General features: G+C 41.5%; 4 protein-coding genes, 3 long non-coding RNA genes and 1 other non-coding gene across 30 annotated transcripts; 3 read left to right on the top strand and 5 right to left on the bottom strand.

Moving 5' to 3' along the window:
* Positions 1 to 190,758: 190,758 nt before the first annotated feature.
* Positions 190,759 to 202,555, top strand: LOC142827920 (uncharacterized). The gene is made up of 4 exons (XR_012902728.1): positions 190,759 to 191,296; positions 193,146 to 193,251; positions 196,291 to 196,391; positions 201,977 to 202,555. It is a non-coding gene; the product is annotated as an uncharacterized LOC142827920 (long non-coding RNA).
* On the bottom strand, positions 201,031 to 201,102 carry TRNAP-AGG (transfer RNA proline (anticodon AGG)). The gene has a single exon. It is a non-coding gene; the product is annotated as a tRNA-Pro (tRNA).
* A 161-nt stretch (positions 202,556 to 202,716) lies between the features above and the next one.
* Positions 202,717 to 269,387, bottom strand: VIP (vasoactive intestinal peptide). 4 transcript variants are annotated; one of them, XM_075924469.1, is made up of 7 exons: positions 269,250 to 269,387; positions 211,499 to 211,615; positions 209,453 to 209,596; positions 208,943 to 209,047; positions 207,388 to 207,519; positions 206,496 to 206,610; positions 202,717 to 203,672 (listed from the first exon to the last, which is right to left on the bottom strand). In XM_075924469.1, exons 1-7 carry the CDS (start codon positions 269,267 to 269,269, stop codon positions 203,664 to 203,666), a joined length of 642 nt encoding a protein of 213 aa, XP_075780584.1. In that variant the 5' UTR covers positions 269,270 to 269,387; the 3' UTR covers positions 202,717 to 203,663. The 4 variants fall into 4 exon arrangements, with proteins under 4 accessions (XP_075780584.1, XP_075780585.1, XP_006115039.1 ...); XM_075924470.1 differs by having other exon boundaries at positions 209,453 to 209,593; XM_006114977.4 differs by lacking the exon at positions 269,250 to 269,387 and adding an exon at positions 212,878 to 215,935.
* MYCT1 (MYC target 1) lies at positions 230,500 to 269,453 on the bottom strand. The gene is made up of 2 exons (XM_006114976.4): positions 269,250 to 269,453; positions 230,500 to 234,491 (listed from the first exon to the last, which is right to left on the bottom strand). Exons 1-2 carry the CDS (start codon positions 269,419 to 269,421, stop codon positions 233,959 to 233,961), a joined length of 705 nt encoding a protein of 234 aa, XP_006115038.2. The 5' UTR covers positions 269,422 to 269,453; the 3' UTR covers positions 230,500 to 233,958.
* A 27,504-nt stretch (positions 269,454 to 296,957) lies between these two features.
* SYNE1 (spectrin repeat containing nuclear envelope protein 1) lies at positions 296,958 to 785,181 on the top strand. Of its 13 annotated transcripts, none has more exons than XM_075924456.1 (145): positions 296,958 to 297,407; positions 313,502 to 313,794; positions 391,646 to 391,707; positions 412,306 to 412,401; positions 414,754 to 414,837; positions 419,614 to 419,706; positions 423,243 to 423,421; positions 424,079 to 424,275; positions 424,412 to 424,518; positions 435,042 to 435,149; positions 437,928 to 438,065; positions 439,831 to 439,995; positions 442,722 to 442,834; positions 443,259 to 443,427; positions 449,312 to 449,408; positions 452,050 to 452,252; positions 457,362 to 457,526; positions 462,071 to 462,223; positions 462,700 to 462,843; positions 463,255 to 463,428; positions 465,120 to 465,278; positions 466,361 to 466,525; positions 467,003 to 467,137; positions 470,350 to 470,508; positions 470,869 to 471,077; positions 471,363 to 471,471; positions 473,784 to 473,948; positions 476,414 to 476,581; positions 478,855 to 479,031; positions 480,429 to 480,569; positions 482,847 to 483,007; positions 485,896 to 486,046; positions 490,557 to 490,784; positions 491,359 to 491,457; positions 499,533 to 499,720; positions 499,830 to 499,953; positions 501,032 to 501,198; positions 502,312 to 502,465; positions 502,760 to 503,388; positions 504,220 to 504,399; positions 508,051 to 508,201; positions 511,838 to 511,996; positions 513,584 to 513,766; positions 516,158 to 516,259; positions 517,017 to 517,220; positions 518,598 to 518,805; positions 521,994 to 522,106; positions 523,154 to 523,359; positions 524,288 to 524,443; positions 525,785 to 526,076; positions 526,496 to 526,668; positions 530,163 to 530,472; positions 532,136 to 532,300; positions 535,139 to 535,495; positions 540,295 to 540,431; positions 542,624 to 542,801; positions 546,316 to 546,498; positions 549,724 to 549,867; positions 550,205 to 550,360; positions 553,412 to 553,576; positions 554,816 to 554,988; positions 557,858 to 558,011; positions 561,530 to 561,673; positions 563,471 to 563,635; positions 567,077 to 567,394; positions 567,794 to 567,949; positions 569,869 to 570,039; positions 571,509 to 571,835; positions 574,246 to 574,398; positions 575,582 to 575,749; positions 577,524 to 577,700; positions 578,411 to 578,557; positions 580,816 to 580,941; positions 582,410 to 582,586; positions 585,229 to 585,494; positions 586,449 to 588,609; positions 589,033 to 589,370; positions 590,895 to 591,039; positions 592,142 to 592,360; positions 594,621 to 594,883; positions 596,660 to 596,825; positions 603,327 to 603,482; positions 603,682 to 603,834; positions 609,703 to 609,885; positions 611,537 to 611,674; positions 613,418 to 613,603; positions 615,105 to 615,227; positions 621,175 to 621,357; positions 624,501 to 624,644; positions 629,561 to 629,755; positions 631,208 to 631,348; positions 647,963 to 648,130; positions 650,001 to 650,162; positions 653,759 to 653,953; positions 659,131 to 659,304; positions 663,599 to 663,790; positions 673,868 to 673,999; positions 675,531 to 675,637; positions 677,149 to 677,305; positions 678,825 to 678,956; positions 679,169 to 679,324; positions 681,407 to 681,616; positions 684,242 to 684,343; positions 685,908 to 686,027; positions 688,926 to 689,126; positions 690,143 to 690,316; positions 691,002 to 691,133; positions 693,085 to 693,281; positions 694,176 to 694,308; positions 694,760 to 694,942; positions 696,504 to 696,653; positions 702,478 to 702,654; positions 703,680 to 703,835; positions 707,013 to 707,168; positions 708,632 to 708,802; positions 712,947 to 713,080; positions 714,508 to 714,712; positions 717,339 to 717,521; positions 719,231 to 719,377; positions 720,697 to 720,851; positions 722,552 to 722,699; positions 723,636 to 723,730; positions 724,676 to 724,910; positions 725,943 to 726,137; positions 733,226 to 733,351; positions 734,334 to 734,489; positions 737,940 to 738,098; positions 738,644 to 738,810; positions 746,166 to 746,328; positions 755,752 to 755,939; positions 756,895 to 757,045; positions 759,484 to 759,666; positions 760,149 to 760,286; positions 764,174 to 764,365; positions 765,247 to 765,577; positions 766,769 to 766,837; positions 768,763 to 768,905; positions 770,580 to 770,706; positions 772,250 to 772,461; positions 773,668 to 773,868; positions 774,431 to 774,559; positions 775,110 to 775,322; positions 776,558 to 776,650; positions 778,428 to 778,490; positions 784,071 to 785,181. In XM_075924456.1, exons 2-145 carry the CDS (start codon positions 313,728 to 313,730, stop codon positions 784,305 to 784,307), a joined length of 26,415 nt encoding a protein of 8,804 aa, XP_075780571.1. In that variant the 5' UTR covers positions 296,958 to 297,407; positions 313,502 to 313,727; the 3' UTR covers positions 784,308 to 785,181. The 13 variants fall into 13 exon arrangements, with proteins under 13 accessions (XP_075780571.1, XP_075780570.1, XP_075780579.1 ...); XM_075924455.1 differs by having other exon boundaries at positions 621,175 to 621,361; positions 624,505 to 624,644; positions 673,865 to 673,999; XM_075924457.1 differs by having other exon boundaries at positions 296,959 to 297,407; positions 647,999 to 648,130; positions 673,865 to 673,999.
* A 22,098-nt stretch (positions 785,182 to 807,279) lies between these two features.
* ESR1 (estrogen receptor 1) lies at positions 807,280 to 1,105,085 on the bottom strand. 7 transcript variants are annotated; one of them, XM_025180638.2, is made up of 10 exons: positions 1,073,651 to 1,073,679; positions 1,069,391 to 1,069,508; positions 1,004,956 to 1,005,460; positions 974,307 to 974,497; positions 949,704 to 949,820; positions 896,208 to 896,543; positions 846,176 to 846,314; positions 828,367 to 828,500; positions 813,659 to 813,842; positions 807,280 to 812,123 (listed from the first exon to the last, which is right to left on the bottom strand). In XM_025180638.2, the coding sequence occupies exons 3-10, from the start codon at positions 1,005,387 to 1,005,389 to the stop codon at positions 811,892 to 811,894; spliced, it is 1,767 nt and encodes a 588-aa protein (XP_025036423.1). In that variant the 5' UTR covers positions 1,005,390 to 1,005,460; positions 1,069,391 to 1,069,508; positions 1,073,651 to 1,073,679; the 3' UTR covers positions 807,280 to 811,891. The 7 variants fall into 7 exon arrangements, with proteins under 7 accessions (XP_025036423.1, XP_014425000.1, XP_006115036.1 ...); XM_014569514.3 differs by lacking the exons at positions 1,069,391 to 1,069,508; positions 1,073,651 to 1,073,679 and adding an exon at positions 1,104,767 to 1,105,085; XM_006114974.4 differs by lacking the exons at positions 1,069,391 to 1,069,508; positions 1,073,651 to 1,073,679 and adding an exon at positions 1,104,460 to 1,104,614.
* On the top strand, positions 1,005,443 to 1,034,761 carry LOC142827919 (uncharacterized). 2 transcript variants are annotated; one of them, XR_012902727.1, is made up of 4 exons: positions 1,005,443 to 1,005,577; positions 1,011,914 to 1,012,105; positions 1,026,558 to 1,026,639; positions 1,034,448 to 1,034,761. It is a non-coding gene; the product is annotated as an uncharacterized LOC142827919 (long non-coding RNA). The 2 variants fall into 2 exon arrangements; XR_012902726.1 differs by lacking the exon at positions 1,034,448 to 1,034,761 and having other exon boundaries at positions 1,026,558 to 1,026,689.
* Positions 1,105,086 to 1,113,888: 8,803 nt separating the features above from the next.
* On the bottom strand, positions 1,113,889 to 1,136,059 carry LOC142827917 (uncharacterized). The gene is made up of 3 exons (XR_012902725.1): positions 1,134,942 to 1,136,059; positions 1,117,927 to 1,118,062; positions 1,113,889 to 1,117,696 (listed from the first exon to the last, which is right to left on the bottom strand). It is a non-coding gene; the product is annotated as an uncharacterized LOC142827917 (long non-coding RNA).
* Positions 1,136,060 to 1,137,687: the final 1,628 nt, after the last annotated feature.

The following is a 1,137,687-nucleotide window of genomic DNA, read 5'->3' as shown; positions in this document are numbered from 1 at the left end:
AGCAATGGTGTGGGGCCAGAGAAGGGGCCTGATGGAGAATTTCAGTATACACCTGATATAGGATTGTTCTTGTTACTGATGTTAATTCTTGTAACCAATGTATTATTGTTGCAGAGAATTGTAACGGTATACAGTGTGCATGAGCTTATGAAAATACCATGTAATCTGTCTGGAGATGTACCAAACGACAGACGGTATGTAAGGGGACATTGTGATGTTGCTACTTCGTGGTTAACACTTGTAACTGGTCTTGGAACTTCTTACAGGACAAAAAGGGTTCCCGCCAGAAGGTCATGTATGAGAAGGGAAACTGAGGCACGCCACCATTTTGGTTGGGGAGGGCTGTGATGCCCTCAGTGATGTTACTGGCATCACTTCCTGCATCAATTTTGCGTTGGGGGTGTCACATTACCGAATTGGGGGGAAGCAGCCAGATCGCTGCTGCACCCCTAGGTGGGGGTATTGGCCCCAGAAATTGGAATAAAAGGGAGCCATGTGGGGTATTGAATGGGAGCTTGTTGTTTTCTGATCCTGTGTACACTGTTTATGTGAGTATATAATGTCTATGTGTGTAGGTAGGAATCTGAAATCTGTGTGGAAGCTGAATATTTCTTGGAATGTGGTTAAGCATTGCTAAAGACAGGCTGAGTAGCGAAGCCCTGTGGAACAATGGCTCTCAATAGGCTATGGACACACCCAAAGAATGGGGTTTGTCACCTGAGGGCGGCCAGCAGAGAGAGGCTGAGGACCAGGTGACCTGCTGCATACCAGAAGAGGCCAGGAAGGGGGTATAAAGAGGCCATGTGGTCGATGCCATTTTGTTCTCAGCTCAGCACTTCATCCCAGAGGCAGCACTGCAGGGATTGAAGAGCCCGGAAGACCTGTGAACCCATCCTGATCGTAGGATGTGCAATAAGAACTTTTAAACCAGCAGCTGCAACATCTCTGCTAGAGTCTGCATCGAGAACTGGGAGATTCGGTGCATGTAACGTACTGTACTTTAATAACCTTACTCTCAGGCTTTTCTTTCTTGTAATAATAAACCTTTAGATATAGATTCTAAAGGATTGGCCCAGCGTGATTTGTGGTAAGGTCCAGAGGGTAAATTGACCAGGGATCTGTGGCTGGTTTCTTGGAACCGGACAGAACTTGTTTGGGGTAGGTGGGATTGGGTGCTAGGACCCCCCCACCTGTGTATGAGGCCCGGGGTCATCTGGGGCACGGATATTGCTGGGGTGTCGGAAGGGTTTTGCTCGTGAGGCTTCAGGCAGGCAGCTGAAGCGCTCGGTGGGACTGGTTTGTGGCCTGTGTGGAGAGGTCACCAGTCAAGGGGGCTATAAGAAGCCCCGGACTTGAGCAATTCGCCCTGAGCGGATGCCCTCAGCTGTGCCCAGACACGGCCCGGTCCGTCACAGTTTGGAACAGGTCCCATATGAAGAGAGGCTAAAGAGACTGGGCCTTTTCAGTTTAGAAAAGAGGAGACTGAGGGGGGATAGGATAGAGGTCTATAAAAGCATGAGTGGGATGGAGAGGGTACATAAAGAAAAGTTCTCCATTAGTTCCCATAATAGAAGGACTAGAGGACACCAAAGGAAAGGAATGGGTAGCAGGCTTCAAACTAGTAACAGAAAGTTGTTCTTCACAAAGCAAAGAGTCAACCTGTGGAACTCCTTGCTGCAGGAGGCTGTGAAGGCTAGAACTACAACAGAGTTTAAAGAGAAGTGAGATCAAGTCATGGAGCTTGGGTCCATGGAGTGGTATTAGCCAGGGGGTAGGAGTGGTGTCCCTGCCCAAAGTTTGTGGAAGGGGATGGCATGAGACAAATGGCTTGGTCACTGTCTTCGGTCCATCCCTTCCAGGGTTCCTAGGGTTGGCCGCTGTCGGCAGACAGGCTACTGGGCTAGATGGACCTTTGGTCTGACCCAGTACGGCCATTGTAAGCTCAGGGCTCAGGGTCGGGGGTCTCAGTGGACCACCTTGATTTTCATGCAGACCTGCTCCTGGGTGGCCAGGCTGGCAGCTCTCCTGCCCTAGATGGCCACTTTCCTGTGCCTAGTGCGGAGGTCGTGGACGAGGTCCAGGATGTCCGCACTAGACCAGGCCGGTGCCCGCCTCTTGCGGTCCCGGGCAAGCTCCCGGGAGCCGCCAGCCTGGTCCCGGGAAGAGGGGGAAGGCTGGGGGGCATCGGGTGGCTGGCTCGAGCCGTGCCAGGTGCAGGGTCTGCTAGCTGGGTGCTGACAGGCTTGCACCTGGCACGGGCACCGTAGCCAGCCCGTGCCCCTTTAAGGGCTCCGGGGCCGGGAGGGGGGCAATAGAATTTCCCTGGTGTTGGCCAGAGTGGCCACCAGGGCAAGCTGGGGAGGGCTAGCCTCCCACTAATTCGAATTAAGGGGCTACACACCCCTTAATTTGAACTAGTAAGTTCGAACTAGGCTTAGTCCTCGTAGAACGATGTTTACCTAGTTCGAACTAAGCGCTCTGCTAGTTCGAATTAAGTTCGAACTAGCGGAGCGCTAGTGTAGCCCCTATCAAAGTTAATTCGAACTAACGTCCGTTAGTTTGAATTAACTTTGTAGTGTAGACATACCCTCAGAGATCAGTGTTGTTATTATTCCAAAGACCACGAGATGTTTGGCTTCTCTGTTCAGCCTTGTCAACAGATATGGTAATGACCTTTGGGTAGTAAATGCTACATGGGGGAACTGTACTGATCTCTCCCAACCTAGCTCACACAGACCACTGGACTAGCTGATGTTAACCATTTAAGTTATCGTGGTTCCTTTGACAAAAATGGTGTTTCCTTTTATTAAGAATACTTTTGTTCTTTTCCTATTGTTGGAATTTGTATGATGTGGGGGAGGGTGCCCAAGGCCACATCAGTGCCCAATTCAAGTTATTTCTAAGGTTCTTCCCCAATTGTAGTGCAAAGAGGTCCTGAAACAAGCCAAAGAGAGGCCCCTTTCTCTCCCTTTCCCTTGTGAGAGCAGGGAATCTGAGTACAAGAAATGAAAAGCTAATCTGGGCTGTTTTGTAGCAATCTTTCTAGGGCAAGCCCTCTGGGGCTTGGTTTATCAGCTGGCCTAATGTCCTTAAATAAGATCTACTAGCCTCTCCTCTTGGGCACTTTGCTTCACAGCTGATCCATGTAGATTCATGGACATTGAGGTTTACAACTATCTCCCTCTTGGGTGATCAGTCTCCGAGGTATAGCAGTCTTCTTCCTATTTATTTCCTCCTTCCTAAGCCAGGTTTTTTAGTTCCCTTGCTCCCCTCCCTTTACAAGTGTTCCTCATTAGTGGCTAGAGACCTGCATTAATCTCCTCTCCATCAAAATGAGGGTGTGCCCCTCACAGATGTAATATATGAACTAAAGGGCTGCGTCTAGACTGGCATGATTTTGTGGAAATACTTTTAACGGAAAAGTTTTTCAATTAAAAGTATTTCCGCAAAAGAGCGTCTAGATTGGCAAGGATGGTTTTGTGCAAAAAGTGCTTTTGCACAAAAGCATTTGTGCCAATCTAGACACAGTTTTGCGCAAGAAAGCTCTTATGGCCATTTTAGCCATCGGGCTTTCTTGCGCTAAAAATTAAGGTGCCTGTCTATACTTGCCTTCTTGTGCAAGTATTCTTGCGCAAGAGGGCTTATCCCTGATTGGGAGCGTGAAAGTATTTGCGCAAGAAGCACTGATTTTGTACATTACAAAGTTAGTGCTCTTGCACAAATTCAAGTGGCCAGTGTAGACAGCTGGCAAGTTTTTGCACAAAAGCGAGTGCTTTTGCGTAAAATCTTGCCAGTCTAGACGCACCCAAGGTGTTAACATAACACTGTCAGACTACGTCTACACTGGCCCCTTTTCCGGAAGGGGCATGTAAATTTCATGAGTCGTCGTAGGGAAATCCGCGGGGGATTTAAATATCCCCCGCGGCATTTAAATAAAAATGTCCGCCGCTTTTTTCCGGCTTTTAAAAAAGCCGGAAAAGAGCGTCTACACTGGCCCCGATCCTCCGGAAAAAGCGCCCTTTTCCGGAGGATCGGGGCCAGTGTAGACACTCTTTTCCGGCTTTTTTAAAAGCCGGAAAAAAGCGGCGGACATTTTTATTTAAATGCCGCGGGGGATATTTAAATCCCCCGCGGATTTCCCTACGACGACTCATGAAATTTACATGCCCCTTCCGGAAAAGGGGCCAGTGTAGACCTAGCCTCACTGTTTAACGTTCTGGGGGTTGGCATATAAGGACCTCAGCCTGCTTAGTACATTACAGTTCTTTTAACTTTAGTGTAGGTACAGACAAAGGATAATCAGTTAAAGAATTTGAAAAATAAAGTATTGGCTCAGGCTTTCATTGTAACAATATCCCTTTCCCTTTAGTTGGAGAGAGATTTTAGAAAGAAAGAAAAACCCTTTCTTTGACAGACTTAGATGATAATAAATGTTCTTGTGAGAAGGGAAAAAAAAGTTAGTTGAGATGGACTGGCTCTCTTATCACTGTTGTTGTTTATGTCTGATTCCATTGCCTAAGAAGATAAGACAAACACATACTAAAGAGGCAAGAAAAGAATAGCAAATGCAGAAAATGCAGTTTTTGTCTCTGGTGTTGACTGTGTGTTGAAAAACATAGGCAAAGCACAGTCTCATTAACTACTCTGAGATTTGGCAAATTAGGACCAACATTGGGCTGCTTAAGGCATTGCTTGTATTTGTCCATCTCTGGTCACAGGCTTATAGCAACACTGCAAAATGAGAGGTTTTGGCTAACTCAGCAGGACTCCCCTAAAACAGGAAGGAAAAAATAGGAAGAGGAGAAATAAGGTAGTGGATCTCAAAGCACTTTACAAATGAGGTCAGTGCCATTATTCCCATTGTATAGATAGGGAAACTGAGGCACTGAGCTTTGACATGACTGTGTTTTTTTTCTAAGTCACACAGCAGCAGAGTCAGTAATAGAACACAGGTTTCCTGAATCCCAGTCCAGTGCTCTGTCTACTACCTTTCATGATTTAAGATACTATGAGAGTCTGCCAGCAAATCTTGGCTTAACATTCAGAATACTCTAAGGTAACGATCAGCATGGAATACTCTCCCATCACATTTTAGACTTCCTTTATACATCATAAAGAAAAAAAAGTGGAACACGTATCCTATTTTTAGAAAATAATTTGTAAGTCACCTCTAAACTCTGAGTAAAAATGTAGTCCCTGATGGCACTTTCTCTCTCTCTCACCAACCCATACCCTATCCTAATAAGGAAGATAGAGGATGTATAAAATAAAGGCATTTTGCACATTCCTTACATATCATTTGCCTGTCATTTACTGATAAGTTAATATTGAAAAACAACATTGCCTTTCCAGTTAAACTTGTAGGATTTGATTCACAAAAAAGTGTCGGGGATGATTGGTTTTACATTTTTACATGAGTTATATTTTCCATGTGTTTTCTGTAGCTCCCCATTGTTTGTTGTCTCATGTAATGTATTCCAAATGTGCAAAAACAGTTAAGTAGCTCACAAATGCACTCCACTATCTCGCAATACAGAGAAGCCCTTTCTGTGTAGTTGGCTTGCTTTCTGCATTTCCCCCTCCAATCTACCCCACCTTGCCCTTTCCTTTGGAATTATTTCCCTGGAAAGAATGCAAAATAAAGACATTTCCTCTTTAACCAACTGACCAATGATGATTCAGTGTGAATCTGCCTAGAAGTCTTAGTACTCAGTGCAACCACCAAAGTTATATCTCTGCTATGAGATAACCATGAAAGAGAACACTCCTGGTGCAGATATGGCAATGAGTAGCAAGAAGGTACACTTTTCTTGTGATCATTTGCATGTTAATATCCAGAATGCTCTCCAACTCATATTGAGCTCTTAGCAGTGTGGTAACTCTAGAATAAAAAACTGAAAGGGTTGGCTGATGTTTTGGATGCATAGAGTCCCTTTTTGTGTGCCTGCAACCTGGAAGTGAGAATTTGTTTGCTCCACTTTTAGTCTTCACTTTTGTAATGAGTGTGAACTTCAGTGGACCTACTCAGCTTTGCTTTCAAAAAAATCAGTTTCCACACAAGACTTTTAATCTATGGTAGGTCAACAAGTTTATGTTTATATGTCAGGTTGACTTTAAAGTTCTTTGGACTAGTACATGATTCTGATGCAAAGAAAGATATTTTAACAATTAACTTCCTTGCCACTACCCTGAAAAGTGGTAGCTAAAATCAAAGGTAAGTTTGGAGTGTATTTTTATGTCATTATAGCAAAAAAAAAAAATTAAGGTGCAAACAGCCTTTGTATATTAAATAATAAACAGCAGTGAAAAGTATTGAAGTGCTAAGTGAAATGATGACAAACTCAGGTACTATTGAAAATGGGGTGCTAGGAGAGTTAGCACTTTAAGTTATAGCTTCATCTTGTGCAGACAATTGCTTTGAAGTTTATAGCAGGACTAATTTACAATGAGTCTCTGTCTTTTGCTTGCAGTGGGAGATTATGAGTCCCATATACCCTTGGCACCCAGTGAGTTTCCATAATAGGCTAGATAGACCTTGGAATGCTGTGAAATCTATTGACAGAAAGCATTTTAAAATAACCTTATTTTGAATGTAAGACTTAGCTATGCTTATATTTCAGAAAACTTTGGATTAGGCCTCACATGGGTAGAAGACGATAGCAGGTGTTTTACTGTGGATGTTGCTATCATATGTAATCCATGGGAATCAATGAACTGTCTTAATTCCAAATCTAAGAAAGACCTGTCTCATTTTCCGTTTAAGAAACAACTAGAATAATCTTCAACAGATTTCTGTTTTAAATTTATAACACTCTTTGGATTATCCAGTCATATGGAAGGACAAAGAGATCTTCAGAGAAATATACTTGTGAAGAAAGCTGGTCAAAATATGGAAAAGAAAGTCTATAAACAGTTTAGAACAGTTTCTTTTCTATTTTTATTGAAATATTCTTTTTAAAAAATATTCCAGGTTAAAGAATTGTTCTTTTCTTATTTAGACATCTATCACTATTCCAGTTCCTTTGAAGATCACTTACTTAAGATTAATGCATACATTATATTGGTCACAATCTTTCACTAGAAATTGTGATTACAGCTAAACAAAATATGGGAACAATATATTGCAAACTCTTTTTTTAAATTTTGCAGTTGTTTCTATTTTTCAGAATTCAAAATGGAGCTATTTACTATATTTTGTGACATTTTCCATATATTTAATCCTCAATTTTATCAAGATTGTTTTTCATTATTTTACCAAAACAACAAATGATTTTGATATACATGCTTGCAAAATATTCAGTTAAAATCATAGAATATATTTAAACAGATAGAAAATTACCATTTCATCATGTTGACAAGTTTGGACAATGGGATTTATTTTTGACAAAAAAGGGGGGTAATGATCCACTTTAGCTTTGATCTTTCTTTCATCTTTGATCATTTCAGTCTGAATTCAGGTAACATTATCGCAGAGTTAAAATGAAAACCCATTTGTCAAAGACAATGGAATTAGATAGATGATAGGCACAATAGAAGAACTGCATTTTAAATTCTTCAGAAATTCATAGAATAATCAGAGAAAGGCTCAATACAGAATGCCACATTCCAGATAAAAAAGATGCATAACTAAAAAGTGTGTTTAATTAAAAGTACAATATTTCCTTATAAGACACCAAAATCTCATGATTTCCTGGTAGCAAGCATTATTCCTAGTAATAGTTTCAGAGGAGTAGCCATGTTAGTCTGAGCAAAAATAAGGAGTCTTGTGGCACCTTAAAGAGTTACAAATTTATTTGGGCATAAGCTTTGGAGTGTTGGAGTCCACTTCATCACATGTATGAGAATGTTCCTGCTCAGAAAGTGGCAATGGGACAAGGAGTTAAGCATCCATGAACAACAAAAGTTTGTCGAGCAATTGCAAGTGTAGACATAGCCTCAGCTTTTAACATTAACATTATTTGAACTCTTTTGAAGTTAGAGCCTTTTTTTCCAAGTGATGATTATTGGCTGTGTGAGATGAAAGCAGTACTTTCATTTCACATTACACCTAAGATGGTGTCAATTACTTCAGAATTCAGAGTAAAAATAACTCTTTTGCTTATGATTAAATTGAACTAAAAGAAAAAAGAGAATAAAATTCCCTGCAGTAAGTGTAATTGGATATAGTTGGATATTTAGCTGAGGGAAGAAAGACTTGATAGTGGAAGATGTTATCTCATTTGATCAGTTTTTGTGTACTTTATAAAATCTTAAATTCTATTGTCAGTTTAGGGCTTGTATATTTTTAATATAACCGTTTCCTTTTTAATTCCTTATCTCCATCATCTTATTCCCATCATGCTGCTGATATGGCAGATTTAAACACTTTCTAGGGCCTTTCATGAGCTTTCAAGTTAAGACTCTCTGAATCACCAGAGTTGACCTCTGAAAAGGTCCTCTTAGTCAGTGGTCACTGGAGACCAAGTACAAAAGAGTCAGACTACTTTGAAAAAAAGTTTACTAAACCTTCCGTTACTCCTGGTTTCTTATTTTTCTAGACTCTGTGGATGAAACAGAACTAAAAGTTACAACTGGGCAGTTTGCTGTTCATCTCAGCACTGGAAGAGTTAATGAAACATCTGTCAGTTTAGTGTTGTTAAGCGCGAAGCAGATATAGATCTTTTGATAAGTTTCTTTCTTCAGTTTATTACTAGATTTACTTGGTGTTGCTTGGGTCCTTAACTTAATTAATTTATGTTTTTCTTCATTCAGATCATGTGGGGTAGAGCTGGGGATGAAGAGTTCAGTATTCAGGCTGCCTTGCGGAGAGAAGACTACCTCAGCCTTCTCTCACCACAGCAGTTTGGGGCCAGGGGAGATGTGCCTCTTCATGGTTACTGTAGCTCCAATGGGCACAGCCAAGGGAGCGGGACACGTCCCCCAGTTGGGGCAGGTCCAGGTTCATCTTCCCCCTATCCTCCCCAGCAAGACTGAGGAATGGAGCAAACTGTGCACTTTCCCCTTGCTCCCTGATGAAAAGGGGAGCAGCCAGAAGTGTTCCCATATAAATGGCGGGGGTGGGGAGAGAAGGGAGAAGGAAAAAAAGCAGCTCCCCCTCCCCTCCCTAAAAGGCACCTGGGGGATGGGAGGCTTGGGGCTGGGCAGAGGAGTGGAGTGTGCCTTCTTTTCCCACATAACCGAACCCTTACCTTGCTTTAAGTTATGATAAGAGGATGCTGCATACCAAATTTGGTGGGTCTTGCTCTTACTGTTTAGGAAGAGTCTTTGACCAAAAATGCATGGACAAATTCGCTTGCTCACAGACAAACTAAAAAATATAGCAGAAGATTTGCTTGCTCCTTTGTTTATCTATCTATCTAGTGAACTCTCCTTCTCTAGACTCAGTATTAATATTCACATTATGCGATAACTTAGAGGCTCTGAAATTCTGACCACTGTATATCCATGTAGTAAGGGACAGTCCCTGTCCCAAAGAGCTTAGGGTCCAGATGGGCGAAAGGTAGGAGAGAAGCAGAAGACCAGAGATTTTTCCAAACATCTGCAAACCCAAGATCAGTGACAGAACCAGGACTGGAACCAATACTGTATCCACTAGACCATACTGCTTTAAATCTATTTACTGTATTCTTAGCCTGCAGGTTGAATTCTAAGGTGTACATATGTCAGTAGTGTTACACCAGTGCAAAAGCCTAATGAAGATATGCTGAATCAGCAGAAAGTGGGGCTTATAACCAGTATAGCATAATTTGTCTTGTCCTCATCCAGAGAGGGTCATTGTCCACTGGCATGTCTTACAATCCCTATTCACAAAGGGTATGTCTACACTTGCACCCTCTTTCATACAATGAGGTTTACCAGTTATTTCGAGAGAAGGGTTTTCTCTTGAAATAACCACGTCTTAACAGCATCTGTTATTTCGAAATAGCGCCATAACACAAATATGCAAATGAAGCACGGAATATTTAAATCCTGGCTTCATTTGCAATTTCAAATGTCTTCATTTGCATCCCTCTCTCGAAAGAGGGTGCAAGTGTAGACATACCCAAAGATAGTCATTGACCAAGTCGCAATCGCGAATAAAAACAATGAGTATGGATTAGTGCTTGCAGGATTAAGGAAAAGAATAGAAAAGAAGGATGGTGGTTTTTACATCTGATTGCACTGAAACCAATGGGAGCACTTCAATCAGTAGGATGTCTCACATAAGCCTGGGCTTGCAGAATCAAACACAAGGCATGGTTGCCCTGCACGCTGTGGCATCCTTTACACCTATGCAAACTGGGAATAAAAAGCAACCAAAAGAGAATTGTTTTGCATTCAGCGTGGCACTCAGTTTGAATAGGTGTCAATGATGACTACAGAGAGTGCAGAGCTATAGTGAATCAGGCCTAATTTTAATAACCTTGGCAAGTTGGAGGATCACAATAAAGATGTCAATACCCTGTTGCATGTGGAAAGCAAATGTCCCCCTAAGCCGGAGGCTGAAGACACAGGGAGAGGAAGAAAGTCTTTATTAAATAAAACAAGAGGCAGGAACTCCTACTTTACATCAGCTACATCAGAGAGTTAACAAAAAGGATTATCATTTGGCTTCCATGCTGGGCTGAATTCCAGCACAGAGACTCTATGTCATTGATAATTATTCATTTCCAAAACTCATTTGAGAAAAATAGCAGAGCTCAAGATAAGAAAATTTAGCTGAATTTAAATGTTTGTCTGATTTAAAATTTAAAACAAATGTGATGGGGGATTTTAAAAGAAAGACACAAATTTCTGGGAGTGATGCCTTGGTTTTATCTGAGTATTTTTATTATTGCTTAGTTTTAAATATATTGTGGTAGAGTTAAGAGAAATTCTCCTTTTAGTTTACGTTTTTCTCCTATGTTAATAAGAATTAAAAGTTATTGCTGAAAATAGTCTCCCAGACCTCATCAGGCTGGATTCATTGTTAGGGAGTTTTTCTTAATCTTAAACCTTCTGTTCTTCAATGACCATCTCCTCCCACAGATTTGGATTATTCTAGAGTTTGGGAATGGCTTGATATATCAAAGTGCTTATCTATGATAATGTTGTCTTATAATTAATTGCAGACTCACACATACTGGTATGCACTCACCCATCCTGAAAAAAAGACACATGTTGTTTCAGACTATACTCACAGAGCCAGGTCCCCATCTGATATAAATTATGCTATTGATTTAATAATGGGCATGTTGACTATGATTGTCATGAAACAAAAATCATAATTCTGATAGTTGAATTACTCTAGTGGTTCTTCATAGAGTGGATCATAGAGGCTAAGTTTCAGAGACCATATTCCCATTTACACCAGCTTAGGATGGGACCTACAGTCTTAATTAAATTTAGGTCATCAAGAAATTCATCAGGTGTATGCGAAGAACATTTTGTTCTCTAGCCAAGGTTGGAAAGCTAAGAGCAATCATTTGGACTTCAACAGTATAATAAGCAGATTCCCAAACAGTGGTGGACAGAACATCCCATGCAGAACTGACTGGTCGTATGGTGCAGGTTTCTTGCCCTTGTTTGATAGTTGCTAAATAGCATTAAAATAATGTGTTAAAACATATTAAATACTTCCCTAATATTAATGTTCAATGTAAACAATTGCTGTAGTTGCCACAGAGTTGTTAAGTAATCTGCTCATGGAGTCAGAAGGGTGGTCCACAGGCTAATCTCTCTTCTAAGATGTACTGCACCCAAACAATTAGTATTACATGGCTTTTCAGTTTGATCTTTCATTACATTTATACACATTCTTAACTTGTTATAGACTCTAGACATAGAAGTCAGTTTCACAGCAGAATTGTATACAGGCAGTCCCCGAGTTACGCAGATCCAACTTACGTCGGATCCGCAGTTACGAATGGGGTTTTTCTCGCCCCGGAGGACGGGAGCGGCGCTACTGGAGAAACCCAGCAGCACCCCAGCTGCTCTGCCCCAGGCGTCCCCAAGTCAGCCGCTGCTGAAACTGACCAGCGCTGACTACAGGAAGCCCGAGGCAGAGTTGCTCTGCCCCAGGCTTCCTGGAATCAGCCGCTGATCAGTTTCAGCAGCAACTGACTTGGGGATGCCTGGGGTTCTTAAGTTGAATCTGTATGTAAGAACTGGCATCCAGATTCAGCCTGTTGAAACTGATCAGCGGCTGATTCCAGGAAGCCCGGGGCAGAGCAACTCTGCCTCAGGCTTCCTGTAGTCAGCCGCTGGTCAGTTTCAGCAGCGGCTGAATCTGGACGTCAGTTCCGACTTACATACAGATTCAACTTAAGAACAAATCTACAGTCCCTATCGTGTACGTAACCCGGGGACTGCCTGTAATTTATTTAGCAGTGGTCCTATTGTGGATTAATGGTAATGTCTGATTTAGAGAAAAGTACAAGGTCTTAAGCACACAGTTACATTCCCAGCTTTGCCATTGACTGCCTGTATGAGTTCAGGCAAGTCCCTTACATTTTCAAAAGTCACTTATAATTTTGTGTGTCGAATTTTAAATCCCTATGGTCTAATGATCAGAGGTGTGCCTGGATGTTAGCACACATATGGGGTAAAAGGAGAGGCAAAGATGGTTGCTGAGATAATGCAGGGGCTGATACAGCTCTTGGCATAAATCGGAGCAGCCTTTGAGTATTCTGATTTAAGGCACCTTCGTGAGGGTTGCCTACAGATTGCTCTGCTGTTCAGAGCAACCCAGATTTTCTAGGGGATATGTGTGATATGAAAACACTCAACCTTAGCCCTCCACTAACCCCAGTCTGTCCAATTCTCATTCTGTTTTCAGACCTGTCCCCCTCACACTGCACCGGCACTTATAATGGCCCAACTTAGAATGACATTTTTCTTTTCTTTTCCAGTTGAAAATTAAGCAAACAGAATTACCAATAAAACCCTATTTTTAGTACGAGATTTTTTTTCAGTCAAAAAATGTCAACCAACTTTGGTGAAAATGCTCTTCCAGCAGCACCGAGATGTTAAAATGTAGGAACTGCAGGTGCAAATGTATCACATTATCCCTTCTGTCATAGGACTATGCAGGGAGAGAGAAAAAAAGATTCAGACAGTTAAAACCTAAGTCTAAAGGATTTCTCTCTCAGTTGTGGCTTACACTTGGGAATCAGAGTCTCAACTGGTATAAATTTGAGTAGCTACATGATGTGCACCAGAATCTGATCCAGTGTATGTAGGTAATTTCTGTTATATTACTAAGCTACATGGGCCTGATTCTCTTTTCACTTATAATGGTGTCAATTTGAAGTTACCCCACTTAAGGCAATGGAGTTATAATGATGTGTGTGTGAGGGGAATTAGGTGCAAAATGAGTTCCAACTGAGAAGATATATTTACTAGACTTTTTTCTTCAGCCCTTTTGTGGGTTTAGAATAGAATGAATCTGTATTATATATTCAAGCACTGGACAATCATGTCAAGTTTAACCCGTCATCATGTTACACACAGGATTTGTGCATGAATAAGAATGTATTTAAATATGATGATGATCCTGTTGATTTAATGCCTTTGCTGGGCAAAATACCAGTTGCTGAGATTAATTGATGATGCTGAAGTATGGCAAATGATATCGAAAGTGACAGGCTTCTTCAGGCAGAAGAGAAATGCAAGGGAGCATGTGTAATATTCTATGTAATATTCTAGGGCAGTATCACTTTGAATAATTCAGCAAAGAACTGTCATCAGAACTGAAAATTATCATAATGAAGCTACTCTTAAAATGATTCTTATAGGACTGGTATTCTCTCAAAAGATCATTTTTACAAAATATTGAACAGCTAATAATACTGCATGGTGATTTAGGACATCTGTTTTTACATCTTACAAAGGCTGGTGGTTGTTATGAAATTACTATATTTTTGAACTCCTCGATACGCATGTGAATTCTGCTCTGGCTGTCCCGGTTTGTGTCACATCCTCTAAACCAGGTACAGTGGAGGATGGTTAGAACTCATGGGCCATCTATGCAGGTAAAAACACACTGGAACAAGCTCAACCTAGGAAAGCCAGTTTCATCTTCTCTATCTGCAGAGGGTCAGGGGGAAGAGTGGAAAATTCCCAAACACAAGGCATAGAAACCAGGTGACCAAGCAGGAGTTTACAATAAGACTAGCAGACACTCAGGAAATATGGAGAACAGGATGAAAGGGCTTGGACTGGTGAAGGGGAGAGGAAGCAGGTAGAGAAAGCTCAATATTTCAGAACACAAGCCATACACTTGAACAGAATGACTCTTGATGGGCCCAGAAGATTATGCCCCCAGTCCAAAGTATGGTGAGGAAACTGAGACAGAGAAATGTGTGTAGAGTTTATTATTTTTATATGGATCTTGAGTGATTAAGTAAAGAACAATAATGTGCAAAGTGCATTTGTGTTATACACGACATCTTCCTCATGGCCTCTTGACGTGAGAATCTTCAAATGGTGTTCTGGGTAGAGTGGTCACTCTAACATCCCCAAAATACTAGACATTCTGATTTTTCCAGGCATGGCATGGGCCCACCACTGACTGCATAAACTCCCTTCCTGTAGCATGTCTTTGCACGCACTATATATGCCAGGTCACACAACTCAGAGGATGTAATTTTGAAGTGTGCCTCTGCTAGGGAGATCTCACACAAAAGCACATGCCAGGTCATGCCTGTAGTTGCAGAGTGATATACTCATCAAGATGTCATTCCCCCATCCTAGATATGGGGAAAAAATCACATCCAGTTTTGTCGCAGTACAGAAAAGGCAACAAACTATGTAAGAACAGACTATCCAGCTTAAAACTGGATGAATGGCCTGCTTAGTGTGTTTAAGCTAGTGAAGTATCTTGGAAGTCAGTCTTGACCCCATGGTCCTAAGGCAGGTGGGAGCTCTGTTTCAGATTTTGTACCCAGGAGCTGTGGTAGAGGGCCCAAGGGAGGAAACTGAGCTACATAGTGCTGAAGTCCAGGGTTGCTCAAGATCTCATGGGATTTGGGGTTTGGATGCCTACATAGCTATATAGTGAGTTGCGAGCAGGGGAAGACTGCCCAGATCTGTGTCAGAGCTGTATCAGTGCCATGCAGTTGTCTAGAATAAGATTCCATATATGCATGGCCCACATTTTTAAAAGTGACTAGTGATTTTTGGATGCCTCAGATTTTGGAGGCCCAGCTTGAGACTCATAAAAGGTATTTAGATCTCAGGTATTTTCTGCAAATGCTGAGTGCCCACTACTGAAAATCAGACCTTTTAAGATGTCTCAGGAAGGGCCCTGAAACTGAAGAAACAATCATTAATCACCTCTGGAAAATCTTGGCCATCATGCATGTTAAGTTATGAGTGCCACATGCTTTTTTCACAACCAATAAAGCTCGAGTTAAGCTACTGTATCTTCTGATATGGTATAATGATGTTACAGGCTGACAGTATATAATGCTCTTTGCAAGGCTACCAATGAGCAGATGGCTCTTTTCCTTCCATGGAAAATTCGAAACAGCTCCTGTCTTGTGGAGTAAATTCACACAGTAGTAATTACCTGGCTGGCCATATTGAAACCATCTCAGGAAAGGAAACACTTGCATCTTCTTGTACAATATGTTGTGCCATGAATCAGATTTGAAATTGGTGAGCTTATTGTGACGTAGTGGGGGTACCTGGCTGGTTTCTATGCTGCTGGCTCTGGGGTAACCCCCACTGGTTGCCGTGGGTACCACGACCCAGTAAAACAGGATGAGTCACTATGCAAAGGGACCTCTCAACCGGTATGGCCAGACACCCCCCATGGAGAGGAACAAAGGAAGGTGGAATGCTGCCCTGGCTGGGGGGCAGGGCTGGAGGAGTGTGAGTTAGTTGCTGTCTGGGAGCATGGAGGAGACAGCCTAGGGAAAGGGGCTGGAGTTTAGGGGCCCAGTCTCCCCCATCTCAAGGGGGCCTGAGGCATCCTAGCCCAGCTCTGTGACCAGATTACATCTGTGCTGTGCTATATCCTGGAGAGGTAATAAACTTCCTCTATTCCACCGGTTGGTGCAGTCTGGTTGTGCCATTTCAGGGTGCAGGAGACGGGGGCCCCCCAATGCGCCATCACACTTATCTCAACTGTAATACATATGTTAGCATAGAGAGCCACACTACATGGGCATACCCCTGAGAGTCATGAACCTGCTACAACTTTGGCTAAAAGAGCAGAGTCTTTTTATTCAGGCAGTAGAGACTCAGGCATTAAAATCCCGAGGTTCCAGGTTCAGTCCCCACCACATGGTATCACAGTAAGGATGTGATGCTAATAATCAATGCAAGTAGTTACTCAGAACTGACTGTTGTTAAAAGGTTGAGAGTAGCTGCTGTACTATGAGCATCCCTCTCAGATTTGGGGGACTGTTCAGCTGGTGAAGAGAGACGGGTGTGTGGGATTTCTCCCTCTCTCTTCCTTCCCAATAACAGCTCTCTAGAGTAGCTGTAGGAGTAAAGGCAGCAAGACAGTTGCTGTGCAGAGTGATCAGTAGGATTGACTATTCCCCAGGAGAACGTTTAGGAATTTGTAGCCTTTTATTGCCCATTTAATTCATGTTAGGGTTGGAAGAGCTTGTATAAATATATCTGCAATGCCCCATTGCCTGATACCTGGTTTGCTGTAACTGTCACTAGCAACAATTGATCCCTTTGCTCCAGTTCTCTAGCCAGTTCCCACCTGTGGATAATAAATGCTGTACCTTTTACAGCACATTTATAAACAGCAGCATGACTTTGTCTGAAACGGTGCCTTTCTACATGTTAATTCCCCTCCCTGGCTTACTGCAGGCCTAATCCCACAAGGTGTGGAGTAATACTACAAGCTAAGGGGACTCTGCACCTCACAAGAAGCACTCAACAGCTTGCAGGATCAGGCACTGGGTGACTTGGACACTTCCAGAAAGGGGGACTGGGTAGGTTGTTGTAATCATAATTTCTGTGCAATTTTCAGTGCAGCTGCTTTTTTTTAAGAGAAAGAAAGAAAGAAAGAAAGAAAGAAAGAAAGAAAGAAAGAAAGAAAGAAAGAAAGAAAGAAAGAAAGAAAGAAAGAAAGAAAGAAAGAAAGAAAGAAAGGGATGCATACTACAGGCTGAACCTCTCTAGTTCAGTACACTCGGGTCTGGCAACATCCATGATCCGGCATGATTTTAGTTAGCTGGATGTCCATTTATTATGAGTGTGGCCAAGTTTCCCGTGGTCCCATAAAGTTTGTTTACAGCATCATGGCTCTCAGTGTTCACATGACTTTACATGACTGCACATACTCAGCACTCAGCAAGAAATAATTGACAGGATGAGCTCCACGGATGATGGACTCCACAATATTCTTATATAAGCAACTGAGAGCTACAATGAACAAACATTGTGTCAGGAAAATGTGCATATACAGTAATATTGTATTACATAGTATAAGTATGGTTCCTGGCAAGTGTTGATTCAGGGTTTTTCTCCTTTGTGTATCTTCAAGTCAGGCAAGCCTTATTTGTAATGGGGTGTTACAAGGAAAAGGGAGAAAAATTGTTCTCATGGGATTTGGGGTTTGGATGCCTGCATAGCTATATAGTGAGTTGCGAGCAGGGGAAGACTGCCCAGATCTGTGTCAGAGCTGTATCAGTGCCACCCTGGCTTCTAGTGATAGGACAAGAAGCAATGGTCTTAAATTGCAGCAAAGGAGGTTTAGGTTGGACATTAGGAAAAACTTCCTGTCAGGGTGGTTAAACACTGGAATAAATTGCCTAGGGAGGTTGTGGAATCTCCATCACTGGAGATATTTAAGTGCAGGTTGGATAGACATCTCTCAGGGTATGTCTACACTACCACGAGGAGTAACGGTAGTTCGGAATAGGAAGCCTAGTCCGAACTACCTAGTTCGTGCTGCGTGTAGCCGGCTCGGAGTCCGAACTAGCGGACATTTAAAAATGGCAGCGCCCGGCAAGATGCAAATGAAGCCCGGGAAATTCAAATCCCGGGCTTCATTTGGAACTCCAGTTGACTACATTACCACCCTAGTTCGAAGTAGGGTGGTAGTGTAGACATACCCTCAGGGATGATCTAAATGATGCTTAGTCCTGCCATGAGAGAAGGAGACTGGACTTCATGCCCTCTCGAGGTCCCTTCCAGTTCTAGTGTTCTATGATTCTGTAATTTGTTTTAGAGACTGATTATGTCCTGTAATATGTGTAATACAAAAAAGACTATTAGCTGAGGAAACAATGCCCACATGTCACTCTACAGATTTGTGCTGCCCAATGCGTGTTTGATGCATGAAGCAGCAGCAGTTCAGACTGTTTTACACAGTGATGTAGAATAGCCTGATTACCAGATTATCCAGAGTTTAATTTCCACTTCAAATGTGCAAGCCTGAGTAGCTGATCGCCTAAGTAGCTGAGGCTGCGTGGCAACAACTAACAACGCCAAGGCTATGTCTAGACTGCAGGCTTCTTTCGAAAGAGCCTCTTTCGAAAGCATCTTTCGAAAGAGCCTCTTTCAAAAGATCGCGTCTAGACTGCAGGCGGATCTTTCGAAAGAGAAATCCACTTTTTCGAAAGAGAGCACCCAGTGAGTCTGGATGCTCTCTTTCGAAGACGGCCTCTTTACATTGAAGAACGCCTTCTTTCGAAAGAGGAACTTTCGAAAGAAGGCGTTCTTCCTCATAAATTGAGGTTTACCACCATCGAAAGAAAAGCCGCGTTCTTTTGAAATAATTTCGAAAGAACGCGGCTTGAGTCTGGACGCAGGGGAAGTTTTTTCGGGAAAAGGCTACTTTTCCCGAAAAAACCCCTGAGTCTGGACACGGCCCAAGTGTGAGCACCAAGGACAGAAGAGGTATTGTATTGAGTAGTCAGAAGGTTGGAATGTGCGAAGATGAGATGGGACTGAACCAAAAGTCAGTATATGCTTAACATCAGCCATAGTGTCCTGAGAGGTTACTCACACTGTGCAATACTCCCCCTGGAGAAGGAAAGGAAGCCAGGCTGCGTGTGTCACTTAACACTGGACAAAGTGCTAGAGGGCTGTAGGCAATGTGTTTCTAAAAAGGGGGTCTGCACTAGATAGGCCAATTATTTTCTGTCTTTTGTGTCCATAGTTGAGTTAAATTATTATCTTTAGTCACAGTACCTCTGAACTGAAGAGTGTAGGCCAAACTGCAGTTATTAAGTCACACTGTGACAAGTTGTAGAGGCCTTTGACATTGAAGACCTGGTTTATCTGGATGGGGTTAATAAAGGAAATGGAAAGCTGTTGCAAAGGCAGGTACCAGAGGGGAAGGCTATGTCTGCTCTGCTTCCAGCTGGCTGAAGTTTGGCAAGGCCTCATCTGATTATTACCCAGCAGATTGTGTCATTTTTCCCCCTGTATTTGTTTGAGTTTTGGTTTTGGAAATAAAGCAGCTATGAGGAAAGGGATGTGAAGAGACCTGTAATTAGAACTCCTGCATTTTCCTTCCCTGGCTGGTGACTCTAGATTGGTCTTTGCGGGGGGAGTTCTGGTAGGAATTGTGGCTTGCTCCTACAGCTTCTTGGAGTACCAGGGCTGGTGGTCAGGTTGCACATTCCTTTCGGCTGGCACAATATGTGCTCCCTCTGTAGCTGACTAGTGCTGTGTCTCTACCTTTGTACAGACCACACAAGGGTCTGGAGGGAAGATTGTTGGAGTCCTCGAACAGCACTCTCCACATAAGGGACCAGGTAAGGATTTAGCCATAGACTAGTATTTTCTCTATCAGCCCCTAACTTCAGGGAGTAATGTTGTCCTTAAAAATTCACCCTGAGGCAAAATCTTGGCACAGACACCCACATACCAAAAGTAAGGTTCAGACTGTAAGCTAAGTCTTTAGCTTAGCTTACAGTTTGGCCTCCCAGAGTTGGAAAGACACAAAGGTAGATTAAGTTCTCTCTCCTGCAGAGCTCTGAGTTCTCTGGAGTGCCTCCTGGAGATTGTCAATGCAGTGTCTGCTCTTGTTGCATGCTTTATTTGGTCCAGTCTGATTTAACAGTAATACACAGTATAGTATGGTTTGTACGGTACTGTAAAAACATTAGCTAGCTAATCTTCACAGCCACTTTGTATTTCTATTTTGCAAATGGAGAAAAATGATTGCAAATCACTTCCAAGCTAGGATTATAACTCAGGCATTTCTGGCTCCTGTTTTTGTGTTCTTCTGATTTCATCACCATATCCCCTTTATTTTCATATCTCCTTTCTTTAGACTGAAACAACATTTCATAAAGGGATCCAAAGATCTAAGTATTCCAGGGACTTTATGAAGTCTGAATAAGGGTCAATATGTTCAATTAAAATGACTTCTCATAGTTTCAAAATTCCTCTCCACATCCTGTAAGGTTTCAGCCCTCTTGACGACTGAAATGTTATACCAAATTATATGATTAGTCTATTTTAGATTTATAAGAGAATAAAAGTTAGGATAATGTGCAAGAAGTGAGACAGACCCTTACTCATGTCTTCTAATCTTGCCTTATTGGCCTTGCCTCGAACATTCTAGAGAAGTTTTATCCCTGTATAATCCGTGAAATTTTGAGTGAATTGGTTTAGTCTGAGGAAAGTTAGAGTAAAAGAGGACAAAGGTGGGGGGATATGATGGAAATCTTAGTTAAACCCTAATTATAGACAAGTAGTGAGAGATCCATATGGCTAATAAAAAATTCTAACCAGAATGTTTAAACTCTCCATATGCCTGGGATAAGGTTCTATATAAGAATAATATATATGAATTTTTTCTTACCTGCACCACAGGTGCTAGAACTATGGTTGCTAATCATGCTGTTTCGCTCCCCAGGTTGACTTAGTTTCCATTGTATACAGGATTTACAGTTTGGTTCAATGGCACTCATCAGCCCCATTATACAAATTATTGTAGTTCCCTGAGCTTCACTAGTACAACTCCTTTGACTTGGGTGGTGCTATTCCTGATTTGTACTGGTATAAAACCCAGGCCTATGTTTTTGCTGTCCTATTGATCCCTGGGAGTTCAGGTTAGGAAAAAAGAATGTATTATAGGGTTTGAAGAGCTGTGTCTAAACTCTGGTGTTTGTCTGAAGCACGCAGTGTACAGCTCAACAATGTCAAATATCTCTGATTTGATTTGTGTAGTTCCAGATGTCAATAAATTGGAATTTAATGTTGTTGAAGCAGATGACAATGTAGGAAGTATAAAACGGATTCATTGCCAATTAGAATTAGAGGGAAACATTCAGATATGGATGTACAATTTTTTATTTACTATAATTTAGTTCCATTTTCAGAAAGTCATTGATTCATATTTTTATTTTTTTCCCAGGGAAGAAGTTCTGATTAGAAACTTAGGCTGTGTAAAAGAAAAAGCAACAAACACTGAGGACACTAAGGCCACATCTACACTACAGAGTTTTTCCAGGATACTGGAAAAACTCCGCTGTGTCCAGGGAATGCAGAAGAATTTTGGAAGAGCAGACGCGCTCTTTCAGAAGCCCTGTAAACCTCGTTTCATGAGGAATAAGGGCTCTTCTGAAAGAGGAGTTTTTTCTGAAATTTGGGCCTGCATTGATGGGACAAATTTTCAAAAAGCCTCTTCTGAAAAAAGAATTGGAAAAGTATGCAAATTGCGGTGTGCAATTTGCGTACCTTCTTCCAAAGAAGAAATATAGTGTAGATGTAGTTTCAGTGAATACCAGATGACATTTAATGATGCTTGACTTCCTTAGCCCTGCTTTAACAATATTAACCCCAATGTTTGTGACAGGACCAGAAATGAACAAAAATTCAACAGGACTCCCACATTAAGCTGAAACACAAATGCTTTCCAGGTCTTCAGGTTTATTTACAATACGGTGAAGCAAATAAGGCAAAAGAATCTCTAACTTTTTGTTTGAGGGTATGTCTACACTACAAAGTTAATTCAAACTAGCGCAGCGCTTAGTTTGAACTAAATAAACCTAATTCCACAAGGACTAAGCCTAGTTCGAACTTACTAGTTCGAATTAAGGGCTGTGTAGCCCCTTAATTCGAACTAGTGGGAGGCTAGCCCTCCCTAGCTTTCCCTGGTGGCCACTCTGGGCACCACCAGGGAAACTCATATGCCCCCCTCCAGGCCCCGGAGCCCTTAAAGGGGCACGGGCTGGCTACAGTGCCCGTGCCAGGTGCAAGCCTGCCAGCACCCAGCCAGCAGACCCTGCACCTGGCACGGCTCAAGCCAGCCACCCGATGCACCCCAGCCCTCCGCCTCTTCCCGAGACCAGGCTGGCAGCTCTCGGGAGCCTGCCGAGGACCGCAAGAGGCGGGCACCTGCCTGGTATAGTGCAGACATCGTGGACCTCATCCTCGACCTCCGCACTAGGCACAGGAAAGTGGCCATCTAGGGCAGGAGAGCTGCCAGCCTGGCCACCCAGGAGCAGGTTTGCATGAAAATCAAGGTGGTCCACTGAGACCCCCGACCCTGAGCCCTGAGCTTAGAATGGCCGTACTGGGTCAGACCAAAAGTCCATCTACTCCAGTAGCCTGTCTGCCGACAGCAGCCAACCCTAGGTACCCTGGAGGGGATGGACCAAAGACAGTGACCAAGCCATTTGTCTCATGCCATCCCTCTCCAGCCTTCCACAAACTTTGGGCAGGGACACCATTCCTACCCCCTGGCTAATAGCACTCCATGGACCCAACCTCCATGAATTTATCTAACTTCTCTTTAAACTCTGTTCTAGTTCTAGCCTTCACAGCCTCCTGCAGCAAGGAGTTCCACTGGTTGACTATTTGCTTTGTGAAGAAGAACTTTCTGTTACTAGTTTGAAGCCTGCCACCCATTCCTTTCCTTTGGTGTCCTCTAGTCCTTCTATTATGGGAACTAATGGAGAACTTTTCTTTATGCACCCTCTCCACACCACTCATACTTTTAGAGACCTCTATCATATCCCCCTTCCATCTCCTCTTCTCTAAGTTGAAAAGTCCCAGTCTCTTTAGCCTCTCTTCATATGGGACCTGTTCCAAACCCCTCATCATTTTAGTTGCCCTCCCCTCTCCCAGCCTTCCTCTTCCCCTCTCCCCCTCCTTTTCCCAGTCTCCCCGAGTTTTGTTCCATAAAGAGAGATTCTATTTTTGAACACACGTGTCCTTTATTTTGTACATCAGGAAGGGGGGCTAGGGAGGGGTAAGCGGAAGGAGGTGAGGGAGGAATGGGGTACGAGCCCCCGATGGGGAGGACTGGGCTGGCTCTGTGGGCTGCTTGGGGTGGAAGTTCTCCTGCAGCCCCCCGATTGTCCCCTCCCCCCGGATGGCAGCCTGCGGCAAGTGCAGCCGGTCTGATGGCCGAGTGCTGTGATGTGCCCAGTGTGGGCACTCAGGGCACTCCAAGCCAGGACTGCTTTGCAAGCAGGCACCCCTGAGAACTGTCTGTCCGGGGTGGGGGTCGGGTCCCTTTAAGCGTAGCCCTCGGCTAGCCTGAGACAGCATCTCCACGCTCTAAGTCCTCCTCTGATGCCCTGCCGGCACTGCTTCCAGCCAGCCTTAACCTCTGTTCAGGGTCTACTCAATGTGGACATGCTAGTTCAAATTAGCAAAACGCTAATTTGAACAAGTTTTTAGGTCTAGATGTGCTAATTTGAATTAGCTTAGTTCGAATTACCGCTGTAGTGTAGACATACACTAAGAATTTACTAAGTTAGTTTGAATTAGCGCTGTAGTGTAGACATACCCTGACTCATTAACTAAATTTGCTCACAACAGCAGATATGCAAATAATAGAGTTTTACTGATACAAATGGTTGTGTAACAGTTTTCAAAGTCACAAATGCAAATTTTCATGGAAACTGGATTTTAAATTTCCCCGTACAGGCTTTCACATAAGGAGTACTTGTCTGCCCAATCAGGGTAAGTCTGAATAGCAATGTTAAAAATGTGTACTTGAGCCCAGAAGACATGGTATTTGTAAACCCAGGTTTGAGCATACACCCTGAAAGGTGACCCTGTGGTTAGAATTTTTGGATCCAGTTCTCATACCTGTGGTCATGCAGCTACGCTGCACTACACAGATCTATGTCAAGCCATCTTATCCCAGCTTTGCTAGCACCTTGTTTGTGGTGCTCTGTGCCATTCCCATGGCACTTTTCAGGAAGTTGTCACAGCCCACCAGCATGGTCAACTGTGCCATCTTTTGGATTTGCATTCTCCTGGCAAACAAAGCCAGCAATGTGACAGTCACCGTTTGAAGAACCTGTTTCTGTTTTGGTTTTCTCTCCTGTTTTGGGAAATGGGCAGAGCATCCAAGAGCCACTGGTGGACATTTTGGTGGCATTCTCTGCATTCCCAAAGGTTCTGTTGGAGGAGGAAGAGGCTACTACAGAATTGTCAGACTTGAACTAGCTGTGGCTGCTCACAGATCTTGGCACCATTTGGAAATCCCCTTCATTCAAAATCATATGCAATGGAGTCTCCAAAATTGGCCCTGTATTCTTGGTCTGAGCCACACAAAGATTTCCTCTTCCACCACACAGGGATTTTCTATGGGAGTGGACAATCTAGCCTCCAGATGAGCAGTTATGTCAATCAAATGTAAAGATTATGAGTCAGTTTCAAAAGGTTCAAAGGGGCCAGAAACAGTCTCCAGCTGGCAACTAGATAATTCCCCTGATTGGGCTGGCTCTGGGTCCTGTGCTGCTGGCCCTACCCTCCTTGCATTATAAGAGGTACACTGGGTGAGACAGGCCCTAGTCCTATCAGGGCTAGCTAAGAATATTTTAAATTGCACCACTGTCTGACAGCAAGCGGCATCAGGGCTGTGGCTGGCGCTGAGAATCAGAAGGTCAAATCTGGCCCTATGATGGTCTGCTCTTATTTCTGTTCTGAGTAAAGCTTCACATGGCAGCAAATCAATCCCATTGTTATAATTCTTGAATGATCTAATGTCTACAGTGTCAGGTGCTTGCTCTGTTTTTACTCAGGTAGGCAGTTTTGCCTGTACAAAGATAGGGTGGAAACTGATGAAGGATGTTAGGATTTGGCTCAGTATTTAGCTGCAGTACACATTTATATGTCATCTTCCTCTCTGGCATGGCAGGGAATTGCTTTGGGGAGTATATTTTAGTGTGAGGGTCAAGGAAACTCTCCCTTTTTTCTTGGGATGTCTACGCTGTGGAGCTGTTTCTGGACATCAGAAGTATCCTGAAATAGCTATTTCACATCTATTGAAGCAGCCCATTATTTCAAAATAGATTTCAAAATAACTGGCAGCTTATTCTGACATCCTGGTAAACCTCATTCCATGAGGATTAAGGGATGTTTTGGAATAGCAAGTTATTTCAAAATGTGGCGCTATGTAGATAGAGCCAAATTACGAAATAAGCTATTTTGAAATACAGGCAGTCCCCGAGTTACGCGGATCCGACTTATGTCGGATCCGCAGTTACGAACGGGGTTTTTCTCGCCCCGGAGGACGGGAGCGGCGGGACGCCCAAATGCACTGCGGTCCCGCCGCCAGCATCCTCTGGGGCGAGAAAAGCTGCTCCCTGTCTCCCTGGTCTGCTCGGGGGGGGACCCCCAGCAGACCAGGGAGACGCTGAGCAAAGCCGCGGAGCACGCGGGCAGCGGGACAGCCGTGGCGCATCTGGGCTGTCCCGCTGCCCGCGTGCTCCGTGGCTTTGCTCCGCATCTCCCTGGTCTGCTGGAGACCAGCAGACCAGGGAGATGCGGAGCAAAGCCACGGAGGACCTGGGCGGCGGGACCGCGGTGCGTCTCGGTCCACCGCCCGCGTCTCCCTGGTCTACTGATCAGTTTCAGCAGCAGCTGACTTGGGGACGCCTGGGGTTCTTACATTGAATCTGTATGTAAGAACTGGCGTCCAGATTCAGCCTGTTGAAACTGATCAGCGGCTGATTCCAGGAAGCCCGGGGCAGAGCAACTCTGCCTCGGGCTTCCTGTAGTCAGCCGCTGGTCAGTTTCAGCAGCGGCTGAATCTGGATGCCCGTTCCGACTTACATACAGATTCAACTTAAGAACAAACCTACAGTCCCTATCTTGTACGTAACCCGGGGACTGCCTGTACACTTGAAATAAGCTATGTAATTTGCATAGTGCAAATTGCATAGCTTATTTCAAGCTAATGGTGCTGTGTAGACACACCCTGTCAGTTTCACCAAATAGGCCCACATCCAAAGTCCTATCAGTTGACTCTTCCCTTGCCACAACTGGTTCCAAAACACTGTATTCTAGTTGTATGAAGTGCACATTTAAGCAGTTTCATCAATCTTGCAAAATCTGGGCCTGGAATTTATAAGTTTTGGCTACAAGAGAAGATAGTTTTGGCTGAGTTTGGGAATAGTACTCCATGAGACCTCACCTCTTTCTGTTCCTTTCACCTTTCAAGTGAATCCAAAATTCACCTTCTTTGATTCTCTTTGCAAGCTGGCGCTGCTGAGCCCAGCCTACCCATTGCTGAAATGTTGGGGGACTTACATGTCTGTCTTAATCCTGTCTCACTTGCACACTCACCTACATGAATATTTCCAGATCCCATCTGGACGGTTGTTGCATAATTTAGGGTACATTAAGTATGGACTTATTGTTTCAGATAAAACAAGAAATAACATGAATTGTAGCCTAGAACTCAAACTGAACTGTACTGGAGTCTGATCTTGCAAAGTTTCCATCCTGAAGACATTTAAATAGTGTCTGAGCAATCTTTTTCTACCGAGTAATTAACATAATAAGACCTATGACTTCTATGACATTTCAGTAGAAAAAATATGAAAAACATTATTAACAAAGGAGCTACATGTTAAAAGAAAACTTGACGAGATGAATCTTTTTCTTCTCCTAACTGAGAAAAGCCTTTTGTGAGTTATGCTTACATATTGTGCTGCCTTCTTGAGCCTTTTCTTATCTTCCAATTCTGAGTAGCCCTAATTAACAGGCTACAAAGCAATTCATTCTTTTAGTGAAGATCTTTCCAAGCTTTGTCAAGAGATCATGTGACTAATGTCCGTGCTTGGAGATCCTGATGAGTTCACAATAGGTGAAAGACAAGTGACATTAAAATGTGGGTACAAATCTCACTTTCTCTCCTGAGAGTACATGTTTATCAGTAGATGGTATCTCTCTATATCACCCTGTTGCATCCTATTTTGCTAGCTAGAAATACCACTCTGGGTTGCAATTGACCTTAAAAGTTAATTATGTTAGGATAAGTACTCAGTAAATAACTACGCATGCTGAACTGTGTGAAAATTGTGCTCTCCTCTCAGTTGTATGTGATAAATTCAGTGTTTCTGGGAATAATGCCATTGAAATGGAAGCTCTCACTCCCCCCATAAGATCTACCTGAACTCTCAGTATAAACCTGAACACAGGGACTGCAGAACTTTAGACTTTGGTCTTTTCATGCAAAAGCAACTTCCTAATTATCCATACCCTTACTTCCTTGATACTTAATTATTAATTAATTTGTGCAAGCTTCTAACAGCAGTATATATCTATCTTAGGCACTCCTGGCATTACTTAAATGTGCAACTGAATAGATGCCCATATAGCACTGACATGTGGAATCATATAACTCATAACCAGGACACTTCAAAGCATAAATCTGCCTCCATCTCCAATAATACCCCTCTGTTTACAGTCCTCCTCCTTCCCCTTTTCCAGCTGCCTGGAGACAAACATTGAGCTTTGCAGCACAGCCTGTAGGCCCTTAGATTCAGAATGTGTTGGCTTGGGCTGGAATAGTGAAGTACAAAGTTGGTGGGATCTCCCAGAGCATGGCGGTCCAGCAACCCCTTCTCATATGTACCAGTGGGGCTCTCTCAGCTGTGGAGATATAGCACTGATATATGCTTAAGGAGTGAAATTCCTACAAGCCACAGTGCAGAGGAGAAATTACTTGTTCAAAGGCCTCTCTAGCATTAGTCATACCCACCATTTAGTTTGCCTCATCCAGAAGTGTCACCTTCATTTCTAGAAATTCCCCATTCCACGTAGAAGACACTTTTGGGCTTATGCCTTTCATCTGATCCAGGTGTTTGCACTTTCATATAACTTTTTTCCCTTCCAATTTCATGTTTATATGAGTTTGTTCAGTTTTATCTCTGTCTCAGCTTTCCATAGACTCTTCACTTCCAAAGTCAAACTTTGTCACATCCTCGCTTTTCCTTCCTTTTCTTTTTGGCTCAGAAGTTGCACTGAAAATTGATACCTCAGAGATTTGTCACTGGAAGATCACCATCCTCATTATTTCTGAGTCTGTGATGTACTTCTTCTATATCAGATTCTCCACTGTCATAGAAATCCATTGGTTACTTTTGCCAGCAGGTACTATCATCACAAATTTTTCTAGTGCCCCTTTTCTTCCTTCTGTGTCTCTCCGTATACTTAAAATGCAAGTGATAGACATGATGTCATGGTATACACTCCATCTCTTGTCCTTAGTTTTACTTTCCTTTTCTGTTTACAGTCCTTCTTGTTTTAGGATGCTTTTCCTTTTCTATCCTGATTTAAAAACACAACAACAACAATTAGGAGTCTGGTGGCACCTTAAGACTAACAATTTTATTAAGGCATAAGCTTTATGAGTTGCAACTCACTTTATCAGATTCATGAAGCTAAAGAAAAAGAAACAGATAGTAGGGCCACAGGGATCAGAGTGTTACATCAGAGCTAATTCAATCAAGGTGGATGCGGATAAAAATGTAAGAATACCTAAAGTGGAAAATTACTTATGGTAATGAGTGAGATATTCCCAGTCCGTATTCCAGGGGTGGGCAATAATTTTGTTCAGGGGGGCCACTTAAGAAATTTTAGTATGTGGTCATGGTCTGGCTACACCCCCAGGAACGGTGGGGCCTGGGTGGATGGGGTTGGGCTGGAGACTAACCTTCTCCCCACAGAGTTGTCTGGTGTCACAGGCTTTGAATTAAAAACACAGCAAAGGGCTTGCAGGTCCACCACTACCGCATTGCCTAGCAGCTGCCAGGGGTTGCTGTGGCTATTTAAAGTATTGGTGGCTCCAGCCCCTGCCAGGGTAGCACCATGACTGGGAGCCGTGGGCCATTTCAATAGGATCCGGCTGATTGAACCACCGCCTGGAAATTTGGTGGCACAGGCAGCAGAATACAAATAGAAAGTGGCCAGATGCAGTTCACAATCCAGATCAAAGTGTTAAGTGGCTCGTATCCAACCCCTGGGCCGCATCTTGTCCAGCCCTGCCCTATTTAGTCCCATTCTGACGGTATCAAATTTGCATATGAATTCTAGCTCAGCACTTTCATATAGCAACCTGGTTTTGAAGTTTTTTTTGCTTCAGGGTGGCAATTTTCAAGTTTCTAACTTTGTGTCTAGGGAGGTTAAAATGTTCTCCCACTGGTTTATGTATGTTACCATTCTTGATGTCTGATTTGTGTAAAGGTAAGACATTGACAATGGGGGTGGGAGGGGAGGTTCTGTATGATGAAAAGTGATAGTTACTCTTCCCTAGAGAAGGAGACATAGGAATCCCTGAGGCCCTAGGAGAGGGGGGTCAGACTGGAAACAAGGTAGGAATTAGTCCAGGGATGAGCTCAGTAAGGTTAGGAAAGCTGCACATTTTACTATTTGGGGAAAGGGCCTTGGCTTGGATCCCAGAGCAGAGGGCAGGCCTAGGTTTCCCTACAACCACTACAGAATGGTACTGCTTAGGGTACTGAATTAGAAGACTGCCTGGGTTTTGCAGGAATGACAGTGACAGTGTCAGGGTGATAGATATGGGGGCTGCCAAATGCTGTTTGAGCAAAAGAACTTTGAAGGACTCCCCTAACCACCTGCCTCTGCAAGGGAAAAACATGGTGAGACCTAAGTCACAAGGAGGAAGTTGCCACTCTTGGGCTGAGAGAGGGCCCACAGAGTGAGAAAGAGACAGAGTGATGGAAGGCAACTGCAAGAAGAGGTGTTATCTTAGCTGAGCTCAGGGCCGGCCCACAACATTTTGGCACCTGAGGCGGGGAGCTCAAATGACACCCCCATACTCCCTCGCTTGGGCCAAAACTTTGAAAGGTCTCAGTTCTGCCTTCTTCCTGTTCTTTGTGCCCTCCTTCCTCCAGCACAGCACTCCACCATCTCTGTGCATCTAGAGCAGAGAGAATACATATGCACCAGCAGCAGAGACAATTTTCTACACTCTGGGTCCTAGTGGTGCCCCCTCACAGTCTGGCACCTGAAGTGGCCACCTCAGTTCGCCTCATGGTAAGGCCAGCCCTGGCTGAGCTAATCCCTGGACAGCAAGAAGGAAGTGCTGTTAAGCAGTGAGTAGAGCACCCTTTGACAAAGTCCCATTTACATATAGGAGGATGGGAAGAGTGTAAGGAAAAAAACAGCTTGAGGTCATTCCACCTCTTAAAATAAAGTAATTCAACTTTAGAAGAGGTAAGCAAAGATTGAAGCCATTTTTGGCATCTATCACTAGACAGACATATGGAACTCTTTCAAGCTGGGGTCTTCAATGAAGTAGGAGAAGTTGAAGTCTCTGGAAACTTAAAGTAACTGAGAAACCTGCTTAGACAAAGATATTTCACCTAGGAAGACCAAGAAAGCCAGCACTTTGTACTGCTATGGAAAGACATGACTGAGAAAAAGTCACCTCTGACTGGGAAGGAGGAGGATTGGTGGGAGAAACCATCTAGAACAAAGCCTGTATTTTTCTAGGTTAAGTTTCAAATTTTTAGGTGTGTGTTTTCACTTTTGCTTGCTTTTAACCCTAATGCTCTCTCTCATACTGGAATTCCCTTAAAAGCTGATCTTCATTTGTTAATAAACATATTATGCTATTAATCTAAACCACAGTGTGCAGGGTGAGAATGGCAATTCCAGTTTATGTGGCAAGCTGGTGGGTTTTATGTCTTTATTGGAACAAACACACTTTATTATTTCCTCTCAACAGTCCAAGAGAGGGCTGGGTGTTACAGAGCACACCTCTTTGGGAACATTTGGAATTGGGAGCATGTTGAAGTCACCAAGGCTTATAGAGACTGGAGTGTGAGTGATGTGTCACCAGTAGGTTGCTGGGGTCAGAATTGCAGGACCACAGTTGCAGTTACACATGGACAGGGTGTGACCTGCATTCCTGTTGCTGACTGTGGCATCCCAGACAAGGGGTTACAGTAACAAAGCATTTGAGGTATCCTGGGTTATAGGATAGGCAGTGACTCAACCACTCACTTGTTTGAATTGCAGCCTGAATGCCCATCACCTGGCTGCTCTGTCATCTCAGAGGCGTTCTGGATGCAGTGTGCTGCTGCTATTACTGTGGCAGTGGCATGGGCCCAGTTACTTTTCATATCATAGTCAGTTATTATTTGAAGTCAACTGCCAAAATGTTCCTGATGAATGTGAGTGAGAAAAAGGAAAATATAATTTTTTTAAAGTTAACTTTTCAGTCAAACCTGATTTAAATGTCATGGGATGAGAGAAAAGTCTCTAGCCTAATGGCTTTCTCTCTGCCAAATTTTAAAGGCATTTTGCAAACAATAGATGTAATGATAAAGGCTGCAAGAAGGAAAGAAAAGTGTTAGGCAACCAAAATATAGGGATTGCTGCAAAATCTCCCTATAGTAATTTCAGTCTGTTTATTGCTGAGCTAAATTGGGGCCAGTGGAATCAGCACCTTCAGGATCAGATTGCACCTTGATGGTATTGACCTGTCTTAGAAGAAAACAGATCCTTTCCCCATTGTGCCCTGACAGTTTGTTCTATCAGCTGTCTTTAAGAAGAGATGGGGTCATGTCTCAGTTCCGGCTGCGGCTTCAGTCCCGGTGCCTGTGGTCTGCTGGGGACCGTCCCCAGCAGACCACAGGCACCGGGACTCAAGCGGCAGCAGCGGGCAGGTTCCCGCGCTTCTGAGGCTTTGCTCTGGCAAAGCCTCAGAAGCGCGGGAACCCGCCCGCTGCTGCCGCTTGAGTCCCGGTGCCTGTGGTCCCTCTGGCAAAGCCTCAGAAGCGCGGGAACCTGCCCGCTGCTACCTCTTGAGTCCCGGTGCCTGTAGTCTGCTGGGGACGGTCCCCAGCAGACCACAGGCACCGGGTCTCAAGCGGCAGCAGCAGCGGTTCCCGCGCTTCTGAGGCTTTGCTCTGGCAAAGCCTCAGAAGCGCGGGAACCCGCCTGGTGCCCCTGGTCTGCTGGAGACGGTCTCCAGCAGACCAGGGGCACCGGAGCAGCTTATGAACGGGGCTTTCTCGCCCCGGAGCTCGCAGGTAGCAATCCGCTACCTCGACCTCCGGGGTGAGAAAGCCCCGTTCGTAAGTGCGGATCCGACATAAGTCGGATCCGCGTAAGTCGGGGACTGCCTGTAACTCCTGTTATTTTGAAATAGTAAGGTTAGCGTCCACACAGCAAGCCTGTTATTTTGAAATTATTTTGAAATAAAGGGCTTCTTATTTCAAATTAATAACACCTCATTCTACGGGGAATAACACTTATTCCAAAATTGCTATTTCAAAATAGTGTTAGTGTGGATGCTCAGCTGCTGTTATTTCAAAATAACTACTCCCCAGAGTCATTCAAAGTAATTACTCCCTAGAGCTTCCTGGGACTCTAAGTAAAGATAGTGTGTTCACATTAAGGGAGCCTGCCTCGGACTAATTTCGAGGCTTCCCTGTAGTGCACTATTTTGAAATAGTGAAGCTTTAATCTTCAATTACTGTTTGCTGTGCTTATTGACTTCATACTCAATCTGCAGAATACACTATGTCACTATAGCCATAGTGTGGGCCAAAATGAGGGCCAAGTCAGTTGGAAGGTGAACCTCCCCTTTACTTCCCACCTAAAATGAATTTAAAAGAGACTATCACTTTGTGGAATCAGTGTCATCATCAAAAGCAGCTGCTGTGCATTGTGACTCCATTCATCCAGATGTTTTGGGTTGTTTTGATTAATTTAATTGCTAATTGATATGTGTAGCTCAGAAACTTACCACCATTTTTCCATGGTAGTGCTCATGGTTATCATTATTAAAATTTATGCTGTGCTAATAGGTATGCTTAATTGCTGTCATTGATCTCAAGCTTCAGCCTTTGGTAAGTGATTTCATTGTAAATTTAAGTACTGGAGGCCAAATTAATCTCTGTAACTCCACTGTAATCACTGAAGTTATTATACCAGGAATGACTTTGGTCTTGAGCATATTAAGTTTGCATTTGGACTGTGCAAACAAAGATATGGATTGACTTTTACTCCATCTACTCTTTCTTTCCCTAGTAGTTGGGCTGATTCTCTTCCACCAACAGAATGAGTTAGGTGTAAAATGCTAACCAACCAGGATTCATCACTTTCTCACACTGTTCACTTGTATGGCTGAATTTGATACATCAACATAGTGCCACAAATGCAAACCCACGTGCCTGCGGGGGTTCAGGCAAAGATTATCAACTCTGCAGTGTCAATAACCAAGGATGAAAACCAAGTCCTAGCCCACCTACTTACAAATCCCAAATGCAACCCAGACCAAAAAAACTCAGAAGCAACATGATTATTAATAATGTCTTCCAGATGCATATCTCAGAGACTAATATATCTATGTATCTATCTATCTGGATATATAGTATCATGAGCTTTTGTGGGCAAAACCCACTCTTGAGATGAACTTGAATCTCCGTGGCCACTGGGACATCTGCCAGAGTCACCTCTGCAATACTATCCCAAGCTCATCTGAAGAAGTGGGTTTTGCCCATGAAAACTCATGATCCTATAAATATATGTGTGTGTTAGTCTCTAAGGTGCCCACAGGACTACTCATTGTTTTTAAAGTTACAGACTAACACGAGTAGCCATCTGAGACTATTAAAAATCAATGTTTCTCTCTAGGGCCTGGATTGGCACCTTGTAGCATAGTCTGAGTGTGTGACAGCAAGCACAGGGACTGATTTGTAACCCAAGAATCACAAGTTGGTCCCTTGCTTCCACTAGTTCCAGGACAGCAACAAGTTGTGCCTCTTTCTTCTTTCTTGATGCGTACTACTTCCCCTTCCACATTGACTCAGCTGCATAGTCAGAAGGGAAGAGCCCAGGGTCCATCCAAACCTTGCCTCTTCCTGCTCACTGCATGTCCACCTGGACAAAGGGGACATAGCAATCTGTTGGTGGCTACTCTGCCCCACTCCAGAGCCCTCACAGGGTTTGGCAATGTGAGTAATCCTTGTAGAGAAGTAAAGGGGCTTCTTAAGCCTGCGTAGCTCACCAACCTGATTCATGACTGAACCTTAGATGCGTGCATTGCACTTACCACATATAGAATGCCCCTGTAACATATATAATGTCCTGAGTTTGGCAACCCACTTCATCGGTGACCATGGAGATTACTCCACACGCATTTTTAATTGGTGGCAGCTCCTTTTCATTCCACAGGGGGCAGGAAAATCCTTACCTCTTAATAGAACAATTAGAATTCCATGAATGGGATTTTCCAAAGTTCCTCATCCCCTGCCAAATAGTTATCTTGTTCTTTTGTTATTGAGAAAGAGTGCACTAGGTATAACAAGCCAGTTCAATGGGAATGAACTTGTATGTAGGAAAGAAACAGAGAAACCTCCAGACAGTCGCTTCTACCTAAAATCATTCATTGAATTTTGAATTGAAAAAAATCACCGTTGTAAGACTGAACTGAGCTGTAATTAGGTCAGAGCTTAGGCATTTTCAAAATATACTTTAGCTAACTGAAGGTGCTTCCTTTGCACCACAAATTGCTATAAAGATAAAAAAATAATTTGGCCAATTCATTTTGTTTTCCCTGATGTACTGAAGTACAAAACATTTGTTCCTAATATCAATAATGATCCTACTAATGTAATGATTATTCTGCTTCTGTTTCCTTTCTCTGGGCGCACAAACAAATTTGATGTCAGGGATGAATAAAATAAATACTTGAGCAAATTTGGCTTGCTGAGTCTTCCAGACCTATACCAATACGCTTACCCCTTTTCCTGCATACCCTGCAGTACTTTATCATCTATGGGATGCTGTAATTCTAGTTCCTGACAACTATACCTGTGCCAATAAAGCCACTGGGTTAAAAAAAAAAAAGCACAGAGTGTATGTGTGTAAAGAACTTGAAAAGCTTCTCTTAGGGTACATCTACACTTGCACCCTAGTTTGAACTAGGGATGCAAATGTAGGCGACCAAAATTGCTAATGAAGCGGGGATTTTCTGAGGAGCGACGTTAGTTCGAACAAAGAGGTTTGGTTCGAACTAACGCATCCTGGCACGCACTTTCACTTTTAAAACAGCTGTTGAGTGGAATAACACGCCGGCGAGATCATGGTAATGAAGCACTGGACATTTAAATCCCCGCTTCACTAGCAATCTCTAGTTCGAACTAGGGTGCAAGTATAAATGTACCCTTAGTTCAGGGCACTTTGCATCTTACAGGGACAAGCTCTATTTTTGTCTAAATCTCAGACTGCCAAAAGCCTAGAGGAGAAGATAAGTGGATCAGCCCAACTATCCTTTTCTGCAAAAACAACAAGGAATCCTTTGGCATCTTAAAAACTTTATATATATATATATTCCAGCCTCTGTGATTTCTACTTCATGCATGTGATAAAGTGGTTTTAACCATGAAAGCTTAAGCCCAAATAAACCTGTCAAGTCTTTGAGAGTGTGTCTACACTGCACCCGGATGTCAAAATAAGCTACTCAACTTGAGCTATGTAAATTGCATAGCTTATTTCAAGTTAATTTCTAAATAGTTTATTTCAACTTTGGCCCTGTCTACACAGTGCCAAATTTTGAAATAGAGCGTGATTCCAAAACATCCTCTACTCCTTATGGAATGAGGTTCACAGGGATGTTGGAATAATAAACCTGTTATATTTCAAAATGATGAGCGTGCTCAAAAGATGTGGAATATATGTGGTATCCTGAAATAGCTCCAAGTATAGACGTAGCCTAAGGTGCCACAAGACTCATTGTTATTTTTGCAAATACAGCCTAATATTATCTTAATATTCCTTTAATATAGGTTTGGGATGCAATTTTCTAGACTAACACATTTTAGTATGTGCATCCTCAGCATAATTAGAACCCTAGACCCACACCACAAACTTCTGCCACTTGACGTAAAGGAATAAATACATTAGCTAGCAGCAGAAATATATTGTTTTTCTCTTTTTACCAGCAATTAGCAGTGTATGTATAACATTCAATTACTGAGTTATAAGTGCATGATTTGCTCCACTGTATTGTCTACATAGCTGATCCCATGGGTTTATCAGATTCTGTGTGAGAGACTTGGGTTTTATCTTCAGCTCAGCCAGCAGTGACCTTGGGTAAAATTTTTGTAGGGCCTTCCTCAATAATAAAGGCTGTGAAATATATAAACTTCTTCACACCTGTTAATACAAGTGATCTAGAGCTCATGATTTCCTACTCCTACTGTAGTATACCTTATAATAGTGGTTCCCAACCACCGGGCCACAGACTGGTGTCAGGCTGTGAACCGCTGACTGCCAGGCTGCAGCACACTGCCAGGCCAGGCCAATGCCTTGCTAATTGGCTCAGTGAGACTCTGAAGTATGGCCCAGTCTGCCCAGAAACCCCCCTTCTCCTCTTCCTGGGATTGTCACTTCTCCCTGCATCCAGTGCTGTGTTGGCTTCTCCGCAAGACACTGCCTTGATGTAGGGGATGCTGCCAAGGACAGGGACTTCAGCATGGTGAGTAGCTTGCTAGGACCCAACAGCAGTGGACAGGGGCTCTGGGAGCCAGGGTTGGGCTTGGCTCCCACAGTAGGAAGCAATTCACAGCTGCTGCTTGCGTTGGCTCTGGGGCCAGGCTCTGGGCTGGATTCCTGGGTCCTGGTGGGGACTCCTGCCGGGCTCCCAGAACCTGGGCTGCAGCTGGGAGGGGGAATCTTTAGCAGGGTCAGTCCTGCTGATCCCCAGGAGCTTTTCCCAGGGCAGCGGCCCCAGTCTGGCCAGCCCCTGCCTGGCCCAGCCCTTGCCTCAGGGTGGGCAGCGCTTGTCGGGCAGGTAAGAGAGACCCTCCCCATCCCCCCTGGGAGCAGTGCTCCCAGTGCCCCAGGGTTGCACAGGGAGGGTTTGGCCGCAGGCTGCTCCCAGCAGAGCTGGCTGCAATCTTTGCCCAGGGCCCAGGGAAACTGCTGCCAGCTCCCAGGGTATGTGGGCTGCGGGGAGCCAGACCTGGGGAGAGGGTTGGGAGGGAGCTGAAGAGGGATGGGGCAGATGAAGGGGTGAGGGGGAACAGGGATGTGGGCAGGAGGGGGATGCAGGAGGCACTGAAGGAAGATTGGGGGGATTCAGGGGAGACTTATGAGGTGGATGATGGGATCAGGGGTGCAATGGAGAGATATTCTGAGGGGAGGGCCACAAGGAGGGAAAGGGGATATGCAGGGAGGGGAGGCTGGGGGGAGACTGTAGGAGCAAGAGCAGCCTGGCTGGGGAAGGGAGAAACCGAGGGCAGCAATTGTACAGAGGGAGATGGGGAGATACAATGGTAGCTCCCCCATCCCGTGGGGCAGGAGCGGGGGAGGGCAGAGGTAACTGGTGGTAGCACTTTGGGGCACCAGCTCCTATATCCTGAAAAAATTTCAGTTTCTAAATAGGTTGCCCCACATGCCTCCACCCTTGTGGGTGCCCTTCCCTGTGCTCTTCCCTCTGCAGACTCCAGTCACCCCTGGAGGAGGAGCTGCCCCACCCAGCAGCCAGAGGGCAATTCTGTCTATGATTTTTTTTTAGTGTTGTAGATACCTGCAAACTCTCATCCATTATGATATGTATTGTGGGCATACAGATGCAATGTAAAATAATATGTGACTCTTAAATATTAATTACTATAATGAATATGGAAATACGCATATGTGTATATAAAATATTACTGGTCCACCACAAGTTTGTGAATGGATTTGCCAGTCCACAGTATAAAAAAGGTTGGGAACCGCTGCCTTAGAATCACAAATCAGAGAGGGTATGTCTACACTACAGCACTAATTCGAACTAACTTAATTCGAATTAGTTAATTCGAACTAAGCTAATTCGAACTAGCATGTCCACATTGAGTGGACCCTGAACCAAGGTTAAGGCTGGCCGGAAGCAGTGCCGGCAGGGCATCAGATTAGGACTTAGAGCGTGGAGCTGCTGTCTCAGGCTAGCCGAGGGCTGTGCTTAAAGGGACCCGACCCCCACCCTGGACAGACAGTTCTCAGGGGTTCCCCACTCGCTTGTCTAACTCAATGAGGGACAGCAAAGCAGTCCTGGTTTGGAGTGCCCTGAATGCCCACACTCGGCACATCACAGCACTCAGCCATCAGCCCGGCTGCACTTTCCACAGGCTGCAATCCGGGGTGGAGGGTCAATCGAGGGACTGCAGGAGAGCTTCCACCCCAAGGAGCCCACAAAGCCACCCCAGTCCTCCTCATCGGGGGCTCGTACCCCATTCCTCCCTCACCTCCTTCCACTTATCCCCCCTTCCTGATGTACAAAATAAGGTCACGTGTGTTCAAAAATAGAAACTCTCTTTATTGAACAAAACTCGGGGAGACTGGGAAAAGGAGGTGGGAGAGGGGAAGAGAGAGGGTGGGAGAGGGGAGGAGGAAACCTGGGAGGAGGAGGCTGGAAGCGGGAAGTGAGTGGAAGAAGGAGGAGGGGAAGTATCAAACTATGGTACGCCCATATCTTCAGTACTGTGTACAGATGTGATCTCCTCACCCCAGAAAAGATATTTTGGCCTTGGAAAAGGTTCAGAAAAGGGCAACTAAAATGATCAGGGGTTTGGAACAGGTCCCATATGAAGAGAAGCTAAGGACACTGGGACTTTTCAGCTTAGAAAAGAGGAGACTGAAGGGGGATATGATAGAGGTCTATAAAATCATGAGTGGTGTAGAAAGGGTGCATAAAGAAAAGTTCTTCATTAGTTCCCATAATAAAAAGACTAGAGGACACCAAAGGAAAGGAATGGGTAGCAGGCTTCAAACTAATAAGTGAAAGTTCTTCTTCACAAAGCAAATAGTCAACCTGTGGAACTCCTTGCTGCAGAAGGCTGTGAAGGCTAGAACTAGAACAGAGTTTAAAGAGAAGTTAGATAAATTCATGGAGGTTGGGTCCATGGAGTGCTATTAGCCAGGGGGTAGAAATGGTGTCCCTGGCCTCTGTTTGTGGAAGGCTGGAGATGGATGGCACGAGACAAATGGGTTGGTCATTGTCTTCGGTTCATCCCCTCCAGGGTACCTAGTGTTGGCCGCTGTCGGCAGACAGGATACTGGGCTAGATGGACCTTTGGTCTGACCCAGTACGGCCATTCTTATGTTCTAAGCTCAGGGTCGGAGGTCTCACTGGACCACCTTGATTTTCATGCAGACCTGCTCCTGGGTGGCCAGGCTGGCAGCTCTCCTGCCCTTGATGGCCACTTTCCTGTGCCTTGTGCGGACGTCATGGATGAGGTCCACGATCTCTGCACTAGACCTGGCGGGCTCCCGCCTCTTGCTGCCCCGGGCAGGCTCCTGGGAGCCGCCAGCCTGGTCCCGGGAAGAGGCGGAGGGCTGGGTGGCAGCAGGTGGCTGGCTCGTGCCATGCCAGGTGCAGGGTCTGCTGGCTGGATGCTGGCAGGCTTGCACCTGGCACAGGCACCGTAGCCAGACCGTGCCCCTTTAAGGGCTCTGGGGCCAGGAGGGGGGCAGAAGAGTTTCCCTGTTGGTGCCCAGAGTGGCCACCAGGGAAAGCTGGGGAGGGCTAGCCTCCCACTAGTTTGAATTAAGTGGCCACACAGCCCTTAGTTCGAACTACTTAATTCGAACTAGGCATTAGTCCTCGTAAAATGAGGTTCACCTAGTTCGAATTAAGCGCTCTGCTAGTTCGAATTAAGTTCGAACTAGCGGTTTCTATGTGTAGCGCCTATTAAAGTTAATTTGAACTAACGTTTGTTAGTTCGAATTAACTTTGTAGTGTAGACATACCCACAGCTACATAGCACTGGAAGGGACCTTGACAAGTCAACAACAACTGTTTTCTTTACCTTGCTAGTTGTAACTCACTTTGTGCCTTAGCCTTTCTGATTTTGTCCCTACAAGTGCTATTCTCTTGTACTCCTTAGCAATTTGACAATGTTTCCACTTTTTGTAGGTTTCCTTTTTGATTTTTCAGATAACTAAATCACTCCTGATGGCTATTCTGGCTTTACAATTGTTTTAATCTTTCCTTCACACTGGGATAGTTTGCAGGTGTGCCTTCAATCTTATCTCCTGAAGAAACCATGGGCTCTTCTAAGCGCCTTTTTCTTCTGGGACCATATCTACCAGTTCTCTATGTTTGTTACAGTTCTGCTTTTTGGAAATCCATTGTCTTTGTTTTGCTGCTTTCAGTCTTCCCTTTTCTTAGAATCATTGCCTATCATTTCATGATTTTTCACCCAAATTGCCTTCCTCCTTCAGATTCATTGCCAATTCCAATTGGTCAGCATCAAGTCTAAAAAGGCTATAAAGGAAAAGGTTAGGCATCACTACTACCCCCCCTTATAATGCAATGCCTGCAAAATTTAAATTGAAAATGTTGTTTCTGAATGATACAAGTGTAAAACAATATCTGGAAACACAGCACCTTTATGTTTCATACACATAATATATAAACAGCCCAACAAATTATTTGTTCCAAATTTCCACTGTCAGCCAAGAGCAGATTATTATGTCTGATTTATATAATTATGAAAATAGGGAGGTTGCAAAGGAAACATTGACACCATCTCAGTTATTGTGGTGCTAACAGATGGTACTATAATAATGAGTCCTAAGAAGGCCAGAAATAATGGGACACTGGCCCTGCTTGAATTTTAAAAGAGCCAAGTGAAAATGAGTTGCTGTTGCTAACATCCTATAAAGTAGTTATATTTTAGAGACATTAAAATAAGAAACATAATAGGGTTCTTTTTGATAATACTGGTCAATTCCCATGTTTTTCTTGTTGAGGCATGTGTTATCGGAATACAACAAATATTTGAAATAAACTTCTTTGATGCTTTAAGTTCCCAAAGTAAAAAAAAAAAAAAAAAAGCCTTATTTTCCAATACAGTAGTTTGCAAGCTATATGCCTACACCTTTTCTTTTACTCTTTTTTACATGGTCTGTTATTAGGGTTGTCAGTGTCCAGTTTTGAACCCAACAGTCCAGTATTTGAGCTTTCTGTTTGTGAAACAAATTGAGAAAATATAAATGCGAAAATATAAATGTCCGGTATTTTCTAAATAAGATGTAATGTAGATTGTGATGTAATGTCAAGGGTGTTCAGTATTTTTGTTTAATCTATCTGGCAACCCTATGGCTGTTATGTAAACACAAGTCTACCAAAACTTAAACACATAATCGCCCTGCCCACAAAAAGCACATCAATCAGACAAATCATGTCTACATTTTTTTTAAAGAAAACACTCACTCATTGTAATAAAACTGTCACTGCAAACACTATCAAAGCCATTGAGCACTTCACATAGAAGTGGAGTATAATCTCACAATATGCTCTGTATTTAGCAACATATGTTTTATAGTGTAGATGTGACCCAGGTGTTGGCTCAGGCCAAGGCCCTAGGCCTCACTGAACACTGATAAATGCATTGCTGAAACCCCGTCTGGCTCACCTGTGTTAGTGTGGTTAATATACATATTGGATTCACAGAAATGTCTTTAGTGTTTTGATTTTATGAAATGCTTGTGAGTTGTTGCATATATTAATCTCAACTTTTAATATCTGTATCCTATGGTATAAGGCAACGTTTAAGTGTTTGCTCTTAACTATAAAAATGTTTCCTGGGGTCCTACCAAATTCATAGTCCACTTTGGTTAATTTTTTTTTAAAGATTTAAAGATTTTTTTAAATAGTAAATGTTATGATTTCACCTATTTAACTGTGAAAATTCATGATATTGCAATTGTAGGTTTCCTGACCCCAAAATGGAGTTGCGTGTGGAGGGGGTTTCAAGGCTGTTGTGGTAGTGGCTACCCTTACTTCAGTACTGCTGCTGGCGGCAGCACTGACTTCAGACTTGGACAGCTGGAGAGCAGCAGTTGGTGGCCTGGAGTTCAGCTCTGAAAGCAGAGTCATGGCCAGTCATACAGAAGTAGGGATGGGATGGGATGGGATGGGATTGCCACTCCTACTTCTGTATTGCTGCCTCCAGAGTAGGTGCTCAGTCAGCAACCACCACTCTCTGACTATCCAGTTCTGATGGCAGTAGCACAGAAGTAAGGGTGGTATGGTATGGTATTGCAACCCCCTGCAATAACCTTTTGGGTAAGGACCCTCAATTTGAGAAACATTGGACTGCCCCCATGAAATCTGTATCATACAGGATAAAAGCACACAAAATACCCAGTTTCATGATCTATGGCACTTTTTTCATGACCATGAATATGGTAGGGCCCTAACCATGAAATTTGAAATCCCCAGTCAGGAAAGAAGAATTACTAAATTTCTTCTTAAATTGCTTAAATTCGAATTGCTTAAATTCGACACTTTATGCCTAAGTTTGAATAAAGACTCTAATTATCTTACCCATTACGAAGATAGCTTCCCCAATTATCACCTCTAATATCGTTAGCTCACAGACATTTATCTCCCCCCCCCCCCCCATCCCGCTTCTGTTCTGAAATTTGACTTGTCCTTTTCATATGTGTTCCTTTTTTTTTAATTGTATCCTTTGGTATATATGGTTGTGACTATTTTCTTCCACTATTTGATCATCCCTATGCTGCTTGAACTTCATGGGAAGGCAGGACTTCTATGCATAAGTAAGTTTCCCTGACTGTTTATCTTAACAATTTAGCAATTTCCCCCACCTTTGATATTTGCATTTACAGATCAAAAGCTATGAATAGAACATATCCAGCCTGACTCAATTAGCATCATTAGCACTGGTCCTTTTAGGGCCAGGAAAGTGCTTTTTCTGTTATATATGTACACTGGATTCTGTAATTTCTATTCCAACTCATCTGATGAAGTGGGTTTTACTCACGAAAGCTCATGATTTAATGTATTTGTTAGTCTCCAAGGTGCCACAGGACTGTTCGTTGTTTAGCTTGGGTTTGCTTGGTATTAAGAGCTTGCATATTAGAGCAGCTTCTATTGCCTTTTGGAACCTAAGACAGTAACTCATTTGTGTATCTATGTTTATCTGATTTAATCTTGTAAATAACTCATTTCTTTTTCCTAGTTAATAACATCTTTGGTTAGTTTATTCTCAGGTGGGCTACCAGCATTATTTATGAGACGTCTGGGGTACACTTGACCTAAGGTGACTGGAAATAATTGAATATTATTTATTATGGTGTAAGGGTTATCTGTCACAAAGACAAGATTGCTTACACGGCAAGATAGATTGGGGTATCCGTGGGGACTGCCAGTGACTTCATGTTAAGGCTGCTATAGTGCTTTAGGAGTTCACACTGGATACTTGGTTGGTGAAATCTAATTATAAAACACATAACTAGTTTGGCAGTTGTTCCTGGTGTGTAATTACCCTGATGTGTGCACTTGTATCCTTGAGGTCCCTTCCAATTCTAGTCCCTTCCCGTTCTAGTATTCTATGATTCTACGAGCTACTCCGGATGGCTTGGCATAAGGTATAAAATGTTCTTCTCTGATATTTGAATCTACTCTTATAAATATGATTCTATAAAACCTACTCATATATCCCCTTGTTACTGTTTTCTTTAAATAAATCAAATATAAGCATGGAAGGACCTTAAGAGATCATTAAGTTCATCTTCCTGTGATGATGCAAGGCTAACACACCTGACAGCTGTTTTGTCTAACTTGTTCTTAAAACCTCTAATGATAGGTATACTACATTCTACTACTTAGCTACCCATATTGCTAGAATTTTTTTCCTAATACCTAGCCTAAGTCTAACTGGCTGAAAATTAAGCCCAATATTACTTGTCTTGCCTTTAGTGACCATGGAGAACAGATGATCACCATTTTCTTTATAGTGATAGAAGTGTAGCCGTGTTAGTCTGGGGTAGTTGAAGCAAAATGCAGGACAATGTAGCACTTTAAAGACTAACAAGATGGTTTATTAGATGATGAGCTTTCATGGGCCAGACCCACTTCCTCAGATCAAATAGTGGAAGAAAGTAGAGGAAGTGGGTCTGGCCCACGAAAGCTCATCATCTAATAAACCATCTTGTTAGTCTTTAAAGTGCTACATTGTCCTGCATTTTGCTTCATTTTCTTTATAACATCCTGGAACTTACTTGAAGACTGTTCTCAGATCCTCTTCTTTTCTCAAGACTAAACATACTTTATTTTCTCCTTCATCAGGTTTTCTGAATCTGTTGTCATTTCTGTGGCTCTTCTCTGAACTCTGATTTATTCACACCTTTCTGAAAGTGTGGCACCTGGAATCAGATGCACTTTCAAGTAGAGTGGAACTATTACCTCCCATGTCTTAAACACAACACTCTTGTGAATGAACTCCTTTTTTTTCAGCTATATCACATTGTTGATTCATATTCAATTTGTGATACATTATAACCCATAGATCTTCATCAGTACTGCTGCTCAGCCAGTTCTTTCTCAGTTTATATTGTACTTTTGACTTTTTCCTAAACATAGCACTTAGTACTTTTCTTTACAGTCCTTGGTGATTCAAGATCAATTCTCCAACTTGCCAAAGTTGTTTTAAATTGAAATAATGTCCTCTTAAATGTTTGCAACTCCTCCCATAATGGAATTTTAGCAGAAGTGTATAAAAGAGAGAAACATCATAAAAACAGAAACAGAGAAGCTATCTTGGGATAGTAAAAGGCAAAGACACAATCAGAACAAACCCTAGGAGCATGACCCAGAAAAGCAAAGAGAGAGAGGGAGAGAGATTTTGGGCAGGATGCTGACTGTAAAAGGGGCTTGGAATGCAGGCAAAGATATTGTCTCTTCAGGGAAACAAGACTTCATACGTTTGTAAATAAAACCAGATTGCATCAAGGAAACAACTAATTCCTGCACCAAAAAAATCACCAGTTTTCCTCCCTAATTGAAACAAGGTGCAAGAGCCTGAAGTTTTGGTTAAGTGCATTAGTAACAATGTTTTAAAATAGTAAAACAAGATCAGATTTCCAATAGATGGTGTCATCTTAACGGATACATAACAAGGTCTGAAATCAGAAATATACTGACTTGGAGTATTTGCCAAGCCTTACTACACAGTTCAAAAGAAAAATAGACACTTAAAATAGTTCATCAAATCAGGGATAAGGATAAGACGGAAGAAATAAAAAGCAGAACAGCCTTTGGGGCATTAGTTGGATCCATCAAAGTCTGATCATTATACAACTCTGGCATTTTGCTTCCATGCAGGGCACACCGCGAGCACTGCTGTTCAGCAGCTTGCTGAGTAAATGTCAGTTTAACACTGTTTTCCTGTTTTGTGAAAAACTCCTGGAGGGCTCCCGATCAGCTTACCAATTTTATTACTTCCCCAGTGCTTTTTAGTCAAGCATGAATGTTACTGCTAGATGTAGCCAGTTTCTCAGATTTCCTTGTTTACGCTAACTCAGTGACGTCATATTTTCTAGTACATGGGGGTCAAAGGTCAGCTATTTTCAAGCCATGAACTATTGGTAATTTTTGATGCTTTGTGCAAACCGTATCCCGGAGTATGCCACTGAATTCATTGGCAGCAATAGCCGTGCCAACTATCATTGCAGCTGTCTTAAAATTATTAGTTCCACTTTAAATGTGATCCATGAATAATATAGCACTGTGAGAGCAGAGGAAATAAGCCTGTTTACAGTATTTCTGTCATGAACACAAGCAAGATCAAGATAAAGCTTATGGTTTGTTTCTGTCTTACTTATAGAGATCTCTTAGAATGTCTGTTGCCATCCCCTTATTAAGGAGGGATTTTATGGGACTGCCTATTTCAGCCTATTTAATTTGCTTCATGATGAATCTTAGTGGGCAAGCCTCAGCACGAATGTGTACTTTCATTTAAATACAATATTTCACTGACATTTGACAGGCTTTTAAAGACAAAGTAGAGTCAAAGGGAGAACATGTTCTTTGGTTCAGATACATTTAGACACATTGTAGCATAACAAAATGTCACCACTCTTGCAGTTGATCATTATCAAGGGGTTATCTACACACACATAGTTAACAGCAAACCAGGGTGTGTATCTACCGAGAACTAGCCTGCCGCAGTCTAACTGTCCTTTGGGACTCTGCTGATGTGCATTCAAAGTGTGATGATGTCCTCTGAGTTGCCAGCAGAGTCCCCATGGATGGTTAGTCTGACGTAGGCTAATGTGGGGAAGATTGACACTGCAGCTTGCTACAAGCTAATTTTGGTGTAGACACACCCTGCAAAAGATGTGGACAAATTAAAATAAGATGATAAATAAGTGTAGGGCTGTTATAACAATGAAAGTGATCCATTGTTCTCCATTTTCACCAAAGGTAGGAAAGACATAATGGATTTATGGGAGATTTAGCTTAGATATTAGGAAAAGCTTTCTAACTATAAGGGTTATTAAGCTTTGGAATAGGAAACCATGGGAGGTTGTGGATGCTTAACAAGCCCCTATCAGGGATTGTCTTGGTTGTGCCTCAGTGTTGGGGACTGGACTAGATAACTTCTTCAGGTCTTTTTCAGCCCCACATTTCTATGACTCTATTATTATCATCAAAGCGACATAAGTATATGCAGTGTTTTACAATGAACAAAATCCCTACCCAAAGGACCTCACAATCTGAAGAGATGTGCCAGGAATAATGCAATGAGGAAACAGTCGCGCGGAGAAACAAATGGGTGTTTGACACAAAATTTCTTGATTTCTACACCTGTTTACTTCCACTCCTCTCTTTTCTGCATGTTGATGAGTGTGCACATGCTTATGTTGTATGCATGTTTTATTATGAACTACTGGCCTGTAGTTATTCTGAGAAGTGAGGATCCTGCATCACAGCTTTTATCACGCTTGCATCATTCTTCCACTTGGGGGTTAGAATTAGACTCTGTGGGCCTCATCTTCAGGTGTAAAAAGGACAGAAACAATTGTTGGGAAATAGCCCACTGTGCCAGGAGATTATAGTCAATGAAAAGCTAGTGAAACTGTTCTAAAGCTGGCTCCCTTCACAGCTTTTGACAGACAGGGCATTCCTGAGGTAAGGAATGGCTGTGAAGATGCATGGTCCCAGCTCACAGCACTCTAGGACTTTTTAGCTTCCCCAACCCCAGACTGGTCCTGGATAGCCCAGGTATATAAGCATCTTAAAGCTATCTTTGCAACACCCACTGTTCTTCTGTGTTCTTGGTATAGAAATGAAGCAACTGAGAATCAAGGTCTGTGAGTGCTATGGCTGAGAACTCAGCTGTGATATATATGTATAAACTTTGCAGGCACTTCATGGTAAAGACATTGAACTGGATGCAACCCTGTCCCTATTGAAATCAGGGGCAAAACTCTGACGTCTGTGGGGCTAAGAAGCTTCATTTTTCACTGGAAGCTTCATTTTTCTCCTCAGAGAAGCCTTGATCTTATGGATGTAAATGCCAGTGATGTCACTGGGAGATGTACTTCCAAATCAAAGCTGTATATGACCATAAGACAGAGCTGGTGTTTGGCTACATGATTCACTTTTGAAAAGTGGTGTGCTGTCCATTGGCTTTGCAAAGTGCATTCTAAATCTCTGTAAAGGTTTGACGGAGAAGCTTAAAATATCAGTTGAAGAACCTTAACACCATTGTGCTAAGGGAAGATGCTTCCTCATGTATCTTTAAGATATGCTATGGCAAGAAGATGAAGAAATATAACGTGGTATCTGCAGCAAAAGGTTTCACCAGTTTAACCGAAGTTGCTATAGTGCAGGACTTTTATTAAACGAATGCATCTCTGTGCACAGACCAGGTCTAAACCAGCAGAAATTAGATATAAAATACGTTTGTGTAATGAGATGGGCTGGTAGCCCAGTCACATGCTACAGCCAAGTTTGACTCCTCAGTTATGACTGGGAAATTGAGTGCTGTAGAGGAATCAAGGTCAGTCTGTGATGGGAAAAGGCTGGGGTTTGGGTTTACATGAACTCTTAACCCTGGCAAAAACAAAAAACAATGATGGTGGGCTTTGCAGGGCATCCCATTCAGCCCATCTTACTGAAGGAAAATTGTTGGGATATGGGGCCTGAGAACAAAGAGTAGTTTGTTGCTTTTCTATGGTGGGTAAGGTAAACTGAGACCCAAAGGAGTGTGTAGTAGGCTGATCCCTAGCATAAATGATAAACTTTTTCCTGGAAACAAACATCTGTGGAGTGTCTTAACTAACATGCTGTTATGTTTGTTAACTTGAGTTAATTGGTCATTCAATTAACTTGAGTTACAACAGGCCCACAAACACTCCCTTGCAGACAAACAAAAAAGTTAAGAGTCTGATTTTCATGAGGGCTGAACCCTTCTTCCCCAGCTTGAGTCATAGTCAATGGAAGGTGAGGGTATCTTGCCCAATATCTTATAGCAACTATTCAGTGATCATCAGAAATAGCAACCAGAAGTTTTAATCCCAAGCGCTTTCTCTCACAGTAGATAGCTTCAGAGGCTAAATTAAGAAAGGCGCATCAAGTTTAACTCTGCATTTCTTTGATTTTGTTAAAGTCAGATTCTTATCATTTTATGTGGAGAGTTTTTTGTATCTGTATAACATATATATGATCACAGCTATTAAGATTCTGCTTTCATATGCGCTGTTCATGTTCATAAAGTAAACATTTTTAAATGTGGAAACATGCATTTTTTAAATGACTAAACCAATGGACATGGCTCTTTATATGAATAATTAATATTTGTTTTATCTCTTGTTGCATATGAAGAACAAGTTAAATTAAAATAACATTTTCCTGGTCTGTTCAATTCTCCTTGTCTTTAATCTTTCATTTAAATTAAAGATAGTTTAATAAATTCAGTCCTTTTATCCCTCACTCTCTCGCTCTCTTTTTATCAGCTGCATGGCCCATAGGAGCACACAGACAACAGCCCATCAATATAACCTACAGTTTAGTCATATCATAGTGCACATTCAGTGCAAGGCTAATTCAATCTCTCTTCTCTGGATTTTCAGTTCTTAAAGGGACCATTGCTTAGTAACCAATGCCTGTTGTCTGGAGCACATGATTCTGCAACCTTACCTGCTAGTAAGGTGCTGACATGATCCACTTTTCACCACAGTGACTGGAAAGGCATCCATTGACTTCAATGGAATTTGGATTAAGACCCTGAATACGAACATCTACACACTTTTTCTCAAATATTCAGTATTGCTGATCATTCCTGATGTCCACATCACACAATAGTCATATGTTCACTGGTCTTTACTCCATTTCAGAATCTACCTCCTATCCTACAAGAGCCCCCAGAAACCTTCTCCTTTCATCAGTCTGATATACATTTTTCATGATCCTTACACTTGTGAAATTCCTGCATTTTCACAGTGGGCTGCCAACAACTATAATAGTCTCACTGCACCTAATTCTCTCTCTTTTTCTGTCTAAACCCAATTTCATTTTTAAGACAAGAGCTGTTTTTTCCACTTGGCATGTGACTCCTAATCTTGCCATGAATATAACAATCAAATCCTGTCATTTGAACCTCACATCATTTTTCCATAGTCAGTCATTCACCAGTCAGTTTATTTATTGTACCTTGCTTATTTGTACAGGCTTTAATTAGACTTTGGGTTTTTTAAAAATACATATTTAGGTATTTGGTACATGGCAATTGAAAATACATATATACTGTGGGGAGGGTAGATCCATATTTTTATCATAACAATAATCAGTATAGCAAGAAATAAACATATTTATTCAGGTAACTGGAAATTTGTGGTTGGTTTTCTATATTAATCTTTAAAGTACACTATGGACTGAAAAGTTACTATAAAGTTGGCATTCTGTTATTTGACATCACTGTTCTTTGTATCACATTGAACGCTTTGAGTGTCTAAAACAACTTTTACACCTGCCAATCCTTCAGAACCATCATACCAGCCAAGTGAAAAAATAAACTAGCTTATTTTTGTCCCAGCTTGTGCATTAAAAATTGAATTTTGATCAGTTATAGTGAATCCATATAAGACAATGAGATTTATTGAGGTATCATTGAGGCATAATTTGGACTGCAGAACTATTATTACTATTATTACCTTGTAGATCCCAGGGGGTACATCTACACTGCATGACTATTTCAGAATACCGGAGGAATCCTGAAATAGCTACTCCTGCATCTATACAAGCTACCCCTTATTTTGACTATTTTGCCATCCTGGTAAACTTCGTTGCACAAGGGATAAGGGAGAAATTATTTTGAAATAGATTCGAAATAAGCTACACTATGCATAGCAAATTGCATATCTTATTTTGCATTTAGAGTGCTGTGTAGACATACCCAATCTGAGTTTGCAGGGTGGGAAGTTAAGGGAGAAAAAAATATGTATTTTTCCTTCAAAACTGAATAGGGTTGATAATGGATAAGACTGAGACACATTAATGTGGAACCTCAGTTTTCAGATGTCTATATTTAAAAGTATGAATGGCCATAGAAAGCTTATTTTTGTCTTTGTCCTCTACCCTCTATTCATTTCAACTATTCTGCTTGCAGTTACCAGTTTATTTTAACCCTAGCCACAAAGGCACATGCACGGCTATCATCAGCATGGTGATTACTGAGACATGGTGAAAACTCTGATTTTTAAAATGTTCTTACTGGTTGCAGAAAAAAATGCACATATTTCTTTGTTACGGTTGTATAAAGAGATCAAACTCCACAATGACCATTATTCTATAGCACAGTTTTAATTCATACTATATTGAGGAAAAATGTTGATGTTGGGCTAGAAATCACACAATTAAACGACGAAAATTTACCATGCTTAGGTTGCTTGATTTGAGTGCAGCTTGACAGCTTGACAAACAATTCAAGGGTGTCTTTTGCACTACCCTTGTCCTAGGGTCTCTCTGCACCAGGGCAATCTCCTACAATGGTTGGAGCAACCTGAGGGTTGCTCTAACTTTTGCCACTTGCTAATGGCCTCCAGGGACCATGAGAGCAGGGAGAGACCCTAATGGCACAGGGAGGCCCAGCTGTACCCTCTATCATGTTCCCCATACTAGCAGCTGTGGGAAGGAAGTGAGTAGTGTAGAAGCTGTTCAGTAGTGCTGTGCCATTTGAGGATTCCTCTGTGCAGGAATCCTGAGTGCTGAAAACCAAAGCTACCCTTAAGTATTCTTGCATCCCGGAAGTGAAAGATTGGGTTTCAGTCATCCTCACAGGTGCAGATGGTGAAATTTGCAAAGCTCACATCACAGGAGAGCAACTTGAAAGCAGAGTCAGAGAGTTCTATGGCAGCCTCATCTTTCAGGTGGTCTAGCTGTAAACAACCCTCCTTTCATCTGGCCACAACCCATTTCTGATCAGCATGGCTGGCTCAGTTCTACTTCACCTGTAGCATAGAAGTTATGCACGACATGCAGTGAGCTGGCATCTGCCAGTGGAATTCTAACAGTGACTCCAAGCCCGATAGCTTCTGAGCAACCGCTTTTTATCACTCCTTTGTCATGTACAATATATAAGAATTGTTAGGCAACTTGATTATCTCATAAAATAAATGCATTTGTAACCCACACACCTAGGCTATGTCTACACTCTCAGCTTCTTGTGCAAGTATGGCCATTCTTACACAAGAATCCTCAGAGCATCTACACTGCCTGCCCACTCTTGCGCAAGGAAATTTACAGTATGGTGTGGTAAGAGAGGGCTTCTTGCACAAGAGCTATGCTCTTTTTTAACAGGTGTAAGCCCTCTTGCCAGTAGCTCTTGTGCAAGAGGGCAGTGTGGACGCTTGGCAGGGCTTTCTTGCGCAAGAAAGCCCTATGGCTAAAATGTCCGTCAGAGCCTTCTTGCGTAAGAGAGTATCCACGCTGCCATGGGAGCTCTTGCACAAAAGCACAGTGCGCACATGGCAGTGTGAACGTTTTCTTGTGCAAGACATTCTTGCACAAAAACCCTTGCGCATGATGTTCTTGCGCAAGAAGCCGCAAGTGTAGACATAGCCCTCGTGTAGTTATTGAGCAATGCAAGTAGTACCTAGACCACAGCAATAGTTAAAACCAAGAGACCTCTACAGCATGGGCTAGGAGTCAGCTAGCTTTTAGCTTAGAGGGTAGAAGCTCCTATACTCAGTTTTAGAGGCCCCAGGTTCAAATCCGCCTGTTGGTGGTTACACATTCTTTGACTTAAATCAACAGAGAGCAAAAATAATCTTCATCAATTGTTGCTAGAACAAGCTGGCTGTGTCTAGACTGGCAAGTTTTTCCTCAAAAGAAGCTGCTTTTGTGGAAAAACTTGCCAGCTGTTTACACTGGCCGCTTGAATTTGCTCAAGAACACTGATGAACTAATGTAAGATTGTCAGTGTTCTTGCGGAAATACTATGATGCTCCCACTCAGGAAAAAGCCCTCTTGCACAAATGCTTTTGCGCAAGAGGGCCAGTGTAGACAGGTAAAAACTGTTTTACGCAAAAAAGCCCCGATGGCGAAAATGGCGATCGGGGCTTTCTTGCGCAAAACCGTGTCTAGATTGGCATGGATGCTTTTCCGCAAAAAGTGCTTTTGCCCAAGAGCATCTGTGCCAATCTAGATGCTCTTTTCCGCAAATGCTTTTAACGGAAAAACTTTTCTGTTAAAAGCATTTGCGGAAAATCATGCCAGTCTAGATGCAGCCACTCTGTTTCTCAAGCTGCCTCTTTTTAGGTTGGCTTGGGTGAAAGTTCATCTCATGTTAGCCAGCCAAGCAAACTGTTGTAGTTGGCTGGCTGGTGTGAATGGGAGAGGAAGAAATAGGCAAGCAAATGGTGATATTAGGAAGGTTATCAATAATAGCTGATTGGCAACCACACAAATCAGAAAGGAGAAGATCCAGTGGTTCAGTTCTAGCACTTGCTATCAAGAGACCTGAGGTCTCAGCCAAGCTCTATCATAGACTTGCTGGGTGAAAAAATGTTAATTTCTTTGCTTGTACAACGTTTGGTACACTACTTGAAGTTAGTCAAACCCTCTCATTCAAAAAGACTTTTTGACAAAAAGCAACTTTTTTGAAAACAAAATTTTAACTGAACTTTTTTTTCTCATTTGTCAAGGGGAAAAAAAACAACAACCAGAAAAACTAATAAATTTTCATTTTCAAAAGCAACTCTCCAAGTTTCCTAAATTTTGAATGATTGGATTTCCCCCTCTCCCTCCTTTCCATTTTTTCCTTTTGTCCGTGGCAACATAGAAAAAGGAAGGAATAAAAATGTGTCAAAAAGGTTAATGTTTATGGTTTTACAGGATTTTGTTGTTGTTTCTTTTCTAATAAAAAAACATTTGAAAAAAACCCAACATGTTTTATTTACCCCCAAAAACATACTTTTAGACCAGCTCTAATGGTTATCTGATTTCTGTGAACTGCTTTGTAATATATGGATCAAAAGTACTAACCCACAGAGAGCTGGAGACTAGATGGAAAAATGAAGAAAGCATTTTTCTGGCCTCTTGCTTATCTACATCTTGCTAAAGGTACTAATAAACAAATATAAAATGTAGAAAAAATGCCACTTCATTTTAGGAGATCAGGAATTCAAACTTTCCTAGTAACCTGTACCAAGACCACTTAGCCTAGATATCCATAAGCACAAAAAATGGTGTAGCAGTTGTTCCATTAGAGATCCAGACAGATAAAACATTTGCTGTGGCACTCTGTGAATGTGTTGCAAGGACTATCATTTTTCAATGATGGCCAGAGACTGGAGAAATCTGGCCTGAGTGTTGGCAGGTGATGGGGAAATTCCCTTGGAGAATTTGCTGCTGCCTTTCCTCCTCAGAAGGACACATCCGAATAAACCAGTAACACCAGAATGTTATTAACATAATCTCTCCCTCGCCTCTAGTGAAAACACTTAGAAAGCCAAATGTGTAAAAACAAATGTAATTAATGAAAATATAGCTCCAAGACCTCATCTACCAAGGGTTTACAAGCTTAAGTGCAGGTATGGCCAAATTGCTCCAGATTTTTGCAAGTGAAAAGGTAACAGGTGATAATGAGGATTATCTTCAACTATCAATTGGCCCTCTACTGTTCTGAGAGACCTTAAAAGAGAGTGCAGGAGCAAAAGAGGAGGTTTCCTTTGGGAATGAAATGGAGAAAGGGCATTTTTGTTAGCCATGAAAACCTAGGAAAATGCTACTAGATTTACTTCTGTTAAATTTTCATGTAAGATAAGAGTAGTAGTTGTAGGAAAAGGGGGAAAACCACAAAACTAAGGTGGCTGTAGCTTGCTGTTTTTATCTTCCTAAAAAGTAAAGAGGGCTGATCAACAGTGCTTTTCTCCTTTCAAATTCTGATTTCTGGAGCTCATTGTTCCAAATTTGTACCTTATTATATCTCAATGACATAGTATTACACATCCACTCTTTATTATACAGTTAAGATATACTTAACCTTTTTTGCTTGAGTTTTTCAGTGATTTCTTGTAATGTTTTTTTTTATTATTCCCATATGTACACAAAGTGCATTTTAGTGATGGGTACACATAAAAATCAAATGCTTATTCAGGTGTCATGAGACTTTCAATCCAAAGCTAATACCCTTATTTAAGGAAGAATGGTTTAGAAGTTTTATTTAGGAGTTTTAGATACAGGATCAGGAGTCAGGTCTTAGAGTTCTAGGTTCTTTTCTTTGCTTTTCTGTTGTACTGCTGTAACCATGGGAAGTCACTTAACCTCTGTCGCCTTATCTGTAGAACAGAGGATTCTTATCTCTCACATAGGGATGTGACTGGATTCAATGTAGCACAGAGTTTATTGATACCAGTATTTCCTGATTTCAGATTAGTTGGGAATAACATAAAACTAGCCTTTCTTATATTATCACTCATGATGCTGGGGAAAAAATCCATTTATATATTAATATATGTATGTAAAGGGGGAAGAAACAGTTGATAAAACTTTCTCATATCCCTCTTGGGAGATTCTGTATTTGATTTGGAGAAAGGTTTGGGGTTTGATCACTTTCACATCATGAAATTCTGTATGGAATTTTTGCAATAGGGTTGTTCCAACAAGTGGCTTTAGCTTCTCTCTGTTCCTAAACTAGTTGTGTTGCCTGATTCCCCAGGTGCATTTTGGTAATAGGCATATTTAGGGAGTGGATATACTTCAGCACCAATTCTTCACTGTTGTTAACAATCTTCAACACAGCCCAGTCTGAAAGAAGTTGAAAATGAGAATATAGATGCTAAACTGAAATGTCAATGAGCTTAGAGTTAACATTTAACACTAGACTCTGGAATTAATCTTTCTAGAGCTATACTAATAGATTATTGACTATTTAAGATGTTAAAGGATAATTGAATTCAAAGCTTGTCAGAGGTGAATTATTAGGTTTAGACTTTCATGTGGCAATGTGGGGGCAGAGTCACATTTGCTAAAAGAAGCCTTGGTAGCAGATGTCCCTTCGTACATATGAGCTCTCTGTCTTCCTAGCACTTACAGAAATGGATGCCTATAGACATTTACTCTCTTGTTAATACTATCTGTATGTGTGTGAGGAGATGTGAGGACATATATGCACACATTTTCCTGTAGCATAAATGAAGACATTTGTGGCTGAAGACTTTATGGAAGAAATGGGTATGAAGGAATAAAGGGAAAAGAATGTGTGCAGTGTCAGGCTGTGCTAATCAATTAAGAGAAAATAGGTTAATAAATCATTAATAATAATAATTATGATGGTGATCATTTTGTTTTGTAATATTCAAAAGCTCCATTCAGGTTTAAGAGTCCGTTGGGGGTGAGCACTGTACAAATAATGGCTAATGACACAATTGCTAACCTGGGGAGCTAAATTCCTCTCTAGAGGAATGGGCTCACTGTAATGCTGCCTGCTGATAAATTTTCAACATAAAATCGATCTGCATTTGATAGGGTACAGAGGGTCTTGAGCTTTCTCTGGGTGCCCAGAGGCAGTGCAGGGGAAGGAAGGAGCCTGCCAGCCAGGCTGTTGGTGAGCTGAATGATCTGACCAGGGGCTGGTTCTCCACATAGCACTGGGAGCAGGACACCATATGAAGGAACAGTTGGGGACTGGGGGTATGTGAATGGACACAGCAGGAAGAGGACAGCGAGAGGAGAAGCATGTAAAGGGCAGGTAGGTGGGCAGCAGAGGTGACAAGTAATTATCCACTGCCTGCCTGAACTCATCAGCCACTGCAGCAAGCAGCCAGTGCTGGCTGCAAATGAGGTAGGGAAGGAGGAACCTACTGGCCAAAAGCTGGCATGTAGAGGGACTGCACTGATGGACCAGCAAGGGGAGCAGCTGGCCCCACAGGCTGCAGCTTTGCCTGACTACCAGCTTTGCACACTCGCTCTTATAGTGAGCCACTGGACTCTCCCCCCACACACATTCACTGCTAGCAAGCAATGAATACCTGTGGTAATTAGCAAGTAAAGATGTAGCCATCAATTGTAGGACCAACCAGTACTTATGGGAAGAGAGAGAGACAGAAAAATAGGTTTAATGTCAGTACCGAGTATATTAATTGAAACTGAAGCTAGGAATAGGATTGTCGGACACACAGATGAACACAATGGCTGTGTCTAGACTGCATCCCTTTTCCGTAAAAGGGATGCAAATTAGACACATCGCAATTGCAAATGAAGCGGGGATTTAAATCCCCTCTGCTTTATTTGCATAAAAATGGCTGCTGCTTTTTTACAGCTCAGAGCTTTACCAGAAAAAAGCACCAGTCTAGACGCGGATCTTTCGGAAAATAAAGCCTTTTCCGAAAGATCCCTTATTCCTTATTTTAAGAGGAAAAAAGCGGCAGCCATGTTTATGCAAATGAAGTGGGGGGGATTTAAATTGCAATGTGTCTAATTTGCATCCCTTTTACTGAAAAGGGATTCAGTCTAGACACAGCCAATATGTTAGGGGAAAGTCAGCATAGTTTCTGTAAAGGAAAATCATGCCTTACTAATCTACTAGACTTCTTCTTTGAAGGGATCAACAAACATGTGGACAAAGGGGGATCCAGTGGATATAGTATACTTAGATTTCCAGAAAGCCTTTGACAAGGTCCCTCACCAAAGACTCTTAAGTAAAGTAAGTTGTCATGGGATAAGAGGGAAGGTCCTCTCATGGACTGATAACTGGTGAAAAGACAGGAAACAAAGGATAGGAATACATGGTAAGTTTTTAGAATGGAGAGAGGTAATTAGTGGTATTCCCCCCAAGGGATCAATCCTATTCAACTTATTTATAAATGATCTGGAGAAAGGGGTAAACAGTGAGGTGGCAAAATTTGCAGATAATACTAAACTGCTCAAGATAGTTAAGAACAAAGCAGTCTGTGAAGAGCTTCAAAAGGATCTCACAAAACTAGCTGATTAGGCAACAAAATCCATGGTACACCCACACCTTGAATACTGCATACAGATGTGGTTGCCTCATCTCAAAAAAGATATATCAGCATTGGAAAACATTCAGGAAAGGGCATCAAAAATTATTAGGGGTTTGGAATGTATACCATATGAAGAGAGATTAAAAAGACTGGGATTTTCATCTTAGAAAAGAGGAGACTAAAGGGGATATGATAGAGATCTATACATTAATGACCGATGTGGAAAAAGTGAATAAGAAAAAGTTATTTACTTGTTCCCATAACACAAAAATGAGAGTGTCACAAAATGCAAGTAATAGATATCAGGTTTAAAACAAACAAAAGGAAGTTTTTCTTCAAGCAGTGCATAGTCAACCTGTGGAACTCCTTGCCAGAGGATGTTGTGAAGATCAGGACTTTAACAGGGTTTAAAAAAGATCTAGATAAATTCATAGAGGTTAGGTCTATCTATGGCTATTAGCCAAGATGGGTAGGAATGATGTCCTAGTCTGTTTGTCAGAGGCTGGTAATAGATGACAGGAAAGGGATCACTTGGTGATTTCCTGTTCTATTCATTCTCTCTAGGGCATCTGGTATTGGCCACTGTTGGAAGACAGGACACTGGGCTAGATCGACCTTTGATCTCATCTAGTATGGCTGTTCTTATGTAAAATATGGGACAATTTGCCCATTTTAAAAAAAGTAGGGACATCTACAGGAGGGCTTAAATATAGGACTGGCCTTTGAAAAATAGGACACCTGGTCACCCTAAACCACACTCAATTGTCTCTTGCTAATGGACTATTGGCTCTGTGTCTGGCCTCTTCATTGTTCATGAAAAATAGTCTTTTTTCAACACGAACACATCAATAATAAATCTACAGTCTATTTTCTTAATTTCAGCTATAGAGAGGGTCCATGCATCATTTAGGGTATGCACATTTAGGGGATTACAAGTTTTCCAATTAAAAATTTTGCATAAAGCATATTTGAGTTATGTCATATTCCTATTGATAGGTGTATTTCCGTAAAGAATATGAGGTGTAATGTCACAGCCCCCTTACCTCTTAAAGGGGTAGCTACACTATTTCCAGTTCTACCAAAGCCCCAACCCAGCCAGTGAGGTGAGCATTTGAAAATATCTGATCCGGTGTTAGCTAATGGGCTTAAATGGCAGCAAAGGCAGTTCAGGTTGGACATTTGGAAAAACTTGCTAATTGTCAGAGTGGTTATAAATTGCCTTGAAAGGCTGTAGAATCTGTCTACAAACTTGCACGGACATACCACTATTGGGCTCTCTAAACCTTAAGAATATAAGAACATGGAACTGGAAGAGACTTCAGAGGTTATCAAATCCAGTCCCCTTCCATAGCAGGCAACAATGTCATACAATCCCAATCATAAACTTACGAAGCTCCATAATTAGGTCCCCCTCTCCCCAACTCTGATTAGGAGGCTATTCCAGAACCTCATTCCTCTGGTGATTAGAAACCTTCTTTTAATTCCCAGCCTTAAATTGACTCATGGTCAGTTCATATCACTTGTTTTTGTTCTTGTTCCAAGGACATGACCTTGCTCTTTGTACTATTAAATTTCATCCCATTTCTATTACTCAAGTTCTCAAACTAATTCAGTTCTTCCTGAATAATATTCTCATCCTTCTCTGTGTGGGTGATGCCTTCCAACTTTATGGCATCAACTCATCTAATAAGCACAGTCCTACTTTTTCTATCAAGATTATTAATATAAATATTAAATAAGATTGGTCCCAAGACGAATCCGTGATGAACTCCATTGATCTCATCTTAAGGATCTTGGGCTGGATTCATCCTGGATTCATCCACATGGAGGGTAAACAACCTTCTGAGAGTTTTGCTAATGGAAGCAATTGATTTTACAGCCGGAGATAAATAAATACCTTTCTGTGTAAGGCACCATTCAAGAGATGCAATGAATTAGATCAGAAGCACATGAATCACTGTGCCTTGCTCCTGGAAGATGTATGGCACTTGGGCCTGCTGCCTGGAAAACCAAAGTAATGAATGTGTTCCTTTGAGTATTTTGCATCACTTACTTTTACAAGCTACTGAGGACTTGGAGTGCCTGTTCTATTCTGTGAATTATTTATGATAAACTTCAGTGAGGCGGTCTTGAGATCACACCCTTTGCTACATCAGCAGACTTTGCAGCCTGCCATAAACCACTAGAACATATATACATATGTTGGAAAGGTAAATGAAAACCCACTCACTTCTTTTACAACTCCGTGACACACAACAGACTCCAGCCAGTTGTTCCTAACTTTTTGGCGTACTTCAGGAAATCAAGCTGTTGCTCATGCCTTTGCAAGTTAATAGGTTCCAGGCACATGGAAAAGGGTGAAATTAATCAGTCAGGGAGCCTAGAACAGCAATTAAGGAGGGATAATCTTAAAGCACTATCCTGAATAGGCACATTATCCCTCTTACGTGTCTCCAAGTTAAGTGGCAAAAACATCACAGGATTTTGTGACTTAATATAATTTATTTTCTAGACAATACAGTATATAATTAATCATCTTCTTGCCCTTTCTTAGCTAGATGGAACTGTGAATGAAACTACATGCTCATTAGTGAAATTAGCTTACAAAAAGCTTCACTTGACTTAAATCATATGGCCCAACTCATAGATTTGCTTCCTACATACAAAAGAGGCTGTAATACTAAGAATCTGCAGTGCAGGCACCTCTCTTGTATACAGAAAATCTGATATCTCTTTAATCTCATTGTGTAATTGAGCTGCTCCAATCTTCCCAGAGAGATCTGTAAATTGCTCTATATTTATTTCTTGACATGAATGTCAAATTATTTTCCCCAGATAAACTCAATAGTAACTACGCCACAAAAAGTTGTGCAAAAGTATCATAAAGATAAATAAACTATTCTTCTGGAAGATTTCAGCGATTTCTTGAAGATTTTTGTGTTTTAAACAGAGGAAGAAATCCTGGTCCAACTGAAGCCAACAGGATATTACATAAATATCAATGAGCCCAAAATTTCACACACTATTACTACATTTTCTTCACTTTTTTACTTTAATATAATTCAAATGGTAACTTTCAATTTTTATATAGAATGCCACCAATTCCATATTCATCAAACAGCTATTTCTGAGAAGTTAACGTATCCCTTTACTTCATGAAAAGACCATTTCTAGTAACCATTAACCCATTAAAGTTCTCTCAGCACTAATTCATATCTAAAAGTTGGAATTTAAATAAATAAACCACTGGGGGGAAAAAGCCAATTTAGAAGGAAAATAAACGTCTAAAAAAGGATTGGAAGCCTGGCTACAATATTATTTTCATTTGTAGCATCATAGGAAGGCAAGAGTTTAATGGCAATATTATATTCTGGGATTTTTGTAGTATTGCTAATTAATAAGTATATATATTTCAAGTCCAGAAGGAACATTAGATCATCTATTCTGAAATCCTGTATAACGTGGGCCATGAAATATCACTTAAGCTGCGCAGACCTTGTAACTGTTTAATGTATCCTGGGTTTTCCTAATATCCAACCAAGACCTCCCCCACCGTAACTTGAGACCATTGCTCCTTGTTCTGCCATCCATCACTACTGTGAACAGCCTTTGTCCATCCTCTTTGGAATCTCCCTTCAGGAAGTTGAAGGCAGCTATCGAATCCCCCCCCTCCACACACACCTCACTCTTCTCTTCTGCAGACTAAAGAAACCCAAATCCCTCAGTCTCTCCTCATAGGTCATGTGCTCCAGCCCCCTAATCATTTTGGTTGCCCTCCACTGGACCCTCTCCAATGCGACCAGATCCTTTCTATAGTTGGGGGCCCAGAACTGGACACAATACTCCAGATGTGGCTTCACCAGAGCCGAATAAAGGGGAATAATCACTTCTCTAGCTCTGCTGGCAGTGTTACTCCTAATGCAACCTTATATGCCATTAGCCTTCTTGGCTACAAGGTCACACTGTTGACTCATATCCAAACAGGAGCGACCTGAGGCCGGCTGCGGCAGCTGGCGCCCCAGGCGGGCGGCGCAATTGACGCCCATCCTGCACAGTCGTCAATGGCCATGCTGTCATCACGGGGGTGCAATGGTCTCAAGTTATGGTGGGGGAGGTCTTGGTTGGATATTAGGAAAAGCTATTGCACTAGGAGGGTGGAGAAGTACTGGAATGGGTTACCTAAGGAGGTGGTGGAATCTTCATCCCTAGAGGTTTTTAAGTCTCAGCTTGACAAAGCCCTGGTTGGGTTGATTTAGTTGGGATTGGTCCTGCCTTGAGCAGGGGGCTGGACTTGATGACCTCCTGAGATCTCTTCTAGCTCTATGATTCTATGATTCTACAACATGGTAACCTGCTCCATCCATAAATCAGTTGTATGCAAAGAAATGGTGGCACAGACATTTTAATCTTACAATAATTGAATATATTAATTTTTTTTGCAAACTGCATTGGTCCCTCCAATCACTATATAAATTTCCTTTTCAGGTGTATACAGTTCAGAAGAGGAAACTTTGAGAATGGAGTAGGCAGGCAGCGAAATGGGATAAACAATTTTTTGTCATAGCTCACAAGCGTCCAACACGTGAATTCAACAGGTATTGATCTTAGTCCAATCCAATCCCAGGTTTCCTTATCACAAAAATATTATTGCAAGCCATCATTAATTGGCAGACTTAGGCTATGTCTACACTATTACCTTATTTTGAAATAAGCTATTTTGAAATAATAACTCCCAAAATGACTGTTTTGAAATGGAGCATCCGCACTACAGAGAAGGCTTGAAATTAATCCCAGGCAGGCTCCCTTAATGTGAACATTCTACCTCGATTTAGAGCCCCAGGAAGCACTGGGCAGAAATTACTTTGAATGACTCTGGGGTTTAGTTATTTCGAAATAACAGCAGCTGAGCATCCACACTAACCCTATTTCAAAATAGCAATTTCAAAATAGGCATTATTTCTCATAGAATGAGGGTTTATTATTTCGAAATAACAAGACTGTTATTTTGAATTAATTTCAAAATGATGGGTTTGCTGTGTGGATGCTCACCTTGTCATTTTGAAATATTTCTGTTATCTAGACATGTCAATAGAGGAGCCAAAAACTGAATGGCTGCGACTAGACTGTCAAGTTTTTACACAAAAGCAGTTGCTTTTGCAGAAAAACTTGCCAGCTGTCTACACTGGCCACTTGAATTTCCACAAGAACACTGACGATCTCATGTAAGATTGTCAGTGTTCTTGCGGAAATGCTATGCTGCTCCCGTTCAGACAAAAGCCCTCTTGCACAAATGCTTTTGCGCAGGAGGGCCAGTGTAGACAACGCGGTATTGTTTTGCGCAAAAAAGCCCCGATCGCAAAAATGGCGATCGCCCCTCTTTTGCGCAAAACCGTGTCTAGATTGGCACGGACGCTTTTCCGCAAAAAGTGCTTTTGCGGAAAAGAGTCTGTGCCAATCTAGACACTCTTTTCCGCAAATGCTTTTAACGGAAAAACTTTTCTGTTAAAAGCATTTGTGGAAAATCATGCCAGTCTAGACGTAGCCAATAAGTATTGAGGCTGAACTACCCTCCTCATATAGAGGTTTGCTTCCTTAAATTTAGTCATGTAGCATATTGGCTAGGCAGTGTGTAGAAACTTGAACTGCCACTGCCTGAGCCATGAAGCATTTGTTCTAGAATTTTTTTAGCCCGATGCTGTCAAACAACTACTAAATTCACTTACAATAATTTATTGTATGTGGTTAGTTACTTACAATAACTAATCTATGATTTAGAAACTAACATAATTTATGACAGTGTTCAGAATTATAAATCCAAGTAAGGACTTTTTAAATTTCACTTACTCTAACAGTAATAGCAGCAGTTTATTGTATGCAAGTGCAAAGTATAATTATTATTGCCTGTAATTTCTCATAATTTCTTAGTCCAGCCATAGTATTTAGGAAGGAGAAACATTTCAGAAGGAAACCTAATAAACAATCCCAAACTATTCTGTGTTCAGGAACTCAACCCTCTATAAAGAAAAAACATTTTTCTCTCAAGACTCCTTTCCTTACCCAGGTTGCTTATACTTCTTTTGCCTTCATGAATAATACCACTTCACTTATCACCCCTGATATTCTAATATCTAAAGCAAAAGGTCTCTAAGGGTATGTCTAGACTACATGGCTCTGTCGATGGAGCCATGTAGATGAGTTTACTAGACATAGGAAAATGAAGCGGCGATTTAAATAATCGCCACTTCATTTACATCAAAATGGCCACCGCGCTATGTCAATCAGCTCTTTGGCAGCACAGCAGGGCAGTATGGATGTGCTGCAGTCGATGAGGGAAGCCTTTGTCAACCGCTCCAGTATGCCTCATGAAATGATGCTTACCGGAGCGGTTGACAAAGGATTCCCTTGTCAACCACGGTGCATCCAGACTGCCCCGCTGTGCCGCCAAGCAGCTGATCGGCACAGTGCGGCGGCCATTTTGATGTAAATGAAGCGACGATTATTTAAACAGACCCTTCATTTTCCTATGTCTAGTAACTCATCTACATGGCTCCATCGATGGAGCCATGTAGTCTAGACATACCCTAAGTTTCTGGGTCCCAGAACTATGACACTAACTTTAACACTTTCACATTAGGCCACTTTAATGCACTCAGCGTGGGACAATGTTTTCAAGGATAGTCAGAAATATAAGGTGGTGAAGAATGTGGCTCCCTGCTATTTAAATGGTGTTTCTCAGAGAGACAACATGTCTTTCATATAACAGCTTCTAATAAGTTACCAGGTAGAATTTATAATGGTGGTGTTGACGTACGCTGTGTGCGCCTTGGTGCCTGAAAAAGCACCTGTGTGATACTGCAGCATGTGAAACAGCAGGAAACTTCTGCTGGAATTCCCCAGTTGAAAAGCTCCTAGCAAGTATTCTTCCATGAACACTACTCAGACTGTCCATGATAAGCCTCCCCTTCTTCCTACAACAAAGCTGGAGATTTTGGCTTCTGACAATCAAGATCTAGGTGTCTGAAGATGGGCATCCAGAGACTGACACACACAAAAATAGTGGTCATTTTAAAAGTAAGCCTTCCACGACTTGTCCAAAGTCACAGTCTGTTGTTGAGACAGCCATAGACAAAGCTGTCCTGCACTTTGGGGGGGCTCTGCAGCGCCCCCCTCAATCATCCTATGGACAGGGCCCAAAGTGGCTTGGGAGGTTACCATGGTTCACAGTGCAGGGTGGCAGCAGGGGTCATCTCCTCCCTCCCCCCCCCCCCCACACACACTACCCTGCCCATTGCCTTCTCCTAGCCCGCTGTGCTCTGCTTCACTGCAGCAGCAGGAAGCAGAGCATCCCCGGCCTCAGGACACTCCATTTCCCACCACCATGAAGAAGCAGAGCACTGCAGGCTGGGAGAGAGAGTGTAGAGGAGTGGAGCAAGCCTCCAGGTTGCTCCAGCTCCTGCTGCCATGATGAATGTGGGTGGGGAGCTGACACCTGCTGCTGCCCTGTGCCGGGCCCCTTGATAATCCCCTATTTTGCATTGTTTAGGGGAGGGTGCTTTGAGCAAGGGTGTGGAACAGGGGGTGAAGAGATGGGGCTTGAGGAGCGGAAGTAGGGTGAGGGTGGAGCAAAGGCGGCACGGAGCCTGGGCTCCTCACTCTCCTAAGCATGGCACTGGCCATAGAAGCAAGGGCTCCCAGCCTTGCATTCTAACCCTAAGTCTACCTTCTGTGGTAGTGAGCTTGCCCACATTCTTAACCTACTCCTAGCTTTGCCTGAGTTAATATTTTTATTTAGATAAAACTTCTTTCCCCACGCATCTTGTGTAAAATATCTGGCTTCTGGTTCATGGCAGGAGCTCTGCTGTGTGTTCAGATAACAAAATGAAGTATTGTGCAAATTAGCATCCAGGAAATCCTCAAGTGAATGAGAGGGTGGATTGCATAATGAGAAACTGAGATCAAGGGCCTAAGATGGCATGGTTCTCTTCTGAGAGAATATTTATGTTGTATCTGTGTGAAGGAGAAGGCAATGTTATTCTTGAATAAGAAGTTTTGGTGCAGAGAAGAATCTTCACTGGGAGCCAGCAAGACATTTCCCCTGTAATACAGAATTCAGAGGGGGTAAAATCATAAGGAGGGATTAGCACCCCACAGTGCATATATTTGGGGGTTGATGTATGTTTCTGTCCCCCACCCCCAAATATCTCATGGAGGTGAGAACTGGGAGAAAAGCTGACAGGTACAGAGGAGCTTTCTGACATCCCTTAGGGAAGGATTTATTAAGGGGTTTCTCTATATCCTAGTAAAGAGACGAGGCTTGACATTGACAAAGTACAGGTAGGAGCTGAAGAGAATAAAAGACACATTAAATTACATCATATGAAGGCCATCAACTAAATATTGATGAATTTTTAAATGCTGACCTACAGATACTAAGATAAGTGGGCTTGACTGGGTGGTATTAAATGAAGACATTGGTATTATAGGCATCAAAGAAACTTGCTATAATGATAATAATCAATAGGACATGAAAATAGCAGGGTAAAAAATATACAGGAATGAAAGAATAGGTTATATGGAGGGGAATGCAAACATAGAGCCAAATATAGTACCAAACTTAAAGTAATCAAATTCTGCCATAGAATCTCTATGGATAAAAATTCCAAACTTGAAAAATAAGAGTGTGCCAGAATATACTACTGACTGCCTGACCAGGAGGATGATGGTGACTGTGAAATGCTCAGGGAGACTAGAGGGGCTACAAAATTTTTAAAGAAACCAACATGGGGATTTTAACTATTCCCATATTGATTGGGTACATGTCCCCTCATGAGAATACAGAGATAACATTTCTAAACACTACGAATGAGTGCTACTGGGAGCAGCTACTCTTAAAACCCCCAAGGGAAACGGCAATTCTTGATTTAGTCCTAAGTCAGGTACAAGTTCTGATCCAAGAGGTGAATATAGCTAAATTGCTCAGAAATATTGCTACAAAATAATTTAATTTAACATCCTTGTAAGGGGGGAATACAAAAGAAACCCACCCCAATTCCATTTAACTTTTAAAGGGGAAACTATAAAAAATGAGAAATCTAGTTAAATGGAAATGAAAAGGAACAATCACGAGAAGGAAATGCCTGCAAATTGCATGGAAACTATCTAAAAATACCACAATAGAGGTTTAGACTAACTATATACCTCAAATTACCACAAAAATGCCACCATATCTAAATGCCACCATATCTAAATAATAAGTTACCAGGTAGAATTTATAATGGTGGTGTTGATGTATGCTACGTGTGCCTTGGTTGCCTGAAAAAGCACCTGTGTGATACTGCAGCATGTGAAACAGCAGGAAACTTCCTCAAATTTATATCTCAAATTACCACAAAAATGCCACCATATCTAAAGAGAGTAAAAGAGGATTTTAATGACAGAAAAAAGCAAAACAAACTCCTTTAAAAATTGAAAGTCAAGTCCTACTAAAGAAAATAGAAAGAAACAAATTCTGCCACGTTAAGTGTAAAGGTATACTCATGCAGGCCAAAAAGGAATTTAAAGAGCAACTAGTAAAAGAAAAAAACCTAAAGAGCAATTCTATAAGTACATCAGAAGCAGTAAATTTGCAAAACAATCAAAATGCTAAAGGAGCACTTAGCGAAAACAAAGCTGTTATAAAGAAACTAAAATTAATTGTGGCAGGCTGGGGTAGTCAGCTTCCAGATGGCAACCACAAGATACGTCTGGACTTCTATTGCCTGTCTCATCTCCATATTCTGATGTAAAAGGATTAAGGTTACGTCTAGACTGCAGGCTTCTTTCAGAAGAAGCTTTTCCAGAAGAGATCTTCTGAAAAGACGTTTTCCAAAAGAGAGTGTCTACACAGCAAAAATGCATCGAAAAAGTGATCTGCTTTTTTGAAAGATAGCATCCACACTCAGTGGACACTATCTTCCATTTAAGTTGTGATTACTATAGATGGAGTGGCCACCTGGGCACCTGTGCTTTTTCCTCTTCTTTCAAAATAATTCCCTCTTCCCCATCCATTCACGCCTTTTTCTGAAAGAGCTCTTTCAGAAAATGGCTTCTTCCTCATAGAAAGAGGTTTCCTAATGTCAGAAAAACCCCTCTGTTCTTTTGATTTTTTGGTGAAAGGATACAATTGCAGTGTGATGTAAGTGAATTTTTTTTTTCGGAAAAATGGCATTTTTTCCAAAAAAACCTCTGTAGTGTAGACATAGCCTAAGACAAGCTCCTCACACAAGTCCAGGAAGGTGATCTTTCTGATGTGGAAATTCTGGGTCCACTTCTGATCATCCCTGGTATGTAGGACAATGTGGTCCCACCACTATACTCATGGCCTTGCACAGCATAATTCCACAATATTAAACCCTGCGTCCTCTGAGCATGTTTGGGATTAAATATTATAAATGATATGGTCAGATTTCTGATTCTAGGGTAAGAAAGTTTTATATCCACTATTGTAAATTTAATCTCTGAGGCAAATTACCACACCACATTCCACTAAAGACCAGTTGTTGTGGTGAGGAAGAGGGAAAGAGATGGGGGTGTAGAACTCAATTGGGCTTTATGGATGGTAATGAATATAATGAATTTCACTCAAAAATTAATTGGCAGCCAGTACAGAGTCCATAGCACAGATGTAATCTGCTTTGGTTGGTCTGCCCACAGGAGGAAACTACTTACATCTGACTTTTCAGCTGAGGAGATCTGCCTGTGTTGTGTCAAAGTGCTTTGTAATTCTGGGGTCTTCATTTTTTCTGCTCATGCACACCCAGATAGATTCAAACATTTGACCAAAACCACTTGTTTTCATTTTTGTTTGGTCTTGGATTTTGCTTCTCAGAAATAATCCCAATGATTGTCAAGGCATGGTCAACCAATCAGCTAGTATGAGTTGGCAGTTATTCCTGCTGTAATTATCGTATAGTTTTAGGAAACACTTAGGAACACGTCTTATTTGTAGATTTCAACCACTTAAAGTTGCATAAATGAAATAGATTTTGGCCACGCAAATTGATTCTGACAATCACACAACTATTCGTACATCTGTTATGCCTTTGCTCACTCTCCAAACTTATTTGGAGCTGTGTTTAAGCCACTGCACAATACTGTCTGTGCAAATCTTTAAACTGCTTTATGTTTGTGCAATTTTATTCCATTGCATGCATGCCAACCTGAAAATGCACTTGCAGGTGAAAGGCCCAGTTTTCAGGCATCTTTGGGTTTTCTGTAACACCTGTCATGGTAGTATTTAAGATTCACAGAACATTTTTACCTTATAGAACCTATACGTTTCAGGAGCATCAGCTTAGCACTCCTGATGTGTAAAAATACATTTCCCCCAATCTCAGGAGAACACACGAGCTGAATCATTCTCACCCAAATGTCACTGACTTTCCTTTCCGTTTAGGCTGTTGGCAGGGCAGCTCTCAGAGCCGGTGTCCAGGGATGCAGTACTTAGAAATAACATTGTTGTTTGATGAAGACAGTGAGAGCTTTTAGATTAAATGAAGGAATAAATGCTGTGCATGCTGTGCTGTGGGTGATGTGGATGGGTGGGTGGGTGCTTCTTGAGTGTTTCAGTGAAGTCTCCATTTTCTTTTTATAAGTTCTTCACTGTTGGGACCAAATAGTGTGTGCATTGCTGCCCTGTACCCATTCTGTCCATCCAGGTCCATACATACCATGAGAACAAGCCCAATAAGAGGATTAGCCATCACTAATATAGTTGGTAAAAATACCGTCTCTATTATGGATAAATAAGCATAGGAGTGTCAGCTTTTTGGTGCAGGAACCATCCTTTTGTTTTATGTTTGTCCAAGACCAAGTGCAATGGGTTCCTGGTCCATGACTAGAGCTCGTAAGAGCTAAGGTAATATAATTGATAGTATTTCATAATTCAATAATAACAAACGCCATAAGGCTTCCACTAAAGAGACTTCACTAAACTTTGGTACATGACCTGAGATTATGCTAGCAGAATGACTAGCCAGTGGAGACTGCACAGAAGCCACTAGCTTCCTTCTATCACATGAAGAGGGTTTGAATTTTTTCCCCCTCAACCTAAATCAGCTCTGCTGTACTTACTGTGTAACCAATGTATTTTCCATTCTACATAGTATTTCCTGACCCTTTATCCTGTTGCGTTTGCTAACTTAGAAAGCCTTCGTAAATCATTACTTGAAATCTTGACAAAATATAAGCACCCACAAGTTCAAATGTTCTGATGGTATTTTTGGATGAACATACATATATACATCCACCATTCCCACTAGATGCACTTAACAATACATAAAGCTCTTATTAGGATTTTGGGGGGGAGAGTAGCAAAATGATTCTTCGGAATTCAACACAAACTGAACTGTTTCATTTTACATGGCGAAACAGGGTCAAGATATCTTTCTATAGAGACCTACCATTTTCTTACAACTTAGGTTTTTCTCTATTATAAAATTGTTGAGACCCTGAAAACACCAGTTTCCATCCAAATCTTCCTGTGAATCATGCAACCATTAATTTCAAATGCTAGAGTTCCTCAATATGCTTCATCACACTTTCTTGGATTTGATATTGATTTGAGATGCATCCCCATATCTAAGAATATGCTGTTATTGTATTTATTGATTTTTAAACATTTTGAGCTTTTGAAGAGATGAAGTCTTCTATTCTTCTAGCTTCTGTGGATCATATTTAGAATCATAGAGCTGAAAGAGACCTCAAGAGGTCATCAAGTCCAGCCCCCTGCCCAAGGCAGGACCAATCCCAATTAAATCAACCCAGCCAGGGTTTTGTCAAGCCAAGACTTAAAAACCTCTAGGAATGGAGATTCCACCACCTCCCTAGGTAACCCATTTCAGTACTTCACCACCCTTCTAGTGAACTAGTTTTTCTTAACATCCAACCTAGACCTCCCCCACTGTAACTTGAGACCATTGCTCCTTGTTCTGCCACCCATTACTACTGTGAACAGCCTTGCTCCAGCCACTTTGGAACCTCTTTGAAGGCTGCTATCGAATCCCCCTCTCACTCTCCTCTTCTGCAGACTAAAGAAACCCAAATCCCTCAGTCTCATAGGTCATGTGCTTCAGCCCCCTAATCGTTTTGGTTGCCCTCCACTGGAACCTCTCCAATGCATCCACATCCTTTCTATAGTGGGGGGCCCAGAACTGAACACAATACTCCAGATGTGGCTTCACCAGAGCCGAATAAAGGGGAATAATCACTTCTCTAGATCTGCTGTCACTGTTCCTCCTAATCCAACCTAATATGCCATTAGCCTTCTTGGCTACAAGGGTGCACTGTTGACTCATATCCAGCTTCTCATCCACTGTAACCCCCATGTCCTTTTCTGCTGAACTGCTACTTAGCCAGTCGCTCCCCAGCCTGTAACAATTCTTGGGATTCTTTCATCCCAAGTGCAGGACTCTACACTTGTCCTTGTTGAACTGCATTAGGTTTCTTTTGGCCCAATCCTCTAATCTCTCCAGATCACTCTTGACCCTATCCCTGCCCTCCAGTATATCTACCTCTTCCCCTAGCTTAGTGTCATCCACAAACTTGCTGAGGGTGCAATCCATCCCCTCATCCAGGTCATTAATAAAGATGTTGAACAAAACCGGTCCTAGAACCGATCCTTGGGGCACTCCTCTAGAAACCGACCACCATCCTGACATCGAGCCATTGATCACTTCCCGTTGAGCCCAACAGTCTAGCCAGCTTTCTATCCATCTTCCAGTCCATTAATCCAACCTGTACTCCCTTAACTTGCTGGCAAGAATATTGTGGGAGACTGTATCAAAAGCTTTGCTGAAGTCAAGGTATATCACATCCACTGACTTTCCCATATCCACAGAGTCAGTTACCTCATCATAGAAGCTAATCAGATTGGTCAGGCACGACTTGCCCTTCATGAATCCATGTTGACTAGTCCTGATCACTTCCCCTATTCCAAGTGCTTCAAAATGGATTCCTTGAGTATCTCTTCCATGATTTTTCTGGGGACTGAGGTAAGCCTGATGGATCTGTATTTCCCTGGATTGTCCTTCCCTTTTTAAAAGATGGGCACTACATTTGCCTTTTTCCAGTCATCTGGGATCTCTCCCAATCTCCATGAGTTTTCAAACATAATGGCCAAAGGCTCCGCAATGACATTTGCCAATTCCCTGAGTACCTTTGGATGCATTAAATCCAGACCCAATGGATTTGGGTATATTTAGCTTTTCTAAATAGTTCCTAACTTGTTCTTTCCCCACCAAGGGCTGTTTACTTCCTTCCCATACTGCGTTGCCTAGTGTATTTGTCTGGGAGCTGGCCTTGTCCATGAAGACAGAGGCAAAGAAAGCATTGAGTACTTCAGCTTTTCCCACATCATCTGTCACTAGGTTACCTCCCTCATCCAGTAAGGGCCTCACACTTTTTCTGATCACCCTCTTATAGCTAACATGCCTGTAGAAACTTTTCTTGTTACCCTTCACATCCCTTGTCAGCTGCAATTCCAATTGCGCTCTCGCCTTCCTGATAACTCCCCTGCATTCTCGAGCAATATATTTATACTTCTTGAGCATTTTTACTTCTCCCTAGTCATCAGTCCATGAGGAGTAATGGTAGTTTGAATTAGAAAGCCTAATCCGAACTACCTACTCTGTGCTGCATGTAGCCGTGGGCACGGAGTCCAAAATACCGGGAATTTAAAAATGGCGGTGCTTGGCAAGATGCAAATGAAGCCCGGGTTATTTAAATCCTGGGCTTCATTTGCAATTTCGGTTGACTACATTAACCACCCTAGTTCGAACTAGGGTGGTAGTGTAGACATACCCTGAGGAAGTCAAAGTCTGATCTTCTGAAGTCTAGGGTGGTGTGTGTTTTGCTAGTCTCCTTTTTTACTTTGGTCAGGATCCTGAAATCTACCTTTTCATGATCACTGCTTCCCAGATAGTCACCCACATCTACTTCCCCTAGTAGTTACTCCCTGTTTGTGAGCAGCAGGTGAAGCTGCACATGGTCTTCCTTCAGCACTTGTACCAAGAAGTTATCCCCAACATTCTCCAAAAACTTCCTGGATTGTCTGTGTACTGCTGTATTGGTCTCCCAACAGATGTCAGGGTGATTAAAGTCATCCATGAGAAGCAGGGCCAGCGATCTGGAAGCTTCTCTCAGTTGTCCAAAGAAAGCTACGTCTACCTCATCCACCTGATCCGGTGGTCTATAGCAGACACCAACAATAACATCACCCCTGTTTCTTCCACCTCTAAATTTAACCCATAGACTCTCAACAGTCTTTTCTCCCTCTAAGTACTGGAGCTCCAAGCAATCATACTGCTCTCTGACACACAATGCAACTCCTCCTCCTTTTCTCCCGCGTCTGTTCTTCCTGAAGTTTATACCCTTCCATGACAGCAGGCGCAGATAAGAGTTTTGCGTGGCCCAAAGAGTGGGGCCTATTGAAGGGCGGGGTCTGAGGCAGCACAATTTCATGCATGCACCACAGCCACAGCCGACAGGTAGTAGCACGTTCACGGGGCCTATTAAAGCTCAGGGCCCGGGATACCCCACTCGCCGTGCCCTATATCCACCTCTTCATGACAGTGCGCCAGTCATGCGCCTCATCCCACCAAGTCTCCATTATTCTAATAAAATCATAGTTCTTTAACTAGGCCAGGGCTTTTAATTCTTCTTGTTTGTTTCCCAGGCTTCTCGCAATGTTGTACAAACACCTTAGATAACCAGTTGATCGCCCTGTCTTCTCCATTCGAATCAGAGGTCCTCTTTTGTTGCTCGTTCCTCCTTGTGATTCTTCCCGGTGTCCGACTTCCTCACTTACGTCAGGTCTTTGGTCACTGTCCTGCAGTGAACGTAGTTTAAAGCCCTCCTCACTAGGTTTGCAAGCCTGCCTGCGAAGATGCTCTTTCCTCTCTTGGTTAGGTGGATCCCATCTCTTCCTAACAATCCTTGTGCCCAGAACAGAGTCCCATGGTCCAAGAAATCAAAGCCCTCTCTCCAACACCACCTGCGCAGCCACACATTTACTTCCTCAATTCGACAATCCCTACCCAGACCTTTTCCTTCAACCAGAAGGATGGACGAGAACACCACTTACGCTTCAAATTCCTTGATCCTTCTTCCCAGCGCTACTGACTAAGTTGTGCTGGACTAAATGCTGTAATGACAAGTAATGGACTGCACTATTAGTCCACTTACAAGTTTTTTCTCTCTTCTGTTTTGTACGCATCACATTTAATGTGCAATTCCCCACACACATCCCTGCCCTGATACATACGATGCTGTGCAGGACATCTGTACAGGATGCTAGTTACAGTCTCTTACCAGAATTCTGCTGCCAAATTAAGACTTCAATCAAACAAAAGGGCTTGTATATAATACACTGCTGTACCTCAGTTCAGCAACAGAGTAACATATCGAGTATAACATATGTACAATGTGAACAGAGCTGTTCATGTGTTAGTGATTCTCCTGAGGTCTGTCCTGGCTCAGACATTATACTCTCTTCATTCTGTACAGGGCATGCTGGCTCTCTAGATGGAAAACATGTTTCCCAGGAGGATTTTAAACAGCTAGAAGCTTGTCATCCATTTTGAAGGCTGCAAAGATATGACATTAATCAATTTTCAGTAAATCTCTATTTCATGTCTGAGCATGAAAGTCTTACTCCTCCTGGTAGCTGTTCTAATTGAATGCAGCAACTCTACAGCCCTAGGATCACTCACCCTTCATCTCCTTTCCAAAAGCCTCAGATACAAGGTGGCTGAAAATAATAAATTCAGAGGGCCAAATATTGTTCTCACTTACTCCAGATTTATATCTGAGTCAACAGAGTCTATTTAGATTTTAATCAGTTTAAGTGAGAGCAGAACTTGGCCCAGAATGCCTAAATTCAGAATGCATTCTTACTTTCTCTATTGAAACCCCATTATAGCAAAACATTAATGTGCACTTGTGCATTAAAAATTAGTCTCTATAAAGTCCAAAACCATCCTAGTGGATTGACTTGCCATATAGTGAATGATGATAAGAGTCGGTAAAGCTTTATATATTGGTCTTTCATAGTCTCATGCTTTTACAAAGATTCTCTGTGAGCAACTGTTGACTACCAAATGTAAAAGCAGAGTTGGATGTAGTATATTGATGATTACACTTCAGTTATAATCTGTTCCTTAAGAAAAGTGATTAACTGGTTCATATCTTTATGTGAAAATATTTCCAGGTCTATGTGGGTTTGAACAGCTCCAAGAAGCTAGAGCACGAGACCCTGTAAAAATGTTTTAGTTTCAATTAACATAAACTTGTGTAATTAAACCAATATGGCTACCAAAAAGATGCTTGCTAAATTGGAAAATTCTATGGTATATTTGTGTGATGTGAGCCAAGAGCCCCTTAATGCTGACTGGGTTATAGAAATGTCCCAATTCTGGTATGCACATTCTGGTTTAATAAAAAATTTCATGTGCTTTCTTAAGTAAAACCCAGAGTCACCCTAGTCACTAAAATCATGAAATGTATGTGTTGATACTATGGAAGGAATTATGTATATATACTGAAAGTGTGTTCTTAGAGTCTGTGCATGACTCCTCAGCAGAGATGAATAAATAAGTTTTCTGTCAGAGAAGATGTTTATTCTCCCATCTCTCTGTCAAATGTAAATGAAGCATTGAAAGATAACAGGATGGATGTCAATTTACGTATGATATTATCAAAGGTGTGTGAATTCAACAGGGAAGTAGTACACAGAAGAAACAAGTCATCAGTGATTACCCTGCCTCTAAGTACAGATAATGCATATTGGGGAGTATAATTAGAAAGAAAATAAGATATCCCTTTATATTAGGAATCTAATGGGCAGTCTGTTAACATTTGTGAAAATGGAATCTCGGCCAGCTTTGCTTCAAAAGGCGGCAGAGGACCTCAAGGTTGTCTTTAGGCAGGGATTTAACTGCCAGAGTGCATCTACACTGCATGGTTATTTCGAGATAACTAGCATTACAGTATTTCAAAATAACAATGTGAGCATCTATACAGCCATTCTACTATTTCAAATTAATTTCAAAATAATGGATGGCTCATTCCAAAATCTGTAAACCTCATTCTATGAAGAATAAAGCCTATTCCGAAACAGCTATTTCAAAATAAGGCATGTGTAGATGCTCCACTGCTGCTATTTCAAAATAAGTTACAACATGACTTACAATCCAGAGTATCCCAAGAACTATCACATGGCAGTGTGAAACAGGGATAGGACACAGTGTCAATTAAAACAGGATTAGGAGTACATTGTCTTTTAACTGTTCTCAGTGAGAGAAGCAAAGTTTAACTTCTCATGTGCCCCATGATCATAAAGTAATACAGTAGAATGAACTAACTGAATTAATCTAGAAGGCGACTTCAAATTCCTCCGTGGAACTCGCTTCCACTATGATACCTATCTTAAATTATCCAAATAGTGTTAGCTAGGTTGCACAATAACCAGGGATAACTGATTGTGCTGTACTTATTTTAAAAATGTGATACTAATGTAGTGCAATAAATTAACCTTTGTAACCACTGGTTTTACTTTCATTACCTTTATCCTCTTTCCCCCTTTCCCTCTTATTGTTCATTGCACTCCCCTTTTCTCTGCTGTAGATTTTTGGATAGGAAGCATGTCATCTTATGTGTTTGTATGGCAGCTAGTACAATGGAGCCCTCAAACTAAATTTGGGCCTTTTGGGCACTAGCCCAATACAAATAACAAGAACTGCACACAAACCCTTTTAAACTCATTTGCATCTTCACCTCTTCCCTGAAATAAATTTCTTTGACTTTAGAGAGTCAATTCAGAGTGGCAAGAATTATGTAAATGTGATAGCTCTCAAAATATTGACAGAGACACCATGAAAAAACAAACTTCACAGTTTGCACTGTGAGGGAACAGATAAATAGCCATCATTTTTCACGCACTTGATTTCTCAGTTATCATAAATTACCTCCTGATGTTCTACTACTAAGGACTGACAGCAGTGTTCTTGTTACATTCCACAATTAACAATCCATTCAAAATCCCCAACAGGGGACCCAAAATGCTCACTTTTTCTCTTTCCTGAATTACACGCAAACAAATGTGGCGAATTGAGACACCTCTTAAAACAGTTTATAAAGAAAATACGTACTTTATTTAGAGGAGTAAAATGAAAATTAGGCTGGATTGTTACCATCCAGTTCTGGCAGCAGCTTTTTGCACAGCTTTCATTTTGTATGAGTTATTGATGCACTCTTCTTAAATTTGTTTTTATTCCTCTCTGTGTGCCTCAGTTCCCTAATCTATAAATGGAGATAATGATACCGACTTCCTCAGGAAAGCACATTAAGATATTCTTGAAAAGCACCATGTAAGAGTGAAGTATCATTATTAGTATTATTTTTATTAAAGTTTAAAATGCATATTTTTTTAGGTCTAAATGTCCTGAAGCCATTGAACTTGCAATGAAAACTATCCTTAGAAATCAAGGTCTCATCTGCTCTGTGATATTAAGTAAGAACATACTAAGTGTCATACTGGATCAAAGAAATAATCCATCTAGTCCAGTAGCCTGTCTCCAACAGTGGTCATCAGCTCAGCTTCAGGGGAGAGTGTACAAAACAGGGCCAGTGGAAATAATAATTCCCTCTTGATCTACCAGTTTTTGGATGTGAGAGGCTGAAGGTCATACCAAGCATTTCTGACCATCTTGCCTAATATCCATTCCTCCATGATTTTAGCTAATTCTTTTGTGAAAACAGTACTTTTGGCCTTTATAACATCCCATGGCAATGCGATAGACCCCAAGTTAATTTATGCTGTGTGGAAAAGTACTTTTCTAGTTTGTGTTAAACCTGTTGACTATTAATTTCATTTGGTAACCCAGGATTTTTGTGTGGTGGGAAAAGGTAAATAACATATATCTATACGCTTTTTACATATCATGCATGATTTTATAGATCTCTGTCATATCCCCTCCTTAGTTGTCTTTCCTACACTTGAACAGCCCTTGTTTTTTAATCTTTCCTCATACAGAAAACATGCCACATCCTTGATAATCTTGGTTGCCCTTCTCAGAATCTTTCCCAGTTCCATCATATACTTTTTGAGGTGGGGTGACCACAACTGGACACAGTATTCAAGGTATGGGCAGACACTCAGAATGAGGCTCCTGAACCGCAAGTGGTTCTATAACGTGGCTCCTGTGTAGTGTTCTCTCTAAGCTGCATGGCAGCACAGCTTCACAGGTGATTAATCAGCCCCACCCAGTCTGTCAGCTCCCTGCACAGAGCCCTGAGCCTCTGTCAGGGTGGGGCTGATTAATCACCTGTGAGGCTGTGCTGCTGCAGGGCTTAGAGGGAACACTGCTCCTGTGGCTCTTTGTAACACATGATATTAAGACACCATGATTTAATTATTAACCATTCTAAGTTATTAACCCATCAGGATGCTTTTACTTTGGTATTAACCAACAGTTGTTAATCAAATAATAGCATTTGCTCAGTAATTTTCCCGTGGGACTAACCGTTAGGTGCTCTGTAGAATATTCCTTCTGCAATGTTCTTAATTATTCAGTTATAGAATTTCTAAGAGTCCACATTTACATCCATAATTCATGCTTATTCGCCTCACTATGAACATTCATTTCAGTAGTCAGTAGTTGTTTTATTTGGTCAACTAATCCACGTGATGAGATTTCTGCTCACTGTGTGGATGATGACAAATGGTATGAACAGAAGGGGATTGGTGATGGTTATACAAACATTTCTGCTTCCAGGGCCAATACTTCATGCAAATGAGCATGAGACATATACTCTCAGCGAACACTTTTATGAATGAATTCTTGTTCAACCGAATATTCATTTGTTAAGCTAATAAAAGGGATCAAAATATTAATGATGCAAAGTGGGTGGGGGACAGCTGTTTCCAAAAAATATTGAGAAGGTATCTTTCTGGTGATAGACAATAGATAACAGCTGTATATCAGATTTAGTAGAGAACCGGCAGCACAAAGGTTAAATAATAAATAAGCATTAGGGAAAATATCTTCAGGATCATTTGTCTGCTTATATCCTTTGATAAATGCATGATTAAGTGGAATTTGCAAACACCTAAAAAAATAAGGTGGCAAGTAACAGCATGGATTTCTCAAGAATACATAATTTCAATCTAACCTAATAGCTTCCTTTGATAGTGTAACAAGTTCTATGGATAGGGAGAAGTGGTAGATGTGGTACATCTTGACCTTCACGAAGACTTCTGATACTGTCTCACGTGAGCTCTTAAAAAAATGAAGGAAATAAAACCTAGATGGAATTACTATACGGTGGGTACAAAACTGATTGCAACGCTAGTCCCAGAGAGTAGTTATCAGTGGTTCATAGTCAAGGTAAAGGGCATATGCGGGGGGAGGGCAGGTCCCACATAGATCAGTTCTGGGACCAGATCTGTTCAATATCTTCTTCGGTGATTTAGATAATGGCATAAGGAGTATGCTTATAAAGTTTTCAGACAATATCAATTTGTGAGGTTTTGGAAGTGCTACAGAGAGGAATAAAATTCAAAATGTCTGAACTAAATAGGATGAAATGACACAAAATACTCCATTTATCAAGAAACAATCAGCTGTATACATACAATACAAGAAATGACTGTTTAGGAAGAAATTCTGGGGGTCATAGTAGATCACAAGCTAAACAGGAGTCAATAGTTTAATTCTGTTGCAAAAATCATAAACAGCATTCTGGGATCTATTAGCAGGAGTGTTGTAAGCACAATGTCAGAATTCTTCTGATCTATTCTGTGCTGACTAGTTGTTGAGTGTCATATTGTGTCAAGTTCAGGTTGTCATATTTCAGGAAAGATGCGGACAAACTGGAGAAAGTCCAGAGAAAAGCAACAAAAATTACTAATGGTTTGGAAAACATGAGGAAAGGTTAAAAAAGGTTTGTTTACCCTGGAGAAGAGAAGACTGAGGAACATTATAACAGTTTTCAAGTAGATAAACATTTGTTGTAAGGAGGAGGGAGAAAATGTTTCCTCCTTAACCTCTGAAGATAGAAGATGCAGCATTGGGCTTAAATTGTAATATGGGATGTTTAGGTTGGACATTAGGAAAAATGTCCTGGCAGGGGAGTTAAGCACTGGAATGAATTGCCTACGGATGTTGTGGATTCTCCATCATAGGAGATTTTTAAAGAACAGGTTAGACAAACATCCTGTCAGGAATGGTCTAGATAATACTTAGTCCTGGATTAGATGACTTCTCAAGGTCCCTTCCAGTCCCTTCTTTGATTCTGTTTCCAGAAAAAGAAATGAACTAAAACATCCCAAACCACACTATTGCACTAACTAGTCACATAGTCCAGAGTTTCAACAGTCAGCTAATTACTTTTATAAGACAGCAAATGAAATATTTTCAAGGATATTCCAAGGATAAGTTCAGCTTTTGAATTGGTGGTTAATGTTGTTATAATAGCCTTCCAATCGCTATGTCTAGTTTATGTTGATGAAATAATGTGCATATAAAGTTAAGTACAAGTTATCTGAAACCCCCCCACAATGCATAGTTATGAAATTTGAACATGATAAATGTATGACATTTCTTAATAAAACACAGGCTGCAGCTGGAAATATTCAAGATCAGTAATTATTACTTTAGCTCTGTTTTTGGTTAGCAAATAATTCAGCACCTTGTCCCAATTTTCTAAACATATTTATAATTTGTAAGCACACACCTGCTTATTTAAATAAATAATTATCATTGTTTGTTTGAAAATTGCTTGATTTGGAAGTTCACTATTAGTTATTTATGATGTGCTTTGTCATCCAAGCCACATCATATTTTCTGCTCCCTGAGTAGAGTGATATATTTTAACCAGGAATATAGCAAACTGCAAATACTGAAATATGAATTACATACTTTGCTTCTAAATCTTGAGATAAATAATCATTCACGCTGAAAGTCTTGAACCATCATAGATTTGGGCACATTTTCATGACCACTCACCACTTGTGAATAATGAATAATCTGAGCTCACAAATTATATTGAAATGAACTGGGCTCTTATTTTCATGGATCGGTTTTCTTAACATTTGCCCAGCTCTGAGGAGGCCCAATGACATCTTAACTATAAAAGAAATAACCTCACAGACTGGTAATGTCTATATAAAAAGTTAATTTCCAATTCTTTTAATGACATTCTGAAGAGTTTTATTTCCCTGTGGAATAGGCTCAAATGAAAAGAAACTCCGTTAGTTCTTTGGGGGCATAATATGCAATTCTATCACTGCTTATATCATTTAACTTCACTGGCAGAGAAAAATTGATTTGTAAATGTCTCATCACAGCTACCTACATCACAGCTACAAGTCTGTTTATAATGTCTTTCCAATTACACTAATAAATACAAATACTAATATTTATAGTATGTTGATGAAGTCATTGGAGTTCTCAAATCTGATTTCAAATGATATTCAATGCAAAACATTGCCACTGGAAAAAAAAAAGCTTTATTTATGGCTCTGTTTTGTATATTAACCCAAAGGCTTCATGATATGCTCATCACTTTGAGATCAGTATTCGTGACAAGAGCAAAAACAAAAAAACAAAAAAAAAACAAAAAAAAAACAGCTGTATCCCTTAAGGCCCTAGAGGAATTAAAGTGTCTTCTGGTTAACTTTTGGTAAAATATTTATTTTAGAATATATTGATAAGAATGGGCAAATTACTCCAAAATAAAATGAGAACCAACCTGAACCATTGCCCAAGCTATGAACCAAACCTGTACCAAACTTTTGATGAGGTTCTTGTTTTATTTTTGGTACTGAAAGTGGACATGCCAAAATACCATGAGTTGGTTCTTCCAGCCCAGTTCATGAGCATTTCACACACCAGTTTTGCAGTCACAAGTAATTCTGGGAAACATACCATCTTAGATCATTTGGAAGTGAAGCCAGACATTCAGAAAGCTAAGAAGCCAGATTTTGCATCTTCCCTGTGCTGGTGCACAAGGGAAGTGGGAGAGGCTGCAGGAGGCCACTACTTCCCCACCTTGTGCCCCTGACAGGGATCAAATGCAGTGGCAAATTTCTGCTTTTTCTGAAGAGGATTGACTGCTCCAGGCTAGTACTGCTGCTGATGCGACTCTGTTTATGGAGGATACAGTCATGGCCAGCCTTCCAGAACATCATCCAAAAGAATTGGCCCCTAAGGAAGGTGAGGGAAGCACTGAACCCTGTAGTAAGATGGTACATCAGCCATACTTTTTCTGAGGGGCTCCTTTCCCAAGGTAAAAAGCCTCCTGGCATTTCTAGTGGGATATTGCACCTTCACCGTCCCCTACACTATGTGTAGTACCTAATGGCAAACTCTAGTCTGTCTTATTCTATTTAGGTGTTTATACTGCCTATCACCTGGCCACCTTCCAGTAGTGCATAAAATGACTCCATTAACATCTCTCATCTGTGGTTATTTCCTCTCTCCTCTTTTCTGAAGGGGGAGAAAGGATTGTGCAGTGGAATGTTTTGTTTTGGTCGGGTTTGATTTAGGGTGAGTTTTGAAAGTACATACTACTATGGGTTTGTTGGAGAAGGCAAGTCAAAGCAATGTGCCTTGCACTTATAGTGGACAGTGGTGAGGTTTGTAACAGGCCGTAGATCCTGGAGAAATTTGTCCCACAGTTTTTGGCTGGCCCTGAGAAGACTCTGACTCCTGCACAGAGGAGCTTTCCTGTTGTGATAGAGTTCAGTGGTGCTTGAGGAGCAGAGTTGATTGCCATCATCTTTACCCTGGAGCTTTAGGCAATCTTTTAGATAATCTGGTCATAGACCATTGCGCACCCCGGCCCAGCATAACTAAACTCTTAGGCTGTGTCCAGACTCAGGGGTTTTTTCGGGAAAAGTAGCCTTTTCCCGAAAAAACTTCCCCTGAGTCCAGACTCAAGCCGCGTTCTTTCAAAATTATTTCGAAAGAAAGCGGCTTTTCTTTCGATGGCGGTAAACCTCGTTTCACGAGGAAGAACGCCTTCCTTCGAAAGTTCCTCTTTTGAAAGAAGGCGTTCTTCAATGTAAAGAGGCCATCTTCGAAAGAGAGCATCCAGACTCGCTGGGTGCTCTCTTTCGAAAAAGCGGATTTCTCTTTCGAAAGATCCGCCTGCAGTCTAGACGCGATCTTTCGAAAGAGGCTCTTTTGAAAGATGCTTTCGAAAGAGCCTCTTTCGAAAGAAGCCTGCAGTCTAGACATAGCCTTATAGATGTCAAACAATCTACTTTAATCCACTTTAATTTTTGGAAACAAAAATAAGAACATAAGAACGGCCGTACTGGGTGAGACCAAAGGTCCATCTAGCCCAGTAGCCTGTCTGCCAACAGTGGCCAGCTCCAGGTGCCCCAGAGGGGGTGGACCGCAGACAGCGATAAAGCGATTTGTCTCGTGCCATCCATCTCCAGCCTCTGACAAACAGAGGCCAGGGACACCATTTCTGTTCTGAATCATCATCATCATCATCATTTTATTAAAAAGTGAAGAACAGATTTAAATAGCAAACCTGAATTTATATAAAACAGGAATAATCTATCAGTTAGGGTATGTCTACACTAGCCCCCTAGTTCGAACCAGGGAGGCTAATGAGGGCAAACAAAATTGCAAATGAAGCACGGGATTTAAATATCCCGTGCTTCATTAGCATGTTCCCGGGCGGTCGCCATTTTGGAAATTGACTAGCCTGGAATAACTGCCTGTCTACATGTGGCAGTGAAATGGGAGTTTGAAGTAAAGCCCTTAATTCGAATTAGCTGTTAAACCTCATTCCAGGAGAAATAACAGCTAATTTGAGTTAGTGCTTTACTTTGAACTCCCGTTTCACTGCCGCGTGTAGACGCGGGCAGTTATTCCGAGCTAGTCAATTTCCAAAATGGCGACCACCCGGGAACATGCTAATGAAGCACGGGATATTTAAATCCCACGCTTCATTTGCAATTTCAGTTACCCTCATAGACTCATAGACTCATAGACTTTAAGGTCAGAAGGGACCATTATGATCATCTAGTCTGACCCCCTGCACAGTGCAGGCCACAGAATCTCGCCCACCCCTCTTAGAATAATCCTCTCACCTATGTCTCAGATATTGAAGCCTTCAAATACTTTGAAGGCCCCAACATGCAGAGAGTCCTTCAGCTGTGATCTGTGCCCAATGCTACAGAGGAAGGCGAAAAACCTCCAGGGCCTCTGCCAATCTACCCTGGAGGAAAATTCCTTCCTGACCCCAAATATGGCGATCAGCTAAACCCTGAGCATGTGGGCAAGACTCACCAGCCAGACACCCTAGTTCGAACTAGGGGCTAGTGTAGACATACCCTTAGGCTGCATCTAGACTGGCAAGTTTTTCCGCAAAAGCAAGTGCTTTTGCGGAAAAACTTGCCAGCTGTCTACACTGGCTGCTTGAATTTCCACAAGAACACTGACGATCTCATGTAAGATTGTCAGTGTTCTTGCAGAAATACTATGCTGCTCCCGTTCGGGCAAAAGCCCTCTTGTGCAAATACTTTTGTGCAAGAGGGCCAGTGTAGACAACGCGGTATTGTTTTGCGCAAAAAAGCCCCGATCGCGAAAATGGCAATCGGGGCTTTCTTGCGCAAAACCGCGTCTAGATTGGCACGGACGCTTTTCCGCAAAAAGTGCTTTTGCGGAAAAGCGTCCGTGCCAATCTAGACACTCTTTTCCGCAAATGCTTTTAACGGAAAAACTTTTCCGTTAAAAGCATTTGCGGAAAATCATGCTAGTCTAGACGTAGCCACACATTGTAGCTACATTAACCTATTGGAACAGAATGTATATGACAGTTGTCAACAACAGATGTACTAGATACCATACTTCTTCATAATAGGTTCTGACTCGTACTTTGCTGTTTCAAAAGGTTGACCCTGGTAACTATTAGCAGGCTGCATGGTCAGATACCAGGTCAAATCCCAAACCAGAAGGGGCCTACTTTCTGCATACAGGTTGATGCTTCTGACAAGCATTTTTTCAAGCTTCATTATCAAAATCACAGCAATCTACTGAGTACAGCTGGTCTTATGAGTTTAACCACTGAGGATGACCAAGGAGCTTATGAGATTTTTGGAACCATCACGTTGGAAAGCAATGAAGGAGCTATGACTGAAACCTGCTTAATTGGCCCATCTCTCATTTCAATATGCTGAGTGATAAGTCTAATTACTGCTAGGGCATTCAGCACTTTTGTGTGGGAGTCCTTTAAAAAATTAAATCTAAAGAACTAAAATTCATTATGGCTGATATTTTCCCAGTTTAGTCTGATGTGCCTCAAGGACCTGTTCTTAGATAGTTGCTGTTTTTGTTATTCTTCAGTGATCTGAATGCTGTTCCTTTTGATCTTCTGTCTGATGCTGACCGCACATTTATTATTTTCCAGTAGTAAATAGCGCCTTTATTGAATAATAAAGCGCCAATCTGATTTTAATAGCCTTTTCCTCAGGTTGAAAAATAATAAAAAGGAAGCAAAACTGAATTATAATAATGTTTACTTTTTAGCAGCCCATAAAATGTGAACCCGACTCATTAATGTTGTTTCCAGCTTTGTCAGCAAATCTTGGCTAAACATCTGAGCTTGGCAGTTGACTCCAAGCTGCCTTTTAAAGCCTGCAAAGCTCCAGTGTGATAATAAAATAAACAAAAACTGTGAACTATGGAGAGTTTGGGATCATACAAGCCCTGCAGACTGACAGCAGGTGCTAATAAGTATGATTCCACCTGCTCTCAGACTATGTAACTATTTTTTGTCCATACTAAAGTTGTGCCTTTTTCGGAACAACTGAATATACTTTTCTACTAAAGGGCTTCAGAATACTTCCCAAATCAATGACAGAATCAGAATCAGATCACAGAATCAGATCATGCCTTTATTCTGAGATACCCCTGGAGGGACAAGGAAAGTCCCCCAAGCTTTTTCCAAAGGAGAGTATCTCTTCTTGTGTAATGTAACTGTGGGGACTCTGGGAAAGGAATGTCATGGAGATCTTCCAGACACCTAGCACCATGTCAGTTTCTCCATCTTTAAAGTGAGACTAATAACACTTTCACAGGGTTCCCTTCTTTTCCCCTGCTCAGCCCTTTTATGTTGCCCTCAACTTGAGACTTCTACAGGGACCCAAAGCAGCTGTCCCTTCATGCTCCTCTCCTTCCCAGTTCTCTCCAAGAAGGTACTAGCATCTCCTGGCTCCACACTGACTACTCCTGGGGGCAAAAATTTATCCTTGCTCTGGGAAATCAGGTTTTTCAAGCCTTGCTGAAAAGCATTTGCCCTCAGGTCATCCCCCAGTTGCTCCCTCCTAAAAGCATTCAGACAAAGAGCACCTTCTCTCAGGCAATCAGCATGAACTGCATGTTGGATCCTGAAACACACTGTTCTTCTCAGGCCTACTCCCTCTTTTGTGCTCAAAGACATCAGAAAAAACAACCCCTCCCTAACTGGGGTAAAGGAAACCCCTACAGCAGGGGTTCCCAAACTTTTTGATACGGGGACCAGTAAATCCATTCACAAGCTTTCAGAGGACCGGTAACATTCATTTGCATATTTGCATACTCATTAAGCAAATGATGAATATGCAAATAAGTTGTTTCTGGTCCTCCCAAAGCCCCCAGTGCCAGCTTTAGCAAAGATTTGATATGGGCACCCACAATATTCTTAACAGCAAGTTAAGGGAATATGGATTGGATAAATGGACTGTAAGATGGATAGAAAGCTGGCTAGACCAGGGTTTCCCAAACTTTTACTTTAGTTGGAACCCGTTTTTTTTCAGTACTGTTTTTTGCAGCCCAAAAATATAAAAGCAGATAAAAAAAATTAAAAATGAATCAATTTTCACTGTTTCACTCGCTGCATCCTCCACCCAACCCGGGCCAGGGTTTGGGGGACCCAGCGCCACACGGGCATTCTGGGAGGTGGGAGCAGGAGCAGATTGGGGGTAGGGTATCTGGCTAGGAGCAAGGGTGCAAGGAGGGGTAGAGTTGCCAGGTGTTCAGTTTTATACCGGACAGTCTGGTATTTGAGGGTTCTGTCCAGAAACAAATTGAGAAAATACTGGACATAGAAAATGTCCGGTATTTTCCAATTAGGTACGTTTTATTAGTAGTATTAGGTGTATTAGTCTGTAGTTGCCAACTTCCTGGCTGGTCAACACGCGCTGCGTGAGGGGGGTGGCAAAATGGAATCTCCAAGGGCAGACTCCTTCGTGCTTCACCCGGACCATACACAGGACAGGCAGTGCCCCAGGATCTGTGTTCGCCCGGATCAGTCCCACTCTCCACTGGCCAATTCTCTCCCCCCTGGTTACCCTCCAGCCAGCCCTGCTCATCCCGACCCTCTCCTGGCCAGGCGGTTCTCCCCCGCTTCTCCTCCTGATCTCCCCCAGTCAGCCCTGCTGCCCACACCAGCCCTGCTTCCTCCAGTTGGTTCTCCCCCCCTATCTTTTCCTGCACCTCCACATCGTGTATTGAAAAGGGACTCATTTATTTTCAGAAAGCCGACACCATCTTTGGAATTTTTTAATCCATATTCTCATTCCGGATGGTGAATGCACCAGGTTCTCTCCATTCTGACACACTGTAGTGCCTTTAAACCTCACTGTCAGCAGTGGGGATATTTAAAAGGCACAGCTTTTACATTTGTATTCAGGAGCTGCGTGCGCCCTGATCAGTCCCGCTCCCCGCTGGCCAATTCTCTCTCCCCTCCCCACTCCACCCTCCTTCAGCCAGCCCCGCTGTCCCCGCCGGCCAATTCTCTCCCGATCTCCCTGCTGTCCCCACCAGCCCTGCTTCTGCTGATCGGTTCTCCCCACCCCCACCCATCTTTCCCAGCCAGCCCCACTGCTGGCCCCCCCAGTCCCCCCCATTGATCTCCCCCCAGCCAGCCCCATTGTCCCCACCTCCTTCCCCTCACCGGCCAGCCCTGCTTCCGCCTGCTGGTTCCCTTCCCCATCTCCCCCGGTCAGCCCCACTGCCCCAACCCTGCTTTCCTGCGGCCCATTATCAGTGGGGCTCATGCAGTGATCACTGGATCATACTGATAAGCAACATGGAAAGACACAAATATTTAGGAAAATCATAATGAAAAAGTTGAGCATTTCTAAGACATCATGATTTCTCTTGAAAACTGAGAGACTTTCTCTCTGTGCTTTATTAGATTTATGTCCCAAAAGGACATGAGTCAGCAGGAAGCAAAGTGATTCAGAGATACTGCAAGCAAATGCCACCTACTGATGATTATGGCATTAATCAGAAAACTTTTTTATTCAGAGAAAATAATTCAGTCAGAAGAGCTCTGAGTCCAAGGCATAGGGATAGATCATAATTAACTGCTAAGAAACTATACCATTATGCAGCGATGAACATTTCAAACCAAAATGATGAGTATGCAATATCCTGGGTTTAGAAAACAATGAAAAAGCAATCCTGCACAGAGAAATAAAGCTGGATGGGAAAGGCAGGTACGCAATTAACTTGATGCTGCTAGTTTTCTATTGCTAACAATCACACAATTGCAGAGACTTATTTTAATATCAAGGAGTAATGGCTCCAAAAAAGAACAAACCAAATGAAGCAAATCATGCAAAAATGTGAATATTGCATGTAATACTGACCTGCTTTTCAATTCAGTCATGTTTGTATCCCTTTTGTTCATTTTGCCATTAACATTTATATAAACTGGTGTTCATTCCTCACAAACATTAGGGAATGGCTGTTTTTCCATACAATACCCAAATTCTCTTGCATAACATTTCAGTCATCCAGTTAGGAAGCAGTAACAAATCCATGTGACACGGGTGAAGCTTGCACATCAAGAATAATGAATAGAAATAATGGAATTGTTCTCTCATTCAATAGGGTGTAGTATGCACAGTTATAAATAACTAAGGCCAGATCCTGCTGTCCTTATTGAGCCTGAGGCTATGTTGAGACTACAATGCTTTATCCAATAGTTTTGTTGGAAGACGCTTTTCCGAAATTTGGCCCATCTACACTGGGCCAAATTTTGGAAAAATCTCCTCTTTCGGAAGAGCCCTTCTTTCTCGTGGAATGAGGAAGACAGGGCTTCTGAAAGAACATCTGCTCTTCCGCAAAAAAAAGTGGAAGAGCAGACACATTCCCTGGACGCAGCAGAGTTTTTCCAGGATACCTCTGGTATCCCGGAAAACCTCCATAGTGTAGACATAGCCAGAGTAACATCTTGCTGTGCTATTACTCTTCCTACAAAGGGGACCTCTGTGAACTAATTATAGGAAAACAATGACTGCAAATATTTTATGTGGAAAATTTCCCCCCAACAATTTACACTGGGGTCAGTTGTAACATAGCAGTAGAGTTCTGTTCTGAGTCTTGTGCATTCTAAGCATGTGGGGAATATGTGACAAAAGTCAAAGAATAAGGACTCTATTTCTGACAGCTCTAGAAAGAAGGCCGTCTACAGCAATAAGATGTTCTCAGTCAGAATAATAACCGTGCGATATATCTGACATACTCATTTTGACTTGTTCCTCTACTAACTGCATCCATCATCTGCCTGCCATTAGGTAAAGCACCTTAGACAGCAACTACAGCTTGATTTCAAACTGTGCCTGTTGTTTTATTTTACAAGAGTATCTAACATTCTTAAGTTGTGGTTGTGACAGCACCATTGTTGAAAACATACATTAAAATGTCTTGTTTGGAAAATGAGATATGAATAAATTAAAGTGTATCTGTGTGTTCTTTAGTTTCTTCTCTGCCCTCATGCATTCACCTAGTACACCAGTATCACTCCAGTTTCAGGGTAGTAACTATTTATTTACTCCAGTGTAAATGAGATCAGCATCAGGCCCTGTGACAATGAGATTAGAATTAGGCCCTAAATGCCAACTCATACCGTAATCTCGTATCATTTTAGCCAATACATTATCATTGATTTGTGATAATGCATTGCTATGGAAATATAATGACTTCTGTGCACACAATTCTTTCATTAATAAATTCCATAATTTTAATGGATTTTCTAGAAAATTAATACCATTAATTAAAAAAACTTATTAGAGTTGTTATGACTCATAACTATCAGTGAGTCAGAGCCCCCCAAGCCACTGCTGTAAAGGGCACTAATCCAGCTTCAGGAGCCCCAAGAAAAAAAGAGTCATCATTTAAAAACAGAATAGTATTAATTTTGAACAAATTCACAGACTTTTCATCTCTTTTCTGTTGTTTTCATCTATCTTAGTGGGGGACAGACCCACAATTCAACAGTACCATGCCTTTTATGCCCAATTGCAAGTCGACAATGCTTAGGGTCAGGTTGTAACATGACAACCTACCCAAAGGAAGAGAGGAGGCACAAAGCCGCACCACCTCAGGAACAGACCCGAGGAGATATTGTTACAGTCCCTTCCTGTTGCCCCATGGGGTGAGGGGTCATTTCAGAAACATTCTAAGGGAAAGACAAATAATTATGGAAGACACATAGGGGTGAGGGGAAGTGCCTTATACGAAATGATACTTCTGGTTCCCTGAAGCTCCCAGACAGTTACTCTGGCCAAGGTGTCTCCCAGAACCTGCCCCTCTTCCCACCCTCCCATCTACTCACTCCAAGTAGGGCAGAGTTGAAACCTGCACAGAGCCAAACAGGGCAGTGAAGGAGAAATTGAATCCAGTCTTGTATAACTAAGTAAGGTCGCTAACATTTTAGCTCTCATGGAGCATCACCAATATGGAGGAGTGACCCAAATCCCATATTATTATTGCATGTTATTTAGTAATATAGGAATTGCCAGATTCAGACTCTATCTAGTCCCATGCCCGGTCTCTGATGGTGACCAGCATTCAGTGCGTCAGGGAAAAGTGTAAAAATCCTGCAGAAGGCAGATGTGGCATAATCGGTCTTCTACATTAGAGCTTCTCCTGATCTTTAATAGTTAGTGGTTGATATAATTGCTGAAATGTGACATTTAACATCCTTTTCAAAACTTCCATTAGCTATAACATGTATATCACAGGATATTCTTCCTATCCATATAAACTTTCAGTCTCTTCTTGAATCTTACTAAGCTTTTGGCTTCAACACTTGCTCTGGTAAGTGTCTCCTATTATTGCTTTTGACCATGCCACCTTTCAGTTTCTTTGAATGTCCCCTTCATTTTGAGTTATGACACCGCGGCTATGTCTACACTACAGAGTTTTTTCAGAAAAACGGCCGTTTTTCCGAAAAAACTTCACTTACGTCCACACTGCAATCGCGTTCTTTCGAAAACTATCGAAAGAACAGAGGGGTTTTTCCGACATTGGTAAACCTCTTTCTACGAGGAAGAAGCCTTTTTTGAAAGAGTTCTTTCAGAAAAAGGTGTGTGTGGACAGGAAAGAGGGAGTTCTGTCGAAAGAAGAGGAAAGAGGAAAAAGCAGAGGTGCCCTGATGGCCACTCCATCCATAGTAATCACAATTTAAATGTGAGAGATCATCCATTGAGTGTAGACGCTATCTTTTGAAAAAGCAGATGGCATTTTTGAAGTGCTTTTGCTGTGTGGATGCATTCTTTCAGAAGAAATTTTTTCAGAAGATCTCTTCCGGGAAAACTTCTTCCAAAAGAAGCCTGCAGTCTAGATGTAGCCCAAGAGAACAGATGCTCTTGTTCCACCTTCTCTACACCATTCATTATTTTATATACCTTAATGTATTTCTGAATTTATCTATACTCTCATCATAGTATCTGATCTAAAATTGGTTTACCTTTCAAAAGCCGACCCTCAATCTTTGCTGGAAACAGGACTCCCACCAATAATAAACTAAATTATTCTCTCCAGTTATGTTGCACATGTGAGATTCTTCAGCCTAATTTTAAACCAAAATGGTGCAGTGAAGTTCTCGAGAAGGTTTGAATAAGTATCCAGAATTTTGGATGCTTAACCAAACCCTGGTGGTGAGCTAGCTTCCAATAAATCCACGACACAGCTTCCATAAAATTCAATGGGAGCTATACTGGGCCCTTACAAAGATTGCCTATCATTGCTGCTCACCCCAGGACCACAAATCAAAAGCAGGCCTACCATCTCTGGTTTTGCTGAGGTCTCCGGAGCTATTGCAACCAAAGGCAAAGCACCACATACTCACTAAATGGAACCTTACAAGATTAAACCTTCTCTCAAATGCACATACTCTTTTGTTCAATCCTCCCTCTGACTCATGGTCGAGTGATTTTATTTTGTATGAAGAAAGAAACAGTAAACAAATTCACCTACAGTACAATCCATGCATCTAAAAAAGCTTTTCACAAAGTCCGTGGGTAGGACGTGCCGTATGTGCAAACGACTGCAGTGGATTAAAGTGATTTTTATTGAAAAATTTAGCTGCTTCGTTTGAGCTGAGAAATGTTTGTGGATTTTTGTTTTGTTTTGAGGTTTATTAAATTGTCTTCATTATGTTTCTGTAGCCAACACAGATGTCTTTTGGTATTGTGCTATTCATCTTTTATTAATTATCTACTTAGACATATGAACAGACCATTTGGATCCTATAAACACTTGGGATCTGAACTAGTCTATATTGTACATGTTTATACTCTTCCTCTTGTAACAAAAATGCACTTCATTTGAAGAAAGGTACTCAGACAATATCCACAGCATTCATAAGCACCAGGGGATTGAACTCAGTCTCTAAATTGTTTTTCTGTTTGTGTGTGTGTGTGTGTGTGTGTGTTGTTTCTTTCCCTGCTCCAAAGTTTCAAGTGTTGGGCTGTGTTTGTTTTTTGCATTTGCATTACAAAACAGCAAAAGTTATGACAAGGGTGAACTCCACTTCTGAAGTATTGTTCTCCCCAGTTAAAGTCCTCAGAGTTGGATACATAGAAAATTTTATACCTGTTTCTTTAAATTAGTTTTGAAACTGAAGTCATTAAATCAATGCAACGCATTTGTGTGGACACCTAAAGCAGTGTTAGAACACTTTGTATCAATTTAGCTTAAGTCAGCCTCTTTCCACCCTACCTCAGCTGTATTTGGCCCAGCCCAGTTTTTGAAGCTTTCCAATGAATTTGGCAGGCCCAGAAGAAGATAGTCCCAACAGGCATTCAAAATCTTGTATGCTTTTCAACATTTAATATCTTACATTTTTAAGATTTTTCCCATCTTTAACTGTGACTGAATATTGTGTTGAAAATTCTCAGAGCGGTAGCCATGTTAGTCTGTAACTTTAAAAAAAATTGGTAGTCCAATGGCACCATAGAAATTAACAAATATATATAGAAGATATCATAGTAGGTAAGTAGATAGATAGATAGAAAGAAAGTATCATGAGTTTTCATGAGCAAAACCCAGTTCCTCAGACGAGTGGAGAAAAAAGCACTGTGGCTATAGTGACCAATGCCGGATTACGGGAGCGGGGTTAGCCAGGCAGCTGCCCGGGGTGCCAAACTATGATCCTGATTGAAGTGGTAAGGGGTGTCACACATGCGCTGCACGTCCGGGGCCAAGCTGCACGTGTATTGTGCGCCCACTGCCCAGGGCGCAACTATGGCTCGGTCCGGCACTGGTAGTGACATAGGTAGCTGCCTATGTCCCAAGGGGGCCAGGTGGGCATATACTCAGGTGGAAATCCCAAGAACTCTCTGCAGCCACACTGCTATTTTGAGTGGAGATGGCACAACTGCTGTGTAGATGTACCTTTGAAGGTGTTAGTAGTATCTCTGACACTACTGACTATGGAGATATGCCAGACCTTTAGAAGATATTACCTCTTGGTAGCATGTCTGGTGAGTACTTTGGGCCACTTATATCTGATGCCTTTGAAAGAGCAACAAGTCTGACAATGTTTCTTTGTTTGAAGAAATATTTTTTAAAAATACATTTACATTGGGATGGAAGAAATTAAACAACACTCACTATGAAAGCTCGTAAAGCATATAAGCCCATCTGCGTATACCAGAGAGTAAAGCTAAAACAAGGGACAGGAAGTTGAAGGCACCCATTTTCAGAAAAATGGAAGATTTTGGGCACCACTCTTGGTCATTTTACAGCCAGAAATCAGAGGCATTTGATTTGGTAGATGATAGTCCCTAATTTTAAAAATTCATCCAAGATATGCAATCACTGACTGTTTTAATTCCCTCCCTGTCTAGATTTCTCATCTCAGCTGGCTAGATTGCACTGACATCACAGGTCACCAAGAAAATCCTCTTTCTTAATGCTGAACCATGCTCCATATTTTAGGATTGCATTGACTGAATTCGGCCACTTTAGGGGCACTGCTGCTCAAGTTTAAGTTCATGTAACGGCACATCTTTTTGGCTGATTGACAGAATGAAATATGTTGGCTTATGTATCTCATGCCAGGTACAATACTGCAAATAAACAACTTACAAAAAAGAAAGGAGGGAAACGTTTGCTGCAAAGAAGGACCAACTAAGGAACAGTAAACTATGACCGTACCTTGAAATTCATCACAAGAGGTCAAGGGGTTTAGTAATTCATCTGAGTTCATGCATGTTATGGACGTGCTCAGACTAACTCAGTCTGGATTGAAGTTTTTATCCTCTCCACCACTGGATTCCTATCTGTGTCTAAGCAACACCTTTCTTGAGCAACACATTCACTTACTGAAAAATATCTGAATTTCTTGATGTGATCATCTATTTGGGATAGGGCCTGAGTACCATTTATTATAGAAGCCATCTTCTATCCTCAGCAACTCCATCCATGGCAAGTTCAAATACAAATACTGATTTATGATCTGCCAAAATTTGAAAATGTGTTTTCTTGATTGCAGGAAACTGCATATTTTGAGTTTAATATTAACTATTTCCATAGGGTACATCCTTCAATGATTGTATATTAACACAATACAATATAGTGTTCAAAAGACAACTCTCCTTGTCCAACTAGTCTTAATTGGGACTACTTACATGACTAAGGCCAGGTAGATTTGTTCCCATGTGTGATTCCAGTTGAGACTGGATATTGTGATGTTAGGAGCCAGAGAGGTCTATGGATGAATATATACTACAAACAATAATTTCTTACATTTGAATTCAACATAGAGTCAGACTTTTTTTTTTTTTTTTTTTTTTTTGAGTTTACTACTGATTTCATTATGTCAGTGTGGACAGCCTGCCCTCAGTCTAGTTGCTGACTGAAACTGAATATTTTAGAGCTTTTTGCACTTGATTGATTAATTACTGATCACTGGTTTGGTCTGATATTCCTTCTGAAAGTTCAGCATTTACATAAATATTTCAGCCCAATCAGAAAAAGCTTGCATCAGAGAAGATTTGGCATAATACAGTGCATGTAAAAATGAAATTCTCACTGTCCCAGAGCTCACTTTCCTTTGTAGGTAACAGAGCTTTTAATAAGTATCTGGGAAATACACAGCAGGAACAATATGTCATTTAATTTCACATACGTATTTTCAAAAAACTGACTATGAATCATTTGCAACATATAGATAAAAGAAATGTTGATCCATAACTATAAGTATTTTATATGGAAATTTTATATTATGCTGAAAAAATATCATCTACAATAAAGGGAAGATATTGAAGAGCTCCCGTTAAGCAGCATATTGTTTTTGTATGTCCAGGACATGAAGACTCTAAGAGTTTTCATGGCTCAGCATCCTTGAGGACTAGTCCTAAGAAGGAAGAAAAAAAATCTCATTAGCAATGATTATTACCACACACAGAGACAGAAGATTTGGTTGCTTGGTGACCAGGTGAAATGAGTTGGCAGTCTTAAGTGAGTTCTAAGCTGGCAGCTATTCACATTGTGTGGCTTGTGCAGCATTTGACAGTATAAGAAATTTAACAAAAGATCACTTCTTTCATATTGTCATAGATTGGATAGCTACAGAAAAGGAGATGGAGTAAGAACAGTAACTTGTTCACAGTGGAGGCCAAAACTCAGCCATCACATAGATGAATCTTTGGTATCCATTGACTATGTTCTATCCACAGTGGAAATATGGCACTTGTTACAATCGAAGGCACTGAGTAGGAGTCAGATCGAGACGAGGGAACAAGGGAGTAAACAACACTCACAACCCAATCTTCAACCACTCATGCCTCCACAATGTGGTGGTGTTCTTAGTAGGTAGCATGGCTCTTCTTCACATGATTGTGTCTTTTCTTCCTTAAATACTTGGATTGGCTGAGAAATAATGAAGAATATTGATATTTAAATTATCACAATAAGACTTCGGCATTCATACACTGCCAGGTGAACTCAGGCAGAGATCAGTACATGCGTTTACGAGTTAGATACCTCATGAAGGCTATTGGTGCAAACATGCAGGCTAGTGACTTAACTTTATTTTTAATATAAGCTCAGGTTCTGCAGCACAAGTTTCAGGTACCGAGAAAAAGTGTGCCACTGAGCCTCTTCCTCTTCCTCAGTAACAGTATTATGACCATGTATTTGTTTAAATGTGAAAACAAAGGTATAGATCCCCAAGCTTTTGATGTACCTGGCACCATATTTACAAAAAGTTTATCAGAGCGTCAGGAAGAACATTTTGGGGGAGTACCTTATTAAAACATCGTCAGCACATCTTTGGCACCAATGATATAGAGATGGTTGAAAATGGAGGTGCACTGGAGCTACTCCTAGCTGACAACATTACGAGATCAGAATTAGGCCCACGTGTATTCAAAATAGTTTGAGAAACCTCTTTGTTGATGCACATAAATCAGATACAGAATTACTTCTCCAGTAAACAGTCGTTGTCATAAAACAAATAAGCCTGCTATTTTGTGTGGAAGACAACAATATACATGGTCATTTGGCCTCAAAGTTACTTTTCTTTGGTATGCGCAATAAAGGCCAAACCCAAAGCCTACGGAACTGGAAGAGCAGGGCTCAGTGCAGGTTCAGGGTTCTACTTGTGTGCTCTAAATTGCAGGATTAGTGTTTAAGGGTATGTCTACACTACAAAGTTAATTCGAACTAACAGACGTTAGTTCGAATTAACTTTGATAGGCACTACACAGGCAAACCACTAGTTCGAACTTAATTCGAACTAGCAGAGCGCTTAATTCGAACTAGGTAAACCTCATTCCACGAGGACTAATGCCTAGTTCGAATTAAGGGCTGTGTAGCCACTTAATTTGAACTAGTGGGAGGCTAGCCCTCCCCAGCTTTCCTGGGTGGCCACTTTGGGCACCACCAGGGAAACTCGTCTGCCCCCCTCCTGGCCCCAGAGCCCTTAAAGGGGCACAGGCTGGCTACGGTGCCCGTGCCAGGTGCAAGCCTGCCAGCACCCAGCCAGCAGACCCTGTACCTGGCACGGCACGAACCAGCCACCTGCTGCCACCCAGCTCTCCGCCTCTTCCTGCGACCAGGATGGCGGCTCCCGGGAGCCTGCCCAGGTCCACAAGAGGTGGGCGCCCACCTGGTCTAGTGCGGAGATCGTGGACCTCATCCACGTCCTCCGCACTAGGCACAGGAAAGTGGCCATCTAGGGCAGGATAGCTGCCAGTCTGACCACCCAGGAGCAGGTGTGCATGAAAATCAGGGTGGTCCAGTGAGACCCCCGACCCTGAGCCCTGAGCTTAGAATGGCTGTATTGGGTCAGACCAAAGGTCCATCTAGCCCAGTAGCCTAGGAGGGGATGGACCGAAACAATGACCAAGTCATTTGTCTCATGCCATCCATCTCCAGCCTTCCACAAACAGAGGCCAGGGACACCATTTCTACCCCCTGGCTAATAGCACTCCATGATCCCAACCTCCATGAATTTATCTAACTTCTCTTTAAACTCTGTTCTAGTTCTAGTCTTCACAGCCTCCTGCAGCAAGGAGTTCCACAGGTTGACTATTTGCTTTGTGAAGAACTTTCTGTTATTAGTTTGAAGCTTGCTACCCATTCATTTCATTTGGTGTCTTCTAGTCCTTCTATTATGGGAACTAATGAAGAACTTTTCTTTATGCACCCTTTCCACACCACTCATGCTTTTATAGACCTCTATCATATCCCCCCTCCATCTCCTCTTTTCTAAGCTGAAAAGTCCCAGTCTCTTTAGCCTCTCTTCATATGGGACCTGTTCCAAACCCCTGATCATTTTAGTTGCCCTCCCCTCTCCCACCCTTTCTCTTCCCATCTCCCACCTCTTTTTCCCAGTCTCCCCCAGTTTTGTTCAATAAAGGGAGTTTCTATTTTTGAACACACATGTCCTTTATTTTGTACATCAGGAAGGGGGGCCTAGAGAGGGGTAAGTGGAAGGGGGTGAGGGAGGAATGGGGATATGAGCCCCCAATGGGGAGGACTGGGGTGGCTCTGCGATTGACACCCCCCCCCGGATGGCAGCCTGCAGCAAGTGCAGCCGGGCTGATGGCCACTCAATGTGGACATGCTAGTTCAAATTAGCAAAATGCTAATTCGAACTAGTTTTTAGGTCTAGATGCACTAATTCGAATTAGCTTAGTTCGAATTAACTCATTCAAATTAAGTTAGTTCGAATTAGTGCCGTAGTGTAGACATACCCTCAATGACCTATTCCTTTGGCAGAATTTAATTTAATAGAAAAAATAGCTAGAGCTTTTCAAGAGACCTATACACATTAATTAGAATAAGAACTGAGCCATCAGAAAAAATATTCCTTTCAAGGTTTTCAATACACATTAGGATTTCCAGGGACAGTGAATACTGCTTTTGTGATTTAAGACTAAAACTGTCTATCAAGAGCAAAATGAAATCTGATTAACTGATACTGTGCTAATTTCCACAAAGCGTAATCAGCTCTGTCAATGACGTCTGTCCAGTGTGCTGCCAATCTGAACTGATCATATTATTAATGCCTCCAGAGAAGTGAACCTTAAGATGTAATGGATTTAGTAATTTCAGTCAAATCTTTATGGGTCAAATATACTGGCAGTCATAGTTTAACTGCTCTGATGCCCTTTCTGTTATTTTTAGGTAGTTTGATAAGGGAAAATAGTAATTTCATTTTTAATCAAGTTTGATAAACTGATATGTAGTAAAGCCTTATGCAAGTTTAGTCATGGTAAAGAAGTCAGGAAAAACACAAAAATAAATATAGGTGAAAATATATACTTTGCTTTATCTCATTGTTAGTAATGTAACTACATGGATTTTAATTAATTACACTGGTTTAAAAGTGGAGTAGTACATTGGTGAATCAGGCACATCAGGCAAGGCTTCACTTAGGGAAAATGGCACCCCAGGCAAACGTGTATTTTGGCACGCTTTCTTTGAGTGTAAGTATAGATACACAGTATGGTCATGCACCCGGGGTGAGGGCAGTGCTGCAAGGCACACACTAAAGCCCACCATGGCATGCACCAGGCGGAGGTCTGTTTCTCTGAGCTGACAGAAACTTCCCAGGGACCTCCTCTGCCTCTTCTTCTCAGTGTTGCCCAACTTTGGACACCACTGTGTGCCCCAAGAGCACTCACCCCTCTTCTGGTTGTGCCCTGTTCACCCGTGCTTCATGGGAGTTTGGGGACAGATGAGTGGCTCACCTGGAGGCTGCACCAGGCAGCCAGGGTGAGTGCAGGAGACATCCACACTCTGCTGCCTGGTCACCAGCCCAGAGCAGACCAGCTCATGGCACTGCCCTGTGGCAAGGCCTGCCTGGCCTCAACCCACACTGCAGGGCGCTCTCCCAGGCCCAATGGGGCTCTCTCAGCTGGCCCCCAGGGCAGAGTCTCTTAAGTTGCAACAAAACTGCCCCCAACGTCAGGTCCTCCCCCATCTGGGATCTGGTTAGACCACTTACCTCCTCCACAGAGCTGGGATACCACACAGACTGATGAAGCCACCCCAAGTAGGAGCAGAGCCTGGCCAATGGGTGTGTGCTTCTTACCCTCCCTAGGCACCAGCACCTTCTTGATGACAGGGCCTCCCTTCTGACGCTGCCCTGGGGATTGCCCTCATTGCCCACCCATGAAGCCAGCGGACATCCAGCCCACGCTGAAGTCAATGGGAATTTGGCCAATTTTGGAGTCAGGATTTCACCCATCCTGACTTTGTTCCATATAGATGTGACATTTGGGGGGTTCAACCCAGAGCAGTAAGATCTGCTTTAATTAGGTCTGTGTCACCACCTGTCCTGCAACTCTGAGCACCTTAAATAGTATATAACTGGCTCAAAGCCCAGATGCTGACAGCTACCATACAGGCATGCAAGTCACTGCCTGGCTTCCACCTCTCAGTTCTTGTTTGCAGAATGACGCTAACATCCCCCCTCCCCCCATGAGCCTAAATTTCCCCCGAACTGTCTCCCTGCAGTGTCTAGTGTCTTCTGGAATACTCACAGATGTTAAGTTCTTTACTCCTTTAATGAGTCTGTACTTTGCAGCGCACTCATTTAAACTGGGACTTGACAAGCATGATGACAAGATGCTTGCATTTTCAACCAGCCATCACTGTCTGCAGAGTTTGAACAGATCAGATGAAGTTTGTTTCTATAAGCACTCATAGCATCAACTTTTGCACAAAATGTATGCCCACATAATTGTGCATCATTCTCCTACTCTTTAGCTGCCTAATCAGTGAAAAACTAATGACTCCTATAGCACATCCCCTCCCCCCAACTCCTTTTCTAATAAGGCACACAAAATCATCAGAGCTACAGTATTATTGATAAATCATTTGGCAACAAAAATGTACTTTAGATTCTTTGATAGTTCTGGAAATATGTTGCAATGTCACCCTTCTGGGGTTTTAAAAGTACATTTCTACACTGAAGAGAGAGTATCTGTAAGAGCCATGAGTCAGTATCTGCAAGCAGAAAGGATGTTGTTCTGGTCCCCATGGACTGAGAATAGCTACATTTAATTTAACACCTGGTTTTTCTGCAAAAAGTTTCCCACTTTGCACCTCATGTCCTGCAGTGGCCGGAGCATCTGTGCAAAGCAATCTACCACTACGTTCACAGGTAAACTCAGCCTCTCACAGGTGTAACTCAGCAGAGGCTTGGCCTGCATTGGCATATGGGTGAGATATTTGCCTGTGCGGCAGAAGGTGTGCTAAATACAATGTCAGAAGGTAAACAGTTGTGAGCGAATAATCCTCCACACCTTTTCTTTGCCTTGAAATCTCTCCAATGGAAGCATACTGAGGGCTATGCTCTTTCTGCTGTCATCAATGACATGGTATTACAGGTATTCCATAACCATGAATACAGCCCCCCCCCCCCCCCAGATCAAGAGTTTTAAAAATAATACTTCTGGGGTTCTTTTTCTTTGCCTTCTTTTTTAAATCTGTAGGGATCACATTTTCCAGTTTTCCTTTGCAGCCAGGAGTGCTAGACACTTAATTAAAAATTATTTGACATTCTCACATAATACACAACTGGAGGAGGTAGGGCGCTAAGCAAAAATAAAAAAAACCAAACCCTAATATTGTGAGACTTGTTTTAAAGAGATGTGGCAACACTGAACTTGTAAGATGGACCCCTTTTTTCTCTTTACTTGTGTATGCAGTGTCAGGGGCAACTGTCGTAACACCTGGAGAACTGACCTTCTGGAGCCTTGGCATATGTGGCTGCAGGCAGCAGAGGCCAAGATAACAGGAGTAATGAGGACAGATGAAGCAGGGTCTTGAATAATGAGAATGACACAGGGGCAGCAAAGTTCAGGAAGAAGAGGGATCAAAATTCGTGCTGGGATGAAGAGGAAGATGAGACAGACTGCGACAAGAGATGAGGTGTCTGCCCTCTCGCATGCCTAGATATGGAAGAGACTAGAAATATGAGTAAAGCTCTTTATTAATATTTTGACAGAAACGAACCATTCTTGGCTATTTCTTCATTCTTTTTGAAGTGCTTTCCGTGTACTTTCACAGGAAATTTTCCTGTTTGCCTGCTGCATGTGTCAGAGACCCATTGGACTAAAATCTGCTCACAGCAAAGCCAGCACAATTGCTTGGGTGTAACTGAGGGCAGAATTTGGCCCATTCTATACATACTATGATGAACCACAAAAGGGTTAGAACATTCGTAGAAATATGCCTTACATGTTGCTTGCATCATTCATTTGTGTCATGTAGCACATTTCCCTAGTTCAATAGCAAATACATGACACATGGCAGTGTACAAAGGAATCTAGGAGGTGCCATTTCTGCCATTTCTGCAATCCCCACAGTATCATCTATGTTTTTTACCCATCCATATGTATTTTCCTAGTGTGGATTCATGTTCACATCTTTGCTGCTGTTTCTGTTTCAAACTATTCAAATTAAAGACTGTCTCTTTAAACATGCGTGGATGGAAAACAAAATGTCCTCAGTCAATATAGGATATAGCAGACCCTTCCTCATTTCTTTTATTCTGCTGCCATCATGTGGCCATTTAACTGTATTCATTTAAAGATATATATCTTATACATTTTTTCGCAGTTTTGTGCCTCTCACGCAGCTAGCTGTAGATACCATCCAAGTGTCCTTCATGTGCTTTTCAATTTTTTCACTTAGGAATATTTTAGAAAATGCAGACTGCCAATGAGAGGCATTCTGGATCGATTTAATACAATAAACGCTAGCAAAGGAGCTGATCGTCAATAGGAGCCTCTGTTCAGGGCTAATGCTATTGAGCCAGAACCTGTATATCATATGGCACAGTGTCCAGGAAGGGATACTGCACATTCTGTCTTAGGGTGCATCTACACAGTAGCATCATTTTGAAATAATGGCTGTTATTCTAAAATAACAATGCGAGCATCCACACAGAAATTCTGTTATTTTGAAATAAATTTGAAATAGCGGACGGCTTATGCCAACTTCTGAAAACCTCATTCCATGAGGAATAATGCCTATTCTGAAATAGCTATTTCAGAATAACCGTAGTGTGGATGCTCCACTGTTGCTATTTCAAAATACTCCTCCCCAGGGCCATTCAGAGTAATTACTCCCCAGTGCCTCCTGGAGCTCCATATCGAGGTAGCACGTCCACATTAGGGTAGCCTGACTTGGATTAATTTTCAGGCTTCCCTGCAGCATAGACGTGCTATTTCTAAATAAGCTATTTTGGAGTATTTCTTCCGGAATAGCTTATTTCAAAATAAGCGTGCAGTGTAGTTGGTATTAAATAACTAGCTTTATTTCTGTGTTAGCTCACCTAAAACTTCACGTATAGGTAGCATTAAGAGAATGATCTATAATGTTCAGTGTGGCTCTGCATGAGTCCTGAAGTGATTCCAACTTATTGGACAATGGCTATTTCTTCATATTTGGTACATTTTACTGAAGCTTTGGCATTCTGCCATTAAGCAGTGTTCACACCTGATTCTGCATCTTGAGGCAGAAAATATCTCCTGTGTAAATGTTTCCCAATTTGGCTCCTGACCCTAAAGACCTTTGTAATGGTACAAGCAGAGAAAGGAGTACTACCATTTCCCATGCTACAAAAACTACCACAAGAACTCTAATGTCCTCCATTATATGTTATATCTGAAATGACTGAGAAGGATTATATAGCAAAGTATGGCCACCAACCCCTCCCCCCAAAAATTCTATTTGGGTCTATTGGAGATGTGGGATTGAGATTTTGAACTTTGCTCAGCACTTCTTTCATTGTGATTAACTCTAGCAGCGTTCAAGGAGCTTCTGTGGTCTGAAGCAGCCCTCTGCCAAAATACTGAAGTTCAGTTCCAAAAAGTAACATTTTTTATTCTTGAAGTTCCAAAATGTTTTTTCTGTGCTCCTGCGCTAAGCAATTCGAGATGACAACCTTATGCAGAAAACCAGGCTTACCATAGCTTTGTGGACTAATCCAAGGAAAAGCGTTTCTGTGATTTTATGGTTGAAGTTCTGGAAAAGAGCAAAAAAATCAGGTTTGAGTTACTCAAGGCTAAGGAACTTGTTGCAAGAGGAAAAATATGCAAAGAAGCTCAGGTTTACTTCACAGATTGAGGACAAGTATGGTGCAGGAGCAGTCACTCACTGCACAGTTCCTGGAACAGAAATGATGGTGAAAGGAATTTAGAGCACAACAGAGATAACTATTTCAGTGATTGCTCTCTCTCAGGCCGTGTCCAGACTCAGGGGTTTTTTCGGGAAAAGTAGCCTTTTCCCGAAAAAACTTCCCCTGCGTCCAGACTCAAGCCGCGTTCTTTCGAAATTATTTAGAAAGAACGCGGCTTTTCTTTCGATGGCGGTAAACCTCGTTTCACGAGGAAGAACGCCTTCTTTCGAAAGTTCCTCTTTCGAAAGAAGGCGTTCTACAATGTAAAGAGGCCGTCTTCGAAAGAGAGCATCCGGACTCGCTGGGTACTCTCTTTCGAAAAAGCGGATTTCCTCTATCAAAAGATCCGCCTGCAGTCTAGACGCGATCTTTCGAAAGAGGCTCTTTCGAAAGATGCTTTCGAAAGAGCCTCTTTCGAAAGAAGCCTGCAGTCTAGACATAGCCTCTGTGTGGCCAGAAAAGCAGGCTCCAACTGCATCATACAGGCTCCCTCTAAGTCCACACCACAGACTGAGACCCTTCCCTGTCCTGCATTCCAGAAGCAGGTTGATCAACTCCATGGCTCTGTGGCCCATGCTATGAGCAACTGTGCACGGCAGATGTGGGAGAATGAGGAACCAAGGAGCTCACAGAAGTGGCATGGGGGCTAGTCTTGCATAGAGTTTCCCTGTTTGCACTTGTTTATGTACTTTGTTCTTGGGTACTTTTAAAGCTTTTGGTATTGCTGGAGTTTTGGCTTGCTATTAGCAGCTGGTTCACAAGGCAATAGTTTCATATTGTACTTTTCCAATAAGTGTGTCAAAATAAATGCTTTTATTCTGTGAATAAATCTTAGGCTATGTGTAGACTACATAGCTCTGTTGACAGGGCCATGTAAAATAGTTTATTCGGCATAGTCAAAGAAGCAGGGATTTAAATAATCCCCGTTTCATTAAAATAAAAATGGCCATTGCACTGTGCCGACGATCTGCTGATCCGGCACAGCACGGCAGTCTAGATGTGGCGCGGTCGACAAGGGAAGCCTTTGTCGACCGCTCCAGTATGCCTTGTGAAACGAAGTTTACCAGAGAGGTTGACAAAGGCTTCCGTTGTCGACCATGCCGTGTCTAGACTGCTGCGCTGTGCCGGATCAGCTGATCGTCGGCACAGCACGGTGGCCATTTTAATTTTAATGAAGTGGGGATTATTTAAATCCCCGCTTCTTTGACTATGCTGAATAAATTATTTTACATGGCTCCATCGATGGAGCCATGTAGTCTAGACATAGTCTTATTGCCCTGACTGCAACACATCATTACGTTTGTATTCCAGCTAATAAAAGTAAACACATGATAAGGGACAACTGGAAGGTTGTATAAAAACCACGTGTCTCAAAATAGCTGAATGCATCAATCCATACTGTTAACCCTCTTCTTTCCCACAACAAACCATAAGGCTATGTCTACACTCGCGGCTTCTTGAGCAAGTAATATGCAAATGAGGCTAAGAGTGGAATATCGCTGAGCCTCATTTGCATACCTAATGAGCCACCATTTTTTCCAGAAGAGGCGCTTGCGCAAGAAGGAGTGTCTACACTGCCCCCTCTTGCGCAATGCCATTCTTCCTTTCAAGTAATAGGTATAACGGCATTGCGCAAGAGGGTTTTTCTTGCACAAGAAGGGGCAGTGTAGACACTCCTTCTTGTGCAAGACCCTCTTCTGAAAAAAATGGTGGCTCATTAGGCATGCAAATGAGGCTCAGCGATAGTCCGCGCTTAGCCTCATTTGCATATTATTCGCGCAAGAAGCCGCGAGTGTAGACATAAAAGATCATTTCAATACAAAGTACAATGCATGGCCTATGATCTCCCTTCCACATTCACAAGAACATTCATCATGCTACTATCCTTCTGGCCCATGCAAATCTATAATGTGGGAGCATAATGCATCCTTGATTTCTGTGACCCAGGTGCGCCTAGCTCCAACTGAGGTACATGAACTTCCTGGCTGAGGGTACCAGTTCAGCAGCTTTTCTCTGTCATAGGTATATACAGGGGGAAATGACTCACTCACCTTTGGCTTCACAAAGATTGTGAAAAGCACTGTAATGTGGCAGCATTGATGATAGTGGAATGCAAATGGGTATGTAGACATCACCAGAAGGATTTTAATATGCTAAATGCACATTCAACCGTCATTCTACACCTGCTGAGAGTGTAAGTAAATCTTCCTTTGCCAGGGCCTGTGAGATCTATAAGATTGGCAAGAATGGTGTCCCTAGCCACTGTCAGAAGCTGGGAATGGACAGGTCATGATTACCTGTTCTGTTCATTCCCTCTGAGGCACCTGGCATTGGCCACTGTCAGAAGTGGCCTGACCGATTATGGCTGTTCTTATACAACTCAGTTCTATACAATGTGCTGTGGACACTGTAGCCCTGGGTTCCATTCTGGGACAAACATTTCTTAACAGTCAGTAAAGACACTAAAGCCAGGGTATGCTGACTTCAGTTCCATTAACCCTGGGCTTACATTGCAGTGTAGACATACTCTGGGTGTTCTGAATAATACTTGGGACAAGCATAGCTCTTTGTAAGGAGGCAGAATTAAGGCTGACTTTTCAATTCTGACTCTGCATTTCCTGATTTTTGAGTAGAGTTGGGTGAATACTGAAAAATATTTTCCACAAAAAATACATTTCACATGTTTTCACTTTCAGTTGTGTTTTAAGTTCCTTTTGTGTTTTCTTGCCATAAATATTCCAGTAAACAAATTTACTGGCAAGGACATTTATAGAAATAGTATACTTTTTACCAAATATTGAAGAATATTTTCAGAAAGTTGTCCTCATCCAATTGGGGATTATAAACCAACCATGTGATCTTTGAAACATCTCAAAGTATGAATACTTGTAAGAAACTACAGAATAAAATATTATTTAAAAATTATTGTCATATAATTTCAAGTGATAAATACACTGAAAGATGTAAAGACAATACAGTGAAAGAACTCCATTCTACTGAGGACAGTGTGCTGAAAGAAAGTGAAAAGTCATCAAATTAATTAATTTCTCAACTTTAATGTTGACTAATGCTGTAGAGGAGGTGGTTGAATAAAATATATCAGTTTGCAGAACTTCCTGAATATTCAATCCAGAGGATCCCAAATCACTTTACCAAAAGTGCGGGATAAATCCTCCCATTCCTCCTATTTTATAAATCAGGAAACTAGGGACCTGTCTACAGTGGACTTCAGCCCAACAACTACACCACAATTTTACAGCCTAACAGTGTGAGTCCTGGACAACCAAATCAGGCTAGCCACAGGTGTTCCATTGCAGTGCAGACATATGTTGTATGATAGAGAGGTTTGTTTATTCATTTATTACTATTTTTTATTATTGTTATTATATGTATTGAGATAGAACATAGAGGCCTCAATCAGGGATCCGAGTTTCACTGCGCTAGACACTGTACATGAGTATAATGAAAAGACATCTCCTGCCCCACTGCGAATCAGTCACATTCCTAGGTTTTAGCCACAGAGAATTACTGTTGAACAATCATACTTGACAGCAAGACATATCAGACCCGCATTGTGAAAATATAAAAACTATGCAGACCATTCAGAGGGAGGGTATGTGGGAGGTTGTTTTTTCAATCACGTTCTTAGGAGGGGCAGTCTTAAATTATCATTATGGGGGTTTTTTTGGATTTTTTTGAAAGTGCACAATATGTAATGATGAATCTCTTGATATTTAGAATGCACAAGTCAAAGAACATGAAATTCCAACATCCTGGGGAACACTGCAGTTTGATTAACCTAGAGGGATATATTCTAATAATGTAACTTACTATGGTGCTTTACCAAGAAGAGAAAAAATATGTAGTTTTCAGAGATGTAAATTATTTAACTCTCTGTTATAAATCAAAATTCTCAGGGGGGAGGGGAACTTTTAGCTTTTTATATCCACTAGGTCCTGATAACACACAGATGCTGTAATTACCTCAAGTGTGGTATATTAATTTTCCAGCAAGACACTAGCATAGGCACCACAGGGTATCATATTATATTTTCATTTTTGGGGGAACTCCCAGGGAATATTTCTATATAGGACAACCCTTTCCATCATAAATCTTCCTTCCTATTCTTTACCTTGATAAGCACCAAGGGAAGCTAATGTTTTCTAAGTGCTCTGAGGATGAAAAGTTTAATCATTATTATGATGACAGTTAAAAAGAGAGGACAGAAAGAAAGATTGAAAGGAACATGGAAGAGAAGGAATTAAAGCCTGAATTTTGTCTCATCTGAATGGGAAGAAGATTGCCTTTGGGGTATTCAACATCTTCAAGAGCAAGTAGAAAACATATTTCAGTCTGAAAGTTTAAAATAATTCTGCAGAAAAACATCCACTATAATGTGGCAGAAGCATATTGAGCCCCTGAGAGAGGGATTGCCTTTTCTAGCTCTCCAGGGACCAAACAGAACTTCATCTCACTTTTTTCATTCAAGAAAAGTCATTATAACATGGCACCAAGAGGGCTGGGGTGGGGAAAATTCTCCATTGCAGACTTCATTTGAAACAGAGAAAGACCTCCACTGGGGAAGAAAAAAATAACCCTTAGCATTTTTGAGGACCCACCTTGAGAAGAATGCAAACATTCACTGAATAAGACTTGCAACACTGCTTTATGGTAGCCATTGTTGTTTTCATTTTACAGCTAGGGAAACTGAGGCACAGAGAAGTTAAGTAACATGTCTACAGTCACATATGTTGTGGCAGAGCCAGGAATGGAACTCATCTTTCTTAGCTCTAAGTCCCAGGTTTTACCCCTTATGCAGTATTTTTTTGTTACTATAGACTTTGTGTAAGTGGCATATATTAGCAGATACTTCAGCTCTGGGACACAATATATTGATATTATAAGTAGGTACTACACAGTACTGATTAAGGGGGCCCATTTTTGCAATATGCTAAATAAATACCCTAATATAAATGTTTTCTTCTTCTACCATTATTATTCATAATTATTTTATTATTAACTCTAGAAGCCTCTCCTGAGATAAACGAACTACTGTGCTGGGATTCATACATACATACATACATGCATACATAATATAAGTGAAAGTCCCATCCCCGAAGTGCTTACCATCAAAGTAGACAAGACCAAGAATAGGAAGAAGGAAACATCATCACCTCCATTTCACAGAAGGGAAACTGAGCCAAGAGAAGTTAAGTGACTTCTCTTATGTCATACAGGAAACCAAGAGAAAGCCAGAAACTGAATCAAAATCTCCATCCCTGTTTAGTGTCTTAATCCCCAAACTGTCTTTCCTTTCCATTTCAATGTCAGATTTGGGGTTTGCTCCAACATTTTTTTCTTCTCTGTGTGGACCAAAACCAAATTATAATAAAATCATGGACTCATATTTTAGTTTGGAGTTAAAACATGGTTCCCTCAGACATTTAGAACATGTTTTCTATCCACACTGATGAGAAAAGGCACTCTTTAACATGGCTGGGATATCACAACCAGGCACTGTAAACATGTTTAAGCATAGTTATATTTGCAGTGCAGAGAAAGCTGCCCTCTCTGGGCTCATCCTAGAGTTCTCAAGTTCATATTATGGATTATGAGATGCTAAATACCAATTTGCATATTATATAAAACCATGCTGAGTTAAAGGGGTATATTCCTGCTCATTAGCAAGCACAATGAAAATAGCACAGGAAAAAAGAACGGCATTACTGTTTTATTTACGTAAAGAAATGTAATTAAAATTCTTTTTGATTTTCCTGAAGGCAAAATTTTACTTTATTAGGAATACAGCTATGGCCTAATTTCCCAACTGCAAATTAATGAGTATTGGAGATATTTAAATTACACTCACAGAGCTCAGACATTTCACAAAGACTTTTTCTAGAAATAAGAGTTTGTGAGAAAAAATACTCTACTGAAGTTGGAAAACAGAAACATAACTTTCTGTGGTTCAATTTTATTATGTTTGGGCCTATCTATTGTAAATGGTGTCAAGAAGAAAATATTTACTGTGGGCAACAGTGAGAACCGTAATAGACAGCTCATTGTAATAGATCAACAAGGAGCCAAATGGATGTGATTGTCAAAGGAATTCTTTCTCCTTGGGAATTAAAAGAGGACAATGGTGATGAAGTGCCTCTAATCAAACTGTAAAATAAAGCTGGAGTCATTATAATTGAGTAGGTGGTGGAGTCTTGGGATAGGACCAGGCAGCACTTGCTGGGGGACTGGGGAAAATCCTGCCCAAGTGCACCTCAGAGCTTTGGGACCATGCTGCCTCCAACACTAACCATGAGCGGTGAGTGTCATTTAGTAGCCTGGGAAGGAGTAAGTGATGTAATAGAGAGACATTTGTATATTGGTCATTCACACTGGTAGGTGAGGAACCAAGATAACAAACTGCTGCCAAAGTTACTATGGAACAGTATCTTAGGGTGTGTCTACACTACAGAGTTTTGTCAGAAAAACAGCCGTTTTTCCGACAAAACCTGAGTCATGTCCACACTGCAATCGCATTCTTCCAAAAGTAAAATCGAAATAACAGATGGGTTTTTCCAGCGTTGGTAATCCTCTTTCTATGAGGAAGAAGCCTTTTTCCAAAAGAGGTATGTATGGACGGGGAAGAGGGAGTTCTTTTGAAAGAAGAGGAAAGAGGAAAAAGCACAGGTTCCCTAGTGGCCACTCTGTCCATAGTAATAACAGCTTAAATGCGAGATAGCGTCCACACTGAAAGATCACTTTTTTTATGCACTTTTGTATGTGGACGCTCTCTTTTGGGAGAAGTTTTTTTGGAAGATCTCTTCCGAAAAAAGGTTCTTCCAAAAGAAGCCTGCAGTCTAGACATAGCCTTATTTATTCTTTTAGCTTTATTGCTTTCAAGTTGATGCTGTTTGCTTTTCTCCTTATAATATTTTCCTTGTTTCATACGCCGACTTGTTAAGTATCAGAGGAGTAGCCGTGTTAGTCTGAATCTGCAAAAGTGGCGAGGAGTCCTGTGGCACCTTATAGACTAACCAAAGTGTTGGAGCATAAGCTTTCGTGGGCAAAGACCCATGTTGCATCTGACGAAGTGGGTCTTTGCCCATGAAAGCTTATGCTCCAACACTTCGGTTAGTCTATGAGGTGCCACAGGACTCCTCGCCGCTTTTGCAGACTTGTTAAGGATGCCCAAGGAAGGTATTTAGAGACCCCAGAAATGTGGAAGGAAGGGCTTAAGCTTGTGGTGTTTGTTAAATTTAAGAGGGACCCCTTGCTATTTAAACCTGGTTCTCATTGCTTCTGACAACACTTGCAGATGGGATACAAATAAATGTGAGATTGTCTGCAGAGAGATGGACAGATATACATCTGAAATATTTTGTTCAGAACTTGCATATCAGTGTTAATACAAAGAGGTCAAATGAAAATATGGAGAAAAAAGAAAAAAACTCTCCTTAAAATAATTCATCTTTAATCATGTTCCTTAATCAAGATTCATTTTAATAACTTTATATTAATGTAAAATTGAGATAATATGCTTGTCTGACATTATTCAAATTTGTTCCTCTGTACAGGATTTTCCATTAATAATACTGTATAGAATAGGCAAAGCTGTGATACAGGGATTAATTATTTAAAAGTGGTTCATATATAGCTTGAAATCTCTACCTACTTTACTACCTGGAAATCTGCATCGTTTATGAAGACTAAATTTAAATAGTGGGGAATGGCAGATTACTTAGAGAGGGCACATTTAGGGTGTATGGGTAGTAAGTGACACGTTAAACTAGCCTGTTCATAACAACTTCATTGTGGATATTTACACTTTCATTGGAACTGCTTTAAATTGTCCTCATAAAATACCTTTATAGCAATTGTGGTTTTAAAAAAAAATTCTGCAGCTAAAAATGTTATCCTGTTAGTTAAGTGTCATTGCATTACATGAGAGCTTAATGGTGAAAGATGAACACAGATTTTGGAGATTCCTACCTACTATTCATTCATTCATTCAACTGAGCTTCAAAATTGCAAGGAAGAAACAGGCAGCAGCAGCTATAACCTTCAAACTAGGATTTTCCATCTGCCAAATTAAGAGTCTTATTTGTTTGTACATTTAGTTTTGAAATGCACTTAACCCTAGGCATTAAGGTCCTGATTCAGATAAATAGCTAAGTACAGATTTAAACCCATCCCTGTTCAGGGAAAGCCCTTACATATGAGCACATAACCCATTGATTATAGGATTTAACCACAATTTACCTAAAAAGGGGCCTTGCTTCATATCCTGTATTGACCTACTACACATTTAACTTGTGAGTTTGCTTCGATATGGCCATAAAATAGGTTCTCACCCTTTCAAACCTGAGCAGTGATTTATCTTCTTTTTATTGGCTGTGGATTGAATGAGGGACAGAGGCTGTATTTTGCCTCAAATGCTAAGAATATGATAGATGAAAACAGAGAGAAATTGGACTGCTGGCAAAACAAAGCAGAATGTACAAGACTTAAGAGGAAAAAAAATCTGTTGAACATTCACAGTCCTTATCTCAACCATTATTCCTGGCAAAATGATTATTTTCTGAACCATTTGATATACAGACAAGAGGCTAAAACATAATGAACCAAAACTCAGCTTTTGCATTTGGAAAGTTATTTGTGAATTAATTTAAAACAAATATTTTAATTCCACTTCTAGCTGTGGGTATTTGGTCCCATTGTTTATCCTTCATTGACTGTTTGAGAGTCATCAACAGCAAATTAACAAAATTCAAGGCTATTAACAAACGTGCAGCAAGATGAGCTACAAGCCCTAGTAAATGCAGATGATAACAAAGAGTCTTGAGTAATTAGCAAACTGGATAAAAAACAATCCTTCAAACTGTTGATGCTTCTTCACCCAGGTGGGTCATGTTCCATGGGCCTTTGCATTGGCCTAAGGGCTCCACGATGATGGAACTGCTTGCCAGATCTGTGCCAATGAGCAGTTCATAGGGACAGGTCAGTCAAGGCTATTTTATAGAAGAGAAGCAGCCAACTTCATAAGACATTATGCACTCCCCTTAGCTAAGGAGTGTACTGATTTGTCAAGCAATAGGAGACTAGTCTCTAGCGCAGTTGCTCCTCTGTATCACAAGACGGTGATTTTTCTAATGTGATCTGTTTGCAAAGAAGGCATCAAGAAGAGAGATCCAGGAAGGGGGCAAGGAAGAGAGTAATATGAGAGGGTGGAAATGAACTGGGGGGCCTGGGCAAGATTTGGGGTGGAAGAGATGAAAAAACAAACAGAGAGAGAAAAAGCAGAGAGGAGTGTGGCAGAAGGAAGATAATAGAGCAAGAAGGGGAAGAGTAGAATCCAAAAAACAGGGTAAAACGGAAAAGACTGGGTGACACCACTATTTACATCTCTCCATTCTGAAAACTGATTATTTATATCTACCTCTTATTTCCTATCTTTTAACCAGTTTCCAATCCAGGACCTTCCCTCTTATCTCATGGAAAAGAGGGAGGGAGAAAAGAATCAGGGGGTAGTGAAAGCCAGTTGTACAACTCAGAAGTTAAATGTATTTGCCTCCAACATTAGCAATAGGAAAGATGTCATTTTTAAAAAATACTTCTCCAGTGTGCCATCAAATATATAACATGGTTTGGATTTCTCGAGATTCTAGTCTACATTCCTGTGCCAGAAATAGTGATGAGCAGACACTAAGAAGTCTAGAGGTTCAGAACAGATATAATATCTTTAAAACTTTTGAGTCCCTTCATGCAATTCTAGGACCTATTTTTCCACCCGGACAGGCCTTTACAATCTGACCATCATCAACTGAAACTGCATGTGTTTCTCAGCACCTCTTAAAAATGAAGACGCTTTAATTTACACATTGGGTGCGTCTAGACTGGCAGAACTTGCCAGCTGTCTACACTGGCTGCTTGAATTTGCACAAGAGCACTGACTTTGTAATGTACAAAATCAGTGCTTCTTGCGTAAATACTTTCACGCTCCCGCTCAGGGATAAGCCCTCTTGCACAAGAATACCTGTGCAAGAGGGCCAGTGTAGACAGGCACCTTAATTTTTTGCGCACGAAAGCCCAATAGCTAAAATGGCCATCAGAGCTTTCTTGCGCAAAAGCATGTCTAGATTGGCATGGATGCTTTTGCACAAAAGCACTTTTAATGGAAAAAGTTTTCAATTAAAAGTATTTCTGCAAAATCATGCCAGTCTAGATGTAGCCATTCAGCTTTGAGTATTTTGACTTTAACTCAGCTGAGTCTCAATTTTTGCTGTAAAAATTCAAGCTGTTTACTTCACAGAAGGCTTGCAATACTTGATAGGTGTTTGTAAAGAACTTTGAGATCCTGGGATAGAAGGTATGAAAAAAATTGCAATGTATTTTATTCCTATTCAAACCAACACATTGGGCTAGATTCTCAGCTGATCGCCATAGCTTTATTGATTTCTTTGTCGATAGACTTGCATGCCTGTGTTAATCTGCACAAGTTGGGAATCTGGCCTCTTACCTTTTGAGAATAATCTTTCACTATTAAAGAGTTTGTTACAACAACTCAGCTTATACTTAATGCTTATTTTCTGTTGAATTGTTTAGAGGGTAATGTTAGAATCTGAGAGACCATTTTTTCCATCAGCACCTGGTCTCCCTTACCAGATGATATTTCATATTAAATTTTACTCCTGATATTTCATCAAAATGTTTTGCTTCATGTCCTTTACGCAGCTCATTGTAAATTTGCACAAAGGGAGAGTTAGGGAAGCAGCTGCAATATCTCTGCTCCTCAATACACGCAGCATATTTGTAAGCAATTACATTTCAGCTTCTCTTCTGAGCTCATATTCTCTGTGCACCTCAGAGTTGGCAAATTAATTATTATAACGATCTGGACTATGTACTCATCCCACGTAAGACAAGCCAAATCCATTCAAATCCAGAGATTGATTTTTCTAGAAAAAGAAAGAGAAGAAAAATGCTGCCCCTGCTCCTTCAATATACTTTCATGCTTAAAGTTATCTCAGTCTCTTAAAATGTTTAAAAAACTTTAAAGACAATGTCTCTTGATTTTGCTTAATTATTTTCTTTTCTACTAGAAAGATAGGGCAGATGTGCATGTTGCAATGGAAGATTTCACACATAGAGCTTAACAGTAGACCATTGGCTATGCTTAGCTGTTACATTTCTCATTCTCATACATTTAATACTCCTTGTGGCAACTAATCAGTTTCTGAACTTCAGAAAAAGTGTTTTGAAAATGTGTCATGTGGTGTTGGTTCAGTACCACCCTTCTGAGGTTAGTTAGTGGATACAGAGATTACTGTAATATGTGTCACAGTTCCCTATAGTTCAGGTCATATGTCGCGTATCACTTAGACAACCCTGGTGGAGAAATCCTATACCAAAGCCATTGGGATTTTTATGGGGAAAGATAAATATAGCTCTACAGGAAGTGGAGTGCAAGTCCCAGATAATTTCAGTGCTTTTAAAATGTCCAAACTGCATTTGTGATAATAGTAGACTTCTGCTTATATACAGCAAAATTTTAAAGGCCTTACTCACTTTTCATTTTGTCCTTTTGGTTTTGAATGGAGCTTTGTCCAAGTCAAACACAAGCAGGGATATGTCTGTGTGACAGGGTAGTCGGGCCCTTAAGAGCAGTGCCACCCTCTGATCAGTCTTTCCCATCACATGGCATTGCCCTTTTGGAGTTTGGGGTACTCTTAATATTCAGAGCCTGAGAACATATGACACAGGAAGAACTAATATTTAGAAGGGATTATGCTACTGTATCTTTAAGGACATGGAATCTTGCAGAGAGGGTGGAGTAGGTCTCTCATATCCAAGAAGGAAGTACTCAATGCTTTCTTTGCCTCTGTATTCACGGACAAGGTCAGCTCCTGGACTTCTGTGCTAAGTGACACAAGACGAGAAGAAGATGGACACCCCTTGGCGGGTAAAGAACAGGTTAGGAACTATTTAGAAAAGCTAAACGTACACAAATCCATGGGTCCAGACTTAATGCACCCGAGGGTACTGAGGGAGTTGGCAAATGTCATTGAGGAGCCTTTGGCCATTATCTTTGAAAAGTCGTGGAGATCGGGCGAAATCCCGGATGATTGGAAAAGGCAAATGTAGTGCCCATCTTCAAAAAAGGGAAGAAGGACGATCCAGGGAACTATAGGCCGGTCAGTCTTACCTCGGTTCCTGGAAAAATCATGGAAGGGATCCTAAAGGAATCCATTTTGAGACACTTGGATGAGAGGAAAGTGATCAGGAATAGTCAGCATGGATTCACAAAGGGCAAGTCGTGCTTGACCAATCTGATTAGCTTCTATGATGAGGTAACTGGCTCAGTGGACATGGGAAAGTCAGTGGATGTTATATACCTTGACTTTAGCAAGGCTTTTGATACGGTCTCCCACGCTATTCTTGCCAGCAAGTTAAGGGAATGTGGATTGGATAAATGGACGATAAGATGGATAGAAAGATGGCTAGAAGGCCGGGCCCAGCGGGTAGTGATCAACGGTTCGATGTCAGGATGGCGGTCGGTTTCTAGTGGAGTGCCCCAAGGTTCGGTTCTAGGACCGGTTTTGTTCAATATCTTTATTAATGACCTGGATGAGGGGATAGATTGCACCCTCAGCAAGTTTGCAGATGACACTAAGCTAGGGGGACAGGTAGATACGCTTAAGGGCAGAGATAGGGTCCAGAGTGACTTAGACAAATTGGAGGATTGGGCCACTAGAAATCTGATGAGGTTCAACAAAGACAAGTGTAGAGTCCTGCACTTGGGACGGAAGAATCCCAAGCATAGTTACAGGCTGGGGACCAACCAGTTAAGTAGTAGTTCTGCAGAAAAGGACCTGGGGGTTACAGTGGATGAGAAGCTAGATATGAGTCAACAGTGTGCCCTTGTAGCCAAGAAGGCTAATGGCATATTAGGATGCATTAAGAGGAGCATTGCCAGCAGATCCAGAGATGTCATTATTCCCCTTTATTCGGCTTTGGTGAGGCCACATCTGGAGTATTGTGTCCAGTTCTGGGCCCCCCACTACAAAAAGGATGCGGAAGCATTGGAGAGGGTCCAGCGGAGGGCAACCAAAATGATTAGGGGTCTGGAACATATGACCTACGAGGAGAGGCTGAGGGACTTGGGTCTGTTTAGTCTGCAGAAGCGAAGAGTGAGGGGGGACTTGATAGCAGCCTTCAACTTCCTGAAGGGAGGTTCCAAAGAGGATGGAGAGAGGCTGTTCTCAGTAGTGACAGATGGCAGAACAAGGAGCAATGGTCTCAAGTTGTGGTGGGAGAGGTCCAGATTGGATATTAGGAAAAACTATTTTACTAGGAGGGTAGTGAAGCATTGGAATGGGTTACCTAGGGAAGTAGTGGAATCTCCATCCCTAGAGGTGTTTAAGTCTCGGCTTGACAAAGCCCTGGCCGGGTTGATTTAGATGGGATTGGTCCTGCCTAGAGCGGGGGGCTGGACTTGACGACCTTCTGAGGTCTCTTCCAGTTCTATGATTCTATGATAAGGGGATGGTTGGATGAAATAACATGATCTTGGTAACTAATTGACCATTCATTATCAGTTGGAAATAGGTCAATGGAGGGATGATAGGAGTTGCTATAGGGAACTTTCTGGGTGTCTGGCTGGTGAGTCTTGCCCACATGCTCAGGGTTTAGCTGATCGCCATATTTGGGGTCAGGAAGGAATTTTCCTCCAGGGTAGATTGGCAGAGGCCCTGGAGGTTTTTCGCCTTCCTCTGTAGCATTGGGCACAGATCACAGCTGAAGGACTCTCTGCATGTTGGGGCCTTCAAAGTATTTGAAGGCTTCAATATCTGAGACATAGGTGAGAGGATTATTCTAAGAGGGGTGGGCGAGATTCTGTGGCCTGCACTGTGCAGGGGGTCAGACTAGATGATCATAATGGTCCCTTCTGACCTTAAAGTCTATGAGTCTATGAATGAGCTGGGAGAAGCAGCCAGCATAAATACTGTCCCCCTCCTTCCTAGCAGCTCATGTGCCTGCAATCACTAAAAGGGGTAAGAAGGGTTCTACAGGGCCCCAAGTTAGCAGAAAGCAGACACCCAAACCCTCTGAGACTGAGGACTAAGAGGGCACAAATGAGGAAGATAAATTACTATCCAGCTCCAAGATGTTCCTGGCACAAGAAGAGACTTAAAAAAGAGAGACCCCTGAGCAGTCTGGGAACAGAGCTAACAGGGCAGGCTCCAGAACTTTTTGTTATGCCCCTTTTGAAAGGCTTTGTAATAAAAAAAATAAGTCTTTTAAAAACAGTTAGGAAACAATGTAAATATCACCTCATTTATATTGAGCCAGGTCTAGAAAGGATGGGTGTAGGCCCTTCCTTCCCTACGATCCAGTAGGCAGATGTGGGGTTGAATTCCTTCTTAGCTTACTGATCAGTTTACACGATATATTTATCTAAGAGTATGTACAAAACATCAAAATAACACAACTTCATATACACTGAATAGCCTCTCTGCTCACTATGGCTATATCTACACTGCACATTTATTTCGGAAAAAGCTATTCCGGAATAGTCATTCTGAAATAGCTTATTTCAAAATAGCATGTCTACACTGCAGGGAAGCCTCTAAAGTAGTCCGAGGCAGGATTCCCTAATATAGATGTGCTATCTCGATTTAGAGCCCCAGGAGGCACAGAGGAGGAATAATTTAGAATGGCCCTGGTGAGGGGCTATTTCGAAATTGCAGTAGTAGAGCCAACACAGCCCCCATTTTGAAATAACTATTTTGGAATGGGTGTTATTCTTTGTAGAATAAGGTTTATAGAAGTTGAAATAAGTCTCCTGTTACTTCGAAATTATTTTGAAATAACGCTATTGCTGTGTAGACGCTCGCATAGTTATTTCAGAATAATGGCCTTTATAACTTTGCACCCTATTGGGTGCATCTACACTGCACTGTAACTTGAAATAAGATACACAATTTTAGTTTATAAACTAAATTGCATATCTTATTTCAAAATAGTTTACTTTGGCATTGTCTACACAGCACCAAATTTCAAAATAACATAAAATTCCAAAATGTCCCTTACTCCTTCTGGAATGAAGTTGGAATAGCGAGCCCATTATATTTCGAAATAACAGGCTTGCTGTGAACACATGCAATAGCTATTTCAAAATACTCCTGTAACCCAAAATACTCCGATATCTGAGTAAGCAGTGTCAAATCTGAGTAAGCAGCACCAAATTTCAAAATAGAGTTTTATTCCGAAACATCCCAATACTCCTTGTGGAACAAGGTTTACAGGCTTGCTCAAAAGATGTGGAACAGCTATTTTGGGATACTTCTAGTATCCCTAAATAGGCCTGGAAGGCTATGGCTACACTGTGGAGCTATGTTCCGATTTGCTGTCACTTGCAAATCAAAGGAATTTGACTCATACAAACACAATCAGAGAAACTTTAATGAATTTGGTCTTAAAATGGTAGCACCACATTAAATATTCATGTTTCAGTACTTTCCACTAGGGGGAAAAAAAACCTAGTATGGGAGAGTTAATGTTCCTTTAAGTGTTTATAAACTAAGATCTCTAGAGGAATTGAAACCACTCAAAGACATATTTGTTTCTCTTACGCTGGACATGATTAAATTTCTGGTATCTGAACAGCAGCCACATGTGTGTTTTTTCTCTATATTTCATTACTAGTTGAATTGTATTGTATTTCATTTTGAAATTCATCTCATGAACACTCTATGTGTTTTTGCTTTCAGATGGTCTTTTCTTATTTTTAGATTTTTAGATTCACGGATAGATATAGTTCTAAAAGCCCAACGTTGTCATGTGTGCGCTAGCACTTTGAACCATTATAAATCAGTTTTGGAATTTCCCCTTTCCCCTTTATATAGATAATAGTTTTTTCTCCAAAAAAATGTTGATTCAAGAATAATATGTGCTCAAAAACATATCGGCATTGTGCCTAATTGGTTTTTACAATTTCTAATCACCATCTCTGAAGATAAGATTATATCATAGGAAATGGAACACAAGGAATACAGTTTTCCTGCTAGCCAAATGAGGAGCCCAGTCATTACCTCTGGGTACAGTATGTGAGCAGAAAAGAGATGAGGCACACTTATAGGGACGGAAGTATAGACAAAGAAACAGAAGCTCCACAACATGCTGCTCACCTTGACTTCCTCTCACAACTGCCTTTCTATAGATACAGCCTGGATGTTGGACTCTCCTTGTCTTTAAAGGGTAAGACTGAGATGAGAGATCTTCCACGTTGCATCAGAACTCCAAAGCAAACAAGTGATGTTCTCAGTATAATATTATTGAACTTTTTAGCCTTCTCAAGTTGAGAATCTCAACATTGTTATGCACTCCATACTCTGAAAGCTCACATTCTAGGGCAATCCCCGGTGGTGACTACATGGGAGGATAGATCCTATGGGAACCAGTTTATTACACAGAGGGTATGTCTATTCTACAGTGCTAATTCGAACTAACTTAGTTCGAATTAGTTAATTCGAACTAAGCTAATTCGAATTAGCGCATCTAGACTTAAAAACTAGTTTGAATTAGTGTTTTTCTAATTCGAACTAGCGCGTCCACACTGATTGGATGCTGGGGCACACTTAAGGGCAGCTGAAACCGGTTCTGGCAGGGCATCAGATCAGTAGTTGCTTTGTGTGGCTGCTGTCTGAGGCTATCTGAGGCTCGTGCTTAAAGGGACCCCCCTGGACAGCCGGTTCTCAGCTTTTCCGCTTGCTTGCCTACCTCGCCGAGGGACAGCAAAACGTTTTTCTCTGAGCCTGTCTGTGTCGGTGGTTCCCTTTGGGGACACCGCCGCAGTTGGCAACATGGAGCCAGAGCTCGCCCTGGGCTTTCTGGTGCAGTTTTTGTGCAGGTTTCAACTCTGCCCTACTTGGAGTGAGTAGATGGGAGGGTGGGAAGAGGGGCAGGTTCTGGGAGACACCTTGGCCAGAGTAACTGTCTGGGAGCTTCAGGGAGCCAGAAGTATCATTTCGTATAAGGCACTTCCCCTCACCCCTATGTGTCTTCCATAATTATTTGTCTTTCCCTTAGAATGTTTCTGAAATAACCCCCCATCCCATGGGGCAACAGGAAGGGACTGTAACAATATCTCCTCGGGTCTGTTCCTGAGGTGGTGCGGCTTTGTGCCTCCTCTCTTCGGGTATGTCTACACTACAGCACTAATTCGAACTAACTTAGTTCGAATTAGTTAATTCGAACTAAGCTAATTCGAACTAGTGCATCTAGAACTAAAAACTAGTTCGAATTAGCGTTTTGCTAATTCGAACTAGCGCGTCCACACTGATTGGATGCAGGGGGGCATTTAAGGGCAGCTGAAACAGATTCTGGCAGGGCATCAGGTCAGTAGTTGCTTTGTGTGGCTGCTGTCTAAGGCTATCTGAGGCTCGAGCTTAAAGGGACCCCTCCTCCCCCCGGACAGCCGGTTCTCAGCTTTTCCTGCTTCCTTGCCAACCTCGCTGAGGGACAGCAAAGCGTTGGTCTCTGTGCCCGTCTGTGTCGGTGCTTCCCTTCGGGGGGGCCGCCGCAGGTGGCAACATGGAGCCACAGCTTGCCCTGCACCTTCTGGTGCACTTTCTGGACTTGCTGCTGCAAGCCTACCACCAATGGCTCGAGGCTGCCTGGAACCACCTGGTGCACGTCAGCCCCCTGCCTCTCCGCCTGGCCGCCCTGGGGGCCGTGGAGGAGCCGCGGCAGCGCCCCGGCGTGCCCCGCCGCATCTGGCGTCTGGACACCAGCACCGACTGGTGGGACCGCATCGTCCTGGAGCGCTGGGAGGACCTACAGTGGACCCAGAACTTCAGGATGAGGAGGGACACCTCCCTGGAGCTCTGCGAGTGGCTCGCCCCTGCCCTGCGCAGAAGGGACACTTGCATGAGGCCCGCCATCCCCCTCCAGAAGCGGGTGGCCATCGCCCTATGGAAGCTCTCCACGCCGGACAGCTACTGATCCGTCGGGAACCAGTTCGGCGTGGGGAGATCTACCATCAGAGCAGTGCTCATGCAGGTATGGCACACACCGGCCACTGGGTCGGGGGGGAGGGCAGCTGCAAGAAGGGGATGGGCTACCACAGAGAAAATGGGGGAGGGAGGAGGCGAAAGTACCCCACACCGGAGGGTTTGGTCTGTCCCAGCTGTACTACACGCCTCCCGGGTTGCTTCCGGGAGTGGGACACGGGGCAGTGCCAGGGAACAAACACTCCCAGCCTCCCGGGCACCCCAGTGATTCATGGTTTGCTGTGTCTCTCTGCAGGTGGTCAAGGCCATCAACTGGGTGCTGCTCCGCAGGGTGGTCTGCCTCGCCGACCCGGACGCCGTCATCCGGGGGTTCGGTGCCCTCGGCTTCCCCAAGTGCGGAGGGGCCATCGACGGGATGCACATCCCCATCTGTGCCCCAGAACACTAGGCCTCCCAGTACCTCAACCAAAAGGGGTACTTCTCCGTCCTTCTGCAGGCCGTGTGTGACCACCGGGGCCAGTTCACGGACATTAATGTGGGCTGGTCTGGCAAGGCACACGACGCACGGGTGTACCGGAACTCCTCTGTGTGCCAGAGGCTGCAGGTCGGGACCTTCTTCCCTGACCGCCACATCAGGGTCGGGGACGCGGACATGCCCGTGTGCCTGGTGGGGGATGCGGCCTACCCCCTACAGCCCTGGCTCATGAAGCCATACACGGGGCACCTCAACCCCTCCTGCCAGGCCTTTAATGCCAGGCTGACCAGGGCCCGCATCATGATCGAGGGGGCCTTCGGCCGACTGAAAGTCAGATTTAGGTGCCTCCTCACCCGCCTCGACGTCGCCGAGCACAACATCCCTCCCGTGGTGGCAGCATGTTGTGTGCTGCACAATTTGTGTGAGCGAAAGGGGGAGGCTTTCCTGCCAGCCTGGATGGCTAAGGCTGAGTGCATGGCTGGCCACTATGCTCAGCCCCTCACCGCCGCTGTCCGGGAAGCCCAGTGGGGGGGCTGTCCGGATCCGGGAAGCCCTGTGGGAGAGCTTCCATGTGGAGGAGGAGGACTGAACTCTCCCTGCATGCCCCACTGGGGCCTTCTTCCACCCTCCCCCCTTCCCCTTTCCCCTCCCTAACCGCCCTTCCTAATGTCAAATAAAGACACCTGTTTTGACAACAAAAATCTCTTTTTATTTTATATAACTGGGGTGGAGGGAGGGAGGAATGGGGGTGGGAGAGGGGAGGGGAAACCTGGGAGGAGGGAGCTGGAAAGGGGTGGAAGGGGAGGAAGGGAAGGGAAAGCTCAGGCTTGGGGGGTCCTGCTGGCTCTCCCGTCTCACAGCACTGCGGGTGCGTGGGCGTCGGGGGGGAGTGGGTGTGGAGGGTGGGGCAGGAGCAACAGGGGGTGCGGAGGAAGCGGGAGGGGGAGCAGGGGTGGGAGGAGGAGCGAGAGCTGAGATGGCTGCAGGGGTCAGTGCAGGAAGAGGCAGGAACCTGTCCACCAGGGTCTGGAGGTGGCCTCTAAGGGCATGGCCCTGCTCCTCCAGCGCCTCCAAGCTCCGCTGCCACAGCCGCAGCTCCTCCCGGACCCAGTGGTCCTGGATGCGGAGCTGGTGCTTCAGGAATCGCAGGTGCCACCGCTGGTAGTCCTCCTGGTTCCTGGCGTGCCTGCTGGCCCAGGTGTGGGTGGCTGTTGCAGACGGGGTGGTGTGCCCTGCAGTCCCAGGTTCTGCGGCTGTGGTGAAACAAGAGCAGTGGTCAATTCTCCCTGGGGACAAGGTGGGTGAAACCCAGCCACCCTCTGCAACGCCAGGGCCCCTGCATGACACCCAGCTGCTGCTCCATGGTGGGCAAGGCCCAGGTGCACGGTCCCTAGGCTCCCTCTATCCCCACCCCATCGTGCACATAAGGGGAGTGTGATGGTACTCACATGCGGAGCCCTCCTCGGCCTCGGATGACACAGACGATGTGCTCTGTGGGATGCCTCGGGGGTCCTGGGTCCTGGGCAGGCTCCCTGCAGTCTCCTGGCTCTCGGCGTCCTCCTCCTCCTCCTCAGTGTCAGGGATGGGGCCCTCTATCCTGGGGTCGATCACCACCCGGGGGGCATGGACGGCGTGAGCCCCCAGGATGCGGTCCAGGGCCTCAAAGTGGGGGCAGGTCTCTGGGTCGACCTCTGGGTGGCATGCCCTGGAGTAGAACTGCCGCAGGTCCTTGATTTTACAGCGGACCTGCTCCCGGGTCCGCATGTGGCCTCTGGCGGCCAGGCTGGCAGCCATGCGGCTGTATACGGCTGCGTTCTTGTGGCTAGTGTGGAGATCATGGACGTTGGATGCCTCCCCCCAAACCTCAATGAGGTCCACGATCTCCGCACTTGATCAGGTGGGCACCCACCTCTTGCAGCCCCAGGCAGGCTCCTGTGAGCCACCAGCCTGGTCCTGGGAAGAGGGGAGGGCTGGGTGGCAGTGGGTGGCTGGCTCATGGCTTGCCAGGTGCAGGGTCTGCTGGCTGGGTGCTGGCAGGCTTGCAACTGGCACAAACACTGTAGCCAGACCATGGCCCTTTAAGGGCTCCGGGGCCGGGAGGGGGGAAGAAGAGTTTTCCTGGTTTGGCCAGAGTGGCCACCAGGGCAAGCTGGGAAGGGCTAGCCTTCCACTAGTCCAAATTAAGTGGCTACACAGCCCTTAATTCGAACTACTTAATTTGAAATAGGCGTTCGTCCTCGTAGAATGAGGTTTACCTAGTTCGAATTAAGTTCGAACTAGCGGTTTGTATGTGTAGCACCTATTACAGTTAATTCGAACTAACGGCTGTTAGTTCGAATTAACTTTGTAGTATAGACATACCCAGAATGAGATAGCTTGAACCATAGTTCAGAATCATTACTCCAAAAATCCATGTGCATAAATATGAAAGCATCTCAGTGCATATTCTGGTTTTGAGTAGGTCCAGACTTGTAGAGTTTACTTCTTGCAGATTTGAGAGACTAACTATAAATTTAATCTACCTATTGATCCAAATGAAAATCGCACCTCTTCAGCTTTGATTTCCAATGTAACAAGAGATGCTATAATTAAAACACACAGAGTTCACAATTTTGGCTGCTGCTCTCAACAGAGAAACAAAGAGATCAATAATGAGGATGGGTTGTCCTGATTTATTTCTCTGTTCTGTAAGGTGCACAGCTGGGGCCTGAGAATGGAGCACATAGAATAACATACAACAGGAACCACAAAACTCCATACAATTTACTACCCTCATGCATCAATGCAGAAATATTGCTCATAGGGACATTTTTCTGCCCTCAGATATTTCATGGTGTGCCAAAAAATTTCCAAACTGGTTAAATATTATTTTAATCCAGCAACTCTGTCTGATATAACACATAATTCTCATTTAATCAAATATTTTAATATTTTATATTTAATACTTTGAAATAGCTGAGAATGACAAAAGCTCAATAAGATGATTAAATATTTTGGAATGACCACGGATTAAATAACTTGAGAAGATGTATCTGTTCTCATTGCTCTTTGCAAAAATTTGAAGAGCCAGGAGTATTATTCATCATATATGATATTGGTACTTAAATCTGAGATCAGGGTATTTTCAAAATACAACAGTAAAACACAGTAAAATTTATTTAAAAATGTTCTGTCAGTATCAGTGATGTTAAAATTAAGCACTGCTCAAAAAACAGCTAACATACAACACTGTACTCTACCTGCAACAAGAATCTTGGGAAAAAACAATTTCTTCTTTCCATTGCTCATAAACTTAATACTGTATAGCCAGATCACATCACAATTGTCAAATAACTACATGGACAGTAGAACCTTAATTATCCAGATGCCTTGGGACCTATTAATCACGAGTTCTTTCATCCCTTATATTGATATTGTTTTATTGTTTTCATTGCACCTGGGAACCCCAGACAATTAGTGAGTTACATGAGAAGACTTCAAAATTTTGCAAAGGATCACTTGACCTTGAACACACAATTTAAAGGCTGTTAAGATGTTCCTGTTACTATAGAGAGTTTGTCAGGGCTTTATTATGCCTGAGGGACTAGATAGTCAGTACTTGTCTTATGTAGGCACGTGCTCCCCCTCCTTCCCCATCCTGATTTTTCACACTGTGTGACACGCTGACTCCTGGCATCTGCAACATACTTCCTGCTCTACTTGCTTTCTCTCAGTGGCATTTCAGTTTGGTACTGGGGGAAAAAAATCTGCATTGAAATTTGCAAAATGAAAGGAGGTTACCACTTCAAGAGGTCTTGCCAAATTGGGAGAGAGTGAACTTGATAGCAGTCCTGTATGACCACAGTGAGAAAGAAAAGGAGACCCCATAAAGACTTGAATTGGTTGTGCTGCCATCTAGCCACCAAAGAGGACAAGTCACCGGCTAAACTCTCATCACATGAGCACAGTTTTGAAGAGCATGGCAAAAGAGTATCTTAGTGAACATAGACTTGGATGTCATTCTTCATAGGTAACCCATTGCAACATGGATGGAAAAATGTGGATGATGGTCAACTATTTCCAGTATTATTCAAGGGACCAATGACATCTGAGCTTCTATGAGACCTTATTGGTGCCTGTACTAGTAGGGCTCATTGCACGATTAACTGTATTCTTTCTTTTTCTCTTCAGCATCTAAGGAAGTGAGTTGTAGCTCACGAAAGTTTATGTTCTAATATCCTAATAAATGTGTTAGTCTTTAAAGTGCCACAAACTCCTTGTTGTTTCCACAGTCAGAACAATATTCCCCACAAAGAACAGTGCATATGCCAAGCCAATGAAGCTGTGGTAGCCAGCTCAGTCTCACAGGCAGTTGTAATAATGAACAAGATGGTAATACTAAATATATTATATATTATTATTATATATATAATATACTGACTACAAGTGTCCCAGTGCTATTACATTTCAGTGCTACTTGTATATATTTATTATTAGATTTTGTTTTACCCTTTGTTGTTATGATGCTTTGATGCCACAAATAAATCCAGTTTTATATCTTGAAATAATACATTGTTATTAAACTAAGAGAATGGTTATGGTGCCACTGTTTACCCTTTTCTATGGTAAGGGCACAACTAGACAGTTTCATATTATACTGTATCTTCAAGTAGACATGGTAAGTTTTCGAACTACATATTATATATGCATGTGAAGAGAGAACAATCAAATTGATGATGTTTGCGTCTCACCTCATCAACGATGTCAATTTAAAATCTACTGGGCTTGCATCACCATTGTTTTACTCCTTGGCTACGTCTAGACTGGCATGAATTTCCGAAAATGCTTTTAACAGAAGTTTTCCGTTAAAAGCATTTTCGGAAAAGCGCGTCTAGATTGACAGGATGCTTTTCCGCAAAAGCACTTTTTGCGGAAAAGCGTCCATGGCCAATCTAGACACAATTTTCCACAAAAAAGCCCAGATCGCCATTTTCGCGATCGGGGCTTTTTTGCGGAAAACAGTACTATGCTGTCTACACTGGCCCTTTTGGGCAAAAGTCTTTCAGAAAAAGACTTTTGCCCAAACAGGAGCAGCATAGTTTTTCCGGAAAAACACTGATGATTTTACATGAGATCATCAGTGCTTTTCCGGCCATTCAAGTGACCAGTGTAGACAGCTGGCAAGTTTTTCCGGAAAAGCTTCTGATTTTCCAGAAAAACTTGCCAGTCTAGACACAGCCCTTATGTATTCATTTCTGCCATGGAAGTAGATGTAAAAGACTGTCATTCTGACTTCAGTGTTTTGTGCCCATTTTCCACATGTTTAAATGACTAGAACAAGGTGCAAAGAAGTAGAGAGAGAATCGAGCCCATGTCGCATTATATGCTCTGCTCCTCTGGGACAATGCAGATCACAAAGCTCAGACACAGCATGTAAGAGCTTGGGACAAAGTTTCATGGTACAAGAAACAGAACAGATTTGCATGATGAAGTGAAACTTCCACAGGAAGGGAGGACAGATGGTCCAGAGATTAAGGGAGTAGCCCAGAATTTGGAGTCATTAATTTAATTCACTGCTTCACCACAGATTTTCTGAGTGACATTAGGCTCACCATTTACTCTCTCTGTGCATGGGCAGCTGGTAGCGTAGGCAGGGGAGGGCTTTGCCTTCCTAAACCGCCAGGCATGGCCCTGCCGACACACCACCACCAGAACACCTACTGTAGCCATTCTGGGTATGCAGCACTGCTGTCTCCAGTGCCTGCCCTCCTCATGCTCCAAGGTGGGGAGACTGGAGCCATGAGGCCATGAGCCATGCCACACACCTTCCTCTCTCCCCCGATGCTCTGGGGCTGGGGAGGCTGAGGCTGCACCACATGGAGGGGGGGGGGAGTGGCAGGGCCTCAGCAGAAGGGGCAGGGAAGGAGGTGGGGCTGGAGACTTGTCTCCCCCAGCCCTACCTTCACCAACTGCCCATGTCTCTGTGCCTCGGGTTTCCATCTGTACAATGAGGCTTATAGAATTTCTCTACCATACAAGGATGGTATGAGTGTGAATACATGAAAGATTCTAAGATGCTGAAAAACTACAGTAATAAGGGCTATATAAGTACCTACAATAGATTAGTCAGACAAGAGAAAAATCTTCCCCAACATGCTTATAAAATTATATTGCTAATCTCCGTGAAACCTTTTTGCTCAGAAAAATACATATTTCTGTGGGGGGCGGGGGAGTTATTTGGGACCAGTTTTTAAACTCTTATTTCCCTCAGTGTAATAAGTGCTTTGCTCTGCCCATTATATTTTTCAACACGTATGGGAAATTTAAGACAGTATCTAAGGAAATTTTTAAAATTAGTGCTGTAGTTTTATTCACATTTTGCTTAACTGTATATAAATAGATAATACCCATTCATGCACCGAGGGAGACATTCACTCTGTATGAAGAAGCAACCAGCAAAAGGCCCCCACTTAAATCTTCAAAGCAGGGTTTATCTGGGGCTCAAGTGTTACTGGCCCTCTGCATGGGGATGAAATTTCACCTCCTCTTGGCAGATTATCATGCACAGGTTGTGCTCCAGTTCAAACAGGAATTAATTCAGGAAAGTTCTACGGCCTGTGTTATGCAGGATTTCAGATAAGATGTTCACTGTGGTCCCTTATGGCCTTTTAAGTGATGAATCTATGAAAAAGTGTAGTACTAAGTTTGTGGGTGCACATTTTGATCAATTTTGTACCTGTTTTTATCTGATGTTTTCCTGCCTTGTGACACATGAGGCAACCCAGCCTTTCTATCTCCATCTAATTCAACATTTCTTGCTCTATTACCATGAGAGCAGCCTCTTTTTTCAATGGCTTTCTGATACAATCTTCCACAAGATGTCATTCAATCATGGACTTGACTAGGAATACAGTTTTTAGACATCAACACAATCAGCCCTGATGAATGTACCCCACCAGTTTACACCGAGTATTGTGTACAAGCATCTTTGATGAAGTGGTTCCTGTTGTTGGTTTCTATCATCTGCCAAGTCCCAGGAGTGTAGAACAATGTGGATATCATAATGGCATTGTATACGTTTACCTTGATTCTAGTGTGAATTTCCTTATTTTTCCAGATATTTACCTGTCTTAGGCTCCATTTGCATGCCCATTTTTGCTTTCACTTCCTTATGCAATTGGCCAGCAGTGCTGATTTGCGCTTCTAAGACATAGAAACTTGTTAATCATGCTTCACTATTGATCACATGTGCACCATCATTGCTGACTCTTCTTTCAATGAGCATGACTCATGTTTTCTTTTGGCTAATTCTTACTACTACTTCGGTGGTCTCACCTTTTTCATTGGCAGTGATCTTTTTTATAGCATTGTCATCTGCATGAAGATGTCTGCAAAACTGAGACCTTGATGTTTTCCTCCACTCCACATAATTCCCTTATCTTCCCTTGCTATTGCTCTTCGCATCACATAATCTGTCACTATGCAGGAGAGGATAGGAGAGATTAAATGCATTCCTGGTGCACTCTACTAGTGGTATCAAACTCTCCATATCGACCCATGGTCTTTATGCAGAGCTTTGGACCCTCTTACAGCATTTTAGCCAGTGGTTTTACCTGTCTAGCAAGCCCATATGGTCACAAGATCTTCCATGGTGACTTTTCCATGAATGTAGCCTGAAGCTGAGGTGAAATCTATAACATTCAAGACTAATGTTTTCTGATAAGTAAGCCCTTTCTCTATCAATCATCTCACGGGAAAGATGTCATCTATACACATTCTTTTCAGTAAAAATCCTACTTTCTCAATAGACCAAATAAACTACTTATGCCAGTAATTAGTCTCCTGTATGAAACTCTGCTTCATGGTATGGTGCTTTTTCTATAGCATAGATTTTTAATCTGACTTAAAAAGAGTAAATACTGGTTGTCATGTAAATCCTGCATTCTGCATGGTTCATTGACCGAAACGGTCATTTCAGCTCCCACCGAGCTCAGGAAGCACAATGTTTCTCTGTAATGGCCATGTACAGCCACAGTGTCTGTGCCAAATCCCTTCTTCAAGTTGAACAAAAAAACCCCCTAAATTGTGGCACATGCTTATTAAAACCCATTTCTAAATGAAAGGACTTGAATATCTAATATGTGGAGAAGTAGGAGGATGAATGCTTTAATATATGTATGGATCCATATTTGTAATTTGTTTACTCAAGAGGAAAGCTCAGCACAGATGCAACATTTAATTTTCAATGAGATCCTTTTTTTTTTCTTCTATTTTCTGCTCAATGTTCCAGCTGGGTTGACTGAAGCATGAGTCGCTTGCCCAGGGGATTTTGTCATGAGTCAGCGGTTAACATCAGATTACCCAGGATCCAGAAAAAATTGGCTTGATCTGTGAGAATTCATCTGCAATTTGTACAAAATGCAGTGATTAACTACTTGCTCAGGCTGACAACTAAAATATCTAAAAAACTGTTTGGGTATCATAGAAAGTCACACAATATGTACAGAGCTATGAATAATGTTATGTCCCCAGACATGTTAGAAACAAAATCATTTGATGGAATACAGGTATTACTACACTAGTGAGACAGAGTAATGACAATTTACACTATATGGAAATCTGCTCTAGTATATTTTCTGCACTGGCAGAGTGGTTGACTAGGTGTCCTAATGATAACAGTCCTTTCCCGATTCTAATTTTTGTTCATTAGAGCATCTGGGATTTCCTTGTATCCTGGCTACACAAAATACACATCTGTTTGGTACAAGATCCTGAGACAGTGGTATGAATTCTGTTCAGGAATAGAGCAGCTGTGAAATATGTATAGTTTGTACATTATTTGTAAACATGTAAAACAATTAAGGGGGAAGGGCTTTCAATTATCCAAACTATGAACTCTTTGTTTTATGTTTTTTATTAGCTCCACTAGTAATGGAGAAAGACCTTTAGAGCATCACATAGCTACTGTACATAGTCAAATTTAAATATTTTTGGTCTGTGCTCAATGAGTCTTTCAGGTTCATTGGACGAGCAAGAATCCCTCAGTTTTGCAGTCTTTCCATCGGAGATGAAGAGTCTGTGACCTGTTAATATCAGTTAGCTTTTTTAGGGCAAGTCTGAGAGGACAGGTGGGTACATGCTTCTAGCTAGGACTTTTTGGCTCCACCATTGTCAGTTTCAGCAGAAGGGCCATCAGGTGAATAGGAATGAAGAGATGGCCCTCCGTGCTGTGATTTGAGATGTATTGGTGGGAGAATTTGCACTGCTCATGTCTCTTTTTGTGGATAAACATAGAACTTCAATTTTCAGGATTGTCAGCATTGCAACAGTGATGAGCAAAAAATTCAAATTCTTTTTTCTTAAGTGAAGTTCCTAGCCTTTCACAAGAGAGAGAACCACACAAAATGGCTATAGATGAGCACTTCTTGTTCCATTTCCTGCAGCATGTTCTCACATACCCACTGACACTTTCTGTTTGAGTTTGTGATTGTACATAAATGATATAAGGGAAAACTCTTTTATGTGCCATGCTTGAATAACACTCTACTATTTTTCTGGTAGTTCTTCTTTTTGGCCAAAGAGTTTTGATTTCTTGAACAATTTGGTCTAGATCATTTAAACTTAATTCACAAATTGCTGATAACTTAAGCATTATTAGTACTTCACTGATTGCTTGCAACTACACAATTTCAGTTCAGTAGCCAATACAACTATCCATTTGATAAAAGAGATCAATTATTTGTAAACTGCTAAAACTAAATTAATGTGTGTCTGTCTCTTGATCAGCACAAGTTTGGTTTTTCTGGTTTTGGTCTGAGTGCAATTATTTGGCATTTGGATTGTTCTGGATGGACAGCTTGTTTGAGCATGAATATATAATTTGTTATTTTACTTTTATTTTTGTAATTCTTGATTATAGTGTGAGTACCAATGGATTAGATGTTTCATAAGTCTACAAACATTCCTTAGCTAACATAGTGGTTACATTTTCCAGTTCTATACAGTCCTATACAATGGAACTCAAACTAAACTGAAACTGTGCAACAAAACAAAATAGACAGACACACCAGCTGCTGTGAATCAATAAATGTGAAATCTAATCTGTGTATGAGAACCAAAGAGCAAGAACATGAGAGAGGAAACTACAGAGAGCTTCAAAAACAAATAATAAGGAAAAGTCATTGACTTGCTTCCTGTGATAGTTATCAGTAGCTTTAGTTTATGTAAGAGAAACAAAGACAATTATATGTGGTGAATGGAAATCTAATTGAGTCTGTCATCTCAGTTGTATGTGAAGTTATTCTGTCTGTCTGTTGACATCTTGGCGACGAGGGTGCTGGAAATTGGGGTGCTGTCACACCCTCTGGCTTGAAGTGGTAATAACAAATACCAAATGCATGGTTTCCATCATCAGCATCACCATTATAAACATTGTTCCAGCACCTCTGCTTTGCCATCAATAATAGTAGTTACATTATTTCTTCTACTAGAATTCTCCTGTGACAGAATTTGAAAGAACCTGGAATGTACACTAACATGGTATTATGGAAGCTTTTCAATATCAAAAGAACTTTCTAGCTGGGTTCTATTTCTCCTTTTCAAAGTGCTGTAGAGGCAAGAGTGTGTGTGGTACATGTAGGTGCCAGTGACATAGGGAAATATAAAGACCCAGATCATGTAGGCCAAATTTAGACTGCTAAATAAGATATTAAAGTCCAGGATCTCCATGGTGGCATTCTCTGAAATTCTCCCAGTTCCGCATGCAGAGTAAGTGAGACGTGCAGAACTGCAGGATCTCAATGTGTGGGTGAGATGATGGTGTAGGGAGCAGGAATTTAGGTGTATTAAGAACTGAGGAAGATTTTGGGAGGAGCCTTTACAGGAAGGAATGGGCTGTACCTAAACCACACCAAACCAGATAAACAGTGAAATAAAGGAGTCACATTCAATTACATCACTCTAAGGCAGATAACTAAATAGTGACAAATTTTAAAAATACTTGTATACAAATGCTAGAAATCTAAATACTAAGATGAGTAAACTTGGGCACATTGTATTTAAAGAGGCTATTGCTATAACAGGCACCACAGAAATTTTGTTAAATGATGATAATCAATGGACACAGAAATTCCAGAGAATAAAATAGGAATGATGGATTAAGTCATATTGGTGTAAGAGTAACATTATATATGATAGTGATAGTGAATATTATATATGATAGAAAGCAAAATAGTAAAAATCTTAAAGTATCAAACAGTGCCATAGAAACTATATATTTGCATATATAGCAGTAGGAATATACTACCAATCACCTGACAAGGATGATGACTATGGCTGTGAAGTAGTCAGGGAGATTAGAGAAGCTACAAAAATAGAAAATCCAATAATAAGGGGAGATTTCAGCTAGCCCCATATTGCTTGTGTATGTGTTATTTCAGGACAGGGTACAGAGATAAGATTTCTAGATACTATGACTACTTCTTGGAGCAGCTACCCCTGGAACACACAATGGAAGAGGCAATTCTTGATTTATTTGTAAGTGGCACATGGGAGCTGATCTAAGAGGTGAAAATAGCCAAACTACTTGATAATAGAGACAATAAAATAATTAAATGTATCATCCTTGTAGGGGAGATGGGAATGCCCAAGAAGCCCATCACAATAGCATTTAGGTACAGAAAGGAAAACCACACAAATGAGGAAGTGAGTTAAATAGAAATTAAAAGGAACAATCACCATAAATTGAATGGAAACTTTAAAAAACCCTACAATAATAGAAAATCAAATTAAATGTATATACCAAAACAAAACAAAAAATGTAATGGTATTGAGAAAATGCCACCATGCCTAAACAACAGAATAAAAGAGGCAATAGAAGCATACTCTTTAAAAACTGGAAAATCCGAAGCTGAATCCTAGTGAGAAAATTAAAAGGTGCATAAATGCTGGCAAGTATAAAAGTATAATTAGGCAGGCCAAAAAAAAAAAAAAAAGGAAGAACAACTAGCAAAAAGAACAAACAAGCACAATTTTTTTAAGTACAGTACATCAGAAACAGGAAGCCTCCAAAATAACCACTGAGACTACTGGACTATCAAGACACTAAAGGAAGTCTCCCAAGGAATACAAGACCATTATGAAAAAAAAACTAAATGGATTCTTTACAATCCACACTCAAACAACTCCTTTTAGGTGACAAATTTCAGGCTCTGACCAAAGCTGAGGTGTCAGTAAAGGAGGTTTTGCAAAAAAATGAAAAATTAAACAGCAATATGTTGAAATGTAATGGCATTGGGAAAGGTTCAGGAAAAGGCAACAAAAACAATGGTGGGAGAAGGGGGGGAGGGGTTGAACAGTTTCTATATAAGGAGAGATTAATAATAACTGGAATTTTTAGCTTGGAAAAGAGATAACTAAGGGGCGATATGATAGATGTCTCTTAAAATTATGACTGCTGTGCAGAAAGTAAATAAGGAAATGTTATGTAGTCCTCCTCATAAGACAAGAATCAAATGAAATTAATAAAAAGCAAATGTAAACCAAAGGAAGCATTTCTTCACACAATGAATAGTCAACCTGTGGAACTCTTTGCCAGATGTTTGGAAGGCCAAGTCTATAACGGGGTTCAAACAAGAATTAGATATATTCATGGAGGATAGGTCCATCAATGGCTGTTAGCCAGGATGGGTAGGTGGGTTGTAGCCTCAGTTTGCCAGAGGCTGAGAATGGGAGACATGGGATACCTCATTTGATGATTACCTGTTCTGTTCATTCCTCAGAAGCACCTGGCTTTGGCTACTGGTGAAAGACAGGATACTCTGTTAAACAGCCCTTTGGTCTGACCCAGTATGGCCATTATGTTCTTAAGTTACCAGGATGAGATGGTATTCACTCTAAAGTTCTAAGGGAACTCGAATATGAAATGGCAGAAGTACTAATTATGGCACCTGTCACTTTAATAGCTCTCTGTGCCAGCTGACTGGAGGACAGCGGATGTAATGCCAATTTTTTAAAGTCTCCAGTGGCTTTCCTGGAAATTATAGGTCAATAAGGCTATCTTCAGCACCAGGGAAATTGGTTCAAACTGAAATAAAGAACAGAATTACCAGACGGATAGATGAACATGATTGATTGAGGAAGAGATAACACAACTCATGCATCACCAGGCTATCAGAATTCTTTGAGGCTGGTCAACAAAAGCATGTGGACGTGATACAGTAGATATATGTGATACAGTAGATACAGTGTGCTTAGACTTTCACAAAGCCTTTCACAAGGTCCCAAAGGCTCTTATGCAAAGTAAGCAGCCATGGGATAAGAGGAAAGATCCTCACATGATCAGCAACTGGTTAAAAGATGGAAAATGAAAAGTATGAATAATGATCTGCACATCAAGCAGATGTTTTTAGAGAACAAAGTGCAGAATTAACCCCTGGGTTCAGGATGACTCCAACAGAATTGTTCAAGTCATTTGACATTAAAATCATGTTCAGTGACTCTGTCATTTTCAAGCAATTTCCTGAATAATTTCCAAATCTATTAAGACACAGGAAGCTTCTACTTAACAAAGGTTGGATTCAGTGAATCCAAGAATGCCATCTAATTAGTAACTTCCCTTATTAGCTGAAATGAAACCTGCTATGACACAAACACATTTTTGGTATCAGACAGTGAAGAAAACAGCAGGGTCGGTCATAAGAACAGAATCAACATCTTTGCCTGAAGCACCTATGTAAAACTAAATTCCATTCTACAGAGATCATGTATTTGCTTCTCAGTCATACACTCTTTGCATGGATAGGATAGGATAATGATAAGGAAGGAGAAAGTGAGTGTACAACTATGCTGTACTGGACTTCAGAGACTTTGCTCTCAGGTTATGTCTAGACCGCAGGCTTCTTTCGGAAGAAGCTTTTCTGGAAGAGATCTTCTGGAAAACCTTCTTCCAAAAAAGAGCATGAACACTGCAAAAGCACATCAAAAAAGCGATCTGCTTTTTGGAAAGATAGTGTCCACATTGAACAGATACTATCTCACATGTAAGCTGTGATTACTATGGGCAGAGTGGCCACCAGGGCACTTGTGCTTTTTCCTCTTTCTTCTTCTTTCAAAAGAACTCCCTCTTCCCGGTCCACACATGCCTTTTTCCGAAAGAGCTCTACTGGAAAAAATCTTCTTCCTCGTAGAATGAGGATTACCAATGTCAGAAAAAAACCTCTGTTTTTTTTATTTTCTTTCAAAAAAACACAATTGCAGTGTGGATGTAACTCAAGTTTTTTTCGGAAAAATGGTTTTTTTCTGAAAAAGCTCTGTAGTGTAGACATACTGTCAGAAGCAATAGAATTATACAGAGGAATAAAAACTATATGCACTCAGCATCCAAGTCTGAAGTACACTATGTGAAACCCATTTGCTATGTTTAACTTGACCCTTTTTTCCTCTGTATCTGCAGCATGATTTGCAGATTGATTCCATGACAGCTCCAAACATCTTTGCAAGACCAAGCATTGCTGCAACCCTACAAAGCCCAACATAGATTCCATTCTCTTTCTTTGACACACCTGGATTTTAGGGCATCTTTGAAAAAGAACTCTGCACTCCTAGAAATCTTCTCCTGCTCTGGAAGGTGCATGCTTTCAAAAGGTTTCTTTTCTTAGTCTTTATCCACATGTGGGGTTAAAGAACATACAAAATATCTCTCTGTCTATTATAGCCTCGAAAACATACTTCAGAGTCCTCAGGGTCTGTTCAGATGATAGGTTAATAGATAACATTATACTAAAATGAAAGTGTGTGTGTACACACATGCATGTGTATGAGACAAGGAGTCCTGTGGCACCTTATAGACTGTGAATGGCTAGCCAAGTACAAAAGCAGTTTCTCTTCTCTTGGTGTTCACACCTCCAGATCAGCTGCGAGAAGTGCCCTTCACCTACCCTGACTGAATTAACCTCGTTATCTCTAGCCTTATTCTGGCCTGCATATTTATACCTGCCTCTGGAAATTTCCACTGCATGCATCTGAGGAAGTGTGTCTTTTCCCACGAAAGCTTATGCTCCAATACATCTGTTAGTCGGTGCCACAGGACTCCTTGTCACTTTTGCAGATCCAAACTAACACGGCTACCCCTCTGATACTTGATGCATGTGTATGTGTATGTAAAATAAGCTCTCAGGGGCACTGACCTTATCTTTCTATGGATTTGCACAGAAACTAGCACATTTCAGATGTAGGTATCTGGCTGTTACTGTAATATAAATATTAAACAGCCTGATTTTCAAAAGTGCTCAGCAGCTTTTGCAAATCAGAACCAATATATTTTGAGCCTGGGACTCAATATTTTTAGGTAGCTAAGACAATTCCAATTTTGCAGTACACACCTGATAAGCTACTTCTTGGCAGCTTGAGGTATCTGTGCTAACTGACATCTCTGTGCCAAGCTAGCTTAAGCTTGATAGAAAGTTCATTGCTTTACTAGGGTGGCTGAGTTTATATTGTGAGCTGTTGAAAAATGGATCATGAAAGAGTTTATTTTCAGCAGCCAGACCAAGGAATGACATTGGTGGATTGAGATATGACATAGTGTAGCACTTTGATGAATCTCTAAGATTGTCTTTTGAAGAAAGATTGAAGGACCCATTTGTTCTAATGTCAAGAAGTAGATAATCCCAAGGCAAAAAGGAAAGGAAACCATAAAATAAATATAATTCAGCTGTTGAAATATACCAAGTAAAATGTGATGACTGTTGTCAATTAAATTAGTGAGTGGCTCTGGCAGTGATGTTGGATGAAGTGGTGATGGAAGTATCATTTTAACAGTATCCGGTTGGCTTAGAGCAAGTTATATAATAAGGGATCTAGCATCTTGTACAAACAGCCCCCTGTAATATGAGATTTCAAGCTTTTTATTTAGACAAGGGTGGTTTTGTTAAGCATTTGAACTATTGGTTAATTATCCAAACCACCATGGTTTGGCTCACCTTTCCTTCTCTAAGTAAGATTGGTGGGAGTCAGAAATACCCATGAACATCCCTTCTGATCATTCAGGTAGAGGGATTCATTTCTCCCTCCCTCAGACCCATGGAACAGAATGCAGTCCTCTACTTAGAAAAAGAGCTATGGACTCTTTATTATCTACACTAGCAAACAGGACCACGGTGTTTACATTTTCATCTGAAAGGCCCATACTCTGTAAGCAACACAGTGGTCAATTCCTCTCTGAAGGTTAGAAAAAAAATCATCACTTGTGTCCTCAGTCCTTCCATGGTGCCAGAGAGATTTTCATTTTCGGTCATTTTGAAGACTTACTATCGACCTTGTGTGGGCATCATAAGAATAACAGGTAAACAAGCAGACAGCCAAGTATATTACATTGAACAGTACTACTGACATATGGTTTGATCCAGTACCTGTTCAGGTTAATGGAAATGCTTCATTAACATTATAGGAGCTAGTAACAGGCCCTTAATGAACCAGACCTTTGGAGATTAAGTAGTTGGTTACTAGAACTTCAAAACAAGATTTCCAAACTTTTCCGAAATTGAAAAACAGCAAAGGCTGGGAATTCAAGTGAGCTTTGTTAATCAAATTGTATTGCAGCAAATAACACAGCTGATGAAGCACAGAACATGACATAATTGTTTCAAATTACTGGTATGATTGAAACAGAACAGTAGCTCCACACTTCTGCTGCTGATATATCCCGAATTAAAATACTGCTTCTGAAATGTTATATTTCTCACAAATGGGGCAGATTGTTTTACTTCTGCAGAACAGGCCATAGGAACCCAAGAACTGCCATACCATAAGGGCCTGCCCTCTGAATGTAGCCTATAACAAATGTTTCAGGAGCAATCAGAATCTCTCCAAATTCAGTATGGCATGAATAGAAAGCAAACTCTTCAGAGAAAGACAATGCCTACCTAGTCCCTCAAACTAGTGATATACTGCCAATACATTATGAATCCCCCCCAAAAATGGATCCATAGATTGTCATGAAGGTAAGGAGGTACAGAATTCATTCAATTTATTTTCCCATTTACACAATAACTAGTCATCATAAATGTAATCAAAGAGGGAGAAAAATGCCATATAGGAAAAAAATCTTATTAGGACGCTCTTGCTTTTTTAGGCTTGGTTCCTGAAATCTCTATTGAGCATATTGATAGTACAGGACAACATGCAGTGTGTGTTATTTGAAGTAGGGGAGAGAACATGGATGTCTCCTACTCTGAAGCACTTTGAATAATGCCAGAGCTTTGGCGCAGTCTGGTCTATTTTGAAGAAAAAACAATGGCTCTTCAAAGCTCTAGAGATAAAAACATCTCTGGTACGTAGTGTTTCCTGTAAGCTGAGTGCTTGGGCAACCACCCAGAATAGATTCAAATGTCATCCAGCTGATTAGCAGAGAACCCACAGCCAGCAACATGTGTTACTACTAGTAGTGCACATCCACACATACCTCAGTGCACATAACAACAATTATTTCATACATGGAAAAATTAGAGGGAACATTGCTGGTAAGGAAAATTTCGCAACATTGGAATGGGGGTGGGGAAGAGACTGCACCAGAGATGGAAAATTTATGTCAACCTCTCCTTCAGCTATGTGACAGAATTTCAATAAGGTACCCTAGCAGGCCAGGGGGACAGTTAAGACATCTACTATATTTTTAGACTGTTTGTGAGCGAGTCAACATATCTGTCTGTCTATCCATTCATTTGTTCAAGAACTCCTCCTAACGGTAAGAGCTAGGACCACCACATTTGATATGCAGCATTCTCTTATTGTAACTTAAAACAAGGTCAGGGTTTCGTTGCGACAGGACAATGGGATATGCCTGTTATGTGATTGTTTTCCATTCTTTTCTGTGTTATGTGCCTGCTAGTAGGGACAATTATAGAATCATAGAACCACAGAACACTAGAACTGGAAGGGACCTCAGCAAGACCAGTCCCCTGCCCTCACAGAAGGACCAAGCACCATCTAGATCATCTCTGATAGATGTCTATCTATCCTGCACTTAAACATCTTCAATGTTGGAGATTCCACAACTTCCCTAGGCAATTTATTCCAGTGTTTAATTACCGTGGCAGTTAGGAATTTTTTCCTAATGTCCAATCTAAACCTCCTTTGCAGCAATTTAAGCCCATTGATTCTTGTCCTGTCATTAGAGGTCAAGGAGAACATTTTTTTCTTCCTCCTCCTTGTAACACTCTTTTAGGTACTTGAAAACTGTTATCATGACCAGGGCAGCTATAACCCCATTGGGAAAGCAGGGGGAAAGTGTGGACGTAGGCTTTCTACCCATTTCCCAGCCAACACATCTCCTGCCACGGCCAGTCCCAGTGATCCATCCCCCTGGCCAGTGCAGCCCTTGCCCTGGCTACTCCCGGGGAGCTACTGCCCAACCAGCATGGTTTACGGAGTGGCCAACCCCAGGCAGCTGCCACCTAGGCAGTGACCATAGTCAGCCCCCAGGGAGCCATTGCCAAGGCAGCAAGGACCAGGCTGCTGCCACCCCCAGAGAACCATTGCCCAGGTTGCACACCCCCGGCTGCAGCCAGCACAAGGGAGCTGCTATCTGGGTTGTGTGGCCCTCACCAGCTCCTGTACCCAACACACCCCTATCTCGAGCCCCTCCAAACCTAAGTCCAGTATCCCACAACAACACCCAGCTTTGAGTGCCCCACATCCTCAGACTCGGAGTCCTTACACCAAACACAGATAGCCTCTTGCTCTAAGCCTCCCACATCTCCAAGCTCTTGTCCTGACTCCTGTACCACCCACTCTGAGCCTCGTGTTCTCAAGGACCCAAGCAATATCAGTTAAATCTTCTAGTCTAGATAAACAGCAACAAACTGTTTATAAAATCAGTGTGGCAATAACTGATTTTTAATCAAATATAATAATAAAGCTGCTTACAACTGTAGGAATAAATAACCTGCCTTTAAAATGGGGTTTAAATTGGACCCCAGCAAACCCATGATTCATAATCATCAAAATGTTCCCTGATTAAATTGTGTTAGACGCTGGGGAGATTTCAATGTCAGGCTGTCGTGTTCACCTAAACCTACAAGTCTGGAATTACATCTGCTAATTCCACAAGAGACATGAGAAATGGAAGTTGCATCACAAAGCCAAGAAAATGTTCCTTTGGCCTTGATTTATATCGAGTATATCAAGTGGTAAAATGCAGGAAATTGACCTCCTAGTAGGGGTAATAACATACATATTTTCAAAAGAGCTCCATAGTGGTAACTATAGGTTTGTTTGGTGTGCAAATAAATCTGGCATAGCTTTATTCTGCTAATAATTTAAATGTCCAGTTAAAACCTGGCTACATTCAGTTATTTTGTCTGTTCTAGTTTACTAATCTAGAATATCAAACTAGATTCACACTTTGGCTTCTTTGGACTGTTCCAGAGATGAAAAAGGCAGTATAATGCATACTTATTTACCGGGTCAGATTGAGAAAATAACAGCTTTTTGCATCAGCTTTTGCATGTGCAAAGTAGACACAGTGTTCTGGTGAATATAGCTAAGGGTATGTCTATATTGGGAAGGTTTGGTGACAAAAGTGCTGTCCACATGCAAAAGTGAAAACTGGTCAGACTGTCTCCCATTTTTCTGTCTCCCATTATTGACATTTCAGGGCCACATTGATAGCACTCTGTCAACAGATAGAGCAAAGCAATGTGGATAAGCATAGAATCATAGATAAACAGTGTTGTGGGAAGGCAGAATTGATCCTTGCGCTTCTAGGATTCATTATGAGTTCTCCCACAGCATTTTCAGCTGCTGGGAGCAGTATCATGAGTATCTCTGTGAGCTCTCTATGCTGAGGAATGTCAAAGCAGCACTGGAATCTCTCCTGCCTTTCCCCTGCAGCAGCAGTCTGCCTGCTGCCGTGTTTCTAGCAGGACAGAACAGGAGCATTCCAATGATTTGCTCTTTTTGTTTGTTCCCCAAATGGATCAGCTCACTCAGCTGTCAAATACTTCCCCCAGCTTTGAAAGGGGCGAGGCCCATGCCTGCAGGACTGCAGAGATCACAAAACACTGAGCACAGCCATCAGAGCAGGCATTGTGGGATACTGGCATAATCCAGTCCTCTGTACAAAATAAACAACAGAGTCCACACTGCCTCTTTGTTGACAATAAAAGGAAGGGAAAAGACAAGTCTCTTGCAGAGGTGGAAGTTTTTTGTCACTAAAATTGGGTGTTTTTTTCCCAACAAAACTTACATTGTAGTATGTATGATCTCTTTTTTCAACAAAAGGCAGTTTTGGGCAACAAAATATGCCAGTGTGGACAATGCCAAAAGTGACCAGACGATTCAATGTTATAGAGACCATTCCAATATTCTGAGCTTTGTCTCATATATGAACATATTACCCCCAGCACCTGTCCTGATTTTTCACACTTGATGTCTGATCACCCTAAGTGTAGCCCTTTTATTTTGAATAGGTTGCTTCTTGGTTTATCATTTGTGTTCAGGGATTTAAACCTCATAGGCATTGCTGCAATATGTCTTCAGAAAAAAGAGTCTTTAAAGTAATCATTATATGTATCACTATTTGCTCACTGTTTTAGTCCTCCTTTTACAGATCCCATCTATGTACTCAGCACTGTAAACTGATTATTGCCCAAATCAAACTAATTGACCAATTAGCTGAAAGCAAAGGTAAATCAGACATTGTAAACATTATGTAATTAGGTTTACTGTCAGTTAATCAACTAATACAGACATAGGACATCCACCAAAGTATATTGAAGAAGAAGGATAAAACAGACCTGTCCATGAACAAATTGTTAAATATTGCTCTACCTAAAAGGATCTTTTTATTTTTTGTCTTTGGTATTTGGTATGAAGTAAAACTAATCCAGAGGACAAGATAGAATGTATAGTACTGAACTTTGGTGTAAAAATGTATTATCTTTCTGTTTAGTGAACAAAACACACACATCTAGACTGTCTTGCTAAGTTTCAGACGATAATGTATGGTGTGTTGATTGTATTCCACTCACACTGTTCATTCCACTATTCACCGGTTGGCAAGTGTTGAGAAGGGCATAAGGGGCATCTTTAAACTACTCATTATTAGGATTGCTGAATGACAAGAATTACAAGCAGGAAAGGGTGTATCACAATAGCTTTGGAAATTTGATTCAAGTAAGCCCTGAAAATCCTTGATGCTTTATTCAAAGCTTATCAAAATCCTTGAGATTTCCTTTCTATCTTCCTCTCCTTCCCATTCTTCTCCTTCCCCCTGTCCTGTCCCTTATAGCATCTTGCAACATCCCCCTCAAACTTTCTCCTCCCCACCCTATTTTTAGTAACTGTGATCTAACAACTTCTTAGATGTAGTGTATCCTTTGTATCATGCTCCACCTTGGGCTTTCTTCTGCAAAGACACCAGAGTATATACATTGTGGACCAGAATTTCTGAAGAGATTTAGGTGCCTAAAGATATAGATATGTGTTTTTGAAAATTCTACTGATACATAACTCCCACTGAAAGCTGGTTAATTAATGATGAGGAGCTCAGTCACTGAATAGGGCCCCATCCAGTGTGGATGAAATAAAAAATACCCAAGTTCAAATCCCTGTTCTGATGCATACTTCTTGTGTGAATTTGGTAAGCTACCTAGGGCCAGATAATTAAAGGTATTTAGGTACCCACATTTGCAGAAAGGTGCTTAATGGGATTTCAGAAAGTTCATTAGATGCTTAACTCCAGTTAAAGTCAATGGTATTTAGGCTCCTATGAACTTCTGAAAATCCCATGTGGGGTCTAATTACCATTAAAAATTTGGCCCTTAGTTTCTCTGTACACCAATTTTTCATCTATAAAAAGAGGATGGAAATACTTCTCTCTCTCTCTCTCTCTCTCTCAGAGGTGTTGTGGGGGAAATACATTAAAGATTATGAGGTGTTTCAGATATTACAGTAATACGTGCCATATAAGTACCTTAGATTGATCTCATCCTGAATGAGCATCAGTGTCTTTAGAAATTTGCCTTAATCTTAATCTACCTCCACTTAGAATGCCATTTTGACATGCAAACCAATACCTGACTGATTTTTGACTATCTAATTCATACCAAATAGGAAAAAGAATAGAAGGTGAGGAACTCTATCATTCAATGTCTAATTAACCTAATGTCACAAATCGTATGGCAACACTATTGTTTTTTCTTTCTGTGATCTGCGCTAATTAAAAAGTTTAAATTTTCCTAGCCAATTCCCTAATCCTCACTGACTGTCAGGGCATTGTGTCCTGTGTTTGAACTTATTTGTTCACACAGCTCAACTTTATGCTTATATTCAGTTAATGCAAAGGAGCCATCCTGGATGTGTCTGTAGAAGTCTGAAGTAAAATCTAAAACTAATGTTATCTCTCTGCCACTTTCCCCACAAGTGAATTCCTGCCTATATTTAGCATTGTCTGGAGATATCTACAAATGTCACATACAGACCTTTTGATTCCACTTGACCACTTCAAACTGCATACAAAGTAAATGTTTGGCTAGACACTCTTCCATTTCTATAGATCCAAAATACTCCCTGCCCAATGCTTAGCTTGAAGTCTGAGCAAATATTTCCCTGTCTTGTTGAGCAAGGAGATTACCTGACAGTAGTTCAATAACTCTCTACTCACCTTTTTCAAATATAAAGGTCATTAGAGGGCTCCCTTTTAAAGCTTTCTCCCCTAAATGAATGATTCCCAGTCTAAAGTCAACAATTAATGCCTTTCATTGGAATTAATACAGCAGCTGAAGTTACTGACCCTTTTGGGCCATCTCTTCTCTCCTCCCACAAACTTGTAGATCTGGGGCAAATCCTCAGCTGGCACAAATTGTCATAACTCTACTGAAGTGAACCAAACTCTGCCAGCTTACAGAAGCTGAAAGAGCTCCTATAGTCACTAGCTTACCAGGGCCACAATCTGGTAAGGTACTGAACTCACAGCACATCATAAACTCAAGCCCAGCAAAAATAATAAGCTTTGTTGAACATGTGCTGGTTGTCTCCCTGAACCACACCAGCTGCTAAAACTTCTGTGAACCTGTATTTTTTCAGTGTATGAAAAAATACATAGGGAGGTTTCTATCCTGCTCTGGAAAGCCCTATCACCTGCACAGTGAGCACAACATGAGGCCTTTTTTGTTTAGGAGAAGAATAAACACTCATTTAGTAGAAAGAAGCAGCAAAACAGAAAGTACAAGCTTTAAATATTTTCCTTGAAGGGTCTTTATGCAGATAGCTCCTCCAGGGCAAAGGCACATTTCCCTTTCTTTTATTGTATTTCTAAGCACATAAAGGTGGAGAGAACAGAAATGAATAAGTCCAATTTCTAACTTACTTTTAAAATAAATTTTGGTAAAAACTGCATACTGGAAAACTATCTAAAAATATTCCTCGCATCATACTTGCGGGGGTGGTCTCCACTGTAATAGGAACTTTACATTTTTTCAGTTTTGCCCAAAAGTGATTTCTCAGGCTATATTACAATTGCTAACTATGCTATATTCTGTAACACTTTATTTCTGTAGTGCTAATCACTGTGACAGCTACTAATTTAAATTATAAAGATTAAACAAAAATACTCTAAAACCCATGTCCCCCAATGTTATCTCATCCACTGCATTACAGAGTTGTCTTAAATATATAATTCTTCATACAGTTGACAGTGCATTGTCCTTTTTTTCTCTGATCTCCCTTGTAGTTTCCATGTGGGGAGTTTATCTTCCCCCCTCAGATTAATAGAAAACTGCAGTGGTCATAATCTGGCCAGTGGTCAGAGAGAAGCAAATAGGTGAGTTGGGCTGTGCCCTCACATCCCAGGCTGGCCTTAGGGAGAAGCTGGTGAGTATCCTCTATCTCATGCCGTAAGTCCTGCACTGCACACCCCTCACTCTGCCCTCATCCCTCTTCACTCCCCCCCCCCCCCAAACCCTGACTCCTACACTCCTCACAGCCCCAACCCCCTACCCTGAAGGACCCAAGCAATGCTGGGTAAATCTACTTGTTATATAATTGTAATTTTCTCAAATCACCGTTATACCTATTTCATCTGTTTCACTTAGCGCTAACAGCAAATATCTGCAATCTTAAATTAAAAACAAAAAATTGTTTGCAAATTCCACATTAATTTGGGATATCTTTAAAATTACCTTCTTTATATGTAACTTCCATGTATGTGCTTATAACAGTCTCATCATGGTCGTAACCAGCACTGCCAATGTGGCATTTAGAACCATGTAATAATCATGATCTTGATGTTCATGAAATAACTTCATTGGGAGTTGGAGCTGGCCTTAAACAAGTGAGAACTATGTGAACATTTTCATATGAATTTTTGTAGGATTACAGTAACAGTATGAACCATATATGGACCCTTCATATTTTTCTGCACTAGGAAGAAATTGCAAATGTGATTCTTTTCTCTCTGAAATATTTTTTTGCCCAAGCTTTTTCAGAAGTAAGCATCTGGTCCTTTTTTAATGGGGACCTTTTACAATAAAAGTACAATTCATTCTTTTTCACCCATCCATGGATTAAGCATGAAATTAATGCTGAGCTAACATTGCCTGGGTATTGCTCAGCAGCAGAAAGGTCAACAAAAGTGGCTGTATATTTCATTAGTCCTACTCTTGAAACAAGGATTGAAGTATTGAATGCATAAATCAACTGCAGTTTTTAGAGCACCATTCTCTGACATTAACAGCAAGAATGTATGCAGTTCTTAAGAGCATGACATAAAAATTTCAGAGAGCAAGTACACACATAAAGAAACTATGCTCTAGGAAACCAATATGTTCAATGACACTTGAAAATGCAATGTGTGATACTGAGGTCTAAACTGTATCTTTCTATAGAGGTATCCATGGCAGAAGTTGTAACCAGGCTTTCCAATTCTTAGTGAACCACGGGGGGTATGTCTACACTACCCCGCTAGTTCGAACTAGCGGGGTAATGTATGCATACCGAACTTGCTAATGAAGCCTGGGATTTGAATTTCCCGGGCTTCATTAGCATAAAGCCGGCGCCGCCATTTTTAAAAGCCGGCTAGTGCGAACCCCGTGCCGCACGGCTAAACAGGCTATGTAGTATATAGCTTAAAAGCAACTTTGAATGTGATCTGCATAGACACATGCTTCTTTGGTTCCATGAGACTGTAGTTTCTACTACATATTTCTTGTGAATATAAAATTAGGTTTTAAAAAGTGTCTAATAAAAGCAGTATTTAGAAGATTTCTGTATTTAAAAATCCTATGTGCAGTATAATAAAAACCTTAATTAGGAATAGAAACAACTTCACAAATTCAGAACCAACTTGCTTTTGTTGATATTACATCATGATAATTAATATCAGAGACAGAGGCACAGCCTGAATATTCTGAGCACTAACTTCCTCAACTCTGTCCACATTGTAAAAGTTTAGGCCAGAGAGGCTACGTCTATACTGCAGCACCGGTATCCTGAAAGAGCTATTCCACATCCTTGGAGTACCTCCTTTCGAAATATAACAGGCTCGCTATTTCGACGTCCCTGTAAACCTCATTCCAAGAGAAGGGATGTTTCAGAATAGCAATTTATTTCAAAACAAATGCTGTGCAGACAGCACCAATTTTCAAAATAAGCTATTTTGAAATCAACTTGAAATAAGATACACAATTTGCATAGCTCAAATTGCAGTTCTTATTTTGACCTACAGTCTGTGTAGAGCACCCAGAGAGACATTCTTACATTTAGGGTACATCTAGACTATAAAGCCCAAGGGATGCATTTGATCTGCTTTTTTTTTTTTTGCAGAAGAGCAAACACGCTCTTTTGGAAGCCCCTGTATTCCTCGTTCTAAGAGGAAGAAGGGCGCTTCCGAAAAAGGGTTTTTTTCTGACACGTGGCCCAGTCTAGACGGGCCAAATGTTGGAAAAGCCTCTTGTGACAAAAGTATTGGAAAAAGCTGCGCAAGATGCAGAGCGCATTTTGCGTAGCTTTTTCTGACAAACAGATGTAGTCTAGACGTATCCTAAGTATGGGAAGCAGGACCCTCAGTAATCTGGAGAAATGATGGTTTGCGTCATTATTTCTATGATAGTTTTGGTACCATCCCGGAAGACATGAATGCTTTGGAAGGTAGGAAAGCCAGCTTCCCTAATATAAGATTAAGCCATTTTGATTAAATGCTTACTGCAAATGAAAGGAAATAATTTGGACAGGAAAATAGAAGCTTGTCATTTACAGAGCATGAAAAGTTAGGGGAAACTGTACATTTGCTGGTTATTTCAACTGTTCTGAAGTCAAAATAATGGAAGTCTAACTTGATTTTTAAGAGTTGGGAAAAGCCTTTTGTGTAGAAAGAATGTGTGTTTAGACACTATGGCTACGTCTACACTGGCCCCTCTTCCGGAAGGGGCATGTAAATTTCACTAGTCGTCGTAGAGAAATCCGCGGGGGATTTAAATATCCCCCGCGGCATTTAAATAAAAATGTCCGCCGCTTTTTTCCGGCTTTTAAAAAAGCCGGAAAAGAGCGTCTAGACTGGCCCCGATCCTCCGGAAAAAGCGCCCTTTTCCGGAGGCTCTTATTCTTACTTTGAATTTTCAGATGTAATGCTGACAACATTTTCAGATGTAATGCTGACAACATTCAAAAACACTAGAAACTTTGCTCTTAATGGTGAACTGCAATGATAAAATGATAATTGAGTTAAGCACATAGGCTATATCTACACTGCAGGTTTTTTTGCAGAAGAGGTTATGCAAATGACATGCTCATTTGCATATCTTCTTCCCTTTTTTTGCGGAAAAGGTTTTGCTGATAAAAATCCCCGTGTACCCGGGGCCATTTGTCGGAAAAAAACCCTTTTTCGCAAGATCCCTTATTCCTCATAAATCAAGATTTACAAGATCTTGCAAAAAAGGGTTTTTTTCCGACAAATGGCCCCGTCTACACTTTTTATCAGCAAAAACCTCTTCTGCAAAAAGAATCGGAAAAAGATATGCAAATGAACATGCCATTTGCAAATCCTCTTTTGCAAAAAAATGCAGTATAGCCATAGTCATATTTATTTGGGGAATAATCTCACTAGCTAGAACCAGAGTTTCCCAATCTATGGGTCGGGACCCAAATATGAGTTGCCATTACATTTCAAAAGGGTCGCCAGGTGCCTCCACAGGAGGCTTTTAAGGAGCCATTCATACATTTTTTGAATTGCCCTGGGTCAGCAAGTCGTCCTACATTGTCAAAATGAGTCCCCATCTGGAAAAGGTTGGGAACCACTGCCTGTGAGGGCACTTGAAAAAGAAAAATATCCAATCTTGCCTTTTCACAACCATAATTCCCCTTTGTGATATCTTATGGTACTTCCTGGTTGGCTGAATGTGTCCTAGCAAGCAGCATTCCCTGGCATTCCTGGCAGAGAAAGGTTTTGCAATAACTTCAGCGAAGTTGCTACAGAATGATGCACAAATCTACGTGTAACTCAATTTCCCCATTAGCGTTGCCATTTCTTCAGAAAGGCCAATACCTGAGATTTTAATTACAGGTCTCATGATCTTTTGTTTTTCTTAATGTCTCAGCTGTCATTGATGTCTTAATGTTTCAGCCAGAAACAAGAAATTGCATGTGAATTTTAGCTTTCATTTAAAAGCAAAATAAGTGGCTAGCGCTCACAGATGTGAGGAAAAACTTGAAAATATGAAGCAAGTTCACTTTAAGGCTCAGAAATCAGACATCAAAGGAGAGAACCAACTTTTACTATTATTTTTAAATCTCAGGATTTTGTAGGTCTTGCCTCATGAAAGTTTGTAAAATCCCCAGGTGACAAATGGCACCATTTATTGGGAAGAACTAAATTGTGATTGGTACCAAATGATGACCAAAGCTGCCAGAAAGAACCCCATTAAGAAAATAAGAGGAAAATAAGAATGTTGTCATTGCTTCATTTGAAGCAAGTGATGCAATAAGCAGGCAGTAAAGAGAATAGTAAAGAGGTTTTTATTGAGCTTGCTGAGAGGCCTGTGTCTTCCAAGCAACAGCTTGACCAAGCCTGTACTCCTCAGTCCCTGAGGTTATACCCAAACTAGGTCTCTTCTGGAATCTGACTCTCTTTCTCCAGTTCCACTCATCACACAATAAGTACGGGTCCCAAAGACTGCAAGAGGGAACCTGTCTTACAATATCAGGCAGTCCCATTGCCTGTTAGAGAAACTTGGTTTTGAACTTTATCCAAATGCAAGGACAATAAATGTCCATCTATAACAGTGAGCAAAAACGATATTGCTGACTGAGGAAAAAGTTTGCCATTCAGATTAATCACGTTTCAGTTCTGATCTGATGCTAATGCTGCACTCGAATAATTTCTTTCATGTCAGCAACTTTGAGTCAGTTTTGTTTATACTGGTTAAGGTGCTGTGTGGGAAACAGGGGAAATGTAATGCAGCCTCTGCTTGCAGGGGTCCTACAGAGAACAGCCAGCACTTGCTGCTCTCTTTTAGGCCAGATCTTTGAAGGTTCAGCTGTTTCACCTAATGAAGGATGGGTTTGGAGGCAGGGAGAAGGTATAATCAAAGACTGAAGGTGTAACTCATTATCCAAACATGCGCCTCATACTGTTGGAAATAGGTAGGCTCGTGCCCCAGTGATTTTCCATCACTGATGGCTCAGTGCCACAGTAAAGCAAGCTGTTTATTTTAAGAGCAATAGACAGCTATCGAGACATTGTCTTGTATTCCACTCATGTCTTAAAACTCAGTAAAGGATTGGGTTCAATTCAAGACACGCTGTGGGCAGAATATTGAGCTGCCGATATCTTAAAAATGAAAGTCAGTATATTGCAGTCACATCAGTTTGTATATATGTACACTAATTTAACTAAATTTGAACAGAGATGCAAAGAGAAAAAGACAGATGTGCAGAAAGATGTAGAAAAAGAGCAACATCAATATTTCATTCTCTCCCCCCTACATCTTTCAACACTTTTTCTGGCTTACAGGACTTGGGGATTTCTAGTAGTTTGCCCCCATCTAGGCAGGATATTGCAGAGATGCACCTTGCACTGTTCTCCTTGGCTTCGTCTAGACTGGCATGATTTTCCGCAAATGCTTTTAACGGAAAAGTTTTCCGTTAAAAGCATTTGCGGAAAAGAGCGTCTAGATTGGCACGGACACTTTTCCGCAAAAGCACTTTTTGCGGAAAATCGTCCGTGCCAATCTAGACGCGCTTTTGCGCAAAAAAGCCCCGATCGCCATTTTTGCGATCGGAGCTTTTTTGCGCAAAACCAATCTGAGCTGTCTACACTGGCCCTTTTGCGCAAATCTTTGTGCAAAAGGGACTTTTGCCTGAATGGGAGCAGCATAGTATTTCCGCAAGAAGCACTGATTTCAGACAGTAGGAAATCAGTGTTCTTGTGGAAATTCAAGCGGCCAGTGTAGACAGCTGGCAAGTTTTTCCGCAAAAGCACTTGCTTTTGCGGAAAAACTTGCCAGTCTAGACACAGCCCTTGAGAACAATAACTCTAAACATAGTCTCAGTCCCTGAAAATGGAGTCATCTCATTAACCCCCTACCATTCTTGAGGGGCAGCATGTAGAGAAGAGACAGTGACAGGGCTTGAAGTCACGCACACACACACACCCCTACACCTCCCCACACACACATCCCTTCCAAACAACATACAACCTTTGGTGGCTAAAATAAGAACTGAAAAAGCAAGAAATAGCTCTTATAAAGCATGAAACAGGAAATGGAGGGCCAGCTCTCATATTATTTCTGCAGTAAATATGAGGTCTTCAACATAGCTCCATGCAAAATGTGTAAGTGCTTGAATTATAGTAAGTTATAAGTGCCCCCAGAAAAAGGAATTGTTCTTAAATAGTATGAGTCAGTTCAATTCGCTGCTGAACGGAGGCATCAACCTTGTTTTATTTTCTAATTTGTTACATTATACTGATCAGACTTTCTGATATGCATATAATTAGAGAATTGTTGGCACCAATTCCAGAGTTTCAAGGGTCTGCTTTTGGAGCAGTATAGAGCAAATATAAGTAACTTTACCCTGTGCCCGCCCCCTCAGAAACCCCATCATATGGAACAAACCAGTGGCTGGAAAGAGGTTGGAGGGCATCTGTCTGGAATTTAGTGCTCTGGGAATTTGGGACTTCTGAAAAGTCCACAGACAACCCAGCTAGGTCAGTGTGGTCCTCAAGGACCCATTTCACCTATCACAGTAGTTCATAATCTGAGGTAGCAAATAGAGTTGGTCAAAACAGGGCTCATTTTAATGAACATTTCTTTTGAGAAATTGTCTTTTTCTCATCAGAAAATGTTGAATTTAAAAACTGTACTCTAGGGTAAGACTATTTGACCTGTTTTGCCCCCTGTTCTGCATCTCCCAGGAGGCACAGCACATAAGATAGCCCTTGGTTTTACTTTAACTAATATACTCATGTAAAATATATCATTGCCAGACTAGAAACTGTGCTAAGAGAGTAGGTAGTTGTTACGCCCCAGCTGATGGTTTTGAGCAGGTTTCAGATGCATCATCTTGTAGAACACACTGCAGTAATCTAATCTGGAGGTGATAAAAGACATGGATAACTGTGGTCCAGGTCTCATGGGAAATGTCCCATCTAAATGAAAAGACTCTGAAAACTTGCTCTGGAGGTACTTGCTATTTGACTTTCTGTAAAGCCCACCATCACCCCCAGATTGTACATCTTATGAAGAAAAGGCAGACAAATTCCCTCTATATATGAAGTACTAGAGCTGAGCCAAATAATTGTTTATTTGATTCAGTGACCAAACTGAAAAATCTCGAGGGGAAAGGGGTTGAAATAATTAATTTTGGTTAGACACAAATTTCTTTTGGGGTCTCAGCATAACATTCAAGTGCAATTTTTTTTTAAAAAAAGTCTAGTTCAATTTTGAAATGAAAATGAAAGTTTCCTTTAAAAATGTATGAACTAAGCATCGACTTTTTTGAAGAAGAAGAAGAAAAATTGGGGGTAATGTAATATATTTTATTGGATCAAATTCTGTTGCTGGAAGGGACAGGCTTGTCTCTGATATACGGGGACCAATATATCAACAGCAAAAATTGTTAGTTTCTATCTGTCCTTTCATGTAAAACATGTCTTCCTTTCCTCCTTCTATTATCCCTTTATTATCCTGTTTTTATGCCTGTCTCCTCCTATATATCTCTCCTCTCCTCTTCCTATGTTTCACATTTTCCACCATATTTCTCTGACAACACATCTATCTAATTTTTTCCATGTCCTCTCTCACTCCTATTTCCTGTCATTACTGTTATTCCTGTTATTTGGTGGTATCAATATTTAGTACATTGTCAATGGAGTTTCCAAGATGGGAATTTAAATCAGAAAAATTTGCACATCACAACAAGGTATAGATGGTTATAAATCTTTGTGGGGTGAAGGGGTCTGCATATGAAGTTCTGACAAAGAACAGTCCTCAAATACAAACTTCTTTAATGAGAGTCCAAACAGTGAATTTACAATTAATCCCCTCCTACATATGCTTCCCACTTCATTAAACACCTTCTCTCTGATTAAAGCCACTATGGTAGTCTACTAACTTAACTGTGCTCAGACGAGAATTATTGTTTTTCAGATAGCTTTTCTTTACTCCCAGGAAGTGAGTTAGCATGTGGGGGAAATAACTAATGAAGGATATTGTACATAATGTGGAACAAGTAGATATGGTACACAATCTATTATATGAAACATTCACAGATTAAAGTGGATTTTAAAACACATTCTCAAGGACATTTATTGCTCCAGGAAGGAGCAATACACAAATGGACACTTGAGAAAGTAATAGTTACAAAATATTTGTCGGAAAAACAAACTTAAATACAGAATGTTTTATATCTGTCACAGAATATCTGATAAACTGGAGTTGTAACCAGCAGTATTTTCCCATTCCCCAGTAGGTGCAGTGTCTTTCTAGCAATGCTTCCTTGCAAATCTCCAACCTCTCCTCTAATGCTGTGCAGATACCTTAAATCTAATTATGTATTAATATTTTCTTCCTGAGCCAACAAAGTCATTTGCTATAGAACCTTTGACTGTTATTAATACTATTAGCATCATAGTGTAACGCCGACGGACTCCAGTCATTTGCAGAGGGAATCAAACCTGGGATCTCTGGAGCTTAGTGCAGGTGGGATGTGGAGACAGACAGAGAAGTAGAAGGAAAAGATTAGATATTTTAATGAGCAGGTTTAAGCAGTGGTCTCAGCACACCAGCATCCTAGCAGTTGTCAAGTCTCTTGTATGCTTCATGGCAAAGGAGCATTTAAAAGCAGAAAAAGGCAGATGGGATAATTTAAAATCTGCCCTGATCAAGCCCCTATATATAAACAAAAGCTTGGATAACTTCCTAATAGAGCAGAAGAAGGAATTGAGAAAAAAGCAAAACTAATAATTCTTATATATAGGAAGGGCCAGATATAGTGGCAGTTATATATAACCCACACCAACCCATGGGGAGCTCTAAAAGGGCACTAGGAAATTATTTAGAAATGATTAAATTTGAAATAACTCCAGAAATAACAAAATCAAAATACCATGTCCCCAATATGAGGGTGCCTCAAAATTAGTCCGAGGAAGGCTCCATTACTGTGGATATGCTACCTCGTCTTAGAGCCCCAGGAAGCACTGGGGAGTAGTTATTTCGAAATAGCAGCAGTGGAGCAGCCACACTAATACTTTTTTGAAATGAAATAAGTGTTATTCCCCGAGGGAATACAGATTTCAAAATAACCAGCCCCTTATTTCAAAATAATGGGCTTAGTAGTGTGGACTTTCTACTTATTATTTCAAAATAAGGTTTTTTTTTTCAAAATAATTCCCTATTATAGAGCAAGGAAAAGAGTCAGTATCTTACTCTTCCCTCAGTTTACACTCCCCATGCAGCTGCACAAGAGTGAGGCAAAACCTAGGCACAATGGTTACAGGGCAGGCTGTGGTGGTTCTAGGCTTTCTGTTTCAGAAGGTTGAAAAAGCTACCAGAGGAGAAGCTGTTCTGGATTTGGTTTTAACAAATAGGGAGGAACTAGTTGAGAACTTGAAAGTGGAAGACAGTATAGGGGACAGTGATCACGAAATAATAGAGTTCATGATCTTAAGGAAAGGTAGAAGGGAGACCAGCACAATTGAGGTAATGGATTTCAGGAAGGCAGATTTTGATAAGCTCAGAGAACTTGTAGGTAAGGTCCCATGGGAAGCAAGACTGAAGGGAAAAACAACTGAGGAGAGTTGGAAGTATTTCAAAGGGACGTTGTTAAGGGCCCAAAAGCAAACAATTCCGCTGTGTAGGAAAGATAGAAAATATGGCAAAAGACCAGCTTGGCTTAACAAGGAGATCTTGCACGATCTCAAAATAAAAAAGGAGTCATATAAAAAATGGAAACTAGGACAACTAACAAAGGAGGAATATAGGCAAGCAACACGGGAATGCAGGGGCAAGATTAGAAAGGCAAAGGCACAAAATGAGATCAAACTAGCTACAGGCATAAAGGGAAACAAGAAGACCTTTTATAAATACATTAAAAGCAAGAGGAAGACCAAGGACAGGGTAGGCCCACTGCTTAGTGAGGAGGGAGAAGCAGTAACAGGAAACTTGGAAATGGCGGAGATGCTCAATGACTTCTTTGTTTCGGTCTTCACCGAGAAGTCTGGAGGTGTGCCTAACGTAGTGAATACAAGCAGAGAGAGGGTAAGTTTAGAAGATAGGATACACAAAGAACAAGTTAAAAATCACTTAGGAAAGTTAGATGTCAGCAAGTCACCAGGTCCTGATGAAATGCATCCCAGGATACTCAAGGAGCTGATAGAGGAGGTATCTGAGCCTTTAGCTATGATCTTTGAAAAATCATGGCAGACAGGGGAGATTCCAGAAGACTGGAAAAGGGCAAATATTGTGCCCATCTATAAAAAGGGGAATAAAAACAACCCAGGAAACTATAGACCGGTCCGTTTAACGTCTGTCCCAGGGAAGATAATGGAGCAGGTAATTAAGGAAATCATATGCAAACACTTGGAAGGTAATAAAGTGATAGGGAATAGCCAGCATGGGTTTGTGAAGAACAAGTCATGCCAAACTAATCTGATAGCTTTCTTTGATAAGATAACGAGCCTTGTGGATAAGGGAGAAGCGGTGGATGTCATATACCTAGACTTTAGTAAGGCATTTGATACGGTCTCGCATGATATTCTTATTGATAAACTAGGCAAATATAACTTAGATAGGGCCACGATAAGGTGGGTGCATAATTGGCTGGATAACCGTAGTCAGAGAGTGGTTGCTAACGGTTCTAAATCCTGCTGGAAAAGGATAACAAGTGGAGTTCCTCAAAGGTCTGTTTTGGGACCCGTACTGTTCAATATCTTCATCAATGATGTAGATATTGGGATAGAGAGTACGCTTATTAAGTTTGCAGATGATACCAAACTGGGTGGGGTTGCGACTTCTTTGGGGGATAGGGACATAATTCAAAATGACCTTAGCAAGTTAGAGAAATGGTCAGAGGTAAACAGGATGAGGTTTAATAAAGAGAAATGCAAAGTGCTCCACTTAGGAAGGAACAATCAGTTCCATACATACAAGATGGGAAGCGACTGTCTAGGAAGGAGCATGGCAGAAAGGGATCTAGGGGTCATAGTGGACCACAAGTTGAATATGAGTCAACAGTGTGATGCTGTTGCAAAAAAAGCAAATATGATTCTAGGTTGTATCAACAGGTGTGTTGTAAGCAAAACTTGTGAAGTCATTCTGCTGCTCTACTCTGCACTAGTTAGGCCTCAGCTGGAGTACTGTGTCCAGTTCTGGGCACCACATTTCAAGAAAGATGTGGAGAATTTGGAAAGGGTACAGAGAACAGTGACAAGAATGATTAAAGGTCTAGAGAACATGACCTATGAAGCCAGGCTTCATGAACTGGGCTTGTTTAGTTTGGAAAAAAGAAGATTAAGGGGGGACATGATAGTGGTTTTCAAATATCTAAAAGGGTGTCACAAGGAGGAAGGAGAAAATTTGTTCCTCTTGGTTTCTGAGGACAGGACAAGGAGTAATGGGCTTAAAGTGCAGCAGGGGAGGTTTAGATTGGACATTAGGAAATAATTCCTAACTGTCAGGGTGGTCAAATATTGGAATAAATTGCCAAGGGAGGTGGTGGAATCTCCCTCTCTGGAGATATTTAAGAACAGGTTAGATAGACATCTGTCAGGGATGGTGTAGGTGGAGCTTGGTCCTGCCTTGAGGGCGGGGGGCTAGACTCGATGACCTCTTGAGGTCCCTTCCAGTCCTATTATTCTATGATTCTATGATTCTAAGGGACCTAACCAGGAATTAGACTGAAGACACACACTCCCACGTGGCCTTCTTGGATCACCACCGCAGTCAAAGGGTGAAAACGGGGCTATAAACCAGCTACACCCACACTGAAGTGAGGGAGGAGAGATGCAAGGAATGGATAGAGCCCTGACTTCACCCCAGCCCACCACCTACGACAGAGACCCAGCACTGGAGAGGAGTCAGCTTAGCAGCACCCCTTTCCCAGACAGAGTGGGCTCATCTAGACTATTCCCAAGTGCCGAAAGAGGATATACAAATTCAGTGGGAATTTGCTTATCTTCTTCCGATCTCACTTTCGAACGCAGAGCTTTTGAAAGTGAAAGTAGTTTGGGCGTGGCTTTTTTGGCAAACTCCCCCCTTTTTTGAAAAGCTGTGTAAGCTTCATTTGCATACCCTCTTTCGGCACTTCGGCATAGTCTAGATGAGCCCAGTATGTGTCCATTTTCTGTTCTTTGTAGGCTGAGCCTAACCCCCTTTAATTAGTTGAATCACGTTCAGCTGCTCTGACACAGGGACCTTACTGAAATTCTGGGAGCCTTGTGGTAGGAACCACTAGTCCAAAGATCCAACTGAATACAGGGGACAACTAAAGAACAGAAAGTCAAAGGTTCAAAACTAGGGATCCAGAGGGGGACACTGAGCAAAGAACCCCAAACAGCGCCAGCTGCTCCTTAAAACTGTCAAGCGAGCCAGTGGACACTGCCCAGAAGAACTCTCCCTGGACATCTGAGACAAGGGAGGAACAGAAATAGATCCCACAGTCTCAGCACCTCTCCATCCAGCATCTTCCTGCTATTGCAAATGGCTACTTTGGCTAACACCAGGCAGAGACTGACAGACAGGATGTGCAAATATGAAAAAGTGACAGAACCAGAACCTCAGTGGGAGATTCTGGAGGAGACAGAAAAGGGCTTCAACGTGGCACATTCTTGGTAGACATGTGCTAGGGTCTCTCTCATGCCAAAAAAGGGCTAAGCATAGTAGATGGAGCTGAGCCATGCCAGATACATGCCCGTGCTCACAGCTCCACGAAGGAACCACCAACCAACATCCCCAGCAGGCCTGGCCCACTATGTTTCCTCACCATCTACTCATGGTAAAAGGTTCCACCACTTCCTGTTCGGGTGAGGCACGAGGGTGAGGAAGTGATCCACAGGGATCATAAGTGTGTAGAGTTGTTCCCTAGACTTGGTTCAAAAGCAAATCAGCTGAAAGGTACACAATAAGCTCAGATTGTGGAAGAAAGGAGGCCAGGGTGTTCTTCTGGTAGTGAGTTAGGCCTACCTTTGCTCATGAAGACTAGGTGCCCTGTGACGGGTATATAGCTACGTACTGCCCCATCATGGGGGTTGTAGTTTTCCTCCGTTCTGCTGTGTTTTGCCATTGTCAATTCTAGCCCTATCTATGGTTCAAATGGCAAACATAATTGTTTTTAGTCTCAGAGGGGTAGCCGTGTTAGTCTGTAAGTTTTAAAAAGAGTAGTCCTGTGATACTTAGGGGTGCATCTACATAGCAGGTCTTCACACAAAATAAACTATGCAAGTTGAGCTACATCAATTGCATAGCTTATTTCAAAATAGCTTAGTTTGAAATTGGGAGCATCTACACAGCACTTATTTCAAAATAGAGCACTCTTCCTCCAACTTCCCTTATTCCTTATCTAATGAGGGTTACAGGAGTCATGTTGTAATTGACTTCTACACTTTGCTTTTGATGTTTAAACATCTAATCCTGTAAGGGCTAGTGCTTCAGAACAGGTCTCTAAGTTTATTGGATTTAACTCCTTGGAGGCCTGCTTTTCTAGAAAGCTATTTGCATTATTACAACAGCACCCAGAGAACTCAACTAGCTCAGGGCCCCATTGTGCCAAGTATTGTACAGACATACTGTAAAAGAGAGCCAAAGAGTTTCCAGACTGAGATGAAGACATGTCAGAACAAGTGCATGAAACAAACAGGGGACCAGCTCTATATTGTTAAGCCTTTTTCCTTCTTGTCCCTAGAGATTGGTAAGAGTTTATGAAGTTTACTAACATGTTTTCACTTTAACACTTTTTATGTATTGTTTGGCCTAGACTATCAGCTTTGCAAGTTATGCTTTTCTTGGTATGTACAAAAAGTTGTCAAGATTTAATACTGCTACTTTTAGGTTTCTGACATCAAAGATTTACAGAACAGGACAGTGCATCTTTGGAGGTATAGTCAGGCCTGCAAAGAGCCTGGTAAACATACTGTTGGTAAAAAAAAAAAGCTCCCTGAGACATCCTAAGCTCACAGTGAATGACAAATCTGGGTTTATGTCCTTCTGGAAACCCCCAGAGCCTTGGTCTGACAAGTATGAGATTAGTTGCCATCTATACATCATGTCTGCCTGAGATCTAACAAGGCCCCTAATCTTCACAATTCTTTTAATATGTAACTCACTGTGGTTGCCAAGGTCAGTACCTGTGGCTCATGTGTTTTCCTCTAACCCCTGAGACAATAGGACAGGAAATTGCTAAATGGAAAAAAATGGCTCCTTTAAACTAAGGAATTCTGGTAAAAAATATTACATTTTATATAGCATTTTCTGAGAGATTTCTCCTCCCACCCCCCAAGTGAATCAACAACAGTATCATATAGACTAGAAATACTAAAAATATTTTGAATGCTAAATAACAAATAGGGTTTTCCTGCCACCATCTATTTGCTTCGTTGCCCTCCCAACTGTTTTGTCACACCCTTCTCACTTACATTCAGCCTGCAAGAGTGAGACCTATTTATAGCAGCTAAGGATCTAGCCATCTCTCTATCTATATCCACTATAAAGGGACTGATGCACTTTAATAATAAAATGATTAAATAGTGATTGTGAAACTCTGTAAAGATTGCACTCATCGTGTCCTGAAACATACTGTAGAGGACTCCACTGAGACTCAGCAGCCTGTGGGTTAGAGTGTGGCAGCCAACCAGCTCTCAGAATGGGAAACAGCCCAGAGAGAGAAAGGGAGATCTCATACGATGACACCAGAACAAGCCAGAGCATGAACATTTCTACAGCTACACATAGCAGACAATACTGCAGATTTCAATGTCTTGTCAGAAAAATTCACAAAATAAACTGCATGGAACTAAGTTTATCTCTTGACATTGAAGGGTTGAGTCAGCCCTGCCTAGATTTGAACATGTTGCTTCAGGGAAAATAAATATTTTTAAACCTAATAGGCCAACAATAAGCCACTGCTCAAATGGAATCGAAAGAGCTCCATTACTTTTGTGTGTACTCTCACTCTGTCACTGCTTATCTGCCTGCAGAAAACATTCCTGTAAAAAACTCACAGTTTAGCACAGTGCTTCTGTATCATAGGTCACAATCTTAAGAGTTCTTGAAGCTTGAAATTAGCACACTTCACAGAGTTCATAAATATAATTCACAGGCCCAGAGACATGCCAAGGCCTAGTAGTGGAACTATGTGGGATAAAGACCCAAAAGTGAAAGACAGAAAAATGTACTCAAGCAGGAAACTTAAAATGCCTGTGGGATTCATTCCCTTAGGGGAAAGAACCTTTTGCATAAACTCCACTTTTTGATTATTTTTCTCATTATAAACAGTTTTCAATAATGCAAGTGTGGGGACACCAAATTTGCATAGAATATAAATAACTTTGGGGTTAAAGAGAAAGATATTCTTCTGCATGAGCATTATTTAGATCATTATAAAGAGGGACTTTCCACCACAGTGCTCCTTCATGAATTTAAAAGGCTAATTAAGATAAAAAAAATAATTTAAATTATTATCGAGCCACTTTAAAAAATGTACACAATGCAAAGATTAAGAAAAGAAAGCCTTTACATTTAGGTATTTGACAGAACTAAGAATTAGATTAAGAGTATCCAAAAATATTTTAGTCTAACCAAATCAGTAATATAATAGCTTCAAATTTACCATTTGGCTCCCCATTTTGGGAAGGAACTGTTCTGCATTTTCAGTAATATTTTTTACTTCCATTTTTGGAGCCAACACTGTTTATGTACTTCCTAATGTTTTTCAGTTCTTTACTGAATTTCACTATTTAATATATCCGCTTGAATGATTGTGGATGAAAAAGGGGGCAGAACGATTGACTGGACTAGATGGAGCTATTTATTCATCTAAGTAGGGTTGACACTGAAAAAAAAGCACAATCATATTGTCAACCCGTTCAAGGCCACTTTTCAAAGTGATTTGAGCAGGCTAGTCTATAAACAACTTAGTTGTATTCATTATACTAAATTCCATGTAGTGCACTTCTTCCTCCAACAGACTGAAAAAAGTTAGAGGTGTTTCCAAACATTAGACCTGCTTTGTAATGGCAAAACTGTCTATCATTTAAAAATCTGGCAAGCGTGTGAGACAAATTCCTGTTTAGAAACACTGAGATGGGATGGCTGGTTCATCATTCCTCTCTTGATTTTTACTAATGAAGTATTCACACCTGTTTCAAGTTGTTAACATAATAAGAGCCCAGTCCTGATCATACCGAAGTCAACAGCAAAGCCCCTATTGAGTTTATTGGGAGTGGAATCAGATTCATAATCAAGCATACCCTCGACAGGAAACAGGCAAGATGACAGCACCTAACTGATAGGATGATTAGCACATCTGTTCTGAACCATTAAAGTGATGGAAAGAAATTACCTTAGAGGCCACCTGCAGGACAGCAATTGCACACAATTACCATAGAGTCATTATGAAAAGTTAATGTAGAAGAAAAGTGCTGTTGGTAATGTAATCTCTATGTTACAAGACACTACCAACGAGGAGAACAGAGCAGTATTGTCTGTGATGATTATGCACAGGCTCCAAAGTGTATCATCTTTATATTTCTTATGTTTGTGGTGAGAGCGGGTAAGTAACTATTTAGCACTTGTACTGTGTATTTCAGTGTTAAAAATGGAAACTCTCTCTCTCCACAGCCCAGGTGTATTGCTAAGAAGATTCTATGGATTGAGAGGGCTATGTGGACTCCTAAGTGTTGAGATTGAAAACTTTCCATTTATTTCATGTATTATTTATTACATGCCATTTATCTTTGAATCACAATAGAATAATGACCTTGGTTTAAGGGAACCACGCTTACAAAGCAAAAAGAAAGAAAGAAAGGGGGGAGGGAAGAGATGACACCCAAAAGCAATTCATACAAGTGAGTCAACAATGAGTTTTTCTGAGTCAACAATGAGTTTTTCTCAATGAGTGAGAAGTTTTTCTAGGCAAAAGCAAAGCAGTTTTAAATACATTTATGGAATTGAGACAGGGAAAGAAAGCTTTTTGTTATCCTACCTTAAGAAGAGGAATCAGACTCCATTGAGTGAGATGTCATAATGACAGGACAGTTAGAAATACAAGAGATAAGATTTGGAAGCCAGTCACATTAGCTGTGATAGTACGATAAACAGGAACAAGATAAAACAGAAATGGTAAACGGCAACTGAGAGGCATGTTACAGCAAGTAATGTGAAACCGGGGCCAATTCCAGGAGAAAAGATATAAAAAAGGACTAATATTGTAACTGTTTGATGGCCTTTGTGAAATCAGATAGTGGCCAGAGTCCACTAGACCAATATGGTCCATATCACCAAAAGCCAGCACTACAGCTGACATCTTTACATATCTACCTAATGGCTTTTGAGGTATCAAGGCCAGTGGGAGTCAACTCTCCAATGGCTTCCCTAGTGTAGGTAAGGATTAATGGACATTAGAATGCTTTTTAACCATCTTTTTACCACCCTGAAAAGTGATCTCTAAAAGTCAAGGTCCATGCACATCAGTGGGGCAGAGTGGTAGTGCTGTCAGTGCTGCTTCCTAGGTTTTACTTGTTATATAGTTTTAAAGGATTTAATCAATCTTTTAGAAGCACCAAGTTTTTAATTGCTTGCTATTGAAATGGAAGCATCAGGAGAACAAAAATAAAATAACAAGAGTTCTAAGCAAGAGTCACATGTTGGTGAGAAATACATATTTTGGGATAATTTTAGATGGTTTAAGAAGGGGGCAGAGTGTGAAATCCCACTGAAGTCAATAACAAAACTCCTATTGCCTTCAGTGGGGACCAGGCTTTTATCCTGAGTGTTAAATAGAAAAAGGAAGTGAATGGGAAATCTGTAACATTGGTCAGAAATCAGGATGCTGAAAAGGAAAAGAGCAGATATACAAGGGAGATTTTCAAGAGACACAGCAAAGGTTAAAGTAGTAAATGTAATAAAATAATCAAAGGCGACAGATATTTTATTAGTTATGTCATTTAACTACACAAGCAAAAAACCAATCAAGCATTCTGTGAAGCCACTGAGGGAAACATGGAAAGTGGGAAGTTAGTTAATGATGACGTTAGTATTGCTCTGAGCCTGAATAAATTCTCTGCCTTCATCTTCATAAACAAAGCCAAAGGTCACATTCTGGGGATTGGGATATTTTCCCAAGTGGGAGGGAAGGGAAGGGAAGCGTTGAAAGACTTTGTGAGTACATCAAAGCAGAAAGGCAATTAGAGCTGATACATACAGATAAAGCGCATCCCAGATTTTATAACCCAGCAAAGGAGACTATAATGAAGTGTTAGCTGTGGAGATTTCCAGTACCCAAAAACTAAAGAAGTATAGTACCTTCTGCATGGGAGTGCATAGGCTTGAGAACCAAACTCCTGCTATGCGAACCAGTCATGCTGTGCAATTATTTAGAAGGAAGAGCCACTGTTAAGTGGATTAGTGAGGCTAAGTGCAACATGATGAGTTAGTCTAATAATAATAAAAAATGCTCTCTGAAGTTGTCATCCCAACATGCTCTACAAAGGTTAACACCTCTGCAGAATCAGGAGTATGCCTGCTAAAAAGTTAATTTGTTTGCACATCGTAATTCAATAAGGCTAGGTCTACATTACAGCTTTTTCCAATTTTTTTCGGAAGAGTCTTTTCCATAATTTGGCTTGTCTACACTGGGCCAAATTTCAGAAAATCCCTCTTTCGGAAGATCCCTTCTTCCTCATGGAATGAGGAAAACAGGGCTTCCGAAAGAGCATATTTGCACTTCCTCAAAAAAAAGCAGAAGAGCAAACGCGTTCCCTGGATGTGGCGGAGTTTTTCTGGGATACCTTTTGGTATCCCGGAAAAACCCCACAGTGTAGACATACCTCTATGTCCATAGCATCATGGCAAAAACAGCTGTATATAATTACACTAAAAGCAACTTCAGTGCTAATTTATTTACACCATTTTAGTTGTTTAAGACAGATGCAGTAAACAACATTCAGCATGGTTACATACTACCAGCTTATGTGCCTACTGAAGTGATTACATCTAAATTTATCTGACTGTGAATACTATTTGTGTTTATGAATGAAAGTCAAAGGCAAAAAGAACAGCAATAATGAGAGCATGAGAGGAATAATGCTCCAGTTACTGATAATGTTTCAATATAGTATACTACATATTAAGATAGTCATATACACTAAGGCTATGGCTACACTTCCATTTTACAGCCATCTACCAACCTTGAACTCTGCCGGTATCCCCTTACAAATTATATCTGCATTTGGTTCAGGGAGTCTAAGTATGTTTAAGTTGAGGTATCGCAAGAGAGAAACCAACAAGAAAAGCAACTAACATGAAAATATAAGAATGTAAATTCCATTACTTTAATTACAACTCCCTTAGCTCCTCAGTAGTTGAGTTACATCACTATAACTTCCTGAACACAGACACATCAACAAGTTAGATTTAAAAAGGCCCAGGCTACTGAAAAGGAGTCTTATCTTATATTAGTTCTTCAGCTGGCCCCTGGCAGACAACAAGAAGGCATCTTCCCCACCCCAATGTATCCTGCAAGATTTTTTATTTCCTTCCTCTGAAGCATCATGGATGACCACAGGTGGGGATGAGACACTGGCAAGATGGGCTGGGGCTATGGGGTGGCCTTGAGCAGTCTCTCGGGTGCTTGGTTAGCTTGTTCTTGCTCATACGTTCAGAGTCTAACTCATCATCATGCATGGGGTTAGGAAAGAATTTTCCATAAGGTCAGATTGGCAATGACCTCTGCAGTATGTAGGGGCAGATGACTTGCAAGGACTATTTCCCTGCCAATACAGGGGCCTGCAGCACTGGTGCATTTTAGTCCCTCCTATTCTGGGCCTGTGTCATGTAATAATTTTTTGGTCTTACTTACTGTGGTCTTCCTTCCATTGCTGGGTTTAATGTTTGGCTCCTGGGGTGGTGTTGGTGACCTCCGATATATAGGAAGTCAGACTAGATGATCTAGTAGTCCCTTCTGACTTTAAACTCTATAGTTTACACCACTGAATTTGTCCCCAATTTCTTCCAAATCTCTTGAAGTTGAAGCCATGAGTAGTAAGTATAGTGTGTGTGCTGATTTGAACAAAGACCTTTGAAGTCCTAGTTCTTTGATATTTCAGTGCAAGATGAGGGTTAAATCTTGGGCTTCATTTGCAACTTCGAATGCCTACATTAGCCTCCCGAGTTCGAACTAGGGGGCTAGTGTAGACATACTCTTAGATTCTCTCTGCCTCTCTGTTTGCCCCATCTGTTAAAAGACTATCATGGTACTAGATCTGCTTTTTAGGAACATTGTGATTGAAGCTTAATATTTGTAAAGTGTTTTGTGATTCTTATACATATACATTATAAATTAATGCAAAGTGTTATTAGAGTTGTGAATTAATCAATCCTAAAGATTACTAATGTGATTAATCCCATGCAGAATTTTGATATTTTCTGTTGGCAGAGCTTGTGTCAGGTAATATGGTTGTGGACTTCCACTTGCTCAGAGCTTTTGACTGAAAAATGTTATTACAATCTTTTTTAAAGTGTCATGTTTAAAGCAGTTATAATAATTTTAAAAAATCTGTAATGACTTCAGAGTTCTCCAAAGCAGTCAGATTTTTTTTAAAATAAGTAACATTATTCATCAGTGAGATGGTGGCAAAATAGAACTTCACTCCCACACAGGCAAATTAGATGAAAAGTGAGCTTCATGACTCTCACATAGTCCCATGTCAATTAAGGCACTCATTTTTCAAAAAAGGATTTCCAGTATAATTTTAAATGCTAATGATTTCCAGATCCAATATTTAATAAGTTGTGTGAGCTCACAAGATTCCCAGTCTAAATCCAGCCCCTGTACACAGTGAACGAAGAATATTGCCATCTGTGACTGGAGTCCTAGGGGAGCCTGTTAAAGTCAGTCAGTTAGGGTGACCTGAAGCTGGTGGCAATTCCAATACAGGTTGAACCTCCCAAATCTGGGACGCTCTGGTCTGGCAACATCCATGGTTCATCAGGTGGGGAACAGGGAGCCCCTGCCCCGGCAAGGAAACCCTTGGCATTAGCTGGGCCAGGCAGCAAATGGGGAGCCCCGGGTCAGAGAATCCTAGGGGAATCCCCGGTGGGAGGAGGACTGGCCCCAGAAGTGGGGCTGGTGGTGGCCAGGCGCCCTGGCCCAGAAACCCTGGCAAACCCCCAGTGGTAGTGAGTCAGGATGGCTGGGTGCCCAGCCGGGGAACCCCCCTATCCCATGTCAGCAGGGCCAGGGAATCTCTGGTGGCATCGAGGCCAGCAGTGGGGCCAGGTGACAGCAAAAGAGTGTTTTTGCTCCCAGTGACGGCGGGGCAAGTGGTGTCTGAGCGGGTCTGGCGGCAGCCAAGTGGACCCAGCAGAGGAACACCGGGAAACTCTTGCAGCTGCAAGCAGGGTCACAAGGTGGGAGCCCCACAGATTGGGAGGATAGTATTGACTTCTGGTCCAGCAAACTTCTTGGTTCAGGACCACTCAGGTCCCAATGGTGCCAGAACAGGGAGGTCCAACCTGTACTTAGATTTACTAAGTCAGCACAAAACAGCCTCTGTGCTTCCTTACTGGTTACCCAGAAGCCAGCAACACATTTCCCTTAAAGCGGCCTGTTTGCGGCCCATGGTGCAGTTTAGATTTACATGAGGCTCAACATGTGGCCTGCGGGTGAGAGCCAAAACAAAAAAGTAGTCAATATAATGGTCTTCTATTGATATGCGTTTCAGTAGTTAAATTCCTGGACTGTCATTGCTCATTAAAAGTACTGTCATATGGGTAGAAATTGGATAAATATTGCATTTTATTAATATCAGCAGAACTGATTTAAATGGGGCTTGTGTGTTGTGTAGTCTTGCCTTAATCTTTGTATTCATTCCTGTATTCAAAGAAGTTATTTGCATATATTTGCATATATATTTGCATATATATGCAACCACACTTAAGTTGTGGCCCTCGACATATGTTGTGAGTATCACTGTGGCCCTCAGAGCTTCCAAAGTTGAGTAGTCCTGCCTTAAAGCAACCCAGCCTTAGGCTTCCACAGAGACACCCAAGTCAAATAAAGTTCTACCAATCCCAAAGGGTCAGACACATTACTTCCCAGGTCAATGAATACTTCAGATCTTATCCCAAGTACATGCTGATAGTGAATTCTTATTAACTAAACTCAAATTTATTAAAAAATAAAAGAGAAAAAGCATTGACTTAAAGATCAAAATATGTACAGATTTGGGTACATTACTAAAATCAGATTTAGAGTAGAGATGGTGAGATTTGTAGTTGCAAAGAGTTGTTTTAGAATTTAGTCTATAGATTATAGGCAAGTGTCCAATATAATCAAGGTATATCTGTTTAAGACTGTGACATCAGTCCTTGTGGCTTAGGTTTCCCCTGCCTGAAATATTAAATAGATTTGAGATGACAGTATCAAGACTAAATGGTCTTCTTATACCATTTCCTGGAAGCCTCTTGACCATCTAGTCCTGGATGAACAAAAGGCTTTTTATGTAACCTTCTGTTTCCGATACATCATGGTAATTAACATAAGGTAATTTATCCATAAGAGAATTTATCACAAACTTTAAAGAGACATATACACACACAATACAATTATTTCACCCAAGTAAATATTAATATTCCCTATTATCCCCTAATCAACAGCTATAGTAATAGAGAGGAATTGTGTTTACATGGCTGACACGTAACAAGATATATAAGTAAACACACCCAATTAGGTTTCATTTCAAAGTTCTAGCATATCTAGCATTGAATGGCCCTATTTACCATTTACATACTTTTTTTTACATGTCTCTACAAACTGACTGTCTTATCTGAGGAAGTGGGTTTTGCCCATGAAAGCTCATTATACTAAGGGTACGTCTAGACTACATGCCTCTGTCGCCAGAGGCATGTAGATTAGGCTACCAGGCATAGGAAAATGAAGCGGTGATTTAAATAATCTCTGCTTCATTTAAATTTACAGGGCTGCCGCGCTGAGCCAATCAGCTGTTTGTCGGCTTAGCGCGGTAGTCTGGACGCTCGGGTGTCAACATCAAAGGCATTTGTCGACCACCCAGGTAAACCTCATCCCAGGAGGCATACCTGGGTGGTCGACAAATGCCTTTGATGTCAACACCCGAGCGTCCAGACTACCGCTCTGAGCCGACAAACAGCTGATCGGCTCAGCGTGGCGGCCCTGTAAATTTAAATGAAGCAGAGATTATTTAAATCGCCACTTCATTTTCTTATGGCTGGTAGCCTAATCTACATGCCTCTGGTGACAGAGGCATGTAGTCTAGATGTACCCTTAGTCTCAGGTAGCCTGCAGGATGCTTAACCCTTTCTGGCCATATATGGCCGTGTCCAGACTCAGGGGTTTTTTCGGGAAAAGTAGCCTTTTCCCGAAAAAACTTCCCCTGCATCCAGACTCAAGCCGCGTTCTTTCGAAATTATTTCAAAAGAACGCGGCTTTTCTTTCGATGGCGGTAAACCTCAATTTACGAGGAAGAACGCCTTCTTTCGAAAGTCCCTCTTTCGAAAGAAGGCGTTCTTCAATGTAAAGAGGCCGTCTTCGAAAGAGAGCATCCAGACTCGCTGGGTGCTCTCTTTCGAAAAAGCGGATTTCTCTTTCGAAAGATCCGCCTGCAGTCTAGACGCGATCTTTTGAAAGAGGCTCTTTCGAAAGATGCTTTCGAAAGAGCCTCTTTCAAAAGAAGCCTGCAGTCTAGACATAGCCTATGTGTCATATATGGTGCAAGATTGGTGGCAATTATATAACAGTGGTAGCAACAATGGTTTTTATAGTCACACCATCCAATTGTTATTCAGAGGCACACACAAAATGTTTTGATTGTCCCAGTCTAGCACCTGGTCTGCAAATCAAAGGAAGGACACATTTGCCGTGAATTGTCACCATGGATGGCTGAGAGCCTAGACTTGTGAATGGGCATGGAAACAAAACTAACCTTGTCATCCTCTAATGGCCCAGGCAAGTTAAAATATTGTATGACCGTGCAGGTGCCCATAGCTGTGCCACTGACTTGAAGATATAAATTTTCCCCAAATTGGAAATTGTTGTGGGTGAGGACAAAGTCACAGAGCTCGGTCGCCAGTTGTGCAGTGACGTCATCAAGGATGGTGTTCCTGACATCCAGTAATCCATCATTGTGTGGAATGTTGGTGTAAAGAGCTTCTACATACATGGTGGCAAGGGTGGGGTTTTCAGGAAGATTACTGATGTTCGGTGGAGTCTCAAAGGTAGCTAGGAGTGCTGGTAGCATAGGGTCTGAGGACAGAGTCAACATAACCGGACCAGTCCACACAAGAGATCTACTGCCTTGACATTACAGTACAATTAAATGATGGCCACTTTTCCACCACCTTATACTGGATACCTACCCATCATACTTACCTCCATTCAAGGCTATGTCTAGACTACATTCCTCTTTGAAAAGAGGAGAGTAAATTAGGCAAATCGAAAGTACAAATGAAGCATGGATTTAAATATCCTAAGCTTCATTTGCATATTTGTGTCTGAGCACTTTTTCAAAAAAGGATTTTTAGAAAGTGAAAGTGCAGTATAGACTAGGTTCTTTCGAGGAAAAAAAAACTCTTTTGCAAAGAACCCGTACTCCTGAAAAAATGAGTATGGGTTCTTTCGAAAAGGGGGAGGAGATCGAAAGAACCATGTCTAGACTGCTCTTTCACTTTCAAAAAAACCTTTTTCCAAAAAGCATTCAGATGTGAATATGCAAATGAAGCACAGGATATTTAAATCCATGCTTCGTTTGCACTTTCGATTTGCCTAATTTACATTCCTCTTTCAAAAGAGGCATGTAGTTTAGATGTACCCCAAGGCAGCACATCATTAACAATCTACAACCTATCCTGGAAAACGATCCCTCACTTTCACACCATCACAAGACCTAACCACATACACCACCACATCAGAGGCTCATACAACTGCACATCCACTAATGTGATATAAGCCATCCAGTACCAGCCAGGGCCGGACCGAGCCATTCTGGCGCCCAGGGCAGACAGTTTAATTGCGCCCCGGGTTGGGGGAGGGCGCATGCGCTGCCCTGCCCCTATGCTGGCGCATGGGAAAGGTTGCAGGGAGCTGGCAGTGGCAGGACACACATGCCGGGCCCAACCCAGCCCGGCTACCACCGCTGGCGCGCTGCCCAGTGCTGCCAAGGGCAGGCTGAACCTGGCCGTGCAGGGCCCTTGTAGCCAGACACAAAAACCCCATCTTGTTTTCCCCTCCCCCCCCCCCCCCCCAGAGAGCAAGAGAAAGGCAGTCAGCCTTTGATGCCCTGGGAACACAGGTTTGCTGCCTGTCCCTGACTCTACCATAAACAGAAACCAGACAGTAAATGGGCTAGCTGACGACCCGGGGCCTCCCGTCGCCCTGATGGCTAGTACCAGTAATTGACATGCCTGCACTGTCCCAGAGAGGAATCTTCGCCCATCACATACCAGAGGTGCCCATTGTCTGCATTTTCCCAGGTGTAAATTATGCTTTGCACCCTTCGTGGGAAACTTGGCATTCAAAGCCATTTTTCCTAATTGGCCACTTGAGCCCAGGAAGAAGCCTACATGACCCAAGGGGTATAAAAGAGGTTCAGCAGCCCACCCTATTTGAGCTCCAATCATCTATACCTGCTGGCAGGTATTGATTGTCTCCCGAGGTCTGTGGGACGCCCAACCTCGCCCTACTTCTTCCCGAGGGATTGAGAGAAAGACGCTGGCCACGCCAAGTCTGGAACGCAGGGGTGAGAATATACCTGCTATGTGTCTATTTTGCATGCATTTAATAAGAGCTCAGAGAACCAAAGGGTTTCATGGTACCTGTAAGTGACTTATTAGTGTAATTTCTGTCCTGTCCTTTGTAGTGTCTGTGTTATCTGTAACACAGTAGTAGCATTTAACAACTAAGTTTACCCTGTAACAATAAATAGTAACTGTTTAAGCTTTAACCTGACTCCTTCAGTTGCTGTAACAGAACCAAGCACAATTTAAAAGAACTTCAGCCGGTCATAAGGGACTCACTGCCCTGACCGTCGGCTGACAGCCCTGCAGCCGCGGGGGGAAGGGCACTGCTGGCCAGCGCTGCAAGGGTTAACGCGGCCCCCTACCCCGGGTTACCACTACAGGGTGGCCGCTGGGAGCTGCTGCAGCCCATGTTCTGGGAGTCAGGCACCCCCGATTGGTTGGCGCCCCGGGCAGCTGCCTGGCTAGCCCATGCCTTAATCCGGCCCTGGTGCCAGCAATGCCCCTCTGCCATGTATATTGGCCAAACTGGACAGTCTCTATGACACAGGATTAATGGACACAAATCAGATATTCAAAATGGATGGTAACATTTTAACTTGCCTGGGCACTCATTCATGAATCTAAAAGTGACTATCTTCTTACAAAGCAATTTAAAAAACCAGCTGGAGAGAGAAACTGTGGAACTTGCCTTCATATGCAAATTTGACACATTTAACCAAGGTTTGAACAAAGACTTGAACTGAATGGGCCATTATATTCAATACCCAAATGACATCAAAAGGTAAGTGTTGGGCACTTACAGCCTACAGTATTAGTCTCCTTTAGCACAGACCTCCATATGCATATCCATATCCATATCCATTCTGTGCATAGCAAAAGGGAGAAGAGAGTCTTCCCTGCTTACAGACAATGAGAGTGACCAGACCCTAGCACACATGCCGGAACTACCAGGTATGGAGGTACATACTCCCAGCTGGGACCAACAAGGAAAACAAGCCCAGCTATAACGGGAAGGAGAAGAGAGAGAAATGGGGAGGTAGAAGGGCCTGAGAGAGTACAGGGGAAACAGTCCTACATCAGACTGCCTCCAAGAAACTGACAGAAAGACAAAGGAAGCCTGCAAGCCCTGGAGTTTAAGGGCTAGTTAATTTATTTTAGGTTAAGTTGATGGACTGAGCTAATTTGACATGAATAAAGGAAGATCAGTTAGGAGGAAGCTGGGAGCACTACAGGGATTGCCCCCATCAGCAGTTGACACACCTGTATAAGACAGTCCTATATGAGAATTGTACAACAGTGAAGCCATGTGGGGAGCTGCTGCCCACACAGTACCTCTTCTGTTGAAAAATAAGATATCGCTCCGTAGGGACGTCTAACATGTTCCTTGAGCACTATATTTACCTAAGGGAATTAACTGACTAAATGACTGCTGACAAATGCAGCACTGATTCAGTTTTAGTTCAGTGTTACTGCCATTATAGTTAACATCTTGAAATTTCACATAAGGTTTAGTAACATCTCTGACCTTGCTGCTCTTTTATACTTAAGTCGTAACACATTGCCCACTATTAGTGCTCCTCAGGCATTTTATTCATTCGGCATGCAATCATAAATCGTGGCTTTTTTAACATTTGAAGAAATCTAAGATGTCGTTTATTCTCCTCCTTTTTGGCAATAGCTACATCTTGCATCTGGTTTTCAAAAATCTACTGATAATTCTACTGTTTGCTATTAATTAAAATTGTCAATCATTTAGCAAATGCCCTCAAAGTAAATGTTAAACTCTTAGCTGAAAAAAAGTCCAGTTAGACTGTTTGTATGCCACAATAACATGGCACGTAAGTGTTGATGTTTGTACAAAAAAAGGAGTGCTTATTCATTAAAGCAGCTATGTTAAAGTCATTTAATAAAATAATATTGTATATTAGTATTAGATACCAGATGAAGACAGGAATCAAGGATGGACTTATGGGACTTTGGAGATCTGGATTCGATTCCTGGCTCTATTACCAAGTGCCTGCATGATGTACTGCACCTCAGTTTTCTATCTATAAAATGGGAATAAGTTCTGCCTTACACCATATAGTAAGAATACATTAAAGCTACGTCTACACTGGCATGATTTTCTGGAAATGCTTTTAACAGAAAAGTTTTCTGTTAAAAGCATTTTTGGAAAAGCGCGTCTAGATTGGCAGGATGCTTTTCCGCAAAAGCACTTTTGCGGAAAAGCGTCCATGGCCAATCTAGACACGCTTTTCCGCAAAAAAGCCCCGATTGCCATTTTCTTGATCAGGGCTTTTTTGCGGAAAACAAATCTATTCTGTCTACACTGGCCCTTTTGCGCAAAAGTTTTTCAGAAAAAGACTTTTGCCTGAACAGGAGCAGCATAGTATTTCCGCAAAAGCATTGACAATCTTACATGAGATCGTCAGTGCTTTTGCGGAAATTCAAGCAGCCAGTGTAGACAGCTGGCAAGTTTTTCCACAAAAGCAGATGATTTTGTGGAAAAACTTGCCAGTCTAGACACAACCTAAGGTTATGAGGTCCTCAGATACTATATTGACATGGACCACTTAAGTAACTGAAAATAATGTCACCTTACCACTTCCACAATTGAGGTTATTCCCTGCACTCACTGTCATGGAGATAAACAAGTCTCCTTCTAGGATGAGGTCAGCCTAGGAACCACTTCACCCAAGCTTTACTGTAAAAATGTCACCAGTTGCACTGTGGCCCGGCTCCAGCTCCGGCACATGGCCAGGTCGGGCTGCCTAGTGGCAGTCTGGCTGCTTCTGCCCTGGCTGCAGCTCCAGCTCTGGGGAAGCTGCAATATTTTGATTAAGATTTCATCAGGTACACATTGCACCTCTGTGGTCTGGCACCCTCAGGACCTGACCAGTCCCAAATGAAGGAGTTTGCCAGACCAGAGAAGGTCAATTCTGGCCCCCCGCCATCAGCACACCAGCCTGGCTCCACTAATGGCCTAAACACTGGCCTCTTGGCTGGCTCTCCCCATTGCCAGCCCAGCTGGGCTCACAGCCACAGAAGAGCTATCGGCCCGAGATCAGCAGCTCTGCTGGCCCCCCTGCTGCCAGCCCCACTGACCCTGCCAGGCTCCCAGTCCCTCTAGAGCCCACTGCTGCACCACCCTTGTTAACAGGGCTCATTGCCATGATGACCCACCGGGCTCTTGGCCACTGGTCCCCACTGCCATGCCAGGCTCCTGGCCGCCAACCCTGCGGGGCTCCTGACCCCACCAGAGCAATGCTGCATTGGCTGTGCCAGGCTCGTGGCCACCAGCCCCCACTGCCCTGCCAGCCCCACTGAAGCCCACTGGCCCAACAGCCCCACAGTCAATGGCCCAGCCAGACTCATGCAGCAGGGCTGCTGGCCGCCAGCCTCTCTGCAGCCCATTTGTCTGGGCTCCCAGCCTATGCAGAGCTCCCAGCTGCCAGTCCTCCACCAAGACTGCCGGAGAATGGATGTTGCTAGAACAGAGAGTCCTGGTTTAGAGAGGTTTAACCTGTATGAAGGAGCCAAGTTACTATGTTGCCCTTCCATGATATTAGACACATATTGACAAATGATTAAGATTCATTCCACATATGAATTAGTTTCCCTGGGTTACATGAATATCTATGCTGGGTTCAAACAAGATGGATAAAAAAGCTTTCTCTTAAAAAAAAGCTCTCTGCCTTTAAGGTGACAATTTTCTTCCTTATTTTCTGGCAACCTGAATTAACAAAACTTCTTGAATAAAATTTAATAAGCTTTCTTTTCATACTGCTAATGATTCCAGGTAACACCTGACTGATAGGGAGTTCTATTAACATACAAATAAACTGGTCGCACTTTTAGCTCCTTTGTACAAGCACAGCTCATGAATGAGAAGGTATTAGAGAATCCACAATTGGAAATCAGAAGTATAGCTACCTCAAGTAAGATTAAAAAGCAACATGTTTATTACTTGTTATGAATACACTATGCACCTCAGTGCAAAATAAATTGCTGCAATTTCCTTATAGCTAGGACTTCTGTTTTGGACAGTTTATTAATTTAATTTGGAAGGTATGTTCAAAATTAGAAGCTTTCAGGGCTTGGTCTTTATTGTTCACAGTATATGTCATGTATATTAGGGTATGTCTACACTACAAAGTTAGTTCGAACTAACAGACGTTAGTTCGAACTAACTTTCATAGGCGCTACACTAGCGCTCCGTTAGTTCGAATTTAATTCGAACTAACGGAGTGCTTAGTTCGAACTAGGTAATCCTCATTCCACGAGGATTAAGCCTAGTTCGAACTTACTAGTTCGAATTAAGGGCTGTGTAGCCCCTTAATTCGAACTAGTGGGAGGCTAGCTCTCCCCAGGTTTCCCTGGTGGCCACTCTGGCCAACACCAGGGAAACTCGTCTGCCCCCCTCCCAGCCCCGGACCCCTTAAAGGGGCACGGGCTGGCTACGGTGCCCGTGCCAGGTGCAAGCCTGCCAGCACCCAGCCAGCAGACCCTGCACCTGGCACGGCTCAAGCCACCCACCCGCTGCCCCCCAGCCCTCCCCCTCTTCCCGAGACCAGGCTGGCGGCTCCCAGGAGCTTGCCCGGGACCGCAAGAGGCGGGCACCCGCCTGGGCTAGTGCAGACATCGTGGAGCTCGTCCACGACCTCCGCAATAGGCACAGGAAAGTGGCCGGCTAGGGCAGGAGAGCTGCCAGCCTGGCCACCCAGGAGCAGGTGTGCATGAAAATCAAGGTGGTCCACTGAGACCCCCGACCCTGAGCCCTGAGCTTACAATGGCTGTACTGGGTCAGACCAAAGGTCCATCTAGCCCAGTAGTCTGTCTGCCGACATCGGCCAACCCTAGGGACCCTGGAGGGGATGGACCGAAGAAAGTGACCAAGCCATTTGTCTCGTGCCATCCCTCTCCAGCCTTCCACAAACCTTGGGCAGGGACACCACTCCTACCCCCTGGCTAATAGCACTCCATGGACCCAACCTCCATGACTTCATCTCACGTCCCTTTAAACTCTGTTCTAATTCTAGCCTTCACAGCCTCCTGCAGCAAGGAGTTCCACAGGTTGACTCTTTGCTTTGTGAAGAACAACTTTCTGTTACTAGTTTGAAGCCTGCTACCCATTCCTTTCCTTTGGTGTCCTCTAGTCCTTCTTTATGAGAACTAATGAAGAACTTTTCTGTATGCACCCTCTCCACCCAACTCCTGCTTTTAGAGACCTCTATCCTGTTCCCCCTCCATCTCCTCTTTTCTAAGCTGAAAAGTCCCAGTCTCTTTAGCCTCTCTTCATATGGGACCTGTTTCCAACCCCTGATCATTTTAGTTGCCCTCCCCTCTCCCATCCTCTCTCTTCCCCTCTCCCACCTCCTTTTCCCAGTCTCCCTGAGTTTTGTTCAATAAAGACAGATTCCATTTTTGAACACAATTGTCCTTTATTTTGTACATCAAGAAGAGGGGATAGGGAGCGGTAAGTGGAAGGAGGTGAGGGAGGACTGGGGTACGCGCCCCCAATGGGGAGGACTGGGCTGGCTCTGCGGGCTTCTGGGGGTGGAAGCTCTCCTTCAGCCCCCCAATTGCCCCCTCTCTCCAGATGGCAACCTGCGGCAAGTGCAGCCGGGCTGATGGCCGAGTGTTGTGATGTGCCCAGTGTGGGTACTCCAGGCAATCCAAGCCAGGACTGCTTTGCAAGCGGGGCACCCTGAGAACTGTCTGTCCGGGGTGGGGGTCGGGACCCTTTAAGCACAGCCCTCGGCTAGGCTGAGACAGAATCTCCACGCTCTAAGTCCTCCTCTGATGCCCTGCCGGCACTGCTTCCAGCCATCCTTAAGCCTGGTTCAGGGTCCACTTAATGTGGACGCGCTAGTTCGAATTAGCAAAACGCTAATTCGAACTAGTTTTTAGTTCTAGATGCGTTAGTTCAAATTAGCTTAGTTCGAATTAACTAATTCAAACTAAGTTAGTTCGAATTAGCGCTGTAGTGTAGACGTACCCTTAGATACATTACACATTACAGTATATATTACTGTAATGAGTAATCTCTTTATAACCTTCCCAAGTGTGCTTTAAAGTAGTACTGGTTCAAACTGCACAGTGTTAAAGTGTACTACGGAATCTTTAGTGCACAGCAGACTAATTATTGCACATTAGTACACCTTAGAAATCATACCCACATGGTCCATGTTTCTGCTTGTCCCCATATAGGAAAGCCCTTAGATACAAGTAATTATTTACAATTTTTTTTATTGGATAAACTCCCCTATGTTTGCATGTGTGTTGGTTAAGAACAAACAACAAATCAGCTCTGCTTGTAGTTTAGGCATGTGTCAGCCGACGGTCAGGGCAGTGTGTGTGTGTGTTGCCGAGAAAAAGGTTTAATGTCCGTGCCTTTACTGCTAGGACTGGGGTCCCGTCGTGGAGGGCAGCCAACAGGCTGACAGATGCCCCAGAGTTTATAGGGAGAGTTTATTACATCTCAGATTTCAGCTACTAGGATACAGGATCCCTTCGCAGCAGGCAGTCTAGGGAAGACTGAGAGATGCCCCAATGGATCTGTCACCTGGGAGTGACACGATTCAAATGCCCAAGCTCTTCCTATACCTGTCCCTTATGACCAGCTGAAGTTCTTTTAAATTGTGCTTGGTTCTGTTCCGGCAACTGAAGGAGTCAGGTTAAAACTTAAACAGTTACAGGTTTATTAAAGAAGCTTATAAATCACATGGTTACAATGGCTATTGCTCTATTTCTTAACTGTTAGCAAATATCGATTTTAAAAATGGTTACAAAGAAAATAAAGATAGAAATAGAAATAATAATACCAAGTGACAGCTTAATCTTTAAAGAGCTCTAAGTCTATGTGTACACTTAAGACAAAGGACCACCTCCAGGTACAATTTTTACCCCCTTCTGTGCCTCTCGACTCCAGCGGATCAAGCCATGGCCGGTCCCTCAATTCCTAGAAAAAACGAATACGAGGTGGGCGTCCCCGTGGAACCTCGGGAGGTCAAACACCTAACCCAACCAGCAGATAGATGGTAGATTGACACTCAGATTAAATGTGCTGCTGGACCCATCTTAATACCCATAGGGGCCCGTATCCTCTTTCTTATCTAAGGGTATGTCTACACTACCATCCTAGTTTAAATATCCCGGGCTTCATTTGCAACTTCGGTTGCCTACATTAACCACCCTAGTTCGAACTAGGGTGGTAGTGTAGATATAGCCAGAGATGCCAGATTGTGTGGGTCTGTCTTTGTGATGCCAGTTCTTACAAGCAAGTTTCAAGTTAATTTACGCTTGCAAGAGAGATAACTAAATTGTGAATACTGGAGATTCTTCCCCCCCCCCCCCACAGACGGCTGTGTGTTCGTATCAATATGGGTTTCAGGCACTCCTCGGCAGCCTCTTGATCAGCAATTGGCGTATCTCTGTTTACAGCCGTTCAGGGTCACTGAGCCTGCATATCCTGAGCCTCCTGCTCCAAGGCTTTTACTGCTCTGTGTGTCCTGTATGCTCCAGGCAAGCAAAGATGGATGTTACAGGGGGGTTCCTGTCTGGCTACAGCATGTCTTCTGGCTGCATGGTAACCTGTGTCCAATTGCTCACTTGGGGTGAAGATGAGCACCTCTTTATCCCAGGATATGTCTACACTGCAGAATTTTTCTGGAAGAACAATACTTACATCCACATTCTTTCAATACTTATGTCTATTGCATTCTTTCAACAGAAAGTCAAAGAACCAGTTTCACAATGGTGAAATCCCAGAAATCAGTGGAATTACACCAGCATGAAACTGGAGTTATATACAAGTAAACCAGGCTCGATGGTGACATTTATTTCAAAGATCAAGAGCTAAATTTAATGCAAGAGTGTCAGATTGCCAGAATGAGAGAGCAATAGGAAAGCAGCCCATGGAAATCCAACATCTGGAAAATGGCTCATCAAACATGGCCTAAACTCCATTGTGTTTGGAAGTCTGAAATTTATGATTTCTATGTAAGTCACCACACCCCTTCATTACTGCACTTGCTTATTTAATCCCCCTCATTTTGAGAAGAAAATGCAGCTTTATTTAGCAAATTAGTTTTTCTTTCTGTATATTCCTCACAAGTGCTTACCAATTAACATTGGACATCCAGTCTGACGTTTGGAACAGCTGCTGAGCTAAAAATGCATCTGAATTGTGAAAATTGCTATGCTCTTTCTAGGAATATAACCCAATGAAGTTACTTCCCTACAGTACATAATGTGCTAGAGCAACATCATACAGAAGGAAAGAAAGTCTACAGCAGACTTTTCACAAATGTCCAGATTAATGTACATATTTAATGCATGTGCCTATTTAACTTCATAAAGGTGTGGTCTTACTGAATGCAAGTTTTTCTAAGGAATAAAGGCTGGGCCCTGTACATCTTATAAAATATTTAATTATTTTAATGTTCACTCCTTATGAAAAGGCTCTTCACTATTTTTTTAAAGTGCAAGGCTATATTCATCTCACACACACATGCAAATTCTACTATGCTGGCCATGGAGGCTCCAGAGATTTTGAGGATGCTGTTTCCATGGAGCCTAATAATGGCTATTAGGGACCTAAATTATATATTTTCTTTTTCCCACTGAGTTTAGATGCCTGCATTTTGGCTTTATTTTTCCTCCCACAGCCTACAGCAGCACATGAGAATATGTCATATGCAGGCCCAAGATATAGGTGACAGACCAGAAACTGAAAAGGGGATGAATTGAGAGAGTGGTAAGATGTACAAATGATATAGAATGCCAGTCACCAGGGAAAGGCAGCAAACAATTTTCTGCAAATACCTATGAAGTTCTGTTAGCAGGAATTTCAAAACTGTGGAGTAAAATGTATAGTAGAGTATAAAATGTGGCATAAAAGAATTCCTTGAAGTTCCTTCAGTACATCTGCTACCTAGTGCTGAGAGCAAGAAGACATATTTTTCTCTGTTTCTGCCTTACTGACGGTTGCTTCATGCTTCCTGAGAATAATGGGGTTTAAATTATTGCACAGAGCTGATTTGTGCCATTTTCATATATGTCTGTACTAAATGAAACAGCATTGACCCCTAGCCAGAGCATAATGAGGAGGTTTCAGCTACAGGTTGGGGACTGCAACATCAAGGGCTTCAAAAATTAAAAGTCAGTCTGGTGCTTTGTAGGCAGGCAGTGGTAAGTGTAAAGAATATAGAGCAGGTTTTAAGAGGATTTAAAAGCTCAAGCGAGCAAGCAAATGTGCAGCTATATTTTGCTTAGTTTCCAAGTGGCAGGGAAACCTTGCTGAGAACTCTCTCACATCAAAATTGCAGTAATACAATTTCATTGTCATAATAGCACATGTTGCTGTAACAAAACTGCAGTGGAGGAAATGTCATATGTACTGTAAAGGTGCTCCCCCCGGGGCGCGTTCGTCCTTCCTGTTTCTCTCCCTAATCCCATGGATCCATCACCCCAAAGACCGCCTCCTGGCGTCCCAGTTAACTGTACTATTAGTTCCTCCCGATCTCCTTCGAGATGGAGGTCGGTTCGCCTCCCATGATGGGCAGAGGGGGGTCCGGGCCCACCCCCTCTCAGATGTACAAAGAAAGCTCTTGTTATTTCTGCTGTTCCCTGGATGAGTATGTGGGGTATATTTTATGATCTCAAACGAGTCAAGATGTCCTTGTGATGTAGTCAGTCCTGGAGGTCTTCCATAAACTGCCTGCAATGAATGCTAAAAGACTGAACTCTTTAAATACTAGAGGAAAATGCATTCTCATGTGATCTTAGCAGATGCTTAGTAAGATGTTTAGGGCCCAGCCTGCACTCATTAGAAAAACTTTCATTAAGCAACTTAAGAAACCTTTCTGACAGTTTCCAGTGTCTATTAATTCCATGTCTTGTCTTAATTTCACTCTATTTCTTTTTCTTTTTCTTGAGGGATAAAGAAATCAATGTGGCTAATAAGCTGAATTAGTACAGCTGAATCATCCCATAAATACGTGGTCTAGAGCCTTCTGTTGAAGGCCAACAGGTCATTTTAGGTCAGAATAATTTTCCACCTTCTGAAAGACATCTATTGTGAACTTCAGTGCAATGGAAAGTTGTACGTAACAACTAAAGGTTAGATATGCCTTCTCTTTCTGTACTCACTGATGTGCCCCAAATCACTGGGAATTAAAAATAATTTAAGATGAGTGACTCACCTGATAATTCTTCTACTTTCTATTAAATGTATTATACCTCGCTAAGAGTTTTATAAAATGGACTGCAATTAGCATAGCACCAGGAATGCTATGATTAAAAACTACTTTGGGGAGGATTTTGTATGTACTGTATCATACTGTATTAAGAAAGAGGTCTCACTTTTCATTTTAAAGATAGTAATTGCTGACACTGGCTCATGGTATGTATATATATTGCAACTGTAATGAGGGTATAACATGGAAATGATATCAGAATTAGGACCAGAAGGGGTACTTGAAGTGATAAGTAGCTGTTTTAGTAAGAATATAAATAAATAAAGATTAGAAAGAGAATCACAACTGAAAAACTATAAATAACAATTCTATATGACATACAGTATATCACCAGCCTTTGACTGAAGATATGATTGAAACAAATTTTCATGGGAAACTTGTGTGGCAGAAGAGGAGAAAAAACACACTACTTACGCAAGGAAGCTCCTTGAGAAATGGAGAGATATCTCTCATCTAAAGAGTTTGAAATCACTACAGAAGAAATAAATATCCTCAATAAATATCACATTAATTATACTTTGAGATAATACTATCTTGAGGAAATTAAAGGGGAACATCTGAACTAAAGGGTTAAATTAATCTCCTTCCTTTAGTGCACACACATGGTCCGACCCATTTTTAGCAGTTCTATGACTATGGCCAATACATATTTACAAATAGTTAATTTTGATTTAGGGTCCACTACAAGTGACTCCATGTGAAATGACTGATAAAGTCAAAGGGGCTTCCAATGGAACTGCCTGCAGTGGCATCAGTTATGTATTTGAACCCAAGTTTGTTTGAAGTTTTTGTTGCCTCTTTATTTTTGGATTGGCTTTAATCAGCTTTATTTTATTTGCAAAACATTAAAAGAATGGAAATTGCCACAAAGTCAAAAGGCATTGACTAGTCATATTGAGAGCCATAGCTCCCAGGTTTTCTAGTGTAATAGGTTCCAGTCCTGAATACCTCTCATTGACTTCAATTGGGATTTTGGATGCACAAAGAATGCTGATGGGTTATGCCATTGGTAGTGTTTTCTGCATCATGCTTTCTTCCTTTTTTAACATAGATTGTAGCTTTTTTAAAGCTTAGATGTTGCATCAAATGACCTGTCCCTGGAAAATACATATTTCCTTGCATAATATGCTTCTTCCCTCCTGAACCCTGGAGCATTAAGTCAAAGAAAATGTATGTTTCTTTATTCTTGGTTATGAAAAGTGAACTTTAGCAACCTACATAACCCTCAGGATACTGATAAATAACCTTCAGATTAACAGGACTTTCACTTCACTGCCATTTCTCAGAGGCATTGCAAGCCAACTGTTGCCTGGAGCCAGAAAAATAGCCGAGTATTCAAGCAAAATGTGACATCAAGATTGTTTATAAACAAGTAAAAAATACATGTTCTCAATTGGTTTGTGCATTGCAAAGCAAGAGGGATGGAAAATAAGCACAATCTGTTCTAGTTTATGGCTTGCAGCAGCTTTCACTTGAAGGCCAGCATGCCCAGTGCACAGGCTGTGTCTCAACAGTCCCTGGCAGACCTAATGGGCAGGTGGTGGCTTGACAGTCTTTCCACTCACTCCCGAAGTCCAGGGATAGACTTTCCTGTCAGCAGGCTCGCTGATCAAAGAGCAGTCCATTGCTCCCCAGACAGACATGGGGTAGAGGTAGGGGGACTGGCCTTCCAGCTCAACCCCCCAGGCCAGGGCCAAAGGGAGAGAGGCATGGAATCCCTCAGTTACCTCACCCTGACATGCCTAATTAGCCTTTCTTGGGTTGCTTCCTACCTTCCTACATGGGAAGCAAGATTAAGAAGAAAAACAACTGAAGAGAGTTGGCAGTTTTTTAAAGGGACATTATTAAGGCCCAAAAGCAAACTATTCTATTACATAGGAAAGATAGAAGGTGTGGTAAGAGATCACTTTGGCTTAACCAGAGAACTTACATGATCTAAAAATAAAAAAGGAGTCATATAAAAAGTGGAAACTAGGTCAAATTACAAACAATGAATATAAGCGTCCGGCGGTACCCTATCTTCCTCCGCCGCGGGGGGGGGGGGGGGGGAGGTATTGTCGTTCAGACGCCTTCCCTGGCGGCCGCCAGGAAGATCCTCCAGCTTTGGCAAAGGCACCCTCAGGTGCGCAGGAAGACTACCTCCTCCAACAAGGCTGCGGGGGCGGGGGAAAGGAGGGCCCGGGCCCACCCTCACTCACAAACCCCAGCCCAGGGCCCTAAGGACACGGATTGGTCTGGATCCGGTCCAGCTAACTGGGAATCCTGCCGTAACTCGTCAGCCCACCAACCCTAATGGGTTCTGCCTTGGGCTGCTTCCTTTCCCTGCCCCCGGCTTCTCATCGCTGGCAGGCTCACCTTTCCTTTGGTGGACAGGTTGCCAATGCACAAAAACGGGTCAGTGGACCGGAATCGCTGGTCTCTTAATGCCCTCTCTAGCCTCCCAGCCGCTCTCAAGGGTTTCTCCCAGTAGTGCCTCCAAGCTGCCACCCAGCTACTCTCTCTTCTCCCCCGCTCAGGTAATGGCGGCGGCGCTTTTAAACACCGCGCCACTTCTGCCCTACCTGATGTCAGAAAAGGGGAGGGCGGAGCTGTCACATCTCCACGCTAGCTAATTCCCCTCCCCCTCGTGGGTTGCCACGGCACTCCGGCTTCCCCGCTCTGCGCTGTCTTCCCCAACGCACTGGGCTCATGGAGCGGGGAAACGCCTCTGTGTCGTCCCAGGTCTAGCCTCCACGCTCCCAGCCCACCGCCCGTGGGTCGGCCAGTTCGGACAGCCACGGAGCAGCACAGGAACACACCGTGCACCGCCGGGGTGCTTCCACCCTGGTGCCGAGCAACGCCTGCTCAGCAGGAGTCGCTGTGCGGGGCGATGATGCCCCGTCACAAACATAGGTACACAGGGGAAAGATTAGAAAGGAGAAGGCACAAAATGAGCTCAATCTAGCTTCAGAACATAAGAACATTAGAGGCATAAAGGGTAACAAGAAGATGCTCTACAAGTATATTAGGAGCAAGAGGAAGACCAAGCAGAGGGTAGGCCCATTGCTCAGTGAAAAGGGAGAAACAATAACAGGAAAATTGGAAATGGCAGAGGTGCTTAATGACTTCTTTGTTTAGGTTTTCATCAGAAAGATGGATGGTGATGGGATGTCTAACATGGTGAATACTAATGGAAATGGGGTAGGTTTAGAAGTTAAAATTAAAAAAGAACAAGTTAAATATTACTTAGAAACATTAGATGTGTGCAGATCACCAGGGCCTGATGAAATGCATCCTAAAATACTCAAAGAGCTGCTAGAGGAGGTATCTGAGCTGTTAGCTATCATCTTTGAAAAGTCATGGAAGTCAGGAGAGATTCCAGAGGACTGGAAAAGGGCAAATCTAGTGCCCATCTACATAGAGGGAAATAAGAACAACCCAGGAAACTACAGACGAGTCAGTTTAACTTCTGTGCCGGGGAAGATAATGGAGCAAGTTATTAAGGAATCCATCTGCAAACATCTGGAAGATAATGTGATAGGTAACAGCTGGTATGGAATTGTAAAGACCAGATCATGTCAAACAAATCTGATAGCTTTCTTTGATAGAATAACAAGTCTTGTGGATAAGGGAAAAGTAGTGGATGTGGTATACCAAGACTTTAGTAAGGTATTTGACAAGTTCTGGCATGACCCTCTTATGAATAAACTAGGGAAATACAACCTACATGGGGTTACTATAAGGCAGGTGCATAACTGGCTGAATAACTATTTTCAGAGAGTAGTTATTGATGATTTACAATCATGCTGTAAGGACAAAACAAAGTGGGGTTCTGCAGGGGTCTATTTTGAGATTGGTTCTGTTCAATATCTTCATCAATTATCAGAGGGGTAGCCGTGTTAGTCTGAATCTGCAAAAGCGACGAGGAGTCCTGTGGCACCTTATAGACTAACTGAAGTGTAGGAGCATAAGTTTTCGTGGGCAAAGACCCACTTCTCACGAAGTGGGTCTTTGCCCACGAAAACTTATGCTCCTACACTTCAGTTAGTCTATAAGGTACCACAGGACTCCTCGTCGCTTCATCAATTATGTAGATGATAGCATAGAGAGTACAAGTATTAAATATGCAGATGATATGAAACTGGGAGGGATAGCATATTCTTTCAAGGATAGGGTCAAAATTCAAAATTGTCTGGACAAACTAGATAAATGGTCTGAGGTAAACTAGATGACGTTTAATAAGGACAAATGCAAAGTACTCCGCTTAGGAATGAACAATCGGTTTCACGCATACAGAATGGGAAGTTACTGTCTAGGAAGGAGTACTGTAGAAAGGCATCTAGGGGTCATAGTGAACCACAAGCTAAATATGAGTCAACAGCATGACACTGTTGCAAAAAAAGTAAACATGATTCTGGAATGTATTAACAGCAGTGTTGTGAGCAAGACACGAGAAGTCATTCTTCCACTCTACTCTGCACTGATTAGGTCTCAACTGGAGTATTGTGTCTAGTTCTGGTCACTACATTTCAAGAAAGTTGTGGAGAAATTGGAGAAGGTCCAGAGAAGAGCAACAAAAATTATTAAAGGCCTTGAAAACATGACCTATGAGTCAAGGCTGAAGGAATTGGGCTTGTTTAGTTTGGAAAAGAGAAGACAGAGAGGGGATATGAGAGCGGTTTTCAAGTATCTAAAAAGTCGTTACAAGGAGGAGGGAGAAACATTGTTCTCCTTGGCCTCTGATGATTGGACAAAAAGCAATGGGCTTAAATTGCAGCAAGGGAGGTTTAGGTTGGACATTAGGGAAAAACTTCCTAACTGTCAGGGTGTTCAGTACTGGAATAAATTGCCTAAGGGGGCTGTAGAATCTCCATCACTGGAGATATTTAAGAGCAGGTTAGACAGACACCTGTCAGGGATGGTCTAGACAGAGCTTGGTCCTTCCATGAGGGCAGGGGACTGGACTCGATGACCTCTTGAGGTTCCTTCCAGTTTTATGATTCTATGATTCTCTTTGCCTTGGAGCATAGTCATACGCCCTATCTCATCCTATAGTTCAGTTGGTCAGTAAAGTGTTTCCCAGCACTCTTCCCAGTGATCTGTTATTCTTCCTCAACTGGGAAGGGGAAAGGATCAGGCCCCTAGCCTTCTGTTGGAGTCTAACCCCCCAGTCCAGACACTTCTGTGGTGGATTACTCTATCCCCAGAAGCTGCAAACTGACTTCCATCTTTCGGACACTTTCTCCTTCACTCTCCCCGATTGATTGTTTCATCCTTCATTTGAAGCATGCGTCACAGCTGCCCTCTTAATAGGGTATCCAGGTATCTGGTTTTCAACCAAACACATAGTTGAAGAAGGACCCTTCCAAGTCCTCCCCAGCCCATAGGAAAGAAGCAAATGAGTAAGAGTGAGGGAAACTGAGTGAGAGGGATTCATTGAGTGGGATGGGGCCTTAGAGAAGTGCTGGGGCAAGGGTGTTTGGTTTTGTTTGGTCAGAAAGTGGCATCCTTAAGTCAGTACTGAGTCTTCACTACTTTGATTTCTGTTTGGGTCAATAAACCACAGCTTAGGCCCTACAAAATCAGACTTCCATAAAAGGCAAACCTGCATGCTGTGCCTTAAATAAAACTGTGAAAGAGAGAAGCACACACATATCCAGCCGCACATAATCTGTTCCGTGATGTCTTGTATCTCAAAAATGATTAGCTCCGTTTATCTTTTTAATTAGGGTGCTTTTTTTTTAACATTTATACAAAAGTGACCTGAGCAGAGAATGCTACTTAGAATTTTTCAAGGAATATGCAAGAGGCCCGAGTGCTGCAGATTTCAAGATCCAGTGACTAGAAACTGAAGCTAGATAAACTCAAGCTGGAATTAAGGAGCCTATTTTAAAATAAGGGTAATTAGCCACTGGGACAGTTTGACCAGGGATATAGTGAATTTTCTATCCTGTGTAATCTTGAACTCAAGATTGGATGTCTTTCTAGAAGATAAACTTCTAGTCAACTGTAAATCATTGGGATCAAGGCAGGAATTATTGGGTGAAATTATATGGCTTATATTGTGCCCAGTAGTCCCTCCCATTCTTAAAATCTATTCAAGATCTTGTCCTTCCCTGAGAACAAATTAAAATCACGGAGTTCACAGTTGAGGCTGATTTTAATAAAATAGGCTCATCATTCTTTTCAAATAGTTTTAACTAAGCTAGTACTAGAAAAGAGTTATTGTCTAGGGCTGGATCCACAGAGCATCAATGTATTCTACTTGATTTTTCCTCCTGGTGGATGTTCTTCACAGTGGGCCTCTTGACAAGAACAGGCAGCATAAATCAACTAACAGATAACCTTGCAGCATCAGAATGTTGGTCATTTAGTACTTGCTTAGGAGGATTCTTCTGTTTGATAAACATAGCAGAAAAATATTCAGTAACCAAATTTGTTTTTAATGCCTAGACAATTTTCTTCTGTTTTTGTTTGCTGGCTCTCAATCCTACCTTCTGACAGTCTTCAGTGGTTTGTTTTGGCCAGAACTACATAGTCATTGGTCTGAGTGAGCTCTGCTCCTACACGAAATGTTGACACGGTGTAAAGCAAAAAGCTTCATAGTATAGACATACCCTAAGAACAAATCTTTCTTGCTTGCATTTTTTGTCAATAGGTTAGTCTCATTTCACTTCAGTTTTGAAGTGGTAATGGTGGGCTGGGCCTCTGTTCTTACTTTGTATACCTCATACCTCTGGTCTATCTAAACAACTGCATGTGTGACTTTGTCTCTGGTTCCTAGCCTGAGCCATGCACTAGGGGTGCGTCTAGACTGGCAAGATTTTGTGCAAAAATGCTTTTGCGGAAATACTTTTAACGGAAAAACTTTTCAGTTAAAAGTATTTCCGCAAAATCATGCCAGTCTAGATGCAGCCTAGATGTATAAGTAAAACATTTATATATTTAAAAAGTCATTTAGGCAATGTGATAAAGTTCCAAGAACATGTAACTCCAGTGCTTGCATTTGGTTTGTACCTATTTACACCCAGGCAACGTTCGTCATACTAAGGAAGAGAGACCAGACAGGCAGTATGTGTGTGTCTATACTGCATCTGTAGCTCGAAATAAGCTACACAATTTGAGCTACGCAAATTGCATAACTTATTTTGAGTGTATTTCATAATAACTTATTTTGAAATTTGGTGCACAGAGCCAAATTTTGAAATAGAGTGCTATTCTAAAACATCCCTTAATCTTCATGGAATGAGGTTTACAGGGATGTCAGAATAGCAAGCCCGTTATTTCAAAAGCTATTTTAAAGATGTGGAACAGCTATTTTGGGATACCACAAGCATATACCACTGTCTACACACACCGGCTGTGTCTAGACTGCATCCCTTTTCTGTAAAAGGGATGCAAATTAAACATATCGCAATTGCAAATGAAGCGGGGATTTAAATCCCCCCTCTTCATTAGCATAAAAATGGCTGCCGTTTTTTTCCAGCTCGGAGCTTTGCCGGAAAAAAGTGCCAGTCTAGACGCAGATCTTTCGGAAAATAAAGCCTTTTCTGAAAGATCCCTTATCCCTCATTTTAAGAGGTAGGAGTGGGAGGTAGAATGCAGGAGTAAAGTAGGGGTGTCAGGTCTGGGTGGGAAGTAGTGTGTAGGAGTGGGAGGTCTGGGCTGGAAGGGGTGCACAATTTGAGCTAAGAGTTGGGGAGTCTGGGAGAGTTATAGGGTGCAGAAGCAGGCTTGGAGGAGGTCCTGAGCCTTGGGGGGGGGGGGGGTGGATCTAGGCAAGCCAGGGGCCTGAGCCATTTATTTCCCCAACTCTGGAAAGCATAGCTCCTCACGAACCCATCTGGGGATGAGGAAATACTCTGCAGACCTTTGTCTTCCATCACAGGTGTAGGGATTTTAAAACACACGTGAATACAGCACATACTTAGCAAAAGGAAACTTCTGTAAGTACACAAACACTTCCTCCTGCCAGAATGTGAACATGTTCTGTACTAGTAGTCATAGTTAGTACGTTATTTCATACTACTTTAATCTGTTATCACAGCAGAAAGGTAATGAATTAACTGGAGAATGCTTGATTGCAATGCACTCTCCTAATATTGTCTAGACTGAAAAGGAGAAGCTTATTAATTAAATGAATTGGCTCCTAATTGCATCAAGTTCTTCCAAGTACTCTGTTTAAAATCCAAGTCTGGTGGAGTCTCATTCACACACTGTCAATATTAGCAAAAGGAAAATAAGATTAAAAGCATTAATTTGCTTGTGTTTGGTGACACCAGGTGTAGGGATTCTAAATTAATGTTCTGGATATGTACTCAAAGGGTTCAGAATAAAATGTTCCACTACTACTAAATATAAATTGTATAGACACTACTTGTGGAGTAATTGCCAGTTTTCCTTTACTTCAATATATACTTTTGTTTCTTGTGTGGAATGTTAGCAATTTCAGTTGTTTATTACAGGATATATTTGCACCAAAGCTACAGAATTCAAAAGAAAAATGATAGGAAGTCTGCCCATAATGACTTAATATGATGTCTGATAATTGACTGGAATGAAGCTCTATAATCAATAGGAAGCTTCAAAAGCAGTAATTGAAAAAATAGCTCAAAAAGCAATTCAAAAAATATTGATTAATTGGATGCTTATATTTATTATTCTTTGTGTTAGGCAGGCAAAGACTCCAAAATGGTCAGTTTATTTTTGTTGCAAATTAGCACCCAAAATTTCAGAAGCTGTTCACAAAACTGGGTCTAGAAATTTCAGGAGAGCGGGCTTTTAAAGCAAGATTTCAAGCATTGCTGATGCGGGCCTGGAATACTATAAAGAAAAGCTGATTCACATTATTTTGACACTTCAGTTTCTGATGACAGGAGGAAAGCTAGGTGGAAAAATAGAACTGAATGTTTCAGAATCCTACAATAGTGTGTGGGTCAAGTTTGACTTTTAGAAATCAACAAAGATTTTGGAATTGTTCTTTGTTGTTGTTGTTGTTGTTGTTGTATTAGCAACATGTTCCCTGTAATGGGACGTCCACATACACACCCCTAGGCCATGAGAGCTTTAATGTGGGCAATATGCTGCACCTGGAGATGAACCTGGACTTGACAAGGTCTAATCACAGATGAAACCTGGGGTGGGCAGGAGCAGGTATGGAAGTAAGAAATCACAATGTTAAAAGCAGAAAGTTGCAGAGAGGAGCTCTGTGGGCTCTCTATAGTAGTAGCAAGGGAGGAAGAGGATATGTAGAAAGCAAATAAGCTCTGGGACCCTAGCCTTGAAAGAAGCATAAACTTAGAGAGGTTACAGGGAAGAAAAGCTTAGTAGGAAGAACTCCTGGGGAAACAAACAGCAGCAAAGAGGGGAAAGGTGCAGACCTTGGCTGCTGCCTGGTTATAGTATCCCTGAATTGGAACCTCCTGCCAGCCACTAAGTGGCAGAGGATCTGGAAACTTGGAGAAGACTGTCTGAGAGAATATCTGGGGTTATTGATATATAATATTGTATGGTTGGACTCTGTTAAGTGGGAAGTTTGTGGGTAGGAGTTCTGTAGTGACCTGGCTGGTGGGCTGAATCACAAAGAGGGAATAGTTGGAGGAGTGGGGGGAGGGAGAGAGAGAGAGACAGACAGACCGACCAACCACAGCACCAGCAACTGACACAAGGGGGGCACCAGATACAGAGAGAGCTATTTTCCAGACCCAGCATCACATAGGTTCACCTGCAGTGAGTGGAACCCTCTTTGCATTTTCTTATTACTAATATTTGTACAAATCATCCATCTGGCTAAGCTCTCCAATGTCTGGACTAGGATGTTCTTTGATATAATGGGTTATAGTGTCTGCATGGAGCTGACCACTTTGCACCAACCTGAGGACCCAGTAAGTGAATGAGTCTCCCAATTGGGGATTCCAACAGCACCAGTGAGTCCTCAACAGGTGCAGAGCTAGCTCTTAGGACAGCATTCTGCAACAACTAAAGTAGTGGTGATGCTGGAGTTGAATTTGTTATGGAAGGTTACCAGAACATGAGAACAGTATAAAGGTTATGCTGACCACCCTCAGCAGATGGACAGCTTTTGTGAGCTATAACCAGCCAGTGGAGATTGTTCTAAATTATGTCAGGACCAGTGTAAGGCTGAGAGATTCTCTTGTCTTTCCATTGCTGCAGTCACTGAATAATAAGGGAAGTAAAGAATGGGAACACATGACTTTATTTAGTTTTTAATGGAAAAGTGTGGTGTTGTTTTTTTAATTTAGCCTGGAAAATAAAAAGCACACATGAGTGTAAAAACAACAAACCATCAAGTTTGCACTGTGAAAAGTACATGTACCACACAACACAGTACATCTCCAAAGCAAGATTTCAGATAGATGGATTTCAGCTAGGAAACAGCTAAATGGAAATCTAATTAAAGAGGGAAAGTAGAACATTCATTTGGATTAGGTATCTTAAGTACAGACAGTAAAATACCTGTTTATTGTGGCCAGGCACTTATTTATTAATAAGATCATGTAAGCCATGTTTTAAAAGAATAGGAAAGAAAGGATTTTATTGAAATGCTGTTCTGACTTTATTAAGTGATGTTCTTTATGTTCTACCATCAAAAAGCAACTTAATTATTTCATGTGCTGTGCTGGCCCCCTTAAGAACACTAAAAAAATGTGCAAAAGCTATTCAGCAGAATTGAAGCCAGGGAAATGAAATTTTGAATTACCCACTTCTGCAGGAATATATATTCAAATAGGCCCTGGGTGCTATAGAACCTGCTCCAGCCAATTAAATCCAGTCTTTACAGAGTTGGGGTTTTTTTCTGTGGGAGAAGGGCACATAAAGCACTTGTGTTCACACCTCCAAGAAACAAAGAATGAATCATTAATCAAAGAGCAATGATCCAAGCCGTTCTCTCAGCTGGATTTCTTTATTTCTGCACAGCAGCAGACTAATGATCCCTTAGGTAATCCCTCTGGTAATCCCTTTAGCTGTGGATAAAAGGACACCCCGACCCCCAACTTGTCACTGGCACTACACTTTTACATGATATTTTAATATACACAAAATACATCAGCAAGTGAGTGCTGTAGTAGCTGCCTTTGATCTTTCTTTTTAAATTCAATAGGGGCTGTGAGCCAGTAAACAACCTATAATTTACTGTACTCTTACAATGGGCAGAATTGCCTATATAAGCCTGATGGTCCATCCACTAGTGTACAGTGGATTGTCCTTTAGGTTTCCCTTCTTCAGACTAGCAGAAGATAGAAAAATTGCACAGATGATGTTCACAAGATGGGTTCAAATGACATTTCATCACTCGCCAATATTACTTTGCAGCTGACTGAAGAGCAGCATTATAGACCGAGCTCTTTGTTGCCTTGGCTTTAGGATAAATGGGAAAGGGGAAAGTCCCAGGATGAAGATCAGACCACCTCATATGCAAAGTCTCAGCTTTTCCACAAAGTCTGAGTTTTCCTTTGTGTGCATGTGTGGTTGAGGTGGATGAGTGCAAATTCTCATTAAAATACACAGGCATGACTTTTTTTTTAGTGACTAAGGATATTTTTGCCTCAAATTTCAGATGTCCAATGGGAACTCTTCAAAGTTGTCAGAATGCTGATCATCCTGCCTCTGACAATCAGTGCCCTTCAAGGCATCTCAAGTTGGTACTAGCCATCTTGGAAAAGGTAGACCATAATTATTCAACAGATTAAAGCATTTCATAATATTGACCAGATATGTCACTTAGAATCATTCTGTAACAGTACTCAGTTATTTCTTGCTCACTTGCATTGTCTCCATAACTCAGTTTTGCTTTCTCACTCTCCCACCATACGTTACTATCCTCAGCAATGGGGCTTATAACATACTGTAGAAGAGCAGCACATGTTATGTCTCCATGACATAGGGTGCTGTGTACTGTTATGGCAGGAATCACCAGATGACACTGTTACATGTAGGCTGTGTCTACAATACAAGCAGGGGTGCAATGCCAACTCCTATACACACATTTGCACTAGCTCTCCTATAAGCCAGGTCTTTAAAAAAATGTGGTGTAGCCATGGTAGTATGTGCAATGATTGCATGGACTAGCTGCCCTGGATATATACCCGTGGAGTTCAGGCAGGTCTGTACTTGGGATAGCTAGCTGCCTGAGCTATCACAGTTGCATTACTCTGATAGCTCTGAGGAGAGCTAATGCAAGTATGTCTATGCGAGTTGGAAATAACATACCCTTGCTGGTAGTATAGACTCAGCCTTAAAAGGGCTTAGTGTGTGAGCAGGGTTCTGTCTTTGAAGAAATGCCATATTGTTTTGTAATGGAGTTGGGTTTTACAGGACCCACGGTTTGCATCCTTCCTTTGTCTTCCTAACTAGAATCAGCTCTTCAGGCAGAGCTCCTCATTGGGACTGGGCCATTGATTTTTTTGGCTATGGCCCTGAAAAGAAGGGATAGTCTGCATATTTTTGTGACATCTTGCATAGATGGACTGGGCTATAGAGTGGAATAAAAAAGTGCTATCGATAATGTATCCACTCTCCATGTCCCTGATTTCTCCTCTATCAGGAAGCTGATGTGCAAGTCCCTGACTCAGTAGGGGAGCAACAATACCAATGAACCTGACATGCAACTGTCTTGGGTTCTATCCTCTTTGTCACTGTCAGCAGCCTAGCTTCATAATAAAATACTTGTCAACTCTACCAATCTATGTATGTTTCCAGGACGGGAAGGTTATCGTTGACTTATTAAACCAGCAGGGGAAGAGTATGAATAGTATAAATAGTCCACAATCAGGTTTGTCTTCTGGTTTTTTCCCCCCATGTAGAAAGAATGCAATATGGATAAAACCTTTTATACTAGGGATAAAACCTTTTATACTAGGGATAACTTTTTCAAAAGTGACTAAGACATTTGAAAACATAAAACAGGCCATAATGGGTCAGACCAAAGATCCATCTAGCCCAGGACACTGTCTGCTGACAGTGGCCAATACCAGATGCCCCAGAAGGAGGGAACACAACAGGTAATCCTGACATGATCCCTCTCCTGTAACCCATTTACAAACAAATTTAGGAACCTAGTTCTCATTGAAGGTGTGTGGGACTTAAGCTCATAAGACCTAGGACATTTTCAAAATTAGTACTTCAGGTTCTTATATCACTCACTTGCTCTGGAAAATTTTACACTATGTCTTGCATTTAGAACAGCAATGGGCAACTTAGGCTAGTGAATGGGCCATATGAGTGACCCTCCTTCATTTCAGTAAGCTGCAAAATGGTCATAACCAAGACCGTCTCCAGGATAAGCTAGTTTTGCTAACTGTGCTTGTGCACCTAGAATTTGCAGGATATGCTGATTGAACTGTGGCAGAGCTTTGACTGGATGACAAGGGAAGGTATGGCTCTCACAGTCAATGTTGTATGTAATCAGCATGCATCTCATTTACATGCCCTTGTTTTATGCACATATCACTTAGGGTGTGTCTGGACTAACTTCCCCTGCATCTAGACTGCTGCCATGTTCTTTTGAAAGTAAACTGAAAGAACACGGCAGTTTTTTTGACCGCTGAAAACCTCGTTTTATGAGGAATAATGCCTTTTTCAAAAGTGCTCTTTCGAAAAAAGGTGCTATGTAATGCAAACTGTGCTTTTTCAGAAGAGAGCATCCAGACTGCCTGCGTGCTCTCTTTTGAAAAAGCATCTTGCTTTTTTGAAAGTACTGATTGTAATCTAGATGCTCTTTTTCAAAAGAGGCTTGCAGTCTAGACGTAGCCTCTGTGAACAGAAGCAAGTGGAATCTGGCAACTCTGAGCATGAGCAACTGAAAACAAAATGTCTCAATGGCCACATAGAGAACCCCAATAGGCTGCATGCGGCCTGCAGGCCAGAGGTTGCCAATCACTGATTTAGGTAAATAACTCACATATCTTAGGGGAGGGAATTGTAGCTGAAATTTAGCCTGTTGTTTTCTCTCCAGGACACCACTCCCTCAAATATACTTTGTTTGTACAGTGAATCTTTCTAACAATTATATTTAGATAACAAACTTATTGATTTCTAAATCACATTGTATTCATTCTCTGATCTTAACAGAGAGGATCATTTTTTAAAAATATTTTTGTTCTCTCTCAAAATGATTGATCACTGAGGCTAGATCTACACTGTAACTTTCTTCAATTGCTTTTCCGGAAGAGGCTTTTCCACCGTTTGGCCCTGTCTAGATGAGGCCAAATGGTGGAAAAGCCTCCTCTTTTGGAGAAGCCCTTATTCCTCATACAACGAGGTATACAGGGCTCCCCGAAAGAGCGCATTTGCTCTTCCACAAAAAAAAGCAGAAGAGCAAACACGTTCCCTGGACGCAGCAGAGGGGTATCCTGGAAAACCCCCACAGTGTAGATGTACCCTGAATATTGGCTGTTGATGTTTCTCTCATAATGGGGGAGAATTTTTTTTCCTTCCTCATAAGTTTATGTACTGGTGCACTTTAAATATTAGAACAGAGTGTGCATCTGTATATAAAAGAGAAAAACACAGTGGAATAATTCTTTCCATTCATTAATAGGGTTCATATTCTGCATCTCAAAAGTGAAAATCATATATTTAATTATTCCAAGTACTCTTTTTTTAAAGGTGGTTTAGGAGATCAGTGCTTTCGTAATCCAGCTTCAAGCCAGAGCCAGCTTGTCAAATTGGCAAGTAATTTGTTTTTGTATGTTCCAAAACAGAATTGAGCAAAGCTGAAAATATCTGTGGCCAGCTGAGCCATGCAGGCCCCAGAAGACTCCACATGCAGAATCCACAGAAGGTGGATTTATCCAAGGGAAAGGTCAGTGTGCTGCTGTAGTCACAAACCAAACTAAAACTTGAACTGTGAGGAGGGGAGTTGGAGAGCTGTGTGAGAAGGAAAGGAGCTTTGGAAATGCAAATCTTCACTTCCTGTACTCTGTTTGTGCCAGTTCTCTGGAAAATTAATTCCCTATGCATGACTGGCATATACATTTTGTGCCAGGCTTACAAGGCGTTCTCTGCTGCACCCAGAAATTACTGACTTCTGTCCCAGCTTTCACCTAGATAAAAAATATGGCTGATCCTTCCACACACCTCACCCTGCATTAATGGGAATGAGCAAAACAATCTCTCTGTAGGATAAGGTAACAATGTAAAACAAGGATGTCCCTCTTCTCAGGGTCTAAGCTGCCATGTTCATGGGAAGTATTGTGTGCTGGTTTGTTTGTCTTTTGAACCACATTAGATTGGCCACATGAAAATCCTGCCAGCCAAATAATTCTGGAAATTGACATGAGGGCTGACTGAGTACATCTACACTGAAGGAGACGACCTGCTCGCTCTAAGTGCACAGCATAGCATGATGGGGAAGAGTGTGTAAAGGTGACACTTGCCATTTCCCCTATGCCAACAGTGAACATTCAAGATGGTACAAAACCACCTTGTACAGCAGTGTAGAGTAGGAAGCAGATGCAAGTGTAAAATCTTGATTTGAGTCTCTGCTTGGAATAGATGAGGACATAGACAGTTCCCCTGGGCCATTCAGTCATAGAACACTAGAACTGGAAGGGACCTCAAGAGATCCTCAAGTCCAGTCCCCTGCCCTCACAGCAGGACCAAGCATTATCTAGATCCCTGATAGATGTCTGTCTAACCTGCTCTTGAATATCTCCAGTGATGGAGATTCCACAACCTCCCTAGGCAAATTATTCCAGTGTTTAACCATACTGACAGTTAGGAAGTTGTTCCTAATGTCCAACCTAAACTTCCCTTGCTGAAATTTAAGCCCATTGCTTTTTGTCCTATCATCACAGGGCAAGGAGAACAATTTTTCTCCCTCCTCCTTGTGACACCCTTTTAGATACTTGAAAACTGCTATCATGTCCCCTCTCTGTCTTCTCTTTTCTGAACTAAATAAGCCCAATTCTTTCAGTCTTCCCTCTTAGCTCATGTTTTCTTAGACCTTTTAGTCATTTTTGTGGCTCTTCTCTGGACCTTCTCCAATTTTTCCACATCTTTCTTGACATGTGGTGCCCAGCACTGGACACAATACTCCAGTTGAGGCCTAATCAGTGCAGAGTAGAGTGGAAAAATGACTTCTTGTGTCTTGCTCAGAACATACCTCTTAATGCATCCCAGAATCACGTTTGCTTTTTTTGCAACAATGTCACACTGTTGACTCATATTTAGCATGTGGTCCACTATGATCCCTAAATCCCTTTCAGCAGTATTCTTTCCTATATAATCACTTCCCATTCTGTGTGTGTGAAACTGATTGTTCCCTCCTAAGTCGCGTACTTTGCATTTGTTCTTATTAAACTTCATCCTGGTTACCTCAGACCATTTATCTAGTCTGTCCACACGATTTTGAATTTTGACCCTATCTTCCAAACCATTTGCAAACCCTCCCTGCTTGGTATCATCTGCAAACTTAATAATCATACTCTTTTGTGCCATCATCTACATCATTGATTAAGATATTGAACAGAACTGGTCCCAAACCATCTAGGTTATATTTGCCTAGTTTATTTACCACATTTACTACTTCCCCCTTATCAACAAGACTTGTTATCCTATCACAAAATGCTATCAGATTAATTTGACATGGTTTCTTCTTTACAAATCCATGCTAGTTGTTAACTATCACCTTATTATTTTCCAGGTGTTTGCAGATGAATTCTTAATTACTTGCTCCATTATAATTCCTAACACAAAAGTTAATCTGTGATTTCCTGGGTTGTTCTTATTTCCCTTTTTATAGATGGCCACTAGATTTGCCCTTTTCTAGTCTTCTAATCGCTCCTGACTTCCATGAATTTTCAAAGATGATAGCTAAAGACTCAGATACCTCCTTTATCAGCTCCTTGAGTATTTTATTAGAGGGGTAGTCATGTTAGTCTGAATCTGCAAAAACAATGAGAAGTCCTGTGGCACCTTTTAGACTAACAGATTTATTGGAGCATGAGCTTTCGTGGGCAAAGACCCACTTCATCAGATGCATTTAGTGGAAATTCCAGAGGGCAGGTATAAATATACAGGCATAAGAAAAGAGTTCCAATCAAGAGAAAGGGTAGCAATAATGAGGTCAATTCAGTCACAAAGAAGAAGGCCCTCTTCTTGCAGCTGATGTGGAGGTGTGAACACCAAGGAAGGAGAAACTGCTTTTGTAGTTGGCTAGCCATTCAGTCTTTGTTTAATCCTAAACTGAATTTGCAGATGAATTGTAGCTCTGCAGTTTCTCTTTGAAGTCTGTTTTTAAAGTTTTTTTGTTGCAGGATAGCTACTTTTAAATCTGCTACTGAGTGTCCAGGGAGATTGAAATGTTTTCCTACAGGTTTTTGTATAGTACCATTCCTGATATCTGATTTGTGTCCATTTATTCTTTTACACAGGGACTGTCCAGTTTGGCCGATGTATATGGCAGAGGTACATTGGAACTCTTTTCCTATGCCTGTATCTACTTCTGGAATTTCCACTATATGCATCTGACAAAGTTGGTATTTGCCCACAAAAACTCATGCTCCAATAAATCTGTTAGTCTATAAGGTGCCACAGGACTTCTCATTCTTTTTGAGTATTTTAGGATGCATTTCATCAGGCCCTGGTGACCTGCAGACATTTAACTTTTTAAAGTAATTTTTAACTTATTCTTTTTCTTAAATTTTATCTTCTAAACCCCATTTCTACTAGCATTCACTGTGTTAGGCATCCTGTCACCATCTATCTTCTTGACGAAAACCGAAACAAAGAAGTCATTAAGCACCTCTGCCATTTCCAAGGTTCCTGTTATTGTTTCTCCCTCTTCATTGACTAATGGGCCTATCCTCTCCTTGGTTGTCTTCTTGCTTCTAATATATTTGTAGAAAATCTTCTTGTTACTCTGCATGCCTTTAGCTAGATTGAACTCATTTTGTGCCTTTGCCTTTCTAATCTTGCCCCTGCATACTTGTGTTGTTTGCTTATATTCATTCTTTGTAATTTGACCTAGTTTCCACTTTTTATACAACTCCCTTTTTTATTTTTAGACCATGTAAGATCACCTAGTTCAGCCAAAGTGGTCTTTTACCATACTTTCTATGTTTCCTATGCAATGGAACAGTTTGCTTTTGAGCCCTTAATAATGTCCCTTTGAAAAATTGCCAACTCTCTTCAGTTGTTTTTCCTCTTAGTTTTGCTTCCCATGGGATCTTACCTACTAGTTCTCTGAGTTTACTAAAATCTGCTTCTTGAAATCCATTGTCTCTGTTTTACTGTTCTCCCTTCTACCATTCATTAGAATCATCAACTCTGTTTTCATGATCTCTTTCACTCAATGCCTTCTATTTTCAAATTCTCAGCCAGTTCCTCCCTATTTGTTAAAATCAAATCAAGAACAGCTGATCATTTATTCCTATCCTTGGTTTTCTGTCTTTTAATCAGTTACTGATCCATGAGAGGACTTTCCTTCTATCTCTGCTTACTTTGCTTAAAAGCCTTTGATGTGGGATCTTGTCAAAGACTTTCTGAAAGTCCAGGTATGCTACATCAACTGGTTCACCCTTTCCCACATCTTGCTGAGATGCTTAAAGGACTCTCATATATGTAATCATGATATTTTGTGGGTAAAGCCCACTACCTCAGATGAACTAAAATGGACAAAAAAAGGGGGGACCCTCACAATTTATAATGAAAAAGGGGGTACCTGTCAATTGTAGTGGTGGTGCTAATGAGGCTATATGTCCATGGGACACTTCCAGCACATTCAATTAGTCTCACCAGCACCTGCACTACAAATGGTACTTTTTCCCCTTTCTTCCTTCTTTTTCTGTTATCAATTATGAGGATCCCCTCTTTTTTTCTCCACTCAAGCTCATCTGAGGTAGTGGGTTTTGCCTATATATAGTATAGTCTCTAATGTGCCACAGGACTACTTGTTGCTAATACATTATGTTTATCAGTGTTTCATAGAATCATAGAATCATAGAATAATAGGACTGGAAGGGACCTCAAGAGGTCATCGAGTCCAGCCCCCCGCCCTCAAGGCAGGACCAAGCTCCACCTACACCATCCCTGACAGATGTCTATCTAACCTGTTCTTAAATATCTCCAGAGAGGGAGATTCCACCACCTCCCTTGGCAATTTATTCCAATATTTGACCACCCTGACAGTTAGGAATTTTTTCCTAATGTCCAAACTAAACCTCCCCTGCTGCACTTTAAGCCCATTACTCCTTGTCCTGTCCTCAGAAACCAAGAGGAACAAATTTTCTCCTTCCTCCTTGTGACACCCTTTTAGATATTTGAAAACCGCTATCATGTCCCCCCTTAATCTTCTTTTTTCCAAACTAAACAAGCCCAGTTCATGAAGCCTGGTTTCATAGGTCATGTTCTCTAGACCTTTAATCATTCTTGTCACTCTTCTCTGTAAAGAGGAGAGCCACAGCCGAGCGCGCGGGCCGGCCCCAAGCAGGAGAGGACCAGGGCTTGTCCGGGAGTTGAACCCGGGACCGCTCGCACCCTAAGCGAGAATCATACCCCTAGACCAACAAGCCAGACCTAATATAATTCTCAGAGGGGTAGCCATGTTAGTCAGTAACTGCAAAAACAATGAGGAGTCCTATGGCACCTTAGAGACTAACAAAATTCATGGGTAACTTATTCAAAAACAATTTTATCTCTCTTCGTATTCACAATTCCCCATCTATTCCTGGGAGTGAGCCACATCCACCCTGACTCAATTGGCCTTGTTAAAGTAGGCCTACACTTGATAAGTTACTCCCATTTTTTGCTATGCTGGTACATACATGTACACATATATATCTCCACCTCTGTGATTTCCACTCCGTGCATCTAACAAAGTGGTTTTTACTCACAAAAGCTTATGCTCAAATAAATCTATTAATCTTGAAGCTGCCATAGGACTCCTCATTGTTTTTGCTGATACAGGCTATGTCTAGACTGCAGTTTTATCATAAAAAAGATATACAAATTTCTTTTTCCGCTTTTTTTTTCAGAAGAGGCTTTTCCAAAATGTGGCCTGTCTACACAGGGTCAAATTTCAGAAAAAAAATCCTCTTTCAGAATATCCCTTATTCCTTTCACTGTTCCAAAAAAGCGGTCGTGTTCCCTGGACATGGCAGAGGTATCCCGGAAAAAACTCTGTAGTCTATTGCCACAGGTTAACATGGCTACCCCTCTGAGACAATGTTTACTGTGTGTCTAGTTGCAAAACTGAAATTATATGTGTAATTTTTGTACATGTATGCACTAGCTTATGCCAAAAAGAATTTGAACATCCAAGAAAGATAACTAGAGAATCAGTTACTTGATTTATGGATGTTGATAGCCATTTGGGTGCATAAATTGACGTGTTTAGAACAAGCAGCAGCCTGCATGTTGTATGAGCCTTTTTCTATGTAATTTCAGGTCAGTCTCCACTCAAAAGTTATGGTCACCTGGTATGTTGCTCAGAAGTGTGAAAGATCAACACCCCTAAGCAATGTAATGAAGTCAATCTAACCTAACCAATCTAACCAGTGTGGAGAGCACTAGGTTGTCAGTTTCTTTTGTGAACCTAGCTACATCTTCACAGGAAGGTGAATTAACTATACCAATGGGAGAACCCCTCCCATGACTATAAGCAGAGCCTGTACTGAAGAGCTACAGCAGCACCTATGGAGCATGTCAAGTATTGGTAAGCTCTTAGGTTTAGCATGCACAAGCACATTAAGTTGGTAGCACACACCTTTAAATAAAATTCCAAATGGAAATATGCATATTACTAAGCATCCTCTGTAAGCTTTCTTCACCCTTGCCAAACTGGAAAATATTTAAAATTATGAATAGATTTTCTTAGTTTATGCTTGGTGTTCCACATAACTTTGTACTGTGTAACTATGCTAAATAACTACAGTATACTTTTCATACTATACTAGAATTATCAAGCCCTATAAACAACCTCTGAAAAGCCCTTCTTGAGCAAATGATTACGTAGCTTTATATTAAAATACACAGTGGGCATGATTCACAGTTACATTCTTCCAGTTTCACATCAGAGTTACACTGACATTACACAGGAATAACAAACTCAGGAATCAGGCCCATTGTATCTTTTAATATAGTCAGAGATTTATCTTATGTATCCCTGAAGAATGTGTTCAGTTTGTCTCTATTATGAATAGGGGTCTTGTCTGTTCAGGCAATGATAGCATTGAATCAAACCAATAATAGTTGCAGTGATAATAAAATGTTTTTATTGTCTGTGTATTTCATAAGTTACATTCATTTTGAAAAAATAGTAAACTGTCTCCAGGTCTACTTTATATATAAGGAATGCGCTCATCAGCAAAGTTATACACAATCAAATGTAGAAGAAACTTACTGCTATGACTTTAGCATATCAAACATAAAGGGTAGCTTCCCCCCTGCCCTCCTTCTTCTATGTGCTTCCACATATCTGGATTAAAAAGGGGTCACCATTAAAAATAAAGAAATATTACTGGCTTTAACTTAAATTGTATAGTGTGAAAATATTCAAAATGGAGGAGGATATGGTTCTTTGAAGGATCTAATCATTTTAAATGATTAACATGTATTTTTGTACAGATTATTTTAAATGGTTAGAATGTATTTTTGTATAGATCCTATCCCCAGCAATCTTTTCTTACAGTGTGAACATACAGAACACAATTCCTTTTTATGCTCTTTTGTCTTTATTTATTAAATTGTCTGTGAATGTATCCATTGCATTGCACAATTTTACCTGAAGAGTTCCTATAGTTAAACTAAGTCAGTTAATCAGTAATTTGGTGCTGTCTTCTAGTGTGCATTCCTCCTTTTTCAAATGCATTTATTGAAGTAAAGGATTTACATCATATGAAATCACAGGATTTTCATGAGTTAGACTAGCATACATATGTACAGCTTTAGGTAGAGCTTTCTAAAGTAATATTTACAGTGTAAACATCAACTTTTATTATATCAGAAACAAATATATCACAACTGTCACTTCACAACATATTTGTTTTGGTTTGAATACTGTATCATTTCTTTGAAATACTATGTGGAACTCAAAAAATAGTTTGTTCTTGTCAAAGATTTTATCAATTCTCCTTCAGAGACTCTGAAAAACAAGAAAAATAGGTGTTTCAAAATCAATGTGACTGTGACATCAGAAAATGTTATCCAAAGTATATACATCCAATATCCAAATCCTGCAAACACCATCTACTGGGTGGAAGAGTCCTCACTGGGAGTAGCGACATTGATAATTATGGAACCAACAGTGAAAGTAAGTGGATGTACCCAAGAGCACGGCAAAAGCCAGCAGAGAGCCATTTAAAAAGCTGGCAGGACCTGAGGTTGCAATAGGATAGTACCTGTAAGAAATTTTAAGTTACTTTCACCGCTGTATAAAACCCATATTCATGGCAATAAACACTGTGCCTGATAGTGAGTGACTAAAGAATCAAGCTCAGTCAACAAGAGTGTTGTTGAGTATCACCATATGAGGCAAGTGGAGTGATGCTGAAAGCAGTTGTATCCTTGAAGTGAGTAAGTGCAGATTCCCAAGTTGACCTGGCACTAATGGCTACTGATAGAACAATGGACAATACTGATCAGATTCTCCCTCTTCTAGCAAATCTGTAGCATGGTTACAGTCTCCTAATATGGGAGGGAGGAAAAAAGGAGCAAACTTAGGACTTGCCAGGACCAAGCCAATGATCTTTATAGTCCAGTATCATGTCTCTAAGGGTATGTCTACACTACCCCGCTAGTTCGAACTAGCGGGGTAATGAAGGCATACCACACTTGCAAATGAAGCCCAGGATTTGAATTTCCCGGGCTTCATTTGCGTAAGCAGGGAGCCGCCATTTTTAAAACCCCGCTGGTTCGAACCCCGTGCAGGGCGGCTACACGGGGCTCGAACTAGGTAGTTCGGACTAGGGTGCCTATTCCGAACTACCGGTACACCTCGCGGGGTTTTAAAAATGGCGGCTCCCCGCTTATGCAAATGAAGCCCGGGAAATTCAAATCCCGGGCTTCATTTGCAAGTGCGGTATGCCTACATTACCCTCCTAGTTCGAACTAGGAGGGTAGTGTAGACATACCCTAACTGTGGCCAGAACCAGATGCTGTAGAAGAAAGTGTCAGAAATGTTGTATGAGACAGTTATGGAAAAACTTTCAAACAGAGAACATTTCCTAACCCCCTCGGCTGCGTCTAGACTGGCATGATTTTGCACAAATACTTTTAACAGAAAAGTTTTTCCATTAAAAGTATTTGTGCAAGAGAGCTTCTACGCTGGCATGTGCCTTTGCGCAAGAGATTTGCTTTTGCGCAAAAGCATCCATGCCAGTGTAGACGCTCTCTTGCACAAGAAAGCTCCGATGGCCATTTTAGCCATCGGGCTTTCTTGCGCAAGAAATTAACGTGGCTGTCTACACTGGCCCTCTTGCCCAAGAATACTTGCGCAAGAGGGCTTATCCCTGAGTGGGAACATCAGAGTATTTGCTCAAGAACCTCTGATTTTGTACATTATAAAGTCAGTGTTCTTGCACAAATACTCGCAGCCAGTGTAGACAGGCGGTAAGATTTTACGCAAAAGCAGATGCTTTTGTGCAAAATCATGCCAGTCTAGACGCAACCCTCATATAGAAGTTGTCTCATACCCTGAAGTGTGATCTTTTGGCTCTTTGCTTATGTTAGGAAAAATGCATTTTCTTCTGTTATGTGAAGGTAATGACAAACTGACAAAAAACATTTTCTTACTCATATAAGGGCATAGCATTCAGCAAATACTAGGATGCATTAAATAATTCTTTTTTCTTATTTGTAGTCCATTTTTTGCCCAGCTGTATCATTAGTAGCATGGAACCAATGAACAGCCCCCTGAGGGTACGTCTACATTTGATCCCTAGTTCGGACTAGGGATGCAAATGCAACGAGTGAAGTAGCTAATGAAGCCGGGATTTAAATACCCGCGCTCCATTAGCATGAGCTCTCCAGCGTGCTAGTTCGAATCACAGCTGATTTGAATCAGGAAGTGCGCGCCGGGACGCATTAGTTCGAACCAAAGCCCTTGGTTCGAACTAACGTTACTCCTCATTTTTTGGAGTAAAAAACATTTACTCAAGGAAGCACTGGGGAATAATTACTTCGAATGATGTTGGGGAGTAGTTATATCGAAACAGCAGCAACAGAGCGTCCATACTACCGCAATTTCAAAATAATTTTTTCAAAATAAATTTTATTCCTCATGGAAAGCAGGAGCTATTATTTCAAATAATCAGGCCATTATTTCAAAACAACAGGCTTAGTAGTATGAATACTCCACTTATTTTGAAATAAGAGGAGCTATTTTGAAATAATTCCCTATTATAAACTAGAGCTCAGATATTAAGCATATCAGAATAGAGGGGGAAAAAGGTCTGTCTCCCCTTAATACACAATTTCCTAGGTTGGGGCGGGGTGCCCATGTTTCTCATTTTGCAGTTTTAGGTGGAGTTTGGATTTCAATTAGTAAGAATGATGTAAGGTAAAAAGCAGGGATGGAACTTTATTTTTTAATTAAAGAAAATCGGTGAATTTATTCTCAGAAGTTGGAATATTCTTCCTAATTAGAAATGAGTCATTTATGGTTTTTTGCCTCAGTGCATGTGGTTAGAAACACCCAAGTGAGCTAGGTGAATTATCAACAGTGTCAGACTGTTCATTTAATTAGGAAGTCAGAGTGAAAGTAATCATGGGGATCATTTAATTAATCTTATTAAAGAGGTCATTATGCTGAAATACATTCCTTGTAGACATGTAAAATATATACTGGAATGTGGTTCATGCCAGAGGGGTGCACTTTACAGAGAGGTGATCTTTTGTGTAGGATTAATATCTTAAGGGTGGGGTGACATCTGCTGAATGGCAAGGATAAAAGTAAATTTGGACTTACCAAAGGGAGATGATTCAGGAGTTCATCTACTGCAACATCATCATAAGTTTCAGAAAAGGAAGGTTCAAGCAATTCTGTTTCATCTCGAAGGCTGGTAGGGTTTAACTCTTCTTGGCTGGTGCAGATGAGAAACATGGATTTAATTGCACACAGGAAAATAACCCAGACCCAATCATAGGAACTTTCTTTTTGTTAAATATTGTTAAACTATTTTTAAGTAAGCAAACTAGCATGTCTAGCACTTCCTTAGATATCAGCAAATTTCAAACACTATGCATTTTCATTATAAAAACATTATCTGATAGCCAGTGCTGTGCATAAGCCCTAGTTCCTTAATTCTTCCTTTATTAGGATGTTTGTTCTGAATAAAAGCACTTTAAGAATATTTCAATAGCATTTGCCTTTATTTTAAGAATCCCAAATTCTGTGCATTTTCCTTGTTCTTTCATTCTAATTGGACTGTGAAGTGTGCTGTAAATACACCACTAAGGATACGTCTACACAACAACATTATTTCTAAATCCTTGGTGTTATTTCAAAATAACTTAGTCCATGTCTACAGAGCAGGCAGTTATTTTGAAATAATGTTGAAATACTGTCAAGCTGGAGGTCTTCTTACTCTGACTATTGTAACCCTCATTGTACAAGGAGTAAGGGAAGTCCGAGGAAGTGTGTTCTGTTTTGAAATAAGTGCTCTGTAGAGGCTCCCAATTTTGAAATAAACTATTTCAAATAAGATATGCAACTGACGTAGCTCAATTTGCATAGCTTATTTCGAGTTAAGCCCTGCTGTGTAGACACACTCTAAGAGAAAATGTCCCTAACTCTTTTCAATATATTAAGGTTACATTGCAATATCATTAATGTTCATTGTCTTTTATTTTCTTTATACCTTCTTTTTCCAGTTAAAACTGAGTTTAAATATTTCTTCACGGCCATTTGCTTTCTAAATCGACTGTAGTTGTCAGTGAAGACAGCATCAGAGTGACGTTTGACAGGCATCTGTTCATCCATAAGGTTGTTGCTATGTAAACACAAGAAACACTGGAAATGATCACAAATACATTCAACTAGAAAAGATAGATTTTAAACTATGTGCAGTAAGTTTTCCATTTGCTGACTAGCTGAGTAAAAAATCCTTTTCCATTCCAATTTTCTTTTTCTATCTCAAAAGTCACTGTGATACTACAAGTAAAAACCTGACTTTTATTCAGTCTTTACTGAGGCAGATTACCTGTTGACTTCCTCCCATCTCCATGTACTGTAAGTGAAATTATAATTGATGTCTCTGAATGTCTTCTATGATCAAGGGCTCAGCCTGAACTTCAGTATTCTGACAATTCTGTTTTCTATCGATTAATATCACAAATTTTTAAGTGCTAATTCGTGTAACCTGGGGAACCCTTTGAAACAAACTGAAATCATCCTGGTTTACACTAGAAAGATATTTAAGTAAATTATGAAATTATATAGGAAAGCTGAAATATAAAGAAACTCTCAAAACTCCTAGGCTTGTGCTCATTGAAGTCAGTAGGAATTTTGCTTTTGATTTCAACAGGAGCAGGCTCCAATAGTTATATTGTTTGTTTATATATATATATATATATATATATATATATATATATATATATATATATATATATATATATATAGCTTTAAAATGTTTGCTTTGAGTGTGATAGAGAGTAAATGTGTGCAAATGGAGTTCAACTATTTCTCATTTGAGGAATAAGGTTTGGGGTTAGTTTACTTACTTCAGTTTTTTAGCACTAAACCATTGGCTGTGAGTAAATGTCAGAGGAAAAATAGCACTTTGGGAAACCCAAAACTGAAGTCGTGAAGTTTCCTGCATCATAGTTTAGGAGTAGATCTTCAGATGGTGTAATCTGGCATAATTCTACTGAACTATGCAGTTTTTCACCAACTGAGAATTCAGTCCTTTGTAGCCCGGATAGTAATAAGTAAGTGCCAATTCAGTGCTCAGTTTCCAGTCACCTTCTGGCCATGTGAAATGGGCATTAATCCACCTGATTTTCTGTTTGAATGTCAAAGTGTGGGATTTGCACAGCTTACAAAGGGGAAAATATATAAAACAATTAGCTCAATAGTTGTAATCCTATAGTATATATCAGTAGTCTGAACAGCATGCAGTCAGATTTTTTCATTGCTATGTTTAGTATGTAATGTGACTCCTCTTAGGTGTTCTCTTATATGTTATATGTAATTCAAAAAGTCAATTTTGAACAAAAATTGCAATGCATATAAATAATAATGTATTAATGTTAATTAATTACATTTAATCAAATGGTTTCTACATGCAAAGAGCTCAAAAAACTTTTGAAAAGATAGTAAAGATCATTGTTCTCCAATTTACAGACGGATAAACTTTATGCACGGAATGATTAGTGAAGTAAGCTAAATAAAACTTTATTTAAGTGTAACCTCACCTAACCCGTTTTCCAATAAGTGATTCAAGATATCTTCTTGCAGAAAGTTGTCCCAAAAGTTTACTGTACCCACTGGTGAAAAGTCCATCAGCATGTCTTGCATTCCTAATATGGATGGAAAAAATAACAATAAAACCTGGACTCTGTATATTACAAGTAAATACAGTTTATATTTTCAATTTCATAATCACTTCTTTAGAAAATCATGATCAGTACTTTGATTTCTTAAATGATTTTTTTTTAGAATTCCAAATGAATGATTATTAATGTTAAGCCCTTTCAGTGCCCAGGCTATAGTGACAATGAAATTCAGAAAACTGTAACAAACATACATATTGCTGTCATTATTCAACTACATTCATTGTTCCTTTCTAATACTTTAATTTTCCTTTCAAATGTCTTAAGCTGTTTGAAAAGTTCATTGAAATAATTGTAGGAAAATCACTTTCTACCTTGGTATCACTCAAGCAATGTATCATAAATTATATTTATGATAATGAAAATTCTCACCTATCCATAGCTCTAGATATGTCAAAATAGAATTTGTCATTTTCAGGTAGTGTGTTTTGCAAAATGTCAGTTTCAGGTTTTAATGACCCTTGGGCTCCATCAGGTTCACTTGCTCCATCAAATGGCATTCTGTTTCCCAACCTACTGGAGAAGAAAATCTCATAAAGTATTGTAAAATGAGGGTAGTTGATATTGTCTCCTTCAACGCAATTTGCATTCAGTATCATATGAATCAAACAATTTATATGTCTAATCCTTAAGACATTTTAAAGCAAACTGGATAAAGCAGAAGAAAATACTCTGCAAGTAATAATCCATCATTAACAAGGTGGTAGAATAACCAGTGTAATGGATTTCCCCTATCTTTAACCATATATGAATAGACATCTTACGTCACTGCAAATAATTGACTAAAGGGAATATCATCCTATCCATGGCCATTGTACTTATTTGCAAATGGCAATCCGAAAACTTTTAATGGCAACCATTGCAATATGTGATATAAATTATGGATGAAATTCACTCCTGTATAAAGGGCCAGATCTATGTACCAGTTAAGTTCCAGGTAACACCTAAAAATAGTGCTAAGGTATAAGTAAGTGGTTCTTAGGCCTTTGTGCAGGGTCTCTGCAGAGGGATGAATTTTGCCATATTAGTCATAAACATATAGCTATATACTGTTTTTATTCTCTTTTAAAACTCATTTGCTATTAACTCCTCAGAATAGCTCACTGCTAATCATTAATGTATTTTCATCAGGACCACAGTTCTGTTCTGAGTGTTAATATCCCAAACATTGTCTGATATGCTTTTTGTTAATTTGTTACTGTTGCCCACTCCATCAGCTGATGCATTATTTCATGTATTATTAGGGATAACATGACTGTGATGCAGTGGTGTGGCCTCAAACATTGCTTCTGGTCACTACTGTCTTCTATGGAAAAAATGATAGTTTCCTGTCAGAGTGGTAGATGCAGCATGGGATGATGTGCCAAATCACACACTAAGGCTGGGAAGAGATTTCATGCTAAGTCATATGCTCCCTTTGGACAAATTATACTTATAAGGTTACTTGCATAAGTAAGATTTAGCTTCAATGAGTATTCCTTCAGCTACGGCTACTTTATGGAACAAGTACAATGACTGTTGTGTGAAATAAATCAACCCCACTGGCAAATTTTAAAATTATACAACAATAGTTATATTCCTTTGTTCTTTTCAGCATGTACATTTGTTTGAGTAATTTTAAAAAACACATTGTAACATTTCCCTTTACCTTATCTAAATAACAATAAAAATTCAAAATATCCAACTACTCCATGTGTAAAATGTATTCTTTGAGCTAAAGCTTTGCACAGACATTAGGCAAGTAATTTCTCGCAATCTATTGTAACATAGTCTACAGCCATAGTTTGAGGCACGCTGAATCTGTTTCTACTCTTAAGCACGCTGTATGTTTGAGAAGATTTACAGGATAACAGTCCAGACATAATGGCAGGGTTGCAGTGAGTTTTTTGCCACAGGAGGAGATACTTATTATTTATGATAGGCCAAAGCTAACCCTGAAACACAAGTCAGCACATTTAGGTTACTATCTGTTATATTGTTCAGGTAAACAGCAATAATTAATAAAGGTCTATTAGAGTGGAAATGGTACTTAGGACCTTTAAAATAAGAACTCATTTAACTGCCATCCTCCACTGATGCTGGCACTGGCTGAATGAAAAGACCACATCACTTGCTGGTGTTCTTCAGGAACAGAAGGAAGAGAGGGTATCATTTCTTAAAACCTATTTACAGTTTACACTATTTATAGAAGAGGAAGTAGAGCAACCCATACTTTTCATGCTATTGTGAAAGATGTTCACCTTAACTGAAGCTATTGTAAAGATTACTAGCTTACCCAGTAATTATTAGTCACTTACTGTAATGTTGATGTGAAACTACCCAATGAGCTTTTTATTCATGTTTGCTTGAGAGAAAAGTCTTGTGTTCAAGCCTTGGGGGGCTTTAGGTGAAGTTCGTATCAGTTGGAACAACACTTACCTCATAGCTGAGTACGTCCCCAAAGGAGGTAATGCCAAAGCTGGCAAGCAGAGAACACTGAAGAGTGTAAAAGACAGAAAAAGCTGAGAGCTGCTTCTGTGTTCCATCGTTGTGGACCTGAGTTAATGAATAGGAGATAGTAATTACTTCCTATCCTCACTGGTTCCCTACTGGATAGACAAAAGGGTTATTTCTAATATGTTTTTTTCCTGTATGAAGGAAAGGGGAGGGAGGTTATAGATCCCACGTGGCAAAGTACGGATTCCTGCTGCGGGCTACACCTCAAATACGTCAGCTCGGGATATTGCTCTTTACAATTTGCAAAATATTTTTTGCATTTGATTTAGGAGTCAGGGGCACTCGCTGTGTAACGCAGATCTGATTGACAACAAACGTGTTTTTTTTTTTTTCTAAATCACCCAGGAGGAAACTTTTTCTTCTGCTTTGTCATTCCTAGTATCTGATGAAGGCCAAAGGCAGATAGAGAGGGGAGAGAAATTCTGTCCGAAACCTAAACCTCCTTGAAACTCAGACATTTGTGTAAAATAAGCCAGCTAAAACCAGTGTGAATTTGAAGGATGAAGGAGGAGTCGTGTGAACTGACGCCGTGCGCCCTCTTATGTTTGTGCTCTGCTGGCAGAGCTAAGTATGCTTCCGTTTCTCTTCAGTAATTTAACAATTTAAAAATGATTAATTAAATAACGAGTAGCAGATGATTCTCATACTGCACTATAGAATGCTGCGAAAGCGGAACTATACTTTGTTTCAAGCAACCACAGGGAACGAACAATTAGCGGAAGATTTGATGTGAAGAAACACAGTAAATGTTCATCCAAACCCAATACGCATCCTTTGGAGCTTGAAACAGAGACTGTACATGGGAACTTTTTTTGTAGAGTCTCTTCTGGCTCCCCCTCTTCCGCAGGAAAGAAAAGTGCAGACGAAGGGAGAAAAGGAAGATGAGCTTGCTTTGGTTATCAATACATTTAAAGGTAGGGTACCAGATCAGTACAGCAACCCAAAGGGCGCACGCACAAGCACCCACCACGTGATTACTAGGCATAAGGGAGAAATCAGTGCTCCAATGCAACTAATCTGGAGCACTAGGAAGAAGTAAGGGAAGGCACAAAGACACCCTAACTTGGTTAGTCTGGGCTGAAGTACCTAGGAATTGACCAAGGCTTAAGAAGAAAGCAGCGTCAGAGAAGGCAGGACTTCTCTGTATATTCCCATTTGCTTTTTGGCCAGCAACTTTTTAGCGTTAAGAGAGTTTGCATGGCTCTTAGGCTCCCCCGGTTACTTTCCCCCTCTGTTTACCAGAAAGTTTCAGTGCTTTAAAATGCCTCTTCCCGCTAGCAGGGCTAACTGAAGGTACTCACGAGGCAGGGACACGGTGTTTTCTCCTGGCAAGTCCGTCCGGCGTGGGGAGTTCTCCGAGGTGCTGAATTCCTCTGCTGCTCGCCCTGCGCTGTCCCGGGTGCTGAAGGTGAACGACTATGGGGCTGGCTCCTTTGGGCTGGCTGGGGCTGCTGCTTCAGTGGTGTTGCCTAGCCCTCCTCCTTCAGCTGACTGATGCTTCCTCTCCCCTTCAGTACACTCTGCTCAGCCCTTGCAACCGCCTCGTTTTATAGGGGTTATAGATAGGACCACGTTTCTGCCTCAGAAAAAGCGATCACGTTACTTGGGAGACGTCACTATTCCCAAGGGGTTGAATGGAAGTCCGTGATCGCTTTGTTCAGGATGCTCTGAGCCGGGGGAAGAAGTTCATATTTAATTCATGGGCAACATCCTACCCCATTTTTATTGATTTATAGTAATGAATGGCTTAAACAGTGAGTAACACTCGGCTGACAGCGTAATTCTGCTTACAACGACAGACGATCGTTGGGCAGGTCCTGCCACTCAGTTGGCTCCAACGTGGAGTCCTGTGTGTATGTTTAGCCTGGGTGTGATTAATCGGGATCTGTTAGCAACTTGGTTCTCCTCCTGTACATTAAAAACAACGAGGGATGGGGGCACGAGCAAATACGTCGGCAGCATCTTGAATGCCTGAGTTCTCAGCAGGGCTTCTGGCTAGAGTTTAGCACTTAAAAGCCTCACATCTACTCTCAGAAAAGTGTTGGTGTCTTGTAAACTGTTACGTGTACCGCTGAGATAGTGTAGAACCCGGGGCTTGTTACAGCTATTTTTCACAATATAGAGCAGTAGGGGTGGGGGAACGGGTGCTCCCACATTTTGAAATTTTCTTTGGACAAAACTTTGTAGATTACAATTACAAGTCGCTGTTTACTAGTGAAATGCAAAGACTCTCCTAAGCTTCCGCTTTCCAAGCTTTCCACTCTTTACAGATACAGATCTAAACCACAGATATACCTTAGCTGCTCGATAGGAGTGTTATCTGCAGTCCCCAGGGAACAGCGATGAAATACCACCATATATGACACAGTTGGAAAACTTTATACCGTTAGAGACCTTTTCCATGTAACCTTTAAAGGAGCGGCTTGGGGCAATATAGCTGGATTAGAAAGGATGCCATTTTTAACTCTCTATTTGCCGGCAGATACCATTTTATGAAGCAATTTACCATTCTTTGTTTTCTCGTTGAAAACTTATTTGTTCACCCACATTTCTTCGAGGAAAATAAAGCGTTATCAGGTGCTTGTAAACTAAACCAAAGAATGGTTTCCAGAATAGAGAATAGGCTTCCAGAATACAAAATGGGCGAAGCCCTGAAATTAGGCTATTGAGTGGAAGGGGGTAATACGATGGGAAGGAGAGCTCATTCTTGTTCGGAATTTCAATAATGCCCAGAGAGCAGAGAGCGAGTCACTCCCACAGCGTGTGGTTAGACATTTAGTTCTAATACAGCCCCCACTTTTTGCCCTGTTTTGCGGGGAGGCAGATGGGAGGACACGTCGTAATTAGACATGGGATCGCGCCCGGCGCTAGGTTGATTTCTACAGCAGAGGGAGTTTTTGGCAGGTTCTTGCTTTATCTAATTTAAGTTTTCGCACATAAAACTCATACATCAAAAGAGCTGCGTCAAGTAATCACTTCAGTAAAGGGTCGTTCTCCAGTTCTGCTTTAGCCTTCTTGCGTCTGTGATGTACGTACACTTACGCCTCCTAACCTATGGACACAAGGTACCCGACCACAAAATCAGGGCGGACGATTTCACCATTTCCTCTTACATATAAGTTTTCCGTGCTTTGCTGCTTCAAAGGTTGGACAGGCTTGACGGTGAATATTCTGCCATCCTTAATCAAATTTTCTAATCCAATTACATAAAAAATTAAGTGAATTAAACTAAAAAATGCCTGGAAATTTGTTTCTCGGATGTCAGCTGTGACTCAAAGCAGAGTTCCTGCAATGGCCTAATTCCAGGAAATTTTCCCTTGTTACTACATAACTGGAGGTCGAATGATCAGCTCTGTTCTGGAATGGCATGACAAGCAGCAGTAGCTCTTCTTCACCTAGCTCCGGATGAAAGTTTTCCCCTTAAATGCTGTACTCGGAGTTCAGAAGGTGTTGCACTGCAGACTAGTGACAGACAACAGCGGCTTAAATAAAGTGCTTCAAACGGTTGGTAAATGACGCTTGTAAAAGATCAGGTGTAGGAATGGGCTTGTGGAAGAACACAGGACAAAAGTTTGAAGGAGGGAACTCCGAGGCTTGAAAGACGAGTTATTTATGGGTTAGGTTATGAGTTTGGAGACGTTAGACTGATAATGCAGTTAGTAAACATACACGTAGAACTGAAGCTGCAGAGGTTATTACTGAACAGGCTCTTTGCCCGACCAATTCACAGGAAACGTTTTACAGCGGTCAGCTGGCGAAAGCATGCATCCTTGTGGGTTTGAAGAAAACGCAAACCCTCGAGAGGTACATGTGGCGAGAGCGCCATCTACACGCCAAAAGCTGTGACACCTTTGGCTTGAGAGGACTTGATGTAAAGAGTTCCCCTGCGTTTATCCTAACAAACAGAGTACAGGAGTGAATGTCCAATATGAATACTCTTGGCCTATGTGGGGAAAAACCTGGTACCTCATGTAAAAGGTCTGATCTCACAAGGCATTGATATGGTTAGTTAAGAATTAGGCTGAGCGAAATAATAGCAAAGCTGTGGGAGAACAATTCTGCAGGGTGTGGGCATGGCTGTGGTTACACAGCAAGCCTCTCCTAGATGTAAAACTGTCCATGAAAGAACTGTCTATTTTGTATAGCTCCCATAGTCATAGTAACAGAGCAACTCCAATCCCCCTAAGAGGTAGGGCATAAGGGGAGGGGCAGTTTCAACTGCAGAGTAGACTTAACCCTCACACTGCAGACTCCTTATGGAAAACTGCAGAGTACATACTCTGTGCACTCCTCTGGTATGTCTACACTTGCCCCCTAGTTCAGACTAGGGAGGCAAATGAAGCATACCGAAGTTGCTAATGAAGCAATGATTAACATATTCGTGGCCAGTCGCCATTTTAAAATGCCGGTAGCCCAATTTAACTTGCTGCATGTAGACGCAGTAGTCCAATCCAAAACCCTTTCCTCCAATTAACTGTTACTGAATTGCTCATCAAGTCCTCACAGCAGGCCCAAGCACCATCTAGACCATTGCTGATAGATGTGTATCTAACCTGCTTTTAAATATCTCCAGAGATGGAGATTCCACAACCTCCCAAGGCAGGAAGGCGCCCACCTTCTCCATGCCCTGGCAGGCTCCTGGGAGCTGGCAGACTGCTCCTGGGGAGCAGTGGAGGGCTGGCTACCAGTGGCTTGCTGGCTCATGTTTTGGGGCCCCTGGGTCAGAGGCAGTGACTGCTGGCTCTGGGCTGGCAGGCTTGGAGCTGGCACAGGCACTGTGGCCAGAGTCAACCCCTTTAAGGGCTCCGGGGAGTGGGGAGGAAGAGGAGTGTTCTTGGCTGAGGCTGGAGTGGACACCAGGGCACCATGGGATGGCTAGAAGTCCCCTATTTTGAAATAATATCTACACAGCACTTATTTCGAAATAGCTATTTCAAATTTAGCTTTATTCCTTGTGGAATGAGGCTTACCAAATCTGAAATAAGCGCTCCACTATTTCAAATTAATTTTGAAATAGCGGTTTGGCTGTGTAGATGCTAGTAAAGTTATTTCGAAATAACGGCTGTTATTTCAAAATAACTTTGCTGTGTAGACATACCCACAGAGAACACAGCCTTATTTTCTTCCTGCACTTTGAAAGTATTCAAAGCAAGTGAAGCTGTATGTCTATCAGGTATTCAGGTTCGTGTGGGAAGATGCTTTGGTACCTTGAAGAAATGGTAAATGAGCATAGATTTTAAAGCAGAGATGCAGAAGTGACTTTCAAATTTTCACACCTCCATTTTCCCAAGCTTTTTCTGCAGTCCCTTAGGACAGATTCTGTCCTAGACTGCGGCCCTTTTGCAACACTCTAGTTGTATAAAGGGCTCACAATTGTCACATTGGGTTCCCTGCTGAGAGTTCTACACTGACCCCCTTCCCAGCTGCAAGCCCAGTGTGTGGGCTGGAGGGGGAGACAGAGAGAGAAAGATGGAAGGGGTCAGAGGAGACATAGCTGATGCAAACTGGGCTCCAGTTATTCAGTGTTGATCTCAAGGCTAATGGACAGCTACTACAATCTAAAGCAAATTCAAGGAGCCCTATAGGCCATGATGGCTTCTGGTACAGATTTTGGGATGCACAAAACTACCTTGAGGCCACTTTTACCCTCCTCCCTTTTTTCTGTATTGATCACAGGAAAGGCATAGCTGAAAATTGCCCCATTGGCTCATCAGCTTTTGCATGCATAGCATTTTGGCTATGGGTGCACAGATTGTATTTCTGTGAGAAAATTGGATGTGTATCTGATTTGCATGTATTCTATTCAGAGCACACAGAACTCCCAGCCGCTGTCTACTGTATATGTGACTGAGATCTTCCTACACACCCAGCAGCACCTCTGATATGGCACTGGTTAGAACTTCGCAGTGGTACTAATTCAGATATTTCTTGGGGGCGGAGAAGGATTCTGGTGTTCTGTGGCTAGGGACCCTGCTCTAGCAATGGTGCATCCCTCCTCCTGCCAATCACACTCCTCTCTTACCCACACAATGCATGAGCTGGTGCCTTCAGGAGTTTTGTTCTCCCCTGGCTCTGCCATACAAAAATAGATTTCTCATGCACAAGATCACACCACCCTTTGGCCCAGCCATCCTCCAGCCCATATTTCCTGTTGACTAAACTCCATAAGGCAACAGTTTAAAAGTGATTGAGGAAATTAACTAAAAAGGTTCACTCTCAAGCAAATTAAGGGGTAGGTTTAAAAGATAAAATAAAAAAAGAACAAGTTAAAAATCACCTAGAAAAGTTAGATGCCTGCAAGTCACCAGGGCCTGATGAAATGCATCCTAGAATACTCAAGGAGCTGATAGAGGAGGTATCTGAGCCTCTAGCTATCATCGTTGGAAAATCATAGGAGACAGGAGAGATTCCAGAAGACTGGAAAAGGGCAAATATAGTGCCCATTTATAAAAAGGGAAATAAGAACAACCCAGGAAACTACAAACCAGTTAGTTTAACTTCTGTGCCAGGGAAGATAATGGAGCGAGTAATTAAGGAAATCATCTGTAAACACTTGGAAGGTGGCAAGGTGATAGGGAACAGCCAGCATAGATTTGTAAAGAACAAATAATGTCAAATCAATCTGATAGCTTTCTTTGACAGGATAACGAGTCTTGTGGATAAGGGAGAAGTGTTGGATGTGGTATACCTTGACTTTAGTAAGGCGTTTGGTACAGTCTCACATGATATTGTTATCAATAAACTAGGCAAATACAAGTTAAATGGGGCTACTATAAGGTGGGTGCATAACTGGCTGGATAACCGTACTCAGAAAGTAGTTATTAATGGTTCTCAATCCTGCTGGAAAGGTATAACAAGTGGGGTTCTGCAGGGATCTGTTTTGGGACCGGCTCTGTTCAATATCTTCATCAACGATTTAGATATTGGCATAGAAAGTACGCTTATTAAGTTTGCAGATGATACCAGGTTAGGACTGCTCTGGAGGATAGGATCATAATTCAAAAAGATCTGGACAAATTGCAGAAATGGTCTGAGATAAACAGGATGAAGTTTAATAAAGACAAATGCAAAGTGCTCCACTTAGGAAGGAACAATCAGTTTCACACATACAGAATGGGAAGCGACTGTCTGGGAAGGAGTATGGAAGAAAGGAATCTAGGGGTTATAGTGGACCACAAGCTGAATATGAGTCAGCAGTGTGAGGCTGTTGCAAAAAAAGCAAACATGATTCTGGGATGCACTAACAGGTGTGTCGTCAGCAAGACATGAGAAGTCATTCTTCCACTCTACTCTGCGCTGTTTAGACCTCAGTTGGAGCATTGTGTCCAGTTCTGGGCTCCGCATTTCAAGAAAGATGTGGAGAAATTGGAGAGGGTCCAGAGAAGAGCAACAATAATGATTAAAGGTCTAGAGAACATGACCTATGAAGGAAGGCTGAAAGAATTGAGTTTGTTTAGTTTAGAAAAGAGAAGATTGAGGGGGGCCATGATAGCCGTTTTCAGGTATCTAAAAAGGTGTCATAAGGAGGAGGGAGAAAACTTGTTCATCTTGTCCTCTGAGGATAGAACAAGAAGCAATCGGCTTAAACTGCAGCAAGGGAGGTTTAGGTTGGACATTAGGAAAAAGTTCCTAACTATCAGGGTAGTCAAACACTGGAATAAATTGCCCAGGGAGGTTGTGGAATCTCCATCTGTGGAGATATTTAAGAGTAGGTTAGATAAATGTCTATCAGGGATGGTCTAGACAGTATTTGGTCCTGCCATGAGGGCAGGGGACTGGACTCGATGACCTCTTGAGGTCCCTTCCATACCTTGTATTCTATGATTCTATGATCTGATATAAAGTATTTGAATGAATGATCCAGTTATATCAGTAGCTATGTTCACGTTATTCACTTCTTACAGAATATAGCTAAGATGTTGTTCATACGTTTAAGGCATTAGATCAATCCCAGGGTCATAGCTAAGCACAAGAAATAGAAGCAACTGCAAAAGGATCCGTGGTTAAAAAGGACCCTATGCAATTCAGTAGCAGACCTTAACACCCTGATACAGCAGAAGGGCCAAAGGCAGATAATCCTAATTATCAAATTTGCCAGAAGCGAGACCAAAAAAGGAGAAAACTCAAGACTTAATCTACTACTGCTTGCAATTTGGAATCCTGTATCTTATAAGGCAGGCCCTGGTGGATTCCCTCAGGAGAAAGGTGAAAATCCATTGACACCTGAGTGAAACAATGTAATTTTCAGTAATTTTTGCATGTCACAATATCAATAGCTAAGTTATTTGGCAAATATTATAGGTGGAACCTCTCTAGTCCAGCAGTCTCTGGACCTGACTTGTGCTGAACCAGATTATTTTTTGAATTACAGTAGGTCAACCATGGCCTGGGAGCTTTGATGCTGGCCCCAGGGTCCAAGCTCCCAGTCTGTTGCATGGATCCCAGCCACCAGCCCATTGGCCATAGGCCAGGCTCCACAGCTGTTCCCAGCTGTGATCCCAGCTTGGGGCAGTGAGGGATGCAAACAAGGGTAAGTGGGGGGGGGCACAAAAAACTTGGCCACACCCACAAAAAGCAGACATGCTGGACTATGGATGTTGCCAGACCTGAGAGTGCTGGAGTACAGAGATTCATCCTGTATAATACTTAGGAAGCTCTATGGGTAGGTGCATGTGCAGACTCAGAGATCATGCATTGCAGTTTCTTGTTGAAAAGGAGAGGAAAGTTAAATGGGCAGGGGAAAGATTATCAGCAGTAGAACTTGAAATCATTTGATGGAGAGTGACATCACTCAAACATTGGCTGTTTAGCCTTCAATAACATCGCTAACCAGAGATTACACAAGTGTCAATATAGCCATTATTACACCCAACTACTATAAAGTATGTGCTAAAGAGGTGGTAAGTGTGTAAAGTACCCCTGAATTTAATCTAAATTAGCACCTGTTACCTTCAGCTGGAAATCTCCAGGAAACAAATATTACCAAGGGCTTATCTCTACTACATGGTGGATCGATCCTGCAACAATCAATCCACCAGCTGTCAATTTATTGTGTCTGTTTAGAGGTGATAAATCAGTCTCAGAGTATTCTCTTGTTGACTCCAGTAGTCCACCAGGATGAGAAAAGTAGCTGGAGTTGACAGGAGAGCAGCCCCTGTGGACCTTACTGCTCAGAAGACACTGTGGTAAATATGTTAACTTCAGCTATACTATTTGCATAGCTACCATCACGTAGATTAAATTGACGGAGATAGTACAGAGCTTCTGAAGAAGTAGCAAAACACGGAAGGCACCGTATTGAGGATTAGACACAAGACTGTCTACTCATGAGATACAGGTGAGGAGTACAAGGAAATTAGGTCACTGATTAGACAGGGTATTCAGCAAATGAACCAAATGAACTCCAGTTGTTCCTCCCACAAGCAATGCTCTAATTTTTTCCATCCATGTGTGGAATAAATATTATGTGCATCAAGGCATGTGCAGATGTCCACCACCAAGAGAAACACATATAATCACTAATACTTCTGCACGATCCAGTGAAGGTAGAACTAGAGAAACTGATACTGTGTTTGCTGGTTATGCTCTTGGATTCCTCAAATTGTTATAATGCAAGAAAATGAAGGAAATGAGTTTAGTGAGGGTTTCTTATGTTTAGTTAAAACTTGCTTTCCCCTCTTTGGCACAGCTCATAAGAACATGTCTGTTGCAGGGCATGCTTGCTCTGTAGTGTCCCCTGCTGACCCAATGCAGCACCACAGCTACTCCCCACACCTGTGTATAATAGCTCAGGGCCCACTCAACACAGTCCAAAAGGGCATAAGACAAAATTCTGCTGCTTTGGTTCCACTTTATTAAATACAAATATACTTGGAATAAAGCTTCTTTCCTCAGTGTCAGGAGTTGCACAGCCCTTCTGAGTAGGGGCTATGTTCCTCTGTGAACTCCACTCCCTTGAGGAAGCTTCTTTTTGACCACCTCCCTGCAACTGCATTCTGATGGCCTTTTATCAGGCCCAGATGCTTATTTAATTAACTAACTAGATGGGCACCTTCCCCTTACATTAGCTCATCACACAGAGCCAGGGCTTGGACTCCCCTTAAATGGGCCAGCAACCCATGACAACATGTCTCTGGTGTCCAGGTTTTCTGGTGCTTGTTAGTCACTGCTGAGGACTCATATTGCTAGGGTCAGTACAAGCAGGGTTGGTTGAGTGCTGTGCTGGAGCCAATCAGGTGTGTGAGAGAAGCCTGTTTGTGCTGGAACTGGCATTGTACAGCTTTGCTCTTCAACTTCTCTCAGGGTATGTCTACACTACAAAGTTAGTTTGAACTAACGGACGTTAGTTTGAACTAACTTTCATAGGCGCTACACTAGCGCTCCGTTAGTTCGAATTTAATTCAAACTAACGGAGCGCTTAATTCGAATTAGGTAATCCTCATTCCACGAGGATTAAGCCTAGTTCGAACTTACTAGTTCGAATTAAGGGCTGTGTAGCCCCTTAATTCAAACTAGTGGGAGGCTAGCCCTCCCCGGTTTCCCTGGTGGCCACTCTAGCCAACACCAGGGAAACTCTACTTCCTCCCTCCCGGCCCCGGACCCCTTAAAGGGACACGGGCTGGCTACGGTGCCTGTGCCAGTTGCAAGCCTGCCAGCACCCAGCCAGCAGACCCTGCACCTGGCACGGATCGAGCCACCCACCCGATGCCCCCCAGCCCTCCCCCTCTTCCCGGGACCAGGCTGGCGGCTCCCGGGAGCTTGCCCGGGACCGCAAGAGGCGGGCTCCCGCCTGGGCTAGTGCGGACATCGTGGACCTCATCCACGACCTCCGCACTAGGCACAGGAAAGTGGCCGGCTAGGGCAGGAGAGCTGCCAGCCTGGCCACCCAGGAGCAGGTGTGCATGAAAATCAAGGTGGTCCACTGAGACCCCCGACCCTGAGCCCTGAGCTTACAATGGCCGTACTGGGTCAGACCAAAGGTCCATCTAGCCCAGTAGTCTGTCTGCCGACAGCGGCCAACCCTAGGGACCCTGAAGGGGATGGACCGAAGTCAGTGATCAAGCCATTTGTCTCGTGCCATCCCTCTCCAGCCTTCCACAAACCTTGGGCAGGGACACCACTCCTACCCCCTGGCTAATAGCACTCCATGGACCCAACCTCCATGACTTGATCTCACTTATCTTTAAACTCTGTTCTAGTTCTAGCCTTCACAGCCTCCTGCAGCAAGGAGTTCCACAGGTTGACTCTTTGCTTTGTGAAGAACAACTTTCTGTTACTAGTTTGAAGCCTGCTACCCATTCCTTTCCTTTGGTATCCTCTAGTCCTTTTTTATGGGAACTAATGAAGAACTTTTCTGGATGCACCCTCTCCACCCAACTCCTGCTTTTAGAGACCTCTATCCTGTCACCCCCGCCCCCCCCCCCCCCCGTCTCCTCTTTTCTAATCTGAAAAGTCCCAGTCTCTTTAGCCTCTCTTCATATGGGACCTGTTCCCAACCCCTAATCATTTTAGTTGCCCTCCCCTCTCCCACCCTCTCTCTTCCCCTCTCCCACCTCCTTTTCCCAGTCTCCCCGAGTTTTGTTCAATAAAGAGAGTTTCTATTTTTGAACACAATTGTCCTTTATTTTGTACATCAAGAAGAGGGGCTAGGGAAGGGTAAGTGGAAGGAGGTGAGGGAGGAATGGGGTACGCGCCCCCGATGGGGAGGACTGGGCTGGCTCTGCGGGCTTCTGGGGGTGGAAGCTCTCCTGCAGCCCCCCAATTGCCCCCTCTCCCCAGACGGCAGCCTGCGGCAAGTGCAGCCGAGCTGATGGCCGAGTGCTGTGATGTGCCCAGTGTGGGCACTCAGGGCAATCCAAGCCAGGACTGCTTTGCAAGTGGGGCACCCCTGAGAACTGTCTGTCCAGGGTGGGGGTCGGAACCCTTTAAGCACAGCCCTCGGCTAGCCTGAGACAGCATCTCCACGCTCTAAGTCCTCCTCTGATGCCCTGCCGGCACTGCTTCCGGCCATCCTTAAGCCTGGTTCAGGGTCCACTTTATGTGGACATGCTAGTTCGAATTAGCAAAACGCTAATTTGAACTAGTTTTTTAGTCTGGATCTGTTAATTCGAATTAGCTTAGTTCGAATTAACTAATTCGAACTAAGTTAGTTCGAATTAACGTTGTAGTGTAGACGTACCCTCAGTAAGTTCAGGATGCTCAGTCTAGAAGCTTCTCTCCTAAAATGGATGCCCCAAAATGACCTCATTCCCTACCCTAATGCTGTGCTTTCCACTAGCGAAGACCTTCTAGCAGCGAGAGGGAAAGGCCTTAAAGAAGTTCCATAAAGCCTGTATTGCTGTCAGTTCTCACTTCACTGATACATATAGGTGCCATGTAGAGGTTTGAGAGGATGTGTCGTTCGGAGCAAACCAGGTTTAAATAAACAACTGAACCCACATTAGCTCTGAGGAGGCTGTGATTCAGGAGGCATCTTCTTTGATTTTATATCCTACTAAATGCCTTACAAATAATGGAAAGAAGAAAAGATCCTCTTGAAGGTCAAGCAGGATGTTGATTACTGATTAGCTGCTAAGGGCTCATTCGTGAGCCTGTTTATACACCCATACAAGGGAGCAAGGGGATATAAAGAGCCCTTTTATGTCCATCAACAAGTCATCCACAGTGAGCGTATAGTATTTCTTACATGCCTAAACAAGAACGAAAGATGAGTGGAGAGGTCTGGTGAGGTAGCCATCTACTTTAACATGCAAAAAGCATTTGAACAAGCAGCATTCAGTATGCTCCGAAGTCACTGGAATTACATGGTTTAGAAATCAGGTTGAGAGTCAAAAAAGGCCTTACACCCATGAGTAGCCTCACTCAAGTCAATATTAGAGCAAATCCTAATCCAGTCAGACATCAATATGACTATTCACAGGTTTAAAGTGAAGCATGTGCCTAAATGCTTTTCTGGACACACAATCTTGAATACTTTAGCCATCAGCACTGTGCACTATTTGAAAATCTATCCCCAATGAAGTTATATGGAAAGAACCATGTTTCTTTTGGGGGCGGGGGGAGGGGAATTTACACTATAGCTGAGCCTGAAAGGGGAATAGATTTGCCATTCAGATATAAATTAACCATAGCCTGGGAAGTTTTCTACATCATTGATTTAGCCTCAGTTCTCCGTCAAGCAATAAAAACAAGAAATGAATACACATATAAATATATAATAGCTTCATTCCTTTTTCAACTCTTTCGTAAAGCACAACACTGGAAGCAGCATTTAAATCAAATGGCAGTTCAATGTCATCCAGGAGCTCTGGAGGAAGCAAGAGAACCTATTTATGCCTCTTGTATTTACTGGGATCACATATAAATGTACTTGGTGACATAAAGGACTATGAGTTGTGTGACATCTTCACTACGCCAATAAATTTATCAGACACTATGTGGCCCATGTGAATTGAACAAAGGTTTGTATTCAGACATGGATTTCCTATTGCCTAGTGGTTGAGATCTCTGTCACTGTATTTTAAGACATTACACAAATACCTGTAGCTCAAAAACTACACAGATTGAGAGGGTGGAAATATTTAATGGGGTGTGTGAGTGGAAATGCTGTTTAACTCCTTATGAAAGAAAATTAAATGAGAATGTGTTATGCACTAGTTATAGACCAGAACTGAGTTCATTTGCAAATAACAGGAGATGTCCCATGCTCCTCATATCACTCACAGGCTTATGTCTTCTTCAACCTGCATCTCAGACTGCAGCTCACATGGACTGTCAGCCTGAATTATTTGTGATGCTCACAAGCTTCAAGGATTCAGAGCAATGAGCAAAATCTGGAGGGCTAGCAGTCAATTGGATGCTTGATGGCTGCCTATTCTTACTCCTGGCCTCCGTGGAATCAGGACTAAGTGTCAGCAAAGACCAGACTTTATTTCCCATTCCCAATTAGGTGACCTAGGTCTAAGAGGGCCTGAAGGTTACTACCCCAGTCACAGGATAGGTGTCAGTAATCACTGACTGTATCCTCTACTCTCCATCATCCTGCTAACTGATAGCTGTGGAGGCAGCAAGAGAGTTGAGCAGGTCCCCTGAGCTGCTGAACAGAGCCAATATGGAGCAGCCAGCTCATGGGGGAGCATTCATCCCCCAAACCCTTCCCAGTGGGAGGGGGCAGGGATGGCAGTAGGGTGTTCCATTAGGAGCATGGTTCTGACCCAGGGGTTCAGAGCTCACTTAGGGGCCACAAACAGGTTTCAGGCTGTCTGCCAAAATAAACCAGAGAGCAGGAGCAGTGTTAGACTCACTGGGGCCTGGGCACAAGCCAAAGCCCAGGCAGCTTAGCTTTGCAGGACCCCTTGTGGCACGCAGTCCTAAGCAGTTGCCCTGCTTTCAGTCTCCTAATGCTTGCAATTGACTGGATATGCAGAAAAAAAGTTGTGGCATGGGTGGGCCATGGAGTTTTTATAGCTCCTTAGGGGAAACTGGAGGTTCAGAAGGAAAAAAGGTTGAGAATCCTTGTGTTAGGATCCACCTAACTCACCCACAAGCCTTGGGGATGCTCACACTGAGTTTCCTGGGCCCTTATTTTTCTTTTCTTCAGCAGCTGGATGCATTGAGGGTCCTGAGCAGTGATAGCATCCGAAGTCTCTGCGTGGGTAAAAGAGACGAGGATTTTCAGAGGCAAAGTGAAGCCTCTGACCTCCTTCTGGGCCTCAAATCATAGATTCTGATCGTGGAACAGCAGAGTAACTTTTCAGTACTTCTATTGAGTTATCCTCAGCATCTTCAGATCAATCAGACTCCCATGTAGCTGCTCTCAGTGGGTGCATCTACACAGTGAGCAGCAGGGAGAAGGGTGGGCTTCAGAGTCAAAGCTACTCTAGCCACACAGCTATTTTTCATGTGGTAGAGCAAGCTCTATTAGTTCAACTCTGTCAATCTGAGCTCAGAGGCTTGCTTCCATGGACTGTGTAGGTATATCCCTGGGAGTGGGAGGCTTGAATCGTCTTTTGGATTTGGTGCAAATTATAAAAAAGAGAAACAAAAAGGAAGAAGGCTGTGTGCTGTCAGCAGAAGAAAGGAATCTGTGAATTTATCACAGGATATTCAGAACAAGAAGCATTAATAAAGCATGATTAATGTAATAAAAATAATCAATATTTTCACCAACAGGTAAAATGATTTATTCCTGTTCCGTGAACATATTTGAACATAAGACTTTTTTAATCCCAGTTTTTCTAAAAAGGAAAGAGATCCATTTTAGGAATTTTGTAACGTATGTACATTTACAAGAGTTTCTAAGTTCTACCTTCAAAAGACACAAGATCCAAAGTTCCCAAGAAAGCCAAGAGGACTTAGGCTCCTAAGCCACTTGGGCACTTATTGAATAGTTTACCTAATATGCATATAAAGATGCAAAACTATGTTCAGTCCACAGGGACATTTTCATGAGGCAGTCTTGTTTTACACAGTATGCTCAGAAATATCCAAATGCTGAATTAGTTACAAGAATTTTTCAAGACATTTCAAAGCTTTACAAAATTACTATCACCTTTTCTATTGTGTGCCAAAGTACCAAAAGAATTGGCTCCAAAGAAGACCTATGTAATTTTACCACCATTTTGAGAGAATCCACAGAGAGAGGGACAGAAATTCCTTACTGAACTGCCAGCTCCCAGTGAAATTTGTGTCTTTGAGAGCTCTGACAATAGAAGTTAGCTATTTATCTGCAGAACATGTAGCACTGGAAGAGAAAACTTCCTCATTCTGACTCACCAGTGTACCTCAACCCAGTCATAGTTAGGCCTTATAGCCACTTTGAGAGATCGACAGTGTGGAGATTGATCTACTGGCATTTGATTTAGTGGGTCTAGTAAGGACCTGCTAAACTGATCGCTGATTGTGCCTGTGTCAACTCTGGTACTCCATGAGGAGTTTCTCCTGTCAACTTCCTGCAGTGGGGATGCTGTGGAAATTTGAACTAAAGCATGTAGACTCCAACTACATTATTCACTTAGCTGTAGTTACATATCTTAGTTCAATTTTGTCTCCTAGTGTCGACTTGGCCTCAGAGTTAAGGAAGTAGAATAGTCTTAATGTTCCTTTCATCACTGATAGCTTAACTGGTACTATCCAAAAGGCTGTAAGTTATTGCCAGCTGTGACTTTCAGACATGTCCATTAGGAATGGATTGGCCATCACCCTTTCTTTTCACATAAGTCATCAAAAAGCTGCCATCTGGCAATGACTTTGGGTAACTACAGTCATGGGTCTGGATTTCATCTGGTGTTGTGAAAGATTTATTGTTAATTGCCAATAATCTGACCTGCCCTACACCCCCAGTCAAGCCTTACTTAAATCAAATGGCTGCTCAGCACCAATATTTTTATCGTGTGGTTTCCATAAGAGCCTGTTTTTTGCTCCTAAACCAAGAAAATCCTGCACCTGTTGCCGTTTCATCATGTTTGTACAGACAGAAGACATAAAACTGGCTTACACCAGTAGCTCAACAGAGTAATTTCCATGCCTGTGATGTGTCTGCCGCCATCATATTAGCAATAAGTGGCAATGTAACCAGAACCGAACATTTCCCGGTGGGGGAGAATGACAAGTGTGCTTAGTGAACCTGATGCACCTTTGTAAATGATTTGTCACTATTCATTCATTTTTGCTTTCGCTATGCTGGTTAGTGGCCCAGAGAACATTGTGAGCTCTCGTTCAAGCAGTTTACTTGGACTGTATGTTCTTTGGGGCAGGGATGATATTTTCCTTTTCTGTGTGCATAGCACTTAGCACAATAGGGCTACAATCCCGCTCATACTGCTCATACTGAGGGTGTTGAGAAACTTCCCCCCTCATCATGTTCTCTGTGGTCCAGGAAAAGCTAGCAGTAGCCACGTCCAGTCCTGGAGTGAAGTTTACATATTGGAAGGGGTTTAATGATCCTGCTGGGTGAAAAGTGCTACAGAAATACAAATTCATGTTGTTAGTATACTGAACTATAACCCACATGTAACATGGATTTTGTTTTTATTTACCAGCTTTTAAGTAGAACATTAGTTCCTCGCTGAAGTCAACCCCTGGATAAATCAGGTACTTTGGGGGGGGGGGAGCACCTTAATAAAAGTTATGTGCCTATCTTTAGGCACCTATTTTTGAAAATGTTAGACAGCATTGAATTATAGTAATCCTCGCTAAAGAAAATGGTTTTGATGTACTTTATAATTTGTAAAAACAACAGGAGTCCCATGGCACCTTGAAGACTAACAGATTTATTTGGGCATAAGTCTTCGTGGGTAAAAACCACTTCATCAGATACATGCATGTATGCGATTTTAAGGTGTCGATAAGACTCATTATTTTTGCAAATACAGACTCCATGGCTATCCCTCTGAGATGTTATAATCTGTTTTGGACTTGTTAGAGGTAAATTTCCTATTCATTTTTTTCCCTTTTCTCCAGAAGCTGCAGTGCATCACATTGTCTAATTTTATAAAGTGCCTATAGGTCAGGGATCTGGCATGTGTCATTTCATTTCTAAGTGGACATTTCCAGTAAATGTAGTTTTCAGTTCATACTTAAGACTAGATGTCAAGATGACTCAAAAACTTCATGGTAAATTGCAAGTGAACTTTAAAAATTAGATTTGACAAAAGCATGCCATGTTTGGAGTAGTAGTATAATCAATAGACATCTGAACAAACAGTCAGAAATTCTTCAGGAAGGAAAGGTCATGGACAACAGTGTAAACTACTCGTGTTAATACCCTGGGGTACGTCTACACAGCAGGGCTAAAGTCGAATTCAGCTATGCAACTTCAGCTATATCAATTGTGTACCTTAAGTCGAAATAGCTTAATTCAGCTTTTGGCGCTGTCTACACAGCACGAAGTTTAAGGAAGAACACTCTTCCTTTGACTTCCCTTACTCCTCGTGAAATGAGGGTTATCATGAGTTGGAGTAAGGAGACCTCCAGCTGAACATTATTTTGAAATAACGGCTTGTAGTGTAGACGCACACTATGTTATTTTGGAATAATGTCTGTTATTCCGAAATAATGCTGCTGTGTAGACATAGTTTCTAATGACATTAACCTGTTCTTTGCATGAAACCTGGGCAATAGCTACTGTGTGCAATTTAATGCATGGATAGTATTTCAATTTAAGAAAGAAGAGGAAGTATTATCTAGGGCTTTAAAAGTTCAGGACTGAGTATCATCTGGGTTCTGATCATAGCTCTGCCTGTGACTTCCTGTGTGACTGTGTGCAAGTCTTTGCTTCATATCCCCCTCATCCTGCACCTCCCCACTCTTCTCTAAAAAGGTGTAAGTAATGATTAGCTGCTGTCTAGAATTGTTACAAGGATTATTAATTTATTGTTTGAAGAGGCACTGAAATCTTCCTGTAGGAAATGCTGTTGCACATGGACAGTACAATTGCTCTGAAAAGAATGACTTCCCAAAAAACCTAATAATTCCACCTCTAAAAAAATTGAATTAATTTAAAAAAAAAGCCCACCTCATAAAACATTGATTTGAGAGGCACTACTTAAATGCTGAAATGTATGCTTACCTACTTTCCTGGATCAAGGACATAATGCTCACTAACCTACCATCTTGAACTCTTTTGAGCATATTTCTTAGGAAGATATTCAGTCTCAATTTTAAAACTATAGGTGACAGAGGATTTACAACATCCTGTGGTTTCAGTTGTTAATTACTCTCTCTGTTAAACAATTGAGTCTTGTCCCTCTTGTTGATACTAGAATTTTTCTAGTACCAACTTCCACCCTTTGGGTTTTATTACCATAGGATAAATGCTGCACTCCACAATTATATTATGTCTACTTTCTACAGCAAGGACTTTACATATAAATCAGTTCTCTCAGGAGTAAAATGTAGTTTAAGGAAAATCAGGCAGTACAAAATATAATTTCTGCCTTTATTTCACATTCCAAAGTCTCAACAATGCTTATAAAATATTTATTTCAGTTTATTGTTTAAGCTGTTAGTTAAGCAGCTGGTTTCCACATTGGTTATGCAAAGAATAGTTCATATTTTTCACTTCGTTAATGCAGAGAATGTATGAGTTTGTGTCCAATGCAGATTTCAAAAGAAAAAATACAGTACTTTATAGTTTTTCTTCCTAATATCACTTACTAAATATAGTATAATACAAGGAATAATATATAATGTAAAGCTCTATTGCAAATCCTGAATTTATAACCATAAAGTACATATTCAGTTATTTTAAAATTAATTCACTGTGAAGGAATGATAATTTCCAACAACTTGGTTACACACTGTGAATTGAATTCTCCTTGCTGTTTTCATTCAAGTAGACCAGTAAAGTCAATGAGCAAGAGGAGTAGGATTACATGTAATTTTTTTATAAGTACGTTACAACTGATGACATTATGAGCTGATTAGGCTTCAGCTGGAATATTGTGTCCAGTTCTGGACACCACAGGTCAGGAAAGATGGGAACAAATTGGACAAGGTCTGAAGACCTTCAAAAATAATTAAAGGTCTAGAAAACATGACCTGTAGGAGAAGATTGAAAGAACTAAGGTTGTTTAGTCTGGAAAAAAGAAGACTGAGAGGGCACATAACGACTCTCAAGTATTTAAAATGTTGTTACAAAGAGGAGGGAGAAAAATTGTTCACTTCTGATTATAGGACAAGAAACAATGGGCATAAATTGCAGCCAAGGAGGTTCAGGTTGGACATTAGGAAAAACTTCCTAATTGTGAGGATGGTTAAGCACTAAAATAAATTTCCTAGGGAGGTTGTGTAATCTCCATCATTGGAGATTTTTAGGAGCAGGTGAGACAAACACTTGTTAGGGATGCTCTAGATGATTCATGGTCCGGCCATGAGTGCAGGGGACTGGACTTGATGACTTCTCAAGGTCCCTTCCATTATCAAGTATTCTATGATTCTATAAACTGCAAGAGAGAGCTTAGACACCATGCATGCCTTTAGAATTCATTAAGAGATCTAATGCAATCATAGAAGCCTCCTCCTATAAAAGATTATAATTTTACATCAGAACATAGAGCATCCATACTGGGGCAGACCAATGGTCCATCAATCCAAGTATCTTGACTCCAACAGTAGACAGTATCAGAGCTTCAGGGAGTGTAGCAGAACAGAGGACTTTCTTCCCCTTGCAGCTTCTGTCAGTCAAAGCTTTAGGGTGGGCCTAAGCATATTGTTGCATCCCTCACCATCTTTGCTAACAGCCATTGATGGACCTATTGTCCATGGACTTATCTAATTATTTTCTGCACTCAGTAATACTTTTAGCCTTCACAACATCCATAACAATGAGTTCCATAAGCTAACTGAACGTTTTGTGAAAAAGTACTTTCTCTTGTTTGTATTAAACCTGTTGTCTACTTATTTAATTGGGCAAACCCTGAATTCTGTATTACGAGAAAGGGTAGAGAACACATTTCTATTCACTATTTTAGGACCATATCCTGCCATCACTGAAGTCAGATGGCATTTTCAGACATATAAATGTCCCTAGTTTACTGTAATCCATAGTTTCGGCAATTAAATGCTTATGCAATCTATGGACTATGTGCATCTTTAGCAATCAGACTTAACTTCTTAAAATGAAAAAAACTGCAGATAAAAAGAACAAGTCAGTCAGTCTGATACATTCAAATGAATTTCCCTTTAAAGTTAGAAACCTGGATTGGTCCTTTAGCACTAGTAGTAATGGTTGCAAAGAGAAAATAGAAGGCTTAGAGACTGCGGTGATAAAAAGCTGTTTATAGTTACTTTGGGTCTATTCACAAAAAGCACTGAGAGACAATGGATACCCTCAGCTGCTGCTGAAAGTGAAGAAATTCAAATTATCCACTTTGTTTGCTCCTGAGAGCTGCTCCCATTAACTAAATCTGTGCTTGCAGGTCTTCTGTAGATGCACAAGATCAGGCCTGGTAGAACTCGGCTCATTATAACTAATGCCTCTTCCCCTAACCTTCTATAAGAGCCAAAGAGTTATTAATAAGCCAGGAAATGGTAGTGTTGCACAGCAGATAGTACTCTCTGGGGCTCTCCAACTTCTATTGTAGTCAAAAAGAGTTAGATAAGGCTCCATGCCTCTGTGCTCATATGTCTGGACATCTCACATGTGGTTTAGCAGTTACTGCTAAATCAGTGACCCAGCATGTTTGTTATAATATTCCTACAGGTCTGACAGTCAAAAACAGGCATTAATCTGTCCTAAGCATCTTCATTCTCTAAAGCAGTTGTAGATTGATGGGTTTAAATCCTGGAGTTTTGACAATGAATTTGGATAGGCCAGGGTTTTACCCTAGACATCTAAATTTTTTTCATTTAGCAAAATGCAGGTTTCACTGTATTACGCAGCAGGAAGGATGAAACATTAGTATAAATTGAAAAACAATTTAAAGAAAGGAAATGAGTATTCCCAGAGAGAAACAGGAAGCTCAATTAAAAAAATAAACAGTTGGCATTCATATTGTTTATCTTGGGGACCAAGACTACTATCTGTGTAACCTTTTAGGGTAATAAAAAGTGATCCTTGTTAATTTGCAGGATAAAGTCCTTTTATAGAGTTATTCCTTTTTTCAGTTGGTTAGAAATCTCTCCCATGGCTCAAATTGTGGATACTCCATCTTTTTTGCCATATTGTTGGGAATTTGTTGTAAGTGGGACTGGCCTGAGGTTATTTAGAGTTCACCTACAAATATCAGAACAGGGGGCCTCGTACCTACCACAATGCTGTGAGCTTGTCTGCATGACCAAGTGTGCCAAAAGACAGTTTTTGGTGACAAAAATTGGTATTGTCAACAAGACCTTTGATGCTAAAATCACTTTACTTCAGCCAAGGGATTCCTCACCCTGTAGTTTAGGAGGCAAAGAGATGGCCCAGGATCTAAAAAATGAAGGAAAGTATCTGCTGAAAATTTAAAATGCCCAGAGATATGCATAAAACAAGGTTTTCTCATAAACAAAATGAACATGTGAACTTTTCAGGAAATTAATAAGTGATTATCAACAAATGATTCCTGTTGTGGCTTGTTTCTTCATTTAAGTTGCATATATTGTAGACTACAGAAGTTTCTGCCTTCTAAATTAAAAGCCTTACAATGATTACAAATTAAAGGTATAATATAAATTCAGAACTACACTGCAAACCAGTTAAGTTGGGTGGTAGGAATCTTGTGGCTATAGGATACCACACCTTGCCATAGCAAATCAGTGTCATCTACACATGTCCTTTCTGCTTGCCTGTGACATGCCACAGCTACTGGGAGCTTCCCAGAGGCCTTTTAAGCATACAGAAAATGTGCTTCAGAAGATGGAGAGCCCCCCCCCCCCTAAACAAAATAAAGGAAGTCTCTAGTTCAGGAATCTGGAAAAGCTTTAATGATGGTCTCATAAGCAGGAGGCGGTGTTTGTGTTGAATGACAGATGCGGAGGCTGTTGTTGGACCAGTGGAATTCAGGACGAGTTAAGCTGTTGGTGTTGTTCCCCACAAGGGTAGTGGTGGTGCTAGTGGGAGTCAGAGTAATCAGCTGACTGTTAGTTTCCACAGGGAGTGGAGGGCATTGCAAAAAGGGGTGGAAAGTGGAAGCTCGGAAACTTGACTTTCTTGGGAAGGAGTTGGCTTGCTCCAGGGAAGCTTGCCGCTGGAAGGTGAGGCTGGCCAAGCTGAGATTGCTGCGACGTTCGCAGTTGCTGTTGCGGTAGAATCCAGTCCTGTTGGCAGCATGGCTCTGAGGAGAAGGTCTGGAACGGTGGCTAGAAGTCGATGAGCTCCACTGCGAAATGTGGGCACTGGCTCTGCGACGGGACAGGCATGTAAACAAAGCCCAGATTATCCCTCCGATCACCAGTCCAATCACCATGGACACTGAGAAGGCTATTATTATCTGATCTAAAATACAGAAAACAAACATCAAGGTTGCTTTATTTATCATACAGACTATTTAGTCTAGAAAATGAATTTGATTTGGCAGGCTTGCCCAGATAATGAGTCGAGGTGTTCATTTTGACGGCATATGCAGCTTGTAATTACACTGCAATAGACACCCGGGCCTTGATGCAGAATTCACTTTTATGCTAGTTAAAAGCTAGTGCAATTCAGTGTGACTTCAGTCAGTAACTCCTGTTTGACACCAATGAGAGTGAGATAAAGACTGGAAGTGGAAGGTGCTGTTGCAGGAGGCTATTAGTCCTATTACATTGAGATACAGACCAGATGTACAGCTCTAATGTAAAAGCACGGAGATGCCTTTGGTTAGAGATGGTCACTGAAACACAAAAAGCTGATGGATGTTTCCCTTCCCTTGATGTACTGTTTGGGAACATATATAGGTCAAGCTGTAAATTTCTAGCTCTCTCACACTTTCCTGCACTCAAATAATCAAATTCAGAGGCTAGGATAACTTCCTTCCCTACATGATCAAATACGTAGTTAAAAAAAAATCTGTGTTTAACCATTCTCATTGATTTCTAAAAATGTTTGAGCCACTCCAGTAAACTCTTTACCTATTTCTAGAAATGAACACATGTAAACCTTGTGCTTAGGTTCTCAAATGTATGATGATCTATGTATTTCTATTAACTTCCTCTGCTTTTGCGTTATCAGGTTCTAGATAGAACTAAAAAGACCCACTAATCTCCTACTATACAAATCTATTCTTATTAGATTTTCTATTTCTCTTTGAAGTTCCATGAAGTCAAGATATTTTGCACAAACTCCAAATACACAACTGACATTTTTGAAGTTTCTGTGACCAGATCCATACATATAAACTTTTGTACTTTCCCCCCTTACCTACTCCTTGTCTGTTACCTCTGCTCTCCCATATGTTTTTTGCAACATTTCCAAATGGTGAAGAATACATGAAGACAGGTCAGAGATAATTGCCTGGGACATTGTCTGAGACTATTTTTCCCAGCTGGGACATTCTGGCATCTATTCAGTTCCAAAGTAGCTATAACAGGGCATCTGTCCCACACTGGCCCGTTAAAGATTAAAACCCAGCTCTGGGAGCAGCTGTGGCAAGTACTAGCCAATTAGAGCCCAGCTGAGGGCAGTATAAATAAAGGCTCTTGGAAGGTTAGAGTCAGACTCACTCTTGCTTTAGTTGGGGAGTAGGAGCAACTTAGTTGCCAGAGAAGCTAGAGCACTGGCCAGACAAGCTCCCGGGCTACAGGAGCCTGAAGCAAGGCCAGAGGGTACTAGGGGACATAGCCAGAATAGCAGAAAGTAGCAGGTCCATACCCCTTTGCAAACGATGAGTGGCCATTTCAGACTACAGTTTGCCCCTGAGGTAAGGGGCTAGATGATGATTGGCAGTAGTTCATTGGGGTAAGGTGGGCATAGAGGGGTGGGGGGCACTGTGGGGGGCACTGTGCAAGGGAGGGAGGACCCCAGAGTGGGGGGCACTGTGCAAGGATAGTACCCAGAGGGGAGGATGCCACAGTCAGGGAGGAATGGGAGTCCAAACACAGCAGTTGAGAAAAACAGGTAACAATGGGTGTGACACCAGCTGAAAGGGGGTGTTCCAGAGCTGAAAAGCAAATTCCCAGAGTGTCCAGCAGGAGGTGCCTGTGGTGATGAGTCATGGCGTGTTATAGTGGCCTCAGTGTGAACACTGTCAAACTGGGATACCTTTCTGGCCCACAAACTCCTGGCAGGACATTGAGCTACATGGCTGACTGAGCCAAAAGTAATATGGTATTCCCTGTCCAGACAATGTTAGCAGGAATAGGCCAGCTACATTCAGGAGCCTGTTCTGAAACCCTCATTTATGGAAATAGAGATCTAAATAGTTACCAGCAGTATTTGTGGAAACTGATATTCTTTATACTCCATTCAAAATGCATTCACAGAGACACAATGCCTTTCAGGGCTCCTCATTTGCACTTTATGGGGAGCAATTTGTGATGCCCATGTATGAGGTGAAACATGTCCCTTTCCCCATTGTGTGTTCATGCAATTCTCCTGGCCATTGTGAAGGAAGGCAAAGCCATGTCTGTCTACTTCCCTTCCAGTTGCAGGAATTCCCCAGGAATATAGCCCATACATTTCCAGAAGTGCCAGAGCTACCATTTGGGCACCTATGATTCACTCCTAATTTCCTGGATTGCCATGAGGGATGGGTGTTATCTAGCCGTTATAATTTTTTTTTTTTTTGGTCACCTAAATCAGAATTCTGATTACATGAGAGTTCTCTGGGGAATCAAAGCCTCATCCCTTCTGCCTGAAGCCATGCCTCTTCCCCTGAGACCTTGCCCCTTCAACAGCCCCTCCAGCCAAGCCCCACCCAACCCCAGCTGACGGACTGGGGCACCCAGTCCCTCCCAGGCAGCTGGGCAACGTAGGCAGTTTTGGGAAGGCAATGCCTGCCCTAGCCTGTATTACCCACCGCCGATCCTGCTACGCATCACCATAGTATCTGAGCACCTCTTCTGTCCCTCAGTGGGACAGAGGCAACAGGGCATGCTGTCTTCTCAGGATCTCAGCAGCCCTGTGTTGATATGGTATCCTGCCAGTCTGCAAAAATGTAGATCACTGAGAACCCACAGAGAGGCTCTGGCCATCTACACAACATTTCCCACTATTAAAATTACACCAAGACATTGTCAAAATATTGAGCACAGCCCTTCAGCCCTCTTCCTAATTGCCATCAATCCAACCAGAATGCTTAGCTGTTATTTAACTTTTTGCCATTATATAGCTCTACAGTCAAATGGACAAATACAGGGACAAAGTCCTCTGTGGTATTATTCCACTGAGGTCAGACAGATTATTGCAGTGTCTACACAACTCCAGCACAAAGCATACATTTTATTCTCCTTTGTTAGGCAGCCATTCAGGTGGATACACAGGTCCCTATCTCCCTCCCATAGGCATACCCAGAGCTCAGTGGCTTCAGCAGAAAATGTGGCTGCACCGTGACAACTCTAAAACGGTAAAATATAACCTTATGCTGTGAGCCAAGACAGAATATAGGCACTAGTGAAGTCCTACATTTAATTAGATAACCTTAGCTGGCCTGTGTCAACTGACTTGGCCTTATGGGGTTCAATATAAGGGGCTTGTTACGGGGTAAAGGGGCTCACCCCAGCTCAGGCAATTCTGCTCCGTTCGCTGTCTCAGTCACTCCCGGTCTTCATTAAACGGTGTCCGGTCAACCCTCCCTTCGGTCGCCCAGACGATCCCTCGAGCAAGGAGGTGAGGGGGGTCCGGGCCCTCCCTCTCTCCAGACCCCAGCCCAGGGCCCTAAGGCGGGGGAGATTAACCTCTCTCCCACAACCTGGCTGATGGGGCACAGAGCCTCAACACATCACCCTCACTCGTCCGCTCACCAGTCGGCTTGTCCCGCTGCTTCCTCGTGCCTCTCAGTCTCTTCATCCAGCATCCTCCACCTCGCCTCCCCTTCCCCTCCTGACTCTGCAGTTTTTATACCTGGGGAGGGTGCCGCCCCCTCCCTTCCAGACTGCCTGCACCTGCGTTCGCCCGCGGCTCCACCCTCTCCTCCCCAGCTGTTGTCACTCACCCCCGGCGTCTTCCTTGCCGCCGGCATCAGTTGGGAAGAGGGCTGCCCGGGGGCGTTTGTAGGGCCGCCCGCTCCGAGGCTGGCGGGGTGGCGTTCCTCCCCCGTTGCCACCGTCTCTCCCGGTGCAGGGGGCACTTCCCCCACGGTGCTCGGGGCTGCGCCAGTCAAGCCACCTGCTGAGCGGCGCATCCCGGCTGCCCCGCCGACCGTGTCTTCGGCGGTGGCGAAAAAAGCCGTGCCGCTTCTCCCTGCCTCGCTGGGGGGGGCACCCTCCATGTGGGGTTGCCTCACCCCGTCAACCCCCCTGGTGTTCGGGGCCACGCCGGCTAAGCCGCCTGCTGAGCGGCACGTTCCAGCTGCCCTGCCGACCATGTCCTCGGCAGCGGTGGGAAAAGCCGCGCCACTTCTCTCTGCCTCACTGGGGGGGGGGGGCACCCTTAGTGCGGGGTTGCCTCACCCCGTCACAGGGCTGTTTTAAATGAAGTTTAGATGGTTGGGCTCAGATCCCAGGCTCTGGGATCTTGCAGGTAAACAGCCCCTGAGTCTGAGCTTTGTGAGCTCAAGTCAATTGACATGGGCCAACTGCAGGATATAATTGCAGTATGGATGTACCCATTATGGCTTTCCATAAATTATTGTGACTTCCCCTCCCGTCCTTCAGAAAAATTAGAACAGCCTCAAGCTGTAACTTGCTCTCCCAGGGAGCTATGACCAGGGTGCCTGCGTGGGCCACACAGAGAATGCTACACTCAGGGCAGAAAGCAAATAAGAGGGCAGACAATCATTCCCCCAAAGGGTTGTTTATTCTATAATTAGATTCACCAACCCAGTAACAAAGAGCTGCTGTAATACTACACTGGTCACCAAAAAACCCCAAACTGTACCCTGTAAACATTCCAGCCCTAAACTTCCATCTATATAGCCCAGTCTAATATAAGGAAAGATTATTGAAAACCTGATTCAGCATATGTGAAATCCACCAATCCCAAAGGTCAATATGAGTCTTGGATCTTATCCAATAATCATGCTAATGCCAAATAAAATCTAAAGGTTTTAATAAGAGGGGAAAAAAAGAGTTGCAAAAGGTTTAAAAGATCAATATACATACAAATGTGTAAAGTCCAAAGGTCAGTTTCAGACCAGAGATAGTGAGACTGCTTGATTTGTTTGAGGGTTTTTTTTTTAATCAATGTAAAAGTTTCTAGTTCAATAAGCTGTGCAAGTGCAGAGTTTGTTCAAGATCTTCTATGAGAATCCCATGGAAAACCTAACACCTCAGGCTTATGGCTTAGACCTTCCCTATTAAAGTTTAAGCAGACCTGGGGAGAAAAGGATAAGGCCCAAAGCTTCCTTTATAGTTGAAGCAAACTGAGTGCTGACATATAACTATACCACATAGATTTTGTTGAAACCAAGCCTGCAATTTGTGATCTCTGTTTTCAGTTGGTCCTTTCTCAGGGCACATCTACACTTATCAGGGGATTGGTGCTATAGTGATCAATCTCTCAGGGGTCGACTTAGTGGGTCTAGTAAAGACCCACTAAATTGACCACCCATCACTTTTGTTGGCTCTGGTACTCACCTACAATTAAAAGTGTAAGGGAAGTCGATGGGAGAGTTTCTCCCATTGACCACCAACAATGGAGACCTAGCAATAACTCAATCTAAGGTATGTAAACTCCAGTTACGGAATTCACAGAGCTGGAGTTGAATAAATTAGGTTGACATTGCCCCAAAGTGTAGACCTGCCTTCAGACAATACCTTTAGCAAGAGCCATTCAAACTATCAAGACAGTTTACAGATGATTTACTATATGGATTACAAATTTCCAGGGTGATAGAAATGTAGCCGTGTTAGTCTGGGGTAGCTGAAGCAAAATGCAGGACAATGTAGCACTTTAAAGACTAACAAGATGGTTTATTAGATGATGAGCTTTCGTGGGCCAGACCCACTTCCTCAGATCAAAGGGGAGATTAGCACAATATTTCCAGGGGAGATTTCGTGGGCCAGACCCACTTCCTCAGATCAAAGGGGAGATTAGCACAATATTTCCAGGGGAGATTAGCACAATATTATTATTGCACTACAAATCCCATATAAATCATAATATTCTCTTTTGATCTCCAAGTCAATAGAATACAGTAATGAATCATAAGACAGGAACAGAATATAGCATCTACAAGTCAATTCACCATTAGATTTCTAATGGAAAATCAAAGGGTAAGAGCTTAAATGTGCCTTTGTTTATCAGATCATAACAATGTAGGCAAACAGGTTAGAGATTCTACTTTATGTAACAGGTTTTGATAAGTATCTGCAAGGAATGACCCTGTTTTCCATTACAGTACTCTTCTGAGATGTCCTTAATGGTTGCTTTAGAGGTTACCTAGTTTGTTGATTGTTTAGACTTCAGAGGCTCAGCATTACAGAAGCCAATCCACCAAGCAGGACTGCAAGAGTGTAGCATCTTCCATCCCAACTGCCCACACTAGAGATCTCTACCACCCACCTTGAGAAGTCCCACAAAAGAGAGCAATGAGAGACCAAAGATCTGACCCATGGGTCTCAATCATCATAGGCACTGGCTTGCATTGGAGGGGGTGAGGGTTGAAAAGCATCACAAAGAATTCTCTTGTTTTCAGGAATCTTGCCTGAAGGAGAATTGCTCCTGGAGCTCCCTGGGACCCTGACCACCCCTTTGTGGGGACTATATATATCTTGTCGGGTCCTCTTCCCCTTTGGAGTATCTCACACTTTAGTGGCACTAAGATAGAGCAGTGCCTACACGTGGAGGAAAGAATGGGTAAGATTTGTTGCATCCTCTGGTTCATACGTGGGGCAACTGAACTGTATTTAAAATAAGTTCACCTTTTACTGTGCGAATATCATTTTTTTTGTGCATGCTCAGATTACCACGAAGTATTACATCCTTGTGAGCACAAGATCTGCCAGCTGCATTGTGAGGTACTGAAAATTGTACTGAAATTGTTAGCTCTCACTTTACATGCTCCATGGGCTTTCCTGGTCCTCCATGCATACTAGGGAGATTTGTACACAATCTGGGCCTACTAGAAGTCAGATTGCTAACAGACAGTTTACAGTAAGATGGAGATAGTTGTGCCTTTTGGTTTAGGGAACATTTTGCTTCTTGTATTGATAAGGTTCTGGTTTTTAAGAAATAATGTTACAGTGCAACTTTTCAGAAAAAAACGTTTTTATCTAACTTTTCTATGTGTATGCCAGGAACAACATATACTGCACAGGGCTGGATTAAAGTCTTTGTAGGGCCTAGTCACTCTTCTAATCATAGGCCTTTAAATTCGATTATATATAAATATATAAGGGTATGTCTACACTACCCCGCTAGTTCGAACTAGCGGGGGTAATATAGTCACCCGCAGTTGCAAATGAAGCCCAGGATTTTAATTTCCCGGGCTTCATTTGCATGAAGCCGGCCGGCGCCATTTTTAAATGCCGGCTAGTTCGGACCCCGTGCCACGTGTAGCCGCACGGCACGGAGTCCGAACTAGCCAGCATTTAAAAATGGCACCGGCCGGCTTCATGCAAATGAAGCCCAGGAAATTCAAATCCCAGGCTTCATTTGCAACTGCGGATGACTACATTACCCCCGCTAGTTCGAACTAGCGGGGTAGTGTAGACATACCCTAAGGGAGAAATGCTCTATTGCTTATACGCCTAATATCACCCACTAATTTTTGCTCTTGAAAGTGGTGCACCCTGGGAGTGATTCATGGTACTTCATTCTAAAATAACACCCATTTTTATGTATAGTACAATTATACTTAGGATAGTTAATTGGCTGATAAGGGGAAGTAAGGGGATGTTGCTGCTACGACTATATAATTTGATTTAGCAGTTTTCTTTTTTTACTTTTGAGTCCATTATGAATATTTTTTTAGGCCCTAAACATCTTATAGACCCTAAACTCTTCCATAGGCCATAGGCACTGTGCCTATTGTGCCTAATGGATAATCTGGGCCTGGTACCACACCCAGAGAATGAATAGAGGTTTCATTTGAAAGGCTTTAGTTTCAAATAGTACATTTTAAAAGTAACTCTAAATTGACATACACAAGTAGCTTTGACAGTGAATTTCAAAATTGTTCTCCAATTAAAGGCCAGCTCATTCCTAAGGTACTACTTCTCTACCCCCCACCCTCATTCAAGGTCCCAGGCAGAATTCCATTCCCTGGGCTCAGAGGACTGTGGGATTTGCACCTTCCTTATACTCTTATGGGGTATGTCTACACAGCAAAGTTATTTCAAAATAACAGCCGTTATTTCAAAATAACTTTCCTAGCGTTTACACAGCCAAACCGCTATTTTGAAATTAATTCAAAATAGTGGAGCACTTATTTCGAATTTGGTAAACCTCATTCCATGAGGAATAATGCCAAATTCTAAATAGCTAAATCGAAATAAGCACTGTGTAGATGCTTATTTTGAAATAGGGGACCTCCAGCCCTTCCCAGGATGCCCTGGTGGCCACTCTGGGCCAAACCAGGAAAACTCTTCTGGTCCCCCCACCCCAGCCCCGGAGCCCTTAAAGGGGTAGACTCTGACCACAGTGCCTGTGCTACTGCAAGCCTGCCAGCACAGAACCAGCAGTCCATGCACCTGGCCCAGCATGAGCCAACAACTCACTGGCACCCAGCCCTCCACTGCTCCCCAGGAGCAGTCTGGCAGCTCCCAGGAGTCTGCCAGGGGCTGCAACAGGTGGGCGCCTTCCTAGTCTAGTGCAGAGATTGTGGACCTCATTGCGGTTTGGGGGAGGCCTCCAATATCCACGATCTTTGCACTAGTTGCAGGAACGCAGCCATCTACAGGTGGATGGCTGACAGCCTGGCCACCAAAGGCCACATGTGCACCCAGGAGCAGGTGCACATGAAAGTCAAAGAGCTGCGGCAGGCCTATGCCAGGGTCTCAGGGGACAGCTCCCAACCAGGAGCTGACCCAGATCCCTGCCCCTATTATGATGCCCTGGACCACATCCTGGGGGGTCAGATGGTCCGTGCTCCCCAGGTGGTCATCGACCCTGGGGCAGAGGGCCCTGCCCATGACACCAAGGCGAAGGAGGAGGAGTAGGAGGACGGCCAGGAGCCGCAGGAGCCTGGAGGGAGCATGCCCCACACCCAGGACCCTTGATCCGTCCCAGCAAACCTGTTGTCAGTGTCATCCGAGGCCTGGGAGGCCTCAACATGTGAATGCCATCACGGTCCCCTTCTCCAGGGCGGGGGGAGGAGGGGAGAGAAGAGGGAGACTAGGGACTGCACATGTGGGCCTTGCTGACCACAGAGCATGAAGCAAACTCTGCATGTGCCCTGCCACCCTGGCTATGTGGCCCTGGCTGGCTGCCACACAGGGGCCCTGGCCTGTTACCCACACGCGTGTATGTATGAAGCCACGTGACATGTTCCTGACCCCAGGGAGGGACACTGCATGATTCCCTCCCTCCTTGAGCCCCCTCTATGCAGAGGCATAGCACATCTCCCTCCCTCCCATCCCCACACTACATACAGCACAGGGGCCTGGGTGCATTCCCAGGCCAGCTCACACTCCTGGGGATAGCAGGACATGCCAAACATGGCCTGTGTGCAAGCACATCAGCTCCGATCGTGCAGAGATCTGCCGTCCTCTCCGTGCAGAGGTGGGTTGGGCTTCACACACTGTGTCCCCAGGGATAACTGACCACTTCTCTTGTTTCTCCACAGCCGCAGCAGCTGCGAGTGCAGGGTGCACCACCCCATCCAGGACAGCCTCCAGCACCCGGGCCAGCAGACTGACCTGTAACCAGGAGGAGTGCCAGCGGCAGCACCTGGGAATCCTGCGAGGCCAGCACCACACCCTCGACCACTGGGTGCATGAAGACCTGCAGCTGCAGTGGGAGAGCTGGAGGGAGCTGCTTGCCCATGGCCGTGCCATCTGCGAGCACCTGCAGACTCTTGTGCAGAGATTGCTGCCTCCTGCCACTCCAGCCCCAGCTACTGCTCCTCCTCCCACTCCTGCTCTCCCTCTCACTTCTTCATCCCTCCCCCTCTACCCACCCCACCCTCCATACTTGCTCCCCCCCGGGAATGCCAAGGCCCCCATACCATAGTACTGGAAGACAAGAGAGCCAACAAGACCCCCAACCCTGAGCTTCTCCTCCCCCTTCCTCCCCTTGCCTCCCCGTTCCAGCTCCTTCCTACCAGGTTTACCCCTCCCTTCTCCCGCCCTCTCACCTCCCCTCTCCTGCCCTCATTCCCCCCAGCCCACCCCAGTTATGTTCAATAAACAGAGTTTGTTTTTGGCAACACACGTGTGTTTATTTTACATCAGGAAGGGGGGTTAGAGAGGGGTCAGTGAAAGGATGTGAGGGGTGAGCGTGAAATGAGGCACAAACCCCCAGTGGGGCACACCAAGGAGACTTTAATCCTCCTCCGGGTGGAAGCTCTCCCGCAGGGCCTCCCAGATATGGACAGCCCCCCGATGGGCCTCCTGACTGGCAGCCATGTAGGGCTATGCATACAGGCCAGCCAAGTGATTGGCCTCTGCCATCCAGCCTGGCAGGAAAGCCTCCCCTTCCTCTCGCAGAAATTATGCAACACACAACACGTTGCCTCTATGTGTGGAATATTCCACTTGGATGGGTCCAGGTGGGTGAGAAGACACCTAAAACGGGCCTTGAATCAGCCAAACACCCCCTCCACCATGATGCGGGCCCTAGCAAGCTTGGCATTAAAGGCCTTTCAGGAGGGGTTGAGGTGTCCCGGTAGGGCTTCATCGGCCAGGATTGTAGGGGATAGGCTGCATCCCCCACCAGGCACACAGACACATCCATGTCCCTGACCCAGATGTGGTGGTCGGAAAAGAAAGTCCCAGCGTGCAGCCTTTGGCACACGGAGGAGTTGCGGGTAAACCTGCGCGTCGTGTGCTTTGCTGGACCAGTCCATGTTAATGTCCACAAACTGGCTCTAATGGTCAGGCACAGCCTTCAGGATGACCAAGAAGTTTCCCTTCTGGTTGATGTACAGGGAGGCCTGGTGGTCCGGGACATGGATGGGGATGTGCATCCCATCGATTGCCCCCCTGCAGTTAGGGAAGCCCAGGGAGCCAAACCCCTTGATCACTGCATCCACATCAGTGAGCCGGATGACTCTGCGGAGCAGCACTGTGTTGATGGCCTTGACCACCTGCAGAGGGACACACAAAACCACCGAGAGTCACTTGGGTGCCAGGGTAGCGAGAGTGCTCCTTCCCCACAACTGCCCCGCACCCCCTCTCTCAGGAGCAACCCCCCCTGCAATCCTGGCCACCGCGGGCAGTCCATAGTGCAGGTGGGACAGAACAAACCCTCCCATGGAGGGGACTTGCACCCTCTCCACCCCTTTTCCCTAGGGCAGCCCATCCCCTACTTGCACCTCTCCCCCCAGCACAGTGGCCGGAGATTGCCATACCTTCATGAGCACTGCTCCAACGGTGGATCTCCCCACACTGAACTGGTTCGCCATGGATCGGTAGCTATCTGGCGTGGAGAGCTTCCAGAGGGCGATGGCCACACGCTTGTGGAGGAGAATGGCGGGCCTCATGTGCATGTCTCATCACCACAGAGCAGGGGCAAGCCACTCACAGAGCTCAAAGAAGGTGTCCTTTTTCATCCTGAAGTTCTGGGTCCATTGTTGGTCTCCCCAGCACTCCATGATGATGTAGTCCCACCAGTCACTGCTGGTGTCCAGACGCCAGATGCGGCGGGGCATGCTGGTGTCTGTGAGCTGCAGCTGCTCCTCCTCGTCCCCAAGGAAGCTCTGGAGGATGGTGTGGGGGTCGGGCTGCCTACAGAAAGCACAGCCAGGCTTGCAGCAACATGTCCAAAAGAAGTACCAGAGTGCCCAGGGGCAGCTCTGGCTCAATAGTGCTAAGTGCTGTGGTGTCCTGAGTCAGGGCAACCAAACCAGGCAGAGACAAAAATGCTTTGCTGTCCCTCAGCGAGGTAGGCAAGCAAGCAGAGAAATCTGAGAACCAGCTGTCTGGGGGAGAGGGGGGTCCCTTTAAGCACAAGCCTCAGATAGCCTCAGGCAGCAGCCACACAAAGTAACTCCTGACCTGATGCCCTGCTGGAACCAGTTTCAGCTGCCCTTAAATGCAATTCAGCGTCCAATCAGTGTGGATGCGCTATTTCGAAATAGCAGAACACTATTTTGAAATGCATTTTGTATGTAGACGCGTTATTTCGAAATATCTTATTTAGAATTAATTATTTTGAAATAAGATATTTCGACATAATGCTGTAGTGTAGACATACCCTTAGATAGAACACTGTTCTGCCAAAGAGTGGCACCGTGGAGCTGGTCTATGACTAACCCCACACCTGCACACACCCACTAGCGAGCTGAACTGTCCATCTAAATGGGGGAATAAGAAGTGTTCTACAAAAGATGTAGTAGTAGGTGTGTAAGTTGCTTCCCATTGTAGAAACCTGCATGGAACTTTGTGCATGGGCTGCAGGAGGAAAGAGTTTGGAGAGGAACCAATAAATCAGTCCATGTGCACATGATGCAAATGGTAGCTGAACCTTTGTAAACAGAAGCTTTAATAAAGACAGGAATGCTGGAACAATTTGTAAAGTGGAAGTGCTGAGAATCATTTAACCAAACTATAAACCAGGGATACTCAATAGGCAGACCATGGGCCAAATCTCAACTACCAGATGTTTTTTAACAGATCTCAACATATTTTATTAGTATTATTTTATCTGGTGTCTGGAACTTAACTATACCTTGCCCAAGAAATTTGGACCTTGACAAAAATAACTGACTTAACCATGTCTATAATGGAAAGTTCTTTAAGCCAGGTCCTCACCCCATGTTCCAACACATATGAATAAAGATCTAAATTAGTGTTTCAAACAGGAAGTCCACTTGCATTTTTACCTAGCACATGGTAACATCTAGAGCTTCCCCTGGGATGAGGCAGCTTCTTACTGTGGGCTATGACTTAAGAATCTAATTAAAGACCATTGAAGTTTGTTGAAAGATTTTCTATTGATTTCAGAGGCATTTGGTTCAGTCTCAGATATGGCAATCTGTTATAAGCTTTTGGACTACCACATTCTATTATTAGAAAAGGAATAATTCAGTAGCCTTATCTGAAACTTAACAAAGGTTTTTGTACAGAATATTAAATCAGTCGGGCAGGAGAGTCCTTGCTCTGAATTCAAGTGTACAGCCTTCTGCAGAGAAGGATTTATTTATTCTGGGGTGAACCTCTATTTCTCCGCAACAATTAAGATCATTTCCCTCTCTCACAGAAACTCACAGCAATGCCATAGGACGTAAATAAACAAATAAAACAAAGAGCTATGTACTAGTCAAGTAAATTCTATTGTCTGGAAATTGTGGCATGTTCTGGGCACGAGTCTGCTACGTGCAAGTTGCTTGAATTTGGTTGAGTTGAAGGAAAATGTAAGAAAAAAGAGTCTGTTGTACAATGGAGAAGGATTATTTCTGTCACTTCCCTTTTAAACTTCTCTCCCTCATGTTCCTTCAAGTATTTCCTCCTTTGTGCTGAGGCAGCAGACAAGCACGTGTTGGTGAGACACAACTTGATTCAACCCAAAGCATGTATGCCATGTAGAGACTCATTTTTTCCTACTGCCTAATCCACAAACTACAGTATTTTGGGGATTGAGACAATGTTTCATAGGATATTTTCACATCAGGCATGCAAACTTCGGGTATGTCTACACTTGCCCCTTAATTTGGACTAGGGAGGCAAATGAAGCATACCGAAGTTACTAATGAAGCACAGAATTTAAATATCCTGTGCTTGATTAGCATATTCGCGGGCGGTCACCAATTTAAAATGCCAGTAGCCCGAATTAACTCGCCGAGTGTAGATGCGGAAGTCTGATCCAAAACCCTTCTCTCGTGAGGAGTCACAGTTAATTGAGGGAAGGGTTTGGATCGGTCTACCGCGTCTACATGCGGCAAGTTAAATCAGGCTATTGGCATTTTAAAATGGCGACCGGCCATGAATATGCTAATCAAGCATGGGATATTTAAATCCCATGCTTCATTAGCAACTTCGGTATGCTTCATTTGCTTCCCTAGTCCGAACTAGGGGGCAAGTGTAGACATACCTTTCCAATCTGCAAACCCAGCATATGGTCATCTTCATCACAGTTTTGTCCTAATGCTAAATGAAATAATCCATCATATGGAAAGCAGTACTTGAGCCGGTGATTGAATATTGGTGTAGAGCCCTGACTAGTGTACAAAAGATGAATTGCACCAGAATCCAGTCAACAAGCTCTTCAAAAACTGGAGAGAGAATGTGAGGATTATGTGATTATTCTGCTAGCATAAAGCAATCTCTTTTCAAATGAGGTAGACTGCAGAATGAACTTCAATTGACAGATTCATGCAAGATCAGAAGCAAGCTTAAATAAGTGTTCCTTGCACCGATAAGATACAGGAGGCTTACATCAATAACTGACCCGTGTATCATACACTATTGTTGTTGTGTGCAGTTTGCAAAAACAACTTTCGTACACGTGTTTTGAATTATTTTATTTCTATTGAATTATTCCATTATTTCTATTCCCTGATCTTTATCATTAATTGCCATGTCCAAACAACCCTCTGATTGTAACAAATCCATGATTCACTGGGCTGGGTGAATCAGCTACAATCTTTGTCCTGGAAAATGTTAGGAAAGGTCACAGAATAGTGATGGTGAAGAAAACAGAAATAATTGTCTGCAGCATAGACTGATTCAGTTAATTGGGATGTTGGGAAAACAAACAGATGCTGTGGAGGCTTCTGCAGCTGGCTTGGATACTGGTAGGTTATGTAAGCAGCTACCTAAGACTCCTACCTGAAGGGCTTTTATAAGCTTCTGGAAATAATTAGCCAAAATGAGTAAATTACAGGAAAATTCAAAATCATGAGTCCCAGAGATGGTATTATGTTTGCCATCAGGAGGACAAATGCACTTGAACGGAAAGTACAGAGGGTTAAATTTCATAACCAAGCCACCTAGCTAGTAACAAGATTGCCCTCTGCTGGCAATATACACGGATGAAACTAGAGCAAAGGATAAAATTGTTCAGATGTTATAATGCTACAAATACTCATAGCAACCATTCAGGGGATGGAGAGCATCACAGCCAATGCTCTATTTGGTAACTATCTGACTGGTTTGGTGTAGACCCTTTAATTAGTATCCTCCTTAGTCTGGAATGCTTGTGTACAGGAGTGTGGGAAAATGTTCCACCAAACTTTGTGAAGTTGTGTTTACAAGGGATTTGTGACTTTGTGAATGTTTCTATTAAACTCCTGCTTTGGGTCTGCATTACCAGTCTTTGCCCTTGACGAAAAGCTGAGAAGTTTAAAATGCCATGTGAAAATCATACGAACCAGGAAAGAGCTCCCTTTATTTTCCTAGTGACCAGCACTGAAAGGGATAAAGACAGTAACTGTAATGAAAAAGAGGAAACATCTAAGATCAATATGTCAATGTGTTTTAATTGCATGACATCAGGAAAGTCACGTAAAGAACTAAACAAAGCAGTAACTTATTGGCTCTTCTAAAGAATCTTTTATGAAGGCCAGGGTAGAAACTGTTACTTCCAGGGGTCAGCCTATTTTTCTAAATGCTACTGAAATAGCAACATATGGTTTTCATCTGTTTACATGTGCAGTGTGCAACCTTTTAGCACAGCATTGCTCTGTATCTTGTAAAAAAACTACATTAAGAGAAGTATTCATTTTTAAATGAACGTAAAACAATTTAGTGTAATGATACAGTGACTGTAATTCAACAATTCCACAGTGTAATATTGCATGACCTTTTATTGTAGTAACTACTTAGCATATTCTATCAGACATGACAGTAAAACCATTTATCATTTTGATAAAGTGTTTAACAGTGTGGTTAAAATGGATTTATTTAATGAGCTATGTACATGGTAGCTGGCAGCACTTTGCAGTAAAGAAAACGTACAGTATGGGAGCAAAGATGCAAGTCTTCAGCTTGATGTAAGCAGGTCTTATGAGTAGGTCTATGTCTAGACTGCAAAGAAAAGTCAGAAAAAGATATGTAAATTGTGAACCGCAATCTAGCAACTGCTCACCGTCAGCTGTGAAAATCAAACCTGCGGCTCACTCCCCGCTCGACTGTGAGGACGACACGAGTCCACGAGGCCCTACGCTGAGAGCCCACCAGATTCGTGGCACTCGTGACCTAGTTCCCTCCGGGGTGAGAAACGAGGGCCCCTCCTGGCGGTTTTAGCAATTTAGCAATCTTTTTCTGCTTTTCTTTCGAAATAGGCTTTTCCAAAATTTGACATATTTCCACGGCAAACGTGCTCTTTTGGAAAAACCTGCTCTTTTGAGCCGTCTCTTCTTCCTTGTAAAATGAGGTTTACAGGGATGGCAAAAGAACATGTCTGCTTTTTTGGAAATTTTTCCAAAAAAGCAGACGCATTCCTTAGATGTAGCATTGCTTTTCCGGGATACTTCAAGTAATCCGGAAAAGCACTGTAGTCTAGACATAGCCCAAGTGATACTTTAAAAAAGGTCCTCAGTTTTAACACACACAATTCCATAAGCTGATGGGGTATGTCTACACTACAAAGTTAATTCAAACTAACAGACGTTAGTTCGAATTAACTTTGATAGGCGCTACACAAGCAAACCGCTAGTTCGAACTTAATTCAAACTAGCGGAGCGCTTAATTCGAACTAGGTAAACCTCATTCTACGAGGACTAACACCTAGTTTGAATTAAGTAGTTTGAATTAAGGGCTGTGTAGCCACTTAATTCGAACTAGTGGGAGGCTAGCCCTCCCCAGCTTTCCCTGGTGGCCACTCTGGGCACCACCAGGGAAATTCGTCTGCCCCCATCCTGGTCCCAGAGCCCTTAAAGGGGCACTGTCTGGCCACGGTGCCCATGCAAGCCTGTCAGCACCCAGCCAGCAGACCCTGCACCTGGCACGGCTCGAGCCAGCCACCCACTGCCACCCAGCCCTCCGCCTCTTCCCGGGACCAGGGGGGCTAGGGAGGGGTAAGTGGAAGGAGGTGAGGGAGGAATGGGGTACGAGCCCCCGATGGGGAGGACTGGGGTGGCTCTGTGCGCTCCTCGGGGTGGAAGCTCTCCTGCAGCCCCCCCGATTGACCCCTCCCCCGGATGTCAGCCTGCGGCAAGTGCAGCCGGGCTGATGGCCAAGTGCTGTGATGTGCCGAGTGTGTGCACTCAGGGCACTCCAAGCCAGGACTGCTTTGGAAGCGGGGAACCCCTGAGAACTGTCTGTCTGGGTTGAGGGTCGGGTCCCTTTAAGCACAGCCCTCGGCTAGCCTGAGACAGCAGCTCCACACTCTAAGTCCTAATCTAATGCCCTGCCGGCACTGCTTCCGGCCATCCTTAACCTCGGTTCATGGTCCACTCAATGTGGACATGCTAGTTCGAATTAGCAAAATTCTAATTCGAACTAGTTTTTAGGTCTAGATGCACTAGTTCGAATTAGCTTAGTTCGAATTAACTAATTCGAATTAAGTTAGTTTGAATTAGTGCTGTAGTGTAGACATACCCATGCTGAGGGAAATCCTGTTGGAAACTAAAGCTTTAGAGAAATTTCTCAAAAACAGGTAGAAATATGTGACCCCTGAAATGCTGCCAAAGTCAGTGGAGAAATTTCTGCTGATGAATTTAACTTCTGCATTACCGGTTCAAAAATATCCCATGTGTTTCCCTAACTTAATTGTCATATGCCTAACTGGCCTTATTCTGTAGAAAAAAGATTTTTTTATAAACCCTGCTACTTATTACAGGTACAGAATGAACTAAAAAGTACCACCATAAATGACACACAGGTCATCTAATTTGCCTGCCACCTCTGGGCCAGAAATACTAACATCTTACTTCCTACCTTCTGTGAACTGGCTGTATCTTGAACCTCATATCTGTGTTAAGAGACCATATACAGCAGTATGTGTGTGAGTAAAAATGGTCAAATTTTATTTGGCAAAACGTGGTGTTTCAGTGATGCAGGCATTACTTAGAAATAAGGCTTTAAATGTATTCAATATATAGGGACAAAGAGAATCACTATCCATTTCTAAAAGCATTCTTAAAGAAGTCATTCCTCCAAGGTGGGAAAGACATCGTCTCAGATTTTCAGAAGAAAATGTACTGCATTTAAGAGTTAGCTTTTAACATTTTAAAAGCTAACTGGTTGGTTGTTTTTTAAGAATCATTGGGGGAGGGGAGAGGAGTGATTGTGAAGCTTATAACGGAGCTCTGGTTGCAACCTTAGCTATATGAGAATTTCCATATTCAAGAGCTTAAATTAGATTAATGCAAGCCGTCAAGCTTCTGCTAAAGACTGGAAAATATAAGTCAGTATGAAATCTTGTTCCCTATGATACTGAGCTTCTTCCAATCCCCTCCTCCCTACCGGCCCCCATATAGGACATAAGATTGGGTTATGTGTGGAATGTTAGATGTGTAAAGCACAAGACTGTGACTTAGGTGACTTAGGTCTATTTTGTGTTATTCCACGCACTTCTTTTGTAATTGTGGGCAAGTCAAGCACCTTGACTCTCCCTGCTGCAGTTTACTCATCTAGAAAATGAGGACATTAAGACATGTAATACATAGCTCACCGACAGACTAAAGCTACATTTAAGAAATGTTGGAGAAACACTTTGTTACATGAACTTTAACAGCCAATCAGATGGAATACTTGGTGTGATTGGGTATAACAACTCCATGCTGAACTGCAGAGTGTGGCTTGGACCCAGCTGGCTGAATGGCCCCACCCCCATAACCCTGTTGGCATACTCGCAAAGGTGGCCAAGTATAAAAGCTCAGGGAGTCACTCAGTCTGGGCTGACCACCAGAGTGGAAGGAGCTCAGGCCAGAGCTCCTGCTCATCCCTGGCAACATGCGCCACAGCAGCAACCCCAGCAGCAGCAGTCACAGCCTCAGCAACAGCCCCAGCCAGAGAGGACGTCTAGGAGGGTCTGACTCGCTGAGCAATGCCCCGAGAGCTGAACAACGTGCCGGGGATGGTAGGAAGTGGCCCAGGATGGAGGACTGTCCTCTGGGAGCTCAGCACGCTTCAGCTGGAATCCCCGCTGAGCAGGCAGTGGAATTCTCCACTGCCAACAGGGCCCTGGGCTGGGACCCTGTGGAGTGGGAGGGCCTGGATCCCTCCACCTCCCCCACCCCACAACAGTCCAGCTCCCTCGCATTCCGGGAGGCTTCCCTTTGGACTAGGCCTCTAGGCCATAGTGACCCCAAACACATAGGGGACTGTGTTTGGGACTAGGCCTGCAGGGCCATACTTAACCTAATAGAGGGAACTGTACTTTGGGACTAGGGCCGCAGAGCCATACGTACCCTGATAGAGGGGACTGTGTGTGGAACGAGGCCGGAAGGCCGTAGGTGCCCTGGTAGAGGGACATTTGAGGGGAACTGGGTCTACGGGCCGTATTTGCCCTGTGGAAAGTGGATATGGACCCCTAAGTTTGGAGCTTCTTCGCAACACTTGGTAACAAAATATTATTTTTCAGAAGGCTTTAAAACTCAGTAACAAGAATTGCTGAAGAACAATTCTCCATATCATGGCATGCTGATCAGATCTGACACTGGATCCTGCTTAATTTTGATGTGTGATCCCTAAATCTAGAATTCACCTGCATGTAACTAGCCCTCCAGAGTGGCGAGAGCACAAAGAATGCTTGTTTCCTTGTGTTGCTGCTAGTGAGACATATTCACATGCTGGCTGAGACCTTGGCAGAAGAAATTCCCTTGACCTTCTCCTAAAATTACTTCCCCTAGCTTGGAATCTTTCATCAAATGAGGAAAATCCATGATTCTTTGGGGAAGCTATCAGCTGTGGGAATAAACAGCAGCCTTCACCCAAGCATCTTAGTAACTGTTGCACATACTTTTTGGCATGTATTGAATTTGATTATCTTAACCAATTAATACTACCAAAAATTTTCTTGGCCTTTCTTCCTCTTACCACTGTAACACTTGGTGTGATTGTATCAGCAAAAAGATCAGGAAAGGAGCAGTTAGCCGAAGACAACATATTCAGCCAGCAGGGACAGCAAGCAAGCATAAGATCACACCCCTCTCACCATTACAAGATGTGATCTTTTCACCCAGCCAAAGCCACTATAAAGTTTCACTTCAGGTTTAGCAGAATGGGAAAGGGTAACTTAAGTTCCCACTACACTGAACATAGTTTTTCTCTCTCCAGTGGGTTTGCATCTGTGTAGCTTGTGATTTGTTGTGCTTGCCTGTCTGGATACTAAGAAAAATCTACCCATTCTCTGCAGTCCCTGATAAGGTCATTACTGCTGTTACACTAGTCTGACCTAATTAAAACTCATTAGAAGAGAGTGCATTAGGGCTTCAGTTTTATATTTACTGAAGTTTCTATAAACTCAAAGCACTCAAAGACAAATAAGGTCATTGCAGATAAACTAAATTAATCGTTTGTGAAGGTCTTCAAGGCTGAGGATCTTAGGGAGATTCTCAAACCTGAGTCATTCTTTTTAGATGACAAATCTGAGGAATTGTCCCAGAATGAGGTGTCATTAGAGGATGTTTTGGAACAAATTGATAAACTTAACAGTAACAAGTCACAAGGACCAAATGGTATTCACCCAAGAGTTAAAGAACTCAGATGTGAACTTGTGGAACTATTAACTGTGGTTTGTAATCTATCCTTTAAATCAGATTCTGTATCTAATGACTGGAAGATAGCTAATGTGATGCCAATATTTAAAAAGGGCTATAAAGGTGATCCTGGCAATTACAGACTGGTAAATCTAACAACAATACCGGGCAAATTAGTTGAAATTATAGTAAAGAATAAAATTGTCAGACTCTAGATTAACATAATTTATTTGGGAAAAGTCAATAGGATTTCTGTAAAGTGAAATCATGCCTTACTAATCTACTAGGGTATGTCTACACTGCCACCCTAGTTCAAACTAGGGTGGATAATGTAGGCATTCGAAGTTGCAAATGAAGCCCGGGCTTCAAATATCCCGGGCTTCATTTCCATCTTCCCAGGCGCCACCATTTTTAAAAGTCCCTTAGTCCGAACTCCGTGCCTGCGGCTACACGCGGCATGGAGTAGGTAGTTCGAATTAGGATCTCTAATTCGAACTATCGGTACACCTCGTTCCACGAGGAGATCCTAATTCAAACTACCTACTCTGTGCCGCGTGTAGCCTTGGGCACGGAGTTCGGACTAAGGGACTTTTAAAAATGGCGGCGCCCGGGAAGGTGCAAATGAAGCCCGGGATATTTAAATCACAGGCTTCATTTGCAACTTCGAATGCCTACATTAGCCTCCCTAGTTCAAACTAGGGGGCTAGTGTAGACCTACCCCTAGAGTTCTTTGAGGGGGCAATAAATATATGGACAAGGGAAATCCTGTGGATATAGTGTACTTAGATTTCCAGAAAGCCTTTACCAAGGCCACTCACCAAAGGCTCTTATGTAAAGTAAGTTGTCATGGGATAAGAGGGACGGTCCTCTCATAGATTGATAACTGATTAAAAGACAGGAAACAAACAATAGGAATAAATGGTAAGTTTTCCAAGGGGAGAGAGAGGTAACTAGTGGTGTCCCCCAAGGGTCCGTATTGGGACCAATCTTATTCAGACTATTTATAAATGATCTGAAGAAAAGGGTAAAAAATGAGGTGGCAAAATTTGCAGATGCTAGTAAACTGCTCAAGATAGTTAAGTCCAAAGCAGACTGTGAAGAGTTTCAAAACAATCTCACCAAACTAAGTGATTGGGCAACAAAATGGCAAATGAATTTTAATGTTGATAAATGTAAAGTAATGCATATTGGAAAATGTAATCCCAAATATACATAGAAAAGGATGGGAACTAATTTAGCTATAACCACTCAAGAGAAATATATTGGAGTCATTGTGAATAGTCCTATGAAAACATCCACTCAATTTGTAGCAGCAGTCAAAAAAGCAATGTTAGGAATCATTAAAAAGGGAATAGAGAATAAGACAGAAAATATCTTATTGCCTCTATATAATCCATGGTATGCGCACATCTTAAATACTGCATACAGATGTGGTCGCCTCATCTCAAAAAAGGTATCTTAGCATTGGAAAAAGTTTAGAAAAGGACAACAAAAATGATTGGGGATTTGGAACAGGTGCCATATGAAGAGAGATTAAAAAGACTGGGACTTTTCATCTTAGTAAAGAGGAGACAAGGGGGGATATAATAGAGGTCTATAAAATCATGACTGGTATGGAAAAAGTGAATAAGGAAAAGCTATTTACTTGTTCCCATAACATAAGAACTAGGGGTCACCAAATGAAATTAATAGGTAGCAGGTTTAAAACAAACAAAAGGAAGTTTTTCTTCATGCAGTACACCATCAACCTGTGAAACTCCTTGTCAGAGGATGTTGTGAAGATCAGGGTTCAAAAAGAACTAGATAAATTCACAGTGGCTAGGTCCATCAATGGCTATTAGCCAAGATGGGTAGGAATGGTGTCCCTAGACTCTGTTTGTCAGAGGCTGAAAATGGATGACAAGGGAAGGATCATGGAATGATTACCTATTGTGTCCCTCCCTCTGGAGCACTTGGCATTGGCCACTCTTGGAAGACAGGATACTGGCCTAGGTGGACCTTTTGTTTGACACAATATGGCTGTTTTTATGTTCTTAAACAATAATAGTCTATATTCAACAGAGTAATAAGGAGAAAGCTTGAAAACAAAATACTAACATAGCTGACATATCACTGTCCCTCCCAAGGAAATGGTGCCTCCTTTCAAATTATGACCTCTACTCATACTCATGTTCAAATTGGGAGGAAGTTCCAGCTTCCTGTAGTTGTTGGGTGGGTTGCAAAATTGGCAAGCACAAGGGTGAAATACCAAGTTGCTCCTTGGTAACATGGAAAACCAACAAAAGCAGCAGCTGAAGATTCAAACATCCTGCAGTAATGCTGCAATAGATGTCAGGAATCTGACAAACTGCTTACAAATCTCTCATTCTCAAATACGACAGGTGAGTACAGAATGGCAATAACATACAGCTGCCACCATCATGAATATCATGGAGCTACAAATAGTCCCGGGGCACCTTAGGGTACATATACATAGCAACACTATTTTGAAATAACTAGTTCTATTCCAAAATAACTTAGGATATGTCTACACTTCCACCCTCTTTCAAGAAAGGGATGCAAATGAAGACATTCGAAATTGCAAATGAAGCCGGGATTTAAATATCCTGTGCTTCATTTGCATATTTGCATTATGGCGCTTTTTCAAAATACAGTAAACTTCCGATAATACGGCACCTTTAGGACCCAGGCGGTGCCGGATTATCAAATATGCCGGACTATCAGAAGGGGGGGCTATGAGGGGTCTGGAGTGGGGTGGGAGAGGATGCCACCCCAGACCCTTCATAGCCCCCCCTTACGATAGTCCGGCTCTGTCCCAGGTGTCCCTGATTCAGCCGCTGCTGGTCAGTTTCAGCAGCAGCTGAATCGGGGATGCCTGCAATAGAGCAGCTGGGGTGCTGCCAAGTTGGTCCCACAGCGCCAAGAGGCGGCACTACGGCACCAACCCAGCAGCCCTCCAGCTGCTCTTGGGGACACCTGAGACAGAGCAGCTGGGGTACTGCCTGGTTGGTACCGTAGCGCTGCCCCTCGGGGCTGTGGGACCAACCCGGCAGCACCCCAGCTGCTCTGCTCCCGGCTTCCCCGATTCAGATGCTGGTCAGTTTCAGCAGCAGCTTAATGGGGGAAGCCTGTCTGGCTGCCCCAGCACTTCCGGGTTCCTGATGGTGCCAGACCATAAGGAGTCCCGGAGCATTGGATGCCGGACTAATGGAGTTTTACTGTAGTGCTATTTTGAAATAAAACCCTTCTCTCGAAATAACCCTTATTCCTCATACAATGAGGTTTACCAGTTATTTCCAGAGAAGGGTTTTCTCTCGAAATAACTGTGTCTTAACAGCATCTGTTATTTCAAAATCGCACCATAACGCGAATATGCAAATGAAGCACGAGCTTTTTAAATCCTGGCTTCATTTGCAATTTCAAATGTCTTCATTTGCATCCCTCTCTGGAAAGAGGGTGCAAGTGTAGACATAACCTGAGTCCGCAGCTACACAGCAGGCAGTTATTTTGAAACAGTGTCAAAATACTGTCAAGCTGGAGGATTTTTTACTCCAACTCCTGTAAACCTCATTGTCAGAGGAGTAAGGGAAGTTGGAGGAAGAGTGCTCTATTTTGAGATAAGTGCCATGTAGATGCTCCCTATTTCTAAATAAGTTATTTTGAAATAAGAAACTCAGTTGACAGTTGTCAATTTATGTAGCTTATTTCGAGTTAAGCTCTGCAGTGTATATGCTCCCATAGGCTACGTCTACACTATGAGTTTTCTCAGCAAAAAATATGCTAATGAGGGACTCATGTACATGAGTTACAATCTCATTTGCATATTTTCTGCCGATCCGGTTTTTCGCTAGGGTTTTTGTGCAAAAACAAGCAGTGTGGACATTTTCTTTTTGCGCAACCCCCCTTTTCCTGCAAGATCGGTAAACCTCCTTCTTTGGGGCATAAGGATCATGCAGGAAAAGGGGGGTTGTGCAAAAAGAAAATGTCCACACTGCTTGTTTTAGGGTACCCAGGCTCCCTAAATATAATTCATGGGAACAATTTGATGGCGAAGAAAGAGTCATAAACGCCAATGTGTTAAGTGGGGAGACACCTAATCTAGGCAGTTGGAAATGCCAAGGAGACGTGCAGCCTTGGTCAGAGGAACTCTTCACTTGTAATTCATGGCTGTGAATCCACTCCTGGAGCTAAGCAGTCAGTCCTTTCTTGCAAAGGTGACGTGCTGTTTCACCACCTATATATAGCCTACTGGTCGGGTACCTCTGATGTGGGTGGCTTAGGCTCAAGACCCCCTCTGCCTGTTTTGGAGCAGAGACTTCACTCAGGTGTCCCATATGTGACAGGAGTGCCCTAGCCACTGGAGAATATTCTCTGTATGTGAATGTAGGTATCTTTATTCCACATTGCATAAAATATTTAACAGTCATGGGTCAGCAGTGAGAATGAATGACAATAGCCCAATGATTAGAGCAATAGAATCATTCCAGTCCCTGTTCCCACAAACAGTTAAATATTTCCTAGAAAGTGAAACAGTCTTAACAAAAGATTCATCCTTTGCCCAATAGCCCAAAAGTTAGGGCACTGACCTAGGAGCTGGAAAATCTAGGTTCCATTCTTTACTCTGAATCACTCAAAGTGGGGACTTAGAACTCATGGTTCCCACATCTTGAGCAATGCAGAAACATGCTCACTGGCAGCTGTATTTTGTGTAAGGCCCAATCTGATAAATCTGCTCTCAGGCAGCCTCTGAGCATGCCTACTGGATTAGGCCTCATAAATTAGGCAGGCAAAGGAATGCCTAGTTTGAGAATCTCACCACCAGGGCCTAAGCACTCAGTAGAGACAGAACTTGGTTTGTGCATCCCACTGGCAGAAATGTAGCCATCTATGCAACTTTATAGGCAAAAATTTAGGCAACTAGGGAATTTAGATACCAACAGGTTAGGCAGCAGGGTTTTTGAGGGTCTAGATTTAGGAGGTGGGCACTAATCTGGCAGTCGGGTACCTAACTCCCTTTGCCAGTCAAGCTCTTACTGTCATACTCTTTCCATTCTCGACTTGCCCTTCATTTACACCGCATTTGTAAAGCTAAAAGTGAGGACAATCTTAGTCCAGCCCAAAGATTCTGTTGGAGTTGGCACATAGTGTTAAGTTTCTCCTCTGCATAAGTAGGGTGGCATCTTTTCATCTTTGGTGTTTTCTACAGAATAATAAGGGCCATAGAAAAGTGACAGAAAGAAAACAATTGCTGGGAAAATTCCAACTGAGGTATTAAGCCACCCTCCCAGAGACAGGTTTGGCTCACCCACACTGATTAAAATACTATGAAAATGTAAAAATGAAATGGAATGATAAAAACAGTAACACTGTTTCAGGAAACTAGGCTACTAAAGGTGATGCTGCATCTGGAGCCTGGGCCCTGATTGTGGGGCATGTTCCAGATGTTTTGTTCCACTGCACCTGTGCAAAGCTGCCCAAAAGCTGGTTTGGCTGGCCCCCTGCATAATGCCATTTCAAGAGGTATGGAGTTCTTATGCGTTGCCTCCCACCTCCTGTCTGCTGGCACAGGAATTGTCTGGGCTCTCCCCAGAGGGTACGTCTAGACTATGAGGCTCTGTCTAGACTACGCCTCTCTGTCGACAGAGAGATGTAGATTAGGCTCATCAAAATTGCTAATGAAGCAGGGATTTAAATATCTTGCACTTCATTAGCATAAACATGGTTTATTTCGAAATGGAGCTTTTTCGAAAAAAAAAAAGACAGTCTAGACACGGATCTATTGAAAATAAAGCCTTTTTCGACAGATCCTGTATTCCTCAAAAAATGAGGTTTACAGGATCTGTCGAAAAAGGGTTTATTTTCGATAGATCCACGTCTAGACTGCCATTTTTTTTTTTTTTAAAAAAGCTCTGTTTAGAAAAAAAGCGATGGCCATGTTTATGCTAATGAAGCGCAGGATATTTAAATCCCTGCTTCATTAGCAATTTCGACGTGCCTAATCTACATCTCTCTGTCGACAGAGAGGTGTAGTCTAGACAGAGCCTCATACATCCTAGCAATCATGGGCTGCCAGAAAAAGGGCTCTTTCAGGGGTTTGGCCCCTTGTGTCAGGAGTTTGGCTCAGCACCACCCTGGGACTGGCAAAGAAAATGATGAATTAAAGCCACCATTACCCTCCTACTCCAAGCTCCACCATGTGCACCACAAATGGACTCCGAGTTCTGGCTCTGAACATTTGTAACTCTAGTAAGATAGTAAGGCAATGTGACGTTGCCTACGGTACACTCTGAAGTGTTGGACAGCTGTTTCCCCTCAGTTCTCCAACCTGGGGTGCCATTTACAGTTTCACTGTGGGAGCCATCATTCCTGGCCTGCTCATACGCCAGGTACATTGGCCCAAGCTACACTGCAAGAGTGCCTCCACCAGCGACCCTTGAATTATACTGCAGAACAACACCAGTACATTCCCAGGTCCAAACTTTCCTTCAGAAAGATGCATCTTCTACTGCACAGCACTGTCTTGGACAATACAAGTTCATATGAAATCTGCCGTTTCATTAGTAGAAAATGATATGCACAAACCTTGTTGTCTCAAATGTTGTTTCCCAAACCCTTCAATCCAAACACACTGGCTCAGATAAAACAATAAAAACAATTTTATTAACTACAGAAAGATTTTAAGTAATGAGGCATAACAGTTGTAATTTGTTTATTAAAGGTAAAATGCAACTAAGAGCTAAGTTAACAAGCTAAAGTAAATTAAAAGAAAGGGCTTCCTTTCATCACATGTTCACATCAGTCTGTCTGGAATCCTTTCAGTCAGGACCCATTCCCCAGTTCTATGGGACTTCTTCTGTTTTTCAACTATTGCTGATGCTATGAGTATAGAGATGAGGAGAAAAGGGTAAGAGAGGAGTTTCCTCCCCTTTTTTTTATAACAATTCTCTTCTTTGACATTCATCTTCAGCTGGGGTTCAGGCAACCGCAAGCCTGTTTGCACAGGAACCTCTTAGCTGTTCTGCTGCCAAGATATAAAATTCTTACTCACATCCTTTTTCCTGCCAGAGAATGGCTGCCTATTAAGTGACAGTCCATTTGATTTTATTAACACTTTGCTGAGGCACCAGTTTGCCTTTTGTCTCTGAGGAACTGCTTTTCTACACTTGGAGCCGGCCTTAGTAAAACCACACAGTAGAATCTTATAACTTTACATACAGTGTTACCAAAACACATATTCCCTGTACACTAATGAGCAGGGAATTATGAGTTTTCAAATTATATCTCACATGGCATATTGTGAACAAAAAAAATCATAGTCTGTAAAAAGGATGGACATGGAAATATAGACTGCCTTAGAGCTGTTGGAACTGTTATGCTGTATTGCTAAGGGTAGAATGGAGGAGTACAAAGAGTGTGAAAGGAGCAGGGGGGAAGTGAAAGTGTGCCAAACCCAAAAGAGATACTGAAAAGAGAAGTGAAAGATACACTAGGTAGAGGGGGAGACCTACTCAAAGAATGGGGAGTGGGAGACAAAACGATGCCCAGATCTTGTTCCCAGAATGCATTTTTTTCAGGAAGAATGGCTCTTGGGCAAAAGCCTCTTGTGCAGAAAGCGGCTGCTCATTAATTATGCAAATGAAGCATCACGATATTCCACACTTTGCCTCATTTGAATATTTCTTGCACAAAACAGCGCAGTGTAGACATAGCCCTGAGTTTTGTTATCCCTTTTAACCCTAGGATTACAAAACAGATGGGTCCTGAAAAGAGTTGAATAGCTTGCCAGATTAGTCCAGTCAAATTGTCTGAGACAGTCACATGCTTGCTTGCCATGTGGAAAAAAACTTCCTCCTTGCAACCAGGAAGCACCTCCTTGAGACTTCTTTAATTGAACAGGCAAGGAACAGAGCTGCTAGAAGCTTACAGCAACCTTGCTAAGGTACCTCTAAAGAGAAGGTATCATTTCCTATCCTGTTTGTTATGAGTTCTATATTAAATAGAGGAAATTTAGTGATAAGGCCATGATATCTATTACAAAACTCCTGGAAGTGTACACTGGCAAAGGAGGTTAAAATCCATTTTTTCATACCTAAGAGAAACACTCATGATTTTTAGGCCCATAATATTATTCTGTTTATATTTTAGTCATGTATTTGTGCCACATGGGTTTTGAGAGAATTTGTAAAAGGTTTAATTTAGTGTTTGTGAAAAGTTCCACAATAACAACACTAATATGTGAAATCCTCAGGACAATTAGAGAACATCTATAATAGAGAGAATGATTGAAGCTGCTGCTGTCAATCTTCTAAGGTTCGAATTAGCGGGTCTAGTTAAGACAGCTAATTTGAACTGAGAGGGCTCTCCAGTTGATGCTGGTAGTCCTACTTCCATGAGGAGTAAGGGAAGTTGAAGGGAGAGTGTTCTCCCTTCAATTTCCTGCATTGTGACAGTGCCAAAAGTCGAAATAAGGTACTTTGACTTCAGCTACACAATTAACATAGCTGAAGTTACGTATCTTAATTTGACCTTGTCTCGTAGTGTAGACACAACCCTAGGGCATACATTCAGTCCTTGGTCTTCCTGCTGAACCTACAAAGGATGCTAGTTTATGTCCATTTCTCAAGGTGGTTTTTTTTTATTATTATTACATGGACAGCTATCTAAAAGGAAGTAGACTTAGATCACTCACACGGTTCACATAATATTGTTCAGACCATGCTGTTCATGTGTGCTGCTCCTATCATATGTCTCTATACTGCTTTGCTTATCTGGTGTGGTAGGGTGCTCACTCCACACCTCACCTGTGTTACCTACCAGCCCTGTGCTCTTGGGGAGCCAGGGAGTGACACTCTTGGAAAACCATCTCCCTCTCTCAGGCATCTGCTAGAATCAAAGACAAAGCAATGAAAAGGCCAGGGAAAACATGCTTAAACTGCTTCAGACAAGGGTGATACGACTAAGGAAACACCCTCATCTGCATGGAAGATAGATCAGAGAGTCATCTCCATTAGCATACAGAATGGAGACCAGCTCTTCCAAAGCAGGAACCACACTGAACTATAGGATACCAAAAACAGAGAAGCACTGACTGATGGGAAATCTCTGCTCCAGATGCTAATGAACCCAGGCCTGCTCACACCCAAATTAGTCATTATCAGACCAATTCTAGTAATGATCCTATTGACATCCAAAATACTGAAACTGCCTAGTTGCATTGTGAGCTCATCAAGGAATATCACCCATAACCAGATGTGATCAGTCTCTATTTTCTCACCTCTGTTAACCCATAAACAAATCCAGTGTCCTCCTCAAACTATTGTCCTGTCCCTATAAAAACTCCTACCCTTTCCCAACAAAAACTGTTCTGATACCTGGATTTAAACTGCATCAGTTCCATTGAGACTTCTTCATCTCCTGTCTGATCGTGCTGGGGGCTCTGCTCTGCTCGTCTCCTGCCCTCTGGACCCCCAGCTCCCATCACCATTTGGGAACCCCAATCAGTGCAAGCTCTACGGAGTGGTGAGGTCTCTCTCCTTCTCTCTCTCTCTCTCTCTCTCTTTCTCTTTATTTCTCCCAAGCATACCATCCTGACTCTGCGCTATGTCAACTGTTAAATTGTTAGCTAGCCCTAACATTTGTAATCAGTTTCAATTTAGTTTTAATATTGTAACTGTTAGATTTAATATTGTAACTCTTTTGTGTATTTGGCTATATACTCACTACCCAGAAATAAATAACTTTCATTGTTAAGCTGGTTGCTTCTCTCTTTCTCTTTCCCTCACTCTTCCTCAAGGGGTGTTGTTTTGGCTTCCCCATTCACTCTGCAGCAACGCTTCTTTTACCCAAGCTAAAGATCCCTGTAGTGCCCAAAATCCTGTGGGGTTTGCTCATCATGTGGTTTACCAGTGAATGATTGTGGTGTGAAAATGGGGATAGAAGGTGCTGAATCTGGGGGCTTATGACGATGGCAGCTTAAAGTGTTGTTTAATCCAGCCCACTGAGTCCAAAGGCTCATGAGGGTGCAGTATGGCATTGCTGTTAAACCCAGCCTGCTGAATCCAGAAACATATGAGGGGTCAACTTGTGAGTGCTGATTACCCAGTCCTTTCAGGCGTGCTCTGTTAGTGGGTGTGAGTGTCTGTGTGTGTTGCTAAGAACCCCATCCTGAGGAACCTAATTCCTGCAGGAGAGCTCCAGTGGAAGGGGAAATTGGCAGCAGGGAGATTTCAGCTCCATATGAGAGCACAAGTAAGCACAAGCAGCACACTGATAGAATTGTTAACCTCTCTCCAGTCACATAAGAGTAACCCTAATAAATGAGCATACCCCAGAGTATTGGGCAAATCTGGTAACACTTGCAAGGGTAAAGGTAACTGAGAAGGGTCTAACCTCAGAGGCTGCATCCAGGGAAGAATTAGGCTGGACAGACAAACCCTAAGGGTATGTCTACACTACCCCACTAGTTCGAACTAGCGGGGGTAATGTAGTCATCCGCACTTGCAAATGAAGCCCGGGATTTGAATTTCCCGGGCTTCATTTGCATGAAGCCAGCCGGCGCCATTTTTAAATGCCGGCTAGTTCGGACTCCGTGCCGCGCGACTACACGTGGCATGGACTAGCTAGTTCGGATTAGGCTTCTAATCTGAACTAGCTGTATGCCTCGTGGAACTAGCCGGCATTTAAAAATGGTGCCGGCCGGCTTCATGCAAATGAAGCCCGGGAAATTCAAATCCTGGGCTTCATTTGCAAGTGCGGATGACTACATTACCCCCGCTAGTTGGAACTAGCGGGGTAGTGTAGACATACCCTTAGACAATATCTACACTGCACAGTTATTTTAGAATAAGCTATTCCAGAATAGTTATCTGAAATAGATTATTTCAAAATAGCATGTCTACACTGCAGGGAAGCCTCAAAATTAGTCCAAGGCAGCCTTCCCTAATGTTGACATGCTATCTCGATTTAGAGTCCCAGGAGGAATAACTTAGAATGCCTCTGGTAAGGGGCTATTTTGAAATAGCATAAGTGGAGCATCTACACATGCCTTATTTCAAAATAGCTATTTTGTAATAGGCATTGTTCTTTGTAGAATGAGGTTTACAGAAGTCGGAATAATCTGCTCATTATTTCAAAATTATTTCAAAATAACGGAATTGCTGTGTAGACACTTGCATAGTTATTTTGGAATAACAGCCATTATTCCAAAATAACTTTGCTGTGTAGACACACCCTAACAGAAGTTCCGTTGAGCAGAATATTGTAGGATGGGCCCATAAAGAACCAGCAGTTTGAGGCCAGAAGGGTGAAGCATTTACTACCTGAGAGAAGGGAGGATATTTGGGGCTATATAGTTAAATAGTACACAGTTGTGCCCTGGAAGAAGTGTGTTTAGGCTAAAAAATGAGGGGTTGAGGTGGTTAAAGATAGAGCAGAGAGATAAGATGGAGTTTTGGGAGCAAAATACCAAAGTTGCTAGACATAGGGTCCCTAGAGCTAGAGTATTGGGCTGGCCAAAGTAGGGGATTTTAACCCTCTACCAGTCCCTGGGAAGGAAGCACAGAACCTATCGTAAGACTGGAAAACTGTCTAGAATGGCATGAGGATAGCTGATCTAGTGGGACTTTGATACCCCCAAAGGGGAAACCCTTTCAGCAACCTGACTGGATGGCCAAGTCACGAAAAAGGAGCATACTTAGTCCCAGAGAGCACAAAAAGCTGCCATGAGATCAAATGACAGAAAGAGGGATCTGATCTGAATGGAGCTAAACCCTAGTGGTAAGTGAACCCCATTACATGTTGTCTTTTTAATAATACACTATGGCATGGATTCATTTTGGGGGGGAAAAGTGTCCTCAAATATAAACAAACAGTGTCACAGTGGAGATTTTTAAAACAATGAAAAAAGTAAAATCTTAACATCACTTTTGAAAAAGCCATGGTATCAATTTAACAATGGAAATGTCGAGCTCCGGAAAACAGGATTCCTGAAGGTTAATTCAAAAGAACAATACCTGCTATTGGACCATAGAACAATAATGATTGTGAATTGTTCTAACCATTTTCACAGTATTTAATTTTGTCAACCTCTGTTAAGTTCCTGACCAGCACACAATTACACACAGTTAAATCTACACATTTATAATTCTATTTAAAGCAATAGGTTAACTCACAGAAGTAAACTTAAGACTGTGTGTAAATTTCTGCAGGGTCTGGCCTAAGCAATTTATTAGTGCTCACAAAATTATATGCACCTTTAAAAAGAGCAAGAGGGTAATACATGCATTCTTAAAATCAGATTTCACTGAAGCAGCTATGCTATATTATCATTAAGGCTCCATTTTACTGTGGGGTATTTTTAGTAAAATTAATGGACAGGTCACAGGCAGTAGACTAGAAATTCATGGCCCATGACCTGTAAATTACTTTTACTGCATACTCCTGACTAAATCTTTGGCCCTCTGGGTCACAGAGGCCTGGAAAGTCATAGAATCCATGACCTCCATGACAGACTTGCAGCCTTAATTATCCTTTTACATGTTGACAGCTCCTTAAAATCAGAGCTATTTGATATCCTTTCCTATTCCAACCCTTCTCCTGTGATATGGTGGGAAATAAAGACATGTCAGTCCCAGTGCTGTGGCTCAAAACTACTGGGGAGAGGAGCATTGAGCCAGCGACATCTTCACTTTCTCTCTGTAACCATGAAAGCCCCTCAGATGGCAACCTTGGATGGTTCAAACTGAGATTGATCCACTGTGCTGGTGTCACCAAGTGGAGGAAGGTATGGTGCTACCATGCTGCAATATCAATTTCTTGGCAGCAACACAAAAAAGTTCTCATGGAAGTGAATGTGAAATCTTTCAGCATTATTGCAACTATGCAGGCACTTCTGTGTGCAGTCAGTGGTGAGCATGGAAGAATCAGGGATTTGGCAAGCTCTGACAGGCACCCAAACCTGTGAGGAATCGTAATGGTAATACAGCTACAAAAGGAGTCATCAAGCCAGCACTAGACCCATGGGTTAGAGCAGATGCCCAGTCCTCAGTATGGATGAAGGACCTTGTCCACAGACTTCTCTGGCTGGAAATCCTTAACACCTGTTATATTAGACATGTTGGACTGTGAATTCAGAATGTCTCATGTAACATTGCCCTTCTGATGGATTTTTCCACTAGAAGGGAAAATATAGCCCTCCGGATCCTGAGCTCAGAGTGGAATGAAAGCTGAGTCTCTTTGAGTCAGAAGTACAACCTATGAAACCACTCTTTCACTGTTGTTCTGAAATAGCTATGTTAGAAAAGTATGCAGTTTCACTCTAAATATGTGCAGTCATCTTTACTTCAGATACCAGAAGACAGTGCTCTTCTCCCCCCACCCCCCACCCCCAAAAAATGGAAGGATGTATTATGAAATGTATATGTCAATATAGGAATTAGAGACTGACACTCAGGCTCGTTATTCCTCATACAGGATGACACAACTCCCTCAAAATTTTCCTGGAAGCTTATCTCCCACTTTATTCCCAATGCATTTTCATAATAAAGCAGGCCTCTAGGGTTTTAGCATACATTATAGAGTTACATATTGTAAGAACTCCTGAAAAGAACCCTTAGAGATAGTAAGAATAAAATAGGCAAATATATAGTAGATGTGACCTGTGTAATGCAAAGCAGAGCAATTTTGGGGACTTTTTGGAGTGAAGTGATCATGGTTGCTGCCGTTGGTTGTGTGTGTGTGTGTGTGTGTGTGTGTGTGTGTGTGTGTGTGTGTGTGTGTGTGTGTGACTCTACCTACTGGGACCAGTTATTTCAACTGAATTCTAGTGTTACTGATACCCCAATCTCCTTTTGGTTAAGGAACCCTTTCCAACTTTAATGATGGCAAATTAGTATTAATGGTTAGATTCTGAGAGATAGTGAAGATGAGTTGATCTTGTGGGATTCCGTGCATACCAGGAACCTTTCACAGCTTGGACAGACAAAAAGATTATTCCAAAGACTGCACTCCCTCTAATCTTGGCTACATCCCTTTCATCTGAAAATAATCCAGATCCTACTTACTTTCCTTATGTGAACAGTTGCATTAAATTACTAAGATTAAATACTTAACAAGCCACTGAAATCAATGGCCAAATTCCCATTGACTTCAATAATGGACTTTGGATAGGAATAATGGAATTTGGATGGATGAGATTTGGCCCAAACCTCCACCTGCTAGATTTCAACTGTTTTGGATTCATTAAGAAACTATCCTGTAACTTCAATAAGGAGCATTTGGAAAACATTTGCATCACAAAAATAAGTAATCACATTAATTGTTTCTGTGGAGATAATACTAGCAAGCTACCCAGTAATAATGACATTTTACAAATCAATTAGTGGCATACTTGTATTCTAATTCATATAAATAATACTCTAGGAAAAAAATCTTACCCCAAAATTTTGATGGCCATGTGATCTCCAAATAAGTACTGTTTTTATCCATACCATCCAAAATAACTGCGAAACCGGTATATCCACAATGAAGCACCAGATTTCGGTATGTCTGCAATTCAGCAGGAGAAGAAATGCTTTCACACAGCCACTCACATTGTTTAGCTTGCATACAAGGAAATAAGTATCACATTTCCTGCTTAGACTGAAATTAACAACTATTTGCCTTATCTTGAAGTGCCACATGGTTCCTGAAATGGGGACAATTTCCCTCTCGTCATTTCCTCAGCTAAGGAGTGAATTGACTTAGAACAATACCAAATCTCCTCCTTTTCTGAAGCTAGCTACTGCATGCAAAGTCATCTGAGAGGAGGGTTCCTTCCTCTGCCCCACAGCAATTCCCCTCATCCTGCCTGCCTTAAACATTCCAAAACACCTATTGCCTTCATTGGGAACTGTAGCTATACCATGGAGGCTGGATTGGGGGGCCTTATTAAATATGCTTTCCTAAGTGGCTCATGACAATGTTTTTACATTACCCTCCATTATTCCTCAACTAGCATGAAAGGTTAGACCTGACAATGTGATCATTTATATGAATATTTCTAATTTATATACTTCCCAGTTCCTCTGTTAATTTAAGGTGGATATGAGGAGGAAAGAGATTGTTTTCTGGAGTATGGACCATCTTTGTGTTTTGAACACTGCCTAAAGTAACTAGATGTCACGATTTGTATTGGACAGTCCTGAATTTGGGGCTTTGTCTTTTATAGGTGCCTATTACCCCTGTCCTGTTCCGATTTTTTCACCCTTGCTATTCTGATCACCCTAACACTGTTGAGTGTGTTGAGTTTCTAATTCCTGCTTCAGGGGTATACAGGACTGCAAAATAAATTATAAATCATAATATTACACCTTTTAAATCCCAAAATATAACCAAGAGACTTAATGGAATATACATTGTTTATACATACATTTTTATATGTACAATGTAGAAGGAGCAGGAGAATACAAATGACCATATATCCTTGTGAAAACATTGCAGGTCATAGCACAAAAGCTCTCCTTAAATGCACCTGCTGAGTAGTGATAAACCTGATCTATAAAATTCTGGTGCAGATTTCAGAACTCTTTTCTCTTTCAGGGTTTTGTGGTGCTTAGTTCAGCCCCTCATAGACAATGGGATCAATTACATTATCCATGTCTGGCTTTGAATTTCAACATCCTAAAATTTAGGGATACTTAGACCTGAGGATTTAGTTGTGAACAAATGTTACTGATGATTCTAAACCCTGATGTTACACCAAGCTAAAATGTATTAAAGAAAGAAAAATGGCTAGTTAGTGAAAAACCAATGACTGGACCTTACAGAACAAGAACTGGACATCCATATGGATACTGCAAACATCTACTTGTATGTGAGTATAAAAAAAGGTCAGTAGAACATAAATCCTCATGCATCATAACATAAATCAAGCACTGGAAAGAAATGGCTGGGAAGAAAGTTTATGTTCAGGTTATTCTATTATAGGATTTTTTCCCCCTTCTTCTGAAGCATCATGTATAGGTCACAGTCAGACAGAATACCAGACTATTTAGTCCACCTCTTTGACCAGAATAGTAATTCCTATTACTGTATATCTTTTGTGTTAAACACTACTAAAAATAAAACAATGGTGTAAGTTTTAAATGTCCTGATTATATGTTTCTAGTGTGATTAGATGCTGCATTTCTTCCGCTGGCCCATCTTGGGATACTGTCTCACATTGAGAACTACATTACTCTGCAAATTGGTACAGTATTATTGTAAACAAGACTACAAAAATACTATCTAGCTTGAGTAAGGATGGGTTAAATCTGGCCCATTGACTTTGGACAGTGAATTGCCAAATTCATTGCTGGTAAATGAGGACATAAAACCACTGAAATGAATGAAATCATCCACCCCTCAAAAAAAGGGAACTAAATTTTGTCCTTAAACTTTTTGACATTGTCAACAACGTAAAAAGTCATTCTGATTCACACCAATGTAATTAGAAGCAGACATTGTCTCCATTTATAAATTAATGTTGTAAATTAGTGTGTTTATTATAAATCAGTCTGCCTTGGTATGTACTGGTATATTAACTAATTTTGAAAACTAGACCTCATTTTAATTAGCACTTTTCAGGGATTATTGCACTGTATGTATATATGTTGAAGTGTTTTGAAAGAGCTTGAAAGCTTTTGTTTTCAATTCAAGAGCATATAAAGCTTGCTGAAAGAATGTAAGAGACTACGTTTGAGTATGTGCAGTAACTCTATTCTACTCTTTCCATCTGGAGTCTCTGATTTAGACTGGGATTTCCTGTCATTGTTTCAACTTTCAGTCATCTCAGATTTGTCCTTGGTTCATTTACTGTTGTTTAGAGGCAATAATAGTTTTCCTTAACTAGGGATGGAAAAATGTTTCCATCTCATAATGGCCTATTTATTTAAAGGGATAGTCAAAATATGGCAAATGACAAAGAAAATATCACTGAATATAAAAACCACTGAAGATGCTGAGAACAGAAGAGGCAGAGAAGATGAACTCTCTCCCTTCTTGTCAGTCCAGCAGTCCATTTTCTCTATTAAATTGTGTAACATCTGCTGCAATAGTTCTAAATTGTTGAACGATTTTTAAAGGACTGGCATATATTGCACTATAATCACAAAAATATTGATTAGCAATGTTATTTACACATGGTAAAATAGTAATTGATGTGTGAACATAAGAATAGCAATATTAGGTCAGACCAATGGTCCATTTATCCCGGTGTCCTTTTTCTGACCATGGCCAAGAAACTTAGATAATCTGAAATTGCCTCGTTCTGTATCCCCCGTCCTTCAATCCCATCTTTTTATAGTTGGTGGTTTAGGGACATCTTGAGTATAGATTTGCAACCCTGATCATCTTGGCTAATAGTGCATCCTCCATGAACTTGTCCTGTTCTTATTTTGGACCCAGTTATACTTTTAACCTTCATAACATTCTCTGGCAATGTGTTCCACAGCTTAACTGTGCATTGTATGAATAATTATTTCCTCATGTTAATTTTAAACAACATTTCAGTTTTTTAATGTCTAACATCACATCATATTCTAATGAGGATAGTGGACTGGTCAATGTGGAATGACAATACATCAATATGACTGCAATCAGTGTTATGAAGAACAGCTGAGATCCCAGATCTGATGGCATTCCTGAAGAAGTGTGGAGGTGAGATCCTGCTGAGGTGATAGCATGGACTATTTCTGAATATATGGAGTAAAGATGATGTATTACAAAGCTTCAAGGACACCCCCTTGTCATCATATACAGAGGAAAGGTGAAAAGTCTGAGGTAACTATCTCATCAGTCAGAACATTTCTACTATGGAAAGGAGGATGCTTGTTGGTTATCTGCTACACACATGCGCTAATCATATGCCACTAGAGTCACAACGTGGTTTTAGGCCAACACATAGAATGGAAGACATGATATTTGTAGACCATCAGATGCAGGAGAAATGCAGGGAATGGCCACAGGATATTTACACTATCTCTGTTGACCCAGCTAAAGCATTTGACACAGTCAGCTTTGGTGATTGTTTGTTTGCTTAATCACATACATTTGGTTGTTCAGAAAAATTCACCAACATTGAGGCTTTTTCATCATGGAATGTTTGGATGAGTTTGTAGGTGATCTTCTTTTCCTATTACTAATGGTATTAAGCAGGGCTTTATAATTGGCCCACTCTTATTTAATCTCTTCTATTCAGCAATGCTCAATAATGAGACAAGAGACCTAAAAGCCAGTATTAGGAGAAATTTCCAATCCTCTGAAAAAATATTGAACCTGAACAAGCTGCATTCTTTTACAAAGGTATTAATGACAATTATTCATATCCTGCTATATGCCAGTGGCTATGTGTAATGGCAGCAGGTGGAACCAAACCTGGGACCCTTGGAGATTTAGTGCATGAGCCTCTTCTGCTTGTACTAGAGCCAGCTAAGGCTCATTCTTTCTCTATAAGTAGTGTAAGTATTCTAGAAAAGCTCTGCCGTGTCCAAGATATGCATCCGCTATTTCAGAACAGTTTCTGAAAAAGCGGACGCGTTCTCTCAGCATCCCTGTATTCCTCACTGTATGAGGAATAAGGGATGTTCCAAAAGAGGAGGTTTTTCCAAAATTTTGCCCTGTGTAGATGGGCCAAATTTCAGAAAAGCCTCTTCCAAAAAAAAGCAGAAAAAGATACGCAAATTGCAATTTGCGTATCTTTTTCCATTATAACTCTACAGTGTAGCCATAGCCTAAGTTCCACTATATGAGCAGAACAATACACCCACAAGATGTGTGGGTTACATATGCTGTAGACATATGTACTCTAAAAGATACACAATGGATTATGAATAGATTTGCAGAGTCTGAAGAAAAATACAGGCTGACAATTATTCTGAAAAAGATAGAGGTCACGGTATCAACCTGTTCCAAGGAAACCCTTCACAAAACCAAATATCACCATTAGCAATACACAGCTGAATGCTACTTCTGCTACTTTGGTAGTGTATTATTACTTGTCAGCTCCTGGTCTATAGTATCAACAGAGTTCATTATTTGGCAGATTATCAGACAGAATCTGGCAGCAAAATTATGGTATTAAGAATCAAACCACGTCTATAAAGTGGCTGTGCTGCCCAACATGTATGCACGTGAGACCTGAATCTGCTAGAGGCATAAGACTAAACTTCTAGGATACGTCTAGATTGCATCCCTTTTTTGTAAAAGGGATGCAAATTAGACGTATTGCAATTGCTAATAAAGCAGGGATTTAAATCTCCCCCGCTTCATTAGCATAAAAATGGCTGTCGCTTTTTTTCGGCACGGAGCTTTGTAAGAAAAAAGCACCAGTCTAGACGTGGATCTTTCGGAAAATAAAGCCTTTTCTGAAAGATCTCTTATCCCTTATTTTAGGAGGGATAAGGGATCTTTCGGAAAAGGCTTTATTTTCCAAAAGATCCACGTCTAGACTGGCGCTTTTTTCCGGCAAAGCTCCGTGCCAAAAAAAGCGGCAGCCATTTTTATGCTAATGAAGCGGGGGAGATTTAAATCCCCGCTTCATTAGCAATTGCAAAACGTCTAATCTGCATCCCTTTTATGAAAAAGGGAAACTATCTAGACGTAGCTCTAGATAAAACATCCTGTGTGCTACAGTCACATTCTATGACAGGATAAAGTTACCAATAATAAGGCTCTGAATGTAGGCACTACACAGGGATTGAAGTCATGCTTAGTGCATCAGAATTAGGTTGGGTTGGGCTGGTCAGGTGTTGAGGATGGCTGACACCAGAATGCAAAAGGAGTTGCTGTACAGAAAACTGAAAGTGAGTAACCGGACATGAGGCCAAAAGAAACACTTCACAGAGACGCTGATGAACAGTGCAACATTGAGGCTGACAGCTAGGAGTCATCAGCCACAGACTAATCACTCTGGCAAGCAGTGTCCATGACAGGGTTACCCAATTTGATATTATCTAACTTCCATAGATATCCTGAAGCCCGGAGAATGTATCAGACAGTGCCAGGCTCAGCAGACACAAATTATAATCTCTTCCTTGGCATTGAGCTACCTATGCACTTCATGTTGAAAGGGCTGCCACTCATATCAGTCATTTTAACCACAACCCTACTCTCAAGACTTAAAACTGTTGTCACTGTCATCGTTGGTGACAAAGGACAGCAGCAGCATATGTAGATCCATCTAACAGGTTTGTTGTTGAATAGGTCTATAGCCATTGTTCCACCAAGGCCTGGAATATATAGATTTCGTTTGTTACCTGTATTAAGAGAGCAGAATCTGAATGTATGGTGTACTGTGGTCAAATGCTTCCTAGCTGTGGATGCAGTATGAGTAGTAATTCAGGAGGCATGAAAATTAATAAAAATACTCCTGTGACCATCGATAGGCTTTGGATATAACCCCATATACTCACAGAAAGATAAACACTTTTCTACCCTTGTTAATATTTATTGAGGATGTGTCTCTGAAATCAGCCTCAGAGATCTAGCGGGAGGAATTCACGAGTGAAACTATTGGTGTTGCTGCCTCTAATATTACTGTGTCTAATACTGATGGTTTATTCCAAACATTCATTTTTCAGAACTGATTAGCATGGATTTACCCTAAGCCTAATTACATGTACTGGTTCCAATTAATCCCCAGCAGAGGTGGGCCCAGAGATGATGCATCTGTCCTGTAGAAGCTCAAAGTGGTCCCACATGGTGATATGACACAGGGCATGCTGTATATATTGGTTTGGTTTTTCTTAATGCCTCTCCCATGTAAGAGTCAAAGTTATTTAGTTTTTTAGTTACTTTAGTTTTTGCTTTTCTTTAGGCACTGATCTTAGCTGGAAATCCCTCTTTCATCTCATTACTTGAAAGATTTACAACTGTACAAGTTTTGCTGGACCAGATCATTTATAAGGAAACAATGCTAAGTAGAATAATGGTAAACTTTTAATCATGATAACCTACAGTGGTGGAGATAAATTGGTTTCTTAACACTATGAAGACATATGTTTACTGTAAAAAATAAGGCCTTTCTGAAATTTAGAACAAGAGGAAATCAGAGAGGAAATGGTAAGAGTGGAGGTAAGACCAACAATAGAAGGAAATGCCTTTCAGCGATCATTGAATGCAGGGGCAGGGATAGCTCAGTGGTTTGAGATATAGTGTAGCTATACCTTGATGTCCTGCTGTTTCATGGTGCATCAGCATTTCCATTAGAAACCCTGTCATTCACTGCTGAAATTCTGCCAAAACTTATATCCTTGGATATTTATCTGCTAAACTCCACATAACTCCACCACCAAAAGTGGCTCTTGATGGCTCTAATTATCACCACACACATGATTTTATGAAAAGGAAGAGTAGGCTTATGTCCAAAATAGAGTACTGGTATTTGGACCTGTCTGAATTAGCAAACAAAAAATAATGTATTGCCACAGAGATCAATTGTATGAATTCAAAGAAAGTTGGGTCCCATTTCTGGAAACAGTAGATAACAAATATTGAGACTGCTCAAACAATGCCAGATCTCTAATCTTCTTTTCCACCTCAATTGTGGGCTTCTTCCTTTTCCTATGTATGTATAATTTTCCTATTTTACTATGGTTACCTCCACCCTAACATGTTAAGGCTATGCATTATTGTCTGGCTTTATATTGCCTGGTCTCTTGCAGTTTTGAATTAGAAAACTGCATAATTCTACTGGAGATCCCGAAAAGCGTATGATTATCCAGAGCTGTAAACTATTCTTTATGTATTTTCATTTTTTAATTAATTCACAAACATGGTTGTTCATGTGTTTGGAAATGATAAATCCTATTATAAAGTCCTTTGACCTTAATGAATCAAATCAATGTATATATCTATATATGTATTATTTGTGTACTGTATTTTACACTACTCATGTACTATGTATATTATTTTCTGCTCTGCCAAAATTATTGTTTTATGTATTGTATTTATAAAATAGTAATAATTGTGCTTCCAATCTGACCATGGGAGAGATTGCTTTTCAAACTTCATGGTACTCACATAACAAAGCTTTTTATTCTCTACCTGTCATTTGACAGAACAAGATTTGGAATTCACATTAATGACTTAAAATAGCCATTAGGAAAAACTCAAAATTGCTACAGAAGAAAAAGATTATGCTCAGAAGAACCTCTCTGTTGATACCCACAAGTCGAAAATAATTGCAGGTAAAATTTAGAGTGTAGGGATGAAACTCTTTTGCCTTTCATAGTTCTTATGAATACCAGATACTTTGAAAACTGGGCTGTCCTTAGGATTTATGAAGCCCTACACAGTACTATAAAATGGGTACCCCTATGTCCAATGACAGGAGTGGGGAGATGATGATTTTTAGAGATGTGATTTTATAATCTTCAGCAACATACTAATGAAATTATTTTTTTTAAATTAAACGAAGGTCCTTTTGACTAACATAGTAAATTCAGAAACTGACAGTGTATATACCTGGGTTTGGCAAATGCCTGTTAAATGGCTTCATTACCACTTGAATAGCTCATTCACAGGTTCAGTACTCTGCTAATAATGCCTGGCAGGCTTTTTCACTTTTAAGTTAACTAGATCTTCTATGAAGGAAGAAGAAACACAGAAAAGGAATAGGAAGAGGCAGGTGGGTGGACATTAAGACCCAATGGTGTCCCAAATTTTCTGGTGCTCTACACAGCTACCTATTCTGCATATGAGTAAGGATGACTCTGTTTGAAAATAAGGTCAGAAAACCTATGGATTGATGAGAGTACTCAAGTCCTCCCTCCATTTTCCCTCCCAGGAGTTATGGTGTCTCAAATGACATCTTAAAATCAGTTTTGACAGCTTATGATATGCTTTCTATGAGGATCATAGCAGAGTCACTCAGAAAATATAAAACACAGATGTGAAAGGGAATTAGGGACATCAGACAAGTCATTTCTGAACCAGAAATCAAAAAAGAAGAATGCCTTAATTCCTGTTACTTGTATGACAGTTAAGTAAAATAACACCCAATAGGCTAGCTGATTACAAGTCATATAACATCATGGGACAAGGGATTCCATATATTGGTTACAGATGGTCAAAGATATAGGCTTTATCTGTGACCCGGTCTGTCTGCTTTTGCAGCAGCTAACTTGTACAAAGTAGCCATAAACCCAGCAGACTGATTCCCAGCATATGTTCTCTACAATCTTGGGGTATGTCTACACTACCCCGCTAGTTCGAACTAGCGGGGTAATGTAGGCATACCGCACTTGCAAATGAAGCCCGGGATTTGAATTTCCCGGGCTTCATTTGCATAAGCGGGGAGCCGCCATTTTTAAATCCCCGCTTGTTCGAACCCCGTGTAGCGCGGCTACACGGGGCTCGAACTAGGTAGTTCGGACTAGGTTCCTATTCTGAACTACCGTTACACCTCGTGGAACGTGGAACGAGGTGTACCAGTAGTTCGGAATAGGAATCCTAGTCCGAACTACCTAGTTCGAGCCCCGTGTAGCCATGCTACACGGGGTTCGAACAAGCGGGGATTTAAAAATGGCGGCTCCCCGCTTATGCAAATGAAGCCCGGGAAATTCAAATCCCGGGCTTCATTTGCAAGTGCGGTATGCCTACATTACCCTCCTAGTTCCAACTAGGAGGGTAGTGTAGACATACCCTTGAATAGCATAGAGCCATCCCGAGGACAGAGGTTGCAGCCAAAGTTCCATTATGCTGGCTGATCCGTGGCAGTCTCACTGCAGATGACACACAAATCCAGGAAACAGTAAATAGTGAACAGGACAAATCACTGGTTCAAAACAATTTGGGTTGCTACAAATTCATTTCAGTACTATCAAATATAAAGTCCTACATCTAGAAACAAAGAATACAGGCCATACTTTCATAATGGAGTATTCTATCCTAGGAAACAGTGGGTCTGAAAGAGACTATGATCGATAAGCAGTTGAATATGAGTTCCTAGTGTGAGGCTGTGGCCAAAAGGACTAAAGTGAACCTTGGATGCATAAATAGGGGAATCTTGAGTGTGACAGAGTGATAGCTGTAGCATCTTAGTCACTGAGGTTACTAGTGCACTGAAAAGACTGTGGGTCAGTGATTCTCAACCTATTTACCATTGTAGGCTGCATATGCAGGTCTCTGTGTTATGTGGGCCATACTCTCACACTATATTTACTACCTATTAGGCCCTCAGGCTGTCACGTGGGCTGCAGCTGTGTGGTGATTGGGTGACAACAGCCTGCTGGCTGCTGCTGTGGGCTGAACTGGTATCAATCAACCTGTTACTGGTGTTACTGGTGAGGGTTACTGACAGTTGTTGGCAATTGTTTGGCTAATGCAATAATTGGGTTAGTAATGGGGAGTTAAAACAATTGGGAGGAAAAGAAAGTGAGTGGGGAATTTAGTGAGAGGGTGAGCTGCATGGAAGGCTCAGGCTGCTGCATGCCTATGCTATATCCTGCCATATTTGGAAATTGAGGACTAATGGTACATGTAGGTGAAAAGGAACACTGTGTATTTGTGACTAGGAGACTGTGAAAACAGGCTCAGCAGTGCCACTCTCTGGATTGTTGTAGAAGCACCCAGTGACAAGAGATTATTTTTAAATGCTCTATGTACTTGTGGTGTCCACCATTCAAGAAGGATGTTACAAACTTGGAGGGGGTTCAGAGAAGAGCCATGAAAATCATCAAAGCACTGGAAAACATGCCTTATAAATGAAAGACATGGTGAACTAGATTCACAAAAAGCCTTAAGCCTCTAACTGCCCATTTAGGTACCTAAATCTCAGAATCAGGCCCCAATAGGATTCAAAAGACATGACGGAAAATAGCCTAACCCACATGCAGGGCTTGAGCCAGTTGTAGGCATTAGGACTCTAGAGGTGAACTTATACAGAACAGCCTGGGTGGAGAATGAGGGTACATTTAGACTACACTCCTTTTTCGACAGAGGCTTTTTCGAAAGTATCTTTCAAAAAAGCCTTTTTCTAAAAAGAGCGTCTAAATTGCACTAAGCGGATCGAAAAATTGATCCGCTTTTTTGAAAAAGAGCATCCAGACTGCCTGGATGCTCTGTCGAAAAAAGGGCACCTGGAAGCACTTCTGCCAGGGCATGGGGGCAGCCTATACTTCCAGGTCCTGCAGCATGCTCTTTGCAGAGATGTGTGCTTTAAGGGATCCTCCTGAACAGCCGTTGCTCTGCTCCTGCAGCTGGCTAGCCTACCTCCTAGAGGGACAGCAAAGCTTCTGCAGTGCTTGCTTTGAGTGCCCTACTTTGTGGGACACCACAGCATTTTGTTTCCTGGTTAGTTTTTGTGCTTTTATTTGTTTTTTTTGCCATAGAGCCGGAGCTGCCCCTGGGCAGGCGATGGCCCCACACTGTGATGCTGGAAGTTCTGCTGCATGTTCATGAGACCATCATCATGTTCATGGCAGAGCTGGATTTAGAGCCCAGCTCTGAGCCCCTCATTCAAGCTGCAGCCCCACTCCCCTTACCTCCTAATTTATTCCTGGAGAGGCGAGTTTGGAGGCTGGACACCAGTTCAGACTGGTGGGACCGTCTTGTTAGGGAAAAGTGGGATGACTCCACTTGGCTCCAAAACTTCCGTATGTGGAAGTGCATGTTCCAGGAGCTGTGTGCCTGGCTTGCCCCTGCCCTACAATGCCACGACACCCACTTGTGGCCCACCATCCCCCTGGAGAAGTGGGTTGCTATTGCTCTCTGGAAGCTGGCTACCCCCAACAGCTACCACTCGGTGGGACACCAGTGGCATGAGGAGGTCTACTGTTGGGGCCATTATGATGGAAGTAAGTCACTCTCTGGGGACAGTCCATGGGTGGTGGGGATGGTCAGGACTGAGCAGAGGGAATGGGGTGGGAGTGGTAAAAGCTCTCCTGGCCTCACCCTGCCATGGTGTGGGGGGGCTTTTGGGGTTTGGGAGGGGTGGGATGGGGGAGTACCTCTCATCAGCTCAGGCAACTCCTCTAATTTCCCGTTATGTGTGTTTCTATTTGTCCCTTTCTGCAGGTGGTGACTGCCATCAGTTCAGAACTGCTTCACAGGACTGTCCACCTGGGAGACCTGGATACCATTGTGGCCAGATTTGCGTGGCTAGGATTTCCAAACTGTGGTGGAGCACTCTATGGGACTCACATCCCAATCCACGCACCGCCCCATTGAGTAGCCCAGTATATTAACAGAAAGGGCTAGTTTTCCATGGTGCTGCAGGCTCTGGTCAACCACCGGGGACAATTCAGAGACATTTGTGTTGAGTGGTCAGGCAGGGCACACGATGCCTATATCTTCCAGAACTCATACCTGTACTGCAGGCTGCAGACTGGGACATTCTTTCCGGAGCGAAACTTTGCAGTCAGGGATGTGCAGATGCCTATGTGCATCGTGGCTGATGCAGCATACCCCTTATCCCCTGGCTTATGAAGTTGCTCACTGGACACCTGGATGTGAACAGGGAACTGTTTAACTCTCACCTGAATCGGGCTCGTTTCCAGATAGAGTGCGCCTTTAGCCATCTGAAGGGCAGGTTTAGGTGCCTGCTCACTCGGCTAGACATGGGGGAACGCAACATCCCTGAAGTGGTGGCTGCCTGCTGAGTGCTGCACAACCTGGTAGAGAGGAAAGGGGAGGCCTTCTTCCCAGGCTGGGGGACATGGACCAATGTGGAGGGGAGGCAGTTTGAGCAGCCCCTGACAGCTGCCATCTGCCAAGCCCACCAGTTGGGATTGTGCATTCAGGAAGCCCTGATGGAGAGATTCTCCCAAGGAGCCTGATGAGTTTCCCCAGGGCCTTCCCCCGCAAAACCCATCCCTGCCCCACATTGTACACATTCACACAGAGAACAGAAACGGGTGTGCTTGACAAACGCTTACAGTTTATTGTACTGTTATATGTTACAAAATCTATATCACTGTTTTGTAAAGAAAAATAAACTTTTGTTAACAAATTGCTTCCCTTACTGACTCTCAAAGGTGGGAAGGGGGATGTAAACCGGGAAGGGGGATGTAAACCTAGAAGGGGGAAGGGAGGCTCAGGGTTGAGGGTGCCACCTGGATGAAGAGCTCCTGCCACCTCGGGTGCAGGAGCCTGCTCGGAGACGGCCGTGTAGGAGGTGGGGCACACCTGGGTCTTGGATGGCAGAGTTTGAGGGGGCGTAGGAGGTGAGGAGGGGGCAAGGGATGGGGGGAGGGCAGGCTGAGCAGGAGGAGCAGGAACAGGCACAGGACCGGGGAAGACCATCGCCTCCCGGATAGCAGCGCAAATTGCAGTGCGCTGCTGAACAAACTCATCCAGCAAGCGACTGCGCCACTCTGCCTCTGCCTGCATCCTCTGTGTGATTCTCTCCTACATCCCTTGCAGGACCAAGATGGGCTGGTTTGTCAGGTCCAAGTATGTGCACCAGTGCTGACCGATTCCATGCAGCCATCTAGGTGGTGGGACAGGTGTGGTGCTACCCTCTTGGACAGCTGGTCCGGCTGTGGAGGACAAGAGGGAAAAGTCGTCAGTCATGCATGCTTACACTTTTCCTGAGAGGGCATGCCATCCTTCTCGGTAGTCAGTGCCTGTCCTAGAGTCAGGGGATGCTCATGTGGTCTCAGTAAGGCGTGGTGTGGCCTGGCCAGCAGCCATGGCCTCCCTGAAGCCCAGAAGCTGTGCAAGCCACCATCCTGCCCCTCCTCCCTCTCCCCCTCCCACACACCGTGGCCAAGAGGCACAGACAAGCGTCAGCCTACAGTTGGGGTTCCCACAGGTTGCTGAGAAGGCTGAAGCTGTGTGGCAATCCCAGGGTCACCAACCCATGCCTGCACCTGGCATCACTATCTGCAGGAGCAGATGGTGCCTTGCACCCATGTGGGTGCAGGGGTAGGACGGCCATCCCTACGGTTGGCCATGTGTGGCCGACCCACCCCACCCCGGGCTGCGATCAGCATGACACATCACAGTACTGCACCATCCACTTTAATCCCGCCTCCCCTGTCCTGTGCATGTTGGACCCTCACAGCACTCACCTGATGTTCCCTCCCCGGTGACTATTTTCTTCCACTATTTGATCTGAGGAAGTGGGTCTGGCCCACGAAAGCTCATCATCTAATAAACCATCTTGTTAGTCTTTAAAGTGCTACATTGTCCTGCATTTTGCTTGTGCTCCTGGTGTCCTCCTTCTCCTCGTCTTGGAGCTGCTGGTCCTCTGGAGTGTCATCCTGAAGCTGTGGCCGCTGCTGCACAGGGGTGTCCATCCCAGACCTCACTACCTTCTCTGTAGACAGGGATTCCCCTGCCCCCCAGGATCCGGTCCAGGTCCTCATAGTATGGACAATAGTGTGCTGTTTCCCCAGAGCAGGAGCTGCGCTCATGGGCCTTAACATACCCCTGCCGCAGTCCCTTCACCTTTGCTCTGACCTAATCTAGTGTGCAGGGATGGTGGCCTTTTTTGGCAAGGCCATCAGCCATTCTGCCATAAATGTCGACTGCGGGGCCTGAAGAGATTCCTCCTGGGACCAGAGCTCCAAAAGGGCTTTGATCTCAGGCGCAGACCAGGAGGGTGCCCGCGTTTGGTGCCCCTGGCTTGGTGCAGTGATGTGTCCCTGGAAGGGCCAGGGGGGTCCCTGGGACATGGCTCTGAGTGGGCCTTCCAGCAAGAGCCAAGCAGTCAAGGTCCTGGTTGGAGTTGACTTGCTGCCACAATGGTACTCGTGGATGCCTGTGCCTTTAAAAGATGGCTACAGGGAAGAACAATAGAGGTGAAAGGTCTGGCAGGAGTGTCCACCAGGGCTTCTTCCTGGAGGCCTTTATTTTCGGAAAAAAAAAAAACAGTTCCCATGTCCACACATACCTTTTTTCGACAGATGTCTATTGAAAATAGCGTTATTCCTTATAAAACGAGGTTTACCGCTGTTGACAAAACCACCGCATTCTTTCGATTTACTGTCAACAGAACGCAGTGGCAGTCTAGATGCAGATAAAGAAAAATCTACTTTTTTCGTATAATTCCTCTAGTCTAGACACACCCTAAGAGAAATTTCCTTCCTAACGTTCAGTCCCATGCTTAGGGCACTGCTCTGGGAAGTGGGGAGAGCCCCCAGTCTAGTCTCTTTCCCCCAACATGAGGAAAAGAAGACACCTGAACAAGGATTTGCTACCTCTTAGGCAAGTGCCGTAGCCCCTGGTAGGCTATAAGATATTCTGATGTGGGGCTCCCTCAGTATCTCCTCTTGAAGCTGTTGCACTGTGGATTGATATTTTAAAAAATCAGTGGTACACGATCTTGGATTTCCCACTCCCTGGGGGAGTGCTTTAACTACCAGTCTATAGCATCCTATGGAACAGTTTCAACCAAAGAAAATCAAGCCAGTATAATAGCAGAACACTTAGCTGAGAGACAGTAGAGCCCTGATCACATCCCTCCTTCTCAGGTGAAGGAGGAACTTGACCCTGGGTCTCCTACATCCCAGCTGAGACTCTCTCAGCTCACAGATTAGAGTAATGAGAGGAGTCCTCCTTTGTCCCTGCTTCTTGTAGAAACCAGCATAAGAACCTAACCTTGAGCCCATGAGTGATAGGGTGAGCCTCCCCCGCATTAGACCGGAAGGGATTAACCCAACTCTGAGAGTAAGGGAGGCCACACCTCCTGTAGCATGCTAGGCATGCTTCAGCTGCTCCGGGATAAAAGAGGGCTACGCAGGGCATTTGGGGCAGAGGGCCAGAGGGGAAGGAGCTTGGGTAGGGGCTCCTAAGCAGTAGCAGACCCTGCAGCAGCCACCGCTGCAACCGCAGCAGCCGCAGCCTCAGCGACAGTCCTGGCTCGGGAATACTGCTACGAGGCCCCAACTCGCCGAGCCAGGCCCTGAGACCAGAACAACGCCCAGGGATGGTAGGAAGGCGTTCAGGGCGGGGGTTTGACCTCTGGGAGCCCAGTGCGCTTGGGATGGAATCCCCGCTGAGCAGGCAGCTGCACTATCGCTGCCAACAGGGCCCTGGGCTGGCACCCAGTAGAGAGGGTGGGCCTGGGTCCCCCTACCACCTCCACCCCACGGCAACCCAGCTCCCAGCCTATCTGTGAGCCAGGCCTTCAAGATCATCCGTACCCTGGGTGAGGGGAGCTGTGTTTGTGATTGGGCCGCAGAGGCCGTATTGATCCTAATAGGGGTGAATTGGACTAGTGACTAGGCTGGAAAGGCCATATTGATCCTAATAGGGAGGAACCTAATTTGGAATGAAGCCGGAGAGGCTGAGTTAGCCCTGAGATTAGAGGCTGTACTTTATGGGGAACTACTAGGGGGTGCCCCGAGCCCTAGGACACTCAGTGACACCATGTCTTCACTAATTGGAAGATTGACGTTGTTGTGATTGAACTTCTGGCATTTGATTTAGCGAGTCTAGGGCACCTCTGTCAGCATCCCACACTCCTGCTTCTGTGACGAGTAAGGAAAACCAACGAGAGTGTTTGCTAATGTCTCCTGATGATTTTAAATGAAATTGTATGTCCATGTGTACTTGAAATTGGCCCCATTTCACTCAGATGAAAATAGCCCAGTTTTCCCAAAAGAATTATAAACCTCAAGCATAGCTTGAGTTTCAGGGCAGCAATAAAAAGCAAAATTACTTCCGTTATGCTAGCTTAGCGTTCTTAATGAAAATTTTATGTGGCTCTAGACCAGTTTATTTTGTCACAGTCCAGCAGATGGCATTAGCTGATTATATTTGTTTTCTGCTGCTAATTTGAAGACAGTTAAATGATTACTTTTAACAATGTTTCATTAGCATTTATTTTTTAAAAACTTAACCATTATACAACACACACTATTTTAAACTGGTGCTTTTAGCTGCCTATTAACCTTAATAATCCTGTTTTAAAATATCAAACTGATCGCTGATTTTTCATTTTCTCCTCCTCCTCCCAAAAAGGCTGGACAAAAATGAGGAAAAATTGTTTAAAAAATTTCCCTATTTTTCAATAAGCTTTGTTTATTATATGGAATTTTCAGAAATTATTTATAATTTAGTAGAACATTTAAAGCACAAACTACAGAAAAGCTGTCACAATAATAAATAGTTCAAAACATCCATAATTAGCCTGTAGAAAACATTAAGGTAAGTGGCATTAGGCATATCATGCAACTCTTTTTAGGTCAACCCCTGCCAAGTGTCAGATTGTGCTCAATCTGTACATGTTTTTTGTCAGTCATAATTAGGAATATCTCTGGTGACAGAGCTTCAGTAACTTTACCTGCAAGAAAACGCCATAGTTTAATTGAGATTTTTATTTTAAATACAGGCAGTCCCTGGTTTACGTACAAGATAGGGACTGTAGGTTTGTTCTTAAGTTGAATCTGTATGTAAGTCGGAACTGGTGTCCAGATTCAGCCACTGCTGAAACTGATCAGTTTCAACAGCGGCTGAATCTGGACGCTTCTGACTTACATACAGATTCAACTTAAGAACCCCAGGCTCCATGGCTTTGCTCTGCTTTGCTCCCCGTCCCCCTGGTCTGCAGACCAGGGGGACGGGGAGCAAAGCGGCGGAACACGCGGGCAGCGGACAGCCCAGACGCGTCTGGGCTGTCCGCTGCCCGCGTGCTCCGCGGCTTTGCTCTGCTTTGCTCCTCTGCAGACCAGGGGGACGGGGAGCAAAGCGGCGGAACACGCGGGCAGCGGAGCTGTCCGCTGCCCGTGTGTTCTGCCGCTTTGCTTCCTCTCCCTGGTCTGCTGGAGACCAGGGAGAGGGAGGGCCCCGTTCGTAACTGCGGATCCGACATAAGTCGGATCCGCATAACTCGGGGACTGCCTGTATCTACCTTCAGTTTCTCTTTGTACAATATCATCACATTACTTTCAGTTTTTCATCCAAATATAAGGTAAGGAAAGCTAACGTTTGTTTTTGTTTCTAGTCCTATAACTCAGGATACTTAATTTTATATATGGCATATTCTTTTTTTTTATTGGTGTCCTATTTTTACTCAAATTACTGCTAAGATTTGTTGGCCCAAATTTTGCTACATTTTTAACAGTAATGCTAATGAAACATAGAAGGTTTACCCAGGAAATCCTAGAAACATTTCACAAACAACCTATACTGTATAGGTATCACTTCTTCAACACAAATGAAGACACCCCTTAAGTTGTATGTGGCAATTATTTAGCAATGCAACACAAACAATTGAGGACAGGGAGGAATTGGTGAATAACATATACAATTGATACTGGAGATGGAATGTAATAGGAAGAATTTAATCACCCAAACTTAAATTTGGTCAGGACATTAGGCCTAACACTCACTCTTTTGAAAAGTGCTAAGGATCTCCAGGCATATCTCAGCTGAAAACTGGCACTGTAATAGTGCTGTGGTGTCCACCATACAGAGATACAAGTAATTTTGCAGGTCAAATACAACTTACCATGACATCAACATCACTGATTGTACTAGCTGGATTTCCTTCTGATCTACTCTGTGCTGATTAGATCTTAGCTGTGTTAGAGAAAAGAAACTGCCCCCCCCCCCAGTAAAAAAGTTTAGCCAGGCCTCTCTTGTTCTGCAGTACTCCTTGAGAGAAACCGGCCACACCCTTCCTGCATACCATTGCCTTTAGAAAAAGGAAAGGTGTGAAAAGGGGAAAATAGCCTCAGACTCTCCCACCCGTCACCTTGGCGTGAGAAATGCAGGGCTTACCTGGTCACATGAAACCTGCAGAGTTTCGGCCCAATCTCCGGGACACCGACCCCCCAACTTGGTGACCATTGGGCCATATATGGTAATATGCAAGCGCGGGAAAGCGATGTGCAGATTTGGGGATAAATACCCATGGCACAGTTCGCTCTAGGAGGTCTTCGCAACACACGTACCACCGTGCGTGTGCCTTCTCGTATACTTCAAAGCGCTGCCGGCCTGATCAACCGACCAGCCACCTCCCCCAACTCTCAGGCGTAACCAAGGCCTTTGCAACCGAACTGATATCTGTGAAATGTTCCGTGTACTGTGTAAGTTGGTATGTATGATTTGATTTTTTCTTGTTGTATAAGCTTAGTGTTGTAGTTGTTTGTGGGTAGTACATAAGAGTTTGTAGTTATCACTGTTATTTTATTACTGTAGCTGGATATTTTAAGATTAGAGACTATTCCCCTTGCCATTCCCATCCCTATATCTCTGACACGTTTTACTAGAAACCATAGAATAAATATAATAAATACTGTAAATTCATTATTAACACGGTCTATTAAAAATCTTAGAATAATACTATAAATTCACCACTGTCATTAATAAATATTTTTTATTTGATAAAACTGTCCACCTGGTTCTGTCCTTCCCCCCTTGGGTATTCATCATCGAACCTATGATTCTTGCGACAAGCTGGAGTATTGTGTCCAGTCCGGGTTGCCACATTTCTGGAAATATTTAGACAAACTGGAGAAGGTGTAGAGAAGAACAACAAACGTGATTAAAGGGCTAGAAAACATAACGTATGAGAGAAGACTGAAAGAGTTGGGTTTGTTTAGTCTGGAAAAAAGAAGACTGAAAAGGGACATGATAGCATCTTACAAGTACCTAAAAAGTTCTTACAAAGAATAGGAAGAAAAATTGTTCTCCTTAACTCCTGATGATAGAACAAGGATCATTAGCCTTAAATAACTTCCTAACTGGGAAATCAGGCTGGTTAAGCACTGAAATGAATTGCTTAGGGAGGTTGTAGAATCTCTGTCATTGGAGATTAAGAGCAAGTTAGACAACTACTGGTCAGGGACTGTCTAGAATGGTGCTTGGACCTGCAGTGAGGGCAGGGGACTGGACTTGATGACCCCTTGAAGTCCCTTCCAGTTTTCTGATTCTATGATTTTACAAATTCTGCTTAAACTGACTAATCATAGCTATATGCAGTCCATCTTCTTTATGTAGGTGCAGTATTTCTAATGTATATTTCTAATCACTGTGTGGTCTGAGCATTTATTAAACAGTGAAGTAAAGTTGGTCTGATGAAAATCCATTATCATTTAGTCATGCAGTAATGCTTTAAACTTCATATTTTGTTTGTGGACACTTAGGGCCTTAATTTAATAATAACAATTAGAGTTGTTTAAATGATGTTTAAATGATCTTTTCTATGCCAGGAAAGATAATGGAGCACATAATTAAGGAATTCATCTGAAAACAGCTGAAAGATAATAAGGTGATAAGTAACAGCCAGCATGGATTTGTAAAGAACAAATCATATCAAAACAATCTGGTAGCTTTCTTTGATAGGATAATTAGTCTTGTGGATAAGGGAGAAGTGATGGACTTGGTATACCTAGACTTTAAGTAAAGTATTTGATATGGTCTCACATGATCTTCTTATCACTAAACTAGAGAAACCCAACCTAGATGGGGCTACTCTAAGGTGGGTGCATAAGTGGCTGGATAACCATTCTTTATTAATGGTTCATAGTCATGCTGGAAGGGCATAACAAGTGGGGTTCTGCAGGGATCAGTTTTGGAACCAGTTCTCTTTAATATCTTCATCAATGTTTTAGATATTGGTATACAGAGTATGCATATTAAGCTTGCAGATGATACCAAGCTGGGAGGAGTTGCAAATGCTTTGGAGGATAGGGTCATAATTCAAAATGAATTGGAAAAACTGGAGAAATGGTCTAAGGTAAAAAGAGGATGAAGTTTAATAAGGACAAATGAAAAGTACTCCACTTAGGAAGGAACAACCAGTATCACACATACAGAATGGGAAGTGACTGTCTAGGAAAGATTACGGCAGAAAGGGATCTAGGGGTTATAGTGGACCACAAGCTAAATGAGTCAACAGTGTGACACTTGCAAAAAAAGCAAATATGATTCTGGCATGCATTAACAGGAGTGTTGTGAGCAAGACATGAGAACACATTCTTCTGCTCTACTCTGCACTAATTAGGCTTCAGTTGGAGTATTGTGCCCAGTTCTGGGCACCACTCTTTAAGAAAGATGTGGAAAAACTGAAGGAGGTCCAGAGAAGAGCAACAAAAATGAATAAAGGCATAGAAAATATGAGCTATGAGAGATGACTGAAAGAACTGGACTTGTTTAGTTTAGAAAAGAGACGACTGAGAGGGGACACGATAGTAGTTTTCAAGTACAGGCAGTCCCCGGGTTACGTACAAGATAGGGACTGTAGGTTTGTTCTTAAGTTGAATCTGTATGTAAGTCGGAACTGGCGTCCAGATTCAGACACTGCTGAAACTGACCGCCAGTTCTGACTTACATACAGAATCAACTTAAGAACCCCAGGCGTCCCCAAGTCAGCTGCTGCTGAAACTGATCAGCAGCTGATTCCAGGAAGCCCAGGGCAGAGCAACTCTGCCTGGGGCTTCCTGTAGTCAGCGCTGGTCAGTTTCAGCAGAAGCTGACTTGGGGACGCCTGGGGCAGAGCAGCTGGGGTGCTACTGGACCAACCCAGCAGCACCCCATCTGCTCTGCCCCAGACGTCCTGATTCAGCCGCTGCTGAAACTGACCAGCAGCGGCTGAATCAGGACCTGGGGCAGAGCAGCTGGGGTGCTGCCGGGTTGGTCCAGTAGTGCCCACGGGCGCTGCAGGACCAATCGGCAGCGCCCCAGCTGCTCTGCCCCAGAGTCCAAAACAAAAGCCTGGTCTGCTGGGGGGGGGAGCACACTAGCTGCGCCCCCCCCCCCAGCAGACCAGGGACACGGGGAGCAGAGCCGCAGCGGCAGTGGGGTGCCGCGCCTCTGAGGCTTTGCTCTGGCAAAGCCTCAGAGGCGAGGGACCCCGCCACGGCTGCGGCTTCAGTCTGGGTGCCTGTGGTCTGCTGGGGACGGTCCCCAGCAGACCACAGGCACCCTGACTGAAGCCGCAGCCGCGGGGGGTCCCGCGCCTCTGAGGCTTTGCCAGAGCAAAGCCTCAGAGGCGCGGGGAACCGCCGCTGCTGCCGCTCCAGTCTGGGTGCCTGTGGTCTGCTGGGGACGGTCCCCAGCAGACCACAGGCACCCGGACTGAAGCCGCAGCCGCGGGGGGGTCCCGCGCCTCTGAGGCTTTGCCAGAGCAAAGCCTCAGAGGCGCGGGGAACCGCCGCTGCTGCCGCTTCAGTCAAAGCGGCAGCAGCGGCGGTTCCCCGCGCCTCTGAGGCTTTGCTCTGGCAAAGCCTCAGAGGCGCGGGACCCCCCCGCGGCTGCGGCTTCAGTCCGGGTGCCTGTGGTCTGCTGGGGACCGTCCCCAGCAGACCACAGGCACCGGGTCTCAAGGGGCAGCAGCAGCGGTTCCCGCGCTTCTGAGGCTTTGCTCTGGCAAAGCCTCAGAAGCGCGGGAACCCGCCCGGTGCCCCTGGTCTGCTGGAGATGGTCTCCAGCAGACCAGGGGCACCGGAGCAGCTTACGAACGGGGCTTTCTCGCCCCGACTTCCGGGGCGAGAAAGCTCCGTTCGTAAGTGCGGATCCGACATAAGTCGGATCCGCGTAAGTCGGGGACTGCCTGTATTTAAAAGGGTTTTATAAGGACGAGGGAGAAAAATTGTTCTCCTTGGCCTGTGATGACAGGACAAGAAGCAATGGGCTTAAATTGTGGCAAGACAGATTTAAGTTGGGCATTAAGAAAAACTTCTTAACTGTCAGGGTGGTTAAACACTGGAATAAATTTCCTAGGAGGGTTGCGGAATCTCCATCACTGGAGATATTTATGAGCAGGTTAGATATCTATCATGGATGATCTAGATGGTGTTTGGTCCTGCTGTGACAGCAGGATATTGGACTTGATGACCTATTGTGGTCCTTTTCAGTTCTAGTGTCCTATGATTCTTTAATTCTAATAGGAGTGCTCATGCATGCATAGAAATACTAGTTTCCAAATCACATCATACCATAAAACTAAGGAAATCCTGTCTCACTTAATTTAGTAAGATTTATAGAGTGAAGCAAACCCTGTTTATAAATGAGTCAGGCAGGAGCGGCCCGAGGCTGGCTGCAGCAGCTGGAGAACAACTTTTAACCTGTGCAGTGAATGAGGCAGGATTTTTTTTAAATAATAGGTGATTGAATATCTAATGCTGCATAATATATAAGGGAAGTATTAAGGTGCTGAGTCATCTTTAATGATGGTATTTATTAAATTTTGTGTGTTTCACTTTGTAAAGTCAACATTAGTATTGTGGCAGGTTCAGTCACAGAGACTCCCCTTGAGACTGTCACTTGGTGGGCTGAAATACCACTGAGCCTCTCTACTGGCCCTCTTGGGTACCCTACTACCCTGTCCTGATCAATCAGACCCTCCGGTTTCCTCATGCAACGGCACAGGATTGAGGTCACAACCCACATCAGAGCAATACAGACACTCAGATCCACTCAGCTCTGGGAAGGCTCAGTCAAAGGGACTTGATGCAGCCCCTAGTTGCACAGCTCCAATAGGACTAAAACCCCAGATAAATCCATCACACTATGCATAAAGTTTATACAGCTTATAAGATATTCACCTTCACTATCCATGAAAGAGAGATATGCACAGCTGCTGTCTCCTTTTTCTCACCAGAAACAATTATTTACACTGGGTTTATTAATAAATAAATGTTATTTTACTAAATATAAAAAGTAGGATTTAAGTGGTTGCAAGTGATAGAAAATAGATCAAAGTAAGTTACTAAGCAAAACAAAACATGCCAGCTAAGCGTAATACTCTAAGAAACTTGTTACATGTAATTTCTTTACCTTAAAAATAGATCTAATAATCTATTCTCACAAGCTGAGAAGCCTGGGCCTTTTCCTTCCTTTTGTTCAATCTTAGATGTTTCCAGTAGTCATCTGGGTGGTAAGCAGGGGGTGCCTTGATGTCTTGCACCTTTCCCTATTGGGGTCCTATATGTGCTCCACAAGACATTTTGTTTACTCTTGCCCATGCACAGGATTGTCAGATTCTACTGGTTTCTGTCCATGTAATTTTTCCCCCTATCAGTATTACTCAAGTGGTATGCACATAAAGTGAAGTACATGGTGATTGCACACAACATTGACTGTGAGAGCCATGCACTCCCTGGCTACATCTACACTGGCCCCAAATTCCGGAAAAGGGATGCAAAGCAGGTAAGTCAGAATAGGGAAATCCGCGGGGGATTTAAATATCCCCCGCGGATTTAAATAAACATGGCCGCCGCTTTTTTTCCGGCTTGGGGAAAAGCCGGAAAAAAGCGTCTAGACTGGCGCGATCCTCCGGAATAAAGCCCTTTTCCGGAGGATCTCTTATTCCTACTTTCCTACCTGAAAGGAATAAATTCCTACTTTCCTGAAAGGTAGGAAAGTAGGAATAAGAGATCCTCCAGAAAAGGGCTTTATTCCGGAGGATCGCGCCAGTCTAGACGCTTTTTTCCGGCTTTTCCCCAAGCCGGAAAAAAAGCGGCGGCCATGTTTATTTAAATCCGCGGGGGATATTTAAATCCCCACGGATTTCCCTATTCTGACTTACCTGCTTTGCATCCCTTTTCCGGAATTTGGGGCCAGTGTAGACGTAGCCCCTCTGTATCCAACCAAAGCGCTGTTACAGTTCAATGGCGCATCCTGCAAATTCTAAGTATGCAAGTGCAGTTAGCAGAACTAGCTTATAGCAGGAGACCTGTCTTGGTTACAACAGACTTTTTGCCATCTTAGATGAAGAAAGGCTACTCATGTAGGCCACTCACTAAAGAGCCAATTCTTGTTTTCTGTGACACCACATCAAATCCAGAGTAACTGCACTGAAGTCAGTGATGATTCTCTGGACTTGTCTAGCGTAACTGAGAGGTGGAATATGTCTCAATAGTTTTAACTGTATATATAGATTTCATAAGACAACTATGAAAATAGTTGTATACTTGATGTGCTCATTTATTTATTTTAATGTAATAGTCGTATAATGAAACAATTCTCTTATTCTCATACTCTTTGCTCAGGAAGATGAAAGAAAACCAAACTTTTGGAAGGAGACAACAAGCAAGACAAGGAGATTCTCTAGCAACAAGATGTGGTATATCTTAAGGGGAAACTCAGCAAGTATGTCACCACCCACTTCCTTTTGCTCCCTTCTGTGCTGCAACTGACATAATGTGAGATACACAGTAGCAAGGCAAATGGAGATTTTTTTTATAAGAAGGCAAAGCAAATGTGGGCTTTATGACCCACTCCTACACAGAAACCTGAAGAAGAGGAAAATTTAAGGCAAACTATCTCTGGGTATGCTTGCCCTGGAGTGAGGAGGTTTTGCAGAAGTGACTCAGGGCATGACCTCCCAAATCCATACACCCCAAAACTGCATAGAGAATACTTGCCATTTAAGGCTGCAGACCTCATACTCATCCCTAGATGTCATGGCTCTAGCTTTGTGGCTCTATTGTCTGTCACACTATGGGCAAGTCTACACTATAGCACTACATCTGCACATCTGTTGAAGGCGAGCTATACTCTCCTGTGGACATAATTCTGCCATCTTCCCGAAAGCTATGTCCACAGGAGAGCATTTGCTACAGAAATAGCACCAGTGTGGACAGCACTTAGGTTGCTATAACTTACATTGCTTAGGTGGTATCTTTGGGTGACAGAAGTTACATGGACTTAAGTGGTAATATAGGCATAATTTCGTGTAAGCTGCGCAGCTGCGTCACTACCTATTTAGCAACGGGCAGGTAGTCAACGACCCCACCCAGGGATATGCTATAACCAGGGAAGGGCTGCCCCTCCTTCACCCCTAAAGAGCCTGGCTTCCAGCTTGCTGTGGCCAGGAAAGGGACAGGCTTGACCCTGGGATCCTTGCCATAGCTCCAGGATCTGTTGCAGTCAGGGCCTTCCCCAGCTCCAACCCAGTACTGGCTGACTTGTGGGAGCTGGGGGAGAGATGCCTATCCTGTGGTACAAGCTCCAGAGCTGCCACAGCAGGGAGTGGTGCCTTTCCCTCACAGCCCACATGCTCACTGTAGCTCTGGAGCAACCTCCTTCACACACAATCCCTCAACCCAGCTCCATCCTATAGCCTGCATCCTCAGCCAGAGCTCTTCCACCTCTGTATTGCAACCCTCTGTCCCAGATCTGAGCCTCTCATATCTGGCCACACCCAGAACCTGCATCCCCAATAAGTTCCCTCCCTCCTTTGCACCCCAATGCTCTGCTCCAAGCCTGAGCTCTCTCCCACATTTAGAACGCTTTGTCCTCACCCTGCCACACACCTCCACCCATAACAAAATTTGCTCCACTCAGGGTGGGAAAAATTAGAGGAACACTGGTGTGGACCAGTTTATAGACTGCATATTTACCCCCCTCTGAATAATGTTGATGCTGCAGATTATAAATTTGTACTGAAAGGGCAGCACTGACATCTTAAGTTAAATCATCTGTATTCTGCTGGGGGGATGTCATGGAGCACTTTTGCTAACTCTGACACCCTCCTCCCCTTCAGCCAGCCAAGACACCCACAAATCCAGACTGCTCTAGTGTTGCTAAGTTCTAGTTGTCACAGAGAGGATCTTGAGAGCTTTGGGAAAGGTAAACAACATGCCACACTGGCTCTGCTCCTCTCCCCTTTTCACTTTGCAGCCAAATACCACACCTTTGTTTCTCTTGGTGCCACAGAAGAGAGGTGAACACAGATGCCTAATGAGAAAAAAAATCTATCTTTAGTATGGAAAAGCTTTCACCCAAAATGTAGTAAAAATGGATAAAGGGGGGAAAAACTTTAAAATAAAAGAGACACCTGTAATTCCTTACTAAAAAATACAGCACAGTGATGGTACAAAACCTTGCTGTGATGCTATTGAAGGAAGGTTGATATTGTGTTTCTAACTCAGGAATGGGAGTCAAGAGATCTAGTTTGTATTCCTAGATCCCTCAAATATTTCTAGTGTGATCATATTATGTTAAAACAAAATACAGAAGGGGAATGTGGGGGGGGGGGGGGGGAAGGAAGGTGAATGCCAGTGAGTTAATGATATTAGAGGTGGGGAAGGGGAAATGTCTCAATGACCTGCTAACCTGCATCCTACTTCAGAAGACATTCAAATCTGCACTTGAAAGGGAATCCTCTGAACTGGCATTCATGCTAAAATTTGACACTCTCCGCATGGGACTTAACAAAGACCCCAGCTATCTTACACATTACAAAGATAGCTTCCCCAATTATCACCTCTAATACTATTAACTCACAGACATTTCCCCTTCCCCACCTCTAATATCATTAACTCACTGGCATTCACCTTCCTTCCCCCCCCCCCCACATCCCCCTTCTGTTCTATAATGTGATTTGTCCTTTTCCTGTGTGTTCATTTTTTTTAAATTGTATCCTTTGGTATATATGGTTGTGACTATTTTCTTCCATTATTTGATCTGAGGAAGTGGGTCTGGCCCACGAAAGCTCATCACCTATTAAACCATCTTGTTAGTCTTTAAAGTGCTACATAGTCCTGTATTTTGTTTCAGCTACACCAGTCTAACACGGCTACATCTCTATCATATTATGTTAGTCACTCACATCTCTCTGTTCTTCAGTTTCCTCGAACAGGACTGATTAAATCATTAATATTTGTGAAGTGCCATGAAGGCCCCATACAAGCAAAGAATAAACAGTAGTCTTTTTGGATCATTACTACAGAATATTTTTGCCCCGTTTTTAGCTGGGGCGGAAGCACGCCTCTAACATTACAGGTGCCCTTATATTTCTGCCCTTATATTAGTGCAAATGTACAAGTGCGATTGAGTGGCTAAGTATTGAGCTGGTAAATCATGCGGGTATGCATGTAAAAGGAGGGAATTGGTGCCCACGTGGATTGCTCTTGCAATTTCGACCCACATTTCCTTGCGGGCATCCGAACAGCTGCGTGCGCCACATGGGAGTCTGTGCTTGCAAAATGTAGAGCGCTGTCTCGCAGGGTCCATTTTCGCCCCTCAGAAATAGCTGCTTTGGACCCGGCGCGGCGCTTGGGCTGCTGCAAAGCAAATCACAAGGAGCCGCGAGAAGGAGATTGGAGGGAAGGAGGGACGGGGCCGCCTCCTCCCACTAAAGGGAACCTCCCCAGGGTGGGCGGGGACAGACAGAGGAGAAGGCTGGGGGCAAATGACAGCTCAGCCGCTGCCTGGGAAACACTGCAAGGGGGCGGGCTAGCGTGTGCGTGTGTGTGCTGCTGCTGCTGCTGCTGCTGGTGGCGTGTGCGTGTGTAGGGGTGGGGGTGCTCTCTGAGCAGGGAAGCCCTGCATCGCCTACATACACTCAGCCTCTCCCACAGTTACGCGCAGTGCATCCCCGGCGAGGCAAACGGCTGGGAGGGACCAGAGCCCTGAGAGGAGGGGCCCCTGTTACGTGCAAGGGGCTTGCAACCCTCCACTCACACACCTGCCTCCCCCATTGCAGCCCCGGCGAGGGGAAGGCGGGGAGGGTCCGCGGGGCGTGACTGCCTGCAGGAGAGAGGAGGTGGCCGCTGCTAGGTGCAGCCGCGTGTGTACGGCCGCAGCGTGTGTGGGATTGTTGCCGCCGGTAACCAGGCAGCCGGGGGCTTCCTGCAAACACTCGCAGAACGAGGCAGGCGCTCTCGCCCGCCGAGGGGCCGGTTGTCCGGGCGGGCGGCAGCAGCGCAGCGCGACGCTGGAGCCCTGCGGGAGAGGTACGGTGCGGTCCGGGAGAAGCTCCGCGGTGCCCTCCCCGGGCTGGGCGCTGCATCCTGTGTGAAGATGGCTCAGTCAGTTTCTCTCGTGTCATTTCCGTGAGGGGCCGCTCTCTTGCTGGCTCAGGGGGAGATGCTGCGAAGCAGGAGCCAGGGACGCGGTGGCTCGAGTTGTGGCGGTGGGTTGGGATATGGGTGGCGTTCATAATGCAGCTGAGTGGGAATAGGAAAGTCTGGGATTTGGATCAACCCCTGTGAGGCGTAACAGCCCCCCCCCCCCCGCAGAAACTATTCGTGAGCCTGATCGAAACCCCAATGAAATCAGCGAGGAATTGCCATTGACTTCAGTGGGTTTTATAGATCACACGCTTACCCAGGAGAGAGGGGGGAAATACACTCTAACGGCTAAGGAAATTGCACACACACGTTACAACAGCATCCATTCCTGACACTGGCGACAGAGCAACGTATCATCTAGGAACATGTGACTTGTCAGGTTATAACTGTATGTATTTGTCCAGCTTGGGCTGTGGTGATGCAGAAAGGAAAAAGCATATTGCAACAAAAATGCAAACAAAATGCAGCGGTGTGTATGTATGTGTCTGTCTGTCTTTGTGAGAGCATGTGTGTAAAAACTTTGAAGGCCACCATATCTGAAATATCAGGTCAAGGCTGTTTCCAGGGTTTTGACATTGAGGCAGGGGGCTTGATTTCTCCACTAGTGCTTATAGTATTAGTAGTGGAAGAGGTTCCTGTTTGAACTATTCTCATAGTCTGCTGTTATGGGCTGGGTTGTGAACCGCTTGCTCAAAAGTGATGAGCAGATATTCATGAGTTACCCAATTGATATTAGTGAGACTACTTGTGAGTAAGTGCTTAGCAGTGTCAGTAAGGAGATCATAATCTGTTCCTGTGTGATTTGTGGGGAGACTATGTTGTTTCTGGATGCCTGGGAGAATCTAACAAGTGCTGAGGCTGTTGTCTGAAAGAAACACGAAATCATGCTTATAAAATCATGACTGGTGTGGGAAAAGTGAATAAGGACAAGTTATTTACTTATTCCCACAATATAAGAACTAGGGGGTCACCAAATGAAATTAATAGGCAGCAGTTTAAAACAAACAAAAGGAAGTTTTTCTTCAATCAGTGCACAGTCAGCCTCTGGAACTCCTTGCCAGAGGATGTGGAGAAGGCTAGAACTTTAACAGGGTTCAGAAAAGTGCTAGATAGATTCATGGAGGTTAGGCCCATCAATGACTATTAGCCAGGTTGGGTAGGAATGGTATCCCTAGCCTCTGTTTGTATGGAAATGGATGACAGGAGAGGGATCATGTGAGGATTACCTATTGGCTACATCTACACTGGCACCCTTTTCCGGAAATGCTTAAAACGGAACAGTTTTCCGTTATAAGTATTTCCGGAAAAAACGTGTCTACATTGGCAGGAAAAGCACTTTTCCCGGAAAAGCGTCCGTGCCAATGTAGATGCGCTTTTCTGCAAAAAAGCCCCGATCGTCATTTTCGCGATCGGGGCTTTTTTGCGGAAAACACTACTGTGCTGTCTACACTGGCCCTTTTCCGGAACAGTTTTCCAGAAAAGGACTTTTGCCCGAACGGGAGCAGCATAATTTTTCTGGAAAAACACTGACAATTTTACAGTAGATCGTCAGTGCTTTTCCGGATATTCAAGGGGCCAGTGTAGATAGCTGGCAAGCGGCTGATTTTCCGGAATAAGTGGCCAGTGTAGACACAGCCATTGTGTTCCCTCCCTCTGGGGCATCTGGTATTGGCCACTATCTGCAGACAGGATACTGGGCTAAATGGACCTTTGCTTTGACCCAGTGTGGCTGTTCTTATGCTCCTAAACCCAGGAAGGACTTTTGTTTTTGTTTTTGTATTGATGATTATCAACCATGAGTGATCTCTGAGAATCATTCTCACAAAGGATAAGATGTGCTTTAACACTTCAAGTCTGTAGAACAAAATGTTGCTAAATTGCATTAAAATGTTACTTTCATCGTCTGTGTGCTATGTTGGCCTAATTAAGAATTATAGAAATACTTTACTGAATGTTGTACTTAATCTTAAGTGGTAAGCACAAAATGTTTTATGAGTACAATATTGTAATATTTGGTGGCGTTCATTGTTTCTGAAAGCAGCCACCTGTTTATTATTTTTGTGGATATTTTAAACATTCTTTAATCAAATCTAGAATAAATATAACAAAAATGTTTCAAAGAAAAAGAAGGTGTGTCCAAGAAAAAAAACTGATCATGCTCAAATGTGAAGTTTAAAACATTGTCTCTGCTTTTTTGGATTTCTTTTCATTTGGTATCTTACTTTTTAGTATGTTGTCTTCAGAAACTGGCTAAACCAGAGGCAATTCCATTTTATACCATTCATTAAGAAATACAACTGGGTGGACATTAATTACTGAAGTGCTCAAAGTCTTGTGCAAATTACATATTCTCCTCTTCTAGTATTTGTTTTCATCTATATGGGGTCATTTCTTCTCCATTCGAGTCTGTCTTGGAGCAATTCTTTGGAAACTCTTCAGCTAATGATATCCTTTTATATAATATCTATCAATCTAGTTTTCAGACCCTCACTCTATTTCCTGTATTCTTTTTATGCTCTTTTCATCTGTCCAAACCAGCTAAATTCCCTAAGCTTTGGATTCCCTTGGCTTTCTTATAATTGGTACAACTTTCACATTTCTCTTAATTTGTTTGTTATGAATATGGTCCAGTCTGATAATGCCAAGCATCCATCTTAACATTTTCCTTTCCACTGTGTTAAGGATCTAATTCTGAAAATTCCTCATTGCTATGCATTGAAAGCTATACAAAAGTGTAGGGATAATTACTGTCTTATGAGCTTTGCTTTTCAATTTGATGGTCATTCTCCTATCCCAATTCCTCCATACACTTCTCTCCATTTAGTCCATACCTTTCTTGTTCTGCATATAAGTTTATTATTGAGTACACTATTAACCTATCAAACCTAGGTACTTGAATTTCTGTTCCTGGTGGTAGTGATTGGCCCCTCCAGACTAGTCTCATTGTCTTCTCGCAATGCATCATCAGATCTATAGATCATATACTCTGTTTTGTATCTCTGATTTTCATGCCATTTCTTTTTCAAATAGACACCTTTATCCCAGTAAGTCTTCTGTGTCTCCCTCTTTCTTCATCGTGTGACTTATACATTTAATGCTGAGGTAACTGCACAGTGTTGTATGTCTCTTTTTCTTTTAGGGTGAATTAGTACTAGTATTTGTCTCAGACATCAGCTGTCTTTTCAGTCATGATGGAATTAAACAGTTGCGTCAATAAGTTCAGACTTTTGCACGTCCATCCGTGTTCTTACTGCTATGCTATTGCAGCCGAGAGTGATCTTATTTTTTATGTTGCTTTTCCTTTTTTCAGCTTTTAGTACTGGTGCCAGCAGACCCAGCTTTTAGTACTGGTGCCAGCAGAGGTTTGGTTTTATCATACATCATGATTCTCTTGGAGTCTTCTCATTCATAAACATTTCAAAGTAATTTTTCCCCTGTTCCTTAATCTTGTTTTCATTGATCAATGTATTTCCACTTTCAATTTATTTTGATCTCACCAATATCTTTAGTTGTCTTGTAGGTCTTAGCCTGTCTATATATTTCCTTCTTAACCTCCTGTGTTTCACGACAAGCATAAAAGCCTATAGCTTTAGCCTTTGTGACTGCCACCTTTTTCTTTGCTGGCTTTTTGGCTTTTTATACTTCTGAAAATCCTGCTAATTGGAATGTTGCTTGCTGAAATTTAAAATGTTTGTTCTTTTTCTCTACAACTTTTCAAACTTATTCCACCATCAGATATCACTGGAGGGGAAAGACTTTTGTTTTTGTTTCATCAAGTAGACTCTTTGCACATTCCGGAATTTTGTTTGCATTATGTTTCCATCATTTTTTTGTATTTTCTCTTAACTCTTCTAAACAGATCTACTTCAACATGTTCATTTTAAACTCCTTTTTAACTTAATTAAGTTTCCAGCTCTTGGATTTCTGCATTGGTTTGGACCTTTTTCTTCTTATACTTAATACTAGCATATTTAACCACCATTGCTAAGGTCCTTAACTTAATTTTCTTTAAAAATAAAATGAAAATGTACATGCTTCATTTAATCATTCTCTGGGACAGGGCTTGGGATGAGAGGTTGTCTCAGGGAGAGAGGACAGCCCCAGCCCTCTGTCACCGCAGCAGCTTGTGGCCAGGTGAGAAGTGCCTCCTTATAGCCACTGCAGCTCTAGCAGGTGCAGCCAGGGGAGAGATGCATGTCCCCTAGCTGGGGCAGGCCCAGGTTCATCTGGCCCCTGTGCACTTTAACCTCACTCCCTGATGAAGGGGAATAGCCAGCAATGTCTCCATATGAATCTTGGGGAGGGAGCTTCACCCCCCACAGTCAGCATAAAGGGTGGGGTGGGAGGCTCAGGGTTAGAGTAGACCCAGATAAGGGGCATGTACCCCCAGCCAGCCTCTTTCACCTTCATGGTGATTCTGTCTCTTTTCCTATGGGGCAGCAGGCTGCTGCGACAGGGCCAGGAACCGAGCTCGTGGAGCAGTGGCAGGGCTGATGGGGCTGGGAGCCTGGAACAGCAATTGGGCCACCAGTAGGGGGGGAGCCAGTAGGGAGTCTGGTGGTCAAGCGAGGAACAGAGCTTGGCTGGGGGCCCCAAAATGACCTCCCCAGGTACGGCAAAATTCCTAGTTTGGGACTGGTCAGGTCCAAGGGTAACAGATCAGGGAGGTCAAACCTGTATTCAGTGTTTAGTTGCACAACTTTCCCTGATGTGATCTTATGGTTTTTGATGTTCTTCAACTCAGATTACTCCCTAGTAAACCATCTACAATTTCATAGTACCACTCTGATCCAATGTTCTTCCTTCTTAGGGAGGAATGTATTGACTACCAAATCATGTGTGTGGGTGTATTGTAAGTTTCTCCTTCTTTATTTCTCTGTCCAGACTCTTGGCTGCCATGCTACCTTTTTTAAGCATTTACTGCCCTTCCCCATGCCGGCCATTAAGATTTATCATTGGAGCCACTCTTGCATTCTTTATAATTTTTGTACAACATGGTCCATCTCCCCCACCCTAAATTCACTTTTGTTGTTGTTCCTCTCATCCTATTCATGGTGCATATGTACATACATCATTTAGGGGAAGTAAGAGCTGACTTCATCAAAATATCTTCTGAATTATCCCATCCACGACCACTGCACATTCCTGCCTCAATCTCCATTTCTCTTATTTGACATTCCATAGTAGCATTATACTATGGAATTGCCTTCTCCAGTATCTCTTCTCTTTGCTCCCTTCCATTTGGTTTCTTTAATATAGACAATCATATTCCTTTTCATAACATGTGAACCAGCTCTGCACTTTTTCCAGTTAATAAATTAATTGTTTTAATAAATAGTTGTTCTTCAGACTGTTATGATTTAAATAGACTGTACTCAAGAGTTTTCATAATCATGAATATAAATTGGGCTGGGGCATTTGTTTTAGTTTATTAAAATGTGAACTTGTCTTATTAAAAAATGCTTCATTACCTAGTAAGGAGTAACTGGTTAACAGGTGCCTGTGGGCAGGGGGCTGCTCAATTTACACTAGTATGGATGCCTCGTGTCAAAAAAAACCCCTATTAGAAATTTTCGTTTGGACAGGAATGGGAGTGTTTATCACCATATACCACATGACCCTTTTTGCTTGAAAGTTTCAGGACTGATCAAGAATTTTAGTATTTTTCTTTCTGAGTGGAACAAATACGATAACTTAAATTTGCATTAGGGTAAGGCTACACTTCCAGCTGGAGGTAAAATTTCTAGCTTGAGTAAACATACCCATGCTACATCTGTGTTATTGTGCTAAAAATAGAAGTGTAGCTATGGTGCAAACTGCGAGTGTGGCTAGTTACCAGAGAACGTACCTATCCAAGAAGGTAGGCACCTTAACTGTTATATTTTGCCTGACTTCACAGAACATATAGAAATCAAATACACTTTTAGATCTCCTTCCCACAGATGTTTGCACAACATGTGACTAGTTGCACTGAAGTCAGTGTGACTGTTCACACACCGAAAGTTAAGCACATCCCTTTATACTTACAGGATTGGAGCCTCATTGACTATTTTAATGGTCTTCTGAATAAGGTAAAGGTCATTTGCACAATGAATATGCTATATGCTACACTGTCATACAGTTTCCCTTAAATATGACACCTAATTCCCAGACCTCCCTATGTTCATATTATAAGCCCTCAACTTTGTGCTTTTAAGGTGCAAAAGTATGTAGAGAGATAAATTCCCAGAACAAGAAGCATCTGAGGCTCCAGAGAGGGAATTTCATTTACTTTTTCAGGCAAAAAAATTGATAATTTTCCCAAATTAGTTCTTTCATTTTGGGTGTGGAGACATTTATCATAGCTCACAACCGAGAATCCTGTTTGAATGCCTCTATAGTGAGTTCTTTTTGAAAGGTCAATATCTACATCTTCCTTCGCCTTTTTCTTCTGAAAGCTATCCATTATGTTGGGGAGGAAAAAAAAAGGAAGTACAAAGTGATAGGGATGGGAGTTGGAGACAGCAGAATCAAAACATTTTCCATAGCCAAACTGATTTTTTTCCATTATCTTATGCAATCTATGTTTAAGATCCAGCAGATTTTGGAGAGCACCAACATACACAGGCTTGTTGCACTGCACAATGCATTAGCAAGCAAGTACAGATTCACAATTTAATTGTAGTCCAATAGCAATTTCTTTCTTTTATTCAAAAGGCTAAAAACCAAATGGTACCTCTGCTTGAAACCTATTATCTGAAAGCTTTTCAAGTTTAAACTTTCTCCTTCAAAGAGAATTAATGTAGTGTAGTTGAAATAGCTGTAAATGAGCTCTTTGGGCTGCATAAGAATATATCCATCTGCTTTATAACTTTCTGTCAGAACCCTGGTTACCAGTAGGACTTTATTTTGAAATAACCCCCCTGAGGTTGGATTTATAAGCAGAGAGCCCACATTACTAAGCCCATTATTTTGAAATAATGGGCCACATATTTTAAAATCTGTATTCCTGCTTTTCTTGGGAAATTACACTAATTTTGAAATAGTTATTTTGAAATAGTGTTAGTGTGGATGCTGTGGTGATACTCACCAGAATAATTTGAACTAATTACTTCCAAGCGATTCCTGGGGCTCTAAGTTGAGGTAGCACGTCCACATTAATGGAGCCTGCTTTGGACTAATGTCAAGGCTTCCCCATAGTATGGACACGCTAGTTTGAATTTGTTACGTTGAATTTACTAATTTCTAAATATTTTTCTAGTGAAGACATGGCCAGAGGGAGCATAATTTCAAATATTAGCATTGGGCTGGAAGTCGAGAACTCCTGAGTTGTAATCCCAACTCTGTCCTTGTCAACACACAAAGCTAGAACCAATTTAACCAAAACCAATTTTTAAATCTATTTGAGGCCTCTATGTCCATTTTAAATCTGTTTGCACCAGGCTTATGTTAGTTTAAGTTGACTATTGTTTACTCATTCTGATGACAAGTGGCCAGATCCTTATCATCTGAACATTGTGATACGCAGAACATGATTAGTAATATAAAAGAACTTTACTTTCTTTTTTAGTTAAGCATTCATCCTGTCATTTATATATTTCTACTTTTCCCTTCTCCTTTCTACTCTATTTTAACATAAATGTGAATTTTCATTATGTTGGGTTAGTAACACTCTACTATGGATTTATATCTACTAACAATAATTGTAATTCACAATACTCTTCATACTGTAAATACTACAAAGATACTTTTGTATGCCCTTATGGATATAAGTTTTTTTTCTATTATGATATAAACATAATAATACAAATACTTTTAATTTTGATAGTGCCTCTTATCTAAGGCCAACAAAGCATTTTTAAAAAGATCAATGAATTCAATGAGGTAAAGAAGGGTGATATGTTGTGCTACTAACATTTTTTAAAAATTGAGACCTAAGAAGGCAGTGGGATCAATTTATAAGAGGATCAGAAACTGATAATTTCAAAGGGGTAGAGATTCTTAATTGCTCCCATTAAATATTATGTATAAAATGGTGCTCATGTAAAAAGCAAACACTCAGCTTCTCAAAAAATACTGATTTTTTTTTTTTTTTTTTAGCAAAACACAGACACATATTTAGCTGTTTTCCATTTTTCAACCAGGAAGCAACTTTTCTGTTGTTAGTGAGAGTGTTAGATTGCATTCTGAAAATACTTCATATTTTTTAAAGACTATTGAATGTTTTATAAACCCGGAAGAGTAGAAGAGTGAAATACCACCAGCTCCTTTTGTGGTTGGTCCAGGTCTACCAATAAACGTAGACATGCTTATTTTCATTTAGTGGCCTATTTTTAAGTACACAAGGGTTTCTAAGTGATGTGAAATAATGTAGGCATTATAATCAAAAAGGCAATTAATGAGAGATTTGGTACTCCTGTTCTCTACAGGTGCGTCTGCACTGCACTGTAACTCGAAATAAGATACACAATTTGAGCAACGCAAATTGCATATCTTATTTCAATGCTATTTTGAAATAGCTTATTTCATCATTTGGCACTGTCTACACAGTGCCAAATTTCAAAATAAAGTGCTATTCTGAAACATCCCTTACTCCTCGTAGAATGAGGTTTAAAGGGACATTGGAATAGTGAGCCCAAAATAATGGGTTTGCTGTGAAGATGCGGGATAGCTATTATGGGATACTCTGATATCCCGAAATAGCATTGCAGTGTAGATGTACCTTACATGAGATAAGACATCCTTTTTCTGGAATTTGCAGAAAAAATAACACATTCTACAGAGTTTAAAACCAGTGCTGATTTCTGCTTGTGGATTGACTTGCACAACTACAATTAAATTTGCTGGGGTTTGAACTTACATCTGAGGGCAGAAATTGACTATCCATCTTTTATTTTTAGTTTATGATCACACTGCATCATACGTGGGCCTAATGAAAAAAACTGAGTTATATCAGGTATAATTTTGCCCCATTGCATGCAGGCAGATAGAAATGAAGTTTTTTTAAAATGAGATGAATGTTTATTATAATGTTAAGACTACATCATCATCTTTATGTCATATCCTTAGCTTCTGGACAGTACAACCTGAGAGTTATGGACACTATAGTTACAAAGTGACCAATCACACTCCTCATGTGGATCTGGAAGTATACAATCAGGCAGCAAATAGAGACACAAAAAATAAGCAAATGCAGTTCAGTACTGTGTTAAACATAAACTATAAACTGTTAAACATAAACAATAAACATAAACAATAAAGGGAAAGATTAAAAAAATAACAAATATAAGGATTTAGTCACCTGTAAAATGCTAAAGCCTAAAGCAGCTTTTAGACTGCTGAGTATTTTGGTTTTATAGAAATGATGGTATTTAGAGCTATCACGCATTGCTGTTTAAGCCATGAAATTGCCATTAAAAACAAAGAACTCCAAATGGTTATAAACCTATACAGTGTTTTGACATAACACTGTATAACATAAACCTATACAGTATTTCAGTGTATTGCTTCCTTCAAGTTTTTTAATACATATGTCTGATATGCAATGGCAAAACCTGCTAATTTTTCATAATGAAATGTTTTTCTGTAAATGCTGTAAAATGTTAGTGTAATTGAACTTTTAATAGTATTTGCAGCTATGAAAAGGAAAACATCATAATAAACAAATCTCATGTCTTGAGATATGAACTGACTGCCTGTGGAAGCGAGGAAAAAAATATACTACCCATACAATGTACTTAATAACGGCAATGAACATTGTGGGAGTTTTGGGTTTTGTTTTTTGTCTTCGTTTGAAGCATCACGTGGTGGCCACTACTTGAGATGGGATACTAGACAAGAAAGAATATTGCTTTTATCTGTGTTGGTAATGTCCACTGTATGTTCTTATGTTTCTTACTTGCTGATGCGGTGAATGTGGTGATGGTGTTGTTTCTGTGTGTGCTAATACCATTTTCTCTCCCCATCTGTTGCAGCTTATTTCCCCCTCTTTACATTAGAATCGCTTCCCACTGCTTACAAAGGAGCTTTCAAATTATTATTTAGGTATTTAGGGTCATGAATTCTCATTACATAGCACTCATTCTTTAATCTTAGCAAGATAATTTATTAGTTGCTACAGTCCCATTTATAAAGGTGAACTGGCTCAACCTACACATTTTATGCAGAGAAAAAGTATATGTAAGGAAAATCTATACATGCACACACTGCACCATTTTCCATGTTATTTTATATTGGAATTGGATTTACTAAGGAGTAGAAATATCTTCTTCAGCTGGGCTAAAACAATGTTAACTTCAGTGGTGCTTTGCTGATTTATACCAGCTGAGGATCTAAGTTCACATGTTTGTCTATGGGTTAATAAATGAGCACCCACACCCAGTTCATACAAGCATTTTAGGAAAACAGTATTTTTATTATATTAATATGAAAAAGAATCTCTCTTGATAAAACACTAACAAGACTAGTTACAGGCAGTCCCCGAGTTACGTGGATCCGACTTATGTCGGATCCGCAGTTACGAACGGGGTTTTTCTTTCCCCGGAGGATGGGAGCGGCAGGACGCCCAGATGCGCCGCGTTCCCGCCGCCCGCGTCCTCCGGGGCGAGAAAAGCTGCTCTACGTCTCCCTGGTCTGCTGGGGGGGAGGCCCCCCCATCAGGCCAGGGAGATGCGGAGCACGTGGGCAGCAGGACAGCCCAGACGCGCTGCGGCTGTCCCGCTGCCGGCATCCTCCGAGGCTTTGCTCCCCGTCTCCCTGGTCTGCTGGTCTCCAGCAGACCAGGGAGAGGCGGAGCAAAGCCGCAGAGGACCCGGGCGGCGGGACCGCGGTGCGTCTCGGTCCACCGTCTGCGTCTCCCTGGTCTGCTGGGAGGGGGGGCGGGCGCAGCTAGTGCGCCCCCCTCCCCCCAGCAGACCAGGCTTTTCTCTGGACGCCTGTGGTAGAGCAGCTGGGGCACTGCCGGTTGGTCCCGCAGCGCCGCTCTGGGCGCTACTGGACCAACCTGGCAGCACCCCAGCTGCTCTGCCCCAGGCGTCCTGATTCAGCTGCTGCTCTGCCCCAGCTGCTCTGCCCCAGGTGTCCCCAAGTCAGCCGCTGCTGAAACTGACCAGCGGCTGACTACAGGAAGCCCGAGGCAGAGTTGCTCTGCCCCGGGCTTCCTGGAATCAGCTGCTGATCAGTTTCAGCAACAGCTGACTTGGGGATTGCTGGGGTTCTTAAGTTGAATCTGTATGTAAGTCAGAACTGGCGTCCAGATTCAGCCTGTTGAAACTGATCAGTGGTTGATTCCAGGAAGCCCGGGGCACAGCAACTCTGCCTCGGGCTTCCTGTAGTCAGCCGCTGGTCAGTTTCAGCAGCGGCTGAATCTGGATGCCAGTTCCGACTTACATACAGATTCAACTGAAGAACAAACCTACAGTCCCTATCTTGTACGTAACCCGGGGACTGCCTGTATTTGAATATTAAACATACAGTGAATTCAATTAATATGCCTATCATTGAACTACTCACTAAATACATTAATAAACTGTGTATATAGATATTAAAAGTTAATCATTTAGGCCAGTTCTACCATAGGAAACTATTTCAAAATTACTAAATTTGACTTAAGAACTCCCAATATAACACATTTGAACTAGCATGTCCACACTACGGGAAAACTTCAGAATTAGTCCAAGAGCCCCATTTAGCACTGGGGAGTAATTAGTTTGAATTACTCTGGGGAGTAATTTATTTCAAAATAGCACCAGAACATCCACACTACCATTATTTTTAAATTACTATTTTGGAGTTAGTGCTACTCCTGAAGAAAAGCAGGTGAACAGAGTTTGAATTCTATGGCCCATTATTTTGAAATAATGGGCTTGGTAGTATCGATGCACTGCTTATGAATTTGCACTTGGGTTGGAGGTTATTTCCTAGTAAGGTCGTAGTATAGACTAGAGTGTGCTGCATCCCACAGTTTCTCTGACCATGTTTCTCCCTGGTTGAAACATCCACCTATCCACACCAGCTTTTGACTGTTTGTAACTGTCAGGACATTACTTATGTTTTTAACTGGAGAGTAAACAAGTAGGGAGGTGCTTATAATACTGCGTCAGAGAGCCCTGGATTGGAGCGCCTCCACATTCATGTAATTAAAAATGCCTGCACCTTGCCTACATTATGGTACCAAACGATAGCAAATCAGTTCCAGCAGAATCCATGTTTCACATTTTCTTGGTGTTGGTACAGCAATACCATATAGATAATATTGCAGAGCATGATTGCCTTCTCCCTGAAACAGGTGCAACCAGAAACAGGTACAATCAGTGGAGCCACACTAATGTAAAACTGTTAGGATTAAGAGAAGTAGGTCTGCAGAATCATACACTCTTTGGTGTAAAATATTGACCACAGCAACTGCAAATAGGAACAGTGGGCTGAATTGCTGCCCGTCTTTGCTCTATCCACTGTGTACTATTCTGGCAGTGCAAAGAAGACCAAGGCCTTCCCTAAAATGGCAGACAGGGATTCTCTTGACGTAATGGTGTAGGCAATGTTTCAAAGGCAGAAAGGGACATTATGGCTACGTCTACACTGCAGCACTATTTTGGGATGCTGGAGGTATCCAGAAAGAGCTATTGCATGTCTTTTGAGCATGCCCATTTCAAAATATAATGGGCTCGCTATTCTGATGTCACTGTAAACCTCATTCCACGAGGAGTAAGGGATGTTTTAGAATAGCAATTTATTTCGAAATGAGTGTTGTGCAGACGCCAACAAATTTTGAAATAATCTATTTAAAAATAACATCAAAATAAGATACACAATTTGCGTAGCTCAAATTCTATATCTTATTTCAACTTATGGTGCTGTGTAGATGCACCCTGTGAGGATGAAGCTGTAATATGATGTGTTCTTGCAATCCTCAGATGGTGGTCAGATGGACTCCACAGGACTATTCTAGGACTGCCTAATGTAGAAAAGTCTAATGGCTGTTTTCTGTAATGGCGGGAGGCATTTTGGCTGCTAGTTGGCTCCAGGATCAGGGGAATACAAAACTGGGTCTTCAGATTATTTTTCCCACCCACTCCCAGGCTCTGTGTCAAGAACAGTTCTGCTGTGTCAGAGGGGTGTGCAGGTCTCTGTGGGTATGTCTACACTACAGCACTAATTCGAACTAACTTAATTCGAATTAGTTAATTCGAACTAAGCTAATTCGAACTAGTGCATCTAGACCTAAAAACTAATTCGAATGAGTGTTTTGCTAATTCAAACTAGCATGTCCACGTTGAGTGGACCCTGAACCAAAGTTAAGGCTGGCCGGAACAGGTGCCGGCAGGGCATCAGGTTAGGACTGAGAGCGTGGAGCTGCTGCCTCAGGCTAGCCGAGGGCTGTGCTTACGACCTCCACCCCGGACAGACAGTTCTCAGGGTTCCCCGCTTGCTTGTCTACCTCGATGAGGGACAGCAAAGCAGTCCTGTCTTGGAGTGCCCCGAGTGCCTGCACTCGGTACATTGCAACATTTGGCAGTCAACCCGGCTGCACTTGTTGCAGGCTGCCATCTGGGGGGGTAAATCGGGGGGCTGTCAGGATCCAGGAGGCCCTGCAGGAGAGCTTCCACCCCGAGAAGCCCGCAGAGCCACCCCAGTCCTCCCCATCGGGGGCTCGTACCCCATTCCTCCCTCGCCTCCTTCCACTTACACCTCTCTAGCCCCCCTTCCTGATGTAAAAAATGAAGGACACGTGTGTTCAAAAATAGAAACTCTCTTTATTTAACAAAACTGGGGGGGGGGGGAATTAACCTCTGGGGAGACTGGGACAAGGAGGTGGGAGAGGGGAAGAGAGAGGGGGGGAGGGGGAAGGAGGAAGCCAGGGGAAGAAGGAGGAGGGGAAGTATCAAACTATGGTACGCCTACATCTTCAGCACTGTGTACAGATGTGATCTCCTCACCTCAAAAGAGATGTTTTGGCCTTGGAAAGGGTTCAGAAAAGGGCATCTACAATGATTAGGGGTTTGGAACAGGTCCCATATGAAGAGAGGACTTTTCAGCTTAGAAAAGAGGAGACTGAGGGGGGAATATGATAGAGGTCTATAAAATCATGAGTGGTGTAGAGAGGGTGCATAAAGAAAAGTTCTTCATTAGTTCCCATAATAGAAGGACTAAAGGACACCAAATGAAATGAATGGGTAGCAGGCTTCAAACTAATAACAGAAAGTTCTTCACAAAGCAAATAGTCAACCTGTGGAACTCCTTGCCACAGGAGGCTGTGAAGGCTAAAACTATAACAGAGTTTAAGGAGAAGTTAGATCAAGTCATGGAGGTTGGGTCTATGGAGTGCTATTAGCCAGGCGGTAGGAATGGTGTCCCTGGCCTCTGGTTTGTGGAAGGCTAGAGATGGATGGCATGAGACAAATGGTTTGGTCATTGTCTTTGGTCCATCCCCTCCAGGGTACCTAGTGTTGGCCGCTGTCGGCAGACAGGCTACTGGGCTAGATGGACCTTTGGTCTGACCCAGTACGGCCGTTCTTATGTTCTAAGCTCAGGGCTCAGGGTCAGGGATCTCACTGGACCACCTTGATTTTCATGCAAACCTGCTCCTGGGTTCACATGTGGCCTTTGGTGGCCAGGCTGGCAGCTATCCTGCCCTAGATGTCCTCTTTCCTGTGCCTATTGCGGAGGTCGTGGACGTTGGAGGCCTCCCCACAAACCTGGATGAGGTCCACAATCTCTGCACTAGACCAGGCGTGCACCCACTTCTTACGGTCCCAGGCAGGCTTCTGGGAGCCACCAGCCTAGTCCCAGGAAGAGGCAGAGGGTTGGGTGGCAATGGGTGGCTGGCTCATGCTGTGCCAGGTGCAGGGTCTGTTGGCTAGGTGCTGGCAGGCTTGCACCTGGTATAAGCACCATAGCCAGACCGTGCCCCTTTAAGGGCTCCGGGGCCGGGAGGGGGGCAGAAGAGTTTCCCTGGTTTGGCCCAGAGTGGCCACCAGGGCAAGCTGGGAAGGGCTAGCCTCCCACTAGTTCGAATTAAGTGGCTACACAGCTCTTAATTCGAACTACTTAATTCGAACTAGGCGTTAGTCCTCGTAGAATGAAATTTACCTAGTTCGAATTAAGTGCTCTGCTAGTTCGAATTAAGTTCAAACTAGCGGTTTGCATGTGTAGCGCCTATCAAAGTTAATTTGAAGTAACGGCTGTTAGTTCGAATTAACTTTGTAGTGTAGACATACTCTGTATGTGTTGTGGGGGGTAGGGCGGTGGGGCTGTGTGCGCGTACTATGGATAAAACAAAGTAGGAAACAATATTATATCTACTAATTTATTTTCCACTGAAAAACAAAAGTTTCTGGAAGTCCTGTCTTGCTGTTCAGAAGTCAGGATGTTGTTTTACAGTAGTATTTTGAAGGTCCAATTTGCTGCTCTAACAGCGCCATTGTATATTGATGTAAGTCTGTTGATTTCAGTAGAGTTACACTAGCCTAAAACTGGAGTAACAGTGGTGAATTAAAGATCTGTATTGTTAATTACACTTCAAATCTTGTACCAAGTGACCAAAAAAGCAACTTTACTGTACATTGCATGTTATTTTTTTTTTTAAATCACCGAAGTAAAGTGAGATATTTCAGATTCTTGACAGAAATCTAGCAGAATTACTGATTAACAGTTATTACCTGTTCTTTTTAAAACAATGAAATATAACGATAGTTTTAAACCATTTCAGTTTTATCAAGGACTTGATATTTCTTCCTTTAGAAGTAAGAGTATTTTAATATTTGATGTACTGGAGTATCAATGTCTGGCATGTGTTCAGTTAATTTTAATAATTTGTTTGTGCACTTTCAGTGGTAGTAGTGATTGCCAACCAGGCTTTCAGTGTTAATTGTGTCTCTGGCTTGAGCAATAGGGTATATGGCACTCTTTATGTGTTAGAACAGCTAATAAGATTATGGTTCTTAGTTTTACAGGAACTGGTGCAGGTTTCTCTAAAGCTTGGGGCTTTCTTTTTTCAGGTTTCCGAGGTCTCTTGAGGAAAGGACAGTGCAATAGCACAATCATTGCGAGCAAGTACTGTGTTTTCATTGGGGGAAAAGGCTGCTGTGACTCATTGGATGCACGCTGTGCTGAAGCTAAGTGATGATTTCTAAAAGGAAGTAGTCCAAACTCTCCATCCTGTTGAGGTCTGCGGCTTGGTGTGGAGATTCTGTCACTGAACGGGTTTTTTTCTGCAAAGAAACCATGGCTGCCTCGAGGCTAGTGGGGAGATCTTCCAGAGATATTGCCAATGTTATGCAAAGGCTTCAAGGTAAGCGACTGATTCTGAATGGCTGTATGTGTCATCTATTCATATAGACAACAAATACAATACTGTTCAAAACCAGGAAATCATTTTAAAATATTTATACTTTCAAAGGCCTACAGTTGTAAACTAATCTATAGGAAGATTTTTGCTTCTGATGTGTCTGCAGATTTCTTGTTATGTTTCCTCCATTATTACATTATTAATGATGTTTAAAAGCATAAGGCATTAAGCAGCATGGCCCATTGGATAGGACAGCAGGGCTTTGCTCCAGCCTGCTCTGTGACCTTGGGAAAAATCAGTTCAGCTGTCTGTACCTCAGTTTCCACATATGTGAAATGGTGATAAAGATACTTTGTCTGCTTTGAGCACTACAGATAAAGAGAACTCAATTAATACAATATTTTAAAATGATTCCTATTACAATAATGTCTAGAAGCCCCAAACCAGATTAGGGTCTCATTGTGCTGGGTATTGTTACAAACCCAGCTGAAGTGCTGAAGAATTTACAGCATAGAGACTAAGGGTACGTCTACACTGCATGGCTATTTAGAAATAAACTATTCTGGAGTAGTTATTCTGAAATAGCTTATTTTGAAATAGCATTCTACCCTGCAGGAAAGCCTCAAAATTAGTCCGAGGCAGGCTTCCCTAACGTAGATGTGCTATCTTGATTTAGAGCCCCAGGAGGCACTGGGGAGGAATAACTTAGAATGGCCCTGGGGAGGAGCTATTTCGAAATAGCAGCAGTGAGCATCTACACATGCCTTATTTTGAAACAGCTATTTCGAAATAGGCGTTATTCCTGTTGCAGTGATGTTTACAGATTTTAGAATAAGCCATCCGTTATTTTGAAATTATTTCAAAATTATTTCGAAATAACAGCATGGCTGTGTAGACACTCACATTGTTATTTCAAAATAATGCTAGTTATCTTGAAATAATGGTGCAGTGTAGACACATCCTAAGTGGTGGTGTTGTCTGATTCGATGTCCTTATGAATCAAGGGACTTCTGGTTATTTTAGCAGTTGTCATCAGGTAGAAATTAATACATTTATTTAAGTTCTCTGTATCACAAACAAGCATGACTAAATGAAATGAAAATGTTCATTAAAACTTTTTATGGTTAAAAAATGTAAAATAATGCCATTTAATATAGAAATTTTAAAAAAATATAATGCATGTATTCAAAAGTACTTATGAACCATATGTGAACACGTTCTTAGCAGCACTTTTTTTACCAGCTCTGAGGTGACATTTAGGGACTAATGGATCAACCCTGCTCCCACTCAAGTCAGTGGAAAACCTCCCATTAACTTTAATATTTCAGAATCAAACTCTAATCTTGCAGTTGCTCAACACAGAAAATGTCTATAGACCTAAAAAGACCAGTGCATAGTACCATCTATATTTTCTATATTTTGAAGCTTCCTTTCTTCTCCTGTCTTTTCCCCCCTATTTCTGAGTGTACAGCCATGGTGGCATTTCTAACCTTAGTCCCTCTGTCAAAAAACAGGACAATCAGGTGGTATGGGAGTTTACAGGCAGCTTTTCCTAAGAATGAGGGACAGCATGGGGTAAAATCAATGAAGGTGCTTGTTTTGAAGTGGAGAAACCATGATGGTGAGTAGTGGTTAGTGCAGTGTAGTGTATCATTCCAGATGATGTCATAATATTCCCTCAAACAGGATACTCCCCCCCGGAAGGTAACCCCAGTTATTAGGAAGAGACATATAATATTAATGGGGGGGACTCAACCATTAGAAATAAAGATTAGTGTGTTTGTGATGATTGGGAGAACCGTGTGTTGATTGTCTACTCGGTGCAAAGATTATGGATCTCTGAAGACATCTAGAAAGTCTTGAGAGCAGTGCTGGGGAGGAACTAGTGTCATGAAATAAGTAAGAACCAGTGGCACAGGAAGAGATATTCTATAAGCCAAATTTTGGCTGCTAGGTAGAGATTAAAATCTAGGACATCCATGATAGCATTCTTTGAAATACTTCTTTTTTTGGCACACAAGGCCAGTGAGAGAGGCAGAAAAGCAGGATATTAATTTGTAAGGGACACAATGATATTGGTTGGAAAGATTTGGGTGTATTAAGAACTGGGGAACCTTTTGGGAAAGGAGGAGTCTATACAGGAAGGACTGGCTTCAGCTCTAACAAAGAGGAACCAGATTGCTGTCATGTAAAATTAAAAGAGGTTATATGGGAGTTTTTAAACTAAGGGCTGTGGGAAAGGTGATGGGTATAGAGGAACAAAAAATTTGTGGGTACATCCCTTAGGGGAGTTTATTAAAAGGGATTCTCTATATCCTAGTAAAGAGGCGAAGGTAAAAATAGATAAAGTACAGGTAGGAACTGAAGAGAAGCAGTGCAAGGAAAGAGGCTTATTCAATAAAATCACATGAAAGCAGACAACTATTAACAAATTTTACAAGATATAAACACTAAAAGTCCAAATGCTAAGATGAGTGAATTTGAGTCCCAGTATTAAATGAGGATACAGACTGATATAAAATAGCATCACAGAAATTTGGTGGAATACCTGGTATTACTGTATCCCACTGATTATCACAATTCCACCAAATTTCTGTACAGAGTCAAATAAAGTAAAAATCTTAAATGAATCAAGCAGTACTATAGACTCTGGATGGGTAGAAACTCGATACTAGAAAAATAAGATTATAGCAATAAGAATATTCCACCAGCAACTTGCCCGGTGATTGTGAAATGCTCAGGGAGATTAGAGCGGCCACAAAAACAGAAAAAAACCCAGTCATAATGGGGGATATCAGCTGTTTCCATATTGAGTGGGTACATGGCACCTCAGGACAGGATTCAAAGATAAAATTTCCATACAACATTTGACTGCTTCTTACAGCAGCTAGTTCTGGAACCCATAAGGGGAAAGGCAGTTCTTGATTTAATTCTAAGTGGTGCACAGCATCAGGTCCAAGAGGCGAATGCAGTTGAACCATTTAGTAATAGCAACTATAATATAATTAAAAATAACACTGTTTTAGGGGAGAAAAGCACATAGAAGTCCACTATAGTAACATTTAATGTCAGGAAGGGGAACTACACAAAAATGAGGCAGCTAATTAAATGAAAATTAAAAGGAATAGTCACAAAATGGAAGTATCTATAAACTGCATGGTGTTGTATCATGCAAGCAAGGTAGTAACAAACTTCAACAGGCCTTTATTTACCAAAGGTGAAACCTCTTTACAAAGCTGCTGCTGCTCCCCTCTGTAGCTCTCACGCAGGCCTGGCCCATCTCCTCCCCCCTCCTTCCTGTTTCCTGTGCTTCTAGATTCCCAACAGCCAGTGCTCCCAGTTCTAATAATTACAAACAGCATCTAAAACACCACACATGGGAATTTATAAGTCCCATCCACCTAAAGAAAGAATTTGAGGAGCAACTAGCAACAGACACACAGAGTGACAGCGTTTTTAAGTACATCAAAAGCAGGAAACCTACCAAACAATCAGTGAGGCCATTTCAACAATTGAGGTGCTAAGGACCACTCCAGGAAGATAAGGCTTTTGTGGGAAAGCTAAATCAATTTTTTGTATTTGTCTTCACTGCAGAGTTGATGAGGGTGATTCCAATACCTGAGCCATTCTTTTTTAGGTGACAAATATTAGGCAGTGTTTTAGATTGAAGGGCCAGTAGAGGAGGTTTTGAAACAGATTGATAAATTAAACAGTGATAGGTCATCTGGACCAGATGGTATTCATCTATGGGTTCAGGAGGTACTCAGATAGGAAATTAGAGAATCACTAACTAAGGTATGTAACCTATTGCATAAATCAGCCTCTGAACCACATGACTGGATAGTTAACATAACCCCATTTTTTAAAAAAAAGGCTCCAGAGGTGATCTTGGCTATTACAGACCTATAAACCTAACTTCAATACCAGAAAAATTGGTTGAAATTATAGTAAACAAGAGAAATCTGTGACACAAAGATGAACATGATATGTTGGGGAAGAATCAGCACAGCTTTTGTAAAGGGAAACCATGCCTCAGCTTACCAGCCCTGCTGCTGGGGTGGAGACTTCGCAGCAGGCTCTGCAGTTTAAAGCTTATTTAAGTAGCACGTATAACTGTATAACTTCTATAATTTTTAGTGGTTACATGGTTACATTTTAAATGCATGTTTACTCCCTAATATACATACAGCTAATTTAGACCTCATTATTTTGTATCACTCAGGAGAGAGATCTTGGAGTCACCATGAATATTTTTCTGAAAATAGGTGCTCAATTTGCAGTGACAGTCAAAAAAGCTAATAGAATGGTAGGAAACATTAGAAAGGGGAAAGAAAATACAACTGAAAATATCCTTTGAATACTGTATGCCATTCTGATTGCCCCATTTCAAATAGGTACATTAGAATTGGAAAGAGTACCACACAGGGCAATAAAAATGATTAGGGAAATGGAATAACGGAATAGCTCCTATGTGAAGAGAAACTAAAAAGACTGGGATCATTTAGCTTAGAAAAGCAATGACTACGTACACGTGATATAAAATCAAGATCTACAAAAGATCTCTGCAGAATTAAGAAAGGCATGGAGAAAGTGATTAAGGAAGTGTTATTGAGTCTGTCATTTAATACAGTCTAAGGGTCACCCAATGAAATGAATAAGCAGCAAGTTTAAAGCAAACATAAGGAAGTACTCCTTCACAGAGCACACCCATCCACTCTGATTTAATTAGCACTGATGTCACACTCCCATATCTATATCCTTTTTTGTTCTTTGGAACATCTGAGGAAGTGAGTTATAGGTCATTAAAACTTATATCCTAATACCCTAATAAATTTGTTAGACTTTAAAGAGCCACTGGTATCCTTTTTGAAGCAAAATGCAGGACAATGTAGCACTTTAAAGACTAACAAGATGGTTTATTAGATGATGAGCTTTCGTGGGCCAGACCCACTTCCTCAGATCAAATAGTGGAAGAAAGTAGTCACAACCATATATACCAAAGGATACAATTAAAAAAATGAACAAATATGAAAAGGACAAATCACGTTGCAGAACAGGAGGGGGATGTGGGGGGGGGGGGGGGGGAAAGGAAGGAAGGTAAGTGTCTGTGAATTGATGATATTAGAGGTAGGGAGAGTGGGATGTTTGTGAGTTAATGGTATTAGAGGTGATAATTGGGGAAACTGTCTTGGTAATGGGTGAGATAGTTCAAATGTTTGTTAAGTCCTTGTTGGCAAGTGTCGAATTTTAACATGAATGACAGTTCAGAGGATTCCCTTTCAAGTGCAGATGTAAAAGGTCTTTGTAGCAGAATGCAGGTGGTCAAGTCATTGAGAGAGTGTCCTTTCTGGTTAAAATGGCAAGAAACTGTTTTCTCTTTGTGATCTTGTCTGATATCTGTTTTGTGGGCATTAATCCTTTGGCGAAGTGTCTGAGATGTTTGTCCAATGTACATAGCAGACGGACACTTTCGGCACATGATAGCATAGATTATATTTCTGGATGCGCAGGAATATGTGTTCTTGATCTTATAACTCACTTGGTTAGGTCCAATAATGGTATCAGCAGAATGAATATGTGGACAAAGCTGGCAACGGGGTTTTTTTGTTTTTGCTGAAACAGACTAACATGGCTACCTCTCTAAAACAGCACACACAGTGAACCTGTGGAAATCGTTGCCAAAGGATCCTGTGAAGGCCAAAATTATAACTGGATTCAGAAAAGAATTAGTTAAGTTCATGGAGGATAGGTCCAGCAATGGCCATTAGCCAAAAATTATCAGGAAAACATGCCCATGCTGTTGGTGTCCCTACACCTCTGACTGGCAGAAGCTGGGGCTGGATGACAGGAAATAGGTCATTCTATAATTGTCCTGTTCTGTTCATTCTCTCTGAAATATCTGGCACCAGACTTTGGTAGAAGACAGGATACTGGGCTAGACTGACCCTTGATCTGACCTTGTATGCCTGTTCTCACGTTCTTATCGTGTCTGCGGTATTACCTGCTTGTACCACTGAAGTGATGAAGAAAGGTGCTGTTGCAAATGATACTTAATTAGTAGCTCTGTGTAAATACCTCTTGAGATCTTGTATCTTAATGGTCAAGTTGTTGTACCTTCTCCTTCTAAAAATTGGTGATTTTTAAACATTTGTGAACTATTTAATCCTGATATCCCTGTTGATTTGTGCCACGATTTTTACATTATATTTTAATTTTTTAAGTCCTAAAAAAATCTGCTCTACTTGTTACAAAGATTACTATAATAACTTTGCTATTTAGACTCATGAAAGGCATCAAACAAAAACATAACAATTTTATATTAAAATGTAGTAGAGGGGAAGAAAACAGAGCTGTTGATGAATTTTGGAATCATCATCATAACTTTAAAAATTGCTTTCTAACTTCCTTGCTTTTTAAACGAAGAGCCTGACATTGTTGGGATGCCATATCTGGCTTCTGCTGCAGTAGTAAAATAAATATTTCACCTTTGGTGCGACTGATATTAGTTTGAGCACAAACCTTTTATAGACTGTGGTCCTTCATTATAGATGAGCAGACAATCTGCAGCGCAGACTCCCTTTGCCCCTTACAAAGTACAGCTATCCTATCTCTCTCATCTTAATCAGTTCAAATACAGCCATGTGAGGACAGACAGGAATGTGAAGGATTGCAGAGCTATGTGCTTGGCCTAATTACACTGAATCCCAGGGCCTGCTCCTGCCAGATACTGAACAGTTTTAGCGGAGGGTGCTCAGTACCTAATAGGAAATCTTGAGTAACGGAATCCTACCCTCTTCTGTTCCTGCTCTGATGTTGGAGTGGGATGGTGCTTTTCCTTGTCATGGCAGGACTGTGCTGTTTACTGGTGATCCTGGGCCGTTAAAAGGGCCCCTGGGAACAACTGGGGGACAGAAAGGTGCTGGAACTCCATCTGTGTTCAGTGCCAATGTGTGCTGTGGTTCATCAGGTTAACTTGAAGATCTGCCTGTAGCTGAATAGGCATCCTTATGTCTACGATTTGAATACCCAAAGTACATATTGTATGTGGATTGAATTACTAATAACCACCTCAAGAAACTTCAGAGAGAACAAAAGAAGCTTTCTTTGTTTTAAGTTGTCAGTTATTTTGAGCTTGGAAGAGTAATTATGGTGGATGCAGAATGTAAAACTTTCAGTCTGTTCAAGTCAATGCCAGCATAAAATGGATTAGTTCATAAGATAAATAAGATACAACCGAGGGCCTCATGATACGAGAGGCCTCTAAAAAAGAAAAAAATGACTCAATTTCAAATTTAATCAAAATCATTTGATTAATAAAGGAGATACGGGAAAAAGAAGATTCTCTCTAAATATAGACATTTTTGTACAGATATGACAAAAATATACATAACTACCTACACAAATGCCCTTACCCCACATTTACATTACATTTCACTAATTGTTCATTATTGCTAGGTGGGAGGCCAGGACTAAGAAAAAAATGATAATGGCACTTGTGAAATTAGTATTTCTAGAAGTAAATCTGCTATCAGTCTACTAAGGCAGTGTTTTCTTGGCTAGCAGCTAAAGGTAAAATTCTGTCTGCTTTCATAACTTGTTTAAATATTTAAGTAAATAATTGTATTGATGATAAAATCAGGGGCAAATGTGAGGTCAGAGACAGCAGTGTTGTGAACCATTCCTGCCAAGCAAATGTATTGTAGTATTGTACTATTATGTCAGGAATAACATTGTCCTTGGCTGAACGGCTACCATCTTTTGTTTATGGTCCAGCATGCTCAGTCATCTAGTGCCCATGATCCTGTTTTGCTTCATTTTTTTTAAGTGTTAGTGTGTTCTTCTTTTGATCTGTATAATTGTGTATTTTACTGTATGCTCTGCTTTCGGTTTTATGTGCTATCCATGCTTCAAATTACTGAATTTGCAGGTGACCTTATGGACTTGGGTTGATGTGGATCTTGAGGAGGATACATTTGTGTTGGTTTCCTGCTGTCAGTTTTGGGAACCTTCACTAAACTTTTATAGAATGGCAAAAAAGAAAAATCCCAATAATTCATTGTTTTATAGCAAAAATCAGAATAAACATTTGTAAGTATATTTTATGTATGGTCTGGGTAAACTTTGTATTTCCCTAACAAAATTTTGAAAGCAAAAATGTTAATTAGAAACTTATAATGCAAACAGGTATATTGTAAGAGGTGTTTGAATTAGATTATTATTCTCTTTTTAAAACTTTGCCTTTGTATAGATGCAGATAGAAAGCTTTCATGTTTATATATTCAATGTACTTTCTGTGAATCTAATATATTCATTTTTAATGGCAAGGGGCTTCTTACATTTGACACCACTTGAGTTTATTTCTATATTTACTCTTAGTAGATAAAAGGTAGATGCTGCTACAGTATTGTCATATATGCTCCTTCTTGCTATATTCATTAAAAATACAAATACAATATTTTGAGATTATAATTTTATTAATTACATTGGTTTCTACTGTGTATAAGGCAATGTATTGCATTTTTATAGCAACATGAGTGCATTTTATAATTTTAGAAGTTAAAGCTAGCACCAAAGTACACTGTAATGAGATGGATTTTAAATATATCAAATAGAGCTGATAACTTCAGAACATCTGGGTAGTAAAAATTTCACTCAAGTGTATTCTTTATTTGTTATATTTAACAAAGCTTAGAACCTATATGATGTGCTCTAATTTCAGTGCTCTATATGACATTGTGCTTGATTCACAAGTCAGGATATTCTTTCCAGAGAGTGGGTACACTAGCTATGTTTAGACTGCATCCTTCTGCTAACAAAGGGATGCAAATCAAGCACTTCGGAAGTGCAAATGAGCCCAGGATTTAAATATCCTGGGCTTCATTTGCATACTCACGTTCTGACGCTGTGCCCATCAGGCTGAGTGTTGAAAGTGAAAGTGAAGTGTAGCTGCGGTTCTGCCATGTTTCTGCCGACAGCGGGGGCTTTTTCGGCAGATCCCGTACTCCTCAACTTTCACAAAAAAATGTGTGTGGATGGGGAAGAGGGGCTTTTTTGGGCAAAAAGAAGAAAGAGGAAAAAGCACAGGTGCCCTGGGGGCCATTCTGTGCATAGCAATCGAGAGAGAGAGCGTCCATGCAGTCTGGATGCTCTCTTTTGCAAAAGTGCATTGCTTTTTTGTTGTGCATTTGCAATGTGGATGTGCTCTTGCGCAAGAAGTTTTTGCAAAAGATTTCTTCTGATAAAAGCTTCTTGTGCAAGAAGCCTGCAGTCTAGATATAGCCTCTGCCTCCAACAATCTTGCAGCTTTTGCTCTTTTCCCTCTTTGAAGGCACTGGACTAAGTCTTGAAGTTAAGCACATGCTTTAAGCACTTTGTTGAATAGGGGCTGAGCATCTTGCCAAACTAAGTCTTTATTACTATTTATTATATGCAATAGTGTAGCACCTAGAGACTCTAGAGCAACTATGGACACTGTGCTAGGTGCTATAGAAACACTGGTTTTGCTCTTTTCATTTGTCATTTCCTATTTCTTTTCATCTTTGAATTAATTGCTGTGCATAAGTCAAGATGTTTCTATTTAATTTTTTTTCTTCTTCCCTAGCTGTACTTATAATGTTAGCATAGTTCTCAAAAAAGGCTTGGCTAGTTAACTTATGCTCTTCCTTCTGGCTATTTATAGAGTGTAATGTAAGAAAAAATATTTCTCTATTGAGTAAAAAATTATCTGAGAACCTACTTCTTCACAGTGTAAAACTGTTGGGGCAAATTGTTTTTTTCAGGGCAGAAAATAATTAAAATTCCACTCAGCCACAATGTCATTATTTTGGCTCATTGTTGCTATAAAACATTGCCATAAAACTGGCAGTCATTTATGCTGACGGAATCGAAGGAGTTGATATTTTGAGACTTACGTGTGAACAAAAAAGTATCAACTATGAAGGAAACTGTTAAGTTGAGTATGTTTACTAAGAATGAAAGTAGCACATTTTTGGTTATTAATGTGAGTAACACCTCTTTTCTGCATCAGAACTGCAGGGATAATATAGCATAGTTTTTTAATAGAGTTGGGCTTAAAGGGCAAATATATAAAGTACTATAGCTGTCTTTCAGATCACCTTTTTCTGACAGATTAAGGTACTGTGATCATTCACAATATCATTGTAATATCTAGTTCATTAACTGTGTTTAAAAGAGTTTATTACAAGTTTAATAAAATTAATCTTTATTTTTGTAGAGGTGCCTCCTGCAAGTTGTTTCCTGCAGAGAACCATTTGCACGTAATGTCTGTCTTATTTGGACTTACAATTGTGTGTTCAGTAAATACCATTCCTTTTTGGATTTTTGCTTGTGTGATGACTTTTTTTCTAATGGAGAAACTGGAAATTACAAAACAGCATGGTTTTTGTCTTTTGTTACAATTAATAAAGCATCAAAACAGCTCTACTGAGATAAAAGACTCCTATATAGTTAAGGAAAAAAACTTAATCAAGACATTCTACTGTGTTTCTGTAGCCTTGATTTATACTTTGGTGGAAATTAAAAGTTTTATTACTATTAACTGGCCTTGATGATAATAGAGTGCAAAGAATGTACTTCAGAGAAAATGAAAGCATTCATCTAGTACTGATAATTTTTGTAATAGACTATCTTTACTGGAAAAAGTATTGTTTGTAAACCACAGTTACTGGAACAAAATGATTTATTCTAGTTTCTGACACAAATATTCTGTTTTGTGAATCAGTTCCCAAAGTTCTGGGGTGTTTTTTACTCACACTGGCTTTTATTTATTGCTAATACTATGTATCTAAATAGATCACTTCAAAGTATATTTGATCAATCAAGGTTTGAAAAAAACCCATGAATTTTCATTCTTATGTGAGATGAGAAGGAAGCATTCCCAGGCAAGGACCATCAGCTTTTGTGGAATTCAAGATTCCCATAAAAGAAAATCTCTCAGGGTTGCAAGAATAACTTTTAAAACATGAACTGCATGTACATTGACTCAGTGCTATATGCTTGCTTGAGTCTGCAGACTGACTGCTCCATACCCTCTTTTCCTTTTCAGAGCTTTAATCGCAAGTTTAATTGCATACAGTAAATTAGAAAAGATAATTTGTATCTTTATTAGTAAGATGTGTATCTTAAAATACAGTAAACAGAAAGTTGTTTTACAATATATTAACATTTAAATACAGTGCATAACATAGAGTCCACAACTGTGCCATTATTTTAAATTGAGTTGTCTTAGGTGGATCTAGCGTCACGGGTATTTTTTATTCTGGCTTAGTCCACATTTAGTAATTTTTTTCCAGCTTTGTTAGAAGTTTGTGGGGCTGATCTGTAATAGTTATGAATACTGTATGGGACTTGATTACTGGAACAGTTCAACTGTATGACTGACTATATAGGTAGAGGACATATGTTTACTATATGGGTATGTATATATTGATTTATGTCACTAACAAGTCTGTTAGGGAACTAACAGAAAAGCAACACAATGATTATAGGGAAGTATCCACCAGATAAATGTGCAAGAGTTAAGAAAAGGACTTGAAATAGTTTAAGAAGAAGCTCCCACGAGAAAAGAGGAGGCAGTTATAAGGGGCAGTTTCCAGCATACAGGCTGAAAGAAAAAAGCGATCAGAAGTCAGCTGATCTTAAACTTCTAGGGGATGGTAGCCCTGAGGTGTGAGACACACATATATATATGTGTGTGTGTGTATGTACTGTTATATTGTTGCAAGAATACTTTTCTCTTATGCTTTGCTATATTTCTGCTTTTAAGATTAAACAGTACTTTTGTATGAAGAAACTGTCTGGTCACTGTATCAACCTCTGGCCTTAGCTTCCCCAAGATAGACTTCTGGAGGCCAAACCTAGGAAGACTTCCAAACGAACATGTCAAGCTGGAATCTAATCTGAGTGAGAGAATGTGGAATCCCACTCCAGGAACAGTGAGGATAAGAGGCCTTACACCTGGGAGGGGTACTTAGAAAGACCAGAAGAGGAGACATAGATTTAGCCTTGTGTAAAAATGATCAGACAGAAATGTCAAGAGTTAAGAGAGGGAAGAGATAGGAGAGTATGTTTTTTTTTTTGAGGGGGGAGGGTATCTTATTATCTAAACAAATTATTTTTCAGGCTACAACCAGCAAAGCACAAAAACTTCCTGTGAGGAAAACCCCCTACTACAAAGTCCTCACCAAGGCTATGTCTACACTGCAACACTATTTCAGGATACTGAAGTATCCCGAAATAGCTATCCCATGTCTTCACAGCAAGCTCATTATTTCGGGCTCGCTATTCCGATGTCCCTGTAAACCTCATTTTATGAGGAGTAAGGGACATTTTGGAATAGTGCTTTATTTTGAAATTTGGCACTGTGTAGACAGTGCCAAATGACAAAATAAGCTATTTCGAAATATCATTGAAATAAAATATGCAATTTGTGTAGTTCAAATTGCGTATCTCATTTCGAGTTAAGGTGCTGTGTAGATGCACCCTAGTAAAACTCTGTCTTATCAATTTTATAATATTCTTGTTATTCCACTATCTAGGCATTGGTTTATACCATTGTGAAGTGTTGTCTGAACTATCGTTATATAGAACATGTATATTAATTGGTGTGTAGGTGTATTACTTAATGTAACTTCTTTATTGTTTCATCAGATTTTGTATGTTACTTTTGATACATAGGTTTTAGTTCAGAGACAGGGAAACTTTTCTGGGTTGGGGGCCAATGACCCATGGGGGCCGCACACAAGTGAGAAGCCAAAAAAAAACCCCAATCCAAACAAACATACCCAAACCCTCACTGACGTAGCCCCTGACTGAGAAGGAGAGAGACACTCCCCACTTTCCCCTTGCACACCAGATCCTAGTGGGGCCCAAGCTAGTAGATTTTGTGTGCTCCAGTCCCTGAGAAGATGCAGGATCCCTAGTGCTAGGAGGGGAGCCCTGGGACTGGATCCTGGCAAGCCAAGGTCCGTATCTGGCCCCTGGGCCTGAGGTTCCCCATCCCTGGTTTAGCTCTAAGAGGATTATTCCTTGATTCATGCACATTGGTCTAACTGTCTCTGCAGAAGCTTTGCAAGATGTTTATAATTCTCCTAAGCTTATGGCACAAACCTGGGGAACCAATGGAATTTCATGTTAAGGATTGTCACTGTAATTTAGAATGTGTCCTTAAACCATCAATGACTTCACATTCACCTCATACACCGCAAGTGCTGCAGAGTGACAGGTACAGATTCACTTTGCCTGAATTCATGGTTTTCAGCAAACGTCTAAGAACAATTGGTTACCTCTTCTATGGCTGCCAATGGCACTGTATGCAGTGGAATGGCAATGGTAATGACGCACAAGGAAGAATAGGGCTGTTGTAAACTGCACAGAGTATCTGAATCCTTTGGGACAGATCCTCAGCTGGTGTATCCATTGAGTACAATCCGTTGTAGACAATGGAGCTGTGACAATTAACATCTGCTGAGCATCTGCCCTTCTGTGTGCCAGTGATCACACCTCCGTGTAGGATCATGGTGCCTGTGCTGGGCTGGATCACAGAAATCCCTTTGGGGTTATCTCTCGGTGTCCTGACAGAGCCATTGACACTTACCTTCCTGCCCTCTGGGGCTCCCCACCACCCTGTCCTGCAGGGTCAGAAGCTCTGGTCTACCCCAGTCAGGGCACTCAGGAGGGGGTTGCTCTGGGAGGTCTCAGCCTCCAGGAAACCAACCCCAAAAAGGGATTAAAACTCCAAATAAATCCATCTTACTCTGTAAACATTTTGCACAGAAGAAGTTTATAAGGTCCACCCCCTTTATCAATGAAAGAGCATAGTGGTTGATCCACCCCCGCCCCCCCCCCCTGATAACAATGATTTACGCTGGGTTTGATAATAAACAGAAGTGTTTTTATTAAGTATAAAAGTATTAAGTAAAAAGTGCAGGAGTATTTTACTACCACGAATACTTGCAAATGTAGATCAGATTATTTGATGAGGAACATAAGCTGCTACATTTTTTTCTGTAGACAATTTAGAGACAATCATGCTTTGCAATGTTTGCTACCAAGTTACAGTCTTATAGGTTACAGGTTTTGATTTAGTTGTCTTCAAAGGAAGCACAAGACTACTTTCCATGTTCTTGATTGCTTAATAACTTAATAATACTAATTAAGGTAGAAAAGCTGTGCTGCACACACAAAGCTGACTGCCAAAAATCTAAATGTTACTATTATATTTTTGTAGTGAAAAGTACAGACAGTGCTTAAATGGACTGATAAATCTGTTTTCTATTCTGAAAGTATAAATAACCATAAGTAGGAAACGAAACAACTTTGAAATCAACTATGTGATATTCAAGTTTCATCCAAAAACTTTGAAATGGCATCATACACATTTATGTGTACGGCCATTTTTGTCAAGAGCGAAAATCTTTGTGGTCCACAAAATAGAGCGATTTCCTTGCTTTAATATTACTGACAAAGCAAATTTCCACTATATAGACTGGAGACAATATGGTGTCCACGGCGGTTTTTAGAATGTCTTTAGAAGCAAACATCTGAATTACAAAAGGTGATTTTAAGAGCCCGTTTTATAATATTTTTGTATGTTTTCTATTTAGTTGTTTTCACTGCATACCAACATCGTATGTGAGTACTGAGGATCCATGGCGACTTCTGGGCTGTGTGGCTTATGCCACTAGCACTCTTGTGAGGTAGCTGTATAGAAGATAGGCAATGGATGTTTACTTGGAACTAGGTCATGTTCTATCTTTGATTGACTGGATCACTGATGCTATTAGTGATGCCATAAATGAAATTGTCAAAACCATATCATAAAACATGGTGGTGTCTTTCACATTACTGGATTGAACACTTAGCAGCAAATTCTTCCACTAATTTCTTTCTTATTTTTTCGCCTGCCTGTAGTGTCATATTTATGCCTATTACCACAATATTTGAACACTAGCCATACATTTTGAAAGATATAATCTCTCCCTCCCTTCCTGCCCAGTTGGAGAAAATAGTTAATCAGAATAAGCTTTTTTTTTTTTTTTTTTTTTTTTTTTTTTGTGGGAGGAAGCAGCAGGGGAGCTGTGTTAGTGTGTATGCATATGCATATGCCTATGCCTAAGAGGGAGAGTGGAGGGAATACTGATGGAAAGCTGGGCTGAAGACAGGAGTTTCATTCAGTTCTAAATGTGCGGAGATCCATTATCATTCTTATCTTTGATGGTAATGTGTCTTGTAGTTTTGGTCCATCTCTCATGAAAGTTTTGTTTCTTGCACTCATGAGCCTCTTTATTGGTTGACAATCTCTTTTTTTCCAGTGGCGTGCAGCTGTCACAGGAGCTTAGGGTTGTGGAGGATGGGGTAATCTTTCAGGTAGCCAAAATCAAGCCCACAGAGGGCTTTAAAGATCAAGACAGATACTGTCAAATTCAATTCTGTATTCTGTGGCAGACCAGTGCAGAAAGCATTATGACCAAGCAAGTGTGTTTTATGTTAGTTGGAGCTATTACAGGGCTTGTAGCTTCACTGATAGAAATGAGTTGCAGTAACTGAGACTGGAGGTCATGAATACATGGATCATTGTAGCCAGATCTGAGCCTGATTTAATAGAACATTGGGCTAATTAAGCTGGATTTATGGCTGCTTTTTATCACTGGAGTGGTGCGGTGTAGCAAGGATCAGATTTTAAAAGGTATTTAGGTATCTACAAATGCAAATAAGTGACTACTGGAATTTTCAAAGGCACCTAAGTACCTAACTGTGTTTTCAGATGCCTAAATACCTTTAGAAATATGACCCTCGAGCATAAAGGTGCATCTGGACCAGGGTGTGTGATATTATTTCCATTTAGTTATCAGGAATCTGGAAGACTTGACTAATTTTAGATATGGTTAATAATATAAAAATGTTAACATCGTTGGATTCTGATTTCCCATTTGTGAGAAGTCTCCTAAGAAGTTATAGAGGTAAGAATCCCAGGCTTGGTCTTTTTATTCTTTAATACACATAAATGATATTAAAACTGATACTACATATGTAGCAATCTTGTTGAATATAAAGCCCTGGAATATTACTTCAGAGCTGGTGCTGATTGCTATGTGAGCAGACAGGAATTCTTCTTGTTTCTTATTATTGGCTGTCTCAGTAGTGAAGCAATATATGGTAGAAAAGGGAAGAAGACGTTGTATAATTCTCCTTGACTAGACTGTAACACTTTTGCATAACAAGCAAACATCATGCTGGGATGTATTAACAGGAGTGTTGTAAGCAAGACACAATATGTAATTTTTCTGCTCTACTCTGTGCTGATAAAGCCTCAACAAGACCACGGAGTCCAGTTCTAGGAACCATACTTTGGGAAAGATGGAGACATTGTGAAGAAAGTTCAAAAAGGAGAAACAAAACGCAGATCTAGAAAACATGGCTTGTGAGGAAAGAATGAAAAGAATGGGTTTGCTTACTCTGGAGAAGACTGAGGAGGGAGGTAACAGTTTTCCAGTACAAAAAATGATGTCATAAAGAGGCAGGTGATAAACTATTCTCCTTATCCACTGAAGACAGAACAAGAAACAAGGGGCTTAAATTGAAGCAAGGTAGATTTAGGTTACCGGTACTCTTTAGGGGAAAAATCCTAATGTGCAAGGGTAGTTAGGCACTAGAACAAGTAATCTAGGAAGGTTGTGGAATTTCCATCAGTGGAGGTTTTAAGTATAGGTTAGACAAACTTTGTACTGTACAAAATCAGTGGTTCTTGTGCAAATACTGCGATGCTCCCGCTCAGGGATAAACCTCTTGCGCAAGTATTCTTGCGCAAGAGGGCCAGTGTAGACAGCCAAGTTAATTTCTTGCGCCAGAAAGCCCGATGGCTAAAATAGCCATTGGAGCTTTCTTGTGCAAGAGAGCGTCTACACTGGCACGGATGCTTTTGCGCAAAAGCAAATCTTTTGCGCAAAGGCACATGCCAGTATAGATGCTCTCTTGCGCAAATACTTTTAATGGAAAAACTTTTCCGTTAAAAGTATTTGCGCAAAATCATGCCAGTCTAGACGCAGCCCATATCTACATGATACCTTTTCATCCTTCCTGAAGCTGAAACCTTTTCATCCTTCCTGAAGCTGAAACTTGTCTTTGTATTTGTGTTGTTACTAAGAAAGCTGTTGGTGTGATGAACTGTCGAAGGTGACTTGAATACTTAACCGAATATGAAAGGTTAATTTTAATGTTTACAGCGAGTTCCTAAGAAACTAAGTTCCTTCTCTTTAAGCTTGCAAAGCTTAAGCACCATGTTTGCACTCTCTCTGATTCTGTTTGTTATTTTTTTAGTGAAAAAATTAAACATATCCATGTCTTATTTCCCTACATAAACACGTGTTTGTTTTCATAAGCCTGCTTCACATTTATTGTTACCTTCCTGAATCTGTTGTACCTTCCTGATAATGAATGGTAATAAAACATTTTGTTGTGTAAAGCATGTTTTAAACTTTCATTCACTTGCCAGAGATCAAGCCTAGTAAAAAAGCCCATGTACACATGTTTCTGGTTATAGTAGGTCACCAGAAATACTGAAGAATGGAAGACCCATGTTTCAGTGGAAGAGGAAGAGGTGGCAAAGGGAAAAAGAGAGATGATGTAAAGGCTTTCAACTATCATAATCATTCAAGTATTGTAATTTTACTCGTGCTTTTTTTGGTGTGTGTGTGTGTGTGTGTGTGTGTGTGTGTGTGTGTCTTATATTTTTTTACATATATATTTATATTGTGTTTTAAAAATTTTGTACGCTGCCTTGAATATTTTAAATAGAGGGGCAGGGTAAAAATATTTAAAATAAATAAATACATTTTGAACTACTGTATGCAGTGTGTGTGGGTGAAATGAAGCAGAGAATACCAAAGGACAAGCAGCAAAATCCAAAACATTGCAGATAAATAACAAACTACAGGTAGGACCTCCATGGCCTGGCACACTTGAGGCCTGACCAGTCCTGAACAAGAGAGTTTGCTGGACCAGGGAATGTCTTGGAACCTCCTTGCTGGGCTCCTCTCCCCAGCTTCCTGGCCCCACAAGGTGCAGCAGCCCCGCTGGAGCTCCTGGGGACCCAGCGAACTTCACAGCAACCCTGCCATTCTGCAGGCTGTGGGCTCCATTGCCCCATGAACTCCTGCCCCCCTCCCCGGATTCCCTGCCCCACCAGCTGTGGGCTCTAGTGCCCCACGGCTTGCTGCCCCATTGGCCCCAACAGTGGTCTCTGTTCTGAGCCACCGGTAACCTCTGTCACTGGGGCTCTCTAATGCTGCAACATCTCTGGTCCTTCTTGACCACGGATGTTGCCAGACTAGAGGTCTCAGACCACAGAGGTTCAACTTGTATTATATTTTAAAATTTGTCCCAGCTAGATTGAGGTTAATCAGTATTTTTACATAGATTTAGTGCAGGGAAGGAGGAAAATGTTGGCTTTGCTGGTTGTATGTCTAATATACTTCAGTCTCATATGAATTGCAGATGGCATCTTCACTTGAAATCCCCAAAGACTTTGTTGAGCCAGAAATATTGGAGAACTTAATCTGAAATCTCAGAGGGGTACCTGTGTTAGTTTGTAACTTTAAAAACAATGAGTAGACCTGTGGCACCTTACGGCACGTCTACACTGCAGGACAAAAGTAGAATTAAGTTACATAACTTCAGTTATGTCAATTGTGTAGCTGAAGTTGAAATAGCTTAATTTGGCTTTTGGTGCTGGCTACACAGCAGGAAAAAACGCTATTATTCCTAAGTGTACTCTGCACAGCCGTGTTATTTTGGAATAACTGACATTATTTCAAAATAACAAAGCATGTGTCTACACAGCATGCCATTATTTTGAAATAATTTCGAGAGGACGGACTTTTTACTCCAACTCCTGTAATCCTCATTTCACAAGGAGTAAGAGAAGTCTAAGGAAGAGTTTTCTTCCATCGATTTCCTGCTGTGTAGACAGTGCCAAAAGCCAAATTAAGCTATTTTGACAAAAGCTACGTAATTGATGTAGCTGAAGTTACGTATCTTAATTCGACTTTTGCCTTTCAGTGTAGACGTGCCCTTAGAGAACAACAAAAGTATATAGGATCATAAGCTTTTGTGGGTAAGACCCTCTTCGTCAGATAAGTGGCTCTTACCCCAAAAGCTCATGATCCTAAAGAGCCAATCATCTGATGAAGAGGGTCTTACTCACGAAAGCTTGTGATCCTATATACTTTTGTTAGTCTCTAAGGCTATGTCTAGACTGCAGCTCTTTTAAAAAGCTATGCTGTGTCCAAAGAACATGTCTGCTTTTCTGAAAAAAAAATTTGCAAAAGTGGATGAGCTCTTTTGCCAGCCCTGTAAACCTAGTTTTATGAGGAAAAAGGGATGTGTCGAAAGAGGAGGTTTTTCCGAAATTTGGTGCCATATAGACGTGCTAAATATCAGAAAAGCAGCTTTCAAAAGAAAAGCAGAAAAAGATATGCAAATTGCAGTTCACAATTTGCATATCTTTTTCTGACTTTTCTTTGTAGTGTAGACATAGCGTAAGGTGCCACAGGACTACTCATTTTTTTTAATCTGAAGTACGAGAGATGTACAGAAGGACAAAATCATGTAATTGGGTTATATTTTCAAGAGACACTTTCAAAGATATTTGAACCCCTATTAGGGATGTGAAACGTTAATCAGGGGACCACAGGCAGGCGCTGCTCCGGCGAGGATGGAGTGGGCCCGCACCTTCTCCCCCTTTTATCAGTTAACTGGTTTAATATTACATGTAACTGGTTAACCAATTAAACAGGATATTACATCCCTAACCTCATAATGTTTAATAAACATTGAAGAGATTAGAATAGATGCATTATAATTAGAGACTATTAAAGTGTTTCTAGACCTGCTACATATTTGTTATTCTAAAGCAGGAATGTGGTGGGAAAAGAAATCAAGGTTGAATGGAAGAGTAAGCTTTCACAAAGAGAGAGCTGCTCTTTTGTTAAAAATCAGAAACATAGGTCTTACTAGCAAGAAAGACCAGTAACTAAAATTCAGCTACAAGAAATAGAAAGAGGAGTGCTAAGTAAGAAACAAACCAAACAAACAGACAGGAAAACACATTAAAGTAAAATGCATTTTGAAGACAGACATTTAGGGTTTCTTGTTATGTTGCATGACGAACTGTTGAGCAGAATAGAATGGAATGGAAAATAACATATGATAGGAACCACTAGTGATGATGGCCAGAAATGAAAATGGAGAGATTGCCTTTTCAAGACATAGGGTATACTCTGCTCAGGATAGGCATCACCAAGTTAAAAAAGTCATCTTTAGTTAAAAAAAAAAAGTGTGGTGATTATGATGATGGTTAGTCTTCGTCCCATACAGTTATTTTTTCCACACTTTGGTTATAGTTTATTATCCTCTTATAAAGACACAATATAGCAATTGTCAATAAAAGACATGTCTGTCTTCCACAGAGCACCTGCACCCTGTTACGTTAAGCATAAATTTCAGCCCTGGAACTCTGATTATTCTATTATAAAATCCTTAAATTGAAGGTGAATAAGACTTTACTCTGGAGAAATAATTGTAACTATAGAACAGACTAAAGTGTACATGCTAGAATTGGTTTATTTGTTCTATACTGAGATTTGTCTCTTTTATATATATCTTAAAAGATGCTGCCAGCCAGTTAGTTTTTCTAGCCACATAATAATCTGTTACACAGTCTTAGGGGGAGCACTAGCCTATACACCCATCACAATATATTAATCAATTACTAAAAATGATCTTGTTTTTTCTTCTCTTTCTATACTCTAAAAATACCACATATAAACCTAATAATGGGAGCTTGTTTTCTGGGTCAGCAATTCAATTTCTCAGTTCTTGGAAGCCCTTAGTCCCTGTAATTAGGCTAGCTACATACCAGTCAATTGTTATCTACATGTTTTCAAGGTTATTCCGCCTCCCCCCTCCCGACTTTTTAACTAGAAGCTTTTTCTTGAGTCCTTGTAGATTTTCAAAGCTTTCAATTTCATTTAACCTTTACTAAAGACCAACTGGGTTCAGGGTAAGTAATTTCAACATTGTTTGACTTGCCAAATATCTTAACCTTTTTCTGGTGCATAGCCAAAAGCCAAAAGAAGAAGAAACCCTTGTATTAATAGAATATAGCAGCTTGAGATAGAAATGTTCTCTGCCTAGGAGGTCAGGTGTCTTTTTAGGGATTGCAGGCTATATTTATCTTCTAATATATAAATATTTAACCAGACATATTCACCTGCAAAAATACAGCCTAAAGAAGCATGCCGCTTGCCGCTGAAAACCACCTGCTACTTATATGTGATCTTTTTTCATTTTATCTCAAACCAGTGCTATAGGATGCTGTTCCGGTTGCTTTAAAGAAAGCTGCTTCTCAGTGAATAGACAGAATTTGTGGCTGATTGCCAGTAGTGCCGGCCATAAGCTGCTTTGGAGGATTTTCTTTTCTGAGGCTTTTGCACTATTGGGAAGGGAAATTGTATACCACATTGCAAACTTCAGAATGAGACTGAGATATGCCCAGTGAAAAAGTAACTACTATAGTAAAAGTAATTGTGTCCCAGGCGGAAGATTTCATTTAATGCCAATCGAGGCTGACTGTGATGTGGCTAACATGAACAATGATGAAATAAGATAAAATGGTTAGGTTTTCCTTAAACAATGTGTTCACTCTTGTCTAACTTTTCTCATAAATAGAATCCTACACTAACTTCAGTAATCAAAGAAAGGTAATCTTTCCAGTGCATTTAGTAGGGAGCTACGAACTTAAACCCTGTTATTGCTGATGAGACTTAAGCACAGGCAGAAGAATGTAAGCAGTATGTTATCAGAGCCACACACAATGGCAGGGAAAAAATAATCCCTACCCAGTATTTTAGCTGCTATGTAAGTAGTCCCACAGATTATGTCTACAGAGCAGCTGGGAGGATGCTTCCTGGTGTGGGTGGAGAGACAAGCTAGTATGCTAAAAATAGCTGTGTGCCCCTGTTGGCATGGACAGCATCTGAGGCTGGTCATCCAAGTACGTACTTGGGCCATTAGCCCAACCTGTTCTCTGTGAGGCTACAACCACACACCCTGCCTATCTACCCATGCTGGGAAGCACGCTGCAGATGTATTCAAAAGACTTCCAGCCTGATATTTATTGTGCTCAAACAGGAACTTCAAAAGTGTTCATGAAGATTCTTATAAGAAATATCTGAGCTGATTAACAGAAACATTAACATGCACAAGAAGCTTTTTCACCTTTGGACAGCCCATGAAACAGCAAATCACAATCACAGTCCTTGTGAACAAGAGCCCCTCTTCATCCTGATCAACCAATTGTCTGAAAGTGGGTGGGAGGAAGGCAGGCCAGTGGAATGGGACTGGCACAGAGGGGAGAGCAATCTGTCTCATCCAAATTGGTATTATAGAGAACACACCTCCTGGGTAAACTGAGCAGCCCTAAGTGAGACTCTTTCTAAAACAGTCTCTGTCCAGGACTCTCTTGAGGCAAACTTTCTCCTGTGTTCTTAAAACAGTGTGGCTCCACATTGCCCTTACACAGGGCTTTGCTAATATTACCCTCTAGCATCTTCCTCTAAAATAATTCTGCCAGACTTGCTATTAATATGACCATGCTGGTGATCCTTGGCAATAGTACCTCAGTAGCTAGCACAATTGTGCTGAGCAATAGTGCTGTGGGATTTTCCCATTCAGATGCATGAAGAAAAATGTGTATGTGCCTGTGCATAGGAAAAGCAGGATTTTTGTGAACATGCTAACTGTAAACTCTATAAACTGAGCAGGGCAGTTCATCTCTTTCACTCAGCTAACACTCAGAAAGCAATGAGCTTAGATTGGGCAAATACTGTTGCATTAAGTGACCTGGAGAGAGAGTGCAAGAGGTGTTGAGGGGAAGTGAAAAGAGGAAGAGATCATGAAATAATAAGAGGAACTTATAACCTCTTGTAACTTTTTGAGCAATTTATCCTCTGCAGATAAAGATGGCCAGGGTTGAGACAGGAGGGTTACATATGCAAAATTAATCAAACTGCCCTTCACAACCACTCCTCCTGTTCACCTGTGCATGGTGGGAGAAGAGTGGCCTTTCAGTGCCAAGGCAACTGGAAGAACAGCTGTTGAATGCCAGAGAGCCCAGCATTGTGAGGACTGCCTGCAGACTTCTATACAGGGAGAGGTGGTGGTTAGGGATCAGTTGGATCTCTGTCCTCTTATCCCCCTGTTCATCAGTGCTTACAGCAGGGCTTGGCGGGGAGGTGGCTGTGGGACTGAGTCACAGAAGCAGATCTTCACTGTAAGAAAGAAAACATTAACTGGTATAAAATGACAGATTGTGCCTGTCAAGCTTGTTTATTTTCTTTCTAACCAGGGCAGCAGTCACTGTCATTGCAGGCAGTGCAATATATCCTGAGCCAAAGGTGAGGTCACTTAGTGGACAAGATCCATTTTCTAAATAGCAATACTTGCAGCAAGTAGAGCCATAAGTGCTATTAAAATAGGTTCTAAGAATTGCAACATCAGTTTTTCTCTTTGAATTAGAATAAAATAATGTTCACTGAACTAAAAAAAAGCCATTATCACTGGGGGCAAATAAATACTAGAGTTCAAAGGAAGAGGATGGCAGAGTAGAAGGGAGAATTGACACTATGATCAGAAGTAGCTGTAATCTAGTGAATTGAATATGAGTGCAGGGGAAAAAAGACCCCTTGTTTCTGAGGCTCATTCACTGTCATTCTGCAAGTCACTCCTGTCTTTGTGTAGTAGTTGCATGGTCTTCATTGCCATAGTATCTCAGCACCTCACCATATTTAATACATCTATCTTTACAACACCCCTCTGAGGCAAGGAAGTACTTTTTTACGTTATCTCAAAGAACAGATGACAGATTAAGGCACAGGGGGTGAGATCCACGAAGGGACATAGGAAATCACAGGGACAACACTGCAATCCACAAAGCTGAGTCAGACACCAAACTGCCCACACAATGAATGGGAAGAAACAGGTGCCTAAGTATGTGATGCACAAAAGCCAGCAGCTAGGTGGGGAGCAGCCTAAAGTAGCCAATGGGAGATGCTGATAAGTGGGGTGTGTGCTAAGCACTGCCCCCCTTTTGGAGATAGGCATCTGAGCAGGGCTGGATTAAGATCTTTAGAGGCCCTAAGCACTGAAAAGATTATGGTGCCCCCCATATGTAATTCAAAATAAAAACAATACTATACCGTAAAATCTCATTTTTGGGGGGTGCCCCTGCTTGCTGGTGCCCTAAGCACGTGCTTAGTCTGCCTATTGGGTATTCCAGCCCTGCATCTGAGTATAGTCTGCAGAGAGGCACCTATCTCTACTGAGTGATCCACAAATAGGAGCCCATGTCCTGAAGTCTGGTGGCTTAGACACCTAAGGGCTGTGTCTACACTGGCAAGTTTTTCCGGAAAATCATGTGATTTTCCAGAAAAACTTGCCAGCTGTCTACACTGGCTGCTTGAATTTCCGGAAAATCACTGATGATCTAATGTAAAATCATCAGTGCTTTTCCGGAAAAACTATGCTGCTCCCATTTGGGCAAAAGTCTTTTTCCGAAAGACTTTTGCCCGAAAGGGCCAGTGTAGACAGCATAGTTCTGTTTTCCGCAAAAAAGCCCCAATTGCGAAAATGGCGATCGGGGCTTTTTTGCGGAAAAGCACTTCTAGATTGTCCATGGACGCTTTTCCGCAAAAAGTGCTTTTCCGGAAAAGCGTCTTGCCAATCTAGACGTGCTTTTCCGAAAATGCTTTTAACGGAAAACTTTTCCGTTAAAAGCATTTCCGGAAAATCATGCCAGTGTAGATGTAGCCAAGCTGTTCTTTGCAGCAGAGTTAGGTACCTACCTCATCCCTCACAAAATGGCTGAAGGAGGTGGTGATGCTGGTGCCCCACAAGATACTTTGTTTTACACAAAGAGTGATATATGGTAATGGATGGTCCAGAAAAAAGTATGCATTTCTAGTAATCTTCTGTTTAGAAATATTGTGCTGATATATAAACCAGGCAAATGTTTGTGTGTGTGTATGTGTGTGTGTGTGTTCTAGGATCCTCTTGTTAAACTGTACTAAGTCTTTTTGAAAACTCGGAGTGAACAAACAGTGCTCCATTAAAAACGTATCTGAAATCATAAATGTCTGTAGTGAAAGAAGCCTGACTGTTCTGTTTTAACAAGAATAATTGATGAGGTCATAGCAGTTCTTTCCAATCTGTGCAGTGCTCCACCCATACACTGTTTTCACAAAGAACTGTAATCATGGCAGAAGGTCAGGAAAAAGGAAATATAATTCCTGTGGTAAATGTATAGTGTTTAAAGAAAATAAACTTCCAGATATTGACTTGTGTATGTGAAGGGGCTCTTTCTTAAAATGTTGATTTTTTTATTGTCTTATAAATATGAGAGACTAATATTGGATGAAGTTAGGAAAGTTCTAAGCAGATGTAATGGTGCTCATGCAAGTTTATCCACACAGTATAATCCAGTTGCTTCTGCCATGACCGTCACCCCTTACTGATGGTTGGATGCTTTTAAGCAGAGACAATTAGTTATCCAGATATGTGTAGGGAGATTGCTAGGAGGGTGGGTGGCCTCTATAGATAGGCTTTTATGTGAGATCACTAGATTCATTTTCTTTGTGTCTAAGTTAGATGTAAATGTTCATGTTCTTTTACAAGTGATAATATTTAGGGCCCCTACCAAGTTCAGGGTCCATTTTCATTGATTTCACCATCCTAGGATTTAAAAAAACATACATTTCTTGCTTTCAGCTATTTAAATCTGAAATTTCTCGGTATTGAAATTGTAGAGGTCCTGATTCCTTTCCTCCCCCCAAAAAAGAGTGGGGGGGGGAAGGGTGTCACAAGGTTATTGTGAAGGTGGTGGGGTTTTACAGTACTGCTGCCCTTACTTCTGTACTGCTGATGGTAAAGACACTGTCTTCAGTGCTGGGCAGCTTCAGAGGAGCAGTTGCTGGCTGGGAGCCTAGCGCTGAAGTCAGAGCCACTGCCAGCAGCAGGTAAGAAGGACATGGTATAGTATGCAGAGCGAGGTCCTCGGTCAGCAGCTGCCACTCTCTGGGCATGCAGCTCTAAAGATAGTGCAGAAGCAAGGGTGGCAATACCATGACCCCCCCTTCCCTAAAATAACCTTGCAACTCCCTTTTGTGTTAGGACTCCTAATTTGAAAAACACTGGTCTCCCTCATTAAGTCTGTATAGTATAGGGTAAAAGCACACAAAAGATCAGATTTCAAGAGGAGAGATCAGTTTTAATGATCCAAGACATGTTTTTCATGGCCATGAATTTGGTAGGGCCTTAATAATAAACAAATATTCAACTCAACCTGTGGCTGTTCTGGTGAAGTTTTCTGCTGTTCCAAGAGCACAGAACAGCTTCAAAGCCATCTGAACAGGCCACTGGAGTAGGAGTATCTTTGGGAATAGAAGAGTTGCCTTAATTACTCCTACATCAACCTCCTCTCTACATCTTGTACTACTATTAAGGGATGCCTGAGCTCCAACAACCCTTTTCTGCTGTAATAACTTGTTGAAACCAATGGCAATGGTATAAATTAACTTGCTATTCTCATTTATGCCAGGAATTGGCCTAATCTGGAACAGACCACCCTTTCCATCCTTCTGTGGCAAACATCACAATGTAATGACTTGAAAGGTTTGTCTTGGTCAATGTTTACCTCAAAGAAATTCAGTACTGTGCTGAATCAAACAAAACCAGAGAGAGAGAGCGAGAGAGTGTTTGTGTGTATGTACAGAAAGAGGGTGGGGGTTTAGAGAGAGTTATATAAATTTTGAATAATTACATTAGGAAATATCTGGAAGACTCTTTATTAAGGTCATATATGTCTTTAAGTGTTGACAATGTGGTTAGCATTATACAAGATACAGAAGAAGACCCAAGTTCCTACTCCATTGGGGTATCTCAATTGTTGTATGTTTAAGTATACAAACTGGACTCTAAAATGCCCCTGGAGATTTAGAAGATGCAATTAAGTAAGTAGTAAACCTCATTGTATGAGGAATAAGGGCTATTTCGAGAGAAGGATTTTCTCTCGAAATAACTGCATCTTAACAGTGTCTGTTATTTCAAAATAGCGCTGTTTCAAAATAGCGCCATAACGCAAATATGCAAATGAAGCGCGGGATATTAAAATCCCGGCTTCATTTGCAATTTTGAATGTCTTCATTTGCATCCCTCTCTGGAAAGAGGGTGCAAGTGTAGACATACCCTCAGAGACACCATTTCCCCTGTATTATCACCAATAGCAGTCCTCATACAGACGAGAGGTTATGAAAACCAATCTCATCAAACGAAAAGGTTCTTCTGATCCCAAGGACTGGACAGATTCCCAGTCAATTTATAACTCAGATCTTAACCCAAAAATCATGTGGCACCAAGTCTTTAGTAACTAAAATCTAAAGGTTTACTTGTAAAAGGAAATAAATAAAGGTTGAAAGTTAAAATTGTTAAAGGAATAGAATGCATACAATAACGACAAAGTTCTTGATTTGGGCTTCCAGCAGAGATGGAATAAACTGCTGGTTTAAGTCCAGTCTCTGGAGAACATTTGCAGCGTGGATGGGTCATTCAATCCTTTGTTCAGATTTTCAGTTTGTAGCAAAATTCTTCCAGAGATAAGAAGCAGGATTAAAGACAAAATGGAACGGTTTTCCAGGGCCTTTTATATCTTATGCCATGTGGAGGGAAATACATTGTTCTTGCTATGGAAAAGTACAGCAACAAGTTTGGAATCACATGGGCAAGTTACCTGTCCATGAATGCACGACTCAGTTCTTTGCAAGTGAATGCCATTGTGCCCCTATTCTAGTTTCAGTTTTCACAGAAAAGCTCAACAGATGTGGAGTGGCATCTCCCAAGGCCTATTGCCAGTCAAGTACTTCTACATAATCCTTTCACAATAGGCTGGCCAAATGCTTTGCTGGTGCTACTTAGAATCAAACACATTGATATACAAATACATAGCCAAAGCGTATAATTTCAAATGTAAAATGGCATAATCATAATCAGCAGATCTTAAGCACTTCGTAGATACCTCACCTGGCACACTTTGTACAAGATTTGTTGCAAATATATAACAGTTGCAACTGTGATTTGTATGTTCATATTTCAATTAAATAATGTCACAGATAAGTTTTTGTCCTGTGGAGTTGGAGCTGCTGACTGAACATTCAGGATGATATGTCAGGAAGTTAATCAGAAATGTGGAATTGGATAGTTTTATTTTCAAATAGCGTTCTAAAAGGATGCTACAACTAAATGCAGAACAAGTTATTGTTCACTGCTAAAGAACTCTTCACAACAAATATATTTGTGTGTGCCTCCCAACTGACTTGCTTGGATTGAATAACTGTTTTATAACTGTTCTTAGGTTGCATTTATGCTTCAGGTAATTGTAGCTGTGCATTATATATATTGCCTGCTAAGCTTTGCCTTAGGTTTACCTCTCTCACCCCATACATAGGTGTGGATCCCGGCTGCAGGACCCTGCTGCCCAGAGCTCTGTTTCTGGCCCTTCACATGGGGCCCCAGCTGTAGCATCTGTGCCCAGCGCTCTGTTTCTGGCCCTGTGCTCAGGGCCCTGGCCGTGCCTGGAGTTCTGCACATGGGGTCTCTGCTCCCATAAGCCCTGTACCCAGGGCTCTACTTCTGGTCCTGCGCCTGCAGGGTCAGCTCCTGGCTGCCACCAGTCCTGTGCCCAGGGCTCTCTTCATGGGCCCACATATGGCATCCCTTACCCCTGTCTATGTCGCACCGCTCCCCTCCCCAGAGCTCTTGGTCCCAGTTCTGGGGCAATAGGAGGCATAGGCAGGTGAAAGGGGAGGAGGTAAAAGTTTGGGTGGGGACCACTGGCTTTCAGCACCCCCCATTGGAAGAAATGTTCTAGCACCACTGACTCTGTTTTTGATGCTGTGCTGTAGCTGGCTTTGCTTGCTGCAGTAGACTTTCATGGCCTCAGTTCTACTGACATAAACAATTACCCATGCTTTCTGAAGTTCCCTCTGCTCACTTAGCAGCTACTTATAGAATGACAAACTCAACTGACATGCCCAGACTAATCAGTTTACCACAGCCGCACTTATTGATCTGACCAAAAATAGGAAGACAGCTCAAACTGCAAGACATTTCCATTATAGTTTATTTTCAGATTGGACCTGTTTTTCATCCACCTGGTTGAAAAATAAGCACACCCCATTTTCCCAGTATAATAGATATGACTTCTTAGAAAAGCAAGAGTCCCAATGTTTTTCCACTTTTCCAGTAACACATTTATGTTATTTAAATAAAATTATATGAAGGTCCAGTCTTGGTTTGCACTGGATAGGTTTGTTACAGGTCCATGCATGTCTCACTGCACAAGGATCTGTCACAATTGCACTCCCTGCACGTGAGTGAGCTTAGGGGCTATTCCTTCAGTCGATCTCTGAGGGTATGTCTACACTACCCTCCTAGTTCGAACTAGGAGGGTAATGTAGGCATACCGCACTTGCAAATGAAGCCCGGGATTTGAATTTCCCGGGCTTCATTTGCATAAGCCGGGCGCCGCCATTTTTAAATCCCGGCTCGTTCGAACCCCATGCCGCGCGGCTACACGCGGCACGGACTAGGTAGTTCGGACTAGGCTTCCTAGTCTGAACTACCGTTACTCCTCGTGCAATGAGGAGTAACGATAGTTCGGACTAGGAAGCCTAGTCCGAACTACCTAGTCCGTGCCGCGTGTAGCCGCGCGGCACGGGGTTCGAACGAGCCGGGATTTAAAAATGGTGGCGCCCGGCTTATGCAAATGAAGCCCGGGAAATTCAAATCCCGGGCTTCATTTGCAAGTGCGGTATGCCTTCATTACCCTCCTAGTTCGAACTAGGAGGGTAGTGTAGACATACCCAGAGGGATTAAAGAGGGCAGAAGGAGTTGAGCAACCTGGTCTGGTGACTAGTCTTCTTACAACAGATGAACAAGCTGCACCATCCTAAAAGATCGTACAGCCTGTACTGTCCTCTTGCTCATCACAGATTACAGTTAAGGCATCAGGGATTGTTCTCTCACCCTATAATTCAAGGGATGAGATATATTTAACAAAGACAGCCTACTTCTCAAGTATTAATTTAGCATTAGAGTTTAAAAGGTTTCTCACAAAACCCAAGGAATTGGAAGTTATCTGACCAACAATCAAGTTCCCCTCTTAACTATTCATTTTCTAGTGTTTTGTGATGTCATAATCTCACTAGATCTTCAGTCATGCCAGGCTTCCAAAATATATAAAAGCTGAATCAGGAGCAGCTAAGGCTAGCAAAAAGGAGCAGCTAACAGGGGAGTTTTGTGAGGGAGCTCTCCAGATGAAGGAAGAGCGATTACAGGACCTTTGGGTTAGGTGGTTGTCTGTAGTGAGTTTGTGTTTGGGGAGGGTGTGCTACTTGCCTGGAAGATATGGTGAGCTTGTTTGTTTGGAAGACCGTGTGCTGAGGCTAGTAGCCTGCTAGGCAAGGCTGAGAGTTTTTTAACAAAGCTTTGATATCTAATCTCTTTAAGACCCATCAAACCTTTACCAGGGGGCAGGACTACTCAGGATGGCCAGGGCTTTAAAAACCCAGCTCTTAAGTGACCAGAGGAGTTAGCAAACAGGAGCGAAAGGGGAGTTGTGTGCTGGAGTTTAGAGGGGGAGTTTGAAGGGGCCTAGATACACTTATTTTTTAAACTAAACTAAAACCAAAACCACCTGATATAAAAAAGCTCTGTCAAGAAAGGAATTAGCTCTAGTAGTAAAAAGAGAATTCAGGCAGAAGCCCTCTAGCAGAGTGGGGACTATCCAGTGTATTGCACCCAGTATAGCTTGTATGATTACCTGCCCTATGGACAGATGGCATATGTGTACATTAAGAGAGGGATAGAGAATATTATTGACCACTTGACCAGGATGGTGATAGTGATTGTGAAATATTAAGAAAGATTGGAAAGGCTAGATGAATACAAAACTAAATAATAATGGGGGATTTCAACTATCCCTACCTCAGGATAAGATGCAGAGGTGAAGATTCTTTACACCTTAAATGACTGCTTCTTGGAGCATCTGGTTCTGGAATCCACAAGAGGTGAGGCAATTCTTGACCAGGTCCTAAATGAAGCACAGAATCTGGTCTAAGAGGTGAATATAGCTGGAGCACTTGGAAATAGAGACCATGATATAATTAAATGTAACTGTGGTGGGAAAAACACCACAGCAACTCAGTACTATGGCATTTAATTTCAGGAAGGGGAAGTACACAAAAATGAGGAGGTTAGTTAAACAGAAATTAAAAGGTACAGTGCCAAAAGTGAAATCCCTGGAAGCTGCATGGAAACTTTTCAGAGATGCCATAATAGAGGCTCAAAATAAAGGTGTACCCCAAATTTTAAAAAAAATGCCACTGTGGCTTAACAAATAAGTAAGAGAATCAGTGAGAGATAAAAAGGCAGCATTTAAAAAGTGGAAGTTAAATCCTAGTGAGGAAAATAGAAAAGTTCATAAACTCTGTCAAATTAAGTGCAAAAATATAATAAAAAAGCCAAAAAGGAATTTGAAGAACAGCTAGCCAAAAAATCAAAAAGCAATAGCCAAATGTTTTTAAGTACATCAGAATCAGGAAGTCTGCTGAACAACTAGTGGGGCTCCTGGATGATTGAGATGCCAAAGGAACACTCAAAGATGATAAGGTCATTGTGGAGAATGGAATAGAAAAAGCAAATAAAGAAGAGTTATAAACTCATAGACTTTAAGGCCAGAAGGGACCATTATGATCATCTAGTCTGACCCTCTGCACAATGTAGGCCACAGAATCTCACCCACCAACTCCTGAAATAATTCTCTCACTTATATCTCAGATATTGAAGTCCTCAAACTAGACCCCAAGATGCAGAGAATCCTCCAGTAAGTGATCCGTGGCCCATGCTATAGAGGAAGGCGAAAAACCTCCAGGACCTCAGCCAATAAACCATGGAGGAAAATTCCTTCCTGACCCCAAATATGGCGATTAGCTGAATCCTGAGCATGTAGGCAAGACTCACCAGCCAGACATCCAGGAAAAAGTTCTCTATAGTAACTCCTACTATTCCACCATTGGCCTATTTTCCACTGACAGTGAAAGGTCAATTAGTTGCCAAGATCATGTTATCTCATCAAACCATCCCCTTCATAAACCCATCTAGCTTTATCTTGAAGCCAGATAGGTCTTTTGCCACCACTACTTCCCTTGAAAGGCTGTTCCAGAACTTCACTCCTCTAATGGTTAGAAACCGTCGTCTAATTTCGAGTCTAAACTTCCTGATAGCCAGTTTATATCCATTTGTTCTTGTGTCCACATTGATATTGAGCTTAAATAATTCCTCTCCCTCCCTTTTATTTATCCCTCTAATATATTTAAAGAGAGCAATCATGTTTCTCCTCAGCCTTCTTTTGGCTAAGGTAAACAAGCCAAGCTCCTTGAGTCTCCTTTCATAAGACATCTATTGTCCTGCATTTTGCTTCATAAGACAGGTTTTACATTCCTCAAATCATCCTAGTGGCCCTTCTTTGTACCTGTTCCAGTTTGAATTTATCCTTCTTAAACATGGGAGGACAGAATTGCACACAGTATTCCAAATGGGGGTCTCACCAATGCCTCATATAACGGCACTAACACCTCCTTATCTCTACTGGAAATACCTCACCTAATGCATCCCAAGACTGTATTAGCCTTTTTCATGGCCATGTCACATTGACGGCTCATAGTTATCCTGTGATCAACCAGGATTCCGCAGTCCTTCTCCTCTTCCGTCACTTCCAACTGATGTGTCCCCAGCTTATTACTAAAATTCTTGTTATTAATCCCTAAATGCATAACCTTACACTTCTCACTATTAAATTTCATCCTATTGTTATTACTCCAATTTACAAGATTATCCAGATTTTCCTGTATGATATCCTTTATGATATCCTGATCCTTTACTAAATTGGCAATACCTCCCAACTTTGTGTTATCCACAAACTTTATTAGCACACGCCCACTTTTAGTGCCGAGGTCAATAATAAAAAGATTAAACAAGATTGATCCCAAAACTGATCCCTGAGGAACTCCGCTAGTAACCTCCCTCCAACCTGACAGTTCACCTTTCAGTGTGACCCGCTGTAGTCTTCCCTTTAACCAGTTGCTTATCCACCTCTCAATTTTCATATTAATCCCTATCTTTTCCAATTTAACCAATAATTCCCCATGCGGTACTGTATCAAATGCCTTACTGAAATCAAGGTAGATTAGATCCACTGCATTTCCTTTATCTAAAAAATCTGTTACTTTCTCAAAGAAGGAGATCAGGTTGGTTTGGCATGATCTACCTTTTGTAAAACCATGTTGTAATTTGTCCCTATTGCCACTAACCTCAATGTCCCTAACTACTTTCTCCTTCACATTTTTTTCCAAGACCTTGCATACTACAGATGTCAAACTAACAGGCCTGTAGTTACCCGGGTCACTTTTTTCCCCTTTCTTAAAAATAGGCGCTACAGTAAACTTCCGATAATCTGACACCTTTAGGACCCAGAGGGTGCCGGATTATCAAATATGCCGGACCATCAGAAGCGGGGACTATGAGGGGCCTGGGGTGGAGTGGGGGGCATGCGCCCCTCGGTGCTGCTGGACCAACCCGGCAGCACCCCAACTGCTCTGCCCCAGATTTACCCAAGTCAGCCGCTGCTGAAACTGACCAGCAGCTGACTCCGGGAAGCCCGGGGCAGAGCAGCTGCGGTGCTCTGCCCCGGGCTTCCTAGAGTCAGCCGCTGGTCAGTTTCAGCAGAGGCTGACTTGGGGAAGTCTGGGACAGAGTAACTGAGGTGCTGCCGGGTTGGTCCTGCAGTGCCAAGGGGCGGTGCTAGGGGACCAACACAGCAGCACCCCAGCTGCTCTGCCTCCGGCTTCCCCGAGTCAGCCGCTGGTTAGTTTCAGCCTACCTACTTACAATACAACATGACAATTCTCCGTCCTACAATGTGCATTTTTGCTGTATTCTATCACTCTATGTTACTTATTTAGTCCTATAAATGGGCATATTGATGGACAAATGATTAAGCTATAGTCTTTCTCCTGCAGAGCTTACAGTCTACAGGCAGACTTAAAAGGAAGAGACGAGGACAAATACAGGGGGCAATTCATGAAGAGAATTAGGTGTCTAATTCCCTTTGAACTAATACTGGGACATACTAGAAATGAGATGCTGAATTGGGGAAGCCGGGGGCAGAACAGTTCCAATTGTCCGGCTGCCTGGAGCACTTCCAGGTTCCAGTTGGTGCCGGACTATCAGGAGTGCCGGACTATTGGATGCCGGACCACTGGATTTTTACTGTATATTAGCAATTCTCCAGCGTAATAGTACATCCCCTGAGTTTAGAGATTCATTAAAAATTTTTGCTAATGGACTTGCAATTTCATGTGCCAGTTCCTTTAATATTCTTGGATGAAGATTATCTGGGCCCCCTGATTTACTCCCATTAAGCTGTTCGAGTTTGGCTTTTACCTTGGATATGGTAATATCTACCTCCATATCCTTAGACCCATTTGTTATGTTGCCATTATCCCTAAACTCCTCATTAGCCTCATTAAAACTGAAGCAAAGTATTTGTTTAAATATTGGGCCATGCCTAGATTATCCTTAACCTCCACTCCATCCTGAGGGTATGTCTACACTACCCTCCTAATTCGAAGTAGGAGGGTAATGTAGGCATACCGCAATTGCAAATGAAGCCCGGGATTTGAATTTCCCGGGCTTCATTTGCATAAAGCCGGCCGGCGCCATTTTTAAATGCCGGCAGTTCGAACCCCGTGCCGCGCGCCTACACGCGGCACGGAGTAGCTAGTTCGGATTAGGCTTCTAATCCGAACTAGCTGTACTCCTCGTGGAATGAGGAGTACAGCTAGTTCGGATTAGGAAGTCTAATCCGAACTAGCTATTCCGTGCCGCGTGTAGCCGCGCGGCACGGGGTTCGAACTGCTGGCATTTAAAAATGGCGCCGGCCGGCTTTATGCAAATGAAGCCTGGGAAATTCAAATCCCGGGCTTCATTTGCAATTGCGGTATGCCTACATTACCCTCCTATTTCGAATTAGGAGGGTAGTGTAGACATACCCTCAGTGATTAGCGGTCCCACTTCTTCATTTTTTGTTTTTTTCCTATTTGTATGGCTATAAAACCTTTTACTATTGGTTTTAATTCCCTTTGCAAGGTCCAACTCTACATGACTTTTAGCCTCTCTCACTTTGTCCCTACATGATCTAACCTCAATAAGGTAGCTTTCTTTGCTGGTCCCTCCCATCTTCCACTCCTTATATGCTTTCTGGTTTTTTTTTTATTTACTCCTGCCTGTAGCACAAGAACTAGGATCACCAAATGAAATTAATCGGTAGCAGGTTTAAAACAAACAAAAAGAAGTATTTCTTCATACAGTTCACAGTCAACCTGTGGAAGTCCTTGCCAGAGGATGTGTGAATTCTAAGACTATAACAGGGTTCAATAAAATACTATATACATTCATGGAGTATAAGTCCATCAATGGCTATTAGCCAGGATGGGCAGGAATGGTATTCCCTGTCTCTGTTGATCAGAAACTGGGAATGGGTAACAAGAGATGGATCACTTGATGATTATCTGTTGTGCTCATCCCTTCTGGGGCACCTGGAATGAATTGGCCACTTTGGAAGATGTGATACTGGGTTAGATGGACCTTTGGTCTGACCCAGTATGGTTGAATATCTAATGTAAAAAATTATTAGGGAAGAAATCTTTAACAAAGAATAAAATATAGCTGGCCTTTTTGATACACAGAAAGGAAAAAAGGAAATAGTCACATTTTGCTCCTTTCTAAATTGCATTTAACAATGCACAACAGTACTGCAGCAAACTATATCATTCAATTTAATCTGAAGGAGAAATCTGGGTATGTAGGGAGTGATTGCTCAAATTGGAATTTGGCCAAGACAATGAAGTTAATACCCTATCTCCTACGGAAAGAATCTAACAATCTTCAGTTATCTTAAATACAGTAATTCCGCATTTAACACGTGCCTGCTTACCATGTTTTTGTGATAGCACGATTTTTTTTTTAGGGAACGTTTTTTGAATTACACGGCCGTCCCTGGAATAACACAATTTCTCCAGCTGGCCAATTGCCAGTGGCTGCGCAGGGGTTCTCCTGCCTCCCTGCAAAGCAGCAGAGGGTTCGTCGCTCGCTGTGCTGATCCCTGGCGACTTCCCCTCGCCGGATGCAGTCCGGATCCCTGCAGACCCATCACAGGGGCATATTCCCAACCAAATCCCCCTCCTGTCTCCTCCCCTACTCTTCCCCAGAGCCAGAAACCTCCCCTCCCTGCTGTAAGCCAGTCCCCTTTCTCTCCCAACCTTATGTCCCGGTCCCAACAGACACCACTGGTTGAAATGCAACCCCCACCTTTTCCATTATTTTCAATGGGAAAATTGACCCCACATAACACATTTTCACTTAACACAATCATTTTCTGAAACATATCTATAGTGTTAAATGAAGAATTACTGTAGTCATCCTCAGTTTTGCATAGTCCTTGAAAGAAGGCCTCTTCAGGAAATGTACATTGCCAAAAGGACAATTAAATAGCTATGAACAGGGCTTGACAAATTATACAATCTACTCGCTCGTGGCGAGTAGATTGTAACCCGGAAGAGCCGGGTTCCGGCGATCTGTGCATGCGCAGAACGATCTGCGCATGCACAGCTCGCCGGACAGTGCGGCTGGCGAGCGGAGCTCGCTGCAGTTCAACGAGCCCTGTCTATGAAAACACAGATTGAAATCTTGGCGCAGTTGAAATCAATGTTAATTTTGCTTTTGGTTTCAGAGTGGCCAGGATTTCTACCTAGCGTGTCTGCACATTAGGCTATTAGTTACTTTAGCACAAATATTGATCTATGCTTTAGAGTCTGGTGCTGGATGTTACCCAAAGAGAGTTTATTTTTAAAGTAGTGACTCAGTAATAAAATGACATAGTCTCACTGTAATGATTACAGCTGTGAAATATTCCTCAGGCTCCATTAGTTGTGAATGTTAAGTGTTCCTGCATATTTATATTTAAAATACCTTCAGACTCTAAGAGGAACATAACACAAAAAATCAGGCAAAGACAAGGTAGCTCATATAAGGTCTCCATTGAGTCTTTGGTTAGACTCTGCCAATCACAGGGCACTCATCCTTGTTAACACTTTTCTAATATACAGTTATTAGTATTTGTTCCTAAAAGAGAGATTCTTATTTCTCCAAATTTAATATTCAATGAGTGTATAGACTACAGAAACATGAAAAGCGTGTTGTTTCTTTTAGAAAAGCAAAGAAGTGGACAGCAGGCACAGGATTATTAAATTACCTTAATCTTTGATTATCCTAATCTACTTTCATTTGGTAATGTTCAGTTCTTGTCATTAAGCTTTGAGGCAAAGCAGCATTTTTTTCATACTCTCTACAATACTCTCTACGTTTCTCTTAATATTTACAGGTGCTTTATAGAATTTTCTCTAATCTTCTTTCAGCATAACTCAGATTCTTCTCTTCCTAACATAGTATCCAGATTAAAAAGCTTCCCCACATATATCTTATAGGATGATGAGCGATCTCAAGTCAGTAGGACTTAGGGCAGTGTGGTAGAGAAATATCTGTGTTCAGCCAAAAACAAAAAACAAAAAACCCCCCCAAATTAACCAATGTTTCATGACAAGAGAAATGTTGGATGACAGCCTTAGGTCATCCACATCTAGATATGATCTTAACCAGGACATGTATTTAAAGCATATTCACTATGTGGCTTCATGAAAACTCCAGGTTCAGTGACACAAGAACCATTAAGCAAACCTCACATCTTCTGGGATGAAAGCTACAGTCTCATCGTTATACTTGAAACTCTCAACAGTATCACTGGTTGATTGCACAAAAAACTGCTAATAAGGTAGAACGACTTTGCTGTTATTAGATTGCTCCATTCTTTCTGCAGAAAATCTCCTTTTCAAAGAGAGCTGGGGGTAGCATTATAGATTTTATCACTGGGGCTACATCTATGCGACAAGGTTTTTGCGCAAAAAACCTGGGGAGCGTCCACACTTCAAATGAGCTCTTATGCAATTAATGTACAGTTAAACGACAGAACAGAGGGCTTTTTCCACCATAGATAAACCTCCTTTTCTGAGGCATAACTGCTTTTAGCACTACAGCTATTGAACAAGAAGGCAAGTGTGGATGCTCCAGGGGGGTTTCTTGCGCAAGAAAAACCTATGGGAAAAAGCACAGATGCTCTGATGGCCATTCTGTGAATGGCTATCATAGCTTTCTTGCGCTAGAGTGTCCAGCAATGTGGACACTCTCTTGCACAAAAGCACATAGCTTTTGCGATGTGCTTTGAAGTACGGACATGTTCTTGCGCAAGAAGTTTTTGCACAAAAAATCTAGCACAAAAGGCTTCTTGCGCTAGAAGCCTGTAGTGTAGATGTAGTCTGATAGAATTCTGGTTCTCAATATACTGAACATAGAAAAGATTACTAAAATTCCTCTATTTCGTGTATGTGTGTGTGTGAGAGAGATAGAGTGAGAGAGTGTGAGAGAGAGATCCAGAAGCATGAGAGTACTGTCATGTAGTATTGTTATGCTTGCCTAAATTTTTATTTGGTGGTGGACATCCATGACCAAACAATTATTTGTAGTGGTGCACACATTGGAGGTTGGGGATCTATTATTAATTATCCTTCTGAGGTCTTGGGGAAAGCTTCAGATTTTTCATACTCTCTACAATATGTCTACTTAATCTATTTTTTTTAAGATCAGAATTTCCAAACCTGGGTACTTAAAGCTAAATCCATATTTAGGCACATTATACAAGTGTGCTCTTTTTCTAAGATGCAGCACATCTGGAGTTTCAAGTGACTAAGTGGATTTTGTAGATTTCTCTAAAAATAAAAAATGAAGCTCCTTGTAAATGTGCAAGCAGTTCTTCTACCTTGTCATTAAAATACTCAATTTTGAACATACCCAAAGAAAACCATTCTTGTGCATTATTAAATTAATTCACAAGGAAGGCTGACTGACTGATCTTGATGAGATGTGGCAAACATTAGTTCCTTCCAAGTTTTTACATTTAGAAGCCTGAAAAAGCCCTGTTTGGGATTTCCTAATTTGTCTGTATACAAATAATATTAATTGTTGAAAAGCATTTATCTATGTACTAAATTTATAAAAGCACCTATCCAAAATTTCAGTGTGCAGTATAATCCTGCTAAAACTTAACTACTAAATTTAGATTTAGGTTTAACTACTAAATCATTGTATCATTCTTGTGATCAAGTCAGTGAAGAACTCTGTGCAGTGAATGACACTGATCAAGAAAGGAAAGAGCATGGTAGAATATATAAACAAGGATGAGATGGAGAATAGTACAAAATGTATAATGCCATTATATAAACCAGTAGTACACTCTCATCTAGAAACTTCAGTTCTAGTTGTCCTATATTAAATAGGATGTGGCAGAAATGGAGGTGGTTCAGGAAGGGGGGAAGAGAATCTTTAGAAGCATGAAAAAGTACCATATGAAAAGAGACTGAAAATCCTGGGGATTTAATATAATTGAGAATTGATGAATTAGGAGAGAGATGATAGAAAATAACGAATGATATAGAGACAGTGAGTCAGGCATTTTTAGTTACCCTTTTGCATATTACAAGAACAAGGGGATGCTGGATGACATTGAATGGCTGTACATTTATACATGACATACATAATTTTAAATGGGTCCATTTTGTAACCTGCTGAACAAATTTTTAAAAACTATTTTCAAATTCAGTTGCTCAAATTTCAAAATTAGTTTTTTTGTGTTTACATTCTTCGGCCAACAGTAGCTGAAGATTGTCTATTACATCAGGAAATAATTATGATTCATTTTAAAGATCAAGTATAATCGTTTAAGATTTACTTCAAAGCAGCTATTTTATTGAGTTATGTTTATCTTGTAATTTTTAAAGTAAAATAAAGATAAGAGTCTACCATGATTACATAAACACATAATAATCCATTGTTATATTTGCTATATGCTCTACCCTTTCTAGCTCTTTTGTCAACACTTCACTATAGCTTGTTTTATGTAGGGCCCAGACTTAGGGTCTTTCGTGCATACATAATATTTAGTAATTAATGAACTAATGGACAAGTGTGAAAATATATTAGCATGAAATAGATTGGTAGTAAAAATGGTCATTGTGACCAGAGATTATGGTAATTCGGGTGGCTGCTCAGTGCTGAAGTAAACCAGATCCTTAGGTGCCAGCTAGGGAGGACATTCGTCTAGTTTATACCAGACAGCTCTTTTTGGCTGATTTGTGCCTCATCCTTGACTTGGACAAAACCAGATGTGGTTGTGTACAGTATAGGACAGAAGATGCCATTTTGAACAGTATAAAGCCACGGTGGCAGGGGCAAGGTTGCAGTGGCAGAGGCCAGGTCATGCAAGCAGGGCAGTTCCATGCTATTCCTGGAAGTGCCAGAATGTCTGGTATTCTGGGAACAAGTGAGTGACAGTCTAGTGCCAGGTGTATGATGACTGGGAGACAAGCTCAGTAGCTAAGCCTTGCTGGAGCTAGCCAAGGTGGGTCCCCCAAATCACTCAGAAACATGGCTAATGGAAAGGGTAGTTTGTTAGGACTGGCAGGGAAAGGCAAAGGTTGCAGATAACCAGGCACAGTTCAATGTGAGCAGTAGTGGTTTTGATTTGAGACTGGGCATGTCAGATGGAGACTCAAACTCTTCTGATCTAGTACTTGGAGTGTTCTCTCTAGTCAAGGCTCTAATTCCAGAAAATAGGATCTTATGGGTTTCCAAGTGAGGCCAGGTAGTGTCTTTCATTTGTGCCCCTCTACTCTTGCTGCCTGCCTAGCTGCTGCTGCACCTCCATACGTCCCCCATGCACCTGCACCCAGATGCAAAGCTTGGCAGTCACAATCTGTTGCACACATGGCTTTACATGTGATTTCTGGGGATTTTCTGCCTCTGGTTTCTGATCAGCTCCTGGTTTAGATGTGGCTCCCAATGCCACTTTTTCAAACAGAGCCCCGCACTCCTTTCCTCTTACCTGGCCAGGGGAAAAGGGAGTGCAGTGGTGCTGATGGGAGTTGTAGTCCCCTGCTTAGCAGCTCTATCACATATAAGAGGAGATTTTTGGTAAATAACTAACATTTTCTATTATCCCATGTTGGCTCCTAACCCTCAAACTCTTTAATGCACAGGTTTTCTTATTTTGAATCTCTTTAAATGCCTAATAATTAGAAGAAGGCGTTTTCTATCTCCACCTTGGTAAGCAAAAGTACTCTCTTAACCTAGTAAACATTATCATAGATTAAGATGAGATTGGTTTTCAGTTTCTAAGAATAAAATACTTCTATGAATTCTGCATAAAATAATGAACGTTTGCTTGTGGTAAGAAGACTCTGTTTTATATTGCATGAAGTGCTTAGAAAAGGCACATTTGCAGTTCATTTTATTTTCTCCAGCCTTAAGAAAGCAGCATCTATACTAGATCCTGCAATTTGGTATTCTTTATTCTTTCTTATGTGTAAATTAAGGCCAAGTGTCCAGGTCTTTACTTAGTTATTATTTTTCTTTTCTTTTCTTTTTTCTTTTCTTTTCTTTTCTTTTCTTTTCTTTTCTTTTCTTTTCTTTTCTTTTCTTTTCTTTTCTTTGCCAAGTCAAAAGGAATTTGCTTGACTTCATAAAAATGTAGGCAAACCTCAAATGTGGTTTACAGATTTGCCCACTGTGAGCATCGTAAGATTTATAAAGATACAGTAGATATTAAGCATGAGCTTGACAGTGAATAACAAGGAGCAGGAAGTTTTTGAAGTGTGTTAGATGTTGTTTCTGCTGTTCAAAAACGATTGCCAGGCTAATATGGCACCAAGGAAGTATCTAATTGTGGTTTATGTGAAGTTCCGTTTTTTGCGCATGTGCATACATGATGTGGGCTGAAAATGTTTGCAATGATTCATGCCACCTCTGCACAACTTCCTGCCTGATGCTGTAGTACTTAATCATAGTACTTCACTTTGCCACTTAAAAATAACTTGAAGATAGTGAGAACAGTAATGCAACATTGAATTTATAATTTGACAAAAATAAATTGTGCCCAGAGGAACTATAGCTGTGATGAAATCCTCTTCTGCTGAAGTACACCAAACTCATACGGTGCCAGCTAGAGAATGGTCCTATGTAAGTTGGCATGATGACTGGAATACATTTGTCATTTGCTTTCAGGATAATTCATGAAAACACTGCTGGTTAGTTTAAAAATTTGCATGCTGTTTTGGGCTAATCCAATATATCAATAGTAAACTGGAATACTTGCAATGAATATAGTTTGGCTTCAGTCCAGCTTAGAGTGTAATCAGAAGCCCAGTGAAGGCAGTAAGAGCCTCTGGATTTTGAATCAAGCCCTTTGTGTCTTTTGATTACATTTAGTAAGAAAAACTTTATCGTTATAGCAACTAGGAAGCATCAACTATTGTATGTAGTTTAGTTTTTCTGGGGGTAACTAACACTAGCTAGGTTATGACAAGTAGTACTTTCTAACTCTGTTCTTCTAGCTTTCTAGAATAAAAATATATGTGCAGAAGTTAAACAGTATGCCAAGAATCTAAATGTGGATTGGTGTGTTGTAAGTAGACTGGTTGCAAAGATATGAACCTTACAAACTGTATGGCAACTGAATTAAATATTTGAGCCCTGCTGTTGCTGTTGCTGTTGCAGTACTTTCGGGAAGACAAGTATGGGCATGCTTGTTTACTAGTCTGTGTTTGATTTTCTGCCCCTTGACAGATTAAGAAATACTGTTTTCCCAGGATAGTGAAAATGATATTCAAACAAAGAATCACAGGAAAAGCCTTGCTGCATTTGAAAATGGTAATGATCATTAGCCCTGGAATGGCAATTAAACTGATGAAAAAGTGGATTCTTTACCAACTTATGAGCCACAATACCTGATTGATCCAATAGTAAAATAGCACGGTTAATAATAAAGAGACAGGTTCTCACAGATACTTACTCATGTAAAGCAATCCCACTGAAGTCAATGGAACTTGTTTAAGAAGTTTTCTAAAGATGGAAAAATTTAGCTCAGTATTAATAAAATGCTATGACTATTTCTGCTCTGTTATGAGTAGTTGGATTCTGGTCAGCCAAAAGCTGTAGGGTAACTGTACCAATAACACAAATTATATTTAAAATGCTCGGTCAAAAAGGGATCATGGCATCTCTGGTCAGCACTGCTGACCAGGCTGCAGAAACTCTAGTTGGCAATTCAGTGCGGCTAAGCCAGCTTCCCTGCCTGCCTCTATGACTCTGTGTGGCTGCCGGAAGCAGCTGGCATGTCTAGCTACCAGGCACAGGAGTGTCCACAGGAATTCCACATGCTGCCCATACTCTGAGCAATGGCTCAGCAGGTCCCATTGTCCTGCAACCGCAGCCAGTTGGAGCTATGGGAGTGCCTCCTATAGGAGTGACAGAGCATGGAGCCGCCAGGCCTCTCAGCTGAGAAGCTAAAGGGCTGCTATCTGCTTCCAGGAGCCATCTGAGAAAAGTGTTGCCTGGCTGGTGCCCACCCCAACCCCTCTCCCCACATCCCAACCAGTGTTCCCTCTAACCTGCGTGGCAGCACAGCTTCACAGGTGATTAATCAGCCCTGCCCAGTCAGAGGCTCAGGGCTGATGACTGACTGGGCAGGGTTGATTAATCACCCGTGAAGCTGTGCTGCCATGCAGCTTAGAGGGAACATTGATCCAAACCCCGCATCCCACGTAGGAACCCCTTCCCACATTCAAACTCCCTCCCAGAGGCCACATCCTCCCAAACTCCCTCCCACATCCTCCTCACACCCTCCCAAACTCCAACCCAAGTCCTGAACTCCTCCCTGCACTCAAACCCCTGATCCAGATCTGAGCCCTCTTCTGTACACCAATTTCTGGCCACAGCTCAGCACCCCCTCCTGTACTCTAGCTCCTGCCCCCTCCCTAAGTCCCCTTCTGCACTCTGAACCTTTTGGTCCCAGCATGGAGCCCACTCTTGCCCCCAAACCTGTCATAGCCAGCCCCACTCTAGAGTCCACACCTCCAGCCCCCTGTCCAAGGCTAGACCCCCCCACCCTGAACCCTAATTTCTGGCCCCACCTCAGAGCTCACATCCCCAGCCAGAGCTCTAATCCCCTCCTGCACCTCAGCTCCCTACCCCAGCCCAGTGAAAATGTGTGTGGATGGGAGAGCAAGTGACAGCAGTTTCATGGAAGAGGCAGGACCTTTGAGAAGGTGTGGGACAAGGATGTTTTGATTGTGTGGAATTAAAAGTTTGGCAACCCAAATAACTAATTATATGTAGGAAGCCTGCTCAGCAGTAGACTTATCCTGGTGACTTGGACCATGACTTTTTCTGAAACAAAGTAGAAATAAATGCTGTTACCATTTTCATGGAAATTGTAGTTATGACAGACATACAGCTTTTCAGATAAGTTACAGGAGAACAGAGCTCATTCAGTATTTTATTTGAACAAATACTTGCAGAAATATGTCAGTGTTATTTTATATTTCTAATAATTAGAAAATTAAAATTAAACATGAAAATATTAATTTGCAAAGTGACCTGTAGATCGGTTTGTCCCTGTTATCACAGGAATTTGCCTCACCACAAGCTAAATATGAGTCAACAATGTGACACTATTGGAAAAAAAAGCAAACATGATTCTGGGATGCATTAACAGGAGTGTTTCGAGCACACATTTCAAAAAAGATGTGGAAAAATTGGAGAAGATTCAGAGAAGAGCAACAAAAATGATTAAAAGACTAGAAAACATGACGTATGAGGGAAGACTGAAATAATTAGGCTTATTTACTTTAGAAAAGAGAAGACTGAGAGGGGACATGATAGCAGTTTTCAAGTATCTAAAAGGGTTTTTCAAGGAGGAAGGAGAAAAAATGTTCTCCTTGGCCTGTGATGAAAGGACAAGAAGCAATGATCTTAAATTGCAGCATGGGAGGTCTAGTTTGGATATTAGAAAAAACTTCTTAACTGTCAGGGTGGTTAAACACTGGAATAAATTGCCTAGCGAGGTTGTGGAATCTCCGTCACTGGAGATATATAAGAGCAGTTTGGATAGACATCTATCAGGGTATGTCTACACTACAAAGTTAATTCGAAATAACAGCATTTTTTTCGAATTAACTTTAATAGCGTCTACACATACAAACCACCATTTCAAAATAAATTCGAAATAGTAGAGCTCTTATTTTGAATTAGGTAAACCTCATTCTACGAGAAATAACACCTAATTCGAAATAGCTAATTTGAAATAAGTGCAGTGTAAACATTTAATTCGAAATAGGGGGCCTCCAGCCATTCCCAGGGAGCCCTGGTGGCCACTCTGGGCACAACCAGGAAACTTACTCTCCTCTCCTCCAGCCCCGGAGCCATTAAAGCGGTAGACCCTGGCAATAGTGCCTGTGCCAGCTTCAAGGCTGCCAGCCCAGAGCCAGCAGTGGTCACCGGGGCCCCTGACCCAGTGGCCCCAAAACATGAGCCAGCAAGCCACTGGCAGCCAGCCCTCCACCGCTCCCCAGGAGCAGTCTGCCAGCAACCAGGATCCTGACAGGGGCTGGAGAAGGCAGGCGCCTTCCTGGTCCAGGGTGGAGATCATGGACGTTATTCAGGTTTGGTCTCAGCCCTAGATGGAGGAACATGGCCGTCTATGGTAGGATAGCTGCCAGCCTGGCCACCAAAGGCCACATGCGAACCCAGAAGCAGGTTTGCATGAAAGTCAGGTTGGTCCGGCGAGACCCCCAAATCTGAGCCCTGAGCTTCTCCTCCCCCTTCTTCCCCTTGCTTCCCCCTTCCAGCTCCCTCCCAGGTTTTCCCCTCCCCTCTCCACCCTCTCTCTTTCTCTCTCCCACCTCCTTTTCCCAGTCTCCCCAGAGGCTCATCTTCCGCCTCCCCCCAGTTTTGTTCAATAAACCCAGTTTCTATTTTTGAACACACGTGTCTTTTATTTGACATCAGGAAGGGGGGCTAGAGAAGGGTAAGTGGAAGGACATGAGGGAGGAATGGGGCACGAGCCCCTGATGGGGAGGACCAGGGAGGCTCTGAGGGTTCCTCATGGTAGATGCTGTCCCTCAGGGCCTCCTGGATCCTGATAGCCCCCTGATGGATCCCCTGGATGGCAGCCTGCAGCAAGTGCAGCAGGGCTGATGGCAACGACCCCACGAGATGCACCGGCGTGCCCAGGAGCAGCTCTGGCTCCATGTAGCCGAGTGTTGTGGTGTCCCGAGTGCGGGCACTCCAAGATAGGACTGCTTTACTGTCCCTCATTGAGGTAGACAAGCAAGCGGGGTACCCTGAGAACTGTCTGTCCGGGGTAGGGGTAGGGTCCCTTTAAGCACAGAGCTCAGTTAGCCTAAGGCAGCAGCCCCACACACTCAAGTCCTAACCTGATGCCCTGCTAGCACTGGTTCCGGCCAGCCTTAACTTTGGTTCAGGGTCCACTCAGTTTTTGTGTATAGATGCGTTATTTCGAATTAGCTTACTTTGAATTAACTATTTTGAATTAAGTTAATTTGAAATAGTGCTGTAGTGTAGACATATCCTCAGAGATGACCTAGACGGAGCTTGGTCCTGCTGTGAGGGCGGAGGACTGGACTTGATGATCTCTCAAAGTTCCTTCCAGTTCTATGATTCTATGATTCTATGAAATGTTAAGTCTCTGTTCCAGTTCAAGGGGACACTAGAGTTTTTTAAAGAAACAGTTACAAGAATTTTTATCATGGGCAACCAATCCACTGTATTTTCACCTATCCTCTCACATTGAAACAGCTAAACAGTTTTAGCTGAATCTTTTGTGTATAACTTTTTGTAACTTGAACAGATGTCTGACATGAAAGATTTCCACACAAATAGTTTAAAGTTAGCAAAGTTCAAGATGATAGTTACACAGATATGTCTGAAATGAGTAGACTTCTGAAACTTTGTTCACCAATTAGGACATTCAGTTAATGGGTGTCTGTGTAGTGACACCTCATTTTTTATTGTTCAAACAGAATGAAAGTGTGATAGGTAATATCATAAGTAAAAAAAGGCTGTTAAAAAGTGAGATTCCAAATAAATATGATCTGATTCTCCTCTGACTTATGTTGACTTTACACCAGATAAGTCCAGAGATTTCAGTGGAGGTACCCCTAATGTGCACCATTGTATCTAAAATCAGAATCAGGCCCATACTGTATGCGTACTACAATTATTTATTAAAAAGAGATCTGTGGGTCTGCTTCTCTTTCACAAAAATGTAGATCAGGAATCCTTTTAATGAAGTAAATGGAGTTGTTATACCAATATGAATCAGACTGGTGCTTTTAAGTGTTCAACGTGACTGCCTTAGGACAAGTTCCATAAAAATGTCTTCAGTGCTATATCGGAATACACTAACAGAAAAGGAACAGACATGTACTAGACATAATGAAAATGTAAGATCAAATTCTTTTGTCAACAGAATATCATACATATCCAGTATTAGCTCCAAAGAAAGACTTAAATTAATATTCTCATTAGGTTACTGTAATATTTGTAAACTCAAATAAATAACTACATGATCAGTTGTTGGATAGTACATGATCTTTAAGGCATGGAAACAGAGAAATTAGATAAAAATGTAAGTGCTTTCATGGGAAGGTTATTGTGTAACTCTGCTTTATTTTCCAACATAGAGAGAGAGAACAGGCTGTCACACTAAGCTGTGGTCTACAATATGGCATTATTTTGAAATAACCCCCCTTAAGTAGAATTTATAAGCAGAGTGTCCACATTACCAAGCCCGTTATTTTGAAATAATGGGCCACTTATTTAGCAATCTGTAGGCCTTCTTTCCTCAGGGATAACACTTAATTTTGAAATAGTTATTCGAAGACAAAGTACTTTAACTTGGCTTTTGGTGCTGTTTATACAGCAGGAAATCGAATTAAGAACACCCTTTGACTTCTCTTACTTCTTGTGAAATGAGGGTTAGAGAAGTTGGTGGAGTAAAAAGCCTGTTATTTTGAAATTATTTCAAAGTAACGGGCTTGCTGTGTGCATTCTGTTATTCCGAAATAAGTGTGTAATGTAGACATAGTCCCCCAGAACACTACAGTTCTGCACTTTAAATATAGTAAGAACCTGCTGGGCTCTTACTACATTTAAAGTGCAGAGCTGCAGCGGGAGCACTCCCCCGTCCACACACACACACCTTATTGACTAATTAAGCAGTGATTGAAATTCCATCAACTACTTGATTTGTCAATTAACTGGTAGTTAATATCCCTATTTAGAATTAGGGAAAAGTGACCCATCTTGTGTAATATTTGGAAAATTCTATTTAGGTACCTACTCTTGTCAATTAGCTCTTTAAGTGAAAGCTGCACTGGAAATATAGTGCAGGAACTCATACAATCAGATAGGGCTCAGGGGGTACTCAACTCACTGAGAATATCTTTGAAATTAACATACAGTTTCTTGAAAGCATCTAATTTCTTAAATAGTCTGAATGTGTGTCAGGCATCATACATTTCCTTGGATAAATTAACTAGGAGGAAGCAATGCTCTGCCTGTGCTATGGTGCCAATTCAACAGAAGAACTGTCTGATGTTTACAACCTAAATGTGAGAAACTGTGAATTTCTGCTGCTTTTACATGATGAATAAGGTGATCAGATGTCCTGTTTTTAAAGTGACAGTCCTGTATTTAAGCCCTATACAGGTTTCCCTACTTTTTTTTTGTTTAAGAAAAAATTGTTCCATATTTTCTGTCTCTTCCCTCCCATCAGTACTGATGGGTGATCGATTGCCACTGAACTCGCTTGCATATGAGTATTTTACCAGGTGTCCCATATTCAGCATACCAAAATATGGTGAACCTAATGCTGAGGTATTGAGATACAATATATGCTCATCTGTTGATTAGGTACATATGGAAGATTCTGTTACTGCATGATGGAATCTGTGAAAAGGTGGAGGGCTACACAATTGCTCAGGATTGTTTTAATTGTTTTCTATTGTAACCAATTCTCCCAAGAGAATGAGTTGCAGTTGTGATATAAAACAAGTTGTGATTTATTAGATATAATGTTGTAACAAATCTTCTACAAACATACAGTTCTTTCTGCCTACTAATGTAAATAACGATATATAGCTGGACATCTGTACATGCTTATGTGAAATAGATATGTCAAAACTCTTTTAAGTTAAGATAATTATTCTTCATACTCATTCTTTTTTGTTTTGTTTTTTATTTTTATTCGTATATTTGGGTCTCATTGTTTTATATTAGAATTTTTACTATAGGCATGGCTGATAGGCTGTTATTAAAAATCTCTAACAATTCCCCTTAAAAGACACTGTTTTCAGTTTCTTTATAACTTTACCAAACTGTAACCATTTAAGCTTACATTTTCCATGCCAACTTCAGACAAAATGGTTCAACCATATCAGAGAATGAAAAAATATACTTAATTTTGAAAAAAAATATGTAATTTTATCTGTGTTAAAATATTCTTTTATTGGAAATGCTCTATTGCCCTCTGTACTTTTGGGCAGAAACTTAAAATGTGGCAGTGGGTAGCTTTTCTATCAGGGATGTGCCTTCTGCCAGCATACTCCATCTTCTCACAAAAACAACAAGAAGTCCAGTGGCACCTTAAAGACTAACAATTTTATTATGGCATAAGCTTTTATGAATTGCAACTCACTTTATCAGATGCATGAAGTGAAAGAAAACAAAACAGATAGCAGGGATACAGAGGTAAGAGTGTTACATCAGAGCTAATCCAATCAGGGTGGCTATGGATAAGAAGGTAAAATAGCTAAAGAGGAAAATTACTTATTGTAATGAGAGAGCCATTCCCAGTTCCTATTCAGACCTATTCTGATGGTGTTAATTTTGCGCTTAAATTCCAACTTAGCAGTTCCACATTTTCAGCCTGTTTTTTAAGGTTTTTTGCTTGAGGATGGCAACTTTCAAGTCTGTTCCTGTGTGTCCAGGAGGTTAAAATGTTCTTCCACTGGTTTTTGTGTATTACCATTCTTGATGTTTGATTTGTGTCCATTTATTCTGTTGCATAGAAAAGTCTGGTTTATCCGATGTACATGGCAGAGGGATATTGCTAGCACATGATGTGCAGGTGAATGAGACTTTGATGGTATGGCAGATGTGGTTAGATTCTATGATGGCATCTTTAGGGTAGTTGCATGGACAGAATTGGCGATAGGATTTGTTGCAGGGATTGATTCCTGGGTTAGTGTTTCTGTTGTGGGGTCGAATGTGGTTGCTGGAGAGCAGGGTTCCTTCTATTTTTTTCCATGAGGGGAATACATTCTGTTATGTGCACTGAGACATGTGTGGACATGAACCACCAGTAAACACACATGCTGCCAGATGGTGCTGTGGGCACTCTGCTAATCTGCTGGGTGGCACCTGAATCTCTCCTGGGAAGCCATCCAAGTGCTCAGCTTACAGGGAACATTGGTGGTGAGTATATGTTTCAGGTTCGAGGGGGCTCTCAGTGAGGAATGATCTGCCTCTCACAGTCTGTGAGTGCAAGAGATCATCATCTAGGAAACATTGTAGATCATTGATGATGTATAGGAGAGGTTTTATCTGGGGGCTGTAGGTAATGGCTTGTGGCCTTGTATTGCTTTCTTTGTTGTTTCTGTCCTCTAGTAAGTGACTTCTGGGTACCCACCTGGCTCTGTCAATCTGTTTCTTCACTTCCCCAGGTGGGTATTGTAGTTTTAATAATGCTTTAGCGAGATCCTGTAGTTGTTTTGTCTCTGTCTGGAGGATAGGAGCTAATGGGTTGTATCTTAGGGCTTGGCTGTAAACAGTGGATCATGTGAGGTATTCTGGATAAAAGCTGTAGGCATGTAGGTAAGCATAGCAGTCAGTAGATTTCTGGTATAAAGTGGTGTTTAGTTTAGGATGGTGATTTGAAGTTCACCAATGGATTGTGGTTTCCTTAGGAATTTGGCGGTGTCTTGAAGTTACCTGGGGGTGCTGGCAGCATACAGCCGAAGGAAAGCATCTATAGAGCCAGGCAATCCTGCTATAAGAGTGCCAGTGCACGTGCCTGTTTTTGCTGAAACAGACTAACACAGCTACTTCTGAAACCTGTTATCTTCCCACAGCCATTAGTGCTGGTCATACTGTGCATATGTCATCACCACACAGTGACTGCATGCCCCGAGCCCATAGCTGGAGGAAAGGAGGGACCAGAACAACTTCTAAAAGATGATCTGTGAGGGTATGTCTACACTACCACCCTAGTTCGAACTAGGGTGGTAATGTAGGCAACCGGAGTTGCAAACGAAGCCCAGGAAATTCAAATCCCGGGCTTCATTTGCAACTCCGGTTGCCTACATTACCACCCTAGTTCGAACTAGGGTGGTAGTGTAGACATATCGGCTGTGTCCAGACTCAGGGGTTTTTTCGAAAAAAGTAGCCTTTTTTCGAAAAAACTTCACCTGCGTCCAGACTCAAGCCGCGTTCTTTCGAAATTAAATCGAAAGAACGCGGCTTTTCTTTCGACGGCGGTAAACCTCAATTTACGAGGAAGAACGCCTTCTTTCGAAAGTTCCTCTTTCGAAAGAAGGCGTTCTTGAATGTAAATAGGGCTTCTTCGAAAGAGAGCATCCAGACTCACTGGATGCTTTCTTTCGAAAAAGCAAGCCGCTTTTTCGAAAGTTCAACGTGCAGTCTAGACGCTCTCTTTCGAAAGAGGCTCTTTCGAAAGTATCTTTCAAAAGAGCCTCTTTCGAAAGAGGCTTGCAGTCTAGACATAGCCATCCTGACAGTCTGGGACTGGGCACTGGAACTGAGAGCAGGAAGCCTGTTCACTGTCTTCTCATTGACATTCCTGGCACCAAGGCAGCACAGAGAAGATAGACTTCTGATTCAAACGTCGAGTGGACAAAAGCTGAACTGGGGAGAGGGAAAGGAGCGTGGTGTATCTGGGAGTGGAAGGGGTGAAAAAGAAGCATGACTAGAAATTGGAGGGAAAAACGGGGACTGGTTGGGCCAGAGGACTGGGAGCCAAGGGAGAGGGCAAGCCAGGACTGGGTGAGTGGGCAAGATGTGCTAGGTTGGTCAAGGAGGCTGCAGGCTTTGAGACGGGGAAAATTGGGACTGGACACTGGTGAAAGAAACTGGGTGGGAGCTAATGAGGAGGGGGGACTGAGGACCAATTGCTGGGTGGGGAGCAATGAAATCACCTCAGGTGAGACTGCAACTGGCTGGTCAAGAAATGTAGGACTACAAACCCGGGAAGGGTAGGGCATAGAGAGCAGAGACAAATTTGATAAGATTTGTGGACTGCGACTCTTGGCCCAAGAGACCAGGTTAAGTAATCGGAGAGACGGTGATGGAAGAGAGCAGGATTCATGTTAGTTTCACTTTGAAAGCACCAGTTTATATATCAAGAATAGTTATTTAGGTACATGGTATAAACCAAAATCAACAATAGCAATGCATAATTATAGGGCATCTCATGACAAAGACAACTGGGTTCCTAACAAAATGTAACCAAATATGTTTTAAGCCACACCAGATACTGTTATGATTATATACAGAACAGGTATAAAAACAAAGAAAGCAAAACAAAATTCCATAGCCATCACCCAAACATAGAATAAACAAAACAATATACATCACAGACTCTAAAAAGAAAAAGTAAACAAGAACATCTTGAATCTCCCCAGGAAAGATGTGATGGGCATACACTGCATTGTTTATAACAAAGTACTTGCCAAAACCTATAATTCTTACTAGTTTTTAATCAATAAAGCTCCCCACAATTTCAGTACAAGCTTTGCCTCAGTAAGAAGTATAGGATCAAAAACTGTATCAGGGAAGGATAGAGACAGTGAAATGAAATCCTAGCTCCATTGAAGTCAATGCAAGTTTTGCCATTGACATTAATGGGACCCAGATTGAGACAAAGTATTTAGAGAATACAGAGAATTCTTAAGCTAAGATACTGATACAAATAAGAAAAAAAAATGACTCTGGAAGAAAATACTGGTATATGACTGACAAAAGATAACTGCAGACTAAAACATAAAGAGAGGTAACCTGAGTATTTTAAGCAAAATTAAACCATGGTCAAGACACTGAACTCCATCTCCTCCTACCAAAAAGACAATAACATCTATACACTGCAAACAAAGGTCAATGGAAAATTAATAGGCTACAGTTCTACAAAAGCAACTGTCACAACATCATATAAATTTTAGGATCCTTCCTTCCAAATAGCCATAAAGAAAATGAGAGCAATCACAATCCCTAGACTCATTCATGAGCCCTTAAAGGAGTTTATAATACCCACAGACACTATAGTAGCACTGTTTGTAGTTTTGTGATGTAAACAAGACTCCAAACACTTCCACAAGAAGCATCAGACTATTTATTAAAAGCCTGTTTGTTATGTTAAACTGTATTTTCAGAAGCCATAATGCTTCATGCACTATTCATGCCCCCTTCTGCTCCAAATTTCTCCCTGACTCACCTCTTTGATGGAAGGGAGAAAGGGTGGCACAGAGTTAACTATCCTGGTTACATGCCATTGCGGAATTCTCAAAAGGAAAATCCCAAGCTGCACTTTTTTGGTGCCTTTAAAGCAATTTTGCTATGCTGGAGCAGTGCAAAGGGGAAATAAATTGGGTAGGGGTCAGGTGCAAGAGTGCAGTCAAGTAGACAATGTTGTTTCTATTATTTTCAAGAATTATCATATCATTCTGCTTTCTTGCTGTGCAAGCATAGGCTGATTACTACTAAAAATTGTAATTGCAATAACAGTGAGCACTAGATGCCTAGTTATGATTTCAATGGGGGTGGCGTGAGCCAGGACCCAGCTTGCACCACCCTGGGAAGCTGATCTCACCACAGTACATTTAAAGTAAATGTAGTACATTTAAAGTGCAGAACAGCAGCAGGGTTAGTTCCCCAGGACTTTGCCTCCCCTACCCCCTCTTTTAAGCCCCCTCCCTCCAGCACCAGCTCCTGCTCTCTCACCTCTTGCTGCCTTGTTACAGAGGCAATGGGGGAGGGGAGGAAAGTGAGTAGTCGAGTAGTCACTAAGCATAGGCTTATGGGGTAGTCAACCATTCAACTAGTCGCATACATCCCTAATTCTAAAGATGGATGTTGTAAACGTCACCAAAAACTATGATCCTGTTAGAATTTGGGTTTGAGATCAGGCTGTGTGCCTAATTTAACTGTGTTTTGGCATTGACATTTTGGCATGTTATATACACCATGGTTGGTACATACCTGATGTCTGCTTGGCAACTAGTTTTTCTCCTCACAAGCTCGGCTGATGAGTTTCATTGTAGAACTTGGTGTGATTTGTGATTTGATGCCAGAAAGCTAATTCTGCTTTAAACTTTTTACCATTCTTCATTTACTTTTCCTTTACATTTATGGTATTTTTGTGATTTTGTTCAGATGTTTTTAATTGTCCACTGTATTTCTGTAACTGAACAGAATTTATAAACAGCATTAAGAAAAATTCCACAGAAAAGAATGGAGTTGATTGTATTGCTAAAAAAAGTTTCCATTTTATTTGTTATGGATCAAAATTGAAACCCCTTCTCATGTGAGTAATCCCAGAGATTTCAATGGGATCATTCTTCGGAGTGACAATCAGTCGTGTAAGGATTTTTGTATTGTGCGATACGGATTTTTCTCTGTGCAGTTATGATGGGGAAAAGTTTTAAACTATGGCTGTGTCTAGACTGGCCACCTGAATTTCCGCAAAAGCACTGACGATCTCATGTAAGATTGTCAGTGCTTTTGCGGAAATACTATGCTGCTCCTGTTCGGGCAAAAGTCTTTTTTCGAAAAACTTTTGCACAAAAGGGCCAGTGTAGACAGCAGAGATTTGTTTTCCGCAAAAAAGCCCCAATCGTGAAAATGGCGATCAGGGCTTTTTTTGCGGAAAAGCGTGTCTAGATTGGCCACGGATGCTTTTCTGCAAAAAGTGCTTTTGCGGAAAAGCATCCTGCCAATCTAGACCCGCTTTTCCGAAAATGCTTTTAACGGAAAACTTTTCCGTTAAAAGCATTTCTGGAAAATCATGCCAGTGTAGATGTAGCCTATATGTATTTGAATATGGACATGTTGGGAGCTGGTGTCCTCAGGGAGGAAGAATTATGGGATAATATAATATCAGAACAATTTTAAAGACACACACTATGTAGAAGATTAAATCTTGTAGCTCAAATTAAATAGGAATGATGTGGGTAAGAGTCCCTGAGGTCCATGGACAATACTTTGGAATCAATGAGACTACTCATTAAATAATGTAATACTCAGATTGAGCAAGGCAAGCATATTAGAGCCACTATGATTAAATATCTTACAATGGCTGGTTTCCAAAAATTATTTCTCTGTACCCATCCTGAACATTTTATAGACCCACAAAAGCAAGAAGAAACCATAAAATAGCATGATTGTAAAAACAAAACAAAACAAAACAAAACAAAACAAAAAACACTACCCAGGGAATACAAAGTATGGTCTGGATGCTCAATCCAAAAGAAGAACAGAAGCTGGTAGAACTAAGAAAGGGATAAAAGGCAGTATGTGGAATTAAGTTTGTACTTTTGTATGACATGCCACATTTAGTATGCACATGCCATGTTTGCTACGCACATGCCAGAATCCTCAAAATGCAATGTTTATAAAAATGGGAGTTAGTTAATAAGTTAAGGTGCAGCTTTTGCTAATGTACTCATTGGAAAACATGGAAATTCAGAGTTAAAGGAACTGTGGAGAATGTACAATCTGTTTTTTAATGTAATATGAAGCCTGGAAATCTCTCTGATAAAAAAATAGTATTGAAATCCAACATGCTGCAAGTATAGCTCTATTATTATTTAATGTCTTTTGAGGATTTTCATGGCTTGGCCTGTAAATTCCCTGGATTTTCCATGATGTGCATATGAACAAACTCTAGGATCACAAAGGATATTTTTCCTGGAAACTCTGGAATAAATTATTTGGTGTAAACTGTTGCAGTTCCATTGACTTAAACAACGCTACTCCAGTTTACATCCACAAAAAATGAATCCCTCCATTTCTTTTACCCAGAAATGAAGTAAAAATTAACATATTAACAACTGCTATGGTACAGACCAAGAACATAATAACATAAGAACAACTATACTGGGTCAGACCAAAGGTCGATCTAGCCCAGTATCCTGTCTGCCAACTGTGGCCAATACCAGATGCCCCAGAGAGAGGTATCACAACAAGTAATCCTCACGTGATCCCTCCCCTGTCACCCACATCCAAAGAAACAGAGGCTAGAAACACCATTGCTACCCATTCTGGCTAATAGTCATTGATGGACCTAACCTCCATGAATCTATCTAGCTCTTCTTTGAACCCTGTTAAAGATCAAGCCTTCTCCTCTTCCTCTGTCAAAGAGTTCCAGAGGCTGACCGTGCGCTGAGTGAAGAAAAACTTCCTTTTGTTTGTTTTAAACCTTCTGCCTATTAATTTCATTTGGTGACCCCTAGTTCCTTTATTGTGGGAATAAGTAAATAACTTTTCCTTATTCACTTTTTCCATACCAGTCATGATTTTATAGACCTCTATCATATCCCTCCTGAGTCTCCTCTTTTCTAAGCTGAAAAGTCCAAGTATTTTAAATCTCTCTTCAGATGGGACCCATTCCAAACTCCTAATCATTTCTGTTGCCCTTTTCTGAATCTTTTCCAATGCCAATTTATCTTTTTTGAGATGAGGCGACCACATCTGTACACAGTAGTAAAGATGTCTGTGGGCATACCATGGTTTTATATAGAGACAATAAGATATTTTCTGTCTTACTCACTATCCCTTTTTTAATGACTCCTAACATTCTATTTGCTTTTATTTGAGTGGATGTTTTCATAGAACTATTCACAATGACTCCAAGATCTTTCTCTTGAGTACTTGTAGCCAAATTAATCCCCATCATATTGTATATATAGTTGGGATTATGTTTTCCAATGTTTATTACTTTACATTTATCAGCATTAAATTTCATTTGCCATTTTGTTGCCCAATCACTTAATTTGGTGAGATCTTTTTGAAACTCTTCATAGTCTGCTTTGGTCTAAACTATTTTGAGCAGTTTGGTATCATCTGCAAATTTTGTCACCTCACTATTTACCCCTTTCTCTAGATCATTTATAAATAAGTTGAATAGGATGGATCCCAGGATGGACCCTTGGGGGACCCCATTAGTTACCACTCTCCACTTGGAAAATTTACCATTTATTCCTACCCTTTGTTTCCTGTTTTTTAATCAGTTATCAATCTACAAAAGGACCTTCCCTTTTACCCCATGACAACTAACTTTACTTAGGAGCTTTTGGTGAGGTACTTTGTCAAAGGCTTTCTGGAAATCTAAGTATACTATATCCACTGGATCCCCCTTGTCCACATATTTGTTGACCCCCTAAAAGAACTCTTAACAGATTAGTAAGGCATGATTTCCCTTTACAGAAACCATGTTGACTTTCTCCCAACAAATTATATTCATCCATGTGTCTGACAACTTTATTCTTTATTATAGTTTCAACTAATTTGCCCGGTAGTGACATTAGACATACCGGTCTGTAATGGCCAGGATCACCTGTAGAGCTCTTTTTAAATATTGGTGTCATGCTAGCTATTTTCCAATTATTATGTATGGAATCTGATTTAAACGATACATTACAAACCACAGTTAATAGTTCTGCAATTTCCCATTCTTTCAGAACTCTTGGGGAATGCCATCTGGTCCCGATGACTTGTTACTGTTGAGTTTATCAATTTGTTCCAAAAGCTCTTCTAATGACACCTCAATCTGGGACAATTCCTCAGATTTGTCACCTAAAAAGAATGGCTCAGGTTTGGGAATCTCCCAATATCCTCAGCCGTGAAGTCTGAAGAAAAGAATTCATTTAGGTTCTCCGCTATGACTTTATCTTCTCTGAGTTCTCCTTTAGCATCTCGATTGCCCAAGGGCTGCTCCACTGGTTGTTTAGCTGGCTTCCTGATTCTGATGTACTTAAAAAACATTTTACTATTACTTTTTCAGTTTTTGTCTAGCTGTTCTTCAGACTCCTTTTTGGCTTTTCTTATTACACTAGCCAATTAGCTCATCATAAGACGGAATTTTCAGGTCTTCTCTCCTGAGCTCTCTCGCTCCGTCTCTCTCTTTCTCTGTGTCCTCCTACTGCTCCTCCCCCCTCAGTCCCCTCTGCCTCCTGCCTCTCTCTCCGTCTCTTTCTTTCTCTTCTCTCACTCTTGCCTCTCACTCTCCCTTTCTCTTCTCCTCCTTCTCCTCATGCCTCTCTCTCCCTTCCGTCTTTCCCTGCCCTCCTTCCCCTTCCCCTGTGGCGCTCGGCTGAGTGCTGCCTGCTCAGCCCGGCTGCTGCGAGGGAGGGGGGTATGGTGGTGATGTAAACGGCCAGGAGGTGGGACTGTGTACGTCACTGCCCCACTCCCTGTTCCCCTCCCGCCGCGGGGGAGCCCAAACGCCCCTTGCGCTGCTGGCTGCCCCGGCGGCCTGGCTGAGGGGAATAGCTCTCAGCTGAGCGCCACAATGGGAGGAAAGGAGAGGCGGTGACGTAAACGGCCCCGCCCCCGGCCGTGTATGTCACCACCCCGCCCCCTTCCCCTCCCTCCATAGCGACTTGGCTGAGTGTTGCGTGCTCAGCCATGCTGCTGCGGGGGAGGAGGGGCAGGGCAGTGACGTACACGGCTAAGGGGCGGGGCCGTGTATGTCACCGCCCCGCTTCTTCTCTCCCGTGGTGGTCTGGCTGAGGGGCGCAGCACTCAGTGCCACGGCAGGAGGGGAAGGGGGGGTGGTGACGTACACGGCCAGGAGGTGTGGCCGTGTACGTCAGCGTTACAGACTCTCAGACACTGGGCTACTATATATATGATTTTTACACTTAATTTGACAAAGTTTATGGACCTTTCTATTTTCCTCACTAGGCTTTGACTTTCACTTTTAAAAAGATACCTTTTTATCTGTCATTGCTTCCTTTACCTGGTTGTTAAGACACGGTGGCACTTTTTTTATTCTCTGACTGTATAATTTAAGTTGGGCCTCTATTATGGCATATTTGAAAAGTTTCTATGCAGCATGCAGAGATTTTACTTTTGTCACTTTACCTTTTAATTTCTGTTTAACTAACCTCCTCATTTTTTCATAGTTCCCCTTTCTGAAATTAAATGCCACAGTGTTGGGCTGCTGAGGTGTTTTTCCCACCATAGGGATGTTACAGTTTATTATATTATGGTCACTATTTCTAAGCGGTTCAGTTATATTTACTTCTTGAACCAGATCCTACGCTCCACTTAGGACTAAATCAAGAATAGCTTCTCCCCTTGTGGGTTCCAGAACCAGCTGCTCCAAAAGCAGTCATTTAAGGTATCAAGAAATTTTATCTCTGCATCCTGTCCTGAGGTGACGTGTACCCAGTCAGTATGGGGATAGTTGGAATCCCCCACTGTTATCGAGTGTGTTAATTTGATAGCATCTCTAATCTTCCTTAGCATTTCATAGTTCCTATCACTGTCCTGATCAGGTGGTCGATAATATATCTCTACATCTAGATTCTTAATTTTGGAGCACAGAATTACTATCCATAGAGATTCTATGGAACATTTTGGCTTATTTAAGATTTTTATTTCATTTGATTCTACATTTTCTTTCATGTATAGTGCCACTCCCCCACCAGCATGACCTGTTCTGTCCTTACTAAAATTACTATAATATTCTCTATCATCACAGGCAGTCTTTACACTTGCAAAGAGGAAAAATATAAAAGGAGTTAGTATGTTTATGTACACTTTTCACTAGTGTACATTAATTAAAGTAGTTTATGTGCTTCCTGGTCTGTATTTTACCTGATTTGAATAAACAAGGAAAAGTAATGAAACTATTACTCTAAAGCCTCAACCAGTCACCAATACTAAGAGGAAGTTTTCCTAGTGTGGAAACCTACAATATCAATTTCTGTAGAATATACATTTTAAAAACATACACACATACAAAACTACATTTAGTTCCATGGTTTCTATTCAGAGCCCTGTGGGTATCCATGAAATAGACAAAAAGGGTACGAGATTCCTCCATGGGGCTACTCACGGATTAAGATACTTCTCAGCCTAAGTAAGAATAGTAGACTTGGGACGAATATTACTTAGTAGATAAATTTTTAAATGTTTAACACTAGAAGATTTACCCAGTGTTGCTTAGGTCTTTTAAGTTCATTTTTTTCATTTTTGGAAAATAAAATGAAAAGGTACATACTTCATTTAAATCATTGCTCTGCTGTGGGGCTGGGGATGATGGGTTCAGTTTGCAGGCTGCCACAGGAAGAGAGGATTACCCCAGCCTTCTCCCATTGTAGCAGCTTGGGACCCAGCTGGAGCAGGTCCAGGTTTGTCTGCTCCCTGCAGTCTCCAGCCAAAGTGAGGAATGCAGCAAACTGTGCACTTTCCCCTCACTCCCTGGCTAAAAAGGTGTCAAGTATCAGAGGGGTAGCCGTGTTAGTCTGAGTCATGCATCTGACGAAGTGGGTCTTTGCCCACGAAAGCTTATGCTCCTACACTTCAGTTAGTCTGTAAGGTGCCACAGGACTCCTCGTCCCTGGCTAAAGGGAACAGTCAGAAATGTTGCTGTATTAATGGGGGGAAGGGGGAGCTTCAGCTGCCCCAACTTGCCTAAAGGGTGCCCTGGGGATGGGAGACTCAGGATGGGGCAGTCCCGGAGAGGGTGGGGGCACCCCCAGCTAATCCTTTTCACCTGTCTGGTGATTCTGTCTCTTTTCTGTATGATTTTATGAGAAGCAATCCCATTCTAGGCACATCCCATTTTCCTGACATAATCATACCATGAGCTTGCTTTAAGTTATGATAAGAGGAAGCTGTATACTGAATCTGGTGGTCCTAGCTCTTATCTTTTAGGAGGAATTCTTGAACAAACAGAGAAACAAAGAGATATACTCTATCAAATACATAGTAGATAACTGTATGTTTAAAAAATGAATCGTTTGGAACCCTGGTCTGAATGGTTGTAAATAATCACTAGCTTCAACTGAAGGTATCATATATTTCATATAACAACCAACCTTCTTTTGTGTTACTGTGTCACTCTCAAAAGAGTGAATTGCACATGCATATAGCTTCAGTGTACTACAGTCCATGGTCCAAGAGCTTGCAATCTCAGGTACTCATCTAGTAAATACTTAAGCATGTTGTAAATTTACACACAAGAAATTCATTTGAGTCAGTGGAATAGCCCACATGCATAAAGTTGCACATGCTCTTAAGTGTTGGTAGGATCAAGATTCAAGAAACTCTTAAGATTACATTGGGCAAGACTGCAAATTCCGTGCTCACATAGGTAAATAGTTACTCATAGCAGTAGCCCCATTAACTTAAAAAGGACTTCATGTGCAAATAAATTATTCATTATTTACCCCTCAGTTTTTTGAATGTGCTCAAAATTCTCATATTCTTTTCACATCCGGAAAACTGTATTCCTTTCTCTGGGTGCACTTTTGTGGAACATCATGCCTCTATTATGTTGTAACTAATATAATCTGTTCTCAAGAGGAGAACTTTGGAAGTCATCCAGACTATCCAAAGAGTAAATACAAAACTTTGTACGTTGTATAAATTGTAAGATAAATGGGCTTTGAACATACAGTAGTTTTGGCTGAAAAGCATAATCCACTTGAAGTGATACTGTACCATTATGATTTCAGTGAGTTCTCTTTTACTTGTTGATAAAAAAAGCCCTTTTAAAGAATGCTTTTCATTTTATTTTTACCACTGTGATTGCAGAGAATTTCTCAGACACTTTTTTTGTATAAGTGCAAGAATAGGTTATATACAATGTTGTTTTCAACAAAATATTTAAAAGAGCATATAATTATGTTATCTAGAGTATTATGGTAGTTATTAAAATGAAAAAGCAAAAGCAAATTAGAAGCTGTAACTGACATGGAACTTGTTTTTTAAGTGATTCTTTTATTATTGTTAAAATGTTAGAAAAAGCGTGCTTCACATATTACACCAGAAAAATATATATTCAGAAAATGTAAAGTTCCGTCAAACGATTTATTATTTTATTAGATCTAAAGGTTACATTGCTTGCTATTTTGAAAATACTCTTTATGTTAGTTTTTTCTCCTCTATGAAGCTTTCTATACATTACTTTTTATAACTTTTTGGGTGTTTACTCCGAAGCAGAGATTTTTTTTGGGAGACTGCACTGCTAAAAGAAATATAGAAATACTATGGTTTATGCTAAAATAACATTAGTTTATCTTGTCTTTATTACTGATAGCTTGTGCCCGGGATGCTTTTTTCACCGATTTCACAGTCATTTCTAAGATTTTTTTATTTTTGTTTGTCTAAAATAATATTTGCAGTGCTGTAATACTATTTAAATAGGACATTTATAAAAATTACATTTTCCTCCTTTCCTTCCAACATTGTATGAAAATATCTTGTCATTTGTTCAATAATTGGAATGTAAGGAACGGTGAAGCTGGTTAGGAAGCAGAGGAAAAGAAATAGAACTAAGATGGAAATTCCAATACAGCGAGGTTGCTATAGCAATGCCTAGAGAATGATTCTGCTGGGCTGCTTGGAGGTTTCCTTGGTAAAGGCCTGTGTTTCATTTAGCTTCTGTTTCTGATTGAATTAGGACAATCTCCAAAATACAGAAGTTAATGTAACTAGTGAAATATATTGAGAATAATTCCAGTGAAAATGAAATAAAAACTATGTATTTTACTTATTTAGGGATTCTCTTCTTCCTAAATGATCATATTTCTTTACATAAGTACATAAGAACAGACATATTGGGCCAGACCAAAGGTCCAGTATTCTATCTTCTGACAGTGGGCCAATGTCAGATGCCCCAGAGGGAGTGAACAGAACAGGTAATCATCAAGTGATCCCTCTCCTGTCATCCATTTCCAGTCTCTGACAAACAGAAGCTATGGACACCGTTCCTACCCATCCGAGCTAATAGCCATTGATGGAGCTAACCTCCATGAATTTATCTATTTCCTTTTTGAACCCTGTTAAAGTCTTGGTCTTCATAACATCCTCTGGCAAGGAGTTCCACAGGTTGACTGTGCATTGAGTGAAGAAAAACTTCCTTTTGTTTTAAAACTGCTACCTGTTAATTTCGTTTGGTGACCCCTAGTTCTTATGTTATGTTATAATTTTTCCTTATTCACTTTTTCCATACCATTAATGATTTATAGACCTCTTTCATATCCCTCCTTAGTCTCCTCGGATATGTCTACACTACAGCGCTAATTCGAATTAACTTAGTTCGAATTAGTTAATTCGAACTAAGCTAATTCGAATTAGCGCAGCTAGACCTAAAAACTAGTTCAAATTAGTGTTTTGCTAATTCGAACTCGCATGTGCACATTGAGTAGACCCTGAACAGAGGTTAAGGATGGCCGGAAGCAGTGGAGCGGAAGGAAGCAGCGGAAGGATGGCGTGGAGATGCTGTCTCAGGCTAGCCGAGGGCTGTGCTTAAAGGGACCCGACCCCCACCCCGGACAGACAGTTCTCAGAGGTGCCCCGCTTGCAAAGCAGTCCTGGCTTGGATTGCCCGGAGTACCCACACTGGGCACATCACAGCACTCGGCCATCAGCCCGGCTGCACTTGCCGCAGGCTGCCATCTGGGGAGAGGGGGCAATTGGGGGGCTTCAGGAGAGCTTCCACCCCCAGAAGCCCACAGAGCCAGCCCAGTCCTCCCCATCGGGGGCTCGTACCCCATTCCTCCCTCACCTTCTTCCACTTACCCCTCCCTAGCCCCCTTTTCTGATGTACAAAATAAAGGACAATTGTGTTCAAAAATAGAATCTGTCTTTATTGAACAAAACTGGGGGAGACTGGGAAAAGGAGGTGGGAGAGGGGAAGAGAGAGGCTGGGAGAGGGGAGGGCAACTACAATGATGAGGGGTTTGGAACAGGTCCCATATGAAGAGAGGCTAAAGAGACTGGGACTTTTCAGATTAGAAAAGAGGAGATGGAGAGGGGATATGATAGAGGTCTATAAAAGCACGAGTGGGGTGGAGAAGGTGTATACAGAAAAGTTCTTCATTAGTTCCCATAATAGAAGGACTAGAGGACACCAAAGAAAAGGAATGGGTAGCAGGCTTCAAACTAATAACAGAAAGTTCTTCTTCACAAAGCAAATAGTCAACCTGTGGAACTCCTTGGTGCAGGAGGCTGTGAAGGCTAGAACTAGAACAGAGTTTAAAGAGAAGTGAGATCAATTCATGGAGGTTGGGTCCATGGAGTGGTATTAGCCAGGGGGTAGGAGTGGTGTCCCTGCCCGAAGTTTGTGGAAGGCTGGAGAGGGATTGCACGATACAAATGACTTGGTCACTGTCTTTGGTCTATCCCCTCCAGGGTACCTAGGGTTGGCCGCAGTCGGCAGACAGGCTACTGGGCTAGATGGACCTTTGGTCTGACCCAGTACGGCCATTGTAATCTCAGGGCTCAGGGTCGGGGGTCTCAGTGGACCACCTTGATTTTCATGAAAACCTGCTCCTGGGTAGCCAGGCTGGCAGCTCTCCGGCCCTAGACGGCCGCTTTCCTGTACCTAGTGCGGAGGTCGTGGATGAGGTTCATGATGTCTGCACTGGACCAGGCGGGTGCCCGCCTCTTGCGGTCCTGGGCAAGCTCCCGGGAGCCGCCAGCCTGGTCCCGGGAAGAGGGGGAGGGCTGGGGGGCATCGGGTGGCTGGCTCGATCCGTGCCAGGTGCAGGGTCTGCTGGCTGGGTGCTGGCAGGCTTGCACCTGGCACAGGCACCGTAGCCAGCCCGTGCCCCTTTAAGGGGTCCGGGGCCGGGAGGGGGGCAATAGAGTTTCCCTGGTTTTGGCCAGAGTGGCTACTAGGGAAAGCTGGGGGAGGGCTAGCCTCCTACTAGTTCCAATTAAGGGGCTACACAGCTCTTAATTTGAACTAGTAAGTTTGAACTAGGCTTAGTCCTTGTACAATGAGGTTTACCTACTTCGAACTAAGCGCTCCGCTAGTTCGAATTAAGTTCAAACTAGTGGAGCGCTAGTGTAACGCCTATCAAAGTTAATTCGAACTAACGTCCGTTAGTTCGAATTAACTTTGTAGTGTAGACATACCCCTCTTTCTAAGCTGTAAAGTCTCAGTCTTTTTACTTTCTCTTTATATAGAACCGGTTCCAAACCCCTAATCAATTGTATTGTCCTTTTCTGAACCTTTTCCAATGCCAGTATATCTTTTTGGGACGAGGCAACCACATCTGTATGCAGTATTCAAGATGTGGCTGTACCATGGTTTTATATAGTGGCAATAAGATATTCTCTGTCTTGTTCTCTTATCCTTTTTTTAATGATTCCTACCATTCTGTTTGCTTTTTTGACTGCGGCTTCACATTGAGTGGATGTTTTCAGAGAACTATCCACAATGACTCCAAGATCTGTCTTTTGAGTAGTTTTAGCTAATGTTTAATTATGTTTTAAAGAAACAGGTATTTTTTGTAATGATAAGAATGAATACTCATAGTATTTTCATATGGTAGTTATCAGTAATAGTCACTGAAAATGATTTTGGGTCAGTGAGTAATTCCTGTGTCATCAGTGGAAAAACTGACATGAGGAAAGGTGGCCTTGTCTGTAGGATCTTTTAGACTTTGTTCATGAAAAACTGCCTTCTGAATCCATATGAGAATTGCTTGAATGAGGACGGCAAGAAGGGATACAGAGTATGAGTGTTATCAATTTGATCTAGCTTCATGAGATCTGCGGTGAAAACTTGTGTCATTTGACACAGATTTTGGTTGCAGTCTTATAAGTTTTAGATGTAGCCACTTAAATTGGCAGTTTTCATTTTTGAGACAGATGTAAATTGTACAGAATGTGCAGAGATATGAGGTTTAGGGTGAAATCCTGACTTCACTGAAATCAATGTTAACATTCACTTTGAATGCTCAGGTATTCATGGCAGCCCAAAGAGTAGTCTCAAAATCTGTTAGTCACGCTCCTTAAGGATGCACGTATCTTGAAGCGTATTGACACATGAGGCAAGGGTATTATATCCTGTGTGGAACTTTGTAACTTGGAAATCATATTTTAGAGTGGAGAATATTTTGAACACAAACGTGTCAGTTTGGCTGATGTAAAATCCCTTGTTCACGAATGATTAGGACTTTGTTATGACGAAAACAACTCTACTGCAGGATGTATAGCACTTCTCTGGTTATGGTTACTCAAAGTTTCCAGTACAAATCACAACTTTCACCTAAGAAAAAAGAAGTATCTTCTGTAGAAACCTGCATGAACTTCAGAGGGAAAGTGGCATATGAAATGTCTTCTTTGCTGCTGCTTACTTCTGAGCTGTGTCTACACTGGCCCCTTCTTCGGAATAGCCATGCTAATTTAGAACTTTGGAACATGGAAATGCGCGGGGGATTTAAATATCCCCCGCAGGATTTAAATAAACATGGCTGCCGCTTTTTTTCCGGCTTGGGGAAAAGCCGGAAAAGAGCGTCCAGACTGGAGCGATCCTCCGGAATAAAGCCCTATGAAAGTAAGAATAAGAGATCCTCCGGAATAGGGCTTTATTCCGGAGGATCACGCCAGTCTGGACGCTCTTTTCCGGCTTTTCCCCAAGCCGGAAAAAAAGCAGTGGCCATGTTTATTTAAATCCCGCGGGGGATATTTAAATCCCCCGTGCATTTCCCTGTTCCAAAGTTCTAAATTAGCATGGCTATTCCGAAGAAGGGGCCAGTGTAGACGTAGCCCTGGAGTACTCACCATTACCTCATGTAGCAAACAGTGCTCCTCTTCAAAGCATGCTTCCTCAGTGAAGCCTTCCAATGTTAATCCACTACTGACAGAAATGCTATTATCAAGGCTTAAAGTGAGCTAGGTCATCTACAATTAATGTCCAAGTCAAAACAAATGAAGAGCTCTGAGGTGTTATCTGGGCTTTTGGCATGACTTGCGCTGGTGAAGGGAACAGCATGGTTGAATCTAGTGCAATGCTTTCTGACAGGGAAATAGAAAGTGCAGTATCAACTATCCTCAGGGGAGTGTTTTCCTGATCATTTCAGGACATGCTGCTGTTCTCAATGCAGTCATAATAGATATTTAAGACAAAGGCATAAACGTGTTAGGAACGGATTGTATGTACATTTGAAGTTGGAAAAAAATCACCTGGGTCTAATATGGATTGTGTTCTGATTTTGGAACCCCTGGAGTCAGCAATACAGGCAGACCCCGACTTACGCGGATCCGACTTATGTCAGATCCGCACTTACGAACGGGGCTTTCTCGCCCCGGAGCTCACAGGCAGCGGTCAGCCACCTGGAACTCCGGGGCGAGAAAAGCTGCTCCCGGTGCCCCTGGTCTGCTGGGGACCGTCTCCAGCAGACCAGGAGCATCGGGAGCAAAGCCGCAGGAGCAGCGTGTTCCCCCGCTTCTGTGGCTTTGCCAGAGCAAAGCCTCAGAAGCGCGGGACCCCGCCACGGCTGCGGGTTTGCTCGCGGTGCCCCTGGTCTGCTGGGGACTGTCTCCAGCAGACCATGGGCACCGCGAGCAAAGCGGGTCCCACGCCAGAGCAAAGCCTCAGAGGCGAGGCACCCCGCCGCTGCGGCTTTTCTCCCCGTGTCCCTGGTCTGCTGGGGGGGGGGGCACAGCTAGTGTGACCCCCCCCCCAGCAGACCAGGCTTTTGTTGTGGACCCTGGGGCAGAGCAGCTGGGGCGCTGCCGGTTGGTCCCGCAGCGCGGCTCTGGGCACTACTGGACCAACCCGGCAGCACACCAGCTGCTCTGCCCCAGGCGTCCTGATTCAGCCGCTGCTGGTCAGTTTCAGCAGCGGCTGAATCAGGACGCCTGGGGTAGAGCAGCTGGGGTGCTGTTGGGTTGGTCCAGTAGCGCCGAGGAGCGGCGCTACTGGAGCAACCCAGCAGCACCCCAGCTGCTCTGCCCCTGGCGTCCCCAAGTCAGCCGTTGCTGAAACTGACCAGCGCTGACTACAGGAAGCCCAAGGCACAGTTGCTCTGCCCCGGGCTTCCTGGAATTAGCGGCTGATCAGTTTCAGCAGCAGCTGACTTGGGGTTCTTAAGTTGAATCTGTATGTAAGTCAGAACTGGCGGTCAGTTTCAGCAGCGGCTGAATCTGGATGCCAGTTCCGACTTACATACAGATTCAACTTAAGAACAAACCTACAGTCCCTATCTTGTACGTAACCCAGGGACTGCCTGTACTGCATTTTCCCTCTTGTTGGCAACATCCTAGACTTTGCTGCAGCAGAATGAGCTCAATAGCTGATACAGGTGTGCTATACTTCCCCAATCAGCAAAATCCGATCATTTTCACATTTTCATTCACTTTGCTGTTGCTGACTAGTATTACAACTGCTCCTTTCCATCTTGCAAAGGCAGTTAAAGAAAAAGGCGTTCATAGATTAGACAGACTTGCGGGTCTCAAGATACAGGCAGTTTACATGCAGTGTAAACATTCAGGCTCAGTCTTAAACTAGGTTCTGGCACCCTCTTCCCTTGCTAAATAATTTATTCCCCCTTGTATTTATCTGTGACACTCTGAATATGTTTCCAATCCCTGAAGAAGAGCTCTGTGTAATTGGAAATCTTGTCTCTCTCACCAACAGAAGTTGATCCAACAGAAGATATTACTTCACCACCACTCATTGGCATTTATTAGCCTCCTTTCTACTAGTCTCAAAAAAAGGGCTAGTTGTTGCATGGTTATTGAAAATGAAGTACTTTGTCACCTTAGATAGGTGATCCATCTAAGTCAGGGTTGAGGAATGTGGAGGCAGAAGCTTGTGTTGCTTCTGCTGTACCTGGTTTGTGAATAATCAGCAATTAAACTTCTAGGGCTACCAATCTGGCACCTTTCACAAGCACTAAATTCACTTCAAATAATCACCTCAATTGTTGATTATACTGCTTTTAGCTAATAACCAGTTTTAGATTAGTGCTTTGAAAGGCTGATTAGATTAATGTAAATCTCTTGAAAACTATAGCAATGATTTTCCAATAGGAGGTCGTTTTCATTTGCAACTTTACTCACTTCATTGAGACTGGTAGGCTTATTGGAGCTAGTTCAAAACTTTATTTGATTATTTTTCTCTTAAAATAATAAAATAAATACTTTTTAATGGCAGAATGTAAAAAGAGAGGGTTAAAAAGAAATACACACACGCACACACAAACATCCTAATGAATCCAGGCTAGGACAATAATCATTTAGCAGACACAGAGGGGAGAATGAACACATGCATTTAAATCCCCAAAGAGATTAAGACAAAGGTTAATAAAGGTAATAAGAACAATCAAAGAGCTGCAGTTCACAGGGGACATTCATGAGAGATAAAATTTAATTATAGTCAGTGTGTGGGCCTAAATGTGGTCCTCTACTCCATTAGTGGAGGAGAACAAAATGCAGCAGACCCAGGCATGCATGGTGCAGAAGGTAGGGAGTGTTGACTCCATAATGTGTGCCTCTCCACTCCCCACAACCTTTCAGAAACTCACGTGTGAGTACTCAGCAGGGATGGGCATCCACAGATAGGTTCAAGAAGGGCAGGTAGTAGAGAGGTCACTGTCCCTAGCATCATCCTCAATCTTCAAACTGGTACAGATTTTCACTATAAATTAATGCTGATTCTCTTTGCATTAATTTATGATGGTTCTCCCACAGCTCACGGAACCTCCAAGGGGACTGCGGCCCCAGGAGTTGGTGACATAATGAGAGCACAGCTCCTGCAGGTGCTGCCAAGAATCTGGGCCAGCAGATAGTATGGAATCACAGGATTTCTGTACAGATGGCATTGACTTCCACAGAGCTCTGAAATCTCTGTGTATTCCAGGAAGCATCCCCATTCCAAATCCAGGAAGTAGAGGGGGAGGCAACAGGGGAGGCATAGGCTGTTAGTTTCTAAATGTAAATAAGTGCATTTACAACCCATTTTTCTGTTGCATATCCTCAGTGTAAGTTTGAAAATTTTTGTGAAGCTATCAAAAAGTTTACCATTGGAAAAAAAACTGACAAGCACATAATAAGGAATCTATTTCAACATTATTTTATCCAATTTTCTTTTTTTTTTTTATGTTGACCTCTTCAATAGTTTCTACCAGGATTTTGACATTGCTGCAGTTTGCAGGGGAAAAGAGGCTGTGATATATTAACCTTTCGGTATCCTTCTAGAACTGTAAATGTGTCAAGTTGACAGGCACAATAAGCTCTCTTGTTAAGTGTGAGAGGGAGCTGCTGGCAGGTTGCTCTTCATGAGCACTCCTAGATTTTGGCACTAATTCCTCATCATGGTTTGAAACAGCCCAAATATGTCTACTGTACAGGCATGCTGAAAGCCCATCTGTTTTTTGTGTGATTTTGAGGAGAATAGGAATATAGAACAGAATTTGAGGCAGAATCTTGTACTGATTTATTTACTTTTAATACTTGACTATACTTGGATTTAGTTAAGGGGTAACGCTGATTTGACAATTGGCTAATTATTGTGTGATTATAAGAGATGGCAGGGCTCCTAGGGCATGTCTATACTTACTGGAAAATTGACACTCGGAGGTAGATCTTCTGATATTCGATTTAGTGGGTCTAATATAGACCTGTAAATCAAATGCTGAGAGCTGCTCCCGTTGGCATCTGATACTCCACCTTTTGAGAGGAGTAAGGGAAGCTGATGAGAGTGTTTGCTCCCATCGGCCTCCTGCACTGTGGACACCGACAAGGTTTGACTTAAGGTAAGCTGACTCCAGCTACGCATTTTATGTATGCGGAGGTGCATGCCTTAAGCCAGCCTTCCTGATCTAGACTCTAGAGCTTTGGCTGGGTATCTTTTCTGTTTTAGAAATGGGAACAAAGATTAATACTTACAGTGAACTCCATGCAGGCAATGACCACAACTGCCTTTGTCCTAATCAAGACAACAAACATTTACTTCCTCTATAAACACCTAATATGCTATATTTCTACTTGTCTGTCTCCTCAACCATCTCCACCATTTGGAGAAGGTTTTACATCCTCCAAATAACAGAAAGACCAGGTCTCAGAACCAGGCCACTGACAGATCAGGTGATGAGGCTGTCTCACCATCTCTATTGATTGGTACATTAAGACCTGATAAAATATCTTCTGAGGAGACAGGTATAACCTAAGCCCATATTGATTTCACTACACAATAAATAAATAAGTAAGTAAACCCAAAAACACAGGGTGGGAGCAAACAAGGGGAGCAAAATCCACTAGAATGCATAGATTAACTTAAAATATTCCCACTTCCAATATCAGTTCATGTATGCTCTTGAATTGCTTTTGTATTGCTGTTAGTGTTGATTCTCTTTTCATTTTCCTTCATTTTTTCACTGTTTTTCTATTTCCCCTTGCTTACTTTTGTCCTGATTGAAGCAGATGTGAGAGCCTTAGCAAGTTACAATGCATACATTGAATGTAATATTGCTATCGTCCTTTTTTTGTTGTGAAAGAAGCATGATTCAGTACAGGCTTGTAAAAATAATTTAAAAACTCAAAACAAATCAGAGTTAAATCTTTCATGATTTCTTTTTACGCAGTAAGACTGAATACTCAGAGGTTCAGATTACAAAGTGGTTATTGTACAACTTAGAACACAGCTAATTTTTATAAGTAAAGAATCCACAATATTTCTTTGATTTGGCAAGCCTTTGTGCAACTGCTTTAAATTAAAAACGTATTTAATGGAGATGAAAATTGCCCTATAGTATTGTTCACCTAAATTTTTACAATGCCAGTGCCAAACTACTGACCAAGGGAACTTTCCTTGAGCAGTGCAATTCACATCTCTCTATGCCGACTGTTACATATTCTCAAATGACATCTTGATATGCTGTAGCTGATTTGACACTCCTCTCTTGACATTGTTCCTAGCAGCTCTGAAATCTCCCTGGAAAATGAAAATGAAAGCAGGTTAATGAGAAACTCTTCATAGTTTTTAAGTCTAAATTAGAAAAAAATGGGATTTTATGGGGAAAGTAAGCAGCTGGAACATTCTTTTTGTTTCATCATAGCAAACAATTTGTATAGTAGTCTATGAAGCTATCAAAAGGTATATCTTACGTAGCCCAATTCTATAAGTTAACAGTACACATAGTTCAATGGAGCTGTGCTGCTTTGGCCCATAAACTGTAGCCGAAACTTCATATGGAAGATGTACTGTAGTAAGATGAGTGCTCCAACCTTAAAAGCACACACACAACCTACACAGCAGGGCTTAACTCAAAATAAGCTGCGCAAATTGATCTACATCAGTTGCATAGCTTATTTCAAAATAGCTTATTTTGAAATTGGGAGTGCCTACACAGCACTTAGTTTGAAATACAACAGCCTTCCTCTGATTTCCCTTACTCCTCGTACAATAAGATTTACAGGAGTCAGAGTAAGCAGTCCTCCAGCTCGCCATTATGTAGACATTATTTTTTAAATAACTGCCTGCTGTGTTGACGTGGACTAAATTATTTCAAAATAATCTTGCTGAATAGACGTACCCTCACAGTGCTATTCAGTTAGCTAAAGTCTACACTCCATGTTCAAGGCTAAAGGGTTTTTTGCCTGCATGAGAAGTAGGGGCCATGCTGATTAAAATAAAATAGTAATTGATAACTGAATGGCGTAGTCCACTGATCATTAAAGTATACACATTGCTCTTGAAGATCTCTGCAACATATTTGCAAATGTCTAAAATTAGAAAATTATTTTGTTCATCTTTTGTAGACTCTTATCCATAGTTATTGTAAACAATAATAGTCAGTTACTGTTGTTTTTGCTTATTTCTGAACTCCCTGAAAAAATCATTTGTTAGAGATGCATCGGGGGCAAAAGACTTGTAAAACTATGTAAATACTTCCAATCAAATAAAGATAAAAGGTATTCTTAAAAAAAAATAAATCCAGGCCTAAATTCTTCCTTTAGCCATATCTGCATAAATTCATAGGGCTTACACTGATATAACTGCAGGCAGAATTTGAATCTCCAAATTTTATTTATTAAAATGAATTTAGAAAACCTGTACATGTAAGATATGTGACAATAAACAGCACACACAAAGTGGACAGATGTTTCTCTCTTCATAATTATGTGCTCTTCTACTGCTAAAGTCAACAAAATGCTCATCACATTTACCTGTGCTCTACATCTTATTGAGAATAATTACTTATTTTAGCACAGGAAAACAAAGTGTAATTCAAACCCATACACCTCTGATTTATGGACTAGGAAATACTGAATATTTCACATTTTTTAGAATGTGAAATACTTCCTCCAAAACACCACAGAATTCTGTGCATCACTATATATATTTCATAATCACTATGAAATAGTTCTAATACAATTTTAAAAGCTAACTGGCCTATATGTCTTTTTACATTCATTACTCATTATATCTTCCAGTTCATTATGTTAGATACAAGATCATCCATGTGTAAACATACAGCATAATATGGTGAATCCAAGTGATTGTTTTTAAAAGCAACACACGTATTTCCATGTCAAGCAATAACCAGAATATTTTATTCAGCATTTTTATGTTTATTGTATATTATATTACTGTCAAAGTTTTGGGGAGAAGATTGAATTGCTTTTTTACAGCCACACAGCCTGCTGCTTTAGGTTCTCAGCACTTCACATAGGGTGTCCCAATCCTTGGATAAATTATTCAGGCTCTTGACATCACAGAATTCCAGTAGCTGATTGGCTGGGCCTTACAAAATAAAATCTTTCCTCAGAAAAACAGTTAGGAGGAATGATGGCAGTGAGACCAGCAGGGATGTTACTCAGAACACAGCTGGCACTGTCTGGCAGTCTGAAAAATATATGTGAATAATGCTATAAAAAAACTGCATTAATGTGATACGACATTAAATGGAAACGGTGGAGGAATTTCTGCAGAGGCAAGCATTTCTGGTAAAGGAAATAATCTTTCCTGAAAAAATTACCTGTCAGTTCAAGTCTAAATAACAGAGGTTTACTATATAAGATACAAAAGTAGCAGCAGCAGCAACAGCAGGAATGGCTTGTTACAAAGATCTTAGTGGCAAAAAGGTTCCATCGCTAAATTCGGTGACTGGATTCTTTCAATACCAGCTGGGTAAGTGGTGCAATTTGAAACACTGACAACCCTTGCAAGTGGGGTATGCAATGGCATGCAATGTGTGAAAACTGAAAAGTATTTGTGTCTTGTGATCTTGGAGAGATATGTGATCTAAGGATAATTCAGATTGTTTTGACAATTGAAAAGAATGCCCTCTTCTCCATGGAATTTATAAAAAGTACATGCTAAATTCCCATGGTTTTGTAAAAATGAAATCACTTTTCTATTTTATATGGGTCTTGGATCTCTAAATAGTATATTTCAGTCTATTTATTTTACACTTTTAAATAATAAGTACTAAAAAGAAGGACATTATTGAAAACAGCTATTTTTGAGTTGGTAAGGTATATGAGCAAACAGATTTTTACTTTGGGAGAGATCACATAAAAGAATATTTCTCTTATTGGCTGATCTAAACTGACTGCATACTGTATGTCAGCTACTAGTAGCTAGGCATTTAGAGCAGGTGTTTCGTCTGATTTTCAGTATATTGTCAGGACAGTCAATAAACCATGTGGATGTTCTGCCTGGGGAGGGACCCCTTTTGTTTTATTTATTTTAAATGAAAGTTGAATTTTGATTGTCCAGTTCTCATTCTGATCTGACACACTATTATAAATGGAGTTACTCTGAATAAACAATAAATTAAATAACTACTGGAGATTATTTTTTTTCTCCCTGGGCATGTATATGCAGGAATGAAAGATCTTGACATGACCACATCTGGTCTGGGTCGACTGGCTCAGGCTTGCGCTCCACAGTCAAAAATCTCTGTGCTGATGCTCAGGCTGGGGACTGTGCTCTGGGACTCTCCCCCATAACTCCTCCAGGCTCCAGCCCAAGCCTGCATGTCTATACAACAATTTTTCAGTCCCACGGCTCAAGACCCATGAACCCAACTCAGTTGACCTGGGTTAGACATGGAGATTTTATCCCTCTGTAGACATAGTCTCTGTGTCTAAGTTCCAATTTCTACCTATTCAGGTTGAATTGTACTTTTCTCTGCAAGTAGTTCTACTGAAAGTAATGAGGTTGCTTACATGAGCAAATGCTCATCGATGCCAAGTTTGGCCTTGTATGCCTTACTGCACATCACGCATGAAACACCCTATATACATTGCTTACAAAAAGAACTACTCTGCAATATAGTCATGGTACACAACTAAGGGTGCATCTACACAGCACCCTAAACTCGAAATAAGATACGCAAATTGCATGTCTTATTTCAATTGTATTTCAAAATTTGGCATGTCTACACAGCACCAGATATTGAAATAATGTGCTAATTCGAAACATCCCTTAACCTTCATGGAACAAGGGCTACAGGGATGCTGAAATAGCGTGTACACTATTTTGAGACCTATCTTGAAATAGCGGGCACTTTCAAAAGACGTGGGGTAGCTATTTCGGGATAATTTTGGTATCCTGAAATAGCGTTGCTGTGTAGACAGACCATAACTGAATGATTAATTTTTATCTAGACTCATTTTTATATGTATTATGATCAGCTAGAGTCAAAATATTTTAGGATGATAATTACTATTGCATATCAAAATTCCTTTTTCTAAGATATACAGATTTATGAATATATATATATAACTTCATAACAGCAACTGTTTCATGGCAGGTGCAGTTTTTGCACTTTAAAATTAATTCAATTTTGAGAGGACTCCTCTAGCAGTTTGAATGATATTCGTTATACCAGTGGAAGCAATAGAATTTCTAAAATTGCATGAACTTTACAAGGATAACCTGGGTCAGACTCACCAACCATAGTTAAGATTAACAAAATTAAGAGTGAAAAGTAATTTGAAAGTTTAGTTTAAAATCATTTCCCCAATCCAGTTCATAGCTCCATAAATGTATAGAAGAGGATAAATACTATTTAAAAATAAATTATAAAAAGTTCACCATTTTTCATGATGAATTTATCTCAGTAGTATATGTAATGGCATATCATCAAGTATTTTCTCTTTCACTGTCCTTCCTTGTATATATGTTAACCATTTAAAACATCTGTGCTGCTATTAATAAAAAAAAAAACCCAAACCTTCATTCTGACAGTCTACACTATTACGGTCACCACTTTTATAAGATTGTACTAAATTTTGTACAAAGTATGCTTTGTGATGTATCTTTTGAAAATTCACAGTCTGCTGAGCATTATTGTCCTGATAAAATGTGTATCAACATTGGTATATGAAGTTTTAAGTTGCTACTTTATAACATTGCTGTAATCCATTCTGCAGTTAGAAAGACAGTGGAAAGATATGTTTTTGGAGTACTTAGTAGAATGATCACAGTGCAAAGAGAAATGAGGAGGCATTTTATGACTAATATCATTTAATGCCTTTAATCTCTCAATCTCAAAGCACATTAGAAAGGTGCCATTCTTCCTACGATTTGTACAGATCAAGAGAACTCACATGACATTCTCAAGGTCATGCAGCAAATCGGTAGCAGACACAAAAAATAGAATCCAGGTTTTCTGCCTCAAGACCTTTGTCATCAGGTGAACCGTAGTGCATTGTTATTTAACAGGAAGGAAGGAAGGAAGCTTCAGCGAATATTGGATTTTCTGTAATATAGGACAAGGGCAATGATCAAAACTATTCAGTGGAGATAAAAAAATCACATTTTTGGTGTCATGGGTATTTCTTTAAAAAAAAAAAGTTTATGTATTTCACTCCAGAGGTACACAATTCTTTTGTGTGCCAAAAGTCACTAATCACAAGAGAAGTTATGGCTTTTGAACCCTATGATTTGTTGTAGTTGTAACCCCAGCGTAGGTTAAAACAATTCAGGAATTGGTTTTACTTGTATCAGCTGGCAGCAATCTTGATGGGACCAGCTGAGAATGGGCAGAGCTCATTTAAATGCCAGACATACCCTTTAAGCCAGTGATAGGAGTGAGAGTGCTGTAGAAACTGGATATGCCAGTATCTCCTGCTTGCTAGGGTGTATGGTCAGCTCGCCAGATATGCATAGGTTCTATCCCAAATTTCCAATCTTATTTTACTATATAGGCTAAAAGGTTAGGCTGCTAAATCCATAGTTAGTCATCTAAATAAAAGTGGCCTGGTTTTCATAGATGTACAAGGCAGTGGACTTTGTGAGTGTTCAGCATATTAGAAAATCAGGCCCCCTTTTCAATAACATGGATTCAGGAGTCTAACTTTAGAAACGTGATTTGAAAATTGTGGCTCAAGTTTTTTGTATAATTTCTCAAAACACAAAGAAAGTATAATACCTAAGCATTGCTGTGAAGCACAACTAATTAACAAAGTTCAGGGCAATACTCAGTTGTTTGTCACAAGGGAATTACAGGAAAATTAACTGATTTACATGAAAAAATTAAATTTTTGGAGCTGTTGCATATTATGTATGAATATTATCCCCCACTCTTATATAACTCCCAGGCAATCTTTATCAATGTCTAATCACATTGGTTCCATTTTTTTCCAGATGAGCAAGAGGCAGTGCAAAAGAGGACTTTCACAAAATGGATCAACACTCATCTGGCCAAGGTAATAAACATCTTTAGAAGATCTCTTATTTAATTCAAGTCCTCTGCAGGTAATTAGGCACTGGAAGGTGTAAAGCAGCAAAATCTCCATGGTTCTGCTGATCAGGATAGTAAAAGTCCGTTGTGGTGAGCCCTCAAAAGGATCTACATTGCTTGTATGTTATAGAAGTTTAATCTGTTGCAAGATGACAATGGTTTGGGGGGGGGGGGGGGCGGTGTCCTGGCCAGTAGTATCACAATTGCTCAGCTTCACTGGCCAAAACTCTTTGCCTTGGAAAAAAAGGTAGCATAGTAGCTGCTACTACACTCAGTAAGAAGTAATATGTGACTGCCTTGTAGAAAACAGGATACTGCGCAAGCTGAGCGCTGTTGGTACTATAACTCAAAGGATAAAGCTTGACCCAGCTGCTCCTTAAGTGCTCAGCCTCATAGGGTATGTCTACACAACAAAGAGAAATCTGCAGCTGGGCTGGTCCATACCAGCTAATTTGGACTCAGGCTTCAGGTCTTTCATTGCTGCATAGGTTTCCTAGCTCAAGCAGAAGCCTGGGCTCTAGCTTCCTGCTCTGACATAGCTCTGCCTGTAATTATTACTTAAATCAGTAAATTACAATATTGAAATACAGACAGTGCTTTTTGAAGTACATATTTTCAAAATCATGTATCTTAAATGTCCAGAGAAGTGTCTTACAATATACATGGTTAATAAATTCTCAAATATGTCCAGGTTAAAAGGTATATTTAATTCTATATATTCTGTATATTCAAATGTGTCCATCTGATATGGTCTACTGAGTCAATTTAATTGATCAATAAAGCTTACCTGCATTGTAGAGGACAATTCAAGGCATACCCCCTTTATGAAATGAATTGACTTGGTTTCGCAAAATTCAGCTGCAATAGCAAAGGCATTTTTAAAGGATATGTCTGCGCTGAACGCTTATTTCGAAATAAGCTATCACAGAAGAAATGCTCTGAAATAGCTTATTTCAAAATAGCACATATACATTATAGCGAAGCCTCAAAATTAGTCCGAAGTAGGCTTCCCTAATGTGGCCAAGGCCAAGAGGCACTGGGGAATAATTACTTTGAATGGCCCTGGGGAGGATCAATGTTGAAATAGCAGCAGTGGACCATCCACACAACTGCTATTCCGAAATAGCTATTTCGGAATAAGCATTATTCCTCATAGAATGAGGTTTACAGATTTCTAAATAAGATCTCCATTATTTTGAAATTATGTTGAAATAATGGAATTGCATTGTTATTTTATAATCATCATCATCATTAACAAACATGGGCTCAACGCCTGTTGGTGTCCAATGTCTCCCTCACTATTTCCTTCATCTTTCCCTGTCCAGTGCAGAGTGACTGTATATTTTGAAATACTATCAGTTATTTCACAATAACTGTGCTGTATAGATGCATCCAAAGAGTCCTGGGATTCGGTGCTAAGGATTTAGAGTATGAATGAGCCTCATCTCCCAAACCTTCCTGAAATACATGGACATACCAGAGCATGGGCCCTGATGAAGCAAAGCACTTAAGCACATGTTGGAGTCACATTTACTTCAGTTGGATTCCAGGAGGACTTCAACATGAGCTTAAGTGTTTAGATGAATCAGCCCATAAAGATTTCCTGGAAGGGGAAAATCACTCTGGCTACGTCTACACTGGCCCCTTTTCCGAAAGGGGCATGCTAATTTTCCAGGTCGTAATAGGGAAATCCGCGGGGGATTTAAATATCCCCCGCGGCATTTAAATAAAAATGTCCGCCGCTTTTTTCCGGCTTGTAGAAAAGCTGGAAAAGAGCGTCTACACTGGCCCCGATCCTCCGGAAAAAAGCCCTTTTCCAGAGGATCTCTTATTCCTACTTCAAATCCCCCGCGGATTTCCCTATTACGACCTGAAAAATTAGCATGCCCCTTTTGGAAAAGGGGCCAGTGTAGACGTAGCCTCTTTATTTGGAATTCTTCTGGTTTTGAGACAGATTTATTGATTATTGTTAATTGTAAACAGTTGATGTCTCTATTAGGGATGTAAATAGCATAACAAAAATCATAAAAAGGACTCCTTTAAACTATTAAAATTACATTGTTTAACTATTTAATGGTTAATAATTTCAGCCAGCAGAATGGGGCGCAGCACTCTCTGCAACTGGAGGAGACTACTTGTGTGTGTTTGAGAGAGGCCCTGGGAATCCAGGGCAGAGTTGGGGGAGGGGAGGGCACAACATGTGGGAGAGGCAGGGGGATGCGTGCAGAACTTGCTTGGGTTGTTCTGACCTTTCTTGTGCTTTCGCCTTTTTCACTCCTCTTTGGTTTGTGCCGGAGGATGGCTACTGCAGAGTGGGGAAAACTGGAGCAGACTCTACTAAATAGGGACATCCTGGCTGAAGTTTCACCCACCCTCCACTTCGTTAGGCATGTGCTGCCCAGCACGTATCCCCACAGCAACCAGTGCTGCCTCCCTCAGGTACCCACTTCCAAGAGAGGGAGAGGAGTAGCAGGAGGAGGTGCTGCTGGTGGGGAGCGGCTGGTGGAGGATGGGGGGTTTGAGGAGGGAGTTGAACCACAGCTGATTTACCAATCTGTTGTTAATGTTAACTGCAATACTTTAATGGTACTTATTGGTTAACTGTTTAACCGTTTAATATTTTACAACCGTAATTTTTATAGAAGCATACGTGTATATCTGTCCCTCAACAGGATTAGTTTACAAAGTTTAGCCTCAGAAAAATAGAAGGTATAGGTTCAGGCCCATCACCAGGAGAGTAAAGGGGGCAGAAATTGGGGCGCCCAGCCACCATTGCTGCTACTGCGGCAGCAACTGAGGCCCTGGGCCTCTTTTAATAAAAATCGTCTACCGGATGCTGTAAGGTTACAGTCTTTGTCAGTAAATATAGTTTGCTGTAAAACTCATAAAGAAATTCAGAGAGAAACCTAACTCCACAGAAGACAATGAGAGTTTTGCTTTGTACTTCAGTGGAGCCAGGATTTCCTCAGTGTTTTTAGTCTTTACATTTTCAGAAACTGGCCTCTTGTTATCTCATGTTATATTTTTGCCCTCTATTGAGTTAATAACCTTTTTCTGAAAATTGGGAAGGGCATTGTTTTAGCTGACAAGGTAAATAAATTTGGATTACAGATCTTATAAAACTAGCCATATTTATTGCCTAAGAATTGTTTTTTTATAATTGAACCATCATGGTTATTCAATATGTTAGCTTCATTCCTTATTACACTGTTCCTCTCCTGGGCTATGTCTAGACTGCAAGCCTCTTTCGAAAGAGGCTCTTTCGAAAAATACTTTCGAAAGAGCCTCTTTCGAAAGAGAGCGTCTAGACTGAACCCGGAACTTTCGAAAGAGCAAGCCGCTTTTTCGAAAGAAAGCACCCACTGAGTCTGGATGCTCTCTTTTGAAGAAGCCCTATTTACATTCAAGAACGCCTTCTTTCGAAAGAAGCACTTTTGAAAGAAGGCGTTCTTCCTCGTGAAATGAGGTTTACCGCCGTCGAAAGAAAAGCCGCGTTCTTTCGATTTAATTTCGAAAGAACGCGGCTGCAGTCTAGACGCAGGTGAAGATTTTTCGGAAAAAGGCTACTTTTCCCGAAAAAACCCCTGAGTCTGGACACAGCCCTGGGAAACTTGTGTTTTTGTTGTGATATACTGTAGTTCTTAGAGATGTTGATTTAGCATCTGATCAATACTTGTCTTGTCTATTTATATACCTTACATGTAAAGCACAATACAGTGTTAACTAGGTTTCATAGGAGGAAATAATATTTTGAAGTCGTAGATGGGAAACTAGCCTAATAATGGACTTATAATAAGTACTTACATTTAAAATAAACATTGATTACTTTTCATAAACAAAATTATTTTATATGATATCAAGAAAAAAGCAACATCGTGCTGTAAAATAAAATGTTTTTATTTCTTTTCTTCTAAGACATCACATGTCATTTTAGGTATTGTGGCATCATGTGAATACATTTAATAACCAATTAGAAACATTGTATAGCAAGTCCCAGATGATGTTCAGGACAGAAATATTTTTACAGAAATTTAGATGCTCTAGTAAAACTGTAATCGCTAAGCACTAAATTGTTGGACAATGAAAACATTGTAAAGAGCTTGGTATGAGAAATCCTAACTTTTGTGACAATCTGCATTCAAAGGTAATAAATGGAGAAATCTATTTTTCTGTTTAAAGTGAATTTAGTACTGCATAAAGATGCTGCACTTACAGACCTATAGTGTGATGTTCTCTGTACCAGAAAGAAAAAACCCTTGCCTTAGGATGAAATGGCTGTTCAGTCTCCATACCAATTCATTTTGTGACCTATTTTGAGACATTTTGAGACGAGACTCAAGGATATTAGCCCAACCAAATGAAAGCTGACGGGAGATATGACTGCTTCCTATAAATACATCAGAGGAGTAAACACCAGGGGAGGAGAGGAATTATTTAATTTAAGGGCCAGTGTTGATAGAAGAATGCATGGATATAAACAGACCATCAAGAAGTTAAGGCTTGAAATAAGATGAAGGTTTTTAACCATGAGAGCAGTGAAGCTCTGGAACAACCTTCTAAGGCTAACTGGCTTCAAGTCTGAGCTTGATAAATTTATCAAGGGGACAGTACAATTGAACTACCCACAATGGCATGTGGCCCCACTCTGACAGCTTTAACACAAGATGGGAAGGTTCAGAGGGGTATCTGAGGTAGTCTGTAACTGGAAAAAATTAAAAAATGACAAATAGTTTTGCAGCAGCTTAATTAAAGACTAACAAAACACGTAGATGGTATCATGAAAGCTCATGATTCCATCTACATATTTTGTTACTCTTTAAGATGCTGCAAGACTGTTTTGTTGTTTTTAAAGTTTTTTTTCTAGATGGGAAGGGTTCTGGATTTTGCCAATATTCTCAGGATCTAACTGACCACAATATTTGGGGTAAGGAAGAAATTTCCTTCAGGTCAGATTTCCAGAGTCCCTGTAGGTTTTTCACCTTCCTCTTCAGCATTCATCATGGGTCACTTTCAGGTTTACACTAGATTAAATCGTGGATACTTTGTAACTTGATTTGATTCAGAAAAGTTGCTTAAGGCTAGTACCTTTTTAATCTCTCTTTGCAGCAGAGAATTAGAATACGCTGATCTCAAAAGATATACGTTTGGCCAGATTCTGCACTTGGATACGCACATGAGGCTTCCATTGAATTAAAAACTGAATTTAACTTCAACAGCAGCCCTGCGCGTGTGCATTTGAGGGCATTTGAGTCTATTTAAGTCTATGTAGGTGGTAAGATGGTCACAAGCAAATAGTATATCTTTTAATATAACCTGATGTAAATGTATCCATCTAGGAAAAAAGAATGTAGGCCATTTTATGAGGAGGAGCCTCTATCTTGGAAAAGCAGTGACTGTAAAATGCTCCTTGGGCATATGACACCAGACTGACCTTCCCCTCTCAGTTCTTGGACATGGGCCATAGTGCACTGGGGAAATATATGAAAGTTAATGTTTGCTGTTCAAATGTGAGAGGAATGGAAAATATTATGGAGGATGGCAAATCTCTAGGCTTACCCTTTTTCATTTTTTCCCCTTCACAGAGTCAGATGAAAGGCCTTATGTAAACCTAAGATATTATTACTTTATTTTAGCATCCTATTTGTCTAATCCCTTGGTACCAGCAGATAAGTTTGGCTGTCCTTTGCTGCATGATGTATAGATGCAATATGGCATCACTTGGGGCTAGATTGTACCCTTATATGCATTTTGTTATTGCTGTTGCTATTGTTACTACTCTTATTATTTATAAGACACGGGAGTCCTGCTGTGTCAGGCATTGTACAAGCTCATTAAAGAGACTATCCCTACCCTAACGAGCATGCTTTGTATTGACTTTATTGGGACACACGCATATTTCCAGGGCACAATTTAAACGTTAGAATTTTCTAATGACATATTTTTAATGGTTATTATACCATCTTTTAGGCTATGTCTAGACTGCAGGCTTCTTTCGAAAGAGGCTCTTTCGAAAGCATCTTTCGAAAGACCCTCTTTCGAAAGATCGCGTCTAGACTGCAGGCGGATCTTTCGAAAGAGCAATCCGCTTTTTCGAAAGAGAGCACCCAGCGAGTCTGGATGCTCTCTTTCGAGGAAGCCCTATTTACATTGAAGAACGCCTTCTTTCGAAAGAGGAACTTTCGAAAGAAGGCGTTCTTCCTCGTGAAACAAGGTTTACCGCCATCGAAAGAAAAGCCGCATTCTTTCGAAATAATTTCGAAAGAACGTGGCTTGAGTCTGGACGCAGGGGAAGTTCTTTCGAAAAAAGGCTACTTTTTTCAAAAGAACCCCTGAGTCTGGACACGGCCTTAGAGAAGAATTAAATTCTGTAATCCAATGAGGGCCTCAGAAAGGTTTTTAGTTCTTAGTAAGGTTAATCTGGGTATGTCTACACTACAAAGTTAGTTCGAACTAATGGATGTTAGTTCAAACTAACTTTCATAGGCGCTACACTAGCGCTCCGTTAGTTCGAATTTAATTCGAACTAACGGAGCGCTTAGTTCGAACTAGGTAATCCTCATTCCACGAGGATTAAGCCTAGTTCAAACTAGCTAGTTCGAATTAAGGGGTGTGTAGCCCCTTAATTCGAACTAGTGTGAGGCTAGCCCTCCCCAGGTTTCCCTGGTGGCCACTCTAGCCAACACCAGGGAAACTCTACTGCCCCCCTCCCAGCCCCGGACCCCTTTAAGGGGCACGGGCTGGCTACGGTGCCCGTGCCAGGTGCAAGCCTGCCAGCACCCAGCCAGCAGACCCTGCACCTGGCACGGATCGAGCCAGCCACCCGATGCCCCCCAGCCCTCCCCCTCTTCCCGGGACCAGGCTGGAGGCTCCCGGGAGCTTGCCCGGGACTGCAAGAGGCGGGCACCCACCTGGGCTAGTGTGGACATCGTGGACTTTGTCCACGATCTCCACACTAGGCACAGGAAAGTGGCCGGCTTGGGCAGGATAGTTGCCAGCCTGACCACCCAGGAGCAGGTGTGCAAGAGAATCAAGGGGGTCCACTGAGACCCCCGACCCTGAGCCCTGAGCTTACAGTGGCCGTCCTGGGTCAGACCAAAGGTCCATCTAGTCCAGTAGCCTGTCTGCTGACAGCGGCCAACTCTAGGGGCCCTGGAGGGGATGGACCGAAGACAGTGACCAAGCCATTTGTCTCATGCCATCCCTCTCCAGCCTTCCACAAACCTTGGGCAGGGACACCACTCCTACCCCCTGGCTAATACCACTCCATGGACCCAACCTCCATGACTTGATCTCACTTCCCTTTAAACTCTGTTCCAGTTCTAGCCTTCACAGCCTCCTGCAGCAAGGAATTCCAGAGGTTGACTCTTTGCTTTGTGAAGAACAACTTTCTGTCACTAGTTTGAAGCCTGCTACCCATTCCTTTCCTTTGGTGTCCTCTAGTCCTTCTATTATGGGAACTAATGAAGAACTTTTCTGTATGCACCGTCTCCACCCAACTCCTGCTTTTAGAGACCTCTATCATGTCCCCCCTCAGTCTCCTCTTTTCTAAGCTGAAAAGTCCCAGTCTCTTTAGCCTCTCTTCATATGGGACCTGTTCCCAACCCGTGATCATTTTAGTTGTCCTCCCCTCTCCCAGTCTCTCTCTTCCCTTCTCCCACCTCCTTTTCCTAGTCTCCCCCAGTTTTGTTCAATAAAGACAGATTCCATTTTTGAACACAATTGTCCTTTATTTTGTACATCAAGAAGAGGGGCTAGGGAAGGGTAAGTGGAAGGAGGTGAGGGAGGAATGGGGTACGCGCCCCCGATGGGGAGGACTGGGCTGGCTCTGCGGGCTTCTGGGGGTGGAAGCTCTCCTGCAGCCCCCCAATTGCCCCCTCTCCCCAGATGGCAGCCTGCGGCAAGTGCAGCCGACCTGATGGCCGAGTGCTGTGATGTGCCCAGTGTGGGTACTCCGGGCAATCCAAACCAGGACTGCTTTGCAAGTGGGGCACCCCTGAGAACTGTCTGTCCGGGGTGGGGGTTGGGACCCTTTAAGCACAGCCCTTGGCTAGCCTGAGACAGCATCTCCACGCTTAAGTCCTCCTCTGATGCCCTGCCGGCACTGCTTCCGGCTATCCTTAACCCCGCTTCAGGGTCCACTTAATGTGGACGCGCTAGTTCGAATTAGCAAAATGCTAATTCGAACTAGTTTTTAGTTCTAGATGCGTTAGTTCGAATTAGCTTAGTTCGAATTAACTAATTCGAACTAAGTTAGTTCGAATTAGCGCTGTTGTGTAGACATACCTTCTCTTTTTAGTAGATTTCTCATTTGAGTCTCCTTTTTCCTGTAGTAAAGCACTTTTTCTAGCTCCCTTGTGTTGAATACAGATTCAGAGCAAAGCAGTTTCTCTCAGGATAGGGGAAAATTGGTCAGACAGTGATTGCCAGGAATCTGAATGAGCTAGGAGAACTCTCAAAGGGCCAAGATTCCACTCCTAGTTGTATAATTCTGCCCCTTTTTCTTATGATACCCACCCAAGCAATGAAGTATAAGTGCTAGAGACCAGGTGCCTGCAAACAAGGGAGTTTGTGAGGGAGAGAAGGAGATACCCCTGCTGAATGAACAAGGTGTGAGTACTAACTTTGGGATGATTTCAGTTACTTTGTCAGTTGGGATTGTGTGTCTGGGACTGTTTGAGCCTTTGTTCCCTTGATTACTCTTGATCAGCCTCAATCAGTCTTGTGATTACCCTCCCCCTGTGTGCTTAACAAGGGTGTAGGGCTGACCTAGGAGAGAAGGTCTTAAAAGCCAGAGGCTAAATGACCAGGAGGAGCTATCAGTCAGGAGACCACAAATAGGGGAGCTAGAGAAGGAGTCCTAGTCCAACCAGTAGGGTTAGGAAGGGCTGCATCATCTCTGCCAACACTGCTCCTGTCTCCTGTGCCTGTAGCTAGACAGACAACCTGTCCATGGATGCCTGTACCTAGATTCTGATGTGGTTCTGCAGAGACTGCATTTCCTATTTACAGAAATCCAAGCTGGGCTCTGGGGTGGGGCATCCAATGAGAAAGGTGCCTGCTTATGGAATCTCTCAGGAAGCAGGTGGGAGAGCGACAGGAGGCAGTGGCTGAGGAAGGTGTCCAGCTACAGAGGACTGCTGGCACACCACTGAGTATGGAGGACATAACTCTGTTTCAGGAAGGCCACTGGCAGCTGGTTACTTCTGGCAACAGGCTCCACCTCTGCTCCCAACCCACCCATTGTGCTGCTCTGCATGAGAGATGAGGAATCACTTCCTGAGGAAAAAGAGAAGCCATGTCCCTCAAGGATGTGAGATGTGCAGCCACCACCCCCATGAGGAAACAGAGTAGTGGTGGTTGGAGACTGTCTTCTGAGGGGGACAGAGGCACCCATCTTTTCCCCTGACTTGACATTATTACAGAGGGATTGTCGGGGATCATTTAGCCCTCTGACTACTACTCCATACCACTCATCTGTGTGGGAACTAATGACACTGAAAGATGTGACCTTGAGCAGATAAAGAGAGGTTACACAGCTCTGTGAGTATAGCTGAGGATGCATCTACACTGAACCGTTATTTTGAAATAATTAGAGTTATTTCAAAATAACAATGTGAGCGTCTACACAGCCTTTCTGTTATTTCAAAATAATGGATGGCTTATTCCGAAATCTGTAAACCTCATTCTATGAGGAATAACACCTATTTTGAAATAGCTGTTTCAAAATAAGGCATGTGTAGATTCTCCACTGCTGCTATTTCGAAATAGCTCCTCCCCAGGACCATTCTAAGTTATTTCTCCCCAGTGCCTTCTGGGGCTCTAAATCAAGATAGCATGTCTACATTAGGGAAGCCTTCCTTGGACTAATTTTGAGGCTTCCCTGCAGTGTAGACATGCTATTTTGAAATAAGTGTGGTAAGCAAGACAGGAGAAATAATTCTTCTGCTCTACTGATTAGGCCTCAGCTGGAGTATTGTGTTCAGTTCTGAGCAACATTTCAGGAAAGATGCAGAGAAATTGGACAAGGTCTAGAGAAGAGCAACAAAAATGATTAAGGATTTAGAAAACATGACCTATGAGGGAAGGGTGAAAAAATTGGGTTTGTTTAGTTTGGAAAAGAGAAAACTGCGAGGGGACATGAACAGTTCTCAAGTACTTAAAGTGTTACAAGGAAGAGGGAGAAAAATTATTCTCCTTAACCTATGATTACATGACAAGGAGCAACAGGCTTAAATTTTGGCATGGGAGGTTTAGGTTTGGCAGTAGGAAAAACTTTCTAACTGTCCAAGTGGTTCAGAAATAGAATAAATTGCTTAGAGAAGTTGTAGACTCTCCATCACTGGAGATATTTAAGAGCAGGTTAGATACACACCTATCAGATACACCCCCCCCCCCCCCCATCCCCACCTTCTGTTCTATGTAGCTGAATTGTCAGTTTGTAATTTTTTTTATCTTCTTTCATTATATCCCTCTATTATAAAATGGTCATGCCTATTCACTTTCAGGATATGATCTGAAGAAGTGGGTCTGCCCCACGAAAGCTCATCACCTAATAAACTATTTTGTTAGTCTTTAAAGTGCTACATGACTGCTTTTTTGATCTATCAGGGATGATTTAGATGGTGGTTGGTCTTGTTGTGAGGGCAGGAGATTGGATTTGATGATCTCTTGAAGTCCCTTCCAATTCTAATATTCTATAAGATTTTCATGCCCTGTCTGAGAAATCCTGGATTTGCTAAAAATGTGCCCATTAATTGTATTTAAATGGTTTTAAAACATACATTTTGTTATGAATGTTGGGCCAAGTGTTGAGCTCCTTACACAGTTTTACTCAGTCTCTTTTGTAGATTCCAAGACTAAAAGGGACTAAAAGGGACCACTATGATCACTCACATAACACAGGCCATAAAACTTCCCCAAAATAATTCATAAGGCATGTCTTTTAGAAAAACATCCAATTTTGAGTTAAAAATTTTCAGTGGTGGAGAATCTTGGTAAATTGTTCCAGTGGTTAAAACTCTGTATTTTATTTCCAGTTTAAATCTTCAACTTCCTGCTATTTGTTTATAGATCTAATTTCAGTGAAAATCTTTCCTGAAAAATGGCAATTGATAATTGATTCAGGACCTCCTATCGTTCCTTAGTACTACGAAGAGTGGGAAAGGGAAGAAAACTGTTTGCAGAGAAAGATAATTAAGAAGGACAAATTTGTGTTTTTTTCAGTTCATAGATGTGAGTTTTGAATGCCCATGGGTACAATTAGCTGTAACAAGCTAAGTTATGTGTGCGTTTAGCTAAATTCCACATTTATGCATGCATGTTTTCAAAATATTGAGAAAAACCTGATGTCTTTAATCAGAGTTCGATGTCATTCTCCAACGGAAAAATCCATGGGAGGAGAAAAATGAGTTTAAAATATCATGATTTTGAAACCATGAATATCTAGAGAAAGTCTCTCACCATGGGAAGGGTGTTTGCACCCTGTACAGGGTGTGACAAAACCAGTATAGGGGTGACAAGATAAGTTTGTCTCTCCTTTGCTGCATGATATTTGGGACAGATCGTATCCTTATATGCATTTTGTTATTGCTATTCCTATTTTTGCTACTATTATTATTTTTAACTAACATATTTACTCAGTGTTGCACATGCCATTAGGAGGGGCTCAGGGCAGGGGACTGGGGCTGAGGCTGGGGCAGGAGGAATGCAGGGGCTTGAGGATCTGGGGGACTCAGGGCAGGGGAGTGCAGGACTCAGGGTTGGGAGATGAGGAGGGCTCATCTGATCAGGAGACTAAAGGTGTGAGGATGCAAGCGTCAGGGTTGGGGGTGAGGAGAGGCTCAGGGCAGGGAGTAGGAAGTTCAGGAGTCAGGGCAGGAGGTGAGAGGTGCTGGAGTCTGCACAATCCCTGGAGCTGGCCAGGGCAGCATAGGCCACAGTTCCCAGTCGGAAGCTCCATGGGGTCAGCTGGGGCAGTGGGGACTGTGCTGGGTGGCAGCTCCCTAGGGTTGGCTGATCCCCAGGTCAGCAGGGACCATGCTTCCCAGGTATCAGATTCCTGGGGCTGGCCAGGGTGGTGGGGACTGTGCTCCTGCATGCCAGATCCCAGGGGCTGGCTGGGGTAAGCGAACCATACTGCCTAGCCAGCAGTTCACCATCATGGGTACTTAACAGTTGTACAGTGGCCAGCAATAGCCAGAGCTCTGCCTCCAACTGGTCTGTCTCTTACCAGTGCACTCGCCCTCTGTGGTCATCCTGCAGTATAATTGTGCCTGCTAGCTGACCCCTTCCTTTACATTTTATGAGAAACAATTGCGTACCAAATTTGGTGGTCCTAGCTATGACCAGTTAAGAGGAGTTCTTGGACAAATAAACTCACAGATGGATGAACAGACAGACAGACTCACAAACTCTCTCAAATATATAGTAGATTAACACATTTTATGCCACTCTGTCCCTGTTAAGTATCACAGTTTTTTAGTCTATGGATTTACTCAGTGCGGCCTTCCCACAAGACAACTCCCCGCATCCCCATCAGTGAAGAAGAGGGACCAAACAAAAGACCCAGCATCAACTAATTATGGGGCAAAACTCAAACTGGGATTGAGGCTCAAACTTCAGTGAAAGAGCACCTTTCTGAGGGGCATACGGAGCAGAGAAGTTCAGGCTGTGCCCATTGTTCTATAAAGGTATTGAGGGAGTCATTTAGATGCTGCTTAGAGGAACTCTATAGTCATGAGGCCAAAGAAAATGGTCATAAAGGTCTTCCCTGTGGTCAAAATTCTTCCTCCTGAACTTGTAAAGGACCATTTTGGGCAATGTCAGGAGGCAGTTTACAAGAAGATCTCTGGGTATTGTGGTGGTATGGCAAACAAATAAAACGGTGAGTGGTTGTGATCAAGCTAGATGGAGGGTGTAGCCTGGCATAGTGGAAATAGGCATGATCTTCATATCACTGTAGAATCTGTAAGTGTCAGGGGAATCAGTGAATTGTGCTATCAATATGCTCCTTGCATCATGAAGGAGCCAACTATCATCTCTAGTATGTTGTAGAACCACGGTGGAATACACAGTGATTTGTGAAGGATCCTCATGCTCAGATGAAGGCTGCAGATCCTGCAACTTGGTGTGTGGTCAGGATATTAGAGTAAGAAAAATAGATGGGAGCACACATGAGATTATGCTAGGAACCAGTTTTAACATCCATGTTTTGGTACTTAAAACTATGCAGTAACTGGCCAGGCAAAGCATGCTGTTAAAAATTGAGAGGATTGTCTAGAGTATAGCCACTGGATTACATGACTTATTTGTGAAATAGTACTAGAAAGTTGGGGTTTAGGATTTTCGGGTTTAGTTCCTGAATTTGAGAGTAGAGTTTCATGGCTACATACACTATCACTAACTAAGATATAAGTTGGGGTTGGAACTGCTACCTGGTTTAAACACTGGGATATCTGAGTGCAGGCCTTGGAATACTGGACTATTCTATTAGTATATAGGCAGTAACAGAATCATAAACCTTTACCTATAGTCTAGTCACCAGGGAGGGACAAAGGGTCACTAAGACTATTGCCCTGAGTTACAAAAGCACATAATGTGACCTATTTCTTCTGAAAGGCAGTGTAGCAAAGTGGGTAAGAGAGATTCCAAGTTCTAACTGTAGTGACTTTGTGCAACTTCTCAGTTTCCTTGTATGTAAAATGGGTCTGTGATGATTGCCTATCCTTAGTTTGAAGTATTCAGTCTTGGTCAATAAAGGATGTGAAGTGAATGGAAATATTGAAAGCATCTGTAGAAGAGCTAGGATTATACTCTTCCTAGTATACAATACATATTTAAAATCTCCAGTCAAAAGCTGCTAACTAAAAAGCTTGAAATGATATCGGATTTAAGGCTACAATCTTGTGAAGATATACTTGCCTGCTTAACTTTGTTTATGAGAAGATCCATGAAGACAGTAAGGGTATGTCTACACTAGCTCGTTAATTCGAGCTAGGTAGGCAAATCAGGCAACCAGAGTTGCAAATGAAGCCCGGGATTTAAATGGCGGGCTCCATTTTTAAATCCCCTTAGTCTGAATTGACTATCCGTGGCTACACGCGACAGTCAGAGGTTAATCTGAACTAAATCCTTAATTTGGATTAACTGCTACACCTCATTCCACAAGGAGTAACAGTTAATCCAAACTAAAGACTTAGTTCGGATTAACTTTAAACTGCCTCGTGTAGCCGTGGGCAGTTCATTCAAACTAAGAGGGATTTAAAAATGGCAGCCAGACGGGAACATGCAAATAAAGCCCAGGATATTTAAATCCCGGGCTTCATTTACAACTCTGGTTGCCTGATTTGCCTATCTAGCTTGAATTAACGAGCTAGTGTAGACATACCCTAAAAGTTAGGCATGTTCATGATTGCACAGTATTGGAGCTTGGGTCTTAAAATCAGATTGTTTGAACATTCTTCAGAGCAAGGGTATTTCTCTCTGTGAAGAGCAGGCGCACAAAATAAATCTGAAATAATTTGAGAAAGTTGCCTGCTCCTGATTTAAATGAATTTATCTGAGGCTGAGTTTAAAATGGATATCGACAGTACTGCAAAGCAAAATTAAAATATTTGCAACTCTGATTACTATATCAGTTCTGGACAGCAGTTAATCAAGAGATTTTCATTTCAGTGTCTGTCTTGATTTTGAAAATAGGGCTTGAGTTATTAAAGAAGAGGAAATAATGATGTTAACTGTCAGAATAAACAACCAAAAAGACATATCTTTTTCTGCAAGTGTTCATTGGCAGGAGATGATAGAAAATAATAATGTCAAAGCTTTAGAAAAGGCAGTCAACCAGATCCAGGTTTAACTAGTCAGAAAATGTCAGCTTTCCTGTGGGTGCTTGTCCTCATGCACATTCCACTGAAGGTGTACATACGCCTCATGAGCCAGAGGTCAGATTATTTTTTGGCCAATAGTACCCATAGGGCATGAATGCACATGCTCTCTCAGTCTTCATGCACTGTAGTGAGGTCATATACAAATGAGGCTTGCTGGCTGCCATTTAATTCCTCTCATGGCATAGTCGCTTAGGGTATGTCTACACTAGCTCGTTAATTTGAGCTAGGTAGGCAAATGAGGCGACCAGAGTTGCAAATGAAGCCTGGGATTTAAATATCCTGGGCTTTATTTGCACGTTCCCGTCCAGTTGCCATTTTGAAATTTTACTAGCTTGAACTCACTGCCGCGTGCAGTAAAACATTAATTTGAACTAAGTCCTTAGTTCAAATTAACTGTTACTCCTCATTCCACTAAGGACTTAGTTCAAATTAACGTTTTACTGCTGTGTGTAGCCGCGCAGCAGTGAGTTCGGGCTAGTGAAATTTAAAAATGGCGACCAGATGGGAACATGCAAATAAAGCCCGGGATATTTAAATCCCGGGCTTCATTTGCAACTCTGGTCACCTCATTTGCCTATCTAGCTTGAATTAACGAGCTAGTGTAGACATACCCTTAGAGAGGAAACCCTGACTGCCCAAGATACTGCCAGCCTTCCTACTATAGCCAATAGCTTATTTTTACAATTTAGTTCATAGTTAAACAGTAATTATAAATGTTAGGTTGCTTGTTGCAGCTTTTAGTCTTAGAGTTTTATTTGTCACTTGTATGGCATGATCTAGTTCTCCCACATTGAAACTTTGCCTCTCATGTGAAGGAGTTTTCCTAAACTCAGATAGACCCTCAAAGTAACTCTGTTGTTTGGGAGAATCACACTTTTCCAGTATGATCTGTAAGTCCTTCAGCTCCCGTGATAAGGACATGGAGGCCCACCTTCAAATCTTCCTGACATTAAATCTATGAAACCCACTTCCAAGCTGGGCTTGCTAAACTCCATCAGAGCTCAAGAACTTAAGTGCCAAGATTATTGCTATTGAGAGCCCCAACTAGAAACCTGGCTATGATAGCAGAGTTGTCCTCTGGCAGACTGCAGGGAGACAGAAGCTCCACAGGTAGATTGCTGAACAAGACTTCCTCCAAGAAGAAAACCTCCCTGGGGCACTGAACGTCATCTGAGACTCTAGAAAAGTGCCTGCCAAAACTCAGTCTTGTACTACTTCCCACTTGATGGCACCAAAGCCCCTGCCATCAAAATTCATGACTTTGGGGGGAAATTTGGCATCAGCTATGGCACTATTTACCTCAACAGCCCCAATGCCAACTTCCTTGATACCTGAACCAAGCCGACCAGGGAATCAGACTATTACCATTAAAAGGATTGTGATATCACCCTGAGAAAACTTGGATCCATCACACCAATCTACATCTCTGCACAGAGCACTGGTCAGGCATGTTTCCCGATAGAAATGGACATACATCTGAAACTGCTGCCCCCTTGTTCACTTCATCAGTACTGACAGCACCAACTCTATCCATCAATACAGCACCATTAGCACACTGAGGGCCCTGGCACTGTCTATGGATGGGGCATACACATTGTCTGCATTATCTCCAGCAATGGAAACAGAGGAAGAGCCACACTAGTGTCGTCTTTGTTCACCAGATTCTCTTTACAACCCTCCACATCTTACATAGGCTGGATGCCTCTCATGAAACAGATACTGGGATTTGCAGAGTCTGAGCCTATGGTTTTCTACCCCCTTGACCACCAAGCTTTTATCCATTCATGTACAGATGAAAAGTAGACATCTGGCTAACTAAAATCATTTTGAACTACAGATGTTGCTGGACCAGAAAGTGCTGGACTAGAGAGGTTCAACCTGTAGTGTGATTTATGTTAAGTTTGTATCCACTGTATATTGATAATTAACACACTGGAGATTCATTAATATGTGCATGTTTTGTTGTTGTTTTGTTTTTTACAGTTAAATATTGCAGACATATAGATGCTTCTAAATTCAGGATGCCAAATCTTGCAGTCCTGACAGATCTTATTCAGGCAAATCCCAATTCACTTTACTCCATTTTGGCCCAATATAATCAGAATATAATGGAAGTCAGTGAGAACTCTGAGTAAGAGCTGCCAAAGCATTTGGTCTTACATTTTTAAGTTTGTTTCCTCTAAATCAGTAATGTTTTAACTAATGCAGTTTAACCACGGCAGCAAACAGAAAAAAAAAGACAGTTGTTCTGTCTTTTACTTATCATTGGCAAAGGTCTTGAGTTATTGTCTAGTAGCATTACCAACACTCCCACTGCTTACTGGGCTCCTAGAAGACAGTTAGGGGTAAATTAGAGCTAAATAACAGCACAGAACATTGGGAGGCAGGACTGGTGGCTGTAAACAAACTTTATTTCATAAGTAAAGTTTTCTGGGAGAAATCCTAGTTTCATTGAAGTCAATGGCAAAATGGCATGATTTCATCCACTATTATTTAATGGGACAACTATCCTTATGAATCACTGCTTAAATCCAAATACTTGAAACAAATATAATGTTGCTTCAAAATTTACATGGGAATAGATGGAAAGGAAGGAAATCAATTTTATCTATATCTGTGGTAAGTAATGCAAGATTGCCTGGTACAAGTCTATTCTACTAACTTCCTTACTCCATTAATTTCACTGGAATAACATTGAGAGTTTGGTCTAGCACCAGGGGTAATAGTTGAAAAATAAGAGTGGTAAGTAGATGGGGTTTTTTTTTAAACAAAATTATTCATTAATCTGGTATTGCTAAATTTACCCTACCAGTGCTTGGTGACATTGGCATATCGGAATGAAAAGTTTACATATTATTTTGATAATCTTTTTGAAATTGTACAACACGGCTTTACAGTAATCTAAAGGAAATTTAAAGTTATCTTACTGTAGCTGTGAGAGCATAACCACATAACAAATCTTAAATTTACAAAGACTCATTTCAACAAAAGAGTGTTCTTTTCAACTATTGCTAAAAGTATTTTTTTCACAGAACAAATAGATAATCTGGATTAATCAACAAAGAGTGAGTATTTTCAGACATGGAAGCTACAAATCCATGAATGCTTTGCTTTTTCCTGTCTTTTTGTATCATCCCTGCTCCTGAAGGGAAATGTTTCTTTTGTTATCTCCAGCTCTTCAGTTAATTTCTGTAGGAACTATGCAAGAGCCATAGATTAGATTGGTTGTGCAGAAATGATTTTTCAGCTTTACATATAGTGTAACCATTAAACAAAGTAGTTCGTATTGGTTTCTGACCCTCATAGATTATGTTCTCACTTCATTAGCTATTTGGTCTCTGTAACAATTATTGTCCTGCATGAGACTAAGGGCTCGGGGGTTTTTGTTTGTTTGTGTTTTTTGTTTGTTTGTGCATTTTTCAGACAATGAAACCTAATCTTGTTATCTTTATGGTATTTCCATCCTGTGCATGTATTCATATATATTTTGTTTAATTATGTGTTTACATTTTGTATATAGAAATACAAATCAATTTTAGAAAAAAGTATGCACCTGAAAAATCTATGGCACTGTTGCCCTATTAGACAATTAACAGCAACAAAACACAAGAAATTTTTATAAAGTTGAGATCAATGCCTAGCTTCAGTTTGGTCTATGGAAATTTTGCCAGTGACTTCAATGCGGCCAGGATTTCACTGCTTTTTCTGAAGTGATAGGGAAAAAGTGTGAAATTATGATTGTACTATACAACTGATAGAGTTATATAAACAACATTAAAAGAATCAAAGTATTTGAGAAAATAAAGTTTAATGCTGAAATCTTATTCAGACTGCCTGAAAACAATTTTGGTTTAAGTATATTTTGAGTATTATCATTGTTGTCTTTGAAAATGTAATAGCACGTTTTACAGTAATTTGTCATGATTAGGAGCTGACATTCTGGGTAAGTTAGTGCTGGAGAAATGCAATGCCTAAAGGAGGGGGGGAGGGGAAAGATATGGCAATCTTCTGAAACAACTATCAGCAATGTAAAAGTAGCACTATCACTCTAACATGCCCAACACACTAAACACTTCCTGCCATGCCTTGTCTTTCCTTGATGCTACTCACCTAGGCTGTGTCCAGACTCAGGGGTTTTTTCGGGAAAAGTAGCCTTTTTCTGAAAAAACTTCCCCTGCGTCCGGACTCAAGCCGCGTTCTTTCGAAATTAAATCGAAAGAACGCGGCTTTTCTTTTGATGGCGGTAAACCTCATTTCACGAGGAAGAACGCCTTCTTTCGAAAGTTCCTCTTTCGAAAGAAGGCGTTCTTCAATGTAAATAGGGCTTCTTCGAAAGAGAGCATCCAGACTCACTGGATGCTTTCTTTCGAAAAAGCAAGCCGCTTTTTCGAAAGTTCAACGTGCAGTCAAGACACTCTCATTCGAAAGAGGCTCTTTCGAAAGTATCTTTCGAAAGAGCCTCTTTCGAAAGAGGCTTGCAGTCTAGACATAGCCCTAGTGATGTTTCAGGCTTAGAGAGAGTTGAAATTCCTGTAACATATTGAATATGCTAGGTGGAATTTGAGATAAATCAAAAGATGGCTTTGCTACTGTATGCAGGAAGTGTGTGCTTGATCTTATTTAATAGTTTCTTAATGTGCATGTCTACTTTGTAGATTCTGCCCATGTTTGTAGTTTTTAATAAGAATGATACATTTTTGGTTTTCTAATGAAAAAATGACAGAGAGTATAAAAGTAGATGAAAGATACTTTTAGGTTTGGAAATCAGTAGTGATTATTGGGAGTGTAAACATTGACACAAAATTCAATGCTGGGGCATAAGTAAAGGGTTTGGTTATGTGGGCTTAAAGTTTAAGAATATACCACCATGTTACTTTTTACATTGTTCATGTGTATAATAACTTTGTATCCTACAAGTCTTTATGTTCAGTGTAAATTGATGTGGAAGCTAGGGATATAAAATCCTGTTTAAAATGACAGCCGGTTATGTTTAACCAGTTAATTGTCACACCACGGGCAGGGGGCTGCTGGAGCAGCTCTCCACTTGCAGAGCAGCATGGTGAGCCCAGCCATACTGGAGTGTCCCCTACCCATAATGTTGTGTGGCAGGTCTGGTTACCTCCTGCTTACCAGGTAACTGGTTACCCATTTACATCCCTAGTGGAAGCTATGCATGAGCATTATTAATAAAATTAAGAACACGGGATCAAAACCAGTGCAGATTCCTGGATGGCAAATTAACGTAGCATTACTCTCAGAGACTTAAGATCAAGTATGATCCTTAGCATGAAAATTAAACATGTAACTATACACTTTTCTCTTTGAACTTGGCAGCTGCATATCTCACTAATGCAGAATCTAGTTACTTTTCACTTTTTGTCCTTCTTACTTTTAACTGGACCTTACCGGCTAGTCCATGGAGCTATGCTGACTTATATCAGCTGAGGATCTGGCTCTATATGTTTAATATTCCACAACTTCACCGCACAGGGCAATAGGTATATTTCAGGTTCTTCCATTACAATATTAATGAATCTAGTATCACATTTCAGAGCCAGTAATGCCAAATGATAACTGGACCATTAAACCATTGCTGACAAAGACCAGATTATTTTTCTGTCCATTTTTACTTTAACAGAATAGAAGTATTGTTAATTATAATATCTGATTTCTTTCAGCGCAATCCCCCCTTGGTGGTCAATGATCTGTTTGAAGATATCAAAGATGGGGTTATGCTTCTAGCCCTTTTGGAAGTTCTTTCTGGTCAGAAACTGGTAAGAATTTTCCCCCCTTTAAATTGAGATAAGATGGTTTTTTGAACTTGTAAGTTGATTATTATAATTAAATAGTTTTCTTGGGTGGGTGGGGGAGGGGGGTTTCTGCATTGTAATACATGAAAGACAAGATGTGCCTGTGTCTTACAGCATAAAACAGGATTATTAGTTCTGTGGTCTGCTGGGTTAAGGTATATGGAATACTTTATTACAGAATAATATTCTTTATTTTACTCCCTATTTGTGATACACTAACAATATGTATACGATATCTGTTGCTATTCATTTTGTCTTAAGCAAATAATGATTATTTATACGCAACTTATCTATCATTATGTGTGTATATGTGTTTCACTGGAACTTAACATTAAAATAGCATTTTTGTTGTGCTTGTTCACTATCGTCATCATCAGACGATCAGACAATCACAAATCTTCAGTGTCAGTAGAGGGACAAAAAGAATGCACAACGTTTTTTCTGTACATTTCACGGAAATAGTGTTTATCTTACTTGTTTATTCATTTATTTATGAGAATGGTGGATAGTTATAATTATCTAGGGCCTGATTCTCATTTTCACTGACACCTCTTTGTCCTGCTCTTCCAGTGAATAGGGCCTAAATTTACACACAGAATTGTATAAAAAGGCTTTGATGTAAATGAAAATCAGTCCTTAATTCTGGGGCTAAGTTGGCTCTATGAAGGTTTGCAGAGGTAAGTACGGTTATCCTGTAGGAGTTCTGGTACCCGCGTCACTAATACAAAAGTTTGAGAGCCACTGGAATGGAGATCCAATCCTTCCCTGAACTCATCCTAAAGATCAGGAATTCCACCCTCCCTCCTCCTATATTAAAATGCCATATTTCAGTCATTATTTTTTATTTCTAGCTAGCTGACATCTGCCTCCATAAATTATAGGAAGGCATTTTGATTACAGATCACAACCAACAGTCAATTATAAAAGCTTTACAGTCATTCTGTAAAGGCTACTGGTCAGTATGGTATTAAGCATACTTCAGGAAACTTCATTTGAATGAAGATTGCTCAATCTGAGTTATATTTTCTGAAGGGTTACTTGGATTTCTGTTTTGTTGAACTACACTGTAGTTTCTCTGACTAGTCTGTGCTTTTCTGAAAGGGAAGTCTCCCCCTTGAGGTAAAATGCTATTACTGATCTAAGAAAGGAACTTTACTATTGTCAATAGTGATATTGAACTTAATTATATTAAAGCCAACATAAACACACTATTGAAAGAGAAGAGGCAATGTAGATCCAGAAAAAAATACTGAACTACATTTGCTGAAAAGATAGGCAAGAGAGTAATAATAGATAATGTACAGGTTGAAAAGGAATTTTCATCCAGAATGATCCCAGAGTGTTTTATAATCTATATTTAACTATTAGTTAGGATTGCTTTCTTTGGAAATTCAGCCAATACTGAGGTGAAAAGTATTTGGTGTTTTATCAAGTGTAGTGCACAGGAACAGTACACTACAGTTTAAGACAGGAAGTGAATAATATTAGAACCCACAGAAACTGCAGGGGGAATTTTAACATCCATAACAGACTTCTGTTAAAGTTATTTTTGATTTTCTGAATCGGAATGAAAATGGAAATAGTTAATGATCCAGTGATATCAAAATGCAGATTGCCTATTTGGTGCATTTGGTCTGAATGAATTGCTCAAGATAGGGGGAAACATATGGACCTCTGAATCTCAGAGATCCAATTTTCAGATACAACATTTGCATGAGCTTTAAAACTTGTCTAATTCAAACTGTACTTTGATTTCCAATGTACTGAAGACATTTCTTTCTTGATAGAGTAATGTATCACAGTATGTTTAGATGTAAATTTAAAATATCACTTGCAAAATTTAAAAGTTTAGGATATATAATGCTTTAATGACATTAAATGAATTGTATATCTCCCTTAGCCTAGGAGACTAGATTTTTGGTAAAATCCACTGTTCAGCAAGGACTCATAATAGTTTGCTGGTATCAGAAACGCCATGAACAATATTTGTTAGAGTTACCTTGGAAAAAAGAGAAAAGATCCACTACATCTATTGATTGTTTAAAATAATAACTTGATGATTGATACCTTTGGATTACAATACATGGATCTAAAATTTAAGCAAAGCTACAAAATCCATCTTCTATATTGCATCTGTCATTTTTAATGTATATCCATTTGCAAATACAAAATACTGATTTGTGTGCATTCAGCAATATTCTCACATATCAGTCAGGTCAGCACACATATACAACTGCTCTTTATAATGACCTGGCAATCAATTTGAAAGAATGTTGGTATAAGTCAAATTGTAATTTGCACTTTTGTTTCTTTAAGCCTTGTGAGCAGGGACGTCATCTGAAGAGAATCCATTGGGTGTCTAATATTGGCACTGCCCTTAAATTTCTAGAAGGAAGGCGGGTAAGTGTAATTAATATTTTGACAGCAGCTCCATTTTGTTTTCCTCAATTGTTCTTTCTTGAAGTCCATAGTCTATCTTCACCTAATTGCTCTAATCTTGGAGAGTCTGAGCTACAAAGAATCCTAAATATCGAAATGCAGTATAGGTATACTTTAAAGGCATGACACAATGAAATCCTATTTCTCCCATGTTCCAAGGTATAGCATTTATAGTGCAACCTTTTTGGAAATTGAGCAACTATTAATGGACTCCTCAATTATTATTCTCCAGTTTATTTTCTGAGATCCTATTATGAATAGAGATAAAAAGCTGCACTACCTGTTGAGACATTTGAAGTAAATAACACATCTGTAATTAAAGCACATCTCCAAACCTAGTCTACTATATATTTTTCAGAGTTTATGCATCTGTCTGTCCGTCCATCTGTTTCTGAGTCTGTTTGTTCAAGAACTCCTCTTAAACAGCTAAAAGTAAGACCATCAAATTTGGTATGCAGCTTCCTCTTATCATAACTTAAAGCAAGGTCAGGCCTTGGATGTGCCATGACAATGGGATATGCGTGTTTGTTCTGGCTCAAATGGAAAGGGAGGGGTGTGATAGGAGGGACAGTTATACTTAGGAATAACCATAGGGGGCAGCAAGCTCATCAGCCGTGAGGAGCAGCCTCTGGCTGGCAGCATGGCCCCTGCCATTCTAGCCTGCCCCAAGGAGCAGCTGCTGGTTGCCCCTGGACTACCGTACTGCGCAGCCCCAACAACTTTGGGTTGGCTCCAGGGAGCACCCCCATGAGCTGGCCCTGGGAAGTTGCCAGCAGGTGTCCTCCCCAACCTTCCGAGACTGTTCTTGGAGAAAAACCAGTGGGCAGACTGAGAATCCTCTCCCCACCACAGGCTGGCCTCGGACCTGGGCAATACTGGGTAATTCTTCTAATTAAATTATATCTGCAAAAGTAAATTCCCATAAAGAATAGATGTGAGAACTTTATTCTGATCATTATTTCCCTGACTGCATTCAGGTCAAGGTCCAGACTGATTCTGGAGAAACCAGCACTTTTGCCATTTTAGTACCAAAAATGGAACAAAACACAACAAATAATATTCCAAACATTCTGGGTATACATGCCAAATAAAGTAATCCTACTACTGCGTGTGTTCCTGAGTCCCACCCTCCTGCTATTTCTACTCCATTTACTTATGTTTTATCTTTTTTTTTTAACTTAGATGTCTTTAGTTCCTTTTTTACATTTGGCATTTTTAAATACATTTCTGCAACACCAGAATGCATCTGATAGCATTGTGATAAGAGAGACTAAACTTATGAACTAGCAGCCATCAGGTACCATCCGTGATTTTGGCACACTTTGCTTCCATCTCACACTATGATATATCTGACCTAATTACTTTTCTGTCACAGAAGAGACAGTCATAGAAGCTCCCTATAGAAATAAATTCACCTCAGGTTGCTTTTGTTTTTGTTTTTCGTTTTTGTTTGTTTGTTTGTTTTTCAGCTCAGATGTGGGTGGAAAGGTAGAGTTCAAGAAAGGACAAACATATTTTCAAAACAAAATTTTGGTTTACCCACCTAATGAAGTTTGTTAATATAAATTGTGCTACAGCAGCTGTTCATCCTGAGAACTTTGTGCTTAAAGGGCTGCCTTGCCTTCTCAGATGGGTGCTGCCAAAAAGATGACCAGAACCAGGGAAAGAGAGAACTCAGGTGCAGAAAGAATGTCATACTAATTTTCCTTCTCTCAGAGGGGCCTGCATAATCTTTAGTAGAGGCCATTTTACATAACCTAAAGCAATCTCATGTGATTCCCAATACTTCATCCAAAAGTCTTTCTTCTGTTCAGAAGAAACACTGGACCATCTATTGAAGAAGTTCTGGGATCCATCTTATGATCAGTTGTTGAATGTTATCTTTGGTCTCTCATGTTGGGGTAGGGTAGTGAAGCTTTTGTTTAATAACTTTTATGAGTTTATCCAGTGATTCTACAGTTACTACAGGGACATCTTTAAATATGAAGCTAGTATTTTATATTCCTATGATAAGGCTGGGAGTAGGGATTCACCCAATGTGCTCTTTGAGCTACAGCATTGCTTGCCATTTTCATATATCTGGAGTTAGAATTGAGTGAGTCATGTACTGAAATTTAGAAAAATCTGAAACCCAATTGGAACTAAGCTAATATCTTTTTGGACAAAACTATGTTTTCCCTTGGACCTAGAATTTTCCTTTCTAGTTCTGTAATCAACTTTAACAGGATGCAAGCCAAAGAAAATACAGTATGTGATAGGATATGATCAGTGGCCTAATCTAAAGCTGTTGTGAAAGCCCTGTAAATCTTTTTATCTGTATGATTCTTAAAGAAAGCTTTGCTCTCTGGAGGAAAGGAAGATTTGTTGGGGTTTGAGGCAGCTTTGGGGGCTGAGCCCCCAATTATATTTTCTTGACCTAGGCTATATGCAGTACCTCTTCCTTGTTAACCAGCAGAAGAAATATAGAATCCCAGTTTCTCTAGGAGGCTTATACCAGTTTTTGGGGGTGGATTTTCAAAATATCTGGTGGGGAATTATCCTCTAGGGCTCTTTCCAAGGTCTCTGGGATTTTATGAGAGAAGGGAGCTAGCTGTATAACCCTACATGAAAGTTTTGTCAAACAAACCTTGATGCTTTGCTTAAAGTGTTATAGCTGCTTCTGTGGCTCTTCTTTTGATCTATATGGTTAAAAATCATGTGAAATTAGTCTCCTGCTCTCTCAAAGGACAATAAGTGATTGTATTTTTCAAAAACAGGGAGTGAGAGCAAAGAGCATAGCTGGCATTTCCCCTGAACTCTCCAGCCAGAGAGGAATGCAGCAAACTGTGCACTTTCCCCTTGCTCCCTGATGAAGAGGAACAGCCAGCAATGTCCCTGTATCCATGGGGTAGAGCTTCAGCTCCCTCCCACCCTGCCTAAAGGGCACCTGGGAAGTGAGAGATTTGGGCCTGGGGCAAGATGGTGGAGTGTGCCGCCCTCCAGACCCTTTCACTTGCTTGGTGATGCTGTTTCTTTTCTGTATGGTTTTATGAGAAGCAATCCCATTCCAGGCACATCCAATTTACAACCAAATCCTTATATTGCTTTAAGTTATGATAAGAGAAAGCTGTATGCCAAATTTGGTGGTCCTTGCTCTTATCGTTTAGGAGGAGTTTTTTGAACAAACAAACAAACTCAAATATATAGTAGATTTTGGGGGTGCATGGCAGTGCTGAAATTCAGTTAGAACTCTCCAGAGCAGATCTCCTGTACATATCTTTAACATTCCTAGAGCCTTCATATCATGTTGGTGCACGGGGTTCCTGGAAATACTCTATCAGAATTTAAGCCCTAGCCATCGTGCAAAAAAAAAAACCTCTCAATTTTCTCAGCAGAATGATGTATTAGAAGATGGTGCTTTATCTTAAGCTACACAGTTCTTCCAATTATTTGTGTTTGCTTTGAAAAAACGTCAGTGGAAATTTAATATATAGTAAAAGATTCAATGTGAAAAAAGAAAGTTGAACTTTACTAGTTATACATCAATGTAATATTGACTTCAGTGAAGATATTCAAGACTGACATACCTCATTATCACTGAGAGGAGACTCAGATCCACTATGTATTTTCTTTCCTTTTTGGGGGGAGTATTCTCTCCCATTTTGTTTCAAGGATTTCTGTTTACTATTATATTTTCTTTGATTCTATAATCTATTGTATATTCAGCCTCTTCTTTACCGAGTGTTGTCTTTTGGCCTTATTTTTGATGAGTGTATGTCTAATGGTTAATGCAGAAACTGAGTTTGATTCTGAGCCTAGATTCTCTTCCTGCCTTTGTGATTGATTTACTATGTTACTTTGGAAAGTCATTTATTCTTCCACGTTCATCTGTTTATCCATGTTTAAAAGAGAGATGATAATGCCTCACTAGTGATGATGTGAATTGTAATGTTGGGATAGTCCTATGCAATGCTTGGTTGAAAGGATCTATACTAGACATGTATCTCATCTCATCTTTTCTTTTCCACGTCCATTTATTCCTTTCTTGCTTCCCATTTATTTTCTGTTCCCTTCTTCTCTTTTTCCCTGTTCTTCTTCACACAAACTATGGCAAGAACAGCTTATTCATAGCTAAATGAGTAATTTGAGATAACAAACAGTGAGTACAAACAGTGCTATGGATCTTATGCATTGCATTACTTAATAATATTGTTATTGCAATACTTTCCTCACATACTAAAATCTAATTAACAGGAAAATGAATTAATTTATTGCATTATGCTGATTTTATATGTTACTGTTTCTTCTTTGCTTTTCATGCTAGTCCATGTACAGAGGATCACCGGTTGGTACAAAGATTTTCTGAAATTTTTAACACTATAGCAAACTTGTATAAGTACAAAAAGTATAAGTTAAGTAGTATATTTTATCCCATTTGAAAATTTATATGTTAATGACCAGGATAGTTCTTTAGATTAGTTTTTAATGCAGTTCCTATGATTCTGTAATAAACCATGTTTAATCACAAACTGAAAACTGTATTCATTTTGTTATACTTTTGTTCATTATCTTGCTCCATTTTAAGGCATAACCATAGCTGTGCAATATATTAACTGAAGTTTTGGTCATTGCACTGAATTTTTTAATCAAAAAATTATCTTTTGGATAAATTTGTTACACACTAAACTCATTCAAAATCCATGTAATAATTGTCACTAGCTCCTGTATGTGATAACACACATTTTCTTTGCTAAACAGATAAAGCTCGTGAACATCAATTCAACTGATATTGCTGATGGTAGGCCTTCTATTGTGCTTGGTTTGCTGTGGACCATAATTTTATATTTCCAGGTATTGTATTTTCTACATTTAGTTATTATTTATTGATGTAATGGGTCAAATCCTCATCTGATATAAGTTGGTTTGGCTTCATTGACTTCAATAAAGCTATGCTGCTTTATACCAGCTAAGGTTCTGGCCAGTGTTCCCTCTAAGATTGACCAACCATGAGCAGAGTGAGTTTTGGCTTGTACACCAATATTAAGGTCATGTGTGCTGTTTTGGATGTGTGCAGAAATCCCCTCCCCCTTGCCCCACCATGCAGCATGTCCCATTCCCAGCCATTGGAGCAGCTCCCCTCCCCCCTCCCCCCGCAGCCATGTGTGTCTCATCCCAGCTGCAGGAGCAGACACTCCTGCCATGCCTCAGGTCCCATTCCTAGCCCCAGCCCATCCTACCACATGGCAGCTCTGGCCACCGGAGCAGGCTTCCCCTTCCCGCACATGTCTGCAACAGGTCCCAGCCCCCAGCCTCAGCAGCTTCCTAACCACACTGTCAGCTGGCCCCACCCGCCAGAGAAGCCACCTGCTGTGTGGCTATCCAGGGGAGGTGTGTGGGGGAAGACTTTTTTGTGCCACCTTAGTGGGAACTATGGTTCTGGACCAATGTATGCATGCTGATGGAACTATTCACTGTGTCAAGTTAATAGTGTGTGTAAGTCTTTACAGGATTGGGTCTCAGGTATGTACCTTTAAAATGATGCCAAGTTATTATTGGCATATATTCCCACTTTTTTTCCTGAAAAAGAAAATATATAAACAAGCACCATCAATCACTGTAAGCCTTACTTATACTAACAGAGAGTGTGTTAGTGAGTACATCAAGTTTTCAGAGACAGTGGATTCAATATGCAAACACGAGTTTACTATTTAAGGGCTGAAGTCTGCCCTCACATTCACATGTGTGATGCCTACTGATTTCACTGGGAGCTACAGATACTGTCAAGGACAAAATTTGTTTCAGATTAAAGTGTGTAATGAAGTACTCACCTCTTGTGCACATTCTTGCAGCTGGGTGTGGTACTGTGTGCCTTTTCCTGCTCCTGGCATCCTCTGTAGATTGCAGGCTGACTTTTTGAGATCTTCTGTGGCTTGGCCTTTTGTCTGAATCACAAAGTCAAAATTTATCCCTTCCAGGATAGTAAATAGCTACCAAGTGAACAATGCCATGAAGTCGCTTAAGCCACTGGCTCTGATCCCTTTAAATGTGGCCTTTTGTTGAAGGCTCTTAAATAAACCCTGTGTCTTTTTCTTGGGGTTGATGCTACTGTGGTGGGTGGGGAAACCTGGGCCTGCCCACTACTCTGAGTTACAGCCCAGTAATCCATCTGGAGAAGCCACATATCACTTGATTTCAGTTCATTGTGCTTCTTTCTTGGGCCTCTTCTGACCTGGTCCATGTTAGCTTATCTCACGTTAAGGTTCTTTTTTCCTCCTTGTAAACCCAGATAAAGTAAATGCAACCAAAAACAAACTCTGGTTATAACTCAAGTCCCTGTGACCAGAGAGAAGTCCCCTTCCTCACATTTCTGGTCCCAGCCAGGAACTGAGCTCCTCAGGCCAGGCAGCTCCTTTTATCTAGCCCACAGGACTCTGATTGGCTGTTGCTTGCCCCTCTAGTGTTTGGAAGACCATGTCCCTCTAGCTTTCAAAATGACTACTCCAGAGAGTCCTCTTTAGGCAAACTTGAAGGATCCACTTTTGCTGCTCTTTTCCTGACAGTTCACCACTTCTTGGGGCAGGGTATGGTGCAGGCATGGGCAAATTCTGACTCACGGGCTAGATCTGGTTCACAGCATTAGACCCTGGTGGGTCCCCATGTCTATATTTAACTGCACCTCCACAGTATTGGGTGATTGCAGTTCTCATTGACTGCAGATTGCTGTTTGCAGCCAATGGGAGTGTCAGGAAGCAGTGTCCCAGTCTGTGCTGCTTTCCACTGCTCCAGTTGGCTGCAAATGGCAATCTGTGGCCAATTAGAGCTGTGATCGCCCAATACCTGCAGAGGTGGAGGTAAATATAGCAGGGGCTTGCCAGGGACTAACCATTTATTTATTTATTTATTTATTTTATTGCCCGTCCCTGGGATGGTAGAATCACAGTCCTCCAGTAGGGAACAAAAAAGGCCATATTCTGCCACAATGGGGGTGGTAGAGTGGAAGTCATGTATGCTCTCTAGAGATCAAAATGGGGGGGGGAAGTGGGTTACTTTTCAGGCTTTGATCCTGTGAGTTGACAATATGAGACACTGCTTACAAAAAATGATTGTGTATACTGTTTGGCTCTACAGAGCTCCTTGAATCTGGCTTCCCTTTGGCATGGCTCTGTTTCACCCAGGGGTTTGGTAGGCTTCTAAAAGTAAAGTGATGGTGTCTCCCAAATGCCAAACATATGTGGCACCAAAATTACTACTGTAAATTGTGCAGATCTTTTTCTTTCATGAGGAAAGCTGTTATCGCAAGCTATCTCGTCTAACCCAACCTTAGCACCAATTATGTTTAGTTTGTTTTTTTAAAGTTTTCTTTATAAACATTACTGGTAAAAACGTAATTTTTCAGGATGTGAAAAATGACATTCTAGAGGAAAAATCCTTCTGAGAAGTGCTGTTACAGTGTAGGGGCATGTTGTTAAGCCCTTATAGAATCTATGGGAATCTGGTTCCTTAAAGAACTAAGCAGATTTGTGATGTTCTCTGAATCTTTATTTCTTCAAGAAGGCAAAAATTTGCCAACACGTTGACATTGCTCTTTGAATACAATAATTTCCTGTTAAAACTAAGTGTGAGTCTAATGCTTGTAAAAATGTGAGATTAATGGTTTTCATGTGAGCCAGGCATGGGACAAAAAAGTGATCTGTGAAATGCCACATTGGTGTTTGTTGATGTATCCTCCTGTACAATTCCATCACAGGGCCTCTCCTAACTAGAAACTTCCAGTCATTCAGAACCATGCCATCATACTGTACTTGTTTTGTCATGCAAATGAAACTATTAAAATGAGGTCATAAGAGTCACTTTGCTATTTTGAGGAGGACATGGGAAGAGGACCAAAGCCTTGTTAACTTCTGCAGCTGTCAACAAATGCCCTCTTCTGCGCCACTGTTGGCTAAATGTAATCTGTTTGCAAAGGTCACTTTCAAGTGTTCACTCTGATTCAAATTCGTCAGCAGCATCAGCAGATGCAGCTCTATTTAAGTCGATAGAATTATCTTTTCTTTGAGCTAGTGATTTGCACTAGCAATGAACTAGTAATTTGCATAAGAATATGTAATGCTATGTGCCGAGATACATTTAGACATTGTTCAAACTATAGGACATCAGTAAGAGTCTACAGTTGCCAGATGTTCAACACTTCTGAAGAGGCCCCCTATTTAGGCACTTGAATAAGTATTTCTCAAGCTACCTTTAAGCACCCATTTTATTTTTTAAATCTTGGTTATTATTTTCATGCCTTTTTAATCTTAGCCCATGTCTAATTCTGTTAATGTCCTGTTGATTTTGATTAAAATAAATATCAGCAATACCTTTAATTGATGTCATTCCGAATACAGATTGAAGAACTGACCAGCAACCTCCCACAGCTGCAGTCATTGTCTAGCAGTACATCCTCTGTGGACAGTGTCCTCAGCACTGAGACTGCAAGTCCGCCAACAAAACGGAAGGTGGTAACTAAAGTCCAAGGAAGTGCTAAGAAGGCTTTGTTAAAGTGGGTGCAGTACACAGCAGCAATGTAAGTTAAACTCCTGAAGTAATTTAAATTGTAAGCTCTTTATTTAGGACTGGCATTCTTTTTCTGTGTTTGTATAGTGCCTAGTACTATGTGCTACTGGTCCAAGACTGGGGATCATGCATATAATTATGATAATAATATTAATAATAATAAATGTAGATTAATTTTACAAAGCAGTATCATTTTGTGGGATATTACACAGAATTATCCCCGAGAGAATAAAAACCGGTAAGGGAGTTGAATAATATCTGAATAACACAGTGTTGGGTCTTGCTGTCAAACCCTTGATACAACGGTGTATGCCTCATATTGATGAGACACTCTCTATAGAAGTGGTCCCCAACGTGGTGCCCGTGTTGAAGGAAGGGAAGGAAGATTGGAAGAATTCAGTGTGTTTTGGGGGTGTGAGTAGAGTTTTATATAGCAACATACCTTGTAGTGTCTTACATACAAGAACCAGAATTGTAGTTCATTTGCTCGTAACACTCAGGGTTTAATGTAACCAAACAGCTCACTGGAACTAGAAAGTTTTGCTTGAGGCATATTAGAAAATGTACTCGTGGACAATGATAGAAAACATAACCTTGGATCTTGTGTCTTCATATGACTGGATTGATATACTGTCTCTTTTTGTTTGTTTGTTCATTAAATTTTAAGGAAAGCTGGAATTGAAGTCAAAGATTTTGGACGAAGTTGGAGAAGTGGTGTTGCCTTTCATTCGGTAATTCATGCTATTCGTCCAGAGCTAGTGGACATGGAGAAAGTGAAAGGAAGATCTAATAGGGAAAACCTAAATGATGCCTTCACAATTGCAGAAACAGAACTGGGAATCCCAAAACTTCTTGATCCTGAAGGTATTTTACATTAAATATACTGCATCAAATTTTGGAGTAGCATATATTAATTTTTATTTTAAAGTTTTTCAAGTATATGTAACATTTTTGCTGTTCAATTGTGAATTAATTTACTATGTATTCTGTACTCTTCCAGATGTGGATGTTGACAAGCCAGACGAAAAGTCTATCATGACCTACATAGCACAGTTCCTGAAGCAGTATCCTGATCTACATCATACAACTGAAATGCAGGAGAACGATGTACGTGTCCATTACATTTCTATTTTAATCAGACATAAGGGGTATATTTTGTCATTTATTTTAAAAACATACAGGTTATCATGGTCTTTTTTTAAACAGCAGCTGAGGGAAGAATCACCAGAGATAAAAAGGCCAAGGCCAGAGAAGATTAATGGACTATAAAAGAAGCTAGCATTGTAAATCAACATTAATAACAATTTTGGAGCTGAAGAGAATGATGATAGAAATAATGACCCTGCAAATAACAGCAAAAGGCAGAGGGAATAGATCTAGTGAATAGTAGCAATCTTAGGCCATGTCTACACCAAAGGGACTCTAGTGGCATAACTGTGGTGCTATATCTATGAGGGCATAGCCCTATAGTGTGTACACTGCTTATAATCATGGAAGGATTTTTCCCCATCACTACAGAAATACCACCTTCCCAAGTGACAGAAGCGTTCTTTGCTCAGCCTAGCTGTGTCTATCCCAGGCTAAGTCAGAATAGCTATGGTGCTCAGTGCCTCTGAGCACTATAGTTGACCTAAATTTTAAGGAGGCCAAATGATAATAGTCTTAAGAAATCTTAGGTGGCTTTCAAACATAATGGCAGTGAAAGTGGAATATACAGTATTATCTGAAGCAATGAGTTATTTTCACAGTATTTCCAGCACTGCTTCTTTCCATCAAGATCTCAAATTTGAAAGACTGCTTGTGTCCAAACCTGCTCTGAATGGACTGTATGGACTTGGAGTTACTGATGATGGAGAGAAGGTCACTTTTCCATTGCATAGTGTGCCTTGATTTTTCACCTTAAAAATGTGCTGTTGGTCAAGATTTTTCTTGTTGATTACATGTTATGCATGCTCTTTTGAACTGTCCTCCCTTGTAAATGGTAGTGCTCTGTGATGCCCTGCAGGAGACCATGGCTCAGTTATTAATCCTGATCATTGTTCCTTGAGTTTTCAGGAACTAACAATACTTCAGAGACAATCTGCTCAGCCTCTGGCAAAGGGGAAGAGAGGGAAGAGGTGTTCAACACTTTTCAGCCATGGATCCATGATTATGGAGAGTATTGACAAGCTCAGAATGGAGCAGAATTTGATCTTCCTTGGCAAGCCCACCAATGATTTGGATGTGGGAGTTGCAAAAGGAGGAAAATACTGAATTATACTAGGGCAGTGTTTCTCAAACTGTGCTCCGTGGAGCCCCAGGGCTCTGCGAGACATCTCCAGGGGCTCTGCGAGGTTGACAAACTGGAAACATCTATAGGTACAACACATACAATCAGTGGACTGCTGGGGCCTGCATAAGTACAACACATACAATCAGTGGACTTCTGGATCTCCGCATAAAATTTTTACGTATGTAAAGGGCTCCAGAGCCCAAAAAGTTTGAGAACTGCTGTACTAGGGAGCTCCCTAATGGATCTTTTGGAAAAAAGAACAAGGACAAAATTATGATTCACCTGACATCAGTCAAATGTCTGCCTTAGTTTCCAGAATCACATCTTCTCATTATGGGTTTCTCAAATAGAGATTTGGAAGTACTTTGGTATTACCAGTGCTCCCCTGAACAGTATAGAATAAATGTTGCACCGTATAAAACATTGCTGTACATTCTGGTTAAGATCTGTCAAAGCCTTTTAGTTTTACACTCAAAGGAGTTTTACAGAGATGCAGCTGAAGTTTAATAGACATTTCCTGTAATCCCATTTTGTTCAAACCATTTCCCATGCTTCTGTTTTGTTTGGTAATGTTTTGGTAATTAGGGTTTGGAAATTCTGAGTTAAAATTCCATGAACATAGGGCCAGAAACACAGGACAGTCACATCCATGGAAGGTCTTCCTTTCACTTCAGTAAGGTTTGCACTTGGACCATCGCTTAGTATCTGGTTTCTCACTACTGCAGAGATACCATCAGAAGTAGGCTAAACTGGGGGAACCCTGTATTTTTTTACTACATGTCAGCTCTCAGGCTGTTTTCTCTGTGCTTGCCCAAGAAAATGATAGAAGTAGCACATCAACCCTTTTTATTTTAACTATCTTTAATCTTGTATAACTTCCATGATATCTTAATTTCCTTGAGGAAGAGTTCACCAGTTGCCCCTTTTCATAGTACCAATGGATTATTTAACCTATATGTACTGGAATTGATTGCTGGAGAGGTTTTTGAGAAAATTGTGAATCAAAAGAATGGCAATGCTTTGGTAGAGTCTGGTTTTTATAGGAAGTTTCTGGAATTAGTTGTAGTCTTGGTTATTGCTTTGAAAGTTCTCACTTGGTAACCTCCATGCTTGTATTATTGTAAAGGACTTCTGTGATGCACAATAGTGAGAGTATTTGGGAGTATTAGTCAACATTAAAATCAGTATTTCCCATGCTAGCAGATTCTTGCCATTTAGGATTGGCTGTTTTTTCTTTCAAAGGTCATTATGACAACTTTGGTTGACCATCACACACAAAATCCAGTCACATTAGCATCTTAATTCATGCAGTACTTAAAAGAAAAGAAAAGAAATTTACACAATTCTTTTGGCAACATCATGCTTTCTTGTTATTCCTGTATGTGCAGCACAATATCTTTATATTGTATCATGCACATCTTGTGTTTTGAAGACCAACATAACAAACCCTGAAAAAATGTACTACATTACATTTTTAAACAGTGAATGGTTATGCAAACGAAAGGAAAATTGAGGTAATAGCAGGCCAAGTTTATGTATGAAATGATATAATCTAAAATAAATAGCTCATTATTACAATAAGGTGCTTTCTATCTGGCCACCCCAATTTCTGACTTTTAAAGGAATTTCTGAAAATTAAACAAAGTAAGGTTTGAAATCTTCAAAGTAGGTTTTAGTTAGTGTAGGACTACCATTGCAGCTAATCCGTGTATTGGCAGAATTTTGGAAGCTAAGGCTCTCTCAAACTAAATATCACTGTTCGCATTTTAAGTAGGACTAAAAAAATTACGCTGCCAGTGGTGTAAGCTCAGTGACCTCACACCAATAGATGGATAGAATTGCAGAGAGGAGTCCCCCTGCTCTTAATATGACCCACACACATTTAGTGTCAGGGTGGCAAGTGGCTCTAGCACATTAATAGCTTTATGTTAGTGTAGCATTCCTCTACGTAAAGAAAATTCGCTCCTTGTTCAGCTACTGCAAAAATTTTCCTCTTTGTACTTGAGCAATGCAAAGTGTCCATTGTGAACTAGAGAATCTGGTCCATAATTCTCCTTTTAGGATTCCACTTGCCATGGTATATAGCTTTGTAAAGTCATATGTTGAACACAGAAAATTCGGGAGTGTTATGTGTTTGTAAAAAATGTGTGTGCTCAAATTTTTCAAACTAGATACCATAGTTTGGCACCTAAATTCATATTTAAGCTTTTTCACGAGTGCCCTGATATTCAGAGTTGCTGAGTTGTTGAAGCTGGCATAGTTCAGCACTTGTGAAAATAAGGGCACTTATTTATTTGGATCTAAATATGGATTTAAAAGCTCCCCTGTAAGGGCCTAACTTTGAAAATTTTGTTGTTGGAGTTAACTAATCTCTCAGGGTATGTCTACACTACCCTCCTAGTTCGAACTAGGAGGGTAATGTATGCATACCGCACTTGCTAATGAAGCCCGGGATTTGAATTTCACGAGGAGTAACGGTAGTTCGGAATAGGCACCTAGTCCGAACTACCTAGTTCGAGCCCCGAGCCCCGTGTAGCCGCGCTGCACGGGATTCGAAGCAGCGGGGATTTAAAAATGGCGGCTCCCCGCTTATGCTAATGAAGCTCGGGAAATTCAAATCCCGGGCTTCATTAGCAAGTGCGGTATGCATACATTACCCCGCTAGTTCGAACTAGCGGGGTAGTGTAGACATACCCTCAGATCCACAATTACATATCAGAAAACTGGATAATCCAACTCAATACACCTTTTTCAATCCGTAATTATACTTCTTATTATACACAAATGCATATGCTTAGCTGTCTAACAAAGCATCTTGTTTTTGTAAATTCCAAATGAACATTAGTGGCATCAATTTAAAAACTATTTTAAGTTGTTTTGACTTTCAGACTGTGCCCAATATATTCTGGGTTAATTTAAACTTCATCATCTTTTTCTCATAGGGGGAAGCCAGAAGCACTTTTCTGCTGTCTAATTAACATGTGTTTGTTTTTATTGGCTATTGAGCACTGCACGTATTCAGGTGCTCTTCTCTGCAAAATCAATGAATATTTATGAAAAGATAACAAGATAACCTGAAACTTTAAATGCCATTTGCAGTATGATGCATGGAATAAATGGCTGAAAGAAAAATTAAATGTCAAGCAAATGTGATCAGAGCTCAAATTTCGTACCTAAAAGACATAATTTTAGTTCCACTACTCAGCTATATTTGTAGTTGGTTACCCTACATTCCATATGATACTCAAGATGTCTAGTCTTCTGAATATTATTTTCCTGTTTAGAAATGTACTGTTTTCATGTTTCTGACTGAGCACGTAGAACACTAAGGGCATGTCTAGACTGCATTTTTCTTTTGAAACAAGATATGCAAATTCAGCGTGAATTTGCATATCTTCTGATCACTTTTTCAAAAGAGTTTTTTTCGAAAAAGCAAGCAGTCTAGATGCGGTTCTTTTGGAAAAAAAAACCCCAAACCTTTTTCGAAAGAACCCTTCTTCCTCAAAAAATGAGGATTATTTTTCTAAAGAACCACGTCTAGACTGCTTGCTTTTTTGAAAAAAATCTCTTTTGAAAAAGCAATTGGAAGAAGATAGGTGCCTAATTTGCATATCATCTTTCAAAAGAAAAACATAGTCTAGATGTGCTGTAAGGGTGCATCTACACAGAAGGGCTTAACTTGAAATAAGCGACGCAAACTGAGCTATGTCAATTGTGTAGCTTATTTCAAAGTAGTTTATTTTGAAATTGTGAGTGTTTATACAGCACTTATTTCAAAACAGAGCACTCTTCCTCTGACTTTCCTTGCTTCTCATTCAAGGAGAGTTACAGGAGTTGGAGTAAGAAGTTCTCCAGCTTGACAGTATTTCAACCTTATTTTGTGTGTAGAAAGAACCCAAGGAAAGAAAAATAGGAAGTTGATTAAGAGTGGTAAAATAGGAAGTTGGCTAATAGTTTAAGAAATTTTTAAATTATGAAATTAATAAATTAACAAATGATTATGCCTAAACTGAAAATATTCTGGGCCAAATTTATCACTTGTGTAAATAAATGCAAATGCATTGACTTTAGGGCAGTTTTTTCAGCATAGCTGAATTTGAATTGTATCAATATCAATAATTTTTTTATATAGTTGTAATTTGAAGACTTGGTCTGAAATCAACACGATGAAATCCAATAAAGACAAATGCAAAAGATGTACTCTTAGGAAGAAAAACAATCAAATGAACAAATAAGGAGTAACTGGCTGAGTAGTAATAATGTTGAAAAGAATCTGAGGGTTATTAATGGGCAACTAATTGAGTTTACTTTGAGTCAACAATGAGAAGAAGTTGCAAAAAAGGCAGATATTCTGGGGTGTATTAATAGGAGTGTTGTGTGTAAGATATAGGGGGAACTTTCTTTCTCTCCTTTGCCCTGGTGAAATCCCACGTGGAGTATTGTGTCCAGTTTTGGATGCCATATTTTAAGGAAAATGTATATGAACTGGAACAAATCCAGAAAGTGGTAACAACAGTGCTAAAAAAGGAAAAATGAGAAAAGGTTAAAAATACAGGAGGTGGTTAGTCCTGAGAAAAGAAGACTGAAGTAGGACCTGATGACAGTTTTTAAATATGTGATAAAGAGGATAGTGATCAATTATACTCCATGCCGACAGAGGGGTAAGAAATAATTAGCTTAATCTAGAAAAGGAGTCTCTCTAGACATTTTAGTGTACTTCAAGCTGGGGTACAAATCACTGACTTGTACACCAAGTTGCTGTGTGGAATTTGGCACAGTCTGAAAGTCAAAACAACCTATAACAGTTTTTAAATTGATGCCACTGAAGGTAATTTGAAATTTACAAAACCAGGATGCTTCGTCAAGACTGCTAAGCATATGTATTTGTCTATCATAAGAAATATAATTACAGATTGAAAAAGGAGTATTGAGCTGGATTATCCAGTTTTCTGATATGTAATTGTGGATTTGTGAGACTAGTCAACTCCAACAACAGAGTTTTCAAACTTAGGTCCTTACAGGTCAGCTCTTAAATCCATATTTAGGCAAATAAGTGGCCTTCTCTTCAAAAGTGCTGATCTATGGCAGATTCAACAACTCAGCTACTCTGAATATTAGGACGCTTGATAAGAAGCCTAAGTAGGAATTTAGGTCCCCAACTATGGTCTCTATTTTGCTATTGTGCACTAGAAATTCTGTAGTGCACTTTGACCTACTGCTGTAGATCACAACATGCCATGGAACTTTCAGTGGGAAGTAGGAGGATATTCATGAACTTTTAGGCCTCATCTAGACTACAGGTAATGGTCGAAAAAATATGTTCTTCCAGTTGCACTTTCAAAAGCAGAGCTTTCGAAAGTGAAATTAATTAATACGTGGCTTTTTCGGCGAACTCCCCTTTGTCGAAAAGCCGCGTAAACCTCCTTTTTTGAGGAAAATTATAGCTCTCTAATTCTCAAGCTGTCCTCACCCCAGATGTAAGTTAGAGTAACCTAGGGGAGGCCATTGTTTTACAACAGTTAGCTACAGTCTCTGTGAATAATACATCACCTGAGAATTGCTATCTGGGAATGGAGCTCCCTTCCTACCCACTCCTTCATCCTCTGTCAATGCTGAGATGGTGGTGTAACCCCCTTTTTCCTCCCCGGGTTACTCAGGAGCAGATCGCACTCACAGGTGTGCCCGGGCGCCTGATTGTTTTAACCCAAAAGGAGATACTGAGCACACCCGTGGTAATGGTGTTTAGTTGGGGAAAGCCCTAGCCACCCCCTTGCTGCAGTCCCTTGTTCATAATGAATGTACAATGACGGTGCCTCCACCTGGCTGGCCTTGTACACACTCCTAGTGTGCCTTGAGACCCTCCAGGAATATACTCATTCCAGCTATAATCTGGACCTAATTCCAGAACAACAACTACAAATCATATACATCTAATAGATTACATTAAAATAAATAATCTTTACTTAACTTAAATAAGCAGGGTTTAACAGATTAACAATGAATAACATTAACAAAGTGCACAACAATAAATGGAACATACATATCCACCCCAAGAGTGTGCACATCCCTAGACTCAGAGTCCCAGACTCTTGCTTGCGTGGGTGCACTTAAAGAACTGCAGCTGTAGTGGAGGTTCTCTGCAGGCAGTGTGTATATGGGTCCAAGCTAGGCTGCAGCTCTGTCCCAGGCAGCACCCTTCCCAAAAAGGCCCAATCACTTATAGCCTCATGCTGTGCCTATCAGAAGCAGCCTGCTAGATCCCAGCTCCAAAGGCCTCCAGTCCCAGTCTGCAGCTGCACTCCAACAGCCCCGGGACTGGATCAAACTCCCCCACAGCAGCCTGGTTCCCCTTCTCTTCCATGCACAAGGCCTCTCTTTCCATGCACATGGAAAGCCCCTCATCTCCCACACAAGAGTAACTTCCTTCCTGGTTCTCCCAAGGGCTCATGGGAATTGTAGTCTGTGAGGCTGGATTGCAGCACACAGGGACTTTCCAGAAAATAAGGAGGCACCTTTAGTAGGGGGACTACAGTGGGATGGCCAGAGCTGTCACAGGAGCCATTTCCAATAGCTATATACCCTCCCAGGCCAGTTCTCACACAGTTTGGGCTTAGTTGAATCTAATGAAATTGTTTTTCTCACTTTCACTGGTTTTATATAAGTGTATCTTCATTTCAGTAGAGTTACTCTCCATTTCTTTTAGTCTTAGTGAGAGGTGCATGTGGCCCATTATGTGCAAATCTCAGTCATTTGCCTCCCACTCAAGTAGTAGGTTGCTCCCACACTGCACAAATGTTCCTTTTGTCATCGACAAAGTGCTAATATGACAAGTTTATAGACTTGTGATTTCCTGTTTTATTTTTCTGTTGCTCACTCTGGGTATGTTTACACTACCCCGCTAGTTCGAACTAGCGGGGTAACGTAGGCATACCGCACTTGCAAATGAAGCCCGGGATTTGAATTTCCCGGGCTTCATTTGCATAAGCGGGGCGCCGCCATTTTTAAATCCCCGCTGGTTCGAACCCCGTGCCGCGCGGCTACACACGGCACGAACTAGGTAGTTCGAACTAGTCTTCCTAGTTCGAACTACCGTTACTCCTCGTGGAATGAGGAGTAACGGTAGTTCGAACTAGGAAGCCTAGTTCGAACTACCTAGTTTGTGCCGCGTGTAGCCGCGCGGCACGGGGTTCGAACCAGCGGGGATTTAAAAATGGCGGCGCCCCGCTTATGCAAATGAAGCCCGGGAAATTCAAATCCCGGGCTTCATTTGCAAGTGCGGTATGCCTACGTTACCCCGCTAGTTCGAAATAGCGGGGTAGTGTAGACATACCCTCTTTTATCACATTGTTCTGGACACAGCATCATATATATAGTAGCCCAATGTCTGTGAATCTGTAACGCTGAAATGCTGGCTGTTCCCTCTGGGCGGCGTTATTGCTGAAATGCTGGCTGTACCCTCTGGGCGGCCCGTACTGCATGGGGAGTGAGGGGCCCAAACGGCCGCTTGCGCTGCTTGCTCCCCTGTGGAGGTCCAGCTGAGCGACGCAGAAGTCAGCCGAGCGCCATGGTGGAAGGCGAAGGGGAGCGGGATGGTGACGTACATGGCCAGGGGGCGGGGCCTACCCATGTATGTCACCGCCTCGCCCCCCTTCACCTCCCGACGTGGCGCTCGGCTGACTTCTGCCCGCCTCCGTGGGAGAGCCCAAATGGTCGCTTGCTCCCCCGCGACAGCCAGGATGAACGGTGCAGAAATCAACTGATCACCAAGGCGGGAGGCGAAGGGGGGCAGGGCAGTGACATGAGGTGTGACAGCGGCTCCAGGCCCCGCCCCCTGGCTGTGAACGTCACCACCCCGCCCCTCCTTTGCCTCCTGCCGTGGCACTCGGCTGACTTCTGCACCGCTCAGCCAGGCTGCCACGTGGGAGCAAGTGGTGCAAGTGACCATTTGGGCTCCATGCTCCCCATGCAGCACGGGGAAGGTGGAGCCCAAACAACCATTTGGGCTCCGCGGTCCCCCAAGTGAGAGACAAGAGGGGGAGGAAAAGAGAAAGAGAGAGAGACAGGAGGCGGAGGAGAGCTGAGAGAGAGTGAGGGGGAGGCAGGAGGAGGAGGAGAGAAAGAGAGAGAGACATGGAGCGAGAAACTGGAGGCTCAGGAGAGAAGACCGACGTGGAGGAGAGACCTGAAAATCCCATCCTATGATGGGCTAATTGGCTAGTTATATATATATATATATATATATATAGTAGTCCAATGTCTGTGAGTCTGTAACACTGAAATGCTGACTGTTCCCTCTGGGCGGCCCCCCGCGGCAGCCCGGCTGAATGGCGCAGAAGTCAGCCAAGCGCCACTGCGGAATGGGAAGGGTGGCAGAGTGGTGACATGCATGGCCAGGGGGTGGGGCCTGGTTGAGTGTGCATCCCCGACGGAGACAGAGGAGAGGGGAGGAGACAGAGAGGAGGCGGAGGAGAGCGGAGACAGAGTGAGAGGCAGGAGGGGGAGAAGAGAAAGAGAGAGATGGAGAGAGAGGCAGGAGGCAGAGGAGAGCTGAGAGGGGGGGAGGCAGTAGGAGAGCGAGAGAGAGAGAGAGAGAAAGACAGAGTGAGAGACTGGAGGCTCAGGAGAGAAGAGTGAGATAGAAAGGGAATAGGACGTGGAGGAGAGACCCGGAAATCCTGTCTTATGACGGACTATTGGCTAGTTAATAAGAAATGTGCAGACAGTAAATCATACTAAGCATTGTTGACACAAGTCCTCTCACTGAACAATATACTGTTCTTGAATGTAAAAAGATCAGCGTGTTATAGTCTGTAAGCAAAAGATCCTGTAGATGAATACCTTATAATATTTTGTCCTAACTAAAATTTTTAAATATGAAAGCATTTGTCATTTATACCAACTTGATACCAGATGGCGCACTTAAATCAGGGAGCCAACAGTCATTATGACACACTGTTTATCAGCCATATCATAAGTGATAATAAAATGATAAAATCATGAGTAATGATCTTTTCCTAATAAATTGATCTTTGTTGAAATTTACAGCGAACAAATTGTGATTCATATCAACTATGGCAGATTAAAATTAGATGTTCTGTGTGACATTTCAGTACTCCAGATGTTCACAGTAATTTTACTATTATGAACTGCTTGTCTAGGGGTCTAAATTTTGATCTTACAACTAGACAACTCCACTTATTCAGGTTACATGCAGATAACACAGACTAATTTGACCCAAATGCCTACATTGACTTTCTCTAAAATGGAATTGGGCTGCTAGGAGAAAAGTGATATATTGCCCATCTTTGGTACTGACTGATAATCCTCTGCACTGTTGTTTGGGTTTCATGTCTCACAGAAAGAAGATAGACTGTTGCTGAGAGACCTCAAAGTTTGGGTAGAACAGTTAGAAAGGGACCTGACCAGGGCACAGATGGCAGAAGCAAGCTTACAGGAGAAATACCAGGTAAGTTATCAAAAACATTACATGGTGGAAGATTTTTGTCATGATTGGTGTCATATGTGCCCCTTAATTTGTATCCTTTTCTGTATAACAATTAGAGTGTGCTGACTGCATAAAAGTGTGCAGTGTTTCACTGCTGAAACAAATCTGAGAAGTCTGCAGATGTCTACATTGTGCTCCCTGGATCTTCAAATAAAAGGCACATATCTAATACAGATCTGCCCTTAGGTGGGCAGCTAGAGACAGCTAAGTCCTGTCTTCCCAAACATACATTCCAGATGCTGCAGAGGCTACTCTGCATGACAGAGGTTCTGTGACTGGAGATAGCTGAAGGGAAGTCAGTCTAAGAGGAAGATTGGGCTGGCCTTGGGCAAAGGTGGAGATCACATGTCACTCCCGTCCAGCCAGCCTGTGGAAATTAGTCAAAATGGCAGATACAGAGTGGGCTTGAATTATATTTTAATGGAAACTCCTTCCTACACTGGGGGCAGCTATAGCCCAGAGGAGACCTCGACAGTGTGGCCCCAACAGAGTCATGCTGCATGGGGTGAATGGATGGGTCAGAAAAGTGCCAGAGTCCATGGAAGCACAGAGTCTGCCTCCAGTGGATCTGCCTAATTTGGGTGCAGATCCTACAGCCTTTTCCAGGTGGGCAAATTCTGTCCTTCTAACAGGATGATGTTAGGGCAGGTTTGTAGAGATTTGCTATCTCTAAAAACCCTTCCCTTGGTTTTGCTGTGGAAGGAGATGATTCAGGCCCTGGGAATGATCCTGAAGTAATTGAAATGAAGAGGTTGTTTTCTTTGCCTGAATTTTGCTGTATTTTACTTCTATTTTACAAATATATATTTGGGTCATATTCAGCTCAGGAATAATAATTTGAAGTCAGTTGCTGGTATAAATCCTGAAGGAGTCCGATGAACTTCATGAGTAACACTGGATTTAAATTGCTTTAGCTCTAAAAAGTGGATTTCAGCAGTTTTTGTTAAACCATATGTTATTAGCTTCCCAGCCTAGCTTCTTATTTGGTTAAATTCAACAATAAAGGCCTAATTTTATGTTTTTAATAGTAGGGTCCTTCATCTCAGAATCTTATAACAACCAAAATACCCATAGATTTCAGTGCAAATGCTGCATGTAGGACACCTGCAGGACCAGCTCCTGATTTTAAGATGCTGGCTCAAAAATCGGGATAGACCTTTGAAAGAGGTGGTGTTTCTACCCTCTGATGAACAGATTACAATGTATGAAGTCCAAATATAGGCTCTGATCCTGCAAACAATTATGCATATGAGCAAAGGTACACAAGTGAATAGTTCCAGCTCATTCTTCTGCAAAATGATACTCAAAGGTGTAAATGTTTGCAGTCTTGCTCCTTCCTGAGTTTGGCATTGGTAACACCACATCATAAACTTCAACCTAAATAGTGTCTCCAAGTATAGTTTTTCATAGGAGTTTCCAGGCAGGCCATCTCTGCATGAAAACTTGCTCTAACCCTTCTTGTAACCCTGTAACAAATATGGACACTCACCTGCCGTGAGCACCTGCCGTTCGGCTGAGTGCAGGGTCCTGCACTGCCTCAGTCTTAAAAGCCTTGCGACTACTCAGCCCTCTGGCCGAGTCACACAGCCTTGTGTGCATTCACAATCCCCTTCCAGGATACACCTCTAACAGAGACCCATCTCAGTATGCTCTGCAGAGTGTCTCTGAGGCTAGTCCAGTCTCAGTCTGTTTCCCCTCATTCTCTTTCCCCACTCAGTATGGGTATGTCTACACTACCCCGCTAGTTTGAACTAGCGGGGTAATGTAGGCATACCGCAATTGCAAATGAAGCCCGGGATTTGAATTTCCCGGGCTTCATTTGCATAAGCGGGGCGCCGCCATTTTTAAATCCCCGCTGGTTCGAACCCCGTGCCGCGCGGCTACACGCAGCACGAACTAGGTAGTTCGAACTAGGCTTCCTAGTTCGAACTACCATTACTCCTCGTGGAATGAGGAGTAACGGTAGTTCGAACTAGGAAGCCTAGTTCGAACTACCTAGTTCGTGCCGCGTGTAGCCGCGCGGCACGGGGTTCGAATGAGCGGGGATTTAAAAATGGCGGCGCCCCGCTTATGCAAATGAAGCCCGGGAAATTCAAATCCCGGGCTTCATTTGCAATTGTGGTACGCCTACATTACCCTGCTAGTTCGAACTAGCGGGGTAGTGTAGACATACCCTAAGAGAGTGGTGCCTCCAGGGCTTCTCCTCCTAGAAACAGTGTCCTGACTAGCTTCCCACTCTGAACTGTCCTGGTTCTGCTAACCAGCCCCCTTGACCTTCTCTTTCCCAGATCTGGGCTGCAACTGAGCTGCCTCTGTTTCTGAAGCTCCTTTTGTAGTCCTCCCTGGCCCTTCCCTGGAGTCCGATTCCTCCATAGCCTCTGTAACCTCCTGGAAGACTTAGGGCCTAGCCCCATTACAAACCTGCTGAAAGGTAGTGGAATGTAACTGCTGGATCTACTCAGCAGTAACTTCTGCCTTGCTTATAAGGTTCAGGTGCCTAATAACTGGAGGAAAACAGAGGAGCATAAGAACAGAAGATCCTTTGAGTCTTCTATCGTGTTAAAATATTTAAAAAAATATTTAATAAAAATGTTTATCAATGAAGTTCACAAAGATACATTCACACTTGGAAAGGATAATTTTTTTATCAATTCAGAATTGTAAAGTAGCCAACCTTATTCCATACATGTCCTATCATTTCCTTCTCTGCCTCATTGTACTTATTTTCTTTTCATGCAGTCATTTAAACACTTCCGAGTCCAGTATGAAGTAAAGAGGAAACAGATTGAATTTGTAATCCAGTCTTCACGTAAAGATGGTAAATTGTCGCTTGATCAAGCTATGGTGAAGCAAGCTTGGGATAGAGTTTCTTCTAGGGTAAGTTAAAAAAATTAGTACACTAAATTATTTTATTAGACTTTTTTTAAGTTTTGGCCAAGCAAAGATTGAATAAGGCCTATAGGGTAGGCTACCTACTGTGAATTCCCCTTTGTTAGAAAATACATTGATAAAACCAAAGTAGTATGAAGTATTTTGAATACACAACTAATAGTACAATTCACAACTCCCCTCAAATTGGGTTGACAGAACAAGTTTTGTATTATACAACTGTTAATTTACAGAATTATTTGTATCTGTCTTCCAGTTACTGAATATTGAAATTTGTTGAAAAGGTATAACATTATTCACTGGCATGAACACATGACTTATGAGTGGTGAAGGAACAAATGATTTATATTGATCATTCAAAATAAGAGCCAACAAAACCTTTATAACTAGTCATACTGTCATGATTTTTTCTGCCATGTATTTAATAAAAATCCATTTTGGAAATATTTTGAAGCTTTATAAATTTTCCTGGCATTATTTTTCACCTTCTAAATTGGGACTCTTCCAGAAAAATGGCTATTTCTGTAGATCCAAATATACAGGACTCCGAGGAAGAGGAAAATGAAGAGAGACCTTTCAATCTTGGTTTTTGTATAACTAATATTACATCTTCAAATATGAACTTCCATAGTTTATCAGGGTCAGAAACAAGTGGGCTGTGTCTACATTGGCCCCTATTCCGTAATAGGGATGCAAATGTAGCACTTTGGAATAGGCAAATCCGCGGGGGATTTAAATATCCCTCGCGGGATTTGCATTTTTATGGCTGCCGCTTTTTTCCGGCTTGTAGATAAGCTGGAGAAAAGTGCCAGTCTGGATGCGATCCTCCAGAAAATAAGCTTGAAAGTAGGAATAAGAGATCCTCCGGAAAAGAGCTTATTTTCCGGAGGATCGCGTCCAGACTGGCGCTTTTCTCCGGCTTATCTACAAGCCGGAAAAAAGCAGCAGCCATGAAAATGCAAATCCCGTGGGGGATATTTAAATCCCCCGCGGATTTGCCTATTCCAAAGTGCTACATTAGCATCCCTATTACGGAATAGGGGCCAATGTAGACACAGCCATGCTGTATCCAATTGGATACAAGCCATCCCTGGCATTCAGTGGGATAAGGAAAGTATTACTATGCCTCATATTTGGTGAAATATAGGAGCTTAATATTATGAACTTTTAAGTCTGCAAAATGCCAGACCATTATAAATTTGGGAGAAACAGGAGGCTAGGTAGAAGAAAGATGCATTTCTCAAGCATAGCATATATGAAGAAAATTTCTTTATGAAACTATTGAGAAGCCTGTAATGTTGACTTTTGCCTCTTTTGAGAAGGAGTAATGAATAAGAGGGAAGATGAAAATATCTGACATGTATAAGAAGCTCAGTTTACAACAAGGTTTCAATTTTCTTTTCACAAGCCTGTCATCACCATGCCTGTGGTGTAAATATAGAATATCTGATTGTTTTTGATGGTGTACAAGTTTTACTTATGCATTTTGGGTAGGTAATTTGCATCATTAATGAATGAGGATGCCATGCATGATGTATCCAGACCAAACTATTGTAACTGAAAATGATAAATTACTAATATGTAATGCCAGAAACTGAATATGCACATATATATTTTATATATTACTTACTGGTCTTTTAATTTCTTAAACTAACTATCCAGCACCAGGTTTGTAAGGGGTCTGGTTGTCACGATAGTTACTCGTGCTATTAATCCTGAATGGAGATTCAGTGTTCTTAATTTTGTTTTCCAGCTACTTGATTGGCACAAACATCTTGATAAATCTCTTCCTGCACCTTTGGGTACCATAGGTGCCTGGCTCTACAAAGCAGAGGCTGCTGTTAGGGAAGAAATAATCATTCAGCAAGCTCATGAGGAAACAGCAAATACAATACATCGGAAGCTTGAACAGCATAAGGTATTGGCTGTATGAGACATCCCTATGCATGATGTTCCAGTTTCAGTGTGACTACAGTTCCTAGGATTGTGGTTGACTGAGGCTCAAGCTGTATGTACAACAAATTTGGATGGTGGTGGTTATTTGTTTCGTTTTGAAAGTGACTTATGATGATGAGGCAACTCGGAAACACCTGGAGTCCTAAATGTTCCTTGAAGCCACACGAACTGGATTTTTGAGATGATGTGCTAAAGAGGCTACATGTATCAGTTGTATTGATAGATAATCTCCTCCAGGTGGTGGATGATGGTCATGTGTCCATGCCCATTCTTTTAGATCTATAAGATGATTCCTTTGGCTATGAGTTTGTGTCGCATGTCTACAGATCCTAAAAGAAGTATTTAGCATTACCCTTGAATGGCTTTTATTTCTTTATTTTTGAGAGGTCCCAGAGCTAATATTCCATAATTGTTCATCTGCTCTGGGAGCTCTCTTGTGCAGAGCTTTCTACTGTTCCATTCTGTTACTGAAGCAAGGTGAAATAGCGAGTTAATAGATACAAATAAAACACTTTGAATATGTTGATAACCCACATGGCAGTACATCTTAAGCTAAGTTCCTTCTAAGCTGTGCGACTGGGAGAAAGGTGTGCTTCTCTGGCCCCAGAACTGAGCTTCCCAGAAGGGAAGTGCTTTTCCCACCAGCTCCAGAACAGAGTTGCCGCAAAAATAATCTTACAAGGATTTATTTAAAATTATATTTATAACTCTTCTAATGTCTCTGCAGTGTATAGTATAATGAGGGCCTGAAAGTTTTCTTAACAAAAAAGCTTTTGTTAATCTTGGCAATATCACGAATGACAACTCTGATTTTGCTAGAATAATTCCTGGAAGTCTTAAGAAATATATTGTGAATTCTCACATGTTAAGTAATCACCCTGAGAACAAAACTTTGTCCTTTAGGTTAATAGATGTTAGATAAATTTTTCAAGCCCTATATGTAGTGCATGTGGGATGGAGAAAACATTAGAAGAATTAGTAGGAGCCAGCTCCCTGTATTGTGTGAGTATACTCACCTTTTGTCATGCAGATTTATGACATGAGGGTCACCAACGATCCTCAGCTGCTTAGGTAGCAGCTTTGGCTCAATGTGTTTTTTCCAGCTATGCTTTATTTCTCTCTGCTGGGAAGCTTACTACATTATCCTTACCTTTGTTACATCCACAGTGGATTATTCTAAAAGTTGTTAGCTGACATTGTATATTATATGGCCCCTTAAGGCATTCTGAAATTCCAACTAATACACAACTTCTTCTTCCCTAGCTTTTATATAGTGCTTATTTCAAAGTATGTTTTACCTTCTTAGACACCATTTTGCAAAAAATTTGCATGTGTTTAAATTTACATCCATAAATTATCAGTGGGATTACGCACTGTTGTTTAACTCAAGTTTAAACATTCATGTAAGTCTTTAAAGGCTCAGGACCCTTAATCATTAGTAATTCATTTAGGAAGCAAATTACGTCTGAATGCCATAGTTTTCACTGGCTTCCAGTTGATTACTGGGTGAAGTTTCAAGTGCTGGTTTTGACTTACAAAGCTCTAAATAACTTATCTATCTGAGGATCTCAGGCTCTCTGGACTTTGGAGGTGGGAATAGAAGCGCTTACGGAAGTGCTGTATTGTGAGGCAAACTAAAAGGTTTCTAGTTTTCATTAATGCTGTAAGTTTTATCTGTTCTTTCAAACTTTCTTCCAAAGGGGAGGATTCTGTAGAATCAGGTGGAATGGCAGAGGATCATGGGGGATATTGGACACATTTTTGTGAATTGAGCCAAGATAATTGTTTTTAAAATTCTATGTGGTTGCACAAGTGCTCAGTCAGAGCCGCCTGTGAAGCTTCCTAAGCCTGGGGAGAGGAGGAGCTATCCTTGATTTCTTTTTTGTCAGGACAATACTGATCAGATTCAGCAAAGGATTGTACAATAAGCTGTTTATTGCTCACATTCTGGCAGCCTTCTGAAGACTTGACATCGTTATGGTTACCTCTTTGGAAACCGTTGCCAGTCATTCATTTTAATAAGTGATCTCCAGGAAATCCTTTGAAGTAGGGTTGCTTAGTTACTATAGAAAAGGGCTTTTGCTTGTTTGTATCTTATCAAAATCCTACAGGTTAGGTAATGCATTCGGTGTATGTTTGCATAATATATAGCATATCATCACTGAATCTTCTGATGCAGAGAGCAGAGTTCACTTCACATTGAATATGCAATAACATCAGGAGCTCTGAATCTGCAGGCTTGATTTGGGAGGTGGGCTTAGACAAATTGTATAATATTTGAGCTAACACTTAATAAAGGATGGTATTTTAGTAAAGATATAAACAGTAATTTTAGCAAAATTATGTGCTCATGAAATTTCAATTGCAGACTTTCTCTTGGATTAGTCACATATCACCAGAGTTATTCTGTTTCTTTAAATCTCTGAAAATGTATTTGAGGCTGTGCATGTGCCATCTATTTTAAAAACTGCCAGAATTATAAGACACGGATTTAGCAGAACCTCTCACAAGGTACTTTTGCTGTGCAGATGCTCAAGCTGCTATATAATGGTTTTATATTAGGAATTAACTTGAATGCAAATGTGACAGCATGTTCCAATAACTACATTGACTCATCGCTGCAGCCTTAAAATCATGCTTATTAGTTAGCCTACTGTGAGCCTTTTCTCTCTGTTTGAATTAAACCAGGACCTGCTTAAAAACGTAGATGGTCACAAAAAGGCATTCCAAGGGATCCACCGGGCTAGGTCTGTTAATGGAGTCCCTGTACCACTGGAGCAGTTAGAGGATATGGCAGAGAGGTAAGAGCCATTTCAATCTTAAATGAAACCTCCTCTGTAAATGATGAAGGACCTATTTGCTTTATAAATCTTTTAATGTAATAATCAGGTTTACATTTGGTTCTTAGTTAAGAAAAAATGGGAGAAGCAACAAATGAGCAATGTATCAAAAAGCCTGATATTCATCATTGTTAAAGGTAATTTTGGGTAAGCTATTGGTTTTCAAAAAGGAATAATATTCAGGCTATGTATATTATTACTCGGCACGGAAGGAACATTATGTAACAACACTTAAGAGGTTATGAGCAAAGAGGGTTTGCATTAGATCAAAGAATAGAGATGTATCTCACACGTAGCAAGGTATCTTGAACCTATAGAAAAATCCCTCCATTCCTCCTACATATTGAATGTTGCACTTTTTTACTACAGTATGATTCATTCCTAGGTTTAATTTTGTTGCATCTACGTCTGATCTCCATCTGTTAAAAATGGAGTTTCTGGAACTGAAGTACCGTCTGCTGTCACTCTTAGTCCTGGCAGAGTCAAAGTTAAAATCATGGATTATCAAATATGGAAGACGGGAGTCGGTAGAACTACTTCTACAAAATTATATTGTAAGTTTTTGTTCTTTATTTTTTAATAAATAAATTTTAAATGTTTGTAAATAAATAAAGCAAGTACACAGACAAACAAGTTATATATGTTGGTCACTAAAGATAAAATTCTCTTCTCCTGTGCATATCCCTGATCAACTATCTTTTCACTGAGGACATATGCCAGGGCAGGAATGGGAGTGGAATCCTCCCACATAATCTGGTACATCCTCATAAGGATTTCTTCCTAATTCTGTGGGCATCTTTGATCAGCAAGTACATGTAATTCTGAGTTTGTAAATGTATCATAAAAACTGAGCCAAGCATGTGCTAGATAAGTAAGAAGTTAGCTGCCTTTGGCAAGTAAACTGCTGACCTCATTGTCTTCTGAGGAGGAGCTACATGCAGACAGAGGCAGTACCAGTGGAGTCCTGTATGGACAGGTGGTGTGGAGCTTTTTTATTAATCTTCATGCTCCATACATAACCTCCACCTGGGTGTGATTACTCACTCCAAGGCAGAGCTGGATCCAGAAACTAGCAACCATCACTAAATGTGGCCATTGCTCCACCCACATCCTAGTTGAACTTGATGATTATTTACTTATTTTAGTGTCTTGTCCCTGCCCACAAGTGCAAACTGAGACTATCAGGGTGAAAATTATGCTGATTGCACCCATCTCACCTCCTTCCATGACCAAAAATAGTGTTCCAATTGCTAATCCTCACTTGATTGGCAAAAGTTGCAGTGCTAGTTATCTAGTACTCATGTGGCATACAGTTCTAGAGTCAGTTTGCTGCTATGTTCCCAGTGTTACAGGGATGGACTGCTATGTGTAGTGTCCAATATGCAGACCAGATGTGGCGCTAGAGAAGGTTTTGAAGTACCATGTATCTTCCCATTATGGTAATTAGAAGGAAACAGGGGACCTCAGTCTGAAAACAAATGGACATTGCATCTGTACATTGCATTTGAACATGTTAATTTGTGAGTCATTTTATACTTTCAAGCCTTCTTCTTTTCCCACTGGTACTTGGCGTTAGTGTGTATGTATAGAGAGGGTGCCATTTCCATTCTGGAAAATAACTAGTTCTAGTCTGCCCTGTGGATACCTTCCACTGACAACCTCAAGTACCATAGGTTGGTGACTGATGAATGCCGACTGTGGCTTAATTAGGTGGTACTTCCCCTCTGGTCTCAAGCTAAACCAACTTTGACAAATCCATGCTCAGAACGGCAAATCACTAAAGGAGTGCAAGCACTGCTGCTGTTTTCTCACACCAGCGGAGGAGGCATGTGAAGCAGATATTGGGTTTTACACATGTTCCACTCCTTCACGCTCTTCCACATTGTGGGAAATACAAAGAACAATTAAAGCCTCTGTGTGGAAACAATGCCTGCAGATGTAGAACAAAATAAAACCAGGGCTTTGGATTAATTGGTCGATATAGCCCAACAGTCTCATAGTTTTCAGTTATTTTTGATGCAGTGTTCCAACTGGATAACATTCTGCTGCCAAGGACTGGAATAATAAAAGGATTCCTTAGGCATCAAAGGCTATGTCTATACTACAATGATCTACTGGAAAAAGGTACACAATTTTTTTGGAAGAGGCTTTTCCAAAATTTGGCCCATCTTCACCTCCAAAAAAAGTGGAAGAGCAGATGCATTCCTTGGACACGGTGGTGTTTTTCTGGGATACAGAGTGTAGGCATAACCAAAGAGACCCTTAATGTCCTGAATAGCCTTTCCTGTGGTATGAACATTAGCAATTGGAGTCTTTGGTTTGGAGAGGCTTTGGAAACTCAGATGTTCATTTAAAGCTTATGAGAACTTCTTAAGTCTATCAAAGTGACCCAGACTTTTCATGACAACAGTCTCTGTCTCTGATTATGTCTAGACAGTGGCATAGGCTAGTTGCCTGAGTACATTCCCAGGGTCTGTGGTGGGACTATGTTTGGGTGGCTAGTTTACATTGCTGCCAGTGCCACTGTGGTATACTACTAGACACTAGCTCAAGTAGAGCTAGCACATGTATGTTTACCCTAGGCTGGGAATTACACCTCTCAGTTGCTGTGTAAACACATCTTCAGACACTTACTGGGCTTTTATTGCCAACCAGACCCGAACAGAACATATCAACTATTTTTGTCATGATAGTCTGGGATTTTTTATTTGAGTTCCAGTTTTGTCTGGATACAAAAAGAAAAAAAAACTGATCCAGACATATATTTCATAACATTAATGAAAAAGTTTGCTTTGGGTTTAGGTATAGAAATAAATGAAGGGTATATAGAATCATAGAACAGTAGACCTGGAAGAGATCTCAAGAGGTCACCGAGTCCCGTCCCCTGCCCTCATGGCAGAACTAAGCATCGTCTAGACCATCCCTGATAAATATCTAACTTACTAGCTCTTAAATATCTCCAGAGATGAGGATTCCACAACCTCCCCATGCAATTTATTACAGTGTTTAACCACCCTGACAGTTATGAACTTTTCCTAATGTCCAACCTAATGACAGTTAGGACTGATAAAATAATGAGAGTGAAATAATTAAGAGAAAGATGCTTTTGGATCAATATTGTATACAGTAAGTAAGCAGGAAACCCTGCCCTCGTCCTCAATGCCAATTCTGCAGCTCTCATTTGCTGGGACCTGGGTCTACAAGTACATGTTGGCTGCTTCTGGGAGCAGCATAGAGCCAGGGAAGGCAGAGAGCTTACCATAGCCCTGCTGTGCATCGGCAGTTGGGAACTACCCAAGGTGAGAACCACTTGGGTGGATCCCAGAGGCCACACTTTGGAACTCCTGCCCCAGTCCTGAGCACCCTCCTGTACCAAAACTCCAACCGAGAGCCCATACCTCCTCCTGCATCCCAGTCACCTGCCCTACTCTGGTTAAAGTCAATGGGAGTGGAGGAGAGCAAGAGACAGAATAAGGGAGAATGGAATGAGAAGGAGCAGGGCTTCAGGGATGGGGTACAGCAGGGGATGGGGCAAGGGTGATTGAGTTTGTGTGGTTAGACAGTTGGCAGCCTTACTGTCTGGGTGTAGCTTGCTAGACTCATCAGATCTGCCAGCTTGTGGCTGGCTTCATCATAGAGTGTGGGGGGGACCATCATCCTATATCCTCTCTTGGCAAATCATATGCCTCCAGGGAGTAGGGACCATGTAGCCCGTGTGCTCAGCACAGCAGAGAGGTTGTAATTCTGCATAGCTTGTACACAGGAAGTTCCTAGAAACCTTATCCTCACTGCACACTTGAGTAAAGTTATTTTTAAGGAACACTGCTAAATAGAAAATAGTATCACTTAATATACTGATCACAGATTTTAAAATAATACTTCTCATTCTGAGAATGTATTTGTTTCTGTAGTGGGAAAGACAAAATTAATAGCTTTATTAGTTCATGGTAAAATTATATATGCATATGGTCTGCATTGTTTTATATCAAAGCTAAAGTTGCCTGTCATGGTAGAGCATGCATTTCTCTATGCTTTACAGAATCTGATGTTTATTAAGTGAGCAGTGTAAGGTTTAGAATGTCCTTGACACTTCATCTCCTTGTTTTTATATATATTTGTAAATTGTGCAATAGGTAATGCCATTCTTTTCAGTAAACAATCATAAGTATTTTTAAAACTGAAAAAATGGTTTGGGAATTTTCCAGATAGTGAAATTATTTTTCAAAATTTTTACTTTTTAATTTTTTTTCCTTTGTATGGGGAAATGAAGATCCAAACTCGATTCACCACTGACTCACACTTTATGTCCTGAGGCTTCAGGGGGTAGCCGAGTTAGTCTGTTACAGAAAAAAACAAACAAATGGTCTGGTAGCTACCATAAAGTTTTTTTTTTACTTTATGTCCTGAGGGACTTGGTTTTGATCTCACTCATACCAGTTTTATACTGGTGTAACTTAGTTGATCTTCATTTGATTTACTTCTACTTTAAACTGATATACATGCCACAGAGAATTAGACCCCCAGAAAATCTACTGTACCTGTCTGATTTGATACCATTCTGCACTGACTTTGCCAAGGTGAAAATGATGAGAGATGGTCTACGGCAAAGAAGGATCAGGTCCACAGTCTCAGTTATTTTAAATAAATATGATAAGGGTTATCAAATTATTAATTTACAGAAGCGAGTGTTGCTGGCGAAACTAATAATGGCCCCTTCAAAGCACTGCTTTCTGATCTTTAGTGCAGTAAAACACTCAATAATCATGTGCTTAACTTTTAAGGATGTGTCCCCCCATTTACTTTAGGATTACTCATATTCTTAAAGTTTATTAATGTGCTTAATGATGTGTAGGATAGGCTGGTGTGTCTGTGTGTATCTTATGGCATAAAGTGTGCTTGTATGCTGCATGGCTAAGTTAGCTCCAGATGCCTTAATTGTACAACAGACTCTCTGTCAAAATGCTGGCAAAAAGTGTTTAAAAATCACATCAAATTATGACTTCAGTACACAACTGGAACACAAATCTTGTTCTACTGTTAGTATCTCCCAGCCAAATCCGTGAGCCTGGTTAACCAATCTAAAAACATGGCTAATATTGCTTGCACTTACATATATCAACGACATTTTAAAAGGTGAACAAATATTATTTGCATTTGACAGTTGGTTTAACTAAGAATTGAACCCTTAAAAACTCATAAGCACATGAACTTTCACAAATAATTTTGAAAAACAAATACATTAGGAAAAAAAAACCCAAGTGAGTGACCACTTGTGAACCAAAAAAAAAGGTAACATTTGTTGAATAAGTATTCCCTATAAAATATTTACATAGCTCTGTTTAAACACAATTTAAAAAAAACAGTATATAGAACTTTAGCATCAATCTTGAAGGTAAGAACTTATGCAACACTATATAAAGACACATCCCTTAATGTAATATTTCTTTAACAACTTGTTCCATCTCTTCTGGAAGACAGAATGTAAACTGAAGTTGGATAAAGTATATTTCTGCTCTTTGAATGAAATCTGTTCCTTTGCGTCAGCACAAGGACTATTCTAAGGGCTTCCGTGAGATTTAAATGGTATATAGGTTTTGTGGTAACCATCTGCATGAAAATGAATTTTGCCTTTACTGATTTTTTTTTCCACTTAGACCTCAGCAGAGTTATCTAATATATAGTGACTCTTCATTCTGTTCTTTGGCTTCTGTTGAATTCTAAGTGTGATGTCTCAAGAATTCTAGCAAGAAAGAGCAATTAATAAGTTGCTTTATGAACATGGTAAAAATATCCATCCAAAATGGACTGTTGAAAAGAAAATAACAATGGAAGGACCCTATCCCGTCCTGTCATTGTATAAGGCAGGGCTACTCAACTTTGGAAGCCCCGGGGTCCACCATGATACTCTCAGCACGTGCCAAGGGCTGCAACTTAAGTGTGATTGCATATACATGCAAATATATATGCAAATATATGCAAATAGATTCTTTCACACAATGCCCTGGCACTCCTGGAACCTTGTCCTGGGGGGCTAGAAATGCTGACACTCTGTACCCGTCTGTTCCAGCCAGCCCATCCACTTGCACCTGTTAATGCTCACCCTGCCTGAGAGATGCCTCGCTGTTGTGGAGCATGTTCCCAGTGGAGGCCATGTTCAAAGGATCCCACCCACAGGTCGCATGTTGAGCCTTGCATAAACCCAAACCTCACTGTGGGCCACAAACAAACAGCCCGCGGGCCACATGCTGCCCGTGGGCCACTTGTTGAGTAGCCCTGGTCTAAGAGAACTCTGGATAGCACTTTGTAAATTAAGTGGGAGATGGTTTGGTGAAATTTGAGAAATAAAATCTTAATGCAATTGTAATTCAACAGAATTGTCCTTATTATTCCTATGTGGCATTTACTTTGATCTCTTATAACCATTTTTCTACTTTTCAGACTGTTATTGAAAACAGTAAATTCTTTGAGCAGTATGAAGTTACATACCAGATCTTGAAAAGGGCAGCTGAGATGTATGCCAAAGCTAATGGCTCAGGTAAATACCTCTGTATCTGTTGCGATACTGAAGCCATTTTAGTCTATGTTGATTTTAATATCCTTTTGAAATCCTTGGAGTATATTTACATGTCAATTACTTTTCATGATACATTTGTGCTGTGGCTATAATTAACCGTTTTGGATTTTATACTGTGTGGTTATTAGAACTGTACTACTGGTGTGGTTCTAAGTGTTAATTGTAAATGAGTTTTTCCAATTTTGTCTTATAGAAACACTCTGGCTATAACTGAAAATTATTTTGAGTCGCAAAATGTGTAATTCACTCCAATGCAGAAGGCTTGCACAATATCTATGCACCAAATATTTCTCTAATACTTTGTAGTGGCCCTCCGCCTAGGGGTAAATTGCAACCACATTGAATACATTGAAGGAGATATGAAATGTTAATTTCTGAGAACTGAGTAACATTGGTCATTTGGGGGGGAGGTTTAAAAAAAAAGTAACAACCTCCTCCCAAAATATCTGGAATGGTGATGTAACGACTGTCACAACAATAATAGTGATGATGCAATTTGTGCCATTTTGGAATAGTCTTGTGTTTGGGGAGTTCAGAGCAGCAACTATCCAGTGGGAAGTTATAGAAGGATTATTAATCCCTCGCTGAACACCGCAGTAAACAGGGGAAGGTGGACCATTTGGTTAGTCTCCAGGATCAGGAAATAGTCTTTTGTTCCTGGTGTGCAAGCAGCGAAAGGAACTTTTGTATTATGCTTCTGCACCCATGTGCAAAGCAGTCTTATCGAGTACCATTATTAGTATAGGTAGTATTCACTGAAGGACCTTTCACAGGCCTTGCAGAATTACAAAGAATGATCCAAATGATAGGTAGTATAAAAAGATGTATGGATGGACTGGCTATTCTGGATTCTAACTACACAACCCCACTGGGTTCAGTGAAATTGCATAGATGGGCTCTGAAGACATCTGGGAGAGACTACTTTAAACACTGTGAAATAACAGTGATGCAATGTAGGGTGAGATGTGCACTTATTAAAATGGTTCATGAACAGGGAGGGAAAAGAATATATTATCCATTTCAAATGATGCTGTCAACTCAAATCTGTTCTAAAACTTAGATTTTTTTATAAGTTTACAAAACCTAATATTAATAGAAATTATTTCACGATTTTAACAAAAATCCAACAATGATTCATTTTCCAACAAATAAACATTCACCTGAATTATTTGCAGCATGAATAGTGTGAACTAAGGACACCTTAGCTATGAATTGATTTCTTGTGGACTCCTTTACATACATTTTTTTTCTTTTGTTCTTAAAAAGAGGAATTAAAACAGTATGTCCCAAAAATCAATTAGATCACAGACAGAAAATTCAAAAATTAAATAACAAAAATTCACTATCAGTAATCTGGATTTGCTCAACTGTAAATGAGAAAAGATTTTTACTGAATATTTTCTAATGCAAATACAGCACTGAAGCAATCATATACATAGTTTTCTATTTCAATTTCCTTGTTAAATATAAACCTTCTCATATTACTTTTTTGTTATTAGATGCATGCCCCAACAATATGTAGGATATGTAATGTGACTGAGTTCAAGTGGTATTCTTTATAAACTATATTCTTACAATGTATCTTTAATTTTTCAACTTTACTGTTGTGATGACACAAAGCTGGGGGTACCAATCCTTTTGAGGACAGAGCTAAACTACAGAGAGATCATGATAAATAACTATAGATAACAAAATTACATTCAACAAAGACAAATGTAAGGTGTTACATGCAGAAAAGAAAAACTAAATGTATTAGTACAGAATGAAGAAAAACTGGCTTGGCAGTAGCACTGCTAAAAAAGTTCTGGGAGTTGTGGTGGTCATATCCTCAAGATGAGTCAGCAATAGGATGCTGTTGCAAAAATAGCAAATTCAGTTTTCAGTTGCATTAACAGCAGCATAGCATGCAAATCACAGGAGGTGATAGTACTGTTGTTTTTGGTGCTAGTTAGGCCTCAACTGGCATATTGTATCCAATTACAATCCCCAATGTATAGAAAGATAATCAAAGAGATGGAATGCAAGCTATTTGAGCAAAAGTAGAAGAACTTGATATGTTTAGTTTGAAAAATGAGAGATTAAGGGAGAGGAGATATAACTGCAGTCTTCAGAAACTTGAAAGGATGTCAGAAAAAAGATAGAGAAAAGTTGTTCTCTTTTTCTAAATAAGGCAGGACAACGGTAGCAGATGTAGCAGATTTAGATTAAACCCCATGACAAACTTTCTAACTGTAAGACTGGTGGGACAGTGAAACAGACTGCATCAGTAGATTGTGGAAGCTTCTCCACTGACGGTTTTCAAAAGGAGGCTAGTTAGCCATATGTGTTGGATGGTTTAGACACAACAAATCCTGCATCTTGTCAAGGGGTTAGACTACAAGACCCTTTTGGTCCCTTCTAACCTATGGTTCTGTGATTAGGTTGTTTGTTTACTGTAACTTAAAACAAACCTACTGATGCTGAAAAGAGTATAACATATGATTACCGAACAAGGACAATAAATGAGATTTAATAATATTTTAATAAAATACTTGGCTAAATATTTCCAGCAGCTCTAAGATTTTAAGTCATGTTTTAAAAATCAATATACTCTATATTTTAGTGGAAGAAGCAGAAAATGTCATGAAATTCATGAATGAAACAACAGCACAGTGGAGGAACCTGTCTGTAGAGGTGAGAAGTGTGAAGAGCATGTTAGAAGAAGTGATTGCTAACTGGGACCGCTATAGCAGTACTGTAGCCAGTCTGCAGGCCTGGCTGGAGGATGCTGAAAAAATGCTGAACCAGCCTGAACATGCCAAAAAGGTAAGGAATATTAGCTACGTCATCCAACCTCTGTATGTGGCTTTTATGACTATTTAATAAAAGTTTTACAACCAATAGGAAAAAAAATGCAAACAGAATACCCCCAAGTAGGTAAGGGACTGTTTGCAGAGGTTTGAAGAGAAGCCCTAGATGATGAGAATTATGGCAAGTTGAGACTTGTGCATGATGTCATTCCTACCCTACTCACTTTGCCATCAGAAAACTTCTCAAATCCATAGTACACTTTCTATGTGAGCATATGTGTACATGCGCACTCGTAAGTGCATCTATAAATATGAAGAAAAGGAGAGTGAGAGAGAGTGAGAGGGAGCACATTTATTTATTTTAGAAATGTTTTAGATAGTTTAAAAAGTTGTTTCAACTATTGTGTTAATTTATATATTTTGCCATCAAGGCTGTCTGCTTTGGTATTACGAATTAGGCTCACAGCTCAGATGGGTCCATACAATATAATAAATATATTTTAGAATTAAATGACCTAAAATAGTTTTTCACATAAAATGATAACGCTACAGTTTTAATAGCACAGTTTTAATGTTTGTTATCTTTGGGCCTGCCAGTGATAAATAGGTCCTCTTTTACAAGATATCAGGATATAATCCTGTCACTAGTTGGAAACAGAACATTGCACATCATGGGCCATGAGCCAGTTTTTTTTTTTTTTTAAGAAATTAAGGGTACGTCTACACTACAGCGCTAGTTCGAACTAACTTAGTTCGAATTAGTTAATTCGAACTAAGTTAGTTCGAACTAGCGCATCTAGAACTAAAAACTAGTTCGAACTAGCGTTTTGCTAGTTCGAACTAGCGCGTCCACACTGATTGGACGCAGGGGGGCATTTAAGGGCAGCTGAAACCGGTTCTGGCAGGGCATCAGGTCAGCAGTTGCTTTGTGTGGCTGCTGTCTGAGGCTATCTGAGGCTCGTGCTTAAAGGGACCCCCCTGGACAGCCGGTTCTCAGCTTTTCCTGCTTGCTTGCCAACCTCGCCGAGGGACAGCAAAGCGTTGGTCTCTGTGCCCGTCTGTGTCGGTGCTTCCCTTCGGGGGGGACCGCCGCAGGTGGCAACATGGAGCCACGGCTCGCCCTGCACCTTCTGGTGCACGTTCTGGACTTGCTGCTGCAAGCCTGCCAGCAATGGCTCGAGGCTGCCTGGCACCACCTGGGGAACGTCAGCCCCCTGCCTCTCCGCCTGGCCGCCCTGGGGGCCGTGGAGGAGCCGCGGCGGCGCCCCGGCACCGGCGTGCCCCGCCGCATCTGGCGTCTGGACACCAGCAGCGACTGGTGGGACCGCATCGTCCTGGAGCACTGGGACGACCGACAGTGGACCCAGAACTTTAGGATGAGGAGGGACACCTTCCTGGAGCTCTGCGAGTGGCTCGCCCCTGCCCTGCAAAGAAGGGACACTCGCATGAGGCCCGCCATCCCCCTCCAGAAGCGGGTGGCCATCGCCCTCTGGAAGCTCTCCACGCCGGACAGCTACCGATCCGTCGGGAACCAGTTCGGCGTGGGGAGATCCACTGTCGGAGCAGTGCTCATGCAGGTACGGCGCTCGTCAGCCACCGAGCCGGGGGGGAGGGGGGCTGCGAGGAGGGGATGGGCCGCCCCAGGGACAAAGGGGGGGGCGGGAGGAGGCGAAGGCGCCCCGCACCGGAGGGGTCGGGCTGTCCCGGCCGTACTACACGCCGCCAGGGGGGTTGCTTCCGGGAGTGGGGCGCGGGGCACTGCCAGGGCATGAATGCTCCCAGCCACCCGGGCGCCCCACTGATTGACGCTTTGCTGTGTCTCTCTCCGCAGGTGGTCAAGGCCATCAACCGGGTGCTGCTCCGCAGGGTGGTCCGCCTCGCCGACCCGGATGCCGTCATCCGGGGATTCGGCGCCCTCGGCTTCCCCAACTGCGGGGGGGCCATCGACGGGACGCACATCCCCATCCGTGCCCCGGAACACCAGGCGTCCCGGTACGTGAACCGCAAGGGGTACTTCTCCGTCATCCTGCAGGCCGTGTGTGACCACCGGGGACAGTTCACGGACATAAATGTGGGCTGGTCCGGCAAAGCACACGACGCCCGGGTGTACCGGAACTCCTCCGTGTGCCAGCGGCTGCAGGACGGGACCTTCTTCCCCGACCGCCACATCAGGGTCGGGGATGTGGACATGCCCGTCTGCCTGGTGGGGGATGCCGCCTACCCACTGCAGCCGTGGCTCATGAAGCCCTACACGGGGCACCTCAATCCCTCCCGCCAGGCCTTCAATAACAGGCTGAGCAGGGCCCGCATCGTGGTGGAGGGGGCCTTCGGGCGACTGAAAGCCCGCTTTCGATGCCTCCTCACCCGTCTGGACCTGGCCGAGCACAACATCCCTCCCGTGGTGGCGGCATGTTGTGTGCTCCACAATTTGTGTGAGCGGAAGGGGGAGGCTTTCTTGCCAGCCTGGATGGCTGAGGCTGACCGCATGGCTGGACACTACGGTCAGCCCCGCACCGCCGCCGTCCGGGAAGCCCAGCGGGGGGCCATCCGGATCCGGGAAGCCCTGCGGGAGAGCTTCCAGGTGGAGGAGGAGGAGGACTGACCTCTCCCTGCATGCCCCACCGGGGCCTTCTTCCACCCTACCCCCCCCCCCTTCCCCTTTCCCCTCCCTATCTACTGTACAATAAAGACACCTGTTTTTCAAACAAAAACGTCTGTTTATTTCAGAGAACTGGGGTGGGGGAGGGAGGAATGAAGGTGGGAGAAGGGAGGGGGAAACCTGGGACGAGGGAGCTGGAAGGGAAGGGGAGGGAAGGGAGGAAGGGAAAGGAAAGCTCAGGGGTGGGAGTCTGGGTGCCTCTCCCGTCTCGCCACACTGCGGGTCCGGGGGCGTCGGTGGGGAATGGTTGTGGAGGGGGGGGCAGAGAGGACAGGGGGTGTGGAGGAAGCAGGAGCGGAAGCAGGAGCGGAAGCAGGAGGAGCAGGGGGAGCAGGGGGAGCAAGAGGGGGAGCAAGAGGGGGAGCAAGAGGGGGAGCAGGGGGAGCAAGAGGGGGAGCAGGGGGAGGAGGAAATGGAAAGCGGTCCAGCAGGCTCTGGAGGTGGCCTCGCAGGGCACGTCCCTGCTCCTCCAGGGCCTCCAGACTCCTCTGGCGCAGCCTGAGGTCCTCCTGGACCCAGTGGTCCTGGAGACGGAGCTGTCGGTCCAGGAACCGGAGATGCCGCCTCTGGTAGTCCTCCTGGTTCCTGGCTGTCCTGCTTGCCCGGGCGCGGGCGGCTGCTGCAGGTGGTGTGGTGCGCCCTGCAGGCCCCGGTGCTGCAGCTGTGGTGCAAGAAGACCAGCGGTCAATTACCCCAGGGGCCCAGGTGTGTGAAACCCATCTCCCCTCTGCAAGGCCAGGGCCCCTGCAGGATCCCCAGCTGCTGCTCTGTGATGGGCAAGGCCCAGGCGCACGGTCCCGGGGCTCCCTCTCGCCCCAGCCCCCCGTACACATAAGGGGAACACGAGGGTACTCACAGGTGGACGCCTCCCCGGCCTCTGATGATGCAGGCGAGCGGCTCTGTGGGGTGCCTCGGGGGTCCCGGGTCCTGGGAAGGCTGGCGGCAGGCTCCTGGCTCTCAGAGCCCTCTTCCTCCTCCTCCGTGTCCAGGAGCGGTCCCTCTGCCCCGGGGTCAATCACGTCCCGGGGGGCAGGGACGGCATGAGGCCCCAGGATGCGGTCCAGGGCATGGAAGTGGGGGCAGGCCTCCGGGTCAGCCCCTGGCAGGCAGGCCCGGGAGTAGGACTGCCGCAAGTCTTTAATCTTGCAGCGCACCTGCTCCCGGCTGCGCTGGTGGCCCCTGGCGGCCAGGCTGGCAGCCATGCGTCCATAGACGGCCGCGTTCCGGTGGCTAGTGCGGAGATCGTGGACATTTGAGGCTTCCCCCCAAACCTCGATGAGGTCCACGATCTCCGCACTTGACCAGGCGGGCGCCCGCCTTTTGCGCCCCCGGGCAGGCTCCCGGGAGCCGCCAGGCTGGTCGTGGGGAGCAGTGGAGGGCTGGGAGCCCTCGGATGGCTGGCTCATCCTGTGGCAGGTGCAGGCTGTGCAGGCACGGGTGCTTGCAGCCTTGCAACTGGCACAAAGTGAGTAGCCAGCCCGTGGCCCTTTAAGGGCTCCGGGGCCGGGAGGGGGGCAATAGAGTTTCCCTGGTGTTGGCCAGAGTGGCCACCAGGGAAACCTGGGAAGCCTTAGCCTCCCACTAGTTCGAACTAAAGGGCTACACAGCCCTTAGTTCGAACTAGCTAGTTCGAACTAGGCGTTAGTCCTCGTAAAATGAGGTTTACCTAGTTCGAACTAAGCGCTCCGTTAGTTCGAATTAAGTTCGAACTAACGGAGCGCTAGTGTAGCGCCTAGGAAAGTTAGTTCGAACTAACGTCCGTTAGTTCGAACTAACTTTCTAGTGTAGACATACCCTAAGTACCTTGAGTTGAGGAACAAAGGAGCATTCTCATGTTTGAACAAAAATTATGCCTATAAAAGTTGTCACGGTAGTTTGTCACTGGTAGATAAATGGGTAGATGAGAGAGTCCAATACATGATTAATGGAATTTACCACCCGGGTAACTGATATATGTAGTTTGTGTATATAGTGTTTGAAATGAAACCTTGATATAATCTTTGTGTGTGAATGTATAATCTACATATATGTGTTAAAACAAAATCTGAACATAAGTGTACAGTGCAGTGTTTCTTAAACTTTTTAAGTCCAAGGAACACCAAACAATTTTTTTTTTTATGAGGAATACCAAGGATTTTTTGTTGAGCAAAAACCAACCAAACAAAAAAGTTGGGGGGAAAGTTATTGAGGAAAAAAGTGTGGGGGAAAAGTTGAGCAAAAAAAAAAAAGTCGCCTGCCTCCTTTAAGGGTGGCCATTTTGAAATCTCTTGTTCTCTGTGGCGCACCTCTGACTGCCTCGAGGCACACCGGTGTGCCAAGGAACACAGTTTAAGAAACACTGGTATAATGCCACCCTTGTGCTGCTAACAGAAGGTAACATAATTTACTTCTGGTCACAGATATTGTCAAGATGCAGTACTAGACCTTAAGAGAGTGACATCAGTATGTTGGTTATATTTTGTTTAGGATTTTTTCCGACATTTACCTCATTGGATCCAGCAGCACACAACTATGAATGATGCTGGTAACTTCCTTATTGAAACTTGTGATGAGACCATATCCAGAGATCTTAAACAACAGCTGCTGCTACTAAATGGAAGATGGAGAGAGTTGTTTATGAAAGTTAAGCAAGTATGTATTGTTATGATTCTTGTATTTAAATTTCCATTGTAATACAACAAAGCTGCCTAAGATTCACAATGCTAAAGCCTACATGGACAATTTACTAGGAGTCCAAGGGCCATGTCTAATTTAAATATATAGAATATGTAAATCAGAAATCAATGCATGCTACCAGAATCATTGGTTGAATTTATACCCTTTTAGAAACGTGGCTAGAAATGACTTTATTCAAGTTCATCACCAAACATAGTTTGCAGCTTATCTCTGTAGTCTTTGACCTTGATTTTTAAAAAAAATGCATATTCTCTATTGTTGAGAAATTAAAATTATTTTAAAAAAATAGTAATTATATGGGTAGAATCTACAGAGCCAAATTTAGCCCTAGTCTGAGTGGATACATCTAACGCTTTTTTTAATGAGACTTTCACCCACATGTCATAGGGCTGAAGCTAATCAGCAGTAGAGGCAGCACACATCAATCAACCAATCCCATTACTAAAGCTATGCTGACATCACTGTTGTTATTACAAGGCACTGAGAGCAAAAAAAACTCGCTTCAGGAAAGAGACTCACCTAGTTGGGAAATCAACATTATCTTGAGAACAGCATGGCTACGTCTAGACTGGCCCCTTCTCCGGAAGAGGCATGCAAAGCAGGCAAGTCAGAATAGGGAAATCCGTGGGGGATTTAAATATCCCCCGCGGGATTTAAATAAACATGGCCGCCGCTTTTTTTCCGGCTTGGGGAAAAGCCGGAAAAGAGCGTCTAGATTGGCACGATCCTCCGGAATAAAGCCCTTTTCCGGAGGATCTCTTATTCCTACTTGAAAGTAGGAGAAAGGGCTTTATTCCGGAGGATCGCTCCAGTCTAGACGCTCTTTTCCGGCTTTTTCCCAAGCCGGAAAAAAAGCGGCGGCCATGTTTATTTAAATCCCGCGGGGGATATTTAAATCCCCTGCGGATTTCCCTATTCTGACTTGCCTGCTTTGCATGCCTCTTCCGGAGAAGGGGCCAGTCTAGACATAGCCCATGAGGAAAGATGTGGGATATAACTTACACTAAGTATTTGACAGTTTTATATATACATTTAAATTACTGGATTGAAATAATCATATGGCTAATGAATTTTTTTAATTACTTTTGTCTCTTTACCTGAGCCCAAATCCTGTTTTCTTTACTAACATGAGTGTTTCCATTGCTGTCAATTAATCAAATAAATAAAATACTCATTTGGCTCGTATTTTTAAAATCTTGCAAACTGTTGCCTGTAGCATAGTCATAGCTTTATTATTTTGCTAGTTATTGGTAGTGTTTACTTGGGAAACCCTAATCCCCAAAGTTTGAATGCTCTCCTGCACATTTTGCGGCTTTCTCTGCACTCCGGTTCCCCATCCTTCTCCACGAACTTCTAAGCGCTCTATCATTCAATTCTTTCCCATCTATTCTTGTCACAACATTTTTATCCAGCCAGTTATGCATCCACCTTATAGTAACCCCATTTAGGGTATGTCTACACTACCCTCCTAGTTCGAACTAGGAGGGTAATGTAGGCATACCGCACTTGCAAATGAAGCCCGGGATTTGAATTTCCCGGGCTTCATTTGCATAAGCGGGGAGCCGCCATTTTTAAAACCCCGCTGGTTCGAACCCCGTGCAGCGCAGCTACACGGGGCACGAACTAGGTAGTTTGAACTAGGCTTCCTAGTTCAAACTACCGTTACTCCTCATTTCACAAGGAGTAACGGTAGTTCGAACTAGGAAGCCTAGTTCGAACTACCTAGTTCGTGCTCCGTGTAGCCGCGCTGCACGGGGTTCGAACCAGCGGGATTTTAAAAATGGCGGCTCCCCGCTTATGCAAATGAAGCTTGGGAAATTCAAATCCCGGGCTTCATTTGCAAGTGCGGTATGCCTACATTACCCCGCTAGTTCGAATTAGCGGGGTAGTGTAGACGTACCCCTAGGTAGTATTTCCCTAGTTTGTTGATAACTAGCTGGATAACCATTCCCAGAGAGTAGTTATTGCTGGAAGGGCATAACATGTGGGGTTCCTCAGGGGTCTCTTTTGGGACTGGTTCTGTTCATTATCTTCATCAACAATTTAGATGATGGCATAGAGAGTATGCTTGTTAAGTTTGCAGGTGATACAAAGCTAGGAGAGGTTGCAAGTGATTTGGAGAAAAGGGTCAAAATTCAAAATGATCTGGATAAAGTAGAGAAATAGTCTGAGGTAAATAGAATGAAGTTTAATAAGAATAAATACAAAGTGCTCCACTTAGGAAAGAACAATCAGTTTCACATATACAGAATAGGAAGTGACTCTCTAGGGGGGAGTACTGCAGAAAGGTATTCAGGGGTCATAGTGGACCATAAGCTAAATATGAATCAAGAGCGTGACACTATTGCAAAAAAAGCAAACATGATTCTAGGCTGATTAACAATCCCCAATCTTGTTGTGAGCAAGACATGAGAATTCATTCTTTTGCTCTACTCTGCATTAATTAGGCCTCAGTTGGAGTATTGTGTCCAGTTCTGGAAGTTCAAATTCAAGAAAAGATGTGGAGAAATTGGAGAAGGTCCAGAGAAGAGCAACAAAAATTATTAAAGGTCTAGAAAACATGACTTATGAGGAAAAAGTTCAAATTCAAGAAAAGATGTGGAGAAATTGGAGAAGGTCCAGAGAAGAGCAACAAAAATGATTAAAGGTCTAGAAAACATGACTTATGAGGAACAACTGAAAGTATCAGGCTTGTTTAATTTAGGGAAAAAAAAGACTGACGGGACATGATAGCAGTTTTCAAGTATCTAAAATGGTGTTACAAGGAGGTGGGAGAAAAATTGTTCTCCTTGGCCTCTGAGGATGGGACAAGAAGCAATGGGTGTAAATTGTAGCAAGGGAAGATAATTTTGGACATTATGAAAAACTTCCTAACTGTCAGTGTGGTTAAACACTGGAATAAATTGCCTAGGGAGGTTGTGGAATCTCCATTACTGGAGATATTCAAGAGCAGATTAGATAAGAATCCATCAGGGATGATCTAGAAGGTGCTTGGTCCTGCCATGAGGGCAGGGGATTGGATTTGGTGACCTCTCAAGGTCCCTTCCAGTTCTAATATCCTATGATTCTATTTTGTATCCTCTAACAGTTCCTGAGTTCTTCCTTCCTCCCAGCCATCAACTAATTCCGCGACTTTATTCTCTGTCCTAAGTTCTCTCAGACTCCCCAGTTTTGTTTGGTTGTCTCTCCCTCGGTTAAACTGCAGTTGCTGATGCATTCATATTTCCTGCTGTGAATAGCTCCACAGTCAAACGCTGTCAACAATGCAGAGAATGTGAAGGGAATAGCACCAGACCTTAGAGACAGCAGTGGCCTGAGCCAGGTTGCGGCAGCTGGCGCCCTAGGCGGAAGGTGCAATTAGCGCCCTCGCCTGCACGGCCATCAATGGCTGTGACATCATCATCGGGTGCCCAGGCTGGCGGCTCCCTAGGCGACCGTCTAGTCTGCCTAGGCTCACGGGCCACCCCTGCTTAGAGGAGAGACTACCCCGTTTGCCATTTCATTAAACCAAATCCCCAGAGACACAGAGGGTTTCAGCAACTGAGAATCCTCACAGTCTAATTGCATTTTCCTATCACTATTTGAGAGAAAGTTAGTGCTCAGGCTGGATAAAAGGCTTCTGATAGGTCTGAAGGTGTGAGTTGGTGAGTTAGGCCCACTTCAGAAACCAGGAAAAGAAAGGAGGAATTTTCAAAGTGATCCAAACTTGAAAATGTGTTTGGGTTTTCTTTCTGGGTGGTACTGAAGTGAGCTAGGGATGTGAGTAGTCTAGTACTCAACTACTCGTTTCTCCCCACCTTGCTGCCTCTGTATGCCATCTCCCTGGTGCCGCCTGCCCCCCCTCCATGCTCTTGCCTCTGTCACAGGCAGCAGTGGGGAGAGGGGCAGTAGGGGAGGCTACCAGCCTGGACTGCCATAAGCAGGAGCTGCTGCACCTGGAACAAAAGCCATGCAGCAAGCTGGGATTGTTCAGTCCCAGCTTGTGCCGGGTTCATGAGCTACCCCCTCAGCAGCTCTTACTACATTTAAAATGCCAAAGCCACAGTGGTCCCAGCTCTGTCCTAGACCTACCCCTGCTGTGGTTCTGCAGCTTAAATGCAATAGAAGCCAGGCTGCGCCCAGCTCCTTCTACATTTAAACTGCAGAACCACTGTAAGAATACTTCCTGGATGAGCGTGAACAGGAACAGAGCATTTTTCCTTAATGACTAATCATGTAGTCGATACAAATGTTAACATCTGTAAGTGAGTGCCATTTGGGTGGAGGTGAAGTATGTAAACAGGTTTTTCCAAAAATAAAACCATGTTCATTAGTTATCAATATTAAAAGTGAAAAACAATCAACCACTTACAGGGCCCTTAACTTAAAATATTATAGCAAATCATGCTGAACATAAATAGAAGAAAAATTAAACAGTTACTCCTAATCTAATTTCCTTTAAGCAGCAGCACTGATTATTTTGACATGTTCTCTGTGCTTTTATTTTCCATTTTTCATAGTATGCTCGAGCAGATGAACTTGACAGAATAAGGAAGGAATACTTGGATGGGGTTGCTACCTTGTCAACCTTTGCTGATTGTGCTAATGGAAAATTTTCTGTGCCTGTGGAAGTGGCCTTTCTAAATGTCAAGATGTTTGTCCAAGGTTTGGAGGTGAGTATCTTCTCTCTCGCCTCCTCCCCCCCACTTTCCACAAAGAGAGAATGATTTAACTATTTAATTTTAGGAGAGGACTGGAAGATTATTTATTTACATAACCATTATAAACACTTTTATGCTACACTGGTGCATTTTGTGTTTTAGGTAATCTAAATAATTGCACTGTGTTAGTGACATTTCTGGAACACACTTCCAGTGCAATAAGCAGGAATGTCTCTAGATATTCTGAACTCAAATATTCACACATCAGATGAGTTGAATGTTGAACTTTAAGACAGAGCTTTGGAGATGAGCTCCTTTGTTTAGCATATATATAATACATTCTGCACCTCGTCCAATGCTCACAGAAGTCAATGGAAAACATCCCATTGATGTCCATAGGAGCTGAATCTATCACCTACAACTATTGTGAGATCAAGCTGATGTGCCATGTGAATTCATAACAGTACTTGTTGAAATATTTGTTGCAGGATATTAAACAGAAGGTGCCTGTGATGGAAGCTCAGTACAAGATAATTACAAGGACAGCACAGCTTGTTACAAAGGAAGTTCCTCAAGAAGAAGTCAATGAAATGCTTGCAACTATGGCAGGGATCAAAGCACAGCTAAGCAAGGTCCTAGAATACCTTTTCTGATGTGTAGTATGTTTACTGTTGGACTTATGATTAAAGATGGGCCGTATAGGAAGCATTTAGTGAAATACCCACCAAACCCAAAACTCAGGGGACTCCGTAAAATAGGACCCATATCTGAACCAGGCCTAATATTGGCTGCTTATGGTTTGTTTCGCACAATGAGTTTTTATAAAGCCAAAACTACATTCTGATGTTAATCCTCTTTATTTCAAAAGGATGTGAGCGAAAACCTAAACTATTTATGTGAAAAATCTCTTCTCCCCCTCCACACCATTCCCCTTTTATCTATGAAAAGCAATGTACAAGGGCTTATGAAAAGCAATGTACAAGGAATGGTTGCATTTCACTCACTTTCTGTTGTAATGAGATTTTTTTCTTTGTTACCAAAAGACTAAGGAGCATTGTCCTGTCCTACTCTACGAAGCTCAGCAGTTGTTGTCTCCATTGGAAGAATTAGAAAAACAAATTACATATTTTTATGAGTCTCTTGAGAAAGTCAATGAAATAATTTCTGCCCGAGATCCTGAAATGCAACCTCCTAATGTTTTTAAGCAAAACCACCAGGTAAGTTTAAAAAAAAAAACACAAAACCCTATGTGGAAAATATAAGATGCTCTCTGTGTGCGTTTATGCAACACATTAGATTGTTATGACTCTGGATTGGCGAGAATTGAGGAGCAATTCTTATTTGAGGGGCCATTTCCTTACCTTCCTTTAATATTATTTAAACACTTTCTTTGGAATACAGTTGCCATCTCTACAGTTCAGCTCTGCCCACCAACTTCGCCACAAACCTAAAGTGGATTTCTCTTCATATGGGTCCTGATTCATTTCCCACTGAAATCAGTGGGAGACTTTCCTTTGATTTCAAAGGAAACTAGTTCAGGCCCTCACACAATTGCACACAGCATCAGTGAAGATTAGGATTTCCTTGCGAATGTGTAGGAACTCCCATCGGTGTCCATGGATTTTGGTGGGTTTCCCACATTTCTGACAAGAGTTTTCTTTGAAGCTTTGGGCGGGGGACGGAAATAGTGAAATGGAATCTTAAATTTCTGCCTTTCCTGCAAGGACACGGTGTCTTTTCAGAGGAATTCACTGTTCAACAATGGTATTTACCTTGAAGGACATATTGGATCTGAAAGAAAATATCTTAGGTTGACCTCTTACATCTTTAATGTAAGGCTGGAATGTTCCAGGGCTGTAGCATTAGAGTCAAGTACAGGGAGATACTGTTGTTAAGAAAATAATGGAGTTAGTGCAATATCTGAAAGAACAATTAGAAAGTGTTATAATGGCAATGACTATAAAGAAGTAAGCCACAGGTTAGTCAGGGAGGCCTGTGCTCCACCACTGACTTGTAGCTATGTCTTTGATAGAAAAATAATATTGGGCTGCTAAGCTCGACTGTGCATGTGAGATCCAGCCTTGATCTAAACTCCCTCACTTTTCTGAACAAATCTTATCCCTGTCTGAGCACAAACACCAAATGAAACTCGTGTCAGGGCTGCAGACTGAGGAGAACTCATCAGTCTAAAGTCACTGGCCTTTTGATTACCATAGCTCTGACATCATAATTGAAGTAAATGGCTTATTTTTGCTAAAAGGATTTACTAGTCATGGAACTGAGAATATATAGCAGCTGCTGACTTCTGCTGAGTAGATCCTGGAATAGTTAGTTCATTAAATAGTAGAGGGTCACACTTGTGCTTTCCTCTTCTAAGAATTCATAGTTTTTTTTTCTTATTCATGTTGTTGTAATCACTGATTCTCTTCTCTAACAATTTGTTGTCATTTAAATTCCAATAATTGGATTGCTAGAAGGTAAGGACCATGTGTGTAAACATTTTAGCAAGCTGTGGAAAGCTATCACTCTTTTATCTATTCACCGCATAAATGGGTCATCTGTTTCGCAGTTGATACCATGGGTATAGATATAAATAACACCTAAATCAAGAGTAAATGACAAAATCACACAGCCAGAAAAGACCCCTGCATTTTGTAAAACTCCCCATACAGATCCTATACTGTGAGCTGTTCAGGAATGAATTCCTGTGCATGGGGCTTTGTCTCAGCACCTCTAGAAAGGGTTTTCAGGATCTACAATATTCTCTGTAATGTCTTGTTTAAACTGCTCTTGACCACTTGAACTTTCTTATGGTCAAAAAGTCAAAAGTGCCCCTCTTGGGTTTTTTCCTGAAGTTTTCCTACCTTTGTTCCTGGCCAGAACAGAATTGTTTGTTTCTTTCTTTCAGGATTTGGTAGCATACCAAGAAAACTGCAAGAAAGCCTTGTCCCTGATTGAGAGAAACAGTCAGGGCATTTTGAAGTTTGTGGCTTCGAGTAAGATGTTACAACATTTCAATTCATTGATGCTTCAGAAGAAGGTCACAGAAATCCAGGTTACTTTTCAGGTATTTTTGTTACTACTTAGTATATTTTTGAAAATCTTTTAGGGTATGTCTATTGTGCAGAGAAGAACCTGTGGTTGGACTAGGCCAGCTGAATCAGACTCGGGGACTTGTGGAGTTTTGTAGACTTCTGGGATGGATTCTGTGCTTTGGCAGTGCTAAAGAAAGACCTTCCGAGACTGGAAGTGGAGGACAACCTCAGACTATCAGTTTTTTTTAAAAAACTGTCCACTCAAGACACAGGGCCACCCTTCACAATAAAGTATCTGTACATTTGTAATTTAAGTAAATTGTGTTAAGGTTTCAGTTAGGTTTATGAGTAGGCTATGAAGCATACTTTTGCATGTCTGTTTTTGTCTAGGGCTGTGTCCAGACTCAGGGTTTTTTTTGAAAAAAGTAGCCTTTTTTCGAAAAAACTTCCCCTGCGTCCAGACTCAAGCCGCGTTCTTTCGAAATTAATTCGAAAGAACGCGGCTTTTCTTTCGATGGCGGTAAACCTCAATTTACGAGGAAGAACGCCTTCTTTCGAAAGTTCCTCTTTCGAAAGAAGGCGTTCTTCAATGTAAATAGGGCTTCTTCGAAAGAGAGCATCCAGACTCACTGGATGCTTTCGTTCGAAAAAGCAAGCCCCTTTTTCGAAATTTCTCCGTGCAGTCTAGACGCTCTCTTTTGAAAGAGGCTCTTTCAAAAGATGCTTGCAGTCTAGACATAGCCTAGGTTAGGATGGGGACACAACCAAAAATTATAACACAAAGTAGGAGGCTCAGCTTCAAAAGTTTGACAACCACTGTTCTTTATAGTGTCTGTGTTGGGCAGGGTTGTTGCCATTGTTGGTATTTTCATGCTTCTTGCTGCAAGAGATGTGGAGCTAGTTAAGGTATAGAAAATATTTTTGAGTGTTTATTTTTTGTGATGGTTTAGAGCTCTTAGGTACCGGAGGAGAAACTGTGAACGTCACAGACCCAAAAGACAGTTTCAGCAGGAAGTATTTTAGTGAGGGACTATGGATATAGTCAATAAAAATAATAATTCATAAAATAATATGGAGAAAAATACAAGGCCATTTTTCTTCACTTGTAATGTAGGATATGGTCAAGAAAACTGGTGACTGGAGAAAATATGTTGAAGCAAATAGTCGTTTGATGAAAAAATTTGAGGAATCCAGGGCAGAACTAGAGAAAGTACTACAGATTGCCCATGGCTGCCTGGAAGAAAAGGGAAATCCTGAAGAACTTCTCAGGAAACATACTGTGAGTAGGTCATTGCAGTCACTATGTAGATTTTAACAACAAACATGTTACCGTAGTATCAAATTTATTTAATCTTATAAACGACATGGAATCCAATATTAGACTGCTCAGAAGGACCTACTGTGGAAAAAAAGGAGTTCTGTTTAAGTAAATAAGCTAACCAGAAATATTTTTACTTTTATTGCTCTTTAAAAACACTGTTTCAGTAAAAAATCCTATGTGTATAAGTTGTCAACTCTATTTAGTTACTAATATGTATATGAGGAGTTGATTCTCTTCAAAATTATTCAGGAATAGCTCAAAATTCCTGCTACATATTGTACCATTTCTTAACTTGAATCTTTTTAATGCAGCTACTTGCCATGTTGCAAGAGAACTTGTGTGATATAGACTATGTAATTCTGAACTTCATTCCTGCTTGTTTCCATATCAACAACATTAAGCAAGTTAACTTCTAACCTTTTCTTTCAATATCAGGAATTTTTCAGCCAGTTGGACCAGAGAGTACTTAACGCCTTCCTGAAAGCTTGTGATGAACTTACTGACATCCTTCCTGAGCAAGAACAACACAGCCTGCAGGAAGCAGTTAGGAAACTCCATAAGCAGTGGAAAGTTAGTATTTAAATGAGAACTCTAGAATTAGTAAACTGAATAGCTCAAGAGTCCCAGGTGCCCACGCAATATGTTGTGATTGTAAACTGTGAACGTCTTGTCCTTTTTATTCCTCTTTCCTCTCCCTATAAAGAGAAAGAGACAGGCAATGGCCTGTAAAGGTAAATACAATTACACAAAACTGTTAAAACATTATTATTACAGTTGCAAAGTGGAGCACTCAAAAAGTAACAGAAATGCCAAGATGAAACTTCCTTGGGCAATCCCTCTTGTGCATATGCATTATGACGCAATATTTAATTACATGGTCACATACCACTTTTTCTAGAGGATGCCTGTGTAATTCAGAACACAAACTGGACAGTGTTCACTTACATAATAGCTCTTCAATATTTTCTTTTTTCTCTCATGGTTTAGTGTGTGGCTTTAAGCCTTGGTTATTGTACGCTATTCAGACTGAGACAGAATTATTAATTTCTTCCCTGGGCATTCTTGTGTCACTCACCACTATGATATCTGAGTGCTTCGTAGACAATAGTAAGCTTATCTTCACAAAACACCTGTAAGGTGAGAAGAATATCTCCATTAGAAAAAATGGGAACTAAGGCACAAAAGAATTTAAGTCAAACACATTGCTCAATTTGAAAAACCTAGGACTTGATTTTTCAGACTATTTAGTAGTATACTGCTTTGGCATCTTTATATACTCAAACACAATCCTCATTGTCTTCATTTGCTCCTTTGAGTACCCAGCACTGCTGCAAATCAAACCCCAGGATCACAATTTGGGCATCCTGAGATTTAGGAACATGCAATTAGTATTTATTCAGCATGTAAAATATTGATGAGGAAGAACACTGTTGGCTACTATCAGTCCCACGATGTTGAATTATAAGATACGTAGAGCTGGTCCAATTACATACGAGTCATCGGTCTGTATGTTGAGGTTGTTGGTGATGACATTGCTGGGATTCTTTGTGCTGGTGCTTGCAGAATTCAGCTTGCTGGTTGGATTATTAGCTTCCCTGAGTGCTGTCATGTACTGGCAGATGATGTAATAAGAACACTCATCCATTGCCTCCACTCTGTCAGTGACCACTTGTGAAGAGTTTAGTGTAAGTGAGCTGCCCACCATCATATAGAAACTTGGTGGACAGTTTTCCAGGCACAAATTCAACTCTCTAACTGATGAGACCCACCGTTCTCCTGTGATCCCCTACCAACTCACATTCCAGTTCTGAAACAAATGAGGGCGGTGTCCTAAAGCAAACTGAAAAAATCCAATCATCTGGCAACATGCTGACACCCATGGATCTGCAGCAGAGTTGGAACCTTTATATCCCTCCACATAACCCTCTGTTGCTTGAGCTAATAGAGTAACTGATCCTCTATATGGGCCAGGACAACAGGTGGAAGAAATACACACTTTGTCAGTGGGTTTCATAGACATTTCCTGACATCATTCCTCAGGAATGAGGAGTCCCAGGAATCTTGGGTTCCATTTCAGATTAGAAAGGGATTTGTGCTCTAGGGCAGGGACCCTTCTGCCTGATTCCTTCTTAGCATGACACCTTTTGTTACATCCCTTCCACCCTTCTCTTGTCCCAATCCTATCTCTTTCCAACTCCTAGCTCCTCAGCAGTCTCACTCCTCTGACCTATCCTGTCTCCACTCCTCAGGTTTCTCATTTCAGTCCCCGTCTCCATTCCCAGTCAGTTGTAATCTGTTCCACGGGATTACCAATAGCAGTCTCCCTCCCTCATGCCTATGATCTGGTCTCCTTGACCTGTCATTTCCTTCTCTCTCCCTAGCTTTTTACTTTGAGTCTCCTTGCCTGGCCAATACCAGTTTCCCCCTCTCTACTCCTCATTGGAGTAGCTCTCTTCTCCCAGCCTTTAGTCATCCCCTGCTCACATTCCCACTTACCATGGGTTCCCAGTCTGTCTCCCTCCTCCTTGAACGCCACTCTCTGTGTCTCCCCACCAGCCACTTACTTGTCTCAGTTCTCCCCTTAAAGCCTAGCTGCTTTTTAGATGTGTCTCTGCTCCACCCAACCTTCTTCCCATTGCCCAGTCAGGGGCTCAGTCTCTCTCCAGGGTCCTCATCCAAACTCCACCTTTATCTTCCATCCTGAATCTACTTTCTCCCAGTTTTACATCCCGGAGTCACAGTCTTCTTGCCAAACCTGTTCCAACCTTCCCTCCTTCCTCCCTCCCTCCCTCTCCCCATCCCCCACAACTCTCAGTTCCAGTGCCCAGACTCTGACTTTTCCATAGTCTCATTCTTGGAAATAGCTGAATTGTTTTGGCTGATTTTTTTTTAAATCATTAATCTGAGAGCGACGTCTCACGTGGAAAATTTCAGCCAGAAGAGTTAAAGTTTGTAAAAGTTGCAGGCATCGGAAAACCAAGTTTTATAATGGGAAGTGTTGAGTAAACAAAATAAGAGATGGTGCCGGTGTTACTGTTAGTGCTGGCGATAATATCACCTAGCCTTTTCATGCTCCCACTGAAGCAGAACTGCTTGTAGCTACTGTAGGAACACTAATAAACCTAATTGTTAATAGATTAGCCTTTCAATTTAATCAGTGCTTACTGCCAAAGACTAAAGTGGCTGAGCAAAGACTGATAAGTGACAGAACAATTTTATTATACTTTATGGGCCAAGTTTGCAAATAGTCCTCTAAGAATATGCCTATGTTCAGATTCAACATCTAGATAAGTGCAAAACTCTCCATTTGAGCCCATCTTGCATGTGCCATTAGGTAGCTAAATATCTAGAGTGAGGTTTTCAAAAGCATTCAGCTTGGCCTAAATTTTACCATTGAATTTTATCAGGTGCCGTGGGAATGGGGAAGGCTGTTGTTAATATAACCACAATATTATTATCTTTATTTATTTTATGGATGTAGCACTTACAAGCCCTCAGAACCTCATTTTGCTAGGCACTGTACATACTAATGTGAAAGAATGTACCTGCCCAAAAAAGCTTGAGATCTAAGTATACAACTAATAATTCTATCTAATTCTATTGTTTCCCTTCATATGTGAATATTGAAAAAAACTGTTCTGCATGTTTTATAGCATGCATGTGATCTCTGTTGAATTTTTTAAAAAGTTCTATAATTCTCATTCAGCAGCCTTACATTGAATGAATGAGAATCATGCTTTCTTCCTGTGTTTGTTTGCACCTCCCCACCCCGTGGAGTATAGGATCTCCAGACAGAAGCCCCATATCATTTGGTCCATCTGAAGATTGAAGTAGAGAAAAGCAAATTCCTAAGCACAGTGGAAGAATGTAGATCTGAACTTGCTAGAGAGAACAAGCTGGTATCCAGGGAGGGCAGTGAAAAGACCATCAAAGAGCATCAGGTATGCACCATATGCCACCAAGTGGACACATATTTAAATACATTCAAATACAAACAAGATATAAAAACCAAGGTCTGATAGAACACAAGCAAGTTACTGCAGGTTCACACTGATGCAACTCTATTGATTTCAGTGAAGTGAAACTGGCGAAACATGACAGTAAATTGGATCCCTGGATGGAGGTTTTATAAATTCTCTGAACAACTTTTAAATGCATTAAGATTTGGAATCTTAAAGGAAAGCTGAATTTGATTTAATCCCTTTGCAAAAACTGGGAGCCTTCTTAGTTTTTGTAAAAGAAAAAAATAGTGATTTGTGGCATGGTCAGTGTGTTATTGTTGCTCTTTTCCCCCTTTTTAGATTTTCTTTGGTGAAAAGGGACCTTATCTGCTATGTGACAAAAGGCTGCAGCTGATTGAAGAACTGTGCCTAAAGCTCCCAGAATGGGACCAACTTAAGGTTACATTGGAAAGCTGCCAAGAAACCCTCAAGGAACTTAAATCCCAAATTGATAGGACCTATGTGAAACTAAAAGAAAACCCTGATAAGTGGAAGGATTACAAGAATAGGTAACTAGTTCTGTTCATTGTATATGACCGAGCATGGATCAGAACAATTAGTATATGTACTCGTCTTTAAAAACTCCAGTAATAGAAAAACACAGTTCAAGGAATGGTAAATAATTTTTTGTTCAAAAACAGAAAACTCTATTTTATGTAGTGGGTTCAAAATAATCTGTTTTTCTTCCAGCTGCCATTTTTCATTTACATTAATAAGTAGCAATTGTGGCTTGATAAAGGGTAATTTGCAGCTAACTTTTACCATGTTTTATGTTGTGTGCTCTTTGATTTCAGAATTTCTGAATTAGCAAATTGGATTTCATCAAAGGAAAGCGAGCTAACGAAGATTAAGCTTGGTGTCAATGATACTGCCAAATACAAACAATTTAAAACAGCAACAGAGGTTAGTTCTTAGTATATATTCAGATACGGTAGAGAGATTTCCGCCTTGGATTTCAGTGGTACCACCCATTAGTTCAGCTACATGGAGTCAGCGCATATAGCCTCTACAAAAGGAGAAGCTGGAGACCGGGCCATCTCACCACCTATCTTCACATCAGAGAGCAGAGTTTAAGGGAAGAAGAGACAATGATATCATCTAGTCTGACACCACCCAACAGTCTCACACTAAACTTAACAACCAAAATTAGACCAAAGTATTGCAGCCCCCAGGAGATTAAACTATTGTTTGCCACAGACAAGGAATAGGAGGGACCAAAGTGCTCTAATGTTCAATGCCAGTCTGATCTGAGGGAAAAGTCCCTGCCAACCCACATATGAGTTAGACTCTGAGCATCAGTCACACTCATAAATTTGTCCAGCTCTCTTTTAAAACCAATTAAGTAGTCTGCCCCTACAACTCTTAGCGGGAAGTTGTTCCCTCTGATATTTAGAAACTTTCTTCTAATTTCCATCCTGAATTTGTTCATGGATGGTTTGTATCAGTTTGTTCTTGTGCCAACATTGTCCTTTATCTTAAATAGGTCTTCACCCTTCCCGTATTTACCTATATGATGTACTTATGCAGAATACTTGTATCCCCTCTTAGACTTCTTTTTACTAGACTAAATAAAACCAAACTCTTCTAGTTTCCTCTCATAAGAGAAGCCCTCTGTAGCTCTGAACATGCTGGTAGCCTTTCTCTGCACCAGTTCCAGTTTAAATTAATCAACATAGGTGACCAGAACAATACACAGTATTCCACATGACGTCTTAACCCTAATAATACTCCTCTACCCCTACTGGCAATGCCTAGCCTGGTAATCTTAGGATTGCATTTGCCTTTTTTACTGCTACATATTACTCGTGGCTTATAGTCATCCTATGGTAGGCCCACACACTCCTTTTCTCTTCTTTACTGTAACTTCCAACTGACAATCCATCAGCTTATAACAGAAATCCTTATTATTACAGCCTAAGACCTTGCATTTTGTGCTATTAAATGTAATCTAATTTCTTAACTCCAGTCTTCAAGGTCATCAGAATCTTCCTGTATAATAGCTAATCCTTCTCTAGATTGATTATGCCTCTCAACTTGATATCATCAGCAAATTTCATTAGAACACTCCTACTTTTTGTGACAAGGTCATTAATAAAAATATTAAATATAAAATCATACAGGTGGAAGGAACCTTTAGAGGTCATCAAGTTCAGTTCCTGGCATTCATGGCAGAACCACACACCATCTAGACTGTCCCTGACAGATATTTGTCTGACCTGCTCTTAAAAATATCCAATGATAGAGGTTCCACAACTTCCCTAAGCATTTTATTCCACTATATAACCTCCTTGACAGGAAGTTTTTCCTAATTCCAACTAAACCTCCCTGGCTGCAATTTAAGCCCATTGCTTCCTGTCCTTTTACCATGCGTTGAGAAGAATAATTTTTCTCCCTCCTCCTTGTAACAACCTTTTAAGTTACTTAAAAACTGTTATCAAGTCCCCTCTCAGTCTTCTCTTCTCCAGAGACAAACCTGATTCTTTCAATCTTCGCTCATAGGTCATGTTTTCTAGACCTTTCATCCTGTGTGTTGCTCTTCTCTGGACCTACTCCAATTTCTCCACATCTTTCCTGAAATGTGACTCCCAAAACTGGACACAATACTCCAGTTGAAGCCTAAGCCGCATAGGGTAAAGCAGAAGAATTACTTTTCATGTCTTGCTTACTACAACACTCTTAACTTTGAGTGGATAGTGTATTCATCTGGGATGTGGGAGAACCCTAGTTTAGTTGCCCTTCCACTTGAGAGAGAGAAGGGATTTTAATAAGTAAGTGCTCTAACTAAGTGTCTTTGTGACTACCCTAAGTATCTGAAACCAGATAAAAACATAAATAAATGTTTCTAATTTGGCTAATCCCAATAGTCTTTAAAATATGCAATGTAATCCTATTTTAGATATATGCAAGCAGGATATTGTATGAAACCGATTGTTGTTAATACTAGCCTGTAGGGGAAAAAACAGGCTTCAGCAAAGTAGGGGACAATCCTGTAGTGGCTGTGGAAAGAGTGAAGGATTCAACCCTAAGTAGAACATGAGATACTCTATGGGAACTAGAGAAAAATACTATCCTACAGTCTTCAAAGGAAAATACACAAATTCTCACACACATATTTTTGTGCTGCTCATCACAGAATTGATATAAAATTGCCCATGAATATTATTTGTTGTTATATTTAATTGATTCTAAGCTTGTATATTTGTGATTCTTTGTAGGTTATCAGGCATGGTGTCAGCAAACAAGGAGAAAATTTTCACTGGCTGAAATCTAGACTTGCTGTTTTGACTGAGATTTCTGCTGAGGATGAATCCAGAAACAAAGAGGAAGAGTTATCTAAACTTTCTAGCGACTTCAAGGAACTGCTACATTTGCTGGCTGAGGTATAGTATGACCATTCACAGCGTCCTATGTAGTGACATCAACTATTGTTATACAAGAGTAAGTGACGTGCTGTGCTTTTTTTAATTATACAAGAAGCATACAGCAACCCAAATTCATTCAGATCCCAGGTGCAACAAAGCCTTGAGTCTAGCAAACAACAATATTAACAGAACTACTCAGTAGGCTCCTGAATCTTTCTCTGCTTCAGATGAACATTTCTGAATCCAAAATATCTTCAGTGCTTTAGGTATTTTTACCTAAAAATGGAATACTAGTTTTCGACAATTAAATACTATCAAGCATTTTACATTGACAGCCTGGTACTAATATTTGGAAGTCTCAGGATTCAGAACAATAGATTGGCAAAGTAAGGCTCTAAAGTGATTGGAGTCCCTACCATCCTTACTGGCTGATCTGCAACCAAATTCTGGTATCACTGAAGTCACTGGAAGTTTTGGCCTCTAAGGGTATGTCTATACAGCAGTGTTATTTAGGATTAACTGACGTTATTCCAAAATAACATAATTCACATCTAGTCTACACTACAAGCTGTTATTTTGACATAATGTCAAATAATGTTGAGATGGAGGACTTCTTACTCCATCTCCTGTAACCCTCATTTTACGAGGAGTAAGGGAAGTTGGAGGAAGAGTGCTATTTCTCGGACTTCCTGCTATGGAGACTGTGCCAAAAGCTGAAATAAGCTATTTCAACTTAAGCTATGAAATTGACGTAGCTCAAGTTGCATAGATTATTTCAGCTTTAGCCCTGCTGTGTAGAAGTGCCCTAAGAGACAGCAAGCTACAGGTTGAACTTATCTAGTCTCACACCCTTGGGACCTGATCAGTGCTGAACCAGAGAATTTGTGAGACCATGGGATGTCAATATAGTCTAGCAACATTAGCAACACTTCCGCTGCTTACTGGGTCCTCAGAAGACATTCGGGGTAAAATAGAGCTAAATAACAGCACGTAATGCTGAGAATCAAGACTAGTGGCTGTAAACAAACTTTATGGGACTGTGGGAAACTTGGCCACACCCATGATAAGCGGATATCCACCTAACTAAAATCATGCTGGACCACAGATGTTGCCGGATTAGAGTATGTCAGACTAGAGAGTTTCAACCTGTATAAAACTACTTGCGGGCCTGAAAAAGGGGTTATTAATGAGTTATTGCAAACAGAGCTGCTTAGCCTGTTTCATCAATGACTGAATCACATTTTTTTGGCAACTAATGTTTCCCTGGCATACATGGCACCTCATTGGCCCCACTTCACCTGTGGTCCCTCCATTCTCTAATGAGGAAGAAGATACTGAGGAGGAAGTTGTCTTTTTATCACAGCAGTTCTCTCCCAAACTAAACAGGATATCTCACTTAAGTTTAGGGACCTCAGTCAACTTCAGATACACAAATATTCTCCAGGCTTCTTCACAGCCCTTTTCTATTTCCATTTAGCTCTGATGGACAATTAGAAGCATCAAACTATCCTGAAGAAATTTTGATTCTAGATCTAGGGGCAATCAAGCCTGTCACTGATGGAGTCTCCTCCATATTTTTTGTAAGAGAAGATTAGGAGGAGTTTGGGTATCTCCTTGTTACGAGGCAGATGAAGTTAAGAATGGAGACTCTAGTGCCACTTTTACTGCAGTCTCATTTAGAGATCTTGTAACTTCATTGTAATTGCTCCAGGTTTATACAGGATCCAAGTGTTTATTCAAATGTAATTTAATTTTACTTGGTGTGAAAATTGGACTTGAAATCTTATGAAAACTGTTGGTTCATAATGTTATGATTTCATTAAGCCTCACATACTGCACAATATAACTTTACATGGGATTTACGTGTATATACCTCTTGTCTCACCCAAAAACAAGAACAAGGAAAATAAGAGATTGATGAACATTTAATAAAAAATAGAAATGTTTATTAACCTTTTTCAGAACCTAAATATGGTTTGACTTTAAGTTGTCCTCAAATTGATAGTGAAGTTCTGTTGATTCTGAACATTGCTGAAATATTTCACACATTCCTAAAAACTGAAATCTGACTAACTTGCATTTTGTATTTGTATATTCTTCCGCTAGTATACTATTGTGGAATTGTTGATGAATGCTAGGCTAATAGGAAGTATAAATAATATACTGAGAGAAATCTTCAAATTCTGTAAATTGTCACATATAATCTGAAATAAATGGAGTTATGACAATTTATATCCAATGAAGTTATGACCCATAAAGTATTACAACGATATGGCAAACAGATAAGCCTAAAACATGTCTACCTTATTCTTATTTCCTATGAACATTGCTAGTTTTTATAAATACAAAGCAAAAGAAGGGTCCTAAATGACCTGCAGGTGTATGGGTTTTGCATTACAATTATCATGTGTTACAAAAAATACCCCAAATGTAAATTAATCCTATTCAGCTATTGCATGTATCAATATTTTTCATAAATATAGATTGAGAAGATGTTAAGCACTGTTGAGGATTGTGTCCAATACAAAGAAGAAGTAAAAAGTGCCCTAGAAGAACTAATTACCAATTCAAAAGAAGCCCAACTAGAGGCTGAAAAAATCTTAGATACAGAAAGCTTATTACAGGCTCAACAACTACTTCTACATCATCAGGTAGGACAACTGGTCATACTCAGATTTGATCAACTTGTTATTTGTGGTTTGTGTCATTGATAAGTAGAGAGTGTTTGTGTAGCTTCTCTTGTGGTGTAATGCAGTGTATTTTATATGACAATGTCAGGTATAAAATATAGCTCTAGCATTGGGACATAGTGCCTCTGTAAGAGTGCTCATGTAGCCACGTTATGCTGATGAGACAGAGCTCTCCCATCGACTTAATAAAACCAGCTCCATGAGTGACATAGTGCTGTGTACATGAGCGCTTATACTGGAAAAACCTATGTTGTTCAGGGGTGTGTTTTTTCACACTCCTGAACAACAGTAGCCTAAATATTATTGGTTTATAATTATGGAAATTACTTTGTCTTGGAATAAAGAGGCCAAGATTTTCATACTTTGATGCCATAGTATACATCTTTAAATTAAAAATAGCCAGATTTTCAGTGAATGTGAGCACTTGCAGCTCTCATTGAATTCACTTGAGTTCCAGACTCTGAAAATGAGGCCATTTTTATTTAGGTACCAAATTTTGATTTTTTTAACAAGATGTACTATTACAAGTACTTTTAAAAAGGCTAAGTATTTTAAAAGGCTAAGATTCTGATTTGATCTTTGTTAGCATAATGGGAAGAATTATTTACACGGATCATTTTTTCCACTACTTTGTAGCTCCATTAATAGTTTGGTTTAATGACATTATATTGCAATGGTTCAATTAAACCAATGCTTCAATTTGCACAATTAATGTTTTTAATATTGCAGGCCAGATTCTGTCCTCAGTTATACCATTGTATGCAACTGAAGGCAGAATTTGTCCTTTTTTTTCTGACTAGGTGCGCAGTGCTATAAGAAGCTGTTTACATTGCAAGATGTCATATTTTCACCAAACCAGGTGCTCAGCTATTACAATAATAGTTTCTTATTTAAACTGATTGCTGGGCAATAGAATGAAAAAGTGAGTTTTAATCTTAAAAGTGATCTCAGTTGTGCAACAGTTACATATATCCAGTGTTTTTAAACATAATAACATATAGTATGTCTACTAATGTAATAAAGGTTGGGGGTTATGTTCTATCATGTACTGTAGAACACGGCTGTACTGTGTGACAGTAACTTTTGGGTGTCCTAAAAAAGAATCACATCATTGTCAGTGTTTGTGCATGGAGTAAATGGTGTAGATTAACCGGTGTTTCTCACAGTTGGATGTGCCATGTTCTCTAACTAGAAGATGCTAAATTGTACCTCTGTTTCTATTCAGCGCATGTCATATTTGTAATAACTATATTCATGTTATAGTTGCTGTATGTGCTGCATTTTTAAGACTCTGCAAATTGAAGTCAATATGAGAGAGGCGGAAGGAGGAGCACTGCTCATAGGAATTCAGCAGGTTTATCCTTGTTGCAGAAGTCAGGAAAAGTCATGGGTGAAACTCTCACCTTGTCCTTGCCCCGTATAGCAGATGGGAGAATTGGTACAAATGGGATCTTTAAAAGCCCTGAAATTGTCTAGAAGAGAATGGAGACAGACAGATGCCGGCTGCCTTCTGAGCATTCTTTCACAAACCCAGCAAAGGGGCATGTCAGAGGCAAGGCTGGAGGTGGGTGAGGCACCCACATGCAAGGGGGTGCAGCTGCTGCGTGAGACTTCTGAAAGTCCCGCAGCCCATAAGACAGCCCTCGAAGGCACTCTAATTATGTCAAGGGCTGCACCGCCCCTTTATCTGCCCAGAATTTGGGCACCATAACAGTGCCTTAAAGCCAGTCTTCCCTTCTCTCTCTTTGGGCTGTGAGTTCTATGTTGCACCTCTAGGAGGTGAATAAAGTGTCTAGTGACATGAAAAGGAGCACACACCTTTGGCTTTCACTGTGTTTGCTCTGTGGGTATACAGTGTGCTTCCCTCAGTGCTGCTCTGCATCTGATGAATGGCACAGAGAAGGAGCAGGGCTACTGCCATGTTTACACTACAACCAAAGGTACTCCGAAGCCAGAGGGTAGTGAAGCATCATGAGCCAGATGCCAGGCATTATTCAGTACTTTGTAGCTGGTTTATGGCTGCCTTCTGCACAAGTGCACTACTGCTCCATCTGTCCTCACCCTCTAACGGTACTTCTGTCTAGGAAGGAGATAATGTAGCCCTTTGTCTATTATCCCCTTTATGAAGGGGATACATACAGAAAGCTGTGGGTGTGTTTCTAATGTCCCTGCTTTCAATACTGAATTGAGAATCATTTAAATCTGTATCAATCCTGTTGAATGAATGCTTGTAGCAAAGGACAAAGAGGCTCCGTGCAAAGAGACAAGATGTGCAACAGCAGATTGCCCGAGCTAAACAGCTGCAGATTGAAGGAGGACTGCCTAGCACAGTGCAAGAAGATTTACAGAAGTTGGAAGGCACATTAGAAAACATGCAGCAGAATATGGAGAAACGGGAAGAAAAATTACAGGTGAGCATTTAGCAGGTAACATTACAGTATCCTCTGTATTCAATTTTCCTATTTTTTCATGTAATTTAGTTAAAGGGTTGACAACTTGCTACTTCTTCCAATGGTAACAGGTCAGCATCCTGTCTTTTAATTTATTTTTCTATCCATGCAATGAGAATTGAGTTTGCCCCACATTTTAACATTTTTAACAAATCTGTGATCAGTTTCTCATATTTGAGACTCACTATGTGGGAATTTCACTAACAGAACCCATGCATCCATCCTTATAGTTTTCTCTCTTTTTTTGAGTAAAATGTGGGAGTCCTTTTCGATTTTAGTATACATCTAATTTTTGGGAACTGTTTAAAAGCTTGTTGTTCAGTCCTAATTGATTATGTTGACTCTCATTTAATAGACAAAATCCCTATGAATTAGCTTTAAATTGGGGGTTGTGTGGCACCTTTATTCATGAAGGATGACATTTCACTGTAATGAAAATTTTTAGGTTTCAATTAATAATAATACCTAGTATATACACAGCAGTGCACAAACAATTAAACCTCAAAACGGCCATATGAAATATCCTGAGTTCACAGATGGAAAAACAGAGGCACAAAGAAATGAATTGACTTGTCTCAAATCACAGAGCAAATTACTGAGTCCTTCCTGCCTCTCAACCCTGAGTTCAATTCGCCAGCCTATACCTGTCCATCAAATTTTTGTTGTCCAAGGGTGATAGTGCCATTGGATATATCTCTGTGCTTGGAAGTTTGAAGGTACCGTAGTTATTTCCTGTGTTATGATTGACATTAAAGGCTATTAGAAAATTTCTTAATTTGAATTATTGGTTGAAGCAAAGTAGGTATTTCTTGAAGGACCCACCTTCGGCCAAGTCTCACTAGTAGCTCTAGATTATTTCAGAAATTTGAGATTACAAGGAAACATTCACTATACTGATGATACAAGGCTCCAAACTTGCAGTAGCTAGTAATCAAATGTCACTTGTTAACCAAAATTTACATTAGATAAACTGAACTTTCTCTATTCAGCTTGGTATTAAATATAACTACCATTTTACCTGTTCTGTTTTTTAAACAGTTTTCTATTTCTATAGATAACATTGAGCAAAGATCTGGTACTTCCACCTTTACTTATATAGCTGTGAGGCTTTAGTAGATTCAGACATATGCTTAAAACTCAAAGAGAAATGTACCAGAGAGGAGAGCTGTGCTTTTCTGTGTAACAGAATAGAACACGTGCTAGATGACTACACCTTAACTGTCTTCTAGATAGATATATCTGCAGCATAGCTGGAGGAGGGGGGGGAGGATGTCTGTAATATTTTGCATTTAGGTTTGTAACCTTTAACTATCAGTAATTTCCATCCAAACACTTTTCTGTTGTCCTATTTTGTGTAGGTCACAGTAAACAAGTGGGAACAGTTTGAAAGAGACAAAGAAACAGTAGTCAAATATCTTAAGCAAGCAAGCTCTGCACTTGAACGCATTTTAAGCTTTAGCAGTTTGGAGAGCCTCTCATCAGAACTGGATCAGACAAAGGTATGTATACAGAGTAGTGGAATTTGACACTGTTCTGTCTTACTTGTTAATAAGTAGTGCAAAAAGTTGTCTTTTGATCTCTATATGGTTCTTCCATTAATGAGAGAAACAAAGGTAGTGAGGTCATATATTTTATTGAATCTGTTTCTGTTGGTGGATAGGACAAACTTTTGAGCTACACAACTTTCAAGGCCCCATTAATGTCTATAGATGCTCTGCATGAGTCTGGAGACAATATATTGCCTTCAGCAGTTAAATGATTGTTTCTACATTGAAATAAATATATCTGCCAGTGACGTACATATCTTGGGTATGTCTACACTACCCTGCTAGTTCAAACTAGCGGGGTAATGTAGGCATACCGCACTTGCAAATGAAGCCCGGGATTTGAATTTCCCGGGCTTCATTTGCATAAGCGGGGAGCCGCCATTTTTAAAACCCCGCTGGTTCGAACCCCGTGCAGTGCGGCTACACGGGGCTCGAACTAGATAGTTCGGACTAGGCTTCCTATTCCAAACTACCGGTACACCTCGAGGTGGAACGGGGTGTACCAGTAGTTCGGAATAGGAAGCCTAGTCTGAACTACTTAGTTCGAGCCCCATGTAGCCGCGCTGCACGGGGTTTGAACCAGTGGGATTTTAAAAATGGCGGCTCCCCGCTTATGCAAATGAAGCCTGGGAAATTCAAATCCCGGGCTTCATTTGCAAGTGCGGTATGCCTACATTACGCTCCTAGTTCGAACTAGGAGGGTAGTGTAGACATACCCCTTGAGAGTAAAGTAATTAGCTGAACGTTATTATTTTACTCAATCCAAGTGTTATAAATATAAGGGTAGATATGAACCAATATATTTACTTCCTTATCATGCTGTCAAAAGATCATGTATCTGGTATGTGTTTCTTCTCTTCAGCATGCATAGCAGTAACCTTTAATTGCAAGTACTTTTGAAGTTAGTAGACCAAATAAGGTTGATAATTTTTTCTCACATTCAGCGTAACACCAGTGGTTAATTCTTTTCCTATCTTGGTGTGACTACACAGCAGGGGTAACTTGAAATAAGCTACGCAAACTGAGTTACATCAATTGTGTAGCTTATTTTGAAATAGCTAATTTCAAACTTGGGAGAGTCTACGCAGCACTTATTTTGAAATAGAGCACTCTTTCTCTGACTTCCCTTACTCCTTGTACAGTGGGTGTTACAGGAGTCAGAGTAAGAAGTCCTCCAGCTTAACGATATTTTGACATTTTTTTGAAATAACTGCCTGTTGTGTAGACACGGACTAAGTTATTTTGAAATAACACTAGTTATTTCAAAATAATGTTGCTGGGTAATAGTACTTTCTCTATATGTTCCCTTCTTTCTGTTTTCTTTCTGCTCTCCCTCCGGTGTTAACACAATTCATATTATCTAAAGGATTATCCTTTTCCTATATTGAACTTATTCAGAGCTTTCCTACTGAGGGAATGTCTAGACTGCATCCCTTTGTCAACAGAGGGATGCAGATTAGGCAGATCAACACTGCAAATGAGGCAGGGATTTAAATATCCTGTGTCTAATTTGCATAAAAATGGCCACCACGTTTTGCTGACTCAGCACTTTGTCCGCAAAAAGAGGCAGTCTAGAGGGGTATCTGTTGAGAAAGAAAGCCTTTTTTGACAGATCCCTTATGCCTCCTGCAAGGAGGTTTATAGGATCTATCGAAAAAGGCTTGCTTTCTTGACAGATCCCCTGCCTCTTTTTGCCGACAAAGCAAAATGCAGTGATTATATCTTTCCCTGTTGACTATGATACCAATTTGTATCTAACTCTGGTCAATCTGGCTATCCATCATGATCTTGTATGAAATAAAATAATGCTAAATATAGACAAAAGTCAAGCTACAAGCTACAACAAGCTATAAATCCATCACATATATAGGGGGTATAGCACTTAAAAGATAATTAAATGCAAAAAAATCACCTACACATACTATCCTCTCCAATTTCATTAATAAAACTATCACAGACCATCCAAGACACTGATTTTTAACTGAGTACATTGACCTCTTATTGTCCTATCATAGTTTGTTGTCTTAATTAGAACAAAATACTTAACTAAAATGAGCTTTTGTTAATGAAAGTGTGGAAATAAAAAGATTCTATGTTTTTACATCTACTGTGAATAAATATTAATAATCTTGGGAAGATCCTTGCTCAGCACAGAAGAAGAAAAAACAATAATTTTAGCATCAGGAAATGTAAAACATTTTAAATAACAATTATGATCCCTCCTTGCAGGAACTTTCTAAGCAGACAGTAGCCATGGCATCCCAGGCGGAGAATCTTGTGAAGTACTCTTCTGAAATACAGCTAGGCTCAAAGAACAAGCAATCCCTTCAACAGCAGGCAAAGTCAATCCAGGAACAAGTGAAAAAAGTGGAAGTTACCCTTGAAGAAGAGTATGTTCTTAAGTCCTAGTATTTCCTCTCTGCCATAAGAATGTATCTGATTTTTACATTACATTGTCAACATTTCATGTTAAGTCTCAAAGAACACTGTAAATTTTAGCTTGCCATTGAGTAGTAACTGGGAGAATAGTACTAACTATTGCTGAGAACACAAATACCTATGCAATAAAGAAAATAGTGGTTTGATATTACAAAGTAACTAAAATGATTCCAGGCATATTTAACCAATAGCATTTTTTATTTCTAAGCCATGGGCTCAATCTTATGAAGAGGGGACATTAGTTATGTTCTTCAAGTACTAGAGGCTTCTGAAAAATATCTCAGTCCAAGTATAAAAACAACACAATTACCACGTGTCTCTCACATTTTCCTCCTTTTTCCACAGGAATGTTGAAAAGTGCTATCTTAGTGAATGCCCCAATTTGATTTTCACTGGTAGTTCAATAAGCTGTTTCTGTTGGTGAAAATAAGAAAAGGTTTGCCAAAATTCTGGCAAAAATGGAAATATAAATGGAAAAATCAAGATCCATGGAGAAACCCCTGAAAATGAATGTGACATTTTGTGTTTGTTAAAATATAATACATGTTCACTAGTTTATCACTATTTCAGTTTGGGCAATGACATCTTGTGAAACTCTGTTCATAGAGTCACATATTGCCAGAAACTCTTATCAAATCCAGTTAGGAAAGCTGGAGAATAGGTGAAGCTGATAGTCACTGTCAACCGATATTGTCTGTACCATGCTTCGGTCTGAACAGTTTCTTTAGATTTTAAGTTTTCATTAAACATATGCACTTTGTATCATATTAAACCAGATCCTCAGCTAGTACCAATCTGTGTTGCCACATTTAGTTCAGTGGAACTGCAATGATTTATCCAACTGGGGATCTGATTTGCTGGTTGTAAAGATAAACTTCCAAGTATATCCCGGTTCCATGCTGCCTTAGTTCCAAGAAGTTAGAATTATGTCCTTCTATCTCAGTGGTTATCTAACCAAAGACAGCGCAAATGCCAACATTGTTGCTATTTCAGTATTGATCATTATACGTCTATTTTGAAATTTTGGGAAGAATTTGACTATAGTTCATCCACTTTTTCTTCCCAATGTGAATCCTGATCCCAACAGCTTTATAGCAAGTATTTGGCAGTTTCATTCTTTACACGCTCCTCATTAAAATATGTGAGATATTGTCATTTATTGTCAAATAATCTATCCTTTTCTACTTAACTTGCTAGTGTGACTTTTCCCATCATCATGATGTTGGCTTCCATTATCTTTCGATTCAGTAGACTCTTAGTTGCTGCATACTGCCAATGATATATATTCATTTCTCTGCTTAATAGTGTGGTATCATTTTATAAGGCCTTGAAGAAAGCCAGAGATTTTGACCATATTCCCGTTCAGCCTAGAGTTGCAAGTGAAGTAATTTAACATGTCTGTGGTACTATGATACAACAGTGTATCTTTGCACAGTTGCTTCTTTCTGCAAAACATGCATGTCTGTGTAACTGGATATTAGAACCAGATTAACTTGTAAAACTTGTATTTTGCATCAAAGTCAATATCTTTCATATATGGTCATAGGGTGGCTTATGTATACTGAATAGTAGCAGTGCTAGTGATTAGAAATGTTCTGAACTGAAGATGTCCCACTACACACAGCAGGTCTCGCATACTACTCTTCTATGAGAAATCCTTCAGGAGGAAAAAAAGGCAAACAAATCTGCATAGTCAGTGTCACAACCAACCTGACAAACATTCCTTCTGTGGAGATTGATTTGTAGCTCATCAAAGGGCACTGAGGGATGTCCTTAAAATATGGCAAAGTCCAAAGAATCGTAATGAAATCAGATTCCCAGCCCAGTGGAGTTCGGACGAGCTGCACAATGTTCTATGGCTTCTGTGTTCTAATCTCCAGCTCACATGTTCCTGGCATCATGACAGACTTAGGATACGTATTGCCACCTTATCTCAGTGTAATGCTGACAGACCCTTGTAGTTATCAGCTGGGATCAAACCTGGAACCTCTGGAATTTAATACAAGACCCTCCTCTGCATGAGCTAAAAGATGCCCCTCTCATAGCCAAGATGTAACAGGCTCATTGTTTACCAGCTAGTCTAGCTGGCACTAGAGGAGACAGTGTCAAACCAAGCAGGTACTGATTTCATAAGCACCATCATACCCTTTGAAAGAAAAAGAAGCTATGGCCAAGAAGTTAATTTTGATATACCCAATGCAAGGCATATGAGAGAAAGGAGAAGGGTATTTTTTGTGTGATGCCTTGGACCTAAATCAAGATCAAGCACAATCTCTTCCTGTTTAATATGTCTAAAATGTACATTTATAGATAAAAAATTTTTTTGGAGCAAGTGGAAGCTTCATCAGGTTTCTGTTCTTTGACTCAATGTTCACTCTTTGCTCAAGGAAAACAAGCAGCTGCTTGCTGGCTGGCAGATTGTTGTTTATCACATAAGACAATGAAATAGTCAGTCCTGCTAAAAAATTAATTCAGATCCTTTTTTTTAAGTAATCTGATACAGCCATATAATGTTCATATTTCACAGAATATTGTTTGTATATACTGCCTGGATTGCTTCTCTTTAGCATTTATTGCTTTCATGTGTTCCTCTGTACACAGGTGGTGAGACAAATTTTATAGTTACTCATATTGTGTGTAACACTATTGAGATTAATGGAATTGTACAAAGTCTGATCTGACTTTGGTCCAAAATACACATTTACATACTCTAAAAACATTCTTTTGACAATACAACCTACCTATAATTTGGTTAAGTAGTATTTTTAATTAGACCCTGTAAGAGAAATTTTAGTATATTAAACTATTTATTTTCTCTACTTAATTTGATTAATTTTAGTATTAAAACCATGGAAATGGTGAAAAGCAAGTGGGATTATTTTGTCAGTAATTTTGAAGCTCTGTCCATCTGGATAACTGAAAAAGAAAAAGAACTGGATACCTTGGAAACATCATCATCTCCCTTGGACATGCAAATCAGCCAAATGAAGGTGATTGGTTCACATGTTACATTAACCATTACAATCCTATTTCTGTCTTTTTTTTGTTTGTTTGGTTTTTTTTGCTAGAGACTGCAAGGGAGAGACTTGAGTTTCAGAACTACAATGATGTAAAGATGTTACACTTTGTATATAAAAATATCAAGCTCAATTTTTGCAAGAGCTAAAGGAAATAGGCTGTTTTTTTGTTAGGGTTTCTCTGTTACTCACTATTTATACATACATAGCCTTCACTGTATGTAACATTAAAGAATTTTAATGAATGCAGGTTTTTTGAATGAAGCTCACTGGCTTACACAAAATAGCCATGTGGTATGTTTTCACTGAGTTAGAAAGCCTTTGTATTGTAAAATGTACATCCGTCAGTGGCTATAGCACCCTCTTTTATAGCACCTGATGTTTTGTGTGTCTTTTATGCTGAAATAATAAAGGAACTAGTGTGCTCACTAGCTTGTGCACCCATAGACCTTTATTGCTACAGTTCCAAATTCTCTGTACTGTATGATAGATACACATTTTCTCCTAGTTCATTTAATGATGCCAGAGGTGCACAATACCTCTAAAAGTTGCACTTAGTCAAATATGCTGCCAGTTCCATGGATCACTTTACTTACTCCTGCTACATACTATAGTTATGTCTTCCCAATCTGCAAGTGTTCATTGGTGCAAAGTTCCCAAAACATAGTTTTTTCTATGAACCCTTTACTCTTCAGTAGCTTGCATTCGGGCTGCTGCAGGAAGTTGCAACATATTTTGAAAGGATCCCAAGTCATATTGATTTGGTTAACTGGAAGAGTTTCTTGACAGAATATTAATTTCTGAAGTTGTGACCAGATTAACATATGCAAAATAAATGAAATCACCAATCTCTTGGTTGTAGCAGTGAAAGATAAAACACTGCTTGAATTCTTACCTTGTCATTGAAGCAATGTGTCAAAAAAATTCCCAGTAAAATTAATGTCTCCGTGTTTTTCACAGACACACATTAAATCATACATCCCTTTTTGTTAGCAGCCAGTGGATAAAACCTTCATTTTCAATAACTCTGATGGAGAAAATAGAACACATCTGAATTACACATTACATTATAAAAACATACAAAAGTTTCAGAGGGATAGGCATGTTAGTCTGTTACTGGAAAAACTTAGAAAACAGTGAATAGTCTAGCTGCACCATAAAAACTAACAAAACATGTAGATAGTGTCATGAGCTTTTGTGGGTTCAACCCACTTCTTCAGATGAATGGAGTATTAAAAGTGCAGTTCCAAAATAAATAGAGGATGGGGTGGGGAGGGAAAAAAGAGTGAATTAGAGTGTTCATGTTACAAGAAACTCCTAGAGAAGGTGCAAATTGTTCTTAAGTACCCATTGTTTGGTTGGTTAAGACATTTGGATATGGAAAGTAGAGTGCTAGCCAGGTAATGTCTTTATTCATTCCTTTGTGATGGCTCCCAAACCTGTAAATGAAGTCAAGTTCCAATGCTTCCCTGTGTATTTGGCTTGTGGAATTGGCCTGAAACATCATGGTGACTTGGAGATCCATTAATGGGAGATCCATTAATGAGTGCCCGGGCTGGTTAAACTGTTCTCCAACAGGTTTCTGTGTCCTGGCACTCATTAATGGATCTCCAAGTCACCATGTTGTTTCAGGCGAATTCCAAAGCCAAATACACAGGGAAATGTTGGACCTTAATTTAATGTACAAGTTTGGGAGCCATCACAAAGGTATGAATAAAGACATTACATGGCTAGGATGCTACCTCCACATCTAATGTCTTAACCCAGTGTTTCTCAACTTTTCTTGCTCATGACCCCTTTCTGAGCCTCATTCATCATATGCCTGACAGTTAAGTTTGGGTGGCCCCCTCAGAAACTTACTGTGGCCCCCTAATGTTCTGGTTTTTTTCCATGTGGCCTCCTAGAAGTAAGGTGTGGCCCCCTGGGGAGCCATATGGTCCACGTTGAGAAGCACTGTCTTAACCAATCAAACCTACCCCATCCCCTATTTATTTGGAACTGGATTTTTAATACTCCATTCATCTGAAGAAGTTGGTTGTACCCTTGAAAGCTCATGATACCATCTACATGTTTTGTTAGGCTTTAAGGTGCTGCTAGACTATTAATTGCTTTTTAAGTTTTTCTATTATGAAAACAATGAGGAGTCCTGGGCCTCTAACATATTGATTAAGGTATAAGGTTGCATGGGTCATTTTTACCCACAAAATCATATGCCCTAATAAATCTCTTAGTCCCTAAAATGCCACAGGACTCCTTGTTGTTTTTGCAAATACAGACTAATAGGGCTACTCCTCTGAGACATAACATTATGTTATAATTTAGAAAGTGTGTCCCTGAATAGGTTCTTTTACATGAAATGTAACTGATTTATGCAAATACATACAGGTTCATCCATGCAGATCTGATGGGAGAAGTGATACTTAATGATATTTGCATGCTATGCTTGAACAGATTAGCGATGACTACATTCCATTCCAGTATAAGTGTATGAGAACTGAATATAACTCTTCAATTAAATGTCAGTTATCAGACTGAAAATTACTTTAAATTGACAGCTAAGCATTTGAGTGAATTAGCATAAAATACATTCTTCTACATTTTGAATAAAAAAGGCAAGTATCCACACTACCAAGCCTGTTTTTCAAAATAACAACTCCTGCTTGCGAAGAGGAATCAGCTTATTTTGAAATAGTTATTTCAGAACTTATTATTTCAAAATCAGTTATTTTGTAATAAGTTGGTAGTGTAAACATAGCCTAAGAGATTTTACTCTAATTCCTAGTGGGCAGAGATCCAAAGAAATTACTTTTACAGTTATCACTAAATTTTATCGCTCTTGTCAGACTCAGTTATCCACCACCTCTTAGGTGATAAAGGACACCGTAGGTACAAATTTGCACCACCTAACTTATTCCTGTTCTTTTGAGTCAGGATTGCATCTACAGTGCTGTCAATCTAGTACCTTTCATTAACACTCTATTCTCATGCAAAAAAAAGTGATTTTATCATCAAAATTCATTCAAAGCATCGCACATAGACTTTATAATTGCTGATTTAGAACAAGTATCAGAGGGGTAGCCGTGTTAGTCTGAATCTGCAAAAGCGACGAGGAGTCCTGCATCTGACGAAGTGGGTCTTTGCCCACGAAAGCTTATGCTCCTACACTTCAGTTAGTCTATAAGGTGCCACAGGACTCCTCGTCGCTTTTGCTGATTTAGAACAGTGCATTTTAACTATACTATATAACTTTGCTGCTCTAGACGCTTACCTTGCAAAATTCTTTTCACTGCAAGTTGAGTAATTATTTTTGAATAGTAAGTAAAATATAATTAGTGTTTTTGTTGTCAGCATGATTACACTAGTTCAGTAGATCTTGTGCCTGGAATGGTACAGTTTCATGTCAATCTTGGAATTTTGCCAGTCACATAACCCTTTTCATATACATTTTTGAGGATGATTGAGCATTTCTCCAAATCAGTACAAGAGGGTTTATGTGTCTCCCCATTACTTGACAGTTCTGACAAAAAGCTTCATGAGCATGCCACATGGGCTGAAGTGAACATTCTTCCTTTCCATGTGCACAGATGTTTAATGAATACAAATGCATAGGTGCTACAAGTTTCCAACTTGTGTGAAGGTCTCATGCTTCTCCTTCATTGCTAATTAAAATATGCATAGAAACAGATAAAATAGGATACACCAAGATCAACTAGCACCTACCTTCAAAGTAGAAGATGAAAACAAAAGCTAATGATAGATTATCTCAGAGCTATGTTTAATGATCTAAGGCAAGTATCAATATGGTCCAGAGGAGAATGTTGTTTGGACCGCCAATCTGGCTCTTGATTTAATCCTGTGCTTGAGAGGCAGAATTATCTTAGTTAAATTTCTAATCTGATTCATTCTTTTAGATCATAAATTCTTTTTTTCCAATTTGTAAAATGCTCTTATTTACACTCTAACACACATGCTTGCAAACTGTTAAATCCTATTCATACTAGATTATTGTCCATCTCCTGGTCAATATGTTTATTTTTCATTGTACATTTACTAATTTTATTTGTCAAGCCTAATTTCAAATGTCCTTTGGTGACTTAGTTATGTTTATTTTTCCTTATTGAATCCCAATCAGAATTATTCAACCAATTCCAGGAGGTAGAAAATTCCACATATCATCATTATGCTAAAGTCCATTTCATTTTGTCTACTTTAGCTGATTTTCATAGAAAATCAGCTTTTAAAAATCAGCTTTCCGACATTAAATCCAAAGAAGGAAAAGAATCTTAGATAATATAATAAAGATTTTTATAAACAGATGTATGGGGCGATCTCTAAATTGTCCTTTCCTTCTTCCAGAACATACATTTGTAAGAAAATTACTGTGGCTATTATAAACACCAGTGATCAGAAAATAGAAAGGGATTATTCTGATCAACTGAGAAATCTATTGTGGCTGCTGATTTATTATTACTTTATGTTTTAGGTTATTAGTAAAGAAATAGATGGTAAAATAAATGGAATCCCAAGCCTAGAAGAGGAATCTCAGTCTTTTTCTCAGTTTGTCACTTCTGGAGAATCTGCACATATTAGAGCCAAGTTAACACAGATCAGAAGGTACTGGGAAGAGCTTAGAGATCATGCACACTGTCTGGAAGGAATAATAACTGGGAACGCATCACAGCAGCAGAAGTATGAAGAAAGTCTCGAACAGGTAGACATTGCAAATTCTTAATAGACTATTCATGGACTATTCATAGAAAGTTTATAGTTTCCCAGTAGAACCCTAAAATTACACATGCCATACCATATTTTATTATACAAGAAATTGAAATAAGGTCTATTTTTAGTTAATGTTTTTTAATCCTCCTCTGGTAAATTTTGTTTAAAATGATTTAAAAGGTAATTACATTGAGAAATAATATAGAAGCATACAGAGTTCCATGTCTTTAAAACAACCCAGAACAATTCTAGATGCTACAATAGTATGTCAGGTCTAGACACTTGACACGTGAACTTATCCATCTTTGGTATCAGGCTGGAATGAATACTGTTTGCATAAAAGACAAGTCCTGCAAAGTGCTTCCACCTCTCTTGAGAGCAGCTGAGTGCCTTAAAGTCCTATTAACTTCAGGAATCCCAGAGTATCTCACAAAGACAGGCCCTCAAATATCAGTTGGCTCTGAATACTTAATTTATTAGCCAACATATAGTTTCAAACTGTGTCATTTAATTTGTTTTTTTTTTCCAGCTTTTTTAAAACCTCTGTTTTGTATTTTATTTCATAGGTGCAGAAAGCTGTGTCTAGATTTGAAGCTAAACTGGCTGAGCCTCTTACTTCATGTTTTTCATCAGCAGATACTTACAAAGTGCTTCAAGATCATATGGTAAAAACATGCTCAGTAATTACCGCTTTATATTTATTTTAAAAATGAGGGAATCTCTGTTGTAATGCCCTTCTGACAGAAAACAGAAATGACTTACAGCTGAGGGACTCATTTACCCCATAGGGCAACTGGGCCACAGAAGGAGCATGCAGTGTTACTGCTATCAACTCCTACCCTCCCATGCCTTCTTCTGTGGGGTTCTACCTAACGGCACAGCTTTCACATTTCTGCCAGCATTCTATAGTTGTTCCCAACTGCTGGTCCACAGACAGGTGCCAGGCTGCAAACTGCTGGCTGCCAGGGTGCAGCACACTGCCAGGCCATGTCCATGCTGGCTGCTCCAGGGTGCATAGCCAGCAGCTGCCATAGCTGAAGCCAACTGTTTGTGGTGGCTCTGGGGCCCGGGGCTCGGAGACACCCCAGGTCTCTAAGCCACCACACAGCAGCTGGCTTCAGCTCTGGCAGCTGCCATGTGACGGGTGGCTGCCGCAGCTAAAGCCAGCTGTTTGTAGTGGCTCTGGGGCTGGGGTACATATTTTGGCGAACCAGTAAAATTTTTATTTCCATATTTGTGTATTCATTATTTACATAATGAATATGCAGATACACAAATAAAATGTTACTGGTCCACCAAAAGCTTATGAATGGGTTTGCCGGTCCGTGGTGTATACAAAAGTTTGGGAATCAGTGGCATAGCAGACTCCTTGGGAAATACACAGAATTGGCTCATGTCCCCAGAGAGCTCAGTCCCACAAACAAGTAGGATTTGTCACTACGTTTCCACGCCCTTTTAGGAAGATTTTCTCACTCTAGCGGCAAGAAGCAGCAGATAAAGGAGGGAAGTAAGCCTTGACACCATTTAAACTGCTCTGTGATTTTTTAAAAACTTTTTTATCAATAAAAGATAAGAAATGCAGATAGTTGTGATTGGTCACATGGAGAAATTTCAAGAAATGTCTTGGACTATAGAAATCTATTATTAGAAATGGATTTTCTTTTGTGTAATTTTCTATTTAGCACTGACTATTCACACTAGACATATGCTCAAGATACAAAATTCAGATCTAGAACCAGATATCTGGCTTCTAGGACACTGGGGGAGTTTCCGTTTTGGGTTTGTTCATTTTAAAGTTACATAAAATTTTCAAAATTTGGATCTGGATTCAGATTTCAAAAAAGCTCAAAGTTCAGGACAGTTTCTTCCAGGTTTTGGATGCATCTATTTTTATACATTACATATACATTCATCATTATTTCTCTCAAGGAAAATACTGTAAATACAAATCTTTGCTCATAATGGCCTTGCAGATATGTGTGCATCATTTTTACTGATGTCTGAGACAGCTCCTTATAAATGCCATCTGCAAGGATGATCTGGCCCTTTGCACTGCAAAAAGTTGTAGACAGTAGCAACAACAGATCTGATTAAGGAGAAATACTTACTGTTGGATGTAGGATATTTAGCCATACACTAGGGCTACGTCTGCACTGGCCCCTTTTCCGGAAGGGGCATGTAAATTTCAGCAGTCATCGTAGGGAAATCCGCGGGGGATTTAAATATCCCCCGCGGCATTTAAATAAAAATGTCCGCCGCTTTTTTCCGGCTTTTAAAAAAGCCGGAAAAGAGCGTCTAGACTGGCCCCGATCCTCCGGAAAAAGTGCCCTTTTCCGGAGGCTCTTATTCTTACTTCAAAGTAGACTTCAAAGTAAGTATAAGAGCCTCCGGAAAAGGGCACTTTTTCCGGAGGATCGGGGCCAGTCTAGACGCTCTTTTCCGGCTTTTTTAAAAGCCGGAAAAAAGCGGCGGACATTTTTATTTAAATGCCGCGGGGGATATTTAAATCCCCCGCGGATTTCCCTACGACGACTAGTGAAATTTACATGCCCCTTCCGGAAAAGGGGCCAGTGTAGACGTAGCCTAGGTGCCTTAAAAATCTTTCATTCCTTTCTGTGCTGTTCTTGTTTCTTTTTAAGATAGTCACTGGAGACTGATTATTCTATGGTGTACTATAATTGCATCCCTTTTCACACCTCATTATTCATTTGGTAGAAGTGCTTTGCTATTACAAGTTTAGGATTATGTGTGGGTGGAGGAGGTTCAGCCTTCCCTTTTTAAAATCATTTTTATTATTTCTGTTTTGTTTCCATGTAGACATTTTAGCCCCAGTTCTTTCCTGATGCTGCATATTACAAGGCAATCCTAAGACTAGCATAGCTGGTTAGTGCAGGATTCCCTTTGCCTAAGTTTGTGTACATCCACTGTAACTGTTCTCATGCCTTCCCCCAATCCGATGTCAACACAAGACATGGTTGAGTGCCCCCACTCTATAGCTATCCTCAGCTACGTGAATGATCCGCTTTGAGCTACTAAAATAAATCAGATAGCTGCAGCGGCACAGGAGCCAAGCAAACAGAGCTGTAAACAGGGGAGTTTGAGTGGGAGTTCTGTTAGAGGGGCAGTGTGCTGGGAGAGAAGCTGAGCCCTGATTAGGGGGCGGGGCTTCACTGATTAGGGGTCCTATAAAGGTAGCCTTCTAGTCAGGCAGCGGCACAGATAGCTGCAGCAGCACAGGAGCCAAGCAAACAGAGCTGTAAACAGGGGAGTTTGAGTGGGAGTTCTGTTAGAGGGGCAGTGTGCTGGGAGAGAAGCTGAGCCCTGATTAGGGGGCGGGGCTTCACTGATTAGGGGTCCTATAAAGGTAGCCTTCTAGTCAGGCAGCGGCACAGATAGCTGCAGCGGCACAGGAGCCAAACAAACAGCTGTAAACAGGGGAGTTTGAGTGGGAGTTTGGATATTGGGACTTGTTTGGAGTTTGTTTTTGCTGTGGAGAGAGTGTTTTGGTTTGTTTTTGTGTTCACCGGACTAATAGGATTTTGGTGAGAAAGTAGATAAAACATAAAGGCATTAGTGGCCATGGCCCAAGTAGTAGAGAACACAAGAAGGATGATTGGATGTGGTAGCTGCGGTATATACATGATTCTGGAGGGGGTACCTGAAAGGAGTTTTGTTTGCATGAAGTGCCGCCTGATAGAGCTGATGGAAGAAAAGATCCGAGGACTGGAGATGCAGGTGGAAACGCTGGTCAAGTTTAGAAGGGGGTTTGAGCAGATGATGGGGCAAAGGCATGATGTGGCTAAAGGGGAAAGCTTAGATATGCAGATGGAAGCAGGATCAAGGGCCTCAGAGGGGGGACTGCTGGGCGAAGAAAATGGACAGTGGAAGCATGTGACTCAGAGGACCAGGCAGAGGAAAAGATGGGTCGGTGAAGGAAAAATAGAGCTCAAGAACAGATATGTGGAGTTGGAAAATGAAGAAGGGGTACAGCAGGTAGATAATGAAGATGGAAGGGTAAGGAAGAAGAGAAGAGTGGCTAGTCCCATAGATAAAGGGGAAGACTTAATGGAGACAACACCAATAATGAGCATTAGGATTACAAGGGAAAATAGGAATGGTAAGGACTTGCAGCCAGAGGAAGCTAGAGATAGACCAGAGAATTTCACTGTCACTAGGAAAAGGTAGGTCTATGTGATTGGGGACTCCTTATTGAGAAGAATAGATAGGCCTGTAACCAAAGCTGATCCAGAGAATAGAAGGGTGTGCTGTCTGCCAGGTGCTAAGATACGAGATGTGGAACTGAGGTTGAAGAGAATTATTAAGGGAGCAGGAAGGAATCCATTGATCATCCTTCATGTAGGAACAAATGATACGGCTAGATTCTTGCTGGAACGAATTAAGGGAGACTATGCTAGGCTGGGGAGGATGCTCAAGGAAATTGAGGCGATCTTTAGTGGAATTCTCCCTGTTCCTAGAGAAAGGCAACAAAGATGTGACAGGATTATGATGATCAATAGATGGCTTAGGCAGTGGTGCTATAAGGAGCGCTTTGGGATGTATGGTCACTGGGAGGCATTTATGGACAGAGGACTGTTCTCTAGAGATGGACTTCACCTAAGTAGGGAGGGAAATAGACTTCTAGGATGGAGGCTGGCTCAACTTATTAAGAGAGCTTTAAACTAGGAATTTGGGGGAGATGGTTGGGAGATGCCAAGGTAATCTCTATGCCAGATTTTAACATTGAGAGGGAGGAAAACGAAGTAAGAAAGGATATAGCTGGGGGTAGGAGAATGAACATGAGGAAGGGTGGGGTGGATACTAGTCTAATAGATCATATTGGAGGTATAACATCTGTGCCAAATTGGGTAAAGAATGTGAATGAGGCCAAACAGCAAAAATTAAGATGTTTGTACACCAATGTGAGGAGCCTAGGTAACAAAAAGGAGGAACTAGAGCTATTGGTCCAGAAAGTGAAACCAGATATTATAGGAATAACAGAAACATGGTGGAATACTAGGCATGATTGGAGTACAGGTATTGAAGGGTATGTGCTGTTTAGGAAAGACAGAAATAAGGGTAAAGGTGGTGGAGTCGCATTGTATATCAAAGATGAGGTAGATTGTAAAGAAATAAAAAGTGATGGAATGGAGAAGACAGAGTCTGTTTGGGCAAAAATCACATTGGGGAAGAAAACTATCAGATCCTCCCCTGGGATAGTGCTTGGGGTGTGTTATAGACCACCAGGATCCAATTTGGATATGGATAGAGACCTCTTTAATGTTTTTAATGAAGTAAATACTCATGGAAACTGCGTAATTGTGGGAGATTTCAACTTTCCAGATATAGAGTGGAGAACAAGTGCTAGTAATAATAATAGGGCTCAGATTTTCCTATATGTGATAGCTGATGAATTCCTTCATCAAGTAGTTGCTGAACCAACAAGGGGGGATGCTGTTTTAGATTTGATTTTGGTGAGTAGCGAGGACCTCATAGATGAAATGGTTGTAGGAGACAACCTTGGCTCGAGTGATCATGAGCTAATTCAGTTTAAATTAAATGGAAGGATAAACAAAAATAAATCTGAGACTAGGGTTTTTGATTTCAAAAGGGCTAACTTTAGTAAATTAAGGACATTCGTTAGGGAAGTTGATTGGACTAAAGAAATTATGGATCTTAAAGTGGAGGAGGTCTGAAATTATTTTAAGTTAAAGTTGCAGAAATTGTCAGAAGCCTGTATCCCTAGAAAAGGGAAAAAATGTATAGGCAGGTGTGTTAGACCAAGCTGGATGAGCAAACATCTCAGAGAGGTGATTAAGAAAAAGCAGAAAGCATATAAGGAGTGGAAAATGGGAGGGATCAGTAAAGAAAGCTATCTTATTGAGGTTAGAGCATGTAGGGATAAAGTGAGAGGCTAAAAGTCAGGTAGAGTTGGACCTTGCAAAGGGAATTAAAACCAATAGTAAAAGGTTTTATAGCCATATAAATAGGAAAAAAACAAAAAAAGAAGTAGGACCACTAATTACTAAGGATGGAGTGGAGGTTAAGGATAATCTAGGAATGGCCCAGTATTTGAACAAATACTTTGCTTCAGTCTTTAATGAGGCTAATGAAGATCTTAGGGATAATGGTAAGTTACCAAATGGGACTGAGGATAAGGAGGTAGATATTACCATATCCGAGGTGAAAACCAAACTTGAACAGCTTAATGGGAGTAAATCGGGGGGCCCAGATGGTCTTCATCCAAGAATATTAAAGGAACTGGCACATGAACTTGCAAGTCCATTAGCAAAATTTTTTAATAAATCTCTAAACTCAGGGGTTGTATCATTTGACTGGAGAATTGCTAATATAGTTCCGATTTTTAAGAAAAGGAAAAAAAGCATCCCGGGTAACTATAGGCCTGTTAGTTTGACATCTGTAGTATGTAAGATCCTGGAAAAAATTTTGAAGGAGAAAGTAGTTAGAGACATTGAGGCTAATGGCAATTGGGACAAATTACAACATGGTTTTACAAAAGGTAGATCGTGCCAAACCAACCTGATCTCCTTTTTTGAGAAAGTAACAGATTTTTTAGATAGAGGAAATGCAGTGGATCTAATCTACCTCGACTTTAGTAAGGCATTTGATACAGTACCACATGGGGAATTATTGGTTAAATTGGAAAAGATAGGGATTAATATGAAAGTTGAGAGGTGGATAAGCAACTGGTTAAAGGGGAGACTACAGCGGGTCATACTGAAAGGTGAACTGTCAGGTTGGAGGAAGGTTACTAGCGGAGTTCCTCAGGGATCAGTTTTGGGGCCAATTTTATTTAATCTTTTTATTGCCGATCTTGGCACCAAAAGTGGGCGTGTGCTAATAAAGTTTGTGGATAACACAAAGTTGGGAGCTATTGCCAATTCAGAAAAGGATCGGGATATCATACAGGAAGATCTGGATGATCTTGTAAATTGGAGTGATAGCAATAGGATGAAATTTAATAGTGAGAAGTGTAAGTTTATGCATGTAGGGATTAACAATAAGAATTTTAGTTATAAGCTGGGGACACATCAGTTGGAAGTAATGAAGGAGGAGAAGGACCTCGGAGTCCTGGTTGATTATAGAATGACTATGAGCCGCCATTGTGACATGGCCGTGAAAAAGGCTAATACGATCTTGGGATGTATTAGGCGAGGTATTTCCAGTAGGGATAAGGAGGTGTTAGTGCCATTATACAAGGCATTGGTGAGACCCCATTTGGAATACTGTATGCAGTTCTGGTCTCCCATGTTTAAGAAGGATGAATTCAAACTGGAACAGGTACAAAGAAGGGCCACTAGGATGATCCGAGGAATGGAAAACCTGTCTTATAAAAGGAGACTCAAGGAGCTTGGCTTGTTTACTTTAACCAAAAGAAGGCTGAAGGGGGACATGATTGCACTTTTTAAATATATTAGAGGGATAAATAGCAGGGAGGGAGAGGAATTATTTAAGTTTAATACCAATGTGGACACAAGAACAAAGCTGGCTAGTAGGAAGTTTAGACTTGAGATTAGACGAAGGTTTCTAACCATTAGAGGAGTGACGTTCTGGAACGGTCTTCCAAGGGAAGTAGTGGGGGCAAAAGATCTATCTGGTTTCAAGATTAAACTAGATGGGTTTATGAAGGGGATGGTTTGATGAGATAACATGATCTTGGTAACTAATTGACCATTCATTATCAGTGGGAAATAGGTCAATGGAGGGATGATAGGAGTTACTATAGAGAACTTTCTGGGTGGCTGGCTGATGAGTCTTGCCCACATGCTCAGGGTTTAGCTGATCGCCATATTTTGGGTCGGAAAGGAATTTTCCTCCAGGGTAGATTGGCAGAGACCCTGGAGGTTTTTTGCCTTCCTCTGTAGCATGGGGTACAGAGCACAGCTAGAGGATTCTCTGCATCTTGGGGTCTTCAAAGTATTTGAGGGCTTCAATATCTGAGATATAGGTGAGAGGATTATTCTAGGAGGGGTGGGTGAGATTTTGTGGCCTGCACTGTGCAGGGGGTCAGACTAGATGATCATAATGGTCCCTTCTGACCTTAAAGTCTATGAGTCTATAAATTAGAACAGCCCTTTGGCACCTGTTAGGGAGTCTGAACCTTTGATTCTCCATCAGGCCTTGCTGCAAACACAGCCAGTCCACTCCAGAGGGTCTAGCTGCTTCATAGTTGAGTGGGTTTTTCCCTAGCTTTGTTACAAGGTGATTCTTATCTCCAAGTACTATGCCCTTTGTGTCTGATGTGCTTATTTTGTGTTTTTCTAATAGAATACAAATTCGCTGACCTAGTGAGAAATGGAACTTTGTGCAAGAGACTTTTGTTGGGGGACAAAAGGGTTGGAATCCTTTCTCTAAGGTCATGGAGCACTCACTCAGTATAATTCCATAACACTTGAGCAGTAGCAGTGTTACAGATATGGTGCTTCTTTCAGCAGGATTTAGTCACTGGATCATGGTAGTTTTTGATGCCCTGGCCACGATCCTGGCACCTCCTTGACCTGCCTCCCAAAGAGCAGCATCGATCAAGTCCAAGTATTAATGGAGTAATGCTCCGTGCCATTCAAGGAGACCTCTGTGTGCATGGCTTACCTTTTGTGTATAGACAAATCTTACCAATTCCATATCCTCCTTTGAGCTCCTGTAGAGGAATAACAGTTGGCTCATGGGTATTATTGTTTAATTATTCTATTTGTGGCTTGTATTCCCTTATCACCATCAACAGGATTTCTTCCAGGCTGTGGGAAAAATGAATAACAATGTGACCTCCCTCTTAGCCTCTGCCCATAAAGTCACCAACAAAGAAAAAGCTATTCAAGAGGTTACAGTATTACAGGAGAGATTTGAAAAGCTGTTAAGAAGAGCTAAAGAGAAACAAACCTTACTAGAGACTCTCCTAGCACAATGGCAGCGGTGAGTAACCTACTCTTCTCTATTTTGACAAATAGAGATTTTTCTGCAAATTGTACAAGAGATCATGGGATGCTTGAATCAATAATGATCTGTGCCATGCTTTTGTTAGGCAGGAGAAGGAACTATCTATCTTCCTGACCTGGTTAGAGAGGTGTGAAACTGCAGCCCGACCTCCAGAGCAGTATGTTTCCACTGACAGAGTCAAACTTGAAACTGAACTACAGTCAATACAGGTAAATTTTAGGATTGAAAGTTAGCCTAGAAGTGGACCTGTTTTTATGGATTGGCTTTTCCATAATTTTGTACAAATGAAACTGCTCTTTTGCCCTCTGACTAGAGATGAATTATAGGGCTTCTCTCAACTGAAAGCACTTACATTATTTATTTATTTATGTATTTATTAATTATCATAGTGCCTAGGAGCCCCACTCATAGATTCAGTGCGAGGTACTGTACAAACACAGAAAATAGAAGAGTATTTATCAAAGTGCAGGCAAAATTGAAGGAGGGAGTTGAAGGAAACATTTTATTTTGCAATTAGTATATGTTGTTTCCTGGGGGTGAGTGCCATAGCATACCCTATGACCTACCAGGGACTGAAGGGCTTAGAGTGATTGCCACAGGATCCTTCAGAACTGCAGGGCAGTATTTTCTATAGGTCAGACACTTGTGTATTTTTTCATGTATGAGAAGACTTTTCAGAGACCTAATATCGTGCAGGAATTTTGCATTCAGAATAGAAGTGGTGATTTTGCAGCACTTCTACTGGTTTTTTTCAGTGTAAAATTTCATCCCGTTCTAAGGCACTTTCCTCTCATGAACAAATGCTGCTTGTTGTAGTAGTCTAATGGGAAACATTTGAGGGAAAAGCAACTCTCTTTTTACAAGTCAGATGAAGACACATTTCATTTCAGCACTGAAAAGAATGGAGAGATTTTTCTATGCTCAGGCCAAAGTGTGACTTTTATCCCCACACAGCTGTAGCACTGGTGGCAAATTCTGGGCTAAATATTGCTGCCATTACCGATGTGTGAGCACTCACTCTCCCAAGCAATTTCATTCTCTACTTGTTTGAATAAGAGCTCACGAACATGAAAAAGGACTGCAAAGCCTGGGCCTTCAAAAGCTACCAAGCACTTTCAGAGTGTCTAGATGTCCTCAAAATCCAGAACTGTTCTAAGGATTTGGCCTGATCTGACCCTTGAGTCAGAGGAATGTGTTGGAGTTCCCCAGCTGACACCAGGCTAACATGTCTACTTGCATAGTATGATGCTATATTTACCCTAAAACATGCAATCTACTGTTCCCCAGGATTTGCAAGCTGATATTGCATCTCATGCTTCACTGTATACCAGCCTATTACAGTTAAATGAGTCACTGTTCACAACAGCTTCCAAAGAAAGTATGAAAGCAATGCAACAAGAGTTTGAAGAGCTGGATGGGAGATGGAAAGCTTTACCACAGACTGCTAGCAAGAGGTGTGTGTTTCAGGGTGTTTCTAGCATGGTGTACATTCGTAAAAATAGTAATCAACAATGCAGATGAAGAATGCTTGCCTCAGTCTCAGCTTTACATTGTAACACTGGAAATGTTAGGCATTATGGGCAATATGCTAGTAAAAAAGGTGAGTATGGGAATCCAACAGATCCAGCATGCTGGCCTTGTGGCATCATTCTTCCCTAAGCAGTGTTTAGGATATTTATGCCAGGAGGAGGGTGGGGCAAGTTGTGGAGGCAGTATTGTCCCCACACAAATATCATAGAACTTCCTTGAATAAGTTTACACTGTCATTAGCTTACCCCACTTCCCCGCTCGGTATGATTGAACCTTGCTTTTGTGGTAGGGCCTAGGTCTAGCAGTTGGTGTAGGTGCCCTTACCATCTGATCTCTGCAAGAACCATGCTGATAGAATCTGTGAGCCAGCGTCCACTCTGATATTCTTATTTCCATGGATCCCTCAAGATACATGTGGATCTCAATATTCCCTGATTTTGGAGCCTAAACATTTCACTTGTTCATAGAAAATGCCAACTTTCTAAAGGGAAATATGTATGGAATTCCATACGGGAAATCTCGCTTCATTTCTTGTCCCCCTTTAGTCTTCTCTTACATAGGAAATGCTTTAGCATTTTTTTCTTCCAATTTAGTGTGTAATGGCTTAATCCTGAGTACTCCTGTGAAAGTATGGGCATCTTTCTGGATTGCTCAGAACTTTTCAGGATGGAGCCCAAAGTGCATTTGCTTGAAATCACTTTAAACAGAATTCAGAAGGGATTCTGTTTCAGCAAAAATGATGAGGAGTCCTGTGGCAACTTAAAGACTATACACTACTAATAAATTTGTAAGTATTTAAAATGCCAAAGGACTACTCATTGTTTAAATAGAATTGTTATGTCTGAACATTTTCAGGTTTAAGACCCCTATCCTCCACCCTTTTCTCCCATGAGGTTTTTTTTTTTCTTCCTTTCTTTTTGCTAGTTTCCCCTGGAATGTATTTTAATACTGTCTAGTCAGTCATGGTTTTGATTAATCAAAGTGCCTCTCTCAAACTGAAAAGTTAACATTTCATTTTTGTACTTGATATCATATAGGATCGGTTTCCTTCAGTCTCTTGTTGCTGAACATGGGGAGTTTGATGAACTGCTGCTCAGTTTTTCAGAATGGATTAACCAGTTTCTTGGTGAATTGCATGCCACTTCTGAGATAAACACAGCTGATCAGCACCCAGCTGTATGCCACAATAAGGTAATCTTTCCAGTTGAAATATTCAAAAATATAAAGGAAAGCAGCCTATGCACATTGAATGCCAAAGACTATGTAGCTAAAACTATGATGAAGCTGCTTAACCTGTTGGAAATTTGATTGTCCATATTACACAATTCACTTTTTTGATCGGGTTAATCCAAATCAGGAATTCATCATTGTTGCTGCTGGGTTCTATTTAGCAATAATTGTACTGATTAGCTTACTTTCTTTTATCAAGACTTCTCTCTGAACCTTTCTATGGAAAATCAGTTTGTTTCCTTTTTTTTCTCACAGGACCACTCTAAGAAAGTGGAAAGCAAAAAACAGGAATTACAAAGTCTGAAAGACCATGAAGAGAAACTGTGTTCTTTTAGTCATCCAGAGGATCGCCACATGCTACAAGGAAAGGTTGAAGACTGCTTTCAGCTCTTCCAGGAAGCCAGTCAAATAACTAGCCGAAGACAAGAGGCTCTCAGTCAGCTTGGGGTCTTTCTAGAGTTACATGCAGCTGCATCAAGTGTGCTCCATCACCTGAGACAGACAGTAGAGACCACTGGGAACATGGATAAGGTTAAATCAGAACTGTTGGAGAAAGAACTCAGGGATGTTGTTCAAGACATTAACAAATTAGCATCTTCTGCAATCAGTTTGGATGGAGCCCTTATGAAAGCCCAATATCATCTAAGACATGGAGGCTCTGAGCAGAGGACATCTTGTAGGGCTGTGGCTGATAATCTGTGCTTAGAACTAGAGTCAGTCCAAAATATGCTAGGAGCCAAGCAGAGCGAAGCAGAAGCACTTAAAGCCCTGCAGAAGTCTTTCATGGAACGCAAAGAACAATTGTTAAAGAGCATTGAAGATATTGAGGAAAGAGCTGACAAAGAAGGATTGAAGGAGCCAACACTTCAGGCACTACAGCAAAGGTGAAAACAAAAACTCAGGAAGCACTTGATTGTTGGTGCTTTTTATGTATGTATGGTTGTATTCCATAGTATGGGTTGTTTTAATGACTTAGAAAAAGCTATAATCATTTTATACTTTGGGCTAAATTCATGCCTGGGAGATCTAGGCCTTCTGGGGTAGAAAGTCTGCAAAGGAAAAGGTTGCATTGGTGCAAGTAACATATAATCTGTGAAGCCATCCAGCATAGTTCCAAAAGTGAATAGTCTGGTAGAGAAGGCCTATCTGGAACACTTGACAGATGCTCTGTTTCAGCACATCCCTCAGGTCTCTTTCTCTGGAAAAGCAGATGGTGAAATCCCTGCAGCTGAAAGTTGCTTTATACGGAGAGAGACTCCATACTGTAAAGTGGCAATACAAGAACTGCTAGCCCTTTCTTGGGGCACATCCACCTCCATTAGCACAGATGCCGCAGATTGCATATGCACACGTTATCAGGGCATGCAGACAGCCTATTATCTGCAACATGTTGTCAGATTATAAAGGAGGCTGATGTTAAATAATTTTATAATACCTTTTATATAATATTTCCAAGTACACTTTGTGTGGGAAGTGAGGAGAGGGGGCGTATGAATGTTTATAGAGACACAAAGGACTAGATTCTGATCTTAGTTTCAACAGCATCAATCCAGTGTATCTTTGTCTTCAGTAGTGTTGCTGCAGATTCACAGTTACATCTAAAGCCAAACATTGACTTTCAGACGTATTTTAGAAACAATTCCTCCCTTTCTTGCTCTTATTGCATTATCAGTGAAGCCACAGAGTAAATGTGTAGCCACTCTCTTAATTTGTAGATTAAAGATCTTTAACCAACTAGAGGATGAACTGAATTCTCATGAGCATGAACTGCAGTGGTTGATGGACAAAGCAAAACAAATGGCTCAGAAGGATATAACATTAGCGCCTGAAATTGATAAAGATATAAATTGCTTGGAAGCAACTTGGGAGGACACCAAAAAATTAATCCATGAAAAGTAAGTAGATTTTTTTATATAATTAAAAAGAGAGAAAAGGAGTGTATTTTTTGCCTCATCAACACCAACACTCAATAATACAACCTAGCAATCATATACCGTTTAATATTTTAAACACACTCTATAAACATGATTTAATTAATATTAATCCATATTCATTATGTGCTCTTTTGTGCATTTATGAACTTAACCTGTCTCTTGACAGATAAAAAAATCTCCATTAAGAGTACATAATTACTATGTAATTTGAATTTTCTTAATTCTTAATGCATGCTACCTCTGCAACATGCTAATCTTCTACTGGCTTGAAAACTCCTCCTGAGCTAATGTGTCCAATATGTAGCATGGCTGTGTAGGCAGTCAGCCCAATTCAAGATTTTTTCAAGTAAAATCATGACTCATGATATTGGTTAAATTATACTCAGTAACACATATGGGGTCTTTCTGTCCATATAAGTATATTCTCTTGATATAGATTTATTTAATTTTATCCTTTTCTTAATTGCATTTGCATTCATTTGAAAAGAAAATTAATATTCTTCAATTTTTTTTGTTAGAACACTTGTTTTTTGTTGTTGAAGTAAGTGCATTTGTTGTTGTTGAAGTAAGTAGGCTCTTTCAAACATGACTTAGAGGGATATTATAGCATAGCTCTAGCTCCTTAGTACTGACAACCTTCAAATATTTATATACATGTTGGCACTTAGCCAGGCTATGTGTATTTCACTGTTATAGATTTCATCCTTTGCCATTCCCTTTATCACTGTCCCCACGGATGTTACGTTCACTCTAGCTTCCCAATAGTGATCTGGCAATGCAGTTCTGAAGAAAGAAGAGGAGGAGGAAGACTATATTTACCAGACTTTTATTCCAGTTCTGTCAAAGTCACTACCTGCTCCTCATCTTTATGTGCTTCAAAGATGTGGATAAGGCAGCAGCAACTCAATTTGAATGGGGGGGGGGGGGGAATGGGAGGCAGGGAGAGATGAATAGTGAGACCCAAGAACACAAAGCATTGTACTAAACCTGAGGAGTGGGAGGAAGCTGCGTGTCAGGGGAAGGTGGGATGGCTGCTCAACCTGAGGAGTGGGAAGAGTCAAAGACAGTGGAGGAGGTTGGGGTGTCAGTGGGGGAGGGTGGGTGCTCTCTGTGAGGAGAGGGGATAGTTACAAAGACTTGGGGTCCTTGGAGGGGGCGGCCAGCTCCAACTGGGAGGGAGGGTTCTGGAGCTTTGCCTCTCTCTCTCTCTCTCTCTCTTGCCAGAGACAGCTGCTCCCAGTCGTCCTAGTTCCTGGCTGGTCCTGCTGCAACAGCCTGACTGGGTCCTACTCTCAGCTCTACTGCCAGCAGCCATGGAGCCCCACCCAGCCTCAGTATACACAACAACTCTCTTTAGAATGGCATGCAGTGATCAAAATATAGATCTGAACCCAAAGTATTCCCATTGTGGGGGCACTAGTCCCAATGCTTCCTCCCCCAATTCTTCCAGTCGTGACTATTTTACTGACAGAGGCCAGGCATCAGCACAGAGCAAGTGAACATACCATACATATATAAAGCCCTGACTACAGGTTCAATAATAATTATAACAGCATGCACATATTCAAAGCCATGAATAGACAATATTTAACTAATTCACATAATCAAAGCTCGACAAATCCATTTATCTACTCGCCCGTGGTGAGTAGATTTCATCCAGTCACCCCATTCACCGGCGGTGTGCGCACGCGCAGCGTGGGTCTGGTGCATGCGTAGTGCGGGGCTGGCGAGTGGATTTTGCTGCGGTTTGTCGAGCCCTGAATATAATATTCCTTCATGGAAGTATATTTATCCCTGTTTTACATATGGGGAAATTGAGTCAGAACAGCAACATGCCCTAGCCCAGGATACACAACACAGCAAGTCAGTGGTAGAGCTAAGAATAAAATATGCCATTTCCAGAGTTTATGTAACTATATAGGGTTATTTAGCTTCCTTGAACTCATTCAACTTCAGCACCATGGAAAAAAATGTGGTGGCTAATGTGCTAGACAGGGACTGGGGAGATGTGACTTGAATTTTCTGTTGTATCAGACTTCCTTTATAATATTAGGAAGTCATTTAGTCACTGAGTGCCTGAGCTTCCCACCTGTGCAATGGGGATAATAGCACTTCCCTATCTCACAGGAGTGTTCAGGATGAATACAATAAAGATTATGAGTTGCTCAGCTACGATGGTAATGAAAACCATACAAGTATCTGAAAGTCCATTGCAATAGGGAGTCTTTTCTGACCTGAAGAAATGTAATTTTAACTCTTGGGCTGCATCTAGACTGGCATGATTTTGCGCAAATACTTTTAACTGAAAAGTTTTTCCGTTAAAAGTATTTGCGCAAGAGAGCGTCTATACTGGCATGTGCCTTTGCGCAAAAGATTTGCTTTTGCGCAAAAGCATCCGTGCCAGTGTAGACGCTCTCTTGCACAAGAAAGCTCCGATGGCCATTTTAGCCATCGGGCTTTCTAGCTCAAGAAATTAACTTGGCTGTCTATACTGGCCCTCCTGCGCAAGAATACTTGCGCAAGAGGGCTTATCCCTGAGCGGGAGCGTTAGAGTATTTGCGCAAGAACCACTGATTTTGTACAGTACAAAGTCAGTGTTCTTGCGCAAATACTCGTGACCAGTGTAGACAGGCGGCAAGATTTTGCGCAAAAGCAGCTGCTTTTGCGCAAAATCTTGCCAGTCTAGACGCAGCCTTGATTTTTATCTGATGTGATTGTTTTCCTCTATACCAGTGGGATCTCGCTGTGCATGATTATTTCACAGGTATGCTTCTGAGAAGGAGGAGAACTCAGAAGTGACCATCTTTCACACTTGGCCAGCTTTGGCTTTCACATTCCTTTTGTCAATGGAACACTGTTTATAACAAAGTAAATTATATACAGGAAATTTGGGCTTCCTGTTCTGTCTGACTCCTCCTCTGGAAGAACTTGAATTGATTGAAAACTACTGTTGAATCTGAAGATCCCTGTCTAGGCAGGGAAATAAAAAACATACACACACACACATAAGATCTGGCTCCAACAGGAAACTGTTCCCATTTCCAAGTGAATGGTCTCAAGCCAAGAGGATTTCAATGGTATTTTAAAATTAAGAAAGGAAATATTTTGACTGAAATTTCAGTGAGTCCAGACACATTTCCCTCTTCTTCAGCCTTCATTTCTACTTTTTTCTTTTAACCAAGAAGGTTGAAATCCTAAACAGAATTCAATTTAGTTGATAGTAAAGGTGGAAATTGCACTATTGGAAGCCAGCTAAATCTCACTGTTATTTCAAACAGCATAGTCCAGGAAGTAAATCACTGGATTGAAAATCAAGTAACCTGGCTTGTACTACCAGCTCTGACCTTCTGTGTAGCCTTTGCACAGATACCCCACCTGTACAATGGGAGTTAGGGCCCCTTTCCTTCTAAAGTGCTTTGAGATTGATGAATCAAGAGTGGTTTATAAGTGATAAGAATGAGTGAGTACATAACCACACAGATCATGCTGCTTTAACATTCTAGCCTGATTCCTCTGGCCCACTACACGGAAGTTCTCCCTGTGTTACATCCCCTGGCTTCACAGATGTCAGAATGAACATCATTCTTTCAACACAGCAATTTTTCATTACAGACAGGAACAGTGCTGTGTCCTCATTGATTTGATGAAAGACTATCAGGGTTTGAAATCAGCAGTAACAAAAGTGATAGAGAATGCTGACCATGTGACTATGACCAAATCCAGTTTAAAGGATCAGGAGGATATCAGAAGGGCTTTATCAAAGGTAATTAAAATATTTTCATTTAAAAAATAACTGAATGGATCTTTGGTTTAATCAAATTTGCTGAATTATTTTGTTTTATATTTGAAGAGAGGCTTGTCTGACCCTTGTTAGAAGTTCTTTGCATTACTGGGTGCCAAATCATCTCCTGCTGAAATCAGTGGTAAATCTCCTTTGACACACTGCACATTTTGCAGGAAAACCTGTCAATTTGCATGCCTCTGCATTTCTGGTATTTTAAGTATATTGTACATTCCATTAGTAGTTTTAAAGGTACATTTGTATACAAGGAGAAGCTGTGCGTAATTAGTGAAGTTGGATATGCTATTCAAAGGCACGGAGGAAGAAGATGCCTGTTAACATGTTTGTAATGATTTGCCTTAATAACCTCTTAGCTAATTTTTGTTCAGCTGAAAACAGAATGAAAGGACAAGCTGATAACTGAACTTTGGTCTCTTCCATGACAATGTAAGGCATTGATATTACATTTCCCAATTCTGCTTGCCTGAGCTCAATCTTGAGAGTAAGCTCTGTAGTAAACTTCCCCCATTGATTAGAAAGCGTTAATTTTGATTGAAAAACCTGTAATGGGCATATTGCAAGACTCTCGTTAATATCAGCAGTCAGAACCATAAAACACATAGTACTAAAACACACCTCTTTGTGAGCTATGTTTTATAAAAATCATAACATCTGGAATTATAATTCAGATTATCATTCTGTTGAAGCGAAGAGTTCTGAATTATAACAGTAAAAACTGTTACAGATAACATAGCTACCCCTGAATTATAAGGGTGCATCTACACTGCACTGTTATTTTAAGATAACTAGTATTATTTCAAAATAACTGTGAGCGTCTACAAAGACATTCCATAATTTTGAAATAATTGACAGCTTATTCCGAATTCTGTAAAACTCATTCTATGAGGAATAACGCCTATTCTAAAATAACTATTTTGAAATAAGGTGTGCATAGACGGTCCATTGCTGCTATTTTGAAATAGCCCCTCACCAGGGCCATTCTAACTTTTTCCTCCCCAGTGCTTCCTGGGGCTCTAAACAGAGATAGCACACCTGCATTAGGGAAGCCCTAACCTACGTCCACACTGCACGGCTATTTCAAAATAACTATTCCAGAATAGCTTATTTTGAAATAGCTGTTCAGTGTGGTTGTACACCAGCTGAAAAAACCTAAAAAACAACAAACGGTCCTGCAGCACCTTAACGACTAACAAAAAATGTATACGGTATCATGAGCTTTCATGGGCACAACCCACCTCTTCAGATGAATGGAGGAAGGGGTCTAGAGGTACAAATGAATAGTAGAAAAAGATGAGATGGGGAGGGAAAGGGAAGGAAAGAAAATCTTGTTAATTAGAGTGTCTGTGATAAATGAGGCTAACAAAGTGAACTGTAAGTGCTTGGTACTTAGCTTTTGATGTTATTAGGGTATTGAATGCAGAAGCCCATCCAGTTCATGTCGTTGTTCAAACCTTGATTAAAGGTGTCAGATTTACAAATGAAGGCGAGATCCATTAATGACTGCCTGGGCAAGTTAAAATGTTCCCCAACAGGTTTCTGTGGGTTACCATTTTGAATGTTTGATTTGTGTCCATTAACACTTTGTTGTAGAGACTGTCCAGTCTGGCCAACATACATGGCAAAGAAGCATTGCTGGCGCATGATCATGTATATCACATTAGTGGATATGCAGTTGTATGAGCCTCTGATGTGGTGGTGGCTTATTTGTTTAGGTCCTGTGATGATGTTTTTTGTATAGATGTGTGACTAGTCATCCTCTACTAGAGCCCCCAATTTAAACCCCTCCAGAACATCATTTACAATCTACAATCTATCCTGGAAAATGATCCCTCACTCTCACAGGCCTTGGGGGTGGGCCAATCCTCACCTAGGGTATGTCTACACTAGCTTGTTAGTTCGAGCTAGGTAGGGTAATTAGGGCAACCGGAGTTGCAAATGAAGCCCAGGATTTAAATATCCCAGGCTTCATTTGCATGTTCCCGGGCGCTGCCATTTTTAAATCCCCCTTAGTCCGAACTCCATGCCTGTAGCTACAGGCGACACGGAGTAGGTAGTTCAAATTAGAGATCCTAATTCGAACTACCATTACTCCTCATGGAATGAGGAGTAACGGTAGTTCGAATTAGGATTTCTAATGAGGCCTGTGAGAGTGAGGGATCATTTTCCAGGCTAGATTGTAGATTGTAAATGATGTTCTGGAGGGGTTTAAATTGGGGGCTCTAGAGGATGACTAGTCACACATCTATACAAGAAACATCATTGTGGAATGAGGAGTAACGGTAGTTCGAATTAGAATCTCTGATTCAAACTACCTACTCTATGCCGCATGTAGCTGCGGGCACCGAGTTCGGATTAAGGGGGATTTAAAAATGGCGGTGCCTGGGAACATGCAAATGAAGCCCGGGATATTTAAATCCCGGGCTTCATTTGCAACTCCGGTTGCCCTAATTACCCTACCTAGCTCAAACTAATGAGCTAGTATAGACATACCTGTACAGACAACCCCCTAACTTAAATAAATTCTTTCCAGCAACCATGCAGCATTGCTCTAATCATACTCATCCAGGAACTCACCCATGCAATAAACTCCGGTGCCAACTCTGTCCACACATCTACATTCAACACCCAAATGACATCAAAAGCTCATTATCAGGCACTTACAGCCTACTCTGTTAGCTCCATTTAGAACTCTAATTGACAAGATTTTTTCCTTTCCCTTTCCCTTTCCCTCCCCATCCCCTCTTTTTCTGCTATTTATTTGTACCTTTGAACACTTGGCAGATGCTCTGTTCCAGCACATCCCTCAGGTCTCTTTCTCTGGAAAAGCAGATGGTGAATTCCCTCTAACTGAAAGTTGTTTTATCCTGAGATAAATATTAATTTTATTTCTGTACGGTTTATTTTGGTGTTGCTGTTAACATTTTGTAATGTAAGCACTATGAAAATGACCTATTGGCAACACTGGCCAGAAGAAAGTATGTAGCAGTTTGCAAGACCCCGCATATTCCCATACCAGTCTCCATCAATCCTCACTTGCTGCACATTCTGAATGCCCATATGTCTGAGGCTCTCAAAGCACTTTTCAAACATTAGTGAATTATGCTGTATGACTGTTATGTGTTACTGTTCTCCCCAATCTACAGATGGGAAAATGAAGGTTTGGAAAGTTTGTAAATTATCAGCCCAATGTCCTACAGCACCTTTTTTTAGAGTGGGAAAATGACTCAGATCTTGTTATTCACACTCATAGACTTTAGGGCCAGAAGGGGTCATCACAATCATCTACTTTGACCTTCTGCTCATCCCAGTCCACAGAACCTCATCATCCATTCCTGTAATAAGCCCAGAACCTCATATTGCCTAGCCACTCATGCACTTTAACTGTTAGAACATTCATTTCATATTCCACTTATTCTAAGAACTACAGATTGCCTGGTTATTAGTGATATCGACAACTGTTACCAAGGAATTAGAATGTAGCTATCAAACACATTCCATATGCTCAGTGAGTTTAGGTCTCTAGAGGTGGCTAAGGAGGTGGTTTATTTATTTATTTATTTATGACTGCATTAAACAAGCAAACATTTATGTTCACAGCATGAAGCTGTCAAGAGTGAGCTAAATGACAGACAAAAAGAGCTGGATGCCTTCACTAATAAAGGAAAACATTTGTTAGCAGAGCTGAAGAGAATTCATAACTGTGATCCCATGCTGATGAAAACAGATATGAACAGCACTGTGGACAAATGGCTGGATGTAAGAGCAATAAATTATGTTTTCCTTATAGGGTAAATTCAGTTTACAGACTGAGAATAGGTTGCAATGTATGTGCTTCTCTTAGGAACTGCAAATACTTTTTTTTTTTAATTAAAGATGACTTCGGAATCTCAGAGGGCTAAGTCATGAGCATTTTGGAAATGGTTTATGCTCAGATAAATATATATCAGGTACACTTACTAGATTTAAAAAACAAATTTTATGAGGAACTGTATGTTTGAATGTAATTTACTATAAATTAAACCAGTTCACGCTTCTGTTTTTGTCTGAAGAATGTGTAAATTTTGGCTAGCCACTATGGCTATGTCTACACAGAAGCGTTATTTCAGAATAACTGATGTTATTCCAAAATAACATAGCCCAGATCTTACACATAAGCAGTTATTTTGACATACTATCGAAATAATGTTGGGCTGGAGGATTGGTTACTCTGACTCCTGTAACCCTCATTGTACGAGGAGTAAGGGAAGTCAAGGGAAGAGTGCTCTTTCTTGAAAAGTTGAGATAAGCTGTTTTAACTTAAGCTGTGCAATTTGCATAGCTCAAGTTGCGTAGCTTATTTCGAGTTTAGCCGTGCTGTGTAGACGTGTCCTAGGTGGCCCATAATATATTATAAAATGTAATATTTTAAGATTTAATATCTATAGAACTTTACTTGCAGATTTGTGTATTGTGAAATAGAGACATATCAGTTTTGAAAATTATAGTTTGCTGACTATTCCAAGTAAAAATATATTTTACAAGAACGGTCACTTTCCTTACCTGTTTATTCAGAACATTAGAATAACCTGAGTTGGTTTAGAAGAAAATTTGGTCCTGTGTCATCATTCCCCTCTTTATTTTAAACTTCTCATTGCAGTAGCAGTTGAGTTATAAAATATTCATATTTCAAATCTGGTTTGAAATCCTTCAGAAGATCTTAGTAAATTCCCAAACATGCATGATGAACTGCTCCCTACTTACGTCCAGATTACTTGCAATCCTTATGACTTCGGAAAACTGCAGCCTGTTTAGCTGAGATTGCTAAGTCATTTGAGGTTCAAGCAAAGGTATGATGCCTATTTGGATGGTAAAAATGGAAGCTGGAAAGGCAAGCGTGTGTGTAGGGGAAGTGTATGCAGAGACTTATTCTAAGAGAAGGTTCGTGTTTGGTTTGAATCTTATTTTGGACCCATTTCACCCATAACTATTAATTAACTACTTTTGATGCATCAAAATTGTCGGTGGGGTGATTTTCAATATTGGGTGGAATTCTAGCAATATAGCACATTTTAAAGTCAATGGAAATTTATTCAGCTAATTCCACTTGCAACTCTTTCCTCTGGCAAAGTGTACACATTCATAGGCACTGGAATGTTCTGATTTATATCAACTTTACAATATATGAATCTAAAACGCAGACAATAAAGTCTCCCTATTCTAAATGGTGTTTCTGTTTGTAAAATTTCAAGACTTGGCGTTAGCTTTTCCAGGTGTTTCTGAGCTACTTTTTTTTGCAACTGGTTCAAATGGAAAGAAATATGAAATTTATTATAAGGGATATTGATGTCTCTACCTCTCGAACAGGTATCAGAGAGGACCGAAGACAATATAGAAAAATTGAGTGTAAGCATGTCTCTATGGGATGAGGTGCTCGCCACAGGAGATGAAATTGACACATGGTGCAGTAATGCCATCTCTCAGTTGAATGAAGGCATCAGCAACCTGAGCAGCAGCCAGAAATTGGAGACCTTTTTGAAGGAATTTCAGGTGTTTACCAAGAAAATGATACAAATGATTGAAATGCATTTATCAGCTGGTTTAAATCAGCATAGCTCAATGCAACAATGCTGGTATACATCAGCCGAGACTCCGTTCTTGTTTTTGTTTTTGTTCAGCTTGCTATCACCAAACATAGCAACCCACTATGGAGAATGTAAATATCTAATAGACACATCCCACCATCTTTTTTAGACTGTTTCTTTCTGTCTATTAATACTGAAGTATCTGGGCACTAAACTGCATTTAATCTGTTGTAACCCCACCTCTTTTTATGAGGCTTATCAAAAATTAAGGATGGGATTTTGAGATAGTCAGGATGGGCTGTATTCTAGTCCCAATGGTTATGGGAATTTTACCATTAACTTCAGTGGGAATAGAGTTAGGCCAATGCAGAGCACTTTGAAAAATCCCCATTTAAAATGCGGGTGCTCCTGTAGATACAATAAAGTTGATGTTGTGTGCTGAAGAGTAAGTTAGTGGGCATGATCTGCATTCAGAAGTTATACCAGTTTCAATTAGTGTGTTCAGAAACTAATTCAGTAAAATAAGAGCAAGCTTACTTGTGTGGACACTCTTGTATTGGCTCTCCCCTGTCCCCGCCAGCCTTCTGCACACCAAGGAGACTGTGCTGGGGGGAACCGGCTTTTCAGCAAGCTTCCCCAAGCACTGACTCCCCCTTGCTACCTCTGATACAGAGGCAGAAGTGAGGGGAGCGAGTAGTCAAACCTAGGGTTATTGGGTAGACGATTACTCGACTAGTTGTTTACATCCCTATGCTGAAATTCAAGAGTACTTTATTTCTTTTACACCTTGCATTAAAAATAATTACAGAAGATTCACAGTCATTAATAATATGTTAATGCATTACTTCTACTATTTGCCTAGAATGAGTTGTTGAGTAAGTATTGATTAATACATTAGACTAGAGAGTCACAGATTCTATTATGTGTAGTATTGGTGCTATGTGACTTTGGTGGTCCATAATTTCACTTCCCAATAATTTTCTAAGAAGTTGGAATATGAGCCAGTAGTTTTAGATGCTAACTCCTAGAAAAGTGAAGCTTTTACGTAGCCATGGTTCTGTGCTCTCTTGCTATGGGCGTTATATGAGAATAATGTTGTCAAAAATATACAGCAGAGCCATTGAAGAATGTGCTTCTTCCACTTCCTCTGAAATTAATGAAAAAAATAGTGATCATCAGTGAAACAGATGAGTTTTCATTAGTAATACAGGTAAATAGTTATGAAATGCTTCAAAGGGAACATATTTCCTTTGATTAAACTAAAACTATGTTCCATTGTGTCCAATTCTCATTAGGACCAGCCAAAAAAATGATGCTAAACAGGCTGGTTTTGTATGAAACCAGACTATGCCCAGACCTCACATGTGCAAGAGATAGACAGCACTCAAGGACTGTACAGGAGTTAAACACAGTCTTTACAATCAGGGAACGCAAGGATTCTTCACAGCTAGAATTTTCTGTATTGGTTTCTGCCAAGATGTGAGGAGGGGTCAGGACAGTAACCCATTCATCCCCTCTATCCTTCTCTGTCTTGACTAGCCAATAGAGGAGGCTCAGCTCAGAGAGAAAACACACACTGCATCTACTTTGCAAATGCAGCAGCATTTGCATATCTTAGGAGCTCTGGAAAGTTTTGTGGCTCCCTGATGCACAATACCTCCTGCAATTTCTCCTGGGGTGATTCTGTAGCACTTTAATGCTACAATTTAGCCCTTAATGTGCCTCTTCTAATCAATTAGATCTGTGTTAATTTAATATTTCATGCTTTTGCAGGAAATAAAATGTTCCTCCAGAATTTTCATTGACATTTATACAGTAAACTGGCACATCAGTGAATAAAAGGCAGCAGGACTACTTCAAGATTTACTTCTGAATGTAACTTTTTTTCAGAGAGCGCAGTTCTCTGTAATATAAAACAGAGGGTTGTGTACATTATACTCTGAATTCCAGTAAGTGGAACTTAATGACCATAGTAAATTTTTCCAGTCTCATAAACAAAGGCATTCCTATTTTTAGTGAGCCACTTTTCAGAGACTCAAGCTGTTAAACATTTTAAACTCTAAAATGGGCTGTGTGTGTGTGTGTGTGTGTGTTTTTAGTGGAGAAGAAAATGTCTGAACTTAATATATAAAAGAAGTGTTTTTGTCAGACTACAAAACCAAGGGATAATAATATTTAATTTAGTTTGAGTAGCTTAATTCTTTCTTTCTTTCTTTCTTTCTTTCTTTCTTTCTTTCTTTCTTTCTTTCTTTCTTTCTTTCTTTCTTTCTTTCTTTCTTTCTTTCTTTCTTTCTTTCTTTCTCAAGTTCCATCCAGCTCTTTAACTAAATAAAGTTTACTATATGCTGTTTTATAGTCTGAAGTTACGAATAAAGGGCAGAAGGTGGACCAGCTTAGTTCAAAAGTTTCAGAGCTCAATGAACTGACCAATAGTCATGAGTCACCTGCAAATCTTCAGGTAAGATATAGCTGTCATTCATCACAATCTGTATTGTTCTGAAATTGTGCTCCTTCTTATTTGGGGGGAACATATTACACTTGCCTTTACTGTGATATTTTTTTTCCTATTGAGATTGAAAATTCTCAATTAATTACTGATATTGTTTCTGAACAAGAATACTGTAGATTATAGAAACAACAAGGACACAAGGTTTGCAATTTTCTAAGTGCTTTACTACCATCTGAATGTAATAATGCCTTCTTATTTGAAAGTTAGTGTTATAATGGATCATAATTATGTTGGTCTACTTTACAAAACTGCACACTAGATTAGAATAAGTGCATAAAACTAATTATTATTAGAAATTGGCCAAAACAGGAACCTCAAATCCCCATTCTTGCCATTTTGTTTATTTTCGGGGTCTAATTTGAATAAAGACTAATTTTGTTTAATGTCTCAGACATTTAATCTGCAGAGAGGGAGACTAGCTCTTTAATTTTCTCACATTTGGATATTCATTCAGTGTTAATTCTGACTCCACTGAAATAAATGGCAGAACTCCTACTGAGTTCCATGGAACCTATTTTCACCCTCAGTGTATGCCATTTTCATTTATTTCAAATATTTGTAGCAATGCAGCAAAGAGAAAAATAGGGGGGCACATCCTATTTTACGTCTTTTCCATTTATCATCTCATGTGAGCTGCCCACCAGTTGTAATACCAGGGCCAGAGTGATTCACTGTAGAGCTTTATTATGTAAAATTTTGGTTTTAGTTCCTAGAAGCAGATTTACGGCAAAAACTGGAACATGCCAAAGAAATGTCTGAGACAGCAAAAGAGACACTGGAAGATTTCTGCACTCAGAAGATGCAATTATTAAAGTTTATAGATCATATGACAGATTGGCTTACAGAAGTAGAAGAGACACTATTAAACTCTGCTTGTTATCAGGATCCTAAGTGCCTAAGTAAAGTGAAGGTAAAGTATTGTAGAAGATATACTTTCTAATGCATAGTGGCTCCTGTGTTTAATTCTAGCATAGCTTTACTCTGATCAGATTAAAGTATCTTTTTTATGCTTTGGATATCAATGAAGAACACTCATATTTTTAAAGAAGTGAATGGCATTGCTAATCTTCAATTTTTCTCTTTGTATTGCAAACCTTTTAGAGAAATAAAATGAATAGCGTTCTCTCTTATTGTGACAGGAACTAATGTTGTTTCATCAAACTGGTTTCAGCCATTGCTTTAGAATGTTTGCTATTTGTTTTTTTCCATTCAAATTGTTGTGTATTTGGAATTGATGTAACTAAGCAATTAATAGCTCTGTTAGATCTTAGAATAAAATTAGGCTTTACCCTAGTGTACCTCACTTGCCAACTGCATCACCTCCACTATCTAAACCTTAGATTCTATTTATGCTATACTGTGAAAAACAGTGCGGAGGTTTCCATATTGTAAATAAATGGCCACTCTGATGAAGAAGCCACTCTCAACTTTAGCTTTGATATATATTTAGCTTTGTATGCTGTTTCCCAGAGGGGTGAAAAGGCAATGTTAACAATCTTCTCCGTCTCTCCCAGACTCCCAATTCACATTGCTTTCCTAATGTAACCTTTGAACTGGGCAGAAAAAACTGATATAATATTTTTGCTGGAATTTTTCAATTTATCAAAATAGATTTTTTTTTCTAGAAAGGTTAGATTTCTGTACATTTCTGATGGGACACAGGCTGGGGTCCATTGGAACCCTTCCTGCCTGGAAGGTTTTGATCAGAAATGGGGCTGGTTTCGTGCCAGCTTGCCCACTTGACTCCTTAGCAGCTCACTAGACAGGTTGTCTTTGAGTCACAAACCTTAGAGCTTCCAGGTCCACAGCTTTGAGGATTACCCACCAGATGGATGGCTCTGGAACTGGGGCTCCATCTCAATTTATTTAAAATATTTTTTTTAAAGTTATTCCAAAGCAGAATTAAATAAATTTTGAAATATCAAAATCCTCTGGAATTATCTTTTTTTCACACTGCTCTATTATACTGCAAATGAAGCTTCACTTTCTGCTGTGCTTTGGAAAATATACTTAAATAACAATTATGGTGGTGAATGCTGACAAGTGCCATTTTTTGGTGCTGATTAAACATTCTCTAGAGTCCTTCTCAGTTGGGATATGCCAGGAAATTGCATAATCTACTAGCCTGTTCCTCTGTTCCTTCCACAAATTCATTACTGCAGAGTGCTCTTGGTCACTGCAACAAGTGGCTGGATGAAGGGCAGAGGAGCAGGAAAGTTAGAGGAACTAGGCATCTGTTTTGTGTAATTGGGCATGGCACATTGACAATACAATCTTAATCCTGTAGGAAACACAAAAAGAGCTCAAACTCCAACAGAGCAGCATCGATTCGACACGAGAGAACCTCAACAGCTTGTGCCGCAAGTACCACACTGTGGAATTGGAGACTCTGGGTTGCACTGTCACATCACTAATACAGAAGTATGAAGCTGTGACCCATCTGTGTTCCAGAACTCAGGCCAGCATGCAGGACTCCCTGGAGAAACACCTCCTCAGTGAGTCTGTGTGTTTGTTTATATGAGCTGTTAGACCATAGCCATGAATCAGACTGCCCAAGAACAGTGTTGGCAAAAAGTTTCCATTGACATCATTTACAATTATATTCTTGCTCTTGTATAGAGACTTTCGTAAAAGTGCTTTCATCAACTGCTAGTTTCAATGTCTGTTGCAAACTCTAGGGCTATGTCTAGACTGGCATGATTTTCCGCAAATGCTTTAAACGGAAAAGTTTTTCCATTAAAAGCATTTGCGGAAAAGAGCGTCTAGATTGGCACGGACGCTTTTCTGCAAAAGCACTTTTTGCCGAAAAGCGTCCGTGCCAATCTAGACACGGTTTTGCGCAAGAAATCCCCAATTGCCATTTTTGCGATTGGGGCTTTTTTGCGCAAAACAATACCGCGTTGTCTACACTGGCCCTCTTGCGCAAATGCTTTTGTGCAAGAGGGCTTTTGCCCGAACAGGAGCAGCATAGCACTTCCGCAATAACACTGACAATCTTACATGAGATCGTCAGTGTTCTTGCGGAAATTCAAGCGGAACTGGCAAGTTTTTCCGCAAAAGCAATTGCTTTTGCGGAAAAACTTGCCAGTCTGGACGCAGCCTAGGGTTTAGAACAGACAGAAAAAACAAAATTAAACCTCATTTAAAACATACAGTTCTCATGACAGGAGTCCCAATTCAGCCTTCTCTGATGAAATCCTTCTGTGTTTCTCATCTTCCCCTTAGGCTATGTCTGCACTGGGAAAGTTTGGTGACAAAAATGCTGTCAACAAACAAAAGTGCCAAAAGTGAAAACCAGTCAAACTGTTTTTTTTCTGCTTCACATTATCAACATTTTATGGCCACGTCGCTAGCACCCTGTCAACAGATAGAGCAAAGCAATGTGGGTTATCATCCACAGTGCTGTGTTGTGGGAAGGCAGAGCTGATCACTGTGCTTTCATAGGGTTCCCTTGTAGCTCTGTGAGCTCTCCAAAAGAATGTCAAAGCAGCACAGCAGTCTCTCCAGCCCTTCCTCTGCAGCAGCAATCTGCCTGCTGCTGTATTCCTAGTGCAGGGCAGAATGGGAGCATTCGAATGATTTGTTTTTTGTTTGTTCCCCAAAGGGAGCAGCACGCTCAGCTGTCAGATACTTCCCGAAGCTTTGAAGGGGGAGGGGTGCATGCCTGCAGGGTAGCAGAGATCACAAAACACTGAGCAGAGCAATCAGGGCAGGCATTGTGGGATACTGGTGGAAGCCAGATCTCTCAACCAAACATACAGCCAAGTACATATTGGCTTTTTTGTCGACAATAAAGGGGAAAAGATAAATGTTTCTCACAAGGGTGGAAGATTTTTCCCCAAACCAGATGTTTTCTCCTGCGCCCACCCCAACCCTCCCCGACAAATGTTGCATTGTAATGTAAATGCTTTCACTGTTTTGTCAATAAAAGGCAGTTTTTGGTGACAAAACATGCCAATGTAGACAATGCCTTCATCCTATTATAATTCCCTTTGTTATAAAACATCTCTTTATAGCACACAAATGCTCTAGGTGGTCTGTCACTAAGGACAGTCTCTTGAGCAAAGGCTAATGAAGTCAGTAAGAGTCTTTCTTTTAGCTCCAACAGGCTTTAAATTAGGCATCTAATGGGTATGTCTACACAGCAAAGTTAATTTGGAATAACAGCCGTTATTCCAAATTAACTTCCATAGCATCTACACAAGCAAACCGCTATTTTGAATTAAATTCAAAATAGCGGGGTGCTTAATTCGAGTTTGGTAAACCTCATTCTATGAGGAGTAATGCCAAACTCTAATTAGCTAATTCGGAATAAGTGCTGTGTAGATGCTGAGTCCGAATTTGCTGGCCTCCAGCCTTCCCAGTTTCCCTGGTGGCCACTCTGGGCCGAACCAGGAAAACTCTTTTCCCTCCCCCCAACCTCAGAGCCCTTAAAGGGGCAGACTCTGGCCACACTGCCTGTGCCAGCTCCAAGCCTGCTGGCCCAGAGCCAGTAGTCACTGCCCCAACCCAGTGGCCCCAAACATAAGCCAGCAAGCCTCTGGCAGCCAGCACTCCAGTGCACCCCAGGAGCAGTCTGCCAGCTCCTAGGATCCTGCCAGGACCTGGAGAAGGCGGGCGCCTTTCTGGTCCAGGGTGGAGATCAGGGTGGACCGTACTCAGGTTTGGGGGGATGCCCCCAACGTCCATGATCTCCGCACTAGACAGAGGAATGCAGCCATCCTGGCCACCAAAGGCCACATGCGAACCCAGGAGCAGGTTTGCATGAAAATCAAGTTGGTCCAGCAAGACCCCCAACCTTGAACTTCTCCTGTCCCTTCCTCCCCTTGCCTCTCTCTTCCAGCTTCCTCCTCACAGGTTTCCCCCTCCCCTCTCCTACCCTCATTCCCACCCCAGTTTCGGTCAATAAAGAGAGTTTGTTTTTGGCAAGAAATGTGTTTTCATTTGACATCAGGAAAGGGGGTTAGGGAGGGGTAAGTGGAAGGAGGGAGGAATGAGGCACAAGCCTTCTGTGGGGCACACCAGGGAGGCTCTTAGTGCTCCTCAGGGTGGAAGCTCTCCTGAAGGGCCTCCTGGATACTGACAACCCCTCGATGGACCTCCGGGTTGGAAGCCTGCTGAAAGTGCAGCCAGGCTCACAGCAACACGTCCACGAGAAGCACCAGAGTTCCCAGGGGCAGCTCCGGCTCCATGTTGCAGAGTGCTGTGGTGTCCCGAGTGAAGGCAACTAGAACACGCAGAGACACAAATGCTTTTCGGTCCCTCATCAAGGCAGGCAAGCAAGCAGGGACACCTGAGAACTGGCTGCCCGGAGGGCGGAGAGATGTCCCTTTAAGCACAGGCATCAGATAGCCTCAGGCAGTAGCCACACACAGACACTCCTGACCTAATGCCCTGCTTGACCTGGTTCTGGCTAGCCTTAAATCTGATTCTGTGTCCAGTCAGTGTGCATGAAGTATATTGAATCAGCAAAATGCTAATTCAGACTGCATTTTGTGTGTAGATGCATTAATACGAATTAGGTTAATTCCAATTAACTATTTCTAATTAAGATAACTCGAATTAATGCTGTAGTGTAAACATACCCAGTAAGGATATCTTCACTGTTTGGGGATGTTTTTTGATTTGTGTTTGTGGTTTTTTTTAAAAAAACTTGTTCCTATCTTCTGTTTCTTTTTAAAAGCTTCTATGCAGGAATTCCAGGAGTGGTTTTCTGGTATGAAGGAAGCAGTAAAAGAGTCATCTGATAAGTCTGGGGACAGCAAAACCATAGAAGCAAAACTACATGATTTGCAGGTAGAGTTATCAAATCAAGAGATAATAATTAGCTACTTTTGACCATTTGCATCCATGTCTTATCTAATTTAAAAATCTAACAAATCCTTTTTTCTAGAAAGAAAATATAAAAAATGGCTCCAAATAGTAATAACTTTTATTGTTCACATCCAAAAGGTGCCAACAACATGTATTTCAGCTTGTGGAATTTTTGTTCTACTAAAACTCTTCTTGCTTCCCCTCTGCAAATTTCTATATCCTATTTTCTCCTTTTCTGTCTTCCTCTCACTCTGTCCCTTACCCTTTTACTATCTTTCCCTACAATATCTTTCCTTCTCCTCTCCACTCTTTCACACTTTATTGCTCACTCCCTCCTTGAGCTATGCAATGATATGACATAAGGGCTACGTCTAGACTACATCCCTTTTTCGGAAAAGGGATGTAAATTAGACATATCGCAATTGCTAATGAAGCGGGGATTTAAATCTCCCCCGCCTCATTAGCATAAAAATGGCTGCTGCTTTTTTTCGGCACGGAGCTTTGCCGGAGAAAAGCTCCAGTCTAGATGCTGATCTTTCGGAAAATAAAGCCTTTTACGAAAGATCAGCGTCTAGACTGGCGCTTTTCTCCAGCAAAGCTCCGTGCCAAAAAAAAGAGGCAGCCATTTTTATGCTAATGAGGCGGGGGAGATTTAAATCCCCGCTTCATTAGCAATTGCGATACGTCTAATTTACATCCCTTTTTCGAAAAAGGGATGTAGTCTAGACGTAGCCATTAGGATTTCCTTGATATGATCTGTAATGGAAAAGAGCACAAATTGGGCAAAAACTATTTTAATTCTTGTAAATAATCCTAATCTCTGAAATGTATGACCCTAGTCTTGAATTTTTTGTAAAGCAGGAAGAAATGAATGGAGATGTATTGGGAACAGAAAGGCATTGTGCCTTCTATCCATCATAGATTTTAATAAAATCTAATTGTAATCAATTCCACAGCTAGACATTGGCTCTGAACTTTTTAGCCATTGGCTAATCCTGCTCATGTAAACAGTACTCTTTTCTCACACAGAGAGTGTTGGACTCGATTAGTGAGGGACAGAACAAACTGGATGCTGTCTCCAAGCAAGGAGAAAATGTGTATGCTTACTTACCCAAACCAACTGTGAGCAGTATCCAGGAGCAGGTAGCAAAGTCACACCAGCAGTTCCAGGGGTTCCTGAAACAATGCCTGAAAGATAAAGAGGCTCTAGAAGACTGTGCCTTAGAACTGGGAAGGTGAGTTATTTCAACAGAAACAGATGTGGTGCAGACATTTATTACAAAATGGTTGAAGGTGGGGCACTACAGCGGATGCTGAAGTTTACAAAAGATGAGGATATAGATGATGATTTGCAATTAAAACTTGAAGTTAAAGAAATAATAACTATAGGTCTGTTCACTCCCTCTTCTGGAGATAAATTCAGAGAATCATCTCTGTGCTAATAATGTTGGGGAAACAGTTGGGCTCTGTATGTTAGATTAAACAAACTCAAAACCCAAAGACTCAAAGTATTTATTAGCTCAGAGTATGTTTACTGCTTAAGTCACAGGAAGAGTATTAATCAGTAGTTGGATGAAACAGCAAGATGAGATCAGACAGAAATGTTGTGTGTGCCTGCATGTGCATTAAACTAAGATTTTAAACATCAGAAACTAAAGTAGACTCCTAAATCCGTGGCCTCATTTTTCAGAAGTGCTGATAACTTGGAAAGTCCTGTTAAATCTCAATGGGATCTGATGGGTGCACAATACTTTTTAAAATCTGGACACTTATTTATGTGCCTAAGCTTGATTTTAAGAGCCTAATTTTAGACATATTTTTTCCTTAAATCTTGGGTTGAATTATAATTACAAGCAGGATTTGGAGAGACTTTTTTTAGCTACCTTATCTTTACTGAACATAGTAATAAATTCAAACACTGTCACTTTAAATTTTGAAAGGTTCTTTTCCCAGTGTAATTCCCATGATCTTGCTAAATATTTTTAGAGCCTTGCTGAATATTTTTAGATTACTTGTCAGTGCAGAAGTATGTTGTATGTGGAGCTCTCATTCAATAAAAGTTACTTTTCCTACTCAGCTGGATATGCATTGTGCTTTATAAACTCAATAGGATTCTTGCACACCTAGGAATTGATCATAAAGAGATACTTTTCTGTTCTGTAGCTTTGAGGATCAGCACAAAAAACTGACCCTGTGGATCCATGAAATGGAGGAAAGAATAAATACAGAAATACTAGGAGAGAGCAAACACCAAATCCCTGAGAAGAAAAATGAGGTGCAGAATTTGGAAAAGTTTCTTGAAGAATTACTGGCTGCAAGGTATAAAAAAATGTGTTTTCTAATGTCCTGTTGCCAGCATTATTTATTCCTTCTGGTCAGCCACAGTTAAATTGAACTGATTCGTAGGATGAGAGAAGTGTTGGAGGATGCAGTTAGTCAAAGGAACAGGTTACTAGACGTTGTGTCCACACAGCTCCAAACTGGAGAAATTTGAATTTGAATCTCAATCTAAAGTCAATGGCTTAGGCTCCTTTTTATTTAAGGGGAAGTTGAAGTACCTTTGTTTGCAAAGATTGTCTGCACAGCATTACAGCACAGCTACCTCAGCTTTAGCAATGTGTTTTATGTCTCCCAAAAGTCACACTAATAGTAATATTCATCACATTGTCCATTTAAAACATGCTTTATTTTCTTTCCTCTGTCCCATGGCATTCAGTTCCACTTAGGTTGCATGCTGTTTTGCTGCCCACTGTGCAGTATGCCCATAACACGTCTTAGCCTTGGAATCTTACTTGAGCTGGGAATCAGCCAGTGGGTAATGAGATAATTGCCATTTTTAGTATACTGCGTAGTTGTGCAAACAGTTTATAGTTTGTAGGAAAAGGTAGAAACATATTATTCAGTTGTTTTGCTAAACCTCATCGTGTACTGTATATAAGATGGCACTTACCCAATCCTTAACCATCAATCAGGGCTGTTCCAGTAGAGATTTTGACTGATGTGAGTTCAACACAGTGCAAACAGGAACAAGAAGGAGGATAATCCAGGGGCTAGGCATTAGTTTAAGATTTGAGAGACCTGGACTCAGTTTTCTGTTCTGTGACAGATTTCCTGTGTGTCCTTGGGCAAGTCACTTAGCTCTGGTTTCTAATGTGTTTATTTCTCCAGGAAAAATGGCAATAATGATATTGCCTAACCGGAGATAAGAGAAGGGGGGTTGAGGATAAATTCATTAAAGGTTGTAAAGTGCTCTGATACTATCATAATGGCAGCTAGATAAATATTTAAGATAGAGTACATATTGGAGAGGGAATTGGCAATATCAGTAGAGATGGATGTCATGGGAAACAGAATTAGATTTCAATTAGAACATGCTAATTGCTGCTTTTAGCTTAATTACTATTGACACCAAATAGTTATTGTGAACGCAATAGTGTAGGCCCTCATTAAGGCTATTTGTTATTTTAAATCAATATATGCTTCTCATACTATACACTCAAATTTGTCTTTGTTCAGATGACTTCCCTGAAAACATGAGTTGTCTAACTCCAGCCAAATTTGGTTATATTGTCAGTATTAAGTAATTTTCTGTACTCACAATGGCAGTCATAGTTCAAGTGGTTTCTAAAATTAATTGTCAATCCCAAATCTTTCTTTTAGAGAATCCTTTGATAAACTTTCCCAGCGGGCACAAGCTTTAAATGAAGAAGGACATGGTGCTGGGAGTGAAGTACGTCTGGCTTCTCAAAACCTCACCAGCTATCAAAACCTAGTCAAAACGGTCAAGGAGAAGTTGCGAACATGTCAGGTTGCACTCCAGGAGCATCAATCCTTGGAGGACGCGCTGCAGAGTATGTGGTCCTGGGTGAAAGATGTTCAAGAAAAGCTGGCTTCTGCAGAGAGCACAGTTGGCAGCAAAGTCACGTTAGAGAGGCAGCTGATGCAAATTCAGGTAAAGCACAGGGCTACATGAACCAGCACATCAGAGTTAAAATTGCATTACAATTAAATTCATGAAAACTGAGGGATTTTCCCTTCCAAAGTTGGAGGCTTTAGCTGCTTATTATCTGCTACAAATAGGTAAATGCCTTAGCGTTAATGGACGCTTGGTTTTATACTTTGTTGCTACAGCATGTCTATATACATAAATGGAGATACAAGATGGCTGAGGTAATATTTTTCAGTAGACCAACTTTTCTTGGTGAAAGATCAGAAAGTATGGTCCAGGTTGACAACGGAAGTATGGTGCAGAAGGGTTAAAGGCGCTAAATGACGATGGTGAATATTGCTGGAGGAGAGGCGCTTGAAGGTTTCCTTTATGTTTCCTGGGTGGTTGGATTTGATACATGTTTCATTCTTTTTGCTGCACAGGAGATCCTTTTAATGAAAGGTGAAGGTGAAGTTAAGTTGAACATGGCCATTGGAAAAGGTGAACAAGCCCTTAGAAGCAGTAATGAGGAAGGGCAGAAGGTGATACAGACTCAGCTACAAACGTTAAAGGATGTATGGAGTGATATCACCAACACTTCCATGAACTGTCAGAGGTAATTCACTGTGTTTGCCTTTAAACATAGGACCAGATTCTAACATCTTTTCTCCCTTACACTGAGCACTTTATACTGCAAGTACTTCCACCGATGACTACTTGAAATATAATGTGCTTCTCCAAGCACCTAATGCTGGAAGAATCTGACCCAGAATAAAATATAATTTAGAAGTGCTTACTTGAGGAAAAAACACAAAAAGATAATGCAGTGGTTGCACTTGAGTTCAGAGTTCAGTATAAATTGGTCACTGAAAAATACTTCCCTCAATAAAAAATACTCTCAGGGTATGTCTACACTACCCTCCTAGTTCGAACTAGGAGGGTAATGTAGGCATACCGCACTTGCAAATGAAGCCCGGGATTTGAATTTCCCGGGCTTCATTTGCATAAGCGGGGAGCCGCCATTTTTAAAACCCCGCTGGTTCGAACCCCGTGCAGCGCAGCTACACGGGGCTCGAACTAGGTAGTTCGGACTAGGATTCCTATTCTAGGTGTACCGGTAGTTCGGAATAGGAATCCTAGTCCGAACTACCTAGTTCGAGCCCCGTGTAGCCGCGCTGCACGGGGTTCGAACCAGCGGGGTTTTAAAAATGGCGGCTCCCCGCTTATGCAAATGAAGCCCGGGAAATTCAAATCCCGGGCTTCATTTGCAAGTGCGGTATGCCTACATTACCCCGCTAGTTCGAACTAGCGGGGTAGTGTAGACATACCCTCAGAGTTCAGTGTGTTTTGTACACTTGACACAGAGGACTAGGAGTTAGTAGTCAAAAATTGTCAGTTTTGCAGTAATTAGCTGGTGCACTTTTTATTATTATTTTAAGAGGAGTGTTTCCTATTCAGGAGTTGGGATTAAGGTACATTGGATTAAGGTTGGGATAAAGGTACATTCATGTGAAACCTGTTGAGTACCTACTTGTATGGAGTTAGGTGGATAACTTTGATTATCTCATTTATAAACACTCGTCCCACGATTCCAGAACTCTGGAAATCTGGAAATGTACTCATGTAAATTTCCATGTTGATTCTGTAACTAAAATCACCCAAGTTTATGCCTGTTCCAAATGACATAAACTTGGGGTGAATTCCTGGCCTTTTACTTAAGAACATAGGAATGGCCGTACTGGATCAGATCAATGGCCCAGCTAGCCCAGGATCCTGTCTTCCAAGAGTGGCCAGTGCCAGGTATTTCAAAGGGAATGAACAGAACAAGCAATCAAGGCATTGATTCTCTGTCGTCGATGCCTAACTTCTGGCAAACAGAGGCTAGGGACACTGCGGACCATGGTTTTGCATCCCTGTCCATTGTGGCTAATTGTTCTAGTTCTTTTTTGAAACCTGTTATAGTCTTGGCCTTTACAACATCATTTGGCAAGGAGCTCCATAGGTTGGTTGTGTGAAAAAATACTTTTGTTTGTTTGTTTTAAACATGTTGCCTATTAATTTAAAATCTGTGGCAAAGCTTCCTTTTATTGGAGCCAGTCTTCATCTCCGGACATGTGGCTATGGAAAGTCTGCTGGAGAAAATTGATATAATGAAAGAGTTCATCCCAATAGCTTATCTGCTATTATTTGGAAAATAAGTAAACAATATAAAATATGATTTATTTGGTCTTCTGAAAATTGTCAGTTTTTTAAAAATTATTTAAAAGATGCACTTTTTAATATTGTTTTTGAGAATAAGCTGTGTTATCTCTCATTATACAGAACATCAGCAAGGATCTGTGTTTTGCTTTGCTGGATAGACATTGCCAGATTTCAGTCGATAGTGAAGATGTCCAAAATAACAATGGAAAGGATCAGTTTTGCTAAAAAGAGATCCAGAAAATATTTTCAAAAACAACACAGACCTACATCACATTTATTAGGGCATAAGTTTTCATGGGTAAAACCCACTTCATGAGACAAATTGGAGTGAAAGTTACAGAAGCAGGAGTATATATAAGGAAGAAGTTACTTATGTAAATGCAAGAGACTTCTTCCTTACATATACTCCTACTTCTTTAACTTTCACTCCAACTCATCTAATGAAATGGGTTTTACCCATGAAAGCTTATTCTCTAATAAATCTGTCAGGGTACATCTACACAGCAGCGCTGTTTTGAGATAAAATGCATACAATGCTATTTTGGGATAACGAATGTTAACAGCATGCCTGTTATTTCAAAATAATTTTGAAATAAACAGCAGCTTATTCCAGCTTCCTTTAAACCTTGTTGTGCGAGGAATAAGGAAGATGCTGGAATAGCACTCTATTTAGAAATTTGGCGCTGCATAGACAATGCCAAATTTCAAAATAGGTTATCTCAAAATAAGCTACACGATTTGTGTAGCTCAAATTGCATTGCTTATTTCGAGCTATACGCAACTGTGTAGATGTACCCTAAGCCTCTAAGTGTTTGTCTACACTAGGAAATTATTTCAAAATAACTTATTTTGAAATAATAAGTTCCAAAATAACTATTTCAAAATAGCATTTCCACAATACAGAGAAACCTCAAAATTAGTCTGTGGCAGGCTTCCTTAATGTGGACGTGCTACCTCAACTTAGAGCCCCAGGAAGCACTGGGGAGTAATTTACTTTGACTCTGGGGAGTAATTATTTCGAAATAGCAGCAGAGGAGCATCCATACGAACTCTATTTCAAAATTACTATTTCAAATAAGCATTATTCCTCATGGAAAACAGAAGTTGTAACCAGCCCCTTATTTCAAAATAACAGGCTTGGCAGTTTGGAAGCTCTGCTTCTTATTTCAAATTAAGGGGATAAGGAGATTTTGAAATAATTCCCTAGTGTCGACCAAGCCAAAGGTGCCACAGAACTCCTCATTTCTGCAGATATAGACTAACACGGCTACCCTTCAGAAAAAACATTTGGAAGAGAACATGCATTCTAAATATATGATACATGTGTATAATAAGAACTGTAAAAGTGTGGGGGTTTTTTTGCCAGGAAGTAAAATATTGATAGTTTGTGAAGTGTACAGTAAATTAAAAGATTTCTGCTCATTTAAGATATTTACCAGTTGTGCTGGTATTCTGTACTTTAACGTGTGAAATCTCTCAGACCAGTAGAGTCTTTCTAATCAGAAGAATTGCTTAGAGTGTAATTGCTATAATCAGTGAAATTATGAAGAGTTGATTTGGGCTATAACAATATCACCATACCAGTAAAACAGTGAATGAAAATTCCTTGATTGAACTTCTCTGTATTAGGGCTGTGTGATATTCTGAAAATATGTTTGTGAAAATTTTCACCATTGAATTTCTCTCAGTTTTACTCTTTCAAAATACTACTTTCATGATCTTTTACTAAAAGATCAATTACATACTGAGCAGCATCTGTCAGTGTGCTAGATCATAGGAATCCTTGCTCTTCTTGGTAGCACTTATTCCATGGGGCTCCTCTGGTGAGTATTGTACTGCCACTTAATTGGTTTTCCTTAAGGCCTACAAGACCTCTGACCTGTATTGTATCTGTGTCTTTAATATAAGCTGTTTGGAGTCTGTGATTAACCAGTGGAATGACCATTTGGAGAGGAAAAGCCAGCTGGACCAGTGGTTGGAGTCAGTGGATTACAAAATAGAACAGCCTTTACAGATGCAGATTGGTCTGAAAGAGAAGTTTTCTCAATTGGATTACTTCCAGGCTATTGTTTCTGATATAGAGGATCATTCTAGTGACCTGCATCGATTTACTGAAAAAGCGAAGGAACTATATGAGAAAACTGAGGATGCTTCTTTCAGGGAAGCAGCTGAAGAGGAACTGAAAACACAGTTTAGTGACATTACTACTGTGGCCAAGGTAAATGCCTTGTAGGAGAAGGCAAACTTTTACATATTTGTTTTAATGAATGAGCTTTTGCTGATTTCAGTTACTTTCAAATAATGAACATATTTACACATGCTTATATGAATCAACGTAGATTCATAGAACTAGTTTCTTATTTAATACAATATTTCATTTTTTTCTTCCTATCCTGAAGCTACATAATGTTGCAGCACAACTGACATGTTTCATCACTGTGAGGCTGATGTTTAGTGGTCAGTGAATAACCTATATATAGTTATTGCCTTATATACCATAAATGGAAAGAGACATGCTTGTCTGAAAGAATACTTCTCTCTCCCCATACCATCATGCTTCAGTTGCAGTCAGCAGAAGTAATTAAATTGGAATTTACTCAATATAATAAAGAAGGGCTGACAGTGTAGCATTCTAATAAGGGTAGGCTTAGAATGATGAGAAATGTATTGGTAAATGTTGATAGACTCACCATGCACATTCAAACCAATGAAAACATGTTTCCATGGTTAATCATAGAAATTTACACATGGGCGAAGTAAGAACAAATGCTGATTGAGAACTTTTTAGTTGGATTTAAGGATATTTTCTTTGTATATTTTGACATGTGATTCTGACAATTTGTGTTGTTAAAATGCTTTAACTTGATGAATCTCGGCATATACTCTCACTAAATAGTTACTGTCTCACCACCCGTAACTTCGCACAACTGAAAATTTAAATCAATAAAAAAAATAAAAATGCTTTAAACTTTATAATTTTGCCCAATAAAAACAGAATATATGCTTAAATTGAATTTTGCCAACCTATATAAAAGCCTGTACTGTATATGGTATATTTTTAGTAAGGCTTTAGATACAGGCTCGCATGATCTTATCATAAATAAACTAAGAAAATACAATTTAGATGGAACTACTATAAGGTGGGTGGATAATTGTGGAAAATAATGCCCAGTTTTTCCCAAATTATTCCCAACTGGGCACCCAGCCCCTAAAAGGCTCCCGGCCACTGACGCGTCACCGAGACTCTGTGATCCAAGAACATTCCTGGTCCAGCAGAACCACAGATATTGCTGGACCAGAGAGTCCCAGTTTAGAGAGGTTCAACCTCTATAGAGCTTGTAAGGCAAACATTAAAAATAATACTTTGGAGGTAGCCCTGCAATCAGTGTGCAACACAGCATCACAAACTGAAGGAAAGGGGAGACTAAAGATTATGCTCTGTGCAATCTAGGCTAGAGAGTGGGCCACATGAGTGTCCCTCCTTCATCTCAGTGGGCTACATGGCTGTTATAACCAAGTGTAGCTTTGCTAACTGCACTTTTACGTACCTAGAATTCACAGAGGGTGCTGACTGCATCCAATCAAAGCGCTGCTACCATGCAGAGGGAGCGTCTGGGTCTCACATTCAAAGTGTGCAATCAGCACGTCCCTCACTTTATGTAACCTTACTTTACATGTGTCACTTCAGTCATACCAATAGGAAAAAACCCTATGTGGATGGAAACCTGCGGAATCTGGCAATAATGCATGTGGGCATTGGGAATCAAAATGTCTTGTGGGAAAACATAGAACCCCAAAGAGTCACATGTAGCCCACAGGGCACAGGTTGACCACCACTACCTTAAGTATACAAATGAGTCTGTTTTCCATGTGATTGATAGGAGAAAATGAGGAAAGCCGAAGATATTGTGAAGGACCATTTGCTGTACCTTGATGCTGTGCATGAATTCACAGACTGGCTCCATTCTGCAAAGGAAGAACTGCACCGCTGGTCAGATGCATCTGGAGATACATCAGCCATACAGAAAAAACTCGCTAAAATTAATGTAAGAAACTGGACTCGTTTTACTTGTAACTTTGTCTCTGTGCATTGAAACAGATGTGCTGCAGGATCTCAAAATGCTGTTTCCCTTTATCAGTTTGAAATGGTTGTTACTTTTCACTGAGATTGCACTTGCTATGCCAAAGTCTCTTCTCAGTTCCTATAGTTTAAGTGAAACTAAAACAGAAGGCTTTAATCATAGATACACACTGGAAGCAGCACCATCTCAGGGGATTGAAAGAGCAATTGTGCCTTAATGCAGAGGTTTTCAGCTTTTTTCTTTCTGCTCTCCCTTCCCTACATGCTATAAAAACTCAATGTCCCACCTGTGCCACAGCAATTGTTTTCTCAAAATAAAACCCTGGGCTAGCACTAAGGGTTAGGAAGCGAGCAGTTGTCTAGGGCCCCACATCATGGGGAGCAACAGGAAGCTAAGTTGCTGAAGAATCAGCTTCACCTCTGGTGCTGGGGTCAAAGGCTACAGTCCCATGCAGTGTCAGCTTTCTGGTCTAGGTCTGGGCAAGTCTAATGATGGACGTGCTTGGTAGACCCCAAAAACCTGCTCACAGACCCCTGGTTGTGAGCCACTGCCTTAATGGGCCAATTCATAGGCTGCACAAACTTGGTCCTCCAAGTATATCTGCTCCATCTGAACGGCAAGGAAACAGGTAAGGGTAAGACCCTCATCTTCCACTGCACCTGTTCTTGTCCTGTTAGGCCATCATGTGCCGTGGGATGCACAGAGAGAGATCGATCCTGGCCCTTCTCCAAGCACTGGAAAGGTGCTGATGCCTACGACCCTTAGAGTGAGTTTCCTTGCACATTCCCTGCTCCCTTTATATCTCTGAGGGTCTGTCACTATGGGTGCATCTACACAGCAGCATTATTTCAGAATAATGGCCGTTATTCAGAAATAACAACATGAGCATCTACACAGGAATTCTGTTATTTCTAAATAATTTTGAAATAATGGACAGCTTATTCCAGCTTCAGTAAACTCATTCCATGAGAAATAATGCCTATTCCGAAATAGCTATTTTGAAATAGCTGTAGTATGGATGCTCCACTGTTGCTATTTTGAAATAACTCCTCCCCAGAGCTATTCAAAGTGATTACTCCGCAGTGCCTCCTGGGGCTCTCAATTGAGGTAGCACGTCCACATTAAGGAAGCCTTCCTCGGATTAATTTTGAGGTTTCCCTGTAGTGTAGATGTGCTATTTCGAAATAAGCGATTGTGGAGTATTTGTTCCAGAATTTTTGCATCAAATTTAGCATGCAGTGTAGATGTATCCTATGTGTTTATATACTCTAAAGTGAATTATGTATCCCTTCATGCAGAACAAGAGCAGAGTTCACATATATTTGCTGTCAAAACATTTCACTACAGAGAGCTGTTTTATATAATTGCATTAAGTGTAGGTCTCTGATCTGGTGGGTAGGTTTGCAGACTGATATTAAAGTGTCCTGAGTTCAGTTCCCACCACAGTTATAGCCTTTTAGTGCCATTTAATCTACCCTGTGCCTCAGTTCCCCAACTCTAAAATGCGGAGAGGATAAATAAATGGATGATGGGAGCACTCAAGTGCTATTGGAATTGTATGTAGGGGTATAAAATCAGTTAACCAGTTAAACGTTAAGTTAACCTAATGTTTAACTGATTAAGAGGGATCAGGGTGGGGGACCATTCTAACCTGGCTGGAGTAGCTCCTGCTCCCAGCCCATGCACTGGGGCTAGCTGCTGGCTCCCATCCCCCATGTGGAGGTTGGAATTGCTGCTGGCTCTTGGCGTCTATCCATCACCGGAGCAGCCCCTGTCTGCGGCAGGCCCCCTGTGTGGCTGGAGGTGCCCCCCTGCTCATAGCAGCCAGGGAGATGCTTCAACCCCCACTGGTTACCTGTTAACCTTTCACATCCCTAGTTGCATGCTGTCTAGATGACAATATAGTGAGCTGCTTCTTCCATGCTGTATTCTCCCAGGATGTAAAGCTCTTTTATAGTTCCAATGACAGTTTGTGATCTCACATTTATGTATGAAATCAAAATATGACACAATGTGGAAAGCAAGATATTGTGCTGCCAATAATGGTGCCTCACAAATTATGGACAGAATAGCAAAGTACTACTTCTGCACATCAGATTTCTGTTTACGTGGCCTTAAAACCATTGATAACAGCTACACACTAGCATTTATTGTACTTAAAGAGAACAAATTTTTCCCGTCTTAATCTAAAGATGCTACTTGGTATTATCTATGGCTATGTCTAGACTGCATTGCTTTTTCAGGATACTGGAGGTATGCATCCAAGGAACATGTCCACTTTTTCAAAAAAAAATTCAAAAGAACGGATGAGCTATTTCACCATCCCTGTAAACCTCGTTCTACAAGGAATAAGAGATGGCTCAAAAGAGCACTTTCTTTTGCAATTTGGCACCTTGTGGACACACCAGATTTCAAAAGAGCCTCTTTCAAAAGTAAATCGAAAAAAGATTCGCAATTTGCGTACTGCAAATCACGTATCTTTTTCTGATATAACAGTGCAGTGTAGACGTAGCCTAAGAAAAGTTATTTTTCTCCGTGTCTTGTGAAAGTTTAAGAGTATCCTATTTGAGTCACTCCGTTTAAAGGATCATCTACTTTATTTTAATTTTATTTTAACCTTTCATACATTTTTAGTTGCCATGTATTGTGAAATTATTTTTGTTGAAACTGCTGCTTTGTTCACCACGAAATGCTGGCTGTTACTTCCTAGTAGAATGTGCTGTCCTCCATTTGTAAGTGTTCAGATTTCCAGCTGTAGTGAATCACAGCACTTTCAGTTACCATGGCAATGTTCCATTGCAGGAGCTGATAGATTCCAGACAGATTGGTGCAAGCCGCCTAAGCAGAGTTGAGACACTGGCTCCTGCAGTGAAACAGAACACAACTCCCAGTGGGTGTGAATTGCTAGATGCGGAGATGCAGGCCTTGCAGTCCGACTGGAAGCAGTGGGAGGAGAGCATTTTTCAAACGCAAAAGAACTTGGAGGATATAGTTAGCCAAATGGCCCTGTCCGAGCAGGAGTTCACAGCACAGGTTGCTCAGCTGGAAAAGGCCCTGGAGCAGTTCACCACACTTCTTGCATCCTGCTCTCAAAAGCTGACCCTCCTGGATGGCAAGCAAACTGATAAAGAAATAATTGAATGCTGGCACCAAGAAAAAGTAAGGCCACTTTCTGCTTCTTTAATCTTTTTTGGTTGTAAATATCTAAGTACTCTGTGCAAGCAAACTTCTTCCCAATGACTGTAATACGCATGAATGGGAAAAATGGAAAGATTTGAAATACATTTTAAAATATAAAATTCAAAGCTGAAATCTCTAGTAATGACTTTGTAAATTTTTTTAAAAAGAAGTCACAGTAGGTTGTGTATTTATAAAGACATTTCTCTTTGGCCTCCATTGTAAAGGCATAATTTATGTTTCTCAGCTCTCCCGACACTGAAAACGGGGCCTCTCAGAAGAGGCAGAAACCAGTGAATGCTAGTTTTCAGTTTTCTTTCCAACTCCTTCAGTATTTCAAGCCATAAATGCACAATTGCAGAGAGGGGTAATACGTGTGGTTTTTCACAAGGTCAGATAGCCATCAGAGGTATATGTTTCCTTGTATTTAATCCTTGCTTTTTGCCAGTTTATTCTTCTCATTTCTCAGAACATCTTGGCATTGTGCATTATACCATTTTGACATATATTTAGAAAAGAGGTATTAGAAACTATTATCTACTTGTCAACCAACCTCTTAACTGGCTTAGCAGTACTACTTCATGACAGAGGGAGGTAGTCAAAATGCTTTCTCCTTCTTACTTATCTCCACATGGATATTCTGCAGAAGAGGCAAAAAGGTTCCTGTAATATTACAACTAGGGATGTGCATGGGTAACCAGTTAACTAGTAAGCATCGCCCATAAAGGGTGATGCTTACTGGATAATGGTTAACTGCAGCACCCCCCTTTAATCAGATAGCTGGTTAAACTTAATATTTAAACTGTTAACTAATTAAATGGGATTTTACATCCCTAATTACAGCTGTGAATCATATATGCCACAACAAGGTTGCAGAATGTTTTACTTTCTGCTGGCTAGTCCCAGTATAGTTAGAGAACCATATAATACTTCACTGAATGTTTGAAATGTTCTAAAACTCTCAGTAGGCAGGATTCAGTACATAGCACTAGGTCTGATGAGGTTGTAATACCACTTTCCATGTTATGGTTGTAAATATGAAAAATTCCCCTTGGCTAATACTATTTTAACCTGTTTTATTATTAACACACACACACAGTAATTACAAGACATTTGTACCTAAATTAAACATTAAACTTCTTAAAATCTCAAGAGATTTAAAAATGTTTCTTTTTTGTTAATATTTATACTGTGTACAAATTGAAGCTGAATGTAATACTTGTATAATATTCTTGCTCTTTTAACAAATGTGCGGACTGCCAATAATATGTAGAGTGCAGAAAAAATAAATGTTTACTCTGTATGCCTCTACTTTGTAATCTAATTTATAGTAAAAAAATAGAAAGCTGTGTAAAAAGAAAGTAAGTGTTAAGGAAAATAATGTGGACAAAGGTGAATTAGTGGATATAATGTACTTAGACTTTCAGAAAACCTCTGACCAGACCCCTCACCAAAGGATCGTAAGATGAGTAAAAGCAGTCATGAAATACAAGGGAACTTAGGGAAGGTCCTCTTATGGGTCTGTAATTGGTTAAAAGATGGAAGACAAAGGGTAGGAATAAGTAGTCAATTTTCAGAATGGGGAGAGATAAATAATGGAATCCCCTAAGGATCTCAACTGGGACCTGGACTGTTCAGTTTACTAATAAATGATATGGAAAAAGGGGAAAATAGTGAGGTGACAAAATTTATAGACAATACAAAACTACATGATAGTTAAGCCCAAAGCAGATTGTGAAGGTTTACGAAGTGATCTCAAAACTGGGTGTGAGAGGAACAAAATGGCAGATGAAATTTAATTCTGATAAATGCAAAGTAACACAGGTTGGAAACATAATCCCAACTATGCATACAAAATGATGGGATCTAAATTAGCTGTTATACTCAGAAAAGAGATCTTAAAGTAATCATAAATGGTTTTCTGAAAATAGCTGCTGTATGTGCAGTGACAGTCATAAAAGATAACTGAATGTTAAGAAACATTAAAAAAGGGATAAATAATAAGACAGTAAATATCATATTTTGCCCCATATAATATGTTCAAACTTTGAATATTGTATGCAGTTCTGATTACTCCATCTCATAAAGATATATTAGAAATGGAAACTGTACAGAGAAGGGCAACAGAAATGATTATGGAGTTTTCATACGGGGAGAGATTAAAAACACTGTTTCTGTTTGGCATAAAGACGACTAAGAGAGATATGATACAAGTCTACCAAATCATGACCACTGTGGAGAAAGTGAATAAGGAAGTATTGTTTACTCCTCCATATAATATAAGAACTGGGAGTCATCCAATGAAACTAATAGGCAACTGGTTTAAGAAAATTCCACAAGAAGTACTTTTTTACTTAATGCATAGTTGAGCAATGGCTCTCATTGCCAGGGGATTATAGAGATGGCTAAAAAGAGCTAGATAAATTCATGGAAGATAGGTCCATCAGTGGCTATTAGCCAAGATGGCCAGGGATTTAACTTCATGTTCTGTATGCCACATCCTCTGTTTGCCAGAAGCTGGGAGTGGACAACGGAATGGGTCACTCGATGACTGCCTATTCTGTTCATTCCCCTTGAAGCACCTGGCATTGGCCATTTTTGGAAGACAGGCTACTGAACTAGATGGACCATTGACCTGATCCAGTTTGGGAATTCTTATCTTCTTAATAATGATATAGCCATGGACAGTGAGGGAGCTGTCCTCTGGGGAGGCTAGCCCCTGACTCCCCACTTCAGCCTCTGCGCCCCCCACTCCAGGCCAGAGCCCCAAACCTCTCCTTGTAGCTGAAGTCATGAGGCCTCCTGCTGGCTCCCTTCTACTGCTAGAATCCCAAGACCCCTCACCCCATGACTCCCCGCCACTTGCCTGAAGGAGACCTGGACCAGCCATTGTTGACACCACCCCACCCTCCAGACCCTAAGGCTGTGTCTAGACTGGCACGATCTTGTGCCAAAGTGGCCACTCTTGCTCAAAAACGTGCTGCCTGTCTACACTGGCTGTGTGTTCTTGCGCTAGTAAACTGACGTTCTACTGTATAAAATCAGGGCTTCTTGTGCAAGAACTATGATGCTTCCACTCAGGAATAAGCCCTTTTGTGCAACTGTTCTTGCGCAAGAGGCCAGTGTAAACAGGCAACATGAATTTCTTGCTAAACAAAGCCCTATGGTTAAAATGGCCATCAGAGCTTTCTTGCGCAAGAGAGCATCTACACTGGAACGAGGTGTACCGGTAGTTTGAATTAGAGAGCCTAATTCAAACTACCTACTCCGTGCCGCGGGTAGCCGCAGGCACGGAGTCCGCACTAAGGGGGATTTAAAAATGGCGGTGCTCGGCAAGATGCAAATGAAGCCCGGGATATTTAAATCCCGGGCTTCTTTTGCAACTTCGAATGCCTACATTAGCCACCCTAGTTCGAACTAGGGTGGCAGTGTAGACATACTCATAGTTACTAGTGATAAAATAGCCTTCTTTAAAATAAAGTATTTTGGTTTAGCATTTGTAGAGAAGAGATTTTTAATCAGCTGATACCTTTGAGAATTTGTTTAGAATTTATTATTAGCTAACAAACATTCCTCTGAAGTTAAAGGGAGAACACACATTCTCTCTGGTGAATCTGAGGGTCTCTTAAAAACCCTTCCCCAGCCTGATCAGGGGACATGCTAGTGCCATTAAGACTATTCACTTTGATATGGTCCTTTGACACCCCATTCATTTTGAATGAATGGTAATCACTGGTCTTGTGGCTGTGTCTGGCCTGTGGGTTAAGGTGTTGAAACTAGGGATGTAATAGTGTAGTCAATTTACTGATTAACCGATAATCAAAAGCTTATAGATTAATACTATAGACTAAATGTACTCACCCTCTCCCTCTGCCAGTACATTTTTTAGCAGGCTGGCTAGCAGCCCTGCTCAGTCCCGGCTTGTGATGGATCCAGGACCTAGCCCTGCTGCGGTTCTGCATTTAAAGTGTATTAGGAGCCAGGTGGGCAGGCAGCCCATCTCAGTTCTAACTCACGCTGGGTCTGGGTACTCAGACCCCCTTGGGACAGGGGTTGCTGCCACCCTGCACTGCTGCCTCTGTATCAGAGGCAGCAGTGCAGGGCGACAGGTAGCTAGTCTGCGAGGGAAATTGGTTTTTAAACTGTTCCCGCCTGACACCCCTCTGGCACTCTGCTTCCCTCTAGAAGTCCAGTGCATATATCACTATTTGAGTGGCAAATAATTAACCTATACCAAGCACCCCACATTTATCACACATGCTGCTTATGCTTATTTACATAATTTACAGATTATTGTGTCTATTCCCTGAGGAGATGATTTAAGTAACTTCCCAAGAAAAAATATATTGCTGTTATTGAAGTCCTACTTTGAAATTTGCTTTCAAAGAAATTTTGAGAAAAAACAGAATTTTCAGTATTCACATATAAACACTTTTGTTTAGGTGCCTAAGTTTGGTTTTGGGAGCCTACTTTTAGGCACCTACAGCTGAAAATACTGGCCAGATCTACCAAAAGAACCGTGCGCGACAGGAACTTTTGTAAAGAAATACTAACACTTTGCCCATCATAACATTTAAAATATTCTGTGATTATTTTATTTATTTGTTGGTTTAAAAATGTTGGTACTGAGGAACTGAACTCAATCCCATTTTTCTGAGTAATGGAACAATCTTACTTCAGCACAGCATAAACAATGTAAGGCCATCCCATCTAAATTAGCTGACAATAGTATTGAACAGTGACAGTTTCGGGTTTTTTTCACACTGTTTTTCCCCCACCAGGAAACACTGGATGCTCTAACAAAGGCAGAGCATATGACAGAAGAGCTCAAGACTCAGTTAAATGACCTTTGTAGATTTTCCAGGGATTTGAGTACCTATTCTGCAAAAGTTTCAGTGTTAATTAAAGAGTACAATAGGTAAGTATTTATCTTGTATATAATTTGTTCTTATATAGATTGAACTTCCCAAATCCAGGACTCTCTGGTCTAGCGACATCCATGGTCCGGCAAGGTCACCGATGTTGCTGGACCAAAGAGCCCTGGGAATGGGAGCCAGCTGGGAGAACACACGGTCTGCGGAGTCACGACTGGTCCAGGGAACCTGCAGCATCAGCGGGGCCAGGTGGCATCGGGACCGATGGCGGCCAGGCAGCACTGGTTGGGAAACCTCTGGTGGCAGCGAGTCCATGCAGTGGAGTCCTGGCCAGGGAACCTGGCACTGGGGCCAGGCAGCAGCCAGGGAGTCCCAAACCTAGCAGGGAAATCCCTGGTGGCAGAAGAGCCAGCCTGACAGCTCTGGCTGGGGAACCTTAGGAAAGCCACGGTGGCAGCAGGACTGGGCCACAGGAGTACGGCTGGCAGTGGCCAAGTGTCCCAAGACTGGGGAGCCCCGGGGAACCCTGAGAGGTAGCAGGATGGTGGTGACAGGCGGCCCTGGCTGGGGAAACCTGGCTGGGCCAGCATTAGCGAGGCAGTGGGAGGACAGGGAGCCCCAGCCACGAGAGCCCGATGGAGGAGAAGCTGGCAGCAGGGCAGCCAACAGGAGAGCATTAACCTCTCCTGGTCCAGAAAACTCCCTGGTCCAGGACAGCTCATGTCCCAAGGTTACTGGATCAGGGAGGTCCAACCTGTATATTATTTTGATATATGATGCCGTAAGTTAGAAATGTACAAATAAACAGTGCATTCATAATGTACCGATTGCCTTGCACCTATTAGTAATAAAGGTTGAAAAAATATGTCAGTTTGTTTTTTAAGCATACACTGCGCCATAGACTCAGCTTTGAATGGATAAGAATTGTCACTGTGAATGACAAAGGATAGTCATTTGATTAGAGAAGGAGTGAGAATAACTATCGCCTGGTGATTGGGACACTCACCAAAGATTTAGGAGAATGGAATTCAAATATATACTTCAATGATTATTTAATTGTTTATACAAAGTGAAAAAGCTTCCATGGGAGTGATTGAGATAATATCCTATCAGTGGCTAGGTCACTCTTCTGCAGTGTAGGAGGCCCAAGCTCTCATTCCTTTTTCACATAAAGTAGAGGAGGAAATTAAACTTGGTGCTTCAGCACTTCAAGTGAGGACTCCTAAACACTTAGCTAAGAGTTATTTGACAAGCAGAAGCATTACTACTGGCTGTTTTAAAAAAAATGTGGCTGAAACTACTTAGTGAAATGCTACTCAATTTGTGAATAGGTTCTAGTCTACCCAAATGTCATTTTTTGGTGAAGACACTGTTCATGTGGGAAAAATTCACCCTGCTCTGTCAAGGGCTGCTTCACTAATCAAATGAGCCTTTGGAAAAAGAATCTGACTCAGAGTCACAATTTCTCCCCTGCTTTTCCCTTATTCCTGGAGTAATTCAATTTCACCAGCTCTATATAACTCTATACAGTGTTCATTTTACTCCATCCTCTCTTGCCACCATTACTTCAACTCAGCTCTGCTGACTGGTATAATATGGGGGTTGAGCCAAGGCTCTGCTCACTCCAAATTTCTTGTTTGTGATTATGGGAAGTATTGCACTCTAGATCTCTGCACCACCATATCCTGCAAAACCTTTCTTCCCCCGTGGCACTGTCAGATAAGAACACAATCTAATCCTAAACAAATTCTGCAGTTGCTTGTAGTTTCAAAGTACAGTAAAACTCCATTAGTCCGGCATCCAATGCTCCCGCACTCCTGATGGCCCGGCACCATCAGGAACCCAGAAGTGCTCGGGGCAGCCAGACAATTGGAGTTGCTCTGTGCCCGGCTTCCCCGATTCAGCCGCTGCTGAAACTGACCAGCAGCGGCTGAATTGGGGATGCCTAGGGCAGAGCCGGACTATCGGAAGGGGGGGCTATGAAGGGTCTGGGGTGGCATCCTTCCCACCCCACCCTACCCCAGACCCCTCATAGCCCCCCCCTCCTGATAGTCTATCATATTTGATAATCCGGCACCCCCTGAGTCCTAAAGGTGCCGGATTATCAGAAGTTTACTGTATTTGTAATTTCAGTCTTAGTGTAATACCTGTGAAAATGCCTATTTCATGTTGTCTAACTGAATCCCCCTTTTCCTCCCCTTTTTTTCATTTAACTCCCTATGATGACAAAACTCAGCCTATGTCTTCAAGCTTCGAAGGGCTGTCAGAATAAAGAGGAGGTCTTGCAGCAGAGATTCCGGACAGTTTTCAGGGATTTCCAGCAGTGGCTAGTCAGTTCAAAAATCACCACTGCCAAATGCTTTGACATGCCTCAAAATATCATTGAAGCAGTGACAAGTCTACAGAAAATACAGGTAATTGTATAGCAATCAGACACTGGTTGAAGAAGGACACAGCTTTAAATCAACACATCTATTTGAATTTTGTTTACTTACAATTTGAGATTTACTGTATCTACAGCAGTATTAAAGATGACTGTAATTGAGAAGGATCAGAAAATTCTTTATTTTTTCTTTGTTCAGTTTGTTAAATTTGGGCATCTAACGGCATTTTGTGGATAGCCATTTTCACTTGTTTTCCTCGTTATAGGATATTTCTATACTGTGAACCCATGATGTGATTACAGTCTGCGCTCATCTACCTGAGCTAACTTTACTCCAGCTAGCTCAAGTCTCAGAGCAGTGCAAGTGTTGTGTATCCCCAGGGTTCCAGATATGCTTGTACAGCCTGCCACATTCTGCTATAGCATCACCACTTAGGTGCCCAAGCTAGCTAAATTAATGTTAGCTAAGGTATGTCAACTTGAGCTTCAGTCACACCTTGGCTGTGTCTACACTGGCATGAATTTCCGGAACTGCTTAAAACGGAATACTATTCCATTTTCAGTTTTTCTGGAAAAGGAGTGTCTACATTGGCAGGCTGCTTTTCCGGAAAAACCCTTTTTCCGGAAAAGCGTCTGTGGCCAATGTAGACGCACTTTTCCGGAAAAGACGACTGGGCTGTCTACACTGGCCCTTTTCCGGAACAGTGTTCCGGAATAAGGACTTATGCCCGAGTGGGAGCAGAATAGTTTTTCCAGAATAGCGGCTGATTTTGTACAGTAGAGCATCGTTGCTTTTCCGGAAATTCAAGGGCCAGTGTAGACAGCTCGCAGCTTATTCCGGAAAAGCGGCTGATTCCGGAAAAGCGAAACCGGATGGGACCGAGTCAGTCTGCCACTGGCATAGTGTGATGCTGGACAGTGCTTGTGCTACAATAAAAAGGGTTAAAAACACGTTATATACAGTATATAATGTGTGTGTGTGTGTGTGTGTGTGTGTATATATATATATATATATATATATATATATATATATATATATATATATATATAAAAACCATCTTATAGTACCTCCTGATAGCCCAGCATATCCGATAATCCGGCACTTAGGTCCCAAAGGTTCAGGATTATTGGAAGTCTACTGTAACTTCTGTGTTTTTCAGTATAAATCCTTCTACCTACAAATTCCAAGTCTCAAAACAGATAACTTTCCCCTTGGAATTGCACTTAACATTTTGTATAATGTTGGAGTAATATCACCAATTTTTATATAAGAAAACCCAATTTAGAAGGGGAAATTCTTTGGCTGCTTCTGATAATCACAACTTTTATTCACCATAAAAGCCTTGCATGATTAAAATAACCATTTGCTCTCCTGTCTAAAAGTATGTATTCATGATTGCTATGTATAGTACAGGCAGTCCCCGAGTTACGCGGATCCGACTTACATCGGATCCGTACTTACGAACGGGGCTTTTCTCGCCCCAGGGGACGCGGGCGGCGGGACCGCCCAGACGCGCCGAGGTCCCGCCGCCCGCGTCCTCTGGGGCGAGAAAAGCTGCTACGCATCTCCCTGGTCTGCTGGGGGGGGGGCCCCAGCAGACCAGGGAGACGTGGAGCAAAGCCACAGAGGACGCGGGCGGCGGGAGCGCCCAGCAGACCAGGGAGATGCGGAGCAAAGCCGCGGAAGACCCGGGCGGGACCGCAGCGCGTCTGGGCGCTCCCGCCGCCCGGGTCCTCCACGGCTTTGCTCTGCGTCTCCCTGGTCTGCTGGGGACCAGGGAGACGTGGAGCAAAGCCGCGGAGGACGCGGGCGGCGGGAGCGCCCAGACGCGCCGCGGTCCCGCCGCCTGGGTCCTCCGCGGCTTTGCTTCGCGTCTCCCTGGTCTGCAGACCAGGGAGACGCAAAGCAAAGCCGCGGAGGACCCGGTCGGGACCGCGGTGCACCCGCCCGCATCTCCATGGTCTTCTGGGGGGGGGCGCAGCTAGTGTGGCCCCCCCCCCCCCCAGTAGACCAGGCTTTTCTCGTGGACGCCTGTGGTAGAGCAGCTGGGGCGCTGCCGGTTGGTCCCGCAGCGCCGCTCCTCGTCGCTACTGGACCAACCCGGAAGCACCCCAGCTGCTCTGCCCCAGTAGTCCTGATTCAGCCGCTGCTGATCAGTTTCAGCAGCGGCTGAATCAGGACGCCTGGGGCAGAGCAGCTGGGGTGCTGCAGGGTTGGTCCAGTAGCGCCAAGGAGCGGCGCTACTGGACCAACCCAGCAGCACCCCAGCTGCTCTGCCCCAGGTGTCCCCAAGTCAGCCGCTGCTGAAACTGACCAGCGGCTGACTACAGGAAGCCAGAAGCAGAGTTTCTCTGCCCCGGGCTTCCTGGAATCAGCCGCTGATCAGATTCAGCAGCAGCTGACTTGGGGACACCTGGGGTAGAGCACCTGGGGTGCTGCCAGTCCCCGCAGCGCTGAGGTGCGGTGCTGCGGAGACCTACCCGGCAGCGCCCCAGCTGCTCTGTCCCAGGCGTCCAGATTCTGCTGCTGTTGCAACTGATCAGCAGCTAATTCCAGGAAGCCCGGGACAGAGAAACTCTGCTTCTGGCTTCCTGTAGTCAGCCACTGGTCAGTTTCAGCAGCGGCTGAATCTTGACGAGTTCCGACTTAAGTACAAATTCGACTTAAGTACAAACCTACAGTCCCTATCTTGTAGGTAACCCGGGGACTGCCTGTATACACTTTCTACATAAAATAAATTCTTCTTATACTTCCAAGCATTTGTTAAGAAGGCATATGCACTTTCATTCCTTAATACAACCAACAGTTAGGAATCCATTAGCCTGTTTGATGTCAGTAAATGTTCATAGTTTGATAATGGAAAACTCCCATTGATCTTAATGGGACTAGGTTTTCACTCAGAGATTTTAGTGACAAAAAAGACCATTGTGTACTTGTTGAAAATTCCAAGTGAATTTCACTGTACATAGGATTGCCAGGTGTCCTGTTTTGAACCGGACAGTCCAGTATTTGATCTTTCTGTTTGGGAAACAAATTGAGAAAATATAAATGTCCAGTATTTTCTAAATAAGATGTAATGTAGATTGTGATGTAATGTCAAGTGTGTCTGATATTTTTGATTAAACCATCTGGCAACCCTATGTATATATAATCTAAAAGATAATCTCTCCAGTAGCAAAGTAACTTATTCCACCATGTCTGGGATTGGTATTGATTCATTACCTACTCTGAGCAAAGTGTGCCTGCTGCCTACTGAATCCCTAGTAGTGCGTCTTCTTAAAACATAGTGAGAGTATTAAAAAAGGTATCATATCCAAGTAAAGAATGGGTCATTTTATGAATTCACACACAACCCTAGCTGGTTCTGAGCCTAAACGAGGGGGATACTGACATCACTGATCCAGACTGTTGGTATCCGTAAAGCCTCTGATTTTTACTGGATATAAAATGGAGTGCATTTAAACAAACATGAATTAGTGTAATTTATGAAAGCTTTTCTGCACATTATAACTAATTGGCTTTTTCACCCCCCCCTCCCCCCAAGGAATCCTTATCTGAAAGTGAAAATGGCCAGCATAAGCTAAACATTGTGGTGTTCAAGGGAGAACTGCTGAGCACTATTCTTCCCCAAGAAAAAGCTAAAGTTATCCAAGCCAAAGTTGCTGTTGCTAAAGAAGACTGGAAAAATTTTCTTTCCCTGCTTCACCAGAAGGAATCTGCTTTGGAGGTATGGAACCTGTCAAATAGGGAATAGATTGAGCAGAATTTTCCCCCCTTTTCTTTCTGATCACATGGATTTTGATAGAGTGAATGCTTTATATTTCTTATTACTGAGTAAGGCCATGTCAGCCGACGGTCAGGGCAGTGAGTCCCTTAAGACCGGCTGAAGTTCTTTTAAATTGTGCTTGGTTCTGTTACAGCAACTGAAGGAGTCAGGTTAAAGCTTAAACAGTTACTATTTATTGTTACAGGGTAAACTTAGTTGTTAAATGCTACTACTGTGTTACAGATAACACAGACACTACAAAGGACAGGACAGAAATTACACTAATAAGTCACTTACAGGTACCATGAAACCCTTTGGTTCTCTGAGCTCTTATTAAATGCATGCAAAATAGACACATAGCAGGTATATATTCTCACCCCTGCGTTCCAGACTTGGCGTGGCCAGCGTCTTTCTCTCAATCCCTCGGGAAGAAGTAGGGCGAGGTTGGGCGTCCCACAGACCTCGGGATACAATCAATACCTGCCAGCAGGTATAGATGATTGGAGCTCAAATGGGGTGGGCGGCTGAACCTCTTTTTATACCTCTTGGGTCATGTAGGCTTCTTCCTGGTTTTAAGTGGCCAATTAGGAAAAATGGCTTTGAACACCAAGTTTCCCACGAAGGGTGCAAAGCATAATTTACACCTGGGAAAAATGCAGACAATGGGCACCTCTGGTATGTGATGGGCGAAGATTCCTCTCCTGGGACAGTGCAGGCGTGTCAATTACTGGTACTAGCCATCAGGGCGACGGGAGGCCCCGGGTCGTCAGCTAGCCCATTTACTGTCTGGTTTCTGTTTATGGTGGAGTCAGGGACAGGCAGCAAACCTGTGTTCCCAGGGCATCAAAGGCTGACTGCCTTTCTCTTGCTCTCTGGGGGGGGGGGAAACAAGATGGGGTTTGTGGAAAAACAAGATGGGGTTTGTGTCCGGCTACAGGCCAGCTTTGCTTTCTGGTTCTTGCAGAAAGCTCAGGGCTCAGGGTCCAACTCAGGGGTGAGCAATAAGACAGCAGCAGTTCACCAGGGTTAGCCCTGGTGGTCCACTGCCACTATATTTACCTGTGCCTTCACAGATATGGGTGATTGCAGATCCCATTGGCTATGTATTGCCGTTCCTGGGCAATGGGAGCCACAGGAAGCAGTGTCGTGGTCTGCACCACTTCACGCGGCTCCCATTGGCCAGGCACAGGTATAATAGTGGTGACGGCCTGCCAATGGCTAACCCTGGCAAATCAGATCCATCTCACTGGTCTAGCTGATCACCATATGTGAGGTCCAAAAGGAATTTTTCCCTAGCTCAGATTTGGGGGAGGAGATGAGGAAGATGCCTTTCTCTGTACCACGTTTATATCTCACTTGATCAATTTCCTGGCATTACATAGGCATTGCTGTGTCTCGGTCTCTCCTATTCTCTGCCTATCACATACAATAATTTAATCTCCCATGGTCTGCAAAACTAGTCATAAGTGCCTCTCATTTGATGCCATTGGAAAAAGAGCTAAACTTAAAGGTTAAGCTTCTGCCACCCCTTCTTTAAGTAGTTCTTTACCCTACAAGTCATACCATCGACTTAAATGGCCTAGTTTATATAGTAAGATACTAGACAAAGTAGATGATACTGCAAGGCTGCGTCTAGACTGGCAAGTTTTTCCGCAAAAACAGCTGCTTTTGCGGAAAAACTTGCCAGCTGTCTACACTGACCACTTGAATTTCCGCAAGAACACTGACGATCTCATGTAAGATTGTCAGTGTTCTTGCGAAAATGCTATGCTGTTCTCGTTTGGGAAAAAGCCCTCTTGCACAAATGCTTTTGCGCAAGAGGGCCAGTGTAGACAACGCGGTATTGTTTTGCGCAAAAAAGCCCCGATCGCGAAAATGGCGATCGGGGCTTTCTTGTGCAATACCGCGTCTAGATTGGCATGGACGCTTTTCTGCAAAAAGTGCTTTTGCGGAAAAGCGTCCGTGCCAATCTAGATTCTCTTTTCCGCAAATGCTTTTAACGGAAAAACTTTTCCGTTAAAAGCATTTGCGGAAAATCATGCCAGTCTAGACGTAGCCCAAGAGTTTGAGCTTCATCCAATACACCAAATACTAAGGTGCATGAAAATATGTTGTTAAGGCAAGACTTGCCCTTGTTCCATGAATAGTTCCACTCATTTAAATAGGACAGTTCAAATAGCAAGTGAGTCTATCGGTTTCCGGTCCTTCATGCAATCGGTAGGCCATGTTTCTCTGACTGGAGATCACTGAAGTGTAATTAAGAATTGCCCAAGCAAATATTTTAATCATAGCTACAAAGTGACACCACAGTAATCTGCTTGTTTCAAAATGTCTGCTTGAACAAGCATAGAAATTAAACATCTTTAAAGCTTACAGCATATTTCCAGTCACGCACTTTTTTTAAGCCCAAAAGGGACATTGCAGAGAACTTCTGACTTGTGATCATAAAATCTCTCCTGTTTTAAGCCCCTAACTTCTAGTCAAGATAGAGAATGTATTTGGGGTCAGTTTTAAATTTCATTGACAAGAAATATAGGAAACTCTTTGGGCCAGATCCTAAACTTATGTAAATAAGAAATTCGAACAGTGGAGCTATATCTATTTAGGACTTCTTTGTCTCGGAGTGGATGTGTAGGGAGATGTCATATAGTAGATGTGGACAGTTCTGTTTTCACGGGGACTGGGATTAGTCCTCCTAAACTCAGATATTTCAGTCCCATATCATACACCTATAATTCTAACATTTATTTGAAGTGATAGTACTATGGATGAACAGAAAAGAAAATTACAGTAGTTTAAAAAAACCAGGAAAACTAAATCACTTGAATTCTGTTGGTTAGGAGTTTTTACTACACATTGATAGTGTTAGATATTCTACTCTCAGCCAGCAGAATGAGTCCACGGGAAAAATATGCAGTCAGCAAGGACTTTTTGATGCTTACATATTTATAAGGACTTGAGAGTGAAGAAAATTACAGTCAGAAAGTAAATACAAATTATCCTCATGATTTGGTTCAACCAAGTCTGCTGGAAAAAAGAGCTTGAAATGAACCCTTCATTCCACAAGAGATCTGTTAGTGCCTGCACACCTTAGCATACCCGTAGGATCATAGGTTGCATAATCATGCAGCAAGCATGAAGGTGCATGGATTTTTTTAAAAATTTGGACATTACATGTTTTCATAGAACTTAAAGATCCAAATGAAGGACTTTGAAACAACTGTAGAGCCTCTTCAGGACTGGCTGAGCACAACTGAGAAGATGGTTCAAGAAAGCAGTAGTCGACTTCATGACCTCCCTGCAAAGAGAAAAGAACAACAAAAGTTACAGGTGATAAGGCCCTGAAAATAAAATCAGCCCTCCCCAGGCTAGTTTCCTGTGTCATGAATTCGTGATAAATGCTTGATCATTATGGTACTCTGATCTCTAACTAATCTGCGGGCTTACTTCAATCCGCAGGCAGATTTTGTGTCTCAGCACTTCCAAATGGCATGTTATGTTTCTTTTCTGTAACTATATCATATAAATAGAGATCAAATGTTGCCCTTTTTTTAAGATGCTTGCTAATGGCCAGTGCATTAATTTCCAAGTTAACAGAGCTCCTTGCTTGCTTTTTTGCCTGCTCTTTTGCACCTGCACATAATAGTAACATGCTTATGCTTTACAGTCTGTCCTTGAGGAAATAAGCTGCCACGAGCCTCAGCTCAACAGGCTAAAAGAGAAAGCTCAGCAGCTGTGGGAGGAGCAAGCTGCCAGCAAAAGCTTTATGCGCAGAGTATCTCAGCTATCTTCTCAATACCTAGCGCTAAGCAATCTAACAAAGGTAATGCACCCCACTGTGCATGCTTTCAAGCAGTTCCTGTGAAGCTGACTGATATAAAAATGAGTGGTTGAAATTCTGAAATATCACAACTGTCTTTCTACTGTATGTCTGATAAATTCTATGTCTAAGGTTTGTGGTATAGAAGGGAAAGGTGGGTGGGTGTGGACTGTTTACCTGATGGAACACTGAACAATTTTTTTTCCCGTCCATGCATTGGTCCGAGAAGAGAAACTGAGAATATAAGTGAATAGTGCATGATTCCTCACGCCCTCCAAGAATGTGATAGTTTGCAGGGAGTTAAGTTTTAAATGTGGACCTTTTGAATGAAAAAAGCATCCCATGATTTACAACATTTAAGATAATTTAGTTTGATAATCACTGTCCCCAGGAGCATTTAAGCTAATTATTTTTCAAAACTTGGTAGTATTTTATGCAGGATCATAATACTGAAATGTTGCTATTGTTTAATAAACTTTTAAGATGAGGACTTGTTATCTATATTATGAACTTTTTGTTTAGAATTTGGTATACTGATTTCAGCATTTTTTAAAAGCATTTGTTAGCTGAGTTAGGTTGATTTTTGAATTATCAGAACAAGGTAGCATTTTTAGTGGCTTGGCCACTGCATTGAGACTTGCATCCTGTTCCCATTTATCCCACTGACCTTCTATGTGGCATTGGTCAAGTCACTTCTCCACTGTGTGCTTGCCTTTTCCCTCTTGCCCTCTGTTGTCTTTGTCTGGTTGGATTGTAAGCAATTTAGGATAAGGATTATCACTCATACGTTGCCTGTCATAGTGAAGCTTTGATATGAGTTGGAGACAAAAGGCAGAACTATAGTATAAACATTTATGAATATTAAAGGTGTTTTATTGGTGGTATCATTTCTATTTTTAATCATTAGTGGCTTGTTAATTTGCCAACTTAATGTACAAAAATAGAGACTTAAACTTAACAGAGTCATATAATTTAAAATAGTGTATACAGAGCCAGGTCATGCTCTACATGATAAAAAATAAGCATGGGAAGGGAAAACGTATAGGGCACAATTTCATAAGTTGAAACTAGTGGAATTCCTTGCATATCTTAAATTCAGAGAAAGAAAGTTTGTGGTATGTGCCTTCTCATATGTGGGAATCCCAAATATCTTTACTCAAAGCATCAGGATAGTACCACTGGCTGCAGAAGGCAGTAAGTTGCCTTTCTACAAAAGTGTGTGCTCACATTACGTGCTACCAAAAATTTCAAAGTGAAGCCCTGTGTTGCGTGTATTAAACTAATTCAATCATGAGGTGATGAAGGCATTGGTAAGGTAAGGCAAGGTCCACATATGAAAGAAAAGGATGTAAGGCCTAACAAAAACCAGTAACTGGAAACTCAGGAGAGACAAATTCAAATGAGAAATTAAGTGCAAATTAGCTATTGGAACAACCTACTTGGGAAAGTTTTCGATTCTCCATCTCTTGTTGTCTTCCGGTCAAGATTAACTGTCCTTCTAAAAGATAGTGGTAGAGATGTAGCCGTGTTAGTCTGGGGTAGCTGAAGCAAAATGCAGGACAATGTAGCACTTTAAAGACTAACAAGATGGTTTATTAGATGATGAGCTTTCATGGGCCAGACCTACTTCCTCAGATCTAATGCTTTAGTCAGACACAAATTGTTGGGCTTAATGCAAGGGTAACTTGGTGAAATGTAATGGATTGGGATAGGAGCAGATAATTACTTAAATGTGAACTCCCAGTGAGGTGATGCTAATGAGATCCAGGGATAAATAAACTAGGAACTCTTGAATAGAAGTAGAAAGTTAATTTCATTTGTGTATTTGGTGCTTGTGTGACCACTGCTGGAATACCATGTCCAGTGCTGGTGTACAAAGTTCAAGCAGGGGGAATAGAGAAGGTTCCGAGAATGATTAGAAAGCATGCCTTATAATGATAGTTTTGGGGTAAATTGATTATAGCCTGTAAGTATCTGCATGAGGAACAAATATTTAATAGTAAGCTCTTTAGTCTAGCTGAGCGAAAGGTATAATATGATCCAGTGGGTGAAAATTGCATGTGGACAAATTTAAACTGCAAGTAAAGCACGAAAACTGCAAGTTTAATGGTGAGAGTAATTAGCCATTGGAACATTTATCAGGCATTCTTGTAGATTCCCCATCACTGACAATTTTTAAAGCAAGAATTGGATATTTTTCTAAAAGTTATTCCCTAATTATTTTGAGGAAGTTCTATGGCCTGTGCTAGACAGGTGGAGAGACTAGATTATCACAATGGTCCCTTCAGAATATGGAATCTATAAATCTAAGATATACAAGTGAAAATGGCTACCTTACATTAAAAACATTCTCTTAAAACTAGGTCCTTCAAATGATTTGGTAATGTAGGTCTTTAGGAGACTGTTATATTTAAAAATGTTGATATATTTATACCTTGAATAGACTGGAAAAAGGAGCGTTTGAAGAGCTAAATCTTCTAATTTGGGGAGTAAATAGAATGTGTTTGTAAAATTGTCACATGCATAATACAATGCATGCACCATTCATGTTTGTATGTTCAAAGTAGATAACTTCGACTTTAAGAGGGTTCAAGAAAGAACTAGATAAATTCATGAAGGTTAGGGTCCATCAATGGCTATTAGACAGGATGGGTAGGAATGATGTCTCTAGCCTCTGTCAGAGGCTGGGAATGGGTGATGGGAGAGGGATTGCTTGATGATTCCCTGTTTTGTTCACTCCCTCTGGGACATCTGGCATTGGTGACTGTTGAAGACAGGACACTGGGGTAGATGGACCTTTGGTCTAACCCACTATGGCCATTCTTATGTAACTGCAAATACATGCACTCGAGCATGTAATATGTGCATGAAATATGGTAGATACAGTTTAGACTCTAAATGCATTCCGAACCCTGATTGAATGATTAGAAAGCATGCCTTACAATGATAGTATCAAAAAACTTCAATGTATTTAGCTTAACAAAGAGAAGGGTAAATGGTGAATTGATTAGTCACTGAAATGATTGCCAGTGTTAATTTCCATATGAATTTCAGGAGAAGGTTTCCAGAATGGATCGGATTGTTGCAGAGCATCATCAGTTCTCTCATGTCATGAAAGAACTGCAGGACTGGATGGCTGATGCAATTCATATGTTGGAATCTTATTGTCTCCCCACGGCAGACAAAAGCGTTCTGGACAGCAGAATGTTAAAACTGGAGGTATGTAAACAAATGACTATAAAGATGACTGTGACAGGGCGCTTGCCCTGCACTGGCCCTTTAAGGGCAGACCCCGGCCTGAACCAGGGCCGGGGAGTTTAGCCCAGCTGAGGCTGTACTAGCCCATTAGGGCCCAGCTGGGCACCATAATAGAGAATGGGCTGCTGCTGTGGAGGGGAAGCAGTGAGAACCTGGCTGCTGAGGGAGGAGGAGGCTCCCTGGAGCTAGGGCAGGGCTGGGGAGGCCAGGCAGGGCTAGGGGAGCTCTGGCCCGCAAATCCCCAGACTGCAGGGCTTGAAAGAAGGCCCGCTGGAGGAACATCAACCCCCGGAAGGGGGGCTCAGAGACAGACTTGGGCACTGCCGGAGGGCAGTGTGGCGAAGAGGACGCCGCAGCCGGGAGTGAAGAGGGGAGACACCACCCCAGAGAAGGCACCCCACCTGCCAAGGGAGCCAATTCGTGAGGACAGCCGGCAGGGGGATACGGTGGTGAGTGCGAACCCCCTCACAATGACACACTTGGGACACATTACTCCAAAGGCGATGAAACAGAGAGACTACTATAAGTAAGTTTGCAGAATCCAAACACTAATTTTTCATTTACTTCAAAAAATATTTGAAAAAATGTTGCCTTTTGTGGGTAAAAGGGGCTTATTTTAAATAGGTTAAGGAAATAAAGATAAACCAGACTGTTGTAACTTGGAAAATGGTGTAAATAATGAAGAAAAAATTTCAAGATGACACATGGTTAGCTAAAGTTGTAGGGAGAAATAATGATGTTGTCTTTACTTAAACAGTCATACTGTTTGTCAAATACTACAAGCAACTGTATCCATAATATTCTGTTAACGTTTGTTTCTTTGTTTGTTTGTTTGTAGCAATTAATACATTGCTTAGTCAGGAGTAGATTGTGCGCCTCAAATAGTCTCTTGCATTGAGGGTGCACTGCCACGCTACAGTTGGGTGAATATTGCACTTAGAGGTAATATGCCGACTGACCCGAATGCACAGATATTGCAATACACCACCACCGCCCATAAAAAGGGTAGACAAACATGTTTATATTTTATTTTTGAAAGATATGCTTTGCTAGTCAGACTCAGCTGTCAGTGCCACCATCCAGATACCCTCATTCAAGGTGTGGCAGCTCCTTTTCCTAAACCATTTCCTCTCCTTGCAAGAGAAGGACTACATGAATGCCACAACAATAAGACTAAAACAAGGTCTGTTTGTGTTTTAGGGATTGTTATCAGTGAAGCAGGAGAAGGAAATCCAGATGAAAATGTTGTTGACAAGAGGAGAATCTGTTCTGCAAAATACATCTCAGGAGGGTGTCCCTGTCATTGAACAACAGTTACAGACACTTAAGGAAAAATGGGCTTCTTTCTTGTCTTCTTGCATTCACTGTAAAAGGTAAAAAAGAAATGAAGGGGGAATGGTAACAGAAGACAGTAGAGTTGAAAATATTAGTGTTCTCTCCAGAAGTTGTTGTGATGGGTTAACTCACAGAAATCCCTTTGGGGTTGTGCTGATCATGGTATTGTAGCTGGCCTTCCTATCCTCTGGGGCTCCCCACCATTCTGTCCTACTGGAGCAGAACCACCAGTCTCCCTCAGCCAAGGTACAGAATTAAGGTTATTGCCCCCTTGTAGAGCAGCACAAACTCTGAATTGGTTCAGCTCTGGGAGGTCTAAGCTAAAAGGACTCAGCACTCAGGAAACCAATCCCTACAAGGGATTAAAACTCCAAATAAAACCATTGTATTCCATTTAAAAGTATTACAGAGACAAAGCTCAGAGGGTATGTCTACACTAGCACGTTAGTTTGAGCTAGGTAGGCAAATGAGGGCAACCGGAGTTGCAAATGAAGCCCAGGATTAAATATCCCAGGCTTCATTTGCATGTTCTCGGGCGCCGCCATTTTTAAATCCCCCTTAGTCCAAACTCCGTGCCCGCCGCTACACGCAGCACGGAGTAGGTAGTTCGAATTAGAGATCCTAATTCAAACTACCACTACTCCTCATGGAAGCACTTTTTGCAGAAAAGCGTCCGTGTCAATCTAGATGCGCTTTTGCGTAAAAAAGCCCCAATTGCCATTTTCGCGATCAGGGTTTTTTTGAGCAAAACAAATCTGAGCTGTCTACACTGGCCCTTTTGCGCAAAAGGACTTTGCCCGAATGGGAGCAGCATAGTATTTCCGCAAGAAGCACCGATTTCAGACAGTAGGAAGTCAGTGTTCTTGCAGAAATTCAAGCGGCCAGTGTAGACAGCTGGCAAGTTTTTCCGCAAAAGCACCTGCTTTTGCCAAAAAACTTTCCAGTCTAGACGCAGCCTTTGAGTGCATTTCCTAGAGCTGAGAGAGAGCTGTGTTGCTCAAAAACTTGTTTCTCTCACCCATAGAAGTTGGTCCAGAAGTTAACACAGAAGATGTTAACTCACCTACCTTATTTCTCTAATATGTTGGGACCAACACAGCTACACCAATACTGAGTATATTTATGGGTATGTCTACACTACCCTCCTAGTTCGAACTAGGAGGGTAATGTATGCATACCGCACTTGCTAATGAAGCCCGGGATTTGAATTTCCCGGGCTTCATTAGCATAAGCGGGGAGCCGCCATTTTTAAATCCCCGCTGCTTCGAACCCCGTGTAGCGCGGCTACACGGGGCTCGAACTAGGTAGTTCGGACTAGGGTGCCTATTCCGAACTACCGGTACACCTCGTTTCACGAGGAGTAACGGTAGTTCGGAATAGGACCCTAGTCCGAACTACCTAGTTCGAGCCCCGTGTAGCCGCGCTACACGGGGTTCGAAGCAGCGGGGATTTAAAAATGGCGGCTCCCCGCTTATGCTAATGAAGCCCGGGAAATTCAAATCCCGGGCTTCATTAGCAAGTGCGGTATGCATACATTACCCCGCTAGTTCGAACTAGCGGGGTAGTGTAGACATACCCCCTAAGAGTAAGACTCAGACTAAGGGAAATTTAGTGACAAATTAACTAAGAATATAATTACAGTCTGAGGACTTGTCTATGCAAAAATTAGTGTGCAGCTAACCAGGATGTGAATCTACAATACAGCAATTTGGCACACTGTAACTAGCCACGTGAATACTGCTACAAGACAGTCTGGGACTCCCCATGCATATGTCCATAGAGCTAACTATTATGTGATGATTTGGTGCACTGTACAATCATACCTTGGCTTGCCACACACTATAATTTGATTGCAAGCTTTATTTTCAGATATTTTAAGTTTCATTCAGTTATTTTAATCACTGTGCCTTATACATATATGGTATGAAAGCCAAATACAAGTAACATTAAGAAAATGAAGGGCCAAATTCTGCTAGATCCTGACTTCAATAGAACTCTATTATTCTAGATACTTCTTGGAAGGCACTCATTACCTCAAAGGATGGAACAGTACTATGTGAAATATTATGATAGTAATAATATCATCACTGTCGAGGAGAGTCTAGATCATGGGTTCCCAAACTGGGGAGTGCCCCTTGGGGTGAGGGGGCATGAAGAAATTCCGGGGAGGGACAAGGTGACTCAGCGCCACCCCCACCCCACCCGCCCGTCAATCCTCCCCACCTAAGTTTTGCTGCTATTTTTGTTTTTCGGCCCCGGTTGGTTCCTTTTTTTTTTCTCTCTTACTCTTTTCCTCAACAAGTTTTGCTGCTATTTTTGGGGGGGGGGGGGGGGGGGGGAGGCGTTAGGGTTTCTCAAAATTCAAAAAGGAGGCGTGATGCCAAAAAGTTTGGGAACCACTGGTCTAGATGATAATACTTAAATAAAAAGAAAATATATAAAAATATGGCCTGACACATTAAGCATCATTAATTACTAATATTTCCAAGTTTTAAACAACCAAGACTATTTATCCTTAACGTATGATAAGATATAAAATATGGAACTTGGAATCAAGACTTGTTTAGATTGTATTCCTTTCAACCATGTTTTACCCATATATGTAGTAGAGCTAATGCACACATGGTTGAGGGATATGCTGGGACTGCAAGCATCTTGTATGTCTTTTGCTATCCCTTTTCTAATGTGGGCAAGTAGCCTCGATTTCAGTGCCCTCCTATATATTAGCCAATCAAAATCTGTTGCAGTTTCTTGCAATTTTTCCAAAGGCAGTTCAGCATATTACATGTCTCCCATCATTCTGTCCTTTAACAAACATAAAACTTGAATAACTTTTTATCATCTTATGTCATTGCTAGAGAAACATAAGATAATGAATATCAATTGATATGCATTTTTAAATTGTAGTCAGTTGGAAGGAGCTCTCTCCAAATGGACAAGTTATCAGGATGATGTTCGTAAATTTTCCAGCTGGATGGACAAAGTAGAAGCAAGCATGAATGCTTCTGAGAGACAGTGTGCAGAGTTAAGGGAAAAAACAGCTATCCTCAGCAAAGCAAAGGTTTGTTCACTGTTACTATATTCTTTAAAAAATCCTCTTGTATGTTAGAATAAATATTGCAATGATGTCTGAACAGACATACAAATATTTGATATCTAGATTCTATCCTGGTGTGCACGCTAGAAATCAATCAATCAGGAGGACAGCTGTTCAGATTGAAGTCCTATTTCCTCATTAAATTCTGCAGCAGCAGAAATTCATTGCTGAAAAAAATACCCCGTGCTATAAACCATACTAGACAGAAAATCTATGCATGGTAGGGTAAAATGCAACTTTCAGACAACAGACTTAAAAAACAACAACAACAAAACCCCAACCTCCCAGCCTTAGAGAGAAATCTTCAAGTTTATATTCTCTTCATTCTCTCATATTCTTGTACCTGGTGTGTCAAAATGCTGCCAAATTAGAATGGATATGTTTTATTTTAAAAAATCACTTCTGAACTGGTGTATATAATTACACAGAGTGTGTGGTAACAGCGAATCAGACCCATTCTGCATTATCGTAATATCTTCATAGAATCCTAGAACTGGAAGGAATCTCGAAAAATCATCAAGTCTGGTCCCCTGCACTAATAGCAGGACCAAGCACCATATAGACCAATAGTTCTCAAAGTGGTCCATGAAACCACTTTGAGGAACCTGTTAACTGGCCATGCTGGTATGTTTACTTATCTGCACCATGGCCACAGACCCTTGCAGCTCTCGTTGGCTCTGTTTTGCTCTTTGCAGCCAAGGACAGCTGCGGGAAGTGATGGCCTGGCCCACGCCACTTCCTGTGGCTCTTCTTGTCTGCAAATGGTAAAACTAAGCCAATTGGAGCTGCAAGGCTCTGTTGTTGCAGAGCCAGCAAATAAACACACCAAAGCGGCCAGTTAACAGATTCCTCCAACTGGTTTTGTGGACCACTTTCATAAACACTGAACTAGACCATACTTGACAGGTGTTTGTATAACCTGCTCTTAAATATCTCCAGTGATGGAGATTCCACAACTTCCCTAGGTAATTTATTTCCGTTCTTAGCCACCCTGACAATTAGAAAGTTTTTTCTAAACCTCCCTTGCTGCAATTTAAGCCCATTGCTTCTTTTTTATCATCAGAAGTTGAGAATAATTTTTCTCCCTCCTCTTTGTAACAACCTTTTAGATACTTGAAAATTATTAGCATGTTCCCTTTCAATCTTCTCTTTTCCTGACTAAACCCAATTATTTCAATCTTCTCTCAAAGGTCATGTTTTCTAGACCTTTCATCATTTTTGTTGCTCTTCTCTGAACCTTCTGCCCTTTCTCTACTTCTTTCCTGAAATGTGGCACCCAGATCTGGACACAATACTCCAGCTGAGGCCTAATCAGCACAGAGTAGAACAGAATAATTACTGTTAGTGTCTTGGTTACAATGTACCTGTTAGTACATCCCAGAATGATGTTTGCTTTTTTTGGAACAGTATCACATTATTGACTCTCATTTAGCTTGTGGTCCACAAATGACCTCTAGATCTCTTGCTACAGTACTCCTTCCTAAACAGTCACTTCCCATTCTGTATGTGTGAAACTGATTGTTCCTTCCTAAGTGGAGTACTTTGCTTTTTTTGCTTATTGAATTTCCTCCTGGGTATCTCAGAGCATTTCTCCAGTTTGTCCATATAATTTTGAATTATGACTGTATCATCCAAAGCATTTACAATCCTTCCCAGCTTGGTATCATCCTCAAATTGTATAAATGTTCTCACCATGCCATTATCTACATTGTTGATGAAGATGTTGAGCACCAAAATTGATTCTTATGGAATCCCACCTGTTATGCCCTTCCAACATGACTGTGAACCATTGATAGCTTACTCTTTGTGAACTGATAGCCAACTAGTCGTGAATCCACCTTCTAGTAGCTCCATCTAGGTTGTATTTTCCTAGTTTGTTTTTAAGAAAATCATGTGAAATTGTATCAAATGATTTACTAAAATCTAGATATCCCACACCTACTGCTTCCCCCCATCTACAAGGCTTGTTGTACTATCAAAGAAATCGATCAGGTTTGTTTTACATGATTTGTTCTTTATTATTCCATGCTGACTGTTACATATCACTTTATTATTTTCTTGATGTTTGCAGATGGATTCCTTAATTATTTGCACCATTATCTTTCCTGGCACAGAACTTAAGCTGACTGATCAGTAATTTCTTGGGTTGTCCTTTTTTCCCTTTTTATAGATGGGCACTGTATTTGCCCTTTTCCAGTCTTCTGGGATCTCTTCCATCTTCCATGACTTTTCAAAGATGATAGCTAATGACTCAGATATCTCCTCAATCAACATTTCATCTGGTCTTGGTGACTGGAAGACATTTAAGTTGTCTACATAATTTTTAACTTGTTCTTTCCCTATTTTAACTTCTGAACTTACCTTATTTTCTCCAGCATTCATTGTGCTAGGTGTCCAATCACCACTAGCCTTCGGAAAGAAAAGTGAAACAAAGAAGTCATTAAACACCTTTGCCATTTCCACATTATCTGTTATTGTTTCTCTCTCTTCATTGAGTAATTGGCCTATCCTGTCCTTGGTCTTCCTCTTGCATCTAATATATTTGGTAGATTGTTTTTTTTTTGTTACCCTTTGTGGCTCTTTATATTGCATTTAGTAATATAAGTAATGATAATGTGTTTTGAGACAGACATTTGATAGATGTAAATAGCCTGTTAAAGGTGGTAAGAGCCCAAAGTGAAGCCTGAGGTGCTTAATTCAGGTGGTTATTAATTGCCATGCAATGTCATTATTGCTGCTCTCTCACCTGTGAAGTATTACACACAACACACACACACTCCCTTAACTACATTAGGACGTGAATGCTTTTCAGTAGTGCATTAAACAGTGTGGCAAACATCTGTCATGTGTGATTCCTTTCCACTTTCATCCTCTCCCAGGGAGAGAAGGATATGTGCAGTATCTATTTTGTAGGGACCCCTGGCTTTGGGTTTTTTTTTTCCCTAATGTATATGCTGCTGCGTGTTTGTGAGAAATAGGTGGAAGGAATTAGTTTTGTATTGGAGATACTAGAACTGTAATAAATTCAGCAGAAAAATTTCAGTCACTTAATGCTGACCTATTGAAACAATCTGTAAGGGTGCATCTACACAGCACCCTAAACTCAAAATAGGATACACAGTTTGCGCTAATTCGATTTAAATTTCAAAATAGGCTATTTCGAAATTTGGTGCATCTACACAGTGTCAAATTTCGAAATAATGCACTATTTTGAGACATCCCTTAACCTTTGTAGAATGAGGGTAACTGGGATGCCGAAATAGCACACCCACTATTTCGAAAAATATTTCAAAATAATGGGGAGCTTATGAAGACACAGGGTAGCTATTTCGGGATACCTCAAAGTAACCATGCAGTGTAGACCTTCCCGAAAAGCAATATATATATTGCAACAAACTAACAAAACCACTGATAACAAGCCATCTCTGGACTTGTTTGAATATTGATCATTAGTAAACATGTTCATTTACTATTTTCTGCAGTTACTCAGTGAAGAAGTGTTGAGTCACAGCAGCTTACTAGAGACTATTGAAGCAAAAGGCTCTAGCATGACTGACCATTATGTAACACAGCTAGAACTCCAGGACCTCCAAGAACGATACAGGCTCCTGAAAGACAAGACAATGGTACATTTAATCTTGGCAGTATTCCAATGTGTTTCTCTGAGTGTTTCTATGGGGTGGAGAGAGAGAGCACCTTTAGCTTTATGTCTGAATTTTTAATGTATATATATATATATTTGGGGGCAAATTTAACGTATCTATTTCTATTTAATTCAAAAGCAAACCTCTCATTGACTTGAGTACAGCTAGGATTTCACCCTGGAAGACTACAAGTTTAAAAACATCAGTGCAAATACAAATAAGTGCAAATAACACACATGAAATTCGTGTGATACGGCAAATGTAAACACTTGGCAAACCATCTTCTCACTAAGGGCATAATTTTACAAGCAGTTATTGCTAAATATAGAACTTTATTACTGAGCTGTGTCCCATTGATTTTTTTGTCATGTGATCCATTACAGTGAATGCTTCACTCAAATCTTGAGGGCTGGTGGGTTCCAGTACTAGCCCAGAAGGGATTTTGGAAAGCTTTTTGTTACAGACTGATGAAGGCTGCAGCAGTTTTAATGAAATATCTTAAAAAATCATGAACTTTTCAAAGTTGTATGTACTTGCAGAAACTTGTCTGTAGTCACTCTGCACAGGGTTGTGGTTTTGTGATATCATATTAAAATAACCAGTGAGGGCCTGGACTAAAATGTGGATGGGAAAATTAGGTGCAATAGTAGCATTGTGGATTCTCAATCAGTCCTGGAGCATAATACTGGGCCATTGTGATGGAGGTGCCAACTTTTAGATGAGGTGTAAAACTGAAGTCTCACCATATTGGAGTCAGCAAAGATGCATGATGAATTTAATAAGCATGAGACTTAACCCGAGGGTCTCTACCAAACTCCTCTACTGATAATTACAGAAATCCCCCTGCAGTTTCAGTTGCAGATAATCTTTTAGTTTTGCTTCTGGAAAATCTGCTCTTTAATGTTGCTAATATTTATTATTTTATTTATTTATTTAAAATATTTTTACCCCTCTCTATTTAACATATTCAAGGTGACTTACAATTTTTTTTAAACGCAATACAAATATATATAAAAAATTAAAATACAAGACACCAGAGGGACATAAAACCTGCTAAAAATGTCTTGAGAGGAGGAACACACACACACATAGGCTCAAACACCAATAAAATCACAAGTAAAAAGGGTGGCTTTCATCTGACACCCAAACAATGCTAACGTTGATGCCATGCAAATATATGATGGCTGTGGTGTTGTGCACCAGATATTGCAGTATTTTAGGGCCAGATCATGAAATCAGAGGGACTACTCATGAAAGTGATTTGTTTCTCAGTATAAGCATAGAGTTCATTGTCTAGTAAGTCATCTTTAGTTACAGTAAAACACTCTATAATGCAAGCTATTATATACTCCAAATAGGAGATAGAACTATTATTATATAGTTGACAAGGGTCTGAATTCCTGAAAAGAAAATGGGCCAGATTCTGAGTTCACACTTAAGACAATCATAAATAATTCCAATTAAGTCACTGGAGTTGTGCTAGTTTAAAAACAAAGTAAAGGAAATAAAAATGAGGCACATTGTTAATATTAATCAGTGCTTGTACTAGAAACGGAGTCAAACCAAAAGACCAAATCCAAAGCCGAAGTTCCTATTGGATTTTACGCTTGTATCTTCATAGATGTTCCCTCTTTCTGTAATTACACAAACCATGCCCCCTAACTGAGGCCCCCTGAACTTTGGGAAAGTTTCTCTCTAGATCCAAACTTTGTAGCCTATTTCTAGGATTTAAAATCTCTTAGCTGGTTCTGGCTCTAATTAAGTATTTTTAACAAATAGGAGGCCGTAACAAAATCTGAGAAGCTGCTTCACTTACATCATGAATATCAAAGAAAACTGAAGGCTTTTGAAGTATGGCTGGAAAAGGAACAGGAAAAGCTTGAATGTTTATCATATCTTGAAGGTGATGCTCAGACTCATGAGTCAACACTTCGGGACTTACAGGTATAGTATTGTATAAAATACAATAACAATAATTGCATGACAGAGAGGTTGTATCCTTATTTATCTCTGAAAAAAAATTAATCCACAATAATGCCAATGCTTTGGAGCTTTTAAAACCATGTTCTAAACATGCACAAGAATTACAGGCTTTGATTTTCAAGTGGATTTCAATAGATCCTCCCATTTGCAGGCACAAATAATGACATTAACTTTATTGATACAAGTGTGAAGTGCATATGCCAACTATTGTATCGGTGCAAAATGAAAGTGAAATCCTGGCTCCAATGAAATCAATGGCAAAAGTCCCATTGATTTCAAAGAGACAAGCAATTTGCCTCTAGCCTGTTAGCTCATCTTAAGAATATAAGAACAGCCTAGTGGGTCAGACCAGTGTTCCATCTATCCCAGTATCCTCGCTAGATAGTGGTCAATACCAGGTGCTTCAGAAGGAATGAAGAGAGTGATTTATTGAGTGACCCTGTTGTCCAGTTCCAGCTTCTGGCAGTTGGATATTTAGGGACACCTAGAGAATGATGTCCCTGACCATCTTAGCTAAAAATCATTTCTGAATCTATCCTACATGAACTTATCTTTTTTGAACCCCGTTAGGGTGTGTCTAGACTACAGGGTGGCCTTTCTTCGAAAAAGCTTCACCTGCATCTAGACTGCTGCTGTGTTCTTTCAAAGGTAAATTGAAAGAACACAGCAGTTTTGTCGACCACGGAAAACTTCATTTTACAAGGAATAACGCCTTTTTTTGAAAGTTCTCTTTCGAAAAAAGGCATTATTAAATGCAAACAGTGCTTTTTCGAAAGAGATCATCCAGATTGCCTGGGTGCTCTCTTTCAAAAAAGCAGCTCTTTTTTTTTTTTGAAAAAAGAGACTGCTGTCTAGATGCTCTTTTTCGAAAGAGGCTTTTCAAAAGAGGCTTGTAGTCTAGACGTACCCTTAGAGTTGTGGGTTTCACTGCATCCTATTGCAGTGAGTAGCACAGGTTGACTATGTGAAGAAATACTGCCTTTTGTGTGTTTCAGACTTGATGCCTATTAATTTCATGGGCGACCCTTCTTTTTTGTGTTATATGAAGATGTAAATAACACTTTACAATTCAGTTTCTCTATATCATTCATGATTTTATAACCCTCTTTCAATGCACACACCCTTTGTCTGTTTTTTCTAAGATGAACAGTCACAATCTTTTTAATTCCTCCTCACATGGAAGCTGTTCCCTACTCATTCATCATTTTTATTGTCCTATTTTCTAATTCTAATATAGTTTTTTCAAGAAGGGTAAACCAGAACTGCATGCAGTATTCAAAGTGTGGGCACATCATAGATTTACATAGCTGCATTATAATATTTTCTGTTTATTATCTATTCTTTCCTAGTACAGTAAAAGCCTTTTTATGCTGCACTTCACCAACTGGCAAGCTCAATAACCAGTATTTCTTATATGAGCAAATGGCTGGTTTATCGTGTGGTTGGTATGGGAACAACAGGGGACTGTGAGGTGCATTCTGGGAGGGAGATTGGATCTGTGAGGGGAGTTGGGGCAGTGGCTGGCATGCAGGAAGGGCTTGGAGTGTCAGGTAGGGGGGCTCTTGCTTCCAGCAACCCCTGCGAATGGCTCCTTGTCCTGCTGTTGCTGGCAGAGGTGTGGCACGATGGCTCTGCAGGTATGCTATTTCGGTCCCTGCTCCCCGAGTGCTGATTCCACAGCTCCCAGCCCATTTGCCAGTAACCGTGGCCAGTGGCAGCTGCAGGGGGATGTGATTGCAGGCAGAGGCAACATGCCTGCTTGCAGCAGAGCCGCCTGGCTGTGCTGCGGCCAGGAGCATCAGGGATGGGGAGCTGCTTGCGGTGACTGCCAAAAGGGAGCACCTGTTCCCCCATCCAGTACTCCAAGCCCCATCCATTCCCCAACCCCCTGTCAGACCCAAGCACCCTCCCAGAGCCTGTACCACACAGCCCCTCATGCACCCTTGCCTCATACTTCCCCCTCCCCGCACTCCAAAACCCTTCCTCTTAGTACACCAGCATTTTTTTAAATTTACCAGCACCCTCGTTACCCCATTGCACCAGATAAAAGGCCTTTTACTGTAGTTCCTAACATTGTTAGCTTTTTTGACTGAGAGATTTTTAGTCCTGTTCTTGGCCTAACAATAATACAAAAGGACTATATAGCATTAATCAAATTTAACATGTTCATGAAGTTGTTGGGACAATTTGCGATTAAGGGTTCATATGTGAAAAGCCCAGTATTTTACATATGACTTTTAAAGGAATTAAAGTCAGTGTGAAAATGTGTATACATCTCTCTAGAAAATTATACTTTTAAAAAATATTCACATGGAAGGAAAGTTTCTCAAATTTAAGGCTGTGGTATTTGTTTGATAGAAATAAATCTGAAAATTACATTTCAGGTTGCTGTGCTGTTCTCTTGTGCTGTGTTTGAACATATAATCCCTTGTTGTTTTATTGAAGCCATTTTCTTTCAGTTCTGGAATTAATAGCAGCAACCCAAATGTGTCTTCTGTATCCAATATATTCATCAGAAAAATGGGGACCTTTATGCTCCCTAATTTGACTAGCTCATTTTGCTATCAAATGGATTTCTGACAAGCTTGCATTGCACAGTCTCAAAATACCCCAATTGACTTAGTACCCTGGAGGACAAAGTTAATATCAGGACTGGGCAGCAGTCTGACAGAGAAATCCAGCATGTTGAGATTCTTAATAACAAAGGATATGGGAATGAGTTTGTTTATGAAATATATACAAGGAAAATATCAGCATATTTATTACTAAAAAATCTGGGTCATAAATCATCGCCAAGCCAGCTGTTTCCTGATTTTTGTATGCTTTTTATGAATTCAGCTTTATTAAAATGTAGCACCTTTTGTGGCTGTTTTTACTTACCCAAATGTTTTTATTGGCCTATGTAAGAGCAATGGAAAATAGGTCTAGGAATCTAATGAAACAGATTTGGTTTAAAACGTACCCACAGTGTCAAGTTAGTAGTGTGCTGGCTGGCTGCCTGAGAGTCTTGAGTTACAGAATGTGCTGGATGGGCTCTGGGATCCCATGTTCTCATGCCAGCAAAGAGGATGTATGTTTTGGAAGTGGTGATAAGCTTGCAGCTCAGGGAGGAATATGTAGCACATTTTGGCTATCAATGTGTATCCCCTGATTCATTGAACAACACTAGTGATTGTGTCAAATAAAGCTGTGTTAAGATGTTTGACCAGAGTTGCATCTAGATGGCATAAGGTACTCAACCTTAAATTCACTGTGTGATGTTGTGACCTCCTGCCCCAAAAGTCAAAGGAAATTTTGCCATTGACTTCAAGGGAGCTAGGGTTTTATCTACTCTGCAAAACATTTTATAGCATTGTTAATGTAAAATGTGAACAAGGTACCCCTATACTTGTAACCTTGCAGGAGCTACAGGTCAATTGTGCAGAGGGACAGGCATTACTGAATGCATCACTCCACGGCAGGGAGGAGGTGATACCTTGGGGCATACCCCAGATTGAAGACAGAGCACTGGAATCCATGCGACAGGATTGGCAAGTTTACCAGCAGAGACTTTCTGAGGCCAGGACCCAGCTAAACACCAATCTAAGCAGATTGAGGTTAATGGAGAAAAAGTTTCAGAAGGTAAATGACTGGCTTAAAACCCTGGAGGAGAAAGTTAATATCAGGATTGGGCGGCAGTCTGACAGAGCAACAAAGGAGATGCAGCTACAGCAAATGAAGGTAACTACTCTCCATCTATTTGAGAAATGCTGACTGTAACACACATGGTTTATGCATTAGTGTAGTTGTCCTATGAAAAATGATTGTAAATATGACATTGTCATTATATCTCAGATCCACCTTTCTCAGCTTTCAGATGAAGAGATAATTTTTCCAGAGCTGTAACCTCAGTGTGGGATTTGGAATTCAGTTGGCCTATAGAGAGCACAGGCACAACTGAGAGAAGAGTTTGGTCTTGGAACTGGAATTTATTCAACATTTTTCCTGATGAGCTATCCAAACTGAATCCAGCTCACTCTCCCATGGTGGTGCTGAGTTTCTATGCTCTGCTGTCCAGAGCAAACAACCACAGGTTGTAACCACATACACTTGATAATGTCTTTTTTTCCTTTGTCTCAGAAGTGGCATGAAGAAATAATGATCTACAAAGATGATGTTGAGGAAGTTGGGATGTTAGCTCAGCAAATCCTGGAGGAAAGTCATACTACCAGTAGAATGGGAAATCAAGCTACCCAGCTTACCTCTCAGTACCAAGCGCTTATCCTTCATGTACTGGTAAGTAATGGAAATTCATTCATTGTAGTACTATGCAGTGTTAGCTACGGAGGAGATACAAGTAGGTATTATTTGTTGGGCATAGCAAGCACAGATTATTCACTGAGATAGAATCCTTAATTATATAACATGCATATACGAGAACCCCCACCCCCCTCTCTAAATTTCAGTGGATGAAATAGATCAGGGCCTTGTTATTAGGAACCAGCCCTTTCAAACAACTTCTGCAGCCACCATGTCATGGGTGCTTAGCAATCTGTGTGAAATGTATTGGTAGTTGTCACAGGGTAGACTTACCACCCTGGCACCGCCAGCTGGTTGCTCTGGGAATTAGCTTGTTTGGCTCATTGGATGCTTCCCTCTAGCTGGTGTCTCCCTGTGTTTCTCTTTAGGACACTGCCCTCCGACAGTGCCCACTCCAGTGTCTGAGCCTCCTTTCCGGGGGTTGGTGTTTATCCTGGTTGCACTCCTCGGAGGGCACCCTGTTCTCCCAGGGAACACTTAGTTCCCCTGTACCCACCTTGCCTCAGTGACCTCCTTGCCCAGTGGCTCAGGGACTTAGTTCCACTTAGTTCCCCTGTACCCACCTTGCCCAGTGGCTCAGGGACAAACTGCAGTCTGTAATGGCTACTCATCACCGGCAAAGAGGTGAAAACCTGTTGCCCCTGACTACCATGGCTGCTTCTCTACAGCCCTAGTAGTCTCAAGGTTTGCTTCAGGCCCTGAAGCATAGGAGCTTGCTTGGCCAGAACTTCCCCAGCTCTGCTCTACCTCCAGGAAGCCTCCTGCTTCCCTGGCAGTCAGGTCCCTACTGCTCTCTCTCCAGAGCAGCAGTCAGTTCTCCTCCTTGCTCCAGGAGCCCTTCTTTATACAGACCCCAGCTGGGCCCTCATTAGAAAGAGCTGCCTCAGCTGGGGCTTGGCTCTCAGACCTCACACAGGGCTGGGGTTTTGCCTTTAAAGGGCCAGTGCAGGGAAAACGCCCTGTCACAGTAGTCTCATTCTGTTTTCTTACAGATAGTTGTGTAAGTTATTTGTATCACAAAAAATACACTCATAGGGGATACAGACTGATACCTCTCTTGGCAATCCCAGTAGACAAGAAAGCTGGGATTTAGGTCAGTTTAATTGCGTGGCTCAGAGTGCATGGGTTTCACCTACTTAGTTTCCTAGTATAGGCAAAGCCTGAATTCACTCAAAAGTATAAAATAGAATTTTATCACCTGTACTTTTTAGTACTAAAATATTACTCCATTTTAACATTAATGATTGATATGCACACACATTGGGTACGTCTAGACTACATGGCTCCATCGACAGAACCATGTAAAATAGTTTATTCGGCATAGTCAAAGAACCGGGGATTTAAATAATCCCCACTTCATTAAAATAAAAATGGCCACCACGCTGTGCCGAACAGCTGTTTGGTGGCACAGCGCGGCAGTCTAGATGCGGCGCAGTCAACAAGGGAACCCTTTGTCGACCGCTCCGGTATGCCTCGTGAAACAAGGTTTACCGGAGTGGTTGACAAAGGCTTCCCTTGTCGACCGCGCCATGTCTAGACTACTGCGCTGTACCGGATCAGCTGATCATTGGCACAGCATGGCGGTCATGTTTATTTTAATGAAGTGGGGATTATTTAAATCCCCACTTCTTTGACTATGTTGAGTAAACTATTTTTTACATGGCTCTGTCGACGGAGCCATGTAGTCTAGACATACCCATTGAGAAGAGAATACAGAAAGCCTCTTGAAAACAGTTATCTGATGGATATGAAAGGAATTAAGTAAAAGTCAATGAGCTTAGTAAATTGATTATTCTTTCATAAAATAATATTTTGTTATTTTTATTAAACATTCTATTATCAAGAAATAAACAATGGTAAGCATTTCATTTTCTGTTTCCAACATTTGTGTGAAGGAACAAATAAAGTTCCTGGAAGAAGAGATTCGAAGTATGGAGGAATCAGAATTGGCTTTCAGAACTTACACAGATTGGTATGGAGCCACTAGCCAGAACTTAACAAATGTGGTAACCAAGACTGATGTAGTGGATAAAATGGCAATGGAAAAGAAAATGCAGAAACTAGAGGTACAGTTTGCTTGAACTTGGTATTTCTTAGTCATTGTTCTTGAATCAAGTCACATAAACTAGTCCAGATTTAAGGTGCTCTCACCATTGCTCAGAATTCTGATTTTAACAGCCCAGAGTAGTTAGCAGCATAGAAAGCATTTGGTGTAAAATTGGATGTTCTCCTAGGGTACATCTGCACTGCACACTTATTTCGGAATAAGCTATTCTGGAAGAAATACTCCAAAATAGCTTATTTTAAAGTAGCACGTCTAAACTACAGGGAAGCCTCAAAATTAGTCCGAGGCAGGCTCCCCTAATGTGGATGCGCTACCTTAATTTAAAGCCCCAGGAAGCACTAGGGAGTAATTATTTTGAATGTCCATGGGGTGGAGCTATTTTGAAATAGCAGCAGTGGAGCATCCAAACTACAAAATAGCAATTTCGGAAGAGGGGTTATTCCTCATGGAATGAGGTTTACAGAAATCGGAATAAGCCGTTGATTATTTCAAAATTATTTTGAAATAACAGAATTGCTGTGTATATGCTCACATTGTTATTCCAAAATAACGTGAGTTATTTTGAAATAACTTTGCTGTGTAGACACATCTCAAAGTCTGTGGAGTTTGATGACATTTGATAAATAGTTTGGTAACTATTTATAGTGAAATTCATGAATGAAGCCAAATGGTATAATCCCATTCTTCTAATAGAGGGTGTTTTTATTTTGATTTAGTTTTAAAAAAGACTTCCAAAATGATCATTTGATATAAATTTTATTATAGAAATGTGTTGTGGGGAGCAAAACTCTTCCTTTTCTCCCACTGAACAAACCCTCTGGTAAAACTCATACTGTACCCTAGAATTGTGAATTCCTCAGTGTCTTTGCAATATTTGAAACAATTACGCCAAAGAACAGCTTTCAACTATTACACATTATCTTGTGCAATTTGTATTTAGAGCTCTTTGTAAATAAAACTTCCTAGTTCAACTCCTGAAACGTCACCACCACTGTCTGATTTCAATTATGTGGTTTTAAAACATTATATCTTTAAATTAACAAAAGCTTTAATTCCTTTCTGAGATGCAAACTCTTTTGTTTTCCCGTTAGCCCTACTCAATAATCAGTGGAAAATGATAAATTATATATTCTTGTATCTGTTCCACTTAAGCAAGTCTGTGAAATACTGACGACCGTGATCAAACATCTTGATTGTGAAAAGTGATGAGATAGAAGTCCAGATACTCAGTTGACAATATTGTTCTGAAATGCAGCATAAACAGCACAAGTGCAAGATTCTCCAAACTTCACTGCTAATGCAGGCACCATCCCTAGCAGAGAGAAGTCTGTTCAGTCTCTTTGGCCTCAATAGTTTGAAAAAGACTTTGCTAGTTTCATATCTTTGACATCAAAATTACAGCAAAGGAAAGTGAAAGGGGTAAAAAACTCCATCTACTTTTTAATCTCCTTTTATTTTATTTTTTTACAGCTTCTTTTGAGTGACATGGATGTAGGCCATAGGTTGCTGAAAACTGCACGTGAGAAGGGTGATCGGGCTATTAAATACATGGAAGGAAATAAAGCTGACCAGTTAAGAAAAGAGATCAATGATTACATGGAACAGCTTGAAGAGCTGGCCAGCTCTATAAGGAAGGAACATACAAACTTAGAGAAGTGCCTCTACTTGTCAAAGGAATTCTCAGACAAATATAAGGCACAGACTCGATGGCTGACAGAGTACCAAGCCATCTTGCATACTCAAGTGGAGCCCAAAACTGAATTATATGAGAAGAAGGCTCAGTTATCCAAATACAAGGTAAGAATTGATTTTGTGACTCTATCATATGAATTAAGTTTTTAACTAGAGGTTACTTAGGTCAAGTTTTTAGCTTAATCGGATGCCCAAATCATAAGTGCATAGTGTCCACACCAGAGAGCCAATGTAAGCATCCACATGTGGAATTTGGGTGCCATAATAAGCTTTTAATGTTTGAAGGTTACCCATCGGGGCCAATTTTTGTTCTCATTTACATGGAATAAATATGGAATAACTCCTCTCACATCAATAGTTATTCTGGATTAATGAAAACTAATCTGAAAACTGCAGGTCAGATTCAAAGGTGACATAAATTATTATATAAATTATATGATGGTAAGTCATAAAAGTTATTTAGTAGTAAACTTTGTGGGGCATGAAAGGGAATGGATGTACCAGGGAAAGCAACTAATAGATGGGCGAAAGAACTCTAATTAGTTGCTTTTCCAACTATACGCTGCTATGATTTTGTGTAAGAGAGATGTAGCCATGTCTGGTCTTGCTGAAACAAAAGACAGGACTATGCAGCACTTTAAAGACTAACAAGATGGTTTATTAGGTGATGATAGCTCATCACCTAATAAACCATCTTGTTAGTCTTTAAAGTGCTGCATAGTCCTGTCTTTTGTTTCATCATGTGTAAATTACATGTGTAATATACATGTAAGTTATGCATTTTTTTATATTATCTTCCCCTCAGCATGTAAATTATATGCTTTTTTTGTATCTTTACTTTGGATTTCTTAAATGTACAAGTTTTCACCTAGTGATACATGCTAATATAGATAATGTACTATATACTATTATTTGTATCACCTTTGATTTTATCCTTGAATACCATAGAAAGGGATTTAGAACTCCTTCTCATCAGTATACAAACTTTATGGTGTGATGATAGAAAGAGTTGGACCAAAATTTGTTTTCCATTACACTAGTCTACATTAGCCCCCTAGTTCGAACTAGGGAGGCTAATGAGGGTGACCGAAATTGCAAATGAAGCACGAGATTTAAATATCCCGCTCTTCATTAGTATGTTCCCGGGCTTTCGCCATTTTGGAAACTGACTAGCCTGGAATAACTGCCCATGTCTACACGCGGCAGTCAAATGGGAGTTCGATGTAAACCCCTTAACTCGAATTATTTGTTAAACCTCATTCCTCGAGGAGTAACAGCTAATTCGAGTTAAGGGGTTTACGTCAAACTCCCGTTTGATTGCCACGTGTAGACACGGGCAGTTATTCCAGGCTAGTCAGTTTACAAAATGGCGACTGCCCAGGAACATGCTAATGAAGCGCGGGATATTTAAATCCCGTGCTTCATTTGCAATTTCGGTCGCCCTCATTAGCCTTCTTAGTTCGAACTAGGGGGCTAGTATAGACGTACCCTAAAAGTCAAAGGGATTACTCCGGATTTATGCTGATATAGCTGAAAGCAGAATTTGGCCTCACTACAGCTGGCAGATTTAAAATACCAGTTGATTTAATAAATGGTCTGAAAAAATCCTGCTGCTTCAATGGTGTGTTGTCAGTGGTGTTGATCATTGTAGAAGTGGAGAGATGTTTACAGGTTTTTCATCTGTTCTGACAGGGTCTGAGTATTTCCCAGACCTGAAGAAGAGCTCTCTATAAGATCAAAAACTTGTCTTTCTCACCAACAGAAGTCATCCAATAAAAGTTATTATCTTACTCATCTATCTGTAATATCAAACATGGCTTCAGCAAAAAGGAAAACAAAAATTGTTTTTTAACATTTACTTTTGTACAGAAATAATGACAGCAAAAATAAAAATTGCAACGATAATGCCAAACACCCACCTTATTAGAGTCTTTGTAATACACTGCAGGGCTCCAGATGTTTGCATAAAAATAGAGGCTCTCAGGCATCACTGTGCATATGAGGAAACCAGTATCTTGAGGCTCTCAGGCATCACTGTGCATATGAGGAAACCAGTATCTCACAGCATGTGCACATACTGTCATGTGTCACTTAGTTCTAAAATGGCAGGAATTAGGGAACAGTTGATCAGATGTTGTCCCTTTTGTTGATAGTCCATTTGCATCATTGCATTAAAGGGGATGTGACTTCTCCTGGAAGAGGCAGTGGGGTCCATCCCCAAACCTGTAAACTATAGCCATTGGCTCAGGGACTCCTCATACACACAGACACTCGCTTCACTCTCTTACTGCAGCTTCCCCCAAGATACCTATGGGGGTTTCAATGAAAAAAAAATAATACAGCCCTAGGGGCTGGTTGGGGAAGGATGGTTTCATAGAGGAGGCTGCGCCCTCTACTGTATGTGGAGGAGGAGATCTGTGATTAGAGGGGAACCTGTGAGCCTGAGATCTAAGGGAAGTGATTTTAGCACATTCTATTTATAGTATGTTTTTCACTCTAATGTTTGTGCTTGTAGTCAGTACAACAGACGGTGCTGTCCCATGAGCCTTCAATAAAATCAGTCACTGAAAAAGGAGAAGCCCTTCTTGAACTTGTGCATGACGTTACTTTAAGGGACAAAATTCAGAAACTTGAAGTCAATTACCAGGAACTCTGCAATGCGGCAAAGGTAAAAGAAATCAGCAAGTGAACTCTGGGAGTCTTCCATGTCACTAACACAAAATATGAACACTTTTTTTCCAGTTTAAAAAATTGAGGTTCTTTCTTATGGGTGACATTTCATCCCAAAGCAGAGGGCAGGCAGAAGCCCCTTCTATGTGGGGCTTATGTGGTACATTGAGTCTCGTGTGAGTACTCTGCAATGAAGTAAATTATTACCCGTGCAAATATCACAAGGAAAGCTCAAATGAATATTGAGGAATTTAAAAGTAACATTCCTGTCTGTTATTTTGTCCACTGTAATTACAAGTAATGTGTGAGATTACTACACAGGGTGTCTGCTCTATAAGTCACCCTGATATACATCTGTTCCTCTCTAAAGTCTTTGACACTTGTGGGAAGTGATGAGTTATAAATCCACCCATTCCCCACTCTTAAGTCGCAAAAAAAAAAAAAAACCCAAAACAATTTGTGCAAATGGAAGTCAACCATGGGAAAAAAATTCCTCACTTTAAACTGTTTCTCTATAAGTCCAAGGGATTTTTGGAACATATTTTGGACGTATAGCAACAAGGATTAGCTATCTTTCAAGTTGACAGTGTATTTAGGCATATGTTGTTTAAAAAAAAACTGGTCCCAGCCCTTAGGCTATGTCTACACTGCATGCTTCTTGCGCAAGAAACTTTTTGCACAAGAGAATGTCCAGACTTCATAGATGCTCTCTCGAAAGGAAATTGATTGCTATTTACAGAATGGCCACCAGGCCAGCTGTGCTTTTTTTGATTGCCTCTTTTTGCGCAAAAAAGCCCTGTTCCCTGTCCACATATATCTTTTTGCACAAGAGTTCTTGCGCAAAAAGGAGTTATTCCTTGTAGGAGGAGGAATATCTACACCGGAAAAACCTCTCTGTTCTTTTGTTTTACTAGCACAAAAACATGCTTGAGGTATGGATGCTCTGCGAGTGTTTGCGCAGAAACAAATGTTTTTGCACAAAAACTCTATAGTGTAGACCTAGCCTTACTGATGTAATAAGTTCTTTTGATGTGTTCATTGTGGGCTAGACTTAAAACACTCTTCCTGTGAGTAAATAGTTTGCAGGATCAGTCTCTTAGTAACTCTTCAGGTTTCAAAGCAACTTTTGACATCCTTTCTCTTGAAAGTGTCCTTAAAATTGTGTTCATATGGTCCCACAGGCACATGTTGAAAGCTTGACTGTTAAAGTAAAAGAGCATGAAGATTATAACAGTGACTTACAAGAAGTGGAGAAGTGGCTGTTACAAATGTCCAGCAGACTGGTCACTCCTGACCTTATGGAAAGCAGCAGCATAGAAATAATAACTCAGCAATTAGCCAACCACAAGGTAGGTCTTGTGTTTGAACACATGCCATTTGATAAGTTAAAATAAAAATAAATACTCCAGAAACTCCCCATCTCAGTTTTGGGGCTGTAACTTTTTTATCATCCTTATTTGTACTATGGATGTACAATACAGATTAAGCTGGCTTCTGCTGCCACACCCCACCTCCATGCGTGAGGCTCCCAGCTCCAGTTGTCCCTCCTCTTCCCCCCACCTGCTTAGCCATGCTTAGAGTGGCTGGCTCCTGCTCCCAGCCTCACTGTGTGGACGGGGAAGGGGCAGCTCCCAACCTCTGCAGGGCTGGAGCAATCCTCTGCCTACAGCAGCTGCTCCCAAGAGTGGTTAACTGGTTATTACCAGGTGATGCATACTGGGTACCTGTTAACTGGTTACCCATTCACATCCCTCATTTGTACTTACTCAAATATCTGACTGGCTTACCAAGAAAAATGTACTGATGCACTCACTGTCTATATCCAGATCAATGTGTTTCTGAATCATCTCATTTTAAATGAGCAGCAGTGACAGCATGTGAAGGTTATATATATATATGTCTGAATTTTGTATTAGATTTTCTCTATTTCATGCTGAGAAGAAATAGACTGCAAGTGGTAAAATAGTGCCCTCATGTCCTTGCGCTTCCTAACACTTGTGAAGGCAAAGAAACTCCTGGTTTTACTTTCATATTATTTCTCTCTTGGGTTGTAAAATATCCTCAAATACTCTCATAAAAAGCATAATTATTGCTAACAACTCACATCTGCGGTTAGTACACATTGAAGTTAAAGAAAGTCACAATCCTTTTCTCAAAATTCCTTCTAACTATGGGTCAGATAATGATGTCCTAACTTATTTCTTGATTTGTATATTATTCCGTAAGTAGTTTCATTGCGTGAAATACTGGCTCCTTTGAAGTCAATGGAAAAATTCCCATTAACCATAATGGAGTGAGGATTTCAACCATTGTTCTTAGTGGGTCAGCTTTGGCTCAATTACTGTTAACATCAAAATCTGACTCTTTTATTAGATTTGACATGGAAAAAGGGGTGAAAAGGGGCAATGAGAGGGACTGTTGACAAGGAAGAATAGAAGTTACTTAATTTAGAACAAAGCACATCATGTTGGTTTATTTAAGATGTTTGTAGTGTAGAGAAGACCCACAAATGTGGCTTTGCTATATTCTGTTAAGTGGCAGATCAGGGTCTCTTGTGTGACAAAATCTTTAACAGTTTGTATAGTCTCATAGCTGGTACATACCGGCTGTGTCTACACTGGCATGAATTTCCGGAAATGCTTAAAACGGAATACTATTCCATTTTCAGTTTTTCCGGAAAAGAAGCGTCTACATTGGCAGGCTGCTTTTCCGGAAAAGCCCTTTTTCCGGAAAAGCGTCTGTGGACAATGTAGATGCGCTTTTCCGGAAAAGACTACTGGGCTGTCTACACTGGCCCTTTTCCGGAACAGTGTTCCGGAATAAGGACTTATGCCCAAGCGGGAGCAGAATAGTTTTTCCGGAATAGCGGCTGATTTTGTACAGTAGAGCGTCGTTGCTTTTCCGGAAATTCAAGGGGCCAGTGTAGACAGCTCGCAGCTTATTCCGGAAAAGCGGCTGATTTTCCGGAATAAGTGGCCCAGTGTAGACACAGCCACCATGTTTCTCATCAAAGCTAATAACAAATATATTTAAGAACAATAATCACACATATAATGAGTTGATTGAAGAAGTTATTATTTAGAAACGATTTTACTTTCTTTATGGGTTTTTAAAACTTTTTAGGCAGTGATGGAAGAAATTGCAGGATTTGAAGACCATTTGAACAACCTTAAAAATAAAGGTGACTATTTGATCAGCCAATGTGCAGAACATCTTCAAGCAAAATTTAAGCAACAAACACAAACCCATCTGCAGGGGACAAGAGACAGTTATTCAGCCATATGTAGCACAACTCAGAGAGTAAGTCTTTTTTCAACTATGTATATTGGCTATAATTATAAGCAATTGCTTATGTATAGTATTGTAATAATTTTGTGCAGGATTGAAATAATGTATTTTAGAATTTTTGTAATAATTTGATGTTTCATGAAATTGTGTGAAAACTGGCTCTACAGGTTATGAATATACCTGTGCCACCATTCCTTATCCGCGTACCAAGATGTAAACCCAAACTGACCTAAAATCCCTATTTAAAAGGGTGCACAAATTATTATTAATATAAAATCAGGAAAAATTGTCTCCATTCAGGAGGGGACTGTGTATTTTAATCTAATTTTAGGGGAAAAAAAGTTTGACTATATTTATTATCAAAGCATAGAGTTTGTTTGGCTAAATAAATAAATAAAAATCCAGGTGCATGTCTTCATTCTGGTGAAAAGTGGTTAGCCCGGTTCATGTAACTTCCTATTAGCTCCCAATGGCTGGTAATGGAAATTCACAGCCAACAGGAACTGCCAGCAGATGTACCTATGGCAGGCAAATAAAGTGTCCGGCCTCTGGGCTGATTATTGCTCAACTCTGCCTTAGTCTCACTTGAAAATTTTACCTTATGTCTAAAAAATGCTGCTTGGTTGGAATTTGCTGACAATCATCTCATATAATGAGAAACCCGTATTTTATCTGTCTTCTGTGTCAGAAGTGAATGACCTTAACTGATCTTTTTATTCTAGGTATACCAGAGTTTGGAACATGAACTCCAGAAGCACGTTAACCATCAGGATACTCTACAACAGTGTCAGGCTTGGCTCTCTACAGTTCAGCCAGACTTAAAACCAAGCATGTGGCCACCTTTCAGCCTGGCTGATGCAGTTAAACAGGTAAAAGTTGTCCACGTGAACAATGTTTGGAACAAGCTGGGTTTATATACTCGATTATCCTTTTTGGTGTCAATCCAAGTAAGTCCCTAATATAGCAGGAAACACCCTCTGTGACTCTTTCACTCATGGAAACTTCAGAACCTCACTGGCAACTCCTAGTTCCAAGGATTTAATGTTCATGAACTAGGGGCAGCATAAGTTTTAGGCACCATGCAACTGCTCCCTTCCAGGCATGTGTCTCTTGCTGGCCCAACATCATAAATGAAAAGATATTTGAACTTAAGGTTGAGCAACTCAATAGACACTCTCAGAGCATGTCTACACTTGCTCCCTATCTTGAGACAGGGATGCAAATGTAGTGTACCGAAGTTGCTAATGAAGCGCGGGATTTAAATATCCCACGCTTAATTAGCATAATCGCGTCCAGCCACCATTTTGAAATCGCATTATTGCGAAATAAAACGTCCTGTGTAGCAGAGTTATTTCGAGAGAAATCCCTTCTCTTGAAATAACTGTTGAACCTCATTGTATGAGGAATAACAGTTATTTCGAGAGAAGGGTTTTTCTCGTAACAATGTTGCTACATGGGGCATTTTATTTCGCAATAATGCGATTTCAAAATGGCGTCCGGACAAGATTATGCTAATTAAGCATGGGATTTTTAAATCACGTGCTTCATTAGCAATTTCAGTACACTACATTTGCATCCCTGTCTCGAGATAGGGAGGAAGTATAGACATACCCTCAGTGATGTCATTGAAGAGCTTAACATTGAGGTTCCCTGTCTGCCTAGTCAACCATCTATCTATCTGTCTATTTATGTTCCCAGACCAGCCCCATGACAGTGGTGGCATAGGCACGTAGGTGTGTCATAGGAGAATTTGAGAAAGTTTTCAGCCTGAGGGTTATTGGGTTGTTCCTTGATGACAGCCTTCATGTGGATGTGGAGTTCTACCAGAGAATGTGGAGTTCTACCAGGGAAGCAAGGGAATATTTAGGGTCAGGATCAGCTCCCCAGAACCTCACACAGAATTATGGGTGTTGAGAAAATTCATCCCAGCCACACACTCCAGTAGAAACCAAACAGCAGTGGCTGGAAGACGCCTTCTTTTTCATGGCACATCAGCACTTGGGATTTGGCACAGAAGATCCGTCCCCAGATGATTCAAGGATTTTTTTTCATTTTATGTTGAAATGTACACAATAAAAGGCTGAGTTTGAAGAAGATCAGTTTCTCAACCTACATCTGCACAGTGCACTTCTCCCAGATTCTAGGGCCACTGAAAATGATGCTGGCTGTTGGAAAGGAATAATGACTGTCCCAGCCCTCAGGACTAGGGGACCTTAGTGGCATGATGATAACCTACTATATATTTTAAAGAGTTAGTCTGTTTGATCACAAACTCCTCCTAAATAATAAGAGATAGGACCACCAAATTCAGTATACTGCTTCCTCTTATAATTTAAAGTAACATAGGGTATGTCTACACTACCACCCTAGTTTGAACTAGGGTGGTAATGTAGGCAACCGGAGTTGCAAATGAAGCCCGGGATTTGAATTTCCTGGGCTTCATTTGCATAAAGCCGGGCGCCGCCATTTTTAAATGTCCGCTAGTGCGGATTCCGTGCCGTGTGGCTACACGCGGCACGGACTAGGTAGTTCGGACTAGGCTTCCTAGTCCGAACTACCATTACTCCTCCTCATTTCACTAGGAAGCCTAGTCCGAACTACCTAGTCCGTGCCGCGTGTAGCCGCGCGGCACGGAGTCCGCACTAGCGGACATTTAAAATAAGGGATAAGGGATCTTTTGGAAAAGGCTTTATTTTCCAAAAGATCCGCGTCTAGACTGGCGCTTTTTTCCGGCAAAGCTCCAAGCCGGAAAAAAGTGGCAGCCATTTTTTATGCTAATGAAGCGGGGGGGATTTAAATCCCCACTTCATTTGCAATTGCGATATGTCTAATTTGCATCCCTTTTATCCCTTTGTGTTTAAATATGTTCTTTTGTAAGGGAATACTGTATGTAGAGGACAGCATGTCCTTCAGTGCTTTGATTAAAAAAATAAACTGTCATTCTTTAGGATTGTGAAAAAACTATTTCCCATGAACCTGTTCATAAATAGTCTTAGTAATTTGTGGTTAAGACAAAATAGCCTTCTCTGAAGTGCTGCTCTTACATCTGTCCATCTGAAAATTATAATGAACATTTTAATGCAATGTGATAAATTCCAGACGATATATGAGGATTGTCTTCCTTCAGGTTAAACATTTCCGAGCTCTGCAAGAACAAGCAAGCACGTACTTGGATCTTTTGTGCTCTATGTGTGATTTGTCAGACACCACAGTGAAGAATACTGCAACAGACATTCAGCAAACAAAGCAAATGGTATGAGAGAGACTACAGCAGTCAACCTCTAATCCTTCTTAAAGTTTTAATTGCCTTGATCTATCCTCTTATACAAGGTTCATATTAGGTAATGGTTTAAAGAAACATCTTCTGTACTTACATCTTACCTTTCTCATAGAGAATTTATTTTAAATTATACTTCTATGTTGCCATCCTGTGCAATGCAAGCATCTCAGTGTGAGGTTGCTGTAGAGGGTATATTCAGGTGCAATGCTTCAGGACAGCAGCATATGGTATATATTATGGGTGTGTAAAGAAGTAGGACCTAGCCCAGTGTGCCAAGTTATTACTGTTTTTAGTGGCATAAACCTGACATGGGCTGTTTTCTAATTCTGAAGAATACATTTGCTTAAACACAAAGAAATGCTATGCTAATTTTCCTGTTAATCCCTAAAATTGGTATATCATAAAATCTGTGATAGTACTTCTAATTTTTTAACTAAAATGGACTTTTACATGTGCATACATAGAAATATATTATCAGAGATATAAGTTTATACTATATATACCAAAGCTATCCATGAAGAAACCTCATTTACATTTTTCCATAAAAAACATCTCACAGCAGGATATGCCTTATCAGGAAAAAAACCCTATATTCTGATAACATTTAAAATTCACTCAATCGAGTGCATACAGTAATCAAATTCCATATTAGAGAAGCAAGTTAAAATCCAAACCCAAGCATCCTATAAACTACAGTCTGAATATGTATACAGAATAGATAAAAGGTGCTTCAAGCTTTGGCAATAGGAACAGCTTGTTATTAACAAGCAAGAAAAAAAACATAAGTAGGATAGCACCGAGACATTTTAAGCCTTTTGAGAACCTAAATCTTAAAGGCATCTTACTATTGCATTTGAAGCAAGTAGCACTCTGTTTAACGTGACTGATGGACTCAGATTTGGTAAGCATTTTCCTTGCTGAATTCTGGGAATTCCACTAAAAGACATATAAGCAAAAGATCTGTGTTAGGTAAATTAGAATGAAACACAAAAATTGAGTTAAGTTTTCACTAAGTCGGTGAGGGGGTATATATATGTCCCTAGCTGGCATGAATCATGAAGTGCAAGCAAGACAGAAAATAGACTTTAAGTATATAGTTGTTTGTGCTTATAAAGAAATTGTTGAGCCCTGAATTATCTCTAAATAATTGCTAGATTCGTTTACTTTTTTTAGCCTCTTTCAAGATTGAATCATAATACATTTCTTTGTGTTAGCTTTCTTAGTAATGTCTTATGGCTTTCCTCTGAAACAGTTTTATTTTATGACTTTCAAAGATTAAGGCTTTTTTTGGATAGTAATGCCTTCTGAAAGTTTCACTTAGTCCCCTCAAGAATCTACTCTTTAATTGTGTCCTCTGCTCAGTTCTGTGCATTTCACACAGCTTATGAATAATTACACTAAAAATCCCCATCCCTTTTCTTTTTTCTTTCTTTGTTTTTAGATCGAGCAACAGATGATGCACTCTCAGTACCTGGCTCAGGGTTGGGAAGAAATAAAACAAATGAAGGCTGAGCTTTGGATATATTTCCAGGATGCAGACCAACAACTACAGAATATGAAGAGGAGATGGGCAGAACTGGAACCAAACATTGCCCAGAACATAGTTTTGCAGGTTAAGGTAAGGAGTCATTGTACTCTGAAAGAGAAAAAAGGAGAAAATGCATCCAACAGTTCATTTTATTATAGAACTTGCTGTATACTCAACCAGGGTTCATTAATTCTGTATGTGCCATCCAAGGAAGGGCAAGAGGGGACTGCTTTTGTTTATGATGATGCTACAGAGAACTAAAGCAAATAGGGAAATACTTTAATACTTCCCTACTGTTTTAGAGCAGTCAGTCAAATCTTTACTATGTTCCTTTGGCTTTCAGGCTAATTGCCTATTGCATTTGATTTGAAGTTAAAATGTGTGACATACTTCAAAAACTAAATAAATAACATAACTATCTCTAAAGCAGACTAAGCTATTATCTGAATTTGATTATAAATATTATTTTGCACTGTGCAGAACATATTCCATTAGAAAGAAATCTGATTTGCTTACACATATGGAGACATTTAACACACAGCCTTCAAAGCAGCATGCATTCCTATTCATTTAGAAAACAGAGATAATTTCGATTGCAGTTTTCTAATTAGCCAAAACACTGTTACAATTACTAGGAAAAATATGTTCTATTTTCCACTGAAATATCATGATAATGAAGAGTCCAAACTTGCATTCTCTGGGCTAGACTTTATTCTGCCAGTCTTAGATGTATTAGATGTTAGGTGAAAGGTCAGCGTGCTTTCCTCACACTTGTGTCCCAGTGAGGGATGGAGCATAAGAGCAATGCTTGCTCTTATCTGAGTATGGCAGGATACAAGCACTAGCAACCACAAAAGGTGTGTGGAGAATGCAGAAACATGTCTTCTCTCCCCACTGCTCCAACCAGTAATGTTATAGACCATGTATAGGAGCACCCACTGTGCACTCTGAGGCTGTGTCTAGACTACATGGCTCCATCAACGGAGCCATGTAGATTAGGGTTGTAGGCAAAGGGAAATGAAGCGGCAATTTAAATAATCGCCGCTTCATTTAAATTTACATGGCTGCCGCGCTGAGCCGACAAACAGCTGATCAGCTGTTTGTCAGCTTAGCGCGCTAGTCTGGATGCTCCCCTGCCGACATCAAAGCCCTTTGTCGGCAGCCCCGTTATTCCTTGTGGGATGAGGTTTACCGGGGCTGCCGACAAAAGGCTTTGATGTCGGCAGGGGAGCGTCCAGACTAGCGCACTGAGCTGACAAACAGCTGATCAGCTGTTTGTCGGCTCAGCGCGGCAGCCATGTAAATTTAAATGAAGTGGCGATTATTTAAATCGCTGCTTCATTTCCCTTTCCCCAATAAACAAATCTACATGGCTCCGTCGACAGAGCCATGTAGTGTAGATGTACCCTGAAAGAGTGTCACTGTGTCTACACATTCCATGTGTGCCCTTCATCTATCTGTCAGAGGTCCAGCATCTCTTAGGGCAATGCAGGTTTTCAGTGCAGCTCATGTAAAGCAGAGTCAACCCTATAGCTGTCCCCCTTATGCAAAACTCTCATTGGTTTCAGTGAAAATATCTTGTGATAATTGAATGTAGGACGTGAACCCTCCAATGGATAGTCATATGTCCAGGAATTGGAAAAGGTAGCTATTCAGCACAAAATGTCGGGTAGTTTTAAAGCACTGCAGAAAACATTGAAAAAATTTAAGTTTACTTGCCCATGTGTCAGATATTTTCAGTTTGAATCCCCTTTTATTATGTTTTTTACACTAAGAAAATTTGTATGAAAATATGGTGTTTAGTAATTAGAAGTTTATCAGTTCTTGCAGCCATGTCCCTACATGAATTGATAGTCAGTTTTGACTTGGTAAGTAACAATGACTCTGATGTCCTAATAGAAAGATGAGAACTAATTAAAATGTCCATTCAGGTGGGAGCTGGTCAAGTCCTACAGAATTTAGATCCTACATTCAGGCAAATATCTCTTATAATAACAAACGAAAGAGAAAAATATGAGAGATATTTTATTGGCAGAATTGACTACTAAAAGCTAATCTGTTCTACTTTGAGAGAGAGGTGGGAGTAGCTTTATGCCCAGAAGAAGTCAGGCCTGGGAAGGGACTGTAACTTAGGGTGCATCTACACTACAGGGCTTAACTTGAAATAAGTTACGCAAATTGAGCTACGTCAATTGTGTAGCTTATTTTGAAATTTAAATTCCATCTACACAGCACTTATTTCAAAATAGAGCACTCTTCTTCTGACTTCCCTTACTCCTCGTACAATGAGGGTTACAGGAGTCAGAGTAAGAAGTCCTTCAGCTTGACAGTATTTTGACATTTCTAAATAACTGCCTGCTATGTAGACATGACCTAAGTTATTTCAAAATAACACTAGTTATTTCAAAATAATGTTGCTGTGTAGATGTACCCTTAGTCACAATTCCTTCCCTTGTCCTCTTTTGCTCCTGTGAAGGACATAATTTACGACTAGCCATTTCTCAGTTGCAGCTTTGTAGAGACTGATCTTGTACCCCTCTACCAACCTGCACTTGGAGTGGCAAGACAGGTTGGGAAAACGATCTTACTCCCCTTTGTCTACCTGAATGGCTGCATAAAGCTGGGCTGCAGCCTGGGTCTGAGGATGATGCGTTCAGAGCTTTCATTCAAATCTCAGTTTATGTTTGTAATGGAAACACCTCCATTTCATGTTTGTTTTGTATCTCTAACAGGAATTCAGTCAGAAGCTGCAGTCTAAAGAGGCAGCTCTTACCACTGTGACTGAAAAGGTGAACAAACTAACACAAGGACAAGAGTCTCCTGAGCATAAAGAAATAGGTCACTTCACCAGTCAGTGGTTGGACCTCTGCCTTCAGGTCAACAATTTGCTCATACAGAGGGAGGAGGATCTTCAGAGGACAAAGGATTACCACGATCGCATGAATGTAGTAGAAATCTTCTTGCAAAAGTTTACAAAGGAATGGGACAACTTGGCCAGGTAGAGAGGCCTGACTTTCACAAACCCTTACTCTCACATATCCCACACTTGTTAAGAAACCCCTCCACTAAAAATTCTTTCCCCTTGCTTAGTAAAACTCCAAGAAGCAAAATTCATTGTTTTGAGGTGGAAGGAGGCTGAAATACACTGCTTATGTTTTTTATAGGCGAGATCCTCAGCTCTTTTCTTGAAAAGACATACACTAATTCACTCCAGCTGAAGATTTGAACCTTTACCTGTGCTACCTTTTCCTACTTAGAAATCCTTTAACTGCCTGGTTGTTAGATCTTGCTGAGTTACACTTTTCTAACTTTCAGCCTGTCATTCATGTATAATTTTGTAACTGGAAATGACCATGTTACAGAATTAATCAGGAATGCGCTTCCAAAAGATGTGCTCTGATATCAGTAACACATGTCTAAATAATTGCACAGTATTTTATATAATGGTTAGATTTAATTGTCAGACTATTGTATGCTTACATTTTGCATCATTGAGATGATACTTTATATAGTCTTAGGAAATATACAAATTTAAACAGTAACAGTCCAATTCTGCTCCCATTAAAGTCAGTTGGTAAAAACTCCCTTTGACTTTAATAAATTGGGTCTTAAACAAAAGTATACTTTGTTATTGTAATAATTTCTCTAGTGCAATATTTGTTTTACTAGTTACTATGCAATATATTATAATCTGTGTTAGCTGCTAGTGCTTTACATTGCTGATATGACTATTTTAGCTAATGACACCCTGCGTGGGGGAAGAAATAGTAAAAATATTAAACTTGTCATTGATGATTGAGGTAGCTATCTTCAAAGAGGTAAGGGATGTGGGCACCCAATTCCCAATGAACTTCAATATGATGAGAGTACCTAATTCTCTGTTTCTTTTAAAAACTGTATCCTGAGATACCAACTGATGTTTCTTTTTTTGTACCATGGATTTTGTCAACAGATCAGATACTGAGAGCACGACTATTCACCTGGAGGCTCTGAAAAACTTAGCATTGGCTCTGCAGGAAAGGAGATTTGCTCTTGAAGATCTGAAAGACCAGAAACAGAAAATGATGGAACATCTGAATCTAGATGACAGAGAATTGGTGAAAGAACAGACTAGTCATTTTGAACAGCGCTGGTCTCAGCTGGAGGACCTAGTAAAGAGAAAAATTCAGCTTTCTGTCACAACCTTAGAGGAGCTGAGTTTGGTGCATTCTAAATTTCAGGAACTGATGGAGTGGGCAGAAGAACAGCAGCCTAGCATCTCTGAAGCTCTTAAACAGAGCCCTCCTCCAGACCTGGCTCAGAGTCTTCTCATGGATCATCTCACCATTTGCAGTGAATTGGAAGCCAAACAGCTTATTCTCAAAGCACTCATAAAGGACGCTGACAGGGTGATGACTAACCTCGGCCTCAATGAAAGGCAGATCCTCCAGAAGTCCCTTTCAGATGCACAAAATCACATAGATTGTCTTAGTGATATGGTTGGCCAAAGGAGGAAATACCTGAATAAGGCATTATCTGAAAAGACTCAGTTCCTCATGGCAGCTTTTCAAGCTACAAACCAAATTCAACAACATGAAAAAAAGGTTATGTTCCATGAACATATATGTTTGTTGCCAGAAGATGTGAGTAAACAGATCAGGACTTGTAAGAGTGCCCAAGCTAGCCTGAAGGCTTATCAGAGTGAAATAACTGGGTTGTGGACTCAGGGAAGGGATTTAATGAAAGAAGCAACAGAACAAGAAAAAGGTGAGGTATTAAATAAACTCCAGGAATTACAGAATGTGTATGACACTGTTTTACAAAAGTGTAGCCAGCGACTGATAGAACTCGAGAAAAATACAGTTTCCAGGAAGTATTTTAAGGAAGATTTGGATAAAGCCTCTCATTGGGTAAAACAAGCTGATATTGTTACATTTCCAGAAATCAATTTAATGAATAATAACTCTGAATTATATACTCAGCTGGAAAAGTATCAGCAGATTCTTGAGCAGTCTCCTGAATATGAAAATCTTTTACTTACTCTCGAAAGAGATGGTCAGGAGATCTTGTTATCACTTAATGAAGTGGATCATTCTTACCTGGACGAAAAACTGAATGCCCTGCCACAGCAATTTAATACTGTCATAGCCTTGGCAAAAGATAAATTCTATAAGGTTCAGGAAGCAATTCATGCCCGTAAAGAATACGCTTCATTGATTGAGTTGACAACTAAGGCTCTAACTGAACTAGAAGATCAGTTTTTAAGCATGAACAAAGCTCCCACTGCTCTTTTAGCCAAAGAGGGTATGTCACTTCAGCAGGATTACACAGCTCTCCTAAGTGAAGTGGTGAACCTTGGTGCAGCAATGGATGAATTGAACCAGAAGAAGGAAGCTTTTAGAAGCACCGGCCAGCCATGGAAACCTGAAGAGATGTTAAAACTCACCTCCTTGTATCACAAGTTGAAAAGGCAAATTGAACAGAGAGTTAATTTTTTGGAAGACACTATAGAGGCCTACAAGGAACATGAGAAGATGTGCCTGCAGCTTGAGACACAATTAGAGACAGTGAAGAAAGAGCAGCTGAAAGTGAATGAAGAAACACTGCCAGCAGAGGAGAAGCTGAAAAGCTACCATTCTCTGGCTGGCAGCCTGCAAGAGACAGGGATTCTTTTGAAGCGAGTTACCGAACATCTAGAAGCACTTTGTCCTCAGCTTGACCCATCCACATATGAGACAGCAAATGCTCAGATACAGTCGTGGCAAGAGAAAATGAAGTTGTTGCATGCTGCCATTGCTGACACTGTGATGGAATGTGAAAATAGGCTGGTGCAAAGCATAGACTTCCAGACTGAGATCTGCCGTTCACTTGACTGGCTGAGATGGGTGAAAGCAGAACTTAACGGAACGCTAAGCTTGGAGCCAAAACTGCAAAACATTCAAGAAGAGATACGAAAGGTTCAGATACATCAGGAAGAAGTACAGTCAAGCCTGAGAATAATGAATGCAGTGAACCATAAAGAAAAGGAAAAGTACATGAAAGCTAAAGAACTAATACCTGCTAACTTGGAAAATAGCCTCGCTGAGCTCTCAGAACTAGATGGTGAAGTTCAAGAAGCCATACATCTGAGGCAGGTTAGTTAGTGCATTTTTAAATTATTTTATTTTATTTCATCTTGCTGGAAACAAACATCATGATAAGATTGCTTTGGTTTTTTGCCTGTGATAGCGGTGAACAGTTGGCTTTGTTAATCATATTGTCTTTTCTGAGATCTTAGGCACATTTCATAGTCCAGTCCTTTGATGCTGTATAGTGCCAAACATGAGTAAGACTCACAACAAAACACACACACACACTCTTTGTGGCCTCCTCAGAGCTTGGGTCTAGGTAGTGGGCAGAGAGAGAACACTGACCACAGTTGCTGTTACCCCTCATATGCAAGAGGATGGAAAGGGTGGAGAGTGGGTCGAGCGGTCACACCTTGTTTGGGATTCTTTTGTTGCTGTTGTGAATTGTGGCCCCTCTAACTATGTGCGGTATTTTCACTGTTGTTTCAGGCTGTTTTGACTAAACTCTATAGCCTATGCCAGAGGTACTACCAAGTGATACAAACAGCGGGTGACTGGCTTGAGGATGCCCAGGAATTGCTACATTTGGCAAGAAATGGTCTAGATGTGGAGAGCTCTGAGGAGAACCTAAGGAATCACACTGAATTTTTCAGCACCGAAAATCAATTCCTTGGTCATCTGGAGGAGCTACAAGTGCTGATGTCTGAGATGAAACCGTTTATCCAGGCCACAGCAAGAGAGGAGCTGTTACAGAATGTAGCTGTTTTAGAAGAAAAGGGCAAGATAACCAAGCAAGAATCTGAAATCCAGCAGGATCAGCTGCAGAGGTACCTTTTTATTCACTTATTTTAAATTAGAAGATTAACCTGGTGTTGGTTGGATCCTTCAGGTCAGGGATCTGAGGGTGTGGGGGGTTCAGGAGTCAGGGCAGGGGGCTTGGATTGTGGGCAGGTGCAGGAGACAAGGTTTGGAGTGAGGAGGACCTCAGGGCAGGGTATGAGGGATGAGGAGGGGCTCATGGCAGGGGGGGTGCAGGAGTCAGGGCAGGACGTGGGGAGCTCAGGGCATGGGGCAGGAGTGGCGGGAGGCTGCTCCATGGGGCTTGACCAGAACAGTGAGAGTCATACTAGAGAGCCCACTGGTCACTATTCTTTGGGGCTCTGTCTCTTGCTGTTCCTCCCCTGTGTTCATTCTAGAGTATAACTGTCCCTGCTATTAGAGCCTTCCCTTTCTGTTTTTTGAGAAACAATTGGATTCCAGGGATATCCTATTGACCTGACACAACCAACACTGACCTTGCTTTAAGTTATGATAACAACTTAAAACAAATTTAATGGTTTTTACCATTCGTGAGGAATTATTGAACAAACAAGACTCAAAGACAGATGCATAGAGAGAGAGACACAAACAGACCACATGCACACACACACACATACACACACACACTGATGATGATGAGAAAGGGGGACATTTGCTTTAGAAACTTCACTGGAGTTTAAGGGTATTCTGTTGAATAGTGCAGTATCCGGTGGTTCAGAACTTCTAGTTTGTGTTTCCTCCTGTGCCACTGACCTGCTGTTTGACCATTAGGAAATTGTTTAAGTTCTCTAAGTTTCTGTTTACTTATTTTTAAATGAGTATAGTGAGGGTTTCCTTTGGGGCCCTAGCAATAGGGGAAATGGATGAGGTGCAATGGTCACAAAACCCACAAAATTCTGAGTATTTGCAACTAGGGAACTTGGAACAATTGCATCAGTGTTATTTATAAGGTTTCATGATTTTTTGGTTGTTAGAAACTTTGAAATTCTCTCATGAAAGGTTTTAGACTCATGGTCTTTAAGGCACAAAGGGTCCATCATGATAATTCAGTCTGACCTCCTCTAGATTGAAGGCTACAGAACCTCATCCACCCATTTCTGAAAATGACACATAATTTCTGGTTGAGTTACTGAGGTTCTCAAATCATGATTTAAAGATTTCAAGTTACACAGAATTCACCATTTATGCTAGTTTATACTTGTAAGTGACCCACGTGCCATGCTGCAGAGGAAAGCAAAAAACCCCAACCGAACAGCCACCACCCGAGGTCTCTATCAATGTGACCTGGGGGAAAATTCCTTCCTGACTCCAAATATGTAATCAGTTATTCCCTGAGCATGTGGGCAAAGACACCTGCGAAAGAATTCAAATCGGAGTCCTCCTCTTCTAGTGTTTCATCACTGGCCATTGAAGATATCTGCTACTAGCAAAATAGTAGTAGTAGTAAAGTTTAGATCCTGGTGTGACAGTGTTGGATTCTAAATGATTTTGTGTTATATTCAGTCTTTCTTGCTGGTGTTTTATTTTCCAAGGTGTACATCTCAGTGGCAGGAGTACCAGACAACAAGACAGCAGGTTATTGAATTAATGAACAAAGCTGAAAAGAAATTATCTGAATTCTCTGTTGCCAAAGCCCCTTCTGGACATGAAGCAGAAGACAAATTGTTAGCTCATAAGGTAAGGAAATACTATTTTCTTCTGTTGAATTAGTTAAATATTGTGCCATATGCAGGATACTAAAACTTTACAAAATAGACTTGGTTCATGGTAAAATTCTTACCATGTGTTCCTAGCAACATGGCTGATGGAATTGATTGATAAGAACCCCTCTGCTCTTAGATGAAAGTGAGAGATAACATGAGTTGGTTTTGCCCCTCATTTTTATAGTCCAGTCATCCTTAGAAAGGTTATCCTGACATAAATTTCCTAAGATATGGAGTCCAGTGATGAAAGAGGTTCAGTGTGTGTGTTTTCTAAAATATAGGTCCATCTATTCCTGCCCCGCTTCGTTGCCAAAGAATGGTCCCTTGACAGGCAAATGTCCCATATCTTTGATGATATTTGTTTAGAGGCATTCGTTTGTCTTATGAGGAACAGGTTTACCAGAATTGTCTGGTAAACACATTTCATTCATAATTTTATCTTATGTTCATAAGTTCATATATAATATTGACTTACACATTCCCCAGGATATTCTTGACAAGCAAGTTATTAGTTGTTAAACAATACCTCACAAGGCATATTTTGTTCAGGAAACCCAGCAGAAAACAGAGCGGACGTATAGCTGGTACTGGTGACTTACCCTACCTTCTTTGCCTGGTGAATGCACTGTCTTTATAGGTTAGAGATGAGGACAGAAATTAGAGTGGGCTTCTTACTGCTCTGACTTCTGCTGGGAATAAGTAGCTTTAAATTGAGGAGCTGAAACTGGCTCCTTTTGGCTACTAGTGTCCATTTATGTCCAAGTTCATTCAGAGTGCAGATTTACTAGTGCAGGCCCTAGTGATTAAACTTGTGTGCACACATAGCTTCCACTCAAGCTACTGAAGATATGCAGAACTTTTCACATTCAGCTCATGGACTCCTCACTCATTAAGACCTGTTTAAATAATACACAGATCTAAATCAAGTTTGATAGGAGTCATTATAAAATGCAGTTACAGTAAGCACACACACAAGGCATTTTATAAATTAAATATGCTTCAAAATACACAAAATTGATTAGGTTAAGCTCACTGTTATAAGAAGGGAAACCCTGCCATTTCTTTTTCTTTTTCAGTCCCTGGTGTCTATAGTAAACGCCTTCCATGAGAAGATCACAGCTCTGGAGGAAAAAGCTTCTCAATTAGAAAAAATTGGAAATGATGCCAGTAAGGCAACCATAAGTAGGTCAATGACAACTGTCTGGCAGCGCTGGGCTCGGCTCCGGAGCGTGGCTCAAGAGCAAGAGAAGATACTGGAAGATGCAGTGCAGAAGTGGAAAGGCTTTAATGATAAGGTACAAGGATCTGTGTATCTCATTTCCATTTCATTGCTTGCATGTTTTCGCTACTTGTAATATATAACAAGACACAGGTTCAAGCATTATTTGGACATTTCCTCATAAGGCTGACAGCTGAATTAGATGGGTCAGGTAATGCTATCATCCCTATTTTACATAGGGGGAAATGGAAGCCCATCTAATTTCCCAAGGCCAAGTAGCAAGTTATTTACAATGGCGGGATCAGAAATCCTGACCCCTGTACTTATGTGTCCACACCAAATTGCACTCTGAAATAGAATGGAAATAATATTATGTACAGGCAGTCCCCGAAAAAGTGTGTCTAGACTGCAAGCAGTACTTTCGAAAAAGCAAGCCACTTTTTCGAAAGAGAGCACCCAGGCAGTCTGGATGCTCTCTTTTGAAAAAGCCCTGTTTGCATTCAAGAACGCCTTTTTTCGAAAGAGCACTTTCAAAAAAAGGCGTTCTTCCTCGTGAAATGAGGAGTACCGCCATCGAAAGAAAAGCCACGTTCTTTCGATTTAATTTCGAAAGAACGCGGCTGTAGTCTAGACGCAGCCAAGGATCTTATGTTGGTTTGACATTATTTGTTCTTGGCAAATCCATGTTGACTGTTACTTATACTTTGATTTTCTAGCTTCTTACAGATTGATGGGTTTTTTTATTTCCACCATTATCTTTATGGGTAACAAAGTTAAGGATCTGTAATTTCCTGAATCGTATTGTGGGTTGGTGATGCATTTGCCTTTTTCCAGTCCTCTGTGACCTCTCCCATTCCCCATGAGTTCTCAGAGATACTTGCTGATAGCTCCAAGATTTCTTCAGCCTGTTCCTTAAGGATGTATTGCATCAGGCCCTGTAGACTCAAAGACTTCTAATTTGTCCAAGTACCTCTTCTATTTGGGCTTTGATCCTGCCCCATTTAAACTTATGCTCACTAAATTAGTTATCTAAACTTTTTTGCTGAAAATTGAAATATAAAAGGGATTTAATACTTTGGCCATTGGTGCATTTTCTTGTCTGACCCTCACCATTGATTAATGGCCCACCTTTTCCTTGGTCTTTCTCTTGATCTAGGGTATTTGAAAAATGTTTTCTTGTTACCATTTATGTCCCTAGTCTGTTTAGCTTTGTTTGAATGTTGCCTTTTCTAATTTTATCCCACCATGTTTGTGTTGGTTTTTATTTTATATTGATCCTTCATAATTTGACCACGTTTCCACTTTGTATATGATTTTTTTCTTTAAGTTTGAGGTTGAAGATCTACTACTACTATTATACTCCCAGTCTTCCCTATTGAAATAATTTGCTTTTGTGCCTTTAATAATGTTTCTTCAAAAAACGCCAACTCTCCTAACTTCTTTTTTCCTTTAGACTTGCTTCCAATGGAATATTATCTGCCAATTTTCTGCGTTTTCCAAAGTCTGCTTCAAGTCCATTGTTTTTATTCTGCTGTTTTCTCTTCTATCATTCCTTACAATCATGAATTCTTATCATTTAATAATCACTTTCTCAAGCTGCCTTCAACGTTCAAATTATCAACCAGTTCCTCCCTATTCATCAGAATCAAATCTAGAACAGCCTCTCTCATAGTCCCTTTCCTCTGCCTTGTTACAGAATGTTGTCCCCCATGTATTTCAATAATTTTGTGGGTAATCTGTGCTCTAATAGAGGGTTTCCCAACCTGTATCTGGGTAATTGAAGTCCCCTTCATCACTATCTCCTATTTTGGATGATTTTGTTAGTGGTTTTTAAAAAGCCTCATCCTTCACTTCTTTTTGGTTAATGGTCTATCAGAGACACCTAGCATATCATCAACCTTGATTTTACTCCTTTTATCTTTACTCAGTGATTCTCCACAAGTCTGCCTCCTACATCTGTCTCAATTTCACTGCAAGGATATGCATCTTTAATATACATGGCAACATCTCCTTTTCTCCGCTTGCCTTGCCTTGCCTTCCTGAACAAGCAATCCCCTCCTATACCAATACAAATCCAAATTTGATAGAGGCAGATTAGAAGAATATGACTGCAGTTTTTTACTTCAGAGTTCTGCTATAGGTTGGATTTGAACTCACATTTCCTAGTGTTGTGTTCATATTCAATGACTATAACATTCAGAATCCTCAAGGTCTGTATCATCATCATACATTACTGATTCTAGTGATGCAGCACTTAATTTAGATCTTTTTCTACCAACTGTATCCATCTTTGGTTTTACTTTTATTGTTCTCAAAATATGTATCTCTTCCCTTAGATTAAAAAAGCCACCGTAACAATAGATCAGCTACACGGTCGCTTACCAGAGAGCTCAGTTGAGAAAGCATCAAAGACAGAGCTTCTGGATCTTCTGGATTACCACAGCACTTTCATTCTGGAGGTGGAGCAGCAGCTGTTATCTTTGGGTCTGCTTAAGCAGCATGCAGTGAACATGCTCCAGGATGTGGAAGTGGAGCCTTCTTCTCAAGATGAGCTACCTTTCATGCAAGAAATTAAAGCAATGAAAGACCGATGCCACAAGTAAGGAGAAAACAGTATTTAAATCTGGGGATCTCAAACTCCTGCCCCATGGGCCACCCAGCCAAAGCAGTTATTCAGTTTGGCAGTCTGGTCCGGGATTGGGGGAGGGCTGTCCATTTTTTAGGGATTACTGGTGAGGTCCTAGGGCAACAGCAGCATTCTGTCCCCCCACCCCCGCCTCCACTCCCTGTGATGGCAGAAGTTGAGGGGATGCAGAGTGCAGTCAGTGGATGCATTGACTCGACTGGCTCTGCTTCCCAGCATCTCCTGCCACCATGAGAAAAGTGGGGGTGGGAGGGTTGACCACTGCTGTCACCCCATTGCAACCTCCCTCTGGTAATCTCTAAGGCCACACTCCTTGAGGGATGGCCATGGGGTACGAGGAAAGGGGAGAAAGTGGAGGCAAGGCTTGGAGGATGGGAACAGATGCTTCCCCCTCTTGGGCACTTGGGGACTCCTGGGCCAGATTGCACAACTACTCTGTCTGGGGATGGCACACAGGCCGGGCATTTGAGACACCTGATTTGAATAAAGGCTATTAGATAGAAAGGTCATGTTCTTTCTACATTAGTGTACTGTTTGTTGGTAACATAAATTAAAATTTCAAAACCTCCAGCTTCTGACTCAAGTTCTCAATGGAATTATGGTAAATGTATTTAAAGTCAGGCTAGCCTGAGCGAGTAGCAAGACAAAATGGCTGAACTGTGTTTTATAACAGCTATTCCATGAATATCAGTCCGTCTCTGGATGTCACCGTGACATACAGTCAAGAAAGACTGGAGAGTGAGATATTTTTTTATCGGGCCAACTTCTGTTTATGAGACACACAAGCTGTCATGCTTACACAGCTCATTTTCAAGCCTGGGAAATGTACTCAGGGTATTACAGGTAAAAGATTGTTTAACATAAATAGTTCTGTTCCACCTTGTATTTACGTATGATGCTTATAGTGTGTTTCCTGAACCTGAAGACATGCTCTGTGTAAACTCAAAAGCATGTCTTTCTTGTCAACAGAAGATGGTATAATAAAATATATTATCTCATGTCTCTCTACTGTCCTGAGACCTGCATGGCTACAATGTCACATATAAATAGTCAAGATACACTAAGTAAAATGAGTGATCTATAGAATTAAACAGCTGAAATTTAGGCCATATCTACACTAGTATAGACACGTTAATTGAACACTGAGGGCAGCTCCAGACGGCATCCAGTACTCTTCCTTTTTTGTGAGGAGTAAGGGAAGCCAATGGGAGCAAACCATTGGACTTCCGCTGTGCGGATTGCATGGAAACGTGATATACGTCAACTCCAGCTACATGCTTAATGTACCTGGAATTGTGTATCTTAATTCGACCTTCTACTTAGACCAGGCCTTAGTGTTTTAGACTATGTCTAGACTACGCCGAAGTTTCGAAAGAGGATATGCAAATTCCCATGGATTTTTTGAGGAAGAGCGGCTTTTCGAAAAAGGGGGAGGATACCAAAAAAAAGTGTCCCGACTACTTTCACTTTTGAAAGTAAGATCGGAAGAAGATATGCAAATTCCCGCAGAATTTGCATATCCTTTTTCGAAACTTCAGCATAATCTAGATAAGCCCCTAGTGCTCTATTGTAACACCACTTAATTTTTTATTAGTTATCCTGTAAATGTATAATGTTGTGAAACAGTCTCTTGTTTTTGCTCTTTGTTTCACTCAGTTCAAATTTTGAAAAAATATAATGAAATTTTTATCAAGTTATAATTTTTCACAAATATTCTTTTATGTTTTGAAGCATGCAACAGAAGGTGAAGAAAAGTGGAAAGCTGGTGAAACAAGAACTCAAGGAACGTGAGGAGGTTGAACTAGAGATTAATATAGTGAAGTCTTGGATTCAGGAAACTAGAGAATATTTGCTAAATCCCACTACGGAAATAGATGCTCAACTTGAGGAGTTGCAGGTATATCAAACTTGTAATGTTCTCACGCCCTTTGTGAAACATCTTTGGTGTTTTCTATTTATGAGCACTAAATCAGATTAAATTAGAATGAATTTAATTATACAATATGAACGAAATCTTTACAATAGCAATTGGACAAACTGTAAAACAAACCCATTGGCTTCAGAAAGAGTGTGTGACAAGGGAATTATGATACATTCTCTCAAAAGGTGTTGGTAGCCCGTCGTGTCCGATGATGACGTCTTGAGCTTGCACAGGCTCATCGATTGTGGATTCGCATGTGGCTGAGGAGTCCAAGCCTTGAACAGCATGGGCGTTCATAGTGGGGGCTAAGGAATTGTCCTGGCTCTGTCGGTGTGGCTGCTACTATTGCTTTTCTCCTATCACAAGCATCAAGCAGGTTGTCATATGCGTGTCGTAAGAGAGCACGCCAGCCTGTTCAGTCTTCTGCATGCTACTCTAGCTGCTTTGGCTTTAATCCAGCATGAGCAATGTTGGCCTTTACGTAGTTTTTATACCTCTTGCGAGGCCTACCTTGATTCCTTTTGCCCTGGGAGAGTTCACCATAGAGGAGGTGCTTAGGAATTCTTGACTCCTCCATTTGAATGGCATGCCCTGTCCAATGAAGCTGAGCTTTCAGATTCATGGCTTCAATGCTTGTGGTTCCAGGTCTGTCAAGGACTTCCGAGTTTGTGACTCTGTCCTGCCATGGAATGTGCAGTAATGATCTCAGGCTGTGTCTGTGGAAGCACTCCAGTAGTTTCACATGTTTTCTGTATAAGGTCCAGGCTTCACATCCATACAGGAGGCTGGTCAAGACTACAGCCCTGTACACTTGAAGTTTAGTGGACTGTCGAATATTGGTCTGATTCAACACTCGTGCTTTCAGATGTCCTAATGCTTGATTGGCTTTGCACATCCTGGCATTAATTTCTTTGTCAAGGGAGCCATTATTGGCTATCATATTGCCCAGGTACTTAAACTTGTCCACTGTTTTTAACTCCATTCCTTCAAAAAAGATTGAAGGGAGGTGGGGGGGAAGCAAATCCTGGTGCAGGCTGAAACAGTACCTCAGTCTTTCCTAAGCTGATGGTCAAACCAAAGAGGCGAGTAGCTTCAGCAAAGTTGTTGACGATAAGCTGGAGATCGGATTCCTTGTGTGCCATAAGTGCACAGTCGTCAGCAGAAAGGGCTTCAAGAATGAGCCTCTCAAGCGTCTTGTTTCTAGCATTCGAACAACAAAGGTCAAAAAGTGACCCATCAAGCCTGTACTTTATATAGACTCCATGGTCCAGGTCCCTGACTGCGTGGCCAGCACACACCCTTGCTTCACACCATTGGATATCTCAAATGGATCTGAAAACTCACCATTTTAAAAAATGAAGCCAGTCATGACATCATGGAAAAGGCGTATGAGGTTGACAAATCTTCTTGGGCAGCCAAATTTTAACAGGATAATCCACAGGGCTTCTATGTTGACGGTGTCAAATGCCTTGGTCAAGTCTATAAAGACGGCATATAGATCCAAGTTCTGCTCTGTGCACTTTTCCTGGACCTGACAAACAGCAGAGATCATGTCAATGGTGCTGTGGTCTGGATGGAAACCACGCTGTGCCTCTGGTAGGTTCTCCTCTGAGATGCTGGTGATCAGATGGTTAAGGATGACTCGAGCCAAGATCTTCCTAGCAGTAGAGAGAAGGGAGATGCCCCAGTAATTTCCACAGTCAGCTTTATTGCCCTTGTTCTTAAAGAGCAAGACAACTGTGGCATCCCTAAAGTCTTCGGGCATGTCGTCTTCTTCCCAGATGCTGGTCAAAATGCTGTGAAAAGCTTTGAGTGACACGGGTTGTGCTGCCTTGAAAATTTCAGCAGGAATACCGTCCATCCCAGGGGCTTTGCCAGAGCTAGTCTGGCTGATTGCCTTTTTGACCTTATCCGTTGTAAGTGGCAGGTCAAGACTGTCTATCGTGGGTTTCTGAGGGATCTGATCTAGGGCCGCAGAGTTGACAATGGAGGGCCTTTTTAGAAGGTTGCTCAAGTGCTCTCTCCACCTATCATTGATGCTGCTCTTCTCCCTCAGGGGGGCCATGCCATCTGCAGACAGGAGTGGTACAGCACTTAGCTTTGAAGGTCCATTTACAGCTTTGATAGCACCAAAAAACATCATGGAGTTCTTGGTATCAGCATAATGTTGGACTTCATTAGCTTTTCTCTCCCACTATTCATCTTGCATTTTGTGAGTGCAGTCTGCACCTGCCTCTGAAAGTGCTTGAAATGGTCATGTTTGAAGATTGAGGACTGGTCGTTTGACCATACCAAAAATTCATTCTATTTTTCCTCTAAGATCTTCATGATGGTCTTGTCATTTTCGTCTAACCAGTGTTGGTGAACTCTCTTTTTTAGTCCTAGTGTCGACTTAGCTGACTCCATCAGCAGGGTTTTGAAGTGGTCCCATTTTTGTGTTGGGTCTCCAGTCAAGGGTGCATGGGATGTGAGCACGTCATTAAGGCAGGCTGTGAATTGCTCACGATGACCAATATGCTGCGGCTTCCCAATGTTAAAAGAAGGTCTGACAACCTTGGGCTTCTTGCAGTACAGTGCTGTGATGTGCAGCATAAGGACAGATCTGACAAGTCTATGATCAGTCCAGCACTCAGCTCCCTGCATGGTCCTAGTGATCTTAACATCATGCATATCCCGCCTGCAACTGATGACATAGTTGAGGGGTGGCCAACCAGTTCCAGATGAAGAGCCACAATAGCGGTGGAGACAGCATGAAGAGCCAGGGCAAAGTTGTTGAGCAAAAAAAAAAAAAAGCAGCACCGGGGGAAAATAGGTGCTGGTACATCTGTCCCAGGGCATGGCTTTTTTGGGAGTGGGAGGCAGGTCTCAACAACTTTGCCCTTTATAATGAAGATTGCTTATCTCCTAGTGCTGGAAGGGACCTTGAAAAGTCATTGAGTCCAGTCTGCTGCTTTCACAGCAGGACCAAGTACCATTCCTGACAGATTTTTGCCCCAAATGTCCTCCTCAAGGATTGAACTCATAACCTTGGGTTGAACAGGCCAATGCTCAAACCACTGAGCTATCCCTCCCCCCAAGCTGTTTTGAGTCAGGGGTCACTGACCCACAGAAAAGTCAGTGGGGCCACACAAGTGAAATGCAAAAAACCAACCCCCCCCCCAAGCCTCACTAATGTGGCCCCAGCTGTGCTAGTGGGAGCAGGGTGCTGGGAACTCGTGGAGGGGGGTTTGGCCAGTGGGAGGGAACAGAGACAGCTGGGACCAGTACCTGGTGATACTGGGTCTCAGCAAGCACACTGGCTGCTCTTCCTTTCCCCTCCTCCAGGCACTCTCCCCCCCCACACACCACTCTAACCCAATCCCTCTCACTTTCCCCAGAGCCAGGCACACATCCCCAACTCAGTTCCTATCCCCTTCCTCAGAGCCAGGCACAACCCCCCAAACCCAATCTCCCTTCCCTTCCCCAGAGCCAGGCACACACCCCCAACCCAATCTCCCTCCCCTTCCCCTTCCCCAGAGCCAGGAACACCTCCCCCCCAACCCAATCCCCAGACCCAGACACCCCCCCAACCTAATCCCCCTCCCCAACCTAATTCTCGGGTTGCGGAGCCGCCGCTACAGCCATGTGCCTCTCACCAGGCCCTGGGGCATGTGCGCTGAGAGGCTGGCCTTGAGACGTGCTGCCTGGGACGCCATGTGCATCCCCCCCAACCGAATCCCCTTCCCCTCCCTTTCCCCCAGACTAGAGCCAGTCAACCCCTGCCCCTGCCCCTGCCCCTGCCCCTGCCCCTGCCCCGCTCTAACCTAATTCTTGGGTCCTGGAGCTGCCACTACAGAGGTGCGTCTCCCTCCAGGTGACATGCGTGCTCTAAGCAGCTGAAATGCTATGCGCACCCTCCCCCCCCCCCAACCATATGCTCGGGTCCTGGAGCCAGATCCGTGCTGCCACCGCCGCTACCATCACGTGCCTCCAGGACTCCGTGTCCACCCCCCACCCAATCCCCCTCCTCTCCTCTCCCCTTCTCCAGAGCCAGGCATCTCCCCCCCACAACCCAATTCCCCTCTCCCGCTAACCTTATGCCCAGGTCCCGGCACTGCTGCCCCTGGAGCTGATGCCACTGGCTGCACTCAGAAGCAGGCTGCTAGCACGTGCAGGCTGGGATACTGTGTGCAACCCGGCCTGCATGTGCAAGGTATGACATAGTGTGCTTGGGGCCACGAGTGGAATGGCGCAGGCCGTGAGCATGCATGCGGCTCACAGCAGCTCAGCCGTGAGACTGGCTGACCTGAGCGGTTCCGTCCAGGTTCTGTCAGGAGCCGCGAACCACGGGTTGGCCACCCCTGACATAGTCAATCAGGTGCCACTGTTTTGATCTCGGTGCATCCTTGTATTTATCGGTTTGCCTCAAGAGAGGGTTGGTAATCGTCAGGTCATTTTCTGCACACAAGCTCAGCAAAAGGAGACCATTTGCATTCATGTTACCAATGCCATAATGCCCCAGCACCCCTTTCCAGTTTCTATAGTCCTTGCTAACTCTGGCGTTGAAGTCACCCAACAGGAGAAGCTTGTCTCTAGGAGTTGCTTTCGCAAGACGATCAAGGTCCTCATAGAAACTCTCTCTTGCTTCATCGCTGCTGGTGAAAGTGGGGGTGTAAGCGCTGATGACTTGATGTGATGAGAGGGGTTGAGGAGGAAGCGGAACTTGATCAGACGCTCACTGATGCAAGTTGGTAAGTCAGGAAGCTGGCGCAGAAGTGATGTCTTAATGGCAAGTCCCACTCCATGGATTCTCTCTGCATTTTCTGGCCTGTCTTTCCAGAAAAAGGTGTAACCTCCTTTTGATTCGCAGATGGATCCTTCCTCTGCAAGTCTGGTCTCGCTCAAGGTGGATATGTCAGTGTTATAGCATGCCAGTTCTCTTGTTATGAGGGCCGTTCTTCTCTCAGGCCTCATAGTATTCTCCCTGTCCAAGAGGGTGCGAATGTTCCATGCTCCAAATATCTTTCTTTTCAGTGTTTTTCGACTGCTGTGAGGGTAAAACTGCCAGCATGCTGGCCAGTTTGGTTGGGACAAGCAATTTTTGGGACACCTTTTCTAGTCTCCTCCCTCATTTGAGGGTGAGCAGTGCTACTCCTAAAAATGCCTGCTCGGTCGCCTGTGATGTCGCCGAACTCCTCTGTTGTCCCGGGATCAGAGTCGGACGACCAAAGTCCAGAGGCTGCCTACGTGCAGGTTTGGGACTACTACTCCCAGGAGTCACCTCCACCTGTTGCTTCATCTCTCTCCCCCATCGCCGTAGGACTTTGAAGTAATTTTTTATAAACTGAAAGAGCTGAGAATGTGCAAAGAACCTGTGCGATAAAATGTTTAAAGTGGAAAAGCCGTTGCAAAGGGGCAGTTCTACTCTCTTGGCCTAAGAAGCTTGATTCCAGTGATACGAAAAGTCGTCATGGCTGGAGACTTCCTAGGCTGCAGTTGATGGCCATGGTGTCTTCAGTGCCTTTTCATGTCCTTTGCTCTCTACAGAGCATTGCAAAACCACCTTCCTGGTCGTTGGATCTCACTGTTGATCTCATCCACACAGTCCGCCGGAGCTGACTTCGCATGCTGGGGTAGGCAAGTCCCTATCTCACTGAAGGTCTCAGACCTGTCGGCTACCCTCAAGTAGCCCGCCTGTCAAAGCGGTTTATCAGGGTGTGGCCGCTGCGCATGTTACAGCTTCTTGAAGCCACAGGTGAGAGCTGAGTGCCAGGTGGGGACCAAAGGTGCACGAACTGCCCCCAAAGAGACATAACAAGTCCCCACACCAGAGGTGCTACCTCTCTCTGGGCACCCCAGATACCCCCACTCTCAAAAGGTAAATCCTAGAAATATGGATGGACAGAATATTATAAGGTATTTTTTTCTTTTTAGGAAAAAATAAGCCATTTAAAATGAAGATGCTCAAAATGTAACTGTTTCAGTATAGATGAGTTCATACAAGTATTTTCTTTGTTTGGATACAAAACTTGTTAGAGAGAAAGTGAACTTCTGAAATATAAAGGCAGAAATTACCTTTGAAGATAAGTACCTGTCTCACTAATGATTGAATGGTTAAAAGCCAACACTTTAGCTTTATTATAATATCAACACCAGTTTACTTGCATATTGATTTATATTTTATATATGAATGAATCCCAAATGTCAAAAATATCAAAATCAAGTCAGTATAAAGTGCTGGTTTTATATTATGAAACAGAAAATGTGTGTCTTTTTTTGCTGCAAAATTCTAAATTGTTTGATTTAGTTTTGCAAACATTCAGGGGGAACTGGGCCAAGTTTTCAGTTTTGGGTTTTCATGTGATTCTAGACTTCGTTATAAACATTCTCATATATGTACTCTTGACACCTTCAAATTAATTCTAATTCAAGTCATAAGCATTGTTTTTTCTCAAAATTACTATTTTTCTTGAATGACACCTTTTGTCTGTTCTCTAGGCTCTTCTTGGGGAAGTAACTACTCACCGTCAGGCTGTTGAGAAAATGGCTGAACAGCAGCAGAATAAGTACCTGGGGCTTTATTCAATTTTACCTTCTGAACTCTCTCTTCAGTTAGCAGAAGTGGGACTGGCCCTGGTAACTATACATGATCAGGTAAAAACTTGGCACTATATAAATGATGATACTCTTCAAAAAGACAGTAACTGAATAAAATGTGATATTCCAAGCGTGATCATACTAAAACTCTCCAGCTAAAGTATGTTTTTCCTCCCTCGTTTTGCAGTAATGTCTTCCTCTGAAATACATATGTATGATTAGTTGATTTGCTTCTTACTGCTACTGTTTTTGGTAGATTCAAGCCAAAGAGAAGGAAGTTCAGCAGAGCAAAGCATTAAATCAAGAGTTTGGTCAGAAAATCCAGGTGATAGCAAAGGAATTAAATGGAATTCTGTCCAAGCTGAAGGAGAAGACAAATAATATAGCACAAGCTAAAATAGACCAAAAGGTAAGAAAAACACTCTCTTTAACCTCTTATACCATGAAATATTCTGAATGGGCATATTCCAGCTCCCAAAGGGTATGTTTCAGTCTTCACCGAGAAGTCTGGAGGTGTGCCTAACGTAGTGAATACAAGCAGAGAGAGGGTAAGTTTAGAAGATAGGATACACAAAGAACAAGTTAAAAATCACTTAGAAAAGTTAGATGTCAGCAAGTCACCAGGTCCTGATGAAATGCATCCCAGGATACTCAAGGAGCTGATAGAGGAGGTATCTGAGCCTTTAGCTATGATCTTTGAAAAATCATGGCAGACAGGGGAGATTCCAGAAGACTGGAAAAGGGCAAATATTGTGCCCATCTATAAAAAGGGGAATAAGAACAACCCAGGAAACTACAGACCGGTCAGTTTAACGTCTGTCCCAGGGAAGATAATGGAGCAAGTAATTAAGGAAATCATATGCAAACACTTGGAAGGTAATAAAGTGATAGGGAATAGCCAGCATGGGTTTGTGAAGAACAAGTCATGCCAAACTAATCTGATAGCTTTCTTTGATAGGATAACGAGCCTTGTGGATAAGGGAGAAGCGGTGGATGTCATATACCTAGACTTTAGTAAGGCATTTGATACGGTCTCGCATGATATTCTTATTGATCAACTAGGCAAATATAACTTAGATAGGGCCACGATAAGGTAGGTGCATAATTGGCTGGATAACCGTAGTCAGAGAGTTGTTGTTAACGGTTCTAAATCCTGCTGGAAAGGGATAACAAGTGGAGTTCCTTAAGGGTCTGTTTTGGGACCCGTACTGTTCAATATCTTCATCAATGATGTAGATATTGGGATAGAGAGTACGCTTATTAAGTTTGCAGATGATACCAAACTGGGTGGGGTTGCAACTTCTTTGGAGGATAGGGACATAATTCAAAATGACCTTAGCAAGTTAGAGAAATGGTCAGAGGTAAACAGGATGAGGTTCAATAAAGAGAAATGCAAAGTGCTCCACTTAGGAAGGAACAATCAGTTCCATACATACAAGATGGGAAGCGACTGTCTAAGAAGGAGCATGGCGGAAAGGGATCTAGGGGTCATAGTGGACCACAAGTTGAATATGAGTCAACAGTGTGATGCTGTTGCAAAAAAAGCAAATATGATTCTAGGTTGTATCAACAGGTGTGTTGTAAGCAAAACTCGTGAAGTCATTCTGCCGCTCTACTCTGCACTAGTTAGGCCTCAGCTGGAGTACTGTGTCCAGTTCTGGGCGCCACATTTCAAGAAAGATGTGGAGAAATTGGAAAGGGTACAGAGAAGAGCGACAAGAATGATTAAAGGTTTAGAGAACATGACCTATGAAGCCAGGCTTCATGAACTGGGCTTGTTTAGTTTGGAAAAAAGAAGATTAAGGGGGGACATGATAGCAGTTTTCAAATATCTAAAAGGGTGTCACAAGGAGGAAGGAGAAAATTTGTTCCTCTTGGTTTCTAAGGACAGGACAAGGAGTAATGGGCTTAAAGTGCAGCAGGGGAGGTTTAGATTGGACATTAGGAAAAAATTCCTAACTGTCAGGGTGGTCAAATATTGGAATAAATTGCCAAGGGAGGTGGCGGAATCTCCCTCTCTGGAGATATTTAAGAACAGGTTAGATAGATATCTGTCAGGGATGGTGTAGACGGAGCTTGGTCCTGCCTTGAGGGCGGGGGGCTGGACTCGATGACCTTTTGAGGTCCCTTCCAGTCCTATTATTCTATGATTCTATGTCTGCACTACAGCACTAATTCGAACTAACTTAATTCGAATTAGTTAATTCAAACTAAGCTAATTGGAACTAGTGCATCTAGACCTAAAAACTAGTTCGAATTAGCATTTTGCTAATTTGAACTAGCATGTCCACATTGAGTGGACCCTGAACCGAGGTTAAGGATGGCCGGAAGCAGTGCCGGCAGGGCATCAGATTAGGACTTAGAGCATGGAGCTGCTGTCTCAGGCTAGCCGATGGCTGTGCTTAAAGGGTCGCGACCTCCTCCCCGGACTGACAGTTCTCAGGGGTTCCCCGCTCACTTGTCTAACTCGATGAGGGACAAAAAAGCAGTCCTGGCTTAGAGTGCCCTGAATGCCCAAACTCGGCACATCACAGCACTCGGCCATCAGCCCAGCTGCACTTGCCGCAGGCTGCCATCTGGGGGGGGGTCAATCGGGGGGCTGCAGGAGAGCTTCCACCCCGAGGAGCCCGCAGAGCCACCCCAGTCCTCCCCATCGGGGGTTCGTACCCCATTCCTGCCTCACCTCCTTCCACTTACTCCTCCCTAGCCCCCCTTCCTGATGTACAAAATAAAGGACACGTGTGTTCAAAAATAGAAACTCTCTTTATTGAACAAAACTCTGGGAGACTTGGAAAAGAAGGTGGGAGAGGGGAAGAGAGAGGGTGGGAGAGGGGAGGGCAACTAAAATGATCAGGGGTTTGGAACAGGTCACATATGAAGAGAGGCAAAAGAGACTGGGACTTTTCAGCTTAGAAAAGAGGAGACTGAGGGGGCATATGATAGAGGTCTATAAAAGCACGAGTGGTGTGGAGAGGGTGCATAAAGAAAAGTTCTTCATTTGTTCCCATAATAGAAGGGCTAGACACCAAATGAAATGAATGGGTAGCAGGCTTCAAACTAATAACAGAAAGTTGTTCTTCACAAAGCAAATAATCAACCTGTGAAACTCCTTGCTGCAGGAGGCTGTGAAGGCTAGAACTAGAACAGAGTTTAAAGAGAAGTTAGATAAATTCATGGAGGCTGGGTCCATGGAGTGCTATTAGCCAGGGGATAGAAATGGTGTCCCTGGCCTCTGTTTTGGAAGGCTGGAGATGGATGGCACGAGACAAATGGCTTGGTCATTGTCTTCGGTCCATCCCCTCCGGGGTAGCTGGTGTTGGCCGCTGTCGGCAGACAGGCTACTGGGCTAGATGGACCTTTGGTCTGACCCAGTATGGCCGTTCTAAGCTCAGGGCTCAGGGTTGGGGGTCTCACTGGACCACCTTGATTTTCATGCACATCTGCTCCTGGCAGCTATCCTGCCCTATGGCCACTTTCCTGTGCCTAGTGCGGAGGTTGTGGATGAGGTCCACGATGTCCGCACTAGACCAGGTGGGCGCCCGCCTCTTGCGGCCCCGGGCAGGCTCCTGGGAGCTGGCAGCCTAGTCCCGGGAAGAGGCGGAGGGCTGGATGGCAGCGGGTGGCTGGCTCGTGCCGTGCCAGGTGCAGGGTCTGCTGGCTGGGTGGTGGCAGGCTTGTACCTGGCACGGGCACCGTATCCAGCCCGTGCCCCTTTAAGGGCTCCGGGGCCGGGAGGGGGGCAGACAGGTTTCCCTGGTGGTGCCCAGAGTGGCCACCAGGGCAAGCTGGGGAGGGCTAGCCTCCCACTAGTTCAAATTAAGTGGCTACACAGCCCTTAATTTGAACTACTTAATTCGAACTAGGCGTTAGTCCTCGTAGTATGAGGTTTACCTAGTTCGAATTAAGCGCTCCGCTAGTTTGAATTAAGTTCGAACTAGCGGTTTGCCTGTGTAGTGCCTATGAAAGTTAATTCGAACTAACGTCTGTTAGTTCGAATTAACTTTGTAGTGTAGACACACCCAAAGAGCTGAATGGTGAGTTTGCCTTATGCAGCCTTTATCCATGCTGGCTGATGGTTCCCACAAACTCTGCACATGTGCACATACAGGGCTGCCCCCAAATGCTTCCCATGGGAAGAATTGTGAAGTGGGTAAAGAAAGACAGGAAGCAGGCAAAGTTGTCAGGCCAAATGTAAATCACCCCAGTCACTCCCAGTTGGAGCTTCATGACGTAACCAGACTGTCCCTTTCTTCAGGCTTCAGCCGTGACCAATCCTTGATCATGCTGATTAGTACCTTTCTCAGAGAGTAGTTCCATGGTGCTCAGTGTGCTGCTCAGAGAGAGGGTGGCACAACCTGGCCCTTGATGCTCTTGCTGGGATGCTGAGGCTATTACACATTATTATGCTCTCAAATGATCATATATATATTAAAGAGCTGCAGTTAAGTTTATCACAGGATATTGCATATTTTTTAAAAACTACACTAAGTTTAGATGGACTTGGTCACTAGCTTGAAGTGAGAAAAGTACTGCACACATAGGAAAATTCCGTCTCTCTCCCGTGCACTTTAAAATTTTGCCTCCCATATATATTTATCTTCTGTAAAGAGTAACTGAAATACATCCCACTGAAATTGTCCCAGTAAAATCAATTCAATACATTTTCCTGTGTTTTCAGCATTAGATGAAAAGTTTTTGCATCATTGGACGTCCAGTAAAATTTGCACAACTATATGTATCTGTTAATTGTGAGACAAGGTTGGCTTTGTTCACAGCAGTGCTAGTTTTACTTTAATGATGAAACAATGTCTGTAATATATACGGAATACAAATTAGTTTTGAATATATCAAATTATTCCTAGTTGTTCCACTTGGAATTTTAATGAATATAAATTCTTCAGCTTTCAATACTGCAGTATGTGCATTTACAGTACAATGGTGTGTGAGTGTCAATAGGCAGATGTATATCTATGAGTAGGCTGATTAGCTATGTCACTTTTATGATGCCATTTAATGAAGTTAACTTAGCAGGATCCATTACCACCCGATTTGCACTCTAATTCACCTCTAGCAAGATATTCTGCACATCTGAATAGCTTTAAAGAGATATTATTAAAAATAAAGATTATCACTTGACAGAGAAATGTTTCCTTTCCTCTTGGATTTGTCTGCATCATAGATGAACAATCCAGAATACAATTTCCTCCACAATAAAACTGCTTTGAGGAGCAGCATGGACAATGTTCAGTCCTGGACCAGATTTTGTCTTTTTTGTGATTTGAATAATAGTAATTGTGAAGGGCACCTTCAACTTTTTACATGAACTTTGTGCCACCAGAAATGATCTATTTCCAGCATGATACCAGTAATATTTTTGCAGCCTTGAAAGGTTCCAAGAAGTTGCTGTGTGAGGAAAAGCTCTTTTAGGTCTTTTTAAATAACTTTTTCAATGGAATAGGTAACATTTCTTCTCCCCAATTTTGTACAAGAAGAATCATAGATAACAAGGACACCTGTCTTTGAATGTGTAGGGATACATAAAACAATAAAACATTTCCAATATATTTTAAATACAACCACACAGCGCAAAATACCTTACTGTCTGGTATGTTAGACAGCGTTATGGACACTTATTTAAGTTGACATGCATAATGCATGGCTTTTCCTGTTGTTGTAGATCTCTCCCAATCTCCTATATCATGTTTATTACCATACTACACCATTATGTAAAGTGAAGCTTATTTCTGCCTAAGAGATCCTGTAAAAAGATCAAATTGTCTAATGCACAGCTCAGACTGATACTATTAATAGTAAAAAAAACCATAACACTCTGGAAATATTGATATTTAATGACATATTCTGAATTATTCATCAAAGGTTTCTTTAATAGTGATCAATCCATACCCTCATAAGACCAACCCCAACCTTCATCATGACAACAGTGAGTTTGACCACTTAGTTTTAAACAGGACCACAGTCAGTAGTGGTTGATGTGATACTTAGGACTCAGTCTTCTGGTGGAGGAAGGAAAATGTTATCCATCTTGTACAGGAACACTGGGAAGAAACATCAACACCAATATTGAGGCGATTTTCACACATTCTACTGTACAGCCTTTTTTTTTTTTAAGAAACATTATGGGCATGCTGACAAAATAGAAATAGAACAAGCAATGGACACTTTGGAAAGTGTATCAAAATCACAATCAGGACTGTTAAAAACCAACTCCCTTCTTTCTCATTGATTGTGTAAATAAAATGCTCTCTCCCCATTCTAGATCCTAGGTGAGGAATTGGACAGCTGCAATATAAAACTGGTGGAACTGGATGCATCTGTACAAGATTTTGCAGAGCAGAACAACCAACTGGCTAAACAGCTGGCTAACAGGATAGGAAAACTGACTGGGCTACACCAACAGACAATTAGGCAGGCTGAATACAGAGCAGCCAAACTCAACCAGGTATGGTATGAAATAATTTCATGTGTTTCCATTTAGAGGCTTCCAAGAATTCTGATTGACTTTTTTGTATAGTTACATAAAAACATGATTGTCTCTTGGAATTATTTGTAATGTGTATATATTCAAGGCCAAATTCACTCCTTGTGGATGGGCCTTAGGCAGAAGTAAGTCTACATGTATGAATCATGGCCAACTCAGGAGGGCAGAATAATTCTGACTTGAAGAGATGCTGATTCAGCACCTTTGCTAGAAAAAGTGTCAGCAAAGTTCCTATGAAGACCTACACAGATATTAAAGCTGCCTTCCAACAGCAGCACACCCAGTGCAGTATACACCTCCTCCTCTAGAATTAAATCTTCCTGGTGTAGTTCCTACTTTATGTTCATTTGGAGGGAAGTTGTAATGCCCTGCAATGTGGGAAGAGAGCATAGCTGGTATACAACTATAGAAAAGTCTAAAAATAACATTCTTAAAAATGGTCCCAGGCAGTCTGTCCTTATTCAGCAAAGCACTGAAACACATGATTTGTCCTATTACCTTGAGTATTCAGAGTCCAGCTGTGCACATGCTTTGCTAAATTCGGATCAGTACAAGCAATTGAGCCATAGAAAAAGAGCCTAAGAAAGCAGGTTGAGATACCATATTGGCATATTAGTGTTTAGAATAGCTGAGATAAGAGTGAGGGAAGGGACTTTTTGTGGCTATACATAATTTAGATATATCACAAGTCCCATTTTCAGAATGCTTTGAGAAGATTTTACAGAACTAGAAGTGGTATTCTTTTCCATTACATCTGCAAGTAAGGTTTTTTTTCCCAAAGTCAGAAATGTCTGTTAGAATATTTTTCAATTTCAAAAAGTGCTTTCTGAAAGAGCTATTTGTTATATATTTTAATTAAACATAGTACAAAACACAGGTGAAAACTCACTCCCCACACCAAGAAGCTTACAATTTAACTAGTATAGACAAACAATACAATTCAGATAGACAGGGTCTGTTTCCATTCTCATAATGTAGATCCATTGATTTTCAGCAGTTATTCCTCTTGAGTAGCGCATCAGATGTATAATGCAGTTGCTAACCAGAGGACAGTGTATTAGAAATCAGTACAGTTTTTGGCTTTGTATTTTTAAATAAGCATACTGCTTTTCTTCTTTTGGAAAATTAACATTACTAGGTGAGTTAGAGAAAGCAGGTTTTAAATAGAGAGGCAGAATGTGTGGGATCGCAGGTGGGAAGAGACACATAAGGGCAACCTAACATAAGGCACAAAGATAAGAATGATAGTAAGTAAGTGGGAGACTTGAGCGGAACAAGAAGGGAGAATATATTCTTGTGTGACAATCTTAGACATGCACATCCACCCACATCTACCCATCCTCATGTGTCATAGTTTTTTAGTAGGAACATTCACAAAATAGCTACACCTGCATTCAGAGGTATAATTAATCTTCATAATGTGAAATATTTTTGCTAAATTCAATAATAATATTAACAATAAGAAATAATTAATTGTTGAACATGTTTAAAATTACCCTCCATGACCAAAAAAAGGTAAATTAATTTACTTTTGCCACTTTTTAAAACATGTTCAGAGTCCTATTGTGAAGAATTGATTTTAAGGTTTAAAAACGGTTGTTTTTATTTTCAGGCTGCTTCACACTTGGAAGAATACAGTGAGATGCTGGAGTTTATACTGAAATGGATAGAAAAAGCTAAGATCCTAGTGCATGGTAGTATTACATGGAATTCTGCCTCCCAGCTTCGTGACCAGTTTATGGCATATCAGGTGAGTACACGAGCTACAAATTTCAAGAGACAGTTTAGTGTCCATTTGTAACATTCTGTTCAGGATACCCAGAACTGTAAGCCACTGTGTTACCCCTCAGCTTCAACAAGTCAGAGATCAGAGAAGGGATGTTAATGGTTAACTGGTTAACCAGTAGGGGCTGGAGCACCCCACCTCCCACCTGCCTATCAATTTAACTGGTTAACCAATTTACATTCCTATATCAGACTGCATGTGTCAGTCCCAGGCCACACCAGTCTGTCAGCTTTACCAGCAAACCTCTGAGACTTTGCCAGTCTAAACTTTACCTTTCTGATAACATACAGTGAATCCAGGTTCTGCCACAAACAGCTCTCTACCATGTCCAGTTCCTTGCACTGGACATTCATGTTTGCTGCTTCCAAAAAGACAGAGCACACACTAGCAAGTTACTTTAACTGAAGACTCACACTTTAATTCAGTTATAAAAATACTGAGATGGGTTATAGAGAAACTGAGACTAAATTTACTAAAAAAGAAGATAAATATAAATGATAACTAAGCAAGAAAAAAGTGACAGGTATGGTTATAAACAAAACCAAAATTTAATTTTAGGAAGTTACAGTGTTTGCCTAAGCATTTTTCTTAATTACATCAAGTTACCAGTGTACCTAGCCCACCAGACTAGGGGATCCAACTTTCACAGGCTCAGAGGGTATGTCTACACTAGCCCCCCAGTTTGACTAGGGAGGCTAATGTAGGCATTCGAAGTTGCAAATCAAGCCCGGGATTTAAATATCCCTCGCTTGATTTGCATCTTCCCGGCCGGTCGCCATTTTTTGAAATTTATAAGTCCGGACTAACTGCCCACGTCTACAAGCGGTAAGGACCTGGTAGTTCGAAATAAAGTCCTAGTTCAAACTATCTGTTAAACCTCATTCCAGGAGGAATAACAGGTAGTTCAAACTAGGGCTTTATTTCGAACTACCGGGTCCCTGCCGCATGTAGAAACGGGCAGTTAGTCCGGACTTGTAAATTTCAAAAAATGGCGACCAGCCGGGAAGATGCAAATCAAGCGCAGGATATTTAAATCTTGATTTGCAACTTTGAATGCCTACATTAGCCTCCCTAGTTCGAACTAGGGGGCTAGTGTAGACATACCCAGAGAGTGCTATGCCCTATGTCTATAATTTATCTATTTATTTATTTTATTTAAATATTTTTATCCCGCCTTTCTATTTAAAATATTCAAGGCGGCTTACAAAAAAAAAAAAAAAAAAAACCACAATACAAATATATATAAAAATTTAAAATATGAGATCCCAGAGGGACATAACCAGGTAAAAACACATAGAGAGGAGGAACACACACATACAAATTCAAACATTAATAAAAGTACGAATAAAAAGAGTGGCTTTAGCCTGATGCCGAAACAACGCTAGCGTTGGTGCTATGTGAATATCCCGAGGAAGAGAATTTTAGCCTGGGAGCAGAAGCTGAGAATGCCCTGTTCAGCATAGATGTTAATAAGAGATAGATAAGAAAAATGTCTTTTTGTTCCCTTTATATCTCTTGAAGTCCATTGTCTTGGCATCAAGAGCTGAGAGGGCATAATCAGGAGCAAGTGGGAGGAGGGAGTCAGTAGGCTCACACGGAGCAGAAGTGGCAGCCACGTGTTTAAAGTTGAACACATGCTTAGATGTTTTCTTGAGTCAGTGCTTAAAATGTGGTGCTTAACTCTGGTGATGCGGTTCTTCCATGCAGACCATGTTTGAGGAGTCTGGAGAGATTCATGGTGATCTTGAGTCTATGAATGAGAAGATAGAATATCTTTCCAGCATTTACTGTACTGAAGGAATGACTCAGCAAGTGTCAGAACTGGGGCGGCAGACAGAAGAGTTACAGCAAATTATCAAACTGCGGCTCCAAAATCTCCAGGATGCAGCCAAGGTAGTTGAAATGCCCTTCATCGCTGGCTGGCAGCTGGAATAGCAGGTCACAACATTATGTTTGTAGGAGTGTCAGCAAAACAGGTCATCTGTGGTTTATAATGTGTTTGTCCTAGAAAAAGAAATGGAACCGATATTGTGCCATTTCTAATAACTTCAAACTCCTGGCCTGTGGGCTATCTCTAGCTGGAGCAATTGCACACTCTGGCCTGGAAGAGAGGGGAGGGCTGTCGGTTACCATTCCCCAAAACTTGCCTCTTCCTGTCATTTCCCTACCTTCTCCTCCCCCATGGCACCCTATCTACCAAGGATACAGCTTCGAATATTACCTGGGGGAGCTGGTGTGGGGTAGCAGCAGTGGTCATCAACACACACACACACACACACGCACAAAACAGTGACAGGAGCAGTGGGGAAGCGGAAAGCAGCAGACTGAAAATTGATCCAGCCAGGGATGGCTTGTGAGCCCAGAGTTTGAGACTCCTGTTCTAAAGGTTTCATCCAGTTCCTACTGAAGTTTATGGGAGTCATTCTGCTGATATAACTGGGAGTCGGATTGTGACAAAAATGTAGAGTAAGGTTTGCATTTCCAAATGGGTGTACTCAGTAGAGTGTGCACTTCCACATGTATCATGCTTCAATATGCAAACTCCTTAACGTGTGTACATACCAGAATTTACATGTGTTAACCATACCTACTGCACGTGTATGAGGGATTTGCAAAGTTAGGGCAGGACACATGCAAAAGCGCAGAAGCATTTTTTACTACACCCATTTGAATAAAAAACCCCAAACAATTTCTTTTACAGATGGAAAGTGGCTCTCTCAGATTTATTTTAAGCCAAGAATCAAACAGGAAACTGCTGTACAGTAGTGTAGCTTTCTAGAACTGGAGAAGGTTTTCCATCATAATTACAGTGTTTCTTCTGATGTTGACAGCTAGTACAAAAAAGATACAAATTGATAAATATGGAAAAATTATGTAAGTTCAGTTAAAGGTACGGCAGATAGCTCTACATTCCCTGGCTTTTTCTAGTGATCCTTCACTCATCAGTGGGTCTGAGCTCAGCAGTCATATATTGCAATGTAGCAGATATTCTGTAATAGTTAAGCACAGTAAGGTGATAAAAAAAACTTTTAAATAACATCTGAGGTGCAAAACATATTAAACCACAAATGCTCATAAAGTCAAGGCTGATTTTATTGTTCATGGAACAAATCAGATACTGATCTCAATACTTAAAGTAATAGAAGTGAATGGTATAATTTTAAACAAGTCCAGATTGAAATTATTTGTGGGGACAATGTCAGTGTCTTGGAGACCTCCTTTTCCAATCTAGCTCAGGGTGTAATAAGAGTAAAGACTTCTTGATACTCCCCGTAACTTGTAGTTTATACTGAAAAAAACCTGGTGTTGTGTGTGGATTATAGTGGATACTATAATACCAGACACATCTTTGGCCTTCATTTCTTGTTTGCTTGCTTGTCCCTGACTTTTGCAGGATATGAAGAAATTTGAAGTGGAGGTGAAAGCTCTACAGGCTGCTTTGGAGCAAGCCCAAGCTACTCTCACCTCTCCAGAGCTTGGACGTTTGAGTCTAAAAGAACAGCTTTCTCACAGACAGGTAAAAGGGTTAAGCCACAAAGATAAAATAGAAGAGAAATGAGCAGCTGTAATCACTCAGGCTGCCCATGGAATAAGGCACTACTTACCATGAGGTAAAGTGTTGGAAGACAGCCTCAAATTACCCATGGGCATGGAGAAAACAGGAGAAAAATGTTACTTAGAAGGTTGTTTCAAAGGTAAAATGCTTCACGGGGCTATTCCTCAGTTGATGTGGCTTGTGAATTCATACCTAGTTTAAGGCTGTGCCTGAAGTAACAATCTACCTAATAATAATAATAATAATAAAAATAATATAATAAACATTGATATAGCCTATTCCATCAGTAGATCTCTAAGTGCTTTATGAAGAAAGTCAGCATTGTTATCTCCATTTTCTAGATCGGGAAAAAACAGACACAGAGAAATGGAGGGACTAGTTTGCCCACCCCCAAAAGTCTAGAGTAAATCAGGAGTAGAATCCAGGTCCTGAATACCAGTCTGTGGTTCTATCTATTAATCATCTATGCCTCCGTAGAATAATAGAATAGGAAGAAAACTTGAAAGGTCGTCTTGTCCAGTCCTCTGCATTCATGGTAGGACCAAGCACCTTAAACCATCCCTGACAGATGTTTGTCTAACCTGCTCTTAACTCCAATGATGGAGATTACACAAACAAGAAGTTTATTCCAGTGCTTAATTACCTTGACAGGGCATTTTTCCTAACCTCAAACCTAAACCTCCCTGGCTTCAAGTTAAACGCATTGTTTCTTGTCTTGTTGTCGGAGGCTAAGGAGAATAAATTTTCACCCTCTTCCTTGTAACAACCTTTCAGATAATTGAAAACTGTTACCATGTTTCCTCTCGGTCTTTTCTTTTCCAACTCCAGTTCTTTCAGTCTTCTCTCTTTGGTCATATTTTCTAGACCTGTAATCATTTTGTTGCCCTTTTCTGGACATTTTCCAGTTTTTCCACATCTTTCCTGAAATGTGGCTCTCAGAACTGGACACAGTACTCTAGTTGAGGTCTAATCAGTATGGAGTAGAACAGAAAAATATTTTCTTATGTTTTCCTTACAACACTCTTGCTAAAGCATCCCAGAGTGATATTTTTTTTCTCCCAACAGTGTTACACTGTTGACTCATATTTAGCTTGTCTTCCACTATGACCCCTAGATCCCTTTCTGCAATACTCCCTCCTAGGCAATCATTTCCCATTTTGTGTGTAAGTAATGGATTATTTCTTTCTAAGTGTGGTACATTACATTTGTCCTTATTGAATTTCATTGTATTTACCTGAGACCCTTTCTACAGTTTGTCCAGATAATTCTGAATTTTCATCCTATCTTACAAAGCACTTGCAACCCCTCCCAACTTGGTAAATTCCACAAATTTTATAAGCACACTCTCTCTGCCATTATCTAAATCAGGGGTCTCCAAACTACAGCCCGCGGGCCGGATGCGGCCCGCGAGGCCCTCTCATCCGGCCCGTGGAGACCTTTTTGTCTGGCCCCGCCTTCTTCCGCGTGCCGGCGAGATTATCCCTGAGGCGCTTGAGTCCGAGCATTGGTGTCAGCGGGAGAAACGGATTCGCAGGCGGCTGCGCGAGGCCCCAGCGCGCGCACGGGACAGCAGGCAGCCCAGGTCAGGGACGGCTCCGCGTGCCGCTTGGCCGGGCGGGCGAAAAAGGGGGGTCTCGAAGGCGGGCTCCGATCAGACCTGGCGGCAGAGGATCGCGGGAGGCTGGACGGAGGGGAGGAAACCCGACGGTGGTTTCTCAGGGGCTAGGAGCGAGGGGCTACTTCTCCGGGGGCGGGGCTGAGGAGCTGGTGCCCATTGCAGGAGGCGGTCTGGTTGCTGTGGCACAGCCTCTGGGTGACGCTGTGCCGTGCCTAGCACGCTGCCCTGGTCCCTGCAGTGCGCCCTGAAGAAACATCCCTCTCCCTTCCACGTCTGGTCTCTCTCATCCACAACCCAGAGTAGCACCGCCCTGCCGGGTATCAGTCTGTGGGAGCGTTGGGCACTGCTTTCCAACTTCCTTTACCAAGTGATAACGTGTCTGCTTTCAAACCAGCTTTTCCCATTAAAATGCATGCCCCTTGTTCCATGGGGCTATGTTACAAATTGTCACCTCATTCCCTGCATGATAGGAGAGCGATCACATCTCTTCAAGTGTGAGTGTCTTAGGCTGAACATATTGCCAGGATTATGTTGCTTACAATTGTCATCACATTGCGCAGGTGGAAATGAGTTCTCAGCAGTTTCCCCGTTCTGGAGCCCTCCTGCAGGACTAGGACAAGCACCACCCCCAATTTCAAACAGTGATTTCTAAAGCCAGAAATGTCTGCTATTTTGGCATCCAGGAAACAATTTCACCATTCACACTAATACAGGTGTTCACGTGTAGTGTATCAATGTGTTATTAAATAATAACTGAATAAAATAATATTAAATAAATAATTAAAAACAACATCCATTTTTTGATTGTTTTTTATTTGGACCTCAAGTGTGTAGTCGGCCCCCAAACTACTGTTTGATAGTTAATGCGGCCCTCGGGCAGAAAAGTTTGGAGACCCCTGATCTAAATCATTGAAGATATTGAACAGAACTGGTCTCAGAACTTATCCCTGTGGAAACCCACACATTATGTCCTTCCAGCATGACTGTGAACCACTTCTGTTATGTACCCACTATCTATGTGGTAGTTCCTTAGTTTTTTAATTACGTCTTGCAAGACTATCAATAGCCTTACTAAAGTCTGGATATACCACACTTATCATTTTCCCTTTTCCACAAGGCTTGTTACTCTGTCTGTAAAAGCTATCAGGCTATTAGATAAGATTTGTTCTTGACAAACTCGTGCTGACTGTTACTTATCACCTTATCATTTTCCAGATGATTGCAAAATGATTATTTAATTTTTACTCCATTATCTTCCCTGGCTCAAAAGTTAAGCCAAATAGTCTTTAATTCCATGAGTTACCCTTATTTCACTTTTTATAGATGGGCACTATATTTGCCTTTTTCAGTCTTCTGGAATCTCTCTCCACTTTCATGATAATAGCAAATGGCTCAGATATCTCCTCAGTCAGTTCCTTCAGTAGTCAGTATTCTAGGACGCATTTCATCAGGCCCTGGTGACTTGAAGACATGTAACTCATGTAATCAATTTTTAATTTGTCTTTTCCCTATTTTAGCTTCTTATCCTACTCCATTTTCATTGGCATTCAATATGTTAGGTGTCCAATCACCACCAGCCTTTGTGGTGAACAGTGAAACAAAGAAGTCATTAAGCACCTCTGCCATTTCTACATTATCTTGTATTGTTTCTTTCTCTTCATTGAGTAATGGGCCTATTCTGTCCTTGGTCGTCTTCTTGCTTCTAATGTATTTGTAAAAAATTTTCTTGTTACCTTTTATGTCTCTTGCTAGATTGAGCTCATTTTGTGTCTTGGCCTTTCTAATTTTGCCCCTACATACTTGTGTTATTTGTTTATATTCATCTACTGTAATTTGACCTCGTTTCCACTTTTTGTAGAATTCTTATTTCATGTTTAGAAGTCTCAGGGTATGTCTACACTACCCCGCTAGTTCGAACTAGCAGGGGTAATGTAGTCATCCGCAGTTGCAAATGAAACCCGGGAAATTCAAATCCCGGGCTTCATTTGCAACTGCGGATGACTACATTGCCCCCACTAGTTCGAACTAGCAGGGTAGTGTAGACATACCCTCAGAGAGGTAGCTGTGTTAGTCTGTAACTTTAAAAACAAAGAGTAATCCTGTGGCACCTTAGTGTATGTCTACACTTGCACCCTAGTTCGAACTAGGGGTGCAAATGTAGGCATTCGAAATAGTCAATGAAGCGGGGATTTAACTATCCCGCACTTCGTTAGCATGATCTCGCTGGCACGTTATTCCTATCAACAGCTGTTTCCAAAGTGAAAGTGCGTGCCGGGACTTGTCATTTTTTGAGGAGTGACGTTAGTTCAAACCAAGAGATTTGGTTCAAACTAACGCATCCCAGCGCGCACTTTCACTTTTGAAACAGCTGTTGATCAGAGTTACAATCAAATCTAAAGATCCTCTTCCTTACAACATTCTCTGCTTTCTGAAATAAAATATTATTTCCAATACATTCGAAAAACTTGCTCGATAATCTTTGCCCTGCTTTGTTACTTCCCCAACATATGTTTGGATAATTGAAGTCCCCAATCACCACCAAGCCCTGTGCTTTGGATGATTTTGGATCATTCAGCAGCTTTTTCTATTGCAGTTCCCCTATTCTAGAGATTCACTTGTGGTTACTTTTTGTTCTTGGTCTCAGTGATCCACTTAATCAAAACAATGTCTGAGAGTACTTGATTACAATTTTCTACTCCAGAATAATTCAGAGCTACATTATTGATTGCCCTCATTCTGTGAGCGCTAGCCTAACATCAGCCAGTTCTCTCTGGTTAAACTACTAATAGAACGATGTTTTGTGGGTGCTCTTGGAAAAGATTAAAATCTACAAATTCAGAAAAGAGTGAATGTTTGAAGCTTTGCATATGGATTTAAAAGCATTACTCCTGTTAATAAGGGTCTCACAAGCAATTCTCTGCACACCACAGTGAATTGTGAACCATCCCATCACTCACCTGAAGACAAAATAACTATGAAGCAGCTACCAAATTATTCTTCCCAGGTCAAGTTCTGCCCCTGCCAGTAGAGCTGTGCAAGGGGAAACCCTCCACAGCTTACAAACAGCTGCAGAGTGGCTATGTTGTCACCTAACTCAGCCCATGCCCCAGAAGTAGAAGGGATAAGTTCTTTGAGGTAGACTGTCTTGGTGTGTAGCCCAGAGAATGTCTTAAATGTCAGCTCCAAAATTAAAGCTCTCCTTTATGGTTGGTATGATGCCTATCAGGTATAGTTTTGGAGCATAGATGTCTGGGGAATAGATAGGTATACACCATGATTCTTTGATCATCCAACCTTCTTCATAAAAGGCAAGATAACCCACAGCACATTAGGTGCCCCAGAACTCAGGGTCTTTCCTTTGCCCCTCACCACAACACCATTGCCATAGCCCCGAGGACACAATAGAGGGGGCAAAAGGGATAAGTGTCTGCACATCATACTGTCAAATTTTTGGTACTGAGGAGTCAGCCTATTCAATATACAAATGCAGACTCTGTGTGTGAATATGCATCATGTTGTCTTCATTTTTTATTGAGAATTCAGAAAACTCAATGCCAATAAAAATAATGTAGTCCTAATCTGACTGCTTGTAATTGTGCCTACACAGTTCTCATGCATATGAATGGAAGCTAGGCACATGCATTATGGGAAGAATAGATGCTTGGAGAGCTCAGATAAACAAAAGAGAGCAGATGGTGCTTATTCAAGGAGAAGTATCTTTATGTAGCTGCATTTTGTTCCATTTTGTTGCTTATTTAATTTTAAACATCCTTTTTAGCCATGGTCTAAATTTTCAAAGGAGGATTATGAGCACAAATAATTAATTTTACATGCCCTATATGAAAATATGCAGCTATATCTCAGCAAGGCTTCCAATTTAGTTTTACTTTTAAAATGTACATATAAACAAGATTAAACAAATACTACTTGTTCTGAAATTACACTTGGTTTTTAAGCATATTTGTATGTATATTCTAGAATAGTTTAAAGAATTCCTTTCAGACTAGACATAGACACATAAACATTGTTTTGTTTCAAAAGGGCTCATTAAATGATTTAATGAATCATTGTTGTCCCTATTTGATAGCTGACATGCACTTTGTTTAATTAAGAATATAAAATAATATTTATCACAAAATCAACAAGCAACTCCACTCTGAGAGTGCCCTGGTTATGCTTCATTTAACTATGGGTAACCTAATTCATCTTTTATTTTGCTGTTACTGGCTGTGTGAATTTTCTTTGGAATTCATGGGGAAATGATTTACTATGGCCCAATTTTATTTCTAGCATCTTCTGTCTGAAATGGAGTCACTGAAGCCAAAGGTCCATGCTGTTCAGGTCTGCCAGAGTGCCTTAAGGATGCCTGAAGAGGTGGTCACCAGCCTGCAGATATGTCACACTGCTCTCAGACTCCAGGAGGAAGCTAGCCTCCTGCAGCACATGGCTATCCAGCAGTGCAATATAATGCAGGCAAGTGCAAACCATGCTCTAAATGAGGGTGTGTGGGGAGTGGGGGGGGGGGGGGGGAGTAGAGATTGTGATACCAGTAGAAAGATTTATACTGGCACAGAGTAAGACTTGCATCTCTTTTAACCTTAACCTAACCCAATGTTTGCCTAGAACTGTAATATACCTACCACTTACATTGTAATGATTTTGAACTCCGTTTGTATTGGAATTTAAACAGATTATTAGATAATTTTCTCAGTCTGCATTAATTCCCAAAGAAATGAAATAAAACTTTAATACCCAATTATCATTTTACCCTCTAATCGTTGTTATAATATTGCTCACCTTTCCTTTCCTTTCCACATTCTTGTGAGTATTATTGCATAACCTATTGTTTTCATTTACAAAAATCTCAATTGTATGCTCCTGTTCATCCTGTTGGTTATCTGTTCATCTTTTTGCATATTCTGGCTGTCTAACCTATCTATTTTGACTGAAAAACACATTTTTCATTTCAGATGTAATGAATGGTTTCTTTGTTGGATGGTTGACAAAAGATGTAATTAATATTTTCTTTATTGTATGGTGAATAAGAACCTGAGGTGACCTGTAGCAGTTGCTGATACTTTGTTGGGGCCATGCACTTTTTCCAAACTTAAGAATTCAAATATCATGAGGCAGTACCCTAAAACATCATGAGATTATCATGAAAATCATGAGTTTGTTTTTCTCTAAATTATTTACACGGGGATCTTTTATTGTTTCCTGGTTTCAGAGCTTTTAATGTGCCCTCGGATCATGTTTCTGAGCTTTTTGCCATAAGCAAGAAACTTCTTTAATGAAAAAGAAATCTGAGATTCTCATTAGAGATATAAGCAACTAGTCAAGTGACTACACAACTACTTGCTTCCCTCCCCCCCTTGCTGCCTTTGTATCAAAGACAGCAAGTTGGGGGGGGGGGAGCAGAAGCCAGTGCTGGGAGGAGCCGGTTTAAAAGCTGGATCCCCCCCAGCACCATCTGTGGGAGGAGGGACGGGGAGGCTCTGGGAGCTACCCCTGCTCCAGCAACTGTGTATTTTAAATGTAGTAAGAGTCAGACAACTCTTACTACATTTCAAATGCAGAGCTGCAGTAGTCCCAGAACTGGTCTGACTGTTCAATGCTGGTTTTCAACGGCTCCACGAGTTACCCCCTGCCTGTGAGCCCGGCTCCTACTACATTTAAACGGCAGAGCCACAGCAGGGGTAGCTTCTGGAATCAGCATGAACCATGACGGATCACCTTCTCTTAATGACTAATCGTGTCGTCAATACAATTTGTATCGAATACATGATTAGCTAATTACCCTCTTCTTAACATCCTTAATTCTCATATCATTTCTTCGCTCCAGGAGTTGGCTTTAAGAAAAAACAGCCAATACCACAAGATTTGTGATAAAATTGTGACGGTAGACAGGGACAACACTGCATTGTAGGTGGGTGTGGCTGGAGAGGCAGCCAGTGGCAAGTCTTGAGCCCCGCAGGGGTGGACATTTGGCTTTTAAAAAGTCTTCTTGAACATTATATTTTACTTGTTTTGGGACAGTGCCAGTTCAAAACCTACCTTAATAGCTCAGCTATTAAATTATTTGCTAATGACTATTAAAGTATTTGCTTCCCTGTAACTCAGAATGTTCCCCAATGAACTATCCTGCCAGTGAGAACTCTCCTGCTTTACATCAGCTGCTGCTAGTGCTGACCTTATCCCATCATTACACTTTGGCATTGTGGTTTATGAGCCTGAGATTTTTTCAAAAGCCCACTAGGGGATTTATTCACAACCTTTCCAGTTAAATTAATGTGTCATGTGGCTAAATCCACTAGTCAGCTTTGAAAGTCTCAGCCAGTTGTTTTTGCATGCTAACACAAAGGTGGAAGATGGCATATTTTGAATAATTTTAAAACAGGCTGAAAAAAGCAATTGAATATACTGTTCAGACTAATTCATCATTAGAAAACAGATAGGCAAGGTGAATTCTAATGTCTTTCCAGTTCTGAGTTCTCTGTGGTTATTTACATGTTAACATTGCAACTATATTATTCAGTAACCCTCCATATTAATTACTCTCCAGGAAAAATATCTACTAATTCTTCTGTCTACAGAAATATATCTCACTAAAAATACTTATTATGTAGTGAGTTCTATGTTATATTTTGTAAAATTGTATATAGATGTGGTTCTTCAGTAAGTCTTACTGAGTGAAGTTTATGTTTTCAAATTAAATTAGCTTTCATTATAAATGTAGCTGACAAAAGGTTGCAATAGCCATAATAAACACCATTATATATGGTGCCAAAGGGTTTTGTAGGCATTACAAACATTTAATTCTCACTATTAGATAAATAGCATCAAAGCCATATTATTGATGGTTGTACTGGGACACAGAGAGGTAAAGTAACACTCCAATTCATGTAGCAAGATAGTGACAGACCTGGAAATAAAGCCAGCCATTCTAATTTAACCCCTGGACTATCAACTCTTCTGTTAAGTTAAGACATTTATAACATGTGATTAAGTGGCCCATTCTCAATTGGCATGTTGACTCCCTATGTAAGCAGTATTATATATTTACTTTGTAGCCAAAATCAAATAGCCGATGCTTTGCAGTACTATCTTCAACTACAATACATATAATACAAGATAAAAGATAACTGTATATATTATGAGCAAACCTATCTGCTAAAGTCTAATGCAGATGGGAAGGAAGCAAGTTTTTCTTCAGGTCCCAAACACACTGACTTTGGAATCCCAAGATCTTCATGCTTTGGAATGCCATGCATTAGTCAGTGTTTCTCAACCTTTTTTTGCTCATGGCCCTCTTCTGAGTCTCATTTACCTTTGTGCATACATTTTAAAATAAGACAATTTAATATCAAAGTGTTTTCTAAAAAAAAAAGTAATGTGGAGCTTTCCAATCACATTTCTGAGTATAACCATGTTTGAGGTGAGTAAGCAGAAGACTTTATTCTAGTCAGTTATGTGTTCTGTTTTCCGTTTATGTCTTGGGTTTTTTTGTATAGCTGGCTTTTTTAGCAATTTTATATGTGCTTAGGGAGAGGATAGTGTAACTGAATGAATAGTATTCTATTTTTATTTTTTACATCTACTGTATCTTCTCTCTCTAGGAAGCACTGGTACAGTATGAACAATATGAACAAGAGATGAAGCATTTACACCAAATGATAGAGGGTGCCCACCGTGAGATCCAAGACAAACCTGTTGCAACCGCTAACATCCAGGAGCTGCAGGCCCAGATTTCACGCCATGAGGTAATGCAGCAGAGATTCAACTGTCCAGGCTCTGAGTTAATTAGTTGGAGAGATCTCTTGGTCAACTTAAGTTCTCTTTAAGTCACAGAGCAGTTTTTAGAGGTTCAGAAAGAATAGCTTAGCAGAAGGATTTATACTTCACATACACATAGCAAATTCCTGTTAATACCACAGTTCCAAGTATTTTTTTTCTTTAGCATGTAGAAAGCATAGTATTTTTTTCTTTATGCTTGAGAAAGCATAGTAATCTATTAAATCACCAAGGAGCTACCAAATGCTGAAAGACACAGAGCCCATAATGCAATCATTCTAAGTGGCGCTTCAGAATATTTTATTGGGAACTCTTTGCATCGTATGGTTACACCATGCTGAATATGAACAGGAAGATAACTGTCACTAAATGATCTTGGGCCCATACCTGAAGTTCTCATCACTGAGAGCTGTGCCTGAAAACAGACAGCAAAAGCAAGGGGTAGGTTCATCCCTCCTAAGGTAAAGCCCACATTAGACAATTCTAGAGGAAGAAAACTCTGCAAATATTATCTTGAAAGGCCCTTTCCAAGTTATTCTGTCAGGGGAGTAGAGTTTTGCCTCTGAAGAATGAGCTTCATGTCCATATCTCAAATCCATGGATCTCAGATGATCATACAAGGACAGGACAATCTGTGTGAAGGCTTCATGCCAACACACTGACTTTGGAATCCCAAGATCTTCATGCTTTGGAATGCCATGCATTAGTCAGTGTTTCTCAACCTTTTTTTGCTCATGGCCCTCTTCTGAGTCTCATTTACCTTTGTGTCCCCCCTCATAGCCGCTGTTGGAAAAAAAGGGTACTTAATTTACCTAATGTTCCGTTTTTTCCATATGGCCCACGGTTGAGAACCAGCATTAGATGACTAAATTGGTAGTGGTCTCACTTTTTCATAGTTTTTGACACTAGATGGCACTATGCTTTAGTTTTGGAAGAAAAGTTAAATTTGCCTTTCGCAGTTTGTTGATTATCTCTGAAGTACTCAAATACTGCTTAGTTAATTTTCTGCTGTTTAGTAAAATGCAAAAGAAGCTATTTGAAACAAATGCTTTATGCTGTTGTGCTGAAAGGCATTCCTAATAATGTCTCCATAGATGGATCCGATTCAGTTCAGAGGGAGCTGTTAAGAATGAGGCAAGCACAGGATTCACTAGAATCACACATGTATGAATAGAGAACCTGGGAATCTTTTTAGAGGAGCATAGAGAAGCCCTCTTATTTGAACCACTGCATGTCAAAGGGCTTTGGTTCAGGCCTGCAAGGTGCCCCAAATTTTTGGGAGGTATAATCTATCCTCTGCCCAAATCCCCATTTATTCAGAGTTTGGGTGGTAGTGAAGGTAGGGTGGATCAATCTCACATGATGCAAAGTAGAATAAAATGGAGTTTCGCTCTTTAGTATAATGTTTGAAAAATCTCAAAGGAATGTATTTAAAGAGAAACTGATGATGCCACATTTCTGCATTTATATTTATTTAAAGAAGTTTTGCAGCAGAGTACATGATATAGTAAACAAGATGTACAGGATCATTGTATAATTATACCTTTTATTTTTAATCAGGTGTGCAAGATGCAGATTGCAATGCATAAATGGAAAGAAAAATTACAGTTTACCTGACTTCACAGTTGTAGTCCATGTGTGTGAAGTTTACTAGGGCACACAGTACCTCTGTTTAAATACAAAGATAAGATGGAAAGAAGAAAGCTAGTAGGCTGTGTCCAGACTCAGGGGTTTTTTCGGGAAAAGTAGCCTTTTTCCGAAAAAACTTCCCCTGCGTCCAGACTCAAGCCACGTTCTTTCGAAATTAAATCGAAAGAACGCGGCTTTTCTTTCGATGGCGGTAAACCTCATTTCACGAGGAAGAACGCCTTCTTTCGAAAGTTCCTCTTTCGAAAGAAGGCGTTCTTCAATGTAAATAGGGCTTCTTCGAAAGAGAGCATCCAGACTTACTGGATGCTTTCTTTCGAAAAAGCAAGCCGCTTTTTCGAAAGTTCAACGTGCAGTCTAGACGCTCTCTTTCAAAAGAGGCTCTTTCGAAAGAGGCTTGCAGTCTAGACATAGCCGTACTCTCTCATCACAGAGATCTTTTGGTAGTCCTGTACATAAGTTACACAGAGTATTTTTCTATATAATAAATATATTTACAGAAGTCTACTTCTCTGGGCTACCACGTTATATCATGGCCACCTAATCTGATGGGTCTAGGAGCATTATGATGTTGATGGGCAGTACAGTAGTTAGCAGGATATTAGGTGTGTCTTCACTCATTAGATGTCCACGCAATTGTGAGATTACAATACAGCCTAATCATTCACAGCATTATCATGTTGCATTGCAGTGTGGTGACAAAACTTTATTGAAGGATATTTCTAGTATAAATATCATGATGTTTTGATGTAAGCAGTTGTCTTACTGAAAAATCAAACTTGGGCATGCAGACCAGGTACAACATGCAGTTAATTGAATCACACCCATAAAAATAACTTTGATTTACATTGTGAAATAGTGACTGAAAAAACTGAGCTCCCACAAAATGATGACCAGAAAAAAAAATTGGACCCTTCTATGTGCACTCTGTACAAGCCGCCTGCCTATTTCTTTTTTAAACCTGTAATTTTTTCTGAATCTCAGTTTAGGCCTGTTTTGTCTGTAAAATGTCAGAGTTACAAACACCTCTAGAATAGAGGTTGTTCATAACTCTCAAATGTTTATAACTCTGATGAAAGCATCATGGTTTTTCTTTCCAAAATCTACAGCTGAACATTGACTTAATACAACTTTGAAACTTTACTATGAAGAAGAAAAATGCTGCATTTTGACGTTTCAATTTAAATGAAACACGCACTAAAACGTTTTTCTTACCTTATCAAAAATTTGCATTTTGCTTCATTTTTAATAGTTTATATTTAACACTATAACTACGCTGTATTAAGAGTGGGTTTTTTAAAAATCTCTGTTGCTGCCTAATTTTGTTCTTCCAGTTCCAAATGAGAGGGTGGTTGACAGTCAGTTCATAATTCTGAGATTCTACTTTACATAACATACCCCTCTCAACTAAAATATGTATTACAATCAATGTGGGAAGTATTAACTGTACAAATATTAATGAATTATAGTAATATTAATGGAGTTAAACAACTAAAGCCCAGTGGATAGAATTGTTAATGGACTTTCTGTTCATCTCCTGGGACAGTTCCTAAATTGGGGTGGAGGTAGCACACAATTTAGTATCAGAGCAAAGGGAGGAATTAACTGTTAAAGGACTATTAGTCATTAGAGTTAGAGTCTGATCTGATTATTCCAAATCCACTTGCTTCACACTAGAAGCTTTTGCTTAGCCTCCTGGTGAAGCTGGAGAATCATTTTGGTTGTTGATATCTGAAAGTGAAAAGAGTATAGGGAGGAAAGCACAAGTCAAAAGCTATTTCAGATCAGAAAGGTGCTCACTCTAAGTAATAGGAAATGTCAGTTTATAACACGGTATTTCACCAGTCTGGAAGTTTTCCAGTGAGATGTTGAGTAATTAGTTTAATAGATGTTTACATAACCTGCAGAGTCAAAAGCCAAGCTGTCCTGAGGCTGCCATAACTTATCTACTTCATTTTTTCAATATATGTTAATTGCTGAATATTTTGCTTGTTAGGCTTTGCAGCAGCTGTTCAATATTTAATTGTCATTAATGTGCACAGAACAAGTACTGCTGAAGAGAAGGCTCTCCTGGGCAACACCAGAAGTAAATGGAATAGATTTCCACTGTATTTAATAGCTCTGAAATATTAAGAGGACTGACACTTATGCTTTATAAATAAGGCTCTGAGTTTTTCATAAAAGTCACAGATTACATGACTTTCCAGGACCTCTGTTACTTCTGTCATGGCCAGTGTGGCTGACCGCAGCGCCACCCAAGCAATATGTCCAGATCAGCAGTGGGTCCCCCTGCTGCCTCCTCCATCTTTAGAGTAGTAGCAGAGGGGTCATGGAGGCTCCTTCCCTCAGCACCTGCAGCATCTCGGACCCCCCCTTAGCACCTAAGATTTAATCAGGGGTACTTTTAGTAAAAGTCATGGTAGGTCAGTGGCCTGTGAATTTTTGTTTATTGCCCATGACCTGTCCATGACTTTTACTAAAATTACCTGTGACTAAATTGTAGTCTTATTTGTAAATACCCAGTGTACCCAGTATTGCTCAGGTCTGTAACTGAAGTTTTTTTTTAATTCAATGAAAAATAAACATGCATTATTTCTATTAAATTGCATATAGAACACAAAATATATCCACTCCACCCTCTCTGCAAAAATGTTATAAATAGGAGTGATCCGGCATGTATTTACCTTACTAACCCACTATGTTTATCTGTTTCTGCTGCTCAGTGTATTCAGACTGCTGAAAGCTGAGTACTGCATTTTTTTACAGTTCCATTCATCACATGACCTCATTTCCATGGTATGCACCATCTGGAGATTTTCTTTTTGGTTTAGTAATAGGAAGAAAAGAGAGAGAGCTTCCCCTTTCCTCCGGTGTAAGATGAAGTGTATAGAATTTGCTGCAGTTTAGGAATTGTATATGAGTGTGACACATTCTTCACTTCTGCCAGTCTCACAGAGATGTGGCTTTCACAGTTCTTTTCCGGTTTCACTGCATAGTTTGCTCCTTTGTGGCTTAGCTGTGCAGTGAGATGCTTGCCTGACTTGTTCTGTTCCACAGTCACATCCTGCCTTTCAGCGTGTGCTGCTGCTAATGTTGGGGCTTGAGACACAGAACTGTGATTTTTATTGGCTGGCCTCGGAGAGGCAGCCTGCCTACATAACGGAAGCTGAATAGCTATTAGTTTTGTGGCCTGTATATTCTGCATCTTACCCACTGAATAAAAAAAATGTTTCCTTAGGAACTAGCACAGAAGATTAAAGGATACCAGGAGCAAATAGCCTCTTTGAATTCCAAGTGCAAGATGCTAACAATGAAAGCCAAGCATGCCACTATGCTGTTGACAGTGACCGAAGTGGAAGGACTTTCAGAAGGAATGGAGGAGCTGGACTCAGAGCTCCTCCCAACACACCCAGTTCATCCCTCTGTGGTTATGGTAAGAATTGAATTTGTTATTACTGTTCATTAGGTGCTGCTCTCTTTTGTGCTGTTCAAATGCTACCATGCAGCCAATTGCCACAATGCACGTTGTGTGCTTTGTTTTACTGACATGTTTTGGGGTGTCGCAGATATAGAATGAACTACAGGTTCCTATTAGTATATTTCTGTCACATCAGCTTTCTAAGCCAACAGATAAGGAACGAAGTTGTTTATGAGGATAACAGAAATCAGGCTTTTAAAGGGGGTAAAAATATTTAAAGCTCACTCTTAGCTTTCAGGATGTGTCCTGGGTTGTTTTCTCAATGTAGTATAACAAACTGAAAATGCATCGAATTGAATCACAAAAGGGGGGAGGGGCAGAATCAAACATATTCTACAGCATGTTTTTGTATCCTAGATTTTTTTGAAAAACATTTTTCATTAAATGTATTGGACTAATTGACATTGTTATTATTATAGCCTTGCTATTGTATTCATATATAAAGGCTGAATAAATATATTCGTACTAGAGTTCTTACTTTATTTTGCTCAGTCTGTATGCAAATGTAGCTCCTATTGATGTCAGTAGGAGTTCTGTCTGAGGAAGGACTGAGTAACGATGGCTATGTCTACACGGAAGCGTTATTGACTGACATTATTCCAAAATAACGTAGTCCGCATCTACACTATAAGCAGTTATTTCGACATAATGTCAAAATAATGTCAAGCTGGTGGACTTCTTACTCTGATTCCTGTAACTCTCATTTTACAAGGAGTAAGGGAAGTTGGAGGACAAGTGCTCTTTCTCGGACTTTCTGCTGTGTAGATAGCGCCAAAAGCCAAAATAAGCTATTTCGACTTAAGCTACACAGTTGACATACCTCAAGTTGTGTAGCTTATCTCAGCTTGGGCCCTGCTGTGTAGACATGCCAATGAAGTGAAGACTTCAGGATTTGTCCCTATAATATAGAAACCTTAGCAAAAGAAACATGAGATGTTACTATTATAGTGTATTGTGGCTTTATTAATCTGCATCCAATTCTGCTCTTCAACATTCATCCCGTCATCATTTAACTAGGCCTGAAAAGTAAAGTATTGAGGACAGTAGTTCTGGCTATCAGCAGCATTATTCTGTGGCTTTCAATAACTTCTTCTAATGCATTTTGTATTACTCTCTAACTTATTTTTGATGTGTTGTCGTTTAAATTTAAAATTCCCTAGTGGTAGGAGATGGCCAACATCTCAGTAACAAAATGTCAGCATTACTATCACTGCTTGTCTGTCGCTTTCCTGAACTGTTAATATAACAACTCTAAGGGGCTTGGAGGAAGCAGCAGTCCTTAAACTGTGTCTTGACAATTCCAACATTGTGTTAATTTTCTTGTTTTGGTCTACATGTAATGCACCTATTTACTGAGGTAATTGAATGATCTTCTTCCTGTCCTTTGGGGTTGCTTTTCTGTGACAGATGACTGCTGGTCGCTGTCACACACTACTCTCACCTGTCACTGAGGAGTCTGGGGAGGAGGGAACCAACAGTGAGATTTCTTCTCCACCTGCCTGTCGCTCTCCTTCACCTGTGGCTAATACAGATGCTTCTGTTAACCAGGTACCTGCCTTTTGGCATTCATTCAGTTGTCATCTTTGGAAAGATGCATGGTCCCATTCTGTGTACTTTGTAGTTGGTTCCTACTTCAGAAAATTTGAGCTGATTTTCTTTCAAGTTGAGCACACAACTTCAAGGTTCCATCTCGTAAATTGAGACTTATCATCAAGCATAATTGGGACCTGGTTTTTGAATACATAAAAGTTACTAATACTACACTAGAAGCGTAAAGCATATCACTTTGGTACCTTCATCATTTGCAAAAACTGATTCAATAAGTTGGTTATTTTTATACAATTTCTGAGTGAGCTTTACAGTTTTTCTAATTCATTAGTATCTCTGTTGCATTTATAACATGTTTTTTTTTCAAAATAGTATACTCGATGGCATCCTGCATCTGAGAGAACACAATTTTTTACCTCACGTGATGAAACATTCCATTGTTTGTGTGTCTGTCTGCCTTGTGTCATTGTCCAACTAACATCATAGTTTAGTGTTTTCCATTGGTTCAGATATTCAGCTGTCCGCTGTGGTATACTTACTATTGGACTTATTATGTTCATTCCAACCTTTGGACTAAATTCTGTTTTCAATGATAACAGTACAAACTCCATGGGTATGTCTACACTACCCCGCTAGTTCGAACTAGCGGGGTAATGTATACATACCGAACTTGCTAATGAAGCCCGGGATTTGAATTTCCCGGGCTTCATTAGCATAAAGCCGGCGCCGCCATTTTTAAAAGCCGGCTTGTTCGAACCCCGTGCCGCGCGGCTACACGCGGCACGGGCTAGATAGTTCGAACTAGCTAGCCATTCCGAACTATCTGTACACCTCGTTCCACGAGGCGTACAGATAGTTCGGAATGGCTAGCTAGTTCGAACTATCTAGCCCGTGCCGCGTGTAGCCGCGCGCCACGGGGTTCGAACAAGCCGGCTTTTAAAAATGGCGGCGCCGGCTTTATGCTAATGAAGCCCGGGAAATTCAAATCCCGGGCTTCATTAGCAAGTTCCGTATGCATACATTACCCCCCTAGTTCGAACTAGGGGGGTAGTGTAGACATACCCCATGAAATCACTGGGACCACATATGTAAACTCAGAGCAGAAATAAGACTTCTTGTAATCATGTGAGCTTGTGTACACGCCAGTTTTCATAGGTAGTCTGCTTATTGTTTGTGTTTTCGGTATCATATACATAGATGTATATATGTAGTGCACATGAGTAGTCTCAATTCCATTAACTTTAATGTCTGATTATTTTTTCTTCATTTCTAATGCTTATTGGATAGTTGACAAGATAGTCGACTAGTCATTCCTTCCCCCCAACCCAGCGCCATAGGTGTGTGGTGCTGCTGCTTTGAAACAGCACGGCGGTGTTTCAAAGGAGCAGAGCCGCATGGAACCTGGCTTCAGCTGTGCAGTGCTGCCCTCTCGACTAATCAAATAGTCGATGCAAAAATGCATCGTTTATTTGATTAGTGAATTACAGAATACTTAACATTCTTAGTTCTAAGTAGTAAAAGAGGAAAAGTTCCACAATCAAGTATATTACTTACAAAATGCTTAGCTTCCTATTCATGTGAGATTATAACTTAAATAAGTGCTAAATAACCAAGCTAGTTCAGATCATAGCACATGTCTAGGAATTTACAAGGAAAAAAGATGCCTAAGTTCAGCAATTCTGGTACTTAAAAGTAAGTAAAATTATTTACAGACAATGCAAAACTTTACAGGTACAGATTTTTAAATTCGAGTAATATGCTAAGAGAGCAGTGTCCCTGGGAGGCTGTGGTCTGCTGCATCCTTGAAACTGTGAGCAGGAATTCCAGGAAAGAAACATAGGCTTTTACAGAACAGTTCAAAGGCCTTGTCCACACTAGTGAGGCATAAATTCTAGTGTGCATTCTTGATCTGTGAGGATACTGCTAGTGTGCACTGGAATTTCCATCTCTCTAGTGTATATTATTGATATATACCATGTAGATAAGGCTTAAATCTTTCAGAGCATCACTATGGGGTAAAAAGGAGTAATTTTAGTTGCTGGAAACCATGTAATTTTCTTTTTAAAACTGTTAGAAATAATTAGTTCAGAGGAAACATGAAATTATAGCCAACTCTGACTGTTCTCTTACTGCTAGCTCTTGGATGGGGCTCCCATTATTTTATTTGCGGAGGTTCTTTAACGTATTACCAAGGACAACATGATAAAGACCAAGGGAAATAATTAATCACAATTATTAATCATGGCTATATTATTATTAGAGAAAGAAAAAGAGACAGGCCAATTGTAAATATTAAGAAATTTAAATCCAATTAAACTCCATTATTTTTCAGAAGCTTCAGGGGATATCCGAGTTAGTCTGTACAGGATAAACTTAAAAAAGAATAAATAGTCTGGCAGCATTTATAGACTAACAAAACATGTAGATGTATCATGTATCATACATCTACATGTTTTGTTAGTCTATAAAGTGCTACGAGACCATTTGTTGTTTTTTAAGTTCATCATTATTTTTCAGTTTACCATGGCTTAGCCCCTGTTTCTGCTCAGGAGTACATGGTCTAACTAAGCAGTGATTAACAGGAGAAACTGCTAATACTTTACATTACAACAACAATTTCAGATCCCAATAAAATCATAAAAAGAGCTTAAATCTAACCCCTTGGCTATAACTTAGTTAACTTTTTCTCACCATACATGTTCAGGTCCCAAGAAGATTTTCCTTGAGTTAGTTTCTTCTTGAATATTCTGTTTTTCTTTCCTGTTTGTGGCAGTTTGCTAGAAAAAGGTAGGTGGAATGAATTGTGGAGCGTTTGCTGTTAATGCAGGGTAGTACAGAGTGTGTGCCTGTGGTGCTCACTTATTTTATACCCTTCTCCTTCCTATTTTAATGAAATGATAGGAAAACACATCTGTTTCTGGATTAACAATGAGGAGTCCTGTGGCATCTTAAGCTATGTCTACACTATCAGGTCATTTCAAAATAAGTTACTTTGAAAAAATAACTCCCAAAATAATTATTTCAAAATAAGCTTATTCTTCTTCAAAAACAGGAATTATTATTTTGAAATAACAAGCCCATTATTTCAAAATGACAGACTTGGTAGAGTGGACGCTCGCCTTGTTAGTTCGAAATAAAGGGTGTTATTAGTGTAAATATGCCCTTAGACTCTATGGGTACCTCTACACTTGCCCCCTACTTCAAGGTAGGGAGGCAAATGAAGGCGACGGAAGTTGCAAATCAAGCACGGGATTTAAATATCCCACGCTTGATTAGCATAGTCGCCTCTGGTCGCCATGTTGGAAATTGACTAGCCCGAATTAACGTGGCAAGTGAAGATGCGGTACTCCGAGGGAAAACCCCATACTTCGAATTAACTGTACTCCTCCTGCAATGAGGAGTACAGTTAATTTGAAGTACGGGGTTTTCCCTCAGAGTACCGTGTCTACACACGGCGCGTTAATTCGGGCTAGTCAATTTCCAACATACCGACCCGCGCTTGATTTGCAACTTTGAACGACTTCATTTGCCTCCCTACCTCGAAGTAGGGGTCAAGTGTAGACGTACCCAAACAGATTTATTAGGGCATAAGCTTTCATGGGTAAATCCCACTTCATCAGATGAATTCTTTGTGGATTGTTTAGATGCAGAGCTGGATGCTGTCAGCCTTTCACTGGCTCCATTGCCTTTGGAGATGGCTTAGGTGACACCTTCAGTTCCTGAGTATGCAGTCTGTCTAATGAATATACAACATTTCTTCAATTGCCTTTATTCTTCTTGTGGTGGAGAGGTGTCAAATAACTTAATTTACTGACTGATTCTTTTGAATTTATTATGTTTTGACGGGAAATTAAATGTTGTTTTGTAAAATTCCAAACACTCCTGTTCTTTCATATACAAAGCTTTAATTCTCAAAATAGCCTTTTAAAAATTAAAACATCTCTTACAAAGTCTTTATTTTAAAATAGTTTAAAAGTTGAATCTTTTATAACATTTTTAAAGAAATTATTCTGTCTTCCAAACTTGGGGAAGAGATTTCTCATACGCTGCCAGTATTAATTAATTCCCATTCTGTACTTAAATGACTTCCTGCATTAGAAATTTAGTTTAGCAAAGTTCTTAGATTCCACATCACAACATCAATTTTTTCCCATTTTTATAGAAATAATATTAGAAGCTTTGAATTTACTAACATATGCATTTAACAGAAGTGTTTGCTATTTAACATTTAAGAAATAAAAAGGTATAAAATATTTAACTACGCATGCTTTTTTCTGAGTTTGCATAAACACCCTTAGGGTAATAAAATCTTCTTAGCTGCAAAGCCATGTTTATCCTCCTTGACATTTGCTTGTCCTTAGAAGCTAAGTTGGAAGCATCTCCAAATTTCTTTGATTAGCTTAAATATTTATTTTTTTAAATAATTTGATGAACAAAAAATTTCAGGGGAAGCATTTTTTTCTTCAACCATCATATGCACCACTAAAAGCACAGGCAAATTTAATGATGACATTAATATTTTTACATCAATATTAAGGTCTCTCACCTACAAGTTTAAGTGTTATTTCCTAGTTAGTTAAATAAGGTTTAAGCAATAGCTCAATGAGAGACAGATCTTTTTCAGTGCATTTGGAAAACATCCAGGATTTTTCTGTTTAAAGATGGAATCCTTTTCAATTGAGGAGACTGGGTAGGAGCATGTCACTGCAGCAATCATCTCGGGCAGTGTTTCTCATCCACCAGTCAATGAACTGAGTCCCTGAGATCTCCTTAAAACAGATTAGAAATGCAGCTAGTTTGGTCCATGGTATCTAAACGTTTAAGATACACTGATCTAGGATTACCCTCTAGAGCTGCTCTCCTAACTGGTGGTAGTTAATTACTGCTCCTAACTGTGGCCAGTATGGAGCTGGTACACTCTAACAGAATCAATGAACACTGGGTACATTGTTCCTATGTCAGGAAATCTATTTCAGGAGAAGAATAATGTCTTTCCTACAACCAGCAAGGAGGGAGTTGGCCTGTTGTGCTACCACTTAGAATGGTATAGTACACCCTCCCTTATCTGGTCAGTCAGCCAGTTTTTTGGGGATAATTTACGCCCAAGTATATGGAGGGAATATTATGCAGTTGTGGCTGGTACAAAACGAGGGAAATGAAAGACAGGAAGCTTAGAAGAGCTCTCAGAAGGTCAATAAGTCCAGCTCCCTACCCAAAGCAGGACCAATCCCAACTAAATCAACCCAGCCAGGGCTTTGTCAAGCTGAGATTTAAAAACCTCTAGGGATAGAGATTCCACCACCTCCCTTGGTAACCCATTCCAGTGCTTCACCAACCTCCCAGTGAAATTAGTTTTTCCTAATATCCAACGTAAACCTCCCCCACTGTAACTTGAGACCATTGCTCATTGTTCTGCCATCTGTCACTACTGAGAACAGCCTCTCTCCATCCTCTTTGGAACCTCCCTTCAGGAAATTGAAGGCAGCTATCAAATCCCCACTCACTCTTCTCTTCTGCAGACTAACTAAGCCCAAATCCCTCAGTCTCTCCTCATAGGTCTTGAGCTCAAGTTCCCTAATCATTTTGGTTGCCCTCCACTGGACCCTTTCCAGTGCGTCCACATCCTTTCTATAGTGGGGGGCCTAGAACTGAACACACTACTCCAGATGTGGCCTCACCAGAGCTGAATAAAGGGGAATAATCACTTTTCTAGATCTGATTGCAATGTTCCTCCTAATGCAACCTAATATTCCATTTGCCTTCTTGGCTACAAGGGCACACTGTTGATGCATATCCAGCTTCTCATCCACTGTAATCCCCAGGTCCTTTTCTGCCAAACTGCTACTTAGCCATTCGGTCTCCAGCCTGTAACAATGCTTGGGATTCTTCCATCCCAAGTGCAGGACTCGACACTTGTCCTTGTTGAATCTCATCAAATTTCTTTTGGCCCAATCCTCCAATCTGTCTAAGTCACTCTAGACCCTATCCCTGCCCTCCAGCATATCTGCCTCTCCCCACAAACTTACTGAGGGTACAATCAATCCCCTCATCCAGGTCATTAATAAAGATGTTGAACAAAACCAGCCCTAGAATCGATCCTTGGGGCACTCTGCTAGAAACCAACTGCCAACCTGACATCGAGCCGTTAATCACTACCTGTTGGGCCCAAAAGTCTATCCATATTGCAGTCCATTTATCCAATCCATGTTTCCTTAACTTGCTGGCAAGAATATTGTTGGAGACCATTTCAAAAGGTTTGCTAAAGTCAAGGTATATCACTGACTTTCCCATATCCACAGAGCCTGTTACCTCATCATAGAAGCTAATCAGATTGGTCAGGCATGACTTGCCCTTGATGAATCCATGTTGATATTCCTGATCACTTTCCCCTCCTCCAACTGTTTCAAAATGGATTCCTTGAGGATCCCCTGCATGATTTTTCTGGGGACTGAGGTAAGGCTGACTGGTCTATAGTCCCTGGATTGTCCTTCTTCCCTTTTTTAAAGATGGGTACTACGTATGCCTTTTTCCAATTGTCCGGGATTTCTCCTGATCTCCATGAATTTTCAAAGATAATGGCCAAAGGCTCTGCAATGACATTTTACAGCTCCCTCAGTACCGTCATGTGCATTAAATCCGGACCCATGGATTTGTGTATGTCTAGCTTTTCTAATTGGTTCTTAATCTGTTCTTTCTCTACCGAGGGCTGCCCACCTCCTTCCCATACTGCATTGCTTAGTGTCATAGTCTGGGAGCTGATCTTGTCTGTGAAGAGAGGCAAAGAAAGCATTGAGTACTTCAGCTTTTCCCACAGCATCTGTCACTGGATTACCTCCCTCTTCCAGTAAGGGCCCCACATCCTCCCTGATCACCCTCTTATTGCTAAGGTGCCTGTAGAAACCTTTCTACTCCCCTGCATTCTTGAGCAATATATTTATACTCTTCCTCAGTCATCTGTCCGAGTTTCCATTTCTTGTAAGCTTCCTTTTTGTGTTTAAGCTCACCAAGGATTTCCCCAGTAAGCCAATCTGGTCGCCTACTATATTTGCTTTTCTTACTGCGTATAGGGATGGTTTCTTCCTGTGCCTTTAATAGCTTCTTTAAAATACTGCCAGCTCTTCTGGACTCCTTTCCCCTTCATGTTAGCATCCCAGGGGATCCTGCCCATCAGTTTTCTAAGGGAGTCAAAGTCTGCTTTTCTAAATTCCAGGGTGTGTATTTTGCTGCTCCCCTTTCTTCCTTTGGTCAGGATCCTGAAATCTGCTATCTAATGATCACTGCTTCCCAGGTTGCCACCCACATCTACTTCCCTTACTAATTCTTCTGTGTTCATGAGCATAAAGTGAAGCTGCGCATGGCCGCTGGTCAGTTCCTTCAGCACTTTTACCAAGAAGTTATCCCCAACATTCTCCAAAAACTACCTGGATTATCTGTGTACTGCTGTATTGGTCTCCCAATAGAAGTCAGAGTGATTAAAGTCCTCCATGAGAACCAGGGCCTGTGATCTGGAAGCTTCTCTTAGATGTCTGAAGAAAGCCTCGTCTGCCTCATCCACCTGATCCGGTGATCTGTAGCAGACACCAATCACAACATCACCCCTGTTGCTTCCACCTCTAACTTAACCCATAGACTCTTGACAGGCTTTTCTCCCTCCATATGCTGGAGTTCTGAGCAACCATACTGCTCTCTTACATACAGTGCAACTCCTCTTCCTTTTCTCCCCCGCCTGTTCTTTCTGAGCAGTTTATACCCGTCCATGACAGTGCTCCAGTCATGTGGGTCATGCCACCAAGTCTCCATTATTCTAATCAAATCATAGTACTTTTACTGGGCTAGGGCTTCTAATTCTTCCTGTTTGATTCCCAGGCTTCTTGCATGCATGTACAAACACCTTAGATAACTAGTTGATTGCCCTACCTTCTCCATTCAAATCAGGCATCCTCCTTTGTTACTTCTTCCTCCTTGTGTTTCTTCCCAATATCTGACTTCCCCACTTACCTCAGGGCTTTGATCACTGTCCTGCTGTGAACCTAGTTTAAAGCCCTCCTCACTAGGTTTGCAAGCCAGCCCGCGAAGATGCTCTTTCCTCTCTTGTTTAGATGGATCCCATCTCTTCCGAGCAATCCTTGTACCCAGAACAGAGTCCCAGGGTTGAAGAAACCAAAGTCTTCTCTCTGACACCACCTGCGCAACCACGCATTTACTTCTATGATTCGACAATCCCTACCTGGACCTTTTCCTTCAAGAGGGAGGATGGATGAGAATGCTACTTGTACTTCAAATTCCTTGATCCTTCTTCCCAGCACTACATAGTCTGTAGTGACTCGCTCAAGGTCATTCTTGGCCGTATCATTAGTTCCTACATGGAGAAACAGGAAGGGGTAGTGATCCGAAAGTTTGACCAGTTTTGGAAGACTCTCGGTCACACCCTGAATTTGAGCTCCTAGTATGTAGCACACTTCTAGAGATTCCAGAAAGTGCGGCTCGCTAAGCGCCCCCCATGGCTCGTGAAGCTGCCCTGTGCCCCTACAAAGGTCCCTGTGCTCTCCAGGTGCAAGGGAGCCATCTGACCAAGCAAAATGGTGCCAGCAAGATGGCGCCAGCTGACGGGAGCCTGATGTGGCCAAAAAGTTTTCATTTAAAGGGGTAGCATCCCATCTTTTTTTGTTTTTGTTTTTTTTTTGGCTTGACCAAACATGGTGGCTGGGGCTTTATTATTATTAATTATTATTATTGTTGTTGTTGTTGTTGTTGCTCGACAGCTTTTTCCCCTTGGCTCTTGGTGCTGCGTCCACTAGTATTTTGGCTCTTTGCCTATAATGGGTTGGCCACCCCGTTCTATAGGATATTTCATTGAGAAGAAATAATTCTTTGTTCATTCTTATAAATGTTTGGAATAATTTCTATAGATGCCACTTTAGTTTTTGTAAAGTTTCCTTGGTTTTATCTCTATTACACTCCATGGACTTTTTTTTAAATAAGGGGTATTTTTTACCCTTGAAAGGGCCCAACCATAACTGGGGAAAATACAAACAAGATCATATCTAGTTCTAGAGTGCAGTCCAGGCTTTCTGCCTGGGATATCTGCAGTCAGCAACAAGCATGATGATAATTAAGCTGCTGTTGGCTGCTTTTTTTAAGTATATCCAGTAGTTATTTCAGTGTAATCATTGCATTGAAAATTGTATGCTTTAGCTAACGTAATCTATATTCGCTGTGTTACTGTATACACTACAAAAATCAAATAAAATGTAGTTTACTGCTCTACTTTTTTTTAAAAAAAGCATTCACTTTATGTCTATATATTATGCAGCGCTCATCCAATGCTTTGGATTCTGCCTGCAACACCATGGACTTAACCATGGTTGGTGGAGTCCATGGTAAGTTAACAAGTGATAAGATCCCTCCACACTTCTCACTAGCCCCAGATTTACCCCAAAATGTGTTTTGAAATGTTCAGCTCCTTCCTAGAACAGAGAAACATTAAGGTTTGTTGTTCCTAGAAAAATCAATATTCAAGAATTTGTTACTCTTTACAGGAGTTACCAAGCATTTCAGTTTAAACAAAGCACTTGACTGGTTTAGATTAAAATAAAAACAAATGTATTTAATTAAGAGGAGATATATTTAAATGAGTATAAATATAAGTGTTAAAGTCAAAATGGTTACACAAGAAATAAAGATAAAACTTTTTAAAATAACTAAAACTTAAAAAGTGAGACTTGGTTCTCGGTAAAATCCTCATCTCACATTTCCTTTAAGATGGCTCATCAAACTACTGGATCAGGATCTAGCTTCCAAAGTCAAATGGCTGATACATCTGTCTTCTTAGATGAGAGATAACTTGGGATTTCTTGGCAACTCTCTTTTATAGTATAGTGAATCTTTTGAAATGAATTCATTTGAAGAATACCTACAGATGAAAGTCTATATCCAGCTACAATGTTGGCAGAGTGGAGTCTATCTTGAAGGAAGTTTCCTGCTGTTTCTTTCTGCCAGAGGTGTCAGCTAAAATGCACATTTTTAGGTCCTTCCCCCTCCACTTCCACTAAATGAACATTAGACATGTGATTTTCAGTCTCCTCCTCTGCCTTGAAAATGTGAGGTTTGCCTCCGCTGCTCGTTAGCTTGATGTATCTGTTTACATGTCATATAAATACATTCTCATTGTCTTTTAAAATATTATGGCTGTGACTTGCAGGAGGGGAAGCCACATTTTTCCTAGGCTGGAGTAAATTCAGTTTGGATGGCAAACACATTTTAAGAATTATAATTTCAGTATATATCCATAATTTGGTAGCAGTTGCTTGCACCTAAATTACACCAAGTTGTTAATAAGCAGTGAGTCATGAGCTTTTCATTGACACCTTGCACTATACCTACAGATATATTTCATTATATTAAAGAACTGGGGTACACTTGAACTGGTTAAGTCAGCTGCGGTTCATCGCTAGATTTGTGCTGTCTTCTGCTGTTCTTTATATCACAGATCATGAGCATAACAATAGAAATGCTATAAATACTAAAAAAAGACCCAAAACCTAGCATTGTGATAAATTGAAACTTGTACATTTAAAAAAAATCAGATGCTTATTAAATACAGCAGCCATTATGCTCTAAAGAAATAAAAGACTCAATGAGAACAATACCAAGAATACTAAATATGGGTATAAACATAATTTCTAGAACTGCAAAGGATTTTAAAAGTTCTTGTGGTGTACAATGTTTCTGCAATAGATAGCAATCACTTAATGCAATTTATTTTGAAACATAAGGAAATTAAGCAAATAGTTTGTTCCTCATAGGTCTATTTCTGTGAATGCTCAACTCCCACTGAAGCAAGTGGGAAGAGAGGAGGCTCAACATTTGATTCAAGGCACGCCACAATTCATGGGAGTGCATCCTAATATTTTGTGAGTTTTAAACATAAAGAGAATCTTACTTGAATCAGTCTTTTGTTTGTGATAGACACAGACCATATATCACAGCATGCTACCGGGCACTGCACTTATGAATGAGAAAACAATTACAGAAAACCCTTTTGGCTTGAAGTTCTCAAGCTTATTCTTTATCCAAAGATTTTTTTTCCTTTGGTGCAATTTTTTTTGGTTGTATCTGGGCAGTGTTTGAACTGAGAAAGGTCAAGTATTGATCACACCCAATCTTGTCTTATAATTCCAGCACCAGAATCTTATAAGACACACATCTTGTCTTATAATTCCAGCACCAGAGTTAATATTTTCTCTCCCTGTCTAAGACTTTAACAAACTTTCAGTACCTCCCTCTTCCCCATGGAATTTGGACAACAGCAGTAACATCCCTTTTCAGATACCTTATGAAACCAAAACATTTCCTCTGCCTTAAATAAGAGGAGACAAACATAATTAAGTTTAAGAGCTTTTCTTGCTTTTAGAGAACTTCCATAAGAGAAAAAAAGAGGTGGTGTTAGACTTTCATCCCTGTGAAGGGAAAAAATAATTCTATATAAAACACACCAAAAATACATTAACAGGAAAACATTGCCAAGATTAATCTGCTTAAATCTTTCTCTCCTTCCTTCCAGCCTCTGTCCCTAGCAAGAGCTGACAATGGCATCTGCTTCACTGTGAACACAAAAATTACTGAAAAGGGGACAGGAACTGGTTCAGTTCAGTTTTCCTTCACCAATCTTCCTTATTTTTAAAAGCAAAGCCTTGGTTCTGGAACCCATCAATAAAAATTCTCAGAAATAGGTCAGTTGTTAAGGGAATACAGATCAAATGGAAGGTCTAGTGGTTAGGATACTAGCCTGAGTTGTAGAAAACCTGAGTTCAAGTATTTGCTCCATCCCAGGCAGCCTTTGTGACTCTGAGCTAATCACATGGTAACTTTGTTCCTCATCTGTAAATGGGTTAATATTTTCTACATCAGAAGGTGTTCTGAGGATAAATTCATTTAGAAAAGTGAGGTTATAGAGATGGAGGCCTACCTTAGCTGGACAGATCTCAACTTCCTGATAGGAAAGGATATACAATAACTACTTATAGAATACAGTATTACCCAGCATGGGTGGCAAACTCAGAATCCCAGTTATTTTGAAGTGACTTTGGCTCAGCTATTCATGTTCTCTGTACTATAACTCTTTGCAAACATTTGAATCACTGTTTTTCTAGCATGTTTCAGAGGCACAGATCTGATACTTCTGCAGGAATTCTGCACCATTGTACAAGCACAGAATTAATATTCACAGCAAATTTTACTCTTTCCCTGAAGAACCATTGACTCATGTGCCCCTCCACAGCAATGGTGGGGAGGTGTGCATCTGGTTTGGACATTGGGATCAGCAGGCAAGACATAAACACTGCAGGGCTGGGCTCTCTCTTTCCCTCTCTTGCTGTAATGTTATACTCAGAGCTGGGGAGGGGCAGGGATGGGCAATCCCCAGCCTGTAGCTCCTAACATGCCCTGAGCTCCAACTGTTAATTCTGACTGGGCTGCTGTCATGTTCAGGAGGGTTAGCCAGCAGCCTGGGGACTAAGGTGTTGATATACCTAACGCAGGTAGAGCTGGCTGATAGGAATGTAGGTAGGAATTTCAAACTAGGACAAAGAAATGTTTAGTTTCTCCCGCCTTTGTCCTGGGGAGTTTTTCTTCAACTACTGAGGGAGTCAGACACCAATTCCCCGACCATGAGTATTACCTTGTGACTTTTCCATCAAGTCATGATGCTTGCAACAGGAAGATTGTGGTGATAATAAAAGTTCTTTCTCTTCTCTTTTATTTACCTGGTATTGGTTAATTTTTGTGTCCTGGTTTTACTTTAGGGGATGAGATTTCCCAAGTAGTCTCTCCCTGGTTTCTTTATTATTACGTGGGTGGTGGCAGCGGAGTCTTTATCCTCAAAATCCAGGTTGTTAAGATTTGGGTGGGGGGGTTACCAAAGCCTGGAAAGATAAGGTTTTGGGGTACTTTTGCGGGCCCCCACTTACGCATTTATTGTGCCAGAGTGGGGAAGGAGCCATGACAGATGCCAAGGGCCAGGACTTCTTTTCCCTTTACACAGGACACTTCTGGAGCCATAGCAGAGCCACCCTGGGGAACCTCTCACTGACGCAGGAAGTTCCACAGCCCTCTGCTTCCTGCCCCCATAGATTCTCAATTGCAGGGGAAGGATATACTTACTACAAGGGGAGCTGCCCTGCATCTGCCCACCCTCTATGCATCCAGACTTCCCCACAACCAGACCCCTTACCAAGCTCCATCCCCTGCTGAGATCCCTGCACTCAAACCTCCACCCGTTCCTACTCCACCCCCTTGGCCCTGAACAACCCCACTGAGCTCCTTCACCTGAATCCCATACCCCCAGCCCCAACCGGCAGCTCCCAGACCTCACCCACCAAACCCCGCTACCTCAGAACCCTGAGCCTCCTGTTAAGCCCCTGCACCCAGATCCTCGCAGCGTTTAGAGCCTCAACCACCTTCACCTGGATTCTCCATACCAAGTCCCATTCTCCTTGCATGGGGAAGCTCCTCCCCCCAGTGAACTCTTGGTCATCCAGATCCCTCGTACATACACATGGACCCCTCACAAAGTCCCCCATCTCCAGATTTCCCCACACAGAACCTTGTCTCCTCACATCTAGATTTCACCCACACTAAGGCCCTCCACAGTGGGATCAACCCATCAAGATCACACCTTGATCAGGGGGCTGGGCTGGGCATGTATGCAAGACTCTGTTCCTCTTGCTTATTGTGGAGCTATATCGATGTGCTAATATGCCTAATAAGGAAACTATTTGTCAACAAAACATTTCCTGGATCCTTTTTGTTGTCTGTATTGTTACAGACGTACTTGCTGCCAGGTATTTTGAAAAAAATAGTTATAAAATAATTGAATTTGGTAATTAAATTGTGTTATTTTGACAACTAAAATAAGAAGAATTTTGCAGAATTTTAAAATACTCCTTACAGAATGTTTAAATCTGGGGCAGAATTCCCTCAGGAGTAACATGGCCTGTAACAACTGAGCAACACTGAGTAAATGTGGCATATTGAGTATAATATTCTAGCAGAACATTTCTTCATGAATAAGTAATACCACAAAACGTTTTTGGAAGAAAATGTCTAATATATTTGAATGATGAATACATCTGAGGAAATTCCTGACCTTCCCCTCCCCCCCATATTTGATCTAATGGCCTAGTCCTTACAGACTTGCACAGTGCCGTAGAGGACTGCAGAATCATACTAAAACAAAAGACTGTTGTTCAGAAAGTCATGGAGTAGCTAGGAGCACTTCCAGATTTATACAGCACGTGGACTGATAACCATTACATTCAGTTGCATCATTGGAACTATTACTAACACATGCCAAGTTTATGTTAGAAAGTTGTAAAAAGGCTGTTGTTTACTAAACGAAACAACTGAACTGTTTATATTTTGAAAATATGTAATACCATGGTTATGTTCTGTCCATATTTAACCAGAATTCCCCACTGAATTCCCTAAATGCTTGCTAATAGAAGGTACAGCATGGCCCCATATTTGTTTTTTAAATGATTTTTAAGCATATTTATTAAGCTGTTGCTTTGAAATCGAAGGGTTTCACCCCTCAAGGAGCTCTGCAGGGGCAGATCTTTGTGCCTGAGTGCAGTCCCATTGAATTCAGGTGGGATTCCACAGAGATGCAGGAGTCTATCAATGTGGAGCTCTTTGAAGGACTGGAGCTAACCATTAGAAAAAGACGTGTGAAATAATGCACCTGTATCCAGGCTTAGGTTATATAGATGTAAATCAGGACTAACTCTGCTGAAGTTGGTACCAGTAACGTAATCAGAGTAATACCGCTTCTGAACTATGGTATAATACTTGAGATCAAAAGCAGTCCCTGTTCTATGAAAGATGTTTGGTGAAGTCATGGACCCTGTCCTGTATCCCTGTTCTAAAGACGGTCAAAATGCCAATTAAATTGAATGGGATTTTCGGCTGATTAGAGAAGACAGTTGTGATCCCTTCTAGTTCAAAAGAATTCTTTACCCATGTTATTAGAGACACCTTAGGTTACTAAAACTGAAAGGTATTTTAAAAGCAGTTTTATTTCCACCATTTCTGCTCATTGTTTATTTTTGTACCTCTTAGCTCAGACACTGATCTGTCATTTTCAACATTGTTCACAGCCAATTATGGTATCTGCTCTGCATGCTTTAGTACCATATTTCACAAAGTGTCCTTCATACCCTTTAAAGCACAAAGGACTAGCTGGGGGAAGGTGTGATAAATGTTACAATTAAAGTGGGTTGACATTTAACAATGCATAGCATGGCTTCAGGGGAGTTGTGATTGGTTTTATTTTTCCAGGCAGGGCCCCAGCTTCCCAAAGTTAAGGAATAGACATGCTCACATGATGGGGAGAGCCTGAATTACAACCACTGCAGCAGGGACTCACTGAAATTGTTTTAAAACTCATGAGAACATTTATTAATATTATTATTATTTATTATTAGGTTCTTTTTTTATACAACACCGCATCTGGATCTAATTTGACAGTATCTGGTAGTAGTTCCAGACTCTCTAACTTAAAGTTTAGTAAATTGTATCTGTTTCAAATAGCCTTTCCCCACCATGGCCACTTTCCAGCCCTTAAGTGTAAATACTGTATATTTTCTCCATAGCTATATACAATATTTGACTCTTTTCTCCTATGAAAGAGCAAGCAATTTTTGTACCTAATTCTCTATGATTGGACACAAATGACCATATGAGTGACCTCAAACCTCTCTCTTCCCTGAATTGTCATATCTCTGTGTTTGATTCTTTTCCTCTCTCTCTTTTCACTCCTTCAGAGTCTCCCTTCATCAGTTCTCCTCAACCTCCCTCTTTCTGTCATAGTTCCTTGGGGCTATGTTCTTTGCAATCTCTATCCCTTATTCTTGAGTGATCTCATTCAATCGAGCTATGTCTACACAGCAGCATTATTTCAGAATGATGATGTTATTCCAAAATAACATAATGTGCGTGTACACTACAAGCCTTTATTTAGAAATAAAGTCAAACTGGAGGACTTTTTACTTTGACTCATGGTAACCCTTATTCCATGAGGAGCAAGGGAAGTTGAAGGAAGAGTGTTCTTTTTCTAACTTCCTGCAGTGTGGTCAGCGCCAAAAGCTGAATTAAGCTATTTTGACTTCAGCTACACAATTGATGTAGCTGAAGTTATGTAGCTTAATTCAACTTAGCCCTGCTGTATAGACGTACCCTCACAGATTTGTCTGCCATCACCCTACTTGGGCCCTTCAGCCCCAAGCTTTCCCACTCTCTTCAGACTTGAGTGGCCTTCCTGGTCTTTATGTCAAACATAATAAGACATAGACTCATCACTTTCACTCCCAAGTTTTCCCTTTTCCACCATGGTGGGACTCTCAATCATATTTCAGTAGTTTTACTTATACCACTGTCTTCCACATTTTAATGTCTGTATGTTTGTTTGTTTATTTTTTGTTTGTTTGCTTAATTCTGACAAATCACAGTCTTAGATGTCCATTGAGTTGTGCCCTGGAGTAACCACTAAAGGAATATCATTACTGTGAGGTGATATCTTTTGTTTTGAAAGTGCAATGTTGTGCTTCATGCTCGTAGGACATTGCTTATTACCAAGCCTTATCTGCTGAACAGTTGCAGACAGAAGCTGCCAAGATTCAGCCCAGCACCTCATCCACTCAGGAGTTCTACGAGCCAGGCTTAGAGTCAGCTGCCAGTGCAAAACTGGATGATTTGCAACGTTCTTGGGAAACACTGAAGAATGTGGTAAGTCCTTTAACATAGAGGTATCAAAACTGATCTGTGGCATGTTGGTTTAATAGGAATAAAATACAAACAACTTACTTATTTTGGAGGGTGCAGCTCTATGTTAATGTTCCTCACCACTTCCCACAAATTCCACTGGTATTAAACCACACTGCTTGTATATGAAGAAGGCAGGCTATGGCCAGAGTGAACGAAGTGATGGAATAAGAGAAATCACAAGTGCAGGTTTTGTACAGGTACTTCTGATTCACTAGTGGTGTGGAAATAGATTTCTGAACAACAGAGGCTAAACCTTGAAGGGAACCCTGCAGCTGAGTGTCTGCTAAGCAATGCACAATCATGTAATGCAAAGACAGCACCTACCCCAAAGAACAGACACTCTAAGTCTGAAAAACAATGGGTGAGCACAGCAAACAGCCAGGGAGCATATGATAAAAATGAGATGATTATTCTTGGTCTGATAGGCAGTGGTCACAGTTTATTAGCTGTCAGCCTGTTTTCAAGTGCTTCATAGGAATCATGGCAAAGGCAAGTTTTGAGGAGAGATTTGTAGAGACTCTGGTTCAATTAACAACCCTTCCAAAGCCATGTTCAATATTTAAAAAGAAAATTGCTGGACATTCTGGAATTTTTCCAGCCTACTTGCGCTTTTGGGAGCAAAATGTATTTGGTGTGGAGGGGCAGGGGGTGTATGTGCACATTGCTCACAATTGGTCTATATTCTGCCATTTCCCCTAATTACTTTCCCTACTTTTTGAAATTCTGTTGCAAAATAAGGCTATTTGTAAGCTAAAAATATAAGTCATAAATGATGATAGCTCCCTCAAGAAACCACTGATTATCTTTAATGCCCACATTCTCCTTTGGTAATTCTGTGACTAAAAGTTTATGGTTCCATAGGAGGATTGAGTAAAGATGGGCATGTACTATCCAAAGTGACATCCTAAGGATGCTGAGCAAAAATGTTTTTTAGTCTGTTTTAAATGCACGAGTACTTGATTCCAACTGTGAAATGAAACAACCCCTTCACAAAAAGCCACACATCCTGTATGGGATGCCAGAGAAAATCCCAGGATCCTATGTCTGAGGATATGTCTGCATTGCATTCAGAGGTATGATGGCAGCTCATTTAGGCATATTCAGGCTAGCTTTGATCGAGCTAGTGCAGCTTAAATATAGCACTGAGTACACAGTGCCATGGATCCTGGCACATGTGTGGAACTCAGGTACATACTTGGCAGACTTGTATAGACTATACAAAAGCCAACGCTGCCATATCTTCACTGCTATGTTTAGCTATGCCAGCTGGATTAAAGCTAGTGCAAGTTTGCCTACCAAATTGCAGTCACACCTCTGATTTCAATGTAGGCATAGCCTGAGAATCAGTGAATCAACCTGACACATTTATGTACATCAATGAAACCCAGTTATCCAGTAATGTACAAAAAAAATAGCCCGTCCTATACCCTGTTCCCTGGAGGTTCACTTACATGGTATTAATTCTAATTCTTGCTAGTGACAGGGTAGCTATTATGTGGAATGTGGAGCCATGCCTAAAACAATTTATGCATATGGCATGTTTGTGTACATGCAGCCCAGAATGTGGCAGGAGGAATGTGCTTACTTTTCACCTTTTTATTAAAATAAGGGGAGTTAGGCATAGAAGCTAGAATTTGGCCAAAAGTGACTAAACATCCTTAGTATGACTGTTTTGCTATATAATTTATATTCTTAAAAACTGCTATTGCAGACTAAGCTCCTGGCTTACAGTCCTATTTAAACCATGGATCTAGGAGGGAGAAGAGAGGAATGAGCAAAAACTTATTTCAGGAGACAGAATATCTGCTTACAGTTTTCTTTCTTTCTTTAGATTAGTGAAAAGCAGCGCACCCTCTATGAAGCTCTTGAACGCCAGCAAAAATACCAAGACTCACTCCAGTCTATATCCACAAAAATGGAGACCATTGAAGTGAAGCTGAATGAAAGTTTGGAACCTGGCAAGAGCCCAGAGAGCCAGATGGCTACACATCAGGTAAAAAAAAATCATAATAAAAAAACCTAACTAGCAACAGCTTTTGATTAATTAGATGGCTGTGTTGTTATTTACAGAATGCTTCACAAAAAGATGCAAAGTGATTGAGAATTTGTTTAAAATGTAAATTATTTCTTTAGGAAAGAGCTCACTGCAGACTACTCCCCCTCTTAAGCTCCCCATTGTTATGTAGATGGAACAGGATTTACAAAGTGACTCAAAAATAGAGAGGGGGTAAGACCAACAAAGCATATGGTCCCAAATTCTGTGCTAATTAACACCCCCTGTAATGTCTCTGAATTCACTGGAGTTGCACAGCATATCAGTCAGCACAGCATTTGGCCATTCACCATGTTTAAATTTGGCATCTAAGAGAAGACTGGAATTAGTTTTGTTGCATTTTAATGAGTTTCCTTGTGATCTTTGACTGGTTATAAGCACAGTTGAGAGTTATCTTAGGAAATGAGACTCTGACATATTTAGACTGAATGCATCATTTGATTCTGACATCCACACAACAGATCTTCTTCTGTGCATGTTTCTAACCTTAACACCAGTGAGAAGAGCACAGGGAAAGCAAAATACTAGAATTATAATCAACATGTAGAGGTCCCTTAGCATACAACCTTACTATTCAGGTACCTACTATTGTGAGAGCAATGGCTATACCAGTATTTTCATTTTTGACTCATTTTATCAAAGTTTGTACTTAGCAACTTAAAGCTTCAAATTAAAATCTGGAAAATGTTCATGCCTAGAAATTTGGGTGGCCTGTGTCATCTGAAGATATGTGCACTCACAAGTGAGCAAAGGCCATAGGATGGGAGGAAAAGATGCCAGAGAGGAAGCACTTCTCCCACCTCTTCATGCGGTCAGGAGGAAGATGCAGTGTCTCACCCATCTGTTCATTATATTTTAAAAGGGATCCAATTTAGCAGTTTAAAACTATTTATCCAAAGGGAAAAAATCATGGGCCTAATTTTCTGCCCACACACAATCCACAATCCCATGTGTAGTTTGCTATCTAAATATGCCTCTGACTGGGACTGTTCATCAAATTGCTAGATATCTAAGTTGCATAATTTGCACCCCCAAACAATGGTGGGAACAAAATTATACATTACATGTGGATGCAAAAAGGGAAGCCAGGGTGCAAAAAATCTATCCCCAGACATTATTCTTAGCTGCATCGGTTTTCTGGCCATCCCCTGTAATGGAAAACCCTCCCAGAATGACCTGCTAGTTAACAGTATACAGATTGTACATTGAGTGCTCTGCCATGTCAGAAAATTAAAACTAGACTCAGCAAAATACTATTTCAGAAGTTGGTAACCTACCTGCTTAGCAGTCAGTGTAGCTGAGGGTATGTCTACACTACCCTCCTAGTTCAAACTAGGAGGGTAATGTAGGCATACCGCACTTGCAAATGAAGCCCGGGATTTGAATTTCCCGGGCTTCATTTGCATAAGCGGGGAGCTGCCATTTTTAAATCCCCGCTTGTTCAAACCCCGTGTAGCACGGCTACACGGGGCTCGAACCAGGTAGTTCGGACTAGGTTCCTATTCCGAACTACCAGTACACCTCGGAAGCCGCGCTCCTCAGTTCCACCATAATTGTAGGTGAATTGAATTTTCTAATTGTACCCATGTCACAGCCATATTTCAAATAGCATTGTCACTGTCTTGCACAACCTAAAATGTTTGCTGAGGAACCTAAACTCGCTTCCTACAGATTACAGGCAGTCCCCGACTTACGCGGATCCGACTTATGTCGGATCCGCACTTACGAACGGGGCTTTCTCGCCCCGAAGGTCGAGGTGGCGGATTGCTACCTGTGAGCTCCGGGGCGAGAAAGCCCCGTTCGTAAGCTGCTCCGGTGCCCCTGGTCTGCTGGAGACCGTCTCCAGCAGACCAGGGGCACCGGGCGGGTTCCCGCGCTTCTGAGGCTTTGCCAGAGCAAAGCCTCAGAAGCGCGGGAACCCGCCGTGGCTGCGGCTTCAGTCCCGGTGCCTGTGGTCTGCTGGGGACCGTCCCCAGCAGACCACAGGCACCGGGACTGAAGCCGCAGCCACGGCGGGATCCCGCGCCTCTGAGTCTTTGCCAGAGCAAAGCCTCAGAGGCGCGGCACCCCGCTGCCGCTGCGGCTCTGCTCCCCGTGTCCCTGGTCTGCTGGGGGGAGGGGCGCAGCTACTGTGCTTCCCCCCCCCCCCCAGCAGACCAGGCTTTTGTTTTGGACCCTGGGGCAGAGCAGCTGGGGCGCTGCCGATTGGTCCTGCAGCGCCGCTCTGGGCACTACTGGACCAACCCGGCAGCACCCCAGCTGCTCTGCCCCAGGTCCTGATTCAGCCGCTGCTGGTCAGTTTCAGCAGCGGCTGAATCAGGACGCCTGGGGCAGAGCAGATGGGGTGCTGCTGGGTTGGTCCAGTAGCACCGAGGAGCGGCGCTACTGGAGCAACCCAGCAGCACCCCAGCTGCTCTGCCCCAGGCGTCCCCAAGTCAGCTTCTGCTGAAACTGACCAGCGCTGACTACAGGAAGCCCGAGGCAGAGTTGCTCTGCCCCGGGCTTCCTGGAATCAGCTGCTGATCAGTTTCAGCAGCAGCTGACTTGGGGACGCTTGGGGTTCTTAAGTTGATTCTGTATGTAAGTCAGAACTGGCGGTCATTTTCAGCAGCGGCTGAATCTGAACGCCAGTTCCGACTTACATACAGATTCAACTTAAGAACAAACCTACAGTCCCTATCTTGTACGTAACCCGGGGACTGTCTGTACTAATAATTATATACTTGAAATCCATGTTTAATTAACAGATGATCTCTGAATAAGCACAGAAATTAAAGCATCAGTCTTTCTAGCCCAGCATTGAAAAACCACAGCCCGCGGGCTGCATCTGGCCCATCAGACCTTTTTATCTGGCATTCAAGCTTCCTCCATGGTTGGGGGCTTGCCACTCCACCTGCCCTTTGCTCTCTAAACTGCATTTCACAATACTTTGGTGAGCACATATCCCAGCACATGGAGCTACACACCATGCCAATGTGACTTCACCATGCTGTTTCTGTCCCTACACAGTAGCCAGCTCCCATATGGCAGTGTGCTCAATCCCCCCCCATTTTCCTACTGCCCCACCTCAAGCCTCTCATGGGCTGCATCCATCCCAGTCAGAGTGCCTTTGCCTGTGGTTGTGCCTGGTACAGATGCCTTGGTGTCACTGCTGGCTGGGGTCCCTTAAAGTCCCCAGGACCATTCCTGTAGAGCTCACGTACCACATCCCATGAGTCCCCCGCCCCACCTTAGTAACATCCCTTATACCACCCCCCGTGCCACAACCCATGAATTCTCTCACCCTACCTCAGCTCTCTATGCAATTCTCATTCCCAGGTGTTGTCCTCTAGCCAAAAGGTGTGCTTGCCCTTGTTCTAGCACCTCAATCTTGAAAAGTAAAATTTGATCAACTTCATTGCAGTGATTTCTGTTTTAACACATTTGCACTCCCTTGAATGACTTGTATTTTAGTTTCTTATGCTAGTATATGTTGCTTCACATTTTTTCTCAATAAGAAATGAGCCAATTTGTGTCTCTGCTTCCATCTTGAATAGGCTTTGATGGATGAGATTCTCATGTTACAAGATGAAATCAGTGAGCTTCAAACATCATTAGCAGAGGAGTTGGTTTCAGAATCCCTGGACACAGATGCTGCAGATCAATTGGCTTTGCAGTCCACGCTAACTGTCCTAGCAGAGAGAATGGCCACTATTAGAATGAAAGCTTCAGGAAAACGACAACTGCTAGAGGTACAAGAGAACTTTGAAAGGAATTTTTGTATGTTTCCTTACATTTCTGATTCTGAAAACTGCTTTTAGCATATTTAAATATACAAGGATTTTTTTCTTCTAAAAACTTTGGTTGTTGCAACATTCCACTCTGCTTATATCATAATATGTACTTCAGTGCATTTAAAAAGTTATACATGAGAAACCTTCTGCTACTATTCTCTAGGGTTTATGTCATATTGATATTTGGTTTTAGTATCCACCTTCCCCTCTGACTGCCCAGCTTCTATCCTAATTTATCCTTTGTTCCTCCCTCCTTTCTGTTTTAGGTAATTCTCCCCAAATTTTCAGTTCAGCTTCAATCTCATTAAGTCTCTTTCATACTTTCACATTGTGAAACTTGACCCACTCATCCCATCAACCAAAGGGCCAGTCTAGTTCCTATCCTCATCATCACAGTCCTAGGTATTTCTGTTTCCCTCCATTATCCTTGCAATACATAGACATCCTTCTAATCTCAGGCAGTCCTCCTCTTGTACTTACTAATCAAAGCACTGATTCCTTCTCTCCCTTCTGTCTCCTTAGTGAATTAACCAGAAAATCTCTCTTCTCCCATTTTTAGAAAAACTTCCTATTCACTGAAGAATTTCCACAAATATCCTCCCTTTTGACTCCTCATTCTTTGTTATGAAAAACTACTCTAAAAATTACAGTGTAAGGTTACAAATGTATTGTTTCTCAGTGACTTCGAGTTCAGAGCTGGCAGCCCTGAAACAGCACTCTGGAGAATGTCAGTTGCAAATAATATTGTTTCCAGTTCACATTTCACCACCAGTAATAAAAATTATTTAGGTTTTAAAAGCCTTGTTCTTAGCTACACATACCCAACCCTGTTTTCCTCATGGAAACGTCAAATGAGTTGTATATACTAACTGGTGGATCAAAATTTCACTGTGTAATTGGAAGCAGTAAACTAATTTTAATCATTATATAGGTAGGTATAATTTTTGAATACCAGCAGGAAGCAGAACTGTTGTGTAATAAGATGACATTCTTAGTTATTGTTCAGAATCGAACTGCACTGAAGGAATTATTAGCCAGTTGTTAAATATTGCCTGTTAAATGAATATTGGACCAACCCCAGTTTTGCTTTCCCTTCCACCAAGCAAACACTCTATAAACTTTTTTTAATATTTTTAGCAATTCATTCTGTAATCTCAAGGAATATGTAACCAGAAAGAGCATCAGAACATCCTATTCAGTGGTGAAACATACACATTTTTAATCAGCTTTAGAACATTACTTCAGTATTTTGCAGTTTTCCTAAATGCTAACCTTAGGAGAAGTAAATGCTGCACATGCTGAAATAGTATTCTCTAAAGTGATACTGCAATGCTTTAAGGGCAAAGGAAAATAATAACAGACACTTACACAGGAGTCCAGCTAACCAAGCTGGACATTAAGGGATAGAGTGAAAACTGAGAAACAAAACAGTTTGAAGAGATAGCATTCATGTGCTGCTCTGTTTATGTTCAGACTTACAATAAATTATGTACATGCTTTTTTCAGTTGACTAGAGGATGGGCCCTTCCATTTTTAAGACTTCTGATTTTAACATAATTACTTTACAATTATTTAAGACCTTGAAAGCATTTTTAATTTTTCACTCATTGCATGCATGCAGAAATGTTTTAGTTTTGCAGGTGAGAGAATGCAACCCCATTACGAATCTGGCTGCAGTCTTGCACATAAGACTACATTAAATACTGAAAGTTAGGTTCTGTTTTCTGTTGTGCTGTGTCATTGGATATGTCTACACCACCGTCAAAGTTGTGATTGCAGCACACTCATGAAAGAAATACTCACAACAAGATTTGCCTGAGCCAGCATAGCTTTAAAGTAGCAGTATCGATGCAGCGGCAAGGGTTTCAGCTTGGGCTGTGCAAGTAAGTCTAGATATGCATGTTGCTAGCCCTTCTTGCTGCATCTTTGCTGCTATTCTTAGCCATGCTACCTTGGGTATGTCTACCCATGCTGTAGTCACACCTCAAATTGCAGCATAGGCCTATCCTAAGAGACAGAGCACAGAAATCACAGGCAAGGGGAAGGAGAGAGGAGGCTAGTGGCTTCCCAATGCTAGTCTGCTCTGGAACTCCAGGCATAATTTAGCCCAGGGCCCTAAGTTCCCCCTCTTCTGTGTGGCTGCACAGCTTCCCATTAAGCCTTACACAGGAGCTATTAAGTCCTGCATAAGGGATCAGTGCTGCATCAGGGAGAGATCTCTCTCCTCAAGCAACAGGGACTTCTGCGGCTGGTGAAGGGGGGCTCCTTCCTGCCAGCCCCAGCATCGAGCTGCCACTCCTGGAGAAAGGGGTCCCTTCTTGCCATTCCTAGCAAGGAGCTGCCCAGGTAAGCCTGAACCCCATCCTCCTCCCACACCTGGAGCCCTCCCCAGCCCTGAGCACTCTACTGCACTCCCACTTCCTCATATCTGACCCCATCCCAAAGCCCACACACTCCAGCCCAGAGCCAGTACCCCCTCCTACAGGCCAACCTCCAGCCCAAAGACTGTATCCCCTCCTGCACCTCAAGTCCCTCATGCCTGTGCCCCCAGTCAAGGCCCTTGCATCCCAACCCTCTGTCCCAGCCCTGAGCATCTCAACCCTAGCCCCACCTTAGAGGCCACACACCTGCCAGAGACCCTTTTTAAATTATGGCTGCCCTACAGGTAATTGGGCTGGATGCTGTCTGGCACATGTACTGTGCCCCCAAGACTTGCAAAGGCATCCTTAGTAGGCAGTCTTTGGACAGTGTCCACAGTGCCTGTACTCTGAGACAATTCTCATCCAGAAACAGGGCCCTTAGGTCTTTTATGTGACAAAAAGGGCCTAGAACAAATGTGAGAACCTCACTCTATATAGCTTGTATTCTGTAGCACTGGGGCTGTAGGTTTGCTTGATTGTCATTAGGGGAGATGATAACAAATTAAAAAAGAGGAGAGTACTTATGACTGCTTTTACATAAATGCCAGGCCAAGTACTGCTCTGTAATATCAGAGTAACCTATTGATTTTATACAGAATCAGAGCTAATTTATCTCCCAGTATTAATCCAATCATTATTTTCAGTCCTGTTTGTACCTACTGAGGAACATCAGTATGTTAACATATAATATTCCACAGGCTTAGTCAATGTAGGGTATTATTGCTCGTACCTTTTGCTGCTTTTTCTTGTGCAGAAAGCAAGCTCTGCCTATGTCACTGAGAAAATATAAGTAGAGAAATCTTTATAGAGCAGTGTGATATATAGATTGTACTGTCATGAGTGTGGGATATCCATGTTACTCTACACACAGAATCATAGAATCATAGAATAATAGGACTGGAAGGGACCTCAAAAGGTCATTGAGTCCAGCCCCCCGCCCTCGAGGCAGGACCAAGCTCCATCTACACCATCCCTGACAGATGTCTATCTAACCTGTTCTTAAATATCTCCAGAGAGGGAGATTCCACCACCTCCCTTGGCAATTTATTCCAATATTTGACCACCCTGACAGTTAGGAATTTTTTCCTAATGTCCAATCTAAACCTCCCCTGCTGCACTTTAAGCCCATTACTCCTTGTCCTGTCCTCAGAAACCAAGAGGAACAAATTTTCTCCTTCCTCCTTGTGACACCCTTTTAGATATTTGAAAACCGCTTTCATGTCCCCCCTTAATCTTCTTTTTTCCAAACTAAACAAGCCCAGCCTGGCTTCATAGGTCATGTTCTCTAGACCTTTAATCATTCTTGTCGCTCTTCTCTGTACCCTTTCCAATTTCTCCACATCTTTCTTGAAATGTGGCGCCCAGAACTGGACCCAGTACTCCAGCTGAGGCCTAACTAGCGCAGAGTAGAGCGGCAGAATGACTTCACGAGTTTTGCTTACAACACACCTGTTGATACAACCTAGAATCATATTTGCTTTTTTTGCAACAGCATCACACTGTTGACTCATATTCAACTTGTGGTCCACTATGACCCCTAGATCCCTTTCCGCCATGCTCCTTCCTAGACAGTCGCTTCCCATCTTGTATGTATGGAACTGATTGTTCCTTCCTAAGTGGAGCACTTTGCATTTCTCTTTATTAAACCTCATCCTGTTTACCTCTGACCATTTCTCTAACTTGCTAAGGTCATTTTGAAAGTATCTAACAAATAAACCAGAACTTGAAGTGTTAAGTTAGTATTCTCTGGCTGAGATACTTAACCAGCTGGAGAATTCTTTGAAATATCCTGCTGCATATTAATCATCTATCAGATAAAATGAACCTAGGAAAGTACCTTTATACTTAACATCTGCTTTGTCTAACATTTACCCAAACCCTACAGGAGTCGATCCATAGCCGAATGATTCCCATTAACTTCAGTGGGCTTTGGATCATATCTCTAGGGAGAGTTGCTATACAAGAATGGGCATACATTGGTTGCTGGAGAAGATGGTATACTGAAATTGTGTGTGGGAGAGAGACAGAAACAATGTTTCAGTAGTATTAGAAGAGACAGTATTGATGATGGAATATTATGGTACAATAATATAAAATTACATTTTACATATATAAATTATTCAAACTTGGTTCTGTGTTCTGACTGCAATTGCTTTTCTCAGGGTATGTCTACACTTGCACCCTAGTTCAAACTAGGGATGCAAATGTAGGCATTCGAAATAGTCAATGAAGTTGGGATTTAAATATCCCATGCTTCATTAGCATGATCTCGCCGGCACGTTACTCTGATCAACAGCTGTTTCGAAAGTGAAAGTGCACGCCGGGATGCGTTAGTTCGAACCAAAGTCCTTGGTTCGAACTAACGTTACTCCTTAAAAAATGAGGGTTAGGGTTAGGGTTAGAATATTAGGAGTAATGTTAGTTCAAACCAAGAGGTTTGGTTCGAACTAGCACGTCCCGGCATGCACTTTCACTTTCAAAACAGCTGTGGAGCGGAGTAACGCACTGGCGAGATCATGGTAATGAAGCATGGGATATTTAAATCTCCTCTTCATTGACTATTTCGAATGCCTATATTTGCATCCCTAGTTTGAACTAGGATGCAAGTGTAGATATACCCTCACATCCTACTGTATTGCCATATTAAGGTATCTCTCCTCTGCTTTATATTTCTAAAGAAGGAACCTCAAATAACAGTCCATATTGTGCCCCTAGGAAAAACTCAATGAGCAGTTAGAAGAACAGCGCCAAGAGCAAGCCCTGCAGAGATATCGTTGTGAAGCTGATGAGCTTGACCACTGGCTGCTCAATACCAAAGCCACTTTGGACACCACTTTGGTTACTTCTGAGGAACCCATGGATATGGAGGCTCAGCTGGTTGACTGTCAGGTAAACTAGTAATCATGGCTCAGTTTTTCAATGGATACACTGAATAAAACCTCACTCCTTGAATAGTTCCGGTGGCTTAAGTGACATCACTATGGAATTAGAAAAGCAGAATCAGGCCTATCCTTTGTTACCATGTGAATGGACACACCCTCACATTAGCCAGGAGGAGGCTAACAAGCTCCAGCCCAGTGCTGCACTAACAGGGCACTCCTGCATAGCTTGTTGAGCCTGCAATAGGAGGAGCTTCCAAGGGCAAACTTACCATAGCAAAGGGGTGGTGAACAGGAAGAAGGTTGCTCCACCAAGAGACTAAGGGTAACAAAGGTAATCCAGCAAAACCTCCAGGGATACCTGAGACACTTCCCCTTGTTCCTTTCTAACTGGAGTGTACAAAAGGGTAAATGATGGTCAGTGGGGCTGAGTAGGTGTGTAAGAAGCCCTTCCTCTCCAAAACCTACATAAAGAATGATCAAGCATACTCAACACATGTTTTAAAAGGCATAAGAACATAACATAAGAACATAAGAATGGCCGTACTGTGTCAGACCAGAGGTCCATCTAGCCCAGTAGCCTGTCTGCCGACAGTGGCCAGCACCAGGTGCCCCAGAGAGGGTGGATCGAAGACAATGATCAAGCGATTTGTCTCCTGCCATCCTTCTCCAGCCTCTGACAGACAGAGGCCAGGGACACCATTTCTATGCCCTGTCAAATAGCCTTTTATGGACCTAACCTCCATGAATATTTAAACATTATATTAACAAACTGTTGAATTCTGCTTACTGGGTTGCTCAGTGGTAACTCGTGCCTTTCCAAAACATCAAGTTCAGCAAAACTCAGACTTCTGAAAACCAGGAACTACTGAGTTAGAGTAGCCCTTAATTATATTCCCCTGGCAGCTGGCAATAGCCCGTGGGAACTGTCAGCATATATTCCAGCTGCATTCATTTAGTTAGTTATAGTTGTTTTGAAGGGCAGAAGAATAAGTTGGAGCATCTTGGAAGAGTTGTGACATGAGGAGGTCTGAGTCCCTCCGTATGTGACATCAAAGGAAAGAGGTGTTTGTGTACCTCAAAATTCCAGTCTGTATCACTGCAGTATGAAATTGTGGAGATAGTGACAGTGGCAGGGCATTAGGGTCTTTCTGCCATATAGTGAAGTAGGATGTGAGAGCTGCCTCTGGATGGGAGGGGGAAAGTACAGGTTTAAGATGTATCCTGTGTGCAAGTGTGAAGAAGCTATATAAGGATAGGAATTGTTAAATTTTACAAGGGTGGTACTGTATTGGACAAGTAGGGTCAATATTTGTATTTGTCCTATGCACAGGTAGAGCCTGAAAAGGCAGAGTGAAAGTGTACGTGTTACAGCATTGCTCAAAAAGTGCAGAATTGAGGTTGGGTAGCCACTTACCTTATCTTAGTATTTCCTGGTCTTCAAAAGTATAAGTTTTGCTGAATGTAATGTTTTGGAAGGACATGAGCTATCACTGTAACCTTAACTTTCCATTAATGAAGTTTTTGTTTAATTACCTAGTTTTTAAACCGAGTGTGTTGTTAGAAGGTAGTGGCCATTTAGGGTCTCTTGAGCGATATAGCAGGCTCAGAGAGGTATAACATGGCCCATTCATCTCAGTGGTATGTTTTCAAGTGAAAGAGAAATGGAGATTAATAGATCCTGAAACAGGAGCTTTGAGGTTTATGAATTGCTCCACTCTGATTAGTGGATGTTCCCATCTCACCGCTACCATGCTGAGAAGTTTCTGATATGATATGTGTCAGGCATACTCAGTCTGAGTGCATCACCCCAAACTCAGCAGTGTGTTCTCGAGGCAGGCTCCAAGTATGCCTGCTCTAACTCAGAGGGCTTTCCCAAACCCTGGCTCACAAGGTTGGGGAGAGTAGAGAGATGGGCTCATACCCCCTTAGAAGGACACAACACCTATCTCCCACAAGCAGTAGGGGAGGAGAAGGGGCTCAGACACCTGCAGAAAGGCAAGAACCTGGCTTATGTAGTGGGGTAAGTTGGGAGGTCAGCCCTCCCTTAGATGGGTAGGTGCCCCAGATCCTGGCACAGACCTAGTGTGGCAGGGAGCAAGACTCACACAGACTCCAGCAGGTCCCAGCTCAGGTAAGAAGGTAGAGTGAGGGGCTTGACCCTCGCAGAAAACCAAGCTCCTCCATAACCTGCCTCGTGTTTGGGAGAAGGATGGGTCATATCACCATAAATGTCCAGGGAACCCAAGCTCTGAAAATGCATGGGGAGGACAGGGAGCAGGGCTCGGACATCCAGATAGGCAAGCCCCTTCCAGACCTAAGCACCAATGAGTTCCAGTCTGCCAATCAGTGATCTGCTAGCAGTTTACCAAACTAGGAACTGAACTCTAATTGAGAATTACAGTGCTGGACCCTGAATGGTGGAGCTCTGGGGGAAAGGTCCTGATTGGTCCTGATTGGTTCCCTTCTTGAACTTAAACCGAACTCAGGAAGTTGTTTGCATAACTGGCATTCCCCTTTTCTTGCTGTGACTGTTCCTAATTTTCTGGCACATGACCTGCTTCCCTCCTGGCACCTCAGTGTCTCAGACTCTGACCTCTTGTTATCTTATCCTGTCTGGCTCCCAGCTCCTTCTCGGACCACTAGATCAGACTGCCCACATGCTGGTCATGATGCTTCTGTATATTCTACTGCATTCAGATTAAAATCCCAGTTTGATAGAGGTATATTGGAGCATCATACCTGCTTTTTTTCACTTCAGATTTCTGCCCTAGATTAAAACTCACACGGCCAGGCGTGGTGATCAGATTTAATAAACCTTTACATAGTTTAAGAACCACCCAAGTCCTGTAACGTGGAGAGAGTTTTCTGGGTAGCCCCTCTCTCCACAGATGTTCAGGGTAATAATTTCTGTTGTGCATAACTGGGGAAGCAAACTTTTTTTCAAATAATATTTTAAAAGGCTGGTGTGCCCCACACCTTCTTCTACGGTAATCCTAGAGTACTAGAAATACTGGGGTGCTGATATGTGTCTTGGTTTGATTCCTGATTTCTGTGCTGATTTGTATTTATGATCTAATTGCTTAGGTCCTGATTCAGAGCTCTGGTACCCATGGGTAACTCAAGTACAACTCTGCTGAAGTTAGTGGTGTTACACTGCTATAGAATTGATACAATAGAGACAAGAGTCAAATAATTTTTCCAATCTTTGAGACCTCTTCAATAGTTGAATTTCCAAGACTACCCAACCCTGCCATAATCTTTCTCTGTTTATTCTTGGAAAGTTTGTTACTATCTATAGACCAACACTTTGAAGTTAAAATAAAATGATGGTATCATTAGCATTTGTAAACTGGGAAAGGGATGAGTGAAAAGAAAATAGTTAATCTTGTGTAAAAAAATTAGTATTGCTATACAAGTAATAGTACTTCAAATTGTTTGTTTCAAAACTCCCAGTACAATCCTTTTAGTAAACAATGTAACAAATATTTTGATTGTTGAACTTTTGCCCATCATATATGCACACATCTCTTCAGAGAGCAAAGCCTTTCAAGCACGTAACAGCTACTATGGAAAATGGAAATATACATTTGTTATCAGACTAAATCTGAATAAAATCTAACATGATCTTTTAATTTGGCAGCAGCAAAATGTGCCTCATTATCTATGTACAGTAATACATAAATGTTTAGCTGCATATCAGAAAAATAGATTATGAAAGCAAGACAGAGATTTGTCACTCTAAGTCGCTCTCTAGACTAAAGAGGATTATACAGGGGATCTTAAGGCGATTCAAGCACCAATCAGAAAGGGCAAATAGTGAGAAGAGAAGCTTATCAATTCAGCCACAGCAAGGTGGGGGAAGGAAGTGGGAAGGCAGAGAGATGGATTTCTTTCTTGTATGTTCATTCAAGAGAAAAGGAGTAGCTGTAGCCTTGTGAGATCTATTTATTGTCCTTATGCAATGCTGTCCCTGGAATGGAGTCGCCACTAGTCATCTTAGCGACAGTTGCCATTGAAATGCAAAAAAGTGTGTCTCCTTTGCAGCACATTTTTTATTTCAAATAAACCAACTTTTCAATTAACTTCTATTAAAGTTTACAACCAAAAATAAAAAGTTGAAATATGCAAAATGTTGCAAGCATAATCCTGAGGATTCTGGAGAGGACTGGAGAGAAAGACAAAGAAAATCTGGCTGGGTGTTAGTTTGGAAGAGGATGAGGTAGGCCACGGGTATCCTTGCCAGGAACCTTGGTGGATGCTGGAAAATGTATGAATTTGCCTCTTTGTTTTTGCTGCTGCAGAACATGCTGGTGGAAATAGAACAGAAGGTGGTAGCCTTGTCAGAGCTCTCTGTGCACAATGAAAACCTGCTCATGGAAGGAAAGGCACATACAAAAGATGAGGCAGAGCTCTTGGCCATAAAGCTCAGAACTTTAAAGGGAAGCCTTCTGGAGCTACAGAGAGTGCTTCATGACAAACAAATCAACATTCAAGTAAGTAGCTCTTTGTAACTGGCTTTAAAGGGACCGGTATATTTTTGCCCCCATAAAAGTTGAGGTGTGGCAATTGGGAGAGGGGATTAAGAAATTTTTACCATTATAATTTAATTTATACATATTAAAACAACAAATAATCAGATACTAAAAGATAAACACAATCTCTCTAGCAAGCTCTAGCTTATTATGTGCATGTTATAACACAGATCACTGACTTCATAATTAAGCTATTTTTATCTCAGTATCTTTACTAACATAACTATTTAATTACCCTAGCCAAAATTTACAGAACCCTTGTTCCCAGTCTTTTGGCTGTTGTAGATTGTAAAATCTCTGAGACAGAGACTGTACTTACTACTTTTCCATTCAGTGCAAATCATCATCAATATAATGGAACATATTTTTAAATATTGCTATCAGTAACTAGTATCATACAACTAGATGAGGCATTTCCTCACTTGAAGAAATTAGGAGCATAGATGGAGAGATTTAACCTGAATATTGTTTTATGATGTTAGTCCCAAGAGTCTGACTGTACCTAATGCAATTAAATAATGTGGGGTTTTTTAACAGTTATTTATTGTTTTGGCTAAACTGGCATGTAGAGAAGTAAAAACACACGAAGTCGAACATGTAACATGACAGAGTGGCTTTTGGTTTTTAATTAGCTTATTCTATTATTTTCTTTTTTCCCCTTCTTCTCTAACCTTTGATGTGCAAATAAAATACATGATCAGCTTCAAACGATTTCTATTTTGTAATACAGATTAAAATCTATGGATCATTTAGCTTGAAAAGTTTCTGAGTGCACTAGGGACTATTTTTAGGCCTATAGCCTACAGAAGAGAAAAAAAACAAAAACAAAATATTTTTCAAAAAAGCAGATGTGCTTTTGATACTCAGATTAGGGATCAGATGTGTTGAGAATTTTGTCATAAGAGCAGTATTTATTATGGAAAAAACAGTTCATCCCAAATACCTCTTCATTATTATTTTGCATAGTAAACTTCATGATTATGCCATTATTCTTTCTCTCATACACACACACATCACTGGCAAAACGCACAGGTAGTAACAGATATTAAAACTTGATTTCTTGCATGATTGACTTTTAACTATGATAAGATAAATAATCCCAATTCTATTATAAGTTTATTCACAGAATTTGGGCTACTTTGCTAATATTAAGATAATTTTGGTATAATTTAAAAATGTTACTAGAAATATATCACTTTCTTATCCAAATATATTACAGAAATGAAACACTTCCATTTTATTTAAAAACTGTTCTTGGAAGTTTTTATATACCTGTGTAAGCAACTATTTTAGCTTTTAGGACTTCAGTTGCAGATCATGAACTTAAGAAGATAGAGGAAGCTGTGTAACATCTAACTTTTTAGAAGAGTGGTTTAACTGATTATCTGATTAATGAAGGATATTTTAGCAAATGCTCTTCTTATAACAATTTCCTCATCTGAAATTCTCTTTCAAGAAGTTATACGTTATATTGCATCCTCTCTTCTCTTAAATTCAAGACTCTCATCTTATAATTATTTCCTTGATTAAGTGACCAAGGCATAGGGCATTTCCTGTGGATTAATGATCAGAGGAGCTGATAGCTTGAAGTATAGTGGAAGGACATTAACCCCAGCTAATCACTGATTCTGAGGAGATGTTATGTGCCAAGGCCACTTTTGCTCTCAGATGAAAATTCAAAGAAAAATCACAGACTTATTCTCTCCTGAGCCTGCATATTCTCTAGGTTACTGCCCCTGAGGTACAAGACAGCTGAAAAAGGAATAAGAAGGTCTCTTCTCAACCTGCACTAAACAGTAGAGCTGAATAGCAATGAAGGGAATATATGTTGCTCTGTCCCTAAAATATTACAGCAAGCACTCTACACTGTCCCTCACGGAAACCCAGAAAGCATTGTAGCCTCTGAGGAGCTGCACTCCCTCACACACACACACCCTCCTTCACTGCACTTGTGTTCCAGGATATAAACTGTTGCAAAGTAATATTGCACTGAGCCTGTATCTATCCTAAGGATATGTCTACACTGCCCCCCTTGCACAAAAAAAATGCAAATGAGGCAAAGAATGGAATATCACTGCACCTCATTTGCATAATTAATGAAGCTCCATTTTTGTGCAAGAGGCTTTTGCGCAAAAACCAATCTTGCGCAAGAGCCGTTCTTCCTCCTTTTTTCAGGAATTATGCAAATGAGGCGCAGCGATATTCCACGCTTCGCCTCATTTGCAGATTTTTTTCGCAAAAGGGGGCAGTGTAGACATAGCCTAACAGTCCCCCAGTATTTTGCTTTCTCATACTCTGGCAAGCACTATTTTGCAGACAAAATTCTTTATTTTCCACACACTCCGATGTGTAGGGCATCCCCTAGTTTCCACTGTTTATTTAGGTTTTGTTCTGCTTTGTTCAGGCTTCTAAGTACCACATTGATGGATATACTACTTATTCTATTGTAATATGTTTCTCTAGGTTGCCTGCTTTTTCTCTTTCCAGATGGTGTCCACATTATCACTTCCTGTGGAAGTCATGGTGATGACATATGTAAAGCATGTCCCAAATATGTCCATCACCATCGTCTTACCATGTTTGATGCTTTAGATCGGTTTGCTCTTCTTAGAATTTCTGATGTTGCAAGAAACTCTTTCTGAAGATCATTTACAACCATTTATTTTGGAAAGATTTCTGTTGTGCTTTTCCATGCTCCATAAAAGAAGGCAGACGTTATACCAGTGTTAAAAATGTATAATTTTTTGTCAGTGCCAAGTATGCAATTTCTTCAAATCTTTTTCAAGTATATGAAAGTTGCTGCTTTTGATGTTTGTTGCTAGACATGTAGCATGTTCTTACCATCATTACACAATCCACCCCCTGGGAAGATAAAATTACTTCCTACGTCTAGTGGGTTTTTTGTCCATTTGCATGGTTATTTTTGGAACATCAATAGCCGTGTATTTTATTTTGTGGATGAACAAACCACTTTTGTTTTGCTGTTTCTGCTAAAAGCTCTGTGTTTGTCCTTCTCATATTGACACATTTCTTCCAATAAGCAAAGAGTTCATCCAACTGTATTCTATCATTTGTGCATAAAATTCCTCATGGCATAGTCAATGACCAGTGCAAACAATTGACTGTTGTCATTTGCTATGTCTAGATTGCAGAGTTATATCAGGAAAAGATACGCAAATTGTGAACCGCAATTTGCGTATCTTTTTCCACTTTTTTTTTGGAAGAGGCTTTTTCGAAATTTGGCCCTTCTACATGGGGCCAAAAAATTGTTGCTGGTATTTTCCACAGGCTGTCTTACTGTGCATTGTCATAAGCCTTCTAAAAATCTATAACATTTATCATAAGAACTGCTTGCCAATTCCACATTTTATCTAGACTATGTCTGAGAACAACGATATGGTCTCCACGTGATTTCGGTGGTCTCAAACCTGCTTATTCCTCTCCAGATTGAAGGTCTATTTTTTTGTTACATTCCAGGATGATAATGCATGTGATTTTTTTCAGGTACTGAGTGTAATGTGGTTCCTCTCCAGTATTGCAGTTGATAAGGTCACTTTCTTTGGAAGTTTACTCTAAGCCTCTCCATCACTAGGTTGGGTTCTTTTCTTCATTCTACAATGTATCCAAGAACACAAGGGAAGTTTGGAGAGCTATTGGTCATTTGCTTTAGGTATCTGTCCAGCTCCTGCCCCATTTTTGAGTTTACTGAGTTGTCTTCCATTTCTTCCCCATCAAGCTCCACTGGTAGGTCTCCATCAGGTATTTCTAATGTTCACTCTAGCTTGTTCTATTTAAAACAGTTTGGCTGTGTCTAGACTGGCCAGGTTTCCGGAAAATCAGCAGCTTTTCTGGAAAAACTTGCCAGCTGTCTACACTGGCTGCTTGAATTTCCGCAAAAGCACTGACTTCCTACTGTAAGAAATCAGTGCTTTTTGCGGAAATACTATTCTGCCCTCGTTCAGGCAAAAGTCCCTTTTGCGCAAAGCTTTTGTGAAAAAGGGCCAGTGTAGACAGCTCAAATTTGTTTTCTGCAAAAAAGCCCCGATCGCGAAAATGGCTATCTGGACTTTTTTGCGGAAAAGCGCGTCTAGGTTGGCACAGACGCTTTTCCGCAAAAAGTGCTTTTGCGGAAAAGCGTCCATGCCAATCTAGACGCTCTGTTCCGAAAATGCTTTTAACGGAAAACTTTTCTGTTAAAAGCATTTCCGGAAAATCATGCCAATCTAGACGCAGCCTTTGAAAATGTTCTACCCATCCTTTCCTTTGTTCTTGTATAATGAATCTTAACATTTAAATATCTAATACTACACTCTCCTCTTCCTTTTTTATCTCTGTCTAGAGTTCTCTAATCTTCTTTCTATTTGCTTGTTTCTTCACGTTTGAGCATGTATGAATTTTTGCTTTACATTTATTCTCTTATCCACTGCTGTCCAGTTAGCATCACTATTCCATTCTTTCCTTTTAGATTTTGTTATTAAAACTTCTTTGCACTTTTTGCATCTTTGCATGCTGATGTTTTCCCACAAAGTTTCACCATCTGGGTTTTCCTTCAGCTAACTTCAGTAGAACACCAAACCTGTTCTTCAGTTCATACTGAAAAGTATTTTTTTTTTCTGTTTGGGTCTTTTTAATTGTGCGCTGTAGATGTGTGGGGTTTTTTTTTAACCTTCTCCATCCTCTTAAACTTGATCTTCAATTTAACTATAAAGGTTATGGTCACTTTCCACATCTGTTTCCCTGTGCAAATGTACATCTACCTACGAGTGTGTGAAGTGTTCTAGAAATGCAGATGTAATCTGATTCTTTGTAGCAAGCACCATCTTGGGCATTCCATGTCACGTAATGGATTTCTTTGAAGAAATACGTTTCCATGTATTGAAAAGTCCATACCACAAATTTCTACAAATTCTTCACCATTTTGATTCATGTCCAAACCCCGGCCACATTTGTCCTTGGTTTTGTCTAACCCATCATTGTTGCTCACAACATTTATATTAAAATCACCCATAGTCATGATTATATCATTTTCTGGGACAATAGTTAACGCATCATGTAACAAATTGTAAAAATCTTGCCCATCTGCATTAACTGATTCCAAGGACATCAAGCCAGTGGCTTTGCATTTCTGTAATTAGATGAGCCATTTTAGTAGCTTTATATGTTTTGTACTTCTCAGTGTTGGTTTTCTGTTTGTTTTTGTTTGGTTGGTTGGTTGGTTCGGGTTTTTTGTATCACTGGTCTGCCTTAGAGAAAAGGACTTTTCAGGATATGGGCTTTCTTGTGTGTTTGATCAGTGTCTCTCATGTTCTTCACATGAAGTTGATCTCTTGTTCATGCCTGTTGCACACTCGTTTGAGGCCTGTTGTTCATTTCTACAGGAAGTTATTTTCCATGATGAGATTACCAGCCCTTACACATCCTTCAGGTCACAGCTACTTAGTGACCTGAAGTCATTTTTTGAATGGTCCACCTGTGGATACTTTCCCACCCACCAGTCAGAGGATGCCCCCTTAGTACGTTCAGATACTCCAAGTTACAGATAAAAACAAAATGAAGCTGTGAAAAAACCCTGAAAGCTCTTACATCAGGAGGGATCCCAATCATGTTTGTACCTATGCATTGCAGAATTTAGTGCTCATAGCACACAAGGCATGAAGAATTATATCCTGTGTGACTGCCTTCAAGCTACACACATTTGGGGCAATAAAGTGAAATAAAATGCTGCATTGACCTTCTTTTTCTTGGTTTGATTTTCCAGATGGCTTCGCTTCCTGGTTACAGGAAGAGGCGGGGTCAGATAATATCAGGGTTAGAGTGGTGATCTGCCATTTGATGCCTCTTCTGCATGGGTATCTCTGGAGACGAGAGAACTTACCGGTGTTCCTTCTGCAATGGGTGTGGGGGCACCTATTAGTTAGGATGGTGGCGGGGAGAAACATTAGAAGGGATGTTTATGGAGTGCTGTGGACCCAAAAGGGAAAGCACAAAGGCAGCACCAGACTTTCCTAGGGAGTGAAGGAGCCTGGTACACTACACCAGCACCATCTACACACTGAATTGCTAACCAGTTTCCCCTGCAATCCATCCTGATTCCATGGCCCAATTTCTCCCCAACCCTACTTCCTGGCCCCTTCAAATTCTTGCTCTGATATGAGAAGCCTTGTTATCCCTTCTTTTTGCTTTTCTCTCAATTCCTGAATCTGTGTCCCAACCTCATTCGGCTCCTTCTCCTCTCACTGAGCAGAAAGTCAGGGAGTCAGAAGAGAAAACTGAGAGAAGTTCTTGCCTGAGGCTGGGAGAGGGAGGTGCTCAGTGGAAAGGCTAAGGAAGGACGAAACAGGAGGTGCTAAAACCAGAGGCTGGGGGCTAGGAAGGGAGCAGAGACTTGTAAGCCAGAGATACTTATTTAAATGTCTTCAGGTGAGGTCGCCTTCCTATTTCCTTACACCCAATCCATTCTAGCTACTTAAATAATTGGCTTGCAACCAGGCTGATGGTGATGCTGAGGGCTAATGATGGGGAAACAGGTAAAGGTAATGTTCAGAATATTCAAGAATGATGTCCAAATTTAAGCTTTTTTATGTCCATAAATATGCATAAATGGCCTGATTTTTCAGGAAGGCTGTGAACCCACAACTCCCAATGAAGCAGCTTATTTTTGTAGTGAAATAAAAGACTAAAAAATGTTTTTTTTAGTCCTCAGAAAGTTCCCACATTTGTATAGTTCTAAGGTTAAATGCCCATTAACCACAATATTAGTGTAGTTACTAAAGTGTTGTTGGCTAATGTTCATGTAGCTTTTCAAAAATCAACCATAGGCCTACGTTTACCATCAAATACACATAGTGTACATGGTTCCCATTAATATCAGTGGGAAATGTGTATGCTACTCCACTGGCAGAATTTGTCCCTGGTTTCCTACAAATTCAGTGACTATTAGGTTCTTTCAGAGTTCTTTAGATTTTTTTATTATTATTTTATTTTACTGTAAAACTTTATCTTCTAAAGGGTCAAGTTCACCATGAAGATCATATTTCTATCTAAATGTGAACCTAATGTGGTGACATTCAAATCATACAGGTCTTATAACTGAAATATATATGCAACAGTTTCTTATTTATTTACTTTGTTCATTCAAAAGCATGTTGTAGTAAAGAAATTGCCTACATGTATTAAAAATAATTTAACCTTATTTTGATTCTTAATTTTTCTGAGTACTTATTCACTACTGAGGCCAATGAACATGAAAAGGTTCTATCAAATACAATTCAAATTGGAGTGTTAATGTGTTCATTACCTTTTGTTGTCTATGGTTTGGGAACAATTAAAACAGGCACAAGTAAACAGGTTAGTGCTAGAAGATGGATGTGTGTATTCTAGCTATTAATAGTAATTATATATACAACCTCTCTCTTTGCAGTACATGTATTACTCCTAAATAAGCAAATTCTGGGGGCTCTCTCATATTTTTCTTTCCTATTTCCATAGACTGCAAAAAATAAAATCTGAAACAAGCTTGTCTTGTAATGTTTTGTTTTCATACCTTAGTGCAATTTCTGTACTTAGTATCCAAGGCCTTCAATCTGTTTGTTTTAATTTGAATAGCATCTGTCCCATTAGTATCTGAACTCTCTTCTTCCAGCTAGAGGAGAGGATACTTTAAGAATGTAGCTCAAACCAATCTCTTGTCACTCTCTTCATCTCTAGCTTCTCTTCATTTCTTCTCTGCCATGATCAATTTCAGATTCAACCATACTCTATTCATTTCTTTCAAAAGCTCTTCAAGTAGCAGTAGGAAACAGAGAAATCTTTATACTTGTTTCAGGAAAAGTGCCATATTTTAAAATAGAGAAGTAAAAGTATAAAATAACCCTTGCCATGCCTTGCCTGAGACACTCCCTTCCCCCACTTTTTACACTCCCATCTACCTGCCAGCTTTGTTTATAATGTCATAGCTGTTTCACTATATCCAGCTGAACTCCAAGGAGACTAGAAGTCAGAGTTACAGTGGAGTGAGACATGGGGTTAACAGCAGGTCTTTATGAAAGACCAATTAATTTTGTCCCCCTCACAATTTTTAACCTCTAACATCACCCAGCTCCACTCTAGGAATACTGCTGCCCGCTACAGCTATTGAATTTTTCCTCAAAAAAAGTCTTCTTTCTATGTTGTTTTCTGAATGCCAAAAAGTCCAGTGCTATCTAACAGCAGCCCATTTCAGGTTTCCTTATTTCTTTTTTCTATTAGTTGATGGCATAGCATCTATGCTATTCCCCATCCCGATAGAGAACAAGAAACAATCTCTTTGTGTCTCTCTGTCTATCATTTCTCTATCTTTTGGATTTATCTTTTTATCTCCCTCAGATAAATTGATTCAAATATACTTCTTAATTCTGGGGGTTGGTGTAGGTCAGAATGACAGCTGCCATTTTCTCATTTGTAAATAATCAGTAAACTTATGGATACACTCAACTAAGTCTCATCATTATCAACTGGAACTTTTAAAGCTGGTAGGAATTTTAAGCCAGGGAATCAGTTAGGTCTTTGGAAAAGGTGGAGGTCTTTGCTTTTAAAAAAACAACTGTAATATTTGAGAGGGGCACTGAATTAGTAGTCCTGAAGAAAGTGATCTGCTGTTTATCCATGTATCTGTTAATCACAGATTGAATGCATGGGTATCTGGAGCTTGGTTAAATTTTTGGACTAGTAGTTCACTCAATAAAAAATGCAGTTCTGATTGACCCAAAACTGTTCATGAATTTGACCCAGTTTCATCTGGGAAACATTTTTTAGGGCCAGCTGTGTGTGTGTGTGTGTGTCAGTGAGTAGAGCACTTAGCTGGGAGATGCAGATTTAAATCCCCATTGTGGAGCAACATTTGAACGGGGCTTCCCCAGCCCAGATGAGTTGCCTAATCACAGAGCTAACCTGCTGGCAAACTCTTCTGCTGAAGCTGTTCCACTTAATTTAATATAATTGGGCCAAACAGAGAAAGAGAGGCTATAAAATGGTGATTAAGGGATTCACCTGGTGATAAGGTATGGATTCAGCTCTTCTCCCTGACTGATTCAGAGGAGAGATTTAAATTCACATTTCCTGCCTTCCAGCTTTAATTACCAGGTTGTGAAATTATTGTCTCTTGTTCTCTAACCCATTGGATAGTTAAGTAGTTACACAAAACAGAACAGCTTCCATAGAGAGAGTAAATAGCTTGTCACAGAATAGCCAGTAGCTTGGTTATGGCATCTAACAATTAGAAAAGGGTGCCTCAGTTTAAGTCTTTGCTCCCAGAAACCTTTTAAGTTTGTGTGTGGAGAGGAACATCTTCAGGAGATGAGACTGATAGTAACTCCCCCTTCCCCTCCCCCTCAGGATAGCTTGGAGGTTAGCCTGCTCAGAGGGGAGAGATGAGTTCAAATCCTTGCTCTAGAGTGGGGACTCACAGCTAGCTGTCCCATATGCCAGTCCAGTTCCCTCACCACTGGCTAAAGGCCAGAAGGGAACATATATACTTACTTTTCTGAGGCTGACTGGACTCTTCCAGTTTGCTGATGTAATCTAAACATTTTCAGAATGGAATGGAACTAGTATCCCTAATATTTTGGTTTGCTAGCTAAAGTGAAAGACCAGTTATTTTGCCTACCTCTAACTGCAGCCCCTTTTCATTACGGTCTTTTTAATGTGTTATTCCTCTGAACTGAAGAGATCTCTTGTAAGAGTGAGAGAGGAGTTCAATCTCTAAGTCTGTCAGTCCTTTTCTTCTGATTCTGCTAACAAGATGCCAGTTGTGGTGGAGGTGTGTGTGTGTTAGTGTTTTGTTTTAGAGACATGCCCACTAGCAACCACAGTGAGATCAACAAACAGTAATAACAAGTCACAGTTAAGCTAAAATATATGTAAACCAGCAATTTTAGAGTTGAAAGGCCCTATGCCATGTATTAATATTGGTCTGACCAAGCCAGTCTTTCATACCTCATTGTAACCTAAGCAATCTCTGTTATATAAAATGATTGTTTCTTTCCTTCTTAATCAAAGCAGGGAGCTTTACAAGAAAAGGAGGAATGCGAATTGGATCTGGTATCCTCACACAGTCCCAGCGTTCAAGAATGGCTGGCACAAGCACGAACAACCCGTTCGCAGCAGCAACAGAGCAGCCTCCAGCAACAGAAAGTTAGTACTTTGTGCTTCCCATGTGCAGATCTATAGGTTTCATTTAACATCACAGATGTGTTGCTTTGCAGGACTTCAGGCATTTATTGCCTGGGCAGTGTGGGAAACTAGTAATTTACAGAATTCTTCTTAGTGTATGGTCTGATTTAAATCTGTCTTATTTAAATCAACTTCTGCCCATCAAACAGGTACAGATTCCCTAGGGATGGGTACAGTATCTGACTAGAATGTATTGCATACTATTAGGATGTCACAATATCCTGTGAGGAAGAAATCACTTGTAAAACTTAAATATCCAGATCTAGTTCATAGCTGGTCCCTTGCAACATTATGCAAAGAATAGGGAAGGCACCAAATACCTATCCTGTACGCATGTGCACACACACACACACACATGACAGTACATTCCCTACACTCTTCTAAGCACAGGATCAGCTCCTTCCAATGCACTGAGTGTATATGGGGACATGTTTACACTGCTTGCTCACAATTGGGATTTCTATAGCACCAAAGACTCTAAGGCCCCAGCTTAGAAAATTACTTATGTGTTTAACACTTTCTGGATCAGGGCCTTAAAGCTTTGTTCTAGCATCCTGCATTATGCTGCACACCTGGAACACTAAAGAGATTGTGAGCCCATGCAGGGGCGGATATAGGGCAGGGCGAGCGGGGCGGCCACCCCGGGCCCCGTGCTTCAAAAAGCCCTGCGCATGCGCCGTGGCAAAGGGGAGGCCCCGCGGAATTATGCTGCCCGGGACCCCCAAAACGGTCATCTGCCCCTGAGCCCATGGCAGAGTTCTTCCTGGAGTCATGGTGTCCAGCCAGTTCTGAAACAGTAATGACTAGAGTGGCTACTGCTATAGTGAACTAGTCACACTCAACCAGCCAAATAACCACATATGGCTAGTGTGTTGGGCACCATGGTCCTAGAGTTTGCACAGTGGTTTTGTGGTTTTGCACCACCCCTTACTGGCTGTGCCATAATGGTACAGTTGACCCTTCCTTGCCCCTCCAGTCATACATCTGATAGAGCCAGCCAGACCAGATTAAGGATGCCTTTGTGTTTATGGCACTGAATTGGGACCCAGGAGGTCCATGTTCTGTTTCTGGCTGTACTTCTATCTCCTGTGAAGTCACTTAATCTCACTATGCCTCTGTTCCCCATCTGTACATTGAGGATAATACTTACCTTATTCACAGAGGCATTGCACTGATGCATTTATTAGGGATCTGAAGTGCTCCGCTGTTGTCTTGATGGAGACAATAGATACATATACCCCTGTGGTTTGGCACAACTGAGTCGTATACATACTACATTGGTTTTTTGAGGTAATTCACCTCAATAACAGTGGGGGTAGACTATGAACATCTACATCATTTTTGAAAGACTGTGGACATAGATAGATAGGTCTATCATGAGCATTTATTTTTGCTAGTTGTCTGGCTCTGATAGTTAAGAAAGATAAAAACATGTCTTCACAATCAGAAATTTTTTAAAAAGCTATTAACAAAGCAGTCTGTTCCCTGTTAGGAGCTAGAACAAGAGCTGGCAGAGCAGAAGAACCTACTCCGTTCAGTAGCAAGCCGTGGAGAAGAAATTCTAACCCAACATTCTGCTCCTGACAGCCTTCAGGCTAGGTAAGCTTCAATACATTATTTTTTCAGCAGGGGTCACTCTTTGGCTTCCGTGCTTCTGTCTGTTTCTTCCACATTTTCTTCTGTGATTTTTATTCTGTCTGTGTTTATACAGAGCCGAGCAGAATGGGGCCCTGGTCCATGCTTAGGGCTGCTAGCTGCTATGATAATACAAGCAAATAATAATATCCTAGACCATGGTGATCTGAAAGCATAATCTAATAAACAACTGAAACCTCTCTAAATTAATTTTCTCTGCATGAAGTAAATTAAGACTTTTATCTTTGGAACTCGGAGTGTCCCTTGAATTTTGAGCCATAGGGTGATTTTCTCACCCTCACTCTGAACCATTTATGTCAGGCCTTGATTCAGTCTGGGAGAGAAATACAAACTGGAAGATGGATACAACTTGCTTGAGCAAGCGTTGGCATGGGATCATGTCTAGGGGCAGCGGGGAGCTGGTGATGGTAGAGAATCCTAGATTGCCATTTGCAGCCCTTGAGTGGAGCAGGTAGGATGCCATAAATTAAACTGTTCTCAGAGCTGCCTAAATAATGCTATGGCTTCTGCAATGTGCCAAAGTTTGTGAGGCATAAAGCTGGCTCATAGGATAATAGAGCTCAACATTAGGGACTTCCGCTTAAAAACCAGTGCAGGTGAAGTGACTCAGCAGGGGAAGAAATTCAGTTACTCTCAACAGGTTGTTTTACTCCTGGGTTACTATTTACAACAAGAAATTGTAATAATTGAAAATCCAAATTTGGGCTTCAACCCAATCCTACAGTAGTTGTGAAACAGTTGGTTTCCAGTTACCCACATTCACAGCCTTATCCCTGAACTTGATTATAAAAGAATGGGGAAAGTTGAACGTAACCTTTTGTTTAGAAAGGTGCAGGTAACGTGTTTGACATGCAGAAAAATAGGGTATGTTGAGGCAGTTGACTCAATTTAATAACTAGTGATTTAGATCATTACAACTTCTCATTCTTAGAAATAAAATCTGATTTAGAATTTACATTCAAATTTAATATATTTTTTCATCAATTTGGGGGGTTATATGTATATTTGTTAGCTTATATGAGTGTTTGCAGCTCCATGTAGTTCTTAAAGAGTTCAGTTTGAGTACTTAGGATTGCCAGATAATTTCAACAAAAATACCAGACACACGTGACATTACATCACAATCTATATTACATCTTATTTAGAAAATACCAGACATTTATATTTTCTCATTTATATTTTCTCAATTCGTTTCCTGAACAGAAAGCTCAAATACTGGACTGTCCGGTTCAAAACCAGACACCTAGCAACCCTAGTACTTATTTCTGTTCTAAATGTACCCTTCGTTTTGCTGCTTGCAAGCACAAGTAAAAACATTTTTAAAAGGCATTTAATTCAATTTTGAATTATGTAAAACAATAAAAATTGAAAGGGGCAAGAAACACTTTTCATTTGAATACTTCCTGTATTGTTTGAGCTTAACTGTTTTTTTTCTTTTCTTTTCTTTATCACAGTGAAAAGGCTGATGTGCTATCTCAGGAGTTAGGCTTAGAAGGTGAGAAATCAATAGCTGAAGATCAGATGAAGATGAAATGGGAATGCCTGCACCAGGAATTCAGCACCAAACAGAGACTGCTACAGAATGCATTGGAACAGGAAGAGGAACAGCCAGTAACTATTTTTAATTTCTCTATTTACTCATGTATGTAAAGTGTGTAGCAGAGTGCATAAAGTATAGTATATGCACAGCAAATGCCTTACTTTTTAAAAATAGTCAGTTCAAGGAACATAAATAATATTTGTAAAATTTTACAAATTAGCCAGCGCTAGAAGTGTTATTAATGTTTAGAATCACACGCTTGCATACATCTGAAAAACCCATAAAAGTTCTAGGAAATTATAAACCAAGTCTCTCTCTCCTTTATTCCAATATAATTCTGTAGTAGGTCTACTGAATTCAATTGTGTTACACTGGGTGAATCTAGAATAAATCAGAGAATTTCTGTCTGAGTTTAAACTCATTGGATGGGATTCTGGTCCCATTCAGCTTGTTGACCTCAAAGAAGCCTGGATTTCACTCAGAGTTTTACCACAAGAGGTAAATGGTTCAGAATTTGCATGGATCAAAGATCACCTTTGAGAAGGAGCTCTATATGTTCAGATGACAAATATTTGTCATCTGAAGAAGTGGATTGGGCCCACAAAATCTCATGATACTATTTGTTTGGGTTTTTTTGTAAGCAAGGTGTTACAGGACCATTGTTGTTTTTTAGTTACAGATGAATATAGCTACCCCTTTGAGACTTGACTTTATATTTAAGCAGAGCCATCTGCCAAATATGCCAGGTCTAGCTGAGATTAAAAATAATTGTTATTAGTTTATTTCTATTTTAGTAGCACCCAGTGGCCCCACTTAGGATTGGGGCCCTCTTGTGTAAGATGTTGTACATAGGGCAAGAAACAGGTTCCATCTTGCAGCCCAGTTTAAAGTGAAATGCAGCAAGCTTAGCAACAAACAGAATGAGGAAAGAAGAATGAGAAAAGGCTTACATGTTTACACAGACACTCTATGGGATTGACTCCACTCACATAAAACCCAGTGAAAACTTTTCCACTAACCTTAATAGGAGCTGGATGGGCCTTATGTGCAAATCTAGCTGGTTTTGTTGATTAAAAATATATGGTACAACATAAAAGTTGTGATCCTCATTGTCCACTCATTTGTCCTGATTCATTTTTTTTTTAAAAAGCAGCTGAAGACCCACTATTTTTTTCCCCTGGGTGCTCCAGCTTTGGAGTCAGTGCCAATGTAAGGCAGACAAGAATTTGTCTAGCTTCGACACTCAGCCATGGGATTGGGTAATACTTTTTCTCTTATTGGGCATTGGCTTAGTGCTCTGTTCCAGAATGGTGCATTAACTGTAGTTTTCCGATTATAAACAGTATTACCACTTCAGCACTTCTGGGTATTCATATCTTATTGCCAGCTCTAGCCCAGATATGCTCTCCATAAATGTTGTGAACTGCCAGTGTGAACACCTTTCAGGCAATATGAATTGATAACTTTGTGGTACATGTGTGAATTACTTATTGCTGGTGGGGCTCCTCAGCCAGTCATGCTATCTATATTTTCATATGAGAGATCCAGTTTGTATCAGAAAATCTCTAACCAGTATTTGCTTCCTAACAGCTTTACAACAGACCAAACAGACTGATATCTGGCATACCATTGTATAAAGGGGAAGGACCGGCACAAGATAAATCATCAGTTGAATCTATAATTGTTGGTTTGAACCAGGCCTTTGAAGATGTCTCTTCTCAGGTACAGTGGCATTGTTTGTTTCTAAATGTAATCTTAAGTAGAGTTGCTATCCAAGGTGATGACCTCTCTACTTCCTACCTGGCAATGAGTAGAGAGCTTCCTTTAACACTAGAGAACCAGTGACCATTATAGTAAGGTATATTTGGCTTTTCTGTGTGGAGGCAGTATGAACTGGTAGACTCTCCTCATCACTTTGTCTTCTTTCAACTCAGGCTGGAACCAGAGAGAAGGAAAGCCTGCACTTGGAACAGAAGTTGTATGATAGCCTCTCAGCCACCTCTTCTTGGCTTGATGGTGTTGAAGAATGCTTGTTTGTTGCTACAGCCTTGCTTCCAGAAGAAACAGAAACTTGTCTGTGTAACCAGGAAGTAAGTGTTTTTAGTTTTGCAAGCAGTTTCTGTTTTGCTTTATATTTGAGTGAGAAGTAAGACTCTAGAATAAGAGTAAGACAGACCCACGAAAGCTCATGATACCATCTACATGTTTTGTTAGTCTATAAAGTGCTACCAGACCATTTGTTGTTTTATTTCTAGAATAATAGTTTTGCATAACTGAATGCAGTTGGAAAACTCTGCCAGTTAAGACTTGGTTATCGTAAGGATAAGGGACTTCACAAAAGCAGATATCAACAGACTTAGAGAATTGCTACATGAAGGAAATCTAAAGGTGGAGAGGAGGTAGGAGAGCTAGCAGTTTCTCAGCGACATTATACAATTTCCAGATCACATCACATTAGAGTTGCATGCTCTGTGGAGAACAAGACTACAGTTCAAAATTATCTTGATAAATTTTAGAACTGGTCTGAAGTCAATAAGATGAAATCCATTAAAGAGAAATGCAGAATACTATACTTCAAAGGAAAAATTAGGTGCATACATACAAAATGGAGTATAAATGAGCAGGAAAACTGCTGAAAAGGTTCTTGGGTCGAATATAAGTGGATGGCATGATGTAGTTATGATAAAAGCAAATGGCATTCAGGAATGTATTCTGGAATGTTACATGTGAAACACTGGTGTTAGTTGTTCCATTTTGCTTGGCACTAATGAGGGCTCAGCTGGAGTACTGTGTTCAGTTTTGGGCATCACAGTTTAAGGAAGATTTGGACAAACTGGAAAGAGCCCAGAGGACAGCAGTAAACATAATAAAAGATTTAGAAAACTGTTTATTATGAATGATTAAAAATATGGCCATGTTAGTTTACAGAAGAGAAGGCTGGGTAGAGAGAGAACTCTTCAGATATATAAAATATTGTTCTCCACATCCATCAAAGTTAAGAAAAAAAGAAATTGGCTTAATTAGCAGTGAAAAGAAATTTAGGTTAATGTTAGAATATTTTTTCCCAAACTGTAAGGGTAATAAAGTCCTGGAAGAGGCTTCCAAGGGAAGTTGTGGGTTCCCCATCATTGGAGGTTTTTAAGATTGTACAAACACTTGTTAGGTTTAATTGGTCCCACTTCAGCATTGGGGGATGGATTTTATTACCTCTTGTAGTGTTTCTCAAAGTGGTCCACAAAACCACTTTGAGAAACCTGCTAACTGGCCGCTCCGGTGTGTTTATTTAATGGCTTCATGGCCACAGAGCCTCATGGCTCCCATTGGCTCTGGTTCGCCATTGGCAGCCAAGGGGAGCCATGAGAAGTGTCAGCTAAGCCCATGCTGCTTCCTGCAGCTCCTCTTGGCTGCCATCAGTGAACCAGAGCCAATGTAAGCCATGGGGCTCCACAGCTGCAGAGCCAGTAAATAAACACACCAGAGTGGCCAGTTAGCAGGTTTCTTAAAGGGGTTTCGCGGACCACTTTGACAAACACTGACATATTGTGAGGTCCCCACGAACCATATATTTCTATGATTCTATGGATAGTACAGCTTGCATACATGGGCTAAAATCTGCTCTCAGGTGCATCACATTAACAATAAAGTGAGTCTCTTGATACCAGAAAGTAGAATCTGACCAAATATTTGTCTAGTTGGAAGAGAAATAAAATCACACACCGTTGGAAGTCCTTGTCCCTACTCTTTTTGACTAGAGTAAACTGGCAGGCTTCTATAGAAAGATGATATGACATTGATTTCAAAACCAGGCCACTACATTGGAGGGAATAGTCTAAAGTAAACAAGCCACAAGCTACAGGGTCGGATGTAGCCATTGGGTCTTTGCACAATGAAAATAGACCAGACTCTACATGAGTGAGAGAGAAGAAGGTTTCATTCTGCAGTAGCTGGACACAGGACAGCCCTTGTTCAGGCTAATTGTTCCCTTCCATTATCACAAGCTTTTTTTCTCGGAGTAATAGCCCTTTATTGATATTGAAAAGATTTCCTGAGTGTTTAGCATGGTTTTAAAGTATAACATTCCAAAAGGAGTGGTAGTTGCAGCATTGCAGTAGGCTTGTCTATTTGTTAGTGTCTAATTACAAAAATTGTTTGTTCTTCTCTAAAAACGTCAGTCTCTTGCCAAAGATATCAAAGAGATGTCAGAAGAAATGGATAAAAACAAGAATTTGTTTTCTCAAACATTTCCTGAGAACAGTGATAATAGAGATGTTATAGAGGACACTTTGGACTGTCTGCTGGGAAGACTAATCATCCTGGAGTCAGTCATAAACCAGAGGTGCCATCAGATGAAAGAGAGACTTCAGCAAGTACTCACCTTCCAGGTAGGATGGCCAGATAGGTTAAAATGTTCTCCTATAGGTTTCTGTGTATTACCATTTCTGATATCTGACTTGTGTCCATTTATCCTTTGTTGCAGAGATTGTCCAGTTTGGCCAATATTCATAAAATCCAGCTTGCATTGGAAAGGGTCCAGCAGATGGCAACCAAAATCATTAGGGGGCTGGAGCACATGACCTATGAGGAGAGGCTGAGGGATTTGGGTTTGTTTAGTCTGCAGAAGAGAAGAGTGAGGGAGGATTTGATTGCAGCCTTCAACTTACTGAAGGGAGGTTCCAAAGAGGATGGAGAAACGCTGTTCGTAGTAGTGACAGATGGCAGAACGAGGAGCAATGGTCTCAAGTTACAGTGCGGGAGGTCTAGGTTGGATATTAGGAAACACTGTTTCACTAGGAGAGTGGTGAAGTACTGGAATGGGTTACCTAGGGAGGTGGTGGAATATCCATCCCTAGAGATGTTTGTCTCGGCTTGACAAAGCCCTGGCATGGTTGATTTAGTTGGGATTGGTCCTGCTTTGGGCAGTGGGTTGGACTTGACCTCCTGAGGTCTCTTCCAACTCTATGATTCTATGAGCACCAGTTCCCTCTCCCCAAACCACTCCCCTGCTATCTCTGATACAGAGGCTGCAGGGGAGGCAGGCATGGAGAGCCAGCTTAAAAGCTGACTCCCCACACATCAGCTCCCCCCCCTTCTCCATCCAACCCCGTGCTGCTCCCTCTAACACTAACATCCCTATTAAGCATACACTGCCAGTCACTTTAATAAGTTAGTTATTTATTAGAACCTCCAACAACTGCTATAAAATAGTTGTACAGGCAGTCCCCGAGTTACGCGGATCCGACTTACATCGGATCCGCAGTTACGAACGGGGCCTTCTCCCTGGTCTCCAGCAGACCAGGGAGAGGAAGCAAAGCGGCAGAACATGCAGGCAGCGGGCAGCCCAGACGCGTCTGGGCTGTCCGCTGCCTGCATGCTCCAGGGCTTTGCTCTGCTTTGCTCCCCGTCCCCCTGGTCTGTAGACCAGGAGGACAGGGAGCAAAGCGGCGGAACACGCGGGCAGCGGGCAGCCCAGACGCGTCTGGGCTGTCCGCCGCCCGCGTGTTCCGCCGCTTTGCTCCCCGTCCCCCTGGTCTGCAGACCAGGCGGACGGGGAGCAAAGCAGAGCAAAGCCGCGGAGCCCAAGGGCAGCAGGACAGCCATGGCGCGTCTGGGCTGTCCCGCTGCCCCCGTGCTCCATGGCTTTGCTCCGGGCGCCTGTGGTACAGCATCTGGGGACCAACCCGGCAGCACCCCAGCTGCTCTGCCCCAGGCGTCCTGATTCAGCCACTGCTGGACCAACCCAGCAGCACCCCAGCTGCTCTGCCCCAGGCGTCCCCAAGTCAGCCGCTGCTGAAACTGACCAGTGGCTGACTACAGGAAGCCCCTGCCCGGGGCTTCCTGGAATCAGCCGCTGATCAGTTTCAGCAGCAGCTGACTTAGGGATGCCTGGGGTTCTTAAGTTGGCAGCGGCTGAATCTGGACTCCAGTTCCGACTTACATACAGATTCAACTTAAGAACAAACCTATAGTCCCTATCTTGTACGTAACCCGGGGACTGCCTGTATTCAATGCCTTCTGTCTGTTTAGATCATGATCAAGAATCAAATGAGTATTTTAAAAGAATTTTCATAATGTTCAAGAGTGTAACAAAGAGTATCTGTTTTATTTATATACAGTCATCTATTGTCTGTAGAGATGCTTTGTTCTGGTATAAATGAAACAAGTACTAGTAACAAGTATTAGGTGTAAAACACCTAACTCTGATAGAGAAAAGAGATCAGAAGTATATATTGTTACAGTACCATAGATACTATTGTATAAGAAGTCGTCATCTGAAAATAAAAATAAATCTCAGTTATTTTCTGTAATTGCTGGGTGCATTTGAAAATGTGGTGATGCTTTCCAGTATTGTGGGACACCTGGGATAAATTTGTGAACAGAGAAGAAAGTACTAAGAATTAATTAAGAGTAGCTCTAAAAAACAGCAATCAGATTAAAATGTAATTCTGATGTGCCAAGTAACTCTGAAAATGTGGCAATATTGCTTGCGTTCCATGTTTGTTGTCTCCTGCTGACTTCTGTGTTAGATTTGCTCAGTTTATAAATAACAAGATATTTTTTATAAGAAAAAGAAGTCTGGAAGCTAAAATGAGGGATTTACAAGCATTTAAGCCATAATTTATTCATTTTTGTTACATACTTCATTCTTAAGGGAAGTATGAATTTATATTGTCAAATTGGAATGGAATGGAAAGTCGTTTTTCTCTACAAGTTACACTTGCATAATAGTAGTTTCACTTTTTTTTTGGGGTTGACAACAATGTCTTGTGTGGTTTGAAACACTTTGTACATCTAACATCCAAATCAATACACAACAGATGAATCCATTAGTGTTTATAATTCCCATTTTCAATACACTCAAGTAACATACCATTTGCTAAAAATGTATTCAATCGTGTCAATAAGCGATCTGCTCTTCTTTGGGAAAAGACAAAGGTTATGGTTATGTGAGTTTTGATTGGATATAATTTTCTCTTTTAAAACTTCATTTGAACATTGTCTCTTTTTAGAATGACCTGAAGCTACTGTTCACATCATTGGCTGATAACAAATACATAATTCTGCAGAAACTAGCAGAGGTAGCTGAACAACCTGAAAGAGAACAAATGCAGGTATTGTCAAATGGTCATCTGTTTTTGAACAAGAGCAGCAGTGTGAATATGGTGAATACACAGTGATTTTTTTCTGCTTGAGACTGAAATAGTTTCTGTAGGACAAGACACTGGTGGCGGGGGGGGAGGAGGAGTAAGGATGGAGGGTATTTAGGCTGTGAATATTGTATCTGAAAGTAAAATGTGTGCATATTGAAGAACGTACTTCTGACTTCTGCAAAATATTAAAAACCCCTAAGATAGAAGGGACATGGAACACACACACACACACACACACACACACACACACACACACACACACAAAACCAAAGCACACAAAACCAAAGCAGCTAAATAGATTCATACACGTGCACAGAGAGTACCCAAAAATATGGTCCATTAAGTACAGACAATTAGAAAGATTAGTCCTTGACCTATATCTCTTCTGTATTTTTGTCTTGCTGGTGACTGATCAAAGACAAGCGACATTTTTTGGTATCCTGAGATGTGCATATCCTGACATCCATATTCTATTTTTCAGACTGAGGAATATGTTCTTGTAGGACGTGCACTCAATAATTATTCTCAACGTAGATATCTCTTGTCCCATTATCTTGTTATTCCTATTATTGAGAACAAGCTTAGGTGAATGCAGTATGCATCAGAGGCTACTTTCTAACTTTTGTTGTGATAGGAAGCAGATGGGAGTAGAGATGTAATTGCAAAGTGATTTGTTAAGGTACTATAGTGATAAGTACTCATACTGATAAGTGCTCATACGAGAAGCTAAACAAACAGATTTCAGGGGCCACTTTTTCTGCTTTTTGAGAAATCTAAACATAATGGCTCAAAGTTCTTCAAAGAGCAGCTTTGGAGAAACTTATTGGGTTCTTACTCTATCTTATGTTACTTGATGCAAGAAATGAATAGGGGTTACACATTAGACATCACATAGCCTTACAGTGCAAGGAAAGTTTAGGTCTGTATTCTGACTCACTCATGCATGGTATGTTGCATATTCCATGTGTACCCCTTTGTCCCTAACTTACCTGCCCAGAAAGGACAGTCAGAATTTAGTTCCCAGTGTATAGAACACACAAGGAGGAAAGCAAGCAGGCAAGGGAATGGACTGAAATAATATGTTAGCTCAGCTGATAAATTGTGGACCTTTCAATCCCAATGTCTTGGATTCAGGCCCTTCACTGGATAAGCACAGTTTTAGGGCCAAAGCGAACACACGTTGTGTGTTTCTATTACAAACAGTATATATTACTAATCAGTAGTATAGAACTAGAAGCAGATTTTGTTTTAAACAATTAAAATATAACCCTGAGTGTATGTGATATAAAAGTACCATTCTACTATAAACCTTTAATCAAAAATTATCTTGAATGACTGTCTCTGCTTCCTTCAGTTTTTTTTAGGGTTCTTGGTGAAACACCAAAAGTACGAAATTCTCTATTCTAAAAATGGGGGGGCACAAACACTTCATTTCCTAAATAGCTCAAGTAAATGGTAATCATGTAGTGCAGGTAAAAGATTGTTGTGAAACCTTCTAGCTAAATGTTGCAATTCCCTGATACAGGCTATACTGGAGGCAGAAGAATGTCTGAAGGAATTGGATGCTGGAATCAGCAAATTAAAGAAGCATGGGGACAAGCTACAGATAGACCAGCCTTCCATGCAAGAACTGTCCAAGCTCCAGGTATATTTCCCCTTCCTCAGAAAATCCATTATAATAACTATCTACAATACTTAGGATATATGTAAACTGTCTTTATGTTATTGTACATAGGACAATTTGCAAAATTATGTCTCAAAGTATTTCACTGTGTATAAAAGAGATTTATAATTTTCTCCAAACATCCTCCTTATTTGATACTTTGTAGCATCTTTGGCCTTGAACCTGCAAATCCCTACATGCTTATCTTCCAGTTTGAGGAGTCCCATTGGCCACTCAGGTGAACAAATTTAAGCATGTGCACATTTACTGTGTAATGGCCTCTGTTCTTTCCAGAGCTCTGTGACCTCTTATGTTCCATATGAATAGAATTATTTCAGAGAGCGGTGTACCTGTTTTCTGAAACCCTGTGTGTATATCTACTGTGCCTGGAGTCTCGTCAACTAAAACTTGATGAACTCCTGCAGCTTGAAGGACTGTATATGAAGTGTAATTCAGAATAGCTATGCACATTCAATGGCTCGATTAGCTCTGTGCTTGCAGGATCCTTTTGGCTATGACAAAGACCTAGAAATCAGCAGGCTTACCTCAGTGAAAGTGCTTGGGAACAAGGACAGAGTAATATAAGGCTTTGTCTACTCTTACCAGGAGATTGGTGCTGCAGGAATTAATGTCCCAGGGGTTGATTTAGTGGGTCTAGTAAAGACCCACTAAATCACCCACCAATCGTGCTTCCAATTGTACTCCACTATAATGAGAAGAGGAGTCAGCAGGAGAGTTTCTCCTGTCGACCCCCTGCATTGGAAATGTCATGGTAACTCAGACTAAGGTACGTTGACTCCAACTATGCTGCTCACTAGGGATCTGAACATGTAGCTGTTTATACAATTAACTGATGAGCCTGGGCTCATCAGTTAATTCTAACAGTTGCACATAGCCCTCCCCTGTATCAGAGGAAGCAGGTGGGAGCCAGTACCCTTTCACTCCTACTGCTGCCTCCCACAAAGGTAGCAAGGGAAGGGGATGGGCGGGAGCTGTCTGCCCTACTCCCGTGCTGCTGTCTCCTACAGGAAGAGTGGGAGTAGGAGTGGGCAGGCAGGAGCTGGTGCTTGCTGACAGCTGGATTAAAAGTCAGCTCCCCACAAGCACTGGCTCCCACCTGCTTCCCTGCATGTAAATGCTGAAATTTACAGCAGTTCCACATTTACAAAATTAAACACATTTTAATATGCCTACTGGTCACGTAGTTGGAGGTGCATACCTTGGTTTGACATTGCCCCCTAGTGAAAGCCTGGCCTGTCAGTTATGAGGTAATAGGAAATTTGAAGCAAAGGAAGCAGCTAAACTTTAGAGAGGAAATGGACATTTATTAGCTCAACAGACAGCCATGTAGTCACAAAACAAAAGAGAGACTTCAATTGCTCATGTCCATCTACACTGAGATATAGTTAGAACCTGCTGTTGGTTAGGTCCTTAACATTCAGGAAGATGGGAAATCAGTCTTCTTCCTCTAACAGTCATCCTGAGTGGTTATCCATGAACTGTCTACTTTGGCTTTCCTCTCTTATAGGAGCCTCTCCCAGCAGACATCCCTGCCAGCTCTCCCTTTCACTCAGGAAGACACAGCCATCTACAGCCTTAGGATAGTCATTTTGCTTAGCACTTCAGACTGCAGTTTTCCTATCTAGCTCCTGTTATAGTTGTGGGCTACAAAGGGGTCATTTTAAATTGTTGGAAGCAGAGTAATTTTGTTTTTAAAAATACTAAAAGACGAGGAGCTGACTTATAGTTTAGAGAAATAATAAGCCATCTTTTCTTAGTGTTCCTCTTATTACCAACTGATGGAGATTTTCCTTGGATTGCTTTCTTATTGAGTCATCTCCGTTGTTCTTAGTAATCTGTGATAGTTACATGTAAAGAAGGTGCTGTGGAGTGGTTACTGTTTGAGGGCCTAGGAAGTCAGGGAATGCCCATAGTTCACGAACTTCCCCTCTGCTTGGCAGCATTGGATTAGAGTCTTTATGCCAGTTCTGCATTGGCCAGGAACAAGCACTCTGGAGGGAAAATTCTGTGAGTCCTTTTCTGCTGATTGTAAGGGTTTGTCTTCACATACAACAGTAACGCTTCAAAGAAGATACACCATTTCCAGTCATTGTAGATAAGCCCACCTCTCTGAGAGGCAATAGCTTTGTCAATGAGAGAAACTCTCCCATCAATTAGTGCTGCCCACACAGGGGTTAAGTCAGTACGAATACATGGAGATAGACTTTTCTTAACCCCTTGACATAGTTATACAATCTAAATTTGTAGCGTGCATCTGGCCTGAGGCCTCTTGCCATGCTAGAGCAGTGGAAATGGGTCTTAGTATAATTGAAAGAGAAGTTGAATGTGTCTGGGTTTGTCCTCCTTTCTCCAGCTGTGCTGTTACTCAAGCAAGGCCCCTGAAGTTAACTTCATTCTTATACATGAGAGCCTCAAGAATGGTGCCATTCTCACTTATTTTTCTCTATAAACACAGAGCCAGTGTGCCTTTACCTAATGTCTGTTTGCTCCCTGTGCAGGTTCCCAACTCAGATACTTAGGCCAGGTCTACACTAGCTCTATATGGGTACAACTGTCTTGCACAATGGCGTGAAAAATCCACACCCCTGAAATAATAGTTATAGTGACCTTATCCCCACCCTTCCATGTACTTAGTGCTATGTCTGCAGCAGGGTATCTCCTGCAGACATAGCTAGAGCTTCTCAGAATGGTGGATTAACTCTCCCATTGACGTAGTAGTGTCTTCACTAGAGCACTATTATGGTACAGTGAATACCACCTCTGAAGAGAGTGAGCACATTGTCAGTGTGCTGGCTTTTAAGTAATCAGGAAGAGTGTGCATGAAATGAGGAACACACTTGCTGCTTGTGTCTCCCAAAGGACATGTATGATGAACTGATGATGATCATTGGATCCAGACGCAGTGGGCTGAACCAGAATCTAGCCCTCAAGGGTCAGTATGAACGAGCTTTGCAGGACCTGGCTGACCTGATAGAAACTGGCCAAGAAAAGATGGCAGGTGACCAGAAAATTATTGTTGTTTCTAAGGAGGAAGTCCAAATGCTACTAGACAAACACAAGGTAAAAACTGCATATTCATTTTAAAAAACTGTTTGAGGACTAGGAAAAACATCTGTCTTGCACGCCACTAACTTTTGACCATTCTATAGCCAGCCTTCACACTTGGAGAGGCAGCAGGGATTTTGTTGATGATTTACTGTTAGTTTAGGGTGCATTAAAAATATGAGTGCACCATCAGTGAGTAGCCTAGAATTTTTTTGTCAAGTATCGTGAAGTAAGTAAATATATATATATTTAGTACACATATATGATAGTAGCCACTTTCTCACTCATTCTAGTGTATTCTAACTTTGAATAACAAGTCTGATGTCTTTGTGCTGGATAGCAGAGATGGAGTCTCTTTGGAATGCATCATTGCATTCAGTATTCTGGCTTGAAAGCAAGCTATTGAACAGGATAAAGCTATAGTCGGGCATTCACTGTAAACTTTGGAAAGAAAAGTAGCTTGATTTATACACTAGTTAATGTTGATTTCTTTAGATAAGATTTTAGTTCACTACTGGCTTCGACAAACACAGGAATATTGTCTGCTTTGTACACCAAAACTTCTTACGTTATTAGACCCAAATTCTTCTTTGATATACCTTGTGGAAACCAGGTATGTTGTAAGTTAAGGCAGAATGTGTATTTTAAACATTAACTCTTTCTCCAGTGTTAATGAGATTTTGTGTGGCTATTAGTAGGGAGTGAAAGTTAGCTAAATTGCACATCTCCAAGTACTTTTAGGCTACATCTACACTGCAATGCTATTTTGGGATACTCAGGTATCTCGCATCTTAAGAGCAAGCCTGTTATTTCGGGCTTGCTATTCCAACGTCCCTGTAAACCTCATTCCACGAGGAGTAACAGCCATTTTGGAATAGCGGGTTATTTTGAAATTTGGCACCATGTAGATGTAGCCTTATGTCCTCCCTCACAATAGTATTGTAGCATCTTTGACTTTGGTAATTTTATTTTATGGTGGCTTAAGTCTAATGGATACCCTTTGATCTTTTTGTTTTCTGGAATCCTTTCAGGAATATTTCCAGGGTCTAGAATCTCATATGGTCCTGACAGAAACACTGTTTAGGAAGATAAGCAGTTTTGCCCTCATGAGTGAAACCCAATCACATACGAAAGAGATGGCACAAGCCTCCACTGTGTTAAAACAAGCTCATAAGCGGGGTGTTGAGCTGGAATACATTTTAGAGGTGAGAGGTTTCTCTGTTTGCTACTTCCCATGTAATGATGCATGATTAAGGATGTACTTGGAGAGGGAGGGTAGTGCTAGTGAACCTTGGTCCTTCAGGTCATATCCCCCTAAGTGGGGAATGGAGGGTTATGTGAAGTCTTTTATGCTTATATATTGTGAAGCAATGTGAGCACCAGGTTCAGCGGCCACACCATACTATTAGCAAGTTTCAGAGACAAGTGTTAGTCTGTAACTGAAAAATTTAAAAAATAACAAAGAGTCTTGCAGCACTAACAAAAAATGTAAATGGTATCAGGAGTTGTCATGGCCACTTCTTCATACCATCTATATTTTTTCTTAGTCTCTAAGGTGCTGCAAGACTCTTCGTTATTTTTTAAATTTTTAATACTGCTTGCTATATACCAATTTTCAAAGCTAAAAGGTCTTGACCAATCAAGAGTGAGAGAATCTCAGCTTCCAAGCAGAAATTTGTGATTTGAGTCACATGACTAAAGGCTGATCCTGAGCCTTTATGGGAGAGGTAATGTTATATATACACTGTGTGTTTCCTTTGGAGCTGGAGAAATACTGTTGGAGAAATTTACATAAAGGATATAAATAATATTTTTAAGTTTAGTTGCAAATAAAAACCTAGAACCCCCAAGCAAGTATTCACCATATGCATACATGAATTATTCTTGCAGACCTGGACACGTCTGGATGAGGACTATCAAGAACTGACCCGACAGCTGGAGGCTGTTGAAAGTAGCATTCCTAGTGTTGGTTTGGTAGAGGAGACAGAGGAAAGGCTTACAGATCGGATCACACTTTATCAGGTCAGTGGCAGCATGGGATTTTCAAACATGATGGACTTTTTGATCATTCATCATAAATGTCTTAACCACAGTAAAAGATAGTTTGTCTGGGATTTGTACTAAATCTTGCATTCTTGCTCTCATTTTTTAGAAAGGTCTTTTACTTTATTCTGTCTGTCTTGATAGCCAGGCCTACCTTTTGTTTTTCCTGATGATCTTCTAGCTGACAGGATTGTCCAGCCCAGAGGAAGAGCCATCCTCAAATAGATTTCTCATGCTGTCATTGCAGAGTTGAGTGGGTAACTATAGATTAATTTTTAGACTACGTTGCCATTTACCAACTGAACATTAGGTGATTCCTTGTAGTTTGAAAACTTTAGAGCTATTTTGATGCTCTTCTACACTAGTATTTTTCATATTTTTGTCTTTCCTTCTGCATTTTGTGCTCAAGAGATTTTTTCCCCCCTTACTGTGTGCTCATTTTGATATGTTTTACTACTGCACCCTTAGAACGTTGCCATATTCTGTGGACTTCCTGGGAGGATGCTTGAATATGTGACACTAAAACTCTTATGACTAGCCCAGATAATTAAACTAAATTTACTTAATGTGTGTAAGCCATCAATTTAACTAGTGTCTCTCAAAAATGCATACACATTTATGTTACCAGTCAGGGTCAAAAGACTGCCCCCTCCCCCATTCAATCAAAAATTCAGATTTAGTTTCCCATTCTGCACAGTTTAAGACTTCAACTTGCCCATGCTCTTTTCCTTTCATCCACTTAACTGTCCAGCCTAAATTATACTGTACCAATGATTCAGGTGTTGTTCTGTCCCAGTTACATAATTTATGACAGATAGCTCTGCCTCCTTTCTCCCAACTATGGTAATTGCCCCTATGCCTGGGCACTCCCATACAACAGTGCCCACAGTCTGGTATCTCCTTCCCTCTCAGGGAACCCAATCACCCCCTAAGCCACCTCTTGCCTCAGGCTACATTTAGACTGCCGCTTTTTATCAGAAAAAGGTACACAACTTGCGCTCTGCAATTTGTGTACCTTTTCCCAATAGTTTTGTTGGAAGCGGCTTTTCTGAAAATTGGCCTGTCTACACTGGGCCAAATTTCAGAAAAACCTCCTCTTTGGAAAGAGCCCTTCTTCCTCACGGCACAAGGAAGACAGGGTTTCCGAAAGAGTGCATCTGCTCTGCCGCAAAAAATGTCGGAATAGCAGACCCATTCTGGTATCCTGGAAAAACTCCATAATCTAGACATAGCCTCAGTGGCTCACTGCCATTCCTCATCTAGCTTCTTCCCTTGGGGCAAACTGCCACTGTCCATTTCATCATTGGCATGGGGGGGAGGGGCGGTTGGCCTGCTGCCTATTCCTGCCCTCGGTGCTCCTCTGAAGCTTTAATGCCATCCATTTGGCAAGTCATCCATTAGATCCAGGATTCTGGCCTTGGAGAGGTTGAGTGAACTTTTATTTTGTGCACATGTACAGCTGAAAGTCCTGGTGATGATGGAAGGAGGGGTCACACAGAAAACCTAGTCGTTGTGGGGAATCATTGCAGGAAACACAAGACTTGACCATTAATCCTGCAACACTCTTAAGTGCTTTTTACTTCCATTGATGTCAAGGATGCTTAGCAGTCCAACAATTGGGCTCTGTGTTTTATTCTGCTTCTCTCAGTAGTACTGTTGGTGTCTACAAGCTTCCCTGAAATTTCAGACATGCAAACACCCTGTCACAAGTGTCATTTTAAGCAGAGCAACTTTCTGGCATGGTAAATGATGAACATGGAGGTCCAGAAGCCATTTTCATGCTCTGTCTTCTTGAGCTTCAGAGTTTGAATTAAAAGAGAGTCCTTGGAAACAGGGAGGGAGTTTAATATACCATACAGCCCAGCAAAAGAAAAATGGGGTATTGAGAATCTATTATTCTAATTGTCTTTCCTGTCCTCTGTCATTACAGCACTTGAAATCTAGCCTGACTGAACACCAGCCCAAGCTTTACCAGCTGTTGGATGATGGGAAAAAAATGCTTTTTTCTGTCAGCTGTTTAGATCTAGAAAGTCAGTTGAACCAGTTAGGAGAGCACTGGTTAAATAATACCAGCAAAGTGACCAAGGAACTGCACAGACTGGAGACTATACTAAAGCACTGGACAAGGTAGTGCTAACGAGACTGAGGTTCTGGTACTGTGCCATTAGAATCAAGGAGAGCTATGTTTTCAGAAACTCTTAGTTCATTGGTGGTGGTGTTTGTTTTTTAATTCCAGGAAATGAATATTTAAGTGGCACTTCCCAAACTACTTTACCTCTGCCCCCATAGTGCTACCTGATTCTCTTCTTTCCATAAAAACTCTCAAAAAATGTGTGCCATAAAAAATACATGCCCATACATGTTTCTGATATAAAATGGGATGATTTGTCACTACACTAACCTTTGCTCTTTTTGAGAGCTCTGAATCCATGGTCCGTATGTACAGCATTGTATATAGAGACAGTCAAGCTCTATCTTTAATAACACTGAGCGAATTGGCTGGCATACAGAATGGTAAGACCCTGTCATTAAGATGTTTGCTTCTAGCAGAGGCATTTTGTATCCTTCATATTTTCTAGAATCAGCCTAGTGAAGAGTAGGGAAAGCTTGCCTCAGTGTATAGTCTGTCAAACCAGGAAAATATTAATAGCCTTTGTAATCTGACTTTTCTTCACGAACTGTAGGCCATGGTTACTAGATCTCTTCTTGCGGAATCTGACAAAATAGGTTTCATCTGTCTTGCTTCTGGATAGAGGGTGGGGATTGTTAGAAAATAGCAAAAAGTATCTTTCTGTAACTAACTGTTTTAATGCTTCTAATTTTAGGCCATCACAATTAAAAATTTCCTATCAACTTTCTGTAAGACTTTTAAGACAGTATGATGCTCTTGTGGATTTTAGGAAAATCCACAAAAGATGGTCTTTGTAAAATTAGGCTTTCTGTGGAAAATCTTTTTTCTTGCGAGACTGCACTAGAGGCAAGGGTTGGCAATGACTGTTTTTGTTATTAACATCCTCACAGATATCAGAATGAATCAGCTGAGCTGATTCATTGGTTACAATCAGCAATGGACCAACTGGAGTTCTGGACTCAGCAGTCAGTGACAGTCCCTCAAGAACTTGAAATGGTGAGAGACCACCTGAATGCTTTTCTGGTGAGTCACTTTGGGAATCTTAAGAATTTTTTCATTTCTGATTGCAAACAAATGGTGCTATTCCCATAAGATTTATGCATATGTTATCCACAAAATGTTGCTGTTATCTCTGTGAGTGTAGAACAGCTGTACAATAACTTGCTTATTTTTTTAAAAAAAAACACCCCTCAAATGTCTGAATGTTAAACAGCACTGTTAAATACAGAATGTCTGAGCAAAGTTATTAGTAAGTATCCTACATACTTTGTAAGCCCTGTTGTATGTCCTGATTGTAAGATGTGATGGTTTTCATGCTTGTATAAAGATTTTGTACTTTTCTTTAAAAAGATGCTACCAAGTCCAATATATACGTATTTTAAAATAAGTTGTTTCCTTTGAGTAAAGGAATAAAATTAGTTTTAGTTGGTTAATACCACTTATCTATCTTGGTGAAATTATGATCTTTTTATAGGAGTTTTCTAAAGAGGTTGATGCCAAATCATCCCAGAAATCTTCTGTTTTAAGCACTGGGAACCAGCTCCTTCGGCTGAAGAAAGTAGATACAGCAGCATTGCGTGCAGGACTATCACAGATTGACAGCCAGTGGACAGAGTTACTGACACAAATTCCAGTAGTACAAGAAAAACTACATCAGGTAGGGAGAAATTTACTACTTCTACACCATGTGGTGTTCAGGAAAGTAATAAGTGAATTAAAAGCTTTTGCATTTGAAAAATTTAAAGTGCATCTGGTTGTGACAATGGATCCAATGGCATTAACTTTCTGTTAAGTTTCAAATTCTGACCAATTCAAGTTAAACTGTATTCTTGTTGTAGTCTTTCTCCTCACAAACCACCATGTCTCTTGGCATAATTGGCAATCTCTAAAGAGAGGTGATCATTCCCCTCCCACCTTCTAACCTAGACTGGGGTAGAAGTTTTAATAATGTGCAGTGGCCAAGTTCTATGTCAAACCTTACACAAAGTGTATCCCACCTTGTGTGTGCTAGAAGTCCTTTGTTTTCACAAAAGTACAGCCACAGTACAGGCAGTCCCCGAGTTACGCGGATCCGACTTATGTCGGATCCGCAGTTACGAACGGGGCCCTCTCCCTGGTCTCCAGCAGACCAGGGAGAGGAAGCAAAGCCGCGGAGCCCGAGGGCAGCAGGACACCCACGGCGCGTCTTGGCTGTCCCGCTGCCCCCGTGCTCCGCGGCTTTGCTCCAGACGCCTGTGGTACAGCAGCTGGGGCGCTGCCGGTTGGTCCTGTAGCGCCGCTCTGGGCGCTACTGGACCAACTGGGCAGCACCCCAGCTGCTCTGCCCCAGGCGTCCTGATTCAGCCACTGCTGGTCAGTTTCATCAGCGGCTGAATCAGAACGCCTGGGGCAGAGCAGCTTGGGTGCTGCTGGGTTGCTCCAGTAGTGCCGAGGAGCGGCGGCGCTACTGGACCAACCCAGCAGCACCCCAGCTGCTCTGCCCCAGGCATCCCCAAGTCAGCTGCTGCTGAAACTGACCAGTGGCTGACTTCAGGAAGCCCCTGCCCCGGGCTTCCTGGAATCAGCCGCTGATCAGTTTCAGCAGCAGCTGACTTGTGGATGCCTGGGGTTCTTAAGTTGAATCTGTATGTAAGTCAGTGGCTGAATCTGGACGCCAGTTCCGACTTACATACAGATTCAACTTAAGAACAAACCTACAGTCCCTATCTTGTACGTAACCCGGGGACTGCCTGTATTACATTTTATCTTACAAAGTGAAGCAAAATGCCTCAAGCTTTTTTTAAGTATATATATTTCCATATTCAGCACTGAGCCATTCATAGGACCATTCGGAGTAGCAGCCCCAGGCCCTGCATTTTGGGGGGAGCCTCATGCCAGCCACCTCAATCATCCTATGGATGGTACCACAGGGCCCAGGATGGCCCAGGGGATTACCTGATGGGTCCTGACATGGACCAGCAGCAGGTCCTCTCCTCCCTCCTGCACACTCGCCCTAGCAATGGGAGCAGAGCTACCCAGCAGCCTGCTCAACTCTGCCTCACCACTATCCAGTCCACTATGCTCCGCTTCACTGCAATGGCAGGAAGCAGAGTGCCCAGTCCCAGCCTGCTCCACTGAGCATTGAAGGTCAAAGATAGACTATGATGAATTAACAAAGCAAAGGGCTTTATCCATTCTCTTGACAGAAAGTCGTTAATTAAAATCTTTTGCCTTTACAGCTTCAGATGGACAAGCTTCCTTCTCGTCATGCCATCACAGAAGTCATGAGTTGGATTTTTCTGATGGAGAATGTCATTCAGGAGGATGAGGAGAATATAAAAAATGTAGTAGGACATAAAGCCATACAGGATTATCTACAGAAGTATAAGGTAATTAAGTGGGGGTGGTTGGCAAATGCATGACATTTTTTGGTCAGTTTCAGCATATGTAGTTCTAGAGGTTGAAGCATTCTGCTCCAGCAACATCCATGGTCCAGCATGATTTTAATTAGCCAGATGTCCACTTATTATGGGTCTGACCAAGTTTCCCATACTCTTATAAAATTTGTTTACAGCCACTAGTTCTGGCTTCAGTGTTCTGTACTGTTATTTAGCTCTAATTTATCCCTAAATGTCTTTGAAGAACCCAGTAAGCAGTGGAAGTGTTGGCAGTGCCGCTAGACTACATTTACCCCTTGTGGTTTGGCAAATTCTCTGGTTCGGCACTGATCAGGTCCCAAGGGTTCCAGACTAGAAAGGTTCAGTCTGTAGAAAATTTGTCTGGTGGTTGCTCGGGTCCTTTAACTTAAATAAGATTAGTTTTTCTTCATTTAAATCATTGCTTTGGGGTAGGGCTGGAGATGAGTGGGTTCGGTATTCAGACTGCCCCTGGGAGAGAGGACTACCCCAGCCACCTCTAACGATAGCAGCTCAGGGCCATGTGAGAAGCACCTGTCAATGGCTGCTGTAGCAGGCACAGAGAGGCAAGGGGTGTATGTTCCCCAGCTGAGAGACAGATAACTTGTTGACATATACAGAACACTAAAGCTGTGTTCTGTAACTTCAAAAGCACGGTGACATGCGCGTAACTGAATTTTATTATGATTGAATTTTGTCCCCGGACAACAGAACGTTTGACAAATGTTGCATTTTAACATATGAAGTCTTCATATAGAAAATCACCTGAGGTCATCTCTTGAACAAGGGCGGGGAATCTTTTTCGGGTTGGGGGGAGGAGGCAATGGACCTACAGAAAAATCAGTGGGTGCAGCCACCAAGGTTCCCCTCGCACTTCATCCCCATGGAGGGGCACCAAAGCTTAAGGCTTCTCTCTTCCCCTTTCTCCCCCAGTAATGGATTAGTAGATTTTGTTGAGCCCTCAAGAGTTAATCTGGCCCTAGGGGAAAGCCCTCAGCCTGGGGTTGCGCCAAATATGAAAAGTTCAGTGTGGGAGAATGGGCTGCTGGGGAGTGGACTGGGGGTGGGCATTCTGGATCTGGGCAAATAGGGAGCAGGAGTGGTGTGTGGAATCTGGCTGGGTAATAGGATGCAGGAGCAGGCTGAAGGTGTCAGTGCAGGTTCTGGGTGAGGGTACAGGGTCTGGATGGGAGCAAGGAGCAGGATCAGGCTGGGGGTAGAGGTAGAGGGGGTGCAAGAGAGGGCAGGGGATTGAGGTACCTACCTGGCACAGCACCATCCTACACTCGCCAAAAATGAGGGGTTCAGTGTGGGAGGGGGCTGCCAGGGAGCAGATTGTGGGTGCAGGGTCTGGGTTGGAGGGAGGGTGCAGGAGCAGGCTGTGATTGGAGAGTCTGGGCGGGCGGGAAGGTGCAAGAGTAGACTAATGAGGGAGGTGGGAGGGGACTGAGGTGGCTGTGACACACCACTTCCAGGGGGCAAACGTGGCTCCATGCTGCCCTGTGCTGGTAGGCACCATCACTCCCATTGGCTGGGGATTGATGGGGGTGAAGCCTGCAAGCCAGTTCAGGGGACAGAACTTCCTGATGCTGCCATTCCTGGTGCACAGCCACTTTCTCTCCCTGCAGAGCAAAGTTTGCAGGCTGGATGTGGCTGGCAGCTTGCCTTGATCCGGTTTACCTTGATCCACAGCAGCAGAGAGATTGCGCTAGCCAAATAAGAAACGATCCTTATCCAAATGAAATTGAAGGATAACTTTTATAGAGAATGTAAATTCTTATCTCTAGTTCCTTGGCCAAGTTTCAAATAGGTAACGTTCTTAATCTGATAAATGCATCTGCACATAAAGATTTTATTTTCAATATCAGACTTTTTCCTCTAAAAGAGCCTCAGTAACGAGAAGTTTTTCTTCGAGTGGCTGCAGACATGTATTGCCTCAAGCATATTTGCTCATAGCATAGCTGGAGCTTTTCTTTCTCTACAGTAGTGCCTACTGGAGACAGTCTATTGGTTTGCGTATTTAATCTGAACTGGTATAGGAAAATACCACTGAGTTATTGGTCATTCTTCAGACAACAATTCGAAGAAGAGTAGCCTTTCTATTTAACAAAGCTATCTTGCAGCCAGCAAAAACCTTATGGCTCCAGCCTTGTTAGGAAGAAAGATTTATTCCACTGCCTTGCTCCACATGTGACGAGTGAATCAATATGCTTTTTAGCAAAATATGACTTTCCCAACTAGGAGGCAATGTCTAAGTACTCAGATGAATTGCCAGACTATTTAAAAGAAGAGGTAAGGGCTTTCTGAGCAGAGGGTTGGCTGGTTGCAAATACCCTGCACCAGTCAGTTCTTGATGTCAGGCTTCACACATGCTTCCTCCAGGGTGACTGCTTTTGTAATCATATTCAAAAGGGCATCCTGGTTACCAGAATTATGTACAGTACCAGTTAGTCCTCATTTTGAGGACCTATCCTTTGATAGACTGTCTTGCCTTAAAACAAAGATTGCCTATGTGTTGCACTCCTTTAAGGATTAACGTGCTATGCTCTTCTCCCTAAGCGCCTATAGTCCAGCCATCCAGAGGTGTCAATATATGTCTCCACAGCAATTCTGTCACCAGTTCCATTAACAGCCCTTCTATTCTTTGATGCAACAGAAATCTTGAGTTAGAAACAAACCTCAGAAGAGCGGGTTGTCTTTCCCCAGCTTTAACTAATCTTCTCCCCCTCAACCCGCTGTCACAAAGCAATACAGCCAGCAGTGACCTTCTCATTCCCTGCCTGCTGTTTTGGGGGAAACATTATCTCACTTTCTCAATGCTTAGAAGCCAATATTTAGAAATAAGTAGGTTGTAAGTGCTGAGAGACTGATATAACCAATTCACTGTCTTTCCATCCCTCCTCCACACCCTTCTTCCCTGTCCCTTTTGAGGGATCCATCTCTCATGAGTCTATATTCTTACAAGAAGTTCAGACTCTGTTCACTGTGGTGGCAGTAGAGGAAGTTCCCCTAAGATTTCAGGGATGGGGTTTTTACTCTTGTTGTTTCCTGATCTCCATGTCCTAGGGACACCTGAGTCTCATATTGGACCTTTAGGCTCTCAATAAGTTTGTCAAGCAAGTCAGAGTCTGAATGGTTACCCCAGCATCAGTCATTCCCTCCCTAGAGTGTAACAATTGGTATACTGCCTTCAATCTTTAAGACATCTAGCAATGTTGTCCAGTGCCAGGAGGTTCCTCAGATTTTATGATGGGTGGCTCCATTGTTGGTATCTGCTACCTCCCTTTTGTATTATAAGTGCCTTGTGTGTTCACCAAATATGCGAGCACCACCATACACTGCTTAAAAAAAAAATCCATGTCTTCCCTCACCTCAATCATTGGTTGATTGAAGGCCATCCCCAGACCAGGTTCATGGCTTTACCATCGGTCATTTCAATTATCTGGGACTTGCCCTGAATAGAGAAGCATCAACACTTATTCCCACTGAAGTTCATTGAGACCCTGTTTGTTTGAACAATTTTAACCACTTTTCCTTCCCGAGTAGAGATTTCAAATGGTTCACAACTTACATGTGTCCCTCACATCTTATCCAATAAAAGGCAGATGAAATTCAGTGTTGATAAATGCAAAGTAATGCACAAGCAGAAAACATAATACCAATTATACATTTAAATTATGGGGTTTATATTAACTATGTTTTATGATAGTTCCACTCAATGTGCAGCAGCAGTCAAAAAAGCTAACTGAATGTTGGGAATCATTAAGAAAGTGATTGATAATCAAATAGAAAATATCTTATTATTTCTATATAAATTCATGGTACACCACCATCATGAATACTGTTTTCAGATGTAGACACCACATCTCAAAAAAAGATACTGGAAACTGTATTAAAAAGTCAATAAAAATGATAAAGCATCTGGAGCAGAATTCATAGGAGAAGAAATTAATACTGGGATTTTTCAGCTTGGAAAAGAGGTGACTAAGGGAGATATGATAGAAGATCTATAAAATCACGAGTGATATGGGGAAAGTAAATAAAGAAGCATTATTTGTTTCCCATTTCTCAAAAAATTAGGAGTTATCAAAATAAATTAATAGGCAACATGTTTAAAACAAACATAGGGAAGTATTACTTAAGACAACATATAATCAACCTGTGGATTTTTTTGCCAGAGGATTTTGAAAATGCCAAGATATTACAAGAGATTTTATTTAACAGTAGGAAACAGTCAACATGGTTGATTTACCTGCTTAAGTGGAAAAAAACTTTTCCATCTGGTCTACTAAACATGGGATACAGCCTTCAAAACTGAAGATCCAAGACATTGCAGAATATCTTCTATATTTGAGATCCTCTTTTTAAGAGTTCTGAAATTATACTTTGTGGCTGTCTCTGCTTTAACCACCCTCTCCAACGAGCTTTGCTATTCTCTAGCACCATGATTATTAAATTTCAAAGATGAGTCTCAGCACACTGGTTGGAGAGACCATTCATTATTGTGGAAAAATCTATTTCCAAGTAAGTTGTCTCAGATCGTGGTACATGTTTTCTTACTTCCTTAAGGACATGGTACTTCCTTGGGACCTCATCCTTAGCAGCTATGATGGGCTTTGAACCTTTGACCATCTTCTCTTCACCTCACTTAAGCCAAAAGATAACTGGTATGTTGGCCAGGCAAGCATCTAAGCTAGAAGCTGTGATGGCAGGCCCTCCTTATGCAGTATTTTTCAAAAACAAGGTAGCCCTGCAGTAACAGCAAAATCGTTAAACGAAAAACTGAACTATTTTAATTACATCAGATAATGCATCTCCTGGTTTTCCTCATGACAGCAAATTGTGGTCTACTTACCTTAGATGTCTGGAGGGCGCTGACATTCTGTCTGAACAGAACGAGGCCTTTCAGTCTCCTCATCATTTTGTGTTCTGTGCTGATTGCATGAAAGGCCAAACCATGTCAGTGCAGATGATCTCTGTGTGGATTTCCTCCTGAATTACAACAGCCTGTAGGGTAGCCAGTATTCCTGTGCAAAGACTCTCTGCTTTTCAACAAGGGTCCATGATACATCTACCACCTTCCTGAGGATGTGTCTATACTGGACAATTGTAGGGACACCACTTGGACCTCAGTATATCCACTTATTCATCCTTATTCTATCAACATTTCATCCAAATTGGATGTGAATTTTGCAAATATGTGTTGCAGTTGTTACTTAAATAGATTCAGTAGCCTCACAATTACTGTGCTGCTTTTGAGTTGCCTCAGTAGAATACACATCTGTAACCTCTGGAAGAAGAAAAATGGTTATTCACCTGTTTTGTAATTGTTCATGGACATATGGATGCAGACGTGTATTCTACATCCCATCCTATGCCCTTCTCCAGAAGACTCTTACAGCATCTTTTCTGGTGCGAAGGAACTGATGGGCAGACTTGCCTTATTTTCTCAGAGGAGTCTAGGAGGTGGTATAGGGAACATGCACAAAATCTCCAGTTCTGGTTCTCCTGGCACAAACACACATTAGTTGAATGTACATGTGTACCTCTATCATGGAAAGCATCCTTTCCAGAACAGGTTTGTAATAATTTTTTTAAACATACTTTCCAGAAGTTAATGCCTACAGTTTTAAGGACTGATACTTTTACATTAGTTCTTCAGTAGTATATTGTCTAGATTCATATCTTGGTTTATTCATAGATCATAAACCAGAAAGTCTATTTTCCATGCTAACTTTCCGAAATAATCAAGAAAATTGGTGATGGATACTCCTCTTCTTCCCTCTCTTTCTGCCAGGGATTTAAGATTGATGTAAATTGCAAACAGTTGACAGTAGACTTTGTGAACCAGTCCGTGCTACAGATTAGCAGCCAGGATGTGGAAAGTAAACGTAGTGACAAGACTGATTTTGCGGAACAGCTTGGAGCAATGAACAGACGTTGGCAGATCCTCCAAGGCCTCATAACAGAAAAGGTAAGAAAAAAGCCAGCTGCTGTTCCGTGTGTATTTAAAAACAGACGCAACTCATTCAGGAGCAGACATGCTAAAAGTAATTTAGCATGTCGTGAGTAATATGAACTTCTCCTTTGGCAAACCTAAATGTCTAGTGTCAACATAATTGCTTCAGTGTTCTCAGAGACATGTAACCTTCTTTCCAATAGTATTATAGATCCTTCAGTTTTACATTTACCTTAATGCATTTCTTAATTTTTTCAAATGCTCATGCACACCTATGGACCAGTCTGTACACCATAAAACAAAGAGTGGGTGTATACTTTCTGTTTCTCCAGTGTCTATTCGTTGGAGTGCACAGAAGATTCATGCAATCTTCATCCATCACTTGTTAATTTAAAATAGAGCATCAGCTGATTTCTCTTGCTTATAAAGCCAAAAAAAAACCCTACACAAGTACAGTTTTCTTTTTGTTGTTTGTTTGATAATAAATAGCATTGAAGGTCCCAATAAAAATCAGGAACCCATTTTGCCAAGCACTATACAAACATAAAATAGAAAAGTAAATAACCTACAATCTTTTTTTAAAGTAAAATAATAAATGCACATTACCATAGTAAGTGACGCTTTTTGCTAACCCTAAATGCGTAGAAGTAAATTACATTAAAATATTCTTGGGCTTTCATTTGGCTTCACTGTAAATGTTTCATTGTATCAATATTCGCCTGAAGAAAATTCCATGTTGTGTTACATTTTATGCAGAAAACTATTTCCGTGTTGTTACAATTTGGGGGTATCAATAAGCTAGATCACTAGAGTAACTTCTCAGTTACATACTTATGAGTTGTTTCTTTGCTGTTTAATACTTAATAAATAGAGGATAAATAAAATCAAGTTTGACTGTGTACTCTGCTTAAATTCTGAGTGAAGGAATACACTGAATTCTGAGGCAAGCTCTGATCAGCATTCATGTCCTCTGAATTATTCACTTTTCTCTACATAGAAGCTGTTTAATTTTGGATATATACATATGTATTTGTTTGTAGATCCAATTGTTGGAAGGTATGCTGGAATCCTGGACAGAATATGAAAACAGTGTGCAGTGCCTGAAAACTTGGTTTGATACCCAAGAGAAAAGGTTGAAGAAACAACAGAGAATTGGAGATCAGGCTTTAGTCCAGAACACCCTGAAAGAGTGTCAGGTAATGTCTTGAAAGTTGCAGGTTCTTTGCTACATGTAGAAACACCACCTAACAAACATGGGGTGATATCCTGGCTCCAGTGAATTCAATTATAAAACTCCCCTTGACTTCAGTGGGGCCAGGATTTCATCCCTTACGTGCAACATGTAAAAGTATAATACTGTTCTGGACATGTCTAAATACATAAACGTACAATTATTATGCTAGTATTCATGTAATAGCAATAATCAAGCAGGGCCATGCCAGTGTATGCTGAATTACTATGAGTTAAAGTGATGCATTCTGTTTTCTGGGCAGCCATATTCCTGGCTTTCACTGTTATGAACATTGGATTTAACCGCTTAATAAATTTGAATCCCCGCCTTCTAATGCCCTCCCTTCCTGGATGGGAAAATAGGCTTTAAAACAAATTTGGCCTGTATGCCTCTTCTTTGTGGAAAAAGAACTGAGCCTATGCAGCCTTAACTTGACCAAGCTTTCTGTAGTCTTGTAGGAATAGTATGATATTGTGGATTTTAAATGTGAAGGAACATCTTCCTTCTTTACAGATCAGGGAAAATAAAGTTCCCACTAAAGCATGTGGCAAGGGTCAGAAATTATCCTCGATACGGCCTTCCAAGCAGAACATCAGCATGGTGCTAGGGATCAGATCCCTCCAGATAGACTTGATCTACTAGGCAACAAATAAATTACCTATTTGCGATAGCAAAAAATTCAAAGATCTAGGCCACATACATCCTCATGAGTATGGACAGTCTGTAATTCTGTGTCATGGCCTTGTTAAGAAGAACAGGAACATTTTCACCAATTGATGCTGTTAATTACTTTCTCCCTCAGGCCTTTGATCAACACAGTAGTTATGACCCTGCATTAGTTAAATCAGCAGGTAAATCTTCATAATCAAAAGGGTTAGAATTGTTTTCACATGGAAGCTGAGATCCTAGAAGGTATTTCCAGCATTCACTAATTTAATAAATCCATCTGAGTTTCTGTAAAGGCAGAAGAAGGCTGGTATGTTTGGCAATGTCAGAAGCTAACATTTTAAAGTTCTCTCCTGTGAACTTAAAATTAAATCCAACTTGTGGTTTCAGTACAAATGACTTTATTATTTCAGCACAATAAAGCAAATAATCTGTACAATGAAGCCACCATGGATAATTAACACAGCTCGACATAGCTGGCAGACTCTGCTTGGCAGAGGTCCAAAGCTTGATCCGATTTATTATACTTGTGGTTCCTTTGGGTCAGGGATGTCAGCAAATTCACAGCTGTGTGAATGGCAAGACTTTGATCATTAGAGAAACAAACTGTTTAAAAAAATAACTTTACTGGGGTGTCAAATATTGTCAGGGATTCAGTTAAACTAACACAAAAGCTACAGTTTATGTATTAACTGGTGCTGAGACTGATCCGGTATCACTTAAATAGTTAAGGGCAGCATGCATTCTTTTAATCATAGATCAGAAACAAAAATGACTCTTTAACTGAGTTATCAGATCAAAAGGGTAGACATCTCAGTTTCCTCCACAAATATTTCTGGCTCCCTATGTATTTCTGGTGTTTGATGCTTTGCCAGTTTAAATTACATCCAGAGTTTTGTTTTGTTTTGTTTTTTTGGAACAACCACATACAGATTTAAATACATTTTAACACTAAAAACAATTAGATTGGTTAAAAATGTCAGATTTAATTGGCATGGGCTAATAAGTGAGCAGTTGGCTGTTTTGATCTCAGATGTTTGGAATAATAATTGTATCATTTTCCTGAGTTATACTCTGTGGAGATGGGCCAATGAGTCCAGGTTTTTATTTTCTGAAACTTCATTGATTCCAAAACACACATGTAGTTTAGATACAAGCTGCATTTTATCAGACTCACTAAAAGTAAGGAGTGGAGAGAGTATGATAGATTTTCTGGTTTTGGTCCCTTGTGATTTATCTGCCACTGACCATCAGAATGTGTTAGAAATGCTGAAATTCAATAAAAAAAATATACCAAATACTTTGTTGGCTATCATCTAGTGTCTACATTTTAGTTGCTAAAATAAATATTATAAACTCAGAAAATAAAGAGTATAAGAGAAAGAGTTATAGCAAAATTCAAAGTAATAGAAATGTGCAACTTGAGTACATGAAATGGGTAAGACTAAATAGGTTGAAATTCATCACACTTGTAAAACTTAGAATGTGCTTATGTCTGTGTGCTATCGAGTGAGACCCAAATTCTGCCCATGCAATCCTACTGATGGCTTTTGAAGAGTGTAGCTGGGATAGGGTTTGGTCCTTAATACTCACTTGTTATCTGATGTAGATACTCATTAATATTCAAGTTTTTGTTTGCTTAGTCTCTCAGAAACGAGTAGCTTTATGGGTATAGAGGAGGTTGGGAGTGCAGCCTCACATACCAAGGATTAGTGTGCAACCTACAGTCACAGATTTGCAGATCCCAGACAATTCATTGACATGACCTGGCAGCATAGATTCCTTTACAAGACTTCAGAGTATAGATGAGTATCAGCTCCATCAAACCAATAGGGATTCCTACTTAGAAGTACACCAGTTAGCCTAAGGAGCATGCTATGGAAAGCATTTGCTTTTTGGTGTCCACCTTCCCTCCTTCTGAGTTTGACTCCCTCTCCAAACTACTGAAGCCTGGGAAAAATTGAGGAATGTGGGATCTCTACATGCAGAGTAGCTTATGCATCATAGCTGTTGAGCTCCATTTCTTAATAATGGCTCCAAGTTGAGATTACTAAATCCAGATGCAAATGACCAATCAAAAGGTATAATAAAATGGTTATAATGAACTAAGAAACAAGGAAATGCTCCTCTTTTGATAATGAATAGAGCTGTTTATTGTATATCTGTGTCTCTCCTAACTATTATAAATTGTATTTGAACCTGTATGAAATCAAGACATTCTGCAGTATAGCAATGTAAATAGAATCATGCACACGCAACAATAAAGTTGATTTTTTTTTCTTTTAAAGTAAATATGAGAAATAGAAAACATCCTTAAGAAATTGTTGGAGTTTTATTGGCAATGAAATAATAAGCATGCAAGTGTGCCCATCCTATCTTTATCATTGCTGAAGTTGGGGGGAGGTGGGTTGCAAAGCTTTTGGATCTGGAAGCATTATCGATCAAAACCCAATATATGAATGCTGCTTTCTTTCAGGAGTTGGAAGAGTTGATTAAAGTCAAGGAAAAAGAAGTAGAGAAAGTAGAACAGAGCGGCCTTTCCTTGGTCCGCAATAAGAAGGAAGAAGTCTCTGCTGTTGTCATGAGTACTCTGCAAGAACTTAACCATTCATGGGCCAATTTGGACCACATGGTAAGAGAATGTGGTTCTATTAATCAACTGTGCATGGCATGCCTATGAGTGCAGAAGGCCCTTACCAGAAAGCGAAAGGTGGATTTCTTCTGAGTGGGAGGGAAGGGCAAAGATATTCTAGGAGATTGATTAGTGTCTGTACCCACCATCATGTGATTACACAGATGTAAAATGGGTATAAAGATGTCTATTCACAGGAGTATTGAATTATTTATTACAGTTTTGATGTTGCTACCAGATCTCACATGAAATGTGCTGTACATACATTACAAGAACAGTATATGCAATACTGCCCCCAAGCCTACAAATAAACCTAAAGCCACATGTTGAATGAGGGAGAAAATAACAATGGTACTCCTTCCAATGGGGGGGGGGGGGGCTAGACCTCAAGGTGCCCAGGGGTGGGGGTAACAGCACTCCTTGGCTTGAAGTGGTTTCCATCACATAAAGTGTTTGCAGCTTGGTTCAATGGTTCATGACACTCCCCCACTCTACAAAAAGTTCCAGACTCCTTCCCCTTCTGCTCATAAAAGCAATCCCCATCCATTGGAGTTTCCAAAATCAGATGCTGCTCCTAGTAGATTGTGCAGAGCATCATCATTTTAAAAATGCTGCTCTTTGAGCTCCATTAGGCTCCTTTAATTTGACACAGCCTGTGTGGGATATGACTGCTGTAGGTTCTGTTCTCTGGGTTTAGCTGCTTCTTAACTGGGGCGGGGCAGGGCAGGGAAGTGGAAGAACTTTCCAAACACAATTTAATTTTGTCACCAAGACAGACACTTTTTACAGTGACTTGTGCCCTTTTTCCTTAATAAAGAATAAAATCATTCAAATGTCAGCATCATTATCTTATCAGTGGACCTCTGAGTTACCAACTCACTAGGATTAATGAGGCCATTCACAGCTCTATGACATGGTTTCAGGCTTTCTTCTGACTCACATAAAAAGCTCTGCAATGGTTACACTTAGCTCAAGTATCTGAGATGTTTTTTCTCACCCATAACAACCAGAAACTTGTTTTTGTTTTTTTGTTTTTTTTGTGTTAAAGCTGAGATTCCAGAGAACAAGGCAGGAGCTTCAGAGCCATTTTAGCACCTCATCCTGCTGTGTACTGGCCCATGAAAAAACCTGGTCAACAACTGTGAAAAATATTTTTTTCTCATAGTCACAGTGTGTGCCACCAGTAGTGACAAACCATGTGGTTTAAGGGATATGTAGTGATCATGTCATATGTTGTACCACCAGAGACTGACACCCAAAATCACCAATCATGTCTGAAAATCTTGACCAGAATTATGTGACCAAGCACATTTCTCGTTGAACATGACTGCCAAACAAATAGTACTGAACTTGAGTGCTTAACGTTTTTTTTTTTTTAATTCAAGATCAAACGAAGGGAAATAGTTTAAACAAATAGCAAATGCCACTCACACATTCCATATTTATTGTTTTTTTCTTCCCAGGTTGGCCAACTGAAGATATTGTTGCAATCTGTGCTTGATCAGTGGAGCGTTCACAAAGCAGCTTATGAAGAACTGAATAGTTATTTGATGGAAGCTAGATATTCTTTGTCCCGCTTTCATCTCCTCACAGGCTCCTTGGATGCAGTGAAAGTCCAAGTAGATAACCTCCAGGTGACTAATGAGTACTGAGGCTCCTGACAACTTCCAAAAAGATTGAGATAAATTCTGCCTTCAGTGCTGCTCAGATGTAGCTGACTGCAGAATCTGGTCTTTAAGATATGGAATCTTAAATACACTGCCAAGCCAAGACATATAATGTTAACAAACATCCTTATACACCTTTCTAGAAGAGTTGGTCCTGTAATTTTTAGCAAAATTGCTTTTTTAAAATCAAAATATAACTATCTTTAATTGCTAGAGATATATGAATATTAATAGAATTTTAAAAATCCAATTTACTTCTCCTTATTCAGGCTCTCGTAACTTTTGCATTTCTCCAACCCTGAACAGTTAGTCAGTTTAATTTGTTTATTGTAAGTTCTTCAAGTGCTTGCACACATCCATTTCAATGTTGGTGAGAGAGCACCTTGTGCTCAGTTGTCAGAGAACTGGTACTGTTAAGAGAACGAATCAGGGTACTTGAATACCCTCTGTCACCACGCACCATTGTATGTTGATGTAAGAGGGCAAAGTCACCCCCTGTCCTCCTCAGTCTCTTCTTTCCACCAGTTGTCAGAACACTCTGAGGCTGTCTAGACTACATGCCTCTGTCGGCAGAGGCATGTAGATTAGACAGATCAGCAAAGGCAAATGAAGCCGCGATTTAAATGATCGCGGCTTCATTTACATTTACATGGCTGCCGCGCTGAGCCGACAAACAGCTGATCAGCTGTTTGTCAGCTCTCGCGCTAGTCTGGACGCTCCCCTGCCGACATCAAAGCCCTTTGTCGGCAGCCCCGTTATTCCTCGTGGAATGAGGTTTACCGGGGCTGTCGACAAAGGGCTTTGATGTCGACAGGGGGAACATCCAGACTAGCGCGCGAGCTGACAAACAGCTGATCAGCTGTTTGTCGGCTCAGCGCGGCAGCCATGTAAATGTAAATGAAGCCGCGATCATTTAAATCGCGGCTTCATTTGCCTTTGCTGAACAAACAAATCTACATGCCTCTGCCGACAGAGGCATGTAGTTTAGACGTACCCTGAGATTTGTTGTCATATAGTTCCCTCCACCCTTTTCATCTGTATTCTGTTATTGATAGGAAGTAGTGTTAGATTTTTTTTTCCTTGGGTCTTTTTGGACTAGTTTTCATCTCTCATTACTGAGATCAGTCCCAAAACAATGCTGTACTCACAAGGTTTCCGTCCTGCCACACTTGTGCTTCTATGCTGTTCAGTAATCCATGTCCAGCCCCTTTCAAATGTTTGGGAGAACCAAACAATAGCCACGTTTCTAAGGAATTCAAACCCACGTTTCTAAGGAATTTAAGCCCCATTTAAAGCTAAAGTGGCAAGGCTCATTGAAGCAGCACTTAGTTCCCCTTCAGATGAGTCCAGGAATGGGGGCTAAATATCATGAGCTCATTATAAAACCATGATCATTGATAACCCTGCCAGACAGAAGTATGTTCGTTTTAAAACAGTTGGTTTTGGAATTTAAAAATAATTGTGGAATATTTTTAGTTTTAAGAGCTATTTAAAAATGTGTTTTTGTAATTGGAGACAAATTTAAGTTGACAATGTTTCAGTGGTTGGCAGTCTAGGTAGATGTATATAGATGTCAGAGGGAATGCAAGAATACAAGTGAAGGTGAAAATGCATATTTGTAAATTTCTCTTGTTCCCTGATGTTACATTTCATATAAGGCAACAAGTAAAACCAAAAAAAAAAAAACGCTTTTGATTTCTGTTTCTTTGGGCCAGATTATAGCTCAGCTTGCAGGCCCAAGGTGCCTCCTTAGTACTTTTGAGCTGAAGCCTGTACTGCCCCTCGCAGAAGTGGAAGGGAAATAGGCTCAGCAGAAGTATTGCATTCCTCCTCGCCACCTGTGAACGGGCAGGAAGAAGTGACTGCACCGAGCTCCCTTGTAGCCTCCACAACACAGCAGCATACAGACCCAGTCCAGTTTACATCTTCCATGAAGCTGTTGGGAGATTGATTGGATCTGAGGCTATGCAGCCTGAAGGTGTGATTGCAGCACATGTAGGCATATCCAAGCTAGATTAGATCAAGCTAGTTTGCAACATGGAAGGTGAAATGGGCTAGCTAATAAAAGTACAAGTCCAACCAGTATCCATACTGAGGTTGCCACAGCTTCACAGCTATTTTTACAAGCTAACTAGATCAAAGCTAACTCAGTTATGCCTACATGTGCTGCAGTCACACCTTTGATTGCAGTGCAGACATATTCTTGTCAACACAAAAATTTAGTTTGTAGCAACCTAGAGTATGAACCCATCCTGCACCAGCCTGTTGCAGACTAACTGTCCACATGGACTCTGTTACCATACACTAACATTTCCTCAGTGCACTTTGATCCACTCCCATTTCAAGTCAGAGTAGATCAAAACACGCTGAGTGTATGTCTACATAGCAGCATTACTTCGGAATAATAAAGAGTACATCTGTACTGCAAGCCATTATTTCAAAATAATGGAGAGCTGGAGGACTTCTTACGCTGACTCCTGCAGCCCTCATTCCACAAGAAGTAAGGGAAGTCAGAGGAAGAGTGTTCTTCCCTCAACTTCCTGCAGTGTAGACAGCGCTAAAAGCCAAATTAAGCTATGCAATTGATGTAGCTGAAGTTGTGTAGCTTAATCTGACTTTAGCCCTACTGTGTAGACGTGCCCGAAGAAACTTTGTGTGTCAGCAGGGTCGACATGGGGTATTCTTTGGAAGACTAGAGTAGAGTAGATTTACACGCTAGATTGCTCTGAACTAAATGTTCCTGTAACTCTCTCCTTAGTCACAAGTCCCTGCTCAGGGTGCTGTGTTAACTTATGTTCCAGCCCTAAGCAAGCAATTACTGTGACTGTTCATGAGTCCACGGATGCATTGGGATAGTCCCACCAACAGCAATTCTAGGCTCCAGGACAGAACAGTCATGGATCTCTTGTCCCTCCCCACTGCCAAGAGAAACTCTTGATGCCCCCCCTTCAACCAGAGGACTCCTGGGCCGCTCATAGCCCTATATGCCACCTGTCTGCAGAAACCCTGCTCCTGCTGCAGCCATGCCTCCCTTCCCTTTCCTGGACCCAATCATGAGGTATTACTCAGACACGCTGGAATCTGCATAGAGCATATCAAAAGCTTCTTTGAAGAGATGCTTTTCACCTGAGCAGACTGGATCTGGGGAAGGCAGGGGAGGCAAGGCTGCAACTGGCCTGGGGCTCCTTTGGTTGGCATGGGATTCCTCTGACAGGGGGGCCACTGGGGATTTCTCTGGGTGGAGAGGCTTGTGGCTCCGGCTGAGAGAAGAGGTTGGGGGGGCTTGCAGCTCTGGCCACGGGAGGAGAGTGCAGGTGAAAGGAGTGGAGCTTGGGACTACACCTGCTGCCCAAGTTCCCATGCCTGTTGTCCACCCAGACTATTTAAAACAGCCCGGTGGAACACTGGCCAGGGTCCCTGGGCAATTGCCCCAATCAGTGGGCCTGGGTTTGGAGGTCTCTTAACAAAGAGGGTCTCACGATCACATTGTTTAAAAAGTTGTGAACCCCTAATGGTGATGTTCTGAATTATGCACTTGTTTAAACTTCTGCTCAATATTTATAAATAAAACATGAACATTTGTTAACACTATTTTTGAAAACGTGCTTCCTTACATTGCTAAGAACTTACGAGATGGATAAGAAAAACAGTTTTAAAAATAAGGTTTACTTTTCACTACTTCTGCATTCCTCTCACTTGTACTACAGAAAACAAGAGTAGTCAACATTAAAATTGTTTCTTCAACAGTTAGTCTCCAGTCAGTTTTTTAAATTTGATACACTAGCATATAGTGCAATCTTTTGGTTGTAAGTTCAGCGTGTGAATATTTGTTGAAAACCAAGTTGTTTCACTGAAGGCATTTTATGTTTCAGTACATGGGTCTGGTAGAATGTAATTTTTATAAAACCTACATTTTGAGCCATATTTGACCTAATAACGTTTCTCTAAATATATATTAAAATATTATTTAAATTAAGACCGAGATAAAAATTAGACCTTTTACTTGATTTTCATGAACCCTTATGAATCGTACGCTTTCATGGTGAGATTAAAATCTTTTTTTATTCTACAGAAATAGATTAGATCACCATTTTTCTTTCTCTCCATACAGAGCCTGCAGGATGAGTTAGAAAAGCAAGAGAACAGCTTACAGAAATTTGGTTCAATAACCAACCAGTTATTGAAAGAGTGTCAGCCACCAGTCACTGAAACACTTTCAAATACCCTGAAAGAACTCAATATGAGGTACAAAGTCTATTTTTGTGCTGATCTTTGTTAAATTGAAAGTTATGGTTGAAAGCTACTAGTTCTCAAAACCTATTTACATCTGATCTCCTTATTTTATTCATTTATTTTGAACAAAATATTTTAAAGCTTTAAACATATTTTTAAATATTCAAAAACATTTTGGTTAGTCAGATCTAAAGAGGACTGTGAAGGACCTAATCAGGTTAATTGTCCAAGACAATGGCAAATAAAATTCAGTGTTGATAAATGCAAAGAAAAGAAAAACTTTAAATTTCATACATTCATGCACCTTACAGTGTTTAGATATATTTTAAATTAAATGCCCCAACTATGGAAGGAGACCTGGGCTTGACATAAACAGCTCCATCAAGACCACCTGCTCAAAGCATAGCTGCAGTCAAAAAAAGCAAATAGGATGTTAGGATACATAGGGAACAGACTGGAGAATAGTACCACAGACATCTTTATGCCATTATAATTAATGGCTCATCTTCAACTGGAATACTGTTTGAAGTACTGGTCATCCCATCTCAAAGAGGATATTTTAGAATCAGAATGCTCCACAGGTGAAGGACAACAATGATTAAGTGTATGGAAAACGATCAAAAGAGGAGAGATTGAAAAGTTTGGAATTGTTACTTTAAAGAGTAATAAGAGGGGTAAAAGTATTGAAAAAATATACAAATATGGAGATATTAAACTGGGAAAATCTTTTTTCACTGTTTCATAGCTCTAGAACAAGGGAGGAGTCAGTGAACTAAAAAGTGACAAATTTTAAAACTGATAAAGGAAAATGCTTTTTCACACAACTTGAGATTAGACTTTAAAATTTGAGATTAGACTTTAAAACTGCTACAGAATGACATTGCAGAAAATAATTTAGCAAGATTCAAAGAATTATTGAACATTTATATGGATAACATGACTATCAACAATTGTTATAATTAGTACTTTTTTAAAAGGGGGAATTATAAGGGATATAAATCTGTGACTATTAGTAGTTAGTCAGAGACTGTATCACCTCATTCCTGCCCGCTATGGGTTTTGTTTTGTTTTTCCACCTCTTACTCATTATGAAAGCATACTAGTGCGGGCAATTGTCAGAGACAAATGTGATGCAACATGGCAGTTCACATGAGCATACATTCCTGTGTTTAAATGCTCAGTAAATATTGCACTACTGTTTTTTTTTAGTATAATTTAAACAGCATCAGTTTATATAATAACCAAGATCTAATCTAATTTAAGATTCATAAGAATTACTCATCTGTTTTCCGTTTTCCAAACCACTACTCATCAGAGCAAACAGATGTGTAATTTTTTATGTCTGTGAACAGTAAATAAATAATTGCTACTCTAGGCTGCTTTCTGTATAGCTCTGTTAACTCACATGGGTTGACAGATCCATTTAATATTTCTGCCAGGTGGAATAACCTTCTGGAAGAGATTGCAGAGCAGCTACACTCCAGTAAGGCCTTGCTTCAGCTTTGGCAGAAGTACAAAGACTGCTACAGCCAGTGTTCCTCCACAGTCCAACAACATGAGGACCAAATCAATGAGCTGTTGAAGACTGCCATTAACAAGGAGATAGGTGATGATGAAGTCACAACTTGGATTCAGGATTGCAATGTACGTTCAGTAAGCTCATTGCCTTATCATAATTCCATGGGTTAATATCACAGCAGGATTTCCTATACTGAACTATTTCCCTGGGCTTATCAAAATAGTTTTGAGACTTGTACAGGGTGATATTTTTTTCTTCACTAAAGAATCCTTTAGGCATTAACCATGGACTCTACTTTTCTTATCCTCCTATGGGAGTAAGCCACAGGGGCTCTGACCTTCCTGAATCAGGTATTGAGTCTGTCTTCCTGGGTTGTTGGATTTTCTCACACACACGCACTTCATTCCTCATTCTAATTGTTAGCTCAGGCATTTAGTTCTGTTTATGGTCTAGCCTTAGGCTATGGACAGACAAATTATTATGTGGTCCTCTTTGGGGGCCCCAATGCTTCGGTGTTTACCTATACAAATGACGCTTATCTGGACAATCCCCTCATAGTGTTTTCCATGAGAGGGGATTGTAGGATCAACTGCTATGGTTTTGCCTACATATTCTAGACTGGCAAACTTGTCAGGCATAACAGAAGAGAGAGGTTCAGAATCTTTTCCCACCTTGCTTTCAATGTATCTGCCCATTCACTAGGTTATCCACATCTCAGAGCAAAGGTATGATTTATCTCATAGACTTGGATGCATTTCTTCATTTATGAGTTATGATAACCCCTTATACCACAGCCGTTGATAAGGAGGTTGTCGTAGGGCAATGTTGCATGGAGCACCCTCCAGCATCAGGCTACAGCACAACAGGCACGTCTGCTTCAGTTCTCTTTCAGATTCCTCATTAGCTTCACTTCAGACTCTCTCCTACTTTAATAATACCCCTTCTTAGAGTTGGTTTGTTACCAAAACATAGTTTGCTGAATCTGCAAAGAACTTACAAACATAGTCCACTCCCACATTTGATGGATATAGTCTTTAAAACTCTGCTCTTCCCAGCAGGCATCTCCTTCCCACCCTCTCTGCGGATAGTCCTGCCCTACTACACTCGACACCCTCTGGGACATGTAGACTCTTTGTCAGTTGTCTTCTGTCCCTCTGCCAGGAGAGCCACCCCAGCCCTAGCAGCTGGAGTGTACCCTCACTCTTCCCAGCAGGGAACCTCACAGCCATGTTGCTGGGAGATTTCCTCATTGGAGAGCATCCCTTGCCCTCTGACTGTTCCTCTGGGCCAACCTCTCTATTGTGGAGACAGCAGGTAAGACCTGCTGCTGGTCTCTTGCCTTTAGCTCACTGACCCTGGCACTCTGCTAGGGCATGCCATCCAAGAAACCCCTCAATCTGCTATCCTGCCTTCAGCTTTCCCCAGGAAACTGCCACAGCTTCCTTCTGGAACCTTCCACAGCCAGCCTGGTATCTGGAAACTCTCACCTGTCCTTTTCTTTACTGATTTTGCCTGTGCTCTAGAGTCTAAGGCAACACTCATTCCCAGAGGCTACGTCTACACTACAAGGGTTTTGCTCAAAAACAGCTGTTTTTGCGCAAAAACCTGTGGAGCGTCCACATATTAAATGAGCTCTTGCATAATTAAATGGGCAGTTAAACAGCAGAACAGAAGGCTTTTTCTGAGTAAACCTCCTTTTCTGAGGCATAACTGCTTTTCGTGTTACAGCTATTGTGCAAGAAGGCCAGTGTGGATGCTCCAGAAGGGTTTTTTGCACAATAAACCCCTATGGGAAAAAGCACAGGTGCTCTGCTGGCCATTCTGTGAATGGCCATCAGAGCTTTCTTGTGCTAGAGCATTCATGCAGTGAGCGTCCATGCAGCGTCCATGCGATGTGCTTTGAGGTGTGGATGTGCCCTTGTGCAAGATGTTTTTGTGCAAAAACTTTTGTGCAAAAGGCTTCTTGTGCAAGAAGCATGTAGTGTAGATGTAGCCTGAGAGACTCTCGCCAGTTCTCCCCATTTTTTGTAGCTCCAGATACTGATTGGCCCTCTCATGTGGCCAAACTGGAAACACCTGTTCTGGCACAGGGAGTTGAACCTTTTTCATTCACCAGAGTCAGCCATCCTGTGACAGAGATCTTTGTCATTTTCATTTTAGTATAAGCTATCACAATTTACAGGCTAAAAAATTGCTTCCTAAAATTACATTTGAGGGTATTGCAGGCACTTTGGTTTGCATCCAGAAATGCCCAGTAGGATTTCCTCCTGTGCTCATATGACATACTTTTTCCATGGAGAGTAAGAACAAAATATACATGTTTGTTTTTATAAAAATACTCCTACTAGAGAAAGCTAAAGAGAGGGTATTTCCAGTCAAAAGGAAACTGATTGATCCATAGTGAGAGATGTTTATGCTAGAAACAATGTCATATGACATATCAGCTGATCCACGTGGACACTTTCCATGTATTTCTGTTCCCTACTCAAAAGTGGCATGTAGACAACTGACTGATCATTCCTTTTCCAATCCTTTGAGCATATGTATTGAAACATATGTTGTTATACATACATACCAAGATCAATCAGGAGTTTACTGAAGGCTTTTATAATGCAGTAGTAACTATGTTTAAATGTAATATGTTGTTTTCATGAGTTACATGACAAATTTTCTGAACCTCAATAGCTCAGCTGAGATTATTTTGAATCAGAATAATGTTTTAAGCTTTTGTTTACATGTATGTTACTACAGGATTTATTGAAAAGTCTGGGGACAGTGCAAGATTCCCTGTTTGTTCTCCATGAACTTGGAGAGCAGCTTAAGCAACAAGTGGAGACATCGGCAGCAGCAGCTATTCAGTCTGATCAGCAATCCCTGAGCCAGAACTTGTCCACACTAGAACAGGCTCTCATCAGGCAAAAGGCTATACTCCAGGTTTGAAAAGCTTCTTTATATTTATTACTTCTAATCATTCCATTCTACCTGAAAAGTGTACACTAGCCAAAGCTGCACACAAAATTGCACCCAAAGAAAGGAGCATTTTTTGAACACGTATATTCCCTAGAGATACAGGTAGTATATGTAGTACACAGTTAAAGATGGGAGCACTCAACTAGCATGTCCAAACCTATAGTAAGAAATTAGGAATGTGATCCCAGTTCTGAAAAAGGGACAACAAACCTTGCAAGAGGGACTGAAATTTACCATAGGAAGCTAGAACCCTCAAAGTAATTATGGACATGATAGTCAATCAGATATTGTATAAAGCTAACCTGCAGATCTAAAGCTGCTACTTAGCTATAAGGGACAAGGAAATATCAAGCCATGCCCCACAGTCAATAAATATGTAGATAAAAACAGGATTGAATTTTTAAAATATTCATCTTTAATTTAGTCCTTCTCCCATTGAAGTCCGTGAGAGTTTTACCATTTACTTTGATGGAAAAAGTCAGGCCAGTTCTGAATGCTTTTGAAAATCACAATTTAAATATATACAAGAGTCAGTAAAAGAAACTGTGATCATAGCTCAGTTGCCAAAGGCATGGATGTCCAGTTTCCCTGATTAAAGCACAGTAAAGAGAAGCACAAGTCCTCCAGCAAAAGTACATATGCATGAAAAAATTCAAGAAAGTATCTTCTAGCCTGATGGCTTTTTATAGAAATCCAAAATTTAATCATGACTGCTATTTATTTTTATTAACAATATTACTTATGCAGAAAGTTCAGTTTTATAAAGGGAGTTTAATTATCTCAAAACACCTTAACTATTTTTAAAATTATAGTTTTAGCATTCAGTCCTGAAAATTCAACATTAAAATAAAGCTAAGAATGTTTTTGAGATGAGAGAGTTGAATTTTTTTTAAATAAAACTGTGTGAAAGATTATATTCAGAATTATATTTATCTAGAGTTTCATGTGTTACAACAATGCTATTTTTATATGGTATATCTTCAAAGCTTTAGCAATTAGCCCCAGTTTTTTTTAAAGTCACCATGGTTAATGCCTTTGAACTTTTAACAGAACTGATTTACTTGCAAGTATCCTGAACAGTAAAAGTTTACGGTGCCCTCTATTCATCAAAGCACCAACCATGTGTTTAAGTCCCATTTACTTCAGTATGCATGTGCTTACGTACTTTTGCTGACTTGGTGCTTTAAAAAGTAAATGGTATAGGTTTTGTTACAATCAACTCTTGTTTTCATGCCTAGCAAAAAATATTATAATCCCACTTTCTAAACAAATATGGCCTTTACTATGGAGATAGTATTACTGTCTCTGTGATAAATACTGGTTCTGCAGCTGTGAAGCCGTTAGCAGTCAAATTGCTCACTGGTACCACTGTTTATATTTGCTGGAGTTTGCCTTGGGTTGCCGGATGGTTTCAACAAAAATACTGGACAAATTTGGCATTACATCACAATCTACATTGTCTTATTTAGAAAATACTGGACATTTATATTTTCTCAATTTGTTTCCTGAACAGAGAGCTCAAATACTAGACTGTGCGGTTCAAAACCGGACACCTGGCAACCCTAGTTGAGCATCAGAATGACTGAATTGACAGTGATATCATAACAAAGAATATGAATATTATGCGCCCTCATGTTAAACCGTTAAATTGTGGTCTTTCTTTTGTACCTAAGGCTGGAGTTCTAGACTATGAGACATTTGCTAAGAGCCTACAGGGCCTGGAGGCCTGGATAACAGAAGCTGAAGAAATGTTGAAAGAACAAGATCCCAGTCATTCATCTGATGTGTCTACAATCCAGAACAGGATGGAAGAACTCAAAGTGAGTAGCAAATATAAACAGTGTGACATAAAATTGGAGGACCAGAGTGATCAATGTATAGTATAGCATATGCACAAAATCCACATAGAAAACCAAAGGTTGATTCTGGCAGTCTATCCTTAACTGCCTTCTTTGTGCCCCCATGTATGAAGGATCTGGGTAGGCAAAACTGATTGATTGAAATAAAGTAAGTATCAAAAACATCATTCCAAATTTGAACTGAATAGTTCTAGAAACTTAGAAATGTTTGCATATTTTCTTTTGCCTCTCTTTTCTTCATATTCCTGAACCTCTGCAATTACTGAGTCAGGCACAGAAAGAAGAAAGGTAAACTATCACAAAAGCTCTTTTATTTCTGGCTTAGCTGAAAGCAGGGAGACTGTTCACACAAGCTTTGCTGATACTAGTGGTTTACATAAAATTGATTTGGACATTCAGTTTTTTTTAGTGTGTACCTAAACTGAGTCTTACAACACATCCAACTATTTAAATGTTTGATCTCATTCCCACTCATCTCTGGATACTGTCAGGAAAGAATATAAATACCTAAATATAACAGAGGTGCAAGCTACACCAATGATCCCTGAATATAATGTTTAGTTTAGTAGTCTGATGCCATGAGAATAACCTGTTTTGAAAATTAATATGTAATATCCTCCCAACTCTGGATAGTGTTATACATTTAAAAATTTATCTTATCTGCACATGTGGTGAGGTAAATCAAAGAGACTGTATACTCATTTTTATCATCTTAATAATTACAGTGAATGTGTATGTGTATTATACATACACATGTCTTTTTACTTCTGTCAGGGACCAATCCCTGACAGAAAGTTGATGACACTCCTCTTTCCCTGCAAGCCTACTATTTCCCCATTTTAGTTCTGCTGTTATCCTTCCACCACAAGTACCTGCAGAACTCCTCTCCACTATGTCTTAATTGATGAGTGTACTGATAATACAAGACAGTTCTTCTCGCAGGCTAAGTGCACTATCTTTGAAGAGATGCCTCCTTTTGCAACTCAGGTTGGTAACGCCCAACCCAGCAAACCACTTAAGATAGCGTATAATTAATTTTAAAGACAAGTTGTTCCACTCACATATTTAGTTAAGCACGTGCTTATATATTCTGCTGCACTGGGGACTAACACCAGGATCTAGAATCATGAAAGGGTCTCTTGCCTTGCAATGTAGAACACTTACCACAAGGTGGCAATCCAAGCCATCTTAAATTTGCTCACTGGGAGCTTTCCCATTTTAGTAAGGTAATTAATGGAGTTCTCTGTATAGCTACCTGTATTCTTTGTCACTTGTTCCAGAGCCAGATGTTAAACTTCAGTAGCATGGCACCGGATTTGGACCGTCTGAACGAGCTGGGCTACAGGCTACCCTTGAATGATAAAGAAATCAAAAGAATGCAGAATCTGAACAGGCGGTGGTCCATAATCTCATCTCAGACAACAGAAAGATTCAGGTTGGGTCAGCTGGAAGCACATATATTACTTTCTATTAGTCATTGTGATAGAAATGACTGGAAAAGGCAGTTCAGTGCATGGCATGTAAAACTTTGACTATGCATGCACTAGATGAATTTGGCTGGAATAGAAAAACCAATAGAGCTATTATATTGCCAAAAGCTTCTTGTGTGAATCTAGTTTTAGTAGTGTTAAATGTCTTACAATTTTTTCTGAAATCAACATAAACTATGCTAATAAAATACAGTTATTCCAGCGTCACTGTATGTGTACCAGGGTTTGTATTGGCATATTTATTAGGTAAAAAAGAAATCACATCCCCAACCAATATGGCCATGCCACTAAAGCTTTAATGTAGATAGTCAGTCATTTTTATGTTACTGAGAGTATTCTCCTTTGAGATCACAGGTAGGGTATGTTCTACACTCAAAAGTTTTGTCAACACAGTTACATAAATTAGGAGTATGAAAAGATCAGTCTCATAAATAATATAAGTATGTGGGCAAAAGCTCTACTGTAGCACCAATTCTCCTAGCAAAAAACCCAGTTAGCATAGACACAGTAATCCTATTTTGGGTGTTCAGTTCAGGGACCTGGTTTGTTAGATCATCCGAAGAACTTCTATTTTTTTTTACCAGTTTAAGCTATAACAATACTAGCAGTGGGTATTGGTGTAGCACTACTGGTAAATCTCTACTAGCAAACCATTGTAAGGGTACGTCTAGACTACATGGCTACGTCTACACTGGCCCCTTCTCCGGAAGAGGCATGCTAATTTCGAACTTTGGAATAGGGAAATCCGTGGGGGATTTAAATATCCCCCGCGGGATTTAAATAAACATGGCCGCCGCTTTTTTTCCGGATTGGGGAAAAGCCGGAAAAGAGCGTCTAGACTGGCGCGATCCTCCGGAATAAAGCACTTTTCCGGAGGATCTCTTATTCCTTGCAAGTAGGAATAAGAGATCCTCTGGAAAAGGGCTTTATTCCGGAGGATCGCGCCAGTCTAGACGCTCTTTTCCGGCTTTTCCCCAAGCCGGGAAAAAAGCGGCGGCCATGTTTATTTAAATCCCGCGGGGGATATTTAAATCCCCCACGGATTTCCCTATTCTGACTTGCCTGCTTTGCATGCCTATTCCGTCTTATGTGGCCAGTCTAGACGTAGCCCATGCGTCTTTCGAAAGAGATCATCTAGACAGCCACAATTGACTTTTTCAAATGAGAGCACCCAGGCAATCTCGATGCTCTCTTTCGAAAAAGCCCTGTTGGCAGTCAAGAATGCCTTTTTTCGAAAGAACTCTTTTGAAAAAAGGTGTTCTGCCTTGTAAAATGAGGTTTATCGCTGTCAAAAAAACAGCCGCTTTCTTTTGATTTAATTTCAAAAGAACGTGGCAGCAGTCTAGAGACTCTATATACTGAGCGAAAAGACAAAGGGATTTCTGCCAAGAGAAATGTAATGGTGACTGTTTATGAACACGAGATGGCATTTTAAATTATAGTACTTTTTGTTTATATGTAATTTCAATAAATGAACAAAAAGATAGGATGACAAGAGGGTTCCACATCAGTCTCCTAGGATAAGTCAGCATGTGCATTTGTGATGAAAAAGTTATTGCAACCAGAATTGTAAAGGCTCCCTGAAAAATCACTGTCATCCTGTGTGAGCTGGAGGCATTAATGAATCAATCTTTCATCCTTTTAGTAAACTACAGTCTTTTTTACTGCAACACCAGACCTTTTTGGAGAAATGTGAGAGTTGGATGGAATTTCTGGTTCAGACTGAGCAGAAACTGGCTGCAGAGATTTCAGGAAACTACCAGAGTTTGTTGGAGCAACAGAGAGCACACGAGGCAAGTTATAACAAACGGACTTTATGTGGAGACATTTTACTGTACCCTACAGTAAGCTACCTCTCCCCTATCCTCACTGAGAATATGGTACCTAAGTAAGTAAACTAAAGCCTGTGGGTGTATAAACACATAGACCAGTGCAAGCTGTGGCCCAAGTATATTTTCTGTATTTAAAATCATAATGTTTTCAAGTATCCTGTAATTTCCTAGGTTTGTTACTTCCATTTGGCATGCTGCTGTTCTCACCTGCAGTGTTTACTGCATCAATTCCTAGTTTAGCTGCTGTTTATGGAGCCCCGTTCCTGATCTTCCTGCCTGCGCAAGCAGCTTTGAACCTCTGTGCGGGTCTCACAACATAGCTACTCAGCCGCTCAGCCACACGGTTTAGAGGGAACTTTGCTGAGCACCCCTGTCAAAGAGGGTTTATCTGCAATGTAAAATTGTCTTACAATATCGTTTCATTTGTACAAGTTTTTGGTCCAGAAATTGTGCATGCAGATATCCACCTTCATAAAGTAAAGAGCTATAACATATTTTATATGTAAAAACATTTCAGAAAATGAAGCCTTGACAAATACTCCCAAGCCACAAGATTCTAAATGCCTAATGCAGCTGTGCTTAAAACATGCTGTCAATCACGATATTGTTCCCAAAGGATGCCTAGAACCTCGTTTCTGATTAACTTGTTTAGCCTTTATGTACCTAAAAAAATTCCATATGTGGGAAGAATAGTTACTCCCTCCTCCTCCTTGTCAAGACTGTGGGTTTAATCCCTTTCTCATTGAAGTTGGTATCAAAACTCCCATGGAGCTCACCTGATACAAGATTAAGCCTTAAGTAAATTAAATGTGAAGTAATCGTTTGCCAGTGACAGCAAAAGAAGTGAAAGCCTGTGAGACCTTTGTTTTGAAACCATTTCTGTCTCTTCTATAATAGCTGTTCCAGGCAGAGATGTTCAGTCGCCAGCAGATTTTACATTCAATCATCACTGATGGACAGCACCTACTAGAGCAAGGACAAGTGGATGACAGGTAGACACTCCTGTTCATGTTGTTTGTGTAGTAACATGTGCTGTGTGCTAAGTAATTGCCAGATAAAAAGAAGGCATATGGTGATTCCATCAAGAACAGGCAGGAGATAGGTGGAAATCCCAGACGTAAGTGAAGCGGCCAAAGTACTGACTGAACATATTTTGGTAATAAAATGCTGTATCAGCACAATACTTGTTTTTTTGTTTTTTGTTTTTAATGTAAATTAACTCCTTCAACTTGCCATTTTGGGGAACACAGCAGCTCCAAGGCTGTGTCTGCATGCCTGACACCTTACACCATGACATGCCTCCAGAGCGGCCAGTAGTGGGTGGTATACAGCCATCTACACCTGTTTTATGTCATTTGGGGATTATGCTATGCCAGAAGAACCCCCACTGACTCCTTATATCAGGTTTCTACTCTCTTTGCTCCACGTTGCACAAATGAGATGGAGTGAGAACCAGCATATGGCCTGGAGAGTTTAATATTTAAAAATCAATGAACACCACTAATGCATATGGAATGCTTTTGCTCAAGAGATGTCAGCCCTTATCCAAACTGTACTATATATCAGGACTATCCATAAATTTCTCCCCTAGTACAAATGTTAATGTTTGTTCCCTACTTTGAGATCAGAGTAGGTGTCTTTCATACCTAGATTTGTCTGAGAGGATTGTGAACTTTCATTGAGTTTAAAATTTTTGCAAAAATAATTGGCAATTTTGATTAAAATATTTTCCATGACAAGAGAATTGTAGCCTTTGGGTTATGGCTATTGACCTGAAATGTGGTAGTTTTTAAATCCCTGTTGAATGTTAGCTGCCATGTAAAGTACTTCATAGATAACTACCAGGAAACATATATTTTTCAGCTTTTCATTTATTAGAGAAATGGATCAAAGATACAGTTTCTTAACCTGTGTTTGTATTGTTTGTTCTTGAAAAGGGATGAGTTTAATCTGAAACTGACACTACTCAGTAATCAATGGCAAGGAGTGATTCGCAGGGCACAGCAGAGGAGGGGAATCATTGACAGTCAAATCCGCCAATGGCAGCGTTACAGGGAGATGGCAGAGAAACTACGCAAATGGCTGGTGGAAGTGTCTTATCAGCCAGTGAGTGGACTCGGTGGCATTCCTATTCCTCTGCAGCAAGCCAGAGCCCTTCTGGATGAAGTGCAGGTATGTCCAGTATGTTAAACTCTTGTGTAGTCCTTTTCTTGTACGCTTAGTTTAATGTGTTGTTGAAAGATGCTTTGTTTATCTTAAAAGTGTGCTAGAACCAAATTAACTACAGTAGCCAAAGCTCAGTGGAGTGCAGCAACAGAAAGATTGGACACAGTTGTTTTTCAGAAAGAATGAAGGTGGGTTTTATAGATCTAAAGAAATCCCAGTGGCCTAGTGCTTAACAAAAACTGCACAAGCAACAGCTGAGGGAATTCCTTGCACCTGGTTACTTTAAGAGCCTGTTTATTTCCATGTGTCACAACTGACTGCACAGTGAAATTTGTATGTGCTCTTATATGTTTGCTTTTAATTAGTTGTTTATTTATTAATGGAGATTGCCTATCTCCTAGAACTGGAAGGGACCTTGAAAGGTCATTGAATCTAGTCCCCTGCCTTCACAGCAGGACCAAGTACCATCCCTGACAAATTTTTGCCCCAAATCCCTAAATGGCCTCCGCAAGGATTGAACTCACAACCCTGGGTTTAGCAGGCCACTGCGCTATCCCTCCCCCCTTAAACACACACCATATCTAAGACAATGTTTGGAAAACCTTGAGCTCTCATGCAGTCCATCATGGTGCAAAATCAGACATACCCACTCATTGGCTTGGAATCTTCATGACTGGAAATAGCAGTGCTCATGACACAAGTGCCTGCTGTGCTCTTCACAGGAGAAGTCAGAAAAGTGGAGCTTCTCCACTGCAGAGTTTCTGCCCTACTCAGATGGAGGAGAAGTGAGCAAAAGTCAGTTTTATCATTCCTACCACCCTCAAAATCTGTGTATGCTTTGGGGATGAAGAGAGGAATCCTGTCTTTTTCCTACTGCTTGAATTGTAAAATGGCGGTGTTATATATTTGGGTAGGAGCCCATTGTGTCTAAGCTAAGGTCTCTCAGGTAGCAATGAAAAATACATTTTACCAGCCCTGGCTTACACATGATTCACTGCAACTAAAACCAAGATGCTAACAGATCATTGCTCTTTGCAGCTGAAAGAGAAAGTTCTCCTACGGCAACAAGGGAGCTACATTTTAACTGTGGAAGCTGGGAAGCAGCTCCTGCTCTCTGCTGATAGTGGAGCTGAAGCAACCCTGCAGACGGAACTCACGGAAATTCAGGAGCACTGGAAATTAGCCACCATGCATCTTGAGGAACAGAAGAAACAACTTGCCTTTCTACTGAAAGTAAGTGAATGAGTAGGCACAAAACCACATGTAATAACTATTATGCCATAGTGAAGAAGTATAATCAAGAGGAATGGTCTGGCATCAGGAATTCCTGTGTTATGTCTTGCTTTGCCACTGTATAAATGTGGGCAAGTCATTTAACTCCACTGCCTCCTTTTTCCTATCTAGAAAATAGAATTAATAATAGTTCCCTATCTTATGTGACTATTGTGAATATTCACTAGTTTGTGTTTGCAAAATGCATGCTAAATCCACTATATATACTCAACATGACAGGCGGGAGTTTAGCCACATCTCTTACATGAATGGAACAAGGTATGTAATTAAATCCCCATGGCGGCTGATGCTTTTTTCCTAACTCCGACTTAGACACAAAAATCCAAATTCATTTTATGAATAATTTCAATGGTTTAAAAGAATTATACCAGAATTTTGTGTGTCTCTACCAGTCAGAGTTTCTTTGAGTGCTGCGTCTATATTTCCCACTGGGAGCAGACATGCACTCTGTGTACCTGAGAGTGGAGAACTCTTGCAAGTATTGTTTGTTGGTTCATGCCTTGCACTCTTGCTCTACTCATGCTCTACACCAAGGATATTAGGGGCAGGTGGAAAGATAGCTTTTTCAGTTCCTCTTATCACTGCCTGGCCTGAGTTTCAAACTACAGTGTCAAGAGCTTCTCCTTTCTCTTCAGCCTGATCTTTGTTTTCAAACTTGTAAATATTTCAGTTTTATTTTTATTTTTAGTGTAGCTAGAGTTAATAGTTCTGCTAGTATAGTTAGTGGATAATAGACTCCTGCCCACAAAAAACCCTTCCAGCTTCCCAGCACAGAAATTAGATTATATCCAGAATACAACACTATAAAAGCTACAATCTCCTGTCTGCACTTCTTCTGTGTCAGAGATGACCACCAGTGCTGCCAGGACTACCTTGGAGAAGTGCATATCTCCTCCATGTGCAGTATGTGTTGCTCCTTCCACAGCCAGACTTAATAGGCATGACAATCCTGGCTAAGAAGAATATCATGACTGTGACTCAGTCATCCCCAGGTCATGGGAACCCTTCTGTATATCATGTAGAATCATCAAAGAGCACACCACCTACCATGAGGCCTGATGCAGGAGGAGCAAGACAGAACACACCTAGGACCCCTCCTTCAGGGTTTTCTCAGGACAACAGGGAACCCTTTCATAAGCACTCGAACAAATCCACCTTTAAGTCCAGGTCTGACAAATCCCTCCCTAACCACGGTGGGCAAGTCTTCACATCTAGCCCCAAAAAACTTGTGACCTACTAAATCCAAGGACTGTGGTTAAAAAAAACACACCAGGAATGCCACCACTTCTGGTACTTTCTGGGTCAAGAGACCAAGAATCACTGGTACCAACAGAGAATACCTACCTGAAACATTAGTCACTAGTGGTACCACCACAACCCCATATTGATCCATAAGCTCAGAGCCTTCCTATATTGTCTGTCTTGTTATAGAAAGGCAAAAGTCCACATACTTCAAAAGAGCAGAAGGACTCTCCTGCTAGAAGCACCATTCCAGAGGATGTTTTGGTTCTTGTGAATCTGAGGTCTTCTCTGTTGTCAGGACTGACCCTCATCAGCAAGATTTTGTCCCTACCAGGAGACATGGCCTGAAGAAGAATGAATCTATTTCCCATCCCACCTACTAGCCATGACTTTCCTTTGATAGAACTGACAGCATCACCAATTGAACTAGACCCAAACTTTTCATCATTAAGGGAATCAGAGCTGCCAGATGAACCCTTGGTACCAGTGGTATTCCATGCTTTAGCAGCTTCCATAACATGCCTTTTCTCTTTCCTACTGACCTTATTGGGGCACATGGGACCCATATGCATGACACCCAGGGTCTATGCAATCTCATAGGGAGACATATCGCTGTTCCCCTCCAAGAGTGCAACCAGCACTTCCTCCTGAGCCTACAGAAAGAGGAAGAGGTGGACCCATGGACTATGCCAGTATTAACAGAGGATCTCCTGATGAGGTGCTTACCCCAGCTTCACCATCTACTCCTAATGACCATAAGCAATTCCAGAAGTTGCTACACAGAATGGCAAAAGATCTCCAAATATCTGTAGGCCCCAGTCCATAGGGTCTAGCCAGACAGCACTCCAACTGAACAAAGACATAGTGGCACCAGCAAGAGCCATATGGCAAACACTAGCAGCCTGCACCCTACTTCCCAAGAGGGTTGAAAGTATTACTTTAAGGGAGCAGAGTTTCTAGATATCTACTCTACACCAATCTCCCAAGTTGTTCAGGCTTCCACAGAGAGATCTAGGCAAGCCAAGGGTCTTTAGCTCCTGGGGAGGAAGATGCTTATCTATCAGGCTTGAGTTAAACTTGTCCTTCAACAAGACCAAGCTTTTCACAGAAAGACAAACAAGTCCTTGCACTCACCAAAGGACACCAGGGCAACCTTCTCATCCCAAGGTATACATACACCAGCCCCCAAAAGGAAATACTGTAAGCAGCTATAAAAACCAAGACCTTTGCCTCTGCTGTTTAGCAATCAATACTCTTAAAAGCACTTTGTAAAAGACAGAGGGTACAAGGGCCATGCTACCCTGCACCATACATTTCAAACACATCAACTCTACATCAACCCCGACTCCTGCCAAAAGATACTCAGGAGTTACAAATGAGGGTTGATGGCATTTCCACCCAATGTCCAGGTTTCCTTTAGCGGCCACCTCTCTTTTCCCCCCAAACCAGAAGGAAATAACAATGGATAAATGGGTGCTGCATATCATCCATTCCAGTTACAGCTTTACATTTCTCTCCCTGCCTCCTCCTGAATCCCTTTACAGGATTCACTCTCATGGAAACACCCCTCTGCTGGAGGTAGAATCCTTCCTCTAATGGGCAGTAAAAGTGTGAGTACTTGCTCAACATCAGGTAAAAGAGTTCTATTCTAAATATCCCCTAGTTCCCAAAAAGAAACCCAGTCGTGACCTGTGATGGTGCAATGTTTTTAGTCACAAACTAAAATTCCATATAGCTATTGGCATCCATAATGTTTGTCAGCTATGGAAAAGGGGACACAGTTAACAACTCTCAATATGAAAGGTGAACCATTTCACCTTGACCATCTACCCTTTCCACAGAAGATTTCTAAGGGTCTAACCAGGAAAGGAGATTTAATTCTCTCAACATGTGACAAACATTGTCATTCTACCCAAAGAGAACAAAATCATTGAGAAGGTCACCTGAGCTACTTGTTGTCATAGCAGATTGAGCACAAGGTCAAGCTATATCCTCCCAGAGAATCTCTAATTGGATCTCTGGATGTATCATATACTGTTAGCAGTTGGTGCTGTTTCCCTTCTCATATGGAGCAAGGGTTCTCTCCGAGGACATAAGCAGCCTCAGTAGCTTCACTTCACAAGTTTTCTTCCAAATAAAGACAGAGAGCACCTCTTAGAGTTCCATCTACATGTTCGCAAGATATTGCACCTTGGCTGATCATTCTTTGGGACTGATTTTGCAAGCAGTTATGCCACCTGCAACCTTGCTCCTTTCTTCTCTTTTGAGTACTGTTTGTCAGTCACCCATTGTGAAGAGAATCTCTTATTTGTTGTTTTTTAAGTTTTTCCTGTTTCAGACTAACTTGGCTACCCCCTAAAACTTTTTGCCTTATGTAACTGAAATTCTTCAAGATGTGTGGTCCTTGTGTGTATTCCGCTTTCAGTCTTCCTTCTTCATTGGTTCTTGGCAAGATTCATGGTAGGGAAGGAACTGGAGAAATGGTTGGTCTGCCTCATCCGCAGTATCCTCAGTCAGGAGGACAGGCACAAGCCAATGGATACAGCTTGTAAGAATTCCCTCATATCATGCTCATGGAGCACAAACAAGTGCAGAATGGAATACAGATAGGGACTACGCACCTTGAAGAACTTCTGTTTAAAAAGGGTAGGAAAGTTCTCCTTCCACTTGGCTCTGTTTTCAGTCTCCTTTCTCAGCTCTTCTGGAGTCTTCTCCTCCAACTCCCATATGGAGCACTGGCCTTCCTGAGGTGTCTATTCTCCTGAAAATTCTGGTTTGGGCCCCTTTTTTGGGATTCCCCATGGTTCCTCCTCTCAGACTGAATTCTCTCCCTTTTTATGAGGTGCAGATATCCAAAAAGTTGTCATGTGATGTCTCTTAACCCCACCCACTTGCTGAGAAGCAACTAACCAATTATGACTTGGATTCAGGAGATGCAACTAGGGAGGTAATAGTGTAGTCGATTAACTGGTTAACCGATAAGCAAAAGCTTATCAGTTAATGCTATAGACTACATGCATTCCCACTCCCACCCTCCAGTAAATTTTTTAGCAGGCTGGCTCAGTCCTGGCTTGCACCGTGTCCAGGATCTACCCCTTCTGTGTTTCTGCATTTAAAGTGTATTAGGAGCCAGGCAGGCAGCCTGGCTCAGTTCAGGCTCATGCCGAGTCCAGGAGCTCAGACATCCCCCCAGACAGGGGCTGCTGCCATCCCGCACTGCTGTCGCTGATACAGAGGCAGCAGTGTGGGACAACAGGCAGCTGGCCCACAAGAGGGGAACTGGTTTTTAAACTGGCTCCCCTCACAGACCAGCTTATGCTTGGCACCCTACGAAGCAGCATGGAGTGGTAGGGAGCTCCTCGAGAGTGTGGCAGGAGCGCACTGGCTGCCGACACCACCCTCAGGGACAGTAGAATAGACGAGTAACCAATCATTCATGAGGTTAATTGACTATTCAGTTAACCGATATTTAACATCCCTAGATGCAACTAGTTGGCACTAACCGTTTTTTCGTAATCTTTCTAGTTATAAGTCAGAGAAAGCAAAATAGTCCAAGAAAAAAGGACCAAACTATGTCTGGTCTGTAAACACTCGCATAAATAATTCTTTCTTCCCCTTTCTAGCCTTTCCTCCATACACAACTTCTACAAGACTTGACTGATGTCATCAAATCCCTCCCCAGGTCTGGAAGTATAATGTACTGCTACTTAGGGAAGTCTGATGGATTTTGAAGTATCTGTGATCAAGCAAAAATGTATAACATGATAATAACAAGCAGAAAAGGGGAGGAAACTTAGAATGAGAGTTGCACAAACAGTTGTTGTTAATTTCAAATACAGCCTCTCCCCGAGTTACGAATGAGTTATAGACCAAACAGAATGAGTTGGCCATAACTCAATCTGTTCATAACTCGGACCCCATTGAGTTGCATAGCGACTGCACTGTTCATAAGCGCAAGTCCCGTTCATAACTCGGGGACTGCTTTTACGACTGCTCCATGGGAGCTTTGATCGTAAATGTGAATGGTCGTAACGCAACTGTTCGCAACTTGGGGACCAGCTGTTCCTGGTTCCCTTGTTGAACCCTAGGAAAAAAACAGTACCACAAATTGAAGATTTTCTGTAATTATATAAATGTATTTAAGTAATGTAATATTTTCAGTTTCTTATTAATGGCACATTTTAGCATGTAAGAAAATACTGGCTGATATATTATTTACTAGATAATTAACTTTTGCTCATTATTTGTGTCAATCTGCATTAGGATGGTAACTGGGATTTAATTAAACAGGCAACATTTTTTATTTAAATGTTTTAAGAGATAATAAGTAGGTTAGGTCTTCACGTGTTTTATATTAAATCCCGATTTCATTTTAACAGGTTTATTTTTAAAAAGAAAACCATATTATATTTTAAATAAATGGATTTGAATAAAAAGTGCATTGATTTTTATCCAACATAACTATGACCTTAGTAAGACAACAGAAATGTCACCAGTGGCAATGGAAATTCTTATTGAAGATCAATATGTGCATGATGATTTAGGCCACGGATGAGAACTTTTGGCTAAGTAGTTAAAAACGGGGTACTGTAAGTAAAATCCATCAACATAAATTCAGATGGTTCTTTTTTATGCATTTTGCTGTTGAAAACAGAAAGGTCCAAGGCAATCAACAACTTGCACATGTAACTTTTCAAAGCATATATCTAGTTCATGCATTAGGTATTTAGAAATAGCCTTGACATTGAAGTGTTAACTGGATCTCTGCTTTTTGATGGAATTTTGCATTTGCTTCCTCCAGTATCTGATGATGGTCAAAAACCTTGTTCAGAAGGAGACTCTATGGTCCATCACTACAAAGTCTTTTTGTTTTATTTTTCAAATCTAATGTGATGGCAACATTCATTCTTATGCTACAACTCTCAGCCAAAAATCTTACCAATTCAAGGGAGAAATCAATTGAGCTCTTCTTTAAAACATTGTGGGTGTTGGTTTTTTTTGTTTTGTTTTTGTTTGGTTTGCTAACAAAAAGAATTTGTGAGGCTGAAGCCTGACATTCCGCAAAAGATACTTATAGCATTTTGGTTCATATTCTCTCTGAGTAGCTTTTGTACAAGGCTTAAGCAGGCATGTTCCAAATGGATCTGCTGCAGTATTGCTTAATGAACATTATTATTATCCTCGTACTTATATACTGGATGTCGTTAGAATTTTGAGCAAGTATACAAACAGTAGCAGAGAAAATCACTGTACTCTTCTGAATTTTTTAGTCTGGTCGATTCCTGCAGTATTCACATATGTCAGCTGTTGTCTACCAGGATTTTAGTAGACTGAAAGGGATGACTTTTTCAAAGTACAATGGATTGCCTAATGAATTCATTCCAAAGGGGACACATGGAACCCTTTTTGGCAGAGAGAATCAATATTGCAAGGTCAAAATCAGCCCCTGAGGTCTGGTAATAGGAGGGATTTAGTTTTGGCTGTTACAAGCACCGGAGCACAACACAATAAACAGTACGCTCTACTGGTGTAACTATCCAGACTTTGAGACTTGAATATTATATAAAAAGGGCTTATGGGAACACACTATTATACAAACGTCCTCGATGATATTGCTTTCATGAGTGCAGAGGTACTGTACTAGATGCTCTCTTGAGGTCCCTTCTAATCCTTCAATTCTGTGCTTGGTAAACTTGACTGATTGAGCACGATTAATCTCTTTCCACTCTCCCCCATTCCTCCACATCTGGAATAAGGGCTAATAATAATAATCGTTCTGCCTCCAGGACTGGGAAAAATGTGAAAAAGGCATTGCTGACTCCTTGGGGAAACTAAGATCCTTCAAGAAAAGGCTTTCTCAGCCACTGCCAAATCACCACGATGAGCTGCATGCAGAGCAAATTCGTTGCAAGGTAAAGCAGTCTGAGCTCCGTGTGGTCTGCAATTTGCTTGTCTTGGAAAATCTTCAGCCATTATAAGTCTTGGCATTACTGACTATGTAGATCAGCAGCCCACAATTCCTGAATATGTAATTTAATGCTTATACCTGCATAAATATTTTGTATGTGCATCTGTTCATTAGAACCACACTCTCTAACAAACGAATACACAAACAAAATGTGTAGACAGACACAAGCAGGGGAAATTGTCCAGTACTGAGACCTTAGTTAATGTTTGTACAGCACTTGGAAGGTATAGGACTGGTCTCTAATCTTACATTAGTATAAATTAGGTTATATCAATAGAAAACCAAATTAAATCAGATCAGAATTAGGCCTATAAATAGTTATAAAAATGCTATGTATTGGTGGTTCTTTGGTCTAGAGCTTCTTACTGCATGAGTCTTTGAGATGAGACAAGAAAAAGTATATAGAATTTAAAATGGTGTTTCCATGCTCCTTACTCCTTTTCAGGAAAACTGAAGATCACAAACTTTTACCTGGCATTAGTTGCAATTTAGAAACCAATTGTGAATCCCAATATCATTTTTCCTTTCTTAAAATCACAGGGTAAACATGGTGCAGAGGTGATTAGTAGAGATGAACCCAAACCAAATAGCCCTGAAATTTTGAGAAATTAGACCCTGGATTTTAGTTTAGACTCACATCAGCCCTTAAGTAGCAATATCTTGTTATATCAGTTTTACTACCAATGGGACCTCCCTTCTAACTTTGAAAAAAAAAGTCTGTCTTACAGGTTGTCTACAGTAATCCCATTAAATATGGTTCTTCACTCTCCATCTAAATAGTGACTGTTAACAGGCTTAGTTTGCCAGATACAGTTGGCTTTTAAAATGCTAGTGCCTATGGTTAACAAATACATGTAACTTCATTTATTAAAGCTTGATTAGGTGCATACACACCTTGATTTTTGTCATGCATTTTTTTAAACCAGGAGCTAGAAAATGCTGTTGAAGGGTGGACAGATGACCTTGCACATCTGACACTGCTGAAGGAGACTTTGGCTACCTACCTCAGTGCTGATGATATCTCAATCCTCAATGAGCGCATTGAGCTGCTTTACAGACAGTGGGAGGAGCTGTGCCACCAGGTAAATGAGACGCTGAACTTGGATGTGATTATACACATGAAAGGGGGCACAGAGATGGCTGAATGTGATTAGCAGCTGTGGCTTTGTCTACATTGCTGAGTTTCAAGTGCTGCTGTGGCAGCACTTTAACACAGCAGTGTGGTCATGGCACCAGTGCTAAGAATTCTTTTAGAACTCTATGTAAACCACCTCCACAAGGAGAATAGCTAACAGTTCTGGGACCCTGCTTTACAGCAGTGTAACTTTTCCACACCCCTGAGTGAGAAAGCTGTAGTGCAGTAAAGTGACAGTGTAGACAAGCCCTGTTAGAACAGACAGGGACCAGCTGCATGACAAGTTAGCAGTAGAATATGAAATGAGAATAATCAATTTGTAGGATATAACATCATCACTCTCCAAATGCAGAGGCAAAGCTAAGGAAGTAAAATTTGGTATGTCAACTCCAAGCTTCATCCAGAAGAAAAACACACACTTTTGAAGGTAGGCTAAGGAGGGAAATACTTCCAGCCTTAGTGGTTTATAGATATTTAAAATGAAAGAGTGGTGAAAAACTATAAAATTAGGGAAATAGCAGATGTAACTCACTTAATAGCAAACTTGGAGTCGAATAACCAAAAGTCTGCTCTTGAAATGGGACAGCAATGAAGAAGAATCCCATTCCTGAAGGGAAACCATGACTAACCTAATAATCAAAGGATGTGTACAGTATGGCTGTGTCTACACTGGGCCACTTATTCCGGAAAATCAGCCGCTTTTTCAGAATAAGCTGCAAGCTGTCTACACTGGCCCTTGAATTTCCGGAAAAGCAACGATGCTCTACTGTACAAAATCAGCCACTATTCCGGAAAAACTATTCTGCTCCCGCTTGGGCATAAGTCCTTATTCCGGAACACTGTTCCGGAAAAGGGCCAGTGTAGACAGCCCAGTAGTCTTTAACGGAAAAAAGCCCCGATCGCGAAAATGGCGATCGGGGCTCTTTTCTGGAAAAGCGCGTCTACATTGGCCACAGACGCTTTTCCAGAAAAAGGGCTTTGCCGGAAAAGGAGCCTGCCAATGTAGACGCTCCTTTTCTGGAAAAACTGAAAACGGAATAGTATTCCGTTTTAAGCATTTCCGGAAATTCATGCCAGTGTAGACACAGCCTATGTGTCTGCAATCCCTAAAAGGGTTCATCCTTACATTCCTGGAGACCAATTTTTCTGTGAAATGTCCATTGAAAGCAATGGCCATGCCAAGACCAACAAAAGGAAGAGAGCAGGATAAAATATTTTATTATAACAGTGGAACATTTCCTCTTAAAAACTTTGCTTCGCTATGGAGCTATGATTAAGAACAGTCCAGTGTATCTTCAAGTGTTTGCTTTAGTTACCACTAACATTTTCAGACTTCCTGTAAATGAATACTGAATTGAACAAGGGTATAAACAAATTCAGGGAAAATACTTATGGCATAATTGGCCGACAAAAGAAACAGAACAACATCACTGGCCCAGAGGAGGTAGGGTTGTTCTGGTATTCTGTTTTTAAAAAGTCCCACTGTACTTTGTACTCTGTTGGTAGTCTGTTTTAACTTGTGTTTTAAAAAATGCACAGTTCTCATTCTCTTTGGCTTGGCTGCCCGCTTAATTCTTTGGCACTGTGTGGGAGATAAATACACAGTGTCTAGGTGCCTTTTACAGTTGCTGCTTATGCTTAGAAATCGTGGCTCCAGATTTAAAGTTGACACCTCTCCCAGATTTGCTGGGTTGCTCTAATTTTACTTTTGTACTTCAAAATACATCAAACAGTGAAGAATCGTTTCAATATCAACAAAATCAAAACAAAATAAAACAAACATTTTAGGCCAACAAAATATAGCTACCTTTTGCCATGGACATGATACCCTTTTTCATAACTAGTTTGGTGCAAACAAATCTGTTCTGCAGAACGCAATATTAAAAACTATGAAAGGAGTGCACCTAGTTTTGAAAATTTTCAGAATTTAATTTGGGCACTCAGACTGGAGAATGTTTTTTCCTGTCTTTTGAATGAAGTTGTGAGGCTCATGAGAGAGAGGCACAATTAAGAATCATTTATGGGAGAAAAGACTTAATGCATCATAAAACTCTCATAAAACAAAGCAACATTGGCTGCATGTGGGTGAATGGACCAGAAGACCATTTCCCAGATTCCTGTTACACATCTTTTATACTAATGGAGAAGGTTGATTATAGATAGGATATCTTAATCTGTCTTTTTACATATTTAATGTTTCAGGATGTAACCATATGAGTGAGGCTTTTTTTTCTTGCTTAGTAGTTGGGTGTTACCACAAAAGGAAATGTGCTACCATTTTTGTGTCTGACTTGAAAAATCAAAAGCTTCAGTTAGAACAACAGTAAGTTGTATGTGAAAGAGCAGGTGCAGTTCTTATATGATCAGTGGAGATGCTGATATAGAGTCAGAAATAACTCGTATTACAGATGAGGAGGAAGAAGCTATAGTAAGTAGGATGCCATTACATTGTAGTCATGCAATTATCAGAAATTCTGCCAGGAGAGATTAGTTTACTGTGAATATTCTTTTAGGTGCTCTTCCCATATTTACCCAGTTTTCTTGTACTTCACAGAATGAAATTGAAATATCTTTCTACTAATTTCTTAAATATACAGCATTCTTTTACTTTTCAAAGAGACATATGTTTGACACGGCTCCATTTCCTGTGTTTGCTGCTCTTTTGTTTTTCTGTTTCAGTTTGCATTTATCGGCTGCTACTTTCTGTCGTAGCATTTTTTATCCCTTAGGAATCTCTGGTCACCTAGTACCAAGCTTGCAAAATTAGAGGCACTCTCAAAATATATGTATGTGGACACAAGCATGTAACTGTATGTGCATTTGCAATTGCTTGGTTTATGTTACCTATCTCACCCATGCAAACATTTTGCAAATAAAATTGACATATGAATCTTTTATAGTTTGGCCATATCATGTGTGCCTCCTCCTAGACATCCATTTGGTTTGCAGTCTAAAAAAATTGTTCTAAGAGTCAAGCATCTATTTTGTGCTAAGTTGGAGTTTGTGCTCCCAAATAAAGAAACAAAGCTATCAATGTACATTGTAATGCTTAATAGATGAATATATTTACTCTAAAGATAACAAAAGGGCTATAGTTAACTGTGCTGTGGAAACTTGAATTAAAGACCATTGATGTGTATCTTGTCATGAAGTCAGTTAAATTTACAGTATACTCCTTCCTGTCTGCATCAGGATATGACTACCAAGGGTACTAAGATTAATGCTGACCCTTAACTTGCAATGAGTCATGCAAGATTTTTGTAGCACAACTTCCATTTACATTAATGACAGCCAGGTAGCTAAAACCCTTTGCAAGGCTGAGAATTTACCTCCATCAGTGAGCTCTCATCTTCTAACTGTAATCTCTTTTTTTGACTCTCTCTCTAAACATTACAAGATTTCCTTGCGGCGGCAGCAGGTGAATGAGAGGCTGAATGAGTGGGCAGTCTTCAGTGAGAAGAACAAGGAGCTCTGTGAGTGGCTAACACAAATGGAGAGTAAGGTGTCTCAAAATGGAGACATCCTCATTGAAGAGATGATTGAGAAACTCAAGAAGGTAAATTTATTTTGGTTGTTTGTTTAAATACTGTTATGTTCACCTTTTCTTCTGCCCTGTCTGGATTGTCAGAACTTGAATAATCTATTACTGGCCTGTATTATAGATAGAATAGATAGAACTATATATTAAAAGAGCCACCAGTCTGATCCAATATGGCAGTTTGTATGTTCCAGTGAAAATTTTTGCCAATGTTCTTCTCTAATTATGTGCCTTTTTCTGTGCTTCTTAAAGTGAATTTCTCAAAATACAAAGAAATATCCCAAATGAATACACAGCTAAGAAAGGTGAATGTTTTACTAAATGCCTGCTCACAAGTGTCTGTAAACCACTTATGAATTATTGTATATGTATTTGCAAAATGTTTTTTTTCTTTTTATTATTTATGTTTATGTTGTGGTGTTTGAGGATTTGTTCATTCACCAAGCTATTTCCAACTTAACTTTAGACACTGCTTATGTTTATTTTAATTCTTCTAGCGGTGCTGAACTGAATGTGTTCCGAATACGTTTCCTGATCTCTGTTGATTCCTCTTTGCCATCTAGGATTACCAAGATGAAATTGCCATAGCCCAAGAGAATAAAATCCAGCTCCAGCAAATGGGAGAGCGTCTTGCCAAAGCCAGCCATGAGAGCAAAGCATCAGAAATTGAATACAAACTTGGCAAGGTCAATGACAGATGGCAACACCTTCTAGATCTGATTGCAGCCAGGTAAAAGCAGCTGCTTTGTTTTTAAATCCTACATGGAATAGAATCCTACATTGCAATTCATAAGGCAGTTGACTTCTTAGCTCAAGGAAGGATTCAGAACATTTTCTTACTTGTCTCTACACACTCATCTTAACTGTGATATATAACAGATCTCAGCCAACAACATGCCTGGTTGAACTTATCCTTCCTGATCTACTGAATCTGCTTCAGGAAGTTAAAAGCCAGTATAGTATTTACTAGGATGACTAAGACTTACTGTAGTCAAAAGTTTATTGTCTTCTGGTCATGAATGGTCATTTTAGGTTGAAAATGGAAAGCAACATGAAATATTTTGTTTTCTTTAAAGAGCAGCACTAGGGCAACTAAATCACTAAATTCTCACTCACTTTTAAAAATCTTACCTAAAGGAGAGTTTATGAAAGGTGGTTTTGTTTTTCTGGTCAGTTTTTCTGATGGTTTTTAGTGGAGAGAGTAATGTAGACAGATGTATGACCATTGAGCATAGTCACTTGCAAAAGAAAAATAAAATGTAAAAAGTAGTTCCCAATAGGTTATGTTATCTCAGTTAGGAATAGAGATATGAACAAGTAGACGATTAACCAATAAGCCTAGGTTTATCAGTTAAACTTCTTGACTATTCGCATTCCCCCACCCTTGCTGCTTCCATATCAGGGGCAGCAAGTTGGGGGAAGTAGGAGCCGGTGCTGTGGTTTCCCCCCAACATCGATTCTGCAGTGACACCTGCCTCTGCCCTGCGCTGCTGCCTCTTATACACAGGCAGGTGCACAGGATGGCAGCAGCTCCAGATACAGACTTCTGGAGAAAGGGAAGCGGTGGGAAAGGCTGATGTGAAACAGCCTGTGTCGGTGGCAGTTCAGGATCACTGCAGAAAGAGGCTGCTCTGCATCCCATGAAGCAGCCTCTGTCCACAGCGAGCCTGGGCCTGCCATGAACAGAGGCTATTTCATGGCAGTAGCCCCATGCGTGGGGGCTCCGAGCTCCCCATGGGCAGGGGCTGCTGCTGAAGCAGCCTCTGTCCACAGCGAACTCAGGCTGCTGCCGACAGAGGCTGCTTTACAGCAGCCTCCCCCCAGCAACCTCTGTTCACAGGATAGGGGCTGCTGCTACTCTGCGCACCTGCCTTTTTATAAGAGGCAGCAGTGTGGGGCAGCAGGCATCTGGTCTATGAGGGCAGCTATTTTTTAAACTGTCTCCCCTCATGGACTGGCTTCCTCTTGGCACCCCACACTGCTGCCTCTGATATACAGGCAGCTGCGTGGAATGGCAGGGGCCTCCCTGGGAGTGGGGCCAGATTACACTGGCTGTCGGCCCCACCCCCAGGGACTATAGAATAGTTGACTAACCACTAAGAATTCATGCGGTTACTCAACTATTCTATTACCTGCTATTTAACATCCCTAATTAGGAGAAGAAAAATATTACATTAAATGTCTGCTGTCCATTCTGAGCTATAATGCAGCTTTTCTCCAGCTAATAGAAATATCTTCCTGCAGAATACAGATACAATAGTCAAAGCTATGGCAAATATTATTGTCTATCTGTACTAGTACCCAGTGTTCTATCTGCAGCAAGCAATTAATTTTTCTTCATCCAGAGGTTCTGTAAATATGTTTGGTAATCTCCAGTGTTCCCTCTAATCTTTCCCATCCATGTGCATATTGTTTCCATCCATGTGCAGAATAATTGTATGTGCACCAAGGTATATATATAAATGTGCAGCACCAGTGGAAACAAACAATCTAGATAGGGGATCTCTGCTAATCAGCTGGGTGGCATCTGAATCTCTTCTGAGTGGCTGCCCAAGCGCATGGCTTACAGCCAACATTAGTCTACCATTGTACTACAATATTCCTCCTCAGCATTCGGTGAGTGCGGGGAGTGAATTCCACAGTGGCAAAGCCATTCAGGGTTGCAGCTCTTTTCAGATTAAGGTAGCTGTGTTGGTTTTAATGTAACATTATTCAGGAAGTGGCACTTTTTACAGACTGAGCCTGTTGATTTGAGAGGATGTGGTGTCTCACCCAGTCTTAAGCAAAACAGTTACTTACCTTAATTCTACATTTTCTCTAGAAGGCGTTTCTAGTGTTTAAACATAACAGTGATGGGCTTCCTGTGCCTCAGCCAAGCTTTAAGAGGTTTCCAGTGAGACGTGATGGTATATACAGATGGCAAAGTGTACTTCTAGAGATCTATCTGCTCACTACTGGAACTAGTGCTGTGCTTTGGGAGGCTGGACAGTCTCAGGATTCTAATTCTCAGTGGTCTTTTCAGATAAGCTGTAAAACTGAATTCTTATACACTTATGCCGATCTTCCCATGCCACTTTCCTCAAGAAAAGATTAATTTGTCTAATTACAGGTTTGCCTCAGTTCCCCCATCAGTTTCTGTTGGATGCTTTCTTACTGAGTACATATAGTGTTGCCCCCTTTCACCACAGATCTGGCTGGATTTGAATTATGAGTGAAGGGGTACCAGTATGAATATCATGTATATCATGTGGCTACAGTTGGAGTAGGGAATGGAAAAATTCAGAAGATTGGTGAAGGGAGAGAGAGCTTTTGCCAACTCATCTCTAGTACAAATGGTTGTGACTTTATCTAATGTCTATTGGTTAGCCTGTGTGAAATGAGCTTGTGATTTAAGACTAGTTCGTAATGGGGGAAAAAATGCTTACATCTCAAAATAAGTTTGTAAAACACTTGGCTGAAATTTGGTATATCAGTGTATGTTGCTATTTTCAGGCATTCTGCTGGAAAATGCAGCTTATTTCTGACACTACTGACATTATAGTGCAAATTCAAAATTCTGGATCCCTGGCAATATTACTATTAACTCTGTTACATTCTCCATGTTTCTGCTCGCTCTCTCTCAATGCCATCTTTTGCTAGAATGTGCTTATTGGTTTGTTTTCAGCAGCCACATCCTCCAGTGGGAAGTACCTATTTACAGGAAAATTAAATACAAAGTTGTAGCCATGTTTGTCCCATGATATTAGAGAAAAAAGATGATGAGGAAATCTCTTTTGTTGAACCAACTTTGGTGAAACAGACAAACTTTCAAACCACACAAAGCTCACCCACCTTGTCTCAGTTTGAACAGTACTCCTCGGATATTTCTTTCAGAAGATGAATGAGAATATATTTTGACTACATAACATTTTATTTTTCTTTTTAAACAACTCTTCTTGTATTAAAGAATCTTGATGTTAACCTGTGAGCAGACTAAAATTTAGTAATCTATTGCAAGATGCTCTTCCTAGAGGAAAAAAATCAGTCAACCACTGGACAGTTCTGAATCTGTTTTTATTAATATTTCAGACCATTTATGTAATCATTTTAAATATTCCTTCTGGCCTATTTTTTTCAGCAGCATATTTCCTTTTCACTTTTTCTTTACTACCCTTTGATTCCTTCTGTGGAAGAGAGGGGAGAATAAGAGAGAACTCTCCAGAAGGACAACTGCCTCTTGACTGAGGCGATTTCCTATTTCTGGCCCCTCGTGACTGGAAAGTTTTCTCCCCACAAATTATCCATTATGATAAATAGGCCAGCTGCATAGGTGTACAGCAAAGGAGTAGTGTGTGAATGCATGTGTTATACAGGACTTTTCTTGGACAGTTAAATTTACAACTGCTCAGTATTTGCACTGAAGCCTCTCTTCCCCCGCCTTCTCTTCCTGACACTCATGGCCTACATTCCAGGAGATCAAGCCTGACACATGTTGATGAATGTAAGTTTTATTTAGAAACATGACCACTTGTCACCATTTAGTCTCATGTTAGCAGACACGGTCTACTAACATTTGCTTGGACAGTGAGGATTTTTGTGTGGTACTGGCAAAGGCATGCTTGCCTGCAGCACAGGCTGTTGGACTACAAGTTTTTGGGCTGCAAGTTCTTGGTTTTTAGTACTGGAAAATTTCATGGTGATAGGAGAAGATTTATGTGCTGTGAGGATGGCAGAGGACTGCCGTGTGGATTCAGATCTTCCAGACTGCAATTGCGATGTCACAAGGCAGGCAGCTATTTACTTTTACTTGTGCATAGCTTTGGAATTTCTTATAGCTTGCAGAGGAACTAGTTGTCATAATATTAATCTACAGGCAGGGTGCCTTACCTAGCAACTTTTCTTTTCTTTTCTTTTTTTAAAGCCCAGTGTTGTTGATGAGTGTTAGGAAATCAGAATGCTAGAACTTTGGGATCCTCAAATGTTTGACTTAACTGAAAATAGCCTGACCCCTATTAGAAGCTGGTTAAGTGATGCTGAATGAAAACATGGATCTGATTTTACTACTGTGTTTAATACAAGATCATGTAAACATGTGAGGGTATCCAGAAGGTTGTAATTTACTACCTGCTGTTTGTGTAATCAGAGAGGCCTGGCTGCAACTGAAAGTCTCAGATGTGCCGACGCTCTGTAAAAGTACTTTCAGCATTACTGTCTTCTATCCTTGTCCTTCATGTACATATTTTTAAAATATCTGTAAGCAGATAAATTCTTTGCACCTTAGTTTTTTTACAATGTATACCAGTGGATTGAAATACTTTTATTTTTTGTCACATATTCTCCATGGGGGTTTTTTCGCTTTGTATTTTTCCACAATATTTTTAGTATAAACCAACTTGTAACTCTGTGAATTGTAAAATTATTTTTCAGTAAAAGTAGAAGTATGGGGTCTGAAGAATAAATGGGGCATTTTCAGCTACTCATTAGTTACTGAATGCTGCATTTTTTTAAATTGAGCTATTTGTTTTAGATAATGTAAGTATGTTCAAGTATATATAGAAGATTTCTCATAGTAATAGTCCCCAAACAGAAGCATTCAAGTCTGAATGAAATAGTGCTCTTGCATATATTTTTTTTCTTGTAATATATTTGCCTGGAATTTGAGAATTCAAGTATCTCCAAACTAGTGGAGTAACAGTCTCATTGTTTTTTTCCCCTCTAGAGTGTTTTGCCATTGTAGTTTGTGTAGGTAAAACTGTAGACATTGTGTGACTATGATTAACAGCAAATTAAACTGTGAGTGATAGGTTGAGTTGATGTCACATTTCTCTGTATATATTTGTTGGTTGGTTTTTAAGTTAATATTAGTAACTAGCCATCTAATGTGTCTCAGAGGGGTAGCTGTATTAGTCTATGGCTTTAAAACAAGAAGTTTGGCAGCCATCTAATGACTAATACTGAAGTTATGAGTTCTGTACAATACATTGTTTTGTATATATGCTGCAGTGCAGTATATGTTTAGACTTAAGTAGAGTTTGAGCGTATCTAGTTTAACTCTAGCCAAATGAGTTTTTAAAAACTTCCATGTTATTTTCCACTCCATAATATTTTCTAAGTATTCTTCTTGGTTTAAAACTGGCTTTTAAAAAGGAATCACATTGCTTTTCTTTAAATATTAAATTATACCAGCAAGTGTAATGAGCTAATTTAAACTTTAAAATGTTTTCTCATTAACAGTAAACTGCAAAAGTGACCGATCGGATTACATATTATTTTTCTGCCCAAGATATAATATGGGCTATGAGAAAATTACAGCAAGCTTCAGGAACTTCCTGTATTTGTGACAGACTTGCTAAATTTAGACAACCCTGCTTAAACCTGCCTTGTGATAATTCCAAGCATCTAATTTGAATTAGGAATCCTTGTTAGCAAGCAGGGGAACTCAGCCCAAGCCTCTTACAGTAACATGTTTAGTGAGATTTTCCAGACAAATTTGCTTTTTAATATATTGTTGTTGACAAATGAAACTCCAAAAAGGCACAGTTGTATTTTGCTCAGGGGGATCCAGACCCCAGACCCCCATGAGGAGACTGTGTGCAGCCTGTTTCCTGCCTGCTGGCAGAACTCTACAAATCCTGCCATCTTTCAGGCCATGCTGGGGAAGTATTTTGGGCTGTTGGAGAATGCAGAAATAAGTTTATTCCAGAAAAATTGCTTCTGTTACATGCACAGAATTTTGGGTTGTGTGTATGCAATTCATTTCAATGGGTGGCACAAAAGAGTTTAAAATGTCTTCCATGCTCAGACTAGAGGAGAAAAATTAGGTGAGCATGTAAGCATGATCCACTCTAAAAGCATGCAGGTATATTTTCAGTGTAATTAAAAACACATACTGAGGTTATTTAAGAGATTTACACATTTGATGAATAATTTAAAATACCCTTGGAGCCCTATACATGGTTCAAAATCCTATTGTGCTAGTCACAAACACAAAACAGGACAGTTGTGGAATGATTTACTTACAACCTCCGAAAGACTAGAGAGCTGAACCTAACCACAAAGTTCGGATTCAAACTTACCTATATTTCAAGGATGCTATAATCTGATTATTTGGAGGAATTATTTAAAATGAAGTCTTCAAAATAGCTCCATATGGTGTGTACACTTATTACATGCTCTCTTGCAAGTGGATGCTCAAAAGCTGCTAGCCAGGATGGGCAGGGAGGGTTAGGAATGGGCAACTGGATGGATCACTTGATAACTGCCTGTTCTGTTCATTCCTCTGGGGCAACTGGCATTGACCACTCTTTGAAGACAGGATACTGGGATAGATGGATCTGTGGTCTGACCTAGTATGGCCGTTTTATGTTCTTACGAGTGGTGGAATCACAGTGCAACAAAGACATTGGGGGCATTCTATCTGAAGCAGGCCTTATAATTCCAGGAGAATACACAGCAGCAATTATTTTTGAGCCTTCTAAACCAGTGGTTTGCAACCTTTTTCATTTGCAGACACCTAAAAACATTTCAAATGGAGGTTCATCTCCCTTTGGAAATCCTAGACAGTCTGCAGTCCAGAGGTTGAAAACCACTGCTCTAAACAAAGTGAAGCATATAATCTTCCTATGCCAGTTCCACTTCAGCAACTGAAACAGTAGTAGACATAGGACTCTTACTACCTCTTACACACTCTTCGGGATCTTTAACACTAATATGCAATTTCCTTTTGTTAATTTCAATAGCTACTTTACTTGTAAGCTTACCAGGTGACCACATTATGAAACAAAATGCACAACTAATTTAGAGACTTTTTTTTTTTACATTGAACACATTAAAAACATTTTGTTTTCCTGAGCCAAAAGATACAGAAGCCTACTACATCTGTGTGTGGCCTCCTGAAAATCCTGAATTTCTGATGATTAGAAATATTGGTTTAGGCACTATGTATATGCTTAGTACTGTAAGTAGTAAGGGGAAGCCCTAGATTAATAATTCTGTTATTTTGAGTGTAAATGTTAAATTGAATTTCTCAATGAAAATTACAGTGAAGGGATGTATTATAAAGACTGTTTATTGATGTGCACATGTTCTTGTTTCTCCTTTTGGTAGGGTGAAGAAGTTAAAGGAGACCCTGGTTGCTGTACAGCAGCTGGATAAGAATATGAACAGCTTGAGATCCTGGCTTGCTCACATTGAGTCAGAGCTGTCCAAACCCATTGTCTACGAAACCTGTGATTCCGAGGAGATACAAAGGAAACTGAATGAGCAGCAGGTAAAATACAAAATGAGGTAGAAGAGTAAAAACCTGACATGGTCACCACACTGGCAGTTACACTATGGTGTGGGAGACCCAAAGTAAACTATAACCTTGAGCTGCTGGTATCCAGCTCAGTGTTGAAAGAAGGCACTGATGCAGAGAAGATGCCCTTAGATTTCAAGGCACATGGTGCTTATTGCATCACTCTGGTAGAGTCTTCTGCCGGCTTTGACATTGAATCTACAAGGAGCTGCTTGACCCAACAGAGGTAAGGTACCATGCTGTTATGTCCAGAATGTGGGTTACTGTTGTGGTTGAGATATTTTAATTAAATAAAGAACTACCATCTTCTTCCAGATATTAAAGTGAAGTGTGTTGTAGTGTTAGTTTGCGAATTTTATACGTGTTTGAAATTGACCATCTTTGGAAGATTTTGTTTTGTTTGCAATTCATAAACATGTTTGCGTCCCTTTGCATGTTGAGCAGCATGTGCAACACAGAACTGATGTTTAACTTGAAACTGATGTGCAGTGTGCAAAACTTGCACCTGGTGCTGAAATGAAGCAATTCATGCTGCAAATGGGAATAGTAGGATGGGCAGATAAGTTTTTCTTTATTTGTAGTCATTTTTTACTTTGTTTCCTTTTCCCTTCCCTACTAAACTATGCACTTCCATCACAACCTAGGAAAAAGTAACTTCAATTTTGCAAAGTAAAGAAATATGCATTTCTGATCATATTTGTTGTTCCATGCCATTTCTGTCTGACACACTGGGCAGAGATTCTGTTGCGTGTCACATAGCAGATTGTGTTTTTGTTAGTTTTTTTTTCTTGGCAGACTGGTTGCTGACTGATATCAGTGCAGTTTGTGATGAGCTAGTGAAAAGCCAAACAACACCTCTTCTTAACACACAAAGTGAAGGGATGTCATTTTTGTGGGAAGAAAAGTACTATAAAATTTTGTAGATAATTGATTTATAAAGCATGCAGAATGGGATTGTCAGTTTTAATCCTAACTCCTCAACTGATATACTGTGTGGCTATGGAAAGAAGCCTTTTAATTTCTATATACATTTCCCTATCTGTAACATGAGGTTAATAATACATATAGGATAGGTGTGAAGAGTAACTAATACTGTGCAGTTCTCTGAAGATGTAAAGTGTTGTACATTGCTGAGTATTAATGTTAAAGAAGAAGTTCAGAGATTTTTCTGGCCTCGTACCTATGTAGGCATCCCAAGGCTTGTTATATCTCCTTTACTTCTGCATTCATTCTGGTACAGACATCACTTGAACTCTTTTTTATCAGCAATTCTCAGCAGTGGTTTTAATGCAATGCTAGATGGTAGCAGTGTCCTTTTCAAAGTACCAGTGGTTCTATTGGAACTCCAAAGGGGACAAATGCTGGAAGTGTATTTTTTGCCTTGCAAATACAGTACATTTGGCAGACAATTATTTTATAACAATAACAGCAAAGAAAACATGAAGTTTTAACATGAAGAAAGTTTTTTATCATAGCTGTTCGTTTGTTTTTCAGAACACAGGTTACCTCCTCTGCCTTTTCAGCCAGCCATGTCAGCACTAGTATTTCTTTTATTCGTCTGTATATTTTTCCACATTTGTTTTCTCTTAGGGACATGATAGCTCCCCCGCCCACATTGTAATAAACCATCACTCAACTACAAATCTCAAATTTAATTAAAAATGTAACATTGCCTGCCAGAAAGTTGAGCCGAATCTCAGTTCTGTGGCTCCCCACTCAAGTTTCTACTGACCTGAAGGAGAGTGTCTAGCTTCACTGCAATCAGCTAAATTAAAAACAAGCTGAACGCTGAGATTTTTTAGTACAATTCCACATAATGTTATGGATTCTGTAGTAAATTTTGTGGCCTTGAAATTATACCTTACATGGGGAACAACAAATACCAAAGCAACCATTTGCACAAGTTTGGTTAAATGAACATGGATCTTGTCTCCTCCTCTGTGACCATCCTTAGCTGTATTATTCTTTTGTGCACAACATAACTCCATAATCATCTTTGTGAGACTCATTCCAAACATGAGTCAGATGTTATCATGAATGTAAAGAATGTTTTTGCTAAAAATCAATCCACAGATGGAACATGTCAACTTGTTTTTATATTCTAGTCTACATCCATAAATGAATTATTATACATTTCCTTTTATTTCTGCATTTGCTTTCACAAGGCTAGTTGCTGATCTGCCTTTAGGACTAGCAGTCTCCAATATTGCAGAAAATTTCAGCTCATCTATTTCCTAACAGTGTTTTCATTCTTGAGAGTAAAACCAAGGACATACATGATACAGGACAAAAAAGCTCTATTTTTAAAATAAAACCACCGAAGAATTTCCAGTTTTTTGTAATTGTGTTGCAGACTTGAGGGGCCTTGCCATACTGATTGGTCCTGTTCTAGTCTTTTGGCTTCAAAAAAATACATGACAAACGTACAGTAAAAAATATACTGTAGCAAACTTGATATGGAAATTGGTTTGGAGTTTGCAGTTATTGTCTCAGGGACATGTCTTCACTCTGGGGAAGATTGACATTGCCATGATCGATCTTCCAAAGTTTGATTTAGCAGGTCATATAAAGATTCACCTAATTGAACTCAGAGGGTGCCCCTGTCATTGGACAGTGCTCCTGCGCCTGCGCCTGCTCCTGCAAGGAGTAAGAGAAGCAGATGGGAGTGTTTGATCCTGTTGGCCTCCCACTGTGGAGACGGGCGGGGAAACTCAAATCAAGATCAGCTATGTAATTAATGGAGCTGGAGTTGCATATCTTGACTTGATCTTCCCCTTTAGTGTAGACCTGGCCTAAGCAGCTAGGTAGTTGCTGTATGTAGATAAGTCATCTTCAACTTCCTGAGCAACAACTACTGAATTGAAAACATTGAGCATGAAAAATTAGAGCTGCAGAAAAGTTGCTCATTTTGTGAAGGCCAAAAACAAATTCTTAACTTAGGCACAAGAAGAAAAGATTCTAAAATGTCATCCAGGATAGAAAATATGATTAAACAACTTCTAATCTGTCCAGACTAAAGTGTGTTGTCTGAAGGGAAGAAAGGAAAGAAAGAAAGAACAAGTATTGATGTTGTGGCTTGGTATATTTTTATACAGCTCAAAATTTCCTGAAAGGTGGTCTTGTGAGTAAATTTCTGGAAGCCAGTATACAGTAATAACTTCCATGGTGATTGAGTCACCATGAAACACGCTGGAATATCTCTCTCTCTCTCTCTCTCTCTCTCTCTCTCTCTCTCGCTCACACACTATTTTCTCTATACATACACGCAACATTTTCTCATTATTGTAGAGTGAAGAATGAAAAAAAGTTCATTTTACTTTTATATGTTATAAAACCCTGTTTCAGACAAGGAGCTTTAGAATAATTTATTGTATTAAGCATGAACAGCTCATCTAGTAATTCCCTCAGTTATCCAACCTCCCCCATTTATCTAAATATTTTTATATAACCCTAAAACATTTCAGCTATATGTATTACACCGAGAAATCGATTTGAATGACTTCGAGCAAAATTTGCCATTGTATAGTTTCAAAAATTGCAAGGCCAGAAAGGACCATTCTGATTATGTAGTACAGTATAACCTCCTGTTTAACACAGGCCATAGGACTTTACCCAAAATAATTCCTAAAGCAAGTCTTTTTAAAAAATTCCATCTTGATTTCAAAAATTGCCAGTGATGGAGAATCTAGCATGATTCTTGATAAATTGTGCCAGTGGATACCCTTACTTTTAAAAATTAGCACTTTGTTTCCAGTCTGAATTTCTCTAGTTTTAACTTCTAGCTTCTGGATTGGATTATATATTTGTCTAATAGATTGAAGAGCCCCTTATTAAATCTGTGCCACATGTAGGTGCAAATATATGTTTAAGTCCTCTCTTAACCTTTTTGTTCGACTCAAGGACCTCATTCTATGCAGCTTATTGCTATAAAGTGTATTTCTAATCCTTTTAATCATATTTTGTGACTCTTTCCTGAACCGTATCAACATCCTTTGTGAACTGTGGAAACTCAAACTGGACAGAGTATTCCAGCAGCAGATATACCAGTGTCACATACAGAGGCAAAATAACTTTTCTACTACTTAAGATTTCCTGGTTTATGCATCTAAAGATCACAGTAGCCCATTTATCCCTGCCATTGCTCTGAGAGCTCTTGATTAGCTGATTATCCACCCTGACCCTCAAGTCATTTTCTCGAGTCACAGTTTCCCATTCTAGAGTCCCCCTTTGTCTAAGTGTGATCTACATTCTGTGTTCCTAGATATAGTAATTTACATTTAACGAAATAGGAAAATGCAACCTAGATGGAGCTGCTATTAGGTGGATAACTAGTCCCAGAGAGGAGTTATCAGAAGAGGCGTAGTGAAGCTGTTATGTGTCCATGGGCAAAGGCAAACTTTGCGCTTCCCTCTCCCTCCTGCCACCACCGCGCAGTGGGGTCCCGAACCTTGTGCACGGCTGAGCCTGACCCAGGGAGGGGGGCGGATCTAGCTTGTATCGCATCATCCCCCACCCCCTCCAGTTTGGGGCCAGGCCCCTGCATGCACTAATCTGTCGGTGGAGATGGAGGAGGGTCAAGCTGGGGGTCGGGAAGTGGCTCCAGTCAGCAGCGGCAGGCAGAGGAGGAGCAGGTGAGCTGAGGTATGACAGGGAGAGGGGAGGGGGACTAAATTGGCACCCCCCTGGCATAGTGGCCAGGGGCAACAGCGCCCTCCCCCCCCCACTATGCCACTGGTTATCAGTGATTCAGTCATGCTGGAAGCACATTATGAGCAGGTTTCAACAGGGATCAGTTCTGGGACCAGTTCTATTCAAAATCTTCAGTGATTTAGGTAATGTCATAGAGAGCACACTTACAAATTTTGCAGATGATATCAAGCTGGGTGGGGTTGCAAGTGCTTTGGAGGATAACGTGAAAATTCAAAATGATCTGGACAAACTGGAAAATGGTCTGAGCTAAATAGGATGAAATTCAGTAAAGACAAATGCAAAGTATTCTACTTAAGAATCAACCATCTATTACACACCTACAAAATGAGAAACAACTGCATACGAAGGAATATTGTGGAAACACATCTAAGAGTCATAGCGGACCACAAGCTATGTATAAATCAACGGTGTGACACTGTTGCAAAAAAAAGACACACACACAAAATCAATCTGGGATTCATTAACAGGTGTGTTGTAAACAAAACACGAGAAATAATTCTTTTGCTCACCTCAGTATAGATTAGGTCTCAACTGGAGTATTGTGTCCAGTTCGGGGTGCCACCTTTCAGGAAAGATGTAGACAAATTGGAGAATGTCCCAAGAACAGCAAGAAACATGATTAAAATTCTAGAAAACATGACCTATGAGGGAAGGCTGAAAGATTGGATTTGATTAGACTGAACAGTTTTCAAGTATCTCCAATGCTTTTACAAGGAGGTAGGAGAAAAAGTATTCTCCTTAATTTCTTTTAGGACAAGAAGCAATGAGTTTAAATTGGAGCAAAGAAGATTTAGATTGAACATTGGGAAACATTTCCTGGTTGAGCATTGGAATAAATTTCCTAAGGTGTTTCTGGATTCTCCATCGTAGATTTTTAAGAGCAGTGGATAGACGAACACCTGTCAGGAATGGTCTTAAATGTTGCTTGGTCCTGCTGTAAGTACTTGGGACTAGACTTATTGATCTCTAGAGGTCCCTTCCAGTTCTGTGATTCTGTGTTTTCAAAGGGAGATTGGTTGCTTGTTCCCAGTTCACCAAGCATTCTAGATTGCTCTGTATCAGTGACTTGTTCTCATTATTTGCTATCTCACCCTAAGTTTTGTCTCTAATGAAAACATTATCAGTGATGAATTTGTGTTTTCTTCTAGATCATTGATAAAAATGATAGTGTAAGGTCAATAACTGTTTCCTGTGGGACTCCAGTGCAAATACCATTCATTTTAATGGTGATTCCTCATTTATAGCTATATTGTGAGAACAATGTTAGCCAAAACAAAATACAGGACTATGTAGCACTTGAAAGACTAACACGATGGTTTATTAGTTGATCAGCTTTCGTGGGCCAGACCCACTTCCTCAGATCAAATAGTGGAAGAAAATAGTCACAACCATATATACCAAAGGATACAATTAAAAAAATGAACACATATGAAAAGGACAAATCACATTTCAGAACAGAAGGAGGATGCGGGGGGGGGGGAAGTAAATGTCTGTGAACTAATGGTATTAGAGGTGATAATTGGGGAAGCTATCTTTGTAATGGGTAAGATAGTTAGCGTCTTTGTTGAGACCAACGCGTAGAGTGTCGAATTTTAGCATGAATGACAGTTCAGAGGATTCCCTTTCAAGTGCAGATTTAAAAGGCTTCTGAAGCAGGATGCAGGTAATTAAGTCATTGAGACCGTGTCCTTTCTGGTTGAAATGGCAAGAAACTGTTTTTTCTTTGTGATCCTGTCTAATATCTGTTTTGTGGACATTGATCCTTTGGCGAAGTGTCTGAGACGTTTGTCCAATGTACAAAGCAGATGGACACTTTCGGCACATGATAGCGTAAATTATATTTCTGGATGCGCAGGAATATGTATTCTTATAACTCACTTGGGGTATGTCTACAGTACCCCGCTAGTTCGAACTAGCGGGGGTAATGTAGTCATCCACAGTTGCAAATGAAGCCCGGGATTTGAATTTCCCGGGCTTCATTTGCATGAAGCCGGCCGGCGCCATTTTTAAATGCCGGCTAGTTCGGACCCAGTGCCGCGCGGCTACACGTGGCACAGACTAACTAGTTCGGCTTAGGCTTCTAATCCGAGGCTTCTAATCCGAGGTGTAGCCGCGCGGCACTGGGTCCGAACTAGCCGGCATTTAAAAATGGCGCCGGCCGGCTTCATGCAAATGAAGCCCGGGAAATTCAAATCCCGGGCTTCATTTGCAACTGCGGATGACTACATTACCCCCGCTAGTTCGAACTAGCAGGGTAGTGTAGACATACCCTTGGTTAGGTCCAATAATGGTATCAGCAGAGTGAATATGTGGACAAAGCTGGCAACGGGGTTTGTTGCAAGGGAAGGTACCAGGGTTGGTATTAGTGTGGTATGTCCTGTGGTTGTTGGTAACCTTGAGGTTGGGTGGTTGTCTATAGGAGATTATGGGTCTATCTTCCAGAGCCTCTCAGAGTTTAGTATCCTGTTCCAGTATAGGTTGTAGTTTATTGATAATGTGTTGGACAGGTTTAAGTTGGGGGCTGTAGGTGATGACAAGTGGTTTTCTATTGTTTGTTTTCTTGGGTCTGTCTTGAAGTAGATGGTTTCTAGGTATTCGTCTGGCTCTTTCAATTTGCTTTTTTTATTTCTCCGGGTGGGTAGTTGAGGTTTATAAATGCTTGGTAGAGATCCTGAAGCTTCTGGTCTCTCAGTGGGATTAGAGCAGATGTATCAAAGGGCTTGTATCAAAGGGCTTGGCTATAGATGATGGATCGTATGGCATGTGTTGGATGGGAGCTGGAAGCATGTAGGTAACTGTATGAGTCAGTGGGTTTTCTATAGAGGGTGGTGTCTAATTTTCCATTGTTGATTTGTACTGTGGTGTCCAGGAAATGAATCTCTCGTGTAGAATGGTCCAGGCTGAGATTGATGGTGGGGTGTAGGTTGTTGAAATCTCTGTGCAATGTCTCCAGTGTTTCTTGGCCATGCGTCTAGATCATAAAGATGTCATCAATGTAGCGTAAGTAGAAAAGGAGTAAAAGGGGACGGGAGTTGAGGAAACGTTGTTCTAGGTCAGCCATAAAGATATTAGCATACTGTGGGGCCATGCGTGTACCCATGGCTGTGCCGCTGATCTGGAGGTATAAGTTGTTCTCAAACTGGAAATAATTGATAGCAGATACATAGGTCTGCTATCAGATTGACAGTGGTGTCCTCTGGGATAGTGTTTCTAATTGCTTGTAATCCGTCTTCATGTGGGATGTTGGTGTATAGAGCTTCTACATCCATGGTGGCAAGGATGGTGTTATTGGGGAGGTTATTGATGTTTTGTAGTTTCCTGAGGAAGTCAGTAGTGTCTCGGAGATAGCTGGGGGTGTTGGTTGCGTAGGGCTTGAGGAGAGAGTCTACATAGCTGGATAGACCAGTAGTGAGCGTGCCAATACCAGAGATGATGGGACGTCCGGGGTGTCCAGGTTTATGGATCTTGGGAAGCAGATAGAACAATCCTGGTTGGGGGTCAGAAGGTGTTTCTGTGTGGATTTGTTCCCGAGTAGCTGTAGGGAGGCTTTTAAGGAGACAGTGTAGTTTCTTTTGGTATTCCGAGGTGGGATCAGAGGAGAGAGGTTTGTAAAGTGTGGTGTTGGAGAGTTCTCTGGTTGCCTCCTGGTTATAGTCGGCCTTATTCATAATGACCACAGCACCACCTTTTTCAGCTGGTTTGATTATAATGTCCAGGTTGTTTTTGAGACTCTGGATGGCATGGTGTTCAGCGCGGCTGAGATTGTGTGTCGCTTGTTGTCATTTGCGAATAATGTCAGTCTGTGTGTTGTTGCGGAAGCTTTGTATATAGCTGGAAGAGCTCAGCTAACTGGAAAGAAAAGGAACTGAGAGTGAGAGGGGTGGGAGTTAGGTACTGAGTGACATTGTGGTGAAGAGACTCTATGGGAAGGGTAGGATTGCAGCAAACAGCCAAATCAGCACAGAGCAGAGAAAATCTGGTCAAAACTGTCACAGGTTCTCCGAAGATCCAGTGATCCTTCTGTTGGCTGTTTCTGCTCTTTCTGGCTGGTTCCACTCTGCATTTTTCTCTCACTGCCACGTGGCGAGTAATAGGTAAAGGCACTTCAGGATCCTAGAGACCTTAGTGCATGTGTTGGAATCTTACCTGCACAGATCTCGTGATGGACAAATGGCCCTGGCTGGACTCCATTTTATCTTCTCACCTAAGTTCAGTAGTTTCAGCTTTGTCTACTTCTGTCCCTGTCATTTTATTCCCTTTTGAACTTCTGTTTTATGTTCTGGGCTAGGGGGGCTGAAAAGTGAGCAGTTCCTTGCTGATGTGACAAAACTTTCAGGGTATTTCATTTCTCTGGGCCACATCCTCATCTGTAAATGTTCAGAGCCCCATTGGTTCCTGTAAAGCCATGACCGTTTACACCAGCCTAAGATCTATCCACTGTCTACACATCTGCTCAAGTACTGGATGGCTTTGTATTGTTGCCTACTGCTACTAACCTACTTTCAATTAGTAACATCGCAGCAATGCCCATGTAGCTTGGGAGTTGTAATACTCATTCATCCCTGATTCTTCTGAGCTTGCCTGACTTCTTGTTTTGTGTTGTTTGAATAGCTGAAAGAGGTTGCATAGTTTCCAAGAGCATGTGGTTTGCTCTGTGCATTTAAGCTTTGATTTCTTGACCTGCAGGAGCTCCAAAGGGATATAGAGAAACACAGCACTGGAGTGGCATCCGTTCTTAATCTGTGTGAGGTACTTCTCCATGACTGCGATGCTTGTGCCACAGAAACAGAGTGTGACTCCATCCAGCAGGCCACCCGAAACCTGGACAGACGATGGAGAAACATCTGTGCAATGTCAATGGAAAGGCGACTTAAGTAAGCACAAAATGCTCATAAGAGACTCTCCAGCTGTTTCAATGTGGAAAAAAGTTGCTATTCCTCAAATATTCAGTTTCCTCATAAAATATTCTCCATATTAAAGGCAGACCATGTCCCTTCTCCGGCAATGGGATCTGTACAGGCAGGACTCTGTGCTTGTATTGAACCAAATTGATGTCATTGGGGTTATGTACAATCCCAGATGCCTATCCACTGAATTGCAAGATCAGGGCTCAAATTACTTTTCTGCTTCCTGTATAATTATAACAACATTGTTTTTTTTAATCAGCTGAATTTTTTCAATTACTTATTTCATTTAAAAAAAGTTTGTTACAAAAACATGTTTTCAGTGGATATTCTTGAAACTAACACTTTTTTTTTTAACTGATGAATTGGAAAGAAGAATGGCACTGCATTCTTATTTTAATTCAAATAATTTATGACAGAAATACTTAGTCATTTTAATGTTTGTTTTTAAATAGTACCAATACACAACCTCCTCATAGCTGAGTTTCCCTAGAAAATTTGAAAATTCATGGTGCAGCATTTTACTTTCTTATAAGAATGGTTTGATTCTGCAGTTGAGTGTTGTCTCTCAAACATTCAACTAAATGGAGTTTTTATACAGAGGACTACATTTTGACAAATGGACACATTTTTAGAACTCGTATTGCAGCTCATAATGTTCTTTTCATACAAATTCTAAATGAGGATTTGCGCGCGCGCACACACACACATACACACACAGAGTTGCTGTCTTATTCCAGCTTAAACTGGAATCAGCCAGCCTTTTATGTTATCCATTTATCAACCTTGCAATCAAGGCTTGGTTAAGAGCCAGTTATTGTTCAGTGCAGCCTTGGTTACCTATTGTAGCTTATGATTAGGCAGAGCGTTGCAGGTCAAATGACCTCAAATCTAAATGTACCCTAATTTTCCATTTCTGTCTCAGAATTGAAGAGACGTGGCGGCTATGGCAAAAGTTCTTAGATGACTATTCTCGCTTTGAAGACTGGCTGAAAATTTCTGAGAGGACAGCTGCCTTTCCTAGCTCTTCTGGTGTGCTGTACACGGTTGCCAAGGAAGAGCTAAAAAAATTTGAGGTAACTTATTATGTTTGAAATTTAATATCTCCCAATCCTATTACAGCAACCAGCTGGTTCTTCTTTCAGTACATAACCTGCTAACCACAGAAACACTGTAAAGAAGAGTTGATGATTTTGCAGCTGTCTCTGCTAGCATTTTTAAAGAAAAAAAGAGAGGTTATATATATACATATGGAGAGAGAGGGGAGAGGGAGACTCACTCTATATCATCCAGTCTGTCATCCTAGCAATGCAGGATTGATCTCCACAGTACATTGCTTGCAGTCCTGTTCACTGTAATTTTTAAATATCCCAAAATCTTCTACCATTTCATGGTTCATTACTGAAACACTGACTGACCTCTTAATTATAGTGAAGCCAAAGGTTATCCTGTAATAATCACGAAAAGCTAAAGATCTGGAAAATAAGTATTCTGTTCACAGTCCTTCTGCCCGTTCATTCCATCCTCCTGCCATTCAGTGACCAGTGTTTAAATCCTATTTAGTGAGTTACTGACAATGGGAGACTACCATGCATATTTCAGCTGTCCATTATAATCACAGCTGACCTGATTTTTCCCTAAGTCTATTTCTCTATATATGCTTTCTTACTCTGTGTCAGCCTTTGTACACTGACCTTTACCTCCCAACCCATACCACAGTATCGTCACACAGACACATGGAACTTAGATTTCAGACATGGAGAATAGTTTTTAATCTAGTACTTCTGTTGAAATTGTAGCCTCTACATGGACACACTGCTACTATTATCTCAAAGTAGAGATGTAAGTCTAAAATTAGTGATCAGGTGGGGGTGGCCTTGACCAGAGACAGAAAATTGAGTTTCTTCATATGTAATTGTACCTTTTTCCTAATTTTATTCTCTTATCCATGTCACCAATAAGATAAAACCTTTTAAGAATTCTAGCAAAGCACTTTAGCAGGCTGTCAGTCATCCACCATGTCATGAACTCCATTGTATGAAAGCACGCAGTAGCCCAGAATTTCACTGAGGCTGTAATGCAAAGAAGAACATAAACAAATGAAGTACTGCATGGCTGACCTGAAAATTGGAAAACACATAATTGCTCCTTTGCTAAATAAGAGTTGATACAGGTGAGGTGACATTGTAAATTTACAGAGAGTTGCAGGTTACAAGGTCAAATCTTTTGTGTTAGTAGTAAATCAGTGGTCGGATTTATAGTTCTTTCATGAGCTAATGTGCTTCTCACTCTAGTTACAGAACTGCTTATGAGTTGCTTTCTTATTTCATTGGCGTTTAAACAAAGACAGTAATTAAAGTGACAAGAATCCAAGTGTATATGGTTGTTTCAAAGTAGCTTCTTTAACTGTATTTGGCTTCATTGCATCAACGTGCTTATTTTCGTTTTTAATTAACACACATTTTGACAAGTGATAGCATTGTGGCAATATGCATCCACATAACTGATGCTGATAATGAGTTTGTGTTCAGATCCACTAGCATATGTGTTTTCCAGGGTTATCATTTCTCTCCCACCTCCTGTCCTCATGGCCATTTTTTTTTTCTTTTTGCTACCTAATGTTACACAGTGCAAACTTGCAGAACTGGAACCAAAGCCAATTCATCTCTTTATCATTTCCTTTAAATCACGTGTCCCAGGTAGAGCTGGATGAAATAACACGTTTAAGCCTTTTTCTCTGTTCATGACTTATGAGCAAAACAAACATTTTTTTGAGAAATTGTCAAATTTGTGAACAAATTCAAGTTTTTTCTTTAAGTTCTTGAAGTGGCTTGGGTTTTTTTAATATTTTGAGTGTGATTGATAATATATGTCACATGGCACTGTTTCTGTTCCCAAATTGATTTACTAAAACTTTTATAATCTGGAGAAGGATTTGAATAAGTCACATGTGGAATGGCCATTTGTTCATATATAGATTTGTAGAAATATTCACTAAACTTTTGTTCTGTGTGAATGTGGAAATAAAAATGTCTCATTTGTCATTTTGAAGGTAAATAAAAGGTGCCTGGAATACTGTCCAAAAAATCACAATTGTTATTTGTACTATACACACTGCCCTCTAATGTAATATTTTAAGAGACTTTTAATATGTTTCAAAATGTACACCCTTCATATTCTAAAACATGCAGGTAAAAGATTGGCTAGCCAGTCTTGGAATAAATCTGTGCTTACTGTTGTCATTGTGACAGGAGCATTTTCACTGAAATGCCTGGTACTTACTTCCATGTATTGATTTTGCTCATCCCAGTCAAAAGACCCCAGTTGTACAATCAGGTCAGTACTAACAAACATCTGCACCCAGGTCGGAGTCAATATGGCTCCCCAAAGAGTCTGCCTGTGTAGACCCAATTTCAGGATTGTAACCAAAGGCAAGAATGATGTGAGACCATTTACCAGTTGCAGGAACTAACAGTCTGACAGCGTCAAAGTGTTGTTTCCATTGTTACTTTAGGGTTTCCAGCGACAAGTGCATGAAAGTCTCACACAACTCGAACTGATTAACAAACAGTACCGCCGCCTGGCTCGAGAGAACCGCACTGACTCTGCTTGCAGTCTCAAACAGATGGTCCATGAAGGGAACCAGAGATGGGACAACTTACAAAAGCGAGTCACTTCCATTCTGCGCAGGCTAAAAGTATTTCTTCATTTTCAAGCCTTTCTCTTTCAGAAATAGACTATATACGTGGGAGATATTGTGAGCTTCTGACTTTTCAAGCCATTGCAAGATTTCTCTTTGCCTAGGTTTTTTAAATTTTATTTTGATAATATAATGGGTGCTTCACTTAAAGTAGTAAAGTGATACACTGTGGGAAAATGTAGAGTTGGACTTGGGTGCCCGGGTCTCTGTTACAATAGAAGAACAAGAATATTTTACTGGAACTTTTATAGTTCTGCTCTTTGCAGCTGGTACTGAAGCAGGAACTTGATTTTTAAATAAAATCTTATTTAAATAAATATCCATTTTGTTTTAATTATATACTTTAACCACCCTGGCTGCCTCTTTGAGGCCAGGATATCATAGAGAAGATGAATGAAGAAAGTGTACTCATTTCAGTCAGACTCAGATGGAAGTGAAAACTAATTTCTGTGGAAACCTCACACTGTTTATTTTTTCAGCATTTTATTGGCCAGCGTGAGGAGTTTGAAACAGCACGTGATAGCATTCTGGTCTGGCTAACAGAGATGGATCTGCAGTTGACCAATATTGAACATTTCTCAGAGTGTGATGTCCAAGCAAAGATAAAGCAACTCAAGGTATGGGAGGCCAGCCAGTCCAGTGGTTCCCAAACTTTTTTATACCATGGACCGGCAAACTCATTCACAAACTTTTGGCAGACCAGCAGCACTTTATTTGCATATTTGCATGTTCCTTATTTAAATCATGAAGATGCAAATATGAAAGTGTAACTGTTCTTCCAAAATATGTATGCCAGCCCCAGCTCCCAGAGCCACTGTAAACAGCTGGCTTCAGCTGTGGCAGCTGTCCATCACATGGCAGCTGCCAGAGTTGAAGCCGGCTACTGTGTGGCAGCTCAGGATTGTGGCTAGGATACATGCTGGCCCCCTGAGCCACCCCACAGCAGCTGGCTTCAGCCCCAGAGCCACCGTGACCAACTGGCACTATGCTATGGCCCAGCAGCCAGCAGTTCATGGCTCAGCACCAGTCCACGGCCCGGTCATTGGGAACCACTGAGCCAGTCCATGTCATCAAAAATATTCAAACAGGAAATTAGAGCATAAAAATGTTCCACGAAAAGTGTTATGTGATGAAAACCCTTGATTCCCAAGATGTGGGTTGAGCTCCAGTCAATCAGTGCCACTATCGCTCTTCACAGAGCATGGTGTATGTGCTGATGAATTCTTTGATGACTGCTGAGTCCAATGTCTGAGTGGCAGTTCTGTGCATAGGTAGGGCACACCCTTACACTAGCAGTGCTCTGAATCTGAGCAACAGAATCTTTCCTCCTTTGACACTGGTCGAGGAGTTTGATCCAGTTTGATCCTATCCACCTCGCAATGCCTCACTCCATCTGTAGTCTGTCTCCACCAGCTCAGCTAGAGCAGTATTTTGCACTCCTTTCCCAATCATCCACTAAGATGCCAAAGGGATACTAAGTCATTTTTGCAAGCATCCTGAAATCTGCACAGCTATCTACTCTTTCTGGACCCCTCACAAGAAAGAATACAGCTGAATATTTTTTCTCTCAACATTAAGGAGAGATGTACTTCTGTGGTTATTATAGTCACATTCTGTCTCCTTTGTTTGCGTTGGATGAAATAATCATCCTTATAATCCTGAGACAGTTTCTTCCTTCCATGAAAGTAACAATACCTTGTGCAATTTTTGCAGCAAGTCTTTGTTTGCACATTTGTAAATCTCAGCTATGTAAACAGATCCTGAAGCTTGGTTGTTGGGAACCTTTTGAATGCTTTGTTCAGTTTCTGTAGGGTAAGTTTGGCATCCTGCAAACTTCAATCCCAGGAAATTAGTCTAGTTGGTCTGCCACAGATGCCCTTTGCTTCCCTTTGTCAATTCTGATATTCCCTTCCCGATCTTGTTCTTTATTGGCCCAATGGTCTTTAGAATGCCCTCATACAGTCATCTACTGTCACCTGTGTCAGCTGCCTGTTGGATGCTGTCATAGAGACCCATCCAAAATTCTTGAACACCAATCCTGAAAGCTAGTTGAACAATATTACAAGCTTCTCTTAAGTTGTTGAGAAAATCAGTAGTAGAAGTAGACTTGTGCAGATCTTTTCCTCTCAGGAAGTGGCAGCGGTATCTCCGAATGGTCTACAAACCAGTTGACATTTTTAGTACTCTTTCCAAAACTCTTGATTGTCACATTGTTCACACTTATCTTCAGGACTTCCCATGCACCTGAAGTAGTGTCATTTGTTCTATCTGTCTTTGCTGCTACTTCATTAAAAAAGTTGGTTCTTGATCATTGATTTGGCACAAGTCAATATGAGGTTTGTGGTAGTTTTATTATGGTGAATCTTGACATTTCACTTTGACACAGACCATGCTTTTTGCTGCTGCACAGTTTTTGCTTTAGAAGGATTATGTATGCAAGATATCTCTCAAATATGTATGCCTTATCAATGCCAAGTCCAGTTGACACTAGTCCAAGGGATTCAAGTATCTCCATTATGATGATTTTCTGATGTTACCAGCAATTAAGGTGTTGGTCACCAATAAACCTTAACTGGTACAGAGCTTGAGAATTCTCTGACCATTGTCATTCGTACATTTAGTGCGTGCATACCCAGAATCCAAGGCAAGATCTCAACATTGGATCCAGCTCTTGCATTGAAGTTTCCAGGGATTAAGATGGGTTCCTTCCATGGAATCCTGCCCATCATTTCTTCCAGCTGTTGGTAAAAGCTATCCTTCTCCTTATCACTAGCCTGCAGCGTTGGAGCATAGACACTGATGAGGTTAATGAATCCTGAATCCTTTCTGTAGACTAATACAAAGTGTCATGACACATATGGACACTGCAATCAGAGCTTCGTGCAATGACATAAGTTCATTTCTGAGAGCACACCATACGCTCGCCTTCCTCCTTCAGGTTTGCTGTGCCAGTAAGTGGTGGTATCCTTCTCCCTTCTGAACACTGTCTGAGAGCTGAGTTTCCAAAAAAGCTGCAATATGAATTCTGAAACATGCAAACTTGTTATTTGGCACAGCCATTTTCCTCAAATCAGAAGAAAGATCAAAGTTGTATCCAGGGGCCAAAGTCCAAATATTCCAGCAACCAATTCTGTTTGTTTACATCCTGGTTCAGTTTTTTTACAATGAGACAGAGCTTGTTTGACCTACCCTTTCTAGGGCCAGCTTCACATGAGGCAAGCAGGCCATCCTTAACCGGTAGCTTAAAAATCTTGGTAGCTGCTGTCTAGCACTTGTGCCTCTTTCAGATCTCTGCGACCATCTTGCCAAGACTTTCAGTGCATATGCTTGGGCAGAGTGATGGAGGAACAGAGGCTGCCATACATGTCATCCCCCCACCCCTTTTAGACCAGTGAGCCGCAATCCAAAGTCCAGAGCAAGTTTGGCCATACAGGATATGTCTACACAGCAGGGCTAACCTAGGCATAAGCTATGCAACTTCTGCTATGTCAATTGCGTAGCTTATTTCAAAGTAGCTTATTTCAGCTTTTGGCGTTGTCTCCCCAGCAGGAAGTTGAAGGAAGAACACTCTCCCTTTGGCTTCCCTTACTCCTCGTGAAATTAGGGTTATGGGAGTCAGAGTAAAAAGTCCTGCAGCTTGACATTATTTTGAAATGAAGGCTTGTAGCATAGAAGCATTCTTTGTTATTTCAGAATAATGCCAGTTATTCTGAAATAACACTGCTGTGTAGACTTACCCTCAGTGATAGATTATAGCGTCTGCCAAAGAACAAACTGCATAGAGGTGCTAACTGTCTGCAACTTCAGCATGAGCACCTGTTCTGTCAGGGTGAGATCCTTCAGCCTTTCTTCAATCAAGAAGCATACACAAGGCAGCATAGGATGCAGTTTAATGTCATGCCCAGGACATGAGCTCATCCCCAGTACTGACACTACAGAACAAGGTTATTAGGGACTGGTAGGGTTCTGTGAGAGAGAAAAGGTATGCCCACATGTGTGTGCATAGATGGCAATTTAAATTAAAAACAAAAGTATAGGGGATAACCTCAGTGCTTTGATTTTTTCATCTCTCAATTAAATCATTTCCAATCACAAGGTCCTATGTATTATGGCTGAGGGCATAACTGCCCTGCCTTGTTTGTTCATGGTTTCGGCTTTCCCGCAATGTGACTCGTTATTTACTGAGTGCTCAGGAACATCTGCAGTCTGAATGGCACTGAGTGGCTTACCCAGAGGACAGTGCTCTTCCCAAATACAGCAACTTCTAAGAGTTGCAGAGTAAAATTAAGTGCTACCTCATTAGCTTATATTGGAGAGTACAACTAGGGAATGCTGAGTTGCACCATCAAATTTTGCTTACCCTGTGTAAAGGTCCTTATTTGTGTTTGCTAAATATACCATCTCTGCTACCAAGCTCTGTAAGACATAGCATTCATGGTTACTGTGGATTGTTTAATGTTGGGTTAAATGATAACAAAAAGTCATGGTTTCATATGCTGCACAGGCTTTCCAGCAAGAGATCTCTCTGAACAACAACAAAATTGAGCAGATAATTATCCAGGGTGAGCAGCTGATAGAGAAAAGTGAACCCATGGATGCAGCTGTCATAGAAGAAGAACTGGATGAACTCCGCCGTTACTGTCAAGAGGTCTTTGGTCGTGTGGAACGCTACCACAAGAAATTGATTCGCCTTCCTGTATGTACCCTCTTTGATTTTTTTATTTTATTTTAAGGTTTATTGTTAATTTACAAATATAGTAATGGTGACAGAATGTATGTAGGGAAGGGTGTAATGTATATGCCAAAACACCCGATGATCTTTACTTGTAACCCTGATCCTTTCCTTTCCCCTGCACCTCTGTGTATTCTCACATATTGGGGTAGTAGGTCTTATTTAGACTGCAGACTCTTCAGGGCAAAGAACCTGTCTCATTTCTGTAGAACATATTGCGCTCCTATGCGTTACAAGTCAGAGCTTTATGAATAAATGACAGTAGAGTAGTGGTGACAAAATTCTTCCTGTCCTGCAGGCTGAATTCCATTGAATAGCACTAAGTTCACAGAAATAAAGACACGCCTTCCTTGCAAGGCTGATACAACTTTAAGTATGCAGAACTGAATGTACAGCTGGGAAGCGAGAGAGGGTGGTTTTTAGAAATCAAACTGGAAAGCCCCACTGAGGCAAAACACTTTTCACAACATGAAAGAATAGATGAGAACAACCATCCAGATAAATGACTTTTATAGTTTCTGTAATTTGGTTCCAAAACGTTGCTCTAATTTTGCTGTCTGTGGAGATAGTATCTGGAGAAAATTTGGAGACAGTTGCCTCACATGAGACTATACAGATGAGCATTAAGCAGTGAAGATGAATTTATTCTTAGCCTTTTACTCATTTTATCCCTTTATTTTATATGTATTTAAAAAAATCAAAGGAGGATCAAAGAAAGATACAAAATGAGGATCCAGTCAGTCTGAATGTTACCCAATGACATTTTTATCTCAATGACCTAGGTAGAAAGGACATTGTTTCCCAGGGTTGAATTAATAGTCTTTATTTCTGCTATTTTCTTCTAGCTGACAGACGATGAACATGAACTCTCTGACAGAGAGGTGGATCTGGATGAATCAGCAGATCTCTCTGACATACACTGGCACGACAAATCTGCAGACAGTGTTCTCTCCCCACACCCTTCCTCCAACCTCTCGCTGTCACTTGCCCAGCCAATGAGAAGTGAGCGGTCAGGGCGGGATACTCCTGCAAGTGTAGATTCCATCCCCTTGGAATGGGATCATGACTATGACCTCAGTCGGGACCTGGAGACAGCCGTTTCAAGGGTACTACACTTAGAGGAGGAAGGACAAGAAGACAAAGATTTCTATCTTAGGGGTGCAGCTAGTATTGCAGGTATTGATTACCCCCCCCCCCTCCCCCTCTCTCTCTCTCTCCGTAAAGGGAAATAAATATTCCATTTAGGATCATACCGCCAGGGAGTTTCTTAGGCATGGGCAAGTATTTCAAAGAGCTGTCCTGGAATGGTGCCTTTAGCTTCCTGGGTTTTGACACAATATTGCAAGCTTCTGGATGTGTGCAGGCTTAGAATATCACAGAGACATATTCACTGAATGGCAAAGAGGGAACTGGCAATCTTGCACCTGAGTCTGCCAGATGTGACTAATGTTAGCTAATACAGCTTAATGACTAGAGCCAGGGTTCTCAAACTTGATTGCAGCTTGACCCCCTTCTGACAACAAAAATTACTATGCAACCCCCTAGGGGAAGAAGGAAACAAAACCTAGGCCTGCCTAAGTGCTGCTCCAGGCAGGGGTCCCAAAGCCTATGGGTTCAGACCCAGGCTGGACCCTGGAATATGAGCCCGACCATCCCAGGAAGAAGCTCTTGAACTTTAGCTTCAGGCTATGGGGCTTTGGCCTGGGACCCCAGCACATCTAATTCCAACCTTGGTGACTCCATTAAAATGAGGTCATGACCCACTTTGAGGTCCCTGTCCTCAGACTGAGAACTGCTGGACTCTGGAAATGGTACTGGATGATTGGAAGAAAAATGAGAGGGAGAGAAAACTCCAAGGAAACATTTGACTTAGTCACCCGTGTGTTAAAATCTAAGCAAGTTTTTACTCTGTCCTTACTCAGACAAGACTCACATTGACATCTTTGGGAAGTTTTATAATAACTTCAGGACTCGGCCTTTAATGAGTTCATGCAACCTGTCTGTCTTTGACTGTGTGCATATTGTACAACAAATACTGACGAGGAAATGTGTTCTCTATGTTTGAAGCATGTGGACATGGTCCATTTGTTGTTAGGGATGTTTAAGATCAAGATTCTGTTCTGTGGTTAATTGTGACTAGTTTGTGCTTTTTCTGTTCTTTGAAACCTTCTAGAAAGAGGCTGTTTGTCTTTTTAAGGTGTTTTCAACAGAAATTTTGCGATGAAATTTAACTCTGCTTGTTCAAAAGGAATGTGTGCTGTAAATGTGTGCTGGTAATCTACTCTCTTTCCAGGGAAGTTGGTCTCCTGCTACAAGAAGACAATGATTGCTGAGACATCAACTCAGATTGTGCTTGTATTTTTGCAGATGTAGAGATCCCAGAAAGCCCTGAGGCCTATGTAAAACTTACTGAAAAAGCACTCAGAAATATATCTGGTAGGCATAAAATTAAAGCCAAAACATAGCCAAACCAGATAACTCAACCCATCCCTGTAACAGTGTCCTCTTAGCTCATCTGCTGCACTTTTCACGGCTTACACGATAGATATTTTCTCACATGGCAGCACTAGCATGTTAATGCAAAATTTTCTTGCTTTACTACCATTTGTAAAGGTGTTGTTTCTTCCATGACCCCAGCAGGAGTGGAGAGCATTTTAAAAAGCTGGCTAGGGTGCAATACGTTTTAGCTAAGTTACTGGCTAACTAGATGTAGCTAATCATATTTTACTAAAATTGGTACCAACTGCTTGATGCCCAGACTCCAGTATTATAGTAGAAGGAGTCAAAATAAGAGACTCTTATAATTGGGATCCCAACCCTTGGTTTTCTTCTGGGAACAGGCTGGCTTCTTCAGAGATGAGGGAGCATCTTCAGCAGACTTCTCTGGGGATGAAGGCAGAGGTGAAAAGGTGATGACAAAGGATAGTCCAAAGCCCAGTTCTGTATCTTAGTCCCCCAGGTAGTAAGTTATGCATTAACAATTTTCCTCACCCATAAAAGCATAAAATATGAATATTTTCAAAACAGTTTAAAAGTGGAAATGAAAGAGAAGGTGGAGATTTTATCATTTTACCCATTGCTTGCCTTTTCTTAAAAACAGAGAATTTGTCCTGTGGACAGTTCACACCCTTATGTTTAATTTCCTGTATAAAAAGAAAAGAATTCGAGAGATCACATGCACTTCCAGATACCTTCACCCAGGGGCTCCCACTCTATCCCTTGACAAAGTGTCTGCATTGCACGGTTCAACCTACTTGAGTTCCAAAGAAAGCTTGGCAGTGTGGGCAAGTCCAACTCTTAAAGATTCCAGCCTGCAACAAGGAGCTGTATTTCACGATCTACTTTTGCAAATAAGTGTTACACACACACACACACACACACACACACACACCTAACTCTACCACACTGTCCAATTAGACTGAACCAGCAGGTTTTTCTGAGAGTATTGAGCACAACAGTGAGTATAGAAAGACATGTGGTTACCTTTCCTGTACTGCTTCCAATGTCTTCAATTCCAGAAGCTTCCTTACCAATTTGCTCCACTCTACTCCTGTTCCATTCTACAGAAAGTACATCTGTCAAGAGAGATGATAGTACTGCCTTGTGTTGCTAGCTAGACTGAAGGGGGGAGAGGCATTGATTTTTGAACATCTTCTCCTACCTCAACCAATGGAGAGGCATATTCTAAAAGTGACTTGGTCTCTAAAAAGAAATCATAAGTTTGCCTTGTCCGTTTTAGAAGCATTTCCTGCTGGGTCTGATGGATGTAACTATAACGGCATCACTTGGTATTTACACACTGCATTTCATGTTCAAAAGTAGTATAGAAATAGAATCCTCAAGGTACTCCAAGATTCTGCTATATTAGTTTAAAGAAGAATGCCACAAAGTCTACTGCAAAAAGGAGTGAGAAACTGAATTTTAAAATAAAAACTGAGAGGAGGGGCACAAATACTTACTTAGTCCTTAATGATTGCCAGATCTGAGAAGATGCAACATCCTAGAAAATGTCACTGTGTGAGGCTGGAATAAAGTCCACTGAGAATTTAGTCTTCTAAGCAGATCAAGAATTATTTGGGGAAAGAGTCTTTTCAAAATAGGTTGCAGGCCTGTTTGCATCTATGAAAGCTTTGATACTATTTTCATGGCAAACACATTCATCAGTATAACCATCCCTCCTCTAAAAAGTTGCTAACACACATAAAAGTTGCTTTATCATTTCTCTACATGTGTGCTATTGCAGCTACCTTTTCCATGCAGTATAACCTGGTTAGTAATCCTTACATTTTTTCCTTGGATGTAAAGCAAAGGTTTGAAAAATCTCAAAGCAATAGTCATATCTTTTTGCACTTTTGCCATAGGAGAACCAGGTGCCTTGGAAACACACATCCGTCAGCTGGACAAGGCCTTGGACACTAGTCGTTTCCAAATACAGCAAACAGAAAACATCATTCGCAGCAAAACACCCACAGGACCAGAGCTAGATTCCAGTTACAAAGGATATGTGAGTACCAGGTGTATTGCCACCTAGTGATTGAATTTAACATAACAGTTCACTTGACAGGGCACTATATTAAGAATGCAAGTCCTAATATACGAACATAGAAGAGCCATTAGAAATTATGGCTCTTGGAGTAGAACAGATTGTTAGGTATTGTCTCTAATAATTTACTGTCTCACAGCCCCATTTACACACCTAATTGTTTCTCTTGATCACAAGCAATTATTGTTATTTTGAGGTTATATAATTATTTGTGAGTTTATACTACCATGAGACTGTAGAACCCAGAGTTCATTTTCCATTTTTTATGTGTTGATGTGCCAGAATAATTTCACATGCACCCATTTATCTCTGTAATAAGATCATTCTTGTTTTTAAAAGAAACTTCCTGATCTCTTAAGTGTAGAATTTTATAGACTAAGGCAAGATATTTGTTTTAACAATACAGGTTAGTATGCATCACATGACCCATATTGTATAGGAATCAGTGATAAAAGTTTAATCAGAAAACTTTGTAGAATAAACTGCAACAAACAGTGTTGCAAGAAGCTAGGTTTAATTTGGTCCGGCCTTTTCACAATGCGTTGGACTTGATACCTTCTTGAGATCCCTTTCAGCCCTACATTTCTATGAGTCTGACATTACTGTCAGAATGAAAGAGATTTTGTGTGTGAATATACCACATTTTTCCACACTTGTGTATGTTTCTTTCGCTCCCCACATCTCCTAGTCTCCTCACCTACTTTTCGGCAGAAGCCCCCAAACTGTGGGGTGTGCCCCCCAGGGAGGCACAGAGGAATCTTTGGGGGGGCACAGTGGTGCTTGGGTCAGCACCCTTTTGGGACAGGATGGGAACATCACTGAGCCCTCCCCGCCCCCAGCTCTGCAATGGACCCACTCATAGATGCAACACCGGCTACTGGTCTCATGCCTGCTCCTATTCTCAGCCTCAGCACAGGGCCACTTCAGGTCCAGTCCTCAGTCTCAGCTGCTTGCTGCTCCATTCCTGGCATGGAGCCATGGCTGGGAGAGGAGCAACACCTGTGCACAGGCATAGCTGCTGGCCCCTATCTCAGCCCAGCAGCAGCTCTATTCCTGCCCCTACCTCAAACCTGGGCCCCTGACTGTGATTCTAGACCCACTGGCTGTGAGGGAGCACAGGTGGGTAAAGGGGGACGGGGAAATACCCTCAGATGTTTGGGGACCACAGTTCTAAATTCTAAAAGTTTATAGAATAAATGCCTCCTGAAGACCTCCATTCTTTGACTCTGGCAATACCTTCGAACAGTGGCAATGGATTATTTCTGTTAATGGAGTTTGAGCCTCTACTCTACATTTAATCCCTTAAATCCCACATATTTACAGTTCTTGTTTTTTTAATCAACGCAAAAATGATGCAAGTAATATCAAGAGAGATGGCATCTCGTTGAGGCTGTTGGCTAGTGTATCTAAAAGCTTTTGAGATGGAAAGATACATTCACAATTGGCAGATAATTAAAACAATAGACTTCTTCCCATTCTGTCATGTGAAGACCCATTTTCAGATTTTTTTTTTTTTTAATTTCTTTATAATTAGCCCTTTACCTCTAGAGTGTTTCTACCATGGCATAAATTAATGAGAACTGGGTTTTGTTTTGTTTTTTTTATTTTGTTTTTGTTTTTTTGTTTTTTAAACAGATGAAGCTACTGGGTGAATGTAGTGGCAGCATAGACTCAGTAAAAAGGCTTGGTTACAAACTGAAAGAAGAAGAGGAAAAGCTAGCTGGATTTATAAACCTGAACAGTACTGAAACACAAACAGCTGGTACGTAGTGTTGAATCCTTCCATGGAAAACATGTGTGAAATAAGCAGCAACATAAATAGTGTTGGTCAGAGTAAGCACTTGGAATTATGCAGAAAAGTAGGAATTTGCTAAAATTCTGACCAAGCTTGTGCTACTCCATATGCGTATGTTTGTATGATTGTTTTCACAGTCCATTTAACCTTTATTTAATATTTTATTAAAAGAATGAATCCATTCTGTGTATTGATCAGGCATAAGCATCAAACACCTGTATACATATTAAGTAAACACATTAAGTAGCTCCTCGCATTACTCCAGCCTTAAGCACTTGAGCAAATCTTGCTCTATGCTGCACATGCCCATTAGATATCTGATAGGAGGGAAATCTAAAATCTGTGTTCACAAAATAACATTTGTGCTTCTTTTAATCACTGATCTAAATTACTTTTAAATTTTTAGCAAAGTGAATATTGTAACCTATCTCTCTCAACTATCTGCACATAGGGTGAATGAGTATGGAAAACAGCCTTGATTTATCACCATGTTGCATAAACATTTGTCTTATACACTGGCAATAATTTAAGCATATTTATTGAAAGATGAACATTTTATTGGAAAAAGTCTAAGCATGCAAATAGCAATAATTACATGTGCACATGGCTAGTTACACACACAAATGGCTATCTGCAAAATATTTATTGTGAGCACATTCATTCATTATGTAATCAAAATGGTTTGATCCATGGGACTCGTGCACCAAGATAGAAAGAAGGCACTCTTGAGTTCTGATCCTGGCTGTGGCAGGGAATTCTTGTGTAACTAACTGTAGATGAGACACTTAATCTCTTGCCTCAGTCTCCCCAGCTGTGAATTGGGGATAATAAAGTAATTGCCTACCTCACAGGGCTGTTGTGAAAACTAACTAATATAAGTTGAACCTGTCTAGCCAGGCACCCTCAGAACCTGACCAATGCCAAACTGGAGAGTTTGCCAGACCATGGGAAGTCAATATTCTCTAGCAGCATTACCAAAACTTCCACTGCTTGCTGAGATCTCAGAAGACAATTAGGGGTAAATTAGAGCTAAATAATAGCACAGAACACTGAGAGCCAGGACTGGTGGCTGTAAACAAACTTTCTGTGACTGAGGGGAACTTGGCCGCACCCAGGATAAATGGACATCTGTAACTAAAATCATGATGGACCAGAAAGTGCCGGACTAGAGAGGTTCAACCTGTATCTACAATTGCCTTTGTAAATGTAAGTGCTGTAATATGGGTAGGTAGAAGTGTGCATGCAAGTATAGATGGAGAATATTATTTTCACACAGCCTTGAATACCATAAAATTGTAGAAATGAGTTAAAAAGACCTATTAGATCAGTTAGTCCATCCTTTGCTATGTAAAGCCACATACTCAGTGCTGTCTTAACTTAATTTTGTGGGTGACAATATTTTGTTTAGGCTGCTGTATACCGGATGTTGTATTTAATGTAAACATTCATGTAGTTGTGCATATTATGTATGTGTCTTTGTTTTTATTATATGATGTCTGTGCTTTGGCAGGTGTGATTGATCGATGGGAATTAATCCAAGCCCAAGCTCTAAGCAAAGAACTGAGAATGAAACAGAACCTTCAGCAGTGGCAGCAGTTCAATTCTGACTTGAACAATGTTTGGGTTTGGTTAATGGAGACGGAAGAGGAGCTAGAGAAGCTCTGTCATCTTGATCTCAGCACTGACATACAAACCATTGAGCTCCGAATTAAAAAACTGAAAGTAATTGGTTTTATCTCAGTTTTCTGCCAGTTTCAGAAATATGCATTGACTAATGATTGGGATGAGGAACTAAAAAAATGGCTTGAGAAATCACTCAACTTGCAAAAAACCAGTTGCACCATTTTCCTGAAATTGCAAATAAATGTTGGAAACCATTTTATATGCAAGCTCCATTTCCAGAATAAGGACAGAAATCTGCTGAATTAATGAAGTTTAGAAAAGGACAAATTAATTAACTTAAAACCTGTCCTAGCCCAGCTCATGGCAAAAAAAAAAAAAGCCATTTTTAAAAGAAATGGTACATTTCTATTTTCATGTGGATTACAACCTCTTCTTTCCCTGGGTGTCAATATTTTGCCCATGTAGGGGTCCTAAGCTTGCTGCTCTCTGCTATCGTTCTACCAATCCGGGTTCCATTATTGAATCCACTTTCTCCTACCCTGGCCTGGTAGTATGTCAGAGTCAATGTGAAGGCAGCAGTTAGCGTATTGGGGGAGAGGGAAAGTGCTACTTTCAGGGACCTCGCTAGTCAATGCAGAGGCAGCATCAATGTATTTTAGATGGAATCCAGGCCAGCTGCATTCGATGATGTGAAGGTCACTGTAATAATGGAGCATTATGCGGACATGAGGAAGAGGCTGTAAACTAGGGAGAAAAGGGGAATCTTCCATAAGAATCCTCCTCTTCTCTTTAAAAAATAATATGAACTGTGGTCTCAAGTTGAAAAATATAAAAAGTCAGCATAATTTTCAACAAATCTGTGAGGCAGAAGCTTTAGTGTTGTCAAGCATTTGTCAGGAACTATACCACAGTTTTTTTTTTTTCTGGATCCCATATTTGCTCCAGTCCTTGTATAACTAAGCTATGCATTTTTTGCCAGGCCTTTCTTGTCTTTCAGACATTTGTAACACAAGCCAGTTTTTCTGAGATTTAAAATTCAGCCGTGACTACAGGTTTCTAAATCTTAAAAGTTTAACTGTCTCGTACTAAGTTTTACTGTGGACATAACCTAGGAGATGTCAAACAGTGAACATTTGCAATGTTATCACAGTTAACAGAGATATTTAAGTAAGCTAAAATACTCCTGTGCTGCTTTACAGCAAAGCTTTGCTCTTTAAATGACAACCACCATGCTTAATTCTTCTGGAAGTCTGTAGCACACTGACTATAAATATTGTGTGTTAACTCCATTCTGCTGTCATCCAGGAGTTGCAGAAAGCTGTTGATAACCGTAAAGCTATCGTCCTGTCCATCAACCTATGCAGCTCTGAATTCACTCAGTCTGATAGTGAAGAAAGCAAGAAGCTTCAGGAGCGCCTCTCACAGATGAATGTGCGCTGGGAACATGTATGCAATATGATTGAAGAATGGCGCTGCTCTCTTCAGGATGCACTAATGCAATGCCAGGTCTGTATTGGAGTGTGGGGTCTCATCCTTTTCTTGGACATAATGAGGAATTCTAAAGATTGATGAGATTGCTACAAGTATAGAATACCTGGAACATGGACTTTAGGGCACGTGCTTTAGGGAACACACAGACTGCATTTTAATTTGCAAGTGTACAGGCGAGCAGCATTAAGTTTGATCTCTTAGAGTAGGAGGCTATGAAGACAATGGTATCTGTGAAGTGTGTGTGGAGGGAGCTGATCATTTAAAAGCAATATGAAGTCTGGCACTTAGTTAAAAGATGATTCTCCACAACCATATTCTGTATGTTAGCATTCACACCTATGCAAAACAACTGCAAAGTGAGTATAAACCACTACCAGATCATAACAATATTAATGCAATGATAGGGGTATCTGGCCCATGAAGTATTTGCAATAATACTGTAATAGAGTATAGGAATACAAGCCTTCAGACATATAGTAATATAATATAACCAGTTGAATCTCTTGTGGGAACTAGGGATGTGGCAGAAAACCACAACATAATTCAGGGTTCTCTTAAGCTCTCATGCCTTTTGTAGGATTTCCATGAAATGAGCCATGGTTTGCTGCTTTGGTTGGAGAACATTGACAGAAGAAAAAATGAGATCTTACCGATTAATCCAAGCCAAGACTTGGACACTCTGCAGGATCATCACAGACTGCTAATGGTAGGATCATAAATGCCTGAAACATTTAAAGCCTTATAAAAAACTGACAAGCAGAGATAAGTTAGTTCTGGAGGGTAGTGACTGGTCTGTGAGGTATACTATACACTTAACCCTGTGATACAAGGAAGATCAGGAATTCTCTTTAGCATAGGTAACGGCACTAATGAAATTGGTGGTTAAAAAACATTTGGTTGAATGTGGAAAACATCTAATTATCTTATTGGCTGTTTGTTTTTTAGTTTTGGGTTGTTGTTTTGGAAAGGCTATTCTTAAAGGCAACTTGCTGAGCTAGACAGGATCTGCAAAATAGTCTACTGCTCATGATGTGATGTTTAGAAGAAATTGCCAAGTATTTATCACCTTTCTTCATTATAACTTTCCAGGATTTTAGGGTTAATGGAACTTTTTTTCAGATCATCTGTTGTGCATCCTAGAAACTGAAGTCATTGCCATCTGTCTGGGTTTTTGTTTCTGTGGAAGTTCTAGCATTCTCTTTCCTTTGTTTCATAATATTTAAGTGGAAAAATGTGATTCTTTGGCCTTGTAATAGCAAATCAGACGCGAGTTGCTAGAGTCTCAACTGAAAGTGGTGTCACTTCAAGATATGTCCTGCCAACTGCTGGTCAACGCTGAAGGCAAAGACTGCCTGGAAGCCAAAGAGAAGGTCCATGTCATTGGAAACAGACTCAAGCTCCTACTGAAGGAAGTCACACATTACATCAAGGACCTAGAGAAAATCTTAGACATTTCAAGCAGTCAACTGGTAAATCATTCTATTGTATTACTTCCTTTACCACTGATTGAGGGCTAGTTTTTTTCATCACACTGATCTGTTTTAGATGATCAGCTGTGCAATACACTGTTGGCCCTTATTTTGTTGCTTAGGATGGTGAAGGCTGTCTAAATTATATGAAATCTTTGTCAAATCTCCTCCATAATTTGTACTGTCCAGTAACTTTTCTATCTTTTAAGAACAGGAAAGTTACTGGACAGTTGCAAGGCCAGAAAAGAACACTGTGATCATCCAGTCTGACATTCTGAATAATATAGGCCAGAGAACATAATCCCCCAAAATTGCAAGAGCATATGTTTTAGAAGAACAGCCTATCTTGCTTTAAAATTGCCAGTGATGGGGAATCCAGCATGTCCCATAGTAAACTGTTTCAGTGGTTAAATTACCCCCACTGTTAGCTGACATCTGATTTCCAATTTGAACTTATTTGGATTCAGCTTCCACCCTCAGCTGCTTACATTGCTGCCATTGATTCAGTCAACTGGCAAAATACACGCGGTAACTACTGTAAATGCAGTAGCTGAATCTATGGCGTATGAGTTATTACCACAGACTAAACAGCATCTACTCTTCTATTGACAGACTAATGAAAAAGCTTAAAATAAATTCTCTGGTGTGCTCACAAAGAGCCTGATTGTTTGTGTTTTCTTAGCTTTGGAAGTGTACTCCATAGCAGCACCAGTTATCTTGTAGATTAGAGTGTGGACAGAGGAAATATTATGCCCGTGTCTTCACTGTACATGGCCTCGTAATGCTCTCCTTAATTTTCAGTCCCTCTTCTTGTAATTTTCATAACCTGAATTAGCACAAAGTATGAAGAATGTGATCTGTTTTCAATCTGTCTAATGTCTCTCTTGCTCTCTGTCTCTATCTGTATAAAGTGATGTCTGGGATTCCAGTGGGAATTTTCACTGAGTACACAACACCTCCCTTTACCTTTTAAAAACTAATAAAGAGCTGTTGTTTTCTTGGTACTGCCCTTGCTTTACCTTAGGCAGTTAAATGTTGTTTCTGGCAGAGTATTCATTTGCTTTTCTTTCTCTTCGGATCCTAACATGTAATTTATAGTGATTTAATCCTACAGATTTGCATGGATTTAAATTGACCTTCATTCTGCTAAAACCAAGGGTTTCACTCTTTTTCTGAGTGTGGTTTCTTTGCAGGTAACTTATGTTCTTCTAATCTTTCATGATTCTGAACTTTAGGATTTGTCCTCATGGTCCTCTGCTGATGAACTGGACACTTCAGGATCCCTCAGTCCAGTATCTGGGAGAAGCACACCAAGCAGACAGAGAACGGTAATTTCATACCAGATACTTTCTATCACCTCTTGGGCAGGAGCAACAGATATTTACAGTAGTTGGAGCCAGCTGAGAAGTCTACAATATCTCCCTGATAGAAAAGAAAAAGGCACAAACCAAGAGTTCCCCTCAAACATAGCTGCTTCCCCGACCTTGCTTCATCTCTCTCCCTGCATGTAATCAGAATTAGAAAATGCTCTGTTTAAAATCTGGGTTCAACGTGTAGCTGGAGTTTTGTGGTATGGCGCACATTCGCTTGTATTCTGATCAAGCAATGGCAGCATCCCAAGGTCTGGTCTTGTCCCAGCACAGTTGCAGCCAATCCCTTTGCTTTCTACTTGATATCCTCATAAAACTTCTTTATCAAGAACCTCAATAAAACTTTCTTTTTATGATAGATTAAAGCTCTAGATGGAGCCAGGATCTTATTGAGATTTCTGATAACAGGCTGCATAGAAAGCTTGTAAGGCATTGTCAGAAACACTGGAACAGAACCTGATCAATGGGTATGACAACAGCTCTAATGTTGATGTTGTCACCACTAGAACACAAAACTAGAAATACAGTATGCCATACTTCACTCAGCTCCTCTATGCTTTGACCCCTGAATAGAACTGGAAATTTTGTCTTTCTTTAGAGTTCTGTTGATTTATTTTAATTATTATTCAGTTTTCCTTAGCTCTTAACTATCGATTTTTTTTTCATTTGCACTTTTTATAAAACATCTGAGTTCTGTCCTGATGAACTTTGTGGTCTCTTGAAATTGATTTTGCTACATTCACTAGTTTTCTTTAGATCCTAGTTTGAGAATGTAAAGGAATACTGGCTTTTCAAAAGGGAAGAAAACAACTTAAAACATGAGCTTTTCATTTCTCAAGTCATTAGTTTCATTTTTATTGACCTTTTTAAAAAATTACTAATAAAAGTCAAGATGCCATAAAGTAGAAGATGCCTGCATACCACAGACAGTGATAAAAGTAATTTATTATAGAAAACTTTGGCTAAAGAATTAATAAAAATGTGTAACAGCATCTTACTCTTTTAATTTGTATTTGTTCACGTCTAACACAATACTGTGGCTTTAATTATATTATTTTCTTAATTTTGTCCATAATGTAGTGTAACACGTAAAATTTCTGGGGATTGATTTAAAACTAGCCTCTCCTTTTTTTCATCTGTAATTTTGGAAACAAAAATTGGTTTCTCTTGGAATTCAAATGCTAAGCACATCACCAGTACAATATTTTTAGTAGTAATTTCCTAATATCCAACATTTTTGGCAGTTATCCATCAAAGCAGCATGAATTGTGCTAGAAAATAATTGCAAGTGCACTAATGAATCCACAATTATTTGGCCCTCAAAACTATGTGTGGAAAGAGAGAAGCCAAACTTTTTAAAAGTAGCATCTGGAATATAATTTTTGGTATTGTTTTCACATTACTTTAGCTGCAATTAAATATAATGCAGTGTTCCTTTCAATAAGATGAATTATCATTCATATTTCATATAGCAAAGTACTTGAGCTAAAAATTTCAACTTGATTTTTTTAAGCAAACCTAGTATGTATCATTTCAATGATTAAAATAAACTGTCAAGTTCCTTTTTATATTCAGCTGGGAGAAGAAAAGCCAGTTTCCTTGGTTCATGGATATTAGTCACTTCATTTGATTTTGTTTCCTTTGCTGCACTTTTAATTTTGTTTCATCAGTAGCTTGTCTTTATTTGCCTGGACTGAACATTCTTCTTTCTTTACCCCCTGTTCATTGCAAACAGCCACGGGGCAAATGTATTGTCTCACAGCCTGGACCCTCTGTCAGCAGTCCACATAGCAGGTACCTTATTCTCCTGGTTTCCGCACTCTGTTCTAGAATTATAAGAGGATGATGGAAATTACCCATGATGTTCAAAGGGACAGGAATTAACTGTTTCAAGTACAGAGTTCCTTTGTCAGCAGGATTCAGTTGCCACAACCAAAATATCTGTAAAGAGAAATGCTTGGTAATTCTTGAATACACATCTTTTGCATCCCATTAGCATCATTTAAATTTAAAATGTATTTGATCACATGAGTGTTCATTTGCATTCATAATATTGCTTATTACATTAAGACCTGATGAACAGAAATACCACCAGGTTCATGGCAAATACTTTTTATCATCCTCTTTATTTCTAGATATTAAGTTAAGGAAGGTATTAGACCAATACAATATTTTAGAATTTGTAAAACCCACAAATCTGGAGAAAATACACTAACATCCCCTCTCTTTTTTAATTTTGTTAATATTTTATTCAGTTTGTGGGTTTTCAGTTCTCATCACTTAAAATGAAAAGTCAGAATTTGAGAATTTTCATCCTAAAAAATGGTAGCATCTCTTCTCTCTGCAATTATGGAACTTCTTTGAAGATATAATACATTCATATTATGTGACACTTGACAAGTGCTTGCATCCACAAATCACTCTAGGAGCAGCACTACCCCATTTCTGGATGACCACTAGAGAGCAGACTTGCAGCTGCAGCTTTTTGCTTTCCACCTTGTCTCCCGCAATCTGTCATTTCTGCAACTAACAATGCTTCTGCATTCTCTGTTGTTGGTGTGATGTGTGTCCCTTCTCTCTTTTACTGATCAGTTCACGATGTCCTATAGAATAAACAAAAACAGGATTAGTATATTCAAGATTTGTAAGAATCCTATTCCAACATCTAGTAAGTTGCAACAAGAATTTATACACCTGTCGTTTGAGGGGGAAGGTGAAAGTATATGTGGAACTGTAATCAAATTTACACTTTTTTTTGTCATCTGTGTAGTAAAACTAAGCTATTTCATTAAAATAGTTCTTGTTCAAATGACAGAAATTTTAGGTTTGAAGCTGAGACAAAATAGATTTAAACAGTGATTGAGCAAGTCAGGCATTCAAAAAAAAAAAAAAGCCTTGAATGCACTTTGTACTTGATGACCTTTATTCCGTAAAGACAAACTATGCTTTTGCTGAACAAAGCAACAGCGTGAAATATGGGGGGAGGCAAAATCTGTTAACTTTTAAAACTAGTCAATTATCCAAATTATTACCAAGTAATATGCAATATAGCTGTGCCACTACACTATCAAAATCCATGTGATGTGTGGTAGGTAGAACATTTAGTCTTTCAGTGTTTCCAAGAAAGTAGATTGCTTTGTTGAAGGGAAAAAAAGTAAAATAGCATACAGAATAAGTGATATGTACTCAGACAAAATGACCCCAGTTCTCTGTTCTTCTCTCAATTGGAGAATCAGGGAGAATTTTTCTACCTCTGGTTAGTATAAAGCTTGGTATTATTCTGTTACTTATAGGAAAGGGGGAATGGAAACTTAATCTATGACCATTGACATCTAAGCTTATGGCTTTTTTATGAATCTGTCTGAGGAACAAAGTCTAAATCAGGCAGATAAGCATACTTGCACTAGCAATACTACAAAGGACTATGCTGTGTCTGCTCCTCCTTTCTCTGCTACATAAAAAGCCATCCCCTTTGAGAAGCCTTCTGTGTTGTAGAGGGGAGCAACTGGCCCAGTGTGCGTCTTAGCAGCGCTTTGCAGCTTTAGGATGAGCCCACATTCTGACAGTGGCATCTGTGCAGCACCTCTTAGATCCGCTCTCTTCAGCACTGTATATTAACACATCTCATAGCTGCTCAACACAATATTCAATTTGTCATTCAGACAAGCATGGAATACAAATGAGTTACTAGTGAATAGAAAACTTAATCAAATGCGCAAGCCAGACAGGTTGTGGTTGATGTGTAATGTGGTTTTAACTGATAAAACAGTACAAGCTGTCACTGTGTTCTTTAATATTTTGACATGCCTCTGATCAGAGTACTTTGTGTTTGATCTTGCACTGGATCAGCAAATCCTAATAGACTATAGTATAAGGGAGGACCAAAGAGAAATTAGAAATATTTATCCTGTAGGATTTTGCAATGGAAAGTTACCTACTTAAAAAATTAGAGGGATTTTTTAAATGAGCTTGATGACATTTTTGCCTTTCCATTATCATAGCGTATTTACTATATCCTGTCACATAATCTATGACTGTTTAGCAACATGTCCTCCCAAATTTCCAAATTACATTATGGAATGAATCTCACATTTTGTGAGGCAATATAAAGCTGTTGTGTGCTAATTAGGAAAAGCAAATCCCAAAAGCCCGTTTTCCCTTAGTCAGCTAAAACAGCTCTTAGAAAATGGACCTATGCCTGCATATTTTTTCGAATGATTAAAATGTTAAAAACTCAAAAATTACGGTGCAAATTGCACCAATGTGTTTACCTTGTCTTTTGGGGGCAGCTCTATTTGTGTTATGATCCTTCTGATCCAGTCCCTAGCTCCAAATAACGTTACCTCATGTCCAGCCTGGATTGATTAGCAAATTTATAAATTTAATTCTTGAACCGAACCAGACCACAGGATTCTTACTGATTTTGACTGCATAAAATCATAATAGCAGAAAGTGTGATGTACTAATGAGACCTGGACTCAGATCTCCATGGCTCTGTCCCCAGTTCTGCCTCTCACTGTGCTTTTGGGCTTGTTAGATAAACTTCCTGGCTTTGTCTACACTTAAAAGTATAAAGTGCTGTCACGACAGTGCTTTAAACTAAAAGTGGAACCACAGCACAAGCTCTGGGCAAGAGCTCTCCCAAGTCTCTTTGTAAACCACCTTTATGAAAGGAGTAGCTAAAAGTGCTGCTCCCAGTGCTGTAGCCTGGTTCATACTGGTGCTTTACGGCGCTGTAACTTTCTGTGTTCGGAGGGGGGGGGCCTGTGCCAGAAAGTTACAATACTGTAAAGTGCCAGCCCCCTGTTTAACCACCTGTAAAATGGATATACTAATATTTACCATGTAAGCCAGATAACTTGGGGGGAAGGAGGGAGATGGAGTAGCCAATGTGGAACATGCAGTAACAGAAAACAGCTGATTTACTTGCAAACTGAGCAGTAAGGTGAAGTTACACAGGACCTGAAATGAGAATTCTCCCTGCTCACCTGGTAAGCCTGCATGATAACTTTCAGCTAATCTATTCAGAAGAGGCAAGAGAATAGCTCCAATCCGCCAGACTTTGCACACTCCATAGGTGAGAAATTCCTGCTATATGTAGCCTAAGTTCAAGACATCAGCGTTCTTGCATAGATGACTTGGTTTGACCGTAGGAAACATTGCAGTTGGTCAGATTTGCAGCTGTGCCTTCCACAATGTCTAGTCACTAGAATCTCTGTTAAGGGAGCAATGAACAGTTGTGAAGTGGTCTGACTTCAGTCCAAACTGAGCAGCTGTCAGCACAACAAATGGCTAAGAGTCTGAGAGAGAAGCCAGGGAATGCATGGGCAAGATAAATGAGCAACCCTTTTCCCAAAAGTAATAAACTGTATAGTATTTGAGCCTGATCCCCACCCACTGAAATTGATAGGGAGTTTTCCATTTGTTTCAATAGAAGCAAGTCTTAGGTAGCAGATGTTACCATTTAATCATCCCTTCCCATCCCATTAAATACTTTGAGCTGTGTATCCAGTTTTCCAGCACTATTAATGTGTCCATTATGGTATGAATATGTGTGATAATCAGCAGCTATGTCACTAAAGGAATACAGCACTTGAACTTTTTAAAACAGACCTTTGAAAGTCATTTCCTACAGAGGCAAATGTTTCATTCTTCACTTCTTGGATGGTTTCCAAACAGTATTAGCCATTAATGTTTATAACTCAGCTCTTCTATTGCTATATTTTAAGATAATTAACTAGACTCGTCATAGAGCCTCTGTATGTTTCCTACCACTACCACCTTTTACTTTGAATGTTTTTATGTCTTTCAAGAAATATAAAAACCTATTCGCTGGTGCATTTCTGCTACCTTAGTCTTGAGAAGAGAGGAAAATTACAAGTTAATGAACCTGCCCACTCCTTTGATCTGTCTCTTGGAAATTCCCTTAGAGACCATTTTGGGTGCTCCAGGGAAACTTTCAGGTGGCAGTAAGGTCATTGAGTAGCTATTGAAAAAAGACTGAGCTTTTCACGTCATGATCATTAACCCCAATGACACGACAAACTATGGCAGTTGTTGATGAGCTGTAAGCAACAGTGTTTATGCAAAAAGAGCCACGTAAGTAGGTGGACTGTGCAGTGAAATGCTTGGAAGGTAATTAAGCACTCGGTGTTCCTTTTGTTCCTACCTCAGCCCATTAACTCTCTGTGTTGGCATTCTTAGACAGTGAAAAGCCTGGTCTAATTGAACTTTAATATGGAATGCTCTGATGCTGTTAAATGTGCCATGTCCTTTCATTGCATTCTATATAATATATGATCTTATATGATGCAAGAATAAGCAGCTTTCCATTCTGGCTCCAATGTTGTGGATTTAAGCAATGTGCAAACTTTTGTTTTGATCTTGACCTTTTGATCTAATCATCCCAGTAAGTTAATCATTTAGTGGACCCGAATATTCAGCTCTCCATTTGTCAACTAAATATAAGGAAAAACTCCCTGTCTTCATTTTAAATCCTCAGCATGGAAAGGTAAATTATCTAGTAGTAACAAATGGTCACCTTAAGTAAGATATTGATAATTAGAGAATTTTAGTTATTTTAGTGATCCAACAAGTACTTAAGAGTGTATATATCCATTACTATGAAAACCAAAATTCCCATCAAGCTTCCACATCTCCTATTGATTAAAAAATTGCTGTGGATTTTGGTGCTTAACTTTAGATATATATATTAGAAAATGTTGATCTCAAGGCCCTCTTTTCTATAAGATACTGAGAGCAGGCTGTGACTGCCATCCTAGTAATAGGTTTACATGGGAAGACAGCAGGAATATAAGTTACACAAAAAGGGTAAGAAGTCCATTCAAATTCAGGAATTTTAACTCCTGCTTCAGTGCAAAATGAAGCTATGTGTACTCTGTGGAGAATGAGATCCCTCTAATCCAACACTGGCATGTTATTGCTCTGGTTGCATGACTCATCATAATACTTCCTAAAAGGAAATGCAGTTGACACTTAAAACATTGGGGTTTCCTTTCTAGACTGTGCACAGATATCGAGCGAGTCAGCAGCTGACATGATAGAATATGTTCTCTCTTCCCTAGAGTGCAATCCATTCATTTTTTTAAATATGGAATTTTTTTTTCACAATTAAGAAAAAACAATGGCACTTGAGTTTCCCCATAGACAATTGCTCAAATTCTTTGTTTTCCAGACCCACTGCTAAACAATAATGGGGGGGCAGGATGATGGCATATTCAATAGAAAACACTTCTGGCATTTGTTATAAAATGTGTTTTAAAATGAATGCTTCAGAAATAGTTGTTATAGTCCAGAAAGTAGTGTCCATTTTGGTAAGGAATATTGATGTCCTGTATTGATTTCTTTTCTCAGGTACACAAGAAGTGGCTCAGATTCCTCCCATTCTGAGATGGTGGCTGCTCAGCAGCATTCATCCTTCTTTCTTAGGGTCCTCAGAGCTGCTCTACCACTTCAGCTTCTTCTGCTGCTCTTAATTGGTCTTGCCTGCCTTGTACCAATGACGGAGGAGGACTACAGCTGTACCCTATCAAATAATTTTGCCCGGTCCTTCCACCCCATGTTAAGATATACTAATGGGCCTCCTCCTTTATGAACCAATGGAAATGCTAGTAAAGTTGGAGAAATATGTCAGGAAATGGGCTGTTTCAAATGTTAATGCACTCAATGTGGCAGCTTTATCTAGCTACTGTAGCCAATGTTCCCATATCATTCTACTGGCACCGGGTTAATAATGTATCAGTACCAAAATGTGTAATGCATTACATGAGTAATGTCCTTTCAGAACTCACATCCCTGGCACTAAGAAAGTTATGAAATAAGTGAGGGAATTTTCTTTGTCCAACATTCTGGATTTTTTGGCCACTTTATGTCTGGGTCATTGCCCTGTACTATGCATAGTCAAAGGACTTCATACTGTCGAGAGAACCTTTTCCTGTGTCTGGTTCTGAATGAAGTATTAGCCAATCTTCGTTAAATACACTATCAGTATATTACAGTATTCAAATCAACCAGCGCTAAGGACATTTAAGACACTTTGTAACATATACTTTTAAAGAGCTTGTATGGCAATGTACTATTTTTCTTGGTTTTTGTTTTGGGCATGGTGTTCTAACCTTTTCTTTGAATGCACAGACTGTAAATCTGAAAGGCACTTTTTTAAGGTTTAAAAAATGGATGTAATACATAAGATCACGGAAGGTTTTATGAGAAAAATATTGAATATCAAGTATAAAAAAGAAACTATTTATGTATGTACAGTTTGCTAAGCCAAGTTTTGTTTGTAATGATTTCTTTGCATTTATTATAGATACCATACAATATTTTGTCTACGTGCTTTTTAAGAACAATTATAGAAACCTTTAAGTTTAGAATGAGAAATGTATGGTAAAAACAATTATCAGACCATGTATATGCTGCAATTCTCAATGAAAAAAAGTAAAATAAAGAAGAAATACTGTAAGAATAAATTATAGCAGGTATCTGTGAGAATGGGATGATCTTGCAAAATGATTGCAGAATACTAGTATAAGATATGGGAAAATATACTGTGATAGAACCAGTGATGAATTTAAAAAGCTAGTTTTATTATGAATTGACATATGGAAACACCAGTTTTTAATCTGATTATTGCATTTCATGTTTTCTAAACAGATAGGTTTACATGTATATATGCTGCCTTCCATACTCCAAGTATAATCATTACCAGTCAACACTGACGAAGACTGTTTTTAACTTTTCAATCTTCTCCATAGCAGCTTGATATAGGCTGATGTTAAAACTGATATTTATGCTTGACCAATAGCTGAAGTATTGTCATGGAATATACCCAACACACAAGCATAAATAGCAGAAAAACAGAACAAAATGAAAACTCATAAATTTCCTAGAAACATTACAGCAAACTCTTTCTCTCTGAGCAGTGGCAAGCACTTCACATAGCTTATGAGTCATAACTTAACCAAAACAAAATTCTTTTCAAGTTTGAGAAATTGCAGAGTATTGCCCTAAAGTGATCTCTTGTTTTAATAAGTTTTTCTGTTTTTAAAACTAAACATTACACATACTGTATATTTTCCCATTAATTTTATGAGCAAATGTTTTCATTTAAAGAGAGAATGGGCTGGAGTGTGTAAGGAAAAGGGATAAGAGCCCTGGTTTTGCTGAGCCTAGAGAAAATACAACTACTTGCATTGTTCATACTTCTTGGGATTGCCTTGTTGGGGATCATTGGTTTCCAGTGAGATTGATTAGAACCAAGCTGTAGAGGCCAGTCATGTGATCTTCAGACTTTTATTAAAATGATCACTGGTATGCATCTGAGTTAACATGTGGGGCACTTCTTGCCTCTCAGAGCAATCTTTCCAGATTCTTGGGTAGATGTCGCTGACTTGGATACAGTGGGTTCCTGTTTTCTTGAAGGTTTCTTTACAGCCATTCAGAGTAGAGACTTTTAAAAAAGGGATTGTAGAACACAAGATTGCAACTCGGTATTGGGGAGAGACATCACACTGTCTCTACTGCTACTCAGTAAAGCTCTGGAGACTTCAAGGAATCCAGTAAATGTTACCTAAAAGTAAGCACAGAGCCTGAGAGCAATAAACAACATTAGCATTTTATCTTCAAGGAGCTCACCATAGAGGGTGCTGCTAGGCAGAATATGCTGACAGCCTCACCTGTGACTTCCTAAGAAGCAGTACATTCTAATGTATATGAATTCAATATTAGAGGGAGAAAAAAGTACACAGGAGGCAACAAGTAAGAAATTATCCCATAAATTAGCCTGTCAGATGTAAATAGATGAGCACCTTCTACAACAAGTGGCATTAATATTTAGAATCACTCCTATCATTTCCACTATCATTTCTACTTTGCCACTTCTGAAACCTGGTACTCTACCTTCTCCTCACTGTCAAATCTGCCTCCTGCATCTCCAACCATTAGCAAAAATTCACCGTTCAAAACTGAACTTATCCTATCATTATTTCCCATCCAGCTGCAGCTTTACTATTCTCCCTGTGTCCAAGGTTTACAATCGTCTCATCTTTGGCACCCCTCCTCATTCAGTTTTCTTACTGCTTACTCTACAGTACCTCTAAATACTGGAGCTGCTTGAGCAAGGCTCCTGTGTGGAGCCTCTGTCCATCGAATCCTCTACTGGAGCTGAGCCTTCCACTACAGTAAGGGACGGTGGTGTTTTGAGCCAGAAGGGACAGTGAAGCCTTTCACTAGTGCACTCCCCATTCCTCTACCCCACAGGAGGGGGAGAAGTGTCAGAATCTTCAGACACTTCTTGCCTTTCAGTGAATGTTCATTATTTTAGGGTATCTCTTGTTTGGTTTCTGTTGCTTTTAATGCCCAACCACTGGGCTTTGGTGGGGGAGTAGACTATGGAGAAAATCAACAATGTGGAGAGAAGAAGGGGGAAATGGAGACTGGTGAATCCTGATTATGATAGGGACGGAGGGGAAACTCTCAGGAAGGGAACAAAGAAAAAGGAATAAAACAAGTGTCACCAACCTCATTTTGACCCCTTGATGCTGCACTTCATTGTTTGTTGAGTTTAGGGCTAAGTCCACTTTAGGTATCTAAATTCAACAGTTAGGCACTACTGAGATCCTCAGCACCCTGATGCTGGACTCTGAAAGTGCCTAACTTCCCTGCTGATGGGCATGTGCAAAGCTGCCAAAGTCCTCACAATGCTGAGCAGTTTGGAATCCTACTGCAGAGCTACGCCCTGGTGAGATTCTCAAATGAGGCATTCCATTGGCTACCTGAGAGCATGCCTTTGGATTAAGCTATGAGCAAAAAAACACCCAGTATGACCAGATCAGACTTTTTGGAGGACATGCATGTCCTTGCAATAGCCCAGTGATTAGTGCACTCACTACTCATCAAAGGTTTTCAAATCCTCACTCTGGCTGAGTTGGAGCAAGGACTTGAAACCATGTGAGTGCCCCCAGCCCTTGTAGTGTCTCTCGATCTTTCCTGTGAAGCTGTTCCGCTTTTTACAATTAAAAAGGTCTGGGAGTACCAATTGGAATTTGGGTCACCCACAACTCCCCAGAATTGTGTGGCAAGACTGGGGTGCCAGAACAATTTGCATAGCAGGAGTATTGAAAGCCATTGAACCAGACTGTACAACCAGTACCTGATGGAAGCCCTTTCAAACCAGCATGTCCGCCAACATGCCCTGCACCTCTAGATCTTTTTCAAATGTTTGCTCATATCTGTTCTAATTATGTGTGCACATGCTGTGTGCAGGGCTGTCAGAAAGTTTTAGCTTATCTCTCAGGTTGGCTATGGAGCCCCCTGGAGTGGTTCTGGTGGAGCACGCTACAACCTTGCTGACCCAACCACCTCTCAGTTCTTTTTTACCACCAATGATGACCATTGGAACTGTGGCCACATATCCCTAGTGTTTACAGTTCATTTGTTTTTTATTAGCTGTAGGTAGCAGTTAGCTAGTAATTTTAGAGCAGTGGGAAGTGAAGGGATTTTCCCTTCCTCCCCATGTCCCTTTAAGGACATGGGACATGTCCAAGTCCCAGGGCTTCAAACCTTGCAGGTCCTGCTTAAAATCTCCTCTTCCTTCCTCCCTGCCCCTCCCCTCCGCCTTGTGGCGTATGGCGCCAGTGCCTGGCAGAATCTCATCAGGCAGACAGATGCAAGATCTGTATGATCTTCAAACCAGGTACCAGAAAGAAGCGGGACTTTTCTTTCAAACAGCTTCTCATGGAATCCAGCTTTGAGGCTGCTTGGGATCTCATTGAAATGACTCAGTCCCCTACCAGGGACAAGTTTCCCCTTCTCCGTGCCAGAAGATCTCCTGGGAAAAGTCGGCCATGCTGGGGCCTGCTTTCCACCACTGGGAACTGCTCATGATCTGAGCCAGCTTTTGGCCACCTCCTTCGTCCTCCATGTATGAAGAAGTTGTGGGTTCCTCCATCCACAGGCCCACCACTCTGGGACCACAGAGAGTTGCAGGGTCTTCTGCACAAGGTGGTCATTAGCCTCAACCTGCAGGTAAAGGAGGTGGTTTAGCAGGATGGACCCTGTGATGTGATCAAGCCTTCTCACAGAAGGTATCTGTTTTCTGTTGGAGGAGACACACTTCCAGTTTACAGCCCTACCATTTGGACTGTCCACAGCACCAAGTGTGTACCAAATATATGGCAGTAATGGCAGCCTTCCTCTGGTGTCACTTAGTCCAGGTCTACCCTTACCTGGTCAATTGGTTCTTATAGAACCATTACTACCAGCAGGTGGAAACTCTGGTGGGTCTTACCCAGCCGGCATTTGCAAGGCTAGGCCTCCTGCTCAACCCCAGTAAGTCGACCCTCATACCCACACAAAGGATCAAGGTCACTGGGGCAGTTCCAGATGCCACCAAGATTCAGACATTTCTGCCAGAGCAGTTCTTTGCCACATTGACTCAGCTGTTGCAATCTCTTGCCAATTTCCCTGTGACCATGGCCAGGGCATGCGTCAGGCTCCTGAGCCACATGGCAGCTTGTACGTACATTGTCTCACTTGCCTAGCTTCACCTTCAGGCCCTATTGTCTTGGTTTGCATTGCTATTGTGGCCTGGGTGATTCACCATTGACATAACAGTGACAGTCCCCTGCCAAGTGAACCACGTGCTCTGGTAGTGGCAGGACCCACTGTCAAGAGTGGTCGGAGTCCCATTTCACACTTCACAGTCTGCAAAGCAGTACTTGAAGCCTGAAGTAGGACTTTCTGGCTCTTGTCACAGACACTTCCACTGTGGGCTAGAGGCACTCACCTTGGAGATCTTGCTACTCAGATGATGTGGATGGCAAAGGAGCTGTCTCTTCACATAAATGTTCAGAAACTCTGCACCTCTCATATTTAGTGTTTCTGCCTCATCTTCAAGGGCAGCATGTGGCGATTATGATGGACAATACAACCACCATGTAGTATATCAAAGAACAAAGTGGAGCCTGTTCATCCTGCCTTTCTCTAGAAGCCCTCCAATTATGGGAGTTTTGCATAGCACTACCTGGAGGCATCATACCCCCAGGGGTTCAGAACCACTTGTGGACTGTCTCAGCTGGCATTTCTTTGCCCACAAATGGTCAATCTGGCCGGATGTCATCCACTCTGTTTTCCAGAAGTACGGGTTTTTCCAGTTAGACCTCTTTGCTACCTGAGTCAACTGGGAGTGTCCATGCTTCTGCTTCTTCTGGCATCTCAGTTCAGGGTCTTTAGAGGGTGCATTCCTGATCCCACCGGTCTGCTCTGTGTGTTCCCACTGATTCACAAAGTGCTCCTCCAAACTGCTCAGGGACAGAGCGAACAATATCTTGGTGGCCCTGATCTGGGCCCATCAGCACTGGTACCCCCACCCTGCTAGAGCTCTTGGTACCACTGCCCATTCCACGACTACTCCTTCCAGTCCTCATCACACATGGATGCTTAACCAAAGAAGTTAACATAAAATTTCCCTTTCCATCCCTGTGGCCAAATTGCTGGGCTACATCTTGGTTTCTTCTCCCTTCTGTTGCTGCCTTCTCAACCACTCTGACCTGCTGCTACCTCACCTCTCCAATCTGCTCAACTGCTGCCAGTAACATTGTCTTCATTCTCCTAACCCTTTCCTCCTTGAATCTCATTACTGGGGCCACTGCCACATAATCAAACTCCTCTGTCTCCTCTCGATAGTCAGACCCACTCTACTTTGCCTTCTCTCATCTCTTTCCCCTGGGCCCTCCTGCTCCTTTCTCTCACAGCTCCCTTTGTCTCCCCCACCCATACTCAGCTAAGAGCTTCTTGTTCCTCAGCTGCTACGCTTTCAACAGCCTCCCTTTTGGCACTCAAAATCCTGACAGAGACCCCCCCCCTTTTGCACATGAGTTTCTACTGCCCCTGTGTCCTGCTGTCGTCTTGTGCTTTTCTTGTAATGCTGTGTGTTTTTGCTAGGAGTGTGGCTGGAAGTTGCTGTAGCAACAAAGCTGCATGCAACAGCTGGGAGAAGTTGCTTTGGTGCCTATGGGTATTGGCACTTGGCTTCATTTCTCTGATATTCTGGAATCAATGCAGGCAAGAGAATGGAGCTTATAGTGTCCACAAGCCAGCTAGTTGGCATCACTGTGTATGTATGGGGTGCATCATTTCCTAGGACATGGCTAAGGGAGTGGGAGGGACTTGTGGGGAGGAGAACTCTCCTATATTTGGTTTGGAGGCAGCAGAGGGAGAGAAATCAGGGATCTGCTGCATTCTCCTCCCCCCATTCTAGCCATGACAGGATGCTACCCTATGTCTTGCCCATTCTGCAAAGTAAAAGCCCTTTGGGGGGGCCCACTAGCTCTAGCCCACCAAGGAAACAGGAGGATAAAACTGTGCTGCCAACTCCATTGCAGCAAGTACATCTTCAGCTTCTGATGGAGCCGCTCCAGCTTGCCTTCCCCAACTCCACCCCTCTTATTCCAGGGACTGGGCTCCTGCAGGAGGCACAACAGTGCAATAAGGGCTGAGAAGAGTTTTCAGAGGGAGATGGTTACCTATCCAGTTAGCCTAAGGCCTACCGGGTAACCAGGCAACCATTTATATCCTTAATCCCTATCATGCCCTGGTAAGAGTGTCATGGAAGGGTATAGACTGTTCAGGAACAACAGGCAGGGGAGAAAAGGAGGAGGAGTTGCACTATATGTAAGAGAGCACTACGATTGCTCTGAACTCCAGTATAAAGAGGGAGAAAAACCTGTTGAGAGTCTATGGGTTAAGTTTAAAGGAGCAAACAACAGCATTGATGTTGTGGTTGGTATTTGCTACAGACCACCGAATCAGGTGGATGAGGTAGATGAGGCTTTCTTTGGACAACTAAGCGAAGCTTCCAGATAGCAGGCCCTGGTTCTCGTGGGGGACTTTAATAACCCTGACATCTGCTGGGAAACCTATACGGCAGTACACAGGCAATCCAGGAAGTTTTTGGAGAATGTTGGGGATAACTTCTTGACACAGGTGCTGAAGGATCCAACCAGGGGCCGTGCGCAACTTGACCTTCTGCTCACAAACAGGGAGGAACTAATAGGGGAAGTGGAGGTGGGTGACAACCTGGGAAGCAGTGATCATGAGATGGTAGATTTCAGGATCCTGACCAAAGGAAGAAAAGAGTAGTAAAATACATACCTTGGACTTCAAAAAAGCAGATTTTGACTCCCTCCGAGATCTGATGGGCAGAATCCCCTGGGATGTTAACATGAAGGGGAAAGGAGTCCAGAACAGCTGGCAGTATTTTAAAGAAGCCTTATTGAAGGCACAGAAAGAAACCATCCCGACGCGTAGCAAGAGAGGCAAACATGGTAGGAGACCGGACTGGCTTACAGGGGAAATCCTTGGTGAACTTAAGCACAAAAAGGAAGCTTACAAAGAGTGGAAACTTGGACAAATGACCAGGGAGGAGTTTAAAGGTATAGCTCGAGAATGCCGGGGGGTTATCAGGAAGGCGAAAGCGCAAATGGAATTGCGACTGGCTAAGGATGTGAAGGATAACAAGAAAGGTTTCTACAGGCATGTTAACAAGAAGAAGGTGATCAGAGAGGGTGTGCGACCCCTAATGGATGAAGGAGGTAACCTAGTGACAGATGATGTGGGGAAAGCTGAAGTACTCAATGCTTTCTTTGCCTCTGTATTCACGGACAAGGTCGGCTCCTGGACTTCTGCACCAAGTGACGCAAGATGAGATGAAGATGGACAGCCCGTGGTGGGTAAAGAACAGGTTAGGAACTATTTAGAAAAGCTAAACGTACATAAATCTATGGGTCCGGACTTAGTGCATCCGAGGGTACTGGGGGAGTTGGCAAATGTCATTGTGGAGCCTTTGGCTATTATCTTTAAAAAGTCGTGGAGATCGGGAGAAAACACGGATGACTGGAAAAAGGCAAATGTAGTGCCCATTTTCAAAAAAGGGAAGAAGGATGATCCAGGGAACTATAGGCCGGTCAGTCTTACCTTGGTTCCTGGAAAAATCATGGAAGGGATCCTTCAGGAATCCATATTGAGGCACTTGGATGAGAGGAAAGTGATTAGGAATAGTCAGCATGGATTTACAAAGGGCAAGTCGTGCCTGACCAATCTGATTAGCTTCTATGATGAGGTAACTGGCTCGATGGACATGGGAAGTCAGTGGATGTTATATACCTTGACTTTAGCAAGGCTTTTGATACGGTCTCCCACAATATTCTTGCCAGCAAGTTAAGGGATTGTGGATTGGATAAATGGACGGTAAGGTGGATAGAAAGATGGCTAGAAGGCCGGGCCCAGCGGGTAGTGATCAATGGCTCAATGTCAGGATGGCGGTCGGTTTCTAGCGGAGTGCCCCAAGGTTCGGTTCTAGGACCGGTTTTGTTCAATATCTTTATTAATGATCTGGATGAGGGGATGGATTGCACCCTCAGCAAGTTTGCAGATGACACTAAGCTCGGGGGAGAGGTAGATACGCGTAAGGGCAGAGATAGGGTACAGAATGACTTAGACAAATTGGAGGATTGGGCCACAAGAAATCTGATGAGGTTCAACAAGGACAAGTGTCGAATCCTGCACTTGGGACGGAAGAATCCCAAGCATTGTTACAGGCTGGGGACCAACCAGTTAAGTAGTAGTTCTGCAGAAAAGGACCTGGGGGTTACAGTGGATGAGAAGCTGGATATGAGTCAACAGTGTGCCCTTGTAGCCAAGAAGGCTAATGGCATATTAGGATGCATTAAGAGGAGCATTGCCAGCAGAGCCAGAGATGTCATCGTTGCCCTTTATTCGGCTTTGGTGAGGCCGCATCTGGAGTATTGTGTCCAGTTCTGGACCCCCCACTACAAAAAGGATGTGGACGCATTGGAGAGGGTCCAGCGGAGGGCAACCAAAATGATTAGGGGCCTGGAGCATATGACCTATGAGGAGAGGCTGAGGGACCTGGGTCTGTTTAGTCTGCAGAAGCGAAGAGTGAGGGGTGATTTGATAGCAGCCTTCAACTTCCTGAAGGGAGGTTCCAAAGAGGATGGAGAGAGGCTGTTCTCAGTAGTGACAGATGGCAGAACAAGGAGCAATGGTCTCAAGTTGTGGTTGGAGAGGTCTAGGTTGGATATTAGGAAAAACTATTTCACTAGGAGGGTGGTGAAGCACTGGAATGAGTTACCTAGGGAAGTAGTGGAGTCTCCATCCCTAGAGGTGTTTAAGTCTCGGCTTGACAAAGCCCTGGCCGGGTTGATTTAGTTGGGATTGGTCCTGCCTAGAGCAGGGGGCTGGACTTGATGACCTTCTGAGGTCTCTTCCAGTTCTATGATTCTATGGAGAGAGAGGATTCAGCAGATACTATTCTCACAGGACTGGAGGGAGGAGCCGAGAACAATGTTCCTCGCTTGTGAACAATGGGCGAGTCTGCTGCTCCTCTCCTCTGCTGTAATGCCAGTTCTCAGAAAGGGGAAAGGGAAGAGAGGAGCCCCTAGAGCTGTAGGGTGAGGAAGGGGTGGGTTTGGCATAATTAATTGCTGAGCTGCAGGAATGGGCAGATTGGGGGAGTGCCATAAATATTTCTGGGCTAATTAATTACAATTTTAGGGGAGCTCTGCACACACTGGTAGCTAGGAAGAACTCCTACGAGGGAACCAAAATCATCTAACTTGATAGCTGTGGGAGAGTTGGCAATACAAGGCTGCACCACAGAACTAGCACTGCTATTGTAGATGCTCTAAGCCGAGGGGAGAGCACTCTGCTGTCAGCTTCATTATTTCTTCCCCCATGAGGCACATTAGCTATAGCAGTGAAAGAAGTGCTCCCGCCAACTGACCCCTGACCACACTGGCACTTCCATCAGTGGCACTTACATCGCTCAGGGGGTGGTTTATTCACAGCCCTGAGCGATATAACTTAATGTATGCTGTAGTGTGGAGCTTGCTTAATTGTCAGCCAGACTGGAGGATATGAGAGGGGAGTTGAAAAGCGAAAGGCAGCCCAAAACCCCCAATACTGTACAATAATTATGGTAATAATTAATTACCTTGGGTTCAGGCAGCCAAGGTGTAACTTCTGAATAGTTGAGGTTAGATGTGTTGTCAAGTTAAATGACTCTTCCTGCTCACCCCTCATGGATGCTCTTTATCCTGGCAGCAGTAAAACTGACTGCTCAGCCTCATGTCTCTAAGAACCATGGCACTTCCATCCCGCAGAGATCCCTGCTTCATTTCCCAACAGAGCCAGCTACCGGGAAGCTGCTGTTTTCTACCCAAACTCTGCCCATTCTTTCTCAGCATACACCCCACATCTTGCGCCTGCCAGTCCTACATACCCTGCTTCTCCCACTATTGGTTAGTAACCCAGGACTGGTTGGTGAGTACAGGACATATCAGGTTGATCGTATTGGAATGGTTCCATGTAATAATGGGAAAGCATAGATTTGTCTTTCTCTCCCCCATCCCCACACCAATATGCCTGGACAAGTTCTAGATGACTGACCATCCACTCCTGTTTCCAGCTGCTAGTGCCATGAGAACAAGCTGGTGTCCAAAGAGTTAATGGATATTGAAATATCTCAACAACTTGAGCAACTCCACAGCACTAACCCCCCAGGATTTAGCTGATGTTTTAAGGAGGATTCTGGCAATAAGTTAGGTGATAAAGCTAGAGCCATGGATGTGAAATAAAAACTTTAAACAGCACCCTTTGCTGTGAGCTGGAAGGTCAGTAATGTGCTTAGAAGGTGGGGCAGGAATCAGAGTGAATGGAGATACTCTGAAGTCCAAATTGTTGGGTGTTTTTCACCTGCCAGAGAACAGGAGAGTGGAAGACAGAGCAAGAGATGGCCTAGCTGAGGTTGGAACCTACAGATTTGTTACAAAGAAGATTCAAATCCTCCAGTGAGTGGCTCTAGACTTCATGATTTTAAGGTAATATGGCATTTCCCATCCCCAGCCAGCCCCCACTTCATAAGTTTCCATGGCTGACACAGGCTAGCGACTAAAAGACTGTCCCATCACTGCCCCCACCAGCTACTAATGTGTACCCTACATTTGCTGACCCAAACTCAGAGATAACTGCATGGGTGGTGTAATTTAAAATTGGTTTTTATTGTAACACTTACAAAATATAGATCTACCTTGTGGTAACATACCTTTAAAGGGAGAGCTCTGCTTCTCTTCATATTATTAAAATTAGTTGAATATAATGAATAAAAAAGGAGTAGACAGCAATGACCAAACTAATACAATTTACTTGGTTTGCCAAAACAGCTTTACATGAAGTTGCGGAGAAGCAATAAAGGAAAATAAACAAGCAGGGAGTCCGAGTAAATTAAGATTAGAGTAAAGTCATGGATTTAAAAACTAGTTAAAAGATAGGGATCTGAACTGTATTACAAGGCTGTGCTGAAGAGAAGAGGGCAATGAATAGTGGGAGATCCCAGGGTTCTAAATTGATGTATTATTTTTATGTACAAGAGGAAGTAGACAAAACTGTTTGGCTTCAAACCAGTAAAAGGCCCTGAGAAATAGCAGATGGATTTCACCACAGTGCAAGACTGAGTAGCACAATGGCAGATTAAATTTAAACTTTTTAAGGGGAAAATCTATTAGCAAAATAATGTATATTTTTCAGCAACCCTGGTGGGTTTGGGATTTTCAGGGGACATTAAGGAAAATGGCTTAGGACCAGAAAATATGCTGATCAATGCCAGTGCAAATAATGTATTTCACAGCACTTTACAAATTGGCAGAGTCTGCAGTCCTCATTTGGACAAAACTCCCTTTGTATTTTGAGGCACCAAATACGATTTGGGGGATTATTTTAGAATAAAAAGGGGAATAGCTTCAATACAGCATTGGGAGTACTGTCCCCCAAATGCAAAAGGCAATCTAGATGCGGTCTGGACAAGGACAACTACAATGCTTACAGATCTGACATACTGACAATATCTAGGCTTGCTTAGTCTGGAATGTCAATGCGAGGGGAACAAGATTAAACTTCCTAAAAGCGGCAAGTTCGAGGCAGACCGGGGGGGGGGAGAGGAAGGAAGGAAAAATAGTTGATAAGATGAAGTTCACAGGGTCAAACAGAAGATGAGGAGAAAAGGATTGAAGAGTGAGACTAATGATGAAAATCAGACACCTCTTTTAGCACAGATTTGGGATGTGGGTATAAGACGTAGCCTCTGCCCAACAATGAAGGAGCATTAGCCATTAAAGTGTACAACTTCTTGTGGCAGATGTTACAGCAATTCAAAATGTAGGTTCAATGTCTGAGTTGCAGCCAAGGAGCGTTTGAGCCAACTCGGCAGGGTGCGATGCTAAGGTAGCTTTAAACCACTGTCCCACTTTCCCAGTCCTGGGGCCGTATCATCTCCTGGCAATACTCAATGCTGTTTTGAATCCCATTACCTGTCATTGGCTAAAAGACCAGGAGATTTCTGAAGCTCAGCTCAGCTGGGATGTGATGAGTGACTTTCCCCAGGGTACAACCTCTTAACCACAGATTAACCATTAACAAGTTAACCATAGATTTTAAGTGATTACAAGCAAGGAGGCTTAAGAGTCAGGATGTGTCTAACTTAATACGGTAAATGAACATAAAAACAAAAGAGGTTTTTTCACCATGAGCTTACAGCAATGTGGCTGGATCTTTTAACTGGGACCCTTCCCCCAGTTTAATGATGCTTCCTTTATCTTTCAAATGTTGTTACTGCCATAAGTAGAGATGAGAGGAGAGAGGTGATTTGGGGGGGCCTCTATTTCTCATTCTTATGCCCTTCTCCTCTCTTTGAGGATTTATTTCTAGCTGGGTTTCAGGCAACAGCCAATCTCTTTACACAGAACCCTGGAACTGTCTCTCCCTATGTAAAGCTCTTGCTCACACCCAAAGAATGGCAATTTAGCCAGGTTATGGTCACAGAAGTCCATTGGAATATGATGATACCTGGCAGAAGAGTCAGTGTGTTTTTTGTCTTGAAGAACTGGTTTGACCCTGTGTTTTTACTTTTGGAACATGAACATAAGAACAGCCATAGGGTATGTCTACACTACCCCGCTAGTTCAAACTAGCGGGGTAATGTAGGCATACCGCACTTGCAAATGAAGCCCGGGATTTGAATTTCCCGGGCTTCATTTGCATAAGCGGGGCGCCACCATTTTTAAAACCCCGCTGGTTCGAACCCCGTGCAGCGCGGCTACACGGGGCACGAACTAGGTAGTTCGAACTAGGCTTCCTAGTTCGAACTACCGTTACTCCTCATTCCACAGGGTATTCCAATATGCATTACTTTGCATTGATGGATATTAAAATTAATCTGTCCGTTCGTTGCTCAGTCACAGTTCTGTGAGATCCTTTTGAAGCTCTTCAAGTGTGCTTTGGACTAAATGATTTTGAGCAGTTTAATATCATCTGCAAATTTTGCCACCTCGCTGTTACTGCCATTTCCAGTTCATTTATGAATATGTATCAGAGGTGTAGCCGTGTTAGTCTATAAGGTGCTACCGGACTCCACGTCACTTTTGCAGATCCAGATTAACAGATGTATTGGAGCCTAAGCTTTTGTGGGCAAAGACTCACTTCGTCAGATGCATGTCACGAATATGGTAAATTGTTCTGGTCCATACAAGTACAAGCCCCTGGGGGACACCACTATTTTCCTCTCTCCATTCTGAAAACTATTTATTCATACTCTTTGTTTACAATCTTTTAACTAGTTACCAATTCATTAAGAGGTAATTCTTTAAAAGATTGTAAACATGATGGAGAGCAGATCTTGATAATATGAAAGTGCTTTTTTCCCTGAGCGAAATCTCAGAGTACCATATATATTATGTAACCAAATCTCTAGAGCTGAAACCATATAGCAGGTGTATTGCATGGACTAATAAATTTCAAATGCATTTAAAATGATGGGATAGCTAAAGCTGGAGCTCAAACAGATACACATACTTAAAAAAGCAGAAGATAAATAGAAGTATCATCTCATCTACATGACAGAGCAAAGTCAAATCATTCTTAATGACGGCCCCTTTGTGGTGATATCTAAACACAGCAAAAGCACAGATCCCAGAGAGACGTTTCAGCAGGGGAAAGCTTTGCCAGCTCTGAAGTGCTCTAAATATAATATTTTTCATGTTAATTGTCATAGCCCAATAGTTGACATTCCCTCCAATTTGTTCTAGATGTGTCAACAGGTTGCTGTGATAAAATGGAAATAACGACAGCCTAGGGACCTTACAAAAAGAACATAAGTGGGTTTCAGTCAGCAGGTGGTTTTACAATTTCGACAGCACCATCCATAGACTGTCATGCTTCCAAGGTCTGCCTGGGTTTGAATTTCTTTCTTTCTTTCTTTCTTTCTTTCTTTCTCACGCTATTAGAGAGTCACTTCCTTCAAATCAAGCTAGTCAGAAAGAATCACAGCACAAAGATTTTAAAGGGTAATATGATCATATATGGTTGAAAAAAAGCCCACTGCCTGTTATATCACAGTAGCAATATCCCATACAGCTCTATATATTTAAAGATTACCCATTGCCAGTGTAATTAACACTCCTTTTTTCATTTCGTTTTGCCTTTCTGTCTTCTTGTCTTCAGCCTGTGCTGCTTCTGGCCTTTGGGTGTCAGCAGCTATCCTCTGGCTCTGTGGAAGGTGCATCAGCTTTTATAGGAAGAGCTTGTTACACAAAGATGTTTAAGCAGGCCACACTGAAATGTAGTGGTAAAATTAAACATTTTGTTCTAGTTCAGATCCCTGACCTGTTACCATTCCATGGCAATAGGCTCTCTCTGGCTGACCCAGCTAAGAATAAAAGTTGTCAGTCACAAATATATTTACTACACTTGCCTTGGAGCCAGAAAATTAAACAGTTTTGAATGAGCCAGCTTCATTTTCAGAAGAGTGCTGTTCTGGAAAGAATCATCCATCATTTATAGGGCTGGGAGTGGAAAGCAAAGAGAGAAAAAGCCAATCTCTTAAGGAAACAGCAGCTGGAGCAGGCTGGATGAAGTTTTATGTTGGGGGGGGGGGGGACATTGATTTTGGGTGGCTGCTATTCAGTGCTTGGTTGCCTGTGCTATAACAAAGGAAATGCCCTCCATGTGAATCCAAACAAAATGCCATGAATGTGGAGGTTCTTTATAACAGATTACAAGACCCTCCCATTTGTGGTGGTGGTTTTTTTTTTTTTGTTTGTTTGTTTGTTTTTTTTTGAGAAAGAGAGAGAGACTCAGATCAACATTTGGCCACAACCCAGTGTACTGTTACTAGGATAAGGATGTATTATTATTATTATTATTATTTATTATTATTATTGATATTGCTATTACAGCAAGAGAGTCAGTCAGCCTAATTTTAGTCACCATATAGTTGATTCCCTTTGAGAGGTCTGAGGAAGGGGCTCCTAGGTAGGTTCTGGAGAATGTGCAAGATGGAAAAAAAATGCCACAGAAAACGAAGAGATCTGTGTTGCCTATCAGATAGTCAAGTCCACTAGTTGCTTCCCCTCCCCCTCCCCGCTGCCTCTATCAGAAAGAGGCAGTGGGGTGGGTGAAGAAGAGGGGGTACTTCAAAGTGGCAGCACCAAGTGGAGCCTGGGGTCAGCTGGAGTGTCCCCAGGCTGCATATGGTGTTTCAAAGGGGCACTGCTGCATGGAGCCCGGGATCAGCTGGAGACTCCCAGTTATTTGACTAGTCAATCACTCGAAATTTAACATCCCTAATACCAACACAGAAAAATGGCAAGAGAGTAACCATGCTTGCCATTTCATATGCTTTAAAGCTCAACTCTTGCAAGTGCTCTAAAATTTAACACTTACTTGGATTGCTTTGAAATTTGGAGTCCCTTGTGAGGATGTGGGGTAGCATTAGTGATCCAAATGTGGGGTCATTTGGCCAATGTATTCCTGAGTTATAGGCCTCCCCTCCCTTCTCCCTTCTAGTGCCTAGAACTGTTAAACTAAGAGGTACTAATGACAGGTGAAACATAGACCTCATTGAGAAGGATGACTGTGACCTCATCCTTCCTTGAACACAGCTAAGGGTCTCCTTAGAGCCAATGAGTTTTGGATTGAGTGGCTGGAGGGTGCTACAGTTTGAGAATCCAGGGTGGCAATATTATTTTGAGAGGAATGTGAACAAGTAATTGGAGAAAAAAAGTAGATGTGAATGCTTCCTGGATGGGAAGGGATACTGGGGCAGATAGGTCTGGGCTGCAGGGAAGAGAAGGGAATTAAGGGAAGGGAGGGGAGGGCTATATGGGGATAGGTGGTAGAAAAGGGAAAACAGTTTGGGATCAGGTGAAAAGGTATAGGAGTGGGAATGAGTAGCAGGGAGACTGGGAAAGAATTAGGGGGGAAGAACCTGTCAGTCCCACATTCTCCCCTCCCATGTGGATGTCCAGATCTGGGGGTCTCTTGCCCTTCTTCAGAATGGTGTGCTATGGGGGCATGCCTCAGCCCCTTTCACTGCCCTCTTTGCATGTGCCAGGACCTGGGGAGAGAGTGGGAGCTGTGCCCAACCACTGAATTAAACTGCCCCTTCTAACTCACCCTCATTTGAGCTGGCTTTGTGAGGGAGGGAGCTTGTCCTTTTTTGGAGAGTTTGCATAGGCTGAAGTCATGCCCTTTGAGGAGAACTGAGAACAGACACAGTACATGCATATCATGGGCTGTCAAGCACACAGGAGGGGATGAACAGGGGGGCTGACAGCTACTGCAGGCCTCTGGGCAAGGTGAGGGGGGAGCCAGGTCTCTGCTCCTGGAAGGGGCAGAGGCTCGGGAGGAAAGGGCCCAGGGCTCCAGCTACTCCTGCTGTGCAATAGCAGGGGCAAACCCCAGGCCCCTTTGAATCACCAGGCCCCATGGCAACTGCCCCCTTTGCTTCCCAACCCAGTGGGTCTGGGGATGTAAACACCCATTGAGGTGAATGGAGCTATTCACATGTCTCAGAAATATTGGTTTGGGTGTTGTTCAGCCCCATAGAGTGATCTCATTCAGCTTAGAAACATCACACTGAACAAGCCACTTGACACAATTCAGAGCCTACTATGGTGTGGATGAATGTGCGGCGACACCTTTCCCCACCACTACCCTTCTAGCCTTCCTGTTTAAAGGTCCACACTTCCAACCATCTGCCCTAAAATCCACATGCTTGCACCAATTTTCCTTGAAATGTGCTGGGCTTTGTGCAAGGGTTAGTGACCCTAATGCAGGGTGGAGGTGAGGGAAAAGGAAGGCTATTGAGCCAAGATTGTGGAAATATAAGCCCAGCATGGCCATGTTTTGATGGTTGTTGTGGTTGGGTTGGTTTATTTATTTTTCTGTTTATTTTGCACACTGCTAGAGCTCTAACTATTGTGTGAGGAAGCTCAAAAGTCGCTCGATTTTTAGCCAAGGTCGTGCTTGGTGCTTACTGGGCCTTTAGGGGGGGAATCCAACCTGTGAAAGGCCTTGAAGAACATACCTACTTCTTTGTGTGCATAGAGGGTGCATCTGGAAGTCTTACAGCATGATGTCCCAATGCAGACAAAGCCATGGAGGGTTTCCGTGCAGCTGGGTAGTTAGAGGGGTTATGCCAATGCCACTGACAATGCACCTGTTGAATGCCCTGCCATGACATTCCCAGTCTGAATCCTTGTGCACCTGTGCAATAAAGATTTAATAACGCATGTTTATTTGCTACACGTTGTGCCTGTTACCAGATAATATGGTTTTGGTGTGTGTAGAGGCTTCCTGAGACAGCAGGCAGGCTAGCCAAAAATGTGCTTTTTATTGTCTGGAGAGAACACGTGTTGGCTTTTTCCTTTGCCAAAGGGCCCAGCCCTCACCCCTGCTCCACCTCTACCTGCTCCCCCACTTCACTGCCTAAGCTGTGGGTCACCGTGATGCGTGTGTTATGTGACGGGCATTGAATAATACATTCCAGTCACCACACACTTTATACAGCGCTAACATAGCCTGCCTTTGCAATGGCTTTCCTGTGTTCCCCTTCCCTCCTCCCCCCCCCCCCAATCACTAGGTCAAAGGGCTACATGGTCGGGCTTAGCCTCCATTCACCTTGTGCCTCAGTTGTTTGGCAGGGCATTCAAAGGTACCTCATGAAAAATTATTTTGGTGCCTAAGTGGTTCCTGGCCAGTAATCACAAGCAGAGGTTGGCACCCAGTTGGGAGGGGGGGAGTAGCTGCTGGTTCAATTTCTTTATGCTGAGATGAGATTTAAATAGGGATCTGCAGTCTCTCATGTGTGCATCCCAGTCAGGGATGGAAAGGATAAGCTAAGATGGGTTGGGCCTAGTAGCAGCTTGAAGCAGTGCCATTGTTATATAGTAGCAATTAGGCAAGGTTTAATTGATGCAGCCCTTTGTAGTCCAGTGGTTTGGGCATTTACCATGTTCTGCTGCCGGTGTTCCACTTTCATTTCATAGTGATGGTGGGCACAAGGCTAGCAAGTGGCCTTGTGGAGCCTGGTAGTTGAGTGTGTGTGTGCTTAGCATGGGGTTCAAATTCCCTTTTCTGCTTGCTGAAAAGGGATTTGAACTTCTATCTCTTATCTCTCAGGAATGGCCTACGTACTGGGCTAAGTGCTATTCTGATCTGGGGCCTCCTTTGCTCTTTTCTGCTGAAGCTGCTTCACTTTCATTCCATATGCCTAGGGCCAAGCCCTTCAAGAAACAGCCCTGGGGTAACTTACTGGTTGGGTATGTGTCTGGAAGAATGGTGTTCACATCCCCTTCTTGCTTGTTCAGCTCTTACCACTCACATGACCGGCCTAAGACCAGGCTTGGATGTATTTCATTGTGCTGGATGCCTCTGTGTTTCTTTTGAGGATTGGCCACTGTCACTAAATAGTATCAGTATTAGTTTGGATCCGCAAAAGCGACAGGGAGTCCTGGTGCACCTTGTAGACTAACAGAAGTGTTGGAGCATAAGCTTTCGTGGGCAAAAACCCACTACATCAGATGCATCTGACGAAGTGGGTCTTTGCCCACGAAAGCTTATGCTCCAATACATCTGTTAGTCTTTAAGGTGCCACAGGACTCCTTGTCACTGTCACTAAATAGTTAGTCATTGAGATACAGGCACCCCATGAGTCTCTCTGTAGTGCTTGACACATAGGCAGTGCATAGTCTGGTTCAAATCCCCTTTATGTTCCCTGAGAAGGGATTTGAACATTGCTCTTACTTCTCAAATGAACGGCCTGAGTGGTGGTCAGCGGTGGAGCCTTGTCTGTTGACGGATGGCTCTATTCAGCAAATATGAAATGAGAATTGGGCCACTTACCCCTTGTGACTCCCTCTGTGTTCCTGTGCTTTGGGTGCCTGCCAAAAAGGTGCTGGTTCAAATCCCATTTCTCTGTGTTGAGAAATGAATGGCAGTGATCTAGTACCTTCAAGTGTTCCACTTGAACTGTATATTAACTGGGGCACAAAAGAGCTTCTAAAGGCCTCTGTGGATTGTGAGTGCCCCTGGTTCAACTCCCTCATCTGCCTGGCAGGAGGACCTCTAGGTTCTGAGTGGGGGTTTAGACAAGGACGGCCCTTCCCAAAGGACAGGTACCTAGTACACAGAAAATTCCTGCTGAACCTGCACTGGGGAATTTGAACCAAATATTGGTTCTAGTTCTGGTCTGTTTGGAAGGCTCTTATACAATGAGCTCATAGCTTACAGTAGGCCTCTAGTGCTCCTCAGTGTATGCTTACACAATGTTTTGCCATATTTATATAAGCTGAAAAGCTCTCCTTAAGTAGATGCTGTGATGTTGGCAGACAAAGGCTCCAGCTCTCAGTGGGACACTGACGGACACATTACCGGAATCTGGCTGGCTCATTTATGGGTTAATAAAATATTGATAGAATAGTGTGCACGGTGGGTGTTGTAAGCAGGGAGAGGCTGAGCATCCCTAAATGACCTCATGTGGTCCCTCTCCCAGGCCAGGGTATATCCCATAGGGAGTCAGGGTTGGCTGCATTGCCTGACCAGTGCGCTGGGACCTGGAGCCCTGGGGCTATGGGCACAGTAGCTGCACCACCCAGGAGCTGTGGGTGCTGAATCTGCAGCAAACCAGAGCTAGGGCCTTCCCTCCCTGCCCCCAGCCATGCAGTGGCAGGCTTTGGGCTCCTGCAGGAGCGAGGGGGAGCAGGAGGGTAGAAGGCATGAGAGGAGGGGCCAGGGACGAGCCTCCCAAGGTGGCCAAGTGACTGCTGACCCTGGAAAAGGGGAGAATGCCCCACACTGCTACATGAGTGGCTGTATAGGAAAGTTACTCAAACTCTGCGACATCAAGGCCTGATTCAGCAGCATGGCATCTAACAACACATTTACACTTTTTTTTTTAAGGCAAATGACTCACAACCATAAAGGTTTCGCTTCAGTCTTCAAGTCCACGAAGATGGTGCTGTCGCCCATAGCCACATGTTAAGGCTCTGCAGGCCTCAGGTTGAGCAACCATGCTCTGGCAGGACCCTAACTTCCAATAGGTACAGATTAAAGATGTTAAGAGGCAGGTAATTCACTAAACATGTAGTCAATACATTTTTTTATCAACTACACTATTAGTTGATAAAGGAAGGAGCTCAGTCCCAGCTCATGCAGGGTCCAGAAGCTACCTCTATTGCAGCTCTACAGTTTAAATGTAGTAGGAGCCAGGCAGGGTTCCCTGTAAGGTGTGTGACTGTGTGAGCGCACACCAAGAATTTCATTCCCGCCCACCCTTTCAACAGAGCCATGCAGCTGTGCCCACAGCTGCTCCCAGGGGGCAGGGCCATGGTGGGGGGGGGGGTGACTTCCCACCCCAGGAGTGATGGCTGCTGGAGCTAGCGCCTGGGCTGTGGTACTAAAAATAGCACAATGGCCTGGCTCCAGTCCCGGCACATGGGGCCCACCGTGTGACCCAACCCCTGAGAGCAGCTGGGGTGGCAGCTGAATGGCGACTGCTGGGGCCGGGACCAAGGTACTAAAAATAGCACTGCGGCCCTGGCTCCAGCCCTGGCACACAGGGCAGCTGCCTGCCATTCTGCCCCACCCAGCATGTACAGGTGTCTGGATGGCAGACGGTAAGGGAAGGGCCAAGGGGATACCTAAGGGGAAGGTGGGAGTGAGGAGAGGTAGGGGTTTGTGTTAAGGGGATAGGCGGGGTCCAAGATAGGAGATGAAAGAAAAAGGCACCAAGGGGCAGGGTGGAGGAGAGACAAATGCCAGGGGGCCAAGAGGAGACAATGAGGAAAAGGGCAGGAGAGGGGATGGGAAGGAAAGTATCAGTAGGGGTAGGAGAGGAGAGGGGACAGGCTGATGCAGGGTGGGGGGAAGGAGAGGGACAACAGAGGCAAGGGGGAGGAAGTAGAGAGGGGAGGAGCGGGTCGCAAGAGAAGAGGGATTGAAAGGAGGGGAGGGCATGAGGAAAGTGGGGGTTGGAGCAAGTCACATGTGAGGATACAGAGGAGAACTGTGCCAGAGGCACCAGGGAGAAAGAGGGCAAGGAAAGCATGGGCAGTGAGAGAAGAGGAGGGTGCAGAGGTAAGGGAAGGTGCAGGTGCCAAGGGGATTGTGGGGGTGAAGCAGAAGGGCAGACATGGGGGAGGGGAGGGGAGGGACGGGCACCAGAGGAGAGAGGTGGAGCCGAGGGAGGTATTAGGAGAGAGGATCATGAGGGGAGCTAGAGGAGGGGTAGGCACAGAGGGAAAGGCTGGTTTAGGGGTCAGAGAGGGAATGGGAAGGTGAGGCAAGTCCCAGGAGGGCTGAGGGGAGTGAGAAGGGCAAGAGCCAGGACAGCAGAGGAGGGTGAGGGGTGGGGGGCAGCAGCAGGCACTAGGGGAGCAGGTGGCGTGAGGGAAGGGTGGGAGACACGGCAGCAGAGGGGGAAAGGGAGAGGTTTATAACTGGGGTGCCACAGTGGCACATATCCAAACAGGTGCACATAATCTCAATATTGGTGCACAAGACAAAACTCAGTCCACTCATGAATGGAAAATCTTAGAGGGACACTGGAGCCAGGTGTGCAGGCAGCCAGGCTCCTACTGATTTAAACTTCAGAGATGCAGCAGGGATAGGTCCCAGAGCTAGCGCAATCTATGACTGAGCAAGTCCAGCTCAGTCCTAGCTCACACTGGGTCTGGGACCTGTCCCCGCTGCGCCTCTGCATTTTAAATGTAGCAAGTGCAGCAAATAATGCTAATAGTGGCAGCAGCTGGGGGGATGGGAAGAGAGAAGGTGGCACCATGGAGATAGTGCTGGGGGTACTGGCTTTTAAACTGGCTTTCCCCAACACCGGTTCCTGCTTCTCCCCCTCGTCCCGCCCCCTGCTGCCGCTGATACAGCAACTTGACTACTCACTTACGTCCCTAGTACAGCTATACAGACAAACAAGCACACAGAGGCCTTTGTAAGTAGGAGAGTTCAAGAAACCATTTCTTTTCTTGCAATGAAGGCAAAATGCCTGTGTTTTTTTGCAAATGCACTTCATGACCTTAACATTGTATTTAGATAAATATAATAGGGACTTTTTATGAATTGAAATGATTATCCACCATCTAGTCATCATCAGTCATCAAGAGGCAACAGGGAGAAAAAAATTTAAAAATTATCCAACATACACCAAACAGACCTTGTTTTATTTAATTCTTTATTTTGACATCAAATAGGTTGAGAAAATCTTGGACAGCTCAAGTATGCTGCTGGATTTCTTTTTAAGTTCTTTGTAACATTCATTTCAAGGTGCAAAAGAGGTGTTTACATATGTGTTTCATGTAACATAACAAAACTTTAACAAAACAAGACATCAATAACAGTATACGTATCAGCAGAATAATCCAACAAATACATTATGGTACTTTAGCCTTGTACTAAAGAAAGGGCTCTACGATGAAAAAATAGTGCACAAAAAGCTTCTTTTATATATATATACATAAGTATATATATATATATATATATATATATACACACACTACACAATGAGGGAGCATAAAGTGGCTTTTTAGTGCAAGTCTTTGAGACTAGCAACTTCTTTCTTTTCATTCTCAGATGGGCACTATCTAATAGAAAATGGTTACTTAATTTGAGGTGAATAGGGATTCAGAGTATACTTTTTTACAAGGGGGTTGCAATATGGTAGCATATATGTCTTTAAAAGTTTAGGCACAGTTGAATGCAAAAAGTGAGGGCTTTTTTTAAACTTATACACTGTAAAATTTGAATTTGACATGCCCTCACAAAGGCAACAATCACTTAGAAAACAATCTTTAGGCCATAAAAATATCTACATTTGAATTAAAATATAAAAAAGAATGCAAATAGAAAGAAAAAATGTTTTTAATGAAATATAAATTTTTGGTACCCAAAATTTAAATCACTGAAGGCAATTTGAAATTGTGGTATATTTTTGGGTACTAGCTAAGAGTGCTATGCATTAAGACCTGGTCTTAACTTGGTAAATATAAAAAATATTCAGTTTGTAAAGCTGTAATTTTTGCAAATAGCTCTCAAAATAGCTGACTTGTAAAACAGATCACACTAATTGATCACACTAATTCTGCTTACACTAACTTAGCGTTTGCATCCACATAATCCTGCTAGTTTTCACTTGGATTGCATCCTAGTTTTAAAAGCAGGATATGTACAAGATCAGGGACTTATTTTGTTCCCATTTAAGTCTGTGATAAAATTTAGATTAACTTCAAATGGGGCAGGATTTTTGATGGAAATAGTTCTAATTCTTAGGTGTTTGGTTTCATTTTTGACACAGCTGTTTAAGAATCAAATTAATCAATTATTAAAATAATGACTCCAGTATGAGAGTTACCATTCCACTATAAAACACAGTTTACACAGTTTACACTGCCGGAGCCCCGGGCAAAAAGTCACCACAAACACCAAGAAACTGCTCCTGGTTCTGTTTATTTTTACTTTAGAATAACTTCTTTTCTTTCATAGAAGTTTCAGCAGAAACACAAGTCCAACCACTCTTCCTTCCTTAAAAGTTTTCTAATCTACCAATCCCTTCAATGCACAAGAAGGAAAAATCAGGAAGTGTCACTGATAATGTAACAGTAAAGTCACCACAAACACCAAGAAACTGCTCCTGGTTTTGTTTATTTTTACTTTAGAATAACTTCTTTTCTTTCATAGAAGTTTTACCTGAGACAAAGTCTGCAAGATCTAGTCCACTATAAACAAGAAGTGGCTTTTTCACTTTGTTGGAAACCCAAACATCATCAAATGAGCAAGTTCACATTACTACTTTCACATGTGCCCTGAACTTCTGATAGTGATTATTATTTGAATGGCAACATATTTGCTATGCAAAGTAAGTTCATTTGCTCTATTATTATTTGGTAAAAGCATAATTAGCTGCCTTGAATATTTTTCCTTCTCACATATATTCTCAACAGGATATTATTTTTCTTTTTCACATCCAGCACAAGGCATCTCAGTTAGTGCTGGCTTATCTACTGCAAATATAAACGAATATATGAAATATAATCATATAAGCTTACAATCACTTAGCCTCAGGCACAAATAACTATATATGTGATATGGTGCTTCAAAAGGATATGAAAACATATTTGTTATTTTATGTATTATAGTCTTTGTCAACTGGGTTTACTGAATGGCTACATTCAATTGTCTGATATGTGAGCAGTACATCTTTTATATATAACATTATTATATAACATTAACATTAGTTAAGGTGCTTTTTAAAGAAAAAAATAAGTTTCGAACAAGTTAATGATGTCAATCACAAACATTGCCTCCAAGTTAAAAGCATGTATTGTGGAAAATCATTTTTCTCACTTTGGCTCCCACTGTGTGACAATGTACGTTCGAACTAAATGATTTCTTATTGCAAAGGCCAAGGCTAATGAAGAATCCCAGATTGTGTGCATCCATCCCTGTTTGTCACTATTTTTAATAGTCTGGTGCACGTTTGGGTACCCTTCCTTATGTCAGATAGCACTTTATCCCACATGTGAGCTCATTGATGTCAGTGGGACAATCTGTAGATGGCTTCCAGTTGCCAACCATGGGCCAAATTCATTATTTGAATTCAGACAAAGATTAATTTGACCCAGTGTGCTTATTTGTTGGGGAAACCAAGGAAGGAACCATTAATTTAAATAATGTGAAATTTAGAAGGGTTCTGATCTCAATCTGTCTAATTATCATAAAAGAACGTGGCAGTTGCTAACACACTATATTTGCTGGGCAACTCTGATATGTACTGGGCTATAATAGGGTGAAATTTGTGTTTTTAACGTAGCTAGAAGATTTCCTGTGGCCCACTTAGCTCTTCACCTCTGCTTATTTATTGCAATAACATATAGTACACCGAGATATTCTCGACACATGACAAACTGCTACAAAATGAAAATGAAAATGTGTACATTTTGGACAAGGCACTTAGGAGCCCCCAACAGCATTTGGGTAATGAGTTGCAAAGATATACCAAAGCTTTCTCTGCAGAAGTACAAAGACAAGTGCTTTATCACATTCACCAAAAAAGATGCTACTGGAAATGTAATTAATAATATGCATGAGCAAGAGGACTGTTAAATTAAGATGAGATGAAAGCGCTTCACAAGTTTAGAGCTCACCAGCTTCCTAGGGATTCTGAAAAAATACAACACGTGCAGCTAGTAGTTGCCTGCAGATTTAGAATTAATGTCTGTGTTCTGATATATACATTCCCCCCAGCCCCCCAACTGCCAAATCCCACTGAAGTGAAGGTGTACCTGCCTGAGGGTATATCAAGCCCTTAGCTTGCAGTGTCAACTTTTCCTGTCCCTCTCTATCTTTTCTTCCCACCACCATGGCTGTGGGTGAGCAGTTATCTTAGGGAAGCTAATCCCTCAGCCCTACCCTTCCCACACCCAGATAGCCCAGCCCCCCTCATTATGGCTGCTGGCTCCTGCCCCAAACCCCAGCCCTCCCCCCACCACTGACCTGTAACAACCCCAGGTTAACAACCCCCACACCAGAGTGCTGGAGGACCAGCCCTAATCCCCACAACTCCAGAGCATGGGGTTGTCGGGAGCCACAGCCTCAGCCACAGAGCACCACGCCATGCAGTGCCTGCACCCTCACTCCCGCCCCAGGCCTGGAGCACTGGGAAGCATGGTCCCAGCATCCCCAGCCCTGGAGCGTAGGGAGGCTGGATAGCCAGCGATGGGAGAGCTGGAGGAAGGAGAGGGCTGGAGGGAGGGAGGACCACAGTATTCTTTAATTGGAAATGTGAACTACTGCAGTCAGTTGAACTAGGAAGGGTGGTAAATGTCTGATTTTAATGAGAAGACAAGAGTATATCTTCCTCTTTATTAGATGTCCTTCATAAGTGGTTTAAATTCCTATTAGTGTCAGTGGGAATTTCATGCATTCATGCTTGTAAAGCCCAAAGGAACTATTGTGATTATCTAGTCTGGCCTCCTGTATAAACTCAAGCCGTTCCTCAAAATAAATTGATGGGTGAATTGAATAGAGTCTGTCAACACTTAGCATTGTTGAAGGCAATGGCATACATCCATAGAAAGGCACCTATGTTTTCCAGCTTGTTTCCCATCCATTTACTCACCACAGGACTGACATCAGAGAAGATTAAGTGCCTTTAATCCAGTGTGGCCATTGGGTGAGTTAACTGCAACTGGATATAAATTCAAAGTATTCCTGAAGCGGGAAACACCTGCTGAAGTCAACTAATAGGGGAAATCCTAAAGCAATGTTACTTTGAGAAAAGTGCATTTTGTCACACTATGAGTATGACAAACTGGAATCTACCAAGATCTGAGCTATGTAACTAAGCAGTCCTTCATAGGGGTTCACTGTAGCTCCCCTTGGAGCCAATCAGCCTTTCAGTAAAAATGTCAATTACTTAAACTCATCTGTGGTCCGAGCTCAAATGATTCCCAGCAAAGGGTCAACAAAGCTCAAAATCTTGGTTGATAACACTAAACGGCTATGGGAATCTCACCCTATTTAATGCAAGGGATAAATAACAGCCATTTCAAATTAAACTGGCCTCCCATCCTTGCTGGCCATCTGTAACATCAAAGCCTCTTCCATTAAGGATTTTAGCATGTGATCAATGAATACTCAGATTGGAAATCACTGGTGCCTATTGGAGTGTTTATGCATATGGCAATTTAGCTAAGGTGATGTATGAACTAGGTAGTATGCGATTGGGATTCTCAGAACCTTGTAGGCTTTTTAACACATGAAAGCTTATATTGTAGTTTGCAAATTCTCATCTTCCCTGCTTACATAAAAGGGCTGCAAGGAATGTGATGAAGTCGATGCAGTTGTTAACTGGCTCTGATTCTCTTCTTCTACGTGGGGAGCATTTCTGGATCCTCTGGCATGCAATCGGTGAGCATCTAGCATTTCCAGCAATAAATCATAAAGAGGGACTACATTTTTGCACTTCATGCTGTATAGGTGCTCCATCCCTTTATTGCTGTGGATTTCAAGGAAAACAAAGTCAGACTACACTCCATAATGAGAGGACAATCCATAGTTATTCATAGTGGTTGCCATTTAAACTGCTATATCAGTTTCCCTTCAAATTGTTGACTTTTAATGGTAATTTTGTACTTGGTCCATAACGACCAAACGAATGATTGTCAGACTTTCCATAACAAGAAAATAATGTAAAGATTACAAAAATAAAAAGAACAAACCAAACCCCAACACAACCAACAAACCACCATTCTGTTTTTTTCTGACGTTCTGGATCAGTTCTGGGGATATATATATATATCCTGTCAACATCCACATTTGTAACTTTAATGACATTCACATCTATTTTAAATGCCACTTTTCTATGGGATTGAGGGACCCTAATTCCATTCACTAACCAACCATTGTGCTTTGCAAACTAAGGAATGAACAGTATCTGTGTAGAACTGTCAGATTACTAACTCTCCAGTTGGTGAGGTGTTGGAGTCCAATTTCACTTCAAGAACTGAATAATTTAATTGATCAGAGTTGTAGAGAACTTTTGCTTTGACTAAGAGCAAATTACATTCTCAAACACATCACTTTTTACTGTTCATTATTATTTAAAATAATGGAGATAGAGTCTGAACCCGCCTCCCCTCTCCCCCACCACCACCTTAAGAATGCCTGTTCCTAGCGATGTAAGGTTTGCAGAACTGGGATGTTAAATATCACTCCAGTTTTTTCAGTATAAACAGCATGTATAACAGCAACAATCAGGTCCTGACTCCATCATCAGACCCACGTGCAGTGTAGTGACACCAGAAGCAGAGAAACCACAATGAGCACAAGTGGCAACAGAAGAAACAAATAGGTTAGGGACAGTTTCCCTTCCCATATGATATTAAGAAGAGGGGCTGAACTATGGCCCATACTGATATACCCTCATTCACACTGATCAGCATGTTGCCCCCAGTTCGTTTCACAGAAGGAAAACACTTGTGGAGCAAGTTACAATTCAACATGGGTGCGTCTAGACTGGCAAGATTTTGCGCAAAAGCACCTGCTTTTGCACAAAAACTTGCCAGCTATCTACACTGACCGCTTGAATTTGCACAAGAGCACTGACGTTCTAATGTAAGAATTCAGTGCTTCTTGTGCAAATACTTTGACGCTCCCGCTCAGGGATAAGCCCTATTGCACAAGAATACTTGCACAAGAGGGCCAGTGTAGACAGGCACCTTAATTTTTTGTGCAAGGAAAGCCCAATGGCTAAAATGGCCATTGGAGCTTTCTTGCGCAAAAGCGCATCTATACTGGGCACGGATGCTTTTGCACACAAGCACTTTTTGTGCCAAAGCATCCGTGCCAATCTAGACGCTCTTTTGCGGAAATACTTTTAACAGAAAAACTTTTCCGTTAAAAGTATTTCCGCAAAATCATGCCAGTCTAGACGCAGCCCATGAGTTTATCAGTATCCTGTTGTATCAACAAAGCAAAACTTTGCCCAGCTGCTTTATACAATTTGAAAAGGTTGCATGTACACTTTCTCACCTCATGTGCCTGAAGTGCGAGAGTATGAGGAGGAGCTGAGCCAGTCTTCTGTGTTGCTGATTCGGAGAGAGACCTGACTTTGCCATTAAATGAATCAGTGCATCTGTGATTTTGTCCAGAACACGATGAATATGGTCTTTCTCGTCCAAAGATTTCAAGGTGCTGGAAAGAAATGTGTACACACCTGGAGGGGGAGGGGGAACAATACAAACAGAGATCATATTTCTTTGCTAGTCTTCTAGACAGGAATTTTAAGAGGCCAGAAGAGGCATGAGAACCAATCACACTGTGAACTTGTTCTCTTCAAGCAGTAGGAAGTTGAATAGGAGGATAGAAATAATATAAAAAGAACATGACTAAGGAAAAAATGGAGGTCTCTCTACAATGGTGAATCGGGAATAGACGCATTGGGTGTACACAAAATGTATTATACAACCCAAACTGTATCTAAGAGTAACATATAATAAATAACCACTTTCTTGTTATGCCTCTTCTGCTTCCTGTTTCAGCTCCCAAAGATTATTATTAAGTGGTTGTCGCTTTCATGCACAAACAAATCCAATTCCCCCATACAGACAAAAAGAGGCTGTGGCAAAAGCAAACTGATTAGCACTTTGGTTGGAAACTTTTGCTGTATCTAGAATAAAACAGGTTAGAAAAAGTGTTTCTCACAGATATCCATAATATGTGGGATAATCAAAGCGACTAAAAGGGGAACATGCACTGCAGCCTTTATCCCAATTCCTCCATGTCTTAGGGTCTCCGGCTATTTCAAAGAATCTCATTTTTTCCCCCATGAAAGATGACCCTATTAGGTCAGTTACTGTTCAAACAAGATGGGAAGGGTTTCTTTATACATTTCAAGCCACATACCTTCATCAACAATCCACAAGAAAATCTAACACTTGCAGTTCGCTCTCTTTTAGTGCAGACTGATATCACTGATGCCATATTATGCGCTCAATTACTCCAGATTTAATCCCCGGTAAGAGAGCAATTTACTGGAGTTATAAATAAATCTCCCACTTCCCTTGTTTCAACAGGCTGTGAGTTAGACTTCACAAAGTAATTGTCTAATCTGTTTGAGGTTAATCTTGTCCCCACCTCTAACTAACAAAGGGGTGGAGGGGAAAGGGGCAATTGCCCCAAGGCCCAGAGCTCCCAGCCACCACTGCCACTGCAGCAGCAGCCGTAGCCCTGAGCCCTTTAAATTTCTGTCAGAATCCCACATGGTGCACTCCAGGTGATTCTGAGGGCTGGTGGTGGAGGTGGGGACACAATTTGGTCCAAGCAGCACAGAGGAACATAGAATTGGGCTCTCCCTTTTCCAGGAACATAGAATTGGGCTCTCCCTTACCTTGCCCAGGGATCTGACAATTCTGTCAAACCCCCTTACCTCTAGGCTGTGTCTAGACTGGCAAGTTTTTCCGCAAAAGCAGCTGCTTTTGCAGAAAAACTTGCCAGCTGTCTACAGTGGCCGCTTGAATTTCCACAAGACTACTGACTTCTACTGTAAGAAATCAGTGCTTCTTGCGGAAATACTATGCTGCTCCTGTTTGTAGACAGCTTGGATTTGTTTTGTGCAAAAAAGCCCCAATCGCGAAAATGGTGATTGGGGTTTTTTTGCGCAAAAGCACGTCTAGATTGGCACGGATGCTTTTCTGCAAAAAGTGCTTTTGCGGAAAAGTGTCCGTGTCAATCTAGACGCTCTTTTCCGCAAATGCTTTTAACGGAAAATTTTTCCGTTAAAAGCATTTGCGGAAAATCATGCCAGTCTAGACATAGCCCTACTGTCTTGTCACCTCCTATTCTATTACTTTTGTTGGTTGTTTGGTGCAGGGACCATGCTTTCTGGCTGTACTGAGAGGCACTCAAAGCTCCTTTGGACACTATTAGAAATCATCATCATCATAATGCTCATATAAGTGTAATTCTGTTGATTTCCTTGGCATTTGCACCAGTGTAAGTCAGATCAGAATCTATCCTGCTGCCTGAGAACAGAACAGCTATTTTAATGTGGCCTAAGGAAGGCAGCAACTGCAGTGTTTCCTTGGTTTGCCTGCACTGGATTATTGCTCTGAATTTTCTGTAGAAATATGAAGGAATGACTTCTTGTTCTATATCATTTTTCACACTGGAGTAATGCCAGTGAAGAGAACAAAAGTCCTTAGACGTTTCTCAGCCAAATGATTTTCAACCAGCCTGATACCCATGCTACTATGATTTCATGTTTTAGCAATATTCTAGAGAGACTAATTTCTTAGTTAAGACTGATTGGGCTTAATCCATTAGTGGGAAACGTTTCCATAGTCCCACAGTAGCACCAGAACATCTCACCTTAGCCAGGGGATGCTGCCATAGGATTATGAATACTTACAGTTCTAAATCCCTCTCAAAATGAAGGACTCCTGCCAAGAGCTCCCAGATCTCACACTTCTTTAGCACAGGAGCTGTCAAAGAGCTTTGGTTAAAAGTATTAAAATAAATACCCAAGAAATCCCCAAAGACTTGGGCAATTGGCAGCCTGCACTAATTAATTAGTGAATGAAAGACAGCTGTCTGTTATCTCACTGCCCCAGGTGACTACTGCTGCCTTGCCTCACTGAGCAGGCATTTCAGAAACAGGAATAGCAGATGTCTTTCACCAATGAAGCTTCAGGGGGTAGCGGAGTTAGTCTGTTACAGAAAAAAACAACAAACGGTCTGGTAGCACTTTATAGACAAACAAAACATGTAGATGGTATCATGAGCTTCCGGGGGTCACCCCATTTCTTCAGATGACCAGAGTTTCACAAGGGCATAAGGGATGGGTCGGTAAAGGCTTCCCCAGCCAGCTGATCCCCATCTACCGCGCTGTGCCAGATCAGCTGATCGTCGGCACAGTGCGGTGGCCATGTTTATTTTAATGAAGCAGGGATTATTTAAATCCCCGCTTCTTTGCCTATGCCGGGTAGCCTAATCTACATGCCTCTGTCATCAGAGGCATGTAGTCTAGACATACCCTATGTTACCACATACGCTGTTGACAAATGGTAACAACAGACTTTTCTGGATGCTATTCTTAAGAAAGCCCCAGTTCATCCTTTCTAGACCCACACGGGTGGAGTTTAAAAGCATCTGTTCAGCCATGGACTGTGTAGACCACTACAGGCGATGCAACATGTTTCCTCTGAGACAAGACAAAATGAACTATAACTGTGGTTTTCCACCTGTGGTCTGCAGACCCTTGGGCTCCAAAGACAATGTCTAAGATTTCCAAAGGGATCTGAGTCCCCATCTGATATTTTTAGGAGTCCCCATTTAAAAAAAAGTTTAAAAACCATTGAGTGTAAGAATGACTCAGTGGGAAAAGCTGTTTAAAAACCACACTATAAATGGCAGAGAACAACAGGTGGTTATGATGGCCCATGAAACCATTCATCAATGTGGTTTTAAAGCTATACAGTACTCTCTCTGGAGGATTCATAAAATTAACTCACTTTTTTTAGTCTCTATAGGCAAACCCATTCAATTAATTTTCTGCCCTGACAGAAATAATACCACACTGGTTTCTAGAGACAAAGGATGATCCCTTTGTCACATACCACTGATCCTTTTATCATACCAATCCAACAGCAAGAACTCTGGCATTATGTTGCTGCCTCTGTATTTCTGGAGCTCGTTCTCCTTGACCCCAGTGGTAAGGAAGAGCCCTTGAAGCACTGCACTGCTGAACTGAATGTGCTTTTCAAAAATACAGCTTTGTTTTGTAGCTGAAAGTTTTATTTCATTTTCTGCAGCCCTGGAGGGGCAAATTCTGTTTGTTATTGAGCTGGTAAAACAGCAGCTCTGTCCTTGTTACAAGAGACAAGCTGTCGCCATGGTATCTCGGGAGAAATTCACAAATGGTATCAGCATAGTGTATCTCACCATTCAAATACTTACTCCCACTTCTCCATAGAGAGGGAGAGAGGCTTTTCCGAGAAAAATAATCCACGTTTACTTTTTTCTGATTAAGGCCACAGGGAAAGGAAGAAGTTACAAGAAACAGTGAAAGGGGATAGAGACTTGACTGGTGGCGGAGGAAGTGTGGAATTAAATATTAGATGAGACTATCATGGAATCCTCATTATGGGATAGGTTTAAGAACACAATGGACTAATCATCTGTCGGGGATAATCTAGATTTACTTAGTCCTGCCATAGCATAGGGAGATGAACTTGACAACTTCTAGAGATCCGTTCCTGCCCTGTATGTCTATAATTAATCTCAATATTCTCTAATGTGAACATGCACTAAACATTTAAGGAAAAGGAAAATGTTCTAGCCTTAACAAAAATCATTAATATAGTGCAGTAAATCTAAACAACACATCAGAAATACAAATTATGTTAAATGATTGGATTTTAGATTGATTTTAAATATATATAGCTTAAGATGGCTAATTCAAATTGGCTGAAAACACATTTAATTTCTCTGGACATGAATTTTGTATGTATCACATGTTTCTTCAAGATTTTTGTGTCCAAGATTTCTAGGTTTTCCAAGATTTTTGTGTGCATTTTTCATTAGCTTTTGCTGTATGAGATTGTGTAGATTTTCCATAGGCTATGTTGACACATACAACGTTCACATATTATATAAGAAACTATTAAAAGGTTATTTAAATTGAAAAGTCAAGAACTCAAAAATTAGGAAATGCCAGAATTTAGGTTGCTAGTGCAACCACAAATTACCTCTTTTGTGTGCATTGTTTATGAAGCTCCCGTCCAGCCAGGGAGCAGCCATTCAGCCAACACCAGCTGCCCCAGGGAGCTGTATCCCATGTTGGGAAGGCAGGATAAGGGATGCCCTGAAGGCAGAGAGGTGGGGTGGGGCTTGAGCGCCACCCCCCTCCACCCAGACAGGGTGCAGCCGCTCAGCCAACATTCATTAAATGATCACATACTATATTTTCCACAGGAATCCCATCTCATTCTGCATACAGCAGAAGTCTCAAGCGCCCAGCCCATGGGTCAGGTCCAGCCAGAGCAGTTGCACAATCCAGTCTGGGAGTCCTGACAAACATGGGAAGAGCTGTCCATTCCTGTCCCCCAAACCCCACCCCCTCCCACCATCATTCCGTCCCCTTCCCCCCCCTTTCCCATAGCATCCTGTCCCCATTTCTTTTTCTATTACACTTCTCATGGTGGTTTCTACGAGCCTCAAAAGCATTCATTAGTTATCTTTACAACATCCCTGGGAAGAGAGAGTTTTACAGATGGAGAACTGAGGCAGAGAGAGATGGACAAAATCTGCAAGCATTCATTGTGGGTGGCTCAGACACTGGTCAGCCAGCTTGAGGCACTGAAGGCCTGACTTTCCAGAGCACTTAGCATCACTTTATAGGTTTTCAGCACTGTGCAGATATTTTTAATTAATCATCACATCATCCTGTGAGGTAGGTGGACAAAATAATACTCCCCCATTTTACAGGTGGGGAAACTGAAAAGCAGTTTATATTAGTGCCTTGCCTAGGATTCGAATACAGGGCTCTTTTCTCCTAACCCATGTTCACTTCTTCACACTGCACTGCTAAGGCGGTGGTCACCCCCTGAACACTCTCCCAATTGACTGTGATGTCTGGTGGTGCAGCAGGGCTGAGGTTAAGGCAGGCTCCCAGCTTTCTCTGGCCCCGCACTGCTACAGGAAGTGGCCAGCATGACCCCATAACCCCAGAGACTTGAGAGGGGCAGGAGTAAGTGTCTCCACGAGCTGCTACTGTCTGCAAGCACCTCCCCCATTTCCCATTGGCTAGGAGTGGGGAATTGTGGCTAACAGGAGCTGTGGGGGAAGTGCCTGCACAGGGGGCCAGTGTGCAGAGCCACATGTCCATCCAAGGGCCAGAGGGATGCATTGATCCCTTCTGTGAGCAGGCCAGGGGAGGCAGAGAGCTGGCCCTTCTGCACCACTGATTGGGAACCTCTCAAGGTAAGTGTTGCCTCATGAGAGCCACCACTGCATAGCCCCTCCTGCACCCCATACCTCTGCCCTAGCCCTGAGCCCCTCCTACATCCAAACTCTCTCACAGAGCCGGCATCCCACATACACCCTGTAGTCCAACCCCCTTCCCCAGACTCAGGCTGGAGCAAGGGTGGGCACAATATGGCTCACAGGCTAGATATGGCTTGCCAGGCTGTTTGATCTGGTCCATGGGACACCTTGGCAGAGGAGGCAGGGGGCCCACAAAGACTATTGCTCCTGCCCACAGGCTCTGTTTGTCTTGGGGGCGGGATTTCATAAGAAATACCCTCCCCTGCCAAGGGCACATGGCACATAAGATGGAGCCACACGCTGTTAAAAATGGCTGGTGGTTCCCTCTACATGCCGTGTGCCCCTGACAGTGGGCGGAGGGGGAGGGAGAGATTTTTCACACTCCTTTGTCCCCAGGCCAATCATCACAGCTGGGAGCAGGGGAGCACGCAAACTCTCTCGCCCCCCCACCAGGGTTGCATTTATACAGCTGAACAGCTGGCGACTCCATCTACATGCTGTGTGCCCCTGGTGGGGAACAAGAGACTTTGCGCGCTCCCCTGCTCCCAGCTGCGGTGATTTGCCTGGGGACAGAGTGTGAAAAATCTCCTCTTCGCCCCATGCCAGGGGCATGCAGTGCATAGAGGGAGCTGACAGCTGCTCAAAACTGCTGGTGGTTTCTTCTAGGTGCTGCATGACCCTGGTAGGGGTGAGAGACTTCGCACCCTCTCCTGCCCCCAGGACCCGATTAGCCTGGGAGTGGGGGAGCACATGCAAAGTCTATTGTCCCCCAGAGACACACAGCCCTGAGAAGCACATGCAGGGAACCCATGTGGCTGGGGCTGCTGCAGGAGGAAGCCTGCCTCATGGATGCTATTGTGCTGATGGCTGGGAACTGCCTAAAGTAAGGGTTACCTGGCCAGAGCTTGCCTCTTGGACCCCAGCCCCTCCTCCTTCTTAACTCCCTGCCCCACGTCATCACCCCTTTCTGCACTCAAATCCTCTGCACACCACCCCGGATCACAATTCCCTCCCAGACCTGCATCTCCTGCTACACCTCTCCCCCGGGTCAAAATTCCCTCCTGCACCTGTACTCTCTCCCAGACCCAGCACCCTAATCCCCTGCCCAAGGTCACAAACCCCAACTTCACCTAAACTCCCTCTCAGACCCCACACCCTCTCCTGTATCCCAATCTGCTACACCAAGCTTCCTTCTGCACCCATCCTCCATCCCAAACCCTGTACCTCCTCCATAGAGAAGTGCAGCCAAAATCTTGGAGTGGCTTCTGATAAAAAATTATTGCTCAGCCCTGGTCCAGAGCCTTCCCAAACCCCAAACAGCTGCCCCAGTTTGGTGAGTGTGAGAAAAAGCAAACAACTGAGAGAGGGGGTATGGAGTGAGCAGGGCGGGGCCTTGGGGAAAGAACATGGCCTTGGGGGAGGGGCAGGGTAGATCCTGGGTTGCCTTTCAATTCAAAAAACTATCTTGGACATAAAAAGGTTGAAGACCACTGTACTAGGGGGTTTTAATAGCAGCAGCTCTCACTCAGTTCATTTGGAGTTACAAGTTTTAAGCTCTTTTGCAATAAGGCCCTGGTGTCTCCATTTAGGCACCCATAAAATTAACATGGTTAGTGACCACCTGGGAAATGTTTTGTTTAAGAGACATTCCCAGCATCACACAAGACTATAATCCAATCCAGTTCTTCAGGGTGGTATTCAAATCTTAACCAAAATGTCATATTTCTTTTCCTGTGGCCCATTACCTTTGTCTCTATAGACGTTCCTGCAATAACCAAGCCAGTAGTCTTACATACAATACAGTCATTTTCTATATAATTCTAATTAATTCCCACTGCAATGGCCATCCTATGAATTGAATGAGGCAGGCTTCTTTGGAAAAAAAAACAATAGGGGTGTCATTAACAAATGAACCATAATGGGTACACACAAGAGGACCTAACCACACACAAAAACATGACAGACACTAATCTTAGGTGCATTTTGGGCACTCATAGATCTTATTAAAGTTCTGACATCTCACAGCCCAGTATTACAGGGGAAAGGGGAGGAATATCTGAAGGTTTGCCACACGTATTTCCAAAGGACCAACAGCATGTGCTTCTAGCCCTATATAACTTTTTCTCTGTCTGAAGGCTGCATAGTTGTCCTTTTCTGTGCCGACTGATTAATGCAGCCATGCCATCCCCAAATCCTTACAATGAAGTGTTTCTTTTATAGCACACCACCAAATATAACATAAAAACTTTCAATAAGCAGAAAATATTTGCATTCATAGTGCATGCAGAGAGGTGATTTACTATAGTTATTTTCCTCATTACACCCTCGAGATAAAAAATACATCAACCAGCACAGGCTATTCAGATTCAAATTCACTCACTTTTTAGTTTTATACATTTCCCCATTATAGGAAGAAAATAAAACTCTCGATAATAAGTCAGGTTGATACCACAAAGCACTGTTTGTAAGGTCTGGCAAGAACACTGTCTAAGCAAGTTCTGGCATTGCCATTATGAACCACATTGCACCTAAAACTCTCAATTTGCTAAACTCCATTTGTGGGACAAGTAGAGATACAAGCGACTAATCAGCTAGTTGCTTCCCCCCCATGCTGCATCTATCAGAAAGAGGCAGCAAAGAGGGGAAGAGGAAGGAGGTACTGGGGGGAGTTGTCTTAAAAGCCGGTTCCCCTCAGCTCCAGCTCTGTGGGAAGGGGCAGGGGAGCAGAGGCGTAGTTCCACCTTTGAAATGTACAAGTGTTCCCACTGGGGCTCTTGTGCATTTCAAAGTGGAAGCGCTGCATGGTGCCTGCAGCCAGCAGGGGACTCAGAGTCCCCCACAGGCCTTAGGTTCCAGGCCACTCAATCTTTGAAATGCACAAGAGCCCCTGCAGGGACTCTTATGCATTTCAAAGATTGAAAGCCATGCGGCACTTCTGCCTTTGAAACGTAGCAACAGCCCAGCAAGCTCTTGCTACATTTCAAAGCAGAAGTGCCCTTATCAACTAATCAAATAGTCGATGGAAATATGCACCTAATTTCCATTGATTGGTTTAAAGTGATAATAATTGCAATGATAATCATCTACACAGATCTTTATTATTTTCAGGAAGTATTACAACTGTTCTCTCAAATGAACACTCTCTTTTGTTATTTTATCTTCCATTGATCACACTGTTGATTATGTTTGCCATATCAATTTAGAGTTTGCTGAATACCTGTTAACTCACATGCTTTTTGTAATGTTTACTGGCAAACGGTGTGGCTAAACCTATTAGAAAATGCATTAAAAAACACACTGGGCTATAATTTGTGGGGATACACATACAAGGCATGATAGAGTTGATTTTCCATGTAGAAATTGCCTCAGAACTCCCTTCTAAACTATTCATTGGGCAACCAAGAAGTCACACCATTGGTTGGTGTCTCTCAACCACTCTGTTATCTAAACTGTTATCAAAGGCTTGGAGGGCCCATTATAGCTGCTCAGAGATCCATGTCACACAGGGCAGATCATCTCCCCACAGCAATTCAAATCTCTGAGTCTATGTCAGCCTGGTGGGCGGAAAGGGAACCAAGTGCCTAAAACCCTGAGAGCACTGGCTCTGAGACATCCAGTTCCGCTGGGGCTCCCAGCTGTCCTTCAGCCCATCTGCTGGAACGTCCTTTTGAAATTATCACAATGACTATTTGATTTTTTGCAATGAAATAGTTTTCAGATTGCTCTCTGGGAATTTTGAAATTGGGGGCATTGTCCTATAATTGGAGCCAAACCATATTTTCAGTAAGATCTGTGAAACAGAATTACAGCCCACCGCCCAGGACTTGTTGAGAAGGGAGTGAGTCAGAAGGCTAGGATTCTAACCTGACTTTCTGCATTCACCGTGGGCATAACCTGGAGAAAGATAGAAGACTCTAAGGGTTAAGTATAATAAGTATGTGGTCCAGTATCACTGGAAATTAATTAATGTGTTAATTATTCATATTACAACAGAACCCAGTTTGCACCCACATGGCTTTTTTGAATCCACAGCTAGCAGAACTCCAAATTATTCAAAAGTTATGTTAGATTCTGACTAAAAATGACACTTAGATAAGATGGTATCAATCGTATAATCATTTTTGGGAGTAGAACCTCTTGGCAGAAATTAATATTATGTCTCTAGAACTGTGGCTCTCTATCTTTCGCCACCCAAGGCGTTCCCCATTTTGATTTACAATTTTTGGGAACGCTCTGCTCTGTCTGGCCTGTTCTCCAAGGCCCTGTACAACCACTTGCTTCATCCCTCTGTCACTCACTCTCCCCCACCCTCACTCACTTTCGGTGGGCTGGAATAGGGAGTTGGAGTGCAGAAAGGGAAATGAGTGTTCTGGCTGGTGGTGAGGGCTCTGGGGTGGGAAACTCTGAGCTGGGAATTGGGATATTGGGTGATATGGGCTCTGGGAAGGAGATTGGGTATGGGAGGGGACTCTGGGCTGGGGGGGTCTGGCTAGGGGTGTGGATTCATGGATGGGACCAGGAATGAAGGGATTGGGATGCATTAGAGGACTCCTGAGAGAGGGAGTTGTAGTGCAGGGTCCCAGCGATGCTTATCATGGCTCCTGGAATCATCCAACAGATCATGTAGTCCCAGGATGCAGGAGTGGCCAGAGAGGCTTTGCATGCTGTTTTCGTACCTTCACACACCATCCCTACAGATCCCAGCGGTGGCACTTCCCAATGGAAACTGTGGAACCAGAACTTGAGGGTGGAGCATGTGGAGCCTCTCTGGCCGCTGTTGCACCTAGGGATGCAGGAACTTGGCAGCAGCTTCCAGGAGCCAACCAGAACCAAGGCAGGTAGGGACCTTGCCTTATTTCTAGGCAGCAGGCTCCAAAAGACACAGAGAGGGAGGGAGAGGCGTTGATCAGCAGGGCCCACAGGCCCCCAGGAGTTCCCTCATGGACTACCAGGGATCTGATGATTCCAGTTTGTGAAATGCTGCTCTAGAGTACGGGTGTATGCTTTTACTTGAATTTAAAATAAATATTTGTCTCTTTTCTCTAATTTTAAACAGACAAAACATTCAGCAACCCAGCATCCCAAACTCAAACTAAGGGTGGGGGAGATGGTAGGGAAAGGCTGCAGACAAACTGGGGCTATGTCTACACAGTGGAGCTGTTTCAGGATACCTCCAGTATCCCAAAATAGCTATTCCACATCTTAAGAGCAAGCCTATTATATTGAAATATAATGGGCTTGCTATTCCGACATCCCTGTAAACCTCATTGCCCGGGGATAAGGGATGTTTTGGAATAGCGCCTTATTTCGAAATAACATGAAAATAAGTTTCACAATTCACATAGCGCAAATTGCATAGCTTATTTCAAGGTAAGGGTGCTGTGTAGATGCACCCTTGGTGAACAAATATCTCAAATAGGTTATTAAGAGAAAGCAAAAAAACTTCAGGTAATAGAAGATTAGATGGATCATCAAGGAAAACTGTCTCTAGAGGTCAGAAAGCATTGGAAAAAAGTGAGAACTGCCAAAAGCCAAGCTGAGCTAATCCTTGCAAAGGAAACAACAATCCTAGTAAAAGTTTTGTTCGACACATAAATAAGCAAAAAACAAGGAAAGAAGAAGCTGCACTGCTAAATGCTGAGGAAAGAGTAGAGATTAATGATAATCTAGGTATCGCCCAACAAATACCTCCATTTAAAAAGTGGGTAATGAGGAGCTTAGGGGGTAGTGGCACAGGATGCACAAGGATGTGGAAGCAGAAATTGCCACATCTAAGATGGAAGGCAAATTCTAGCAGCTTAATGAGACCACATCAGAGGGCTTAGATCATCACCATCCAAAAATATCACAGGAACTTGGCACATTAAACTGTAAACCTAATAGCAAGGATTCTTTAATAACTGCCTAAACTCAGGTGGTCATACCCTATTGCTGGAGAATTGCAAATATAGTATCTATACTTAGGAAAGGGAGGAAAAGTGATCTGTAAAACTACAAGCCTGTTAGTTTGATCTCGGTTGTATACAAGGTTTTAGAACAAATTTTTGAAAAGATAGTAGTCAAGGATATGGTAAGGTAAAAGGAAACTTGGATAAAATACAACATGGTTTTACAAAAAGTAGTTCATGCCAGACCAACCTGATCTTTTTCTTTGAGAAGATAGTGGATTTTCCAGGCAAGATATGAAATATATCTAGTCTGTCTGGATTTCAGTAAAGTATTTGATACAGTTACACAAGAGGAACTGTTAATTAAATTGGAGAAGATGGGGAGTGCTCTGAGAATTGAAAGGTGGCTAAGGAACTGGTTAAAGGGGACAGTACAGCAGATTATGCTGAAAGATCAACTGTCAGAATGGAGGGAAGTTGCAAATGGAGTTCCTCAAAGACTTGTTACAGGACTGATCTTATTTCACATTTTCATTAATAGCTTTGGCCCAAAAAGCGATAATGTGATAATAAAATTGTGGATGACAAATTTGGAAGGTATTGCCAATATGGAGGTAGACCAGAAATACAAGTTTTGAATGACCTTGAAAACTGAAGTACTTGTAATTGTATGAATTTTAATAGTGTAAAGTCATGCACTTAGGATTTTTTGCTATTACATTAGGGATGTGTCATTTGGAAGTAACACAGGAGAAAAAAGACCTGGATGTATTAGTCTATCACAGGATGACTATGAGCCACCTGTGTGATGTGACTGTGAAAAGGCTAATGAAGTCCTAGGATGCATCAGGTGAAGTATTTCCTGTAGAGCTAGAGAAGTGTTATTTCTATTATACAAGGCAATGGTGAGACTTAATCTGGAATTCTCTGTGCAATTGTGGTCTCTTGGTTTAAAAAGGATGAATTCAAACTGGAATAAATACTGAGAAGGGCTCCTAGAATGACCAGAATATTGGAGAACCTACCTTATGAGGTAAGACTTAAGGAGCCTGGCTTGTTTGACCTAAGCCAATGAAGGCTGAAGGGAGATACAGTTGCTCTCTATAAATACATCAGAGGGATAAATGCTAGGAAAGGAAAGGAGTTAAGGGGCAATGTTAGTCAAAAATAAAGGGACATAAACTGGCCCCAATAAGTTTAGGCTTAAATTTTTTTCTAATCATCAGATGAGTGAAGTTCTGAAACAACTTTCCAAGGGGAGTTGCAGGGCAAATAACCTAAGAATTGCCTTGATAATTGTATGTAATTACAATTACATTTTTTCATGAAAGGGATGTAAATTAGATGTATCGCAATTGCTAACAAAGCGGGGATTTAAATCTCCCCCGCTTCACTAGAATAAAAATGGCTGCCGCTTTTTTTCCGCACGGAGCTTTGCCAGAAAAAAGCGCCAGTCTAGACGCTGATATTGTGGAAAATAAAGCCTTTTCCGAAAGATCCCTTAAGGGATTTCATAGAGGGATAAGGGATCTTTTGGAAAAGGCTTTATTTTCCGCAAGATCAGCATCTAGACTGGTGCTTTTTTCCGGCAAAGCTCCGTGCGGAAAAAAAGCGGCAGCCATTTTTAAGCTAGTGAAGCGGGGGAGATTTAAATCCCCGCTTCGTTAGCAATTGCGATACGTCTAATTTACAATCCTTTTACAAAAAAGGTATGTAGTCTAGACGTAGCCCTACGCTGCAGACTTTTTGCGCGAGAACAACTATTCTTGTGCAAAAACTTGCAGAGCGTCTACACTGCACGCGCGTTCTTGTGCAAGTAAGTTTACAGTACAGAGTCGGAAAACAGGGCCTCTTCCAGAAGAGTTATTCCTCTCCCCACGAGGAATAAGCCCTCTTGTGCAAGAACTTGTCCACAAGAAGGCAGTGTAGACAGGCAACATGGATTTCTTGCTCAAGAAAGCCCTATGGCTAAAATGGCCATCAGAGCTTTCTTGCGCAAGAGACCGTCCACACTACCATGGACGCTCTTGCGCAAAAGCACATGGAAGTGTGGATGCGCTCTTGTGGAAGACCTTTCGCAAAACAGTTCTTGCGCAAGAAGCCTGCAGTGTAGACGCAGCCATAAGGTGGTGTACATTTTATGTACTCACTTTTGGAAGTAGTGTCTCATTTAACAGAAATTAATATTATGGCATTAGAAAAATGCTGCATGCTTCAGTCTGCATATAGAAGAAATCTTTGTCTATTTTTTTCTCATTTTAAACAAACAAAATACCTTCCGTGCAAATATACAAGATTCTTTCTTTTGTGCCTTACTTCTCAGCTATTACTTGGCCATTTTAATGTCAAGGTCTTTACCTCTGTCCTGAAAAAATTATCCATGTCTTTACCATCCCTTCCCTTAGTTTCATCACTTAAAGAGGAATATTTACACTATAGTTCTAAAACTAAAATTAGAATCATTCCTTGACAATATGAGGGTTGTCTCAAGTACTCTCTGATCTTTTTAATACTAACCGTAACCCACTCCCATCCTCAATCCCTTGAAAATACTGCCCAAAATCATCCTTCTGGTCTGTTGATTTCTGTGCATCAATCCTTTTGAGTCAATTCCCTGGGTCCCTCTTGTGCTGAACAAGTTGACATTTCTTGTGTTTGCCTTAAGGCTTTACATCACAAATTCCCTCTCTAATTCTCTGATCCAGTCTCTTTTCACATCCACACAATAACAACTGAAATCAAACAGCAATAATAATTAAATTCCTAAAATTAAATAATAGAAGTGTTATATGTAACCATGACACTTACCTGAATTGAGAAGGATAATTGACTTAAGGCACACAAATTCCTCCCCCTGGAGATTCATCATACGGAACCGAGCAGAAGTGGCCAGCAGCATGTCAAAGATCTCCACCATGCCCTCTACACATTTTCCTTGATTCCTGCAAGAACACAACCACACAGCAAACTATTCAAAGCTTTATCCAAAACAGCAAGGAATTTTTCATCCCCCAATCCTTCCACTACAATATCACTTCTCAACTATCAGCTGTATTCTGATTGTGTGGTGTTTTTACTCACTATGCTCACTTTGCACCAATGTGTCTAAACAAAGTGGAAGGCAGTGGATAATGAGGATCAACATCTGAAAGCTAAAATATAGAAATGTGTATTGTTCCAAAAGAGTTGCTAAATACTTAATGGTCTATACAACTGTAGCAGTCATCATGTAGGTGAACTTCCTCTGTGAGCAAACCATCATAAGAACAGAGGGTTTTTTAAAAGATTTTTTTCCTTTGTTTCTTTTCCCCTTTACTGTTTTGATTAATTTGCATTCCTTTCTTTATCTTTACATAATCTCTCAAACATTTTTCTTTATGCCTCACGGTGCTTCTCCCTAATCCTTTGGCATTGAAAACTTAAGTATTTTGACAATGGTACTCATATTTCTCTTACATTAGTGGAATGATTCAGGATTCCTTTATTTTTTAATGGTATTTATGTCATGACAATATGACTTTAGATATGTCTATACTACACATAGCTTTTAGTGACATGGCTGTGCTGACACAGCTGTGTCACTAAAAGCCAGGCCCTGTAAAAAGTGTTTGTTGACAATTTTGCTGAAAATTTCCACCCCCTACAAGCGGTGCTTTCTTTGTAGGCAAGAGAATACTCCTGCCACCAAACCTCTGTTCACACTTAGATTTTGTCTACACTGGCACATTTTGTCACCCAAACTTGCCATTTGTCGACAAAACAGTGAGGGTATGTCTACACTACAAAGTTAGTTCGAACTAACGGACGTTAGTTCGAACTAACTTTAATAGGTGCTACACTAGCGCTCCGCTAGTTCGAATTTGAATCGAACTAGCGGAGCGCTTAGTTCGAACTAGGTAAACCTCATTTTACGAGGACTAACGCCTAGTTCGAACTAGCTAGTTCGAACTAAGGGCTGTGTAGCCCTTTAGTTCGAACTAGTGGGAGGCTAGCCCTCCCCAGGTTTCCCTGGTGGCCACTCTGGCCAACACCAGGGAAACTCTATGCCCCCCTCCCGGCCCCGGACCCCTTAAAGGGGCACGGGCTGGCTACGGTGCCCGTGCCAGGTGCAAGCCTGCCAGCACCCAGCTGGCAGACCCTGCACCTGGCACGGCACAGAGCCACCCACCCGATGCCCCCCAGCCCACCCCCTCTTGCCGGGACCAGGCTGGCGGCTCCCGGGAGCTTGCCCTGGACCGCAAGAGGCGGGCACCTTCCTGGGCTAGTGCGGACATCGTGGACCTCGTCCACGATCTCCGCACTAGGCACAGGAAAGTGGCCGTCTAGGGCAGGAGAGCTGCCAGCCTGGCCACCCAGGAGCAGGTGTGCATGAAAATCAAGGGGGTCCACTGAGACCCCCGACACTGAGCCCTGAGCTTACAATGGCCGTCCTGGGTCAGACCAAAGGTCCATCTAGCCCAGTAGCCTGTCTGCCGACAGCGGCCAACCCTAGGGACCCTGGAGGGGATGGACCGAAGACAGTGACCAAGCCATTTGTCTCGTGCCATCCCTCTCCAGCCTTCCACAAACTTTGGGCAGGGACACCACTCCTACCCTCTGGCTAATAGGACTCCATGGACCCAACCTCCATGACTTGATCTCACTTCCCTTTCAACTCTGTTCTAGTTGTAGCCTTCACAGCCTCCTGCAGCAAGGAGTTCCACAGGTTAACTATTTGCTTTGTCAAGAAGAACAACTTTCTCTTACTAGTTTCAAGCCTGCTACCCATTCCTTTCCTTTGGTGTCCTCTAGTCCTTCTTTATGGGAACTCAGGAAGAACTTTTCTGAATGCACCCTCTCCACCCAAACCCTGCTTTTAGAGACCTCTATCCTGTCCCCTCTCCATCTCCTCTTTTCTAAGCTGAACAGTCCCAGTCTCTGTAGCCTTTCTTCATCTGGGACCTGTTCCCAACCCCTGATCATGTTAGTTGCCCTCCCCTCTCCCAGCCTTTCTCTTCCCCTCTCCCACCTCCTTTTCCCAGTCTCCCCCAGTTTTGTTCAATAAAGACAGAGTCAATGTTGGAAGAAACGTTATCTTTATTTTGTACATCAATAAGAAGGGGGGCTAAGGAAGGGTAAGTGGAAGGAGGTGAGGGAGGAATGGGGTACGAGCCCCCGATGGGGAGGACTGGGCTGGCTCTGCGGGCTTCTGGGGGTGGAAGCTCTCCTGCAGCCCCCCAATTACTCCCTCTCCCCAGATGGCAGCCTGCGGCAAGTGCAGCCGGGCTGATGGCCGAGTGGTGTGATGTGCCCAGTGTGGGCACTCAGGGCACTCCAAGCCAGAACTTCTTTGCAAGCGGGGCACCCCTTAGAACTGTGTGTCCGGGGTGGGGGTCGGGACCCTTTAAGCGCAGCCCTCGGCTAGCCTGAGACAGCATCTCCATGCTCTAAGTCCTCCTTTTATGCCCTGCCGGCACTGCTTCCGGCCATCCTTAAGCCCTGTTCAGAGTCCACTCAATGTGGACTTACTAGTTCGAACTGGCAAAACGCTAGTTCGAACTAGTTTTTAGTTCTAGATGCGTTAGTTCAAACTAGCTTAGTTCGAATTAACTAATTCGAACTAAGTTAGTTCGAACTAGCGCTGTAGTGTAGACGTACCCTGAGAGTGTGCACACTTCAATGCAACTTTTCCCTGGGAAAACACCCAGTTTTGGTGACAAAAAACTTCCACCCCTGCAAGAGAGTTGTATCTTTTCCCCTCCTTTTACTGTCAACAAAGAGATAGTGTGGACTCTGTTGCTTGTTTTGTTAACAGAACTAGCTTTCGCCAGTATCCGCCAATGGCTGCCCTGATGGCTGTTTTCAGTGTTTCGATCTCTGCTGCCCTGCAGGCATGTGCCCCTCCCCTTTTAAAACTCCAGGAAATATCTGACAGCTGAGTGAGCTGCTAAGTTTGGGGAACAAAGAACAAATTATCGGAATGCTCCTGTTCTGCCCTGTATTAAAAACAGAGCAACAGGCAGACTGCAGGGGGATGGCTGGAGAGACTTGTGAATCTTTTACTATCAAAGCAAGTAATTGAAAAACAACATTAACTTCTTTTAGTTCAGGGAAGTTTAAATGACAGTAGTTTCTCACCTCCACCAATTAAAACTACAGTTAACTGACATAGTAGGAGCTCAGTTACTATGGTGATAAGTGCAGAATAAAATCTTAGATGGAAAGATATTCAAGTGGGTGAGACAGACAGACTAAGCAGGGTTTAGTTTAAAGTCAATGTTTATTTACTCTGCTCCGGTATACAGAATTGAGGAAATGGCTAAATTCAGCTCTGATGCAAGTAGATTCAACTTTGTTCAAATTAATGTTTGCATCACTTTACAATAAAATTGAATTTGAACCTCAAAGCAGAGTTTTCAGTAGGGGTGGTCAGAAAACAGGAACTTAGTTTTGAGAGGGGAAATTGAGATTTTGTAATTTGTTTTCATTTTGCATTGAAAAAAAATTTGACTTTATGGATTTTTTTGTGGCGCCAAAAGTGTGAGAGAAAAACACTCTCCATCCCAAAATAGCCAATAGGCCAGTGCTCAGAACATTTTCCTAGGATAGATTGAATATAGGTTTCACGCATGTCACATGAGTCCTTTAAACTACTGGACTGACTATCTGGGCAGGACAAGAGGTGGCAGAGAGGTAAGTTGTCTCAATCTCTCCTGTTGGAGCTGTTCCGCTTTGTTTAAATAAATATTCATGGATGAGGCAGAAAAGGAAGTGCAAAAGTGACTCTACAGCCTGGTTAAGTTGCCAAACTCTACATTCCCATTGGCTTATAAGACTTGCACCTTCCTCAGAGGTGTAGAACAACTTCAGTTCCTACTGAAGTCAATGGGAGTTTCATGTATTCTGCAATTTTAAAAAAAAATCGGGCCAGTCTAATATTGCCAACAGGATCTTAATGTCCTTTGTTGATAACTACACTGCTAAAGTTATTGGGGCTAGATGAATTAGTATCTATTCCAGAAGAGAAAAAACTTCTCTAACTCAATATCTCTCCAAATGTTCCCTTTCCCATTTTCCAATATAACTGCACCTATGACCCCGTCAGGCCCTCTCTTAAGACCATTGTCTAGTGATAGACTCGTCCGTTCTTGGATTAAATGTGAGTGAAACTTTCTTTCTATGTCAGGAAAGTCACCTTATAAACTTTAAAGCATTTTGCATATTAGGCCTCTTAAGCTATTTCCAGGTAGTAAAGTTTCAATATGACTTATTTTTCATTAATTTTTCATTAATTACTCTTCGTTAACTTTAATTCTTGCCAGACATATCCTTTGTCTAAACAGAAATCCAAGCTCAATCACTTGCAAACTCAGAAAGATGTGTTAACTATATACATGTCATAGTACTCTTTGAAAAAACTTTAAAAACCGTGAATAGTCTTGCAGCACCTTAAGAACCTTAAAGACTAACAAAAATGTAGATGTATCATGAGTTTTTTCTGAGCACAACCCACTTCTTCAGATGAATGAAGTATAAGGGGTCCAATTTTCAAATAAATAGCACAGAGAGGGGATGGGAGGAAGAGGAGGAAAAAGAAGACAAAAAGGGGAAATGAAATTGTCAATTAGGGTGTCCATGCTAAATAAAGCTGATAAGCATACTTAGTACTCACTTTAAGTACCCTTTGTTTGGGTTTTTATGTCATTAGGATATGGAATGTAGTGGGCCATCCAGCTAATGTCTTTTTCTAGACTTCTCTGGTAGTAAATAAACTTGTAAATGAAATTAAGTTCTGTGGCTTTCCTGAGCTGGCTTTTGAAACTGGTTTGAAATAATATGGTGACTTGGAGATCCATAAAAATGAGTTCCCAGGCAAGTGATGAAAGGACAAAAAGCAATGAGCTTAAATTGTAGCAAGGGAGGTTTAGGTTGGACATTAGGAGAAACTTCCTAACTATCGAGGTGGTTAAACACTGGAATAAATTGCCTAGGGAGGTTGTGGAATCTCCATCACTGGAGATATTTAAGAGCAGGTTGGAGAGACATCTATGATGATGTAGACAGGGGACTGGTCTCAATGACCTCTCAAGGTCCCTTCTAGTTCTAGGATTCTAGGATTCTATGTTAAAAAGAAGAATTGCAAGTGAATGCTTGGAGAGGTTCATGGAATGATCTAGTTCCAGTAATTATTTATTATTGGTGTCAAGCCTTTTAACCAAGCATACAACTATGCAGGCAGCATCTGACTACAGAATAAAAGCCTTTATCTCACCTGCCTTCAATAGGGCTTACTCTACAAAGCAGGGGTGACCAATCCATTAAACAAAGAGAGCCGAAACAGAGGCAGAAAAAATGCAAAGAGCCGCACCAGAAACGTTGAGAAAAAAAAAAGGCTTCCGTTGGCCGCTGCCATCTTGCAGCCGCCCTTTTGAATTGCTTCTGGATGGCTTCCCTGCCCTGGAGAGCACAGGGATTCGGAGGCTGGGGGACATTTGGAGGGACACAGGGACAGCTTCACAAGCCACTGGGGAGGCTTCGCGAGCCACACTTTTGGGGGGCAGGGGGAAGAGCCACATGCAGCTCGCAAGCCGCAGGTTGGCCACTCCTGCTATAAAGGCAGGGGAAAAGAAAGGGTTACTGTGGCTGTAGCATAGATTTCAAACTGGCACTGAGTGCAGATATGTACAAAAATGGAAAAAGTTAACTGAGCTTGAACTTTTCATATTCCAAAAGTCTCTTCAGTTCTGGTTCTGATTTAATTTAGACAAGAATTTGGAGGGTATGGAGGTTCTATTTTATCCATAGTGGTCTATTCATCCCTACTACATTCTTTCTAAATACTTCCATTTATCTTACTGCTGATCCTCATATTTCTATTACATTATAAATAAAAAACTAATGTATTAAATGAGTTAAAGTAATGCCTTATGTATGGAAGAGCTTTTTATTTTTTGGCCAAGATCTAGAAACACAAATATGGGTTGAGGGATCCCGAGGAGAAGGAGCGGGGATTAAACTGGAAAGACACCTTCAGATCTGCTTTTCTTCAGTATTTGTTGCCTTTTAATTTACTAGAGATTTTTTCAATTAATATCCCAAGCTACAACAGCAGCTATCTTTTGCCCTTCAGATAACAGTATTTTTGTCAATTTCTGCAAAAACATGTGCCAATGTATGAAATCACAATCTCAGAATCACTGGCAATAGGGTAATTAGAAGTGGGCCCTACCTAACAGATAGAATCCACTCTGCTTGCCCCTCAAATAGTGAGAAAGTTTAGTTTGACCTTTTGCACTTTCACCCTCTTTCACTAAGAGTACATCTAGACTGTAGGCTTCTTGCACAAGAAGCTTTTATTGGAAGAGATCTTCCACAAAAACTTCTTGCACAAGAGCACATCCACACTGCAAAAGCGCAGTGAAAAACTGATGGGATTTTGCCAAAGAGAGAATCCAGACTGCATAGATGGTCTCTCGAAAGTAAGCACTGATTGGTAGCACACAATGGCCACCAGGGCACCTGTGCTTTTTCCTCTTTCCTCTTTTTGCTCAAAACCCTCTTCTTCCCCATGCACACACACCTTTTTGCAATAGAACCCTTTCGCAAAAAGGCTTCTTCCTTGTAGAAAGAGGAATGCCAATTGCGCAAAAACCCCTCCGTTCTTTCCATTTGCGCAAAAATGCACTTGAGGTGTGGACACTCCTGCTCTAATCCCACTGACCAAGACCAGAAACTTTAGGATCTTTACGAAGCATTTATAAATCTCAATTACCCACCCAGAGAATAATAAAACAAATTGAAAGAGCCAGATGAATACCCAGAAACCATCTACTTCAAGACAGATCCAAGAAAACCAACAATAGAACACCACTTGTCATCACCCATAGCCCCCAATTTAAACCAGTCCAACGCATTATCAATAAACTATAACCCAGGCATGTCCAAAGTCCAGCCCGCGGGCCAATTGCGGCCCGTGTTCTGGTTTAATACGGCCCCCCAGGTAATTTGGCAATATCTATCTTTTATGGCCCCCAATGAATCCATATGTATTGAGATGAATACATTGTAAAATCTCAGTTAATGTCAGTTGGTCTAAATCAGTTATAAATATATTTGGACACAACATGTATACTTGGTGTTATGTTCCTGTTCATATTTTTTGGACTTAAAAGTTGACAGACAACCTTTATTACCAATAATATGTAATGTACTTTACAATGTTCCTGACATATATTTCAGCTTCCTGGATTTTTTTTTCATCTGGCCTTCAGATATGAAAGGCAGAGTGATTTAACACCTGTTTAGATTTGTCATCCATGTGACGAAATGAAAAGTATGCCGTTTGCAATAAACTTTGCATAAAATAGTTAATTTGCATTTAATTTTAATGGTTCAAAGAATGTCAGGCAAAATGGTCGGCCCTCACGCATGTTCACTTCATCAAATCTGGCCCTCTTTGAAAAAAGTTTGGACACTCCTGCTATAACCTATGCTGGAACAGGATACTACACTCCAAGAGGCTCGTGGAGACAGACCCATAGTTTCATATAGACAACCATCTAACCTCAGGATGATTCTTACCAACAACCACAGGACACACCACACTAATACCAACACTGGAACTTTCCCTTGCAACAAACCCCATTGCCAGCTTTGTCCACATATTTACTCTGCTGACGTCATCATTGGGCCTAACCATGTCAGTTATAAGATCAAGAACACACATTCCTGTTCATCCAGAAATATAATCTTGTGCCAACTGTGTCCATCTGCTATGTATATTGGACAAGCTTCTCAGACACTTTGCCAAAGAATCAGTGCACACAAAACAGACATCAGACAGTTTCACAAAGAAAAAACAGTTTCTTGCCATTTCAACCAGACTGGGCATTGTCTCAATTACCTTATTACATGCATCATGCTTCAAAGAGACTTTAACACCAGACTACAAAGGGAAGCCTCAGAACTGTCATTCATGCTTAAATTTAACACTTTACGAATGGGCCTTAACAAAGATGCTAATTATTTTACCCATTACAAAGATAGCTTCCCCAATTATCACCCCTAATATCATTATCTCATAGAACTAACCTTCCCCCCTCACTCCCACTCTGTTCTAAAATCTGATTTGTCAATTATCACCTCTAATATCATTAGCTCACAGACATTTACCTCCCCTCCCATTTCCCCTCTGTTCTGAAATTTGATTTGTCCTTTTTATATGTGTTCACTTTTTTTTATTGTATCCCTTTGGTATATATGGTCATGCCAATTTTCTTCCACAATTTGATCTGAGGAAATGGGTCTGGCCTACAAAAGCTTATCACCTAATAAACCATCCTGTTAGTCTTTAAAATGCTGTATAGTCCTGTCGTATGTAGTGACTATCATTGTAGTAACTAGATGACAAATGCAGAAAATTATACAAGAGGATACATTAGCATCAATAACCATAAAAGCACAGTGATTCATTCTCAGCCCAAATGGAAATATCAAAATAGAACATCAGCAGCAAAGTGCATGAGAACTGGGAACAGAAAATAAAGCAATTCAGCACAGCCATAATGCACTATATTATTTGCAAAGGAAGTGAGAGATTCCATACTAAATATTACTAAATAGTGCATATTATCTGTTTTGTTACTATTGTGGAGTTTGTTGTATAATTACATGGGGTTAATTCAAGCAGGGATTATTTGCATTTACACAGGAGCCAACAGCATTGAAGGACACTGCCTTTATCATTCACATTGCAGTTTTACTTCCAACCATGCTGGGTTCAACTGTAGCTGGTAACCCCAGGAGGGTGGGAGCCAAGCAGGAAAAACTGAAACATGGAACTTTGGGATGGATGAAAGGACAGTCTTTAAAGACTAGAAGGGAAAGAGGAAGGCAGGGACTGCTGGTGAAAGGTTGGGAATCTTGGATAAATTAGGCTTATCTAGGCTTTAACAAGAGTCAGACCCTTCTCTCTTTTTATGCTTTTTCCTACTAATGAGAACAATCCTCTGTTTTGGGTCATTGTGTTCACACTGGTCACTACTCTCAAGGAGAAGACTTGCAGTGGCTGAATGAAGCCAGGCCTGCACAGATTACCATAGCCCAGTGAGAGAAGTGAAGGCCTCTCATTTGAGAGTGCAATTAGAGACTAGAGAGTGATGCGGGGGCTAGCTAGTCCTGATACACTGTTCTCCTGGATATTAAAGAAGAGGATTTTTACCATAAACAACTTCTTAACTATAGTCAGAATTAATTCCTTTGTTACTGAAGTACAGGCTGTGCACATTTTTGAGCTAGCATGATGATATCATTCCCCACTGTATACTACCTCTTATAGCACTGTTCTGAAGAGATGTTAACAACCCTTCACAAAGGTCCGGATCAGCAATAGCCTATATAGGCCATAACCTATATAAATGCATTTTATACCAGTTCAGGGGTTTAAAATGTCTCTTACTGCTAAATAGGAACCCATACTTCACTAGGTATTACGGAAATGAGTGCTTTACAAGTGCAAATAAATGCATAAGTAATCATTTATTTAGAAATCACTTTTCACTCAGTAGTAATATTACTTGGCACTGCCCAATCAATGTAGACTCTGGGTACATCTAGACTACAGGGTTTTGTCGACAGAAGTTTTGTCGACAGATACTGTCAACAAAACTTCTGTTGACATAGAGCGTCTAGACACATTCAGTTCTGTCGACAAAGCAAGCTGCTTTGTCGACAAAACTCTGTAGTCTAGACGCAACCCTACAGGCAATAACACCTTCTGTCGACAGAACTCTGTCGACAGAAGGTGTTATGCCTCGTAAAATGAGGTTTACCAGCATCGACAAAACTGCTGAGTTCTGTCGAGGTTATGTCGACAGAACTCAGCAGTAGTGTAAACGCTGGTATAGTTTTGTCGACAAAAGTCCACTTTTGTCGACAAAACTCAGTAGTCTAGACACACCCTCTGTAATACATTCAATTATTGGGAAAATAAAGCAAACGGGCATTGGACAAGTCAATTTAATCAAATTTTGCCGTTTTATTAGACAGGTCATATTTACTGTCCATTGAGATTGATGAAGTTTCAATCCCCATGGGGTGAATTTGGCCTGAAGTCTGGAGGCATTAAAACATCTTTTCTAGAAGGGTTCAGTCATCTTGATGAGAGGTGATATTTAATAGATCTTTAGGCTAACAGGTGGCAGAAACCTCCACCCTTCCTTATGCCTCTGCTATGATAATTATAAATAAAACTAGGGCTATGTCTAGACTGCAAGCCTCTTTCGAAAGAGAGCATCTAGACTGCACGTTGAACTTTCGAAAAAGCGGCTTGCTTTTTCGAAAGAAAGCATCCAGTGAGTCTGGATGCTCTCTTTTGAAGAAGCCCTATTTACATTGAAGAACGCCTTCTTTCGAAAGAAGAACTTTCGAAAGAAGGCGTTCTTCCTCGTGAAATGAGGTTTACTGCCATCGAAAGAAAAGCCGCGTTCTTTCGATTTAATTTCGAAAGAACGCGGCTTGAGTCTGGACGCAGGGGAAGTTTTTTCGGAAAAAGGCTACTTTTCCCGAAAAAACCCCTGAGTCTGGACACAGCCTAGGAGAGCTATTTTCTTCAAAACATGACAGCAATTGACACAGTGGTGCAGGGGCATGTAAGACACTGTTTATAAAGATTTGTTGCTGGGAAATCATATTTACACACCTCTGGGGTAACTTTGACTTTAGTAAAGGATTACAATCACAATCATTATGGGATTTTATTTATAGTTCCAAGTTCTGATTTCAAAAGTATCTTAAAATCAAACTGTCATCACCATACCATAAATACCCAAGATTATCCAAAACTCTAGTCAGACTTTCTTCTGTCTTTTATAGTTATTTGGATTGTGAAATACCCTTGAAAATTGTTTACTGTGGCTAATAGAGATTCCAAATTCAAGTAAACAGAAATGAAAACTGTAAAAGGAATTGCAAGTCTGACACTTAAAATGTGTTTGTCTCATTCCCCCTAGCCTATAAGTGCAATGCAATAGCAAACCTCAAATCATATCAATAAAGCAAAAGGCAAAAGAGAATTTAGTCATTTTCTGCATTTTATTTGCTCTCTACAGGCTGCTGCACTCAACTCTGTTAAGTAAGTGACTTGTTTACAGACTGGCTTGCTGTAAATTTGGTTTTCAGAGTGGATTACGTCACTATCATTGGTCTATTGAAAATAAAATATATAGATAGATGTTTAAAAATGTTTTCAAAATGCAGCAGTGGATTTAGTTAGTGTTTATGTGTCTGCTTCCTTGGCAGTAAATCTAAATAGCATGTCACTAATTAAATATTTTGAACCAAAGCCTAGCTTCTATTTTTTTCTAAGAAGTTGATAGTAAATTGGATCACCCATAGTTACTTCATTCTACACCAAAGTTTTACTTTTCACTTAATCAAGATTTATTAAGAGTGTGATGTCCTGAGACATTTGAAACATTTTACGAAATATGAGGGACAACATAAGCATCCTATAGTCCTATTCTGATTTTATTCTATTATGCTTAGTCTTTTATTGCAGACTCATTGCTGTAGTGTCTGAGTGCCTGAAAGCACAAAATGCACAAGAAACTCAATACAGTACGAGACAGTTTTCAGATGTGGTGGACACTTTCATAGCAATGACAGAAAAGCTAAATAAGAATGGAAACTTAAACTGCATTCAGCTAATGAATGCAGCAGATATTTATGCTAGGCATCAAATAATTTGATTCACCATAGTTGTGGGTTAAACAGGATACTCAGCCCAAATCCTCTGCCATTGTTCAGCATGGAAGGGAATGAAGCATCCCTTTGTGTATCCCTAGGAATAGACACAGCAAAGGAAGATGTCCCAGAAGATGATGGACAAGAATTTGTCCCAAACACACCAAATGGGACCAGCAAGCCAATGGTTTTCTCCCCAGCAAGACAAAAGTAGGCTGGCAGAAGAGTTGGGGTTTGCATAACAGTATTAGTACTTAAAAAACAACAAATGGTCTGGTAGCACTAACAAAACACGTAGATGGTATCATGAGCTTTCGTGAGCACAGCCCACTTCTACAGATGACCACTGTTATACATTTTTGCAGGAACAATGATGGATCTGACACTCTACATGTAATTAGACAATATTAATGCTAAGTTGTTAACTTATTAATCAATTTCAATATTATTATCATGTTCCTGGTAATTCTAGCAACAGGACATGAACTGAAAGGGAAAGACAAGCATCGAGACCAACAGCTTAAAAAGTTGCTCACTCTCTGGAGTGCTCCTGTGGTCATGGATAGAGGTACTCTACAGCCAGACACAACCCTTCAGCTGCACTCTGGAGCTTGCTGCTCTGCCCAGTCATCCTCTCCAACAAGAGAGAGAACGAACAAGATTGTTGGCACTGCAGGTCACATGATATCAGAGGCTAACCTTCAGCTAAATGTATTTACATATCTGGAGCTTAATACACCACTACTGACATAGCAGTGTACCAGGAAATCTGATATAATCAGAGGCTTAGGTGACATAAGCCAGTGGTCTGAATTCGCCGTTGCCGTCTGTTGATGACATGGGGGAAAAGGCCTCAGTGGCAGATCATATTTGCACAAAACACCTATTTTGCTAAGGTACACAGAAGAACGTTTGTCAAACTGTGGCAGTTTGGGGTTAAAATTCATTTGGGTTGAAATTAATTCATTCTTAGTTGTGGGGATAATGAAAAAATTACCTTTATTGTATGTTAAAGAGCAGCAGAAATGTACTTAAGCCATAGTTGAGGCAAATGATTTCCACCCAAGATACTGTGGCGTAGGTGTTTATGTACTGCTTGCATATTTTTTTGTTACTGTGTTATCCCTAATTGATGCTGTGTTCCCTCCTCCCTTAACAAAAGTTTTCTTTTGTTATTCACAGACTTGGTGAAAGAGGAAAGATTGTGTCTTAGACGTGTACCAGGGCAGTATTTACTTTTCTTGGGCTGGTTCTATTTTGCAATGTTAAATTTTTGTCACAAATAACAAGGAGCTCAAGATCAGGTCTAACAAATTTCAGTCCTGAACTAGTGACATCTTTAAATTCTATTTTCTTGGACACCATCCAGACCAGCAACATCTGCCTTATCCTGTGGAGAGCTAATCATCTCCCCTTTTCAACAGCTTAAAGCGCCTATGTCTAGCCCAGCCTGGTCATGAGATAAAGTTCAAAAAACTGTGTGTCATTCAGAAGAACCATGTCATCACTTTTTGTAAAAGGTATCTGTTTTTCTACTTTACAATAAGTATTAGCTGAGTTTCTATAAAGGTGTCAGCTATTACTTTAAAATTGTAATTATTATACCAAACTTTCCTTTTATTTAAACCCTAATAATGATCCCACCTCATTAGTGAAACAGCAGAAACATATTTTTATTTGAGAGTCAGGGATCAATTGTACAAACAGCATTCTTTACTCATAACATCTATTGCTATTCCTTCTACACAAGAGTGGCCAGGAAAATGGCTCATGTAAAAGACATCCCCATCCAGAGAAAGAGGACAGAGAAGAACATTTTACCTGCCAATGTAGACCTCCTCCTCTCCTCTTTTCTTTGGTTCCTCCCCCTTCCTCTCCCCACCCCCAATTAGATAAAAGAAGGGTAAAAAGTACTGTGGCGCTGCTCTCTATTTTGCAAATATTTCTTTGAAATCTTCTGAGAAAAATATCAAACAGAACAGATGGGTCCTTGGAAGGCAGAGATGTAATTTATGTTCTATTTTCCAATAATAGTCTATATTTTCTTTCCTGAAGTAATAAATTACACTACTAGTGTAAAAAGACTTAAAACTGTTTTAAAATTGCATTTTTTTTCTCTTGGGGTTGGGGTTGTTTTGTTGTTGTTGTTTGTTTTTTGTCCCGTACTGGTGGAAATATAAGTTTAAATGATCAGATAAATTCCTGCTCTGTACAGAGAAATGGTTTTATACATTTCCTAATGCCAAAGTACACACACAGAAAGGTTATGTGCTTCCATAGAAACTTAAGCAGAATTGGGCTTTTCCTGGGGCAATAAATCTCTTTTCCTGTCCTATTTCAGATTAGTTATTATACTATCACATATTAATATTTATACTGAGCTGCTGCTTTGGTATTTACAAATACCAAAATCTTGCTTCTTGCAGACTAGGCTGTACTTATCGTCTGGTTTGCACCAATTGCCTTGTATCAAAAATTACAGAGCAAGAATGCTCCAAAAGCATGCAACAATAGTATGAAGTTAATAATTTACTATGCAATATGGAATAATCCTGTGAAATTTATTAACAGAGGAAATTATTGAGAAAAACATTACAGGTTGGACCTTCCTGGTCCAGCACCATTCGGACCTGACTGGTCTTGAACGAGGGATTTTGCTGGATCAGGGGAGGTCCTTTCTAGCACCCCTGCCAACTAGTACCCCAGTCCAGCTCTGCTCCTGCCCTGACTGCCAGTCTCCCAGATGGCTCTCCCCCTGCCACCATCCATGCTGCTCGGCTGTGATGCTGGGCTTCCAACCCCACCAGCCCAGCCACGGTAGCCTGCAGCTCCACAAGCCCTCCAAGTTCCATTGCAGCAGATCACTGCTCCGCTCCCGGGGCTCCCAGCCCCAATGCGGCAGACTGCTATCCTGCCACCAGGGCTCACAGCCCCACCAGCCCTTCTGCAGCAGCACTGGCCCCACCTCCAGGTCCCGGCCCAAGCAGCCTTTCTGCAGTAGCCTGTAATCCCGCTGCCAGGGCTCCCAGCCCTGCCACAGCCGACCACTGCTCCGCCACTGGGCTCCTGTCCCAACTGCAGCAGACCACTGCCCTGCCACTGGGGCTCCTTGCTCTGCCATGACAGACTGCTGCCCCACCAGAGCCTGACAGTGCTCTGGCCACCCTGCCACCAGCTCAGCCAGACTCCCATGGCAGGGCTCTCACCTGCTGGCTCCCCGGTAGCCAGCCCAGCAGGCTTCCGGCTCCCACAGGGATCCTTCCTCTGGACCTCTACCAGGACTGTCTAGTCCAGCAACATCCACAGTCCTTCTGGACCATGGATGTTGCCAGACCAAACAGTCCTGGTTTTGAGAGTTTCAACCTATAGTAAATGTTTTCTTTATATAGTTTTGGTGGATCTAAATCCAGCACCCAAACATTCATACCCTTCTCACTATTACAATAATCATTTCAAAATATTTCTTGTGAATTATCATTTGAAAAATATAGTCCATTGATAGTGTTGAATGATGCATGCATACAATATTTATTAAGAGTTATGGTATATGACTGACGTGCGTTTAAACACCAGGCATATCAAGGGGAGTTGGTAAACAGTCTATTCTAAACAAAACAATGTGGGGTTACCTCAATTTACATATAAGCAGGAATCAGGACTATCAAGAGAGTAGGAAAAGGAGATTATAGAAAACAACAATTTGCATTTTTGCAAACACTAGTAGGGAGAGGGGAAACAGTATGGAATTTCCTTCACTGACAGACTTTTCATGTCACTTTCCTCATAGACTGAATAAACTTTATTTTCGGAGGTAATCTTGAGAACAATCCACTTGACTATAAAAGGAAGGAGCAGAAAATACCAAGTGATCTCTTTCACCTACAAAGACTAAGGGAGCAGCACTTTGGGCTTCTGGAAAAGATCCTGACTTGGGTGGCGAAATGAGCCATTATCTTACTTTGGGTGAGAAAAACCATTGTGAACAAGATGTCTTAAACAAAGCCTTAATGTTGCTAAATTAAGACTTTTAGATGCTTGTTTTCATTTTAAATTTCTAACTTTATCTCTTATGCTTGGTCACTTACAATTCCCTTTCTTGTTAATCAACTTGTTCTACTATTAATTTCAACCAACAGCACTGTATTTAAGTAAAAGTGAATGTTAACTCCAGTCAATGTAGCAAGCTTCTGGGTTTTGTCTCTTTAAAAAAGCAAACAGATCTTTTAATTCCACTGAATGTTGCAGGAGAGGTCTGGACATTGCAGAGTACACAGGTCTAGGAAAGTGTTGGGGTCATCTGTTAACATCAAGCAGGTCGGGTAAAGACAAGAGTTCGTCTGTGATAACTGCTGGCAGGCTGTTGTTTTCAAAGTAGTTGAATCAGAGTTGTACAACACAGAGAACATGAAGCACATGTTGGTTGTTGGCTGTGTGTGTGACCCAGGCAGGGAGCCAAAACTAGCAGAAGCATTTTGGGGCACACAGGGTTATAATGCAAGGAGTGACACAACATTTCACTGATCTAAACTGCTCACCGCAACATGACATATATATTGTTAATGTTAGTAGAGGTGACTATAATAAGTTGGAGAGACTGTTTTTCTTCTAAAACACTTTTTTCAGCTCTTTGTATCGTTCTCAAAAATTCCTTTGGTGTTGAAACATGATTGTTTTCATGGACATAAGGACGGCACTTGCATTTACAGCAGATTAGCTAGGAAAACTTTTAAGAGGTGTCAATTCTCATGCTTAAGTGCATGAAATGAATGCCAGTTGAAATCAACAAGAAATTCTCCACTTGCATAGAACCATATGTGCAACTAGATAGTTGTTTTGCCATCTCCCTTGGAAGTACTGTATTTAGAAAGATATACTAAGTTTCAGGATACTGGATTTGACAGGGCACTGATCGGTTTTTCTTTAGCATTTCTGGGTCAGACCTTCTAGTCCAGCCAAGTTGAATCCAGAAAAAGAGAGTAAAGGTGTGTGATGGGGGCAGGACAGAGCCTACTTTAAACAACCAGAACAAATTAGAATATATAGTGAGCCTCTTTAATTATGCCACTGCCCATAGTCTCCAAGGTTTCATTTGACAATCAGATTTGGCTACGCTGAAGGAGCTGCCAGTCACATCTACTCTTCTCTAATATGCCTTCTGCAACTAGGGTAAAGATGAACATAACATAGGAGATGCTGTACAAGCTGTAGCACCTACGTATTTTCCTACACTGGATGAGTCATCAAGCGGTCAATTAAGCCAGCTTTTGGATGGCTTGGCACAACCAGAGTTTATCACATGCTTTTCCTCTACAGTGGAAAAGTATCAGAGGGGTAGCCGTGTTAGTCTGAATCTGCAAGAACAATGAGAAGTCCTGTGGCACCTTATAGACTAACAGATGTATTGGAGCATAAGTTTTCGTGGGCAAAGACCCATTTCGTCAGATGCATGTAGTGGAAATTTCAGAGGCAGTTATAAATATACAGGCATAAGAAAAGAGTTCAAATCAAGAGTAAGGCTAGGGATAACAAGGTCAATTCTGTCAGTGAGGATGAGGCCCACTTCTAGCAGCTGATGTGGAGGGTGTTCACCTGTCTGTCTCCTTTGAAAGAAAATTCCTGCAGCAGGAGAAGGCCTTCTAACACCATACTAACTCACAACTGAAGGGCAGTCACCAAAACCACTTCCAACTGCGCTTTCAGTGGCTTTCTCTAAAGGTCACGCTTTTCATACTACCTATGCCAATCCTGCTTATGAAATGTGATGGAATCTCAGCAGCAGGTGAATTGGCTGCAGGCTAAAATGACTCCAAGAGATACATTCATTTAAATAATAATATAATAATAATAATAATTATAATAATAACAATAACAATAACAACAACAACAATTGACTAACCTGTCCAATAATAGGTTAGGTGCAAACAAGAGTTTTCCTGGGTGTTCCATTGAACGCCAAACTAGGCCAATCATCAGTATCTCTAACCAGGCACATTCTAGTAGATGTACCTGATCATGGAGTGTTAAATCCACAAAACCTGGGGGGAAAAAACCAAATAGGTTACTGAAGAACCGTACTCTGTGTGAAAACAATAATTAATTAAATATTTCTGTTAGTGCACCAAAATATTTAGAAAATCAGGCAACAGGGAATGCTAAGAGGGTTTAGGGCTGGATAAGCCAGATGGTCTGAATATATATATATTTTTTTTGTTAAAGATGGTACCTGGTTTTCCTGTCTGACTCATATCTACATATACAAGTTATCATTTTTATCATCCATTTAGAAAACATGACAAAATGGAAACACTGACTAATAACATGCAATAATGTCTCCAATCACTCGGACCTGGAACATTATGAACTTCAAGCCAGAATATATTTTTCATGAGCTCTCGAGCATCTAGCCACCTTGCAAACGCTTTTGCATGACACAGTACAACAAATATATTAGCAAGCATCACTGAAGCTCATGGATGCAAACATTTTCTTTTGTAGTAAGTTAATCCCTTTACTGAAGACATTGCAATTTGTCTCTTACTATAGGTTTTTAAAGCACTTGAGGCAACAAAGACTGATATGAATGTGACTTCTGTATGACATTGCAATATAAATAAATTAGTAAGTAAGTAGGTAGGTATATGGTGAAAGACAGTGTGTCAGTAAGGAAATAACAAAAACAAATGATACAATAAAAAGCACATTGTGTGGGTAGCCAGGGGGTATGCTAGTGAGACATATGGCCTTTCAACTCTCATGGTTCTGATTCTGATCTTGTTTATATTAATGTAAAGCAGAAATAGCTTCAATGCAGTTACACTGGTGTAAAACCGGATTAGGCCCTATGCTACAGGTCTGAAATAAAGTAGTAGCTTAGAGCAATGTTTCTCATTGCTGATTGGCACCAGCCCCTGAGATCTCCCTGACAAAGTTTAGGAAGGCAGCATGCCTGTGCCTGATATAAAAAAGGCTTAGAGAATGATCATCTGCTCTGGTTACCTGCCATTATCATCTGGTTGCCCATGTGAAGTGAGTTGCTAAGATTAATAGCAGTACAGATATGTCCACATCACAGAACAACTCCACCCAATTACAGTCATCACAGTAAACACACCTACGCTTTAGTAGTAATAGAGATGTAACCGTGTTAGTCTGATCTTGCTGAAACAAAAGAAAGGACTATCCTAAAACCAAAGGGAAACCTCAGAACCGTCATTCATGCTTAAATGTGACACTTTACGAATGAGCCTTAACAAAGATGCTAATTACCTTACCCATAAAAAGATAGCTTCCCCAATTATCACCCCTAGTATCATTATCTCATAGATATTAGCCCTCTCTCTCAGCCCCTTTCTGTTCTAAATCTGATTTGTCAGTTTTATGTGTTCACTTTTATATATGGTCATACCAATTCTCTTCCAGAATATGATCTGAGGAAGTGGGTCTGGCCCACAAAAGCTCATCACCTAATACACCATCTTGTCTTTAAAGTGCTGCATAGTCCTTTCATTTGTTTCAGCTAGGCTTTACTAAGCATGGAGACCAGGGCTAAGACTACATTGACACTACTTTCTGGCTCCAGAGTGTGAAAAAACACACCAACCCTGAGCATAGCAAGTTACATCTCGGTAAAGCACCAGTATAGACAGGGCTTCAGTGCTAGGAGCCGCACTCCCGGCACTGTTAGCTACTCCCTTCCTGGAGATAGTTTACCTAAAGTGCTGAGAGAGTTCTCAGCCAGAGCTCTTGCTGTGACTACATAGTTGTATTAAAGTGCTGCCATGGCTGCATTTTAAACCTTCAAATGTAGACAAAGCCTGAATCCTCCCTTTCCTAGAAGTGGTCTCTTTTAAGGTTGCAGTAAACTTGTAGGATAGAGAGGAGAAGCATCCACTATTGTTGCCCCTGCTGCACATGTGCTGTGGATAGAAGACTTTTGTTTACAGGTCTGACAATCGGGCACTTTTCATAACTGTTACATTCAGTCCAAAGGAATAAATAATCTACAGGTTGCATAATATAATGTACTAGATGATCTATTAAAAACAAAACATAGCCTTGAAGTTATAAAGATATACAACAACATGAACTGGACAACAAAAAAAGAGATTATTTAGAAAATCACAAATCTATGTGCTTCATTCAATGATTTGTAAATTCCGAGACTAGAAGGAACCACTATGGACATCTAGTCTGAATTCCTGTATAACACAGGCCACAAAATGTCTTCTAAATTAATTCCTAAAAGAGATCTTTTACCCCCAAAAAAATCCTATCTTGATTTAAAAATTGCCAGTGATGGAGAATTTACAACCACCCTCAGTTAATCTTTCCAGTGGTTATTTACCTTCACAGTTTAAAATGTATCTCTTATTTCTAGTTGCAATTTGAAATTCTTATGTGAATTTATAATGAGAGATTGATAATACAGAAAAATACATAGAAATTCTCTTGCAACAAATGTTATTTACCCTTTTTATTTAGTTCTCTCCAGTGCCGTGCAACTCTGGTCTGAACACTGGTAACATACCCCTGATCTTTACTATTGTGAAATATTTTTAAATATTTTATAAATGATTCATACTTTCACCTTAAAGCATAAAGGTTACATGGTAAACAGCCTTATTAACCAGGTACATGCTCTTGGCTTTCAAATAATATTCTCAATAGAAGTAAATGAATAACTTCCAAGTAATATACTGTGCACTATTTGTAGTCAGTAATGTACAATTGGTTTATCTCTCTCTTTTCTGCATTGAGATGTCTAAGAAACTGGCATTATATTTATTTCCAGGTTTCAAGCTGTTTATTGTGTTAAAAATGGGTTTTTAAATTAGTATAAAAAATAAAGAGGAGAGAGCGAGTACAACAAATATGGTTCATGGAAAATAAAACAAAATGTTCACTTTTTTCCCTAAAAGCGCTGAAGTATGGATTTGTAGGTAATGCTGTAGCATGTCAAACAAGGCTATTTGTAAGCTTCATCCTACTCATATTGTTGGTGAACTGTATCATATCTGAAAGGGACCTGGATATAATCAACAAGGTGCAGTGGGCTAGCGCAGCACATCTCAGTAAGCTGCTACTGTTTTGGAGCATGTACTCTGGGGTCTAAAAATCTAAGCTTTCAGATTTTAAAAAAGAAATTTGCTCCCACTTTGAAGATTCTCTTCACAACCATAAACTGTGCACTGATACACTGATGTCTCCCTGAATTTGCAGACACCCTAAAATAATAGACCTGAAGCCTAAACATGAGCATTGTTAACAATCATAGTACTAATCAAAGCATTCAAGAATGAACATACCTAAAGATAACCTCCTGACACTGCATGCAGAGTATGCAAGGAATAAGAATGGTCAAACAATGAAAGCTATCTACTAAATGGTGTGTCTCATTTTGGTTCCTCAGGTTGGGTTGTAAGCAATAACTTGGAGGAGTACCACTACTTTTGTTTCCAGTTTATCCTTGATTCCCCATTATTTCAAATTCCTATTCAGTGTATTAAAAGCCAATTATATTGCCATCATTTCACACTGTCCCACAATGGAATGCTTCTAAGAAAAAAATATATACTGCAGACAATTTGAATTTTTTTCAATTGTCCTAATCCACTTCACTGTAAAACTATGGCAGTTTTACAGTACTTTGAATGCCAAATTTTTGGCACGCCTGAAAAACCAGAGCCATATTTCACATTTGGATTCGGCCTAAAAGCAAAAACAAAGCCACCACTTCCTTTCTGAAACTCAGCAAAGTAATAAGTTAAATAAAAACAATAGCATCTCACATTTATATAGCTCTTTTCATTTCAAGAGCTCCCAAATAATTTAATAAAACATAAGAAGCAGCTTCACCCACCTCCAAAATACAACTACACAGTTGTTGCTTAGGAACAGAGTAACTGTAAATGAGCAAATGTCATGGAACTCAAAGTTTTGTGAACTGTTCATTAGGTTTGCAAAATAGGAGTTTGTAAGCCTTTTCTTCCTGTTATTTCAACTTATTTTATTCATTTTTTTTTAAATCAAACCCACATGTTCTTTTTAAGTTAATGGGAGATCTTCAATAAGAGCTAGTGATAGAAAATAATGTCTCAGTGCTAGACTGCCCTTTATAGAGTGTATTTATTTTTCCACATTAGAATTTCTTTTCCTCTCTATTCCATTTTTCACATGCTCTGTCCACTCTTCCAATTTTCTGCTCCAATTTTTAATCTTATTTGAATGCCCTCACACTACTACTGTGGGGATACTAGAAGCCTCAGGTGTAACAGAACTCTCTGTGCATATTTTTTTCACTGGCGCTGTTTTGGTTCTCCTTTCAAGCACCAACCCCAATCAGGGCAATAATATTCATGTTTAAACTGAACTTTGAAACCAAAAAGGACATTTAGGAAAAAAGTATGCTCATCCCTAACAGCAAGTGATGACAGTTAAAGACATGAAACAACAAAATGCTTACTTAATAAATACTTGGCCAGATTTATCGATTGAGATACTACAGACACTCAAAATGTAATGCATACATTTGTAAAAATCACATTTTTGGCTACAACAATGTTGTAAAAAGGTCTGAAAGTAAAATTCTTTCAGGTTCTAAATATCTAATTTTAGTGATTTAAAAAAGCCAAACCAGTCCACTGTCAAAACATTAAAAATAAAGTATAAAGTATTAAAATCAGCTCAGTTCTGACGGTAAATAGAGCAGTTAGAGGTTCCATTTGACACAGGCACACATAATCCATAAGCTCTTCAGCAGAAGACAGCAGTGTATGTCACATTTACCCTGGCTACTGTAAGCTAGTATAAGGTACTACGTTATACCTTATGCTAAACAACAGGAGGCAGAACATGTTAAAGCAGCAAACCAGTAGTGTGGAAGCAATACAATGTCCCTTCACTGACCATCTGGAAAAAATGGAGTGAAACAGGATAAGGCAGGTGTCACCATCTAAACACAGGCAGAGTAACCATAAATGGTGGGAGAAAGCACATACTTCTGTAATCTTTCATAGCCCTCTCTATTTGGGATGTGGAGCACTGCTATTGGAGGAAGTGTTACCATGAAAAAGTTTTCAAGGTAGATGGGAAGACACCCAACCACCTCATTAGCTCCTGGGGTAGAAATCATTCCCATGCTGACTTCATGCACACAGTTGTTTTGTTTTGACACAGCACTATGCAGTGTTCAATTGGCTTTCACTTATTGTTACACTGTTGCATACACATTGATTTAAATTTAATTCAGAACACAAAAAATAATGTGTTGGTTGAACTATTAGTGCAAACAACTCTTCCACTGTTCCAAGTTCCTGGACAAAGGGTACTTGTCTGTGTGTTTAAGGGACAACAACCACTTCTAGGTTGGAACACGCATTTCCACCATCAGTCCTGATGACAGGCTTGAGGTGCATTTCTGCTCTTCTGTGGGAGCTTTACTGATAATTTCATCTTGCTTATGAACAGTGAGAGTTTTGAAAACACCTAAATGTGAAGCAACCCAGGAGCTGGTTATTAAGAATCCATTCCGCAACACCAATGGCTTCAGATTTCTATTTAAGGAGGTGGCAAAACTCCCATCAGTTTCAACAGGAACAGGATCAGACCCTATAAAATCATTGTAAGACATTATTGGCTTGTTTTACATCATTTGTATTTATACCCCTCTCCAGGCTGACAGACATGTTGTCTAGAACACTTTTCTCCATTACTTGGAAAGGGTTGCAGAAAAAGGTATTTATATTTTCAAAAGCTCTCCATAATTACAAATGATCAAAATGATACACAAGAGCTTTCATTTATTTACTTATTTTAATTTTAAAGGATCTGTAGAGGAGTTTTTCAAGTGTGGCCTATGGAAAAGTTCAAAAGGAAAGTAAATAATTCCTTCGACAGTAGATGCATGATTGTACTTAAGTACAATAAATTTAGACTTGAAATTATATGGGAGCTCTCTTCGAACCCACATGCTCTCCACAGAAGGCCTTAACAGCAGTGTGGTACAACTACCATTTCACAGTTTTTATAGCTATCTGGCATTTCTTTATTCCCCAAATAGCAGACTTTCCACAATCTTCAAAAGAAGATGGAAAATGAATGAAAGCCATACAAACAAGGCTCCTAGCCTACATATACAAAAACAATCCCATCCATTGCTTTTGCACTAGGAGGATTACTACAGTGAATGTCTATCATTCTACAGTTATTTCTTTAAAAAGAGACCAAGGCTTGCCAGATGAAATATATGAAGTTTCTCTCTCAGCAGGAATCAATACTAGTAAGCATCCTCAGTTTTTCCTCTGATACAATTATAAACTTATCTGTTTTTCTTAGTTTTTATATCATGATTATAGATGGTCTCGGATATCGATGACAGCTAAAAACAATTGCAGGTGCGTGACACTGGTCACAAAAACACAAATAAACCTACAAACTCAAACTCCACTGGGGAAAGAAAAAAGCAAAAAAGCAAAAGGGAAAAAAAACAAAAAAACCATTTACATCTGATGTTGCAAGCAGACCTCTGTACGTACTTTCATGTCTCTGTACTTACAATATGATGTTAACTCGCTCTTGAGTTCCTTTTTAAAAGAAACATATTATTTGCAGTACTTTTTTTTGGTTTTCTATAACTTACCTAGTAATGCTATAGGTCAAACTTTATTCCTATCCTCAGGAGCCGTGAATGCATTATATATAACATATCACTCTGGCTCTTTCCTCCACACAGTTATTTTCTGAATCAATAACAGTTACAAACAAAGCCATTTTAATAAAGGTAGACTCAGGCCCAAAGCCTAAATCAAAACGTTGGTCTTTTCCTTTCTAATTAATTTTTCTATTTTGTGGCCTTTGTCTTCCCAGACTCTGGCCAGGCCAAGAAGAGCTAAAATGTCTTTTCTCACTGTATCTAGTCCACTGAAAATTGAAACTAAGAAATATTTTCAGAAACCTTACTCTGAGCTTTTCAACCGGTTTTTCATTCCTAAGTTTGGGTATGTTCAAAACCTTAGGCAAGAGGAGTGAATAGAAGGTGCAACTTAAGGTAAAGAGTCAGAAAGGAATGATTTGGGGATCCTGTTGCAAGTTTTCCACCATCTCCCACTGTAGTGTGTAGCACAAGCTGTGCCAGAAGAGGCAGGGCCTCAAGTGGAATGGGTGGGGCCAAGATACTTCCTTGCTTCCCCTCCCAAAGATCGTGATTGGTATGGGGGTGAGGGAGCATGTGAAATTTTGCCCCCTGTAAAGGTTCCCCCAGGTGCCCATGCTCCTGGTGTGGGAGGAGACTTTGCATGCTCCCCCTTCTGCCACCAGGCGAATCAGGGCTTGGTGGGGAGAGTGTGCAAAGTCTCCTCCCACTCTGCCAATAGTACGTGGCACTTCTAAGCACCACAAGCTCCTTGCAGGGCGGGGGTGGGGTGGAGGAAACTTCACATGCTCTCCCCGCCCCCAGGCCAATCAGGGCTTGGGGGCGGGGGAGTACACAAAGTCTTTTCCTAACCTGCCAAGAGCACATTGTGCTTCTAAGTGCAGTGCGCTCCTGGCAGGGCAGTGGAAACTTCATGCACTTCTTCCTGCCTCCAGACCCTAATTGGCCTGGTGGCCGGGGGAGCAGCAGGGCCTCGACAGGCCGAATCTGGCCCATGGAGGCCCTTGGCCCATCCCTGCTCTAGCTCTGGCAGAATGCCAGCCAGGTATTCCTCCACAATAATTGACTATTTAGGGTAGCTTTTTTACCTCTTTGCCACACCACAGCAAGGCAAAGAACCAGTATTAGACCAAAGCGGTATTTCTGAGCAGAACCATATATCCAACCCCTTTCGGTTTTCCACTCATCAGTCAAGAAGTTTTTCCCCTCTAGGATTCCAACTTCACTAGATTCTAGAACTATAATTTCTTAGGCACTGGCACTCGTTAGTAACTCCTGGCAAAATATCAGAAGAAGCAAAATTTTGAGTTAGTGAAGGGAACATGAAGTACTTAGAAGGCAACATTTCTAATAATAGATAATCCTCTCTGTTGCTCTGGCTGAGATAAAATATGTTCCACAACCTGCTCTGCCTAAGGAAGTAAAGGGACGTACTGAATTGTCCTCCATCTATAGGTTACCTCAGGTACTGGGGACAAATAAGGCAGATAGCCAACTTTTGATATGTAAATTAGATTGCAATAGGCACAATTTCTAATAATAAAAGAGCCATTCAATGGGCCATAATGAAACACATGTAAAATCAAATAAAAAATAAAATGAAAAGAAATTAGCAAAACATTATTAAAATATTGTATCTCTTATCATCTGTCTCTTGCTTGCTGTCCCTTGCTTATTGCAGCTCCCAGATATAGTGTATATGAAAACATTTCACCAAACTCTCCCCCAAATTATTGACATGTGACAGTTCAGATTTCATCTATCATCTGCTATCATTTTCTCTCAGAGTATCTATGCAAGACATGGGATTTTTCATTTTCTTATTATTTTCCAGTGAGCAACACATTGCAAACAAAGCTCAACAAGACATTATACAACAGACAAAAATTGCGTTTGTTGTTGTTGTTCCCTTTAAACAGAACTTTCTAAAACAGCCCAGTATGAAATACTTAAAACAACTTGTGTTCATCTTCTCTATACTAGCATAAACATTTAAACATACAAACAAACAACCACAAAGAACCAGTAAATTCAGAGTTAAAGCTGTCTTTCTATCCAAAGCCCATCCCATTATGCTCAAAATATACAAGAGGACCTGCTGAGCTGAGACAACTTAATGCTGAATTTCCTGGCTTCTGACTATAAGGTCTTCAAATCATCCAGAGGCCTCTTATGATAGAAGCCACTATCATCCAAGGACTTCATGGAAATCTGAGATATGGTCCTTTTTCAGGTACCTAGGTATTCATTTAGTATAACAAAGTATTGTTATTTGCAGCATTGAGAGTTTTGAAAAAACAGCATTATACACGAATAGAAGCTGCTTTACTGTTCAATACATTGATTCAGACCTTCAAAATCATGTACAAAAAGGCATCAATCTACATTGGGAACAAAGCTCTACAGAAATGAGGGGGAGAGACAATGGCAGGGAGAGGAGGGAGAAGATGGTCGTGAGGTAACATCCCTCTCAATAAGACGCCATCATAAGTAACAGCTCTGACACAAACATAAAGAATTGGTGATAGATTATAGACTAAAATAGATCTACTTAGATTAATCTGACATCCCAAGAACCACTCTCACAAGTTCCCCTCTCATGAATAAGCTAACAAAAGGTAAAAACAGCATACATTTCTATGAAACACTGATCCAAACTGAAGGATTCACATAGCACACACTCCAGTGAGGGGTCCAACTACAGCAAGGCAAGTAAACCAGCTGTGCTAGAAATGACCCAAGAACCACCGAGACAGAAGAAGGTTCCTTGTCTCGGAGCAAGAAAAACGACCATCAGAAACCTTGCCACTTTCCACTCCAAGCCTAAGGCACATTTCTTGGGCCCTGCTTTATGTAACAACATGCATATTTTGTAAAAAATCCTATATTAAAACAGGACATGTCTCAGCACACATTTCTCCCTCTAGGGAGAGGCTGAGAATGAACACCATGTGACAGAAGTTTACCATGTTTTTTAATACATGACCAGAAGATGCTCAGATACTACCTGGATAAGCATGGTACAAGAACCACTACAAAACAGAACAGAAACAAAACCAACTTCAGTTCTTCAAAGGAGATGTGCCAGGAGAGGATCCACTCCATAGAATCATAGAACTGGAAGAGACCTCAGAAGGTCATCAAGTCCAGCCCCCTGCTCTAGGCAGGACCAATTCCAACTAAATCAACCCGGCCAGGGCTTTGTCAAGCCGAGACTTAAACACCTCTAGGGATGGAGACTCCACTACTTCCCTAGGTAACCCATACCAGTGCTTCTTTACCATCCTAGTGAAATAGTTTTTCCTAATATCCAACCTGGACCTCTCCCACCACAACTTGAGACCATTGCTCCTTGTTCTACCATCTGTCACTACTGAGAACAGCCTCTCTCCATCCTCTTTGGAACCTCCCTTCAGGAAGTTGAAGGCTGCTATCAAATCCCCCCTCACTCTTCGTTTCTGCAGACTAAACAGACCCAAGTCCCTCAGCCTCTCCTCACAGGTCATGTGCTCCAGCCCCCTAATCATTTTGGTTGCCCTCCGCTGGACCCTCTCCAATGCGTCCACATCCTTTTTGTAGTGGGGGGCCCAGAACTGGACACAATACTCCAGATGTGGCCTCACCAAAGCCGAATAAACTCCAATAATCTGCAATCGGTTTTGTGTTTATACATTGCTTTCCCCCTCATTCTCTTCCATACATTGCAAGTGCCTTGAAGCAGACAGTGTTTTTCTGTAAATGTTGTACAGCAAATACACTGCCAGCACTCAAAGACAGTAAGAATAATATGTATTATTATTACTGAAAGTGTCTTTCAAGTTATTAAATGCAGTTTTCTTCTTAGCATTTGCACAACGTGCCTTTGGTGGCACATGGCCTGGATTCATCACTGAATTTGGTCCACTGGTTGGATCATTAGCTTTCCCGGGCCGGCCCAACCTGGCACAAACAGTAAGTGGAAACAGGCCATTCCTTTAGCATTTAGCCTGTTTATTCCTGTTAGATAAACAAGTTGGTATTAGAGACAAGGAAAGACTGCAGGAGGAGCAATGATTGAAATGACTTGTACTGCTTCATTTAGAAATATATATGAGGACACATGATAGAGGTATATAAATTAATGAGTTAAAGACTACAAATTTAAAACTGATAAAAGGAAATTCTTGTTTATGTAATGCATAATTAGTCTGTGGAATTAATTGCCACAAAGACAGCACTGATGGTAGGGTTTTTAAAAATCAGTATCAGGCCTGTTTCCACTTACTGTGATCGCAAAATATTGGAGACGAAGGGGTTGTACGGTTTCCATCCTAGAAAAATTTGTGCATATGCGTAACTTGATGTAATGGTGTTGATGATAATAACTTGAATAGTCCCACTAGAATCCAGTGTGGCGACATGCAGACCTGATCCTACTCCACTAAAGTCAATGGGAGTTTTATCATTGACTTCAGTGGAGGCAAGATCTGGCCCACAATCATTAAGTCAAACATATGCTTAAACATTTGCAGGATAGAGACATTAGTTACTGTGCATAACAATACTTTGTATTTATACTGTGCTTCTCATTTTCAAATTACTTTTCTAATAACTGGTCATCTGAAGAAGTTGATACCATCTACATGGTTTGTTAGTCTTTAAGGTGCTACTAGACTATTTATTGTTTTTTAAGTTTTTCCTGTTACAAACTAACTCAGCTACCCCTCTGAAACTTTGACTAAATAAAGAGCTAATTGTGCAAAGACTCATGCATGTTCTTATCTCTCTGCATGGATGTGGTCTCATATGAAGATACAGGAGAGAAGTATGGGTAATAAGCAGGAAGAACTGGAAGTGCTAATAAATAAGTACAATTATGACATTGTTGGCTTCACAGAAACTTTGTGGGATAATACACATGATTGGAATGTTTATATGAAAGGGTACAGCTTGTTCAGGAAGGATAGACAGGGAAAAAAGGGAGAAGGTGTTGCCTTATATATTAAAAATGAACACACTTGGAGTGAGGTGGAGATGGACATAGGAGATGGAAGTGTTGAGAGTCTCTGGGTTAGGCTAAAAGGGGTTAAAAACAAGGGTGATGTCATGCTAGGAGTCTACTACAGGCCACCTACCCAGGTGGAAGAAGTGGATGAGGCTGTTTTTAAACAACTAACAATATCATCCAAAGCCCAAGATTTCGTGGTGATGGGGGACTTCAACTATCCAGATATATGTTAGGAAAATAACACAGCGGGACACAGACTATCCAATAAGTTCTTGGATTGCATTGGAGACAACTTTTTATTTCAGAAGGTTGAAAAAGCTACTAGGGGGGAAGCTGTTCTAGAATTGATCCTAACAAATAGGGAAGAACTGGTTGAGAATTTGAAAGTGGAAGGCAGCTTGGGTGAAAGTGATCATGAAATCACAGAGTTCACAATTCTAAGGAAGTGTAGAAGGGAGAACAGCAAAATAGAGACGATGGTTTTCAGGAAGGTGGATTTTGGTAAGCTCAGAGAGCTGATAAGTAAGATCCCATGGGAATCAAGACTGGGGGGAAAAACAACTGAGGAGAGTTGGCAGTTTTTCAAAGGGACTTTATTAAGGGCCCAAAAGCAAGCTATTCCACTGCATCGGAAAGATAGAAAATATGGCAAAAGACGACCTTAGCTTAACCACGAGATCTTGCATGATCTAAAAATAAAAAAGGAGTCCTATAAAAAATGGAAAGTAGGACAAATTACAAAGGATGAATATAGGCAAACAACACAGGAATGCAGGGGCAAGATTAGAAAGTCAAAAGCATAAAATGACCTCAAACTAGCTACGGAAATAAAGGGAAACAAGAAGATTTTTTATAAATACATTAGAAGCAAGAGGAAAATCAAGGACAGGGTAGGCCCACTGGTCAGTGAGGAGGGAGAAATGGTAACAGGAAACTTGGAAATAGCAAAGATGCTTAATGACTTCTTTGTTTCAGTCTTCACCAAGAAGTCTGAAGGAATGCTTAACATAGTGAATGCTAGTGGGAAGAGGGGAGGTTTAGAAGATAAAATTAAAAAAAGAACAAGTTAAAAATCACCTAGAAAAGTTAGATGCCTGCAAGTCACCAGGACCTGATGAAATGCATCCTAGAATACTCAAGGAACTGATGGAGGAAGTATCTGAGCCTTTAGCTATCATCTTTGCAAAATCATCGAAGATGGGAGAGATTCCAGAACACTGGAAAAGTGCAAATATAGTGCCCAATTATAAAAAGGGAAATAACAACAACGCAGGAAACTATAGATCAGTTAGTTTAACTTCTGTGCCAGGGAAGATAATGGAGCAAGTAATTAAGGAAATCATCTATAAACACTTAGTAGGTGGCAAGGTGATAGGGAACAACCAGCATGGATTTGTAAAGAATAAATCATGTCAAACCAATCTGATAGATTTCTTTGATAGGAAAACGAGTCTTGTGGATAAGGGAGAAGTGGTAGATGTGGTATACCTAGATCTTAGTAAGGCATTTGATACGGTCTTGCATGATATTCTTATCAATAAACTAGGCAAATATAACTTAGATGGGGCTACTATAAGGTGGGTGCATAACGGGCTGGATAACTGCACTCAGGATATTTCTTCACTACAAAGTTAGTTCGAACTAATGGACGTTAGTTCGAACTAACTTTGATAGGCGCTACACTAGCGCTCCGTTAGTTCGAATTTAATTCGAACTAACGGAGCACTTAGTTCGAACTAGGAAATCTCATTTTACAAGGATTAAGCCTAGTTCGAACTAGCTAGTTCGAATTAAGGGGTGTGTAGCCCCTTCATTCGAACTAGTGGGAGGCTAGCCCTCCCCAGGTTTCCCTGGTGGCCACCCTGGCCAACACCAGGCAAACTATTCTGCCCCCCTCCGGCCCCGGACCCCTTAAAGGGGCACAGGCTGGCTACGGTGCCAGTGCCAGGTGCAAGCCTGCCAGCACCCAGCCAGCAGACCCTGCACCTGGCACGGATCAAACCACCCACCCGATGCCCCCCAGCCCTTCCCCCTCTTCCCGGGACCAGGCTGGCGGCTCCCGGGAGCTTGCCCGGGACCACAAGAGGCGGGCACCCGCCTGGGCTAGTGCAGACATCGTGGACCTCGTCCATGATCTCCGCACTAGGCACAGGAAAGTGGCTGTCTAGGGCATGAGAGCTGCCAGCCTGGCCACCCAGGAGCAGGTGTGCAAGAGAATCAAGGGGGTCCAGTGAGATCCCCGACCCTGAGCCCTGAGCTTACAATGGCCGTCCTGGGTCAGACCAAAGGTCCATCTAGCCCAGTAGCCTGTCTGCCGACAGCGGCCAACCCTAGGGACCCTGGAGGGGATGGACCAAAGACAGTGATCAAGCCATTTGTCTTGTGCCATCCCTCTCCAGCCTTCCACAAACTTTGGGCAGGGACACCATTTCTACCCCCTGGCTAATACCACTCCATGGACCCAACCTCCATGACTTGATCTAACTTCTCTTTAAACTCTGTTCTAGTTCTAGCCTTCACAGCCTCCTGCAGCAAGGAGTTCCACAGGTTGACTCTTTGCTTTGTGAAGAACAACTTTCTGTTACTAGTTTGAAGCCTGCTACCCATTCCTTTCCTTTGGTGTCCTCTAGTCCTTCTTTTATGGGAACTAATGAAGAACTTTTCTGTATGTGCCCTCTCCACCCCACTCATGCTTTTAGAGACCTCTATCCTGTCCCCCCTCCATCTCCTCTTTTCTAAGCTGAGAAGTCCCAGTCTCTTTAGCCTCTCTTCATATGGGACCTGTTCCCAACCCCAGATCATTTTAGTTGCTCTCCCCTGTCCCAGCCTCTCTCTTCCCCTCTCCCACCTCCTTTTCCCAGTCTCCCCCAGTTTTGTTCAATAAAGACAGATTCCATTTTGGAAGACACGTTATCTTTATTTTGTACATCAAGAAGAGGGGCTAGGGAAGGGTAAGTGGAAGGAGGTGAGGGAGGAATGGGCCCCCGATGGGGAAGACTGGGCTGGTTCTGCGGGCTTCTGGGGGTGGAAGCTCTCCTGCAGCCCCCCAATTGCCCCCTCTCCCCAGATGGCAGCCTGCGGCAAGTGCAGCCGGGCTGATGGCCGAGTGCTGTGATGTGCCCAGTGTGGGTAGTCCGGGCACTCCAAGCCAGGACTGCTTTGCAAGCGGGGCACCCCTGAGAACTGTCTGTCCGGGGTGGGGGTCGGGACCCTTTAAGCACAGCCCTCGGCTAGCCTGAGACAGCATCTCCACACTCTAAGTCCTCCTCTGATGCCCTGCCGGCACTGCTTCCGGCCATCCTTAACCCCGCTTCAGGGTCCACTTAATGTGGACATGCTAGTTCGAATTAGCAAAATGCTAATTCGAACTAGTTTTTTAGTCTGGATCCGTTAGTTCGAATTAGCTTAGTTCAAATTAACTAATTCGAACTACGTTAGTTCGAATTAACGTTGTAGTGTAGACATACCCTCAGAGAGTAGTTATTAATGGTTCACAATCCTGCTGGAAAGGTATAACTAGTGGGGTTCCACAAGGGTCTGTTTTGGGACTGGCTCTCTTCAATATCTTCATCAACAATTTAGATATTGGCTTAGAAAGTACGCTTATTAAGTTTGCAGATAACAACAAGCTGGGAGGGACTGTGACTGCTCTGGAGGATAGAGTCATAATTCAAAATGATCTGGACAAATTGGAGAAATGGTCTGAGGTAAACAGGATGAAGTTTAATAAGGACAAATGTAAAGTGCTCCACTTAGGAAGGAACAATCAGTTTCACACATACAGAATGGGAAGCAACTGTCTGGGAAGGAGTACGGCAGAAACGGATCTAGGGGTTATAGTGGACCACAAGCTGAATATGAGTCAGCAGTGTGATGCTGTTGCAAAAAAAGCAAACATGATTCTGGGATGCATTAACAGGTGTGTTATGAGCAAGACACGAGAAGTCATTCTTCCTCTCCACTCTGCTTTGGTTAGGCCTCATTTGGAGCATGTGTCCAGTTCTGGGCACTGCCTTTCAAGAAAGATGTGGAGAAATTGGAGAGGGTCCAGAGAAGAGCAACAAGAGTGATTAAAGGTCTAGAGAACATGACCTATGAAGGAAGGCTGAAATAATTAGGTTTGTTTAGTTTAGAAAAGAGAAGACTGGGGGGGGATATGATAGCCGTTTTCAGATATCTAAAAGGGTGTCATAAGGAGTAGGGAGAAAACTTCTTCATGTTGGCCTCTGAGGATAGAACAAGAAGCAATGGGCTTAAACTGCAGCCAGAGAGGTTTAGGTTGGACATTAGGAAAAAGTTCCTAACTGTCAGGGTAGTTAAACACTGGAATAAATTGCCCAGGGAGATTGTGGAATCCCCATCTCTGGAGATATTTAAGAGTAAGTTAGATAAATGTCTACCAGGGATGGTCTAGACAGTATTTGGTCTTGCCATGGGGGCAGGTGACTGGACTCGATGACCTCTGTATGTCTCTTCCAGTCCTAGTATTCTATGATTCTATGATACATAAAGTTAAGTCTGGGCATGACTATGGCCAAACAGGTTTTGTGTTTTTCATTCCGGAGGGGAAGTAGGGAGGGTTGAATCTCTCAGCAGGTCACCATGAGGCTAAGTGTCAACCATAACTTCATTTCCTGGCTTTTGTCAGCATGTTTTTAATGTCTGAATTTGACTGAAATGTACTTTCATTTGGCAATACATTCATTTTGTGTTAACAAAAGAATATTCCAGAAAATGCATTAACATGTCCATTTGGTACAAATATGCTAAGGCTTTCCATCAGGAGAACATAATAAAAATACTTAGCACTCACACAGCACTTCACATTGTCAAAGGGCTGGACAAACATTAAATATTAAGTGCATTTTACAGATGGCGCATAGACAGGTTAAGTGCTCTGCGCAGGGCTGCACAGTGAGGCAGTGGCAGACCAGGATTAGGATTTAGACATGTCTGGCTCCCAAAGACAATGCTCCAAACCTCTAAAATCTTCAGGCTTTAGAACTGTCTTTGAAATCTAGTGCTGCCTTGTCCCTGGTCCTTGTGAATCAAAGGAACAAATAAAGTCAAGAGAACCCAAACTGTTCCCAAAGAGCAGACTGTGGCACAGAAACAATTTTTGGAGTGGGGGAGTTGTGCGGCTCCCCACTTACCTCTGTCTGTGCCCCTCACCACCCAGTAGCCAGGGCCTCGCATGTGGGGACAGTGGTCAGAACCTGAGGCCTCTAGTTGAGCAGGATCCTGCATGCAGGACCTGGTGGTGGGACCAGCAGCCAAGCAGGGTCCAGGGCTAGCCACCAAGCCTGAGACCCACGCAGAGGGACAGCAGACAAGCAGGACCCAGGGCCAGAAGTCCCCCAGGCTGGAAGAGGGACCAGCACCAAAGCCCCGTGTGCGGGGACAGCACTCAAGCAGTACCAGGGGGCAGAAATGCAGCTCCCACAGAACAGTGAGCCCGACAGCTTGACTGTGGGCAAAAAGGGCCAGTGACCAGGAATCTGGGCAGCAGGGTCATATGGCTGGGATGCCCAAATTCTAGGGGTGCTGCAGCACTTCCCACATCCCTACTTCCTGTGCCTATGAGAGCAGATGAAAGCCTCACCACATGAGAGCTGGAAGTAACTGATTTTAAAATGTGAGCAGAAAGTCCTGGATGGAATGAAATAAAGAAGCACAGATTATTCTGTACAACACCTTCATTAACATGGGCAGAGCAATTAAGAATCGTTGTATCTGGATTAACCTGACTTCACCCCTTCCTCCAAAGAAAACATGAGTATTTATGTAAATCATTTATTTATTTATGTAAAGTGGCACATAAAGATTATTTGTTAGTAAAGGATGCCAAATTGCCAGTGAGTTTGTTATACTGTATTTATAAAGCTAAAGGCTGTGTCTACACTGGCATGAATTTCCGGAACTGCTTAAAACGGAATACTATTCCGTTTTCAGTTTTTCCGGAAAAGGAGCGTCTACATTGGCAGGCTGCTTTTCCAGAAAAGCCCTTTTTCCGGAAAAGCATCTGTGGCCAATGTAGATGCGCTTTTCCGGAAAAGAGCCCCGATTGCTATTTTCGCGATCGGGGCTTTTTTCCGGAAAAGACTACTGGGCTGTCTACACTGGCCCTTTTCCGGAACAGTGTTCCGGAATAAGGACTTAAGCCCGAGCGGGAGCAGAATAGTTTTTCCGGAATAGCGGCTGATTTTGTACAGTAGAGCGTCGTTGCTTTTCCGGAAATTCAAGGGCCAGTGTAGACAGCTCGCAGCTTATTCCGGAAAAGCGGCTGATTTTCCGGAATAAGTGGCCCAGTGTAGACACAGCCAAAAGGAATAATTGCTGTATTCTGCCTCCAAGAAGCAATTATCTTGATATAACAAAGATCTATATGTTCATCACTATGGAACAGTCATATATAATATAATATAAAACAGTTGTTGTCCCTAGTGTGCATTAAGTGTCTGTTTCTGCTGTGCACCTAATCTAATGTTCTAGTGATAGCTATCCAAAGCTCATACTAGGTATTGATGAAGGTATCACCTTCTTTCTTCTGTTTATTCTTTCTTTCCCTTTAAGGGTCTCTGTTTTCCTTAGGAAATTCAGATTTACAATCCAAAAAGATAAGGCCTTGGTTCCTTGCAGGGCAACACAAGCCTGATACTTTCCCCACTGAAGTCAATGAAAGCTCAAGATACCTTCTACATGTTTTGTTAGTCTACCAGACCATTTGTTGTTTTTTTCTGTACAGACTAACTCGGCTCCCCTCTGAGGCTTCTGAAGTCAACCAGACAGTCAATGGCAGAATTCACAGTGGTTTCACTAGTACAGGAACAGCTCCCCGGCCCCATTCACATATACACTGTTTCTTTGCAGTCAGACTCAGAGGACATAGCTTTATACTATTTGAGGAAGATACTACACTGGTTTACTGCTGATTAAAAACATTCAGTGTTACATCCTATTTTTGTTTTTCCTTGTTCTTCACTGGATATGTGTTACAATTACTCCGGGTTTCAGTCCAGTTATGGGAAGCCTTTGTTTTATTGATTAGTAAATGTTTGGTGTGACTGCAAGTGGGTTCAGGTGCTTCCTTGAGAATTCAATGTGTTTTATCATTTAGCTAGATGAGAATGTTACTGCAAGGTATATCTGTGTCCCAGGAGTGGCCTAAACCAGAGGCTGATAAATGCTAAGGTAAAGATAAGGAGTTTATTTTGTAGTTGTTGCAGATCATTATTTGGCTTATGAGGTTTTGCTGAATTATAAAAGAAAGTGACTATTCAATTCCCCTCTCTCACAGAATGAAACAAAATAAAATTGACTGCAACGTACTTTTTAAAAAAGTCCCCTTTAGATTTCATTCAGCATGCACAATTGCCAAAATGGTTTTTTGAAACTAAAATCAGTACTAGCAGTTATAGACCAAAATCATGACCAGGGTTGCGTTCTTCCTGATTCTCTACAAATACAAAACATATCATTTTGGCACTGAGGAATGTACAATTCAAGACAGTGGTTCTCAACCAGGGGTCTGAAAGCAGGTTTCAGAGGGCCACCAAGCATGGCCAGCATTAGACTAGCTGGAGTCCAGAGTAGAAATCTGAAGCCCCGCTACACAGGACTGCGGCTGAGCAGGGTCACCAATTGGGGAAGGTGGGGATTAATAAGATCTCTAGGCCCTCCAAGTTTGAACCCCTGGATTTCATACTTGAGGTCTACTTGAAGCACATGCTCTAGGTCCAGAGGAAGCTCTTAACTGCAACTGAGTTTGTGCTGTTCCCAGCATTGCCTTTGGGGCAGGGAATTTGTTTATAAGCAGAGGGAGGCAGGGTAATTAAAATAACAAAAGGCTTGTCATTCAAGCAACTGAAGGATGGTTAGATGATCATGAAAACATTGCCAGGTACTCCACTTAAAATATAGAAAAGAGTAGGAATAAATAGGTGTGTGCTTCTGGGATCTGCATTTGGACAAGTGCCCTTCAACTTTTTCATAAATGATCTTGAAAAAGGTGTAAACAGTGAGGTGGCAACATTTGCAGATGATACAATATTACTCAAAATAGTTAAGTCCAAAGCTGATAGCTTATTTTGAAATTTGGCGCATCTACACAGTGCCAAATTTCAAAATAACATGCTATTTTGAGACCTCCCTTAACCGCTGGTATCCCGAAATAGCTTGTAGTCTAGATGTACCTTTCTATTTTAAGCTTTTGCCTATTTCTATGTATTTTGAACATTTACTTGGGCCTAGTTTTTCCTTTTTAAAATCACTAGGGGTACATCTAGACTACAAGCCTCTTTTGAAAGAGATCATCTAGACAACCCCAAGTCTTTCACAAAAGCGAGCCGCCTTTTCAAAAGAGAGTACCCAGGCAATCTGGACTCTCTCTTTTGGAAAAGCCCTGTTAGCATTTAAGAACAGCATTTTTCAAAAGAGCTCTTGTAAAAAAAGACATTCTTCCTCGTAAAAGAATGATTACCACTGTTGAAAAAAATGTCATGTTCTTTTGATTTAATTTTGAAAGAACGCAATGGCAGTCTAGATGTAAGTGAAGTTTTTTCAAAACAAGGCTGCTTTTTTTCGAAAAAACCCAATAGTCTAGATGTTGCTTAGCACACCAACCATCTGGAGTTTTGAAAGATTAAGTTTCATTTTTGTTTTTAAACCTATGTGGGTAAAATAACTTTCAGACTTTTGAAGGAAGTAAGAAAAATGTCAGGTACAATTTATTATTAATTACTATAATAATAATAATAATAATAATAATAATAATAATACAACCAAAATGACGAAGACACTTTACTAAGTGTTTTGTCCTTCAGCATATTTCATCATAATATCTAATGTGATTATCTCTAAATCCATCAGTTATCATTTTCGGTATGGCAATATATGGGGCAAACAGAAACGTGGATTCTTTGGAAACCAAAGAGGTAGGGGAATAACTGTCAGGAGCTGAAAACTAAAACAGCTTCACATCTACAATTAGACGAACATAAGTTCTATGTTCAGAACATAATGTACTATACCCAAGAAATGAAGAATAACCTCAGAGTTCATGTTCTATTCATTCTTTTTAGTCATTAGAAAATAAAATCTATCTTCTACTAAGACACCTGCTGCCATTTAAGTCTTCATATGGCTGAATTTTGGAAAATTCCTCCTGCTTATTGCATGTATGTATGTACACAACACCAACCAAAGATAAATACATATTGTCTCTCTCAAACTAACTGCATTGGCATGTATACGTCACCCAATACAGGAGAAAAAAATATCTGGGCTTTAAAACGTAGCAAGTATAAGATTTAAACATTAGTTGGAGACATTTTTCTGGTCATCAGAAAGTACAAATGAGGAAATAATCCTTTTATAATCTTTATTTTAAAAAGTGATTTTATTTTTCTCCTTTTATTCTCCCAACTCCCAAATAATTGGTTTTGAACAGAATCCAACCTCTGAAAAAATCATCCAAGGAATTATGATGACACATCAAAGAGAAAAAAGACAGCAAAATTAATTATAGCAATTTCCTTTAACCACTGCAATAACATGAGCATTTTAGCTGCTGTGTGGGAGTTTCACAATCTGAGAGAGCAAAAGAATACATAAGGGGAGGATTTAGAAGTTGGAATGCAGCTGACCATTTGTATTCATTTTCCTGTCTAGTAAAACTTCAGTTAACAAGCAATATGTTCCCAGAAAACACATTGCTCATCTAACAAACTCAAAGCTCCTTTTGCTGAGAACTACCTCTTGTTGAACAACAAGACCTACTGAAGTCCCTGACATCTGCCACACCTCACACGACCAAAGTCTTAAAGACACTTGAATGCAAATCCTTTGCATTCATTCACAACACAGTTATTGTAACAGGAAAAATCTGTCTGTTATTTGTAACAATAAGTGCTCATTAACGCCCCTACCTCCAGTGCTTTTTTTGTGATGGTACTGCTTGGTATGCAGTACCAGCACCTCCAGATGGAGAACCAGCACCTCCAGTCAGAGCTCAACACCTTTTTCCCCGGGAGTACCGGCACTTACTTACTTACTTACTTACTTTCTTCAAAAAAGCACTACCTACTTCGTTCTTTCACTGAACCCACAGGCCCGTTTACTCCAGCCCCACTCCCTTTATTTCTCTCTTTCCCCTACCTTCTCTCACTTTCATCAGGCTGGGGCAAAGGTGTGGAGGTCCAGGAAGGGGACGAGGGCTGTGGCTCAGAATGCAGGCTCTGGGTGGGGACATAAACAAGGGGTTCAGGATGTGGGTGAGGGGTCTAGGCTAGCACAGGGATTGCAGGGCGAGGCAACTCTGACTAGGAGTAGGGGCTCTGGGGCAGGGCCAGGAAGAGAGGTTTGAGGTGTGGGAGGGGCCTATGGGCTGAAACAGTGGTGTATGAGGGGGTTCCAGTCTTGGTAGCACTTAACCCAGCTCCCAGAAAACAACCACACCCTGGGTACATGGGGAGCCAGGGCAGCTCTTCATGCTGTCCTCACATCTTCAGGCACTACCCCTGCAGCTCCTATTGGTCACTGTCCCTGGCCAATGGGAGCTGTGGAGCCAGCACTCAGGGTGGAGGCAGTGCACGGAGACTCTATACACCTAGCGTACGTCTACACTGCAACACTATTTCGAAATAACTAGAGCTATTCCAAAATAACTTAATCCACATGTTCACAGCAGGCAGTTATTTTGAAACAGTGTCAAAATACTGTCAAGCTGGAGGACTTCTTACTCCAACTCCTGTAACCCTCATTGTACGAGAAGTAACTGAAGTCAGAGGAAGAGTGCTCTATTTCAAAATAAGTGCTGTGTAGACACTCCCTATTTTGAAATAAGCTATTTTGAAATAAGGTATGCAATTGACATAGCTCAATTTACATAACTATTTGGACTTAAGTCCTGTAGTGTATGTGCACCCTGGCCACAGGGACCTGACAGCCACATCCAGGAGCCATGCAGCGCCAGAGTAGCTAGGAAGCCTGCCTTAGCTCTGGACCCTCGCTGTGTCGCTGACCAGAATATTAACAACCCAGTCAGCACTGCTGATCAGAGCTACTAGGATCCCTTTTTCAAGCAGCCATTCCAGTTGAAAACCAGATGCCTGGCAATCCTAGTACCCATACTTTCATTGAAGCTACAGCTGCTTAAAACTTTTCCAACTGAATTTGTTTCTGTCAGAAAATATTAGTTTGATCAAATCAAAACATTGTGCAGGAATGTGCTGATTTCACTAAGGTTCTGACTTATGTCTGCCCACCTGTCCAGCTCCCCACCCGAATTGCCATTCCTCAGGAAAATTAGAAAATTCTTTTTTTTCCAGTTTTCAGCCACCTCTAACTGAAGCTGATTTCCAATTCAGGGGAAAGCCCAAAATTTTATGCATAATACAAATTACAGAAATGTTGTGTAAACTATATTTTAATGTATATTTTCCATGTGCCTCTGCATCTCCTGATTTTGGTCAGGACAGGAAAGTAACAAAACACCAAGCACTCCTGGTGAAACTGGCTGAAATTAGGAAGCATGAGAGAGCCTGTTCCCATTAACTTATTAGATAAATTCCTAGCTCAAAGATTTAGGGGAAGTCTGAATAAGTATCTGAAACTGCATCCAATCTGATTTGGACCTATGTATCCCACTCATCCTTCACCATAGCTGAAGAATTGATTAGGAAGTTAACACAGCAAAAGTATAACTAATTATTATGACTTTTGAAAAGAACTTGAGTAAATTGGCATAAAAAGAGAAGAAGTTACAAGGATAATTTATATTATGATTATGAAAACAAAATCTTGCTTTATAATTCCTGGACAGGCTTTTGAAAGTCTGCAGTTTGCCTTATCCTGTTTTTACAATAACGTTTGATTTGGTTTTTCTTCTCTCTTCTCTAGTGACTGAATTTGACAGCTCATAGGCGAGAATGAAATCTTTGGCTATGGCCAGACAATGGAACTTCCCTGCACAGCCCAGACCTGAAACAGGACAAATTTTTGTGAACCATATATATATAAAGCTTAGAGAAAGTATCTGATAAATATGACAAATGGGGTTGAAAGCTTCACTTCCTTTAGACTTGGTAAAGGACCAAAGGGAGTAGTGAGTAACACATTTGATGTTGCCCACACAGCTTATATAATTAAAAGTTCTAGTCATAAGAGCCATTTGGAGAACATCAAATACACATAGCTAAACAAACTTAAACAACCAGGAGGCAACAGGCAAGGAGTTAGACTGGCAGTTTGTTTGAAAGAGAGGATCACATGATCAAAATTCTAATGCAATACTGAAAGCAGATGCCACAAAAGAATATTTCAGACATTTTGAACTTTTCTGGAATGCTACCATTGCACCTCTTTAGGCAGTTACTGACAAGATAATGCCATTATGTGCTCTAGCTTTCTCATACAGAATGCTGATCCATTAAGGACTAGAATTACCTGTTATTTAAGTGTTACCTATTTCCAGCGGCAAGCCGAGTGCATTAACTGTGATACCACTACTTATTTTACAATATCACTTGTAAGTAAACATCTTTTAGGAAAGCAAGCATCAGTTAGATCCTATGCTGCTAAAAAAGAACAGGGCTGAATATATTAGACCACAATGATGTACTTGACCAAATTTCTCAGGAGTCCTACTACTTATAATAAAATCACAGAAACAACAGGGATTTAAACAAATGGACTCTACAACATGAAATATCTGCTGAAATGAGAGTTAATGGAGCAATTGAGCCATCCTCTCTGTTGAAAGGCAGATTGAGCTTTTTAAGAAGGAACTGGGGAGGCCAGCTGTGCCTTTCTAAAAGCCTGTCTTGATAGGCCTAATAGAAGGTATATGGTATCTGTAAAGAGCCAAGAGAAAGTTACGGCAGAGAATGCAAAAAGCAGAAGGCTGTTGGCCACAGGAAAAGTCTGAGTCTAGAAGTCAGAGGGAGCAAACTCCTGGGAGTGGGGGTGGGGAAACACCAGCCAGGTAGGATTGAGAATGGTGAGTCAAAAGAAGGGACAAGCTGCAGAGAGCAGACTCCGGGGGAAAGAGAAGCCCCAAGACTGAGATTTATGTCCATAAATTAGACCCAGGGATGAGCAGCATTATTAGACAAAATGTCTTTGTGGCATTTATTAAGGAGCCCTAAGATGGGGAAACTGAGGCAAAGCACTGTAAAGACATCCAGTCCTTTGCTGGGAGGAGGGAGTGCTTAGAAGACAGTGGCCCTGCCCAAGAGTTGTCTCACTGAAGTGTCAGTACTGAAACCTTTGTGAAATTAATGTGTCTTGCAGAGACTCTTTCAAAATAATTGAGGAATAGTACTTCAAGAGAAGTACTTTATTAATACGCTGTGTTCCCATTTGCAGCTCCCTCCTATTCAACTGTGATTCCCTCCTACATAAAATGCTTTATTATTGTCAGAATATTAACCAATTATTGCTAACATTTCATTACAGCAGCATGGAATAAGATCATTAGTTGGCTCCAGGGCTGGATTAAGGGGGAGGAGGGTTAGCTGGGCAGCTGCCCGGGGTGCCAGCCTATGGGGGAGCGCCTGATGGCAGCTGTAAGGGGCATCGCGTGCCTGACTGTGCAGCGCCCCTTAGAGCTGTCATCAGGTGCTACACACCCGGGGCCGGGGGCCACACGGCACCCCTTACAGCTTCCATCAGGCACCACGCGCCCGGGGCTGGAGGCTGCACGACGCCCCTTAGAGCTGCAATCAGACATCGTGCAGCTGATTGCAGCTGTAAGGTGCGCAGTGCACCGGGGGTGGGGCCGCGCATGCACCGTGCGTCCGCTGCCTGGGGCACAGCTCCCTGGCTGGCTCTCAATCAGTTCCACTAGTTGTCTCTTGATCAGGAAGAGTACTATAGAGACTGAAATAAATTCTATTTTTCAGCCCTCTTTCCTAACAAATATGTTGCTACACTGTACTAGAATGAACTCTTTCCTAACTTAATATATTTGTTAGTCTCCAAGGTGCTGTTGTTTTTAAAATTACAAACTAACATGTCTACCCCTCTGAAACGTTTTTCACTGTTATATGTAATTGTTTTTTCGTAGAGAAATTTGGACTTTGGGGCCAACCCAAGACACACATCTAATGGCATGGTGAAGCAGTGTTTGAATCACCTGACTTTGTCCCAAGGCGAGATGTACTGCATATTATGGGCAGTTATAATGCTGTAAAGGGGGAGCGAAATAATAAACAAAACCAATAATGTGCAGTTGTATCACACCTTTAAGCCAAGAATGAAAGTTTTACAAAGGCTGATTAAGGAAGTCTCACAACACTGCAGAGTGACAGTAATGATCATGATAATTGTTTTACAAATGGATAACTTGAGACAGAGAGAGGGTAAGTGACTTGCCAAAGGTCAAACAGTGAGTCGCTTGAGTCAGGAATAAAGCTAGGAGCTCTAATTCCTTGGTCTAAAGGGCACACTTCCACCCAACAGATGCTATGTATATACAATACAATGTGATTTGCATTTGGTATTCGTATGAATGCCTCTGCTTCTCCGTAGTTGCATTTATATGTACACTAAGCAAAAGAAAGAGCATTTTGTACATATAATAAATATTTAAAGTGCCAAGGGCCATATGGCAGTAGCTTTTATTAATATGCTATGTTCCCATTTGGCAGTTCCCTCTCTTATTCAACTGTGATTCTCTCCTATGTAAAATGCTTTATTATTGTCAGAATATTAACCAATTATTGCTAACATTTCATTACAGTAGCACGGAATAAGATCACTAGCTGGCTCTCAGTCAATTTCACTAGTTGTCTATTGATCAATTCTACCGAAACTAACATAATTATGCTATTCAGAAGAGAAGAAAAATTAGAGTTCTATAAAACTTTGCTTTGTATCTATATTGATTCGCATCCTCAGATACTGTCTGCAGAGTTTAAACTTCAGTTGAAAGGACTTCTAGAACTTACAAAAGGCTCTCAAGTTCATTTGCGGACAGCTCCAGCTAGATGCAAAATAAACAAAAGGGTTAATGTGCTGCTGTACATGAAGGCAGAAGAATAACTTCTGAAAATAAGTAATAACCACTGGGAATGACAATTATCACTAAGCAGACAGCAAATCAGAGGAATTCTTTAGGCCTTTAGATTACTCAAGTGAATGAACAGGAGAATAGGCAGAAAAACATACCATTGGAGAAGTTCTACAGAATGATGTTAAAATCCATCAAATTTAATAGTTTGGAGCAAGTACGCCTATAAAACCACAACAAAAATGTATAATAGATACTTCAATAAGTATTATAAAGACTGAATGGTATCGACACTGAGGGTGTGTCTACACAGCACGGTTATTTCAAAATAACTGACATCAGGCTTGAAGGACAGTGTCTCCAGGGATGACTGACTGTATCTCTTTATTCTCCACCACCAGACCAACATTGAGAGGGTGCCAGGCAACACCACCCAGTGCAGCTGCCTGAAACTGGGGGAGACGTAGGTGCCAGAGAATGAGGAGGAACTGCAGTGGGAGCAAATCTCCATGCTCTGGTCTGCATGAGATGCTGGACCAGAGGCTCCAGGAGGACATGCAGTTGCACAGAGATCTGGAGGGAGTTGCTGCAGCAGGGATGCAACATGTGTGTGACCGTGCAGGCTCTCCTAGCCCACCCAGAGCCAGCTCCTTCTCCTGCTGCTGCTCTTGCCCCTGTCCCAGTTCCTGGTCCTGCCCCTCCACCCATGCCAGACCCTGCCCCTCTTCCCATGCGTGACCCCGCTCCAGCCTCCCTCTGCTTCTCCCCTTAGTCTCTTCACTCCCCACGGTCACTAGGTCCCCACACTTGAGGCTATGGAATCAGCCGAGCCAGGCACCAATCCCACTCCTAGCTCTGAGCCTCTCCTCTATCCTCCTTCTTCCCCCTCCTCTCCCTCCCACCACTCTCCTCTCCCAGGTTCTTTCTCCAGTCCCCAGTTAATTTGACCCCGAATAAAAACCACACAGAGTTCATTGTTGTAAAAAAACCCCAATGTCAGTTTTATTGTCTCAGCAGGGAAGGGGAGAAGAGGGATTGGAGGGGTGAGGGAGAAAAGGCAGAGAGGGGCAAGGAGTGAGGTAGAAAAGGCAGAAAAGAGAGGCCCCTGAGAGAGTGTCACTAGGGTCCTTGTGAGAAACTCTGTCTCATGGACTCCTAGATGCACACCCCCACCTGATGGGCCTGCCGGATGGCAGCTGTGTATGGTTGTTCAAAGGCCCTGCCAATCTGGCCTACCTCTGCCCCCACCAAGGGAGGAATGCCTCCTCCTTCCACTCATATATGTTGTGAAGCACACAACACACAGCCACCACCTGGGGGATGTTCCACTCCCCAATGTCCAGCCTGGTGAGGAGGCATCTGAACCCCACCTTGAGATGCTGAAAATGTGTGCTCCATGACCATGCGGGCCCTGCTGAGCCTGGAATTAAAGCATTTCTTGCTGGGGCCAAGGTTTCTGATGTAGGGCTTCATGAGCCATGGCATGAAAGGATAGGCCATGTCTCCCATGATGCACAGTGGCATGTCCACATCCCCAACCCTGATGGTGCACTCAGGGAAGAAATACCCAGCCTCCATCTTGTGGAATAGGCTGGAATTGCAGAACACACGGACGTCATGCACCTTCCCCAACCACCCAACTTAGATGTCAGAAAACTGCCCATGATAGTTGACTAGGGCCTGCAGGACCATGGAGAAGAAACCCTTGCGGGTTATGTAGAGACATGCCCAGTGGTCGGGGGGCCCAGATGGGGATGTGGTGCTGTAAATAGGCCCTCCCTCTCCTCCCCTCTCTTCCCCCTGCAGATAGGGAAGCCCATGGCAGCAAAGCTGGCAATGATGGGGCACACATTGCCAAGGTGGATGACTCTGTGCAACAGAATGGTGTTGATGGCTCTCGCCACCTGTAGAAGGAGACAAACAAACAAACAGAATCAAAGGAGTGCCAGAGCCATTGGGAGGTCCCTGAGCCCCCACCTCCTATGTAGCCCAACCCATGGCAGGGCTGTGTGAGGGCAGGACTGAAAAACTATCTGGAGAAGGGGGCTTTCCCTAAAGTTCCCCATTCCAGCACTTCATCCCCCTCCTTCCCCTCGCCCCATCTCCAAGGACAATAGCCTGAGAGTGCCATACCTGCATGATGAGGGCCCCAGTAGTCGATTTCCCCAGAACAAACTAGTTCCCAATGGATCAGTAGCTGTCTGGCATGACGAGCCTCCACATAGCGATGGCAACCCTCTTCTGTCGTGTGAGGGCAGGGCAAGTCAGGCATGTAGCTCCACGAATGTCTCCTTCCTCATGTGGAAATTCTGGAGCCACTGCTGATTATCCCACCGCTCCATAACGAGCCAGTCCCACCAGCTGTAACTGGTGTCCAGCCGCCAGAAGTGGAGGTGTACGGTGGGGTGCAGCTGGAAGAGCCGCATTCCCAGGAAGATGATTAGGGTCTCCTCGATCAGCTGGGGGTTGTGTTCCTCCATGGCTGGCAAGCTGATGCATCCGCAAGGAGAACCACAGCAGTCAGAGAAATGACTTTGCTGTCCCTCAGAGAGGTAGGCAAGCAGGAGAAGAACCTGAGAAATGGCTGTACAAGAGGGTCCCTTTAAGCACAAGCCTTCAGATAGCCTCAGGCAGCAGCTGTAAGAAGTAACGGCATCCTCATGCCCTTCCTGAAGTGCTTCCAGGTAGCCTTAAATGCGAGTTAGCATCCAATCAGTGTGGACGCTCTATTTCAAAATAACTAAGTGCTATTTCGATGCCCTTTTTGTGTATAGGCGTGCTATTTTGAAATAAGCTATTTTGGAAAATAAATTTCAAAATAGTTTATTTGGAAATAAGTGTGCTGTGTAGACGTACCCTGAGAGACTCTTGTTTTTTTGTGAAAAAGGGATTAGAAAAGTCCTTATGATTAGAATGAATAAAGTAAGTCAGATTACAGGGAAAATTCTGCAAGGACAAAATGAAATGGAAGTTTAAAAAAAAGAGTAAGTGCAAGTTTTATCTCGCTGAGATTTTTATTACTACTAAATATGCATTTAGCCAATAAAGATTGACATGGAAATGTAATGAACCAGTGCATGAAAGGACAAATCCTTAAAATGCGTGCTGAATTTATTAAGAGTGTTTATGGAGAAAAAAAACTTCTAAAGAATGCTCTGTAAGGTCATGTTGAAGACTTGATAATGAACAGGTAGTTTTTCTTCACCTATCGAAACTTCTTTTTTGTGTGCAATTTACCAAACGAAATAAATCAACTGTCAGCCTAGCAAAAATAAAGATAACAGAAACAAGTGACTAGAACAATTAATAATAAACTAGAACAAGTAACTCAAATATCGTTCAATGTTTTAGTACAGAATGGTTGTGCACTGTTGTTGATGGTTACTTACAACTAGTATTTACAAATGTCAATACTGTTTTCACAAGGATAGCATGTTCCTATGGCATCCACTGCAAGAGAGACTTTTCTTCTGAAACATAAGGCACTATCTAGTGACAGAAACAGGATACAGGAACTGATAGATCATATTGAAGTTCATCTATACTTTTAAGATCCTACACCCAGAAAGCAAAGTGAATTAGTCTAAGAGACAAGATGTGAAATCTGCTTTAAAGCTACACTTAACCCTCTGAATCGGGTCAAGGAACATTAGTTCAATTGAACTATTTACTTTTAAATCCATATGGGTATGTCTACACTAGAAAGTTAGTTCGAACTAACGGACGTTAGTTCGAACTAACTTTCCTATGCGCTACACTAGCGCTCCGCTAGTTCGAATTTGAATCGAACTAGCGGAGCGCTTAGTTCGAACTAGGTAAACCTCATTTTACGAGGACTAACGCCTAGTTCGAACTAGCTAGTTCGAACTAAGGGCTGTGTAGCCCTTTAGTTCGAACTAGTGGGAGGCTAGCCCTCCCCAGGTTTCCCTGGTGGCCACTCTGGCCAACACCAGGGAAACTCTATGCCCCCCTCCCGGCCCCGGACCCCTTAAAGGGGCACGGGCTGGCTACGGTGCCCGTGCCAGGTGCAAGCCTGCCAGCACCCAGCTAGCAGACCCTGCACCTGGCACGGCACAGAGCCACCCACCCGATGCCCCCCAGCCCACCCCCTCTTGCCGGGACCAGGCTGGCGGCTCCCGGGAGCTTGCCCTGGACCGCAAGAGGCGGGCACCTTCCTGGGCTAGTGCGGACATCGTGGACCTCGTCCACGATCTCCGCACTAGGCACAGGAAAGTGGCCGTCTAGGGCAGGAGAGCTGCCAGCCTGGCCACCCAGGAGCAGGTGTGCATGAAAATCAAGGGGGTCCACTGAGACCCCCGACACTGAGCCCTGAGCTTACAATGGCCGTACTGGGTCAGACCAAAGGTCCATCTAGCCCAGTAGCCTGTCTGCCAACAGCGGCCAACCCTAGGGACCCTGGAGGGGATGGACCGAAGACAATGACCAAGCCATTTGTCTCGTGCCATCCCTCTCCAGCCTTCCACAAACTTTGGGCAGGGACACCACTCCTACCCTCTGGCTAATAGGACTCCATGGACCCAACCTCCATCACTTTATCTCACTTCCCTTTAAACTCTGTTCTAGTTCTAGCCTTCACAGCCTCCTGCAGCAAGGAGTTCCACAGGTTAACTATTTGCTTTGTCAAGAAGAACAACTTTCTCTTACTAGTTTCAAGCCTGCTACCCATTCCTTTCCTTTGGTGTCCTCTAGTCCTTCTTTATGGGAACTCAGGAAGAACTTTTCTGAATGCACCCTCTCCACCCAACCCCTGCTTTTAGAGACCTCTATCCTGTCCCCCCTCCGTCTCCTCTTTTCTAAGCTGAACAGTCCCAGTCTCTGTAGCCTCTCTTCATCTGGGACCTGTTCCCAACCCCTGATCATGTTAGTTGCCCTCCCCTCTCCCAGCCTTTCTCTTCCCCTCTCCCACCTCCTTTTCCCAGTCTCCCCCAGTTTTTTTCAATAAAGACAGAGTCAATGTTGGAAGAAACGTTATCTTTATTTTGTACATCAATAAGAAGGGGGGCTAGGGAAGGGCAAGTGGAAGGAGGTGAGGGAGGAATGGGGTACGAGCCCCCGATGGGGAGGACTGGGCTGGCTCTGCGGGCTTCTGGGGGTGGAAGCTCTCCTGCAGCCCCCCAATTACTCCCTCTCCCCAGATGGCAGCCTGCGGCAAGTGCAGCCGGGCTGATGGCCGAGTGGTGTGATGTGCCCAGTGTGGGCACTCAGGGCACTCCAAGCCAGAACTTCTTTGCAAGCGGGGCACCCCTTAGAACTGTGTGTCCGGGGTGGGGGTCGGGACCCTTTAAGCGCAGCCCTCGGCTAGCCTGAGACAGTATCTCCATGCTCTAAGTCCTCCTTTTATGCCCTGCCGGCACTGCTTCCGGCCATCCTTAAGCCCTGTTCAGAGTCCACTCAATGTGGACTTACTAGTTCGAACTAGCAAAACGCTAGTTCGAACTAGTTTTTAGTTCTAGATGCGTTAGTTCGAACTAGCTTAGTTCGAATTAACTAATTCGAACTAAGTTAGTTCGAACTAGCGCTGTAGTGTAGACGTACCCTATGATATGAGAATCTAGCAACATGCCATATTTTCTACCTTGATCAATCAAATCAAATGAGAGCTTTTTTATAACTTCTACTAATTCCAAAATACCTCAAACATCCTTAAAATATAACTGTATAGAGGACACCTAAGATGTTATCTAGATCTAGAACATAAATCCTATTTTAAAGTTATGATTTCCCATATATAAATCCACATCACTCCTCTGAATAGCTACTTCGCACTGATAAACACTGACTTACTCAAAAGCTGTTGGGATATTGTGTAGATGTCTAGTTTGTTAAACATTTCTCTTCAGGACTATAGGGCTATCAGGGTCAAAAATCTCACACCCTAATTATCAAACAGACTCTTGATTTCATTCCCTGATGTTAATCCATTCATTTTACAGTATGTATTAAACACACTGAAGAAGTCTCAACCCAAGACCTGTGAGTCCAGACTGTACCTTTCCTAGGTAGTAAAAGAGTAGAATATCAAATTAAGGTCTCAATTCTTATCTTCAAGGCACTCCATAGTCTGATTCTAGGATAGCTAAAAGATCAGCTAAATTTCTAAGACAAGGATTGGGGTTGACATCTGTGCTCCTCAGATGCAATGGAACTTTCTTACAACAAGGCTGAACATCATCCAGGCATATGAGAGAGTAATCCTGAAGTTATTTTGAAACAAACCTTCTAGAAACTACAGACAATCACAAACCTCATTATCTCTTTACAGTGAGGGTGTGTCTAAACTACATGGCTCCGTCGATGGAGCCATGTAGATTAGACAGATAGGCAAAGGCAAATGAAGCCGCGATTTAAATGATCGCGGCTTCATTTAAATTTACATGGCTGCCGCGCTGAGCCGACAAACAGCTGATCAGCTGTTTGTCAGCTCGCGCGCTAGTCTGGACGCTCCCCTCCCTACATCAAAGTCCTTTGTCGGCAGCCCCGTTATTCCTCGTGGGGTGAGATTTACCGGGGCTGCCGACAAAGGGCTTTGATGTCGGCAGGGGAGCGTCCAGACTAGCGCGCTGAGCGGACAAACAGCTGATTAGCTGTTTGTCGGCTCAGCACGGCAGCCATGTAAATTTAAATGAAGCCGCGATCATTTAAATCACGGCTTCATTTGCCTTTGCCAAAAAAACAAATCTACATGGCTCCGTCGACGGAGCCATGTAGTTTAGACGTACCCTGAGAGGGCACACTTCTATGACCTTGCTTTCTCTATTATAAGCACACAGCAGCATGTATATATTTAAAACATTGAAACCAAAAATACATTGCCAAAATCAAATACTCCACAGTGTGTATATATTTCTCCACCTAGGGAAATGATGAGAAAAAGAATGAACCATACATAACGGATGTTAGTTATGTTGCTTAATGCACTATGGAAAATTTCTCAGATGCTATGATAATGAGGGCTAAGAAAGATACTATATACAATAGAAGTTATCTTTTAAGACTATTTAAGATATTTATGTGTCTCAAAGACTTGCATAATGCTGACTATAAATATCTGAGTATTCACTGAACGTCTTATTTGAAGAGAAAAGTAATTGGATTGCTACAGGAAAGATCTTTGGGACTGGAATTATAGCTGGCTTTACAAACAGCTGGGCTGCGTCTACATTGGCATGATTTTGCGCAAAAGCAACTGCTTTTGCACAAAAACTTGCTGCCTGTCTACACTGGCGGGGAGTTCTTGCGCAAGAACACTGACATTCTAATGTGTGAAATCAGTGCTTCTTGCACAAGAACTATGATGCTCCCACTCAGGAATAAGCCCTCTTGCATAACTGTTCTTGCGCAAGAGGCCAGTGTAGACAGGCAACAAATTTCTTGCGCAATAAAGCCCAATGGCTAAAATGGCCATTGGAGTTTTCTTGCGCAAGAAAGCGTCTATACTGGCATGGATGCTTTTGCACAAAAGTATATCTCTTGCGCAAAGGCACATTCCAGTGTAGACGCTCTCTTGCGTAAATACTTTAATGCAAGAACTCTTGCGTTAAAGAGAATTTGTGCAAGATCATGCCAATGTAGACGTAGCCCAATAGTACTGTGCAGTATTCCACAAAAGACTTTAAAAGGAATATGTAAAAGATATGTGAATGCCAAGTAGAACATGTGGATGAATTTATATGATGTGTACACAGGCGTGTGTGTGCATACGCACAACAGTGGCATAGTCAAAAGGGCCCATCTGGGCAATCCCCAACACACTCCCCAACCGCAGCACCAGTTGGAACATGGTAAGTCCCAGCACCCCAACTCTGCTCTCCAGCTGGAGCATCAGGTGGAACATAGTGGGGTAAGCTGGAGTGCTAGGTGGGCTAGCGGGGGGAAGCCTAGATGCAGAGCAGGTGGGCCACAGCCTACTCAGGCCGACCCATGGTTGCACCCCTAGACACACAACAATAGTGCTTCTTAACAATTGTCTGTACTTGATCTAAATTGTGAAGGAAATTCAGGGAAGACCATTATTGCTGCAATGGTTTATTCAAAAAAGAAACTGATGAATGTTTCTTCAAAACCACTAGATCTCAGCTCAGACAAATCATCATTCTAAGGGTGCATCTATATAGCACCTTAAACTCAAAATAAGACAAACAATTTGCATGTCTACACAGTGCCAAATTTCAAAATAGTGTGCTATTTCAAGCCATTCCTTATCCCTTGTGCAATGAGGTTTATTGGGATGGCGAAACAGCATGCCCGTTATTTCATAATATATTTAGAAATAACGGGCAGCTTGCGTAGACACGGGGTTGCTATTTCAGGATACCGGAGGTAGCCATTCAGTGTAGACATACCCTAAGAGAAATGTTAGCATTTTCAACCTGCTAATAATTAATTCACACACTTGCATTTCCATTTAATTGCTTAAGAGATAAGCTCCATCTCACTGACAAATTTTTCAAAATTAATTTAAGGTCTTGTAACATTTATTTATTATTTAAAACAGTAAATATACTGCTCATGCTTGTTTTTCATAATCTTTTTCACCTACTTAATAATACTCATTTGGAAAAGTGTTCTGGGAATGTATAGTACTGAACGGACGATGAACTCTTAGTAAATAGATAAAATGTTCAACTAGCTATAACTGAAAGAATATTAGCAAGTTTTAATAAATTTGAGACTTTGCTCCAGTGGCTGTATAGCAAAAGGAAACCAAAAGGTTAGGCTAGTTATCTGTAGAACATCTACAAGCAATATGAGTTGCAAAAAAAAAGATGTATTCTTTAAAAGAGATGGACCCAGTTCACAAAGTTCAAAAACAAGTCTGGAACCAGATTTCAAATCCTGAAAAGTTTTGAGTGGATTTAGCTCAGGTTACCAGTTTGAGCCTCAATCTGAAAAAAACACTGCTGCACATAAGCAACTGTTCAGATGTACACAGACCCACTGAACTCACTGGAAACTACTTATGTGCCTTACTGTTTGTGAAATTTGGGGCTGATAGAAAAAAATTGATTTGGATCTGGATCAGAACATATGAAGTTCAAAGGTGTTCAGATGTGGGGATTTATTTCAAATCTATATCTACAAATAATTTTTAAATCATTACAAGTAATGCATAGCAACTGTGCTGATTTCTCTCACACTCGAAATAAGCTGCTTTTAACATATTGTTCTAAAATATGTCCTTTTGTAGATGAAAATCACTACTCAATATACAGGTGGAACTTCTCTAGTCCGCTACCCTTGGAACCTGACCAAATCAGAGAATTTGCCAAACCACGGAAATTCAAATATTGTCTAGAAGCATTACCAACACTTCCACTGCTTACTGGGCTCTTAGAAGACTTTTAGGGAAAATTAGAGCTAAACAGCAGCACAGAACACTGACTGCCAGGACTGGTGGCTGTAAACAAACTTTATGGGACCACAGGAAACTTGGCCAGACCCATGATACGTAGACATCTGGCTAACTAAAATCATGCCAGATCACGGATTTTGCTGTACTAGAGAGGTTCAACCTGTATTTGCTATTCCTTAAGACATAGTGTCTTGTTTTTCTAAAGATCCTCCTTCTAAACCAAAAAATACAAGCATTTCACCATGTAAAATGAGTTAGAAGAATTCCTAGACTTATTGATACACAATTTATACATAAGTTTATTAGTTGAGCTTCCATTTTCTAAGTATGATCAAATATAACCGAAACTGAATGTCATTTTGCTATGAAAATTACAAACGCGATAATAAGGGTGCTCCAGCTTTTTTGCACATGGCAGAAACAGTTGCTCAGATATACATAATCATATATGACCATTTTTTCAAAAACAGTTTAATTGAAAGCAGTGAATGCTTTGAGTGAATGCATATTCAATTCCTGGATTTCTCACAAAGGTGCATGCTGTACTAAATTGGGAAAAAATTTAAGCAAGGTGGGAAATAGCTGAGTGTGTAGGCTGGTGAAATGGTGAAGCTAAAAAAACTCAGAAATTGACAGTCATCTCTCTTGCCACTAATTTTCCTCATTTCCTTTATTTATAAGGAGGTTGAGTTTGCAATACTGATAAGAAAAGGGAAGAAAAAGGAAGGAAAGGCAAAATGGTCTTACATCACTGGAATGCGAAAAGAAAGAAAGATTCCCAGTCTTGGCCACCAACTCAGCCCAGTAATGATTGGCTAGTATTACTAACATCTCCCACTACTGATAAAAGACCATGCAGAAGAAATGCAAGCTCCCTTCTGTGAGGATCTTGCCAGTTAATTTTAGACATAACATGATGAGGAAAGAATTTATACAGATTGAATGTCAACTGAAGGGGTAATAGAGACATCTTCCCACCCAAATGCCTGGCAATCAGAGCACTCTACTGGAATGTGGGAGCCCTAAATTCATGCTCTGTCTGATCTGGAGTAAGAAGTTGAATGCAGGGCTCTCACATTCCTGTAGAGTGCTGGAACCACAGAGCTTATAATGAGATGTGGGGCATTTCTGGCTTTTCATAAGAAAGGGCTGACTTGGCTTCGATGCCTAATTTCAGAAGATGGCTTACCAGCTATGAATCCTGAACATAGTAGGTGAGATAAGCACCTACTCTTGATTCTTAGGCCATGTCCCAAACCCTTAGCCTTTCCTTCTGGTTAGCTTAGGTAGCTCCCCACTCCGCTTGCTGGCTTCTGAGGATATCTTTCTTAAGTGCTTAATTCTTCCCACACACTGCATGGAAAGCGCGAACACCTAACTTGGAACTGTGAATTCCACTAGACAGCAGGGCACTTAAGACCATTTTGTGGATCTATCTCATGATCGCGCCTAAGCATATATTAAATCAGGGTCTAAACTGGTAACCTGACTCCAAATCCACTCTGAACCTTTTGGGGGCAGAATGTATAAAATTTGGTCTCAAACCCGAATCCCAATTTTGGTGACCTAAAAGCCATCTCTTTCAAAGAATGGCCTATAAGTCTTTCAAGAAACAGACTTAATTCTTCTTTCTATTCCTCATCTAATTTTCCCTGCACCATTATCAACGTCCTCTGCCTCACTTTCTTCCATATCCGTACACTCTGTACTAAGAGAGAGAACTTGACTTTAGGCAAACTTCAGAGTGGACTCCCTGAGGTTAATTCACCATGAGGGTAAGTAAACACATTTCCAGTAATTGCTTCCAATAGAGTTGGCTCCAGGGTGTTTTCTGGCCAACCAGCCTCTATTTGAAGTATATCTTTTCTCTGAGTTACAGTGCAACCTTAAATGTAACACCATAGGCATTTCCTATCCTATCTGTGCTCAGAGGGCCTGTTTCTGATCTTATCCTTCCTCTAAGATTGCTTTGACCCCCCCCCCCCCACACACACACACACTGTCTGAAAGAATGATTACTGGAATATGAATTGCAGACAATTGTCAAACTATTCAAGGCTTTATGAGGTGGAGGAAATGGATTTCATCAGAGCATAAGAAAAGGTCTGGTATCCAAGTAGCACCTCAGAGAAATGCTTTTACCTGAAAATGTAACTGCCACTGCTTACAAAAATATCAGACAGAAGAACTTTAAATTTATATCACACATTCATTTATGTCTGAAAAGAAGCTTTAAGAGTAGGAACATAATGCCATTTAATTGTCTTATATCCCTAGGGTTGCCAGATGCTTTCACAAAAAAACCCGAACATGGCAAGAAAAAAATTAGTTGAGCAAAAAAAAAAAAAAAATCCCCATGCTCCCCCTGCCCCCGCCAGATACAGCAGGGGACTAATGTTCCCACCAACTTTCCAGGCAAGAAAAACAGAAAATACCAGACATTTTATATGTCTGGTATTTTCTGGGGTTTTTTACCGGACACGGGCCACGAATAACGGACTATCCGGATGAAAACCAGACACCTGGCAACCTTATTTATCCCAGAACAATAATTACAATCAACAATTTAATTGAATTGGCCTCTACTTCTAAATTTGTCAAAAAAAAGTTCAACAGCACTTCTAGATACAGGGAAATCAAAATATTGAATCCATGCTTAATTCACCCTCTCTCTCAACTCTTGCTGGCATTTACACATGCAAAGTAACTGCATTTCTGGAATATAATATGTCAGCACAGCACTCTCTAGAAACGACTCTGTTACTGAGTCTTTGTAACCTCAGAAATGATTCATTATTGCTGTACCTTTAAAGAAAGTCATATAGTTGATACACATCTCATTTTATCCACAGCAAAGTTAGCTAAGAACCTTCTTATTCAGAGACATGGGTAACAGACACGTTTATCTTCCATATCTTAGTATGCTATTATATCAGGACACTAAAATAGACCAGATTCTTCTCTGTTCTCATTCCATAATAGAACTCCCTTTCTTTCTCTTCACAGATTTTCCCTTACCCAGGATTTAAAGTGGCAGAATCAGGCTGGACTTCGCTAGGCCCCATTCAAGTTCCGGGGGAGTCTCAAATGTACAGGGCTTTGGGGGCAGAAAGAGCAGGGCTAATGGGCTAGCCTTCCCCACCCAGCCCTCAGCATCACCAGGACTGCATCACGTAGGTCTCCAGAGGTAATCAAAGGGCCCACGGTAGCAGCCTGGAATCATCACTGGGCCCCAGGGCAGCTGCTCCCTTTGCACCACCACCCCCAGTCCCATTGTCAGCCCTGAAAACGGTGTGCTGAAGACGACAAATAACTTGGCTTTAGCACTTCAAAAATCAAATGGCAAACTTTACAATTTGCAGTAGGAGACATCCCAAAAGAAAAAAATTAGATTAGTCCACACACATCTCATTACTTTCTGTTGGAGTTTTCTCCCAAGTCCACTCAAGTTCCCTGAATCTCAAAAACAAGCAGATTACCCCTGATGAAAAAAGATCCCATATAAGAATGTTATAAATCCAAGAGAAACATTTAGCTGAAAAGTCTTGATCAGTAGGTTGAAGAATTGGGTTTTTCCCACGAAAGCTCATGATATTCTCATTCTCATTTTTTCTCTCTCTCTCTCTCTCTCTCTCTCTCTCTCTCTCTCTCTCATATATATATATATATATATATATATATATATATATATATATATATATATATATATATATATATATATATATATATATATATATGTATGTTAGTCTCTAAGGCTGTGTCTAGACTGGCCAGTTTTTCCGGAAAATCAGCAGCTTTTCCGGAAAAACTTGCCAGCTGTCTACACTGGCCGCTTGAATTTCCGCAAAAGCACTGACTTCTTACTGTAAGAAATCAGTGCTTTTTGCGGAAATACTATGCTGCTCCCATTCGGGCAAAAGTCTTTTTCCGAAAGACTTTTGCGCAAAAGGGCCAGTGTAGACAGCATTACAGACTCCCGGGGCTCTAAGTCAAGGTAGCACATCCACACTAGGGAAGCCTGCCTCAGACTAGTTTTGAGGCTTCCCTGCAGTGTAGATGTGATATAAAAAATTGTGAAATAGCTTATTTTGAAATAAACATGCTGTGTAGATGTACCCAAAAGTGCCACAGGAGCACTCATTGTTTTTAAAGTTACAAACTAACATAGCTATCTCTCTGAGACTTTTAATTGGTGGGATAACTAGGTAAGAGTCACATCCCCAATTAAAATAGATTATTAATTAAACTTTGGGCATGGTATGATAAATTCCTGCGGCACAGTAGTGATTACATCTAGGGAGTTTAACCCTAACCTGCAACCAAGGAGGAGAAGAGGCTAAGAGTAATTTTGCTTCCTGTCTCTTAACCCACACTCAGCTAGTAACAATTCCTTTTATTTATTGACCACAAATGCTTCACCAGAACAGGAGAGCTTTCCTGCATCAGCAGTTCTTTCTCCTCTTTAACGTTTCACTGGATTATGCCCACAATAGCAACTCATGTCCACCCCAAAGTCCTCACACAATGCAGACACAGGCTGGAAAGCTCCCCTGGAGTTCATCTATGTTTGTTAACAAGCCTTGATATGTCATGCAGGATAGCACACATAGCATTCTGCTTTAAAAACCCAAAAGTTAATATTAGCCTAGTTTAAAAGTCAGTAATGTAATCTTTGAAATTGAGTCTAAGGGTGACAACATGTGCAACATCTTGGCAAAAGAAAACAAAATAGAGCTGTGCTATTAATATTAACTACTGCTTTAATCTCCTAAGAGTCTTAACACTAGAATTATAAACATTAACAAATTACTGAATGTGCAGTATCTGTGCAGCATCTGCATATCCAGTACTTTGATCTATGCCATCAAATGCCAGCAGTGCCCCACTGCTATATATATTGGACAAACTGGACAGTCTCTAGGGGAAAGAATCAATGGACACAAATCAGATATACGTAAATCAAATATACAGAACCCTATTGGTGAACATTTTAACCTTCCAAATCATACTATGACAGATCTCCAAGTAGCTGTCTTGTCACAAACCAGCTCTACAAACCAGATCCACAGGAAAGCCTTGGAATTACAGTTCATCTGCAAATTCAATTCACATGAAGGTTGGTTAGGTTACCAATTAAACAACCACTGAAGGTGCTAACAGCTCTCTGAGTAGTATCCTTCTTGACATGGGGATCTATCTATTGCCTTTGATTTTTATCTGCTTAGGTTTAAGTACCCATTCTCCAGATACTTTCTGATGCTCTAACTCCCACTCTCTCCCTTATTGTCCACCCCCCCTTCCCTTCTCCTCTCCTATTTATTTCGAGTGTTCATATCCCAAACTCATAACTCCGGTCATCTGAAGAAGTGGGCTGTGCCCGCGAAAGCTCATGATACCATCTACATGTTTTGTTAGTCTATAAAGTGCTACCAGACCATTTGTTGGTTTTTTCTGTAACAGACTAACTCAGCTGCCCCCTGAAGCTCCTTGATTATACAGGCATCTATTTTCTGGTTTTCTTCATCTAACGCCACATCAAATACAAACATCGCTCCTCGCCTTCAAATCTCTATATATTTACACATCTCTGATCTTCCCTTACACTTCCCCCCCACTCTTCCCTGTTGCCTCATCAAAACACTGCTATTCCTGACCACATCTTCCTCAATATTTTGTCCTGACTAACTCTTAACACGGAAACTAGTCCACAAGCTAGCAGATCAGAGTATTAGAAAGGTTTTCCTAGATATTCAGATTTATTTTTTTCATTTGCTTTATTCCATCTCATTACTCCTAGTTATACTGCCCTTGGACTGAAACCTCTCTCTATTTGGTGTCTACAATCTTCAGAGGCTCATAGGTGATTATTATATCCTGCCATAGGGACTTTGATTTCACACCCATGTAAATCAATAATAACTTGACTTTAATAGGGTTTGAAAAATGACTAGATAAATTCATGGAGGTTAGGTCCATCAATGGCTATTAGCTAGTATGGGTGGGAATGGTGGCCTTAGCCTCTCTTTGTCAGAGGCTGGAAATGGCTGACAGGAGAGGGATCACTTGATGATTACCTGTTCTGTTCACTCCCTCTGAGGCATCTGGCATTGGCCACTGTTGCAAGACAGGATACTGGGCTAGATGGACCATTGGTCTGACCCAATATGGCCATTCTTATGCTCTTATGATGTTACACTAATATACAGGTTTAGAATGAGAATCTGATTCTTCATCTTTCTTTTAGCTACATATTATTTCAGTTATCCCTAAAGAGGTGGGGTGCCACACCTTCAGGAGTGGTTTATTTCAAAGAAATAGAATATTACTTGATAATATTTTCATGGTCTCCAATACTACTTATTAGCCAACTGAGACAAGAAAACATAGGAATATTTTTAGAGGGTATAACAAAAACTCGTCACTTCTACTAAATTAACCTTTATTTGTGTGGATTAACAGCATGAGGAATATGGATTATTATAAACCTTCAGTATACCAGAACCTTCCTTCAAATAACAATTTATTTGCAAAGCTTTTGGTGTCAGTAAAACACAGTGTAAAACAGTGGCTATTGTTGGTCCCTTCACACACTGTTCTTAATTTAACAAACAGAGCAATTTAGAAGGTCAAATAATAAAACAATATCTTAAGAAAATAGCAACTTCTGCAGCTTTAAAATAAAAATTCATTGCCAAAATGTTTATCGTTTCAGTTCATGAAACCATAAAATAAGTACAGCACCGTGAATCATCTCAAAACTTCAAAGCCTGTATGCCCAATGTACCATTTTAGGGCTATTAAATTGTTCAGCTACTGTACTCAGAGTAAATAATTAGCCAAGCTTCTACTAGATGTGCCAAAAATTGCACCTTTTAATCCAAAATGCCTCAAAACTATCTTCTCTCTCCTCTCTCCCTCTCCACTACTTATACAACATAAACATCTACCAAACATGCCCTCGTACATGCTCATCACTATCACATTGAAAATACTAGCTTCTTTCCTTGCACATGACGCTCCAGTTAGGAATACAGTGAAATATTTGAAAATAAAGTACTGTACAATAATTCCCAGTATTGGTATTTCATCAGGATTGCTATTGTACTGTGATGCTCATAAATTTGGAGATAGGACCTAGGACTACTGGGTCTAGAATCATGAACTGCCTATATAAGAAAAAAATCCCTAGGACCCAGTGCATAGTCTGCAAAACCATAGCAGACGCAAAAACCTTTACATAGTGCAGACATTGTAGGAGAGAGAGCCAGGCTATGCCATCCTAGATCATAATCTCTGCCCATCCATGCTAACATGTTTTTTGCACTAGTAGCACAGACATAATGCTTAAAAGGAGGTACACTTAGCCAATTGTGAGCTACTGTGTCACCTGAGAGTTTTTTCATGAGTTCAGCTAGCAATCATGTTGTACTTTAACATTAGAGATTGCTTTGGGGGGTACAATGTTTAGACTCTCACATAAGGAAATAGTAATATAGAAACATCAATCATGTTACTAGACTGACTCAGATACAATACGCCAATGTGAAGTTAGAATAGATTCAGCCTTCAGGACATTTATTCTTGGTATAATAAAGATCTGGCTCAACAAAGAAACTGAGAATATAGTACAATAGCTTCTATTTCCATCAAGGAAAGGGAAACATGAATTTAATGGTGACAGTGGCAGCTGTTTTATTTGCTGCTTACTTAGTTCCTTAAAGATCCTAGAAAATGGCATGTTAAATGATTGAGTAGATTTAGCACAGATATTGCACCAAAAAAAGTTGGCATAATACTGATACTTGACAAGTTTCTTTTGGTAAATGTAGTAAGAGTCTAGTCTAGTGGTTAGATCAACAAACCAGGATTCAAGGCTCGTAGGCTCTGTCCTTGTTTCTTCCACTGATTCCATGTGCTGCCTTTCATGTACAAGATCTACTCCTGATGCCAACATAACGAGGATCAATCCTGCTCTTTGCCATGCTTACCAAGAACTGTTTCTCAAGTTCCCATTAGCTGTACCTATGCAACTCCAAGTTTATTTGTCAGAACAAAAACTCACTTAAATGCAGTAACAGAGTGTCTACTTACATGTAAATGTTTTCTTACTTCAGAAGATTGCTGTAATGCATAATCAATCAATATGTGTAACAGATTACGAGATAGTCAAATGGAAGGTGCTATAAATGGGCAAAATATTACCACTAGATACATCCCCTTTAGATGTGCTCATAGAAAGTTACTGCAATGCAAGGATTATAGTGAACCAGTTCACAATATCAGAGAAAAAGAGTTAGACCCAAAATTTGCAAGATGTTCAGTACTTGTGATTCACGTTAATATTAATAGGCAGTTAAGGTAAAGTGCACCCGCCATGAAGTGATGAGCACCACAAAGAACTACACCCTCAAAGTTCATTATCTGGACTTTTGCACAGATGCTGCACCTATTTTTCAAGTGGGAAAGGCTGTATTTTCACTATTTCACTATCCAAATCTATTTGGATTCATAATAATTGTTCGGTGCCTTTTCAATCATTAAGTGCCATATTATAGAGATGTTCAGCATGGGTGAAAATTTACTGCTGAGCAGAGAGATAGCTCAAGGCCCTTGCACTACTAAATATGATATAAAAGGGAGATAGGTCTTGCACTAGCTCTATACACAGAGATAAATTTCATTTCATGTCAGAAAAAGACAATACAAAATAGTATGTTATAAAGGTATTATCTGTATGAGTTTGGGAGAGCTGCATGGGTGTGAGGATACCAATAAGTTTTGCAGGTCAAGTGCAAAGAGTATCAGTGAAGCCTCTTATAATCACTTTGTATTATAGAAAAGCATTTTAGAAATGTTTGATGGTACTTTAAAACTTTTATCCAAAATATTTTGTATCCATACACCAAGCCAGGCTACGTTACTAGTCACGAATCCCACTATACAATATTCAGAGGGAAAGAAAAATTACAACTAAAATGTTGAAAACCCTCCAACAGCTTTTTTTCTATAAAATAATGTAACATTTGATGTCCTACATCACACAATCTACTAGTTAGAAACTGAAAATGGCCTGCCCTGAACACCAATGTAAACTAATTTGCGTGTGGTTTCTTTTTTAAAAGGAAGTTGTCTGAAGCAACAAAGAGGTTTGGAGTTTTGAAAGATGTCCCAGCACAGGATTAGTAGGCCGATAAGATAGACAAAGGTGTATGATTAATGTAATGTATCACATAGAAACAGTGCATCATGCATATGGACCCATTTCATATCGTTCCATTGAATCACCATTGCCCCCTGCAACAAGTTTAAACTTTTTGTCCTTGCCTTAAAGGGCCTTCACATATTGGCCTTGCCCCACCTCTCAGATCATGTTCACATCTTTTTTCTATGCCTCGCTTACTCTGTCAGTGCAGCCAGATTCACTATGCTATTCATGTTCTTTTGCCATTTACATTACTTCCATGCTGCCTTTTCTATGGAATAGAAGTAATTAACTCTCACTGACTTTGAAACAGGCCCTAAAAATTCAGCTATGTTAAAAATAAAATTTCACATGTAATTTCCATTAAGTTTCTATGAGAAATGACACACCTCTTACAGATTCTCATTGATCATAGACTGAGCCCACAAAGTGACATGTGAAAGATGATAAAAGAAGAACCCATAAGGACAGGAAAACAAGCTTTGTGTTATTGATTTACTAAGTAAAGTTTTGCCAAGTTAAAGTGAAGGACAACAGAAAAGAGGCATGACCTACAGCATTTGACCTAACTGAATCTGTTGTAGCTGACATTCCCAGAACAGCTGTTCACAGAATCTACATAATTTTAATGAAATAAAAGGCTACAATATGAAATGAAAGAGATAAAAAGCATAGCTACACAAGTAAAAATTGGCTACACTAGTCAAAAATTTATATATACCAATAGGCCTAGTAAAGAGAAGTGCTGTGATAAAATTAAAGAGACAGCTTGCATAATAAATGTTAAATGAATGTAATGCTTATGAAGAGTGTTGGATTGCTAGCTCTGGCACTGATAACCTCTTTTTATCCACAGAACAGGAGCATTTCCTTCCTCAGAAATTCAGTTTCCTGACACTACCCTGTCAATGACCATCTCTGACCACTACTAGATGTCAAAGAGTTTTTGGAGACAATCCTTGGACTGTCATCGGGGTGCCCATCCATGCCAAATTTGGTAGCATTTTATGGTCTGGACACCTGTTTGCTAAGAAGTAAACTCAAGAAAACCAGCTCCTTTCACAAGGGACTATCTTTTATATTGCAATAACTTTCATTTGTGACAGACTGAGGCAGAGTTTGATTCACTGGCCTGGCAGTGCAAGAGTATATACTGTGCCAGTCAGAGGTGTAGCGAGGGTGTTATGCACCCAGGGGCAAAGGAAAAATTTGCATCCTCCTCCCTCTCCCCTCCCGCCATGTGGCACAGCCCCGAACCTGGTGCACAGCTGAGGGGAACTTGTACTGCATCTTCCCCCATCCCCTACAGTTTGGGGCCGGGCTCTCACATGCACTAACCCTCCAGTAGAGATGGAGGAGGGTCGGGCTTGGAGCAGGGTCGGGCTCGGAGCAGAGAGGCAGGGAGGAGACTCCAACTGCCAGTGGCAGGTGGAGTAGGAGCACGTGAGCTGAAGGGATAATGGGGGGAGCAGAATGGGATTAAATTGGAGCCTACCTAGCATGGTGCCCAGGGGCAACTGATCCCTCTGGCCCCCTCGCTACTCCACTGCCCCCCCCCCCTACAGATCTATCATCTTATGCATGTGCAAGATCTGTGAGAGCCGGTCCATGAATCTGTAGTTAGTGTCTGTGGTGCCTGCTTCTGGGTGGTGTCTCAATGCTGCCACATGCACCTCCAAAGAGGGGGCTTCCCAAAGCAGGCCCTTGCTGCTGACCCCCAAAGCATCCACAGGTCCAGTCTCCTTTCAATGGGCCCACTTCCCAGGGCTCATTGATCTTGGATCTGGCTTCCATCCCCTCTCCAACCTTTGCAACTGCCCAGAGGTGCTCACCTTCCGCCTTATCCATTCCCACCTTATTCACCCCACAGAGACAGTCTCTGCCTCACTTGTCCTAGGGATATTCTACCAAAACTTAATACAAAGTTTCCATGTAAAAGGACTCAATACAAAGCTAAAAACTTCAATGAGAGAATGATTAATACAGAGACGTGTCTACATCTGCTGCAGGGAGACACCTCTGCCTGTCTCCACCCCTCTCCCTCCCAGAGTCTACAGCCCCATTGCATAGCGGGGGATGGGGGAAAAAAGAGGCTGAGGCCCATCCAATGGGACTGAAGTAGTCATAAGCAAGCCATGCCCGGGAGCCATTCTCCTGTCCATTGCTGGTGCTGTGTTGCTTCAGGCACACTGAAATGCAGTCACCTCTAGGGTGGGCTAGACAGCTGTTTAACACCTGCACAAGGTTTCAGGCAGGGAGCAGTGTGGGCTGCCTTCCTGCAGAGCCCCCATCAGAACTACTGTGCCCTCCTGGCTTAGGAAAAGAATAAACAGGAGGATTGGAAATTAACCTGCCCAGTCTCACGTCCCGTAGGCAGGGAATGAGCCATCTACATTAGGCCCCAGCTGGAGTATCATGTCCAGTTCTGGGCACCACATTTCAGGAAACATGGAGAAACTGGAGAAAGTCCAGAGAAGATCAACACAAATGATGAAAGTTCTAGAGAACATGAGATATGAGGCAAGGCTGAAGGAATTGGCCTTGTTTGCCTTGGAAAAGAGAAGACTGAAAAAGAACATGAGGGCAGCTTTCAAGTATCTAAAAGAGTATCATAAGGAGGAGGAAGAAAAATTGTTCTCCTTGGACTCTGAGGTTAGAATGAGAAGCAATGGGCTTAAATTGCAGCAAGGGAAGTTTAGGTTGGACATTAGGAAAGACTTCCTGCCTTTCAGGGTAGTTAAACACTGGAATAAATTGCCTAGGGAGACTGCAGAATCTCCATCACTGGAGATATTTAAGACCAGGTTAGATGACCAGGTTAGATCCCTGTCAGGGATGAGCTAGGGCAACTCAACTTTGGAAGCCCCAGGGGCCACACTGATACTTACAGAACATGCTGAGGGCCTCAACTTAAGTGTGGTTGCATATGCAAGCAAATATATACAAATAGCTTCTCTCACACTGACAGGCATGAATACAAAGATCAAGGCAAGACTACACAACACACAGGCCCTATTTAAGTCAGCTCTGCTGATATTAATAAAATGCAATATTTACCCAATTTCTACCCATGTGACAGCACTTTTCATGAGCAATGACAGTCCAATAATTTAACTACTAAAATGCATATCAACAAAAGATCATTACACTGACTACTTTTTTGTTTTGGCTCCCACTCGCTGACCACGTCTTGATCCCCACATAAACCCAAACTGCACCGCGGGGTGCAAACAAACTGGCCGTAGGCAGCATACCAGTTTATTAATAAATATTTTTAAACCTTTACCTTTTCTCTCTGCTGCAATGTCTCCTCTCCTTGCTCCATCATCCCCCCTGGTGCCTGCTGCCCCCCAACTCTTCACCCTCCTCTGCTGTCCTGATTCCTGTCCTTCTCACTGCCCTCAGCCCTCCTACGACCTGACCCCCACCACCAGCCCGTCTCTCCCTCCTGTGCCCACTCCTCCAGTAGCCCCACTCTGATCCGGTGAGCTACCCCTCCTCATCCCCTCTTCTAACACCTCCCTCTACACACCTGCCCTGCCTCTCTCCTCTGGTGCTGGTCCCTCCCCTGCAGGTGTCTGCCCTTCTGCTTCACCCCCAGAATCTCCTGGCATCTGCACATTCCCTTAGCCCTGCACCCTCCTGGTACCTCCCCCTTCCCTCACTGCTCCTTCACCCTTTGTCCTCTTTTTCCCTGATGCCCCCCCCTCACCACTCTCTGCTCCCGTTCCCCTCATGCCCCTCTGTGCCCTCACACATGCCTTGCTCCATCCCCACCTTCTTCATGCCTAGCCCTCCTTTCAAGCCTTCTCCCAGCACCTTCCCCTCCCTCCTCCAGACCCTAATGCCCTTCCCCTCTCCTCTCTTCTCCCAGCATCACCCTGTCCCCCCTCCCACTGACACCTCCCCTCCTGCCCTTTTCCTCATTGTCTGCACTTGGCCCCCTGGCATTTGTTTCTTCCCTCCTCCACACAAGCCTCTTCCTCTCCCACCCTTTCCCCTAGTTTTCCCTCTGCCCTGCCCTGCCTTCCACCTTCCACTTGCGGGGCCGGAGTCTGTGCTTGGGCCCCAAAAGTCCCCAGACTCCGAACCAGAAGCTAGGCCGGCACCACGCGGCACCGAACACTTTTAAAGTCCTGGGCGTCTCCCCGGTCACCTGCAAATGCTGCACAGCGTGCGCAGGCAAAGGAAAGCTGACTGAATGTTGGCATGGGCGGCAAGTTCTATGGCCGTACCCCCTCCCGGACTGTCCCTGCCATGCGCAGTATGCGCAGGCAAGGAGGAGCCAACTGAATGCTGTGCACAGCAGGGATGGCCCAGGGTGAGGGCGGGGGCGGGGGACGGCCATAGAACTCGCCACCTATGCCTGATAAGCCTGTGCTCTCACCCCAGCCCAGCGCCCCCCTAGCGTGGTGCTGAGGGGCAATTGCCCCCCCCCTCGCACCCTCTTCACTACGCCTCTGGTGCCAGTTACCTTTGACGTGTCCAACATATTTCTCAGACAGCATATTATTAGGTACAATAAAGAATTTTTCTGAACCAGATTTTCCCTAAAGTTTCCTTCTAAGAAGTTTGTCATTCTACAGATAAGGATAATGAGGAAAATCTGTGTGTGTAGACCAGGGAGAGGGAGAAGAAAGTTTATTTGCTGAAATATCATATTGGAACATTTCCAGTTAACCAGTTTTAAATTATCTCTTTTCTTACCTGGGACCCTTTTGGCCCAGTTGATCATGTGCACTAGTTCTCTGTCTGCAAGGTTGGTCAACAGGGTCATCATGGAGGATTCACTGAAAGGTCTGTTAGGGTCATACTCAGAATAGACGATGGGTGGCTCAGCTTCCAGCAAGGCACTGACCATCTGATCGTCTGTCAGGGCCAACGCTGGACTGTTCTTCTTGCTATGCTTAATTACAAGAGGACTTGTCCAGAGGGTGGGGGTTCTCATTTCAGTAGATGCAGTCCCTCCACTCCTGGCATCCTGCTCTTCTCGCTGACGTTTGTGTTTCAGCATTCGCCCACCTCTGCGGTCTTTTCGGATCCCTGGAGAAACATACTCATACCATTAACTTCCTTTCCCTAAAATCTGTACAATTAATCACATCTATAACTTCAACCCATCAGCAGATATTTGTGCAGAACTCCTTTTGGGCTTGTTTTCCCAAGAATCAGTCATGAATATAGAATATAAAGCAGGAGTGGGGAATGGTGTCCCAAGCCTCTATGTGTCAGAGGCTGGAAATGGATGACAGGCAAGGGATCACTAGATGATTACCTGTTCTGTTCATTCCCTCTGGGGCATCTGACATTAGCCAGGATTGGAAGACAGGATACTAGACTAGACGACCTGTGGTCAGACCCAGTATGGCCATTCTTATGTTCTTATCTAATCTGTAACTCCCCCAAACTTTATTCACTTCATCTTTTAGCATACATGGGGTTCAATAAAGCTCTCACACTTCAACACCTGACCTTTCACTGTTTTGCCTGATAGTTAAACTAATATTTTTCTAAGCCAAGTGCCTTAAAAGGTTTTTTGTTCCCATTTTTCATAAATGTATTGCTATTTTTTCTATCACAAAAACTTCCTAAAAGCAGGAACAAAAGACATTTTGGCAAAACTTTATCCTACATAAATTCTCACAAGTAGATTGCTAGAGTCTGTGGAATAAGAGATCTTAACTGCTATTTTCTGTTGCATGGTTCATAGGACTATGACATTTGAGAATTACAATTTGCCTATGAAATTGTGAACAGTAACAATTGTGTGAAAAGAACCATATGGTTCACATATACTTGAACACGTATTTTCACCACATCCTGGATTATAGAACCACTGATTCAACACATATCTGCTGAAAAAAAAATCTGCTTAATGGAACTATAAAATGTGCATGTCTATGAAACCTGTTAAATTTTGCCCATGCGCTGTGGTGACTTTATAGTGATAAATGTTGTAAAATTAATAGCCAGACAGAGATGTAAATTCACTCTAAGGGCATTAAGAAAATGCCCATTTTGTGTAGCCTAAAACACTATCCACCCAAAACCTAATAAAATCACCACGTGGCATTAGCAAGAACGAAACACTGATGTGTGTGAAAAAGACTTTTTATATGCTTTGTTAATCTAGTCTTTTTTTTCCTTCCCAGGCCCATTTCACAGCGTCATGAGTTTAGTGTTAGTAAAAGTTGAAACCAGAAGACCACAAAAAAAAAAAAAAGCACTTTGTGCCTGGAGGCCAATGTGTTCATACCAAATTATTTATATTCCTTCTAATAAAATCACTTGGCTCATTGCAGCAAAAGAAGATTAGAAATCATTCACTTAGGGCGTGTCTACACTTGAGGGCAAAATTCGAATTAAGATATGTAACTTCACCTATCTCAATTACGTAGCTGAAGTCGAAATTGCTTAACTCGGGTTTGGGCGCTGTCTACACATCAGGAAGTCAAAGGAAGAACACATTTCCTTCAACTTCCCTTACTACTCATGAAATGAGGGTTACAGGAATTGGAGTAAGAAGTCATCCATCTCAACATTATTTCGAAATAATGGCTTGCTGTGTAGATGCACACTATGTTATTTTGAAATAACGTCAGTTATTCCAAAATAACACTGCTGCGTAGATGTACCCTAAGGGTACGTCTAAACTACATGGCTCCGTCGACGGAGCCATGTAGATTTGTTGTTTTGGCAAAGGCAAATGAAGCCGCGATTTAAATGATCGCGGCTTCATTTAAATTTACATGGCTGCCGCGCTGAGCCGACAAACAGCTGATCAGCTGTTTGTCTGCTCAGCGCGCTAGTCTGGACGCTTCCGTCGACATCAAAGCCCTTTGTCGGCAGCCCCGGTAAACCTCTATTCACGAGGAATAACGGGGCTGCTGACAAAGGGTTTTGATGTCGGCAGGGGAGCGTCCAGACTAGCGCGCTGAGCGGACAAACAGCTGATCAGCTGTTTGTCGGCTCAGCGCAGCAGCCATGTAAATTTAAATGAAGCCGCGATCATTTAAATCGCGGCTTCATTTGCCTTTGCCTATGTGTCTAATCTACATGCCTCTGACGACAGAGGCATGTAGTCTAGACACAGCCTAAGAGTACAACATGGGATATAGTGCAAAACACCACCAGATAATTCCACTCAGTGGTCAAACAGGCCAGCACTGAAGACAAAAGGGATTGCTTTAACATTTTAGACACAGAAATATTCCAATATTCAGTAACTGTATGCACTAATAATTTATTTCTTTGAAGGTGAGTTGTATCTTACAGATTTACATCACCATTAAAGTTGGCTGCCCTATATTTCTTATTTCTAAAACAGCAATAAAACATTTAAAATATAGATGTCCGGTGTAATTAATTTATATATATTAAAAAACATTTCCTGTGGGATGACAAAGTGAAGTCATCACGTCAGTTTGTGTTCTGCCTGGTTTGGCATGGCTGGGGGGGAGGGTGCAGAGAGAAGGGGCCTGGGATGGTGCGGCTAGGACGGGGGAAAGGAGAAAAAAGCGGTCCGGGGTGGCACAGCCACAGCCTTACCCTCCCCGGTGGCTGGGTGAGAGCCAAGGTTACCTACTTCCTATGGGGGGGGAGGTGGTGAGCACATCAAGAGGGGGTGCATCCTCCTAGTTATTCTACAATGTCTTTTTTTCTATATTGTATGAGGGCTTTTTTTCTCCTCTTCAAAAACACAATGCTCTATTTTTATAGTTCAGGTTTATAATTTGACTCAAGGGCTCTACAATCCACATTCACCTTCATTTTCTACACATTTTGTCTATGTTCTAAATATGATCTTCCTGAAGCTTAACATGCTATGGGGCTGATCTTGCACAGCAATCCACCACCCTGGGTTGTACATAGGCATAAAAGTCCATGTGGGCCAATTGCTGTGCAAGGTCCAATTTAAAAATGGAAGATTCCTCAATGGACATAAAAGATTCCTCACTAGCAAGGCATGGACAAAACTACCAGTATTCTTTGTGTGATCAAGATGCAGAGGGCCAAAGCCTTACATAGTATAAGTTAGCAGAGTAAAGGCTATAAAACCAAAAGAATAATTTTGTGCTAAACAAAGGGAAAAAAACTGTAGAGCAAGCACATAATAGTTGTTTTGGCTCTCTTGCTGTCCAATGTATCCACAAGGACCACTCTTTTTATAGAATGATTTTGACACATCTATATACACACAAGTCTCATTTCAGAAGTACTTCTGATAGTGCTCATGATTATTGCCAGGAGCAAAGGTTTTGACGTAATTTCTAAATTGCTGAATTGTGGGATGGAGCTAGGTGGATCTGGTGGCTTAGTAACTCTGGCAAGCTTGTTGCCTTCTCTCCATACTGCAAAAGAGTCTTTGTAGACTCATCAATTCAGCCAGAACTAAGCTAAATACAGTAATTCCTCATTTAACACGTGACCGCTTAACACATTTTCACAACAGCACGATTGTTTTTTAGGGAACATTTTTTGAATTACACGACCATCCCTGGAATAACACGATTTCCCCAGCCGGCCTGTTGCTGGCGGCTGTGCGGGGCTTCCCCCACCTCCCTGCAAAGCGATGGAGGGTTCACCGCTCGCCGCACCGTTCCCCGCTGACTCCCCCTCGTCGGACGCCTTGCCCCCTCTTCTCCGCCCCCGCTTGCAGGCTAGTGGCTGGGTTTCCCCAGCCAGCCCATTGCCGGTGGCTGCGCAGGGTTTTCCCTGCCTCCCTGCAAAGCGGCAGAGGGTTCGCCGCTCACTGTGCCATTCCCCGCTGACTCCCTCTCGCCGGACACCTTGCCCCCTCTCCTCTGCCCCCGCTTGCAGGCCCCCCCTCACCAGACACAGTGCGGGTCGCGGCAGACCCATCACAGAAGCATACTCCCAACCCAATCCCCCTCCTTCCCTTCCCTTCCCTTCCCCAGAGCCAAACACCTCCCCTCTCTGCTGTAACTCAGTCCCCTTCTCCCCAAATCTTATGTCCCAGTCCCAACAGACACCACTGCTTGAAATGCAACCCCCACCTTTTCCATTATTTTCAACGGGAAAATTGACCCCACATAACACGTTTTCACTTAACATGATCATTTTCTGAAACATATCTATAGTGTTAAATGAGGAATTACTGTATCTCATTCCAGGGATTCCTAGCACAACATTCAACTAGTACACACATCATAGTAGAATCATACTTATGACAACCAATACAATCAATGTTTGTTAAAATACTTTGTGAAATTCTACATTGATACACAGTATCAAGCACTGCAAATAGTGGCTTCTGGCGACATATTTTGCCTGTGAATGAAATTTAAAGTACTGAAACTGATCTGAACTTTATCTGGATTGGATCACACCTACCTACCAGTCTCTCTGTTTCACCTGGATCTTTCAGTCAACTGGCGTTCAGGGTACTTGCTAAGGTTGCCTTGATTTGCTTGTGTGGTGGCTGTTGACAGGCCACCTACAACTCTGGAATTCACTTCTGCATTGGTTCAAAAAAACCAGTTTGTCATCCTGAAGTACATAATGGTGGAACAACCATCTGTTTTCATACAACTCTGCCTTGTGGTAAAAGAGGGGATATACAGTACTGATAATATGCTATTTTCTAGATGGAGCATATTATTTGTATTTAATGTCAGTTCACTGATTTTGTTTCATTTAAATCATGTGTCCAATGAAATGGATACTTTATTATAATCAGAACAATAAAGTCTAGATGGGGAACATTGTAGTTTAATTTGGAAATTATGCCACTTAGAGTAGCATTTACATTAGGATTTTTCCTCTCTATATGTTAAGGAAATGGTCAGGGTTCCTCTGACAAGAGGGGGATAAAATGTTTCAGTGGGAAATATTTTGGAAGAATAGAAAGCAACATGTTAATTTCATTTTCTTGCTGGAACTCAGATTTGACACTTATCAACAAAAACTGAATTGTCAATAGAATATTCAACACTGAATATTCACTTAATTAAACAGTTTCACTTCTGCTAAAGCCTAAATAAAAATAATCTAAGAAAAAAAGATATTCCTTTTTTCATTTCCCCTGAATACATCTGTGCCTTCACTAGAAGAAATCAGAGCCAGCCTCACAGTTAGAGAATAAGAGTTTTAAATGTAAGCAAATATTTTAACCAAATTTATATAACCTCTCTCCTCAACAGCTCCGTATTAGGTGGTCTCTGTTTTTAAGTCAGACAGGGAAGTGATGAGCACTACATACAGGAGGAATGTGTCTGCCAGTTATTTTATGTGCCATGTGTTGTTGCTGATCTGTGAAAGAACTGGCTACTTGTAATCATACAAATAATTCATATTTAAAATGTGTATATTGGATTGGTTTTTGAGATTTTCCCACTATTTACTTTAAAATGAAGAAAGAGGTTTTTTTCATTAGTCAGCTTTTTGAACCAAAGAATATATCCAATATACCTTAGCGCAAGCCAAACTTTATATTTTACTTCAGAATAAACATCTTAAAATCTTAGATTCTACTTTACAGCCTCAGAAACTGAATCTAAGAATTTTAAATTATTCCTCATGTCTCACATCAGGCACTGAAATCATTATGATCACAGTCAGGAAGTCCCTTAAATCTGTATCAGAATTATTGCTCATCAGAGATTTATAGAAATTTCCACTACTAACTCTTTACTTATGTATGTTCAATCATCTCAAATGAGAATTGCCAAAATACTATAAGGAAGAAAATTAAAAAATAGAAGTATTGAGACTCTAACAAAAAATATCTTGTTCTTGCAATATTTCCATTTAAGTTTTAAAGTTACAGTGGTAAAGAATTTCAAACTCCAAATAAACAGCCAATTTTCAAAACTGTTCAAAATTTTCCCATAGAAATCAACAGGAGCTGATCAGTAGCTGAAAACTAGACAATATACAGTATATAGTTCTTGTATTTGGATATAGAAGTAACTTTAGCCACCTATTTTTGAAAACTTTTGCTAATAAATTTAGATAACTTAGGGTATGTTCGAACTAGGGTGGTAATGTAGGCAGCCGGAGTTGCAAATGAAGCCCGGGATTTGAATTTCCCGGGCTTCATTTGCATAAAGCCAGGCGCCGCCATTTTTAAATGTCCGCTAGTGCGGACTCTGTGCCGCGCAGCTACACTTAGATTATTCCTAAGATACCAGACATCTGAGTAGTTTTTCAAAAGATACCATTTAAATACATTTTTAAAACCGCAAATATTTATATGTATGAAGTTTTTCTTCTTCTGAAGCTGGAAATTCCCTAATGTGAATTAATTTGATATAACCTTGTTCTTCTGCAAATAAAAGAATTTATATAAAGAAAATACATTTTACAAGTTTTTATGACCTAAAACCTATTCCCATAATTATTCATGAATAGCATATAACCTGGACAGAAACATGGTTAAATCCTAAGAACATAAGAATGGCCATACTGGGTCAGACCAAAGGTCCATCCAGCCCAGTACCCTGTCTGCCAACAGTGGCCAATACCAGAGGGAGTGAAATGAACAGGTACTGATCAAGCGATCTCTCTCCTGCCATCCATCTCTACCCTCTGACAAACGGAAGTTAGGGACACCATTCCTTACCCATACTGGCTAATAGCCATTAATGGACTTAACCTCCATGAATATATCTAGTTATCTTTTAAACCCTCTTATAGTCCTAGCCTTCACAGCCTCCTCAAGCAAGGAGTTCCACAGATTGACTATGCGCTGTGTGAAGAAGAACTTCCTTTTATTTGTTTTAAACCTGCTGCCCATTAGTTTCATTTGGTGGCCCCTAATTCTTGTATTATGGAAACAAGAAAAAAATGAGGAGTACCGGTAGTTCGAATTAGAAAGCCTAATTCAAACTACCTACTCTGTGCTGCGTGTAGCCGCGGGCACGGAGTCCGAACTACTGGGGCTTTAAAAATGGTGGCGCCCGGCAAGATGCATATGAAGCCCGGGATATTTAAATCCCGGGCTTCATTTTCAACTTCGGTTGCCTACATTAACCACCCTAGTTCGAACTAGGGTGGTAGTGTAGACATACCCTAATAGATCAGTAAAACATGATTTTCCTTTACAGAAACCATGTTGACTTTTGCCCAACAAATTATGTTAATCTATGTGTCTCACAATTTTATTCTTTACTATTGTTTCAACTAATTTGTCCCGTACTGATGTTAGACTTACTGGCCTATCATTGCCAGGGTCGCCTCTAGAGCCCTTTTTAAATATTGGTGTTACATTAGGTATCTTTTAGTCATTGGGTACAGAAGCTGACTTAAAGGACAGGTTACAAACCATAGTTAATAGTTCCACAATTTCAAATTTGAGTTCTTTCAGAACTCTAGGGTGAATGCCATCTGGTCCCGGTGACTTGTTACTGTTAAGTTTATCAATTAATTCCAAAACCTCCTCTAATGACACTTAAATCTGTGACAAGTCCTCAGCTTTGTCACCTACAAAGGACGGGTCAGATTTTTGGAATCTCCTAGTCATCCTCAACCATGAAGACTGAAACCAAGAATTAATTTAGTTTCTCGGCAATTACTTTATTGTCTTTTAGTGCTCCTTTTGTATCTCTATCATCCAGGGGCCCCACTGGTTGTTTAGCAGGCTTCCTGCTTCTAATATACTTAAAAAACATTTTATTATTACCTTTTGAGTTTTTGGCTAGCTGTTCTTCAAACTCCTTTTTGGCTTTTCTTATTACATTTTTACACTTAATTTGGAGTGTTTATGCTCCTTTCTATTTACCTCATTAGGATTTGACTTCCACTTTTTAAAAGATGCCTTTTTATCTCTCATTGCTTTTTTTACATAGTTGTTAAGCCATGCTGGCTCTTTTTTAGGTCTCTTGATATTTTTTTTTAATTTGAGGTATACATTTAAGTTGGGCCTCTATTATGGTGTCTTTAAAAAGTGTCCATGCAGCTTGCAGGGATTTTACTTTAGTCACTATACCTTTTAATTTCTGTTTAACTAACCTCCTCATTTTTGCATAGTTCCCCTTTTTCAAATTAAATGCCACAGTGTTGGGCTGCTTAGGTGTTCTTGCCACCACAGGAATGTTAAATGTTATTATATTATGCTCACTATTTCCAAGCAGTCCTGTTATAGTTACTTCTTGGACCAGATCCTGTGCGCCACTCAGGACTAAATAGAGAACTGCCTCTCCACTTGTGGGTTCCTGTACCAGCTGCTCCATGAAGCAGTCATTTAAGGTATCAAGACATTTTGTTTCTGCATCTCATCCTGAAGTGACATGTACCCAGTCAATATGGAGATAGTTGAAATCCCCCACTATTATTGAGTTCTTTATTTTGATACCCTCTCTAATCTCCCTTAGCATTTCATAGTCACTATTATGGGCCTGGTCAGGTGGTTGATAATAGATCCCTACTGTTATATTCTTATTAGAACAGGGAATTACTATCTATAGAGATTCTATGGAACATGTTGCTTCATTTAAGATATTTACTTCATTTGATTCTAAATTTTCTTTCACATATAGTTCCATTCCCCCACCCGCATGACCTGTTCTGTCCTTCCGATATTTTGTACCCTGGAATGATTGTGTCCCATTGATTGTCCTCACTCCACCAGGTTTCTGTGATACCTATTCTATCAGTATCCTCCTTTAACATGAGGCACTTTAGTTTACCCATCTTTTTTTTTTAGATTTTTAGCATTTGTGTAAAAGCACTTTAAAAACTTGTCACTGTTTATTTGTCTGCCCTTTCTGATGTGTCAGATTCTTTTTTATGTGAATGTTTTTCGTCTGATCTGGCCCATACTTTATCCTCGTCCATCCTCTCCTCCTGACTAAAACCTAGAGGTTGTGTCTACACTGCACCCCTTTTCCGGAAAAGGGATGCAGATTAGACACTTCGGAATAGCAAAATCTGTGGGGGATTTAAATATCCCCCATGGCATTTGCATTTACATGGCTGCCACTTTTTTCCAGCTTATCCCCAAGCCGGAAAAAGGCGGCAGCCATGTAAATGCAAATGCCGCGGGGGATATTTAAATCCCCCGTGGATTTTGCTATTACGAAGTGTCTAATCTGCATCCCTTTTCCGGAAAAGGGGTGCAGTGTAGACACAGCCAGAGAATCTCTATCAATAGACTCTCCTCTAAGAGACGTCTCTGTCCAATTCAAATGCTCCTCTGCACCAATGGGCTTTCCCCCATCTCTTAGTTTAAAAACTGCTCTGAGACCTTTTTAATGTTAAGTGCCAGCAGTCTGGATCCACTTTGGTTTAGGTGGAGCCCTTCCTTCCTGTATAGGCTCCCCCTATCCCAAAAGTTTCCCCAGTTCCTTATAAAGCTAAACCCCTCCTCCCTACACCATCATCTCATCCACTCATTGAGACCCTGTAGCTCTGCCTGCCTACCTGGCCCTGCACGTGGAACTGGAAGCATTTCTGAGAATGCCACCATAGAGCTCCTGGATTTCAGTCTCTTTCCTAGCAGCCTAAATTTGGCCTCCAGGACATCTCTGCTACCCTTCCCTATGTCATTGGTACCTACATGTACCATGACCACCGGCTCCTCCCCAGCACTACACATAAGTCTATCTAGATGCCTCAAGAGATCCGCAACCTTCACTCCAGGCAGGGAAGTCACCATACAGTTCCCATTAACTGCTCTCCTTCCCTGAGCCTTTCATCCTCTTTAACAGTGCAGGGGCTGTCTGACTGGAGGTGGGACAATTCTACAGTGTCCTGGAAAGCCTCATCATCATATCTTTCTGCCTCACTCAGTTCTTCCAGTTCAGCCACTCTGGCCTCCAAAGCCCGTACTCAGTCTCTGAGGGCCAGGAGCTCTTTGCACCAAATGCACACATACGCCACCAGCCCACTCATACATGCTATATTAGGCGTGTGCACGGGGTGTGCCGGGTGTGCACAGGCACACCCTAATGTTTTAAAGGGCCATCCATGGTGTGGGGGTGCGAGCACCCACAGTAGAAGGAGCACCACTTCGGTGCTCTGGGGAATGGACTCCACGCCAGGCGGCTGCGCAGTCAAAACCGGCGGGTCTTAGGACCCCATGGAAAGAGGTGGCAGGGATGCAGCAACATCCCCCCGCCGCCCCGTCAAGCACAGTGAGTTTAAACCCTGGGTGGGGTAGGAGAAGAGTAGGAGAGGTGGGGGGTGCCCCTGGCAGGGGATCGGGTACAGTGTGGCTGGCCCGCAGGGGTTGGATCCTGAGGGGTCGCATGCATGGCTTCCTTGCTCGGCTGGAGGGACTGCGAAATGGGGCTTCCTTCCTCCACGCAGAGGAGGAAGGGGGTCAGCCCCGGAGGCAGTGTGTGGCGGAGGCTTCCCTCCAAGGCTGGTGTAGGGGACTCCTTGCCCCACTGGCATCCTGCCCCAGAACCTTGTCCCCCACCCTCCTGCCCCCATTCCCTCTCCCCTGCCCTCAGCCACAGAACTGTCCCCCTGCCTCCCCTCTGCAGATACCTGCCCCACTGGCATCCTGCCCCCATTGCAGAAACCTGTACCCTGCCCACCCCCGCACCCTATTCCCTCTCCCCTGCCTTGAGCCGCAGAACCCTGCCCCCACTGGCACCCTTCCCCAGTACCATGTCCCCTGCTCCCAACTGACTTTTCTGTGGGTCAGTGACTTTTCTGTGGGTCAGTTCCTTGCCCTTCTCATAAATAAAGACAATGCAGTTTGACATAGTATTTTATTTAAAAATTAAGCCTGGCCAACAAATCCCCAATTGGGGCCAAACCCCCATCTGGCCACAGCCACTCCTGCACTCCCTCTTGCCCCACACCTTATATCAGTACACTGGAACTCCCTGCCCTGAGCCCCAAACCCAAATTCCTGCACCCTCACATCCACAAACCAGTGGCTTGCTTAGTACCCAACACTGCCCGGCCTGGAGCCTCCCCCCTGAGCCAGCGTTCCCTTCTCCACCTCCTCCTGCATCCAGATTTCCTCCCAAAGCTTGCACCTCTCAACCCCTTCCCACACCTAAATCCCTCATTCCCACCCCAGAGCCTACACATCCTGTCTTCAACCCAGCAAGGGTATGGCTAGACTGCAAGAGTTTTTCAGGATTCTGGATATGTCCCAGAAAAACTCTTCTGCATCGAGGGATGCGTTTGTTCTTCCGCCTTTTTTAGTGGAAGAGCAAACATGCTCTTTCGGTCACCCCTATATTCCTCTTTCCATGAGGAATAAGGGGACTTCCAAAAGAAGGGATTTTTCTGACATTTGGTCCAGTCTAGACAGGCCAAATATTGGAAAAACCTCTTCCTACAGAAGAATTGGGGGGGAGGAGGGAAGCAACAGTATAAGGACTAGGGATAGCAAGTGATGGAGAGGAGGAGAATAGAGAGGATAGGGCTTCAAGGAAGGGGTGGGGTGATAGATCTTGGCTTGGTCCGTCATTTAAAAAGTGATCTTGGGTATAAAAAGGTTGGAGACCACTGGAATAGGGGGAGCACCAGAAGGGTGAAAGTCAGGGCAACCCTAGAACTCTATTACAGACCAGCTGGAGGCTGCTGGAGGAGGAGGGAAAAATAGGGAGAAAGGGTCTGAGAGGAGGGGGCTTCTGCTGAGGGGAGGGGGCAAGTCAGGAGAAGAAAGGGGAAGGCACCAAGGGACAGGGTGGAGGAGAGCAACAAATGCCAGGGGGCCAAGTGGAGACAATGAAGAAAAGAGCAGAAGGGGAGGGGTCAGTGAGAGAGGGGGACAGGATGATGCTAGGAGAGGAGAGGGGAAGGGCTTTGGAGGCTAGAGGGGAGATGGGGAGGTGCCGGGAAAAGGCCTGAAAGAAGGGGTGGGAATGAGGAAGGCAGGGATGGAGCAAGGCATGTGTGGGGGAACGGAGGCAGAGGGTGGTGAGGGGGTGGGCATCAGGGAAAAAGAAGGCAAAGGGGGCAAGGGCAGTGAGGAAAGGGGGAGGCACCGGGTGGGTGCAGGGGTAAGGGAAGGTACAGGTGCCAGGGGATTCTGGGGGTGAAGCAGAAGGACAGACACCTGCAGAGGAGGGACCAATACCAGAGGAGAGAGGCAGGGCAGGTGTGTAGAGGGAGGTGTTAGGAGAGGGGATGAGGAGGGGTAGCTCACATGATCAGAGTGGGGCTCCTGGAGGAATGGGCACGGGGGGGAGAGAAGGGCTGGTGGAGGGGGGCAGGTCACAGGAATGCTGAGGGCAGTGAGAAGGGCAGGAGTCAGGACAACAGAAGTGGGTGAGGGGGTGGGGGGGAACAGGCACCAGGGGAGCTGATGGAGTAGGGGAGGAGACAGGGCAGCAGAGGGAAAAGGTAGAGGTTTATAAGATATTTATTAATAACTTGGGTGCCACAGTGGCACATCCAAACAAGCCACAAACTCAATACTGATGCACAACACAAAATTTATTCTGCTAATGGGAGGAAACACTTCCCCCATCCTAACTCGGGAGGCAGAGAATGTCACACACATTGGGTTAATGCAATTTTAGGATAGTTGCATGAGAGGGGTTTGGTGGAGGCCAAACTAATCCCTATTGGTAGGAGAATGGTGGGAAAAGTCCTTGGGGGGCGGGGGTCACATGACACTTTTTACTTCTGGTCATGTGTCCATATTGCATCGAGAGTGTTGCCACCAGAGGCGTGGCTAATGGGGGTCAAAGAGTACATTTTAAAAAAATTCTTTGGGTGCACACCGTAATGAAATGTGCTGCGCATGCCTATGCATGCTACACTGAGTGCAATAAACAGGATAGCCCCCACTCTGCTGCTGGGCTTCTGCCTGCATTGTCTCCTACACCTACTTAAATTATTGATAGGGTTTTTAGTTAAATCAGGAAGTTTTGATTAAAACCTTTCAACTAAACTATAAAGAATGGCAAGTGTACCTTCCCACTCCCCTTTCAAACTCCCTCTCAACACTTCCTGTTTGCTGCCCCTGTTTGCAAAGCTTCCTCGTCACTGACTCACTGCTTTATAAAGCCCTGGTTCTCCCTGATAGTTCTGCCCTCTGACTAAGGCTCAGCCAATGAACAGAGGCTTTTAGATTTCAAACCTTTAGAAGCTCACAGCTTCTAATTGCCAGTCATAGCACATGCTCCTTTAAACAAACAAACCAAACACACAGACAAACACAAGCTCAGCACACAGCAAGTAACCCCCAAACACACACTACAGACAGCCACTTACCTCAAGAGTCTCATATTTGCTCCTCCTTTACCTGGAGAACTCCCTCTCAAAACTCCGTTTGCAAAGCTTCCTGGTTGCTGACTTACTGCTTTATAAAGCCCTGGCCTTCCTGATAGCCCCTGTTGCTATTCACTTAACTGTAGTTTAATATGTACAGTCTGAGATCTAGCATACATATACATTTGTCAAATCAATTTCTGACTCTTTAGCTGATTCTGTCAGTGTCTGCCAAACCAAAAAGGAAAGCAAATAGGGTATGTCTACACTACCCCGCTAGTTCGAACTAGCGGGGTAATGTAGGCATACCGCACTTGCAAATGAAGCCCGGGATTTGAATTTCCCGGGCTTCATTTGCATAAGCGGGGCTCCACCATTTTTAAATCCCCCGCTCGTTCGAACCCTGTGCCGCGCAGCTACACATGGCACGAACTAGGTAGTTCGAACTAGGATTCCTAGTTCGAACTACCGTTACTCCTCGTGGAATGAGGAGTAATGGTAGTTCGAACTAGGAAGCCTAGTTCGAACTACCTAGTTCGTGCCGCATGTAGCCGCGCGGCACAGGGTTCGAACGAGCGGGGATTTAAAAATGGTGGAGCCCTGCTTATGCAAATGAAGCCCGGGAAATTCAAATCCCGGGCTTCATTTGCAAGTGCGGTATGCCTACATTACCTTCCTAGTTCGAACTAGGAGGGTAGTGTAGACATACCCATAGTTATTCAAAAAATTCCCTACAAAATATAAAGAAATGATGCTGCCTGAATTGACTGAAATGAACCCATCTAGCATCAATACTGACAAACAGAAGATGACCATCAATTCTACTAAAACACTTAAGATAATTTTTAAAATATCCTTACTCTCAGTTACAGATATATGCCCATCTAACTATGTTGGTTATTATGTAGAGTAAGAATTTATGAAACCAGTTATTACTGATAGGGATAGTGAGCATTTAACAGCTGCAGTAATAAGAAAACCTTACAAACTTTTTGAACGGGGATAAAATAAATAACTGATAGCATGTGATCAAGCTTTACGTAGCATGTGATCATGTTTTACATTGCATTAAAAAGACAGAACCTACAGCTGTCCAGATCTCACTTTGCACGAAGCTGGACCCTGAGTGACTACTGAACAATACTGAAAAGGTTACTGAAGTACCCATAGATTGCAGCAATGGCATTCTTCTCAAGGTACTCCATTAAAATAAAAAAATATAACCCCATGACCTACTCCAACTTCTTGTGGTTTCTGAGAGTGCCCCAGAGCAGTGATTAACTTGATACAGATGCAGGTGATATCACCATCTTTCTTCAAGAAGACATTTGAAAATTCATGCCACTGTTCAGCTTGACCCCAAGCTACCCATTCATTTCTGTGACAACTTGTTTGTGTGTGCAACCTTACACGAATTACTCCAGGCTTTGGGATTGAGCAAAGGGCAGCAAATGCATGCCCTTAAAGTCAGGTCAGACAGCAGATCTTGGCCCTAAAATGGTGGGCTCCTAAAGAGCTGACTCCATGTAGAAAGGAAACGTGCACTTTATCTTTGAAACACAGCGTTGTAAATATAAGCATTAATTTAACTTTTTAAAAAAACTGGTCTTATTTGAATATGCTCAGTGCACTCAAAGTCAGCAATGGGCAATCTAGGCTACTGAGTGGACTGTATTAGTGACCTCCTTCATCTCAGTGGGCCAGAAGATTGTCATAACCAAGCCATCTCCCAGGATAGAGCAGTTTTGCTAACTGCACTTGCATGCCTAGAATGTGTGGTGTGGGCCTATTGAACCATAGCTGCACTTTGACTGGATGCAGATGAAGTGCACAGATCTCACAGTCAATGTTGAGTGCAATCAGCACATACCTCACATCATGTGCCCTTGCTTTACGTGTGTGTCACTTTAGTAATACCGGTAGGAAAAAAACCCTATGTGGACAAAAAGCAGCAGAATTTGGCAACCCTGCACATTGGCACTGGCACATAAAATGTCTTGTGGACCACACAGAGATCTCCAATGGGCCAATTACAGCCCACAGGCTGCAAATAGCCCACCTCTGCTCTAATTTATTCCTACAAAACAGTGATACTCTCATTGTTTTAGGAGCCAAATTACAGATCAACATTATTGAAAAAGTCACAGTAGTGTGAATTCATTCTTTCATTTACTATTTGTGTATGTGTGTGTATAGATTCCCACAGCAACATGACTGAGCAAGTATTATTTTACCTGTTATAATTGGCTGATAAAGTAGTAAAAGCATTCTCATTGGTTAATAAGTATGTCATACTGTGTTTTAATATGAAAAGTTGCAAAGATCCATTTGCAACTCACAATTCTCAGTCTTAGTATCACCATAGAAATACTAATTATTCTGCTTTTTGTTTGCTTGCTTTTAAGAAAGCAGTACTGAATCAAAAACCAAAATCTGGTTTCTAGTGTTGCCTGCATTCTATTATATATATTAGCAGAAATAGTGACATTAGAAGTACAGATTCTTCATGTGATGACATACTGGAGAAAACCCTATATGCACTTGAATTATGACAACCAATTTGATTACTATCTCCCTTTTCAACTGAGAGTCTCCAAGCAGCTTACAAACAAACATGAGTTAAGTTCCAAACGCTCCTGAGAAGCAGGGAGCTGGGGATGAGATTAAATATTTTGTCCAAGGTCTCACACACAACAACATAAGTAACAGAACTGAAAACAGAACCTACATCACCTGACACATTGCTGTGCCTTAACCATTAGACCGTGTGGGTTTAAGATGAGTACCTCGGGTGTTAAATCAATGTCAGATGAATTTCAAACTGAAACTTTTCGCCCACAAAAAGTGTGCTATTTACTGAACATGTGAATGCCAGATGCAGATTTGTGGAGGCATCTCTGACTTGGGCATTTTGCATATTCAGTTCATATACTTTTGCACATGCATTTTTACAAATCTGGATTCTCTTACAGTGGAAAAAGTTTGATTCACATAAATGAAAGATTGCTTTCCAGTGTTGTTAATTGTCTGTACTGGTACAGGAATTCTGTGTTGCCACAAGGAAAACACATTCTAGCTCTACCTCAAATTCTCTACTTCCTTGTGTAATTACAGGCTATGAATTTAATGGAAGAGATGACCAGAGGGTCTGGAAGAGAAACCATCTCACATTATCCTTTAAAAGCTGCTAGAAAGCCACCTCAGACACAAAACACTCAAGAATTAAGGTATTCATTTGTTGACATCATAGCCCAAAATAATAACTTAGAAGAACTACCCCTTTCTCCATGTCTGGTCTCTTTGTCCTCTCACCTCTAAAACACTCAAGAGTAAAGGTACTTTTAAGCATCCCACTGTCTCTCAATTTCAATTATTTTTCTATAATTCATACCCATTTGATTGAAATCCATACAGACAACAGATATAGGGACAAAAATATACAAGGCAAGAAATCCAATAGTCCTGGAAACCTGACACTTCTATCAAGCTAAGAGAGCAAATAACGGATAGGACAGCAGGGTTAGAGTCCTGTTACTAGGCAACTAGATTGTAGGTAGCAGCTTCTCTCCAAGGACCGAAGTGCGATTTTGTTTTTCCATGTCAGTTCTATTGCATATAGAACTTCTGCTGATTTGCCAGATAAACAGATTTTAAGATTGGAAAGAAGCTGCAATCTAGACACTTGTTACGTAGCTTTGGTCTCTCACGAACTAGGAATTATTTTGTTTTTCTGGTATATAGACTTTCCAGTTTTTTGACACTTTATTCCATCTTCAACAATACAATCGGTTTATCTTATGAGAGTTGCTCAGACATACGGTTTTCAACTATTATCCGTTTTATCAGTGCAACTTGTATGACACGATAGTGTTTTACTGTAATGACTTACTATCTTGTATGCCACAACAACAAACCTCATAGTGTCCTTTCCCCATATGTGTAGGATGCATTTACTATGTTATTAACCAATTGCAGTAGGTAAAATAATACTTGGTCAATCATTTATTTTATTGTGATAATCTATACACATAAATCAAAATAGTAAATGAAACAATGAATCCCCACTATTGTGGCTCTTTTGGATAATGGTGATCTGTAATTTGGCTCCGGAATCACTGTGGTCAGAACCTCATTTGCTTTATAAGAAACCAGTGGGAAACCACTCTAATTTAGAAGGGATTTTTTTGTTTATTTTGAAAGAATAACAACTGAAAATAGCTTTGTACATTTCTTTGTCATCATTCTTGCCTTTGGTCCATGATCAAAGATAAATCCTAACAGGGAATTGTAGATATTGCACTCTTTATTGTATGGTAATTCTCATTATTCTCTCCAAAAACTTTTTTTTCTCAGCAACACTTGTGTTCCTGAAAAGCAGGCAAGGATATCAATGTTCTCCATCAATAGACTTGAACAATACTTATCCAATGTGTTTCTCCTTCCCTTCCTTCTCCCTAAAGTTAGTACAGGCAGTCCCCGGGTTACGTACAAGATAGGGACTGTAGGTTTGTTCTTAAGTTGAATCTGTATGTAAGTCGGAACTGGCGTCCAGATTCAGCCGCTGCTGAAACTGACCTCCCATTCTGACTTACATAAAGATTCAACTTAAGAACCCCAAGCGTCCCCAAGTCAGCTGCTGCTGAAACTGATCAGCGGCTGATTCCAGGAAGCCTGGGGCAGAGCAACTCTGCCTCGGGCTTCCTGTAGTCAGTGCTGGTCAGTTTCAGCAGCGGCTGACTTGGGGACGCCTGGGGCAGAGCAGCTGCGGTGCTGCTGGGTTGCTCCAGTAGCACTGCTCCTCGCTCCTTGGCGCTACTGGACCAACCCAGCAGCACCACAGCTGCTCTGCCCCAGGCGTCCTCATTCAGCCACTGCTGAAACTGACCAGCAGTGGCTGAATCAGGACCTGGGGCAGAGCAGCTGGGGTGCTGCCGGGTTGGTCCAGTAGTGCCCAGAGCAGCTCTGCAGGACCAATCGGCAGCGCCCCAGCTGCTCTGCCCCAGGGTCCACAACAAAAGCCTGGTCTGCTGGGGGGGGCACACTAGCTGCGCCCCCCCCCCCCCCAGCAGACCAGGGACACGGGGAGCAGAGCCGCAGCGGCAGCGGGGTGCCGTGCCTCTGAGGCTTTGCTCTGGCAAAGTCTCAGAGGCGCGGGACCCCGCCGCGGCTGCGGCTTCAGTCCCGGTGCCCCTGGTCTGCTGAGGACGGTCTCCAGCAGACCAGGGACACCGGGACTGAAGCCGCAGCAGCGGCGGGTTCACGCGCTTCTGAGGCTTTGCCAGAGCAAAGCCTCAGAAGCACGGGAACCCGCCGCTGCTGCGGCTTCGCTCCCGGTGCCTGTGGTCTGCTGGGGACCGTCTCCAGCAGACCAGGGGTACTGGGACTGAAGCCGCAGCTGCGGTGGGTTCCCGCGCTTCTGAGGCTTTGCTCTGGCAAAGCCTCAGAAGCGCGGGAACCTGCCGCTGCTGCGGCTTCAGTCCCGGTGCCCCTGGTGTGCTGGAGACGGTCTCCAGCACACCAGGGGCAACGGGAGCAGCTTACGAATGGCGCTTTCTCGCCCCGGAGCTCGCGGGCAGCAATCCGCCACCTCGACCTCCGGAGCGAGAAAGCCCCGTTCGTAAGTGCGGATCCGCCGTAAGTCGGATCCGCGTAAGTCGGGGACTGCCTGTAGCAGCTCTATGAAATGCAACCATATTTTAGGCCAGAGGTGGGGAACATCAGGCCCAGGGGCCGGATACAGCCCCTGGCTTGCCTGGATCTGGCCCCTAAGGCTGAGGGGCCCCGCATCATTGGGAAGCCCACTCTGGTACTCCAGTGCCTCCCTCCCATGCCCCTCCCCCCCACTGTCCCACCGCAGAGCTGGATCACACAAAATATACTAGACTGGGACCCCTAGGCTTTGATGTGGGAGGGGAATGTGGGGAGTGTCTTTCTCCTTCTCAGATGGGGCCACATCAGTGAGGGTTTTTGAGGGGCGTTTTTGCTGGTTTTTTAACTTCTCACTTGTGTATGGCCCCCAACTAATTTTTCTGTGGGTCAATGGCCCCCAACCCAAAAAAGGTTCCCTGCCCCGCATTAGGCTGTGGTCACAATTATAAAAGCCTTCCTTTACCTATAAACCACAGAACAATATCACAGTTATCCTATCTGGCTTCAATTGCAGAAGGGTAATTAATAATGGTGCATTCTCTGATTCTCAGGGATCTGCCTCCTAGGATTTTAAAATTGGTTACTTCCATATGCATTTTTCAGTTTCTTTTAAATGTGGGATTCTTGATAGTATGCTGATCTAATTAAGCTGTGATTTAAAGACCAGATGAAATAATAATATGATTAAAAATATAAACACCTGATGAAAAGGAGGAAGGTTTCAGAATTAAAACAAAACCAGGCAGGAAAAAAAGTGAAAAGAATACCATGAGAAACAAGAAATACTGATAAAATTGCAGAGAAAAAAGTGTCAAATAAAAAAATTATCTAGAGGTAGAAGTTAAGAGAAAACTGTAAAAATCAGTAAGAAGGAATTGAAACTGTTATAAGGAAACAGCAGTTATTTTGCAGAAATTTTTAAAGAGGAGGATGAGGAAGCTGAACTGCGTAATACAGGGATCACACTTTTTGGCCTACTAGCACATAAAAGCCCACATACAAATATAAGCTGTAATGGAATAATGAGGAATTATACTTGTTAGAACCAGGAAATAAAACATTGAATTGCTACTATACTTCTGAAATTCACAAGCTATCCAAAACCTTGTGAGATAACAGTGGTTACACCATCCGTATGTGTCATTTGGACATGTAAAACTATGGGTGTGGAAGTAGTAAGTTGTCTCTCTGCCTGCTCTTCTTCTTGAGACCATTACAGTGGATGCAATCATTCCACATAACCAGGGCTCAACAAACCGCTGAATCTACTCATCCGTGGCAAGTAGATTTCAGCCGGTCACTCCGTGCGCCCCATTCACCGGCGCTTCACTCATGCACAGTGCGGAGTTGGTGAGTGGCTCTCGCCATGTTTTGTCAAGCCCTGCACATAACACTGGGCAACACTCAGCCTTCTAGGGCTCTGAGAGACTGCACTTCTAAAGTAGAGCCCAGTTCCAACAGATAAGAACAGGCCTCTGCCTCTTCTATCTGTAGTAAAAAATTACACATCATGGCTACGTCTACACTGGCCCCTTTTCCGAAAGGGGCATGCTAATTTTAAACTTCAGAATAGGGAAATACGCGGGGGATTTAAATATCCCCCGCGGGATTTAAATAAAGATGTCCGCCGCTTTTTTCCGGGCCAGTCTAGACGCTTTTTTCCGGCTTATCTACAAGCCGGAAAAAAGCGGCGGACATCTTTATTTAAATCCCGCGGGGGATATTTAAATCCCCCGCGGATTTCCCTATTCTGAAGTTTAAAATTAGCATGCCCCTTTCGGAAAAGGGGCCAGTGTAGACGTAGCCCATTTGTAGATCAATACAGTGACTAAGTAAATACCTGTTCAATGTACCAAATGTACCTATTAAGCTGTCATCTTAATAATTCTAATTTACATGAGTGAATAGGGTTGCTAGATGGTTTAACCAAAAATGCCCAACACCCCTGCCCCCCCCCAAAAAAAACACAGGGGGGGAAAATTCTGTTAAGGGGGACAAAGAAAGGGGGTAGGAGACCAAAGTTATTGAGCAAAAAAAAAAAAAAGGACTCACAGAGTTATTAAGCAAAAATAAATAGATAAATAAATAAATAAACAACAGCATTAGAACAGCATGGCGCCTTTCAGAGTGCATGCAGAGTCAGAATAGGGATAGGAACAGGGGAGAAGTTGAGCACTAAGATCCAGGGAAGGCATTGCTTCCCCTTGGTCTTTAGGGTTTTTGCCAGTAGCCATTTTGTTTTCTTGATCAAGCCAGAATGCAGCTTTCCTGCGGATAGGATTGCCAGATGGTCTCCCAAAAAATACCGAACAAACGGGCTAAAAATTTGTCAAGCAAAAAAAAAAAAAAAAAACCACCCATACCAAACACACATCCTGTGTGGCTACTACCAAGAGCCACCAAGCCGGGAACAAAGTGGGAGGCAGCAGAGCTTGCTCTACAAAGCAGCTGCTTGCTACCCAAAGCAGACCTCAGGGCAACACAATGGCAGGGGCGGGTGGGCAACCATGGGTAGGAAGGTGACTCCCCCCAGCCAGGTCTTTGGGTGTCCCAGTGGGAAGAAGCAGAAATTCCACCCAAGACAGTTTTGGCCGAGAGCCCATGGAAGGTGCCTAAACACAATTACAAAGCACCTGCGGGCTTCTCTCCTGTATTACGGTGCCACAATGCTCTTGAACAGTACTCAGGAGCAGGAACAGGGCTTCTCCTCCTCCCCAAGGCGTCACTCCTCCTCAGATGTAATCAACTAAACATAAGAACATAAGAACGGCCGTACTGGGTCAGACCAAAGGTCCATCTAGCCCAGTATCCTGTCTACTAACAGTGGCCAGCACCAGGTACTCCAGAGAGGGCTGACCGAAGACAATGATCAAGCGATTTGTCTCCTGCCATCCCTCTCCAGCCTCTGACAAACAGAGGCCAAGGACACCATTTTATCCCCTGGCTAATAGCCTTTTATGGATCTAACCTTCATGAATTTATCCAGCTTCTCTTTAAACTCTATTATAGTCCTAGCCTTCACCGCCTCCTCTGGCAAGGAGTTCCACAGGTTGGCAACACGCTGTGTGAAGAAGAACTTTCTTTTATTAGTTTTAAACCTACTACCCATTAATTTCATTTGGTGTCCTCTAGTTCTTCTATTATGGGAACTAATAAATAACTTTTCTTTATCAGCCCTCTCCACACCACTCATGATTTTATAGACCTCTATCATATCCCCCCTCAGTCTCCTCTTTTCTAAACTGAAAAGTCCCAGTCTCTTTAGCCTCTCCTCATATGGGACCCGTTCCAAACCCCTAATCATTTTAGTTGCCCTTTTCTGAAAACTTTCCAAGGCCAAAATATCTTTTTTGAGGTGAGGAGACCACATCTGTACACAGTATTCAAGATGTGGGCGTACCATAGTTTTATACAGCGGCAGTAAGATGTTCTGGGTCTTATTTTCTATCCCTTTCCTAATAATTCCTAGCAGCCTATTTGCCTTTTTGACCGCCGCTGAACACTGTGTGGAAGTTTTCAGAGAACTGTCCACGATAACTCCAAGATCTCTTTCCTGATTTGTCGTAGCCAAATTAGCCCCCATCATACTGTACGTATAGTTGGGGTTATTTTTCCTGATGTGCATTACTTTACACTTATCCACATTAAATTTCATTTGCCATTTTGTTGCCCAATCACTCAGTTTGGTGAGATCTTCTTGGAGTCCCTCACAGTCTGCTTCTGTCTTGACTATCCTAAACAGTTTGGTATCATCTGCAAACTTTACTACCTCACTGCTTACCCCTTTCTCCAGATCATTTATGAATAAATTGAAAAGGATTGGTCCCAGGACTGACCCTTGGGGTACACCACTAGTTACCCCTCTCCAATCTGAAAATTTACCATTTATTCCTACCCTTTGTTTCCTGTCTTTTAGCCAGTTCTCAATCCAAGAAAGGACCTTCCCTCTTATCCCATGGTCATGTAATTTACACAAGAGCCTTTGGTGAGGGACCTTGTCAAAGGCTTTCTGAAAATCCAAGTATACTATATCTACTGGATCCCCCTTGTCCGCATGTTTGTTAACCCCTTCAAAGAACTCTAATAAATTAGTAAGACAGGATTTCCCTTTACAGAAACCATGTTGACTTTTGTCCAACAAATTATGTTCTTCTACATGATTCACAATTTTATTCTTTACTATTGTTTCGACTAATTTGCCCACAGCCGATTGCGCCCCGCCTCTCAGCCATTCCCCCCGCCTGGCTTCTGCACGCCACCAGAGGCTCCCAGAGCTGATTGCGGCCCCGCCTCCCAACCTGGGACTCCCCATGCCAGGCTTTTGCACACTACCACAGGCTCCCAGCACCGATTGTGGCCCTGCCTCCCAGCCACTCCCCCTGCCCCCACCAGGCTTCCGTCCAGCACCCAGCTGGAAAAAAAAAGAAAATACTGGACATTGCACAAGTCTGGTATTTTCTGAATTTTTTTTACCTGACAGAGGGCACAAAAACCAGTAGAATGCCGGACACCTGGCAACCCTACCTGCGGAACCAGGCAAGCAGCGGAAGCGGGGGCTGGAGGTTTTGGGGGCTGGGCCCAGTTGCCAAGTGTGTCGTAGGGTTGCCAGGTATCTGGTATTTTCACCTCCTGGGTGGGAAAAAAATCAGAAAATACTGGACATTTTCGGTGTCCGGTATTTTCTGAATTTTTTTACCAGACAGGAGGCAAAAATACCAGACTGTCCGTGTCAATACCAAACACCTGGCAACACTATGAGTGAATATTAGCACGAATTAGGTGAAATAGAATAAACTGTGTGCAATATATAGGATTACAATATCATCATTTGTGATTTTCTCTAGTTCTTCGCAATGAGACATGGAAATAGCAGGGTATGTGAATGCATTGCTGTGCTCTACATTTGAAAGTTGAAATGGGAATGGAAACTGGCAGCGTAATGGATGAGAGCTACTGCCTACATATGCTGTAGGTACAATCAAGCCCTCTTGCACGCTGAAAAAAAAAGTTACAACTATTAACAATTAGATATTTCTTCCCCAAAATGAACTTTGTTCTAATTATTATTAATTATTATTATTTTTTATTTTTATTTTTACAGATCATGACTGGATACTGAAATTCTCATCAGAATACAGATAACATTTTGAAGCAAGAGATTGGGTTGTTTAAGGTACTGTATAGTCTACCTTTATTTGCAGATGTGACTTTACCCCATTTCCAGAATTTAGTTTCAGTGCAATTTAGAAGCTTCTTTACCACAGTGGGTGCCAAAAATGCATATAATAAAATTAGTGACACTTCTTCTAATTGAGTTGGATACTAATTTGATTAACAATTTGAAAATATGGCAGCTAGTTATGTTTCACTCTTGCCAGAGGCCTCCACTAATATATCTAACTACTGCACTGCCTTTATTTTGCTTTATATACTGGATCCCCTAATCATGCACTTATTTAAATCAATGGTTTTAACAAAGTGAAGTGAAATTAGGCTCTAAGGGTACCACAAAAATATATGGCTGCTGGGGCTGCTATCTGGCCTACATAAATGAAGAAAGCTGGGTTGTATTGTTTTTTTAAAAATCAATTTTCATTATTTTAAAAACTATGTTTTATAGACGATGGAGATTTGCCCAAGCCATTTGTGATTGTGTTCTAGGTCCAAATGTCCTATTATGTTTCACTGTGATGGTCCTCCCAAAGAGATTTAGAGGCCTGGCAAACGAGATGCTTTCTTTTTTCCATTTTGTTCTCTCTATATAATTTACTGTGATCATGGGGGAAGTTGATTGTCTGAATTGCATCCAGAAGTAGTACATTAATATCTATAAATCTTGTACTTGGAATATTTTCACAATCTGAACACTCATTTATTATAGAATGCTTTTACAGAATGCCATTAAATGAAACTTGAATGGTGCTCGAGTCCCAGCTGGGTAAACAGTTACTTTGAATGAGAAATGCTGTTAGGAATTAGCAGAAAAAAATCTAGAATTAAAGTCTATTTTGAAACAAATGTATATTCAACTATAGAAACACCATAAGAAGACACAATCTTGGGTCGCAAATGAAATACTGCAAATGTGTGACATCAGAAGAGAACTCAAGAGAGACAAGAATAGCACTGAGAGAGCTGATAAATTCAGAGTGATTGGCAGAAAGATCAAGAAAAGAATGAAAGTGTCCAAGAAGATATGGACTGAAAAACAATGCTTTAAAATTGAAGATGTATCAATAATAAAAATAGCCAACAAGCTTTCCAGGTTGTAAAAGATCTGACAAAGGAAAGATGGACTGAAGCCAATGCAGTTCAAAACAAAGAAGGGCACAGTCTAACAGAAGACATCAGCAATAGGTGGACACACTACTACACAGCTGTATAAAACCACCAGACAAAGAGAGAACCTAATGTCCAAGACAGCCCATTTCAACAGAGGATGATGACTTTCCAACACTACATATGAAGAAGTGGAGACAATTGTGAAATCTTTTAAGAATGAAAAGACTACAGGTATTGACAACATCCCAGCTGAACTGATGAAATTTTGAGGAGAAACTGTAATATATGTACTCACCAAGATCTTCAATAAGATCTGACAAATGGGCAAGTGGCCCTATGCATGGACACAGTCATTAATCATCATTCTACCAATGAAATGCAACCTGCAATTGTGTCAAAATTACCAGACTATAGGCTTTGTCTACTCTTCAGGGTTTTTGCGCCAGAAGCTTTTCGCCAGAGATCTTCTGCAAAAACTTCCTGCACAAAAGCACATCCACACCTCAAAAGCACATCACAAAAGCAAGAGAGGCAATGTCTTCACTACAGGGTTTTTGTGCAAAAACAGCTCTTTTTGGAAAAAAGCCTATGGAGCATCCGCACCTCAAGCACGTTTTTGCGCAAGAAATCTACAGTCAATCGACAGAACACAGGGCTTTTTGAAGTGTAGGTATACCTCCTTCTATGAGACATAACTCCTTTTAGTGCAAGAGTTCTTGCGCAAAAAGGTGCGTGTGAACGCTCAACGGGGGTTTCTTGCGCAAAAAGAGCCTATCACAAAAAGCACAGGTTCTTTGATGGTCATTCTGTGAATGGCCATCAGAGCTTTCTTGTGCAAGAGTGTCCATGCAGTGTGGATGCTCTCTTGAGAAAAATCACATTGCTCTTCCATTGCTCTTCCACAAAAAGCTTCTTGCACAAAATACCTGCAGTGTGGACAAAGCCAGAGCATCCACACTGCATGGACACTCTTGCACAAGAAAGTTCTGCCCTAGGCACATGAAGCCACGGAGGCTCCCAAGTGCTTGCTCAGCTGTTCCCATTGGCCAGGAACTGTGACCAAAAGGAATGGTAGGAGTGGTGTCAGCAGGAGCGAGGACTGCCTAGGGGCTGTAGGGGCCTGACAACCGCTTCTTAAGAGCTGCAATAATTGCTGACAGGAACCCACACCACCTCCTGCATCCCAAACCCCTCATCCTGAGCCCCACACCAGAGCCTGAACCCCCAGCTAGATTTTTTACTTCCCAAGCATTACCCCCCTTTCCCATCCCAGTCCCCTGCCACACCCAAACTGCCTTTTCCTGAAGCGTGCACCCCACTACCCACACAAACACCAACCCTCTGTCCAAGACTGGAACCCTCTCCTACACACCAAACCCTCACCCCCTGCCCCAACCTTCTGCCTCAGGACAGAGCCCCTACCTTCACCCCAAATACAGCCCATCTGTGTAGAGCCTGCAGGGACCTGATAGCCACTTCTCGAGAGCTACAGTAAGGGCTGCTGGGAACCCACACCACCTCCTGCTCCCAAACACCTCATCCTGGGTCCCACCCATCCCAGAGCTTGCACAATAGCCAGAGCCTTCACCCTTCCACCTCCTGCATCTCATCCCCACACCCCAGCCAAGTGTGAGTAAGCACAACAGAGGAAGGAGAGATGGTTTGGGGGCAAGGCCTCAGTGAAGGGGCAGGTCCACAGTGAAGAGATGGAGCAGAGTGCAAGGCCTCATTTCAAGGGTGGGGCAGGAGATTCCAAAAACATTTTAAATCAAGATGGGAGTCCTCGGGTTGCTAATGTTTGGGAACTGCTGTGGTAACCCCAATAAACTTGCAAAAATCCATAGAACTTGGACTATGCATCTTGTATAAAGGAGGAGGAAGAGGAGGAGGAGAAGGAGGAGGAGGAGGAGGAGGAGGTGTACAGACCCTTCAGGTCCATCTGAGTTCCTAGACCTTTCATTCAGGTATGTGGGAGTAGAGTGATGCTGCTTACTCACTATTCATATGAAGTGGATATAAAAGGAGCATAGCCTGTTCTTCACACTTCCCAACACTAGCAATCAAAACAGTAGGTCCAGAGGCAGTGGTCATTTGCTGCTGTTATAGGCCACCAGGAAATTATAAGTGTGCTAGGGTGAGGTCACAGATGACCCCTTGGGGTGATTCCTGGGATTCTGACAAGGCAACTGACAGCCTCCTTCTTTGTTCTCTGGAGCTTCTCACTGCCCTCTCCTGCTGTGCCAGCTCCCTGGTCTCCCCCAGACAAGGCAGAGAGCTGAGAATCCCCCCTCTCCCTCCTCAAGAAGCAGTGCAGACACTGAATCTCTTCAGGTCTAAATAGAATGCAGTTTTGGCCCCAACTTCCTAGGATACTATTCCCCAAATGGAATCAAAACCCCCAATGAATTATTTGGGTAAGCTCCTTTAACAATGAAAGAGGGAATGTACACACTGATTGCTCCCCCGGGTAATAGTTATTTACTCTGGGATTGATAGAAAATAAAAATGATTGTATTAAATACAAACAGTAGGATTTAAGTGGTAACAGGTGAGAATAGGCAGAGCAAAGTAGATTACAAACTCAAAATAACAGAAAACACTTAGCAACTAATACACTAAAACTTCAGTACAAACTTATTACAAACTTACTACAAACTCGTCCTAAAACTGTTTCTTTCCCGGCCAAGCCTTTGATAACCAGGGCTGTTCCTCACCCTAGGGTCTTTAATTCCTTCCTTCAGATGTGCCAGCCAAACACCAAAAACTCCTACTTTCCTGTTATTTTTAAAGATTCCCTTATTTCATGGGGAGTCACCTGACTAGTCCCTACCAACCACTGCTAAGACTTAAGGACAAAAGGCTATTTGTGTATGATTGCCCAGATAGTGAGGCCTCCTTTGATGGCTTTCATTCACACATTTAAAACCCATGAAGTATTCCCTACTCCATATGTCTAATTTTACACACAAGAATGATCCATACAGCAAAATAAGATTGGTAGGTTACATGAAGTAATTTGCTCAAAGCATCTTTAAGTTATATACATTTATGTCCATAAGTCCATTTCATAAAGCATGAGTGGAGGGTAAAACGTCACAATAATGCCCACCTCTGCCAAAGCAAGAATGAAACAAAGAAACCATAACTCACTGGTATTTCTCACAGTCGGTATGTCTCAAGACCATGCTTATGGGGATACACACCACCGCCTGGCTCTTCTCAGTCCTTCCCACATCATCAGATGTTACTTAGGGCATGTCTAGACAACCCGTGGCTTACAAAAGAAGATATGCAAATGAGGCATGAATTTGCATATCTTACATAAGAATGGCCATACTGGGTCAGACCAAAGGTTCATCCAGCCCAATACCCTGACTGCCAACAGTGGCCAATGCCAGGTGTCCCAGAGGGAATGAAATGAACAGGTACTGATCAAGCGATCTCTCTCCTGCCATCCATCTCCACCCTCTGACAAACAGAAGTTAGGGACACCATTCTTTACCCATACTGGCTAATAGCCATTTATGGACTTAACCTCCACAAATTTTTCTATTTCTCTTTTAAACTCTATTATAGTCCTAGCCTTCACAACCTCCTCAAGCAAGGAGTTCCACAGATTGACTATGCGCTGTGTGAAGAAGAACTTCCTTTTGTTTTAAACCTGCTGCCCATTAGTTTCATTTGGTGGCTCCTAGTTCTTGTATTATGGAAACAAGAAAATAACTTTTCCTTATTCACTTTCTCCATACCACTCATGATTTTATAGACCTCTATCATATCCCCCCTTAGTCTCCTCTTTTGCAAGCTGAAAAGTCCTAGTCTCTTTAATCTCTCCTCATATGGGAACTGTTCCAAACCCCTAACCATTTTAGTTGCCCTTCTCTGAATCTTTTCTAATGCCAGTATATCTTTTTTGAGATGAGAAGACCATATCTGTATGCGTACCATCGATTTATATAAGGGCAATAAGATATTCTCCGTCTTATTCTCTATCCCTTTTTTAATTATTCCTAACATTGTTTGCTTTTTTGACTGCCGCTGCACACTGCATGAATGTCTTTTTCCGATCCCTTTTTCGGAAGAGTTTTTTTTTTTTTTTTTTAATAATAGCAGTTTAGACGGGGGTTTTTCGCGTGAAAACCCCTTTTTTCAAAAGAACCCTGTAAACCTCATTTTTTTAGGAATAAGTGTTCTTTTGAAAAAGGAGGGTTTTGTGCAAAAAACCCCATCTAGACAGCTTTTTTCTTCCCAAACAAAACTCTTCTGAAAAAGGGATCAGAAAAGATATGCAAATTCATGCCTAATTAGCATATCTTCTTTTCGAAGCTGTGGGTAATCTAGATGTAGTCCTGAGGTATGAACAAGGCTTCACCGTCCATGTCCCCTGTGTTGTTAAATCCCAGAGGGAGAGCTACCCAGGCAAGCTTTGATCTAGTTAGATCAAATGGCAGTAAAGCTGCAGAAGCACAAGGATAAACACAGATACAGAACTGGTCGCTAATTATGCTGCCACAGCTTCACCACTGCTGTTACTCAAGCTACAGGTTGAACCTCTCTAGTCCAGCACCCATGGGACCTGAGTGGTGCTGAACCAGAGAATTTGCAGAACCACTGGAGGTCAATATTATCTAACATCATTGCCAATAATTCCACTGCTTACTGAGCTCTTAGAAGTTATTTGGGGTAAATCAGAGTTAAATAACAGCTCAGAATACTGAGAGCCAGGACTAGTGGCTGTAAACAAACTTTATGGGACCACAGGAAACTTGGCCACACCCATGATAAGTGGACATCAGGCTAACTAAAATCATGCCGGACCACTGATGTTGCCAGACCAGAGAGTACTGGACTAGAGATTCAACCCATAGCTTTGTTATAACTAAAATCAAAGCAAACGTGGGTATTTCTGCATCACACTTTGGGACTGCAGACTAGACATGCTCTGAGTTGTGTTTAACAAAGGGGCCTTTTGCACATTCCTGTAGCTGCCCAATGACACACCTGTGATGGCAAACACTCTTGCTTCATTTTTGGCAAATTTCCACTCATTTGAATAAGGAGTTGTTAAATCTGAGGAATCTTGGCATTTGTCCGTAATTTGTTCCAATTAATATCCAGTATTTTTCTAAGATATTTGCTTTCAAAATCATTGAGACATCCACGTGCACCCCTTTGGTGGATTTACACTTGCTCATGGCTATGGCTAAAGTCCTATTCTATTCTTTAGACAATAACAGCTACCTTCAACAGTGTGAATACTGAGATAAAGCAGTACAGCAAAAGGGAAACTGTTAATAATTAGATTCTTTCGTAAAATGAGCACTTTTTAAGTGCTCTGTTTTTGTAGTTAGAACATGCATTTACTGCAGTTGGAGATGCTAATTAGTTGTTTGTTCAATCAAATAGCAATCAATAGTATTTGATTAACTGATTAACCAATAAGGAAAAGTGTATAGGTTAATGCTATAGACTACATGCATCCCCCTACCCTGGCCAGGAAAGAAGACTGGCCAGTAGCCTGGCTCAGTCTTGGATTGCACTGCATCCAAGACCTACTCCCACTGCGGCTCTGCATTTAAAGTGTATTGGGAGCCAGGTGGGCAAACAGCCTGGCTGAGTTCTGACTCACGCTGGGTCCAGGAATTCAGCCCCGCCCTCCCAGACAGGGGCTTCTGCCACCCCACGCTGCTGCCTCTGATACAGAGGCAGCAGAGAAGGCCAATAGGAAGCTTGTCTGTGACAAGAGCCATTTTTAAAACTGGCTCCCCTCGCGGACTAGCTCCCATACCAGGCACTCCGTGCTGCTGTCTGTGTATCAGAGGCAGCACCGCGGAGTGGCAGAGGGCTCCTTGGGAGCGGGGCTGGCGCACACTAACTGCTGGGTACACCCCGGAGACTACAGAATAGCCAACTAATTGATAAGGATTCATAAGGTTAATCGACTATTTCATTAACTGATATTGCAACTACGACAGTAAAAAGTTAAGTACAAATTCTTGGTTTTTACGTGCCAGTTCAGTAACTGAGTGTGCAAACCAAATAAGGAGTTGCTTGCAAAATAGGTATGCAGGTTTTTTACTTCCTTTTTTGAAATCACTATTTCTCTCTCAAATCACTTTCCATTGTAGGACAAGGAATTGGAGTTAACATACAAGAATTTGCAATATTCAGTGCATCTTTGATTTTTTTCAACTATTAGTATGATGTTCCAAATACACATTAAAACATAAGTTTGCAATTTGTTGAGTGCCCTCACTCTATAGGTGGTACTCAGAGCCCCTGACTCTAATTCCCCTCTCTTTATCCTGTTGCACCTACCATCAATTAGGAACTGTAAATGCTTTGAAAGGTTGTTTAGCTTTGCTGTAATTTCTGTAAGTACTTTCTTACTAGACCACATATTGTAATGTCTCGTATAGCAGCAGTACACTGGAAAAAGCTTTTCCATAATGATGCTTCAGAGCTAACCCAACATCTAGTCATTAAGAAAAAGAATAGCTACCTTTGGGAAATAAAATGTATAATAGCAGTAATTTAAAGGAACATTGATGTACAATTCTCAGTATGCTGGCCCTTATTCTGGATTCCACTCACAAATTCCAATATGTGGAAATAATTTAGTTTACAGCAAATCCAAACTTGCAATATTACAAGTTCATAATATTAAACATATCCCTTCATTTTTCACTGCTGCAGTGCAAGTCTTCCACCCCTCCTTACTTATTGTCATCCCTTCCCAAAGTTAGCCTACTTATTCATTGTAAACGATGTGGACACATGATTTTATATATGCCACTGTGTAAAGAATAGAGGTGGCTGAATAATGTATTTAATTAACTTTAGCACCACAAATAACTTGACTATTTTTTTCTCATTATCAAGTTCTCTAACATGCAAATAAAATAGAAAGTAAATAATAAGGGTTGATTGAATCCCAAAATTTAGGTCTTTACAGTCAATAAATATGCCTTTGAAGTGTTTGCATCCCAAGAATTGCAATACTGGACTAGTCACTTAGCAATAGATTGTGAGACTAAGAGGAAACTTATTTTACACAAAAATCAGACTAACAAACCTGTTTTCATTAGTCCAGTACAGTGAAACAGAAGACTCGAGGAAAATCATTATAATATTCCCTACCAGCTATACTGCACTTTACAAACTTCATCAATCAATTTTCACAACATACCTATGAGGCAGTATATGGGATATTATCCCCAGTTTTTGGATGGAAAAATTGTAATATATGTAAGGAAAATGGCCTGAGGTGGGGAGGAAAGCGCTGTTTTTCATATTTAATTTTTCTCCTAATATTTTCACTTTAAGTCAGACTGGGTTATCTCAGATGCTAGTTACTACAACAAAAAGGCATGTGGTAGCATGTAATGGGAAATCTGGTATTTCCTAGTACTTAAACATTCAGAAAACAAAATGTGATCATTAATGTGATAACAGATGGAGATGAATTCTCATCTTTCTGCTGCACATTATTTACTTTTAATTGCCCATTTATAAAATGCATAACCTTGCAAGGGAATAATGGTTTGCTCACTTATCAAAATAATTTGCTCCCAAATGTATATCTGTATCCTCAACCCAGGTGTTGTTTTCCTGCAGTCCTCCCTGTTTCATTACCAAATATTGCACTGCACAGAAGGTTGTTTTAAAAGAGATGTAGCTAAATCCAGACACTGTGGGCCAGAAAAGCACAGACTGATATACTTTGGCATTTGGATCATATGTCAGTGTCTCATTTGGTGGATTAAATGGCTATGTGAAAGCTCACAAAATATATCATACTTTCTATTCCTGTTTGTTGAGAAATAGAACATCTCTAGATTTGATGTAGGACATATTTTGGTTGGCTCTGACATTCTGCAGAGTAGAAGAACCACTGCAGTATAAAGACATACAAATGTATGCACTCAGGACATAAATAAAACATCTTAATGGATTGGGAATTACAGCTAAAGCTAATAGCTGAAGACAACAGACACAGTATTTAATTGAACTAATTTGAAATCTTTGATAATCCTCTCTGAAGGGCTTCCTTTGCCTATCAAATAAGTATTGTATGTAAGGTGACCTGGATGAGTCATCACAGAAAAGAGAGTTCCTAAAGTTCTATTATGTTCCTATAAGAGCATGTGAATTTCAGCAAAACTATCTGTAAGTCAATATCTTTGGCTACACAATTCCTAGAATGCTTTCAATGCCCCCCCCCCCCCCCCAAGTTAATTCTGGCTCTGTTGGCTTAGAAGAGTTCAAACTTCAATCTCTGCAAAAATTATCTTTGGCAGTAGGAACACAGAGGATTTCAACTATGAAAGCAAAAAGTTAAGTGCTAGTACCTTCCATCAGTTTATTAACTGTAAATTAACCTGATTACCAATAATTAGCCTATTGTCCCATAATTGGTTTACTCCCAGCACTCTATCTCAGCCCCATTATCTAAGGACAATGTTATATTTCAAAAATTTTCCTTCTTAGAAAACCAAAAAAAAAAAAAACCATTTAGACCCTCTGATTTCACAGCCACCCTACATTGCAATGGACTTCACTATCCATAGACAAGAGAGTAGATAGAATTTGTTTCAAGGCGAAACAAAACAAGAGAGTTATCACTAAATATTTCAGTAACCCCTCTGATTATGCTGAACTTTAGGGAGATTGTTCAAATGGAATGAAATGAAGATGTCAGATTAGATTTCTGAATCCATTGGAAACTAAATCTAGTGACTCTATGGTATACACCAGAGGCGAGGAACCTCAGGTCTGGGGGTCGTATCAAGGCCCTGGCTTGCCTGGATCCAGCCCCTGAGGCTTGGGGCTCCCTCCTCCAACATTGGGGACCCCCTGCACCAACACTGACCACACCCCACTCCTGCACCTCTCCCCTGGTCACACCTTCAACTCCTAGCCCACTACAACCCTCCCACACTCCACACCCTGCTCCTGCACCTTCTACACTGCATACCCCCACTTAGTTCCTGCATCCCCCTCCCACACAGCCCTCCCAACCCAAGCCTGCTTCCCAGCAGCCCCCTTCCCCATAGTGAAGCCTCATTTTTTGGCCCCACCCCAGAGCCTAGGGAAGTCCACAAAATCTATTAGCCTCAGGAGAGTGTGGAGAAGTGTCTTTCTGCTTCTTAGTCTGGGGCCACATCAGTGAGGTGTTTCATTTTGGTTTGTTTGGTTTTTGCTTCTCACTTTTGTGCAGCCCCTGACTGGTCGGCAGGTCCTGACCCAAAAAAGATTCCCCACCCCTGCTTTTCATTTTAAAACGTCTTGTGGAGATTCTGTTTAAAGACTAACAAATTTGTTTGGGCTTAAATTTAATGTGTCATTGGACTCCTTGTTGTTTAAACTTATTTTGGTTTGGCAATTGTCTATGAGACAAGTGAAAGTTGCTGGAAAATTCTGTGTACACACAAGCACATCTCTGGGCAGAAAAACAAAATGGCTGAACTTAACAGAAAGTCATAGTTTTTCCTGTATGAGTGTATGTCTACACTACGAAGTTTTTTTGAAAAAACTTCAATTAAGTCCACACTGCAATCGTGTTTTTTCTAAAAAAAAAAATCAAAAGAACTGAGGGATTTTTCTGACATTGGAAAACTCTTTCTATGAGGAAGAAGCCTTTTTTTGAAAGAGCTCTTTCAGAAAAAGGTATGTGTGGATGGGGAAGGGGGAGTTCTTTCAAAAGAAGAGGAAAGAGGAAAAAGCACAGGTGCCCTAGTGGCCATTCTGCACACAGCTTACATGAAAGATAGCATCCATTCAGTGTGGATGCTACCTGTTGAAAAAGTAGATCATTTTTTCGATGTGCTTTTGCAGTGTGGACACTCTCTTCCAGAAAAGCTTCTTCCAAAAGAAGCCTGCAGTCTAGACATAGCCAAGTAGCATGGATGCAGCAGCTGCTCAGGAGCCAGAAGATGCTGAATCACACTTGTGCATCCTCCAGGTTTCATGCAAGGTCATGAAACTGAAACAGCACCAGATGCACTGAGATATGACATTCTCTTGTCTATGGTCAAGAGGCATTCCTTTGGATATCCCTGTGACATCTGATATCCAATAATCAAAAGAGTCTTTCACCTTGAAGAAGATTCAGGAGAGGAGTGGCAATTAGAATAGTTACCCTCCCTCGGACCATACCCAGATAATCATAAAAAGAAAACTACTCTACTGCCTGAGATGCCTTTATCCATGGAGCCATATGAGATTCAACCTCTTCCCCCATCTATTTGACATCTTATTTATAATATCAAGCCACTCAGTAGAAATTACAAGATAAACACACATTCAAGTGCCATCAACACCTAAATGACATCCAGCTCTATGTCTACTTTACATCAAATGAAAACCATCTCCAAGCTATTGAAATGCTGAAGCCAAACATTCCAAATAAGTGTTTGGTACTTTAGATTACCATACACCTTCACATATTTGGTTAAACCACATATCACAGAAAAATTAGCTTCCCAAGTCCACTTGTATCAGCTTCAGTGGCAGACAGAAAATTGTAGCCAATACATTTTAGAAACTTCCAAAAACTCACATAAATTTCTGTATACGCCAAGGTGTTTTTATGATACCGTCTATATGTCATAACTGCAGTGCTTACTTTGTAACGAAAAAGGTGCCAGACCTCAAGCAATTAGGTATCAGGGCTCAAGAAATTTATTAACTTTCATAACGGATATGGAATGCCCAGAGATGCCAGGGCTATGAACTGCCATGCCTAGAGGAAGACTGGGGCTCAGCTTTGGCATAAATTAAGCATTGCATGACTGAAAGCAGAAGAACTGAATTCTGTATACAATTGAAAATCATGTAATCCCAACTCTCCAATGTAATGCTAAAAACCAAAAAACTAACCATCCACAACCTTGTGTTTTATAAAACACTGGTCCAGAAGTTGTTATAGCATTCCTATCTCAGCCTGGTCATTCCTGTTTTTAGCTTCCCCCAAGCTAATTTTTTAATTCTGTGGTGAGGTGAAAGAAAAAAACGAGGACATGTTTCCCTAAGTGATGGTTGTTTAAATATTGATTGGTTTGAAATACTAGGATAAATCCCAGGGAAGATGGGTTAGTAGGCAGAGTGCAACTGAAGTAGTAAAAAAAGTTCACGCTGAATATTTTTGTCATGGTTTTTCCCTCAGCCACATGGCTGAAGAATTAATAAATGTATTCTATAGTTAACTTTTCATGTGCATACAGTGAGAGCGAGAATGAATGATGATGGTCTAGGATGGTATCAAAGCTGGCCCTAGATGCCCTCCCTCCATTTGTTAAGCTGATACCTGATTTTGATTGTTTCTGTAGCCCATTTCATGACTTTGATTCATGATTTGCAGGCATGATTTATTCTTGTTATATAAGACAATAAATGTGTATGCTACAATCTGTAAGTGTGCATTTCTTCATGCCATATGTAAGCAAATAAAGAAATCATCGCCTCTAAGGTTATAGAAACTTTTTAATATTAGGAATAACTGAAATGTTCTAACAAAGAAATTGCACCAACATTCTGTGGACCAGTATTAAATAGCATTACAATAGGTGACAACCATAGAATATTAACACTAATCTTTTCAACCAAATGGAATGTTACAATTACTCAATAAAACAAGGTTCACAGTACATAGCTAGGCTCTCACTTCACTTTTTTTTATATCTCACTGATTGTTAGTGACATCCTGCCCCTTATATACTTGTAACAGCATGGCTGATAACACTGTGGGAGGTTCAAGGAAAATGTAGTTTTCGGACAGTCTGGAAGGTTCCAAGAGATTTCAAAAATATCCAGAACATTCTTGGTCACGGGTGGGCAATAATTTTCACAGAGGGGGCCACTTCATGGCTACGTCTACACTGGCATGATTTTCCAAAAATGCTTTTAACGGAAAAGTTTTCCGTTAAAAGCATTTTCGGAAAAGCGTGTCTAGATTGGCAGGACGCTTTTCCGGAAAAGCAGTTTTTGCGAAAAAGTGTCCTTGGCCAATCTAGACGCGCTTTTCCGCAAAAAAGCCCCGATCGCCATTTTCGCGATCAGGGCTTTTTTGCGGAAAACAGTACTATACTGTCTACACTGGCCCTTTTGGGCAAAAGTCTTTCGGAAAAAGACTTTTGCCTGAACGGGAGCAGCATAGTATTTCCGGAAAAGCACTGATGATTTTACATGAGATCATCAGTGCTTTTCCAGAAATTCAAGTGGCCAGTGTAGACTGCTGGCAATTTTTTCCGGAAAAGCTGCTGATTTTCCGGAAAAACTTGCCATTCTAGACACAGCCATCATGAGTTTTGATGCATGGTCATGGGCTGGCCCCAGGACTCCCTGGAAGGGGTGGGCCTGGTAGGGCTGGGGGTTACAGAGAGAGACAAAGAGAGTGTGTGAGTATGAAAAAGACACTTTGTGTGTGAGAAACAGATTTTGTGATGACTGAGTGTGTGCAGCCCTGTGTAACAGTGACTCTTGGGGAGGGGGGCACACAGACAGGCCTGCTGCTAGGTAAGTTTCTGAGACATTATGCTCTGTCTGTTGAAGAGAAATCTGTCCTGCTCTGTTGTCTTCTCCCAGGCACTCCTCTGGAGTCACTTGCCACCCATACTTCAGATTGGAGCAGCTCTGCTATGAGTCTCCCTCTCCCCAACCCCTGCTCTGCAGATGTAGGTTACAGAGGCAGGGGGACACCTTGCCTTCTTCACATCCCTCTCCCCTCACCGCTTCCTCCCCCACTCTGCACAGCTAACAGGCGAATCCTGGGAGCATCTCAGCTGCAGGATGGAGCAAGGTAGAGGAGAGGCAGCTGAATACATGCTGCAGCTCCAGGCTGTAAGTATATGCATGCTCTTCTAATCAGCTGGGCAGGCCAGAGAGAAATGCTTGGCAGACTGGATCCGGCCCCAGGCCTGATTTTTCCACCCATGTTCTAGGTGGGTAGGGAAAATTAATCCATGCATAGGATATGTGAAACATTTTACTTCAAAAATTCTATTTTCCCTTTTGTTACTAACCTGAGTCCAGTGCCCTCCAGCCTCAGCAATGGTTTGCCTGCCACTAAATCTGGCCCTGAATAGTATGAGTTTTTATTAGCATGAATTTGGGATGATCTGCTTTACTCACTAGTAACAAAGCAAGGAGAGTCAGAAACTAAGGAATTCTAGAGCTCTGCAGGGAGACAAAGCCAGTTATCTGAAGAACTCCAAAATTCCACAGAACATTGCAAGCAAGATACTGCTAAACAGAGAGCCTATAGTCCCATGAAGTTCTCATTACATGGAGAAGTTGGGGAAGGAGCTGGTGATCCCACAGACATTCTAAACTTTGCCCTTTTCCTTTTTAAAAGGACAATTAATAAATACCTATAATGTTATCTATAAATTAAGGTTACCTCATTAAGACACCTACAGCGAAGGAACATCACAGAAGTAAATATATAAGTAATGGTAAATAAATAGCCAAATATCCTTAGTTCATACAATCTTAAATAAATGTTTATATACCAAACCTTAAAAACTGCACAATATAAAAAGCATTCCTACAGCCATACTAACAGCCTAGCAGCCATTGTGTTTGATCAAGTGGCATTCACATACTAAACAAATTTCAAATACTAAACAAGCACATGTTCAGCTAAGAATCAAGGTTCAGTACAAGCTACCCTTTGCTCTGTTTGGGGAACAGATTAAACTTTGGGATGATAGATCATCCGTTAAGTGTGTGTGCACACAGTGGGTGAATAGAAATTTAAATAAAGTGTCAAATTTCAGTTCCAGCTTCTGTTCAAGGGATTATTATAAACAACACTAAGAAAACATGTTTTAAGAATACTTTGTCTACATCCTTTTAATCAACTGTTGCTTTAAAATAAGCAATTACTCATGTTTATGTTAGTTCTTACCACCTGTAGCAATTTGCATGGGAACAGAACAGCGTGTCTAGTAAAATGTTATAGTCTCTTCAGATACAACACAGTTTCGTAGTTAAGCTGCTTTATTTTTATTTGCCAATTTCTATCTTTAATAAATTGTTGCATTAGAAGATAATTGCATGACACAGTAGGATATTTGGAACTTTTCCAGTTGTTGCATTAAACATTTGCTTACCTATGTTTCTGAAAATGCTTTTAATAATTCTCTGGCATTTTTTTGTTTGGTCTTTAATAACTTATGGGACTATGAAAAAACAAAGTACAGCTCCCCTCCACAAAAGATGAAAAATCAAGAGGTTTAGAAGTTCCTCACCAGAACAGAGATGGAATCTTCCAAGAATGGTTTTTTTTTCCTCTCTTTAGTTTGACCTTTTGTCCTGCCTGAACATTCCAGCTTAGCTAAATGAAACTGAAAGACCAGCATTGGCCCATCTGGATACAAGTGGGTACTAGGTCCAGCAGTAACTGTAAGGACACAAGGGAAGAAGAGTGGCTTTTTGCATCCAGTCTTAAAGATTAGCATTTTCTCTACTCCAAAACTGGATGTAAAGAAACGTTTCTGTAAGATTCTGTAAGGCTTTTTTTAAACAACTAACAAAATCATCCGAAGCGCAGGATTTGGTGGTGATGGAGGACTTCAAGTACCCAGATATATGTTGGGAAACTAACACAGTGGGCCACAGACTATTCAATAAGTTCCTGGACTGCATTGAAGACAAATTTTTATTTTAAAAGGTTGAAAAAGCTACTGGGGGGAAGCTGTTCTAGATTTGATTTTAACAAATAGGGAGGAACTGGTTGAGAATTTGAAAGTGGAAGGCAGCTTGGGTGAAAGTGTTCATGAAATCATAGATTTTGTGATTCTAAGGTATGGTAGAAGGGAGAACAACAATTTAGAGACAATGGATTTCAGGAAGGCAGATTTTAGTGTGCTCAGAGAGCTAGTAAGTAAGGTCCCATGGAAGGCAAGACTGAAGGGAAAAACAATGAAGAGAGTTGGCAGTTTTTCAAAGGGACATTACTAAGGGCCCAAAAAAAAGCTATTCCGCTGTATAGAAAAGATAGAAAATATGGCAAAAGACCAGCTTGGCTTAACAAGGAGATCTTGCATGATCTAAAAATAAAAAAGGAGTCATATAAAAAATGGAAACTAGGACAAATTACAAAGGATGAATATAGACAAATAATACAGGAATGCAGAGGCAAGATTAGAAAGGCAAAGGCATAAAACAAGCTCAAACTAGCTACAGGCATAAAGGGAAACAAGAAGACATTCTATAAATATATTAGAAACAAGAGGAAGACCAAGGATAGGGTAGGATCATTGCTCAGTGAAGAGGGAGAAACAATAACAGGAAACTTGGAAATGACAGAGATGCTTAATGACTTCTTTGTTTCGGTCTTCACCGAGAAGTCTAATGAAGCCTAACATACTGAACTAGCCAATTAGCCCATCATAAGACAGGATTTTCAGGTCTCTCCTCTACGTCGGTCTTCCCTCTTGAGCCTCTGGTCCCTCGCTCCGTCTCTCTCTCCCTCTCTCCTCCTCCTCCTTCTTCCTCCCCCTTCCCCTCTTTCTCTTCTCCCCCTCACTCTTCCTTTCTCTTCTCCTCCTCCTCCTGCCTCTCACTCTCCACTCCATCTCTCACTTTCTCTTCTCCCCCTTCTGCCTTTCACTCTCTCTCCGCTCTCCTCTGTCTCCGTCAGGGATGCACGCTCATCCAGGCCCCGCCCACTGGGTGTGTACATCATTGCCCCACCCCCCTTTGCCTCCCGCCCTGGTGCTCAGCTGACTTCTGTGCCACTCAGCCGGGCTGCCGTGCCGGAGCAAGCGGTGCAAATGGCTTCTCTCTCTCTTCTCCTCCTACTGCCTTGCCCTCTCTCTCTCTCTCAGCTCTTGTCTGCCTCCTGCCTCTCTCCTTCTCTCTCTCTTTCTCTTCTCTCCCTCCTGCCTCTCACTCTGTGTTTCTCTTCTCCTCCTCCTGCTGTGTCTCTCTTACTCTTTCTCTCGCTGTCCTCTGCCTCCTCTCTGCCACCTCTGTTCTCTTCCCTGTCTCCTCCACGTTCTCTGTGTCTGCTCCGCTTTCCTCCTTTTGAATCTGGCACCCTTTCCTGATGTCAGAGATGCATAATCATCCAGGCTCCAACCCTTGGCTGTTCCCTCTGGGCAGTGCTGTTGCCTCCTGCCATGGTGCTCAGCTGACTTCTGCACTGCGTGGGGAGTGCGGACCCCAAACAGCCACTTGAGCTGCTTGCTCCCATACAGTGGCCCGTCTGAGCAGCGCAGAAGTCTACCGAGCATCACGGCAGGAGGCAACAGCACCACCCAGAATGAACAGCCTGTGTTTCAGCGTTACAGAGTCACAGACTTTGGGGTAAATATATATATGCTAGTGGGAAAGTTATAGGTTTAGAAGATAACATTTAAAAAAAGAACAAGTTAAAAATCACTTAGAAAAGTTAGGGTACGTCTACACTACAACGTTAATTCGAACTAAGTTAGTTCGAATTACTTAATTCGAACTAAGCTAATTCGAACTAACGGATCCAGACTAAAAAACTAGTTCGAATTAGCGTTTTGCTAATTTGAACTAGCATGTCCACATTAAGTGGACCCTGAACCGGGGTTAAGGATGGCCGGAAGCAGTGCCGGCAGGGCATCAGAGGAGGACTTAGAGCGTGGAGATGCTGTCTCAGGCTAGTCGAGGGCTGTGCTTAAAGGGTCCCGACCCCCACCCCGGACAGACAGTTCTCAGGGGTGCCCCGCTTGCAAAGCAGTCCTGGCTTGGATTGCCCGGAGTACCCACACTGGGCACATCACAACACTCATCCATCAGCCCGGCTGCACTTGCCGCAGGCTGCCATCTGGGGAGAGGGGGCAATTGGGGGGCTGCAGGAGAGCTTCCACCCCCAGAAGCCCGCAGAGCCAGCCCAGTCCTCCCCATCGGGGGCTCGTGCCCCATTCCTCCCTTACCTCCTTCCACTTACCCTTCCCTAGCCCCTCTCTTGATGTACAAAATAAAGGACAATTGTGTTCAAAAATGGAATCTGTCTTTATTGAACAAAACTGGGGGAGACTGGGAAAAGGAGGTGGGAGAGGGGAAGAGAGAGGCTGGGAGAGAGGAGGGCAACTAAAATGATCAGGGGTTGGGAACAGGTCCCATATGAAGAAAGGCTAAAGAGACTGGGACTTTTCAGCTTAGAAAAGAGGAGACGGAGGGGGGACAGGATAGAGGTCTCTAAAAGCAGGAGTTGGGTGGAGAGGGTGCATACAGAAAAGTTCGTCATTAGTTCCCATAAAGAAGGACTAGAGGACACCAAAGGAAATGAATGGGTAGCAGGCTTCAAACTAGTAACAGAAAGTTGTTCTTCACAAAGCAAAGAGTCAACCTGTGGAACTCCTTGCTGCAGGAGGCTGTGAAGGCTAGAACTAGAACAGAGTTTAAAGGGAAGTGAGATCAAGTCATGGAGGTTGGGTCCATGGAGTGCTATTAGCCAGGGGGTAGGAGTGGTGTCCCTGGCCAAGGTTTGTGGAAGGCTGGAGAGGGGTGGCACGAGACAAATGGCTTGGTCACTGTCTTTGTAAAGAACAAATCATGTCAAACCAATCTGATAGCTTCCTTAGATAGGATAATGAGTCTTGTGGATTAGGGAGAAGCAGTGGACGTGGTATACCTAGACTTTAGTAAGGCATTTGATATGGTCTCACATGATATTCTTACCAATAAACTAAGAAAATACAACTTAGATGGGGCTACTATAAGGTAGCTGGATAACCGTTCTCAGAGAGTAGTTATTAAAGGTTCACAATCCTGCTGGAAAAGTATAACAAGTGCGGTTCCGCAGGGGTCTATTTTGGCATTGGTTCTGTTCAACATCTTCATCAACTATTTAAATATTGGCATAGATAGTTCTCTTATTAAGTCTGCAGATGATACCAAGCTGGAAGGGGTTGCAGCTACTTTGGAAGATAGGGTCATAATTCAAAATGATTTAGACAAATTGGAGAAATGGTCTGAGATAAACAGGATGAAGTTTAATAAGGAGAAATGCAAAGTGCTCCACTTAGGAAGGAACCATCAGTTTCACACATACAGAATGGGACGCGACTGTCTAGAAAAGAGGATGGTAGAAAGGGATCTAGGGTTTATAGTGGACCACAAGCTAAATATGAGTCAACCGTGTGACGCTGTTGCAGAAAAAGCAAACATGATTCCAGGATGCATTAGCAGGTGTGTTTTAAGCAAGACACAAGAAGTCATTCTTCTGTTCTACTCTGTGCTGATTAGGCCTCGGTTGGAGTATTATGTCCAGTACTGGGCACCACATTTCAAGAAAGATGTCAAGAAATTGGAGAAGGTGCAGAGAAGAGCAACAAGAATGATTAAAGGTCTAGAGAACATGACCTATGAAGGAAGACTGAAAGAATTGGGCTTGTTTAGTTTGGAAAAGAGAAGACTGAGAGGGGACATGATAGCAGTTTTCAGCTATCTAAAAGGATGTCACAAGGAGGAGGGAGAAAAATTGTTCTTCCTGGCCTCTGAGGATAGAACAAGAAGCAATGGGCTTAAACTGCAGAAAGGGAGGTTTAGGTTGGACATTAGGAAAATTTCCTAACTGTCAGGGTGGTTAAACATCGGGATAAATTGCTAGGGAGATTGTGGAATCTCCATCTGTGGAGATATTTAAGAGTAGGTTAGATAAATGTCTATCAGGGATGGTTTACAGTACTGGGTCCTGCCATGAGGACAGAGGACTGGACTCAATGACCTCTCAAGGTCCCTTCCAGTCCAAGTATTCTATGATTCTATGATTTTATTAGCATGAATTTAGGATAATCTGCTTTGACTCTCACTAGTAACAAAACAAGGAGAGTCAAAAACCCATGGAAACTAAGGAATTATATAGTTCTTGCAAGAGAAGACGCCAGTTACCTACAGAACTCCAAAATTCCATAGGTTTACCCTAAAATTTCAACTGGAATGTAGAATGAAGACAATACTTTAATGGCAACACTAACTATTGCAGTTGACTAATTGACTAATTGAATAGTTGATACATTTTGCATCAATTAGTCAATAGGGCACCTCCACCTTTGAAGTGTGGCAACAATAGGGCTGTTGCTACACTTAAAGGCAAAAACGCTGCATGGAGCCCTGAACCTGGGCTCCACGTGGCGCTGCTGCTTTGAAACACCACATGCAGCGTGATGCCCGGCTCCCTGTGGTGTTTCAAAGCAGCAGCACATAATGGAGCCCGGGATCAGTTGGAGAGTCCCCCACTGATCCCAGGCTCAATGCACCACTGCCATTTTGAAACGTCACAAGCAGCCAGATGCCGGGCTTCCCATGGCATTTCAAAGTGGCAGCCCCACACAGAATCTGGGGTCAGCAAAGGACTGTATTCCTTAAAAAATCCTGTATTCCTTAAAAATTAGGTTTACAGGATCTGTCAAAAAAGGCTTTATTTTTGACAGATCCGTGTCTAGACTGCCTTTTTTTAAAAAAAACCTCTGTTTTGAAAAAAAGTGGCAGCCATGTTTATGCTAATGAGGTGCAGGATATTTAAATCCCTGCTTCATTAGCAATTTCGATGTGCCTATCTACATATCTCTTTCGACAGAGAGGTGTAGTCTAGACACACCCAGAGTTTGGGTACTAGAAGCTGCTGCAGGATAGGAAAGAAGGTGGGATTCCAGCCCGATACTTTCTTTGCCACTAGCAACCTCTCACACATGTCTGAAATGTGTTGTTTATTCCCCTTCTGTCTGCAGTTTCCAGAGACAGTTCAGTATGGACCATGCTAGATCTCTAACTATGCCCTCTTCTGTACCCCGCTGCCAGAAGATTCATTCCAAAACTGTGTAAAAATTCATAGACTACAATTAGTAACAAAAAAACCAGGAAATTATGTATAGTCAACAAACATATCAAACATATGGTCAACAACATATCAGAATCAAATACTGTGCTATTTCTAGGATGCCATCTGTAGAAGGTAGCATTGTGAAATATACTACTAGCAGAAAGGATATCATCAGATAAGAAATTGGCCATTCTGCTGTTCAGCATCTCCCAAAATTCTGATCTATATGGAAAGTAGCGTGCTGAGAACAGAATTAAGGAGAGATTAAAAAAAAGCAGGGTGAGATGGGGAAGATTCCCTCCCGCACACACTTCCAACTTAATTGCCCAAATGGCAATATTATTAGTGGAGCACCAGCTGCAGTGTCTTCCTGCTAGAAAGGACTTCTGTCAAGGAAAGAAATGGAACACTTACAGTGTCAGATAAATTGATGACATTGTTGTGCTGCAGATCTTTGCAATGGAAACAGGCTCTTTCCGCCCCCAAAGTCACCATAGATCTTGTAGCATGTGCCTCAATGCCATATGGAACAGAAGCTCATGACAGCTTGTATGCCTCAACAATGCATAGCTTGATCCATTTTGGCTAGTGTTAGCTTGTATACTTGGAGCCCAAACAAGGAGCCTGGGTCTTCTTGTTGATTCAGTGTGCTTGACCAAATTTCTTCAGTGCTCTACCAATATCTAAGGTGTGCCTTGGCTTTTCTTTCATATGCAATGGTTTTGGACAGAAATAAGGGAGGACAATCTCCTGGGAGGCATGAAAGAAAATTAATTCTAGTCAAGAATAATTCTTGGGTTCTTAATAGCACTTTGTCAGCATGGAACGTACATCAGAGTTCCAGTACAGATAAATCTGGCATTTCAAAGCAAACAAACAAACAAACAAAAACAGAAAACCATAAACACACACAACAACTCTCCTAGTACACATGATGGCAACCAGAACAGGGTTCAAAAAAGAACTAGATAGATTCATGGAGGTTAGGTCCATCAATGGCTATTAGCCAGGATGGGTAGAAATGGTGTCCCTAGCCTCTGTTTGTCTGGAGATGGATGGCAAGAGAGGAATCACGTGATGTTTACCTGTTGTATTCCTTCCCTCTGGGGCATCTGGTATTGGCCACTGTCAGCAGACAGGATAATGGGCTAAATGGTCTTTTGGTCTGACGCAGTATGGCCCTTCTTACGTTCAGAAAACAGGTTTTGAGGATAAGTAGAATGGAAATATTGATGTCAGTAGCTCAGAAGGATGTGTGGTTGAGCTTTCAATACCAATGGATCTTACAGATCCTACCTATGAATGATTGTTCTAACCACAGATTTAGCCAAACTGACTGCTTTGACAAATCTGGATGGTGCTCTGTCCAGGAACCAAAGGATCCTGTGAATATGATGCTATTTATACTAAGATCGTGTACCAAGATCATTCTACTGAGAAATGTGAAATTCTATCTTCTATATTCAGGTCTGGACAAAGGCATGCTTATATATTATCACAGTGAACTCTTAGAATCTATGGAGTCACCTCTGGATTTTCCACTCAAAACCCTTTTCTAGGGTTTTCCCTTGATATACTTGTTTCTTTCCTTTGGTACCTTTGAGAGGAGAATGGATAAAAGGAATATTTTTGTCTGAGGCTGGGTTTGTAGTCCCTCCTTAGAGCACTGAGGGCTGGAACTGTTTCAGTTTTGCAGTACACTCTGCTCTATTTTGTTCAGTGTTTCCCTAAAAATGGGGAGAGCCTTGGAATTTAAATGAGCACAGATATTAGGAGTGAGCATCAGCCTTCTGGATGAAGCCAGAGGCATCTACCACAATGGCTGTTAGAGAAATATTCTTACAGGTAGACCATTTGTCAGGAAGTCTATCCTTCGCAGCCTACAGGTAATCCAACCAGGACACTGTGGTTCTTGCAAAGCAGTTGCCAAGCATACTTTAAACATGCCTAACAAGGCCTCAAAGCCCTTTGAGAGTGGTTTCCACTTGTCTATTAGTTGGATGGGATTATATATTTAGCTAGAGTTTCCACTAAAGAATCAACCATTCATATATCTGTAAAGACATTTTTCAGCTCTTGGAACTTGTTATATCTAAATGCATGTCTACTTATGTGCTTACCCATAACAGGTATTTCCCATTCCTCTCTGATCACAGTCTCAAAGGATGTGTCCAGTGAGATTGTTCAGATGAGACTCTAGACAGCAGGAATTTTAGGCTTACTTTTCCCTCCTGGTCAAGCTGGATCTGCATTGTGAATACAACCTTTTTGCACACACTTTCAAACATTTAACAGGAGGTAGAGGGATCCTTTTGGCATTTAGTCCATGTCCTTCTCAATGCCTGAGTCTGAGAGCTTCCCTTCCTCAACAGAAAAGAAGATGTTTGAAGGAGAGAGTGAAAACCTCATTTCTATATCCTTCTCCCTCCCCCCCTTTTTTTGCCTTTTTTTTTTCTTTTTTAATCTTTTGGCCTTCTTTGCAGGTATTGTTGACTAGCTATGGCCAACACATAGTCTTCTTGCAGTTTGTTTTATGTAGTACCTTGAGTGCTGAGGATACGTTTTCATTCATTTCCTCCCTTCCAGGTTTGCACTTCCCCTAGCTATGGGATGCAGTTTTATTGCCATGGGTTCCTGATATGAGCTGGGAAGAAGAGCTGAGTATGTGCATAGCTTTTCTCCTTAGGAAACTTGGGACCCATTTCAGGGCTGGCGGGAAGCGGGGGGAATATATGCTTCTTACAGGTTTCTTCTCCGCCTGCCCCGCTTCCCTGTCCTGTGTGCCTTGGAACATACCCCTAGGTTAGCTGGCTGAAATTCTCCTCAGTCCTAGAGTTTTTCCCCCTTCCTGCTCAGCACCTGTTGATCAGGCTCTTGTGTGTGAAAGGATGACTTCTTGGGGCAGGGTGGGGACCTACATGCTTGTCTGACCTCCCCTTGCCTTAGCTGGCTGTGAACATGGCAGTTTGCTCTCCTGTGAACCTGTAAAAGCTGCCCCACAAATAGAACACTTCTTAGCTTTAAGCTAATGTTTGAATGACAGCTTTACCACACTTTATGGGGGCAAATTAGAGGAGTCTGTCAGAAAGGTGTTGTAGTAGTGGCTCTGGATGGCTGACAGCACACCACTGCTCAATATTCAAACCAGGAGATGAAGAAAAGTTGTTTGCTATTGCCTGAAAAATTGGATAAAATAATCAGCTGTCAAAAAAAATCTGGAGCAAAGTGAGCCACCGCTGATGAGTTCCCACAGAGGCCCTAGCAGCAGGCTGGAGAAGGGGGAGTGGCTAGCATAGATTATGCTAAACCATTGAACTACCTCCTCAAACTGTGGACAGGAGGAGACAGACTATCTATATTAGAGACACTGAGCTGCAGGAAGACAAGAAAACAAAAAGACAAGGAAAAGGAAAAATACAGCTGGTAAATACCATGGCAATTCAAAGAGGGAGGCATATTTTCCCTACTAAGTGATACTAACTGTGGCAATAAATACGTAATAGCAATTAAAAGTTTAGTTACTACATACACCCACAGGCTAGATTACACCCTTTATCTTTGTACATCCTCCCAGTGATATCAGTGGGTATTCTGCTGTAGGTGGGAGGGGTAAAATATCCTAAAGATATGGCTATGTACCATAACTAAAAGATTAATTTCACCTTCTCCACCAGTTGACTTCGCAAAGCTCTATTAAAGTGAGTGAAACTAGAGCTTTGCAAATAACTGGTGGAGAAGGTGAAACCTAGCCTGTGGGTGTATGTAGAAACTTTTAATTGCTATTACCTATTTATTGCCACAGTTAGTATCACTTATTGAGGAAAATATGCCTCCCTCTTTTGAATATGCCATTCTTTTTAGGTGACAAATCTGAGGAATTGTCCCAGATTGAGGTGTCATTGGAAGAGGTTTTGGAACAAATTAATAAACTTAACAGTAACAAGTCACCAGGACCAGATGGCATTCACCCAAGAGTTCTGAAAGAACTCAAATGGGAAATTGCAGAACTATTAACTGTGGTTTATAATCTATCCTTTAAATCGGCTTCTGTACCTAATGATTGGAAGATAGCTAACTTGACACCAATATTTAAAAAGGGCTTTAGAGGCAATCCTGGCAATTACAGACTGGTAAGTCTAATGTCAGTACCGGGCAAATTAGCTGAAACTATAGTAAAGAATAAAATTGTCAGACACATGGATGAATATAATTTATTGGGGGAAAGTGAACATGGTGTCTGTAAAGGGAAATCATGCCTTACTAATCTGCTAGAGTTCTTTGAGGGAGTCAACAAATATGTGGACAAGGGGATCCAGTGGATGTAGTATACTTAGATTTCCAGAAAGCCTTTGACAAGGCCCCTCACCAAAGGCTCTTAAGTAAAGTAAGTTGTCATGGGATAAAAGGGAAGGTCCTTTCATGGATTGATATCCGGTTAAAAGACAGGAAACAAAGGCCAGGAACAAATGGTAAGTTTTCCAAGTGGAGAGGGGTAACTAGTGGGGTCCCCCAACGGTCTGTTCTGGGACTTATCCTATTCAACTTATTTATAAATGATCTAGAGAAAGGGATAAACAGTGAGGTGGCAAAATCTGCAGATGATACCAAACTGCTCAAGATAGTTAAGACTAAAGCAGACTGTGAAGAACTTCAAAAAGATCTCACCAAACTAAGTGATTGGGCAACAAAATGTCAAATGAAATTTAATGTTGATAAATTTAAAGTAATGAACATTGCAAAACATAATCCCAACTATCTATGCAATATGATGAGGACAAATTTGGCTACAACTATTCAAGAGGGAGATCTTGGAGTCATCATGGATAGTTCTTGAAAGAGGTCCATGCAGTGTGTAGCGGCAGTCAAAAAAGCAAACGGGATGTTAGGAATCATTAAAAAAGGGATAGAGAATAAAACTGAAAATATCTTATTGCTTCTATATAAACCCATGGTACACCCACATCTTGAATAGTGCATGCAGATATGGTCTCCTCATCTCAAAAAATGTATAGTGGCATTGAAAAAGATTCAGAAAAGGGCAACAAAAATTATTAGGGGTTTGGAATGAGTCCCATATGAAGAGAGATTAAAAAGAGTTGGAATTTTCATCTTAGAAAAGAGGATACTAATGGGGGATATGATGGAAGTCTATAAAATCATGACTAGTGCAGAAAAAAAATCAATAAGAAAAAGTTATTTACTTATTCCCACAATATAAGAACTAGAGGCCACCAAATGAAATTAATAGGCAGCAGGTTTAAAACAAACAAAAGGAAGTTTTTCTTCATTCAGCGCACAGTCAACCTGTGGAACTCCTTGCCAGAGGATGCGGTAAAGGCTAGAACTTTAACAGGGTTCAAAAAAGAGCTAGATAGATTCATGAAGGTTAGTTCTATCACTGGCTATTAGCCAGAATGGGTAGCAATGGTGTCTCTAGCCTCTGTTTCTCTGGAAGTGGGAGACAGGGGAGGGATCACGTGAGGATTACCTGTTGTGAACCCTTCCTCAGGGACATCTGATATTGGCCACTGTCAGCAGATTGGATACTGAGCTAGATGGACCTTTAGTCTGACCCAGTATGACCATTTTTATGTTCTTACGTGTGGATCTCCAGATTTCATGAGCTGTGAGTCCTACGCTTCATTAGTTGAATTTGCCATAGGAGTGCCACTACTTCAGTGGTTTCTGTTGTAACAGGACTGAATCCATTTGGATGAAAGCCTTGCCCTGACACCAGAAGGAATATGAGTGTCAATGGAGGTGCACAGCACTGCTAGAGCAATGTGTTCCCTGGTGTTTTTTCCTGTGGAGGTGGTGTGCTACATGCAAGTTGGGCTGCAATGCTACCATCTTTGGTTACATATACAGTGAGTTACAATAGTCCATTCTGCAGGTGACAAATGCATGATTCATAGAAACTTATTGGAGATGAAGATTTTAGTTTACTGGTGAAGCCTGATGTAAAGGTGGCAGACCATGGTGCCAGCTCATGCTAAGGTCACTAGGCCCCAACTGAACACTGAACAACACATAGCTAGAAACCAGTTAGTCTTACCTTCACGTTAGTATTGCTAAAATTGGTATTAGGTATATGAATCTGTGTTGATATTTAGATTTAATGAAATGCTTGTAAGCTGCTGCATGTATTAATCTCACTGAAAGCTGTACCCATGTTATATAGTTAAAAGTGTTTGCATTATAAATCTCTAACCGTGTAACTCACCAAACAGAAAAGAGGCATAAATTAGTGTAAAGGCTGGCTTCTTATAGAAGGTACTAGATTGTGCACACAAGACAACCAACTGAAATCAAATGTGACATTGTGAAACACAGGACAAATTCTTTGTTGATTAATTTCCTGACACCCCTGAAGAGGAAATTTGCATGTGGACTTGCAGGCCCATATGCAAAAATTTCTGCTGGGGGGGAGGGATTACTTTTTTTTAAATGAGGATCACAATTTTTTTAAAATAGAAAGGAGTTCAAAATAGTCATACAATGAATGTGCGTAAGAGAGGTTATTGAAAAATGTGAGTGGAAACAGTGACTGGTAAAACTATTTCATCATAACATGCTAAAAAATTATACAGTAAAAAAGGTTTTATAGAAATTACCTTCTAAAATATTCTAGTCTTCATCTTCAAATTTTTTCAGTTAAGACTATATATTGGCTAGTAGTAGCAAAAAAAGATTTTAGGGTTTTCGCCCAATTACATCCTATATTGGGTGCCCGGAGTGTCGATCGCGATACACCAGTTGACCTCAAGCCATCAACCAGTGGATCATGAAGCAGCCCAGCAGCCTGTTTCTCCGGCCACCCAAGAGGGCTGTGGCAGAATTAACCCCTGACTGCTACAATATACATGTATGCATTCCATGAATCAATTATCTAAGGTCTACTTCAGTCTGAAACTAGAAGCCAAATGTGGGGAGTAACTGGCTCCCCAGTTAGTAACCAATCACTGGGATGGTAGAAATAATAACAGACAAAAGCAGGAACATTCTGAATAGCCTAAAAATTGTAGTCCTGAGACAAACCTCTCTCACCTAAGAAAGTGAATAATGAGCATTGGCAACCCTCCCAATGAGTCTGAATATTCACAAGATATCACCATCCAGATTTAAGTCTCTGCAAGATGCTATTGCTAAGGCTTTCTTTACAAATAGGTTTAGATAAGGTTGGTTATTTTTAATTAATACATTTTATTTTGAAATAATTTTTCATTAACAGAGAAACTATCTCCCTTCCATTTTAAATCAGGTGCATCTTATCTACAAATTTATAATTCCTTTTCTTTTTTGTATATTCTTTTAGCTATGTACTGTTTTAATGTTTAAAAATAAAGTTATTTTATCTCTGCCTGCCCCATCCTCTTGCCTTCTGTCTGTTTCTTATAACTGAAAGGTGTGGTAATTTAAAGGGGGGAGAAAAGACATCTGCTGGGGAAATGCTTAAAACTTGCTATTCAAACATTTCCAAGGCCTCTTGGAAAGAAACTTTGCTCTGAGAACAGCCTAACAAAAGTTATTTGATGGCAGTGTCATCTATTTATAACACTTTTCCTCTACTCATTAAACACCAGATATCTCCAGTACATTCAGTTTGGGGATGTGCAGCAACCAGTGTTGACCTGTTAGACTGATTCTTCTCTTGCACCAATACTATACCAGCATCAGTCCAGTGTCTTAGTGTAATTATTTGTGATTTAACTCAGTGCATCCACGATGAGAATCAAGCCCTCAATATTTAAACACAGGAAAAGGAAATTAATTCAGGTGCTTTGTGTGCTGTTGTGTGGTCCTGGAATAACAGCTCTACAAGTGGCAACCCTTTATATATCTTCAGAAATAGTATAATAAGAGCAGTTTCTCCAAACCACCCAACCCTGATGTGCTTCATTCCTGATCTAGATACAAGAAGGTGATAAACAATCCATTCCCACACAAGTCCTGGCCTATCTTCAGAAACCATCCACAACATGGCAACAGGGAACTGAACTGGGACCATCAATGTGTTCCACGGAGAATACTAAATGGCATATTGCAGAAAGGAACAACATTTAGGACTGAACGTCACTCATGATAGCCTGGTCACAGTCTACTCCATTGTGAGAAAAAATTAATCATAAAATATTAAGTATGAAATCCTACCCACTGAAGTCAATGGCTAACTATCTATGAACTTCAGTGCAGCCAGGATGTCGCCCAAGCTTTGTTGTCATGGTTGGGGTTTTGGGCCCAACTACAATATTAAGTGCTTCTTTGCTTAACCATTAGTCAAGCAGCTATCAATGCTAAAAATGTGTTTATTGTTGTGTACGTACCGCCTTTCATCATTCCCACTTCATAGCACTTTCGCAGTCGGCAGGCCTGGCAGCTCTTTCTCCTGTTCTTGTCAATGGTGCACTGGTTAGTAGCAGGACACATATAGTCATTGTGCCCTGTAAAGCGAGAGGAAAAAAGATAAATTAGAATTACTGAAAAATACACAATCCCTGAACAAAGCAATTTCCAGAGTTCATGTAATACTTTATCTTATTTTTCCCCTTTAAGTATTTTTATGACAGTACTAGTCATAATGAATTTGATAGCTCTGCCCAAAAAAGCATGTTAGGCATATATCTAAGCTTTATTATGGACACATCAGTGGTAATGCTATAGTTAAGACAGAATCAGTACTTCCATTCTAAGTTCCATTTTCAGTATCCCATATCAAAGTAGTATTAGAAATATAATGTGAACACTACCTTAATAAAAGAATAAACACCACAAGTCTAACTGTCAAAACAGAGACTGATGGGCAGGACTCCTGTGATTTATTACCAGCTCTACCAATAATCTAGTGCCTCAAGCTTATCCGTCTGGAAAATAGGTGAAAAATCTACCTACCTCCCACACAGGTCTGATTGTGAAGCATTGTAAAAATTCTTGGAATGGAAAGAGCTACAGAATATATTTTAGCACTCATAACATTTCTGGGCATGAATGTACATGAGAAATGTACATGGAATCATAAAACATGAAATAGAAGTGCCAGATATCCATCAATCAACTAGTTGCATTTCATATCAAGGTGGGTTTCAACTCAGGTTATGTGCCTACTGGCAAGATCCATCAAAAACACTTATTTATAAATTACAAGTTTTAAAAGTGTCAGTGTTTAATAGAAATAGTCAGTGTTTAATAGAGTATTCCAGAAGTGGTGCCTTTTCACCGTGAGTTCCATTGATCTCACTGCATTTGAAACCTGTTGATTCTTGTTACAGATAACTACCATGTATTTAAGTCTGCCACAATAGAGGCTATTACTTTCAATAGGCATGTTTTCTATTCCTAGGAAGAGGTATTAGATTTACACACAAGGACTGTTCTTGTCTCACATATTTAAAAAACCTACAACATTTCAATTATAGAGAAAGTTTGGTGAGGATGGAAAACACTGTCCAAACAGATCTTGCCCAGTGTTCTTTGTTTTTCTAACTAAACAGGACAAGGTACAGCACGGAATGAAACAATTTTACTGCAGAACTGTTTGTTCCTTATTCAGGTCAGGGATCAGTCTGAGGTAGAGTGGGGTGGAGGCTTGACAGAGGCCTTGGTCTCATCAAACCCTCTATCCTTGATTATGCATTAGAAAATACAAAGTAAAAACGGCTATCAGATTACACCAAGAACATCTGCTCTCTCATGCTGCATAATTGGGATCAAATCACAATAAGCTGCAAAACTGTAAACTTGCTAAAATGGTGACAACGGACCCCACACACTGCCTGAAATAAATAGGCATACTAATTATTAGAATTAATATTATTTATAAGCCCTGATTAATAGAGTGGTGTGACTAGAACGACCTGAATCTGCAGGCTGTGCTCCAGGACGGAGCTAAATAAATATTTCAGAGAGACTACCTCAATCTAAGCAAGTCAATTTAAAATGTTCACTTCCTTCAGTGAGTTCTATATCTGATTCAAAACATTTCACATGTAAAAAAGTCAAGTTAGAAAAAGAACAGTTCCAGCCACATAAAGATGTGGTATCTGTTAGAAAATAAGTAAAATCTCATTGCATCTGGTCAAGTTAAACAGCAGCAGCAACAAAAAATCACTGCAGATCTTTTCCCCATACGGCCAACCTCAGTTTATAAACCGAACATAAGAGTTCTGAAATGGGGAAGAGAGAGGAAGCCCACACCCCTTAATGCGAGTTATGTGTGTTATTGTAGGTGCTGCTTACCTTGACTGCTAACGATGCTGACTTGCTCTGATAGCAGTCAAAAGGTCCAACTGACATCTGAATTAGGAGTAGATCCTAGTCCTTCAATTCAGCAAACTACTTCATAAATGTATGACTTTAAGAAGGGAGGTAGACCCATTGAGGTCAAAATTAACATATGTTCAAGGGTTTTGCTAAACTGGGATCTAAATGGTTAATTTTCCCATTGTGGATGTTTTTAGAGATATCATAGGTTTATATTACTTAACAATTCTTTTTAAGTCTACCTTATTAATTAGTAAGAATATAGCATTCAGTATAGTTTACACTTTACAGAGCCATTTACAAAATATGGTACCTCATGCAAAGAGCCTGCATTCCAGTTACAGATGTGAAATCACATGCAAGGATAACAAACATTTGGGAGGGCAGGTTTGAGGGAGCACAGTGGCAACAGCAGCAAGTTTTTCAGTTTAAGTCCAAATGGTTCTCTCTCATGATCATGCAATATTTCTTGTTATGCACATTGTTTGAAAGGCATTAAAACTAGACCTGTCAACTGATGTGCATTAACGCCTGCGATTAATGCAGGGAAGGATTAATGTGCTAATTTTTTAAACCATTTATTACAGGCATTAATTTTGCACTGCTCTGGCACTTCAAAGGGGCAGCGCATTAGGATCCTGGGGTCAGCTGGAGTCCCCAGCTGATCCCGGACTCCATGCAGCACTGCCCCTTTGAAGCGTTAGTCCGACACTTCCAAGGGGCAGCACTGTACGGAGCCCGGGGTCAGCTGGTGAATCCAGCTGATCCCCGGCTTCTGCAGCACAGGGGATCCAAGTGGCAGCACTGCACCGACCTAGGGTCGCCTGAGGTCAGCTGAGAACTCCAGCTGATCCCGGGCTTCTGCGCAATTAATCGCGATTAAATTTTTTAATCGCTTGACAGCCCTAATTAAAACACGTACATTGTGAACTGGACTCTCTCAAGTGTCCTTAGAAGTCATGAGGCAAATGTCTAAGTAAAGGCCCATGGCACTTTTTAAAGACCTGCATTGAATAGTACTATGAGGTCCTGTCTGACAGACAATAAACTGCAGACCATATTAATGATTCCATTTGGATGGATAGGAAGGCTGCAAATAGTGTAAACAGTAATGGTGGTTATGCATGTGGACACCTTTCTACAAGAAATTTGACTGAGATCATCAGTTCATTTCAAGTAGGCTCATAAACAGCCACGAGAAGGTACTAGCTTTCAGTCACTGGACTTAAATTAATAGGCTATCCTATTATTATTCTGTGGGCACGCTCACAAAAAGTTTAATTTCTAATATGATGGATGACAACTTTCACTGCATTCAAGGAAAAGAAGAGTCTATTCCTGAAATTATGTAAATGAGCTCAAAAGTGTTTCATTTAATTAGTTTGGTCACCACACATACACAAAACCTAAACTAACTGAAATGAACATAGATTTCACTACAGTAGCACAAAGGTTTCAGACCCTTTGTATAATTAGGGTGTGTCTAGACAGCACCCTTCTACTGCGATAAGCTACACAATTTGTGCTACGCAAATTGACTAACTTATTCCAAGTGTAAATCAAAAGAGCTTATTTTGAAATTTGGTGCTGTCTACACAGTGCCAAATTTCAAAATAAGGCATTATTCCAACAAATCCCTTCATTTCGTAGAACAAGGGCTACAGGGATGCTTGAATAGCACACCCGCTATTTCAGGAAAAAGCAGGCACTTTTTAAGACGTGAGTATTTCGATACTTCTGATATCTCAAAAGAGCAACTCAGTCTAGATGTACCCTTAGATACTGTCACCTTGTTGTGTTCCACAGCTCTCACATATTTAATTTAAAGCCACTGAAATTATAAAAACAACTAGGAGTCTTTATTTAGGCATAAGCTTTTGTGGGTAAAGACTCACTTCATCAGATGCATCTGATGAAATGAGTCTTAGCTCATGAAAGCTTTTGCCTAAGTAAATCTGTTAGTCTTAAGATGCCACAGGACTCCTTGTTGTTTATGAAGATTCAGACTAACATGGCTACCCCTCTGATACTTGGAATTATAAGAGACAGGTATATTGATGCAGTTAAACCGATTAAAATTATAGTGGTAACAAAATATCAATTCTGCTAATGTAGGCCTCGTGTTTATTTTAAATGTCACTATTTCACTCCATTTGTCACCTCAGTTGCAACAGGATAGTAGATTCTCTGGCACAGCATTGGAGATACAAAGCTATTCTATGGACCCATCTTGACAGTCACATCAGATGTATTACATTAATCCAGCTAAAAAAGGTAAAAACGGGCATTTCTCTAAGGCAACAACAGACTCAGGTTGAGACTAAAATTTTGTAAGGCAAAACCCTAGATTTATCTCAGATATTCATAGTAAGGTTTATATCTGTTGTCTTGATTTAAGAATAAAGGAGAAGCCTTGGGAAGGTGGTGAGATGCCGGTCCAGTGCATGCATACACAACCAATGAGTGCTGAGAACTGCCAATTCACACCTGTCTCCAACACCTTTACTCTCTCTCTCAATAAATCCTCATTTTGATTTCAAGAGGTCACTGGTTCCTGACAGTCCTCACTAAATAAAGGAAGATCACACCTACTTCCCTGACAACTGCTCACACTGTGTCCTCAATGAAATACACAATTTGGTTTATCATCTATTATATCCACAATACAAACCGAAAGCCCTTGGATTTTGAATGAAATGCTGAATCACTTTGTTTTTTAAATCTACTAAAAGCTATTTATTGTATGGAAAATGAAGTTTGTAATATCTGATGAAGGTTGTATAAATTCATTATTTCCTTTTCATCTAGTAAGCAATTAAGGAAAGTTTAAAAAGTGCCTTTGTCGTTTATACATGTCTTTGCTGCATAGTTTCACTCTAAGAAACAAATTGGGATATTCAGCTACCGTGACATGAAGCCAAATACACAGAGCGAGCGAGAGAGAGAGAGAGAGAGAGAGAGAGAGTCAGCAATTTCAGACCAGTCATTAAGTCATAAAATAGATTGGATATGCACACCTGCTTTAAAAGGCTGAACTGAAGTCAACTTATATCATGTAAAGGTATGACAAGCATTCTGAGAAAAGCAGGACAAATCATACAAATCAGTTGAGTTCTCTGGAGTAAGAATGAAATTAGCCTTTGCAGGTTCATTTGAGGGTTCAAGTTAAATTCTAAGCTCTTCTCTGGAGCAGCCATCATTTTGTTCTCTCTCTGTGCATTACTAGTACATGACTGGAGCTCCTGGGTTATATGGTAATAAAAATAATACAGTAGTCTTCAGGGGGAATCACTGCTCATCTACGCTCAACCCACCCAACGAATTCTAGGGTCCCTTTCTCATCTGAGCTTCCTTCAAGAAGGTGGGAGCACTTGATGAAGAAGCAAACGTGGCTGAGCAAGAAGAGGGAAGTTTGCGAATTTTGTATCTATGTAAATTTCAGCCTGGGTTAGCAAAGACAACGGTAAGAGAATGCAGATCAAAGTTGCCTCAGAACTGATTGAATACCTTTGGGCTTTCATTTGACTATTTCACTCTTTTTCAACTGAGTTTTTAAAAAGGAGGAAATGCAGTAATGAACCTGATCATACCAGACTTAATTTGTTAACTGTAGAGAAATCTGTATGTGTAACTCTCATGGATAGTAATGGAAACAGCTACATGTATGGCTGAGAGCTCTTTTTGTTTAGAATATTACCTGGTTCAATCATCACTGGATATGCAATATGTTACCATCCAACATATATGTTCTCAGCCAGTTTGAATTTACCAATTACACTCTCGTAGTGTACAGCCACAATAAGGCACATATCTACATCATGCCAAAAGTCCTAGTCCAGACATAATGCAACCGACTTTAACTCTTAACTCTACAGCTAATTTATATGCAGCAATTCCAGTGGTTGTATGAGGTAGACTCAACAGATGGTGGCTTGCATGGCCCATATGCCGCACACGGCTTTCATCTATTAGTGTACAGTAAGCCCTGCCCCATCTGCCAGGTTTTATATGTCACTTTCAAGTTCCAGTGAAATCCTCTCAATAAGGCTCATAAAGACCTATAAACCAGAAGAATCCAATGTCTTCAATAAGATTTGACTTAAACTAACTAGTAAGACTCCTCTCTGCCTTTCAGCCCTCCTTCTGCCTATCCAGTTATCCAGACAAATTGAAGAAAAGAGTTGGAGAGCACACACTGCACAAGAATTGGTGTGGACACTGAATATGCTGTTATCTGAACTATTTCATAATCATTAAGCACAGAAGGCTGTAAAGAATGACACACAAAAAGCAAAGCATTACTTTAGAAATGCAGCTGATTATTTTCTATTATAGCAGATCAGTGCTGAGTTTTTCCCACCAGCCTCCAAGTCCAAACCCTAAATGGCATTTCATTTTTCTGCTCAGAGATTATATAACAGAATGAGGGAAAAGGCTTAAGCATTGTTTCTGCTTTAAAATTCCTCTCCATCCCAATGTGCATCTTTTCAATTTTAGACAAGATAATAAAATAGGAAGCATGCTTTATCCATATGACAATTTAAAAAAAAATAAGATTCCAATCCACTTGGCTGTGGCAGATCCCAATCTCTGAAGGAGTCTGGCAAGGGACTGTGACATTTTCTTTCAGCCTCTCTCAATCTGATTAATCACAATTGTTTTAATTGTCTGGCACATGATCAAAACAACAGCTGTATTAATGAAAAACATGATGTATCGCTCACAGCTATCTCTCTCGTTGTGATCACTCCGGAGACAATAAGTATTTTCAATGATGCTCCTTACCGCTCAGAAAGAAAGTTATAGAGTTACACATCATGTAAGACCTGATGCAGGCCATGTCTTATTATTTCTGGAACTTTCAAATGACACTTCTTACATCTCTACCCTCTCAAACTTCTGTGTCAGAAAAGGGAAAAAAATCCTACTGTGTAAACACTTTGTATCCAATGTGGAGATGCAAACTAAAAATGAATTATCAAGCCCACCTTAACCCACCCAAAATTCAGTCAGCTACTCCCTAGCAGAAAATATACATATCTAACTCAATTTCATATATAGCCTCAATTGTTGGATTATCATGCCCACAAAAGCTCATGATAGCATGTACATGTTTTGTTAGTCTATAAAGTGCTACCAGACTATTTGTTGTTTTTTCAGTGTAACATCACAGGCTTTCAGCTACTAGTGTAAGGGAAAGTTCACAGTTTGTTGCATTCCTCACTCTGGCTGGGGAGCACAAGGGGTAGATGAACCTGGACCTGCTCCAGCCAGGAGATATGCACCCACGTCTTATCTGACCCCAAGCTGCTGTGCTTAAAGAAGTCCGGGGTATACCTCTTTTCCCGGTACTGAACCCCTTATCGCCAACCCTATCCCAGAGCAATGATTTAAAAGAAGAAACACAAAAATGAATTGTGTTAAGGACCCAAACAATTCTGAGTAAATCTTTCTAGTGTACCATAAAACTGTTTACTTTCAGATACCATTTCTGGTTTTCTATGCAGAGGGCTATGATCAAAGAATTTCGGGCCTGTTTTTACATTGTCCGAGGTGTAAATGAGAAGTAACTCCACTAAGGATGATAGTATTACACTGTAGTAAAACTGGTTTGATAAGAGAGGTAAGCCCTTTGCTTCTAGACAATATATCAGCATTTCTTAAGGATGAAATTTTTGTAACAAGGGCTTTCAGCTCTGATTTTTCTAGTGAATATTTTTGCTGCTGGATAGATGGGACTAAGTATAACGTAAGTTAGCATTGGGTACAGTTAATACAACCTGCTCTGCCAGTCATTCCTGGTGACTCAGCAACCACTTCAAAATGCTTTCCTCTGGGTACTATTACGATTGATGAGACAATGTGATAATACTGGTATTTGTGGTGAACAGTTCTAGCTCCTGCAATGATCAACACTTCATAAAAATAGTGGTGGCGATCTTTTGAAATTCATACCTGGTCTTTACAGCTGGATTTGTAAGAGAGCACAAATAATTTAGGAACCCAACTCTCATAAGAAATCACAGACACAACTCCCTTATACTGTAAATGTGTCCCTTAAATCTTAAAAGTTATTATGGTCTGTTACTTAGAGCTGGGGTCTGAAAGCCATGAGTTCCATTTCAATTACCTGCTCTGTCGCTGACTGTTTGACCTGCAGTAAGTCTTCTAATCATGTCAGTCTCTGTTGATCCATGTCAAATATTTGATTTTACTACACAAATTAATCCTGACAACTCCCTGAAGCACTCAGAAATCCTCCTATTTACATGGCTCGCATTAAGAGATTAATTGCATGTATTTAATGGGTTTAAATTAACAGCCTTCTCCACCTACATTCAAGCCTGGAAGTGCAGAATGCAGTCTGGAGTGTGAAATAACATGTGAGTTCATTTGCAGTTCTTTCTAAATAAACTATCAAATGTTCATGTTTGGCAAGCTCTAGGAATTCTGTCCAGGAAGTGTGCACCGTTTTGCAGTACTAAACAGAGAACCTCTCACCACTTTCAATACTAATCTATGTAATCAGATAATGAATAGTATTCTGCTCATGTTAGTGAAATATGTTGCCAAGTGAATATAAATTTTAAAACAGAAATTAAATATGCCCTAGCATTGGTTGGTCTTCCAAAAGTTCCCACGCAAAGCTATGCTTGTGAGGAGCAGAGAATGGAAACTCTTGTCACTAAAACAAGGACTAAGAATCTCCTGAGTTTTACTCTAGGCTCTGTTATTTTGTGCCTAGTTTATCTGTCCATAACATGGACATAACACCACTTATGGTTCCTACATCACTAATGTAGGTGAGGCCTACTTCATTAATGCTTATAAAATGAAGTCAGGTACTCAGATGGAAGGCAGTATAGAAATGTAAAGTATTATTATTAATTGTTATTGTGTACCTTTCACTGTCTTCTGCTGAGTTCTCTAAACATTTAAGATCAGAGATATTTTGATGTTTTGAAGTCAACCATTACCCATAGTGACCTTATGCACTTGAAGCCTTAAGGACATTTATATGTCACTTGTACCCTGCTGAATATTTCTGGCCTGCCATGGCTTTCTTAGCAAATTCAGTTCCATACCTGTGATTGGTTAGGTACACCACTACACCGTGTTGGAGCTGAATGAGATTAGAATTACAAACAGGTAGGGAAGTTCTCCTAATCTGAGTTAATATTCCTTTTATTTGTAGTTCACCTCATTTAAATGTGAATCAAATCAAAACAATTCTTAAATTAATAATGCAAAGAATAGACTACCCCACAGACTGATGAAATCAATATAACCTGATAAGAATTTCTAACAATTCACTATTTTGTTGGCATTCTTTTCATTACACGTGAATTCATCTTTTTCCATGTCTCTATGTATCACTGTTAGTCATGTTAATTTTTGTCAGTGTCCATTTTCTTTGTACTATTTTTTTCCAGCATGCAGGTGCTTAACTCAGAAGAGGATTCAGAAAAATAAATTAGCTTGTTAAGTAATAATAGACAGACATTATATCAACAGCTGAGGAAAATAATGCATATGTAAGAAATTTTAATATTGAAGAGTATGGAGGGACCTATTTACGTTATCTAATGCAATATGCTATCACTAGAAAATGCTAATTCCAACCTGTTTTCAGAATGAAATCGTTCACTTCCATAAAAATGTAAGTAGGTGTAATGAGGATATTAGGATTCTTGTTTTGATAGTGAGAAAATAAAAATAAACTTTAAAAACTGACTAGAAAGGAATGGGAAGAGCTATTGGTAACAGGGAGAGCTATCGGGTACTAGAAAGAAGGAAGCAGATTACATGAGTTCCAGTAGGGCTCGGTTTGCTCCAATATAGAAACTTTTGGAAAGTAAGTGGGTTCTTGAGAGTGTGGCTCTACTTAGAGTTGACTAGCTCATCTTGCTGTTCTGTCATGACATTGTTAAATTCAGTAGGCTTCCTCATTCGAACTGCAGTGTGAAAAATGATGTGTAAGCAGGTGATCTAGGGTTTAGTAACTAGCAAACAGAAGTGTATGGATTTATCTAAGATGACTAAAGAAGTGGTAGATCAAGTGACTGAATGGGCTAATGAAAAGAGATGGTTCTAGTAAAGTAAAACATATACAATGGTACCAGTTAAGTGGCAAGATAGAAAGGATTTGTGATGAAAGTGCAGCAAATCAGTTTCTTTGGATTTCTCAAGATCAAACACATTACCAAATGAAACATTGTAGATTGAAGTGGAAGGAGAGAACACTGTGTAATAATCCTGTGAGTGAGTCATTGCATTGTTGCCATACGTGAAAACATTGGCATGATGGTAATTTATGTTCCTGCTTCAGGCCTGTCAACAGCATCTTCATTCAGAAGAATCGTTTTTCAATTGTTAAAGCACCACCTACCCTAAAAAACCAGCAAAGATGAAAAGACAATGACTTGAACTTAATAAAAAACACCTGTAGTTTTCAAACAGATTCTGTAAAAGTAGCAGAAAATACTAAATCAATGAAGCAAAGCACTCCAACCTGTGAGTAATTTAAACATTTAGGTCCACTGGTAGATGCTGCAAATGAGGAATCAGAACAAATGTTAAAGGTAGAAAAAACCCAATACTATTGATATTTGAGCACAATTTTTAGCTGAAACTGAGAAATGACCTGTTAAAGGATACAAGCATTCATCCATACTGGGAAAGCACACATTCCTATATAAAAATAATGATTGTATTTGATAAAATAGAATTGCAGTTATTGTGTTTGAGTTGCTGAAGACGCATTCAGCAAAAAACATGAAAAGGCATTTGCCATTTGGTCAGACAAAGGATAAAACTGAAGACAATTTCTGAAAATGAAAACTGAGACAATTTCTGAAGTGCAAACATCCTAAAAGTTTAACCCAGGTTACCCAAACAGACTTAGTTTCTTAGGGAATTTAGGGACCTTGAGGGTTAGACAACAGTTGAGAGGAGGTTTTGAAGATGTAACTTTCAGACTTAAGTGCCTAAATTGTCAACTAAGCATCTAAGTCTCTTTTTGGATCTAGCTTTTTATTTTTAGCACTTTCAGATTGTCCACAGGTCATAATGTCTCAGATTCAGAAAACAACATTAGTAAAAGTATATCAGTATCAAAGGGCAGATATACAAGAGGTATGCCTGGATACAACACGTAGGCACATATTGGGGGAGGGGAATGGAAGAGATGTTGAAATTCTCAAAAACCTGGCTGTCAGTAGTTTCATTTCTATCCAGTGCTATAACTGGTCAGAACATAGGAAAAGCCTGAAAGTTTCTGAAAAAAAATCCATTTTTATTGACTTTTTTGAGCAGCTCTATTAGTTAAACTGGAGAGTTGATTACTGAATTCTTACATTTTATTTTCAGGATTGTAAGCTTTTCATCTGGGTTAATGCAAGTGTCTTTATGTTTGAAGAACAAATATACCTGTGAGGCCAATCATATATTCTATGATTTATTTTTCATTTTATAAAATATGTGAGGGTGCTGCTAGATTTGTTCAATGTTGGATTTTTTTTCCTGGTTGAGAAAAAAAATATGAACAACTGCTCCAACAGAATACCTTGTTTACATTTTCCATGGTTCCACACTAATGAAAAAATAAAGGTTTATCTTTATTTATGCTTCAGTATCAGTGAAAGCTATGCAAGAACAACTATTCTGAAAATACTTATAATACAGTCTTCAGCTGGTGTCTGTAGCAGAGCAATGCAATGGGCAAACTAGTGAGTTATCAATGCACAAATTTATTGAAAAGTTTCTGTCTTCTTGGCTGCAGGATAATTTATACAAGTTGTAACAATTATGAAAGAGGTTAAACAAGGAAATACAACGATGCAGACTGGCAATAATGAAATAACGGTGTGAGCAATTCATGAATGCCACTTGGAATTATGGGATTGGGACAATAATATCTGTACTCTTCTTGTTAGGCATCTTTTGCTAGTGGAAATGAAAGACATAGGAATTCAAATCTTGCCCCTTCCCACCCCCAACACTAAATAAAAAAGTTACTTCCAACCCTGAAAGTTTGCAGTTCAAATGGTTATTTCAACAGGATCCTGCACTATCTACTCTTCTGCTAAATCAACAACTGATAAAGCCCCATATCCACTGCCAAAATGTTCTCCTCCCTGTGGCCAGAATGCATGATTGGTACATACAATCCATTCTCAGCTGCATGACTGAAATACTTCATTTCATTGGGATAGTGCTGGAGTGCTAGCAACCCAGACGTCTGGATGGTTTAAGCAATTAAGGAATGCTCATTCACATCATCAGAGAGTTTGTGTTTAGGAGCTTGGGAAAAAATATACTTTCTGATTGCAGATTTTCCTACCTAACTGATCTTATCTTACTTCATAGCCTCATTCATAACTAGAAATCTCTGAAATATCACAGGATTTGTAAAGATCTTCAACTAGAGGAATAAAGAGGAGGAACCAGACAGAAAATAAAGGAAAGAGTGCAGGTGAGAGGTGAAATTTTGTGACACTTTGGCACCTCTGAGACTGAGAATTTCTCCCATTGTGGGGTTAATCCTGTTAGGTTCTAGGCACCCACAACTCACATTGTAATCAGTGGCATTTGTGGATGCCCAGTACCTCTGTCATGCATGGCATTTTTCTGGATCCAACTCAGGAAAAGCAAGAGTAACTCCTTCCTCTCCTATGTCCTTGATTGCAAAGAAATTCAGCAACAAACGGAGGAGGGAGGAAAAGAGAAGGAGTAGAGAAGGTAATTGTCCTTTTACATATGTCAATGACAAAACCAATACAGTACTATGTAACAAAATGCAGTATTCGTGTCTGCGTTTCCAAAAGGATGGACAATGTGGAAAGGTAGCAAAAATGCTTTACTCAAGGAATTCAATCTCTATAGTTTCTGATAATCAAGAAGTGATTTGATTATGATTTATAAGTACTTTCATGGGGTGTGAATAGTAGGTATTGAAGGATTCTATAATCTAGCAGAGACAGGCAAACAAGAATGAATGGTTGGAAGTTAATGTTAGACAAAAATCAAACACAGTATTTAACAATTGGAGCAAACTACCAAGAAAAGTTCATTAACTTTTGGAGTCCATAACTCATGACTAGATGACTTTCTGGAATTGTGTTTTAACTAACAATGTATTAGTAAAGGGGGGGGGGGCAAACTACAACCTGTGGGCCACATTGGCCCATCAGACCATACAATCAGGCCTCTGAGCTCCTGCCACTGAGGTAAAGTCTGGGCAACTGTTCTAAGAGAAGCCAAGACAACTCCTAGGCAGCACAGCAAGCAGGCTAGCTTCTGCTCCCTCTGCTTCTGCACCTAATCCTGCAGTCTCAGCTCCCCCAGTGCCTAGGCATCTCACACTCCATGCCACCAGACCTAGTGCTCTGGGAGGCACAACTGTAGGATAGTCAGAGGTTGGAAAGGAGGCAGTGTTTGGGGGAGGGGGAAGTGGGAGTTGGGCCAAACTTGGCTGTTTGGGAGGCATAGTCCCCCAGCTTCCCATGACAGTAAGCCCAACTCCTAGGCAGCAGAGCAGGACCAATCCCAGTCTCCTAAGTGCCAGCCTCCTTATTTTCCAGCCAGTTACCAGGGTCAGATCCTCCATTCTCCTACAGCCCCACCTTTAACACAGAGCCTTGAAACTGCCATTATAGAGCCTTCCCATGCCACGCCCCATAGAGTCTCCCTCTCCCACCTCAATAACATCTGTAGTCATGGCCCGCCATACATTTTCTGTACCCAGAAATGGCCCTCAGGCCAAAAAGTTTGCCCATCCCTGAAATAGAGGGACAAATGGGTAAAATTCTACAGCATATATTCTAAGACTAACTTGATATAGTGTCTCTTCTGGCTTTAAATCCATGAACAGAGAAATACACCTTAGGGTACGTCTAAACTACAAGCCTCTTTCGAAAGAGGCTTTTTCGAAATTATCTCGCAAAAAAAGCCTCTTTCAAAAAAGAGCGTCTAGACAACAAAAATATTTTTTTAAAAAACTGGCTCACTTTTTCAAAAGAGTCTAGATGCTCTCTTTCAAAAAAGCCCTGTTTTCATGCAATAGCGCCTTTTTTCGAAAGATGGCTTTCAAAAAAAGGTGTTATTCCTCATAGAATGAGGTTTACCGTCTTCAACAAAACCGCCACGTTCTTTCGATTTACGGTCAACAGACGCGGCAGTAGTCTAGATGCAGGTAACGTTTTTTTTTTAAAAAAAGGCCACTTTTTTCGAAAAAACCCTGTAGTCTAGACACTCCCTTACTGTGGCTGCTTCTAATGCTAGAATAGACTTTTAGATATAAAAATGTTACCTTTCAGGTCACTTCCCATGGGAAAAGCAAGGTAGAAAAAACAGGTCTATGGGTTTTAAAAAGCCTGACCTGTTCTGGCAAACTTTGAAACTCAGCAATGCTTAAACAAGATGCAGGAGGTAAAGAAAAGGGGGAAATGGAAGAAGAAGAGGAGAACACCAAATCTATGAATATATGCAAGTCAAACCATTTTTCCTCCTTTATCTTATTGAAAAAGATAGAGAATAAATGGAACTGGTTTATAATTACAAGCATATGTTTGGATTCTTTATTACTGCATTTAGAACACAGGAAGTTCAACTCTTAGAAACAGAAATCACTAAGTGGCTGTTCTTACCAAAGCACCCCCCTAGAGGTCTTACAGAATTAGAAACAGAAAATAAAATAGCTAAAACCTTTTTAAGACCTCTAGCCAATTCATTACAGCATGTGATGAGCTCTCTTAATTATGTCAGCCAGTGACCAATATATATATATTTTTTAATTTAAGGAATCTTAATGGTTTTAACAGATTCTCTTAGCTCTAGCATACTCTCAATCTGAAACATTTCTAATTATTCTGGTGGAATGTCCCTGATAAAAGAACCACTCCTACCATACCTCTGGATTCAAGGTCAGTCAAATCAGCGCATCCCTGCTCATAACGCCTACAGTTTGCATGCCTTTGAAAAGTAAAACACCTTTATATCACCAAGCCAGACATGCAACGGATTGTCATTGTATTATCTGTTTTGCATTCTTCTCCAATATTTGAAAATATTCTAAGGACTCATTATTTATAGAAAATCCCTAACCAGGTGACACTAAAATAGTAATTGGGATATAAACTGCCGAAAGACTTAAAATACAAAATTACAGGATAAACTTGATACTGCCATTATTGGCTCCTGCTGCTGCTGAATCAAAAAAGAAACATGTACAATGTAGGAGTTCAAGGAAGCAGTAGAGCATCCAATACAGGCTGTATTTTGAGCTTTCAGCTATTTGACATAAGAAAGAGTCATCCAAAGGCTGCAAAACATCTCCTAAGCCATTTCAGTCACTATGGGATAAACACAAGCAGTTCACCATCACTATTTGACCTTACTTACCAAGAAACCAATTGCCAATTATTTGAATTTAATCCATTAGTGAAAAAGTGAGCACATTAATAAAACCCACAAGGATAACAGACCAAAAATGTGCTATGTTCATTTAATTGATATTTGTAAATAACTTGTATATAGTAGCATTAATTACAACTCTGAACATTTTGAAAACAAAATCTTCAGCTGGTATCGCACTGTGCTCTGCTATGAAACCTTTGAGAAGGGGAAGAAAAAAGACCTCTACTGATTAATCAGTCTGGTTCTGCAGTATTTTAATCTGTTTCATTTAAATACAATGAAATAAATAATATTATTTAAAAAGTGCTACATAGTGTTCAACATGCATATACCTGCATCCCATCTCATTTATGTCATTACGATTTCCTTGTATGGATCTAAGGGAATTTCTCTCTCTCTCCCCACACACATACAGTGGATCATTCACAACTACCACTGCAAACAAAGTTTATAGCACGTCACAGGATTAGGCTCATGCATGAAACTCTTTTTCATAAGTCACCTAACTTACATAATTAGGTGTATTTTTGTGAATGTGTTTCGCTAATTTAACTATTTTAAAAGTATGTAAATTTTCATCACAATAATTTATTTCATATTTGCCTATCTTAGTGCACAGCAAAGAGTGTTCCGCGGCTCAGTCCATAAAGTATGGATCTGGATCAACATTTTCCCAATGTATTCAGTTAGGATTTTACATTGAGATCATTTTCGAGCTATAACAGCATTGAAAAAAGAAATAGCATTAGAAGTAATTAAACTGTCACTAATTTTATGTACCTACTTCTCAATAACAAGTATAGCATGCTTTTCAGTCTTTGTCCATTAAAAAAGTTAATTCCTAGAAAAAGAGCAATTTATAACAAATACCAATTACTTAAAATAAGGACCAATTTATAACAAAGTAAAGCATCATAACACTATTAAAAAGAGTACTGTTTCTAATAGGACTATTGAGAATCCTGACTACCAATAGGGACACACATGTGTGAGTGATCTTGGGATGTTGTCCATTTGCACCACTAATGGGAAAACAGCCCCTCCAGGAAGAATAATTTGTGGAGGAAATGAAAATACAGGACCTCTCCTGAACACTTATTCAAGGTACCTTCACTCACCTGGCTAGATCCACTGACATCAAGAGAACTGCATGAAAGAAAGAATGATTGAATGACAGAAAAAGATATTGGGGAAAAAAGCATGTTTGAAATTATAGGATAAAAATGAAGATTAGACATATTCTGAACCTTCCAAAACAATTATTGTTATTAAGGCAATATAAAAGCTTAGGTGGGGTCTGGGTGACCTGTTAAGAAAAATTGCAAGTTAACTTATATTTCTTTGCCAGGCATAATTTTGTGTTAATTATCTCAAAGCCAATACATATTCCAAAATGCTCTGGGATTAAAACTGCTTAAAAAAGAGAAATACAGAATTATTATTTCCAGTGTCCTCACACAACATACACACACACATTTTCAGGCTAAAATGGACTATCATGATCATCTAGTCTGACCTGCACTTTGCAGGTCACAGAACCTCACCCACCCACTCCTGTAATTTACCCGTATATGCTGACTGAATTACTGAAGATTTTGAATCTTGATTTAAATAATTCAAATTAGGGAGTCCAACTTTTACTCTAGTTCAGACCAGCAAGTAACCTGTGCCCTAAGCCAGAGGGAAAAAAAGGCAAAAACCTCCTAGGGATTCTGCCAGTCTGACCCACAGGAAAATTACTTCCTGACCTCAAACATAGCAATCCATTAGACCCCAGCATGCAGGCAAGACCCACCAACTAGACAGATAGGAAAATAATTCTTTGTAATAATTCAGAGATCTCCCCATCCTGTGTCCCATTACCAGCCTTCGGAGATGCTTACTAATAGCAATTAGAGAGAGGCCACATGCCATTGTAGGCAATCTCATCATGCCACCCCTTCCATAGACTTAACAAGCTCAGCTTGGTAATATATTAGACTTATTGCACCCAGTATTTCTCTTGGAAGTCTGTTCCAGAATTTTATTCCTCTGATAGGGAATAACCTTAATTTAATTTCAAGCCTAAACATCTTCATGTGTAGTTTATATCCATTTGTTCTTGTGCCAACACTGGTCCTTAATTTAAGTAATTGGTAATATGGTTGGCAATCTTTCATAGGGTGTGGTTTTTGGTTGTTACTGCCACAACTGAGTGCTCTCTCCTTTTTTCCCCTCTTACTGTGATACTAAGGGGGCATCTACACAGCAGCCCAAATTTGAAATAAAATATGCAATTTGAGCTGCGCAAATTACGTATCTTATTTCGAAACTATTTCAAAATAGCTTATTTTGAAATTTGGTATATCTACACAGTGTTAAATTTTGAAACCATCCCTTATCCCTCATGCAACGAGGTTTACCAGGATGGTGAAATAGCACATCCACTATTTCGAAAAATATTTCAAAATAACGGGCAGCTTATGTAGACATGGGGTACCTCGAAATAGCTGAGCAGTGTAGATTTACCCTAAGCAGCCTTCTGGCCATGCAAAAATTACTTATCATGACAAATGCACTTGATAGAATAATTTGGATTATTTATTAAGTTCTAACAATTTATTTAGATGCTAAGGGGTTGTTTTTTTAAGTTCTGATACACAAATAATTCATTACCATCTGACCTGCATTTGTAATAACCAAGTCGAACACAGTGCTACAGAATGAATAGAATGTTGAGCACCATGCACAGACTGACTTCAGCATATAGACTCAAGACCTAAGGGCAAAGGATATGATGACAAAAAGGGGGTGAGGAAAATCTAAATTTTTCCAGTTTAGATATGTCATCATGATATTGTTGTAAACATCAATGATATGGAAAAGAGGGTGTTCAGGACATGAAAAAGCAGATAGGATGAGCACAGGGTAACACTCACGCAAGTTCCTACCACTGCAATAAACCCAATTCCCAACTCATCTATACAAGTGACACCATCACCTAACCACATAAGCCACAACATCAAAAGCTCATACAACATGCACATTCTCTGATGTGATCTAGGCCATCAAGTGCCAGCAATGCCATTCTGCCAATGTTTATTGCCCAGACTGGAGAGTCTCTACGACAAAGGATAAATGGACACAAATCAGATTTTAGGAACTGTAACACACACCTGTAGGGGAAAGTTTTAACCTGCATGGGCACTCATTAATGGATTTAAAAGTAGCAGTTTTTCTCCAAAGGAATTTCACAAGCCAACTACAGAAAGAGAGTGTGGAATTGATATGCAAATTTGACACTTTCCTTCAGGCTTAACAAAGACACCAACGGGGTGGCCCATTATAAAACCAGTCTACATGTAACTGACATCAACAGCTAAGTACGGGACACTCAATTAGCCTCATTAGCACCTACACTGCTATTAACAGGTACATGTTTTTCTTTCTTCTTTCTTTTTCTGTTATAATTCTGATCGTCCTCCTTTTTTTTTTCCACTCAAGCTCATCTGAAGTGGGTTTTGCCCAGGAAAGCTCATGGTACTTGTGACATAGTGGGGTTTATGTTCACTTTTTAGGTGGTGGGTGATTCCTACTGTCCTGTGCTGTTCTGTTGTAACTCTGTGTGTATGTGTGCCTCACTTTCCCTGGGCACTGCACTCGTGTCCAGCTGGGGATGGGAATGTTGGGTGTGGCTCTCGCTGAGGGGAGGCTGCCCTTACCTGCCCCATTTTAGCACATACACAACAATACTCAGGCTGACCTGTAATCTGAGTCTGAGTGGAGGGAGCAACTAGGTGACACCTTGCCCAGGATTCTGAGCGAAGGCAGGTCAGAGCTGCTTCCAGGCTGGGGGACGAGTTGCTGGGTGTGTGAGCTCTGTTATATGGCAGAGGATGCAAGGAGGGGGCCCAGGGTGCTGGCTCTTGGCCCCCGTCTTCCCAGGTTGGATTGTACTAATTGCTTCTGGTTCCTGTGTTGACAAGTCTGTGCTACACTGTGTCCATGTCAACAAATAAACCTTCTCTTCTGCTTGTTGACTGAGAGTCACATTTGACTGCAGTTGGCGGTGCAGGGCTCAGTGACTCCCTCACACTCTGTGACAATACTATATATTTGTTTTGTTAGTCTCTGAGGTGCCACAAGACTACTCGTTCTATCACTATAACAGTTTATCTCAAAGTGGGCTGCTATTCTCATTGGCTAGAAATGGCAAACTGGAGCCCATGAGAGCTGCGAGGTTCTGTAGCTATGGGGCCTTTATATAAACAAAGCAGAGTGGCCCATTAGCAGCTTTCCCAAAGCAAGCCCACAGCCCGCTTTGAGAAACAATGCACTATAATACCAATACTTTCAGAAGTACTAGCCATAGGTAGTACTAGGCAGTGATACCTCATTTTGCAGTTGTGTATTTGATTATTTTCCTAAGTGAAGTAATCATTGAATTCAGACCAGTTCTCCAATTTATCAAGGCTAGTTCTAATCCTTCAAGTGTTTGAACCCCTCCCAGCTTTGTGTCATCTGCAAATTTTATAAACATTCTCCTCTACTCCATTATTCAAGTAATTAATTAAAATGACAACTAGAACCAGATCCAGGAATGTCCACAGCAGGACTCCGCTACATATTCCCTCCCAGTTTTCCAACAAGCATTGATAACCACTCTTTAAATACAGTCTTTCAACCAGTTATGCACCCACCTCATAAAAATTACATCCAGACCACATATCCCTAGTTTGCTATGAGAATATGTCATATGGAACTGTATGTTAAAAATTTAGCTATAGCATGCCTCCTGCTCCTCCCACCTATCCACTAACCCAGTAACCCTGATAAAGGAGCCAATTGGGCTGGCTTGGCATGATTTGTTCTTAAAAAAATCTATGCCTGATACTCCTTGTAAGTCCATTATCCTCACGATGCATACAGATTGTTTGTACAGTAAGTTGTTTTTCCAGTATTTTTCAGTATTTTTCCAGGTATCATATTTAAGCTCACTAGCCTATAATTGCCAGGGCCCTCGTTCTTCTCCTTTTAAAAGATCGATACTAAGTTTTTCCTTCTCCAATCCTCTGGAACCTCACCCATTTTTTAGGAATTCTCAGAGGTAATTGTGATGGGTTCTGAGATTGCTTTAATTAGTTCCTTAAAACTTTAAGGTTAATTTTATCAAGCCCTTCCAACTTAAATACATTTAATTTATCTCAATATTCTTTAACCTATTTTGGCTTGCATTCCTTCTGCCTTGTTGTTAATATGAATTGTGTTAAGTACCCTTCTTAATGAAAAAAGCAAAATGGCATTATAAACCTCTCCCTCCTATATGTCATCAGTAATTAGCTTTCCTTCCCTGCAAAGTAGAACACTTACCACTCTCCTTCAAATTTCTATAACTCCTAATGTAATTTAACAACCTTTTATTATTGCCTTTTATGTTCCTTTATAGGTGTAACTAATTTTGTGTCTTAGCCTTTGACTTTTATCCCTAACATGTGCATGCTCTTTTGTGTTCCTCCTTAGCAATTTGTTAATAATTCTATATTTTTATTTTTAAGGTCAATAAAGAATACCTGATGGAGCCATGCTGGCCTCTAAATATTCTTTCTATTTTTCCTTGAAATTTGGATTGAGACAATATTAAAGGCACATCTTCAAACTGAGAAACTGCCAGCTCTTCTTTTTCCCCTTATATTTTTTCTATTACACCTACCCACCAGTTCTCAGTTTATTAGTGTGGGTAGGTGTAATAGAAAAAATGTATTACATGTATTGTCCTTCCTTCATAATCACTTTCACCCTGATAGCCTGGCATATTCAGATTCACTAGCAATTCCCTCCTGTTAGTCAGAATCAGGCCTAACCTGTCTGTTTCCCTGATTACTTCCTTCACTTTCTGAAATGAAATGTTGTCTCCAATACAGTCCAATAACTTACTGGAAATTTTGGTTTTTGTCATATTTTTAAACATACCTGGGTAGTTAAATTTCCCATTACAACTAGGTCTTATATTTTGGATATTTCAGTTATTTGTTCAAGAAATACCTCATTGTCTTCCTGATTTAGTAGTCTGTAGGAGTCCTCCACTATGACATCACTCCTTTTTTTTAACCCCTTTTATTTTTTTCAACTGGTCTGCCTCTCACCATCTCATGGACCTCAGAATAAGTCTATTTATTCTTGATGTATAAAGCAAAACCTTCTTCCATTTATCCAGCCAGTCCTTCCTGAACAAACTAACAAACTATGCTCCTTCATACCAATATTCTAGTCATGAGTCACATACTATGTCTCTGTCTTAATAGAAGACTATTAAACAAATTAAGGAAAGAAGGGATTTCCTGCATAACAACACAAGGTCAAAGAATTTCACCTGATAATCGCTGCATCATTACTTCTCTTTGATCTATAATATTCCATCCAAAAAAAATACCCGTGATTGATTTAAAGACTTTAGGGTGTTCCAAAAGTTATTTATTTTTGCTGTTAAAAATATGAAATTCATATCTAGTCTGAATTTATCTAGTTTCAACTTTCAGCCATTTAATTTCATGTCTATTTTTTCTGTCAAATTAAGAGAACTCTATTAGAAATATCTTCCCTTTGTAAGTACTTGTACATCATGATCAAGTTACTTCTTAACCTTCCCTTAGATAAATAGACTGAGTTTCTTTAAGTGGCTCATTGCAAAGCATATTTTTCAGACTTCAAATCACTCTTGTAGCACATTTTCTCAATTTTTCAATAAAGTAGTAAGTTCTGACATTCAAGTCTGCAAACTTCCTAAATGAGTGCTCTGTCACTTGAGTTCAAGTATTGGCTGCATGATATAAGACAAATGAGGAGCATCTTTTCTATTTTATCCTCCTCTCTTCAGAAGTGGCAATGAAATGAGATAGCTTAACATCCTTTATATCTCTTCATTTATATCTTAGAGCTATGAATGTTTATAGAGAAGGCCAATTCATTGGAAGAGCAGTGGCCCAATAAAGAACATATGAATAGAACTAGGTACAAATTGTTTCTGCTCTGTGAAAATTTGATTGTATGTGAGAATCCCATACTGAATCAGGAGAATGTCGAAAATTCTCAAAATGTTCAAGAACTAAAACTCCAGAATATTCATTTTCAGTAATCAAAAGGTTCAAATAATTTTGAAGTGTTTTCATTTTGAAATATTTTCCTTGTTTCGGGAATTTTTATTTTTTTCCCTTCTTTCATGGTCTCTATTCTAAAATTTTGAAATGAAAAGTTGCTTTAGCTCAAAAACCTGAAACTTTCTGGATTGACAACATTAAAATACAGCCAGTTTGATAGTATCAAAACTTTCTATTTTAACTGAAAATATTACAAGTCAGGCACAGAGTAATTTATTAAATCCAACATTATTTCATGAGCAGTTTCAGTTTAGACAAAATCGATTGAGAGTGGGAGAATTTTCTGACCAAATCTACAAATGAATTCTTTCACAGATATTTCTCCATACTCTGTAATGTAGACAATGCAAACTGCAGGAACTGAAACACACAATATTTCACATAAGAGCCTTTCCATCCATCTCTTCCATGTATTCAGCAAAAACAATAATTTTCTATGCCACCTGTAACTAATGACTCAAATGGTAAACATTTAATTATGGAATCTGTCATATAAACAAACTTATGTTAATTCATTTAATTTATCAAGAGAACTTAATTTCACCATGTCTCCCTCTCGCCCCCCTTATAACTGAGCCATGCCTTTGTTAATTTTACTAAGATAATATAGATGAGCTTAGGAAAGCAGAAATAAAAGTGATTAGTAATCAATCACTACCACTGAAATCCTTCCACCAATGTAATTGAAAAATTACAAAAACACTTTTCCTCCAAAAACATGAGAGGTTTTGCTCAGGACATTTCCCTCATGTAAGTGGTAGCTGTGCAAAGAGACAATAGCCTTGTGACAGGAGATTATTCTATGTTTAGGTCAAAACTTGTGTGAAAACAGCTACAAGAGTCTGCTGTGCTCAAATGAGCAGGAAATCTCAAACGTATAGAGGCCACCCACATTTTACGCATGGTAGGCTGTATTCAGAAAGAATCTGAGTTGTTTCAGGCTGTGTCTAAATTATCAAGTTCTATCGGAAAAAGATATGCAAATTACAAACCGCAACTTGTATATCTTTTTCTGCTTTTCTTCCGAAAGAGGCTTTTCCGACAAATGGCCCATTTATACTGAGCCAAATGTCATGGGAAAAAGCTTCTTTGGGAACATCCCTTCTCTTTTGAAAAGGAAAAAATTAAAAACAACAAATAGACTAGTAGCACCTTAAAGACTAACAAAACATGTAGATGGTATCATGAGCTTTTGTGGGTGCAACCCCCTTCTTTAGATGATTTCCTTTTCAAAATAGATTGTGTTCTGCAAATAGTTTGGATGGGAGTGATATGGAGAGAGTCACCCTCATGTTGTTGTTTTTACTTTTATGGCTGTTGGTTTGTCTTGCCACTTTGTATCACACAGGAAAATCCTGTCACAAAAAACAACAACCCCAAAAATGCATTGCCCAGGTAAATACCCATAGAATAAATTGCACCTGAGAAAAGTAAAATTGAAATATAGAAGTTAAAGCTACTGAATGACACCCAGGAATGTTGTGGGTGTAAAGTTTATGTTGGGCAAATCATTTGACTTCCTGATATTTAATTCAGCTCTGCTCCAAATTTGGATAGGTATTTTGAAAAGAAAACGTCTCCTTTATTCTATTTGCATTCAAAAGAGGTGATGCCTTGGACTATCTTTCTTAATCTAGCACTGAATTTTATAAGAATATATCAGTCAGTAAGAATTAAGGTGCACTCTGACAGGGAACTCAGAAGAAAGGGTTGTTTCAGATAAGGAGTATTTATTTAAAGAGATGTGCACTGTATATGGGCAAAGAGAAGGCAGGAGGAAGAAAGAGAACAACCCAGCAGCATTGAACAGGATTTGGCTTAGTGTTTTATTTTAAATTAAATTCCTTACCAGTGCCATGATGAGACATACACAAGCCCCAAGATAGATGGGAGAGGTGTTTTGTTTGTTTTAATCTTGGACTGATTAATTATAATGTTACTAGTACATTTATATAATTTACCAAACAGGGACATAAATACATTCAGATGAGCATGGTGGTTGTCAGTTCGTGAAAGAGACTGTTTTGTTCTTCAGGAATCAATCTGTAGTCTCAGCACCTTCACAAGCACACAGTTCCCTGGGAATAAAGAACTTGCCAGTACACTTCCCCAAATTATTACCTTGAATGCTTCTTTTGAAGAAGGCCTTACAGCCCTCGCAAGACCAGACTCCATAATGATATCCTGAAGCATAGTCATTGCAGACAGCACAGTAACGGGTTTCCTTGGTGGATTCCATGGACAGGCTGCCCTTTTCACTGGTGCTGGACATCCTCTCCCTGCTCCCTTGGCGCCTGTTATCTGAGCTTGGCCTGTAAAATGAACATTCGGTGAATGCATTGACATTAAAAAGTCTCATCCTCCCCCAAAAGCTATGAGGCTCTAAGAGAGAATAGCATGCCTATGTTTCCAAATACCAGTATGTCAACCTGGTGGCACTCTCTCTTGTTTCCAGCTGCTGAGCTACATTACAAGATAAACACTTTAACATTATTTTTACAGGTAAGCAATTGCCAGAGACGTGTTATGTGACCCCAAAGCGGAAAGGAGGAAAAGGAATAGGAATGGAAATGATCTGGGGACTGCAAATGGGAGGGAAAGTGGCCATTGAGACATCTTGTTGAGACATGGTCCACACAATGAAAATATTGAACCACAAAGCTATTTTGAGAAATAGAATGCAATGGGCTGACACAGAATCATGAACCAATATCACTAAAATTATTTGTGTTACTATTTAACATTTTATCCACTTACCAAATAAAAGCTTATTTAATTTTCAATTCTTGAACAGGTGTCAGTTATCTTACCAGGATCACATGACTTTGTCCTAGCCAACTACATTGTGCTTCTGAATCTAACAAATCAGACCTTCCCTCCAGGTTTCTCCTTTAAGGGCTGACATTTTGTTCTTTTCCCCACTTACTGCAGCAAAAATTCCTGTTTTGTTTTGTTTTTTAAATGAGACATCTGGAACAAACAGTAACTTTGAGCTCCTAGCCAAAACTCTGGAACAATTCTCCAAAGACTCCCAGTCTCAAATTCCATCTTCCTTTCAACTAGCTAAAATCCCCCCAATTTCTCCTGCCACTGTCCTATCTCCCAAGTATCCACCCAAAATTTCCTGGAAACATTCCCACACCACTCCCAACTGCTACCACTCATACCTGTCAAAACTCTTGTGCCTTCCCTAACCAAATTAATTGACATTGAACTGGCAATCAACTACTTGTGACTTACGGAAGTCGAAAACAGCTGTGAACAGTGAAATGCTGATATGCCAGAACTCTGGCTTTCTGGAGGTTCTAGAAAGTATGAAAGTGTCAGAATTCCTGACACCCTAAGTATGACCAAAATATGCAAAGTAACATGCTTTCGGATGTAATTCAAATTTAAAAGGAGATGATATTGGTTAAAAATTTATACAGTAGTATCCATTTATTTATATAGTAGTAACCATTCTTCCTCCCTTCTTAGGTCTACTTTTAACATTTTCTATTTTTTCCCTCATGCCACACTTAGAGGCATCATTTATTGTCCTTCATTGCTATGATTTTTCCCTTTGAAGCTGTTTTACCTCAGTGTCTCATTTAATTACATCCCTTGTATCATGTCACTTGACTATTACTTCTAACATGTTGCCTAGATTTATAATAGGTAAATGAAGTTGAGAACTAATTAAACCTGCATTTTTTTAAATTTCCCTATATCCTTCTACCACATCAAAGCTGCCAGACTATCCCTTCCCTTCCAACATATGCAGTTGCCAAACCTACTGATACCATTACATAGTAAAGGAGAAGAGACACCTCCACAATCCAGTTTCGCTGCTTTTCTGAGATTCCAAACTTTCCCAGTGGGCCAATTGGAAGGGAAAATACTTCACAGTAACAGGGCCAGCTGAAGAAGTGGGTAGTGCTGGCAGGGAAAAGGAAGACTAGTTTGGAATTGTAAGCAGAATTCATGGCTTAACCCTGCCTCAGTGTGAACACAGATCTTTCTTCTTGTCCCCTACCCTCAGCAGCCTCAACATAATTCAGGAAATTAACTGGAAGGATTTTCTGAAGTTTTCAGCGAATTCCAATGAAAATAAAAAATAATCAAAATACCTATGGCCATATTTTAACAATGATACCCTATACACCAGTTTAGGTGGATGAGATTATGCTTTTTATTATTAATTACAATGATTAATAGATTTCAAGTCTGAAAGGGATAATTATGATCATCTAATCTGATCTCCTGTGTAGAGGCCAGGTGTTACAAAGTATTTTATATAATAGACACTCAATAAAGTTTGAGGATAATACCAAGCTGGGAGGGATTGCAAATGAGGGACAGGATTAATATTCAAAATTATCTGGAAAACTGGAAAATGATTTTTTGTAAATAGGATGAAATTCAATATGGACAAATGCAAAGTACTCCTCTTATGAGGGAACAATCAGTTGCACACATATAACATGGGAAATGACTGCCAAGGAAGGAGTATGGCAAAAAGGGATCTGGAAGTCACAGTGAATCACAATCTAAATATGAGTGAACAGTGTAACACTGTTGCAAAAAAAGGGGGGGGGGGAGAGGGGACACAACGTCCGGGATGTATTACCAGAAGTGTTGTGAGGAAGACACAAAACAATTCTTCCAATTTACTCCTAGAATAACAGGACAGATGTGGACAAATTGGAGAAAGTTCAAGGAAGAGCAAGAAAAATTATTAAAGGTCTAGAAAATGTGTCCTATGAGGGAAGACTGAAAAAACTGCATTTGTTTAATGTGGAAAAGAGAAGATTCAGGATATAACCATTTTCAAGTACATTAATGATTTAGATGGAGACAGGAGCAATTATTCTCTGAAATCACTGATAACAGGACAATAAATGAGCTTAAATTGCAGCAAGGGATGTTTAGGTTAGACATTGGGAAAAACTTCCTGTCCAAGTGATTAAACACTAGAACACATTTCCCAGGGAAGTTATGGAATCTCCATCACTGGAGATTTTTAAGAGCAGGTTAGACAAACATCTGTCAGGGTGGTCTAGATATACCTTAGTACTGCCATAAGTGAAAGGACTGTACTAGATGACCACTCAAAGTCCCTTCCAGTCCTATGTCTCTATGAAGCTAAGCAGATTGAGCTCCTTAAGTCTATCACTATCAGGCATGTTTTCCAATCCTTTGATCCATATCATGGTCACTTTTCTGAAGCCTCTCCAAATTTAAAGACCCACTTCTTAAACTGTGGACACCCAAAATGGAATAGTATTCCATCAGCAGTGGCATCAGTGCCAAAAGCAGAGTAGCAGAACCTCTCTGTTCTTCCTCGAGATTTTCCTATCTACATATCCAAGGTTTGCAGCAGCCCTTTAGGCCACTGTGTTGTGTGGTAGAAGGTCCCAATCTGCTGATTATTCACCATGACCCTCAAATCCTTTTCAGGGTCATTGCTTCCCAGGATAGAGGCCCCTATCCTGTAAGTATGGCCAAATTCTACATTTACATTTGTCTCATTAAAATGTACAGTGTGCTTTATCAAGTTTACCAAGTAATGTAGATCTCAATTTATAGTCTGAATTATTTCCCACTCCACCTGTTTGTAGGTCACCTGCAAACTTTATCAATGGTGATTTTATGGTTTTTTTCAGGTCATTGATATAAATGTTAACTAGTATAGGATGAAGGACCAATCCCTGCTTCTGCTCAGTGATGATTCTCCATTTACAAGTATATTGAGATCTGTTAGCCAGTTTTAAACTAATTTAAATATATACCATTTTCGATCATTCAAGGTTGCTGTGGTGCGGGGGAGGGAGTTAACCAAAACACTGAGTAATATCAAGTCAAATGCCTTACATAGGTCTACGTATGTTCCATCAGCACTATTACCTTTATCGACACATTTGTAATCCTATCAAAAGAAAAAAAAAGGTTGTTTGACATGATCTATTTTCCAAAGATACATGCTAATTGGCATTAGAACATTACACACCTTTCTTTTTCTTATTGAGTCCCATATCAACCACTCTGTTACCTTCCCCAGTTTCAATGTGCCTTGCCTCAGCTTCCCTAATAACAGAAACAGTTGCAAGAGAGAAACACAGTGTCTCCACTGTGGGAATTCCTACAGCTGTGAACCACTCATGGGAATGAGTGTTAACTGAACCAAAAGTGGGATTAAATGTTTCATTGCTATTGCCACGTGCTAATTACTGCTGAACCACTTGTCCCAAATAGCAAGCATCAAATGTTTGCCAGCTATTCTAATTCAGCTGTACAGGGCTTACTGCAGTTAAGGACAAGTCACTTTTTAAAAAGGCTGCAGTAAAAGGCATCATTATTTCAGCAAACATTTGGAGACCTTCAATCATCAGGGTAGTCTACCAAACCATTTTAGATCACACCACCTAAGTCATGTAAGAGCCTAAATCCTATTAATGGTCTTTGGACCAGGCCTTATTCTCTACATTCTACATTCATACTGGAGCTCACCGAACACACCTTAATGATGCCTTCAGTGGTTCCCATGTTTGAAATAGGTTAGGATTTCCCAGTGACAGTGAATTTAAGCAGAGTTTTTGAAAGGTTCAAAGCCTCATTAATAAATACATATACCTAAGGTTCTTTCTTCATTGTGTTTTTGATGGGATAAGAACGATTTTATTTTTTACCAAAATGTTCATGTCATTTCTGGAAAATGCATGAATAAACTGTAATATTGCAACAGTCTTCTTATCTTGTTAGTTACAGAATCATATAGCACTAAGACCAAAATGGAAGCAAGAATGCATGGGATGAAGATTGAAGTGAGTCAGAATTTATGACTGTGTGCACCTGACATTATGCTCATATTATAGACAGCTGCTTTTTCTACTCCATAATTTGGGATTGCTCCATTTTGGTTTGGATTCAAAATTATATTTAAAAATCTGAAGCAATACTGCCATATATCATTCGGTTGCTTCCAAACATTGCATCAAGATTCTTGGGTGTGGTTTAATGCTGTTGTAACATGAATATCATGCATAAAAAAAGCCCCAGAAATCTACAGCTGAATCTTGGTAATTCACTATGACTATTGAAACCCATTGCAAATTAATAAACTCGGGGAAATACAAATAAGCAAATACTTAAAGTGGAGATAATGTGTCATAGACTATGCTTTGTTTATTTGACAAGTATGGTTTAGTTTTAATTATTTATGTTATTATTTATTGTATTATTTATATAAATACATTTCAAGGCAGGTTATCAAATTAATAGTAATATTTTCTGCAGTATAATTTGCAAGTATAATGGACTTATAAGAACACCACCCTTCACTATAGCACAACTTTACCTGAAATGTGGAATCAGAACATCTTTGTGTCAAATTTAAGGATGTGAAGATTAATAAAGTGCAAATGAGAATGAAGATACAGTGCCTTATTAACATACTGCCTTAACAATCCATCTTTAAATAGATTGATAGGACCTTCCAAATTTATGACTTAGAAAGAGACCTCACATGGCTCTTACGTGGCTTCTGATAGGGTACATACTGTGCAAAGCCCTGAATGGGTTAATGTGGGACTCAAGAGGCCAATTATCCAGCCGGGCTGCTACTGGAAGGTGGGCCAAACTTAATTTAGCATGAGTCCCAGCTAGGTGATTAAGCAGAGGAACTCTAGAGCAGAAGGAGGCTGTAGTCCCAGAGAAATTTTGCAGTCCCTCCATAGGAGGTAGAAAGGTCAGAAAGAGTCCCAGAGGAGAGGAGGTGAGAAGCCTCCTCTCTCCAGAAAGCAGCCTGAAAAGAAGGCTGAGAAGGAGAAGGGGTGGGGAGGACAGGTTTCTCCAGGAGCAAACTGAAAGCCTAGCTGACAAGGGGCCCCTGATGACTCCCGAGTGAGGGGAGGAATGTGCCAGGACTAACATCATGGCGTTGACAAGGGGCAGTCCTTAGCAGCAGTGGCAACTGCAGAGTGGAAGGAGTTTTATATATTAGGCAGACTATCGTCAAGGGCTTAGGTAGAGTCAGTAGCTCCAGAAAGGGCAGGACTAAAAAATGATCTGGCTGAAAGGCTAGGGTGCTCTTTTGGCCAAAGTTGGCTAAAGGACAGTGGAGGAAACTGAGGCAAACGGCGCTGTAATGCCACATTCATCCAGGAGGGGGTAGTTGAGGAAGCAACTTTGTATATCATCTCAATATTGTGCAAGCCATACGACTGTAACAGATCCAAGAAAACATTTCAGGGCCACCCAGAGTGGGGGGCAAGTGGGGCAATTTGCCCCAGACTCCGGGCCCTACAGGGGTCCCCACGAGAATGTCTGAAGTCTGAGGTCTGAGACAGGGAGTGCCAGGAAGGGGCCCCCAAAATTGCTTTGCCCCAAGCCCCCTGAATCCTCTGGGCGGCCCTGCAACATTTGGGCCATATCAAAGATGAATTTTCTGAAATGAGTGACTTTCAGAATAGTCTTACATCACATCTCTTATTAAAAGTTGCTGCATATATCATAGCTGTGAGATGTAGATGGAACAACTACGAAGGTAGATAAGGCCTTGTCCCGGGATTAATCTCTGTGTCTGCATCTAGATTGGCATGATTTTCCGCAAATGCTTTTAACAGAAAAGTTTTCCGTTAAAAGCATTTTCAGAACAAAGCGTCTAGATTGGCACGGACGCTTTTCCGCAAAAGCTCTTCTTACGGAAAAGTGTCCGTGCCAATCTAGACGCGCTTTTCCACAAAAAAGCCCCGATCGCCATTTTCATGATCAGGGCTTTTTTGCAGAAAACAAATCTGAGCTGTTTACACTGGCCCTTTTGCGCAAAAGCTTTGCGCAAAAGGGACTTTTGCCTGAACAGGAGCAGAATAGTATTTCCGCAGAAGCACTAATTTCTTACAGTAGGAAGTCAGTGCTTTTACGGAAATTCAAGCGGCCAGTGTAGACAGCTGGCAAGTTTTTCTGGGAAAAGCGGCTGATTTTCTGGAAAAACTGGCCAGTCTAGACACAGCCTGTGTGTGGGTGTGTGCAGGTGTGTGCACGCACGTGCATATCTATGTGTGTCTTAAGGCATTTGGACACTGGATGGCACTGATATGTGAAGAAATCAGTTTACTCCTTAGAGATGTGGAAACATCAGCAGTTGAAAGGATATTATAAGACTGAGGCTACAAAACTGAGTTTTCTTCTAGCTGTGGTATAAAAATGGTGATCCACACCTAGATCTACAATACTTGAAAAGAAATGGTCCAACCCTGAGCTTCAAAACTAATGGGAAACTAAGAAAAAATCCTTACTGACTGTCACAACATACCTGAAACTATGTACACACTCCACAGATGTATAAAGTAGTGTTATCCAATATTATATTCTCCAGTGAATGTACTGAACCCCAACTGGTTAAACTTCACGGGCATAGTACAAGACGACAAATACTAGAGATGTGATTCACATAGAGTAATGCTCTAAGCAGGCTCTACTACAGTACAATATGGGAGGAATTCATCAAAAGAATGAAATTGCTACTGAACAACAATATAGATGTTGCTGTTTCATTTATTTACTTACATAGATATCCACTGCATCTATGAGCACATTCTCTACGCATTACATTTTTGTAACGACAGATTAATAGTGCAATAAATCTTTAAAACAAATCTCCAGGAGAGCCCAACAATACAATCTAAAGGCATACTGCATTGTTAGACTCTCCATCCCTCCCAGAAACATCACCACTCAAACATCCCAGCTCTTGTCCATCACAATGAGAAGCAAACTGCACTGCCACAGACCTTGCACCAGAAATATGCTGCTGCCAACCCCTCCCACTTATTGCAGAGGCCTCAATGTCACAGCTCAGTGGCTAGCGACTGGGCAGCATGAAGCGCAGATGCAATGTGCTCCCCGCAAGAAACCACATTTGGCAGGAGATACAGTTCAGAATGATTTTCAAGAGTAGCCTCACAAAGAGCACATTACAACAATCTGACCAAGAGGTATCAAAAGCACTGATGATAGCACCATGTCCATTCCAAAAGAGAAGGACACAGCCTTTGTGTGACTTTTGGAACTGAAAATGAAAGGTTCCCCATTGTACAAAGCAACACATTGGACTTTTATGATTTAAATTGAAAATATTCTCTGGATTTGTATTATGACCAGATTATACTCAATAGGTGATTGGAAAAAGCCACTGTTGTCTCTCTGTCCAGTCTATTTTATAACTCCTTTCTGTAACAGGCTAGCAAAATCTATTCAGAAAGCATCTTGCAAGCAGGTTGTTCCTGCTGACTCACAAAGGCAAACAGCGCTTATTAACTCTGCCCCGGCTATACTAAATGGGGAGTCTCTTTAGGCTGAGGGCTTTAGGCTCTGGGTTGGAGATGTCCTGCAGTAAAATCCTAGGAACAGCCTAGTTCAGATGAGAAAACGTGGGCTGAATTGCGTGTTATGTTAGTGTTGTTTCAACTGCCAATAAAAAAGCAACCCCAGAAAGAGGGGTCAGTTTGGAATCTAACCCAGGATCTCTATGACCTGTGCTAAAATGAGGTAGGAATTCAATCTGTTCACAACCAAGATAAGAGGGTGGTTCTCAGGGCTTGCTGAGAGAAAGGGGACACTTGTTATGGAGCAAGAGAGATGCAAGTTTATGGGATTCCCAGATTTGCAAACAGGACTTGTTCACATTTACAGGATTAGACTAATGTTCTGTGCCTATCACACCTAAAAACCAAGACCCATTTCAAATGTAACAGGTCTAGATGGGATAATGTGTAGTGTACAGCTTTATTCATCACGAGTATGTATTGTTCTACTATCCAAAATAGAATTAATACGATTCTAGAATATCAATTTCATTTGATACAAAAAGGCCCCCGAGGTTTCCAGAGTTGTAGTCCTGGTTTAGTATATCATTTATTAATCTAGCCTACACTAGGATGCCCTAGTTTCACCTGAAGAAGCGGTGGTGCCCACAAAATCTCATGATACCATCTACATGTTTTCTTAGTCTTTAAGGTGCTGCTAGACTATTCGTTGTTTTTTATGTTTTTCCAGTTACAGACTAACTTGGCTACCCCTTTGAAGCTTTTTTTGAAGGACAGTTTCAGTGTCTCAAACACCTTCAGTTAAAACCATATTTTGTCTAAGTTTCACAGGATCCAGACTAGTAACCAGCCGATGCACTCCAAGAGTAACTCCCTGCTGCAGTCATGCCATAAGTACCTTTCTCTGCCAACCTCTTCCTCTCTGAACCATGCCAGCCCCCTGCCTGTGTGTATGAAGCACAACATGAGACAATCCACAATTCATTGCAGAGAAGCATGCCACATTTGATAAAGAAGCAGCTGACAGAGAAGGTTGCAGCACAACTGGCCCTCCTGTCACAGATTTGACTGGATCTGGCAGCAGTAAAAAGTATAGCTAGGGCTTTGATAGTCGAGGAAGCAGGAATCTGAGCAGTAGCATTAAGGGCCAACAGAAGCAGCTGTGCCCAGACTGTTGAAATAGGGGGACCTGACAACAGAACACCAAATGCCTCTGAAGGGAAACAAAATGAGGTGCCCATGTAAGCAGTATAAAAGAAGGAAGTGAATCTGAAAGATAATAAAAAATACATGTACTTGTCAATCCCCAGCTTCCCAGACCATGTTGTGCCTCTCTCTGTCATATGCATTTCATAACAATGCGGTTGCCTTTACCTACTGTTTTGTTAAGCCCTAACTTTACACAGAGTTGTAAAGTCACATTTTAAGGGGAAGACTACATAAAGGCCAAATCTAATCTTATCTCCAAGGTTGGCTGGCTACTCCTACAAAATTATTCAGTCCATATCCTAGGTCTCTTTTCTTCTAGATAATCACTGCCACCTCTCTAAAATCTGCAGGGAAAGGGTTAAGCGGGTTCTGATGACTCAGTCTGGTAGGATAGGGAGTTTGAAGGAAATGCTGCCAGCTTGTTATTCCTGCCTACAGAAAAAGATGTAAACTGGAATTACAGTTGACTTTAATCACTCATAAATCTGTCTTAAGCACTTTGTAGTGTTTCCATAGGTTCCTATGTTTATTTTATTATTAAGCAATCCCTCTTTTTGACTTTTTAAGACTAGCATGATCAAGCAAAGAAAAACGGACCAATAAACCAGTTTAAAGTATGACATTGACTTTAAACTTAAACTGTGATGTTAAATATGTAAAATATGGGATTTTGTAGGAAAATCCCTTTTCAGGCATTGAAACAAGAAAATAATTGTTCCCATTTACTTTGAGTTTAGAAACAGCTGGCTTTTAGCTCATGAAGTAGAGCAGAGGTGGGTAAATACTGGCCACAGGTGAGTTAGCTTCTGTTGGAGCCCCACCACCATATTTACCTATGTCTCTGCAGGTATGGGTGATCACAGCTCCCATTAGTACAGATCACTGTTCCCAGCCTCCAGGAGCTGCAGGAAGCAGCATCCCAATCCACGCCAATCTGCAGCCGATGGGAGCTGTAATGGCCCACACTTGTGGAGGCACAGGTCAATATAATGGCAACGGCTAACCAGGGGCTAGCTCTGGTGAACTGCAGCTGTGTTATTGGCCACCCCTGCAGTAGAGGCTCCACTAAGCTCCAGAGGTCCAAGGTTTGGTTCCACTTGTTGATGTCACGTAAGCTTAAGTATTAAAACTGAAAACACTATCTACTGGCTTCATTTAGTATCAATAGTCCCTTCATAAACATATAGAATACACAACAACAGATTGTGTTTTACATTTTTTCTATTAAAAATTCATTAAAGAACTACCTAACAACTTCCTCATAGCACTGGAAAAATCTGTGACACCTGTATTAGACGATATTTCCTTTTAAATTATTCTAATGGACAGACCAATTAGAGTCCCATCACAATAGTACTAAAGAAGCCAGGTTAAGCAGAGCTGGTTGATAAATAGAGTTTCCATTTCATGGAAAAAAATCTAACATTTCAACATTTATTTTCATTTCAAATTAGGATAAAAGGTCTACATGTGTCATGGAATTGAAAATTCAGAACAAAAATCAAATTGGAACACAGGTCGAGCAAGAATTTGAGAAGAGGTCTCCTACCTATCCAATGAGAGATCTAACCAGTAGACTGTTAGCTACAATAGGGATAGGTATGTCTATCTTTGTCTCTCCTCTTCCCCTCTACCCTGAAAAAGGACTGACTTGGCTTAGACACGTAACTCCAGGAGAGGACTCATAGCTGCGAATCTTGAGCAGAGATTGATGCCTTCTTCCAGTCTGGAAAGTCAGGTACTTAAGTCCCTTTCAGAAGCTGGGTCCTATTTAATCTTCCTTTCATTTGTGGCTAGTTTAGGCAGCTCCACACTTATTTTCCTGGCTTCTGTGAATCTCTCAAGAATTTATTTCCCTCCATAGTGTACCTGGGAAGCCTGGGACCCTAACTCTGGGCTGCAAAGGCCACTGGGCAGCAGGGCATCTAGAAGTTAGGCATTACAGTGCAGGACACTGCAGTGCTGCATTCTGGGAAACTCCGAGGGCTGTCCAGGTCAGGGGGGCTGTCACAGCAACTTTCTTAAGTGGTTGAAGACCTGGGTTCATATTGCTCTTCCAAATCAGCAAAGAGAATATCCACAGCTGGGTCTCCCGTATCCTGCATGAATACCTTAACAACTGGGCTATTGTGTATTGTAGGCTATACACCTGGACAGAGATGGCAGCTGTAGCTCCTAGCTCTTCACCAATCTGCTACAGCTCCAAGGGTTGATTTTACTTTTATTTCCCTTCCATGGTATATTTCAGAATTCAGCCTTTTGTTCCAAAATGAAACTAAATGTTTTTTGAAATTTCCTATGGAACAAAAATTCCAACTTTTGATTGATCAGCTCAACATATCTAAAAATCAGGAGAAACATATCTCAAGTTGAGCCCTAGAATCAGAGGGCCCTTTTAAATATTTTGGCTTGAAGTTACTATGACTTTGGAGTTAAAATAATCAAAGAAAAATATGAAAAACAGTGGTAAGAAAAATTATATTAAATATTTTTCCTCATTTCTCTGTATGTATTTTGAGTATTTTTAGATTTCGTGGTCTCCTGTCAGGGATTTCTGTCTTTTTATTAGTATTTGTGTGGCAACTATCACAACTGGCGGTGCTGAGTAATTATTATACTTCCACTGGGGATTTTAAGTGGAAGGACAATTAGCACTTTAATTACTCCTTCAAATTATGAAGTCAGCACTGGCACAAAGTATGCATATGAATATGCACATAAGGGATGAACATATAAATGTGTGTTCTGTACCTGTTTGTACATGACATTACCAATATATATATATATATCATGGGAGTTCAATTTTGGCAGCTATATATTATGGATATGTTTTCCTTAATCCTGTTATTTATGTTGACTCTAATATTCTTGCAAAATGTATACAATAAAAAATTTAGTTTTGTTTTCATAAATGCTTCCAGTCTACCAATGGCATTCATAAATGTTCATGCCAATGGAGAATTAGAGCAGTGTTCTTGGCTTTCATGTCATGGTGCTTCATTAACTTGCCCAACATTTATTTGCTCAGCTTTTCTACGCAAGTACTGGGCGGAGAAGAGGGAAAATCTAACAGAAAAATAGTGGTAACTAGGATTTAATATTCAGTGTTATGGTCTCTGAGCCAGCACACCCATCATAGCATTTTACAATCACATTATCACCTGCTCACATGGTACTACTGTGGCATGATGCTAATGTACAGACTTGATTCCCCTGTGAATTCAAATATCTGTGTTTTTTTATAAACACAGAGTCAATCAGTTTTCATCAATGATTAATTAGATGATAATTTGTGGACTTCTATTTATACTATAAATTCCATCCATGTCCTTTGTATATATGGGAAACAGTATTACACACCATGCCAAAGTGTTCAATCTTGGGGATCTAAATTAAGGTGCCTATAATCCTATTTAGATGCCTACATAAGCAGATTGATTTTCAAAGATAATGAGTGCTCACAAATCCCACTGAATTCAACTGAAAGTTGAGGTGGTCAGCATAAGAACTGATCAGATCATTTTGAATTAATTTTTTTCATCAAAATATGTTATATTGTCAAAGCTAGATGTTTTGCAGACAATACAAAGAACTCTCCAAGAACTTGCAGGGAGAGATGAAGGGGAGAAAGGAAATAGAGAAAAAAGCCCCAAATTAAAAATCTTTCCATTTTGAAACAGGAAAATGTGTCTATGACTTACATGAAAATTTTCTTTCTTGAAATAATTAGAGCCACAGATTCATGACACTCTGCTTCATACAGTCTAAGAGGTAGACCAAACCTGCCAGTCAGTGGCAGGGGACTTACGGCTCCACCTCTGAGAAACTACCAGTTGAGACACTTTCATAGCCTAAGTATTCTATGCCAATAAGAAAAATTAAATATTAACTAAATTGAACAATATTCTGCAGCGCAATGAATTAAATAAGCAACAAACTTTGAGTGTCTATTACTAATTCAGTATCTTTTCCCAATTAACACTCAATCCAGAGTGGATTGGATCTATAGACCTCACTACTTGAAGAAAGGAAATTTTCAGATAAAACTCGGATAATTTTTTCTATTCTTACTTGTATTGAGGTCCACAGATGCAGGACATTAGGATTTTTATAGCAGTGTCCACTTAATAAGGGGAACTCTAAACATTTAAGTACAGATGTGAAAGGAAATAACCCTTTCCTCAAAGTTATTGTGATACTATAGTGAAGAGCTCCTGCCTACTGAAGGCAGCATCAGATGATTCCTGATGTCCAGCTTATAGAAAGTGGCATGAACAAATGACCAGAATGATGTTTTATGAAATTTCTGGAATCAGGCATGCAACCATTTGCCGATGAGGCTGCCCTGGCTCTTAGGAAATTAACTCTAGTACTGGAAAATGGAGCTATGCTTTCTGAATTTTAAGATACAAAATCTCATCCACTTGGAATGGAAGATTTTGAAACCTTCTTTCTTTTTGATACGGGATAATAAAACACAGTTTGTCAAGGATTTGTCCTTCTGATGTCAGCTGTGTACTGAAGTTCTTTAATAAGAAGACAGGGTGGGTTCTGAGTACCACTTTAACTTTATAGAATGTGCAGTATTGAAGCTGTCGCAAAAGAGCCCCTAGTTCAGATATACTTCCAACAGACAGAGTGCCATGAAAAAAGCCATGGAACGCTTTCATAAGTGGTCCAAATGGAGGGCCTGTAATGAAAACAAGGAGGAGGAGGAGGATGTAGAAAAGACTCTGCACTCCGAAAAATGCTCAACATGTAAGTAAAGATGAAACTCACTACTTGTCTACTATGCTAAGGATAACAGACAAAGCAGCAGCTTGACCTTTTAGAATCTTAACTGCCAGGCCTAACAAGAGCTCATTCTGAAGAATCTGTGGCACTGATGCAGACTGAACAAATATGGGGATGAGATCCCTGTCCTGGCACAAATTGTTAAACCTCAACTAGGCTCTTGATTACACTAAGTTAATAGATTTATTTCTAGAAGCCAAAACTGTGGATATCAGCTCTCTGAATAACCTCTTTGGTTAAGAGTCAAGAGCATGGCAGTTAGGCTCAGACTATCTGGATCTTGATGCGTGATTGGCCTTTGTAATATCATTTCCTTTCTCAATGGAAAGTAGATGGGGAAGTCCTTGTACCTTATCAAGAACATCAGAGTACCAAGACTGCCTTGATTAGGAGAGGAATACCAAACTTACTCATGCTTTTTCTCTCCTGATCAGGTCTTCTAGAGCCTTCTTGTGAGGAAAGAAAAAGGGAGAGAAGGCATACGAGATTCTCTTGTAGCCATCCTTGTAATAAGGCATCTGTTGCTGTGGATCTGTGATCCCACAGACAAGATAACAACACTGAAACCATTTGATTCAGGTGGGAGACCAAGAGATCTATCAGAGACACTACATTTTTTTACCAGTAGATTGAGCATTTCTAGGTATGGTTCCCATTCTGGATGACCATGGCTGTAACATTCAGTTCTGTCTTGGATGTGAATGCAGTGTATTGACTGCAGATTCTCTTCTGACCAAATCATCAGGAGATGAGCTTCTCTTTGAAGGAGTGTAGACCTTGTCCCTTTTGTCTATTGATGTCTGTCATGATTGGCACTTGAGGTAAATCAAGATATGAAAGCAGAAGTTTAAGACCATATTGGATTGCTCTGTGCTATCTCCGGTTTACTCTGTGTTTCTTCTCTTGTTTGGAGCAGATTCCTTGCACAATCCTTGAGCCCATGTGAATAACCCAAGAATCCTCCTGAGGTTAAACAGCTTCATTGAGGGACAGTTAAGAGTTAATTTAGGAATCAAGGTGCTCTGTGGTGGTCTCATCAGCACTGGCCCTCTAAGAATATCCACATGGGAGAGCAATGATCTCAGAAGTCAGAAACATATATGAAGGGTAATTCCCCTTCAAAGAATCACTGTTTTGATAACTTTGATTCTCTCAACACTTGCTCTCACAAAACTTGGTTGTAAAGTCTTAGGTTATGTCTACTCTACTGCAGTAAATCAATCTGAATTATGCAACTACTGCTACATGAATAACTTAACTACACAGTACTGCATCACTGCAAGACACACTTTCCTTTGTGTTCAGGGCCCCAATAAATACTTATCCACCTCTGGTGGACAGGTGTAATAATACTCTGGTCTTACGGTTTCAGGTTCATTCTGGATCTGCCTGTCTGCCATCTCCTAAAAAAATTTCAATCCCTCTATAGATGCTGAAATGCATAAATTGATTCACTACAGCACCTGGCTGTTAGCTTATTCCTTCCATGCCAGCTATTATATTGAGATGCAATTATAAGTTTTGAATAGATTGCAAGCTAAGTCTCTAATCTAATGCAGAGAGTATTTCTTCCCGAATGCATGGACCTGTCCTGTAACATAATGGGCTCTCACTGAATTTACAAGCTATTTAATATTTTGTCCTCATTGTTTGACATGTGGTCTCATGCCTTATTTACTTCACACTTTTCTAACCCTGCTCTAAAGACAGAATTATTAATTTCCTGATGGACTTTTCCATGGTCCTCATTACTGCAGTATTTTAAGTGCTTCACATTTATATATTTATTCTGAGGTTAGAGGGTATGGTCATTCTCAATGTAATGCTTTGAAGCTGATTTTTTCAGAGTATTGAGCACTATATAGAACTATCTATGTTGAAATCACAGCTCCCACTGGATTTATTTTCAACTGTGAGTTCTCTGAACTTCTTCAGAACAGACACCACTGTCTCAAGCTGGGCATGAGAAACACAAGGAACAAATACTCAGAGACCACCAGTGAAAGATCTGGTTTAAGTGACTTCCTTAGCATCATATACCAGAAAGTTTGTGGCTGATACTGGGATAGAATCGAATTCTCCCAGGCAGTACTCAATTGACTTAACCATTCACGTATCTTTTCTATTTCTGCCTTTTTCACTGCATGTCCTCCAACTTCTGCAATGAATAATATAGGGATCCCACGACAACAACCTCACTCACTACACAGGCTTGACTGATCTGCAGAGCATGGTACATCCTGTGCACTAAAACACATATGTGACCGTGTAATTTAAGTCAGTAAAATATGGAGAAGGCTAGGATTTTGTCATGGTTATTTTTAGTAAAAGTCATGGACAGGTCACGGGCAATAAAGAAAAATTCACAGAAGCCCACAACCTATCCCTGACTTCTCTTAAAAATATCCATGACAAAACAGGGAACTTCTGGGAAGCTGCGGGTGCCAGACTGGGAGCTCCAGAGCGCCACCATTTGCAGCTGGGGGCTGCTGGGTCTCCTGCCACCCATGTAATCAAGAGCTGCGGTGGCCTGGCCAAGAGCTACAGAGACCCCTCACCCCACCCAGGGTGGCTCAGAGCCCCTTGGGTGCTGGTGACAGCCAGGGGCACTAAGGTACCCCCACAACTTCTGGCAGCTTGGAGATAATGGGGCCCTGCTTCTTCAGTGGTCCCCGGTAGCTCCCAGCCTTCATGAGCAGTGGCAGGACCCTGCAGCTCCCAGCCACCTACAAGGTAAAGTCACAACGTCTTTGGAAGTTTTGGATTCTGTGATTTCTGCAACGTCCATGACAAAATTGTAGTCTGAAATATGAATACTCATGAGGAGGGCAAATTAAGGGAGTACGGGCAACCTTAACTGAGGCGTTTACTTTTTGTGAGCTTCACTTTACAATCTTAACATTCTGTAATTTATGTATATTTTCCTAGGGTTTTTTAAGTAATAGAAAAACAGAAATCCTACATGTAGAATCATATTGACACTTACATGGAACATCAGATCCATTCCACAAACCTCTGCCACTTGGGCTAATGAAGTAACAGACAACCCTACTAGATCATCATCCTCCATGTAGGACCAGCATTAAAAGGAGATGAGACATAAGCACCTTGCTAATGAATGTCACAGATATTTGCTGACAGCAGAAGCATAGTGAGACTCACTCAGGAATCTTGGTTTCCATTACGGCCTCTGGAAGGGAATGTACTCTAGTGAGCACACACCCATTTGCTCCTGTTTCCCACAAAGCTGTAGAGTCATCTTTAAGAGCCTTTTCTGCAGAAAAGGACCTGGGGGTTACAGTGGATGAGAAGCTAGATATGAGTCAACAGTGTGCCCTTGTAGCCAAGAAGGCTAATGGCATATTAGGATGCATTAAGAGGAGCATTGCCAGCAGATCCAGAGATGTCATTATTCCCCTTTATTCGGCTTTGGTGAGGCCACATCTGGAGTACTGTGTCCAGTTCTGGGCCCCCCACTACAAAAAGGATGCGGACGCATTGGAGAGGGTCCAGCGGAGGGCAACCAAAATGATTAGGGGTCTGGAGCATATGACCTACGAGGAGAGGCTGAGGGACTTGGGTCTGTTTAGTCTGCAGAAGCGAAGAGTGAGGGGGGACTTGATAGCAGCCTTCAACTTCCTGAAGGGAGGTTCCAAAGAGGATGGAGAGAGGCTGTTCTCAGTAGTGACAGATGGCAGAACAAGGAGCAATGGTCTCAAGTTGTGGTGGGAGAGGTCCAGATTGGATATTAGGAAAAACTATTTTACTAGGAGGGTAGTGAAGCATTGGAATGGGTTACCTAGGGAAGTAGTGGAGTCTCCATCCCTAGAGGTGTTTAAGTCTCGGCTTGACAAAGCCCTGGCCGGGTTGATTTAGATGGGATTGGTCCTGCCTAGAGCGGAGGGCTGGACTTGACGACCTTCTGAGGTCTCTTCCAGTTCTGATTCTATGATAAGGGGATGGTTGGATGAAATAACATGATCTTGGTAACTAATTGACCATTCATTTCCAGTTGGAAATAGGTCAATGGAGGGATGATAGGAGTTGCTATAGGGAACTTTCTGGGTGTCTGGCTGGTGAGTCTTGCCCACATGCTCAGGGTTTAGCTGATCGCCATATTTGGGGTCAGGAAGGAATTTTCCTCCAGGGTAGATTGGCAGAGGCCCTGGAGGTTTTTCGCCTTCCTCTGTAGCATTGGGCACAGATCACAGCTGAAGGACTCTCTGCATGTTGGGGCCTTCAAAGTATTGGAAGGCTTCAATATCTGAGACATAGGTGAAAGGATTATTCTAAGAGGGGTGGGCGAGATTCTGTGGCCTGCACGGTGCAGGGGGTCAGACTAGATGATCATAATGGTCCCTTCTGACCTTAAAGTCTATGAGTCTATGAGCCACAGGAATATGCTGGCTACTTCCAAGGGCTGTATGGAGCCAAGGCAGGCAGGGATCTGGCCTTAGCCCCACTGAACCCCCAAACTATTAGTAGTTTAAAATCTCACATATTGGCTCCAGTGGTCTACGGGAGATCAAGCCCATTCCTGGTAAAACTGGGAGAGTTGGAAATCTTATTCATAACTTGGTTAAATGTAGGCAGGATTTCTTGGGAAAGGCAATAAAGCACACCCTGGACATCAGCATGACCACCCACTTCCCACTACCAAACAGTTCTACATCATGGAGGCACTACATCTTCTCAGTTTCAAAACCAACTGAAGACCATTTTAACACAAGCAAAGCAAGGGTACGTCTACACTAGCCCCCTAGTTCGAACTAGGGAAGCTAATGAGAGCAACCAAAATTGCAAATGAAGCCTGGGATTTAAATATCCCACGCTTGATTAGCATAGTCCTGGACGGTCGCCATTTTGGAAACTGACTAACCCAAAGTAACCCCTTAGTTCGAATTAACTGTTACTCTTTGTGGAATGAGGTTTAACAGTTAATTCAAACTAAGGGGTTTATCTCAGAATCCCACTTCTCTGCTGCGTGTAGACATGAGCAGTTACTTCGGGCTAGTCAGTTTCCAAAATGGCGACCGGCCAGGAATATGCCAATCAAGCGTGGGATATTTAAATCCCACGCTTCATTATCAATTTCAGTTGCCCTCATTAGCCTTACTAGTTCAAATTAGGGGGCTAGTGTAGATGTACCCTAAAGTATTTTTCCCTCATTCTCAGAAACAGCTGAACCATTTTGGCTGAAACTTTAAAAAAAAAGAAAAAAGAAAAAATCGGCTTGCGGCAGACTTTTGGCATGAGAAAAAAACAACCTGAACAGTTAAAATTCAACTAAATTATAAGCAACTGAAAACTGGGTCTTAAAATAGGAAGCAGAGGGCAATCTTCAGTATAGACAGCACAGCCAGTTCATTCTGTCCATAAGAACAGTGAAATTTGCATCCAAGTCATTTGAGGAAAATTCTCTTGGTAGTATCCTTCAGTGTGTTTTCTGTTTTTTTCATCTTGTTTGTTATGCTTGGGACTTGGACCATCAAGAAATAGCAATAATAAACATCCACTCAGCCATCCAGTCTTAGCAACATTTGGCTTCCCTGAGGCGTTGTGCCACATGCACACTCCTACACCTATTCTAAGTGTGCTGATTCTCACATGCTTCTTCAGGAAGAAAATCCAGTTACATAATTTTATGTTGCATCTGCTTTTGTTTTGCTTTTTATCACACCACCTTTTGTCATTAACCATATCTGAATCATCTCAGATATTAAAGATTTAGCTGACTTAGCAATCATGGGATTTATATGCATATCCCTGCTACTGATCAAACGAGGACAGAATCCACAAAATATCGGGCTAGAAGTTCTCATGGGGAATGAAGCTAAGAGAGAAATATTTCACTAAACTTCATGTTAAGTTTAAAATAGTTCATGTAATACAATCTATTTCCAGGTAATAAAAGAGCTACAAGAACTTGCATGTTAATGGCATACATATTTTTTCTTGCTTATATCGGTTGAACCTCTCTAGTTTGGCACTCTCGGTCCAGCAACATCCATGGTCCAGCATGATTTTAGTTAGCTGCAAATCCACTTGCCAAGTTTCCCGCAGTCCCATAAAGTTTATTTACCACCACCAGTCCTGGCTCTCAGTGTTCTGTGCTGTTATTTAGCTCTAATTTACCCCTTAATATATTTTAAGAGCCCAGTAAGCAGTGGAAGTTTTGGTAATTCTGCTAGATAATATTGAGCTCCCATGATCTGACAAATTCTCTGGTTTGGCACCAGTCAGGTCCTGAGCATGAGAGTTTCAACATTTATTAATCACTTTTGATTAAAGAGTGCTTCTATTCCACTGTCGCTACATTACAAGCTATGGATATGATTCCCCGCTCATGTACAGACACTCACAGTAGCTTGGTGCCAAGAACATACCCACTGTTTTCAGACAGGTTTGTACTCAGCACAGATCAATCATGCCTCCACTGACACTACATAGTTCATAGTGTAAACAAGCCTTATATAAAGGAAGTAAACAGACAGAGCTGTCCTTCAGTGTATTAGCTACCTAAATTATGACTGGAGTTTGCACATCTGCTCCAGACACACTCAAATAGGCTTCGCCACTGCTACAAGGATTTTAAGGGAACACCACTGGTACAAAGGATTCTTTGATACATAGATTGAAACAGATCTAGCTGTTGGGTTTAAAATGTAAGCAAAACATAAACATGGGTCATTTATTTTAATTTATTTTCTATCAGACACCAAAAGCTTGAATCAGAAAGAAACTTTGGTGTTGCAGCACCTATTTTTTAGACTCCCTGATCCCTAGGTGACCTTCACAATCCTGAATAGGGGGACCAAATTTCCCAGTTTTATAGGAACAGTTCCAATATTTGGGGCTGTGTCTTATACAGGTGATTATTCCCTCTCCCCCCCCCCCCCCACCACACACACACACACCCTGTCCCAATTTTTCACACTTGCAATTTTGTCACCCTACTCCCTACACAATGCACGAAGAGAGGAACCTGAGAATGGGAGTCACAATAGCCAGCACAATTAGCCACCCAAACTCCTTCCCAGAGCCTGCACCCAAGCTCCTTCTCAGAGTCAGAATCCTCTCCCACACCCAAACTCCCTCCCGAGCCTGATCCCTCTTAAAATTGAAGTATTACTAACTCCAGCCCTCTCCCCGAAATCTGAGAAGAGCAAAATACCTTTTCTGTAGGCCTTTAGCAGGTAATATTTCCCCTCTTGAAAGCATTGAGTTTGTATATAAAACAAATAAAAGTTTACTGGGGGGGGAAAAGGAGCACAGCATTATTTTGGGACAGCACAATGATAAATCAACCGTATGTTTAAATGAATACTAAGTAAAACAGCCAGTCCCTTGGAATCTTGGGGAGCAGCCTTTTGCCTCAGTTTGGTGTGGCAGTACAAAAAATGTATGTAGGTTTGACTCCTTGCTTCTCCTTGTATACCCCTTACCCACAGTCATCAGTAGTCCGTGACGCCTCATAGCCCAGGAATGCACTCAGCCAGGTCCATCCCCAGCCCCTAGGGAAAACAGCTGTCAGGCTTCCAATGAGAGACACCTTGCCGCCACTCCTGCGTCCTCTCTTGCTGTGCCATTGCCTCTATCAGTGATGCCATCATCTTTTACTGCCTCTGCTTCATCTCTCGTTTAGCCACAAAGCTGTCTCTGTGCCATGCTTTCTTACCATGCTGCCACCTCTAGCACTGACGCCATCTTGCTGGCATCATCTCTGACCACACCTCTGCCTCTAATTCCAATGCTGCCTTTCTGCCATCACTCATCACTCTGGTTCCTTGAGATGCTGTAGTCCATGTGGATCCCCCTGGAGGTGTGCATGTAGTCCTTGAACCCCCATGTGTACAAGGTCAGGTTTTTTTAACACAGCAATGCCTATCAGGGATACACAAGCACCCTGTGCTTCCTCATGCTCTTGTGTAAGAGAATAAAGGTCAGGGCAGGTCCTTCATTGCCCCACATTTCAAAGCTTGTGGTAACTGAGAACTCTGAACAGCAGGGTTGGAGAGTGGGTTTTGGGATCCACAATGACTACAGCATCTCAACCAAACCCAGTTATTGTAGGGTAAGTGTCCATTCTTTCGTCTTTGCATATGTAGCACTGGGCATGTCCTGTAGGTTACTTTCTGGATCCCCTCAGGAAGGCAGGCATGAGAAGTAACAGCTACATCAGTTGAAAAGCGATTATAATGCACTTGAACCAATTTGATCCTGCAACCTTGGAAAGAAGACTATGCTGGATTATGGAATTTTCCAGACCATGGGTTTTCACCATAATGAAGGGTAAACAAAATCCATTACTAAGCTTTTGTATGTACAAACCATTTTAGAGTACTGTGCCTGTATAACACATCATAAGATGAGTCCTTAATGCACTGTATTTAAACTTATTGGAGGTGGGCATGCAGAGTCTGGGAGGGAAGAAGGGAAGGTGCAGGAGAGTGCTGGGGGCAGGGCATGAGGGGAATCAGGGTGGGGGCACTGACATGGTGGCAGGGGAAAATCCTCAAGCCCTTCACAGCATTGCTGTTCCCCCAGCTGAGGGGTGGGAGATAGAAGAGCAGTGTGCAGAGCTGGTTTCCCCTCCACCTGACAGACTGAGCCCATGAGCCGGATCCAGCCTGCTGCTTGCCTGGATTCAGCCAGGGAGGCTCAGGTTCCCCCTTCTGCAGCTGGAAGCTGTCTCTGGAATCCGTATCACTCATGTTCCCAGGTCACAGACACTTGGATTAAGGAGATTGAAGTGTAGTACTTTCCTGAACATGACACCTCACCAGACAGCTAATTCCAGTGTTTGATAATGGGTGAGTGGGTTACTACATGTTACCACATTGCAGATCTCTGATGTCTGACGCAGGAAGAAGAATCAACTGAGCTGCAGTGAAGTGAGGCACACTAGTCAGATGGTAACAAAAAGAGATACATTCTGTTATCCATGGTAATATCTTTTAAGATGAAAGAGTTTGGCCTTTTCATTGCCCAACCATAGCCAGAAATAGATGAGTTGACAGTCTGAATGGTTTAGTCCCAACAGTATTCTAAAGCAGATTCCTGGGTACATGTGGTTTGTATATTTTCTTTTCTGTCTCAGTGCCAAAGACGGTTTCAGAAAGAGCCCAGATAACGTGATGGATTGCTTCATGTGAAATTCAGACACCATTTGAGGGATATATTTCCAGTCAGGTCTCACGCTGCCTTGTCCCTATGCAATGTTGAAGAGGAGCTTCAACCCAAAGTGATTGAAGCTCACTCCCTATTCTGGCTGAAGATACATCCAGAAGGAAGATCATCTTCAGAATGAAATGGTATAAGAAACATTCTGAGAGGTTCAAAAGGAGACTTTATGAATCTCAGGAGGACTGCACTGGTGGACCAGGAAGAACTCAGTTCTCTGACAAGGGGATAAGTGTGTAGAAATCCTTTAAATAACTTTGATACCATGGGGAAGATATGACTAAACATGATTGCACATCTGGATGACATACTGAAACCAATGCAGAGATTTTAACTAAACTGAGCAAAAGAGAACCTGCTGGAGGTATAGCAGGGAGTCGAGAATCTTGAGTCTTGAATTATGGGCAGCTCAGAAAAGCCTGAAGCCAATAACCTCTCATGTTGAAAAGTACAATTTTCTGGTAGACAATTTCCTGCTTTTTATCAGGATTTCCTGGACCTGTAGGGAGTACCACAGTCCTCAGGGGCACTGATGTCAGGTCTGGATGGAGCTATTCTGTGGTTCTGAGAGATCAGATCTGGTCTGTCTGGGAGCTGGATGAGATGCTGAATGGACATCTGCAATAGATATGTCAGCCAGAACTGCCTTGGCCAAATAGAGCTACCAGAGTGATTGTGGTTTTGGTTTTTTTTTAATCATGAAAATCACCCAAAGAATAAGGGAATTTGGTAGAAAGGAGCACAGCAAGCCTCTGTTCCACTGTTGGAGGAAGGTATCCAGTAGTAACCCGGGGCTCAGGCTTCCCCCTACAGTAAAAGTTCTGACATTTTTTATTGTGGGGAATCCCCGTTAATGGACTAGCTCTTCTATAATGGATATGGGCAAAGACCATCCATAGGTGATCACTGATTGCCTGCTCAAGAAGCCTGCTAAGTTATTGCTGACTCCTGGGAGACAAAGGGTCATTAGCAGCAACCCGATTCTGATAGAACTAATTCCAGAGATCAAGGACTTCCAAGAAAATGGGTGTGAAGAACTCAGTGACAGTCATGAGTTCACAGCTCTTTATGTTCTTTCAGGGCACTACTATTAAAAACAATCCATTTGTGGGTCCATGGGGGCATATGTGCACCTATAGTGGAACCTACACTGATATACTCAAAGAAGAACTAGGAGGTATAGATCTCATAGGTACTTTTAAGGCCCCATCATAAAATCAGACTCCCTCACAATCTCTAAGGGTATGTCTACACTACAGCGCTATTTCAAATTAACTTATTTCAAATTAGTTAATTCGAAATAAGCTAATTCGAAATAACGCATCTAGACACACAAAATAATTCGAAATGGCGTTTTTCTAATTCAAAATAATGCATCCACATTGAGTGGACCCTGAATTGAAGGTAAGGCTGGCTGGAACCAGTGCCAGCAGGGCATCAGGGTCGGACTTAGTGTGTGGGGCTGCTGCCTCAGGCTAGCCGAGGTCTGTGCTTAAAGGGACCAGACCCCCACCCCGGACAGACAGTTCTCAGGTTTCTCTGCTTGCTGGTCTACCTCATTGAGGGACAGCAAAGCATTTGTGTCTCAGAGTGCTCTGCTTGCCCTCATTCGGGACACCAGGACACTCTGCAACATGGAGCCAGGCCTGCTCCATGGGATTCTGCTGCAGCTCATGGATACATTGCCAGCAGCCTGGCTGCAGTGTCTGCAGGCTGCCATCAGGGAGGACCATCGGGGGATGTCAGGATCCACGGGGCCCTGCGGGAGAGCTTCCACCCTGAGGAGCACTAAAAGTCTCCTCAGTCTGCCCCACTGGTGCCCCATTCCTCCCTCTCGTCCTTCCACTTACCCTTCCCTAGCCCCCCCCCCCCCTTCCTGATGTCAAATAAAATACACGTATTTTCAAAAATATAAACTGTCTTTATTTAACACAACTGGGGAAGTGGGAATGAAACTCTGGGAAGACAGGGGAAAGGAGGTGGGAGAGGGCAGGAGAGAGGGGAGGGGGAAAACTGGGAGGAGAGAGCTGGAAGGGGGAAGCAAGGGGAAGAAGGGGGAGGGGAAGCTCAACACTCAGGGCTGGGGGTCTCGCTGTGCCAACCACCTCCCAGCAAGGCAGAGAAGGGGGCCTCGGCGTCCCCAGGGGAATGGGCAGGAGGGTACGGAGGTTGAGGTGGTGGGTACAGAGATTGAGAAGGAGGATGTGGAGGTTGAGGTGGAAGAGATGGGAGGGGGGCAGGAGTGGGAGAAGGAACAGTAGTTGGGGGGTCAGCAGGTGCAGGATCGGCACGGGGCAGCATGCTCTGCAGCAGGGCCTGCAGGTTTGCGTTATGTCTCGGTCCTCAGCAAGCTGCTCCCGGCGGAGCTTCAGATCTTCCAGCATCCAGGCCTGGATGGTGTGGTGCAGGGCTCGCAGGGCCCCCAGGTACTGGTCCCAGTACTCCTGCCGTGTGCTGGTGGTCCGGAGCAGGCCGCGGGTGCGAGAGCATGTCCCGGGTGGGGTGGTGCGCCCTGCACGAGCAGCTGGTGTAGCTGTAGAGAAAGAAGAGAAGTGGTCAGTTCTCCCTGGGGACACAGTGGATGATGCCCAGCCACCCCCTGCGACATGAGGGCGATGTGCTTGCACAGAGGCCATGGTCAGGATGTCTGGCTCTCCCCAGGACTGGGAGCTGCCCCAAGACCGCACGCATGTCCCTGTGCTGTGTACAGTGTGGCCGGGGTGGGGGGGAGATGTCCCCTGCCTCTGTGTTGAGGGGGCGTGTGAAGGGAGAGCGTCCTGCTGGGTCCCGCCCTGGGGTCGGGAGTGTATCAGGTCCCTTCACACATGCATGTGCCTATTGAGCCATGGCCTCTGGGGTGTCACGCAACTGGAGCCACCTGCCCAAGGGTGGCATGGCACGTGCTCACAAGTGCACAGGTGGCTGCGTGATCCATGGGAGGCATTGCCCACATGTGCGGTCCCTGATCTCCCTCTCTGCCTCCTCCCCGGGTAGGGGACAGTGCTGGCACTTACCTGGTATGGCCTCCCTGGATGACCCTGCCGACTCTGTGCCAGGACAGCTGGCGGTGGCCCCTCTGGTGTGCCCAGCTCGCTGCCTCCCGGGCTGGTGCGGACTGCCCTGCCCCTCAGGAGTCGGTCGAGGGCGGGGAAGTAGGGGCAGGTGTCAGTCCCTGCTGTTGTGCTGCCCCTGGTGGCCCTGGCATACGCCTGCCACAGCTCTTTCACCTTCAGGCACACCTGCTTTTGGGTGCGCCTGTGGCCTTTCCTAGCCATAGTGGCCACTATGTAGCCATAGACAGCCACGTTCCTCCACCTAGTGCGAAGATCATGGAAGTTGGGGGCCTCGCCCAAACCTCAATGAGGTCCATGATCTCCGCAATAGTCCATGAGGGCACATGCCATCTACAGCCCCTGGCTGGCCCCTGGGTGCTGGGAGACTGGGCGGGGGATGGCTGGCTGGCACTGGCTGCCTGGCTCATCCTGGGGTCACAGGGTCGGGGCAGAGACTGCTGGCAGGACTCGCTCTGGCAAGTGCCGTCTGGCCAGAGTCTACCCCTTTAAGGGCCCCGGGGCTTGGGAAGAGGAGAGGAGTTTTCCTGGTTGTGTCCAGAGTGACCACCAGGGGGAACTGGGAAAGCTGGAGGCCCCCTAATTCGAAATAAGTGTCTACACAGCACTTATTTCAAATTAGCTATTTCGAATTCGGTGTTATTCCTCATAGAATGAGGCTTACCTAATTCAAAATAAGGGCTCCACTATTTTGAATTTATTTCAAAATAGCTGTTTGTATGTGTAGACACTATTAAAGTTAATTCAAAATAACATCTGTTATTTTGAATTAATTCTGTAGTGTAGACATACCCTAACAGATTTATTCTCACAAAACGCCTATAACATTGGGAACCATGGGACCATCCTTCTTCTATACTACAGCCATTTTTGTAAAATTGGCAGGGACAAGAGGACAGGCGCAATAAAGAAAACTAATCCCAGTGTTCAGGACATATGGTCAGCATTCCTATATTATGGATGCCTAATACCAACTGTGAAATCAAACAGAAACTTTCCACAGAAAAGAGCCTACTATATGGGTATCCCCTTATGCTAGAATTTACCACATGGTGTATTTAATAAGAAAGGGAAACATTTTATCCTTTGGATTTTCCACATTCTGTAGTACTTTCTAAAATTCCTCTCCCTATATAAACAGCCACAAGTTTTAGTCACTGAAGTAGTCAAGCTAAAGAAAACAGCTTGGGCTTTCTTCTTCCAAATTCTGATATCCTGTGTGAGGATTTATGAACTGTAGTAGGATAGGGATCAATGTATCCTGGCAAAAAAAAAAAAATTGACCGCTGTAGGAAAGTGTTAAGAATTAACATGATAACATTGATGGGAAACAGTCAAACCACATTTTATAGTTCAGCCTTAATAAGCTTTGGAGATATGAAGCATCTGCAAAATTAAATAGATACTTTATCCATATTAAGCTATCCACTGAGCTTGCGGCACAAGAAAAAATTCTGGATTCATTTGAGAGAGAAAGACAGATTGAGGGTATTAGTGATGCACGGATGATTTTTCATAGAACGTTTCCTCAAGCATATTGACTTGACTTGGTGTAGTGTTTTTCTACTGACAAATAAGTGACTCCATAATCAACTGGATACTAGGTCCAACCTGGTTTTGTTTGAGCTCGTGCTGAATTTGGTGCCAACTCTCCATGCAGACAGAGGGCAGACAAAGTTTTGTTTCTGACCCTTGGAAAGGACAAGGCCCGTAAGGTAACATTTTAGTTTGGTAATAGGGAAACAAAAAGGAATTAATCTGTTGCTCTTGGGATTTACAAGCGTTAAATTTGCTACTGGAGGGCCCCTCTTGTGTTTCTTGAATGAAAATTTGTACACCAAAATCAAATATAAGAACTGAAATCGACTGTAGTCATTGTCTTAATTGATGGCAAGATACCCATACACATAAAATATAATTAATTTTTTTTCATTAAAATACACAGTAATATTTGATAAATTAAATACCAAAAATAGTGGAAAGATAAAAAATGCAAAAATTCTAGGATAATTGAAAGATTGACCACTGCTACTTCTAACCCATGATTTGAACTTACTATATTTGTAAGATAAGAAAAGATAATATTCACTACTAAGAATACAGCATGTCATTAGCATGCAGTGAAATTAAGAGGAACTATTTGCAATGGAAATGCATTGGAAATTACAAGGAAAATATTTTTAAAAATCAAATATAAGTCACACTGAATTCATACACAGGTTTAGCAGTATACATGCAAAAAGTCATGCTAAATAAATAGAATTTTTATTTAACTTTTTCAATAAGCGAGTGAGGTGGAGAAAGAAAATTTCTAACATTTTAGCTATGTGTTAAAGAGGGGCAGCAGAATAGACCTTTATCTCCTACTTATAGTAAATAATTATTAAATAGTCATTACTTCAGTTGATTTAGCCTCAGAGAATACAGCAGTTGCACACCAACAATAATGTTATTATGTTCCATTGCATATATCATGACACTTCTACAAAATCAGTATAATGATATTACACCAAACGACTAAATCTTGCTCTCTGTACTCATCTAATCACATTTAAGTCAATGGGACTACTGAAATGAGTAAAGCAAACTGAAGACGGGTGAAATTGGTGCCCTATACTGCTTATTTGGATTTTAACCCATGAATTTATTTTAAAATATCTCCATAAATTGAGCACCGATTAAAATGATTTTGATGGAATACTTATTATTTGGTCTGGGCCCAAGAGGAAAAAACAACTAAGTTCAGTGTTTTCAGAATAATATCGTATCATGTACAGCCCTACAGAGATAGAAACACCACTGCTTTCCCTAACTTAGTCCATCTCAGCCATGGCTGTTCATGTGAGATAATTAGTACAGACCATCAGTAGCAAGTGTATTGTAATACCACTCTATGATTTTTTTAAAAAAAGATGCTACCTCTGGTTCCAGCTGACGCACACATACTTTTGAAAACTGCAGACATCCTCTCTGATCTATGGTCTGATTCTTACTCATACAGAGTATTATTTTATACTGTGAACAATTCCCTTAAAGTAAATTTATCATTCTAAAGCGTAAGGGTGCAAGAATCTCTCCCTGGATATTACAAGCAGTATTTTTTCCTAAGATTCAGTTGTTGCTAGCAAACTCACTGAGACCTCTAAGATAACTGAGACAGAGACATAAGAAAAAACTGCCTTTAACATAACCCATCAAATAGCCTGTAAAACTTTCCTGCCAAATATTAAAATTTGGGAGAAAGTGGATATAGGGGAATTGCATTCCTAGTATTTTCCTAATAAAGAAAAAATGTATTTTCATTTTGTGGGTAGGGTGTTTTACTTTTAAATTAAGAATGAGGGAGGAGAGCTGATAAAATCTTTGGCATCTCTTAAAGACATTTTATATATGCTATGCCATCTACAAATTCTCTGCAGGCACAGAACTAGTAACATTCTTCTGCCTAATCCAAAAAAAGTACTGAAAGGCATCTACAACTATAAAAATATTAATGCCAATAATCACAAGTAGGACATTTTTAAAGACATATTCCACTAAAAACACAAGAAGCTATAGAGAAAAGAAATTAAAAATGCTTTGTCTTTTAATAAAATGTGTTAATTTAGGGAAATACTATCTCCTTATCTCTCTGCAATCAATTTAAGTTCAAAGCATTTATTTTAAAGCCTAAATGCTCTCTGTATGATTGAAATGCTGTTTGTCATTAAGTAACTATACCAGTTTTGCTAAGAAGGGTACTGCGTTTCTGAACAGCTTCTTATAAAAGCCCCGCATAGCATTCTATAGACAGCCAGAGGAAAGAGCCTCTAGCTACAGACTCCAACTATAATTTACATGAGGTCTGAGCTAGACCAAAGGTGGTGGAGAATTCCCTTCTAGTGTATTTCAGACTCTTCTTTTTATTCAATGTAGGTTTTGTTCTGGTTTTCCAGTCTTTTGCAGATTGTTATTTTAGGCTTGTTTTTCCCAGGTCACATTTATCAGACTTATTTTTCATATACATACACTTTCTAATATTTATAGCAACAATTACTCAAACAGTCACAACAGCTGTTTTGTTTACCCCACACTATCATTTACAGACTAATTATTCACTGGTGACTCAATTGATCAGACTACATGGTCCTTTATACAGGGACAATTCTGTGTGTTTTCTTATCTTCTATTTTGCATATTCTATTCAAATAAATCAAAGATAGGATTTACCTGTAGAAGGTCGAAGGGCCAGCTTCTCTCATCCCAAAGTTGCTCTGATCATTTTCAAGGTAGTAGGGTACCTGTTGGCTGTGGTGATGGATGAAGGGAGAGAGCTGTGGCGTCGTTTGTAAGAACAGCACGGGGCTTGGAGGGACATTGTTTAGAGAATGAAACCCTCCCAGACTGCTGGACCCAAATGATTCAGAAGCAGGAGCATAACTGAGGCTAGTAGAGCTGTACACCGGAGCGGCAGTGGCAAAGTCATACGTGGTACCTTCTGGGTAGTTAAAAACCCCCGTCTTGTTGCTCTCCACATACATCTCACTGAGTGTCCGATCCAGGGGAATCTTCAGCTGTGGTCTGTTCAAAGGCTCCAGTTCATTGCCTTGAATCTGGTGGAGCATGGCAACTCCAGAGGTTTTGGTATGAAGGGTCATGGTCATTGTTAATGGCAGCAAGCAATTGGCATATCTGTTTTTACTGTCAGCGGAGGGATCAACAGCTGAGAGTCCACCTGAAAAAAGAGCAGAACCTGGTGTCAGCCGTGGCAAAAGTCATGTTAAAGAAGCACTGCACAGGTATTCAGCTGGACTCAGCAATGAGGAGAATACAATCCAAAGCTGCATGAGCAGTAAGAAAACTCTCTCCTTCTCTCTCTCCCGCTCTCTCTCTAACTTTTAAGTATTCCTCATCTGAGCTAATATGCATTACAAAGGTGCTGGCCAGAAGCCAAGAACTCTTGCCTTGTACTGACATTGGTTTAAACATCTTCAGGAACAATTAGTTTTGGAGTGATACCAAATAATTGTTTCACTAAACTTTACTCCTATTAGTTGTTTAATTTTTCACTTCATGGAGTTCTGTTGCTCTAGGGTGGCTAAGGAAAAAACAGTGCTTATACCAAACTAGGAAGACTAATCCAGTGGTCAGCCAGCTTACTGGTTTTTATGCCCCTGCCAGGCTCCAATCTATCTCTGTTTATCTCTACTCCTGTTTGATTCATGTTCATGTTTGCTGGAAATATGTAATGTGTACATTGTAATGACCCTGGGTAGGACTATGCTGTAACTGAGATATGGCAGACCAGAGTATGTGTGTGTGTGTATGTGTTTGTGCAGCCAGCCACTCAGTAAAATTGTATTTAACAGAATCAATGGATGTACTTTATCTATGTAGGAGAAAAGTCATATATAAATGTGCTACGTTATAATGATTCCTGGTATTTAGCTGATGTGTAAAAAGTTACGTGAAAAGGCAGGGAAAATGTTTAGTTAAATTCTTCTATACATTTCTGCTTCCTTCTTGTTTAGCATGTAACATCAGAGTAACATAAGCTTAAATATGAATCAAGACATCTTTCAGACATATCAAAACCCCAGACAGAAAAAAATCATGTCAATTGCATGAAATATGAACTAGATATTAATAAATCCAGCCTGAGGATTTTCTTCCTCTTTGTCCATTGACAATTACGCTTCCATTTCAGATCAGAGTTTGGAAATCAAAATAATTCAGAGGGACCACTTTAAAATAAACCAAAATAAACTCCTTAAAGCTATATTTAAAACTCAGCAAGAAAAAACAGAATTGTAGAGGAAAGGTGTGGCAAGCAAGTTTCATCTTGCAGCTTATTTCCATATTATTTTAATTTTGCAAAAGCTACTTATCAGCCTAACGAAAACCTCTGAAAATTGTTTCACATTCTATAGCAATACTATATTGATCTACAGTTCAGCTGTTACAGTAGGTTAGTGGCAACCCCCAACAGATTAATGCAAGACCCTAAATAGCGCAGTTTGAGTACTGATGTAAATCCAAGCTATACTAAAATAATTCTACATTTATTCGGCTTCACATTTGGAAAGTCTGATAATCAAATGAGATGAGGGTTTAAAAAGAATCCACTTGGAAATTTCTTTTTTATGTCTTCATCTTAAAATAGTTTCAAAACAACTTTACTATAAATGTTTTAATTCTATAGACAATACTTGAACCATAATATTATATTTTCTGAGGTTTTATTTAAAAAAATCCAATGTTTAATCTACACATGCATGATTTCACTGAAGTAAAGCCATTTGAACACATACAGAGACAGCAGCATATGCTTATATATATATTAACTAGACAGATTCCCCTCCACCCTTCCTTCCCAGCTCAAATTTCAGATTATAGACTTTGATCAAAGAGATAACAGTGTTTAAATAAGGCTGAACTATACAAGTACCTGGTAAGAAAAACATCAGACAGTCATGCCCAGAAGAATCGCAAGATCCTTCCAAGAGATTCTAAAAATATGCAAAAGTGTATAAGTGTGTGTATGAGAGGGTGAGTGAGAGAAAGTGTGTATGTGTGCGTACGTGTATTTGTCAGGGCTTGTGAAAGAGCAGACAAGCACAGCTCTCAACATCTTCCTGAATACAAGAGCCAGTAGCTATGCTCCACAGACTATAATGAAGGACAGTTACAAGTTTACGGTAGGCTATGCCTACAGAGTCACTTGGTGCATCTGTAATATTCTGAACATAATACTGTCTAGCATAATATGTTCTTATAGTACATAATCTGAGAAACACTGTGACACTGTCCCAGAGAAAGAGTAGCATTTATTTTTACAACATTCTGTAAGAGGGAATCTTGTGTGACCCATTATAACACTATGTAATAATATACTACATTATAATGCGTACATAGAACAGATTTAAGGTTAAGCACGCAAATTTAACTTCCCCACTTACTGATTTTTAAGTATTTCACACTGGATTCTCAATAGCGACAAGGAGTCCTGTAGTAACTGAACAGGACTCCTTGTCGCTTTTGCAGATAGAGACTAACATGGCTACCCCTCTGATACTTGGATTCCCAATGTCCTTTTAATAGGGTTTATAATTGAATTTACCCACATCCAACTATTTGCTCGATGGCATTAGCACCTTCTGTGTGGCACAATAAGTCCATGGTCACCTTATGTCATCTTAACTCAGGATCTCTGCAAGGAGGGCAGGCAGGACTCAGGAGAGGGGTAGATACAGTATCCCCTGCAATTGATGCACAGCGGCTACTAAAAAAACTCCTTAAGCTAAACTATAATAGGTTGTCAGTGTCTTGCCTCGATTACCCAACCTAGTCAGCAGATGCTGATCCTGCTGGAAAAAGGTTAAGTGGGCTCTGCAGATTCACTATCAGATGGCTTGCTACCCCACTATAAGGATAGTAGAAATAGCTCTCCACAGAGAAGATCTAGGTGGTGAACTAAGAAATCCTGTGGTAGGAATCTAGTACACAGTCACGCCTGAAAAGAAGGCTCAGGATTAATTTTATTATATTTTCTTTATTAATAAATCCAAATCCCAGAAAGGAGGTGAATTTTTGACTCTACATAGTATATGGACTTTATTTTGGAGCAAGAAAAATAGGCGTCAGCACATAACAAGTGAAAAGTCTTTGATAAACCCTAACATTTTATTTTCTTCTGTAAATCTCAAAGCAATTTACAGATGGGGCTAAATATTCTGTACAAGTTCATGTAATAAGTGACTGAGACACCCAGAATTTGAAACCAGGTCTTTATTCTTAGCAGTCAAAGGGTTTATTCCATTACACACATGTCCTCACAGACAAGTCACTCTGATTTACTGTATCTAGATTTTCCATCTGGGAAATATGCCTGATAAGAATAATTGGCACGTGTTCCTTGGTAGATCCCAAAGCACTTTATAGAAAATATGTGCAAGGAGACTCCAGTTTACAAATGAATCAGTCATTTGCCTAAGCTTACATCATATCTTGCAAAGAGAAATCTGCCCCATTTGCTGTGCACATTAATTAAATAACAAAACTTACCCTGAGGGATGAACTGCAGTGCCTTCACTACACATGCTGGTCAAAAGTACTTTAAAAATACCCACTCAATGGCAGGTTTATTGGTTTTAGATAGAGTGCTTCATTTATTAATGTGCATACAATTCCAGCCCAGCTAATAAACATCTTGGGCTACACCTACACAGCATTTTGGAGAGAGCAGGAATGAGCCTCTCAGCCCAGGTTGACAGACCTTGGTTAGCAGGCTCATGCTGGCACTCCAAAAATAGCTGTATGGACAGTACTATGAAGTTGCAGCTTGAGCAATGATGGAGGGGCAGTTGGGCCAAATTTGAGAGGCATTGCAGCCTCTGCACCTGCTTGGTCTCCCACCTCTGTACCCAAGGACACTCAGTAAATGCCAGCCCCTGGGGAAAAGCAGAATGGGACCCCAGGAAACCCCAGTCCCAGGCAGGTTAAAGGATTGAATCTGGGTTTTGGTGCTTCCAGGGGAAGAAGAGATGCAGAAGGAAGAAGGGAGCTAGAGCTCCCACAGGCCCTGGTAAGGATGGCACAGTTCAGCATGACTGCTTCTCTGGATAACAGCTATGGGTTGGTTGAGGTACAGAGGGGGGAGCTCAGAGCTGCATGTGGGGCACAAACAAGGGAAGAATTGGAGCTGCATGCAAAGAGAGACTATGGGGGGTGCAGAGAGGAGAGCTTGAAGCTGAATGAATGGGGGTAACATCTGGGGGAAAGGCCAGGGCTCTGTGAGGCAGCAGGATAGGACCCTGTGTGCAGCTGGGTATCAGTGCAAAGGCAGTGGGAGAGAACTTGGGACCAGGTACAAGGAAATAGCAGAGGAAAGAGCTTGGGACTGGGTGCAAACAGGGGAATGAGAACTCTGGATCCACCTCCTGGTTGCATCCCTGGCATTTACAGGGATATATTTACAAGACCAGACTGTCTTACTCTATCTTGTAAAATCTGGAGAGAAATTGGTTTTACAAAACTTCAGCAGTTGAGATTTACATAACTTCAATGGGGGGGGGGGGGGATTAGATTTTATCTAAATTCCCAAAGTTTAGAAGTCTGCAGATAAAAATAGTTCTGGCTTTGATCCATCACAAAATATGCCTATGACCAAAAAGGGATGAAGAAAGTAAGGAAAGAGGCAATAGCAATGGAGGGACATTGTGAAGAAAAGGCTGGGTCTCTGCAAGTGAGCTGTGCCAAGCACACAATAACAAGAAATCAAAGCAGAAACTATCCGCAAGCATACACGTGTACATACATGCATTCTCAACCTTCATGGTGGTAGACACAAAAAGTTTATCTCTGAGATTCTCTGAGAGCAGTTTAGGAGATATAGATATGTGCGTTTTATCAGTGTTAATGGAATATGTGTGGCAAAATCTTCTGCTGTACTTTTACAATCCCAAACTAAATATTTGCTATTTTGGAACACTTCAAAGCTGCACTTGAAACTGTACTAAATAAAAACCTAAATAGATAATGCACTAGCTGAATCATAATTCCTTGGTTAAATGAACATTATTTATAGTTCATAGATCTCTGAGCTTGAGAATGTACAAGTTCCCCTTTTCCCCCGTACTGATAGGTAATCTGTATTCATTTCAGGGCACTGATACAACCAGTCGGCATGTAGATCCTACAGTTTCTGTTAGCTTATTTGGTGAAAATCTAGTTTTGAATGGTTACAAGACGCAGACCTAGGAGCTGCATTCACACTAAGCTTTGGCTCCTTCCTCACCACCCCCCACCCCATCCAATAAACTAACTAGCAAAAAGCTGGGTACTGAACCAAATTCGGATTTTACAGTGGGAAAAACGTTGTGATGTTTCTGAGGCTTGTCTCATCACAAGAAACAGAAGACAGAAAAAAGATCATTTGGAAGCCAGAACTGTGGAAGAAATTACCTAGAACTGTACCATAATAGAGGAAATGAAGTTTCAGGGTTTCCAGTCCTCTTTGAATTCTATCTTGGGCCACATCTATACTGACCCCCTGGATCAGCGCTCCGGAGATCCATCTTCTGGTGTTCCATTTAGTGAGTTTAGTAGGGGCGTACTAAATTAAAGGCTGAGGGTGCCCCTGTTGATGCCAGTACTCCTACTCCTCATGAGAATTAAGGGGAGTTGAAGAGAGCATTTCTCCCTTTTACTTCCCTCTGTGGGGATGGCGACAACATTCAAATTAAGGTGTGTCAACTCCAGCTACGCAATTAATGTAGCTAGAGTTTGCATATCTTAATTCAAACTGATCCCCTAGTATAGACCTGGCTTCAGAAAAGCTTTCCACAAAATGAAAAGGCCTACCTGCACATCAGGGAGTGCTAGAGAAGCTTCCAGGGTGTACAATTCCAGGGCAGCCCCACCATATCAGTGCTGTCTGCCATGAAGGGGGGAGCCTGGAAAGCTTGGACCCCAGCTCAAGCCAGGACTCACAGGGGCTGGGCTATATGCACAGGTGGGAGTCTGGAGCATCTCTGAATGGGCTGCCAGGACTCGCAAACCACAGGACTGTCCAGGGAGCCATTGGTCCTGGAAGTCTGGAAGCTCAGGGGATCCCAGAGCAGGGCGGTCCACACATCCAGGCTGCCCCGGTGCCTAGGCAGTTGCTGACTGAAACAAACACAATTTTTGGTTCAGTCAGCAGCTGTCATGGTCCCAGAAAGCCTATTTCCATTCAGGAATATCGTGAGTTCATGTTTCCAAAACATTTTTTTAAAATTTCCAGTTCATGTGAAATTTTCTCGTTTCAAAATCTTTCACCAAACATGTCACATTTCAGCCAGCTATATTTCTGACCCTGGAAAATGACAACAGCTTGAGATATAAGATGAAAGGCAAAAGAGTTGTTATATGAAAAAATATTCAAATCATAGGATTCCTTGAAGACACTGACATGCCCTATTTCATTTTTTATCTCCCGGCTTTCAATTTTATTAGGAATTCCAACAAAATATGGCAGTTTCAGAATTGAAAAAGTACATTGCACATTTTCCCTTAAGACTACTGGCCATGAAAGGCAATAAATTTTATTGGTTTGGTTCCCATAACTACTAAGATAGACATTGTTTTAGTTGCTGCAATTAAAGAAGAACCTGTTGCACATAACAGCAAGAGCACAATGTTTTTCTAGGTTCTTCTGTTGCATTGCAGAGAAATCATGCAGCTCTTAAAGCAGTGAGAAGGTTCCTCAAGATACATGGCTAGAGATGCAGCACCATCTATCTGCTTTATAAATCTTCACTTGAAAAGAACATAAAACCTTCCCATCACCACATGAAGCACGGAACTATGTTCAGGATCTGCTTTCACCATCAGCAACGAGGTAAGTTCTTCAGTGTATTATGCAAATTCTATCATGTTTGTATGTTCATATGTAGCTGTGGGGGACATTTGTAATCTGTGATTTACAAGTAACATACTACAAATAGGGATGGTGCCAAAAGATCTAGTTTATCTTTTGATTTTGGATTGGTTTATATAATCAAAGATGGTGGTTTAATTTTTCATGGGAAAAAAATCCAAATGAAAATTGAGAATTTGGGAACAATTAGTTTAAAATAATTTTAATATCAACAAATATATATTAGAGATTAGGTTGACTTATTTTTATTATTTTAAACATTGTAGTTATTGGAAAATCTTGCTGCTTGCTTCTATAGCAGATGGCAGCCTATTGTATACAATGTTTTTAGCATTTATCATGGTACCATGTTACTTTTATTATATTCAGAATATTAAATTCTGCACTTCAAACACCCAGGGCATTTAGAACTCAGTCAAGCAAAAATTATAAATGAGACTTACAACACCGTCTATTATTTGGGTTGCCCATCACTTCCCATTAAAAGATCCTGTTTCTAGTTGCTTATAATTCTGCCAAACTTTAACTGTTAGTGCTGAAATAATGCCAAGTGTCAGCTGACTTTTTCAGAACATTTCAGCAAAACCAGTTCATCCATTTCTGGGAGCAAGAATAGGGCAAAGACATGGTTTTGTCCAGATTACAAAAGTATTTTCTTTAAAAGATGTAATGCCTCCATGCTTTGGAGGGGGGTTCTGAAATGGCTTTATGTCAGGAATGAGCTTTTTGCCATTCCTGTGAAAATCCACCCAGATTTGGCCTTGTGTCTTTGTAAAATCAGTTTTCACGTGCTCATTAGAGAGTAAGACTTCTTCAGAGAGAGTAGTTAAAATCTATGAAGGTTCTGTATTCTCTAAGCAAGCTCAAGCTTCCCACAGTTGCTAGAGATGATCAGATTGCACATTCTCCATCCCCACTGAGCATGTGAGCATGCTGCATCCCCTCACAGATTCTATATATGATTGGACTACTTATATGCTATTATAATCTAAACTTGTTCCAACACTGGGCTACAGGGAATCAGAAGAATTTTCCAATTTTTTTCTGCTTTCAGCTGTTTTGGGCTGAAGTACAGTGGCGTACTGGAACTAAGAACAGGGAGCTTGTCTCTCCTATACTCTTAGTGCTCTCCTGGGCTGTGTCCAGACTCAGGGGTTTTTTCGAAAAAAAGTAGCCTTTTTTCAAAAAAACTTCACCTGCATCTAGACTGCAGCCCGTTCTTTCGAAATTAAATCGAAAGAATGCGACTTTTCTTTCGACGGTGGTAAACCTAATTCCACGAGGAAGAACGCCTTCTTTTGAAAGTGCTCTTTCGAAAGAAGGCGTTCTTGATAGCAAACAGGCTTTTTAGAAAGAGAGCATCCAGACTCACTGGGTGCTTTCTTTCGAAAAAGCGACTTGCTTTTTCGAAATTCCGCGTGCAGTCTAGACGCGCTCTTTCGAAAGAGCCTCTTTCGAAAGAGGCTTGCAGTCTAGACATAGCCCTGGTGAAACCAGGCAGCGGAGAAGAAGAAGGTTCCATATTCACATGACACCAAGGGGAAAAGTAGTACAGTGAGACTGAGACTGTGAGTTAGAGGGTAATACTAAGATTAAGTGGACAAGGAGAATGAGTCATGGAGTGAGAGCAGGATGGGATGGGCAGGGATGCTGGGGCCTAAGGTGAAATTGAGGCCTAAGGTGAATTAATATTTTGGTGCTCCTGGCCCCTGTTGCCTATCTATCACCCTTGACCTCCACTGCCTCCTCAGCCTCCCCACTCCTTGTACATAGTCCCCACTGTCCCCCCACGGTCTGGGCCCGCCACCCCTCCTACATAGCCCTCACTGTCTCTCCAGCTTCCCCACTCTGAATGGCCCTTGGGCCCAGCTGCCTCCACTGCCCATAGCCTAGAGTTCCCTTCCACAATTTTTCATCCCAGGCCCACACCATTCCTTGCCTCTTGACCATGTGACACTCCCCTCTTTGACTGCCTGTAAAACTGGCCCAGAGGTGGGAGAGGAGATAAATCTGACAGAGGAGATAGATCTGGAGCTGGTCATGACTGGCTGGTCATGGAAACTAAGACTGGAGTGGGAGTGATTGGGATTCTAACAATCAATCAGCCCAGAGAAAGACACTAGGATTGGCTGAGCAAAAAGACTGGGACTGTGATGAGAAGTCTGTGGTGTAAAGAATAGTAAAGGTAGATGGTGTTGGAGTAAATAAAAGACAGAACTGGGAAAAGAAGAGATTGGGGAGCATGGGGCAGGAGGAGAGTCAGACCTAGTGAGAACAGGCAAAGGAGTCTGTACCCACTAGAGCACATTCCCCTACAGGGCTTGGAATGAAACCCAAGATTCCTGACTCTCACTATTCTGATGTTTGCAAATATCTGTGAAACCTACTGACAAATTGTGCTTCATCCCCCCATAAGCAGGGTCTGAACAAGTTCTCTCCTGACAGCTAGCTGGGCAGTGGAAAGACTTGAGGAATAAACTGTATTTACCTGAACACACCTACTCTGCCAAAATATCCAGCAGATGAAACAGAGTTGCTTAAACTGATCAACTTTGTCTGTTTTAGGGTTATAAATCACTTTAGTACCAAATGCAGGGGTAGTACAATGTTGTGATCAATGTTGCTCTCTTTATTGCATTAATAAAGGGAAATAGAACTTTCCTTAATCTGTCCCAAATGAGGGGTAACCCCTCATTAAGCCAGGGGTTCAAAGACTAGAACTCTTTGAAATTAGAGTCTCCACTCGGTATAACCCATTCCTCCCCACTGTTCCAAGATAAAATAATAAAGGCACCTAATGGGGTCAATTCTAAATGCTTAAATTGGAGCTAAAATCACTTTTGGTGGGATAGCACGTCTGCCCAGCCTGCTAAAACCTGAAAATTACTAAGAGCTAACAATCAGTAAGGGTACTTCTACACTGCAACACTATTTTGACATAACTTAGTACCCATCTGCACAGCAGGCAATTATTTCAAAATAGTGTCAAAATACTGTCAAGCTGAAGGACTTCTTACTCCAACTCCTGTAACCTTCATTGTATGAGGAATAAGGGAAGTCAGAGGAAGAGTGCTCTATTTTGAGATAAGTGCTGCGTAGACACTCCCTATTTCAAAATAATCTATTTCAGAATAAGATATGCAATTGACATACCTCAATTTGCATAGCTTATTTCGAGTTAAGCCCTGCAGTGTAGATGCACCCTAAGGGTACGTCTACACTTGCCCCCTACTTCGAAGGAGGGAGGCAAATGAAGGCGACCGAAGTTGTAAATCAAACGCGGGATTTAAATATCACACACTTGATTAGCATAGTCGCGTCTGGTCGCCATGTTGGAAATTGACTAGCCCGAATTAACTCGCCACGTGTAGACATGGTACTCCGAGGGAAAACCCCGTACTTCTAATTAACTGTACTCCCCCTGCGATGATTCTGTGCTTATGAATGAGGAAGTATTGCCTTTCAGAGGAGCCTGGGGCTGGTGTGTAATTTCCCTAGGTAACTGAGTGGGAGCTCAAGCTAGTTTTGGTTTGTATTGCTGCAATAAGAAGTACAGTTAATTCGAAGTAAGGAGTTTTCCCTCGGAGTACCGCATCTACATGCGGCGAGTTAATTCGGGCTAGTCAATTTCCAACATGGCGACCAGACACAACTATGCTAATCAAGGGCAGGATATTTAAATCCCATGCTTGATTTGCAACTTCGATCGCCTTCATTTGCCTCCCTACTTCGAAGTAGGGGGCAAGTGTAGATGTATCCTTAGTGACTGACTTGAAGAGATGACAGCAAAGAGACAGGTGGCAGTAGAAGGTAAGTGACAATCCATTGGCAGACAGTGGGAGCAGTGAACAAGCAACTATTAGAAGCAGCTGTCAGGATAGACAGCAAAGAAGAATAGTGGTTGGTGGGGTGGCCAGCCAGTGCAAGTGGCTCTGGCTGACCACTTTTAACTTAATTACAATTTTATTTTCTACACTCAGATTCTGTGCTTATGAATGGGGAAGTATTGCCTCTCAGAGGCACCTGGGGCTGGTGTGTAATTTCCCTACGTAACTGAGTGGGAGATCAAGCTAGTTTTGATTTGTATTGCTGAATCAACCCCTAGATATTGAGTCTAGACCTGGCTGCTTTGGGCTCTATCTGACAGAAGGGTTACACCCCTTTAATGTTGTTTCCCACAGAGAACCATGACCTGTTATTCAGTGCTTAATTTGTAATTAAAGAGGTGCTCAAGCAAGTAGGTGCCAGGTGCTCACCTAATTTTTTTACTTTCAAAACTGACACACAAGCCCAGAAGTGCCAGCGCTATGAATAGCGAAGCCTAAATATGCTGAACTCAGCCCTGGCATAAATTAAGCACTGCCATAATTGTTGTTAGTTACTAGAATTTACTGTGCAGTGGATATAAAGATGCCAACCCTGCTAATGAACCGGTGTGATTGTGATTGTGATTGTGATTGTGATTGTGATTGTGATTGTGATTGTGATGTGATGTGATGTGATGTGATGTGATGTGATGTGATGTGATGTGATGTGATGTGATGTGATTGTGATTGTGATTGTGATTGTGATTGTGATTGTGATTGTGATTGTGATTGTGATTGTGATTGTGATTGTGATTGTGATGTGATCTTTGTGTTTTTTTCACTTTGCTTGTTTAAAAACCTAGGAAATTACATTTAAAAAGCAATGTTCAAAGAACATTATTAAGATTGCACAGTTAAGCAATCAAAAGTGCTAGGAAATACAAGAAATAAAGTTATCCATGTAATGTTAATTCAGTCCTTTGTATCTATAGATTTCAATACAGTCTTTAAATATATGAGTCAAGAGGCAAGGAATGGGAAATATTTCAATTATTTTTTATAAATGTCTTATGCTTCTCAGTGTATTTGTGTGATTTTTATCATGGCTAAATACATAAAGTTAGATCAAAAGTGGCAGTGAAAGAAACTTGGTGGGAAAGATTAAACAATGGCCTCAACTACTTTTGCTCTACTTCAGTCCTAGACTGCTTTTGTCCTGTCCTGCTCAAGGTGGAGTGTGCCTGACTATTGGCCTTTGCTCTGCATCATCCAGGGGGCTGAACCTGACCATGCTAATTCCCTTATGATTGGCTTTCAGCCACTAGGTGGCATAGCGAGGTTGAACAACCTCTCATGCTGACGGGGAGGATCTACTCCAACGCACTACACTAACAGAGATTTTGGGCTATAAAGATAGCGCCATTAACAATCCCATAAGGAAATGAATAATTCCATCCTCACAACAGGATTTGAATAGTGCGCAGTAAACAAAGAGAAAATAAAATATTGACTAGGTATATAGTCTGCTATATATTTTAGAGAGTTTGTCCATTTAATCAAGAACTCCTCCTAAATGCTAAGAGCTAAGGCCACCACATTCAGTATACAGCTTCCTCTTATCAAAACTTAAAGCAACATAAGAATTTGATTGTGCCAGGAAAATGGGATGTGCATGGAATGGTTCGCTTTGGTGGTCCTGTCTTTTACCGTTTAGGAAGAGTTCTTGATCAAACAGACAGACAAACTCTCTAAAACTGGGGTGGGGACCTCAGGACCAAGGTTTGCCTGGATGCAGCCCCCTGATGCTCACAACTCCTTCCCTATATTGGGGAGACCACGATGATGCTCCACCCCCCATGGGGCTACAGCATACAAAATCTACTAGCCTGGACCCCGCACGGCACTGCTGTGTGAAGAGAATGTGGGGCGTGTCTTTCTCCTTCTCAGTCAAAGGCCATGTCAGTGAGGGTTTGGTTTGGTTTTTTTGCTTCTCACTTGTGTGCAGATCCCAACTGATTGTTCTGTGGGTCAGCAGACCTCGATCCAAAAATGGTTCCCCACCCCTACTCTAAAATATATAATGGTTAAATAGAAAGCTCAAAATACATACATGAAGTAGGCAGAAAAGAGAAAAGCCGAAAAAGCTTTGTAATCACCATAATTTCAAAAAAATAATGGTACATATGGTTCATTTTAAAAACTTAAATTAAGCTTTAGAAACGTAAGTACATTACAGACCTGAGGAATGCCGGGTAAATCTGCTAGTAATGCATATGCACAAGAAGGAGGCCGAAGTAATGTTGCACAGTCAAGTTAAGTAATTTCTGTCTTTTGAGTACTTGAACTTTGCAATAACAATGATGATTTTTTCACATAAGTTTCTTTTAGTTTGTTTTTAACAAAATAACAAGATTTATATACAGCCTCTACACACACACATGCACACTTTAAAAAAAAAGAGCATTGAAATTGCTCCCTTGCAAGAAATAAACATGAAAAGAAATAAGAACAAATGACTTGTAGGATATTGTGAAGGATAAACATTCTGTATGTCATTCACGTCACATCAAAGCAGCATAATTATTCTTTAAAAATATATACATTGTAAATGTCTATAGATCCTAATGCTTTAATATCAGGACTCTTAAATGTGAATAAGGTCAATATTGACATTATATTGTATACATACCTTAAAAAATCAACTGAGACTTAGACAGACTTAAATTTATTTTCAGCAGATATCAACATATAAGACAGAAATCACTATGAACAGACCAGGTAATGGATTATGCTCCTGAAATATTACATAATGCTGTCTTTCAATAAATGAAATCCAGCTAAACTCCTTTTTATCTGTCAGCCCTGGTATCGATAAAGACATTTAAACTAGAATCAGATATTAAACAAAATAAATTAGGCGATCTTAAATTTAGACAATTGAAAAGCAAAGTTAAAGTCATCAGGGATAGCTCTATGGCTGGAAAGGCTAAGGACAATATGAACAAATATTTTTCTTCTTTAATATATCAAAGACAAAAGAAATCTTGGTGCTGATTCAGACCCTATATTAGATAGAGATGGCAAAATTGTTCTGCATTTAAAATGATGCAGAAAATGGAGAAGTGTTCAATACATATTTCTGTTTTGTATTTGGAAAGAATCAACATGATGTTCTTGTATCGCACATGTATAATGAAGTATTTTCCAATCTTTTGTCACAAATGAGGATATTAAACAGCATTTACTGGAGGTAAACATTTTGAAATCAACAAGCCAAAATAAAAACCAGCAAAGAACTGGCTGGTGAGATTTCTGGCTCACTAATGTTAATTTTTAATAGATCTTAAAATAATGGGGAAATTCAAGAAGACTAGAAGAGAGCTAATTTGGTGCCAATATTCAAAAGCAGCAAACAGAATGACCTGGTTAATTATAGATTGGCTAACCTCACATCAATCCAGGATAAAGTAATAGAAAAGCTGACAAAAGAGTCAATCAATAAAGAATTAAAAGAAGGAATATATTTAATGCAATCAATTTGGTTTTATTGAAAATAGATTTTATCAAACACACCTGTTTTCATTTTTGATGAGATTATAAATTTGATTGATAAAAGTAACTATACATATGTAATATACTTAGACTTTTCTATGGCATTCAACTTAATACTTCAGAATATTCTTATTTAAAAGTACCATAAATTAGCATATATAACCCGAGTATGTGTATTACCCGCACCCGTTCATAACCTGCAGTTTTTCCTGATTGTGTAAAAAAAGTGTCAGATAACCCGCGCATGTATATATCCTGTGGGAGTTGAACCACGGGTACTGTTAATGAACGATAACGAGGGTAATTAACTCAGGCATCAGGGTCTGAGCCTGTCGCAGAGAAGCATTTGAGCTTCAGATACATCATTGCACAACTGCCAAAACGTAGCGTAAATGGCCGCAGCCCGACAGGGCAAACTGGCTGTGTCGCAGGAGGCTATATAAGCTAAAACATAGTATGTCTATATAACATCATAAAAACACACATTACATGGATTGAGGACTTACTAACTAAGGGTATGTCTAGACTGCATCCCTCTGTTGGCAGAGGGATGCAGATTAGGCAGGTCAACATTGCAAATGAGGCAGGGATTTAAATATTCTGGGCCTAATTTGCATATGATGAAATAAGCTATTTCAGGTGCTGTGTAGATGCACCCTTTGTGAGCTTACTGTTAAGTATGTGCTTAAGTGTTCTGCTGGATCAAGTTCTGAACTCTCTCCCTCACTCATTGATCTTCAACTATTGCAGCAGTCAAAACTGGCAACCACTCTTTCCTAACCACTCTCCAAATCTTTGTACCTCACATACAAGGTTTAGTTCTTACTTTAGAGAAGTGTCCAGTCTTAAAACAGACTTGATGAACCTATAGTTATGCCCACTGACGCAACACATCATCCAATCATCAAGCCAACACATAAAAGAGCAGAAAACTGGCATTACTGGGTAGTTACTTAAAGTTTTCTAAGTTGCCTCTATGCCGCTGTAGAAAGATAAAAATGCATTGTCATCTCTCAAGCGGAACAAATAGGACCTCAGTGATGCAGGAACAGTTGCTCTTTCTTGGCAGATTCTTGCTTGTTGAAGGCAGAGAAGATTAAAGGACATTTCTTCATGCCAAGGAAAAGGTCAACATTATTTATTATTTCAGCATTCCCATTTCTTTATCTGTTTTTCTACCATGTTCATTGTTTCCTGCAACAAGATGGAGCTCTTTCTGAATTAGACAGCTATAGTCAATAAATGCAGTGCCATGGCTATTTTGTAATATCAGCTGTTGAATAAGTTAATCAAATCAGCCTGAGCAACAAGTTTCCTTTTGCTAGTGGCATTTGCATGTACAGTTCCTAATACTTATAATCTCTGGTGAAAGTCTTTCACTTGCAAGTTCTATAGTGCCTTGCATTAATAAAAGCTAGAGGAGGAATAATCTTCATGATTACAAACATGGGATTTTTTGTCATTTACAGTAATGTTTTGGAACATTACTAGACTATGCCATCCACTCATATTAATATCACCCATGAAAGCCTGTGCCCAGCAATTACTGAAGCCAAAACAGCAAGTGACTGTCTTTTGTTCCTCTCATCGTGAGTTCATAGTTTGTGCATTTACAGAAGTGTAAAAAGTCCTAGTGTGAACTCAACGATTTCAAAACCTATACTTACACTGACAGATCACCTGCGTAGATGTTCATTACAGAATGATTTTCATATTTTCATCAGATATCATTGCAAAATAGTTTGTTATTCAAAATAGCAGAATAAATACTGCACAGCACTCTATCTGTTGCACAACATTGCACTTCGGCAACCACCCACATTATAAAATCTCAAACACAGCAGCTCATGTTTTGGAATATAAACAACTATTAAAAGTTCCTTTCTAGTTTGGTATGGCCCTAACACAGAATATATGGTTACAAAGTGTTTGCAATTGGTGCAGGAATTGTTCTCCTTATTGAGATCCAATTCTACAGTCATTACTCTTGTTGTCAGTTAAACCACTCACATGAGTAAGAAGCAGAGAAACAGATTTGGGTAATTTTTCCCCATAGAGTTTCATACTGTGGTCTATCCAACAGGCTCATGTTTATGATTCTGGAAAGTGATTTCTTGGAATTAGTTATTTTGGGGCAGGTGCATTTCTCAAATTTGTCTTTTAAATCAATTTTATTGGTTTTGGGATGCCAGTGAGACAGTTTCAGGGAGAGGTTATTGTTAGCTACGCTCTCACTGATTCTTGCCTAATCTTTCAGTACTATATAGGGGGAGTTAATGTAACAATATATTTGCGACACATTCAAGTAAGATGGGGGAGCCTGAGTTTGATCCGAAACCTAAAATGTTTTATGGGCACATTTTTGGGTGGTTTTCAATATCAGTTGGTTCTTAATCTTCAATATATTTTAAATCCCAGTTGCACTGGGGGACTATGTGCATATCCACATGGTGAAGATTGTATCTTGAGGTTCTTCCTTTGGAAGAAAGTGGGCACCTCAGGCTATGTCTAGACTGCAGAGTTATATCGGAAAAATATATGCAAATTTCAAACTGCAAATTTTGTTCGGAAGAGACTTTTCCAAAATTTGGCCCATTTACACAGGACCACATTTCAGAAAAACCTCCTCTTTTGGAACATCCCTTATTCCTCATACAATGAGAAATACAGGGATGCTGAAAGAACACATCCGCTTTTTAAGAAACTGTTCCAACAAAGCGGATGCGTTCCTTGGACGCAGCAGAGCTTTTCCAGCTCCAGTATCCCAGAAAAGCTCTACAGTGTAGACATAGCCTCAGTTAGCCCATACATTGTTTCCTTGGTAACAGCACTTCTGTTTCCCAGTCCTGGGGTATAAGGTATTACCTTGTAACTTTTATTGAGTCAACCTTCTTCTGGAGAGTGGCAAGGGTGTAAAAGAGACCAAAAACATTTTCAAGGCCCACAAGAAGCCACATCCCTCCCCCATACAAAGGAAGGAAGCAGTCTTTTAAATTCCAGAGAAAGTTTCAACTCCCATCTCCCTCCACAGCCAGAGGCTAAAACTTAGGTCTTGGGCATTTCTACAAAAGAAATAAATAAACTAACCTATATTCTTATCTCAGAGGGTTCAGGCTGTAGTGTTCTGAAGCCATGCTCTTGCCCTGGTCTGCAAGCTCTAGTCCTTTTTTCAGATGGGTAGCCATGTTAGTGTGTTTCAGCAGAAACCATGCATAAGATGAAGTGGGTTCTAGCCATGAAAGCTTATGCCCAAATGGATGTGTTCATCTTTTAGGTGCCAGAAGACTCCTTGTTGTTTTTGCTCGTTCTTTTTGTTTTGGCTGCCAGCCCAAGTAGGCAGAATTCTTCCCTTTGAAGGCCCATCCCAGGTCTGACAAATTACTCAGGTGTGGCCATAGGAGCTTATCAACCCCTTTTCACTGGATAATGGGGAAGGCGGATCTTAATGTCGGAACCTGACTCACTCACTTCTGACAAGAAGTCTGGATTGCTACACATCTCTCTTGTGCAGAGATGAACTTGAAAGCTATTGGGCTGAAGGAATAAACACCAGTGTAGGATGTGGGAGTTCATTTCCTTTATCATATTCAGCTATTCAAGCAGAGCATGATCAGCAATAAGAAAAAAATGTGTTAATTGACAAATAACAGCTGAGAACATCTATAGCTCATTTGACCATGAGAGATTCTTTTTCAATAACAGAGTAAGCAATTATAAAATCGACCTTAGGAGACTAATTTTGGACCAAGGTTCTAGTGTATACTAGACCTGAGAAAGGCCCCTTTGAAGGCATACATTAGAAGCATCTATTCACAGGATACATATTTTTGTTACATCTGGATTACAAAGGACTGGTTCTTGGCATAATCATTTTAAAGAGTTCCCTAAAAGCCTTGGTCTATTGAATCTTGCAGTCTACCATCCTTTATTAGATCTCTGAGAGAGGCTACAAAATGGTAGCAAAGCCAGATATAAATTGGCAGTAGCATCCAGATAGGTTGAAGAACATGCCTCTTTGTGCGAAGGGTAGGACATTTCAATAAAGTCTATACTCTTGTTAACCATCAGTCTAAATCAGCCTCCCCCAGGTATATCTAAGGTCTTCTCAGTTTGCAATTGTGCTTTTGGCCATAAGTGGAGCCTTGGCCAAGAATTGGAGGACTGCTTGGATATGACACGGGCAAGGATCCCAGTCTCCACCATATATTACTATATTGTTTAAATAAATAAACTGGTGCACAATGTGGGACACCTATTAATTAGGCAAAGTTCCCAGAAAGATTTTAAAGTATGGTACCATGTCAAGCACACTGCAGTAATGTAATTTTGAGGTGATGAAGCCATGGATAACATTTCAGAGGCTGTCTTCAAAAGAGGCTGCATTCACGCCCGAAGCAGATGAAAAAAAGAAGTTCTAATCACAACTGCTATTTGAAAAGCCATGTTAGTCTGTAAATTTATATGTATTTGTCAGTCTCTAACGTGCCACAGCACTACTTGTTGTTTTTAACTGCTATCTGAGTGTCTCATTACAGCTGGGCTGTGTCTAGACTGGCATGATTTTCCACAAATGCTTTTAATGGAAAAGTTTTCTGTTAAAAGCATTTTCGGAACAGAGCGACTAGATTGGCACGAAAAAGCACTTTTTGCGGAAAAGCGTCCGTGCCTATCTAGACGCGCTTTTCTGCAAAAAAGCCCCAATTGCCAGTTTTGCGATCGAGGCTTTTTTGTGGAAAACAAATCTGAGCTGTCTACACTGGCCCTTTTGCGCAAAAGTTTTGCGCAAAAGGACTTTTGCCCAAACGGGAGCAGCATACTATTTCCGCAAGAACACTGACAATCTTACATGAGATCGTCAGTGCTTTTGCGGAAATTCAAGCGGCCAATGTAGACAGCTGGCAAGTTTTTCCGGAAAAGCGGCTGATTTTCCGGAAAAATTAGCCAGTCTAGACACAGCCGTGGGGTTTTACAAAGACTCCCACATTATCTCAGGTGAGAGATGATACTTGCAGGAACTCAAAGGAATCAGTACAGGCAGTCCCCAGGTTACGTACAAGATAGGGAAGTAGGTTTGTTCTTAAGTTGAATTTGTATGTAAGTCGGAACTGGCGTCCAGATTCAGCCGCTGATGAAACTGACCAGCAGCTGACTACAGGAAACCCGAGGTAGAGTTGCTCTGCCCCAGGCTTCCTGGAATCAGCCGCTGATCAGTTTCCACAGCGGCTGAATCTGGTCGCCTGGGACAGAGCAACTGGGGCACTGCCGGGTAGGTCCCCGCAGCACCACACCTCGACGCTGCGGGGACCAACCCGGCAGCACCCCAGCTGCTCTATCCCAGGCGTCCCGAAGTCAGCCGCTGCTGAAACTGACCAGCGGCTGACTACAGAAAGCCCGAGGCAGAGCAGAGCAAAGCCGCGGAGGACGCAGGCGGCGGGACCGCGGCGCGTTTCGGCGGTCCCGCCACCTGCATCCTCCGCGGCGAGAAAAGCCCTGTTCGTATGTAGGGATCCAACGTAAGTCGGATCCACGTAACTCGGGGACTGCCTGTAATTTCTCCATAGTATCAGACCATTGCTTTTCTAAACTTAACAAACTCACCTCTGGGTTTGACTACATTTTAAATGCTACGGCAGCTCAGCAACAGTGCTGCAGCTGCTTTGCTGCAGTGCTTCAACATAGACACTCCCTACACAGTCAGCATACCTACTTCACCTCCCCAAGATAGCAGATAGGAAGAAATCTTCTGTCAACCTAATGCTATCAATTCCAACTGTAGGTCAACTTTACCACAGTGTTCAAGGGTGTGATATTTCATACCATATTCCAGTCCCAATCAGACACTAGATAATTAGGGAAGATGGAAAAGAGAATTGGGTATCAGAAGAATACTGACAACTTCATTTTCTTATTTAGAACCAGGAATAGATGCTATTTGGTTTGCCAACCAATGGATGCTATTTGGTTTGCCAACCAATGGATAGACACTGGGTCAGACAACCAACCAACTACTATTAATATTGTGTCCCCAATGCAAATGCTGAACATAATTTGCTGCGTCTAGACTGGCAAGTTTTTCCGCAAAAGCAATTTGCACTGGCCACTTGATTTTATGCAAAAGCACTGACGTTCTACTGTCCGAAATCAGTGCTTCTTGCGCAAATGCTTTGACGTTCCCGTTCGGGTAAAAGCACTTTTCCGGAAATGTTTTTGCACAAGAGGGCCAGTGTAGACAGCTGAAAACTGTTTTGCGCAAAAAGCCCCGATGGCGAAAATGGCGATCGGGGCTTTCTTGTGCAAAACCGCGTCTAGATTGGCACGGACGCTTTTCCGCAAAAAGTGCTTTTGCGGAAAAACGTCCGTGCCAATCTAGACGCTCTTTTCTACAAATGCTTTTACCAGAAAAACTTTTCCGTTAAAAGCATTTGTGGAAAATCATGCCAGTCTAGACGCAGCCAATTGTGTATACACCCTGCACACCATCATGGCAGATTAATTGAACCAAATCCTTTGTAGAGCACAAGTAGAAGCTCCACCAGATGAGCAAAAAAAATGAGATTTCTTTGCACAAGCAAGCTCCCTCACAAATAAACAACTAGAACTCAGAGTCATGATGGAAGCCACTATGATGACAAGGCAATTGCTTCCAACACAAACGAAGAGGCATTAAATATAACAGTCACTCCGTGTGTGCCTCAGTTTTCCTGGGCACTATACCAATAGCGGAGATGGTGATGGGAATTTCTCCTCCAAGTATGTACACAGTGGCTGATTCTTTCTGTAACTGGAGCCTAGGCGGGTGGTATAACCAGGTGACACCTTTTGCCCCAGAAGCTGGACAAAGGCTGGAGACAACGCCGGTTGCAGGGGAACACCAGATGATGGGTGTGTGAGGGAGTCTCACTGGCTTGTGGTGCAGAGATGGGGGCAGATCTCTTGGCTTTGGCCCACCCTCTTCTCCCTCCAAGATGGATTGTACTGACTGCTTCTAGTTTCTGTGCTGTAAAGTCTTCTCTATGCTGTATCCCTATAAACTAATAAACTTTCTGTTCTACCAGGTGGCTGAGAGTCTGACTGTGGATGGGGATGCAGGGCCCGGGAACTGCCCACACCTCAATGACAACCACTTATGAGAAAATGGTAAAATCGGAGTAAAATTGTAGGCTATGTCTACATGTAAGTGGTCTTGCTTAATCCTAGGCCCCGACTGGTGCTCAGGCCTATACTTATTAGTCCAGTGGCCCCTTTAAGACAGTGGGGCCTGAGTGTGGGGGAGGCTGCAATGCCCACAGCAGCCTAAATGTCAACACAGCCATGACCCTGGTTCAGGGCAGGGCAGGCAAGCAAACAGTTTCTGCAGTCAGTTTTTAGCCCAGGCCCTGGTTCAGGGCGGGGCAGGCACACAAATAGTTTTCTCGGTAGGGTTGCCAGGTGTCCAGTATTGAACCAGACAGTCCGGCATTTTTGCCTCCTGTCCAGTAAAAAAATTCACAAAATACCAGACACCTATCCATACTGAGTAGTATGGTTATAAAGAGAACCAGAGAAAAACAATATTTACTACAATAGTTTCCCCATCTTTAATAATATGCTCCTTAGGAGCGTGAAATGATGTATCTCCATGTTTTCCAGCAGAGAGGTTGTCCCATGTGTATAGGCCATGTCTTTCCCTCAAAATCTTCAGTATTTCCATCCTCAGAAAGCAGTGCTGCCTACTGCTTTAGAAATGACATTATTAGGGAGGGCTGTCTAACCATTTGGAATCTTAATATCTTCTTTCTTGTTCAGGCTTTATTAGGACGTCTGATATAAAAACTTTTACAAATGGCAAAAAGATTTTTTTTCACCTCCACCCCCATCCCATATGAATTGTATAAGACAGCATTTTAAAATACACACTGAATGGGTCAGACTGTCTTTCTAACTAAAAAAATGAGCTCATTAAGTATTTTCCTAGATGCTGTCGTATCTTGGATGAATAATAAGCAGATTATTATCGTCTATAAAAATTGTTCTCTTTAAAATACCATGTATTTTAAGAATAACATTTATATGTTTTGACTTTAAAATGACAAAATGCAGTAAAATGTAAATTGGCAGTCAATACTCAATTCTTTCATGGACTCTTCTTATCATGAGTTAAAAACAGAATAACAGCGCTAGCTTCTCATTTCCAAGCTTTTGACAAATGTTTTGGAGTAGCTATAACTCAACTGTATGGGCTTTGGGAGCTTCTTGGCTGACTGCCATGGTACAAAAGAATTATCACTAGAATCAAACTACAGGAGAACCTATCCTGCATCCACTTCTTAGCAATAGAGAGAAGATGACTGACAATGTGAGAATAATAGAGAAGGTTGGAACTATTCACCACAAAATATTTGAATTCAGCATAGGAAAGAATATGACCACAAAATGTGTTCAAGAGAAATCCATTTCAGAAAAGTACATTTGGGGGAATTATTAAATCTAAAGCTCAGTTCTGAAACCTATATTCCTGAGTGTAGTCCCAATTGTCCAACGGAACTAACTGTGTCAGCAAAGACTCCTTATGTTAATATGGGTTACAAAATTATTCTCCTAGGAAGCAGTTTGATAGATGGAAGTATTCAAGCCCACCAGTGAAAAAGGAGTATGTGGGATCCAAAAAGATACCATAATTAAGTCACAACAAATTACAACTTCAATAAAAAAGAAGAATACAAGTAACAATAAAAGAGACTGCTGTTGGTCCTGGCTGACAGACCAGCTTTGGGGGCCATTGCAGCAAATAAAATTTGGAGCAAATAAAAGGAGACCTGAGGGTGCTCTAATTTTTACCAGTGGCTGAACTGATACTTTTCTAGTTCCAGGAATAGAAAGTGAGGAATAAATATTGCATACAGTCACCTTTGCCCTCCTTCCCCAAGGTTCTGTGCTAAGCAAAGATTGGCCAGACGTAATGAATTAGGCTTGTATCGTAAGGCATTCAGACAAAGTAGCAAAGTTAAGGTTGTGCAACCGTTTGTGCAAACAATGTAAGCTTGGTATTTCCTCACTTATAAGTGCTCCTCTTTGTGATTTCTTGTGGCCCATTTTTATTTAATTTTTAATTATGTTCCTGGGTTTTTGTTGTTGCAGTTTTTCTGAAGAATATATTTTTTTAAAACAAATCTTGTATTAGTTCTATTGAAACTAGGTGTGCTGCCACATTGAAAACTTCATGCAACTTGAACTTCTGGGCCATGTCATTCTTGGTATAAATGGCTTCAATGGAACTAGGCTGATCCACATCAGCTGAGAATTTGGCCTTTTAAAGTTGCTAGTGGCATCAGATTCCAGCATTTAAGATGGGGAAATGTATTTGAAAAGGGTAAGAGTTGTCCAGGAGTCCCTTCTTCCTTCACTGAGCTCATGCTTAAATGTGAAGTAAAGAATACAGGATGTCCTGTATTCTTGCTGTGATACTAAACTAGCCATGTAAACATATGCAGTGCAGTACTTTCTTTCAAACTGTTGGAAGACTTCTGAAAAAAAGTACTGAATGTTCCTTTAAAGACTACTGCACTTGTACAAATTATGATTTTTCAGACTCTCTTAACTCAACCAAACCAAAAGCAATTTTTCATAGACCATTGAAAAGAACTTCTCTTCCCTTACAGCCATTTCCCTGCCAAATTTTCAACTTCTATTTTTTTAATCGAATTTATACACAAATTACTTGCTAGATTTGAGATTAATGTGCAACATTAAGTGCCCAAAGGGATCTATAAATAAGATTCCAAGATTGTCACTGTGTGTGTCAACTCTGAAGCCTAGAAGGTCTGCATAGCATGAGGGTCTGCAAAGGCCTCTTGTTGATTAGAATATCATTAGCGGTGCTGGATGGGGGTGCTGAGCTGCACCCCCCCACACACACACACACACACTCCTGTTTGTGCTGCTCAGTATCCCAAGCTGAGGTCACACGTAGGGTTGCCAACTTTCCTGGACTGGACAGACAGGACAGCATTGCCACAGCTGGAGATGGCAGCTGAGCCCCAGGCTGAAGCCAGGAGCAGAGCCTTGAGCCAGTGGCAGTGGAACCTCCAGGGCCAGTGGCCTGGATCCTGGGGACAGCAAGTTGTAAGTCCACAGGGATGGCAAGTGGCAGAAACCTGAGGGGTGAAGGAGCCAGGTGGACATACAGGAGGAGGAGGCCACCTGGAGGCAGGGACTCAAGGCTGGCAAAGCCACTGGATAGTCAGAAGTGAGGCCAGCTTCTGGGTGCAGGGAAGCCAGGTGCAAAACCTGGGGTTGCTGCAGCTACCACCCACACCCCTACTTCCCATGCCTTTGGAAACATCACTGGGTTTGGTGGCCTGTGACTGTCCAATTTTTAAGCTTTCAGACATTTTGACTTTACAAATTACACCCGCACAGCGTGCAGCTATAATAAGGCATGTATAGTAAGCTACAAGAAGGCATGCCAAGAGATCTAAACTATGGTATCACAAGTAACTCAACCAATCACCATCCTTATCTACAGCTAATTTTCATTAAACAATTTCATTGGTGATATGAAGGAGACTTCACAAATAGTTGATTATTTGACCCCACTGCCACAATTCTTCAAGACCATCCACACAACAACACAACCAACCTGAAACACACATGGCCCCTCACAGCCTACATGCCCCTCACCCCTCATTTGCCATCCCCACAAATTAACACAAATCTTTCCATGTGAAGTGATGGAAACAGCTAGAAGAATGGCTAAGAGCCTTTTTTGGTCAGAATATTACCGGATTCAGTCATCACTGGACCCTGTAAGAACCAGATGGAATGTTAGAGTCTAAGGGTTCTATAGCAGAACCACTGTTGGAATGTGACAGTTGATCAAAGACTGTGGGAGTATGAGCCATGTGGAGTAAAAAACAAGTATTTGTGTCTCCATCCAGGGGGCAGTCCTATGCCCAAACTTCCAGAAACATGTACAAAAAGCAACATTTTCACTACCACAAAGCACATAGAAACAGCATCCTGAAAATACTACTTACCTATGTAGCTTTACTCCTGCTCCATAGGATTACCTGTTCCCTAATACATGCTGCTTTGTTTTGTGTTAGCATATTTACCATGTTTTGCAAGTGTTTCCTGACACATTGTTTGGCAAACTAGTACACAGGCATACCAGTACTGGAAGAATTTGATTCCAAGCCATACAGGATTGAGCACAACTGAAAATGGGTCCTGCATGTTCTGGTATACAGTGGTACCATTACCAGTAACCACTCCTCCCCCCCCCCCAAGCTTTGCTCACACACAATGCCAAGAAAGAAAGCTACTTTCATCGTCACTGAAAGGATAAAATAGGGATAATATTAAGGGAGAATTAATTGGATATAGAGTGCACATAAGGGCTTTCGTGATCCAGCCCATGCAATGGCTTTCAGCTACCGGTTGTAAAATAAAGCAGTCATGTGACACAGGAACGGCCCAAGCTATTTTGGTAGGCAAAGTGGAAAACATTTTCAGCACTGTATCACCAATAGGCAAAAAAAAAAAAAAAAAAAAAAAAGGCTAATCAATCGGAGTAGAAGAAAAAAAGAGACAGTTGCTATGTAATTGTGTTAACTTGCCCACCCCTAGAACTAGCCCTGTGTTTGGACATATAATTATCTATCAGGGAAGTTTTGTTGACATGACATAGAAGTAGCATATGAGTGCTACTATGTATATGCAAAATAACAGTTAATCACAAGGCTACTGTTGAATAGTATACTTGTCCTCACGAAAGTGTGATGTAGATAAATATATTCATCCATGAATTTCTCTGGTTAACCTAATAACTTGCAAAACACCCCTCCTAGGTTTTTAACCTTCTTATTTCCCAATACACTCCAACTATGCAATTCCCCACCTTACTGACATCTAATAAAGTTATTATGGTAATATTAATATACAATTATTCAACAGCCTTCATTGTTATTTATTGATATTACAAAAGCCTCACTACACCTCTGTAGGCAAGTAGTTTTATACCTTCTATACAGCCATAAAGACGTTACATGGCTTTTTGAAGGTCCTAAAACAAATTGATGGCAGAGCAGGAACAGCTAGAATAAGTTATCCTGGCTTCTAGCTCTTTCATCTACACAATGCTCCTTCCTCCGATGTTATTCACCAGAAAATTACATTGCATTATAAAGCTCACCTTTGTGGATATGTATCTTTCATAATATTAATTAAACAAGGAAAGAAAAAGTTATGGGAATACAAATTTAAACCTCTGAAAATCAGGAACTACAGAATTCAGGTACATGCTACCCCCACATCACAAAGTTAACTCTACCCTTGAAACTGGAAGTAGCCACTGGGAATAGTAATAGTACAATAAGGTTCATACCATAAGAAGTAGACCTGAGTAGCAGGGGAAAGCACTCTTGAGTATTTGGGGTTGTGTCCCACAAATTTGAATACCAGTGTTTATTTTCATGTATTCCTGATCTACTGGTTGGTGACCACTGCACTATACTGACCTAAACCCAAGTTTTATCTTAGTAAAGAGAAGGTGTTAGACTTGGGGTGTGTCTAGACTACAGAGTTTTGTCGACAAAAGTGGACTTTTGTTGACAAAACTATACCTGCGTCTACACTACCGCTGAGTTCTGTCGACATAACGTTGACAGAACTCAGCAGTTTTGTCGACGCTGGTAAACCTCATTTTACGAGGCATAACGCCTTCTGTCGACAGAGTTCTGTCGACAGAAGGTGTTATTGCCTGTAGGGTTGTGTCTAGACTACAACTTGCTTTGTCGACAGAACTGAATGTAGTCTAGACGCTCTTTGTCGACAGAAGCTTTGTCGACAGTATCTGTTGACAAAACTTCTGTCGACAAAACCCTGTAGTCTAGACGTACCCTTGGTCCTACCATGCTCATGTGCTTCGTTGCAAGAGTAGAGTACTGATGTGTGTTATCAATATGATAGAGCATTAGTCAAAGAAGGCAGAGATAAGATTATGTTGTGAGCATGGCATGTTCCTTAACTTTCTACCTTCTAGTTTTCAGAGGTTTATGTGCCCATTATTTTAACTCTTCAATTTCTTGTTTCAGAGTTCAGCTGAACTTGAAGTTCTTCATCAGCATCCTTAGCAACCTTAACTCTGCTTTCATTTAGTCTATCTCAGTTCCATGCTGGGGAAAGGGTTAAGAGTATGAGTCTTGATTACATTACCCTAATTGCTTACTAAAGTCTTTAATCTTCCCTTTAATTACTGTTCATTTCCTGAATAACAAAATCAGAATCTGCATATGGATTTTGAAGTACTTTAAAAATTCATTTTTAAAAGAAAAATTTTGGTCTCAGGACAAACCAGCCCCTGCAGAATGCAGATAAAGAAAAAGCAATGTGCACAATACACATTCTTGGAAAGCTGGCAAAAGTTAGGTTCAAACTCACAATGTTGAGTTCAAATTCAACAACCACAGTATATTACTGTAAGCTGCCCATTTATTGTAACAAACTCCTGCAAACTTCCTTATGTCAACAGGGCCTTAGCCCTGCTGTATTTCTCAGTCTTCTCCATTGCAGGTATGTGCTCTAGCCAGAATTATAAGGTGGGGTCCCCCACAACCATGTCCTCCTCCAGCCAGATTTTACATGGTACCTGATCTGGTAAGAAGCTTCCAAACACACGTATTGTGTCAAGCCCTGCATGCTACTTAGGCACTTAAATGCCTGCCTTCTCTCCCAGTTTGTGAACATTTTGTGGCTTAGGGAAATAGGTGGTTAGATGGCTAGAAGGAATCAGTAGTGCACATGCCCAGAGGCAGAAGTGTAGGCACCAAAAAAAGTTTTACCTGAAAATGTAGGTGCCAAGTGAGTTTAAGGACCTACAGTGTTCAACAGGACTTTTCTCCCACCTCTACCAGTCATATATTACTGTTGCCTGAATTGAAGCAGCATTTTACCAGATTTTGCATTTCTGCCAATCTTGATGAGGAAAATAGGTATTAACTCTCCGCCCAAGTCCTTCGTAAAGTGTTTTTGTACATAGAAGGCCAGTAAATAATTAGGTAATTGGGATAAAGAAATCTGATGGGTTCTTCATGATGAGAAGTAGGTCACCTGGGAATCCATGGAAGCATTTGTTAGCGAGAAAGCCTGGCTCTGTTATTAATACCCACAGCTGTGAATCTGACTTTTCTCCTCACTCTACCACAGAAATGGCTTTGTATCCTTAAGTATGTCCTTTGGCTTCTTTGAGTATGTGTAGATTAAAGTCTATGGTCCAATTGTAACCTAAATTTTCCAATTGATTATAACACCTTTGTAAATACAAATCTAGACATTCCATAAAAATGTGTTGCATGAAAAAAATCTGTGCAGTGTCTAGATTAGGGTGTACAATGATGGTATTTAAGTATTGGCAATCAATTACCTCAAGTTACAATGAGGTAATTTAATTCAAGTTACAACAGGACCATAAAAGCTAGAACAAGAATTTGAGTAGACCTTAAGCTGTTGAATAGGCTGTGAAACAAGAAAGATTTATTCTTCCTACATTAGATTAATATTGTTCCTAAATTAAATGTTTTCTTCTTCACTGGATTTTGGTTATCTCTGCATAATGACAGTGTCAAAATCACATTTATAACCCCATTTGGAAGAGTCTGTTTTCAGCAAACTCCATTTGAAATCGCCTCATTAATTGAAATCATCTAGAGAATAATGTCTGAGCTCCAACGTGCTCATTAGTAATAATAGCTGTCTGTGCCAATGGAGCTATAGTGGATTGAAAGAGCTTGAAAGAGGCGTAATCTACTGGTGAAAGTATACAGAAGCACAGAAGTTAAAAAACCAAGCACATGGACAACAGAGAAAAACTCTCAAAGCATGACAAGCTGTTCAATTGGTAGGAAATTCAGAGATCTCAGATCAGAGGGGCGTCACCTAGGAAACAACTTCTCCATTCTTTCCCACAGCAGTTGAAATGGATTTTACTGAGACAGCCTCTTGAAGATGCCTATAAACCTACCCACCCGCGATGGAACTTAGGAAGATCCTTCCCTCCATCTTCTCTTTGCTTAAGAGTCCCAGAGTTGGACTCAAGCCCAAATGTTTACACCACAATTAAACAGCTTCTTAGCCTAAGCCCCGCAAGCCTAAGTTAGCTAGTATCTTGATATACCCTCAAGACAATATTTAGGAATTCACGGTCTCAGCTGTACTGCTCCAGCCAAAGAGCCTTCAGTCAAGCCCTGAGACCTTTTCTGGAGGGAACTCTCCTTCAGGGAGCATGAAGTTCTTCTGGTTAATGTGAAAATCTTAAGAATCTGCTGGTTACCTCCAAGTCATTATTACCCGAGCAAGGATTTTAACAATAACTCCACACTTTAAAACCTCTTGAAATGAGCTGCAGCATTTTCCCAACCAGCAAAACAAAACCCATATCAAATATTTAAGCTTTGAAGTTGCAACTAAACACAGTCCTGGCATAATAACCTATTTCCACAGCTACAAGTGACAGAGGCAGCCCAAAGTGACCCATGGTCACAATGACTTTCCTGCACTCAGGAAGACAGAAGAGGAACATACTTCATGTTTGAAAACAATGCTGAACACTGTGATTGAAACTAAAACAGGGGAAGTGCCAAGCTAAAAAAAAAAAAAGTGAAATTGGGGCATAACAGCAGGGCTCTCAAACACAAATTCAAACTGAGCATCAACTTTGAATGAACCCTTTTCATTCATTAACATTACATGATTGGTGATTATGTTTATCACTATGGTATCGTTATCATCTCAAGTGACCACTCTAACCAGGCCATCCACTGCCCAACTTTTCAGCCCCTGGTGGATCTGCCCTCCAGTTCTCATTCTCATCACCAACTAAGACTTTGTCCTTCTGACGGAGGCGTTTCTGAGAGAGCTGGGGATAAGGGAGGCAATGGTCACATAAATATACCTGCTCCCTGAGAACTCAGAATTAACTGGGTTTTTTTTAATGAAAATAAATTAATAAAATTTGATGGTGAATTGCCTATAACAAGCCATTAGTTACTTTTGCTACTTCCTGGTAGTAAATGGAACTTCCTGTAGCAACGGGAGCACCTTTCCACAATAACGGTGGGGGTCTGCACATTTACCGTATTGTTTGGTGTCTGTCTCTTAGTCCTGAGACTCCTGTCAATTCCCTGGAATCGTAAGTCCCCAAAGTCTGTTGCACTATGATTTATTCCCAGGAGGGAAATTCAGAAATTTAGAAATATGGGCTAAAATGAAACTGAGCCCCAGCAGCTAAAATGCAATTCAGTTTAGATCAAAGCATCTAAGGGATTCTGTCTCTTGGAACACTAAAGCATTTGGAATTGTTTGCTATTTTAAGACATTACATCCAAACATGACATCAGAGATTCAATTAATGTAGGACCGAAAGACATCATTTGTGTCTATAAATGTGCTGGGCAATGGGCTGCCAATTATTTAAAAACCTACATCACCTCTGCCAATGCTAAGACTTCCCAGCCATGCAGGCAATACAAGCAATTCTGGTACTGTCATTTTAGTTCTTGGGAAAGGTGTTACTTCATCTTGGATTTTCTACAGTTTGCCAAGAGGGAGGGGGGAAATTCTCTTATTTTATTTCTATATTTAAAATTAACTTTTGCATTAATTCAAACATGGGATCAGTAAGAGACTTAAATGTAAATTCAGTTACCTTTCAACAATGTATTGTTAGTTCCTCTCTTCGTAGTGCTTTTTTCTGAAGTGGTTTGTGTGAGAAGCAGACTTTCCCCATATCCCTCAGCCCCTTTGCCAGTTTCTGCTTTATATAGAGAGATCATAATCCTGCATGATCTCTATCATTATAAAATCCCAGCCATTCCCACAGCAGCAGTTTGATGTCACTAACAGGAAGCAATGAATTCTAAGAATGAGTAGGAAGGAAATGAGGTCATTTTACAGGGAAAAGGCCCCGGGTTGGATAACATATGGATAACCACTTTACAAGCCTGACACAAACAGGTGAATGCAGACTTGCTCTTCCTAAAAACATGCAAGTAACTAGGAGGTAAAAGTAAGTGTGAAAGAAAAATTACCCTCTTCCTGGTTCCACCAGTGCTTCAACTCACTGTCCTCACAGGATGGGAGAGTTCCCCTTCCTGGTGTGGCTGAAGAGAGAAAGATTACTCATCTGAGAGGTTTAAAAGTGTGAGGATTAGAAGGATTGGTGTCTGATTGAGCACCAGGGGAGAGAGAAGGAAAGAGAGCCTATAGCCCTCAGTTCTCCTCTACATGGACTGCACTGGTTCCACAATTCTGTAGAGGTGAGGAAAGAGTAAAAACTAAGCGTTTCTGAAACTCAACTGATATTCCCTACACACAGTGCACTTTTGCAGGCCACACACCCAGCTTTGTTTGGATGACAATAGACTTAGGCAGGAACAACAGACTCCTTTCCAATTCCTTTATTTTCTTTTTCCCAATTGTCTTCTCTTTGCCATCACAAGATAATTCAATATCATTTCATTGCCTGTTGGCAACATTGATGGCAACATACAATCACCAACACTGGTGAGCTCCCCCTCAGATTTTGATCTACCTAGTCACTGCTTTAAAAAGGATAATCAAAAGCATATGGTTTTTTGCTAGGGACTCTTACATGGGTAAGCAGCAGTTGTAACATTATAAGACTATACTCGGCCTTCCTCCCAGAAGGAGCACTGGAAAGGGGATCAAAGCTTCAGCAGCCACGCAGAGATTCTTTATGACTGTGACAGGGGTATACCAACCCCGTACTGAGCCTGTGAGGGTTAACTCTGGTTGAGAAGGTACAACCCCTACAACCCTGCTGGGCATGTTCCAGCTGGAGGCCAGCTATAAAGGCCTGTGGAATAGCTCAGTCAGGGCTGACTGCCACCAGGGAGGGATGCGTGGTCAGAGCTCCTGAGGAAGGGCTGCAGGCAGACTGAACCATGTAGACAGTCCGAGAGGACTGGCTGAAAAAAAACCCAGTCTGGAGGAAAGTGCAAAGAAGACAGCAACAGTCAGTCTGGTAAGAAGGAGCCCAGAGCAGGAATTTACTCTCCCTGAGAACTTGGTGTATTTTGCACAGATTCCCCTGTGGCCCGGGTCTCCCTACCCCACACCCATTAAGAGTAAGAAGGTGCTACAAGTGTTGCCATGGACTCTGACTGCTTGGCCATGCAGTCCTGTGTGAACAGACATTGATATTGACTCAGTGGCTCCGGCCGCTAGGCCCCATTGCCCTAAGGGCAGGACATGTTGTTACTGACTCTGGATGGTAGATCTCACTGCTCCGAGGGAATAAAGTGTTATTACTGACTCCAGCCACTAAGCCCCACTGCCCTGCGAGAAAAGGACTGTGGCCACTAGGCCTGACTGCCTCACAAAGACAAGGTCCTGGGCCATTGGAGCCAATACGCATATGGGGTGGAGCACCCTTTAAGAGGCCTCGGAGGCCTAATGCCCTATTGCTGAGGAGAACAGGCATGCCCACCCTATTTACCACTGTAAAGCAAAAGAAAATAGACAGACTAAGGGAGACTAGCACAATCTGCATTGGTCCTTGCAGTTTTGGTCAAAAATAAGTGTATCCTTCCACTGGATGCCTGCAGGTGTACAAAGAAAGCAGGGCACTGGCCACTTCCCCAGTTCATTAAGCAATGTCACTCGGCCATGGAGTACTGCTGAACAGGTAGCTAGCTCCTCTGTAGCATTTGATGAATGCTAGTAAAAGCATTCTGCCAGGATACCATGCAGTGTCAATAACAGGAGAAGAGACTCCATGTGCCCTTTTCCTACCATCATACTCGAGTAGGACTAGCCGGACTTTAGTCTGTAGATTGCAGCTAACTACCTTTGTATATTAATCAGTAAATGTTACATACACATTCACAAAACGTTTAAGCAAAGCATGTTAAACACTATTTTTCATGGGGTGCAACTAATAAGCCTAATTTTTCATTTACTACCTGTTCATTCATCAGTAATTGTACACGTGGAATATTCCCACCGTGTCACATATTAGATTCTCACCACCTAATTTACTCTATAAGACCTGCTCTTTCAAAAGCACTATAATTTATTCCAACATAAAACTGATTTAATTTCATTATAGGGGACCTGGTAGAGCCATCGATTCTTAGAAGATTCAGTTTTCAGTTGATTATAACTAACCATATGAGCTGAAATTTTCCATGATGGCCTTGGCCTGATTTTTTTAAAGGAAAATCTTGGCCAAAAGAATTCTGCCATTTCTGAGAACAAATCTAGGGAGAAAAACATGTCATTTTGCCCAGGATCAGAAATTCTGAGGACTTATATTTTAACAGTTTTAGCATCCCTAGTTTAGAGCAGAGATTTGAAATTTGGCAAAGGAGTGGCTTTTGAACTAGGAATGTGTCTTGTGCTATTCCTTTGAAAATCCACCCAAATTTGGCCAATTTATAAGCCTTTGGGGGAAAAAAATCACAGTTCACACATGCTCAGTAGATACTTCTTAGATTTTAACAACTAAAATATCTGACGATTTCATCCTTACTGATCATGCTTGAGCACTGTCTCAGCTGCTAGTGTGACTAGGTTGCACATGCATCCTTTCTACAGACTGAATGAGCATGCTCAAGCCTGTAGCTAAAGGAACAAAACTGGACTTTCTCTGTGTTGGCTTCTCCCTGCTGTTCTAGACCAGGTGTACTGGGGATTAGGGCTTAGCAATGAACTGAAATCAGAAAGCCTGTTTCTCCTAATCCCTGATTGGTTCCCTACTGGGCCCAGGAATCATCGAGGAATAGAGAAGAGACAGGAATGGCAAAGGGACTCTTTGGAGGAGACAGGATGAAACGGTCAAGCACAGGGAAAATGGGCACAAGAGTGTGTGCTCATTACATCACACTCAACTCCATAGCCTAAAACCGAGGCCTTAAATTCCTATCCCATGGAATTTAAGTTGTGTAGTGGAGCAAGTGCACCTGCCGAATGTGTTCTGCTTCCCCATGGGTCCCAGTGTGTGTGTGTGTGTGTGTGTCCCTATCCGTCCGTCTGTCCACAGAGGGCTTCCTCAATCTCTTACCCTGTTACCTCAGTGTCATAGTACCCCAGTGTGACAAGGACTCCAATAGTGGTTCCACAAGTGCCAAACACAGATGTAATTTAATTTCTTGATACTCCTTAATTCAGCCCATTTGTGCATATTTATTAGTCTTTCATTACATGATCACGTACTATTTTTCCAGATGAGTTCAGTTGCATGCAGTGCACAAGAATGGCCTGTTCCAGAGATGAATGGAGGTTGTGTATTAAAAGAGGTGAGGGTCTTCATGACCTCTGCCTCATTTTTTTCCCACAAATTGGAAGGTCTTTAGCAAATGAGGCAGGGGATTACAGGAAGAGAAAGGATGATTTCATGGTCAAGAAAGTTGAAAAGTGCCCTGGAAAATTAGACTCTATACCCGCCTCTGCCACAGAGTCCCTATGAGATGTTGGAAGAGTTTCTTAAATGACATTTTTCATATGAGAGCTAATTGTGTGTTCCTTGTTTTCTGTGTGCCCAATTTGAGACCATGAGGTCTGATCTACAGAAATATTGAGCACTCACAGTTGCAATCAATATAAGAGCCAGGTGAGGATGAAAAATTTACATCCAAGATGCAGCTCTCTGCAGATATAATGATTATCAGTGGAGCTGCAGGGCTATACTGGGAACCACAGCAGCAAAGGCCTAGCAGGCTGCCATTCCCAGGAGCTAGCGCCCTGTGTAGGTAGCGCCTCTGGTACGGCTGTACCTCCCCTAACCCTGCCTACTGGGGCAGGCACCTGGCTCACTGACAGCTGCCCCTGGTCATGCTACACTGTGATGATTATTATGAGAAATCTGAATCTACATGTCACAGATTGTGCTTTCATCCCCCACAACTCATCTCTTCACCTGTTCAGTGTTCAGCAGAAAGCCCCTACAATTGCCTGCAAAGGGCCAAACATGGGATATAAACAGCACTTCAGCCTTGCTATTTAAATATATATTACAAACTAAAAATCACATTAAATGTTTGCAGCAAAATGCAAACATCTGAAATCTATTTTTTAAACAAACATCTGAAAACCTAAGTATATTTTAATGCAATTTGATTTCATATAAATTTGACACACATGTTATGCAATCTGATTACTTATTAATCTGCTTTCACATCAATTTGATTTCATATTCATATTTTAACATAGATTAAAAAAACACATTGTTTTTCACATAGCATGCTGAAATTGGTGCCAGTAGAAATTGTTAACACAGTAGGAACTGTTGTGATATTTACTAATGTGTAAGTGTATTTAGTTTTTAGGGCTGTCAAGAAATTAAAAAATGTAATCGCGATTAATCGTGTACACCTCCGATTTCAAATGCCGCCATGGCGTTTCAACCGCACAGCGCTGCATGGAGCCGGGGATCAGCTGGAGTCCCCAGCTGACCCCAGGCTCCATGCAGTGCTGCCCCGTGGAAGCGCCGCGGCTGTGTTTCCAAGGAGCAGTATATTAGGAGCCTGGGATCAGCTGGGAACTCCAGCTGATCCCCGGCTCCACTTGCACCAGAGCGGCACTTCAAAGGGGCAGTGCAGCATTAATGCCTGCAATTTACACATTAATCCTGTCCTGCGTTAATTGCGGGCATTAACACAGGTCAATTGACAGCCCTAATTTTTGAAAAAATCCATTCCTTATTCTCACACAAAGCCACAAAAATAAATGTGGGTCTGGGAGGCATGAAGTACTTAAGTGATCATAGCCATAGTAAAACCACTGCTCTTTCTGCCTGTCACTTGGAAATATTTTCAAAACTTCTCCTTAACTAGCACTAGTAAAACACCAAACACACCCCAGGAATTCTTCCTTGCAGCACATGCTGTTCAGTATCCCTTTGCTCTCCCATGGGAAATTCAAAGAGAAAAATGACCTTTTCAACAGGAAATGCAAAGATATGAAGAGATTCAATTTCTTAGAAAAGTGCTGCATCCATGGTCCCTGCAAATGCACTTGATTACTGATAACTGAAGATACTTGCTTTTAGCAAACCTGATGGATAGTAAAGCTGTCTCTAAACAGAAAATTGTGTGAGCAATAAAGATATATTATATGTTACATTTGATTGGCTGTCTGACAAAAATATCCCTGCAAAAGAATTTGCATCCTGAACATTAAAAAGCTGAATTCTGCCACTACATGCATTTGACTAGCACTCACTATATCCATTGGAAGACCCACACATGTATCTGAGATCAGAATTTTACACAAACTCTGTTTTCAGTACCCCAATTTCTGTAACAGGGTTGCACACTTATTTCTATTGGAACCAGGAGAGTTAACCTCCCCCACCTCAGGAGATGGACCAGCAACAAATCCCCTCAACAGCCAGATAAATGGAGTAATAGGCTTTGGGACACTTCAGTGCACCCATACATCATTTGACCACATGATCACCACCATACTTCCCACTAAGGACAGCGCTTGCACCACCACACACAAAAAATTCTCTACCCACGCACCTACTTTGCAGAGCCTCACGACAGCACTCAACTTCCTGCTGGAAGGTGAATGGTGTGGCAGGTGGCAGGCAGCCCCAACAGGGGAGGCCAGCTGAGGCGGCATAGGGGGGACTCACTGCAGGGGAGGCTGCTGAGACCATATGGTGGGGGGCGGCCGCTCCAGCGGCCAGGGCTGGGACCTGCCGCATGGCAGGAGGGCAGGCTGTGTTCCAGCAGCCACGGCCAGGAGCCAGCTTTGGGGGCCTGAGGCTACGTGGCAGGAGGGGGCCAGCTATGGTGGCTGTGACCAGCTCCAGCCTTTCCCCAAGGCTGGTGCTGTGTTCAGGGCTGCAGAATGGCTTCCTGACTGCTCCCTGTGCTGCCCATGTGGTGGCTGTCCAAAGCTGCAGCCAGGCTGTGGTGCAGTTGCTTCTGGGGTTTGGGGAGCCCCTTGCATCTCTCTTCCTCCCTCCCATACCCCTCAGTTGTCCCTCAGAGCCCCCGACCCACCAACCCTCTGTCCCTCACCCCGCTCCCCACATGTCACTGCCCCATCCCCAGCACCTCACTCCCTGCAAGCCCTGGGTGCTGGCAGGAGCTTCCCTCTGCCCCAGGTGCAGACTCACAGTCAGCCCTATGAGGAGCAGCCTGGGGAAGCCCCTGCTCTGTACACAATCTGCCCAGGGAGCAGCACTCCCGGGGGGGGGCATCTCACCTTCTCCCCAAGAGGTAAAGGGGGTGCTACCTGGGAGAGTCTCTTACAGTATGTCTACACTAGCTAGTTAGTTCGAGCTAGAGATCCTAATTCGAACTACCTACTCCGTGCCACGTGAAGTCGCGGGCACGGAATTCGGACTAAGGAGGATTTAAAAATGGCGGCGCCCCGGAAGATGCAAATGAAGCCCAGGATATTTAAATCCCGGGCTTCATTTGCAACTCCAGTTGCCCTCATTTGCCTACATAGCTCGAACTAACGAGCTAGTGTAGACATACCCACAGTGGCATACATCCAAACAAGTGCACGTGACCTCACTGTTGGCGCAGAAGAAAAAACTCCGCTCATACATGGAAAAGCTTAGAGGGAACATTGATCACTGCATGCATTCAAGCACACACATTGAAACAATTACACAAGTACTTTTTTCGTCATCTTTATTTATTTTGGAGTTTTTAAGACATTTTACACAAACTTGATTATGAAAAAAATTATGACTAACATTTTAGAGGCACAGATCAGGACAATGATTCACATGGGTACTGAACTGTCTGTTTTGGCCCTGCTGCAAGAATGAGGCCAGATGAACCTTGCACACATGAACAGTCCCAGTCTTTTCAAGCGGATTCCAAATGGCCCATATGGTTCTGATTGCAAATTCTGACTCTTCATTTTCCTGAAGCAGCCCTAATGTTGACAATTTGCACAAAGACATGGGTTTCTGGATTGTGGTTCATTCATTTTTAGGCAAAATATGACTCATTCTTAGGAGAAAAATAAGGGTATTGGGATTTTTAAAATCAGTATCTATTTTTTTTTATTATTATTATGTAAGAAAGAAAATCATTTTCCATCCTCCAAAGCCCTTCACTTCTGGGAAGTTCTTCCTGTGAAGATCTTCAGAGTGCTTCAGAAGATCTTCAGGGTCTCCTGTGCTAGACCCTTCTCGGAAGAAATTACAACACTGCAAAATGTATGTGAGAGTGAGTGTGAAAGATTCATTACGTGGTGTGTGTGTTTGTGTGTAATGTGCATGTGCACTTGTGTGTATAATATTGCATTTACTTGGCATATCCACATTTTATTCTAAATTGGCAATATATCATTTTTACTGCCTCTCGCTCTTAAAGTTGGAACATTATGTAACAAAACTGCAGAAAGACCATTAAAACCATCATGTATATTGTAATAAAAATGATCATAAAAAGGCAATTAAAATCTGAAGACAAAAGTTTAATTTTTGCTGGTGTGAAGAATCTGAAATGTCCATTTCAGGAAAACATTACAGTGGCTAAAAAACCTTGACTAAAAACCCACAACCCATTTGGCTAATCAATGATTCATTCATTAGAGTGTATTACATATAAACAAAAATGTATTTGTGGTGCTCTGTGTAAATTTGCTGGTGTCTCCTTAGGCTATAAGGGCATTTGTGTACACAATATTATCTGTTTATAAGAAACTGATTAGCACAACATACTCCCCTCTCCATTCATACTATGCTGAATGATTAGCGTAGGAGGGAATAACATAAGCTTTTGAGCACTGTAATTGCCCTTGGATCCATGTAATGCAAATAATTTAATCTTACATAAAGCTTTACCAGTATAAAACTTACTTACTTCAGATGAGGAGGGCAAAATTAATGCTTCAGAATTCCTGACTGCCTAAAACATAATGAAAGTATGTGGGTTGTATTTGGGAAATAAAAGTTGTAACCTCATTTCATTTAGTACTGAAAGCACTTCTCTGCAAAAAAAAGTATTGCCTGGGCTCAGCATGCCACATGCTCACACTCTGTCTCTGTTTACCTCTTCTCTCAGCCAGAACAATAAGGTTCACATAACTGAATCTGTGTACACAATCAGGAGAGCTGACAGCCTGCATGGGCCTCTGGGTAAGGTGTGGGCAGCTCCACACTCCAAGCAGGACGGGGGACCAGGCAGCCAGCACTCTGCACCACCCACAGCACAGCACCCCCTTCAGCCCTCAAAGCTGCATGGAGTGGGGAGTGCAGCACTCTAGCAGTGATTTAAAGGACCTGAGACTCTGGCCACCTCTAGCCAGTTTATTTACCGCTTGCTCTCTTTGTCCCCACCACATCAGCAGGCCTGTGTACAATGCACTTAGACCATATGAAGGATATTCAAAATAACCTTCATGCTAAATAACCAACTTGGCCTAGATTACTCAACTAGTTTCAATACATATATCTGCTCTGGCTGAGACAGAACTGAGAAACATTGTTATGTAATTAATCATATTATTTATTGCCTGCCAGGTGAATTTTAATGTTTCTCTCTATGTGACTCAGAGAGAGAGAAGAGGCATGCTACACATTTGCTCACACAGGGCGTCAACCACAAGAGTTACTTAAAAACGCAGAAAGAGAGGGAAAGAGAAAGAGACTTTCCCAGAAATCCCAGAAGCCCAGTCAAAGAGAAAAAGCAATAGGACATGTTCAGCAAATATTAAATGATGACTAGTAGTAAGTCCACATTGGTTACAGTCCCTGAAGCTACAGCACCCTCTGCCCTCCTAAAAGAAACTGCAGCAGAGAAATATGCAGAGAAAAGTAGAGCAAGATGAGTCTTCATTGTGACGCTTATCATTAATTTCCTGTCGATGCAAAATGGTTTCTTTATAATTGGCCTCAGTTATATTTAGTTGTAAGCAGAATGTAAGTAAGCTCATGGGCTACTTCATAGATCCTATTGCAGACAGAAGACTGTATTTCTAGTCCATTTTCTGGCACTCACTAGGGTGCATTAATAGCTACACAAAGAACAAAAGGAAGCTCTAGATCTTTACAATGCACCAGACTAAAGAACAAACCAATATTGATTCCTAGGGAAATACAAGAAAAAGAGTGTCAAGTGATCTCTCATTCCTGTTTCAGTACCAGCAAGGCTGAATAAAGTGCCACTCTCTCACTATCAGTGGAGGATATTGCAAAAGAAATTCAAAGAACTTACAAGACAGGAGAAGGTAAGAAGGAAACAGGATGAGCAAGATCTCAAAATAGAAATCTTCACCTTATATATAATGTGGTGCAGGAGTTTTGGAAAGAGCAATACAGTATAAATAAGCTGTTCTTCAAACACAATGGCTGTGTCTAGACTGGCCAGTTTTTCTGGAAAATCAGCCGCTTTTCTGGAAAAACTTGCTAGCTGTCTACACTGGCTGCTTGAATTTCCGCAAAAGCACTGACTTCCTACTGTCTGAAATCAGTGCTTTTTGCGGAAATACTATGCTGCTCCCATTTGGGCAAAAGTCCTTTTGCGCAAAACTTTTGCACAAAAGGGCCAGTGTAGACAGCTCAGCTTTGTTTTCCGCAAAAAAGCCCCCATTGCGAAAATGGCGATCGGGGCTTTTTTGCAGAAAACCGCGTCTAGATTGGCACGGATGCTTTTCCAATCTAGATGCTCTTTTCCGAAAATGCTTTTAATGGAAAACTTTTCCGTTAAAAGCATTTCCGGAAAATCATGCCAGTCTAGACGTAGCCAATAAATAAACCATTCATACTGTAACAGGTCAAGGTACTAAATCCTTGAGGCTTACACTGCCTAGTGGCCTATAACACTAGAATGAAACTACTTTGCACTTCTACAGAAACTTACAGAAGAAGATTTCAAAGAGTTTTACCAATATTAACATAGCAAGTTTCACAGCACACTTGTGAGGTACTGTCCCTGTTCTAAATACGGGAAAGATTAAGTGATTTCCCTGACATCACAAAAGGAGTTTGTCTCAGAGCTGAGAACAGAACAGGATCATGCAGCAAGATTACTGAGCAGTCCACTATCAGGTAGGAATAAGAAAATCACTGGACATTATTATAGCCATCTTTAGTCACCCAATTCTGAGTCCCATACTTCAGCCTGTAACCGTCTCCCCTTAAAGGCCACCCCGAGTTTGGGTGGAACACCGTCTTATGTGAGAGCACTGCTCCACAGCTGGCCTCCTGGCATTATCGTAGCACCTGTACCGCAGGAGCAATTCGAGCCTATGCGGATCCCAAGGGGGACCGGGAAGGGGGCTCGGGCCCTCCCTCTCTCCGAGCCCCGACCCAGGGCCCTAAGAAGGGGACGTGCATCCCCTATTAGTGGAGGGGGTCAAGATCTCCCAAACCCTCCACTCGCAGGGTTCGCGGCCCCGCCCTGGGTCCCTTCTTCCCAGTCGGTCTTTTTACGGGTTCCTCCAGCGTGGGGATAAGCTTACCCTCCGCCCTCCGCCTCGGGGACTTTCTGGCCGCCTGCACGCCGCGGCGTCTGGGCCCCTTGGCAGGTCCTGGGGTTCTGCTCTGGGCCGAACACTCCCCGCTCCCTGGCCGTGGCTGCGGCCCTTTTGAATCTCCCGCCCCTCGGCACCTGGGGCTGACGTCACCTCTGCGCCCGGGCCCCCGCCCTCCTTGGCATCCCGGCCGGCGCCCCCGCTGACGTCACCAAGAGGCGCCGCCTTTTGGCTCTCGGCGGCGCGCCCCCAGCCACTTACCTCCCCCTCCGGGCTTCCGCCCCCGTCCTTGGAGGCCGTCCCAGTGCGGGGTAGGGCGGGTGGTCCGCCTGCCCCGTCACACAGCCATACCATGTTTTACACTCCAGAAATGTAGTGCTCACTTCAAAAACCCACAACTGTCCTGTTTTGTTTCTTGACATTTACCACTGTTACACTCCCTTTCACTTCTGTGGAACAAATTGGTGTAGCCTCATTTCTTCCCTGTTCCTAATCTCACTATTTATAGTTTTCCAATGTTGCTTACAGGGCAGGGAAACACAATTATGGCTTGTGCCTCCCTTTTGTTGATTTTATTACCCTACAGTGCACTATTATTCACATGTAATCCTTCTGCTGGGTAGGCCCGGCAGCAACCAGGGCCGGGTTCAATATCTAGGGGTCCATCTCACACAGAACCGGCTCGTGCCCCCACCCAATAACCTGGGAAAGTCACATAACCCTGGGCACCTCTGAGAGGCAATGCTTCCCCACTCGCAAGCACAGAGTCTGAGTGTAAGAAAGAAACATTTAATGAAACAGAGAGAGAAGTCATATGGCATTAACTTGGGAAAATACCCCAGAGTTCATAGCCCAAACATGAGCTAAGCCCTCCTCTCCCCCAGCCAAGAATCACCCAAAGTCCGACACCCCCAAAGTCTCTGTCCCTGGTCAGTGCCACCCAGAGTCCAAAAGTTCACCTGCAGGGTTTTACCTCTCAACCTGGGTGGAAATGGGGGTGGGGCGATAGATAGGGACAACTTACGTGGTCTGAGGCCGACGGCCCCACCTCTCTGTAGGGTTCTGCTGCAGTCTTTAACGCGAGCCGCTCCGCCACGCTCCACCAGCTGTCTCGTTCCACTCCACCGGATGCTCCGCTGGTCACCTGCTGCCGCTCCTCACCTGCCGCCGCTCCTACCAGCCGCGCCGCACTGCTGGTCACCTGCCACCACTCCTTGCCTGCCGCCGCTCCTACCAGCCACCTGCCAGTGGTTCCCACCAGCCCCTCTGCTGGCCACCGCCGCTTTGTTAGCTGCAATGGGTCTGGCTCTCAGCCAAACCAGTGATTTCAGCTCTTAGTGATTCCAACTCTTTAGCCACCACCTAAACTGGCAAAGGATTCCAGCTTCCACTAGACTAGCAAAAAGACTCCTCATGGAGTCTGCTTTAGGTCTGTCCTTAAAACAAAGGGGGAAAGGGGCATGTTGGGCCATTCTTACAGCTCACACCTGGCAGGTGTGAACCAGGATGACTCAAGCCCTTTAACCTTTCCCCCCAGCTCAGTTCACTCAACTTTGGAAGGGAGGTGGCTAGTTCCTCAGAGACCTCTTACAATTATGGTGTCTCTCCTGCAAGCACCGGTGTCATGTTTTACTGTTCCCACATTTAGGGGTAGCATGATTTGTGACCCCCACAACAGCCCCAAATTATTTACAGTACACCACATTCCATTCTAACACTGATCTTCCATCAGCCCTAGCTGAATTGGATTTACATAGCCACACCTTGGATTCCTTCCCCCTCCTGGCATGAGCTGTATTTACATATCAACAGTTAGCAGTTAATTATCTTGCAGAGCTAAACATACCCACCCCCAGGACAGCTCTCTCCTTTTAGATGGCTAATAGCAAGCAGTAGTTCAGCTCCTGCTTACACACACAACATAACATCTCCAGTTATCTTTGCAAGTGACAAATTTTATAAAGCTGAATCAATCATTTCAGATAAAATAAGAAGTCCCTTCCCCAACCCGCCCCAAAAATTCCACTTGCTAAAGAATACGTATCTATAGAAATCCAATCTACTTTTATGGGAGGGCAGAAAGTTGGCTTTTTTATACATTTCATTTTTGCACTTGGCCGTACTTCCATGTTGTGTAACAGATTGCTTGAATGCTTCGATATTGTTCCTTCTATCTGGTAAGTGCTATCTTCATGTTTTGTCCAACACAAGCATGACGGGGTGTACCACCCCCGCACTGGGTCTGCAGGGGTTAACCAGGCCTACCTGGCTGAGAGAGCCCCTCCCTCACACAGCCATGCTGGGTATGCTCTAACTGGAGGACCAATTAAAAAGGCCAGTAGAGCAGCTCAGTCAGGGCTGAGTACTAGAGGGGAAGGAGTTGCTGCTGCTGCCAGAGCTCCAGAGAAGGAGCAGCAGCTGGACACCACAGCAGAGGCCAGCCAGAAGAAACCAGCTGGAGAGGCTCCCATCCCAGAGGAAGAGCAGTCGATGAACACCGCAGTGGAGGCCAGCCAGCAGAGACCGGCTGGAAAAGCTAGGGAAGCACACAGCCCCGAGGACACAGGTGGGGAAGACACTGATGGTCTGGAACCATCAGGATAGTGAGTAGTTCAGGATCAGATGCTGGAGCATCCTGTGAGCTCAGCATGTTTCAGGCAGATTCCCCACTGAGCTAATTGTGGGGCACGCCCATCACTGACAAGGCTCTGGGCTGGGACTCAGGGGAGACAGGCTGCTACTGACTCGGGGACTGTAACAATTATGGGGTGGAGCACCCCAGATGGGGCCTGAGAAGCTCAACAACCTGTCTCTGAGGGGGCTGGGCATAGCACCCCGAGACAACAAGATACAAAAGATGCCCTCTCCCTAAGAAAAATCCAGTCTAAAAGCTGTTTTCTCAGTATTTCCACCCCAACTGCAAGCAGTAGTACAGGAAAACCCACAAGAAGAACTGTTTGTGTGAATTTCCAATCCAATATTGTACACCTAAGAGGTTAAGATAAGCTTGTAGATATTTACCTGCGCTGAACCTTGTTGTTCATCTCACTCTTATAACAACACAGGATTTGGCAGAACATGATATATTGAAGTAAAGTACCAAGGACTGCATGGACAACTTGGCATTAGCCTGAGGGAAGCATTGAACTCTTATAAAAATGTACACAGGATTTTAGCTAGACAAATGACAACTATTCTTTCATTACAAAATGGGTTTAAGGATACACAACAGAGAGAAGGAAGGAGTATAAAAAGGCAGACCGGCAATGCTTCTCTGACACCACCCTGGTGATTGGCTTTTTCTTTGTAGTGGATATATGCAGCATAGAATGTTGGTATGAGCCTTTTTCTACTCATTTGTTCAGTTTCAAGGTAGAAAAGGTTTGTTCACAAATACAAGTATCTCAAAAGTAGGGATGTCAATGTTAACTGGTGGCCCAGCTGGGCTTCTCCAGCCCAGTCAGACCCACCAGCCACACTGTGCAGTAGCGGGCAGCACTCCAGCTCAGCCAACTCACCCCCATTTAAGAGGTTTACCAGTAAAACATAACATTTAACCAGTTGACTAATTGAACAGGACTTTACATCCCTACTTAAAAGCTGATTGAACCAACAGCCGCCTTATCATTCAGTTCTGTCACTCAGAGATCCATCACTCAACTCAACAGCCTCTAGACAAGACTCTGGACATCCAGAATGTAGAGCTTCTATGCATTTTTGTGAACATGTGGCTTCAGAAAGAAGACTGATAAATATACTACTTGATTGATGTGGAAATCATATACCACTTTGGAAAGAAACTTAGCTTGTGACCTAAGTTGCACCTTGCCGTTGTAAAAGACATTTCCAGGATTCACCTCTAAGGCATGTAGCTTCACCCTTGCCCCCGACTTGTTCTCTCAGGGACGATGGCTATTAAAATAGTCATCTTCACCAAGAGGTGAACAAGAAGCTAACAGCTGGAAAGGAGAAGATATCAGGGCTGATAACTACATTAAAATCCTATTGTGGGATAGAGTGCAAACAATCTTTCTAGCCTTTTAGGGAACTTGATAATCATGGACCTGAGACCTACCACTAGTAGAAAATATTGTCCTACCACTAGTCTCTGAAAGACAGAGATTGCAGTTAGGTGCACCATGTCAAACTGACTGTCAAACTCAATTATTTTTAAGTATAAAAAATAATCCAAAATCTTGTGAATCATAAGCTAAGTAAGAGACACACTATGGATAACCATGAACGTAAAGAAGCACTTCCTCTTATTAAGATAAGTAGCCTTTGTAAATGGCTTCCTACTAATCAGCATGGCATTCCAGACTGCTGCCAAATGGCATGTCTCCTCTGGACTTAGCCTGTGATGAATCAGGCCATGAGATACAATGACTGGGGCTTCAGTTGCAACACCTGCTCACAGCTCTGTGGTAACAGGTCCTTGATGAAAGGGAGGAGTAAAAACTCTCAGATGGGTAACTTGTGTAGGTCTCAGGTCCATGGTTGCATCACCCACACTGGAACCAAAGGATCACATCCCCTCGTTGTTGTTTCAGCTTAAGAATGACCCTGGGGATAAGCAGCACTGCAGAGTACACATACAGGGGGCTTCCTCCTGACCAATAGGAGGAACAATGTTTCCAAGATGGACCTTGAGCTGTGGCCAGGCCTTGAACAGAATTGGGACTATTTCCTCCTCTGTTGGGATGAGAATAAGTCCACTGTTGGGACTCTCCCTGCTTGAAACACTGGTTTTAGAATAACCATGTTGCAAGATTATTTGTGGTGAGAACTGAATAAGCTGCTCAGTCAGTCCACTAAGCCATGGTGAATCCCTGGGAGATGTGAAACTATGAAAGTCAGGGACTTCTGTATGCAGAAGTTCCAGACCTGACTGCCTGCTGGCACATGCTATTTGATCTGCTGTCCCCCTCTTCACTGACAAAAAACAGTGCTATGGTGTTATAGGTAAGCCTCTGGATAGTTCTGCTCTACATATGTGGCAAGAACTGGTGACAGGATATGCGGATAGCCCAAAATTATATAGTATTATATACCCTGTGCACAATTGTGGTCTCTTGAGTGGCCCACAAGCCCTGAGCCTAGAGGTCTTGCCTAGATGTGCTCTCACCCAGTGGTTGAAGCATCCATTACCAAAGCCGAGAGGGCAGAGCTGGGGAGAACAGGACTCCTGTGCACACATTGTCTTTGTTTCTCCACCAGTCCAGTGATAATAGGACCTTGTCTGAGACAGACATGAGTCTGTCCAAGAGGTGACCCCTCACAGGGAGTGCACTGACCTGTGCCATGTCTGTGAAGCTCTGAGATGGAGTCTGGCATGTGGGGATGGGGAGGAGTCAGGAAGCCCCAATGACAGAAGCCACATTGAGCTGTGCATGGTTACTCCCTTCAACCTGACTCTGGCAGCTGAGTCCACAGCATCCAGAGAGGCCTGCAGAGCTGACCTTGCAAGCAGCTGACCTTCCATGATGAGGAACTGGTACTTACCTGAAGACAACCTGTGGCTGGACAGTGCATCCCAGTTTGCATAGTCATAATGGCTCACTATGCAGAGCAGTAAACCCACAGCTGAATGAACATTTCTACAAAAAAGATTTCATTTCTTTATGTCCTTTTCTTTGGGAGTCACTTTTTGCGCTACCTTTTAGAAGTCTGCTCTTGTCTAATTGTAAAGCCCTAATTGGACACGAGTTCAGCCTCAGGGGACCTGACCCAGTCCTCCTGAAAGGGATGAGTTATTTTCAGATTCAAACCCATGGCATTACCATGGCCTCACTGTCCCGGAGAAGCAGTGGCCTGACCGCACTGGTCATCTCTGCCTCAGCACCCTGTGCACAATAGGGAATGAGAGATGGCTGGGTGCCTCACCCACGCTGGCTGCCACCACCCCATCTTGCCAGTCAGTGAGAGGCACTGCACCTTTTTGGCACCCTGACTCTGCAATACACAGTGCAGCCAGGTGGTGGTGGCCGACAGGAGCGCAGCATGCCCCCACCAGGACTGGGCTATGCAGCCACCACTGCACAATCAGAGATGACCAGACCCAAGGGCTAGACGGTCATGTCATCTTCAGACCCAATCCAACTCAAACTTGACACTTGTAATTGGATACCATTGGCTTGCAGGACTCTACTGTCTTGGTGGTATTCTTCATTTACTGCTGCCACCACTGAAGCGCCTGGTGTAGGATGTTGATAAACGTGTTCATACCCCTAGGATGGAACTAGTACTTGCTTTCCATGCACTTTGCCATAGATATGATGGGCAGTTTGGTTTGCCAGAAAGCTTTTATAGGCTGCATGTGTAGGGAAAGCAATTTTCCATGTCAAAGCCAGGTATAAAATGACTGAGGCTGTGGGACTTCTCCTTGACAAGTACTACTTGTATCACCAGGGACGTAGCCATCCTTTTCAGGAATTCTTGATATGTTTTAACATCATCTGACACTGGAGAAAATTTTTCCAGCGATGATGTGTTCAGAGGAGGCAGGTCAGAACATTATTCAGGCTAGTCTGGAACTATCAATGTAGAAGGTCTGTCCAAAGCAGAGTAACAGCTTGTTGCAATCTTTGGTACCCAGAGGAGCTCACTGCCAACACTGAGTGTCAAGTCACTACCATGTGCAGAAGGTTCTCCCTTCAGAGATGTTTCATTAGTGTAGTGGTTGCTTAGTACTAACTGGACAGTTTTGCATCACACAACTAACATAACTTACATCACTCAGGAGTGAGGAAAATCCACACATCTGAGCAATGTAGTTATACCAACCTCACTATGGCATAGACAGCACTGTGTCAAAAAGAGGGCTTCTCAGGCAGGGCAATTTCCTGCACCAATTGGAGATGCTTTCTCAGCACAGGTAGCATTTTTGCTAGTGCTCAGCCTCTCGGATGATTGGTTGCTGAGAAAATGATATCTGTAAAAAAAATAGCCACCCTATCTGAATCGTTGTAAGGCAAGTGCTGTATGGACATAGTGGAAGCCTTACACCAGTTTAGGATGGTTAGTGTGGCTAGAGCTGATTGGAAATTTCTGACAGAAAACGGTGATTCATCAAAACCTGTGCTTCCCAAGTCTGCAGGTCAGAGGCAGCTCCAGCAAATGCACTATGCACATGATAAAGTAATGCAGATTAAATGAGTCAAAAATCAAGGGGGAAGGTTTATTTGCCGTGCCATCTGAACCATTTCTATCAATTTAAGACAATGAAGATTTTGGTTCATATTGCTATTGTAAATGGGTTATAAAACCTATTTTTCCTCTTCTGGTTACCAAGAAAAAAGTGAACAGAGGTGCTGAAACCAACTTATAAATTCTTCTATAAGTGTTTTATTGTATTGATGGTTTCCAGAACATGCTAACATCCTGTGAAATTAGCAGGCAATTTATAGGAGTACGCTTTAGTTTGCAATTGAAATATAACAGTCATTCCAGGAGAAAGAGAACATTTACTCCTGAAGTCCCTCACAAAAAGCCTTGACCAGAAAGTTAGAGTTATTTGAGTTTTCAGATACTATCTCTTAAAAAAGAAACAGGCACAGAGCAAGCAGCTGTCACAAGTAGGAGGTAACATTAGTGCTCTGATGTACAAAGAAAGGAATAAGGTTCATGGCTTCAAGTGCATGAGTTTCAATGATTTTGGAAAAGCCCATACACCCTGACAAAGCAGAACAGCAATTCCTTTACATTTGGATTCCACTTCCATGGCATATTCTTCAGTGTTCCATAATCTGCTTTTTCCAGTATTGCAGAATCAATATTTTTACCAAGTGGGAGAGAACAGATCTCTCTTTTTAGCATAACCTCCCACTTTTTTCCCAGCTAGTAATGTAATTAGTGCACCTGCACAGCTGTCTTATTTCTGCTATCATTACCCCCAGGAGTTAGACTTCAAAAAAGAAACATTTCATAGATGTTAGTAACTTTGTGGTTTTCATGTTCTTTGATGTTACTATCATTACAAAGTGCAGTACCTTTTTCAATACAAGAGACTGCTTTCTAATGCGATCATCAGACACTGTGGATGAACCAGTTGCCAAGAATAGTAACCTTGATAACATAAAGCTGGCTTGCACTTCAGGGCCAAAAAATATTATAAGGAGAGAAAAAGAGAAGCAGGGAGGAGGAAGAGAAGGAGAAGGAAGAGAAATAGAAAAGGGAGGGCTGTTGAGGAAGAGAGCCAAGAAGGGAAAACATAAGAGAAAGCACTGTGAGACTTGTACACAGGATGAAGAAAAAATATAAAGCAAAGAGAAGAGTGGGGAGTGAAAAGCAAGAGCAAAGAGTGAGAATGGTAATGAAAAAACGACGACGTGAAACTAGGGCCCTGATCCAGCAAAGCACTTAATTATGTGCTTAAATTAAACCATAATATTAAACTCACTGAAGTGTACCATTAATTTAAAATTCAAGCACATGCTTAAGTGTTCTGCTGGTTAACTAAGGACAAAGGAGAAAAGGAAAGAAGAGAAATAGATGAAAGACAAGTGAAATAGAGAAAAAGAAAAAGAACAATGGAAGAAGAAGAATATAATTTGTTTTGTCATATAGCACCCCTGCTTGGTGGTTTGAAGATATTGCAATGTACTGGCAGATAGGAGGTCTGGGTTTGTCAGACATGTAATTAAAGGGCCAACCCCACTTAAGGAGAAGTGCATCAACGCAGAGAGAAGGGGTGAAAAGCTGCAGGGACTCCAGACACTATTGAGACCTTAAAAGCACAGTATCTTGAGGGTAGAGGTTCCCTCAGTCCTATCACGAATCCTATCACTGCCTTTGAAAGTCTGCCTCTCAAAACCTTAATTGAAAATGTAAGAAAAAAAATCAAATTGAATTGTTCATTTTGGTTTGAATAAAAACATTCTATGTGTACCTCAAACTGGTTAACATACATCCTAAATGACAGTATGCTGAGTCAGGTGAGGTGCAGGTTATTTAATAGATTACTCACTACCTGGGAGAGGAAATAATCATTCTCCCAAGAAGCTAAACAGAATTGTAGAACAGTAAGACTGAATGGTCACTAACAGCAACTTCTCTTTGTAAATCTTTAACTTCCCTGGTCAAAGTGCATTTCAGCATCTGCATTTCAGCTGGTCTTAAACTCCCTTTTGATTGTACTTTTCACTGTCCAATAGAATATTCAGTTAAAGGAAAGGTCCCCCAGCCATCCCCATTTACTTTCACCAGTTCTCTCTTGTTTTTGATTCTTTCTTCGCCAGTGTTCCCTTTCCAAATCCACTCTAGTATTTTTCAGAATGGCACTGCTAATTAACATTATGAACATCAAGCCCATCAGCATAGTTTGAAGCTATACCTGCTATTGGAACTTTCCTATTCAGCAAAACTCTCTGTTTAACACCGTTTTAGATGTGTTTTTCAGGATGTGAACATCACACTCCTTTACATAAACACCAGTCCTGAAACTATGACCCCATTGTTCCATTTTCTTACCCAATCTATTACATCAAGAGAAATCATCTTAAACTTATAAAATTAATGTGTAGTGTAAGGAGGACACTTTGTAAGCAAAAACATTGAAAATAGGCATTATGATAAAGCAAATAAGAAACTAATGATGTGTTTGCCATGTGATAAATATGGTCATAGCTGAGTCTATGTCTAGAATACAGGCTTGTTTAGGAAAAAAACTCTGTAGGGTAGACATATCCTGAAAGAAAATGACAATGTGATATTAGGATCTATATGCTATGGCATCACATCACAAAGCAGAGACAAAATAGTTTCTCTCTCTCAATATGATTCTGGTGTTACTACGCCTGTGGGAAGATTTTCACTCCCACTGGCTTCTTTATATCACATTTTTAAAGACCAGAATGAATGAGGCTATGTCTAGACTACATGGCTCCGTTGACGGAGCCATGTAAAATAGTTTATTCGGCATAGATAAAGAAGTGGGGATTTAAATAATCCCCGCTTCATTAAAATAAAAATGGCCACCACGCTGTGCTGACAATCAGCTGATCTGCACAGCGCAGCAGTCTAGACGCAGCGCGGTTGACAAAGGAAGCCTTTATCAATTGCTCCGGTAAACCTCGTTTCACGAGGCATACCGGAGCGGTCAACAAAGGCTTCCTTTGTTGACCACACCACGTTTAGACTGCCGTGCTGTGCCAGATCAGCTGATTGTCCGCACAGCACGGCAGCCATTTTTATTTTAATGAAGCGGGGATTATTTAAATCCCCACTTCTTTGTCTATGCCGAATAAACTATTTTACATGGCTCCATCAATGGAGCCATGTAGTCTAGACATAGCCTAAGTGTCCTAACGTGTAAAGAACACGTTGAAGAGGACAGGTCACTAACACAACAAAATCTATATCACTTGGTAAGCTGTGTGCAATATGTGTTTCAATATTTAAAAAAATGTAAGATCATACATCTAGAATCAAAGATTGCAAGCCATCATTAAGAATTGGGCACTCTAGCACGACAAACATTTACTTTGGAAAAAAAACTTATGGTCATGATTGATAATTGACTGAACATGAGCTCTCAGGGAGACACTATGGCTTAAAAAGTCTAATGCAATCCTTGGATATATAAACAAGAGGCTATTGAGTAGTAGACAGATATTACTTCTTTATTTGGCACTTGTAAGACCAAGATTACTGGACTACTGTGTCCAGTTCCAGTGTCCACAGAACAATAAAAATGGTGGATAACGTGATGAGGGTTCAGAGAAGACCCATGAGAATGATTAAACCACTGGAAAACATGTTTTATAATGAAAGACTCAAGGAAATCAATCTCTTAAGCTGAACAAGAAAGTTAGGGATGATTTGATCAGTCTGTAAGTACCTATATGAAGAAAAATTTTATAACAGAGCTCTTCAATCTAGCACAAAAAGTTATACCAATATACAAAGGCATGAAGTTGATGTTAACCAACATCACAGGGGAAATAAGGTGCAAAATTTTATCAGTGAGAACTACTTACCAAGAACTGTGGTGCATTCTCCATCATTAGCATTTTTTTAAATAAAGATAGGAAATTTTTTTCTAAAAGATATTCTGTAGTTCTCACAGGAATTAATTCAGGAAGTTGTATGACCTGTTATACAGGAGATTGATCACAATGGCCTTAAAATCTATGAAAAAAGGTCTTTACGAGCCCCATATCCCCCAGGAAAGAATTCCCCTGACAGGGCATGTCTACACAGTAGGGCTAAACTCAAAATAAGCTACGCAACTTGAGCTACATCATTTGCGTCTCTTAAGTCGAAATAGCTTATTTTGACCTTGGACACATCTACACAGCACTTATTTCAAAATAGAGCACTCTTCCTCTGACTTCCCTTACTCCTCATATAATGAAGTTTACAGAAGTCAGAGTGAGAAGCCCACTGACATTACTCTGAAATAACACTGGTGTGTAGGCAAGCCTATGCCTATTCCCATGCAGACACTGCAGAAGACCGCTGTAAGCCTGCCTTCCAAGTACCCTCTTGCAAGCCCCAGCACAAAGTGGATGCTCACTTGTTTTCTATCTTGTATATATATATATAGTGTGTGTGTGTGTGTGTGTGTGTGTGTGTGTGTGTGTGTGTGTGTGTGTGTGTGTTATCACAATAGATGACAAACCTAGGAGACGAAAGTTCTCTATTCACTACCCAGGAGTGGCATGATTTGCAGGAGTTTAAGCTTTCCATATTCCCTGACCACCATCCCTTAGCTCTGACCCACACTTATATGAATGTGAATGTCGTTCATTTCCCAGGCCAGTTCAACTTTCAGCAATGTTCCTCAAGTTGCAAAAGTATAAATTGTTATGGTGGCATTTTCTGATATGAATATCAAACTGGAGTGGGATCCCAACAATTTCACAGGGTTCACTAAGGTTGAATATATGGTAGCAACTTTCAGTCTCCTTGGCTATATTTAAGCTACTCTTTCTTCTTGTTTTGTTTTAATTTAACCTGCTGGCTATTTTACAAATACAAAGCTTGGGTTCAAGGATGCTACATTGCCCAACTGCAGAAAACAGAAATTTGTTAATGACATTGCATATTACATTTCCCAGGCCTAAAATCTCTGTCTTGAACATAATTAATTAATTGTCAGTGTTTTGTCTAGCTGTCAGTCATTTGAGACTTAGAAGGTCAAAACTGCTTGGTAGTTTCCTTGACAGAGCCTAGGATTTATCCATGAGGTAAGAAAACAAAACCTTCATTATACATGATTTCTCTACATTTTCATCAAAATACCACGTTATTTTAATACTTGGTTCATGGTGCTTAAAACATTTCTCTCTTGAGTGCCCACTGATTTTGCACTTAATTATCTTTCTCTCTTGCATTTCTAAAGGCACCTCCTTGCAAAATAAGGAACACTGTATCCTTAATGTTGCTATATTTTAAAAGAGAAAACTCAAAGAAAATTAAGTATTAAAAAAACCAAAACAGCCCAGTGCTATGCCAACTTTCACTTCAGAAGGTAATATGTGCAAGTCCCCTGTCACCTTAAAAAAAAAAGTTTCTCTAAGCTAAAAATAGTTTTTATGAAAATGAAGGAATAATAAGGAATGCATTGTTGACAGGAAGACTGTCCAAGAAAATGAGGTGCTAACAAAATAATAAAAATATATTTATTGGTGTCATTAATCCCCAGGTTCTTCAAAAGTTATATATAGAGGAATCACTGCAAACGCCACTGACATGCAGCTATGTCTGGCGCAGAGCACAGCAGCTGTTTAACAGTGCATAGCAGCATGACACAACAGTTTAGGACAAGAAATGAATCCAGGTGAAATGTATTTAATTAAAACTGCAAAGAGAATTTGAGCTGGCACAGTCTAATAATCCAAATTGTACATTGGCCAGGATACTGATATTAAAACTCTTACTCTTGTGTAAAGTGCCATGAGATTTTAAGTGACCATGAGCAGTCAGGATCTCTGTTTTCCTTCTCTTCCAAAAATGGGATATAAAGGCAGGGAAGCAGTATCTATATTAAAAAGAGCCCTTTACACAAAGCCAGAAATCGTCAACAGCAATAGAAATAGAATGATTTATTGGCAGGATAGGGATATTGCCTGGCAGTGATCATAGATAAACACACAGGCAGTAGAGCTGAGTTCTGTAGTATTCTTGGAAGGGGTAAGGGAGTTGCTTAATCTACTATATACTGGAGAGAGTAGTCTGTCTGCGTGTCTGTCTATTCAAGAACTCCTAAATGGTGAGAGCTAGGACCACCAAATTCAGCATGCAGCTTTCCTCTTATCATAACTTAAGGTAAAGTAAGGGTTTGGTTGTGCCAGGAAAATGGGATGCATCTGGAATGGGATTGCTTCTCATAAAACCATACAGAAAAGAGACAAAATTACCCCCTCCCCGACCACGTGGGTCTGCTCCAACCCCAAGCCTCACACCCCTCAGCACCCTTTATGGAGGGCAGGAGGGGATGAAACTGCCCCCCCCCCCACACACACACACACATACAATTTATATAGGGATTTTGTTAGCTGTTCCCCTTCATCAGGGAGTGAGGGGAAAGTGCACAGTTTGCTGCATTCCTCACTCTGGCTGGGAAGCTCAGGGAGCAGATGAACCTGGCCCTGCCTCAGCTAGGAGACATACACCCCTCCCTGGTCCAGAAAGACCACGAATGCTTATAGACCAGAGTGCTCAGGAGCCTAATGGTAGGAAGGCCAGCAGCCCGGACAGGGGCAGCAGGACCGGAGCCCCACAAAAATGCTGGGGTCAGGCCAGAGAACCGCAGCAGCCCATGGCAGCACAGGGATGGAGAATCCCGACAGCCTGCAGCAGTGTGGAGCTGGGGAAATCTGGCTGCCTGTGGCAGCACAGGGCCAGGGAACTGTGGCAGCGTGAAGCCAAGGGCTAGAGAATCCCAGCCACCAGCAGCGACCTGAGGCTGGGGCCAGCAAACCCTGGCAGCCAGCGGCAGCATGAAGCTGAGGAAACCTAGCCACGCCCAGCAGAATGAGGCCAAGGAATTGTGATAACACAGGGCTGGGGGGTGGAAAACCCCAGATGCCCGTGACAGGCCAGGGCTGGGGGACTGGTGGCAGCAGGGCAGACAGCTTGGCTGGGGGCGGGGGCGAGAATAGGGGGGGCCAGAGGCAGAGGGCCGGCTGGCCCAGGGCCATTGACAGGGACAACTCCCTTGGTCTGGAAAAGTGTCTTGTTCAAGACTGGTCAGGTCCCACAGTTGCCAGAGCAGGGTGGTCCAACCTGTAGTTATAATAATATAACAAATAATTACATCAGAAACAGATTGCTGTACATAGAGATTAGCCCAAAATCTGAACTCCAACATCACAAATTCATGGTTTATATAAAATGGGACCTGACTGTAAGACATCCTGGTGTTTTGCAAAACAAAATCCCTACTCCCTACTTTGCAAAACCAAATCCAGTTTTGCCCACCTCACTCAAAAGTACAAATCTGACAAACCACAATCACCCTGCAACCCACACAAGCTTTCAGAGAGTGATCAAAATAAACACATATGCAAGCCACCACTGATATTGGATTTGAAAAATTAAAATACAACTAATAAAGGTTTTCAAAATTGCCTCCATTTGTGTTCTTATGTCTAGCTGCCCTTCTGGAAGGGCTTATTACATATGGGTTGATGATTCAGATAGAGAATAAGACAGCACAGAAACTATCCTTATAAACCTGGCCATGAAATTTGATCTGTTTTGTCAGAGAACTGGAGGACAGTTTGGTAAAAGACCATGCAGAACTACAAAGATCCCAAACCACCACCATTATGTGACTATCCCATGTAATTTAATAGGAATCTACATCACACAAAGAATTACAGTTGCCACCTGAACTGTTTTGACCAGCCTGGAGGGTTTTTTTCTAGTGCTTTGCTGGTTACTGGTCCCAAAATATAATTATTTAGGTTATTTGTGCAGTCATGTCAAAGCTGGACAGACATCACAGCTGACCATCTGGAGCCTGCATGTGCGGACACCAGCCAATGGGGAATTGGAGCTTAAGTCCTGTCCCCAAAACCCTAATTTTGTATAATTTTCTGAAACCTGAGGCCCTCTGCGTGGTTCTTCTCAATTCTGAGACCTGGTCCTGCCTTTCCTGGGAAATAGCCCTCCTCCCTTTCCCCACAGGCTGGCCCCACCTTTCCTAGAACCAGGAGCAGCCCACACTCCAGCCAATGTTAGTGCCTCAGAGGTGGCAACCCTAATAAGATTCCAATATTGTCATTCTGGTGCATGTTTAGATTGTCTGTACAGTCAGTGTCAACAACTACAGGCATCGGTTTTTTTCAACTACCATCTCCAGATACTGTCAGGACCTCAAGCCTGTAAAGGTATGTCTACACTACAAAGTTAATTCGAAATAACAGCCGTTAGTTCGAATTAACTTTGATAGGCTCTACACAGGCAAACCACTAGTTCGAACTAGCGGAGCGCTTAATTCGATCTAGGTAAACCTCATTCTACGAGGACTAACGCCTAGTTCGAATTAAGTAGTTCGAATTAAGGGCTGTGTAGCCACTTAATTCGAACTAGTGGGAGGCTATCCCTCCCCAGCATACCCTGGTGGCCACTCTGAGCACCACCAGGGAAACTCTTCTGCCCCCCTCCTGGTCCCGGAGCCCTTAAAGGGGCACGGGCTGGCTACGGTGCCCGTGCCAGCTGCAAGCCTGCCAGCACCCAGCTAGCAGACCCTGGACCTGGCACGGCACGAGCCAGCCACCCGCTGCCACCTAGCCCTCCGCCTCTTCCCGGGACCAGGCTGGCAGCTCCCAGGAGCCTACCCGGGGCTGCAAGAGGCGGGCGCCCACCTGGTCTAGTACGGAGATCGTGGACCTCATCCACGACCTCCGCGTTAGGCACAGGAAAGTGGCCGTCTAGGGCAGGATCGCTGCCAGCCTGGCCACCCAGAAGCAGGTTTGCATGAAAATCAAGGTGGTCCAGTGAGACCCCCAACCCTGACTCCTGAGCTTAGAATGGCCGTACTGGGTCAGACCAAAGGTCCATCTAGCCCAGTAGCCTGTCTGCCGACAGCGGCCAACACCAGCTACCCCAGAGACTTCCTCGATAGAAGGCAGCAATTGATCCTTCAAGCACGGCAGGCAGAGGAGCCAGTGAGGGCAGTACGTGACCAAGAAGAGAACTGGCAGCATGTAACTTCTAGAAGGGGAAAAAGGCCAGCACGGGATTCCCCCGATGCTATAGAGGTAAGCAATCGCTTTCAAGCTCTCTCCACAGGCTCTGCAGTGCTGGAAGCTCTGGAAGGGACCTCACAAGGTAGAAACCAGAAGGGAGCACCATCTACTGAAAGGCATGGGATGCGTAGTCCTAGGATGGGGGTTCCACGGCCACCACCCCCAAAAGGAAACAACGGGTGGTGGTGGTCGGGGACTCCCTCCTAAGAGGGACTGAGCCATCCCTCTGCCATCCAGACCTGGAATCTCGAGAGGTGTGCTGCTTACCGGGAGCTCGCATTCGGGATGTCACTGAGAGGCTTACCAAGCTGATCAAACCTTCAGATCGCTACCCCTTCCTGCTTCTCCATGTAGGAACTAATGATACGGCCAAGAATGACCTTGAGCGGGTTGCTGCAGATTATGTAGCGCTGGGAAGAAGGATCCAAGAATTTGGAGCGTAAGTGGTGTTCTCGTCCATCCTCCCTGTTGAAGGGAAAGGACTGGGCAGGGATCGTCGAATTGAGGACGTAAATGCGTGGTTGCACAGGTGGTGTCACAGAGAGGGCTTTGGTTTCTTCGACCATGGGACTCTGTTCCGGGCGCAAGGATTGTTAGGAAGAGATGGGATCCACCTAACGAAGAGAGGAAGGAGCATCTTCGCGGGCAGGCTTGCAAACCTAGTGAGGAGGGCTTTAAACTAGGTTCGTCGGGGGACGGTGACCAAAACCCTGAGGGGAGTGGGAAAGTCAGATACCGGGAAGAAATGCATAGAGCAAGGCGCGAGAAAGGAGGTCCCCAGTTTCGAATGGAGAAGATCAACTGGTGACCTGAAGAGTTTGTACACTAATGCGAGAAGCCTAGGCAACAAACAGGAAGAACTGGAGGCCCTGGCCCAGACCAAGAAATATGATTTAATTGGGATAACAGAGACTTGGTGGGATGACTCGCATGACTGGAGCGCTGTCATGGAAGGGTATAGATTGTTCAGGAAGAATAGGCAGGGGAGAAAAGGAGGAGGAGTTGCACTATATGTAAGAGAGCACTATGATTGCTCTGAACTCCAGTATAAAGAGGGAGAAAAACTTGTTGAAAGTCTATGGGTCAGGTTTAAAGGAGCAAACAGCAGTGATGTTGTGGTTGGTGTCTGCTACAGGCCACCGAACCAGGTGGATGAGGTAGATGAGGCTTTCTTTGGACAAATGAGCAAAGCTTCCAGATCGCAGGCCCTGGTTCTCATGGGGGACTTTAATCACCCTGACATCTGTTGGGAAACCAATACGGCAGTACACAGGCAATCCAGGAAGTTTTTGGAGAATGTTGGGGATAACTTCTTGGTACAAGTGCTGAAGGATCCGACCAGGGGCCGGGCACAGCTTGACCTTCTCCTCACAAACAGGGAGGAACTAATAGGGGACGTAGAGGTGGGTGACAACCTGGGAAGCAGTGATCATGAGATGGTAGATTTCAGGATCCTGACCAAAGGAAGGAAAGAGAGTAGTAAAATACACACCTTGGACTTCAAAAAAGCAGATTTTGACTCCCTCAGAGATCTGATGGAAAGAATCCCCTGGGATGTTAACATGAAGGGGAAAGGAGTCCAGGACAGCTGGCAGTATTTTAAAGAAGCCTTATTGAAGGCACAGAAAGAAACCATCCCGACGCGTAGCAAGGGAGGCAAACCTGGTAGGAGATCGGATTGGCTTAAAGGGGAAATCCTTGGTGTATTTAAGCACAAAAAGGAAGCTTACAGAAAGTGGAAACTTGGACAAATGACTAGGGAGGAGTTTAAATGTATAGTTCGAGAATGCCGGGGGGTTATCAGGAATGCGAAAGCGCAAATGGAGTTGCGACTGGCTAAGGATGTGAAGGATAACAAGAAAGGTTTCTACAGGCATGTCAACAAGAAGAAGGTGATCAGAGAGGGTGTACAGTCCCTAACGGATGAAGGAGGTAACCTAGTGACAGATGATGTGGGGAAAGCTGAAGTACTCAATGCTTTCTTTGCCTCTGTATTCACGGACAAGGTCGGCTCCTGGACTTCTGTGCTAAGTGACGCAAGACGGGAAGAAGATGGACAGCCCTTGGTGGGTAAAGAACAGGTTAGGAACTATTTAGAAAAACTAAACGTACACAAATCCATGGGTCCAGACTTAATGCACCCGAGGGTACTGAGGGAAATGGCAAATGTCATTGAGGAGCCTTTGGCCATTATCTTTGAAAAGTCGTGGAGATCGGGTGAAATCCCGGATGATTGGAAAAAGGCAAATGTAGTGCCCATCTTCAAAAAAGGGAAGAAGGACGATCCAGGGAACTATAGGCCGGTCAGTCTTACCTCGGTTCCTGGAAAAATCATGGAAGGGATCCTAAAGGAATCCATTTTGAGACACTTGGATGAGAGGAAAGTGATCAGGAATAGTCAGCATGGATTCACAAAGGGCAAGTCGTGCTTGACCAATCTGACTAGCTTCTATGATGAGGTAACTGGCTCGGTGGACATGGGAAAGTCAGTGGATGTTATATACCTTGACTTTAGCAAGGCTTTTGATACGGTCTCCCACAATATTCTTGCCAGCAAGTTAAGGGAATGTGGATTGGATAAATGGACGGTAAGATGGATAGAAAGATGGCTAGAAGGCCGGGCCCAGCGGGTAGTGATCAACGGTTCGATGTCAGGATGGCGGTCGGTTTCTAGTGGAGTGCCCCAAGGTTCGGTTCTAGGACCGGTTTTGTTCAATATCTTTATTAATGACCTGGATGAGGGGATAGATTGCACCCTCAGCAAGTTTGCAGATGACACTAAGCTAGGGGGAGAGGTAGATACGCTTAAGGGCAGAGATAGGGTCCAGAATGACTTAGACAAATTGGAGGATTGGGCCACCAGAAATCTCATGAGATTCAACAAAGACAAGTGTAGAGTCCTGCACTTGGGACGGAAGAATCCCAAGCATAGTTACAAGCTGGGGACCAACCAGTTAAGTAGTAGTTCTGCAGAAAAGGACCTGGGGGTTACAGTGGATGAGAAGCTAGATATGAGTCAACAGTGTGCCCTTGTAGCCAAGAAGGCTAATGGCATATTAGGATGTATTAAGAGGAGCATTGCCAGAAGATCCAGAGAAGTCATTATTCCCCTTTATTCGGCTTTGGTGAGGCCACATCTGGAGTATTGTGTCCAGTTCTGGGCCCCCCACTACAAAAAGGATGTGGAAGCATTGGAGAGGGTCCAGCGGAGGGCAACCAAAATGATTAGGGGTCTGGAGCATATGACCTACGAGGAGAGGCTGAGGGACTTGGGTCTGTTTAGTCTGCAGAAGCGAAGAGTGAGGGGGGACTTGATAGCAGCCTTCAACTTCCTGAAGGGAGGTTCCAAAGAGGATGGAGAGAGGCTGTTCTCAGTAGTGACAGATGGCAGAACAAGGAGCAATGGTCTCAAGTTGTGGTGGGAGAGATCCAGATTGGATATTAGGAAAAACTATTTTACTAGGAGGGTAGTGAAGCATTGGAATGGGTTACCTAGGGAAGTAGTGGAGTCTCCATCCCTAAAGGTGTTTAAGTCTCGGCTTGACAAAGCCCTGGCCGGGTTGATTTAGATGGGATTGGTCCTGCCTAGAGCGGGGGGCTGGACTTGATGACCTTCTGAGGTCTCTTCCAGTTCTATGATTCTATGATAAGGGGATGGTTGGATGAAATAACATGATCTTGGTAACTAATTGACCATTCATTATCAGTTGGAAATAGGTCAATGGAGGGATGATAGGAGTTGCTATAGGGAACTTTCTGGGTGTCTGGCTGGTGAGTCTTCTAATCCGAACTAGCTGTACTCCTCGTGGAATGAGGAGTACAGCTAGTTCGGATTAGGAAGCCTAATCCGAACTAGCTACTCCGTGCCGCGTGTAGCCGCGCGGCACGGGGTTCGAACTGCCAGCATTTAAAAATGGCGCCGGCTGGCTTTATGCAAATGAAGCCCGGGAAATTCAAATCCCGGGCTTCATTTGCAATTGCGGTATGACTACATTACCCTCCTATTTCGAATTAGGAGGGTAGTGTAGACATACCCTCACAGAGTTTCTTCTTCAGGCGATCCTTCCACTTCTCAGGCAATGGTGAATCTCCAAAGTCAAACATTGCTAGATCTATAGTTGGAACTTGAGTTTCACACTGGGGTCTCACAATTGATTCGTGCTCAAAGAGGTTTGCTATCTTTTGCCCTCGATTCACACAATATCATGACTTGTTTCATTAGCAATCAGTGCAGTGATCTTGTCCTGTGGGCCATGCCAGTATCACCATTGTCGGTGATGACAATTCCTTCTAGGGCGGCCACTACGGCTCCGGTGCCTTCAGTCCTACCCACCATGGCACCCACGGCGACACCGATGGGGGCACCACCTCTGGGGCAGTTGGACTCTGTAGTTCCACACCCGCAACCAGCACCGACCTCAGCACTGCAGTCCACGTGCACTGTGTCGGTGCCACAGTCAGGCCCAAAGCCTGTCTTTCCGGCACCGGCACCAGTACGACCTCTTTGCACGCACGTGGGCAAGCCAGAATCCATGGCCAGGTTTGCCCTCCCTGATAGCAACAGGACACTCATCATTGGTGCCACCCAGGCCCGAGTCTGATTACTCTTCAGATTCAGATGTGGGCTCTTTCAGATCGGGGTCCTCGAGGGCTTCGTCACACCATAGATCCCTTTCCCGGCATCGGCGTGATAGTTCGCACGTGCAACAGACTTGGCCACCTCAGCCGCATTGGCCTTTTTGGATGCCATGGGCATACCATCAGTGGCAAGGGCCTGTGCCCCCCTCCGCAGTGTCTAGTGTCTCTGGGCACCGAGCACCCCCATCGGCATCGCTGTCATGACCCCCTCCCTTGGTTCAGAGGACTGCTACTATAGATGCCGCTAGAGACCTGCAGGCTTCAGTGCCAGAGCCACTTCTGCCCACGGCGGTGCCTGTCCAGTCAGCCCCTCAACCGGGCCCTACGCTAGATCCAGTGCCGATTCAGGAGTCATCTCCTGATGAGGCCTTAGCGGATCCCACACTGGCGATTCCTCCCCCCCCCCCCCACCCCCCCCTTTGTCGGAGCATCTCCTTATTTACTGGCCTAGTCTACCAAGTAATGAAACAAAGACCAAAAAAGAAAAAGCACATGAAACCAACATTTGAAACGTAAGGGTATGTCTGCACTGCAGTCAGGAGATAGGGTGACAGCACATATAGAGATACCTGAGCTTGTTTGCTCTACCTAGAATAAAACTAGTTCCAGAAACAATAGCAGTGAAGTGATGGCAGCACAGGTGACTATACAGGCTAACCCTACCCATTCAGGATCTTGGTTGCACACTCAAGGCCAGATCAGCAGATAGGCAAACCAGGGCCTAGGTCTACCATCTTTCTAATCACAAAAAAAGAACACTCCTGTCCCACCCCTTCTCCAAAGTCCTATCCCCACATATCGCTGCTCACTCTCCCACACTCTCACTTACTTGCTCATTGTCACCAGGGTGGAGCAGGAGGCATGGGAGGAGGTAAAGTCTCTGGCTATGGAAATTCGTGGAAGAGCCGGTTTGGCTTGGCCACCCCCCTTTCACAACTGGCCCAAACTTGGCTAGTGCCACAATCCCAAACACCAAGTTACAAAACCACTCACTCAAGTTTGTCCCAGCTACTACTTCCATCATAATAAAGGGGTGACTGTTGCAAACCTGAGCAAGACATGTTAAAATCAGCTGCATAGAATTGCTTTAGAAGGTAGGGACCCAGTTGAGTATGTTTGCATAGGCCCCAATCGTGGAGTAATCAGTGCTGTTGTTACCTGAACTAGCAAAATTAAAGCTAGCCCAGGTATGTCTGCACATGCTTCTATCATACCTCCTGCATGCACTGTAAGTATATTGTAAGAAATGACGAATGCAGTTAATTAGACTTAACTAAATTCAGCATATTGTATGATGGGAAAAAATAGTACTTTTGGATACCAAGTAATCAAAAGGCCACACCACTCATGTCATTATATATAGCAGGTGTAACACCACTTCATAAGCAAATTAAATTGCAAATGTATCCTGTACATTTAGCAAATATTTAATATCACATAGTCTGATTTAAAATCCTGCAGACAATACAGCAAGCTTTCCTCTCCTCCTTAAACTAGCTAGTTGAGTGCTAACAAATAGCTAACAGAGATAATGATGTCTTAGTAGGTGTTAATTTTACCCCAAACAATAAGAATTATTACAATTTACAGCTTTAAAAACTGACCAAGGAGGATTGGATGCACCAGGATTGAAGTTGAGTGTGAACTTCCATCTGGAAAGAAGCCCTGTATGAACTCCTATCACGTTTTGCCAAGGGCGTTGTCACCGCAAAAGAAGCCAGACTGAAAGAATTCAGTCAAAAGAGATAGTCAAGTTCAGTACATATTTGTAAACTTTACCTCTCTATTACTAATAAACGACAATATAAGGCCCTGATTCAGACATAAATTTAAATATATAGTTCACTTTAAGTAGGTACTTACATCTCATTGAAATCAATGTGTCTTGGCAGAATCAAAACCCAGATTATTAAGGCAGAAAAACATGGGAAATTTAAATAGCTTTCCCAAAGGAAATTTTAGTGTAAACTATTCTGTATCCTTTTTCTATTTAAAATTGATATTAATGTATTGCTATCTGTTAATGCTTATGTGAAGCAAGTTAAACAAGCCTCCTGTATTTTCATGCTTTGGTGTTTCCATTTGAAGTGAAGATAGATTTACTTTGATTTTACTTGTCACTAGTTTTGCTGCTTGTTTATTTATACCTGCCAAACTGTTGCACATTTGTCTCCCCATTTCACATGCCCAATGGGTTGTCCTGTAGAGAACAAAATTATAGCATAATGTATTTCTTTTGCTTTATCATGTCCCTCTAGCCAGTAATGGCCACTCTGAGAAGTGCTTCCTCTATTCCTTTCCTAGCTCTCAGTGTTTCTTCTGCTAGCTCCTGCAGTCCTTGTTTCATGCATGTTCCTTGCTGCAATAAGCGATTATATTCAAATACGGTACCATGGCAGCATGCATGAAGTGTGTGTGTAGGTTGATTGTCTTGCCCCACTTTTTCTGCTCACCCTCTGCCTATAAAGGACCAATCTCAACCACAATCCTTTCTCCCCCTGTATATCTTTATATTCTCTCTGGTCCCCCGTCTCTTTCCTCTCCCCACCATCTTGACTGTCTTCTGAGAATGGTGCATGTTACTGTTCAGAGACAGCTGGACACCTATTCCTTTCTATGAGCTGCCTCTGTTCGCAGCCCTGGGTGGCACAGCAGGGCTGAGGGACTCAGTAGCAATGGGAAGGGATAGGCAAGAGAAACTGGTTGCCTCAGCAGAAGCCCAGAAGTACTCTCTAGTAGCCAGGAGGAGGAGCTGAAGGAACACTTTGCTCATTATCTGCTGCACTGCTTATGAGTGACATCTCGGCTGGCTGGAGTGAGACAGTATCAGCATAGATACCTGTGATGTTCATTCCACATGAGTGGCATTTTTCAAGTTTAAGTGAGGTGAAACCAAGAACAGAGGACAGAACATGAGGGAAAGGAAAATATTTTAGAGTTCATGCACACGTCACCTGATCCTACTCCCACTGAATTTATGGTATGGTCTAATCTCACAGCTGCAATTTTTTTTTTTTGTCTGTTTGTTTTCTAATGAAATTTTAAGTAACAGTGGAGGAGAATGGATAAGTAGCAAAGAAATTAAAATAGCAGAAAACAAGGAAGCAAGACATAAATGATAACAGATCCTCCAATTACTTACCTTTTATTTGTGATTTGTATACTGCATTATATTGCTGTTTCATGGGGAAATTGCCATATTTCTTTTAATTTGGGGGCAGGCAAGAAAGTGCTGAGATTCCACTGGGCTGAATAAGTAGAGCCATAATATTGTATAGCTGCTAATGGGACTTGTCTCGCTATTCTGGGCATGTTAATGTTAGGCCCCTGCTATGGTAAGAGCTGACACCTCCTAGAACAGGGCTACTCAACTTTGGAAGCCCCGGGGGCCACATGCTGAGGGCCACAACTTAAGTGTGGCTGTATATACATGCAAATATATATGCAAATATATGCAAATAGCTCCTTTCACACTGATGAGCATGAATACAAAGATTAAGGTAATACTACACAATGCACAGGCCCCATTTGAGTCAGTTCTGCTGATATTAATAAAATGCAATATTTACCTGATTTCCACCCATATGACAGCACTTTTAATGAGCAATGACAGTCCAGGAATTTAACTGCTAAAACACATATCAACAGAAGACCATTATATTGACTACTTTTTTGTTTTGGCTCCCATCCATTGGCCACGTATTGAGCCCCACGTAAACCCAAACTGTGCCAGACAGCACAAACAAATGGGCTTCAGGCCGCATGTGGCCTGCAGGCTGCGTGTTGAGTAGCCCTGTCCTACAAAATGCAGATCATCCTCAGTTCCTATGGAAGTCAGTGGGAGTTAAGGGCACTGAACACCAGGGAGGAATTGCTCAGGATCTTGAAGGAACAGTTTGATTTGGTTAAATACAATTAGAAATATATTTTAAAATTTTATGAACAGACATAGTTGCTTAAATGGCAAAAACTGAATACATTCCCCTTCCCAGCCTGTTCAACTTTGACACAAAGGTGTTACAATAAATTACAATTGTTCCTGACTTCGCACTCAAAATATTAGTAACTTTGCTTCCTGATGTTCACTCAAATAGTCTGTTTTGATTTTGTTTTCATTTCTGAATATCATGCACTAGCACGTGGCTGTTGTATTTGGGTTCTCAACACCACAGAGTGGAATATTTAAATAGAACAGATATCTGAATACATTGCTATCTTTCATCACATATATTGAAATGAAGGGCTGGATTAAAAAGGCAATGTTCCTCACCTATTTTTTTCCTTATTCTAAAACCTTCCATTTGTGTATGATGTCTGCTTTGTAGCTTTTGACAAGAACTCTAGTTGATCCCTTTTTCTTTACTATCTTGATGTTTCCATTTAGATTTATAAAATTTTGGGTTTATTGTTTTGGATCTTAATAAAACACCATATAAAACAACCTCTTTTCATTTAAATTTAAACAATGAGAAAATTCTATTCATATTAAGTCTGAGAATTTTCATCTTAAAAAAGAAAAAAAAATCCAAAAATTATGAGACAAACAGCCAGTTAAACAGAACTAAAATGTACAGAGACACGTTTTCTGCAGTACAGTATAGAAAAAATACTAAGAGATATGTTCATGCTTCTTATCTCTTTTCTTCTGTGAAACTGGTTCATTACATTTACTTGAGAGATGCCTTATGATTAAGTATATATCACAGCTATGCAAAAATAAATACATAAATAAAGTAACAGAAGCTCTCATGGAGGCCTTTTACCTAAAAGGGCTGCAACATGGGATGGGGCCTGATATAAAGCCCACTGAAGTCAATAAAAAGATGCCAGTTAACTTCAGTGGGTGTTGGATCAGGCTCTCACTACCAAGTTTACCTTCAAATTCTATGCAAAACCTGAAACTAATTTTCAAAATGAAAATAGTCCTTCAAAGATTATCTGTAAACTTCAAAAAGTGTGTTGAAATAATAAAGTAGTCACAGCAAAATGCTATATACATATGTGCCATGCGGGAAAACAAATATGTATCATCTCAGAAAAAAAAGTTCACAATGTGAAAAGAAGGCTCAAAATAATTAAGAGATAGTCTTTGCTTATTAAGCTGTTAATTTTGTGCCAGAAATCCTATTAAAGGAAAAGCTGGTACTCAGATAAAGACCCTCTGTTTGAGAACGGGTTAAAGAATGTACCCATAATTGAAAAGAAAGAGAAAAATATTGTTATATTTACTATTTAAATATCATATCCTGTAAATAGATTTCAGCATCTATTAGGATCAAAATGTAATATTTACATTCATTAAAGGGTACAATGTAGCCTTTGTGATTCATGAAAGTAATAAATTCATCACCCACGAAAGATGCTGTATTCCTTCTCTTTATAGATATCTACAGTATTGTGTCTTTGAAATGAATTTATTGAACCTTTTAATTATTCAGTTTAATGCAACTGGTTGAGACAGGCTCAAGAGAGCTAATAATTTCATTTATAACTGTTCTCCTAGCTGATCAGTTTTGGCTGAAAGACTCATGTGACTATGTCTGGAGCTTGAGCACAGGGTAATTTTTAGGCTATGGCAGATTTAATGCTAAATAATACTGAATAAGAGATTTTCACTGTACACTTATTCCATACTTAATGACAACATTTGGAATGCATTCCCTTGTTTTTTGCTGCTTTTTGCTGGACACGGAAAACAAAGAGACAGTAAATAAAATTGACGTTAGAAAAAGAGTTACAATAATACTTGTAAGCATTCCCATGGGCACCATGAGGTGTGCGCAGCAATGTTTTGAGTAAAAACAACATGTAAAAGTGAGCATGAGGGAAAGAAACTGAAAAAACTGAGAGCTATTTTCACTTACATTTATCCAAGAAGGCTGTTGGCATTACTTCTGGAGTGCTGTAATTGGCTGAGAAGGTCACATGACCCCCCTGAACTAAAATAGAAACTCTTCGGTAGAGGGAAACTGAAGCAGCAACAGGTCTGAGACAAAATACATGTTAAATTATATAGCACACATATTTCAGACTGGAGTGTTTAATTTCTAGGGAAAGTACAGTAAACTTCCGATAATCCGTCCGACCCAGGGGGTGCCAGATTATCAGCTATGCCGGACTATCGGAAGGGGGGGCTATGAGGGGTTTAGGGTGGGGTGGGGGGGATGCCACCCCAGACCCCTCATAGCCCCCCCTTCTAATAGTCCGGCTCTGCCCCAGGCGTCCCCAATTCAGCCGCTGCTGGTCAGTTTCAGCAGCAGCTGAATTGGGACACCTGCAGCAGAGCAGCTAGGGTGCTGCCGGGTTGGTCCGGTAGCACTGCCCCTTGGCGCTGCAAGATCAACCCGGCAGCACCTCAGTTGCTCTTGGGGTCATCTGGGGCTGAGCAGCTGGGGTGCTGCCAGGTTGGTTCCACAGCACCAAGGGGTGGCGCTACTGGACCAACCCAGCAACACCCCAGATGCTCTGCCCTAGGCGTCCCCAAGTCAGCCGTCGCTGAAACTAACAAGCGACTGACTCCGGGAAGCCCGAGGCAGAGCTGCTCTGCCCCTGGCTTCCTGGAGTCAGCCGCTGGTCAGTTTCAGCAGCAGCTGAATCGGGGATAGCTGGCGTGCTGCTGGGTTGGTCCCGCAGCGCTGAGGGGCAGCACTACAGGACCTACTGGCAGCACTCCAGCTGCTCTGCCCCCGGCTTCCCTGATTCAGCCGCTGGTCAGCTTCAGTAGCGGCTGAATCAGGGAAGCCAGGGGCAGAGCAGCTCCAATGGTCCGGCTGCCTGGAGCACTTCCGGGTTCCTGATGGTGCCGGACCATCAGGAGTGCCAGACCATCAGATGCCGGACCAATGGAGTTTTACTGTATTGTCCATTGGTTTGAAAAGGTGATCTCCAGTAGGCCAGATTACCCTTAGACTATGACTTTGATATTCCCAATATCACTCTTCTTTTCAACCCATGGGGGAAACAGTTTTCTACTATAAATTTCAGCTCACATCAGTGTATAATTGCAACTAGTGATCGCATTAACAATTTTTAAAAAATTACCAAGATCTTTTTAAAAATAGGATCTGGTTAATTTAAGCACCAAAAAAGCTTCTACTATTCTAGCTGTTTTCATTCTCTGTCTAAGGTTTTATTAACTCAGTCATATTTCTGGTATCGAAAAAGGAAGTCATAAGAAAAATAAGTATTTTCTTGAGGTAATTGACTGCACTATACAACATATGCAGCAGAGCAGTCCAGTTTTCACATTCTTTCATAAGTAAAACTTATGGTTACAAAACTACAAATTACTAAAACATGTGCCATAAATCTGCAAGTTATAAATAAAGATAAAGTGCAAAAGATCCCAAACTAACAAACTGTACTGATTCCTAACAGCTAAATGCAGATTACTTATTTTGATAAAACACTGTCTGATTTCAAGGTTAATGCTTAATTGCAACATTCAAAAAAGCAGCTTTTCCAGACACTTCATTTGAAAAGATTTAGGCAGATAATGCAATGACACAGTAGTATGAATTACTACAAATCACCTAGGTAACTTTCACATCAGGAAACTTCTTTACAATTTACTCAGGTTTCTTGCTGAGTTTTTTAGACTGATGCAGCTTCAACTTGATAAATTTCCAAGTGTCTTTTTTGTTTTATATTTCAGCCATTTATATTACTGAAGGGAGGAGGGACCCTGAGGGATACACAAAGCAAGAATGTGTAGGGGAGGGTGATCAAGCTGCCAGGGATGTCTGCTATGCTACGATGACAGGACAAGGGCAGGGGAGGATTTATTGTTTCACTGGAAAGTTCTTCACTGGGATGACCCTCACCTGACAGTTCCAAGGAAAAATATTGAAACTCCAAGCCTTTAAAAGTAAATATCCAGACAGGCTTTGGGACCAAGTAGATACGAGGAACACAAACTTTGCTCAGAGAGCCACAGAAGGAGGAAAGAGGAGGAGAGGAGCAGTAAATTAGGCTAGCCTCCCTTGCTACAGTAATATAAAATGAAATTTGCTTGAACTGTATGATCTCAGAGGAAAATTTTTAAAAATTCTATATAGATGCATCAAAGAACTAATTAGACATCTATTCTGACAATGAGAGGGTAGGGTTGGCTGGTTTTGTTTTATTTTCGGCTAACGTTTTGTAAACTACTGTAGGCCAGATTCTGATACTTTATATTAAGTAGGATTTTACTCCACTAGACATCCCCATTGCTTAGGATGAGAATTTTTATGGATTCTTATCCATGAATACAGATATCATAAACTGGTACTTTCTAATGTCACTTAAGTGAGCTCCACTTTTACCAACTCTTTACTCATAAGTATTTGAAAGGAAAAATGTGGACATTCGCTATAGGGACAGGAATAGAAGAATGTGTTTACTTCAAAAAGAATCTTCTCAAACTTCTTTGGTCTAATTTTTTCATGCCAAAACATTTTTTTCTTTATTATGAGTCAAATAAGACTATGAAAGTGTTTGTTATTATTCTGTCATGCAAAGATACCGATCACTGTCCTATCGGAGTAAACACCTAACCCTGCATCACAGAAGTCAATGGGAGTTCTCTGTTGACTTCAATAGGAGCAGGATTGGGCCCTAGCATTCCAAATAAGAGGGAGACCAACCCAGTATACTTCCCTAAGATTGAGAGGAATCTGATCAATCAGCTAAAAGCCCACCCCATGTACTATTATTAAATAAGGCCCAGACAAAAAAGGGAGCATCCTGAAGCTCTTTTTATACATGGCAAGGTTCATGTTTAACCATATTTCTGAAGAGAATGGGCAGCAAAAGTGCAGGCCCTCTGCTGGAAATGTCCTGTTACTAGTTTCCAGAAGCTTCATTCCTGGAACATGGAGTTACAGAATTCCAGAATGCATGCTGTGCTGTGGCTTTCAGATGATGAAGGCATCCTACAGGCTGTCTGAGTGAGCCTAGATGAATTAGGACTTTGTCGGTAGGAACTAGTGCCCTATAATTTCACATGAAAGTCAATGAAGAACCAGTCCAGAGAACAGAAATCAGGGATGATGTGTTCTTTTTGACAGACCCCAATCAAAAGATGGGTGGCTGCCTTCTAGATTACTACCGACCTTCTTAATGACTTTCACAAATAGTCTCTGGTAGTGTCTGCTAGAATTGTCTAACCAAGAAGTTACAAACATGTGGCTTATTGAGGCAAGAGCCATACTAACAAGAAAATATGTGACTGGTGAATAAAACAACAGATCCTAAGAGTGTAGACTAATTCAGCGATAGCTGGTCAGATTACTTCATCTGAAGGAATGATTATATTGTTAACTAAGGCCTCAAAGTCTTTCCTCTTGCTAATCAGCATCTCCTTCTAATTCTTCAGGTTAAGCTGTTCTTAGTTGACTTTCATGAAGTCTCTGACTTGTAATTGTGATGATGGAGAGAGCAGTGTCTGGCTCTGAGAAGAGCTGTGTGTGACAGAACTCAAACTTACCAATATAGTACCGACAGCTGACATCACGCGAAGAAGTCAGTCCTCACCACACTCTGCAACTGATCTAGAAAAGTTTAAGTGGAACCTCTCTCAGGAGATTCTAATTTCCCCTTCCAAATCATACTCACTATTATTTCAGAAACATCTCATGATCAAAGGCACATCTTGATGGTGACATTAGAGACTCAAATTTCCCACCTTTAACTTTTCAGCAGTGTCATCTGCCTACATTGGTGCAATTCCCAAAATGCATCACAGTAGCATGCTGAGGAATGCTAGAATATACCACTCCAATGTTAGTGTCATAGAAATCTAATTATAGCAATAAGAGAGTCAATCTTTGGAGGAAACATAGTCAAGAAAGGAAGCAGGGACAGGACTTGGAAGGTAAGGAGAGAAATATGTTCTTGAAGCGATAAGTGGAAAGGCACGGATGGTTGCTATTTGACCTGCCCTAATAATAAGTTCCATATTTTAAAATGTATTTAATAGGTAGTTGATTGACAGTATGTATCATTTAAATATAGTGCACAACTCGTAGGAGAAGAGGTGTAAGGGCCTTGAAAGTTATTTATATTCTGGCTGATTGGCTTAGTCCTCAAGCTAGTTGTCCCTGGGTAGTTTTTTCAAGTCTGGTATAGGATTTACACTTATCCCCAAACATCTGATTATATGAAGAGAATCTTTCCCAAGGCAAAAATCAATAAAACAATAAAATATTTTCAAGCCGCAAAGCAGCAAAGTTGGCTATTCCCTGACTGTTTTTAAATGCAATATTCTGATCACTCCCTGTTTACTAGATAGATAGATAGATAGATAGATAGATAGATAGATAGATAGATAGATAGATAGATAGATAGATAGATAGATAGATAGATAGATAGATAGATAGATATTCCTCACCACCAACACCCCAAAACCTAAATCATATCACTATGATTATGTTCCCAAATAAAGCAAAGTCCCTTAAAAATAGCAAAATTAGGTCAAAAGTATATCTAGAAAGAGTAATACTATATTATTAATGTAGATTAATTCAGTCTTACTTAACAATAGAATGGCCAATAACAATAACAAAAGGCTATTAAGTATTTCAGCTAATTATAATGGAATAAAACAGTCATGCTTATCCTGATTTGATTCAGAAAAGACATTCAATAGAGTGTTCTAAGTTTTTCTTTTTCAACTTAGATTGTGGATAAATGTATTTTTCCAACAACCAAAGGGAAAAAACAATTATGAACCAAATACAACCTAGGGTGCATCTACACAGCACCCTAAACTCGAAATAAGCTACACAATTTGTGCTACTCAAATTGCATATCTTATTTCAATTGAATTTTGAAATAGCTTATTTTGAAATTTGGCGTGACTACATAGGGCCAAATTTGAAAATAAAATGCTATTTCAACACATCTCTTAACCCTCATGGAATGAGAGTTACAGGGATGCCAGAATAGTGTACCCCTTATTTCAAAAAATATTTCAAAAAAATGGGAGAGTTTAAAAGACGCAACATAGTTGTTTCGGTATTCCGATAGACCCACTGTCTAGACGAACCCCTAAACTGTTAAAATTAAAAAGATGAGACAAACAGGACTGTATTCTTTCACCTCTCTTACATATAACAGTAATCAAACCAATAACTGTCTGCATAGCCATTTGAACAAACTATAATATATCTGGTGTCAAACTTGGTCTCTGTGAACATAACGATAAGCCTGTGTACAGGTGACCACCTAATTTATTTAAATTCATTCCAAATATTTCCCTTTGGATTTCCTAAAATAAGATGGCAACACATATGACTTAAAATTAATGTACATAAATGCAAAACTATTCTCATAGAGCCACTATTGTGGAAAACTAGGGTTGCCAGATAGTTTCACAAAAAATACACAGAAGGAAAAATTGGTTGCACAAAAAACAAACAAAAAGTTGTTGAGCAAAAACAAAAAAGCACAAAAAAAAAAGAGTCACGGTCCCTTTATATCCCCACGCACTCCTACATTTCCCCTACCTCCGCCAGATGCAGCAGGGGAAGAATGTCCCAAGTGGCCTTCTATCCAAGAAAAAACAGAAAATACCGGACATTTTACATGTCCAGTATTTTCTGGGTTTTTTTTACCAGACACATGCCGCAAATACTGTGCTGTCTAGTCCAATACCGGACACCTGGCAACCCTATAAAAACACAACTCTCAATTCTCAATATAAGTGGTCATCCAATGGATTTGGATGTCTACCACTGGATATAAGAAGATATGCATAATTTTGAAAAATAATCTTCCATCCCTCCTAGCCCTGGTCTATAATGGGGGACTTCTTTCGAAACAACTACCCTTATTTTGAAATAACAAGCAGAGAATCCACACTACTAAGGGGCTGGTTATTTCAAAATAATAACTCCTACTTTCCATAAGGAATAACGCTTATTTTGGAATAGTTACTTTGAAATAAAAGTAGTATGAGCGCTCCACTACTGCTATTTTGACATAACTTACTCCCTAGATATTCAGAGTAGCCGAGTTAGTCTGTGCAGGATAAACTTAAGAAACAACAAATAGTCTGGTAGCACTTTAAAGACTAACAAAACATGTAGATGGTATCATGAGCTTTCGTGGACACAACCCACTTCTTCAGATTACCGGTCATCTGAAGAAGTGGGCTGTGCCCACGAAAGCTCATGATACCATCTGCATGTTTTGTTAGTCTATAAAGTGCTACCAGACTATTTGTTGTTTTTTAAGTTGCTCCCTACAGTCATTCAAAGTAATTACTGCCCAGCACTTGCTGGGGCTCTAAGTCGAGGCAGTACATCCTCAATAAGGGAGCCATTTTTAATGTAGCAATTTTTAATGTAACTTCAACTTTCTGAATTAAGTTTATTTCAGCAGACTCTGGAAATGCAATGCAGTTTGTAATGGAAATTTTACTGCTGTAAGAATGGGAGAATCAAGCCCTTTATTCAAAAGAAACTATTCAGGTTACTTCTCTGTCCAGCCAGAAAATACAGCCCAGCAGTTAATGCTCAGAATTAATTAATAAATTAAAAATCGATAACCAAAATTTATTCTCTAATATGTTCAGCAAAAAGCAACAAGCAATCACACAATAATGAAAAAGAGACCTAGATATTTAAACTGAGGAATCTGGTGAGTAGCACTCAGATTTTTACATATAAATCTCAATTTGCATTAGATTTGCTCAAGTAAAAGGCCTTATTACTGACAAATTATATTATTGTCTGGTTATTACTAATAGACTATAGGTTCTACCCAATATATCATAATGCCACTCAATAAGAGTCACATTTCCTCAATTATTTAATCATTCAGAATTTTTTTAACTCCAATTCAAAAATTCTATCCTGCTGCAAATGGGAAAATCATACAACTCACTTCCATGTTATGACTTCTGGACATTAAAGCTCTGATCCAGCCAGCCAAACCACTGGAAAGACTATCAGTGACTTCAGTGGCCTTTAGTTCAGATTTATATGAATGGCCTCAAGGTATCATGAGATTATTAATAAATTAATAAATGTTTTGTGTTTGCTAAGTGGAACTTACATATACTATAAAACAATAACAGAATAAACTATGATTAGCAGACCTGCAGTATCTTACCCCACTATATCCTGTTCATAATAGCCAACACATTTCCCAGGTCCATGGCAAGCACCTGACAGAGAGAACTCCTAATATAGGTCCTTGGCTTTCTCTAGTTGAAGTAAATGGAATTTTGTCATTATCTTCCACCGAAGCACAATCAAGCATACAATTATAAAAATGTTTTCTTTACACTAAAGGGACATCAAGAAAATAAATTCACATTGATTTAGTTGATATAGTAAATTACTTAATCACTTGTGGACAAATCCTAGGTCTTCATTTTCAAAGTCACTCGTAATTTGTGGCACTTCAATCTTTGGTTATCCAAATTGAAACTTGTTAAAGGGAACTAATTTTCTGAAAGCGATGAACAGATGCCCTTAGAAAATCAAGCCTTTAGGGGATATAAAAAAAATGGAGGTACCCTACAGTGCTAGTCATTTTTTAACATATAAGCTATCAAATAGGAAGTTTGATAGAATTAAATAGTTATGTAGAAACTATTCTTAAAACCTGAGATTTTAATAGTAAATCACTTCCTTTTCTTAGAAATTTTAAATTAACCCATAACATTTAGTAGGGAAGGATAGTGTTCTATAGCAGGAATACAATTGATTTTTTAACAATCGTTTTAGAGATATTTAGGGGACCAGAAAGGTCAGCACTCAACAGCAACCGCAATAAGGGAATTTAGGTGATGTAAAACAGAAGCAAGAGGGAGGGTGTAAAAATGTGGAATGGAGAGAAACATTAAGGGGGAGGAAACAGAGGTGTTCCAAAGGTAAAAGAAACTGAGGAGAAGATGGAAGTTTGCAGGGACTGAGCAACAGGCTTCTGCACAGCTCTTGCCTCATGCCATGTGTTCGTTCATTACACTGTTCACTATGCAATCATTTTAGCAACTCAGTAGTTCACAAAACAGCCCTTCGTAGCCATGCTCTTTAAGAGCTCTATAAGAAAAACCCTTTGTAAACACATTGCATCTGTTAAGCATGTGCTTTATTAAACCTGGCCTCATCAAAGCTGTTTTCATAATACTCAAAACCAAGTATTCTTATCAAGAGCTCTTTTTTATCCAAATTTTAACTTTCTGCCCTCAGAATTTCCTCTGCAGTGCTATTCAGAAGTTACACACATTTTATTATAATGAGATAATGGATTTTTATACTCTAATGGTATAAAATTGTTGAACCAGTTTTTCCTCCAACATCCCAGAAAAAATAAAACAAAATTCATCTTTGGGCAGAGATCAAGCATAGCACTGAAAGTTTTGTGTAACTGAAAAAAGAAGAATGGAATAGAACCTTAACTAGAGCAGCTACCACATTGCCTGGTGAAATAATAACCGTGACATTAACCAGCACAAGTCAGGCAATTCAAAAGTAACACTGACACTTCACCATTAACACAAGCATCTGTGATTTTTCCATTGCCTTCTAAATTAAGGTCACTGCCATCCTTCAATTTTAACCTCTTGCCCTTTTTGTAGTGATGTCACAACTTAATTATTTAAGTTCAGTGAGATCAATCTTGTAGCCATTCCACACACAGAAATCCTACAGAAGTCATGGGGGAGATTATGTGCAGAGTGCCCAAGGTTTTGGCATTTCATACTGCAGTATGTACACTATTCCCAGTGTAATGTTACACAGTCCAGTGTGATGTATTTTAAGAAGATGATACTTGCAGGATATGGTTCTCTTATACACTTACTAAACAAAATAAAAACTCTTACAGACCCAAAAGAATAGTACAACATAAGCCCCAGAATCTGTGACTATGGGATGGAATCCTATAGAAAGAAACACAGTCATTATTAATATCCATGGTCAGTACGTTTTAATGGTAATTAGTTTTCTTTAGCCTTACCAGCATTAATATTTTAAAACATTAATTTGCAAACATTCTCTAGATTTTGTTTTTCATACATTTCTTTTGAAGTAAGAAAGGACAAGGCAGTTTGGAAAGAAAAGAATTAACCGATACAGCCCTTTTGCCGAAACACAGAAGATTTGGCGTAAGAATGTTAAGAGGTAGGAAACTGGATAATCTTGTAGTTGACAAAATTTGTATCAACTGCCCTGTTAGGGTATGTCTACACTATCCCCCTAGTTCGAACTAGGGGGGGTAATGTAGTCATACGGAGTTGCAAATGAAGCCCGGGATTTGAATTTCCCGGGCTTCATTTGCATAAAGCCGGCCGGCGCCATTTTTAAATGCCGGCTAGGTCGGACCCCGTGCCGCGCGGCTACACACGGCACAGGGTCTGACCTAGCCGGCATTTAAAAATGGCGCCGGCCGGCTTTATGCAAATGAAGCCCGGGAAATTCAAATCCCGGGCTTCATTTGCAACTCCGTATGACTACATTACCCCCCCTTGTTCGAACTAGGGGGGTAGTGTAGACATACCCTTAGTTGATAAGGGAAGGCGCTATTCCTGCTGCGGCTCTGCTGTTTAAATATAGTAAGAGCCAGGTGCGCAGGCAGTCTCTGCAGGCACTGCAGAACCACAGTGCGGGTAGCTCCTGGACCCAGCACAAGCAGGAACTGAGCCAGACTTGCTCTGTCCTGGCTCATGCCGGATCCAGCAGCCCTTATCCGGGGGGGTCCTGCAAATAGGGGCCCATGCTGGAGCAAGGGTGGTCAAGTAGTATAACGGAGATGGTACTGGGAGAAACCAGCTTTTAAGCCGGCTCCCCCCATCACCAGCTCCTGCTTCCCTCCCCCTCTCCCCCCGCTGCCTCTGATATAGAGGCAGCAAGAGGGCAAGCGAATAGTCGACTCTGCTATCTGATAAGCCTAGGCTTATTGGGTGGTTGACCAATTGACTATTCTTTTACATCCCTAATTTGGAGCTTGCAAAAGTGGATTTATTTATTGCTATTTTTCCACAGTCATGTACTAAATGAACCTGGCCTTCCCAGATAAAAATAATAATATTTTATATACCACTAGAAGATTTACCCAGCATTGCTCAGGTTCTTAAACTCAATTTATTTTTGTTTTCCTTCATTTCAGTTGTTACTCTGGGGTGGAACTGAAGATGAGGGGTTCAGCGTGCAGGCTACTCCAGGAAAAAAAGAACTACCATTGCCCTCTCTCACCACTGCAGCTGGAGGCCAGGTGAGAAGCACCTCTCCATGGTCAGTGTAGCTCCAGCAGGCAAAGCCAGGGGAGGGTGCATGTCTCCCACCAGATTCATCTACCTCCTGCACTTCCCAGCCAGACTGAGGAATGGAGCAAACTGTGCTCTTTCCCCTTGTTCCATGACAAAAGGGAATAGCCAGCAATGTACCCGTACGAATGGAGGGAAGCTACAGATTCCACACATCCCTTCCTAAGGGCGCATGGGAGATGGGAGACTCAAGGCTGGGGCAGTCCTGGATCAGGGACGCATCCCCAGCCAGCACCTTTTACCTGCCTGGTGATTCTGTCTTTTCTGTATGGTTTTGTTTTTCCTAGCTCTTAACGTTTAGAAAGAGATCTTGACCAAATGGTCAAACATACAGACAGACTCACTCACTCACAGACCAATTCTCTGTTCTGAAATGTGATTTGTCCTTTTCATATGTGTTCATTTTTTTAATTGTATCCTTTGGTATATATGGTTGTGACAATTTTCTTCCACTATTTGATCTGAGGAAGTGGGTCTGGCCCACGAAAGCTCATCACCTAATAAACCATCTTGTTAGTCTTTAAAGTGCTACATAGTCCTGTATTTTATTTCAGCTACACCAGACTGACACAGCTACATTTCTATCACTGGGTTAAATCACATTAGCCTCATCAAAAGATGCGGGTTTCTCAGTAGTGTTTGCTCTGGCCCTTTGCTGTTGATTAGGATTATAAGTGATCTGTGCTGCATGGACCCCCAGTCCACACAGATCTCTATAGAAGTTCCTGTATGCCCATTGACACACTCCTTTTCAATCTTCACATGTCATAATTCTTCTTCTTTAAAGGTATGAAAGCAGACTAGAGCTGGCTTCCATTCAGATCTATGGAGCTGCTACAACACATCACCTAGGCTATAGATACCGGCATCCACAGTGACTGCTGAGAGTTTCTTTATATCATACACCTTAAAAGTGGAACAGTTGAGAGCATTTTTTTTACCCTTCTGAAAGGAGTTTCTTGATTTGGAGCCCATAGCTAGGACGTATTGGACCAGAGTAATTCATTCAGTACTTCTGACAACTTAGAAAGGTCTTGAAGGTATTGGACAAGATAATTTATTATCTTTAGCACGTGTGTTATTTCTGGTGCATGTGTTGGTACATTCAATTCTCAAATTGCTTTTACTTTCTCAGGACTAGGACTAATTCCATCTTTGTTTATTATGTGCCCCAAAATTCAATTTGGTGCAAGTAGAAAACACACTTTTCTTTATTTAGTTTGAGTTCAGACTTGATCAGTCTTCACTGAGAGTTCTGTCATGTTCTTGCATGGACAACCCATATATTAAAGTGTTGTCCATTAAAACAACAGCCGCACTTGTGTTCTTTAGCAGCTCTGCCATCATGATCATTGAAAGCAAAATCTCTCAAATGGTACAATTAATGCAGTTAGTTTAATACTCTAGCTAAAGAAATTTAACAGAAACCACTTGAGGCATGTTGCTTGGAGAACATAGTAGTTCCTGCCATTTTATGGATGAAGCATTCTATTGCGGGGAAGATATATTTTTCTCTCACTACTGCTTCATCAAGTCTTTCAGGTCCATGCAGATTCCTATTGTTCCATTTTTCTTCATAGCGGGTAGCATTGGTATGCACCCAGAGATTTTTTTCTATTATACCATTCTTTTCCACTGTCTTTAACTCAGTTTCTACTTTATAAAGTAATAGGATAAGGGTTCCGTGGAATGTATGTACAAGTAAATAGTTCAGAATTGTCTCAAAGTCATTTCTTCTGGATCTCCTTTTAAAGGTCCAATATCACCAAATAGCCCATTAAATTCTTCCACCTTTCATACTAAAACCATTATGATAACCAGGGCTCGCTGAACCGCCCTGCTCGCCAGCCATGCTGTCCAGCGAGCTGCGCATGCGCAGATCGTTCTGCGCATACGCAGATAGCCTGAATCCAGCTCTTCAGGGTTACAATCTACTTGCCATGGGCGAGTAAATTGTATTATTTGTTGAGCCCTGATGATAACAACACTAAAACTGAGAAGATTCAGATGGGTAGCCGAGTTAGTCTGTACAGGATAAATGTAAAAAACAACAAATAGTATGGCAGCACTTTAAAGACTAACAAAACATGTAGATGGTATCATGAGCTTTCATGGGCACATCCCACTTCTTCAGATGACCGGAGTGTTGGATGTCCAGAACCAAAATTAAATAGGGAAGAAGGAGGGAGAAAAGGAGGGGGACAAAAAGATACAGTGGGTATATCATGCTACACAGCTACATCATAAGCATCCAGGATCCCAGCCCTGCAATCAACCCTGGTGCCAACCCTGCCTTCATATCTATACAAGCAAATTCATCACTGGAGCCAACCACAAAAGCCACCAAATCAGAGGCCCATTTAACTGCACATCCAGTAATTTGATTTATGCCATCAAATGCCAGCAATGCCCACTGCCTTATGTATTGGACAAACTGGACAGTCCCTATGGGAAAGAATCGAAGGGCACAAATCAGATATCCATAAAGGTAACATACAGAAACCTGTTGGTGAACACTTTAATCTGCCTGGTCACTCATTAAGAGATCATAAGTTGCAGTTTTGTTACAGACCAATCCCACAAGCCAAATACACAGGGAAGAGTTGGAACTACAATTCATTCACAATTCTCATGCCAATGGTTTGAACTGAGATACCAGATGGCTGGGACATTATCAACCAACCAAATAATGAAGGTGCCAATGGTTCTTTGTCTGTGTAGATTCTGATGTTAGTACTCTTCCTCTCTAAATGCCAACTAATGGTCCTGATCTGCTTATTTTAACTATCCAGTCTTTAAGTGCTTATAGACTATCAGTTTTGCTTATTACATACCAGCTCAGTTTTCCATTTGATATGTATATACCCACTGCCTCTTTTTGTCCCCCACCCTCCGCATTTAAATCTGAAGAAGTGGGTTGTGCCCACGAAAGGTTATGATACCATCTATATGTTTTGTTAGTCTTTAAAGTGCTACCATAGTATTTGTTGTTTTTTAAGTTTATACTGAGCAGATTGTTAACCTCTGATTCTCTAATAATATACTTTACAATTACAGCTTTCTTACATCTTTGTATATTTTTTCTGTAGGAAATTGTACAATGTAATTCAAAATACTTGCAGGGCAATTTAGGACCATATCTGCTGGTTTCAGCTCCAGGAGGGGTTGAAGATGATGATAAGTCCCTTTTTATATGACTACTATGTCTGCACCTGAAACTATTTTAAAATTTACAGTCTTTCCAAAAATATTCAGTTCCACTTGCCAGGCTGGCTCCAAAGGCCATGGGATTGATTTCAGAAGCAATGGTCTTGATCCTCAATGGTCATGTCTTGAACTGCCTTTATCAGACAGACACTAGCAAAAAGTCTAATTTGGGGGCATTTACAGCATTTGACTTTTTTAACTGCACAATTGCCTTTTGGACAGTGGTCTCTCTCAGATCTTGTACATCTAGACTGGAAAATGTTATATTTTGCCTGGGACTTACTCACATTGCCTTTTTGCAAGCTGTGCTATATCTCCCATCATGACTCTGTTTGTAAGTCCCTTCCTCTAGGTTTCTTTCTGGCAGCCATGACCTCTGTTTTGATTTTTAATCATCTCTGATTGTTTTGCTGTTTCTATTATTCTTAAGTTAAATCTCTTTTCATCTATAGTTTCTCTACCAGCCCCTTGTCTAAAATGCCATTCACTACTCTGTCTCTAATGAGTTCTTCCTTTTTATCATAGTGGACCACAAGTTGAATATGAGTCAACAGTGTGATGCTGTTGCAAAAAAAGCAAATATGATTCTAGGTTGTATCAACAGGTGTGTTGTAAGCAAAACTTGTGAAGTCATTCTGCCGCTCTACTCTGCACTAGTTAGGCCTCAGCTAGAGTACTGTGTCCAGTTCTGGGCGCCACATTTCAAGAAAGATGTGGAGAAATTGGAAAGGGTACAGAGAAGAGCGACAAGAATGATTAAAGGTTTAGAGAACATGACCTACGAAGCCAGGCTTCATGAACTGGGCTTGTTTAGTTTGGAAAAAAGAAGATTAAGGGGGGACATGATAGCGGTTTTCAAATATCTAAAAGGGTGTCACAAGGAGGAAGGAGAAAATTTGTTCCTCTTGGTTACTGAGGACAGGACAAGGAGTAATGGGCTTAAAGTGCAGCAGGGGAGGTTTAGATTGGACATTAGGAAAAAGTTCCTAACTGTCAGGGTGGTCAAATATTGGAATATATTGCCAAGGGAGGTGGTGGAATCTCCCTCTCTGGAGATATTTAAGAACAGGTTAGATAGACATCTGTCAGGGATGGTGTAGACGGAGCTTGGTCCTGCCTTGAGGGCGGGGGGCTGGACTCGATGACCTCTCGAGGTCCCTTCCAGTCCTATTATTCTATGATTCTATGATCTTCAAAATGAGTCTTTTTCTGTATCATACAAACATCTTCTGAAAAATTCCACAGATTTTTGAACATTCTGATAGAATCACGCTCACTCATAACTCACATTATGCTGAGGTATAAAAGTTCAAATTTAGCCAGCACTACCACATAATTGTTCTTGTGGTTCTTTTGTGGGAAGAGGAAAGATTTAAAAATATGTTCAGCTTCCTTGCTGTGGCATAGACCAGGGAATGCACTTACACCTCCCCATTCTCCTCATTGAGTTTAGTTGCAATGCAAAAACATGCAAATCTCTCCTTCTGATCAAGCAGATCTGCTGGTCTGTGAAAGTTGAAGTTTTCTGGGGCATGAAACTGTCATGTTGATGAAATTCAGCGGCTTCTATTGTTCTTCTGACATGATGTTGAGTTAGTCACACAGCATCCATTTTGTCTCTGTCTCTAACAACAACAAACTTCATTGTTTAAAAAAAAGAGTAGATTGTCCCCAGAATTTAATAAAAGATGTGCTGCAGTATTCTTCACATAGTGCCACATACTGACTAAACATTACAATTCAGCTAGAGCTTTCCATCACAAATGGATGTCAGCTAGCAAACTAATGATGGCTAGATAATGTCATGCAAGAGATTCAGACTTGTAAGAGATGGGCTGTGGGAGAAGAAACCACTGTTTTACATCCCTAGTTCTTCAAAGTGCTTTTTTTCCCCTTTGGGCTACTTCATAAGAGCATCCCTATGGATTAACAGTCTCACAAGCTCAACCTCCAAAACTGTATTACTTGGTTCATAAAATGTTCTATTCTGAGGACCATTAAGTAAGACTTTCACAATACTTAAGAACCACAATTTTAAGCAATGTTGATCGTCCCCAGATGGATTTGAAGTCAGTCCTCCATAGGCAAAGAAAGAACGACCATGGTAAAGGACGTGTGTGTTTGTGGGAAGAAAAAAGGAGAAAATAGAACAAAAAAGGATGAAATAGAACACCCCCACCATAACTCTCAAAATGTAATCTCTTAAAAATTTGTGTTTTCGATAAGCATGATCTTGAGAAAACCCAAGTCAAAAGCAAGGATAACAGACATGAAAAAAAATAAAGGAGGCTGTTTCATACTATTCTCTCTCTTGCCCTCCCCAAAACAATTTAGTATAAAGTATTTATCAATAAATTTCTCTCTGACAACTCCCATTTTTATATTTTTGAAAGGTCTATTAAAATGTCTTGCTGTTCAAAATTTGTTTTTGGACAAATATATAGGACACTATATATATAATTAAAAGAGCAATGAAAAGGTGCCTATTGTTACCTTTCACCATTGTTCTTCCTCTGAAACACTAGGTACATTCTGTTTCTTTTCAAATATCAGGCAGCAATGATCTAACTTATGAACTTCTCAATAAAAAAAAAATGAGAGTGGAACATTTCAAATCATATTTAGGAGTCTTCAAAATCAGCAGGTACACACTGACAGATTTATAGCGACAGATGGGCTGATATCTACATTTGTGGGACTAGATGCTCCTTAAGTTCAGGGAAACAGCTGCTCCCAAGAGGCAGGAACACTTTCTTCAATATGCAGGCCAAGAAATATCCTTGAATCTTGAGCCCAGGATAATCTCGGCTTGTGTGAGCAAAGAAACAAGCTCTGGTCTTCTTGATGTGATCTGGTTATCTCTGGAATAAAAAGCATTACGCATCCAGACACAAATAAGGAAAAAACTCTTCAATGTTTATTAAATGCTCACAGGATTAATTCAAAGAACATGAGCAAGAGAGTTGGGTTTTTTCTAGTTTACAATAGCACCCCATCTAAAAAATAATCCCAGCAGAACAACAAGATAAACCAATGAAACACAAGTCAGAGGTATTTACATCATTAGAACACTAACTGGCTAAATATCCTGATACAGTCATCTTTACGTAACAACTAATGAGAAATGATTAACCTTTTGTAGGGTTTCATAAACCAAAGGATTTTTGCCTTTCATTCAAACCTGGAGAGAAAGATCAAACTTTCTGTTTTAATCACATATCACTGTAGTCTAACCGCTGTGTTTAACTGTTGGATTCTGTGTTGCAAGTACAAAAAGCTATAATAGAGAGAATAAAAATAAAAATTAGAATTAGAAATAGGTGAAGAGGGATTATATCTAACTACAATACAGAAAATAATGGAATATGAATAAGTAATCAAGCAGAACAGCAAAAACAAAGAACAAAACAAAGCAAAGCAAAAACAAGCATAACAGTAAAAACAAAACAAAAATCTTTCTATCAATCATACTCAGTAGAGTACATTAGAGTATCCCAAGATAAACACTGGAAGACTCATTTCTCAAAACATTTAAAATTAAACTAGACAGAACTCTAGAAAGTGTCCTGGATGCCCTGGTCTACAGGAGGGTGTTATTTCAAGACAACCCCTCTTAGGTCAAATTTATAAGTGGCGCGTCCACACTATCATGCCCATTATTTCAAAATAAGGGTCTGCTTGTTTAAAAATCTGTACTCCTGCTTTCCTCAGAGAAATACTTCTAATTTCAAAATTGTTACTTTGAAATAGTGTTAATGTGGACACACCGGTGCTGCTATTTTGAAATACCTACTCCTCAGAGTAATTTGAACTAATTACTTAAGTGCTTCCTGGGGCTCTAACTCAAGGTAGAGTGTCCACATTAACAGAGCCTGCCTTGGACTAATTTTGAGGTTTCCCTGTCATGGGGACACTCTATTTTGATTTTCTAAAATCAGGAGTTAAGTTGTTATTTCAAAATAATTTCCTAGTGTAGACATGCCCAAAGGGGTAATTTTCCTGAACCTTGGTAGGAACATGAACAGGCTGTCTATAAGCTTTTTGCATCTCCAGCTTTTATGGTTCTAATCTACCAAAGCTCACATATCATATTATACATTTCCATGTCCCTAATATGTTTTTCATTCTTTGATTCAATCTACAAAGGGCTTCAAAAAAACATGTTTGTATTCAGTATAAAACAGTTTCTAATGTGACTTCTCTAGTGGCAGTGTGAATGTATATGCTTTAAAACTGTGTAGCTTTTTAACCTGGTTCTATTATAGCCTGTTACTATACGGCTGCGTCTAGACTGGCATGATTTTGCGGAAATACTTTTAACGGAAAAGTTTTTCTGTTAAAAGTATTTCCGCAAAAGAGCATCTAGATTAGCATGGATGCTTTTGCGCAAAAGCATCCGTGCCCAGTATAGACGCGCTTTTGTGCAAGAAAGTTCCGATGGCCATTTTAGCCATCGGGCTTTCTTGCGCAAAAACTTAAGATGCCTGTCTACACTGGCCCTCTTGCGCAAGTATTCTTGCACAAGAGGGCTTATCCCTGAGCGGGAGCGTCAAAGTATTTGTGCAAGAAGCACTGAACTCTTACATTAGAATGTCAGTGCTCTTGTGCAAATTCAAGTGGCCAGTGTAGACAGCTGGCAAGTTTTTGCGCAAAAGTAGCCGCTTTTGCGCAAAATCTTGCCAGTCTAGACGCAGCCTACATGTTGCCAAGTTGAATTTAAAAATGATTCTACACTCAGTTTTGAAGCGCAGCTTAGGGCTAATACTTATGAAAAGGCTTATTATTACAAAAAACCATTAAATTAAATGAACATTACAGTTGGAAAGTCAAGCCCTTGAGCACTATGAAACATCCAAATTAAGATTGCTTGTGAAATCTTATTGTGACTGGCTTACTTGGACGTATTTTGATGCAGCTTTTAACTACATGATTACGTGCTATTTTTTCATAGGACTCCTACCTTGTTCAGTACACAGGACAGACAGTGATCACTTAATGAACAACTATTTAATATTTTATTTTATTCTCATCATGCAGTGTGTGGACCGTCCTCTGACTGCTTCACAAACATGAATGAATTTACCTTTACAACATCCCTGTGAGGCAAGATGGTATTACTGTTTCTGTTATACAGAGGGGAGAATGAAGCACAGGTACATTTATGTCAAAAATGTAAACTAATTTGGGGTGCCCAATATGAGAGGCCTAGGACTTGGTTTTAAGAGAACTTTGTGTATTTTAGAACTTCATCTGTTAAGACCACATGTTTCATTGACTTCAGTAACAGCCGCGAATACTGATCCATAAATCACACCCCAGGTATCTCACATCAGACACTCAGAAAATGAGTAACGTACAATTCGTGGCCAGCTGGGAAAAGGTTGATTCAAGTGATTTGCCCAGCATTACACAGAAACTTGTGACAGAGACAGGGATAGAATCCAGCTCTTCGGGGGCAGTATTCCATTGCCTATGCCACAAATCCTTCCTCTCTCTTCCTGCTCATACCACTCAGTCTCATCCTCCACCACTTGCCTTCAGATCATCCCAGTCCTGTGCTCCTCCTACTGGCTCTAAGTTTCAGGCCCCCATCCCACAATTCCCCACAATTCCTTCCAGTCTTCCCCCTCACTATCTCCACCACCCACAAGCCCACTCCCTCACCACTTTTCAGTCATATCAAAATGTTTTCACCACCTCACCCTCACACTAGCCAGGAGAAGCACTGAGAACAAATAGAGTCTCTGCTTTCAGCTCCTGTACCTGGAGGCCCAGCAGCCAATGGCTGCCAAGAGGAACTACAGAGAAATTCCTGCTCAGTACTTGCAGCCTCAAGCTACAGCATGCTCAGTGAGAATGAAATCTTCAGAGAATTTAATCATTAAACTGTAACAAGTATTTACTGAGAGTGTGCAACCTCAGATCTGCTGAAGCTCATAACTTGGTCATATTTGAATAGATTTGCACATAGCAAAAAGCAAGTCTCTGACACAAAAATGACTCCTCTATCAAATTCAAGTCTCTGCTCAAATCATAAGGGTGCTTGAGCTTTTCAACTGAACTTTTTAAATATGGACAAAACAATGCATTTTTAAATAATTTAGTTTTTGGAAGTAGATGGACTATTTTGGCTGAAATTTTCCAAAGGAATTCAGCCTGTGGCAGATACGAGACATAGAAAGTTTTGTCCAAGTGATTAAAGTTTTGCAAAGTTAAAAACCCATTGAAAATTGGGTCTTATATTGTGGTATTGGGCAACTTTAACCTTAGGCAGTACGACTTTAAAAAGGCAGCCACCTCTAAAAAGTTTTTATTGTGTTGTATCATTTTGCATTTGATATTATTGTATCGTAACCCCCCCTACACACACACACACAGAATACTTTGTGTTTTTAATATATGTAGATAAATAAATATGCTTCCAGTTCAAAAGTGCTCAGACTTTAAGAACTTGCTTAAGAAGGTAAAACTCAGAAGTAGCACCTTTGCATTATAATCAATGTAGACAGAATAGATTCTTATTCTGACACCATACAAGTTTATATATCATATTTACCAAACAGCTAAATGGTGTGTGGAATGAATGCATCTGTCTTGACTCATATAATGATGTTACTTTCTTTTCTCTTTCCTCTCTCCTTACCAGCTTCATTTCTCTTCCCAAACCTCTTCAACCACACCAATTTCTTCCCAAGTCTCTCCTCAGACTTCTTTCATTCTTTATGGTTGCCAGTCTCAACCATTTAAAAATGAGGAGTCACGCCTTAAAAAATCATGGGATTTTTAAAAAATAATTTTAAAAAATTTCATTTCCCATCTGTTTTTATAGTTTTAGCGATCTTGTTTTGCAGTGTCTCTCTGCAACAATGAGAGTTAGACATTTACTGCTTTAAATTAAATCTGAGATTCTCACATAATCACAGCTTTAGGAACAAGAGCCTCAAGAAATATACTAAATATTGCAAAACTTGTGATAAAATCATGAGTTGGCAATACTCATTTTCTATCAATCCTCCCCGCCTCCCTCTTCATTTTATGAGTCACTCTTACTCCAACATTCCTTTCTCTCCCCCAAAATCTCATTCCCGCAAGAATCTCTTTCATTTGTTTTCCCCTCCCTTGTGTCTACTCCCCATCAGTTTCCTCCTTCCCCTTTTTCAGTTGGGTGAAGATTAATTGTCACTGAACTAAATATTGATGGTTTTCCATGTGCAAATGATCACAATTTAAATTAATTTGATATGTCCAAACAAAATATAGTCTAGATCAGTCATATATATTTTGGGTGCTTGAAAAGGGCTAGTTGCTCTAATATGATAATTGAGAATTATTTAAATTGCTTTAATACGGTAACTGAGAGTTATTAAAAAATGCATTGTTATATACACACATGTCCCCAATCACATACATACAAATCCCCAAGTGAAAGTAGCAATTCAAACTAAAAAAACAACATGTGACAAATAGAAAAATGTGAAAGTTGACAGCAATGAGTACAGCTGGCTATTAGGAAATACAGACAATTGATAAGGGAAGCTATCTGTATAAACTACCCCTTAAAAATATAGCCAGAGGGATTAAAACAATGAAGAAATTATTCAAATAAATCAGGAACAAATGGAATCTTAACAGTGGTATAGGTCTGATACCAGAAAAGGCTGCTAGCATTGTCAATCAAGAGAAATAACTTGCTAGGCAGTATTATTGCAGGAAAGAATCTGGGGTTATTGATGATCATAAATGGAATGCGACAATAAGATGCAGTTGCACAAAATCATTTTTAGGGTATATTAACAGCAATGTCATATAAAAGACATGGGAGGAAATTATTCTGCTGCATTCAGCACTAGTGAGGGCTCAACTGGAGTACCTGCATCCAGTTTTAGGCACCACACTTAAAGAAAAAAGTGGACAAATGTGAGAGAATCCAGAGGAGAGCAACAAAAATTATGAAATATTTAGAAAACATGACCTATATGGAAAGGTTTAAAAACTGGGCATACTTAGTCTTGGAGGGTGGGGGAGAGGGGAGCGAGAGGAGACCTGATGGCAGTCTTCAGATATGTTAAGGGCTACTGTACTGAAACAGTGATCAATTGTTTGTGATCATTGTAAGTGATCACTCTAGTCATCTGAAGAAATGGGCTATGCCCACGAAAGCTCATGATACCATCTACATGTTTTGTTGGTCTTTAAAGTGCTACCAGACTATTTGTTGTTTTTTAAGTTTATCCTGTGCAGACTAACTCGGCCACTCCCTGAAACAATTGTTCTCTGTCAGCCAAGGATAGGACAAGAAGTAAGTGACTTCATCTGCTGTAAGGGAAATTTAGGTCAGATATTAGGAAAACTTTCTCTCTGTTAAGGATAGGTAAGTACTGGAATAGGTTACTTGGAGATGATGTGGAATCCCTGTCACTACAGTTTTTTAAAGAACAGATTAGAAAATGTGTCAGGGGTGGCCTATGTTTGCCAGGCCCTGCCTCAGCATGATGCTTATTTAAATTCACGTCAGCATGGCCTGCTGCTATTCAGCTCAGGGTGTTGAAGCAATTCGCTGAAGAAATCTCAGGGTACGTCTATACTGCATGCTAATTTCAAAATAAGCTATTTTGGAATAGTTATTTCAAAATAGCTTATTTTGAAATAGCACGTCTACACTGCAGGGAAGCCTCAAAATTAGTCCAAGGCAGGCTTCCCTAATATAGACGTGCTATCTCAATTTCAAGCTCAAAGAGGCACTGGGGAGGAATAATTTAGAATGGCCCTGGTGAGGGGCTATTTTGAAATAGCAGTGGAGCATCTATTCACCCCTTATTTCGAAATAGGCAGGGCTTGACAAATAATACAATCTACTCGCCTATGGCGAGTAGATTGTAACCCGGAAGAGCCGGGTTCGGGCGATCTGCGCATGCACAGATCGCAGGACAGCATGGCTGGTGAGCAGGGCTCGCCGCGGTTCGGTGAGCCCTGGAAATAGGCATTTCAGAATAGGTGTTATTCCTCGTAAAATGAGGTTTACAGATTTCAGAATAAGCTGTCCATGATTTCAAAATAATGTAATGGCTGTGTAGATGCTCACAGTTATTTTGAAATAACACTAGTTATCATATATATAGTATCCCAATGTCTGTGACTCCGTAATGGTGTAATGCTTGGTGTTGCCTCCGGGCGGCACTGTTGCCTCTGTAACATCCTTCGCCTCCCACCGTGGCGCTTGGCTGACTTCTGCACCGCTCAGCCGGGCCGCCACGCAGGAGTAAGTGGCACAAGTGACCATTTGGGCTCTGCGCTCCCCATGCAACACAGGGAGCGCGGATCCCAAATGGCTGTTTGGGCTCCGAGGTCCCCCAAGTGAGAGGCAGGAGGGGGAGGAGAAAAGAAAGAGAGAGATGGAGAGAGAGGCAGGAGGCGGAGGAGAGCTGAGGGGTGGGGGAGGCAGGAGGAGGAGGAGGAGAGAGATGGAGCAAAAGACCAGAGGCTCAGGAGAGAAGACCGATGTGAAGGAGAGACCCAAAAGTCCCGTCTTATGACGGGCTAATTGGCTAGTCTTGAAATAACAGTGCAGTGTATATGCACCCTCAGAGACACTGGCAATAAAATTTGCAAACTCATGGACAGGAGAGGTCCCATAAGACTGGAGAACTAACATTGTGCCCATCATTAAAAGGAGGGGGAAACGAGGAGATGTAGTCTAGACTGGAAAGTCTGACCCAGGGGTACTGACAGATTCATGGGGCCCCGGGTAAGGTGGGGGGCAATTTTGTGCTCCTGGAAGGGCCTGGGACTCAGACAGAAGAGATAGGCCTAGTGCAGCCAGCCCTCAGTGCCACCATGACCACAGAATGCCCACCCCCCAGCCCTTAGAACTGCCCAAAGTACATTATGTGGCACTCCGGTGGCAATTTAAAGGGCCCAGGGCTCCAGCTGCCACTGCTACTACAGTAGTGGCAGCCAGGAGCCACAGGCCCTTTTGAATCATTGGGCCCTGGGACAGTTGCCCCCTTCCCTTCTCCTCATTAGTGGGCTTGGTCAGTCCTGAATACCTCGGAAGTTACTAAAGCGATGTTTTAAACATTAAATTTGTGACTACATGGAGGATGAAGGGCTGATCACTAGCAGCCAGAAAGGGTTCACTAAGAACAAAACATGCCCAATCAGCCTGATTTCCTTCTTTGATAGGGCAGGAGGTTTAGTTGATAGGGGGAATGTGGTGGACATAACATACCTGCAATTTAGGTGGGCTTTTGACACAGTCTCACGTGATGTTCTGGAGGAATGTGAGCTTGGGTAGAATTACCATTAAGTAGATACATAATTGGTTAAAACACCTCAAACAGAGCAACTATTAATGGAATGACGTCAGATTGGAAGGAGGTCTCCAGTGGGATTCCACAGGGTTCAGTTTTGGATCCAGCGTTATTTAACATCTTCATTAACAATTGAATATAGTAATACGGGGCATACTGATCAAATCTGCATGATACAAAGCTAGGAGAGGTTGCAAACACTTTGGAGGATAGAACCAAGATTCAAAGGGATCGCAATAAATTGGATAACTGGGCTATAAACAACAAAATAAAATTTAATAAAGACAAATGTAAGGTGTCATACTTAGGAAAGAAAAGCCAATTATTCAAATACAGAATGGGAAATAACTGGCTTGGCAGAAGCACTGCTAAGAAGGATGTAGGAGTTGTGGCAGATCACAACCTTGAAACGAATCACCAATGCAATGCTGCTGCAAAAAAAGTAAATGCAATTTTGTGTTGTGTTAACAGAGACATAATCATGGAAGTGATAGTAATGCTCTACTTGGTGCTAGTTAGGCCTCAGCTGAGCACTATGTTCAATTTTTGTCACTACTATATAGAAAGAATGTGGAGAACTGTAAAGGATCCAGAAGCGAGTGACAAAGAAGGGATAGAATGCAAACCATATGAGCAAAGGCTGAAGGAACTGGATATTTTTAGTTTGGAAAAGAGGAGATTAAGAGGGGACATAATACCAATCTTTAAATAATTGAAAGACTACCATAAAAAAAAGATGGAGAAATTGTTCCTTCTTGACACAAAGCACAAGAAAAAAGCAGTAGCTTTTAATGACAGTATAGCAGATTTAGATTCAACCTTAGGAAATAAAACTTCTTTACTGGAAGACCAGTAGGACAATGGAACCAATTGGCTTTTGGAAGTCATGGCATTTACTTCACTGGAGGTTTTCAGAAGACTACTTGATAGACATCTGTCTTGGATGGTATAGACACTACAAATCTTGCATTGTGGCAGGGAATTAGAGAAGATGGTCCTTGCAGTCTTTTAACTCTATGGTTCTAAGATCCTATGATTTCTGCAAGGCATTAACTTTGACTTTTGAAATGTTATGAGCATCTGGAGAGGTATCAGAAGAAAAGAGAAAAATAGCCTATAAATTTAACCTCTATTGTTGATAAAATAATGGAACAAATATTCAAAAATATATCCACTAAACATCTGGATGGTGACAGATTCAAGAGAATGAGACAGTATTGGATTATTAAAAATAAAAATCTTGCCAGATCTACTTGATTCTTTCCAAAAGTGCAATTACAAAATTAGTTGAAGAAGTGAATGCATTAGAAGCAATATATTTGGAATTTAATAAAACATTTGATACGGTGTCTGATACAGATCTTAATTGAAAAATTAATTCAAATTGTCTTGGACAGAAACACTGGTAACTGTAATAAAAACTAGCTAAAAGACTATAAACAAAGGATAATGATAAATTGCAATGTATTATGTTAGAAAGATGTATAATGTGTATCAGGCAGTGATATATGTTAACACTGGTCTCACTGAATATGATCATTAAATGATTTGTAAGAGAAAGCATACATTATACTCAAACATTATATTAAGGATCTGTCTACACTACAAATACCTATTGGCTTTTTGAACAAGTTTGAGACTACTTTAGTCCAACACAGTTATAAAGTATTACGTATACAAATGAGTTGTGTCCATCAAGTAACATTTTCCATATCTGTGGTCTTGTGTACATTGGAGAGATTTGGCAGACTAATAACCTTTTGGTCTCTCCCTTCTCTCCCACTAGTATGCCTGTAGCACCCCTTACAGAAAATTGCTTTGGCTAGTGCAAAGACAGCACACTGCTCTTAACCTTGCTTGCACATCCACACTTACCACACCCTCTGACTAGGATTATAACACTGAATTCTGGGAAAAACTGGATCCAGGATCCAGTAGTGCCTCAGGAAGCAAATAGGCGAGCAGAGCAGCACCAACTGCTCACAGGACAGTGTACTCCGGCTGTCCTAGCACACACAGGGAGGATTAAAGAGCAGGCAAACTGATTAAACAGGCATGAGCAGAGGGGCCAGCATATATTGCCAAACAAACAAAACCAAAAGGACACACAAGTTTCAGGGTTTTTTAATCTTGTTGAGACCACTCCCACCTGATCTGATAAGACAAACTGTTTGAGTTCCAGTCCCTGAGAACAGCCATGTGTCAACCTACACATCTACACAGGGTGGAATAGTGCTACATGATAATTCACTGTGCTGTATATGGACCCAAACTATGTTAGAACTAATCTCATCACTAACTTGTTACAGACTCAGTCATTAGTAAGGAAGGGCCTTAATTTGGAGGAGTTACAGATACGACTCAGATTGCAGTGATAACTCAAAACATCTCATCCTTAAACATAACTTGTCCCTCCCCCCTCATTTTTATGAAGCAGGAGATGGCTTATAAAGTGGACAAATAATATGAGTTTTGCTGTATATTTTTACTTTCTTAAAAGCTCAATAGTACATACTTGCAAGCTCCCACATCCTCCAGAAAACAAATTAGTCTTCTTCCTTTGTGACTGATCTTGAAGAGTAGCTGTCTTGAGTTCTGTCTCAAGTACAGAATTCAAGGAGGTATCCTGCTGCCCAAATTCTGTCCAGATGTCCCACTTTATGAATACTTCTTCTTACATGTTCACCATGTAACTAGTCTATTCTGCTAATTCTTAATGTCTGATTGGCCATTTCTCATATTGCAGATGGAGGCAACTTGTCCCTTTGCAATTGTTTTTTTAAGAATTTAAGAAGCTGCCCTTATTGACTAATTGAATAGTTGATGCAAATTGCATCGACTATTCAATTAGCCAATTAATCTAAATTTAAAATCCCTACTGTAGACAATGCCAAAAGCCGAATTAAGCTATTTCAACTTCAGCTACGAAATTCATGTAGCTCAAGTTGCGTATCTTAATTTGACTTTTTGCTCTGCAGTGTATAAGTGCCCTATGTAACTGCTCCACCAGCCACCCATCTCAGCTAAAGACGAGAGTTTCAAAATGCTGTTTGCTTTCCAAAGCCTAACCACAGATGTCTCTTTGTGGTCAGACTGGATGCCATTTCCCTAACTAGAGTTCTTCGATTGGTATAACCACCCATAAATGCAACAGCTAAAGAAGATTTGTTAATGACTAGTTTGAATTCCCCATTCTTGTTCATAATACTGTCATTTTCTTTTAGCATAGCAAATATATATTTAAGATATTATTGATTGCAAAGTTACAGAAGATTCTATATAGTTTATTTTTGTATTAAGTGCTCTATTTTCTTTTTTATTATTATTATTTTTTAGTCTTCATGATTTAGTAAGAACCCCAGTTTCCATTGCCACCCTCTTATTCATTGTATCTATCTACTCTGCAGGAATAGACTGGTACACACGCATGTGTATAACAGACTGAGCCAGCTGCTTATGATTTTGAATTTTTGCTCTTTCTTTGAAGAAAAAATGGCACTGAAGCAGGAAATTTTTCTTTGTCTTCTTTTTAGCTTCTCTGTACTTCTTTGACTTCTTATTACTATTTTTAACAACACAAAATGAACACTGATTTTTGCATGTGAGCTAACCTTTTCAACTTTCCAGATCACAGATATGATTTTCATTAAATCACTATGACTATGTGTACTGTATTCTATTTCAGTTAATGACTACCTCTAATTACCTGACAACTGTGTGCTATAGCGTATCTGCTTAGAATAGGTTTAAATAAAACCTGATAAACTAGTCTATTGAAATGGCCTGGAAAGTAAATACCTGTGTCCCTCACAAATTAAAAATGTAATCTGATTCAGACACTCCAATAGAATTGCAGGGCCTGTACAGGACTGCCTTGGTATTACACAGTATGCGATAAAACTTGCACTTGGCTGTGGTTTGTAAGGTTTCAGAATTGCCACTCACTATATGCTTCCCTGTTGGGGCATTAGTTAAGTGTCATTAGTCATGCTGTGCAGTTCCATATTGCCTTTCATTGAAAACTCATCTGAGAGGTTGTTATCAAACTTAGTTTACATATAAGGAAACTGAGGTACACAGGTATTAAGTAACTAGTCTGAGAATTCTTTGCATAGATATGGAAGAGCCAGAAACAGTAGCCAGAAATCAGGATTCTTAATCGTGTGCTTTTACCACTAGGGAACACTCCTTTTGTATGTTTCTTTGGTTGAAAAAGCTGGAATTCTGCCTGTTTGTTTATTTTCTGATCAGTCTGTTCCTGGAATACAAAGGGGGAAAATAACCTCTTTCTGAAGCTCCTGATCTGAATCCAAAATTTCTAAATTGCTAGCTGTGCTAAGTGGAGCTTAGCACATAGTAGACAGAATTTGCTCTCAGGGGTGGGCATCATAATTGCAAATTTGTTTCAATTTTAACAGCATTTTCAATTGCATTTGGCTTTTTTTCACTTCTTTACCATTGTAATAAGCATAGTGCAGTGGGAACACCAGCTGCTGAGCATGCTTCCAAAATAATAACAATTCCCATTCCTCCACCAATCATACGTTTTCAGTGCTCTCATTTCAAGATTTATATTAATTGTGCAAGCAGGAAAACAACAATTGCTGTCTCTATAGAGAGAAAACTTATGGTAGGGCTTTAACCAGGACAGGCCTGCATTGACAGGTATGGCCCATATCTCAGTTGCAGACTGGTGGTCTTTTATGTTGAGTGAGAATGTTATCTTCCTTTTTATGTCCCAGCTATAAAACCAAAGTAAAGATACTATTTGTTAGAATTCCTCTCCTCTGTGGGGCTTTTTTTCTGCTGGGCAAGCAATGGTAGAATTTTGTAACCATAGCTGATACAAACTGTCTATCAAAGATTTACATTTTGACAAAGCATTTGACTCCCAAGAAATATTTCTTCCTAGACCTGTCATAGTAAAAACAGCAGGCACACACAAAATGCTGAAGTGCAATAGTTCGTGAAGTGGAAATGGAACTTTTCTCATTTGGGACGTATCTGTCTCTCATTCTGTGCTCAGAAAATGAGAAGACGTTGGTAGAAGCAGACTAGAATGGTTACTCAAATTGAGTACAGTTCAGTGTCTAGGCTCACTGAAAAACTACTTTAATTCACTCTCATTCATCCAGCAGGCTCAGCATGGAAAACAAGCCAGGGAGAATGGAAAACTTCGTAAGTGCTTATTTTGACATAGCTTGAACTGGGAGATCTATCTACTTGCCTTCCATGAAGTTCCTGTTCAGCTTCTATTTGCTTGGATAAAATGTTAAATGTGACAAATGCTACCCACCAGCTTGAAATTCAGAGCACTATCTGCATTTTTGTCTCTTCAGTGATCTTTTTCTGTTTTCTTGTATTTGGCATGGAAAAGGAGACCTGCTGCATCCAACTTGTGGTTTGTGAGTACTGTCTAGTGGAAATGCAACTTCACTTTAGAACACGAGAAAAGAAAGCTGTTTGGAAATATTGCAGTGGCAGGGTAGTTTCTGATGAAGCAATGTAAACTCCTGTTAGGATGGCTTAAAACTATAATACCTGACACTAAAGTCAGTGGACTGCAGTGGAGTATTTCATCCCCTTCGCCATGGCTGCTGCAACTGCTTGAAGCAGACTAAATGGCAACTGGCCAGTGTGCAAAGATGAAGCAGAGTCTTAGGATGTTATAGTGAACTAGCCCCTTACTAGAGTCTACAGAGTGAGGCTCACCCTCACCACCCCAGGAGTCCTCTCGCTTCATTCTAAATGACAAACCTATGAACAAATGACCTGTGTTAATGTAACTGCATGAATAAGGTCTGGGGTGAAGTACAGTATACAGAGTGTATGAACAAAAGGTTAGGTAAATACTTACAACCAATTGTTTACATAACCACAAACATTTACTCTCTCAAACATGTTAGAAAGCAAAATGAAGCTTTATCTGAACACCCCAACTTGGGGGAGGCGGGAAGGGAGGTTTTCAGTTAAGTGTTTTAATGTAATGTTAATCCTGTGCTTACACTCCAAAGCCCCCTTCTCTTACTGAAAAGCAGGAAAATACCTTTTAAAAGGGATGGTCTAACTATGCATCTGTGTCATTCTGTATGGCAGTTCCACACTACACAACTATAAGAAGATACCAGAGTCTGCATGGGACCATTGTTAAGTAATCTCCTTCCCAACATTACCCTGCAAATTCAGTAGCTCCCACATTTGAAGCCATTTGAATTTTGGCGGCCCAGTGTCTAAGAACCAGTGCCATAACATTCCAAGCTACAGTTTGTGAGTTTGGATGGACAAGTTACTGTGGTGATCTGGTTGCTACGGCACAACATTTTCTAAATCGATAAACATTTTTCTGAGACATCCCTCTAACCCTAAAGGCAACTCTATTTACTTTGTAACTGACAAATATTTACTTGAACTCACGTGGATTTATTCAGGGTGTATGTGAATCTGTGTACTAGTTACCACAAATTTAATAGCGTGCAGGGTCATCCTTTGCTTGAATATTCTCCTTCAAGCCCTTTCATAATAGACTGAATTAAGATCTGTATGGTGCCAACAGGTATTCCTACATTGTGGCACTTCATACACAGGAAGCTGTGAGCAATATATATTGCCTAGAGTGCAGAGGACAGGCTGTCATCACTGCTCTGCAAAAAGGACACCCTTTTCACACGGCAGCACAGCTCATTTATGTCCCACATGTCAGTTTGCACTGCAGTAGGCTTAGTCAGAATCCCTTCCATCAGCTCTCAGAAACCCACATTGTAAAATGCATAGCGGACGCACATACGAACTTGGAAGAATACTCACCTAGCCCCTGTACGTACACACAAGCGTGCGAACTAAAGTTACAATAAATATAAATCAAAGCACAAATGACTAAGAAACAAATAAGGTTACCTACTTTCACAGGAGTGTATGCGATGCAATCAGTCTTCTGATTTTAAAGCAAAAACAAAGCAGATGAAATATTACAATTTCATGCCCATTGAATGGCTCCTGTGCATGTGTGCCTGTATTTTCAGCTGTGACGAGATCCGTTTACTGGCAGTAACCAGGAGGCTGATATGACCATGAAATGAGGAAACACAGTGACTGAAAAATAAAGTACTAGCACCACCATTCGCCTAGGGATGGAAAAACTATCATAAACCTTAAAGGCCCCTTTGGATCCTGTCTCTACACTGTAAGCATGATTTTAACTTACTTACCATTGCTGTTACTGGAGATGTTTGATGAAGATATATTGTCAGCGTTATTAATTTGCCAGGAAAATCCTAATGCAGTCCAGATGATTTTCTCTCTCTGTGCTATAAATCTTGAAGACGTTTAAAACTGTTTTGAACTGATTTTCTTACAAATCTATTGGATGGAGAGAAAAATATACAGAGATAAGCATACGCTGGAAAAGAAAAATACGAGAATGCTGGTAAAGATGTGCGGAAATGGAATCGGAGATTCATATCCCCATTAAGGAATGGGGGCGTTTTTATTGCCCATTCATTGCCCTACACCTTCTTATCACTAAATAGCTGGGTACTTGTCTGAAGTGGCCCTGGAAGGGATTAGTTCCCCACCGACTCTTAAGCCCTTCCCCTTTGTCACATGATCTTTCCATTTCTGCCTAGTGTTTCCTGGAGCAATTTAAGTTTGTCTCTGACTCTGAGGTAGAAAATGAACTCAAAATATAGCTTAGCAATTTAAAGAGACACTCTCCAGTTAAAAATCATATTTGTTAAAAAACAATGTTGACATCTGCATTACAAACTGCAATTTCGACTTTCAGCATTGAAATAGTTTCTTAAAATGTCACTTTTTGCCATCTATGCCGTTCACTAACATACTGCATGTCACACAGCTTGGGGAATGAAAAACAAGAAGCCAGTCACTTTAACGTTTAATCTCAGAAGGGTAGCTGTGTTAGTCTGTAACTTTAAAAACAACTAGTACTCTTGTAGCACCTTAGAGACTAACAAAAATCTATAGTATCGTGAGCTTTCGTGGGCAAAACCCATTTCATCAGATGAGCAGAGGGGAAAACATTAGTATATAGCCACTTTCAAATCAATTGCGCTTTCTGGTTCTCATGAAATATAACACTTGTGCAACTATTGGGCTGAAAAAACTACAGAGAAATGTTTAAATCCATGAACACCTCTAAATTATTTTTTTAAATACATGAAACCATTTCTACTGGGCTTATATTCTATTAAGCCTTGTTGTTATCATGACATAGTTGTATCGGGGCCTAAGTTACCCAACAAAATCCATTTTATGATGTTATTAAAAATGAATTTGTAATTTCCTTACCAGGTCTCCTCCTCCGCACAAAAAACACATAATACAGAGGTTGAAAACATTCATTAGTTTCCTTTGATTTTGATTTTGGAAGGGGAAGGTTGAGCTTGGTCCTGTGTCGATAACCACATTAAAAATGCATAACAGATAATATAACAGTGGAGACAAATATGATGAAAAATAAGAAAAGGAGTGTCCAATTTTTTTACAAAGGCAGATTGGGCTGGATGGCCCTTTCTAGCACCTAACATTTCTAACCTTTAGCCAACATTTATGATTTCATAGAAGCGTAAGTGTTAGAAATGATGCTAAATGCCATTGGCTCATCTAATCTATCTTCCTGATACTGTCAGATTGCTGCCTGTTGTATATTTACTAGTGCTCTTTCCCAGTTTTTAAAAGTTCCTAAACAAGGGGGTTTCTACTATTTGCCTTGGGAGATTATTCCACATTCTAAAAAATAGACCTCACTGTCCAGAACTTGGCGCTGATATTCAATTTATATTTTCTGTTCTTCATCCTAATCTTTGGCTTCTAGTTTTATGCACTAAACATTGTTTCTCCCTCCTTGGGATATGTGACTTTCAGAATACAGTCAGACTACACTCTTCAGATATTTACAGAAATTCATATCCTCGCTGACTCTATGCTGACTTAATTATGCATGTGTGAACTCTTAAACTTCCCCAATCTCTCTAGTCCTTTAATAATTTGTATAAACATTTCTCTGCCCAAAACTCAGTGCAATACTTTTTGGGCATGGCCTCACTATAAATTTCTAAAAAGGATTTATTACCCCTATAAACAGGTCACTCACTGACCACGGGGAGAGGGGGGTCCGGGCCCGCCCCCTCTCACGGACCCCAGCCCAGGGCCCTGAGGACACGGACACTTCTGCTGTCCGGTCCGGCTGGCAGGGCGATCCGCCATAACTCGCCAGCCCACTGGCTGCCTTTGCCTGCCCTGGGCTACTTCCTCTCTCCGTGGTCAGATCCCCTTGCCTCCAGGCTCACCTCTTTGCCTTGGGTTCCATCCACTGTTGGGCCTCGGCGAGAGGCCACTTCCTCGTCCCTCCTCTCTCTGCGGCATGTCCGGGAGTTTAAATCCCCGCACAGACTCCCGGACTGTGGGATCCCGCCCCTTCCAGTGTGACCCTGCTTCCGGTCCAGCGTTGCTCCTCCCCGCGTCGGCGCCCAGCCAGCCGGCGGTGCGTGGGCGTTCGGCCGGGGCAGCCGCCGGGGAACAGCTGCCGCATAGTCGGTAAGCCAGCCCCTGTGTCACTTGGCCCGCGTCACGTGGTGTGCCCGACGCCGCTACCCCGCCCCCCTGCACGGGGGCTGCCAGATAAGCGGCCACCGGCGGGACTGGAGTGCGGGGCGCCTCCGCCCCGTCACACACCTTCCCCGCTACATGCCTTTTTACCCCTTGTTCTGAGTCCTCTTCCTGTCTGTCCCTTCATGAGAAGAAGTCCGTGTTCCCATGCGCGGCTCTGGCCCGGTGGACTACATCAAAGGCGTAAGGCTGTAAAGAGAGATACCAGCGCATAATTAGAGCATTTGAGTCTTTCATGCTTTGCAGCCACCGCAACGGGGCGTGGTCTGTCACGACCGTAAACCGGTTTCCCCATAAATAGTACCGGAGCATATCTATAGCCCATTTCACTGCCAACGCTTCTTTCTCTATGGTCGAATACCTGCGTTCCCAGGAGAACAGTTTCCGACTTATATATACTACGGGGTGTTCCACACTTTCCTGCTCTTGTGAGAGGACAGCCCCTAATCCGTCCTCCGAAGCGTCGGTTTGTACTATAAAGGGTTTCTCAAAATTCGGCTGAGCTAATATTGGCGCCCCTGTCAGCTGGCCTTTGAGTGCCTGGAAGGCCTGGTCACCCGTTCTTGTCCACACTACCTTGTTAGGTCACACTTTTTGTGTCAAATCTGTCAGCGGGGCTGCCAGAGACGCGAAGTGGGGGACAAACCGGCGGTAATAACTGGCGGACTTGTTTTTTGGTCATGGGCAGGGGATAGTCTTGTAACGCTCCTACCTTGTCGATCAGTGGTCTCACACAACCCCGTCCGACGGTATAGCCAGGTATGTAACCTCCCGGTCTCCAAAGTGGCATTTGTTGGGGTTCACTGTTAGTCCCGCCTCCTGTAACGTTCTTAGTACGGCCTGGAGTCTTTTCAGATGCTCCTCCCGTGACCGGCTATAGATTATGATGTCATCGATGTACGCGGCTGTGTACTGTTGATGGTCCTTTAATACTTTATCCATCAGCCGCTGGAATGTAGCCGCCGCTCCATGTAAGCCGAACAGCATGCGTACGAATTGATATAACCCAAATGGGATAGAGAAGGCTGTCTTTTCCCTCAAGGTGGTGGTGAGGGGGATCTGCCAGTATCCTTTACTTAGATCGATCGTCGACAGGTATTGGGCTTGTCCGAGGCGGTCCAGCAGTTCGTCTACCCTAGGCATGGGGTACATGTCGAAGCGGGGTATACTGTTGACCTTGCGGAAGTCAATACAGAAGCATGTCGAGCCGTCTGATTTCGGGACCAGCACGATGGGGCTTCTCCAATCGCTATGTGACTCTTCGATCACTCCCCACCGGAGCATTTTTTGTACCTCCAACTTCACCATTTCCCACATCTTCCTCGGCAGAGGGCGAACTGGGTCTCTCACCTTTTTGCCAACTTCAGTATCAATGTGGTGGTAGGCTCGGGTCGTCCGCCCTGGCTGGTTGGTCAGGACTCCGGCGAACTCCCGGAGTAGGTGTTCTAGTTCCCTTTTTTGTTCCGGTGCCAGTTCTGTGCTTATCCTCAGTTCTGGTGGAGTGAGATTGCGCACCCCTTCGGGGTCTAGGTCTATCTCTGCTTCTGCGGCATTCGATATCAGTCCCTCCTGGTTCTTCCAGGCCTTCAAGAGGTTAACGTGGTAGATTTTTGTTTCTCAGCGGGCTTCCGTCAGCCGTACTTCATAGTCCACTTCCCCCACCTTTCTTACCACTTCAAAGGGGCCTTGCCACTTGGCTAACAACTTGGAGTCCTGTGTGGGTAACAAGAGCAAGACGCGGTCTCCCGGTTCAAAGGTTCTGAGGTGGGCCACGACGTTGTAATGGGCTGCCTGCCGGGCTTGAGCATCTAGTTGGTGCAGCTGGGCGAATTCCCCTAAGGTTTTCAACTTCTGCCTCAGCTCTAGAATACAGGGGACCGACCCCCTTACCCGCATGTCTTGTTCCTCCCATTTTTCCCTCACAATATCCAGTATCCCCCGAGGCTGTCTCCCATATAGGAGTTCAAAGGGGGAGAACCCCGTTGAGGCCTTGGAGACCTCCCTCACCGCGAACATTAGAGCCGGCAGTAATCTGTCCCACGCCCTGGGGTCCTGCTCTATAAACTTCCACACCATGCTTTTTAAGGTTCTGTTAAACCGCTCTACGAGGCCATCGTTTGGGGGTGATATACCAACGTTCGCAACATCTGTATGCGCAGCAACCAGCACAGTTCTTGCATCAGTTGCGACAAAGTTTGTTCCTTGATCGGTGAGGATTTCCTTTGGTACCCCGACCCAGGCAAAGATCTTTACTAACTCGGCTGCCAACACCTGCACCGTAGCCGTCCTTAAGGGAATGGCCTCGGGATACCGGGTGGCGTAGTCTATAATCACAAGGATGTATTGACACCCAGTGGTTGTTTTTTCCAACGGGCCCACCAGGTCCATGGCTATCCTCTCAAAGGGGATGCCGATAATCGGCAGGGGTACTAGGGGAGCTTTCGGGACTCCCTGGGGGCTCGCCTTCTGGCACTCCGGGCACGACAAGCAAAAGTCTTTCACCTCCCGGTAAACCCCTGGCCAGTAGAACCGCTGTATGATCCTGCGCACCGTTTTCTCATACCCCAGGTGACCGGACCAGAGGTTGGCGTGAGCCAGGCCCATCAGCGGGCGGCGATATCGGGTGGGAATCAGTAACTGCCTACGAGTCCTGTACTCTTCTACCCCCCTCCGTAGTCCAGTACAGCCGGTCGCGACATACCTCGAAGTAGGGTCCGCTCCGCCGTTCCTCGTTTCCGGCCCTCACCTCGCCCTCCTCTCCGGCCACGGCCCATGCATGCTGCAACGTCGGGTCGGCTCCCTGCTCCTGGATAAAGTCGCCGTCCCAGGGCTCCAGCGAGGACACCTCCAATGGCGGCTCTGTTTCCCCGTGGCCTGGGTTGTCTGCCCGGGGAGCTAGCCGGGGGCTTGCCGGGCTCGCCGTTCTCACCTAGCATTCCTTCTGCACTTCCCTGTCTCCCCCACTCACCCATCCCCCAACACAAACACACTGTTCTATGGTACCTGTGTGCATGCAGCACAGATTTGAATTGACCTTTTTGGTGCAATAATATATTTTTTGCTTCTGTTTCTTTTTTCTAATTTGAATAGGCCCCACTGAACCACTTTCCAAATGCTCCTTATTTCCCACCTTGGGGAGGAAAATCAATCCTAAAAAACTGTGAAGATTTCATCGACCACAAAAGGGACAAGAGATAATTGATCTATGAGTCAGAATAAGCTGCACAAGATCTTTCTTAAAATACCCTTCATGTCTCACTCCTCTCATCTTCCTGCTCCATTGCCAGCCCAGACAAGGATATGAGGCTAGAGGAGAAATGAACAGACACGCCCGGCAGAGGAGGGCAACATTTAAATTCTTTGCTCACAGATGGGGAAGATCTGTGAGTGAAAGGTCTGCAGATCATTGGCTTTCCTCTAAGAATCTGGCTTCTGACACTATTACAAAGCAGTCCTCCTTAGAACAGGGAGAAACATTGTTCTGCAGTGTTGACTTGCAAGGCAGCAGTACTGTTTCTCTTCCCTGGAGCCATTCAGACCAAACAACAGTCCTTCTCTCACCTAATTTGGATCACGTGGAGTATTGAAATGAGCAAGTGGTGCCAGAAGGAGTTGGACCAGCCAGTAGCCACGCAGCCTTCATCGGCGATGCCACAGTGAAAGAGGAGGCGCCATCGGGACCAGCCAGATATGTTTCTCCAGTTTCTGAATGAACCCTGAAAGAGGGTGTGGTGTGTGAGATGGAGCCTGACACCAGCCTGAGGTCCTTTCCCCTCAACTGAGAGGGGCAGTGAAAGCTGAAGCCCTCAGCCCACTCCTTTTCTACAGCCCTCAGAAGCAGCAGAGCCTCTGTACAGACATGCAGCAAAGAGCCTTCCAATGAGCCCTGCTGAAAGGCATGGCAAGAGATAGATTCCAATTCCCTACACAATTCACCCTTCCTTCACATAGCTGTATGGTTTAGAGAGAGCTTGTGCTTAGCCTGCTGTTTTCTAGAGAAAACCAGCTTTCTGGACCATCCATCCAGCTTTCTTGGGAGTTAGAACTCATCCCACATTACATCCCATTCCTCCTGCAGAAGGGCAGCAGATGAGCAGTGACAGAAGCAAGTGGTGAACAAAGAAGAGGCTTCTCTCTCTGCCATTGTTAATCTGGCATCTTTCAAAGCACTTTAAATTTTTTAAAAAATGCATTTTCTTCCTGTGGATTTTAGCTCCACAGATAATTTTAGCTATTACTTCAGTGTTATTGTAAAATATCATGGTACATTAAACACAGAAAAGAACAATCTTGTGGGTAAGAGTCGTGTCTTTGTGCCTTTGGCTAGTGCTCCACAAGCAGTAAAACTATATTCCCAGAATAATTCTGTCTCTTCCTGGCTGCTGCAGGCACAACAGATGCACTCTTCTGATGTGCGGGTTTTTCATTAGAACTGAAACAGATCATTTCCCAACTGAGTCTATTTGCCAGTCCCACAGCAGGGAATGAGGTGAGTCTTCCTATAGCTTGTCTCAGCTCCTTCTGATACTAGCCCTACTGAATGTACACTCTGGCCCATCAATTGCACCTCCTTGGATTCCAGTGACTTTTCAGGGGACTTGGATGGCCCAAATGCACCAGATTTGTCTCGGTTCTCAGGGAATTACTATTAACCAGTGCCTGGTTTTGAGCCTTCTGTAAAATTCTTGGCCCAGACCTCCAATTTTCTGATCCACTTTCCCTAGGACTCAAGACTTCTAACGTTAAACAGTATTGAATAGCTTTTGGCAGACCCACCTGCAGGGGCGGATAGAAGCGTGGGGCCCGGGGCAGCTACCCCGCTCGCCCTGCCCTATATCCGCCGTTGCCCACCTGTAAGACCTTCAGGTACATTCTCCTCTCTTTGATGTCTGGAAAGTAACTAACAGAGACAGCAGTGTACCCACCCTGGCAAGCAAAACAATTCTGCCCCCTGATGGAGCCAATCTGATCATGATGAGAAGGCTCCTGACCTCATATAAATTTCCTCCTTTGTAGTGGAAATGCCCTTCTGACTGGCTGCTTAGAATAGCCTATCAGAACTGCTGCAAAAAGCAGGCAGAGCCTCTTCCCGTCAAGTACTGGCACCATTCTCATAAGAATCGCAGGGGAAGGAAGAACAAACCCAGCCACCCCAGCTCAGGACAATGGAGGCTTCTCATCCTCTGTACCTTTCGAGCTAGACAATGCCTGGGAAGTGCAAGAATAGTGATAGAAATGTAGCCGTGTTAGTCTGCAGTAGTTGAAGCAAAATGCAGGACAATGTAGCACTTTAAAGACTAACAAGATGGTTTATTAGATGATGAGCTTTCGTGGGCCAGACCCACTTCCTCAGTGCAAAAGGGACTAAATAGTTCCTGGAATAACAGAAGGAGCAGAGGTGCAACTGTGAGGTGGGATGAGATGTGGAGCTGGCAGGCAGAATTAATAGTCAGGCTCTGGCATGCAGATATGGAGCTGAAGTGGGCATAATTCATTAATTATAATGAATGTTGAGGCTTGGGGGTCACACATCCTCAAGCAGCCAGTCAGAGTCCTGCAGGAGGAGTCAGATCACCTTACTCTGAATTTGACCAAGATGGCAATACTAACACACACGCACCCTTACCTTTACCCTCACACACACACACACACACACACACACACACACACACACCCTTTGGGGGGGGGGGCTGGGAGAATTAAAAAATCAAAATACATTTCAAAAAACCTTGAGGTAATCTTAAAAAACCAAACAAGCCAGATTTATTATTTTGAGGGGTCTTATTCATGCTTATTTAACATCTAAACTTGATACTAGCAGTGTACCTGCTGGCAGAGAGGAAAATTAATGTCCAGAAATTCACAACCTGAAATAATGTTGTTTTGTCTGAAGTGTAACTAGAGGGCACAGTGCTCTATTCTGTTCACCCTGGTGCTGGAAGCCCAGAGTTCATACGGTACACCAGGAACCTTCCCACATTAAGGGAAAAAGGAGTCATCGTGAACATCCTTCCTCTTACTGACTCTGACTTTTAAGGAGAAGGTGAGAGATGAGAAAAGAGTGGCTGGACCTCAGGGGCTTTCAGCCAGTGGGAAATAGAACAACGTTGAGTGAAGAATGCTGCTAAATTAGCTTGGGACTCATCTTGCAGGAAGGCAGTGAGGGATCAGAGATAAAAAGCAGTTAGTGTCTAAACAGGAGACCAACCAGTGCTGTCAAAGTGGTGCTTTTCAAAGCACTTTAAAGAGAATCTATTTTCCTGCAATGGATGCCAGCTCCCGGCACATTATTCTTCCAGCGCCACAGAAATACATCAGTACACATTAATAATAAAAAGGAAAATAATGTCAGTTTATACCATCCTGTGTTTTACGTTGGCTTACACTTGAGAAATCGTTAACTTCCTTTCCCAATTTGATCGGGATGCTCACTGAGGATGCTGCTGCACAAACAAGAACATAAACAAAAAAATCCATTCTAATTTCTAGCTTCATAAAGAGCACAGTTAGAAATCGAAACAAACAGAAAAGCAATGCTTACCCAGTGACAAAGAATCTCCACTGTCAACTTTCTAAAACCAATCCGGCCTTAATTGTACAATTAGTAATTATGCACAGTAGTTGTTTTTACTTAATCACTTAAAGCAAGAATATGGTACCACCGAGTTTCTTTTAACTGTCTTTATTCATCATATCACTCTAGATTCCTTTAGATTAATATTTCTTAAATAGATAACTATAGTTTCTCCTGGGTTTTGTTATTCTACTGCTCACATACACATATAATTCCCATTACACAGGATTATGTATATAGAGCAGTGGCAGAATAAGCCTCTGAGTTTTATAATCTTGCAGAAAACAGAGGATATGGGGGAGAGGGACACTTTTCTTTTCTTTCAAGGGGAAATTACTCAGTCCTGATTCCTAATCTCTCCCTAACTTCCATTTACAATAATAGAACTTACACACACATACCAAGGAGAAACTAAATGAGCCTACTTGTGCGTCCCAGACCATAACATCTGCCCATGAGTCATTTCAAGGTGTTTCACATAAATGATGTATGTTTTTGTTACCTTTGATGAAATAGTTGTAAAAAGAATATAACTTTTACAAGAAAAACAAATATTAAAGGATTAATATATGTAATAACATACACAACTTGAGTTCACACTGACTTTACTTGGAGTTGAAGATGCTCAATTATTTGCAACATGGAAGACATTTGCTCAGTAGTACAATAACAGCCACACAGAAAACAAAAGATAGCATAGTAAACAATTACCTAATATCACATAGATAAATAGGTATTTATCTATATACAGGCAGTCCCCGGGTTACATGGATCCGACTTACATCGGATCCCTACTTACAAACGGGGTGAGGCAACTCCGCACTAGCTGCTTTCCCCCAGCAGACTAGGGAGACGCGAAGCTAGCGGCCCCCCCCCGCCAGCAGACCAGGGAGACGCGGAGCGGCTTTTCTCAGCAGACACCTCAGCTTGAGAATAAAGGACTGAGGGAAGTGAGGTGTGGGAGAATAAAACTGAGCTCTGGAGAAATGTTTGGCTAGAGTTTCCCCTACAATATGTACCAGTTCCGACTTACATACAAATTCAACTTAAGAACAAACCTATAGTCCCTATCTTGTACGTAACCCGGGGACTGCCTGTACCACGATCGTCCAAAGTCCAAATGTCCAAAGGATGGGCAAGGATGGTGAACTTACCCTACATTTGCCAGAAGCTGGGAATGGGCAACAAGGGATGTATCATTTAATGATTACTTGCTCTGTTAATCCCCTCTGAAGCAACTGGCATTGGTCATTGTTGGAATACAGGAATCTGGTCTAGATGGACCTTGGCTTTGACCCAGTATTGCCATTCTTCTGTGTTCATTATTATTGTTATTAATTTTTTTTCAAGAAATATAAACGTTCCTGCTTCAGGGTACAAGCCAACCACTATCTGTTGAGGGTGGAAGGGTAGCAAGAAAATCCCCATGTGGGCAGGTTAATTCATTGTTGTCCAGTTTTTTGTACCTTCCCTCTGAAGCATTTTTATACCTTCCCTCTGAAGCATTCTATATGCCTGATATAGAATATTAAACTTCATGCTGTACTGGTCTGATTCTATGTGGCAGACCCCATGTTCTTGTATTCTAATGTAAACTGAGGACTAGACAAATTGGCCAATTTATGTGAGAGTCTCAGAAAAATAAGGGAATAGCAGCAAAAGCAAAATGCAGACATCTGTGCAGTATACTGAGGTCAACATTTTGCCAGCATGTGTACAGCTCCCACAGACCTTATCCGAACTTATTAATGTGCATACAAGGGCAGAATTTTAAAAGACCAAGCAACTAACATATCTGAATTATCCTTCATCCATCATATAACAGAGTTATTTAGTATCTGTTATATCCCCCTTTTCTCTTTTTCCTTTTGATTTTATTCTCTTAAGATTACCTCCATTTGGGGGGGGGGGCATATAATCCAAAAGCATAATGTATCCAAAATCTTCCTTTTCCTCTCCCTTCTCACTGCTAACACTCATAAAAACAATGTATGTACTAAATAAAGCTTCATTAGTACATTGGTCATCTTGTGTCTGGACTACTCCCATTGTTTTGTCATGGCCCCAAACTGACTACCCAGAACATGTGCCATAGGGAGTAGGCCATTAAACAGAAGGAAGTGGATGTTACTGGTTTTCTGACCTGTGTGCTATTGTGACATAGGAAGAGTGACATTATGTATTAAGATTTGTCTATATGGCAGTGCATGCCTGCATGGGTTGGTCACGCTCACATCTGAGCATCTGCTCTGCAGAGCCGCATATACCCACATCTACACTGGCATTGCAGATACATGGTTGGCACTGGCATTTCTAGGAGCATACCTTAGAGTTTTTAGCAACTTGCCAAATGGAGCTACTCTAGGAATTGACTTGCAGTGTACTGTGGGAGAACTTGTTTGTCCTTCCTAGACCACTTTGCAGAAATGCTTTTACCCCACCAATACATTTAGCTGAGGTACTTCTGATGCTACACGTTCCTCACTTCTGTTGTTTCTAACTGGTGCCAAGGCCTGGATTCAGTGGATGAGCTGCTCTTGTTTGGGACTCAAGAGTTTATGTAGCAAGGTAGACATTTCAGCAGCAGTTTCTGAACCAAGGAAGGAGGAGCAGGACTACACATGGGGTTTCTTCCTTGTCAGACTGGAGAGACATGATGCTTGGAGATATCATTGTGGAGTCCCCATATGCAGAGTTGTGCTGCTAGTAGGGGACAACTAGCACAGTATGGTTGGGTCAAATGTTATCGTGTCACCCTGGGATGACCAACATCTCCAGAATTCTCACATGAGGAAGGCCACCATCATGAAGCTCTGTGTAAGGACCTTCCCCAATTATCCAACACTAGACCATTAATTTGTGGGAGACCATACCAATCCAAAAGCAAGTTGCAATTGACATCTGGAAGCTGGCTACCCCCAGACTTCTGCAGGTTTGCTACTTTATTAAAAGCTTTAGATACAACTTTCTGATTCATTGTTTTTTCCAGGTTCTCATACACCAACATACTATGTATTCGAATCAATGCATTATATTTACAGTTCAAAGTATGAAAAGAAAATAATGCTATTAATAAATCTACTGCTGCCACAGCAGCTGCCTATCCACAAGTAATTATTTACAAATGTGCAAAGTGAATAAATGTGCACAGAACAGTGGAAAATTGGTGTATAACAGTGTTGTTAACTGAAGTCCACATTCCATAGTTAGTCTCACAGGTGATGAAATTGGATATCAGAAGTGTTGCTTCCATTCTCCTGTATCGGCATACTGAGTGTGTTGCACCTGTCTGTACAGGTCGTGTGAGTTGTGCAGGGTGTACATCTGCCCATTCCATTACATAGAGCTGCTCATTGACCAACCAACTCCAGAGTTTTCCAGTGGGTGTATTGGCTGTAGAGTGTGATACTGTAGAGAAAAGTCTACGGGCACTTGCGATTGCCAGTAGTGGAGCTGGATCTGCAGGCAGTTGTGGAGATGACATTGGAACCAAAACTGGAGCTGGTACTGGCAGCTGCACTCCGTTAGCCATTATGGTGAACAGTTGCTCCAACAAAAATTAGTGCCAATCCTATTTCCTGTAGTCACATTTGGGGACTTGGATGTCCCTTCTTCCCTCATGCTCCTCCTTTGCTTTTTCACGTTCCCAATGGTCATTCATCTTACACCTCATATCACTCCGCATTTCCTTTCTGTCCCTCTTCCTTTTCTCATGAGGGGCCACGATCTTGTTCCCATGAGTCCTGGTTTCTAGTGTTGGTGCAGCTGAGGTGGAAGTGTCTGCCAAGAGCATGTTATATTTTTTCCTCAAAAGGAAAGAATTCCTTCACTTTATGTGATACTTCAAGACAAGGCATAGTTTGAAACTTTTAGCAACCTAGTATGCTTTTATTTCATCTTTCATATATTGGGCCGTTCACTAGCTCCTTCTAGCAACCTACACAAACCAAAGACAAACAAGACAAAAACTTCAGATTTAATTAAATAAATGAACAAACAGATTTAGGGTCTGGTTTGGGGAAGGGGGCTAGGGCTACCAGAATCAGATTACAGTGAAATTCCATCGATCCATGGATAGGAGATTTTTCATTGCCTGGTTACTGAACAGCATATCAAGAACAGAGACAGCTGTTAGACACAGAAGTAGCAACTGGAAGTTTTCCTTACCCAAGAATCTCACACAGTATCTTGAGTTTCTCCTGTATGAAAAGTTCTTAAGTATCACCTGCCAGGAGTGGAGGGAAATCTGGATGAATATCAATATAAAGCTGGATGAATACGTATTTTTCAGTTTGCTGGCAGTCTGAAAAACAGAAAAAAAGAAGTGTCAAAAAGAATCTGAAAAGGTAAAAAAAAAAAAATCAAACACTTTGTTTCCAGCTGAATTAAATTTTTCCTTTTGTTTAATTTCTGGACAATTTTTTACATAAAAGCAAAGGAACTGATAAGCTACATTCACAAAATGGGTCAGATAAACCTGCTCTTTTGCTGTTGACTAAATTATTTGTCCCAATAATTTTGCCCATTAACAGGATGTTGACCTAGGAAGTTTGCTTAAAACTGAGCTGATTCAATCCTCTTTCTTCCTCTACTCCCATCTCAGGGTATGTCTACACTACATAGCTCCATTGACGGAGCCATGTGAATGAGCTTTGTAGACATAGCAAAATGAAGCAGTGATTTAAATAATCGCCGCTTCATTTACATCAAAATAGCTGCTGTGCTGTGCCGATCAACTGTTTGGCAGCACAGCACAGTAGTCTGGACGCTTGGCGGTCAACATCAAAAGCCTTTGTCCACCGCCCCGGTAAACCTCATCCCACGAGGCATAATGGGGCGGTCAACAAAGGCTTTTGATGTCGACCGCCGAGCATTGACGGAGCCATGTAGTGTAGACTTACCCTCAGCCTGGGTAGCATGCTGCAAACAGACAGAACCAGAAGGGCAAGCACTGAGGTGCACCAGGGACTTTTACCACTTACTACACACACTGTTATTTATAATCCATATTGCCTGAGATAATGTTCTAATGTTGGTTGCCATACAAAGCTATTTCATTCCACCAGTCTGACTGAGTTACAAAAGCTTCAGGGAGTAGCCAAGTTAGTCTGTACAGGATAAACTTGAAAAACAAAAACTGGTCTGGTAGCACTTTATAGACTAAGATGCACTCTCATGCTTGCTAAGACTGCATGCCTTCATAAATGTGAATCTCACTTAGTGGTGGGAGAACAGGAGAGGGCAACTGCCCTCAATCAATGCTAGACTTATCTCATTGCATGCAATATCCTCCACAACAATAATTTTATTGGCCATAATCCAGAAATTCCCTACCGCTTATGCTACAGTTTTCCACATGTTCACAACAAGGACAGAAGACGCCACCCAGCTGCAAATCCAGTTCCTTCTTCTGGGTCACTCCCGCACTAGACTATTTCCCAAGAACATCCCTGAACAGTCCTGAGAAAATTCATCTAGGACACCTACATCTGTGTGGACTGATGCTGGGTTTTCAGTTCTGTAGTTTGTTCCTATGACTTTGCCACTGGCTCCACTTGCAGTCTCTTCTGGTGCTGTTCCCATAATCTCGCCCTCTGACATAAATGTTAGATTCTCTGGAGTCAGAAGATGATCTTGGAGCATGGTGCTCATGGCAGCGTCAAGTCCCCAGTCAAACTCTCACAAGATGCATATAGAGGGAACTGCTGTTGCCATCATTAGCTCTCCAATAGAGGATCTTTAGGTGCTTGATGCATGCCTTGCACTGCACACCAGTCCAGCTGATGTCCACAACGCCAAACTCTTCTAGATTATCTCATACTTGTGGATATTTCAGGTACTTCTCCCAAAATCATGATCTTGGCTGTATTTATACCCATTAACCACAGCCAGGAAATGTTCTTCTGGCCAGCCAGCAGCACACTATAGGGTGGATATTTTAATGTCTGGCAGATCTGGGCAGGAACTAGAGTAAGCTACATGGAAATGAAGTTGTATATAAATAAGCAAGTGTATATAGACCAGAATCAGGCTTCAATTGTAGAGACAGCGAGAGGGAAGTGAGCAGGTAGAAGGACTGAAAGATACAGGGGATCATGGGTATGATAATATAGGACAGTCTAAATATGAGCACATTTCATACTTCAAAATAGTGACATGACTCAGAGCTCACCATGCACTTTGCCCCATATCCTCAGCCTTGTCTGCTAGCATGAGTACAACATATCTTTTCACATTCTTTCAAGGATTTTGAATGTGGATTGGGTGGGGAGTGGTAAGCAGCAAGCAAACAGTACTTCAAACTGAAACTGGCCTTAGTGTATTAGACACAATAAATCGAGAAATTGATCTGTTTATAAATGTACAAAAGTGCTCTTGAAATAGGACAAATATTGGTTACCTTGCATAGAATCAAAAATATATTTTCTAGTTGCATCCTTTTTTTATACATTGAAATCAGTTTGAATTCAATAGTTAAATTAAATACATATTTAAATTTATGGAGGAATAAGACATTCAAAGTGTTAAATTAAAGTATGAAACTTAAAGACATTTTGAGGAAAAATCACATATCTCCTTCCTTAAACTCAAATTTTTAACTGTTCTTTCCTTTCACTTCTAATCACAGTGTGAGGCAGAGTTATGTTAGCTAAATTAAAAGTGCAAGGAAATGAAAAACAGTAAAATATAACATATTTTAAGTCAATCTCCTTTGAGCTACAAAACCCTAAAAAATAATAAGCATTTAAGCATTACATTTATTTCGCTGAAATAATTATGTTAAAATGTATTATTCAAATATAAATAATCCGCTTAAAAAAATGTATAACTGCCCAAGTCACTGACTCGCTGGGTGCTCAGTAATTGACCTTTATCTGATTGGCTGTCTGACACGGCCTTGGTGGGTCATTCTGTTAAAGATAAATTTGTGTACTTTGCTGCCCAAAGAAAAATGTTTATTAGTTATCACTAGCTCAGTTCTTATAATGATCAATGTCTATATACATTCATTATGGAATTCCTTTATACATGTTGTATAGCTAAGTTACCAGATGTCAATAGCCAATTTGGTTTAAACCAATTTTCATCGAGATGTTTATTGAACAATTTAAATTGGAACCATAAATAGAAGTCAGTCCTATGGACTCTTGACAATGAGGGATAAAAATGTTAACTACTGTACCAAAATATTACATTCTAATGTTTAAATTGAAGTCTACATCAATATTAATAATACAGCCTGAATTATGAGAAAGAAAATCTAAATAAAAAAGGCAGTAGAAAAATCAGTGGAAAAAACTGATTAAAATGCATGCGTCCTTGTACGACATTATAACCAACTGATTCCATTAGAATGGCAGCTTAGTCCTAAGCAACCAGTCTGAATGCCGTATTGAAACATCATTAAATTACTCACAGAAAACTTTTCCACCCGTCTTTATAGACTGATATCAGAACAGCACAGTTTGACTGATTAGGAGTCACCTTTATATGTCTCATGACTACCTGTTGTTTCCTCAATGTAATTTTCTTTGCCCCTTTGAAAACCCGAATCAATCCCATGACTGATCCCAACTTATCTGCAGAAGAAACAACCCAAATTCTGCACAGTTCAGTACCCAGGTACATTACATTTGGGGCAGGGCCTCCTGTTTTCTCTGTGGTGAGGGGAACCCACACGTACTCAGCTAGGTTCTGGAATGCCTGAAGCAAGTACTCACAATAGCCTTTTCCTAATCTTCCTGCAAATAAGATGTCATGGAGATAGTGAGATGCACACAATTGCCCCCTCCAACATACAGCTGAACCTTTCAAAAGCAGCCTATGCCATTGACTGCCCTCTGGGCATGGCTTTACCAAAACAGTAGTGGCTTTCAAACTGAAACGTAACAAGTTAAAGTCCATGGGATGCACTGGAAGCAACCAGAATACATTCTTGATATTGCATTTAGCTAATGCCACCCTAGGATCACACTCTGTCACCATGGCTATCACAGTATCAAATGAGGAGTATTGCACTGAACGTAGCTAGGGGTCAATACAGTCAATTTACCAATGAGCCCTGTGGTAGGAGAGGTGATGGATCAGTCTGTATTCCCCCTTCAGTTTCTTTGGTACCACACTTATGGAAGGTATGTGCAATTCCAGCACTGAAAGGCATGGAAAGGGGCCTGCTGCGCATTCCTTCCAAGGTGCTGGCAAACTCTACCACCATGTCCTGAGGAGACTTGTATGTCAGCGTAAGCCTGGGAATATTCGCCTGTTCCTCATCATTCTTGTCCACCCTCGCTATCCCCAAGCTTGGAACTCAAATCCTTCCTATGCACCTTCTGTATGAAAGATCAGGACCTCCTCTAGAAGGGGTGCGTGCCTCCAGTGCCCAGCTGCTCCCCTAATCCTCTGACTCTCCTTCTGCATTGTTTTCAGGTCATTAGTCCTCACCCAACCTTCACTCTTGTGAAGACTGAGTATCATCTTTCCCCACAGGGCAACAATCCCAGACCCACAATTCCCCTACAAAGCTCCTCAAATGAACCCTAACCCATATCCCTGGTCACTCCAACAGAGCAGGGCAGGGCTATGTCCCTCTAATGCCTGTGGAGGGGCCTCCTACTATGACCTGACCTTGCACCCCCAAGGAAAGAGGAAAAGAGACCAGATCTTCTGCTTAGCTCCACCAAAACAGCTTTCGGAGCAGCGCCCACAGGAACACTGGCTATATTCTTGGTCAAAGCCCCAAGAGCCCTTCCCCAACAAAGCAGAAAGAGGGGTGTAAGCAGGACAAAAGGAGCATTGTGCACCCTTGCTGATGGAAGTGTCTTCTCTCACCATCAGTTCCATCAATTCCTTCCCCCCCCCCCCCTTTGAGAGAGATGGGCCGCATTTTTCTACTACCTGCATTTTATTTTCTTCTGTCTGGATAAAATCCAACAAAGCTATAGAGCAAGCATGGGCAAACACATGCAAAAACATTTTTCCTTTCAGTTTGTTACTTAATTGCTGATTCCATAGTACACCAGCCTTCTTTTTCACTACTGCACATGCACACTGGGTTCTTCTTTTCATTTCTTCAGGTCTGTCGCCAAGAGCACTGATGTACTTTTCAACACACATTCTTTCTTCTGCTTTAGCTTTTCTCCTGAAGCGCCAATCCACAGCTTGTGTTCCACATTCCCTACTTGAATAAATTCAGTTTTCTTTGTGTTTTCCTTCAAACCGTGGTCTTCAAACACAAGTGCCCAAACTGAGGATATTTATCCGCACCTCTTTGCTCTCAGCCAAAAGAGCCAGAATGTCTGCATTCATTAGTTTTCTATATCTTCCAGGCTTGGTTCTCCTTCTAATGAACTCTATAACTGAGATGAAGATAAGGGGAGACAGCACAGTACCTTGTCTCCATCCCACAATTATCTCAAAACCTTCCAAAATTCTGTATATTATTACCACCTTAGTTCTTGACACTCAGTAGAGCTCCTTTATCATCACCACTTCTTGAAGTCTCCGTCCCATCCCTCTCAATACCCCAAACATCAGTGTGACACTCTGTACCTTGGGTGAGCACCCTGTAACTCCCTTTATTCTTCATTTTTATATCATTGTGATTTTTACATATAAAGCATGCCCTGCGAGGTATCATGGGAAAGGTTATGGTCTGCTGAAAGCCTTTTTCCTATCTATAGATCAGCAGTTCTCAAACTTTTTGGGCTCCGGAGCCCTTTACATGCATAAAAATTTATGCGGAGCCCCAGCGGTCCACTGATTGTATGTGTTGTACTTATGCGGCACCCCAGCAGTCCACTGATTGTATGTGTTATACCTATTGATGTTTCCAGTTTGTCAACCTTGCAGAGCCCTTTGAGATGTCTCATGGAGCCCTGGGGCTCTGCAGAGCACAGTTTGAGAAACACTGTTGTAGATCATCAATGCATATGAAATTACATGTTGTACGATGGACACTAAAACATGCAGTAAATTGGGAAATGAGCCACATATTAGCTTTCTAGAGACAACAGCATGAAAACTAACCAATTCCTGGGCGGAGTGTCAATGGCCATTGTCCAGCAAGGGAGCTACAATGCAATGACTCATTTGCATGAGGCCACACCAAGGGAATTGCTCAATCTTGCCTGGAACTCAGCGATGCCCCCAGACATGCCTGGACTTGTGCTCCAAGCACATGGACTGAGGTTATAAAAACCAAACACAGGGGTCCATGTTTGGCCTTTCTCCTGCCCCACTATGCTGCAAGTAACAGAGGGGACTGGCTCCAATTTCAAAGATGAATCTGTGTACTATGGATTGCAATAGCCTGTGGGTGATCTAGTTGATCTAGTTGCTGCCCAGTGTAATATAGGTTTAGACTGTTTGTTTATATTTTCTTTGCTTTTGGTCACTACTCGGATTTTTTTGCCAAACACAAATAGTCACTTAAATTCTATCTTTGTGGTCAATAAACTCCTTTTACTGTTTATCTTTAGCCGTGAGTTTGTGAGACATGTTTGGCAAATCTGCTCAGGTTTTACAAAAGCTGGAGTATGATTACTGTCCACTGACAAAGTCTATTAAAAAATTAGATGGTATATTCCTGAGTACCGTACTGAGAGCTGGGGGTGCAAGGAGGATTTGGCTGGTGCCTTACTCAGAGATTCATGAGTGGCTCTGGGAACATTCATGCAATCTGGCTGAGTGTTGGGCTTCACGCAAGTGTGCGCTGAGTGGTCGGAGCACATGGAGGGGGTGCTGCTAGTCACCAGAAAGGCATTGTGACAGACAGCTCAGGCGGGAGAGAGTTACGGAAGCACAGCAGTCCCACAGTCACAGGCTGCACTCGGGGGGAAATCCCATCACAACCAAGTCGTAAGTTTTCACAAGAACAATAAATGCTACAAGGCAGAGGTGAAAATAAGTGGGTGTGCCCTGGTGCACAGCTTTGGCAAGAGCTGGCTGAGCTGTGGCAAAAACCAGCAAGCAGCTATTTAAAAGAGGTGGCAGGAACCCGGACTGCAATAGGAAAGTACCTGTAAGAAATTTTAAGTTACTCCTTTGTAGCAGTGGTGAAAGCAACTATTTCATGTTAAACTTAAAAAACAACAAATAGTCTGGTAGCAGGCTGTGCCCACGAAAGCTCATGATACCATCTACATGTTTTCTTAGTCTATAAAGTGATACTAGACTATTTGTTGTTTTTTAAGTTTATCCTGTACAGACAAACTTGGATACCCCCTGAAGCTTCTATTTCATTTTAAATAGGAAAGGATACAGTAGAAATGTCTCAACTCCTTTTAAAGCTCCCTTTGGAGAATTCACCTGCATAACTGTCCTAATCCAATACCATTTGAGTCAGTACAAATATTGTCCCCATTGCCTTCAGTGGGTGTTGGCTCAGGTTCCAGATACACCCCACAAAGCCCTATTGTTGGGGTTTAAGTGGTGTGTGGTCTCCTCATCTCAAAAAAGATATACTGGCATTAGAAAAGGTTCAGAGAAGGGCAACTAAAATGATTAGGGGTTTGGAACAGGTCCCACATGAGGAGAGATTAAAGCGACTGGGAATTTTCAGCTTGGAAAAGAGGAGACTAAAGGGGGATATGATAGAGGTCTATAAAATCATCAGTGGTGTGGAGAAAATGAATGAGGAAAAGCTATTGATTTGTTCCCATAATATAAAAACTAGGGGCCATCAAATGAAACTAATGGGCAACAGGTTTAAAACAAATAAAAGGAAGTTCTTCTTCACACAGTGCATAGTCAATCTGTGGAACTCCTTGCCTGAGGAGGTTGTGAAGGCTAGGACTATAACGGGGTTTAAAAGCGAACTAGATAAATTCTATTAGCCAGTATGGGTAAGGAATGGTGTCCCTGGTCTCTGTTTGTCAGAGGGTGGAGATGGATGGCAGGAGAGAGATGGCTTGATCATTACCTGTTCGATTCACTCCCTCTGGGACACCTGGCATTGGCCACTGTTGGCAGACAGGGTACTGGGCTGGATGGACCTTTGATCTTACCCAGTATAGCCATTCTTATGTTCTTATGTTGAAAGGGTTCGTGTGAGCCCTGTGCCCTAACGTGAATTCATCCCTTGTGACCTTCACTTGCTCTCAATTTTGTACCTTCTTCCATCCCCCACCTGCACTTTGACCAACTTTCCAGCTCCCTTGCACAATATTGTATCACCACCAGCAACAGCCTTTCGGAGAAATGAGGAGTAGCCCTGCCTACACTTCCCTCCTCACCATTCAGGAGTCACTTTTTGGCTAGTATAGCTGTTTTTCCATATCCATGTTTCAGTGAGATTGTAACTCTCCATGCGGTCCTGGTCTATAACTGTGGCTCCTAGCTACTACATTTTTTTAAAGGATAATAATTGCAAAACTTTGCCTCTTTTTATAAATGAACTTTTGAACGTTTTAAGAGGGCACTCCTGGTTTTTCTTATTATGCAATTTTTTTTCTGAGTAGAATTATGCAAACCCCAGTCTCTCTCTCTCTCTGGGAAAATAGAAGAAGCCAGACTACTGTAACTTTCTGGCAAAAAAAGCAAACTTGTTCGTAAATTATTCTGAAGATTTGAAATATTAACATTCCAGTTATTCTGAACTATAAATATAGAATCATCAAAATTAGAAAGACAATACTGTGCAGGTTACCTAAACTTAGTTCTGTGGACCTAAGGCGGCAAGACAAAATTATTTCCTACAATATATTTCCTTGTGCTTTAACCATGCTGCTTTGAGGGGGAGCCAAATAGTGAGGAGCTTCCATCACTCTCTTAGGAGACTAGCTTAAGAACTCTCCTTGTCAGGTGGTGACTCCTGATGCTCATTTCAGCACTTGCTGGTGATAATCCTGTCACCTCTTAGGGTAGGGCTACAATTACAGTAGTGTGTCATTCATGTTAAAATTCGACACTCTCCGAGAAGGAATGAACAAACACTCAAACTATCTTCATCATTACCAAGATAGCTTCCCCAATTATCACCTCTAATACCATTAGCTCACAAACATCCCACTCTCCCCACCTCTAATATCATCAATTCACAGACACTTACCTTCCTTCCTCCCCCCCCCCCCCCCCGCATCCCCCTCCTGTTCTGAAATGTGATTTGTCCTTTTCATATGTGTTCATTTTTTTAATTGTATCCTTTGGTATATATGGTTGTGACTATTTTCTTCCACTATTTGATCTGAGGAAGTGGGTCTGGTCCACGAAAGCTCATCATCTAATAAACCATCTTGTTAGTCTTTAAAGTGCTACATTGTCCTGCATTTTGCTTCAGCTACCCCAGACTAACACTGCTACATTTCTATCAGTAGTGTGTAGAGTACAGGCACTGCATGCTCAGCTAACATAAGCATAAAATAGCAGTTTAGATGGTAAGTCACTGCCCAGCAAGTTCGAGTGACCTACAGCCCTGAAACCATAGTGTGCATATTAAACATAGCTCTCTACAGGACCAAGCAATGCCTCTCCCCTTTCCCTCCTCTTCATCCCCTCTGCACTGTTATTTTTAGCAGTGTAATTGACCACTACTTCCCTGCTTCTAGAGCCTTTCCTCATTGCTCTCCTCCTCCTTCTTCCCCCCTCGTCCCCAAGCCTTTTACTGCTGCATGTAGCTGAAGTGAGTGTAGACCCAGCCTGCTTTTCACTGAGGGGTGTAGCTATATGTACCCTACATACTGCCACAAGTGTAAGCAAGACTCTAGGTGTGTTCTTAAGATAACCAATATGAATTATGTTCTTTTAAACTTTCCTTATGAGCTGGTCTTCAGTGCCCTGCTCTGTGAGGTAATGTCGCTATGCATTCAACTGAAAATCCTCTGTTTCCGATTATTTCACCAGGTGTAAAAAGAATATATTTTTCCAAGTTGTAGTTTATTTTGTTGTTTCCTCTTCATGTTTCTAAATTCCATGGTCTGCTTTTTACTGTCTTCAACAACTCTCACTTTAGGCTTATTTGCAAATTTTATTAACATGTTTCTGGGTTGTTAATGAAATGTTAAATTAGACTAAAATTGGCTCCATAAAACCCCAAATACCTTTTCCTTTAGATAGGGTCCTTCCTCCAGTTTTCAATCTACATGACAACATTCATATCCACACCAGTTTGAAATGATTTTGTGAGCCTTCATCAGACAGTGCGTCTTGTTTTAGTAAACTCAGATATGTGCAGTCCCTTCAGTCATTGTTAACTGGCAATTTGCCTGTGAAGCAGATTGCAATTATTTCACTCAGGATATACAACTGAATCAAGGCCCCCAAAAACACAAATTCTAGATGAAACCTTACCAGCAGAAAAGATGCAATAAAATGTTGACTTTGATATATCCCTTGGTCTTGCCCCTGCACAGCAGGCTGGATAAGATGACTTCTCAAGGTCCCTTTCAAATCTACCTATCTCTGATCATTTCTGTTATCTGGGCAATCCGTGAATAGCACAGTGGCCATTTCAGTACTTGCCCATCAAACTTTAGGTACCGTGAAATTCTCTCTAATAACATCTTTATTTATAAGATCTTATGGATTTACAAGGAACATGTAAGGACTCTGGGCTGAGATCCTTTACATATGAAGACCAGGCACAGACAAGATACACTAGCATATGTTTTACATGTAATGAATTATCATCCACCTTCCCACCACCACCACCACCTGGGAATCACAAAAAAGCACTCAGAGAGGATGGCAAGAAATTAAAAATGTACAATAATCTAATACAAATTAAATCATGTTCCTCCTCTCTAGCCACACCTTTACCCTTCCCAGTCCAGTGTTCTCTGTCTGCCTCTTGAAACACACATAATAATGAATTATATGGAGTTATCATTTTTCTCTTTTCTAGCAAAGGTAAAGGTGTTGTGAAAATATTTTCAATAAGGGAGTCTTCACCCTGAAAAGTGTAAGGAACTGCCCCTTGGAGACCCAAAAGGGGTGTTAGCTTTCTGGCTGCTACTGCACTTTCAGACAAAACATATTGTCATTTGGAGAAAAGTTTGCTCAGCTCAGATGTTGATGGAAACTAGTGCTGATCTGGATAACATCCACAATGAGTTTGTCTCCCCTTTGGGCCAGTCTGCCTACTCTGATTTCTCATTCATTGTGCCCCAGATTAGAGCATCATAGAAGTCTGGAACAGAGCAATGATCATAGCTGTTCCCAAAGCAGAGAAACCATTGGAGACCCCAAAAGCTACTAGTTGATCACAGTTGCTATGTGTTACCTATGTGCTGATGGAGAGACTACTGATAAGGAGTAAGAGGTAACTGATTCTCAGCTACCTTATTATGCTTGGGGATGGGATGGGATGGGCACTATGTGTCCAAGATCAGATGCTTTAAATGAAGACATAGAAAATGTATTTGAGGCAGCAAAGAAAGTTGGTGTGGTCCTTATTAGCCTGATGGCAGCCTTTGACACTGTGCAGCATGTAAGCCTGATGGTCAAGCAGCTACACATTATTCTTTGTAGGGAAATGATGCAGTTCATCCAGAAAACAGTAACCAAAGCTTCACCTTGCAAGCTGTGGTTAAAAATCAGTTACCTTAAAAATCTCCCCAATGGCCTCCCATTAGGGTCAGTGCTGGCTCCCCTTCTGACAGCCTTCGTGAAGGTCACAGCCTGAGATGCACATGTATACTGAGGACATCTGTATTGCTGACACTGAAAAGGATTTCAATAGGATTCAAGAGAATTTCTATCTGCCAAGTTGTGGATACTTTGATCACTTTCTGTCAGCTCTGGAGACTAATTCTTAGGGTGTATCTTCACAGGAGATTTAATCCACAATTTTTTTTGGTGTATGTCAAGTAACTTGCAGGCTAACTTGTGCCAATGCTCCACAGAACTATGATGACAAACACCAATACACACAGTCTGCCTGAGCTGTATGACCCTGCTCAGAGCCAGATGAATCTGTCATTGGATGCTGCTCATCACACCATTGAGCAGTTGATGCAGGAGCAGGAATCCAGTCTATGGCAGTGGTGGGCAACCTGCAGGCACTCATGTGGCCCACTCACTAGGCTTGGTCGCCCATTGCTGTTCTATGGGATGCTCAGCATCAGTGTCAATAGGATGAGATGAAGGAACAGGAGGGTGCTGAGCTGTTGGAACAAAAGTACCTGCTGGATCACCTACACAGCACTCAGCACCATTCCTGGGCCGTGTGTTAGTGGGAGAGGATCGAACTGCACAGCTAGGACAATCAACTGTGGTAAGAGATCTTTCTGAAGATCTGTGTAGAACCAGCCACAGACCTTCAGTGATAGCATATCAACATACAGAGGCCCAGACCCATGGAGAAATGGGTCACCGTTGCTATCTGGAAGCTGGTCACCCTGGAATGTTATCAGTCTGTAGCCAACAAAGTTCAGTGGGGAGATGGACTGTAGGGGCCATTCTCCTGCAGATCTGCTGTGCCATTGTTAAGGTGTTATCTAACCAGGTCATGAAGCTCAGAAGATCATTGTTGGCTTGCATGAAGAGAATGCCCAAACAGTATAGGTGCAATTGATGGAACCCTTGTACCTATCATTTTATCATCACCACCCCTGCTGGATGCAGACTTTCTCCAGAGTGCGATGCACTGACTGATAGACCATGCAGCAAGCTTACAGACATAAATGCAGATTATCTGGGCGGATCAACAATGTTAGGATCTTTCCACATGTGGTGTTATTAAAATTAATGAAGAAAGGGATTATTGTCTCCCAGAACTCTTGTGGACACTAAGGCTGTGTCTAGACTGTCAGCTGTCTACACTGGCCGCTTGAATTTCCGCAAGAACACTGACTTCCTACTGTCTGAAATCAGTGCTTCTTGTGGAAATACTATGCTGCTCCTGTTCGGGCAAAAGGGCCAGTGTAGAGAGCTCAGATTTGTTTTGCACAAAAAAGCCCCTATCGCAAAAATGGCAATGGGGGCTTTTTTGCGGAAAAACGCATCGAGATAGGCACGGACGCTTTTCCACAGAAAGTGCTTTTGCGGAAAAGCGTCCGTGCCAATCTAGACCCTCTTTTCTGCAAATGCTTTTAATGGAAAACTTTTCTGTTAAAAGCATTTGCGGAAAATCATGCCGGTCTAGACGTAGCCTAATGGTATAGAGACTGGTCCAGTTATTTTGGAAGCCCGGTTTATCCCCTTATGCCCAAACTAATGAAGACATATACAGACTGCTTGAACAGAAGACAGGAACATTTTAACTACTGCCACAGCAGTTGCAGAATGGTTATCCCATATGTATTTAGCGTACTGTGGGGCCATGCTAACATCTTTATGGCTGACTTAGAACAACGTTTCCTCAGATCCCGTCCCCTTTTGCCCCTTCTCTACTTATGCTACATCGACGACATCTTTATGCTCTGGACCCACAGCCAAGAAACACTGGAAACATTCCACAGAGATTTTAACAACCTACACACCACTCTCTACAGAAAACCCACTGACTCATACAGTTACTTTCATGCCTCTAGCTCCCATCCAGAACACACCATACGATCCATCGTCTATAGCCAAGCCCTTCAATACAATCGCATCTGCTCTAACCCACTGACAGAGACCAGAAACTTCAGGATCTCTACCAAGCATTTATAAACCTCAATTACCCATGTGGAGAAATAAAAAAACAAATTGAAAGAGCCAGACGAATACCCAGAAACCATCTACTTCAAGACCGATCCAAGAAAACCAACAATAGAACACCACTTGTCATCACCTACAGCCCCCAACTTAAACCCGTCCAACACATTATCAATAAACTACAACCTATACTAGAACAGGATACTACACTCCAAGAGGCTCTGGGAGACAGACCCATAGTTTCCTACAGACAACCACCTAACCTTAGGATGATTCTTACCAACCACCACAGGACATACCACACTAATACCAACCTTAGAACTTTCCCTTGCAATAAACCCCGTTGCCAGCTTTGTCCACATATTTACTCTGCTGACTCCATTATTGGACCTACCCAATTCAGTTATAAGTTCAAGAACAAATATTCCTGCTCATCCAGAAATATAATTTATGTCATCATGTGCCGACAGAGTCCGTCTGCTATGTACATTGGACAAACGTCTCAGACACTTCGCCAAAGAATCAATGCACACAAAACAGATATCAGACAGTATCACAAAGAAAAAACAATTTCTTGCCATTTCAACCAGAAAGGGCATTGTCTCAACGACTTGATTACCTGCATACTGCTTCAAAGGCATTTTAACACCAGACTTGAAAGAGAAACCTCTGAACTGTCATTCATGCTTAAATTTGACACTTTACACCGGGGTCTTAACAAAGACGCTAATTACCTTACCCATTACAAAGATAGCTTCCCCAATTATCACCTCTAATATCATTAGCTCACAGACATTTACCTCCCCTCTCCCCATCCCCCTTCTGTTCTGAAATTTGATTTATCCTTTTTATGTGTGTTCACTTTTTTTGACTGTATCCCTTTGGTATATATGGTCATGCCTATTTTCTTCCACAATTTGATCTGAAGAAGTGGGTCTGGCCCACGAAACCTCATCACCTAATAAACCATCTTGTTAGTCTTTAAAGTGTTAGATAGTCCTGTTTTTTGTTTCAGCTAGACTAGACTAACACGGCTACATCTCTATTACACTGTATTGAGACACAGCTATTGGGAGCACTTGGGTATTGCGTGTGGATCGCTGAAGTGTAGCATTTCTTATGTGCTTTTGTAAAACACGCTGAATTATTTCAGCTTTCATCAAAGGCTTTTTCTGTGTTAACTGCAATGACCAATCATGAGTATCCTGTGAATTGTTTCTATTATGAAACAACTATAAAAAACAATAATACTTTAATGGAGAAATATCTTTTTATTTGGAAATACATTTAAATAACCAATCTACAGAATAATCCACTATAAATACACTTTTAATGCATGCAGCAGTGCAAACAGAACTCAAAGTGCAACAGTAAGACCATTTCAAATACAACAGTTTGGGGAGGGAAGCGTGAAGATAAATGTGAATATATACTTTGCCTCTGGCTTTCTTCATCCACGTGGATTCTGGGGTGGAGTGATGGATTACCAGATGCAAGTGTTCTCAATGGATCTGAAAGGTGAAGGGGAGCTGCTGGGAGCACTGTGGTGAGGGCATAGCAGTTAAGAGCTGCTGCTGGTTCCAGTAGCAAGCACTATCCAGGGAATGAAGGACATGGCTGGGTCCCCAATGACAGCACTGCTGGGACTGCTGGCCTTGCTGGAGCATGTTTCACAGGCGGGCATTCTAGTTCAGGATAGTGTCCATGAGCTGTCTCTAAATCTCTCTCTTTTCCAAGGCTCTCCTTCACCATGATGATGCTGTCTAGGGCTGTAACCATGCATTCCGTGGCCACAGTGACATTGTCCTTGAGCACTGCAATGATCTCCCGGGACAGCTGCATTTTGTTCTTCCTCTGGCTTCTCATATGCAGCCTCCTCTTCTCAGCCAGCCTGCTTTGCTTCTGTGTCTCAGCCATGAGTTCAGCAAACGTGTCAATGCAAGTCTTCCCTTTCTCCACTCTTCAGGTTGGCCAGCCCGTCAGCAATAGACAGAGGCCCTGTCCTTGACAGTCTGGCTGTTGCAGCGGAGGGAGTGAGGAGCGGGGGACAATTGCCGATTGTTCATATCCCAAGGATAACTGTTTTCCAGGACAGAGATAGCACTTTTCCTCCCTGAGACCCTTCCCATTTTTTGGCACAGATCAGTGAGGGTAAGTGGTCTGCATGTCTAGAGGGTGCTACGTGCATTTGAACTGCAATCTGTTGTCTCTGTTTGCATGCTGTGAGAGGAAGGGCAGAGCGGGATAGGGTGGTCATAGTTATGCTCCCAGGTTATTTTTGCAGTTTTGCTTGTGTGTTGGAGGGGTCTCTACTTGAGGACATTTTGACTCTCTACAACATTAGATTGAGGCAGGTGACCAGAGGCTGAGAATGGGCTTATTCAAAAAGACAAAGAGCAGAGTGAGATATACTATGAAGTTAAGGAATGTCTACATTGCAATTAGACACCCATGGCTGGCCTGTGCCAGCTGACTCAGGCTAAGGGGCTGCTTAATTATAGGATAAACCAGGCGTGGCCAAACTTTGGCACTCAAGCTACATGTGGCTCTTTTACCATTAAATTGTGCCTTATGGATCCATGCACATCACCCTATTCTCCAGCTACTGAGAGGGGGGGAAGCTTGGGACTTTTGCCTTGCAGTGGTGTTATGAGGTAGGGGCTTCTGCTCAGTATGGAGGCAGGGTCCTTAGCCCCATGGAGTGCACCTGCTAGTGCTCAGGGCTTCAGCAGGAGCAGGCTGAATCCCCAAGCTCTGGCAGGCATCTCCCACAGAGCTGAAGCCCCCAGCAGGTTACCCCAATTCTCAAACTTCTGAGGATTCTCCTATGTGGCTCAGAAGGCCAGTAAGGTTGGCCACCCCCGATATAGAAATTCCAGCATGGGTTGCAGCCCCAGCTCTGGGACCTTCCCACCTCACATGGCCTACAGCCCAGGCTCCAGCCCAAGCCTGGATACCAACTAAGCAATTGAATAATTCCTTTGTCTGAGCCCCTTAGCTCAAGCCAGCTGGCACAGGCTAGCCAGGGGGTTTTAACTACAGTGTGCATTGCAATCCTTATTCCTCAGGACTGTTCTCCCAGAAGCACTGCAGAAGTGAAAGGGGCTTGCAGGCTTTACTGGAAGCATGGGCATGTGGTTATTCCTTACAACATGCAGAACAACATAGGGTATTTCTCAGTCTTTAGTTCTGTTTTATCTCCCCAACACATAGCAGGAAAAGAAGGCTGGGTCCTACAATTTTTATCAGTGACATTGTGTGTTATAGGACGCTTATACTTCAGAGGGCGTTGTATTGTCTGTGCCTTGAGCAAGTATGCAATGTGCACTCGTGCCCCATGTAAGCTGCAGAAACTAACCACATTCCTGCTCCTGTAAGCAGTGTCTCAATGAACTGCTGAATTTTGCACAAATTAATGTTTTTGGTCTGTGGGAAGTGGGGGGCAAAGGCAAGTAGAATCCATATGTAGTTACTGTGCCTGTTGTCGGCGGACATTTTGAAGCAGCACAAGGGACGTTGGGGGCAAGGAGGAGAAGGGGGAGAGGACTGCCCAGCCCACATCCGCCAATAATAAGAATAAATAATAAATTGCAGGGGAAGGTACTTACATGCTGAAGTTCCTTCTGGAGGATATGACTCTTCAGTCCCAACTTGTGTTTCTGACTCAAAGTCATCTCAACCAATACTGGGCAGGAATCAGAGTCCAGCATGGCAGGGCAGGACAGGGACTGGTTCTCCATATAGCTGTCATCAGGGTCTGAGTTCCAAAAAAAGAGCCTGGTAATCAGAGGGAAGCATCTCTCCAGCATCCTTCTGCTCATCCTCCAATGGAGCCAATCATCCCCACTCAGGGAGAAGTGTGAGCAGTAGGCTCCGAATAGTGCCTGTGACAGATTGACACTATAATTATGTAGAATCCTGTCCAGTTGGTCAAAAAAAATGAACAGGTCACATGTCCCCTGCCAGACTGAGAGGAAGGATAACAGGACACACTGTACTTTCTCTGAGTTGCTTGCTCTTTATCTGGCATGATCTCTCGTGAACATCTGCTTTGTAATAGCCACAAAAAGGTCCTTATTTCATAAGAGTTTCCTAAATCAATGTTTTTCCCCAGATGGTGATGAGATCTAAGATCTCAGCACGGCTCCAAGCAGCTGTGTGAGGCATGTTGTGGGGATTCTGCAGTGCCATTACAATCATATCACCAGAATAATGATACATTGGGATCCAGGCACAAAGGGGCAAACTCTGGCTCTGTGCCAGCTTTTAAAAGTATGTAAAGTGCTGTCCTGGAAACCAGGGCAGGGAAGTCATGCAAGTAAACGGACAGGTCAGTAACTGCTGCCCTGCAAAGCACTGTGGGATTGCTATTGGAAGAATGAAAGAAGTGGCGTGCAGCAACTGGATGCACATCAACGAAAGATCAAATTAATACAATTCAAAGCAAATCTCATCCACTTTGCAAGAGGCCCTCAGATATAAGAAGATTTAGTGCACAGTGAGAGGTGAAATCATGGGCATGCAAGTGTTTTCAAACCAGATCAACTTGATCTGACTATGTTCAATGTACCTCTGGACTGGTCCCAGGGGTTACTCCAGCTGAATGCTCTGCAGTCTGGGGGCAGAGCTGCCACATTCAGCCCATCAACACAGAGCTAAAATTGGTCACTTGTATCATTAGTGGCTGTTTGAATTATACACCAACCTCCAGTTTGTTTCTTCTAGCACATGTAGCTCTGCCAGATCTTTGATGAGACGCCATTGCTGTTAACTCTGGAAAGCAGTGACAGATGAAACAAACCTATTACATCCCCATTCACTGATGCGTCGCTTTCAAACAGGAAAGAGCAGGAAGCACCAACTCAAAGTTCTGTTTATGTTGGGGTAAGGAATCCCACTCCTATGGACTGGTGTATGACACCACAGCTGATCTCTTGACAACCCTTTCCTCATACACTCTTGGAAGTTCTTACAGAGAGGAAAAAGTGAGAAAAAGAGTCTAATACACAAAGTCAATTCAGAAATTCATGCCTGCACCTGCCTCTTTCTCCACTTGATTGTAGACCCAGGACCTGGCTCACAGCTATTCTATGACTTATCTAGAGTTGCCACAACTCTGCACCCAATTGGCCTGTTTCCTCTCCATGCTGTTGACCATGGGGTAGCATTACAGATAATAACTGAAATGGTGGCAGTGTCCTCAACATGACACCTGAAAAGCATTTTATAACGCCTATCCTTCTTTGATGCAGAGGGCATCCTCTGCTTTACAGAACTTGGAATTGAGTTCTGATGTCTGAGAAGGAGATTTTAGATCGCCAAAATAGATCAATGTTGGCAAGGGTGAGTAAGCACCGTGCTGCAACAAAATCTGATTATCTTTAAATACAAAATGTAATCCTTTAAAGTATCTGAAACAAAAATAAAATTCTAATCTATCCTAAAGACAGAGGGTATGTCTACACTACCCTCCTAGTTCGAACTAGGAGGGTAATGTAGGCATACCGCACTTGCAAATGAAGCCCAGGATTTGAATTTCCTGGGCTTCATTTGCATAAGCGGGGAGCCGCCATTTTTAAATCCCCGCTCGTTCGAACCCTGTGCCACGCAGCTACACGCGGCACGAACTAGGTAGTTCGAACTAGGCTTCCTAGTTCGAACTACCGTTACTCCTCATTCCACGAGGAGTAACGGTAGTTCGAACTAGGAAGCCTAGTTCGAACTACCTAGTTCATGCCGCGTGTCGCCGCGCGGCACAGGGTTCGAACGAGCGGGGATTTAAAAATGGCGGAGCCCCGCTTATGCAAATGAAGCCCGGGAAATTCAAATCCCGGGCTTCATTTGCAAGTGCGGTATGCCTACATTACCCCGCTAGTTCGAACTAGCGGGGTAGTGTAGACATACCCAGACACCTTTGCTATTTTTCTATCAGTGATAAGCATACCAGAGGAAATAACAGGGAAATAACATATCCTCTAGTCTTTACACAGGAAAAATATCAACTGAAGACAAAGAGTTTTCTGTGAATAATAACAAACACTAATTATAATACATATCATTTTTAACTATAGATATCAAAGTGCCTTACAAACATGGATGGGTATTATCTCCACTTTACAGATAGAATGCAATCTTCAAGATTTGGGCTTAGCGAATTTAAGCACTATGTTGACTTTGGTCTTTGGTTCACTTTCAGAGTTACATTTTTGTCCAGCATAGGAGGTTGTTTCCTCAACTAGAAAATGACAGCTTGTAATTATATTTGCAAAGTTTCATGTGCACTACATAAACATGCAGCAGTACATTGTATGACAATATGTACAATTAATGTGAACTATTTGGATAAAACACATT

This window comes from Pelodiscus sinensis, chromosome 3 (genome assembly GCF_049634645.1).
Source record: "Pelodiscus sinensis isolate JC-2024 chromosome 3, ASM4963464v1, whole genome shotgun sequence".
In the NCBI taxonomy this organism is placed as follows: Eukaryota; Metazoa; Chordata; order Testudines; family Trionychidae; genus Pelodiscus; species Pelodiscus sinensis.
This window is presented reverse-complemented; position numbering and strand designations above follow the sequence as displayed.

Excerpts from the sequence above, each read along its gene's own strand:
- VIP (XM_075924469.1), bottom strand. The coding sequence starts at position 269,269 with ATGGCCATCAAAATTTTGGG. Across the intron at positions 211,616-269,249 it reads ATGGCCATCAAAATTTTGGG|GTCCACAACGATGGAACACA; the intron begins GTAAGATTTTTT and ends TCATTAACTCAG. Across the intron at positions 206,611-207,387 it reads GTTTTAACTGGAAAAAGAAG|CCAAGAAGAGTTAAACCCTA; the intron begins GTATAAAGAAAA and ends CATCTGCACCAG.
- MYCT1 (XM_006114976.4), bottom strand. The coding sequence starts at position 269,421 with ATGCAAGCTAAACAATGTGAGTGGCTGTGTGAAAGCATTTCTTCTCCT. Across the intron at positions 234,492-269,249 it reads ATGGCCATCAAAATTTTGGG|ATCAGATAATAATAGCCTTC; the intron begins GTAAGATTTTTT and ends TCTGTATTTTAG.
- SYNE1 (XM_075924455.1), top strand. The coding sequence starts at position 313,728 with ATGGCTGCCTCGAGGCTAGTGGGGAGATCTTCCAGAGATATTGCCAAT. Across the intron at positions 504,400-508,050 it reads AAAAAATTAATCCATGAAAA|ACAGGAACAGTGCTGTGTCC; the intron begins GTAAGTAGATTT and ends TTTTCATTACAG. Across the intron at positions 719,378-720,696 it reads ACAGGATGGAAGAACTCAAA|AGCCAGATGTTAAACTTCAG; the intron begins GTGAGTAGCAAA and ends CACTTGTTCCAG.
- ESR1 (XM_075924467.1), bottom strand. The coding sequence starts at position 1,073,675 with ATGCCAACAGCCTTCTTGGATAAAT. Across the intron at positions 949,821-974,306 it reads CTTCAAAAGAAGCATTCAAG|GGCACAATGACTATATGTGT; the intron begins GTAATAATTTGG and ends CTCGCTTTACAG. Across the intron at positions 813,843-828,366 it reads AATTATCCTTCTCAATTCAG|GTGTGTACACATTTCTTTCC; the intron begins GTAAGTGTCATG and ends CTCCCCCTCCAG.